Genomic DNA, 1,153,433 nt, shown 5'->3' on the forward strand with positions numbered 1-1,153,433 from the left:
AAGTAGAGAGTCCACTCATACTGTAGGTTCCTATAGCAGCACTTATTTTGATGAACACAGATCTTCATACTCCATAAACAAACTTAAAAGAGTTGATAAAAATTAGAATTAATTTATGTAAGGGTGCACTAACCACAGTTAGTGGTTCTACCCTGTTTGCTAATCTAATAATGTTCATAAATTATATGATTTGGAGTATTGTATTGTATAAGAAAACTTATTTTTTGATCATATACTTAATTAGAATTATACTTATTAATTACCAGATGTTTTAAAAAAATTTTTGCTGTCAAGAATGTTAGTCATAGGAGTCACTATGTTCACAAAACCAAGAGTGCCATGGCTGACTTATCTCAATAGCAATGTTCTCCCAAACGTACTGCTGCCAGAGGAATCTAGTGACATGACCGTGGCAGCCAAGGAACTGAGTGAGCACCCATGTTGGCTGAGCCACTTGGAAATAGCCCTGAGGAGATAATATATTGAGATTTAGTACTCTTGTCAGTTTTCAGCATGGTACATGAGGAAGTGGCTATTGAAAAGAAATGTATATAGTAGTAGTCACAGGAGATTGAACACTAAGCACATATGTTGGATGTGGCATTACTGCACATATAGCTACACACAGATACACTGTACTATATATACAGTAAGTATACAAGTTTAGAAGTTCAAGAACCCTCTCCATTTGTTGCAGCAATTTAGCAGCCTAACTTAAGGAACCTAAAAGTAATACAATAGGTAGATCAAGGTATAATAGTGGATAAAGAGATAGAAGATAGAAAACAAATCAATTAATAAAGAAGATAAAATCACTATGATCATTAAGATTTTGATTATATACAATAACATACAACTTGACCTGAGAAGCCAAAAGTCCCTTGTGCATGTACAGTATAGATTGAACATGTAGAATACAACACAAAACAATATGCCCAGTCATGCTGGTAAAATTTACTTTTAGAATCTGAAAGAGATTCTGGAACTGGCAACCAAATGAACAGGATGGCTAATAGTCAAGGATTACCGAGTAAGAATATAATACCATACTGCAATTACAAAATGCAAATGGCTAACCACAACATCGAATGACTTGAAAGGAATAATTCTTTACTTTTAGACACAATGACCATTCAAATCCACACCAATTAAAATATCATAGTGAGGACTTTTGTTGAACTGTGCAGTGAATGCTTTTTTTGTGGAAAATATTGAGTGTATAAAGTTCAGGCTATAAACAAACTATAAAGCATTGGGAACTGAACAAAATACACACCAAGCACTGACAACATCAAATTATATCATGATCATGTCCGTATGCCATTTGACTTTGTGCCTTATTTGTAAAAACAAGCTTCATTCCCAAATGTTTTTTTTCCATCCAAAGAAATTGTATCAAATACACCAGTGTAGGCATCACGAAGAGTTACAAACCAAGAGGGACATACATTCAGTATACCATTCATTTAGACTGTTTTGTAAATGGACTTGGATTACAACTTCTACACTAGATACTCAAAAGCAAGTACATCACTCATAGGAATTAAATTGATATCAACTGGGGTTGAGGTAACAATTTAATTCTCGAGCTGTAAGGCAGAATGTTGAAAACTCATCCAATCTCTGAGGATTCAGATCTCCCGCGGATACAAAGAAACAGTGGCAGGCTGTTGCTGTGTCCAATCGGCGCTCTCTGGCCAGGGGGCAAGCAGTGCTGGTTCAACAAGAGAGAAGGAGAGAGAGATTTTCTGCTGATGCTCTCTGAAGACCAGCTAGTTAGTTCTGGCTTTACTAGCAGAGTTTGTGCACAGGAGAAAAGTGACTGCGGGTCCAAGCAGGTCACACTCTTTAGACAGGAAGAAGACCGGTTCGTTCCTGATGTAGCGCTAGTCCTAAATACTTAGATTCAGCTGTCCACAGTTCCCACCGTAGTTCACTTGTTGATCAGGTGAGCGTTCGCGGTGGGTTCACGAGGCTTGCTGCTGGGCTAACCTCGGGTAGATCCTTTGTTTACGCGCTGGCAACCTCTGTTCTCAACTCTTAGAACAAAGGAGAGTCCTGGCACTCAGACACACTGGCTGTTACGTGATTGTCCGAGCTGAGTCTGAGGATGTCCAGGAGGAGAACCGGAGGAAGCCCTGTGCTGCCTGTTTTACCTGGAGGAACTATGGTCGTTCATTGGTTGAAAGTTTCATGGGCATCCAAGACCCACGTGGGGTTAACCTGCTCTACCAGTTCCTGATTGGCTGATGATGAGTAACCATGCTCTCTGACCTTAGGGTTGTAAACAACTTGGGATAAGACTCTCCCTTGGAATCACCCAGACAGTAAGGCGCCAGAGATGACCATTTATTAGGGTTACTGGAGAATCTCAGCATTGGGAGTTGTTCCTTATCAGCTCAGCACACTATCAGCTAGAAAAACACCTTAAATGTGAACCAAATGGAATGGCCTCTCTGTATCAAGCACCACTGATATGAGAGACAGAGGGACTGGCAAGGGAGCAGCAAACTTAATAAGCCTTGCCGCTACCCCAGCTATCAGTTTGTTTTCTGTTAAGCTCCAAAGGATCTTCTAGCAATCAGAAGATCTCTTCTACTTCTTATTACTCTGAGAAGTAATAACAAACATTGGAACTTTTCAAAAGGAAGTTGGCAAAGTCTGTTAATCCCTCTGAATTCCTCCCAGGAAAAAATCTGCATCACGATAATTTTAATTTGCTATCTAGAACTTTAACAAGAAAGAAAAAGACTCAGCGTTATACAACGGCAGTTAAAAGCTCAGTCAAAAGCTGTATTAAGCAATTCTTGCCAGCCAAATGTTTTTGATTTGAAACCCCAAGGTCTTCAGTCATTCATTTTTGTAAATTTTCCTTCTAGGGAAACATATGCTCATCCCTTGTCTTAACTCCAGGCATTTTTTCTTTAAAGCTAGTTCAAAAGAACATTTTTGGGGACAGAGTTGTTCAGGGTGAATAGCAGAGCAGCCTTCTGAATTAACCACATGAAAGATTTGCCTTTAGTTCTGGTCATTAACATTTTTGTTATGTTTTCCTACAGAGGATTCAGACATGCTCTATAATTTATTCTACACCAAGGTAGTAATTAAGTGGACATTAAAAAATATCTATGCATAGTTTAGCTGCATAACTAAATTTGAAGAACAAACCTCTTATGTTATAATGTATTTTAAATACTGTCCAAATAAACACTCACCACTAGAATCTTGCTCTCCTACAGTTTTTGTAATACAAACAATTTGTCAGTTATGGTTATGTTTAGGGTTGGTTCAGGATATGGTTTATGGAATGAGTTAGGGTTACAGTTGGTTAGAATTAAATTAATGGTTGTGTTTGAGTAGATGCTTCAGAAACTGTAGATATTTGTTAAGATTTATTAAGTAGATGAATTAAGAATGTCCAAGTTATCTGAATCTTAACATACATTATGTATAAGGAAACAGACATTTAAAACAGAGTTCCACAACCATTAGGAAATATTGCATTTTGAAAGGAAATAATTAATCACCTAATAACTTTTCACCCTCTTGTTTGTGGTGATAAAATATATTATTTGATACCTGACAAGATGTTAACCCTGTATTCAAAGCAGTTTTTAATGTTTAAAATTGCATTGCTTTCTATACCAATTTAATGTTAATAATGATAATTCCTTGCATTTGAATAGTGCTTTTCATCTCAAAGCACTTTACATAAAGTGACTTGTAAAAGTTTTCAAACCCCTCCAGTGATGATGACCTGGATGTCCACTCACCACACATCAGCTATCAGTGGGGAGGAAAACAGAATAATGAAGCCAATTCAGAGATGAAGATTAGGAGGTTAGGAATTTTTGACTTGACTGCAGCACCTTTTTACAGTACTGTTTCCCCATTGCTATACTGGGGTATTAGGACCCACACAGACTACAGGGTGAGCACCCCATACTGGCCCCACTAACACTACTTCCAGCAGCAACATCGGTTTTTCCTAAGAGGTTCCCCATCCAGGTATTGACCAGGCTCACACCTGCATAGCTTCAGTGGGTTGCCAGTTGTGAGTTGCAGGATGATACGGCTGCTAGCTTATCTGGCTAAGACTGCGACAGTTATCACAGATGGGAGCAAATCCAGCTGTGGATCATTTCAGAGTAATGTCCTTTGGGTGCAGTATCATTATATGTATTCTCCTGAACCATCTTACTCCTATTGGACAACTTCTTGCAGCATGACAGTGTGGGTTCACACCCTCAAGAGGTAAACTTAGAAAATGTTTATAGCCTTTCAGTTACAAGACAAATGGTGTTTTATTTAGCATTCTTTCAATTGAAAAAGGTGTATTATGAAGAACACGGGAAGATCCTCCTGAAGAGTCCTCCAAAATCAATAAGCATCCTTTGCTTGTGTTATCATGCGAGTGCAGTAATCCCCATGATAATGGTGATTTAATGACAATTTACTGAATTTGCTGTGGAATAAATTTAACCTATAAAAATCCAAGTAAAAAAAAAAAATCACTCCATCATTAAACTCATGTACAGTGATGATGCAGCAGTACAGTAAATGCCCTGACAGAAATAAAATCTATAGACAACTGATAATATACTGTATATACAGTGCTCTAGCATAAGAGAAGATGCAAGATGGAACATTCAGAAGATCACACTTTCTATCAGAATGAAGCATTCCCCCTTGTCCTTCTCTATTTCAGATTCACAGTGAATATCTGGAGAATACAGAACACATTCCTTACCTTGGGATTTATCACAAGAAGGCTAATATTATTCACAGAAGGCCGATATTGACAAGGAAATGTAACATTGCCTGAAATCTGCAAATGCTTTAATCTGCTTGAAGAAGCAGGTGTTTAAATTATTTTTACCTTACTGTATAGAACTGAAATATCAGAAAAGATCGGATTTAAAGTTAAGATAAAACCTATGTTTAACTGAGAATAAAGTTAAGGTTTCATAATTTAGATGAAAAACAGAACAGCATTAATGAAGTCTAAATATACCATACCACAATATCCTTGAACTTGTAGCCTGTGACCATATTGAGGCTGTGTTTAAAGTTGGTTGCTGAAATCTTTGCCGTTTGCAGGTTTACCAAAACTGGGGTCCACACAATTTACTCTGAAACTACAGGCTGAACTAACTCTCCTCCAGGGAGCTTGCACCCTCTTCCCAATGAACACATCCTAGAGATGACCTTACTGGTGGAAGCTATTCTTGTATCTGTACTTAGGGTAAACAAATCAAACTCTCCTGCACATTCCAAATCTACAGTCTTAGTCCGATACTATAACTGTCACAAATGACCCACTGAGCAATCGGGAGGATTGACCCTGTGCAGTACCTCAGGTGGTCAGGAGACCAGCTGGTAGCTTCCAGAGCAAGCGAGGGCTAGGCGAGACGTGGTCAATGACAAGTTCCGTGGTTCGTATTGTAAAGAGCGAAGAGAAGGCTTCTGATCCAGGTGAGGGCTAGGAGAGAGACGTGGTCTGTGGCAAGTTTTGTGGTTTGTATCATGAAGAGCGAAGAGAGGGTTTAGAAATAGAAGGCAAGGTAGGAGCTCCAAAGGGCAACCAATACCAGGCAAAGAGCAGAGGGTTTTGGAGGGTTTAAATATTGTGAGAGGAGGAAGGTGCGCTGATTGATGGAGTGTCATGGTTGGCTGATTGGCAGGAGCAGTGTCATTTGGCAGAAGTGTTCGGGGCTGGAGTGTAATTAGCGTGAGTGCCCTTCCGTGTGGGAATCTGGTTGGATGAGGGCGTGACAACAACCAAGGGGCAGGCAACTCCAGTCTTTGAGCACCATAGCCCTGCATTTCTTAGAGGTAATTTTCAATAAGCAGCTGCTCATTTGACTTCTTTAGCTATTTTATTATCTTAATGAAGCCATTAGACTTCCAGGAATAAATGCATGATTTAAGAACTGAATTTACCTAAACCTGCTATAAACTTTAGTTTTTCTTTCAGGCATATAGAAAATCTTTTCTATTGAAAATCCTGTGCAAGACTGAACCTTTAGAGGATAGCACAAAGACATTCTGTCTTGCACATACTGATTTATTTAAAGCTACCCTAATCATATATATTTGCGTTGTTTTCATGTAACTCTTGAGAATTATTGCATTTACAGTGTAGGTATCCTCTCACGAGGTAATTGGCTACGGCCTCGCGCATTGTGACGCAAAATACCACGGTATGTGATAGGTTGACCGACGGGGGCACTCGTGGTGCGTTGGTCGGTCGTAGAAAGATTTAAATGTCTTTAATGTGCCCGTTTTAGAATTGAATATTTTTATGGAATTTTACCACTTAAGGGAAATCTTAGTAGCTGAGCATAAAAAGAATAGGAGCATACTGTAACACGTGTGAAGGCCATAAACGATATTAATTTTGGAACATAAACATACAGTATATGGCTGGTCTCGGTACTTTAAAAAAAAATACACACCAGTATTCCATTTCTCCCTAAACATTTTAAGCATCGAAGTCTTTAACTAACGTGATACCGGTGTCAACAAGCATACTTTTAGAATTTGATTAAAAGGGAATATAATATGGAATCGCGTATCTAAAGAAATTAATAACAATATCATTATATTCATGTACCGCAACACAAGAATAGTACACGCTGTACAATGTCTGTTGATACTATTTCTGTAGGGCTTTTTCAACACTCCTCATGTGATCTTGCCAGTGGTGCTGTGGGTTAGGTTCCTGACTTATACATCTCACGTTGGGTGTTTGAATCCAGCTGGAGCCATGACTTTTTTTTTTTAAAAACATTTCTTTGAAAAAATAAAATAGGGTTAGTGTTAGGGTTACTGTCAAACTTTAAATCAACAATTGATTTAAGGACGATCTGTCAAAGTGCAATGAAATACAATATTGTTGTTGTTGTTATTGTTGTTTTTATCCTGTAAAGCGTTTTGAGAAGCCACCTTTAAAGGCGCTATAAAAAAGTGCTGATTCTTATGGAATGTGTTTTCTTTCTTCTTTTTTTCAGCATGGAATAAACCTATTACTTGATTCCTATGGATGCCCGGTTCCGCCCGGGATTAAAAAAAAAAAACATGGAATCACATACCTAAGGAAATAGCAGTATAACCTTATTCATGCACAGACAGTGGCATGTTACATTATTAATTTGGGTGTCTCCTCTTGCCAGAAAGCTCTAAATTGCATTTTGAGTGCGGTTTTTGACTTTTTTTAAATTACAACCCATAAATAAAGCTGATACTGTTTAGACTTTTAAATATTTTAAACTGTATTACAGCAGCACAATGCACAATGCAACGTAAATCGCTATCTTTGTCTTCTGCGTAATAATGTTCACCTCTCTGTCCAGCAAATTAACAATAGTAATAATAATGAACTTTATTGTATATAGTGCCTTTAAAGGTGGCTCCTCAAGGCACTTTACAGGATAAAAACAATAACAACAATACTGTTAGGCTGGGCAAACGCTTTTTAATTTTTTTTAAAAAGAAATAAAAAATGAGATATAATGATGTGTTCCTGCTTAGACATTAACAAAGAGCATAACGAAGGTCATAAAGGTCATAAACGATATTAATTTTGGAACATCATTATGTAAACTGTATGTTGCTGTTATTGGCATTTTAAAGAAAAAATACTGTAAAATCCTGGTACAGCGCGAGCCTGCATTCTCTCCTTAGCCGTCCACACCACACTTTTCCCTGGGTCAGAGATTAAATAAAACTTCACTCGCACCAAAAAAATTACCACACACTGAACACTGAACATGTTAACCCAAATATGTCTCACAATACTTTTATGGTACATTACTTTGCTAAAATGTATTTAAAAATAAAAACGGTTACAAACGCCAGCGGAGAGAGAGACACACACACACAGTTCTTCATTGTCAAAAAGTAATTATTTTTTACTTTGTCAGCACCCAGACAAACGCAAACGCGTTATTAATGAAATGCTTTTTTTCATTCTTGATCCAACTCACAAGTTGTCATCTGTTGTTGAAGCTCTGTGAGACTAGACTCACACATGGCTAGACTTGACTATTTAACCATGAGATTATGTTTATGTTTATTAATCTTCCTTGTTATGCACTGAGAATGATAAGCACCCCAAACACGAGGGCGGCATAGCGGTCGGCTCTGGCTTTCCCATCTATACCGATGCACTGCAAGTACAACCCCCCCCTCCTTCTCTTGAGTGATGGGCAACAGTTGGATATCTGGGAGAATTGTTCGTTCCACTGGCGTCTGTGAATTCCGCAGATTTTTATCGTCTTTAATTTTGTTATGTTATACATTTTAGAAACATTTCATCTATACAACATCACAAAACTATTTTCGATTGTATTTCTGAATGTTATGTTACACTTACAGTAGTTCACTGTTTTAAATACATCTAATTAAAAAAGTTAGGTGTTAGCATAAACTATTAGTAATCAATAATATTGAATTTAGCACTGTAATAAGTTGGTGCACTTTCCCCCACATCTTGTAAAAACATATTTTCATTGTTCAAATATACATTAAATCTGACTATCATATAATAAGTTAAATACAAAACCAAAGAAAAAACAGGGTAAAATATAATTCAAAATATTTTGCTAACAATGTTAACTGTTTATAAATAATCAATTGTATTAACTAAGGAGTAGGATGGCACAGTTATTAGTATGCTTTTTGTTTTGTTTCTTTTTCATAAATACAACAGTAGTACCTGATGTCTCAGTGGCTTTCAAAATTAAATTATGCATGCAAACCTGTGAACTGGCCTGTGATACTGGCCATGTAATACCCTGCATTGTGGAATAAAAGTTTATTTTAAAGGATAGAGAAAGCACAGAAAAAAGGCAGTTAGATTGATCAGATTAGTATGAAAAGCCATTTAGCAAAGAGGGAATGAGAAGAGTAACAAACTAGTATACTTTAGATCTTTTTTTCTGAACCAGGGAAAATCTGATCATGTTTCTCTATAACAATAATAAAAAACTTTATTTTTACATATCACCTTTAAAAGTGGCATCTCAAAAGCAATACAGTAGATGTAAAAACAGTTAAAACGACCACAGATTACAAAGTAAATACCCAGACAAACGCAAACGCGTTTTTAATAAAATGCTTTTATTCATTCAGCAGAGAGAGAGAGAGAGACATCCAGCAGAGAGAGACACACACACCGGTTTTCATTGACAAAAAGTAATTGTTTTTTTTACATTCCTCTTGTCTAACAGGAATGTTTTGTTTGTGGATAGACTGTCCACAAACGTGAGACTGTCTTTATCAGTCTTTCATGATTTTGGCCATAGTCCGTCTCCTTACCAAAGCGATACAGTTGTGCAGCTTGAAGTCTGTACCTGTATACAGTATGGTACAGATAAAACTTACACCATACCGAAGAGCTAATACCAGGGAAAGACACTCCTATTTTATTTAAAACACAATACGCCAGGATATGTGTCTGATGCATTAGCAAGTTAAAAAAATTGCGTCGAAATCCCGGGCGTAACAATTGTTTCCTTTTTCTGATCACTTGCTCTCTGGATACACGTCTCACCTGCCCTGTTCTTTGTTTTCTTGTAATTTGCTGATTATGCCTCCTGCGATCCACTCCTGCCCTCACACCTAAAGAAGACTATTTTAAATTTCTTTGTGCGGTCCATAGTGCAGTTAACCCTAGCTAATACATTTGCGGTCTTTTCAAAGTATGTGCTGTCCTTTGACAAAACAAGGCTCGCCAGATAATGTGAATCAAAACCTGTTTTTCTAGCTTTTAAAGTCGTGCGATGTGTAAGCAGGAACACATCATTATATCTTACATATGAAAAATACATAATATAGCTCCCAAACAAACGCAAACGTGTTTTTAATAAAATGCTTTTATTCACTCATAATCTGACAATTTCAGGAAGACTAAGGAAGGACTAAGAAAGCTGTCATCTGTTGTTAAAGCTCTGTGAGCTCGGTGACTTTGAGACCACTTGTTATCCCAAGTTGTTTGAATCGCCACAATTCAAACAGAGAAAAAAGAGCTAACTGACAAGAATTAAGATGTGGCTGTCAAAGTTGGATTAAAAAAAAACACATTGCCCGACGTTATTTGCATTGCTTGAAAAATAATTTTATTTCGAGAGACTGGATAAGTAATTCAAGTGTTTTTTAACTTCCTGAAAAAGAAGTAATAATTTAACAATATGTGCAAAAGTTTTATGATATGTCGCTGTTGTGAATGTCTGTGGAGTGTATCTTATTTGCCTGTCCTGGCTGGTGGAGCTCATCCAGCTGTGTCTGGATATCTCGGTCAAATATTCGGCTAGTGTGTATTGTCTGTTTAGGGTTCTGTAGCATTCCACACGGCTGGACAGCGTGTTCCCCCCTCCCACCCCTCTCTGTGTACAGTAGAGCCTCCTGTACTGGCTGGACAGAAGGCTCTACTGTACACAGAGAGGGGCGGGAGGGGGGAACAAGCTGCCCAGCCGTGTGGTTGAAGCTGATAACCTGGATTCTCTCCAGACACAGCTGTATGGGCTCTACCATCCAGGACAGGAGGCTCTACTGTACACAGAGAGGTGTGGGAGGGGGGGACAAGCCGATACATACTCTTAAAGTTTGATTAATAGGGAATATAATATAAAATATAGTACTAAAACTAAGATACACTCTACAGACATTCACAACAGCGACTGTCAGAAGATAGGACACAGCGGCTCATTCACCCGCTGAATGGAAAGGGGCACTTTAATGTTCTATACGGCTAATATTAAAGCCAATACTTTAATATTCTTTTCTGTATGTTTAACAATAGTGGGTACTGGCCTAATTCGGCCGTGCACCCATTGTTAGGTGTTAATGTGTTGTTGTTAAGTGTGAATTTGTACCTGTTTCCCTGAGGTCTGGCTTTTTTTCTGGAAAACCATAACTCTGGTCTTGTCCAGATTGACTGTCAGCGCCCAGGTCTGACAGTGCTGCTCCAGCAGTACCAGGTTCTGCCGCAGCCTCTGTTCTGTGGGCGACAGCAGGACCAGGTCATCTGCAAAGAGCAGGAACTTGATTTCTATAATTAATGGAGATCAGTAAATCAAGGAACAAAACAATTATTGCGCCCGGCTCCTCAATGGGCTTTGACGTCCTAATGCGTTGGTTTAACAGTCCGGGTGTGGCAAGCCTCTAATGTCTCCCGACTTCGGCAAAAGGAACCTGCCTTTCATTGGAAGACAATGAACACATTCTAGCCGTACATGAGAATATGGCATAAATACACCAAGGGATTAGGTGAGTTCCCATCACAAAAAAAAAAAACTGCGAGCCTGCAATACAGCGACCACAGTAAAATATGGAGACTAAGACCTTTTATGGGAAGAGACGAGGTGCTTCTGCCGCCCCAGCTTCCAAAGAGCGAAGGGTAAGCAAATACAGCAGGCTGCATCTGAAATATGCGATTATAGTGCATATTACAAGGTATTATTGAATTTGAATTTTACATTCAATTATAAATATTTCTTCATAGCCTGTTCTTCTGGAAAACACCGCAGGGGCGAAACGATCTTCGAAATCTACCACCAGGACAGTAAAAAAGAAAGCGGTAAGATGGTAAAACGCAAGCCTTCTTCAGGTGTGAGGGTCTTCTGCTCAGAATTAAACACTAAAATGCAATGTAGGCTCTGAATGGGTTCAATTATGATTTGGGCTTGATTAAGGTCGCTGCCTTTCATCTAAAATCCTGCTTGAATCCTTCTAAACTAAAAATTAGACACAAGAAGAGAAGAGGCTCTGGTGAAATTTCTCTTTTTTTAATTTCTCTTTTTTTCTTGGAAAAACATCTTACCCGTTGCAATCTGGGCACAGAAGGATTAAAAGAAGCCAGACAGGCAGGAGGAAGAGTGAGGTCTAAATAAAGAGGTATCCAGGTAACAGTGAAGGTAACAGCTGCAGACGTGGCCTACTTAGCCCGCCAGGGTTACCCTACTCTCCTGGAGGAGGTCCACCGGGAGATAGCGCTCCAGGCATTCCTCTGGGCCCTGGTGCCGACTGAGGTGCAGAGCCACTTGATACTGGCCGCGCCGGTCCCCTTGGAGCAGGCCCTGGCTCTGGCTGAGCAGGCTGATGCCGTATTCGAGGAGACCGGTGGGCACCAACGGAGGGGTGCACGGGGAATCAGATGGGGAGGAGGAGACGGCCAGCGCGGCGATGCTGGGGGAGCGACGACGGCTGGTCATCTGCCACCGCTGTGGGGAGAGGGGGCACATCGCACGGGGACTCCGGAGGCCGTCGGGAAACAGGAGCGACGCTACCCCCACTCCGGAAAGCCAGAAGGAGCGCTTCACCCCGCCTGCTGCCGTGGGAAGGGTTGGCCACAGCCGGGGCTTATTTCTTCCCTGCTTCATCGAGGGCAGACCCTGCCAAGCCCTCGTCGACACCGGTTCGACCATCACCCTGCCAGGCCTGGTGTCCTGCTGGGCACCAAGGCAGCCGGACCCCCAGGGTGCTCACCGTGCACTTTGGGGCTGCAAGGGTGAAACACCGCTTCTACAGTACCTTGACCCAGTCCGTGAGGACTGTATCCTGGGGTTGGACTGGTTGCAGCAGGTGGGTGGTTGCCTTGACTTGGGCCGGCGAAAGTTGGTGGGGCAGGGGGAACGAATCAGTTTCGCGGTGGGTGGGGCGGGAGGTGTCCGGGGTGTGTGGGTTGACCGGAGCGGGAAGCGGAGGTGGCAGCGGTGGGCGTCTCCTGGGCCTGTCGGAGCTACGGGTGTCGGGGCGAGTGTGCCAGAGCTGACTCCCAGGACGGTGAGATAAGCTTGCCCCTACCCGGAGTCTGTAAGGCACTCTGTGCACTGTGGGAGGCCTTGGAGGTGAGGGACGGGGTGCTGCGCCGGGGGTGGCGGGTGCCCTCCAGCGGCGAGGTCACTGCTTGGCAGCCTCCGGCTGGCAGTGCACCGCTTGGTGAACTGCCCCACCACAAACTGCCACATGACCTCGCCGCTGGAGGGCACCCGCCACCCCCGGCGCAGCACCCCGTCCCTCACGCCCAAGTCAAGGCAACCACCCACCTGCTGCAACCAGTCCAACCCCAGGATACAGTCCTCACGGACTGGGGCAAGGTAGAAGGGGTGTTTCACCCTCGCAGCTCCAAAGTGCACGGTGAGCACCCTGGGGGTCCGGCTGCCTCGGTGCCCGGCAGGACACCAGGCCGCAGCAGGGTGATGGTCGAACCGGTGTCAACGAGGGCCTGGCAGAGTCTGCCCTCGGTGAGGCAGGGAAGGAATAAGCCAACTCTTCCCACAGCAGGCGGGGTGAAGCGCTCCTTCTTGCTTAGAATAGCAATATTATGGACAATCAATTGACAATAAATACAGAAAAGCACATATTAAATTTGGGAAATTTGGTTTCAAAAGTCCTCATATCAACGATGCATATACTGTTTTCCTCTACAGTACGCTGATCTATTGTCTGTGCTCTCTCGCTCGCCCTCCCCCCCCCTCTCTCAATGCAATTCAATTCAAGGTGCTTTATTAGCATGACAGATGGGTACAATCAGTGTTGGGTATTTACTTTGTAATCTGTGGTCGTTTTAACTGTTTTTACATCTACTGTATTGCTTTTGAGATGCCACTTTTAAAGGTGATATGTAAAAATAAAGTTTTTTTATTATTGTTATAGAGAAACATGAAGAGATTTTCCCTGGTTCAGAAAAAAAGATCTAAAGTATACTAGTTTGTTACTCTTCTCATTCCCTCTTTGCTAAATGGCTTTTCATACTAATCTGATCAATCTAACTGCCTGTTTTCTGTGCTTTCTCTATCCTTTAAAATAAACTTTTATTCCACAATGCAGGGTATTACATGGCCAGTATCACAGGCCAGTTCACAGGTTTGCATGCATAATTTAATTTTGAAAGCCACTGAGACATCAGGTACTACTGTTGTATTTATGAAAAAGAAACAAAACAAAAAGCATACTAATAACTGTGCCATCCTACTCCTTAGTTAATACAATTGATTATTTATAAACAGTTAACATTGTTAGCAAAATATTTTGAATTATATTTTACCCTGTTTTTTCTTTGGTTTTGTATTTAACTTATTATATGATAGTCAGATTTAATGTATATTTGAACAATGAAAATATGTTTTTACAAGATGTGGGGGAAAGTGCACCAACTTATTACAGTGCTAAATTCAATATTATTGATTACTAATAGTTTATGCTAACACCTAACTTTTTTAATTAGATGTATTTAAAACAGTGAACTACTGTAAGTGTAACATAACATTCAGAAATACAATCGAAAATAGTTTTGTGATGTTGTATAGATGAAATGTTTCTAAAATGTATAACGTAACAAAATTAAAGACGATAAAAATCTGCGGAATTCACAGACGCCAGTGGAACGAACAATTCTCCCAGATATCCAACTGTTGCCCATCACTCAAGAGAAGGAGGGGGGGGTTGTACTTGCAGTGCATCGGTATAGATGGGAAAGCCAGAGCCGACCGCTATGCCGCCCTCGTGTTTGGGGTGCTTATCATTCTCAGTGCATAACAAGGAAGATTAATAAACATAAACATAATCTCATGGTTAAATAGTCAAGTCTAGCCATGTGTGAGTCTAGTCTCACAGAGCTTCAACAACAGATGACAACTTGTGAGTTGGATCAAGAATGAAAAAAAGCATTTCATTAATAACGCGTTTGCGTTTGTCTGGGTGCTGACAAAGTAAAAAATAATTACTTTTTGACAATGAAGAACTGTGTGTGTGTCTCTCTCTCCGCTGGCGTTTGTAACCGTTTTTATTTTTAAATACATTTTAGCAAAGTAATGTACCATAAAAGTATTGTGAGACATATTTGGGTTAACATGTTCAGTGTTCAGTGTGTGGTAATTTGTTTGGTGTGAGTGAAGTTTTATTTAATCTCTGACCCAGGGAAAAGTGTGGTGTGGACGGCTTAGGAGAGAATGCAGGCTCGCGCTGTACCAGGATTTTACAGTATTTTTTCTTTAAAATGCCAATAACAGCAACATACAGTTTACATAATGATGTTCCAAAATTAATATCGTTTATGACCTTTATGACCTTCGTTATGCTCTTTGTTAATGTCTAAGCAGGAACACATCATTATATCTCATTTTTTATTTCTTTTTAAAAAAAATTAAAAAGCGTTTGCCCAGCCTAACAGTATTGTTGTTATTGTTTTTATCCTGTAAAGTGCCTTGAGGAGCCACCTTTAAAGGCACTATATACAATAAAGTTCATTATTATTACTATTGTTAATTTGCTGGACAGAGAGGTGAACATTATTACGCAGAAGACAAAGATAGCGATTTACGTTGCATTGTGCATTGTGCTGCTGTAATACAGTTTAAAATATTTAAAAGTCTAAACAGTATCAGCTTTATTTATGGGTTGTAATTTAAAAAAAGTCAAAAACCGCACTCAAAATGCAATTTAGAGCTTTCTGGCAAGAGGAGACACCCAAATTAATAATGTAACATGCCACTGTCTGTGCATGAATAAGGTTATACTGCTATTTCCTTAGGTATGTGATTCCATGTTTTTTTTTTTTAATCCCGGGCGGAACCGGGCATCCATAGGAATCAAGTAATAGGTTTATTCCATGCTGAAAAAAAGAAGAAAGAAAACACATTCCATAAGAATCAGCGCTTTTATATAGCGCCTTTAAAGGTGGCTTCTCAAAACGCTTTACAGGATAAAAACAACAATAACAACAACAACAATATTGTATTTCATTGCACTTTGACAGATCGTCCTTAAATCAATTGTTGATTTAAAGTTTGACAGTAACCCTAACACTAACCCTATTTTATTTTTTCAAAGAAATGTTTGTTAAAAAAGAGTCATGGCTCTGGCTGGATTCAAACACCCAACGTGTGATGTATAAGTCAGGAACCTAACCCACAGCACCACTGGCAAGATCACATGAGGAGTGTTGAAAAAGCCCTACAGAAAGAGTACCAACAGACATTGTACAGCGTGTGTACAAAATTCTAAAAGTATGCTTGTTGACTCCGGTATCACGTTAGTTAAAGACTTCGATGCTTAAAATGTTTAGGGAGAAATGGAATACTGGTGTGTATTTTTTTTTAAAGTACCGAGACCAGCCATATACTGTATGTTTATGTTCCAAAATTATTATCGTTTATGGCCTTCACACGTGTTACAGTATGCTCCTATTCTTTTTATGCTCAGCTGCTAAGATTTCCCTTCAGTGGTAAAATTCCATATAAATATTCAATACTTAAACGGGCACAGTAAAGACATTAAATATACATATACATGCTGTATACAATACAGTTTGCATACAGTGATATGTTTATGTTCCTAAATCAATCTCTTTTATGAGCATGTGAAAGGCATGGTGAATCGGAGATTCTCAAAAATTACTGTACTTTGCATGATTGGAAACAAATGTGTGATTGCGAAATGCTGTGGTGTTACTTTTACAAAGATGGTCAATGAAAAAAAGAATGTGGACTAGGGCAATACTTTGAGTTTACAGCTTGTCCAAGGTCATTCATTATTAACACTATTAGTAATATCTTCGTTAAAGATGTTGATGGCGACAACTCAAACATGAGAGGTTGAGCTTTATTAGCTCCACCTTGCGGAAATTCCGGATACTATTATTTTACTTGAGGTACCACGTAGTTTATATGAGGTACTATACGAGAATCTACTGTAACTCGCGGTAGGCTGCGTCAAGCACACCGCAAAATAATGCGGTATTGCCTGCTCATTTTGAATGGCTGCATCTGTATATATTCAATCACGAAGAGTTACAAATACCAAGAGGGACATACGTTCAGTATATCATTTATTTAGACCGTTTCGTAAATGAACTTGGTTACAACTTTTACACTAGATACTCAAAACAAGTACATCACTATTAGGAATTAACTTGAAATCAACTCTGGTTGAGGTAACAATTGAATTCTCGAGCGGTAATGCAGAATGTTGAATACTCATCCAATCTGTGGGGATTCAGATCTCCCGCGGGCACAAAGAAACAGTGGCAACGACATGGTGGAGATTCCTGCAGCGATTCGCTGCTGATGCTCTCTGAAAACCAGCTAGTTAGTGTTGGCTGAAACTAGCAAGAGTTTGTGCACGGGAGAAAAGTGACTGCGGGTCCCAGCAGGTCAGGAAGAAGACCGGTTCATTCCTGATGAAGCGTTAGTCCTGAATACTGATTCAGCTGTCCACAGTTCCGACCTGTTCACAAAGCTTTCTGCTGGTGCTAACCTCGGGTGGATCCTTTGGTTACGCGCTGGCAACCTCCGTTCTCGACTCTTAGAACAAAGGAAAGTCCTGCACTCAGACACATTGGCCGTTACGTGGTGGTCCGGGCTGAGTCTGAGGATGTTCAGGAGGAGCCCTGAGGCTGAATGTCCAGCAGGCGCGCTGCGAGAATGTCCTGCGTTTGGGAACTGTTCTGCCCTTGGGAACTGTCCTGCCCTTGGGGACTGTTCTACGGGCGCTCTGTGTTGCCTGTTTTACCTGGAGGAAATGCAGGTCATTCATTGGTTGAAAGTTTCATGAGCATCAGAGACCCACGTGGGGTTAATAACACTTTCCCTTGGAATCTCCCAGACTTTGAGGCGCCAGATGACCATTTGTTAAAGTTGCTGGAGAATATCAGCATTGGGAGTTGTTCCTTATCAGGACACTCTATCAGCTAGAAAAATACCTTAGATGTGAACCAAATGGAATGGCCTCTCTGTATCAAGCACCACTGAGATGAAAGAGAGAGGGACTGGCAAGAGAGCAGAAAACTGAATTCCTGTATTTTAATAAGCCTCGCCGCTACAACAGTACGTCTTCCGGGGGCTGCTAGAGTTTCAGTTACTACAAAAACAATTATATTCCATCCTCTAGTAGTTTAATCTGGTATCAGTGGCTTGGACATACAGTCAATTCATCACACAAGATCATTTGAAATGACAGAGCCTCTTGTTGTACAAGATAGTGGCTAATTGTTGTTTTTACACTGGATCCAGTTCCATGGTTTCATGAAACACCAGCAACCATGTAATATCCATCCACTTCAGAGCCCTGTTGGAAGCATTCAGTCAAGTAATTACATCTATGTAAATGAGACCACAGAAGGTAAAAAATCAGAAGTATTAGGCAATCCAGGAGCTGAGTTTGAGATTCCTGATATACTGTAGAAATTCTATTCTAGCATTAAAGTTGAGATCAACCGATCAAGCTTGCAGAAAATAAGAAAACATATTTTACCGTCTCTAAGGAATGTTTTGTTTACTTTCATATCATGCTAATTTAAATGCTATAAGTCTATATATGTCTATAAGGTTGATTTAAAAAAAAAAGATAAAAATGATGTTTTATGGTGATGTGCAATTGATGTCTTAATCAATTATTGTTAAGAGGTAAAAAAGCTTTTTTCTTCATATAGGAGACACCATAAATTACTTGAAAAAAGGCTGTGGCAGAACACATTGAGAAGTGCATCATTAGGTGGAAATTCACAGCAGTGATTAGTATCAGACACTGAGACATCAGTTTCATTGATGTTGCACTGTTGTTAGTTACATTGCTTATTATTTATTGTCACTTGGCAGTTCGATCAGATTGCAAATGTGGTTATAACGAAATCATTTATCCATTGTGATTAAATCCTAAATGTCAATTTTTGGAAAATGGTCTCATTATTAATGCCTGGACATTCAAGAAACATGATTTATTCTCTGCTCATGGTCTAGACAATCCAAGCCGGATTCGTGATACATTGTAAGGTCTCAGATATTTTTGCATAATACTTAACTCCTGCATCTCATAATTAAAAGTGAACACAACACTCATCCATGAAGAAAACCTGATTCCACTGCTGATGAGTCCGACTGGCCCAAGCCAGTGCGAGCAGAGGGACTCTGACAGGTTGCCTTGCTCTAAGGCCGGCAGCATGGAGCCTGACTGTCCTGTCACTGATGCGGGCATTGTGTCTGCCGGCAGTTTCAGCAGCAGTACGGGTGGCAGATCTAAAATTATCTGTTCTCTTAGATGGACCAGTCTGATGTGTCGGTCCTGCTTTGGTTTGGTCACACAAGAGCGATTGGATCTTGGACAGTCATCTGTCTTGCCAGTCTGCTGAAACCTTCTCTGTAGTCGGGACACAGTGGAGTGGACTCCATAGTGTCTGGCAACGCTGGCATATAACATGCCTGCTTGCAGCATGCCAATAGCCCTATCTCTTGTTTCTGGTGACATTCGAGGCATTATGGAATCCACAGAAAACTGACTAAGTGTGGCCTTTTTCTTGCAGTGACCTAAGCTTTGAATTAAGGCCTTTTTAAAGGTAACCTGATCAGGCATTGTTCCACCTGGACCTCGTTGGGTAAAAGTGCATCTAATGAGCTTTCGTGTGATTGGTAACTTGTAAGGCCTCACTGCACGAGCTCTATTGCTGGTCAGAGGGCTTAAAACAAATTGACAACTTTTTGTGAAAGTACATGAGCTATTACTATAGTATTCTCATTCCAGAAAATGGTGCGTTTCTTTTTCCATCAGTATATGTTCCAAAAGAGGGACTTTTACCTCTTGCGTGACTTTAAATGCTGTAAAAAATGGTTTAGATAGTTAAAAACCACTTTTTAATTAAACGTACGTAAGATTTAATACCTCTTAACACCTCCTGATAGTAATATTAATATGGAGTCGTGTAACTAAGCAGCTAAAATATTTTGGAAAAACATTTTGGACATTTTGAAAACATTGACATTTGTTTTTTTTGTTTAAAGCTTGTGTTGTTCTTATAGTGGTAATGGAGAACATACTGTACAGTTTGTTGAAACCGTACCATGACAGTGAAGACGTGTTACACCTTCAAGTAAACCAGTGACTGTTGTTAACTATGTTGAGATGAGGTTGAAGCACCACATCTTTTCCCGTAAAAAGTCTTTGTCTCCATATTATAGCTGTTGTAGTGCAGGCTCGTGGATTTTTTTGTAATGGGAACTCAACTTAACCAAATCCCTTGGTGTATTTATATTATATTCTCATGTACGAGTAGAATAAGCGAACCTTCCAATGAAAGACAGGTTCCTTTCACCCAAGACTGGCACACCCAGACTGTTAACTCGATCAACCTTTTTTAATAGCCTTGCAAATGAGCTCACACTGTAGTATATGCATTCGACACTCTAGAGGTGTCACATTTACTGTACATGTCAAACCATTTGCTTTCTGTTGCAGATGCGCTTCCGTAGCAATATTTTTTCTCCATAGCCTCCACTTTATCATTTATACAGTATGGCTATTTATATCGACATTATATTGTAGCGTTTTCGAGTTCATACAGGACAAAGGACAAGTGGAGATGAGATAGTGAAACAAGCGACTGCTTTTATTCTCCCATCAAAACCAAAAGGATTTACACACACATAAGGGGACTGATGGAACACATACACAGGTTTCGGGTGGTAACTCATTAACATAAGACTACACACTTACAAAGCTACACAGGATACTTAAACTAACATAACACTATTTACAAAAGCAGGGTCAGCTGCTGGTCATTGTGCTGACCCTCAGACTCTCCCCGGCTACAACTCCCAGCCTGCTTCGCGGTACCCTGAGTACATAGGTGCGCCTCCTCCTCACCACTGGGCGAGGGCGCTACACTACCCTCACCTGAAGCGTCTGGCATCCCGCCGATGTCGGACACCCCCCTCAGGCTGTACTCATAATTGGCTAAAGGCTGCGGAACCCTGCGTGAGCGGCCACTGCGCCGCGGTGGCGGCTGGCGACTCGCGGATGCCCGATTGTCTGCCGGCTCCGTGGGGCTCCTCCTCCCCAAGGAGAATAAGTGAACCTTCCAATGAAAGACAGGTTCCTTTCACCCAAGACTGGCAGGAAAAAGTCAAGACTCGCCATACCCAGACTGTTAACTCGATCAACTTTTTTAATAGCCTTGCAAATATGCTCACACTGTAGGATATGCACTTGACACTCCACAGCTGTCACATTTACCGTACATGTCAAACCTGTTGCTTTCCGTTGCAGATGCGCTTCCATTGCAATTTTTTTTTCTCCATAGCCTCCGCTTTATCATTTATACAGTATGAAAATTCCAGAGACATTTTCATTGTCTATAATTATGCTGGGTGAGCATGTAGATTCCAAAACACTCTACGGCAGCAGAAGTGAGCAATTACCTGCACAAAAACAAATGTGTTCCCAAAAGCATATACTGTACAATTATTGTAACATTTGCAAACATTCCCACGTTATGTACTCTACATTGTTCTATTTGTACCATGACAGGAGAATACACGCTGTATTAATTATTGTTGCTGCTGGGCTTCGAGCTTTAAGTTGCCTACTTACTTCTTCGACTAGCTTGCAGAGAAAGTCATTGCCCTGCTTTTTGTCTATCACTTAATAAAAAGGTCCATGTAGAACACGATATTTCACACATACTTTGAAACCATACGGCTTTGGAACAGCGGGCGGCAAGACTCGGCAGAGAGGGGGGCGGTATTTTGATTTTCCTGCAAAAACCTTATTCACTACAATACTAAAATGAGTCCCTGAGGCATACCTTTCACATTTCGGAATTATAAAAAATAAGCCTTTGTTGGGTTTGCACGAGAGACAAAAAGTACCTATTGAGAAGTCGTGTACTGTTTACAAAGTAGTAGATTACAGCTAATTTTGTTTGAATAATTTAAAATCTGTCTGTACTGTAGATTTATTTAATTGTGCAGAAAGTCACCTTGCTCTTACAAGCGGCTCTGCTAAGCAGAGTTTGTGTTAATCACATCACACCCTTTGAATGAGTTTTAATCAACGTTGTCAGTGCAAGGTGACAATGCGGGAAAGGGTTTTTTATTTTACTGGGAGTGTGAACATTGAATGAGCACTGGGGTGTACAGTGAGACTAACACAGTGAGATTACTGAGATGGATAGTTTTAGTAAATATGTTGACAAATATCTCAATTTTTGCAAGATAAAATTGTATCCTGCTGTGAAACAGCTACGTGACCTTGCCCCCATGAAATTGTGGGAAAGAGGTTTAGTGGGCAGTGTAGTGACCATAGAGTATATTAATACACTGTACAGTATAACAGTATAAAGCAAGTATGTTTTTTTTTAATGTTTGTAATCACTATTCTTGTAAAAAGTACATTTTGTATTCAGTTTGCGTCTGTGTGTTAGCTGGTGGGCAAACATTCGAGGTGAAAATTAATCCACAAGGAGTGTACCTTTAAAGCAGAGAAGACCGCACCAAACTTTCTCGTCTCTGTATGTCGCTCAAGTAATTTCTCTTCGACACTTTCATTAGTCATAGAGGTTTGAAGATGCCTCCCCCACCCACTTCTCTCTGCCTGCCTCACCTGTTCCCATTTTTAACTATTCTTTGTCTGAATTGCAGCGGGTTGCAGGCTCTGTGTCATTTGTTCACAAAAGTTATTGACATCTGAAACATCGTGTCTCATTAATAGGTATTTTAATAAGCGAAGCTTATGAAAACCAAGGGAAAAAAATGACTCTGAAAAAGATACAAGAAGCTTGAAATTATTATTATTAAATTAATATTGTTAATAATGACCAGACACATTATTTCAGTAGTATTTTTAATACTGCTTTGTTATTCTCGATTCAAATTACAATATATACGATTTCGTTTTAAGGCTTGAGGCATCTATTACATTGCCCCACTGAATGAAGTGTTTTGAATTAAACTGGTTGAACAGTTGACAGTATTCACGTTTGCTAATTCACGTTTTGATTTCATTATTAATATAACTTAACATTGAATATGTTATAATATAAATACTAAAAAAACCCATGTTAATATAGTGTACATAATAATAATAAAAAACTTTATTTTATATAGCGTCTTTAAAGGTGGCTTCTCAAAGTGCTTTACAGAATGACAACAACAATAAATAAAAAGATAAAACACAATTACATTATACAGAGGAGACCGTGGATGGTGGTACTAAGAAAAGCAGAGGGGCGAAGAATGGAACCAGTTAAGTAAAGGCTTTTCTAAAGAACAGGGTTTTGAGTCTGGATTTGAAGGAGTTTAGAGAAGGTGACTCTCTGATATCCTTGGGCAGAGAGTTCTAGAGCTTGGGGGCATAACAGGAGAAGCCCCTGTCACCCATACAATGTAGACGGGCTTGGGGGACAGTACATGTGGGTCGAATGTTAAGCCAGAATCTAATATAACCCCAGGGTTTTTCAATTTAGATTGAAGCTCAAGTACAGAACCATCTACAGATAGGGTTACAGGACTGGCTTTACGAAGTTGATGGGGGATGCCAAAAAGCATGACATCAGTCTTGTCGCAGTTAAGATGAAGGAAATTCTGAGTCATCCAAATTTTTATGTCACAGAGGCAGATAGATAGAATAGATAGAATAGAGACAGCCACATCAGTGTCAGGTTTGGTATGGATGTATATTTGAGTATCGTCAGCGTAAAAATGAAAGCTGAGGCCATGTGATCTTAAAAGCTGACCAAGTGGAAACATGTTAATGCTGAAGAGCAAGGGGCCCAGTATTGAGCCCTGAGGATCACCAGACTTAACAAGACCAATTTCAGACCTGTACCCATCAAGAGAGACAAAGTGACAGCAATCAGTGAGGTAAGATTTGAACCATTTGAGAGCAGTGTCAGAAACTCCAAACACAGTCTCAAGACAAGAAAGTAAGATGTTATGGTCAACAGTGTCAAAAGCAGCACTGAGATCAAGAAGGATGAGTATAGAAAGAAAACCAGAACCAGAAGCTATTAGAAGATTGTTAGTGACTTTGACCAGGGCAGTTTCTGTGCTGTGAAGTTGATGGAAGCCAGATTGGTTGGGTTCGAAAAGGTTGTTTGTCATGAGGTGGTTATGTAACTGAAGTGTGACAGCACGTTCAAGAATTTTTGCAAGAAAGGGTAAGTTGGAGATGGGGCAAGATTTGTTAAGGTTGTTGAGAGCCATGTTACGCTTTTTTGGCACGGGGGTAATGGCAGCAGTTTTGAGGAACATTGGTACAATGCCAGTGCTCATGGATTCATGTATAATATTGAGGACTTTGGGACAGAGAGAAGAGAAACAGGACTGAAATAAAGTGGTGGGAATGGGATCTAAAATAGATAATACTTCATCATGTATGAATGAGTCAAATTAAAAATAAAACGTGTTTACAAAGAAAGTGGATTACAGTAATACTACCAGCTACTGTATATAAATACATATATTTAGATCCTTAAATTAATATCATTATTAATTTCTTTAGATAAGTGATTCCATATTATATTCACTATTAATCAAATTATAAAAAGTATACATTTCTTTTACTGCGATAACGAGTGCAAGTATTCATAGAAAAGGTTAATCACTTAACTTTGAACGTGTTTTGATATTTAGAAATACCAACAAATTCAATAGAGTGTCGATAATATTTACTATTTTAGTTTTTCTTTTAAGAACTTTTAATTTGTTTAAAGATAGCTTATGGTGATACTGGGTTCGAACTGCTGACCTCTAGTATGTAAGGCACACACCTACTCCATTACAGCAACACACCACTTAACAACTTAAGCTGTAGCTGAAAAGGCCAGGCAAAATGTTTTCACGTACTCACAGGTGAATAAGTTAAACTGATGCAGACATTTACAAAGAAAGTGGATCACTGTAATACTTTGAGCTTACAGCCTGTCCAAGGTCATTCATTATTAATACTATTTATAATATCTTCCTTATTGCATCAAAATGGGAACATTTTAACAAGTGTACGAGGCGATACACGACATGTCTGCTCTATAACACTTCAGGGTACAGAATAATTTCCTAGGTTACACAACCTTGTCTCAACATAGCAAACAACAGACACTGGCTTACTTGAAGGTGTAACACGTCTTCACTGTCATGGTAAGGTTTCAACAAACTGTACAGTATATTCTCCATTACCACCATAAGAACAATACAAGCTTTTAAAAAAAAACAAATGTCAAAATGTTTCCAAAATGTCCAAAATGTGTTTCCAAAATATTTTAGCTGCTTAGTTACACGACTCAATATTAATATTACTATCAAGTGGTATTAAATCAGTACAACTTTTATTTTTTTACAGTAACAGCAAGTGATGTTCTTACTACAAAACATATTCTTAGAAAAGGAAAAAGTACACAATATAAGCTTAATAATGTCAGAACAAGCACGTTAAAACCAGAACCCATGTGAGTTACCAAGTTAAAGACATAAAATATTTATGCATAATTAAAATATTTATGATGAAGGTGGAAGGTTGTGTACTTTTGTCCAACTGAGCAATCTTGCTTTTATAAAATATACAGTTTTTTTAATGTTTAATGATTAACATGCTGTAATACAGAGTTTAAAATTGTTAAAGTCTAAAGCATATACAACTTAAATTCTTAATTGGAAAAGGCAGTGACAGGGATATCGAAACTGGGCATTTTCTGGCGACAGCTCAAATGCTGTACATAAGATGTTAAGCTTTATAAGCTTCACCTGTCGGTTTTACAAGGTGCTTTCGGATACTATCATCATAACATGCGGTATGATGCGTTCTGATGCGGTATGATGTGCCATACCCATCGCGTTTTAACGCAGCGTACCTCGCGCATTTTGAATGGCTGGATCTGTAAATTTGACATTATGTTAAAGTCTTATGATAAACTGTAACATACTGCGTACAACAAGCTAAACAATTATCAAATGCATTTTGTTTTAAATGCACCAGGGAGAAGATTTTCAAAATCTGCTCAACTCAATTACTTCAAACTTTTTATAGTCCTAAATATGTTCCACACACAGCACTCGGCTCTTCTTAATTTCACACGTACTATATACATGTATATAGTATATATAGGAACAAGTAATAGGTTTATTCCTTGCTGAAAAAAAGAAAGGAGAAAACACAACGTTTCGGCCGTGGAGCCTTCTTCAGGTGTGAGAGAGACAAGGCAGTAGGCAAAGGTAATGTAGCGGGAGAACAAAGGCTGGGAGGGAGGAGGAGTGAGAGGCGGGAGCAGCCTTTTAATAATTTTTTTAAAAATATAACTGAACTAATACATAATTGAAATTTAATGGATCAGAGAACAATGCAAGGTTGAGTAAATAACAACTTACTAAGTTAGTGGGAACTGTAGGCCTGCTGACGTGTGCGGAGCCTTTTGATCAAGCAATGAACTGATGAGAGGACCACCTGTAAATCTTTTCACAGACAAGCGCTCCCTCCTGTTTGATTATTATGTATGCCACATCATATATTGCAGTCAACCAAAACACATACAAAGACACCCTTCTATACTTCAGCTTTATTGAGCAATTTATCCATAGACCTGCTCTACGCCAACCAGTAATTATCATACAGTATATAAGGCACTAAATACTTTGCTGAAAATGTTCTGTTAATTATTTCCACAGCTCAAGAACATGAAAATCTTTCCTTATGTTAAGCTTCGGTATGTAAGAGACATCTCTAATAATCTGCTCGCAGCTCTGCAAACAAAATAGCAAACAAATGTGATCTCAATGGCTGTGATTTTAGGTAATTCACAATTTTCAGGGTTTGTTCTGTAGAAACCTAAAAATTCAAGCCTGAAGTGTTCGTTCGTCCAGCCAAGCTTTATTGTATGCATACAAGGAACCACAATAAGCACCATAATAGTTACAGTACAGATCGTAGCTCAAAGGGGATATGGTCCTACAGAACTTAAATATACGTTTCCCCCCCCTCCTGTTTTTGATGTAACCGAAGGAAATAGAAACCTTCCTTTGTCATCGGGAGTTTAGTGTAAACATTCACCATTTGGGTAAACATTACAAGTGTAAGTACGGGGGGGGAAGCCTCTGGCCTCTGTGATCAAGCAGGCGTGATAGTCACAGTTCAACATGTAAAAGCTGTTAGCAGGCTCCATCAATCCCCCCTTGGAAAATAGAAACATACATCTTCCATTTTCTACACAAATGCGGAGTCTGCTGTCATACTTTACTTCATACTTGTGTACTATCCTAACATTACTATTGGAGGTGATACGGTGACATATAGCAGTGATTATACTTTTAATACATGTGATTATAACAATTATACATACAAACAACACTACTCCTAAAAACAAATATTGAACCATAGCTCCACCCCAGGCCCCAAACACAGACCTCAGCCATGCTGTAAGTTCACTTTCTTGATAATAGCTATGATATTTCTGGCCTTCATCATATATATGTTGGGCCAAGTCTGAGATATGCTCAGAGTTATCAGGTATGTAAGTACAGCACCAATTACTCCACAAGTGCCGCCTTGAGAGGCTAACAAGTACTCCAATGCTAACCTATTTTGCATTGCTACTGTCCTTAGTGCTACCATTTCGTCATTCATTGTTTTTAGCCCGGAGAAAGTAGAATTTGCCAATTCTTCCAGGGTGGAAGCCATTTGTACTCTCTTCTCTGTTTAAGAAACTAATACCGGCTCCAGGAAGCACTATACCTAGATAATATTCCCAGTCCAACACTTTCCTTCGAGGTCTGTGGTTGGGTCCAAAAGGACTGTGAAGCTGAACCTGGACATGGGGAACTACATATCCTAAATAACATGATCCACCCCAATTAGTCGGTAACCATGGGTATACACGTGTCCCACAAATAAAATATGTTTCATTAGGCACTCCTAATCCAGCAGAAAACAAAAAAGCTGCACTAAACTTAGGACTGCTCTTATCCCACCCAGGGATCTGAAGAGTAGAATTTGAGAGACCAATATAGGAGGTGAGATTGCGTTTACTCCAACCCATTATACGGTGACCTTCATGGTTCTCAAAACAAATCCCCCCCCCCCCCCGCTTATCGTTTAGGGTGATATATGGGGGATTCCGGCTTAGGTTGTATTGTGGGCCATAAGACCCTGCAAAACTGGTGGGTTCTAGCCCCCGTTCCCTACAACACTGCAGCGTGGTGCAGTTTACAGTAGTATTGTTACAACCACCATACTTGGTCATGTTAAAATCCCCTATATGGTCTCTCCATATGATCATGCCTATAACTTCTTCAAGGCGCCACAGGACGGCCCCCATGGGGAGCCCCCTTGCACATATCTTGGTAGTGCAGTGCATACCTAACAGGCGCTCTGGTTTGTCTTTTCAGCTGTCAGATAAGACAGGGCCAAAAAGGTGATAACTCCATGTTCACCTTTACGGGACTGGTGTTCGTGTTCATTCTGGATACAGATACATAATTTGATTACAGAAAACAAAATTGGAATAGTCTTCATGTTGAAGACTTCCTTTTCCACCAGAGGTTGGGCACGTCAATAGAAGGAGGCGTGAATCCACCGGTTCTTACCCTGGACTTTCACAGCGGAGTCTGTTGTCAGCAGCACTTGGTACGGCCCCTCCCACTTAACCTGAAGCATCTGGGATGGTATCTTTTTAATCCACACCCACTGTCCCGGCTGTAGGTCGTGACCTCCAGGAATGGTCTTTCCCCAGGCCGCTTTCACTTGGTGGGTAGTGAGGTCATTGGCCTGTGAAAGCAAACGACAATACTGCAGCAAAGAATCAGTTAATTGACTTAGATCATGACGATGGGCTACAAAAGTATCAGTGAGACACATGGGCCTTCCGGTGACCACTTCAAAAGGGCTTAGTCCTGTGGTCCGGTTGGTCCCAGCTCTCAAACTACATAGCACAGCGTGGAGGGCATCCATCCAAGAGACCCCTCCCACAGAATATTTGGTGAGTCTCTCCTTGAGGGTTCGATTAACCCTCTCCACTTTTCCTGAAAACTGAGGATGCTGGGGGCAGTGCAGGCCCCATTGTATCCCAAGCACTGTAGCAACTGCTTGACACACTCTTCCAGTAAAGTGTGTGCCTTGGTCTGAATCAATGTGGCAAGGCAGTCCCCATAGCGGAATTATTTCAGTCAATAGATGTTTTGCTGTATTATGGGCTGTTTCATTTTTTACAGGAAAGGCCTCAACCCATCTCGAGAAATGATCCACCATTACTAATAGCCCATTCTTTCCCTTGCACTGGGGCAGTGAGCAGTAGTCTATTTGCTAGTGCATAAAAGGGCCCTCAGGGACTGGTGGTCTAAGCTCTGGTACTGCCACAGCCATGGCATTAGAGTTCTTTTGACACACATCACATCGCTGAACCATATCTTCTGCATACCTTTTAAATCCCACACCCACCCAGTTTTGTCGTTAAGGGTCGGAACTTCCGCCTTCCCCCTTCCGGTCAGGCTGGAGCCTCAGGGTCCAAAAGCCCCAGCCGCCGCATCCCTCGATTTATGTGTGTGAAAGCGTGTATTGGTTTGGAAGAGGACCATGTCTTCCGCGGGGTTGAGTGCGCTCTATTATAAACCTAGGGAATCGGGGAGTTACGGTGGCGTGGGGAGTCTGGTGAGGGTTGCGAGATCCCGGGTGTGAGCGGCGCCAGCCGCGTCCGGGTGGCCGAGTGGTTGTCCGGCCAGGCGACTTATACGCTGCACAAGCCGTGTCTCCAAAACATTATGGGTTGTAAGCACACACACACACACTGACTGCGTAAAGTCTCACAGAAAGAACTCTCAGGACAAACAGCATGTGAAATGCGAACCACTTTATTTCATCAATAGGTTTTCAAGCACCGAAACATCGTAGTACACACTTTTCACAAATGTTACAGACTCCTGTTTGCAAGCATGTGAAATGTGAACCACTTTATTTCAACAGTAGGTTTTCAAACACAGAAACATCGCAGTACACACGCGTTACCGGCTCCTGTTTGCAATCAACAATTAAATGTTGGTGCGGAAAATTAGTTTGGTGCACGTAACTACCACCCCAACATTGCTGAGAAACTTTGAGGCATCTGAAAAAGCATTCATAATCCCCTTCCGCTCCCCATGTCTAAAACCATGCGAACCGCACTGGGCAATCCGATCTAACAAAGCAAAAAAAATTGCCTGCGTAATCAGCGGGATGGTGTTACCACAGGTTCTGTGCAAAACACGTTGTATTTTGGAATACACACTGCAGAAGCCACCAGGCTTCCGTTTCTGATCTGAAAACATCAGATCTGCAATAATTTCACTCATGTTCTTGACATACACATCTATCTCTTTAACAAATTTAAAGACATTAACATTCGACTCTTTGTTTTTCATATCAAGCTTTGTAGAAAGAAGTGTGTAAAGCACTCTTTGTAAGAATTCAGACGTATACATTCGAAATTCTTCAATCTTCAGACGATGGCACACCCGGGTCTGTAAAACAGTGAAAGCTGTATTCAAACGCCGTGTATTTCAGATTTTACATAGATCTTTTTTTTGCATCTGTAAAAATACGAATAATGTTTCTTTTGCAGTGCATCAAAAGTCACGTCTACTAATTTTTCATCCAGCTGTTCAAGTATGGTGTGTACATGCACGTATGGCGAGCGGTCGTCAATTATGTTTTTCAGCAAGTGTTTTATGCCCTGGTCAGTGTCATTTGTAATGGTGTACGAACCCAGACACCTGGCGATGCACAGAACAGCCGATAAAATTCGGGCTAAACTGAGAGACTTATAAATTTCTAAAGTGGCAAATGTCACATCTTAATATTGCTTACAATCTTAATTATTGCTTACACTTATATAGCGCTTTTCTGGACACTCCACTCAAAGCGCTTTACAGTTAATGGGGACTCCCCTCCACCACCACCAAGGTGCAGCATCCACCTGGATGATGCGACGGCAGCCATAGTGCGCCAGAACGCTCACCACACATCAGCTATCAGTGGGGAGGAGAGCAGAGTAATGAAACCAATTTAAAGAAAATAAATTTTTAAACACGCGGGGTTGGTCTTAAAGTTTTAAAATAATGTAATAAGACACAGCTTATTTTTAATAACACATTTGCGACAGCTTTTTCAAAAGTTTGAAATGAATTTCCACACACCACGCGCGTAAAAGTCTTTAAAGTATTAACAGACAACAAATTATGTGGTGTTGTTCTTTATATTTTAACGGACTGGTCTTAAAGTTTTAAAATAATGTATTAGAGATCTTTGGGAGTCGTGAGGGGGGTCGGCGTCACAGTAGTTAAAGGCTCTGGAATGCAGAGACAATGTATGGTTTTATCTAGCAAACACGTGTGCACACCGGCCGGAGTCATGGGGGGGGGGTACTAAAATTGACCTCATAGTGAAAGTTCATAAAATTTTTAAATTTTAAGCGGGTACAATTAACATTAAACGGACGGATATAGGAGTTATAGTTTTTTATTTGTTTTAAATTCTGTTTTGTATATACATTTTAGGTTTATATTAATGTAAAGTTTTCTAATTTATAATTACCACATGTATTTCACGCAAAAATGTTCTTAACATCGCATTGCGAAAAAATAAAACCTCAAAACGTCAAGGTTGGTTTGTGAACACGTCGCTTTAAAGAATAGATACATTTTCTTATAGCGATACCATTAATAAAAACATTTTTCTTAATAATATTCTTAGTGGTCTGTTGGTGAATCAAACACAGACACCGGGGCACATTTTCACCACGTTTTAACAGCTATGAAATTTAGACACAGTTGTATGTCTTAAAATAATATAGATTTTAACATTATAACGGTCTAAAACGTTTTCTAAAAATAATTAAAAAAATAATTTCTACAGGCCAGCACGTGCACGCCCCATGATACCTAAGGTTAAAGGATTTACGGGGGGGACATGTGGGAAACGTGTTTCTTAGAAGAGGATGTTTATCGCGGGGTATAAGAACCAACGGTGTAACATGCGAAGTTTTGGCTGGATTCCAATTCTTTCAGTCTCGCATTATCGACTAACTTGTCAGAATGGATCACACCAATCAATTTCAACAGTCTGCAGACAGTTTATTAACTGATTTAACACTGCTCGATTTGATAGACGAAGACGAGGATTTCCAAAATTACCCAGGTATGTATATCTGGCTTATTGTGAGATAAAATTACAATGTCACGGTGCATGTCTCATGTTGATGTGTTGTTAGCTATAGTTGCAAAACGTTGTAAAATATTTGTATACTATGCAATATTGAATTATTATAAGGGAATTACCAGGGAGTTGTTCCGTAATGTGGCCGTGACTGTGTATATCCATTCTTTTCCATTAGATGCACCGAAAACAAGAACTGTGAAAAGACCAGTTACGACAACACACCGCAACGCCAGTGAGTAATTACGACAATGTTTTGAATAACGCTTTATGGCCATGTCCGTCTTAAAGACACACGGGTACTTTCTCCACATCAATACACGCGTGTGTCTATTTCACAGACGCTGGGGAGGGAACGAGCTACATGTTTAAAAAACCTCGTTTGAGCTTTACAATACCCCCTCAAAACCTTGTGGAGACACATGCAGATGTTCACATTATACCAGAGGGTGCGGAGATTATTACCAGATCGCCTGGGAGAAGAGGTCGGTATTAAGGATTGTCTGTCGTATTATAAAACATTCTTTTAGCATGCACATTTAAAGGTGTCTATAACTAATAAAAATTCCCACCGTTTTCTATTTTTTTGGTAATTTGGGGTGTTGAGTTCTTTCACTAATGGTATTTTCCCTCTCCATGCATAACCCCAACCTTCAAAAAATCAACTGCGACGCAACGCTAAGACTTGAACTAAAACAGCGAACTCAAAACGACTCAAATCAACAAACAAAGGTTAATATAATTTAAGCGTGGTCAAGATGTGTTATGATTCACTTACTGCAACAGTCACTTCTTTTGTTAGAATGTTAATTCATTGAAAGATCCTAGTTCACGTAGTTTTCTGTTTTGGGTTATTAAAAAGCCTTATTTTAAAACTGCTTTGCCTTTAAGACTTTAAAGTTAAAAGCGACTGGTCTGCGCCATGTGTCTATATGCCTTTAACCATACCGCTTGACCCAGTAGTGCCACCACTGTCTTAAAGGAAACCGGTGTAACAACATGGCCGGGTAACTTGTTCCATTCACCCTCAGCCCTTTGTGTAAGGATGCGCCACATGTGTGGTGTTTTTATCCTAGTTATTGTAGTTTTCTGATTTTGACCATTTTGATTGCATTGATTGGTGTGTTGAAAAGTCTTTTATTTTTATTTTTATCATAGTGTAGTTTTCTGATTTTGAGATATGGTACACTGACGTGGTATTAAAAAGTCTTTTATTTTTATTCACACAGCAGCTGTATCGAGGAGTGGTGAAAAAAGTGTGGTGGAAACGTCGGGCCCTAAGGTGGTGACAGCGTCGAAGACGGCCGTTAATACTCTGACCAAATCCAAACGCGTCAAGCCTTTGGAGAGAAATCATAACGCGATTAGAGACTTGGTGTTTGGTGATGTGCTAGATTCAGTGCGGTGTATTACACAGTTACTATCAATGGTAATGTAATTTCTACAGAGGATGCAGCTCTAAACTCAGGATTTCACAACCTGATGATGATATTTCATGGTTCATTGGCGAAGATCCCCAGGGATAAATGACTAAGCATGCGGTCTAAAAAGTGTTTAAAAGACCGACCTCTTGCCGACATCAAGCGTTTGTACATTAATAAAAGAATTAAACTGGCAAAAGCATGTTTGTTGAGATGTAAAAGATTCAGAGAGAGGCATCAGATTTCCCAAGGACAGCCCGAACCACACAATGAGAATGCATTGGTGGAAAAAAACTTAGCGTGCCGTGGTGCTGTAGCAGAACAGGATGGCGGTAACTTTGAAAACCTAGAACCAGTTGTGATGAATGATGTGAATCAGGTTGGTGACGGTGTCGGCACGAATAGAGACCCCTTAGTTTTCCTGGAGCGTATACGTAGTTATAACCGGTCTTATAATAATTTTAGAGCAACCGAGCACTATGAAGAATTTCGTTTTGTTAATCTTGACAGAATAGCCTCGTATGTACAGGCTATAGACGCTGTGCATGGTGCAGTCCAGAGAATATTGGATGAACTTTCTCCAAACATCGTGGTGAATGATTTTGTACAGCTGCGTTTGACTTCGGTTGGTTTTAACAAACCCTTGTTCTCACGCAGGAGACGCCCCGGAGAATTAAATGCGGCCAATTTTTTAAACCCCATCTCAGACCTCTTACAGAGCCACACAGAAGTTCTCACCGATGACAGCCTCCGATTAGTGGTGACGATAGTTAGGAATATGCAGGGGGGTGCCCGCAGAAGATTTAAATCTGTTCTGTACAGCAGGGTAATTGAGTGGAAAAAAGCGCACCTTATCGACTTACATTACACGGGTGGTAATCTGTGTTTCGCTGGGAGTGTGTACGGATTGCTAAATGAAGGTTGTACCAATGGGGAAATGTTACAGGGTGCTAAACGAATGCACAAAGAGTTGGGTTTTCCAGAGAATCGGAAAATTAGTTTGTCAGACATTAAAGCTTTTGAAAAACATTTAAAGGTGGTCATTAAAATTTTGTACCACGACCAGGGTGATTGGAAATATTTTACAACGGGGCGAACACCACCAAATTCTAAAATACTTTTTGTTCTACTGCATGAAGAGCATTTTTATGGGGTTTTAAATATGAAAGCTTTTGTGGGGGCGGCGTATTTTTGCACTAACTGTCACTCTGCGTATAGCCACTGGAATGCACACGCCTGTGTTAAAGCTTGTAAAACCTGTTTAGATCCCCAGTGTTGCGAAATTGATGCAGAAATTCAGAATTGTCCAGCCTGTAAGGTCTTTTGTCGTAGCTCTCAGTGTTTGGCGAGACACTATCAGAATGCGGCGACGGGTGTTAGTAAGTGTAAGCGCAGGGTGAGAAATGTGGGGTTTATAACCTCGCAAGTCACAAATGTAAAGAGAAACTGTGCTCGCGTTGTAACAACGTGATCGACACCCCTGACACACATTTGTGCTACATACCGCCTTTGGACAAACCCAAAATTTCAAACAAGTAAATTTTTTTCGACTTTGAATGCATGCAAGAAACGGGGACACACATACCAAATTACGTCCACGCCCTTCATATTAACAATAAACGAAGCTGGGACTTTTATGGTGAAACTTGACTAAAGGATTTTGTGTGTAAATTTATCGATAGTCGTTTCAAAAACCATACTTTCATATCACACAATGGCAAGGGTTATGACAATTACCTAGTAATCAGACAGTTGTTAGATGAAAAGATGGATGTTGAACTAATTAATCAGGGTGGTAAGATAATGTGTATGACCGTAAAAGCTCTGAACATCAGATTTATCGATTCTTTCTCCCTATGAAATTAAGCAAACTGCCATCAGCCATGGGGTTCACCAGGGCTAAGGGTTATTTTCCATACTTGATGAACACTCAGAAAACCAAAATTATGTAGGCCCGATGCCGCCGCCAGAACTTTACAGCGTTAACTACATGCTGCCGAGCGAGAAAGCCAAGTTTTTGGTTTCGTATGAAGAATGCAAGGGAACTGTGTTTAACTTACAGAGAAAGTTGAAACGCTACTGCCAGCTGGATGTGGCAATTCTAAGAGAAGGCTGTGTCCGGTTTCAGGACGAGGTCATGAATATGACCAGACAGGCGCGGGTGACTGAGTCGGGGGCTCCCTGCATTGTATGCATAGACCCCTTTCAGTTTGTGACCATCGCTAGTGTCTGCATGGCCATGTTCAGACTTATGTTTTTACAAGAAGAGACGATAGCGTTGCTACCCCATGACAATTACCACAGCCAGCAAAAACGATTTTCTACACCCAGCATTCAGTGGTTTATGTACATCGAACACAAAGAGCACGTTAAAATCCAACACACGTTAACCACACCCGGTGAGTTCAAGGTTGGACCATATTTTCTGGATGGTTATGCTGTAATTGATGGAGTGCAGACAGCCTTTGAGTTCAACGGTTGCTTTTTTCACGGTTGTAGCGTTTGTTATTGTGAAAACGATTTTAATCCGCTGACAAACACTACTTTTGGTTGGTTGTACAGAAAGACGATGGTGAAAATTAATTTTCTCAAAATGAGAGGTTTTAACATGCGTGTTTTGTGGGAGCACGAGTTCAGAGACATGCTTGTTGAAAATGGAGACTTGGGTAAATTTCTAACAGCTGCGCAGTTACCAGAGCCTCTGCAACCGCGCGATTCGCTTTTTGGGGGGAGAACAAATGCTATTTGTTTGCATTACCAGCGAAATCGATGCTGGTCAACACATCACCGAGTTTGTATCAACGGGACCCAAGTCGTACAGGTACAACCCTTATGGTGAGTGCCGGGAATTTAAACATATTTCTATTTAACAGCCGATGATCGTGCGTGTTAAAAAAGTTTGGCGCATTGAGACCCGGACCTTAAAGAAAACCCAGAAGGTGGTGTACGACAAGCGGGTGCTGCAAGAAAATTTGACATCGTTGCCCTACGGATATTAACACGATGGATGTCAGGTTAAAAAACAACTCTTGGAGAACGGTGATACCGTTATGACTCGTAAACCCGAAAACATAGTCTGGTGTTACAGCTGCTGGCAACCTCCATATGCTGAGTTGCTTGTGAAATTTCCATACATTCAGTTTATAGAAGGACTACCGATGTTGTTTTCCGACGACCAGCTACTGCCACCTGATAGAGTAAATTTGATTATAGTTGATGATTTGATGGAGTCTGCGTGTGAAAATAATGATATAGAAAAAGCTTATACCAAATACGTACACCACCGAAACCTTAGCATCATGTATAGAGTCCAAAATGTGTTTTGTCAAGGCCGGAAAAGTAGAACCATAGCATTAAATACAAAGTACATGGTGCTGTTTAAAAACCCTACAAATAAACTACAGATTACAACCCTGTCCCGGCAGATGTTGTAAAGCCAAATTTGTTTTGGAAGCGTTCGATGACGCTACTAAAAAATCTTTCGGTTACTTGTTGGTGGATTTAAATGCCGACACCCCAGATGACTATCGCTTGCAAACAGGTCTTTTCCCCCCAGATGTACCCACGGCTTATGTATTTAAAAAATCTAAAAGTCGGTGATCTCACAACCATAGACTCAGTCGAAAAAACACGTTCGGGCCATCGTCATGTCTTCACGCGTTCGGAGAAACCTGACTCTCTTACATTTTCTGGTAAAAGCCGCCCCCAATCAGCGGAAAGCTATTCTCTGTGGGGCTTCAAATGATCTTGTACAGGCCATAGCTGAAATCGCGTTGAATACCTTGAAAGGGAACATACCGTTATCTGCTAAGCAGTTTGGGACCCTGAAGAGAAAGCGTAAGCTTATAAAGACTTTGAATCGAAAGGGTCTTTCTCTTAAAAGAAAGAGACTCTTGGCGAACCAGTCCGGCGGTTTTATCGGGACCCTGTTGAGTATTGCAGTACCACTGATTACGGGGCTTCTACAACGTCAATAATGGAGTGTAGAGGCAATGCTTGTTAATAAGACAGAATTAAGCGTTGCTGTGCTTTCCTAAATGAGGCCCCATCTCACTCTCCATCTCAGTGGTGCAGCCACAGAGAAAGTATTCATGCAGGCTGATTTAAGATGTTTTCTTTTGATAAGGGACAGCTCCCAAACGGGGATGCACTTAGCTAAGCCTGGCTATCATGATCAGTGGTCATCCATTGGCGCCTATCTGTCTAGGGAGTGCCAAATGGACATCTGGACTGCATTCCTAAGTGTCAGGAGTAAGTGACTCATATCTCACCTTGATCAATCAATCAGGGACTGGCAGGGCGTGGTAACACCACGTGGGTCTCCAATGCCCGCCAAACTCTCAACCAATCAGCACACATCTGTGTCTTGGTCAAAAAGGGAGCGCAAGCTCAGGTCGGTGCTCTCCTTGGCCATTTTCACGCATCCTCAGAGACAATCACGTGACAACTGCTGTTGTCTGCACTGGGACTTGGACTTTGTTCTAAGCGCGAGGCCGAGGATCCCGTACGTACTCAGAATTCTACCAACGTGAATGCTCCGCTTGATCAACGGCAGCCTACAGTTGGACCCTCGTCGACAACCTGAATAGCTTATTCAGAAGCAGCGCTGGACCGGGAACGAACCAGCTTCTTCCCGGGCAAAAGAGTGACTTGCGAGGACCCGCGGTCACACTCTGTGCATAGAAACTTTCTACTAGCCAGCCGGACTGCTGGTAGATCCCCTCGGAGCAAAGACTGCCCTGCGCGCCGCAGTTAGATTCCTCCGCCCGTCCTACTCCGAGCTGCACCTCGACTGGTTGGCCGGTAGCCAGAGGATGCCGGGACAACGCCCATTGCACAACCGCTGCAACAGAGCCTGTCAGCTGGTTTGGTGTTCGTGCCGGGAAATTCCAAATCCATACACAGTGGATAAGTAAGCCCCATGTTCTACATTGCGTCTCGAGAATTCAATTGTACCTCAACACAAGTTGTTATCAATTTAATTCATGAGTAATGCATTTACTTCCGAGTTTAGAGTAACAGTGGGTAATAACACTGATTAGCGATTTGGTGTAGCCGAACGATATATATTGAAATATATTCTCTGTTGTGTATCTCTTTGTGTTTGCATCTCTTCGAAATTATATACCTTGTATATTGATAACCCTCACAGTAAGGTCTGCCACTTGTATCCAGGCAGACTAGTATATGTTTGGTGCACAATTTATGTTAATAAAGGTATTTCGTGTATTGAACCTGTGTGTGTGCGTTGTTAGTTGTTCTGACGATTGATTTTCTAAAAGCCACAACAAACCACCTCGTGATTACTGCTACAATTAATAATTGTCTCAGTAAAACCATCAAACCTCTACAGGAGCAAGCTGAAAAAATGTACCTGGTACCTCAGAAACAGCTTGATTGACTCCGAGAGCGGTATGGCATCAAAAGCGATGTAAGAAAAATAACAACCCGCCGGTTGGATGATGAAATGAGAGACGTTCTTCAGAACTCACATCTGGCCGAATATGAAAAAGTGAAATTGTACAGTCAGGTGTTACAACGGTATTTGACATTAGTATGCCAGGAGACTTCCGAAAAGGGGACTTTAACTGTTGTACTACCGGAAAATGCACCCGCCGAGCTATCACGCATGTTAGCACAACAGCCATCATCGAGCGACGCTGACTTTGGGTATATTTTGGACAGCGTGTCTCAGCGGTTCTGGAGAAATGCCGAGATATTGTTAAAGACTATGGCCCGCAATGAACCGATAATAGCCTGGAATGAAAAAGGAGAATTTGTGTACAAGGGGGCACCTGTTGAGGGCTCTCACATGATTGATCTTGTCGGGGCTCTCACGCAGCAGCAAGCAGTTGCGGTCGGTAAGAAACCAAAAGGTTGGGATGTGTTCATGGAGGCTATGGCCGAAATCAATGTGCCGGGCACCTTGCTAGCCAACGCTGGTAACCGAGAGCTACTTGATAAACTCAAGGCTGCCCCGCTGGGGTGTGCAGTGTCTGTCAAAACTTTAAAACGACCGGTAGAGATGTCGACGCCCGACCCGGTCTCTAAGATAACCGTAGAAAGGAGACGATCATTAATACCTAGATCCACATGGTTGTCTTTGTAACATTTTTTCTCTCATCTGTGGGTATGTGTGTTTGTGATAAATGACTTGAAATGTATATTAAAAAGCGTGCGCAATATAGTTAAAAATGTTTGTAATAAAATGGCTTGGATGTAACGTATTATAAAAAGCTTGAGCAATATAACCAATATAACCGCGAATGTATAAAAAAAATATTGTATTGATTTTAATTCATATTTTTTGTTCTTTTTTAAATAATAACCACACAGACAATGAAATGGTTCGATTTCATTTTTATTTTAGACGGTCGATTAACATTTATGACGTTTTAAATTGGCGTAAACACCCGCATAATTGAACATTCGTATTTTCAAATGGCTTGAAAGGGTACAGGGGTCTCCATCTCACACGTCGTCAGTTTTTCAGAAACATTTCAACCATGCGGTCATTCTGGATTGCATTCATAGAATAAAGTTCTAAAATGTTTCTAAAAGATAAGCCTTTACATCTATGGTATAGAAAAAAGACGCAATGTAGTCCGCAGGTCACTGCAAAAGAATCTTGCAATTGTCTGTTTAATGTCTAGCATTTCTGTTTAAGAAATCAATAATGTTCTTGGGAAAGAAAAAGGCTTCGGGTGAAAATCCGTAGGAGTTGAAAAATTCAGCTCCGTTGTCATCGGGTAAGTAAATAGCAAGCCAGTGTTCACCGGGGCAGTCGTGTGGGTGAGTATTAACTATTAAACTCAGAGGGCGCCACTCCAGTCTCTCGCTCGGTAGTGCATCACTGGGGAACGCGCCTAGAAAACTGTTTCGGGTGTAGCGGTCTTGGGTTACAATGTCTTCCAGCTGTTTGGTGTTCATATTTATGTGTAGGTCGTGTGGCCTCCTGCGCTTTTTAGCTGAAGTCGTAAATGACTTGATGTCTCATATCAAGCTCTATCACGTTGTCGAACAGCGCGTACACAACCATGTTAACTGTAGTGGGTAGAGGTACCGCGAAGCGTATTTCAGCTCTCAGATTACCCGTTTTGATAAGTGAATAATGACCTGTGCACTCGTCGTCGGGGCTGAGATTGAAAGCGAACAATGTGTAACCGCGCGCGTACTCCTCGCGGTCCACCAGAAGTGGTTTGTCTTTCAGACGCTTCCCGGATGTTTCCACCAGATTAAAATATTCATGGACGCAATGTCCATTCTGGAAGTCTGGTTGAAGTGGTTTAGTGGGGATTTGTTCACCGTCAGCGTAGAGATCCAGAAAGTTAACGTTGTAGTGTTTAAAATTGAAGGGGTTTTGTGCAAAACTGCTGCTGAATGCTGCGTTGTCCACAAACCCCAGAATTACCACTTTGGGTAACTGCCCGAGAAAGAGGTTTTCTTGGTTACACACACGGCTCCCTGCAGGCAGACTGAAGACTTTCATCTGTATGCGGTCTATGGGGTATTTAGCAGCCGTCAGGAGTGCTTCGGCGTGTCCCAGTCTGACCCCTGGTGACACTCTGACTCTTTTCACAAACAAAGATGCAGAGAGTACGCTCAGTTTGTGTTCTCCCACGTTGTTCATTAAGCAGAAAGCATCTCCGTTGCGCATGAGTTTTATTTTTAGGTCAACGCCATTCAGTAGTAGTTTGTCCTGAAAAAACAAGTCTGCGTGAATGTGACCCAGGAGCTCCAGTTTTTTGGCTTTGCGTCGTGTATGATGCTCTTTTTTGGAACCCCTGATTGGGTCCATCCAAAATTGTGGACTCGTGTTGTCCGACTGCGTCTTCAACGTCTCTTCACTGTAGTTCAGGACAGACTCTATAAAGGCTCTGTAAGGATAACAGTTGTTGCTCTGGCTGATCAATCGGTCTCCTACGGTGATGTCAACCTGGCTGAAGATGGCAGCGATGGGGTAATTCACCAGACTCACATGCATCAATGTCCCGACCGTCTGCTTCCGTTATTTTACAGGTCAAAAAGAGCAGTGTGTTGTTTAAATCTATATAATCTTCTCCGTTGCCTGCGATGTAGAACTCCAGAGGTGCGTTTTCTGTTAGGGCCGTGAGGGGTGGAACTTCTATGTAAAAGCTTTTCTTGATGCTTGTTTGGGTAGGCTAATTGTAGTGTCAAACAAATGACAAAGTTCAGGTGTCTGTGAAGCAGAAGTCCCTTTATTCATATGCATATGGAAGTCTGGCTTGCAACCACCAGACTTAAAAAATAAGTAGGTGAAGATGGTCCTTTATACCTTAAAACACAAACAGTTACTATGACATATTCTAAACAAATGATAAAACAGCAACACCTGCCAATTAATTATATCTAAGTTGCAGACTAGACAACAGTTAGTTCTTTTCATATTCTGGGCGTACAGCCAGCTTACCAAATACATGCCCCTTATCTTACTGACCAAGGACAGGCAGCATCTTTGAATACATTTGAGCACAAAACCTACGTCAAGCCACTAAACTGCATAGTTTGCAAAAAACATGAAAATGATATTATTATCCCACTTCCTGGGCATCTCTCTTATCTCTTCATTCTTCACTGCTGATGTGCAGCCACCTTAGACATGACCGCGCTTGTAACGTTACTAACCACGTCTTTAGCCGCCGATGCCATGTGTGGCTTAGCTATTTCAAACCCTCGTTTCAAAAAAGGCACGGCTTTTCTAAATAGTGCTCTGAAAATACCCCCTATACCCACGCCGTACTGAACTGGTAGCCCAGAAAATCCTGGTAATCCGTAACCAGCCTGTTGTTTGTAGTAGTGTGTATACAAAGAAGGATCCCCGTAGCTCTTGATGACCGTCATCCTTTTAGATGTTTGTCACTTTCACAGGTCTGAAATGCAGCTTGACGATGACCTTACCAAATGCAAATGACACGTGCTCATTTTGATCCATCTTTATTTAATAGTGATGTTGTTAAAATGATCGATGCTCACCGGCACATAATGGGGTTTGTCGTACAATACTGTGACGAATTCACCACCCACGCCTCTGAAGGGCACACGACGCAAAAGCGGTGCGTAGATGTTGCCTATTAACTGGTGTTCTATGATATCGGTGTATATATACATGGTGTTAAATCCGCCAGCCATAGCGACAGGGTGCGGTGATTTTACACTTCCGACACCTGATTTGAAACCCAACATCCTCGCCAGACAGTTATGCACATGTATAACAAAACGGTTATCACTAACAATCTTTACCGACCGGCTAATGGGGTTGTATTTAAGACTTACAGTTGTTAACTTGGAATTTTCCGCAGCCCCTTTCATTTCATGCAAGAGCTGCTCGATGTTGCTGTAGTACCCTCTCGGTAAGGTACATGTCCATATAGTCTTGAGCTCTTCGCTGACGAACAAAAAAACTTCGTCTTCATCAAACGTGTTTAGTGTATGCAGATAGTGTAGCTCGACCAGGCCCACTTCCCAGCTCCCGTCCAGGTTAATCGCCTTTGCCAGATGCTCTGTGAAGCACGCGCTGGTGTTCTTTGGAAACATCTTTGAGGATGAATTACTGGCCAGCGTAACATAGAAGCCATTGGGGTTCATTTTTCACCACCTCTATATGTCTCTGACTTCGGAAGCCTTTACCCAACTTTTGAATTTATCGCTCCAGCCGCGCCACTTTACCAAAAGCTGTTTGTTTTTGCCACGACCCCTGGCTGCTAAAATCTTTTGGATGCGGTAGATGTTCTCAACATTGGGGTTTATCTTCTGTAGCTCTTCTGCATAGAAGGAGCCCTTAATGTCGTCGCCTGCATAGTCCTGCAGTTTGTAATAGGGTCTCAGAGCCGAGGCCCGCTCTTTGACAATGAAAATTTCATCTGTGAAGGTCTGTTCATATCCCTTCTCAAACACTCCCTTTATTTTGGACATCCGCATGCGATCACCCACATTAAATTAAAACTTTGATGGTTTTCTCTGAAAGTGTTCACCATAGACCGTTCTCCACACATCAAGGGAGTTGTCGGACGTAACAGAAGCCGGGGTTTGTTTAATAGTCGTGTGGTAACTATGGTTATAAGAGTAAAAAAGATCTGATAGGACGTCGATATATCAAAACGTGTTTTTGTGTGTCAGGTACAGATGCAGCCATTCAAAGTGCGCGTTACAGACACGTACCAGAGGTAATTGGCTACAGCGTCGCACATTGTGACGCAAGATGACGCGCGGTACCACGGTACGTGATTGGTTGACCGACAGGGGCACTCGTGGTCCGTTGGTCTGTCGTAGAAAGACTTACAGTAAACGTCTTTGCTGTGCCCGTTGTAGATATTGAATTTTACCACTGAAGGGAAATCTTAGTAGCTGAGCATAAAAAGAATAGGAGCATACTGTAACGCGTGTGAAGGCCATAAACGATATTAATTTTGGAACATAAACATACAGTATATGGCTGGTCTTGGTACTTTAAAGAAAAAATACACATCAGTATTCCATTTCTCCCTAAACATTTTAAGCATCGAAGTCTTTAACTAAAGAGATACCGGAGTCAACAAGCATACTTTTAGAATTTGATTAAAAGGGAATATAGTGTAACGCTTACGGCCGTCAGGTACTGTGTAAGAGCCGGCGTACCAGAGCAGGTGACGTCACCGCCCTTCCCTGTGATAGCAGGACTACAGCTACTGGGCTGTGGAGAGATCTCTCTTTAGCTCACGGGGCTGGGTCGCTGCAGAGAGACGCGGAAGTCCCGGGTTCGAGCCCCGGACGGTGTGGGGCCGACCTGATGCGGCAAGGGCGCCCGCCTGAGCCCCCGTTGCGTTACAATAATATGGAATCGCGTATCTAACGAAATTAATAACGATATAATTATATTCATGTACCGCAACACAAGAATAGTACACGCTGTACATTGTCTGTTGATAATGTTTCTGTAGTGCTTTTTCAGCACTCTGCACGTGACTGCGCCAGTGGCGCTGTGGGTTAGGTTCCTGACTCCCATGTCACACGGTCTATGATCGAATCCCACTGGAACTATGAGTTTTTTTTTAACAAACATTTCTTTGAAAAAATGAAACGTTTCCCTTGGTCAGAGATTAAATAAAACCTCACTCGCACCAAACAAATTTATATTTCTTAATATCACAACATGATCGGATTTAAGTCTTTTTAATAACAATGAATAGTCACCTATGCGTTACAAAATAAACATTTATATTGATTTGAGTCGCGTTTTGATTTAAATCATAAACACGTGTTTAAATATATGTGTTTAAAGGCGATATATAAAAGCGCTGATTCTTATGGAATGTGTTCCGCTGGGGATTCAAAAAATTTATTTTTTTAATCGCGTATCTAAGGAAAATAGCAGTATAACTTTGTTCATGCACATCATTATACAGTATCTCATTTTGTATTTCTATAAAAAAAAATCGTTTGCCCAGCCACTATTGTTGTTATTGTTTTTATCCTGTAAAGCGCTTTGAGGAGCACAGCTTTCTCACCACTTAGATTACTTTTTGACACCATCCTTACACAAAGCAGAAACTGATTGTATTTTCCGATGACATACTGTACAAGTGCAAAGATTACAGATTTTAATCGTCTTTTTTCTGAACCAGGGAAAATCTGATCATGTTTCTCTATAACAATAATAAAAAACTTTATTTTACATATCACCTTTAAAAGTGGCATCTCAAAACAATACAGTAGATGTAAACCACAGATTACAAGGTAAATACCCTTAATCGTTTATTAAATTTAATCGTCTTTTTTCTGAACTGGTTTCACAGCGAAAGACACCTCCCCCCCCCTCAAAAACCCAGTAAGTACAGTGCTAGTTAAGAAAGGCTAGGCTCCTCAATGAAATCGCTTTAACATGCTAATACGTTGGTGTAACAGTCCAGGCGTGGCAAGCTTCTAATTTCAACCCGACCACGCGAAAGGAACCCTTCTTTCATTTGAAGACAATGAACATATTTTAGCCCTGAATGAATTAATAGCAAACATGGTTTACATAAAAGACATTTTTCCAAGAAAGTTTAGCCTTTGTCGCTAATGAAACCACCAAATAAAGACATAAATATAAAAATCTTAAGATTTTTAAATACATGACTTTGCTAAAATTTATTTGAAAATAAAAACGATTACAAACGCCAGGGGAGAGAGAGAACAGGGGAGGGATGTTGGTTTTGCATAAGGGGCGGGGCTATGGAAATGAGGTCTGTTTGGGAATGTGGAGTTACATGTTCTGGCTGTTTGTGAATTATCGTTGTTGAGTATGGAGTGTTGAGGTATTGATTTTGTGTAATGCTTTATGTTGAAAATTGAGGTGGATTTTGTTTATGATAAAGAGGATAAACTGGGATGGGAGGAGGGTTTGGTTTTGCATAAGGGGCGGGATTATGATAATTGGAGGAATTTGCGAGAGTATAATGGTTTGATATATTTGATTTTGTATTGTGGTTGTTATCTATGTTTTTGGTTGGTATTATGTTTATATGGTTGTTTTTGTTGGTTGGTTGTTATTATGCTTATTAATAATACGATCTATAGTTGAAATCTGAGCCTAAATAAAAAGAAAAAGCAAGTGATTAGGTTTATGAGCAATCTAATTACTTATTCGTTTAAAAAGCTATATAAAATAAAGTTTATTATTAATTTGCTGGACAGAGCGGTGAACATTATTATGCATAAGACAAAGATAACGATCCTGATCAGTTTAGAAATCTGTGTACGCTGTAAGGTTTTTACTTCTTAAACTTTTAAAATACACATTTCAAATAGAAAGAAATCCTCTTCCTGGTACAGTCGCATGAAGAGAGAGGCGAAACAGCCCTACACAGCCCTGTCGCAGTACACGAATATAATCATATCGTTATTAAATTCTTTAGATACGCGATTCCATATTATATTAGCAGAAAAGCTTAAAACTACCACTTTTTCACATGCTATTTCACATGTTAGTTAAATACTTCGATGCTTAAAATGTTTAGGGAGAAATGGAATACCGGTGTGTATTTTTCCTTTAAAGTACCGATTCCTGGAATCTGACTGGCTGACACCCTTCTGAAGTGGTTCCATAAGATCTGGTATACGGAAAAGAAAGCGTTGATAAAAAAGCCTGGATTTCCATGTATCTCAGAGAGCGAGTGATCAGAAAAAGGAACAGCTGTTACACCCAGGTTTTACGCTCTCTCTCTGTTGAATGAATGAAAGCATTTTATTAAAAACGCGTTTGCGTTTGTCTGGGTATTTACCTTGTAATCTGTGGTTTACATCTACTGTATTGTTTTGAGATGCCACTTTTAAAGGTGATATGTAAAATAAAGTTTTTTATTATTGCTATAGAGAAACATGATCAGATTTTCCCTGGTTCAGAAAAAAGATGATTAAAATCTGTAATCTTTCCACTTGTATGTCATCGGACATTAATGAGTACAACCCCCCTCTCTGCCAGAGTGCTGGCTGTGACGAATTAAACCGGTTTCACAGGTATTTTCAAATTAGGAAGTACAGTGTGAACTAGTAGCTAGGCTCCTCAATGAAATCGCTTTAACATGCTAATGCGTTGGTGTAACAGTCCGGGCGTGGCAAGTGGCAATGTCAACTCGACTCGATTGGAAGACAATGAACGTATTTTAGCCCTAAATGAATTAATAGCAAACATGGTTTACATAAAAGACATTTTTCCAAGAAAGTTTATAATAATACGATCTATAGTTGAAATCTGAGCCTAAATATAAAGGAAAAGCATTTTCAGAGAGCAATCACGCTGTGTTTTTGTAGAAAAAGCGATTAGGTTTATGAGCAATCTAATTACCTATTCGCTTAAAACGCTATATAAAATAAAGTTTATTTAAAGATGAATGATAAGTGTCGCAGTTTAAATAATTTTTGTAGTAGGGCTTGGACAGATTCCAAGTGCATTTTTGCAATTTACGTTGCATTGTCCAATGTGCTGTTGTAATACAACGCTAACCTACCGCCGTAACTCCCAGATTCCCTAGGTTTATAATAGAGCGCACTCAACCCCGCGGAAGACATGGTCCCCTTCCAAACCAATACACGCTTTCACACACATAAATAGAGGAATGCGCGGCTGGGGCTTTTGAACCCTGAGGCTCCGGCCCCGACCGGCCGGGGGAAGGCGGGAGTTCCGAACCTTGACGACACACCATTGGCTCCTGAGGGGGCGGGACATGCACCCATAACAACCCACCATTGGCTGGCAAGGGGGCGTGACATCCACCCACCGCGGACACCCATTGGCTGAAAAAGGGGGCGTGGTACCTGTCAAAAAAATTTGACGAAAGGTGTCGCTTTATACTGCTAACATGGATGTGATTAATTTCGGTGGTGTCTATATACAGAACCACTCCTTCCATTCTCCTAAGGCTGCTTGTTGAGCAGCCCAGTTGGCCAGGTTGTTTCCCTAGCTTCAGGAGTGTTTTCTTTATTGTGTCTCTTACACTTTACCACTGCCAGCTTTTCTGGGAGCTGGACAGCGGCCAACAGCTCAGTTACTAGGTCGGCATTCTTGACTGGTGACCCAACTGCTGTAACAAAATTCTTTGATTCCACATTCTCCCAAAATCATGACATACCCCAAATGCGTAACGTGAGTCAGTGTATATAGTAGCCGTCTTTTCGTTAGCCACCTTACAGGCTTCAATAAGGGCCTTCAGTTCTGTGCGCTGCGCAGATGTGAGGATACCAAATGTCCCAGCACACTTAATATTATGTTCTGTCACTACGGCCCATCCTGCACTCTTCACTCCGTCTTGATCTATGAATGAGGTACCATCTGTAAATAATATTAAATCCTCATTTCCCAAGGGGTGTTCAAAAATGTCCATGCTCTGATTTTCCTGATCCGCCCAGACCTCACAGTCGTGTTCTAACAAATATTCCTCAGATGGTTCAGGCAGGAGGGAAGCTGGATTCAGAGCTCCTTCTCGTTCTATTGTCAGATTAGGGGCCTCTGGTATGAGCTGCCACTTACTCCATCTAGCAGCAGTAACTTGACTTACACGGTTGAGAGATAACAATGTATGTACAGCATGAGGACATCTCACTATTAATTGCTGATCTAGTACTATACCATTTACAGCTTGCACTGCGAAGCAGACAGCCTGAACTGCTCGCAAGCAAGGTCCCCATCCCTTAGCTACATCATCAAGGGGGCCTGAGTAATAACCTACCGGTCTATATCTGCCCCCATGTTCCTGAGTTAGAATAGCAGTCCAATACCCATTTTTCTCACTTACATATAGGTAAAAAGCCTGATCCGTCTGAGGGAACCCCAGTGCAGGAGCCTGCAAGAGAGCTTTCTTTAAATCCTTATAAGCCTCTTCAGCCTCGCTAGGCCATGGAATGGAATGGCCCCCTTCAGCAAATCAGTTAATGGTTTAGCTCTTTCAGCATAAGCAGCAAAATTCTGATTGAAATTACACAGGCCCAAGAAAGAGCGCAGCTCCCTGACAGTCTCTGGGTGGGGTGAGTTTTAATTGCTTTTGCCCTGTCTTCTGTTAGCTCATGAGATCCCTGACTAATCTTTGGCCCAAGATAGATTACGGTATCTAGGCATATTTGGGCCTTGTCATAACTGGCCTTATGCCCTTTCTTAGTCAGATGGTCTAGGACTGCCTTCAGGTCCTCCTTGTGGGTTCTCTCACTGGGAGAGGCAATCAATATGTCATCAACATACTGAATAATAACAGAGGCGAGGGGAGGCAGATCTCTGAGGTGTGTTCTCAGTGCCATATGATACACCGTGGGACTGTTATGAAATTCCTGTGGTAGCCTAGTCCAGGTGTACTGTTTGCTGTCCACTACAAATGCGAACCAGGGGCACTGAGCAGAACCCGTTAGCCATGTCAATCACTGAAAATTTCTTATGATCAGGGTTTAACAGCTGAAAAATTGTGGATGGGTCCGCTACCAGGGGTGCCAGTCTGTTAATATATTTGTTAGCTTCAGAATAGTCCACAGTGAAGCGCCAGGCCCCACTGGCTTTCTTTACTGGCCAAATAGGACTGTTGCTGGAGCTATGAGTGCGCCTAATGATTCCCTGTTTTAACAGTTTTTGCACAATGGGCCGAATTCCCTCTTCAGCTCCTTTCCTAATCTTATATGGTTTAGTGTATGGGGGTGGTTTTCCCATAAAATTAGCTAGTTCCATATCCAAAAGGCCACACTCATCCTTATCTTTAGTCCAAAATTGGATGATTTTTTACTTTGTCTTTCTGAAGAGACCAGATGTTAATATTGACCTGCCCTTTTTGGACCATCAGAGTGACGCCCTGTAAATGTCTGAGGACATCCCATCCCAAAATATCTGGTGTTGGACAGACCCACATTGCCGTGGAAATAGAGACCTGTCCCCCTTCCTCATCATTCATTTCCACTCTAAGTGGTTTAGTTTCTTTGAGAGTAACTTACCCCCCTACACCAGTAGCCTCCAGCAGCCTCCCTGTATATTGAACTTCACATCGTTGAGCATTTTTTTCAGACAAGCATGAAATTTGAGCTCCAGTATCCCATAACAAAGAAACATCCTCACTATTTATTTTACATTTCAGTTTCAATTCTTTTTCCCCTAATTTTTGAGTGAGGTGTAGGGAGGCTACTAGGGGGTCTTCTAGTTTAAAAGATTCCTGAGCTGTTGCTTTTGCTCCTCAGTTAAATCTTTTAATTGTGAGAGAAGACTTTTCTGCCCTTCCCTATCCATTGGATTATAGGGAGGATTTTGGTCTCTCATGTCTTGATACCTTTTATGACATTTTCCCTGAACATGCCCATACTTTAGACAATAATTACATTGCTTATATTGTGTTCGACTATTGTCCCCTGTGGTCTTAGGCGATTCGTAATCCTTCCCCTTTGGGGGAGCACTTGGTTTGGGATTAAAAGACAGTCCCATTTGAACCATGCGTACTTTTGCATATATAGTTCTCTCAATTTTCCTTGCCTTGTCAGCGATCTCTTCAAACGGTTTACTGTTATCGGTAGAGAGATCAGGGTACCGAAGCTGCAATGCTTTAGCTATATCAGGTTTTAAACCATTCAAGAACAGCTGTTTAATTACTGACGCTCTTTGTTCCATAAAATCGTGCTCCTCATCTTCTAGTCCGGAAAATTCTGCCCATGCATTTGCAAATCTTTCAATATAGACTGACACATCGTCAGATTCTTTTTGTTGGCAGGCAGACATTTTTTCCAATCAGTTTTGGGCGGATACTGACCGCGCAGCCAATTTTTCAAATATTCCCAATCTCCCCCTCCTCTATTTTCGAATAAATCTCTAATAGTTCCAGCCTTCTTTTCCCCAGCTTTCCTTAAAATCATCGTAGCAGTAAGAGGGGTAATACAGTAAGTATCTCTGAGCTCCATCAAAGCTCTCCAAGTTTGTTGCATACCGTTTTTAGGGTGTGGAACCTCTTTTGCCCACCGATCTATATCTTCGGGTTTTGGGGAAGTAGTCTGTTTTCTATTCCCACCACCCCTGAGTCGCCGCATTCTAATACTAGTGGAGGTTAGAGGATCATCTTCGTCAGAACCCTGGTCCCCACTCAGTGTTACAGTTATACCAGGTCGCTCTCCACGGGTATAAGGGCTGTCTCTTATCGGATAAAGCTGTGCTTCCCCCTTTTTGTATTTTACCCGGAGATCCTCCTGGGGATCTCGAGGGTTGGGGCTATCATCAGTCAATCGAGAAAACTGTTCCCACCAGTCTCGGTACGGATCCCCGCTATTGTCTTGCAGTATGGTAGGATATAATTTAGCTACAGCTGGAGTCGAGGGGGTGGCCAGCTCCCCTCTCTCCGTCCATGCATATAACCTAACCTTTTCAACTTATTCAACTAATCTCTTTTCTTTTTCTTCTAACTGATCTCTCTGTCCTAACTGCACATCTTTTCACATCTAATTTGTAATTTGCAATTCTCTTTTTCCAACCTCCCAGTCTGATCGCTCTTTAGTACCTGTATAGTATCGCAGATGCCTTCCTAATACCAGCGCTTCTCTCATATCCTGACCTTTCTCCCAGTATTCAAACACTTTTCTACAAGCTGCAACATCCCACACATCCTCTGGCAGACCTAGCTTTTTTCTCAATTTTTCTTCAGTTTCCTTCAACCTTTTTTTCTTACATAATCTGATAGCTGTACTTTCGTCTCATCATACCACTTTTTATCCATTCTGAAAACAACAACGGAACAACAATGAAACAATAAAACACCGAAGGGCACCTAGGCTTCTCAACAAATAACACGGACACTCGCCGCCAGAGAACCGGAATTTACAGCACCAAACAGAAAATACCTGCCTGGGACAGAATCGGGCCTTACAGCACCCAACAGAAAATGCCTCCCCGGGACAGAATCTGGCCTTACAGCACCAGATAGAAAATGCGGAATTCCTGCTGGCTCTGCAAACTTACACTCAGGCAGTACTCGCTAGACAAGGGAGCCTTCCCACCACAGCACGAGAGAGTCGGGACTTTTTTGGAAAGAGGAGTCCTTACCTCTGATTTTGTGAGCAGAATGCCGTCTCAGGTGCCGGGTGCGAAAGTCTCGTGCAGTTGGAGTACCCTGCAAGCAGCGCCAAATTGTAGAAACCAAGAAATTCGAGCCTGAAGTGTTCGTTCGTCCAGCCAAGCTTTATTGTATGCATACAAGGAACCACAATAAGCACCATAACAGTTATAGTACTGATCGTAGCTCAAAGGCCTGATGGAGCAGGTCCTGTCCTAATGCCCCCCACGCTTTGCCTATTTTGATGATCTGCTGGTCCATGAGCTCTTTGTGTTCTGTGCCAGGTCCTGGAGAAGAGAAAAGCTGCCAGCCTCAAACTGCACCCTGAGAAGTGTTACCTGCTCTGCTGTGAGGTCTCCTTCCTGGACCCCATTTGAATTGGGCTGGAATCACTACAGAAGAGAATAAGGTGAGCACAGTGCTAGAATGGCCAATGCGCACCAGGTTGAAGCAGTTCCTGGCCTTCCTGGGCCTGGCCTCATATTTCTGCTGCTTCTTGGCTGGGTCCACCACCATTGCTGCACCCCTACACAGGCTTACCTGGAAGGGAACCCCATTTAGCTTGAGAAAAAAACACCAGTGTGCCTTTGATGCCCTCAAGCTCTTATTGTGCAGTGTGCCAGTGTTGGCTGCTCTGGACCCTAATGCGCCATTTATCCTGCACACTGATTCCACAAACAACTTAATTGGTGGTGTTTTCCCCCAGAACCTGAGAGACAGAGAAAAGATCATGGTCTATTATAGCTGTGCCCTTACCAAGGCAGAGCCCAACTATTGCTTCATGAGATGAGAAGTGTTGACAGTTGTGGACACCGTGGAGAAGTTAAAGCATCATCTCTACTGCCTGCCATTCACCATTCACAGCAGTTGCTCTGTGCTGAAATGGCTTTTGTCATTTATGGAACCCGAGAGGCAAGTGGCCAGATGGATCAAGAAACTCCAGGAATACTTGTACTCAGTGCAGATCTAAGCTGGAACCAAGTACCAGAATACAGGCTCCCAATCCACAAACATCAGAATGCAGACTCCCAATCCAAATGGTCTTGTGTTAAAGAAGGCTGCAGTTACTGCCAGCTTTTCTGGCGGATGGATGGCAGCCCACATCAGAACAACTGATAGGATAACCTCTCTCCCTGAATGCTCTTTAGTCACAGTGGCCAGACCTCTGATTGGACCAGGGCATACTGCACTTTGCATTGTCTAGCAATATTACACCCTACAAGTAAACTTTTTTCTCTGCCTGGTCTTAATGTGCTAAAAGGAAGTGAGGCCAAGTGTCTGCCTTGTCTTCAATGCATCCGTTTTACCATTTCAAAATCAGTTTAGGTTAGTTTTGCAATGGCTAGCATCCTCCGAATAAGGGGTTACTTCCAGCTCCTCAGAGCTATCAGTTTCTCCTGCTCTCAAAGCCTTCTCCCAGCCCTTCACTCTAATACCCTTAATCTCATAATAATTTATTTTACATAGCTTATTTCATTCATTTAACAGTCAAAAGATCATAAGTGTAATCAAATTCTTCATGTATGCATGTATGCAGATACATGAAGAATACAAGAAGTAAGATACATACATATATATGTATATTACTTATTAACATTTTACTTTAAAGTAGCTATATGCACTTGTTTCTAATCATTCAGTTTCAACAGTTTCTTCTTCTAACAAGTATTATTAAAAGAAGAAACTGTCGAAACTGAATGATTTTCTTTTTGTTTTCGAGAAACACCACTGAGAGTCAGGACCTCGATTTTATGTCTCATCTGAAAGTTGGCTCCTTTTCACAGTATAGTGTCCAAGTCACTATACTGCGGCATTAGGACCCACACACCCACAAGGGTGAGCACCCCTTACTGGCTCCACTAATACTTGTTCCAGCAGCAACATTAGCTTTTCCAGGAGGTCTCTTCCTCATACCTTGGTTGTGGTTATCAGTTGAGTGCTTCCTACCTAAGATTGATTATACAAAAGTTGCTTTTTAAAACTTTCAGACAATGAGTACAAAGTTCATGATTCACAACAAATATGTACAAAATAAGTCTTCAAAATTTTTCACCCTAGTGAAAACGTGGGACCTTGGCTTATACTCTAGCTGCCTAGGAAAAAAGCATTCCCCTCCATGGAGAGTAATTTGAAACACTTTCAGACAATGCCAGGGTAGCAGGGTCCTGGATATGCCTTTTGAGGTGTTTCTTTGAGTACTTTAACAGCCAGGTACACTTGCTTTCCTCCAGTGGCAATATCGATTCTCATTATCCTGAGGGAACATTTGACATACTGAAAGAACACAACACAAAACCCCTTGGTACTGCAACAAAAGAATCTCCAAGAGCTATCCAGGGCAGTGATTCCCTAACTGTGCGTTGCGCTGCCTTTGGGAGGGGCCACTGTCGGTCAGGGACGTCACAGGTATCACCGATTGAAGAAATGTTTTATTACAAGCAAAACCTGCTGTTTCTGTACACAGAATGTATGAATCGTGGATTTGAAGGTACTAGATTGTGTCGCATGACACTGGGCACTAGAGTCAGCACCTCCCCGTGCGGCTTCAGTGTTTCACATGTGTCTATAAGTGGTTATTTTGTGAGTTTCCACAATGGAGAGGTTTTTAAATATGAGTAAAAAACGTTAAGTGAAGGACACGGAGCCTAGTTCTAAAGAGAAACGGAAACACAAATACAGGAAGTACGACAACAGTTACTTGGATTTTGGTTTCATGTGCACAATTGAAGAACGTCCTCAGTGTGTCATCTGCTTAAAAGTGCTGGCTGCTGAGAGCATGCTCCCCAAAAATAAGAAAAAAGTCATTTGGAAATCACAATGCCTTCTCCTACAGAAGCACACTTCTTCTCATGCACCTATTTAACTTGTGATAAATGTCACCATTGTGATCCTCCTATCATTTAGAGGTATACTGAAGTGTCTGATACAAGGAGAATTTGATACGGTCAGCCCCACCTAAGCTCAAATACTTACCTGTCAGACCTCTTTGTTTGTCATCCCAATCATCTACTTTGGGGTAGTGCATCAGGCAATCTTCTTATTTAACTTATTTCTTTCACTTTCCTCTTGTCTCTCTGTAACTTGTTCTTTGTCCCTTCTAGTTGCTTTGTCTAACTTCATAAGCTTCTCTTGAAACAATATGTTTCCTTCTCCTGCTTCTGCGAATATATAACACATTGTGTGGGGTAATCACTAATGTCTCTACTCATTCCTGGCCAAAACCAAGTTTTCTCTTTTTAGCTTTCATCCCCCCTCTCCCCACATGTCCCAGTCCATGGTACATCTGCATGAGAGGTTGTTGTAATGCATTGTGTACCACCACTTGGTCACCTTGTCTTCAAATTCTTTCCTTATAAGCCCCCTTTTCTTTCCAGTTTTTTAACCACAGCTCATCTGGTCATTCGCTGTCCCTCACTGTAGAAGCATTCACAGTGCTTCTATCATATCTATCATATCATATCTATCAGACTATCATATAATAAGTTAAATACAAAACCAAAGAAAAAACAGGGTAAAATATAATTCAAAATATTTTGCTAACAATGTTAACTGTTTATAAATAATCAATTGTATTAACTAAGGAGTAGGATGGCATTTCTTTGAAAAAATAAAATAGCAGTATTATGGATAATTAATTGACTTCTTATATTTCTAAATATCACAACATGTTCGAATCCAAGTCATTTTTAATAACAATGGGTAAACTGGGTAAACTATCACAAAGCTTTAGAGAACTTAACATTTTTATTATCAACAAATTGTAAATACGACGTTTACATTGGCGTTATTAATTTTTCACTTGAGTGTATGGAGGATTGTGAGAGCAGACCCCCCCTCTTAGGCTGTGCAAACGATTGTTTACATTTTTATTAAGAAATGGAGGCTGTATGCGTTACAATATAAACATTTACTGTCAAACTTTAAATCAACAGTTGATTTCAAGACGATCTGTCAAAGTGCAATGAAATACAATTTAAACTGTATTACAGCAGCACAATGTGCTTTTTCATCATGTGTCTCTCTCTGGTCGGGGTGCGGGAGAGCTCGCTGGCAGGTGGTGACGGAAGGAAATAAAATAAAGGCAGCTTTTAACTCCGCAGGTCACACACCAATACTCCATTTCTCCCTAAACATTTTAAGCACCAAAGTCTTTCATGTGTTTTTCATCACTCTCTGCGGGAGTGCTGGCTGTGACGAATTAAATCGGTTTCACAGGTATTTTCAAGTGGTCAAGTCTTCAGCGGGAGCGGGGGACAAGCTGGCCAGCCGACAAAAAGTAACACCCACCACAGCATTTCGTTGATCTAACTAACAAGGATGGGACATTAGCTAGCCAATATGATAAAGGAATAACTTTTTTATTTCTTTAACACATTTATTTGAACATTTCCATCGATTGTACAAGCACTGAAAAACTGTTCAATCCCTAGTTCGTCTGGCATTTTCTTTTACTATAACAGATAGAAAAACTCCCTTGCTTTTAACAGAGCGTTTCATAATTTCTAACAACGAAAATGATTTAAACTGCGACACTTTTATCATTGAACGAGAGCTCAAAATATCACAAGGATCCTCAAGAGATCAACAAAGACAACAGAAAAAGATATGTGTATAAGATACTGTCCATGGGAGTCCAAGCTTTTTTATCTATGCTAAGTAGTCTTTAATGTTTCTTCATTACACAGTGAAGTCAAAATTCTGGGATGTGCCTATGTACGCTGGGCAAACGTTCTGAGGTAAAATTCTTCCAGCAAGGGGGTACCTTTAAAGTGGAGACGATGGCACCGAAATGTTTTGGCATGCATAAAAAACAGCAATTCTGTCAGTAAGCCCTAAATGAATTAATAGCGAACATGGTTTACATAAAATACATTTTTCCAAGAAAGTTTAGCCTTTGTCACTAATGAAACCACTAAATAAAGACATAAATATAGAGACCTTAAGATTTTTAAAATACATGACTTTGCTAAAATGTATTTAAAAATAAAAACGATTACAAACGCCAGCGGAGAGAGAGAGTGCTTACTTTGTCAGCACCCAGACAAAAATACAATGCTTTTATTCATTCTTAATCAGATGGTGTGAGTAAAGGGGGAGCGATAAGGTTGAAGGTGATGAAAAAGATTCCCTTCCCCCCACGGAAAGACAGACACATGTTTTCACAGTTTAGAAGTCCCCTAGATAAAACATCAACTTTATTTAAACTCCAACGAAAGTATTAATGGTTATAACAATAATAAAAAACTTTATTTTACATATCACCTTTAAAAGTGGCACCTCAAAGCAATACAGTAGATGTAAAAACAGTTAAAAGGATCACAGATTACAAAGTAAATACCCAGACAAACGCAAAGGCGTTTTTAATAAAATGCTTTTATTCATTCAGCATAGAGAGAGAGAGAGAGACATCCAGCAGAGAGAGACACCGGTTTTCATTGACAAAAAATAATTGTTTTTTTTACATTCCTCTTGTCTAACAGGAATGTTTTGTTTGTGGACAGACTGTTAGACTAGAGGAAAAGAGCGCCTCCTTCTTTGAAGCATTTCGTTGATGTGATCACAAATTCTTTTCCAGTCGCACGGAGTAAGTGTTGAAAATCTCCAATTCACCATGCTACTAATGGTTTCCCGGAGATTGCAAGGCAAGGCACTTTTGCCTCTGGACCCATCGAAATTTACAGATGTGGTCCACCCCCAGTAAATTTCAAAAGTCACAAGATTTCAAAACATGAGGGCGGCGTAGCGGTCGGCTCTGGCTTTCCCATCTATACTGATGCACTGCAAGTACAACCCCCCCCTCTTTCTCTTGAGTGATGGGTAACAGTTGGATATCTGGGAGAATTATTCGTCCCACTCGCGTCTGTGAATTCCGCTCTGTAAACGGTGCTTCCTGAGGGGAGATAGACGGCGAGGACAGCATCAACCAATTCCTGAACGGTGGTGAGCGGAGAGGCCGGGATGGAGTGTCCTGAGGCGGTGTGTGCTCTGTGGGGGGCAGAGCTTCCACCAGGCATTGCAACCTGCGCGTTGGGGAGAGGCACTTATCGGGAGACAGCTGCTCAACTGTTTGACTGCCGGAACATACTGTCTCCTTCTTCTGCATCTTCAGGAGTGTCTCTAGCCTCCCAATCCTCCCCAGTAATGCGTTGTACTGCTCCCGCTGCTGCCGAAAAGTCTCCATAAAGGTGCTGCTTCTACAGGGCACCCTGGCCAGTGGCCAAGAGCAGAGACCCACAGCCTGTGGCAAAATAACATAATTCATGTAAGAAATAAAGTCACACAGTAGTATTCATCAGTTGCGGAACAGACGTCAAAATAAACTTTTCTTTTTATCCGTCTTACCGCTTTCTTTTTTACTGTCCTGGTGGTAGATTTCAAAGATCATTTTCGCCCATGCAGTGTTTTCTTGAAGAACAGGCTACAAAGAAATATTTATAATTGAATGTAAAATTCAAAACGGCAATAATACCTTGTAATATGCGCTATAATCGCATATTTCAGATGAAGCCTGCTGTATTTGCTTACCCTTCGCTCTTTGGAAGCTGGGGCGGCAGAAGCACCCCGTCTCTTCCTGTAAAAGGTCTTGGTCTCCATACTGTACTGTGGTCGCTGTACCGCAGGCTCGCAGTTTTTTTTTTGTGATGGGAGCTCATCCAATCCCTTGGTGTATTTATGCCATATTCTCATGTACGGCTAGAATGTGTTCATTGTCTTCCGATGAAAGGCAAGTTCCTTTTGCCGAAGTCGGGAGACATTAGAGGCTTGCCACACCCGGACTGTTAAACCAACGCATTAGGACGTCAAAGCCCATTGAGGAGCCGGGCGCAATAATTGTTTTGTTCCTTGATTTACTGATCTCCATTAATTACAGAAATCAAGTTCCTGCTCTTTGCAGATGACCTTGTCCTGCTGTCGCCCACAGAACAGAGGCTGCAGCAGAACCTGGCACTGCTGGAGCAGCACTGTCAGACCTGGGCGCTGACAGTCAATCTGGACAAGACCAGAGTTATGGTTTTCCAGAAAAAAAGCCAGACCTCAGGGAAACAGGTACAAATTCACACTTAACAACAACACATTAACACCTAACAATGGGTGCAGGGCCGAATTAGGCCAGTACCCACTATTGTTAAACATACAGAAAAGAATATTAAAGTATTGGCTTTAATATTAGCCGTATAGAACATTAAAGTGCCCCTTTCCATTCAGCGGGTGAATGAGCCACTGTGTCCTATCTTCTGACAGTCGCTGTTGTGAATGTCTGTAGAGTGTATCTTATTTTTAGTACTATATTTTTATATTATATTCCCTATTAATCAAACTTTAAGAGTATGTATCGGCTTGTCCCCCCCTCCCGCCCCTCTCTGTGTACAGTAGAGCCTCCTGTCCTGGATGGTGGAGCCCATACAGCTGTGTCTGGAGAGAATCCAGGTTATCAGCTTCAACCACACGGCTGGGCAGCTTGTTGCCCCCTCCCCTTCCAGCCAGTACAGGAGGCTCTACTGTACACAGAGAGGGGCGGGAGGGGGGAACACGCTGTCCAGCCGTGTGGAATGCTACAGAACCCTAAACAGACAATACACACTAGCCGAATATTTGACCGAGATATCCAGACACAGCTGGATGAGCTCCACCAGCCAGGACAGGCAAATAAGATACACTCCACAGACATTCACAACAGCGACATATCATAAAACTTTTGCACATATTGTTAAATTATTACTTCTTATTCAGGAAGTTAAAAAACACTTGAATTACTTATCCGGTCTCTCGAAATAAAATTATTTTTCAAGCATGCAAATAATGTCGGGCAATGTGTTTTTTTTTAATCCAACTTTGACAGCCACATCTTAATTCTTGTCAGTTAGCTCTTTTTTCTCTGTTTGAATTGTGGCGATTCAAACAACTTGGGATAATAAGTGGTCTCAAAATCACCAAGCTCACAGAGTTTCAACAACAGATGACAACTTTCTTAGTCCTTCCTTAGTCTTCCTGAAATTGTCAGATTATGAGTGAATAAAAGCATTTTATTAAAAACAAGTTTGCGTTTGTTTGGGAGCTATATTATGTATTTTTCATATGTAAGATATAATGATGTGTTCCTGCTTACACATTGCACGACTTTAAAAGCTAGAAAAAGAGGTTTCGATTCACATCTGGCGAGCCTTGTTTTGTCAAAGGACAGCACATACTTTGAAAAGACCGCAAATGTATTAGCAAGAGTTAATTGCACTATGGACCACACAAAGAAATTAAAAATAGTCTTCTTTAGGTGTGAGGGCAGGAGTGGATTGCAGCAGGCATAATCAGCAAATAAATAAGAAAACAAAGAACAGGACAGGTGAGACGAGTATCCAGAGAGTGAGTGATCAGAAAAAGGAAACAATTGTTACGCCCGGGTTTTCAACGCAATTTTTTTAACTTGCTAATGCATTAGACACATTTCCTGACATATTGTGTTTTAAATAAAATAGGAGTGTCTTTCCCTGGTATTAGCTCATTGGTATGGTGTAAGTTTTATCTGTACCATACTATATACAGATACAGACTTCAAGCTGCACCACTGTATCGCTTTGGTAAGGAGACGGACTATGGCCAAAATCACGAAGACTCTCTCACACCAAATAATGAAGATGAAAAGAAACGGGAAGTCAACACGAGACATTGTACAGCATTTGGCTTCGATGGACATCTTCGTTTGTGAAAGCACAGTGAGACGACATTATAAAGGGGAGAGGAGGCAAAGAGAATCTAAACCGAGGACGATTCAAAGGTAAAAAACTTTCTAAAAATACTTTTCTTGCATGTAAATACAACTACGCACATTCTTTTTAAAACGAACTGTTGATCTCTTTTTTTTCAAGTCCTATTGTGCGAGCTATCGACAGACTGACTGATAAAAATGATGAGCTACTGGCGATGCAAGTCCAAAGACGGCTATGGGCTTACCTCGTTGCGAGCGTTAGTCCAACATCGATAAGAAGAGTGCGCAGGAGGCTTGGGTGGAGATACAGAAAAACCAACACATGCCCCATGATAAGGTTAAAAAACAATGAGGAAAGACTCAAACAAGTGCTCCAATGGATTGAACAGGGGGAGGCATTTCATGATGTACTTTTCACCGACGAAACAACAGTGGCTCTGGAACAGTTTTCAACAATGTCATTTTGTAAAAAGGGGAGATATATGGACAAGCCAAAGCCCAAACATCCACTGAAGGTTCAGGTCTGGGGGGGTATATCTAGAAGAGGCCCTGGACCACTTTTTATTTTCGAAGGAATTATGGATCGTGAATTCTTCGAGGAAGTCTTGGTGAAACAGCATGCCGCGTATCAGGGAGCACTTTGGATCAAGGCACCATCTCTTTCAAGACAACGATCCGAAACACACAGCAGCAAGGGCGAGGCTTGTAGCAGAAGGGGTGAACTGGGTGAAAACTCCAGCCGAATCCCCAGATCTAAATCCGATAGAGATGGTTTGGCATTCGCTGAAAGACTATGTTCAGAAAACTGCTAAGCCCGTCATAAAGCAGGAACTGATCGATGCGATCTATAAATTCCGGGAGGAAGAACTGACCGAACAAAATTGCAACAATTTTATTAACAGGCTGTTTCGTGTTCTTCCACAAACAAAACATTTCCTGTTAGAAAAGAGGAATGTAAAAAAAAACAATTACTTTTTGTCAATGAAAACCGGTGTGTGTGTCTCCCTCTCTCTCTCTGCTGAATGAATAAAAGCATTTTATTAAAAACGCGTTTGTGTTTGTCTGGGTATTTACTTTGTAATCTGTGGTCCTTTTAACTGTTTTTACATCTACTGTATTGCTTTGAGATGCCACTTTTAAAGGTGATATATAAAATAAAGTTTTTTATTATTGTTATAGAGAAACATGATCAGATTTTCCCTGGTTCAGAAAAAAAGATCTAAAGTATACTAGTTTGTCACTGTTCTCATTCCCTCTTTGCTAAATGGCTTTTCATACTAATCTGATCAATCTAACTGCCTGTTTTCTGTGCTTTCTCTATCCTTTAAAATAAACTTTTATTCCACAATGCAGGGTATTACATGGCCAGTATCACAGGCCAGTTCACAGGTTTGCATGCATAATTTAATTTTGAAAGCCACTGAGACATCAGGTACTACTGTTGTATTTATGAAAAAGAAACAAAACAAAATGCATACTAATAACTGTGCCATCCTACTCCTTAGTTAATACAATTGATTATTTATAAACAGTTAACATTGTTAGCAAAATATTTTGAATTATATTTTACCCTGGTTTTTCTTTGGTTTTGTATTTAACTTATCATATGATAGTCAGATTTAATGTATATGTGAACAATGAAAATATGTTTTTACAAGATGCGGGGGAAAGTGCAACAACTTATTACAGTGCTAAATTCAATATTATTGATTACTAATAGTTTATGCTTACACCTAACTTTCTTAATTAGATGTATTTAAAACAGTGAACTACTGTAAGTGTAACATAACATTCAGAAATACAGTCGAGAATAGTTTTGTGGTGTTTGTATAGATGAAACGTTCCTAAAATGTATAACGTAACAAAATTAAAGACGATTAAAATCTGTAATCTTTCCATTTGTATGTCATCGGAAAATACAAGAAGTTTCTGCTTTGTCTAAGGATGGTATCAAAAAGTAATCTAAGTGGTGAGAAAGCTGTGCTTAATGATAATTAAGGGACTTAAAAGTAAAAAGAGATGCTTCATATTGCTTGACTAATTTTAAAAACTAAGTTATAAATGCAGACGCTCTCTCGATGTTGCGCCCGGTCTAAATATCTAAATATACATTCTCCCCGGGCAGAGGCCGAAGAGCGCCCGGCTGGGGTGCGCGGGGAAGGGCAGGACAGGAGTGAAAGTGGTCAGGGCGGGGTTTAGGAAGGCCGCTGACCAGTGCGGCTGTCCCACAGTGAAGCGGGCGTACAGTCTGGGGAGGTATCCGTTTTCCTTGTAAATAGTTCCCTGCTTCTGCACCCCTGGGTCTTACTCTCTCTCTCTTTTCTCTCTCTCTCTCTCAGGCGCGCGGGCGGTGTGTTGGCTCGCGCTGTTGGCGGGCGGAGGCGCGGGAGAGCCGGACTGGCAGGTGGTGACGGAGAAGAAAAATAAAGGCTTTCACTTCCTTTAACTCCACAAGTCTGAGTTCTTGTGTCCGTCCTATCCAAACCCGAAAGTATTACAATATGTATCTATATAGCAGGTGGTGTACAGCTTTTTAGTATAGATTACACTTTTCTAAAACGTATTTAAAAAATAAAAACGATTACAATCTAGTCTTTCCACGTTTGATCCCAAAATCCCAAGAAAAATAAATCTAAACGGGGAAAAAGCTATGCTGAAAGTTTATTAAGATATTTAGAAGACAAAGATATCAATTTATGTTGCATTTGTCTAATTATGATTCAAAAAACCTAATATAATTAAACACGCATTTGCGATTTAAATCAAAACGCGATTTAAATCAATATAAATGTTTATATTGTAACGCATACTGTACAGCCTCCATTTCTCTATAAAAATTTAAAAGATTGTGTGCGCAGCCTAAGAGGGGGGGTCTACTGTCAGTGACAGCTGACAATCCTCCATACATCCATGTGAAAAATTAATAATGCCAATGTAAACGTCGTATTTACAATTTGTTGGTAATAGAAATGTTAAGTTCTCTAAAGCTTTGTGATAGTTGACCCAGGCAGCAAAAGATCAGCTGCACTGGTAAGACGCGACACCGAAGATATGATTAATAACCTTTTAAATCTGAAGGGAGATCTAAAGGGATCCCCCCTCACGCACACACAATAGAAGCAGGAAGCAGAAGCAGGGACCATTGTCAGAAGGGAAGAAGGTGACTATTCATTGTGATTAAAAATGGCTTAAATTCGATCATGTTGTGATATTTAGAAATATAAAAGTCAATTAATTGTCCATAATATTGCTATTCTATTTTATCAAAGAAATGTTTGTTAAAAGAAAAGTCACGGCACCAGCTGGACTTGAACACACAACCTGTAAGTTAGTAATCAGGCATGTAGACCAGTGGGCTACTGGGGAAGTCGCATGAAGAGAGAGGTGAAACAGCCCTACACAGCCCTGTCGCAGTACACGAATATAATTATATAGTTATTAATTTCTTTAGATACTCGATTCCATATTATATTAGCAGAAAAGCTTAAAACTACCACTTTTTTACACGCTATTTCACATGTTAGTTAAAGACTTCGATGCTTAAAATGTTTAGGGAGAAATGGAATACTGGTGTGTATTTTTTCTTTAAAGTACTGATTCCTGGAATCTGACTGGCTGACACCCTTCTGAAGTGGGTTTTTATGTCCGTTGCAGTAAAAGAAAATGCCTGACAAAGTAGGGCTTGGACAGATTCCAAGTGCTTGTACAAATGTGCTAAAGAAATTAGCAAAAAAAGTCATTCCTTTATCATATTGGCTAGCTAATGTCCTGTCCTCGTAAGTTAGATCAACGAAATGCTGTGGTGTTTGTCAAAGAAAAAAATAAAAGTATTTTCGTTTAAAATGACGGTTAGAAAGAATGTGGACCAGCGTAATACTTTGAGTTTATAGCTTGTCCAAAGTCATTCATTATTAATACTATTAGTAATATCTTCGGTAAAGGCTTTGATGCATAAAATATTTCTGCATAATTAAAATATTTCTGATAAAGGTAGGTTGTGTACTTTTGTCCAACTGAGCAATCTTGCTTTCATAAAATATACCAGCTTTTTAATGACTGATGATTAACATGCTGTAATACACAGTTTAAATTTAAAAGCTCAAATGCTGTACATGAGAGGTTAAGCTTTATTGGCTCCTCCTGGCGGTTTTACAAGGTGATTCCGGATACTTTCCAGCATGACGTCAAATGACGCGATATACCGCGTTATACCGTGTTTTGATGTGACACGCCCACTGTGGTATACCGCGAAATACCCCACCCGTTTTGAATGGCTGCATCTGTATATGCCATTATATGACATAGACAACATGGTGGACAGTGTTACTGACTACATTAACTTCTGCATAGACAACACCATTCCGACCAAAGACGTACACTGCTCTCCCAACAACAAACCCTGGATCACCAGCGACCTGAAGGCTCTTCTGAATGACAAGAAGAAAGCCTTTAGGAGGGGGGACAGGGAAAAGGTTAAGGGTGTACAGAGGGAACTAAAACAGAAGTTAAAAGAGAGCAAGAACGCCTACAGAAGGAAAGTCGAAGACAATTTACAAAGGAATACAGTGAGGGACGTATGTAGCAGCATGAGAGAGATCACTGGCTTCAAACAGGCTGGGGGTATAACAGAGGGGAACCTGGAGATGGCCAATGAGCTGAACCAGTTCTTTAACAGGTTTGATTCAGGGCCCTCTGTGGCTCACCATCCATCCACCCACAGCCAAACGCTCCCTAAGCCCTCGCAGCTGTGACTGCCCAACACCTCCTCCATCCCTCCACAATCACGACTGCCTACAACTACAACTCCCAACAACTACTCACCCGCCCCCCCCATCCCCCGCAGCTGCCACTCTCCAACACCTTTCCCATTAACACCTGCAGCACTGACAGCACTATGAGGACCATCCCCCTGGCCAGGCTGACCATCACGGCTGACCAGGTGAAGAGGGAATTGTGGAGGCTTCATCAGGGTAAGACCACAGGATCAGATAACGTCTGTCCCAGAGTTTTGAGGGCTTGTGCTGGTCAGCTAAGCGGAGTGCTCCAGCAACTGTTGAACCTGAGTCTGCACTTGGAGAGAGTCCCTGTGCTCTGGAAGATATCATGCCTAGTCCTGGTACCAAAGAAAGGGCGCCCCTCTGTCCTCAATGTCTACAGACCAGTTGCGCTGACTTCTCACGCCATGAAGACACTGGAGAGGCTGGTCTTGTCCCACCTAAGACCCCTGGTCAGTTTATAGCTGGACACCCTACAGTTTGGCTACCAGCCCAATGTTGGTGTGGAAGATGTAATCATCTACATGCTGCAAAGGGCCTACTCACACCTGGACAAGACTGCCAACGCTGTGAGGATTATGTTTTTTGACTTCTCCAGTGCCCTCAATACTATCCAACCCTTACTGCTAGGGAGGAAGCTGGAGGACATGCAAGTGGGTGCCTCCATGATCTCATGGATCACCGACTAACTGACAGGCAGACCACAGTTTGTGAGACTTCAGAACTGTGTATCTGAACAGGTAGTGAGTAACACAGGGGCTCCTAAGGGGACAGTTCTTTCTCCGTTCCTCTTCACCCTCTATACTTCGGACTTTAAATACAATTTAAAGTTGTGCCACCTGCAGAAGTTCTCAGATGACTCTGCAATTGTGGGATGTATCAAGGATGGGCAGGAGGAAGAGTACAGAGGGCTGGTCAGCAGCTTTGTGGAGTGCTGTGGGGAGAATTGAATGTGGCAAAGATGAAGGAGCTGGTGACAGATTTCAGAAGGAAATGTCTACTCCTGTCTTCATCCATGGGAGTGGCATGGAGATAGTGGACTCATACAAGTACCTGGGAGTGCACATCGACGATAGACTCGATTGGTCTAAGAACACCAAGGCCATCTACAAGAAGGGTCAGAGCCAACTTTACTTCTTGAGGAGGCTCAGGTCCTTCAATGTGTGTAGTAAGATGCTACATATGTTCTTTCAGTCGGTTGTGGCGACTGCCATTTTCTACGCGGTGGTATGCTGGGGCTCTGGAATTAGAGCAGGGGTTGCTAACAGGCTGAAAAAGCTAATCAACAAAAAGTCTGTCATTGGGTCTGGCCTGGACCCCCTGGAGGTAGTGGCTCAAGTTCAAGTTCACGTTCAAGTTTATTGTCATTATACTCATATACAGGTATATGGTATAACGAAATGCTATTTAGCTAGCTCTCGGACATAAGTAGTACAAAGAAAAAAAAACAACAGTACAATTGTATAACAACAGAAAGACAGAGACAACAGGCAGTGTGCAAAAAACAACAACAGGCGATGTGCAAAAACAACAACAGGCAATGTGCAAAAACAACAACAGGCAATGTGCAAAACAACAAAAAGGTAACAGGTTATGTGCAAAAACATGCATCAACAGAATGAAATAAAGGGATAGAAATTATGGGGAGTGAGCTTTTGACATGTATGGTAGAGGTAGATTTTCAATGTGTGTTTGGGTTTTTGGTAAGAAAGAAGACACTGTGAGGTTCAGATCATAGGTGAGAGGTGAGGTGAGAGTGAGAGAGGCTGGGAGTTTAATAGTTTGATAGTGTGGGGGTAAAAACTGTTTCTGAGTCTGGTAGTCCGGACCCGAATGCTCCGGTACCGTTTTCCAGATGGTAGCGGATCATACAGTCTGTAGCTGGGGTGTGTGGGGTCTTTGATGATGCTTAGAGCTTTCCTCAAGCACCGTCTGTCATAAATGTCCTGTATAGATGGGAGGGCAACCCCAGTGATGGACTGGGCAGTTTTCACCACCTCTTTGCGGTCAGCAGTACTGCAGTTGCCATACCACACTGTGATGCAGCCTGTCAGTGTGCTTTCTGTAGTGCATCTGTAAAAGTTAGTGAGGATCTGGGGACGTACAGGCACTGTTGCGTTTTCTTTATCAGACAGGTGGCGTTGAGAGACCATGTGAGGTCCTCGGTGATATGGACGCCAAGGGATTTAACGTTACTGACCCTTTCCTCTTCAGTTCCGTTGATGTGGATAGGGGAATGTCTGGTTTCCTGAAATCAACGATCAGCTCCTTGGTTTTGCTGACGTTGAGGGTGAGGTTGTTGTCATCGCACCACGTTGTAAGGAGATTGACATCCTCCCTGTAGGCCCTCTCATCATTGTCTGTGATCAGACCTACAACTATGGTGTCATCGGCAAACTTGATGATGGAATTGGTGTTGTGTTTGGCCTTACAGTCGTGGGTATAGAGGGAGTAGAGCAATGGACTAAGCACATACCTCTGGGGGACCCCAGTGTTCAGAGTTTGTGTGCCGGAGGTGTGGTTTCCAAGCCTGACAGCCTGAGGTCTGCCTGTCAGAAAGTCCCGAATCCAGTTGCAGAGGGTGGTGTTGAGACCCAGTGCACTGAGTTTCTTGACTAGTTTCTCTGGGAACTAGAGGAGAATGGTGTCCAAACTAGAGGCCATCATGGACAACATCTCCCATCCCCTCTATGATATGCTTGTGAGAATGAAGAGCACGTTCAGCAATAGACTGATCCAACCACGGTGTGACAGGGAGTGCTACAGGAGGTCATTCTTGTCTTCTGCCATAAGACTATACAACGCATCCACTTTGTGTCTGGGCAGGGCCAACATTGACATTGACCTGTTTTTGGACTAAGCAGTAAACTCTCTGCTTAAATCTGGCTTTTCCCATTTACAACTGTTTTTTGTGCAATATATGCCAGGGACTTGTGCAATATATTTATATTTATAATGTGCAATACAACTTTTTGTGTACTGCTCTGTTTTGTTATTTGTATATTCTGGACTGTGAGCAACTCTTCTTAATGCACTTCTCATTGACTGTATTGTATTGACTGATTGTATTGTATTGTTGTATTATTGTATAATTTCATTACTCTGTTGCTGTGTTGACTGTGTTAAGCTGCTGTCACACTGCAATTTCCCTCACGGTATCAATAAAGTATCTATCTATGAAAAAGGATCTCAGGTGGCTCTGCCAGTAATGGTACTATATGATGTGGGTATCAAATATTGCAGCCTGTGTTTTATCAGTGACACAGTAACCTTTGTGTCTAACCTTTGTTTGAAGGTTTGATGATCTGTCTGGATAGAGATGCAACTCTCTTCCAATTGGAGCTGAATCTCCTTCATAGGTGGGTGGTGTGGAGGATTCTGTGTAAACTTCCTTATTCTCCACCATGTGTGGCTGTAGACTTTGTATCTGTGCAACTACACATGAGTCATTCCAAAGGTAATTCCAAATTACCTCTCCCAAAACCTGTTGAGTATAGTATGAGGGAGGAAGATGATGTCGTAGCCTTCCTCTAATGTTCTCTGAAGTAACTCTCTCTGGTTTTCAAGTCCTTTCCTTTATCCAGTGGTGCAATGTGTGTTTCCCCAATGTGTCAATTTTCTTCTCAGTCCTACGGACTGGGCCTTATGAAGCCTTTTCCTTACCAGAGCTTTCATAATTGAGGGGTAGGGGTTTTCGGATGTGGGCAGAGATAACAGTTCAGAGTTTTTTTCATCTTTGTTCATCTTTGTTAACTGGCACTCACACCATTATCTGTATAGGAAGACCCCCTGACTGAGGGGAAGCTCAAAGAGAAAGAAGAGAGACAGATACACCAAGTCTTACAAAGACTGCCCACTCCATACAAAGTTATGAGGTATGAATTAACTCATGGAAAATAAGATGAGTAAAAAGTATTGAAAAACAATGGAAAGACTGAGGAAAATACCAGTGCTTGTCACTGTAGTGTTAACAGTATTAAGTAACAACAATACCAGTATAAAGCAGTAGCATACTACTGTTACAGCTTATAACTGACTATGAAAGTGTATCTAAGAATTTAGATAAAGTAAGCAACATTTGGCAGTGTAAACATTTCCAAGCTTCAAAGAAAAGGGGATGTTTGCTGAGAAGTAAGGGGTCCAGATTCAGTGATCAAAGTAATCATAAAGTTTACCTTAGTCACATAGGTTCAGGGTAAATGATTAAGAGTCGATCAACAGTCCAGAAAGACACCATCTAAGAGGAAGGATGGGAACAGAACCAGAGAGGAGAGGAGGAAACAGAAGGACAGACATTACCACGAGAGAGTGTCAAAGCTGAGAGTTCCTTGTTTGAGATCACACTGGAAGACCAGATTGAAGATAAGTATTTGAACCTTGTTAAGAGTTGTTATAAGTATAATATACCCTGCTAGGGTATATTCTTGGCAAAATCCTTACAAGTTGGGGGTTATGATTATTTATTTTACTTATTGATTTATCCTGGCCATCTCCTGCATATTCTCTAATTTCATAAACCCCATTTGTAACTATATTATAGAAATAATCATGTATTTTACTATCTTGTAAAAAATAATAATTTAAACATGAGAGTAATTCTTTGTATTATTTTACAGTCTGTACTACTGTACTACAGTTTTGATTTAAAACACTGGATCCTATTTTTCTGTCCAGAATATTCACTTTCACTATGGAGTTGTGGCAACTCCATAGATTACAGACATACTGTAGGTCTTTAAAACATGTTATGTCAGGGGTTATAGATTCTTTGCCTTCTAATTCAGCACTCTGCAGTTTTTGCAGTTTTTAATAGAGGGGTGAGAGCATTAACTAGGCTTCCATGAATGTATATCTGAAAAATTCAACAAAGCAATAAATCAAATGGCAAACAAAAGCCCCTATACAGCTGCACTTGTCGTAAAACACACAGAGCATTAAAACTAAGCTTGATACATGGAACTGTGGAAATAGTGGTGACAAAGGGAGAGTAAAATAAAGGGCTGATGTGTGGTCCAGAACCAGTCAGAGTGATGAATGCAGCCTTCTTGGTGATGAATGGAATGCAGCCGCTGTGGGTGATACATGAGGCATTAAAACCCAGTGGTTACGCAGTTCATTAAACCAGGCCAGAGGCTGATGGCAAAGAGGCATGGTATTAGTCTGCTGGAAATAAAAAATCTAAGCTATTAAAAAGACATAGAGTATCTGATTCTTGTTTTGTGACTCTCAAGCTCTCCTCACATACTAATCCTCACATACAAAAATCTGATTACAAGTATGTAACCTGCCTGAACAATGTGCATATACAGGTTTATGGTATATTGCTTTATACTCCACCTGGCATTGTTAAAGTGAGATCAATGATAAGTTAGAAGCTTGACATACAGTACATACAGTACCATTTTTTTCCAATTCATATTAGCATAAGATTGTAAAATATGAAATGTCTGTAAACCTTTCAAAGATAGCTTTATTGTTAAACACTTTTTTAAATTATGGACTTTAATTTTATATTTAAGATCAGTGGCCAGCTGGTCGGTGATGCATAGATCCTCAAACTAGCTCAAAGGCTGAATGTTTAGACTGTCAAATTCCCCTTAAAACAGACAAACATTAATTAAATACGTCTTCACCAGCATAGTCTGACATTCTGAAATATAAAGCATCTCTGTGTATTTTATAGGTTAAAATTATTTTTTATTGATCATGTTAGTGTCATCCCCTGTATAGCTAGAAGACGCTCTACTTCTGTCCTGTTCCTAGTTCCCTGTGATTATTCATGTCTTTCCGGTGTCTTGTTGTGTAGCCTATTTACTTCCTGTGTCTGCTCTGCTCCTGGTTCAGCATTGAGGGTACAGATGTCCTAAGAGCCGCCTAGCACCAGGTCACTCCTGTCCGTGGTCTGAGTGCATATGTTTCTTTCCGACATTGTCTGACCCCCTGAGCCTGGGCTAACCCCCGTGTTACCCCTTTTTCAGCTACGCATAGGGTCTCTACTGCTCTCCTTGTCATTCCACGGCTTGCCTTTCCAACATCCGTGATAGTTATATTAATAAACTAATGTCCTGTTATAGGGTTACTTTAGTTTAAATTCATGCAGTGTAACAAATGTGTAATAAAAACATGGTTCAAATCCTGGGAACCTGAAACACTGCAAGGCAAGTCTACTAAACTTTCAGACAAAAATGGGCGTAAATATACTTTCCAGTCATTATATTAAGAAACCAGCCTGAAGTTCTGGGTGAAATAATAAAGGATTGCTTTTCAGTTGAGTGGATTGAGAGGCCGGGTCACATTTATCTTTTCTGCTCAGCATGGTTGTCTTTCATGTAGCATTCTGACACCTCCACTAACACATAGGAATTCATATTAACCCAGTGCCAGAGAATGATGGGAGAGTAAAATTCATGTCAGCAGAAAGCTATAAGCAATAACATAACCTGCTGAAAGACACACAGCACCCCAGCTTAAAGAAGTGACTTGCATAATAAGTTACAGAAACAGATGATGATTACTTAGTTTACTAGAAGCATTGACATATCTGAAAAGTTAACATTGATCTTAGTATCAATATATCAGGAATGTGCAGTCTTGGTCCCAGAGGGTCATTGTGTCTGCAGTTTTTCATTTCAAGTCAAGTCTTAATGAGCCACAGTCCATTTTTGGCTTAATTGAACAAATGTAACCACATCACCCAACTCTTTAGGCGTTGATGATTTCAAGAGGCTTTAAACAGAAAAATTCCAGACACATACAGTACACCCTCCAAAGACTAGAAATGGACATCCTCATTATACTTCATTAGTAATTCACTTATTTTAAGAGTTTTCAAAACAGAGAAAAGAACACATTTTAATGGCTTAATTTTGAAAGTCTGTGACATCAATGCATAATCGATGAAGTCTGATGAACTAAGAAGTGTATAGAGTTTTTAGTGTGCTTGGGATGTAAGGAGCTGTAAAGGAAATAGCTGTTTGCTGTAAATGAAGCCACTACATTACCTCCATACATGTTAGCCCAGAACATGTGTATCTAGTGATCTTATGTACTGCATCTCTTGCAGAAAACTTCCTGCCATTAATATAGGTGAGATAGAGAGAAAACTAGATCACCATTTCAGAGAGAATGGTCAGAACAATGAGGATCAAAGGGTTAAATTGAACTAAATGATAAAAATCTAAGACTTGCCGAAAAAAAGAATGAAGGGGTTATGTGAGACCAAAACAGTAGAAGAAAGAATTCCTTGTTACCAAAACATTAGCCAGAGAGAACAGAGGTCAGGTCAAAGAAGCTGGAAGGTACTAAACAAGCCTCATCCACTTAACTGACTTACAATATACAGATTTAGCAGGAATTCAGGTAAAGAAATATAATAGATGCAAAAAACTTGTATTCAGTAGGTATTGTTTTGCAATAGCACCAATGCATTGTGAAGCCTTTTAAGTGTGGAGGAAATTTGCTAGGTGGTAATCACTCTAAGTGAAGCTTGGGGGGTGAAAGCCAGTTAATCTGCCTCCTTGTCACAGTGTCTTTGCTGGTTGAAGCACTTGGGAAGCTCCTTGAATTGCCTTAAATGTAGAAATTTTTTTTAACTACTATTGTTTATTTTTAAATTCTCAATCTAAACACAATAAAATGCATTTTCAATGATTTGTCTGGTTACCTGGTCCACACTACACAGCTCATCAGTTTTTTAAAAGAAACACCACTGTGTTATAAAATCTTAAAGGTAACTTAAAATGGTAATATTATATGAGGCCTGAATTGAAGTGGTTTTCATTATAAAATTATTTGTATGAGTACAGTATATCCATCTGCTTTACAGGTGTAAAAATATCCATCCTTTAAGCTGATTCAGAAGCTTCACATAATTGTTCAAGAACTTTGTTTGTTCTTAATAAGCAATAGTCACAAAACATTCAGTTTCTTCTTTGGAATTTTCTTCAGAAAAACATTTTTGTGTGTTTTTCCTGGTGGGCTTCTATAACATGCATAGAGAGGTACTATGCTCCATGTAAATTCTGCTTGAAGCACCTTAACTATCTATGAAGATAACATTGAACAGACTTGATGAAGACTTTTTGGCTTGAAAAGGTGTACAGGTAATTTATTCATTTAAACTCATTTAAACAAAGCTGCTCACTTAAACTGTCTGTTGATCTCACTGTATGTATGCTTGGCTGTGTTGCATCTGGATTGTTTAGGCTTTGATCCAATGGAATTGTTTGGCAGGGTGGTGACATCTGACTGTTTCAATTTCTATTAGACTTTTTAATTAGAATTAGTGTTACTAAAATTGCTATGACAGTTTTCTACTTTGGCTCTCACTAAATTTGCATAAGCCAATTCTCTGCAATAATAATAGCAGATATCAGATGTTGAATGCATCTATCGCTGTTTTCAAATACCAGAAAGCTTTTCTGTAATAGATGCATTTTTTCTTTATGTTCATTTTAATAAATGGATCTTGTCTTCCTTTTGTAAGACTTGCCTTGAACAGATATACTATAATATTTTATTTAGTGCTACTTTTGCACCCTACCTTGACATATTTCTTTTAATAGCTCTGTCAACTTTGGCACCTGGTGCCGCACAATATCAAATGCTGATTTACCTGTTACAGCAGTAGTTTCTAAACAGGGGACCCTAAAAGAGCTTCCCTCAATGTGATAGCAAATTAACATCCATTATTACTAAACAGTGCTGCTTTTCTTCTTTTATTGAGAATCTCTTGAATCCATGATGTTCAGTAGGTGTTTCGTTGTTGTTACAAATGCAATATTTCCACCTCTTTTTGCCATTTAAAACAGAGAGCAAGGATGGGTAGAATGTCACTTTTAAAAGTGATGGTTTAAAAATGGGTCCCTCAGTTAATTAAGTTTTAGAAGCTCTGCTTTTGGCGTTACAATCTTTATGAAATTAAGGACTTCATCATACTTGAACCATGCTGGTTTGACATCTGACTGTTTCAATTACTCTTGAACAGCTTCAGGACAACTTTTAAGAAGCAATATAAAAAATAAGCATTGCCCAAGCCACAATTTCTAGTTAAATTCATCTACACATTACTGGGCTTAGTACAGTATACTTTAGAATTCCTGTACTACAGTGTTTTAACGTTACTTGTCCTGACCATATCAAAGTAGTGCTCCAAGAGTCTAGACAAATTATTCCTTATAATTGTACCTGCTCAAGTGCAAAAATGTTGTTTAAATGTGACATTAAAATATTGGTAGCAGACAAATGTCCAGAAATAAATTGTCCAGTATAAATGGATATTTAAATAAACTGTTAACAAATATTAGTGAATGACTTACACAAGCTGTTTTAAAATTATTTATTGTGCTGCAAAGAGCCAAAAAACAAAATGACAGGAAATTATTGTACTTATTGTATAGTTAAAAAAAAGAAAAAAGGAAAAAGTAATCAAGCAATCTGTGATACTGAAGGAAATTCCAAAGTCACATCTTCATCTATCTTCTTTAGAAATCTCTTTGCACTTTTTATTTTTACACCAGCACAATGACGGAGCACAGAATGGATACAGTATATAGAAGGATTCTTCTTTTAGAAATGTACAAGAAAAAACACTTGCCATTCTACTTTGTGTTAAATGTTCAGAAAATGACCCAGCTCACAGCAGCAAGCGTTCTAAATACAGGAAAGTTTGCTTTTCAATAATAACTTGTTGAGTTTCTTAATTGGGGAATTTAAAGCCTCTTAAATTTTGCCTTTATCAAACAAGGAATCTTAGTAGGAGAAAATAAAAGTCAAAACATTAAACTAGCTAAAGATACAGTTTTTCTATCTAGAACCTTCTGTTGTTAAAATGTTTAAGTTCTTGAAGAGACCAGTACATACACTAATCATTTATATTTCCCAAATGATATTTTCAATTTAATAAATTAGGTAATTAAATCAATATGTTAAATTTGTTTGATTTTTTTCTAACATTTTTCTTTTGGTAAGTGCCACTCAACTATTTACAATAATATCTGTAATTTCCACTACAAAACAAAAAAACAAACAAAACTTTTTCACATTAAGCAAAGAAAGGGAAACTTTCATGAAAAGCATTGTTTATTGTGTACAATATCTTTCCTTGTGTACAATCCTTGTATCCCTGTCCTTGTGTACAAGGACAAACTACCACAAATTCCCAGCTTATTTCTGAAGACATTCCAGCAGTTTTGACAAGTTTTGAAACAGTTCTTAAAGGAGATAAAAACAAATGTTTCTGGAAGCCATGCTTTTAAAAAACACTCTGTCTGGGCCACATTTTCTAACACATCCTATGCACTCTATTAAAAGTTTCATCAAGGTGAAGCAAACTGCAGTGAGCAATGCATTTGAGAGTGAAGCTGAACTATCAGAAAATTATCAGAAAAGGCACAGAAAAACAAAATTAAACAAAAACATAGGTAGAATGAGATGCTCTCTTTTCCTTTTTGCCTCAAACTCATAAGCCTTGAAGCATGGATGTGGAATGCCTGTTTAACTATTTCAGATAAAATCTATTTTTCTCAGTTATAAATACATTCAACAGGAAACAAAAAATAGAAAATTATATATAATATATATACAATACTTTTTATTTGTTTTAGCATTAAACTATTTACATAAATATTCCTATAATGATAACTTTTCAGGAAGCATAATCTTATTTTCATTTGAATCTGAGCTGCAAAGAAAAATATAGAGGTGCTTGAATAATATACAATTAAGCAGCTCCCCAGGTAAGGAAGCAATTTCTAAATCTGCATAACTGGTAAATAAAAATCTACTGATTTTTTGTAGTATATTGTTAGCATTAGCTTCCAACCCTTCAAAACCCTCCAATTACCCACTGTAACTTAAAACTGGCAGAAACTGGGTTGACGTCTACCTTCTGCTTACATATACACATCAAAATCCAGTGCTCAAATACAGAAAACAGTAGGCCTCAAGGCTTTTGTTTTGTGTTGTGTTTATAATTTGTTACCTTGTAGGTTAGTAAACCCAGTAGAACTTGTCATTAAAAACCAAAAGCAGCACACGTTTGTAATTTATGTGTTCAATATTAACCTGCCCTTTATGCTGTTTTCTGCTATATTAACTTTTTCTAGATACATTATTAAAAGTGCAAGCCCTTATTTTTGGAAAGACTGTTATGCAAACATATCAGGCCTAATGCCTTGTAGTTTCCAGTCTATTGCAATGCTTCTAGCAAACAGGTTTAAAAGGAGGCATGTTTTTTTTCTTTCATTTTTAGTCCTTTAGCGGATTAGGCTTCGTCAAAAGCAGTTTCAGAGCAGAAAAGAAAGCCAATGTCTGGGTCTGCCCTGCAGAGAGGCTCCCTAGTTTTAAAGTCATTCTGAAAGATACTTACACCAACAAGGTCCATTCCCTCTACAATAATATTAAAAAAGAACATACATCTTTAACAGGTTTTAGAACTTTGGTGCTAAAGTGTTCTAGGAAACACTTGGTCAGAATATCACCGCGAAAGAAAACAGAAATGCTATCATCGGGCACGCTGCAGGAGACAGCCTGTCTTGTCCCAGAGCTGAAAAATGAGTTCACAAACCCACCACAATCCATCAGGCAAGTGCGAAATCAGTTATATTTTTTCTCAATGATAATTTTTATTATACTGTATTTGTTTTGCGTTTTTTATTTATTTTTTTTGTTTGTTTTTTCTGTGTACAGTTCACTACATTTTCTCTTTCAGTGCTCAACAGTGCTTTGTGCTCTTCACACAGTTTGGTAGAAATTGTCTGCTGTCAAGTTGTTCTGTTTCTGCATGCTGTAGTAGCCACTGTATCTTGAGTCAGGATCTGCCATCCTCAGCATTCGTTGGGGGCTGTTCACTTGCACCATAGTGCCCTTCTTACAGTCCACATACACTAGCTGGTTGTTCAGGCAGGTGGGCTAAAAAAACAAAATACAAAAAAAGTGAAACATTTGATGATTTTTTATTTATTTAGATTATTGAGGGTAATAAAATGTGCTAGAAAAAGTCAAGAAAACATAAATTATGTAGGCACACAATAGTAGTGCCTCCAATAATACTTAATCAGGCTGTTTATGAGTCATGATTTATGGGTTGGCATCCGTCAATAATTTTCCTCAATGCAAGGAGGGCTGTGATATATGGGTTATGGCTGAATTTCAATAGATTCTTTACATGCAATGCATGAATCACAGACAAAATTGTAAAAGAAGAGAATACATTTTGGTATATGTGAGGTATACAAACTTTTGATTAAAACAATTCACATCAGGTCTAACTGTGTGGATTTTAAAAATTATTTTCTTTGGAAACAAAAGACTTTATTCTAGCAATAATCTTTCTACATATAAACAGTGCAATAATTTGCTATTTCAACTTTGGTTTTTATATATTTAGTATAATATATATTATTATATTATTTAATATATATTAAAGCACATTATGTTTAATGTTTGCACTGTATAACATATAAAGTAGCTATTCACCATGCCTTGCTTATTGTGTTACAATATGGATAATGGACGTGGACAATCATTATGTATTTTATTGGGATGTTTTGCTTGTTAGTTTTGCCACTAAACACTATTACAGTATGTGAAAGTGAAAACAAAATTCTACAGATCCTCTGAAATTCATTCTAAACATAAAACAGAAAACTAATTGCATACAGTATTTATCCCCTTTGCATGACCCACTTACTCTAGATATAGACTCTAGTGCAACCAATTATCTTTAAAAGTCACACAATTAGTTGAATGGAGTCCAGCTTTGTACAATTAAGATGTTTCACGTGAGTTCAGATTACATATACCTATCTCTCTGAAGTCCCACAGTTGATTAATACAGTCTCCAACAAAAACTACATTATGAAGACAAAGGAACATTCAAAGGAAAATGACGGCACGGTTATTGAAAAGAACCAATCAGGGGAAGGGTGTAAGAAAAATTTCAAAGCACTGAATTGAATTGAAAACTGCTGTTCACAAATTGTCCCCCATCCAACCTGAGGGCTTGGAGTGCAGTGCCCAGATCTACAAAGCTTGTAGAGTCTCTTGGCAGTAAATTCTGCCTAAGGTGCCTTAACCAAATATTGACTCAAGGGGTGTAAATAGTTATGCAATCAGTTATGTTCTGTTTTATATTTATAATTAACATAATAGAGTGTTTTGTGTCGATCAATGGCAAACAAATCCCAATTATGATTCTATATTGTAACACAATAAAATGTGAAAGTCCAAGGGGGTAAATACTTTTGATAGCCACTGTACAATACAGCCTAATTATAAACCAATAGAAGACTACTTCTTGAACAAGGGAGCTCTACTATGTGAACATTTAGTACAATCATTTTCATATGCAATCTAAAAGCTGCAACATAAAAGAACCAAATCACTTAAAACACTACACAAAAAATAATCTCAGTGTTTTGAGATTTTCAATATCATTTGCAAGCACAAAAAATCTAGAAATGTGATTCAGCATGTGATTGATTGCATAGACTTTTGAGTATGTAGTACTAGTTTTTTATCAAGAATTTCATTAAAAATGTCTCAAGTGCATAAATCCACTTGAGGAAAGGCTGATGAGGCTCAATAGATCAATAAGCTTCTAGAAACAGCTGATTTTATTGAAATAGGATAGTATCCGGAAGCACCTTGTAAAACCGCTAGGTGGAGCTAATAAAGCTTAATGTCTCATATACAGCATTTGAGTTTTCGCCAGAAAACACCCGGTTTCGAATCCCGGTCATTGCTGACGGACAATTTTTTTTCAATTAAGAATTTAAGTTGTATGCTCTTTAGACTTTTAATAATTTTAAACTGTGTATTACAGCATGTTAATAATTAAACATGAAAAAGTTTAAAGTTTAATATTTTATAAAAGCAAGATTGCTCAGTTGGACAAAAGTACACAACCTTCCACCTTCATCATAAATATTTTAATTATGTATAAATATTTTATGCATCAAAATCTTTAACTTGGTAACTTATGTAGGTTCTGGTTTTAACGTGCTTGTTCTAACATTATTAAGCTTATATTGTGTACTTCAAAAAAAGTTATAACATTTTATCCTTTTCTAAGAATACATACTGTAGTAAGAACACCACTTGCTGTTACTGTAAAAAAATAAAAGTTGTACTAATTTAATACCACTTGATAATATTATTAATATTGTGTCGTGTAACTAAGCAACTAAAATATTTTGGAAACATATTTTAGACATTTTGGAAACATTTTGACATTTGTTTCTTTTTTAAAAGCTTGTATTTTTCTTATAGTGGTAATGGAGAACATACCGTACAGTATGTTGAAACTGTACCATGACGTTTTATCCTTTTCTAAGAATACATAGTAAGAACACTACTTGCTGTAATTGTAAAAAGATAAATGTTGTGATTTAACATCACTTGATAGTCATATTAATATGGATTTGTGTAACTAAGCAGCTAAAGCATCACAAGTGGATGGTTTGGAAAAACATTTTGACATTCATTTCTTAAAAAAAAAACTTCTATTGTCCTTGTATTGGTAATGAGCACTGTAATGTAGCAAGCTGCACCCAGGCGGTTCAAAGCGCGATGAGAGCATTACTTTCGCTTTGTTTCTCATATAGCCGAATGATTAAAAATAGTCCACTATTATAGCTTATTGTGAACATGATGGAATTTTTTTTTAAAAGTTTAAACTGTACTATATAGTACACCACCCGGAATTAAACCTGGTCCGTCAGCATCATTCAGCAGGGAACCAGCTAGATGAATTATTATATGTGGTGGTTTTGTGTTTAAGGATTTCTTCACAAACATCTTTCAATTAAACAAGGGAGGGGGGAAGGATTCTTTTTTACAATTGTCTATAATCGGAGAACAGCTTATCAACATGATGCGTAAATGATTTTTTTAACTTTTAAAATAAAAAATAAGATACAATAATGTTTTCCTCCCTAACTCAAACATTGCATGACTTTAAAAACTGTAAAAAAAACTGGTTTAGATAGTTAAAAAAACACTTTTTATGTGCGACTAACAGGTGATTTTTCATCCTTGTGATCAGCTTAGAATCTTTGTGTACTCTGTAATATTTTTACTTTTTAATTAAACATTTAAAATACTTGAATTTCATAAAAGTTCTACTGATTTAATACCTCTTGATAGCAATATTAAAATGGAGTTGTGTAACTAAGCAGACAAAATATGACAAAGGGACATTTTGGCAACAGTTGACGTTCGTTTTTAAAAAAATATATTATTGTCCTTATAGTGGTATTAGGCAATGTATGGCGCTGCACCAAGGTGGTTCAGAGCACGATCAGAGAATTACTTTGTTTCTTACATAGCCAAATATATAAAAATAGTCCATTACTATACTGTAGCTTGTTGTTGGCTATGGTGTGAGTGTGTGTATCTGGATAAATTATAATAAGTGATGGTTTCGTGATTTAGGATTTCTTCACGGAATTCTTTAAGTTAAAGGAGGAAAAAAGGGTTATATTTACACATTGTGTATCGCCTCTTCTTATATTTGTAAAAACATTCCAATTTAAATGCCATACTGAATATATTATTTATAATATTGTAATGAATTTGGGTTCTTGGGCTCGTGCTCTCGGTTGCTCCTGTCCTGGTTCAGCTTTCACCACATGGGCTCAAACCCGGGTTTCCTGTGTCGCTCAACAGAGGTGTTGCTGGCTGAGCTACAGATCTTCTTCAGCCAATGCAGCCAATATCCCTGTAATGCACTGGGGAGTAGAGGGCTGTACTGTCACCGCACTGCAACCGGCTTGTACCATCTGTATGCTGGCTGTTTGTTACAATATTAATATTGAATGACCATGGATGAGCTGTAAACTGAAGAGTTAGAGAAGACACGTTGAGTCTTGTCTTTTCAGCTTGGAATTTAACCTTTACACCAATCCTTTTGTCTATATTTTTTTTTACAGAGCCAGATGAGTAAAAATAGATTGGGGGTGAGTTTCCCAAAAAACGATTAATCTTAGAGATTAACGAGAAGCTTTACGATGTACGTACATAACATACGTGCTACTTTTTCATGCGTTTCCAAAAACCCTCTTAATCGGTCATTTAAGAGCAAGTATAAAGTACTTCTTTGTTAACCTCACCCCTGAAGTCGCTTAGCAAAAAGCATCACAAGTCGATTGAAAAACAATCAATTGACAATACTTTCATTATACAGTATGGTGTAGGTTTTGGTCCTTCAGTGGGATGAAATAAAGTTGTGAAAAGGAATATGAAGTAAACATGACATCATAATTTAACAACCAATTAAGCGAAAGTATATAGATAGACACAAAATGGGACACCTATTGTTTCTAACAGAAAATAAAATAAAAGACTTACATGCTGTAAAAGAAAACCAAGACTGACTGCATGGACAGTGTACAGTATGCATCCTGCATGGCGTCTTTGATTTAAAGCAAGATTTTTTTGGCGCGCTGCCATTGTTAAGAATCACAGTGTTTCATGAGAAAATACTGTTGTTATTTATAGTTATTGGGTGTATTGGAACTACATTTTAATTGGTCTTATTAACCAAATTATGAATGACATCTGGAAAAAATTACTAAGCTTGGCATGTTTCACTCAACAAATACAGGACCTATAATCAAATTTAAAAACAAATAGGTCTAAGCTTTACCGTCAACAATCACGACAGAACATAAAACGGTATTCGAAATTTAAATATAAATAAATATTAGGCCCAATGATTTAACTTAATGCATTACTGCATTTCATCATGAATCTCATATAATCTAGTCAAGTATAAAACTTAGCATTTTTTAATTTTTTAAATTAAATGTATTGTAACGGATTGGGTTTCTCTGGGCATGTGCCCTTGCTGCTCCCATACAAATACAAGTAGAGGAGAAAATACAGATAAAAGAAAGAAAACATAAAGAGAACAAAAAAATCAATTAACTGCCAGCAGTAATGAGGTAAATATTTATGTAACCAAGTTATATTTTTACATATATCAAATGTTTTCCTTGCTTTAGCATTTTTCAAGTTCTTTATGGAATTTAAATAAAATTTAAACTCCACCTCATAAAGTACTAAAAGAGGGAGTTTTATTGGACCATTTGACTTATGAATATGAAATTTACCCAAGATGAATAATAAATTCAAAACTGTATAAATAAATGTTCTTTTTCCAAATTTCCTCTTACATAGTACAACAAAATATCAAAATCCTTAGTATAAAATCTTACTATACTAACTTTCCAGAGAACTGTCATGATGTGAAATTAATGTGCTCTATCTGGTGATCTCTGTCGCTAAGGTTGGCACAAAAGGTAGCCAGTTTAAGAAGTACTTAGTGATTAACGAGTGGGTCAGGGAGCACATAGATTATGAAGGATTTAACACAATACTTTAGTTACGATGGGTTTTGGGAAACACTGTGTCGTAGTTGCATGAATTAGAGAGGTTGCTCCAGAAATGAATGGACCCATTGCAACATCCACCGCGAGACCTTTGCCATCAAGAAAATGCCTGACGATTTAAAATCTATTAGACTCTGTTGTGAATTGTATCAAGGCTCGAAAAATCATTCACATCTGCTTTGCTCGACTAAACAGGCTCACCCCTCTCACTGAAATGGTGCTTTTTTATTGTTTATTTTTAATTGTTGTTGTTCCTTTTGTCATTCTGTAAAGTGCTTTGAGAAGCCACCTTTAAAGGCGCTATATCAAATCAAGTTTATTATAATATTTATTATATGTGTACATGAGTGTGTGCGTGCATGCGCACTCATTTTGGACATTGAGATTTTCTAGTGTTCCTCTGAGAAGATGACTTGTAGGTGGTACTAAAAGCTAGAAAAACAGGTTTTGATTCACATTATCTGGCGTGCCTTGTTTTGTCAAAGGACAGCACACTCTCTCTCGCTTGCCCTAAACAGACAATACACAGGGGGGAGGGCAAGCGAGAGAGAGAGAGAGAGAGGGGGGGTGATATGTGAATATGATAATGTGAATTCCATCAAGTCAGGCACCTGTGAATTTGCAGTATTCCCAGAAAGAGCCGCATCCCATCCACTGTTCCTCCAGAAAGCTTATGCAGAAGTGAAGGAATTAAATATGGAATTAATATGGAATTTAATATGGAATTAAACCGGTTTCACAGGTATTTTCAAAGAAGAAGGGGGCGAGATTTCCAGCGAAAGACACCTCCCCCCCCAGAAAAAAACCCAGTAAGTACAGTACTTACTAGTTAAGAAAGCTAGGTGTTAGCATAAATTATTAGTAATCAATAATATTAAATTTAGCAAATTTAGTAATAAATTGTTCTAATAATAAATTCTATCCTACTCTGAGAATGTAGGGGGAGGAAGAATGCCCGTGGTCTTTTCACTTACTGCAATATTATGGACACTCAATTGACAAAACTTTTTTTTGACAGCTGGTACAGCACCCCACCGCGCCCACGCATTATATTCTCATGTACGGGTAGAATATGTTTATTGTCTTCCAATGAAAGAAGGGTTCCTTTCGCGGTAGTCGGGAGACATTAGAAGCTTGCCACGCCCGGACTGTTACACCAACGCATTAGCATGTTGAAGCGATTTCATTGAGGAGCCTAGCTTTCTTAACTAGTAAGTACTGTACTTACTGGGTTTTGGAGGGGGGGAGGTGTCATTCGCTGGAAATCTTGCCCCCTTCTACTTTGAAAATACCTGTGAAACCGGTTTAATTTGTCACAGCCAGCACTCCTGCAGAGAGGGGGGTTGTACCTGTAGTGCATCGGTATAGATGGGAAAGCCAGAGCCGACCGCTACGCCGCCCCCGTGTTCGGGCATGCTTATCATTCTCAGTGCATAACAAGGAAGATTAATAAACATAAATATAATCTCATGGTTAAATAGTCAAGTCTAGCCATGTGTGAGTCTAGTCTCACACAGCTTCAACAGCAGATGACAACTTGTGAGTTCGATTAAGAATGAATAAAAGCATTTCATTAATAACGTGCTTGCATTTGTCTGGGTGCTGACAAAGTAAAAAACAATTACTTTTTGACAATGAAGAACTGTGTGTGTGTGTCTCTCTCTCTGCTGGCGTTTGTAATCGTTTTTATTTTTAAATACATTTTAGCAAAGTAATGTACCATTAAAGTATTGTGAGACATATTTGGGTTAACATGTTCAGTGTTCAGTGTGTGGTAATTTGTTTGGTGCGAGTGAAGTTTTATTTAATCTCTGACCCAGGGAAAAGTGTGGTGTGGACGGCTGAGGAGAGAATGCAGGCTCGCGCTGTGTCTGTTATTCTTTTTGTCTTCTTCTGGTTTGGTCGGATAGTTTTTGTTTTTGTTTTATCAATAAAGTTTGATAATCGGTCAGTGAAAGCTCTGTTGTCCTTCACATGAATGCCTGAAACATTGTACCGAACCCAGGATTTTACAGTATTTTTTTCTTTAAAATACCAATAACAGCAACATACAATTTACATAATATGTTGATGTTCCAAAATTAATATCGTTTATGACCTTTATGACCTTCGTTATGCTCTTCGTTAATGTCTAAGCCGGAACACATCATTATATCTCATTTTGTATTTCTTAAAAAAAAATCGTTTGCCCAGCCTAACAATATTGTTGTTATTGTTTTTATCCTGTAAAGCGCTTTGAGGAGCCACCTTTAAAGGCGCCATATACAATAAAGTTCATTATTATTACTATTGTTAATTTGCTGGACAGAGAGGTGAACATTATTACGCAGAAGACAAAGATAGCGATTTACGTTGCATTGTGCATTGTGCTGCTGTAATACAGTTTTAAATAATTAAAAGTCTAACGGTATCAGCTTTATTTACGGGTTTTAAATAAAGGGTATTTAAACGCGATTTAAATCAATATAAATGTTTATATTGTAATGCATAGGTGACTATTCATTGTTATTAAAATGACTTAAATTCGATCATGTTGTGACATTTAGAAATATAAATTTGTTTGGTGTGAGTGAAGTTTTATTTAATCTCTGACCCAGGCAAACGTTTTATTTTTTCAAAGAAATGTTTGTTAAAAAAAAGTCATGGCTCCGGCTGGATCCCGGCTTGTGTTGCGGTACATGAATATAATTATATCGTTATTAATTTCTTTAGATACCCGATTCCATATTATATTCCCTTTTAATCAAATTCTAAAAGTATGCTTGTTGACTCCGGTATCACGTTAGTTAAAGACTTCGATGCTTAAAATGTTTAGGGAGAAATGGAATACTGGTGTGTATTTTTTCTTTAAAGTACCGAGACCAGCCATATACTGTATGTTTATGTTCCAAAATTAATATCATTTATGGCCTTCACACGCGTTACAGTATGCTCCTATTCTTTTTATGCTCAGTTACTAAGATTTCCCTTCACTGGTAAAATTCCATATAAATATTCAATACTTAATCGGGCACAGTAAAGACATTAAATATACATATACATACTGTATACAGTACAGTTTGCATACGGTAATATGTTTATGTTCCTAAATCAATCTCTTTTATGAGCATGTGAAAGGCATGGTGAATCAGAGATTCTCAAAAATTACTGTACTTTGCATGATTGGAAACAAATGCGTGATTGCGAAATGCTGTGGTGTTACTTTTACAAAGACGGTCAATGAAAAAAAGAATGTGGACCAGGGCAATACTTTGAGTTTACAGCTTGTCCAAGGTCATTCATTATTAATACTATTAGTAATATCTTCATTAAAGACTTTGATGGCGACAGCTCAAACATGAGAGGTTGAGCTTTATTAGCTCCACCTTGCGGAAATTCCGGATACAATTATTTTACTTGCGGTACCATGTGGTATTATGAGGTACTTTATACGAGAATTTACGGTAACTCACGGTAGGCTGCATCAAGCACACCGCAAAATAATGCGGTATCACCCGCTTGTTTTGAATGGCTGCATCTGTATGTTTGAACACAGTCTTGCAAATTAATGTTTTTACAAGATGTGAAAGTGCAACAATTTATTACAGTGCGAATTGTAATACTAATTATTGATTACTAATAGTTTATGCACCTGACACCTGACTTTATTTAGATGTATATAAAACATTGAACAGTGACATAACATTCAGAAATTCAATCGAAAATAGTCTGTGATATTTGTGTAGATGAAACCTTTCTAAAATTTATTTTTTTTAAAACTATGAAAATGCATAATGTCATTAGAAAGTACAATAAGCCCCTGCTTTGTTTAACGATGGTTTCAAATATAAAACTAATTGGAGAGAAAGCTATGTTTAATGATAATTAAAAGATTTCAAGTTCAAAGAAATTATTTACATTCCATTATTAATTTTAAAGGCTCAGTGCCATAAACACTGCAAGCTGAAGAACGGTTTCCTTACGGCGCTGCCTCTTCTCTGACTGCGCTCAATGGGCAGTGCAGTGTTTTCTCAGCTACCTGCTAAGTTGCTTCACACCATGGGAAGACAGGAGAATGTGATTGTACTGTATCTGTATGAAATGCGTGTTGCATTTACAAAATTAAAGTGTTTAAAATGTTTAATTAAAAAGTAAAAAAAAACTAACATCTTACACAAAGATCCTAATCTGATCACAACTAAAATGACCCGTTTTTTGTGGATTTCGTAGTTTTAACTAAACCCGTTTTGTAAGGCTTTTAAAATCATGCAATGTCTGTTTGACACGTTATTTTTTCTTATTTTAGATTTTCTTTAAAATTAAAAGAATCAGTTGCCCATTGTGCCACACAATATTATGTTACATTTTTATGTTTTTGAGAGACTTCAAAAGGCTTCAACTAATGCATAAAAAATATAGCATAATGCCTTCTCGCGTTATGAAGTCACTTGCACCTGAGATCCGCTTTATTCAAACTAAGGTTTCTAAAAATGCAACCAGGTACTAGATATTATTTAAATAAAATCTGTGAAATTTTTCACAAATTGCTATCTTTAAACCTGTAGGTTGCAGGCTCTGTGTTATTTGTTCACAAAGTTATTGACATCTAAAACATCGTGTCTCATAAATAGGCATTTTAATAAGCGAAGCTTATGAAAATCGAATAAAAAAATTACTGAAAAAGATACAAAAAGCTTAAAAATTATTATTAAATTAATACTGTTAATAATGACCAGACACATTATTATAGTTTCAGTGTTGTTTTTAATATTGCCTTGTTATTCTCAATTCTAATTACAGTATATACGATTTCGTTTTAAGGCTTGAGGCATCTGTTAAATTGCTCCACTGAAAAAAAGTGTTTTGAATTAAATTGGTTGAACAGTTGACAGTATTCACGTTTGCTAATTCACGTTTTTATTTAATTATTAATATCACTTAACACTGAATATGTTATAATATATAAAAACAAAAACACGTTAATATAGTGTACATAATATTTACTATTTTTATTTTTTTAAGTATTTGTTAGAAGAAAAACTTGTACCCTAAGCAGGAATTGAACTCAGATCGCCTAGACAGAACCCCTGTTGGCAAACCTGCTGTACCAAAAGGCTGCTTGGAAACAGAGCTGAGACAAACAGCTTAAAAAAGTAATCGAAATATATATATATATTTTGAAAGTATATATATATAATTGAAAGTAATCATGCATGAATGAGTCAAATTAAAAATGAAACATGTTTACAAAGAAAGTGGATTACAGTAATACTACCAGCTATATAAATACATATATTTAGATCCTTAAATTAATATCCTTATTAATTTCTTTAGATAAGCAATTCCATATTATATTCCCTATTTAGCCAATTCTAAAAAGTATGAGGTTTTTTACTGTGATAATGATAACTTTCTAACTTTCTAAATCATAGAAAAGGTTAAACCATGGAAGGTATATTTAGAAATACCAACAAATTCAATATAGTATTGATTATATTTGCTATTTTAGTTTTTCAAAGAAATGTTTATTAAAAGAAAACTCATGGCAAGAGCTGGGTTCGAATTCCTGACCTCCACCATGCAAGTCACACACCGAAGCCATTACACCAAGTTGACAACTTAATCTATAGCTGAAAAGGGCAGGCAAAAAGTTTCCAAGTAATCGCGGGTGAGTGAGTCAAATTGATGCAAATATTTACAAAGAAAGTGTGCTACTGTAATAATTTGAGCTATTTGAATATAATTATATTGTTATTAATTTCTTTTGATACGCGATTCCATATTATATTCCCTATTAATCAAATTCTAAAAAGTATGCATTTTTTTACTTTGATAACGAGCGCAAGTATTCATAGAAAAGGTTAAAACATTATAACTTTCTATTTGAAGTATATAATCTTAATATAATCAGAAGGAGCACATAAAAACTTTTCCAACATGACCACAGTATGTAGCCGAATGAAAGACATTGATGCTTAAAATGTTTATAAAGAAAGTGGAAAACTGGTGTGTATTTTTTATTTAAACTACCAATACCAGCCATATACAGTTTACATAATATGTTTATGTTCCTAAATTAATATCATTTATGACCTTTAGACATGTAATGCTCCTCTTCTTTTTATACTCAGCTAGATTGTAATCATTTTTATTTTTTTAAATAAAAAATATCGCGCGGTGAATAGCGACTAATAAGTCTGTCTTTCTGTGGTGGGAAGGGAATCTGATCTGATCTCCCGTTCAACCGGTTTTTATCGGGCACCTCAAGTGTCAGGTGTAAGCCATAAATATATTTAGCTGAAAAGCTGTACAACACAAGACATTTAGTTTCTCTAGGTTTCGTGAAAAAGCACATTGTGCTGCTGTAATACAGTTTAAAATAATTAAAAGTCTAAACAGTGTCAGCTTACAGATGCAGCCATTCAAAATGCGCGGGCGATACCGCATTATTTTCCGGTACGCTGTACGCAGTCTACCGCGAGTTACCGGTAAATACCGCTAGCAAAATAATAGTATCCGGAATTTCCGCAAGGTGGAGCTAATAAAGCTCAACCTCTCATGTTTGAGCTGTAGCCATCAAAGTCTTTAACGAAGATATTACTAATAGTATTAATAATAAATGACCTTGGACAAGCTGTAAACTCAAAGTATTGCCCTGGTCCACTTTTTTTCATTGACCGTCTTTGTAAAAGTAACACCACAGCATTTCGCAATCACGCATTTTTTTCCAATCATGCAAAGTACAGTAATTTTTGAGAATCGATTCACCATGCCTTTCACATGCTCATAAAAGAGATTGATTTAGGAACATAAACATATTACCGTATGCAAACTGTACTGTATACAGTATGTATATGTATATTTAATGTCTTAACTGTGCCCGTTTAAGTATTGAATATTTATATGGAATTTTACCACTGAAGGGAAATCTTAGTGCCTGAGCATAAAAAGAATAGGAGCATACTGCAACGCGTGTGAAGGCCATAAACGATATTAATTTTGGAACATAAACATACAGTATATGGCTGGTCTCGGTACTTTAAAGAAAACATACACGAAACATGGTTTCATTATGACCAGAATCGGTCTTGAGATATTTTTAACTTGATTTACAGTATTTGAGAGGTATGTCTTGACACCGATACTACGTAAATACTGCTCACATATATGTTTCTAGGTTTATATTATGCATTTCATACGGTCAAATTACTTTTGAGCAACTGATAAGAAGCGCGAAACGGTATGCCCAGGGCGTTTTAGTTTCGTTTTGTACGGGGACTGCTTTAACTATATCGCCGTGGATTGATTAGAGATATCAAGTACATTCAAGTCATTTTTTAAATGTTGTAGTTTGTCTTGTAAAAATGTTACGAGAACATCATCTGTCAACAATTACACAGGTTCTGTTTCCATATTGCGGATTTTGGTTACGTAATATTATTTTCTAATTTCACGTTGTGAATATATGATTTGGGCAAACAGAGCCGCAAAGAAGTACATTATGGGTTGTTGTTTTTTTTTGCAGTTTTATCTAGAACAAGCGATGCTTAAACCTTTGTCTGATTCTTGTGAAACTATCCACACGACAGTTACCTACAGTAGGAGTTGACTTCAGTGATGTCACTGATGGGATGTTTCTAAAAATCCATCCTCTGTAAAACGTCTTCTCTAGTTGTCCTGCATATGTATTCGCTAATGAAGCTGTGTGTTCTGAGCCTGGTTCTCTACATTTCTGTATGAACCAGCTTAGAGGGCTAAAGACAGCTTGTGTTTAAATTGAGTGTAAAGTAATTTATGCTTCTAAAGTCATGGTCAGCATTTATTATTGTACTGTGCTGTAAACTTGTTCTGTGCCTAATAACATTATTTTATAGCTTTATCAAATCTGTACATTGTCTGTCGATAATGTTTCTGTAGTGCTTTTTCAGCCCTCAGCATGTGACCGCGCTGGTGGCGCTGTGTGTTAGTTTCCTGACTCCCATGTCACACGGTCTGTGATTGAATCCCATGGAACTATGACTATTTTTAACAAACATTTCTTTGAAAAAATGAAACGTTTCCCTTGGTCAGAGATTAAATAAAACCTCACTCGCACCAAACAAATTTATATTTCTAAATATCACAACATGATCGAATTTAAGTCTTTTTAATAACAATGAATCGTCACCTATGCGTTACAAAATAAACATTTATATTGATTTGAATCGCGTTTTGATTTAAATCGTAATTGCGTGTTTAAATATATGTGTTTAAAGGCGATATACTGTATAAAAGCGCATTGGACAATGCAACGTAAATTGCAAAAATGCACTTGGAATCTGTCCAAGCCCTACTACGAAAATTATTTAAACTGCGACACTTATCATTCATCTTTAAATAAACTTTATTTTATATAGCGTTTTAAGCGAATAGGTAATTAGATTGCTCATAAACCTAATCGCTTTTTCTACATAAACACAGCGTGGTTGCTCTCTGAAAATGCTTTTCCTTTATATTTAGGCTCAGATTTCAACTATAGATCGTATTATTATAAACTTTCTTGGAAAAATGTCTTTTATGTAAACCATGTTTGCTATTAATTCATTTAGGGCTAAAATACGTTCATTGTCTTCCAATCGAGTCGAGTTGACATTGGAAGCTTGCCACGCCCGGACTGTTACACCAACGCATTAGCATGTTAAAGCGATTTCATTGAGGAGCCTAGCTTTTTAACTAGTAAGTACTGTACTTCCTACTTTGAAAATACCTGTGAAACCGGTTTAATTCGTCACAGCCAGCACTCTGGCAGAGAGGGGGGTTGTACTCGTTAATGTCTGATGACATACAAGTGGAAAGATTACAGATTTAAATCGTCTTTTTTCTGAACCAGGGAAAATCTGAATGCTGAATGAATAAAAGCATTTTATTAAAAACGCATTTGCGTTTGTCTGGTATTTACTTTGGTCCGTTTTAACTGTTTTTCGATCTACTGTATTGCTTTGAGATGCCACTTTTAAAGGTGATATATAAAATAAAATGTTTTATTATTGTTATAGAGAAACATGATCAGATTTTCCCTGGTTCAGAAAAAAAGATCTAAAGTGCTACACCTTACTTTCCTAATTCGATGTATTTAAAGCAGTGAACTACTGTAGGTGTAACATAACATTCAGAAATACAATCGAGAATAGTTTTGTGGTGTTTGTTTAGATGAAACGTTCCTAAAACGTATAACGTAACAAAATTAAAGACGATTAAAATCTGTAATCTTTCCACTTGTACTGTATGTCATCGGAAAGTTTCTGCTTTGTGTAAGGATGGTATCAAAAAGTAATCTTAAGTGGTGAGAAAGCTGTGCTCAATGTATTTAAGGGACTTAAAAGTAAAAGGAGATGCTTCATATTGCTTGACTAATTTTAAAAACTAAGTTATAAATGCAGACGCTCCCTCGGAGATAGACGTTCCCTTCATTAGATACGCGATTCCATATTATATTAGCAGAAAAGCTTAAAACTACCACTTTTTCACACGCTATTTCACATGTCAGTTAAATACTTCGATGCTTAAAATGTTTAGGGAGAAATGGAATACCGGTGTGTATTTTTCCTTTAAAGTACTGATTCCTGGAATCTGACTGGCTGACACCCTTCTGAAGTGGTTCCATAATATCTGGTATACGGAAAAGAAAGTGTTGATAAAAAAGCCTGGATTCTCATGTATCTCAGAGAGCGAGTGATCAGAAAAAGGAACACCCAGGTTTTACGCTCTCTCTCTGTTGAATGAATGAAAGCATTTTATTAAAAACGCGTTTGCGTTTGTCTGGGTATTTACCTTGTAATCTGTGGTTTACATCTACTGTATTGTTTTGAGATGCCACTTTTAAAGGTGATATGTAAAATAAAGTTTTTTATTATTGTCATAGAGAAACATGATCAGATTTTCCCTGGTTCAGAAAAAAGACGATTAAAATCTGTAATCTTTGCACTTGTACAGTATGTCATCGGAAAATACAATCAGTTTCTGCTTTGTGTAAGGATGGTGTCAAAAAGTAATCTAAGTGGTGAAAAAGCTGTGCTCCTCAAAGCGCTTTACAGGATAAAAACAATAACAACAATAGTGGCTGGGCAAACGATTTTTTTTTATAGAAATACAAAATGAGATACTGTATAATGATCTTCATGAACAAAGTTATACTGCTATTTTCCTTAGATACGCGATTAAAAAAAATAAATTTTTTGAATCCCCGGAGGAACACATTCCATAAGAATCAGCGCTTTTATACAGTATATCGCCTTTAAACACTTATATTTAAACACGCGTTTATGATTTAAATCAAAACGCGATTCAAATCAATATAAATGTTTATTTTGTAACGCATAGGTGACTATTCATTGTTATTAAAAAGACTTAAATCCGATCATGTTGTGATATTAAGAAATATAAATTTGTTTGGTGCGAGTGAGGTTTTATTTAATCTCTGACCAAGGGAAACGTTTCATTTTTTCAAAGAAATGTTTGTTAAAAAAAAAAACTCATAGTTCCATGGGATTCAATCACAGACCATGGGACATGGGAGTCAGGAACCTAACCCACAGCACCACTGGCACAGTCACATGGAGAGTGCTGAAAAAGCACTACAGAAACATTATCGACAGACAATGTACAGCATGTACTATTCTTGTGTTGCGGTACAGGAATATAATTATATCGTTATTAATTTCGTTAGATACGCGATTCCATATTATATTCCCTTTTAATCAAATTCTAAAAGTATGCTTGTTGACTCTGGTATCTCTTTAGTTAAAGACTTCGATGCTTAAAATGTTTAGGGAGAAATGGAATACTGGTGTGTATTTTTTCTTTAAAGTACCGAGACCAGCCATATACTGTATGTTTATGTTCCAAAATTAATATCGTTTATGGCCTTCACACGCGTTACAGTATGCTCCTATTCTTTTTATGCTCAGCTACTAAGATTTCCCTTCATTGGTAAAATTCAATATCTACAACGGGCACAGCAAAGACGTTTACTGTAAGTCTTTCTACGACAGACCAACGGACCACGAGTGCCCCTGTCGGTCAACCAATCACGTACCGCGGTACCGAGCGTCATCTTGCGTCACAATGTACGACGCCACCTGCGGTACATGTCTGTAACGCGCACTTTGAATGGCTGCATCTGTATGTATGGGTTGTAATTTAAAAAAAGTCAAAAACCGCACTCAAAATGCAATTTAGCGCTTTCTGGCAAGAGGAGACACTCAAATTAATAATGTAACATGCTACTGTTGTTGCATGGATATAGTTATACTCCTATTTCCTTAGACACGCGATTCCATGTTTTATTTTGAATCCCCAGCGGAACCGGGCATCCATAAGAATCAAGTACTGTCATAGGTTTATTCCATGCTGAAAAAAAAGAAGAAAGAAAACACATTCCATAGGAATCAGAGCCTTTATATATATCTCCTGTCACAGCCTGAGGAACAGTGAGCCTGTCTCCCAATAATGCTCCTTCTGTCTACATTATATGTAAATATCCTATAATATGTCATTGTTGTAAATGTCTGTAATATGTCTGTAGATTTTATATTAATGTTAATTTTTGTTTTGTTTCGTGTGAATTTCATTATTTTATTTGCTTTGGCAACACTGATTGTACCCATCGGTCATGCTAATAAAGCACCTTGAATTGAATTGAGGGGGGCGAACGAGCGAGAGAGAGAGAAACACCCAGGGGTGCAGAACCAGGGAACTATTTACATATTAAAACTATTTCCTAAATTGAATATGTGCTTTTGTATATTTATTGTCAATTAATTGTCCATAATATTGCTATTCTATTTTTTCAAAGAAATGTTTGTTAAAAATAAAAGTCACGGCGCCGGCTGGATTTAAACACACAACCTGTGGGTTACTAATCGAGCACGTAGACCAGCAGGCTACCGGGAAGGTCACATGATCAGAGGTGAAACAGCCCTACACATACAGAATCAACAGATATTGTACAGCATGTATTACTGTGTTGTAGTACACGAATATAATTATATTGTTATTAATTTCTTTAGATATGCGATTCCATATTATATTAGCAGAAAAGCTTAAAACTACCACTTTTTTACACGCTATTTCACATGTTAGTTAAAGACTTCAATGCTAAAAATGTTTAGGGAGAAATGGAATACTGGTGTGTATTTTTTCTTTAAAGTACCGAGACCAGCACCAGTATGCTCAGCTACTAAGATTTCCCTTCAGTGGTAAAATTCCATATAAATATTCAATACTAAAACGGGCACAGTAAAGACATTTAAATCTTTCTACGACCGACCAACGTGCCACGAGTGCCCCTGTCGGTCAACTAATCACGTACCGCGGTATTTTGCGTCATCGTGCGTCACGATGCGCGAGGCCGTAGCCAATTACCCGCGGTACGTGTCTGTGCCGCGTACTTTGAATGGCTTCATCTGTATGTAGTAAGACTGTTCTATCAGTCGGTTGTGGCGAGCACCATTTTCTATGTGGTGGTATGCTGGTGGTATGATTAGAACAGTGGATTCTAACAGGCTGAACAAGCTCATCAGAAGAGCAAGCTCTGTCATTGGGTCTGGCCTGGACCCCCTAGAGTTAGTGGCTGAGAGGAGAATGGTGTCCAAACTAGAGGCCATCATTGACAAAGTCTCCCGTCCCCTCTATGACATGCTTGTAGAAATGAAGAGCACGTTCAGCAATAGACTGATCCATCTACGATGCGACAGGGAGCGCTCCAGGAGGTCATTCTTGCCTTCTGCCATAAGACTGTACAACGCATCCACCTTGTGTCTGGGCAGAGGCAACATTGACAGTGTACTGTTTCTGGACTGAACAGTAAACTGATACATCTGTTATTTTTTTTTTCCCATTTACAACCGTTTTCATGCAATATATGCCAGGGACTTGTGCAATACATTTATATTTATATTTATATTGTGCAATACAACTTTTTTTGTGTACTGTTCTGTTCTGATTTGTTCTTTGTGTGTTCTGGACTGTGAGTAACTCTTCTTAGTGCACTTCTCACTGTATTGATTGTATTGTATGTATTGTATTATTATTATTGTATCACTCATTACACTGTTGCTATGTTGTCTGTGTTAAGCTGCTGTTGCACTGTAATTTCCCTCACGGGATCAATAACGTTTCTATCTATTTAAACATGCACAGTAATGAGATGAAATTAAGCAATCATTTCGCTGTCAAGCAATGCACCAGAGTGCCGCCTGTCAGTCATTTTGGCCAGCCAATCACATAGTGCGGTATAGCATGCTAAAATGCAGATAATTTTGCACAGTACGGGGTTTTACCACGTATTTTGAATGGCTGCATTTGTATATACTGTATGCTTCATAGCTACTGTACTTTAGAGGAAGCAAGTTATTTTAATAAACTTTAAAGGATTGTAAAAACACAATATACCAATATACCACGTATAGCCAAAAGATCAATTACACAGATTGAATTACTTCTCTGACAGCCAAATTTGGAATGTTTCTGCCAGAAAAATGTATATCTCTTGGGACTCTTTTTATAAGGTTTTTGAAACATTTCTGATTTGTGATTTCTTTATTACACAATTCTACTGCTTTCATATGGGGATAAATACATACTATGTTTTATGAATGTAGTCCTGAGACACTTGAGGATTATAATAAATAAAGCAGCCAGAGAGATATTAGACGCTCCATTAATTTGGGCCAAGAACTGAGTGACAGCGAGCAAGTAGGCTGATGGTTACCTTTGTTGGAGTTCGATAGCATGGCACAGATATCCACTGCTTCTTCTGGTTGATGAGGAGGAGAGCAGTAATGGCAATCAAAGTCATCATAATGGGAAGTGTCACCCAGGCCACTGAATGGAAAGCGCTGTCCTTGCTGGGTACAGGAATCTTTCCTTCTGAGTACTGCATCTGCAGATTCCCCACTTCCTCTGAAAGGCATCATTAGGCATGAATGGTTCACTAAAAGTAAAAACCTATCAATACCTTTAATTTCCCTGACAGTTCCATGGATATGAAAATGTCACTTCCAATGACTACCTGACCAAGATGCTTAAGCAAATTGCATCTAGATATAATTAATGCATTGTTTAAAAGGCACACAACCTTAAGTCCAATCCTCGCTGAAGAAATGCAGTCCACCTTTGGTTTAGCTGGTGGGGCTAATGCTGGTACAAACTGTTTTAAAAGGTTTCATTGTAACAATTAAAAAAAATTAGCCAGATAAACAACCTCAACTTGAAAAAGTTAGGTGTGCAGTATTATTCTTGTGGTTTCTATTTAATTTTTAATTTTTAATTTCATTTGTCAGCACTAACAACTAACTAACAACTTTCCTGTTTAATTAAACTACATGAATTTGATTAAGCACCAAAATATTTATCTCCAGAATGCTTTCTTCAGCTCAACTTTAACACTGTACAGATTGCTACAAATTAGATTTTTTTCCATGGTTATACAAGATTAATCTTAATTTATCCTGAAGTGTTTATATAATCATGTGTTTCTACGTGTGTTACAATAAATCCTAGAGCTCTGCATTGTTATTGTACTGTTTTCACTGTCTCAGCATATGACATTGAAAACAGTACAGATGCATCCATGAAGATACTTTAACCAAAATGTTGCTGTATTGGACTGCTCTGCAGGAAACATAGAAACCCAACAAGATAGAATTTGACAATAATATCTTGTCCAGGCAAGTTATTATTAGTTCTATTAACAGGTATCAAGCATAAAAGTTTTATTTAATAAAAACTCAAAGAATTGGACTGACATGGCCAGTTGGCCCACAAATGAGCTATCTACAGTGGCATATTGCAAGAACATGTCTTGGTACACCGAAATGTACTGCCCAACACCTTATTTATTTCTTCAAATAATCTGATGCAGGGCTGCACTACTCTGTAAAACTGTCAGTTGGTACAGTCAATACTTAAAGTAATGTGTATCTCTAACATCCAGAAAATATCATTTGAATTATTACAATTAAATTGGTAATAATCCATTAATGCTTTCTTGAGTTTATCATACTATACAGCAACACTAATAGATTTTTTTATTTTTTTAATTAAATACAGTATACAGAATTATTAGTAACTGTGTATAAATAGTAATTAGAAAATGTAATTTTATTTTAGGTTTTGATTATAAAATATATTATACATAGTGGCTTTAAAGGCATATTGAATTTTAGAATTTAAGCGTGTAGAAAAACAAAAAAGAAGTCAGTAGTGACTTACAGTTGCATTCTGTAAATTGCATTGGAGCTGATACAAGTCTGCACTATATTAAGGATTTTCTTTAAGGAAACCACATTTTTCCTTAAAACACAACAATGATTGCAACAAAATGTTTTTCATTTATAATATGCTGCTTTTAGTTTTTTTCTCACACTAAAAATAGTTTTGTTCAGCTAATTTTATTCATATAGATTCATTTCAAAAGACTTTGAAATAAAACAGACTTTGGGTTTCCATACATTCACTTCTCCTGCAAACAGTTATAAAATCAGTCATTTTAATTGTGTGCTGTATATACAGTATATATTTATATATTATATATAATGCTTAGTTGCATTGTAATGGAAAATGAAATAATTTTATTAAACAAATACTAAAATAATATTCATAAAAATTTCAATAACATAGATGAACAATCATGAACATGAAACATAATGATAAAGACATCATTAGAGGTGTCTTTATCATGTAAATTGACACATACAGTAAATGGTATATGGTTTATTCTAAATAACCATGTGTTTCACACAGACATCTAATCTTCCTGTCAATCATGCTACCCTGCCCCCCTCTAGGAAAGGGGCCCACAAAACTAATCAAATGTTTATTTGAATCTCAATAAACACTATAAATGCTTATGGTGAGAACACATTGTAATGTATTTGTTCTGTTTTAACTGATGTTTATATAAAGTAATGTTATAATGAAGCCTCTGGTCCTAAACTACTAGTGAAAACTAGTGTAGAGTTAATTCACCACTACAGGGTATTTCACTAAATTAGAACATGAGAAAACCAGAATCTGGATGTTATAACATATCTAATATTTGTTTTCAGTTTTGTAAAACAAACCATTAAAATTAGACATTATGTTTGCTTGGACTGGGCCTCTCTATCATTGGTCCTGTGGTTTAGTTTTCTTTCAAACCAATGATGTTTAAAAGACTGCTATTTGTGATTTATTTTCAGACGTTTTATTTCAATTGAGTAATATCTATGACTACCTATTTCACACTCCATACTATTCATAAGGTATTTACAGTGGATATCAAAAGTCTAAACACCCTTATTGAAGTTTCAGCTTTGTTGAAATCAAAATGAATCATGTCACATCTTTTTTAACCTTAAGCAAGATCTTGTAACCAAAAATATTTAAGCAAAAAACAAATGGATCATTTTTAGGAAAAATAATTAAAAATAAAAAACTCAATGCCTTGGTTACATACGTGTGCACACCCTTTATCTAATTCTTTGTGGAAGCACCTTGTAATGGGAGCGGGTCCTGACTCTCACGAAGTGCGTAGTTTAGGACCCTATGCAGACGGTATTATCCGGAAGTGACTGGAGAAGGGCTACAGGGAAAACACGGTGAGGAAAGGACGGGATGACAAACAGTGCAGACAGTGATGCAAGTGCATGGGGTAGCACTGATGAACAAGACCAAACGAGGGAAGTCCAAATGGGAAACTAGGGCACAGTCCAGGGTCCAGGTGCCGGGAGATCCATCCAAGACAATTAAAACCAGGAACAGGATTAGGGACAGGGACAGAAACAGGAATAAGGAAGTTAAAAACAAGATAATGAAGCCAGGCACTCCGAGCCCCGGACTCAGCTGGTCAGGACGCCGTTCTGAAGCCATGGGGTGACTTGATGCTAGGCTGGCCTCCGGGCATCCGTTTTCCAGTGCAGAGTTTCCTGAGCTTCGGAGGCACGGGGTTTAAATAATAAACGGGGGACAAGGGACAGGTAAACGTAATAATGAAACTTAAATACAAAAGGGTTGGAGAGCCCTCTAGAGGAGGAATGACAATCATGACACACCTTTTGCTTTGATTACAGCAGTAAGTCTTGTTTGGATAGGTCTCTATCAACTTAGCACACTTGGATTTTGCAATTTCATCTCACTCTTCTTTGCAGAAGAGTTCAAGTTCAGTCAAATTGCAAGGGGATCTCCTGTGCACTGCCGTCTTTAGGTCAGTCCACAGATTTTCGATAGGACTGAAGTCCGGGCTCTGACTGGGCTATTCCAGGACATTGATCTTTCTTTTTTAAGCCATTCCTTGGTTGAGTTTGCTATGTGCTTTGTTGTGTTGAACGGTGAAATTTTTCTTTAACTTCAGCTTTCTGACAGAGGCAGCAGGTTTTGTGCCAAGGTATCTTGATATTTGGAGCTATTCATTTTCCCCTCTATCCTGACCAGAGTCCCTGTTCCCACTGAAGAGAAGAAGACCCAAATCATGATGCTGCCACCACCATGTTCGACAGTATGTACTGTGTTCTTTGGGTGATGAACTGTGAACATATGTTTTGGTTATTAAGGCCAAAAAGTTCTACATTGGTCATCAGATCATAAGACATTTTCCCACATGGTTTGGGGAGATTGAATGTTATTTCTTGCAAACTTTTTATGGGCTTGGATGTTTCTTTTTTTGTGAGAAATGGCTGACGTCTTGCCACCCTACCCCACAGCTCAGACTTGTGGAGAATATGCAGAATGGTTATAATATGCAGGAGTGAATAGTTACTGACATAAATCCCTGCAGTTCCTTTAAGGTTGACATTGGCCTCTTGGTAGCCTTCCTGAGGAACTTTCTCCTTGCCCGGTCACCGATTTTGGAGGGACGTGCTGGTGCCATATTTCCTCCACTTCTTAATGATGGTCTTCACAGTGTTCCACAATATATGTAATGGCTTCAAAATTATTTTATATCCCTCTCCTGATCTGTACCTTTCAACAATAAAATCCTGTAGATATTTTGTTAGCTCCTTGTGGTCCATTGTTATACAGATGCAGCCATTCAAAACGAGCGGGCGATACCGCATTATTTTGCAGTGCACGTTACGCAGTCTACCGCGAGTTACCGTAAATTCTCCTATAATACCGAAAGTAAAATAATAGTATCCGGAATTTCTGCAAGGTGGAGCTAATAAAGCTCAACCTCTCATGTTTGAGCTGTCGCCATCAAAGTATTTAACGAAGATATTACTATAGTATTAATAATGAATGACCTTGGACAAGCTGTAAACTCAAAGTATTGCCCTGGTCCACATTCTTTTTTTCATTGACCGTCTTTGTAAAAGTAACACCACAGCATTTCGCAATCACGCATTTGTTTCCAATCATGCAAACTACAGTAATTTTTGAAAATCGATTCACCATGCCTTTCACATGCTCATAAAAGAGATTGATTTAGGAACATAAACATATTACCGTATGCAAACTGTACTGTATACAGTATGTATATGTATATTTAATGTCTTTACTGTGCCCGTTTAAGTATTGAATATTTATATGGAATTTTACCACTGAAGGGAAATCTTAGTAGCTTAGCATAAAAAGAATAGCAGCATACTGTAACGCGTGTGAAGGCCATAAATGATATTAATTTTGGAACTTAAACATACAGTATATGACTGGTCTCGGTACTTTAAAGAAAACATACACACCAGTATTCCATTTCTCCCTAAACATTTTAAGCATCGAAGTCTTTAACTAACGTGATACCGGAGTCAACAAGCATACTTTTAGAATTTGATTAAAAGGGAATATAATATGGAATCGCGTATCTAAAGAAATTAATAACGATATAATTATATTCATGTACCGCAACACAAGAATAGTACAAGCTGTACATTTTATGTTGATAATGTTTCTGTAGTGCTTTTTCAGCACTCTCCATGCGACCTTGCCAGTGGTGCTGTGGGTTAGGTTCCTGACTCCCATGTCACATGGTCTGTGATCAAATCCCACTGGAGCCATGACTTTCTTTTTTAACAAACATTACTTTGAAAAAATGAAACGTTTCCCTGAGTCAGAGATTAAATAAAACCTCACTCGCACCAAACAAATTTATATTTCTAAATATCACAACATGATCGAATTTAAGTCATTTTAATAACAATGAATAGTCACCTAGGCGTTACAATATAAACATTTATATTGATTTAAATCGCGTTTTGATTTAAATCGCAAACGCGGGTTTAAATATATGTGTTTTTTGATTCACAATCAGACAAATGCAACATAAATTGATATCTTTGTCTTCTAAGTATCTTAATAAACTTTCAGCATAGCTTTCTCCCCATTTAGATTTATTTTTCTTGGGATCTTGGGATCAAACATGGAAAGATTAGATTGTAATTGTTTTTATTTTTTAAATACATTTTAGAAAAGTGTAATCTATATTAAAAAGCTGTACACCACCTGCTATAAAGATACATATTGTAATACTTTCGGGTTCGGATAGGACAGACACAAGAACTCAGACTTGCGGAGTTAAAGCCTTGATTGTATATATCACCTTTAAAAGTGGCATCTCAAAGCAAAGTAAATACCCAACACTGATTGTACCCATCTGTCATGCTAATAAAGCACCTTGAATTGAATTGAGGGGGGGGAGGGGGGAAGGGCGAGCGAGAGAGAGAGAGAGGGAGAGAGGGGGGAGGGCAGGTGAGAGAGGGGGGGGGGCGAGCGAGAGAGAGAGAGGGAGGGCGAGCGAGAGAGAGAGAGAGAGAGCGAGAGAGCACAGCCAGGACAGACAGGCATCGCGTATCTAAGGAAATAGCAGTATAACCTTGTTCATGCACAAACAGTGGCATGTTACATTATTAATTTGGATGTCTCCTCTTGCCAGAAAGCTCTAAATTGCATTTTGAGTGCGGTTTTTGACTTTTTTTAAATTGCAACCCATAAATAAAGCTGATACTGTTTAGACTTCTAATTATTTTAAACTGTATTACAGCAGCACAATGCACAATGCAACGTAAATTGCAAAAATGCACTTGGAATCTGTCCAAGCCCTACTTTGTCAGGTATTTTCTTTTACTGTAACGGACATAAAAACTCCCTTGCTTTTAACAGAGCGTTTCATAATTTCTAACTACGAAAATTATTTAAACTGCGACACTTATCATTCAACCAGAGCTCGAAATATCACAAGTATCCTCAAGAGCACAGCAAAGACTGTATTAAAAGTATACTAGTCACAAACTAGTATACTTTAGATCTTTTTTCTGAACCGGGGAAAATCTGATCATGTTTCTCTATAACAATAATAAAAAACATTATTTTACATATCAGCTTTATGTGATATCACCTTAAGGACAGCACATACAAGGGTTAATTGCACAATGGACAGCGCAAAGAAATTTAAAATCGTCTTCTTTAGGTGTGAGGGCAGGAGTGGATCACAGCAGGCATAATCAGCAAATTAGGAAAACAAAGAACAGGACAGGTGAGATGTGTATCCAAAGAGCGAGTGATCAGAAAAAGGAACAGCTGTTACGCCCAGGTTTTACGCTCTCTCTCTCTAATCTAAGTGGTGAGACAGCTGTGCTCAATGATAATTAAGGGACTTAAAAGTAAAAGGAGATGCTTCATATTGCTTGACTAATTTTAAAAACTAAGTTATAAATGCAGACGCTCTCTCTTAATATCTAATATCTTTTAGATTTTTATAGAGAAAAAGAGGCTGTACAGTATGCGTTACAATATAAACATTTACTGTCAACCTTTAAATCAACAATTGATTTAAAGACGATCTGTCAAAGCGCAATGAAACCTATTACTCGATTCTTATGGACTCCCAGTCCCGCCAGGGATTAAAAAATAACATGGAATCGCGTATCTAAAGAAATAACAGTATACAGTAACTATGTTCATGCACAAACAAAAGCATGTTACATTATTAATTTGGGGGTCTCCTCTTGCCAGAAAGCGCTAAATTGCATTTTGCCTCCACACTCCATACTCAACAACGATAATTCACAAACAGCCAGAACATGTAACTCCACATTCCCAAATGGACCTCATTTCCATAGCCCCGCCCCTTACGCAAAACCAACATCCCTCCCCTGTTCTCTCTCTCCGCTGGCATTTATAATCGTTTTTATTTTTCAATAAATTTTAGCAAAGTCATGTATTTTAAATATCTTAAGATTTCTTTATTTATGTCTTTATTTAGTGGTTTCATTAGTGACAAAGGCTAAACTTTCTTGGAAAAATGTCTTTTATGTAAACCATGTTTGCTATTAATTCATTTAGGGCTAGAATATGTTCATTGTCTTCCAATGAAAGAAGGGTTCCTTTCGCTGTAGTCGAGTTGACATTAGAAGCTTGCCACGCCCAGACTGTTACACCAATGTAACAATGCATGTTAAAGCGATTTCATTGAGGAGCCTAGCTTTCTTAACTAGTAAGTACTGTACTTCCTTGGTTTTGGAGGGGGGAGGTGTCTTTCGCTGGAAATCTCGCCCCCTTCTACTTTGAAAATACCTGTGAAACCAGTTTAATTCGTCACAGCCAGCACTCCTGCTGGCCGCCCACGTGTTATGCTCTTCGTTAATGTCTAAGCCGGAACACATCATTATATCTCATTTTGTATTTCTTTAAAAAAAATCATTTGCCCAGCCTAACAGTATTGTTGTTATTGTTTTTATCCTGTAAAGCGCTTTGAGGAGCCAGCTTTAAAGGCGCCATATACAATAAAGTTCATTATTATTACTATTGTTAATTTGCTGGACAGAGAGGTGAACATTATTATGCAGAAGACAAAGATAGCGATTTACGTTGCATTGTGCATTGTGCTGCTGTAATACAGTTTTAAATAATTAAAAGTCTAAACAGTATCAGCTTTATTTACAGGTTGCAATTTAAAAAAAGTCAAAAACCGCACTCAAAATGCAATTTAGAGCTTTCTGGCAAGAGGAGACACCCAAATTAATAATGTAACATGCCACTGTCTGTGCATGAACAAGGTTATACTGCTATTTCCTTAGATACGCGATGCCTGTCTGTCCTGGCTGTGCTCTCTCGCTCTCTCTCGCTCGCCCCCCCCCCCCCTCTCTCTCGCCTGCCTTCCACCCCCTCTCTCTCTCTCTCTCTCGCCCTCCCCCCCCCATCTCTCCCTCACTCTCTCTCGCTCGCCCTTCCCCCCCCCCCCTCAATTCAATTCAAGGTGCTTTATTAGCATGACAGATGGGTACAATCAGTGTTGGGTACTTTGCTTTGAGATGCCACTTTTAAAGGTGATATATAAAATCAAAGCTTTAACTTGCTTTAACTCCGCAAGTCTGAGTTCTTGTGTCTGTCCTATCCGAACCCGAAAGTATTACAATATGTATCTTTATAGCAGGTGGTGTACAGCTTTTTAGTATAGATTACACTTTTCTAAAACGTATTTAAAATTATTAAAATGACTTAAATTCGATCATGTTGTGATATTTAAAAATATAAATTTGTTTGGTGCGAGTGAGGTTTTATTTAATCTCTGACTCAGGGAAACGTTTCATTTTTTCAAAGAAATGTTTGTTAAAAAAAAGTCATGGCTCCAGCAGGATTCGATTACAGACCGTGTGATGTGAGAGTCAGGAACCTAACCCAGAGCGCCACCGGCAAGGTCGCATGCAGAGTGTTGAAAAAACACTACAGAAACATTATCAACAGACAATGTACAGTGTGTACTATTCTTGTGTTGCGGTACATGAATATAATTATATCGTTATTAATTTCTTTAGATACGCGATTCCATATTATATTCCCTTTTAATCAAATTCTAAAAGTATGCTTGTTGACTCCGGTATCACGTTAGTTAAAGACTTCGATGCTTAAAATGTTTAGGGAGAAATGGAATACTGGTGGGTATTTTTCTTTAAGGTACCCAGACCAGCCATATACTGTATGTTTATGTTCCAAAATTAATATCGTTTATGGCCTTCACACGCGTTACAGTATGCTCCTATTCTTTTTATGCTCAGCTACTAAGATTTCCCTTCAGTGGTAAAATTCCATATAAATATTCAATGCTAAAACGGGCACAGTAAAGACATTTACTGTAAATCTTTCTACGACCGACCAACGGACCACGAGTGCCCCTGTCGGTCAACCAATCACGTACCGCAGTATTTTGCGTCATCGTGCGACGCCGTAGCCAATTACCTCCGGTACGTGTCTGTACCGTGCACTTTGAATGGCTGCATCTGTATCTGCACTATGCAACCAAGAAACCTTCAGGGAAAATCCTACAGAAACAGCAGATTTTATTTAGGGCTAATCCGAATTAATTCAGTTGATGTCCGGTGAAGAGAAATTACCTTTGTATATGATTTGGAATGTGATTGGTTAAATCTGAACACAATTATAACCCTCTTTATAAAGGGTATGCACTTATGCAACCAAAACATTGAAAGTTTCTTTTGTAATTATTTTTCCTAAAAATGATCAATTTCTTTTTCACTTAAATATTGTTGGTTACAAGATCTTATCAACGGTGAAAAAAGTCTGACATGATTTGTCTTGATTTTAGCCTTTGCATCAACAAAAGCTGAAATTTCAATAAGGGTGTGTAGACTTTTGATATCCACTGTATGCAAAGTACCTTCTGATGACCATATGAAGCATAATACTATAGATTTAAAATTGGCTACAATAATTGTAAGCATTGTATGTGAGTATTGGATCCCATACTTAATTGATTAAAGAAAAAACCTTAAAAAGCTAATCATTCGGTATACTGTATGTCATTTTAAAAACACAATAATTCTGTTATATTTCCTTTTTAGGGCTAAAATGGCAACTCTCATAGTTACATTAAGATATTGCAGACATATTCATTTTACTATTTACATACACACACAGAAAATACTGGAATTCCAATGCAAAATATCCACCAACACCACTATTTTAATACTTATGTGTTACATTAACATGGAAGCTCACAGTAAAAAAAATCTCTCTGCACTCCATTTATTGTCCTTGATTTGTGAAGCACAAACTGAAAGAGCAATAATTAATTTACAGGGAAACTTGTTTTTCACTCTTTTATTTGTTGAACCATTTGTAACTAATCCTGCTCTTCAAGTTTACTGAATCTTTTTTCACATTTCATCTGTCTTACAGCTTTATAAATTTCTCCTCTTCCCACAACAATATAGCTTCTTCTTTTTTGGGGTGTGACATCACCCTTGGATCACTACGTTTATTTGATCACCGGATCCTATCCAAAAATGTTTGAAAAAGTTCTCCCACGGCCAATGATTTCAATGATATAATGAAAAAGTCCAGTAAAAGGTAAACAAAAAGTAAGCTTTTACCAAACCAAACTTTTAACATTTAATATTTTTTTAAATTTCTCATGATTACCACATTAATCATAATAACTCATTTTTATGTTTTTCTGTGTTACATTTTAAGTGCACATTACAAAGTAAATATATATGTAGATAGATATATAGATAGATGAAAAATAAAGACATGCGTTTCAATAAATGTACACCCAAATCCCTTGTAATATATTGATATTATAATATCAATATACTGTATCAGTCTATCAACCCTTCTTTTATTTCTAATATTTAATTTTAAAGCATTGCTGTGAAATTGTAATGTTTTTTCATTACTGTGAAAGCATTGAAAGTATTGTTTCATTACTGTGAAACATTCACAGTTTAATCAGTGCAGCTTTTACATTAACCATTTGCAGCAGTCAGAGATTTTGAATTTTTTTTATCGATACTCATTGCAACATCTAATAGAAACAAAACATTTTAATTAAGATTCACATTCTCTTTGAATTTTGTTTAGTTCAATATATTTTCAAATATTACTGAAATCTGTACAGGGTGTCTGATATGGTAGCATTTCAAATTTTGTATTGTATATATGTCATTAACTACTTACAGTAGATCAACTTAGTACAAAGTGGCCTCTACCTTTGCAGCCACCCCTTGGTCACTTTTCACTCTGCATGTGGATCTTAGCCTCCTCATCCTATGGCCAGGAGATTAGCCATCAGCCCAGCAGGTTAAGCAACATTTTATTAATTAAACACATGTGTTCTCTAAATGAGAATGTTCTGCAGTTACCACTGAGACATTACAGCAAAGGGGGGCAGCACAAAGCCAGGTACTATTGGTTGCTTATTCCCAATAAAACATAGATAGACAAACCCCATCTTGTTAAGAACTTAATATTCAACAGAAATGCCATGGATTTACACTCACCTCTGAACTGAGGCATGATCTCATTCTCACTGGCTGTTGGCCATACTGGGACATGAACTTTGCTTTCTCCTCTCTGGTCTGTTTTCTCAATAGGTATGTTGGTAGGTTCAGGCATGTACATCTCTGAAAGAAGTAAAAAAAACATATCAATTTCATTTATTCTTAGATTGTCAACCATTTAAGTATAAAGGGCAGGATATAATGTGGTATTTTGTCAAAGAGCACATTTGCTCATAGAATGTAAATAATCACCATTCATCTACAGATGCAGCCATTCAAAATGGGTGGGGTATTTCGCGGTATACCCCGGTGGGCTGTCGCAGTATCACGCAGTATCACGGGGTATATCGCGTCATTTGACGTCATGCTGGAAAGTATCCGGAATCACCTTGTAAAACCGCCAGGAGGAGCCAATAAAGCTTAACCTCTCATGTACAGCATTTGAGCTTTTAAATTTAAACTGTGTATTACAGCATGTTAATCATCAGTCATTAAAAAGTTGGTATATTTTATGAAAGCAAGATTGCTCAGTTGGACAAAGGTACACAACCTACCTTTATCAGAAATATTTATGCATCAAAGCCTTTACCGAAGATATTACTAATAGTATTAATAATGAATGACTTTGGACAAGCTGTAAACTCAAAGTATAATTTCTTTAGCACATTTGTACAAGCACTTGGAATCTGTCCAAGCCCTACTTTGTCAGGCATTTTCTTTTACTGCAACGGACATAAAAACTCCCTTGCTTTTAACAGGAATTTCTAAGGAAATAGCAGTATAACCTTGTTCATGCACAAACAGTGGCATGTTACATTATTAATTTGGATGTCTCCTCTTGCCAGAAAGCTCTAAATTGCATTTTGAGTGCGGTTTTTGACTTTTTTTAAATTGCAACCCGTAAATAAAGCTGATACTGTTTAGACTTCTAATTATTTTAAACTGTATTACAGCAGCACAATGCACAATGCAACGTAAATTGCAAAAATGCACTTGGAATCTGTCCAAGCCCTACTTTGTCAGGTATTTTCTTTTACTGTAACGGACCTAAAAACTCCCTTGCTTTTAACAGAGCGTTTCATAATTTCTAACTACGAAAATTATTTAAACTGCAACACTTATCATTCAACCAGAGCTCAAAATATCACAAGGATCCTCAAGAGCACAGCAAAGACTGTATTAAAAGATACTTGTATCAGATACATGAGAATCCAGGCTTTTTTATCAACGCTTTCTTTTCTGTATACCAGATATTATGCAACCACTTCAGAAAGGTGTCAGCCAGTCAGATTCCAGGAATTGGTACTTTAAAGAAAAAATACACACCGGTATTCCATTTCTCCCTAAACATTTTAAGCATCGAAGTCTTTAACTAACATGTGAAATAGCGTGTAAAAAAGTGGTAGTTTTAAGCTTTTCTGCAAATATAATATGGAATCGCGTATCTAAAGAAAACATTTATATTGATTTAAAATCGCGTTTTGATTTAAATCGCAAACGCGTGTTTAATTACATGTGTTTTTTTAATTGTAATCAGACAAATGCAACATAAATTGATACAGTATCTTTGTCTTCTAAGTATCTTAATAAACTTTCAGCATAGCTTTCCCCCTGGTTAGATTTATTTTTCTTGGGATTTTGGGATCAAACGTGGAAAGACTAGATTGTAATCGTTTTTATTTTTTAAATACGTTTTAGAAAAGTGTAATCTATACTAAAAAGCTGTACACCACCTGCTAGATAGATACATATTGTAATACTTTCGGGTTTGGATAGGACGGACACAAGAACTCAGACTTGCGGAGTTAAAGCAAGTTAAAGCCTTTATTTTTCTTCTCCGTCACCACCTGCTAGCCTGGCTCTCCCGCGTCCCCGCCCGCCAACAGTGTGAGCCAACACACCGCCCGCGCACCCGAGAGAGAGAGAAAAGAGAGAGAGAGTAAGACCCAGGGGTGCAAAAGCATGGAACTATTTACAAGGAAAACGGATACCTCCCCAGACTGTACGCCCGCTTCACTGTGGGACAGCCGCACTGGTCGGCGGCCTTCCTAAACCCCGCCCTGACCACTTTCACTCCTGTCCTGCTCTTCCCCGCGCACCCCAGCCGGGCGCTCTTCAGCCTCTGCCCGGGGAGAATGTATATTTAGATATTTAGACCGGGCGCAACATCGAGAGAGCGTCTGCATTTATAACTTAGTTTTTAAAATTAGTCAAGCAATATGAAGCATCTCTTTTTACTTTTAAGTCCCTTAATTATCATTGAGCACAGCTTTCTCACCACTTAGATTACTTTTTGATACCATCCTTACACAAAGCAGAAACTTCTTGTATTTTCCGATGACATACAAGTGGAAAGATTACAGATTTTAATCGTCTTTAATTTTGTTACGTTATACGTTTTAGGAACGTTTCATCTATACAAACACCACAAAACTATTCTCGATTATATTTCTGAATGTTATGTTACACCTACAGTAGTTCACTGTTTTAAATACATCGAATTAAGAAAGTTAGGTGTAAGCACTTTAGATCTTTTTTTCTGAACCAGGGAAAATCTGATCATGTTTCTCTATAACAATAATAAAAAACTTCATTTTACATATCACCTTTAAAAGTGGCATCTCAAAGCAATACAGTAGATGTAAACCACAGGTTACAAAGTAAATACCCAGACAAACGCAAACGCATTTTTAATAAAATGCTTTTAATCATTCAGCAGAGAGAGAGCGTAAAACCTGGGCGTAACAGCTGTTCCTTTTTCTGATCACTCGCTCTCTGGATACACGTCTCACCTGTCCTGTTCTTTGTTTTCCTAATTTGCTGTTTATGCCTGCTGCGATCCACTCCTGCCCTCACACCTAAAGAAGACTATTTTAAATTTCTTTGCGCGGTCCATTGTGCAATTAACCCTTGTATGTGCTGTTCTTAAGGTGATATCACATAAAGCTGATATGTAAAATAATGTTTTTTATTATTGTTATAGAGAAATATGATCAGATTTTCCCCGGTTCAGAAAAAAAGATCTAAAGTATACTAGTATGTCACTAGTATACTTTTAATACAGTCTTTGCTGTGCTCTTGAGGATCCTTGTGATATTTCGAGCTCTGGTTGAATGATAAGTGTCGCAGTTTAAATAATTTTCGTAGTTAGAAATTATGAAATGCTCTGTTAAAAGCAAGGGAGTTTTTATGTCCGTTACAGTAAAAGAAAATGCCTGACAAAGTAGGGCTTGGACAGATTCCAAGTGCATTTTTGCAATTTACGTTGCATTGTGCATTGTGCTGCTGTAATACAGTTTAAAATAAATAAAAGTCTAAACAGTATCAGCTTTATTTATGGGTTGCAATTTAAAAAAAGTAAAAAACCGCACTCAAAATGCAATTTAGAGCTTTCTGGCAAGAGGAGACACCCAAATTAATAATGTAACATGCCACTGTTTGTGCATGAACAAGGTTATACTGCTATTTCCTTAGATACGCGATTAAAAAAAAATAATTTTTTTGAATCCCCGGCGGAACCTGGCATCCATAAGAATCAAGTAATAGGTTTATTCCATGCTGAAAAAAAGAAGAAAGAAAACACATTCCATAAGAATTAGCGCTTTTATATATTGCCTTTAAAGGTGGCTTCTCAAAACGCTTTACAGGACAAAAACAACAATAACAACAACAACAACAGCAATATTGTATTTCATTGCACTTTGACAGATCGTCCTTAAATCAATTGTTGACTCTTCTCTCTTTACTACTTGTTTGGAGTGACTGAGCTCTGATCTGTACCACACAATGATCACCCCAGAGTCTCTGCCCCGGGTGATTTGGGGTTTTTTGACAGAGGGCAAAAAACTCTCTCTCTCATTTGCCCTCCCCCCCCGTGTATTGTCTGTTTTTTTGTGCTGTCCTTTGACAAAACAAGGCTCGCCAGATAATGTGAATCGAAACCTGTTTTTCTAGCTTTTAAAGTCGTGCGATGTGTAAGCGGGAACACATCATTATATCTTAAATATGAAAAATACATAATATACCTCCCAAACACACGCAAATGTGTTTTTAATAAAATGCTTTTATTCACTCATAATCTGACAATTTCAGGAAGACTAAGGAAGGACTAAGGGAATTGTCATCTGTTGTTGAAGCTCTGTGAGCTCGGTGACTTTGAGACCACTTGTTATCCCAGGTTGTTTGAATCGCCAAAAGTCAAATAGAGAAAAAAGAGCTGACTGACAAGATTTAAGATGTGGCTGTCAATGTTGGATTAAAAAAAACACTTTGCCCGACGTTACTTGCATTGCTTGAAAAATAATTTTATTTCGAGAGACTGGATAAGTAATTCAAGTGTTTTTTTAACTTCCTGAAAAACAAGTAATAATTTAACTATATGTGCAAACGTTTTATGATATGTCGCTGTTGTGGATGTCTGTGGAGTATATCTTATTTGCCTGTCTGTCCTGGCTGTGCTCTCTCGCTCGCCCCCCCCCCCCTCTCTCAATTCAATTCAATTCAATTCAAGGTGCTTTATTAGCATGACTGATGGGTACAATCAGTGTTGGGTATTTACTTTGCTTTGAGATGCTACTTTTTAAGGTTATATATAAAATCAAGGCTTTAACTTGCTTTAACTCCGCAAGTCTGAGTTCTTGTGTCTGTCCTATCCGAACCCGAAAGTATTACAATATGTATCTTTACATACAGCAGGTGGTGTACAGCTTTTTATTATAGATTACACTTTTCTAAAATGTATTTAAAAAATAAAAACGATTACAATCTAATCTTTCCATGTTTGATCCGAAGATCCCAAGAAAAATAAATCTAAACGGGGAGAAAGCTATGCTGAAAGTTTATTAAGATACTTAGAAGACAAAGATATCAATTTATGTTGCATTTGTCTGATTGTGAATCAAAAAACACATATTTAAACACGCGTTTGCGATTTAAATCAAAACGCGATTTAAATCAATATAAATGTTTATATCGTAACGCATAGGTGACTATTCATTGTTATTAAAATGACTTAAATTCGATCATGTTGTGATATTTAGAAATATAAATTTGTTTGGTGCGAGTGAGGTTTTATTTAATCTCTGACCCAGGGAAAAGTTTTATTTTTTCAAAGAAATGTTTGTTAAAAAAAAGTCATGGCTTCAGCTAGATTCGAACACTCACCATGTGACATGGGAGTCAGGAACCTAACCCACAGCACCACTGGCAAGGTCACATGCAGAGTGCTGAAAAAGCACTACAGAAATATTATCAACAGACAATGTACAGCGTGTACTATTCTTGTGTTGCGGTACATGAATATAATTATATTGTTATTAATTTCTTTAGATACGCGATTCCATATTATATTCCCTTTTAATCAAATTCTAAAAGTATGCTTGTTGACTCCGGTATCTCTTTAGTTAAAGACTTCGATGCTTAAAATGTTTAGGGAGAAATGGAATACTGGTGTGTATTTTTTATTTAAAGTACCGAGACCAGCCATATACTGTATGTTTATGTTCCAAAATTAATATCGTTTATGGCCTTCACACACGTTACAGTATGCTCCTATTCTTTTTATGCTCAGCTACTAAGATTTCCCGTCAGTGGTAAAATTCCACATAAATATTCAATACTAAAACGGGCACAGTAAAGACATTTACTGTAAGTCTTTCTACGACCGACCAACGGACCACGAGTGCCCCTGTCGGTCAACCAATCAAGTACCTCAGTATTTTGCGTCATCGCGCATCGTGATGCCGTAGCCAATTACCTCCGGTACGTGTCTGTACCGCGCACTTTGAATGGCTGCATCTGTATGTCTTCATCCTGTAACCTAGTCAAACTGTCCAATTCCATTCTATTTTCAGCTGCAACAGCTTGGAGAAAATGACTACCTCCCTCTGCCATTTTTATTTGGTGAGCAATAGGATTAAACTTCTGAATTTATACAACAAAAAGGTCATGGGACAACTATTGTTTTTACTTCTCACAAGTGGAAGGCTTCTAAAGAAGACAGGTGAAACTTCAGAATAAGGGTCAACATGCTGCACAGAGGGTAAGAAGCATTATGTACACCACATGGTGTACACCTCATGGTAGGGGCATTTGTCCAGAACAGGTAAAATGTTCTGCTTTTTGCTCCTCAAACATGGATAGAACAGAGGAGATTTTCTGGCCTGGTGATCTCAAATGCTCTACAGGTTTTGTGCAATATATCAAACGGACATAAGGTGCTGTAGAGGGAATGCTGAGATTACATATTTGCTTTTATTTGTCACTGGAGGGAAAGTAAAGGAAGTGGATTTCTTAAACAGCAGCTGCTGTTTGTATTCTTACAATAGTTGAATTTGTTTACCCCCCTTGGAAATATTGACAAACTTTCTTAAACTTCAATTTATTATCATGAGTTTAATTCATTTGAAATAAAACAAAAACATTGCAGAGGGGTGGAATGAACCACCTAAAAGAGAAAATTAGTATGTATGTTTCATGCTCAAGCTATATAATTTCCACTGAAGTGCTGCCACACAATACGTTTAAAAAAATTGGCATATTGGTTCTCAAAGACCATAATCTGAGATTAATTTATCTGTAATGAAGATAACAGATATAAATCACACAGTTAAATAAAAAAGTTATTTAATGGTTAGTTTGTTTATGATCTATTGATGTTTTGCTCTCTGCCTGTCAAGGAAATGGGTGTAGAAAATAGAAATCAGCAGTCTGAGAGACCAAAAAATCTTTAAAGTCCCTTTATGTCTACAATTGGTTTAAGAGCAAATTTCAGTTCAGGGGAAATGAGTTTGAAATGCAGTTGGTCTCCCATGGTGTCACCGGTTTTGTCTGTGCAGCTTTACTCTTCACTTCTGGCAAAATGGGGGTGTGTCTGTTTATTATGCTTTATAGAACAACACTTTGTTAATTAACAAGGAGTCTCCTTTGACTTTTTCACATATATAGCCTTATTAATTTCCAGAAAGATTGATTCTTAAGTAAACAATAATTTTTTGGGTTATGTTGATTTCCAGGATGGTGTCAATGTTGCCTCTCACTCAAGGGTGACAACTGCAGTTATTTTTATGAATCAGTCTAGCAGAAATAGACAGTAACAACAGTCACACCCAAGTCGTTCAGGAAGCAATTAGGTATCAATACTTGGAGGTGTGAGGAGTCGCTGAGCCAGTTTTAGCTAGACCAAGGGAGGAAGAGGGAGAGCCAGAGAGTGAACAAAGAAGTGATAAGGGCCCATAACACCTAGCTCAGCACTCCCACTCCCAAACAACCCAAGCTTCTGGTAACAACCCAGCTCCTGGTAAAATACTGGGCAAACCCGATTCTGACAGGTACAGTGTCACAGATGTCGGAAAGGACGAACCGCGGAATGACAGGAGAGCGAAAAGACCCTATGCGTAGCGGCGAGACGGGGGTTAGCCCGGGCTCAGCTGTTCAGGGAATGCCATATAGAAACCTATGCCCTCAGGTAGCGGACGTGGGGCGACCTGGTGCTAGGCGGGTCTCAGGACATCCAAACGTCAATGCTGAGCCCTGGCAGACTGAAAGACCTGGAAATATATAGCTCCAGCGAGAGAGGAACACCAGAAGGACAGCAAAGGACCAGAAATGAGAGACAGGACAGAGAAGGAGCACCTTCTGGCTGCAGAGGGCGTGACACCCCCTGAGGGGATTGGCTAAGGGGAGGAATAAAAACACCTGAGAAGGAAAAGAGTGCTCCCAATTCCCACTGGACCCTGGAGAAGACACAGGCAGCACAAGGGAAGCTGCAGAGTGTGAGACCACGGAGGCAGGGACCTATTGTTTCAGGAACTGATGACTATGGGGGACATGGGCATTGGAACGGAGGTACTGTACGGAGACTTCTGAAGGCATGGAACAAAGAAACCATCCCAGCTGGCCGATACAAACTGAGGGGAATGTAATACAGCCCGCAGAGGATTTCTAGTGTAACCTGAACAGAGACTGGGGAAATGGGACTTGGTGGTACCTCTCTCCGTCAAGTGGGCCATCAGAGACTTTACAAGTACTAAGAAGAAACGTTCGAGTGGCCTCTCTTCAGTACTTTACAGGAAAGACTGCTGTCCCTCCGGATTCATTATGACCCTTGGAAGGACCTTTTGTTGGGGCAAATGCTGTTTTCGTTGTGTCTTTGGGTGATAGTGAATGTGAATGTAGTTAGAAAATAAAAAGGGCACTTATACAATACAAATGCTTGTCGCTGATCTGTGTGTGCATTGGTGATTCTGGGAGATAAACAGAACCTGTGGCAATGTAGAAGGGCCCTAGCACCCTGTTTGTTTGCTATGTGGTGTAGTCATATACGAGGCAGGAAATAATTCTTGTTTTAGGGGTCACCTCACTGTGACATCAGCAGTGATAAATGGCTACAGGCATTTAAACCTCGTTGCACTGTCAAAAAATGACAGTTTGCCCACAAAACAGTGGACCAGCACAGACAGAAGAATCTACAAACCACACTTAGATACTGTGAATCACAGCTAAGATCTACAGATGCAGCCATTCAAAATGGGTGAGGTATTTCGCGGCATACCCCGGTGGGCGTGTCACAGTATCACGCGGTATGACGCAGTTAACGTGGTGTCACGTGGTTAACTATCCGGCGTCGCCTTGTAAAACCGCCAGGGGGAGCTTAACCTCTCATGTACAGCATTTGAGCCTTTAATTTTGAACTGTGTATTACAGCATGTTAATCATCAGTCATTAAAATGTTGGTATATTTTATGAAAGCAAGATTGCTCAGTTGGACAAAAGTACACAACCTACCTTTATCAGAAATATTTATGCATCAAAGCCTTTACTGAAGATATTACTAATAGTATTAATAATGGATGACTTTGGACAAGCTGTATACTCAAAGTATAATTTCTTTAGCACATTTGTACAAGCACTTGGAATCTGTCCAAGCCATACTTTGTCAGGCATTTTGTTTTACTTCAACGGGCATAAAAACTTCCTTGCTTTTAACAGGGCGTTTCATAATTTCTAACTACGAAAATGATTTAAAATGCGACACCTATCATTCAACTAGAGCTTAAAATATAACAAGGATCCTCAAGAGCACAGCAAAGAGTGTATTAAAAGACACTTGTATTTATCAACGCTTTCTTTTCCGTATACCAGATTTTATGGAACCACTTCAGAGGGGTGTCAGCCAGTCAGATTCCAGGAATCGGCACTTTAAAGGAAAAATACACACCGGTATTCCATTTCTCCCTAACGATTTTAAGCATCGAAGTATTTAGCATGTGAAATAGCGTGTGAAAAAGTGGTAGTTTTAAGCTTTTCTGCTAATATAATATGGAATCGCGTATATAAAAAATTTAATAACGGTATTCGTGTGCTGCGACAGGGCTGTGTAGGGCTGTTTCGCCTGCCTGTTTATGCGAGCTGTCTTGTAGCCGACTGGTCTAGGTGCGTGACTACCAGCAGGCAGGTTGTGTGTTCGAATCCAGCTGGTGCCGGACTTTTCTTTTAACAAACATTTCTTCGAAAAAATAGAATAGCGATATTATGGACAATCAATTGACTTTTATATTTCAAAATATCGCAACATGATCGATATTTGCGATATTTTGAACATATCTTCCCTTCTGACAGCGGTTCCTGCTTCTATTGTGTGTGTGTGCAACAGTAAATTTTTATAGAGAAATGGAGGCTGGACAGTATGCGTTACAATATAAACATTTATATTGATTTAAATCGTGTTCTGATTTAAATCGCAAACGCGTGTTTAATTATATGTGTTTTTTAATCATAATCAGGCTAATGCAACATAAATTGATACAGTATCTTTGTCTTCTAAGTATCTTAATAAACTTTCAGCATAGCTTTCTACCCGTCAAGATTTATATTTCTTGGGATTTTGGGATCAAACGTGGAAGGATTAGATTATAATCGTTTTTATTTGTCAAATACGTGATTGTATTTCTGAATGTTATGTGACACCTACAGTAGTTCACTGCTTTAAATACATCGAATTAAGAAAGTTATGTGTAGCACTTTAGATCTTTTTTCTGAACCAGGGAAAATCTGATCATGTTTCTCTATAACAATAATAAAAAACTTTATTTTACATATCGCCTTTAAAAGTGGCATCTCAAAGCAATACAGTAGATCGAAAAACAGTTAAAAGGGACCAAATTAAATACCAGACAATCGCAAACGCGTTTTCAATAAAATTATTTTATTCATTCAGCAGTTTGTGAGAGGGACATCCAGCAGGGAGAGACACACACACCGGTTTTCATTGACAAAATTGTTTTTTTTCAATTCCTCTTGTCTAACAGGAATGTTTTGTTTGTGGACAGACTGTTAGACAAGAGGAAAAGACCGCCTCCTCCTACGAAGCATTAATCGCGTATCTAAGGAAAATTGCAGTATACCTTTGTTCATGCACATCATTATACAGTACAGTATCTCAATTTGTATTTCGATAAAAAAAATCGTTTGCCCAGCCACTACTGTTGTTATTGTTTTTATCCTGTAAAGCGTTTCCTTTTTCTGCGTTTTCCATTTCCTTTTTCTGATCACTCTCTTTCTGGATACACATCTCACCTGTCCTGTTCTTTGTTTTCCTGGTTTGCTGATTATGCCTGCTGCGGTCCACTCCTACCCTCACACCTAAAGAATACTATTTTAAATTTCTTGGCGCAGTTCATTAACCCTTGTATGTGCTGTCCGCGCCCAAAATGCAATTAAAAAAAAGTCAAAAACCGCGCTCAAAATGCAATTTAGAGCTTAATAAGATACACTCCACAGGCAAAATTAAAGACAAAATTAAAGACGATTAAAATCTGTAATCTTTCCACTTGTACTGTGAGTCATCAGACAGTTTCTGCTTTGTGTAAGGATGGTGAGAAAGCTGTACTCAATGTATTTAAGGGACTTAAAAGTAAAAGGAGATGCTTCATATTGCTTGACTAATTTTAAAAACCAAGTTATAAATGCAGACGCTCCCTCGGTGCCGCGCCGGGTGTAAATATCAAAGTATACATTCCCAACAAGAATTGTACCCATCTGTCATGCAAATAAAACACCTTGAATTGAATTGAATTGAGGGAGAGAGGGGGGTAGTGGGACAGAGATACTGTAGACAGACTCAAGGCAAATAAGATACTTATGGGTACGCAGGCATTCACGACAGCAACATACGAAACGTTTGCACGTACTGTATAGTTAAGTTATTACTTGGTTTTCAAAGTGCAACGAAATACAATATTGTTGTTGCTGCTGTTCTGGTTGTTTTTATCCCGTAAAGCGTTTTGAGAAGCCACCTTTAAAGGCGATATATACTGTAAAACCGCTGATTCTTATGGAATGTGTTCCGCAGGAGATTCAAATTTTTATTTTTTAATCGCGTATCTTAGGAAATCTCAGTATAACTTTGTTCATGAACAGTGGCATGTTACATTATCATTCGTTTTTTTAACAAGGCTCGCCAGCTAATGTGAATCGAAACCTGTCTTGCTAGCTTTTAAAGTCGTGCATGTGTAAACTGTACTAGAGGGCATGCAAGTTACTCTGCCCCTTTCAGCTGCAGGGAGTCCCTCTGCTGCAACACACAGCAGACAGAACGGGAGACTATTGCCTTTCATATCTGACACCAGTGAAGTAAAAGGGGTGTCTAAAGGGGTGATTTCAGACCACATTTTAGTTACTTTATTTTGTTTACTTTTAACATTTCTGTAATTTACAGTAGATGTCAAAATAGAAGCCCGAAGCCTATTATACTCAGTCTAGCCTTGGATCCTCTGAGTCCCATGACTCAGTCTTGTCTGCTTTCCTAGAATAAAACCAGTTAAGTCTTGTGTACTATGCAATTTATATTTTCCGATTCCATGCATTCCCTTAATGTTTAGAGTTTACTATATTCTCCAGACTCAAACACATAAGTACTAATAGCTCTGTCCCTTTAGGAGACTCTTTGCAGTACTGTGTCCCACTACCCCCATGAATTCTTTAGGTTGGGTCTAATATTTTCCAGTAATATACAGAATGGGATACAAAATGCTGTCAGGCAGGTAACAGAAAAGAGAAAAATATAAATATTTCCATTTTACAGACGTTCACACATTTATAACATTTTGGCTCAATAAAAAGCTAACCCAATAATTAAATGTGATAAAGTATAGTTTGGATGTTTATACATTCATGTTAATCGTATTCTTGATTTATTTCAATAAGTGTTCATGTTTCATTTGCTAACTTAAAGCATATTGTGCAATGAAGAATAAAATAGCTGCATGACAAGTGACTTCCTTCTCTCAGTGGAAATTAAAAGGTAGCCTGATAAATTATAATAAGACAGTAAGAAAGGTTCCAATCAGGAGGAGACAATTCTTTCCATTTTTTTTGTTTGATTGCTGGTAGCAAACTGATCTGAGGATCTACTCCAGCTCTTTCTCTTTTTATCATACAGTAAATTTTATTTTCTTGCTTTCTGAAACACAATATAACAAAAAATAACCTCACAAACTCAAAGAAAAAATCCTTGCTCCCCCCCCTTCCCTTGGCAGTACTTCCTCCCATGCTTTTAACTAAGGGCATCTAAAATAATGTCAAACAGCTACAATGGTATCTCTGTACAAGGCTTTGACTGTGTCAATCACAGCACCTACCATTCCCTTACCAGCAACAACATGGATTCTAACACTCAGACATTAAAAAAAGTCAGGCCAAGAGAGAAAATACCGAGCTTTACAACATGCGGTACCAGTAACATTTTACCCACAGTAGACTCACCAACCAGATGTGTTTCAGTTTCTGTGATAAGCCTAGATTAATCATATCCTCTCCTCTAGTAGGAGCACCAAGTGTAAACATGTAACGCCCCTATTAAAAATAATGGCAAAACAGAAGTTCACTCTTTCTAGAACATACCTTCCTATGGACACTCCTAAAATGTATAAAATAGTGTCCACAGCATCTCATAATAGAGGCAAATGGGGAACTACAAACTCATTTCATACAATGCCATCCATGAGGGGTTAAATACACCCTGAGAGAAATTAATTTCTGGATAATTCAACGGCTGTGATTTCTGGAATATGTATTATCCCAAATATTTTCAAAAGAAATTGAATCATTTCAATGAATCTGTGCCATTCAAGTACCTGCTCCAGACAGTAACCACTGCTAAGGGTTTATATGAAGCTTGCATTAAAAGACTTTAAAAAAATGTCATGTTCCCATAAAAAAGTCATGCCTTGGAGTATAGACCCCCAAAGGAATGCCATAGACTCAAACTGCAAAATAAACACATACAGAAAGAAAGTATTTGTATTGTAATTGCAAATCCTGGTATGAGTGATTGGTATGACTTTCCTCATTACAAATCTCTTATTAGAATTTAAATTTCTCTGTAACTCCAGGTCAGAACAGAGAAAATGTAACTGCCTTAAGGAGTTTACGATTATGAAAAATAGAAGGATAAGCATGATACGTATGTCTTCTGTCATTTTCTAAGTCATGTTACTGAGCACCAAATCTTATTGAGAATATGAATCCATTTAAGGTTTATACCATTAAAGTAAAGGTTTATTCCATGCTGAAAATGTTTGTACCAGACTTTTTTGAGGCCTGTTTAATTGTGTCTGAAGTCTGATGTTGTAAATTTTATTGTTAAAAAGATCCATGAAAATGTCACTACTAAAGTTAGCTGGTACTGTTGGTATTGTAAGTGGCAAGTAGAGCGCATATTTTAGATTTTGTGTAGTTGCTAGCGTTGAACTGTGTGTTGGATGCACATGAATTGAAGGAATGGGCAAACATAGCTGATGCGGATCCACAGAGCCAGCATATTAAGATGTTTATAATTAGAGGCAATTTGTTTAAATAACTAGGTATGGATACTGATGTGCAAGAGAGGTGGAAAGGCTGTTTCCTTAAGCCAGCACTATAAAATGTTTTATTCTCAGTGAGATGCTGCCATTTCATAGTGGGTTTCTAACACTGTGTATAGTTCCATCCACACAGTGCCTTTACTTCCATCCATTTCTAATCTCTTTATCCAGTACAGAGGATTTGGAGCCTATCCCAGTAAGCGACGGACACAAGGCAGAATACACCCTGGACATAGCGCCAGTCCATCACAGGACAGACAGACACAAACACACACACACCAGGGCCAGTTTAAATCTAACCTCAGAACCTTTCTTTTCAGAAGACTTAGTGTCTGTATCTGCTTCATTTTCTAATTTTGGTAGCACCTCTAACTGCTTGTCTTTCTTATATGCATTTACTTTGTAATCTGTGGTCCTTTTATCTGTTTTTACATCTACTGTATTGCTTTGAGATGCCACCTTTAATGGTGATATATCAATTAAAGTTTTTTATTATTGTTATAGGGAAACATGATCAGATTTAAAAAGATCTAAAGTATACTAGTTTGTCACTCTTCTCATTCCCTTTGCTAAATGACTTTTCATACTAATCTGATCAATCTAACTGCCAGTTTTCTGTGCTTTCTCTATCCTGCTAGATTTGCAATTATTCTGAAAATTTTCATCTTGAAATAACTCATTTCTAAATACCTTTTTTCACTGTTAACATCTTGCAGCAACTCTGCGACAAAATATACACTCTGACAGTTCATCCTGCTACCAACATTAAATAAAACAAATCTTAAGATTTCTATATTTATGTCTTTATTTAGTGGTTTCATTAGTGACAAAGGCTAAACTTTCTTGGAAAAATGTCTTTTATGTGTTGCGGAAAAAACTGACTCGCTTTAACAAAATATGTTTACAAATCCTTTCACCTGGCATTTTCGTAGTTAGAAATTATGGAACGCTCTGTTAAAAGCAAGGGAGTTTTTATGTCCGTTGCAGTTCTTTTGCAACATGAATATAATTATATCGTTATTAATTTCTTGAGATACGCGATTCCATATTATATTCCCTTTTAATCAAATTCTAAAAGTATGCTTGTTGACTCCGGTATCGCGTTAGTTAAAGACTTCATTGCTTAAAATGTTTAGGGAGAAATGGAATACTGGTGTGTATGTTTTCTTTAAAGTACTGAGACCAGCCATATACTGTATGTTTAAGTTCCAAAATTAATATAGTTTATGGACTTCACATGCGTTGCAGTATGCTCCTATTCTTTTTATGCTCAGGCACTAAGATCTCCCTTCTGCTTTGTGTAAGGATGGTATCAAAAGCAATCTTAAGTGGTGAGAAAGCTGTGCTCAATGTATTTAAGGGACTTAAAAGTAAAAGGAGATGCTTCATATTGCTTGACTAATTTTAAAAACTAAGTTATAAATGCAGACGCTCCCTCGGTGCGCTGCTCTGGTGCGCCGGCTCTTACACAGTGCCTGTCTGCCATAAGCGTTACAATATACATACCCAACACTGCTTGTACCCATCTGTCATGCAAATAAAACACCTTGAACTGAATTGAATTGAGGGGAGAGGGGGGGAATACTAAAGCCAATACTGGCTCAATACCCTCAATGGGCTTTGACGTGCTAATGCGTTGGTTTAACAGTCCAGGTGTGGCAGGCTTCCAATGTCAACTCGACTCGATTGGAAGACAATGAACGTATTTTAGCCCTAAATGAATTAATAGCAAACATGGTTTACATAAAATACATTTTTCCAAGAAAGTTTATAATAATACGATCTATAGTTGAAATCTGAGCCTACTTTAAAAATAAAGGAAAAGCATTTTCAGAGAGCAATCACGCTGTGTTTATGTAGAAAAAGCGATTAGGTTTATGAGCAATCTAATTACCTATTCGCTTAAAACGCTATATAAAATAAAGTTTATTTAGAGATGAATGATCAGTGTCGCAGTTTAAATAATGGGAGTCAGGAAACTAACACACAGCGCCACTGGATTTAATAACGCAATAAAAACGCTATAAAATAATGTGACTAGGCACAGAAAAAGTTTACAGCACAGTACAATAATAAATGCTGACCATGACTTTAGAAGCATAAATTACCTTACACTCAATTTAAACACAAGCTGTCTTTCTGTATGAACCTCTAAGCTGGTTCATACAGAAAATGTAGAAATGCATTAGCCTGATTATGATTAAAAAACACATAATTAAACACGCGTTTGCGATTTAAATCAGAACACGATTTAAATCAATATAAATGTTTATATTGTAACACATACTGTCCAGCCTCCATTTCTCTATAAAAATTTACTCTGTTGCACACACACAATAGAAGCAGGAACCGCTGTCAGAAGGGAAGATATGTTCAAAATATCGCAAATATCGATCATGTTGCGATATTTTGAAATATAAAAGTCAATTGATTGTCCATAATATCGCTATTCTATTTTTTCCGGCACTAGCTGGATTCGAACACACAACCTGCCAGTTGGTAATCACGCACCGACACCTTGTCGGCTACAAGACAGCTTGCATGAACAGGCAGGCGAAACAGCCCTACACAGCCCTGTCGCAGCACACGAATACCGTTATTAAATTCTTTAGATACGCGATTCCATATTATATTCCCTTTTAATCAAATTCTAAAAGTATGCTTGTTGACTCCGGTATCACGTTAGTTAAAGACTTAAAATGTTTAGGGAGAAATGAAATACTGGTGTGTATTTTTTTCTTTAAAGTACCAAGACCAGCTATATACTGTATGTTTATGTTCCAAAATTAATATCGTTTATGGCCTTCACACGCGTTACAGTATGCTCCTATTCTTTTTATGCTCAGCTACTAAGATTTCCCTTCAGTGGTAAAATTCAATATCTACAACAGGCACAGCAAAGACGTTTACTGTAAGTCTTTCTACGACAGACCAACGGACCACGAGTGCCCCTGTTGGTCAACCAATCACGTACTGCGGTGCCACGCGTCATCTTGCGTCACACTGAGCGACGCCACCTGCGGTACGTGTCTGTAACGCGCACTTTGAATGGCTGCATCTGTATGATTATTATTGCAAGAAGTGTAAGGACTGGACAGGGGGTAGTTCAAGGTGTTTAAGCTCACTGAAAAAAAAGAGCACCTGATCCTATACCTTTATCAGCTGACTTGTGACAATTAAAATGTTGATGATGCAGAAACACTTTTAAATAGAGCTGCACACACACAATCTCATTAGTTTTATTTTGCTTTGAAAATACAGTTTTCTATCATAAATTAGGCCTGACAGCACAGCCTTCTTCCTAGTTTGTCTAAAATATGTAAGGGTTGCTTTCACAAAAGGGATTAAGTTGAAAGTCAGCTTTTCAGCACAACCAGTGCATCTTGGCAAATCACATTGCTTTATCAATATCTGTTAGTAATCACAGACCTATGATCTGAAGATAAAATAATACCTTTTGATTAAAAAATGAATCACTGTTTAAAATTCCTTGTATGTACTTGAAGAAAATGTTGGTAAACCTGAAGTAAACATGCCACACAGTTTTAAATATTTTTAGTTTTGAATATAAAATATTTGGTTCTTAGTATGACAGTTTTAGTATGACAAGTTTTTAGGCTGTCCAATATTTGGCAAGTTCTATTCTAGAACTTCTATTCTTTAATTCTCTAGTTCTATTATAAATTCATATATAATACATTTATGTGAAATGACATAAACACATTAGACCTGTGTTACTCATTGCGCGGCGAGCCGCAAGACCTTAATTGGCGGCTCCTGTCCGTCAACAGTCTATAACCAAATATTGCATCAAACACAGCGCAGTTTGTGAAAAAGTTTTTTTTTAACCAGCCAATATATTCGGCACAACATGTTTCTTACCCAGAAGGTGGCAGCATATGAAAACTATATTACGAATTCCATAACACCCTATGGTGGAGAGCAAATACTGCTTCTCTTTGTTTGGCGGGGTTTCATATTTAGCAGTGTTCTCTACCAAGGAAAACCATGGGTCGATTTGTGATAAAACAAAAACACAAAAATGACAGAAATGAGCAGACCAGTGAAATCGCTTCTGTATGTACTGCACAACCATTGAATCAACATGCAAATGAAAATGATGAGGAAGAGCAAGGGAAACAGGAAGGTATGCTACATTGTGCTTCATTGTTTCAAGAGCACTGAATCACCGACAGTTCCGCCAGCTGTTGGAATATGAGACAGAGTGCAGCGATTTGATGATGCACAACGAAGTGAGATGGTTATCTTGCAGCAGAGTACTCGAACTCTTTCTGAGCCTCCTCCCAGAAATACGAAACTTTCTTGACAGCAAAGGGAAAAGCGAACCAGAGTTGAAAAACCCAGAGTGGATTCTCAAACTGGCCCTTTTGACTGACATTACACTTCACCTGAACACTCTGAATCTCTGCCTCCGAGGAAGAGAGCAATTGTATACATTTTACAAAGAACTCATTCTCATTTATTTATAGCATAAATAAATGTATGCTATATGACTCAATATTTAAAACTTTGTGGCATGTTAACTTCCTAACAGCAAACTCATTCACTTTCCAAAACTGAGAGCTGTGACTATAGATAACCCTGAACTGCTGTAGTACTTCAACACAGTGCATTTGTAGAAGTGTTGGAGGAACTGAGGGAAGAACTTGAATCCAGATTCCAGGATGTAAAGGAGTACAAGGAATGTTTCAATTTTATTGCGATCAGCTGGTCCCGCGTGTAGACAATGCTTCTGTGGCTATCAGCATTGCAACTCGATAGCCACAGAGGTCCAAGTATCAGAAAAAACAAGAAAAAGTTTCTCTTATTATATGCCAATGCTAAGGATGCATATAGTTCCACAGCCCTTCCCCCCCTTGGCAGATCAGATCACAACCTTGTCTTGCTTACACCACTGTACACGCCTATTGTCCAGCGCCAACCTGTGACCATGAGGACTGTGAGGAGATGGTCTCAGGAGGCTATGGAGGATCTACGTGGTGCTTTGGAGGCCACCGACTGGGATGTGCTGTGCGAACCACATGGGGACGACATAGACAGTATGGTGGACTGTGTCACTGACTATATTAACTTCTGCGTAGATAACACCATCCCCACCAAAGACGTACACTGCTTTTCCAATAACAAACCCTGGATCACCAGCGACCTGAAGGCTCTTCTGAATGACAAGAAGAGAGCCTTTAGGAGGGGAGATAAGGAAGAGGTCAAGCGTGTACAGAGGGAGCTAAAGCAGAAGTTAAGAGAGAGCAAGGACGCATACAGAAAGAAGATAGAGGACAAGCTGCAAAGGAATAGGGTGAGAGATGTATGGAGCAGCATGAGAGAGATCACTGGCTTCAAACAGGCTGGGGGTGCAACAGAAGGGAACCTGGAGATGGCCAACGAGTTGAACCAGTTCTTTAACAGGTTTGATTCTGGGTCCTCTGTGGCGCAACACCCATCCCCCCACTGCCACACGCTCCCTAACCCTTCACAGCTGCGACTGCCCAATACCTCCTCCATCCCCCCACAAACATGGCCGCCTACAGCCACAACCCCCGACGGCTACTCACCCACCCATCCCCCACAGCTGCCACTCTCCAACACCTCCGCCATTAACACCTGCAGCACTGAAAGCAGTATGAGCACCATCCCCCAGGCCAGGCTGACCATCACAGCTGACCAGGTGAAGAAGGAGCTGAAGAGGCTGCACGAGGGTAAGGCCACAGGACCAGATAACATCTGCCCCAGAGTTCTGAGGGCCTGTGCTGATCAGCTGAGCGGAGTGCTCCAGCGACTGTTCAACCTGAGCCTGCGCTTGGAAAGAGTCCCGGTGCTCTGGAAGACATCATGCCTGGTCCCGGTACCAAAGAAAGGGCGCCCCTCTGTCCTCAACGACTACAGACCAGTTGCACTGACTTCTCACATCATGAAGACACTGGAGAGGCTGGTCTTATCCCACCTGAGACCCCTGGTCAGCTCATCACTGGACACCCTACAGTTTGCCTACCAGCCCAGTGTTGGTGTGGAGGATGCGATCATCTACATGCTGCAAGGGGCCTACTCACACCTGGACAGGGCTGGCAACACTGTAAGGATCATGTTTTTCGACTTCTCCAGTGCCTTCAATACCATCCAGCCCTTACTTCTAAGGAGGAAGCTGGAGGAGATGCAAGTCGATGCCTCCACGACCTCGTGGATCACTGACTACCTGACAGGCAGACCACAGTCTGTGAGACTTCAGAACTGTGTGTCTGAACAGGTAGTGAGTAACACAGGGGCACCTCAAGGGACAGTTCTTTCTCCATTCCTCTTCACCCTCTATACTTCGGACTTTAAGTACAACTCAAAGTCATGCCACCTGCAGAAGTTCTCAGATGACTCTGCAATTGTGGGATGTATCAAGGGTGAGCAGGAGGAGGAGTACAGAGGACTGGTCAGCAGCTTTGTGGAGTGGTGTGGGGTGAACCACTTGGAACTGAATGTGACGAAGACAAAGGAACTGGTGGTAGATTTCAGGAGGAAAAAGGTCAAACCTACTCCTGTCTACATCCATGGGAGTGGCGTGGAGATGGTGGACTCGTACAAGTACCTGGGAGTGCACATCGACGATAGACTGGAATGGTCTAAGAACATCGAGGCCATCTATAAGAAGGGACAGAGCCGACTCTACTTCTTGAGGAGGCTCAGGTCCTTCAATGTGTGTAGTAAGATGCTACACATGTTCTATCAGTCGGTGGTAGCGAGTGCCATTTTCTACGCAGTGGTGTGCTGGGGCTCTGGGATTAGAGCAGTAGATTCCAAAAGGCTGAACAAGCTCATCAGGAGAGCAAGCTCTGTCATTGGGTTTGACCTGGACTCCTTGGAGGTAGTGGCTGAGAGGAGAATGAGGTCCAAACTAGAGGCCATCATGGACAACTTCTCCCATCCCCCCTTTGACAGGCTGGCAGGAATGAAGAGCACGTTCAGCAATAGACTGATTCATCCACGGTGCGACAGGGAGCGCTACAGGAGGTCATTCTTGCCGTCTGCCATAAGACTGTACAACGCATCCACCTTGCGTCTTGGCAGAGGCAACATCGACAGTGACCTGTTTCTGGACTAAACGCATCTACACATCTACTGCTACATCTGTTCTCTTTCTTTTTCTTTTTCTTTTTCCCGTTTACAACCACTTTTTGTGCAATATATGCCAGGGACCTGTGCAATACATTTATATTTATATCTATAGTCACATCTATATTTATATTCATATGTGTGATATGAGTGTGATACGATTTTCTGTGTACTGTTCTGTTCTAGTTTGTTCTTGTGCGTCCGGACTGTGAGTAACTCTTGTATTGTATTGTATGTATTGTACTATTATTATATAATTCGTTACACTGTGGCTGTGTTGTGTGTGTTAAGCTGCTGTTGCACTGCAATTTCCCTCACGGGATCAATAAAGTATCTATCTATCTATCTATCTATCTATCTATCTATCTATCTATCTATCTATCTATCTATCTATAACCCCTTCAATGTGACTGTTACCTCTCTGATCCCAGTCATTAACACAGCTCTGCCCTGCTGACTGTGCTGCATTTGAAAGTGAAGTAGTTGAGTTACAGACGAATTACATCCTGAAACAGGTGTTGGCCACTTCTGGAACATGAAGTCTGATAGTCTGAGGCAGACTATCCTACTGTGAAACAGTGTGTGCAAAAGGTAATATCCTTTTTTTTCAGCACATATACATGTGAATCGACATTTTCCACAATAAATATGGTGAAAAGGAAACACAGAAACAGACTGACCAATGAGCACCTGGACTGTCTTACAAAGATTGCCACAACAAGCTACAAATACAACATTAAGAATGTCAAACAGATGCTTACACACTTCCATTCATCTCTCCATTAAGGTAGGCCTGTTTTCATTTGTACTGCTGTATTTGTTTGAGTGCTTCATAATATTGATGTACTGCATTGTAATAGACCTATATCAGTCAAACACTGAGTGGCATGGAAAAAACTTTTACCTTAATTTCTGGATTACTTAGCCCCTCACAGCCCTGAGTGCCACAGAGTGTGTGTGAGGATGACTATGATCTTGGTAGACTAGGGGATCTTACCTGAACACATGGGACAGCAGCTCCCCTCCACATTAATGGGCTCAACACAAGGCAGGGCTGGACAACTAACTGTAGAGCACAGAGTTTGTCCCTGCAGGCAGTAGCAGTGAGTGCAGCTGTCAATGTCCCACCTTTCCTCATCTGCATAGGTCTTCCCGTTGAAGTGGCAAACTGCTTTCTTTGGAGTTGTGTCCTCTGAAAAAGACAAACATGAGAAGGTTCTGTGAAAAAGCTCCAATACAGATATTGAGAAAAATGTAATCATCGCACTATAAGATAAGATAAGATAAGAAAAGATCACTTTATTAGCCATTTACAATTTCTTGCATTAGGAATTTGTCTTTTTGCATACCCCAGCTTGCTCTCCATGAGACACAGACACACAGACAGGGAGAGAAGCTTGGGGTCAGAGCGAAGGGTCAGCCATTGTACAGTGCCCCTGGAGTAGCTGGGGTTAAGTGCCTTGCTCAGGGGCCCAACGGAGTAGGATTCCTCTGCCGGCCGCAGGATTTGAACCGGCCACATGAATCACAAAACCTTCTTCTGGTTTCATGAAGGAATATAATTCAGTGAAAGAACATAAGAATGAATTATTTTCACTTAAATCTTTTGATGATTAGTTGGAGTTTATTTGACACTGTTAAATTTTGTTCTAGCACTAAACCTTTGAAAGCCTATGCTAGACTCCTTGGTTGTGTAATATTCCTTTTGCATTAAATAAAGAAAACAAAAAATAATATAACCTCACAATATTTAACATTTATTAAATTGTTTTACATAAAATTCCCACCTCTACCACTGACTCATCGTGTGACACGTTTTAGATTAGTCATAAGATGGATTACATTTTGTAAGTCACGTTTCATTAGTAGTTTTTTATTGTATTTTTACACCCTAGTGTGTTTAAGTTATTTTAAAATAAATTTATGCTATATGGAAATGAAAATGATGAGGAAGAAGGAGGGAAACAGGAAGGTATGCTACATTGTGCTTCATTGTTTCAAGAGCACTGAATCACCGACAGTTCCGCCAGCTGTTGGAATATGAGACAGAGTACACATGATTTGATTTGATGCACAACAAAGTGAGATGGTTATCTTGCAGCAGAGTACTCGAACTCTTTCTGAGCCTCCTCCCAGAAATACGAAACTTTCTTGACAGCAAAGGGAAAAGCGAGCCAGAGTTGAAAAACCCAGAGTGGATTCTCAAACTGGCCCTTTTGACTGACATTACACTTCACCTGAACACTCTGAATCTCTGCCTCCGAGGAAGAGAGAAATTGTACACATTTGACAAAGAACTCATTCTCATTTATTTATAGCATAAATAAATGTATGCTGTATGACTCAATATTTAAAACTTTGTGGCATGTTAACTTCCTAATAGCATTCTCTTCCAGAGGTCTTTTCTTAACCCTGAGATTGTTCAAATTACAACTTTTGATTAATTATTAAAATAGACCTTCTGGCTCAGGCTAAAAACTAAATTCACTAAAAGTGAGTTTTTGGAGTATCTGTGAGAGCTATTTATTTCATTTATACATGTGAAAGAATCACAGGATATAAAATACATGTACTATAGTAATGAATATCTTAATTGTTTGCACTAAAGACACAGGAGAGCAATTTAATGATTAAATGTATTTTAATAAAACACAAAGAAATGAGAACAAAATAGCCTTACATTTTCAACTCCCTCTGATTTCTGAAAACACACAAAAAGGGAATAAATTACCTTTTGATGTGATTTCATTACTATATTAGAGGCAGCCCATTAGTCACAACCTTTTCTCTCTACTGATGTCCTTGATTGCAGCAGTAACAGCTTTTATATTTTCTTTCCCACAGTATTCAGGAAGGTTCAGGAAGTGGATTTGTCCATACTTTGATTACTACTATAAAATCACAAATAAACTTGGTATATAATCCTTATTTTCAAAATGGAAGGACAAATTGTTCAAATCTGCATATGCCTAGTGCATGCTTCTCCTTCTAGAAGAAGGTTTAATGGTTTAATGGTTTTGCTTTAGCATGCACGTCTGCTGTTGACTTTGAAGCAAGGATGAATGTTATTCAGTTATAGCAGACTGTGAAGGGGAATGTAAAACTACATTGAACAGGGAATGTGCAATGTCAGTTTTAAACAGTTTTCCTATTTTAAAATAAGCATTTATGAAACAGGATGATAAGAATGCAAAACATTGTAACTAAAGAGAAATTTGGTAGCCAAAAATAAATAAAACTGATGTATAATCATTAATGTTATTAGTTTAATAATAATGATGATATATACATATCTAAAATATTATATATAGTTACAAATGGGGGCTTATGAAATCAGCATAATTAGAAGCAGGTGAATTCTTTAATCTCTGGCACAGCTTTGGTGAAAAGAGTAATAATCCAAGTACACTTCTTTAAACAAATGTTTAATAACAATGACAAGACAAACACCACACTACACACAACAAAACATACAGCACACAAGTTACTATATTTACAGTATGTATAGACAGGGTCAGAAGTCTTACATCCTACTCACCCAGAACACCCCAGACTGGTACTAATAATCCCCTCTGCTTTGAAGCTGGAAGTGTTTACTCTGCCAGGAATCACACATTTTATGTAAACTCTTTATGTAGACACTATCTCTTACACCTGTAGCTGTAATAAAATATAGCTTTAACAATAGAAACTGATGTTGCCAATGAGGGAATGGGGCTGCAGGTTACCACAGCATGTGATTCACCAGCCAAAGATAATCGACAGGTGGCACTTTTGGTGTATTAGATATTAGTGAAACGATTGCTTAATTTAATCTCTCTACAGTGCATGTTTAAATCTGCTTAATATGGAATATTATTAATATGGAATTTTACAACTAAAGGGAACTTTTAATTGCTGAACATAAAAATAACAGGAGCATAACATCTCTGAATGTCATAAACAATACATAAACAATTTTGACGTGCTTGTTCTAACTATATTAAGTTGATATAGTTTCTAAAAAGCTATAATGTTTTAAGCTTTCTATGAATACTTACTGTTGTTATTTCAGTAAAAAAATGTGTACTTTTTAGAATCTGCTTAATAGGGAAAATAATGTGGAATTGCGTTACTAAAGAAATGAATAACAATATTAACTTAAGGATCCAAATATAAAATATGTATGATAATGATTTAGACATTACACAACTTTTAGATAGTTAAAAACCACTTTTTATGTGAGAAAAACAGGTGATATTTCTACGTGATCATCTTAGAATCTTTGTGTAAGATATACGTTTTTTTTACTTTTTAATTAAACATTTTAAACACTTTAATTTTGTAAATGTAACAAGCTTTTTGTATAGAAAAAAATCACGTCTTTCCGTGGTGTATAGCAGATCAGCGGTCGCTGAGACAATAGCACACCAGCACTGAGCTCAATCAGAAAAGCCTGGAGCGTTTATGGCACCGAGCGCATCTGCCTTTAAAACTTAGTTTTTAAAATTGATCAATCAACGTAAATAATTTATTTTAACTTCTAGTCTTTTAATTATTATTGAACATAGCTTTTGTCCAGTTGGTTTTATTTTTGAAACTGTCATTTAACAAAAGAGGAGCTTATTGGATTTCCAAATGACATTAAATGTGGAAAGTTTACACATTTTAATAATTTTTAATTTTTCATAAAGTTTAGTTTAATCTATATAAATACTATTTCTGAATGTTATGTCACACTTAATTCAATATTTCATATACATCTAAATGCAAAAGTCAGGTGTTAGCATAAACTGTTCGTAATCAATAATTAATATTAAAATGTGCACTGTAATAAATTGTAGCACTTCTTCCACATATTCCACAAAAATATTCATTTACAAAACTTTGTTCAAATATACATGAAATCTGACTATAAGAAAATAAATAAAATACAAACTTATAAAATAAAAAAAGGAAATTTATTTAATATTTTCATAACTAAACAATCAACAATAAATAACAATGTTTAACAATGTAACTGTTTATATGAATTAAATGTATTACCTAAAGAATAGGGTGGCACGGTGGTTAGCATGCTTTTTGTATCTCACAGTACAGTACAGTAGAACCAGATGTGGCTTTCAAAATTAAATTATAACCGCAAATCTTTGAACTACAAAGATGACTATCTATCCATCCATTTCTAATGGTTGCACAAAGGTTAGCATTGTTATCTTACAGTGCCGGGGCCCTAGGTTCAATTCCTGGGATTATGTACGTGTGGAGTTTGCACGTTCTCTGCAGGTTCACATGGGTTTCCTCAGTAATCTCATTTCCTCTAGCAGTCCAAACATAGTGGTAGGTTAATTGGCTTCTGGATAAATGAGTGTGTGTGTGTTTGTGTCTGTGTGTCTGCACAGTGATGGACAGGTGTTACGTCTAGGGAGTATCCTGCCTTATGCCTGTTATTTGCTGGGATAGGCTCCAGCTGCCCTGTACTGGATACACAGTGATAGACACCCACTATGAGATGGAAACAGTTACTCACTGAGGATACATTTTAAATTGCTGGCTTAGGGAAACAGCCTTTCCACCGTTCTGGCACATCAGTATCCATTGCTTGTTTGTTATTTTAACAAATTGTCTCTAAATATAAACATCTTAAGATGCTGGCTCCATGGATTAGCATCAGCTACTGTAAATTTGCCTATTTCTTCTATGTGCCTCTAACAAACAGTTCAATGCTAGCAACTACACAAAATCTAAAATACATTTATGTTTCACACATTTTGATAAAGCACCAGCAGCCATATCACCCTGCAGCTCTCAACTGGCTACCCATTGAAGCTAAGCAGGGTTAATCTTGGTCAGTGCCTGGATGGTACACCTCCTGGAAAACTATGGTTGCTGCTGGAAGTGGTGTTAGTGGGACCAGCATGGGGCACCCACCCTGCGGTCTGTGTGCGTCCTAATGCCGCAATATAGTGGTAGGGACACTATACTGTAGTGGGTGCCGTCTTTCAGATGAAATGTTAACCTAGGTCCTGACTCTCAGTGGTCATTAAAGATCCCAGGTCATTTCTCAATAAGAGTAGGGAGTTGTCTAGTGTGCTGATTATTTTGACAATTGAATCCTAATAGCCAAAGAAGCACCACGTGAATTACTGTTACAATTAGTAAATTGTCCTAGTAAATTCACAGAACTCCAACAACTATGCATACTTTGTATTTTTTATATTTAGCTACCATTTCCATTTGCACATTAGGTATATATTGAAGTTCAGGTGGGTATCTACGTCAGCATACGTAGGCTGCAAAGGAACAAGTAAGCAGGGGAGAGGCAGAGAGGCAACTCAGGTGGTGTGAAGTGGGGAGAGGTGAAGAGAGGGGTGAACATGTTCTCTGAATCTATGTTGGGGAAACCGGAAGGAGACTAGGAGACCACTTCAGAGAACATGTTAGGGCTATGAAGATTAAAGATTTCTCCAAGCCCACAGTTTCTCATTTGACATCAGACAGCCATGATCACACTGATCTCTCTGTCCACCTCAGAGAAAGGTATCTTAAGTCCCATAGCATAAAGACATCAGAAACAAAAATTATCCTAAAACTTAGTTCACACCTTCCTCTTTCTCTAAAAAATAAAATAAAATAAAAATGTAAATCGACATGATCAGCAGTGTCAACACATTCAAATAAATTACAAGTGTTCTCAAGTAAGCTTCTCAGTGCCAATGCTCACATTAAGGTAGGACGTTCTTTTTTCTAATGGGGAAGATTACTTGTTCACTGTAGCATGAGTCACTTGCTTTTATTTGCTGTCATTTTAGTGATGGATATCGCTCGTTATTGTACAGATGTGCACACAGTCTGTTTTTCCTATATCAGAGCTTCAAATTCACACTGGTAGATAGCACTGGACTGGCAAATGAAAAAGTAGATCTTGTATTAAAAATGGTTTGGCACCCCTGGTATAGAGGTATGTTATAACCTTTTCTTCTCAATCAGTACTGCCATTGGAACTGTTGCAATTGGAATTGTTTTTAAATTATGCATCCATAATTATCCCTTTCAATGCAGGACCCCAGGAGTGCAGGAGAACTGAACTCTGTTTTGTTTTTTACTGTATTATTTGCATTCACCCTTAAATATAGTATGTTTTTAAAAACAATACTATATGTAAATTGTTTTTAATGAAAAACTAAAATAAAATTACCTGTTTCATAATAACTTTTTACTTAAAATGTTATTAAGACAAATATAGATTATTTTAATCTGCAAGTAAAACTGAAAAAAAAATACATTAATAATAGTTTCCTACAGTTATATAGCACCTTTCTGGACACTCCACTCAAAATACTTTACAGGTTTTTTAAAGAGGAGTTTATCTGGCAAAAAAAATCTCTTTTGTATCAGTTTATGCACCAAATACATTTGAGGCCAAATTCTTCAGTTCTTTCACCAAATACTATCACAACTGATAATTTAATAGTAGGTATAGGTATGAACATAGTCATAAACCCATAGACTATAAATTGATAGATCATCTGATATACAGGGAAGTTCACAAGAAGAGTCACCCACCTTGCTTCAGACTTCTGTCTGATTTAGGTCTACATGACTCTCTTTAATTGTCAGATCATGACATTTTTTTAGCTAATTTTTTCATCCTCTAACATCCTATTTCAATTTTAGCTCAATGATTAATTGCGCATCTGTAGAGAATACACAAATTCTCTGAGATGTCTGAGTGAAATATCTTATTAGAAATACTATACTGATTGCCTCCAAACTTATTAAGTCCCATCTGACTGAAATCAAGGACTTGGAATCTAAACTAGCTCTTTGTGAACCCACTCTAAGAAAACTACTACTCTGAGACAATTGTGCACACACTGAGACAATTGCTTGTGAACCGGAAACTACAAGATAAAATATCAACTCCATTCTCAGACACTATGCAGAATTCCTTATTCATTATTCATAGGGCTAGTCATAATTACTATTTTCATGGCAGTAGACCTGAATTTCTGCTAACCTACTGGGACCAGCTGGGACTCTTATTGTTCGAGATGATACAGGTGGCCACGGAGTGAGGCTGCTTTAGTAGGAACATTAACATTGCTGTAATTTATTTAATTCTGAAAAAAGGAAAGGACCTCTCTCTATATATAAATACATATTATTATATAATATACACACGGGGAATCAGATGGGGAGTAGGACACGGCCAGCGCGGCGACGCTGGGTCATCTGCCACCGCTGTGGGGAGAGGGGGAACATCGCCCAGGAGTGCCGGGCGCTGGAGCCCTGGGGACTCCGGAGGCCGTCGGGAAATGGGAGCAGGGTGGCCTAAAGGGGGGAAGGCCGCCCTTGAGTGACGCTACCCCTGCTCTGGAAAGCCAGAAGGAGCGCTTCACCCTGTCTGCTGCTGTGGGAAGGGTTGGCCACAGCCGGGGCTTATTTCTTCCCTGCCTCATTGAGGGCAGACCCTGCCAGGCCCTCGTCGACACTGGTTCGACACCGGTTCGACCATCACCCTGCTGCGGCCTGGTGTCCTGCTGAACCCCCAGGATGGGAAACAACCAGCCTGCACCTGAGTACGGTGATGGGGCAGTACGCAGAGGTCCTTGGCAAGCGGGCCCTCACCGTGAAGTTTGGGGCTGCGAGGGTGAAACACCCCTTCTGCCTCGCCCCAGTCCGCGAGGACTGTATCCTTTGTATCCTGGGGTTGGACTGGTTGCAGCAGGTGGGTGGTTGCCTTGACTTGGGCCGGTGAGAGTTGGTGGGGCAGGGGGAACAAATCAGTTTCGCAGCAGGCGGGGCGGGAGGTGTCCGGGGCGCGCGGGCTGACCGGAGCGGGAAGCGGAGGTGGCAGCGGCGGGTGTCGCCGGGGCCTGTCGGAGCCGTGGGTGTCGGGGCGAGCGTGCCAGAGCTGATTCCCGGGACGCCCGGCCGAGCAGTTGACGGGGCGGCCGTTGGGGGGAATGCGGGGGCCAAGCGCAATGGTGAGATAAGCTCGCCCCTCACCCCAAGTCCGTGAAGGCACTCTGCACACTGTGGGAGGCCTTGGAGGTGAGGGACGGGGTGCTGTGCCGGGGGTGGTGGGTGCTCTCCAGCGGCGAGGTCAAGTGGCAGTTTGTGGTGCCCCGGTCGCTCCGCGGGGCAGTTCTCCAAGCAGTGTATGGCCAGCCGGAGGCCACCAAGCAGTGACCTCGCCGCTGGAGGGCACCTGCCACCCCCGGCGCAGCACCCTTCTGAAGCGGTGCCATAATCTCTGGTATACGCACACCCCAGAAATTTGACTTTTTACTGTGTGATAAATTTCAAAGACTACTTCTTAGCGTAGATAAGAAAGCATAGATAAAAAAGCTTGGATTCTCATGTATCTGATACACATATCTTTTTCTGTTGTCTTTGTTGTGGTCTTGAGGATCCTTGTGATATTTTGAGCTCTGGTTGAATGATAAGTGTCGCAGTTTAAATCATTTTCGTTGTTAGAAATTATGAAACGCTCTGTTAAAAGCAAGGGAGGTTTTATGTCTGTTATAGTAAAAGAAAATGCCTGATGAACTAGGGATTGGACAGTTTTTCAGTGCTTGTACAATCGATGGAAATGTTCAAATAAATGTGCTAAAGAAATAAACAAAAAAAGTTATTTATTCCTTTATCATATTGGCTAGCTAATGTCCTGTCCTTGTTAGTTAGATCAACGAAATGCTGTGGTGTTACTTTTTGTCAATGAAAAAATAAAGTCTTTTTGTTTAAAATGACGGTTAGAAAGAATGTGGACCAGCGTAATACTTTGAGTTTATAGCTTGTCCAAGGTCATTTATTATTAATACTATTAGTAATATCTTCAGTAAAGGCTTTGTGCATAAAATATTTCTGCATAATTAAAATATTTATGATAAAGGTAGGTTGTGTACTTTTGCCCAACTGAGCAATCTTGCTTTCATAAAATATGCCAACTTTTTAATGACTGATGATTAACATGCTGTAATACACAATTTAAATTTAAAAGCTCAAATGCTGTACATGAGAGGTTAAGCTTTATTGGCTCCTCCTGGCGGTTTTACAAGGTGATTCCGGATACTATTAACATGATCTCATTTACATATGGTAATTTCCGGTATGATGTCAAATGACACATTACACCACATCATACCGTTTTGAATGGCTGCATCTGTATATTGTGTGTTTCTGTACTGCTCATTGACAATTATTAACCCACATCTTACCTAGGTATACCAAGGTAAGCTTTAAAATGGTTTCTGATCAAAGGACCCCCACATCTCAACAAACATCCTCTCTGTTTTGAAGCTAGAAGTATTTACTCTGTCAAGTGTCACAAACTTGATAAAAAATCTAAGAGACACTTCTCAGTCACCTAAAGCTGTGACAATATATTAAAATAATATAGAAGTATCCAGATGATTTTTCTATGAAATTATTACACAGTGTTTCACACAGATGTGCTAGTCTTTTTTTCCATCCCTCTCCTCTTCCACTCCTGATGAAACTAACCCAAGGTTCATTTGCATATGAATTAACACTGTAAATGTTTACGGTGAGACCATATTGTAATGTATTTGTTCTGTTATAAATTATCAGTTAATATACAGAAATGTTAGAATGAAGCCTTTGTAAGCTAATCTGAGTTAGTTCACTGCCACAGGCTACTTCAACTATTCTTTTGTTCTTTGACACCAAAATAGAACATTGGGAAAACTGAATTTTGGTGTCATCTCATATCTCATGCTTTTTCAGTTCTGTAAAATAAACCATTCAAATAAGATTGTGTATGTGGACTGGACATCACTTTATCAATGCTCCTGCAGGTTTGGTTTTCTTTCAAACTAATAATGTTATGGCAACAATTCCAACATTTTTCCACTTATAGCACTCTTTGGAAAAAATGATTAAATCTCACCACACATCACTTTCTCAGAAGCCAAAACTAAATGAAAACATAATGTTAACTGTCCTATTCATGATGTGATCAAGAAAAGCCGACATTCTAAATACCATTTTTGAGGTACAGTTAATTGAAATGCATTTTAATAATGATTTTTTTATTTTTTAAAGTGATATTAATTAGTTTTACATTTGTACAAATAGTTTATTTTTTAATTTTTTATATGCAGACTTGACCTCAGCTAACAGCACACAAGTGTGCAGCGGCACAGTGATAGGGAAATTTAAGTCAGGTTCAAGAGAAATGAAGAAGTAAGTAGTCCTTTGTAGAAGTGAAGAGAAAGCCTGTTATGAATGCTGGGTCAGCCTCCCGTGGACAGTGTAGTTAAGACCCTATGCAAGGCGGTTAATTCAAAAAAGAACCCGAAACGCACTTCAGGGAAGATAAATGAGTCTGTGCAAAAGGGAAGGCTTGGTATTCAAAAGCAACCAAATCCATGCGGGTCTAAAGGGAATCAGGAAACAAGTCTATAGGTCCACTGCTGGGAATTCCATACGGAGACGAACATAGATGCAAACACACGAAGAACAAGAATCCAAGAAATACTGGGCTTCACTCCATGCCTCAGGTCAGGTTAGCTACAACAGGCCTATGCCCTCAAGCTTCCCCTGAAGCCCGGTAGTAGGCGGGCCTTCAGGCAACCATATTCCAAAGCTGAGCCTTGAAGGCAGAAGGACGTAAACGTAAATAGGGAGAAGAAAACCTGACGCACCAGGAAATAACACAGGTAATAATGAAAAGAATTGTCAAGAGAGGGTTAGAGCACACTCTGGAGGAGGGGATGCTGACCATGACAAAGCCAACATCTGTGATATAAATAATAGACAGCTGATGCCAAAAAAACAACAATTGCAGTAGCCTAAAAATGAATTTATTGCAGATTTTTATATTGTTAAGATCTAGAAAATAAAATCAGTGCCTATAATATTTGAAATAATTACAGTCAATAAGTCATTGTTTCTAGTATTTGACTAATTTATGGTAAATGATGTTGAACCCCCCAATTTAACCTTTTGTGAAGGCATAGATGAAACTGAAGCCATGTCTCATAAATTACTTTCAGTTTATTTCTACAAAACAGAAACACTATCGAATACTTTTGTTTTTGCATATTGCTACAGGTCTGATTTAATGAGGGCTATAGAACAAATTCAACCCAACCAAAATTAAAATTTTATACAAACTGTCTTTTCTCTTTAATGGACAACTGAAAACGGGAAAACAACCTTTTTTATTTGCTGTAAAAGTCAGTGGTCTTTCCTTAAGCAAAATGCTCATACAATATTGATTTTGATTTCCAGATTATTTTGGGTGATTATTAATGGTTTATATAGTGACAGGTACTGTCGATTCTAATACCTATTAATATATAAAATAATAAAGGAAATATAAAATTTAAAAAGCAGCTTGATATTTCTAAAATATACCGGCATTTCTTTCTAATAAGGATTACAGGCAAAATCATTGATTTAAACAAGAAAATTGTTAAATTGCCATTAATGTACCCTAAATTAGAATTATTAGCAAATAACGGCTTAATTTAATTTACTTCAGATTTTAGTAAAGTGTGTATTTCTATTAAACTCATTAAGAAAAAGTTATCCAAGATGTAGCGCTTTAGCATTAAATGAAGATTATCCTTGTAGTGTGTCCAGTAATATTTTAGATATAATTTCTAACTAAATTACATGTTAAACATTTTTTTTCTTGAACTTTTTCAGACTGGAAGACATTTAAAGCATTATTTAAAAGGCATTTAAAAATGTTCAGGTGGGGAACTGCGTTAGCATGCGTAGGCTGCAAAGGAACAAGTCATAGGTTTATTCCATGGGGAAAAGGGAAGAAAGAAAACACAATGTTTCGACAAATGTCTCAAAACAGATTTGAATAATAATACTAACAGAGTGGTGAGTGGCTCTGTGGCTAAGGATCTGCGACTGTGGCTGGAATGTTGCTGGTCCTATTCCCGCTGTCAGCAGAGGAATCCTACTCTGTTGGGCCGCTGAGCAAGGCCATTAACCCCAACTGCTCCAGGGTGCCGTATTAATCGCTGACCCTGTGCTCTGACCCCAAGCTTCTCTCTCTCTCTGTGTGTCTCATGGAGAGCAAGTTGGGGTATATGAAAAGACAAATTCCTAATACAAGAAATTGTTTATGGCCAATAAAGTGATCTTATCTTACTAGGCAAGAACAATCTCACAATAACATTTCTACTTCCATTGTAATCTGGGATGGGCATTATAGATGAGGCAGCTTTACAAACCTCTGATGAGCTTAAAGCCCATTAAACAGGACTCCTTTTGTTTTTACAGATCCAGCCATTTAAAATGAGCGAAGTATGCTGCGGTAAAATGCGGTGTATGTACTGGAACATACTGCATGTTTTTTTAAATAAGTACCTTGTAAAACCGCCAGATGGAGCTAATAAAGCTTAACGTCTCATGTGTAGTATTTGAGCTGTCGCTAGAAAACGCCTTGTTTCAAATCCCGGTCAGTGCTTATGGAGAATCCTTTTCCAATTACAGAATTAAGTTGTTTTTATCATTTTAACTGTGTATTACAGCATGTTAAACATTAAACTGATTTAAAAATTAGATATATTTTATAAAAGGAAGATTGCTCAGTTGGACAAACGTACTTCCACCTTCATCATAAATATTTTAATTAAATATAAGTCTTTAATTTGGTAACTTACAGTTGGTTGTGGTTTAATATCATATAACAGTCAGCATAGTCAGCATATAACAGGACCAACACGTGTACAATCATACACTAGACTTAATTATCTTAATTATAAAGATGATATTGATCATATATTCCAAATGAACAAGTAATAGGTTTATTCCACGCTGAAAAGAGAAAAAAGAAAACACAATGTTTTGGTAGTGTTTTCTTTCTTCTCTTTTCAGCATGGAATAAACCTATTACTTGTTCCTTTGCAGCCTACGCATGCTGACGCAGCTACCCACCTGAACCACTTCATCATACAGAATATTAGTCTATCCCATAGATAACTTTTTTTTACCACTTTTTAATTACCTTTGAGTTTCGACTACTCTCTGTAGCTGCCATGGAGAAGATTATTATGACACGGCACATCAGTAGGGGTACTTCTTTAAAATTTATTAATGCGATAAATAATGCTAACTTCATCTCCAGTACTAATGTTGACGAAATCACACACAACTATAATACAGTGGTCAGACAGGCCCTCGATGAAATAGCCATGTTAAAGACTAAGGTAGTCAAAACCACTAGACACTCTAGTCTAGTACAAAACCAATGTGTGCACCTTTTCAGTGTTTTTCAATTAGTTAATGAACAAGGACTCAAGAAATTAATTATTAAGACAGTCAACCACCTGTCCACTAGATCCCATCCCACCCAACTAGTTAAAGATTCCCTCAAAGTACTGGCAGGACCTATAATTAGTATGATGAACACCTCCTTCACATCAGGTGTTGTACCTGACCAATTTTAGGTAGCGGTTGTTAGACCACTGCTTAAGAAACCAAATTTGGATCCACAAGTACTTAACAACAACTGACCTATCTCAAATTTTCCATTTTTATCTAAAATTCTTGAGAGAATAGTTGCGGCCCTACTTCAGTCTTCTCTGGATTCAAAATATACTTGAGAAATTCCAATCTGAAACTGCATTAACAAGGGTTGCAAATGATATTCTGTTAGCAAGTGACACAGGGAATGCAACAGTGCTTGTGCTCCTAGATCATAGTGCTGCTATTGACACAGATGACCATTGTATTTTGCTACACAGGCTTGAGTCTGAGGTTGGCCTATGTGGAACCGTCCTTAAGTGGTTTACAGATGCAGCCATTCAAAACGCGCGGGGTATTTCGCGGTACACCGCGGTGGGCGTGTCGCATCAAAACACAGTATCACGCAGTATCACGCAGTGTAACGCGTCATTTGACGTCATACCGGAAAGTATCCGGAATCACCTTGTAAAACCGCCAGGAGGAGCCAATAAAGCTTAACCTCTCAAATTTAACAGCATTTGAGCTTTTAAATTTAAACTGTGTATTACAGCATGTTAATCATCAGTCATTAAAAAGTTGGTATATTTTATGAAAGCAAGATTGCTCAGTTGGGCAAAAGTACACAACCTACCTTTATCATAAATATTTTAATTATGCAGAAATATTTTATGCATCAAAGCCTTTACCGAAGATATTACTAATAGTATTAATAATGAATGACTTTGGACAAGCTGTAAACTCAAAGTATTACTCTGATCCACATTCTTTCTAACCGTCATTTTAAACGAAAATACTTTTATTTTTTTCTTTGACAAACACCACAGCATTTCGTTGATCTAACTAATGAGGACAGGACATTAGCTAGCCAATATGACAAAGGAATAAATGACTTTTTTTGCTCATTTCTTTAGCACATTTGTACAAGTACTTGGAAACTGTCCAAGCCCTACTTTGTCAGGCATTTTCTATTACTATAATGGGCATAAAAACTCCCTTGCTTTTAACAGTGCGTTTCATAATTTCTAACAACGGAAATTATTTAAATTGCGACACTTATCATTCAACCAGAGCTCAAAATATCACAAGGATCCTCAAGACCACAACAAAGACAACAGAAAAAGATATGTGTATCAGATACATGAGAATCCAAGCTTTTTATCTACGCTTTCTTATCTACGCTAAGAAGTAGTCTTTAAAATTTATCACGCAGTAAAAAGTCAAATTTCTGGGGCGTCTGTATACCAGAGATTATGGTACTGCTTCAGAAGGGTGTCAGCCAGTCAGATTCCAGGACCGGAATTATCTGTTTTATAATTGAGAATATGTAATCATGTATCTAAACAAATTAATAATAATATTTAAGGATCTAAATATCTAAATCTATGTATCTAAATAGCTGGTAGTATTACTGTATTTCACTCTCTTTGTAAACACGTTTTGTTAACACCCGAATCGCAGGTGGATTCTGTTTTTTGGTCTGTTATGGTCTGTAGCTCAAATCCTGCTTAACTAAAAATTAGACACAAGAAGAGTATTATTGAATAATGTTGTGAGGCTCTGGCGAAATTTCTCTGTAAACTGGAGAGTTATAGAGGAGACAGGTTATGTATCGCTTCTTTTGACACGTAAAAAAAACACTCCAATGTTAACGCGACACGGAAGATATTGTGGTGTATTGGTCGTTAGTGAAAATATTTAATCATTTAATCTCTTTACTGTGCACATTTTAATCTGCTTAGTATTGAATATTTATATGAAATTTTACCACTAAAGGGAAATTTTAGTAGCTAAGCATAAAAAGCAGAGGAGCATAATGAAAGTCATAAAGGTCATAAACGATATTAATTTAGGAACATAAACATACTATGTAAACTGTATGTTGCTGTTATTGGTATTTTAAAGAAAAAATACACACCAATACTCCATTTCTCCCAAAACATTTTAAGCACCAAAGTCTTACGTGGTTGACCTTCTGACCATATTACTGTAATATCTGTATTGCTGTTTCAATGTATCTCACATGACTTGCCTCGGTGGCGTCACGGCTTAAGCAACCAATTTACAGTACTGTATAAGGGTGAGGTTGGGTGTTCAAATCCAGCAATTGCTATGAGTTTTCTTTTAACAGAAACACTTCTTTGAAAAACTAAAATAGCAAATATTACACTACAGTATATTGACATCTTTTATATTTCAAAATAACACGTTCGTACTGTATGTACAGTACACAGCGGTACCGTAGGTTGAACTGTAGGGCGCAAATCCACCTGAGCCCAAAAGCCCAACATATTAATGTGCATTCGCCTGGCGCTGCGTCGTTTTCATCACTCTCTGCGGGAGTGCTGGCTGTGACGAATTAAACCGGTTTCACAGGTATTTTCAAAGTAGAAGGGGGAGAGTCTTCCAGCAAAAGACACCTCCCCCCTCTCCAAAACCCCTTTTTTTTGCTTACAGTAGTAGTACTTAAGTACAGTACAGTAAGTACTTACAGTACTTACGGTAGTACTTCTCGCGTTAAGAAAGCTATGTGTTAGCATAAACTATCAGTAATCAATAATATTAAATTTAGCACTGTAATAAATTGTGCTAATAATTAAGTCTATTCTACTCTGAGAATGTAGGGGGGAGGAAGAATACCCGTGGTCTTTTCACTGATAAACTTGTATCAAGCTGTCAACAAAAACCAGCTGTCAAAAATTAAAAAAAAAAATCAATTGTGTTTCCATAATATTGCTATTTTGATATTGCTAATTGCTATTGCTACTGAGTCTCTGTGTCTACAGTACATTGTTTGTGAACAAACCGGTTTCACAGGTATTTTCAACCCCCAGCCACTTTTGTTTCATCGGTTGTTATCCTGTAAAGGGCTTGAGGAGCCACCTTTTAAGGCACTATATAAAATAAAGTTTATTATTATTATTAATATTGATCATATTTTTCCTCCCAGAACTTGTAAATTGTTGTTATTATTGTTGTTGTTATGCTGTAAAGCGCTTTGAGAAGCCTCGTCGACACCGGTTTAACCATCACACTGCTGCGGCCTGGTGCCCTGCCGGGCACCGAGGCAGCCGGACCCCCAGGGCGCTCACCGTGCACTTTGGGGCTGCGAGGGTGAAACACCCCTTCTACCTTGCCCCAGTCCGCGAGGACTGTATCTTGGGGTTGGACTGGTTGCTGCGCCCCTCTCTGTGTACAGTAGAGCCTCCTGTCCTGGCTGGTGGAGCTCATACAGCTGTGTCTGGAGAGAATCCAGGGTATAAGCAACCACACGGCTGGGCAGCTTGTTCCCCCCTCCCGCCCCTCTCTTTGTACAGTAGAGCCTCCTGTCCTGGCTGGTGGAGCTCATACAGCTGTGTCTGGAGAGAATCCAGGGTATAAGCAACCACACGGCTGGGCAGCTTGTTCCCCCCTCCCGCCCCTCTCTGTGTACAGTACAGCCTCCTGTCCTGGCTGGTGGAGCTCATACAGCTGTGTCTGGAGAGAATCCAGGGTATCAGCTTCAACCACACGGCTGGGCAGCTTGTTCCCCCCTCCGGCCCCTCTCTGTGTACAGTAGAGCCTCCTGTCCTGGCTGGACAGGAGGCTGTACTGTACACAGAGAGGGGCGGGAGGAATGCTACAGAACCCTAAACAGACAATACACACTAGCCGAATATTTGATCAAGTTATCCAGACACAGCTGTATGAGCTCCACCAGTAAAACTCAAAGTATTACGCTGGTCCACATAATTTGTAACTGTCATTTTAAATGAAAATACTTTATTTTTTCATCGACAAAAAGTAACACCACAGCATTTCGTTGATCTAACTAACAAGGATGGGACATTAGTTAGCCAATATGATAAAGGAATAACGTACTTTTTTGTTTATTTCTTTAGCACATTTATTTGAACATTTCCAACGATTGTACAAGCACTGAAAAACTGTTCAATCCCTAGTTCGTCGGGCATTTTCTTTTACTATAACAGATATAAAAACTCCCTTGCTTTTAACAGAGCGTTTCATAATTTCTAACAACGAAAATGATTTAAACAGCGACACTTTTATCATTCAACGAGAGCTCAAAATATCACAAGGATCCTCAAGAGATCAACAAAGACAACAGAAAAAGATATATGTATAAGATACTGTCCATGGGAATCCAAGCTTTTTCATCTACGTTAAGAAGTAGTCTTTAAAATTTCTTCATTACACAGTGAAGTCAAAATTCCGGGATGTGCCTATATTAGAACATATAGGACTTCTTCGAATATATGTCAGGCAATCAGACTTCAGGACGGGAATTATCCATTTTATAATGGGGAATATAGTGTAAAATCCTGGGTTCAGTAAAATGTTTCAGGCATTCATGTGAAGGACAACAGAGCTTTCACTGGCCGATTATCATTATTATCATTATTATTAATAATGATATTAATTTAAGGGTCTAAATATCTAAACATATGCATCTATATAGCAGGTAGTATCACTGTATTCCACTTTCTTTGTAAACACGGAAAAACAGATTCACAACGCGACGCTGTGTCACTGTGTAAAAAAAACGGTTTGAACACCCTCTATTGTAATAATCTAATCTAAAATAAGCTAAGAATAGGAATGTTCCTGCTGTCAGAGGGGGTGGAAAGTGCCCACGGTCATTTAATTAGTATTACAATTCGCACTGATTCCCTTGCGAAGATATGGACATAAGAATATTCGTGCGTGGTCAAAAAATGGCATTAAGCACTTAAAATTAATATGATTAATAATAGTAAACTGTAACATGCTGTAACAAGATCGGCTAAACTGGGAAGAAAATGATTTCAGAGAAAATGTTTCAGGTGTGAAGAACATAGATCTCCAATGCAATTTCAACCAAACCTGTTCCCACACACCTTGCCCCCACTATCATTAGAATATACACAAAGCACTGAAATCTGTCTGACTTCTTTTAATCCTTCTGTGCCCGGACTGCAGCAGGTAAGATGTTTTTCCAAGAAAAAAAGAGAAATTAAAAAAAGAGAAATTTCACCAGAGCCTCTTCTCTTCTTGTATCTAATTTTTAGTTTAGAAGGATTCAAGCAGGATTTTAGATGAAAGGCAGTGACCTTAATCAAGCCCAAATCATACTTGAACCCATTCAGAGCCTACATTACATTTTAGCATTTCATTCTGAGCAGAAGACCCTCACACCTGAAGAAGGCTTGCGTTTTCTCTCTTCTCTTTTAAGCATGTGTACAATGCTGTAATACAATTTAAAATAATTAAAAGTTTAAACAGTATCAACTAAACTCCATTAATATAAGTATCGAGTGGTATTAAATAAATACAGCTTTTTAGTATAGATTACACTTTTCTAAAGTGTATTTAAAAAATAAAAACAATCTAATTACAATCTAATCTTTCCACGTTTGATCCCAAAATCCCAAGAAAAATACATCTAAATGGGGAGAAAGCTATGCTGAAAGTTTATTAAGATACTTAGAAGACAAAGATAATTTATGTTGCATTTGTCTGATTGTGAATAAAAAAATACATTTAATTAAACATGCGTTTGCGATTTAAATCAAAATGCGATTTAAATCAGTATAAATGTTTATATTGTAACGCATACTGTACAGCCTCCATTTCTCTATAAAAATTTAAAAGATCATTTGCGCAGCCTAAAAGGGGGGTCTGCTCTCAGTGACAGCTGACAATCCTCCATACACTCAAGTGAAAAATTAATAATGCCAATGTAAACGTCGTATTTACAATTTGTTGATAATAGAAATGTTAAGTTCTCTAAAGCTTTGTGATAGTTTATCCAGGCAGCAAAAGATCAGCTACACTGGGAAGATGCGACACCGAAGATATGATTAATAACCTTTTAAATCTGAAGGGAGATTTAAAGGGATCCCCCACACACACACACGATAGAAGCAGGAAGCAGAAGCAGGGACAGTTGTCAGAAGGAAAGAAGGTGACTCTTCATTGTTATTAAAAATGACTTAAATTCGAACATGTTGTGATATTTAGAAATATAAAAAGTCAATTAATTGTCCATAATATTGCTATTTTATTTTTTTAAAGAAATGTTTGTTAAAAGAAAAGTTGTAGCGTCGGCTGGATTTGAACACCCAACCTGTGGTTCAGAGGGCAGGCACATAGACTACAGTACCACCCGCAAGGTCGCATGAGGAGTGGTGAAACAGCCCTACACATACAGTATCAACAGACATTGTACAGCGTGTACTATTGTGTTGCAGTATATTAATATAATTATATCATTATTAATTTCTTTAGATACGCGATTCCATATTATAGTTGCAGAAAATCTTAAAACTACCACTTTTTATACACGTTATTTGACATGTTAGTTAAAGACTTCGATGCTTAAAATGTTTAGGGAGAAATGGAATACTGGTGTGTATTTGTTCTTTAAGAACCAGCCATATACTGTAATACTGTATGTTTATGTTCCAAAATTAATATCGTTTATGGCCTTCACACGTGTTATGCTCCTATTCTTTTTATGCTCAACTACTAAGATTTCCCTTCAGTGGTAAAATTCCATATAAATATTCAATACTAAAACAGGCACAGTAAAGACATTTAAATCTTTCTGCGACCGACCAACGCACTACGAGTGCCCCTGTCGGTCAACCAATCACGTGACGTCACCATGACGCGCGATGATGCGCGATGACGTAGACAATTATCCGCGGTACGTGTCTGTGCCGAGCACTTTGAATGGCTGCATCTGTACCTCCTATTTAACTGTTTTCACTATGTTCAAACTACAAGGTACCATAAGGAGCAGTGCTCGGACCCCCCACCAGTATTGTTCTCTCTGTACATGTTGCCTCTAGGTAGGATAATACGAAAGCATTATATTAGCTTTCATTCCTCTACTGATGACACTCAAATATACATTTCATTTACACCTAACGGCAAACTGGTCAATTGTCACTTTAGCTAATTGCATTAATGAAGTAAAGTCTTGGATGTTTGAAAACGTTATGTCACTCAACTCTGATAAAACAGAGGTTCTGTTGTTTGGAGGCAAGGACTGCTTAAGTGAGGATAGGACTGCTATAACCTCGCCACTCAACTCTGAGGGTTTAAAATTTTGCCTCAGAGATTCGACATGTAACTTAATCGTCATCTTAGACACAAGGCTCTAATTTAACTCTCATGTTAATGCAGTATTGAAGGCGTGCTTCCTACAGCTTCCTTAATTGCAAAATTAAGGTATTTTCTTTCCACTCAAGACACAGAGGAACTAATACATGCTTTTGTATACAGCAGATTAGATTACTGTAATGCCCTTCTATCTGGGAACACCTATTGCACCTTCAACACCTTACAGCGAATTCAAAACGTGGCAGCTAGAATTGTTACCAGGAGTAGAAAGTACGACCACATAACACCTATACTTAGCTCTCTCTCCTTTGGCTTCCTGTTAGTTTCAGGGCAGACTTCAAAATTCTTTTACTTACTTATACGGCTCTCAGAGGTCAGGGACCTGTCTATTTAATGGAGCTGATTAATGTATACAATCCAAGTCACCCACTTAGATCACAGAACACAGGTCTTCCTCTTATTCCACATAGTAATAAAAAAAAGCTGGCGGTAAAGCCTTTAGCTACAGGGCCCCTAGTTTATGGAATAGTCTGCCAGCCTACGTAGGGAATGCTGAGTCAATCTCAGGATTTAAACCCAGACTGAAAACCTATCACTTCAGCCTAGCCTACTCACACCTTACATCATAGCTTGTTGTAACTATTGCTTCTGGTGCAGCTGTACATGTCATTGTCCCAGTGTTGGCCTTCAAGGTAGATACATCTGTTCTGACCAAACTATTCTATTCTCCTCCCCACATGTCCGGATGGTGCCCGAACTGGGCACTTGCACATTTCTGTGTATGGAAATTTCTTTGCTTTGAGGTGAATATACTAAATTATGTATTGTTGTTTCTATTGTGAAAGTTGTACTTCTTGTATTTACTTTTCATTATAGTGTATTTTAAGCATTTTAATATTCTTTGTTGTATTTGAATTGCTGTTATGGAGGAATTTTATACTTGAAAGTTTCTACATATTTTTAGCTGATATAGTTAGCTTTGTGCATTCGGAAGCCTCAACACTGTGTTTGCAATTAAGCCAAACAAATATATAATGCTGTAGGATTCTCAAGATTTTCAGCAGATGATGAAGTTCCTGTTAGGTTACACCATTATTTCAGCACATAAACATTTTTTGAACTTAAGAAAGTAATAAGTATCTCAATTCAAGATTCACTGCAATTGACTACTAATATGGTAGTAGTTCAGGTGGGTAGCTGCGTCAGCATGCGTAGGCTGCAAAAGAACAAGTAATAGGTTTATTCCATGCTGAAAAAAAGAAGAAAGAGAACACAACGTTTCGGCCGTGGAGCCTTCTTCAGGTGTGAGAGAGACAGGGCAGTAGGCAAAGGTAAAGTAGCGGGAGAACAAAGGTTGGGAGGGAGGAGGAGTGAGAGGCGGGAGCAGGGGACAGAAAGAGAGGCCAATCAAGAGGTGTGAAGTCAGAATGGGTGCAGAGAGGTGTGAAATGAAACTTCCAATGAATGGAGAAAATTTAAATGAACAGTAGTCTGTCGTTAAGAGAAGGGAGAATGTGTGATCCTAGCTGCAGAATAATTTTGGTTTCGGTGGTCTTTCTGATGTATGACTTCGGAAAACCGTCTCTCTTTCTGTCCCCTGCTCCCGCCTCTCACTCCTCCTCCCTCCCAACCTTTGTTCTCCCGCTACTTTACCTTTGCCTACTGCCCTGTCTCTCTCACACCTGAAGAAGGCTCCACGGCCGAAACGTTGTGTTCTCTTTCTTCTTTTTTCAGCATGGAATAAACCTATTACTTGTTCCTTTACTAATATGGTAGCTGCATGTGTTCTGTTCTTAGCATTATATCATTACAATGTGCTTTCATGTTGCAGTGACTGTCTTCTGCTTCAATAAAAACATTTCATAACTCCTTCTTCCGCTACCAAACCACAAGGTGTATTCCTCAAAATTTCTGAGTGGAGGTTTACAGGACAATACACTGTAGCATGAGTTAAACTACATTAGTGCCAGATTTTCCACAAAAATACAGTAGCAAAGTAAAGTAGTTGGAATAAATATCATAATAAAATTTAAATTGAATATCTAAAGCAAATTAAAATTCTAAATTGGATATTTTACATATGCTTTACTATACTGTATCTGAGAAACACCTATTCAAATTATATGGTGGCAGTTGAGTAAAGGAATTGCAAAAGAGAAAATGAATTTAATACAGTATTAAAACCACTACATATTAAAAACACAAATAATTTCCACATTAAAATAATGACTTTGTATTCAAGTCAAAATTGTGCAATACTTCCACAGTAATTTTGCCACACTGACAAATATGCCAGCCTTCTAGATGACCTACATTACCTACACAGGTTCCACATTATTCACAAGGCCAGACTACCAGATTTGTAGTTCTGTTTGTCTCGCTTACATTTTGTGTCTTCCATTTGTGTTACACCATGCCCCCAGAGGACTCGTCATTCCACCTCGCATTCCAGCATGATTTCCAATTAGCCTTTTACCCCAGCCTATTTAATACTGCTTCACACTCTCACCTGTGCTCAGTATTAGGTTTTCCTGGCTAGAGCTACCCCCGTCTTCCTGTGATTAATTACGTCTTGGTTTTTGGCTTCCTGACCCTTCTTTGTTCTCCGACTACGTCTCCTGGTTTTGTTTTGGTACTTTGAGTATTGTTCTGGCTTAGACTCTCAGCTTTCTCACGGCTTACAGCTCCGCTTCTGATTTTGTACTTTTGCACCAGTTTGTATCACTTCGGCTTTCGGACCTCGGACTGTTTAATCGACTACGCCTCTGAAGTTCGTCCTGATTATTCTGCATAGGGTCCTCATTAATATTCCGTAACAATTTGGTCCTGGTTTGTCATTTGAAGTACATACAAGTCATTATATTCTGGGAGGGTTTCTCACAGGAAATTATATTATTTAGTCTCAAATCTCATTCCATTTTTTCTTCAACTCTCCCATGTAAAATCATAGGAGATATGAATTAACTGTCTGAAGGCAAGGGAATTACATGTTTGAAGCAAAAGAAAAAGTAAAGAGGCAGAAAAAAGAGTACTTAATGTAGAAACAACTATGCAATAAATGGAAATTGGAAAATTGTTATGCTCCTATTGTTAAGTAACAGGTCAAATTATAACAGATAGAAGACTGTGTATAAAGACACTGCTTGAATAATCACAGTACAGAACTGAAGATGCTCAGCAGAACTTTTGTTGTTACCACCAATTTAGCATTTGTCACAGACTTAATGTGTTTCAATTAATAATATTATCCTTTTATCTGCTTCACACTAAGGAATAGAAAGACAGATCACCAAAAGTCCCTGAGGGAGATGAGGAATAATGGGTGGTTTTACTGGATAGACTCCTGTTGCAGATCTGTGACATTTAAGATATGAAACCACAATAAAACAAATTAATGTGTTGAAAAATACTAAAACTGTGCTTTCTTGCTTAAAGACCAAACTCTTGTCTTTCCTTAGAACACTGTTATCTGTAATATAAATAAAACCTCCTTTCCCCTTGAGAGCAATTTAGCATGCACTTTGTATGCTGATTATCCTTAAGCAGAATCAGTCAATTTCATTTACACATAATTATTTTTAAACACAGCATGTTGTGGAACTGCACAGACCTGTAGTTGACATGCATATGTAGCAATCAAATACATTAACTATTTTTTTATGCACTCACATACATAATTTATGTAAATTAATTTACTGGGCAAAAAAAGAAACCTGATGGGCACAATGGTTTACATAGAGCTTAAAAACTCATTCAATTCTTTCAAAAGGTAAACATGTTGCTTCACTATAAATAATATTTAAATAACGTTTTTCAGACATGAAAACTTATGGATGCATGTAATAACAGTAACAATAACAATAATAATTATATCAGTAGGTGCTTATAATTGGAGGAATTGGATATCCTATTAAAAAAAAGTGTTAAAGCTGTAACCATATTAAATGCAGTGTGCCACTAAACTCACTCAGAGCAGAAGCTTGTTATCGGCATAATCTTTCAATAGAAATATGAAAGGTTCAAATTTCACATTTAGTATTACATTTTTTAATCATTTTACCAAAATTGAAATAAACAGCCTTGATGACTATAGTATAGATACAAGCTACAAATACAGTTGTATCGTCTGACCTTTCCATAATTCAGGGCAGAATGTTTCTGCAGAAAGCTCAGATTTATACCACAGAAAGAGAGTATCTGGAGGAAAACCATACATTTAAATATATTTTTGAAAGCTTATTTTCATATGGCATGGTAATATACAGTATATATTGTACATGTATCCTATGTTTAGCAATAAGTAGCAACAAACTTTTCCTTCTTTATGTGCATCAGGAAGGAAATGATAAGGAAAGATCAATTACATTTACTATATACTGTACAGTATGTGGTGAATAATAATAAACTCACAAGCCAATTATTAAAGTTACAAGTAAAGTTATTTCTAAGTTTCCAACTGAGCTTCTAGAGTAAAGAAAAATTAATATTATCAATATGCAAATACTTCAGAATAACCTAGTCCAAAATATTTGCACTGCAAATGAAAGAACGTGGTACCAGCTTACAACTTTGGCTTGATAAATGTGAAAAAAAAATCTTTTAGCTGTGTTACTCTTTTCTTCTAATTCTGATCTCCTGTTGACATAATGATGCGATTAAGCATTCAATATTTTTAACTTGTCAAAATGTCTCCCCCCCCTTAGAAAGGGAAGGCAAATAAAACGTATTTATTATGGTGAAGAGTGGCTGGAACAGTCCCTTTAATCATTTCTAATTATTTGTGTACCAATAAAAAATTTGTACACAATTTGTGTTGATAGCATGTGTTAATCAGATAACGGGTGAAGCATATCAGCAACCTAATTCTAAAAATATTAACATAAACATCTGGTGCCTCCTGACAGTCTGCTTCCTGACAGTTGTACAAAGATTGGTGTGATAGGAGGTTTATTTTTCGTAGCACCTTTCAAGAATTAGTTTTTTTTTAAAAAACTGAATATCCCTATTGAGAATACTTCAGAAATAAGGAATGAAATTCAGTTGCTGAAAAACAACAACAAAAAGGAAAAGAACAAAGTGTAACCAGGCCAGAGAATAGCAAGGTTTTTATTTTAATCTCACCATCAAAATTAGAAACTAGATGTTTAGAAAAATGGAAAGAATTCTGAATGCATCACACCTGCTCATAATGAAAATTGTACCAGTCCTTTGATGGTAGTTGTAGATTAATACTGAATAGTAGCTGAAATTCTTTACTGTAAAAAAGAATATTATTACAGTATAGAGAGGTTAGAGAAGTTAGAGAGGAAGGTAGAATGTAACCTGTACTGCTGCAAGTTCAGGCACTGTGCAATATAAATACAGTATATTTTTAAAAACTGCCCAAAGTCTCAGGACTAAAACAGGAATGTGGTACCAGCATTAGCAAGTCCTTGCAAGGGACAGAAATGTATTTTGTAATCACAGTAAAGGTTTCCATCTTAAACACCCCCCCCCCCCACCAGTAAACTGTATGTTTGAGACTGTTGTAGAGTTAAGTTTATTTGCCTTCTTCACTAATACATTCCTTTCTATCTTTTGTGCAAGAATCAATTAACTGCTTTGTATTGATAGGTTACATTTCTATATTTGAAAAGGGATCAGATAATCTTCAAACCAGACATTAGTGTAGAAATTAATACAGTGACAAACCCTGCTTGTTTTTTTTTTCAAGCACAGGACATTGTTATAATAGAAACTAGTACTTTTACATTAAATATAGGTTCTTGCATCAAGTGAAAATTTTGATATTAAATGAGTACACTTACTCATTCATTACCTCAATAAGATCTTTATCAAGCCAATTAACCTGCCAGTTTGTCTTTGGACTGTGGGAGGAAACCAGAGCACTGGAAGGAAACCTACACAAACACAAGGAAAACATACAAACTCAATGCAGATAGCAAACCATGTCCAGAATTGAATCCAGGGCCCCAGTTCTGCAAGGCAGCAATGCTTACCACTGTGCCATTCTGAAACTGAGACTAATCTAAAATTCCAAAACATTTACTTCAATGTGACTGAACGTTAAATCAGCAAATGCAGAGTAAATTAACACATTGCTCAGTGTGAATGACCTATATCGGAGGCATGTTTATGACTTACCCAGACAGTAGGGACAGCATTGTCCTTTCCTTAGAACTGGTCTGGCACAGGCAACAAGAGGGCAGGACTCCGAGTAGCAACTTATCAACCCATTCAGACACACGCAGCTGGTGCATACGTTGGGCTTCCATGACTCTGCTGCCAAGAAGATGTCCCCTTCCTCATTTTTGCAATAGTTCGGTATACTCTTGTTGTTAGGTGATAATAACTGCAGGGACTCATCTGAAATTACAGGGATTTTAGAAGCTCAAGTTCAGTTAAAAAAGTGCCTTGAGCCTGTCTGTTTTTTTACAATCACTCCAAGAAAAAGCTGTTGGCAAGGAGTCAACATACTGTATGTTCATGTAATAAATAAATTTGTAAACATGTACAAAAAGACACAAAAGATAACACTAGCTCTAGGATAACCCTTACATACTTAGCTTTACTCTGCTCATAAAAATTAATTTGTTTAAAAATGAATGTATTTTGTCATCTTAAGTACTTAAATATTTTAAAACATACAAAAAGACTGAATGTGAAACATTCATAAATATACTCAGAGTTAAATAACTCAGTGCTTGACTGAAGGTAAACTGAGTGAATCATTACAGTTCAAATAATGTCTTCCAGTAACACAATCTCAACAATTCAGAACTACATTATTTAAAATGTTATAGTCTTAAGTAAACTAGATGATGTAGACAAATATACCTTTCTTTCTATTAAATACCAGATTCCATTCATGTCTCATCATTAGGATGGTAATGGAAAAAAAAATGTTTAAATTTGAATCATTAAAATGTACTGCAACCTTCTACTGCAGATGCTTATAGCGAAGAATCATTGGTATGATTATACTTTCTGTAGTATAAAGAGAAAAGTGTATAACTTTAAGTGTTATTAAAGATTATATTTTGTATTATATTAGAGATTATAAACTATATAGTATGTAGTGCAATACTAACCATATTGGAGATACTTAGCTATTTAACTTAAAAAATACATTTTACTAAAATGCATTTTCGTAACAAAGTTTTGTTCCTGAATGATAAATAATAAGAACAGTCTTAAATTGGCTACTGACCTACAGTATACATAAATTGATACCTCTAAGTAATTTACAAACCAGAGGTTATCAAAACCTAATACATAGCCTTAATGCAATCAATCAATCTTAAAAAACAAACATCAAAAAACTTTTCCAGCATTCCAATTTTATGTTATGTTCATGTCAGTTTTACATTTTAATATAATCATCTAGCTTACAATAACAATAACAAGCTCTATCTAGACTTAAACACGACCTTTAACAATAAGCCCTATCTAGACCTGAACATTTAAATAATATCACACTATATTTAGCATAGTGTAGTGTAAGCATTAGAGTGAGACTTTCTTTCACATTGTACTTGTTGATTCAATGAGATGAGAAAGAAAAACTATAAGAAAAATGGATTCAAGAAAGTTATTTCTCTTACTTTCCAAACTTTGTCTTGTATTTTGACATTATCAACAATATGATATTATTGGATAGATCACAAACCTTTCATTTTTTTCATTTTTTTTAAGATTTCCTCTGTCATATGTGCAGTGCACAGTCTTTATAGGGAAAAAGTAGTTTAAATTGGTTTAAATTTAAAAGAAAATCAGAAGAAAAAGCAATAAACTTATTGCAGCAAAAGGCTGACTTCATTCACTGCATCATTGTAATTGCACATCAACCCCTATCTCATTAATATATATTTATATTGAAATATAAAATGCATAATATATTTATATAGCTGGTAGTGGTAATTGAAAATAAAAAATAAGGTAAAAACAGTATTCCACTTTCTTCCTTAACATCTGCATAGGATTCTTTAACTCGGTCACTTGTGGTTATTTTGGAAAAGTTTGTTTTAACTACAATTCCCATGAATTTGCAAGGTTTAAATTAATAACAACAAACAGCATATGATTGAACAAACATAAGTACTTATAAACCAGCAAGGATAAGACCTGCAGGAACTCTGGATTTCATTTGTTCACTGAGTGGTGAAGGCCCAACTCTAAAGTCATTTTAATTGACAAGGACTTATATTTTATTTGTAACAATAAATCATATAATAGTATTTTAATCACATCATTTTGTTTGTTGTTTGTTGTACAAAATTAGGAATTTTTGCTCAAATTCCTGAAAATTTTCATTTTAAATATAACTTTTATTTAGAAAAAGGGTAGTACCACAATGTTATTTGTGATTTTATATTTAATACATTATTAATCTAGGTTCCTTTTTATATAAAAACAAACTTAAAATAAAAATAGGTCAAAGAAATTGCTATATATATTCATTATTTAATTTTTTAGTGACACAAACAGATTTCTAAATTATATGCTATATGTTTCTGTAACAGATTAGACAAAAAATACTGTTTTCATTCTTGAGTGTAGCAAATATCAAAACTTGTTTTTCTAATTAATCTGCACCAAGTGCTTTTTCTATGGATTTAAAACCATGTTATCATACATACAACATACAACAAATCATACATACAACAAAAAGGTTTTTGAAAACATATTGTCTACTATTTTTAACTTTTCAAAAATGCTCAAAATGTTGCCAGAAGATGGCATAAAGCTGCTTGGTGTTAAATTTCTTGAGAGGTGTACATAAACCCAGAAACCAGTTATTCTAATGGACCATTGCATTTTCGTCTTAAAAAATATTCCCTGCCTTGTATTAGAAAATGAAACTTCCTGTCAAATAAACCTATCAGCAGCACTTGTAGTTTTTAATTTAGCTTGTGGCACAAAATACATGAACTAAGAAACTACATTTCCAATTGTCCCGCACATTCAGTTGTCCAATAAAAGTAACACACCACTGCAATAACACAATAACACATAGGTTGTGAGGTTAAAAGGCATGTTTATGTTGTTATAGTTAAAAACAGGGTTCACAATCTTCTTTTGCAAGGTCGAACCTATGTAGTTTATATTCACATGAAAGTCTAAAATAAACAAATCCCCTCACTGCTTTTTACTCCCAATGGGGAATAAGCCTTTTATTCGCCACACTTATTTATATGAATGGAACTAGAAGAGTTGCCGTTTTAGCTTCAAAAAGGGATAATTGGAAAACAATTGCATTTTAAAAATAAAAACAGTATAAAAATGTTATAGTGTATACAGTGTTTAATGGTATGCTCATTTATACAATACATTTGCATAGGAAATTGAAACAATATTTTCGTTAATGAAAATGGAACTTTGTATGGGGCAACATTATTATATATAGCAAAATATTAATATATTGAGGCAATTATATTTACACAATAATTAAGGCATTTACACGTTATTTCATGTCTCATTGTAGCACCGTAGTAACAACATCCTGTCTCAACAATGTAATCATTGTAGTTAATGAAATTGTTGCTAGTATGCCTACAGTATGATCAGCCAGGAAAGCATTAAAACACGCAAAGATATGTGCTTCATGCATGTTTTTAAAACTCTGCTTTATACATTTGTTAAAACTGATATTTGTGCTGGTGATGCTGTAAAAGCACTACCTGAAATTACTTCGAGAGTTTAAAAAAGACTACTACTATTTGATTTTCTCAAAAACCTTTATCTTTTGAAACAAAAAAATAGCTAATATCTGAACACAGGAAATTTAATTGTAAGAGGCCTGTTTCCTTGTGGCACAACATAATTTGCAAGTTTTAATTTTTAACCATTTTAATTGTACAGGAGTGAAATGTGAGACTTTAGTTAAATAGTGTAAATATTACTTTTTACCATTTACAATATTTTTTCTAAACATTTAATTAATTAATTAAATTAATTCTAATATAAAACTGAAACAAACCATCTTTAGGTATTGTAACAGGTTTGCGATTTCAGGTCCAGTCTCTTTGTGTTTATATAACGTATGTGCTAAATTCCTTAAATACAAATCTTTGGAAGTCCAAGGTTTCAAATTTTTGTTGGCATATCCTCAGAAATCTTGTACTGACCTAAGCCTCTTAAGATCTCATTTTAGAAAGTGGAAATCTGGCAGATTATATTGGAGCTACTTGTAGAAACACTGTGTGCTCCAAAATTATGTCTGATTTCTATCTGGGTAGATAGCTGGTAAAACACAACAAGAAATAACATTGAACAATACTGTCCACTTAAGGGTTTTTTATATATTTTAACTGAAACAGCTAAGAAAGCAGGATACACACTATCAATTTGATTTGCTAAACCCTGTCTAATTATAGTTGAGAGTGTGTGTCCTGCTTTTTTAAACTTTTTGACTCATTTCATATGAACAGCAAATTCTTGTGTGCAAGGTTTTTTATGTTTATAGGTTGCGTATTGGTGCTAGAAAGGAACAAGTCACCTGAAGAAGGCTCCATGGCTGAAACATTGTGTTCTCTTTCTTCTTTTTTTCAGCATGGAATAAACCTATTACTTGTTCCTTTGCAGCCTACGCATGCTGACGCAGCCACCCACCTGAACTATTGCTGCTAGAGGTGGGTATGTCTAGAGGTGAAGGCATAGAGGATGGTCATGCAAGTTTTTCCAACATCCATTGAGCTAAGGATGCAAGCCGAGTGTCTCTTGATCCAACCGACCGCCTTTCAGGCAGGTACCCAATCATCTAGTTCCAGGTTCCAATCAATTCTCTAGGCGCCACTTAGGAAGTGCTCTGATGTTGAGCATTATTTTAGGATCTACTCGCCGCATGTCCATCAGACCACAGACCATTATCCTGACTTTCAGCCTTCAAGAGCCTGCATTACCTCCAGACCCCACTGCACAATTAGCTTCAGCACCTCAGAGCATTTCCAGACATTCAGAGGCTTCCCTGCTTCACTGGCTGCAAATGCCAAATTCAGTTTTCTTTTTAGGTCTCAGCCTTTGACTTGCTTTGCTGAGCATTCGGCCATCTCTGAAGAGCTCCGGCTGAGCCTCCCCTTTAATTCATAAACTTTTCCAAAGATCCACAAGCTCAAGTACTTGGGTTTCAGCTGTACTCCTGTACTCCTCTGCTGCTGCTACGTCATAGCTAAAAACCGAAAAGTTAACAAAAAAAGTTTCCTCAACAGATTGTGATGGGCGTGTTAGTCATTGTGGACCAACCTAGATCACACCCAAGGTGCAGTAAAGAACCTTCAGTAGTAAGGCTCATCATTTGGAAGGAACATTGAATCTTACAGTCCAGGCATCTTAGCTCAAGTTTTGACTGTGTCATTAGCTGACTGTAACCGATATGAAAGTGGTGGAACAAAAACAGTAAAGTGCTGCTTAATTTGGGCAGGGTTGGGTCGACCATGGTAGCCTTGGTTGACCAGGAAACAGCACCCTGTAACATTCTGGTGTTGTGAGATTATAATATTGTCAGGGAGAACCTGACTTCTCCCAAGTTGCACATTGAGACAGGTTGAATGTCAGATGGCTGTGACAATTAATGTTTTTGATGAATGCATTCTCAAAAATCTCAAGCTGTTACAAGTGATACAACAGTAAAAATCAAGTGATTAACAACTGCTGACTCCAAAGAGGTACAAAAGCATGATTCCAAATTTAAATATTTACACAGTATCTATTTACTGTATCTGATGCTACATGAATCATTTTTTGTTCCCTGACAAAGCTAACAAAGCTCATCATGCTTACTTTGGAAAGGATTTAATAAACCCCTACTACAGCTTCATAAACCCATATCTTAAAACCTCTAGAAGTTATAACTGACATCTAAAACAAAGCTTCTCTGTGGGAGTGGTGGGGTGTTTTGGGTACTGGCAATAACCTATGTTCTGGAGGCTGACTCACTCGCATTCTACAAGAAATAACCACATGCAGTACTTAAATCAATAAACTGATTAAATAAACAACAAAGAGAGGGTAACTGGCCTCCTCTTTCTTATGACTTTCTTATGTTTCAATCTAAGTTATATGCTTCACTCATGTTTTAGTGAGATAACACGTGGAAATTAGATGAACCTGGGCTCAATTTGGAATGTTACAACAAAAGGAATGAAAACCTATCAATTCAAGACTTTTCTGTGTTTTCTTTTAAATTATATAGTAAAACACATATAGAACATTCATTCTTATTTGACATTATAGAGTAATTTGTGTAGATCAGTGACACTGACAAAATATCCCATATAATATTTTTAAAATATATTTATAGCCCATACAGATGCAGCCATTCAAAATGCATGGTACAACCCCGTGCCACACGAAATTACCTAGTTTAGCATGTTATTCCACAGTATGTGATTGGCTAGCCAAAATGACCGACAGGTGGCACACGTGGTGCATTGGTTGTTAGTGAAACGATTGCTTCATTTAATCTCTTTACTGTGCATGTTTAAATCCGCTTAATATTATTAACATGGAATTTTACAATTAAATTTTAGTAGCTGAGCATAAAAAGAAGAGGAGCATAACATGTCTGAAGGTCATACACAATAGTAATTTAGGAACATTATTATTTTTACTGTATATGGCTGGTATTGGTAGTTTACATAAAAAATACACACCAGTATTCCACTTTCTTCATAAACATTTTAAGCATCAGTCTTTCATTTGGTTACATACTGCGGTTATTTTGGAAAAGGTTTTACTTGCTCCTTCTGACTATATTAAGTTTATATACTACATAAAAAGTTATAATGTTTTAACCTTTTCTATGAATATTTGCACTCATTATCGCAGTAAAAAAAGGCATACTTTTAAGAATTTGATTAATAGGGAATATAATATGGAATCGTATATCTAAAGAAATGAATAATGGTATAATTATATTCATATAGCTCAAATTATCACAGTAGTACACTTTTATTGTAAACGTCTGCATCAACTTGACTCATTCACCCATCTATTTTTGAGACAGGGAGTTCCAGACCTCTGTTTAATTTCTGAAACTCCCTCTGTATTCCATGTTTTAACCTTTTCTATGAATGCTTGCCCTTGCTATCGCAGTAAAAAAACTCATACTTTTTAGAATCCTCTAAATAGGAAATATAATATGGAATAGCTTATCTAAAGAAATTAATAATGATATTAATTCAAGGATCTAAATATATGTATTTATATAGCTGGTAGTATTACTGTAATCCACTTTCTTTGTAAACATGTTTTATTTTAAATTTTAATCAATAATTAGTATTAAAATTCACACTGTGATAAATTGTTGCACTTTCACATCTTGTAAAAACATTAATTTGCAAGACTGTGTTCAAACATACATTAAATCTGACTATCAAAAAACCAGGGTTCATTTTTTTCAGTCTCTCCCTACTCTCTCTCACCCGTTGCGATTCGAACATAGAATGGTTAAAAATGGGAACAGGCAGGTAGAGGGAAGTGGGAGGGGTGAAGCTATTACCTGCCCTGGATAAAGAGGTTTGAAAATAGTTGGATTTACACTTGTAAAAAATATTCCAATTTTAAGATATTAATAATAAATGACCTTGGACGGTCTGTAAACTGAAGATTTATAGAGGAGACACGTTGTTTTTTCTTTCCAGCTTGGAATGAACTTTTACCTACTAATATATTCCATTGCAGACACTTTATGTAACGCAGTTTTGTACTTTTCACAAAAGCTAGGAGTGTTAACACCCTGCTGTGTTTATGTAGAATAGACAGTTCCACTCAGGGGATGGGAAGCAATTTTCAGTAGCATGATCTGTTGTTATTGTTGCTGTTTAACATAAGGCAACCAGCAATCAAATGTCCAGTTTTTTCTTAACATTCATTTTTCCATACTGCAGTTTTAAAACTTGAACAAAGACGTGCTACATGCCAACAGTGCGATGCTGTATAGTTTTAAAGCCACTACATTATAGCGTGTGGGAAATACATTTATTTATACTGCATCAAAACTGAACTCGTTCAGAGCTCCTGACATTACAAAATCTGAGTTAAAAGGAACATGTCAAAATATTTCCAAAATAATCACAAGTGAACGAGTTGAGGGATTCGATAATGATAGAGAAATCATAACAATAACCCCAAGTTGTTCATGCTAATTATGCAATCCAACTGAAAGAAGGACAATTAACATGAAAAAACTATGAATATAAACGGGTGTTTTTCTTCTGCGCGATCAGCTTAGAGTCTTTGTGTAAGCTGAAAGTTCTTTTTACTTCTTAATTAAACATTTTAAACACTTTAATTTTGTAAATGCAACATACATTCCGTACAGAGATAAAATCATGTTTTCTACAGATGTTAAGCAGATTAGCAGGTTGCTGACAAAATAGTGCATCGTCCACTAACCGTAAAGACTGCTCTACAGCTTCTATTTTTAAAAAACATTTAGAAACGTTTAATCTATACAAATACCACACACTATTCTCGATTGTTGTTTCTGAATGTCACACTTAGTTCAATATTTTCTTTACATCTATTTAAGAAAATCAGGTGTTAGCATAAACTATTAGCAATCAATAATATTAAAATTCGCAATGTAATAATTTATTTGCATTTCTTCCACATCTTCTAAAAACATTAATTTACAAGAATTTGCTTAAATATACGTTGAATCTGACAATCAGAAAATAAATAAAATACAAACTTATAATGTAAAAAAATTAAGGTAAAATATAATTTGAAATTAAGACAAGATACACTTTTTTCTGTGTTTCTTCCTACTCTCTCCCACCCGCTTTGAGTCGGACACAGAATGAAAGGGAGGGAATGTTTCGTGCCAGTCAGCGCCTTATCAGCTCACACCAGAGGGAAGGGAAAAAGCTGGTAATACTGGTCATTTATTTAAGTCTCCATCACTCTGCCCAGTGATATAACTTTTATTATAAACAAGATCTAGTACGTGGTTTAATTAAAAAAAACTATTCTGAATTAATCAAATTCCAGGTGTGAATTCATAAAGCCAGAATTACATACTATCACAATGTAACACGTGACCATCTACTGTAAAGCGTTCAGTGCTTTGTTTGTGTATATTCCAATTGCAGCGGGGCAGGGTGTGTGGGGAAATGTTTCAGGTGTGTATTCTTCACACCTGAAACATTGTTTTCTCTGAAAGTGTTTTCTGCCGTCTTTAGCTGATCTTTTGCAGCCTATGCATGCTTACACACCTCCCTGTGTGTTCACGCTTTGAACCATTAGGTGCAGTGCTTTGTCCATTACCACTACAAGGACAATAAAAGTTTTTAAAAAGAAACGGATGTCAAAATGTTTCTGAAATGTCCACCTGTGATACTTTAGCTAGTTACACGATTCCATATTCATATAACTATCAAGTGATGTTAAATCACTACAACATTGATCTTTTTACAATAACAGCAAGTGGTGTTCTTACTACAGTACATATTCTTAGAAAAGGATAAATGTAATACCTTTTTTTGAAGTACAGTACACAAAATAAACTTAATAATGTTAGAACAAGCACATTAAAACCAGTACCCACTAAGTTACCAAGTTAAAGACTTTGATGCATAAAATATTTATAAATAATTAAATTATTTATGATGAAGGTGGAAGGTTGTGTACTTTTGTCCAACTGAGCAATCTTGCTTTTATAAAATATACCAACTTTTTAATGTTTAATGTTTAGCATGTTATAATACAGTTTAAATTATTAAAAGTCTAAACAGCATACAACTTATCTCTATTAATATAACTATCAAGTGGTATTAAATAAATACAACTTTGTTGTATAGATAACACTTTGCTAAAATTTATTTTATTTTTATTTGCTAAAAATTATTTTAAAAAAATAAAAACGATTGCAATCTAATCTTTCCACATGTGATGCCATTATGAAGTACAATATGCTCCTGCTTTGTTTAAAGATAGTATGAAAAATAAATCTAAATGGTGAGAAAGTTATGCTTAACATTAATTAAGGGACTTAGAAGACAAAGTGATAAATGCAGACACATGTGCTGTTTCTGGACATTTAACCACTATCTTAATGGATGATGTTATTCTATTGTAATGAATTACTACATTAAGACTATGGTCTAGTTACAATGTTCCAATAAGAATAGAAATAGTTATATTTGAAAATTAATGCAGGCACATATTAGTAATTCTTAATTCATTATGGTTACAATTTGTTTCTCCTATATATTTATACCTTCCACAATTTCAGTTATATTAAAAGTTTGTGTAACACCTTGTGTGTGTAAAAACCTTACCTAATAAATAAAAATGCCTAATACCACACATATCGCAAACTTTGCAGTTCAAAAAGCCAGAATTCATGTTGTCAACTAAAACTGTTTCAGCCATGTTTTCAGAATAATGACTATGAAGGAATGTTAGTCTCAAGCACTAAATTAATGGTCATCAACAATTGCTTCCTCAGCTCTAGATTTAAATGGGATCTTTCATTACTAGTCATAAAGGTCTAACAGTGTGAACTGTAACTGTTAATGGACTACAATGTGAAAAAGAGCAGATAGTCAAACAGTGCAAGAGTTTTGAAGGGTGAGTTTATATTGTATTATTCTCCCCTGTCCAGTTGATTCTTTAAAACACAAAAAGGTCAGAGTTACCATTGCCAATTACCTTACTGCAATTTATAACAGACTGAGAAAGAAAAATAGGTGTGTCAACATGGCAAATCCTGGTCACTAGAATGAGTGTTTGGAGCAGGGGAGTATGGCATTGTCACACGACTTACCTGGGCAATGCGGGCAGCAGGAGTCCTGTGTTCTGACAGGGTTCTGGCATAGCAGTGGAGGGCACACCTCTGTCTCACAGAGTACTTGCCCATTGTGACATGTGCACTGCGTACAGGAGTCAATGTTCCATGTCTCCCCTTCCACAAAGTATTCTCCACCTGGAGCATGACAGATGGTTGAGTCACTCAGCTCTGGTTTCCGTGAGTTGAAGTCATCTGCAGAAAAGCAATTAAAATTCTGTATTATTGCCCGAAACGTGAATGATATATATGAATGAGACACAAAGCAGCATTTAAGCAATTTTCTACAAGCCAGGATATAACTTTCTTTTTAATGAGCTCAACAATTAACAGTATCTGCTTTTCAATGTAAATCTCTTACTACATTTCCTTTGTAAGACTTTTGTTAAAACAGTACAGAATTCTTCTGAGTTACACTCTTATCTGTGATCTCTATATGACTTTTCTAGTTTTAACATTATAATTCTACTGTTCTACTTTTTAAAATATAGTTTGTTCAAAAATAAAAATAATATTATTTTTATCTTTGACATACGTTTCTAGATAGTTTTTTAATATTACTGGTAACTAATATCACATTTATATTTTTTAACTATAAAACTACAGGCAGTGTTGTATCAAAGAGTTCATGCTGTTGTACCATTGTTTTTTCCTCTGCAGGGCTGGGATCAATGTACACATTTATATGCAAATGAACAGGTAATGGGTTAATTCCATGGTGAAAAGGAAAGAAAGAAAACACAACGTTTCATCTGTGGAGCCTTCTTCAGATGTTTGATCACACCTGAAGAAGGTTCAACAGCTGAAATGTTGTGTTTCCTTCCTTTTTTTTTCAGCATTGAATAAACCCGTTACCTGTTCCTTTGCAGTCTACGCATGCTGACGCAGCTACCTACCAACTGAAAAAAAAGTAGAAATCAAAAGCTCCCTTGATAGACTTAGTGGTGTCATTTGCAATCAGGATCAATGCTATATTTAACCTACTGCCTGTGCCTGCTGCTTATTTTGTGTTACTTATTGTGTTCTCAGCACAAAGAAGAGGATAAGTGCTACACAGAGGTACTGTACATTTCTGTTTTTAGTGTCAAAATTGTTCTTGCAAAAAACTTTACATTATAAATGTATCTGTTGAAAGAATGGGGAACAGAAACACTTTGCAATAAGAGGAAAAATAAAATAGTAAAATCCCATGCATCTTTTTGGGTCTACATTGCAACTATCAGTATTTTTGCTATTTAAATGTTGCAGATTTGCTGCCATGATGATAGTGTCATACCTCTCTAATACAATCAGTACTGATTAGAAAAGCATTTCAATATGTAAACACAGGGAGAGTGGTAAAATAGATAACTAAAGGCAACAGAAATAATATGCTTAGAAGTACATTATAGTGTAATCATTTGTGGGTTTCACTGTAACTAATTCTTCTAAAATTAGATTTTAGGGTGACTGTATTACATTACAATGGGATTCATTGAAATAGGCCAGAGCTTTACATATTCCCTGAAAAGAGAGAGGAATTAATGCATAAATTATTACGTTTGACAATTGTTTTGCAAGATGAATACTGATCTCTAATATGCATGACAAATAAGATAGGCTAAGTAAGTACGTAGGCTGCAAAGGAACAGGTAAAGGTTCATTCCATGGTGAAAAGAGAAGAAAAGAAACACAATGCTTTGGGTGTGGAGCAAACGTTGTGTATTCGGTGCACACCAAATTTGAACTGTTGGCTTTCCCTTACATCACAGCAGTAAGTGAGAATCAGATGTTAGTTATTTTACTCAGTGGCATTCCAAAAATCACATAGCAGTAACAGAGGTGATGAACTGATGCACACATACTTATGGTTTCAACTTGAGGGAGAGTGGGAGGCAATGGGAGGGGGTGTCTGTTCTGTCCAGCTTCATGCATTATGTCTTTTCTTATTTGTTGTTTTTTAATTTGCCTACCATACAGCTTCTACAGATTTCACACTGGCAAGCACATGTGTTTTCAAACCAAAACAGAAGCTCATACTTTTATGGATCTTCACCAGGATTACAAATCTACAATATATGTAATACAGTAAAATTAATCTGAAATTTAATATCTTTCTCATTCATATAAATATCCTATCTTGTTCAATTATTTTCTGTACATCTATTTATAACTTATTAAAGGATTTGGCATCCAGGTGGCTAGACTTATGTCTGTTTCACTGCCAAGAGTCTCTAGGTAATTGCATATAACTCATGGTACGACATGTATCACTGCTTTAATATGAAGAACATCACAATCAGTCTCTGTTTGGAAAAAACATTTTTATGTCCAGCATAAAAATGTGTACTGTCTTCTTGTATACTGTCCAAAGATTTGAGACCACTGAGTTAATTAACTGACATGATGGAATGTTAAAACACACCTTGAAATGTTAACTTTTATATTGCTGTAAAAACTTTATGAATCTTTACACCATCAGTAATTTAAATATGACACATCCTGCCTGAACTCACACGTGATTGCGAAATAGAGTTAATAATAATTTTTATTTACAAAGGTTTTAAATTTTGTTATTGAATTTCTAACTTTTGTAACTGTTTGTGCAATAGCTATTAGCTAATGTAATTGAGAGTCACTGCTTATCACCCAATATCGCAAATCATCCACATGTGTTGTACTAGTGAAGTGTTTGGGTGAACAATACTGCTACACATGTCCAGTCTTGAAAATTAAAAATAAGTGCAGCTGAAAGATTTTATTATAAATCAAATACATATTTTTATGTTATCGAAAACAGGAAATTTATCAAATATTTTTTTCTTAAAACAAGAGTAATCAAGGTGTGTTAAAATTACACAAAACTGTATAATACAAATAATTCAGGTTAAATACTTCACTCAAAACAAGAAAGGCCTTGTTTAATATGGAAACAAATGTTATTCTTAAAACATATATTTATTAGACATGAATTTAGAAACTAATCTGTTAAACAATAATCTGTTTTTAAGCTCTTAAAAGGTGTGGTCATTAATATAAATTTTACCTCGTATTGATCCATCTTACCTGGACAGGAAGGACAGCACTGACGAGGCCGTATAATAGGATAGCTACAGGCAGGCACAGGGCAGGTGATGAGGGCACACATCTCCCGGCTATTGTGGCAGTAACATTCTCGGCAACCATCATGCCAGCTTTCGCTATTCTCATGCCGCCTGCCATCCATTGAAAGACACGAGCCTGCTTTTACCGGGGGAGACACTGATGGATGCAATTCTGCAAAGAGACATAAGAAAGCAAACACAGGTCTGAGTAAGATTCAAGGCACTACTCTTCCCCAAAAATGCAATTTTTAATCATCAAGAAAGCATATGGGGCCCTAATAATCATCATTTTTAAGGTTAATGACACATTTTAAGAAATATATCACATTTATATGTCACATACTGTAATTGAGTAAAAGTTTAACCTTTAATATATGGTTCACTATGTTTTTTTAATTTTTTGCCCTTGCTTGTAATGGCTCGATTCCATTTAAGGAAGGAGTTGATAAGCTCCATATGTCCAGTGTTAATGAACCAAAAACAACATCACAAACTTTCCAGGAAGTGACAAGAACAGGTTTCTTGAAATTGTATGTATCTTCATAAATCCTGGACTAGTTTTACATTATGAATGCTTTAGCAGTTCTAAACTTGATTTTGCATGTAAACTAACAGCTCTGGACTCAGTAACAAAGAATAATATAATTATATTTTCTTTATAAAAAAAAAGCTTTTGGGACTCAGCATGAGTTTTATTTCTTGTATACTTACTATACTAGTTTGAAAAATACATCCTCTGATGCACCTGTACACATCATCAGTGATGTTAGCTGGGGTCATCGGGTGTTTTGGCCTTTCAAAATCACATATCCTTGCCCAGATGACCCAACCAAGGTTGATCAAGCCAGGAGGCATTGTCACCCAAAGATCACTCCTTTTTTTCCATAGCCATCTTGAAGCTCTTTCTGTAGCCTCTGTTGTTTGATAGCCTTCCTCTTCTTCACATCTGTTATACCCAAAAGACTGTAGTACAGCAATACAATGTTGCTACGATGGTGTCAGGGAACTTAAGCTGCTTCTCTAGGTCAAGTTTCAGCTGCCAATTTCTTGTTGTTGCCAGGAGACCCACTGATATTTTGGGCTGTGGTTGTGACTGCTGATAATGCAATGGCCCAATTTGCTGACGTTTACAGCAGTTGATATAACTTCTAATAGTCCCTGCTAAGGCTTTAAGCACCTGGTCATGGCACCATCAATAGTGGCCTTCACCAAGGGCTTTTGGGCAACAGCTGAGGATGTGCTCCAGTGTTCCTCATCCTTGGCACAATGGGCATGCTGGTGAAATACCTAGTGACTTTGAATCATATTGTATGATACTGTATTTAAAAGCAAATAAACACATTTGCTCCCCTCCCAAAAAAAGTAATTTTATCTCAGGATCGAAAGAAGCACAAATGGTGCACATTGTTAATACATATTGTCATACTGTTACTCACTTTTAAAAGAAACTCAAACTCTGTTTATAGGTAAGGTTGTTATTTCTTGTGACTGTTGCAGGACTCAGAGTGCTTCGGTGAATTCAATGAATTTTTTCATTTTTATGAGGAAACTGGTACCTGTGAGGTATGTGACTCGTTACATTCAGTAACTGATTGCACGTCCTTTAACAGAAATTACTTAAATTATTTCCCAAAGCTGCATCAGTTTTGAATAAATTTAGACCATACTTCTTTACATATCTTTTTTAATATGGTGATATTTAAGGACTGTGAATTAGGGTCCTCTACTCGTCTGTTTCCACTCCCACAATGCCTGTGGCCTCATTTCTGATAAATTAACTTGTAAACACTGCCAAAAGCAATGGTCAGCATAACAGATTAAATATGTGTTGCGTACACAGCTGGGCATAAGCAAAGCTTCTCGGCGTGGCTGCCATATCTTCCATGGCACAAGGTAAACGAACAGTCTGAAAATTGAAAAGTTCGGTTCCACCAGCAAGAGAACTACAGATGCAGCCATTCAAAATGCACGGTACAAACCCGTACCGCGGGCAATAACGCATGCGCCATCGCGCCCTACCGCGGTACGTGATTGGCTGGCCAAAATGACCGACAGGGGCACTCATTGGTCGGTCGTGGAAAGATTTAATCATTTAGTCTCTTTACTGTGCATGTTTTAATCTGCTTAGTACTGAATATTTATATGGAATTTTACCACTAAAGGGAAATTTTAGTAGCTGAGCATAAAAAGAATAGGAGCATAATGCATCTAAAGGTCATAAACGATATTAATTTAGGAACATAAACATATTATGTAAACTGTAGAAAAAAACACACCAGCATTCCATTTCTCCCTAAACATTTTAAGCATCAAAGTCTTACATGTGGTTATTTCGGAAACGTTTTTACGTGCTCCTTGCTCCTTCTGACCATGTCACTGTACATTTAAAAGCATACTTTCAGAATTTGATTAATAGGGAACATAATATGGAATCGCGTATCTAAAGAAATTAATAACAGTATAACTATATTCATGTACTGTTGCACAAACAGTAATATAAGACTTTCCATCAAGATGTGTTTATCACATGACTGCCTCGGTGGTGTGATCGCTTAAGTGACTGACTTGTAATCCTGAGGTTGAGTGTTCAAACCCAGCTGTTGCCATCAGTTTTCTTTTAACAAATAAAAATTTCTTTAAAAAACTAAAATAGCTAATATTATTGGCTTTATATTGACATTTTTTATATTTCTAAATATCACAACATGTTCGTACTGTATGTACACACCGGTAGGGTGCAAATTCACGTGATCCCTATTAATAAAGGGTATTAAGGGTATTAAGATCCCTTTAGATCTCCCTTCAGATTTAAAAGGTTATTAATAAAATCTTCGGTGTCGCATCTTCCCAGTTTAGCTGATCTTTTGCTGCCTACGCATGCTTACACAGCTCCCTGGGTAAACTATCATACTTGACTGAGAAAGCTTTAGAGAACTTAACATTTTTATTATCAACAAATTGTAAATATGACTTTTACATTGGCGTTATTAATTTTTGACTTGAGTGTATGGAGGAGTGTCAGCTGTCAATGAGAGCAGACCCCCCCTCTTAGGCTGGGCAAACGATTTTTTTTAATTTTTAAGAAATAAAAAAATAAATATAATGATATAAACATTTACTGCAATACAATACTGCTATGTTTCCTTCTTCACGTGTAAGTGTGAAACGCTTGGAGTTTGTAATGTAGGGCGCTCTGGACGGGTTAAACTTTAATGCAAGAAAAATGTATTTCCCAGAAGCTACAGTATACTGATTCTTATGGAATGTGTTTTTTTTCTTCTTTTTTTCAGCATGGAATAAACCTATTATTTGATTCTTATGGAAGCCTGTTTCCGCCAGGGAGTAAAAAAAAACACACACTTTTTCATTGACAAAAAGTAACGCCACACTCTCTTGTTTAAAGCACCATGTCTCTTCCCGTTAAAAGGAGGAGACACTTTACACTTCAACTCTTCAGTTCACAGAGAAATTTCACCAGAGCCTCTTCTCTGATTTCTCTGAAACTGTTGATTACTAATAGTTTATGCTAACACCTAACTTTCTTAACGCGAGAAGTACTACTGTAAGCAAAAAAAAGGGTTTTTGGAGGGGGCGCAGTATTTCTTGCGCTGTGAACGTGTGTACACAGCGGTTCCCCCGGGTTCCAGTTAGTGCGTAATTACGCATCAATGAAAAAAGAGAATTAGCTCACTGATAGTTTTATGTGGAGGCTGTGAACATTTTGTCGTGGTCTTTAAAATGCATCTGGTTTGAAGGCTTTCTGTGTTTCCCTTCCAAAGATATAGACAGAAGAATATTCGAGCGTGGTCAAAAAAATGGCTTAAAAACGACATAGTGAAGGCTGTGAAAACAGTCACAATGTACTTTGTACACAAAGCAAGTGTTTTCGTAACTCTAGGAGGTTTCGTAAAAAAGCTACAGGCGCGTCAATTGTAATCGTTTTATTTTTAAATACATTTTAGAAAAGTCATCTATACAAAAAAGTTGCATTTAATACCACTCGACAGCCGGCTGGCTGTGCCTAAAAATAAATAAAAATCGGTTTAACAACTCTTAAGCAAACTTGTGTTTTTGTTAACACAAGTTTATCAGTGAAAAGACCACGGGCATTCTCAGAACCCGTTAATAGAATTGTTGCAATTTTGTTCTTGTTTGGAGGCGGGGAAATTCCGACAATTGATTTAAAGATGATCTGTCAAAGTGCTGTGAAATACAATATTGTTGTTTTTATCCTGTAAAGCGCTTTGAGAAGCCACCTTTAAAGGCGCTATATAAAATAAAGTTCATTATTATTACTACTGTTAATTTGCTGGACAGAGCGGTGAACATTATTATGCAGAAGACAAAGGTAGCGATTTACGTTGTATTGTCATATTGTGAATCTATAAAGACATTTAATTAAACATGTGTTGCAATTTAAATGGAAATCTCTCTCTCTCGATGCTGTAATACAGTTTAAAATAATTAAAAGTCTAAACAGTATCAACTTGAATTCTTATCTCTATTAATGTAACTATCAAGTGGTATTGAATAAATTCAGTTTTTTAGTATAGATTACACTTTTCTAAAATGTATTTAAAAAAACCTCCCATCTTCTTTAAAACAGAATACGCCAGAAAATGTGTTTGACGCATTAGCAGGTTCCATTGAGGAGCCGGGCGCAATAATTTTTTCGTTCCTTGATTTTCTGATCTGCAAGGCCCTTTGGATACAGCGAATGTGAATTTTGTCTGGCATTGCCAGATTTTGGAAAAATAAAAGTATTTTAATCAAGATGGGGGCAAAGGAGTCTTCTCTATGACACATTTTGTTAAAGCAAGTCAGTTTTTTGTGACACATAAAAGACATATTGTGGCATTATTATATACAGTATACTGTAGGGAGGACACAGCGACTCAGACACCCGTTGAATGGAAAAGAGCACTTTAATTTTCTGTACAGCTGGTACAGCACCCAGACAAATGCAAACACGTTTTTATTAAAACGCTTTTATTCATTTATAATCTGACTCACATAACTCACATTCCCGAATGCCCCCCACCCCGCTCAACAATCCTAGGAAGAACACGAAACAGCCTGTTAATAAAATTGTTGCAATTTTGTTCTGTCAGTTCTTCCTCCTAGAACTTGTAGATCGCATTGATCAGTCCTTGCTTTGCGCTGGGTTTAGCAGTTTTCCGAACATAGTCTTTTAGCGAATGCCATACCATCTCTATTGGATTTAAATCTGGGGATTCAGCTGGAGTTTTCACCCAGTTCACTCCTTCTGCTATAAGCCTCGCCCTTGCTGCTGTGTGTTTCGGATCGTTGTCTTGAAGAGACGGTGCCTTGATCCAAAGTGCTCCCTGATATATGGGGCGGCATGCTGTTTGACCACGACTTCCTCGAAGAATTCACGATTCATAATTCCTTCGAAAATAAGAAGTGGTCCCGGGCCTCTTTTAGATATACATCCCCAGACTTGAACCTTCAGTGGATGTTTGGGCTTTGGCTTGTCCACATATCTCCCCTTTTTACAAAATGACATGGTTAAAAACTGTTCCAGAGCCCCTGTTGTTTCATCAGTGAAAAGTACATCATGAATCAATCTATTGAAGCACTTGTTTGAGCCTTTCCTCTTGTTTTTTACCCTTATCATGGAGCATGTGTTGGTATTTTTATATCTCCATCCAAGCCTTCTGCACACTCTTATCGATGTCGGATTCACGCTCGCACCGAGGTCAGCCCACAGCCGTCTTTGAACTTGCATCGCTGATAGCTCATCATTTTCATCCGTGAGTCTGTCAATGGCTTGCACAATAGGACTTGAAAAAAAAGAGATCAACAGTTAGTTAGTTATAAAAATAATGTGTGTAGTTGTATTTACATGTAATAAAAGTGTTTTTAGAAAGTTATTTACCTTTGAATCGTCCTTGGTTTAGATTCTCTTTGCCTCCTCTCCCCTTTATAATGTCGTCTCAATGTGTTTTCACAAATAAAGATGTCCATGGAAGCCAAATGCTGTACAATGTCTCATGTTGACTTCCCGTTTCTTTTCATCTTCATTATTTGGTGTGAGAGAGTCTTCGTGATTTTGACCATAGTCCGTCTCCTTACCAAAGCTATAAAGTAGTGCAGCTTGTTGTCTGTACCGATATACAGTATGGTACAGATAAACGTGTATTATACTGATGAGCTAATACCTGGGAAAGACACTGCCATCTTCTTTAAAACACAGTACGCCAGGAAATGTGTTTGACGCATTAGCAAGTTTAAAAAAATTGCGTTGAAAAGCCGGGCGTAACAATTGTTTCCTTCCTTGTGTAACGAACAGTTCTTTCCGGACCCTATGCGGACGACACAATCCGAAGTAGTGAGGAAACACTGGGGAAAAGTAATGCAGGAATACAGGTATGAAAACAGGGGGGCGTGTCCAAAGTGCGCTGATGGAGGGGGGGTGTGTGGCCGAGGCAAACAATCCAAAGGTAATCCAGACGGGGAATCCAAAAACACAAGCATGAGTCCATGGCCAGGCGATCCATCCAGGAGATTAAAACCGGGAACCGGGTCGGAACCGGCAGGGGGAACAGGAACAGGAACAGGAACAGAGACTTAAAAACATGATGGATCCAGACTCATCAGGACCCGGGCTCGCACGATATGGAAATCAGATGCAGAGCCCAGAACTGACTGAGTGTCTAGCTTTTAAGGGGGACGGGGAAGAGGCTGGAACAAGGGGTAGGTGCACAGAATTAAGTCCAAAGTGAAAAGAGCCAGAGCGCCCTTCATAAGGAGGGACTACAATCGTGACACCTTGGTTTTCTGATCACTCACTGTTCGGATACTCTTCTCACCTGTCCTGCTCTTTGTTTTCCTGTGATTTGCTGTTTATTCCTGCTGCCATCCACTCCTGCCCTCACACCTAAAGAAAACTATTTTACATTTCTTTATGAGGTTCATAGTGCAATTAACCTTTGCTAGTATCTTTGCAGTCTTTTGAAAGTCTATCTTTGCAGTCTTTTGAAAGCGAGATGATCTCTGCTTCTTTGACAAAACAAGGCTCGTCAGAGAATGTGAAAAAGACATATTTTTTACTCCACTTGCTGTCTTCCAATCACATTACATCAACATCCAAAAACATGATTTCTTCTCTTAACATCTCTTGTAAAGATGACTCATAGCTTAGCTTGTTTATCAGGAAGTTAAAAAACACTTGAATTACTTATCCAGTCTCTCGAAATAAAATTATTTTTCAAGCAAGATAATGCAAGATGCTTTCTAACGTGTGTGTTTTTTTTTAATCTAACATTGATAGATTAAAAAATCATTCCTAATAGCAATTATTTACCTGCATAAACTTATAAAGGTTGTATTTTCACACAGTGAAGAGGCTGTGCCCATGATGAAAATGGGAGCAGGGGTTTTTAAAACAACAGAACAGGGTATGAGGCCTTCCCTGCAGACACTACCCTGGCATCTTGCTGTCCTCAGTGTGTCCTGATTGTATGAAATACTGCAGGGAGGCACACACTCAGCTACATGAACAGCCAGCCAGCACCAGAGCTTCTAAACCTGGGCTTGAGTGTTGCTGGTTTTCTTCCTTTCTAATACTGTACCTTGATTGATTAGACCTTTTTAATTATTTTCTGTTATGATACAAGTCACAGTTTTACTTTCTTAATAAACTATCATCTCTGTCAGTTCCAGAACTCAATGCAGTCTAAATTGTGTCAGCATTACATTAGTTCAATTTGAGGGTAAATTAAATAATCAGGCGCTCTGCTGCAAGAAAACTACGCAGATACCAGGGTTAGTAGGACACGGAATGGGAAACTTGTACATACAGATGCAGCCATTCAAAACAAGCGGGGTATGCTGCGGTATAACACGGTGGGTGTGTCACAGTATACCGCATCATACCGTATGCAAATTAGATTATGTTAATAGTATCCGGAATCACCTTGTAAAACCGCCAGGTAGAGCTAATAAAGGTTAACCTCTCCTGTACAGCATTTGAGCTGTCACCAGAAAACGTCGGTTTCAAATTCCGATCACTGCTGAGGGACAATCTTTATTCAATTAAGAATTTAAGTTGTATACTCTTTAGACTTTTAAATTTAAACAGTGTATTACAGCATGTTAATCATTAAACATTAAAAAGGCGGTATATTTATAAAAGCAAGATTGTTCTGTTGGACAAAAGTACACAACCTACCACCTTTATCATAAATATTTTAATTAGTAGTTCAGGTGGGTAGCTGCGTCAGCATGCGTAGGCTGCAAAGGAACAAGTAATAGGTTTATTCCATGCTGAAAAAAAGAAGAAAGAGAACACAACGTTTCGGCTGTGGAGCCTTCTTCAGGTGTGAGAGAGACAGGGCAATTTTTTGCCCTGTCTCTCTCACACCTGAAGAAGGCTAAAATATTATAAAATATTAAAATATTTTAATTATGCAGGAATATTTTATGCATCAAAGTCCTTACCGAAGATATTACTAATAGTATTAATAATGAATGACCTTGTACAAGCTGTAAGCTTAAAGTATTACCCTGGTCCACATTCTTTGTAACCGTCTTTGTAAATGAAAAGAGTTTATTTTTTCATTGACAAAAAGTAACACCACAGCATTAAGTTGATCTGATCATGCATTCATTTCCAATCATACAAAGTAATTCTTGAGAATCTCCGATTCACCATGCCTTTCACATGCTCATAAACGATATTAATTTAGGAACATAAACATATTACTGTATGTAAACTGTACTGTATATTGCTGGTCTTGGTAGTTTAAAGAAAAAATACACACCAGTATTCCATCTCCCTAAACATTTTAAGCATCAAAGTCTTACATGTTGTTATTTGGGAAACGTTTTTACGTGCTCCTTCTGACCATATTAGGATTATATACTTTGTGAAAAGTGATAGTCTTTTAACCTTTTCTGTGAATTCGCTTGTTATCTAACAAATGCATACTTTTAGAATTTGATTAACAGGGAATATAATATGGAATTGCGTATCTAAACAAATTAATAACGATATAATTATATTCATGTACTGTCTGGCGGAATAAACTGAAGAGGTTAGTTAATGCGACACGGAATTATTAAGAATTATCACCTCTTTTTACACTTGAGAACAAATGAGAACATTCCACTCTGTGGGCGGTGCATTGTTATCTCAATCACCTGCTAATTCGTTTTACACCACTGTACTACAGGAGAATGTGACTGTACTGTATCTGTACAGAATGTGTGTTTCAATCAATACAGTAATTGATTAAAATTGCAATCGCATGATTAATTAAATGCCTTTTTTGATTCACAATCTGAAAATGAAAACCCCGGTAATGTCACCTTGAATTTAAAAAAATGATTTTGGCACGCCTGTAGCAACCTCCTAGAGTTGTGAGAACACTTGCTTTGTGTATAAAGTACATTGTGAATGTTTTCACAGCCTTCACTTTGTCATTTTTATGCCATTTTTTGGACCACGCACAAATATTCCTATGTCCATATCTTCGCAAGGGAATCAGTGCGAATTTTAATACTAATTAAATGACCGCGGGCACTTTCCACCCCCTCTACATTCTCAGAGTAGAACAGACTAACCTTCTCATGAAAGACGGTCCACCCCCCGCCCCCCCCACAGGAAAAGTGCCCACAGGCACTTAAACTTAATATGGTCAGTAACAGTAAACAGTAACATGGTCAGAAGGAGCACGTACAAACGTTTCCAAATAACCACATGTAAGACTCTGATGCTTAAAATGTTTAGGGAGAAAGTGGAATACTGGTGTGTATTTTTTCTTTAAACTACCAATACCAGCCATATACAGTCTGTAACGTAGGGATTTCTATATGTCTTTATTTAGTGGTTACATTAGTGACAAAGGCTAAACTTTTAGCTTCAGTAACGCGTACGCCGTATGGCATACATGTTTATTTTGGGTTTTGCTTGTTCACATATCTCCCCTTTTTATAAAACGACATGGTTGAAAACTGTTCCAGAGCCACTGTTGTTTCATCAGTGAAAAGTACATCATGAAATGCCTCTCCCTGTTCAATCCACTGGAAAAAAGAAAAGGAGCATAAAGCGTCTGATGGTCATAAACGATATTCATTTAGGAACAGCATCAGAGATATGTTTTTAACTGCACTGCATCGGATAGAATACCGTAGTGTGTTTTTTTTTTACTCCCTGGCTGAAACTGGCTTCCATAAGAATCAGTATGGCTCAGAGATTAAATAAAACTTCACTCGCACCAAACAAATGTATATTTCTAAATATCACAACATGATCGAATTTAAGTCATTTTAATAACAATGAATAGTCACCTATGCTTTACAATATAAACATTTATATTGATTTAAATCGCGTTTAAATCGCCTTTATTTAAAACCCATAAATAAAGCTGATACTGTTTAGACTTTTAATTATTTAAAACTGTATTACAGCAGCACAATGCACAATGCAACGTAAATCGCTATCTTTGTCTTCTGTGTAATAATGTTCACCTCTCTGTCCAGCAAATTAACAATAGTAATAATAATGAACTTTATTGTATATAGCGCCTTTAAAGGTGGCTCCTCAAAGCGCTTTACAGGTTAAAAACAATAACAACAATACTGTTAGGCTGGGCAAACGATTTTTTTTAAAGAAATACAGAATGAGATATAATGATGTGTTTAGACATTAACGAAGAGCATAAGACGTGGGCGGCGTAGTGGTCGGCTCTGGCTTTCCCATCTACCGTATACCGATACACTGCAAGTACAACCCCCCTCTCTGCGGGAGTGCTGGCTGTGACGAATTAAACCGGTTTCACAGGTATTTTCAAAGTAGAAGGGGGCGAGATTTCCAGCGAAAGACACCTCCCCCCCTCAAAAACCCAGTAAGTACAGTACTTACTAGTTAAGAAAGCTAGGCTCCTCAATGAAATCGCTTTAACATCCTAATACGTTGGTGTAACAGTCCGGGCGTGGCAAGCTTCTAATGTCAACCTGACTACGGCGAAAGGAACTCTTCTTTCATTGGAAGACAATGAACATATTCTAGCCCTAAATGAATTAATAGCAAACATGGTTTACATAAAAGACATTTTTCCAAGAAAGTTTAGCCTTTGTCACTAATGAAACTACTAAATAAAGACATAAATATAGAAATCTTAAGATTTTTAAAATACATGACTTTGCTAAAATTTATTTAAAAATAAAAACGATTACAAACGCCAGCAGAGAGAGAGAACAGGGGAGGGATGTTGGTTTTACATAAGGGGCGGGGCTATGGAAATGAGGTCTATTTGGGAATGTGGAGTTACATGTTCTGGCTGTTTGTGAATTATCGTTGTTGAGTATGGAGTGTTGAGGTATTGATTTTGTGTAATGCTTTATGTTGAAAATTGAGGTGGATTTTGTTTATGATAAAGAGGATAAACTGGGATGGGAGGAGGGTTTGGTTTTGCATAAGGGGCTGGATTATGATAATTGGAGGAATTTGAGAGAGTTTAATGGTTTGATATATTTGATTTTGTATTGTGGTTGTTATCTATGTTTTTGTTTGGTATTATGTTTATATGGTTGTTTTTGTTGGTTGGTCGTTATTATGGTTATTAATAATATGATCTATAGTTGAAATCTGAGCCTAAATAAAAAGAAAAAGCATTTTCAGAGCGCAATTACGCTGTGTTTATGTAGAATAAGTGATTAGGTTTATAAGCAATCTAATTACTTATTCGTTTAAAACGCTATATAAAATAAAGTTAATTATTAATTTGCTGGACAGAGTGGTGAACATTATTATGCATAAGACAAAGATAACGATTTACGTTAAAAGACATTTAATTAAACACGGGTTTGTGATTTAAATGGGAATGGGGGTGACGGGAACTCTTAATCTAAATAAAAATAAAATAAATAAAACAGGTTTCGATAGTTAATAACCACTTTTTATGCACGAAACACAGGTGATTTTTCTTCCTCCTGATCAGTTTAGAAATCTGTGTATGCTGTAAGGTTTTTACTTCTTAATTAAACTTTTAAAATACACTATTTGAATAGAAAGAAATCCTCTTCCTGGTACAGTATGTATAGCAAACCAGCACGTCTTTTTTATCCAATCAGAGGGGTGTCAGATGGTGTCAGCCAATCACCATTCTGAAGCCCTACCATAATCTCTGGTATAGGGAGAACCCAGAATTTTGTCCCATAGTTTATGTAGATAGATGATAGATACTTTTATTGATCCCGTGAGGGAAATAAAGTAAATCATTTTCATTTTAGGAAATTATTAAACGCTCGGTTAAAAGCAAAGGAGATTGTCTGTTATAGTGGACATAAAAACAAGAGTTTGCTGCGGCGTTATTGGAAACCCAAATTTAACAAAAAATCGCTGGCATTATATCCTAGAAGACACAGACCGGCCAGACCAGGAGAATGCCCGCAGCGTAAAAGAAAATGCCTGATGAACTAGGGATTGGACAGTTTTCAAGTGCTTGTACAATCGATGGAAATGTTCAAATAAATGTGCAAAAGAAATAAACAAAATAATCATTTATTTCTTTATCATATTGGCTAGCTAATGTCCTCTCTTTGCTTGATAGTTATGCTCCTCTTCTTTTTATGCTCGGCTACTAAAATTTCCCTTTAGTGGTAAAATTCCATATAAATATTCAATACTAAGCGGATTAAAATGTGCACAGTAAAGAGATTAAATGATTAAATCTTTTCACTACCAACCAATGCACCACGAGTGCCCCTGTCGGTCATTTTGGCCAGCCAATCACTTACCGCGGTGCCCTGCGGTGGCTTGTGGGTAGTTTACCGTACCGCGGGTTTGTACCGTGCATTTTGAATGGCTGCATCTGTAAATGCCCACAAAAGTGGTTTTAGTTGTGCAAACTCTGGTGTCTTTTTTGATGAGTTTCAAAGGGAAATAGGTTCGTATTTGTCTTCCCTGATGCAAAACACTCACATTCATGCGACAGAGCCATTTCCTCTTGTGAAGATTCCCTGTGTGAACAAAATCTGAATAGTGCTGATTTTAAGTACAGCTAAAAGTAGTTTTAGGCCATACTAAATGTTTCTGAAAATGCTTCTAAAAACGCAAAGGAATACATTTTATTTAATGCCAATTAGCATTAACTTTCAGAACAAATGCTGATCTAAATACTAACTTATACTTCTCGGCTCGTGAGTGCTAAAAATTATTTTTAGCTACAACATTTTGTGCGCTGCCAACATGTCTTGATTGTGTGTGAACACATCCCAGAGCACCTAAAACTGGGAATCAGTGAAATGGTGATGATGAAAATCTTTCAGGCACAAAAAAACTTAATTGCACATTCTTTAATTAATTTTTTTATGGAGCCACATCTTAAATCTTGTCAGCTCTTTTTTTCTCTATTTGAATTGTGGTGATTCAAATAACTTAGGATAACAAGTGGTCTCAAAGTCACCGAGCTCACAGAGCTTCAACAACAGATGACAATGGAGTAACAGGCTGAAAAGCTTAAAGGAAGAATTGGGGAAAGGCAATGCAAGGCACAGAATGGGTAATTTAGATGCAGATGCCAAAAATCTGAAATTCTCTTCTTCACCTTGTCACAGAAACAGCTTGAAAACAAAGAGGAAAGCAGAAAAAGAAACAGAACCCTTGCACCACGTTCTGGATGTTTGTCTGAAAGGCCACAAGCATGTCTTCATTTTCAACCAGAAAATTAACGGGCTGTTTCAGTAACTTAAAGTATATATTTAAAGTAATAATTTAACAATATATGTAAATGTTTTATGATATGTCTATGTTGCGAATGTTTGTAGATAAGGGAGAGTGTTATAAAGAAGACTCCCTTGCCCCCATCTTGATTAAAATACTTTTATTTTTTCACAATCTGGCAATGCCAGACAGAATTCACATTCACTGCAGCCAAATGGCCTTGCAGATCAGAAAATCAAGGAACGAAACAATTATCGCGCCCGGGTTTTCAACGGAATTGCTTTAACTTTAACTACTGTTTAGACTTTTAATTATTTTAAACTGTATTACAGCATCGAGAGAGAGATTTCCATTTTAATCGCAACGCGTGTTTAATTAAATGTCTTTATAGATTCACAATCTGACAATGCAATGTAAATCATTACCTTTGTCTTCAGCATAATAATGTTAACCTCTCTGTCCAGCAAATTAATAACAGTAATAATAATAAACTTTATTTTATATAGCACCTTTAAAGGTGGCTTCTCAAAGCGCTTTACAGGATAAAAACAACAATAACAACAACAATATTGTATTTCACTGCACTTTGACAGATTGTCTTTAAATCAACTGTTGTCAGAATTTCCCCACCTCAAAACAAGAACAAAATTGCAACAATTTTATTAACGGGCTCTAAGAATGCCCGTGGTCTTTTCACTGATAAACTTGTGTTAACAAAAACACACGTTTGCTTAAGAGTTGTTAAACCGATTTTTATTTATTTTTCGGCACAGCCAGACAAGTCCAGTGGTATTAAATGCAACTTTTTTGTATAGATGACTTTTCTAAAATGTATTTAAAAATAAAAACGATTACAATTGACATGCCTGTAGCTTTTTCACGAAACCTCTTAGAGTTATGAAAACACTTGCTTTGTGTACAGAGTACATTGTGACTGTTTTCACAGCCTTCACTATGTCGTTTTTAAGCCATTTTTTTGACCACGCTCGAATATTCTTCTGTCCATATCTTTGGAAGGGAAACACAGAGAGCCTTCAAACCAGATGCATTTTAAAGACCACAACTTGTGAAAATATTCACAGCCTCCACATAAAACTATCAGTGAGCTAATTCTCTTTTTTTAAACCTCCGATTTTTCATTGATGTGTAATTACGCACTAACTGGAACCCGGGGGGGCCGCTGTGTACACACGTTTACAACGCAAGAAATACTGCCCCACCCAAAAAAACCCTTTTTTTTTGCTTACATTGGTACTTCTCGCGTTAAGAAAGTTAGGTGTTAGCATAAACTATTAGTAATCAATAGTTTCAGAGAAATCAGAGAAGAGGCTCTGGTGAAATTTCTCTGTGAACTGAAGAGTTAAAGTGTAAAGTGTCTCCTCCTTTTAATGAGAAGAGACATGGTGCTTTAAACAAGAGAGTGTGGCGTTACTTTTTGTCAATGAAAAAGTGTGTGTGTTTTTTTTTACTCCCTGGTGGAAACGGGCTTCAATAAGAATCAAGTAATAGGTTTATTCCATGCTGAAGAAAAGAAGAAAGAAAACACATTCCATAAGAATCAGTATACTGTAGCTTCTGGGAAATACATTTTTCCTGCATTAAAGTTTAACCCGTCCAGAGCGCCCTACATTACAAACTCCAAGTGTTTCACCCTCACACATGAAGAAGGATTCACAGCCGAAACGTAGCAGTATTGTATTGCAGTAAATGTTTATATCATTATATCTATTTTTTTTTATTTCTTTTGTAAAAATCTAAAAAAAATAGTTTGTCCAGCCTAAGAGGGGTGGTCTGCTCTCATTGACAGCTGACACTTCTCCATACACTCAAGTCAATAATTAATAACGCCAATGTAAACGTCGTATTTACAATTTGTTGATAATAAAAATGTAAGTTCTCTAAAGCTTTCTCAGTCAAGTATGATAGTTTACCCAGGGAGCTGTGTAAGCATGCATAGGCAGCAAAAGATCAGCTAAACTGGGAAGATGCGACACCGAAGATATTATTAATAACCTTTTAAATCTGAAGGGAGATCTAAAGGGATCTTAATACCCTTAATACCCTTTATTAATAGGGATCTCGTGAATTTGGCCCTTCTGCTGTGTACATACAGTACGAAGATGTTGTTTTCTTCTTCTTCTTTTTCACTTTTTAGTCCCAGACTGTCCTGGGGTCAGCTGCTTTGGTTGCTCTTCTCCACTTGTCTCTGTCGAGCACATCTTCCTCACTCACTTCACATACCTCCATATCTTTTCTCACACAATCTATCCATCTCTTTCTAGGCCTGCCTCTTCCCCTGTTACCTTCCACCTCAAATTCCATTACCCTCTTTGTTACTTCCTCAACATCCCTCCTCATGATATGTCCATACCACCGTAACCTCGCCTCTCGCATCTTCTCAACCACATCCACCATCCTACGACGTCTACAGATTTCTTCATTTCTGATCTTATCCTTCATTGAAATCTGCAGAATCCATCTCAACATCCTCATTTCAGTTCTTCTCATCAAGTTCTCTTCCCTCTTTCCAACTGCCAAGCATTCAGCTCCATATAGTAGTACAGGTCTAATCACAGTGTTGTACATTTTGCACTTTAACTTTCTAGGAATTTTCCTGTCACAGATTATTCCAGTTATTTCTCTCCACTTGTTCCATCCAGCTTTCACTCTTTGTTTTACTGCCTCCAATGTTTCTCCTCCCTTTACCAGTTTTGATCCAAGGTATTTAAAGCCATCAACCTGTTTCAGTTTTCCTCCATTTGTCTCCTCAACATTGGTCATAGTCTCCTCTTCTCTCCATTACCATTATTTCAGATTTTTCTGCATTCATTTTCAGTCCACCCTTTTCCAGACTTCTCTGCCATTTGAACACTTTCTCCTGTAGTTCTACTTCTGAATCTGCCATCAGTGCCACATCATCAGCAAAGATGAGGTCCCAAGGCACTTCTGTTCTTACCTCCTCTGTCAGTGTGTCAATAATGTTTATAAAAAGGAAAGGACTTAGTGCTGATCTTTGGTGTACTCCAACTGTGATTTCAAACTCTTTTGTCTCTCCACGTTGTGTGACCACCTTCATAGTTGCATCTCTATAGGTTGCTTGAACTAACTTCACCATGCTACCAATACACCACCTCTTTGGTCACACGGTCATATGCCTTCTCCAAGTCCAGAAAGGCCACATACAGCTTTTTCCCTTTCTCTAGTGTCTTCTCCTGTAACTGTCTCATCACAAAAATGGCATCTGTTGTGCTTTTCCCCGCTGAGAATCCAAATTGTGAGTTGTGGATCCTGACTATCTTCCTGAGTCTCTTGTCCAGAATTATTTCCAGGATTTTCAATCCATGTTCCAGAAGTTTTATTCCTCTAGTTTTTACACTCCATTGGGTCTCCTTTCTCCTTGTAGATGGTAACCATACTGCTTTTTGTCCATTCTTCTGGAATTCTCTCTTCCTTTGCAAAATTGTTTAGCAATCTCGTCAGCCACTGAATCCCCTCTTCATTGAGGTTCTTAAAGTGTTCTGCTGCTATTTCTGATGGTCCAGTTGCTTTGTTGTGATATTTAGAAATATAAAAAATGTCAATATAATGCCAATAATATTAGCTATTTTAGTTTTTCAAAGACATTTTTATTTGTTAAAGGAAAACTGATGTCGACAGCTGGGTTTGAACACTCAACCTCAAGATTACAAGTCAGTCACTTAAGCGATCACACCACTGAGGTAGTCGTGTGACAAGCACATCTCAATGGAATGTCTTTTACTACTGTTTGTGCAACAGTACATGAATATAGTTATACCATTATTAAATTCTTCCATATTATATTCCCTATTAATCAAATTCTAAAAGTATGCTTGTTTACTCCGGTATCGAGCGAATTCACAGAAAACCTTAAAACTACCACTTATACTGTATACTGTATAAACGTCCAGAACAGTAACATGGTCAGAGGGAGCAAAGAGCACGTAAAAACGTTTCCGAAATAACCGCATGTAAGACTTTGATGCTTAAGATGTTTAGGGAGAAATGGAATACTGGTGTGTATTTTTTCTTTAAAATACCAAGACCAGACATATACAGTACAGTTTGCATACAGTAATATATTTATGTTACTAAATCAATATCTTTCATGAGCATGTGAAAGGCATGGTGAATCGGAGATTCTCAAGAATTACTTTGCATGATTGGAAACAAATGTGTGATTGGATCAACGAAATGCTGTGGTGTTACTTTTTGTTAATGAAAAAATAAAGTATTTTCGTTTACAAAGATGGTTACAAAGAATGTGGACCAGGGTAATACTTTGAGTTTACAACTTGTCCAAGGTCATTCATTATTAATACTATTAGTAATATCTTCGGTAAAGACTGATGGCGACAGCTCAAACGCTGTACATGAGAGGTTGAGCTTTATTAGCTTCACCTGGCGGAAATTCAGGATACAATTATCTTACTTGCGGTATTATGCTGTATTATGAGGGATTATATGGTATTATACGGTAACCCATGTTATACTGCGACAAGCGCACTGCGTTTTAACACGGTATCACCCGCTTGTTTTGAATGGCTGCATCTGTAAAATCTGCAGTGTTCTGCACGCTTTGAGTTAGTCAAGCACTCATCTCTCATCGCCATAAATGTTGTGTATCTTAATAAAGAGCCATTCTTATATTCTTTTGACTGTTTTATTAACTACATAAATCACATCCTTACACCATATATTCCTGCCTTCTACTCTCTCATTCTGTTGTCTTGCGATGTCTACTCACTGTACTACAATATGAAAAACCTATTGATAAATTCAGGCAATTAACTATTAGTACTGTAACAATGACTAACCTAATTCACATGTGAATTTATGACAGGTTACTAAAAAGTTTAAAAAAGGTCGAGATTATTGCGTTACCCATTGGTTTCTATAGTGGTTTGGTCAAAGCTTGACTAAATTAACAAAAATATATAAGACATGGACAAGGCCATGGGTAGGTCAATAGCAATTTTATTCACTTTTGTGGTTTTATTGCACTCAAAACAGAGCGTGGGAAATCTTTCTTGGTCAAGAAATTGTAGCCTACTGTACTGTGTAAACTGTAATGTGTAATATGTAAACAGGTAATGAGCTAATCCTCACTCAGCTTGCAGTACTCCTGACCTATGAATACCCCAGATGTTTTTTTTTTTTAATTTAGAACAGATTTTTTGAAGTTATCCCAAGTCAATTGCTTTATCTCGTGGTGGTGACAACAGACAACCAACAGCGAAGCTACCAGCATTGAGAGGGACCTGCAGGATGTCACCACAGCCAGCCAGCAGAGGGACTCATGACCCTGGTGGTAGGCACTCCCAAAATGTTGCCCAGTGTGATCTATGGGAATTGGAGATTCTAATACAATGCAATGTCTTTGAGTGACTATAATCTGCTTCTATAGCTGTCTACCCTCCAGTTAACATTAACCCTTACACGCTAGCAAGCAAAGTGAGCTAGTAGTTCACAAAATGATCTATGGAGAAATATTAACACAGGCTTACACATTGTAGCTGATACAAGTGCTCACTTTGTTGAAGTCTGCACTATATTTATATTAATATATTTAAGTTCTTAATATTGTAAGTTGTCATTAAATTGTTGAGAGATGTGCTGCTAGAAACATTTAATTTAAATTTAATGATCGCTTTCAAAACAGTGGTGTAGATAATTGCATCTAGATGAAGGCAGTCTGCAAGAATTGCATAATATATATCGATAGTTGTAGATATTACTTCACAGAATTCTTAAACTCAGTAACTTTCCTTACTCATTTTGGCATTACTCTGCTCGGTCTAATAACGTTACATGTGCAAAATATAGTTAATGTGTCAATGTATTTGGCTGACATGCCTAAGTAAAAACTACATTTTGTGTTTGGAGAGGCATGTACTTTAAAAAAATAAAACTATTTTATAAATGTAAAATTATTAAATGCCACTCACAAAATTCAAAAGTATTGCAAATATTTGTGTTTTGTCTTTGACTCCTCATGTCAAAGCTAGGATTCAGAATATATAATTAGACCTTAGTGGGACCTGGAGGACAGCATAATTGAAAGGAAACTGAATGGAAACACTATATAATAATTGCTGAAATTTAGAAAACAAATGTCCCGGCCACTAGCTGCTACAAAAACAAAACAAAACAAATTAGGTTTACTGCTGTCAACTAATGGGTGCCCAGCTCATGGAAGCATTTCACACCATTGAACTATTGTGCATCACCATTTGTATTTGGAACATACTATTTTACATATTACACTGAGAAGAATATACTTTTTAATTGTAATTCATCACATATCTACAGTACATTGCATGGGATAAACTGGGTTAAACAAGTCAGCATGTTTTTGTTAAGGCTTTTGCTATTTACTAGGCTAGGCAAATATGTCATTGATGAAGCCTGCTGTATACAAGGTGATGCCAAATTTATTATGTTAAATATTAAATATTTAGTACGTCAAATACTAAAAGCTCTAGTTGACAGAAGATCTAAGTAGGAGTTTTATTTTTTCCCGGTAGCACCAGGATGCTGCCATACAAAGCTAACAATATTGGTTAAAGATTGTTTAAATTAAAGCATGTTTAAGTTGTTACAGTGAAAAGAAGAGTTCACAAACTTTTGTCCTAGGACAACCTTCTTAGTTTACATTAACATGCAAGCTCACAGTCCAAAAAATCTCTCCCCACACCTCATTTACTGTCCTTGATGTTTGACAAAACAAACTGCCAGACCCCACTGTTTTGCTGAAACATTTTAAGCTCATTCTGATCTTCAAGTTTAACTATGCATTAAATCTGCAAATGTTTCTTCATGCTTAAGAACATGATGGTGGTGTAAAGTTTAACACATACTACAGCGTGACCTGTCTAACTAAATTTCAAATCCCTCTTTTTTCACATTTCATCTCTCGCATCCCTCCTCCACCTTTGTCCACATCTCACTCTGCAGGTGTCTCAGCTTCCATGTCTTCAAAGGAGGGAAGGGGGAAGAGGGGGAATTCAGGGGAGATTTTGACATTATTTCATAACATTGCTCATCTTAAATGTTTGTAGTTCATGGCCTTTTTAATGTCACTTTATTCTTTTAGATCATAATTATGTAACATACTGTACATAGTGGCTTTAATGATTGGTATTTTAAAGTAAATATACATTTAAAGACTTCAATTGCAATTTCTGTTTAAGAGCATCTTTAAGTTCCCTTAGTCTTTCAAAGCATCCTGGAGATTGTTGGTCTGACCAGCTTGGACTTTGATAGAATTCACAAGTTTTCTAACTCTACCCTTCAGTGGTTCCTTCATTTAATTATTTTTAATATTGTTTTAACATACTGTGATATATAAAATAATAAAAATGTCAATATAGTATATAACAAATACTGCTCATATTGCTCCCCAGGACTATTAACGACAACTTCTCCATCCTACAGGATGATCCCTCCACTGGGTGGCCCTCTTTTCTGACCACCACATCACCTAATCTGCGTAACCTTCTTGATCACAGCTCCCTTGACCGCCCTCAGCAAACATCCACACCAGGCACTTTCCCTTGCAACAGAGCTCGCTGTATCACCCGCATGTACATGTCTAACACCACACTCATTCAAGGCCCCTCAGGACAATTCTGAATCACTCAGATGACATCTTGTACCTCCAGCACCCTTTACTGTATCTCTTGCAGTAAATGCCCAGCCACCTACATTGGGGAAACAGGAAGGAGACTTGGAGACCATTTCAGAGAACATATTAGGGCTGTGAAGATTAAAGATTTCTCCAAGTCTGTTGTTTCTCATTTCACCTCTGACGGCCATGATCACACTAATCTCTCCCTCTGTGTTCTCAAAGATGGTTTTCCTAACTCCCACTTCAAAAAGACTACAGAAACTAAAACTATCCTGCAGCTATGATCACACCTTTCCCCTTCTCTCAACGACAGACTCATTTTCTTCAAAATTCTCTTTATTCATTGTAGGTTTCATTTCACACCTCTCTTCACCTATCCTGACTTCACACTACCTGATTGGCCACTCTGTCTGTCTCCTGCTCCCACCTCCTGCCCCACTTCTCTCCCAGCTTTTGTTCTCCCGCTACATTACCTTTGCTTACTGCCCTGTCTTTCTCACACCTGAAGAAGGCTCTACGCCCGAAACATTGTGTTTTCTTTCTTCTGTTTTCAGCATGGAATAAACATATTACATGTTGCTTTAATTAATATTATCTATTATATTTTATTATTAGAGAAAGAGTCTTTATTTGTTGATAGTACAACTTGTGCATTGGCTGGGAATCAAACCCAGACCTTCCATGTGGCAGGTAAGAATTCTACCATTCTGCATCACTCTGTTTTGATGAGCTAAATTAATCCTGTAGCCTTTTCCATTTTCTACAAGAGTTTCAATAAAGCTACAAACGTTTCATTTTCCATTACAACAATAATGACAGAAAGATGTAGTTAAGCACGTCTAACATTCCAAAATCCAAGTGACTGAGTTAATGAATTTGGTTATGAAAATGTTTATGAAGAAGGTGGAATTCTGTTGTGCTACTTATTTTTTATTTATAGCTACCACTCCCATGTAAATATATTATATTTATATTTACTAATCATTAATGATGTTCAGAAATATTATTATGCTTTAATTATTTTAACTGATCTTAACCACTTATCGATCATCTTTGGCCAGTGAAAAAGTTAAGTTTGGCAAGCGAACTCATAGCACAGTGTGTAACAGCGAGTTTGCCACAATACTATTGACGTGCATTTTGAATGGCTGCATCTGTACTAAGTTTTAGTCTTGATTAAGAAAAAAACTGTAATCTATTAAGAAATGACATCACTACTGACAAATAAAAATCATATGTACGTCTATGTACCCATATCTTACCTTTGTGGTGGAATAAATCTAATTTATCATTTTCAAATTCCCTGATTTAAATCCCAATTATTTGCTTCACATTCAAATGCATGATTAATCCCTGATTAAGGGAAAGAACAAAAGTGGAAATGGATACCCCATTCAGCACGTACCTTTACACTTGCAAATAATGCAAGCATGGTTGTCTTGCTCAAAGCCCACTGGACAGTCTTTGTCACATGGCAGTTCAGGACACTTCTTGCAACGACAGATTTCACATCCATGCTTGTTCTTCCTGTGCAAAAGAAAAACAATAAACATTAACAATGATGTAGCATTACAGTCTCACTTGAACTAAATCCCATATTTGCTAAAGGTGTCTCTTCAAGCACAACAGAGCATGAAAAATCATACAGGTCTAAAACATTTCAGATGAGGTTAACCCAAGTATTGTTTTTGACGCTTTGTCCTAATTATGAACAAAACACTTCCACTTAAAAAATTTATTAGAGGTTATATCTAAGAGCAGCATTCTGTATTATTCCAAAATAAAATAATTACGTGTCAATCCTTCTAACCATCCTATCCAAAGAAAAGTAATTTTTCAAGTGGAATGTGTGTCTTTATTATGGCTATTCATAACAAAGGAGACTTGAAAGAACAGAAAGAACAAGAAAAAAAGCCAAAGGCAAAGCCAAAAGGCATTAACTAAGATAAATACAGAGAGAGAGGGTTTTGGTAAATGAATAATTCAGGTAGGCACCTTCAGGGTGAAAGTAAGGCAGCACTTTGAAACATCTTCCTAGTATGCAGGGCATATCTCAAGACATTCACATAAGGATGAAACAAAGGCCACTACATAGCAGAAGTGAGAAGTGTGGAATACACAACCAGCATATATGTATTAAAAGGTTATTTATTTTTTTCAGAAGTGTCTCACATACAATCAAGATCAATATGACTATCAATAATCAATATCTTAACCATCAACAATCAACACAGCTCTTCTAGTCACATATCAAAAGGGTACAACCAATGAAAAGGTAAAAACAACAGCAGAAAACAAACCTTAAACCAAACATGAAATTAAAACATTCACAATGTGAAAACACACATTTCTATGGTATGTTTTATGTCATTTGTAACCATACTGACCTTAACCTCCCCCTGTGCGGTAGTACTGGTCTCATGTTATAACCTATATGAAAAAATACTTTGTCCTTCCAGACATGTCTCGGTCTTATGTGGTGATCCTAGCACTAACTAGCAGCACCTTCAGAGAACTGTTGCTCCAGGGCTCCTAACCTTTGAAGCCAACCCTTGGAGAGAGCTAACCTTTGTTCTTCCCCCTATTGGTTCTACCTTCCTTTCATCCAGCTACTCAGCCCACCTTCCTGGATATCCTCTAATACAGTTGGTCAGCCTCTATATCTGAGAGCCTATTACCTTGCTCACCCTGAGCTTATTATTTGAGACCTACACTCATTTACTTCTCCATCACTCAAACTCCACCCTGAGCTTGTAATCTATAACCTTTATGTTCCCCTACTGGAGGACCTTGATCTACTTATTCCCCTCCCAGGGGAACCATTCAAGCCTCTCTGGGATTTATAACCAGCAGAATCTAACCTTTATTTGACTCCATGATTTACCAAAGCAAACTGATTCCTTTCAGGGTAATTAATCCCCCTTCGAAACTTAAAGAAGCAATATTAAACCAACCACTTTTAGGGAATTGAGGGTGACCCCTATTTGTTCTTATTAGTAGCAGTTTTAAGCCCTCTCTTGGTCCCATCTGACCAGGTCTGCTCTACCACAACCAGTAACCACAATTGTTACTTATTGGCAGATTTGATATGTCAACAACTGAATCTGATACTACTTCACATTTCCTACGTCTTCGTCTTTATAGAAACCTAGTGCCTAATATAATGGACAGCAAGAGCAGCTTCCCACAGAGAGCTTCTGTCCCTTTAAGCCCTAGGAGATCCTAACCAATCAGAGCTTACACTTACACTTCCTGTATATAGTGCTTTTCCAAAGCACTTTACAGGTAATGGAGACTCTCCTCCACCACCACCAATGTGCAGCATCCACCTGGAGTGATATAGCCAACCTAACCCTTGCTTATACCTTGCCCGATTTCCTTCAGTGAGAGCCCACTAGCTTCATTGAGATGGATCTCAATATACTGTATATAAGCTCATTCCTAAAGCTTCATGTCCCTTCTTAACTACTCCTTCTTTTGGTATCCTATGCCTTTTCTCCTACTTTCCCACTCTCCCTCACACATGAAGATGGCTCCACAGCCAAAATGGTGACGCAGCTATCTACTTGAAAGTTCTTAAAATTCTAATCCTACCAAACCTATGAAAGACAGCTAGCAAGTTAGAGAGAGAGAGGTATTTTCTCTCTCTCTCACAGGTTCTCAGACCTTCTATCTCTGCTAAGTTGTTTCTATGCTCTTCTTATAGCTTCGGGTGCAGCTAAAGGCTTTACTATCTGCACATGTGCCTAAGTAGTTTCCATGTGAAATGTGTTTCTAATTTACTTACACATGATTTTCTTAATAATACTATGTCAGGTTAAACCTTAACATTTCTCTCTAAAATGATAATTTACCTTTGCAATGTATACTGCTCAGTTAACATATGAAAATATGCATTCATATCTTCCATACATTTTCTAGTCTCTCTACAAAGCTATTTCACATACACAAAATGCATTGCTCTCCTCAAAACTATCATTAACTGGCTACATATCAAGGAATTGTTCAAACAATAAATGAGCATTTCTTACTTGTTTTTATACAAAAACAAAAATTCAAGCCACAAAGGGTTGAGTATATTAAGAAAAAGTGAAAATCCTTTTTTGTAACTTTCATTAACTTTCACCATAAGCTCCATCAATCTTCTTCTGATATTTCATTTCACATTGAAGGACAGATTCGACTTTAATTGTTACTTGAACAGAAAACATCTTCATGATATATTTTTTCACACTATGTGTAAAAAAGCCAGTATATGCTATGCAACAGGTAAAATAAAAGAAAATTGCAGAAAAAAAAAACAATGCAGAAACACTAAAAGACACTGGAAATGGGATGCTATTAAAGGAAAAGAGCTGGACTGAAAATTATGCTTTCAAGGTTTGTGCTAGGAAAGTCCAAATTTTAAACACTCAGCTCTTTCTGTAATTTAGTACTAGTAGTTCAAGGAAGAACAAACTGTTTTTTATCGTGTCTGACCTATGATAATGAAATTAATAATAAAAAGTTTTCTTTCTGTTTGCACAAATCATTGAATATAACCAGACACTATCACTAGATTTATCCTAGTGTGCTGATAAGTCACAGGACATTTCAGACCTCTTCTTGTCTGAGCTTATTGGAGTCCTTTTTTGGTATAATTCCATATTTATTTAGTTGGATTACTGGTCACAATTATAGCACCTAAAGCATTATCTTCCAAGCTACCTTTCTCCCAAATGAATCTGATGATGGAATTGTATTGAAGTACACTAGTTGCTAAAACAAAAACACTTTAATAGATATATTTTTGTTGATTAATAGAAATAACACAACATGTAATTGCTAAGCAAATAATCAATCGCAAATGTGAAATGATAGTGTTATTTAGATGGAATGCAAAGCTCTTCCTATCTTCATACATTAAAATATGTGTATGACTGCTAGCTTAAGTAAAGAGCTATTATTAACATAACCGCAGCCTCGAAAAAATCAGTTTTCCCTATCACAAGCTGAGATGACACCCTCATGATGCAGACTCTACTCATGTGTCTGCTACTTCATGCTTGGTGTTCTATCATTGAAATAGTGTTTCTATATCCAGACTGCTTATTTCAATTTGGCAGGACACTTTAAAATCTATGCAATCTACAAAATTTCCATGCATCCATTTTCTAAACCACAAATAGCACCCCAGGAAATGAGCCCAGGACCAGTACTACGAGGCAGCAATTCTAACCACTGTGAAACTGTGCTGCCCAAAATAGGTGCCCTTTAAACATTTGATTCATAGCCCTATTTAAGAACTTATTTATTACTATGACACCATGACCGTAGATAGCTAAAAACTATCTACTTGCATAGGAACATGCAAAATGATCCTAGACACATTCATTGTTGAACTCGCAGGTTCTGGGAAAAACATAAGTATTTGTTGGGTACCTAACTGACATTGCTGGCCATATTTTAATTCATGAAAAAGAAATGAGGCACCAAAGGAATTCACTGCCACTTTATCTATTAGTCTTTAACAGCAGTGACAAACACAGAAGCCTTCTAGACCTTTTATTCAACAAAGTAAATTGTAATAAAAAATGCTTGTAATACATTTTGTGTGCATAACTACCAGCAAGACGAAGCTCTCAAAATACAGATTTATAAGAATAAATGAAGAAGATCTTGAATAAGTAACACACCTCAGTTCAAATGAATATGGTAATTTTTGCAATGTAATATCTTATATGTTTTTTCTTATTTAAAAGAGAAAATGGGGCTACAAAGTGGCCTGACCAGTAAAAGCTCTTGCCCAAGTGCAGGTTGCATTCTATGATAATGGATTTAAGCCTGGATAACTGTGTCACAAAGTAGCTGTGACCAGGATTCCCCAAGCAGCTGGGGAGGGGTATTAGTGGGCAGAGCTCTCTTGGCTTCTGGTGACAAAGTAACCCCTATGGCCATTCAAGCAATTGTAGGCTTTCAGTGTTGTTGTAAAGAGATGTACCTCTCATCCTGAGTGCAGCTGCAGGGTTTGTAGCTATGAGTTAAGACATGAAAAATACACAAATTGGGATTCCAAATTTATTAGAAAAATTCCAAATGGAAACCGCAGAAAAATTACATACTCTGAGATACCAGTAAAGAAATACTAATATCTCAAAAAGTGTTTAGAGGACTCAGAACTATGGTCCTTACTACTCAGTCATTAAAGATTAAGACGTCAATGATTGTATAGATAAATTCTGTAAGAGAAGTGGTATTAAACTCATTATATTGCCTGAATTCCACTATGGATATGTAGAATATGTAGGATATGTTCCTTTTAACTGGTGAAGTAAATTCTTACTTCTCCACCTGATCTGCTGTGATCAGCAGTGGGACTGCTGGTGTACAATGGCTGTTGCACATTACCCAGGTGACTGCAACACTTCACTTCTACATTTCTATGAAGTGAGTCATTTCCTATAAGTAAAGTCTTGAAAAACACTATAGATATGCAATTATTTTTAAGCCATACATTTCTACGTTACTTTTGTTAAGAAAATAACCAATTAATGTGCAATAATGTATGTCTCAAGAACAGAAAGAGTATTGTTACTGAGAGGTGCCAGTAAGGATAGTTCCTTATAGCCACTTTTGGTCTGGTCAGCAATGTATTATTATATATATCATTATTATTACAACTTATTATAAACTGGAGAACAGATTGAAGCTAGGAATCATGTTCTACTGAATACATAAAATATTTTCTCTTTTTAGCTACAAATTGTATTTTTAACTAAAGCACAGAATAACCAAACTACTGTACAAATACAACATTCATCAATGACCAAAAGGTATTTCACTAAATCACATTTAGTTTTGAAAAGGATTAACACATAATCCCAGAATTAACATATTAGAGCCATTATGAGATGGCTCAGATGAACAAACATTAAATCAAATCAAGCTAGACTGCTCTGAATGTTGCCAGAGGCAGCCTATAAGGACATTCCAACAGGAGCTCCATCATGAAATATAGCTCAAGTGTAAAAGACAGAATTAAACCTGTCCTGCATGGAAAGTGTGGACATGTAAAACTATAAAGGGATGTCTCCCAAGCATTAGAAAACAAACCCATTTTCAAGCCTAACCTTACCTTGCTTTCATACATTTTTAAATCTGTTTTTTCAGGGTGAGTGGTCTTTAACTTCAGTACACTTCCAATTTACTGCTCCATTTATTCTAAGAGGTACATGTTGAGGACTATTACCACTTAAGAGACATGAACAGTGGTATGTATCTTTTTGTACTTTCATTCACATAGACAATGCAGGTCATTGTAAAAGTGATAAAATGTAACATAAATTGTTTTTTATCTTTTTGAAGCTTTTTTTCTTTTCATAGAAAATCTATGATTTTTTTATAGAAAAATCTTTAAGTTTTACCACATAAGAAGTTTTTAAATGCATGAAATTTTAAAATAATCCAATAATAAACTAAGACGGGAGAGGTAGGGTGGAAATACATTTGACCCAAATGAGCCCTGGTCCACACAGGGCATTCTGCCTACCAGAGCAGGTGCTGTCTTGTAAGCTCACCAGTGAACTACATGATGGCAGGAGTATTCGTACCATACTGTATGCTGCCAGCAAAAAAGTCATGAAGCAGACAACATCAACGATAACAACACTGCTCTTCAAGTGGGTAAAAAGAAAGTTATCAATTTTCCATAGATTTTGGAAAATCATAGATTTTCCTAAATAAATCACAGCCTTAACTACATTAAAAATCCCCCAATGAATGTATTATTTGAAGTAAAATCCCAAAAAATCCAAAGAGAACACAGCCTCTGAGACATGCCTTAATCAAACTGCATTTAAAGCTCCCCTTTTAATTTGCAAACAGGATAGAAAAAAAAGAAAAGGGAACACTTTAAAAGAAAGAATGTGCAAGAAGACAGATTATAGAATTTTGAAATGGGCCATAAAAACTCCACTAACTCCACTAAATGCAAATACCATTCCTTAATATTCTCCATCCATCTAAACAAAATATTTCAGAAAATTCTACTGTATCCATTTTGTGTGTTGCTTTGTAATCAGAAATACATTTAATTGAACTCTGGCATTAAGTTTCACAGGAGTGGAACATATTTAATTAAGAGAGTTCCTATGATGGTTTAATAAGAAAAAAGAAATGTACAAAGAATGCAATTTGAACCTGCAGAGGGGTTAATTTGATTTATTAAATGCTATAAATTGGCATTAGCAGCTTAGCCTATTTTAGAGATAAAGTCCCCAGACAATGAAGCAGGCCACATTTCATTGAACAAGCTTGAATTCTATGCTGGCCACAAACCATTTTGATTTGGACCTGTAAGGTAACACACACCTGTTTAGTTTTAAGATGAGATTATTTGCCTGATGCTTTTTATTTCTACTTACAATATTCACCTTATGTGATTTTTATTTCACTTGGCATCTTCACTATGATAAACAGAATTTTACAGTATAAGAAGTTTGTAAGCTGAACTGAAAACTTCATTACAATAACAGTTAAAAATTAAAACTGGCAGCAAAAAGTCAAAGCTGTCATTTCCCACAGTCAATGGAATATAAAAAATAGTAACTCCATGTGGTGGCATCAAAGTAATGACCCTTGCACCCGATCAGTGTATTCTTTAAATGCTACAGTATGTACCCATGAAATAATACACCTCACAGCTTCTGCTATCTCTCAAAAGATCCCCAAGGGTTTTGACTTTTTAACTCTTGTGGGCTCAAAGTTTACCACTCTTGCTCTCTTGTCAAGCTTAATGTTCCGAAGCAGTTTATCGACAGAAAAATATGGTTAGAATTTTCATTCCCATGCTATAATGGAATAATAAGGGACAATAACAAATATCAATGAAGATTAACTAAAATTCCAACTTAACAAAACTGCATTCTACAAATAATGGCACTAATAAAGATATAAGTTGAAAAATACTTCAACAAGGTCAGTCTAATTTTTCTACAGTACTTTGGATATCAGATATCAGCCTTTTACATTAGTATCTATGTCAGACTCTACCTGATTCACAAGGTCAGACTAGCTGTTTTGTTTTTATCTGCTGTTTGGGGCTTAGTTGTGTTTAACACACATTTCTACAGATCCAGCAATTCAAAATGTGTGAGGTATGCTGCGCTAAAACGCGGTGGTCGTTCCGCAACGAACTGCAAAGTAGTTTTTTTTAAATAGGGTGAAATACCTTGTAATACAACCAGGTGGAGCTGCGCTTAGCTGAACTGAGTTTAATGTCTCATATCCAGCATCTGGGCTGTTGGGAGAAAATGCACTATTTCGAATCCCAGTTAATGCTGAGGGACAATCTTTTGCCAATTACAGAATTTAAACTGTATACTGTTTAGACTTTTAATAATTATAAACTGTGTTTTACAACATGATAACCATTAAATTGATTAAAATGTAGGTATATTTTATAAGAGCAAGATTGCTTAGTTGGACAAAAGTACACAGCCTTCCACCTTCTTCATACTGTAACTATTTTAATTATGCATACATATTTTATGCATCAAAGTCTTTAACTTGGTAACTTAAATTGGGTTGTGGTTTTAACTTGTTTGTTCTAACATTATAAAGCTTAGATACTGTACTTCATAAAAAGTTTTATTCTTTTCTAAGAATATGCGGTAAAAACACCACTTCCTGTTGTCACGGATGTGGGAAGGGACGAACCGTGGAATGGCAGGAGAGCAAAAAAGACCCTATGCGTAGCGGCGGGACGGGGGTTAGCCTGGGCTCAGCTGTTCAGGAAATGCCATATAGGAGGTGGGAGGGGGGGTATTTTGATTTTCCGTCACGAATCGTATTCACTACAATACTATAATGAGTCCCTAAGGCATATCGTTCAAATTTTGGAATAATAAAAATAAACAATAAAATTGTTGAGTTTGCACGAGTGACAAAAGGTTCTTTTTGAGAAGTTGTGTACTGCTTGCAAAATATCTGATTTTGACAAACAGCTAATTTTACTTGAAGAATTTAAAATCTGTCTGTACTGTAGCTTTATTTAATTGAGCAGAAAGTCACCTTGTTCTTACAAGCGGGTCTGTTAAGCAGAGTGTGTGTTAACACACCGCACCCTTTTGAATGAGTTTTAATCAACTGTCTGTCCAGGGAGGTTGGGCAGAGTGATGGAGAGTGAAATAGATGACCACCAGCACTTCTCTTTCCCCCCTAGTGCGAGGTGATAATCCGGAAAATGTTTTTTATCTATTTTATTTAAAAAAAAAACATTTTTTTCAGGCCACAGTGAGATTAACACAGATGAGATGGATAATTTTAGTAAATATGTTGACAAATGTCTGAATTTGTGCTTTCATGTAGCAAGATAAAATTGTATCTAGCTATAAATCAACTACGTGAACTTGCCCCCGTGAAATTGTGGGAAAGAGGTTTAGTGGGCAGCGTTACTCACACTGTAGTGCCCATAGTGTTAGTTTTAATACACTGTACAGTATCAGTATAAAGCAAGTACATTTTAAATAATGTTTGTAATCGCTATTCTTGCCAGTACATTTTGTATTCAGTTTGCTTCTGCATGTTAGCTGGTGGGCAAACGGTCGAGGTGAAAATTCTTCCACAAGGAGTGTACCTTTAAAGCGGAGAAGACGGTACCAAACTTTTCGGCTCAGTATGTTGCTCAAGCTATTCCTCTTTGGCACTTTTGTCATAGAAGTGGGAAGACGCCTCCCCCTTTCCCCATCCCTCTGACTGTATGACCTGTCCCCATTTTTAACCATTCTGTGTCCGAATCACAGCAGGTGAGAGAGAGTAGGGAGAGACAGAAAAAAAGTGAACCCTTGCTTAATTTTAAATTATATTTTACCTTCATTTTTAATTTTATAAGTTTGTATTTTACTTAATTTCTGATAGTCAGATTTAACATATGTTTGAGCACAGTTAAATTAATGTTTTTACAAGATGTGGAAGAAGTGTAACAAATTATCACAATGCAAACTGTAATACTAATTATTGATTACTAATTGTTTATGCACCAGAATTCCTTATTTAGATGTATATAAAATATTTAAATGTGACATAACATTTAGAAATACCACCGAAAATAGTCTGTGATATTTGTGTAGATGAAACTTTCTAAAATAGATTTTTTTTAATTAAATATGATTAAAATGCATAATCTATCCATATGTAATGTCATTAGAAGGTAAAATAAGCCCCTGCTTTGTTTAACAATGGTTTCAAATATACAGTAAAACTAACTAGTGAGAAAGCTATGTTTAAGGATAATTAAAAAATTTATAAGTTAAAAGAAATTATTTACATTTCATTATTAAGTTTTAAAGGAAGACACGCTCACTGCCATAAACACTGCAAGTTACAGAACGGCCTACTCACAGCGCCGCCTCTTCTCTGACTGAGCTCAGTGGGCGGTTCGCTATTTTCTCAGTCGGTATTTACCTTCCAATTTTGCTTCACACCATGGGAAGAAAGGAGAATGTGATTGTACTGCATATGTACGAAATGCGTGTTGTGTTTACACAAGGAAGAAAAATTACCCTTTTATCGTGGATTTCGTGTTTTTAAAATCATGCAATGTCTATTTTAGACAGACATTATTGTTTCTTATTTTTGATTTTCTTTAAAATTAAAATAATCAGCTGTCCATCGTGCCACACAATAGTATGTTACATGTTTTTGAGAGACTTCAGAGGGCTTCAACTGATACATAAAAAATATAGCATAATGCCTTCTCATGTTATGAAGTCGCTTACACCTGGGATCCACTTTATTCAAACTGAGGTTTCTAAAAATTCAACCAGGTTCTAGATATTGTTTAAATAAAAAGACAAATCAGGATCTTTAAAATGCCTGTGGTTTAAAGGCTCTGTGTCATTTGTTCACAAAGTTATTAACATCTGAAACATCGTGTTTCAGAAATAGGCATTTTAATAAGCGAAGTGAAGGTTATGTTTATGAATTGTAAAATTCCATATAAATATTTAATACTAAGTGGATTTAAACATTCACAGTAAAGAGATTAAATGAAGCAAACGTATCAGTAACAACCAATGTACCACAAGTGCCACCTGTCAGTCATTTTGCCCAGCCAATCACGTACTGTGGTATTCTGCGCTGTTCTGCAGATAATTCCGCGCAGTATGGGGTTTTACAGCGCTTTTTCAGATTAGTTCATTTTCACATAAATGATCCTGTTTTCTAATGTGCTCCTTAGAGTAATACAGTTTATTTAAAAAAATAGCCTTTAGGTTTTGTCCTTTGGAAATATTAATCTAAAAGAAGATGCTATTGTTTTCGATCATAATAAAAGCATTTTTAATCTTCTGCTACTGGGCTTCTTTAAAGCCAAATTTTAACCTCCCCAGTCTGCAAATTAATACTTTGTTTACTAGAGACTCCTTATTTCTATTAAATGGATGCATAGAATTAAAAGCTAGGTTTTCATTTCTGGAATTGGCTCAAAGCTTTGATTTAATGAAGGGTGATACTACTTTCTAATGTGTTTGAACTAAACCCTGATAAAGTGTGAGGTCATAGCACAAACATTCCAAAAAGAAGCAGAAATAGTTAGTAGAGGGCACTGACACAAAGCCAAAAGGGCAGTCCTTTTCACAGGCCACTGGTTTGCATTTCTTGGGTCGTGGTCGACATCGGCAGATCCCACAGCCATGTGCATCTATTTGGAAGCCAAAGGGGCAGTCCAGGGCACAGCCTGCAATCAACCCGCTGCAGAGCTCCTCTCCTGGGAACATAGAAACACATGCAGTTAAGAATGGAGTTTATCAAAATAGCTATTCCTTTTTCTTTTTTATCAATAATTCCAAAGCTGCTACTATATGATTCTAAAGAAAAAGTGTGCCAAATTTTGAGCAGTATGTCTTTTTTATTTTAATCATTAATGATTTTTCCTTTCTTACAAATATTGTGAAATCTCCAAGGCATGCATGGTAATTATAGAGATAATGTTGTGGTCATGATCCTGAAGAAAACCACTATTGTTACAATATTCAAGCCAGTCTTTAAACAAGGACATGACTGTCTATTTTAAGCAAGAAAAAGTAGTTTTCTTCACCGAGGATCTTCACTGCCTGAAAAAGACACTATTCTAGCATCAATATTTTATATTCAGTAAGATTATGGCTTTAGATCCCAGGGTATTCAAAGTTTACAGTAAAAACAAAAAAAAAAACAAACAACTGTACTAATAGATGTTTTTCTTTTTGTTAAGTCACAGTGTAAACACATTAAATCAGATGTTTAAAAGTGGGATTTCTCTAAGTTCAAGAAAGAAAAGTCTTATACTGACTGCAGTGAACTTGTACATCAAGCTTAACTTGCTAAATCAGAAAGCAGTGCTACTTCTGAATGCTACAATGCTGCTAAAACTAGTAAAATACCATATCATTTTATAAGGGCTTATGATTATACATCTATCTTATAATTTTTTAACTTCAACTTACAGATGCAGCCATTCAAAATGCACGGTACAAACCCATACCGCACTCAATTACCCACAGGTCACTGCGTTGTACCACGGTACGTGATTGGCTGACCAAAATGAGCAACAGGGGCACTCGTGGTGCATTGGTCATTAGTGAAAAGATTTAATCATTTAATCTCTTTACTGTGCATGTTTTAATCTGCTTAGTTTTGAATATTTATATGGAATTTTACAACTAAAGGCAAATTTTAGTAGCTGAGTATAAAAAGAAGAGGAGCATAACGTGTCTGATGGACAATATTAATTTAAGAACATAAACATATTATGTAAATTGTATATGGCTGGTATTGGTAGTTTAAGGAAAAAATACACAGTATTCCACTTTCTTCCTAAACATTTTAAGCGTCAAAGTTTTACATGTGGTTATTTTGGAAATGTTTTTACGTGCTCCTTCTGACTATATTAATTTTATATACTTTGTAAAAAGTTATAATGTTTTAACCTTTTCTGTGAATATGCTCATTATCTCAGTTAACAAAAGCATAAATTTCAGAATTTGAATAATAGGGAATATAATATGGAATCACGTATCTAAAGAAATGAATAACGATATAATTATATTCATGTACTGTAACTCAAATTTTCAGGGTAGTACACTTTCTTTGGATATGTGCGCTTCAGTTTCACTCCTTTCCATGTAATTACGTCTGTGGCGTGATGGCTTAAACATGTCCCTTATATATCTGGTGTCAGAGGATCAAGCCCAGCTGTCACCATGAGTTTTCTTCTGACAAATAAACATTTCTTTGAAAAACTAAAATAGCAAATATTATGGACACTATATTGAGATTTTTTATATTTCTAAATATCACAACATGTTCGAAGCTAAGTCGTTTATTAATAACAACTAATATTTTCAAACTGCTACTGATATTATTACTGATAATAAATATTATCGACACTATATTGAATTTGTTGGTATTTCTAAATATCACAAAATGCATTTTAAAGACCTCGACTTTCAAATTAAAATTTTCACAGCCTCTACATAAAACTATCAGTGAGATAATTCTGTTTTTGTAAACCTCAGGTTTTTCATCGATGCGTAATTACGCACTAACTGGAACACTGGGGGACTGCTGTGTACACATGTTCACAACACAAGAAATATTGCTCAATACGGTTTCGTGCAATAGGAACCATAGGAAGCAGAACAGCGTAGTCTCCAATTACCCAGACTGTAAGCACAGGAATAAAGCTTTGTTTGATTTCTGAAACCCTTTCTTTATTTCCTGTTTTCATTCAGCAGGAAAATTCATATTCTTTACTCAACAGCTTTTTAAAAACAGCACCCATGATGTTTAAATCATAATGTCCATGATTTTGTCCATGTCCATGAAGACTGACACAGCTATATTCAGCTAGTGTGTACTGTCTGTTTAGGGTTCTGTAGCATTCCAATTTATGTTGTGTTTGTACTTGCAAGAATAGCGATTACAAACATTAAAAAAAACATACTTGCTTTACACTGTTTATTTTCATATGAAAGGATTCATATGAAAGGCAGTGACGTCACCGCAGCCAGCAAGCCGGCTCGCACAATACCTGTAATGTCGGCCATACGGCGTACATGTTACTGAAGCTGAAAGTTTAGCCTTTGTCACTAATGAAACCACTAGATAAAGACATAAATATAGAAATCTGTACATTACAAACTCCAAGCATTTAATTTTGTCTATTGCTACAATATCGACAGAAGTGTAGTTACAAGGAACATGTCAAAATGTTTCCAAAAGAACCACAATTGAACAAATTTTGATAATAGAGAAATAATAGAGTCCCCATTACCCCCATTTTGATTTAAATCGCGTTTAATTAAATGCCTTTATTGATTCACAATCTGACAATACAATGCAAATCGTTATCTTTGTCTTCTAAGTCCCTTAATTAACTTTAAGCATAGCTTTCTCACCATTTAGATTTTTCATACCATCGTTAAACAAAGCAGGAGCATATTGTACTTCCTCATGGGATCACACATGGAAAGATTAGACAGTAATCGTTTTTATTTTTTAAATAAATTTTAGAAAAGTGTCATCTATACTAAAAGGTTGTATCTATTTAATACCACTTGATTGTTATATTAATAGAGATAATAATTTAAGTTGTATACTGTTTAGACTTTTAATAATTTTAAACTGTATTACAGCATCTTACACATTAAACGTGAAAAAGTCAGTATATTTTATGAAAGCAAGATTGCTCAGTTGGACAATGTTTAGGGAGAAAGTGGAATACTGGTGTGTATTTTTTATTTAAATTACCAATACCAGCCATATACAGTTTACATAATATGTTTATGTTCCTAAATTAATATCATTCATGACCTTCAGACGCGTTATGCTCCTCTTCTTTTTATGCTCAGCTACTAAAATTTCCCTTTAGTTGTAAAATTCCATATAAATATTCAATACTAAGCAGTTAAAACATGCACAGTAAAGAGTTTAAATGATTAAATCGTTTCACTAACAACCAATGCACCATGAGTGCCCCTGTCAGTCATTTTGGCTAGCCAATCACGTACCGCGATGCAAAGCAGTGAAGTGTGGGTAATTTTGCGTATTACGGGGTTGTACCGTGCATTCTGAATGGCTGCATCTGTACTGGATTTAACTGGCTCAGCACTTATCTGAAACATTTTGTTTTCTGTGGTCCTCATAAATCCTCCATGGCTACTATGTGTTGCAGGGTTCCGTCTTGGGCCCATTACTTTTTATTATTTATATGCTTCCTCTCAGTCACATTATATGCAAACATGGTCTTTCATTGCTATGCAGATGATTTATGTCAAAACGTCTTCCCCCTCTGATCTCTCACCTCCATCACTTATCTTTTGTTTGCCTGACATGAAGCTCTGGTTGACATCTAATTTCCTAAAGCTAAATAGCAACAAAACAAAAATTTTACTGGTGAGCACAAAATGTCATATGGAAAAGCTGAAGAGCTTCACAGCAATGGTGGATGACTTCCCCATTCATGCTTTAGCTGTAGTCTAGAATCTAAGAGTCACACTTGATCCTCTCCTGTCTTTTGAGCACCATGTAAAAAAGTTGATTGAGACTCTTTTTTTCACCTTAGAAATATTGACCAAAATTAGGCTATTTCTATAAATGTCCAATGCTGTGTGCACGATTCATGCATTTATAGCATCAACGTTAGATTTCTGCAACTTTACTCCATGGGCTCCCTAACACTCATCTTAGTATGTTGCAATATGTCCAAAACCCTGTAGCTAGCACATCACTCCTATACATAAGTCAATACACCGGTTGCCTATAAAGTTAGTATTCAATATATGATCCTGTTAAGTTTAAACTCTTTAGACTTTTAACTTTTGAAATAATCTGTCTCCTTCTCTGAACTCCTTTGTTCAATGACTAAATCTCACATTTTTGGTGACTGTGCTTATTTTGTTGCTGCTCCTTTGTAATACCCTTCCTCCATCTCATTGAGAGACTATTTCTTTTATTCTCTTCAAATCTAAATTCAAAACTCATCTTTTTACTAGGAGCTATGTCTGATTGTCCTACTAACTGTCATGTTTGTTTATGTTTAATATTTTCTCTTACTTTTTATTGTACTTTTTTATTACTATTTACAGCATCCTTGGGTTTGGAAAGGTGCTTTTTAAATAATACATACATTATAAATTAAAACAAATTATAAATAATCATAAATAGTTATTAATCTTTGTTGGTATCATTCTAAAGATTAAGGTTGCTAAATTTGCTGAGCTGGCTAATTTTTTAAGTAATTGTTTTCAGACTTACTTGTCTATATTTTCCCAAGATAGGTGCTGGTATAAATAAGCTAAATTAAGTCTAGCTATAAAATGTGTTGGCAGGCAAAATGTAAAACACAGCATGGGCAATTAATAACAACAATAAAGATAATCCCTTACACTTACATAGTGCTCTTCTGGACACTCCACTCAAAGCACTTTATAGGTAATGGGAATTCCCCTCAACCACCACCAATGTGCAGCACCCACCTGGATGATGTGACCATGGCCATAGTGTGCACGGTAAAATTTACCCCTACTGTTTTCGAGAAACACCCTGGGAGTTTTAATGACCACAGAGAGAACCTCGGTTTTCACTGGCGAAAGAAGATTGATAGGTGACACTTGTGTGTTAGATATTAGTAAAACATCTTCATTTAATTTGATTTAATTAGCTTAATGTAATCTTCTTTAAATCAATTTAAAATGTAATATTAATGTGGAGTCATGTAACTAAAGGGAATTTTGATAACTGAAAATAAAAATAAGTTTCTGAATGACACTAACAATATGAATTTATATAGGTGGTAGAGGTAGCGTATTCCAATTCATAAATATCTGCATTGTTGTGTCTTGTTATTTTGGAATACTTTTGAGGTGCTTGTTTTAACTACATTTTGCTGTTGTGATAGTTGTATTGGAAAATGAAATGCTTTTAGTATCATTGAAATAGTAACTGTTGTGGTTTTTAATTTAACTTGTCCAATCTGAGTGATCTTTGGTTCAGTGGTACAGATGCAGCCATTCAAAATGAGCGGGTTATACCGCGTTAAAACGTGGTGCGCTTGTAGTGGTATAACACGGGTTACCATATAATACCGCATAATACCGCAAGTAAGATAATAGTATCTGGAATTACCGCCAGGTGGAGCTAATAAAGCTCAACCTCTTATGTACAGCGTTTGAGCTGTCGCCATCAAAGTCTTTACCGAAGATATTACTAATAGTATTAATAATGAATGACCTTGGACAAGCTGTAAACCCAAAGTATTACCCTGGTCCACATTCTTTGTAACCGTCTATGTAAACGAAAATACTTTATTTTTTCATTAACAAAAAGTAACACCACAGCATTTCGTTGATCCAATCACGCATTTGTTTCCAATCATGCAAAGTAATTCTTGAGAATCTTCGATTCACCATGCCTTTCACATGCTCATAAAATATATTAATTTAAGAACATAAACATATTACTGTATATAAACTGTACTGTATCTGGCTGGTCTTGGTATTTTAAAGAAAAAAAACACACCAGTATTCCATTTCTCCCTAAACATTTTAAGCATCAAAGTCTTACATGTGGTTATTTTGGAAAGTTTTTACGTGCTCCTTGCTTTTCTGCGAATTCGCTCGATACCGGAGTAAATATGGAATCGCGTATCTAAAGAAATTAATAACGATATAATTATATTCATGTACTGTAACACAAACAGTAGTATATACTGTACACATACAGTATCTATTGATACGTGTACGTCTGTTTCACCACTTGTCATGTGACTGTGCTAGTGGCATGATTCCATAAGAATCAGTATACTGTAGCTTCTGGGAAATACGTTTTTCCTGCATTAAAGTTTGCTAGTGGCATCAATGAAAAGGTGTGTGTGTGTTTTTTTTTACTCCCTGGTGGAAACGGGCTTCCATAAGAATCAAGTAATAGGTTTATTCCATGCTGAAAAAAAGAAGAAAGAAAACACATTCCATAAGAATCAGTATACTGTAGCTTCTGGGAAATACGTTTTTTTCCTGCATTAAAGTTTAACCCATTCAGAGCACCCTACATTACAAACTCCAAGTGTTTCACCCTCACACGTGAAGAAGGATTCACAGCCGAAACGTTGCAGTATTGTATTGCAGTAAATGTTTATATTATTATATCTATTTTTTTATTTCTTTTTTAAAAATTAAAAAAATCGTTTGCCCAGCCTAAGAGGGGAGGTCTGCTCTCATTGACAGCTGACACTCCTCCATACACTCAAGTGAAAAATTAAAAACGCCAATGTAAACGTCATATTTACAATTTGTTGATAATAAAAATGTAAGTTCTCTAAAGCTTTCTCAGTAAAGTATGATAATTTACCTAGGGAGCTGTGTAAGCATGCGTAGGCAGCAAAAGATCAGCTAAACTGGAAAGATGCAACACTGAAGATATTATTAATAACCTTTTAAATCTGAAGGGATCCACGCGATACAGGTTCCTGCTACTGGAGCGATACAGAGGGAAAGACGGTGACTATTCGTTGTTATTAAAAAATGACTTAGATTCGAACATGTTTTGATATTTAGAAATATAAAAAACTCAATTAATTGTCCATAATATTGCTATTTTAGTTTATCAAAGAAATGTTTGTTAAAAGAAAATTTGTGGCCCTAGCTGGATTTGAACAGCCGACCTCTCGCTTTTAAGTCAGACACTTAAGCCATCACACCACTAGCACAGTCACATGAGAAGTGGTGAAACAGCTGTACATGTATCAATAGATACTGTATGTGTACAGTATATACTACTGTTTGTGTTACAGTACATGAATATAATTATATCGTTATTAATTTCTTTAGATACGTGATTCCATATTATATTCCCTATTAATCAAATTCTAAAAGTATGCTTGTTTACTCCGAGTATCGAGCGTATTCGCAGAAAAGTTGAAAACTATCACTTTTCTCACAGAGTACCGTATACTGTATAAACATCCAGTACAGTAACATAGTCAGAGGGAGCAAGGAGCACGTAAAAACGTTTCTGAAATAACCACATGTAAGACTTTGATGCTTAAAATGTTTAGGGAGAAATGGAATACTGGTGTGTATTTTTTCTTTAAAGTACCGAGACCAGCCATATACAGTTTAATATGTTTATGTTCCAAAATTAATATCGTTTATGGCCTTCACACGCGTTATGCTCCTATTCTTTTTATGCTCAGCTACTAAAATTTCCCTTCAGTGGTAAAATTCCATATAAATATTCAATACCAAGCGGATTAAAACGTGCTCAGTAAAGACATTACATGATTAAATCTTTCCACGACCGACCAACGCACCACGAGTGCCCCTGTCGGTCATTTTGGCCAGCCAATCACGTAACGCGGTATGACGCATTATGACGTAGGAAAATGCCTGCGGTACGTGTTTGTACCGCGCACTTTGAATGACTGCATCTGTATAATTACCACTACCACCTAGAAGGTCTCAGGCTCAGTTCCAGGCCAATGCACCCATTGTATTTTTAGGAAATAAAGACTTTTTACTAATAGTAAAATATAATAAATAATATGTATACTATGTTGACATTATTATTGGTATCACAGTAAGTTAAATAATATTAATAATAAATGAATAACATTTCTTATTAATATGATGAACATGAATGACTTAGAAAAACATGAATTCTCTCAATGGCAGGAGAAAACATCAGTTAAATTGATATTGAAAATAAAAATAGCAGTAATGTGGATGAACCTGCATACAGTGCAGATAAATTTATACAGATGAGCAAAAATCTGGGTAATGTTTTTTTCTTTGAATGGAACACACCAATATACTACATAGTAAGACAATCCAAGAAATGCCACTGAGAGGAGCTCATTTGCAAGATAATGCAAGGCTATTAAAAAAAGGTTGATCAAACAACAGTCTGGGGTGAGTATCGAGTGCCTCGATTGGAAGTAGGCAAAATTAAGCAACAGGGCTTTTATTTTATTCTTATCTCTGTTGAACTGCTGCTTTAAATATCTGGATTATTATCCCTTGGCTACATAAAAAATGCTCCACAGCACAGGAGGTTTTAATCTGTTTCTAATCGGAGCAGGTTTAGGGTAGAGGATATGTTACTATAGTTTTTTAACTAGAAATAATTCAATCGTGCTTTAGAAAATCAAAAAATCCCGACTTTTGTTATCTGTTATCAAAAGTTATCTGGTTAACTGAATGATCTTGTCTCATGAAACAGCCTCCTAAATAGGGTTTAAAAAATGCAGTTCCTTAATAAATATTTAAACAAAATTTGTGAAATGAAATTACTAGTAGTCATTTTTACATTTGTGGTTTGATAGTTCTGTGTGTTCTCCCCACAAAGTTATTGACATTGAAGTATTGAGTCTCAAAAATAAATAGGCATATAAACTACATTCCCCCTCAACAAAATGCAAGAAGTGTAACATTTCAATGGAGGTTTCTTAAGTTTAAAAAATGAAATAAAAAATCACATCCCGATGTGTTTATGGCAAATCAAGGCACATTCAATAGTCTGATTACAAAGAGTTCAATTTCACAGAGATGAGTGCATTTGCACACATTAAAAAAGATTGATCAAACAACAATCTGAGACAAGTATCAATTGTCTTGTTTGGAAGCAGTGTGAAATAGGAACTGACTTTTGTCAACATGTTTACAAAAGGTATCCGATTAACTAAGTAATCTCGCATTAGAGAGATGGTAAATCGAAGATTCATAAATCTTAAATCACATGATTGGAAAAGGGTTTGTGATCACATGAACAAGCTCAGAACAAAGAGACACTTGTTTCCTCTGATTTAGTCATTTGTGAAACAATAAAACAATTTGATTAAATACGAGAGTGTGACATTATTTTTGTTAATGAAAATGAAAACGTTTTTTTCATGTTTATTTCAGTTTCTTTCTATAATTTAGATTGTATACCTAGCATTAAGACAAAAACTAAATTATTATATCCCTCACCAAGCAAGCAAAGCATACTTTTTTAATTCAGAGACTTCTCTGGAAACCTGTGTGATGACTCATTTGACCCGTTTTCCACTAATGTATGTTAGAACCAGTCTCACTCTTTAGTGTTTCTCTAAGTTTACTTAATACATAGTGACCTTATAATCCAAATTTCTGGTACTTTTCTATGTTTATGTATTGTATGGGCTCTCCCTAAAAATAGTACAACATTTTTAAATGCAGCTATAAAGTTGCTTATTGTAACTTTTTTATAAAGTTGCACATTGGTAATTTTAAAATATGTACCTGTTTATTAAAAGAAAATATAAAGAGAAACTCTTTAGAACATGTCTGCAAATGCAAAGAAGCTGATTAACCAAAGTTTAGGTACTGATGGTAAAGTGCCTCAAATGGGATTGCAGTGTTAGACACAAGAAGCACTTTCTACAGCACATTATTTGTGTAATTAAGGGTGGTCTAACTCCTTTATTCTGTGACTGTACCGTATTAATACTGTACTGTATTTCAAACAGAACAGAAACTATTTCCTTCACAGCACTGTTTTAAAACAATGGCCATGTAAATTGAATATGTGGAAAAAACTACAATTTCCATGTGCCACACATGTAAATCACATGAATTGATAACCAAACAGAACTGTACAGTACAAATAAATGAACTGAAGTATGATATCATCTGTATATAAATACAGCATACTGTATATATAGTATATACTAAATACAGTTTTATACTGTATAGTTTTAAAGCCACTACAGTACAGTATGTTTAAAATATGTTTATAATCAAAAGCTAAAATAAAATTACTTTTTAATTAAACTATCATTAAAACAAGATATAGATTATTTTAATGCCTATGTAAACATGAAATAACACATCATACATTCACAATGGGCTATAGTAATTCATAAATTGTTACACATATATCTGGCTGAGTAATTTTGCTTAGTGAAACAATCCTACTTTTATTTTTAATATGAATTTAATATTTAACATACTGCGATATATATGTATGTATACTTATATGTATATTTTGTTTTTATATAAATAAACACAAAAACAAAAATAGAAGTTATATTCATAAAAGTTTTTACAATGCTTTCAAAGATGACTGAAGACATTACATAAAGGCACTGAAGTGATAGTCCAGTAACATTCCAAACTATCTGTATGAGAACGAGAATCTTTCATGCCTACAGCAAAAAACTATATATTTTACTACTTGAAACTGAATTACCCACCTTGACTCACTTAAACACAAAAATAATATGTCTGTAATTCTGTATAATGGTTTTTTCTAATTGGACATTTTCCCAATATTTTTATGATATTAGTAATTTGATTTCCTTTTCTTAGATTTGATATTTTGATATATTAAAACCAAGATATGGAACACCAAATGAACTGACTATAGAAAGTCACATCTATCCATGAATGTTAAAAATAATTAGTTCAGGTACAACAGCTTTTATTATTTACTACACAGAAGTTTTGCTTTTAGTAAGAACAAAAAAAATGTATATACAACAGGAAGCCATTAGTTCCTTGATTTGTTCATTAATGAGTGAATCTAAAATTCATCTCGCTGCTGTTTCAAATTAGCTGCAACTCAATATATTATAATGCATCGTCAAAGTTTGAACCAGACATCTTGATTACAAACACAGGGCCAAAAATAGAGAGAAAACATTATATAAAAATAAGATTCATGTTGTTAAAAGTATTTTAAATTTCTTTTAGTGAGACAACTCGTTAAGCTGTTTTTTCAAATGCATTAGAATGGCATCCTGGACCCTTGTATTGATCAAGGTTTCACAGTCTGGTAAATAAAACACTTGATTATTGATTTATCTATAAGCTCTCAGCTAAGTCTATTGCATACACACTTAAGATTAAAAAACGCCTAGGGTACATTTATGAGACTTTCATTCTAACTTTCATGACAACATTTTCAAGAAAAAAAGCATGTGATATTTGACTTCACTTTCATTTTATTTATTTGCCTACTGTAAAAGTCCAGAATGTTTGTGTTTTTCAAATAATCAATCCATCAAGTGGGCTTTCAATTAATGTCCATTATACTGGCCAGGGAGAGGAAGAAAAATGATTTTAGCATATAAATAAAATGCATAGAAGAGATATTAAACAGACTCATGTTGCTTTCTTTCTCAATTGAGTGCAAACTGAAGTGAATGTCAGGAACACTACTTATTTATAAGTGCCCAGGACATGCCTATGAATGTTAGTCACTTCCCTAAAGTAATTGGTTGACTTATTTTGTGACGAGAAAGCAGCTCCTGTTTGCCTTGGACGTTCACAAGGTAAGCCCTAAAACATGCAATGCAAAATGTACAGAAAATACCTGGAAAACCTACTCGGATACATAGTGTTACTCGTAATGTAATTATTTGTAGATGTTTGTAAAAAATATAAAATTTCATAACTTGATCTTTGTCTAAGTGACAACATAAACTGAGAACAAAAACAACTATAAGATGCAAAACTCTTAAAAATTCAGCACTGGGATTAATAGTAACTTTAACTTCAATGTGTTTATTTCTTCACTTCATGGCAGGATAATCTAAAGGAAAATCAGATGAACATCTTGAGCTTGCACTAAATCACTGAGCCATAACTCAGAGGAAGGACAGCAAATATGTACAAATATGGCCATAATAAATATAATGCATTAAATTTACTTAACCAGTACCATTGTTTCTCTGTTGTGTACTCTAACTTCCAGATATTTACAGGGAACAAGGGCAACTAAACAAAGTTTCTAGACACAATAAAATCTCATCCCCTAAGCTAATCTAAAACAGTCTGAATGAACACTGAACACTGCATCCATTAGTAACTACAAGGGAAACAGAAAGAAATTAACATTCAATACCATAGTGCCCTCAAAACTTGTCATCAGGCTACAGGACCTGGGACTGAACACCTCCCTTTGTAATTGGATCCTGGACTTCTTGATGGAACATCTGCAGGTGGTCAGGGTGGGCACCAACATATCCTCTACACTGACTCTAAATACTGGAGCCCCCCAAGGCTGCGTACTTAGCCCTCTCCTCTACTCCTTATTTACTCATGATTGTGTCGCCAGGCATACAGTAACTCAAATTCTCTCATGAAGTTTGCGGACGATACAACAGTCATTGGCCTGATCACAGAAGAGTCTACGTACAGGGAGGAGGTTGAAACCCTGGCAGCATGGTGCCAGGAGAACAACCTCTCTCTGAACATCAGTAAGACTAAGGAGATGATTGTGGACTATAGGAAACACCAGGGAGGAGATCACACACCTATCTATATTGATGGGACCGCAGTGGAGACGGTCAGCATTTTTAAGTTCCTGGGAGTTAACATCACGGAGGACTTAACCTGGACCCCCCACACCAACATTGTGGTCAAAACAGAACAGCAGCGCCTATTCTTTCTCCGCAGGCTAAAGACGTTTGGCATGCCATCACATATCCAGGCCAACTACAGGTGCACTATTGAGAGCATCCTGACTGGTTGCAGCACTGCCTGGTATGGGAACTGCTCTGCCTGGGATCACAAAGTACTGCAGAGGGTGGTGAAGTCAGCGCAGCTCATTACCGGCTGTGAGCTACAAAACATCCAGGATATCTACTAAGCTAGATGTCTTAAGAAGTCCAGGTCCATTCTCAAGGACCCCAGTCATCCCAGTCACAAACTGTTTTCTCTCCTACCATCTGGTCAACGGTACAGAAGCATTTGGTCAAAGTCCAACAGATTACGGAACAGCTTCTACCTCCAGGCAATAAGACTGCTAAATAGCCAACCTGCAGCTCCTTTAGCAAATCACCCGTAATGGCTACATGGACATACAGTTTTCATTGTATTCGGCATACTGCACTACTTGGACATAATATATTGCATACACCATGAACATATAGCAGCTCTATTCATATTGAGTTTTGTCCGAGTTTATTTTATTCAATTTCTATTACATTAGCATCTGTTATTATGTAACCTTATTTTGTAACTTTAATTTTGTGATTCCCCCTGGTGAGTTCCTAGAAAAGACATTTTATTGCAAGCAACTTCTTCTGCATGCTGTGTTGTTGTGCATTTGATAAATAAACTCTGATTTGATTTGATTTTGATTTGAGATGCAGCTATCTTTTAATACACATCAAAATTTGTGCCAGCGGAAAGCACACTGCTCTATACTACAGTTTTGTCTGGCAGGCCACTTTCAGCTATTTTCTGCTCAAAATAGATTAAGTGGCACTTGCTTTGTCTTGATGTTACTGAAATGGTAACTTCATTTAATCTTTTTTTATGAGAGGAGGAAGCTTGAAGTTCAGCAATACATACAATTTACAGTGCTTAAGGCATTTTATTAATGGAATGTAAATAATTTCTTTCAACTTGAAATCTTTTAATTATCATTTAACAAAGCTTACTCACCAGTTAGTTTTATATCTGAAACCATCATTAAACAAAGCAGGTGCTTATTGTACTTCCTAATGACATTACAAGTGGAAAGATTATACATTTTAAAAGCTTTTAATTTTAATACATTTTAGAAAAGTTTCATCTTTACAAAACTTTGTTCAAATATACGTTAAATCTGACTATCAGAAAATTAGTAAAATACAAACTTATACAATAAAAAAGAAGGTAAAATATAATTTAAAATTAAGACAGGATTAACTTTTTTCTGTCTGTGTCTCTCCCTGCTCTCTCTAACCTGCTGCGATTCGGATTTAGAATTATTAAAAATGGGAAGAAGTCAGACAGCCAGAGGGAAGGGGGGTGGGGTAGTCTTCCCAACTCTATGACTTAAGTGCCAAAGGCTTAAGCAGCATACAGAGCCAAGAAAGTTTGATGCTGTCCTCTACGCTTTAAAGGTACCCTCCTAATGGAAGAATTTTCACTTTGAACGTTTGCCCACCCACTAACATGCAGATACAAACTGAATAACAATACAAAATGTATTTGCAAGAACAGCGATTACTGACGGTTAAAAAATGTACTTGTACTACTCATAGTAGGTAGGTAGGTCGGTCCCCTTTTCAGGTCATAAAGGTCCATGGGGAATGGGGAGCAAGGACCACCATTTTTTTTAACCATCCAACACTAAAAGTGGAGGTGATGTGGTCAGCATCACGCTTCAGCTTGCCTATTACCCCCAGAAGGATTAACCCCAGGTTCTCATGTGGAAAGCAGGCTGAGTGGACTTGGGAGCCATCTGGAAGGAATTATAGCAAGCTACATCACTTTCCCCTACCTCGGATTGAACCAAGGACCTTCCAGTCAGAAGCATGATGCCCTTGCTGTCTGAGCTACCACAGCTCCAAGATCATAGTAATACACTATTATATTAAAACTAAAACTCTATGGGCACTACACTGCGAGGGACGCTGCTCACTAACCCCATTTCCCAAAACCTTCACAGGGGCAACAGGGCTAATTCACAGCTGGATACAATTTTATCTTACCTCGTGAAACCGAAAATCCAGACATTTGTCAACATATTTACTAAAATTATCCAACTCAGTAATCTCACTGTGTGCCCCGGTGCTCACTCAGTTTTCACACTCCAAGTATAATAGCAGGGTGGGCAAACGTTCAAGGTCAAATTCTTCCATGAGGGGGGTATCTTTAAAGCGGAGACGACGCTACCCAAAATTTTGTGGCGCGCCCTCTCTTTAAAGCCCTGGCCAAATACAAAGACAGTACATACAGTTATAATTCAAACTGAATTAAAAACTACACATCCCAGTTAACATGACAGTGCTTGTGATCTTTGCATTTAACCAACGAAACAGGGTGAAAAATCAGTCACATGATGTTGGGGCAGAGTTTTGAAAGCTTAGCCTATCAGCAACAAAGCAAAATTTACATGATAGGCTACCTCAAACTGTCAGTAACATGAATGTGTATGTCGCTTAAGCCACTTCTATTTGGCTTTTTAGTTATGGAGGCGGGAAGGCAGGAAGCCTTCCCTCTGGGTGGCTGACTTGTCTCCATCTTTAACCATTCCATGTCCAATTCGCAGTAGCGAGAGACACACGAAAAAGTTATCCCAGCTACAATACAAATATATTTTTGTGGTAAAGGGGAGAAAAACATCAGTATTTACTGCTAGTAATCAGTGTAAGATTTACAGTTAAAATCTGAGCCTAAATCTAAAGTTAAAATCTCGATAAACAAAGCAATGTACAGATGCAGCCATTCAAAACAAGCGGGGAATGCTGCGGTATAACACAGTGGGTGTGTCGCATCAAAACGTGGTATAACGCGTCATTCTACGTTATACCGCAAATTACCATATGCAAATTATATTGTTATTCAATCTTTATTCAATTAACTGAGCAATCTTGCTTTCATAAAACATACCAACTTTTTAATGTATGATGATAAACATGCTGTAATACACAGTTTAAATTTAAAAGTCTAAAGAGTATACAACTTAAATTCTTAATTGAATAAAGATTGTCCCTCAGCAGTGATCGGGATTCGAAACTGGTGTTTTCTGGTGACAGCTCAAATGCTGTACAGGAGAGGTTAAGCTTTATTAGCTCCTCCTGGCGGTTTACAAGGTGATTCCGGATACTATTAACATAATCTAATTTGCATATGGTAATTTGCAGTATGATGTAGAATGATGTGACACGCCCACCACGTTATACCGCAGCATACCCCGTTTGTTTTGAATGGCTGCATCTGTATGGATACTGATGTGCAAGACGGCTCCTGATGAGACACTATGGCACATTGCCAGGGCATGCTCTGTTTGGCTTTTTAAATTGTATTTTAGCTTAGTGTTTTTTTTTTAATATTTGCGATAGATTGTACATTCCAGGGTTGTAGTAGCAGTGCATGCTGTGCAATACTAAAGAAGTTGTAGGTTATAGTTCATGTTTAAACAAGGAGACTACAAGTGCTTACTGTGAATACTTATTACTCCACTCAGAAAGAAGCTGCAGCTTTCTCACTATAGGAAAAATGTAAACCAAAACAAAGCCTAAACCTTTCATCACACTGTACACTCAATACCTAAACTTAAATAATGAATGAAATATTTCAGTACTGCTAGTGACTGAAAGCACTTCATAATTATATTCCATCTTAACCAACAACACCTACCGCTAAGTATGTTTAATCCAAGGGATAAGTACTAAAATAAGATACTATGCATAGGATGTTATGTAAATTACAATGCATCTTTTGCTAGAATGAAAGTACCTGTTTTATTTCTCTATTAGTAAAAAGTTTCCATTCCTCTAGTAGTAATGTTATTAATATTATTCTTTTTTTTAAAGAAAAAGCAGAATAAAAGGGTGATGATGAAAGTGGACTCACCAGACTCATCTACAAATATGGCACACTTACTTGTTTTGCACTGACACAAACGGCAGGCCTTCTGGTCAAGTCTAAAGCCATACATGCAATCCTTTTCTGTGAGAGTGCAGTTCTCCAAGAGCCTGCAGGATGGAGGCCCAATTGTGATGTATGTTGGTTCTGTAAAACAGGAAGTTTCGAATAACCTGGTGAGTGGGGAAGTGCATTCAGCTGCAGTTTATATCTCAATTGCTCCTGAAACAACCTGTAGCTTAAATGAAGTACCCTGGACCTATGGATACAGACACTCAGACTACATCATTTCTTCCAAATGCATTACCTGTAATATGGCGAGTTATGCTATGCAACTCACTGGCTAAAGACAATAGATGAGTGGCACCTGTGGTGCATTAGATGTTAGTAAAATGATTGTTTCATTTAATGTATCTCCACTGCATGTTTAAATCCATTTAATGTGGCATATAGATAGGAAATGTTACAACTTAAGGGAAATTTTAGTAGCTGAAAATAAAAACAACAGTATAAAATATATACATAATGTACATACAGTAGCATACAGTAGATGGTAGTGGTAGCTAAATATAAAAAATAAAATACACAACAGTATTCCACTTTCTTCATAAACATTTTATGCATCAAAATCTTTAATTTAGGTGGTTATTTTGGAAAAGTTTGATTTGCTTGTTTTAACTATACAAAATATACATACTTCTATTATGTTTTATCCATTTCTAAGATTATGTAATAAGAACACTGTACTTTCTGTTATTGTTGTAAAAAAGTTTTGGGAACATTTTGTCATTCATTTTAATAACTTTTGCTGTCCTTTTGTTGTAATGGACAATGAAATGCTCATAGTCTGTAATGTAGCACATTGCACACAAGCAGCACTTTAGCACAGTGGTTTAAACACCTGCCTGCTACTCAGAAGTTGAACAGTAATTCAATAAAATGCAGTTCTTTACATTTTACATTTCATTTTCCAAAAATGTTTGGCTTTTGGAGAGTAGGTAAAGAAAGTCTGGTAGAAGAGAAAGAGTGAAATGGAATGAAATGAGATTAGCAGGAGCTGAACAGTTCAGTCAGTAGCAGGTGAGAACAAAACTCTTGAATCACATGTGCGTGGCATTGGGCGGACAGAGGCACTGGAGTACTAAGGTGTTATGCATAATACTCCATAATACCATAATTAAATAACTCCATAATTAAATTTTTTAAAAGCAAGAAAGTGCACAAAAACACAGGTTTGGCTTACTTCTCAGCAACAAAATATTTTTCTATCCACTGTTTTTTTTATACATTATTTTTCAGCAATTTTTGCATAGTTACTGTTGAAGGGACAAGTGAGACAATGGTATTATTTTTGTATTTTTGCAAACGATGCAGTCTTGTTGCTTGAGGTTGGCTTCATGCCGGAATGTAAATGCGGAACCTGTCCTGGGTCAGTAAGACAAAGGGCATGTATGAGGTAAGCTGGCAGTGTGCCCAGAACGTAAGGAACTAACTTTAGTCTAGTCTGCAACTTAGATATGATTAATAACCGTATATGGATGTGTTTTTGTCCATAACATCCTTAACATCTGTTCAGGATATGTCATTGTCACTTGTTTTTTTCATGGTATAAAAGACTCATGTAACTGTTCGGGGAGTCAGTTCTAAAAGGTCTCCCATATGCATATGTAACAAAGAGACTTCTCCAACACAGACACATGGACTCTGTCATTTGTATGACACAACACTGTCTTGAACATTAAATTTAAAACTTATACTCTGTTTATGTGATAGACAAAAATGTTTGAATACTTATGCATTCAATTATTTTCTGATTTTTATTTTTAATTAATTTAGTAAATTGTCATGATTTTTTTTTCATAATAGTTTGTGCCAAAAATTCTCAGTTAAATACATCATAGTTCCATGCTGTAACACAATAAAATGTGAAAAAGTCCAAGGAGGGTGAATACTTTTCATAGGGACTGTATAATAGGCTCTACGTACAATGATAAAAGGGCCTCATGACTTGTAAGACTAAACTTTTAAGATCATAGTGGTCCTTTAGGAACTTTTTGTTTAGAAGAAAAGCACCTCCTTTATCTGATCACCTATAAATAAAAATAAAAGGTTCTTTTGATTGTTCACATAATGACATCTTACATCACTTGTGGCTGTTAGAAAAGTTTGTTTTTTGTAGATTTTGGTACAGATGCAGCCATTCAAAATGCGCGGGCGATACCGCATTATTTTGCGGTACGCTGTACGCAGTCTACCGCAAGCTACCGGTAAATACCGCGAGTTACCGTAAATTCTCCTATAATACGACAAGCAAAATAATAGTATCCGGAATTTCCGCAAGGTGGAGCTAATAAAGCTCAACCTCTCATGTTTGAGCTGTGGCCATCAAAGTCTTTAACGAAGATATTACTAATAGTATTAATAATGAATGACCTTGGACAAGCTGTAAGTGTAAACTCAAAGTATTGCCCTGGTCAACATTCTTTTTTTCATTGACCGTCTTTGTAAAAGTAACACCACAGCATTTCGCAATCACGCATTTGTTTCCAATCATGCAAAGTACAGTGATTCACCATGCCTTTCACATGCTCATAAAAGAGATTGATTTAGGAACATAAACATATTACCGTATGCAAACTGTACTGTATACAGTATGTATATGTATATTTAATGTCTTAACTGTGCCCGTTTAAGTATTGAATATTCATATCTAATTTTACCACTGAAGGGAAATCTTAGTAGCTGAGCATAAAAAGAATAGGAGCATACTGCAACGTGTGTGAAGGCCATAAATGATATTAATTTTGGAACATAAACATACAGTATATGGCTGGTCTCGGTACTTTAAAGAAAACATACACGAAACATGGTTTCATTATGACCAGAATCGGTCTTGAGATATTTTTAACTTGATTTACAGTATTTGAGAGGTATGTCTTAACACCAATACTACAGTGCTTAAGTACTGCTCACGTATATGTTTCTAGGTTTATATTATGCATTTCATACGGTCAAATTACTTTTGAGCAACTAATAAGAAGCGCGAAACGGTATGCGTTTTAGTTTCGTTTTGTGCTGGGACCCGTGGATTGATTAGAGATATCAAGTACATACAAGTCATTTTTTAAATGTTGTAGTTTGTCTTGAAAAAATGTTACGAGTACATCATCTATCAACAATTACACAGGTTCTGTTTCCATATTGCGGATTTTGGTTACGTAATATTTTCTAGATTTCACGTTGTGAATATATGATTTGGGCAAACAGAGCCGCAAAGAAGTACATTATGGGTTGTTGTTTTTTTTTTTGCAGTTTTATCTAGAACAAGCGATGCTTAAACCTTTGTCTGATTCTTGTGAAACTATCCACACGACAGTTACAGTACCTAGGAGTTGACTTCAGTGATGTCACTGATGGGATGTTTCTAAAAATCCATCCTCTGTAAAACGTCTTCTCTAGTTGTCCTGCATATGTATTCGCTAATGAAGCTGTGTGTTCTGAGCCTGGATCTCTACATTTCTGTATGAACCAGCTTAGAGGGCTAAAGACAGCTTGTGTTTAAATTGAGTGTAAGGCAATTTATGCTTCTAAAGTCATGGTCAGCATTTATTATTGTACTGTGCTGTAAACTTGTTCTGTGCCAAGTCACATTATTTTATAGCGTTATCAAATCCGAGGCGCTGTGTGTTAGTTTCCTGACTCCCATGTCACATGGTCTGTGATTGAAACCTGTAAAACCGGTTTAATTCGTCACAGCCAGCACTCCGGTTGTAAAGTAGAAGCAGGCGAGATTTCCAGCGAAAAACACCTCCCCCTTCTTCAGGTGTGAGGGTCTTCTGCTCAGAATGAAACGCTAAAATGTAATGTAGGCTCTGAATGGGTTCAATTATGATTTGGGCTTGATTAAGGTCGCTGCCTTTCATCTAAAACCCTACTTGAATCCTTCTAAACTAAAAATCAGTGTTAGTGAGTTCTAAATAAAGAGGTATCCAGGTAACAGTGAAACGGGCGGACAGTCTGGGGAGATCGCCCGTTTTCCATGTAAATAGTTCCCTGGTTCCGCACCCCTTGGTGTTTCTCTCGCTCTCTCTCGGGTCACCTGATCATTAGCTCGAAAGATTTGAGTGCTTTGTGTATATTCTAATGGTAGTGGGGGCAGGGTGTGTGGGAACAGGTTTGGTTGAAATTGCATAGGAGATCTATGTTCTTCACACCTGAAACATTTTCTCTGAAAGCATTTTCTTCGCAGTTTAACCGATCTTGTTACAGCATGTTACAGTTTACTATTATTAACCATATTAATTTTAAGTGCTTAATGTAAAATCTTGTAAAAATATATTTTCATTGTTCAAATATACATTAAGTCTGACTATCATATAATAAGTTAAATACAAAACTAAAGAAAAAATAGGGTTAAATATAATTCAAAATATTTTGCTAACAATGTTAACTGTTTATGAATAATAAAATGTATTAACTAAGGAGTAGGATGGCACAGTTGTTAGTATGTTTTCTGTTTTGTTTCTTTTTCATAAATACAACAGTAGTACCTGATGTCTCAGTGGCTTTCAAAATTAAATTATGCATGGAAACCTGTGAACTAGAAAGATTACTAAGATATCCATCCATTTATAATGGTGGCAAAGTGGTTAGCATTGCTATCTTGCAGCACTGGGGTCCTAGGTTCAATTCCTGCCATCCTGTGTGTGTGGGGTTTACATGTTCTCTCTGGGTTACATGGTTTTTCTCCATATGTGTGATATGACTCCCTCTCGCACTCCAAAACATACTGGTAAGTTAATTGGTTTATGGGAAAACTGGCCCTGGTGTGTGTGTGTTTGTGTCTGTCTGTCCTGTGATGGACTGGCGCTATGTCCAGGGTGTATTCTGCCTTGTGTCCGTTGCTTACTGGGATAGGCTCCAAATCCTCTGTACTGGATTTAAGAGATAAGAGATTAGAAATGGAAGTAAAGGCACTGTGTGGATGGAACTATACACAGTGTTAGAAACCCACTATGAAATGGCAGCATCTCACTGAGAATAAAATATTTTATAGTGCTGGCTTAAGGAAACAGCCTTTCCACCTCTCTTGCACATCAGTATCCATACCTAGTTATTTAAACAAATTGCCTCTAATTATAAACATCTTAATATGCTGGCTCTGTGGATCCGCATCAGCTATGTTTGCCCATTCCTTCAATTCATGTGCATCCAACACACAGTTCAATGCCAGCAACTACACATAATCTAAAATACAATCCTTATTTCAGTATCTATGTAAACATATAGTCTGTTAACTTCATCATCTTCATCAAAAGTATGCCTAACCCCATTAGGAAGTGTTCTTGTTATAAATGTTTTCCTCAGCTTTCCCCAAATTATCTTCTTCTTGCCAACATCTCTAGTCTTTTATCCTGCAATAACTCAGCCAACACTTAAATCTCCAAAAGCTGCTTGTGTTAATTTCTTTAAATCACAAATATCATATAATAAATACTAACCATGTAATACTCTACATTGCGGAATAATAGTTTATTTTAAAGGGAACTAGAGAAACTAGGAACTAGAGAAATCAAGAAAGGTTTTTTCTTCTAGAATTAACAAATGCACATCCTGTTCACTGGGGAAATTAAATCCACACTGAGCAATCTTCAATATGTTCAGAATATGACAGCGAGAATCCTATCAGGGATGCATTACACCTGTCTTCAAGTCCTTGCACTGGCTTCCTATCAGATTTCAACTTCAAAATCCTTATCCTCCTTATATACTGTCCTACAACTGTTATTATTGATCTCCGAATTATTGTACTTGACATGACTTCATTCAGCCTTTCCTGAACGTCTATGACAGGCAGAGAGAGTGCTGTTTCTGGTGCGATCTTTTGCAGCTGACATTTCACTGTTTTAAACGAACAAGAAATTAGATTGCTCATAAATCACTTATTCTATATAAACACAGCGTAATTGCCCTCCGAAAATCCTCTTTTTCTTGTTCGTTTTAGAGACCTTGATTGAAACTGATTTTAGATGTCAGAAAGGATTTATTTTCTCTGTATTTCCTACATTGCTTTGTCGAGATTTTAACTTTATATCTAACTTTATATCTAGGCTCAGATTTCAACTATAAATCGTACAGTAATTAATAGCAGTAAATACTGATGTTTATACATAAAAAAGTCATGCCTTGGAGTATAGACCCCCAAAGGAATGCCATAGACTCAAACTGCAAAATAAACACATACAGAAAGAAAGTATTTGTATTGTAATTGCAAATCCTGGTACTGTATGAGTGATTGGTATGACTTTCCTCATTACAAATCTCCTATTAGAATTTAAATTTCTCTGTAACTCCAGGTCAGAACAGAGAAAATGTAACTGCCTTAAGGAGTTTACGATTATGAAAAATAGAAGGATAAGCATGATACGTATGTCTTCTGTCATTTTCTAAGTCATGTTACTGAGCACCAAATCTTATTGAGAATATGAATCCATTTAAGGTTTATACCATTAAAGTAACGGTTTATTCCATGCTGAAAATGTTTGTACCAGACTTTTTTGAGGCCTGTTTAATTGTGTCTGAAGTCTGATGTTGTAAATTTTATTGTTAAAAAGATCCATGAAAATGTCACTACTAATGTTAGCTGGTACTGTTGGTATTGTAAGTGGCAAGTAGAGCTCATATTTTAGATTTTGTGTAGTTGCTAGCGTTGAACTGTGTGTTGGATGCACATGAATTGAAGGAATGGGCAAACATAGCTGATGCGGATCCACAGAGCCAGCATATTAAGATGTTTATAATTAGAGGCAATTTGTTTAAATAACTAGGTATGGATACTGATGTGCAAGAGAGGTGGAAAGGCTGTTTCCTTAAGCCAGCACTATAAAATGTTTTATTCTCAGTGAGATGCTGCCATTTCATAGTGGGTTTATAACACTGTGTATAGTTCCATCCACACAGTGCCTTTACTTCCATTTCTAATCTCAGTGAGATGCTGCCATTTCATAGTGGGTTTCTAACACTGTGTATAGTTCCATCCACACAGTGCCTTTACTTCCATCCATTTCTAATCTCTTTATCCAGTACAGAGGATTTGGAGCCTATCCCAGTAAGCGACGGACACAAGGCAGAATACACCCTGGACATAGCGCCAGTCCATCACAGGACAGACAGACACAAACACACACACACCAGGGCCAGTTTAAATCTAACCTCAGAACCTTTCTTTTCAGAAGACTTAGTGTCTGTATCTGCTTCATTTTCTAATTTTGGTAGCACCTCTAACTGCTTGTCTTTCTTATATGCATTTACTTTGTAATCTGTGGTCCTTTTATCTGTTCTTACATCTACTGTATTGCTTTGAGATGCCACCTTTAATGGTGATATATCAAATAAAGTTTTTTATTATTGTTATAGGGAAACATGATCAGATTTTCCCTGGTTCAGAAAAAAAGATCTAAAGTATACTAGTTTGTCACTCTTCTCATTCCCTTTGCTAAATGACTTTTCATACTAATCTGATCAATCTAACTGCCAGTTTTCTGTGCTTTCTCTATCCTGCTAGATTTGCAATTATTCTGAAAATTTTCATCTTGAAATAACTCATTTCTAAATACCTTTTTCACTGTTAACATCTTGCAGCAACTCTGCGACAAAATATACACTCTGACAGTTCATCCTGCTACCAACATTAAATAAAACAAATCTTAAGATTTCTATATTTATGTCTTTATTTAGTGGTTTCATTAGTGACAAAGGCTAAACTTTCTTGGAAAAATGTCTTTTATGTGTTGCGGAAAAAACTGACTTGCTTTAACAAAATATGTTTACAAATCCTTTCACCTGGCATTTTCGTAGTTAGAAATTATGGAACAGCCTGTTAAAAGCAAGGGAGTTTTTATGTCCGTTGCAGTTCTTTTGAAACATGAATATAATTATATCGTTATTAATTTCTTGAGATACGCGATTCCATATTATATTCCCTTTTAATCAAATTCTAAAAGTATGCTTGTTGACTCCGGTATCGCGTTAGTTAAAGACTTCGATGCTTAAAATGTTTAGGGAGAAATGGAATACTGGTGTGTATGTTTTCTTTAAAGTACCGAGACCAGCCATATACTGTATGTTTAAGTTCCAAAATTAATATCGTTTATGGACTTCACACGCGTTGCAGTATGCTCCTATTCTTTTTATGCTCAGGCACTAAGTAAAAGGAGATGCTTCGTATTGCTTGACTAATTTTAAAAACTAAGTTAGAAATGCAGACGCTCCCTCGGTGCGCTGCTCTGGTGCGCCAGCTCTTACACAGTGCCTGTCTGCCGTAAGCGTTACAATATACATACCCAACACTGCTTGTACCCATCTGTCATGCAAATAAAGCACCTTGAATTGAATTGAATTGAGGGGAGAGGGGGGGAATACTAAAGCCAATACTGGCTCAATACCCTCAATGGGCTTTGACGTGCTAATGCGTTAGTTTAACAGTCCGGGTGTGGCAGGCTTCCAATGTCAACTCGACTCGATTGGAAGACAATGAACGTATTTTGTGATATTTAGAAATATAAATTTGTTTGGTGCGAGTGAGGTTTTATTTAATCTCTGACCAAGGGAAACGTTTCATTTTTTCAGAGAAATGTTTGTTAAAAAATAAAGTCATAGTTCCATTGGATTCAATCACAGACCATGTGACATGGGAGTCAGGAAACTAACACACAGCGCCACCGGATTTAATAATGCAATAAAAACGCTATAAAATAATGTGACTAGGCACAGAAAAAGTTTACAGCACAGTACAATAATAAATGCTGACCATGACTTTAGAAGCATAAATTACCTTACACTCAATTTAAACACAAGCTGTCTTTCTGTATGAACCTCTAAGCTGGTTCATACAGAAAATGTAGAAATGCATTAGCCTGATTATGATTAAAAAACACATAATTAAACACGCGTTTGCGATTTAAATCAGAACACGATTTAAATCAATATAAATGTTTATATTGTAACGCATACTGTCCAGCCTCCATTTCTCTATAAAAATTTACTCTGTTGCACACACACACACACTAGAAGCAGGAACCGCTGTCAGAAGGGAAGATATGTTCAAAATATCGCAAATATCGATCATGTTGCGATATTTTGAAATATAAAAGTCAATTGATTGTCCATAATATCGCTATTCTATTTTTTCGAAGAAATGTTTGTTAAAAGAAAAGTCCAGCACCAGCTGGATTTGAACACACAACCTGCCAGTTGGTAGTCACGCACCTAGACCAGTAGGCTACAAGACAGCTCGCATGAACAGGCAGGCAGGCGAAACAGCCCTACATAGCCCTGTCGCAGTACACAGATATAATCATACCGTTATTAAATTCTTTAGATACGCGATTCCATATTATATTCCCTTTTAATCAAATTCTAAAAGTATGCTTGTTGACTTGCTTGTATCACGTTAGTTAAAGACTTCGAAGCTTAAAATGTTTAGGGAGAAATGGAATACTGGTGTGTATTTTTTTCTTTAAAGTACCAAGACCAGCTATATACTGTATGTTTATGTTCCAAAATTAATATCGTTTATGACCTTCAGATGCGTTATGCTCCTCTTCTTTTTATGCTCAGCTACTAAAATTTCCCTTTAGTGGTAAAATTCCATATAAATATTCAAAACTAAGCGGATTGAAATGTGCACAGTAAAGACATTAAATGATTAAATCTTTTCACTACCAACCAATGCACCACGAGCGCCCCTGTCGGTCATTTTGGCCAGCCAATCACTTACCGCGGTGCCCTGCGGGTTGGTTACTGTACCGCGGGTTTTTACCGCTCATTTTGAATGGCTGCATCTGTAGGATTATCTGTAGTCAGCACTTTCACCACCAAGTGCAAGAGATGTTAGTGAATACACTCTTTTTGGCACTGAAAGGAAACTGCCATTTTGTGATTTAGATCAACACAGAAAAATTCAAAGCAGCAAACACATTCTTATTTTTTCTTTTTAATCATGGCAACTAAAAAAGCATGTTTTGTGATCTATCAAGCAATTAATGGATTAGAACAAGATTTAAATAAGCTTAAAATCATGCTTTCACTTCCTCAAAAGACAAAATTAAAAAAATATATATTTTCCCCCAGAATTAATCAAAGTGAATGAATAATCAAATGAGGTTTTAACAATAAGCATTTCTCATTTCCTCTCTGAACATAGATTCTCTTGGAGAACTAATTAATGACTTGCGCACAAGGGAAATTCAAAAAGCATAAGAAAATTAATCTCCTAACTAGGTCTGAAAATGAACTAAATATACTATATAATATTTTATCTGTTCTAAAGGTTAACTCTCTGGAAAGTTCTCAGGTGAAACCCTCTCTTTTTTATTTAAATGTGAAGAAAGATGAGAAGACGGGGGTTTAAATTAAATCCTTTCTGTATGAGGTTTAGACTTCTAAATCACAAGCTGAAGTTTATGGCAGGAAAGGGGGTTAACTGATAAGGATTCCAGGTGCAAGCTAGGAACCCACCTGGGTGTAATCTTAAACTGACCATTTGGCCAGGATCTCTTAACTGGCCAAATACCATGACCCCCCTCTTTACCATAAGACCGAGTGACGTCAGAAACGGAAAAGAAAATACTATATAACCTAAAAGTTTGTACCGGCACATTGAACAATACTTCGGTTTTGTTGTTTCTTGCGGGAAACAAGACTTCGGCTTTATTGTTCCTTGCATGCAATAAACTCATCTGTTTAACTTCATCTCGGGATCCAGAACCTTATTCTTTCTGTTACAACAAATGATTCCTAAAATGTTAATTGCTCATACATGTAGAAATGATTCACATACGGTACATAGTGTAGCAGCACAGCTTATTAATAATATAAGAATTAAGTTTGCTGCTCCCTTGCCAGCCTCTCTCTCCCTCATCTTAGTGGTGCTGGACACAGAGAGAGAGGCCATTCCATTTGGTTCAGATTTAAGGTGTTTTTCTAGCTGATAGGGTTTCCTGATAAGGAATAACTCCCAAGGCTGAGATTCTCCAGCCACCCTAATAAATGGTCATCTCTGGCACCTTATTATCTGGGAGATTCCAAGGGAGAGTTGCATCCCAAAGTGTTTACAACCCTAAGGTCAGAGAGCATTGTTACTCCACCTTGATGAGCCATGTGGGTCTCAAATGCCCACAAAACTTTCAACCAATGAACGACTGTAGTTCCTCCAGTTAAAAGAGGCAGGACAGGGCCCTGGAGGTGCCCCTCCAGGACGTTCTCAGACTCATCTCGGACAATCACGTGACGGCCAGTGTGTCCAAGTGCCAGGACTTTACTTTGTTCTAAGAGTCGAGACCAGAGGTCGTCTGTGTATAACCAAAGGATCCGCCCAAGGTTAGCCCAGCAACAAGCCTCGTGAACCACTGGTAACCCACCATGAATGATCGCCTGATCAAAGAGTGAACTACAGTTGGAACTGCCAACAGCTGAATCTCAGTATGCAGGACTAGCGCTAAATCGGGAATGAACCGGTCTTCTTTTCGTCTAAAAAGTGTGACTTGCTTGGATCCGCAATCACTTTTCTTGTGCACAAACTCTGATAGTTCAGCCAGGACTAACTAGCCGGTCTTCAGAGAGTCACTGCCAGCGCACCGCAGCAGGAATCTCTCCCTCCCTCCCTCTCCCACACCTCCAGCCGCACCAGGACTGCCTGGCACCGAGCCAGAGGATGCCGATTAGATGCAGCAACAGCCTGTTGCTGTTCCTTTGTGTCCGTGGGAGATCTGATTCTACATGAACTGGATGAGTATTCAAGATTCTGCATTACAGCTCGGGAATTCAATTGTTATCTCAAGCCCAGCTGATGTCAATTTAATTCCTATGAGTGATGTACTTGCTTTTGAGTATCTAGTGTAGAAGTTGTAATCAAAGCTCATTAACGAAACAGTATAAATTAATGTTATAGTGAATGTATGTGTCTCTTACTATTGGTAACTCTTCGTGATTGAATATATACTTTTTGTATTCTGCTAACCCTTACTATAAGATCTGTAATATCTATATGCACATTTTATGTATTAATAAATGTATTCTCGTGCATTAGTGGCCGTGTGTGAGTTGTTCCGTAAGGTTGGTTTTCTAATAGACATCGAATCATTTTGTGACTTACTGCTACAATTAATAATTGTCCCAGCAAATGTACAAAACCCCTACATAGTGGTAATGGAGAACATACGGTACAGTTGTAAAGTGTGTGTTGGTATAATGGTTTAGGTAGTAGTAGTTCAGGTGGGTAGCTGCGTCAGCATGCGTAGGCTGCAAAGGAACAAGTAATAGGTTTATTCCATGCTGAAAAAAAGAAGAAAGAGAACACAACGTTTCGGCCGTGGAGCCTTCTTCAGGTGTGTCACACACCTGAAGAAGGCTCCACGGCCGAAACGTTGTGTTCTCTTTCTTCTTTTTTTCAGCATGGAATAAACCTATTACTTGTTCCTAATGGTTTAGGTATGTGCCTTGCATGCCGGAGGTTGGGGGTTTGAACCCAGGTGTCGCCATGGGTTTTCTTTTAACAAATAAACATATAAAAAATATAGTAAATATTATCGACACTGTTTTTGAATTTGTTGGTATTTTTAAATATCTCAACATGTTCAAAGTTAAGTGAGTTAAACGATTAACCTTTTCTATGAATACTTCCGCTCGTTATCGCAGTAAAAGAAACACATACGTTTTAGAATTTGATCAATAGGGAATATAATATGGAATCGCATATTTAAAGAAATTAACAACAATATTAATTTAAGGATCTAAATATATGTATTTATATAGCTGGTAGTATTATTGTAATCCACTTTCTTTGTAAACATGTTTTATTTTTAATTTGACTCATTTACACATGATGAAGTATTATGTACACTATATTAACGTTTTTTGTATATATATTGTAACATATTCAATGTTAAGTTATATTATAATGAAATAAAACGTGAATTAGCAAATGTGAATACTGTCAACTGTTCAACCGGTTTAATTCAAAACACTTCATTCAGTGGGGCAATTTAATAGACGCCTCAAGCCTTAAAACAAAATCGTATATATTGTCATTAGAATTGAGAATAACAAAGCGGTATTAAAAATACCACTGAAACTATAATAATGTGTCTGGTCATTATTAACAGTATTCATTTAATAATAAGAATTACAAGTTTCTTGTATTTCTTGAGTCATATTTTTCTTTGGTTTTCATAAGCTTCGCTTATTAAAATACCTATTTATGAGACACAATGTTTCAGATGTCGATAACTTTTTGAACAAATGACACAGAGCCTGCAACCCGCTGCGATTCGGACACAGAATGGTTAAAAATGGGAGTCAGGCAGAGGGAAGGGGGAGGGGGGGAGGCATCTTCCCACCTCTATAACTAATGAAAGTGTCGAAGAGAAATGGCTTGAGTGACATACAGAGCCGAAAAAGTTTGGTTTGCAGTCTTTTCTGCTTTAAAGGTACACTCCTTGTGGATGAATTTTCACCTCCAACATTTGCCCACCAGCTAACAAACAGAAGCAAACTGAATACAAAATGTACTTGCAAGAATAACGATTACAAACATAAAAAACATACCTGCTTTATACTGTTATACTGTACAGTGAATTAAAACACTCTATGGTCACTACACTACCCACTAAACCTCTTTCCCACAATTTCACAGGGGCAAGGTCATGTAGCTGATTCACAGCTGGATACAAGTTTATCTTACAAAAATTCAGATATTTTGTCAGCATATTTACTAAAACTATCCATCTCAGTAATCTCACTGTATTGTACGCCTCAGTGCTCACTCAATGTGCACACTCCCAGTAAAATAAAAAATCAGTTTCCCGCATTGTCACCTCACACCTAGGGAGAAGGAAAAGTGGTCATTTTTTTCACTGACTGACAACATTGATTAAAACTCATTCAAAGGGTGTGATGTGTTAACATAATCACTGGTTAACAAAGCCGCTTGTAAGAGCAAGCATTTCTTCAGGCATAATTAACTTTGTCAAAATCTGCTACTTTTTGTCTCTCGTGCAAACTCAACAAAGGTTTATTTTTTATAATTCTGAAATTTGAACGGTATGCCTCAGGGACTCATTATAGTATTGTAGCGAATATGGTTCACGCAGGAAAATCAAAATACCACCCCCCCTCCCAGCTGGGTCTCACCGCCCGCTGTTCCAAACCCTTATGGTTTCAAAGTATGTTTAAAATATCGTGTTCTATATTGACCTTTTTATTAAGTGATAGACAAAAAGCAGGGCAATGACTTTCTCTTCAAGCTAGTCAAAGAAGTAAGTAGGCGACTCAAAGCTCGAATCCCAGCAGCAACAATAATTAATACAGTGTGTATTCTCCTGTCATGGTGCAAAACATAACAATGTAGAGTACATAACGTACATGAGAATATAATATAAATACACCAAGGGATTTGGTTAAGTTGAGTTCCCATTACAAAAAAATCAGCCATAGTATGGAGACGAAGACTTTTTCTGAAAAAGTGAGGTGGTTCTTCAGCTGCCTAAGCTTACAATGTGCGAAGGGTAAGCAAATACAGTGGGCTTCATCTGAAATACCCGATTATAGTGCATAATACAAGGTATTATTGCTGTATTGAATTATACATTCTATTATAAATATTTCTTCGCAGCCTGTTCTTCAGGAAAACACTGCACATGCGAAACAATCTTCGAAGACTACCAGAACAGTAAAAAAGAAAGCGGTAAGACGGATGAAAAGAAAAGTTTACTTTGACGTCTGTTCTGCAACTGCTGAATACTACTGTGTGACGTTCTTTCTTACATGTATTCTGTTATCTTGCCACAGGCTGTGGGTCTCTGCTCTCAGTCACTGGCCAGGGTGCCAGCCTGTAAAAGCAGCACCCGTGTGAAGCCTTTTCCGCAGCAGCAGGAGCAGTACACTCCTAAAGATGCAGACGCCAGAGACAGTATGTTCCGGCAGTCAAACGCTAGGTCAGCTGTCTCTGAACAGGCCTTCATTTCCTGAAAATTGCCTCTCCCAGCCACGTAGGTTGCTGTACCTGGCGGAATGCGTATCTCCACAGAGCTCTCCGCCCCCAGCAGAGTGCACACTGCCCCCTTGCACACCGGCCTAGGACACTCAATCCCAGCCTCTATGCTCACCTCCACCCAGGAATTGGCTGGTGCTGTACCTGCTGTCTGTCTCCCCTCAGGAAACACCATCTACATAGCAGAATTCCCAGATGTCAATGCAACGTATAGTTCTCCCAGATATCAAACTTTTGCCCATCAGTCAAGAGAATGAGGAGAGATTGTACGTGCGGTGCATTGGCATAGATGGGAAAGCCAGAGCTGACCTTATGCCACTCTTCTGTTTGGTAATTTTGTGACTTACTGAGGGTAAGTTACTAAATCGTAAATTTCGATTGGTCCAAAGGCAAAAGGGCCTTGCTGTCACGACTCGTACCTTCTCCCTTAAGTGCCCTGGCATTCCCACACGTACTAAATTTCACACACGCTCATCCAGGAACTAATTATCCAACCACATCTCTCTCTCTTCAATATTTAAACACTCTTTACCGGCTTACTTACCCTCACTATTGAGAATTTTTCCACAGCTTTCTCTAGTGTGCTCTACTATTCTTGACCTGACTCCTTTGATTACCCGACCTGGTTCTCCTACTTTTGACTTCGCTCTTGCCTAATGACTTCGGTTTGGAAACTTGGATTTACTTTTGCTTGAACTCCCTTCCTCACGGCTTCTTACAAGGGTCCAACTACTCACCCCTTTCAGAAATCCTGACACTTGCCTTGCAATCTCCGGGAACCCATTTTACAGGCATGGTGAATCGGAGATTCTCAAATCTTACTTTGTAATTGGAAACGAATACGTGATCGTATCAACTAAATGCTTTGAAGAAAGAGGCAATCTTTTCCTCTGGTTTAACAGTCTGTGCAGCAACAAAACAATTTTTAAACAGGAGAGTGTGGTGTTACTTTTTGTCAATGAAAAAATAAAGTATTTTTGTGTCGATTTGAGTGTCCTTCTTTCAGTTGGGTATGCATGATTAGCATGAAACAACACAGAGTCACTGTTATGATTTCTCTATTATTATCAAAACCCTCAACTTGTTCACTTATTTTGGAAACATTTTGACTTTCCTTTTAACTACATTGCTGTCGATATTGTAGCAATAGATAAATGAAATGCTTGGAGTTTGAAATATAGGGCGCTCTGAATGAGTTAAACTTTGATGCAGGACAAATAAATGTATTTCCTTGATTTGATTGCTGGTTGCCTTATGTTAAACAACAACAATGCATGCTACTTGAAAATTCCTTCCCATCCTCCAGAACTGTTCTGTTCTATTCTATTCTACATAACATTACACAGGGGGGTGTTGACAGTCCTAGCCTTTGTGAGACGTATGGAGCTGCGTTACATAAGGTAGCTGCAATGGAATATACTAGTATGTAAAAGTTCATTCCAAGCTGGAAAGAAAAGACACAATGAATAATGAATGTCTCCAGTTCTGTGTCGCAAGGTTCTATGGGGAGTGACAGGCTGTAGACTACTTTACAGGATCACTGATAGATTTTAATTACAGTGGGTCATGCTAATCCTTGAGTTGGCAAATATGTGGAAAAATTTCATCAACTAACATTTGTGATTATTATTGTTTGTTTTAGCTGATCAATGTTATTTTAATTATCTTAAAACCAATGCATTAGTCCTGTAAGGTGACCAGGGAAAGGGTCATTTATAACTGGTATTTCCGGAACAACCTGCTTAATATGCTCGACATACACCTGAGCAAAATGGCCACCAAGAAGAACCAGCTGACCCGCATATGGAAAGGGTCTATTCAGAGAAACAACGAGACACAGCTGAGCCTCATCAGGAACCAAAATATAAATGCCCCGGAAGCAGTAAACTGGCACGGAAGCCGATAAGGTGAATGCAATTTGGAGGAAAGAGGAAGTAGGATTGTGTTAAAGAAAGGATTAAAGAATAACAGACTATTGAAAGGAGATACGGATTACAGTTTACGGTTTGTGGCTTGGATACGGCACGGATTTGTGTAATTTGATGGACTTTGGAACTCGGATAGGATCAGGATTGAGAGAATGAATTACGGACTGGATTTGGAAGATAATCGGATGGAAGAAACCACTAAAATTAAGAAAGAAAAGTGTGGTGTGAGTAATTTTATCTCATTTACGTAAACTTTTCCCCCGGAGACACTACAGTTCTTTATTGTATAAGGGAGGTTTTTTGTATGTCTATTAACCATACATACAAATGCAAAGGCATAGAAGTGGATTTGGTTATATGTGAATGTGGCATCTGTAACATCCATGTCATGCATGTTGAGAACCTACTGTATTTTGTTCTTGGAAAAAAATGAATGAAGAGAGTGATACAGTATGTTATTTATAGATACTCATGTGTCGGAAAGGTTTTTAAAAAACCTGTCAACTGTATTGTTGTAAGACATGCTTAGATTTTTTTGTAAACCTGTCTCAAAGCTTGATTGTGAACACTGCAGTACCTAATAACCCCCTTTGATTAACATAAATTTTGTAAAAGACCAAGGGAGTTCAAAAAGACAGATGTTACGAAGGGGTATGGAATGTCCTTTGAAAAATGGCCTACTCTTCCAAAAAAAGGCATTTCAAGGTTAATTATGAAGACTACATTTTTCTTTCTCACAAATTTATACTTGAATTTACAGGTCAGATCTCTACAACAAACAAGGTCAAAATGTTGTCTATGGATCCTATAAAGCTTTCTTTTAGTTTTCTGTCAGTAAGATGAACAATTTGCCTATGAGAATTGACCTTATAAAGCTTAGTTTTGGGAGAGAAGTTCTTGGAATCAGCATCATTTAATTAATGGCACTTAAGACTTTAAAGTATCTGTTACCTAAATGCTTTCAAAACTATAAACATTATCCCTTTTTTAAAAAAAATGGTATTTAAAAAAAATAAGAATTGCCTGCTTTTAAGGATTAAAATGAATAACGTTTTCTTCAGTGTTATTTAATTTAGGCGTGTAGTGTACCAATATTAATTCACTTTCTTGGTTCTTTTTCAACTAAGTTATTCACAATGCACAGAAGGGATCCCCACAGTAACGTAATCCTCCTAATTTACTAAATCTGTTTGAAAAAAATCATCCCTAAAAAAGTTCAAATGCACATAAATTAAAGCTAATAGACTGTGCCACATGTGAAGCAAGATAACGGTGCAATTTTCTTTTGATATTTTGCTCTGTTTGCATGGAAACAAACACCAGCTCAGTTGCTTGCATCACCAAAGGCCTGCTCTCTCCATCCCTGCCAATCTCAGTTAAGGCTCCGACAAGAAAATGTGAAAATGTTTACATTTTTCATTGGTGTCAATAGGACAATGATCTCTGTTTTAAAAGAAGACTTGTATTTCACACATACAGGAAACCCAAATGCCCCATCAGTAGTCAGCCTAGAGCCTAAAACAAAGTCCTGGAAACATCTTTTTCTGTTGCAAAGTGTGTGAATCCCTTACTTAGTTTTGATCCCCAATAAATTCCCATTTAGATTGATTTAGAAATATGTCTATTGAAGAAGCTGCTGTGTTAGTTGTCCAAGAATTGTCATTTCTGCTGTAATGCATCTTTCCATAACACGAATTGTTATCAATTTAATATTAAATGTTTATTTTCATAATGCTGGTATATGTTGGGTATAATGAAATATACAGTATATATAGCTGAACTAGTCACTAGTAAAAACGGTTATGGGGCAGCCAGCGCAGCAACACACCCTTGGGATGCTGGTGTATTCCCTCATACCAGTCTTTCTCCAAACTGCATACTTAACTATTAGTAAACAAGACTCAGCACACCCTGATAGTGTTTTTATTGTTGCAGGCGCTTTTAATCAGTGAAACCTAAAATCAGTCCTGCCCAATGACCACCAACATGTTGACTGGCCCACCAGAGGAAACAACACACTAGACCACGTTTATACTAACGTACCCGGTGCCTACAAAGCTGTACCTCACCCCCATCTTGGACAATCTGACCACATCACTTTGTTCTTACTCCCAGCCTGCAGACAACTACTCCAACACACTAAGGCATCAGTTATAACTGTAAAAGCATGGACTAAAGAGGCAGAATCAATGCTCCAGGATTGTTTTGAGTACACAGACTGGAGCATGTTCAAAGATGCAGCCACCTACGGATCCCACACCAATATCAACATATATGCATCATCAGTCACCAGCTACATCAGCAAATATGCTGATGATGTTGCAAACGTTAAAAAGCTACACAAACTCCCAAATCAAAAACCCTGGATGAACACCAAGATCTGCTCCCCGCTCAAAGCCCATGATGCAGCCTTTAAATCTGGTAATGAGGAAGAACTGAGAGTGCCAAGGAAAAAATTAAGGGCTGGTATAAAATGTGCCAAGAAACACTACAAATCCCAGATAGAACTTCAACACCAATGCTAACCCATGACGCATGTGGCAAGACATACATACAATCACAAACTACAACAACAAAACAAGTCCTGTAACCGCTGTAGCGGCGAGGCTTAATAATAAGAAAGAATTAAGTGTTTCTGAGCTTCCCAAATGAGGCCCCATTTCTCTGTTCATCGCTGTGGTGCAGCCACAGAGAGACCATTAGTGCAGGGTGATTTAAGGTCCTAGGACAGCTCCCAAAGGGGGATGCACTTAGCTAAGCCTGGCTATCATGATCAATGGTCATCCACTGGCGCCTATCAGTCTAGGGAGTGCCGAATGGACATCTGGACTGCATTCCTAAGTGTCAAGAGTAAGTGACTCATATCTCACCTTGATCAACCAATCAGGGACTGGTAGGGCTGAGTAACCCACGTGGGACTCTGATGCCCATGGAACTTTCAGCCAATCAAACGAGCTGAAGTTCCTCCAGGTAAAAACAGGCAACACAGAGGGCCTGGAGATTCGGGAGATTCAGTAAGATTCAGGAGTGGACTTCTGTGGACTGTTCTAAAGGGAATTCAAAGGAGAATTCCAGGGCAGGACGGCCCAGGAGCAGAAGGCTCCTAAGGGCAGGACATTCTCGCAGCGCGCCTCCTGACCATCCTGAGACTCAGCCCGGACAACCACGGAACGGCCAGTGTGTCCGAGTGCCAGAACTTTGCTTTGTTCTAAGAGTCTAGAGCGGAGGTTGCCAGAGAATAACCAGAGGATCCACCCGAGGTTAGCACCAGCAGCAGGCCTCGTGAACAGGTCAGAACTGTGGACAACTGAATCACTATTCAGAACTAGCTCTTCATCAGGAACGAACCGGTCCTCTTCCTGACTTGCTGGGACCCACAGTCATCTTTTCTCCTGTGCACAAACTTTGCTAGTTAAAGCCAACACTAACTAGCCGGTCAGTGAGCATCAGCAGCGCACCGTCGCAAGCCGCACAGCACAGCCTGGCACGGAGCCAGAGAGCGCGGATTGGACAGCAACAGCCTGCAACTGTTTCTTTGTGCCCGCAGGAGATCTGAATCCCCAGAAATTGGATGAGTATTCAACTTCAATGCATTACAGCTCGAGAATTCAATTGTTATCCCAACCAGTTGATATCAATTTAATTCCTAAGAGTTATGTACTTGTTTTGAGTATCTAATGTAGAAGTTGTAACCAAGTTCACTTTACGAAACGGTCTTAATGAATGATATACTGAACGTATGTCCTCTTGATATGTGTAACACTTCATAACTGATTGAATATATATCTTTTGTATTCTGATAACCCTCTCGATAAGATTTGTTAGGTTTAAGGCATATTCTATGTATTAATAAATGTATCCTCGTGTATTAGTACCTGTGCGTGTGTGCGTTGTTTGAGTTATATCGCATGGTTGGATTCTAAAGCCATCAAAAGAATCAACTTTGTGATTTACTGCTACAATTGATAATTGTCACAGTAAATGCCCAATCCCTACAGAACTGGTGCCTTCAGAGAGCCACTATGATTACATATTTGGCGTCCCTGAACGGCTATGAAACACTACACCGCTATTGATCCCTCCCTTCCAAACAAGCTTAACACCTTCAATGCATACTTTGAAGCTCAAAACCCTGAGCCAACCATCTGGACCACTAACTCCCCTGCCATCCCACCCCCCACACTATCCAAGCTAGATGTCTGGAAATCACTAAGAAGAGAGAACACATGAAAAACTGCTGGACCTGATGGAATCCCTGGCCAGGTACTTGGAACATGTGCCTGACAGATAGCTGATGTCTGCAATGACATCTTCAACCTGTCCTTGGCCCAAGCTACTGTACCTAGCTTCTTCAAAACAACCACTATTGTACTAGTATCAAAATAATCTTCCTCCACATGCCTGAACGACTACCACCCTATTGCACTCATCCCCATCATAATGAAGTGCTTTGAAAAACTACTTATACCACACATTAATGCCAGCATCCCAAAAACACCTGAACCTCACCAGTTTACCTATCGCACAAGCCACTCCATGGAGGATGCAGTCTCTATAGCTTTACACACCACAATAACCCACCTGGATAAAATGAACACCTATACAAGAATGCTGTTCGTTGACATTAGCTCAGCATTTAATACCATCATATACATAAAACTTGTTACCAATCTCTGGGTCTAATAACCACCCTCAGTAGCTGGATCTGGGACTTCCTCACCAGCAAAACCCAGACTGTCAGGATTGGCAACCTTACCTCCAACACACTCAACCTTAAAATAGATGCCCCTCAAGGGTGTGTGCTCAGCCCACTGCTATACTCCCTTTTCACCCACAACTGTACTGCCAAGTTCAGCACAAACATCATCATCAAGTATGCTTACAATACCACAATCGTGAGTTTGATCACTTACAACTATGAGACTGCCTACAGGGAGGAGATAAAACAACTAGCAGATTGATGCAGAACCAACAACCTGTGTCTCAACATCAGCAAAACTAAAGAGCTAATCGTTGACTTCAGGAGAGAAGGAAATGTCCACTCCCCCATCTACATCGAAGGAACTGCAGTGGAGATGGTAAACAACTTCAAATTCCTAGGTGGAGGACCTTACATGGGCACTCAACACTTTGTACTTTCTGAGAAGGCTGAACAAAATACGCCTGCTTCCACGGATTCTCACCAACTTCTACAGATGTACAGTGGAGAACATACTGACCAGATGCATCAGTCTGTTACGGCAACTGCACCGCATCTGACCGCAAGGCCTTGCAGCAGGTGGTCAAAACTGCCCAACACATCATCGGCAATGCCTTACCATCAATTCAGGACATCTACAACACCAGGTTGTAGAAAAATGCCACAATTATGACTGACCCCACTCACCCCAGTCACAACTTGTTCGTCTCTCTACAATCTGGTAGAAGATTCCAGACAATCCAGTCGTCAGAGCTGTCAAGCTCGTGACTCCCTCCACTCCCACCCACCAAACTATGATCTCTCCTCACCTCTTCCTGTACCTCACAACGACTGTACACATTCACCACTACATACACCATATCCCCGACAACTGAATGTAAGCCAAACTTGAACATAAAACTGTACTTGAATGAGTTGTACTATTTCATAACTCTGTATTATTTTGCACTGTTTGTTTACTTTTGTAGAGTTTTTAACAGATATGGGTACTGTCATACTCGTACCATACTCGTTGTTTACATTGTTATATTTACTGTCTATTGTCTTGTCTGTTGTTCTGTATATACTGCACCTGAGAGACTAATGAGAAACACTTTTCATTATGCTATGCACCTGTGTAAGTATAAGGACAAATAAAGTTGAATTGAATTGAATTGAATTAACAAAGTTGTGTATCTGTTCTCAGCTACACATTCAATCATACACCGTTTCATTGATATAAAAATCACTGTTACAAAGAATGATAAGGGTATATATTCTTCTGCAAGCACGTGCATTACAAGTGAAAAAAAAATGTAAATTTTTACTTTGGATCTAAAGTTAGATGCTATAAAGTGATATGAGATAAATGAAAGAACATGTGATATCATTGGCTATGTGCATGAAGAGGGCTGCTTATAAGCATCTTACACTCTCAATTACAGATCATCTGGATCCCTTGCAATCTGCTTAAAAACATAGGGGGTCTGAAGATGCAACTTTAACTTTAGTGAATTTAGTATTAAGTCTTCTGCAACAGGCAAAAGTTTAAAGTACTATTAAAGTACACAGATAATATTATTTTGAACACATAAGTATATGGAAAGGCGGTGTCATTCAAGCATGCATCATATTCTAGTGCTCACCATTCCCTCGGGACCTCAACATTTGGCAAGCAGACAACCTGAGGTTAGAGCTACAGTGCCTTGCGAAAGTATTCGGCCCCCTTGAACTTTTCAACCTTTTGCCACATTTCAGGCTTCAAACATAAAGATATAAATTTTTTATTTTATGTGAAGAATCACCAACAAGTGGGACACAATTGTGAAGTGGAAGGAAATCTATTGGATTTTTGAAACTTTTTTAACTAATAAAAAAATGAAAAGTGGGGCGTGCAAAAGTATTCGGCCCCCTTGCGTTAATACTTTGTAGAGCCACCTTTTGCTGCGATTACAGCTGCAAGTCGCTTGGGGTATGTCTCTATCAGTTTTGCACATCGAGAGACTGAAATTCTTGCCCATTCTTCCTTGCAAAACAGCTCGAGCTCAGTGAGGTTGGATGGAGAGCGTTTGTGAACAGCAGTTTTCAGCTCTTTCCACAGATTCTCGATTGGATTCAGGTCTGGACTTTGACTTGGCCATTCAAACACCTGGATACGTTTATTTGTGAACCATTCCTTTGTAGATTTTGCTGTATGTTTGGGATCATTGTCTTGTTGGAAGATAAATCTCCGTCCCAGTTTCAGGTCTTTTGCAGACTCCAACAGGTTTTCATCCAGAATGGTCCTGTATTTGGCTGCATCCATCTTCCCCTCAATTTTAACCATCTTCCCTGTCCCTGCTGAAGAAAAGCAGGCCCAAACCATGATGCTGCCACCACCATGTTTGACAGTGGGGATGGTGTGTTGAGGGTGATGAGCTGTGTTGCTTTTACGCCAAACATATCGTTTTGCATTGTGGCCAAAAAGTTCGATTTTGGTTTCATCTGACCAGAGCACCTTCTTCCACATGTTTGGGGTGTCTCCCAGGTGGCTTGTGGCAAACTTTAGACGAGACTTTTTATGGAAATCTTTGAGAAATGGCTTTCTTCTTGCCACTCTTCCATAAAGGCCAGATTTGTGCAGTGTAAGACTGATTGTTGTCCTATGGACAGACTCTCCCACCTCAGCTGTAGTTCTCTGCAGTTCATCCAGAGTGATCATGGGCCTCTTGGCTGCATCTCTGATCAGTCTTCTCCTTGTCTGAGCTGAAAGTTTAGAGGGACGGCCAGGTCTTGGTAGATTTGCAGTGGTCTGATACTCCTTCCATTTCAAGATAATCGCTTGCACAGTGCTCCTTGGGATGTTTGAAGCTTGGGAAATCTTTTTGTATCCAAATCCGGCTTTAAACTTCTCCACAACAGTATTACGGACCTGCCTGGTGTGTTCCTTGGTTTTCATGATGCTCTCTGCGCTTTCAACAGAACCTTGAGACTCTCACAGAGCAGGTGCATTTATACAGAGACTTGATTACACACAGGTGGATTCTATTTATCACCATCAGTCATTTAGGACAACATTGGATCATTCAGAGATCCTCGCTGAACTTCTGGAGTGAGTTTGCTGCACTGAAAGTAAAGGGGCCGAATAATTTTGCACGCCCCACTTTTCATTTTTTTATTAGTTAAAAAAGTTTCAAAAATCCAATAGATTTCGTTCCACTTCACAATTGTGTCCCACTTGTTGGTGATTCTTCACATAAAATAAAAAATTTATATCTTTATGTTTGAAGCCTGAAATGTGGCAAAAGGTTGAAAAGTTCAAGGGGGCCGAATACTTTCGCAAGGCACTGTATATATTAATATATAAATTAATATATATATAGGGGGGAGGGGACCGTGTGGTTGCCGAGGTAATGTAGGGACACAGAAGAAATGCAGTGAAGTGTGTGTATTCACACCAAAACTAGCAGCTAAAGAAACTGTTCTTTTTTAGTTTAGTTAGGAATAGCCCCTTCTGTACATTAAAAGGCCATAAATGTTCTTTCTTTGTACATCACAGTATTGACATCAGTCCCTCATGCTACAAATTAATGCTGATAAAACCAAAGAACTAACTTCTTGTGATAGTAATACATTAGATTTTCAACCTCTCTCCCTTGATAATCAACTTGTGGAGGTTGCTCAGTGTTTCAAACAGGAAGAGTAATAGATGAACATTTAAGCTTTGCAGAGAATACCACTTTCATTTTAAAAAAGGCTAGTCATCATATATTTTTGATCAGAATGTTTAAAGGGTTTGTGATTTTACAGAAAGCTTATAGAATGTTAGTAGAAAGCATCCTTACAGGGGAAACTAGACACAGTTTAAAGCAACCATATCATCCTGCAACTCACAATTGGCAACCTACTCAAGCTAAGTAGATGTGAGCCTGGTCAGTACTTGGAAGGGAGACCTCCTGGGAAATATTAATGTTGCTGCTGGAAGAGGTATTAGAGGGGCCAGTAGGAGACACTCATCCTGCAGTATATATGGATCCTATTGCCCCACTATAGTGACGGGGACACTATGTTGTAAAAAAGTGTCGTCTTTCAGATGAGACGTAAAACCGAGGTCCCAACTTTCTGTGGTCATTAAAAATCCCAGGATGTTTCTCGAAAAGAGTAGGGGCTTTACCCCGGTGTCCTGGCCAAATTTCCCATTGGCCTTTACCAATCATGGCCTCCTAATTATAAACTGGCTTCATCACTCTTCTCTCCTCCCCACTTACTGATAGCTGATGTGTGGTGAGTGTACTGTGCGCACTGTGGCTGCTGTCACATCATCCAGGTGGGTGCTGCAAAATGGTTGGTCGTCAAGGGGAGTCCACATTATCTGTAAAGTGCTTTGAGTGGAGTGTCCAGAAAAGCACAATGTAAGTATAATGATTTATTATTATCAATTAAAGCACTGTATTATATTGCAGTTAAAAAAGGTCAGCTGATCATTAATGACTTCTCTCACCGTTTTCAATTCCATTTTCAACTGCTGTGTCAGCCCGAAAAAATATTTGTAATCAAACTTAACAGTCTTATTTCAAAGAGCAGTGGAAAAAATCAAAGCAAAGTTTCCTTAGAAGGAATATTGCAGCACTTCAGTTGCGATTTTCACCTATAAATGTTTCTAAAATCTCCAAACTCCATTATCAAAATACGGCAAAAATAATTGGTATAACATTTTGAATCTGTAATGTATAACGAGCTTTGATTTTTCTTGTTGTACACTGTGGCATACAGATGCAGCCATTCAAAATGAGCGGGGTACGCTGCGGTATAACGCAGTGGGCATGTCGCATCAAAACGCGCCATAACGCGTCATATGCAATTTCTGAATGCAAATTAGATTATGTTAATAGTATCCGGAATCACCTTAAAAATCACCGTAAAACCGCCAGGAGGAGCTAATAAAGCTTAACCTCTCCTGCTCTCCTGTACAGCATTTAGATAGATAGATAAGACTTTATTGATCCCGAAGGGAAATTGATGTGTTACAGCAGTCCAGCCCAAGACAAGCAGAAAAAACAGACATCGGAATAGATGAAAAATTAGAATACGTACAGTAATACAAAATAAATATAAAATAAATAAATAAAAAAGGTGACATTTGAGCTGTCACCAGAAAACGCCGGTTTCGAATCCCAATCACTGCTGAGGGACAATCTTTATTCAATTAAGAATTTAAGTTGTATACTCTTTAGACTTTTAAAATTTAAACTGTGTATTACAGCATGTTTATCATCATACATTAAAAAGTTGGTATATTTTATGAAAGCAAGATTGCTCAGTTGGAGAAAAGTACAACCTACCTTTATCATAAATATTTTAATTATGCAGAAATATGTTATGCATCAAAGTCTTTACCGAAGATATTACTAATAGAATTAATAATGAATGACCTTGGACAAGCTGTAAACTCAAAGTATTACCCTGGTCCACATTCTTTGTAACCATCTTTGTCAATGAAAAGACTTTATTTTTTCATTGACAGAAAGTAACACCACAGCATTTCGTAAGTAAGTTTTGAGAATCTCCGATTCACCATGTCTTTCACATGCTCATAAACGATATTAATTTAGGAACATAAACATATTATGTAAACTGTATATTGCAGGTATTGGTAGTTTAAAAAAAATACACACCAGTATTCCATTTCTCCCTAAACATTTTAAGCATCAAAGTCTTACATGTGGTTATTTTGGAAATGTTTTTACGTGCTCCTTCTGAACTTATTACTGTATGTTTATATACTTTGTGAAAAGTGATCATTTTAATCTTTTCTGCAAATACACTCGTTATCGGACTAAACAAAAGCATTTTAGAATTTGATTAATAGGGAATATAATATGGAATCGCGTATCTAAAGAAATAACGATGTAATTATATTCAGGTACTGTAGCACAAACAGTAGTATAAAACTTTCCATTGATATGTGTATTGCTTGTCACATGAATGCTACAACGCTACACATTAAAAGGAGGAGACACTTTACACTTTAACTCTTCAGTTCACAGAGAAATTTCACCAGAGACTCTTCTCTGATTTCTCTGAAACTATTGATTACTAATAGTTTATGCTACATTAGAGCCTACATTACATTACATTTTAGCATTTCATTTTGAGCTAAAGACCCTCACACCTGAAGAAGGCTTCACAGCTGAAACATTGCGTTTTCTCTCTTCTCTTTTCAGCATGGAATAAACCTATTACTTGTTCCTTTGCAGACTACGCAGGCTGAAGTAGTCTTGTACAGTGATAATAGATGTGGGTAATGTCATCCCCATTAGACAATGTGCTTATTGTGCAAATCCTTCTAAACTAAAAGTGTGTATTGTCTGTTTAGGGTTCTGTAGCATTCCAGTTTATGTTTGTACTTGCAAGAATAGCGATTACAAACATTTTTTCATACTTTCAAACATTTCATACTTGCTTTATAATGTCCAACTGAGCAATCTTGCTTTTATAAAATATACCCACTTTTTCATGTTTAATGTGTACGATGCTGTAATACACTTTAAAATAATTAAGTCTAAACAGTATCAACTTCAAATTCTTATCTCTATTAATATAACTATCAAGTGGTATTAAATAAATACAGCTTTTTAGTATAGATTACACTTTTCTAAAATTTATTTAAAAAATAAAAACGGTTAAAATCTAATCTTTCCATGTTTGATCCCAAGAGGAAGTACAATACGCTTCTGCTGGAACAGCACCCCCCCGCTTTCCAATGAAAGACAGGTTCCGTTTGCCCAATACAGTCAGGAGACATTAGAAATTTGCCACACCCGGACTGTTACAGTAATGCATTAGCAAGTTAAAGCAATTCCATTGAAAAGCCAGGCATGATCATTGTTTTCTTCCTTGATTTGCTGATCTGTAAGGCCGTTGGGCACAGTGAATGTGAATTCTGTCTTGCATTGTTAGATTGTGAAAAATAAAAGTATTTTATGAAACACACGTTTGCTATTTTAATTAAGATGGCGGTAAGGGGGTCTCTCTATGACACTCTCCCTTATAAAATTAACATGAAACAAAACAGAAACTAAAATAAGATACAATCTACAGACATATTACAGACATTTACAACAAAGACATATCATAAGACATTTACATATATTGTTAATTGTTATATATTATAGCACTCTCGGGTTCACGTGGGTATGCGCCTCTGCCGCCTCAGGTCGCCCCCCCCACCATCGGGGACTCGAACCCGGGCCTCCGGCATCACTCAACAGGGACCCAGCCAGTTGAGCTAAAGGGAAATCTCCCATCAGCTCGACGGCTGCGGTCCCTGTTATTCACAGGGAAGGGCGGTGACGTCACCGCGCTGGTAGGCCAGCTCGAAGAACCTGCAATGGTGGCCATATGCATTACACTCTACCCTGCTTAATTCACTGTCCTCAGCCAAGGGCTATCCCACCCCGCTGCTGACACCAATGACACTAACTTGGCCTTGTAGTCAGAGGTGACAGGTGCGACAGATTTTTAAGTTATCACCTCACAGCCCAGAATTAATAACAAAATCAGTGGTGCTTGGGTGCAATTATTTAATTATTAATATTTTCACATAAATAATTTCAAATAGAGAAAGCAATCATGTCTGTATAGTTTCTAACGCCCTTTAGTGATTCAGGATGGTTTATTTCTTTTACAAGGCGTTTATTTATGAAAGACAGCAGGAAGAGAGAAAATTCAGTAGAACAGTAGAACAGGAAGCTATAGACTTCCTTGATTTGAGATTGTATTATCATAAATTTTAATCTAGGATGTAGCAAGTACAATTGTACAATCAAGTACAATTGAAATAAGTACCCTACAATCTCAGCGATACATTGAGAGTGTTTTTATATGATTTTAAACCCAATAGAAAATACCATGCTAACTAGCAAAATACAATGTACAGTATATGTTTGCATTTGTATTTGTTGAAAATAAATATAAATAAAAACATCACAATTATTTGAGTTTGTGTGTCCTCTGAGGAGTTTCCTCCAGGTGCTCTGTTTCCTCCCATAGTCCAAAGGCATGCTGATAGGTTAACTGGCTTCTGGGAAAATAAGCACATGAGTGCTTATTGTGTGTCTGTGTGTGTGCATGTTTTTGTCTACAGATGCAGCCATTCAAAATGCGTGGGCGATACCGCATTATTTTCCGGTACGCTGTACGCAGTCTACCGCGAGTTACCGGTAAATACCGCTAGCAAAATAATAGTATCCGGAATTTCCGCAAGGTGGAGCTAATAAAGCTCAACCTCTCATGTTTGAGCTGTAGCCATCAAAGTCTTTAACGAAGATATTACTAATAGTATTAATAATAAATGACCTTGGACAAGCTGTAAACTCAAAGTATTGCCCTGGTCCACATTCTTTTTTTCATTGACCGTCTTTGTAAAAGTAACACCACAGCATTTCGCAATCACGCATTTTTTTCCAATCATGCAAAGTACAGTAATTTTTGAGAATCGATTCACCATGCCTTTCACATGCTCATAAAAGAGATTGATTTAGGAACATAAACATATTACCGTATGCAAACTGTACTGTATACAGTATGTATATGTATATTTAATGTCTTAACTGTGCCCGTTTAAGTATTGAATATTTATATGGAATTTTACCACTGAAGGGAAATCTTAGTGCCTGAGCATAAAAAGAATAGGAGCATACTGCAACGCGTGTGAAGGCCATAAACGATATTAATTTTGGAACATAAACATACAGTATATGGCTGGTCTCGGTACTTTAAAGAAAGCATACACGAAACATGGTTTCATTATGACCAGAATCGGTCTTGAGATATTTTTAACTTGATTTACAGTATTTGAGAGCTATGTCTTGACACCGATACTACGTAAATACTGCTCACGTACTGTTTATGTTTCTAGGTTTATATTATGCATTTCATACGGTCAAATTACTTTTGAGCAACTGATAAGAAGCGCGAAACGGTATGCCCCGGGCGTTTTAGTTTCGTTTTGTGCGGGGACTGCTTTAACTATATCGCCGTGGAATGATTAGAGATATCAAGTACATACAAGTCATTTTTTAAATGTTGTAGTTCGTCTTGTAAAAATGTTACGAGAACATCATCTGTCAACAATTACACAGGTTCTGTTTCCATATTGCGGATTTTGGTTACGTAATATTATTTTCTAATTTCACGTTGTGAATATATGATTTGGGCAAACAGAGCCGCAAAGAAGTACATTATGGGTTGTTGTTTTTTTTGCAGTTTTATCTAGAACAAGCGATGCTTAAACCTTTGTCTGATTCTTGTGAAACTATCCACACGACAGTTACCTACAGTAGGAGTTGACTTCAGTGATGTCACTGATGGGATGTTTCTAAAAATCCATCCTCTGTAAAACGTCTTCTCTAGTTGTCCTGCATATGTATTCGCTAATGAAGCTGTGTGTTCTGAGCCTGGTTCTCTACATTTCTGTATGAACCAGCTTAGAGGGCTAAAGACAGCTTGTGTTTAAATTGAGTGTAAGGTAATTTATGCTTCTAAAGTCATGGTCAGCATTTATTATTGTACTGTGCTGTAAACTTGTTCTGTGCCTAATTACATTATTTTATAGCTTTATCAAATCTGTACATTGTCTGTTGATAATGTTTCTGTAGTGCTTTTTCAGCCCTCAGCACGTGACCGCGCTGGTGGCGCTGTGGGTTAGTTTCTTGACTCCCATGTCACACGGTCTGTGATTGAATCCCATGGAACTATAACTTTATTTTTTAACAAACATTTCTTTGAAAAAATGAAACGTTTCCCTTGGTCAGAGATTAAATAAAACCTCACTCGCACCAAACAAATTTATATTTCTAAATATCACAACATGATCGAATTTAAGTCTTTTTAATAACAATGAATAGTCACCTATGCGTTACAAAATAAACATTTATATTGATTTGAATCGCGTATTGATTTAAATCGTAAACGCGTGTTTAAATATATGTGTTTAAAGGCGATATACTGTATAAAAGCGCTGATTCTTATGGAATGTGTTCCGCCGGGGATTCAAAAAATTTATTTTTTTTAATCGCGTATCTAAGGAAAATTGCAGTATAACTTTGTTCATGCACAAACAGTGGCATGTTACATTATAATTTGGGTGTCTCCTCTTGCCAGAAAGCTCTTAATTGCATTTTTAGTGCAGTTTTTGACTTTTTCTAAATTGCAACCCATAAATAAAGCTGATAAAGCTTAGACTAACTGTATTCTAAACTGTATTACAACAGCATATTGGACAATGCAACGTAAATTGCAAAAATGCACTTGGAATCTGTCCAAGCCCTACTACGAAAATTATTTAAACTGCGACACTTATCATTCATCTTTAAATAAACTTTATTTTATATAGTGTTTTAAGCGAATAGGTAATTAGATTGCTCATAAACCTAATCGCTTTTTCTACATAAACACAGCGTGATTGCTCTCTGAAAATGCTTTTCCTTTATATTTAGGCTCAGATTTCAACTATAGATCGTATTATTATAAACTTTCTTGGAAAAATGTCTTTTATGTAAACCATGTTTGCTATTAATTCATTTAGGGCTAAAATACGTTCATTGTCTTCCAATCGAGTCGAGTTGACATTGGAAGCTTGCCACGCCCGGACTGTTACACCAACGCATTAGCATGTTAAAGCGATTTCATTGAGGAGCCTAGCTTTTTAACTAGTAAGTACTGTACTTCCTACTTTGAAAATACCTGTGAAACCGGTTTAATTCGTCACAGCCAGCACTCCCGCAGAGAGGGGGGTTGTACTCGTTAATGTCCGATGACATACAAGTGGAAAGATTACAGATTTTAATCGTCTTTTTTCTGAACCAGGGAAAATCTGAATGCTGAATGAATAAAAGCATTTTATTAAAAACGCGTTTGCGTTTGTCTGGTATTTACTTTGGTCCCTTTTAACTGTTTTTCGATCTACTGTATTGCTTTGAGATGCCACTTTTAAAGGTGATATGTAAAATAAAGTTTTTTATTATTGTTATAGAGAAACATGATCAGATTTTCCCTGGTTCAGAAAAAAAGATCTAAAGTGCTACACCTTACTTTCTTAATTCGATGTATTTAAAGCAGTGAACTACTGTAGGTGTAACATAACATTCAGAAATACAATCGAGAATAGTTTTGTGTGTTTGTTTAGATGAAACGTTCCTAAAACGTATAACGTAACAAAATTAAAGACGATTAAAATCTGTAATCTTTCCACTTGTACCGTATGTCATCGGAAAGTTTCTGCTTTGTGTAAGGATGGTATCAAAAAGTAATCTTAAGTGGTGACAAAGCTGTGCTCAATGTATTTAGGGGACTTAAAAGTAAAAGGAGATGCTTCATATTGCTTGACTAATTTTAAAAACTAAGTTATAAATGCAGACGCTCCCTCGGTGCCGCGCCGGGTGTAAATATCAAAATATACACGAATATAATCATATCGTTATTAAATTCTTTAGATACGCGATTCCATATTATATTAGCAGAAAAGCTTAAAACTACCACTTTTTCACACGCTATTTCACATGTCAGTTAAATACTTCGATGCTAAAAATGTTTAGCGAGAAATGGAATACCGGTGTGTATTTTTCCTTTAAAGTACCGATTCCTGGAATCTGACTGGCTGACACCCTTCTGAAGTGGTTCCATAATATCTGGTATACGGAAAAGAAAGTGTTGATAAAAAAGCCTGGATTCTCATGTATCTTAGAGAGCGAGTGATCAGAAAAAGGAACAGCTGTTACACCTAGGTTTTACGCTCTCTCTCTGTTGAATGAATGAAAGCATTTTATTAAAAACACGTTTGCGTTTGTCTGGGTATTTACTTTGTAATCTGTGGTTTACATCTACTGTATTGTTTTGAGATGCCACTTTTAAAGGTGATATGTAAAATAAAGTTTTTTATTATTGTTATAGAGAAACATGATCAGATTTTCCCTGGTTCAGAAAAAAGACGATTAAAATCTGTAATCTTTGCACTTGTACAGTTTGTCATCGGAAAATACAATCAGTTTCTGCTTTGTGTAAGGATGGTGTCAAAAAGTAATCTAAGTGGTGAAAAAGCTGTGCTCCTCAAAGCGCTTTACAGGATAAAAACAATAACAACAATAGTGGCTGGGCAAACGATTTTTTTTTATAGAAATACAAAATGAGATACTGTATAATGATGTGCATGAACAAAGTTATACTGCTATTTTCCTTAGATACACGATTAAAAAAAATAAATTTTTTGAATCCCCGGCGGAACACATTCCATAAGAATCAGCGCTTTTATACAGTATATCACCTTTAAACACATATATTTAAACACGCATTTACGATTTAAATCAAAACGCGATTCAAAACAATATAAATGTTTATTTTGTAACGCATAGGTGACTATTCATTGTTATTAAAAAGACTTAAATTCGATCATGTTGTGATATTTAGAAATATAAATTTGTTTGGTGCGAGTGAGGTTTTATTTAATCTCTGACCAAGGGAAACGTTTCATTTTTTCAAAGAAATGTTTGTTAAAAAAAAACTCATAGTTCTAGTGGGATTCAATCACAGACCGTGTGACATGGGAGTCAGGAACCTAACCCACAGCGCCACCGGCACAGTCACATGCAAAAGGCTGAAAAAGCACTACAGAAACATTATCGACAGACAATGTACAGCGTGTACTATTCTTGTGTTGCGGTACATGAATATAATTATATCGTTATTAATTTCGTTAGATACGCGATTCCATATTATATTCCCTTTTAATCAAATTCTAAAAGTATGCTTGTTGACTCCGGTATCTCTTTAGTTAAAGACTTCGATGCTTAAAATGTTTAGGGAGAAATGGAATACTGGTGTGTATTTTTTCTTTAAAGTACCAAGACCAGCCATATACTGTATATTTATGTTCCATAATTAATATCGCGTTATAGTATGCTCCTATTCTTTTTATGCTCAGCTACTAAGATTTCACTTCTGTGGTAAAATTCAATATCTACAACGAGCACAGCAAAGACGTTTACTGTAAGTCTTTCTACGACAGACCAACGGACCACGAGTGCCCCTGTCGGTCAACCAATCATGTACTGCGGTACCGAGCGTCATCTTGCGTCACAATGCGCGACGCCACCTGCGGTACGTGTCTGTAATGCGCACTTTGAATGGCTGCATCTGTATGTGTGTCCTTTGATGGATTAGTGTCTCACGTTGCTTGCAGGGGCAGGCTCCAGCTCCCTGTGACTCTGTATTGGATAAAGAGGTTACAGGATGGATGGATACCACATTATTATTTACTGTAATGTATATATTATTTTGTAATACATAATTATTATAATTGCTGATAGAGCTGGATTAATATCAAATTAAAGTTTCCTCCTATAGCAAATTCAATACTCTGGTTATCACCTGACAGAAATTATCTTCATTATTACTGCTGAAACCCTAGCAGTAAATTAAGTTTTCCTATGAACTATTGCATGTCTCTGTGCAATGATTTAATAGTGTTTCATTTGACATTTTTTGAACATCAGCATACTTGAAAATTATCATTTCAAAATATAAAAACACATCAGTAAGTATAACCTGCTCTCTGGAATCTAGGCAACTAAAATCAAACAGGTTTCATTACTTTGTGGTAAAAGGAAGCCTTTTGCATTTTTCATAGTTTTATAGTTGCCTAAATGTTTAAACACTAAATTCAAATTAAATTTAAGAAACAAATTCAAAAACAGAACTATGTTGAGAGAAAGGGTAGCTTGTAATTCTGCCACCGTCATTGACAGATCAAAAACAAAACAAGAAAAAACCTTAGCTTCTGTGGTGTCAAACCAACATGTAAAACACACACCCACAAACCCAAAATAAACAATTCTAGCTAGGCAGGGATTTTGCACAGGCTGAAACATTTTCCGCACTGTATAGTGAGATAACAAAAATCTACTTCATTAGCCACCTGATGGAACAGCTAAGGAGTTTCAAGATGAAGATATAACTTCTGTTCCTCTGTGTAACTGAGTCATTATAAATATGTCCCTTGAATGGGTCTGGTGGTGACCTAAAAGAGGAAGCACTTTGGTAAGTTTATTAAAAAGTTAACAGGATCATCTCCCTTGGCACATTCTGACCATCTAACAAGACTGATTGGGTCTATTCTCCAATTCAACCTAATATGATATAAGGATTATTCCCTTCCCCGTAGGATATCTGCCCTCTTAATTTATTTCTTAAGAGATAAGAAAGCAACTACAACCCTTTCCTACTGCTGCCGAAGACTAGATGGTCTTGTGAGTGTCATAGACAATATTACCAACAGTGAAGAGATTTGGTTGTTGGAAGTCCCTGAGGTAACTCAAAATAAAATAGAACAGTCAATTCTAGCTTCCCAACTTTTTAATTTTGTCCTTAGAAAAAAGGGTATCTGGCTCATTTGCCAACCATTTCTAAGAGTATTCATAACAGGTTGCCCAAAAATGGAACCACATTTAATTTAATTTAAAATTTATTTTAAAAAGTCCATAATAACATATCAAAGGTTATAAATGAAAGGGAGTCATCTGGACAGCCCATCTCATTTGTTTTTCAGTAATAAATTGAGACAAGGCCTTTGATTCAACATGAGCTTGTTACAAACTCCCACAAACCTTTCTGTACAGATGTGCTCTCCTTTCTCAGCACTTGAGAAAGTTTCCACTTGAGTCCTCTGAATGGCCACCTTTACTGTGACCTACTGGAGTATTAATTTTACATAATTACTTTCATATTTCTATTAACTTGGGAGAAGAACTGTTTTCAAACCTTTTGTTACTTTTACAACTTTCCTTCGAGATTTAATTATACTAATTCGTCCCAGAATCCCTCTACCTTGTCTAAAAGTTGCTTCCATGTTTCAGAGAAATGGTTCATCTGCAATATCAGCAAAAAGGTAGTCTTTCCATCAGATACATTTCTTTTATTACTGACAACCACTGCCCATAGTTTGGAGGGTCCTTTTTAAGCCAATTTAGTGTGATTGTCTTTTTCGTAGTTACTAATAGGATTTGTAGCAAGTAAGCTTGCTTTGTTGTATGAATAACCATTGGTTTCACCCCTAGTATTGCCAATATAGGGTCTTTTGACAAATCTATGTCTATAATGTTATTTATAGTATGGTGTACTAATTGCCAGTAATTATCTAATTTAGGACAATGCCAGAAGCAAATATGTGGCTATACTCTCCCTGCATTCCCTCCAACAATGGCTAGTGGCACTAGGATTAATTTTAGCCATAATGTTTGGAGTTCTAAAGAATCTGTTTTCTATTTTCCACTGATATTCTCTCTAGGAGGTGTAGTCTATGTGCCTCCATGCATATCTCAGACCAACAATAATCACTTATCTCCTGGTGCATTTCCCATTCCCATTTATCCTTGATATGTTTAGTACTGACTTGTGTCATTTTAGTTAAAGCTGAGTACTGGATATTGGTTTTCCTATATGTTTTTTCTCCTGGATTTTCATCAAATACAGATGCAGCCATTCAAAGTGTGCGTCACAGACACGTACCGCAGGTGACGTCGCTCAGTATGACGCAAGATGACGCGCGGCACCGCAGTAAGTGATTGGTTGACCGACAGGGGCACTCGTGGTCCGTTGGTCTGTCGTAGAAAGACTTACAGTAAAAACGTCTTTGCTGTGCCCGTTGTAGATATTGAATTTACCAATGAAGGGAAATCTTAGTAGCTGAGCATAAAAAGAATAGGAGCATACTGTAACGCGTGTGAAGGCCATAAACGATATTAATTTTGGAACATAAACATACAGTATATAGCTGGTCTTGGTACTTTAAAGAAAAAAATACACACCAGTATTCCATTTCTCCCTAAACATTTTAAGCTTTGAAGTCTTTAACTAATGTGATACCGGAGTCAACAAGCATACTTTTAGAATTTGATTAAAAGGGAATATAATATGGAATCGCGTATCTAAGGAATTTAATAATGGTATTCGTGTGCTGCGACAGGGCTGTGTAGGGCTGTTTCGCCTGCCTGGTCATGCGAGCTGTGTTGTAGCCGACTGGTCTAGGTGCGTGCCTAGCAACTGGTAGGTTGTGTGTTCAAATCCAGCTGGTACCGGACTTTTCTTTTAACAAACATTTCTTCGAAAAAATAGAATAGCGATATTATGGACAATCAATTGACTTTTATATTTCAAAATATCGCAACATGATCGATATTTGCGATATTTTGAACATATCTTCCCTTCTGACAGCGGTTCCTCCTTCTATTGTGTGTGTGTGTGCAACAGAGTAATTTTTTATAGAGAAATGGAGGCTGGACAGTATGCGTTACAATATAAACATTTATATTGATTTAAATCGTGTTCTGATTTAAATCGCAAACGCGTGTTTAATTATGTGTTTTTTAATCATAATCAGGCTAATGCATTCCTACATTTTCTGTATGAACCAGCTTAGAGGTTCATACAGAAAGACAGCTTGTGTTTAAATTGAGTGTAAGGTAATTTATGCTTCTAAAGTCATGGTCAGCATTTATTATCGTACTGTGCTGTAAACTTTTTCTGTGCCTAGTCACATTATTTTATAGCGTTTTTATTGCGTTATTAAATCTGGTGGCGCTGTGTGTTACAGTAGTTTCGTGACTCCCATGTCACATGGTCTGTGATTGAATCCCATAGAACTATGACTTATTTTTTTAACAAACATTTCTTTGAAAAAATGAAACGTTTCCCTTGGTCAGAGATTAAATAAAACCTCACTCGCACCAAACAAATTTATATTTCTAAATATCACAAAATATGTTCATTGTCTTCCAATCGAGTCGAGTTGACATTGGAAGCCTGCCACACCCGGACTCTTAAACCAACGCATTAGCACGTCAAAGCCCATCGAGGGTATTGAGCCAGTATTGGCTTTAGTATTCCCCCCCTCTCCCCTCAATTCAATTCAATTCAAGGTGTTTTATTTGCATGACAGATGGGTACAAGCAGTGTTGGGTATGTATATTGTAACGCTTACGGCAGACAGGCACTGTGTAAGAGCCGGCACACCAGAGCAGCGCACCGAGGGAGCGTCTGCATTTCTAACTTAGTTTTTAAAATTAGTCAAGCAATATGAAGCATCCCCTTTTACTTTGTGCCTGAGCATAAAAAGAATAGGAGCATACTGCAACGCGTGTGAAGTCCATAAACGATATTAATTTTGGAACTTAAACATACAGTATATGGCTGGTATCGGTACTTTAAAGAAAACATACACACCAGTATTCCATTTCTCCCTAAACATTTTAAGCATCGAAGTCTTTAACTACCGCGATACCGGAGTCAACAAGCATACTTTTAGAATTTGATTAAAAGGGAATATAATATGGAATCGCGTATCTCAAGAAATTAATAACGATATAATTATATTCATGTTGCAAAAGAACTGCAACGGACATAAAAACTCCCTTGCTTTTAATAGAGCGCTCCATAATTTCTAACTACGAAAATGCCAAGTGAAAGGATTTGTAAACATATTTTGTTAAAGCAAGTCAGTTTTTTCCGCAACACATAAAAGACATTTTTCCAAGAAAGTTTAGCCTTTGTCACTAATGAAACCACTAAATAAAGACATAAATATAGAAATCTTAAGATTTGTTTTATTTAATGTTGGTAGCAGGATGAACTGTCAGAGTGTATATTTTGTCGCAGAGTTGCTGCAAGATGTTAACAGTGAAAAAGGTATTTAGAAATTAGTTATTTCAAGATGAAAATTTTCAGAATAATTGCAAATCTAGCAGGATAGAGAAAGCACAGAAAACTGGCAGTTAGATTGATCAGATTAGTATGAAAAGTCATTTAGCAAAGGGAATTAGAAGAGTGACAAACTAGTATACTTTAGATCTTTTTTTCTGAACCAGGGACAATCTGATCATGTTTCCCTATAACAATAATAAAAAACTTTATTTGATATATCACCATTAAAGGTGGCATCTCAAAGCAATACAGTAGATGTAAAAACAGATAAAAGGACCACAGATTACAAAGTAAATGCATATAAGAAAGACAAGCAGGTAGAGGTGCTACCAAAATTAGAAAATGAAGCAGATACAGACACTAAGTCTTCTGAAAAGAAAGGTTCTGAGGTTAGATTTAAAGTGGCCCTGGTGTGTGTGTGTTTGTGTCTGTCCTGTGATGGACTGGCGCTATGTCCAGGGTGTATTCTGCCTTGTGTCCGTCGCTTCATTCATGTGCATCCAACACACAGTTCAACGCTAGCAACTACACAAAATCTAAAATATGAGCTCTACTTGCCACTTACAGTACCAACAGTACCAGCTAACTTTAGTAGTGACATTTTCATGGATCTTTTTAACAATAAAATTTACAACATCAGACTTCAGACACAATTAAACAGGCCTCAAAAAAGTCTGGTACAAACATTTTCAGCATGGAATAAACTGTTACTTTAATGGTATAAACCTTAAATGGATTCATATTCTCAATAAGATTTGGTGCTCAGTAACATGACTTAGAAAATGACAGAAGACATGCGTATCATGCTTATCCTTCTATTTTTCATAATCGTAAACTCCTTAAGGCAGTTACATTTTCTCTGTTCTGACCTGGAGTTACAGAGAAATTTAAATTCTAATAAGAGATTTGTAATGAGGAAAGTCATACCAATCACTCATACAGTACCAGGATTTGCAATTACAATACAAATACTTTCTTTCTGTATGTGTTTATTTTGCAGTTTGAGTCTATGGCATTCCTTTGGGGGTCTATACTCCAAGGCATGACTTTTTTATGTATAAACATCAGTATTTACTGCTATTAATTACTGTACGATTTATAGTTGAAATCTGAGCCTAGATATAAAGTTAGATATAAAGTTAAAATCTTGACAAAGCAATGTAGGAAATACAGAGAAAATAAATTCTTTCTGACATCTAAAATCAGTTTCGATCAAGGTCTCTAAAACGAACAAGAAAAAGAAGATTTTCGGAGGGCAATTACGCTGTGTTTATATAGAATAAGTGATTTATGAGCAATCTAATTTCTTGTTCGTTTAAAACAGTGAAATGTCAGCTGTAAAAGATCGCACCAGAAACAGCACTCACTCTGCCTGTCATAGACGTTCAGGAAAGGCTGAATGAAGTCATGTCAAGTACAATAATTCGGAGAACAATAATACCAGTTGTAGGACAGTATATAAGGAGGATAAGGATTTTGAAGTTGACTCGAAATCTGATAGGTAACCAGTGCAAGGACTTGAAAACAGGTGTAATGCATCCCTGATAGGATTCTTGCTGTCATATTCTGAACATATTGAAGATTGCTCAGTGTGGATTTAATTTCCCCAGTGAACAGGATGTGCATTTATTAATTCTAGAAAAAAAGCCTTTCTTGATTTCTCTAGTTCTTAGTTTCTCTAGTTCCCTTTAAAATAAACTATTATTCCACAATGCAGAGTATTACATGGCCAGTATTTACACATGATATTTGTGATTTAAAGAAATTAACACAAGCAGCTTTTGGAGATTTAAGTGTTGGCTGAGTTATTGCAGGATAAAAGACTAGAGATGTTGGCAAGAAGAAGATAGTTTGGGGAAAGCTGAGGAATACACTTATAACAAGAACACTTCCTAATGGGGTTAGGCATACTTTTGATGAAGATGATGAAGTTAACAGACTATATGTTTACATAGATACTGAAATAAGGATTGTATTTTAGATTATGTGTAGTTGCTGGCATTGAACTGTGTGTTGGATGCACATGAATTGAAGGAATGGGCAAACATAGCTGATGCGGATCCACAGAGCCAGCATATTAAGATGTTTATAATTAGAGGCAATTTGTTTAAATAACTAGGTATGGATACTGATGTGCAAGAGAGGTGGAAAGGCTGTTTCCTTAAGCCAGCAGTAAAAAATATTTTATTCTCAGTGAGATGCTGCCATTTCATAGTGGGTTTCTAACACTGTGTATAGTTCCATCCACACAGTGCCTTTACTTCCATTTCTAATCTCTTTATCCAGTACAGAGGATTTGGAGCCTATCCCAGTAAGCAACGGACACAAGGCAGAATACACCCTGGACATAGCGCCAGTCCATCACAGGACAGACAGACACAAACACACACAGACCAGGGCCAGGTTTCCCATAAACTAATTAACTTACCAGTATGTTTTGGAGTGCGAGAGGGAGTCATATCACACATATTGAGAAAAACCATGTAACCCAGAGAGAACATGTAAACCCCACACACACAGGATGGCAGGAATTGAACCTAGGACCCCAGTGCTGCAAGATAGCAATGCTAACCACTTTGCCACCATTATAAATGGATGGATATCTTAGTTATCTTTCTAGTTCACAGGTTTGCATGCATAATTTAATTTTGAAAGCCACTGAGACATCAGGTACTACTGTTGTATTTATGAAAAAGAAACAAAACAAAAAACATACTAACAACTGTGCCATCCTACGCCTTAGCTAATACATTTTATTATTCATAAACAGTTAACATTGTTAGCAAAATATTTTGAATTATATTTAACCCTATTTTTTCTTTAGTTTTGTATTTAACTTATTATATGATAGTCAGACTTAATGTATATTTGAACAATGAAAATATATTTTTACAAGATTTTACATTAAGCACTTAAAATTAATATGGTTAATAATAGTAAACTGTAACATGCTGTAACAAGATCGGTTAAACAGCGAAGAAAATGCTTTCAGAGAAAATGTTTCAGGTGTGAAGAACATAGATCTCCAATGCAATTTCAACCAAACCTGTTCCCACACACCCTGCCCCCACTACCATTAGAATATACACAAAGCACTCAAATCTTTCGAGCTAATGATCAGGTGACCCGAGAGAGAGCGAGAGAAACACCAAGGGGTATCACCAAGGGTATTAATAATACGATCTATAGTTGAAATCTGAGCCTAAATAAAAAGAAAAAGCAAGTGATTAGGTTTATGAGCAATCTAATTACTTATTCGTTTAAAACGCTATATAAAATAAAGTTTATTATTAATTTGCTGCACAGAGCGGTGAATATTGTTATGCATAAGACAAAGATAACGATCCTGATCAGTTTAGAAATCTGTGTACGCTGTAAGGTTTTTACTTCTTAAACTTTTAAAGTACACGTTTTGAATAGAAAGAAATCCTCTTCCTGTTACAGTATGTATAGCAAACTAGCACGTCTTTTTTCTCCAATCAGAGGGGTGTCAGATGGTGTCAGCCAATCACCATTCTGCGTTGGGTAGCAACGGGTGACTGTTCTCAGGCGGAAGATGTAAACAGCTTAATGTTCGTGTTAAATAATTTTTTAAAATTCAATTAAACGGGCACAATTAAGACATTAAATATACATATACATACTGTATACAGTACAGTTTGCATACGGTAATATGTTACGCGATTAAAAAATAAATAAATAAAACTGGAAGGTTCAGCACCAGCTGGATTCGAGCACACACCCTGCCCGTTGGCAGGCACGCACCTAGACCAGTCGGCTACAGTCAGCTCGCATGAGCAGGCAGGCGAAACAGCCCTACACAGCCCTGCCGCAGTACATGGATATACTCATACCGTTATTAAATTCTTGAGATACGCGATTCCATATTATATTCCCTTTTAATCAAATTCTAAAAGTATGCTTGTTGACTCCGGTATCACGTTAGTTAAAGACTTCGAAGCTTACAATGTTTAGGGAGAAATGGAATACCGGTGTGTATTTTTCCTTGTGATATTTTAAGCTCTAGTTGAATGATAGGTGTCGCATTTTAAATCATTTTCGTAGTTAGAAATTATGAAACGCCCTGTTAAAAGCAAGGAAGTTTTTATGCCCGTTGAAGTAAAACAAAATGCCTGACAAAGTATGGCTTGGACAGATTCCAAGTGCTTGTACAAATGTGCTAAAGAAATTATACTTTGAGTATACAGCTTGTCCAAAGTCATCCATTATTAATACTATTAGTAATATCTCCGGTAAAGGCTTTGATGCATAAATATTTCTGATAAAGGTAGGTTGTGTACTTTTGTCCAACTGAGCAATCTTGCTTTCATAAAATATACCAACATTTTAATGACTGAAGATTAACATGCTGTAATACACTGTTCAAAATTAAAGGCTCAAATGCTGTACATGAGAGGTTAAGCTCCCCCTGGCGGTTTTACAAGGTGACGCCGGATAGTTTCCGGCAGAGCGTCAAATGACGCGCGATTAACACGTCACACTGCGTGACACTGCGAGATGCCGCGCCACGCCCACCGGGGTATGCCGCAAAATAACGCACGCATTTTGAATGGCTGCATCTGTATTTCGCAATGATTGAGGGAGGTTCCTTCAATTTCACCCAGCTAGGGTGTTTAAACTTTGTCTTAACATTGTCTTAACAATGAGCCAACTTCCAGATTGACTACTGCCCAGATCACCCTGCCCATCTTCTCCCAGCACAGACTTATCTCTCCTCCGAAGGTTTGCTGAGTGTTTCTCCAGTGCTAATTAAAAATCTACACTACTACTGAGGGTTATTTTCCTCAGTGATGAGAAAGGAGCAGCCAATGCAGCTGAGTTATTTCCCCAGCACTAACAAGAATAGCCTCACTGCCACTGAGTTATATTTTTCCCCTGGTATGGACTATTATATGCATTTTTTACCACAGAACCAGGCTTATTTTAAATAAAAAGGTGCTACCAAAATTAGAAAATGAAGCAGATACAGACACTAAGTCTTCTGAAAAGAAAGGTTTTGAGGTTAGATTTAAATGCACTCAGGGTACGTGACTGATATCACTGGGGATACAAATCGAGAGCTCTGGGGTGCAGCTAGAGAAGGTCCTGTCACCCACAGAATGTAGATGTTCTTGAGGACAGCTAGAAGACCAGAGTCAGACGGACAAAGGTGGGGAGCAGACAGATAATAAGCCACAGATAGATACTTTATTGATCCCGTGAGGGAAATTGCAGTGCAACAGCAGCTTAACACAGACAACACAGACACAGTGTAACGAATGATACAATAATAATAATACAATACATACAATACAATCAGTAGAAGAGTTCCTCATAGTCCAGAACACACAAAGAACAGAACAAAACCAGAACAGAACAGTACACAAAAAGTCGTATTGCACAATATGACTATAAATAAATATAAATGTATTGCACAGATCCCTGGCATATATTGCACAAAAATGGTTTAAAACGGGAAAAGAAAAAGAACAGATGCATCAGTTTACCGTTCAGTCCAGAAACAGGTCACTCTCAATGTTGCCTCTGCCCAGACGAAAGGTGGATGTGTTGTACAGTCTTATGGCAGAAGGCAAGAATGACTTCCTGTAGCGCTCCCTGTCACACCATGGATGAATCAGTCTATTGCTGAACGTGCTCTTCATTTCTACAAGCAAATCATAGAGGGGATGGGAGACGTTGTCCATGATGGCCTCTAGTTTGGACACCATTCTCCTCTCAGCCACTACCTCCAGGGGGTCCAGGCCAGACCCAATGACAGAGCTTGCTCTCCTGATGAGCTTGTTCAGCCTGTTGGAATCCACTGCTCTAATCCCAAAGCCCCAGCATACCACCGCGTAGAAAATGGCGCTCGCACCACCGACTGATAGAACATATGTAGCATTTTACTACACACATTGAAGGACCTGAGCCTCCTCAAGAAGTAAAGTTGGCTCTGACCCTTCTTGTAAATGGCCTCGATGTTCTTAGACCATTCCAGTCTATCGTTGATATGCACTCCCAGGTACTTGTACGAGTCCACCATCTCCACGCCACTCCCATGGATGTAGACAGGAGTAGGTTGGACCCTCTTCCTCCTGAAGTCTATCACCAACTCCTTAGTCTTTGCTACATTCAATTGCAGGTGGTTCTCCCCACACCACTCCATAAAGCTGCTGACCAGTCCTCTGTACTCTTCCTCCTGCCCACCCTTGATACATCCCACAATTGCAGAGTCATCTGAGAACTTCTGCAGGTGGCATGACTTTGATTTGTATTTAAAGTCTGAGGTATAGAGGGTGAAGAGGAACGGAGAAAGAACCGTCCCCTGAGGAGCCCCTGTGTTACTTACTACCTGTTCAGACACACAGTTTTGAAGTCTCACAGACTGTGGTCTGCCTGTCAGGTAGTCAGTGATCCACGAGATCATGGAGGCATCGACGTGGATCTCCTCCAGCTTCCTCCTTAGAAGTAAGGGCTGGATGGTATTGAAGGCACTGGAGAAGTCAAAAAACATAATCCTTATGGTGTTGCCAGCCTTGTCCAGGTGTGAGTAGGCCCTTTGCAGCATGTAGATGATTGCAATCTCCACACCAACACTGGGCTCGTAGGCGAACTGTAGGGTGTCCAGTGATGAGCTAACCAGGGGTCTCAGGTGGAATAAGACCAGCCTCTCCAGTGTCTTCATGACTTGAGAAGTCAGTGCAACTGGTCTGTAGTCATTGAGGACAGAGGGGAGCCCTTTCTTTGGTACCGGGACCAGGCATGATGTCTTCCAGAGCACAGGGACTTTCTCTAAGCACAGGCTCAGGTTGAACAGTCGCTGGAGCACTCCACTCAGCTGATCAGCACAAGCCCTCAGAACTCTGGGACAGATGTCGTCTGGTCCTGTGGCCTTACCCTGGTGCAGCCTCTTCAGCTCCCTCTTCACCTGGTCAGCCTGGCCTGGGGGATGGTGCTCATAGCGCTTTCAATGCTGCAGGTGTTAATGGTGGAGGTGTTGGAGAGTGGCAGCTGTGGGGGATGGGGGGGTGAGTAGCTGTCGGGGGTTGTAGCTGTAGGCGGCCATGATTGTGGGGGGATGGAGGAGGTGTTGGGCAGTTGCAGCTGTGAAGGGTTAGGGAGCGTGTGGCTGTGGGGGGATGGGTGTCGAGCCACAGAGGACCCTGCATCAAACCTGTTAAAAAACTGGTTCAACTCGTTTGCCATCTCCAGGTTCCCCTCCATTGCACCCCCAGCCTGTTTGAAGCCAGTGATCTACAGTAGGTACTGAATGAGGATGAGGATTTTGAAGTTGACTCGAAACCTGATAGGAAGCCAGTGCAAGGACTTGAAGACAGGTGTAATGCATCCCTGTTAGGATTCTCGCTGTCATATTCTGAACATATTGAAGATTGCTCAGTGTGGATTTAATTTCCCCAGTGAACAGGATGTGCATTTGTTAATTCTAGAAAAAAAAAACCTTTCTTGATTTCTCTAGTTCCTAGTTTCTCTAGTTCCCTTTAAAATAAACTATTATTCCGCAATGTAGAGTATTACATGGTTAGTATTTATTATATGATATTTGTGATTTAAAGAAATTAACACAAGCAGCTTTTGGAGATTTAAGTGTTGGCTGAGTTATTGCAGGATAAAAGACTAGAGATGTTGGTGAGAAAAAGATAATTTTGGGAAAGTTGAGGAATACACTGATAACAAGAACACTTCCTAATGGGGTTAGGCATACTTTTGATGAAGATTGTATTTTAGATTTTGTGTAGTTGCTAGCATTGAACCGTGTGTTGGATGCACATGAATTGAAGGAATGGGCAAACATAGCTGATGCGGATCCACAGAGCCAGCATATTAAGATGTTTATAATTAGAGGCAATTTGTTTAAATAACTAGGTATGGATACTGATGTGCAAGAGAGGTGGAAAGGCTGTTTCCTTAAGCCAGCACAATAAAATATTTTATTCTCAGTAAGATGCTGCCATTTCATAGTGGGTTTCTAACAGTGTGTATAGTTCCATCCACACAGTGCCTTTACTTCCATCCATTTTCTAATCTCTTTATCCAGTACAGAGGATTTGGAGCCTATCCCAGTAAACAACGGACACAAGGCAGAATACACCCTGGACATAGCGCCAGTCCATCACAGGACAGACAGACACAAACACACACACACCAGGGCCAGTTTTCCCATAAACCAATTAACTTACCAGTATGTTTTGGAGTGCGAGAGGGAGTCATATCACACTTATGGAGAAAAACCATGTAACCCAGAGAGAACATGCAAACCCCACACACACAGGACGGCAGGAATTGAACCTAGGACCCCAGTGCTGCAAGATAGCAATGCTAACCACTTCGCCACCATTAGAAGTGGATGGATATTTTAGTTATCTTTCTAGTTCACAGGTTTGCATGCATAATTTAATTTTGAAAGCCACTGAGACATCAGGTACTACTGTTGTATTTATGAAAAAGAAACAAAACAAAAAGCATACTAACATCTGTGCCATCCTACTCCTTGGTTAATACATTTTATTATTTATAAACAGTTAACATTGTTAGCAAAATATTTTGAATTATATTTTACCCTATTTTTTCTTTAGTTTTGTATTTAACTTATTATATGATAGTCAGATTTAATGTATATTTGAACAATGAAGATATATTTTTACAAGATGCGTGGGAAAGTGCAATAACTTATTACAGTGCTAAATTTAATATTATTGATTACTAATAGTTTATACTAACACCTAACTTTCTTAATTCGATGTAATTAAAACAGTGAACTAAGTGTAACATAACATTCAGAAATACAATCGAGAATAGTTTTGTGGTGTTTGTATAGATGAAACGTTTCTAAAATGTATAACGTAACAAAATTAAAGACGATTAAAATCTGTAATCTTTCCACTTGTAATGTCATAAGAAAGTACAACACGTTTCTGCTTTGTCTAAGGATGGCATCAAAAAGTAGTCTAAGTGGTGAGAAAGCTGTGCTTAATGATAATTAAGGGACTTAAAAGTAAAAAGAGATGCTTCATATTGCTTGATTAATTTTAAAAACTAAGTTATAAATGCAGACGCGATTGGTGCATTAAGCGCTCCAGGCAGCAGAACTGAGCTTCGCGCCTCCTCCCTCTCTCGGTGCCATGCCGGGTCTAAATATCTAAACATATGTATCTATATAGCAGGTAGTGTCACTGTATTCCACTTTCTTTGTAAACACGGAAAACCAGATTCACAATGCGACACTGTGTCACTGTGTAAAAAAAAACAGTTTGAACACCCTATATTGTAATGAGCTGCTGAGCTACTGTAAGAATAGGAGTTCCTGCTGTCAGAGGGGCTGGAAAGTGCCCGGGGGCATTTAATTAGTATTACAATTTGCACTGAATTGAACCCATTCAGAGCCTACATTACATTTTAGGATTTCATTCAGAGCAGAAACCCTCACACCTGAAAAAGGCTTGGATTTTCTCTCTTCTCTTTTAAAACGTGTGTACAATGCTGTAATACAATTTAAAATAAAAGTTTAAACAGTATCAACTAAACTCCATTAATATAAGTATCGAGTGGTATTAAATAAATACAGCTTTTTAGTATAGATTACACTTTTCTAAAATATAGTTAAAAAATAAAAATGATTACAATCTAATCTTTCCATGTTTGATCCCAAAATCCCAAGAAAAAAAAGTTTATTAAGATACTTAGAAGACAAAGATAACAATTTATGTTGCATTTGTCTGATTGTGAATAAAAAAATACATATAATTAAACACGCATTTGCGATTTAAATCAAAATGCGATTTAAATCAATATAAATGTTTATATTGTAATGCATACTGTACAGCCTCCATTTCTCTATAAAAATTTAAAAGATCGTTTGCGCAGCCTAAAGAAGTATCTAAAGAAGTTATGAGTTTTCCTCTGGACAGTTTGTTTTATTTAATGAGAGTTTAATCTAACTTTACGCCTTTTGTTTCAAATTAGGATTCGGGTTTATTAACATTGTTCTTTTCTAATTCTTAATTTTCACCTATTTCCTCATCTCTTTCCATAAGCCTTTGTTTGTATTAATGTTCATTTCTAATAAATTCATCTATTTTAAAAAAACAAAGCAGTCCTGATTTGAATTCACGCAGATCAACCTCACCACAATCTTGAATTCAGGTAGTATTTGTAAGCATTGTGTTAATTATCACATTAATCTGTCCATGTTTTCAGAGGACATGGTCATATAAGGGTTGGTATGGCGATTATCACTAGATCACGAGACCTGTTTTATACCTGCTCTTGGTGTTTCAGAAACCCAGGACACGTGGTTTTGGGTCTTTTGGTCGAAAGTGCTTAAAACAGGGTCTAAGGTTTAGTTACATGTGCTATTCTCTCAGAATATGTACATGATTGACTGGAGGTTCAGGAAACCCTCCAAAACATCTGATCCACAGGTTACTGCCACCAAATGCTGGACACTGCACAAACACAAAAGCACTGAAAATAAACTAAGGTATAAAAAACATGAAATATTAACGTGAGCAATCTCCACCTGGTCTGGTCCTGCTAAATTGGATATTTCTGTATGATAAAATTGTGAAATTATACAATTTGCCTTCTCTAGACAGTAAAAACAAAGACTGAAGCAGCTTTGGTTAATGTTCAAAACAGGTCTGTTTTTTATTTTAAATTGTAAAAAAAGTTTGGCCTATGACTGTTTTTTTGCTACTGAAGATTATGGACATCCTTCAAAAATGGGAATTAATACTGTTGTTCTTTAAACAACTACAGTGGTTTCTATATACAGGTATAAAATCTAGTGCCACATTAAGACTTTTAGAGCCTCTCCTGAATTAATATTGGCTCATAAGGGTGTTCGAGTTTAAGTTCCTTTTTTCAATCTCTGAATTTGGGAGCAGAGAATGAACATATGATGTTCATCCCTTTTTATGTACTTTATTAAACGAGTTCTATATGTATTCTGTGCTTGATCAAGCAAGCCAGCTTTTCCATGAAGAAAATAGATAAGGGAATATTTACAAAACCTCAGTTGAGATGGACAATTTTCTAAAGCAGCTCTTTCTTTTACAGAGCATGTCTACTTCATTGCTGTACTAAAATGCTTGTTAAAAATATAAAAATAAAAATGCATAAAATAAAATTATAATCTAAAAGTGAAAATAAACGTTAAGAAAAAATATGTTCTGCATTTACTTCACTAAACAAAAAGAGTATTCTAATGTAAGATTTCATATATTTGAATAGACAGTGGTTAAAGCTTTTGAAAGGAAAAAAAAGATATGGTAATAATAAAGTTTCCAGGAAACTGGCAGGAAGGTAAATGTGGAATAGGGATAAAAATACAGGAAAATATAAAAGAATGAGTCTGTGCTTAGAAAGGAAGCTAGGTTACTTTACCCTGGCCCTCCTTTTTATTGGAAACACATTTTTTCCAACAAACTGCCAAATCTGCCAGAATGTATGTTCTGTAGGTTTGTGAAAAGACCACTGTGGCTTTCATGTCACTGGCTGTGTTCTTTTAAAGTCTCTTAAACTGGACACTACTGTGCATAAGTAGACTTTTCTGGAAATCTTGGCCCTCGCGCCACAGCAATATTATCTAGAGAAGCCGAAAAGCACTTAATAGTGCATTACCAGTCAAAACAGACAAAAAGATTAAAAATGACATTAATGACATGTCAAGGTGTGAAACTATTAATGGATGTTATCTCAAAGCTATTTCTACATTCAAGGCAGAAATGCCTTGATACAACTGTCATAAAGTTCACAACACAGGCTGCCATATTCCTGAATGTCTAAATTGCAATTGTGTTTTTTCTCTCTCAGACAAAGTTGATCAGGTGGGTAGCTGTGTCGGCGTGCATAGGCTGCAAAGGAACAAGGAATAGGTTTATTCCAAGTTGAAAATAGAAGAAAGAAAACACAACGTTTCGGCAGTGGAGCCTTCTTCGGGTGTGAGGTAAAGTAAAGTTGTTATAACCTTGAAAATGCTACAGGATAGTAATTTAAGAATAAGATTTTTGTTACTGTGTGAAACGTTTGAGAAAATGTGTCACAACTATTCCATGGCAGAAAACAGATGAGTTTTGTCTGTAGAGCAGAAATACCACTTTGCAAGCAAGAGACTTTTGTGCACTATGGGAATATAATTTATTTAGCAGAAGTACGCCTGGACCAAGGATTGCAGTATGTCAAGGTCACACAGAGAATCTGCAATTTCTAATGCCAGAACAATCTGCACATGTAAGGAAAGCAGGTGGTGGGAGAAGACGCCTCAAAGAAAAAGGGTATTTGTGAAGCAATTAAAACACCACCATCTCTTGACAAAAATAAAAAAAATTCCCTTACCTACACTAAATACAAATTAGTAACACCTCCTGATTTGGGATTAGGCCAATAATCATGTCTTAAAAACATCACATTCTCACAGAAATCATCATACTGCTAATTGGACTCCGCAACTAGATAAGACCATACTTTGAGAAAGCTGCAATGTATGTGCCAACAGTGCAGTACACTGAAAAATGCATAAATATTCATTAAAATAATATAATCTAAGATACTTCAGAAATGGATGTGCAGTTAAATGAACCACAGAAAGGATCTACAGGATGTTCCCTGCCAATCCTCAGGGTCATTGCCATTCAGACCATGTGTTTCAGCTCAAGTCAATCAAATGCCTTATTAATAATTACTACTTCTGTAGGCCTATTTGTGATGAATGGATTTAAGGTCGAGCTGGAATATAACCCCCCTGTTTAACATTAAAACATAGCCCAGAGGCATGTCTGTTACACAATTCCACTCAACAGAAGACTTCACTGCCAAAGGTGCTTTTGTAATATACAACCTCTCTTCCTCAGCTGAGACCATTCTAATAATGCCCCAAGGCTTTTGCAAAAAATATTTTGCTCATCATGTTTAGGTGCAAATAAGCAAGATTTTTAAAAAGTTATTCAATTCTCTTGAAATCTACCTTTACCGTCATTTTAATTGGAGCTGGAAACTAAGTACTTAGAACATTAAATTCAATTTATTTTTATATAGCGCCTTTCATAACAAGGTTGCCCCAAGGCGCTTAACATGTAAGATATGTCTATGTGTCACATAGGGCTTCAGTAACTGTTACTGTAACAGCAACATGCCACATTGCATTTAGTACCTACTACAGATGCAGCCATTCAAAACGGGTGGGGTATTTCGCGGTACACCACGGTGGGCATGTCGCATCAAAACACAGTTTCACGCAGTATCACGCGGTGTATCGCGTCATTTGACATCATACCGGAAAATATCCGGAATCACCTTGTAAAACCGCCAGGAGGAGCCAATAAAGCTTAACCTCTCATGTACAGCATTTGAGCTTTTAAATTTAAACTGTGTATTACAGCATGTTAATCATCAGTCATCAGTTGGTATATTTTATGAAAGCAAGATTGCTCAGTTGGGCAAAAGTACACAACCTACCTTTATCATAAATATTTTAATTATGCAGAAATATTTTATGCATCAAAGCCTTTACCGAAGATATTACTCATATTATTAATAATGAATGACCTTGGACAAGCTGTAAACTCAAAGTATTACGCTGGTCCACATTATTTGAGACCGTCATTTTAAATGAAAATACTTTATTTTTTCATCGACAAAAAATAACACCACAGCATTTCGTTGATCTAACTAACAAGGACGGACATTAGCTAGCCAATAGGATAAAGGAATAAATAACTTTTTTTGTTTATTTCTTTAGCACATTTATTTGAACATTTCCATCGATTGTACAAGCACTGAAAAACTGTCCAATCCCTAGTTCGTCGGGCATTTTCTTTTAGTATAACAGACATAAAAACTCCCTTGCTTTTAACAGAGCGTTTCATAATTTCTAACAACGAAAATCATTTAAACTGCGACACTTATCATTCAACCAGAGCTCAAAATATCACAAGGATCCTCAAGAGCACAACAAAGACTGTTTTAAAAGATACTTGTACCAGATACATGAGAATCCAAGCTTTTTTATCTACGCTTTCTAATCTACGCTAAGAAGTAGTCTTTAAAATTTATCACAAAGTGTTACACCAACGCATTAGCATGTTAAAGCGATTCCATTGAGGAGCCGGGAGCAATAATTGTTTTGTTCCTTGATTTTCTGATCTGCAAGGTCATTTTGCTGCAGCGAATGTGAATTCTGTCTGGCATTACCAGATTGTGAAAAAATAAAAGTATTTTAATTAAGATTCCCTTATAAAATTAACGTGAAACAAAACAAAAACTAAAAATAAGATACAATCTACAGACATTCACAACATAAACATATCTTAAAACATTTACATATATTGTTAAATTATTACTTTAAATATATACTTTAGGTTACTGAAACAGCCAGTTAATAAAATTGTTGCAAGTTTGTTCTTATTTGGAGGTGGGGATATTCTGACAACAATTGATTTAAAGACAATCTGTCAAAGTGCAATGAAATACAATAATTACGCTGCGTAAACGTTCCGAGGTCAAATTCTTCCGCGACAGGGGTACCTTTAAAGCGCAGACGACGGCACCGAAAATTTTTGGCGCACCCTCTCTTTAAAGCTCTGGCCAAATACGAAGACAGTTCGTACAGTTATAATTCAAACTGAATTAAAAACTACTCCTATTTGGCATTTTAGTTATGGAGGTGGAAAGACGCCTCCCCATCTCTGGGTGCCTGAGTTGTCGCCATCTTTAACCATTCCGTCTCCAAGTCGCAGTAGGTAGAGACACGTTCAAAAAAAAGTTAATCCCTGGTACAATACATTATTTTTAATATTTTTGTGGTAAGAGGGAGAAAACATCAGTATTTACCGCTAGTAATTAGTGTACGATCTATAGTTGAAATCTGAGCCTAAATAAAAAGAAAAAGAGCATTTTCAGAGAGCAATTATGCTGTGTTTATGTAGAATAAGTGATTAGGTTTATGAGCAATCTAATTACTAATAACGCTATATAAAATAAAGTTTATTATTCATTTGCTGGACAGAGTGGTGAACATTATTATGCAGAAGACAAAGATAACGATTTACATTAAAAGACATTTAATTAAACACGGGTTTGCAATTTAAATGGAAATGGAACTCTTAATCTAAATAAAAATAAAATAAATAAAACAGGTTTCGATAGTTAATAACCACTTTTTATGCACGAAACACGGGTGATTTTTCTTCCTCCTATTCAGCTTAGAAATCTGTGTACGCTGTAAGGTTTTTACTTCTTAATTAAACTTTTAAAATACGCGTTTCGAATAGAAACAACATATGTTGTTGACTTCCTGGTGTGTAGAGCAGATCAGCACGTCTTTTTTCCCCAATCAGAGGGGTGTCAGATGGTATCAGCCAATCACCATTCTAAGCCCTACCGTAATCTCTGGTATAGGGAGACCCCAGAATTCTGTCCCATAGTTTAGATAGATAGATGATAGATACTTTATTGATCCCGTGAGGGAAATAAAGTAAATCATTTTCATTTTAGGAAATTATGAAACGCTCGGTTAAAAGCAAGGGAGATTGTCTGTTATAGTGGACATAAAAACAAGAGTTTGCTGCGGCATCATTGGAAACCCAAATTTAACAAAAAATCGCTGGCATCATATCCTAGAAGACACAGACCGGCGCCAGACCGGGAGAATGCCCGCAGCGTAAAAGAAAATGCCTGATGAACTAGGGATTGGACAGTTTCCAAGTGCTTGTACAATCGATGGAAATGTTCAAATAAATGTGCAAAAGAAATAAACAAAATAATCATTTATAATGTCCTCTCTTTGCTAGTTAGTGGCTGTGTTTCTGCATTGGGTAGCAACGGATGACTATATTCTCAGGCAGAAGATGTAAACAGCTTAATTTTCGTGTTAAATAATTTTTTTTAATTAAAATTCATTCTATACAGCAATCGCATATTTGGGTACCGTTTCATAAAACTTTCATGCTTAAAATGTTTAGGGAGAAATGGAAGACTGGTGTGTATTTTTTCTTTAAACTACCAAGACCAGCCATACACAGTACAGTTTACATACAGTAATATGTTTATGTTCCTAAATTAATATCGTTTATGACCTTCAGATGCGTTATGCTCCTCTTCTTTTTATGCTCAGCTACTAAAATTTCCATTTAGTGGTAAAATTACATATAAATATTCAATACTAAGCGGATTAAAACGTGCACAGTAAAATGATTAAATGATTAAATGATTAAATCTTTTCACTACCGACCAATGCACCACGAGTGCCCCTGTCAGTCATTTTGCCCAGCCAATCACTTACCGCGGTGCACTGCGGTGGCTTGTGGGTAGTTGCGTGCGGTACGGGTTTGTACCGTGCATTTTGAATGGCTGCATCTGTACCTATCCAGGATTTTGCAGTTATAACTGGTAAGAACATATCTGTTGCTATGCTCTTTACTAACAAAAGCAGTTGCAAATTTAGGCTCACTGATGCAGTGTTGGAAAAAAAAAACATTTGAAAAATGAAAATTTGAAAGTTATAACTTAAAATGACAGAATTTTAAGTTCTGTTTGAATGCTCTGTTATTGCTTAATCCCATCTTTAATAGGAATTAAATGTTAGATCATTTAATGATGTGTATGTTATCTTATAATCATATGATAGAGATATTTTAAACACAAAACTTTTTTTCTTTTTAAATAAGAAAGAAAAACAGGCAGCTTAGAACCAAATGCAATAAAAGCAAGACTTACTGTTACTTACTGTATGCACTAACTGAACTTATGAATACACCAGATTTACGAGATTTACACAAGTTAACATATTTTCACAAAACACAGTGTTAGCAAACACTGAGACTAACAGAGAGAGGGGCCATACATTATACTTTTTTATAATGGTTACAAAATGAGTTTATGCCTACAAGGTTATTATTATTAAATTTTGACTAGTAAAACAAAAAATGTCTATGACTATAAGCTAAAAACATAGTAGCAGAAACCATAAGCAAAGTCTTAAAAATGTCTATTTAGGTCTATAATATTAGCAAAGGCTATTTTGATTTTATGTCTCAGAGAGAGAGCGAGCAAGCGCCAGAGAGAGAGAGAGAGAGAGAGCGAGCGAGAGAGCAACACACAGGGGTGCGAAATCAGGGAGCTATTTACACGAAAACGGGCGATCTCCCCAGACTGTACACCCGTTTCACAGTGGGTCAGCTGCACTGGTCAGCGACTTTCCTAATCCACACCCTGACCACTACCACTCCCACCCTTCCCCTCACCGCGTACCCCAGCTGGGCGCTCTTCGGCCGCAGCGCCGGGCAAATGCGCTACATTAATGTAGGGCTTTTGGGCTCATGTGGGTTTACGCCCTACACCTTGCGGTACCGCTGTGTACATACAGTACGAACATGTTGTGATATTTAGAATATATAAAAAATGTCAATATAGTGTGCATAATATTTGCTCATAATATTTGTTCATAATATTTTTAGTTTTTCAAAGAAATGTTTATTTGTTAAAAGAAAACTCATGGCGATAGCTGGATTTGAACACCCAACCTCAGCCTTATAAGTCAGTCACTTAAGCCATCACACCACAGACACAGTGATGTAGTGAGCACTGAAACAGCCTTACACATATCAATAGAAAGTCTTATACTACTGTTTGTGCTACAGTACATCAAATATAATTATATTGTTATTAATTTCTTTAGATGCGCGATTCCATATTATATTCCCTATTAATCAAATTCTAAAAGTATGCTTTTGTTTACTCCGATAACGAGCATATGCACAGAAAAGGTTAAAACTATCACTTTTCTCACAAAGTATATAAATGTACAGTAATATGGTCAGAAGGAGCATGTAAAAATGTCTCCGAAATAACCACATGTAAGACTTTGATGCTTAAAATGTTTAGGGAGAAATGGAATACTGGTGTGTATTTTTTCTTTAAACTACCAATACCAGCCATATGCAGTACAGTTTACATAATATGTTTATGTTTCTAAATTAATATCATTTATGAGCATGTGAAAGTCATGGTGAATCGGAGGTTCAGTGGACCAGAGTACTACTTTGAGTTTACAGCTTGTCCAAGGTCATTAATTATTAATACTATTAGTAATATCTTCGTAAAGACTTTGATGCATAAAATATTTCTGCATAATTAAAATATTTATGATAAAGGTGGTAGGTTGTGTACTTTAGTCCAACTGAGCAATCTTGCTTTCATAAAATATACCAACTTGTTAATGATTAATATGCTGTAATACACAGTTTAAAATGCTTAAAAGTTTAAAGAGTATACAACTTAAATTCTTAACTGGAAAAAGATTCAAAACCGGGCGTGTTGGTGCTTCCGGATATTATTATCATAATTCAATTAAAATGCGGTATAATGCAGGATGATGCGCCACACTTGCCACGTAAACCGCGTTTTAACGCAGCGTACTCCGCGCATTTTGAATGGCTTGATCTGTATGTAAAACAGATGTGGAGAAGCTTTGAACATAACCTTAGGTAACTTGTATTGTATCCATATCTTAATATTAAAAATACACCTGAGTGTCATCATTAAAGCAGTAAAACCCAAGATCATGTTGCAAACATCAACTACAGTATATAGAAAAATAACCTTTTTTAAACTCTTAATGCTGGATGTGCGCGTATATGGCACTTTTTCCGGAAAAAGTTGCCTGAAAAGTACCATCTCACTTCATTATTTGATATCACGATAACCACAAAACCTTTGAGAAAACCTTTTATTAATCAAAAAATGTAAAAATTGTTTTTCACAAAACCACTTTTAGAAATTGCATTAGAACTTCCATAAGGCCACACGTGTGCTATCTTCAGCGTGGTCGTACACGTCCACAGTGTAAATCAATATCTACCTTTGATTCCTTCGTAATTTGTAATCGTTTTTTATCAACAAAACCACAAAACCATGTTATCAATCGAAAAAGGACAACCGGAGCTTTAAAAAAACAAGACAATCGATCAAAAAGTCACTTTTTATCTGATGATGCACTTCCAAACTTCCAATATGCATTGATAAGGCAATCAATAAGCCAGCAAAACAAGACCGCAAAAGCAAAAACCAGCAAAATATATATATCCCATGTTTTTACCTTATTCTGAAGCATGATATACTGTATACTCACATTAGCCCAGACTAGCTTATCTCCAGACCTGGAGGCTATTGAACCTTATTGACTTTGTAGTACATGTTTGAAGCAAGCGATCTGACTGGTAAAAAGCACCGTCATTCATTGTATTTTCAGCCATTCAGAGCCCTTAGGGGGTAAGACTTCCTCTAGAAGCCTCAGTCTGTATTCCGCCTGCCTTTTAGCTGTCAATCATTGACTCAGAAGGGGTAATCAATCAGTTTTTTATCAGTTTCTTATCAGTGCTCCTTTTTTTAACACCAGAAGGCAACTCTGAGGTTTTTTTTCATTGCATAACAGCAGATACAGGCTCTATAGCAGTGTCTAAAGGTTCTTATAGCAAATGTTTTTATTGTTATTATTTTCAATATTTTCATGATTTTTTATTATAAACGTGAAATTTCATTCCAGGTCCAGTCTTCACAAAACATGATGTAGAATTTTTCTAATTGATCAGTTTGTCCCAGATTTTTATCCAAGCTAGTAGTCACCTAGAACAAGGTTTTCAAATCATTCCCAGGCCTTTTTACAGGCCTAGAATGGAAACATCTGACCTCTGAAGACCAAGAAAAACATTTCCGCCTGCTGTTTTTTGGGGTTCTTTTTTCATATGTTTGTCTGCTGAGTGGCCACATTAAGAAATATAAGAAATTCGACTGTTCACACTCAAAGCCAAGCTTCAATTTAAGACCTGAACCAGGCTCCTGCTATGTTCTGCTGCAGAGATATAACAAAATGTTTAAGGGGATGAAATTCCAGGCGGACATTGGCTAAATGTGTCACTGGGACTAAGAGGACACATTTGTCTTTAAGAAGACACAGCTACTGAGTAATCAGTAATTAGCAGAAAGGGGATAAAAATAGGATCTTGTGGGATAGGCTCTTGTGTAATTGCCTCTTGGCTAATTGTAAGGCTTATAAGAGAAGCTGGGAAGAAAAGGGTTGTAGTATGTATCTAGACCCCAAGTTGATAGGAGAGGTTGAATGAGAGCTATATTGTTCTCATTAGTATCATCATTACAGATTTATGAGACTCAACAAGTGATGTATACTCAAGAACATACACAGATGCAACCATTCAAAGTGCGCGTTACAGACACGTACCGCAGGTGGCGTTGCGCATTGTGCCCGTTGTAGATATTGAATTTTACCACTGAAGGGAAATCTTAGTAGCTGAGCATAAAAAGAATAGGAGCATACTGTAACGCGTGTGAAGGCCATAAACGATATTAATTTTGGAACATAAACATACAGTATATGGCTGGTCTTGGTACTTTAAAGAAAAAATACACACCAGTATTCCATTTCTCCCTAAACATTTTAAGCATCGAAGTCTTTAACTAAAGAGATACCGGAGTCCACAAGCATACTTTTAGAATTTGATTAAAAGGGAATATAATATGGAATCGCGTATCTAACGAAATTAATAATGATATAATTATATTCATGTACCGCAACACAAGAATAGTACACGCTGTACATTGTCTGTCGATAATGTTTCTGTAGTGCTTTTTCAGCCCTCTGCATGTGACTGTGCCGGTGGCGCTGTGGGTTAGGTTCCTGACTCCCATGTCACACGGTCTGTGATTGAATCCCACTAGAACTATGAGTTTTTTTTTAACAAACATTTCTTTGAAAAAATGAAACGTTTCCCTTGGTCAGAGATTAAATAAAACCTCACTCGCACCAAACAAATTTATATTTCTAAATATCACAACATGATCGAATTTAAGTCTTTTTAATAACAATGAATAGTCACCTATGCGTTACAAAATAAACATTTATATTGTTTTGAATCGCGTTTTGATTTAAATCGTAAATGCGTGTTTAAATATATGTGTTTAAAGGCGATATATAAAAGCGCTGATTCTTATGGAATGTGTTCCGCTGGGGATTCAAAAAATTTATTTTTTTTAATCGCGTATCTAAGAAAAATAGCAGTATAACTTTGTTCATGCACATCCTTATACAGTATCTCATTTTGTATTTCTATAAAAAAAATCGTTTGCCCAGCCACTATTGTTGTTATTGTTTTTATCCTGTAAAGCGCTTTGAGGAGCACAGCTTTATTTTACATATCACCTTTAAAAGTGGCATCTCAAAACAATACAGTAGATGTAAACCACAGATTACAAGGTAAATACCCTTAATCATTTATTAAATTTAATCGTCTTTTTTCTGAACTGGTTTCACAGCGAAAGACACCTCCCCCCCCTCAAAAACCCAGTAAGTACAGTGCTAGTTAAGAAAGGCTAGGCTCCTCAATGAAATCGCTTTAACATGCTAATACGTTGGTGTAACAGTCCGGGCGTGGCAAGCTTCTAATTTCAACCCGACCACAGCGAAAGGAACCCTTCTTTCATTTGAAGACAATGAACATATTTTAGCCCTGAATGAATTAATAGCAAACATGGTTTACATAAAACACATTTTTCCAAGAAAGTTTAGCCTTTGTCACTAATGAAACCACTAAATAAATAGATAGATTTTTAAAATACATGACTTTGCTAAAATTTATTTGAAAATAAAAACAATTACAAACTCCAGGGGAGAGAGAGAACAGGGGAGGGATGTTGGTTTTGCATAAGGGGCGGGGCTATGGAAATGAGGTCTGTTTGGGAATGTGGAGTTACATGTTCTGGCTGTTTGTGAATTATCGTTGTTGAGTATGGAGTGTTGAGGTATTGATTTTGTGTAATGCTTTATGTTGAAAATTGAGGTGGATTTTGTTTATGATAAAGAGGATAAACTGGGATGGGAGGAGGGTTTGGTTTTGCATAAGGGGCGGGATTATGATAATTGGAGGAATTTGCGAGAGTATAATGGTTTGATATATTTGATTTTGTATTGTGGTTGTTATCTATGTTTTTGGTTGGTATTATGTTTATATGGTTGTTTTTGTTGGTTGGATGTTATTATGGTTATTAATAATACGATCTATAGTTGAAATCTGAGCCTAAATAAAAAGAAAAAGCAAGTGATTAGGTTTATGAGCAATCTAATTACTTATTCGTTTAAAACGCTATATAAAATAAAGTTTATTATTAATTTACTGGACAGAGCGGTGAACATTATTATGCATAAGACAAAGATAATGATCCTGATCAGTTTAGAAATCTGTGTACGCTGTAAGGTTTTTACTTCTTAAACTTTTAAAATACACGTTTCGAATAGAAAGAAATCCTCTTCCTGGTACAGTCGCATGAAGAGAGAGGCGAAACAGCCCTACACAGCCCTGTCGCAGTACATGAATATAATCATATCGTTATTAAATTCTTTAGATACGCGATTCCATATTATATTAGCAGAAAAGCTTAAAACTACCACTTTTTCACACGCTATTTCACATGTTAGTTAAATACTTCGATGCTTAAAATGTTTAGGGAGAAATGGAATACCGGTGTGTATTTTTCCTTTAAAGTACCGATTCCTGGAATCTGACTGGCTGACACCCTTCTGAAGTGGTTCCATAAGATCTAATATACGGAAAAGAAAGCGTTGATAAAAAAAGCCTGGATTCCCATGTATCTCAGAGAGCGAGTGATCAGAAAAAGGAACAGCTGTTACACCCAGGTTATACACTCTCTCTCTGTTGAATGAATGAAAGCATTTTATTTGCGTTTGTCTGGGTATTTACCTTGTAATCTGTGGTTTACATCTACTGTATTATTTTGAGATGCCACTTTTAAAGGTGATATGTAAAATAAAGTTTTTTATTATTGTTATAGAGAAACATGATCAGATTTTCCCTGGTTCAGAAAAAAGAGGATTAAAATCTGTAATCTTTCCACTTTTATGTCATCGGACATTAACGAGTACAACCCCCTCTCTGCCGGAGTGCTGGCTGTGACGAATTAAACCGGTTTCACAGGTATTTTAAAAGTAGGAAGTAGTGTTAACTAGTAGCTAGGCTCCTCAATGAAATTGCTTTAACATGCTAATGCGTTGGTGTAACAGTCCGGGCGTGGCAAGCTTCCAATGTCAACTCGACTCGATTGGAAGACAATGAACGTATTTTAGCCCTAAATGAATTAATAGCAAACATGGTTTACATAAAAGACATTTTTCCAAGAAAGTTTATAATAATACGATCTATAGTTGATATCTCTAATCAATCCACGGCGATATAGTTAAAGCAGTCCTCGCACAAAACGAAACTAAATACCGCATACCGTTTCGCGCTTCTTATCAGTTGCTCAAAAGTAATTTGACCGTATGAAATGCATAATATAAACCTAGAAACATATACAGTACGTGAGCAGTATTTACGTAGTATCGGTGTCAAAACATACCTCTCAAATACTGTAAATCAAGTTAAAAATATCTCAAAGTCATAATGAAATCATGTTTCGTGTACGTTTTCTTTAAAGTACCGAGACCAGCCATATACTGTATGTTTATGTTCCAAAATTAATATCGTTTATGGCCTTCACACGCGTTGCAGTATGCTCCTATTCTTTTTATGCTCAGGCACTAAGATTTCCCTTCAGTGGTAAAATTCCATATAAATATTCAATACTTAAACGGGCACAGTTAAGACATTAAATATACATATACATACTGTATACAGTACAGTTTGCATACGGTAATATGTTTATGTTCCTAAATCAATCTCTTTTATGAGCATGTGAAAGGCATGGTGAATCGATTCTCAAAAATTACTGTACTTTGCATGATTGGAAAAAAATGCGTGATTGCGAAATGCTGTGGTGTTACTTTTACAAAGACGGTCAATGAAAAAAAGAATGTGGACCAGGGCAATACTTTGAGTTTACAGCTTGTCCAAGGTCATTTATTATTAATACTATTAGTAATATCTTCGTTAAAGACTTTGATGGCTACAGCTCAAACATGAGAGGTTGAGCTTTATTAGCTCCACCTTGCGGAAATTCCGGATACTATTATTTTGGTAGCGGTATTTACCGGTAACTTGGGGTATTTACCGGTATCTCGCAGTAGACTGCGTACAGCGTACCGGAAAATAATGCGGTATCGCCCGCGCATTTTGAATGGCTGCATCTGTAGCTTAGATCTGTACTGAGGGTTGTCACAGGCTGCACAGGCAGTCATTGGATATATCATTTTCCAAGCTTAATGGTGTTGAAGTGTGCAGCAGAGGAGCAGGGTGGGGAAGCTGCACTAGGGCTGATGGGAGGTGGGTGGTATAGATGCAGCCACTCAGAACACACGTCAATTGTCAGTACCTCATTGCCTGTACTGCATTGCGGCACGTTGTGTGATTCACTGGCCAAAGACGATATGTGGCACTTGTGGCGCGTTAGATGTTAGTGAAACAATTGCTGCATTTAATCTATTTCCTCACTGTTTATCACCCATAAATCCACTTAATATGAAAAGTTAATATGAAATTTTATAACTAAAGGGAAATTTTGGTAGCTGTCAATGAAATAGCATAAGCGACTTCCGGTTAGGATGTAGACGGGAATGGCAGCATAGTATGGATCACCGCCCAACAATTTTGTAATAAAGCCCTGAAAAAGTTTTTTTTTTACATTATGATTGAAAAAAAACTATAGCTGAAGGGGCTGTCAGGAGAATCAAGAGAAAACTAACGACGGCGGAAAATATTGAAACTGCAACTTCTGACCACAGTCAGTGCAGCTCAGCAAGTTTTGAATGAGATGGAGCGGACACCAGTCTTCAGAAAATACAACAGGAACTTAGAGACTTCAGACAGGATAATAAACAGCAGCTTACAGATAATAAACAGGAGCTGAGCAAGGTTAATAAGAGACTGGATAAGGCAGAGGGATGGATTGAAGAAGTGGAAACAAGGGTCTTAACAACAGAAACTGTGATAAAGAAGTTCTTGCAATGACAAAATACTTTTAAAACGAAACAAATGGACCTGGAAGGAAGATCACGCAGAGACAACATTCGGATTTACAGAATCTCCGAAGAATCTGAGGGACGCTGCATGGTTACCTTCCTTGAAAATCTGCTGAGGTGGGAACTTGATTTACCGAAGGACGTGGAACTGAGAATTGAAAGGGCGCATAGAGCATTAGCGCCGAAACCCGGAGGCCCTGTTGCCAAACCCCGCTCCATTGTTGGCTCCAAGTTTTTAAGCTACAAAATGAAAGAAGAAGTATTACGTAAAGCTCGGCAAAAGAAATAACTTTTCCATAATAAACCATTTTACGTGCTTTTGACTCTGTTAGTTGGAAATACCTCTATAGGGCCTTAGGTAGGTTTGGATTTTTTAAAAATATTATCAAAGGTATTCAAACCTTATATGATAGACCAACAGAATTAATTAAAATAAATGGATATTTATCTGATAGTATAACTTTAGAACAAGGGACTAGACAAGGCTGCCCTTTGTCTCCATTGCTCTTTGTTCTATATATAGAGCCACTAGCCCAGTGGATAAGACAAAATAGCCAAATAAAAGGTATTTCTATACAATGGAATGAACACGAGATAGCACTGTACGCAGATGACGTTTTGTTATATTTGGAGGATCCCACTAGTTAATTTCCACAACTAATGATACTCTTAAATAGCTTTGGCTTGCTGGCAGGCTATAAGTTAAATGTTCAAAAAACACAAATTATAACCTTTAATTACAATGATTTTTTAAAAAGCAAATACCACCTCAAGTGTGACCAAAGTTCAATGAGATATCTAGGAGTCTATCTACCAAAATATATTTCTACATTAACAACAATTAATTATGGACACATTATAATTAAAATTAAAGCAGGTATACTAAAATGGAACCTAATCACCATTATGTATTTTAGTTCTAGAATTGAATCTGTAAAAATGAATCTACTGCCATGATTACTCTTCCTATTTCAAGCTCTCCCTGTAGAAGTCTCTGCAAAACAATTTTTTGAATGGGATAAAATGATTTTTAGGCTTATTTGGCAGGGGAGAAAACCTAGAATTAGATTAAAAACATTGCAACTTTCAAAAGATAAAGGGGGAACGGCTTTACCAAATTTGAAAGATTATTATTATGCATCCAAATTAAACCTCTCATTAATTCTTGTAATCCAGAATATCAAGCCAGGTGGAAAGATATTGAATTATCCCTTGTAAATAACCCCCCAATTCAGGCATTATTAGTAATAGAAATTGAGACAAAATTACCAAAAAAATATTCAATTCATGGATAAAGTTTCAATTAAGGACATGGAATACGATTACAAAAGAGTATCATTTAGGTGAGACAGTAAAGATACTCAGATGGTGTGCATATGATACAGAGTTTAAACCAAATACAGTGGATAATAGATTTAAAATTTGGATCACAAAAGGAATAACTACATTTTGGAATATAATGAATAAGAATCAGTTACAAAGTTTTCAGTATTTAAAGGAGAGACACTATTTGGAAAATTCTGATTTTTATAGATATCTTCAAATGTGCCACTATTTTGTGCTTCTGATTCTGGTTCTCTTTCCATACTTATCCTTCTTGATCTCAGTGCTGCCTTTGACACTGTTGACCATAACATCTTACTTTCTCATCTTGAGACTGTGTTTGGAGTTTCTGACACTGCCCTCAAACGGTTTAAATCTTACCTCACTGATCGCTGTCACTTTGTCTCTCTCAATGTGTGCAGGTCTGAAATTGGTCTTGTCAAGTCTTGTCAAGGCTCAATACTGGGCCCCTTGCTCTTCAGCATTTACATGTTCCCACTTGGTCAGCTTTTAAGATCACATGGCCTCAGCTTTCATTTTTACGCTGACGATACTCAAATATACATCCATACCAAACCTGACACTGATGTGGCTGTCTCTATTCTATCTAATTGCATCTCTGACATAAAAATTTGGATGACTCAAAACTTACTTTATCTTAACTGCGACAAGACTGAAGTCATGCTTATTGGTACCCCCCATCAACTTCGTAAAGCCAGTCCTGTAACCCTATCTGTAGATGGCTCTGTACTTGAGCTTCAATCAAAATTGAAAAACCTAGGGGTTATATTCGATTCTGGCTTAACATTCGACCCACATGTGCAGCATACTGTCAAAACATATTTTTTTCACCTTAGAAATATCGCAAGACTACGCCCTATGCTATCATTAACTGTGGCTGAAAAGCTGATCAACATATTTGTATTCTCTTGAATTGACCACTGCAATGCTCTACTCGCTGGGGTATCTAAATCTACTCTGAACAAACTGCAGTATGTCCAAAATTCAGCAGCCAGAATCCTGACCAGTTCTTGTGCAAGTGTTCACATTACTCCTATCCTGGAGTCCTTGCACTGGGTTCTGGTCAAATTCCGCGTAGACTTTAAAATCCTCATGCTCACCTATAAGGCTCTGCATGGCTTGGCACCTCAATACCTGTCTGAACTATTATCGCCCTACTCCCCACCTCGCAACCTCCGCTCTTCAAATTCTGCCCTCCTTACTGTCCCCCAAGCCCGTCTACATTGTATGGGTGACAGGGCCTTCTCCTGTTATGCCCCCAAGCTCTGGAACTCTTTGCCCAAGGATATCAGAGAGTCACCTTCTCTAAAATCCAGACTCAAAACCCTCTTCTTCAGAAAAGCCTTTACTTAACTGGTTCCATTCTTCACCCCTCTGCTCTTCTTAGTACCACCTTCCACGTTCTCCTCTATTGTTATTGTTGTATTGTTGTAATTGAAATTGTAATTGTGTCTTATCTTGTGTATTCTTCTTATTTATTGTTGTATTCTTCTTATTTATTGTTATTGTCATCCTGTAAAGCACTTTGAGAAGCCACCTTTAAAGGTGCTATATAAAATAAAGTTTATTATTATTATTATTATTTTAATAATGAGATTATAAGGGGAGATTTAGATATTTTTAATGATGGGGTAGTGAAAGTAGTTACAGAAGCCTACAAATCAGAATTAAGTAAAGGTATTATATCTATATTATATAAAGGTTTTATGGAAAATAAATAATATTCTACAGAGTATATAAAAGATAAATGGGCAAAAGAAAGTGAAGTTAGAATTGAATGAAGAGTGGCTTAAAATTTGTGAATTTCAATGGAGATGTACTGTACTAACATTGTTCAATTTTTCATTACTCCGAGTCAGAAGGCACACCATACTGGGGAAAACTGTAAATGTTGGAGACAGTGTAGAAACCAAGGTGATCAGTGGCATATATTCTGGAACTGCCCTAAAATAAGGCTTTTCTGGAAGGAGTTACATGAGGCCCTGGAAACTATAGTTGAAAGGAATGTGCCCTTTACATTTGAGTTTTTACATTTTGGCAAACTGAATTTTGATTGAAGGGGAACTGATGAATATTTGTTTCGAATCCTTTTATCAGTAGGGAAGAAAGCTATAACGAGAAAGTGGCTTCTCCCAGATTTACGAACATGGAATGAATGGATTGAATTAATAAATGAAATTTATATAATGGAAAAATTAACATTTTCACTAAAATTCCAAATTAATAAATTTGTCAAATATTGGTCTAGATGGGTTTGGTTCATGAAACCATTAAAAAGGTACATTTATAATAGTCTTCTACCTCTTCATATTTCCTAAAGTATACATATTCCTCATTTTGAATGTATATAGTTCCGTTTAAAAGTTATATAATTGTAAAATACTAAGGGAACAAATAGGAATAAACAATTTTTGCTTGTGATGTTTAGTCGAAAGTGTATGAGAAATGAGATTATATGTAAAATCGTTTTGTTTTGTTCTCTAAAACAAAAACTAATAAAAAAATAGCACAAGCATAATGTCTCTGAATGTCATAAACTATTAATTTATTAATTGAAATATAATGTACATACTGTATATTGCTGGTGGTGGTAGTTAAAAATAACACAACAGTATTCCACCTTCTTCATAAAAGGTTTGATGTTTTTATAAAAAGCTAAACATTTTCTATGAACACTTGGCATCCTGCCTAAAGTTCCCATTGGCCCTTACCAATCGTGGCCTCCTAATAATCCCCATCACCACCATGCTTGACGGTGCTAACAGGGGACAAACACCTAAGCCATCAGACTGTAAACATCTGAGGCTGTATCTCTAACCCTGGAAAAGAAATGATATTGAGATACCTTGTATTTTTAGAGCAACAGTGGGGAAACCTAGATGAAAAAAAATATGAAACATGACAATTTTACAGTCGCAGCCTCTCAGATAGGATTGCAAGGTGGGATCTGTGCATGAAGATAGAGGAAACGTCTTGGGATGGTGTTGGACTGTATTTGATTTGCGCCAAACATAGCGCTTTACTTTCAGGCCAAAGAGCTCAACTTTAGTCACATCAGATGACAATTTTTTTTCCAAAAGGTTTCAAGTTTTGTCACATGGCTTCTAGCAAACTCCAGGCGTGACTTAATGTTGTCCTTTATAAGAAGTGGCTTCCTTCTAGCCACTCTCCCATAGAGGTGGACTCTGTGAGGTGCTGAAAAGATTGTTGATGTCTGGACAGTTTTTCCCATTTCAGCCAAAGAGCTCCACAACTCTGTGTTGTATCTGGACTCTTGATCACTTCTCTGACAACTGCGCTTCTTGTCCGGTTGCTCAATTTGGTAGGACGGCCTGATCTTAGTATTGTCTGGGTTGTGCCATGTTTTTCCATTTTGTTACAATGGATTTTACGGTGCTCCTAGGAAGGTTCAAAGCTTTGCCAATCTTCTTATAACCTTCTCCAGCTTTTTTCCACTTAACAAGTTCATCTCAAAGCTCCACGGGCAGCTCCTTGGTCTTCATGACAGCAGGACTAATCTGATCTGCTGTTTCAGTTGTGAGACCTCACAGTCAGTGATATTTATTGTGCAATCAAGCAACTGAACACAGGTGGATTCGAAATGAACACAGGTGTGCCTTGTTAACGTACTTAGTGTGATCTCTCAAGATAACTGGATACCTCACCCAATTTAGGTTGTTAAAATAAAGGGGATGAGTACTTATTAATTAAGTAATATTCAGATTTTTATTTTTAATATAATTCTGAAGACATCTAAAAACTGTTACAGACTATGTTTTGCAAAGTAGATGGTATGCCTGTGTTGAATTATTGCATTTTGTCATATGTATATCTGAAGCAACATTGTTTTTGATTAAATCTGCTAAATTTTAATTCTATCAGTGTGGTAGTTTTTAAGAACATTTCGAAATATTCTCCTTATATGTGAACGGCTGTCATTTAGGTTGGCAGCATCATGCTCTGGGGTTACTTTTCAGCAGGAAGAACTGGATAGCTTGTTTTAATCAAGGGCAACATGGATGGAGCCAAATACAGGCAAATCATTGAGGGGAACCTGTTTCAGTTAGCCAGAGATCTGTGCTTAGAGTGAAGATTCATTTTCCAGCAGAACAATGACCCAAAGCACACAGCAAAAGCTATCAAGGAATGGCTTGGGGGAAAAAAGAAGGTTGGTATTCTGGAATGGCCCAGTCAGAGCCCAGACTTGAATCCAATTGGAAATCTGTGGTATGACCTGAAAATTGCTGTCCACCGATGCTCTCCATCTAATTTGGCAGAATTAGAGCAAATTTGCAAATCTCATACAGACATACTCAAGAAGACTCATGGCTGTAATTGCTGCTAAAGGACTATGTACAAAGTATTGACTCGGGGGGATGAATACTTTTTTAAATGAGAAATGTAAGTCTTTCATTCTGGAGAAACAAATGTTCTTGAATAAAAAAATATATTTTGATTCAGAAATGTGCTGAATTTATTGTTATTGAAGGGAGAAAAAAATACTTCAATGTGTTAAAATTTGGAGGTGTAACAGGAACAATATGCAAAAATATTCAAGGGGGTGAATACTTTCTGAAGGCACTGTACATTGGCCAATATGGCGCCGTGAGTGCGGCAGCCTGTTGCAGCAGCTCCGGTTACTTTGTGATTTGTGTGTCTTTTTGTTGTTACTACCGGTAGTTACCTTAGTTTTAGTTTGGAATATCGTTTACTTTCGTTTTTGTTTCTGTTTTTTTTTTCTCTCAGAGTTATGACGGTCTCTGAGCAACTTTTTAAACTGGCATGTACTACGGGCAAACCAGGCTCTTTTGTTTACACCAGAGACCAGCTCTTCATGTTACGAAAGTCGGCAGTGTTCTCGGGTGAGCGTTTGGAGATCCCCAGAGAACTAATACAAAAAACCTTCTTTACCCTCCATCATAATGGGTAATGTACGATCTCTTGCCAACAAGATAGAGGAGCTAGCGGTGCCGATGAGGAGCCAGTGGGAATATCGTGAGTCCTCTATTATGTGCTTCACAGAGACTTGGTTGAACAAACTGATTCCCGACGCTAATGCTACAATAGAGGGTTTTCAGATGGTGCGTGCAGATCGTGAAATCAAGAAGAGAGGTAAAAAGAGAGGAGGAGGGCTGGCAGTGTTTGTGAATAACAGATGGTGTATCTTTAATCATATTACTGTAAAAGAACAGCTATGCACCCCGGACATTGAGCTACTAGCAGTTAGCCTGCGGCCATATTACCTAGCTAGTGAGTTCTCGCATGTTATTGTTGTGTGATGTCATACACACTGTTACAGCTGGACTACAGACTCGTCACCCACAAGCCATGTTCTTGATAACTGGTGTTAATCATGTTTTTATCTTCTCTGCCTAATTTTGGTCAGTTTGTTAAATGCCCTACTAGAGATAAGAAGACTTTGGACCTGCTTTATGCCTACAGCTCCTCATCACTCCCCCTGGCAGATCTGACCACAACCTTGTTCATCTCCTATCTCTGTACAAGCCTCTTGTCCTACAGCAACCAGTGACCACCAGGACAGTGGGGAGATGGTCAGCTGAGGCTAATGATGCACTGATGGACTGTTTTGTAACAACGGACTGGGAGATACTCTGTGAGCCTTATGGAGATGACATTGATGGTCTTACCTACTTCATTACTTACTACATAAACTTCTGTGTTGACAGTGCAGTGCCCACCAGGAAACTGCGCTGCTTCTCCAGTAATAATCCCTGGGTCACCAGTGATCTGAAGGCTGTCTTAAATAGGAAAAAGAGGGCTTTTCGGGCAGGTGACAAGGAGGAGCTGAGGCGAGTGCAGAAAGAGCTGAAGGTGAGAGTTAGGGAGAGCAAGGTGGCTTATGGGAGGAAAATGGAGGACAGGCTGATGGAGAGCAATGTGAGAGAAGTGTGGAATGGCGTGAGAGAAGTGTGGAATGGCATGAGGAAGATCTCCGGATACAAGTTGTCTGGCGGCCAACAGAGTGAGGGAGGCCTGGAGAGGGCCAATGAGCTGAATTTTTTCTTTAACAGATTCGATACAGGGTCCACTGTCCATTTACCTCACAGGCCTTCACCCCAGACACCCTCTTCATGTCCTCAGTCACCCCATCATGAGATCCCTCCTACTCCTACTGCATCTTCCCTTGCCCTCCTCGGCCTATCCATAACAGCTGACCAGGTCAGAAGGGAGTTGAGGAGACTCCATGCAGGGAAGGCAGCGGGTCCTGACGGTGTCAGCTCCAGGGTGCTAAAGATCTGGGTTCAGTGCTACAGTACATCTTCAACCTGAGCCTGAGATTAGAAAGGGTTCTGGTGCTCTGGAAGACATCTTGCCTGGTGCCAGTACCCAAAAAGGGGCACCCTAAAGTCTTGAATGACAACAGACCAGTGACACTGACATCACACCTAATGAAAACTCTGGAAAGGCTTGTACTGGACCACCTCAGAACCCTGTTGCGTACAGCATTGGACCTGCTGCAGTTCGCCTGCCGGTAACACTTGTGAGTGGAGGATGCAGTCATCTATCTGCTACACAGAGCTAACTCTCACCTGGAGAAGACAGGGAGCATTGTGAGAGTTAAGTTCTTTGACTTCTACAGTGCCTTTAACAGCATCCATCCACCTTTACTGAGAGAAAAGCTAAGGGTGGCGCAGGTGGACACTCCCCTGGTGTCCTGGATTATAGACTATCTGACCTGCAGACCACAGTATGTACGGCTACAGAGCTGTGTGTCCAAACAGGTTGTTAGCAGTACTGGTGCTCCACAGGGGACTGTCCTTGTTCCATTCCTGTTCACCTTTTACACCTCTGACTTCAGGTACAACTCTAAAGCATGTCATCTGCAGAAGTTTTCAGATCACTCTGCAATTGTGGTGTGTATTAGAGAGGGGAGGGAGGAGGAATATAGCAGCTTGATTACCAACTTTGTGGAGTGGTGTCATCTTAACCATCTCCAGCTAAACACCAACAAGACCAAAGAAATGGTCATGGACTTTCGAAGGAATAAGTCTCCGCTGAACCCTGTTTCCATCCAGGGTGAGGACATAGAGGGGGTGCAGTCCTACAAGTACTTAGGGGTACACCTGGATGATGAGCTGGAATGGTCTGGTAACACTGACGCCCTGTACAAGAAAGGTCAGAGCAGACTCTATTTTCTTAGGAGGCTCAGGTCCTTTGGTGTGTGTGGAACACTGCAACACATTTTTTTATGAATCAGTGGTAGCAGCGGCCATCTTCTACGCTGTTGTGTGCTGGGGCAGAAGCATCATGACAAGAGATGCAAATAGGCTCAATAAACTCATCATGAAGGCTGGCTCTGTGTTGGGGCTGAGCCTTGACCCCCTGGAGGTGGTGGCTGAGAGGAGGATGCTGACCAAGCTCTCAGCCATCATGAACAACGCCTCTCATCCACTTCATGGGACTGTTATTGGGCAGCAGAGCACTTTTAGCAACAGACTGCTCCAGCTACGGTGTTCAAGGGAACGTTTCCGCAGGTCTTTCCGGTGGCTGTCAGGGTGTATAACGCTGCCCTAGGGTAGGACTGTTAGCCCTTCATTTGCTCATCTATGGACAGCATGTTGCTCCAATTTACTTTTTTGGACACTCAATCTGTATAAACCTATGCACATTTTGCACATATTTTATTGTTTTTACAGTGACTATGATCATATTTTGCACACACGTGTGTTTATTTTTTTTATTTTATTTTATATTTATTTTGTATTACTGTACATATTCTAATTTTTCATCTATTCTGATGTCTGTTTTTTTTTGCTTGTCACATTAATGTCACATTAAAATAATTAATTTTGAGTTTCAGTGCTTTGACATAAAAATATCAGAGAACAAAATTTCAATGTAGGATTTACAGCATGATGCCATATGGATTTAAAGCTAATAAGAAACTTATTTGCAGCGAATACTTCAAAAATTAAGATGCTTCATATTACTGAAACATCACGATAGTTGCACAAGTAGCTTGAGAGTGAAATGACATTTTTTACAGTTATAATTTTAATCAAAATAATTTCTCTAGTGTCCTAATTGGGACATTTTTATAATCAAAATTTAAAGTAAATTTGTTTCCTGATTACTTATTGCTTAGATTTTGATGATAAAATGATAAAAATATGTTTCACTCATATTGTACTGTAGTGCCTTTAAAACCGTACAGTATCGTACTGTATACACAGTATATTTATATGGTATACGTTCACACTGCAGTTCATTGATGTGTATGCTGCTGTTTCGGTATTACTGTATCTGTGGATATGACTTCATGTGATTCGAATGTTTGGAATGTCAGGAGACAAGAAAGCACTGCTTAAAAAATCCTGAATGGGAGAAAAAAGTATTATGTATGATTTCTTCTCCTCATTGTAATATATAGCCTCAGTGTGATTTAACAATCTGTAATACAAACTATTTCAGGACTTAATAAAAATGCGTGTTTGGTCTATTGTAACTCCAAAAACCACATCACACAACATACATGAATAAAGAATCACAATATTAGGAAATACATAGTAGAACCTCAATTAAATTCACTTTGTATTAATAGTTGCAACAGATAAAAATCTTTACACAAATCCAAAACCTTTTAAAACAGAAGCTATTAACCCACCTTCACACTTGCATGTCAAGATCACGGTGTACCCAGTGGGTGCTTTGTTTGGATTATACTATGAATGAGTCCCTGATGCATACAACCCAAGGTTTCGAAATTATTTTAAAAATCAAACCTTTGTTGAGAAAAGGGGTACCTTTTGAGAAGATGTGTACTGATTCGGACAAACTACAATTTTATTTGAAGAATTTAAAATCTGTCTGCTTGACTGTATTGCAGCATATTGCGTTCAGTTGTTCCAACACCTACAGAGACACCCAATCTTAACTTAAATGTCCGCTTCTTTCACGGTTTTGTTACGTGAAATGTTTTTGACCCCTGTTAAAGTCTGAGATCCTGACTGATTTGACTTTCTATTTGTCTCATTTAGCTGAAACAGAAAAAGAAAACGTTCTATATGTCACGGATGTCGGAAGGGACGAACCGTGGAGAGGCAGGAGAGCGGAAAAAGACCCACATGCGTAGCGGCGGAACGGGGGATCAACCCGGGCTCAGCAGTTCAGGAGTCGTATAGAAACCAATGACCTCAGGCAGCGGATGTGGGACGACCTGGATGCTAGGCGGGTTTCTGGACATCCGAACGTCAATGCTGAGAGAAGGTGAATGAGTGACCCGGAAATATATAGCCACAGAGAGAGAGACACCGGAAGGACAGGAAAGCACAGGAAACTAGGGACAGGACAGAGTAAGAGCACCCTCTCGCTGCAGAGGGTGTGACACTGTAGTTAATCTTTTTGGAATTTGATTTATTATAAAACCACTAACTTAATATCCAATAAGTCCACAGTACCGCTATGCGAATGTGAATGTAAATTGAACATTTCAATACTGTGATATATAAAATTAATAAAATACCTTGCCACAACCAGCTAAATACTTATATCTATAATATCCTTAAAATAATAGTGTGAGTAATGTTCATAAACGTATTGGCATCAAATTCTTTAAAAATCAAGAAGCTCCATATTTTGGAACAAGTAATAGGTTTATTCCATGCTGAAAAAAAGAAGAAAGAGAACACAACGTTTCGGCCGTGAAGCCTTCTTCAGGTGTCTTTTGGAAATGTCAGGTGTATTCAGGTGTGTTATGGTGTATAAGAGAGTGAAACTTGACAATTTGTTACAATTATGATTCTTAATCAATATAATTTCTTTAGTGTCCTAATCAGGAGAAAAAGTTGTTTATTTTTTTTTTATTTATGAGTTGCAGCCTTTGCAATGGTTACATACTGTATTTAACATTTACAAATTGCTTTGTCAGACTGTCCTGAAGGGTGGTGGAGCCCTTTCCTTGACATCTGATACTTCTCTATATGCTTAAGCGACATAACATTTTCAATTCACAACGTCGTTGTATTTACAATTGGTTTCATTTTGCCATTGCACTTCAAAGTTGCATCACATAGAAAATAAAAATGGTTGTAAACTACTCCAAAGCCTTCTCAGACAAGAACAGAAGGTGCTAATTCAATTGCAGCCTAAACCCTCCCCCGCATACCCTTCCCCCACTGCAATTAGGCAATACACAAAGAATGCACCTAACACTCCAAGGGACAATTTGTTAAAAGCGTACAGATGTAACCATTCAAAATGCATGGTAAAACCCAGTAACCTGGCAAATAATCTGTGGAGTACTGTGGTGCGTGATTGGCTGGCCAAAATGACCGACAGGTGTCACTTGTGGTGCATTAGTTGTTAGTGAAATGATTGCTTCTCTTTACTGTGCATGTTTAAATCAGCTTAATATGGAATATCAATATGGAATTCTACAACTAAAGGGAAATTTTGATAGCTGAGCATAAAAATAGGAGGACCATAACGTCTTTGAATGTCATAAACAATATTAATTTAGGAATATAAATATATTATATAAACTGTACAGTATATGGCTGGTAGTGGTAGTTTAAATAAAAAAAACACAACAGTATTCCACTTTCTTCATAAACATTTTAAGCATCAAAGTTTTTCATTTTGTTACTTACTGTGGTTATTTTGGAAAATGTTTAACGTGCTCCATCTGACTATATTAAGTTTCTATACTTTATAAAAAGTAATAGTTTTTTAACCTTTCTATGAATACTTGCACTCGTTATCGCATTAAAAAAATGCATACTTTTTAGAATCCGCTTAATAAGGAATATAATATGGAATCGTGTATCCAAATAAATTAATAACGATATTTAAGGATCTAAATATATTTATATATCTCAAAGTATTATCGCATTTCACATTCTTTGTAATCTGCATAATCCTCTTTGACTCATTCCCTCGTGATTATCTTGGAAACATTTCAACCAATCAAGGCATGTGTTTTTTTTTATAAAGTAGGGAATATTATGTACATTTTATTTTTTATAAATCATAATGTGTTCAATAAATTGAAAATATAAATGAGCAAATGTGAATATTGTCAACAGTGGGAGTTAAAAACAATTCAACTGGTTTAATTCAATTCAATTAAAAATACTGCATCCCAATGGGGAAATTCAAGACAAGCCTTTACAAGAAGTCTTAAAAAAAGTCTTAAAAAAAAGCCACCAAAATTATGTCTGACCCCACTCACCCCGGTCATAACTTGTTTGTTCCCCTACCATCTGGCAGAAGGTTCCGGTCACTCCAGTCGCACACAACTAGACTCCAAAATAGCTTCTTCCCCAGAGCTGTCAAGTTGGTGACGCCCCCACTCCCTTCCACCTTATTATGATCTCTCCTAACATCCTCCTGTACCCACAACCACTGTACTCCTACACCACCACACACACATGTAAGCCAAAATTGTACTGTCCCCTCGATAGCCCAGTAAAATTGTAACAGGCATAATAATATTTAATATTAATTAACCAAACTACTTTTAACCACACTATTTTTTTGCACTGTTCCAAGAATTACCTTGCACTGTTTTTGTCCTGTTAAATTTTCTCTGTTTGCGGAATTTTGCACAGTTTTCGATTACATGTTATTTATGTTATGTTATTACATGTTGTTACTATTATTGCTATTGTGTAACTGTCTATTGTCTCATCTTCTGTCCTATTTATATACTGCACCTGAGTGACTAATGAGAAACACTTTTCATTATACTATGCACCTGTGTAAGTTTAATGACAATAAAGTTGAATTGAAAACAAAAGAGTATACAGTATATTACAATTATAATCAAGAATAACAAAGTGATATTAAAAACACCACTGAAACTGAACTATAATAACATATCTGATTACTATTAACAATATTAAATTAAATAAAATTTTGTTCAGGGTAATTTGTCGCTGTTTTCACAACCTTCGCTTTCTTATTAATACTCCTATTTTTGAGACAGGATGCTTCAGATATTAATAACTCTGCCAACAAATGACACAGAGCCTTCAAACCACAGGCATTTTAAAGATCGCGATTTGTGAAAATTTTCACAGCATTTATTTAAACAATATCTAGTACCTGGTTGCATTTATAGAAACCTTAGTTTGAATAAAGCGGATCCTAGGTGTAAGCAAGTTCATAATGCGAGAAAGCATTATGCTACATTTTTTATGCATCAGTTAAAGCATTCTGAAGTCTCTCAAAAATGTAAAAAATATAACATAATATTGTATGGCACCATGGGCAACTGATTTAAAAAAAAATTTAAAGAAAAAAAAGGAACAATAACGTGTACCTGCCTAAATTAGAGTTTGCATGACTTAAAAAACATGTTTGGGGTTTAGAAAAGCACAAAAAATGGGTGATTTTTCTTCAGCTTAGAATCTTTATGTAAGCTGGAAGTTTTCTGTTTACTTTTTAATTAAAACATTTTAAAACACTTTAATTTTGTAAACGCAACACATGTTTCGTACACAAAAAATCACATCCTCCCCTCTCCCTGTGGTGTGAAGCAGATCAACAGGTCTTTTAGTAATAACATGAATGAATGAACCTCCAGACCATCTCCAAAATACTTGGAGAGGAGGGATTGTTTCATGCCAGCCAGCTAGTGCATTATCTCCTCACAGCAGGGGGAAGGGAAGTGGGCTATAATTTTACTCTCCATCAGTACACATTCCCAATAGTCAATGATGCAGCTTTAGCCAATTATTTCCTGGTTTCAATTCTTGGTTTTTAGAGATGAATGTGATTCTTTGTGTATACATTTTGTGTTGCATTGGCAAAGTTATTTTAACTTACAGCATTCACAAAGACTCTAAACTGATCACGAGGAAGAAAACCGATCCACTTTTGATGCATACATGGTGTTTAACTATCTAAAAACATTTTTATACCCTTTAAAGTCATGCAATGTCTGTTAGGTGGGGACATGTCATTGTTTCTTATTTTTTATTTTCTTTAAAAAAATGTTTAAAAAATCAGCTTCACACTTTCACCTAGTTGTAACTATAGTAGGGATCTAGCATATTTGGGGATTTGTTCAGGATCTTTGATTTGTTTTGTGGAGCCAATATTTTTTCCTTGGTTCACAAGTGCTGCACTTAGGATTGTTTACGTTTCTAGTGGTCCTTTGTATTATGGGTATTATAGTACTGGGGACATATCAGATGTTAAACTGAGGAAGGGATACAACCCTTATGCCCCAGACAGACAAAGACGATATGCCTCAGGGACTCATTCATACTATAATCAAAATACCCCCCCACCCCCACTGGGTCTCACCTCCCGCTGTTCCACACACGCAATCCCATGAAGTAAGATCCACAGATATACTGAAGAGTAGCATACATGTGATTGAACGGCAGTGAGTTTGTATACAATATAAATATACTATATATACAGTATAATAGCATATAGTTTCACTTTAGTACAGTATGTGTGAAATATTTTCCTTAATCAAAATTTAAAGTTAAATTTCTTGTTGCTAAAATTTGTATTAAGACAAAATATGGGCTTTCTTAACGCAGATGTAAACCTGAAAGAGGCACAACAAGCTATAATAACAAACTATTTTTACACATCCAGCTGTGTAAATATAGCCAAAAGGATTGCTCTAAAGGTTAATTCCAAGCCAAAAAAGACAAGACACGTGTCTTCTCTATAACTCTTTAGTTTACAGCTCGTCCACGGTCATTCAATATTAGTATTATTAATAATATACTCCGTATTGCATTTAAATTGGAACATTTTTACATATATAAAAAGAGGCAATATACAATGTGTCTCCTCCATAAGATAAGATCACTTTGTTAGCCATATACAATTTCTTACATTAGGAATTCATCTTTTCACATACCCCCGCTTGCTCTCCATGAGACACACAGACATGGAGAGAAGCCTGGGGTCACAGCACATAGTCAGCTATTGCACAGTGCCCTGGAGCAGTTGGGGTTAAAGGCCTTGCTCAGGAGTCCAACAAAGTAGGATTCCTCTGCCGGCCACAGGATTTGAAATGGCAACCTTCCAGCCACAGGCGCAGATCCTTAGCCACAGAGTCGCTGGCTCGTTTAAATGTGTAACATGTCTGTCTTCACTGTCATTGTACAGTTTTAACATATTGATGAGCTGTTTTCTGGTTACTGGCAATTGTAAAAACCTTTCTTCCATTCTTTGTTTAACTTTAAGAATTCCGTGAAGAAATCCTTAATCACGAAACCATCACTTATAATAATTCATCCAGATACACACACTCATGCCAGAGTCAGAAACAACCTCCAAGTAAGTCTTTACAGTACAGTACAGATGCAGCCATTCAAAATGGGTGGGGTATTTCGCGGCATACCCCGGTGGGCGTGTCGCGGTATCACGCGGTATCACGCGGTAAATCGCGTCATTTGACGTCATGCCGGAAACTATCCGGCGTCACCTTGTAAAACCGCCAGGGGGAGCTTAACCTCTCATGTACAGCATTTGAGCTTTTAATTTTGAACTGTGTATTACAGCATGTTAATCATCAGTCATTAAAATGTTGGTATATTTTATGAAAGCAAGATTGCTCAGTTGGACAAAAGTACACAACCTACCTTTATCAGAAATATTTATGCATCAAAGCCTTTACCGAAGATATTACTAATAGTATTAATAATGAATGACTTTGGACAAGCTGTATACTCAAAGTATAAGTTCTTTAGCACATTTGTACAAGCACTTGGAATCTGTCCAAGCCATACTTTGTCAGGCATTTTGTTTTACTTCAATGGGCATAAAAACTTCCTTGCTTTTAACAGGGCGTTTCATAATTTCTAACTACGAAAATGATTTAAAATGCGACACTTATCATTCAACTAGAGCTCAAAATATCACAAGGATCCTCAAGAGCACAGCAAAGACTGTATTAAAAGATACTTGTATGAGATACATGAGAATCCAGGCTTTTTTTAACAATGCTTTCTTTTCCGTATACCAGATTTTATGGAACCACTTCAGAAGGGTGTCAGCCAGTCAGATTCCAGGAGTCGGTACTTTAAAGGAAAAATACACACCGGTATTCCATTTCTCCCTAAACATTTCAAGCATCGAAGTATTTAACTATCATGTGAAATAGCGTGTGAAAAAGTGGTAGTTTTAAGCTTTTCTGCTAATATAATATGGAATCGTGTATCTAAAGAATTTAATAACGATATGATTATATTCGTGTACTGCGACAGGGCTGTGTAGGGCTGTTTCGCCTCTCTCTTCATGCGACTTCCCTTGTAGCCTACTGGTCTACGTGCCCGATTACCAACTCATGGGTTGTGTGTTCAAATCCAGCTGGTGCTGGACTTTTCTTTTAACAAACATTTCTTCAAAAATATAGAATAGCGATATTATGGACAATCAATTGACTTTTATATTTCAAAATATCACAACATGATCGATTCTAAGTCATTTTTGATAACAATGAATAGTCACCTTCTTCCCTTCTGACAACGGTCCCTGCTTCTGCTTCCTGCTTCTATTGTGTGTGTGTGTAATAGAGTAAATTTTTATAGAGAAATGGAGGCTGGACAGTATGCGATACAATATAAACATTTATATTGATTTAAATCGTGTTTTGATTTAAATCGCAAACACGTGTTTAATTATATGTGTTTTTTTAATCATAATCAGGCTAATGCAACATAAATTGATACAGTATCTCTGTCTTCTAGGTATCTTAATAAACTTTCAGCATAGCTTTCTACCCGTTTAGATTTATATTTCTTGGGATTTTGGGATAAAACGTGGAAGGATTAGATTGTAATCGTTTTTATTTTTCAAATACGTTTTAGAAAAGTGTAATCTATACCTGCCCAGAATGTACGCCTTCCTAAACCCCGCCTTTCACTAGTGTCCTGCTCTTCCCCGCGCACCCCAGCCGGGCACTCTTCGGCCTGTGCCCGGGACGAATGTATATTTTGATATTTACACCCGGCGCGGCACCGAGGGAGCGTCTGCATTTATAACTTAGTTTTTAAAATTAGTCAAGCAATATGAAGCATCTCCTTTTACTTTTAAGTCCCTTAAATACATTGAGCACAGCTTTCTCACCACTTAAGATTACTTTTTGATACTATCCTTACACAAAACAGAAACTTTCCGATGACATACGGTACAAGTGGAAAGATTACAGATTTTAATCGTCTTTAATTTTGTTACGTTATACGTTTTAGGAACGTTTAATCTAAACAAACACCACAAAACTATTCTCGAGTGTATTTCTGAATGTTATGTTACACCTACAGTAGTTCACTGCTTTAAATACATCGAATTAAGAATGTTAGGTGTAGCACTTTAGATCTTTTTTTCTGAACCAGGGAAAATCTGATCATGTTTCTCTATAACAATAATAAAAAACTTTATTTTACATATCACCTTTAAAAGTGGCATCTCAAAGCAATACAGTAGATCTAAAAACAGTTAAAAGGGACCAAAGTAAATACCAGACAAACGCAAACGCGTTTTTAATAAAATGCTTTTATTCATTCAGCAGAGAGTGAGAGGGACATCCAGCAGAGAGAGACACACACACCGGTTTCCATTGACAAAAAGTAATTGTTTTTTTTTACATTTTTTTTACATGTTTTGTTTGTGGACAGACTGTCCACAAAAGTGAGACTGTCTTTCTCAGACTTACATTCCCGAATGTCCCCCGCCCCGGTCAACAATCCTAGGAAGAACACGAAACAGCCTGTTAATAAAATTGTTACAATTTTGTTCGGTCAGTTCTTCCTCCCAGAATTTATAGATCGCATCGATCAGTTCCTGCTTTGTGACGGGCTTAGCAGTTTTCCGAACGTAGTCTTTCAACGAATGCCAAACCATCTCTATCGGATTTAGATCTGGGGATTCGGCTGGAGTTTTCACCCAGTTCACTCCTTCTGCTATAAGCCTCGCCCTTGCTGCTGTGTGTTTCAGATCGTTGTCTTGAAAGAGACGGTGCCTTGATCCAAACTGCTCCCTGATATATGGGGCAGCATGCTGTGTGACCACGACTTCCTCGAAGAATTCACGGTCCATAATTCCTTCGAAAATAAGAAGTGGTCCCGGGCCTCTTCTAGATATACCCCCCCAGACGTGAACCTTCAGTGGATGCTTGGGCTTTGGCTTGTCCACATATCTCCCCTTTTTGCAAAATGCCATTGTTGAAAACTGTTCCAGAGCCACTGTTGTTTCGTCGGTGAAAAGTACATCCTGAAATGCCTCCCCCTGTTCAATCCATTGGAGCGCTTGCTTGAGTCTTTCCTCTTTGTTTTTTAGCCTTATCATGGGGCATGTGTTGGTTTTTCTGTATCTCCATCCAAGCTTCCTGCGTACTCTTCTTATCGATGTCGGGCTAACGGTCGCACCGAGGTCAGCCCATAGCCGTCTTTGGACTTGCATCGCCGGTAGCTCATCATTTTCATCAGTCAGTTTGTCGATAGCTAGCACAATAGGACTTGAAAAAAAAAGAGATCAACAGTTAGTTTTAAAAATAATGCGCGTAGTTGTATTTACATGCAAGAAAGATATTTTTAGAAATTTATTTACCTTTGAATCGTCCTCGGTTTAGATTCTCTTTGCCTCCTCTCCCCTTTATAATGCCGTCTCACTGTGATTTCAGAAACGAAGATGTCCATCGAAGCCAACTGCTGTACAATGTCCCTTGTTGACTTCCCGTTTCTTTTCATCTTCATTATTTGGTGTGAGAGAGTCTTCGTGATTTTGGCCATTGTCCGTCTCCTTACCAAAGCGATACAGTGGTGCAGCTTGAATTCTGTACCTATATACTGTATGGTATGGTACAGATAAAACTTACACCATACCGATGAGCTAATACCAGGGAAAGACACTCCTATTTTATTTAAAACACAATACGCCAGGAAATGTGTCTGATGCATTAGCAAGTTAAAACAATTGGGTCGAAAACCTGGGCGAAACACCATTTCCTTTTTCTGATCACTCGCTTTCTGGATACACGTCTCACCTGTCCTGTTCTTTGTTTTCCTGGTTTGCTGATTATGCCTGCTGCAGTCCACTCCTACCCTCACACCTAAAGAAGACTATTTTAAATTTCTTGGCGCAGTTCATTGTGCAATTAACCCTTGTATGTGCTGTCCGCGCTCAAAATGCAATTTAAAAAAAGTCAAAAACCGCGCTCAAAATGCAATTTAGAGCTTTCTGGCAAGAGGAGACACACAAATCAATGTAACATGCCACAGTTTGTGCATGAACAGGGTTATACTGCCTATTCCCTTTGATACCCGATTAAAAAAAAATGTTTTGAATCCCCGGCGGAACCGGGCATCCATATGAATCAAGTAACAGGTTTATTCCATGCTGAAAAAAAGAAGAAAGAAAACACATTCCATAAGAATTGACTGAGCTCCGCTCTGTACCACACAATGATCCCCCTGGAGTCTCTGCCCCGGGTTATTTGGGTTTTTAGACAGGGGGTAAAAAACTCTCTGGCTTGACCTCCCCCTCCCTGGGTATTGTCTGTTTTTTTGTTAACAAGGCTCGCCAGCTAATGTGAATCGAAACCTGTCTTTCTAGCTTTTAAAGTCGTGCGATGTGTAAGCCACAATTCAAATAGAGAAAAAAAGAGCTGACTGACAAGATTTAAGATGTGGCTGTCAATGTTGGATTAAAAAAAACACATTGCCCGACGTTTGTTGCATTGCTTGAAAAATAACTTTATTTCGAGAGACTGGATAAGTAGTTCAAGTGTTTTTTTTAACTTCCTGAAAAACAACTAATAATTTAACTATATGTGCAAACGTTTTATGATATGTCGCTGTTGTGAATGTCTGTGGACATGTGCTGGCTGGACAGGAGGCTCTACTGTACACAGAGAGCTTAGAAGACAAAGATATCAATTTATTTTAGTCAAAAATTTATATATCACCTTTAAAAGTGGAATCTCAAAGCAAAGTAAATACCCAACACTGATTGAACCCATCTGTCATGCTAATAAAACACCTTGAATTGAATTGAATTAAATTGAGGGAGGGGGGGGGGGAGGGCGCGCAAGATAACCAGGACGCAAGGCAAATAAGATACACTCCACAGGCATTCACAACTGCAACATATGAAACGTTTGCACATATAGTTAAGTTATTACTTGGTTTTCAAAGTGCAATGAAAAACAATATTGTTGTTGTTGCTGTTCTTGTTGTTTTTATCCTGTAAAGCGTTTTGAGAAGCCACCTTTAAAGGCGATATATACTGTAAAAGCGCTGATTCTTATGGAATGTGTTCCGCCGGGGATTCAATTTTTTTTTTTTTAATCGCGTATCTAAGGAAATCTCAGTATAACTTTGTTCATGAACAAACAGTGGCATGTTACATTATTATTAGTTTTTTTATTTCGAGAGACTGGATAAGTAGTTCAAGTGTTTTTTTTAACTTCCTGAAAAACTAATAATTTAACTATATGTGCAAACATTTTATGATATGTCGCTGTTGTGAATGTCTGTGGACATGTGCTGGCTGGACAGGAGGCTCTACTGTACACAGAGAGGGGCGGGAGGAGGGGACAAGCCGATACATACTCTTAGAGTTTGATTAATAGGGAATATAATACAAAAATATAGTACTAAAAATAAGATACACTCTACAGACATTCACAACGGCGACTGAAAGGCACCCGCTGAATGGAAAAGGGGCACTTTAATGTTCTGTATGGCTAATACTAAAGCCAATACTAATATTCAATACTTTAATATCCTTTTCTGTATGTTTAACAATAGTGGGTACTGGCCTAATTCGTCCCTGCTACCGTTGTTAGGTGTTAATGTGTTGTTAAGTGTGAATTTGTACCTGTTTCCCTGAGGTCTGGCTTTTTTTCTGGAAAACCATAACTCTGGTCTTGTCCAGATTGACTGTCGGCGCCCAGGTCTGACAGTGCTGCTCCAGCAGTGCCAGGTTCTGGCGCAGCCTCTGTTCTGTGGGCGACAGCGGGACCAGGTCGTCTGCACAGAGCAGGAACTCGATTTCCATAATTAATGCAGATCAGTAAATCAAGGGACAAAACAATTATTGCGCCCGGGTCCTCAATGGGCTTTGACGTGCTAATGCGTTGGTTTAACAGTCTGGGTGTGGCAAGCCTCTAATGTCTCCCGACTTCGGCAAAAGGAACCCGCCTTTCATTGGAAGACAATGAACATTCTAGCCGTACATGTGAATATAGCATAAATACACCAAGGGATTGGGTGAGCTCCCATCACAAAAAAAACTGCGAACCTGCACTACAGCGACCACAGTACAGTATGGAGACCAAGACCTTTTACGGGAAGAGACGGGGTGCTTCTGCCGCCCCAGCTTCCAAAGAGCGAAGGGTAAGAAAATACCCTTCGCTGAAATACTGAAATACGCGATTACAGTGCATATTACAAGGTATTATTGCCGTTTTGAATTTTAAATTCAATTATAATTATTTCTTCGTAGCCTGTTCTTCAAGAAAACACCGCACGGGCGAAACGATCTCCGAAATCTACCACCAGGACAATAAAAAAGAAAGAGGTAAGATGGAAAAAAAAAAAAGTTTATTTTGACGTCTGTTCCGCGACTGATGAATACTACTGTGTGACTTTATTTCTTACATGAATTATGTTATTTTGCCACAGGCCGTGGGTCTCCGCTCTCGGCCACTGGCTAGGGTGCCAACATGTAGAAACAGCATCTGTGTGGAGACATTTCGGCAGCAGAGGGAGCAGTACGATGCATTACTGGGGAGGATTGGGAGGCTAGAGACACTCCTGAAAATGCAGAGGAAGGAGACAGTATGTTCCAGCAGTCAAACAGTAGAGCAGCTGTCTCCCGAAAAGTGCCTCTCCCCGCCGTGCAGGTTGCAATGCCTGGCGGAAGCTGTGCCCCCCGCAGAGCACACATCGCCTCAGGACACTCCATCCCGGCCTCTCCGCTCACCACCGCGCAGGAATTTGTTGATGCTGTCCCCGCCGTCTATCTCCCCCCAGGAAGCACCGTTCACAGAGCGGAATTCACAGACGCCAGTGGGACGAATAATTCTCCCAGATATCCAACTGCTACCCATCACTCAGGAGATGGAGGGGGGGTTGTACTTGCAGTGCATCGGCATAGACGGGAAAGCAAGAGCCGACCGCTACGCCGCCCTCGTGTTTCGAAATCTTGTGACTTTTGAAATTTACTGGGGGTGGACCACGTCTGTAAATTTCGATGGGTCCAGAGGCAAAAGTGCCTTGCCTTGCAATCTCCGGGAAACCATTAGTCGCATGGTGAATCGGAGATTCTCAACCCTTACTTCGTGCGACTGGAAAAGAATTCGTGATCGGATAAACGAAATGCTTCGTACAAGGAGGCGCTCTTTTCCTCTAGTCTAACAGTCTGTCCACAAACAAAACATTCCTGTTAGACAAGAGGAATTGAAAAAAAACAATTTTGTCAATGGAAACCGGTGTGTGTGTCTCTCTCTGCTGGATGTCCCTCTCACTCTCTGCTGAATGAATAAAAGCATTTTATTAAAAACGCGTTTGCGTTTGTCTGGTATTTACTTTGGTCCCTTTTAACTGTTTTTCGATCTACTGTATTGCTTTGAGATGCCACTTTTAAAGGTGATATGTAAAATAAAGTTTTTTATTATTGTTATAGAGAAACATGATCAGATTTTCCCTGGTTCAGAAAAAAAGATCTAAAGTGCTACACCTAACATTCTTAATTCGATGTATTTAAAGCAGTGAACTACTGTAGGTGTAACATAACATTCAGAAATACAATCGAGAATAGTTTTGTGGTGTTTGTTTAGATTAAACGTTCCTAAAACGTATAACGTAACAAAATTAAAGACGATTAAAATCTGTAATCTTTCCACTTGTACCGTATGTCATCGGAAAGTTTCTGTTTTGTGTAAGGATAGTATCAAAAAGTAATCTTAAGTGGTGAGAAAGCTGTGCTCAATGTATTTAAGGGACTTAAAAGTAAAAGGAGATGCTTCATATTGCTTGACTAATTTTAAAAACTAAGTTATAAATGCAGAAGCTCCCTCGGTGCCGCGCCGGGTGTAAATATCAAAATATACATTCGTCCCGGGCACAGGCCGAAGAGCGCCCGGCTGGGGTGCGCGGGGAAGAGCAGGACACTAGTGAAAGGCGGGGTTTAGGAAGGCGTACATTCTGGGCAGGTATAGATTACACTTTTCTAAAACGTATTTGAAAAATAAAAACGATTACAATCTAATCCTTCCACGTTTTATCCCAAAATCCCAAGAAATATAAATCTAAACGGGTAGAAAGCTATGCTGAAAGTTTATTAAGATACCTAGAAGACAGAGATACTGAATCAATTTATGTTGCATTAGCCTGATTATGATTAAAAAAACACATATAATTAAACACGCGTTTGCGATTTAAATCAAAACATGATTTAAATCAATACAAATGTTTATATTGTATCGCATACTGTCCAGCCTCCATTTCTCTATAAAAATTTACTCTATTACACACACACACACAATAGAAGGGAGGAAGGTGACTATTCATTGTTATCAAAAATGACTTAGAATCGATCATGTTGTGATATTTTGAAATATAAAAGTCAATTGATTGTCCATAATATCGCTATTCTATTTTTTCAAAGAAATGTTTGTTAAAAGAAAAGTCCAGCACCAGCTGGATTTGAACACACAACCCATGAGTTGGTAATCGGGCACGTAGACCAGTAGGCTACAAGGGAAGTCACATGAAGAAAGAGGCGAAACAGCCCTACATAGCCCTGTTGCAGTACACGAATATAATCATATCGTTATTAAATTCTTTAGATACGCGATTCCATATTATATTCCCTTTTAATCAAATTCTAAAAGTATGCTTGTTGACTCCGGTATCTCTTTAGTTAAAGACTTTGATGCTTAAAATGTTTAGGGAGAAATGGAATACTGGTGTGTATTTTTTCTTTAAAGTACCAAGACCAGCCATATACTGTATGTTTATGTTCCAAAATTAATATCGTTTATGGCCTTCACACGCGTTACAGTATGCTCCTATTCTTTTTATGCTCAGCTACTAAGATTTCCCTTCAGTGGTAAAATTCAATATCTACAACGGGCACAGCAAAGACGTTTACTGTAAGTCTTTCTACGACAGACCAACGGACCACGAGCGCCCCTGTCGGTCAACCAATCATGTACTGCGGTGCCGCGCGTCATCTCGCGTCACAATGCACGACACCACCTGCGGTACGTGTCTGTAACGCGCACTTTGAATGGCTGCATCTGTAAGTCTTCCCAGTACTGTACAGTACAATATACAGTTTAAAGTTTTAACTTTAAAGTTAAATTGTTCTGGTTACTGGCTGCTGAAATTTGGATTAAGACAAAATCAAGATTTTCTCAATTCGGTTGTAATCCTGAAAGACGTACATTGTGTTCACAACAAGCTATAATAGTGGAGAAACAAACCAAAAGTAATGCTCTGATCGGCCTTTGAACCACCTGGGTGCAGCACGCTACTTTATAGTCCATGAGCGTTCCATTGTCCATTACCACTATAAGGACAATAAAAGTTTTGTTTTATAAAATTGTTTCCAAAACATCAACTTTGTGATATTTTAGCTGCTTAGTTACACAATTCCATATTAATATTACTATCAAGTGGTATTAAAGGAAAAGGATAAAACATTAAAACTTTTAATGAAGTACAGTGTATAAACTTTAGAATGTAAGAACAAGCACATTAAAAACCATAACCCGCTGTAAGTCACCAAGTTAAAGACTCTGATGCATAAAATATTGATGAAGAAGGTGGAATACTGTTGTGTACTTTTTTATATTTAGCTACCACTACCATCTACTGTGTGTACATTAGGTACATATTATGTTATACTACTGTTACAGTATAATAAAAAACTATTTTTATATATCCAACTGAGCAATCTTGGTTTTAAAATATACCTACTCCTTAATCAGCTTAATATTTAACATGCTGTAATACACAGTTTAAAATTAATAAAAGTCTAAACAGTATAAATTCTATAATTGGAGAAGATTGTCCCTCAGCACTGACCAGGATCCGAAACCAGGTGTTTTCTGGTAACAGTCCAAATGCTTCACATGCCATATTAAGCTTTCACTGCTCCACCTGGCAGTTTTACAAAGTAGTTTACAAAGTTGAGTATTTCTAAAAAGCCGCAGGTACCTCGCAGACACTATTGCAGTATCATCCATGCATTATGAATGGCTGGATCTGTACTTTTTTTTTAGGGAAGAAATCTTTATATATAAACAATATAGTCAGAACAAGCACATCAAAACTTTTCCAGAATAACCACAGTAAGTGATTGACTTTGATGCATGTTCATGAAGAAAGTGGAATACTAATGTGTATTTTTATTTAAGCTACCACTACCAGCCATATACAGTATGTTTAATATATGTATATTCCTGAATTAATATTGTTTATGATGTTCAGAGACATTATGCTCCTGTTAGTTTTATGCTGAGCTACCAAAATTTTCCTTTAGTTGTAAAAATACTTATTAATATTGCATATTAAGCAGATTTAAATATGCACAGTAGAGAGATTAAATGAAGCAATATGTTTCACAAACATCTAATGCACCACAAGTGCCACCTATTGATCATCTTTGGTCAATGAATTACATACCGTAATGCAATGTGCTACTTTTACCATATTTGGAAGAAATACCATGCATTCTGAGTGGCTGCATGTGTAATATTCTTAACTTCTCATCTGCCAGTTGCTTCTTCAATTTTATCTCAAATTTAATATCTTGCTGAAAACCTTGAAATGAAACCTACAATGAATAGAGAGAATTTAGAAGAAAAGTAGTCTGTCGTTAAGAGAAGGCGGGAGGTTTGATCCTAGCTGCAGGATAATTTTGGTTTCTGTAGTCTTTCTGATGTATGAGTTCGGAAAGCCGTCTTTGAGAACACAAACGGAGAGATTAGAGTGGTTATGGCCGTCAGAGGTGAAATGAGAAACAATGGGCTTGGGGAGATCTCTGAAGTGGTCTCTGAGTCTCCTTCCTGTTTCTCCAATGTAAATTTCTCCCATCTACATAAACACATAAACAAAATAACAAAATAAAACAGGCCAGATAAGTACTAATCAGTATAATACTGTAGTTGACGTTCTGTTCTCTCGTATTTAGTGACTCTCACATGGCACATTGGCACATTGGGAATTTTTAATTTTTTGTTCACATATTCAACTGATAACTTTTCAACTTTTAAAACTACAGCACATACTCTGAAAGAAACACTTTCTGTTTCATTTTAAATAGTCTGTAAAAAATATTTGTAAAAAGTACTGTTTCAAAATAATATAGGAGTTGGACTTATCACATAAAAATGTTCTGATTCATACTGTAGAAAGTAGTGTCTGTGCTGCTTTCATTCACAAAATATAATCCCATTATTTCAGGCACTTTACCATTAGTAAGACTGAAGTGGGACATATGAAAAAAAATATTTTACATAACCAGCACTAAAATATTACTACGTAACCCAATTGTGGAATGTATTGGAATAGATGCTGGGATCTGTTGATTTTAGCCTTTACCTAAAGGTATGTTAAGATAGAATAAAGACTGCCTGCAGCAAATAATTTTCTTATACAAGGTGTTAAGATAAGAAGAAATCACATCTAATTACATTACCAGCACTACTCTAAGGTGCATTTGTAACCAGGTGATAAGGAGGTGAGTCATGAGTAGCGTCGTCACACTGATACTGTAGTAAGATCCCTGCTACTAGCTTGCAGTATTTCTGATCTGTGAATATCTCCGGTAACCCTCCCATGTTTCTTTTCTAATTTTTTTTTTAGAAAATAACCTTAAAAAAAATACAATAGCAATATTATGGACAATTAATTGACTTTTTATATTTCTAAATATCACAACATGATCGAATTTAAGTCATTTTTAATAACAATGAATAGTCACCTTCTTTCCTTCTGACAGCGGTCCCTGCTTCTGCTTCCTGCTTCTATCGTGTGTGTGTGTGTGTGTGTGTGTGTGTGTGTGTGTGGGGGGGGATCCCTATAGATCTCCCTCCAGATTTAAAAGGTTATTAATCATATCTTCGGTGTCGCATCTTCCCAGTGTAAATTATCACAAAGCTTTATAGAGAACTTAACATTTCTATTATCAACAAATTGTAAATATGACGTTTACATTGGCATTATTAATTTTTCACTTGAGTGTGTGGAGGATTGTCAGCTGTCACTGAGAGTAGACCCCCCCTCTTAGGCTGCGCAAATGATCTTTTAAATTTTTATAGAGAAATGGAGGCTGTACAGTATGCGTTACAATATAAACATTTATATTGATTTAAATCGCGTTTTGATTTAAATCGCAAATGCATGTTTAATTATATGTATTTTTTTATTCACAATCAGACAAATGCAACATAAATTGTTATCTTTGTCTTCTAAGTATCTTAATAAACTTTTTTTTCTTGGGATTTTGGGATCAAACGTAGAAAGATTAGATTGTAATCGTTTTTATTTTTTAAATACATTTTAGAAAAGTGTAATCTATACTAAAAAGCTGTATTTATTTAATACCACTCGATACTTATATTAATGGAGTTTAGTTGATACTGTTTAAACTTTTATTTTAAATTGTATTACAGCATTGTACACACGTTTTAAAAGAGAAGAGAGAAAATCCAAGTCTTCTTCAGGTGTGAGGGTTTCTGCTCTGAATGAAATGCTAAAATGTAATGTAGGCTCTGAATGGGTTCAATTCAGTGCGAATTGTAATACTAATTAAATGACCCCGGGCACTTTCAAGCCCCTCTGACAGCAGGAACTCCTATTCTTACAGTAGCTCAGCAGCTCATTACAATATAGGGTGTTCAAACCGTTTTTTTTACACAGTGACACAGTGTCCCGTTGTGAATCTGGTTTTCCGTGTTTACAAAGAAAGTGGAATACAGTGACACTACCTGCTATATAGATACATATGTTTAGATATTTAGACCCGGCGCGGCACCGAGAGAGGGAAGAGGCACGGAGCTCAGTTCTGTTGCCTGGAGCGCTAAATGCACCAATCTGCGTCTGCATTTATAACTTAGTTTTTAAAATTAATCAATCAATATGAAGCATCTCTTTTTACTTTTAAGTCACTTAATTATCATTAAGCACAGCTTTCTCACCACTTAGACTACTTTTTGATACCATCCTTAGACAAAGCAGAAACTTGTTGTACTTTCTAATGACATTACAAGTGGAAAGATTACAGATTTTAATCGTCTTTAATTTTGTTACGTTATACATTTTAGAAACGTTTCATCTATACAAACACTACAAAACTATTCTCGATTGTATTTCTGAATGTTATGTTACACTTAGTTCATTGTTTTAAATACATCTAATTAAGAAAGTTAGGTGTTAGCATAAACTATTAGTAATCAATAATATAAAATTTAGCACTGTAATAAGTTGAGCACTTTCCCACGCATCTTGTAAAAATATATTTTCATTGTTCAAATTTACATTAAATCTGACTATCATATAATACGTTAAATACAAAACTAAAGAAAAAATAGGGTAAAATATAATTCAAAATATTTTGCTAACAATGTTAACTTTTTATAAATAATAAAATGTATTAACCAAGTAGTAGGATGGCACAGTTGTTAGTATGCTTTTTGTTTTGTTTCTTTTTCATAAATACAACAGTAGTACCTGATGTCTCAGTGGCTTTCAAAATGAAATTATGCATGCAAACCTGTGAACTAGAAAGATAACTAAAATATCCACCCATTTCTAATGGTGGCGAAGTGGTTAGCATTGCTATCTTGCAGCACTGGAGTCCTAGGTTCAATTCCTGCCATCCTGTGTGTGTGGGGTTTGCATGTTCTCTCTGGGTTACATGGTTTTTCTCCATATGTGTGATATGACTCCCTCTCGCACTCCAAAACATACTGGTAAGTTAATTGGTTTATGGGAAAACTGGCCCTGGTGTGTGTGTGTTTGTGTCTGTCTGTCCTGTGATGGACTGGTGCTATGTCCAGGGTGTATTCTGCCTTGTGTCCATTGTTTACTGGGATAGGCTCCAAATCCTCTGTACTGGATAAAGAGATTAGAAAATGGATGGAAGTAAAAGCACTGTGTGGATGGAACTATACACAGTGTTAGAAACCCACTATGAAATGGCAGCATCTCACTGAGAATAAAATATTTTATAGTGCTGGCTTAAGGAAACAGCCTTTCCACCTCTCTTGCACATCAGTATCCATACCTAGTTATTTAAACAAATTGCCTCTAATTATAAACATCTTAATATGCTGGCTCTGTGGATGTTTGCCCATTCCTTCAATTCATGTGCATCCAACACACAGTTCAATGCTAGCAACTACACAAAATCTAAAATACAATCCTCATTTCAGTATCTATGTAAACATACAAGTTCAAGTTCAAGTTCAATACAGTCTGATAACTTCATCATCTTCATCAAAAGTATGCCTAACCCCATTAGGAAGTGTTCTTGTTATAGGTGTATTTCTCAACTTTCCCAAAATTATCTTTTTCTTACCAACATCTCTAGTCTTTTATCCTGCAATAACTCAGCCAACACTTAAATCTCCAAAAGCTGCTTGTGTTAATTTCTTTAAATCACAAATATCATATGTAAATACTGGCCATGTAATACTCTGCATTGTGGAATAATAGTTTATTTTAAAGGGAACTAGAGAAACTAGGAACTAGGAAAATCAAGAAAGGCTTTTTTTTCTAGAATTAATAAATGCACATCCTGTTCACTGGGGAAATTAAATCCACACTGAGCAATCTTCAATATGTTCAGAATATGACAGCGATAATCCTAACAGGGACAGAGGGGCGCCCTTTCTTTGGTAATATACCAAACACTATTTACTGAATTGGTTCAAAGCATTACATCCAGAAAGAAGTCAGGGTATTAAGGGTTTAGCAACACAGCTGGGTAGCTTGTTCCATATTCCCACAACCCTTGTGGCTCTTGTGGGAGACAGGCCTCCTGTTCTCCTGTTTTAAATTTTTTATCAGTCTATACATACTTGGTTCAGTCTCAACACCCTTCTTATCGGTGGACACTACCCATATAGGCTCACATTGCGTCTTCTGTAAGTAAAGCATTTTGAGATCCTTTGGGAAAAAAGGCTATATATATCTAAGGAGGAGAGAATGTAACAAATGGAAAAAAAAACACCTCTAGTCTCATACAGAAAGATAATTACTTCTGTCAAATATTCCAAATATTAAGGTCAAACATCCAGCATATAAAACACAGATGAGACAGTCCTGTCTTTATACAGGGATCATTACCAACTATAAATGGGCTCTCCACAATTATACTAGACAAAAAAAAACCAAAACCATCCAGTTCACTTTCCAGCTTTCTTTTAGCATGAGAAGTTTTAAGAAGCTTTAAGTTTGCATGAACAGTGCAAACAGTGCATTTTTACAATGTACTTATCGTTTTATGTAAGTTTCACATCCATATATAAAATTCCCCAAGAACAAAATAAATTTAAAAATCCAGTTGATATATTTAAGGCATTCTCCAATTCATGATGACAGTTTGTTGTTACAAACAACATGCTTTTACTAGAAACATGCACACAAAGAATGCTCATATCAAAATAATATTTACTGGCAGATGAGGGTTTTTTTTTGTACAATCGATCTTGTACAATAAAGCCACTAAAGAATTTTGAGATCACAGGAAAAAACTTTTGCAATCAGTGCCTATTCCCTCTCATTTCATGAGTTGTACAGGCCTCTGCAGGCCTCTAAAGTTATACAAATTATGTACACCAGATATTAAACACCTCCAATATATTTAACAGAGAAAAAGCAGCAAAACATTTTTAGAGTCCTTCAAATTTATATATCGAACAAAAATACATCCTTACATTTAACCTGAAAACCATCACAAACCCATTTTTTCACATTCCATAAATGTAAATGTATAATAAATGTAAATGTAAATGTTCATCATTTTCTATGATGGAATCACTTATATTAATGAAAGTGGACTGTGAAGTGGCGTCCTTTTGACAGACATGGTTCAAGTATGTTTCCCCCTGTGTAGCTGGTCTGATAAAATACTTAAAGGCTGTCAGTGAAGGTAAATTCCTGGGAAAACCACAACAAAGAATTCAGGCACAACTGCCTTTAGTTTCTTACCTTCACACACTGGGCAGCATTCCCCTGGCACCTGAACAGGGTTCAGACAGTTGTGCCCACAGGCTGCAGCCATGCAATGGGCATCTCCACTGATACACTGGCAGAACGTACAATCGTCTTCCCTCCAGTGGTCACCATGTCCTACAATTTGTCCATTGACGTAGCAACCGGCGAAGTTTAACACAGGGTAGATGGGCTCTGAAGGATTAAGATAATACTAGTATAAGACTTTGAGTTTGAAAATCTCCAGGTCACATTTTGTATAAAACAGACTTTTTGAAAGAAATATAAGGGGATTGGGCAAAAACTTTACTGTATCATTAGTTCCCAAGGCAAGTGATCATGGTCCAAGCATGTAAGCCTCCTAGGCTGTACGTATAAGAGCAACAAGATCTCTGAAGTACAACTTCTATTTCATTTTCAGTGGCCAGTATTCATGTCTCTTGTAGAATCCACAGTTTGAAAATCTCCAGGTCACATTTTGTATAAAACAGACTTTTTGAAAGAAATATAAGGGGATTGGGCAAAAAGTTTACTGTATCATTAGTTCCCAAGGCAAGTGATCATGGTCCAAGCATGTAAGCCTCCTAGGCTGTACGTATAAGAGCAACAAGATCTCTGAAGTACAACTTCTATTTCATTTTCAGTGGCCAGTATTCATGTCTCTTGTAGAATCCACAGTTTGAAAATCTCCAGGTCACATTTTGTATAAAACAGACTTTTTGAAAGAAATATAAGGGGATTGGGCAAAAACTTTACTGTATCATTAGTTCCCAAGGCAAGTGATCATGGTCCAAGCATGTAAGCCTCCTAGGCTGTACGTATGAGAGCAACAAGATCTCTGAAGTACAACTTCTATTTCATTTTTAGTGGCCAGTATTCATGTATTTTGTAGAATCCACAACATATTATGGAAAGTTGTGATGCAAATGTAAGTTTTTTCCAGAAATACTGATACATTTAAAAATGGCAATTTAGACAAGACACCCTTATGTAGCAAACACACCACACTTACTCTAGGTAGTGTATTATTGTTTCTGCTTGTCCATTCAGACCTCCTCTACTCTTAAATCTTTTTTTAAACTTGCTGCAATCCTATTATAAAAACTTAAAATTTGGGGAAAAGAGGCCATCTAGCTCATATAGCTTGTTTGGTTGCTAATAGCTATTTGATCTGAGAATCTCATCCAGTCATTTCTTGAAAGTAGTGATGGTATTCAACTTGACAATATATCTGGGTAGGTTGTTTTAGATTCTCACAACTCTTTTGTAAAATACAATTACTCTTATTCCCAGTTTTAAATGAGCAACACCTAGTTTCCCCTTACTTGCTGTCCACTGGTTTGTGTTTCACTGTTAGTTTTTCTTTCTCTCTTTTCATTTATGAAGCCTATAATGTTTTAGTAGTTTTTTTTTCCACTCAACTAAAGCAATTTGTATTAATTCCATCTTTTTTGGTCAACATCATTCTGTCATTATTATTATTTGCTAAGTTGTTGCATTCTGGTGTAATGTTGACTAGAGTGACGTTGCCAAATTCTAAACTACAGCATCCATATTAGGACATCCTCCTCCTTTCTCCTAAACGCTCTCCCCCATCCAACAAAACTTCATGTACTCTGTTCTGTGCTCTGAAACTTGCTCCTCCCATACTATATGTGCCATGTACTCCAGCCATGTTGTTGAAACTGATACCCAGGCTTTGTTCATGAAATGGCTGGATGAGAGTCTCAAGGGACCGAATGTGCTCTTCTCATTTGTAAAGGTTATACTGCATATTGTAGAAACATGTTTGCCTTTTTGTTTAAAAAAACCCAATAACATTCCCTTTTAAGCAAGAGTTTAACTACATAGAATTTGTTGCAATTTAGAAATTATGGCAGGATCTTAGGAGGATGCAGAAGGGAGATTTGGAGCAGGGAGCAGAGCACATGATGCTTTGTAGGATATAAAAGGAAATTTTAGAGGAGGGAGTTTATGAGTAGGGAGCAGAGTGTGTGGAATTTTGTAGAACAGGAGAGAGGAGAGAGTTTAAGAGCAGGGAGCTTCAGAAGAGAGAAGAAAGAAATTTGGGTGAGGGAGGAGGATGTCCTAATTTGGACACTCTACTAACCTTTTCAAACCCCTCCAATCAGGCTTCCATCAACTTCACAGCACAGAAACTGCCCTGATCAAAGTCACTAACGATCTTCTAATAGCTTCTGATTCTGGTTCTCTTTCTATACTCATCCTTCTTGATCTCAGTGCTGCTTTTGACACTGTTGACCATGACATATTACTTTCTCGTCTTGAGACTGTGTTTGGAGTTTCTGACACTGCTCTCAAATGGTTCAAGTCTTACCTCACTGATAGCTGTCACTTTGTCTCTCTTAATAGGTATAGGTATGAAATTGGTCTTAAGTCTGGTGATCCTCAGGGCTCAATACTGGGCCCCTTGCTCTTCAGCATTTACATGTTTCCACTTGGTCAGCTTTTAAGATCACATGGCCTCAGCTATCATTTCTATGCTGATGATACTCAAATATATATCCATACGAAACCTGACACTGATTGGCTGTCTCTATTCTATCTAATTGCATCTCTGACATAAAAACTTGGATGACTCAAAATTTCCTTCATCTTAACTGTGACAAGACTGAAGTCATGTTTATTGGCACCCCCCATCAACTTCATAAAGCCAATCCTGCAACCCTATCTGTAGATGGTTCTGTACTTGAGCTTCAGTCTAAATTGAAAAACCTTGGGGTGATATTCGATTCTGGCTTAACATTCGACCCACATGTGCAACATATTGTCAAAACATCTTTTTTTCACCTCAGAAATATTGCTAGACTATGCCCTGTGCTAGCACTAACTGTGGCTGAAAAGCTGATCAACACATTTGTGTTCTCTCGAATTGACTGCTGTAATGCTCTGCTCGCTGGGGTATCTAAATCTACTTTGAAAAAACTGCAGTTTATCCAAAATTCAGCAGCCAGAATCCAGACCAGGTCTAGTGCAAGTGATCACATTACTCCTATCCTGGAGTCCTTGCACTGGCTTCTTGTCAAATTCCATTTTGACTTTAAAATCCTCATGCTCACCTACAAGGGTCTGCATGGCTTGGCACCTCAGTACCTGTCTGAACTAGTATCATCCTACTCCCCACCTCGCAACCTTCACTCTTCTAATTCTGGTCTCCTAACTGTCCCCCAAGCCCGTCTACATTGTATGGGTGACAGGGCCTTCTATGGTTATGCCCCCAAGCTCTGGAACTCTCTGCCCAAGGATATCAGAGAGTCACCTTCTCTAAACTCCTTCAAATCCAGACTCAAAACCTACTTCTTTAGAAGAGCCTTTACTTAACTGGTTCCATTCTTCACCCCTCTGCTTTTCTTAGTACCACCGTCCACGGTCTCCTCTGTATATTGTAATTGTGTTTTTATCTTGTGTATTCTTTTTATTTATTGTTGTTGTCATTCTGTAAAGCGCTTTGAGAAGCCACCTTTAAAGGTGCTATATAAAATCAAATGTATTATTATTATTATTATTATTATTATTATTACTAAGCACACACTTGGGCAAGGTAAATTACTTCCATATCAACATTTATTTGATTCTTCCTGAAGTTACACATTAAACAAAAAGTTTTAATTGTAAACTTGTAAAGTACAAAAAAACACTGTAAGACAGTAAGTTGTTTATGATTGTACCCCCAAGTGAACCCACAATATTAATAATTGGGGATCTCTGATTTGTAACTCGTGGCTACATCAAAATGTTTGCATTTATTTTGTCATTTACTGTATTAAAGAAAGTCTGTTCAGATTTCTTCAAAACCTGGACTTCTCTACGCCAGCTGTCCTAAAATCTTGAGACTTGAAATAAAAACTGAAGTACAATAAATACTGTAATTTGTATTAAGTCTTTAATACAAGAGAGTTCATCATTAACTGAATAATTCAATTCTTAATTTTAGAATTACTATTACTCTTACTATGGATCTTTACTACTGATTTAGGCTCTTCGATCTTCTTTTGTACTTAATAGTGGCCCCAGTATGAATTTTAATATGCGCATGGTTTGCCTTTTGTTTTGATTTTCACAAAGGCTACAGGCATAAAAGAGGGTTTAAAGACTCCCATATTGTTGGGATTTGTTACCTTCACAGACAGGGCAGCACTCCCCCTCAGGAACATAAGATCTTTCACAGTGCAGCACGCCACATTGTGCAGTGAAGCAGATGGAGACGCCACCTTGGCAACGACAGAAGCGACAGGCATCCATACGGAACATGTCGCCATCATAATATTCAACACCATTGAAAATACAGGCTGGCTTCGTTTCTGTAAAGTACAACAGAAAACATGCAGATGAGATAGACAAGACCCAAAAACAACTCTTCAATTATGCTAAATAGCAGAGATCTATTTTTCTTCTAACCTCCCCCTGAACATTTTTTCTTTAAAGAATAGAAGTTTTCACATTGAGAATACCTCAAGAGAAGGTTCCAGCCCAATTCCAAATAATAATTTCAGAATTAATCAGTTTCAATGCCAAACAAAGGTTTTGATGCTACACAAACAGAATTACTAAATATCAGAAAATCAAAAGTAGTAAAACCTGTCACTCACAGTTTCTAATATACAGTAAGTAGTTAAAAACATATTCTGGCATTTCCTAAGGTATTGAAAGAACAGTAAAGGTTATTATCATATATCTCAGCTTTACTGCTCCCATCTGAATTGACATATGACAGTCAACTAGAGTTATATATTTCAGTCTTTGCACCAAAAACAAAAACAGGATAAGAGGTGTAACTCATTTTTGGATAATCATAATTTGTGTTTTGAGGTCCCTAATGAAACTACCAGAAAGCGATTGTCAGAAAAGACCTCTACAAGAATGGTAGGTAGATTTTTAATAATATTTATCAGACACGGGTGCCAGCACATGTTCTATCAGTAATGCAGCTCATTTCTTTTTCAATGTTTGTTTCGTAAAGAATTAAGAGTGATTATTGTTTTGTGTCTGCAGACCATGCAGAGTTAGAAACTATGAGGCCCCTACTCCTCTGGGATCAATTTCAAATGCAGCAGTGCAGGAAGGAACGCTGGATGGAAGCCATAAACTCAATTTGACTATCTGCCTCTCCCTTCTCAAGGTGGCATTACAGAAAACAAATATAAATGCTGCATGATCTTAAACAATTGGTTTCCCACCCAGGGACTTACAGTAAATATAAAGAAAGCAAACAAAAGCAGGTATGATGGGCTTCAGCTGATGTTTATTACATGGACAACTCCACAATTACCAATCCCATGGAAAAGTAATGAGTGTTATTTACCTATGTGACTTACAATGTTTTTGCATTTGCTCTTGTATTACCTAGATCTTTAACTCAAATGTAATTAGTACATCATTAAGTTATTGTTCTGCATAGCTCCATGGTAATGTAAAGGGATATGGTGAGCTTTATGAGGGTGCAAGACTGGTTTCTATCGATTGATTTGACAGTACACAACAAACCAGCAAGCAAAACAATTTATTTGACAAATGGCATAAAGCAAAAATGACAGAAATTCATAAAGGAAGCATTTTTCTAAGCACCTTTGCTCATTTGCTCCTCAAAAGTAATATTACTTTTCTCATTTGTTTTTCAAATCTGCTTTTGTTAGAAAATAATTTTATATGTGCATTCACAAAGACATAATAGAATGAAAAAACAATCACATTTATGCATGGTATCTTCCATGTTACTGTAACATCTCAATTTAATGAAACATTTTCATAACTTGTTTTATCTGTGACCACTGAAAGATGGTCAACAAGAGCTGAAGCCACAGAAAGTTAACTTTGTTAGAGTTTAAGTGTGAAAACATATATAAATACAGAAAGTATAAACATGAGAAGGAAAGGAGCAGTGAGCATGCAAATCATTTTAGTCCAAAGAATTCAGTCCATCATCAAATTTTTATAAGCAAATTAGAATCTGGAATGTCAGACAGATAATTACACACAGAAACTGTCTTTTACTATCCAATTTCACTAACAACCAGAACCAGAGCCTAAGGTGGAAGACAATGGGCTCAAGGCAGGATACAACCTGGACAAGTCCACTGTATGTTATACACACAAACTGTCTGGGACAATATGAAGACACTATTAACCATATGGACAATGGTAGGAAACCAAAACACCCATTGATAGCCAAGGCAGCCATGGGTATGAAGAAAGATATGAGATGTGAAAAAAGGGTAAATGATTTCTTTCTGCACAAAGACTTCACTTGGTACAAAACATACCATGCTTCAGCACTTTTGGGTTACAGCAGGGATAAGAGTAAACTGATAAGAGATTTCAAGTGCAAGTTAGAGACTCCCTAACTATGGGAAGATAAAACCAGCCATTCAAAGTGTTCAAGGTCTTGAGAATGTCCAAACACAGGTGGCCTCCCCCCCATTACCATGGTAACGATTTGCGTCAGAAACGGTTGAAGTTTGCTATATAAACTGGAGCTCAACACCTATAACTTTGAACAATTCTTTGATTATATTGTTCCTTGCATGCAATAAAACTCACTTTTTCAGCTTCATCTCGGGGTCCAGAACTTATTTGTTTGTTACTACAGGTATAACACACAAACTCCACACAGATGTTGTGAGGCAGTAACTCTGACCACCATACAACAGTGTCACCCAGTCCTGTATTATTACTTAATTGATCTATGCTGTTATCCAAAGCAACTTAGATTTTTATACGTTTATACAGTTGGTCATTTTAGCAAACTGAATGAAGTAATTTGCTCAAGGGTATAACAGTAGTGACACACTTACGATTGAATTTCACAATCTTCCATTTATAAACCCACAGATCTACTGCTGCTTGTCATGTTCTTTGGTACGTATGAAGTACAATATGATATTAAATGAAAAATTGAAGATATTTACATTCTTTACATTCACAAACTTTAGTGCCAAGATGTTCTACAATTTACAGAATAATCTCAAAACAGATGGCTAGAAAGTCATCAGTCTTAAGAGTAGTAGTTCAGGTGGGTAGCTGTAGATTTACATTTACTTACTCTCTTGCAGTAAATGCCCAGCCATCTACATTGGAGAAACAGGAAGGAGACTCGGAGACCGTTTCAGAGAACACGTCAGGGCTGTAAAGATTAAAGATCTCTCCAAGCCCATTGTTTCTCATTTCACCTCTGACGGCCACGACCACTCTAATCTCTCCGTCTGTGTTCTCAAAGACGGTTTTCCAAACTCATACATCAGAAAGACCACCGAAACTAAAATTATTCTGCAGCTAGGATCACACCTTCTCCCTTCCCTTAACGACAGACTACTGTTCTTTTAAATTTTCTCCATTCATTGGAAGTTTCATTTCACACCTCTCTGCACCCATTCTGACTTAACACCTCTTGATTGGCCTCTCTTTCTGTCCCCTGCTCCCGCCTCTCACTCCTCCTCCCTCCCAACCTTTGTTCTCCCGCTACTTTACCTTTGCCTACTGCCCTGTCTCTCTCACACCTGAAGAAGGCTCCACGGCCGAAACGTTGTGTTCTCTTTCTTCTTTTTTTCAGCATGGAATAAACCTATTACTTGTTCCTTTGCAGTCTTAAGAGTAGTTTGTTTTCTTATATTTAAGCAGCTTAGGTTTCTGGAACACACATTTGCTGTCACTCTAAAGGACCATCAAATTGTTCAGGCTTAATATACTTTTTGGGTAGAATTTTTTTTTTCCCCAGTTCTCAGTACCTCTTTTACTGTAATTTACTGTGTAATACTGTTGTATGAATAATTTCAAATATTTCTGCCAATAACACAAAACATTTAAAATATTACATTTAAGAAATTATCCACAGCATATTTTTTTTAAAAAGGATATCCTTAAATACGATACCCAAGGTATTAAACATCTTTCATCGCTGAAGTGCCTGTGTTGTAGTGCAACGGCCTTGAACATCATGTTTTAATGTATTACTGCTGTAGAGTCAGGAAGATTATGATATATGCCATGGGATTTACTTGAAGATTATGTCAAGAGATATGCCATAGAAGTAGATGAACATACATTTAGGTTTTAAGATTTCTAAATTACATTTTAACTAGTAGTAAGAAAACATCAATAAAAAATCATAAAATTACATTGCCATTTAATTTTTCTTGTACGCTACTAAACTTGTACAGATCCAGCCATTCAAAATGTGCGAAGAACGCTGCGTTAAAATGTGGTAGGTATGGCGCATTATACCGCGTTAAACAACATGCAAATTGAATTATGACAATAGTATCCAGAAGCACGTTGTAAAACTGCCGGGTGGAGCTAATAAAGCTTAACGTCTCATGTACAGCATTTGAGCTGTCACAGGAAAATGCCCAGTTTCAAATTCCGGTCACTGCAGAGGGACAATCTTTTTCCAATTAAGAATTTAAGTTGTATACTCTTTAGACTTATAATAATTTTAAACTGTATATTGGAGCATGCTAATCATTAACCATTAAAAAGTCAGTATATTTAATAAAAGCAAGATTGCCCAGTTGGAGAAAAGTACACAACCTTTTTTTTATCCTTTTCTAAGAATACGTAGTAAGAACATCACTTGCTGTTATTGTAAAAAGATAAATGTTGTAGTGATTTACCATCACTTGATACTTATATGAATATGGAATCGTGTAACAAAGCAGCTAAAATATCACAGGTGGACATTTTGGTAACATTTTGACATCCCTATCTTTTTAAAAAAAAAAAGTATTGTCCTTGTAGTGGTAATGGACAAAGCACTGCACTGAATGTTTCAAAGCGCGGTCAGAGTATTACTTTCGTTTTTTTCTTATATAGTGAATACAACAAAATAGTCCAATATTATAGCTTGTTGTTGGCTCTGGAGTTAATTTGTGTATCTGGATAAATTAAGTGATGGTATTGTGATTAAGGATTTCTTCACAAAGTTCTTTAAGTTAAACAAAGGAAGGGAAGAAGGGTTATTTTTACAATTGGCACTCTGAGATTCTGACTGATTTACAGTAATTCCCCTCATTCAGCTGAAACAGGTAAAGAAATCATGCAGTAGTTATATATATTGGAAGGCGCTCTGTTTTATTAACAGACACTCTGACTCAAACCTGTGTTGTACAGTGATATAGACGTGGGTAATGTCATCCCCATTAAGCATGTGCTTATCGCGCAAATCCTGCTAAACTAGAAATTAGTCACAAGAAGAGTATTATTGGACAATGTTGTATGGCTCTTGCGGAATATCTCTGTAAACTGAAGAGTTATAAAGGAGACACGTTGTGTATCACCTCTTTTAATACTTGTAAGAAAATTCCAATGTTAATGTGACACGGAAGATATTATTAATAATGTATCGAATTCTGTGAGCTGTTAAATCTACTTCACACCTGCATGTCAAGATAATGGTTTCAAAATAAAAAAACATCAAACCTCAGATTGGATGAGAACGTCATGATTGTTTTGCAAGGATGTGACAATTTGTTACAGTTACCATCAGGAAAAAACGCCAATGTAAACGTCATATTTATAATTTGTTGAAAATAAAAATGTAAAGTTCTCTAAAGCTTTCTCAGTCAAGAGGTGACTCAGTTCAAGGTGTGAAGAATACAGATCCCCAATTCAATTGCAACCTAAACCTTTCCCCACACACTCTGCCCCCTCTGCGATTGGAATATACACAAACAAAGCACAGAAAGTTTTACAGTAGATGATCTGGTATTTCGCAGACGTAGGGATAGTACGGAATTCTGGCATTATGAACTCACACCTGGGATTTGATTAATTCAAATTAAGTTTTTTTTAAAAAAAACTGCACCAGGTACAAGATCTTGCTTATATTAAAGTTATATCACTCGGCAGTGGTGGACGGTTAGTGGACGGTGCGCTATTTTGTCAGAAACCTGCTAATCTGCTTAACACCTATAGAAAACATTATTTTATTTCTGTACAGAATGCGTGTTGCATTTACAAAATTAAAGTGTTTCAAATGTTTAATTAATAAGTGAAAAGAACTCACAGCTTACACAAAGACTCAAACTACAGTATGGAAACATGAGTGTTAAGAAAAAACAGGACATTAGATAGCTGGTTGCCTTATATTTATTTAATAAAATTAAATAAAAAATAAGATACAATGACGTGTTCCTGCCTAACTCAAACACTGCATGATTTTAAAGGCTGTAAAAAATGGTTTAGATAGCAGAAAGTCACCTTGCTCTTACAAGCGGCTCTGTTTAGCAGAGTTTGTGTTAACTTTGTCAGTGAAAAAAATGACCACAGGCACTTTTCTTTCCCCCAGGTTGTTTAAAAAAACTCGCTCTTAATGGACTAATCCTTCAGTCATTCTCTCTGATGCAGTGCATCAGCTGGTCAGGTGACTGAGGGTAGCACATTATTTCCCACTGCATTCTGGGGAATGTATTTTTGACAAGAACCTCCATCTTGTCTCCATCTATCACTCTTTCACAATTCATCATTTGTGAATGAGTCATTAAAAAATATTTTTTTTGTTTACAAAGAAAGTGGATTACAATAATACTACCAGCTAAATAAATACATATATTTAAATCCTTAAACTAATATAATTATTAATTTCATTAGATACGTGATTCCATATTATATTCCCTAATAATCAAATTCTAAAAAGTATGCGTTTCTTTTAGATAATGATAACGGGCACAAGTATTCATGGAAAAGGTTAATCACTTAGTGGCTAAGGATCTTCGCCTGTGGCTGGAAGGTTGCCGGTTCAAATCCCACAGCTGGCAGAGGATTGCTACTCAGTTGGACCCCCGAGCAAGGCCCTTAACCCCAACTACTCCGGGGGCGCCATACTATGGCAGACCCTGCGCTCTGACCCCAGGCTCTCTCCCTATCTGTGTGTCTGTGTGTCTCATGGAGAGCAAGCGGGGGTATGCGAAAAGATCATTCCTAATGCAAGAAATTGTAAAGGGTTAATAAAGTGATATTATTATTATAATATTTACTATTTTAGTTTTTCAAATATATGTTTATTTGTTAAAAGAAAACTTATGGTGACAGCTGGGTTCAAACCCCCAACCTTCAGCATGCAAGGCACATACCTAAGGCATTACACCAACACAGGCTTAATAACTTAACTCTAAGAACAATACAAGCTTTTTTTAAAAAAAAACTAATGTCAAAATGTTTCTAAAATGTCCAAAATATGTTTCCAAAATATTTTAGCTGCTTAGTTACACGACTCCATATTAATATTAGTATCAAGAGGTATTACATCAGTACAACTTTTATGAAATTCAAGTATTTTAATCGTTTAATTAAAAAGTGGTTTTAAACTATCTAAACCATTTTTACAGCTTTTATAGTCATGCAATGCTTGAGTTAGGCAGGAACATGTCATTATACCTTATTTTTTATTTAATTATTTAAAATAAAAAAATAACCATCCCCCCTTCCCTTATTTAACTTAAAGATTTCCATTAAGAAATGCTTAAACACAAAACCATCACATGTCAATTTAAATGTCTTTCTTTCAGTTGGGTATGCATGATTAGCAACACGGGGTTATTGTTATGATTTCTCTATTATTATCAAATTCCTCAACTCATTCACTTGTGATTATTTTGTAAACATTTTGACATGTTCCTTTTAACTGCATTGCTGTCGATATTGTGGTGATAGACAAAATGAAACGCTTAGAGTTTGTAATGTAGGGTGCTCTGAACGAGTTAAACTTTGATGCAGGACAAATAAATGTCTTTCCCACAAGCTATACTGTAGTGGCAGTACAGTAGAAATGTGAAATTATTCATTGTTATTAATAAATCACTTCGTTTAAAAAATGTTTTGATATTTAGAAATCAAAAATGTCAATATAGTGTCCATAATATTTCCTATTTTAGTTTTTCAAAGAAATGTTTATTTGTTAAAAGAAAACTCATTACCATTACATAACCCATTACACCAACGCACCACTTAAACAACTTAAACTATAGCTGCAAAGGGCAGGCAAAATGTTTTCACGTATTCATGGGTGAATCAGTTTGTAAACTGATGCAGACGTTTACAAAGAAAGTGTACTACTGTGATAATGTGAGATATATGAATATAATTATATCGCTACCGATTTCTTTAGATATGCAATTTCATAATATATTCCCTATTAATCAAATTCTAAAAAGTGTGTTTATTTTTTTAGTGCAATAACGAGCGCAAATATTCACAGAAAAGGTTAAAACATAACTTTTTATGAAGTATATAAACTTAATAATAGTCAGAAGGAGCACGTAAAAAACTTTTCCAAAATAACCACAGTATGTACAGTAACCGAATGAAAGACTTTGATGCTTAAAATGTTTAGGAAGAAAGTGAAATACTGCTGTGTATTTATTTATTATTGTGTATTATATTTATTTAAACTACCAATACCAGCCATATACAGTTTACATAATATGTTTATGTTCCTAAATTAATATTGTGTATGACCTTTAGACACGTTATGCTACTCTTCTATTTATGCTCAGCTACTAAAATTTCACTTTAGTTGTAAAATTCCATATAAATATTCAATATTTATTAAGCAAATTAAAACATGCACAGTAAAGAGATTAAACGATTAAATCATTTCACTAACAACCAGTGCACCACAAGTGCCCCTGTCGGTCATTTTGGCCAGCCAATCATGTACTGCGGTCCAATGCAGTGAACTATAGATAATTTTGCGCAATACGGGGTTGTACAATTTTTTATTTTTAATGGCTGCATTTGTAGTAATCTTTCCTACCTTTCTGAAACAGTAGGTTTTTAGTGCACAGTAGTTTATAAAAAGACACTTGATAAAATGCCCTTTTATCTCCGTTATCAGAATAAATTATGTTTTCAATAACCTGGCAATCATTGAAAATGATTTTAAAAACAGAAATCAGCAAACAGAAATATAGCAGTTTTCCCCATGTCAGTAAACATAGGGTGGTCCAATTTCAAGTTTTTGGTTTGTACCTTTTAACAGCTCTTTTACTATGGTATGACCGGGATTAAATTATCTTTCTGGAAAATGGCAATTCCTGTGACTATCTGGCCACCTAAAAGGTTGCAGTGGCATCAAATAGAAATGTTCCTCTCCTCTGGTTGTTTCATCTGTCACGCACAGTACCTGTATGTGTTTATAATATAAAATATTTTTCATATTTATTCATATATGTTTCATTTATATTTGTAAAAAAATTAATACAATTGTCCTTCTGAAAAAATCTGCCCTGAATTTCCTTTCTCTTGGAGTAGCACAACATTAAATGCCTACACACAATTCCAACTCCTTTTGAAAACTATGTTTGAGTATATTTAAAGTTAGAAACAAGCAGGGGAAATATAGTTCCCTTTTGATTATACAATTAAACTAAGAACGTCTTTACTAAATCACCAGATGAATTGATATTAGTTATGATGTGATGAAGAAAACAGAATCTACTGTGTTTTTGCTTACATTATATCACATCTTTAGGGTATATGTATATAACATGTTCTATAACATTAATTATATATTGTATATAACAAGACTCTGTTATAAATAATACATTGCAGATGTCAGTGCTATAAAAACTAGGTCACCTATCATAAGAGTTAGCGCAGCAAATTTAGGTATCATAACCTCAAGAAAACAATTCACCAAGAAATCAAAAACAACAACGAAATATTTTATTAAAGCATTTACAAAACATTATACCACTCTCCAAAAAAAAAAACCAAACACTTCTGACCAAACAATATGAATTATAAATGTTGAAGCACCTGAGGTATCACAAAAACATACTGTGAGACAATGAACTTCAAATACTGGTTAATTAATGCTCAAAGGCAATTTTGATATTATTGAGAAAAGAAGATTTTATTTTGACTTTAGTTAAGTGCTAATCAATGCTACTAAACCCCCACTGATCTTCATTATGGCCACACATGAGATGCAGCTTGACAGTTTTTGAAGAAAATACTAGATTTCCAAAATGTGTTTAAAGATGAAATGGCTTCATTCATAAAAATAAAAAAATGTATAACTTAGGTTGCCTAGTTTGTTTATGTAACCAGTAAGTTAATGTTCTTATGCATAATGTATACCTATATTTTATAGTTTCATAACTATGTACTGTAAATAAAAATAGCTCCCAAGCTCCCTCCATCTCAGAAGTGGAGATATATAATTTACTCAGCATATAGATACAGCAAATGCACCTAGGCTGTAAGAATTTTTCACATCAGGCATCAGTTTAGAACAGTACATTTATATTTACTCATAATGCATCAGATTTATATTCTGTTATGTTCTGATTCAGCTCTTCATTGACAAGTTGGGCAAGGCAAAACTCCCCATCTATTAGACTTGGAAGAATAAAATTTGTGGTACTGGTTCTGTGCAGGTGGTGAGGATGTTTGTGAGGTTGGTGAAAAGCAGGATCGGATTAGAGTTTAGGTATTATAACCTTTTGAATTTTTGTTTGTTACAGGAATGATGTACATACAGATGCAGCCATTCAAAATGTACGGTAAAACCCTGTACCGCATGAAATTATCTACAGTTTAGCGTGTTATACCGCAGCACGTGATTGGCTGGCCAAAATGACCGACAGATGGCACTCATGGTGCATTGGTTGTTAGTCGAACGATTGCTTCATTTTCATTTAATCTCTTTACTGTGCATGTTTAAATCCGCTTAATATTGTATATTAATATGGAATTTTACAACTAAAAGGAAATTTTAGTAGCTGAGCATAAAAAGAATAACGTTAAAAGAATAAAAAGAGGAGCATAACGTGTCTGAAGGTCATAAACAATATTAATTTAGGAACATAAACATATTATGTAAACTGTATATGGCTGGTATTGGTAGTTTAAATAAAAAATACACACCAGTATTCCACTTTCTTTCTAAACATTTTAAGCATCAAAGTCTTTCATTTGGTTACATACTGTGGTTATTTTGGAAACGTTTTTACATGCTCCTTCTGACTATATTAAGATTATATACCTCAGAGAGTTATAATGTTTTAACCTTTTCTATGAATACTTGTGCTCATTATCGCGCTAAAAAAACGCACACTTTTTAGAATTTGATAAATAAGGAATATAATATGGAATCGTGTATCTAAAGAAATAAATAACAATATAATTATATTCATATAGCTCAAATTATTACTGTAGTCCACTTTCTTTGCAAACATCTGCATCAATTTGACTCATTCACCCACAATTACTTGGAAACTTTTTGCCTGCCCTTTTATTCAGTTATAGTTATAGTTATAGCTTAAGCTGTCAAGCAGCATGTTGGTGTAATGGCTTAGGTTTGTTCCTTGCATGCTGGAGGCTGGGGGTTTGAACCCAGCTCTCCCCATGAGTCTTTTTTTAACAAATAAACATTTCTTTGAAAAACTAAAATAGCAAATATTATCCACACTATATTGAATTTGTTGATATTTTTAAATATTAAACAGGTTCAAAGTTAAGTGATTTATTAATAACAACTTATAATTTCAAACTGCTTGTATTTTAAAATTGTATTTTGTTCGGGGTGATTTGTCACTGTTTTCACAAGCTTCAATTTATTAAAAGTCTATTTTTGAGACAGGTTGCTCCAGACCTCTGTTTAATTTCTGAAACTCCCTCTGTATTTGTGGGTTTGCCGTTAGGGGTTCTATGTAGGCGATCTGAGTTCAATACCTGGTTCGGGCACATGTTTTTCTTCTAACAAAGACTTTTTTAAAAAAAAGTAAATATTATGTATACTATATTAATGTTTTTTGTGTGTATAACATGTTTAATGTTAAGTAATATTGATAATGAAATAAAAACGTGAATGACCCAGAGCCTGCAACCTGCAGATTTATGAAAAATTTCACAGCTTTTATTTAAACAATATCTAGTACCTGGTTGCATTTTTAAAACTTAGTTTGAATAAAGCGGATCCCAGGTGCAAGTGACTTCATAATGCAAGAAGGAATTATGCTATATTTTGTATGCATCAGTTGAAGCCTTCTGAAGTCTCTCAAAAACAAAAAATGACAAAATCAAAAATAGGAAACAATAACGTGTGTGCCTCAAAGACATTGCATGGCTTTAAAACCGATAAAAATGGGTTTAATAAAAAAAAAGTGAAATCCACGAAAAACGGGTGATTTTTTTCCCTTGTGATCAGCTTAGAATCTTTGTGTAAGCTGTATGTTTTTTTAACTTTTAAATTAAACATTTTAAACACTTTAATTTTGTAAACACAACACGCATTTCCTACAGATAAAGTACAATCACATTCCCCTGTCTTCCCCTGGTGTGAAAACCTTTTTAATTGTTTTTAATATTTTTAAAATAAATTTTAGAAAAGTTTCATCTACAAAAAAATCACAGACTATTTTCAAGTGTATTTCTGAATCTTATGTCACAGTTCAATATTTTATATACATCTAGATAAAGTCAGTTGTCTGGAGTATAAACTATTAGTAATCAATAATTAGTATTAAAATTCACACTGTGATAAATTGTTGCACTTCCATATCTTGTAAAAACATTAATTTGCAAGACTGTGTTCAAACATACGTTTAATCTCACTATCAAAACTAACTAAAATACAAACTTATAAAATAAAAAATGAAGGAAAAATATAACTTTAAATTAAACCAGGGTTCACTTTTTTTCTGTCTCTCTCTCTACTCTCTCTCACATGCTGCGATTCGGACACAGAATGGTTAAAAATGGGAACAGGTCAGGCAGGCAGAGGGAGGGGGGAGGCGTCTTTCCACCTCTATGACTAAAGAAAGTGTCAAAGAGGAATGGCTAAAGTGACATACAGAGTCGAAAAAGTTTGGTGCTGTCTCCTCTTCTTTAAAGGTACACTCGTTGTGGAAGAATTTTCACCTTGAATGTTCACCAGCTAACAAACAGAAGCAAACTGAATACAAAATGTACTTGCAAGAAAAGTGATTACAAACATTAAAAATATATACTTGCTTTATACTGTTATACTGTACAGTGTATTAAAACACTCTAGGGTCACTACACTGTGAGTTATGCTGCCCACTAAACCTCTTTCCAACAGTTTCACGGGGGGCAAGGTCACGATACAATTTTATCTTGCCTTGTGAAAGCAAAAATTCAGATACCTGTATTTGTCAACATATTTACTAAAACAATCCATCTCAGTAATCTCACTGTGTAAGTCTCACTGTACGCCCCAGTGCTCACTTAAAGTTCACACTCCCAGTAAAATAAAAAACCTGTTTTCCACATTATCACCTCGCACCGGGGGGAAGGAAAAGTGCCCACGGTCATTTTTTTTCACTGACAAAGTTGATTAAAACGCATTCAAAAGGGTGTGGTGTGTTAACACAAACTCTGCTTAACAGGGCCGCTTGTAAGAGCAAGGTGACTTTCTGCTCAATTAAATAATGCTACAGTACAGAAAGATTTTAAATTCTTCAAGCAAAATTAGCTGTTTGTCAAAATCTGCTACTTCGCAAACAGTACATGACTTCTCAAAAGGTACCTTTTGTCTCTTGTGCACACTCGACAAGGCTTATTTTTTATCATTCTGAAATCTGAAAGGTATGCCTCAGGGACTCATTATAGTATTGTAGCGAATACAGTTCGCGCAGGAAAATCAAAATACCACCCCCCTCCCAGCTGGGTTTTGCCGCCTGCTGTTCCAAAGCCTTTTCGTTTCAAAGTATGTGTGAAATATCTTTTCTTACTCTAGTTATTAATCCAATCTATTTTTACTCATCTGGCTATGTAAAACATATAGCCAAAAGGATTGCTTTAAAGGTTAAATTCCAAGCTGAAAAGACAAGACTCAACGTGTCTTCTCTAACTTTTCAGTTTACAGCTCATCCATGGTCATTTATTATTAATCTTGTAACGAACGTCAGGCATACAGATGGTACAAGCCAGTTGCAGCGGGGTGACAGTAGAGCCCTCTACTCTCCTGCACATAACAGGGCTGCTGAAGTGCTGAAGTGCTGGTAGTGAAAGTGGCCTTCTGTAGCTCAGCTGGAAAAACCTCTGGTGAACAACACAGGAGATCCAGGTTCAAGCCCATGTGGTGAAGGGTGACCTGGGACAGGAGCCTGAATTTGTTCCATTATTATTAATAATGTATTCCATATTACATTTAAATTACAATGTTTTTACAAATATAAGAAGAGGCAATACACAACATGTAAATATAACTCTTTTCCCTCCTTTACCTTAAAGAATTGCATGAAAGAAATCCTAAATCATGAAACCATCACTTATAATAATTCATCCAGATACACCCTCACACCGTAGCCAACAACAAGCTATAATAGTGTACTATTTTTAAATATTTGGCTATGTAAGAAACAAACTAATTGTCTGATCTGGCTTTGAACCACCTGGGTGAAGCGTATTACATGACAATCCCTTGCCTATTACCACTATAAGGACAATAATATATATTTTAAGAAAACCAAACGTCAAATCTTTCCTAAATGTCCCCTTGTGATATTTTAGCTGCTCAGTTACACAACTCAATATTAACATTGCTATCAAGAGGTATTATATCAGTACAAGTTTTACGAAATTTAAGTATTTTAAATGTTTAATTAAGAAGTAAAAATCTTACAGAGTACACAAATATTCTAAGCTGATCATGAGGAAGAAAAATTATACATTTGTCGCGCATAAAAAGTGGTTTTTAACTATTTAAACCAGTTATTTACAGCTTTTAAAGTCATGCAATGTTTGATTAGGCAGGAACACGTCATTGTATCTTATTTTTTATTTCGTTTTCATTTGATTCTTAGAAAAGGATAATACGTTATAACTTTTTATTAAGTACACAATATAGGCTTAATAATGTTAGAACAAGCACGTTAAAACCAGAACCAACTGAGCAATCTTGCTTTTATAATGTTTAATGATTAACATGCTGTAATACACAGTTTAAAATTATTTAAAAGTCTAAAGTGTATACAACTTAAATTCTTAATTGGAAAAAGATTGTCCCTCAGCAGTGACCGGGATTCAAAACCGGGCGTTTTCTGGAGACAGCTCAAATTCTGTACATGAGACGTTAAGCTTTATTAGCTCCACCTGGCGGTTTTGCAAAGTGCTTCCAGATACTATTATCAAATTTGAATTTAACATGCGATCAGATGCGGTATATAGCGCCACGCCCACCACATTTTAATGCAGCATACCTCATGCTTTTGAATGGCTGGATCTGTACAAGAAAGTTGGTGTTACAAAGTTTTATGTGAAACTGTAAATAGAGAACTAACTTTTCATTTATAAAAAATAAACATAATATTTTTTGTTGAGAAGGGTTGGGGAGAATTTATTTTGAGTAGTTGTTTTTTATTGTTTTTGTGGTTGTTATTTATTTTCAATTAGCTTAATAAAGTAGTTTTAAAGCTATTTATAATGAGGGAAAAGAAAGAGGACAGGCCTAGTCTCTTCAGGTCAGAGAAGAAAGGTCACAGACCTCTCACCATTTTAATTATCTTTTTAAAAAGTTAATCCAAGATTTCTAGTAATTTATTTTACTGATTAACCTGAGAGACTTATGTCCTGATAAACCTGAGAGACCAGGTATGCTGAAGTAACAAGTAACAAGTAACAAGTAACAAGTAACAATTAGACTTTTGCCCCATCTCCAGGTTGGATGACTGATTTCTACATTGAGATCACTGCAACCCTGCCACCAGAATTTAATCTGGTTTAACCAGACATTGCTCACCATCTTTCAGGTGAAATTTCACATGCTTATGCTCCACTTCTCCAACTTCTCCCCTGCCTTCAAGTTTTGATGTACTCATTCCAACTATAAGTTGATAGAATTAATAAAAAGCTATAATGTTTTAACCTTTTCTATGAATACTTGCTGTTGTTATTGCTGTCATTATTTCAATAAAAAGACGTGCTTTTTAGAATCTGCTTAATAGGGAATATAAAATGGAATCACGTAACTAAAGAAATTAATAACAATATTAATATAAGGATCTAAATATAATGTATTTATATAGCTGATGGTATGTCTTTATTCCACTTTGGTATTCCAGTGGGTCAGGTGCATGCCTCTTGAATCTCAATGGTCTGGGTTTGATTCCTGCTTAGCGCACAAACAAAGATTCTCTTTTAAAAATAAAATAGTACATATTATTACACTATATTGACTTTTTAGTTTTTAATTATTACCATTTGTTTGATGTTAAATTATATTAAAAACATGAATGAGCAAATATGAATACTGTCAACAGTGGGAGTAAAAACCAGTTCAACTGGTTTAATTCAGTTCAATTCAAAATACTTTATTCATTGCCCTAGGACAATTTAACACAAGTTTTTACAACAAGCCTTAAAACAAAATGGTATGATTTATAATTATAATTGAGAATAAAAATATTGCTGAAACTGATCTGATCATTATTAACCATATGAATGTATTAATAATACAGATGCAGCCATTCAAAACGAACTGGGTACACTGCGTACAACCCCGTGGGCATGTCGCATCAAAACACGTCATAATGTGTCATTTCACGTCATACCACATTTTACCACATGCAAATTAGATTATGTTAAAAGTATCCGGAATCACCTTGTAAAACCGCCAGGTGGAGGTAATAAAGCTTAACCTCTCATGTACAGCATTTGAGCTGTCACCAGAAAATACCCGGTTTTGAATCCCCATCACTGCTGAGGGCCAATCTTTATTCAATTAAGAATTTAAGTTGTATACTCTTTAGACTTTTAAATTTAAACTGTGTATTACAACATGTTAATCATTAAGCATTAAAAAGTTGGTATATTTTATGAAAGCATGATTGCTCAGTTGGACAAAAGTACACAACCTACCACCTTTAACATAAATATTTTAATTCAGTATTAATAATGAATAACCCTGGACAAGCTGTAAAATCAAAGAATTACTCTGGTCCACTGAATCTCCGATTCACCATGCCTTTCACATGCTGATAAACAATCTTAATTTATGAACATAAACATATTATGTAAGCTGTACTGTATATGGCTTGTATTGGTAGTTTAAAAAAAAAATACACACTAGTATTCCATTTCTCCCTAAACATTTTAAGCATCAAAGTCTTAAATGTGGTTATTTCAGAAATGTTTTTATGTGCTCCTTCTGACCATATTACTGTACGTTTATATACTTTGTGAGCAAAGTGATAGTTTTAACCTTTTCTGTAAATACGCTCGTTATCAGCGTAAATAAAAAAATACTTTTAGAATTTGATTAATAAGGAATATAATATGGAATCGCGTATCTAAAGAAATTAATAACGATATAACTATATTCATGTACTGTAGCACAAACTGTAGTATAAGACTTTCTATTGATATGTGTACGGCTGTTTCACTACTTGATACGTCACTGCATCTGATTTATAAGGCTGAGGGTGGGTGTTCAAATCCAGCTATTGCCATGAGTTTTCTTTTAACAAATAAACATTTCTTTGAAAAACTAAAATTGCAAATATTATGGACACTATATTGACATTTTATATATTTCTAAATATCACAACATGTTCGTACTGCATGTACACAGCAGTACTGCAGGGTGTAGGGCGCAAACCCACGTGAGCCTGAAAGCGCTACATTAATGTATCGCATTCGCCCCGCGCTGCGGCTAAAGAGCGTCCATCTGGGGTACACGGTGAGGGGCAGGGCGGGGATTAGGAAAGTCGCTGACCAGTGCAGCTGACCCACTGTGAAACGGGCATACAGTCTGGGGAGATCACCCGTTTCCATGTAAATAGTTCCCTGGGAGAGTTCTCCCTCTCCCTCCCTCTCTCTCTCTCTCTCGTCTGGCAGGCGGTAGTGCTGGCTGGCTGGTTGTGCCGAAAGAAATAAAGCGCCGTTTTTCACTCCACAAAGTCTGAGTCTTTGTGGCCATCCTCGCCGAATTCGATACATTATTAATAATATCTTCTGTGTCGCATTAACATTGGAATGTTCCTTTTTTACAAGTTTAAAAGGAGGCGATACACAAGTGTCCCCTCTTTAACTCTTCAGTTTACAGAGAAATTTCACCAGAGCCTCACAAAATTGTCCAATAATACTCTTCTTGTGTCTAATTTTTAGTTTAGCAGGATTTAAGCTACAGTATATGAATATATATCGTTATTCATTTCTTTAGATACACGATTCCATATTATATTCCCAATTAATCAAATTCTAAAAATTTAAATATAGTGTCCATAATATTTGCTATTTTCGTTTTTCAAAGAAGCCTTTCAAAGACTTGAGGCGTCTGTTAAATTGCCCCACTGGATAAATTGTTTGTAAAGAAATCTGTATTACGACTCTTTTCATCCCCCTTTCATTTTCAAAGTAAAATAGGCGAGCCATCCAGTGAAAGACAGTCCCCTTTCCCCCCACAGACAGACTGACAAATGTTTTCTTTGAAAGAGATTCACAACGCAAAGCTGTGTCAGTCTCCACAGCCGAAACATTGCATTTTCTCTCTTCTCTTTTCAGCATGAAATAAACTTATTACTTGTTCCTTTGCAGACTACACTACTTATTACTTAAATATTTGAAACACTTTTAATTTTTTAAATTTAAAATGCATTCCATACAGAAATAAAATCATGTTTTCTACAGTTGTTAAGCAGATTAGCAGGTTACTGACAAAATAGTACACCGTCCACCACTGCCCAGTGATATAACTTTAATATAAACAAGATCTAATACCTGGTGCAGTTTTTACAAAAATACATTTTTTTATTTAATCGAATCCCAGGTGTGATTTCATAAAGCCTGAATTACATACTATGCTTACGTCTGCGAAACACCTGATCATCTACTCTAAAGATTTCAGTCCTTTGTGTATATTCTAATTGCAGCAGGGGCAGAGTGTGTGGGGACAGGTTAAGGCTGAAATTGAATTGGTGATCTGTATTCTTCACACCTGAAACACCGTTTTCTCCGAAAGTGATTTCTTGCCTGTTTAGCTAATCTTTTGCTGCCTGTGCATTCTTCCACAGCTTAATGGGTGAATTATCATACTTGAATGAGAAAGGTTTAGAGAACTTAACATTTTTAATATTAACAAATTTAAAATTGATGTTTACATTGGCATTATTAATTTTTCACTTACGTGTATAGAGGAGTGTCAGCTGTCAATGAGAGCAGACCCCCCTCTTAGGCTGGGCAAACGATTTTTTTTTAAATTAAGGCAAATGAAAATTAAGGATGTTAAAGTGCTAAAAAACAATCCCAGAAATCTTTTCTCCACCATCAACAGACTGCTCAAGCCAAACTGCCCCACCACACTACCTGCCTCATCACAAATTTGCAACACATTCTTAGATTTCTTTAGTTCTAAGATTCACAACATCTGGCATCACATTCTCTCCACTATGCATATCATTTCCATACCTCCTCCCTCCTCATCCAACTTCTCTGGTTCCCTTCTCTCCAGCTTCTCTCTTCTTGACTCAGCATAACTCAATAAACTAGTTACACGCATGAAACCCACCACATCTATTTTAGATCCTATTTTAGAAAATGAAGCAGATAAAGACACTATGTCTTCTGAAAAGAGAGGTTTTGAGGTTAGATTTAAATGCACTCAGGGTACAGTAGGTGACTCTGATATCACTGGGGATACAAATTCAGAGATCTGGGGTGCAGCTAGAGAAAGTCCTGTCACCCACAGAAAGTAGATGTTCTCGAGGACAGCTAGAAGACAAGAATCAGACGGATTGAGGATTTTGAAGTTGACTCGAAACTCGAAACCTGATAGGATGCCAGTGCAAGGACTTGAAGACAGGCATAATGCATCCCGATCAGGATTCTGGCTGTCCAATTACTTAGGCTTCTTTAAAAAAAGCAGGATAAGGTCCTCAGATTAATTTATTTTTAACTACTACATTAGCTAGATTGAGTGTATGACCTCCTGTTGTTTGTAACCCTTCTAATGGTTTTAGATTCCAGGCACTATTGATAAGTAAACAGGCACCCCATACTGCACAGCATAGCATAATAGCTACAGTATGTATTCGCTAATGAAGCTGTGTGTTCTGAGCCTGGTTCTCTACATTTCTGTATGAACCAGCTTAGAGGGCTAAAGACAGCTTGTGTTTAAATTGAGTCTAAGGTAATTTATGCTTCTAAAGTCATGGTCAGCATTTATTATTGTACTGTGCTGTAAACTTGTTCTGTGCCTAATTACATTATTTTATAGCTTTATCAAATCTGTACATTGTCTGTCGATAATGTTTCTGTAGTGCTTTTTCAGCCCTCAGCATGTGACTGCGCTGGTGGTGCTGTGGGTTAGTTTCCTGACTCCCATGTCACATGGTCTGTGATTGAAACTTTTAAAACCGGTTTAATTCGTCACAGCCAGCACTCCGGTTGTAAAGTAGAAGCAGGCGAGATTTCCAGCGAAAAACACCTCCCCCTTCTTCAGGTGTGAGGGTCTTCTGCTCAGAATGAAACGCTAAAATGTAATGTAGGCTCTGAATGGGTTCAATTATGATTTGGGCTTGATTAAGGTCGCTGCCTTTCATCTAAAACCCTACTTGAATCCTTCTAAACTAAAAATCAGTGTTAGTGAGTTCTAAATAAAGAGGTATCCAGGTAACAGTGAAACGGGCGGACAGTCTGGGGAGATCGCCCGTTTTCCATGTAAATAGTTCCCTGGTTCCGCACCCCTTGGTGTTTCTCTCGCTCTCTCTCGGGTCACCTGATCATTAGCTCGAAAGATTTGAGTGCTTTGTGTATATTCTAATGGTAGTGGGGGCAGGGTGTGTGGGAACAGGTTTGGTTGAAATTGCATTGGAGATCTATGTTCTTCACACCTGAAACATTTTCTCTGAAAGCATTTTCTTCGCAGTTTAACCGATCTTGTTACAGCATGTTACAGTTTACTATTATTAACCATATTAATTTTAAGTGCTTAATGTAAAATCTTGTAAAAATATATTTTCATTGTTCAAATATACATTAAGTCTGACTATCATATAATAAGTTAAATACAAAACTAAAGAAAAAATAGGGTTAAATATAATTCAAAATATTTTGCTAACAATGTTAACTGTTTATGAATAATAAAATGTATTAACTAAGGAGTAGGATGGCACAGTTGTTAGTATGTTTTTTGTTTTGTTTCTTTTTCATAAATACAACAGTAGTACCTGATGTCTCAGTGGCTTTCAAAATTAAATTATGCATGCAAACCTGTGAACTAGAAAGATAACTAAGATATCCATCCATTTATAATGGTGGCAAAGTGGTTAGCATTGCTATCTTGCAGCACTGGGGTCCTAGGTTCAATTCCTGCCATCCTGTGTGTGTGGGGTTTACATGTTCTCTCTGGGTTACATGGTTTTTCTCCATATGTGTGATATGACTCCCTCTCGCACTCCAAAACATACTGGTAAGTTAATTGGTTTATGGGAAAACTGGCCCTGGTGTGTGTGTGTTTGTGTCTGTCTGTCCTGTGATGGACTGGCGCTATGTCCAGGGTGTATTCTGCCTTGTGTCCGTTGCTTACTGGGATAGGCTCCAAATCCTCTGTACTGGATAAAGAGATTAGAAATGGAAGTAAAGGCACTGTGTGGATGGAACTATACACAGTGTTAGAAACCCACTATGAAATGGCAGCATCTCACTGAGAATAAAATATTTTATAGTGCTGGCTTAAGGAAACAGCCTTTCCACCTCTCTTGCACATCAGTATCCATACCTAGTTATTTAAACAAATTGCCTCTAATTATAAACATCTTAATATGCTGGCTCTGTGGATCCGCATCAGCTATGTTTGCCCATTCCTTCAATTCATGTGCATCCAACACACAGTTCAATGCCAGCAACTACAGATAATCTAAAATACAATCCTTATTTCAGTATCTATGTAAACATATAGTCTGTTAACTTCATCATCTTCATCAAAAGTATGCCTAACCCCATTAGGAAGTGTTCTTGTTATAAGTGTATTCCTCAGCTTTCCCCAAATTATCTTCTTCTTGCCAACATCTCTAGTCTTTTATCCTGCAATAACTCAGCCAACACTTAAATCTCCAAAAGCTGCTTGTGTTAATTTTTTTTAAATCACAAATATCATGTGTAACTACTGGCCATGTAATACTCTGCATTGTGGAATAATAGTTTATTTTAAAGGGAACTAGAGAAACTAAGAACTAGAGAAATCAAGAAAGGCTTTTTTTTCTAGAATTAATAAATGCACATCCTGTTCACTGGGGAAATTAAATCCACACTGAGCAATCTTCAATATGTTCAGAATATGACAGCAAGAATCCTATCAGGGATGCATTACACGTGTTTTCAAGTCCTTGCACTGGTTACCTATCAGATTTCGAGTCAACTTCAAAATCCTTATCCTCCTTATATACTGTCCTACAACTGTTATTATTGATCTCCGAATTATTGTACTTGACATGACTTCATTCAGCCTTTCCTGAACGTCTATGACAGGCAGAGAGAGTGCTGTTTCTGGTGCGATCTTTTGCAGCTGACATTTCACTGTTTTAAACGAACAAGAAATTAGATTGCTCATAAATCACTTATTCTATATAAACACAGCGTAATTGCCCTCCGAAAATCCTCTTTTTCTTGTTCGTTTTAGAGACCTTGATCGAAACTGATTTTAGATGTCAGAAAGGATTTATTTTCTCTGTATTTCCTACATTGCTTTGTTGAGATTTTAACTTTATATCTAACTTTATATCTAGGCTCAGATTTCAACTATAAATCATACAGTAATTAATAGCAGTAAATACTGATGTTTATACATAAAAAAGTCATGCCTTGGAGTATAGACCCCCAACAGAAATGCCATAGACTCAAACTGCAAAATAAACACATACAGAAAGAAAGTATTTGTATTGTAATTGCAAATCCTGGTACTGTATGAGTGATTGGTATGACTTTCCTCATTACAAATCTCTTATTAGAATTTAAATTTCTCTGTAACTCCAGGTCAGAACAGAGAAAATGTAACTGCCTTAAGGAGTTTACGATTATGAAAAATAGAAGGATAAGCATGATACGTATGTCTTCTGTCATTTTCTAAGTCATGTTACTGAGCACCAAATCTTATTGAGAATATGAATCCATTTAAGGTTTATACCATTAAAGTAACGGTTTATTCCATGCTGAAAATGTTTGTACCAGACTTTTTTGAGGCCTGTTTAATTGTGTCTGAAGTCTGATGTTGTAAATTTTATTGTTAAAAAGATCCATGAAAATGTCACTACTAAAGTTAGCTGGTACTGTTGGTATTGTAAGTGGCAAGTAGAGCTCATATTTTAGATTTTGTGTAGTTGCTAGCGTTGAACTGTGTGTTGGATGCACATGAATTGAAGGAATGGGCAAACATAGCTGATGCGGATCCACAGAGCCAGCATATTAAGATGTTTATAATTAGAGGCAATTTGTTTAAATAACTAGGTATGGATACTGATGTGCAAGAGAGGTGGAAAGGCTGTTTCCTTAAGCCAGCACTATAAAATGTTTTATTCTCAGTGAGATGCTGCCATTTCATAGTGGGTTTCTAACACTGTGTATAGTTCCATCCACACAGTGCCTTTACTTCCATCCATTTCTAATCTCTTTATCCAGTACAGAGGATTTGGAGCCTATCCCAGTAAGCGACGGACACAAGACAGAATACACCCTGGACATAGCGCCAGTCCATCACAGGACAGACAGACACAAACACACACACACCAGGGCCAGTTTAAATCTAACCTCAGAACCTTTCTTTTCAGAAGACTTAGTGTCTGTATCTGCTTCATTTTCTAATTTTGGTAGCACCTCTAACTGCTTGTCTTTCTTATATGCATTTACTTTGTAATCTGTGGTTCTTTTATCTGTTTTTATATCTACTGTATTGCTTTGAGATGCCACCTTTAATGGTGATATATCAAATAAAGTTTTTTATTATTGTTATAGGGAAACATGATCAGATTTTCCCTGGTTCAGAAAAAAAGATCTAAAGTATACTAGTTTGTCACTCTTCTCATTCCCTTTGCTAAATGACTTTTCATACTAATCTGATCAATCTAACTGCCAGTTTTCTGTGCTTTCTCTATCCTGCTAGATTTGCAATTATTCTGAAAATTTTCATCTTGAAATAACTCATTTCTAAATACCTTTTTCACTGTTAACATCTTGCAGCAACTCTGCGACAAAATATACACTCTGACAGTTCATCCTGCTACCAACATTAAATAAAACAAATCTTAAGATTTCTATATTTATGTCTTTATTTAGTGGTTTCATTAGTGACAAAGGCTAAACTTTCTTGGAAAAATGTCTTTTATGTGTTGCGGAAAAAACTGACTTGCTTTAACAAAATATGTTTACAAATCCTTTCACCTGGCATTTTCGTAGTTAGAAATTATGGAACAGCCTGTTAAAAGCAAGGGAGTTTTTATGTCCGTTGCAGTTCTTTTGCAACATGAATATAATTATATCGTTATTAATTTCTTGAGATACGCGATTCCATATTATATTCCCTTTTAATCAAATTCTAAAAGTATGCTTGTTGACTCCGGTATCGCGTTAGTTAAAGACTTCGATGCTTAAAATGTTTAGGGAGAAATGGAATACTGGTGTGTATGTTTTCTTTAAAGTACCGAGACCAGCCATATACTGTATGTTTAAGTTCCAAAATTAATATCGTTTATGGACTTCACACGCGTTGCAGTATGCTCCTATTCTTTTTATGCTCAGGCACTAAGTAAAAGGAGATGCTTCATATTGCTTGACTAATTTTAAAAACAAAGTTAGAAATGCAGACGCTCCCTCGGTGCGCTGCTCTGGTGCGCCGGCTCTTACACAGTGCCTGTCTGCCGTAAGCATTACAATATACATACCCAACACTGCTTGTACCCATCTGTCATGAAAAAAAAACACCATGAATTGAATTGAATTGAGGGGAGAGGGGGGGAATACTAAAGCCAATACTGGCTCAATACCCTCGATGGGCTTTGACGTGCTAATGCGTTGGTTTAACAGTCCGGGTGTGGCAGGCTTCCAATGTCAACTCGACTCGATTGGAAGACAATGAACGTATTTTGTGATATTTAGAAATATAAATTTGTTTGGTGCGAGTGAGGTTTTATTTAATCTCTGACCAAGGGAAACGTTTCATTTTTTCAAAGAAATGTTTGTTAAAAAATAAAGTCATAGTTCTATGGGATTCAATCACAGACCATGTGACATGGGAGTCAGGAAACTAACACACAGCGCCACCGGATTTAATAACGCAATAAAAACGCTATAAAATAATGTGACTAGGCACAGAAAAAGTTTACAGAACAGTACAATAATAAATGCTGACCATGACTTTAGAAGCATAAATTACCTTACACTCAATTTAAACACAAGCTGTCTTTCTGTATGAACCTCTAAGCTGGTTCATACAGAAAATGTAGAAATGCATTAGCCTGATTATGATTAAAAAACACATAATTAAACACGCGTTTGCGATTTAAATCAGAACACGATTTAAATCAATATAAATGTTTATATTGTAACGCATACTGTCCAGCCTCCATTTCTCTATCAAAATTTACTCTGTTGCACACACACACACACTAGAAGCAGGAACCACTGTCAGAAGGGAAGATATGTTCAAAATATCGCAAATATCGATCATGTTGGGATATTTTGAAATATAAAAGTCAATTGATTGTCCATAATATCGCTATTCTATTTTTTCGAAGAAATGTTTGTTAAAAGAAAAGTCCAGCACCAGCTGGATTCGAACACACAACCTGCCAGTTGGTAGTCACGCACCTAGACCAGTAGGCTACAAGACAGCTCGCGTGAACCGACAGGCGAAACAGCCCTACACAGCCCTGTCGCAGTACACGGATATAATCATACCGTTATTAAATTCTTTAGATACGCGATTCCATATTATATTCCCTTTTAATCAAATTCTAAAAGTATGCTTGTTGACTCCGGTATCATGTTAGTTAAAGACTTCGAAGCTTAAAATGTTTAGGGAGAAATGAAATACTGGTGTGTATTTTTTTCTTTAAAGTACCAAGACCAGCTATATACTGTATGTTTATGTTCCTAAATTAATATCGTTTATGACCTTCAGATGCGTTATGCTCCTCTTCTTTTTATGCTCAGCTACTAAAATTTCCCTTTAGTGGTAAAATTCCATATAAATATTCAAAACTAAGCGGATTGAAATGTGCACAGTAAAGACATTGAATGATTAAATCTTTTCACTACCAACCAATGCACCACGAGTGCCCCTGTTGGTCATTTTGGCCAGCCAATCACTTACCGCAGTGCCCTACGGTGCCCTGCGGGTTGGTTACTGCACCGCGGGTTTTTACCGCTCATTTTGAATGGCTGCATCTGTAGTATCGGTGTCAAGACATACCTCTCAAATACTGTAAATCAAGTTAAAAATATCTCAAGACCGATTCTGGACATAATGAAACCATGTTTCGTGTATGTTTTCTTTAAAGTACTGAGACCAGCCATATACTGTATGTTTATGTTCCAAAATTAATATCGTTTATGGCCTTCACACGCGTTGCAGTATGCTCCTATTCTTTTTATGCTCAGCTACTAAGATTTCCCTTCAGTGGTAAAATTCCATATGAATATTCAATACTACAACGGGCACAGTAAAGACGTTTACTGTAAATCTTTCTACGACAGACCAACGGACCACAAGTGCCCCTGTCGGTCAACCAATCACGTACTGCGGTACCCCGTGTCATCTTGCGTCACGATGCGCGACGCCGTAGCCAATTACCTCCGGTACGTGTCTGTACCGCACACTTTGAATGGCTGCATCTGTATATTCAATCAGGAAGAGTTACAAACCAAGAGGGACTTACATTCAGTATACCATTCATTTATACCGTTTCGTAAATGAACTTTGATTACAACTTCTACACTAGATACTCAGAGGTAAGTACATCACTCATAGGAATTAAATTGATATCAACTGGGGTTGAGGTAACAATTGAATTCTCGAGCTGTAATGCAGAATGTTGAATACTCATCCAATCTGTATGGATTCAGATCTCCCGCGGACACAAAGGAACAGCGGCAGGCTGTTGCTGTGTCCAATCGGCGTCCTCTGGCCCAGTCCCAGGCAGTGCTGGTTCGGCTGGAGGTGGGGGAGAAGGAGGGAGAGATCCCTTCTGCGACGCGCTGGTAGTGGGCTCTCTGAAGACCGGCTAGTTAGTGTTGGTTTACTGGCAGAGTTTGTGCACATGGAAAGTGACTGCGGGTCCAAGCAAGTCACACTCTTTAGATGGGAAGAAGACCAGTTCATTCCCGATGTAGTGCTAGTCCTGAATTCTGAGATACAGCTGTCCACAGTTCCGACCGTAGTTCACTCGTTGACCAGGCGAGCGTTTGCGGTGGGTTCACGAGGCTTGCTGCTGGGCTAACCTCGGGCGGATCCTTTGGTTACACACGGGCGACCTCCGTTCTTGACTCTTAGAACAAAGTAAAGTCCTGGCACCCGGACACACTGGCCGTTACGTGATTGTCCGAGATGAGTCTGAGAATGTCCTGGAGGAGCCCCTTCTGGGCTCTGTGCTGCCTGTTTTATCTGGAGGAACTACGGTCGTTCATTGGTTGAATGTTCCACAGGCATTCGAGACCCACATTGGGTTAACCTGTCCTACCAGTTCCTGATTGGCTGATCGAGGTGGAGGATGAGTAACCATGCTCTCTGACATTAGGGTTGTAAACAACCTGGGATGAGACTCTCCCAAGGAATCTCCCAGACAGTAAGGCTCCAGAGATGATCATTTATTAGGGTGGCTGGTGAATCTCAGCCTTGGGAGCTGTTCCTTATCAGGAAACTTTATATCAGCTAGAAAAACACCTTAAATGTGAACCAAATGGAATGGCCTCTCTGTATCCAGCACCACTGAGATGAGGGAGAGAGAGACTGGCAAGGGAACAGCAAACTTAATTCCTGTATTTTTAATAAGCCTTGCTGCTACACTTATTAAAAACAGCACCCATGGTGTTCAAACCAAGTTTTTTTACATAGAAGACTGACACAGCTTCACATTGTGAATCTGTTTTTCTAAGAAAACATTTGTCAGTCTGTCCGTGGGGGGAAGGACTGTCTTTCATTGGAAGACTTGCCCTATTCTACTTTGAAAATGAAGAAGCCGAGGAAAGACTTGTGAAACCGGTTTGTTTACAAACAATGTAGACAGAGACTTAGACCCTGTGGAGTGAAATTCTAGCACTCCTGCGCGCCAGCCGAGAGAGAGAAAGAGAGAGAGAGAGCAGACACAGGGGTGCGAAAACCAGGCAATCTCCCCAGACTGCACGCCTGTTTCACAGTGGGTCAGCCTCACTGGTCGGCAGCTTTCCTAATCCTCGCCCTGATCACTACCACTCCTGCCCCTCACCGCGTACCCCAGCCGGAATCAACAAAATGCTGAGGTGTTACTTTTTGTCACTGAAAAAAATAAAGTATTTTCGTTTACAAAGACGGTTACAAAGACAGTGTACTGCTGTGATAATTTGAGCTGCAGTACATGAATATAATTATATCATTATTAATTTTTTTAGATACGTGATTCCATATTATATTCCCTATTAATCAAATTCTTAAAGTATGCTTTTGTTTACTGCAATAACGAGCATATTCGCAGAAAATATTTAAATATTATAACTTTTTACAAAGTATATAAACTTAATATAGCCAGAAGGAGCATGTAAAAACTTTTCCAAAACATAGTGCATGTATGTAACCGAATGCAAGACTTTGATGCTTAAAATGTTTTGGAAGAAAGTGGAATACTGGTGTGTATTTTTTCTTTAAACTAACAATACCAGCCATATACAGTTTACATAATATGTTTATGTTCCTAAATTAATATCATTTATGACAATCAGACGCATTATGCTCCTCTTCTTTTTATGCTCAACTACTATAATTTCCCTTTAGTTGTAAAATTCCAAATAAATATTCAATACTAAGCAGATTAAAACATGCACAGTAAAGAGATTAAATGATTAAATCTTTTCACTAACAAACAATGCATCACGAGTGCCCCTGTCGGTCATTTTTGGCCAGCCAATTACGTACCGCGGTGCAACGCAGTGACCATAGGGTGCGGTACAGGTTTGTACCATGCATTTTGAATGGCTGCATCTGTAGTTGCATATAGTTGATGTAGTATTCTTTGTTCTTACTCATTCTTTCACAGGATTTTTTAAAATGGAAGAATCACTCTTTTGTTTCTGTGATAGAAATAATTTTATAGACAATATCCAACATTACTACATTTGCAGTTACTTTTGTAGTCCAGACTGAACTCATTCCATGCCACAAAAACAAGCACTGTAGTCTTACTACATTTGTTATACTAGAAATCACAATAAAAAATATGCATATTTAGTGTTATCTAACTGAAGTGACACAAGATGTAAAAAGGGTTAACTTAAGTCAGTTCTGCCTGAAAATTAGACTTCTAAGCAACAGGGGTTTATGGCAGGAAAGGGGGTTAACTGATAAGGATTCCAGATGCGAGCTAGGAACCCCCTGGGGGTGTAATCTTAAACTGAACATTTGGCCAGGGTCTCTTAACTGGCCAAATACCATGACCCCCCCCCCCCCCTTACCATAACACCGAATGGCTCAGAAGCAGCAAGGAAGGACTATATAACCTAAAAGTTTGTACCGGCACATGGAACAAAACTTCGGTTTTGTTGTTTCTTGCGGGAAACAAGACTTCGGCTTTATTGTTCCTTGCATGCAATAAACTCATCTGTTTTACTTCATCTCGGGATCCAGAACCTTATTCTTTCTGTTACAACAATTTTGGCATAGTCGGCAGGATGCTCCAGAAGGCGCAGACCTTTCCATCGGCAGGAGAGACGGTCACCGCTCACATTACTAAGAGGTAAGGACTCCTCTTTTTAAAAAAAAAAGTCCCAACTCTTTCTGACCAATTGGGAAATCTCTGCTCCTTGAGAGAATCGCCGGAGATGATGGAGTAAATGTGGGTTCCTGAATTCCTCTGGCCCGGGGAAGACACCGGTGTATGTAATGGGTAGTTTGCTGTAAGCCCAGAATTTGGTCTAGCAGGCGGTGATTCGCGGTATTGTGTACAGGCGTTCGAAACTGGTGTATGCCTTAATTGCGCCCGGAGTTCTGAGGCTCAGGGTCGGTGTGGGCCTTAATTGCGCCCGGGGTTCTGAAGCTGAGTGATGCATTAAATGCATGTAATTCAGGACTGGTGTGGGCCTTAATTGCGCCCGGAGTTCTGAGGCTCAGGATCGGTGTGGGCCTTAATTGCGCCCGGGGTTCTGAAGCTGAGTGGTGCATTAAATGCATGTATAATCCAGGATTGGTGTGGGCCTTAATTGCTCCCGGGGTCCTGAGATTAGCCATGCTTTGATCGTGCACGGATTGGCGTGGCATGGTTTTTTGTTTTAAAGGGAACAGGAGAGAAGTAGACGATATATATATATATGTATGTTTTTGGTGTTTTCCTTGTTTGTGAATACATATACACACGCACGACACTAACATAAACACACCTCATACTAAAAGAGCAAAGCACTAAGTAGAAGGATTTAAAGGACGCTGAGATCCGAGAATCGCCCTGATTGAGCTCAGTGCTTAAGTCCACTCCGGGGCAAAAGCAGCGATGCTGGCGTTCTGGGATGGTGAATTACTGATCAAGAAAAGGGGTTTTCGAGGTCTCGTTCCTTGCCTGTGAACAGTGCTGTGTAAGTCCTCTCTAAAGACGCTGAGAGGCATTTAGATCTGGAGGTAACAGATGCCTTAGCTGAATGAGTGCAGGAATGCACAGGATTTCCAAAGTGAAAGCATCCCCCTACTGTATGAGCTGTTACCTCACACACGACAAAGTAACTCTTAAAGACACCGAACATGTGTGCTAACTGATGGTTTGAGAAAGTGGTGGAAGGGTCCATTTATATATCGGAAAAGTGTAAGTTGACGGAAAAGAAGGAGAAAAATATGGGAAAAGCTGAGTTTGTCAGAGGGAGTTTGGGGCGAAGACGTCTGTAAAGAAAACATATGCGTATTGATTGGCAAAAGCACAAGGAGGTAGCTGCCACCCTGGTGTACGGCCGACACCAGTGGTGGCAGATACATGAAAAAAAAAAGAGAAATTGGGATGTGACTACTTCAAAGTGTGTTTACGGGAAAAACAAAAACCCGAAAGAAAAGATACTTTACTCACTACAAAGAGTATGAACAGAAGCGAAAAGAGGCAGTGCAGGAGAATCAGAAACTATAGGAAGAATTAGTTCCTGGTCGCACTGCACTAGTTAATGTGTTACAACTGTCAACTAAATTATATCCTGCTCTCCCATAGGGGAACAGACAGGCAGGAAATGAAAATAATTGGGATCAATTCCCGCAGTGACCATATGGAGACGGGGGGTCTGAGTGGGATGACACCTGGTACGAGTGTGATAGAGACGGAACAGGGACTCCCTTCTTAAAGGGAGGGCGCCCGCAGACCTGTACTCTCACCCGAAGTGGGAAAGGACTTGATGTAGCTGGGGCTGGCGCTGTTGATGACAGTGTCACTCTAACTGTCTCACACCCTGTCGAGGGGGTCCACACTCGCACCTACCTTCCCTGATTCCCCCATACGATCAAATCCAAAACCGGAAGATATTGACCGGTGAGCTAAAGTACCGCATCCGAAATTAGGAATGCAGCGAACCTGGAGTGCGCTTCAGGAATTAAAAGGATTCATGTAGAAGTGAAACAAGAATACAGCACATTGTAGTACGAAGAGAAAAATATATTCTCAATGTGTATGTGTGTTTTATGAATTTGTGTGCCGGCATGTATGTGTGTAACTGTGAGTTTTGGTATACTAAATTACGGTGTGAGTGTGTTTAGCCAGCTGGACTGGCTAGAGACGTAACTAAAGAGACTTGACGAAAATCAACTTAAGGAGATTGGAAAATATAAGAGCGTCTGAAACGTATAAGTACAGTACAGGTGGACGTAAAAGGAGTTAGATAAACAGTTTTTGTATGTATATACAATTAGTTGTAATAGTGGAAACAAGTTGGATTTATGCGAATGTCTCGAAACCAGACATGCTGAAACGCTGTAGGTTTAGAATCGAGAGTGGGGAGAATAAACAGTCTTGTGAGAAGATCTGTTTACCTAACGATTAGATCCTGTAAATCCCTTGTAGCCTCCCTAAGTCTGTCCCAGTCCAGTGCATAAAAAGGAGTTAAACCTAAAATGTACTGTTAATGGGGTGTTGGTTTCTCTGTTAGGGGATACTGGAGCACTACTGTCATGCTTGTTTCACTCCTCTGTTCAACAGTGTCCTACAGAGTAATGTATATGGGGAGATGGCAGGAGGCCACCGGAGTATTGGGGCAGCAAACTTTACTTGCTGAGTACCAGATTTTAACATTCACGTGCACTTATCACGCGAATGTGGGTGTTTTTATCCCAGATCTATTGGGTTGGAATATTATACATTACAAAGAATGACTATCCAGAACAGGGTATCACATGGCTTCAACTGACTGTGATCACTCAGTATGTTGATGGTATTCTGAGTGCTTCCCCTGACGAGGAAACCCACAAGTCTGAGTTGCTTCACTGGGAGAGCGGGAGTCTGAGACCCCTGTGAATCCTCTATTGGGGAAAAGGGAGAATTCAGGTTGAGGCCTTTATTCAATCAGAGAAGTCAACAGAAAACAAAGCATTTTACAATGATGATCTGAATAAGAACTATGTTAATGTGTACAATAGCAGCATCACACTTGAGATTTGAATCCACACCCATGCAATCCAGAATCCTAATCACTAATCTATACTGCTACCACAAAGTTCAGAGGGTCCCAACATTATTAAAGCTAGCAGCCGTATAGGTGCCCATTAGAATTCCACACGATTGTGGATAGTTGGAACACGTCCCCAAACTATTGTGTGTAAATTGATTCTGATCGCTTTGGAGAACTTTGGAGAAATCTTGGAGAAACAACCTTCCACCTTCATGATAAATATTTTATGTATCAAAGTCTTGAACTTGGTAATTTACATAGGGTCTGGCTTTAATATATTTGTTCTAACATTATTAATGTAGCGCTCTCGGGTTCACATGGTATGCTCCCTCGCTGCTGCCACCTCAGGTCAGCCCCTCACCGCTGGGGACTCAAACCCATGCCTCCAACATCACTCAACAAGGAACCAGCCAGCTGAGCTAAAGGGAGATCTCCCTCCAGCCCGGCGACTGAGGACTCTGCTATCCACAGGGAAGGGTGGTGATGTCACCGCGCTGGTAAGCTGGCTCGCACAACCTGCAATGCTGGCCGCATGCGTTACATTAAGCTTATATTCTGTACTTCATAAAAAAGTTACAACGTTTTATCCTTTTCCAAGAATACATACAGTACAGTAGTAAGAACACCACTTGCTGTTATTGTAAAAAGATACATGTTGTAGTGATTTAACATCACTTGATAGCTATATTAATATGGAATCGTGTAACTAAGCAGCTAAAGTATCACAAGTGGACGTTTTGGAAACATTTTGACATTTGTTTCTTTTTTAAAAAAAACTTCTATTGTTCTTGTAGTAGTAAGGAGCACTGCAATGTAGCACTATTCGAGCATAACTTTTGGTTTGGTTCTCATATAGCTGAATGCATAAAAATAGTCCACTATTATAACTTGTTGTTGGATTTGTGTATCTGGATAAATTAAGTGATGATATTGTGATTAAGGATTTCTTCCTTAAATTCTTTAAATTAAACAAAGGAGGGAAGAAGGGTTATTTTTACAGTTGGCACTCCAAGATTCTGATTGATTTAATTTCCCTCATTTAGCTGAAACTGATAAAGAAATCATGCAGTAGTTATATGTATTGGAAGGCACTCTGTTTTATTAACAGACACTCTGACTCAAACCTGTGTCATACAGTGATATACAGTAGACATGGGTAATGACATCCACATTAAAAAATGTGCTTTTTGCACAAATCCTGCTAAACTACAAGCATTGCAGAAGGTGATAAACTGTACATTATTTACTGAAGCACAGTTGAGTTCAAAGAAGGAAGAGTGTGAAGACCGGGGTAAAGTTAGCTTGAAGTTCAAAAATGATTTTGGCACACCTGTACCGTTTTCACGAAACCTCCTAGACTTACGAAAACACTTGCTGTGTGTACAAAGTATATTGTGAATGTTTTCACAGCCTTCACTCTGTCGTTTTTACACCATTTCTTTGACCATGTATGAATATTCTTATGTCCATATCTTCGCAAGGGAAACACAGAAAGCCTTACCAGGTAAACGTTCCACCCCCCGGTTCCCTCTGCCTGCCTGCCTGCCTGACATGTTCCCATTTTTTAACCATTCTGCGAATCGTGAGAGAAAGTAGGGAGAGACAGAAAAAAGTAAACCCTGGTTTCTTGATAGTCAAATGTAACGTATGTTTGAACACAGTCTTGCAAATTAAAGTTTTTACAAGATGTGGAACTGCAACAATTTATCACAGTGCGAATTTTAATACTAATTAAATGACCGCGGGCATTTTTCCTCCCCCTCTACATTCTGAGAGTAGAATAGGCAAACCTTCTAATGAAAGACAGTCCCCCTTCCCCCCATGGACAGGAAAAGTGCCCGCGAGCACTTAAACTTAATATAAACTTAATATGGTCAGAAAGAGCACGTAAAAACGTTTCCAAAATAACCACATGTAAGACTTTGATGCTTAAAATGTTTATGGAGAAAGTGGAATACTGGTGTGAATTTTTTCTTTAAAATACAAATACCAGCCATATACAGTTTGTAATGTAGGGATTTCTATATTTATGTCTTTATTTAGTGGTTACATTAATGACAAAGGCTAAACTTTTAGCTTCAGTAATGCATATGCCATATGGCATACATGTTTGCAATGACAATATAGTGTCGATAATATTTATTGTCAGTAATAATATCAGTAGCAGTAGTACACTTCTTATGGGTGGTCGATCAGGAATGTGCCAGGAGCCAGACTGGTCAGGGCACATGCCAGAGACCAGCCCAAACGTAGAGTGCAGTTCAGACTGCAGGAAGACTGGTCCAAAAAGTACAGTAAGTGGCTGCCTGCTTCTAATGGACTGGAATAACTACAAAAGTCGCGGCAGTGTTTGGCTGTGTCGTTTTATGCCATTTTGTTTTACCACGCACAGATATTCTTATGTCTATATCTTCGTAAGGGAAACACAGAAATCCTTCAAACCAAATGCATTTTAAAAACCTCTACACGTGAAAATTTTCACAGCCTCTACATAAAACTATCAATGAGCTAATTCTCTTTTTGTAAACCTCCGGTTTTTCATCGATGTGTAATTACACACTAACTGGAACCCTGTAAGCATGGGAATAAAGCTTTGCTTGATTTCTGAAATGTCCTAATTTCTTTCAGATAAGGGTCAACTATATACACAATACTGCCGACAGCAGGGAAATTCCTATTTTTTACTCAGAAGACTGACACAGCTTTGCATTGTGAATCTCTTTTTCTCGTGCTTTTATTTAATGTGGCACTATGCTCTGGGATAGGGGTATGCTTTTCACAAGCCAATAGCATTTAAACCACAACACCCACAATGCTGCAAGTAATTGTCAGTGAGGACCTTATCCTGCTTTTTTTAAAGAAGCCCAAGTAAAATGATCAAAAACACAGATAGACAGTTGTTGAAGTTGACCCACAACCGGCTAAAGAAATGCCCCTTGCTGTCTGTATTAAACCTAGTTCACTCAGTAGTTTAAACTTAGTGTAAAGTGCTGTGAGGAGGAATGCATGAAACTACTCTCACATTTTTATGAAAGCCTTAGTTTCTTAAATCTTTTAAATCATGGGTGCTCCTACAGTTGAGAGGTCTGCATAAAGGACCCAAAGAATCTAAAAGCTTCACAGCCCAAGGGCAAAGTATCCATAGATATTGCCAAAGCTGTCTCTAAAATAGACGTTTCATAAATTGAAGGATGTGAAAACAGTGACAATGACAACAGAGCATGTCTAAAATTCCCCCAGAACTGTATTACACAGCGGGGTGTTAACACTCCTAGCTTTTGTGAGAAGTACGGAGCTGCGTTACATAAAGTAAACGTTAATTCCAAGCTGGAACGAAAAGACACAACGTGTATTTATAGATCTCCAGTTTACAGACCGTCCAATGTCATTTATTATCAATTAATCTTCCGTATCGCATTAAAATTGGAACGTTTTTTACAAGTGTAAATTCACCTATTTTCTAACAGCTTTATCCAGGAAAGGTAACAGTTCCACCCCCCGGTTCCCTTCTGTCTGCCTGACCTGTTCCCATTTGTAACCATTCTGTGAATTGCATAGAGTGAGAGAAAATAGGGAAAGACCCTGTTTTTTGATAGTCAAATGTAACGTATGTTTGAACAAAATGAATGAATATTTTTACAAGATGAGGAAGTGCAACAATTTATCACAGTGCAAATTTAAATACTAATTATTGATTAAAATAACAATTAAACATAAAACATGTTTACAGATGCAGCCATTCAAAATGCACGGTACAAACCCACGGTACAGGAAAGCCATCGCAGGGCACCGCGGTAAGTGATTGGCTGGCCAAAATGACCGACAGGGGTACTCGTGGTGCATTGGTCAGTAGTGAAAAGATTTAATCATTTAATCTCTTTACTGTGCACATTTTAATCCGCTTAGTATTGAATATTTATATGAAATTTTACCACTAAAGGGAAATTTTAGTAGCTGAGCATAAAAAGAAGAGGAGCATAATGCATCTGAAGGTCATAAACGATATTAATTTAGGAACATAAACATTACTGTATATAAACTGTACTGTGTATGGCTGGTCTTGGTAGTTTAAAGAAAAAATACACACCAGTCTTCCATTTCTCCATAAACATTTTAAGCATGAAAGTTTTATGAAACGGTACCCAAATATGCGATTGCTGTATAGAATGAATTTTAATTTAAAAAAAAATTATTTAACACAAAAATTAAGCTGTTTACATCTTCCGCCTGAGAACATAGTCACCCGTTGCTACCCAACGCAGAAACACAGCCACTAACTAGCAAAGAGAGGACATTAGCTAGCCAATATGATAAATAAATAAATGATTTTTTTGTTTATTTCTTTTGCACATTTATTTGAACATTTCCATCGATTGTACAAGCACTTGGAAACGCCCGTTTTCCATGTAAATAGTTTTCTGGTTCCGCACCCCGCACGAAACAAATTTATATTTCTAAATATCACAACATGATCGAATTTAAGTCATTTTAATAACAATGAATAGTCACCTATGCATTACAATATAAACATTTATATTGATTTAAATCGCGTTTAAATCGCCTTTATTTAAAACCCAAAAACAAAGCTGATACGGTTTAGACTTTTAATTATTTAAAACTGTATTACAGCAGCACAATGCACAATGCAACATTAATCGCTATCTTTGTCTTCTGCGTAATAATGTTCACCTCTCTGTCCAGCAAATTAACAATAGTAATAATAATGAACTTTATTGTATATGGCGCCTTTAAAGTTGGCTCCTCAAAGCGCTTTACAGGATAAAAACAATAACAACAATAGTGTTAGGCTGGGCAAATTATTTTTTTTAATAGAAATACAAAATGAGATATAATGATGTGTTCCGGCTTAGACATTAACGAAGAGCATAACACGTGGGCGGCGTAGCGGTCGACTCTGGCTTTCCCATCTACTGTATACCGATACACTGCAAGTACAACCCCCCTCTCTGCAGGAGTGCTGGCTGTGACGAATTGAACCGGTTTCACAGGTATTTTCAAAGTAGAAGGAGGCAAGGTTTCCAGCGAAAGACACCTCCCCCCCTCAAAAACCCAGTAAGTACAGTACTTACTAGTTAAGTAAAACTCAATGAAATCAGTTTAACATGCTAATGCGTTGGTGTAACAGTCCGGGCATGGCAAGCTTCTAATGTCAACCCGACTACGGCGAAAGGAACCCCTTCTTCATTGGAAGACAATGAACATATTCTAGCCCTAAATGAATTAATAGCAAACATGGTTTACATTAAAGACATTTTTCCAAGAAAGTTTAGCCTTTGTCACTAATGAAACCACTAAATAAAGACATAAATATAGAAATCTTAAGATTTTTAAAATACATGACTTTGCTAAAATTTATTTAAAAATAAAAACGATTACAAACGCCAGCGGAGAGAGAGAACAGGGGATGGATGTTGGTTTTGCATTAGGGGCGGGGCTATGGAAATGAGGTCTATTTGGGAATGTGGAGTTACATGTTCTGGCTGTTTGTGAATTATCGTTGTTGAGTATGGAGTGTTGAGGTATTGATTTTGTGTAATGCTTTATGTTGAAAATTGAGGTGGATTTTGTTTATGATAAAGAGGATAAACTGGGATGGGTGGGGGGTTTGGTTTTGCATAAGGGGCGGGATTCTGATAATTGGAGGATTTGAGAGAGACCTCTTATGTCAGGCGTAAGCGATAAATATACAGTATTTAGCTGAAAAGCTGTACAACGCAAGACATTTCGTTACTCTAGGAGGTTTCGTGAAAAAGCACATTATGCTGCTGTAATAGTTTTAAAAAAAGTCTAAACAGTATCAGCTTATGTATGGGTTGTAATTTTAAAAAAGTCAAAAACCGCACTCAAAATGCAATTTAGCGCTTTTAGATACGCGAATCCATGTTTTTCTTTAATCCCTGGCGGGACCAGGCGTCCATAAGACTCAAGTTATAGGTTTCATTGCGCTTTGACAGAAACCAAATTATATCATTTTTAGTTTCTTTAGATATGCGATTCCACATTATATTACCTATTAATCAAATTCTAAAAGTATGCTTGTTGACTCCGGTATCGAGCATATTCGCAGAAAAGCTTAAAACTACCACTTTTTATACACATGTTATTTCACGTTAGTTAAAGACTGCGATGCTTAAAATGTTTAGGGAGAAATGGAATACTGGTGTGTATTTTTTCTTTGAAGTACCGAGACCGGCCATATACAGTTTACATACTGTATGTTTATGTTCCAAAACTAATATCGTTTATGGATTTCACACACATTATGGTAAAATTCCATATAAATATTCAATACTTAAACGGGCACAGTAAAGACATTAAATATACATATACTTACTGTATACAGTACAGTATACATGTTCCTAAATCAATAGCTTCTATGAGCATGTGAAAGGCATGGTGAATGTGGACCAGGGCAATACTTTGAGTTTACAGCTTGTCCAAGGTCATTCATTATACTGTAAATACTATTAGTAATATCTTCGGTAAAGACTTTGATGGCGACAGCTCAAACATGCTCACCCCCTCACTCTCTCGATTCATTTCAATTTAAGGTGCTTTATTAGCATGACAGATGGGTACAAACAGTGTTGGGTATTTACTTTGTAATCTGTATTGCTTTGAGATGCCACTTTTAAAGGCGATATATAAAATCAAGGCTTTAACTTGCTTTAACTCCGCAAGTTTGAGTTCTTGTGTCCGTCCTATCTGAGCCTGAAAGTATTACAATACGTATCTTTATAGCAGGTGGTGTACAGCTTTTTAGTATAGATTACACTTTTCTAAAATGTATTTAAAAAATAAAAACGATTACAATCTAATCTTTCCACGCTTGATCCCAAGATCCCAAGAAAAATAAATCTAAATGGGGAGAAAGCTATGCTGAAAGTTTATTAAGATACTTAGAAGACAAAGATATCAATTTATGTTGCATTTGTCTGATTGTGAATCAAAAAACACATATATTTAAACACGCGTTTGCGATTTAAATCAAAACGCGATTTAAATCAATATAAATGTTTATATTGTAACGCATAGGTGACTATTCATTGTTATTAAAATGACTTAAATTCGATCATGTTGTGATATTTAGAAATATAAAAGTCAATTAATTGTCCATAATATTGCTATTCTATTTTTTTAAAGAATGTCGCAGTACACAAATATAATCATATCTTTATTAATTTCTTTAGATACGTGATTCCATATTATATTAGCAGAAAAGCTTAAAACTACCACTTTTTTACACGCTATTTCACGTTAAAGACTTCGATGCTTAAAATGTTTAGGGATAAATGGAATACTGGTGTGTATTTTTTCTTTAAAGTACCGATTCCTGGAATCTGACTGGCTGACACCCTTCTGAAGTGGTTCCATAATATCTGGTATATGGAAAAGAAAGCGTTGATTTTATGAAAAATCAATTATGAAATTATGAAACGCTCTGTTAAAGGCAAGGGAGTTTTTATGTCCGTTGCAGTAAAAGAAAATGCCTGACAAAGTAGGGCTTGGACAGATTCCAAGTGCTTGTACAAATGTGCTAAAGAAATTAGCAAAAGTAATTCCTTTATCATTCCTTTATCGTATTGGCTAGCTAATGTCCTGTTTGTCAAAGAAAAAACTAAAATTATTTTCGTTTAAAATGACGGTTAGAAAGAATGTGGACCAGCGTAATACTTTGAGTTTACAGCTTGTCTAAAGTCATTCATTATTAATACTATTAGTAATATCTTCGGTAAAGGCTTTGATGCATAAATATTTCTGATAAAGGTAGGTTGTGTACTTTTGTCCAACTGAGCAATCTTGCTTTCATAAAATATACCAACTTTTTAATGACTGATGATTAACATGCTGTAATACACAGTTTAAATTTAAAAGCTCAGATGCTGTACATGAAAGGTTAAGCTTTATTGGCTCCTCCTGACGGTTTTACAAGGTGATTCCGGATACTTTCCGGCATGACGTCAAATGACGTGATATACCGCGTGATACTGCGTTTTGATGTGACACGCCCACCGGGGTATACCGCGAAATACCCCACCCATTTTGAATGGCTGCATCTGTACAAAGAAAGATAATTACAGCAATACTACTAGCTATATAAATACATATATTTAGATCCTTAAATTAATATTATTAATATTATTAATTGCTTTAGATAATCGATTCCATATTATATTCTCTATTTAGCAAATTCTAAAAATTATTTCTGTATTTCTGCGAATACGCTCGTTATCAGAGTAAACTAAAGCATACTTTTAGAATTTGATTAACAGGGAATATAATATGGAATCGCATATCTAAAGAGCATGCTTGCCAGCGCGGTGACGTCACCACCTTTCCCTCTGAAAAGCTAGTAGGGACCTCAGCCTCAAATAATAGGCAGTGAAAACATTTGTCTGTCTGTCCTTGGGGGAAGGGGGACTGTCTTTCATTGAAAGGTTCTACTCTGAGAATGAAGGGGGGAGGAAAAGTGCCTGCGGTCTTTTTTTTCACTGATAAAGTTATGTTAACAAAAACTATACTATGCTTAAGAGCTGTTAAACAGGTTCTATTTAACGTTCTATATTTTTTTCGGCACAGCCAGCCTGCCCAAACCACACAGACACCAGCTTGCCTGCTAGAGCACCACAACTCACATTTAACCACATCACAGATCACAGATCAGTCCCAGTGTGTGAGATATTGCTGTTTGATCTGTGTTTGATCTTTGATCTGATCCTTAATAGAGAGCTTATCTCTATTAATATAACTATCAAGAGATATTAAATAAATACAACTTTTTTGTATAGATGACACTTTTCTAAAATTTATAAAATAAATAAAAACGATTACAATCTAATCTTTCCATGTTTGATCCCATGAGGAAGTACAATACGCTCCTGCTTTGTTTAACGATGGTATGAAAAATACATCTAAATAGTGAGAAAACTATGCTTTAAGTTAATTAAGGGACTTAGAAGACAAAGATAATGATTTACATTGCATTGTCAGATTGTGAATCAATAAAGGCATTTAATTAAACACGTGTTTGCGATTTTAATCAAAATGGGGGTAATGGGGTTACACGTCCTCGTGATCATCTTAGAATCTTTGTGTAAGCTGTAAGTTTTTTTTTTACTTTTTAATTATACATTTTAAACAGTTTAATTTTGTAAACGCAACACACATTCCGTACAGATACAGTACAATCAGATTCTCCTGTCTTCCCATGTTGTAAAACGAATTAGCAGGTGATTGAGATAACAATGCATCGTCCACTGAGTGGAATGTTCTTTTTTACAACTGAAAAAAGAGGTGATACGTGTCTCCTCTATAACTCTTCAGTTTACAGAGGAATTCCCCCAGATCCTCACAACATTGTCCAATAATATTCTTTAGCAGGACTTGCGTGATAAGCACAGTGTTTAATGGGGGTGACATTACCCACGTCTATTATCACTGTACAACACTACTTCAGGTGGGTGGCTGCATCAGCCTGCATGGTCTGCAAAGGAACAAGTAATAGGTTTATTCAATGCTGAAGAGAGAAGAGAGAAAACACAACGTTTCGGCTGTGAAGCCTTCTTCAGGTGTGAAGGTCTTTAGCTCAAAATGAAACATTTGGAGCTTGTAATGTAGGGCGCTCTGAATGAGTTAAACTTTGATGCAGGAAAAATGTATTTCCCAGAAGCTATACTGACTCTCTCTGATGCAGTGCATCCGCTGGTCAGGTGACCACATTATTAATAATATCTTCCGTGTTGCATTAACTAACTCTTCAGTTTATTCCTCCAGACAGTGTATGAATATAATTATATCGTTATTTATTTCTTTAGATATGCCCTTATATAGTTTGAAATTATTCATTGTTATTAATTTGCTAAAAATTGGCTATTTTCGTTTTTCAAAGAAATGTTTATTTGTTAAAACAAAAACTGATAGTGATAGCTAGGCTTGAACTGCTGACCTCAGAAATATAAGGCACATGCTTAAGCCATCACACCACAGACATAATCACGTGTAAAGGAGTGAAACTGAAGTATACATATCCAAAGACAGTGTACTACTGTGATAATTTGAGCTACAGTACATGAATATTATTATATCGTTATTAATTTTTTTAGATACGCGATTCCATATTATATTCCCTATTAATCAAATTCTTAAAGTATGCTTTTGTTTACTGTGATAATGAGCATATTCGCAGAAAATATTTAAATATTATAACTTTTTATAATTATAACTTTTTAATATTAAAAGTTCCACTGGCATTGTGAATTTGCTCAACTGAAGACCTTCACCACTTGCTACCGCCTTATTCTGGATTTCCTTCCCGTCTTGATTCATTGATCATTTCTCTGAGGTACACTGCACTGCAACTTCTTCAACTAAAACAAAGCTACTTCCTGGTGAAAGACACATTCGATTATTGTCATTTTACTGGGATTTTATGACCGAGTCGCTACATCCACCGCAGCACAGGACGCCGTTTCTTTCATTCGTCTGCCAGCGGAGTCTCTATCCCTGCCCTTCAGCGCACGACTGTAAGTCTATTCCGTACCAGCGCCGACCTTAAAAATCTCCTCTTACTACCACACCTGGAAAGCACTTCGCTTCCCCCTGAATCCCCGAGACTGGCCAGATCAGTGCTACTCAATACCCGCTCCATAAACAACAAGGCTCTTCTTTTATGTGACATCAAAGAAAAAAAACTGGACCTTCTGTGCTTAACCGTAACCTGGCACAAACAAAACGATGGACTCCTGTTCAACCAACTAGTTCCTCCTGGGTATGGTTTGTTTGACCTTCCGTGTCTTTCAGGCAGAGGCAGGGGCATCATTGTTATTTACAACCTTTTTTACAGTCTAAGTCCTATTACTATACCTCCTCCCTCTTCTTTTGAGTGTCTTGTTTTAAATGTTTCTATCCCCCAGTCTACTATTATTGCCACAGTTTATAGACCACCCAAACCCAGTGAAGCCTTTTTAGGTGATTTTGTTGATTTTCTCTCATTCCTATGCCTTAAGTTTAAAAGGATCCTTATTCTAGGGGACTTTAAGATACACATCGATTCAAGGTCTTCCAGTCTGGCTAAAGACTTTCTTTCTCTATTGGGATGCTTTGATCTTACTCATTTTTTGAGTAAAAAATGTACCCCATTGTACCCCTACACATAACAAAAGACACACCTTAGATTTAATTATTGCAAATGACTCTTTTGTCTCCCACTGCTCTCCCCTTGATCTAGGCCTCTCTGACCACTTAACTATTCTTTTCAATCTGGAATTACCTGTTTCTAACACCTCCCCCCCACGCTCTGTAAACTTCCGCAACTGGCGATCAATTGATCACCCAAGGTTTGCAAATTCTGTTCTGTCCTCCTTATCTTGTTTCTGTTCATCTGACCCTCTAGAGGACAAAATACAGTTACTTGACAGTGCTCTTTTATCTACCCTCGACACCTTTGCTCCTTTAAAAACTCGAACCATCTCCTTCTCTCGCCTTGCCCCCTGGTACAATGACCAGCTGTGATCCATGAAGGCAGCGTCTCACAAACTTGAGCGTAGGTGGTGTCTTTCTGGCCTAAATGTACATTATCAGGCTTGGAGAGATTACTTATCTGAATATAAGGTTACTATAGAGCCTGCTAGATCCACCTACTTCTCTCACATCATTGAAAATCACCAAAACAACCCCAGACATCTTTTCTCCACCATCAACAGACTGCTCAAGCCAAACTGCCCCACCACATTACCTGCCTCATCACAACTTTGCAACACATTCTTAGATTTCTTTAGTTCTAAGATTGACAACATCTGGCATCACATTCTTTCCACTACACATCATTTCCATACCTCCTCCCTCCTCATCCAACTTCTCTGGTTCCCTTCTCTCCAGCTTCTCTCTTCTTGACTCAGCATAACTCAATAAACTAGTTACACGCATGAAACCCACCACATCTATTTTAGATCCCATTCCCACCACTTTATTTCAGTCCTGTTTCTCTTCTCTCTGTCCCATTGTCCTCAATATTATACATGAATCCATGATCACTGGCATTGTACCAACGGTCCTCAAAACTGCTGCCATTACCCCCGTGCCAAAAAAGCCTAACATGGCTCTCGACAATCTTAACAATTTTCGCCCCATCTACAACTTACCCTTTCTTGCTAAAATTCTAGAACGTGCTGTCACACTTCAGTTACATAACCACCTCATGACAAACAACCTTTTTCGAACCCCTCCAATCTGGCTGCCGTCAACTTCACAGCACAGAAACTGCCCTGGTCAAAGTCACCAACGATCTTCTAATAGCTTCTGATTCTGGTTCTTTTTCTATACTCATCCTTCTTGATCTCAGTGCTGCTTTTGACACTGTTGACCATAACATCTTACTTTCTCATCTTGAGACTGTGTTTGGAGTTTCTGACACTGCTCTCAAATGGTTCAAATCTTACCTCACTGATCGTTGTCACTTTGTCTCTCTTAATGGGTATAGGTCTGAAATTGGTCTTGTTAAGTCTGGTGTTCCTCAGGGCTCAATACTGGGCCCCTTGCTCTTCAGCATTTACATGTTCACATTTGGCCTCAGCTTTCATTTCTACGCTGACGATACTCAAATATACATCCATACCAAACCTGACACTGATGTGGCTGTCTCTATTCTATCTAATTGCATCTCTGACATAAAAATTTGGATGACTCAAAACTTCCTTCATCTTAACTGCGACAAGACTGAAGTCATGCTTATTGGCACCCCCCATCAACTTCGTTAAGCCAGTCCTGTAACCCTATCTGTAGATGGCTCTGTACTTGAGCTTCAAATCAAAATTGAAAAACCTTTGGGTTATATTCGATTCTGGCTTAACATTCGACCCACATGTGCAGCATACTGTCAAAACATCTTTTTTTCACCTTAGAAATATCGCTAGACTACGCCCTATGCTATCATTAACTGTGTTTGAAAAGTTGATCAACACATTTGTGTTCTCTCGAATTGACTACTGCAATGCTCTACTCGCTGGGGTATCTAAATTTACTCTGAACAAACTGCAGTATGTCCAAAATTCAGCAGCCAGAATCTTGACCAGGTCTAGTGCAAGTGATCACATTACTCCTATCCTGGAGTCCTTGCACTGGCTTCCGGTCAAATTCCGTGTAGACTTTAAAATTCTCATGCTCACCTACAGATGCAGCCATTGAAAACAAGCATGCGATACCGCATTATTTTGCAGTGCGCTTGACGCGGTGTACCGCAAGTTACGGTATTAATATCGTATATTCTTGCATAGAACCGCATGATACCGCAAGTAAAATAATAGTATCTGGAATTTCCGCAAGGTGGAGCTAATAAAGCTCAACCTCTCTTGTTTGAGCTGTCGCCATCAAAGTCTTTACCGAAGATAAAACTATTAGTATTTATAATGAAAGACCTTGGACAAGCTGTAAACTCAAAGTATTGCCCTGGTCCACATTCTTTTTTTCATTGACCGTCTTTGTAAAAATAATACCACAGCATTTCGTTGATCCAATCACGCATTTGTTTCCAATCGTGCAAAGTACAGTAATTTTTGAGAATCTCTGATTCACCATGCCTTTTTCATGCTCATAAAAGATATTGATTTAGGAACATAAACATATTACTGTATGCAAAACTGTACTGTATACAGTATGTATATGTATATTTAATGTCTTTACTGTGCCCGTTTAAGTATTAAACATTTATATGGAATTTTACCACTGAAGGGAAATCTTAGTAGCTGAGCATAAAAAGAAAAGGAGCATAACACGTGTGAAGACCATAAACGATATTAATTTTGGAACATAAACATACAGTATTACAGTATGTAAACTGTATATGACTGGTCTCTGTACTTTAAAGAAAAAATACACACCAGTATTCCATTTCTCGCTAACCATTTTAAGCATCGAAGTCTTTAACTAACATGTGAAATAACGTGTATAAAAAGTGGTAGTTTTAAGCTTTTCTGCGAATACGCTCGATACCGGAGTCAACAAGCATACTTTTAGAATCTGATTAATAGGGAATATAATATGGAATTGCGTATCTAAAGAAATTAATAACGATATAATTATATTCATGTAGTACAACACAATAGTACACGCTGTACAATGTCTGTTGATACTGTTTGTGTAGGGCTGTTTCACCACTCCTCATGTGACCATGGGGGTGGTACTGTAGTCTATGGGCCTGACTTCTAAACCACAGGTTGCATGTTCAAATCCAGCCGGTGCCATGAGTTTTCTTTTAACAAACATTTCTTTAAAAAAATAAAATAGCAATATTATGGACAATTAATTGACTTTTTATATTTCTAAATATCACAACATGTTCGAATTTAAGTCATTTTTTAATAACAATGAATAGTTGTAAATTGTAAATACGATGTTTACATTGGCAGTATTAATTTTTCACTTGAGTGTATGGAGGATTGTCAGCTGTCACTGAGAGCAGACCCCCCCTCTTAGGCTGCGCAAACGATCTTTTAGATTTTTATAGAAAAAATGGAGGCTGTACAGTATGTGTTACAATATAAACATTTACTGTCAAACTTTAAATCAGCAATTGATTTAAAGACGATCTGTCAAAGCACAATGAAACCTATTACTTGATTCTTATGGACGCCTGGTCCCGCCAGGGATTAAAAAAAAACATGCAATCGCGTATCTAAAGAAATAACAGTATAACTATGTTCATGCACAAACAGTAGCATGTTACATTATTAGTTTGGGTGTCTCCTCTTGCCAGAAAGCTCTAAATTGCATTTTGAGTGCGGTTTTTGACTTTTTTTTAAATTACAACCCATAAATAAAGCCGATACTGTTTAGACTTTTAATTTGATTGCTCATAAATCTAATCACTTATTCTACATAAACACAGCGTAATTGCTCTCTGAAATTGCTCTTTTTCTTGTTCGTTTTGGAGACCTTGATCGAAACTGATTTGAGATGTCAGAACGGATTTATTTTCTGTGTATTTCTTTGTGCGCATTTCCTACATTGCTTCGTTTGTCGAGATTTTAACTTTATATTTAGGCTCAGGATTTCAACTATAAATTGTACACTAATTATTAGCAGTAAATACTGATGTTTTGCTCCCTCTTACCACAAAACTATATATGTATTGTAGCTGGAATGAACTTTTTTTTGTACGTCTCTATCTACTGCAACTCGAACACGGAATGGTTAAAGGTGGCGACAAGTCAGACACCCAGAGGTGAGGGGTGCGTCTTTCCGCCTCCATAACTAAAATGCCAAATAGAAGTGGCGCAGCGCGGTTTTCATCACTCTCTGCAGGAGTGCTGGCTGTGACGAATTAAACCGGTTTCACAGGTATTTTCAAAGTAGAAGGGGGTGAGTCTTCCAGCGATTGCAGATCAGATAAGATTCCCTTCCCCCCACAGAAAGACAAATGTTTTAACTGCTTATTAGTCGCTATTCACCGTGCGGCGAGCAGCTCCAATTTCAGGCATAGGCATATGTGTAAGCAGGAACACATCGTTATATCTTATATATGAAAAATACATAATATAATGCAAACAAATGCAAACATGTTTTTAATAAAATGTTTTTATTCATTCAAAATCTAACTTGCATTACTCACATTCCCGAGTGCCCCCCACCCCGTCTAACAATTTTAGGAAGACTAAGGAAAGACTAAGGAAGTTGTCATCTGTTGTTGAAGCTCTGTGAGCTCGGTGACTTTGAGCTCGGTGACTTGTTATCCCAAGTTATTTGAATCACCACTATTCAAATAGAGAAAAAAGAGCTGACTGACAAGATTTAAGATGTCAATTAGATAAAAAAAAAAACACATTGCCCGACGTCAATTACATTGCTTGAAAAATAATTTTATTTCGAGAGACTGGATAAGTAATTCAAGTGTTTTTTAACTTCCTGAAAAACAAGTAATTTAACAATATGTGCAAACATTTTATGATATGTCGCTGTTGTGAATGTCTGTAGAGTGTATCTTATTTGCCAGTCCTGACTGGTGGAGCTCATCCAGCTGTGTCTGGATATCTTGGTCAAATATTCGGCTAGTGTGTATTGTCTATTTAGGGTTCTATAGCATTCCACACAGCTGGGCAGCTTGTTCCCCCCTCCCGCCCTTCTCTGTGTACAGTAGAGCCTCCTGTCCTGACTGGTAGAGCTCATACAGCCATGTCTGGAGAGAATCCAGGGTATCAGCTTCAACCACACAGCTGGGCAGCTTGTTCCTCCCTCCCGCCCCTCTCTGTGTACAGTAGAGCCTCCTGTCCAGCTATTTAGAACTTTATTTAGAACTCACTCTCCCCCCTGTAAGATATTTTTCCAAGAAAAAAAGAGAAATTAAAAAAAGAGAAATTTCACCAGAGCCTCTTCTCTTCTTGTGTCTAATTTTTAGTTTAGAAGGATTCAAGCAGGATTTTAGATGAAAGACAGCGACCTCAATCAAGCCCAAATCATAATTGAACCCATTCAGAGCCTACATTACATTTTAGCGTTTCATTCTGAGCAGAAGACCCTCACACCTGAAGAAGGCTTGCGTTTTCTCTCTCCTCTTTTAAGCGTGTGTACAATGCTGTAATACAATTTAAAATAATTAAAAGTTTAAACAGTATCAACTAAACTCCATTAATATAAGTATCAAGTGGTATTAAATAAATACAGCTTTTTAGTATAGGTTACACTTTTCTAAAATGTATTTAAAAAATAAAAACGATTACAATCTAATCTTTCCACGTTTGATCCCAAAATCCCAAGAAAAATAAATCTAAACCGGGAGAAAGCTATGCTGAAAGTTTATTAAGATACTTAAAAGACAAAGATAACAATTTATGTTGTATTTGTCTGATTGTGAATCAAAAAATACATTTAATTAAACACGCCTTAAATTAAAATGGGGGTAACGGGGACTCTCTCTCTCTTATTATCAACACTAGTTCAATTGTGGTTCTTCTCAGATCCTGTAGTTGGGCATTCAGGTAGATTGCCAGGCGAAATAAAAACAGGTTTCGATAGTTAATAACCACTTTTTATGCACGAAACACAGGTGATTTTTCTTCCTCCTGATCAGTTTAGAAATCTGTGTACGCTGTAAGGTTTTTACTTCTTAATTAAACTTTTAAAATACGCGTTTCGAATAGAAGCAACACATGCTGTTGTCTTCCTGCTATGTAGAACAGATCAACAGGTCTTTTTTCTCCAATCAGAGGGGTGTCAGATGGTGTCAGCCAATCACCATTCTGAAGCCGTACCGTAATTACCGTAATTACCGTACTCTTATGGAACATGACTTTGCTAAAATGTATTTAAAAATAAAATCAATTACAATTGGCACGTCTGCAGCTTGTTCAAGAAACCTCCTAGAAAGAAACCTCCTTCTTCACGAAACCTCCAACAGAGCTGTTCAACCAGTTTTTATCGGGCACCTCTTATGTCAGGCGTAAGCGATAAATATATTTAGTTGAAAAGCTGTACAACGCAAGCAATTTCGTTACTCTAGGAGGTTTCGTGAAAAAGCACATTGTGCTGCTGTAATACAGTTTAAAATAATTAAAAGTCTAAGCATTATCAGCTTTATTTATGGGTTGTAATTTAAAAAAAGTCAAAAGCCACACTCAAAATGCAATTTAGCACTTTCTGGCAAGAGGAGACACCCAAATTAATAATGTAACATGCTACTGTTTGTGCATGAACATAGTTATACTGTTATTTCTTTAGATGCGCGACTGCATGTTTTTTTTAATCCCTGGCGGGACCGGGCATCCATAAGAATCCAGTAATAGGTTTCATTGCGCTTTGACAGATCGTCTTTAAATCAATTGCTGATTTAAAGTTTGACAGTAAATGTTTATATTGTAACGCATACTGTACAGCCTCCATTTCTCTATAAAAATTTAAAAGATCGTTTGCGCAGCCTAAGAGGGGGGGTCTGCTCTCAGTGACAGCTGACAATTCTCCATACACTCAAGTGAAAAATTAATAACGCCAATGTAAACGTCGTATTTACAATTTGTTGATAATAGAAATGTTAAGTTCTCTAAAGCTTTGTGATAGTTTACCCAGGCAGCAAAAGATCAGCTACACTGGGAAGATACAACACCGAAGATATGTTTAATAACCTTTTAAATCTGAAGGGAGATCTAAAGGGATCCCCCCCCACACGATAGAAGCAGGAAGCAGAAGCAGGGACCGTTGTCAGAAGGAAAGAAGGTGACTATTCATTGTTATTAAAAATGACTTAAATTCAAACATGTTGTGATATTTAGAAATATAAAAAGTCAATTAATTGTCCATAATATTGCTATTTTATTTTTTTAAAGAAATGTTTGTTAAAGGAAAAGTCATGGCGCCGGCTGAATTTGAACACCCAACCTGTGGTTTAGAAGTCAGGCACGTAGACCACAGTACCACCCGCAAGGAGTCACATGAGGAGTGGTGAAACAGCCCTACACATAAAGTATCAACAGACATTGTACAGCATGTACTATTGTGTTGCAGTACATGAATATAATTATATCGTTATTAATTTCTTTAGATACGCGATTCCATATTATATTAGCAAAAAAGCTTAAAACTACCACTTTTTATACACGTTATTTCACATGTTAGTTAAAGACTTCGATGCTTAAAATGTTTAGGGAGAAATGGAATACTGGTGTGTATTTTTTCTTTAAAGTACCGAGACCAGCCATATGCAGTTTACATACAGTAATACTGTATGTTTATGTTCCAAAATTAATATCGTTTATAGCCTTCACACGCGTTATGCTCCTATTCTTTTTATGCTCAGCTACTAAGATTTCCCTTCAGTGGTAAAATTCCATATAAATATTCAATACTAAAACGGGCACAATAAAGGCATTTAAATCTTTCTACGACCGACCAACGCACCACAAGTGCCCCTGTCGGTCAACCAATCACGTACCGCGGTATGACGTGTTATGATGCTTGAATGGCTGAATGGCTGACCAGAATCATGAATGCAGAATCATGACCAGGTCTAGTGCAAGTGTTCACATTACTCCTATTCTGGAGTCCTTGCACTGGCTTCTTGTCAAATTCCGTGTAGACTTTAAAATCCTCCTGCTCACCTACAAGGCTCTGCATGTCTTGGCACTTCAGTACCTGTCTGAACTATTATCGCCCTACTCCCCACCTCGCAACCTTCGCTCTTCTAATTCTGCTCTCCTTACTGTCCCCCAAGCCCGTCTACATTGTATGGGTGACAGGGCCTTCTCCTGTTATGCCCCCAAGCTCTGGAACTCTCTCCCCAAGAATATCAGAGAGTCACCTTCTCTAAACGCCTTCAAATCCAGACTCAAAACCCTCTTCTTCAGAAAAGCCTTTATTAACTGGTTCCATTCTTCACCCCTCCTCTGTATATTGTAATTGTGTTTTATATTGTGTATTCTTTTTATTTATTGTTGTTGTCAGCCTGTAAAGCGCTTTGAGAAGCCACCCTTAAAGGCGCTATATAAAATAAAGTTTATTATTATTATTATTATTTTTAAAAAGTATATAAACTTAATATAGTCAGAAGGAGCATGTAAAAATGTTTCCAAAATGACCACATGTAAGACTTAAAATGCTTAAAATGTTTAGGAAAAAAGTGGAATACTGGTGTGTATTTTTTCATTAAACTACCGATACCAGCCATATATAGTTTACATAATATGTTTTGTTCCTAAATTAATATCGTTTATGATCATCAGATGCGTTATTCTCCTTTCTTTTTATGCTCAGCTACTAAAATTTCCCTTGAGTTGTAAAATTCCGACCAATGCACCACGATTGCCCTGCCGGTCATTTTGGCCAGCCAATTACGTACCGCGATATGACGTAGGTTGTTGCATGCAGTACGGATTTTTACCGCTGACTTTAAATGGCTGCATCTGCATGGTCTGTGGTGTTGTGTTTGGATTTTGCTGGTAAAAAATAGATTAAATTCTCCCATTGTGCTGTCTACATCTTAAGAAATTGTGGTCAGTGTTATGCTACTAATTTCTTGGTTTATTATAAATGAGTTAATAAATACCTCGATGTTTGTATATTGGATATTGAGGATATTGAAGATCACTTGTATTTGTGATACTTTGAGAAATTATTGAAAAATTTGTTTTATGGTAATAAAAAGTGTAGCGTTAAATCCAAATTGACGCAATAAATTGGATATGGATTTAATTGCCATAATAAGGTAAACAAATGGAGCCATGAGAATCTCTGTACCACAGATCAAGATTAATATACTGTATAGTGCCATGAATATTCTTAACATGACCATCTTTTGAGTTGATGTTGACTTGTATAAATTAAAGCTATGGCACACAGATACTGTAAAAAGAATTTTTGACTATTTGGTTTCACAGTGTGGAGGAGGAGGCAATGAATGGGGGTTCCAATGTAGTGTTTTTTTAGGAAATTATGAGGAATATAGGTGTTTTTGTATTTAAATGTGTTTGGGAAAATAAAAACAAAAAGTAAAATTTGTACAACTTTAGAAATGTAATACTTTCCCAGAATCAAGGCATGATGAGTCATGACTGTATGAAAAAACTATTTTATTAATCCTTTTTTTTTATTGCTAAAAATCTTCCCAACTGTCCATTTAAATAGTTAACCATTGACAGAGAGGACAATTAAATAACTTGAAAAATGAACTATAAGTGCCTTATTTTCCAAAGATACCTGAGAATGCATTTCTCCACTTTATAACAGCAATAAAAATAATCAAATGCAATATAGCCATGTGAATGAGAATAGCTTTGTTGTTGCAAAAGCTCCAGAGATGGGTAATCCAAAATTAAGATCAAAAGGAAAAACAAACTGTATTCCTTGAGAATAAAGGGTATCAGTCAGTAGCCATATCACTCTGCAACTCACAACTGTCAACCCACTGAAACTAAGCAGGTGTGAGCCTGGCCAGTACCTGGATGGGAGACCTCCTGGGAGGTCTGCTGGAAGAGGTGTTAGTGGGGCCAGCAGGGGGTGCTCACCCTACAGTCCATGGGGGTCCTAATGCCCCAGTATAGTGACGGGGACACTTTGGATGTGATATAAAACCGAGGTCCTGACTCTCTGTGGTCATTAAAAATCCCTTTGTGTTTCTTGAAAAGAGTAGGGATGTAACCTTGGCATCCTGGCAAATGTCTTACCAATCATGGCCTCCTAATAATCCCCATCTATGAATTGGCTTCATTACTCTGCTCTCCTCCCCACTGATAGCTGATGTGATAACAGGTGGATGCTGCACATTGGTGGTGGTGGTGGTGGAGGGGAGTCCCCATTACCTGTAAACTGCTTGAGTGGAGTGTCCAGAAAAGCACTATATAAGTGTATGCAATTATTATAATTACACTATTATGTATACTTGAGTCCAAATGACTCAGAAAATATTGGATTGGCGTTAAACATATTGCTTCCTGACTATACTACAGGTGTTGTTTTCTTGTACCAGGGAGACATATTAAGTTTCCTTTGGCTTTGCCTGTAAGGTCATCAGACTCTACTGAAAAACAGCTTTTTCACGTATACTATTTACATTCTCTGAGAGATGTCTAGGGGTATTTGCAAATCTAGGTTTAATTAAACACAAATCAATGAGAAAAAAGTTCAATATAGCCTTTGCAGAATATTTAAATTAAAAAAACATCAACACAAAGAGAGGTCTCAGATAAAGAGGACTAGTCAAAGGAACAATGAAGGGCCCTAGCACACAATACAGAAGTCAAAGAGGTCAGAAATGGTCTGTTTTCTCTGACTTCCTAGCTACCATTACCAAGTTTTTTACCCTAGAGCTTTTCATTGTAGTTCAATGAAGGAAATCATTTCTTAAAGCTGCATTAACCAAAGAAGGTAAACAGCTAGTTGGTATTTTAAAGAAATAGGTTCCTATTTCTATTAAGGCTAAATCTAATCTGTAAACCCTAACTTTAATTCTAAACTTTGGCACTGTCTGACCAGCATGTGATAAATGTAAAATGTTAAATGTGATACCCCAAATCTAATTCTAACTCTTATTTCTATAGTCTGCCATAAGCCTTAATTTCAATGCTTACCCTCAACCATAACCAAATTGGTTTAATTAATACATGTATACTAATTTTGTTAGCAACTTTGAATTCCCAAACCATATCATATTTAGTGCTTCTGCAAATACTTAAATTTGTACAGACATAACAATTTGTTCTTTACAAGTCCAGAATTTTATTCCTTCTAAAGAAAAACAAACTATAAAGATTTTACAGATTCCTGAAATGATAATTTAAGGAAAAAATCATCTTTTAATCTCTCTTTTAAGCTCTACGCGATGGCATTAATAACCAAACTGATTGAACAGGTAATTAGAACAGGCAGAACGAATTAATGGGGTCCATTTTAAAATTATACATACTGGCTACCAATTGTGACACAATGTGACAAGAAGAAGAAAACATTTCAGCCTCACTTGACAAATTAAATTACAGTTACAATGGTGAATTATTTTTAATGTATTTTTAAGCATATTACAGAAAAATACTTATTACTGTATATTGTCTTTTGTTTTTGATGGAAAATATGCATCACTTCTCCATTTTAACTTTATTTACAATGTTTGCCACTGCCTCATAAAAGTTTACTTTAGAAGAAAAAACTAAAAACATTTTCAAAATTCTCCTTAAAATTACATAAATTAAGTTAAATAATTATTAGCAATTTTACTTCATTTACCTGTAATTACAATATTAACAATGTCTGCAGTAGAACTACAAGTTCATTTCATGCACTTTGCCACTTAGTTAATAGCTTAAGATTTCCTTCTTTGCTGTGTAATGTTGAAAAAAGCAGTGGAAGCTGATTGATGGTCAAAGGTTTATCCACTCAGTAATATGAACATCGATACACAAGGGTTATCAAAGAGAAAAAAGTACAAGGAATCTGTAATACAGTAGTAGGTTAGGCTGGGGGGGGGGGGTATTAAAAAGAAGCAGTGCTAACTTACCATTGACACATTCAAAGACATCACAGCATTTCCCAGGAGAACCATGTCCTCGGGAAATGATACGAGGCACACTTCCTGTGGCACACTCAGGAAAGCTGCACGTTGCAGGCAGGCATTCACACCTGGAAAGCAAGGGAAATAGTGTATAAATAAACACCCTTGGACACATACAGTACCTCCAACTTCTCCAAGAAGGACCTCTCACATCCTGCAAACATGAATAACAAAGACATCTTCCTTTTGGCAACCACTAAGTATGAACACTGACAAAGAAGACTAGAAGACTATCAATGCTTTTAACCTTCCTTTAACTTTTCATTGTATTAAGACATACAATTAGTTATGTTAAATATGGGATGGATGCTCTCATTGAAGCATTGTATATATACACAACATGGGTAGCAGTTCAGTGACTATGGATTCTGGTCCAGAGGTTCATGTGTTCAAATCATAGTTGGTAACCTGCTATTGTACCCTTGAGAAAGTTTCTTCACTAAGTTTGCTCCATTAAATTACCTGCTGTACTCTTCAGGTCATCATTAGGCTATCTTTCTCTTAAGAATTTTCTTAATTGACTCATTTGGTTAAGTGAGGGATTAAAACATGCACAAAGCTTTACTGGTAAAGACAGGTAAACCTCAAAGTTGAGCTATTGAAAAAGTTAACTATTATACTGTAAGAGTATATATATGTGGTTGTCTCTCCAGGTTTTTCTTATGCAGGCAAATCATGCTCTGTTGGTTGTGGCGGCAGTTTGGCTGTAGTTCACAGGTAAAATATAATTAACAAGGAGCTCTCTATTTACTCTATCACCTCCTTTGAATATCTTGGACTCCGTGGCCCAACTGCATTTTTGATTTTACTTGTTTATCTCCTCCCTACGTTCTACCCTGTCTTTTTATCTGAACCATCTGAACTGCTGACAACACTAATGATAATGATAATGCGGAAATTGTTTTTTTTATTTTACTGGGAGTGTGAAAATTAAGTGAGCACCGGGGCCATAGTGAGATTAACGCAGTGAGATCACTGAGATGGATAATTTTAGTAAATATGTTGACAAATGTTTGAAGTTTTGCTTTCACAAGGCAAGATAAAATTGTATCCAGTGAAATTTTTGGGAAAAAGGGTTTAGTGGGCAGCATTACTCACAGTGTGGTGCCCATAGAGTGTGAAGTTTAATACACTGTACAGTATAACAGTATAAAGCAATTATGTTTTTTTTAATGTTTCACACCATTCTGTGTTCGAATCACAGTGGTTGAGAGAGAATACTGAGAGAGAGAAAAAAAAGCAAACCCTGGCTTAATTTTTAAATGATATTTTACCTTCAATTTTTTATTTTATAAGTTTGTATAAAAACTTATTTTCTGATAGTCAGATTTAACGTATATTTGAACATAGTCCTGTAAATTAATGTTTTTACAAAATGTTGAAGAAGTGCAACAATTTATCACAGTGCGAATTTTAATACTAATTATTGATTACTAATACAGATGCAGCCATTCAAAATGCGCGGTAAAAACCCGCGGTACAGTAACCTACCCACAAGCCACTGCAGGGCACCGGAGGGCACAGCGGTAAGTGATTGGCTGGCCAAAATGACCGACAGGGGCACTCGTGGTGCATTGGTTGGTAGTGCAAAGATTTAATCATTTAATGTCTTTACTGTGCACATTTTAATCCGCTTAGTTTTGAATATTTATATGGATTTTACCACTAAAGGGAAATTTTAGTAGCTGAGCATAAAAAGAAGAGGAGCATAACGCATCTGAAGGTCATAAACGATATTAATTTAGGAACATAAACATTACTGTATGTATGTAAACTGTACTGTGTATGGCTGGTCTTGGTAGTTTAAAGAAAAAATATACACCAGTCTTCCATTTCTCCCTAAACATTTTAAGCATGAAAGTTTTATGAAACGGTACCCAAATATGCAATTGCTGTATAGAATGAATTTTAATTTAAAAAAATTATTTAACACGAACATTAAGCTGTTTACATCTTCCGCCTGAGAACAGTCACCCGTTGCTACCCAATGCAGAAACACAGCCACTAACTAGCAAAGAGAGGACATTAGCTACCCAATATGATAAAGAAATAAATGATTATTTTGTTTATTTCTTTTGCACATTTATTTGAACATTTCCATCGATTGTACAAGCACTTGGAAACTGTCCAATCCCTAGTTCATCAGGCATTTTACCGGTCTGGCGCCGGTCTGTGTCTTCCAGGATATAATGCCAGCGAACTCTTGTTTTTATGTCCACTATAACAGACAATCTCCTTTGCTTTTAACCGAGTGTTTAATAATTTCCTAAAATGAAAATGATTTACTTTATTTCCCTCACGGGATCAATAAAAGTATCTATCATCTGTCTAAACTATGGGACAGAATTCTGGGGTCTCCCCATACCAGAGATTATGGTAGGGCTTCAGAATGGTGATTGGCTGACACCATCTGACACCTCTCTGATTGGAGAAAAAAGACGTGCTGGTTTGCTATACATACTGTACCAGGAAGAGGATTTCTTTCTATTCAAAACGTGTATTTTAAAAGTTTAAGAAGTAAAATCCTTACAGCGTACACAGATTTCTAAACTGATCAGGATCGTTATCTTTGTCTTATGCATAATAATGTTCACCGCTCTGTCCAGCAAATTAATAATAAACTTTATTTTATATAGCGTTTTAAACGAATAAGTAATTAGATTGCTCATAAACCTAATCACTTGCTTTTTCTTTTTATTTAGGCTCAGATTTCAACTATAGATCGTATTATTAATAACCATAATAACAACCAACCAACAAAAACAACCATATAAACAGAATACCAACCAAAAACATAGATAACAACCACAATACAAAATCAAATATATCAAACCATTTTACTCTTGCAAAGTCCTCCAATTATCATAATCCCGCCCCTTATGCAAAACCAAACCTTCCTCCCATCCCAGTTTATCCTGTTTATCATAAACAAAATCCACCTCAATTTTCAACATAAAGCATTACACAAAATCAATACCTCAACACTCCATACTCAACAACGATAATTCACAAACAGCCAGAACATGTAACTACACATTCCCAAACAGACCTAATTTCCATAGCCCCGCCCCTTATGCAAAACCAACATCCCTCCCCTGTTCTCTCCCTCCCCTGGCGGTTGTAATTGTTTTTATTTTCAAATAAATTTTAGCAAAGTCATGTATTTTAAAAATCTTAAGATTTTTATATTTATGTCTTTATTTAGTGGTTTCATTAGTGACAAAGGCTAAACTTTCTTGGAAAAATGTCTTTTATGTAAACCATGTTTGCTATTAATTCATTCAGGGCTAAAATATGTTCATTGTCTTCTAATGAAAGAAGGGTTCCTTTCGCCGTAGTCGGGTTGAAATTAGAAGCTTGCCACGCCTGGACTGTTACACCAACGCATTAGCATGTTAAAGCGATTTCATTGAGGAGCCTAGCCTTTAACTAGTAAGTACTGTACTTACTGGATTTTTGAGGGGGGGGGGAGGTGTCTTTCGCTGGAAATCTCGCCTCCTACTTTGAAAATACCCGTGAAACCGGTTCAATTCGTCACAGCCAGCACTCCTGCAGAGAGGGGGGTTGTACTTGCAGTGTATACAGTACACGCGTTATGCTCTTCGTTAATGTCTAAGCCGGAACATATCATTATATCTCATTTTGTATTTCTTAAAAAAAAATCGTTTTCCCAGCCTAACAGTATTGTTTTTAACCTGTAAAGCGCTTTGAGGAGCAACCTTTAAAGGCGCCATATACAATAAAGTTCATTATTATTACTATTGTAAATTTGCTGGACAGAGAGGTGAACATTATTACACAGAAGACAAAGATAGCGATTTACGTTGCATTGTGTATAGTGCTGCTTTAATACAGTTTTAAATAATTAAAAGTCTAAACAGTATCAGCTTTATTTATGGGTTTTAAATAAAGGTGATTTAAACGCGATTTAAATCAATATTAATGTTTATATTGTAACGCATAGGTGACTATTCATTGTTATTAAAATGACTTAAATTCGATCATGTTGTGATATTTAGAAATATACATTTGTTTGGTGCGAGTGAAGTTTTATTTAATCTCTGAGCCATACTGATTCTTCTGGAAGCCAGTTTCTGCCAGGGAGTAAAAAAAAAAAACACACTATGGTATTCTCTCCAATGCAGTGCAGTTAAAAACATACCTCTGATGCTGCTCCTAAATGAATATAGTTTATGACCATCAGAAGCTTTATGCTCCTTTTCTTTTTCCAGTGGATTGAACAGGGAGAGGCATTTCATGATGTACTTTTCACTGATGAAACAACAGTGGCTCTGGAACAGTTTTCAACCATGTCGTTTAATAAAAAGGGGAGATATGTACACGTTACTGAAGCTAAAAGTTTAGCCTTTGTCACTAATGTAACCACTAAATAAAGACATATAGAAATCCCTACGTTACAGACTGTATATGGCTGGTATTGGTAGTTTAAAGAAAAAATACACACCAGTATTCCACTTTCTCCCTAAACATTTTAAGCATCAGAGTCTTACATGTGGTTATTTCGGAAACGTTTGTACGTGCTCCTTCTGACCATGTTACTGTTTACTGTTACTGACCATATTAAGTTTAAGTGCCTGTGGGCACTTTTCCTGTCCGTGGGGGGTGGACCGTCTTTCATTAGAAGGTTAGTCTGTTCTACTCTGAGAATGTAGAGGGGGTGGAAAATGCCCGCGGTCATTTAATTAGTATTAAAATTCGCACTGATTCCCTTGCGAAGATACGGACATAGGAATATTCGTGCGTGGTCAAAAAATGGCATAAAAACGACAAAGTGAAGGCTGTGAAAACATTCACAATGTACTTTATACACAAAGCAAATATACCCCCCCCCCTCTCTCAATTCAATTCAAGCTGCTTTATTAGCATGACAGATGGGTACAATCAGTGTTGGGTACTTTGCTTTGAGATGCCACTTTTAAAGGTGATATATAAAATCAAGGCTTTAACTTGCTTTAACTCCGCAAGTCTGAGTTCTTGTGTCTGTCCTATCCGAACCCGAAAGTATTACAATATGTATCTTTATAGCAGGTGGTGTACAGCTTTTTAGTATAGATTACACTTTTCTAAAATGTATTTAAAAAATAAAAACGATTACAATCTAATCTTTCCACGTTTGATCCCAAAATAAATCTAAACGGGGAGAAAGCTATGCTGAAAGTTTATTAAGATACTTAGAAGACAAAGATATCAATTTATGTTGCATTTGTCTGATTGTGAATCAAAAAACACATATATTTAAACCCGCATTTGCGATTTAAATCAAAACGTTATTTAAATCAATATAAATGTTTATATTGTAACGCCTAGGTGACTATTCATTGTTATTAAAATGACTTAAATTCAATCATGTTGTGATATTTAGAAATATAAATTTGTTTGGTGCGAGTGAGGTTTTATTTAATCTCTGACTCAGTGATGGCCTGGCATGGTGAGGTGCGCTGGCAGCTATGTGGTGTTACGCAGTGGTGGCCTGACACGGTGAGGTGCCCTGGCAGCTGTGTGATGCAGTGGTGGCCTGGCATGGTGAGGTGCGCTTGCAGCTATGTGACGCAGTGGTGGCCTGGCACGGTGAGGTGCGCTGGCAGCTGTGTGATGCAGTGGTGGTCTGGCACGGTGAGGTGCGCTGACAGCTGTGTGGTGTGGCGCAGTTGTGGCCTGGCACGGTGAAGTGCGCTGGCAGCTGTGTGATGCAGTGGTGGCCTGGTACGGTGAGGTGCGCTGGCAGCTGTGTGGTGTGACGCTGTGGTGGCCTGGCACGGTTACATGCGCTGGCAGCTGTGTGGTGTGACGCAGTGATGGCCTGGCATGGTGAGGTGCGCTGGCAGCTATGTGGTGTTACGCAGTGGTGGCCTGACACGGTGAGGTGCCCTGGCAGCTGTTTGATGCAGTGGTGGCCTGGCACGGTGAGGTGCGCTTGCAGCTATGTGACGCAGTGGTGGCCTGGCACGGTGAGGTGCGCTGGCAGCTGTGTGATGCAGTGGTGGTCGGGTATGTAGAGGTGCACTGGCAGCTGTGTGTTGTGACGCAGTGGTGGCCTGGCACGGTGAGGTGCGCTGGCATATAATGAATATATTCATGTGCATCCAACACACAGTTCAACGCTAGCAACTACACAAAATCTAAAATATGAGCTCTACTTGCCACTTACAATACCAACAGTACCAGCTAACTTTAGTAGTGACATTTTCATGGATCTTTTTAACAATAAAATTTACAACATCAGACTTCAGACACAATTAAACAGGCCTCAAAAAAGTCTGGTACAAACATTTTCAGCATGGTGAAACATGGTGAACATTTCCACCACTGCGTCACACCACACAGCTGCCAGCGCACCTAACCGTGCCAGGCCACCACTGCATCACCCAGCTGCCAGCGCACCTCACCGTGCCAGGCCACCACTGCATCACACAGCTGCCAGCGCACCTCACCGTGCCAGGCCACCACTGCGTCACACCACACAGCTGCCAGCGCACTTCACCGTGCCAGACCACCACTGCGTCACACCACACAGCTGCCAGCGCACTTCACCGTGCCAGGCCACCACTGCGTCACACCACACAGCTGCCAGCGCACCTCACGGTGCCACGCCACCACTGCATCACCCACCTGCCAGCGCACCTCACCGTGCCCGGCCACCACTGCATCACACAGCTGCCAGCGCACTTCACCGTGCCAGGCCACAACTGCGCCACACCACACAGCTGTCAGCGCACCTCACCGTGCCAGGCCACCACTGCATCACACAGCTGCCAGCGCACCTCACCGTGCCAGGCCACCACTGCGTCACAACACACAGCTGCCAGTGCACCTCTACATACCCGACCACCACTGCATCACACAGCTGCCAGCGCACCTCACCGTGCCAGGCCACCACTGCGTCACATAGCTGCAAGCGCACCTCACCGTGCCAGGCCACCACTGCTTCATACAGCTGCCAGGGCACCTCACCGTGTCAGGCCACCACTGCGTCACACATATTTCAGCGTCATATATTTCATGGATATTATGGAATATAATGGATGGATATCTTAGTTATCTTTCTAGTTCACAGGTTTGCATGCATAATTTCATTTTGAAAGCCACTGAGACATGAGGTACTACTGTTGTATTTATGAAAAAGAAACAAAACAAAAAACATACTAACAACTGTGCCATCCTACTCCTTAGTTAATACATTTTATTATTCATAAACAGTTAACATTGTTAGCAAAATATTTTGAATTATATTTAACCCTATTTTTTCTTTAGTTTTGTATTTAACTTATTATATGATAGTCAGACTTAATGTATATTTGAACAATGAAAATATATTTTTACAAGATTTTACATTAAGCACTTAAAATTAATATGGTTAATAATAGTAAACTGTAACATGCTGTAACAAGATCGGTTAAACTGCGAAGAAAATGCTTTCAGAGAAAATGTTTCAGGTGTGAAGAACATAGATCTCCTATGCAATTTCAACCAAACCTGTTCCCACACACCCTGCCCCCACTACCATTAGAATATACACAAAGCACTCAAATCTTTCGAGCTAATGATCAGGTGACCCGAGAGAGAGCGAGAGAAACACCAAGGGGTGCGGAACCAGGGAACTATTTACATGGAAAACGGGCGATCTCCCCAGACTGTCCGCCCGTTTCACTGTTACCTGGATACCTCTTTATTTAGAACTCACTAACACTGATTTTTAGTTTAGAAGGATTCAAGTAGGGTTTTAGATGAAAGGCAGTGACCTTAATCAAGCCCAAATCATAATTGAACCCATTCAGAGCCTACATTACATTTTAGCGTTTCATTCTGAGCAGAAGACCCTCACACCTGAAGAAGGGGGAGGTGTTTTTCGCTGGAAATCTCGCCTGCTTCTACTTTACAACCGGAGTGCTGGCTGTGACGAATTAAACCGGTTTTACAGGTTTCAATCACAGACCATGTGACATGGGAGTCAGGAAACTAACACACAGCGCCACCGGATTTGATAACGCTATAAAAACGCTATAAAATAATGTGACTTGGCACAGAACAAGTTTACAGCACAGTACAATAATAAATGCTGACCATGACTTTAGAAGCATAAATTGCCTTACACTCAATTTAAACACAAGCTGTCTTTAGCCCTCTAAGCTGGTTCATACAGAAATGTAGAGATCCAGGCTCAGAACACACAGCTTCATTAGCGAATACATATGCAGGACAACTAGAGAAGACGTTTTACAGAGGATGGATTTTTAGAAACATCCCATCAGTGACATCACTGAAGTCAACTCCTAGGTACTATAACTGTCGTGTGGATAGTTTCACAAGAATCAGACAAAGGTTTAAGCATCGCTTGTTCTAGATAAAACTGCAAAAAAAAAAACAACAACCCATAATGTACTTCTTTGCGGCTCTGTTTGCCCAAATCATATATTCACAAGGTGAAATCTAGAAAATAATATTACGTAACCAAAATCCGCAATATGGAAACAGAACCTGTGTAATTGTTGATAACATAACATTGTCGTAACATTTTTTCAAGACGAACTACAACATTTAAAAAATGACTTGTATGTACTTGATATCTCTAATCAATCCACGGGTCCCAGCACAAAACGAAACTAAAACGCATACCGTTTCGCGCTTCTTATTAGTTGCTCAAAAGTAATTTGACCGTATGAAATGCATAATATAAACCTAGAAACATATACGTGAGCAGTACTTAAGCACTGTAGTATCGGTGTTAAGACATACCTCTCAAATACTGTAAATCAAGTTAAAAATATCTCAAGACCGATTCTGGTCATAATGAAACCATGTTTCGTGTATGTTTTCTTTAAAGTACCGAGACCAGCCATATACTGTATGTTTATGTTCCAAAATTAATATCGTTTATGGCCTTCACACGCGTTGCAGTATGCTCCTATTCTTTTTATGCTCAGCTACTAAGATTTCCCTTCAGTGGTAAAATTAGATATGAATATTCAATACTTAAACGGGCACAGTTAAGACATTAAATATACATATACATACTGTATACAGTACAGTTTGCATACGGTAATATGTTTATGTTCCTAAATCAATCTCTTTTATGAGCATGTGAAAGGCATGGTGAATCACTGTATTTTGCATGATTGGAAACAAATGCGTGATTGCGAAATGCTGTGGTGTTACTTTTACAAAGACGGTCAATGAAAAAAAGAATGTTGACCAGGGCAATACTTTGAGTTTACACTTACAGCTTGTCCAAGGTCATTCATTATTAATACTATTAGTAATATCTTCGTTAAAGACTTTGATGGCCACAGCTCAAACATGAGAGGTTGAGCTTTATTAGCTCCACCTTGCGGAAATTCCGGATACTATTATTTTGCTTGTCGTATTATAGGAGAATTTACGGTAACTCGCGGTATTTACCGGTAGCTTGCGGTAGACTGCGTACAGCGTACCGCAAAATAATGCGGTATCGCCCGCGCATTTTGAATGGCTGCATCTGTAGTTTATGCACCTGACACCTGACTTTCTTATTTAGATGTATATGAAATATTGAACTGTGGCATAACATTAAAAAATACAACAAAAATAGTCTGTGATATTTGTGTAGATGAAACTTTCTAAAATTTATTTTTAAAAAAATAAAAACAATTAAAATGTATTATCTTTCCATGTGTAAAGTCATGAGAAAGTACCATAAGACCCTGCTTTGTTTAACGATGGTTTCAAAAATAAAACTAACTGGTGAGAAAGCTATGTTTAATGATAATTAAAAGATTTCAAGTTAAAAGAAATTATTTACATCCCGTTATTAAGTTTTAAAGGCTGACATGCTCAGTGCCGTAAACACTGCAAGCTGCATAACGGTTTCCTTATGGCGCGGCCTCTTCTCTGATTGAGCTCAGTGGGCGGTGCGCTATTTTCTCAAGCACCTTCTGATTTGCTTCACACCACAGGAAGACAGGACAATGTGAATCTGTACGAAATGTGTTTTGTGTTGACAAAATTAAAGTGTTTAATATGTTTAATTAAAAAGTAAAAAAAACAGCTTTTTATGGGTTTTAAAATCATGCAATTTCTGTTTTAGGCAGACACTTTATTGTTTCTTATTTTTGACTTTCTTAAAAATTTAAAGAATCAGTTTCCCATCTTGCCACACAATATTATGTTACATTTTTATGTTTCAGAAGGCTTCAACTGATGCATAAAAAATATAATACCTGGGATCCACTTTATTTAAATTAAGGATTCAAAAATGCAACCAGGTACTAGGTATTGTTTAAATAAAAAGACAAATCGCGATCTTTAAAATGCCTGTGGTTTGAAGGCTCTGTCATTTGTTCACAAAGTTATTGACATCTGAAACATCATGTCTCATAAACAGCCATTTTAATAAGTGAAGGTTATGAAAACTGAAGAAAAAAAATACTCTGAAATAGATACAAGAAGCTTGAAATCACTATTATTAAATTAATGCTGTTAATAATGACCAGACACATTATTATAGTTTCAGTGGTATTTTTAATACTGCTTTGTTATTCTCGATTCTAATGACAATATATGCGATTTTGTTTTAAGGTTGTTGTAAAGGCATCTGTTAAATCTGAATAAAGTGTTTTGAAGTGAATTAGGTTGAGTTAAACTGGGTTAACTGGTTTTTACTCCAACTGATGACAGTACAGATGCAGCCATTCAAAACGCGTGGGGTACACCATGGTACAACGCGGTGGGCGTGTCCCATCAAAACGCGGTATGAAGCGGTGTAATGCGTCATTTGACTTCATACCGGAAAGTTTCCGGAATCACCTTGTAAAACCGTCAGGAGGAGCCAATAAAGCTTAACCTCTCATATACAGCACTTGAGCTTTTAAATTTAAACTGTGTATTACAGCATGTTAATCATCAGTCATTAAAAAGTTGGTATATTTTATGAAAGCAAGATTGTTCAGTTGGGCAAAACTACACATCCTACCTTTATCATAAATATTTTAATTATGCAGAAATATTTTATGCATCAAAGCCTTACCGAAGATATTACTAATAGTATTAATAGTAAATGACCTCGGACAAGCTTTAAACTCAAAGTATTACACTGGTCCACATTCTTTGTAACCGTCATTTTAAAGGAAAAGACTTTATTTTTTCGATAAAAAGTAACACCACAGCATTTCGTTGATCTAATTAACAAGGACGGGACATTAGCTAGCCAATATGATAAAGGAATAAATGACCTTTTTTGTTTATTTCTATAGCACATTTATTTGAACATTTCCATCGATTGTACAAGCATTGAAAAACTGTCCAATCCCTAGTTCCTCGGGCATTTTCTTTTACTATAACAGACAAAAACTCCCTTGCTTTTAACAGAGCGTTTCATAATTTCTAACAACAAAAATGATTTAAACTGCGACACTTTTATCATTCAACAAGAGCTCAAAATATCACAAGGATCCTCAAGAGATCAACAAAGACAACAGAAAAAGATATGTGTATAAGATACTGTACATGGGAATCCAAGCTTTTTTATCTACGCAAAGAAGTAGTCTTTAAAATTTCTTCATCACACAGTGAAGTCAAAATTCCGGGGACTTCTTCGAATGTGTGTCAGGCAATCAGATTTCAGGACCGGAATTATCTATTTTATAATGGGGAATATAGTATGGAATCGCGTATCTAAAGAAATTAATAATGATATTAATTTAAGGATCTAAATATCTAAAAATATGTATCTATATAGCAGATCGTATTACGTATCCCACTTTTTTTGTAAACACGGAAAAACAGATTCACAACGCGCCACTGTGTCACGCTTCTGTGTAAAAAAAACGGTTTGAACACCCTGTTTTTAATAAGCTGAAGAGTTAAGAATAGGAATGTTCCTGCTGTCAGTCTTAACATAAACATATTATGTAAACTGTACTGTATATTGCTGGTCTTGGTAGTTTAAAGAAAAAATACACACCAGTATTCCATTTCTCCCTAAACATTTTAACCATCAAAGTCTTTCATGTGGTTATTTCAGAAAAGTTTTTACGTGCTCCTTCTGAGCATGTTACTGACCATATTACCTGCCCTGCCTGCGGGCACTTTTCCTGTCCATGGGGGAGGGTGGACTGTCTTTAATTAGAAGGTTAGCCTATTCTACTCTGAGAATGTAGAGGGGGTGGAAAGTGCCCGTGGTCATTTAATTAGTATTACAATTCGCACTGATTCCCTTGCGAAGATATAGACATAAGAATATTCGTGTGTGCTCAAAAAATGGCATTAAGCACTTAAAATTAATATGGTCAGTAACAGTAAACAGTAACATGCTGTAACAAGATCGGCTAAACTGGGAAGAAAACGCTTTCAGAGAAAATGTTTCAGGTGTGAAGAACATAGATCCCCAATGCATTTTCAACCAAACCCATTCCCACACACCCTGCCCCCACTGCCATTAGAATATACACAAAGCACTGAAATCTTTCGAGCTGGTGATCAGGTGTTTCCGTCAATACCTTCCAGCAGCACTCCTGTACCCAGACGAGAGAGAGACACAAGACAAGCCTGCCAAGAGCGCGAGTGAGCCAGAGCGCGAGCCCGAGAGAGAGAGGGAGAGAGTGAGAGAGAGAGAAAAGAGAGAGCGAGTAACCACCAAGGGGTGCGGAACCAGGGAACTATTTACATGGAAAATGGGCGATCTCTCCAGACTGTATGCCCATTTCACTGTTACCTGGATACCTCTTTATCCAGGTAACAGTTTCACAACTCATGCTCCCCCCTGCCTGTCTGACTTTTTTTAACCCTTCTGTGCCCGGACTGCTGCGTGAAATATATTTTTCCAAGTAAAAAAAAATTAAAGAGAAATTTCACCAGAGCCTCTTTTCTTCTTGTGTCTAATTTTTAGTTTAGAAGGATTCAAGCAGAATTTTAGATGAAAGGCAGCGACCTCAATCAAGCCCAAATCATAATTGAACCCATTCAGAGCCTACATTACATTTTAGCGTTTCATTCTGAGCAGAAGACCCTCACACCTGAAGAAGGCTTGTGTTTTCTCTCTTCTCTTTTAAGCATGTGTACAATGCTATAATAACATTTAAAATAATTAAAAGTTTAAACAGTATCAACTAAACTCCATTAATATAAGTATCGAGTGGTATTAAATAAATACAGCTTTTTAGTATAGATTACACTTTTCTAAAATGTATTTAAAAAATAAAAATGATTACAATCTAATCTTTCCACGTTTGATCCCAAAATCCCAAGAAAAATAAATCTAAACGGTGAGAAAGCTATGCTGAAAGTTTATTAAGATACTTAGAAGATAACAATTTATGTTGCATTTCTCTGATTGTGAATCAAAAAAGACATTTAATTAAACATGCATTTGCGATTTAAACCAAAATGGGGTTAACGGGGACTCTCTCTCTCTTATTATCAACACTAGTTTAATTATGGTTCTTCTCAGATCCTGTAGTTGGGCATTCAGGTAGATTGCCAGGCGAAATGAAAACAGGTTTCGATAGTTAATAACCACTTTTTATGCGTGAAACACGGGTGATTTTTCTTCCTCCTGATCAGCTTCTGAAATCTCTGTACGCTACAAGGTTTTTACTTCTTAATTAAACGTTTAAAATACACGTTTCAAATAGAAAAAAATCATCATCTGTTGTCTTCCTGGTATGTAGAACAGATCAGCAGGTCTTTTTTCCCCAATCAGAGGGGTGTCAGATGGTGTCAGCCAATCATCATTCTGAAGCCGTACCATAATCTCTGGTATTGGCACACCCCAGATTTCTGTCGCATAGTTTAAATCATTTTAATTTTAGGAAATTATGAAACATTCGGTTAAAAGCAAGGGAGATTATGTCTGTTGTAGTGGTTTGATGGGTTTACTGAGACAATTATTAATTGTAACAGTAATCACAAGGTTGTTCGTTGTAGCTTTTAGAAAATCAATCGTCAGAACAACTAACAACGCACACACACGGGTTCAATACACGAGATACATTTATTAATATAAATCGTGCACCAAAGATATACTAGTCTGCCTGGATACGAGCGGCAGACCTTACTGTGAGGGTTATCAATATACAAGGTATATAATCTCGAAGAGATGCAAACACAAAGAGATACACAACAGAGAATATATATCAATATATATCATTTGGTTACCAAATCGCTAATCAGTGTTATTACCCACTGTTACTCTAAACTCGGAAGTAAATACATGAGTGTGACCGCGAGTCCTCACAAGTCACTCTTTTGCCTGGGAAGAAGCTGGTTCGTTCCCGGTCCAGCGCTGCTTCTGAATAAGCTATTCAGGTTGTCGACGAGGGTCCAACTGTAGGCTGCCGTTGATCAAGCGGAGCATTCAAGTTGGTAGAATTCTGAGTACGTACGGGATCCTTGGCCTCGCGCTTAGAACAAAGTCCAAGTCCTTTTGCAGACAACAGCATTTGTCACATGATTGTCTCTGAGGATGCGCGAAAATGGCCAAGGAGAGCTCAGGAGATCTGAGCTTGCGCTCCCTTTTTGACCAAGACCCAGATGTGTGCTGATTGGTTGAGAGTTTGGCGGGCATTGGAGACCCACGTGGTATTACCACGCCCTGCCAGTCCCTGATTGGTTGGTCAAGATGAGATATAAGTCACTTACTCTTGACACTTAGGAATGCAGTCCAGATGTCCATTCGGCACTCCCTAGACTGATAGGCGCCAATGGATGACCATTGATCATGATAGCCAGGCATAGCTAAGTGCATCCCCGTCTGGGAGCTTGTTCCTTATCAAAAGAAAACATCTTAAATCAGCCTGCATGAATACTTTCTCTGTGGCTGCACCACAGAGATGGAGAGTGAGATGGGGCCTCCTTTAGGACAGCATACCAACGCTTAATTCTGTCTTATTAACAAGCATTGCCGCTACACTGTTATAATGGACATAAAAACAAGAGTTTGCTGCGGTGTTATTGGAAACCCAATTTTAACAACAAATCGCCGGCATTATATCCTAGAAGAGACAGACCGGCGCCATTGGGAGCGTAAAAGAAAATGCCAGACGAACTAGGTATTGGACAGTTTCCAAGTGCTTGTACAATCGATGGAAATGTTCAAATAAATGTGCAAAAGAAATAAAAAAAAAATCATTTATTTCTTTATCATATTGGCTAGCTAATGTCCTCTCTTTGCTAGTTACTTGTGGCTGTGTTTCTACGTTGCGTAGCAACGAGTGACTATATTCTCAGGCGGAGAAACGTAAACAGCTTAATTTTCGTGTTAAATACATTTTTTTAATTAAAATTACTTCTATACAGCAATCGCATATTTGGGGACCGTTTCATAAAACTTTGATGCTTAAAATGTTTAGGGAGAAATGGAAGACTGGTGTGTATTTTTTCTTTAAACTACCAAGACCAGCCATATACAGTACAGTTTACATACAGTAATATGTTTAAGTTCCTAAATTAATATCGTTTATGACCTTCAGGTGCATTATGCTCCTCTTCTTTTTATGCTCAGCTACTAAAATTTCCCTTTAGTGGTAAAATTTCATATAAATATTCAATACTAAGTGGATTAAAATGTGCACAGTAAAGAGATTAAATGATTAAATCTTTTCACTACCGACCAATGCACCATGAGTGCCCCTGTCGGTCATTTTGGCCAGCCAATCACATACCATGGTACGGCGCGGTGGCGCACGCGTAGTTGCCCGCAGTACGGGTTTGTACCGTGCATTTTGAATGGCTGCATCTGTATTCACGTTTGCTAATTCACATTTTTATTCATTATTAATTTCACTTAACACTGAATATTTTATAATATATAAAAATTTTTAATATACTGTATATAAAATTTACTATTTTATTTTTTAAACGTCTCTAAAGAAAAACTTGTGCTTTAAGCGGGTATTGAACTCAGATCACCTAGACAGAACCCCTACTGACAAACGTGCTGTACCAACAGGCTGCTCAGAAACATAGATGAGACAAACAGCTGAAAAATGTTTCAATCATGCGTGAATGAGTCAAATTAAAAATAAAACATGTATACAAAGAAAGTGGATTACAGTAATACTACCAGCTATATAAATACATGTTTAGATCCTTAAATTAATAGTTATTAATTTTTTTAGATAAGTGATATATTCCCTGTTGAGCAGATTCTAAAAGAATGTGTTTTTTTATTCATATTCATAGAAAAGGTGAGCATGTCAAAACTTTTCCAAAATAAGCCCAGTAATTGACTGAGTAAAAGACTTTGATGCATACAATTTTTATGAAGAAAGTGGAATACTGTTGTGTATTTTTATTTAAACTACCAGTACCAGCAATATATAGTAGGTATAATATTGTAGCGCCCTTGCCCGGTGGTGAGGAGGAAGCGCACCTAGGCATTCAGGGTACTGCGAAGCAGGCTGGGAGTTGTAGCCAAGGGGAGTCTGCACGATGACCAGCAGCTGACCCTGCTTATGTAAATACTGTAGTGTTATGTTAGTAACATAACTGTGTAGCTTTGTAAGTGTGTAGTCTTCTGTTAACGAGTTACCACCCTAAACCTGTGTACGTGTTCCATCGGTCCCCTTATATGTGTGTAAATCCTGTGTTTGGGTTTGGTGTTGAAGGGAGAATAAAAGCGATTGCTTGTTTTCCTATCACATCTCCATTTGTCCTTTATCCTGTGTGAACTCAAAAACGTTACATTAGTGTCACAAGTGGGCAGGATGGACAACCTGTGGCAGACACTAGTGGACTCTGTCAAGTGCTGGCTGACCCTGAAAGCCTGAGCAACTCTTGGGTGCAACAGGTGGCCACAGCCCTTACAAGGGCTACTCAGTAGTGGTCCCGCCGGTGGAACTGGGGTGACTGCCCCAGAGAGGAGAAGCCCTCCCCGCCGAAGCTGGCCAGCTGTTCCCACACCCGTCAGCGCAGGTACAACGCAGACACTATGACAGAGAAGTGTCTTGGGAGACATACAAGGCGCAGTTCCAGCTCGTGGCTCAGATAAATGGCTGGAAGAAGCGGCCTGCCAGGTGCTCCTGGATGTCTTGGAGGAGGACCGTGGCGACTATACGGCACTCGCAGCAGCTCTCCAGCCAAGTTTCAGCGTGGAGGAGGCATCGGACCTGATGTGGGAGGGGCTGGCTCTGCGGTGGTACCGACCAAGAGAGCGACTGGGCCCGGTCCCTGATATCATGTTCCTCGCCCGCCGAGGATACCCAGCTTTCCCCCAGGAGGTGCAGCAGGAGATGGCTCTCTAGGCTTTTCTCAAGGCTCTCTCACCCGAGGAGCTGCAGCGCCGGCCTCACTGGAGCAGGCCTTGGCCCTTGCTATGCGGGCTGAGGCCATGTTCGGGGTGGCTGGAAGCACCACTAGACGGAGTGTGCCCTGCCGGCTGACCGAGGTGACGACAGAGGATTTCAGTGAGGTGGAAGAGGAGCCAGCCCATGCAGCGACCCCCGCGGAAGAGCCCCGCAAGCTGTTTTGCCGACACTGGGGGAAGAGGGGACACTGAGCCCAGGACTGCCACGCCCTGGAGCCTCGCACTCCGAGGTCGGCGTCGGGAAACGGGAACGGGGCGGCTCAGCGTGGGAACGGCTGCCCTTGAACACCTCAACCCCTGCTCCGGATAGCGCTGTGAGGACCGACACCCCGCACACCACCGTGGGGTGAGTCGGCTGTAGCCGGGGCCTGTACCTCTACTGCCAAATCGAGGACCGACCCTGCCTGGCCCTGCTCAACACCTTTTCGTCGGTAACCCTACTCCAGCCTGGCGTCCTCCCCGACACCGAGGGCACCAACAACCCAGGATAGGGAGGACCGTGAGAAGGACAACTTGCAGCAGTCCAGGGGAAACAGACGCTTGCTATCCGTCTGGGCACAGCGATGGTGCGCCACCCCTGCTACCTCGCACCCATCCAGGAGGACTGCATCCTGGGGCTGGGCCTGCTGCAGCGGGCAGGGGCCAGTTTGGACTTGGGCCAGCAAGAGTTGGTGTGGCAGGGAAAGCGACTTCACCTGGTGGAGGGCAGGTCTGGCAAAAGCCGAGGGATGCGGTCTTGCCAGAGCTGGGGGAAAAAGAGGCAGTGGCAGCGGCGACGGCGATGGCGGCAGTCCGGGCCTGTGAGCCAGGGAGCAAGCGTGGCGGATCCAGGCCCTGAGTCAACCGGGGGACCAGACAAGGCGGCGGTGGCAGGGGCCGAGCATTGCATGGAAGCGAGGCATGCCGTTGAGGACCTGTACAAGGGAAGCAGCGAGGGCCTCGATCGGGGGCAGCGATTGCAGGCGCTACTCGCCCAGAACGAGGACCTCTTGGCGGCAAGGGATGAGGACTGCACCCGCGCTGCCCTGGTCCAACACGACATCGACACCACCGACGCTCAGCCCATCCGCATCCCACCGGGATGCATGGCTCACCCCAAGCGGACTGCCGCTGAGGAAAAGATCCAGGAGATGGCCGCAGCGGGGGTGATTGTGCCCTCCGCGAGCCCGTGGTCGGCGCCAGCTGTACTGGTCCGAAAAAAAGAAGGCTCGTGGAGGTACTGCGAAAACTACCGCAAGCCGAATGAGGTCACTTGGAAAGACTCCTACCCCCTGCCGAGGACAGACGATGCCTCGGACTACATCACCGGGTCGACCTGGTTCAGCTCCCTTGACTTCCACTACGACTACTGGCAGGTACTTGTGGCTCCTGATGCTTACCCAAAGACAGCCTTTTCCATCGGCCAAGGCCTCTGGCAGTTTACCGTCATGCCCTTTGGCCTGTGCAATGCCCCAGCGACCTTCGAGAGGCTGATGGAGTGGGTGCCGGCATCGGTCCCGCGGAACCAGTGTGTGCTTTACCTGGACAACCTGCTGGTCCATGCCCGGAGCTTTGACCAGGCCTTGACAAACCTCCAGGCGGTGCTGGCCTGCGGCTCAACCCCCACAAGTGCGAGCGCCTGCGGCGGGAGGTGACCTTTCTGGGACATATTGTTGGACTGCGAGGGGTGGCTACAGACCCAGGTAAGGTTGCCGCAGTGAGGGGCTGGCTGACTCCCCGCACCGTTGCGGAGCTGCACAACTTTCTGGGGTTGGCCTCGTACTACCCGAGGTTCGTCCGGGACTTCGCTAGCATCGCTGCCCCGCTGACCGCCTCACCGACAAGGGCCGCCGTTTCGACTGGGACTCAGGCTGTGAGACGGCTTTCGGCCGGTTACACGAAGCTCTAGTGGGGGCCCCCGTGCTGGCCTACCCCGACCCACAGTTACCTTATATCCTGGATACCGACGCGAGTGATTCGGGGTTGGGCGCGGTGTTGGCGCAGGAGGGGCCGGATGGGGAGTGGGTGATTGCATATTACGGGAGGGCTCTGAGTAAGGCCGAATGGAACTACTGCGTGACCCTTCGCGAGCTGCTGGCGGTCCGCCACTTCAGGCCGTACCTGTTCGGGACCCGGTTCCGGCTGCGGACCGACCATGCATCCCTCACCTGGCTGCTCCACTTTAAGGAGCCAGGGGGAGATGCCCCAATGGATAGAGATCCTGCAGGAGTACGACTTCACTGTTCACTGCAATGCCGATGCTCTCTCGCGGCGCCCCTGTGAGGCCGCTACTGCGCCCAGTGGGAGCAGAGTGAGGGGGCCGTCTGCACTGTGGCAGAGGTGTGTGCCACGGCCACGGGCCTAGAGGGGCAGCTGGGGGTAGGCCTGTCGGACCTGGAGCAGGAACAGGCAGCTGATCCTGACGTGGGGCCGGTGCTCCACTGGAAGGCAGCAGGAGCGCGGCCTGTGCAGGAGGAGCTCACCCCGCACCCAAAGTCCGTCAAGGCATTCTGCTCTCTGTGGGAGGCTCCGGAGGTAAGGGAGAGGGTGTTGTGTCGGGGGTGGTGGGTACCCTCCAGTGGGGAGATCTGGTGGCAGCTGGTGGTGCCACAGTCGGTCCGCACGGCTGTGCTCCGAGCGGTGCATGGCCAGCCGGACGTGAAGCATTTCGGCTGTAAGCAAACCCTGCAGTGTCTCTGAGGCCCCTTTTATTGGGGTCTCTGCCACTGGGACGTGGTGCGGTACTGCCGAACGTGTGCGGTGTGCGTGGCGCAGAAGGGTCCCCCCGAGTCCTCTCAGGTCCCCCTCCAACAACACCAGGTGGGGGCTCCCATGGAGCGGGTGGGGGTGTATGTTTTGGGCCCGTTCCGTGCACTGAGGCCGGGAGCCACTACGTCCTGGTGGCAATAGACTATTTCACGAAGTGGCCGGAGGCCTATGCCCTCCTGGACCAGAGTGCCCCCACGGTGGCCGATGCACTACTGGAGGGGATGTTTGCGAGGCTAGGGGTGCCAGAGGAGTTACACAGTGACCAGGGGCGTAACTTAGAGTCCCAGGTCTTTGCCAGAGTGTGCCAGAGTCTGGGGATCTCTAAGACGTGGACCACCCCGCTGCATCCCCAGAGCGACGGGTTGGTGGAGCGGTCCAATCGGACTCTCGCCACCCAGCTGGCCACCCTGGTGTCCCAGCACCAGCGGGACTGGAACCGCCACCTCCCCCTTGTGCTCTGTGTGTATCGGACCGCGGTCCTGGAATCTACCGGGTGCACCCCGGCCTCGCTCATGCTGGGCCGGGAAATGTGAACCCCGGTGAACCTGGTCTTCGGCTCGCCACCCAGAGACGGCACCGCTGGCTGGACCGGACTACAAGTGGGACCTGTGGCAGCGGATGTAGCGAGTGCACAGCTTTGCCTGGACCCACCCGACTTAGGCGGGAGTCCGGCAGAAGCAGCACTACGACCTGGGCTGAAGGGGGCCTGCCTTCTAGCCTGGGGTCTTGGTTTGGGTGTACAGCCCTCGCTGCCGCGAAGGCCTCAGCCCTAACCTGGTGCCATCATGGGAGGGGCCTGCTGAGGTTCTTGGGGTGGTGGGCGAGGTCTGCTACCGGGTCCTGTTGCAAACACTGGGGAGAGTGGTGGTCCTGCACCGAGACTGCCTGGGACCCTACCGGGTCCAGGAGGAGGAGTCCTGCGGGGAGGCTCTGGAGGAGCAGCTGGGGCCGGAGCTGGCCGAAAACGGGGAGTCCGAAGGTCGCCAGCCGCCACCACGGCGCAGTGGTTGCTCACGCAGGGTTCCGCAGCCTTTAGCCGATTATGAGCACAGCCTGAGGGGGGTGTTCAATGTCGGTGGGACGCCAGACACTTCAGATGGGGGCAGTGTAGCGCCCTCGCCCAGTGGTGAGGAGGAAGCGCACCTAGGCACTCAGGGTACCACGAAGCAGGCTGGGAGGTGTAGCCGGGGGGAGTCTGAGGGTCAGCACGATGACCAGCAGCTGACCCTGCTTCTGTAAATAGTGTTATGTTAGTTTAAGTGTCCTGTGTAGCTTTGTAAGTGTGTAGTCTTCTGTTAACAAGTTACAACCCTAAACCCGTGTACGTGTTCAATTGGTCCCCTTATGTGTGTGTAAAGCCTGTGTTTGGGTTTGGTGTTGAAGGGAGAATAAAAGCAGTTGCTTGTTTTCCTATCATGTCTCCATTTGTTCTTTGTCCTGCGTGAACTCAAAAATGCTACAATATAATTACATATATTAAATTTCACGAGGAATGACAGCAGCCGAAAGGTTGGGAGAAATTAGAATCGTTTATTGGGATGTGAAGACTTGGCTTAACCCGCTTGGCTGAGGGCCAACCTCCCAGCCGTTGGACAGGGAGGATAGGACCCCCATGCAACCAATTGGGCAGCTGCAAAGGTGGAGGAGGGATGTAGAAAACGAACGAGGGAGAAGAGAGGGTGATGTTTGGTATATATGGAGACCGGTTGCTTACGTCAGAATTAGTGGGAATTGCAGCAGCTGTGTCGAATGAGCTCAGCTGCCTTCATTCCTCCCTAACTTTCATTAAAAACTCCATTAATATCGTTTCTGATGTTCAGAGGCGTTATGCTCCTCTTATTTTTATGCTCAGCTACCAAATTTCCCTTTATTTGTAAAATTCCATGTTAACATTCAATATTAAGTGGATTTAAACATGCAGAGTGAAGAGATTAAATCATTTCAATTACAACCAATGCACCACAAGTGCCACCTGTCGGTCATTTTGGCCAGCCAACTGCAGTATTCCATGCTGTTCTGCAGATAATTTCATTTCACCGCACATTTTGAATGGCTGCATCTGTATTAGGACTGCTGAATATGTTTTTTAAGACTTTTGCCCAGCAGTGTACTCTAATTACTGTGTGATAAAACTTCATAAATATAATAAAGTTTCGTTTTTAATACCCACACTATTTTAAAACTATTTTATAAAGATAAAATCATTATTATCAGAAAGCTGCTTATTCCTGGAAAGGGAAATAGTAAACAAAATTATTCATCTTTTTCAAGCAGGAAACCTACTTTAGACAGAAATTGTGATATTTTCAGAATACAAGCAATCAAACACTTTATAAACCTGTAAAAGGAAAAACAACAATTTATGTATATAAATGTGTTTGCATTACAGGTCCTTTACAGGACTATTAGTAAATCCTTATATTAATAATTAGAGGGGGAATTTGTTCCGAGTTTGATAGCAAGGCAAACAAACAATACATATGAAGGAACGGATCCATTTAATTTTAAATTAGGATAGTTAGATCATCTTAGGGAAAATAAAGACAAATTAATTTTACCATGTTTCACATATTTAACTTTTTATCTGCAATATTTCAGAAAGAAAGAGGAAGTACCTTTGTCTTAAAAAAAATCATTTTGGTATTTATAATGCAGCATCAAAAACAGATATGGTTAAGAGCTCTGTGGTCTACCTGGTTGGCAGTGTGCAACACCCATCTGCAGTGAGTCTGATCTGTGCCTCAAAGCTGTCTGGGGGGCACTGGACTTGCTGAAGAGGAGGGCATTCCACAGTGCTGCAGTCCACACTGAATACTGTTGTCGAGAAAAAAAACACACAGTTAGTAGAGCTATGTGAGGGCTTGAAGGAAAAAAAATATGAACCATGGGAAACAAATGTAAAACAAGAATGAGTTCATTTAAAACTGAGACAGGAGGTATGGATTACATTTTATTTTCTTGATTTTGTTTGTTGTTTTGTTTATACCACAAATTCCTGAAAGGAAGGACCGTCTAACAATTTAACTTTACAATATGGGTTGCAATGAAGAATAAAAAACTAAACAAGCAAAAAAAATATTTCAATGACATGGTCTTGCAGTATTAAAGTGACCACTGAAAAAATCAAAATTTACCAAGATCAATTCCATGTCCAAGGTAAATTAATAAGTATTTTATGTCTCCATCATGATTTACAAAGGTGAAACTACTATGTGCTACCATCTGTGTCTGGTTTTCAGTGTGCTAGGTGTTGTGTGAGAATACATATTATCTCTACATCACTGTTCATTTTAATATGGCAGGGCTCTGCATTTAGTGCCCTGTTCAGCACATCATATTTTCAGCAAATATTAATTACTGACGTTTAGTAAAGTAGGTCTCATGTGGCACATCTAAAACACCTGACAACTATTTTTGCTCTTGCCTCTTTATTTTTGCACATTATGACACAGCTGCAGCTAAGGATGTTTGACTATTTTACTAAGACCCACTGATCCAGAGATTGCTTGTAAAGGAAAAAAGCAATTGGGCTGCAAGTCACTGGTACTGAAAACACCACTCACTACAAATATGTAGTCTGTATTTTCAAAGTTGCTTCTAGCTACTTGTAACTTTCACTTTATATATGAAGCAACAAGTGAGACAATGGTATTAGTTCTGTATTTTTGCAAACGATGCAGTCTTGTGTGGTCTAATGTTGGTTTTATGCCCAGAACATAAAGCGAAAGCTAAAGCTAAGAAAAATTATCTAAGATATAAGATGCTTATTCTGCATGTTTATTATAAACTTTTCGCTCAGACATTTATACAGGGAAATTATTCTTATTTGTACATTTGAGCATTTTGTCATGTATCACTAGGTAAGCTCATTGAGACAGTTATATGGGCGGTGCGCTAAACAGTTTGCTTCACTAATCTTTGCATGAACTTTATGTGATGTATATCCATATATAGGCATACGTCTGTATTACTAACTATTAGGGGGAGTGTCACTTTAGCTTGTTTGTTTCACGGTATAAAATACCATCTTTAGTTACTTATTTCAAGTTTGGTGGTTGCAAGCCGTTCTCCCATATGCATATGTAATAAAGAGACTTCTACTACACAGACACCTGGACTTTGTCATTTGTATGACACAACAATTTTGGCACTGCGAGCAGGGTACTCCCAGCTGATGGAACTCCGGCAGAGAGGTGGAGAGGAAAAGCTAGGTGGCCACTTTTAAAAAGAGGTAAGGACTCTTCTTTTCTAAAAAGTCCCTTATCCTCTCCATGTTGCTGTCGAGAGTTTTTTCTGAAGCTGAATGAGTACAAAAGAATAATGAGTTTATGGTGTATGTGATTGTAGACGTTTGATAAGTGTGCCGGCTGGTCTCCCAGTTGAAAGATACTGGCAGAGGATGGTGGGGTCGAGATAGAGGAATCGCTGAGGGATAGTATTCCGCCTGGTTAGTGGGGTAAACCCAGGACTGATGCACCTGGTGCGCATGTTGAGAACTGTAATTGCCATATGCTGTATCCTTTCTCGTCAGCTGTTGTGGTGATGTTATGGTGAGAACAGTAATTGCTGTAGGCTGTGTTCTCTTTAGTTGTTGTGGAGAAGCTGTGATCTCAGGGTGGTATCCTGAACTGTACATGTAGTGGAGCCAGGGACGGTAACTTGGCTCTCTAAAAGCTCTCTAAAAAGGAAAAAAAACTTGGTCCATGTGTTATGGTAATTAGCATAAAAGGTGCTGAACACGTGTGTGGTTGCAGAGGATAGACGTGAAAATGGTTTGGTGTGAAGAAAAATTAGAGAAGGTTTCTGACTGGGTTTTAGAGAAAAAGAAATACAAAGTGAAACTAAAAAAGAAATATGGACTGTCAGACGGAATATGGTCTGAACAGGAATGTAGAAAAATGTATGAACAATGGGCTAAAAAAAAGCAAACAAAGACAGGTCTTATTTTAGGGAACCATTTGAGAATTTGACAGAATATTACAGAGAAAACAGAATGGGATAAGACACAAAAATCCCCGACGGAAAACCTAAAAGCAGTGGCTGAACGAAACAAAGCTATTGAATATGCAGAATATGCAGAAAAAGAAAAAGCAAAAGAAGAAATAAAACGCCTTAAGAGAGAACCTGGGAGATGGGTGGGAAATGGTGTGGAGATTTTTGAAAGAACATTATCCCCTGAAAAATCTGATTGGAGAAAAGTAACAGCATGTCAGGAGAAGGAAAGTGAGGATATTTCAGATTTTACAGAGAGGTTTATAACTTTATGGATAGTATACTCGGGGTTAGCCGATGAAAAGGAAGTGAATGAAGACACTTCAACAGTAATAAAACAAATTTACTTGAGTGGGTAAAACCTGATGTGGCCAAGACTATACAACTATGCTTTCCTGATATTATACTAGGAAGATAGATCGAAGCATGTACTGTATGTAAAAGTGCGAGTGCTGCAAATGGTAGGTAAAGAGACTCCCAAAGAGGAGAAAAAGGAGTCACCAAAATTATAACCAGATATAAGACCCCTTCAAGGAAAAAATGAGGACTGGGATAAATATCCTGATTGGGCATATCCAGATGGGGGGGTGCAGTAACGGGCCCTGAGGGGAAAGGGGGACAAAACCCCAAAGTTAAAACTACTAATAAGCTGGTATGCAATTACTGTAAAAAACAGGGCATTTTTGGAGAAATTGTAAGAAAGAGGCTTGATTTCACAGTTAAAGAACATGTCAGAAGCTGAAAAGAGAGCCTTGTGTGAAATCATAGATTTAAACTAGGAAGCCCCCCTCAGCTTATCTCAGGATTTAAATAAAAGTTAAATAATCTTAAAGTGTGCAGTAAATGGTGTCCAGTTTCCCCTGTCGGTGGACACAGGAGCACAGTTGCCCTGTTTATTGACTAAAACAGCATAAAGATGTGATATAAATTTTTCTAACGGGTGGAGGCTACAGGAGTAGGGGGGCAAGGGTTGTGTTTAAAAGAGATACAAGCCGTCACAATATGCTTGGGAAAAGATGTACGGTTTCAAATACAGATGAAGCCATTCAAAACAAGCGGGCGATACCGCATTATTTTGCAGTGCGCTTGACGCAGCCTACCGTGAGTTACCGTAAATTCTCGCATAGTGCCTCAAGTAAAATAATAGTATCCGGAATTTCCGCAAGGTGGAGCTAATAAAGCTCAACCTCTCATGTTTGAGCTGTCGCCTTTAAAGTCTTTAACGAAGATATTACTTATAGTATTAATAATGAATGACCTTGGACAAGCTGTAAACTCAAAGTATTGCCCTGGTCCACATTTTTTTTTCATTGACCGTCTTTGTAAAAGTAACACCACAGCATTTCGCAATCACGCATTTGTTTCCAATCATGCAAAGTACAGTAATTTTTGAGAATCTCCGATTCACCATGCCTTTCACATGCTCATAAAAGAGATTGATTTAGGAACATAAACATATTACTGTATGCAAACTGTACTGTATACAGTATGTATATGTATATTTAATGTCTTTACTGTACCCGTTTAAGTATTGAATATTTATATGGAATTTTACCACTGAAGGGAAATCTTAGTAGCTGAGCATAAAAAGAATAGGAGCATACTGTAACGCGTGTGAAGGCCATAAACGATATTAATTTTGGAACATAAACATACAGTATATGGCTGGTCTCGGTACTTTATAGAAAAAATACACACCAGTATTCCATTTCTCCCTAAACATTTTAAGCATCGAAGTCTTTAACTAACGTGATACCGGAGTCAACAAGCATACTTTTAGAATTTGATTAAAAGGGAATGTAATATGGAATCGCATATCTAAAGAAATTAATAACGATATAATTATATTCATGTACCGCAACACAAGCCGGAATCCAGCCGGAGCCATGACTTTTTTTTTACAAACATTTCTTTGAAAAAATAAAACGTTTCCCTGGGTCAGAGATTAAATAAAACTTCACTCGCACCAAACAAATTTATATTTCTAAATATCACAACATGATCGAATTTAAGTCATTTTAATAACAATGAATAGTCACCTATGCGTTACAATATAAACATTTATATTGATTTAAATCACATTTAAATCGCCTTTATTGAAAACCCATAAATAAAGCTGATACTGTTTAGACTTTTAATTATTTAAAACTGTATTACAGCAGCACAATGCACAATGCAACGTAAATCGCTATCTTTGTCTTCTGCGTAATAATGTTCACCTCTCTGTCCAGCAAATTAACAATAGTAATAATAATGAACGTTATTGTATATGGCGCCTTTAAAGGTTGCTCCTCAAAGCGCTTTACAGGATAATAACAATAACAACAATACTGTTAGGCTGGGCAAACGTTTTTTTTTTTAAAGAAATACAAAATGAGATATAATGATGTGTTCCAGCTTAGACATTAACGAAGAGCATAACAAAGGTCATAAAGGTCATAAACGATATTAATTTTGGAACATCAACATATTATGTAAACTGTATGTTACTGTTATTGGTATTTTAAAGAAAAAATACTGTAAAATCCTGGGTTCGGTACAATGTTTCAGGCATTCATGTGAAGGACAACAGAGCTTTCACTGGCCGATTATCAAACTTTATTGATAAAACAAAAACAAAAACTATCCGACCAAGCCAGAAGACAAAAAGAATAACGGTCAGCGCGAGCCTGCATTCTCTCCTCAGCCGTCCACACCACACTTTTCCCTGGGTCAGAGATTAAATAAAACTTCACTCGCACCAAACAAATTACCACACACTGAACACTGAACATGTTAACCCAAGTATGTCTCACAATACTTTTATGGTACATTACTTTGCTAAAATGTATTTAAAAATAAAAACGATTACAAACGCCAGCAGAGAGAGAGACACACACACAGTTCTTCATTGTCAAAAAGTAATTGTTTTTTACTTTGTCAGCACTCAGACAAACGCAAACGCGTTATTAATTAAATGCTTTTATTCATTCTTAATCGAACTCACAAGTTGTCATCTGCTGTTGAAGCTCTGTGAGACTAGACTCACACATGGCTAGACTTGACTATTTAACCATGAGATTATGTTTATGTTTATTAATCTTCCTTGTTATGCACTGAGAATGATAAGCATCCCCAAACACGGGGGCGGCGTAGTGGTTGGCTCTGGCTTTCCTATCTATACCGATGCACTGTAAGTACAACCCCCCTCTCTGCGGGAGTGCTGGCTGTAACGAATTAAACCAGTTTCACAGGTATTTTCAAAGTAGAAGGGGGCGAGATTTCCAGCGAAAGACACCTCCCCCCCTCCAAAACCCAGTAAGTACAGTACTTACTAGTTAAGAAAGCTAGGCTTCTCAATGAAATCGCTTTAACATGCTAATGCGTTGGTGTAACAGTCTGGACGTGGCAAGCTTCTAATGTCTCCCGACTATGGCGAAAGGAACCCGTCTTTCATTGGAAGACAATGAACACATTCTACCCGTACATGAGAATATAATGCTGGCGCGTGGGCACGGTGGGGTGCTGTACCAGCTGTCAAAAAAAAGCTGTTTTTTTTTAAAAGTCAATTGAGTGTCCATAATATTGCAGTAAGTGAAAAGACCACGGGCATTCTTCCTCCCCCTACATTCTCAGAGTATAATAGAATTTATTATTAGCACAATTTATTACAGTGCTAAATTTAATATTATTGATTACTAATAATTTATGCTAACACCTAGCTTTCTTAACTAGTAAGTACTGTACTTACTGGGTTTTGGAGGGGGGGGGGTGTCTTTCGCTGGAAATCTCGCCCCCTTCTACTTTGAAAATACCTGTGAAACCAGTTATTTAATATTAAATTATTAAATTCCATATTAATTCCATATTAATTCCATATTTAATTCCTTCACTTCTGCATAAGCTTTCTGGAGGAACAGTGGATGGGATGTGGCTCTTTCTGGGAATACTGCAAATTCACAGGTGCCTGACTTGACGGAATTCACATTATCATATTCACATATCACCCCCCCCCTCTCTCTCGCTTGCCCTCCCCCCTCTGTATTGTCTGTTTAGGGCAAGTGAGAGAGAGTGTGGTGTCCTTTGACAAAACAAGGCTTGCCAGATAATGTGAATCGAAACCTGTTTTTCTAGCTTTTAAAGTCATGCGATGTGTAAGCAGGAACACATCATTATATCTTACATGTGAAAAATACATAATATAGCCCCCAAACAAACGCAAACGTGTTTTTAATAAAATGCTTTTATTCACTCATAATCTGACAATTTCAGGAAGACTAAGGAAGGACTAAGGAAATTGTCATCTGTTGTTGAAGCTCTGTGAGCTCGTTGACTTTGAGACCACTTGTTATCCCAAGTTGTTTGAATCGCCACAATTCAAATAGAGAAAAAAGAGCTGACTGACAAGATTTAAGATGTGGCTGTCAATGTTGGATTAAAAAAAACACATGCCCGATGTTAGTTGCATTGCTTGAAAAATAATATTATTTCGAGAGACTGGATAAGTAATACAAGTGTTTTTTTAACTTCCTGAAAAACAAGTAATAATTTAACAATATGTGCAAACGTTTTATGATATGTCGCTGTTGTAAATGTCTGTGGAGTGTATGTTATTTGCCTGTCCTGGCTGTGCTCTCTCGCTCGCCCTCCCATTTCAATTCAATTCAATTCAAGGTGCTTTATTAGCATGACAGATGGGTACAATCAGTGTTGGGTATTTACTTTTTACTCTGTGGTCCTTTTAACTGTTTTTACACTTACTGTATTGCTTTGAGATGCCACTTTTAAAGATGATATATAAAACCAAGGCTTTAACTTGCTTTAACTCCGCAAGTCTGAGTTCTTGTGTCCGTCCTATCCGAACCCAAAAGTATTACAATATGTATCTTTATAGCAGGTGGTGTACAGCTTTTTAGTATAGATTACACTTTTCTAAAATGTATTTAAAAAATAAAAACGATTACAATCTAATCTTTCCACATTTGATCCCAAGATCCCAAGAAAAATACATCTAAACGGGGAGAAAGCTATGCTGAAAGTTTATTAAGATACTTAGAAGACAAAGATATCAATTTATGTTGCATTCATCTGATTGTGAATCAAAAAACACATATATTTAAACACGCGTTTGCGATTTAAATCAATATAAATGTTTATATTGTAAAGCATAGGTGACTATTCATTTTTATTAAAATGACTTAAATTCGATCATGTTGTGATATTTAGAAATATAAATTTGTTTGGTGCGAGTGAAGTTTTATTTAATCTCTGACCCAGGGAAACGTTTTATTTTTTCAAAGAAAAGTTTGTTAAAAAAAAGTCATGGCTCCAGCTGGATTCTGGCTTGTGTTACGGTACATGAATATAATTATATCGTTATTAATTTCTTTAGATACGCGATTCCATATTACATTCCCTTTTAATCAAATTCTAAAAGTATGCTTGTTGACTCCGGTATCACGTTAGTTAAAGACTTCGATACTTAAAATGTTTAGGGAGAAATGGAATAATGGTGTATATTTTTTCTTTAAAGTACTGAGACCAGCCATATACTGTAATACTGTATGTTTATGTTCCAAAATTAATATCATTTATGGCCTTCACATGCGTTATGCTGCTATTCTTTTTATGGTAGTAGTTCAGGTGGGTAGCTGCATCAGCATGCGTAGGCTGCAAAGGAACAAGTAATAGGTTTATTCCATGCTGAAAAAAAGAAGAAAGAGAACACAACGTTTCGGCCGTGGAGCCTCCTTCAGGTGTGAGAGAGACAGGGCAGTAGGCAAAGGTAAAGTAGCGGGAGAACAAAGGTTGGGAGGGAGGAGGAGTGAGAGGCGGGAGCAGGGGCCCCCTGAGCCCCCTGCTCCCGCCTGCTCCCGCCTCTCACTCCTCCTCCCTCCCAACCTTTGTTCTCCCGCTACTTTACCTTTGCCTACTGCCCTGTCTCTCTCACACCTGTAGGAGGCTCCACGGCCGAAACGTTGTGTTCTCTTTCTTCTTTTTTTCAGCATGGAATAAACCTATTACTTATTCTTTTTATGCTCAGCTACTAAGATTTCCCTTCAGTGGTAAAATTCCATATAAATATTCAATACTAAAACGGGCACAGTTAAGACATTTAAATCTTTCTATGACCGACCAATGCACCACGAGTGCCCCTGTCGGTCAACCAATCACGTACCGCGGTATTTTGCGTCATCGCGCATCACGCGTCAATGCGCGAGGCCATAGCCAATTACCTCCGGTAAGTGTCTGTGCCGCGCACTTTGAATGGCTGCATCTGTACAGATGTGGGCAGGGGACACCGCAGACCTATTGGGAATCCATAAGGCCTGGCTAGTCCAAGTATTAGATCTGACGAAGAAAGGGCATAAAATCAGGGTGAATTCCTTCTCAGAACAAGCTCGCCTGGTGACAAACTGGCTAAAGAGGGGTAGTGCAATCTAAAGACAAAATTGCTTTGACTCCTGCAGCAGAAACAGTTTTTAATTATTTGAAACAAGCTTTCTTGCAGGCATTGGCCCTGGGCTGGATTCCCTATGACGGATCATCTGTATGTAATCTGTATGTGCAGATGCAGCCATTCAAAATGAGCAGGCTATGCTGCGGTACAACGTGGTGGGCGTGTCGCAATGAAACGCATCATAACGCGACATTTCACTTCATACCGCACTGTACCGTGTGCAAATTAGATTATGTTAATAGTATCCAGAATCACCTTGTAAAACCACCAGGTGGAGCTAATAAAGTTTAACGTCTCATGTACAGCATTTGAGCTGTCGCAGGAAAATGTCCAGTTTCAAATTCCGGTCACTGCAGAGGGACAATCTTTTTCCAATTAAGAATTTAAGTTGTATATTCTTTAGACTTTTAAATTTAAACTGTGTATTACAGCATTTTAATCATTATACATTAAAATGTTGGTATATTTTATGAAAGCAAGATTGCTCAGTTGGACAAAAGTACACAACCTACTACCTTTATCATAAATATTTTAATTATGCAGAAATATTTTATGCATCAAAGTCTTTACCGAAGATATTACTAATAGTATTGTAATGTCCTCGCCCGCTGGTAAGGAGGATGCGCACCTAGGCACTCATGGTACCACGAAGCAGGCTGGGAGTTGTAGCCGGGGGGAGTCTGAGGGTCAGCACGATGACCAGCAGCTGACCCTGCATATGTAAATAGTGTTATAGTAGTTTTAGTGTCCTGTATAGCTTTATAAGTGTATAGTGTTCAGTTGGTCTCCTTATGTGTGTGTATATCCAGTGTTTGGTTTTTGTGTGGTTTCGCTAGTTGAATAAAGCAGTCGCTTGGTTTATTATCACGTCTCCACTTGTCCTTTGTCCTGAGGGAATCTGAAAACGCTACAGTATTAATAATGAATGACCTTGGACAAGCTGTAAACTCAAAGTATTACCCTGGTCCACATTCTTTGTAACCGTCTTTGTAAACGAAAACACTTTATTTTTTCATTGACAAAAAATAACACCACAGCATTTCGTTGATCCGATCATGCATTCGTTTCCAATCATACAAAGTAAGTCTTGAGAATCACAGATTCACCATGGCTTTCACATGCTCATAAAAGATATTAATTTAGGAACAAAAACATATTACTGTATGTAATATGTAATGCAGTACATGTAAACTGTACTGTATATGGCTGGACTTGGTTTTTTAAAGAAAAAATACATACCAGTATTCCATTTCTCCCTAAACATTTTAAGCATCAAAGTCTTACATGAAAAACGTTTTTTAACGTTTTTTTAACGTGGAAACGTTTTTTAACGTGCTCCTTCTGACCATATTACTGTATGACTTATATACTTTGTGAAAATTGATTGTTTTAACCTTTTCTGCGAATACAATCGTTATCGGATTAAACAAAAGCATACTTTTAGAATTGGATTAATAGGGAATATAATATGGATTTGCATATCTAAATAAATTAATAATGGTATAACTATAGTCATATACTGTTGCACAAACAGTAGTATAAGACTTTCCATTGATGTGTATGGCTGTTTCAGTGGTTGTCACATGACTTGCCTTGGTGGCATGATAGCTTACAGATGCAGCCATTCAAAATGAGTGAGGTATTTCGCGGCATACCCCGGTGGGCGTCGCAGTATCACGCGGTATGACGCAGTTAACGTGGTGTCACGTGGTTAACTATCCGACGTCGCCTTGTAAAACCGCCAGGGGGAGCTTAACCTCTCATGTACAGCATTTGAGCCTTTAATTTTGAACTGTGTATTACAGCATGTTAATCATCAGTCATTAAAATGTTGGTATATTTTATGAAAGCAAGATTGCTCAGTTGGACAAAAGTACACAACCTACCTTTATCAGAAATATTTATGCATCAAAGCCTTTACTGAAGATATTACTAATAGTATTAATAATGGATGACTTTGGACAAGCTGTATACTCAAAGTATAATTTCTTTAGCACATTTGTACAAGCACTTGGAATCTGTCCAAGCCATACTTTGTCAGGCATTTTGTTTTACTTCAACGGGCATAAAAACTTCCTTGCTTTTAACAGGGCGTTTCATAATTTCTAACTACGAAAATGATTTAAAATGCGACACTTATCATTCAACTAGAGCTCAAAATATCACAAGGATCCTCAAGAGCACAGCAAAGAGTGTATTAAAAGACACTTGTATTGATCAACGCTTTCTTTTCCATATACCAGATTTTATGGAACCACTTCAGAGGGGTGTCAGCCAGTCAGATTCCAGGAATCGGCACTTTAAAGGAAAAATACACACCAGTATTCCATTTCTCCCTAACGATTTTAAGCATCGAAGTATTTAACTAGCATGTGAAATAGCGTGTGAAAAAGTGGTAGTTTTAAGCTTTTCTGCTAATATAATATGGAATCGCGTATCTAAAGAATTTAATAACGGTATTCGTGTGCTGTGACAGGGCTGTGTAGGGCTGTTTCGCCTGCCTGTTCATGTGAGCTGTCTTGTAGCCGACTGGTCTAGGTGCGTGACTACCAGCTGTTAGGTTGTGTGTTCGAATCCAGCTGGTGCTAGACTTTTCTTTTAACAAACATTTCTTCGAAAAAATAGAATAGCGATATTATGGACAATCAATTGACTTTTATATTTCAAAATATCGCAACATGATCGATATTTGCGATATTTTGAACATATCTTCCCTTCTGACAGTGGTTCCTGCTTCTATTGTGTGTGTGTGTGCAACAGAGTAAATTTTTATAGAGAAATGGAGGCTGGACAGTATGCGTTACAATATAAACATTTATATTGATTTAAATCGTGTTCTGATTTAAATCGCAAACGCGTGTTTAATTATATGTGTTTTTTAATCATAATCAGGCTAATGCAACATAAATTGATACAGTATCTTTGTCTTCTAAGTATCTTAATAAACTTTCAGCATAGCTTTCTACCCGTCAAGAATTATATTTCTTGGGAATTTGGGATCAAATGTGGAAGGATTAGATTATAATCGTTTTTATTTGTCAAATACGTGATTGTATTTCTGAATGTTATGTGACACCTACAGTAGTTCACTGCTTTAAATACATCGAATTAAGAAAGTTATGTGTAGCACATTAGAACTTTTTTCTGAACCAGGGAAAATCTGATCATGTTTCTCTATAACAATAATAAAAAACTTTATTTTACATATCGCCTTTAAAAGTGGCATCTCAAAGCAATACAGTAGATCGAAAAACAGTTAAAAGGGACCAAATTAAATACCAGACAATCGCAAACGCGTTTTCAATAAAATTATTTTATTCATTCAGCAGTTTGTGAGAGGGACATCCAGCAGGGAGAGACACACACACCGGTTTTCATTGACAAAATTGTTTTTTTTCAATTCCTCTTGTCTAACAGGAATGTTTTGTTTGTGGACAGACTGTTAGACAAGAGGAAAAGACCGCCTCCTCCTACGAAGCATTAATCGCGTATCTAAGGAAAATTGCAGTATACCTTTGTTCATGCACATCATTATACAGTACAGTATCTCAATTTGTATTTCGATAAAAAAAAATCGTTTGCCCAGCCACTACTGTTGTTATTGTTTTTATCCTGTAAAGCATTTCCTTTTTCTGCGTTTTCCATTTCCTTTTTCTGATCACTCGCTTTCTGGATACACATCTCACCTGTCCTGTTCTTTGTTTTCCTGGTTTGCTGATTATGCCTGCTGCGGTCCACTCCTACCCTCACACCTAAAGAATACTATTTTAAATTTCTTGGCGCAGTTCATTAACCCTTGTATGTGCTGTCCGCGCCGAAAATGCAATTAAAAAAAAGTCAAAAAACGCGCTCAAAATACAATTTATAGCTTAATAAGATACACTCCACAGGCAAAATTAAAGACAAAATTAAAGACGATTAAAATCTGTAATCTTTACACTTGTACTGTGAGTCATCGGACAGTTTCTGCTTTGTGTAAGGATGGTGAGAAAGCTGTGCTCAATGTATTTAAGGGACTTAAAAGTTAAAGGAGATGCTTCATATTGCTTGACTAATTTTAAAAACCAAGTTATAAATGCAGACGCTCCCTCGGTGCCGCGCCGGGTGTAAATATCAAAGTATACATTCCCAACAAGAATTGTACCCATCTGTCATGCAAATAAAACACCTTGAATTGAGGGAGAGAGGGGGGTAGTGGGACAGAGATACTGTAGACAGACTCAAGGCAAATAAAATACTTATGGGTACGCAGGCATTCACGACAGCAACATACGAAACGTTTGCACGTACTGTATAGTTAAGTTATTACTTGGTTTTCAAAATGCAACGAAATACAATATTGTTGTTGCTGCTGTTCTGGTTGTTTTTATCCCGTAAAGCGTTTTGAGAAGCCACCTTTAAAGGCGATATATACTGTAAAACCGCTGATTCTTATGGAATGTGTTCCGCAGGAGATTCAAATTTTTATTTATTTATTTTTTAATCGCGTATCTTAGGAAATCTCAGTATAACTTTGTTCATGAACAGTGGCATGTTACATTATCATTCGTTTTTTAACAAGGCTCGCCAGCTAATGTGAATCGAAACCTGTCTTGCTAGCTTTTAAAGTCGTGCATGTGTAAACTGTACTAGAGGGCATGCAAGTTACTCTGCCCCTTTCAGCTGCAGGGAGTCCCTCTGCTGCAACACACAGCAGACAGAACGGGAGACTATTGCCTTTCATATCTGACTCCAGTGAAGTAAAAGGGGTGTCTAAAGGGGTGATTTCAGACCACATTTTAGTTACTTTATCTTGTTTACTTTTAACATTTTTGTAATTTACAGTAGATGTCACAATAGAAGCCCGAAGCCTATTATACTCAGTCTAGCCTTGGATCCTCTGAGTCCCATGACTCAGTCTTGTCTGCTTTCCTAGAATAAAACCAGTTAAGTCTTGTGTACTATGCAATTTATATTTTCCGATTCCATGCATTCCCTTAATGTTTAGAGTTTACTATATTCTCCAGACTCAAACACATAAGTACTAATAGCTCTGTCCCTTTAGGAGACTCTTTGCAGTACTGTGTCCCACTACCCCCATGAATTCTTTAGGTTGGGTCTAATATTTTCCAGTAATATACAGAATGGGATACAAAATGCTGTCAGGCAGGTAACAGAAAAGAGAAAAATATAAATATTTCCATTTTACAGACGTTCACACATTTATAACATTTTGGCTCAATAAAAAGCTAACCCAATAATTAAATGTGATAAAGTATAGTTTGGATGTTTATACATTCATGTTAATCGTATTCTTGATTTATTTCATGTTTCATTTGCTAACTTAGAGCATATTGTGCAATGAAGAATAAAATAGCTGCATGACAAGTGACTTCCTTCTCTCAGTGGAAATTAAAAGGTAGCCTGATAAATTATAATAAGACAGTAAGAAAGGTTCCAATCAGGAGGAGACAATTCTTTCCATTTTTTTGTTTGATTGCTGGTAGCAAACTGATCTGAGGATCTACTCCAGCTCTTTCTCTTTTTATCATACAGTAAATCTTATTTTCTTGCTTTCTGAAACACAATATAACAAAAAATAACCTCACAAACTCAAAGAAAAAATCCTTGCTCCCCCCCCTTCCCTTGGCAGTACTTCCTCCCATGCTTTTAACTAAGGGCATCTAAAATACTGTCAAACAGCTACAATGGTATCTCTGTACAAGGCTTTGACTGTGTCAATCACAGCACCTACCATTCCCTTACCAGCAACAACATGGATTCTAACACTCAGACATTAAAAAAAGTCAGGCCAAGAGAGAAAATACCGAGCTTTACAACATGCGGTACCAGTAACATTTTACCCACAGTAGACTCACCAACCAGATGTGTTTCAGTTTCTGTGATAAGCCTAGATTAATCATATCCTCTCCTCTAGTAGGAGCACCAAGTGTAAACATGTAACGCCCCTATTAAAAATAATGGCAAAACAGAAGTTCACTCTTTCTAGAACATACCTTCCTATGGACACTCCTAAAATGTATAAAATAGTGTCCACAGCATCTCATAATAGAGGCAAATGGGGAACTTCAAACTCATTTCATACAATGCCATCCATGAGGGGTTAAATACACCCTGAGAGAAATTATTTTCTGGATAATTCAACGGCTGTGATTTCTGGAATATGTATTATCCCAAATATTTTCAAAAGAAATTGAATCATTTCAATGAATCTGTGCCATTCAAGTACCTGCTCCAGACAGTAACCACTGCTAAGGGTTTATATGAAGCTTGCATTAAAAGACTTTAAAAAAATGTCATGTTCCCATAAAAAAGTCATGCCTTGGAGTATAGACCCCCAAAGGAATGCCATAGACTCAAACTGCAAAATAAACACATACAGAAAGAAAGTATTTGTATTGTGATTGCAAATCCTGGTATGAGTGATTGGTATGACTTTCCTCATTACAAATCTCTTATTAGAATTTAAATTTCTCTGTAACTCCAGGTCAGAACAGAGAAAATGTAACTGCCTTAAGGAGTTTACGATTATGAAAAATAGAAGGATAAGCATGATACGTATGTCTTCTGTCATTTTCTAAGTCATGTTACTGAGAACCAAATCTTATTGAGAATATGAATCCATTTAAGGTTTATACCATTAAAGTAAAGGTTTATTCCATGCTGAAAATGTTTGTACCAGACTTTTTTGAGCCCTGTTTAATTGTGTCTGAAGTCTGATGTTGTAAATTTTATTGTAAAAAAGATCCATGAAAATGTCACTACTAAAGTTAGCTGGTACTGTTGGTATTGTAAGTGGCAAGTAGAGCTCATATTTTAGATTTTGTGTAGTTGCTAGCTTTGAACTGTGTGTTGGATGCACATGAATTGAAGGAATGGGCAAACATAGCTGATGCGGATCCACAGAGCCAGCATGTTAAGATGTTTATAATTAGAGGCAATTTGTTTAAATAACTAGGTATGGATACTGATGTGCAAGAGAGGTGGAAAGGCTGTTTCCTTAAGCCAGCCCTATAAAATGTTTTATTCTCAGTGAGATGCTGCCATTTCATAGTGGGTTTCTAACACTGTGTATAGTTCCATCCACACAGTGCCTTTACTTCCATCCATTTCTAATCTCTTTATCCAGTACAGAGGATTTGGAGCCTATCCCAGTAAGCGACGGACACAAGGCAGAATACACCCTGGACATAGCGCCAGTCCATCACAGGACAGACAGACACAAACACACACACACCAGGGCCAGTTTAAATCTAACCTCAGAACCTTTCTTTTCAGAAGACTTAGTGTCTGTATCTGCTTCATTTTCTAATTTTGGTAGCACCTCTAACTGCTTGTCTTTCTTATATGCATTTACTTTGTAATCTGTGGTCCTTATCTGTTTTTACATCTACTGTATTGCTTTGAGATGCCACCTTTAATGGTGATATATCAAATAAAGTTTTTTATTATTGTTATAGGGAAACATGATCAGATTTAAAAAGATCTAAAGTATACTAGTTTGTCACTCTTCTCATTCCCTTTGCTAAATGACTTTTCATACTAATCTGATCAATCTAACTGCCAGTTTTCTGTGCTTTCTCTATCCTGCTAGATTTGCAATTATTCTGAAAATTTTCATCTTGAAATAACTCATTTCTAAATACCTTTTTCACTGTTAACATCTTGCAGCAACTCTGCGACAAAATATACACTCTGACAGTTCATCCTGCTACCAACATTAAATAAAACAAATCTTAAGATTTCTATATTTATGTCTTTATTTAGTGGTTTCATTAGTGACAAAGGCTAAACTTTCTTGGAAAAATGTCTTTTATGTGTTGCGGAAAAAACTGACTCGCTTTAACAAAATATGTTTACAAATCCTTTCACCTGGCATTTTCGTAGTTAGAAATTATGGAACGCTCTGTTAAAAGCAAGGGAGTTTTTATCTCCGTTGCAGTTCTTTTGCAACATGAATATAATTATATCGTTATTAATTTCTTGAGATACGCGATTCCATATTATATTCCCTTTTAATCAAATTCTAAAAGTATGCTTGTTGACTCCGGTATCGCGTTAGTTAAAGACTTCGATGCTTAAAATGTTTAGGGAGAAATGGAATACTGGTGTATATGTTTTCTTTAAAGTACCGAGACCAGCCATATACTGTATGTTTAAGTTCCAAAATTAATATCGTTTATGGACTTCACACGCGTTGCAGTATGCTCCTATTCTTTTTATGCTCAGGCACTAAGATCTCCCTTCTGCTTTGTGTAAGGATGGTATCAAAAGCAATCTTAAGTGGTGAGAAAGCTGTGCTCAATGTATTTAAGGGACTTAAACGTAAAAGGAGATGCTTCATATTGCTTGACTAATTTTAAAAACTAAGTTATAAATGCAGACGCTCCCTCGGTGCGCTGCTCTGGTGCGCCGGCTCTTACACAGTGCCTGTCTGCCGTAAGCATTACAATATACATACCCAATGCATGACATACATCTGTCATGCAAATAAAACACCTTGAATTGAATTGAATTGAGGGGAGAGGGGGGGAATACTAAAGACAATACTGGCTCAATACCAATACGGGCTTTGACGTGCTAATGCGTTGGTTTAACAGTCGGGGTGTGGCAGGCTTCCAATGTCAACTCGACTCGATTGGAAGACAATGAACATATTTTAGCCCTAAATGAATTAATAGCAAACATGGTTTACATAAAATACATTTTTCCAAGAAAGTTTATAATAATACGATCTATAGTTGAAATCTGAGCCTACTTTAAAAATAAAGGAAAAGCATTTTCAGAGAGCAATCACGCTGTGTTTATGTAGAAAAAGCGATTAGGTTTATGAGCAATCTAATTACCTATTCGCTTAAAACGCTATATAAAATAAAGTTTATTTAGAGATGAATGATCAGTGTCGCAGTTTAAATAATGGGAGTCAGGAAACTAACACACAATTAAATTTGCCTGTGGAGTGTATCTTATTAAGCTATAAATTGTATTTTGAGCGCGTTTTTTGACTTTTTTTTAATTGCATTTTCGGCGCGGACAGCACATACAAGGGTTAATGAACTGCGCCAAGAAATTTAAAATAGTATTCTTTAGGTGTGAGGGTAGGAGTGGACCGCAGCAGGCATAATCAGCAAACCAGGAAAACAAAGAACAGGACAGGTGAGATGTGTATCCAGAAAGCGAGTGATCAGAAAAAGGAAATGGAAAACGCAGAAAAAGGAAACGCTTTACAGGATAAAAACAATAACAACAGTAGTGGCTGGGCAAACGATTTTTTTTTATCGAAATACAAATTGAGATACTGTACTGTATAATGATGTGCATGAACAAAGGTATACTGCAATTTTCCTTAGATACGCGATTAATGCTTCGTAGGAGGAGGCGGTCTTTTCCTCTTGTCTAACAGTCTGTCCACAAACAAAACATTCCTGTTAGACAAGAGGAATTGAAAAAAAACAATTTTGTCAATGAAAACCGGTGTGTGTGTCTCTCCCTGCTGGATGTCCCTCTCACAAACTGCTGAATAAATAAAATAATTTTATTGAAAACGCGTTTGCGATTGTCTGGTATTTAATTTGGTCCCTTTTAACTGTTTTTCGATCTACTGTATTGCTTTGAGATGCCACTTTTAAAGGCGATATGTAAAATAAAGTTTTTTATTATTGTTATAGAGAAACATGATCAGATTTTCCCTGGTTCAGAAAAAAGTTCTAAAGTGCTACACATAACTTTCTTAATTCGATGTATTTAAAGCAGTGAACTACTGTAGGTGTCACATAACATTCAGAAATACAATCACGTATTTGACAAATAAAAACGATTATAATCTAATCCTTCCACATTTGATCCCAAATTCCCAAGAAATATAATTCTTGACGGGTAGAAAGCTATGCTGAAAGTTTATTAAGATACTTAGAAGACAAAGATACTGTATCAATTTATGTTGCATTAGCCTGATTATGATTAAAAAACACATATAATTAAACACGCGTTTGCAATTTAAATCAGAACACGATTTAAATCAATATAAATGTTTATATTGTAACGCATACTGTCCAGCCTCCATTTCTCTATAAAAATTTACTCTGTTGCACACACACACACAATAGAAGCAGGAACCACTGTCAGAAGGGAAGATATGTTCAAAATATCGCAAATATCGATCATGTTGTGATATTTTGAAATATAAAAGTCAATTGATTGTCCACAATATCGCTATTCTATTTTTTCGAAGAAATGTTTGTTAAAAGAAAAGTCCAGCACCAGCTGGATTCGAACACACAACCTGCCAGCTGGTAGTCACGCACCTAGACCAGTCGGCTACACGACAGCTCACATGAACAGGCAGGCGAAACAGCCCTACACAGCCCTGTCGCAGCACACGAATACCGTTATTAAATTCTTTAGATACGCGATTCCATATTATATTAGCAGAAAAGCTTAAAACTACCACTTTTTCACACGCTATTTCACATGCTAGTTAAATACTTCGATGCTTAAAATCGTTAGGGAGAAATGGAATACTGGTGTGTATTTTTTTCTTTAAAGTACCAAGACCAGCTATATATTGTATGTTTATGTTCCAAAATTAATATCGTTTATGGCCTTCACACGCGTTACAGTATGCTCCTATTCTTTTTATGCTCAGCTACTAAGATTTCCCTTCAGTGGTAAAATTCAATATCTACAACGGGCACAGCAAAGACGTTTACTGTACTGTAAGTCTTTCTACGACAGACCAACGGACCACGAGTGCCCCTGTTGGTCAACCAATCACGTACTGCGGTGCCACGCGTCATCTTGCGTCACACTGAGCAACGCCACCTGCGGTACGTGTCTGTAACGCGCACTTTGAATGGCTGCATCTGTAGGTGACTGATTTATAACCTTGAGGTCGGGTGTTCAAACCCAGCTGTCGCCATGAGTTTTCTTTTAACAAATAAACATTTCTTTGAAAAACTAAAATAGCAAATAGTATTGGCATTATATTGACCTTTTTTATATTTCTACATATCACAACATGTTCGTACTGTATGTACACAGCTGTACCACAGGGTGTAGGGCGCAAATCCACGTGAGCCCAAAAGCCCTACATTAATGTTGTGCATTCACAACTCTCTCTCTCTCTCTCTCTCTCTCTCTCTCTCTCTCTCTCTCTCTCTCTCTCTCTCTCTCTCTCTCTCTCTCTCTCTCTCTCTCTCTCTGCGGGAGTGCTGGCTGTACTGAATTAAACCGGTTTCACAGATATTTTCAAAGTAGAATAGGGCGAATTTTCCCATCAAAGACACTCCACCTTCCCCCACAGACACGTTTTCTTCAGACCTTCAGATGCGTTAAGCTACTATTCTTTTTATGCTCCTATTCTTTTTATGCTAAATTTCCCTTTAATGGTAAAATTCCATTTAAATATTGTAGCGGCAATGCTTGTAATAAGACAGAGTTAAGCGTTGGTATGCTCCTAAAGGAGGCCCCATCTCACCCTCCATCTCTGTGGTGCAACCACAGAGAAAGAATTCATGCAAGTTGATTTAAGATGTTTTTCTTTTGATAAGAAGCAAGCTCCCAGACGGGGATGCCATTAGCTAAGCCTGGCTATCATGATCAATGGTCATACACTGGCGCCTATCAGTCTAGGGAGTGCCGAATGGACATCTGGACTGCATTTCTAAGTGTCAAGAGTAAGTGACTTATATCTCACCTTGACCAACCAATCAGGGACTGGTAATACCACGTGGGTCTCCAATGCCCGCCAAACTCTCAACCAATCAGCACACATCTGGGTCTTGATCAAAAAGGGAGCGCAAGCTCAGTTCTGGGCTCTCCTTGGCCATTTTCGCGCATCCTCAGAGACAATCACGTGACAACTGCTGTTGTCTGCAAAAGGACTTGGACTTTGTTCTAAGCGCGAGGCCGAGGATCCCGTACGTACTCAGAATTCTACCAACGTGAATGCTCCGCTTGATCAACGGCAGCCTACAGTTGGACCCTCGTCGACAACCTGAATAGCTTATTCAGAAGCAGCGCTGGACCGGGAACGAACCAGTTTCTTCCCAGGCAAAAGAGTGACTTGTGAGGACTCGCGGTCACACTCTGTGCATAGAGACTTTCTACTAGCCAGCCGGACTGCTGGTAGATCCCCTCGGAGCAACGACTGCCCTGCGCGCCGCAGTCAGATTCCTCCGCCCGTCCTACTCCGAGCTGCACCTCGACTGGTTGGCCGGTAGCCAGAGGACGCCGACACAACGCCCATTGGACAACCGCTGCAACAGAGGCTGCAACGGAGCCTGTCAGCTGGTTTGGTGTTCGTGCCGGGAAATTCCAAATCCAAACACAGTGGATAAGTAAACCCCATGTTCTACATTGCGTCTCGAGAATTTAATTGTACCTCAACACAAGTTGTTATCAATTTAATTCATGAGTAATGTATTTACTTCCGAGTTTAGAGTAACAGTGGGTAATAACACTGATTAGCGATTTGGTAACCGAACGATATATATTGACATATATTCTCTGTTGTGTATCTCTTTGTGTTTGCATCTCTTCGAGATTATATACCTTGTATATTGATAACCCTCACAGTAAGGTCTGCCGCTCGTATCCAGGCAGACTAGTATATGTTTGGTGCACAGTTTATATTAATAAATGTATCTCGTGTATTGAACCCGTGTGTGTGCGTTGTTAGTTGTTCTGACGATTGATTTTCTAAAAGCCCCAACGAACAACCTCGTGGTTACTGCTACAATTGATAATTGTCTCAGTAAACCCATCAAACCACTACATTTAATGGCGTCCCTGGGTGGGCAGTTTAGAATGAAATGAGAATCAATCGCACAGAATAACTGATACTGCTGTGAGTTCAAGTTCAGCACAGCACCGCGGCTTCTATACGCGAATACCGGGTGTGCTGATAACTGCGTAAAGAAATCCCCCTGTTTTCTAGCGTTTAGTGTAACGTGTGCTGATTGGAAATCCATCTGCTCGGGTGTTTAGATTCCATACCGTATTTTGGTAAAAGAAAAAAAAAGTAATACTCTTAAAGTTTCTCTGACGTAATGACAATGGCTGCTAAAATGTCTGAAGTGGAGTCGCTTATAAGTACTATTTCTAGCGACGACAATCCTGGTTACTGGAGCGGTATCGAAAAGTTGAACTTTGATGATATTGAGAAGCTGCAAGTAGATTTAGTAGCTAAGGTAGCGAACCAGCTTAACACAGGAGGGTCCGTGAACGCAGTTCAGGTCCTATCGAGTTTCGCCTTAAATCTAGCTAAACAGCTGGAACTGTCTTTGTCCGAGCTGACAAAGTTTCAAAAGCTTCAGGGAAAGCTAGAAAGATATAAGGCGGAGCGAGTTGAGTTGTTGGATATAATCAGAGAAAAGAGAGTGAAAAATGAGGAAAGTGAAGACAGACTCAGGGAAGTTTTAGGTAAATTAGATGACCTGTCTGCTAGAGAAACTGCGGCTGAGGTAGCTAGGAGAGACCTGGAAGCGAGCTTGAAAGAAAAAGAAAAAGAAATTGAGCGTTTAAATGATCTCAGCCAGGAAAGGCAAAAGGAGTTAGATGCTGCCGTACTGGAAGCAAAACAGGCTAGATTCCACTTGCATGCCAGCCCATCTAGCAGCCCGGAGCGCTCACCCAGCGCGCCGGGGGGAGGTTTCTCCCGGCCAGGGTCTGTGGTCGGATCGGCATGGGGGAGATCGCCGAGTCCTGCGCGAGACGCAAGGGCGATGCAATTCAGGCAGAGACCCCCTGCTCCTGATCACGGCCGTCCCCCTGCCCGCGGAGAAACCGTAAAAATTAACCTCCACTCCCTGAGGCAGTTAGCCAAAGATGTAGAAAGGTTTGACCCGTCAGTGTCAGGGAATAATGTGGAAACCTACATCGATGAGCTGAGACACACTTTGCAGTTTATGCCCGGAGCGTCCGAACAGGAAAAGGCTATGTTAGTAAGGAAAACTACTAGCCGAGCGGTCCACGAGTGGATGTCTAGACAAGGACCGGAGGTCTGTAATAGCTTTGAGGAGCTGTGTCAGGCAATGATCGGAGAATTTTCGGCTTTTATCGATCCCATAGCTGCCGTGGCCGCTGCGCACCATATTAAGCACGAAAAAGCTGAAGCCCCTCGCGACTATTATGAGAGGCTTAGGCGCACTTATTTTGCAGGGCGGAATGAAGAGGGTTGCGAAGAGAACGTGAATTTCAAAGGTTTATTCATTGCTAATCTGCATCCCTCAATCAGGAAAATGATTGTGATGCACACTGATGCAAAAGCGATGAAAATGGCTGACATTAGAAGGTTGGCTCAAAAAGCCTGGGGAGCTGAAGTCTCTGCTTCCTCAGAGCGAAAACCTGCTAAAACAGCCGTGTTCGCCACTAAAGCCAGCAGGGTTGACGACTCGCCTCAGCTCGAGGGAGCTGAGGTTCCTGAGCCCGCTAAGCCCCGGCGCAAAATAGGCAGGCAGGACCGCACTAAGCGTCAGAGCCGCCGTGAGCGCTACGGGGAAGGCAAGGGCACAGGCAGAGCCTATCAGAAGGCTGGACGAAGGGAGTCGACTGCAACCCGCCTGGCCAGGCTTGAACAAGCCCTGCTTGAGAGATCAGGACAGGGTAAACCTTCCGCACCGAATGCCGGAAGCGTGAATGAGCTTAGGGGGACCACGCCCCTTCTCACTGGAGGAGGCGGGGATCCATCTCAAACCCCTCCCTCAGTCTATCTGATTGGGTGGGAGGGTTCCTGCCTGGAAGAAGGCTGTGACTCTGAGTTGGGCGCTGACCCCGCCCCTGAAGTCAAAGAAAAGGCAGGCTTCCAACAATTCTTAGGGAATCTCAGCCAGAAAGGCAAAGCAAGGCGTATTTATATCAAGGTTTCTCTTGAAAACGTCTTAGATAGAGAAGCACTGATTGACACTGGGGCTGAAATTAGTTTGATGTCAGCCGATCTACTCAGCGAGCTCAAACGAGTAGCGAAAGGAAAAGGCATCAGACTTAAGGTAGAACCGTGTAAGATAGATATTTCCAGCTATACCCAGGATCATGCCAGGATCACACACCGAGTGTGGGTGGCACTTAGGTTCGGGCCAATGAACGTGGTGCATCCTGTTTACATCTCTAGGTTTAAAACAGAGCCACTACTCATTGGCCAAGACCTGCTTGACAGGCTGGAGCCTCTGGTGGACTGCCAGCGTGGAAAATTGTGGGCTCAGGTCAAAAACCCTAAGCCTGTCGTACAGCAAAAAGGGGGGTTCAGTGGTTATGCTGTGATCACACAGTGCCCACTGAACACTATAGCTGAGTTGGAGGATCCTCCTGGTTCCTCTGGACGAGAAATAAATGTCTCTTCTTGCTTTCCAAAACTACAGGGAAGTCCTGCCCAGGCCAGCACTCCCACGGTCTCCCAACTACAGGAGCAGTGCTCCGAGCAGCTGCTTGACCCGCCAGGTAAAGCACACCCCTTTTTCATCCCTGAAGAAGAGTGGATCTCCCTGTCCGGTAATGAATGGGAGTCCTTTCTGTGCGCCCTGGTACCTCAGGGGGACCAGGACTACCACCCCATGGTGGTGGGAGGGGTCCAGGTGGCAGAAGTGCAGGTTGATGATGTAATTCTCAGCCTCAGCTCTGAGAAGTCCATAATCAGTGAAGTTCTGTTCGAGGACCTGTCGCGAAGCCGTCAGGTGACCCTGGTGACGCAATCACAGGTTCTGTGGTGGGCACCCCCACCTCATAGGTCTATTTGGAGCAAAGGAAGCTGTGCAGCTTCCATCTCCATCGGAAAAAGGAAGTTTGCTCACTACTTCCAGGTAGCACCTCAGCTGACCCATTCGGTCTGTATTGGTGCAGACCTGTTGGTTCGACTGGGCGCCCAACTGGACACAGTAAACAGTGTGCTGTGGACACGGGTGAACCCAGATGCCCACTCTCTAAGCGGCGACCCCGAGAACATTCGGTCAGGTCAGACGATTCCTCAGGCCTGCCAGGTAGTAAACGAATCGGATCTGATCGTTCCTGCGTCAACAGCAGGGTTTCCGGTACGCCTTGTCCTAAAGAGGGGACAGAGAATGGATGCTGAGATGGTTTTCTTCCAACCATCAGCTCAGTTTATCAGACTGAACCTAGCAGTCTGTGGTACCCCCAGACTGGAAAGGAATGGCCGAGCCACCTGCCTGTTGGTGCAGAACATAGCAAAACAAGATGTCAAAATCCCTGCTCGCACTGACATGGGACTGGTAATTGACAATGGTTTCTATGATTTCGAACTGGCCATCCCAGTACTGGGGCAGCTCCCTGGTCCCTTGGCCAGGGAGGGGGGAAACGAGCAGGTGTACTACACCTACCCCCGGCGGATGATTGCAATTATGCCAATAGAGGGATTCTGCAACCAGGAAGTGTGCAGAGTGGACCTCAGCGATAAGGATGAGATGGTTGTGTACACAGTACACGCAGGGGTTCCGACGGACCACTCAGCCGAGAGTGCGACCCGGGATACCGCCATGCCGTCAAAAGCGGGGTTCCTAGAGCAGGTACAGGAACAGGTTGGTAAGGCAGATGCCCTGGAAACGGAAAGCCTGCATCAGATCTTCCAGGATTTCCAGGAAGTGTTTGCACGGGACGCCTATGACTGCGGGGTGACGGATTTGCACACAGTGCGCATTCCTACGGCCCCTGGCGCACGCCCAACCTATGTCAGGCAGTATCGCATTCCCCTCACGGCATACGAGTCCATAAAGCAGACGTTGGATGCTCTACTAGAGCGTCAGATCATAAGGGAGTGTAACTCCACTTATAACTCCCCACTGTGGCCGGTGCTGAAACCCAATGGTAAGTGGCGTCTGACCATTGACTACCGGCAGCTGAATAAACAGGTTCCTTTGTCACGATGGCCAATGATCTACCTAGATCAGGAGTTAGCCAAGGTGACAACAGCGAAATATTTCACCACAGTGGATGTGGCCAATGGGTTCTGGACCCTTAAGGTAGAACCGACAGACCAGTACAAACTGGCCTTTTCCTTTGGAAACAGGCAGTTCACCTGGAATCGATGCCCCTTTGGGTATTCCAACTCCCCAGCGGAGTTCAACATATTTCTGCACAAAGCCATGAGTGATGCAGCCGCCAGGGGCAACTTGGTCTATGTGGACGATATTCTGATGCGGAGTCAGACCTGGGAAGAACACATGGCCGAGATCAGGCATGTGTTGACCCAGCTCTCCCGTGCAGGGGCCAAACTGTCTCTGACTAAGGTGCAGTGGTGTAGGACCCAAGTGGAGTACGTGGGACTATTGGTTGGAGCCCAAGGCATACAGCCACAGTCCAGCAGAGTCCAAGCTATCCAGAATATGAAGTCGCCCACTAACCTGTCTGAACTGCGCAGCTTTCTGGGAGTATGTAATTATTCCCGGCAGTTCATTGAGGATTATGCTGAAATAGCAAGGCCCCTCCACAAGCTGTTGCAGAAAGACGTGCCCTTTGAGTGGGGACCTTCCTCAGAACAGGCTGTAATGGAGCTGAAGCGCAGACTCGGAAGTGCGCCGTGCTTGGCCTACCCTGACAAAAATAAGGTCTTCTACCTTGAAGCAGGGTTCTCAGAGCACTGCCTTGGGGCTGCTCTGAGTCAGGAATATGACCAAGAGCGAAGGGTGGTGGCGTATGCCAGTCGAGCCCTGAGCCCAGTGGAGCAGAAGTTCTTGGACTGCGAGAAGGCCCTGTTGTCTACGGTCTGGTCGGTAGAACACTTCCGTAGTTATGTAGGGGGACAAAAGATCATCATCGAAACCTGCCACCAACCTGTGACATTCCTGCATAGCCAGAGACTGAAAGCGGGCAGGGTGTCAAATAGCAGGATTGTGGCATGGATGATGGCCCTACAAGGCTATGAGATAGAGGTACGTTATGCACAGAGCAAGAAAATGTACCTGGGACAGGGCCTGGCTTTGGGCCACGTGTGTCACGGCTGTGACACTGACATGGAAGCTCCAGAAACAATTCCCGCTGCTGAGCTACCGAACAATCACCGGTACTACGATGAAAACGTGGGCCAGGGCTTACCCATGGCCTATGTTGACGGTTGCTCTTTTCGCCACGAACAGCAGGTGCTAGCAGGGGTAGGAGTAGTCTGGCAAGACAATACTCCCTGTGGGCCGACCCGCTATAAGCTAGGACCAAAGACTAGTCAGTATGCGGAAGTAGCTGGGGTGCTGATCACCCTCCAGCAGGCCCTGACAAATGGCCTTAAACAATTTGTCATCTGTAGTGACTCGAACTACGCCCGACATAGCTTCGTGTCCCATCTTCCGTATTGGAAGGGTAACGGCATGAAAAATGCCCGGGGCAAGGAAGTAAAGAACAAAGAGTTGTTCCTGGCCAGTGACAAGCTCACGACCGAGGCTGGAATGATGGTTTACTGGAGGAAGGTAAAGGGACACTCCCAGGTGAAGGGACCCGACAAAGACGGGAATGATGAGGCCGACCGGCTGGCTAAGTCTGGCGCCTTAGAGGGTGAACCCTGGCAGTTCCAGCAGGAATGGCTACCCCCAGAAACCGTGGCTGAGGTCAAGGCGGTCACCCGAAGCAGGGCTAGACAGGATGTCGGAGCTGACCCTCAATCTGTAGTGCTTGGGTCACAGGGTTTTAACACCGATCTTGCGGAAATGCAGAAACAGGACCCAGCAATTGGGCTAATGTATCAGCATATCGTTGACCCAGTGCGTCAACCTCTTTCGGAGCAGGTGCTGAGCCAGTCTCCAGAGCTGAAGGAGCTGGCAGAGGTGAAAGACAACCTAAAAATTATAAAGGGGTTGTTGGTTTGTGTACCAGTTGCACAAGGTGTCCCAAAGTGGGTAGTTCCCCGCTGCCATCGGGGGGTCATGATCCAACACGCTCATGACGAGCCCTGTGGGGGTCACCGGGGAATCAAGGCCACATACGACACTATCCAGCAGGTGGCATTCTGGCCTCACATGGGCCAAGACATCGCCGCGTATGTAAAGGGGTGTCTGACGTGTAGCCAGTTCCAACCATCACGGCCCTTGCACCGTGCACCACTCCAGAAAAAGGGCATGACATTCCCCTGGTCCAATCTACAAATGGATTGGGTGGGGCCGCTGGTGAGGTCATCCAGAGGGAACAAATATTTCCTCACGGTTACGTGTGCATTCACAAAATGGATTGAGTGCCTCCCAGCGCCCAACGACACGGCAGAGACAACTGCAGTGCTGTTGGTGAACCATGTGTTCAGTCGATGGGGACTCCCCCTGACCGTGGACTCGGATCGGGGAACCCATTTCACAGCTACAGTAATGGCAACCCTGTGGAATATGCTTGGGGTCAAGGCCCAGTTGCATATCTCTTACCACCCTCAATCCTCGGGCCAGGCAGAAAGGGCAAACCGAACGGTGGTTAGTATGCTCAAAAAGTTTGTCTCCACCAGCAGTAGGGACTGGGACATTAAGCTGCCCCTGGTTCTGATGGCCATCCGAGCCACGCCCCATTGCTCTACGGGGGTCCCACCTTTTGAGATGATGACAGGTCGGAAGATGACTCTTCCCCTACACTGTCTTTATGGGGTGGAGGACCTGAGCACAACGGGGGCTGCTACGGCCCATCAGTATGTGTCAGACCTGCGAGCACATCTGCAGGCAACCTTTGCTTTTGCCCAGAACAATCTGGGAAGGAGTGCAGAGGGTAGGAAAGCATACTATGACCGAAAGGCAGTTAACCAGGAACTCCAAGTAGGAGACAAGGTCCTGTACTTCCAATTTGCCAAACCCGCAGGGGTGGCCCGGAAGTTCTTACCCAGTTGGACAGGACCCCACGAGATTGTCGATAAGGTATCACCGGTAGCTTATCGAATTCGGATTGAAAAAGGAAGACAATCTCTGGTCTATAAGTGGGTGCATCGCAACCACCTCCGGTTGTATCGCCCACCTCAAATGGCGCCGGAGGACACAGAATAGGGTTAAAAATCTAAACCCGATCAAGAGGGGGGTGCCCCTTTGTAGCTGCAGGTAGTTAGGTATTGTAGTGTAGGTCCTCCTAGGAAATATATATTCAAAATTATAGTGGAACTGTACCATGTGCCTCATCTGTGTTCCAGAATGGGAATCCTAAAACTGCCACGGCTGGTCCTGACAGTGCTGTGGATCGCCTCGACACAGCCCCTTGAAGTTGTGGAACCCGGTCCTCCTACCGGCATAGTCCTGCAGGACGCTCCCGGATTGTTGTTAACAAATTGCAGAACATATACTCAGCGAGTGTATGTGCGGCTGGACCCAGGTGATGTGTTTCGGAAGCACATCAACATGAACAGTAGGGTGTCCCATCATGGCAGGCAGTGGGCTAAGGATGCTGTATGGCATGCCCAGCTAGATACTATACACATGCTACGCCAGCTGAGAAAGGCAACAGTCAGCCAGGAGGAGATGACAGGCCTCAGCCGCCCCAAAAGGTTCTTGGGGGGTCTGATTGCTGCGGCCTCCGCCGTGGGCTCGCTATTTTCAGCTGGTCTGTTTGCTGCTAACACTGTCACCCTGACCACCCTGAGAAGGCAGGTGTCTGGGTTACTTAAGGAAATGCCAGAAATTCAGGACAGGCTGTATCAACAGCAGCAGCGGCTGGAAAGCCTAGGGAAAACCTTACAGGGCACAATATTAGCAGTAAACCTTCATGCAGCAGTGTTAAATAACACCCTCCACACCGTGGGCAGGATTGTCGACGTGTTACAGTGGGATTATGCTTACGTGCAACAGGTCAGGATGCTGATGCAGGATTTGCTTAGGGAGCGTAGTGCCACGATAACTAGCCTAGCCATGGGACAGATTCCAACTTATTTGGTTCCACTGTCCTTAGTAGAAGAAGTACTTAGGACAACCACTTCTGAGATGGTGCAGCCATTACAGGTACATCTTGCATACAGTCTAGGCAGTGCCATTCCTATACATGTCAACCCCGAAGCCAAGGAAATAGGTTTCCTGTTGAACCTTCCCATCGTGAGTGGCAAGGATATCTATAGACTCAAGTCTATATCGAACGTTGGCTTCTGGAGGGGGGACATGCATGTGAAGTTGACCACCCCACCGCTCGTAGCTTACCAGGAGGATGATCCAAATTTGTATCTTGCTCCAAACCTGGAACTGTGTATGTCAACCAAGGATATCCACTGGGTATGTCCAAGTAAGCCTTTCCTTAGGGACACAACTCAGAGGTTGTGTGGTATCAGAAAGGGGGCTGCCACTGAAAAGTGTAAAGCCACAGTGACGAGCAAAAGAGAGGTTAACGAACCCCAGGTTGAGCAGGTGGGAAAGAAATGGCTGGTCAGCACACCACAGTTAATGGTTACAATAACATATGACAGGCATGATACAGCTACCGAAGTGCAGCTACCCAACCAAACAGTTTTTCTACAAGTTCCTGAAGGAGCGATAGTGCATCTCAACGATTTAGCACTGTATCACCTGGAGTCAGAACTGTATGAAACGGAACTCGAGATTGTGGACGCTTTCAGAGGACACGGCGTTGACTTGGATGAGAGAATCCAAGAGACAGTAAGTCTTGAGGGTGTACAGGTAGTCGAATTTGTTCTTAATGACACAAACTTAAAAACTACACTGGTAGGTCCCAAGCACAGTCGTTGTGGATCCTCTGGGGCGCTAAGAACAATAAACGTGGTCATCTTGACACTGCTGCTGGGTAGCTGGATCATGGCTGGGGTAATGTGTTGGATGTTGTTCTCTTGTATCAAAGCCTTGCGGGGTAGTTTGAATGAGACAAAGGGAGCAATGGTTTATCACCGAAATCAGGTAACCACTCCCAAACGTCTGCCTGCTGCAGAGCTATCCGATACTGATAGTGAATTGCCGGAAGTTTAAGGTCTAGGGCTAATGATGATGCCCAATGCCTCATTCCTAGGTACCTTATAACTGAGAGCAGGTATACGCAATGTTCTTTTCAACACTATTTCCTGTACAAATTCTCGAGAGGTAATGTGAATATTGGGTGGTAGAATCCACCGTGGTACAACAAACATCACTTAACACTGTTTTTGTTTTGAAGGCAACAACGCCTCAGGACCTCGTGACCTTCAAAAAGGGGGGATATGTAGCGGCAATGCTTGTAATAAGACAGAGTTAAGCGTTGGTATGCTCCTAAAGGAGGCCCCATCTCACCCTCCATCTCTGTGGTGCAACCACAGAGAAAGAATTCATGCAAGTTGATTTAAGATGTTTTTCTTTTGATAAGAAGCAAGCTCCCAGACGGGGATGCCATTAGCTAAGCCTGGCTATCATGATCAATGGTCATACACTGGCGCCTATCAGTCTAGGGAGTGCCGAATGGACATCTGGACTGCATTTCTAAGTGTCAAGAGTAAGTGACTTATATCTCACCTTGACCAACCAATCAGGGACTGGTAATACCACGTGGGTCTCCAATGCCCGCCAAACTCTCAACCAATCAGCACACATCTGGGTCTTGATCAAAAAGGGAGCGCAAGCTCAGTTCTGGGCTCTCCTTGGCCATTTTCGCGCATCCTCAGAGACAATCACGTGACAACTGCTGTTGTCTGCAAAAGGACTTGGACTTTGTTCTAAGCGCGAGGCCGAGGATCCCGTACGTACTCAGAATTCTACCAACGTGAATGCTCCGCTTGATCAACGGCAGCCTACAGTTGGACCCTCGTCGACAACCTGAATAGCTTATTCAGAAGCAGCGCTGGACCGGGAACGAACCAGTTTCTTCCCAGGCAAAAGAGTGACTTGTGAGGACTCGCGGTCACACTCTGTGCATAGAGACTTTCTACTAGCCAGCCGGACTGCTGGTAGATCCCCTCGGAGCAACGACTGCCCTGCACGCCGCAGTCAGATTCCTCCGCCCGTCCTACTCCGAGCTGCACCTCGACTGGTTGGCCGGTAGCCAGAGGACGCCGACACAACGCCCATTGGACAACCGCTGCAACAGAGGCTGCAACGGAGCCTGTCAGCTGGTTTGGTGTTCGTGCCGGGAAATTCCAAATCCAAACACAGTGGATAAGTAAACCCCATGTTCTACATTGCGTCTCGAGAATTTAATTGTACCTCAACACAAGTTGTTATCAATTTAATTCATGAGTAATGTATTTACTTCCGAGTTTAGAGTAACAGTGGGTAATAACACTGATTAGCGATTTGGTAACCGAACGATATATATTGACATATATTCTCTGTTGTGTTTCTCTTTGTGTTTGCATCTCTTCGAGATTATATACCTTGTATATTGATAACCCTCACAGTAAGGTCTGCCGCTCGTATCCAGGCAGACTAGTATATGTTTGGTGCACAGTTTATATTAATAAATGTATCTCGTGTATTGAACCCGTGTGTGTGCGTTGTTAGTTGTTCTGACGATTGATTTTCTAAAAGCCCCAACGAACAACCTCGTGGTTACTGCTACAATTGATAATTGTCTCAGTAAACCCATCAAACCACTACAATATTCAATACTAAGCAAATTAAACTGTGCACAGTAAAGAGATTAAATCTTTTCACTACCGACCAATGCACCACGAGTGCCCCTGTTGGCCATTTTGGCCAGCCAATCACATACCGCAGTACGGCGCAGTGGCGCACGCGTAGTTGCCTGCAGTACGGGTTTGTATCGTGCATTTTGAATGGCTGCATCTGTAGGTCGAAATTGTGATTTAAATGATCAAAAGGCATTTGTTTCCTATTTGATTTTTTGGCTCCGGAAAATTTGTTTATCTCCATCATTGCTCTGTTCATCAAGATTTTAACATCTAGTTTTTGGATTTGTTCAATCGCCATGAGTTTTCTTTTAACAAACATTTCTTTGAAAAACTAAAACAGCAATAGCAAAATAGCAATATTATGGACACTGTATTGACTTTTTTATATTTCTAAATATCACAACATGTTCGAATCTAAGGCATTTATTAATAACAACGAATAGTTTCAAACTGCTACTGACATCATTATCATCAATATGTGAAAAAAGTTAATTCTGTTTTTTTATGGTCTGTAGCTCAAATCCTGCTTAACTAAAAATTAGACACAATAAGAGTATTATTGGACAATGTTATGAAGCTAAAGAAATCAATAACGATATTAATTCAAAGATCTAAATATATTTAACGCATACGCCTGACATTAGACGGTGTGTCTGCTCGCCCGCGTGGTGACGTCACCGTCTTTCCCTCTGAATAGCTACAGTAGCAGGAACCTGTACCGTGTGGATCCCTTTAGATCTCCCTTCAGATTTAAACGGTTATTAATATCTTCAGTGTCACATTAACATTGGAATGTTCTTCCAAGTGTGAAAAGAGGTGATATGCAACGTGTCTCCTTTATACATTTTCAGTTTACAGACCATACAAGATCAATTTTTAGGAATAATGTCTTCCATATCGCATTAAAATTGGAACACTTTTCACAGGTGTAAATCCACCTATTTTCTAACCGCTTTATCCAGGACAGGTAACTCACCCTCCCCACTGCCTGTCTGACTTTCTTTTTAACCCTTCTGTGCCCGGATTGCAGCGGGTAAGATATTTTTCCAAGAAAGATCTGATGACGACGAAGAAAAATCACCCGTTTTTCGTGCACAAAAAGTGGTTATTAACTATTGAAACTTGTTTTTATCACTTTTAAAATCATGCAATTTCTAAATTAAGCAGGAACACATCATTACACCTCATTTTTTATTTTTTTTAATTAAAAAAATCGATTTCCCAGCCTAATGGGGCGTTTATAATATTGTGGCATTATTTTATAGGATAGACACAGTGACACTCGTTGAATGAAAAACGGTGCTTTATTTTTCAGTACAGCTGAGTACAGAGAGACACACACACACTTTTTCATATATAAGATATATTATATATTTTTCATATATAAGATATAATGATGTGTTCCTGCTTAGACATTGCACGACTTTAAAAGCTATAAAAACAGGTTTCAATAGTTAATAACCATTTTTTATGCGTGAAACACGGGTGATTTTTCTTCCTCCTGATCAGCTTAGAAATCTGTGTATGCTGTAAGGTTTTTACTTCTTAATTAAAGGTTTAAAATACACGTTTCGAAGAGAAAAAATCATATTCTGTTGTCTTCCTGGTATGTAGAACAGATCAGCAGGTCTTTTTTTCCCCAATCAGAGGCTCACCACAATTCACACTCAACCACATCACAGATCTGCCACACACATGCCTCAGGACGGTGACGTCACTGCCTTTCATATGGAAACATTTTGACACTGCGCTTAACAATCTTAGGAAGATCACAAAACAAGCCTGTTAGCCTGGTTTTTGCCTAAAAAAATCACACCAGAGAAAGTGAAGTAGCATTAATTAGCAAAGGTGTTTCGCAGACGTAGGCATAGTACGTAATTCAGGCTTTATGAACTCTAATAATTAATAACCCTAATTAATCGAATCCCAGATGTGAGTTCATAAAGCCTGAATTATGTACTATGCCTACGTCTGAGAAACACCTGATCATCTACTCTAAAGATTTCAGTGCTTTGTGTATATTCTAATTGCAGTGGGGGCAGGGTGTGTGGGGACAGGTTTGGTTGAAATTGCATTGGGGGTCTGTGTTCTTCACACCTGAAACATTTTCTCTGAAAGTGTTTTCTTCCCAGTTTAACCGATCTTTTGCTGCCTACGCATGCTTACACAGCTCCCTAGGTAAATTATCATACTTGATTGAGAACGCTTTAGAGAACGTAACATTTTTATTATCAACAAATTGTAAATACGACGTTTACATTGGCATTATTAATTTTTCACTTGAGTGTATGGAGGAGTGTCAGCTGTCAATGAGAGCAGACCCCCCTTCTTAGGCTGAGCAAATGATTTTTTTTATTTTTAAAAAAGAAATAAAAAATTAGATATAATGATATAAACATTTACTGCAATACATCTACTTTGGTGGGTAGCCGTGTCAGCCTGCAACATTTCAGCTGTGAATCGTTCTTCAGGTGTGAGGGTCTTCATCTCAAAATGAAACGCATGGAGTTTGTAATGTAGGGCGGTCTGAATGAGTTAAACTTTAATGCAGGAAAAATGTATTTCCCAGAAGCTATACTGATTCTTATGGAAGCCAGTTTCCGCCAGGGAGAAAAAAAAATGCGCTACGGTATTCTCTCCGATGCAGTGCAGTTAAAAAAATATCTCTGATGCTATTCTTAAATTATGACCATCAGACGCTTTATGCTCCTTTTCTTTTTTCCAATGGATTGAACAGGGAGAGGCATTTCATGATGTACTTTTCACTGATGAAACAACGGTGGCTCTAGCACAGTTTTTAACCATATCATTTTATAAAAAGGGGAGATATGTGAACAAGCAAAACCCAAAACATCCACCGAAGGTTAGCCTATTCTACTCTGAGACCCACGGTCATTTAATTAGTATTAAAATTCGCACTGACTCCCTTGCGAAGATATGGACATAAGAATATTCATGCGTGGTAAAAAAAAATGGCATAAAAACGACAAAGTGAAGGCTGTGAAAACATTCACAATGTACCTTATGCACAAAGGAAGTGTTCTCACAACTCTATGAGGTTTTGTGAAAATGCCACAGGTGTGCCATAATTGTTGTTGAACTTCAAGCTAACTTTACCCCAGTTTTCATTGTCAGATTGTGAATCAAAAAAGGCATTTAGTTAAACACGTGTTTGTGATTTTAATCAAAATGGGGTTAGACCATTAGATATGCAGTACACTTCCTCCTGATGATGTTAGAATCTTTGTGTAAGCTTTAAGTTTTTTTTTACTTTTTAATTGTACACTTTAAACACTTTAATTTTGTAAACTCAACACGCATTCCGTACAGATACAGTACAATCACATTCTCCTGTCTTCCCGTGGTGTAAAACGAATTAGCAGGTGATTGAGATAACAATGCATCGCCCACTGAGTGGAATGTTCTCATTTGTTCTCAAGTGTAAAAAGAGGTGATAATTCTTAATAATTCCGTGTCGCGTTAACTAACTCTTCAGTTTATTCCACCAGACAGTGCATGAATCTAATTATATCATTATTAATTTGTTTAGATACACGATCCCATATTATATTCCCTGTTAATCAAATTCTAAAAGTATGCGTTTGTTTAAGCCGATAACAAGCGAATTCACAGAAAAGGTTAAAAGACTATCACTTTTCACAAAGTATATAATCTTAATATGTTCAGAAGGAGCAAGTAAAAAAGTTTCCAAAATAACCACATGTAAGACTTTGATGCTTAAAATGTTTAGGGAAAAAGTGGAATACTGGTATGTATTTTTCCTATAAAATACCAATACCACCCATATACAGTACATGATATGTTTATGTTCCTAAATTAATATAGTTTATGAGCATGTGAAAGGCATGGTGAATCGGAGATTCTCAAAACTTACTTTGCATGATTGGAAACGAATACGTGATCGGATCAATGAAAAGCTGTGGTGTTACTTTTTGTCAATGAAAAAATAAAGTATAAAGACGGTTACAAAGAATGTGGACCAGGGTAATACTTTGAATTTACAGCTTGTCCAAGGTCATTCATTATTAATACTATTAGTAATATCTTCGGTAAAGACTTTCATGCATAAAATATTTCTGCATAATTAAAATATGATAAAGGTAGGTTGTGTACTTTTGTCCAACTGAGCAATCTTGCTTTCATAAAATATACCAACTTTTTAATGAATGATGATTAACATGTTGTAATACACAGTTTAAATTTAAAAGTCTAAGGAGTATACAACTTATATTCTTAATTGAATAAAGATTGACCATCAGCAGTGATCGGGATTCGATACCAGCATTTTCTGGTGACAGCTCAAATGCTGTACATGAGAGGTTAAACTTTATTAGCTCCTCCTGGCAGTTTTACAAGGTGATTCCGGATACTATTAACATAATCTAATTTGCATATGGTAATTTGCGGTATGACGAGAATGACGCATTATACCGCGGTTTGATTTGACACGTTATACTGCAGCGTACCCCGCTTGTTTTGAATGGCTGCATCTGTAGGTCTTAGAAATGAACATTAAAAGGAATATTTTCAGCGAGTGATTAGTTTGTATGTACAGAGGATCATTAATAAGAAATCCCACTTAAGAAATAGTGAAAGGGAAGATTTTGACCGCCAGATCTTTGCTCTGCCCCTAGTAAGAAACGAGAGCAGTGAAATTTCAGCTGCAGAAGATGCACAGCAAACAGCTAGCACTAGCTCTGCTTGTGATGTAAGATCAGGAACAAGTGAATTAAGTGATGTAAGGTGAACTTATGAGGTAGTGAATTATGAGCACAGTTTAAAATGTGCATAGATTAATGGAAGAATGCAGGAAACTAGATGATGAAAGAGCTAGGTTAGACAAGAAAAAAAGAGAGAGGACATACTTTATAAGTCTGAAACTGAAATTCAAGCTCTCTCAAAAAAAATAAGCAAGGCAAATGAAAAGTTAGGACATGGAAATGTTAGGAATGTGAATAAAAGACTAAGACGCAGGGATAGTAAAATTCAGACACTTGAACAAAAAGTTGTGGAGTGTGAGCAGGCAGTCATTTTGAATGAACAGGAGAAAAGTTAGAAAAGGAAAATGCACAACTAGAGAAGAGTATTGATGTTGAATACAGGAACAGTTGTAAAAGCTTAGATATACAAAAAAAGGAATTGCAGAAGGTTGTGTATTACAAAAGGAAATGTGATTCTGAAGCAGATTTAGCACATAGGGTGAGGGACCAGAATGAGGAGGTACAGTTCTGGCAGGGAGAATATGAAGGCTTGAAAACAGAGATAGACAGGATAATGAGGCACAATATTAGCACGTATGAAAAAGGAAAGTATAGTGATGCTGTAAGACAGGCTTATATTGCCACAGATGGGACCACTAAATATGGTAATAAATATGGAACTGCAGGAATTTCTTTCCAGGATGGTAGCAGAATGCATTTAGGACTCAGAGAGCAGGCATCAGGTTTAGCTCATTGCATATTTGACAGAGATAGAGAGATGGTGCAAGATGTTGTAAACAGTGGAAGCAGGGATTTGGATGCAACACATTCTGAGAAGGAAATTTTCTGCAAAATTACAAATCTAATTGGCGACAGGGCAAGTACAGAAAACAAATTTAATGAAATCCTAGCGCAGCACAGAAATGATATCTTGCTTGAAATTGTAGATGTATCTGATGACCTCAGTGAGACAGACAAGGCTAGGATCTGAGTTATCAATGAGTTGTTCTGTGGACTGCATTTAATTGATGGCTTGGCACATCAGGCAAATGTTACACTTTCTGTCTGGGAAAGAATGATTTTTGGTGGTGAAAAGGTGGGCAGTGTTAGTTTAGATTGGATGAATAGAACAGTAGGACAGAATGGTACAGTTAGATTGATTAGATCAGTGTGCAAAGCCATCCATGAAAAGAGGGTGTGAGAAAAGTGGAAAATCTGTACAGTTTAGATCTTTTTTGTTGAGTCAGGGGAAATCTGATCATGTCCCTCTGGTTCCCTTTAAAGGAAACTGAATTAATGCAATGTTCCACAATGCAGCTGGAGTTTATATTTTTGCATGCTGAATTGCTGGAATTCATGCATGATATACGTAATGAAAACAAATTAATAGAAGCAGTGTTCGAGGATTTGAGTGTAGGTCAGTTTATTACAGGATGCAGAGCACTGGGAATTATTTGTAAATTAGTGACACAGCCTTTGTGGAAAGCTCTAGGAAAAAGAGCATGTTTTTTAAATGAATGCAAGATACAGGGAGCTAGTGTGCAAACTGAAAGAATAGCAGGCTGATAGCAGTAAGTTAGTCAGAGGTGAGGTACGCTTGTTTACCGACATACAGATACAGCCATTCAAAACGTGCGGGGTACGCCATGGTAAAACGCGGTATGACGCGGTATAACACGTCCTTTGGCGTCATACCGGAAATTATCATATGCAAATGAGATTATGTTAATAGTATCTGGAATCACCTTGTAAAACCGCCAGGAGGAGCTAATAAAGCTTAACCACTCCTGTACAGCATTTGAGCTTTTAAATTTAAACTATGTATTACAGCATGTTAATCATCAGTCATTAAAAAGTTGGTATATTTTATGATAGCAAGATTGCTCAGTTGGGCAAATGTACACAACCTACCTTTATCATAAATATGTTAAATATGCAGAAATATTTTATGCATCAAAGCCTTTACCAAAGATATTACTAATAGTATTAATAATGAATGACCTTGAAAAAGCTGTAAACTCAAAGTATTACGCTGGTCCACATTCTTTGTAACCGTCATTTTAAACAAAAATATTTTATTTTTTCACTGACAAAAAGTAACACCACAGCATTTCGTTGATCTAACTAACTAGGACAGGACATTAGCTAGCCAATATGATAAAGGAATAAATGACTTTTTTGTTTATTTCTTTAGAACATTTATTTGAACATTTCCATCAATTGTACAAGCACTGAAAAACTGTCCAATCCCTAGTCTGTCAGGTATTTTCTTTTACTATAACAGACATAAAAACTCTCTTGCTTTTAACAGAGCATTTCATAATTTCTAAGAATGAAAATGATTTAAACTATGCGACACTTATCATTCAACGAGAGCTCAAAATATCACAAGGATCCTCAAGAGCGCAACAAAGACAGCAGAAAAGATATGTGTATCAGATACATTAGAATCCAAGCTTTTTTATCTATGCTTTCTTATCTATGCTAAGAAGTAGTCTTTAAAATTTCTTTATCACACAGTAAAAAGTCAAATTTCTGGGGTGTCCGTATACCAGAGATTATGCTAGCGCTTCAGAAGGGTGTCAGCCAGTCAGATTCCAGGACCGGAATTATCTGTTTTATAATCGAGAATATAAAATGTAATCACGTATCTAAAGAAATTAATAATGATATTAATTTAAGGATCTAAATATCTAAATCTATGTATCTATATAGCTGGTAGTATTACTGTATTCCACTTTCTTTGTAAACACGTTTTGTTAACACCAGAATCGCAGGTGGATTCTGTTTTTTGTTATGGTCTGTAGCTCAAATCCTGCTTAACTAAAAATTAGACACAAGAAGAGTATTATTGGACAATGTTGTGAGGGTCTGGTGGAATTTCTCTGTAAACTGAAGAGTTATAGAGGAGACATGTTGTGTGTCACCTCTTTTTACATTCCAATGTTAATGCGACACGGAAGATATTATTAATAATGTTGCGCTTTCGGGCTTGTGGTGTATTGGTCGTTAGTGAAAATATTTAATCATTTAATCTCTTTACTGTGCACATTTTAATCCACTTAGTATTGCATATTTATATGGAATTTTACCACTAAAGGGACATTTTAGTAGCTGAGCATAAAAAGAATAGGAGCATAACGCATCGGAAGGTCATAAACGATATTAATTTAAGAACATAAACATATTATGTAAACTGTATGTTGCTGGTATTGGTATTTTAAAGAAAAAATAGACACCAATATTCAATTTCTCCCTTAACATTTTCAGGATCAAAGTCTTAAATGTGGTTATTTCTAAACTTTTTTACGTGGTCCTTCTGACCATATTACTGTATGTGTGTTGCTGTTTCCGTGTGTGTCACATGACTTGCCTTGGTGGCGTGACGGCTTAAGTGACCGATTTACAGTATAAGCGTGAGGTCAGGTGTTCAAATGCAGCAATTGCTATGAGTTTTCTTTTAACAAATAAACATTTCTTTGAAAAACTAAAATAGCAAATATTATGGACACTACAGTACATTAACATTTTTTATATTTCAAAATATCACAACATGTTTGTACTGTATGTACACAGTGGTACCGCAGGTTGTACTGTAGGGCGCAAACACGGGAGCCCGAAAGCTCTACATTAATGTGCATTCGCCTGGCTCTGCACGGTTTTCATCACTCTCTGCGGGAGTGCTGGCTGTGCCAAATTAAACCGGTTTCACAGGTATTTTCAAAGTAGAAGGGGGTGAGTCTTCCAGCGAAAGACACCTCCCCCCATGGAAACATGTTTTCTTAGAAAAAGAGATTCATAGCGCAAAGCTTTCAGTCCTGTGTAAAAAAAAATCGGTTTAAACACCATTGGTGCTGTTTTTAATAAGCTGCTGAGTAAAAGCAAGGGGAATCTTCCTGCTGTCAGCAGTACTGTGTATATAAAATTTAAAAAAACTTGCAACTTACTCAAAGATTCTAAGATAATCACGAGGAAGTGTATTGCATGTCTAGTGGTCTAACAAAAACTACAATATGCTTAAGAGTTGTTAAACAGGTTTTTATTTTTTGCCTGCTAGAGCGCCACAATTCACACTCAACCACATCACAGATCACAGATCAGTCCCAGTGTATGAGATATTGCTGTTTGATCTTTGATCTGAGCTTTAATAAGAGATTATCTTTAATAGAGAGATTATCTCTATTAATATAACTATCCGGTGGTATTAAATGCAATACTTTTTTGTATAAATGACACTTTCTAAAATGTATTTAAAAAATAAAAACGATTACTCTAATCTTTCCACGTTTGATCCCATGAGGAAGCAGTATATGCTCCTGAATTGTTTAACAATGGTATGAATAATAAATCTAAATAGTGGGAAAGCTATGCTTAAAGTGAATTAAGGGACTTAGAATGCAAAGATAATTATTTACATTGCGTTGCCGGATTGTGAACCAATAAAGGCATTTAATTAAACACGTTTGCGATTTTAATCAAAATGGGGAAAATGGGGTTAGACCATTAGACATGCCATACACTTCCTCGTGATCATCTTAGAATCATTGAGTAAGCTGCAAGTTTTTTTTATACATAGCATTCAGAAATACAATCAAAAATTGTTTTGTGGTGTATGCATAGATGAAACCTTTCTAAAATGTATAACAAAATTAAAGACGATTAAAATCTGTAATCTGTAATCTTTCCACGTGTAATGTCATTAGAAAGTACAATAAGTTCCTGCTTTGTCTGTTTCCTCACACCTGAAGAAGGATACACAGCAGAAACGTTGCAGGCTGACGCGGCTACACACCCAAGTAAATGTATTGCAGTAAATGTTTATATCATTAAATCTCATTTTTTATTTCTTTTTTAAGCCATTTTTTTTTACCACGCTCGAATATTCTTTTGTTAATATCTTCAGAAGGGAAACACAGAAAGCCTTCAAACCAAATGCATTTTAAAGACCACGAGTTCTGAAAATCTTCACAGCTTGCACATAAAACTATCAGTGAGCTAATTCTCTTTTTTTAAACCTCCGGTTTTTCATCGATGCGTAATTACGCACTAGCTGGAATCCGAGGGGATCACTGTGTATACGTTGTGATATTTAGATATTTAGAAATAATACCACCTCGCCGCGGTCCTGGAGGGGAAGGCCTGCCAGGCGTTGCTGGATGTACCCAGGGACCAGCTGTACAACTATGCGGCGTTGGCGTCGGCCCTCCGAAGGCGTTTCGACAGGAGAGGGGAGGCGCCGGGACTGCTGCGGGCAAGGTTGGCCCAACGCCACTGCCTAGCAGGAGAGCCACTGGGTCCGGTGGCTGCAGACGTGGCCTACTTAGCCCGCCAGGGCTACCCTACTCTCCCGGAGGAGGTCCACCGGGAGATAGCGCTCAGGTGTTCCTCCGGGCCCTGGTGCCGACTGAGGTGCAGCGCCACGTGATGCTGGCCGTGCCAGTTTCCTTGGAGCAGGCCCTGGCTCTGGCTGAGCAAGCTGATGCTGTATTCAAGGAGACCGGTGGGCACCAATGGAGGGGAGCTCCCTGCTGAGCAGCGGAAGCGGTGCATGGGGAATCAGATGGGGAGGAGGAGACGGCCAGCGCGGTGACGCCAGGGGGAGTGACGACGGCGGGTCATCTGCCACCACTGTGGGGAGAGGGGGCACAGCTCCCGGGAGTGATGCCGCCGGGAGGGCGCTTCACCCCGCCTGCTGCCGTGGGAAGGGTTGGCCACAGCCAGGGCTTATTTCTTCCCTGCCTCATCGAGGGCAGACCCTGCCAGGCCCTCGTCGACACTGGTTCGACCATCACCCTGCTGCGGCCTGGTGTCCTGCTGGGCACTGAGGCAGCCAGACCTCCAGGATGGGAAACCACCAGTCTGTGCCTGAGGACCGTGACGGGGCAGTACGCAGAGGTCCTCGGCAAGCGGGTGCTCACCGTGCAGTTTGGGGCTGCGAGGGTGAAACACCCCTTCTACCTCTCCCCAGTCCGCGAGGACTGTATCCTGGGGTTGGACTGGTTGCAGCAGGTGGGTGGTTGCCTTGACTTGGGCCGGCGAGAGTTGGTGGGGCAGGGGGAACGAATCGGTCTCGCAGCGGGTGGGGCGGCAGGTGTCCGGGGTGCGTGGGCTGACCGGAGCGGGAAGCGGAGGCGGCAGCGGCAGGCGTCGCCGGGGCCTGTTTGAGCCATGGGTGTTGGTGCGACCGTGCCGGAGCTGACTCCCTTCTGGGGCACACAAACCGTGCACGTCCGGCAGAACTGCTCCACGTCCCGGTGAAAGAGACCCCAATAGAAGTGGCCCTGGAGTCACCGCAGGGTTTTCGCGGAGCCAAAGTGCCCCACGCCTGGCTGGCCATGCACTGCTTGGAGAACCGCCCCGCGGAGCGACCACGGCACCACAAACTGCCACCTGACCTTGCCACTGGATGGCACCCACCACCCCCGGCGCAGCACCCCCTCCCTCACCTCCAAGGCCTGCCATAGTGCGCAGAGCGCCTTCACAGACTTGGGGTGAGGGGCGAGCTTATCTCACCATTGCGCTTGGCCCCCGCATTCCCTCCAGCGGCCGCCCTGTCAACTGCCCGGCCGGGCGGCTCGGCAGTCAGCTCCAGCACGCTCGCACCGACACCCGCAACTCCGACAGGCCCCGGCAACACCAGCTTCTGCCGCCTCTGCTTCCCGCTCCGGTCAGCCCGCGCGCCCCAGACACCTGCCGCCCCACCCGCCGCGAGACCGATTCATTCCCCCTCTCCCCACAGCGGTGGCAGATAACCGTCTCCTCCTCCCCATCTGATTCCCCGTGCACCTCAGCCGGTGCCAGGGCCCAGAGGAATGCCTGGAGCGCTATCTCCCGGCGGACCTCCTCTGGGAGAGTAGGGTTACCCTGGCTGGCTAAGTAGACCACGTCTGCGGCGACGGGATCCAGTGGCTCTCCCGCTAGGCGGCGGCGTTGGGCCAACCTTGGCCGCAGCAGTCCCGGCGCCTCCTCTCTCCCGCCAAAACGCCTCCAGAGGGCTGACGCCAACACCGCGTAGTTGTACCACTGGTCCCTGGGTACTCAAACTGGGCCTCAAACATTTGCCATGGGACCTCCCCATTATAACGGCTCGGTCTCACCAGCGCAGGCTGGTGCAGGGGTGGCGGGCTGGACCCTGCTGGTCTGGCGTCTCCTTCCCGCCACACGGCCTGAGGTGACCCGGGAAAGGGCCCACCTTCCGCTGAGTAGGTCGCCGTTAGGTAGCCCTGATAAGGGCTGTGTCCACTGGCGGTGCTGAGGGGTCGTCCCAGCCCCTGGTGGCTGCTGCTCGCCTCCAAAAGGCACTTTAGGAGGTCACTCGGCTGCTGGGGAAACTGGCGCTTCTCTGAGTCTGACATCATCGGCCGTTCACTGTCCATCCTCCCGCTTCTGACACCAATGTAACGAATTCAGGTTCGGTGAGGACAGACTCAGACTTGTGGAGTTAAAAACTGCGCTTTATTTCTTCTCCGTCACCACCTGCCAGCAGCACTCCCACACCCAGACGAGAGAGAGACACAAGACAAGCCCACCAAGAGCACAAGCAAGCCAGAGCGCGAGCCCGAGAGAGAGAGAGAAAAGAGAGAGAGTAACACCCAGGGGTGCGGAACCAGGGAACTATTTACATGGAAAATGGGCGATCTCCCCAGACTGTACGCCCGTTTCACTGTGGGACAGCTGCACTGGTCAGTGGCCTTCCTAAACCCTGACCTGACCACTTCCATTCCTGTCCTGTCCCTCACCGCGTACGCCAGGTGGTCGCTCTTCGGCCGCTGCCCGGGACAAATGCGCTATAATATTATGGACACTCTATTGACTTATATCACAACATGTTCGAATCTAAGGCATTTATTAATAACAACGAATAGTTTCAAACTGCTACTGATATCATCATCATCAATACGTGAAAAAAGTTAATCCTGTTTTTTTTGGGTCTGTAGCTCAAATCCTGCTTAACTAAAAATTAGACACAAGAAGAGTATTATTGGACAATGTTGTGAGGCTAAAGAAATCAATAACGATATTAATTCAAAGATCTAAATATATTTAAAGCATACACCTGATATTAGTGGGTGTGTCTGCTCGCCTGCGCGGTGACGTCACCGTCTTTCCCTCTGAATACCTAGCAGGGACCTGTGCCGTGTGGATCCCTTTAGATCTCCCTTCAGATTTAAAAGGTTATTAATAATATCTTCAGTGTCACATTAACATTGGAATGTTCTTCCAAGTGTAAAAAGAGGCGATATGCAACATGTCTCCTTCATACATTTTCAGTTTACAGACTGTACAAGATCATTTTTTATGAATAATGTCTTCCGTATCGCATTAAAATTGGAACGCTTTTCACAGGTGTAAATCCACCTATTTTCTAGCCTCTTTATACAGGTAACAGTTTCACAACTCACCCTCCCCCCTGCCTGTCTGACTTTCTTTTTAACCCTTCTGTGCCCGGATTGCAGCGGGTTAGATATTTTTCCAAGAAAAAAAAGAGAAATTTTAAAAAAAGAGAAATTTCACCAGAGCCTCTTCTCTTCTTGTGTCTAATTTTTAGTTTAGCAGGATTCAAACAGGATTTCAGATGAAAGGCAGTGACGTCAAGCAAGCCCAAATCATAGTTTAACCCGTTCAGAGCCTACATTACATTTTAGCGTTTCATTTTGAGCTGAAGACCCTCACACCTGAAGAAGGCTTGCGTTTTCTCTCTTCTCTTTTAAGCATGTGTACAATGCTGTAATAACATTTAAAATAATTAAAAGTTTAAACAGTATCAACTAAACTCCATTAATATAAGTATCGAGTGGTATTAAATAAATACAGCTTTTTAGTATAGATTACACTTTTCTAAAATGTATTTAAAAAATAAAAACGATTACAATCTAATCTTTCCACGTTTGATCCCAAGATCCTAAGAAAAATAAATCTAAACGGGGAGAAAGCTATGCTGAAAGTTTATTAAGATACTAAGTAGACAAAGATAACGATTTACGTTGCATTTGTCAGATTGTGAATCAATAAAGACATTTAATTAAACACGCGTTTGCGATTTAAATCAAAATTAGGGGTAACGGGGACTCTCTCTTTCTTATTATCAACACTAGTTCAATTGTGGTTCTTTTGGTTTCACAGAGGGCTTCTCAGATACTGTAGTTGGGCATTCAGGTAGATTGCCAGGCGAAATAAAAACAGGTTTCAATAGTTAATAACCACTTTTTATGCGCGAAACACGGGTGATGTATCTTCCTCCTGATCACCTTAGAAATCTGTGTACGCTGTAACGTTTTTACTTCTTAATTAAACGTTTAAAATGCACGTTTCGAATAGAAAAAATCATATTCTGTTGTCTTCCTGGTATGTAGAACAGATCAGCAGGTCTTTTTTCCCCAATCAGAGGGGTGTCAGATGGTGTCAGCCAATCACCATTCTGAAGTGTTGCCATAATCTCTGGTATACACACACCCCAGAATTTTGATTTTTTACTGTGTGATAGAGAAATTTTAAAGACTACTTCTTAGCATAGATAAGAAAGCGTATGTAAAAAAGCTTGGATTCTCATGTATCTGATACACGTATCTTTTTCTGCTGTCTTTGTTGCGCTCTTGAGGGTCCTTGTGATATTTTGAGCTCTCGTTGAATGATAAGTGTCGCATAGTTTAAATCATTTTCATTCTTAGAAATTATGAAACGCTCGGCTAAAAGCAAGGGAGATTATATCTGTTATAGTGGACAGATAAACAAGAGTTTGATGTGGCGTTATTGGAAACCCAATTTTAACAACAAATAGCTGGCGTTATATCCTAGAAGACACAGACCAGCGCCAGTGGGAGCAAGCCCGGAGTGTAAAAGAAAATGCCTGACCAACTAGGGATTGGACAGTTTTTCAGTGCTTGTACAATCGATGGGAATGTTCAAATAAATGTGCTAAAGAAATAAACAAAAAAAGTCATTTATTCCTTTATCATATTGGCTAGCTAATGTCCTCTATTTGCTAGTTACTTGTGGCTGTGTTGCTGCGTTGCGTAGCAACGAGGGACTATATTCTCAGGCGGAGGAACATAAACAGCTTAATTTTCATGTTAAATACATTTTTAAAATTAAAATTCATTCTATACAGCAATCGCATATTTGGGGACCGTTTTATAAAACTTTGATGCTTAAAATGTTTAGGGAGAAATGGAAGACTGGTGTGTATTTTTTCTTTAAACTACCAAGTCCAGCCATATACAGTACAATTTACATACAGTAATATGTTTATGTTCCTAAATTAATATCGTTTATGACCTTCAGATGTGTTATGCTCCTCTTCTTTTTATGCTCAGCTACTAAAAATTCCCTTTAGTTGTAAAATTCCATATAAATATTCAATACTAAGCGGATTAAAACGTGCACAGTAAAGACATTAAATGATTAAATCTTTCCACGACTGACCAACGCACCACGGGTGCCCCTGTTGGTCATTTTGGCCAGCCAATCATGTACCGCGGTATGACGCGTTATGACGCGCTATGACGTGCTATGACGTAGGGATTTGCCCGCAGTATGTGTTTGTACCGCGCACTTTGAATGGCTGCATATGTAGAGGTACATTCTGGACCTGTTCTGCAGAAGCTAACAGAACAGAGGAGCCCTGAATTTGAGGACATGACTAGACAGGCTGTGGAACTGATCCTTGCTAGTTTTGTAATGGTGTGTTGTAGAATGGTAGCAGATCATTTAGAATATGGCAGATATGATGAGGTTTCAGAGGAGATGTATAAAAAGCTTGAATCAGCACCTAAGACGAATGTAAGCTGTGAGACGGATTTTGGAATCTTTGACAATTTACTTAAGTTAAGGCCAGAGCAACAGCAATAGCTGTTGAGGGTATGATTATGTTTAAGGAGAACAGGTCTTGGCAGTGGCTTGAAAAATTAGATTCTGAAAAGAAGGCAGAAGTTTTATCTCAAGCTAGAGTATCAGTTAAAGAGCAGAGGGCTGTGTTTTATGAGAGGATGGCTAGGATAAGAGATGCCAGGTTGCAGACACTTAGAGAGAAGAAGGAAAAAAAGATAGAAAAGGAAACAAAAGATATAAGGACAAAGGAAGTACTAGCGGTAGAGATAGGAAAGTATGGGGCACTTTGGAACAGCGAGAAAGAAATGGATGATCAACTGAGGAATTTAGATGAGGTCAAGAAGCTTCTTGCAGTTACAGCACAGTTGAAGTTTAGGAGATTTGTGATAGGAATGAAAAATGAAAATGGAGTTTTCAATTTTTCAAAGGACGAGAAAAGGCTTAGTCTAGAACAGCTGATTGCTAACTTAAAAATTGTTGTCTGCAGGCCAGAGGAAATCCAAGGTACATCTAGAGAAGACAAAGATTACTGTTTGGCACTGTCAGAACGTATTGTTGAAGAAAAGGCAGAGTTTTTAAAGGAGGCCGTTAAGCAGCATTTTAAGGCTAGAAATCTAGGTAGAAAAAAGGTTGGTATGGAAAGATTAAGAATTCCTATGTTAATAAAACCAGGATGAATTAAACAAGAACACTTGTTAGGAAAGAGAGTTAGACATGCTTTTGATGAGAAAGGTAGGAAGGTGTGGTACAAGGGCACAGTCGTTGAAATGAGACTAGATGGCCAGGAGTATATTTTTAAAATAAAATATGATGGATTTAGAAAAATGTGGTGGCTTGCTTTGTGGAAAGATTATATGGATAGTTATTTAGAATTGCTTCCTGTTAGTGCAGAGGACTTTGTAGGCAAGAAAGTAGAGCACATGTTTGTGAGTAGTGAAGATGGGAGTGAATGTTGGTGTCCAGGCAGGGAGTCCGTGTAAATAGAACAGGAGAATTGTTTGTTGTGGAAAATGTAGAGGAGGGTGATGATGAAGTTAGTGGCATAATTGAGTATCCATTGTTAGATGATTACATGGATAATGAGGTGAGGATTGTTGCTTAGGTTTCTTAAGTTCCGGGCAGTTGCTAATGTTACACTGTGTGTCAGATGCAGATACTTTTGAGGAAGATGAATAGGAAAACATCTTGTAGATGATGCTGATGCGCCAGGGAGGTTGGTGAAAAGCTGATCCCTGGAGCCAGCATCTTAAGATATCTGTATTTGTAGATACCTAGGGAGTAAATTAATTTGAAAACATGCAAATTATGGATGCTGATGCACCAGGGAGGTCAAAAGGCAGTGCCCACCAGCACCTGTACTACCTCCAGGCCCTGAAAGAGGATATATTACTAATCATTAACATAGGGACGAATAATATAGCTCAGGGTGACTCCCCCTATGACATCCTTAGAGCTATGAAAGAACTGATTGTGGCAGTAAGGAGAGCATCTCCTTGTAAGGTTCATATTGCAATTTGCTCAATTTTGCCATGGCTCTGTGATGACTCATTTACAGCTAGAGCTGTGAAAGAAGCTAACCGGGCTCTTTCACAGCTCCCTTCTCAGATGGACCATGTGCAGTTCCTCGGGAGCAACAGAGTGCTTCTGAAGAATAAGCAGCCCATTGCTCAGTCCTTTGCTGCTGATGGGCTTCATCTCAGTGCCGATAGGAAAAGGAGCATTTTTCAGTATATTTTAAATTTTATTTCTCATTATTTTAGAACTTTAGTTTGATTTATTTTACTAGTGCCACATTTTATTTCATAATTTACTTTTTTGTTTACTTTCATTTTGTGATATTTTTATTTTGTCAGATCAAATGCACATTTGACCAAAGTCTTGTAAATGATCATGTTTTACAAGACATGGAAAAAAGTGCAACAATTTATTCAAATGCAATTTTAATATTAATGACTATATTTATCATTCATACCTTATATTATGTATGATAATTATTATATTTATAATTTATACTAACACTGTTTTGTATAGATGAAACCTTTCCAAAATGTATAAATCATTAAAGATTATTAAAAACATATTATTTTCCACATGTAATATAATTAGGAAGTACAATAAGATGTTGTTTCAACGATGTTATCAAATGATACGTCTAATTTGTTGAAAAAGCTCTGTTTGTTTAAGAGATGCTTCACATTGCTTGATTAATTTTAAAAACTAAGTTATAAATGCAGACGCGATCAGTGCCATAAGCGGTCCAGGCAGCAGAACGCTCATTCTGTACTGCTGAGCTCCGCGCCTCCTTCCTCTCTCAGTGCCATCCCCCTCTCTGACAGAGTGCAGTGGGCGGTATGCTATTTTCAGAGCCTCTGATTGGGAAAAAAAAGACCTGCTGATCTGTTTCACACAACATGAAGAGAAAGAATGGGATTTTTTTCTGTACGAAACACGTGTTGTGTTTATGAAATTCAAGTATTTTAAACATTTAATTGAGAAGTAAAAAACTAACAGCATACACAAAGATTCTAAACTTATCACAAGGAAGAAAAATCACCCATTTTTCGTGTATAAAAAGTAGTTTTTAACTATCTAAACCCATTTTTACAGCGTTTAAAGTCATGCAATGTCTAAGTTATGCAGGAACACATAATTTTATCTTATTTTTTATTTATTTTTTAAAAATTAAAAAAATTGTTTGCCCAGCCTCTAGGCCATCTTCTATTAAGCTGATAAGCAGCTGTTAAGGAGAGCAAGACTACGCAGTACTCATATTCCAGACAACTCTGAACACATCATAGACTTAGCATAACACATCTATGATGAAGGGCAAAAAATATCATAACTATAATCCAGATGATTGGGGTATTGGGAAGTGGCTGTAGTCAGTGTATGGTTCATGGGGAGAGGCATTTGTCCAATACTTGTTTGTTGGTTTAGTATTATTTGTCATTATAATACTTGTCAATTCATGTATAAAGTCTCTGTGTACTAAAGTTTCCATTTGTATAATGATTGTGCATTCTGAAGCAACAACTGACCACCGGAATAACCTTCTGAGCAGTGTAACAACATCTTTTGTCTAAAAAGAGAACATGATTGGTAGAACAATATGTTCTCAGGGGGGACTAAAGGGACAAGCAAGACAATGGTATTATTCCTGTATTTTTGCAAAACATGCAGTCTTGTGTGGTCTAACGTTGGTTTTATGCCCAGAACATAAAGCAGAACTTGTTAAAGCTAAGATAAATTATCTAAGATATAAGATGCGTATTCTGCATGTTTATTATAAACCTTTTGCTCAGACATTTATACAGGGAAATTATGCTTATTTGTACATTTGAGCATTTTGTCATGTATCACTAGGTAAGCTCATTGAGACACAGTTATATGGGCGGTGCGCCTAACTGTTTAGTTTGCTTCACTAATCTTTGCATGAACTTTATGTGATATATATCCATATACAGGCATACGTCTGTATTACTAACTATTAGGGGCAGTGTCACTTTAGCATGTTTGTTTCACAGTATAAAAGACCATCTTTAGTTACTTATTTTCGAGTTTGGTGGTTGCAAGCCATTCTCCCATATGCATATGTAATAAAGAGACTTCTGCTTCATAGACACCTGGACTTTGTCATTTGTATGACACAACATATATAATGCATATATATGATCTATGTACAGATGCAGCCATTCAAAGTGCACGGCACAGACACGTACCGCGGGTAATTGGCTACGTCCTCGCGCAATACCGCGGTACGTGATTGGTTGACCGACAGGGGCACTCGTGGTGCGTTGGTCTGTCGTAGAAAGATTTAAATGTCTTTACTATGCCCGTTTTAGTATTGAATATTTATATGGAATTTTACCACTGAAGGGAAATCTTAGTAGCTGAGCATAAAAAGAATAGGAGCACACTGTAACGCGTGTGAAGGCCATAAACAACATTAATTTTGGAACATAAACATACAGTATATGGCTGGTCTCAGTACTTTAAAGAAAAAATACACACCAGTATTCCATTTCTCCCTAAACATTTTAAGCATCGAAGTCTTTAACTAACATGTGAAATAACGTATATAAAAAGTGGTAGTTTTAAGCTTTTCTGCTAATATAATATGGAATCGCATATCTAAAGAAATTAATAACGATATAATTATATTCATATACTGCAACACAGTAGTACATGCTGTACAATGTCTGTTGATTCTGTATGTGTAGGGCTGTTCTAAATTGTGATATTTAGAAATATAAAAAGTCAATTAATTATCCATGATATTGCTATTCTAATTTTTCAAAGAAATGTTTGTTAAAAGAAAAGTCATAGCACCAGCTGGATTTGAACACACAACCTCTAGTTTATAAGTCAGGAACATAGACCACAGTACCACCCGCAAGATCACATGAGGAGAGGTGAGGCTGTCACTGAGAGCAGATCCCCCCACTTAGGCTGCGCAAAAGATCTTTTAAATTTTTATAGAGAAATGGAGGCTGTACAGTATGCGTTACAATATAAACATTTATATTGATTTAAATCGCGTTTTGATTTAAATCGCAAACGCGTGTTTAATTATATGTATTTTTTGATGCACAATCAGACAAATGCAACATAAATTGTTATCTTTGTCTTCTAAGTATCTTAATAAACTTTCAGCATAGCTTTCTCCCCGTTTAGATTTATTTTTCTTGGGATTTCTTTATTTTGGGATCAAACGTGGAAAGATTAGATTGTAATCGTTTTTATTTTTTAAATATGTTTTAGAAAAGTGTAATCTATACTGAAAAGCTGTATTTATTTAATACCACTTGATACTTATATTAATGGAGTTTAGTTGATACTGTTTAAACTTTTATTTTAAATTGTATTACAGCATTGTACACATGCTTAAAAGAGAAGAGAGAAAACGCAAGCCTTCTTCAGGTGTGAGGGCTTCGGCACAGAATGAAACACTAAAATGTAATGGAGGCTCTGAATGGGTTCAATTCAGTACGAATTGTAATACTGATTAAATGACCGCGGGCACTTTCCACCCCCTCTGACAGCAGGAACTCCTATTCTTAGCTCAGCAGCTCATTACAATATAGGGTGTTCAAACCGTTTTTTTACACAGTGACACAGCGTCGCGTTGTGAATCTGTTTTTCCATGTCTACAAAGAAAGTGGAATACAGTGATACTACCTGCTATATACATATGTTTAGATATTTAGACCCGGCGTGCCACCGAGAGAGGGAGGAAGCTCAGCAGTACAGAACGAACGTTCTGCTGCCTAGAGCGCTTAATGGCACCAATCAAGTCTGCATTTATAACTTAGTTTTTAAAATTAATCAAGCAATATGAAGCATCTCTTTTTACTTTTAAGTCCCTTAATTATCATTAAGGACAGCTTTCTAACCACTTAGACTACTGTTTGATACCATCCTTATACAAAGAAGAAACTTGTTGTACTTTCTAATGACATTACAAGTGGAAAGATTACAGATTTTAATCGTCTTTAATTTTGTTACGTTATACATTTTAGAAATATTTCATCTATGCAAACACCACAAAACTATTCTCGATTGTATTTCTGAATGTTATGTTACACTTAGTTCACTGTTTTAAATACATCTAATTAAGAAAGTTAGGTGTTAGCATAAACTATTAGTAATCAATAATATTAAATTTAGCACTGTAATAAGTTGTTGCACTTTCCCCCGCATCTTGTAAAAATATATTTTCATTGTTCAAATATACATTAAATCTGACTATCATATAATAAGTTTAATACAAAACTAAAGAAAAAATAGGGTAAAATATAATTCAAAATATTTTGCTAACAATGTTAACTGTTTATAAATAATAAAATGTATTAACTAAGGAGTAGGATGGCACAGTTGTTAGTATGCTTTTTGTTTTGTTTCTTTTTCATAAATACAACAGTAGTACCTGATGTCTCAGTGGCTTTCAAAATTAAATTATGCATGCAAACCTGTGAACTAGAAAGATAACTAAAATATCCATCCATTTCTAATGGTGGCGAAGTGGTTAGCATTGCTATCTTGCAGCACTGGGGTCCTAGGTTCAATTCCTGCCATCCTGTGTGTGTGGGGTTTGCATGTTCTCTCTGGGTTACATGGTTTTTCTCCATATGTGTGATATGATTCCCTCTCGCACTCCAAAACATACTGGTAAGTTAATTGGTTTATGGGAAAACTGGCCCTGGTGTGTGTGTGTTTGTGTCTGTCTGTCCTGTGATGGACTGGCACTATGTCCAGGGTGTATTCTGCCTTGTGTCCATTGTTTACTGGGATAGGCTCCAAATCCTGTACTGGAAAAAGAGATTAGAAAATGGATGGAAGTAAAGGCACTGTGTGGATGGGACTATACACAGTGTTAGAAACCCACTATGAAATGGCAGCATCTCACTGAGAATAAAATATTTTATAGTGCTGGCATAAGGAAACAGCCTTTCCACCTCTCTTGCACATCAGTATCCATACCTAGTTATTTAAACAAATGGCCTCTAATTATAAACATCTTAATATGCTGGCTCTGTGGATCAGCATCAGCTATGTTTGCCCATTCCTTCAATTCATGTGCATCCAACACACAGTTCAATGCTAGCAACTACACAAAATCTAAAATTCAATCCTCATTTCAGTATCTATGTAAATATATAGTCTGTTAACTTTATCATCTTCATCAAAAGGAACAAGTAATATATTTATTCCATGCTGAAAAAAAGAAAGAGAAAACACAACATTTCGGCCATGTAATACTCTGTATTGTGGAATAATAGTTTATTTTAAAGGGAACTAGAGAAGCTAGGAACTAGAGAAATCAAGAAAGGCTTTTTTTCTAGAATAAATAAATGCACATCCTGTTCACTAGGGAAATTAAATCCACACTGAGCAATCTTCAATATGTTCAGAATATGACAGCGAGAATCCTATCAGGGATGCATTACACCTGTCTTCAAGTCCTTACACTGGCTTCCTATCACATTTCGAGTCAACTTCAAAATCCTCATCCTCATTCAGTACCTACTGTAGATCACTGGCTTCAAACAGGCTGGGGGTGCAATGGAGGGGAACCTGGAGATGGCCAACGAGTTGAACCAGTTTTTTAACAGGTTTGATTCAGGGTCCTCTGTGGCTCGACACCCATCCCCCCACAGCCACACGCTCCCTAACCCTTCAGAGCTGCGACTGCCCAACACCTCCTCCATCCCCCCACAATCATGGCCACCTACAGCTACAACCCCCGACAGCTACTCACCCCCCCATCCCCCACAGCTGCCACTCTCCAACACCTCCGCCATTAACACCTGCAGCACTGAAAGCACTATGAGCACCATCCCCCAGGCCAGGCTGACCAGGTGAAGAGGGAGCTGAAGAGGATGCACCAGGGTAAGGCCACAGGATCAGACGACATCTGTCCCAGAGTTCTGAGGGCTTGTGCTGATCAGCTGAGTGGAGTGCTCCTGCGACTGTTCAACCTGAGCCTGCGCTTGGAGAAAGTCCCTGTGCTCTGGAAGACATCATGCCTGGTCCTGGTACCAAAGAAAAGGCGCCCCTCTGTCCTCAATGACTGCAGACCAGTTGCACTGACTTCTCATGTCATGAAGACACTGGAGAGGCTGGTCTTATCCCACCTGAGACCCCTGGTTAGCTCATCACTGGACACCCTACAGTTCGCCTACCAGCCCAGTGTTGGTGTGGAGGATGCAATCATCTACATGCTGCAAACGGCCTACTCACACCTGGACAAGGCTGGCAACACCATAAGGATTATGTTTTTTGACTTCTCCAGTGCCTTCAATACCATCCAGCCCTTACTTCTAAGGAGGAAGCTGGAGGAGATGCACGTCGATGCCTCCATGATCTCGTGGATCACTGACTACCCAACAGGCAGACCACAGTCTGTGATACTTCAAAACTGTGTGTCTGAACAGGTAGTAAGTAACACAGGGACTCCTCAGGGGACAGTTCTTTCTCCATTCCTCTTCACCCTCTATACCTCAGACTTTATATACAACTCAAAGTCATGCCACCTGCAGAAGTTCTCAGATGACTCTGCAATTGTGGGATGTATCAAGGGTGGGCAGGAGGAAGAGTACAGAGGACTGGTCAGCAGTTTTGTGGAGTGGTGTGGGGAGAACCACCTGCAATTGAATGTAGCAAAGACTAAGGAGTTGGTGATAGACTTCAGGAGGAAGAGGGTCCAACCTACTCCTGTCTACATCCATGGGAGTGGCGTGGAGATGGTGGACTCGTACAAGTACCTGGGAGTGCACATCGACGATAGACTGGAATGGTCTAAGAACATCGAGGCCATTTACAAGAAGGGTCAGAGCCGACTTTACTTCTTGAGGAGGCTCAGGTCCTTCAATGTGTGTAGTAAAATGCTACATATGTTCTATCAGTCGGTGGTGGCGAGCGCCATTTTCTACGCGGTGGTATGCTGGGGCTCTGGGATTAGAGCAGTGGATTCCAACAGGCTGAACAAGCTCATCAGGAGAGCAGGCTCTGTCATTGGGTCTGGCCTGGACCCCCTGGAGGTAGTGGCTGAGAGGAGAATGGTGTCCAAACTAGAGGCCATCATGGACAACGTCTCCCATCCCCTCTATGACATGCTTGTAGAAATGAAGAGCACGTTCAGCAATAGACTGATTCATCCACGGTGCGACAGGGAGCGCTACAGGAGGCCATTCTTGCCTTCTGCCATAAGACTGTACAACACATCCACCTTGCATCTGGGCAGAGGCAACATTGACAGTGACCTGTTTCTGGACTGAACAGTAAACTGATGCATCTGTTCTTTTTCTTTTCCCGTTTTAAACCGTTTTTGTGCAATATATGCCAGGGATCTGTGCAATACATCTATATTTTTTTATAGTCATATTGTGCAATACGACTTTTTTGTGTACTGTTCTGTTCTGGTTTTGTTCTGTCCTTTGTGTGTTCTGGACTGCGAGGAACTCTTCTACTGATTGTATTGTATGTATTGTATTATTATTATTGTATCATTCGTTACACTGTGTCTGTGTTGTCTGTGTTAAGCTGCTGTTGCACTGCAATTTCCCTCACGGGATCAATAAAGTATCTATCTATGGCTTATTATCTGTCTACTCACCACCTTTGTCCGTCTGACTCTGGTCTTCTAGCTGTCCTCAAGAACATCTACATTCTGTGGGTGACAGGACTTTCTCTAAATGCACCCCAGAGCTCTCGATATGTATCCCCAGTGATATCAGTCACGTACCCTGAGTGCATTTAAATCTAACCTCAAAACCTTTCTTTTCAGAAGACTTAGTGTCTGTATCTGCTTCATTTTCTAATTTTGGTAGCACCTCTAACTGCTTGTCTTTCTTATATGTATTTACTTTGTAATCTGTGGTCCTTATAACTGTTTTTACACTTACTGTATTGCTTTGAGATGCCACTTTTAAAGGTGATATATAAAATAAAGTTTTTTTTTATTGTTATAGAGAAACATGATAAGATTTTCCCTGGTTCAGAAAAAAGATCAAAAGTATACTAGTTTGTCACTCTTCTCATTCCCTCTTTGCTAAATGGCTTTTCATACTAATCTGATCAATCTAACTGCCTATTTTCTGTGCTTTCTCTATCCTGCTAGATTTGCAATTATTCTGAAAATTTTCTTCTTGAAATAACTCATTTCTAAATACCTTTTTTCACTGTTAACATCTTGCAGCAACTCTGCGACAAAATATACACTTAGCTTCAGTTCATCCTGCTACGAACATCGAATAAAAAAAATCTTTAGATTTCTATATTTATGTCTTTATTTAGTGGTTTCATTAGTGACAAAGGCTAAACTTTCTTGGAAAAATGTCTTTTATGTGTTGTGGAAAAACTGACTTGCTTTAACAAAATATATTTTCAAATCCTTTCACCTGGCAATCTACCTGAATGCCCAACTATCTGAGAAGCTATCTGAGAAGCCCTCCATGAAACTAACTATATAACTATATAGTACCACATAATAATATAGGCACATCCCGGAATTTTGACTTCACTGTGTAATGAAGAAATTTTAAAGACTACTTCTTAGCGTAGATAAAAAAGCTTGGATTCCCATGGACAGTATCTTATACACATATCTTTTTCTGTTGTCTTTGTTGATCTCTTGAGGATCCTTGTGATATTTTGAGCTCTCGTTGAATGATAAAAGTGTCGCAGTTTAAATAATTTTCGTGGTTAGAAATTATGAAACGCTCTGTTAAAAGCAAGGGAGTTTTTATATCTGTTATAGTAAAAGAAAATGCCCGACGAACTAGGGATTGAACAGTTTTTCAGATGGAAATGTTCAAATAAATGTGCTAAAGAAATAAACAAAAAAGTAAGTTATTCCTTTATCATATTGACTAGCTAATGTCCCATTCTTGTCAGTTAGATCAACGAAATGCTGTGGTGAGTGTTACTTTTTGTCGATGAAAAAATAAAGTCTTTTCATTTAAAATGACGGTTACAAATAATGTGGACCAGCGTAAAACTTTGAGTTTTACTGGTGAAGCTCATACAGCTGTGTCTGGATATCTTGGTCAAATATTCGGCTAGTGTGTATTGTCTGTTTAGGGTTCTGTAGCATTCCACACGGCTGGGCAGCTTGTTCCCCCCTCCCACCCCTCTTTTATGTGTTGCAAAAAACTTAACGAAATATATTTACAAATCCTTTTGCCTGGCAATCTACCTGAATGCCCAACTATCCGAGAAGCTCTCTGTGAAACCATGTTTGCTATTAATTCATATAAGGCTCTCTGACAGAATTGCTGTTTTTTATGTGTGCTAATTTTCAAACTCTATCCCATCAAACCTTCATACTCTCCCTGCCAGAAATGCACCTGATTATTCAAGCCCCTGACTCTCTGCCAAATCTATTCCATGTTTGCATGTACTTTTGTAACACACACCTTTCCGTGATTTTTTTTTATATCTAAGCAAGTGTTCTTGCATCCCTCTTCTGCACTATATCTAGTCATGGCTTTTTTCTGGTTGCTTAATTCAAATTAACACGTGCTCCATTTCTAAAACATTTTGCTCATTTGCCTTAATTTCTAAACTAAATTTTAGATTTAGCCTTAAAAAGCTTAAGTTTTCTCTATCTTTTGTTTCTTGTCCTACAACTGTTATTATTGATCACCGAATTATTGCACTTGACATGACTTCTTTCATTTACCCTTTCCTGAACATCTATGACAAGCATGACATGCTGTCTCTGTTGCGATCTTTTGAAGCTGAAATGTCACTAAACGAATAAGAAATTAGATTGCTCATTAATCTAATCATTTATTCTACATAAACACAACGTAATTGCTCTCTGAAAATGCTCTTTTTCCTGTTTGTTTAAAGTTATATCAATGGGCAGTGGTGGACGGTGCGCTATTTTGTCAGCAACCTGCTAATCTGCTTAACACCTGAAGAAAACCTGTAGAAAGATTTTATTTCTGTATGGAATGTGTATTGCGTTTACAAAATTAAAGTGTTTTAAATACTTAAGAAGTAAAAAGAACTCACAGCTTACACAAAGACTCAAACTACAGTATGGAAAAACGAGAGTTAAAAAAAAACGGACATTTGATTGCTGGTTACCTATTTATTTTAAAAAATGAAATAAAAAATAAGATACAATGATGTGTTCCTGTCTAACTCAAACATTGCATTACTTTAAAACCTTTAAAAAATAGTTTAGATAGCAGAAAGTCACCTTGCTCTTACAAGCGGCTGTGAAGCATAGTTTTTTTTTAAATACAAACAACTTTGTTATTGAAAAAAATGACCACGGGCACTTTTCCTCCCCCCCCTAAATTCTCATGTACAAGTAGAATAGGCAAACCTTCCAATGAAAGACAGGTTCCTTTTGCCCAAGACTGTCAGGAACCAGTCTAAACTCGCCACACTCAGACTATTAACTCGATCAACCATTTTGACATGTTCCTTTTAGCTACATTGCTGTCGATATTGTAGCAATAGACAAAATGAAACGCTTGGAGTTTGTAATGTAGGGATTTCTATATTTATGTCTTTATTTAGTAGTTTCATTAGTGACAAAGGCTAAACTTTCTTGGAAAAATGTCTTTTATATGTTGCAAATAAACTTTTTTTGGTGCCATCGTCTTCGCTTTAAAGGTACCCCTGTCGTAGAAGAATTTGACCTTGAATGTTTGCCCAGCATACAAGTCCCCCTTCCCCCCACGGACAGAATGACAAAGCAATTGAGAAATGTTAACTATCCAGCCATTGCAGCCACAAATAAATACAAGAATAAACTTTTATTTCTCCTGATGGTAACTGTAACAAATTGTCACGTTTCGCATCCTTGAGAAACAATCATGACGTTCTCATCCAATCAAAGGTTTGATGTTTTTTTTTATTTTGAAACCGCGATCTTGACACGTAGGTGTAAAGTAGAGTTAATTGTCTGAGATTTAAAAGGTTATTGTAATTACAGGTTGTGTGAGCCGGCTTGCCAGCGCGGTGACATCACTGCCATTCCCTGTGAATAACTGAGCCCCTGGGCTGAACGGAGATCTCCCTTTAGCTCAACTGGCTGGTTCCCTGTTGAGTGACGCCAGAAGCCCAGGTTCAATCCCCCAACAGTGTAGGGTGCATACCAACGTGAGCCTGAAAGTGCTACATTATTAATAATATCTTCCGTGACGCATTAACATTGGAATGTTCTTTTTTACAAGTGTAAAAAGGGGCGCTACACAACGTGTCTCATCTATAACTTCAGTTTACAGAGACATTTCACCAGAGCCTCACAACATTGTCCAATAATACTCTTCTTATGTCTAATTTTTAGTTTAGCAGGATTTACAGGATAAGCACATTGTTTAATGGGGATGACATTACCCACGTCTATATTACTGTACAACACTTGTTTGAGTCGGAGTGTCTGTTAATAAAACAGAGTGCCTTGCAATACATATACTGTAACTACTTCAGGTGGGTGACTGCATCAGCATGGGTAGTCTGCAAAGGATCAAGTAATAGGGTAATAGCTCACACCTGAAGAAGGCTTCACAGCTGAAACGTTGTTTTAACTCTTCTCTTTTCAACATGGAATAAACCCATTACTTGTTCCCTTACTTTAACTACTGCATGATTTCTTTATCCGTTTCAGTTAAATGAGGGGAATTAAATCAGTCAGAATCTCGGAGTGCCAATTGTAAAAATAACCCTTCTTTCTTCATTTGTTTAACTTAAAGAATTTCACGAAAAAATCCTTAATCACAATACCATCACTTAATTTATGCAGATACACAAATTCATGCCAGAATTCTAGCAGGGCTCGTCGTGTGTCTCTCTCTGGTTGGGGCACGGGAGAGCTCGCTGGCAGGTGGTGACGGAGAAGAAAATAAAGGCAGCTTTTAACTCTGCAAGTCACACACCAATACACACCAATACTCCATTTCTCCCTAAACATTTTAAGCACCAAAGTCTTACATGTGGTTTTCATCACTCTCTGTGGGAGTGCTGGCTGTGACGAATTAAACCGGTTTCACAGATATTTTCAAGTGTTCGAGTCTTCAGCGGGAGGGGGGGAACAAGCTGCCCAGCCATGTGGAATGCTACAAAACCCTAAACAGACAATACACACTAGCCGAATATTTGACCAAGATATCCAGACACAGCTGTATGAGCTCCACCAGTAAAACTCAAAAGTATTACGCTGGTCCACACTTTTTGCAACCGTCATTTTAAATGAAATGACTTTATTTTTTCATCGACAAAAAGTAACACTCACCACAGCATTTCATTGATCTAACTAACAAGGATGGGACATTAACTAGTCAATATGATAAAGGAATAACTTACTTTTTTGTTTATTTCTTTAGCACATTTATTTGAACATTTCCATCAATTGTACAAGCACTTGAAATCTGTCCAAGCCCTACTTTGTCAGGCATTTTCTTTTACTGTAAGGGACATAAAAACTCCCTTGCTTTTAACAGAGTGTTTCATAATTTCTAACAACAAAAATTATTTAAACTGTGACACCAGATTGAGACAGCATGTCATGCTTGTCATAGATGTTCAGGAAAGGGTAAATGAAAGAAGTCATGTCAAGTGCAACAATTCGGTGATCAATAATAACAGTTGTAGGACAAGAAACAAAAGATAGAGAAAACTTAAGCTTTTTAAGGCTAAATCTAAAATTTAGTTTAGAAATTAAGGCAAATGAGCAAAATGTTTTAGAAATGGAGCACGTGTTAATTTGAATTAAGCAACCAGAAAAAAGCCATGACTAGATATAGTGCAGAAGAGGGATGCAAGAACACTTGCTTAGATATAAAAAAAAATCACGGAAAGGTGTGTGTTACAAAAGTACATGCAAACATGGAATAGATTTGGCAGAGAGTCAGGGGCTTGAATAATCAGGTGCATTTCTGGCAGGGAGAGTATGAAGGTTTGATGGGATAGAGTTCGAAAATTAGCACACATAAAAAACAGCAATTCTGTCAGAGAGCCTTATATGAATTAATAGCAAACATGGTTTCACAGAGAGCTTCTCGGATAGTTGGGCATTCAGGTAGATTGCCAGGCAAAAGGATTTGTAAATATATTTCGTTAAGTTTTTTGCAACACATAAAAGAGGGGTGGGAGGGGGGAACAAGCTGCCCAGCCGTGTGGAATGCTACAGAACCCTAAACAGACAATACACACTAGCCGAATATTTGACCAAGATATCCAGACACAGCTGTATGAGCTTCACCAGTAAAACTCAAAGTTTTACGCTGGTCCACATTATTTGTAACTGTCATTTTAAATGAAAAGACTTTATTTTTTCATCGACAAAAAGTAACACTCACCACAGCATTTCGTTGATCTAACTGACAAGAATGGGACATTAGCTAGTCAATATGATAAAGGAATAACTTACTTTTTTGTTTATTTCTTTAGCACATTTATTTGAACATTTCCATCAATTGTACAAGCACTGAAAAACTGTTCAATCCCTAGTTCGTCGGGCATTTTCTTTTACTATAACAGATATAAAAACTCCCTTGCTTTTAACAGAGCGTTTCATAATTTCTAACCACGAAAATTATTTAAACTGCGACACTTTTATCATTCAACGAGAGCTCAAAATATCACAAGGATCCTCAAGAGATCAACAAAGACAACAGAAAAAGATATGTGTATAAGATACTGTCCATGGGAATCCAAGCTTTTTTATCTACGCTAAGAAGTAGTCTTTAAAATTTCTTCATTACACAGTGAAGTCAAAATTCCGGGATGTGCCTATATTATTATGTGGTACTATATAGTTATATAGTTAGTTTCATGGAGGGCTTCTCAGATAGCTTCTCAGATAGTTGGGCATTCAGGTAGATTGCCAGGTGAAAGGATTTGAAAATATATTTTGTTAAAACCAGGTCAGTTTTTTGCAACACATAAAATACATTTTTCCAAGAAAGTTTAGCCTTTGTCACTAATGAAACCACTAAATTAAGACATAAATATAAAAATCTAAAGATTTTTTTATTCAATGTTGGTAGCAGGATGAACTGTCAGGTTGAGCTAAGTGTATATTTTGTTGCTACAAGTTGCTGCAAGACGTTAGAAATGAGTCATTTCAAGAAGACGATTTTCAGAATAATGATAAATCTAGCAGGATAGAGAAAGCACAGAAAATAGGTAGTTAGACTGATCAGATTAGAATGCATAGCCATTTAGCAAAGAGGGAGTGAGAAAAGTGACAAACTAGTATACTTTAGATCTTTTTTTTCAGAACCAGGGAAAATCTGATCATGTTTCTCTGTAACAATAATAAAAAAACTTTATTTTATATAGCACCTTTAAAAGTAGCATCTCAAAGCAATACAGTAAGTGTAAAAACAGTTATAAGGACCACATATTACAAAATAAATACATATAAGAAAGACAAGCAGATAGAAGTGCTACCGAAATTAGAAAATTAAGCAGATACAGACACTTAATAAGTCTTCTGAAAAGAAAGATTTAAATGCACTCAGGGTAGGTTACTCTGTTATCACTGGGGATACAAATCCAGAGCTCTGGTGTGCAGCTAGAGAAGGTCCTGTCACCCAGAGAATGTAGATGTTGTTGAGGACAGATAGAAGACGAGGGTCAGACGGACAAAGGTTGCAAGGTGGTGTATAGACAGATAATAAGCCAGATAAGTACTGAATGAGGATGAGGATTTTGAAGTTGACTTGAAACCTGATAGGAAACCAGTGCAAGGACTTGAAGACAGTCATAATGCATCCTGATCAGGATTCTGGCTGGCAAATTCTGAACATATTGGAGATTGCTCAGTGTGGATTTAATTACCCCTGTGAACAGGATGTGCATTTATTAATTCTAGAAAAAAGCTTTTCTTGACTTCTCTAGTTCCAAGTTTCTCTAGTTCCCTTTTAAAATAAACTATTATTCCACAATGCAGAGTACTACATGGCAGGTATTTACATATGATATTTGTGATTTAAACAAATTAACACAGGCAGTTTTTGAGGATTGGCTCAAAAAAGTGTTGGCTGAGTTATTGCAGGATGTAAGACTAGAGATGTACTGTAGGTAGGAAAAAAATAATTTGGGGAAATCTGAAGAATACACTGATAACAAGATCACGTCCTAATAGGGTAAGGCATACTTTTGACAAAATGACAGTAAATGTTATAGACTGCAGAGGAAGATGATGAAGTTAACAGACTGTATGTTTAGATAGATACTGAAATGAGGATTATATTTTAGATTTTGTGTAGTTGCTAGCATTGAATTTTGTGTTGGATGCACATGGATTGAAGGAATGGGCAAACATAGCTGATGCTGATCCGCAGAGCCAGCAACTTAAGAAGTTTATATTTAGAGGCAATTTGTTTAAATAAATAACTAGGTATGGATACTGATGTGCAAGAGAGGTGGAAAGCCTGTTTCCTTAAGCCAGCACTATAAAATAATTTATCCTCAGTGAGATGCTGTCATCTCATAGTGGGTTTCTAACACTCTGTATAGTTTCATCCACACAGTGCCTTTACTTCCATCCATTTTCTAATCCCTTTATTCAGTACAAAGGGTTTGGATCCTATCTCAACAAGCAATGGATGCAAGGCAGAATACACCCTGGACATAGCGCCAGTCCATCCCAGGACATATGTGTATGAATATAATTATATATGAATATATATATAAATATAATTATATCATTATTAATTTCTTTAGATAAGCGATTCCATATTATATTCCTTATTAATCAAATTCTAAAAAGTATGCATTTTTTGTACTGTGATAAAAAGCATAAGTATTCGCATAAAAGGTTAAAACATTATAACGTTTTACAAAGTATATAAACTCAATATAGTCAGAAGGAGCACGTAAAAACTTTTCCAAAATTACCACAGTATGTAACCAAATACTGTAAATGACTTTGGTGCAATGTTTAGGAAGATATTGGAATACTGGTGTGTATTTTTTATTTAAACTATCAATACCAGCCATATACAGTTTACATAATATGTTTATGTTCCTAAATTAATATCAGTTATGAGCAATCTCCGGGAAACTAAAGCGGATCCCAGGTGCAAGTGACTTCATAACATGAGAAGGCATTATGCTATATTTTTTATGTATCAGTTGAAGCCTTCTGACTATAGAAAAAACAGGATTCACTTTTTTCTGTCTCTTCCTACTCTCTCTCACCCGCTGCGATTCAGGCACAGAATGGTTAAAAATGGGAACAGGTCAGACAGGCAGAGGGAAGGGGGAGGGGTGCAACTGTTACCTGTCCTGGATAAAGCTGTTAGAAAATAGGTGGATTTACACCTGTGAAAAGCATTTTTAATTAGATTTTAATGCGATATGGAAGATATTATTCATAATAAATGACCTTGGACGGTCTGTAAACTGAAAATTTATAGAGGAGGCATGTTGTGTTTTTTCTTTCCAGCTTGGAATTAACTTTTACCTACTAGTAGATTCCATTGCAGCTACCTTATGTAAAGCAGCTCCGTACTAGGACTGTCAACACCCCTGTCTTGTTATGTAGAATAGAAAAGAACAGAACAATTCTGGGGGATGGGAAGGAATTTTCAGTAGCATGCAATGTTTTCACTGTTAAGGAACAAGTAATAGGTTTATTCTATGCTGAAAAGAGAAGAGAGAAAACACAATGTTTCGGCTGTGAAGCCTCCTTCGGGTGTGAGGGTCTTCAGCTTAAAATGAAATGTTTGGAGTTTGTAATGTAGGGTGCTCTGAACAAGTTAAACTTTGATGCAGGACAAATGTATTTCCCACGAGTTATACTGTAGTGGCAGTACAGTAGTAGTTTGAAATTATTCGTTGTATTAATAAATCACTTAGCTTCGAACATGTTGTGATATTTAGAAATATCAAAAATGTCAGTATAATGTCCATAATATTTGCTATGTTTAAGCCATCACGCCACAGACATAATAACGTGGAAAGGAGTGAAACTGAAGCACACATATCCAAAGAAAGTGTACTACTATGTGTGTACTACAGCACATGTACAAAGAATCTACAATTTCTTTAGATATGCGATTCCATATTATATTCCCTATTAATCAAACTCTAAAAAGTATCAATTTTTTACTGCGATAATGAGTGTAAGTATTCGCAGAAAATTTTACAAAGTATATAAACTTAATATAGTCAGAAGGAGCATGAAAAAACTTTTCCAAAATAACCACAGCATGTAACCGAATGAAAGGCTTTAATGCTTAAAATGTTTAGGAAGAAAGTGGAATATTGGTGTTTTTTTTTATTTAAATGACCAATACCAGCCATATACAGTTTACATAATGTGTTTATGTTCCTAAATTAATATAGTTTATGACATTCAGACGCTTTATGCTCCTCTTCTTTTTATGCTCAGCTACTAAAATTTCCCTTTAGTTGTAAAATTCCATATAAATATTCAATACTAAGCGGATTAAAACATGCACAGTAAAGAGATTAAATGATTAAATCATTTCACTAACAACCAATGCACCACCAATGCACCTCTGACAGTCATTTTGGCCAGCCAAATCACGTACCACGGTACATTGCGGTGAACTGTGGATAATTTTGCGCTGTATGGGGTTGTACCGTGCATTTTGAATGGCTGCATCTGTATATATGGGGCGCACAGTGATCAGCATTGCTGCCTTACAGCGCTGGGATCCTATGTTCAATTGTTGGGGGCTGTGTGGAGTTTGCATGTTTTCAATGGGATCATGTTGGGTTTACTCTGGTTGCTCTATATCCCTTGCACAGTCCAACGATATACCAGTAGATTAATTGGCTTCTGTAAAATTGGACCTGATGTGAGCGTGTGGTATGTTTGTGTCTTTTTATGTCCTATGATGGACTGGAATCCTGTTCAGGGTGTATCTTGCGTTGTGCCCAATGCCTCCAGGGACAGACTCTGACCCATAGTGACCCTGAATTAGATAATTGGCTATTGAAATTGATGTGATAATGATGTTACACAAGCTCTTGCAGTTTACATTCTAATTTACACTGACACTCATTTGATTATTACATCATATGTTCAGACACACAAACTTCTGACATTTTTATGTTTATTTTAAGGTCTGTTGTCAGCAATAACTGTAAAACAAAGCAATTGTTAACATATAAATAAAAATAATTGCTTTTTATGGAAGCCCGTTTCTGCCAGGGAGTAAAAAAAACGCACTATGGTATCTCGCAATTGCGACTTTGTATCTCAGAATTCCGACTTTATATCTCGCAATTGAGACTTTTTAACCTCAGAATTGCAACTTAGAAACTCAAAATTGCGACTTAAAAACTCAGAATTGCGACTTAAAATCTCAGAATTAAAACTTTATATCACACATTTGCGACTTCGAAATGCCCACATTTCATTGTTTGTCTTTTTGTTATTGTAACAGATTCGGGCTCTAGGGCTTGTGCCCTCGCCGCTTCCACCCAAGTTTGTGCCTCACTGCATTGGCTCAAACCCAGGTCTTGCCAGCTGAGCTAAAGTAAAAAAGGAATTGTACTACAATTGTTTTGGATAGATTTCCAAAATATTATTGTTAAACATTTAAAGGTAAATGTTAAATTTAAAGATTGTGATATTTTATATGTTTATATTGAGATCTGATTTGGATAAAGGATATGTTCTTATTGTTAATCTGTTAATAATGTTGGCAAAAAACTTCATCCACAAAAGTAAATGGTCTAATACTGCTCCCTCTATTAATGCTTTTAAAGTACAATTCCTTTTTTACTTAAACTCTATTAGAAATTTAAAGAATCAAAAGGCAAGACATACAATAGAAATATGTAAAAGGTATAAGTTTCAGCTGGCCGGGAAGTCTTCTTTAGCTCAGCTGGCAAGACCTGGGTTTGAGCCAATGCAGTGAGGCTTGAACTAGGGTGGGAGTGGCGAGGGCACAAGCCCTAGAACCCGAATCCGTTACAATAACAAGAGGACAGACAATGAAATGTGGGCATTTTGAAGTCGCAAATGTGAGATATAAAGTCGCAATTCTGAGATATTAAGTCATAATTCTGAGTTTTTAAGTCGTCATTCTGAGATATAAAGTCGTAATTGTGAGATATAAAGTCGCAATTGTGAGAAATAAAGTCGCAATTGTGAGATATAAAGTTGGAATTTTGAGATACAAAGTCGCAATTGCAAGATACCATAGCGCGTTTTTACTCCCTGGCAGAAACGGGCTTCCATAGCTTTTAGTCCTGCAGTTGAATTTGACAGTGCTTTTTAAATTTGTGTAGCAGCAGCAAGGAAACTCACCTGGCTTGCATTCATAAAGATCGCAGCACTCTCCAGGTTTACCAGATGCCTTGGACACAAGGATGTTGAGGTAGCCAGGCTGACACACTTTTCGCAGACAGCCAGCAGGGTTACAGACACAGCGACTAGGTAGGGGACAGCACTCCCCAGGTGGGGCATAACCTTCAATCAGAATGGAGTCCTCAGGGCAGCGTGGAGAGAACTGTACCTCACAGCGTGCCTTGGAGCAATCTGGCTTCTCATCTGGAAAAATGCATTTAGAGGTAAAAGTGCCAGCTCTTACAAAGTTTTAAAAACATTATAGCCTCTACATATCTATGGTAAAGAGAAAACATACTTTATACAATATCTGTAATTAAAGGACAGAAGCTTTTATTTAATAATCGACTGCACAGTGGTTGATTGTGGATCTCAAGTGCATTCTATTTGATGGTTGTGGTAGGTTGTTGAGGATAATATAAAGTATATTTCCATAAACATCACTATATTATAAATGCACTGTAACCATTATACAGTATCTCTGCACACACTGATTATTTTTAAATCATGCACACAGTTTACCTCTCATTTTGCTACCACATAGTATATTCCAAATTTTGAAATTATTTAGGCAAAAAATACCAGATACTGTAAAAAATAAAGGAAACCTGGAATTAAGTAATCCAAATATTTTTGCTTTTTTATGTCCCAGCATGGTATGTTATGCCTAACAGGGGAAGCCAAAATATATCTTTTTAAAGTTAAAAATAGAACAAGAAGCTAGCACATTATCAGGGGTCTTATCAATGTGCACATTGGTTATAAGATACGTACTATTCTTCTATTTATTTAGCAAAATAACTGAGAAGTGGAATGTACTAACCAGATTGCATGTACAGTAAAACTAGGGCAGGGGCATTCAATCCCGGACCCAGTGTTCCACAAACCAGCAGGCCGTATCAGTCAGCCTCTTTGCAAATATGTAAAAAAAATATTTTGACCAGTTAAGGAGATGATTTCATCATTTAAGTAGTTTAGAGATCATTTGAAATTAAAATCTTAAAACACTGTAGCTCTCAAAAACCACAGTTCCTGACTATTTCTGATTTCTTTTAAGCAATTAATAAGCAATTAATTAATCTATTAAATTGATCAAAACTCACAGGTCCAAAGTCTTCATAAATTGAAGATTTAAGAATGACCAATAAACCTACTGGATTATGGCACTCCAGAACCAGGGTGGGCCTATTAGCATATTAAACCATATAAGATTTAAAATGTGTTTGTGTTTACACAAAAGCAAAAGAATTGGGACAAATTAACAAAATAAATTAAACTTGTGTAAAGTTAATAAAGACTGCTTCAAACCCTGACATCGCCAGATATTTTCTGTTTCTTTGAGATGTTTTGCCAAGTCTTATGTTTCCAATAATCACATGACTATACACAGTACAAGTAATTTGACTGTTAGTAACACAGTCTGGAGACAGAATTACTAGATGAGAGGATAAAATCCAGAAGAAGGCTTACACCCGAAGAAGGCTTCATGGCCGAAACGTTGGGTTTTCTTTCTTCTCTTTTCAGCATGGAATAAACCTATTACTTGTTCCTTTGCAGCCTACGCATGCTGACGCAGCTACCCACCTGAACTACATTAGCTAACAATTACATTTTCATAAAAAGATTTTCGCTGGCATGTCAAAATGTGTCATAGCTCTTTCAATATTTTTTTTAAACTAAAGACAATTTAAGCAGTTTCACATTGCATCCGTTTTAAATAACTAGTAAATTCAAAGAACATTAAAAGTTTCAATCTATCATTCAAACCACGTATCTCAAAAGGTTAAAAAGGCAATTTCCTGTCTTAAAAAAACTTGTACTGTTTTATGTAAATCAAATACATAAACATTGAAAAGTACCAGGTAAAGAAAAAAAACAAAAAAAGAGGTCAGTATTTTTAAATGATTCAAAGAATGACTTGTGTGCATGTACTGTAACCTCAGCAGTGTGAGGCATTAGTGGTTCAATGGAAGAATTCTTGCATGTCACTCTAAATACCTGGGTTCTAATCATGGCCAATGCCCAGCCCTGTGGGAATAACATTTTTTATATAACATAAAATATCATTTGCATACTATATCGATATTTTTATAAATGTCATATTTTTATGTATCCTGCAAATTTTATAGGTCTCTTTTAAGTCAGCAGCTGCAAAGAGCTGGGGAACTAGCTCTAATTAAGCCAATAATTACAGACCCAGCCATTCAGAATGCTCGAACCATATTAAGCCATAACCCAAATAACATACAGATGCAGCCATTCAAAACAAGTGGGCGATACCGCATTATTTTGCGGTTTGCTTGACGCAGTGTACCGCAAGTTACCGTATTAATACTGTAAATTCTCACATAGTGCCGCATGATACCACGTGGTACTGCAAATAAAATAATAGTATCCGGAATTTCCACAAGGTGGAGCTAATAAAGCTCAACCTCTCATGTTTGAGCTGTCGCCATCAAAGTCTTTACCGAAGATATTACTAATGGCATTTATAATGAATGACCTTGGACAAGCTGTAAACTCAAAGTATTGCCCTGGTCCACATTCTTTTTTTCATTGACCATCTTTGTAAAAGTAACACCACAGCATTTTGTTGATCCAATCATGCATTTGTTTCCAATCATGCAAAGTACAGTAATTTTTGAGAATCTCCAATTCACCATGCCTTTCACATGCTCATAAAAGATATTGATTTAGGAACATAAACATATTACTGTATGTAAAGTGTACTGTATACAGTATGTATATGTATATTTAATGTCTTTACTGTGCCCGTTTAAGTATTGAATATTTATATGGAATTTTACCACTGAAGGGAAATCTTGGTAGCTGAGCATAAAAAGAATAGGAGCATAACGCGTGTGAAGACCATAAACGATATTAATTTTGGAACATAAACATACAGTATTACAGTATGTAAACTGTATTTGGCTGGTCTCGGTACTTTAAAGAAAAAATACACACCAGTATTCCATTTCTTGCTAAACATTTTAAGCATCGAAGTCTTTAACTAACATGTGAAATAACGTGTATAAAAAGTGGTAGTTTTAAGCTTGATAATACGCTCGATACCGGAGTCAACAAGCATACGTTTAGAATTTGATTAATAGGGAATATAATGTGGAATCACGTATCTAAAGAAATTAATAACGATATAATTATATTCATGTACTACAACACAAGAATAGTATACACTGTTTCACCACTTCTCATGTGACTGTGCTGGTAGCTCAGTGGTCTAGTTGCTGGATTAGTAACCCACAGGTTGGCTGTTCAAATCTAGCCAGTGCCATGACTTTTTTAACAAACATTTCTTTGAAAAAATAGAATAGTAATATTATGGACAATTAACTGACAATAAATATAGAAAAGCACATATTAAAATTGGGAAATTTGGTTTCCAAAGTCCTCATATCAACGATGCCTATACTGTTTTCCTCTACAGTATACTAATCTATTGTAGTGCATTCGCCCCCCTCTTAGGCTGCGCAAACGATCTTTTAGATTTTTATAGAGAAATGGAGGCTGTACAGTATGCGATACAATATAAACATTTACTGTCAAACTTTAAATCAACAATTGATTTAAAGACGATCTGTCAAAGCGCAATGAAACCTATTACTTGATTCTTACGGACGCCCGGTCCCGCCAGGGATTAAAAAAAAACATGGAATCGCGTATCTAAGGAAATAGCAGTATAACTATGTTCATGCACAAACAGTAGTATGTTACATTTTAATTTGGGTGTCTCCTCTTGCCAGAAATCGCTAAATTGTATTTTGAGTGCGGTTTTTGACTTTTTTTAAATTACAACCCATAAATAAGCTGATACTGTTTAGACTTTTAATTATTTTAAACTGTATTACAGCAGCACAATGTGCTTTTTCACGAAACCTCCTAGAGTAACTAAATGTCTTGCGTTGTACAGCTTTTCAGCTAAATACTGTATATTTATCGCTTACGCCTGACATAAGAGGTGCCTGATAAAAACCGGTTGAACAGGTTTCGTGAAACTTAACGTGCCAATCGTAATCGTTTCTATTTTTAATCGTTCTATGCAGATGGCTGGTGGCATGTTCCATAAGAGTACGGTAATTAAAAACCATTAATACTTTCGTTGGAGTTTAAATAAAGTTGACGTTTTCTCTAGGAGCTGCTCGCCTGCGTCTGAATAGCGACTACTAAGCTGTGAAAACATGTGTCTGTCTTTCCGTGGGGGGAAGGGAATCTGATCTGATCTGCAAGGCCCTTTGGCTACAAAACTAAAAAGAAGATACACTCTCGCCCCCTCTCTCTCTCTCGGGGGGCTGGTCGTGTGTCTCTGTCTGGTCGGGGCGCGGGAGAGCCGGCTGGCAGGTGGTGAGGGAGAAGAAAATAAAGGCAGCTTTTAACTCCGCAAGTCTGAGTTTTTGTGTCCGTCATCGTTACACTATCATTCTGTCCATCGAAAACCTGTTTATATGTGACCTTTCAGAACACCTATCTGTTTTCTTCCTAGCACAATTTATGAGTACTCTGTGATTAAATTAATTTTCATTACATTATCATTCTCACTGTGCATAACAAGGAAGATTAATCATAAGGTTGTTTAATGACAAACTATTGTTTATCTCATGGCTAAATAGTCAAGTCTAGCCAAAAAGAGAAAACATCGACTTTATTTAAACTCCAGCGAAAGTATTAATGGTTTTTAATTACCATACTTTTATGGTACATGACTTTTCTAAAATGTATTTAAAAATAAAAACGATTACAAACGCCAGCGGAAAGAGAGAGAGACACACACAGTTTTCATTGTCAAAAAGTAATTGTTTTTTACTTTGTCAGCACCCAGACAAACGCAAACGCGTTTTTAATAAAATGCTTTTATTCATTCTTAATCAGACTCACATTCCCGATGTCCCCCGCTCCGGTCAAAAAAGGGAAATTTTAGTAGCTAAGCATAAAACGCAGAGGAGCATAACGAAGGTCATAAAGGTCATAAATGATATTAATTTAGGAACTTAAACATATTATGTAAACTGTATGTTGCTGTTATTGATATTTTAAAGAAAAAATACACACCAATACTCAAAATCAATATAAATGTTTATATTGTAACACATACTGTACAGCTTCCACTTCTCTATAAAAATTTAAAAGATCGTAAAAATATTTTGCTAACAATGTTATCTGTTTATAAATAATAAAATGTATTAACTAAGGAGTAGGATGGCACAGTTGTTAGTATGCTTTTTGTTTTGTTTCTTTTTCATAAATACAACAATAGTACCTGATGTCTCAGTGGCTTTCAAAATTAAATTATGCATGCAAACCTGTGAACTAGAAAGATAACTAAAATATCCATCCATTTCTAATGGTGGCGAAGTGGTTAGCATTGCTATCTTGCAGCACTGGGGTCCTAGGTTCAATTCCTGCCATCCTGTGTGTGTGGGGTTTGCATGTTCTCTCTGGGTTACATGGTTTTTCTCCATATGTGTGATATGACTCCCTCTCGCACTCCAAAACATAATGGTAAGTTAATTGGTTTATGGGAAAACTGGCCCTGGTGTGTGTGTGTGTTTGTGTCTGTCTGTCCTGTGATGGACTGACGCTATGTCCAGGGTGTATTCTGCCTTGTGTCCGTTGCTTACTGGGATAGGCTCCAAATCCTCTGTACTGGATAAAGAGATTAGAAAATGGATGGAAGTAAAGGCACTGTGTGGATGGAACTATACACAGTGTTAGAAACCCACTATGAAATGGCAGCATCTCACTGAGAATAAAATATTTTATAGTGCTGGCTTAAGGAAACAGCCTTTCCATCTCTCTTGCACATCAGTATCCATACCTAGTTATTTAAACAAATTGCCTCTGATTATAAACATCTTAATATGCTGGCTCTGTGGATCAGCATCAGCTATGTTTGCCCATTCCTTCAATTCATGTGCATCCAACACACAGTTCAATGCTAGCAACTACACAAAATCTAAAATACAATCCTAATTTCAGTATCTATGTAAACATATAGTCTGTTAACTTTATCATCTTCATCAAAAGGAACAAGAAATAGGTTTATTCCATGCTGAAAAAAAGAAAGAGAAAACACAACGTTTCGGCCGTGGAGCCTTCTTCAGGTGTGAGAGAGACAAGGCAGTAGGCAAAGGTAATGTAGCGGGAGAACAAAGGCTTGGAGGGAGGAGGAGTGAGAGGCGGGAGCAGAGGACAGAAAGAGAGGCCAATCAAGAGGTGTGAAGTCAGAATAGGTGTAGAGAGGTGTGAAATGAAACTTCCAATGAATGGAGAAAATTTAAAAGAAGAGTAGTCTGTCGTTAAGAGAAGGGGGAATGTGTGATCCTAGCTGCAGGATAAGTTTGGTTTCAGAAAACCGTCTTTGAGAACACAGACGGAGAACAGACGGAGAACTACCCACCTGAACTTCTTCATCAAAAGTATGCCTAACCCCATTAGGAAGTGTTCTTGTTATCAGTGTATTCCTCAACTTTCCCAAAATTATCCTTTTCTTATCAACATCTCTAGTCTTTTATCCTGCAATAACTCAGCCAACACTTAAATCCCCAAAAGCTGCTTGTGTTAATTTCTTTAAATCACAAATATCATATGTAAATACTGGCCATGTAATACCCTGTATTGTGGAATAATAGTTTATTTTAAAGGGAACTAGAGAAACTAGGAACTAGAGAAATCAAGAAAGGCTTTTTTTCTAGAATTAATAAATGCACATCCTGTTCACTGGGGAAATTAAATCCACACTGAGCAATCTTCAATATGTTCAGAATATGACAGCAAGAATCCTAACAGGGATGCATTACACCTGTCTTCAAGTCCTTGCACTGGTTTCCTATCAGGTTTCGAGTCAACTTCAAAATCCTCATCCTCATTCAGTACCTACTGTATATGGCTTATTATCTGTCTACTCCCCACCTTAGTCTGTCTGACTCTGGTCTTCTAGCTGTCCTCAAGAACATCTACATTCTGTGGGTGACAGGACCTTCTCTAGCTGCACCCCAGAGCTCTCGATTTGTATCCTCAGTGATATCAGTCATGTACCCTGAGTACATTTAAATCTAACCTCAAAACCTTTCTTTTCAGAAGACTTAGTGTCTGTATCTGCTTCATTTTCTAATTTTGGTAGCACCTTTAACTGCTTGTCTTTCTTATATGTATTTACTTTGTAATCTGTGGTCCTTTTAACTGTTTTTACATCCACTATATTGCTTTGAGATGCCACTTTTAAAGGTGATATATTAAATAAAGTTTTTTTTTATTATTGTTATAGAGAAACATGATCAGATTTTCCCTGGTTCAGAAAAAAAGATCTAAAGTATACTAGTGTGTCACTCTTCTCATTCCCTCTTTGCTAAATGGCTGTTCATACTAATCTGATCAATCTAACTGCCTATTTTCTGTGCTTTCTCTATCCTGCTAGATTTGCAATTATTCTGAAAATTTTCTTCTTGAAATAACTCATTTCTAAATACCTTTTTTCACTGTTTACATCTTGCAGCAACTCTGCAACAAAATATACACTTAGCTCAACCTGACAGTTCATCCTGTGTAAGAGGACCAGAGGGAGGGTCATCCAGGACAGGTATTTTAGGAACGATCTGCTCACTGTACTCGACTTAGACCTGACCAAGATGGCCGCTAAGAGAAACCAGCTGACCCGCAGATGGAAAGGGCTCAGGCTGAAAGACAACGAGACGCAGGTGGGTCTCATCAGGAACAAAATATATATGCCCCGGAAACAGTGAACCGGCGTGGAAGCCAGTAGGTGAATGTGTGTTGGAGAAGATAGGGGAGTTTGGTTGGAGTGAATAAAGATTTAAGGACAACGGATTTTCGGAACAAATAAAGGATAACGGTATACGGCTTGTGATTTGGACTGAACAAGGACAGAGAAAATGGATTGCGGACCGGATTGGAAGATGGACGAACGAAAGAAAAGGAAGAAACCTCACGAAAATAAAAGAAGAGTTTGTGGTGTGAGTACTTTCGTACTTATTACATTTATCTATTCCCCCGGAGACACCACACCTGCTACCAACATTGGAAAAAAAAAAATCTTAAGATTTCCATATTCATGTCTTTATTTAGTGGTTTCATTAGTGACAAAGGCTAAACTTTCTTGGAAAAATGTCTTTTATGTAAACCATGTTTGCTATTAATTCATTTAGGGCTCACTGACAGAATTGCTGTTTTTTATGCATGCCAAAAAATGTTGGTGCCGTCGTCTCCACTTTAAAGGTACCCCCATGCTGGAAGAATTTGACCTCAGAACGTTTGCCCAGCATACTAATATAGGTATATCCCGGAATTTTGACTTCACTGTGTAATGAAGAAATTTTAAAGACTACTTCTTAGCGTAGATAAAAAAGCTTGGATTCCCATGGACAGTATCTTATACACATATCTTTTTCTGTTGTTGAACAGTTTTTCAGTGCTTGTACAATCAATAGAAATGTTCAAATAAATGTGCTAAAGAAATAAACAAAAAAGTAAGTTATTCCTTTATCATATTGGCTAGCTAATGTCTCATCCTTGTTAGTTAGATCAACAAAATGCTGTGGTGGGTGTTACTTTTTGTCGATGAAAAATAAAGTCTTTTCATTTAAAATGACGGTTGCAAAAAGTGTGGACCAGCGTAATACTTTGAGTTTTACTGGTGGAGCTCATACAGCTGTGTCTGGATATCTTGGTCAAATATTCGGCTAGTGTGTATTGTCTGTTTAGGGTTCTGTAGCATTCCACACGGCTGGGCAGCTTGTTCCCCCCTCCCACTGAAGACTCGACCACTTGAAAATACCTGTGAAACCGGTTTAATTTGTCACAGCCAACACTCCCGCAGAGAGTGATGAAAACCACATGTAAGACTTTGGTGCTTAAAATGTTTAGGGAGAAATGGAGTATTGGTGTTTGACCTGCGGAGTTAAAAGCTGCCTTTCCGTCACCACCTGCCAGCAAGCTCTCCCGCGCCCCGACCAGAGAGAGACACACGACGAGCCCTACTAATAAAGCACCTTGAAATGAATTGAGAGAGAGGGGGGGAGGGCGAGAGATAGAGACTGTGCTCCCACTGCAGCGGGGAGAATTAGAGACAGAGGTGCACTTCCTACTGCTCTGTGACAGATACTCTGGGATTAGAGAAACATTCTTCCCTAAAGCGAGCGAACGAGTGAGAGAGAGAGAAACACCCAGGGATGAAGAGCCAGGGAACTATTTACATATTAAAACCATTTCCGAAATGTAATATGTGCTTTTCTATATTTATTGTCAATTAATTGTCCATAATATTGCTATTCTATTTTTTCAAAGAAATGTTTGTTAAAAAAAAAGTCACGGCACCAGCTGGATTTGAACACACAACCTCTGGTTTACAAGTCGGGAACGTAGACCACTGGCAAGGTCACATGAGCAAAGGTGAAACAGCCCTACACATACAGAATCAACAGACATTGTACAGCGTGTACTACTGTGCTGCAGTATATGAATATAATTATATTGTTATTAATTTCTTTAGATACGCGATTCCATATTATATTAGCAGAAAAGCTTAAAACTTCCACTACACGCTATTTCAGATGTTAGTTAAAGACTTCGATGCTTAAAATGTTTAGGGAGAAATGGAATACTGGTGTGTATTTTTTCTTTAAAGTACCGAGACCAGCCATATACTGTAATACTGTATGTTTATGTTCCAAAATTAATATCGTCTATGGCCTTCACACGTGTTATGCTCCTATTCTTTTAATGCTCAGCTACTAAGATTTCCCTTCAGTGGTAAAATGCCATATAAATATTCAATACTAAAACGGGCACAGTAAAGACATTTAAATCTTTCTACAACTGACCAACGCACCACGAGTGCCCCTGTCGGTCAACCAATCATTGCGCGTCATCATGCATCACAATGCGCAAGGACGTAGCCAATTACCCGCGGTACGTGTCTGTGCCCCGTACTTTGAATGGCTGCATCTGTACTACATTACACCATATTGTTACACAAGACACCTTTTTGATTTCAAATAATCCGTAGCAGGACTTCACTAATTTGTAAAGCCTTTGTAAAATACTTAAAAATGTGTTCAAATCCCAGCCAACGCCCTGTTGGTAAAATCTTTGTCCCATAATAAAATTTAAATTTGTATATTGTATTGACATTTTTGTTAATTTTATATACTGTATCACAGTATGTTAAATAAATGTTAAAAAGACAATTTGGACTGTTTCACAGAGAAGATTACTCAGCGGATATATAAAAAATATATTTTTGTATATTTTTTTTTGTGAATGTACATTCATTCTTAAGAGCATGATGGTCAGGTAAAGTTTAACTCAGCACGACATCTAAAGATGGCTGCCATCCCGTGAGCTACCTTCCGTTTTTTTTTCTATACTTTATGCTGTCTTTCATACTGTTAACTGTACATAATACTTATTCAATGATCAGCTATGACAGACAAACACTAAGGGACATAAGATCGACTATCGGCTCAACGAAGTCTGCGACGAATATGATGATGGATTACCGGGACTATGGAGTCCTGTACGTGTTCCTGGAGGAAAGTGGCGGCAGTGCAGGAAAAGATGTAAGCGGGCAGGTGTCTTGGTTAGACTGAGAAAATGCTGGAATCGCCCTCCACTTCTGAGCATACTCCTTTCTAATGTTCGATCACTTGACAACAAGCTAGAAGAACTGAGAGCAAGGCTTGTTTTCCAACGGGACATTAAGAACTGCAACGTACTAGTGTTGACTGAAACCTGGCTTGACCCATCCACCCCAGACATATCCTACTGGGAGGTTTTTCCGTGCACCGTCAGGACAGGACAATGGACTCAGGGAAGGTCAGGGGAAGAGGGGTATTTTTCATGGTTAATAATGCCTGGTGCACAGATGTGGAGACTATTTCATTGTAATGCACCCCACATCTTGAACACCTGACACAATTAAATATCGCCTCTTCTGTCTACCGAGGGAGTTTACACTGGTAGTCCTCACGGTAGTGTATATTCTGTCACCACAAAAGCACTGGAGGAACTATACGAACACCTAGGCAGACATGAGAACTCATACCACGAGCGCATTCGTCACAATGAGGGACTTCAATGTTACGAACCTGAAGAAAATCATGCCAAACCTGCATCAGCATATCAATTGCCCGATGCATGGAACAAACACGCTGGACAATGTTTACACTTCCTTCTGGGATGGCTACAAAGCTGTCCCCTGAACTCCTTTCGGCAAATCTGATCACACCTCCATCCTGCTACAACCTGCCTTTTGGCAGAAACTCAAGCAGGAGAAGCCTGCAACAAGGACCATTGTTGCTCTTTTTAATGCATAGAACATTCGCCAACATGAAAAGGAACCAGGACTTCAGGACTTTTTTTTTTTAAAGGGGCACTATGTACAAAGTTTACACAGTTCATAACACATCCAAGAAACAAGAGTTTACCATCTCACACATACAGACCGCGGCAAAATTGGAAAATATTTTTATTTTCACAGAACAGAAGTGAACATACTGTATATCTAGGTTCTTTGAAAAACTGGCATTATCTACGTGTTTGCATTTACAGGGGTCTTATGTGCAAACATGAAACGATTAGCTCACAGTCCTTTTATCTTTGTGTTTCTGGTCAGTCCTTGGTGTAGAATACAGCGTGAGGGCACGCCTTGACCTCTGAAGACGCAGATATGACTATCTTTGTTAGATCGTCAAATTTCTCCCAGGTGAAGTAGTGTCTTTTGCAGTATGCAATGACTTAAGACATGTTTGCTTGTCGAGCTCCATGAAGTCCACCCCCCACCCAACAAACAGCACAAGCGATGAAACCCACCGCAATTGTTAGTGCTGCATTTGTGCCGGTTTGTACCATTGATAGTAGCATTTGTGCTGCTTTTGTTTCCGAGATATAGCGCCCTGTTTTATTGGGTAATCACGTGACTGTCTACAAGGACGTTTACAGGTACCAACATACTCGGTACTTAAATTACTGGATGTGATGAAAACAATGAATGCAATTTGTTTTCCGAGTCTGTCTGGTCGGGTGGGGGTGGATGTTTTACATTTCAATATAGCGCCTTCTTTTTCTGGCCGTGACGTCACTCTCTGCCATCGGCACCATACAAAAACAGCAAGTTCACGACCACCAGATCTTTCAATTGTGATCTTTTGATCAGTTGACCCCAGCCTTTGCAGTTGAATTGATTTCTGATCTATTATCTGCATCTCTGGTGAAGACCTCCTTTTCCAAATCATAAGTTACTTTACAAACTAGAAATGCTATACTGTAATTATGATGCTACGTTGACGTCCCTACAAATTTATTTAAAAGTAAAGTTATTTGAGAAACTTATTTTGTTTTATATCATGGGGAATACCACAAAACTTAGTAAGCTTCATTTGTCGTTATCATGATATTTCTACACATGCAAGTGAAACTTGAAAGGATTTGTCACACTTCTGAATTTAAATTATAATGTTTTGTTTCTGTAAGTGTTACAAGGAGAATTGAACCCCAAAAAATCTGACATGTTACAAACTGCTGATGTGAAAGCTGAAATGACTAAGTGGTGTATGCAATGCTTTAAAAACATATTATAAACGAAAGAAGGGGTGATGGGCCTTGGTATTGCAGTTAATGTGAGTAGGTGGGTCTAAAAATATATGAATTTATCAATTTCTATCTACATATATAGCAACTTTTGATGTGCACTTAAACTGTAATCCGTACAATGTAAAAAACTTCGTTATTTTCATTTACGTGGTGGAGGGAAGTCCCCATTACCTGTAGAGCGCTTTCACTGGGGTTTCCAGAGAAGCGCTATATAACTGAAAGGATATTATTATTAATCACGTGAAAATTGGGAAGAAGTACAGTTAAAGCCAGGTTTGGTGAAATTATAGTTTTTGTTACATTTTTGTGTGTTAATCGGACTTCTCTATACTTTGCATTAAACATTTTCCATAATACCTGGGCCACGGGTCTAGCTAGGGATTCAGCCATCAAATTAATGCTAAGATTAAAGGGTGACGTCACGAAGCTAACAAAAGAGTAGTGTAAAGCTCGCCACGATTTGTTGTTTGAGATTTCAGTTCCAAGCAATATGCAGTGTTTTGCATTCATCCTTATTTCTTTCTGGGGATTTAAACTACTCATCAATTGTTTCATTTTTTTTAAATCCCATGTACTGCACTACATATTTTTGATTGTTAACTCTTAATTCTGTATGAAAGTAGATATCAGACCTATTGCATGCAATAGCTTATTAAGGAGCTGTTGCCTTTCTATCGTTCCATTACCTGTAGAGGGGGAGAGGTGTTTATAATGTACATTGAAGTACCTGTATCTTTGAAGTTTTGAGCATCTTTGGGAATGTTTGCACGGTTTACATTGTTTGTATCATGTCCCAGAAGTAGCAGGCACGAAACTGGTGATTCCACTATTGTAGTAAACGTAGTAGAGTTAACCATTTGACAATAGATTAAGGTCTGCCTTCACAGAGCATATAACAGGATAAAATGAGTTATACCCTCACAAAACAGAGTATATTAAGGAAGTACAGAGTTGGTATAAAATTGCATCATCTGGTGTGTTACACTGTTACCACACTTGAGAGATCAGGGAAATTTACTGGGTTAAAGCTCTGTATTGTTCATTGTTATTCTGACATTGTTTAACGTTTTACACATTGTTTGGTTATGAAGGTCGGTGTGAGAACAGGATTTGATTTTTGTATTTTAAATAATGTATGTTATTGCACCGTAATACTCATTCTACATATTTGCCCTTCATTCCAGGATTCATCACCTACAGGCACCGTTAGGAGGGTAGGAACTTAACAGTACTAACATTTAGGCTGTGCTGCCAGACATAACCTGACAAAAGTATATACCCAAGTGCCGCTGGACTGCAAAGGTAACAAAGAATCAATGCATACATGCATAACAGAGTAACTGCAAACTACAAAATCACACTTAAAACATCAATGTTAATAGCACTGTATATAATCCTGAAACCTGTATAACCAACAAAAGCAGCATCTTTACGCAAAAGAAGGCTTCTATACTTCCACTTATTCCACTAAGTGAAAATTAAACATTTACAGCAGAAATGTTAGTGTTCTACTACTCTCTGGAATATCCTCAAAGCCATGATGCAAACAACACTGTACAGTGCACTGAAGATAGGAACAGTCCAACTTGTACTACTGCTATAGAAGAGACGTTTATATAAGCGAGATGTTATCTTTTTACAAAAGCTTTTCCCTGTGAAGTGATCTCATGCCCTTTTTTGTTTTTGAACCCAGATGCCTAGGTGTCCAAAGGTTCCAAACCTCATAGCAGAACGACGACACGATGTATTGAGTAGGGGGATAATTGCAGTCCCTTCAGACAGGGTGTGAAAAGAAATGAGTGAGCAGCTCGGTGGTGGTATATCTGTATACATTTCTGTATATACTCTCTATACATTTGTGAAGGCAAACAGAAGTGATGTGTGGCGGGAATTAGGCCTGGAGTGTGTAGAGAGCCAGCAGATATCGACACCGAAAGAGGAAATTTAGAGGATGTCACAAAGCAAGGTACTACAGGGTCTTAGAATATTACCAAAATATTGTAATGAGCTTTGCATGCTAATCATGCTTACCCAATCGAAAGAAGGACAACTAATTCGACACAGAAAAACTTTATTTTTTCATTGACATTAAGTAACGCCACACTCTCTTTTTGATTGTTTTGTTTCTGCACAGACTGTTAAACCAGAGGAAAAGAGCGCCTCTTTCTTTGAAACATTTTGTTGATCCGATCACGTATTCATTTTCAATCGTACAAAGCAAGTTTTGAAAATCTCCGATTCACCATGCCAATAATGGTTTCCCGGAGATTGCAAGACAAGGCCCTTTTGCCTCTGGACCCATCGAAATTTACAGATGTGGTCCACTCCCAGTAAATTTCAAAAGTCAGAAGATTTTGAAACAGAAGATTGGCGTAGCTCTTCTATAGCATATCCCATCTATGCCGATGCACTGCACGTACAATCCCTCCTCCTTCTCTTGACTGATGGGCAAAAGTTGGATATCTGGGAGAACTGCACATTACATTGGCATCTGTGAATTCTGCTGTGTAGATAGTGCTTCTGAGGGGAGACAGACAGTGAGGACAGCACCAGCCAATTCCTGGGCGGTGGTGAGCAGAGAGGCCGGGATGGAGTGAGCTCTGCTGGGGGTGGAGGGCTGTGTGGAGATACGCATTCTGCCAGGTATAGCAACCTGCATGGTGGGAAGAGGCACTTATCAGGAGATGAAGGTCTGTTCGGAGACAGCTGACCTAGCGGTTTACTGCCGGAACATACTGTCCCTGGCTTCTGCATCTTTAGGAGTGTCTCCAACCTCCCAGTCCTCCTCAGCAATGAGTCGTACCGTTCCTGCTGTTGCCGAAAAGTCTTCACACAGGCGCCGCTTTTACAGGTAGGCACCCTGGCCAGTGGCCAAGAGCAGAGACCCACAGCCTGTGGCAAAATAACAGAATACATGTAAGAAATAACGTCGCACAGTAGTATTCAGCAGTTGCGGAACAGACGTCAAAATAAACTTGTCTTCGAAGATCGTTTCGCATGTGCAGTGTTTTCCTGAAGAACAGGCTGCAAAGAAATATTTATAATAGAATGTATAATTCAATACAGCAATAATACCTTGTATTATGCACTATAATCAGGTATTTCAGATGAAGCCCGCTGTATTTGCTTACCCTTTGCACTTTGCAAGCCGAGGCAGCTGAAGCACCACGTCTCTTCCCATAAAAAGTCTTTGTCCCCATACTATGGCTGTTGTAGTGCAAGCTCGCTGATTTTTTATTGTAATGGTAACTCAACTTAACCAAATCCCTTGGTGTACTTATATTACATTTTCATGTACGAGTAGAACAGGCGAACCTTCCAATGAAAGACAGGTTCCTTTCACCCAAGATTGGCAGGAAACTGTTGAAACTCACCACATCCAGACTGTTAACTCGATCAACCTTTTTTAATAGCCTTGCAAATGAGCTCACACTGTAGGATATGTATTCGACGCTCCAGAGATGTCACATTTTACTGTACATGTCAAACCGGTTGCTTTCCATTGCAGATACGCTCCCATGGAGATTTTTTTTCTCCATAGCCTCCGCTTTATCATTTATACAGTGCCTATTCCAGAGACATTTTCATTGTCGATAACAATGCAGGGAGAGAATGTAGATTCCAAACCACTATACGTCAGCAGAAGTGAGCAATTACCTGCTCAAAAACGAATGTGTTCCCAAAAGCTAATACTGTACAATTATCGCAACATTTGCAAACATTCCCGATACATAAACACATGTTATTTATTACTGTGAATTAATTTTGGGCGTTTACAATAGAGAGTCCCCATTACCCCCATTTTGATTAAAATCGCAAACGCATGTTTAATTAAATGCTTTTATTTATTAACAATCTGACAATGCAAGACAGAACAAAAGCATCTGTGAAATCACATTCCTGAATGTCCCCCACTGCGCTCAACAATCTTAGGAAGAACACGAAACTATAAATAAATAAATAATAAATAAAATTGTTTCAACTTTGTTCTGTCAGTACTTCCTCCCAGAACTTGTAAATCTCATTGATCAGTTCTTGCTTTGTGCTAGGTTTAGTCGTTTTCCGAATATAGTCTTTCAGGGAATGCCATACCATCTCTATTGGATTTAAATCTGGGGTGTCAGCTGGAGTTTTCACCCAGTTCACTACCTCTGCTTTAAGCCTTGTCTTTGCTGCTGTGTGTTTCGGATCGTTGTACTGAAAGAAACGGTGCCTTGATCCAAAGTGCTCCCTGATGTATGGGGCAGCATGCTGTTTTACCATGACTTCCTCGAAGAACTCACGATCCATTATTCCTTCGAAAATAAAAAGTGGTCCCGGGCCTCTTCTAGATATACCCCCCCAGACGTGAACCTTCAGTGGATGTTTGGGCTTTGGCTTGTCCACATATCTCCCCTTTTTACAAAATGACATGGTTGAAAACTGTTCCAGAGCCCCTGTTGTTTCATCAGTGAAAAGTACATCATGAAATGCCTCTCCCTGTTCAATCTATTGAAGCGTTTGCTTGAGCCTTACTTCTATATTTTTTACCCTTATCATGGGGCATGTGTTGGTTTTTTTATATCTCCATCCAAGCCCTCTGCACACTCTTCTTATCGATGTCGGACTCATGTTCACACCAAGGTCAGCCCACAGCCATCAGTTTGTCAATGGCTCGCACAATAGGACTTGAAAAAAAAAGAGATCAACAGTTAGTGTGTTAAAAAAAATAATTTGTGTTGTTGTATTCACATGTAATAAAATGTTTTTACAAAGTTATTTACCTTTGAATCGTCCTTGGTTTAGATTCTCTTTGCCTCCTCTCCCCTTTATAATGTCATCTCACTATGCTTTACAAACAAAGATGTCCATGGAAGCCAAATACTGTACAATGTCTCTTGTTGACTTCCCGTTTCTTTTCATCTTGATTATTTGGTGTGAGAGAGTCTTATTGATTTTGGCCATACTCCGTCTCCTTACCAAAGCTATAGTGCAGTAAGTTGTCTGTCCCGACAAATGGTACATATACCATTACAAAAAAAAACCCCACGAGCCTGCACTACAACAGCCATAGTATGGAGAAAAAGACCTTTTACGGGAAGAGACATGGTGCTTCAGCTGCCTCGGCATGCAAAGTGCAAAGGGTAAGCAACTACAGAGGGCTTCATCTGAAATACCCGATTATAGTGCATAATACAAGGTATTATTGCTGTATTGAATTATACATTCTATTATAAATATTTCTTTGCAGCCTGTTCTTCAGGAAAAAAGAAAGCAGTAAGACAGATGAAAATAAGTTTATTTTGACGTCTGTTCCGCAACTGCTGAATACTACTGTGTGATGTTATTTCTTACATGTATTCTGTTATTTTGTCACAGGCTTTGGGTCTCTGCTCTTGGCCACTGGCCAGGGTGCCAACCTGTAAAAACAGCACCTGTGTGAAGACTTTTCGGCAACAGCAGGAACAGTAGGACTCATTGCTGAGGAGGATTGGGAGGTGGAGACACTCCTAAAGATGCAGAAGACAGGGACAGTATGTTCTGGCAGTAAACCGCTAGGTCAGCTGTCTCCGCACAGACCTTCATCTCCTGATAAGTCCCCGCCACGCAGGTTGCTATACCTGGCAGAATGCGTATCTCCACACAGCCCTCCGCCCCAGCAGAGCACACGCCACCTCAGGACACTCCATCCCGGCCTCTCTGCTCACTACCGCCCAGGAATTGGCTGGTGCTGTCCCTGCTGTCTATCTCCCCTAGGGAAGCACATCTACACAGTAGAAAATTTCGATGGGTCCAGAGGCAAAAGGGCTTTGCATTGTAATCTCCAGGAAACCATTATCAGCAAGGTGAATCCGAGATTCTCAAAACTTACTTTGTACGATTGGAAAAGAATAAGTGATCGGATCAACGAAATGCTTCAAAGAAAGAGGAGCTCTTTTCCTCTGGTTTAACAGTCTGCGCAGAAACAAAATAATCCGGTTGAACAAGAGAGTGTGGCGTTACTTAACGTCAATGAAAAAATAAAGTTTTTCTGTGTCGAATTAGTTGTCCTTCTTTCAGTTGGGTAAGCATGATTAGCATGAAGCAACACAGGGTCATTGTTATGATTTCTCTATTATTATCAAAACACTCAAATCATTAAATTTTGGTTATTTTGAAAACATTTTGATATGTTCCTTGTAACTACACTGCTGTCGATATTATAGCAATAGAGAAAATGAAATGCTTGGAGTTTGTAATGTAGGGATTTCGATATTTATGTCTTTATTCAGTCGTTTCATTAGTGACAAAGGCTAAACTTTAAACTTCAGTAACGTGTACGCCGTATGGCCGACATTACAGGTATTGTGTGAGCCAGATTGCCAGCGCGGTGACGTCACTGCCTTTCAAGTAAATAGCAGGGACCTGACTGGTTCCCTGTTGGGTAACGCTGGAGGCCTGGGATCGATCCCCCAGCTGGTAGGGCGCATACCTACGTGAGCCCGAAAGCGCTACATTATTAATAATATCTTCCGTGTCGCATTAACATTGGAATGTTCTTTTTAACAAGTGTAAAAAGAGGCGAGACACAACGTGTCTCCTCTATAACTTTTCAGTTTACAGAGAAGTTCCACCAGAGCCTCACAACATTGTCCAACTCTTCTTGTGTCTAATTTTTAGTAAAGCAGGATTGGAGCTAAAGTATGTGAATTTATTATTATTATGAATTATTAATTTCTTTAAATATGCGGTTCCATATTATGTTCCCTATTAATCAAATTCTAAAAAGTGTGCATTTTTTTTACTGCAATAACAAGCGTAAGTATTCGCAGAACAGGTCAAAACATTATAACTTTTTACAAAGTATGTAAACTTAATATAGTCAGAAGAAACACGTAAAAATATTTCCAAAATAACCACAGTATGTAACCGAATAAAATACTTTGATGCTTAAAATGTTTAGGAAGAAAGTGGAATACTGGTGTGTATTTTTTCTTTAAACTACCAATACCAGCCATATACAGTTTACATAATATGTTTATGTTCCTAAATTAATATCATTAATGACCTTCAGACGCGTTATGCTCCTCTTTGTTTTTATCCTCAGCTACTAAAATTTCCCTTTAGTTGTAAAATTCCATATAAATATTCAATACTACATGGATTAAAACATGCACAGTAAAGAGATTAAATGATTAAACCCTTTCACTATCAACCAATGTACCACGAGTGCCCTTGTTGGTCATTTTGGCCAACCAAATCACGTATCACGGTGCACTGTGGCTTATTGTGTATGGTACGGGGTTGTACTGTGCATTTTGAATAGCTGCATCTGTACATTCACTTATATTTTACACTTTGAGTTACTTTGCAAAACTATTGAGGCTGCCTATATTATTATTATTATTATTATTATTATTAATTTGTTTAGCTGATACAGATGCAGCCATTCAAAATGGGTGGGGTATTTCGCGGTATACCCCGGTGGGCGTGTCGCATCAAAACGCAGTATCACGCGGTATATCGCGTCATTTGACGTCATACTGGAAAGTATCCGGAATCACCTTGTAAAACCGCCAGGAGGAGCCAATAAAGCTTAACCTCTCATGTACAGCATTTGAGCTTTTAAATTTAAACTGTGTATTACAGCATGTTAATCATCAGTCATTAAAAAGTTGGTATATTTTATGAAAGCAAGATTGCAAAGTTGGGCAAAAGTACACAACCTACCTTCAGCCAGTCAGATTCCAGGAATCGGTACTTTAAAGAAAAAATACACACCGGTATTCCATTTATCCCTAAACATTTTAAGCATCAAAGTCTTTAACTAACATGTGAAATAGCGTGTAAAAAAGTGGTAGTTTTAAGCTTTTCTGCTAATATAATATGGAATCACTTTCGATGTATAAAAAGTGGTAGTTTTAAGCTTTTCTGCGAATACACTCGATACCAGAGTCAACAAGCATACTTTTAGAATTTGATTAATAGGGAATGTGGAATGTGGAATCGCGTATCTAAAGAAACTAAAAACGATATAATTTGGTTTCTGTCAAAGCGCAATGAAACCTATAACTTGATTCTTATGGACGCCCGGTCCTGCCAGGGATTAAAGAAAAACATGGAATCGCGTATCTAAAAGCGCTAAATTGCATTTTGAGTGCGGTTTTTGAAAATTACAACCCATACATAAGCTGATACTGTTTAGACTTTTTTTAAAACTATTACAGCAGCACAATGTGCTTTTTCACGAAACCTCCTAGATTAACGACATGTCTTGCGTTGTATAGCTTTTCAGCTACAGATGCAGCCATTCAAAATGGGTGAGGTATTTCGCGGCATACCCCGGTGGGCGTGTCGCGGTGTCACGCGGTGTCACGCAGTGTCACGTGGTTAATCGCGCGTCATTTGACGCTCTGCCGGAAACTATCCGGCGTCACCTTGTAAAACCGCCAGGGGGAGCTTAACCTCTCATGTACAGCATTTGAGCCTTTAATTTTGAACTGTGTATTAGAGCATGTTAATCATCAGTCATTAAAATGTTGGTATATTTTATGAAAGCAAGATTGCTCAGTTGGACAAAAGTACACAACCTACCTTTATCAGAAATATTTATGCATCAAAGCCTTTACCGAAGATATTACTAATAGTATTAATAATGGATGACTTTGGACAAGCTGTATACTCAAAGTATAATTTCTTTAGCACATTTGTACAAGCACTTGGAATCTGTCCAAGCCATACTTTGTCAGGCATTTTGTTTTACTTCAATGGGCATAAAAACTTCCTTGCTTTTAACAGGGCGTTTCATAATTTCTAACTACGAAAATGATTTAAAATGCGACACTTATCATTCAACTAGAGCTCAAAATATCACAAGGATCCTCAAGAGCACAGCAAAGAGTGTATTAAAAGACACTTGTATTTATCAACGCTTTCTTTTCCGTATACCAGATTTTATGGAACCACTTCAGAAGGGTGTCAGCCAGTCAGATTCCAGGAATCGGTACTTTAAAGGAAAAATACACACAGGTATTCCATTTCTCCCTAACGATTTTAAGCATCGAAGTATTTAACTAGCATGTGAAATAGCGTGTGAAAAAGTGGTAGTTTTAAGCTTTTCTGCTAATATAATATGGAATCGCGTATCTAAAGAATTTAATAACGATATGATTATATTCGTGTACTGCGACAGGGCTGTGTAGGGCTGTTTCGCCTCCCTGTTCATGTGAGTTGTCCTGTAGCCTACTGGTCTACGTGCCTGGCTAACAACTCGCAGGTTGTGTGTTCAAATCCAGCTAGTGCTGGACTTTTCTTTTAACAAACATTTCTTCGAAAAAATAGAATAGCGATATTATGGACAATCAATTGACTTTTATATTTCAAAATATCGCAACATGATCGATTCTAAGTCATTTTTGATAACAATGAATAGTCACCTTCTTCCCTTGTGACAACGGTCCCTGCTTCTGCTTCCTGCTTCTATTGTGTGTGTGTGTGCAACAGAGTAAATTTTTATAGAGAAATGGAGGCTGGACAGTATGCGTTACAATATAAACATTTATATTGATTTAAATCGTGTTCTGATTTAAATCACAAACGCGTGTTTAATTATATGTGTTTTTTAATCATAATCAGGCAAATGCAACATAAATTGATACAGTATCTTTGTCTTCTAAGTATCTTAATAAACTTTCAGCATAGCTTTCTACCCGTTAAGATTTATATTTCTTGGGATTTTGGGATCAAACGTGGAAGGATTAGATTGTAATCGTTTTTTTTTGTCAAATACGTGATTGTATTTCTGAATGTTATGTGACACCTACAGTAGTTCACTGCTTTAAATACATCTAATAAAGAAAGTTATGTGTAGCACTTTAGATCTTTTTTCTGAACCAGGGAAAATCTGATCATGTTTCTCTATAACAATAATAAAAAAACTTTATTTTACATATCACCTTTAAAAGTGGTAGTACCTTTTTTAGTACTATATTTTTGTATTATATTCCCTATTAATCAAACTCTAAGAGTATGTATCAGTCAGGTCTTTTTTCTCTATTTGAATTGTCGTTTACACCTCGCACGACTTTAAAAGCTAGCAAGACAGGTTTCGATTCACATTAGCTGGCGAGCCTTGTTAACAAAAAAACTAATAATAATGTAACATGCCACTGTTTGTTCATGAACAAAGTTATACTGAGATTTCCTTAGATACGCGATTAAAAAATAAATAAATAAAAATTTGAATCCCCGGCGGAACACATTCCATAAGAATCAGCGCTTTTACAGTATATATCGCCTTTAAAGGTGGCTTCTCAAAACGCTTTACAGGATAAAAACAACAAGAACAGCAACAACAACAATATTGTATTTCATTGCACTTTGAAAACCAAGTAATAACTTAACTATACGTGCAAACGTTTCATATGTTGCTGTTGTGAATGCCTGTGGAGTCTATCTTATTTGCCTTGAGTCCTGGCTGTCTCTCTCCCCCTCCCCCCCTCTCTCCCTCAGTTCAATTCAATTCAAGGTGTTTTATTTGCATGACAGATGGGTACGATTAGTGTTGGGAATGTATATTTTGATATTTACACCCGGCGCGGCACCGAGGGAGCGTCTGCATTTATAACTTAGTTTTTAAAATTAGTCAAGCAATATGAAGCATCTCCTTTAACTTTTAAGTCCCTTAAATACATTGAGCACAGCTTTCTCACCATCCTTACACAAAGCAGAAACTGTCCGATGACTCACAGTACAAGTGGAAAGATTACAGATTTTAATCGTCTTTAATTTTGTTACGTTATACGTTTTAGGAACGTTTCATCTAAACAAACACCACAAAACTATCCTGGTTTGCTGATTATGCCTGCTGCGGTCTACTCCTACCCTCACACCTAAAGAATACTATTTTAAATTTCTTGGCGCAGTTCATTAACCCTTGTATGTGCTGTCCGCGCCCAAAATGCAATTTAAAAAAAGTCAAAAACCGCGCTCAAAATGCAATTTAGAGCTTAATAAGATACACTCCACAGGCATTCACAACAGCAACATATGAAACGTTTATTTTTTAATCGCGTATCTAAGGAAATCTCAGTATAACTTTGTTCATGAACAAACAGTGGCATGTTACATTATTATTAGTTTTTTTGTTAACAGGGCTCGCCAGCTAATGTGAATCGAAACCTGTCTTGCTAGCTTTTAAAGTCGTGCGAGGTGTAAACGACAATTCAAATAGAGAAAAAAGACCTGACTGACAAGCCGATACATACTCTTAAGAGTTTGATTAATAGGGAATATAATACAAAAATATAGTACTAAAAAAGGTACTACCACTTTTAAAGGTGATATGTAAAATAAAGTTTTTTATTATTGTTATAGAGAAACATGATCAGATTTTCCCTGGTTCAGAAAAAAAGATCTAAAGTGCTACACATAACTTTCTTAATTCGATGTATTTAAAGCAGTGAACTACTGTAGGTGTCACATAACATTCAGAAATACAATCACGTATTTGACAAATAAAAACGATTACAATCTAATCCTTCCACGTTTGATCCCAAAATCCCAAGAAATATAAATCTTAATGGGTAGAAAGCTATGCTGAAAGTTTATTAAGATACTTAGAAGACAAAGATACTGTATCAATTTATGTTGCATTAGCCTGATTATGATTAAAAAACACATATAATTAAACACGCGTTTGTGATTTAAATCAGAACACGATTTAAATCAATATAAATGTTTATATTGTAACGCATACTGTCCAGCCTCCGTTTCTCTATAAAAATTTACTCTGTTGCACACACACACACAATAGAAGCAGGAAGCAGAAGCAGGGACCGTTGTCACAAGGGAAGAAGGTGACTATTCATTGTTATCAAAAATGACTTAGAATCGATCATGTTGTGATATTTTGAAATATAAAAGTCAATTGATTGTCCATAATATCGCTATTCTATTTTTTTGAAGAAATGTTTGTTAAAAGAAAAGTCCAGCACCAGCTGGATTTGAACACACAACCTGCGAGTTGTTAGTCAGGCACGTAGACCAGTAAGCTACAGGACAACTCACATGAACAGGGAGGTGAAACAGCCCTACACAGCCCTGTCGCAGTACACGAATATAATCATACCGTTATTAAATTCTTTAGATACGCGATTCCATATTATATTCCCTATTAATCAAATTCTAAAAGTATGCTTGTTGACTCCGGTATCACGTTAGTTAAAGACTTCGAAGCTTAAAATGTTTAGGGAGAAATGGAATACTGGTGTGTATTTTTTTCTTTAAAGTACCAAGACCAGCTATATACTGTATGTTTATGTTCCAAAATTAATATCGTTTATGGCCTTCACACGCGTTACAGTATGCTCCTATTCTTTTTATGCTCAGCTACTAAGATTTCCCTTCAGTGGTAAAATTCAATATCTACAATGGGCACAGCAAAGACGTTTACTGTAAGTCTTTCTACGACAGACCAACGGACCACGAGTGCCTGTCGGTCAACCAATCACGTACTGCGGTGCCGCGCGTCATCTTGCGTCACACTGCGCGACGCCACCTGCGGTACGTGTCTGTAACGCGCACTTTGAATGGCTGCATCTGTAAATACTGTATATTTATCGCTTACGCCTGACATAAGAGGTGCCCGATAAAAACTGGTTGAACAGCTCTGTTGGAAGTTTCGTGAAAAAGGAGGTTTCGTGAAAAAGCTACAGGAGTGCCAATCGTAATCGTTTTTATTTTTAATCGTTCAATGCAGATGGCTGGTGGCATGTTCCATAAGAGTACGGTAATTAAAAACCATTAATACTTTCGTTGGAGTTTAAATAAAGTTGATGTTTTATCTAGGGGCTGCTCGCCTTGCCTGCGTCTGAATAGCGGCTTCTAAACTGTGAAAACATGTGTCTGTCTTTCCGTAGGGGGAAGGGAATCTGATCTGCAAGGCCCGTTAGCTACAAAAGTAAAAAGAAGGCGCTCGCTCTCTCTCTCTCTTTTGATTATTACATCCAATAATCAAAAATGACACAATAAACATAATAACCATAATAACGACCAACCAACAAAAACAACCATATAAACATAATACCAACCAAAAACATAGATAACAACCACAATACAAAATCAAATATATCAAACTATTAAAGCAAAACCGTCCTCCAATTATCAACAAATCTCAATATCTTGTACGAATTATTCGTAATACAAACCAAAAATAGCCCGCAAACTCTCTCAAATTCCTCCAATTATCAGAATCCCGCCCCTTATGCAAAACCAAACCCTCCTCCCATCCCAGTTTATCCTCTTTATCATAAACAAAATCCACCCCAATTTTCAACATAAAGCATTACACAAAATCAATACCTCAACACTCCATACTCAACAACGATAATTCACAAACAGCCAGAAAATGTAACTCCACATTCCCAAATAGACCTCATTTCCATAGCCCCGCCCCTTATGCAAAATCAACATCCCTCCCCTGTTCTCTCTCTCCGCTGGCGTTTGTAATTGTTTTTATTTTTAAATACATTTTAGCACAGTCATGTATTTAAAAAATCTTAAGATTTCTATATTTATGTCTTTATTTAGTGGTTTCATTAGTGACAAAGGCTAAACTTTCTTGGAAAAATGTCTTTTATGTAAACCATATTTGTTATTAATTCATTTAGGGCTAGAATATGTTCATTGTCTTCCAATGAAAGAAGGGTTCCTTTCGCCGTAGTCGGGTTGACATTAGAAGCTTGCCACGCCCGGACTGTTACACCAACGCATTAGCATGTTAAACCGATTTCATTGAGGAGCCTAGCTTTCTTAACTAGTAAGTACTGCACTTCCTTGGTTTTGGAGGGGGGAGGTGTCTTTTGCTGGAAATCTCGCCCCCTTCTACTTTGAAAATACCTGTGAAACCGGTTTAATTCGTCACAGCCAGGACTCCTGCTGGCCGCCCACGTGTTATGCTCTTCTTTATTGTCTAAGCCGGAACACATCATTATATCTCATTTTGTATTTCTTTTAAAAAAATCGTTTGCCCAGCCTAACAGTATTGTTGTTATTGTTTTAATCCTGTAAAGCGCTTTGAGGATCCAGCTTTAAAGGCGCCATATACAATAAAGTTCATTATTATTACTATTGTTAATTTGCTGGACAGAGAGGTGAACATTATTACGCAGAAGACAAAGATAGCGATTTACGTTGCATTGTGCATTGTGCTGCTGTAATACAGTTTTAAATAATTAAAAGTCTAAACAGTATCAGCTTTATTTATGGGTTCTAAATAAAGGCGATTTAAACGCGATTTAAATCAATATAAATGTTTATATTGTAATGCATAGGTGACTATTCATTGTTATTAAAATGACTTAAATTTAATCATGTTGTGATATTTAGAAATATAAATTTGTTTGGTGCAGGGTGCGGAACCAGGGAACTATTTACATGGAAAACGGGCGATCTCCCTAGACTGTACGCCCATTTCACTGTTACCTGGATACCTCTTGGGGGATATCCTCTATATCCTCTTGGGGGGAATATCCTCTTGGGGGATATTCTAACAACAAGTGATTATAAGACAATCTGTCAAAGTGCAATGAAATACAATATGCTGGACAGTATGCTTCTCAAAGCGCTTTACAGGATAACAACAATAACAACAACAATTTTACAAGTCCTGGGAGGAAGAATATCATCAATATTAATAATAATAATAAACTTTATTTTATATAGCGCCTTTAAAGGTGGCTTTTAAAAAAAATTAAATGCATTTGCATTTGCACAGAGAGCAGTGGTTACTTGAACATGGAGATGCCATACTGAATAATTTCTGCACACAACCATTGCAGCGGAATTTGCATCATTTGGCAGGACTATGATTCATACAAGTGGTGGTGGATTTAAAGACAAAATGTATTTACATTGGGTTGCTGTAAGTGGAGCACTAATAAGCCCAAAGCTCTACTTATTATTTTACAAAAGAATGCACCTGACAAGCTGGACAGTATGCTTCTCAAAGCGCTTTACAGGATAACAACAACAATAACAACAATTTACAAGTTCTGGGAGGAAAAATATGATCAATATTAATAATAATAATAATAATAATAATAATAATAATAATAATAATAATAATACTTTATTTTATATAGCGCCTTTAAAGGTGGCTCCTCAAAGCGCTTTACAGGATAACAACCGATGAAACAACATTGGTTAGGGGTTGAAAATACCTGTGAAACCGGTTTGTTCACAATGTACTGTAGACACAGAGTGTTACACCAATGCATTAGCATGTTAAAGTGATTCCATTGAGGAGCCGGGCGCGATAATTGTTTTGTTCCTTGATACAGTATCTGATCTGCAAGGCCATTTGAAACAAAAACAAAAACTAAAAATTAGATACAATCTACAGACATTCACAACATAAACATATCTTAAAACATTTACATATATTGTTAAATTATTACTTTAGATATATACTTTAGGTTACTGAAACAGCTAGTTAATAAAATCGTTGCAATTTTGTTCTTGTTTGGAGGTGGGGATATTCTGACAAGAATTGATTTAAAGACAATCTGTCAAAGTGCAATGAAACAATAATTACGCTGGGTGAAAGTTCCGAGGTCAAATTCTTCCGCGACAGGGGTACCTTTAAAGCGCAGACGACGGCACCGAAAAATGTTGGCGCGCCCTCTCTTTAAAGCCCTGGCCAAATACGAAGACAGTACGTACAGTTATAATTCAAACTGAATTAAAAACTACTCCTATTTGGCATTTTAATTATGGAGGCAGAAAGACGCCCCCCCATCTCTGGGTGCCTGAGTTGTCGCCATCTTTAACCAGTTCCAAGTTGCAGCAGGTAGAGACACGTTCGAAAAAAAGTTCATCCCAGCTACAATACATTATTTTTAATATTTTTGTGGTAAGAGGGAGCAAAACATCAGTATTTACTGCTAGTAATTAGTGTACGATCTATAGCTGAAATCTGAGCCTAAATAAAAAGAAAAAGAGCATTTTCAGAGAGCAATTATGCTGTGTTTATGTAGAATAAGTGATTAGGTTTATGAGCAATCTAATTACTAATAACGCTATATAAAATAAAGTTTATTATTCATTTGCTGGACAGAGTGGTGAACATTATTATGCAGAAGACAAAGATAACGATTTACGTTAAAAGACATTTAATTAAACACGGGTTTGTGATTTAAATGGGAATGGGGGTGACGGGAACTCTTAATCTAAATAAAAATAAAATAAATAAAACAGGTTTCGATAGTTAATAACCACTTTTTATGCACGAAACACGGGTGATTTTTCTTCCTCCTGATCAGTTTAGAAATCTGTGTACGCTATAAGGTTTTTACTTCTTAATTAAACTTTTAAAATACACGTTTCGAATAGAAAGAAATCCTCTTCCTGGTACAGTATGTATAGCAGATCAACACGTCTTTTTTCCCCAGTCAGAGGGGTGTCAGCCAATCACCATTCTGAAGCCCTACCATAATCTCTGGTATGGGGAGACCCCAGAATTCTGTCACATAGTTTAGATAGATGATAGATACTTTTATTGATCCCGTGAGGTAAATAAAGTAAATCATTTTCATTTTAGGAAATTATTAAACGCTCGGTTAAAAGCAAAGGAGATTGTTATAGTGGACATAAAAACAAGAGTTTGCTGCGGTGTTATTCGAAACCCAAATTTTACAAAAAATTACTGGCATTATATCCTAGAAGACCCAGATCGGCGCCAGACCGGGAGAATGCCCGCAGCATAAAAGAAAATGTCTGATGAACTAGGGATTGGACAGTTTCCAAGTGCTTGTACAATCGATGGAAATGTTCAAATAAATGTGCAAAAGAAATAAACAAAATAATCATTTATTTCTTTATCATATTGGCTAGCTAATGTCCTCTCTTTGGTAGTTAGTGGCTGTGTTTCTTGCGTTGGGTAGCAACGGGTGACTATGTTCTCAGGCGGAAGATGTAAACAGCTTAATTTTCGTGTTAAATAATTTTTTTAAATTAAAATTCATTCTATACAGCAATCGCATATTTGGGTACCGTTTCATAAAACTTTCATGCTTAAAATGTTTAGGGAGAAATGGAAGACTAGTGTGTATTTTTTCTTTAAACTACCAAGACCAGCCATACACAGTACAGTTTACATACAGTAATGTTTATGTTCCTAAATTAATATCGTTTTTTACCTTCAGATGCGTTATGCTCCTCTTCTTTTTATGCTCAGCTACTAAAATTTCCCTTTAGTGGTAAAATTTCATATAAATATTCAATACTAAGCGGATTAAAATGTGCACAGTAAAGAGATTAATTAATGATTAAATCTTTTCACTACCGACCAATGCACCACGAGTGCCCCTGTCGGTCATTTTGACCAGCCAATCACTTACCGCGGTGCCCTGCGGTGGCTTTCCCGTACCACGGGTTTGTACCGTGCATTTTGAATGGCTGCATCTGTACCTTTCTCTAGAGTTACATACTTGTTCACCCATTTATACATCTATGAAGTTATTGGAGCAATCTGTAGCCCCAAACCCTAACTGCTTCTCTGCACTACTGCCATACCAAATATTCTTGATAGAGCTATTCAGCCAATACCTTTGAAAAAACATCAATACCACGAAAATAATACATAGAAATTAATAAAGTGCTTCAGCAAAGGAGTGAGAAAATAGATCCCTTGGGAGGCCTGTCCTTATAGCTCTAGAGAATACAGAACCTGTACTGACACTTTATACCTCGGTGATAAATGCCTGTCTTGAATCACATTGAATTTTGTATCCACTGAGTTGTTCTGTACTGTCCTTAATGTACAAGCTCTCTAAGACAGACAGATGTGTAAAGTGTTGTACCAAAGGAGGCCTCAATATTTTTAATAATTACCGTTATTATTACTTTTCCTTTTATACTGGCTACTAGTATAGTTCTTCTGAAGCAGGTGCCATCTCAGATTCACAGGAAATCCCCTTCGGCAGTAAGGTCTGAGCACAGAGTGAGAGAAGAACTGTAGTGTTCACCTGTAAGTCAGTTAAATCTATTAAGTATGTCTCATCTGTGAGCTTTTAAAAAGGCAAGATTTAAACAGAAACTTCTGAAGTATTAATCTTCTGGTAATCCCTCCTACATGGATACGAAACATACATAAACACTATCAAACACAAATACTCTGGTTTTTATGTCTATAAAAGCTAAACTATGTAAATAACCTACTAAAAAGTTAAGTGAAGTGAATGACACAGATTCTGTCCAGACAGGCAATTAGCTCATTAACTGCAACCACTTCCTCTGCAATGTACAGTACTACTGTAGGCACATGTTGTCAGTATCAGACTCCAGCACATCATTGAGATAAATTCCACTTTGGTTTAGGCTCATTTATCATGATGAAAACATGGCAATGTCCTCTAATGGGATATCCATGATGCTTCCCAATAAGAATAGAGAGATTAAAAAACAAAATACTGAAAATGGTACACAAAGCTCAGAAGAACAATAATAAAAACAACCAAAATAATGTTATGAAACAGGAGCATTCAAATTATTCTATTTAATTTCATAAAACTAAGACAAAAGGCATTAAGTAATTATTACCAAGACAATACTGAACTCAATTCCCAGTAATCCATTAGATCATAATCATAGATTTCTCAAGTAGGGCTGCAGCAAACAAATATTTTGATAATCGATTATTCAGGTGAATATTACAAAAATTAATCAACCGACCTTTTCAATTTTTTTACACCATTTAAATAATTTTTTCCTTTTTTATAATACCTTTACATACATTATATGTTGTAGATGGGGCTAACAGTTTTTTAAAAATCATTAATTTGAAAAAGAAATTCTAAAATGATCCCTGTCGACCACTGAAACCACTGAAACCTGAGGAACAAGGTCTTGCAGAAAATTAAACCATAACATAAGAAGCGATACTTCCAGTTGGAATTGTGGCGCCTTTTACAAAGTTATTTTCAAATTTAGGACGTTATACTTCTGGAATGCTTTGTCTGTACATATTATAAATATAGTAACTCATGTGTTGTAGTGTTTGTATTGTCATGGTTAATAAACTAAAACTGTGCCAAAGAATTCAGAATTCACCTTCCTCTAACTATATATACAGATGCAGCCACTCAAAACAAGCGGGGTACGCCGCGGTATAACACGGTGGGCAGGTCGCATCAAAACGCGGTATAACGCGTCATACCGGACATTACCATATGCAAATTTGATTATGTTAATAGTATCCGGAATCACCTTGTAAAACTGCCAAGAGGAGCTAATAAAGCTTAACCTCTCATGTACAGAATTTGAGCTTTTAAATTACAGCATGTTAATCATCAGTCATTAAAAAGTTGGTATATTTTATGAAAGCAAGATTGCTCAGTCAAGCTCTCTATTAAAGCTCAGATCAAAGATCAAGCACAGATCAAACAACAAGATCTCACACACTGGGACTGATCTGTGATCTGTGATGTGGTTGAGTGTGAATTGTGGTGCTCTAGCTGAAAAAAAACAGTTTAACAACTCTTAAGCATACTGTAGTTTTTGTTAACACAAGTTTATCAGTGAAAAGACCACGGGCATTTTTTCTCCCCCCTTCATTCTCAGAGTAGAATAGAATTTATCATTAGCACAATTTATTACAGTGCTAAATTTAATATTATTGATTACTAATAGTTTATGCTAACACCTAACTTTCTTAATTAGATGTATTTAAAATAATGAACTAAGTGTAACATAGCATTCAGAAATACAATCGAGAATAGTTTTGTGGTGTATGTATAGATTAAACTTTTCTAAAATGTATGACAAAATTAAAGACGATTAAAATCTGTAATCTTTAATCTTTCCACGTGTAATGTAATTAGAAAGTACAATAAGTTCCTGTTTTGTCTAACGATTGTATCAAAAAAGAAACCTGTGCTTAATTATAATCAAGGGACTCAGCACCCATGGTGTTCAAACTGATTTTTTTTACACAGAAGACTGACACAGCTTTGCGTTGTGAATCTGTTTTTCTAAGAAAACATGTGTCCATGGGGGAAGGTGGAGTGTCTTTCACTGGAAGACTCGCCCTATTCTACTTTGAAAATATCTGTGAAACCGGTTTACTTCGGCACAGCCAGCACTCCCGCAGAGAGAGATGAAAACCGCGCAGAGCTTGTAGGGCTTTTGGGCTCACGTGGATTTACGCCCTACTGTACAACCTGCGGTACCGCTGTGTACATACAGTACGAACATGTGATATTTAGAAATATAAAAAATGTCAATATACTGTAGTGTCCATAATATTTGCTATTTTAGTTTTTCAAAGAAATTTTATTTGTTAACAGAAAACTCATAGCGATTGCTGGATTTGAACATCTGACCTCACGCTTATAAATCAGTCCCTTAAGCTGTCACGCCACCAAGGCAAGTCACGTGACACACACTGAAACAGCAATACACATATCAATATAGAAATAGTTATACCGTTATTAATTTATTTAGATACGCGAATCCATATTATATTCCCTATTAATCCAATTCTAAAAGTATGCTTTTGTTTAATCCGATAACGAGCGTATTCGCAGAAAAGGTTAAAATGATAAATTTTCACAAAGTATATAAACGTACAGTAATATGGTCAGAAGGAGCACATAAAAATGTTTCGAAATAACCACATGTATGACTTTGATGCTTAAAATGTTTAGGGAGAAATGGAATACTGGTGTGTATTTTTTCTTTAAACTACCAAGACGAGCCATATACAGTTTACATAATATGTTTATGTTCCTAAATTAATATCATTTATGAACTTCAGATGCGTTATGCTCCTATTCTTTTTATGCTCAGCTACTAAAATTTCCCTTTAGTGGTAAAATTCCATATAAATATTCAATACTAAGTGGATTAAAATGTGCACAGTAAAGAGATTAAATGATTACATCTTTTCACTACCGACCAATGCACTACGAGTGCCCCTGTCAGTCATTTTGGCCAGCCAATCACGTACCGTGGTAAGGTGCGGTGGCACACGCGTAGATGCCCGTGGTACGGGTTTGTACCGTGCATATTAAATGTCTGCATCTGTACCGCTCAGGTGTCCTTCAAAATTATACAGTGGATATGAAAACTGAGATTCCATATTTTTTAATTGAACAAATCTGGAGATGGAATTACTTGTGGATACATTCCGTTGTATTTGGGTACCTATTCTAGAACCTATTCTGGCAATTAACAAATAGGCACTATCCTGAACAAGGTTCATACCTACATGATAATGTATACAGGACATGATATTTGACATGAATACAAAGTTTCTGTCATTATTTTTGATTGATCTATCATGAGAAACCATGATACAGATGCAGCCATTCAAAATGCGCGGGCGATACCGCATTATTTTCCGGTACGCAGTCTACCCATGTTACCGGTAAATACCGCGAGATACCGGTATTCTCCTATAATACCGCTAGCAAAATAATAGTATCCGGAATTTCCGCAAGGTGGAGCTAATAAAGCTCAACCTCTCATGTTTGAGCTGTAGCCATCAAAGTCTTTAACGAAGATATTCCTAATAGTATTAATAATGAATGACCTTGGACAAGCTGTAAGTGTAAACTCAAAGTATTGCCCTGGTCCACATTCTTTTTTTCATTGACCGTCTTTGTAAAAGTAACACCACAGCATTTCGCAATCACGCATTTTTTTCCAATCATGCAAAGTACAGTTATTTTTGAGAATCGATTCGCCATGCCTTTCACATGCTCATAAAAGAGATTGATTTAGGAACATAAACATATTATCGTATGCAAACTGTACTGTATACAGTATGTATATGTATATTTAATGTCTTAACTGTGCCCATTTAAGTATTGAATATTTATATGGAATTTTACCACTGAAGGGAAATCTTAGTGCCTGAGAATAAAAAGAATAGGAGCATACTGCAACGTGTGTGAAGGCCATAAACGATATTAATTTTGGAACCTAAACATACAGTATATGGCTGGTCTCGGTACTTTAAAGAAAACATACACGAAACAAGGTTTCATTATGACCAGAATCGGTCTTGAGATATTTTTAACTTGATTTACAGTATTTGAGAGGTATGTCTTGACACCGATACTACGTAAATACTGCTCACGTATATGTTTCTAGGTTTATATTATGCATTTCATACGGTCAAATTACTTTTGAGCAACTGATAAGAAGCGCGAAACGGTATGCCCAGGGCGTTTTAGTTTCGTTTTGTGCGGGGACTGCTTTAACTATATCGCCGTGGATTGATTAGAGATATCAAGTACATACAAGTCATTTTTTAAATGTTGTAGTTCGTCTTGTAAAAATGTTACGAGTACATCATCTGTCAACAATTACACAGGTTCTGTTTCCATATTACGGATTTTGGTTATGTAATATTATTTTCTAATTTCACGTTGTGAATATATGATTTGGGCAGACAGAGCCACAAAGAAGTACATTATGGGTTGTTGTTTTTTTTTGCAGTTTTATCTAGAACAAGCGATGCTTAAACCTTTGTCTGATTCTTGTGAAACTATCCACACGACAGTTACCTAGGAGTTGACTTCAGTGATGTCACTGATGGGATGTTTCTAAAAATCCATCCTCTGTAAAACGTCTTCTCTAGTTGTCCTGCATATGTATTCGCTAATGAAGCTGTGTGTTCTGAGCCTGGTTCTCTACATTTCTGTATGAACCAGCTTAGAGGGCTAAAGACAGCTTGTGTTTAAATTGAGTGTAAAGTAATTTATGCTTCTAAAGTCATTGTCAGCATTTATTATTGTACTGTGCTGTAAACTTGTTCTGTGCCTAATTACATTATTTTATAGCTTTACAAATCTGTACATTGTCTGTCGATAATGTTTCTGTAGTGCTTTTTCAGCCCTCAGCATGTGACCTTTGGGTTAGGTTCCTGACTCCCATGTCACACGGTCTGTGATTGAATCCCATGGAACTATGACTTTATTTTTTAACAAACATTTCTTTGAAAAAATGAAACGTTTCCCTTGGTCAGAGATTAAATAAAACCTCACTCGCACCAAACAAATTTATATTTCTAAATATCACAACATGATCGAATTTAAGTCTTTTTAATAACAATGAATAGTCACCTATGCGTTACAAAATAAACATTTATATTGATTTGAATCGTGTTTTGATTTAAATCGTAAACGCGTGTTTAAATATATGTGTTTAAAGGCGATATACTGTATAAAAGCACTGATTCTTATGGAATGTGTTCTGCCGGGGATTCAAAAAATTTATTTTTTTTAATCGCGTATCTAAGGAAAATTGCAGTATAACTTTGTTCATGCACATCATTATACAGTATCTCAATTTGTATTTCTATAAAAAAAAATCGTTTGCCCAGCCACTATTGTTGTTATTGTTTTTATCCTGTAAAGCGCTTTGAGGAGCACAGCTTTTTCACCACTTAGATTACTTTTTGACACCATCCTTACACAAAGCAGAAACTGATTGTATTTTCCGATGACATACTGTACAAGTGCAAAGATTACAGATTTTAATCGTCTTTTTTCGGAACCAGGGAAAATCTGATCATGTTTCTCTATAACAATAATAAAAAACTTTATTTTACATATCACCTTTAAAAGTGGCATCTCAAAACAATACAGTAGATGTAAACCACAAATTACAAAGTAAATACCCAGACAAACGCAAACGTGTTTTTAATAAAATGCTTTCATTCATTCAACAGAGAGAGAGCGTAAAACCTGGGTGTAACAGCTGTTCCTTTTTCTGATCACTCGCTCTCTGAGATACATGAGAATCCAGGCTTTTTTATCAACGCTGTCTTTTCCGTACACCAAGTATTATGGAACCACTTCAGAAGGGTGTCAGCCAGTCAGATTCCAGGAATCGGTACTTTAAAGGAAAAATACACACCGGTATTCCATTTCTCCCTAAACATTTTAAGCATCGAAGTATTTAACTAACATGTGAAATAGCGTGTGAAAAAGTGGTAGTTTTAAGCTTTTCTGCTAATATAATATGGAATCGCGTATCTAAAGAATTTAATAACGATATGATTATATTCGTGTACTGCGACAGGGCTGTGTAGGGCTGTTTCGCCTCTCTCTTCATGCTACTGTACCAGGAAGAGGATTTCTTTCTATTCGAAACGTGTATTTTAAAAGTTTAAGAAGTAAAAACCTTACAGCGTACACAGATTTCTAAACTGATCAGGATCGTTATCTTTGTCTTATGCATAATAATGTTCACCGCTCTGTCCAGCAAATTAATAATAAACTTTATTTTATATAGCGTTTTAAACGAATAAGTAATTAGATTGCTCATAAACCTAATCACTTATTCTACATAAACACAGCGTAATTGCTCTCTGAAAATGCTTTTTCTTTTTATTTAGGCTCAGATTTCAACTATAGATCATATTATTATAAACTTTCTTGGAAAAATGTCTTTTATGTAAGCCATGTTTGCTATTAATTCATTTAGGGCTAGAATATGTTAATTGTCTTCCAATCGAGTCGAGATGACATTAGAAGCTTGCCACGCCCGGACTGTTACACCAATGCATTAGCATGTTAAAGCGATTTAATTGAGGAGTCTAGCTTTCTTAACTAGTAAGTACTGTACTACCTTGGTTTTGGAGGGGGGAGGTGTCTTTCGCTGGAAATCTCGCCCCCTTCTACTTTGAAAATACCTGTGAAACCGGTTTAATTCGTCACAGCCAGCACTCCCGCAGAGAGGGGGGTTGTACTCGTTAATATTTTAGCCGGAACACATCATTATATCTCATTTTGTATTTCTATAAAAAAAATCGTTTTCCCAGCCACTATTGTTGTTATTGTTTTTATCCTGTAAAGCGCTTTGAGGAGCACAGCTTTCTCACCACTTAGATTACTTTTTGATAACATCCTTACACAAAGCAGAAACTTCTTGTATTTTCCGATGACATACAAGTGGAAAGATTACAGATTTTAATCGTCTTTTTTCTGAAGCAGGGAAAATCTGATCATGTTTCTCTATAACAATAATAAAAAACTTTATTTTACATATCACCTTTAAAAGTGGCATCTCAAAACAATACAGTAGATGTAAATCACAGATAACAAAGTAAATACCCAGACAAACACAAACGCGTTTTTAATAAAATGCTTTTATTCATTCAGCAGAGAGAGAGCGTAAAACCTGGGCGTAACACCTGTTCCTTTTTCTGATCACTCGCTCTCTGGATAAACGTCTCACCTCTGGATAAACGTCTCACCTGTCCTGTTCTTTGTTTTCCTAATTTGCTGATTATGCTTTCTGCGATCCACTCCTGCCCTCACACCTAAAGAACACTATTTTAAATTTCTTTGCACGGTCCATTGTGCAATTAACCCTTGTATGTGCTGTCCTTAAGGTGATATCACATAAAGGTGATATGTAAAATAATGTTTTTTATTATTGTTACAGAGAAACATGATCAGATTTTCCCCGGTTCAGAAAAAAATACTAGTTAAGAAAAATAAATCTAAACGGGGAGAAAGCTATGCTGAAAGTTTATTAAGATACTTAAAAGACAAAGATATCAATTTATGTTGCATTTGTCTGATTGTGAATCAAAAAACACATATATTTAAACCCGCGTTTGCGATTTAAATCAAAACGTGATTTAAATCAATATAAATGTTTATATTGTAACGCCTAGGTGACTATTCATTGTTATTAAAATGACTTAAATTCGATCATGATGTGATATTTAGAAATATACATTTGTTTGGTGCGAGTGAAGTTTTATTTAATCTCTGAGCAATACTGATTCTTATGGAAGCCAGTTTCCGCCAGGGAGTAAAAAAAAAAACACACTATGGTATTCTCTCCGATGCAGTGCAGTTAAAAACATATCTCTAATGCTGTTCTTAAATGAATATCGTTTATGACCATCAGACGCTTTATGCTCCTTTTCTTTTTTCCAGTGGATTGAACAGGGAGACGCATTTCATGATGTACTTTTCACTGATGAAACAACAGTGGCTCTGGAACAGTTTTCAACCATGTCGTTTTATAAAAAGGGGAGATATGTACGCGTTACTGAAGCTAAAAGTTTAGCCTTTGTCACTAATGTAACCACTAAATAAAGACATATAGAAATCCCTACGTTACAGACTGTATATGGCTGGTATTGGTAGTTCAAAGAAAAAATACACACCAGTATTCCACTTTCTCCCTAAACATTTTAAGCATCAGAGTCTTACATGTGGTTATTTCGAAAACGTTTGTACGTGCTCCTTCTGACCATGTTACTGTTTACTGTTACTGACCATATTAAGTTTAAGTGCCTGTGGGCACTTTTCCTGTCCGTGGGGGGTGGACCGTCTTTCATTAGAAGGTTAGTCTGTTCTACTCTGAGAATGTAGAGGGGGTGGAAAGTAATTCCGTGTTGCATTAACTAACCTCTTCAGTTTATTCCGCCAGACAGTACTGGGTTTAAATATATGTGTTTTTTGATTCACAATCAGACAAATGCAACATATTATTAGTTTTTAATAAAATGCTTTTATTCATTCAGCAGAGAGTGAGAGGGACATCCAGCAGAGAGAGACACACATACCGGTTTTCATTGACAAAAAGTAATTTTTTTTACATTCCTCTTGTCTAACAGGAATGTTTTGTTTGTGGACAGACTGTTATACTAGAGGAAAAGAGCGCCTCCTTCTACCAAGCATTTGGTTGATCCGATCACTAATTCTTTTCCAGTCGCACGAAGTAAGGGTTGAGAATCTCCGATTCACCATGCTACTAATGGTTTCCCGGACATTGCAAGGTAAGGCACTTTTGCCTCTGGACCCATCGAAACATAAATTGATATCTTTGTCTTCTAAGTATCTTAATAAACTTTCAGCATAGCTTTCTCCCCGTTTAGATTTATTTTTCTTGGGATCTTGGGATCAAACGTGGAAAGATTAGAATGTAATCGTTTTTATTTTTTAAATAAAAAAAAAATTTAGAAAAGTGTAATATATACTAAAAAGCTGTACACCACCTGCTATAAAGATACATATTGTGATTCTTTCGGGTTCGGATAGGATAGACACAAGAACTCAGACTTGCGTAGTTAAAGCAAGTTAAAGCCTTGATTTTATATATCACCTTTAAAAGTGGCATCTCAAAGCAAAGTAAATACCCAACACTGATTGTACCCATCTGTCATGCCAATAAAGCACCTTGAATTGAATTGAGAGAGAGAGATTTAAACTGCGACACTTATCATTCAACCAGAGCTCGAAATATCACAAGGATCTCAAGAGCACAGCAAAGACTGTATTAAAAGTATACGAGTGACAAACTAGTATACTTTAGATCTTTTTTTCTGAACCGAGGAAAATCTGATCATGTTTCTCTATAACAATAATAAAAAACATTATTTTACATATCACCTTTATGTGATATCACCTTAAGGACAGCACATACAAGGGTTAATTGCACAATGGACCGCGCAAAGAAATTTAAAATAGTCTTCTTTAGGTGTGAGGGCAGGAGTGGATCGCAGAAGGCATAATCGGCAAATTAGGAAAACAAAGAACAGGACAGGCGAGACGTTTATCCAGAGAGCGAGTGATCAGAAAAAGGAACAGCTGTTACGCCCAGGTTTTATGCTCTCTCTCTGCTGAATGAATAAAAGCATTTTATTAAATACGCGTTTGCGTTTGTCTGGGTATTTACTTTGTAATCTGTGGTTTACATCTACTGTATTGCTTTGAGATGCCACTTTTAAAGGTGATATGTAAAATAAAGTTTTTTATTATTGTTATAGAGAAACATGATCAGATTTTCCCCGGTTCAGAAAAAAAGATCTAAAGTATACTAGTTTGTCACTCTTCTCATCCCCTCTTTGCTAAATGGCTTTTGAATAGAGTCACATGAAGAGAGAGGTGAAACAGCCCTACACAGCCCTGTCGCAGTACACGAATATAATTATATCTTATTAATTTCTTTAGATACGCGATTCTTTTAATACAGTCTTTGCTGTGCTCTAGAGGATCCTTGTGACATTTCAAGCTCTGGTTGAATGATAAGTGTCGCAGTTTAAATAATTTTCGTAGTTAGAAATTATGAAACGCTCTGTTAAAAGCAAGGGAGTTTTTATGTCCGTTGCAGTAAAAGAAAATGCCTGACAAAGTAGGGCTTGGACAGATTCCAAGTGCATTTTTGCAATTTACGTTGCAACAGACAATGTACAGCGTGTACAATTCTTGTGTTGCGGTACATGAATATAATTATATCGTTATTAATTTTTTTAGATACGCGATTCCATATTATATTCCCTTTTAATCAAATTCTAAAAAGTATGCTTGTTGACTCCGGTATCACGTTAGTTAAAGACTTCGATGCTTAAAATGTTTAGGGAGAAATGGAATATTGGTGTGTATGTTTTCTTTAAAGTACCGAGAACAGCCATATACTGTATGTTTAAGTTCCAAAATTAATATCGTTTATGGCCTTCACACGCGTTACAGTATGCTCCTATTCTTTTTATGCTCAGCTACTAAGATTTCCCTTCAGTGGTAAAATTCTATAAAAATATTCAATACTTAAACGGGCACAGTAAAGACATTAAATATACATATACATACTGTATACAGTACAGTTTGCATACGGTAATATGTTTATGTTCCTAAATCAATCTCTTTTATGAGCATGTGAAAGGCATGGTGAATCAATTCTCAAAAATTACTGTACTTTGCATGATTGGAAACAAATGCGTGATTGCGAAATGCTGTGGTGTTACTTTTACAAAGACGGTCAATGAAAAAAATAATGTGGACCAGGGCAATACTTTGAGTTTACAGCTTGTCCAAGGTCATTCATTATTTATACTATTAGTAATATCTTCGTTAAAGACTTTGATGGTGACAGCTCAAACATGAGAGGTTGAGCTTTATTAGCTCCACCTTGCGGAAATTCCAGATACTATTATTTTGCTTGCAGTATTATAGGAGAATTTACGGTAACTAGCGGTATTTACCGGTAACTCGCGGTAGACTGCGTAAAGCGCACCGCAAAATAATGCGGTATCGCCCGCGTATTTTGAATGGCTGCATCTGTATGTTATTAACCACACACATCTTTAATTAGCTTTTACTTCACCCTTTAACTTGAACAATAATCCTCGTGTAAGTATATCCTGCTGACTATTCCATAGAGTACTCATGCATAAAGGAAGCAAATTAATTATAAGTCCCTTGTGTTTTTGAATACCTGCTCTGTATCAACTTCTTCTGTGACACTCTTTAAGAGTTATTCTGATTAGTTGCTAAATATTCACCACAAGATCAATTAGCTTTGATAAAGGCTTATCAAGTCACTCCATTGCCTAAATAAAAATGTCACAGAAATGCTTTGCTACTTTGATTTATATTTTGCCATACCTTCTGGTGACTAAAATGCACAAGCCTTCAGATACTTGAATTTCCGTTTAACTGTGTTCAGCAGTTACGCAGTCCTATGTTGTCATTAGCATTAGCCTCTCTGTAATTTTATTTTTCAAAAAACAGAAATATTCTGGTTCAGCTTGGATTTGTCCATTAGTCATGAGGATCTTCCTGATTGCCAGCAAAATGTTTTTAATGTTATTATAATACACCTAGCTGTACAGAAAATGTGCAGGGAAGCACTAAATTAAACCTAAGACCAATTAAACCTTTTAAAGGCCTAATGTAAACTACTACCAAGCTGAATTGGTTGCTAATGGGTAATTGATCCAATGATCCAACCTTTTCTTAAAAAGAGGCAGATTATCAGTTACAGCAAAATGGCTAAGCACCTTGTTCTTGACTTCCAAAAGCCTTTGTGTGAAATAAAGACTCCTGTTGTCAGTTTTAAGTGTAATTTCCAAATAGATATTATCACAGGAGTTTTATAAGGTTTCCCTGCCATCTATAGAAATAAGCAATTTTTTAATGATAATCAAAACTAAACACCAATCTACATGTTTTTTTTGTCAGATTTGCATACTGTATGCATATACTTTCTCACATAATTGTTCTACCACATTTATCACTCCAATTTAAAATACAATTCTAGTTTTTTATAGTAAGCCTTAGAATTACTTTATGAAACCTATAAAGAAAATAGCCTAACTTTTATTTTACTATGAAAAACATATCAGCAGTTAATCTTATTTGTATTCTTATAAACACCTTTCATGATCTTGCAGAAACGGGAAAATCCTATTATATTAAATTGGTCCTGTCAGAATTTACACTTCCTCCTCTTCTCTCTACATATATCGATAAGTAGATGCTCTTTGTTGGCACCTGAGTATAATTTTAACAAATAACTAGATGTGGGCTTTTGTATCAGAATCTTTTCTACTCTCACCTTGCCAGTTATGCGATGAACAGAATGCCTTACAACAGGTCATTGCACATATTCCACACAAGTGTTTGCTCTTTTTTGACAAACACAAAAGTATAAGAAAACTATAAGGTCAGAACAGCATCACTAAAGCTTATTTTTAATAGTTTTGTTGAGGTCATCACTCAACCAAATTAAATTAGAAATCCTGCAAATCAAAACTACAAGCTACTGAAACTACAGTAGTAGAAGTTAAAACATCATCTAAGTAGTTACTTGTGTGGTATCAGAGCTGTTATCTGTTGTGTTCTAAGCATATTGACCATCTTTGGCAAACAAACACTAAATTCTATCCATATTATTTAAGAAAAAAAAGATCTTCTTTGTCTTCCTTAACTTATTGAGACAGCTGCCTTTTAATTCCTTTTCTTCTATTCCAAATTGGATGACGTAATTAGCTGAGTACCACAAGGATCTGTGTTAGGACCGCCGCTGCTCTTCCTGATTATATCAATCTGTATCTACATTCTAGTATAGTAACTAGAGGGATTAGAAAATGATACAAAAATAAGAAAATTAGCAAACAGTAGAATCTAGAAAGACTTAAAATTCAAAATAGGAAAGACATATAATATCATGTATAAACAAATGAAATTTTTTATAGCAAGTAGAAGCAATCTCTACATAAGATGGTAAACACTTTAAGAAGTGGAAGCAATAAAAAGAGGCAAAATGAAAGAATAAATAAAGGGTTAATGCATTAAAATTATATAATGCTTGGTATTTAGAACATTGTGGACATACAGATCAAGCCATTCAGAATGCGTGAGGGATGCTGCAGTAGTTCCAGCGGCTGTGCAAGACTGCGGGAGACTGTAGTGATTTAGACATTTTCAGTTGTGTGAGTGCACTAATTTGTAGAATCGCCAGGTGGAGCTGTGAAAGCCTAACATGACATGTGAAGCATTTAAGCTGTCACCAGAAAATACCCGATTTCGAATCCTGGTCAATGCTGAGGCACAATCTTTTTCCAAATATAGAATTTAAGTTGTACACTGTTTAAACTTTTATAAATTTGAAACTGTTATTATACTGAAGCTTGTGAACATGATGTGCCCCTTCCAGGTTTACATCCACACAGAGAAAATCCAAAGGTAAATTTTGGTAGCAGAAAATAATAACAATACTGTAATGTAATACATACCTAATGTACACACAGTAGATGGTAGTGATAGCTAAATATGAAACATACACAACAGTATTTCAATCTCTTCATAAATATTTTATGCATTCTTTAACATAGTGACTTACGGTGGATTATGGTTTTAACATACTTGTTCAGGCATTATATACAGTTTACATACTGCACTTCATAAAAAGTTACTATATGTTTAATTATTTTCTAAGAACACCACTTGCTGTTATTGTAAAAAAAGTTGTATTGATTTAAAACCTCTTGATAGTAAAATTAGTATGGAATCGTGTAACTAAGCAGCTAAAATATCACAAGTGGTTATTTTGGAAACATTTTGACATTCTTTTTAACAAAAACTTGTATTGTCCTTACAGTGGCAATGGACAAAGGAAAGCTCATGGACTGTAATCTAGCATGCTGCACCCAGACGGTTCAAAGCCCGATCAGAGCATTACTTTCAGTTTGTTTCTTACATAGCCAAATAAATAAAATTGTCCAATATTATAGCTTGTTGTGAACGCGATGTGCCTCTTTCACTGGTTTACATTCGCATTAAGAACATCTATATTTCATCTTAATAACAAATTTCAGCAATGAGTAATTTAACTTTAACTGTATATTTATATAGTACTGTATATGATCACACTGCTGTTCATTGCCGTGTGAACTACTGTTTCAGTATATTTGTGGATCTCACTTCCTGTGATCAGTGTGTGTGGAACAGCAGGAGGCAAGAGGCGGCCGTGGGAGGGGGTGGGTGGTATTTTGATTATACTATGAATGAGTCCCTGAGGCGTATCATCCAACTTATTTAATTATAAAAAGTAAACATTTGTTGAGTTTGCACGAGAGTCAAAAGGTACCATTTGAGAAGTCGTGTACTGCTTGCAAAGTAGCTGATTTTGCTTGAAGAATTTAAAATCTGTCAGTACTGTAGCTTTATTTAATTGACCAAAAAGTGACCTTGCTCTTACAAGCAGCTTTGTTAGAGTTTGTGCTAACACACCACACCCTTTTGAATGAATTTTTATCACCTTTGTCCGGGGGGGGGGGGGGGGGGTTGGGCTGGGTGATGGAAAGTGAAATAAATTACCACCAGCACTACCAGCACTTTCCTTTCCCCCTAGTGCAAGGTGATAATGCGCTGTCTGGCATGAAAAAATCCCTCCCCGGCTCTTTCAGAATATATTTGAGATGGTCTGGAGGTTCATTCATGTTATTACATTATTATTGATATTGATATTTGATATGTAAAATTATCAGAAATGTGAATTTAGTTTGCATAGTATTTTATTGTGAAAGAATCACAATTATATTTGTCACTGTATTAACAGTTACAGCAGATATTTCACACCTGAAAACAAGTTTTTTTTTTATTATACGGGAGTGTGAAAATTGAGTGAGCACTAGGGTGCACAGTGAGATTAACACAATGAGATTGCTGAGATGGATAATTTTAGTAAATATGTTGACAAAAGTCTGGATTTTTGGTTCCATGAGGAAAGATAAAATTGTGTCCAGCTGTTAATTAGCTACGTAACGTTGCCCCCATGAAGTTTTGGAGAAAGGGGTATAGTGGACAGCGTCCCTCACGGTGTAGTGCTCATAGAGTGTTAATTTTAATATAACAGTGTATTACTATGATCTTGCAAGTACATTTTTTAAAACATTTGTAATCACTATTCTTGCAAATTTTGCATTGTTATTCAGTTTGTGTATGCATGTTAGTTGGTGGGCAATCGTTCGAGGTGAAAATTCTTCCACGAGGAGGGTACCTTTAAAGCAGAGAAAATGGCACCAAAATGTGTCAGCTCTGTATGTCGCTTAAGCCATGCCTCTTTGGCATTTTAGTCATAGAGGTGGGAAGACTCCACCTCCTTCCCTCTGGCTGCCTGATTTGTGCGCATTTTTAATCATTCTGTGTCTGAATCGCAGCGGGTGAGAGAGAGTAGGGAGAGACAGAGACAGAAAAAAGTGAATCCTGGCTTAATTTTAAATGATATTTTACCTTTTTAATTTATAAGTTTGTATTTTATTTTCTGATAGTCAGATGTAACGTAGATTTGAACAAAGTCTTGTAAATTAATGTGTTTACAACATGTGGAAGAATGCAAACATTTATAACAGTACAAAATATTATTGATTACTAATAGTTTATGCTAACACCTGACTTTCTTATTTAGATGTAAATAAAATATTGAACTAAGTATGACATAACATTCAGAAATACAATTGAGAATAGTCTATGGTATTTGTATAGATGAAACTTTTCTAAAATTTATTTAAAAATTAAATGATTAAAATGTATAATCTTTCCATGTTAAATGCCATTAGGAAGTACAATAAGCACCTGCTTTGTTTAATGATGATTTCAAATATAAAACTAACTGGTGAGAAAGCTATGTTAAATAAAAATTAAAACCGTGCATTTTGAATGTCTACATCTGTATTTGATTACCACGATACAAAAATATGGAATCAGACTGGACAAGAACAAACAGGCACATTCCTAGGCTCCAAGGAATGTCCTGTACTGCAAGCATGAAAGAACAGAACTTTCATAACTTTGAACACAGAAGACTATGAGGGGACTGGATTCAACTTCAAAATCTAAAAAGCCTTCAATCGAAAGGACATAAGAATCAACAGTGAAATATGAACCAGAGGATACAAAAGAAAACTAAAGGGAAGTACATCAAAACTGAGAACAAGAAGCACCTCTGTTGTTAAATCCAATAAAATTGCTTCTTTCAAAGCTGGATGAGATCTTAGGATCAGTTAGCCAAAAGCAATCAAACTGGCTAGACTGACAAAACAGCTGTATCTAACGTGTGTAGTTTTGAGAATACATGTTAATGTATGTGTGCTAATAACCTACACATAAGTCTTTTTTATCAGTTGTGCACATGATTTTTGCATTGTGAAGAATTGTGCTTTTTATGCTGTAGTTATTTAAAAAAGCAAAGTAAACCAAACAAAATTGTGAAGGTTTTGCATTAAAAAAGGAAAAAATTAAGTAAGTCTATCATAAAGCAAGAGTCAAGCAAATTTTCAGAAAATTAATAATTAGACACTACAAAAAGACAGCGACAAATTAAAACCCAAAATTCAGTAAGTACTGTGAGCATTTCTTAATGGAGCCTTTCTTCCTTCCAACGAAATAAGCATGTTTTTTCCCTTCCACTTGATAAGCTATTATTGCCAGTCAGGCCCATTTAGCATTGCACCAAAGTACTTTTCTCCATGTCCATTTCCTATCTTAATTTCCTTTATCAAAACAAAGCGTCCACAAGCATTAGATATATTCTGATAGGAAATCTCTGTATGTGCAGCCAGCAAGGCTGGGTGTTGCCCTGAACACTAAAAATGTAGGCACACTCTGATTGTTCTATGGTGATCTAAATAGCATTTTCAAACCCTTGTCACAAGAATACCAATTCCCCTATTTGTTGTTAATAGCAGGAAGACTAGAGTTTATAAACAGATGCTGCCTGGCACCAGTTCCTATGAGTTCAGAACAAAACTCCAACCAGCCAACAGCTTCACAGCAACACCTAACTCTTTGTGCATTATGTAATGCAAAATGAAACAAATATGATTACTGTTGTTCATTGTAGAGCACTGTCAGATTGGAAAAGAAAAATAAACTCCTTACCTTCATCTTACGAAAACAGAACAAGAAGGCTCTATCACATAAAATGTTTACCAGTTGCATTGCTCTGATTTCTACTCTAATCTACTCTAGAATCTAAAACATATTTCCCTTTTCCCTCTCTCATTACCAGTAGAAAGTTACCTACAGTATACAGTTCAAATGGTAACAAATGTAAAACATGCTATATTATTGTAACTATTGTAATTATTGTACCATAACTGTGTTTCAAGATTCTGTCACGGGAAATTATAAAATACAGATCCAGCCATTCAAAAGGTGCGAGGTGTGCTGCATTAAAACTGCGGCGCAATATACCACATCATACCGTATGTTGATTGAAATATGATAATAGTATCTGGAAGCACCTTGTAAAACCGCCAGGTGGAGCTAATAAAGCTAAACGTCTCATGTACAGCATTTGAGCTGTCGCCAGAAAACGCCCGGTTTCAAATCCCAGTCACTGCTGAGGGACAATCTTTTTCCAATTAAGAATTTAAGTTGTATACTCTTTAGACTTTTAATAATTTTAAACTGTGTATTACAGCATGTTAATCATTAAAAAATAAAAAGTCGGTATATTTTATAAAATCAAGATTGCTAAGTTGGACAAAAGTACACAACCTACCACCTTTATCATAAATATTTTAATTTTTAATTTTGATGCAGAAATATTTTATGCATCAAAGTCTTTACCGAAGATATTACTAATAGTATTAATAATGAATGACCTTGGACAAGCTGTAAGCTCAAAGTATTACCCTGATCCACTTTCTTTGTAACGATCTTTGTAAATGAAAATACTTTATTTTTTCATTGACAAGAAGTAACACCACAGCATTTCGTTGATCCAATCATGTATTTGTTTCCTATCGTACAAAGTAAGTTTTGAGAATTTCCGATTCACCATGCCTTTCACATGCTCATAAACTATATTAATTTAGGAACATAAACATATTATGTAAACTGTATATGGCTGCTATTGGTATTTTAAAGAAAAAATACACACCAGTATTCCACTTTCTCCCTAAAAATTTTAAGCATCAAAGTCTTACATGTGGTGATTTTGGTTTTTACGTGCTCCTGACAATATTAAGTTTATATACTTTGTGAAAAGTGATAGTGTTTTAACCTTATAAAGATTATACATTTTAATCTTAATTATACGTTTTTAATTTTTTTTAATACATTTTAGAAAAGTTTCATCTACACAAATATCACAGACTATTTTCGATTGTATTTCTGACTGTTTTGTCACAGCTCAATATTTTATATACATCTAAATAAAGTCTGGTGTCAGGTGCATAAACTATTAGTATATATATAGTAATCAATAATTAGTATTAAAATTTGCACTGTGATAAACTGTTGCACTTCCACATCTTGTAAAAACATTAATTTGCAAGGCTAATATACGTTAAATCTGACTATCAAAAAACCAGGGTTCACTTTTCTTCCTACTCTCTATCACCCACTGCGATTCAGACACAGAATGGTTAAAAATGGGAACAGGTCAGGCTTGCAGAGGGAAGCGTCTTCCCACCTCTATGACTAAAATGGCCAAAGAGAAATGGCTTACATACAGAGCATACAGAGCTGAAAACGTTTGGTGCCGTCTTCTCTGCTTTAAATGTACACTCCTTGTGGTTGAATTTGCACCTTGAACGTTTGCCCACCAGCTAACACATAGAAGCAAACTAAAAACTACATGTACCGATGCAGCCATTCAAACTGCACGGTACAAACCCGTACCGCACGCAACTACCCTAAAGCCATGGCGGAGTACCGCGGTACATAATTGGCTGGCCAAAATGACCGACAGGGGCACTCATGGTGCATTGGTCGGTAGTGAAAAGATTTAATCATGTAATCTCTTTACTGTGCACATTTTAATCTGCTTAGTATTGAATATTTATATGGAATTTTACAACTAAAGGGAAATTTTAGTAGCTGAGCATAAAAAGAAGAAGAGCATAAAGCATCTGAAGGTCATTAACGATATTAATTTAGGAACATAAACATATTATGTAAACTGTATATGGCTGGTATTAGTAGTTTAAAGAAAAAATACACACCAGTATTCCACTTTCTTCCTAAACATTTTAAGCATCAAAGTATTTTATTCAGTTACATACTGTGGTTATTTTGGAAAAGTTTTTACGTGCCCCTTCTGACTATATTAAGTTTATATACTTTGTAAAAAGTTATAATGTTTTGACCTGTTCTGTGAATACTTACGCTCGTTATCGCAGTAAAAAAACGCACACTTTTTCGAATTTGATTAATAGGGAATATAATATGGAATCCACTTTCTCCCTAAACATTTTAAGCATCAAAGTTTTACATGTGGTTATTTTGGAAATGTTTTTACATGCTCCTTCTGACCATATTAAATTTTCAAAGACGGTTTTCCGAACTCATACATAAGAAAGACTACAGAAACCAAGATTATCCTGCAGCTAGGATCACACCTTCCCCCTTCTCTTAACGACAGACTACTTTTCTTCTAAATTCTCTCTATTCATTGTAGGTTTCATTTCACACTTCTCTTCACCTATTCTGACTTCACACCTCCTGATTGGCCTCTCTTTCTGTCCCCTGCTCCCGCCCCTCGCTCCTTCTCTCTCCCAGCTTTTGTTCTCCCACTACATTACCTTTGCTCTGTCTTTCTCACACCCGAAGAAGGCTCCACGGACGAAACATTGTGTTTTCTTTCTTCTCTTTTCAGCATGGAATAAACCTATTACTTGTTCCTTTGCAGACTACGCAGGCTGACGCGGCTACCCACCAAAAGTAGTTACAGTATATGTATTGCAAGGCGCTCTGTTTTATTAACAGACACTCCGACTCAAGTGTTGTACAGTGATAATAGATGTGGGTAATGTCATCCCCATTAAACAATGTGCTTATTGTGCAAATCCCGCTAAACTAAAAATTAGACACAAGAAGAGTATTATTGGACAATGTTGTGAGGGTCTGGTGGGAGGTTTCCTGAAAACACTACAGGCGTGCCAAAATTGTTTTCGAACTTCAAGCTAACTTTACCCCGGTAATAAAGCTTTGTTTGATTTCTGAAACCATTTATTTATGTCCTGTTTTCATTCAGGTAAAGGTAAACTATATACACAGTACTGCTGACAGCAGGAAAATTCCTATTGTTTACTCAGCAGCTTATTAAAAACAGCACCCATGATGTTCAAACCGATTTTTTACACAGAAGACTGACACAGCTTTGTGTTGTGAATCTCTTTTTCTAATAAAACATTTGTCAGTCTGTCTGTGGGAGGAAAGGGGGCTGTCTTTTACTGGAAGGTTCGCCTACTCTACTTTGAAAATGAAGAGGCAATTTAACAGATGCCTCAAGCCTTTGAAAGGCTTCTTTGAAAAACTAAAATAGCAAATATTATGGACACTATATTGACATTTTTAGAATTTAATTAATAGAGAATATAATATGGAATCACGTATCTAAATAAATTAATAATGATATAATTATATTCATATACTGTATATGCAGTTCCCTGGTTTCGCACCCCTGTTATACTTGTATCCAACTGCCGCCTTATCAATGACACGCGCTAGCAGAGAAAAAGACGGACCAAAAGTGAGAGAGAACAAGTAAGCGCCAGAGAGAGCAACACACTAGGGTCTATTCGGGTAGCTACACGGTGATAGGGTGGCAATTGGAAACAAGTATAACAGGGGTGCGAAACCAAGGAACTATTTACAAGAATGAGGGCGATCTCATCACACTGTAATAACGCCGCAGCGAACTCTCATTTTTATATCCACTATAACAAACATAATCTCCCTTGCTTTTAATCGAGCATTTAATAATTTCTAAGAATGAAAATGATTTAAACTATGCGACACTTATCATTCAACGAGAGCACAAAATATCACAATATCACATTTACACTGTTAACTGTTCAGGAAAGGGTGAATGAAAGAAGTCATGTAAAGTACAATAATTCGGTGATCAATAATAACAGTTATAGGACAAGAAACAAAAGATAGTGCAAACTTAAGCTTTTGAAGGCTAAAACTAAAATTCAGTCTACAAATTAAGGCAAATGAAAATTAAGGATGTTAAAGTGCTAGAGGTGTAAAAAAATACAAAAATACACATGAGCAAAAAGTTTTAGAAATGGAGCAGGTGTTACTTTGAAATAAGCAAACAGAAAAAAGCCATGACTAGACATAGTGAAGAAGAGGGATGCAGGAACACTTGCAAAAGCTTAGACGTACAAAACAAAATCACAGAAAGGTGTGTATTACAAAAGAACATACAGACATGAAATAGATTTGGCAGAGAGGGAGGGGCTTTAATAATGAGGTGCATTGCTGGCAGGGAGAGTATGAAGGTTTGATGGGATAGACTCAGAAAATTAGCACACATAAAAAACAGCAATTCTCTCAGAGAGCCTTATATGAATTAATAGCAAGCATGATTAGTAATTATATTTTGGTGAAGCAAGTCAGTTTTTTGCAATGCATAAAAGACATTTTCCAAGAAAGTTTAGCCTTTGTCAGTAATGAAACCACTAAATAAAGACATAAATATAGAAATCTATAAAATTTTTATTCAATGTTGGTAGCAGCATGAACTGTCAGGTTGAGCTAAGTGTATATTTTGTCGCACAGTTGCTGCAAGATGTTAACAGTGAAAACAGGTATTTAGAAATGACTCATTTCAAGTAGACGATTTCCAGAATAACTATAAATCTAGCAAGATAGAGAAAGTACAGAAAATAGGTAGTTAGACTGAACAGATTAGTATGCAAAGCATCTCAAAGCATTACAGTAGGTGTAAAAACAGTTATAAGGACCACAGATTACAAAGTAAATACAGTACATATACTGTAATAAAGACAAGCAGTTAGAAGTGCTACTGAAATTAGAAAATGAAGCAGATACAGACACTAAATAAGTCTTCTGAAAAGAAAGGTTTTGAGGTTAGATTTAAATGCACTCAGGGTAGGTGAATCATATCACTGGGGAAACAAATCCAGAGTTCTGGGGTGCAGCTAGAGAAGGTCCTGTCACCCACAGTACGTATATGTTCTTGAGGACAGCTAGAAGACCAGAGTCAGACGGACAAAGGTTGCAAGGTGGTGTATAGACAGATAATAAGCCAGATAGGTACTGAATGAGGATGAGGATTTTGAAGTTGACTCGAAACCTCATAGGAAGGACAGGAGTAATGCAACCCGATCAGGATTCTGGCTGTCGAATTTTGAACATATTGGATATTGCTCAGTATGGATTTAATTATCCCAGTGAACAGGATGTGCATTTATTAATTCTAGAAAAAAAGCCTTTCTTGATTTCTCTAGTTCCTAGTTTCTCTAGTTTCCTTTAAAAGAAACTATTATCCCACACACACAGGAGAGCAGGAATTTAACCTAGGGCCCCAGTGCTGCAAAATAGCAACGCTTACCACTTCACCACCATTAGAAACAGATAGATAGCTTAGTTATCTTTCTAGTTCACAGGTTTGCATGCATAATTTTGAAAGCCACTGAGACATCTGGTGCTATTGTTGTATTTATGAAAAAACATACAAAAAGCAGGCTAACAACTGTGCCACCCTATTCCTTAGTTAATACATTTTATTTTATAAACAGTTAACATTGTTAGCAAAATATTTTGAATTATATTTTACCCTATTTTTTTTCTTTAATTTTGTATTTAACTTATTTTCTGATAGTCAGATTTAATGTATATTTGAACAATGAAAAAATAGTTTTACAAGATGGGGGGAAAAGTGCAACAATTTATTACAGTGCTAAATTTAATATTATTGATTACTAATAGTAAAAAACTTACAGCGTATACAAAGATTCTAAGATGATCACTAGGAAGAAAAATCACCCGTTTTTCACCCATAAAAAGTGGTTATTAACTATTTAAACTAACTATTAAAGTCAAGATCATTTGTTTCAAAATAAAAAAACGGAAACCTTTGATTGGATGAGAACATCATTATTGTTTCGCAAGGATGTGAAACATGACAATTTGTTACAGTTACCATCAGGAGAAAAAAAATTATATTTGTGGCTGCTGCAGTTGAACCCTTTGCAATGGCCGGATAGTTGCGAGCTCTTCTTGACACCTGACACTCCTCCATGCACATAAGTGAAAAATTAATAAAAATGCCAAAGTAATTGTCATATTTACAATTTGTTGAAAATAAAAATGTAAAGGTCTCTAAAGGTTTCTCAGTCAAGTACGAGAATTCACGTAGGGAGCTGTGTAAGCATGTGTAGGCAGCAAAAGATCAGCTAAACAGGGAAGAAAACATTTTCAGACAAAACAATGCTTCAGGTGTGAAGAACACAGATCTTCAATTCAATTGCAGCCTAAACCTTCCCCACACACCCTGCCCCCACTGCGATTAGAATATACACAAAGCACTGAAAGCTTTACAGTAGATGATCAGGTGTTTCGAAGATGTGGGGATAGTATATACAGATGCAGCCATTCAAAACGCGTGGGGTATTTCGCGGTGCATCAAAACGCAGTATCACGCAGTATCACGCGGTGTAACGCATCATTTGACATCATACTGGAAAGTATCCGGAATCACCTTGTAAAACCGCCAGGAGGAGCCAATAAAGCTTAACCTCTCATATACAGCATTGAGCTTTTAAATTTAAACTGTGTATTACAGCATGTTAATCATCAGTCATTAAAAAGTTGGTATATTTTATGAAAGCAAGATTGCTCAGTTGGACAAAAGTACACAACCTACCTTTATCATAAATATCTTAATTGTGCAGAAATATTTTATGCATCAAAGCCTTTACCGAAGATATTACTAATAGTATTAATAATGAATGACTTTGGACAAGCTGTAAACTCAAAGTATTACGTTGGTCCACATTCTTTCTAACCGTCATTTTAAACAAAAATACTTTTATTTTTTTTATTGACAAACACCACAGCATTTTGTTGATATAACTAACGAGGACAGGACATTAGCTAGCCAATATGATAAAGGAATAAATGACTTTTTTTGTTCATTTCCTTAGCACATTTGTACAAGCACTTGAAAACTGTCCAAGCCCTACTTTGTCAGGCATTTTCTTTTACTATAAAGGACATAAAAACTCCCTTGCTTTTAACAGAGCATTTCATAATTTCTAACAATGAAAATTATTTAAACTCCGACACTTATCATTCAACCAGAGCTCAAAATATCACAAGGATCCTCAAGAGCACAACAAAGACTGTATTAAAAGATACTTGTATCAGATACATGAGAATCAAGCTTTTTTATCTATGCTTTCTTATCTACGCTAAGAAGTAGTCTTTAAAATTTATCACAGTAAAAAGTCAAATTTCTGGGGTGTCCGTATACCAGAGATTATGCTACCACTTCAGAAGGGTGTCAGCCAGTCAGATTCCAGGTCCGGAATTATCTGTTTTATAATTGAGAATATAAAATGTAATCACGTATCTAAAGAAATTAATAATGATATTAATTTAAGGATCTAAATATCTAAATCTATGTATCTATATAGCTGGTAGTATTACTGTATTTCACTGTATTAACACCCGAATCGCAGGTGGATTCTGTTTTGTGGTCTGTTATGGTCTGTAGCTCAAATCCTGCTTAACTTAAAATTAGACACAAGAAGAGTATTATTGAATAATGTTGTGAGGCTCTGGCTGAATTTCTCTGTAAACTGAAGAGTTATAGAGGAGACAGGTTGTGTATCGCTTCTTTTGACACTTTCAACTTTTTTTTGAAACATTCCAGTGTTAATGCAACACAGAAGATAATGTGGTGTATTGGTCGTTAGTGAAAAGATTTAATCATTTAATCTCTTTACTGGGCACATTTTAATCCGCTTAGTATTGAATATTTATATGGAATTTTACCACTAAAGGGAAATTTTAGTAGCTAAGCATAAAACGCAGAGGAGCATAACGAAGGTCATAAAGGTCATAAACGATATTAATTTAGGAACATAAACATATTATATAAACTGTATGTTGCTGTTATTTGTATTTTAAAGAAAAAATACACACCAATACTCAATTTCTCCCTAAACATTTTAAGCATCAAAGTTTTACATGTGGTTGACCTTCCGACCATATTACTGTAATATCTGTATTGCTGTTTCAGTGTATGTCACATGACTTGCCTCGGTTGCGTCACGGCTTAAGCGACTCATTTACAGTATAAGATTGAGGTCGGGTGTTCAAATCCAGCAATCGCTATGAGTTTTCTTTTAACAAAAACACTTCTTTGAAAAACTAAAATAGCAAATATTATGGACACTACAGCATATTGACATTTTTTATATTTCAAAATAACACGTTTGTACTGTATGAACAGTACACAGCGGTACCGCAGGTTGAACTGTAGGGCGCAAATCCACCTGAACCCAAAAGCACAACATTTAAATGTGCATTTGCCTGGTGCTGCGCGGTTTTCATCACTCTCTGCGGGAGTGCTGGCTGTGACGAATTAAACCGGTTTCACAGGTATTTTCAGTTGTTATCCTGTAAAGCACTTTGAGAAGCCACCTAATAAAGTTTATTATTATTATTGATCATATTTTTCCTCCCAGAACTTGTAAATTGTTGTTGTTATTGTTGTTGTTATCCTGTAAACCGCTTCGAGAAGCAAAACTGTCCAGCTTGTCAGGTGCATTTTCTTGTAAAATAATAAGTAGAGCTCCGGAAAGCCAGAAGGAGCGCTTCACCCTGCCTGCTGTGGGAAGAGTTGGCTTATTCCTTCCCTGTCTCACCAAGGGCAGACCCTGCCAGGCTCTTGTTGACACCGGTTCGACCATCACCCTGCCAGGCCTGGTGTCCTGCCGGGCACCGAGGCAGCCGGACCCCCAGGGCACTCACCGTGCACTTTGGGGCTGTGAGGGTGAAACACCCCTTCTACCTTGCCCCAGTCCGTGAGGACTGTATCCTGGGGTTGGACTGGTTGCATCAGGTGGGTGGTTGCCTTGACTTGGGTGTGAGGGACGGGGTGCTGCGCCGGGGGTGGTGGGTGCCCTCCAGCGGCGAGGTCAGGTGGCAGTTTGTGGTGTCGCGGTCGCTCCGTGGGGCAGTTCTCCAAGCGGTACAAGGCCAGCCGGAGCCGCTGGAGGGCACCTGCCACCCCCGGCACAGCACCCCGTCCCTCACCTCCAAGGCCTCGCACAGTGCACAGAGTGCCTTACAGACTTTGGGTAGGGGCAAGCTTATCTCACCATCCTGGGAGTCAGCTCTGGCATGCTTGCCCCGACACCCGCGGCTCTGACAGGCCCAGGCAACGCCCGCCGCTGCCACCTCCGCTTCCTGCTCTGGTCAACCCACACACCCCGGACACCTTCCGCCCCGCCCACCGCGAGACTGATTCGTTCCCCCTGCCCCACCAACTCTCGCCGGCCCAAGTCAAGGCAACCACCCACCTGGTGCAACCAGTCCAACCCCAGGATACAGTCCTCACGGACTGGGGCAAGGTAGAAGGGGTGTTTCACCCTCGCAGCCCCAAAGTGCACGGTGAGCGCCCTGGGGGTCCAGCTGCCTCGGTGCCCGGCAGGACACCAGGCCTGGCAGGGTGATGGTCGAACCGGTGTCGACGAGGGCCTGGCAGGGTCTGCCCTCGATGAGGCAGGGAAGAAATAAGCCTCGGCTGTGGCCAACCCTTCCCAAGGCAGCAGGCGGGATGAAGCGCTCCTTCTAGCTTTCTGGAGTGGGGGTAGCATCGCTCAAGGGTGGCCTTCCCCCCTTTAGGCCGCCCCGCTCCCGTTTCCCGACGGCCTCCGGAGTCCCCAGGGCTTCAGCGCCCGGCACTCCCGGGCGATGTGCCCCCTCTCCCCACAGCGGTGGCAGATGACCAGCCATCGTCGCTCCCCCAGCATCGCCGTGCTGGCCGTCTCCTCCTCCCCATCTGATTCGCCGTGCGCCCCTCCGTTGGTGCCCACCTCCTCGAATACGTGAATACGGCATCAGCCTGCTCAGCCAGAGCCAGGGCCTGCTCCAAGGGGACCGGCATGGCCAGCATCACGTGGCGCTGCACCTCAGTCGGCACCAGGGCCCAGAGGAATGCCTGGAGTGCTATCTCCCGGTGGGCCTCCTCCGGGAGAGTAGGGTAACCCTGGCGGGCTAAGTAGGCCACGTCTGCGGTGACCGGACCCAGTGGCTCTCCCGCTAGGCAGCAGCGTTGGGCCAACCTTGCCTGCAGCAGTACCGGCGCCTCCCCTCTCCTGCCAAAACGCCTCCGGAGGGTGGACGCCAATGCCGCGTAGTTGTACCGCTGGTTAACCTACCCTTATTTGGCACTGTTGAATTTTAATCCTATGTAATATTTATTTTTATCCTGTTTCATTATTTATGCATTTTACAGAGTTATGTTTTTACATATTGTTAGAATTTTAGTGTATTTTTTATAATGAGTGTTTTTAAAGAGCTCTAAAGCATACAAAACACAAACAACACCCATCATAACCCTTTACGTATTGGCCTTCACTATAGAGCATCTTTGTTATTCACGCTTTTTAGACTTATTTAAAGGTATTTTGTACAAAAAATGTTTAACAATGTTTACATTTTTTATTGTTTTATTATTTTTGCACTTTACTGTGTCCATTAACATGGTGGAAGTCCGGTATTTCTGATTTTACACATTCCCCTGTAGCAGATTTTGTCTGTTAAATACAAAGTCTGTTAAATCCGAAATCAGTTAAAGCAAGTTTGTAAAACAGGAGGGCTTATTGTATGTAATGTATGTATATTTGTGTATGTAACTATACATACTTAAGGAAATATGTGTGGTTGTTTCTAAAAACAACTTTTCACACTTAAAACTAATTTAAATGGGATACTCTCTTTAGCGCATTAACATGGAAATATCTCACCTAATAAAGTATAATATTAATGTCTTCATTTGGGTGCAGTTACTAATAATTTGGGTATACTTGAACGATGGATTGGTGCAGCTTATTTCATTTGCTTTATGTCCCACTGGCTCGTTTAAACTGGTGGAACCTGCTTTGTTCCCAGGAAGACATTGACAGGGCTGTGAAAGCTGCTAAAGAGGCATTTCAGCTGGGGTCGCCATGGCGCCGAATGGATGCTTCAGAAAGAGGGCAGCTGTTGAACAAGCTGGCTGATTAAGTTGAACGAGACCGTCGGATATTGGCTGTAAGAAACACTGTACTGGAGCCCATTTAAACAACTGCTCAATTTTTAATTGCTTTTTAATTTTAAATTGTATCCTGTTTAATTGGATAAATTAACTTCAGTCTTGAATTTGTAAAAACCATAACATAAATGCATTGGTGAATTAAAAATACTTTTTTAACACAATTGTCAGGCTCTTGAGGAGCCTGGCAGGGTCTGCCCTCAGTGAGGCAGGGAAGGAATAAGCCCCGGCTGTGGCCAACTCTTCCCACAGCAGGCGGCATGAAGCGCTCCTTCTGGCTCTACTTATTATTTTACAAGAGAATGCACCTGACAAGCTGGACAGTATGCTTCTCAAAGAGCTTAACAGGATAACAACAACAATAACAACAACAATTTACAAGTTCTGGGAGGAAAAATATGATCAATATTAATAATAATAATAAACTTTATTTTATATAGTGCCTTTAAAGGTGGCTCCTCAAAGCGCTTTACAGGATAACAACTGATGAAACAACAGTGGCTGGGGGTTGAAAATATCTGTGAAACTGGTTTGTTCACAAACAATGTACTGTAGACACAGAGACTCAGTACTAATAGCAATTACTGTAGCAATAGCTGAACTAAGAATAGGAATGTTCCTGCTGTCAGTCTTTACCGAAGATATCACTAATAGTATTAATAATGAATGACCTTGGTCAAGCTGTAAACTCAAAGTATTACGCTGGTCCACTTTATTTGTAACCGTCATTTTAAATTAAAAGACTTTATTTTTTAATCGACAAAAAGTAACACCACAGCATTTCGTTGATCTAACTGACAAGGATGGGAAATTAGCTAGCCAATATGATAAAGGAATAAATGACTTTTTTGTTTATTTCTTTAGCACATTTATTTGAACATTTCCATCGATTGTACAAGCACTGAAAAACTGTTCAATCCCTAGTTCGTCGGGCATTTTCTTTTACTATAACAGATATAAAAACTCCCTTGCTTTTAACAGAGCGTTTCATAATTTCAAACAATGAAAATTATTTAAACTGTAGCACTTTTATCATTCAACGAGAGCTCAAAATATCACAAGGATCCTCAAGAGATCAACAAAGACAACAGAAAAAGATATGTGTATAAGATACTGTCCATTGGAATCCAAGCTTTTTTATCTACGCTAAGAAGTAGTCTTTAAAATTTCTTCATTACACAGTGAAGTCAAAATTCCGGGATGTGCCTATATTAGAAAATATAGGACTTCTTCAAATGTATGTCAGGCAATCAGACTTCAGGACAGGAATTATCCGTTTTATAATGGGGAATATAGTGTAAAATCCTGGGTTCAGTAAAATGTTTCAGGCATTCATGTGAAGGGCAACAGAGCTTTCACTGGCCGATTATCATTATTATCATTATTATTAATAATGATATTAATTTAAGGGTCTAAATATCTAAAAGTATGTATCTATATAGCAGGTACAGTAGTATCACTGTATTCCACTTTCTTTGTAAACACGGAAAAACAGATTCACAACGCGACGCTGTGTCACTGTGTAAAAAAAAACGGTTTGAACACCCTATATTGTAATAAGCTGCTGAGCTAAGAATAGGAATGTTCCTGCTGTCAGAGGGGGTGGAAAGTGCCCGCGGTCATTTAATTAGTATTACAATTCGCACTGATTCCCTTGTGAAGATATGGACATAAGAATATTCGTGCGTGGTCAAAAAATGGCATTAAGCACTTAAAATTAATATGGTTAATAATAGTAAACTGTAACATGATGTAACAAGATCGGCTAAACTGGGAAGAAAATGCTTTCAGAGAAAATGTTTCAGGTGTGAAGAACATAGATCTCCAATGCAATTTCAACCAAACCTGTTCCCACACACCCTGCCCCCACTGCCATTACAATATACACAAAGCACTGAAATCTGTCTGACTTCTTTTAATCCTTCTGTGCCCGGATTGCAGCGGGTAAGATGTTTTTCCAAGAAAAAAAGAGAAATTAAAAAAAGAGAAATTTCACCAGAGCCTCTTCTCTTCTTGTGTCTAATTTTTAGTTTAGAAGGATTCAAGTAGGATTTTAGATAAAAGGCAAAAAAAATCGTAATTGAACCCATTCAGAGCCTACATTACATTTTAGCGTTTCATTTTGAGCTGAAGACCCTCACACCTGAAGAAGGCTTGCGTTTTCTCTCTTCTCTTTTAAGCATGTGTACAATGCTATAATACAATTTAAAATAATTAAATGTTTAAACAGTATCAACTAAACTCCATTAATATAAGTATTGAGTGGTATCAAATAAATACAGCTTTTTAGTATAGATTACACTTTTCTAAAATGTATTTAAAAAATAAAAACGATTACAATCTAATCTTTCCACGTTTGATCCCAAAATCCCAAGAAAAATAAATCTAAACGGGGAGAAAGCTATGCTGAAAGTTTATTAAGATACTTAGAAGACAAAGATATAAATTTATGTTGCATTTGTCTGATTGTGAATCAAAAAACACATATAATTAAACACGCATTTGCGATTTAAATCAAAACGCAATTTAAATCAATATAAATGTTTATATTGTAACGCATACTGTACAGCCTCCATTTCTCTATAAAAATTTAAAAGATCGTTTGTGCAGCCTAAGAGGGGGGTCTACTCTCAGTGAAAGCTTACAATCCTCCATACACCCAAATGAAAAATTTATAATGCCAATGTAAACGTCGTATTTACAATTTGTTGATAATAGAAATGTTAAGTTCTCTAAAGCTTTGTGATAGTTTACCCAGGCAGCAAAATATCAGCTACACTGGGAAGATGCGACACCGAAGATATGATTAATAACCTTTTAAATCTTAACGGAGATCTAAAGGGTTCCCACCACACACACACATGATAGAAGCAGGAAGCAGAAGCAGGGACAGTTGTCAGAAGGATAGAAGGTGACTATTCATTGTTATTAAAAATGACTTAAATTCGATCATGTTGTGATATTTAGAAATATAAAAAGTCAATTAATTGTCCATAATATTGCTATTCTATTTTTTCAAAGAAATGTTTGTTAAAAGAAAAGTCACGGCGCCGGCTGGATTTAAACACACAACCTGTGGGTTACTAGTCAGGCACGTAGACCAGCAGGATACTGTGGAAGTCACATGAGGAGAGGTGAAACAGCCCTACACAGCCCTGTCGCAGTACACGAATATAATTTTATCAGTATAAATTTCTTTAGATACGCGATTCCATATTATATTAGCAGAAAAGCTTAAAACGACCACTTTTTTACACGCTATTCACATGTTAGTTAAAGACTTCAATGCTTAAAATGTTTAGGGAGAAATGGAATACTGGTGTGTATTTTTTCTTTAAAGTACTGAGACCAGCCATATACTGTATGTTTATGTTCCAAAATTAATATCGTTTATGGCCTTCACACGCGTTACAGTATGCTCCTATTCTTTTTATGCTCAGCTACTAAGATTTCCCTTCAGTGGTAAAATTCCATATAAATATTCAATACTAAATCAGGCACAGTAAAGACATTTAAATCTTTCTACGACCGACCAACGTACCACGAGTGCCCCTGTCAGTCAACCAATCACGTACCGCGGTATTTTGCGTCATCACGCGTCACGATGCACGAGGACGTAGCCAATTACCCACGGTACGTGTCTGTACCTTGCATTTTGAATGGCTGCATCTGTAGCAGAAAGTCACCTTGTTCTTACAAGCGGTTGTTAAGCATAGTTTTTGTTAACACAACACAACTTTGTCAGTGAAATAAATGGCCGTGGGCACTTTTCCTTCCCCTCAGGTTGTTTAAAAAAAAACTTGTTCTTAATGGGCTAATCCTTCAGTCATTCTCTCTGTTGCAGTGCATCAGCTGGTTAGGTGACTAAGGGTGACTGACATTATTTCCCACTGCATTCTGGGGAATGTAGTTTTGACAAGAACCTCCATCTTGTCTCTGTCACTCTCACAATTCATCATGCATGAAAGAGTCATATTAAAAATAAAATGTGTTTACAAAGAAAGTGGATTACAGTAGTGTTGGGTATGCATGATTAGCAACACAGGGTCACTGTTATGATTTCTCTATTATTATCAAATCCCTCAATTCGTTCACTTGTAGTTATTTCGGAAACATTTTGACATGTTTCTTGTAACTACATTGCGGTTGATACTGTAGCAATAGACAAAATTAAACACTTAGAGTTTGTAATGTAGGGCACTCTGAACGAGTTAAACTTTGATGCAGGACAAATAAATGTATTTCCCACAAGCTATACTGTAGTAGAAGTACAGTAGCAGTTTGAAATTATTTGTTGTTATTAACTAATCACTTAGCTTCAAACATGTTGTGATATTTAGACATATAAAAAATGTCAATATAGTGTCCACAATATTTGCTATTTTAGTTTTTCAAGGAAATGTTTATTTGTTAAAAGAAATCTCATGGTGACAGCTGGGTTCAAACCCCCGACCTCCAGCATGTAAGGAATACACCTAAGCCATTACACCACACACATAATCACGTGGGAATGAGTTAAACTGATGCAGAAATTTACAACAAACAAAGTTGTTGAAGTTGACCCACAAGCCCACAACCGGCTCAAGAACTGCCCCTTGCTGTCTGTATTAAACCTAGTTCACTCAGTAGTTTAAACTAAGTGTAAAATACTATGAAAAGGAATGCATGAAGATACTCTCACATTTTTATGAAGGCTATAGTTTTTTAAATCTTTTAAATAATGGGTGCTCCTACACAAACCTCCAGTTGAGAGGTCTGCATAAAGGACCCAAAGAATCTAAAAGCTTCACAGCTCAAGGGCAAAGTATACATAGATTTTGCCAAAGCTATTTTTTTATTCCTTTTTGGGAACATATCTATAGCAAACAAATTATGGCTAGGGATGTTTTTTTACAGCAAGAAATTATGTTCTATCTGTACAACTGAAACACATTTTGGAGTACTTTCACAATGCTTTTTTGTTTGGATTAATCCAAACATTTCTGACTCCAACGTGCCAAACATGGTCTTTAACATCTTCCTTGAAGACATGATCTTCCCCCCTTTGTTTTAATATTACTGGATAAAACACTGAATTGCATACATATTTTAACATCAAATCTGACACATTTTATATCTATCTTTGCGATGGTTGTGCATGCATGTAATAAAGAATACAACAATTAAAAAAAGACTCAATTTATCGATAAACACTTCTGTGTCTCCTTTTTGTTTTGCTGTTGGATTCATTTTCCCCAGTTTACAGAACCAATACTGCCTGCAGAAAACCTTATAGTCTTCCACTCAACTACGCTGTATATCATCCTTTTGTTTCTTTCAAATCTATCACTACATTTCCTGCTTGCAAAATCTACCATACCTTCATAAGACCAGGATTTGCAAAATGTACATATCCAGGTATCTGAAAAAATAGCCAGGTATCTGAAAGAAAGGCTTTACAACCCAAAGCAAGGTTGTAAAAGGTGAGAGGGCCTCCCTAGTACGCAAAACACTTGGTTGCAGCATTGTGAATGTTATGCTTAAAAAGCTATTGAGTCATGAAGAAGACCCCCCTATTCCAGTGTATAACCTGTAGTGCTAATCTTTAAAAAATAATAAAAAAATAAACCCAAAGCAAAGCTGAGAAAGGTTGGAGGACCTGCCTAGTGTGTAAAACACTTAGTTGCAGCATTGTGGGTGTTGTGGTTTAAATGCTATTGGCTCGTGAACAGCATCCCCCTATCCCAGTGCATAGTGCCACATTAAATAACACCACTAAAAAAAGAGATTCACAATGCAAAGCTGTGTCAGTCTTCTGTGTAAAAAATTGTTTTGGACATCATGGGTGCTGTTTTTAAAAAGCTGTTGAGTAAAGAATAGGAATTTTCTTGCTGTCAGCAGTATTGCGTATATAGTTGACCCTTACGTGAATGAAAACAGAAAATAATTAGCTCACTGATACGTTTATGTACAGGATGTGAAAATCTTTACAAGTCATGGTCTTTAAAATGCATTTGGTTTGAAGGCTGTGTTTCCCTTGCAAAGCTATGGACAAAAGAATATCCTATTCATAAGAAATGACATAAAAACAACAAAGTGAAGGCTGTGAAAACATTCACAATGTAACGAACACGGACTGAGATCCGTGTCAGGTCTTGTAGTAGACCCTATGCGATGCGGTAAGAGCTGGAGAAAACAGGAGGCATGGTAAAAGGGAACACACAGGGGTTTAATAGTGCACAAAATAATAGTGACAATCCGTGAGACGGTGAACGGGGAAGACAGAACGGCATCCAAATCCAAATGGGTCCAAAAGCAGGTCAGGGCACAGTCCAAGAGTCCATCAACAAGGAATCCATCCTGGGACGTGACAAGGTTAAAATCCCCGGAAGGGGGGAACACACGGACAGACAAAACATGGAGGTCCAAGGGTGATGGGGCGAGATCCTCCAGACCCCGGGCTCAGGAAGCGGGAGGTGTTGGGGATGAGGCCTATGCCCTCAGGAGACGGACGTAGGGTTTTCTGGTGCCAGGCAGGCCTCACAACATCTTTACCCTAATGATGAGCGCCGAGGACTGGAGGAGCTAGTCTTTAAATAATAAAGCTAAGAGGGTACACCTGGGGAGCTCAACAATTACAAAGACAATAATGGGAGCAGTGGAGCGCCCTCTAGGGAGGGATGTCGGGCGTGACACACAATGTACTTTATACACATAGCAAGTGTTCCAGTAACTTTAGGAGGTTTCGTGAAAACGCTACTGGCGTGCCAAAATTGCTTTCGAACTTCAAGCTAACTTTACCATGGTTTTTGTAACAGGGTTACTCCCTGGAAACTGAACACAAGAAGAGTATTATTGGACAATGATGTGTGGTTTTGGCGGAATTTCTCTGTAAACTGAAGAGTTATAGAGGAGACATGTATATCACCTCTTTTTACACTTGTAAGACCAATCCAATGCTAATGCAACACTGAAGATATCATCAATAAGCTTTTAACTCTAAAGCTGTTAACTCTATTTCTCACCTGCATGTCAAGATCACTTGTTTCAAAATAAAAAAAAACACAAACCTTTGATTGGATGAGAACGTCATTATTGTTTCACAAGGATGTGAAACATGACAATTTGTTACAGTTACCATCAGGAGAAAAAAAAAGTTTATTTTTTATTTATTTGTGGCTGCTGCAGTTGAACCCTTTGCAATGGCTGGATAGTTGGGAGCTCTACTTGACACCTGACACTCCTTCTATACACTGAAAAATTAATAAAAACGCCAATGTAAACATCATATTTACAATTTGTTGAAAATAAAAATGGTTGTAAAGTTCTCAAAAGCTATCTCAGTCAAGAATGAGAATTCACGTAGGGGGCTGTGTAAGCATGCGTAGGCAGCAAAAGATCAGCTAAACAAGGAAGAAAACGCTTTCAGAAAAAACAATGTTTCAGGTGTGAAGAATACAGAGCCCCAATTCAATTCCCACACACCCTGTCCCTGCTGCGATTGGAATATACACAAACAAAGCACGGAAAGCTTTACAGTAGATGATCAGGTGTTTCACAGATGTAGGGATAGTACGTAATTCTGGCTTTATGAACTCACACCTGGGATTCGATTAATTAAAAATAAGTTTTTTGAAAAAATTGCACCAGGTACTAGATCTTGTTTATATAAAAGTTATATCACTGGGCAGAGTGAAGGAGACTGAAATAAATGACAAGCACTACCGGCCTTTTTCCCTTCCCTCTGGTGTGAGATGATAATGTGCTGACTGGCTCAAAACATTTCCTCCCATTTTTAATCATTCTTTGTCTGAATTAAAGCGGGTGAGAGAGAGTAGGAAGAGACACAGAAAAAAGTGTAAAAAAAGTGTAGAAAAAAGTGTCCTATATTAATTTTAAATTATATTTTACCTTCATTTTTTACTTTATAAGTTTGTATTTTACTTATTTTCTGATTTAAAAATTTAAAGTATACGTGAACAAATTATTGTAAATTCATGTTTTTAAAAGATGTGGAAGAAGTGCAACAAATGATTACATTGCAAATTTTAATATTATTGATTACTAATAGTTTATGCTAACACCTGCCTTTCTCATTTTGATGTAAATAAAATATTGAACTAAGTGTGACATTCAGAAAAAACAATCAAGAATAGACTGTGGTATTTGTATAGATGAAACTTTTCTAAATGTTTTTAAAAAACACAAGCTGTAGAACAGTCTTTACGGTTAGTGGATGGTGTGCTATTTTGTCAGCAACCTGCTAATCTGCTTAACACCTGTAGAAAACATGATTTTATTTCTGTACAGAATGCGTGTTGCTTTTACAAAATTAAAGTGTTTAAAATGTTTAATTAAGAAGTAAAAAGAACTAACAGCTTACACAAAGACTAAGATGATCACGTGGAAGAAAAACCACCTGATTTTTGTGCATAAAAAGTGTTTTTAACTGATTTATATATATAATGTGTTTTCGTGTTGATTTAAGTGTCCTTCTTTCAGTTGGATTGCATGATTATTGTTATAATTTCTCTATTATTATCGAATCCCTCAACTCGTTCACTCCCTCAATTTTGGAAATATTTTGACATGTTCCTTTTAACTTGGAGTTTGTAATATCAGGCACTCTGAACGAGTTAAGCTTTGATGAAGTACAAATACATGTATTTCCCACAAGCTATACTGTAGTGTCTTTAAAACTATACAACATCATGCTGTTTGCATGTGGCACTTCTTTGTTCAAGTTTTAAAACTACAGTATGGAAAAACAAGTGTTAAGAAAAAACTGACCATTTGATTGCTGGTTGCCTTATGTTAAACAGCAACAATGACAACAGTACATGCTACTGAAAATTCCTTCCCATCCCCTAGAACTGTCTATTCTACATAACATTACACAGGGGGGTGTTAACACTCCTAGCCTTTGTGAGAAGTACGGAGCTGCGTTACATAAAGTAGCTGCAATGTAATATACTAGTAGGTAAATGTTAATTCCAAGCTGGAAAGAAAAGACACAACATGTCTCCTCTATAAATTTTCAGTTTACAGACTGTTCAAGGTAATTTATTATTAATAATATCTTCAATATTGCATTGAAATTGGAACGTTTAAAATTTGAAGTGTAATTCCACCTATTTTCTAACAGCTTTATCCAGGATAGGTAACAGTTTCACCCCTCACTCTTCCCTCTGCCTGCCTGACGTGTTCCAATTTTTAACCATTCTGAGTCGGAATCGCAGCGGGTGAGAGAGAGTAGGAAGAGACAGAAAAAAGTTAACCCTGTTTTTCAAACTAAGGTTTCTAAAAATCCAGCCAGATACTAGATATTGTTTAAATAAAAGCTGTGAAATGTTTCACAAATCTGTAGGTTGCAGGCTCTGTGTCATTCACATTTGTATTTCATTATTAATATCACTTAACATTGAATATGTTATAATATATAAAAAAAACAAAAAATGTTAATATAGTGTACATAATATTTACTATTTTATTTTTTAAAGTCTTTGTTAGAAGAAAAACTTGTGCCCGAACCGGGTATTCAACTCAGACCGGTTAGACAGAACCCCTATTAGCAAAATCACTGTACCAACGTGCTGCACAAAAACACATGCATGAATGAATCAAATTAAAAATAAAACGTTTACAAAGAAAGTGGATTACAGTAATACCACCAGCTATATAAATACATATATTTAGATCCTTAAACTAATATCGTTATTAATTTCCTTAGATAAGCAATTCCTTATTATATTTCCTATTTAGCGGATTCTAAAAAGTATGAGGTTTTTTAGAATGATAATGAGCACAAGTATTCATAGAAAAGGTAAAAACATGGAATACAGAGGGAGATTCAGAAATTAAACAGAGATCTGGAACATCCTGTCTCAAAAATAGACGTTTAATAAATTGAAGTTTGTGAAAACAGTGACAACTGCTCCAGGGGCCCTGTACAATGGCTGACCCTGCGCTCTGGCCCCCGGCTTCTCTCTCTCTATCTGTGTGTCTGTGTGTCTCATGGAGAGCAAGCTAGGGTTTGCAAAAAGACAAATTCCTAATGCAAGAAATTGTACAGGGCTAATAAAGTGATCTTATCTGATACAGTGGTATGAAAAAGTGTTTGCCCCCTTCCTGATTTCTTATTTTTTTGCATGTTTGTCACACTGAAATGTTTCAGATCATCAAACAAATTGAAATATTAGACAAAGATAACACAAGTAAACACAAAATGCAGTTTTTAAATGAAGGTTTTTATTATTAAGGGAAAAAAAATCCAAACCTACATGGCCCTGTGTGAAAAAGTATCTTCACACCACTGTATCTTATATCTTATATCTTATATCTTATCGTAAATCACCCCGACCAAAATACAATTTTCAAATACAAGCAGTATGAAATTATTAGTTATTATTAATAAATCGCTTAACTTTGAACATGTTGTGATATTTAGAAATACCAATAAATTCAATACAGTGTTGGTAATATTTACTATTGCAGGTTTTCAAAGAAACCTAAATTATTTGTTAAAAGAAAACCTCATGGTGAAAGCTGGTTTTGAACCCCCAACCTCCAGCATGCAAGGCACACACCAAAGCCATTACACCAACACGCCGCTTGACAACTTAAGTTATAACTGAAAAGGGCAGGCAAAAAGTTTCCAAGTAATCACAGGTGAATGACTCATATTGATGCAGGTGTTTACAAAGAAAGTGTACTACTGTAATAATTTGAGCTATATGAATATAATTATATTGTATTAATTTCTTTATATACGCGATTTCATATTATATTCCCTATTAATCAAATTCTAAAAAGTATGCGTTTTTTTAGAGCGATAATGAGCACAAGTATTCATAGAAAAGGTTAAAACATTATAACTTTTTACAAAGTATATAAACTTAATATAGTCAGAAGGAGCACGTACATTTTTTTCCAAAATAACCACAGTATGTAACCGAATGAAAGACTTTGATGCTTAAAATGTTCATGAAGAAAGTGGAATACTGGTGTGTATTTTTTATTTAAACTACAACTACCAGTCATATACAGTTTACATAATATGTTTATGTTTCTAATTTAATATCATTTATGAGCATGTGAAAGGCATGGTGAATCGGAGATTCTCAAAACTTACTTTGTATGATTGGAAACGAATACGTGATCAGATCAACTAAATGCTGTGGTGTTACTTCTTGTCAATGAAAAAATACATTCGTTTACAAAGACGGTTACAAAGAAAGTGGACCACGGTAATACTTTGAGCTTACAGCCTGTCCAAGGTCATTCATTATTAATACTATTAGTAATATCTTCCGTAAAGACTATGATGCATGAAATATTTCTGCATAATTAAATTATTTATGATGAAGGTGGAAGGTTGTGTACTTTTGTCCAACTGAGCAATCTTGCCTTTATAAAATATACCGACTTTTTAATGTTTAAAATTATTAAAAGTCTAAAGAGTATACAACTTAAATTCTTAATGGGAAAAAGATTGTCCCTCAGCAGTGAACAGGATTCAAAACTGGGCGTTTTCTGGTGACAGCTCAAATGCTGTACATGAGACGTTAAGCTTTATTAGCTCCACCTGGCGATTTTACAAGGTCTTACAAGGTGCTTCCAGATACTATTATCATAATGTAATTTGCATGCGGTATATTGCGCCACTCCCATCACGTTTTACCGCAGCGTATTTCGTTCATTTTGAATGGCTGGATCTGTATTTGACCCTACTTACATCTATAGATGTGCCATACACTAAATACCTTCAATACACCAACTTGTAACATGTATAAAATAAAAACACAGTTTACACAGACATGTATACAGTAAAATAAATAAAATACATAAAATACATTAAATATTAGAGAGCATCATTTATGTTTACTTTAAACGAAATTTGAAAGAGAGAGAAAAAAATTCTCAACAACAGAATCACTGTGTACCAGCACTCCCAATGTGCCAACGCGACACTCGCGCCATGAGCATTGTGCGGCTAATGGCGTAATAAAATGCGGCATGTGCTATTTTGACTTGCGCTACGTAATTTAAACAAAAATATACTGAACGGTATATGGCGTTATTTTAAAAACGTGTATTTAAAACTCATGTAAAACGCAAACCCACTGTACTGTAGACAGATTTTATTACCAATAGAGGACCAGTATTTTCCTATTTCTGAAATGGTCATTTAAAGTAAAATAATCTGAATCTTTATTATGAATTGTGTATGGACTTATATCATATTTCACTGATTTAATCATGTAATATGGTTCAATGGAAATGCTCAAAAAGACCACCTTCAATTAACGATACATCTCACAAATACCACATTTAAAGAAATGATCATCAAACTCCTATCCTTTCGTGGAAAACCAGAGAAAATTCAAGCCAATGCTTGTGTTGTTTCAATCTGTTTGAATAAGTGATAATGAGTTCTATCACATAGATTTTCACTTATTTATATTATATAGAACTGGGGTTCTTTACCTGGGGGTCACGACTCCCATGGGGGTCGCAACGTAGTCCCAGGGGGGTCGCACAATAGGCAAAAAGAACAGAATCAACCAAAGGTTAACACTTAACAATTAACAATAAACTATTGTATACACCTGCATGGTTAAGACTATTTACATTAACTGGGTGACTTAGTGGTCACTCTGTGAAACCACAGACCATCCCCCGGCTACAACTCCCAGCCTCCTCTGCGGTGCGCCAGGCGAGGGCGCTACATTAATTCCTATTGGATGGGCCACGATTGCATTTAATTTGTAGAACTTTTTTCTTTAGTGCAAGGTAGTTGTGATTAGCCTAGAAATTAAGCGTTTTTTAATAGGTGGCACTGGATCAGTGAGAACTAAAGATAATATGGAGAAACACACAGCAGAAAACTCTGAACAGAAAAAAACGAAGCAAATGAGAAAATACGATGAAAAGTACCTAAAGTACTTTTCATACTATGTGTGGTTTGTGGCCAAGTGTTGGCTAAGGAAAGCCTTAAGCCCCTCCAAACTGCTACGCCACTTGCAGACCAGACACTCGACCTTGCAGTCTAAACCTGTTGAGTTTTTTTAACAAAAGCCACAGGAGCTAAGAGGCCAACAATCTACCCTCCAAAAAGCCACCATTGTGAACCAGAAGGCACTTTAGGCGTCTTTCATCATAGCTAACTGGAATGCCAAAACTGGGAAGCCACACACGTTAGGTGACTTTTTCTTACTGTGCCCTAAGGAAACAGTTTCAATCATGTGTGGGAAAAGCACTGCAGAGTAGATAGTTTTGATACCATTGTCAAATGATACCCGTGTCTAACTGCATTGGGCATATGGCAAGAAACGTGGAAGAGAACGTGATTGCTAAGATAAATTAGAGTGTGCATTTTTCTCTACAACTTGACGAGACCACTGATGTCTCCAGAGATGCATAAATGCTTGTTTATGCCAGATTTGTTGAAGAGGGAGAAATTAATGAGGATTTTTTGTTCTGTCGTCCTCTTCCCGAGTGTACCTCTGGCGATCAACTTTTAGTTTTGCTGGAAACGTGAAATTATACGTGAGCATGAAATTGACTGGAACAAGTGTGTGGGAATCTGCTCAGACTGTGCACAAGCTATGACTGGCAAACACAGTGGACTAGTCACAAAGGTACAGGCTATTGCTCCGTTTGCTTTATGGACGCATTGTATGATTCATAGACAAACCCTCGTGGCTAAGAAAATGCCCCCTGAACTTACACAGGTAGTGGATGAAGCTGTTCATACTGTAAATTCCATCAAGGCCAGTGCAGCAAGCGCACAACATTTCAAGATTCTCTGTCAAGAGTTGGTAGCAGAACATTATCAGCTGTTGTACCACACAGCAAAGGAGCTGGTGCAGAGTCTGAAGAGCTAAAAGGCATTTATACTTGGTTCTCCATTCCTCAGAAGTCCAGGAAACTCTTAAGAGACTGGATCCAAATGTATTTTGAAAGATATTGGTTGTGTTTGGATTTTAGAATATACAGAAATCTATACTGAAAACTCCATGATATTAAAGAAATATATATCTTCTATCCATTTAAAACCAACTCAATCTCTTCCAAAGATGATGCATATAAGAAACAAACTGCATTCCTGCATCAATGCAATTAAACCTTCCTCTGACCCTAAAAACTCATACAGGTATGCATCTAGGATAGTTTTAGCTCTGTATTATTGGCTTTTTAATGAACAAGAAATAAATGGGACCCATAAAGTACCTGTACATATTTCCATAAGTATTGAACACAACCTATTATTATTTAATTTCCTTCTAATTAAAGCAGTGTGCCATGAGTGATATTATTGCTTATCAATTAATACATTAATAAAAGCAATTCTGCCAATAACATTTACATATGAGCAAGTCAGTTTATTGCAGTAATATTGAATCAAGAGTCCATCATCTTAAAAGGTCAAATTTATAACCAGCTCACGTCGTGAAACATCTGATTTTCATTTATTGTAAAAAGATACATTTCAAGCCTTGAAGTAAAAAAAATATGCATTTTCTTTCTAGATGGTCTTTTTTCAAATTAATAAAATATGCTGATATACAGAATAAGACAGTGCACAATCAACTCTTCAAGAGACAAACTGGATGCAATGACCCGTCCCCAGAAAAGTTATTATTTAAATGTTTCATATTTCACAAAACATCTTCAGGCAACTGCAGTAATCAAGCACAAGAGTTGTGAATCAAATGTCATACCACCATATTTATTTTAGAGTTAGAGATGTAAGACACCCATTTGAAATTTAAGTAGATTACTGACAACGTTTGTTTGTGACTGCACAAGAAATTAAATATGTCAAAAGACCAATCTCCTGGTGCAGGAGATCAAAATATTTCCAAAAAATGGTATTACCATAACAGACATTTTATACACTCATATCTTCCTGTGATGGTCATTCACTATATCAAGTAGAATTTCACAGTAGTTCCAGGGGCATGCCTGAATAAGATAACTTTCATGGTTTAAAAAAAGGTTTCTCAGGCTGTAGTAATCATCTCTAAACCTGACAAATCCACAAATGTACAGTATGTCTTTAATAAACTTTAATTTTCTTTTAACTACATGTTGAAAGACCTTCATTGAAGAGGAGTTTGTATACCAGCTTTAAATTTTATTGTTTATAAGAATATCTTGCGGACAATTAAAAGCAGATATGAAATACAATTAACATATTTCTGTAATGAAAGATCACTTAAAAACGTTATTTACAGGCATTGTTGTTACCAAATGTGTTCAGAAAGAATTCTGAAAATTTGTTTAAACTTGTATTGTTTCACTGAAAATACAATTTAGAGATTTTAAGATTTAAATGTGAAAAACTATAAAAACAATTTGAGGCATGGAGCTTTTAGGGCAGAAACAGCTGATTCATTTTCATATGTTTCATGTACTTTTGTCATGATTAATTTGCCTTTCAAGATATTACTATCGTAAACAATCTGCAAGATGTTGCCTTTCACTTTCTACAAAGTGAAACATTTTCACTTAAAAGGTTGAAAAATGCAGTGATCTAGGAAATTAATTTATTCTGCTTCTTAAGGGGAAAATAGACCAGATTACAGAAAAAATAAGAAGACACAGCTCCACACCAGAAAATCAAGTGAAATAACTAATGTTTATGTTATCAAAATATTCTAAACATACCTAATACCATAATATTTTTTCTGGAGGAGATTATAGAGCAGGTGTGGACATTATTTTTACTCTTCCCATAATCAACAAGCTTCCTCTGTCCCTGGGGACGAGTTGAAACAGCACTGATCCTCAAGAAAACAAAACGAACAACCTCATTCATCTCCAACATTTTTACTCTTACTGGCGTTACAAATGAAAGCTGACGTTAGCCAGTTGGAAATAATTCTGTCCTCAGTGTTTACCATTAAACCTGCACTGCTACAGTTTAACTTGCCTCTGTCAGCAGCAGGCAGTCACACATGTAGAATTGTGCATCAAGAGAATAGAATATACTCCTGCACTAACCATGATTAGTTAATGTCTTAAAAGTCTTGAAAGATGCTGAGTGTCTGCTTATTTAAACTGTGCCTCCTGGAGATTTGACAGAAATTTGACAGATTCACATTGGATGGCAGGGCTGTCCTGACAGTAGAATAGTAAACCAGAAGCAATTTTCAGACACATGCAGTGCTAATAGAAGAGAAGTAGCAAAATATCTCATCCAAACCAAGCAATGGAAACAAGACATTTTACAGAACAGGAAAGCATTTCAGGAAAAAAATAAAACAAAATGTGATCTTAAAAAATAAGTTTGTAGAGTGAGCACATCTCCACTGGTGTAGTTCAATTACGTAGCTGCATCAGCATGCAAAGGCTGCAAAGGAACAAGTAAGGATTTATTACATGCTGAAAAGAGAGGAAAATTGACAGTATTGATCGCCTAAGATGGCTCCACAGCCAAAACATTGTGTTTATTTCCTTCTCTTTTCAGCATGGAATAAACCTTTACTTGTTCATCTCCACTGCCTGCATCTTAGCTATCAGAAACAAAATCAAAACTCCTCTTCTAGGCAGCAAAATTAACCTCCTCCACAGAACTGTCCTACCAATTCTCTGATCTGCTGATCTGAGTTTAGGCCAAAAGAGAATTTCCCTACTTCAGGTCTGTTCATTACTCCAGTGACTAAGGGTGACTACAGGTGAGCTGACTAAAGAATCTTACACAGACAGATGCATTTATTGTGAACCACTGTTACTGCACACAATTCAACTTCACTCAACTAATTGTGTGGCTCATTAAAGTAATTAATTAGCAGTAATTAAAAGTATTTTTTGTACCTAACTTAATTTATGTTTGCCACAGCAAAGGTAACCATGCAATCAAATGCAAGGCAATTTTGCAATCATGACTTTTCCATTTTACATTTATAAAAATTATCCAGTGTTCACATAATGGTGTAGTGGTTAGCATTGCTGCTTCTCAGTGCTGGGGCTTTGGATTCAGTTCCCAGGATGCTGTCTATGTGAAGTTTGAATGTTCTCCATATTTCTGTGTGGGGTTCTTCTGTGTGCTCCTGTTTCTTCCCACAGTCCAAAGATGTGGGCAGATGCTGCCAGTCCAATTGTCTTCTGTAAAATTTGCCCTAGTGCAAGTTTGTTCGTAACTGTGTCTGTGTGTGCCCTGTGATGAACTGGCATCCCATCCAGTTGTGCCTATTGCCTGCCAGGACAGGCTTTGGCTCCCCCATATGGATGGTATGTATGGTATATGTATGATATAGTATCCATGCATTTCTTTATGTTTTTGCTTTGAAAGTGTGGAGTAGATTGTGTATAATGTATAACAAATACTAATTGCTACAATGTCTCATACTCCAAGCTATAAAACAACAAAATGCAAAACTGAGATTAAGCAAAAGAGGAGATAATGCTGCATTTAACAAAACCTTCCCTCCAGGGGCATATTACTACCCAATGACTTTAAAGCCAAAACAATCCAATTGTAGTGTTGTAGTATGGAAAGACTAATTAAATTACATTGATGAAGAAATAAGAACCCCAAAACTGGTTGGAAATGGTAAGAATTCTATTAACTGGGAGTCAGACTTCACACTAGTCTCTCCTAGACAATTTCTCTACTAGAAAATAGAAGTTAACTGCTTTCAGCAGCACTTCAAAAAGAAATGGGTATTTTAAGATGGCATTCATAATTTACTATATGTCAGACTACCTCTCATCCTGCGGTCATGCAGGGACCTACTGCAGCAGTGCATCAATTTGTAAACAACCATATGCCTTTGGAAGGTCCCTGGGCAAAAACAGAAAATGATTCACCATGAAAGCTAGCATACTCTAATCATTTTTATATAACATTGGAAGGGGAAGAAAGGGAGAATTCTGCTAATTTCCTCTACCAACTTTCCCATCTTTGAAATCTGAACCTAAAAACAGCTGCATAGCATCTGCAGTGATCTAATAAGTCTTTTCTTTTTTATCAGAAAATTGTACTTCTGGGAAGTTTCACACAGACAAAAAGCTTATATTTGCTACTATAAAATATTATGAATATTAGGAAAATGTAAAAATAAATTACCAGAATTAACTGAAATCACTATGTCCCTGTGTGCTGAGTACAGTGTGTCATCCACTACAGCTATTAAACTAGCAAGAGATCAATCACCTTTTCAACTTTCTTATTCTTTTATGCAAATTAAGACACTATTTACTCAAATGTTTTTTTACCAGAATTTATCCTCTCAAAACTTTTTTCCCTATCATTTTCGGATGTGCGGTAGCTCTGTAGTTAAGGATCTGGGCCTAAGGCTGGAAGGTTGCTGATTCGTATCCCACGGCTGGCAGAGAAATCCTTCTCTGTTGGGCCCCTGAGCAAGGCCCTTAACCCCATCTGCTCCAGGGGTACTGTATAAATGGCTGACCCTGTGCTCTGATCCCAAGCTTCTCTCCGTCTGTGTGTCTGTGGAGAGCAAGTTGGGGTATATAAAAAGACAAATCCCTAATACAAGAAATTGTATATGGCCAACAAAGAGATCTTAATGTTGCAAATACTGCTGTTTGTTTGTGGTCAATGTTGTGTTGAAGGGCATTGTCTTGAAGGTTTATGTGAAACAGATGAAAGTGCACAAGAAAGCAGGAACTAGATGCCAGTACTGGCAAAATAGTTTTGTTATAAAGTTCAAATTATGTCCTTAATTTGTTTTAACTTTAACCTGTAATCCCATAAAAAAACCAGGAAATCTAATCAACATTCATTTTCATTTTTACAGTAAATTTTAGAATTCTAAATTATTTTTGTTACAGTTTTGTTCTAGAATAGGCAGGTGTGCCTTTTTTCATGTCTCAGTTCATATGTACAGATGCAGCCACTCAGAACGCATAGTATTTCTTCCAAATATAATATGTTAAAACTTACGTGGCATGTTGAGTTATGTAATTCACTGGGTAAAGACGATAGGTGGCACATGTGGTGCATTAGATGTTAGTAAAATTATTGCATAATTTATTCTATTTCTCTACTGTGCATGTCTAAATCTGCTTAATATGTAATATAAATGTAAAATCCTGGGTTCAGTATAGGGTTTTAGGCATTTGTGAAGGAAAACAGAGCTTTCACTGGCCGATTATCAAACTTTATTGATAAAAAAAACTAGCAGACCAAGCAAAAGAAGAAAAAGAATAATGGACACAGCGCAAGCCTGCATTCTCTCCTCAACTGTCCACACCAAACTTTTCCCTGGATCAGAAATTAAATAAAACTTCACTCACACCGAACAAATTACCACACACAAAACAATGAACATGTTAACCCAAATATGTCTCACATAAATACGGAACTGTACAACCTGTAGCGGCAAGGCTTATTAAAAATACAGGAATTAAGTTTGCTGTTCCCTTGCCAGTCTCTCTCTCCCTCATCTCAGTGGTGCTGGACACAGAGAGGCCATTGCGTGTGGTTTAAGGTGTTTTTCTGTCTGATAGAGTTTTCTGATAAGGAACAATTCCCAGGGCTGAGATTCTCCAGCCACCCTAATGAATGATCATCTCTGGCGCCTTTCTATCTGGGAGATTCCAAGGGAGAGTCACATTCCAAAGTGTTTAGAACCCTAAGGTCAGAGAGCTATATTACTCATCCTACACCTCGATCAGCCAATCAGGAACTGGTAGGGCAGGGAAACCCCACATGGGTCTCAAATGCCCACGAAACTTTCAACCAATGAACAACCATAGTTCCTCCAGATAAAACAGGCAGCACAGGGCCAGAATGTGCCTCTCCAGGACATTCTCAGACTCATCTTGGACAATCACGTGACGGACAGTGTGTCCAAGTGCCAGGACTCTACTTGGTTCTAAGAGTTGAGACCAGAGGTCGCCCGCACGTAACCCAAAGATCCGCCCGAGGCTAGCCCAGCAGCAAGCCTCGTGAAATGCCGGTAAGCCTCCACGAATGCTTGCCTGATCAACGAGTGAACTATGGTCGGAACTGTCGACAGCTGAATCTTAGTATTCAGGACTAGTGCTACATAGGGAATGAACTAGTCTTCTTCCTGTCTAAAGAGTGTAACTTGCTCGGACCCGGAGTCACTTTTCGTGTGCACAAACTGCTAGTTCAGCCAGGACTGACTAGCCGATCTTCAGAGAGTCACTGCCAGCGTGCCGCAGCAGGAATCTCTCCCTCCTTCTCCCACACCTCTATCCACACCAGGACTACCTGGCACCAGGCCAGAGGACGCCAACTGGACTCAGCAACAGCCTGTCACTGTTCCTTTGTGTCCGCGGGAGATCTGAATTCACATAGATTGGATGAGTATTCAACATTCTGCATTACAGCTCGAGAATTCAATTGTTACCTCAACCCCAGATGATGTCAATTTAATTCCTATAAGTGATGTAATTGCTTTTGAGTATCTAGTGTAGAAGTTGTAATCTAAGCTAATTAACGAAATGGTATAAATTAATGGTATACTGAACGTATGTGTCTCTTGGTATTTGTAACTACATGGTTGAATATATACCTTTTGTATTCTGCTAACCCTCACTATAAGATCTGTTATGTTTATATGCACATTTTATGTATAAATAAATGTATTCTCGTGTATTAGTATCTGTGTGTGTGCAAGTTCCGCAAGGTTGGTTTTCTAATAGCCATCGAAGAATCATTTTGTGACTTACTGCTACAATTAATAATTGAACCAGCAAATGCACAAAACCCCTACAAACCAAAGGGAAATTTTGGTAGCTAAGCATAAAAATCACAGAAGCATAATGTCTCTGAACATCATAAACAATATTAAAGGGGATACAATCATACAAAGTATGCCTTTCACATGCTCATAAAATATATTAATTTAGGAACATAAACATATTACGGTATGTAAATTGTACTGTATATGGCTGGTCTTGGTAGTTTAAAGAAAAAATACACACCAGTATTCCATTTCTCCCTAAACATTTTAAGCTTCAAAGTCTTACATGTGGTTATTTCGGAAATGTTTTTATGTGCTCCTTCTGACCATATTACTGTACGTTTATATACTTTGTGAAAATTGATCATTTTAACCTTTTCTGCGAATACGCTCGTTATCGGATTAAACAAAAGCATACTTTTAGAATTTGATTAATAGGGAATATAATATGGATTTGTGTATCTAAATAAATTAATAACGGTATAACTATATTCATGCACTGTTGCACAAACAGTAGTATATACACATATAGTGTATATATAAGTGACTGACTTATAACCCTGAGGTCGAGTGTTCAAACCCAGCTGTCGCCATCAGTTTTCTTTTAACAAAAACATTTCATTGTGTAGCGGCGAGGCTTAATAATAAGGCAGAATTAAGTGTTTCTGAGCTTCCCAAATGAGGCCCCATTTCTCTGTTCATCTCTGTGGAGCAGCCACAGAGAGACCATTAGTGCAGGGTGATTTAAGGTTTCCTAGGACAGCTCCCAAAGGGGGATGCACTTAGCTAAGTCTGGCTATCATGATCAATGGTCATCCATTGGCGCCTATCAGTCTAGGGAGTGCCGGATGGACATCTGGACTGCATTACTAAGTGTCAGGACTAAGTGACTCATATCTCACCTTGATCAACCAATCAGGGACTGGTAGGGCCGAGTAACCCACGTGGGACTCTGATGCCCATGGAACTTTCAGCCAATGAATGAGCTGAAGTTCCTCCAGGTAAAAACAGGCAACACAGAGAGCCTGAGAGATTCAGAAGGAGAGATTCGGGAGATTCAGTAAGATTCAGGAGTGGACTTCTGTGGACTGTTCTAAAGGGAATTCAAAGGAGAATTCCAGGGCAGGACGGCCCAGGAGCAGAAGGCTCCTAAGGGCAGGACATTCTCGCAGCGCGCCTCCTGACCATCCTGAGACTCAGCCCGGACAACCACGGAACGGCCAGTGTGTCCGAGTGCCAGAACTTTGCTTTGTTCTAAGAGTCTAGAGCGGAGGTTGCCAGAGAATAACCAGAGGATCCACCCGAGGTTAGCACCAGCAACAGGCCTCGTGAACAGGTCAGAACTGTGGACAACTGAATCACTATTCAGAACTAGCTCTTCATCAGGAACGAACCGGTCCTCTTCCTGACTTGCTGGGACCCACAGTCATCTTTTCTCCTGTGCACAAACTTTGCTAGTTAAAGCCAACACTAACTAGCCGGTCAGTGAGCATCAGCAGCGCACCGTCGCAAGCCGCACAGCACAGCCTGGCACGGAGCCAGAGAGCGCGGATTGGACAGCAACAGCCTGCAACTGTTTCTTTGTGCCCGCTGGAGATCTGAATCCCAAGAAATTGGATGAGTATTCAACTTCAATGCATTACAGCTCGAGAATTCAATTGTTATCCCAACCAGTTGATATCAATTTAATTCCTAAGAGTTATGTACTTGTTTTGAGTATCTAATGTAGAAGTTATAACCAAGTTCATTTACGAAACGGTCTAAATGAATGATATACTGAACGTATGTCCTCTTGATATGTGTAACTCTTTGTAACTGATTGAATATATACCTTTTGTATTCTGATAACCCTCTCGATAAGATCTGTTAGGTTTACATGCATATTCTATGTATTAATAAATGTATCCTCGTGTATTAGTACCTGTGTGTGTGCGTTGTTTGAGTTATGTCGCATGGTTGGATTCTAAAGCCATCAAAAGAATCAACTTTGTGATTTACTGCTACAATTGATAATTGTCTCAGTAAATGCCCAAACCCTACAGAACTGGTGCCTTCAGAGAGCCACTACAATTGAAAAAATAAAATAACAAATATTATTGGCATTATATTGACATTTTTTATATTTCAAAATATCACAACATGTTCATACTGTATGTACACAGCAGAACCACAGCATGTAGGGCACAAATCCACGTGAGCCCAAAAGCCCTACATTAATGTTGTGCATTCACAACTCTCTCTCTCTCTCTCTGCGGGAGTGCTGGCTGTGCCGAATTAAACCGGTTTCATAGGTATTTTCAAAATAGAATAGGGCAAGTCTTCCAATCAAAGACACTCCACCTTCCCCCACAGATACATGTTTTCTTAGAAAAACAGATTCACAACGCGAATGTTGTATTTGGTGTGTTTGAGAAAGAGCGAGTTGGTTGTGGTGACCAAATTTCTTGCAATTTCTAAAAATATTTTATCTTAATATCTGTTGTCAGTTGTAAAAGATTAGTTTAATTTGCTAAATGCTCACATTTCAGATAATTACACAAGTTAAAGTAATTAACATAACCCCTTCAGATCAGTGCTTTACTACTATAATTTTTGCATTGAAAAGGTTTTTCTATAAAGTAGCACACCTACAGATCCAGCCATAAAACCTGCGCAGAGTATACTGCGGTAAAATGCGGTAGGCATGGCGCATCATGCTGCATCATTCCGCATGCAAATTGAATTATGATAATAGTATCCAGAAGCACCTTGTAAAACCGCCAGGTGGAGCTAATAAAGCTTAAGGTCTCATGTACAGCATTTGAGCTGTCACCAGAAAATGCCCAGTTTTGAATCCCAGTCATTGCAGAGGGACAATCTTTTTCCAATTAAGAATTTAAGTTGTATACTCTTTAGACTTTTAATAATTTTAAACTGTGTATTACAGCATGTTTATCATTAAACATTAAAAAGTCGGTATATTTTATAAAAGCAAGATTGCTCAGTTGGGACAAAAGTACACAACCTTCCACCTTCATCATAAATAATTTAATTATGCATAACTATTCTATGCATCAAAGTCTTTAACTTGGTAACTTATAGTAGGTTCTGGTTTTACCGTGCTTGTTCTAACATTATTAATCTTATATTCTGTACTTCATAAAAAGTTATAACATTTTATCTTTTTCTAAGAATTTGTAATAAGAACACCACTTTCTGTTACTTTAAAAAGATAAATGTTGTAGTGATTTAACATCACTTGATAGTTATATGAATATGGAATCGTGTAGCTAAGCAGCTAAAATATCACAGGTGGACATTTTGGAAACATTTTGATATTTTAAAAAAACTTTGATTGTCCTTGTAGTGGTAATGGACAAAGCACTGCACCCAATGGTTCAAAGCCCAATCAGAGTATTACTTACAGTTTGTTTCTTATATAGTGAATACATAAAAATAGTCCATTGTTATAGCTTGTTGTTGGCTCTGGCGTGAATTTTTGTATCTGGACATATTAAGTGATGGTATTGTGATTAAGGACTTCTTCGTAAAATTCTTTAAGATACACAAAGGAGGGAAGAAGGGTTACAATTGGCACTCTGAGATGCTGACTGATTTAATTCCCCTCATTTAGCTGAAACGGATAGAGAAATCATGCAGACTATTACTGGAAGGCACTGTTTTATTAACAGACCTGTATTGTACAGTGATATAGATGTGCGTAATGTCATCCCCATTAAACAATGTACTTATCGCGCAAATCCTGCTAAACTAAAAATTAGACACAAGAAGAGTATTATTGGACAATGTTGTGAGGCTCTGGCGGAATTTCTCTGTAAATTGAAGAGTTATAGAGGAGATACGTTTTGTATCGCCTCTTTTTACACTTGTAAGAACATTCCAGTGTACAGATGCAGCCATTCAAAGTGCGTGGTACAAACCCGTACGGCGGGCAAATCATTACGTCATAACGTGTCATACCGCGGTACATGACTGACTGGCCAAAATGAACGACAGGGGCACTCGTGGTGCGTTGGTCAGTCGTGGAAAGATTTAATCATTTAATGTCTTTACTGTGCACATTTTAATCTGCATAGTTGCATTGAATATTGAGATGGAATTTTACATTGTACTGTACTTCTTCTTGGGATCAAATGTGGAAAGATTCAATTGTTTTTTTTAAATACATTTTAGAAAAGTGTAATCTATACCAAAATGCTGTATTTATTTAATACCACTTGATAGTTGTATTAATAGAGATAAGAATTCAAGTTGATACTGTTTAGACTTTTAATTATTTTAAACTGTATTACAGCATCGTACACATGCTTAAAATAGAAGAGAGAAAACGCAACTTTTCGGCTGTGAAGCCTTCTTCAGGTGTGAGGGTCTAAAGCTCAAAATGAAACGCTAAAATGTAATGTAGGCTCCAAAAACGGGTTCAACTATGATTTGGGCTTGCTTGAGGTCACTGCCTTTCATCTGAAATCCTGCTTGAATCCTGCTAAATTAAAAATTAGACACAAGAAGAGAAGAGTCAGTTTTTCTCAATGAAAAAGTGTGTGTGTGTGTGTCTCTCTCATGAAATGCCTCTCCCTGTTCAATCCATTGGGAAAAAAGAAAAGGAGCATAAAGTGTCTGATGGTCATGAACGATATTAATTTAGGAACAGCATCAGAGATATTTTTTAACTGCACTGCATCGGAGAGAATACCATAGGCGGAAACGGGCTTCCATAAGAATCAGTATACTGTAGCTTCTGGGAAATACATTTTTCCTGCATTAAAGTTTAACCCGTTCAGAGTGCCCTACATTACAAACTCCAAGCGTTTTATTTTGAGCTGAAGACCTTCACACCTGAAGAAGGATTCACAGCCGAAACGTTGCAGTATTGTATTGCAGTAAATGTTTATATCATTATATCTAATTTTTTATTTATTTTTTAAAAATTAAAAGAGGGGGGGGGGTCTGCTCTCATTGACAGCTGACACTCCTCTATACACTCAAGTGAAAAATTAATAACGCCAATGTATACGTTGTCTTTACAATTTGTTGATAATAAAAATGTTAAGTTCTCTAAAGCTTTCTCAGTCAGGTATGATAATTTACCTAGGGAGCTGTGTAAGCATGCGTAGGCAGCAAAAGATCAGCTAAACTGGGAAGATGCGACACTGAAGATATTATTAATAACCTTTTAAATCTGAAGGGAGATCTAAAGGGATCCACACGATCCACATGATACAGGTTCCTGCTACTGGAGCGATTCATAGGGAAAGACGGTGACTATGCGTTGTTATTAAAAAATGACTTAGATTCGAACATGTTGTGATATTTAGAAATATAAAAAAGTCAATAGAGTGTCCATAATATTGCTATTTTAGTTTTTCAAAGAAATGTTTGTTAAAAGAAAACTCATGGCAATAGCTGGATTTGAACAGCCAACCTCTCGCTTATAAGTCAGGCACTTAAACCATCACGCCACTAACACGGTCACATGAGAAGCACTGAAACAGCCGTACACATATCAATAAATATGTGTATATACTACTGTTTGTGTTACAGTACATTAATATAATTATATCTTTATCTTTAGATACGCGATTTCATATTATATTCCCTATTAATCAAATTCTAAAAGTATGCTTGTTTACTCCGGTATCGAGCGTATTCGCAGAAAAGCTTAAAACTATCACTTTTCTCACAAAGTACTGTATATTGTATAAACGTACAGTAACATGGTCAGAAGGAGCAAGGAGCACGTAAAAACATTTCCGAAATAACCACATGTAAGACTTTGATGCTTAAAATGTTTGGGAGAAATGGAATACTGGTGTGTATTTTTTCTTTAAAATACCAAGACCAGCCATATACAGTATAGTTTACATACAGTAATATGTTTATGTCCCTAAATTAATATCTTTTATGAGCATGTGAAAGGCATGGTGAATCGGAGATTCTCAAGAATTACTTTGTATGATTGGAAACAAATGTGTGATTGGATCAACGAAATGCTGTGGTGTTACTTTTTGTCAGTGAAAAAATAAAGTCTTTTCGTTTACAAAGACGTTTACAAAGAATGTGGACCAGGGTAATACTTTGAGTTTACAGCTTGTCCAAGGTCATTCATTATTAATACTATTAGTAATATCTTCGGTAAAGACTTTGATGCATAAGATATTTCTGCATAATTAAAATATTTATGATAAAGGTGGTAGGTTGTGTACTCTTGCCCAACTGAGCAATCTTGCTTTCATAAAATATACCAATTTTAATGTATAATGATTAACATGCTGTAATACAGTTTAAATTTAAAACTCTAAAAAGTATACACCTTAAATTCTTAACTGAATAAAGATTGTCCCTCAGCAGTGATCGAGAGTCGAAACCGGGTGGCGACAGCTCAAACGCTGTACATCAGAGGTTGAGCTTTATTAGCTCCACCTGGCGGTAATTCCGGATACTATTATCTTACCTGCAGTATTATGCGGTATTATACGTTATGATGAGTTATGATGTGTTATACCGCGACACGCCCACCTCGTTTTACCGTGGCATACCCCACTCGTTTTGAATGGCTGCATCTGTAAATGCGACACGGAAGATACTATTAATAATGTAGCGCTTTCAGGTTCATGTGGGTATGCGCCCTCACCGCTGCCACCACTGGTTGGCCCTCCACTGCTGGGGGCTCGAAGGCTCCGGTGTCACTCAACAGGGAACCAGCCAGTTGAGCTAAAATGAGATTTCCATTTAGCCCGGCAACTGAGGTCCCTGCACAGGGAAGAGCAGTGTCGTTGCCGCGCTGGCAAGCCGGCTCTCACAACCTGTAATGTCGGCTATATGCATTACAATAACCTTTTAAATCTGAAGCTGTTAACTCTACTTCACACCTGCATGTAAAGATAATGGTTTCAAAATAAAAAAAAAACATCAGGAAAAAAAAAGTTTATATCTTTATTTATTTGTGGCTGCTGCAGTGGTTTGCAATGGTTGGATAGTTAACAGTAGAGAGAGACACGTTCGAAAAAAGGGTAATCCCATCTACAATACAAATATATTTTTGTGGTAAGGGGAAGCAAAATATCAGTATTGACTGCTAGTAATCAGTGTACGATTTATAAATCTGAGCCTAAACATAAGGTTAAAATCTCAACAAACAAAGCAATAAAGGAATAGCACTTTTTCTGCAACAGAAATACACATAGAAAATACATCCTATCTGACATTTCAAATCAGTTTCGATCACAGTCTCCAAAATGAACAGGAAAAAGAGCATTTTCAGAGAGCAATTACGTTGTATTTATGTAGAATAAGTGATTAGATTTATGAGCAATCTAATTTCTTATTAGTTTAAACAGTGATATTTCAGCTGCAAAAGATCGCACCAGAGACAGAACTATCTCTGCTTGTTATAGAAAGGGTGAATGAAAGAAGTCAGGTCAAGTGTAATAATTCGGTGATCAATAATAACAGTTGTAGAACAAGAAACAAAAGATAGAGAAAACTTAAGCTTTTTAAGGCTTAATCTAAAATTCAGTCTAGAAATTAAGGCAAATGAAAATTTAGAACGTTAAAGTGGTAGAGGTGTAAATAAATGTATAAATACAAAAATACACATGAGCAAAAAGTTTTAGAAATGGAGCAGGTGTTACTTTGAAATAAGCAAACAGAAAAAAGCCATGACTAGACATAGTGAAGAAGAGGGATGCAGGAACACTTGCAAAAGGTTAGATGTACAAAACAAAATCACAGAAAGGTGTGTGTTACAAAAGAACATACAGACATGAAATAGATTTGGCAGAGAGTGAGGGGCTTGAATAATGAGGTGCATTTCTGGCAGGGAGAGTATGAAGGTTTGATGGGATAGAGTCAGAAAATTAGCACACATAAAAAACAGTGATTCTGTCAGAGAGCCTTATATGAATTAATAGCAAACATGGTATCATGGAGGGCTTCTCAGATAGTTGGGCATTCAGGTAGATTGCCAGGCAAAAGGATTTGTAAATATATTTCGTTAAGTTTTTTACAACACATAAAAGACATTTTTCCAAGAAAGTTTAGCCTTTGTCACTGAAGTAAAAGTAAAGATGATGTTTAAATTAAGTCCTTTCTGCTTGAAGATTAGACTTCTAAGCAACAGGAGTTTATGGCAGGAAAGGGAGAACCGATAAGGATTCCAGATGTGAGCTAGGAGAGCTAGGGAACCCCCTGGGGACTTAATCCCTGACCATTTGGCCAAAAAGCTGTAAACTGGCCAAACACGTGACCCCCCCCCCCTTAATAATAACGAGTGACGTCAGAAGCGGAAAGGAAAGGATATATAAACCTAAAGTTTGTACCAGCACTTTGAACAATATTTCGGTTTTGTTGTTTCTTGCGGGAAACAATACTTCGACTTTATTGTTCCTTGCATGCAATAAACTCATCTGTTTAACTTCATCTCAGGATCCAGAACCTTATTCATTCTGATACAACATCACTAATGAAAACACTAAATAAAGACATAAATATAGAAATCTAAAGATTTTTTTTATTCAATCTTGGTAGCAGGATGAACGGTCAGGTTAAACTAAATGTATATTTTGTTGCAGAGTTGCTGCAAGATGTTAACAGTGAAAACAGGTATTTAGAAATGACTCATTTCAGAAAGAAGATTTTCAGAATAATTATAAATCTAGCAGGATATAGAAAGTACAGAAAATAGGTAGCAAAGGAACAAGTAATAGATTTATTTGATGTTGAAAAGAGAAAAAAGAAAACACAACGTTTCAGCCGTGGAGACTTCTTCAGGTGTGAGTTCTGCTCTTAGCAAAGAAGGTGTGAGAAGAGTGACAAACTAATATACTTTAGATCTTTTTTTCTGAACCAGGGAAAATCTAATCATGTTTCTCTATAACAATGTTGCGGCAAGGCTTATTACAAATACAGGAATTAAGTTTGCTGCTCCCTTGCCAGTCCCTCTGTCTCTCATCTCAGAGGTGATGGATACAGAGAGGCCATTCCATTTGGTTCACATTTAAGGTGTTTTTCTAGTTGATAGAGTGTCCTGATATGGAACAACTTCCAACGTTGAGATTCTCCAGCAACCCTAATAAATGGTCATCTCTGGCGGGAGATTCCAAGGGAGAGTCTCATCCAAAAGTTTACAACCCTAAGGTCAGAGTGCATTGTTACTCATCCTCAGCCAATCACGAACTGGTAGGGCACGGTAACCCCACGTGGGTCTCGAATGCCCAAGGAACTTTCAACTAACGAACGATTGTAGTTCCTCCAGGTAAAACAGGCGGCACAGGGCTCCTCCGGGCCCCTCCAGGACATTCTCAGACTCAGCTCGGACAATCACGTAATGGCAGAGATTGGATGAGTATTCAACATTCTGCATTACAGCTCGAGAATTCAATTGTTACCTCAACGCCAGTTGATATCAATTTAATTCCTATGAGTGATATACTTGCTTTTGAATATCTAGTGTAGAAGTTGTAACCAAGTTCATTTACGAAATGGTATAAATGAATGGTATACTGAATGTATGTCCCTCTTGGTTTGTAACTCTTCGTTATTGAATATATACCTTTTGTATTCTGCTAACCCTCACTATAAGATCTGTTATGTTTATGCACATTTTATGTGTTAATAAATGTATTGTTGTGTATTAGTATCCATGTGTGTGTGTTCCTTTTATCCTGCAAGGTCGGTCTTCTATTAGCCATCAAAGAATCATTTTGTGACTTACTGCTACAATTAATAATTGTCCCAGTAAATGCACAAAACCCCTACATTTATTGGTGCCTTGTGAGAGGATGCCTACAACAATAATAAAAAACTTTATTTTATAAAGCACATTTAAAAGTAGCATCTCAAAGCAATACAGTAGATGTAAGAACAGTTATAAGGACCAAAGATGACAAAGTAAATACATATAAGAAAGACTAGCAGTTAAAAGTGCTACTGAAATTAGAAAATGAAGGAGATAAAGACACTAAATAAGTCTTCTGAAAAGAAAGGTTTTGAGGTTAGATTTAAATACACTCAGGGTAGGTTACTCTGATATCACTGGGGATACAGATCCAGAGCGCTGGGGTGCAGCTAGAGAAGGTCCTGTCACCCACGGTACGTATATGCTCTTGAGGACAGCTAGAAGACCAGAGTCAGACAGACAAAGATTGCAAGGTGGTGTATAGACAGATAATAAGCCATAGGTACTGAATGAGGATGAGGATTTTGAACTTGACTTGAAACCTCATAGGAAGGACTTGAAAACAGGAGTAATGCAACCCATTCAGGATTCTGGCTGTCAAATTCTGAACATATTGGAGATTGCTCAGTATGGATTTAATTATCCCAGTGAACAGGATGTGCATTTATTAATTCTAGAAAAAAAGGCTTTCTTGATTTCTCTAGTTCCTAGTTTCTCTAGTTTCCTTTAAAAGAAACTATTATTCCACACACACAGGAGAGCAGGAATTGAACCTAGGGCCCCAGTGCTGCAAAATAGCAACACTAACCACTTCACCACCATTAGAAACAGATAGAAAGCTTCATTATCTTTCTAGTTCACAGGTTTGCATGCATAATTTAATTTTGAAAGCCACTGAGACATCTGGTACTAAGCATACTTTTAGAATATGATTAATAGGGAATATAATATGGAATTGCGTATCTAAAGAAATTAATAATGATATAATTCTATTAATGGAACAAGTAATAGGTTTATTCCATGCTGAAAAAAGAAGAAAGAAAGAAAACACAACGTTTCGGCCGTGGAGCCTTCTTAAGGTTTGAGAGAGACAAGGCAGTAGGCAAAGGTAAAGTAGCGGGAGAACAAAGGTGGGAGGAGGAGTGAGAGGCGGGAGCAGGGGACAGAAAGAGAAGCCAATCAAGAGGTGTGAAGTCAGAATGGGTATAGAGAGGTGTGAAATGAAACTTCATGAAACCAATGAATGGAGAAAATTTAAAAGAACAGTAGTCTGTCGTTAAGAGAAAGGAGAATGTGTGATCCTAGCTGCAGAATAATTTTGGTTTCGGTAGTCTTTCTGATGTATGAGTTCGGAAAACCGTCTTTGAGAACACAGACGGAGAGATTAGAGTGGTCGTGGCCGTCAGAGGTGAAATGAGAAACAATGGGCTTGGAGAGATCTTTAATGGGCACTCCTCCTCCCTCCCACCTTTGTTCTCCCGCTACTTTACCTTTGCCTACTGCCTTGTCTCTCTCACACCTGAAGAAGGCTCCATGGCCGAAACGTTGTGTTTCAAATGTTTAATCAAGTAATAAAAGAACTTACAGCTTACACAAAGACTCAAACTACAGTATGATTAACAGTAGTGTTAAGAAAAAAGAGGACGTTTGTTTGCTGGTTGACTTATATTTATTTTAAAAAATAAAATTTAAAATAAACAATCGTGTTCCTGCCTAACTCAAACACCGTGTGACTTTAAAAGCTGTACAAAATGGTTTAGATAGCAGAAAGTCACCTTGCTCTTACAAGTGGCTGTTAAGCATAGTTTTTGTCAACACAACACAACTTTGTCAGTGAAAAAAATGACTGCGGGCACTTTTCCTTCCCCCCTATATTCTCATGTACGAGTAGAATAGGTGACCCTTCCAATGAAAGACAGGTTCCTTTTGCCCAAGATTGGCAGGAAACAGTCGAAACTCGCCACACCCAGACTGTTAACTCGATCAACCATTTTGACATGTTCCTTTTAACTACATTGCTGTCGATATTGTAGCAATACAATACAATACAATACAATATTGTAGCAATAGACAAAATGGAACGTTTGGGGTTTATAATGTAGAGCGCTCTGAACGAGTTAAAACTTTAATGTAGGACAAATAAATGTATTTCCCATAAGCTATACTGCAATGGCAGCACAGCAGCAGTTTGAAATTATGCATTGTTATTAATAAATCAAAGATGGCGACAATTCGTAGTCAACTCTTACTCAGTTTTTACGTTTCTGTGTTTATATATGTGTTTTTCATCTTTTTTGGTCTTGGATCAGTTATACCTTATGACAAAGCAACACTTTTACATCTGAGGGAAGTAACGGTCAACCTTGTCTCACAGGACATGGTTTAATTTAAAAACTTTGACCCTGGGACAAACAGAGCTGTCAGCCCCAGGCCTGAGCACAGGAGGAAGAGGGGGAGAACGAGCGGACACCTGGCGCGATTGCGGAGACACCCTTTCAGACCCGCGTTGCCGTCTATATTGCTAGCGATTGTACAATCGCTAGACAATAAGATGGACGAACTGCATAGTCAGATTAATTCTCACTATGGGGGACTTTAACCGCTGCAATCTCAGGAAAGTTTTGCCAAAATTTTACCAGCACGTCGCTACGGTGACCAGAGACTGTAACACCCTTGACCACTGTTACACAACCATTAAATGTGCTTGTCACGCCGTGCTCTTACCACACTCAGAAATCAGACCACGCATCCATCTTGCTGTGGCCAGGATACAAGCAGAACCTAAAAGCCTCACGCCCTGCAGAGAGGACCATGCAGTGCTGGACCACTGAGGCTGAGCAACAGCTCTCAGACTGCTTTGAATACACAGACTGGACTATGATCAAAGATTCAGTCACAGACATCAATGAGTTTGCAGAGACAGTTGAAATTTGCATCCCAACTAGAAGAATTAAGTCATATCCCAATCAAAAACCATGGTTCAACAATACCATCAAAGCCAAGCTGAAGGAGCGGTCTGTGGCCTTCAGCTCTGGAGACCCTCAGCTGTACAGGAAAGCCAGGTATGACCTAGAGAGGGCCATCAGACATGCGAAAAGGGACTACTGAGACAGGCTTGAATCACAATGTGGGGGCATTAACAGAATTCTCCTCTGGAATGGCCTGAGGGCTATCACTAATTACAAAGGACAAAAGGGTGTTATAACAACAGCTGATGATTCACTGCCTGACCAACTAAACAACTTCTATGCGAGGTTTGATGCTCACAACACGGACCCTTCACACAAAACGCCCAGTGAGCCTTGGGAATTTGTGTTGCAGCTGTCTGAACAGGAGGTACAGAGTGCCTTTGGAAAGGTGAAGCCACACAAGGCTGCCGGCCCTGATGGCATCCCCTCCTGTGTTTTAAAGGCACGCGGAGCACAGCTGGCCCCTGTCTTCACTATAATATTTAACATGTCACTATCCCTTTCTACTGTCCCACTGTGCTTCAAGAGGACTACTACTGTGCCACTGCCTAAAGCAACCAAGGTGTCATGACTGAATGACTACCGCCCGGTGCCACTCACCTTAGTAGTCATGAAGTGCATGGAGAAACTGGTGATGGGACACATCAACCATGTTGTCCCAGACTCCCTGGACCCCCTGCAGTTTGCTTATAGGAATAATAGGTCAGTGGACGATGCTGTCTCACTGGCCCTTCACACCAGTCTTGAGCACCTGGACAAGAGGAACACCTATGCCAGGATGTTATTTATTGACTTCAGCTCAGACTTCAACACAATTGTGCCAGGCAGGCTGGTGGTCAAGCTCAAGGGCCTGGGCCTCAGCAACTCCATCTGCAACTCATCCTCTCTGATCCTCAATACAGGGCCCCCCCAGGGCTGCTGCCTGAGCCCACGGCTATATTCTCTATTTACACATGACTGAGTGGATAGATTTAACAACAACGGCATCATCAAGTTTGCTGATGACACCACAGTAATTGGTCTTATCAGCAACAATGATGAAACCGCCTACAAGAGCGAGGTAGCATAGCTAGTGGAGTGGTGCCACAACAACAAGATTGATTATAGTGGATTTCAGGAAGCACGGTGGGCATCACACACCAATCATCATTTACGGGGCTCCAGTCGAAACTGTCAGCACCTGAGCTGAGGTGGTCAGAGAACATTGCTGCCCGAGCTATACTTCGGGACCCGATTCACCCTGGCCATGATCTGTTTTCACCCCTGGGTTCTGGTAGGAGGTATCACAGTATCAGAACACTGACCAATAGATTCAAAAACAGTTTCTTCCCACAAGCAGTCCACATCTTAAACAGCTCAAATTAGCACCTGCACATATTAGCACCTGCACTTTAATGTACTGCACTGTTTGCACTATGTCCTATCTTAGCTGTATTATAATGCCTATTGTCTAAACTTATTGTCCATGTCTGTTTGTCATTTGTGCTTTTTAACTTTTATTTTTTTGTATTGATTTTTTTTTTCTTTCTCTTTCTCTAATGTTACTGGGTACAGCTGAACAAGTAAGCATTCCAATACACTTGTTGTATATGGCAAATAAAGAAATCTTGAATCTTGAATGTTGTGATATTTAGAAATATATAAATGTCAATATAGTGTCCATTATATTTGCTATTTTAGTTTTTCAAAGAAATGTTTATTTGTTAAAAGAAGATTCATGGCAACAGCTGGGTTCAAACCCCCGTCTTAGCCATTACACCACACACATAAATGAGTTAATCTGATGCAGACATTTACAAAGAAAGTGTACTACTAGGATAATTTGAGCTATATGAATATAATTCATATAATAATATTTGTTTAGATACATGATTCTATATTATATTACCTATTAATCAAATTCTAAAAAGTATGCTTTTTTTACTGCTATAACAAGCATAAGTAATCACAGAAAAGGTTAAAACATTATAACTTTTTACGAAGTATATAAACTTAATATAGTCAGAAGGAGCACATAAAAACTTTTCCAAAATAACCACAGTATGTAACCAAATGAAAGACTTTGATGCTTAAAATGTTTAGGAAGAAAGTGGAATACTGGTGTGTATTTTTTATTTAAACTACCACTACCAGCCATATACAGTTTACATAATATGTTCATATTCCTAAATTAATATAGTTTATGACCTTCAGAGTTCCCTTTAGTTGTAAAATTCAATATATTCAATATTAAACGGATTAAAACATGCACAGTAAAGAGATTAAATGATTAAATCGTTTCACTAACAACCAATGCACCACGAGTGCCCCTGTCGGTCATTCAGAAACATTTTTAAGCTGTTCCTCTCAGCCATGTTTCCAAGCAGCATGCTGGTACAACAGGATTACCAATAGGGGTTCTGTCTAGGTGATCTGAGTTCAATACCTGTTTAGGGTATAAGTTTTTCTTCTAACAAATACTTTTTAAAAAATAAACTAGTAAATATGATATACACTATATTAACATGTTTTTTATATATATATTATAACAGATCACAGTTAAGTTATATTAATAATTAAATAAAAATGGGAATTAGCAAACGTGAATACTGTCAACTGTTTAACTGGTTTCATTCAAAACACTTTATTCAGTGCAATTTAACAGATGGCTCAAGCCTTAAAACGAAATCATATATTGTAATTAATACCACTGAAACTATAATAATGTGTCTGGTCATTATTAACATTATTAATTTAATAAAAATAATTTCAATCTTCTTGTATCTTTTTCAGAGTCATTTTTTCTTCAGCTTTCATAAGCTTCACTTATTAAAATGCTTATTTGTGAGACACAATGTTTCAGATGTCAATAACGTTGTTAACAAATAACACAGAGCCTGCAACCTACAGGTTATAAAGATCACTATTTATGAAAAATTTCATAGCTTTTATTTAAAAGGTTTTTTAGAAACCTTACTTTGAATAAAGCGGATTCCAGGTGCAAGTGACTTCATAACGTGAGAAGGCATTATGCTATATTTTTTATGCATCGCTTGAAGCCTTCTGAAGTCTCTCAAAAACATAAAAATGTAACATAATATTGTGTGGCACGATGGGCAACTGATTATTTTAATTTTAAAGACAATCAAAAATAAGAAAAAATAACGTGTGCTTAAAACAGACATTGCATGATTTTAAAACCCATAAAAAACAGGTTTAGTTAAACACTCAAAATCCATGAAAAACGGATGATTTTTCTTCCTTTTCATCAGCTTAGAATCGTTTTCTAAGCTGTAATTTTGAAACCATCATTAAACAAGCAGGGGCTTATTGTACTTTCTAAGGACAATACACATGAAAAGATTATACATTTTAATTGTTTTTAATTTTTTAAAAATTAATTTTAGAAAAGTTTAACCTACACAAATATCTCAGACTACTTTTGATTGTATTTCTGAATATTATGTATATATATTTTATATACATCTAAACAAAGTCAGGTGTCAGGTGCCTAAACTATTAGAAATTTTCAAGACTGTGTTCAAACATACATTAAATCTGACTATCAAAAACTAAGTAAAATACAAACTTATAAAATAAAAAATGAAGGTAACATATAATTTAAAATTAAACCAGGGTTCACTTTTTTCTTTCTCTCCCTACTCTCTCTCACCCGCTGCGATTCGGACACAGAATGGTTAAAAATGGGAACAGGTCAGGCAGGCAGAGGGAAGGGGGATGGGGAGGGAGAGGAGCTTTCCCACCTCTATGACTAAAATGCCAGAGAGATGGCTTGAGCGACATATAGAGCCGAGAATGTTTGGTGCCATCTTCTCCGCTTTAAAGCTACACTCCTTGTGGAAGAATTCAAGCCCATACCGTGAAGGATGAACTGGGAGAGGAGCAGTGAGGGCACAAGCCCAAGAACCCGAATTTGTTACAATATTATTATTAATAATATATTCCATATTGCTTTTAAATTTTAATGTTTTTACAAATATAAGAAGAGGCAATACACACCGTGTAAATATAACCCTTTTCCCTCCTTTAACTTAGAATTCCTTGAAGAAATCCTAAATCACGAAACCATCACTTATAATAATTCATCCAGATACACACACTCACACCGTAGCCAACAAAAAGCTATAATAGTGGACTATTTTTTATATATTCGGCTATGTAAGAAACAAAGTAATTCTCTGATCGGGCTTTGAACCGCCTGTGTGCAGCGCACTACATGACTGTCCATGCCTATTACCACTATAAGGACAATAATATTTAAAAAAAAAACATCAAATGTTTCCAAAATATATATTTTAGCTGCTTAGTCACATGACTCCATATTAATATTAATGTTTAATTAAAAAGTTTTAAAAAACTCACAGAGTACACAGATTCTAAGCTGATCACGAGGAAGAAATATCACGTTTGTCACACATAAAAAGTGGTTTTTAACTAACTAAACCAGTTTTTTTTACAGCTTTTAAAGTCATGCAATGTTTGAGTTAGGCAGGAAAACGTCATTGTATCTTATTTTTTTATTTCGTTTTTTAAAAATTAAAAATCGCTTGCCCATCGTGTCGATAAGTTGTTCCCCAATTACTGTCAATTGTAAAAAATAATCCTTCCCCCCTCCCTCATTTAACTTAAAGATTTCCGTGAAGAAATCCTTAAACACAAAACACAAAACCATCACATATAATAATTCATCTAGCTGGTTCCCTGTTGACGCTGACGGACCAGGTTCAATTCCAGGCGGTGTACAACATAGTACAGTTTAAACTTTTTTAAAAAATTCAAAGTTAAATTGTTGGCTGATGACATTTGGATTAAGACAAAATATAGATTTTTTTCCAATTCGGATGTAAACCTGAAATAGACACATCATGTTCACAATAAGCACAATAAGTGGACTATTCCTATGCATTCGGCTATATGAGAAACAAACTGAAAGTAATGCTCTGATCGCACTTTGAACTGCCTGGGTGCAGCTCGCTACATTACAGTGCTCATTACCACTACAAGGACAATATAATTTTTTTTAAAGATCAAAATGTATCCAAAATGTCCACTTGTGATACTTTAGCTGCTTAGTTACACGATTCCATATTAATATAACTATCAAGTAATGTTAAATCACTACAACATTTATCTTTTTACAATAACAGCAAGTGGTGTTCTTACTACGTATTCTTAGAAAAGGATAAAAAGTTATAACTTTTTATGAAGTACAGAATATAAGCTTAATAATGTTAGGACAAGCACGCTAAAACCGAACCCACTGTAAGTTACCAAGTTAACGACTTTGATGCATAAAATATTTATGCATAATTAAATTTATAATGAAGGTGGAAGGTTATGTACTTTTACTTTTGTCCGACTGATTAATCTTGCTTTTATAAAATATACCGACTTTTTAATGTTTAATAATAAACATGCTGTAATACACAGTTTAAAACTATTAAAAGTCTAAAGAGTATACAACTTAAATTCTTAACTGGAAAAAGATTGTCCCTCAGCAGTGACCGGGATTCGAAACCGGGTGTTTTCTGGTGATAGTTCAAATGCTGTATATGAGACGTTAAGCTTTATTAGCTCCACCTGGCGGTTTTACAAGGTGCTTCTGGATACTGTTATCCTATTTCAATTTACATGTGGTAGGATGCTGTATATCCCGCCACGTCCACTGCGTTTTAACACAGCATACCTCGCCCATTTTGAATGGCTGGATCTGTAACTAAATAAAATTAATTGGATGAATGGATTACTCTTTTCCAACCCTACACTTATGAAGTGAGGTTGCGTAGTATGGTATGTGACCAGCTTTTTCAAGGGGTGCTGTGGCATTATTATGGAAATTAATTTCACCCCATTTTTCCCTCCTTGTCATAGCTATAATAAAAGCATTTGACCAAACTGTTGGAACTCAATCCATTTTCAGTAGCCTAAATAGCCAGAGCTTGAGAAAAATCACTCTTAAAAACGGTATCAATAAAGTCGCATGCATGTTTATAAATTTTGTAATATACATGCATCATATTAATTGAAAAATTCTCTTTCTCTTTAAAGAAATACATTTTTTCCACTGAGTGTAAACTTCAAAACACATTTCTTAGCTTTGCTCTACTTGCACATCTTTTTTGTTTCACATTCCTGCGTATTTTCATTTTCCAGTATTTATTTTTTCACAATGTTTACTGCTCACTTCCACAGAATGAACCGGTAGTGTTCCAGACACACCTGTACACCTCTGTCTTCAACAATGTGCTGGAATCTCTATAAATATAATGAGAATGTTTTCTTATTTTCTTTTTTGTCCACTTTTATGGATGTCTCATCTAGAATGTGATTGACCAGAAGAGAGCTTTAGTTCTACAAAAACAAATTTTCATATCCCATGACAACAATAATAAAAAACAAACAAGCACTGAAGGAGCCTTTTTGTGGAGAAGTTGTCTGTCATTTACAGTATATGAGTATATGAGCTGAAACACATTTGAAAGAAAATATCAAATGGATGTGGCAGTTCAAATTCCAGACTGCTTGTAAACACAATAGTAGTCTTTAAAGTAAGTAAATATTATCAATAAAAAAAAACATCACCATACTACAGAGAACTGCACCTCTCTCTGTCCTCTAAGATCTGCACTTTTGCTGTGGGTTTAAAGTTTATAGTGTTACAAGAAAGAGCATGACCAACCCACAAGTTCACATTTCCAAGAACATAGAAATATTTGCATTTTTGTGCTAGCACAATGGTTAAAGCAAGGGTGTCCAAACTACGGCCCACGGGCCGACTGCAGCCCATCACTGTTACTGAAACGGCCCGTGGGTTAATTTAGAACTATAATTAGATTTGGCCCGATATTAAGTAAAAATGCAGCTCCTATTTAGAACACTAGGTGCCGCCATCATGTAAAATCACATCTCAAAACTGATTAGCTACTCCCTCTCCTCCTCTTAACGCTCTTCAAAACTTTAATTCTGTACATTAACGTTAGCAAGCTTTTCTAAATGGTGGATCCAAAGAAACAAAAATTGACAGCGAATGCAGGAGATTTCAGCCACGCTGGCAAAATGAATACTTTTTCACAGAGTTCAGAGGCAAGTGTGTCTATTTAATTTACCAAGAATCAGTTGCTGAAATGAAAGAATATAACGTAAAGAGACATTATAAAAAGAAACATCATGAGACTTTCAAGCTGTACACTGGTGCTAAACGACAACAGAAAGTGAAACAACTGGAAGCTAGCCTGTATGCTCAACAAAAACATTTTTTTCAACAAAACTAAGCCCAAGAGAATGCTACAAGGGCTAGCTATGAGGTGACTCAACTTATAGCCCTGCATGGGAAACCCTTTACAGAGGGTGACTTTAACATTACTTTATTAACCCTTTACAATTTCTTGCACTAGGAATTTGTCTATTTGCATACCCCAGCTTGCTCTCCATGAGACACACAGACAGGAAGAGAAGCTTGGGATCAGAGCACAGGGTCTGCCATTGTACAGCACCCCTAGAGTAGTTGGGGTTAAGGGCCTTGCTCAGGGGCCCAATGGAGTAAGATTTCTCTGCCAGCTAAGGGATTTGAACCAGCAACCTTCCAGCCATAGGTGCAGATCCTTAACCACAGAGCCACCGCTCCGCCCCCTTTATAAAGAAGTGCCTCATGAAAGTTGTTGCTATAATGTGCCCAGAGAAGAAGCAAGAATTAATCTTGCTAATTAATTGCAATATTAGAAGGCAATTTGGTTATTGGAATGCACTTATATCTGGTATTATTTGTTTATTTTTATTATTAGAGGTAGCCTGTGGCCCGCCGCTCCATGTTTGTTTCTCCATCTGTCTCCCAATAAAAAAAGTTTGGACACCCCTGGTTTAAAGCAATTTGTTGGTATAAAATACCAAAAAATATTAAATAACTGGTGACAACAAAGAAGTGCGTTCCATAAGGCATAAGAAAAATATTGACAAATGAGGCATTAATGAATTTGGAATTTTAAACTACTTTTATAAGGTATATAAAATCACTTGGAATGAATAATGCAAATCTACAAGAACTGCTAATAACAGTTTTACTGTTGATTATTATATCACTAATGCAGAAGACCACATTAAAAATGTGGAACTGACATGTAAATTTATAAGTGCCATAATGCTAAGGCACTGATATGATTGCACACAAAGCAGCTGCCTGTGTTTTATCAATTTGGTCCAAAGAAAGTGATTAATTAATCACAGCACCTAAGCAGGATTATACATGCCAAAAGCTGAAAGGAAATAAAAAATAAAAAATTATTTATTGAATATTGTGCAATGGATATAATCCTTATAATTTATACAGATGCAGCCATTCAAAATGCGCGGGCGATACCGCATTATTTTCCGGTACGCTGTACGCAGTCTACCGCAAGTTACCGGTAAATACCGCGAGTTACCGGTAATTACCGCTAGTTACCGTAAATTCTCCTATAATACGACAAGCAAAATAATAGTATCCGGAATTTCCGCAAGGTGGAGCTAATAAAGCTCAACCTCTCATGTTTGAGCTGTGGCCATCAAAGTCTTTAACGAAGATATTACTAATAGTATTAATAATGAATGACCCTGGACAAGCTGTAAGTGTAAACTCAAAGTATTGCCCTGGTCAACATTCTTTTTTTCATTGACCGTCTTTGTAAAAGTAACACCACAGCATTTCGCAATCACGCATTTGTTTCCAATCATGCAAAGTACAGTAATTTTTGAGAATCGATTCACCATGCCTTTCACATGCTCATAAAAGAGATTGATTTAGGAACATAAACATATTACCGTATGAAAACTGTACTGTATACTGTACAGTATGTATATGTATATTTAATGTCTTAACTGTGCCCGTTTAAGTATTGAATATTCATATCTAATTTTACCACTGAAGGGAAATCTTAGTAGCTGAGCATAAAAAGAATAGGAGCATACTGCAACGCGTGTGAAGGCCATAAACGATATTAATTTTGGAACATAAACATACAGTACTGTATATGGCTGGTCTTGGTACTTTAAAGAAAAAATACACACCAGTATTCCATTTCTCCCTAAACATACAGTATATGGCTGGTCTCGGTACTTTAAAGAAAACATACACGAAACATGGTTTCATTATGACCAGAATCGGTCTTGAGATATTTTTAACTTGATTTACAGTATTTGAGAGGTATGTCTTAACACCGATACTACAGTACGTAAATACTGCTCACGTATATGTTTCTAGGTTTATATTATGCATTTCATACGGTCAAATTACTTTTGAGCAACTGATAAGAAGCGCGAAACGGTATGCCCAGGGCGTTTTAGTTTCGTTTTGTGCTGGGACTCTGCTTTAACAATGTCGCCGCGGATTGATTAGAGATATCAAGTACATACAAGTCATTTTTTAAATGTTGTAGTTCGTCTTGTAAAAATGTTACGAGAACATCATCTATCAACAATTACACAGGTTCTGTTTCCATATTGCGGATTTTGGTTACGTAATATTATTTTCTAAATTTCACGTTGTGAATATATGATTTGGGCAAACAGAGCCGCAAAGAAGTACATTATGGGTTGTTGTTTTTTTTTTGCAGTTTTATCTAGAACAAGCGATGCTTAAACCTTTGTCTGATTCTTGTGAAACTATCCACACGACAGTTACAGTACCTAGGAGTTGACTTCAGTGATGTCACTGATGGGATGTTTCTAAAAATCCATCCTGTGTAAAACGTCTTCTCTAGTTGTCCTGCATATGTATTCGCTAATGAAGCTGTGTGTTCTGAGCCTGGATCTCTACATTTCTGTATGAACCAGCTTAGAGGGCTAAAGACAGCTTGTGTTTAAATTGAGTGTAAGGTAATTTATGCTTCTAAAGTCATGGTCAGCATTTATTATTGTACTGTGCTGTAAACTTGTTCTGTGCCTAGTCACATTATTTTATAGCGTTTATATAGCGTTATCAAATCTGGTGGCGCTGTGTGATAGTTTTCTGACTCCCATGTCACATGGTCTGTGATTGAATCCCATGGAACTTTGACTTTATTTTTTAACAAACATTTCTTTGAAAAAATGAAACATTTCCCTTGGTCAGAGATTAAATAAAACCTCACTCGCACCAAACAAATTTATATTTCTAAATATCACAACATGATCGAATTTAAGTCTTTTTAATAACAATGAATAGTCACCTATGCGTTACAAAATAAACATTTATATTGATTTGAATCGCGTTTTGATTTAAATCGTAAATGCGTGTTTAAATATATGTGTTTAAAGGCGATATACTGTATAAAAGCGCTGATTCTTATGGAGTGTGTTCCGCCGGGGATTCAAAAAAAATATTTTTTTTAATCGCGTATCTAAGGAAAATTGCAGTATAACTTTGTTCATGCACAAACAGTGGCATGTTACATTATAATTTGGGTGTCTCCCCTTGCCAGAAAGCTCTAAATTGCATTTTGAGTGCGGTTTTTGACTTTTTCTAAATTGCAACCCATAAATAAAGCTGATAAAGCTTAGACTAACTGTATTCTAAACTGTATTACAACGTAAATTGCAAAAATGCACTTGGAATCTGTCCAAGCCCTCCTACGAAAATTATTTAAACTGCGACACTGATCATTCATCTCTAAATAAACTTTATTTTATATAGCGTTTTAGGCGAATAGGTAATTAGATTGCTCATAAACCTAATCGCTTTTTCTACATAAACACAGCGTGATTGCTCTCTGAAAATGCTTTTCCTTTATATTTAGGCTCAGATTTCAACTATAGATCGCATTATTATAAACTTTCTTGGAAAAATGTATTTTATGTAAACCATGTTTGCTATTAATTCATTTAGGGCTAAAATACGTTCATTGTCTTCCAATCGAGTCGAGTTGACATTGGAAGCTTGCCACTCCCGGACTGTTACACCAACGCATTAGCATGTTAAAGCGATTCCATTGAGAAGCCCAGCTACCAGTTAACACTGTACTTCCTACTTTGAAAATACCTGTGAAACCGGTTTAATTCGTCACAGCCAGCACTCCTGCAGAGAGGGGGTTGTACTCGGAAAGTAGAAGCAGGCGAGATTTCCAGCGAAAGACACCTCCCCCCCCCCCATAAAAACCCAGTAAGCAGTAATGCTTTATGTTGAAAATTGAGGTGGATTTTGTTTATGATAAAGAGGATAAACTGGGATGGGAGGAGGGTTTGGTTTTGCATAAGGGGCGGGATTATGATAATTGGAGGAATTTGCGAGAGTATAATGGTTTGATATATTTGATTTTGTATTGTGGTCGTTATCTATGTTTTTGGTTGGTATTATGTTTATATGGTTGATTTGGTTGGTTGGGTGTTATTATGGTTATTAATAATACGATCTATAGTTGAAGCGATCTGAGCCTAAATAAAAAGAAAAAGCAAGTGATTAGGTTTATGAGCAATCTAATTACTTATTCGTTTAAAACGCTATATAAAATAAAGTTTATTATTAATTTGCTGGACAGAGCGGTGAACATTATTATGCATAAGACAAAGATAACGATCCTGATCAGTTTAGAAATCTGTGTACGCTGTAAGGTTTTTACTTCTTAAACTTTTAAAATACACGTTTCGAATAGAAAGAAATCCTCTTCCTGGTACAGTCGCATGAAGAGAGAGGCGAAACAGCCCTACACAGCCCTGTCGCAGTACATGAATATAATCATATCGTTATTAAATTCTTTAGATACGCGATTCCATATTATATTAGCAGAAAAGCTTAAACTACCACTTTTTCACACGCTATTTCACATGTTAGTTAAATTTAATTTATTTATATATTATATATTTATATCTCTGACCAAGGGAAACGTCTCATTTTTTCAAAGAAATGTTTGTTCACAACGGCGACTGTCAGAAGATAGGACACAGCGGCTCAGGCACCCGCTGAATAGAAAAGGGGCACTATAATGTTCTGTATGGCTAATACTAAAGCCAATACTAATATTCAATACTTTAATATCCTTTTTCTGTATGTTTAACAATAGTGGGTACTGGCCTAATTCGTCCCTGCTCCCGTTGTTAGGTGTTAATGTGTAGTTAAGTGTGAATTTGTACCTGTTTCCCTGAGGTCTGGCTTTTTTTCTGGAAAACCATAACTCTGGTCTTGTCCAGATTGACTGTCGGCGCCCAGGTCTGACAGTGCTGCTCCAGCAGTGCCAGGTTCTGGCGCAGCCTCTGTTCTGTGGGCGACAGCGGGACCAGGTCGTCTGCACAGAGCAGGAACTCGATTTCCATAATTAATGCAGATCAGTAAATCAAGGGACAAAACAATTATTGCGCCCGGGTCCTCAATGGGCTTTGACGTGCTAATGCATTGGTTTAACCGTCCGGGTGTGGCAAGCCTCTAATGTCTCCCGACTTTGAAAACCAAGTAATAACTTAAATATATGTGCAAACGTTTCATATGTTGCTGTTGTGGATGCCTGTGGAGTGTATCTTATTTGCCGCGCGCCCTCCCCCCCTCTCTCCCTCAATTCAATTCAATTCAATTCAAGGTGTTTTATTAGCATGGCAGATGGTCTCAATCAGTGTTGGGTATTTACTTTGCTTTGAGATTCCACTTTTAAAAGTGATATATAAATTTTTGACTAAATTAAATTGATATCTTTGTCTTCTAAGCTCTCTGTGTACAGTGGAGCCTCCTGTCCAGCCAGCACATGTCCACAGACATTCACAACAGCGACATATCATAAAACGTTTGCACATATAGTGTGCAAAAATGCACTTTATTTACTAAAAATAAGACAGAGATACTGTATCAATTTATGTTGCATTAGCCTGATTATGATTAAAAAAACACATATAATTAAACACGCGTTTGCGATTTAAATCAAAACACGATTTAAATCAATATAAATGTTTATATTGTATCGCATACTGTCCAGCCTCCATTTCTCTATAAACATTTACTCTATTACACACACACACACACACACACACACACACACACACACACAAAATAGAAGCAGGAAGCAGAAGCAGGGACCGTTGTCAGAAGGGAAGAAGGTGACTATTCATTGTTATCAAAAATGACTTAGAATCGATCATGTTGTGATATTTTGAAATATAAAAGTCAATTGATTGTCCATAATATCGCTATTCTATTTTTTCGAAGAAATGTTTGTTAAAAGAAAAGTCCAGCACCAGCTGGATTTGAACACACAACCCATGAGTTGGTAAGCAGGCACGTAGACCAGTAGGCTACAGGGGAAGTCGCATGAAGAGGGAGGCGAAACAGCCCTACACAGCCCTGTCGCAGTACACGAATATAATCATATCGTTATTAAATTCTTTAGATACGCGATTCCATATTATATTCCCTATTAATCAAATTCTAAAACTATGCTTGTTGACTCCGGTATCTCTTTAGTTAAAGACTTCGATGCTTAAAATGTTTAGGGAGAAATGGAATACTGGTGTGTATTTTTTCTTTAAAGTACCAAGACCAGCCATATACAGTACTGTATGTTTATGTTCCAAAATTAATATCGTTTATGGCCTTCACACGCGTTACAGTATGCTCCTATTCTTTTTATGCTCAGCTACTAAGATTTCCCTTCAGTGGTAAAATTCAATATCTACAACGGGCACAGCAAAGACGTTTACTGTAAGTCTTTCTACGACAGACCAACGGACCACGAGTGCCCCTGTCGGTCAACCAATCACGTACTGCGGTGCCGCGTGTCATCTTGCATCACAATGCGCGACGCCACCTGCGGTACGTGTCTGTAACGCGCACTTTGAATGGCTGCTTCTGTATAATCTGCTAGAATGGTAAACTTTGAAACCACAGCTTTCAAAAACTACAAAAAAGTGTTGAGGCTGCTGCTGCTTTCCTTTTAAAATGTGCTAAGCCTGTCCATCTCCTGAACGCATTCTCAAATTCTGCATACTTTCAGCTTGCTCTTATGTTATTACAACACATAATCCTCACACACCCGGATAAGAAAAACAAGGCCTATATCCTTCATATACTTAGAGTGGTATATGGAGGAAAAAAAAAATGCCATCCAGACTAAAGTTTTGCCTATCACAGACAGGAGAACTAGTTATTCTTGGCTCCCCTCAATGCAACTTGAATAGAACATCTGAATACATTAAAACCAGAATGACTTCTATTGCCTGAACATACTAATAAATGCTGATTCTTTATTTTTTTAACTAGGCCTTTCAGCATGAATCAATACTAAGTGATTTCTTCACTGCTGATGGTGAGGGAAGGGTCTTCTCTTTCCTGCTGCAGGATTGGCTTTCATTGGTTTAACAAGGTTTTCGGTTTTACCTTTCCTAGACTTATTTTCTCTTATTCACCAGTTTCAGGGAGTGCTATCATAAAGCTGAAGATAACAGGGCTTGGGGTTTCTTTATCCTTTTAAGTAATGCCCCACAAAGTCTAACACAGGGAGTTGTTTCACCATGTATTCCACTCCCCTCAAGTAACAAGTGACACACAACATGATACTCTTTCAATATTTATCCTGAAATTATGCAACATTCAATAACCATGTGAAGTATGTGAACCTTTAGATTAAGTATCTAATGGCACCTCATCAGTAATGGCTGCAACTAAATGTTTCCTGTAATCATTGATGAGTCATTCACATTGGTTTTGAGGAATTTTGGCCCTTCCCTTCTTATAGAATTTTGTAGACCTGCTTGTATGTTAAGAATCATTGTCTTGCTTCAAGACCCACTTTCATCTAAACTCACAATGCTTCTGATCTTCATAAAGGGTGGGGCTTTCCAAGCTTTGCCCCAAGATCTATCTAATTATTTTAACACCTGATTCTAAATCTTCCCTTAATTGAGCTAACAAAAGTAGTTCACATACATTTTCACATCCCCTGTACTTTAACTACTTATTGCTTATTTACTAAACATTTTCTTTAGAAGGAAACACAAGACAGAAATTCTGGTTACAATGACATATATGATTGTTGCACATCTGGACTCCAACTGAACAATGTGCTCTTATAACTAAGTGGTCAGAAAGGCAAGAAAAGTAATGAATTTTCCAAACCTTTTACCTTTTGAGGCCTATGTTCACTTCAGGTCATGAATGAAATCAGTTACATAGTTTTAACCTAGTCCCTAGTCCACGTAACAAAGTCCAAAGACCACCTCCTTCGGTGCTTTCAGATCTTCAAATGTGGGCTCTAGGATCTGTGAACACAGAGAATCAAGAGTCCAGAACTCATCTCCTAGGTAGTCCTTTCTAGTGCAAAACAGAGGCACACACCAGATGTAAACCAAAGAAGTATACCAGTTTGTTTTATTATTATTTCAAGTGCTTTCGGCACACTTGCCCTTTGTGTCCAAAGACTTTCAATTTGAAATGTAAACTTTTTTATTTCACAGAATGTATGGTATTAAATAATATACTGGGATTAACTAAATATTTTATAATTGTTTTGAGCATTTTGTAAAGCCAAACACATAACTGAGACATCAGAGGAGAGGTACAGTTTTCATCAATAATTATCTGAACCTGGTACAGTTTTTGATGTACTGTACTTGCTTTGATATTTGTATTAAATAACCAAGCTAATTTATTTTCCAGAAAAAATAATGTATGTAACAATAAACAATTGTACAGTTGTACAATATAACAATAAACAATAATAATATTTTAGCAAGAACCTCCTAAAGCTAAACATATTTGCTTTGACAGAGAACTGAATAGAAAGCCAAAACTATAATCAAAATTCATTCATAATGAAAAATCTCATCTTTATGTTGTGCTATTACATCCTTTGTTTTTGCGGTGACTGTTGCCAAGCAACTGTCAACAATGTGTACAAAATGGTAATGCTATTCAGCTTTGCATAGAAAAAAGCTCACTGTTAACATCTTGATAGAATAAAATATATTTAAATTGAGTGAAGCAATTTAAATAGGGAAATTAAAGCAATGTAAAACAAATATGCCCCCTTTTCAACTTTCCCAAACTCCCTAGTTTTGAAGTATATTTTAAACAAAATACTAAAATACCATGAGGATATTTTATCAGTGTTATTATTGTTTTATTATTATATTGACTCTGGATAAATGTTAAGCACAGTGAGTGATGTTATTATCTAGTATCGTCAAGACAGTAAAATGCCAAGAATGTCTAGACTATCTCCTTTAATAGTCATTTCTAACCACACTATACTCTCCCCACTGTTTACCTGACTACAACCCTGATATGATGAATGCAATTACTAATCACATCATAACTAAGCACATAACAGATGCAGCCATTCAAAGTGCATGGTACAAACCCATACTGCACGCAACTACCTATGTCATACCGCAGTACGTGATTGGCTGGCAAAAATGACTGACAGGGGCACTCGTGGTGCATTGTTCGGTAGTGAAAAGATTTAATAATAGAATCTCTTTACAGTGCATGTTTTAATTCGCTTAGTATTGAATATTTCTATGGAATTTTACAACTAAAGAGAAATTTTAGTAACTGAGCATAAAAAGAAGAGGAGCATAACACGTCTGATGATCATAAACGATATTAATTTAGGAACATAAACATATTATGTAAACTGTATATGGCTAGTATTGGATGTTTAAAGAAAAAATACACACCAGTATTCCACTTTCTCCCTAAACATTTTAAGCATCAAAGTCTTACGTGTGGTTATTTTGGAAACGTTTTTACGTGCTCCTTCTGACCATATTAAGTTTATATACTTTTTGAAAAGTGATAATGTTTTAACCTTTTCTGTGAATACACTCGTTATCGGCGTAAACAAAAGCATACTTTTAGAATTTGATTAACAGGGAATGTAATATGGAATCACGTACAGATGCAGCCATTCAAAGTGCGCGGCACAGACACGTACCGCGGGTAATTGGCTACATGACGCGCGATGAAGCAAAATACCGCAGTATGTGATTGGTTTACCGACAGGGGCACTCGTGGTGTGTTGGTCGGTCGTAGAAAGATTTAAATGTCTTTACTGTGCCCGTTTTAGTATTGAATATATGGAATTTTACCACTGAAGGGAAATCTTAGTAGCTGAGCATAAAAAGAATAGGAGCATAGTGTAACGCGTGTGAAGGCCATAAACTATATTAATTTTGGAACATAAACATACAGTATACTGTATAGCTGGTCTCGGTACTTTAAAGAAAAAATACACACCAGTATTCCATTTCTCCCTAAACATTTTAAGCATCGAAGTCTTTAACTAACATGTGAAATAGCGTGTAAAAAAGTGGTAGTTTTAAGCTTTTCTGCTAGTATAATATGGAATCGCGTATCTAAGGAAATTAATAACGATATAATTATATTCATATACTGCAACACAGTAGTACACACTGTACAATGTCTGTTGATACTGTTTGTGTAGGGCTTTTTCACCATTCCTCATGTGACCTTGTGTGTAGCACTGTGGTCTAGGTGCCGCACTTGCAAACCAGAGATTGTGTGTTCAAATCCAGCCGGCGCCATGGCTTTTCTTTTAACAAACATTTCTTTGAAAAAATAAAATAGCAATATTATGGATAATTAATTGACTTTTTATATTTCTAAATATCACAACATGTTCGAATCCAAGTCATTTTAAATAACAATGGGTAAACTGGGTAAACTATCACAAAGCTTTAGAGAACTTAACAATAGCAATATTATGGACAATCAATTGACAATAAATATAGAAAAGCACATATTAAATTTGGGAAATAGTTTTAATATGTAAATAGTTCCCTGGTTCTGCACCCCTGGGTGTTTCTCTGGTTGGGGCGCGCGAGAGCCCGCTGGCAGGTGGTGACGGAGAGGAAAAATAAAGGCAGCTTTTAACACCGCAAGTCTGAGTTTTTGGGTCCGTCCTATCCGAACCCGATATCGTTACACTGTCATTCTGTCCACCGAAAACCCGTTTATATGTGACCTTTCAGAACACCTATCTGTTTTCTTCCTAGCACAATTTATGAGCACTCTGTGATTCAATTAATTCTCATTACATTATCATTCTCACTGTGCATAACAAGGAAGATTAATAAACATTAGGTTGTTTAATGACAATATAATGTTTACAATATAAACATTTACTGTCAAACTTTAAATCAACAATTGATTTAAAGACAGTCTGTTAAAGTGCAATGAAATACAATATTGTTGTTGTTGTTATTGTTGTTTTTATCCTGTAAAGCGTTTTGAGAAGCCACCTTTAAAGGTGCTATATAAAGATTCTTATGGAATGTGTTTTCTTTCTTCTTTTTTTCAGCATGGAATAAATCTATTACAGTACTTGATTCTTATGGATGCCCGCTTCCGCCGGGGATTAAAAAAAAACATGGAATCGCGTATCCAAGGAAATAGCAGAAAAAAGACCTGCTAATCTGTTCTACATACCAGGAAGAGGATTTCTTTCTATTTGAAACGTGTATTTTAAACGTTTAATTAAGACGGAATTAAGACTTTTTTGTTGTAATTTAAAAAAAAAACAAAATGCAATTTAGAGCTACGTGGCAAGAGGAGACACCCAAATTAATAATGTAACATGCTACTGTTTGTGCATGAATATAGTTATTCTGCTATTTCCTTGGATACGCGATTCCATGTTTTTTTTTAATCCCCGGCGGAAGCGGGCATCCATAAGAATCAAGTACTGTAATAGATTTATTCCATGCTGAAAAAAAGAAGAAAGAAAACACATTCCATAAGAATCAGCGCTTTTATATAGTGCCTTTAAAGGTGGCTTCTCAAAATGCTTTACAGGATAAAAACAACAATAACAACAACAATATTGTATTGCACTTAGACAGATCGTCCTTAAATCAATTGTTGATTTAAAGTTTGACAGTAACCCTAACACTAACCCTATTTTATTTTTTCAAAGAAATGTTTGTTAAAAAAAAGTCATGGTTTCGTTGATTCGAACACCCAACGTATGATGTATAAGTCGGGAACCTAGCCCACAGCGCCACTGGCAAAGTCGCATGATGAGTGTTGAAAAAGCCCTACAGAAACAGTATCAACAGATATTGTACAGCGTGTACTATTCTTGTGTTGCGGTACATGAATATAATTATATCGTTATTAATTTCTTTAGATACGCGATTCCATATTATATTTCCTTTTAATCAAATTCTAAAAGTATGCTTGTTGACTCCGATATCACGTTAGTTAAAGACTTCGATGCTTAAAATGTTTAGGGAGAAATGGAATACTGGTGTGTATTTTTTCTTTAAAGTACCGAGACCAGCCATATACTGTATGTTTAAGTTCCAAAATTAATATCGTTTATGGCCTTCACATGCGTTACAGTATGCTCCTATTCTTTTTATGCTCAGCTACTAAGATTTCTCTTCAGTGGTAAAATTCCATATAAATATTCAATACTTAAACGGGCACAGTAAAGACATTAAATATACATATACATACTGTATACAGTACAGTTTGCATACGGTAATATGTTTATGTTCCTAAATCAATCTCTTTTATGAGCATGTGAAAGGCATGGTGAAAATTACTGTACTTTGCATGATTGGAAACAAATGCGTGATTGCGAAATGCTGTGGTGTTACTTTTACAAAGACGGTCAATGAAAAAAAGAATGTGGACCAGAGCAATACTTTGAGTTTACAGCTTGTCCAAGGTCATTCATTATTAATACTATTAGTAATATCTTCGTTAAAGACTTTGATGGCGACAGCTCAAACATGAGAGGTTGAGCTTTATTAGCTCCACCTTGCGGAAATTGCGGATACGATTATTTTACTTCCGGTACCACGTGGTATTATGAGGTACTATACGAGAATTTACGGTAACTCGCGATAGGTTGCGTCAAACGCACCGCAAAATAATGCGGTATCGCCTGCTCGTTTTGAATGGCTGCATCTGTATCTAAAGAGCATGCTTACCAGCGCGGTGACATCACCGCCTTTCCCTCTGAGTAGCTAGTCAAATAATAGGCAGTGAAAACATTTGTCTGTCTGTCCGTGTGGGGAATGGGGACTGTCTTTCATTGGAAGGTCTGCCTATTCTACTCTGAGAATGTAGGGGGAGGGAGAAGTGCCTGTGGCCTTTTCACTGATAAAGTTGTTTTAACAAAAACTACAGTATGCTTAAGAGTTGTTAAACCGGTTCTATTTATTTTTCGGCACAGCCAGCCGGCCCAAACCACAGACACCAGCTAGCCTGCTAGAGCACCACAATTCACACTCAACCACATCACAGATCACAGATCAGTCCCAGTGTGTGAGATATTGCTGTTTGAACTGTGTTTGATCTTTGATCTGAGCTTTAATAGAGAGTTATCTCTATTAATATAACTATTGAGTGGTAATAAATAAATACAACTTTTTGTATTTAAAACATATAATAAAACTTAGATGCTGGGTTTATTCATAATCATTCAATGCTCAAAACAAACAAAACATTGTCTTTTTTGAGACCCAGATTTCATCATTCTTGGATTTTTTTGCCTTGAAGTTGGAAAAGTATCCTTCAGGTTGATATTTAAAAATTTCACAGGACTGGCTTTGTTTCTTCAAGCCCTCAGTCAACATGGTGGTCAAATATTGCAAAAACATGCAATTTGTAAATTTCAAAATTCTAAGGAAATTAAGTTTAGATTAGATTAGTTCTGCTTACATTCCAACAAATTCCAACAAATGTTATGTTTAACTTAAACTTTTCTCTCACCAAATTCAGGGTAATGAATTATAAATGTCCTATAGAGAAGCTAGACTACACACTACTTGCCACATTTGAGCTAGAATCATCAACCCAGTTACAAATAAAAGCATTGTTTTTTTCTGGCTAAGTGACATTTTTCTTGGGACTTGTTTACAAACATTTAATGATCAGAAGTGTTATCTCTGATTTAAATTAGCTTTTCATACTGAGGCTGACTGTGAAGGGAAGGTCAGCTTACTGTTCCAGGGGTATGATATATGTAACATACTGATTTAATGTGCAAAGGGTCATTAAAATACTATTTACTAAATACTATATTATATTTTTAAAATACTATTATACTATTTTTCCTATAAGAACTACTAGCAATATCACCAATGTGGTTCAGAGAAGCAAATTTCACCACAAGTTAAATTCACTAAGGCTGTCTTTTCCATGATGCAGTGCCTTGCATCATTTACTTGATGAAGTAAAAGTAATGTATGTACATACATTTTTAAATTAACTTTTTTCTAAACTGTAATGGTCAAACTGAAGACTGTTACTGTAAATTATCTGCAGAAGAATCACAAAGTGAGATTTACAGACTGCATAATTATTTATGAATGCTGTAATTTTCCAAATCTGACAAGTTCATTTGAACTGTACTGCAGTTAATTGAATTCAATTCAATCTCACCATACATTTTCTATTGGATTCAAGTCATGACTTGGACTGGGCCACTCAAGGACATTTATGATCTTCTTGTCAGAACACTTCATTGAATGTTTCATATTCATGGGTAAACAGGTTTTCCCCAATGAAACCTGTACTTCACACTCCATTATTCCCTCAATCCTGATCAATTTTTTAAGTTCCTGCTGATGAAAAGTAACTCCAAAAGTTAATGCTGCCACAATATGCTTGAGAGCTGGAATGATACTGACTGGGTGATGTGCTGTGTTGAACTTATGACAGATGTAACATTTTGCATTTAGACTAAAAAGTTCAATATTTGTCTCATCTGAGCACAACCTTATGCCACATATCTGCAGTATATCTGATATAAGAATTACATTTTGTATTTTCCCATAAAAACTTCTCTCTTGCCAATCACCCATACAAATCAACTTTGTGTAGGGACACAAATATTGTTGATCTCCCTATCTTAGACACAGAATTTTGAAAATCATCAAAAGTTGCTGTTGGCTTCATAATAGCACCCCTAACTATATTTCCTCAGCTTCTTAGTTTAGATGGGTGGCCTGATGGAGGCAGTATATGTGTGCTGAACCTTTGAAAAATTCTTATTACAAGAATAAGAGTGTGCCTCTCTCCCACTTTATTTCTGATTTGTTCTGAAAGCTCCTTGGTCTTCATGGAGACTCATGAACTGTCCTATCAGTATCCAGGTGGTGGCTGTCTTTCTGAGGGAATTTACAAAGACAGATGAGTTAAGTCAAGTGAACCCACTGATAACACACACAGACGATTGCATTAATTATACAGTATATATTTTCAAACTATTATTTTGCATGTGACCTGATTTTAGCAAGGGGTTGAATGGGCTATTTATCCAATTTAGAATTTTCACATTTTCTTTAAATAATGTATGCACTATAATCAGTTAGAAAGTAGGTTATTTAGATTCAAAATTCCAATTTATATTTGATTGCAAGCTCTGAAATGAACAAAATGTAGAACATTTTTAGGGACATTAATACATTTCATAAGACAGATTTGATTTTCATATCATGATAATTTTTAATTCAAAATCTCTTATGAGAAGCCTTCATATCAAATCTTTTGTGCACAATAAACTCTTCAGCCTGAAGATTACGAGATCACAACACATGCCAATTACAGCTAGCAAGCAACAGCAGTGACTGAAATTTTAGTTAGCTGCTATATCACCCAATGAAGTTAAGCAGGTGTGAGTCTGGACACCACCTGGATGTGAGACCTCCTGGAAAGCAACTGTGAAGTTAGTGGCACCAGTAGGGAGAGCACACCCTGCAGCCTGTGTGGTTCCTAATGCCCCAGTACAGTGATGGAGATACCATACTGTAAAAAAGGTGCTGTCCTTCAGATGTAAAAGCAAGGTCCTGTCTCCCCGTGGTCATTAAAAATCCCAGGCATTCCTCAAAAAGAGTGGGAGTGTAACCACGGGACCCTGGCTTAATTTAGCAAGCATGGCCTCCTTATAATCCTCATTTATGAATTGGCTTCATCACTCTGTTCTCTTCCCCAATGATTGATGATGTGTGGTGAGTGTATTGGTGCACACTGGCTGCCTTCACATCATCCAGGTGTATGCTACACATTGGTGGTGAAGGGGAGTCTCCATTACCAGTAAAGTGCTTTGCACGAAGGATGAAGGATGACGGATTATTAAAGGATTATTAGGTTGGGAGAAGCATGACTTTCACTCTCACAACTGACTAAGCATCCATGCAGTTTTCTCATAAAAAACTACACAATGTTGTTACTAGTTCTGTTCCAAAAAAAATTAAATTGGCCAGTACACATACTTCAGCACACATAGATGCAGCCATTCAAAATGCACGGTAAAATTCCGTGCTGTGCGAAATTATCTGTAAACTGTATATGGCTGGTATTGGTAGTTTAAATAAAAAATACACACCAGTATTCCACTTTAAGCATCAAAGTCTTTCATTCGTTTACATAGTTTTGTGCTCTTTCTGACTATATACTTAATGAAAAGCTATAATGTTTTAACCTTTTCTATGAATACTTGCGCTCGTTATCACAGTAAAAAACCTCATACTTTTTAGAATCTTCTAAATAGGGAAAATAATATGGAATTGCTTATCTAAAGAAATGAATAATATAATCTAAGGATATAAATATATGTATTTATATAGTTCAGGTTGGTAGCTGCATCAGCATGTGTAGTCTCCAAATGAACAAGTAATAGGTTTATTCCATGCTGAAAAGAGAAGAGAGAAAACACAATGTTTCAGTTGTGAAGCCTTCTTCAGGTGTGAGAAAGACAGGGCAGACGGCCAAGTTTAAACAGTACAGAAGAACAAAAGCTGGGAGAGGGGAGGAGGTCACATGCTCTAATGACCAGCTAGAGCACTTTCTGGAGCAATTCACTAACTCTCACCCGTCCCTCAAATATACAGTTAACATATCTTCTGCCACTCTTCCATTTCTAGAAAAACATTTATCTGTTAACCATCCACGACTCTCATCCTCGGTCTATTACAAACCCACAGATTCACACAGCTATCTCCTGTACAACTCTTTTCGTCCCACTCACACCAAAAACTCTCTCTTTTTTTCACAATTCCTCAGGCTACGTCGACTCTGCAGTGGTGACATGGATTTCCAGAAGCAAGCACTCAAAATTTATTCTTTTTTCATCGAGGATACCCCACCCATGTTATCGATAGGGCCCTCACCCGGGCCAAAAATAGCCCTCGGCTCATTAACTCGACCAGGAACTCCCGGTCTCACAACCCCATTCCTTTGGTGCTTCCCTACCACTCTAACACACTTTCTATTCCCAAGACCATTATTAACAACTACTCAATTTTACAGGGTGATCCCTCCATCAGTACCCTGTTTTCTAACCGCCCAATTATCTCATACCGCCGACCACCCAATCTATGTAAACTTCTGGTTCACAGCTCCCTTGACTGCACTCGGCAATCATCCCCACCAGGCACCTTCCTCTGCAACAGAACTCGCTGCATCACCTGCAAGTACATATCTAACAACATGCTTATTCAGGGCCCCTCAGGTCAATTCCGGATCACCCAGATAACATCCTGTACCTCCAGCAACCTCATTTACTGTATCTCCTGCAAAAAATGCCAAGCTATCTATGTTGGGAAAATCGGAAGGAGACTAAGAGACCGCTTCAGAGAACATGTTCAGGCTGTGAAGATTAAAGATTTCTCCAAGCTCATAGTTTCTCATTTCACCTCAGACGGCCATGACCACACTGATCTATCTGTCTCTGTTCTCAAAGAAGGGTTTCTCAACTCCCATAGCAGAAAAACAACATAAACAAAACTCATCCTGAAACTAGGTTGACACCATCCCCCTTCTCTCAATGACCAACTTGTTTTCGTGTAATCTCTATCTTATGTAGGTTTTGACTTCACACCTTTCTTCACCCTTCTGCACTTTGCACTTCCTGAGTGGCCTCTCTCTGCCCCTCCTGCCTATTCCCCTCTCCCAGCTTCTCCCAGTTCTTCTGTGCTATTTATTCTTTGCTGTCTGCCATGTCTTTCTCTTTCTCACACCTGAAGAGGGTTTCACAGCCGAAACGTTGTGTTTTCTCTCTTCTGTTTTCAGCATGGAATAAACCTATTACTCGTTGATATGTATTTATATAGCTGGTAGTATTACTGTAATCCACTTTCTTTGAAAACACATTTTATTTTTAATTTGACTCATTCATGCATGTGTTGTGTTTCCAAGCAGCCCATTGGTACGGTGGGTTTGTCAATAGGGGTTGTGTCTAAGCAAGCCAAGTTCAATACCTGCTTCAGAGACAAGTTTTTCTTCTAACAAAAACTTTTTTAAAAAAAGTAAATATGACGTACACTATATTAACTTTTTATATACTATAACCTATTCAATGTTAAGTGATATTAATAATAACAGATTTAAAGATCGTGATTTGTGAAAAATTTCACAACTTTTATTTAAACAATATGAAAAAAATGGAATCCCAGGTGCAAGTGACTTCATAACGTGAGAAGGCATTATGCTATATTTTTTATGCATCAGTTGAAGCCTTCTGAAGTCTCTCAAAAACATAAAAATGGTAACATAATATTGTGACACAATCGGCAACTGATTCTTTTAATTTTTAAGAAAATCAAAAATAGAAAACAATAAGGTGTCTGCCTAAAATAGACATTGCATGATTTTAATACCCATAAAAATGAGTTTCGTCAAAAACACGAAATCCAAGAAAAATGGGTGATTTGTCTTCCTTGTGATCAGCTTAGAATCTTTGTGTAAGCTGTAAGTTTTTTAAAACTTTTTAATTAAACATTTTAAACACTTTAATTTTGTAAATGCAACACGTATTTCATACAGATACAGTACAATCACATCCTTCTGTCTTCCCATGGTGTGAAGCAAATTAGCAGATGGCTAAGAAAATTGTGCACCACCCACTGAGCTCAGTCAGAGAAGAGGCGGTGCAGTAAGGAGACCGTTCTTCATCTTGCAGTGTTTATGGCACTGAGCCTTTAAAACTTAATAATGGAATGTAAATAATTTATTTTAACTTGAAATCTTTTAATTATCATTCAACATAGTTTTCTCACCAATTAGTTTTATATATGAAACCATCACTAAACAAAGCAGGGGCTTATTGTACTTTCTTAGTCCCAGTGACACATTTAGACAATGTCCGCCTGGAATTTCCTCCCCCTTAAACATTTGTTATATCTCTGCAGCAGAACATAGCAGGAAAATTGAATTGAAATTTAACTGAAATTAAATTGAAGCTAACCCCCTTGGCCTTGAGTGTGAACAGTCAAATTTCTTATATTTATTAATGTGTCCACTCAGCAGACAAATATATGAAAAAAAACCCAAAAAACAGCAGGCGAAAATGTTTTTATGGTCTTCAGAGGTCAGATTTTTCAACTATATGCATGTAAAAAGGCCTGGGAATGATTTGAAAACCTTGTTCTAGGTGACTTCTAGCTTGGATAAAAATCTGGGACAAACTGATCAATTAGAAAAAATTCTACATCATGTTTTGTGAAGACTGGACCTGGAATGAAATTTCACGCCTATAATAAAAAAATCATAAAAATATTGAAAATAATAAGAATAAAAACCATTGCAATTGCTATAAAAACCTTAAGACACTGCTAGAGAGCCTTTATCTGCTGTTATGCAATGGAAAAAAAACCTCAGAGTTGCCTTCTGGTGTGAAATCAAGGAGCACTGATAAGAAACTGATAAAAAACTGATTGATTACCCCTTCTGAGTCAATGATTGACAGCTAAAAGGCAGGCAGAATACAGCCTGAGGCTTCTAGAGGAAGTCTTACCCCCTAGGGCTCTGAATGGCTGAAAATACAATAAATGACGGCGCTTTTTACCAATCAGATCGCCTTATTTCTCGCGGTCCTGCTTCAAACATTTACTACTATTTACAACACAGGCAATAACGGTCAATAGCCTCCAGGTCTGGAGATAAGCTAGTCTGGGCTACTTTGGATATATCATGCTTCAGAATAAGGTAATATCATGGGATATATATATATATATTTGCTGGTTTTTGCTTTTGCGATCTTGTTTTGCTGGCTTATTGATTGCCTTATCGATGCATATTGGAAGTGGATCATCAGATAAAAAGTGACTTTGTGATCGATTTTCTTCATTTTTTAAAAAAAACGTTTCTTTTAAAGCTCCGGTTGTCCTTTTTCAAATGATAACATGGTTTTGTGGTTTTGTTGGTAAAAAGTGTTGGTATGATATTGACATGCTGTGCTGGCCGGGTTTTTTTTATTGGGGTTCGTGCTAGTTCATTAATTTATTGGTTTATTGCACAATAGTTTCACAGCTGTGGAAACAAACTTTATGGTTTTGTTGTGATGATATTGGAGAATACTTGCATGTGAAAAAAATTTGTGGAGTGGTTTGAAAAAAAAGTTGTTTATCTTGCGTTTATCTTAATAAACATTAAGTGGATGCTGGGGAGACAGGCGTGGTCGTTGGTGACCACAATCCGGAATAAGTGGATAACCCCATTTTCCCCATTTTGATTAAAATCGCAAACGCGTGTTTAAATGCCTTTATTGATTCACAATCTGACAACGCAATGTAAATCATTATCTTTGAATTCTAAGTCCCTTAATTCACTTTAAGCATAGTTTTCTCACTATTTAGATTTATTTTTCATACCATCGTTAAACAAAGCAGGAGCGTATACTACTTTCCCATGGGATCAAACGTGGAAAGATTGGAGTTTCATTTTTATTTTTAAAATAAATTTTAGAAAAGTGTTATTTATACAAAAAAGTTGCATTTAATACCACTTGATAGTTATATTAATAGAGATAAGCTCTCTATTAAAGCTCAGATTAAAGATCAAACAGCAATATCTCACATACTGGGACTGATCTGTGATCTGTGATGTGGTTGAGTGTGAATTGTGTTTACAAACAATGTAGAAACAGACTCAGACAGTGGAGTGAAATTCGGCACAGCCAGCACACCCGGGGAGAGGGGGAGAGAGAGATGCGAAAAACGCGCAGCGTCAAGCAAAAACACAATATTAATTTAGGGCTTTCGGGTGCACGTGAATTTGCGCCCTACACCCTGTGGTACCGCTGTGTACATACAGTACGAACATGTTGTGATATTTAGAAATATAAAAAATGTCAATATAATGCCAATAATATTTGCTATTTTAGTTTTTCAAAGAAATATTTATTTGTTAAAAGAAAACTTATGGCAACAGCTGGGTGTGAACACCCGACCTCAGGGTTATAAATCAGTCACTTAAACTGTCACGCCACCAAGGCATGTCATGTGACATACCCTGAAACAGCAACACACATATCAATATAGAATATAGAATGCCTGGCAGAAGTCCTGTGTCCATCCTATATAATAATGCCACAATATTATAAACGCCCCTTTAGCTGGGCAATCGAATTTTTTAATTTAAAATAAATAAAAAATGAGATGTAATGATGTGTTCCTGCTTAACTTAGAAATTGCATGACTTTAAAAGCGATAAAAACAGGTTTCGATAGTTAATGACCACTTTTTGTGCATGAAAAACAATTCGGGCACAGAAGGGTTAAAAAGAAAGTGAGACAGGCAGGGGGGAGGGTGGGTTGTGAAACTGTTACCCGTCCTGGATAAAGCTGTTAGAAAATAGGTGGATTTACACCTGTGAAAAGCATTCCAATTTTAATGCGATACGGAAGACATTATTCATAAAAAATGATCTTGTACGGTCTGTAAACTGAAAATGTACGAAGGAGACACGTTGCGTATCACCTCTTTTTACACTTGGAAGAACGTTCCAATGTTAAGCTATTAACTTTCAGCATAGCTTTCTCACCATCTAGATTTATTTTTCATACCATCGTGAAACAAAGCAGGAGCGTATTGTACTTCCTCTTGGGATCAAACGTGGAAAGATTCGATTGTAATCGTTTTTTTAAATACATTTTAGAAAAGCTGTATTTATTTATACCACTTGATAGTTGTATTAATAGAGATAAGAATTCAAGTTGATACTGTTTAGACTTTTAATTATTTTAAACTGTATTACAGCATCGTACACATTAAACAAGGCGGTATATTTTATAAAAGCAAGATTATTCAGTTGGACAGTATAAAGCAAGTATGATTTTAATGTTTGTAATCGCTATTCTCTAACATTCCAATGTTAATGCGACACTGAAGATATTATTAATAACCTTTTAAATCTGAAGGGAGATCTAAAGGGATCCACACAGTACAGGTCCCTGCTAGAAATTCAGAGGGAAAGACGGTGACGTCACCGCGCAAGCGAGCAGACACACCCTCTAATGTCAGGCGTATGCGTTAAATATATTTAGATCTTTGAATTAATATCGTTATTGATTTCTTTAGCCTCACAGCATTGTCCAATAATACTCTTCTTGTGTCTAATTTTTAGTTAAGCGGGATTTGAGCTACAGACCATTAAAAAACAGTATTCACTTTTTTCACATATTGATGATAATGATATCAGCAGCAGTTTGAAATTATCCATTATTATTAATAAATGACTTAGATTCGAACATGTTGTCATATTTAGAAATATAAAAAAGTCAATAGAGTGTATATCATATTTGCTATTTTAGTTTTTCAAACAAATGTTTGTTAAAAGAAAGCTCATGGCAATAGCTGGATTTGAACACACAACCTCTCTTTTATAAGTCAGGCACTTAAACCATCACATCACTGATACAGTCACATGACAAGCACTGAAACTACTGTTTGTGCTACAGTACATGAATATAATTATATTGTTATTAATTTCTTTAGATACGCGATTCCATATTATATTCCCTATTAATCAAATTCTAAAAATATGCTTCTGTTTACTCCGGTATCGAGCAGATTCGCAGAAAAGCTTAAAACTATCACTTTTCTCACAAAGTACTGTATATAAACGTACAGTAACATGGTCAGAAGGAGCAAGGAGCACGTAAAAATGTTTCCGAAATAACCACATGTAAGACTTTGATGCTTAAAATGTTTAGGGAGAAATGGAATACTGGTGTGTATTTTTTCTTTAAAATACCAAGACCAGCAATATACAGTTTACATAATATGTTTATGTTCCTAAATTAATATTGTTTATGACCTTCAGATGCGTTATGCTCCTATTCTTTTTATGCTCAGCTACTAAAATTTCCCTTTAGTGGTAAAATTCCATATAAATATTCAATACTAAACGGATTAAAATGTGCACAGTAAAGAGATTAAATGATTAAATCTTTTCACTACGGACCAATGCACCACAAGTGCCCTTGTCAGTCATTTTGGCCAGCCAATCACGTACCGTGGTACGGTGTGGTGGCGCACGCGTAGATGCCCGTGGTATGGGTTTGGCTGCATCTGTGTAGATGGAAGAAGCCAGTTGCAGTGCGGTGACAGTACAGTACAGCCCTCTACTCCCCTGTGCATAACAGGGATGTTCGCTGCATAGGCTGAAAAATGTCTTCTGTAGCTCAGCTGGCAAAACCTCTGTTGAGCAATGAAGGAGACTCAGGTTTGAGTCCATGTGGTGAAGGATGAACCACACAGAAGCAATGAGAGCTTCATTACAATATTATTAATAAAATAATCCATATTGCATTTAAATTGGAATGTTTTTACAAATTTAAGAAGAGGCTCCTTTGACTTAGAATTCTGTGAAGAAATCCTAAATCACGAAACCATCACATAGTAATTCGTCCAGATATACAAACTCACACCGTAGCCAACAACAAGCTACAGATGCAGCCATTCAAATTGCGTGAGGTATTTCGCGGCATACCCCGGTGGGCGTGTCGCAGTATCACGCGGTATGACGCAGTTAACGTGGTGTCACGTGGTTAACTATCCGGCGTCGCCTTGTAAAACCGCCAGGGGGAGCTTAACCTCTCATGTACAGCATTTGAGCCTTTAATTTTGAACTGTGTATTACAGCATGTTAATCATCAGTCATTAAAATGTTGGTATATTTTATGAAAGCAAGATTGCTCAGTTGGACAAAAGTACACAACCTACCTTTATCAGAAATATTTATGCATCAAAGCCTTTACTGAAGATATTACTAATAGTATTAATAATGGATGACTTTGGACAAGCTGTATACTCAAAGTATAATTTCTTTACCACATTTATACAAGCACTTGGAATCTGTCCAAGCCATACTTTGTCAGGCATTTTGTTTTACTTCAACGGGCATAAAAACTTCCTTGCTTTTAACAGGGCGTTTCATAATTTCTAACTACGAAAATGATTTAAAATGCGACACCTATCATTCAACTAGAGCTTAAAATATCACAAGGATCCTCAAGAGCACAGCAAAGAGTGTATTAAAAGACACTTGTATTTATCAACGCTTTCTTTTCCATATACCAGATTTTATGGAACCACTTCAGAGGGGTGTCAGCCAGTCAGATTCCAGGAATTGACACTTTAAAGGAAAAATACACACCGGTATTCCATTTCTCCCTAACGATTTTAAGCATCGAAGTATTTAACTAGCATGTGAAATAGCGTGTGAAAAAGTGGTAGTTTTAAGCTTTTCTGCTAATATAATATGGAATCGCGTATCTAAAGAATTTAATAACGGTATTCGTGTGCTGCGACAGAGCTGTGTAGGGCTGTTTCGCCTGCCTGTTCATGCGAGCTGTCTTGTAGCCGCTTGGTCTAGGTGCGTGACTACCAGCTGGCACGTTGTGTGTTTGAATCTAGCTGGTGCTGGACTTTTCTTTTAACAAACATTTCTTCGAAAAAATAGAATAGCGATATTATGGACAATCAATTGACTTTTATATTTCAAAATATCGCAACATGATCGATATTTGCGATATTTTGAACATATCTTCCCTTCTGACAGAGGTTCCTGCTTCTATTGTGTGTGTGTGTGCAACAGAGTAAATTTTTATAGAGAAATGGAGGCTGGACAGTATGCGTTACAATATAAACATTTATATTGATTTAAATCGTGTTCTGATTTAAATCGCAAACGCGTGTTTAATTATGTGTTTTTTAATCATAATCAGGCTAATGCATTTCTACATTTTCTGTATGAACCAGCTTAGAGGTTCATACAGAAAGACAGCTTGTGTTTAAATTGAGTGTAAGGTAATTTATGCTTCTAAAGTCATGGTCAGCATTTATTATTGTACTGTGCTGTAAACTTTTTCTGTGCCTAGTCACATTATTTTATAGCGTTTTTATTGCGTTATTAAATCCGGTGGCGCTGTGTGTTAGTTTCCTGACTCCCATTATTTAAACTGCGACACTGATCATTCATCTCTAAATAAACTTTATTTTATATAGTGTTTTAAGCGAATAGGTAATTAGATTGCTCATAAACCTAATCGCTTTTTCTACATAAACACAGCGTGATTGCTCTCTGAAAATGCTTTTCCTTTATTTTTAAAGTAGGCTCAGATTTCAACTATAGATCGTATTATTATAAACTGTCTTGAAAAAATGTATTTTATGTAAACCATGTTTGCTATAAATTCATTTAGGGCTAAAATACGTTCATTGTCTTCCAATCGAGTCGAGTTGACATTGGAAGCCTGCCACACCCGGACTGTTAAACCAACGCATTAGCACGTCGCCAGTATTGGCTTTAGTATTCCCCCCCTCTCCCCTCAATTCAATTCAAGGTGTTTTATTTGCATGACAGATGGGTACAAGCAGTGTTGGGTACGTATATTGTAACGCTTACGGCAGACAGGCACTGTGTAAGAGCCGGCGCACCAGAGCAGCGCACCGAGGGAGCGTCTGCATTTATAACTTAGTTTTTAAAATCAGTCAAGCAATATGAAGCATCTCCTTTTACTTAGTGCCTGAGCATAAAAAGAATAGGAGCATACTGCAACGCGTGTGAAGTCCATAAACAATATTAATTTTGGAACTTAAACATACAGTATATGGCTGGTCTCGGTACTTTAAAGAAAACATACACACCAGTATTCCATTTCTCCCTAAACATTTTAAGCATCGAAGTCTTTAACTAACGCGATACCGGAGTCAACAAGCATACTTTTAGAATTTGATTAAAAGGGAATATAATATGGAATCGCGTATCTCAAGAATTTAAAGACCAGACAATCGCAAACGCATTTTCAATAAAATTATTTTATTCATTCAGCAGTTTGTGAGAGGGACATCCAGCAGGGAGAGACACACACACCGGTTTTCATTGACAAAATTGCTGGTTCATACAGAAAATGTAGAAATGCATTAGCCTGATTATGATTAAAAAACACATAATTAAACACGCGTTTGCGATTTAAATCAGAACACGATTTAAATCAATATAAATGTTTATATTGTAACGCATACTGTCCAGCCTCCATTTCTCTATAAAAATTTACTCTGTTGCACACACACACACACACAATAGAAGCAGGAACCGCTGTCAGAAGGGAAGATATGTTCAAAATATCGCAAATATCGATCATGTTGCGATATTTTGAAATATAAAAGTCAAGTGATTGTCCATAATATCGCTATTCTATTTTTTCGAAGAAATGTTTGTTAAAAGAAAAGTCCAGCACCAGCTGGATTCAAACACACAACCTGCCAGCTGGTAGTCACGCACCTAAACCAAGCGGCTACAAGACAGCTCGCGTGAACAGGCAGGCAAAACAGCCCTACACAGCCCTGTCGCAGCACACGAATACCGTTATTAAATTCTTTAGATACGCGATTCCATATTATATTCCCTTTTAATCAAATTCTAAAAGTATGCTTGTTGACTCCGGTATCACGTTAGTTAAAGACTTCAAAGCTTAAAATGTTTAGGGAGAAATGGAATACTGGTGTGTATTTTTTTCTTTAAAGTACCAAGACCAGCTATATACTGTATGTTTATGTTCCAAAATTAATATCGTTTATGGCCTTCACACGTGTTACAGTATGCTCCTATTCATTTTATGCTCAGCTACTAAGATTTCCCTTCAGTGGTAAAATTCAATATCTACAACGGGCACAGTAAAGACGTTTACAGTAAGTCTTTCTACGATAGACCAACGGACCACGAGTGCCCCTGTCGGTCAACCAATCACGCACCGCGGTATTTTGCGTCATCGCGCGTCACGATGCACGACGCCGTAGCCAATTACCTGCGGTACGTGTCTGTACCGCGCACTTTGAATGGCTGCATCTGTATAATAGTGGACTATTTTTATATTTTCGGCTATGTAAGAAACAAAGTAATTCTTTGATCAGGGCACTACATGACAGTCCATTGCCTATTACCACTATAAGGACAATAATATTTTTTTTTTAAATGAACGCTAAATGTTTCCAAAATATCCCCTTGTGATATTTTAGATGCTTAGTTAAATGTCTCCATATTAATATGGAGCCTGATGGACCAGGTTCAATTCCAGGCGGTGTACTGTATAGTACAGTTTAAGCTTTTTTTTTTTAATTCCAAGTTAAATTGTCGGCTGATTACTGGCTGCTGACATTTAGATTAAGACAAAATAAAGATTTTCCTCAATTCGGATGTAAACCTGAAATAGACACACCATGTTCACAAAAAGCTATAATAATGGACTATTTGTATGCATTCATTTATATGAGAAACAAAGTGAAAGTAATGCTCTCATTGCGCTTTGAACTGCCTGGGTGCAGCTCGCTACATTACAGTGCTCATTAGCAAGGACGATAGAACTTTTTTTTTAAAAGAAACGAATGTCAAAATGTTTCCAAAATGTCCACTTGTGATACTTTAGCTGCTTAGTTACACGATTCCATATTCACATAACTATCAAGTGATGTTAAATCAGTACAACATTTATCTTTTTACAGTAACAGCAAGTGGTGTTCTTACTACATATTCTTAGAAAAAGATAAAACATTATGACTTTTATGACGTACAGAATATAAGTTTAATAATATTAGAACTAGCATGTTAAAACCAAAACCCACTGTAAGTTACCAAGTTAAAGACTTTGATGCATAAAAAAATGCATAATTAAATAATTTATGATGATGGTAGAAGGTTGTGTACTTTTGTCCCAACTGAGCAATCTTGCTTTTATAAAATATACCGACCTTTTAATGTTTAATGATAAACATGCTGTAATACACAGTTTAGAATTATTAAAAGTCTAAAGAGTTCTTAATTGGACAAAGATTGTCCCTCAGCAGTGACCGGGCATTTATTGGCAAAAGCTTAAATGCTGTACTTGAGACGTTATGCTTTATTAGCTCCACCTGGCTTCCGGATACTATTATCCTATTTTAAAAAAATATGGTATGATGTGCTTTATTGCGCCCTGTCCACTGAGTTTTAACGCAGCGTACCTCGATCGTTTTTAACGGCTGGATCTGTATACCATATCCCAAAGGTCAGTACAAACTGATATATTTTAAAAAATATATTTTTGGGAAAAACAAATAAGCGTCTTTACATTTACAGATAGATACATAACAGATAGCTGATATTAAATATACTGAATAGCTTGCTTGAGAAGGCCTCATATCAAATATAGTATACAAAACAAAAGCTATTTTTCCCAGAATCCAATCTTGCCTCTAGCATGACTTTAGATTGTGGAAAGAAACACGAACAACTAGAAGAAACCCACAAGAACAAAGGGACAACATGCAAACTCCATTCAGATAGCACCCCGCTAATTGAACCTAGGGCTCCAACACTGTGTGGCAGCAATGCTAACCACTCTAGCACTGTGCCACCATAACATTTAGATTTAGTCAAATTACAAAAACAATCAAAGGAAAACTAAGAAATAGGATGCTTCATCCTTCCAAAGTCATTAACATCACAAGGACATAATATATTTAGTTCTTATATATACAAGGACATATATATCTAGTCTAACAGATCTAATTCAAATATCAGGTATACCGAAATTCTTTCATTAAAAGGAAAACTAAATAACATATTAAGTTCTCACAGACAGAAAAATGTTAGTGAATGTTACTGAATGTTAGAAAAGGTATAGATAAACACTGTGAAATCATCATCTACATTGCACATCATACAGATGCAGCCATTCAAAATGCATGGTACAAACCCGTACCGCGGGCAACGACGCATGAGCCACCGTTCCGTACCGCGGTATGTCATTGGCTGGCCAAAATAAAAAGCTGAATTGGCTGAACATAAAAAGAAGAGGAGCATAACGCATCTGAAGGTCATAAACTATATTAATTTAGGAACATAAACATATTATGTAAACTGTATATTGCTGGTCTTGTTAGTTTAAAGAAAAAATACACACTAGTTATCGAAGTTAACTAAGCATACTTAGAATTTGATTAATAGGGAATATAATATGGAATCGCATATCTAAAGAAATTAATAACGATATAATTATATTCATGTACTGTAACACAAACAGTAGTATAGATGCATATCTATTGATATGTGTACGGCTGTTTCACTGCTTGTCATGTGTCAGTGTCGTGATGGTTTAAGTGAGTGACTTATAAACGAGAGGTCGGGTGTTCAAATCCAGTTATCGTCTTGAGTTTTCTTTTAACAAATATTTCTTTGAAAAACTAAAATAGCAATATTATGGACACTATTCACTTTTTTATATTCCTAAATATCACAACATGTTCGAATGTAAGGCATTTATTAATAACAACGAATAGTTTCAAACTGCTACTCATCAATATGTGAAAAAAGTGAATCCTGTTTTTTTATGGTTTGTAACTCAAATCCTGCTTAACTAAAAATTAGACACAAGAAGATTATTATTGGACAATGTTCTGAGGCTAAAGAAATCAATAATGATATTAATTCAAAGATCTAGCAGCAGCCATATCACCCTGCAACTCACAACTGGCAACCCACTGAAGCTAAGCAGGTGTGCCTGGTCAGTACCTGGATAGGAGACCTCCTGGGAAAAACTAAGGTTGCTGCTGGAAGAGGTGTTAGTGGGGCCAGCAGGGGGTGCTCACCCTGCAGTCCATGTGGGTCCTAATGCCCCAGTATAATGACGGGGACACTATACTCTAAACAGGCACTGTCCTTCGGATGAGATGTAAAACCGAGGTCCTGACTCTCTGTGGTTATTAAAAATCTCAGGGTGTCTCTTGAAAAGAGTAGGGGTGTAACCCTGGCGTCTTGGCCAACTTTCCCATTGACCCTTACCAATCATGGCCTCCTAATAATCCCCATCTCTGAATTGACTACAATACTCTGCTCTCCTCCCCACTGATGTGGTGTGAGCGTTCTGGTGCACTATGGCTGCTGTCGCATCATCCAGGTGGATGCTGCACATTGGTGGTGGTGGAGGGGAGTCCCCATTACCTGTAAAGCGCTTTGAGTGGAGGGTCCAGAAAAGCGCTATATAAGTGTAAGCAATTATTATCTAAAGATATTTAACGCATACACCTGACATTAGAGGGAGTGTTTCTGCTCGCCTTCGTGGTGACGTCACCATCTTTCCCTCTGAATAGCTACAGTAGCAGGAACCTGTACCGTCTGGATCCCTTTAGATCTCCCTTCAGATTTAAAAGGTTATTAATAATATCTTCAGTGTCACATTAACATTGGAATGTTAGAGAATAGCGATTGCTCAGTTGGACAGTACAAAGCAAGTATGATTTTAATGTTTGTAATCTTGCTTTTATAAAATATACCGCCTTGTTTAATGTGTACGATGCTGTAATACAGTTTAATATAATATTTAATATAATTAAAAGTCTAAACAGTATCAACTTAAATTCCTATCTCTATTAATATAACTATCAAGTGGTATTAAATAAACGCAGCTTTTTAGTTTAGATTACACTTTTCTAAAATGTATTTAAAAAATAAAAATGATTACAATCTAATCTTTCCATGTTTGATCCCAAGATCCCAAGAAAAATACGGGGAGAAAGCTATGCTGAAAGTTTATTAAGATACTTAGAAGACCAAGATAACGATTTACGTTGCATTTGTCAGATTGTGAATCAATAAAGACATTTAATTAAACACGCGTTTGTGATTTAAATCAAAATGGGGGTAACGGGGACTTGCAGTGCATTGTCATAGATGGGAAAGCCAGAGCTGACTGCGACGCCGCCCTCGTGTTTCAAAATCTTGTGACTTTTGAAATTTACTGGGGGTGGACCACATCAGTAAATTTCGATGGGTCCAGAGGCAAAAGTGCCTTGTCTTGCAATCTCCGGGAAACCATTAGTAGCACGGTGAATCGGAGATTCTCAAAACTTACTTTGTGCGATTGGAAAAGAATACGTGATCAGATCAACGAAATGCTTCAAAGAAGGAGGTGCTCTTTTCCTCTAGTTTAACCGTCTGTCCAGAAACAAAACAATCCTGTTAAACAAGAGTGTGGCATTACTTTTTGTCAATGAAAAAGTGTGTGTGTGTGCGTGCTTGCGTGCCTCTCGCTCTCTGCTGGTGCGCGGGCGCAGGGGGTGCTGTACAAGCTGTACAGAAAATAAAGTGCCCTTTTTCATTCAACGAGTGTCTGAGTCACTGTGTCCGTCCTATATAATAATGCCACAGTATATCTTTTATGTGTCGCAAAAAACTGACTTGCTTTAATAAAATATATTTACTAATTCTTTCGCCTGGCAATCTACCTGAATGTCCAACTATCTGAAAAGCCCTCCGTGCAACCAAAAGAACCACAATTGAACTAGTGTTGATAATAAGAGAGAGAGAGAAATAATAAAGAGTCCCCGTTACCCCCATTTTGATTTAAATCGCAAACACGTGTTTAATTAAATGTCTTTACTGATTCACAATCTGACAAATGCAATGTAAATCGTTATCTTGGTCTTCAAAGTATCTTAATAAACTTTCAGCATAGCTTTCTCCCCATTTAGATTTATTTTTCTTGGGATCTTGGGATCAAACATGGAAAGATTAGATTGTAATCATTTTTATTTTTTAAATACATTTTAGAACACTATAATCTATACTAAAAAGCTGTATTTATTTAATACCACTCGATACTTATATTAATAGAGATAATCTCTCTATTAAAGCTGAGATCAAAGATCAAACAGCAATATCTCATACACTGGGACTGAGCTGTGATCTGTGATGTGGTTGAGTGTGAATTGTGGCGCTCTAGCAGGCTAGCTGGTGTCTGTGTGGTTCGTGCCAGCTGGCTGTGCCAAAAAATAAAAACCAGTTTAACAACTCTTAGGCATACTGTAGTTTTGGTTAGACCATTAGACATGCAATACACTTCCTCGTGATCATCTTAGAATCTTTAAGTAAGCTGCAAGTTTTTTTTTAATTTTTAATTATACATTTTAAACACTTTAATTTTGAAAACGGAACACACACTCCATACAGATACAGTACAATCACATTCTCCTGTCTTCCCGTGATGTAAAAAGAATTAGCAGGTGATTGAGATAACAATGCGGTGCCCACACTGGGGTAAAGTTAGCTTGAAGTTCTAAAATGATATTGGCACGCCTGTAGCTTTTTCAGGAAACCTCCTAGAGTTACGAAAACACTTGCTGTTTGTACAAAGTACATTGTGGTTATTGTCACAGCATTCACTATGTCGTTTTTAAGCCATTTTTTTTACCACGCTCAAATATTCTTTTGTTCATATCTTTGGAAGGGAAACACAGAAAGCCTTCAAACCAAATGCATTTTAAAGACCACAACTTGTGAAAATGTTCACAGCTTGCACATAAAACTATCAGTGAGCTAATTCTCTTTTATTAAACCTCCGGTTTTTCATCGATGCGTAATTATGCACTAACTGGAACCTGGGGGGACCGCTGTGTACACACGTTCACAACGCGAGAAATACTGCTCAATACGGCTTCGTGCGAAAAACCTGTATATCACCATAGGAAGCATAACAGCGTAGCCTCCAATTACCCAGACTGTAGGCACAAGAATAAAGCTTTGTTTGATTTCTGAAACCCTTTCTTTATGTCCTGTTTTCATTCAGGTAAGGGTCAACTATATACACGATACTGCTGACAACAGGAAAATTCCTATACTTTACTCAGCAGCGTCTTAAAAACAGCACCTACAGATGCAGCCATTCAAAATGGGTGTGGCATACCCTGGTGGGCGTGTCGCGGTATCACGCAGTATCACGCGGTTAATCGCGTCATTTGACGTCATGCCGGAAAGTATCCGGCATCACCTTGTAAAACCGCCAGGGGAAGCTTAACCTCTCATGTACAGCATTTGAGCTTTTAAATTTGAACTGTGTATTACAGCATGTTAATCATCAGTCATTAAAATGTTGGTATATTTTATGAAAGCAAGATTGCTCAGTTGGACAAAAGTACACAACCTACCTTTATCAGAAATATTTATGCATCAAAGCCTTTACCGAAGATATTACTAATAGTATTAATAATGAATGACTTTGGACAAGCTGTATACTCAAAGTATAAGTTCTTTAGCACATTTGTACAAGCACTTGGAATCTTTCCAAGCCATACTTTGTCAGGCATTTTGTTTTACTTCAACGGGCATAAAAAACTCCCTTGCTTTTAACAGGGCGTTTCATAATTTCTAACTACGAAAATGATTTAAAATGCGACACTTATCATTCAACTAGAGCTCAAAATATCACAAGGATCCTCAAGAGCACAGCAAAGACTGTATTAAAAGATACTTGTATGAGATACATGAGAACCCAGGCTTTTTTTATCAACGCTTTCTTTTCCGTATACCAGATATTATGGAACCACTTCAGAAGGGTGTCAGCCAGTCAGATTCCAGGAATCGGTACTTTAAAGGAAAAATACACACCGGTATTCCATTTCTCCCTAAACATTTTAAGCATCGAAGTATTTAACTAACGTGAAATAGCGTGTGAAAAAGTGGTAGTTTTAAGCTTTTCTGCTAATATAATATGGAATCGCGTATCTAAAGAATTTAATAACGATATGATTATATTCGTGTACTGCGACAGGGCTGTGTAGGGCTGTTTCGCCTCTCTCTTCATGCGACTTCCCTTGTAGCCCACTGGTCTACATGCCTGATTACCAACTCATGGGTTGTATGTTCAAATCCAGCTGGTGCTGGACTTTTCTCTTAACAAACATTTCTTCGAAAAAATAGAATAGCAATATTATGGACAATCAATTGACTTTTATATTTCAAAATATCACAACATGATCGATTCTAAGTCATTTTTGATAACAATGAATAGTCACCTTCTTCCCTTCTGACAACGGTCCCTGCTTCTGCTTCCTGCTTCTATTGTGTGTGTGTGTAATAGAGTAAATTTTTATAGAGAAATGGAGGCTGGACAGTATGCGTTACAATATAAACATTTATATTGATTTAAATCGTGTTTTGATTTAAATCGCAAACGCGTGTTTAATTATATGTGTTTTTTTAATCATAATCAGACTAATGCAACATAAATTGAAACAGTATCTTTGTATTCTAAGTATCTTAATAAACTTTCAGCATAGCTTTCTACCCGTTTAGATTTATTTTTCTTGGGATTTTGGGATCAAACGTGGAAGGATTAGATTGTAATCGTTTTTATTTTTCAAATACGTTTTAGAAAAGTGTAATCTATACCTGCCCAGACTGTACACCTTCCTAAACCCCGCCTTTCACTTATATCCTGCTCTTCCCCGCGCACCCCAGCCAGGCGCTCTTCGGCCTCTGCCCGGGACGAATGTATATTTTGATATTTAAACCCGGCGCGGCACCGAGGGAGCGTCTGCATTTATAACTTAGTTTTTAAAATTTGTCAAGCAATATGAAGCATCTCCTTTAACTTTTAAGTCCCTTAAATACAGATGCAGCCATTCAAAATGAGCGGTAAAAACCCGCGGTGCAGTAACCAACCTGCAGGGCACCGTAGGGCACCGCGGTAAGTGATTGGCTGGCCAAAATGACCGACAGGGGCACTCGTGGTGCATTGGTTGGTAGTGAAAAGATTTAATCATTCAATGTCTTTACTGTGCACATTTCAATCCGCTTAGTTTTGAATATTTATATGGAATTTTACCACTAAAGGGAAATTTTAGTAGCTGAGCATAAAAAGAAGAGGAGCATAACGCATCTGAAGGTCATAAACGATATTAATTTTGGAACATAAACATACAGTATATAGCTGGTCTTGGTACTTTAAAGAAAAAAATACACACCAGTATTCCATTTCTCCCTAAACATTTTAAGCTACGAAGTCTTTAACTAACGTGATACCGGAGTCAACAAGCATACTTTTAGAATTTGATTAAAAGGGAATATAATATGGAATCGCGTATCTAAAGAATTTAATAACGGTATGATTATATCCGTGTACTGCGACAGGGCTGTGTAGGGCTGTTTCGCCTGCCTGTTCACGCGAGCTGTCTTGTAGCCTACTGGTCTAGGTGTATGACTACCAACTGGCAGGTTGTGTGTTCGAATCTAGCTGGTGCTGGACTTTTCTTTTAACAAACATTTCTTCGAAAAAATAGAATAGCGATATTATGGACAATCAATTGACTTTTATATTTCAAAATATCGCAACATGATCGATATTTGCGATATTTTGAACATATCTTCCCTTCTGACAGCGGTTCCTGCTTCTAGTGTGTGTGTGTGTGCAACAGAGTAAATTTTTATAGAGAAATGGAGGCTGGACAGTATGCGTTACAATATAAACATTTATATTGATTTAAATCGTGTTCTGATTTAAATCGCAAACGCGTGTTTAATTATGTGTTTTTTAATCATAATCAGGCTAATGCATTTCTACATTTTCTGTATGAACCAGCTTAGAGGTTCATACAGAAAGACAGCTTGTGTTTAAATTGAGTGTAAGGTAATTTATGCTTCTAAAGTCATGGTCAGCATTTATTATTGTACTGTGCTGCAAACTTTTTCTGTGCCTAGTCACATTATTTTATAGCGTTTTTATTGCATTATTAAATCCGGTGGCGCTGTGTGTTAGTTTCCTGACTCCCATGTCACATGGTCTGTGATTGAATCCCATAGAACTATGACTTTATTTTTTAACAAACATTTCTTTGAAAAAATGAAACGTTTCCCTTGGTCAGAGATTAAATAAAACCTCACTCGCACCAAACAAATTTATATTTCTAAATATCACAAAATACGTTCATTGTCTTCCAATCGAGTCGAGTTGACATTGGAAGCCTGCCACACCCGGACTGTTAAACCAACGCATTAGCACGTCAAAGCCCATCGAGGGTATTGAGCCAGTATTGGCTTTAGTATTCCCCCCCTCTCCCCTCAATTCAATTCAAGGTGTTTTATTTGCATGACAGATGGGTACAAGCAGTGTTGGGTATGTATATTGTAACGCTTACGGCAGACAGGCACTGTGTAAGAGCCGGCGCACCAGAGCAGCGCACCGAGGGAGCGTCTGCATTTATAACTTAGTTTTTAAAATCAGTCAAGCAATATGAAGCATCTCCTTTTACTTAGTGCCTGAGCATAAAAAGAATAGGAGCATACTGCAACGCGTGTGAAGTCCATAAACGATATTAATTTTGGAACTTAAACATACAGTATATGGCTGGTCTCGGTACTTTAAAGAAAACATACACACCAGTATTCCATTTCTCCCTAAACATTTTAAGCATCGAAGTCTTTAACTAACGCGATACCGGAGTCAACAAGCATACTTTTAGAATTTGATTAAAAGGGAATATAATATGGAATCGCGTATCTCAAGAAATTAATAACGATATAATTATATTCATGTTGCAAAAGAACTGCAACGGACATAAAAACTCCCTTGCTTTTAACAGAGCGTTCCATAATTTCTAACTACGAAAATGCCAGGTGAAAGGATTTGTAAACATATTTTGTTAAAGCAAGTCAGTTTTTTCCGCAACACATAAAAGACATTTTTCCAAGAAAGTTTAGCCTTTGTCACTAATGAAACCACTAAATAAAGACATAAATATAGAAATCTTAAGATTTGTTTTATTTAATGTTGGTAGCAGGATGAACTGTCAGAGTGTATATTTTGTCGCAGAGTTGCTGCAAGATGTTAACAGTGAAAAAGGTATTTAGAAATGAGTTATTTCAAGATGAAAATTTTCAGAATAATTGCAAATCTAGCAGGATAGAGAAAGCACAGAAAACTGGCAGTTAGATTGATCAGATTAGTATGAAAAGTCATTTAGCAAAGGGAATGAGAAGAGTGACAAACTAGTATACTTTAGATCTTTTTTTCTGAACCAGGGAAAATCTGATCATGTTTCCCTATAACAATAATAAAAAACTTTATTTGATATATCACCATTAAAGGTGGCATCTCAAAGCAATACAGTAGATGTAAAAACAGATAAAAGGACCACAGATTACAAAGTAAATGCATATAAGAAAGACAAGCAGTTAGAGGTGCTACCAAAATTAGAAAATGAAGCAGATACAGACACTAAGTCTTCTGAAAAGAAAGGTTCTGAGGTTAGATTTAAACTGGCCCTGGTGTGTGTGTGTTTGTGTCTGTCTGTCCTGTGATGGACTGGCGCTATGTCCAGGGTGTATTCTGCCTTGTGTCCGTCGCTTACTGGGATAGGCTCCAAATCCTCTATACTGGATAAAGAGATTAGAAATGGATGGAAGTAAAGGCACTGTGTGGATGGAACTATACACAGTGTTAGAAACCCACTATGAAATGGCAGCATCTCACTGAGAATAAAACATTTTATAGTGCTGGCTTAAGGAAACAGCCTTTCCACCTCTCTTGCACATCAGTATCCATACCTAGTTATTTAAACAAATTGCCTCTAATTATAAACATCTTAATATGCTGGCTCTGTGGATCCGCATCAGCTATGTTTGCCCATTCCTTCAATTCATGTGCATCCAACACACAGTTCAACGCTAGCAACTACACAAAATCTAAAATATGAGCTCTACTTGCCACTTACAATACCAACAGTACCAGCTAACTTTAGTAGTGACATTTTCATGGATCTTTTTAACAATAAAATTTACAACATCAGACTTCAGACACAATTAAACAGGCCTCAAAAAAGTCTGGTACAAACATTTTCAGCATGGAATAAACCGTTACTTTAATGGTATAAACCTTAAATGGATTCATATTCTCAATAAGATTTGGTGCTCAGTAACATGACTTAGAAAATGACAGAAGACATACGTATCATGCTTATCCTTCTATTTTTCATAATCGTAAACTCCTTAAGGCAGTTACATTTTCTCTGTTCTGACCTGGAGTTACAGAGAAATTTAAATTCTAATAAGAGATTTGTAATGAGGAAAGTCATACCAATCACTCATACAGTACCAGGATTTGCAATTACAATACAAATACTTTCTTTCTGTATGTGTTTATTTTGCAGTTTGAGTCTATGGCATTCCTTTGGGGGTCTATACTCCAAGGCATGACTTTTTTATGTATAAACATCAGTATTTACTGCTATTAATTACTGTACGATTTATAGTTGAAATCTGAGCCTAGATATAAAGTTAGATATAAAGTTAAAATCTCGACAAAGCAATGTAGGAAATACAGAGAAAATAAATCCTTTCTGACATCTAAAATCAGTTTCGATCAAGGTCTCTAAAACGAACAAGAAAAAGAGGATTTTCGGAGGGCAATTACGCTGTGTTTATATAGAATAAGTGATTTATGAGCAATCTAATTTCTTGTTCGTTTAAAACAGTGAAATGTCAGCTGCAAAAGATCGCACCAGAAACAGCACTCTCTCTGCCTGTCATAGACGTTCAGGAAAGGCTGAATGAAGTCATGTCAAGTACAATAATTCGGAGATCAATAATAACAGTTGTAGGACAGTATATAAGTAGGATAAGGATTTTGAAGTTGACTCGAAATCTGATAGGTAACCAGTGCAAGGACTTGAAAACAGGTGTAATGCATCCCTGATAGGATTCTTGCTGTCATATTCTGAACATATTGAAGATTGCTCAGTGTGGATTTAATTTCCCCAGTGAACAGGATGTGCATTTATTAATTCTAGAAAAAAAAGCCTTTCTTGATTTCTCTAGTTCTTAGTTTCTCTAGTTCCCTTTAAAATAAACTATTATTCCACAATGCAGAGTATTACATGGCCAGTAGTTACACATGATATTTGTGATTTAAAAAAAATTAACACAAGCAGCTTTTGGAGATTTAAGTGTTGGCTGAGTTATTGCAGGATAAAAGACTAGAGATGTTGGCAAGAAGAAGATAATTTGGGGAAAGCTGAGGAATACACTTATAACAAGAACACTTCCTAATGGGGTTAGGCATACTTTTGATGAAGATGATGAAGTTAACAGACTATATGTTTACATAGATACTGAAATAAGGATTGTATTTTAGATTATGTGTAGTTGGAAGTATGGAAGTAACGGTTTATTCCATGCTGAAAATGTTTGTACCAGACTTTTTTGAGGCCTGTTTAATTGTGTCTGAAGTCTGATGTTGTAAATTTTATTGTTAAAAAGATCCATGAAAATGTCACTACTAAAGTTAGCTGGTACTGTTGGTATTGTAAGTGGCAAGTAGAGCTCATATTTTAGATTTTGTGTAGTTGCTAGCGTTGAACTGTGTGTTGGATGCACATGAATTGAAGGAATGGGCAAACATAGCTGATGCGGATCCACAGAGCCAGCATATTAAGATGTTTATAATTAGAGGCAATTTGTTTAAATAACTAGGTATGGATACTGATGTGCAAGAGAGGTGGAAAGGCTGTTTCCTTAAGCCAGCACTATAAAATATTTTATTCTCAGTGAGATGCTGCCATTTCATAGTGGGTTTCTAACACTGTGTATAGTTCCATCCACACAGTGCCTTTACTTCCATTTCTAATCTCTTTATCCAGTACAGAGGATTTGGAGCCTATCCCAGTAAGCAACGGACACAAGGCAGAATACACCCTGGACATAGCGCCAGTCCATCACAGGACAGACAGACACAAACACACACACACCAGGGCCAGTTTTCCCATAAACCAATTAACTTACCAGTATGTTTTGGAGTGCGAGAGGGAGTCATATCACACATATGGAGAAAAACCATGTAACTCAGAGAGAACATGTAAACCCCACACACACAGGATGGCAGGAATTGAACCTAGGACCCCAGTGCTGCAAGATAGCAATGCTAACCACTTTGCCACCATTATAAATGTATGGATATCTTAGTTATCTTTCTAGTTCACAGGTTTGCATGCATAATTTAATTTTGAAAGCCACTGAGACATCAGGTACTACTGTTGTATTTATGAAAAAGAAACAAAACAAAAAACATACTAACAACTGTGCCATCCTACTCCTTAGTTAATACATTTTATTATTCATAAACAGTTAACATTGTTAGCAAAATATTTTGAATTATATTTAACCCTACTTTTTCTTTAGTTTTCTATTTAACTTATTATATGATAGTCAGACTTAATGTATATTTGAACAATGAAAATATATTTTTACAAGATTTTACATTAAGCACTTAAAATTAATATGGTTAATAATAGTAAACTGTAACATGCTGTAACAAGATCGGTTAAACTGCGAAGAAAATGCTTTCAGAGAAAATGTTTCAGGTGTGAAGAACATACAGATGCAGCCATTCAAAGTGCGCGTCACAGACACGTACCGCAGGTGACGTCGCTCAGTATGACGCAAGATGACGCGTGGCACCGCAGTACGTGATTGGTTGACCGACAGGGGCACTCGTGGTCCGTTGGTCTGTCGTAGAAAGACTTACAGTAAAAACGTCTTTGCTGTGCCCGTTGTAGATATTGAATTTTACCACTGAAGGGAAATCTTAGTAGCTGAGCATAAAAAGAATAGGAGCATACTGTAACGCGTGTGAAGGCCATAAACGATATTAATTTTGGAACATAAACATACAGTATATACTGTAGCTGGTCTTGGTACTTTAAAGAAAAAAATACACACCAGTATTCCATTTCTCCCTAAACATTTTAAGCTTTGAAGTCTTTAACTAACATGATACCGGAGTCAACAAGCATACTTTTAGAATTTGATTAAAAGGGAATATAATATGGAATCGCGTATCTAAAGAATTTAATAACGGTATTCGTGTGCTGCGACAGGGCTGTGTAGGGCTTTTTCGCCTGCCTGTTCATGTGAGCTGTCTTCTAGCCGACTGGTCTAGGTGCGTGACTAGCAACTGGGAGGTTGTGTGATCGAATCCAGCTGGTGCCGGACTTTTCTTTTAACAAACATTTCTTCGAAAAAATAGAATAGCGATATTATGGACAATAAATTGACTTTTATATTTCAAAATATCGCAACATGAACGATATTTGCGATATTTTGAACATATCTTCCCTTCTGACAGCGGTTCCTCCTTCTATTGTGTGTGTGTGTGCAACAGAGTAAATTTTTATAGAGAAATGGAGGCTGGACAGTATGCGTTACAATATAAACATTTATATTGATTTAAATCGTGTTCTGATTTAAATCGCAAACGCGTGTTTAATTATGTGTTTTTTAATCATAATCAGGCTAATGCATTTCTACATTTTCTGTATGAACCAGCTTAGAGGTTCATACAGAAAGACAGCTTGTGTTTAAATTGAGTGTAAGGTAATTTATGCTTCTAAAGTCATGGTCAGCATTTATTATTGTACTGTGCTGTAAACTTTTTCTGTGCCTAGTCACATTATTTTATAGCGTTTTTATTGCGTTATTAAATCCGGTGGCGCTGTGTGTTACAGTAGTTTCCTGACTCCCATGTCACATGGTCTGTGATTGAATCCCATAGAACTATGACTTTATTTTTTAACAAACATTTCTTTGAAAAAATGAAACGTTTCCCTTGGTCAGAGATTAAATAAAACCTCACTCGCACCAAACAAATTTATATTTCTAAATATCACAAAATACGTTCATTGTCTTCCAATCGAGTCGAGTTGACATTGGAAGCCTGCCACACCCGGACTGTTAAACCAACGCATTAGCACGTCAAAGCCCATCGAGGGTATTGAGCCAGTATTGCCTTTAGTATTCCCCCCTCTCCCCTCAATTCAATTCAATTCAAGGTGTTTTATTTGCATGACAGATGGGTACAAGCAGTGTTGGGTATGTATATTGTAACGCTTACGGCAGACAGGCACTGTGTAAGAGCCGGCGCACCAGAGCAGCGCACCGAGGGAGCGTCTGCATTTCTAACTTAGTTTTTAAAATTAGTCAAGCAATATGAAGCATCTCCTTTTACTTAGTGCCTGAGCATAAAAAGAATAGGAGCATACTGCAACGCGTGTGAAGTCCATAAACGATATTAATTTTGGAACTTAAACATACAGTATATGGCTGGTCTCGGTACTTTAAAGAAAACATACACACCAGTATTCCATTTCTCCTAAACATTTTAAGCATCGAAGTCTTTAACTAACGCGATACCGGAGTCAACAAGCATACTTTTAGAATTTGATTAAAAGGGAATATAATATGGAATCGCGTATCTCAAGAAATTAATAACGATATAATTATATTCATGTTGCAAAAGAACTGCAACGGACATAAAAACTCCCTTGCTTTTAACAGAGCGTTCCATAATTTCTAACTACGAAAATGCCAGGTGAAAGGATTTGTAAACATATTTTGTTAAAGCAAGTCAGAACCCATTCAGAGCCTACATTACATTTTAGCGTTTCATTCTGAGCAGAAGACCCTCACACCTGAAGAAGGGGGAGGTGTTTTTCGCTGGAAATCTCGCCTGCTTCTACTTTACAACCGGAGTGCTGGCTGTGACGAATTAAACCGGTATTACAGGTTACAATCACAGACCATGTGACATGGGAGTCAGGAAACTAACACAGCGCCACCAGATTTGATAACGCTATGAAAACGCTATAAAATAATGTGACTAGGCACAGAACAAGTTTACAGCACAGTACAAAAATGCTGACCATGACTTTAGAAGCATAAATTGCCTTACACTCAATTTAAACACAAGCTGTCTTTAGCCCTCTAAGGTGGTTCATACAGAAATGTAGAGATCCAGGCTCAGAACACACAGCTTCATTAGCGAATACATATGCAGGACAACTAGAGAAGACGTTTTACAGAGGATGGATTTTTAGAAACATCCCATCAGTGACATCACTGAAGTCAACTCCTAGGTACTGTAACTGTCGTGTGGATAGTTTCACAAGAATCAGACAAAGGTTTAAGCATCGCTTGTTCTAGATAAAACTGCAAAAAAAAACAACAACCCATAATGTACTTCTTTGCGGTTCTGTTTGCCCAAATCATATATTCACAACGTGAAATCTAGAAAATAATATTACGTAACCAAAATCCGCAATATGGAAACAGAACCTGTGTAATTGTTGATAGATGATGTACTCGTAACATTTTTTCAAGACGAACTACAACATTTAAAAAATGACTTGTATGTACTTGATATCTCTAATCAATCCACGGGTCCCAGCACGAAACGAAAGTAAAACGCATACCGTTTCGCGCTTCTTATTAGTTGCTCAAAAGTAATTTGACCGTATGAAATGCATAATATAAACCTAGAAACATATACGTGAGTAGTACTTAAGCACTGTAGTATCGGTGTTAAGACATACCTCTCAAATACTGTAAATCAAGTTAAAAATATCTCAAGATTCTGGTCATAATGAAACCATGTTTCGTGTATGTTTTCTTTAAAGTACCGAGACCAGCCATATACTGTATGTTTATGTTCCAAAATTAATATCGTTTATGGCCTTCACACGCGTTGCAGTATGCTCCTATTGTTTTTATGCTCAGCTACTAAGATTTCCCTTCAGTGGTAAAATTAGATATGAATATTCAATACTTAAACGGGCACAGTTAAGACATTAAATATACATATACATACTGTATACAGTACAGTTTGCATACGGTAATATGTTTATGTCCCTAAATCAATCTCTTATGAGCATGTGAAAGGCATGGTGAATCACTGTACTTTGCATGATTGGAAAAAAATGCGTGATTGCGAAATGCTGTGGCGTTACTTTTACAAAGACGGTCAATGAAAAAAAGAATGTGGACCAGGGCAATACTTTGAGTTTACAGCTTGTCCAAGGTCATTTATTATTAATACTATTATTAATATCTTCGTTAAAGACTTTGATGGCTACAGCTCAAACATGAGAGGTTGAGCTTTATTAGCTCCACCTTGCGGAAATTCCGGATACTATTATTTTGCTAGCGGTATTTACCGGTAACTCGCGGTATTTACCGGTAGCTTGCGGTAGACTGCGTACAGCGTACCGGAAAATAATGCGGTATCGCCCGCGCATTTTGAATGGCTGCATCTGTAGATCTCCAATGCAATTTCAACCAAACCTGTTCCCACACACCCTGCCCCCACTACCATTAGAATATACACAAAGCACTCAAATCTTTCGAGCTAATGATCAGGTGACCCGAGAGAAAGCGAGAGAAACACCAAGGGGTGCGGAACCAGGGAACTATTTACATGGAAAACGGGCGATCTCCCCAGACTGTCCGCCCGTTTCACTGTTACCTGGATACCTCTTTATTTAGAACTCACTAACACTGATTTTTAGTTTAGAAGGATTCAAGTAGGGTTTTAGATGAAAGGCAGCGACCTTAATCAAGCCCAAATCATAATTGAACCCATTCAGAGCCTACATTACATTTTAGCGTTTCATTCTGAGCAGAAGACCCTCACACCTGAAGAAGGGGGAGGTGTTTTTTGCTGGAAATCTCGCCTGCTTCTACTTTACAACCGGAGTGCTGGCTGTGACGAATTAAACCGGTTTTACAGGTTTCAATCACAGACCATGTGACATGGGAGTCAGGAAACTAACACACAGCGCCACCGGATTTGATAACGCTATAAAAACGCTATAAAATAATGTGACTTGGCACAGAACAAGTTTACAGCACAGTACAATAATAAATGCTGACCATGACTTTAGAAGCATAAATTGCCTTACACTCAATTTAAACACAAGCTGTCTTTAGCCCTCTAAGCTGGTTCATACAGAAATGTAGAGATCCAGGCTCAGAACACACAGCTTCATTAGCGAATACATATGCAGGACAACTAGAGAAGACGTTTTACAGAGGATGGATTTTTAGAAACATCCCATCAGTGACATCACTGAAGTCAACTCCTAGGTACTGTAACTGTCGTGTGGATAGTTTCACAAGAATCAGACAAAGGTTTAAGCATCGCTTGTTCTAGATAAACCCATAAAACCCACAACCCATAATGTACTTCTTTGCGGCTCTGTTTGCCCAAATCATATATTCACAACGTGAAATCTAGAAAATAATATTATGTAACCAAAATCCGCAATATGGAAACAGAACCTGTGTAATTGTTGATAGATGATGTACTCGTAACATTTTTTCAAGACGAACTACAACATTTAAAAAATGACTTGTATGTACTTGATATCTCTAATCAATCCACGGGTCCCAGCACAAAACGAAACTAAAACGCATACCGTTTCGCGCTTCTTATTAGTTGCTCAAAAGTAATTTGACCGTATGAAATGCATAATATAAACCTAGAAACATATACGTGAGCAGTACTTAAGCACTGTAGTATCGGTGTTAAGACATACCTCTCAAATACTGTAAATCAAGTTAAAAATATCTCAAGACCGATTCTGGTCATAATGAAACCATGATTCGTGTATGTTTTCTTTAAAGTACCGAGACCAGCCATATACTGTATGTTTATGTTCCAAAATTAATATCGTTTATGGCCTTCACACGCGTTGCAGTATGCTCCTATTCTTTTTATGCTCAGCTACTAAGATTTCCCTTCAGTGGTAAAATTAGATATGAATATTCAATACTTAAACGGGCACAGTTAAGACATTAAATATACATATACATACTGTATACAGTACAGTTTGCATACGGTAATATGTTTATGTTCCTAAATCAATCTCTTTTATGAGCATGTGAAAGGCATGGTGAATCACTGTACTTTGCATGATTGGAAACAAATGCGTGATTGCGAAATGCTGTGGTGTTACTTTTACAAAGACGGTCAATGAAAAAAAGAATGTTGACCAGGGCAATACTTTGAGTTTACACTTACAGCTTGTCCAAGGTCATTCATTATTAATGCTATTAGTAATATCTTCGTTAAAGACTTTGATGGCCACAGCTCAAACATGAGAGGTTGAGCTTTATTAGCTCCACCTTGCGGAAATTCCGGATACTATTATTTTGCTTGTCGTATTATAGGAGAATTTACGGTAACTCACGGTATTTACCGGTAGCTTGCGGTAGACTGCGTACAGCGTACCGCAAAATAATGCGGTATCGCCCGCGCATTTTGAATGGCTGCATCTGTACATTGAGCACAGCTTTCTCACCACTTAAGATTACTTTTTGATACCATCCTTACACAAAGCAGAAACTTTCCGATGACATACAGTACAAGTGGAAAGATTATAGATTTTAATCGTCTTTAATTTTGTTACGTTATACGTTTTAGGAACGTTTCATCTAAACAAACACCACAAAACTATTCTCGATTGTATTTCTGAATGTTATGTTACACCTACAGTAGTTCACTGCTTTAAATACATCGAATTAAGAAAGTTAGGTGTAGCACTTTAGATCTTTTTTCTGAACCAGGGAAAATCTGATCATGTTTCTCTATAACAATAATAAAAAACTTCATTTTACATATCACCTTTAAAAGTGGCATCTCAAAGCAATACAGTAGATGGAAAAACAGTTAAAAGGGACCAAAGTAAATACCAGACAAACGCAAACGCGTTTTTAATAAAATGCTTTTATTCATTCAGCAGAGAGTGAGAGGGACATCCAGCAGAGAGAGACACACACACACTTATCCAGTCTCTCGAAATAAAGTTATTTTTCAAGCAATGCAACAAACGTCGGGCAATGTGTTTTTTTTAATCCAACATTGACAGCCACATCTTAAATCTTGTCAGTCAGCTCTTTTTTCTCTATTTGAATTGTGGCTTACACATCGCACGACTTTAAAAGCTAGAAAGACAGGTTTCGATTCACATTAGCTGGCGAGCCTTGTTAACAAAAAAACAGACAATACACAGGGAGGGGGAGGTCAAGCGAGAGAGAGAGTTTTTTACCCTCTGTCTAAAAACCCAAATAACCCGGGGGGGATCATTGCATGGTACAGAGCGGAGCTCAGTCAATTCTTATGGAATGTGTTTTCTTTCTTTTTTTTTCAGCATGGAATAAACCTGTTACTTGATTCATATGGATGCCCGGTTACGTTATACGTTTTAGGAACGTTTCATCTAAACAAACACCACAAAACTATTCTCGATTGTATTTCTGAATGTTATGTTACACCTACAGTAGTTCACTGCTTTAAATACATCGAATTAAGACACCCAAATTAATAATGTAACATGCCACTGTTTGTGCATGAACAAAGTTATACTGAGATTTCCTTAGATACGCGATTAAAAAAAAATAAAAAAAATTTTGAATCCCCGGCGGAACACAATCCATAAGAATCAGCGCTTTTACAGTATATATCGTCTTTAAAGGTGGCTTCACAAAACGCTTTACAGGATAAAAACAAGAACAGCAACAACAACAATATTGTATTTCATTGCACTTTGAAAACCAAGTAATAACTTAACTATATGTGCAAACGTTTCATATGTCGCTGTTGTGAATGCCTGTGGAGTGTATCTTATTTGCCTTACGTCCTGGTTATCTCGCTCGCCCTCCCCCCCTCTCTCCCTCAATTCAATTCAATTAAAGGTGTTTTATTAGCATGACAGATGGGTACAATCAGTGTTGGGTATTTACTTTGCTTTGAGATTCCACTTTTAAAGGTGATATATAAAATTTTAACTAAAATAAATTGATATCTTTGTCTTCTAAGTATCTTAATAAACTTTCAGCATAGCTTTCTCCCTGTTTAGATTTATTTTTCTTAACTAGTATACTTTAGATCTTTTTTTCTGAACCGGGGAAAATCTGATCATGTTTCTCTATAACAATAATAAAAAAACATTATTTTACATATCACCTTTATGTGATATCACCTTAAGGATGCGCAAAGAAATTTAAAATAGTCTTCTTTAGGTGTGAGGGTAGGAGTGGATCGCAGCAGGCATAATCGGCAAATTAGGAAAACAAAGAACAGGACAGGCGAGACGTTTATCCGGAGAGCGAGTGATCAGAAAAAGGAACAGCTGTTACACCCAGGTTTTACGCTCTCTCTCTGTTGAATGAATGAAAGCATTTTATTAAAAACGCGTTTGCGTTTGTCTGGGTATTTACTTTGTAATCTGTGGTTTACATCTACTGTATTGTTTTGAGATGCCACTTTTAAAGGTGATATGTAAAATAAAGTTTTTTATTATTGTTATAGAGAAACATGATCAGATTTTCCCTGGTTCAGAAAAAAGACGATTAAAATCTGTAATCTTTGCACTTGTATGTCATCAGAAAATACAATCAGTTTCTGCTTTATGTAAGGATGGTGTCAAAAAGTAATCTAAGTAGTGAGAAAGCTGTGCTCCTCAAAGCGCTTTACAGGATAAAAACAATAACAACAATAGTGGCTGGGCAAACGATTTTTTTTATAGAAATACAAAATGAGATACTGTATAATGATGTGCATGAACAAAGTTATACTGCAATTTTCCTTAGATACGCGATTAAAAAAAATAAATTTTTTGAATCCCCGGTGGAACACATTCCATAAGAATCAGTGCTTTTATACAGTATATCGCCTTTAATCACATATATTTAAACACGCGTTTACGATTTAAATCAAAACGCGATTCAAATCAATATAAATGTTTATTTTGTAACGCATAGGTGACTATTCATTGTTATTAAAAAGACTTAAATTCGATCATGTTGTGATATTTAGAAATATAAATTTGTTTGGTGCGAGTGAGGTTTTATTTAATCTCTGACCAAGGGAAACGTTTCATTTTTTCAAAGAAATGTTTGTTAAAAAAAGAAGTCACAGTTCCAGTCGGATTCAATCACAGACCATGTGACATGGGAGTCAGGAACCTAACCCACAGCGCCACCAGCGAAGTCACATGCAGAGTGCTGAAAAAGCAATACAGAAACATTATACACAGAAGCATAAATTACCTTGCACTCAATTTAAACACAAGCTGTCTTTAGCCCTCTAAGCTGGTTCATACAGAAATGTAGAGAACCAGGCTCAGAACAAACAGCTTCATTAGCGAATACATATGCAGGACAACTGGAGAAGACGTTTTACAGTGGATGGATTTTTAGAAACATCCCATCAGTGACATCACTGAAGTCAACTCCTAGGTAACTGTCGTGTGGATAGTTTCACAAGAATCAGACAAAGGTTTAAGCATCGCTTGTTCTAGATAAAACTGCAAAAAAAAACAACAACCCATAATGTACTTCTTTGCGGCTCTGTTTGCCCAAATCATATATTCACAACGTGAAATTAGAAAATAATATTACGTAACCAAAATCCGCAATATGGAAAAAGAACCTGTGTAATTGTTGACAGATGATGTTCTCGTAACATTTTTACAAGACAAACTACAACATTTAAAAAATGACTTGTATGTACTTGATATCTCTAATCAATCCACGGCGATATAGTTAAAGCAGTCCCCGCACAAAACGAAACTAAAACGCCCTGGGCATACCGTTTCGCGCTTCTTATCAGTTGCTCAAAAGTAATTTGACCGTATGAAATGCATAATATAAACCTAGAAACATATTACTTGAGCAGTATTTACGTAGTATCGGTGTCAAGACATACCTCTCAAATACTGTAAATCAAGTTAAAAATATCTCAAGGTCATAATGAAATCATGTTTCGTGTACGTTTTCTTTAAAGTACCGAGACCAGCCATATACTGTATGTTTATGTTCCAAAATTAATATCGTTTATGGCCTTCACACGCGTTACAGTATGCTCCTATTCTTTTTATGCTCAGCTACTAAGATTTCCCTTCAGTGGTAAAATTCCATATAAATATTCAATACTACAACGGGCACAGTAAAGACGTTTACTGTAAATCTTTCTACGACAGACCAACGGACCACAAGTGCCCCTGTCGGTCAACCAATCACATACCGCGGCACCACGCGTCATTGTGTGTCACAATGCGCGACACCGTAGCCAATTACCTCCGGTACGTGTCTGTACCGCTCACTTTGAATGGCTGCATCTGTATGGTGTTCAAACCGATTTTTTTTTACATAGAAGACTGACACAGCTTCGCATTGTGAATCTGTTTTTCTAAGAAAACGTGTCCGTGGGGAAAGGTGGAGTGTCTTTGATGGGAAGACTCGCCCTATTCTACTTTGAAAATACCTGTGAAACCGGTTTGTTTACAAACAATATAGACACAGAGACTCAGACAGTGGAGTGAAATTCGGCACAGGCAGCACTCCCAGGGGAGGGAGAGAGGGAGAGAGAGAGATGCAAAAACCACACAGCCCCAGGCGAATGCACAATATTAATGTAGGGCTTTTGGGCTCATGTGGATTTGCACCGTATACCCTGTGGTACCGCTGTGTACATACAGTACGAACATGTTGTGATATGTAGAAATATAAAAAATGTCAATATAATGCCAATGATATTTGCTATTTTAGTTTTTCAAAGAAATGTTTATTTGTTAAAAGAAAACTCATGGGGACAACTGGATTTGAACACCCAACCTCATGGTTATAAATCAGTCACTTAAGCTATCACGCTGGCAAGTCACGTGACAACCACTGAAACAGCCGTACACATATCAATGGAAAGTCTTATACTACTTTTTGTGCAACAGTACATGGATATAGTTATACCATTATTAATTTCTTTAGATACGCGAATCCATATTATATTTCCTATTAATCAAATTCTAAAAGTATGCATGTTTATTGCTTCACTTGCTCTCTCTGTGCAGGATAAGGTGCCTGAATTTGAAGATGACAAGAAAACATAAAAACACCAATAACGCTTCTATGACACCAACACTACAGTGAAAGGGCAATTTCTCTTTTAATGAAAGGTAGACTTAAAATAGCTTAGTTAATCTGCTGTGTTCCTCAGGCAGAAGTGAGATAACAAAGAAAAGGAGATTAAACTAATAGCATTCCACCACAAAAAGAAACTGGATGGTTTAGCAAATCAGTCACAGCCCAGATTATATACTACGTAAATGCAATAACATATTCAGCATACACCAACTCCAAAAGGATTTGGCTGTACATCACATGGCACAAGTGACTTGCTTCTATCTGACAGTTGATGGCAAGTCATTCCTAAAATGACAGGGAGGTCTCATGGAAAATATCGATCTGTGAATTATACATTCTAAACATTTCTGAGATCACAGCAGATAAAATCTGACAGCAGAATGACCTTTAAGACTGCTTTAAGGTTTCAGAGTACATTGCAACCTACAAAGAGAGCTAAAAAAAAGCTGGTTTGTTTCAGTGCATTCAATTCTCAATCTAAGTCTAAAAGTAATATCCTGAGAAGTAAGACAGCTCATTAAAAAGATGTAAAATCACAAAGCAGTTAAAATGCTGCCCCTGTGGGGATTAAAAAAGGATACTTTTTGCTAGAGATGGACCGATCAACGTTTTGTGAGGACCATACTAATCGCCGATTTTCTGTCAGCAATATCGGCCGATACCGATGCGACCCGGGGAGGGGCAAAGACACAAAAGATGGTATAAGCTAAAATTGTTTTATTAACTAGTAAGATAACAATTGGGAATGGCATAGCACGGCTCTAAGTGAGATATCAAGCGGCAAAATCCTACATCTTCATCTTCAATGGTTGGTAATGTACAAATGCAGCCATTCAAAAGAAGTTGGGTATGCTGCGGAACAACGCTGTGGGCGTGTCGCAATGAAACGCGTCATAATGCGTCATACCACGCTGTACCGTATGCAAATTAGATTATGTTAATAGTATCCGGAATAAGGCACAATGCGTAATTACGCACTAACTGGAACCCAAGGGGATCGCTGTGTACACATGTTCACAACGCGAGAAATACTGCTCAATACGGCTTTGTGCGAAAAACCTGTATATCACCATAGGAAGCAGAACAGCACAGTCTAAAACGGCAGAAACGTTGTGTTGACTTTCTTCTCTTTTCAGCATGGAATAAACCTATTACTTGTTCATTTGCAGCCTACGCATGCTGTACGTGACTACCCACCTGTATTAAACCATTTCACTCAGTAGTTTAAACAAAGTGTAAAGTGCTATGAGGAAAAAAAGTCTCTGTGGGAGCACATCTGCAATAGAAAGCAACCGGTTAAACATGTACAGTAAAAGGTGACATCTCTGGAGTGTCGAATATATATCCAACAGTGTGAGCTCATATGCAACGCTACTAAGGTTGATTGAGTTACTGTAACAGTCCGGGTGTGGCGAGTTTCTACTGTCCCCTGACTGTCTTGGCCGAAAGGAACCTGTCTTTCATTGGAAGACAATGAACCTATTCTACTCGTACATGAGAATATAATATAAATACACCAAGGGATTGGGCTGAGTTCACATTACAAAAAAATCTGCGAGCCTGCACTACAGCGGCCATAGTATGGAGACAAAGACTTTTTACGGGAAGAGACGTGGTGCTTCAGCTGCCTGTGTGCCTTAAACAATAGAGTGTCGTGTTACTTTTGTCAATGAAAACGTTTGTGTGTGTCTCTGTACTCAGCTGTACTGAAAAATAAAGCACCGTATTTCATTCAACGAGTGCCTGAGTCACTGTGTCCGTCCTAACTTATAATGCCACAATATTATAAACGCCCCTTTGGCTGGGCAATCGAATTTTTTAATTTAAAAAAAATAAAAAATGAGATGTAATGATGTGTTCCTGCTTAACTGAGAAAGTGCATGACTTTAAAAGCAATAAAAACAGGTTTCGATAGTTAATAACCAGTTTTTGTGCACGAAAAACTTTTTTTCCTCGTCATCAGATCTTTCTTGGAAAAATGTCTTTCTTACCCGCTGCGATTCGGGCACAGAAAGGTTAAAAAGAAAGTGAGACAGGCAGGGGGGAGGGTGGGTTGAGAAACTGTTACCTGTCCTGGATAAAGCGGTTAGAAAATAAGTGGATTTACACCTGTGAAAAGCATTCCAATTTTAATGCAATACGGAAGACATTATTCATAAAAAATGATCTTGTACGGTCTGTAAACTGAAAATGTATGAAGGAGACACGTTGCGTATCACCTCTTTTTACACTTGGAAGAACATTCCAATGTTAATGCGACACTGAAAATATTATTAATAACCTTTTAAATCTGAAAGGAGATCTAAAGGAATCCACATAGTTCCTGCTAGCCATTCAGAGGGAAAGACGGTGATGTCACCGCTCAGGCGAGCAGACACACCCTCTAATGTCAGGCGTATGCGTTAAATATATTTAGATCTTTTAATTAATATCATTATTGATTTCTCACAACATTGTCCAATAATACTCTTCTTGTGTCTAATTTTTAGTTAAGCAAGATTTGAGCTACAGACCATAAAAAACAGGATTCACTTTTTTCACATATTGATGATAATGACATCAGTAGCAGTTTGAAACTATTGAACTATTTGACTCAACTATTTGAAACTAAAATAAATATTTTAATTATGCAGAAATATTTTATGCATCTTCTTTACTGAAGATATTACTAATAGTATTCATAATGAATGACCTTGGACAAGCTGTAAACTCAAAGTATTACCCTGGTCCACATTATTTGTAACCGTCTTTGTAAACGAAAAGACTATTTTTTCATTGACAAAAAGTACAACCACAGCATTTCGTTGATCCGATCACGCATTTGTTTCCAATCATACAAAGTAAGTCTTGAGAATCTCCGATTCACCATGCCTTTCACATGCTTATAAAATATAATAATTTAGGAACATAAACATATTACTGTGTATTAACTGTACTGTATATGGCTGGTCTGGTAGTTAAAAGAAAAAATACACACCAGTATTCCATTTCTCCCTAAACATTTTAAGCATCAAAGTCTTACATGTGGTTATATCGGAAACATTTTTACGTGCTCATATTACTGTACGTTTATATACTTTGTGAAAAGTGATCATTTTAACCTTTACTGCGAATACGCTCATTATCGGAGTAAACAAAAGCATACTTTTAGAATTTATTTAATAGGAAATATAGTATGGAATCGCATATCTAAAGAAATTAATAACAATGTAATTATATTCATGTACTGTTGCACAAACAGTAGTATAAGACTTTCCATTGATATGTGTATGGCTGTTTCAATACTTGATCTGTCACTGCATCTGTGGCATGATGGCTTAAGTGACTGATTTTATAACCCTGAGGTTGGGTGTTCAAATCCAGCTATCACCCTAAGTTCTCTTTTGACAAACATTTCTTTGAAAAACTAAAATAGCAAATATTATGGACAATACTGTATATTGACATTTTTTATATTTCTAAATATCACAACATGTTCGAAGCGAAGTCAATTATTAATAACAACGAATAATTCCAAACTGCTACTGATATTATTACTGACTAAATGTTATCGACACTATATTGAATTTGTTGGTCTTTCTAAATATCACAAAACGTTCAAAGTTAAGTGAGTTAAGTGATTACCATTTTAAAATGAATACTTGTGCTAGTTATTGCAGTAAAAGAAACTCATACTTAAATAAAACCTCACTCGCACCAAACAAATTTATATTTCTAAATATCACAACGTGATCGAATTTAAGTCAGTTTTATAACAATGAATAGTCACCTAGGCGTTACAATATAAACATTTATATTGGTTTAAATCGCGTTTTGATTTAAATCGCAAACGCGGGTTTAAAAATATGTGTTTTTTGATTCACAATCAGACAAATGCAACATAAATTGATATCTTTGTCTTCTAAGTATCTTAATAAACATTCAGCATAGCTTTCTCCCCGTTTAGATTTATTTTTCTTGGGATCTTGGGATCAAGCATGGAAAGATTAGATTGTAATCGTTTTTATTTTTTAAATACATTTTAGAAAAGTGTAATCTATACTAAAAAGCTGTACACCACCTGCTATAAAGATACATATTGTGATACTTTCGGGTTCAGATAGGACAGACACAAGAACTCAGACTTGCGTAGTTAAAGCAAGTTAAAGCCTTGATTTTATATATCACCTTTAAAAGTGGCATCTCAAAGCAAAGTAAATACCCAACACTGATTGTACCCATCTGTCATGCTAATAAAGCACCTTGAATTGAATTGAGAGAGAGGGGGGGAGGGCGAGAGAGAGAGCCAGGACAGACAGGCAAATAAGATACACTCCACAGACATTCACAACAGCGACATATCATAAAACGTTTGCACATATAGTTAAGTTATTACTTGGTTTTCAAAATGCAATGAAATACAGTATTGTTGTTGTTGCTGTTATTGTTGTTTTTATCCTGTAAAGCGTTTTGAGAAGCCACCTTTAAAGGCGATATATAAAAGCGCTGATTCTTATGGAATATGTTCTGCCGGGGATTCAAAATTTTTTTTATTTTTTTTAATCGCGTATCTAAGGAAATAGCAGTATAACCTTGTTCATGCACAAACGGTGGCATGTTACATTATTAATTTGGGTGTCTCCTCTTGCCAGAAAGCTCTAAATTGCATTTTGAGTGCGGTTTTTGACTTTTTTTAAATTGCAACCCATAAATAAAGCTGATACTGTTTAGACTTATATTAGGATTTAGACTTATATTAGGATTATATACTTTGTGAAAAGTGATAGTCTTTTAACCTTTTCTGTGAATTCGCTTGTTATCTAACAAATGCATACTTTCAGAATTTGATTAACAGGGAATATAATATGGAATTGCGTATCTAAACAAATTAATAACGATATAATTATATTCATGGGAACAAGTAATAGGTTTATTCCATGCTGAAAAATAGAAGAAAGAGAACACAACGTTTCGGCCGTGGAGCCTTCTTCAGGTGTGTGGTTTGTTTTTTAAGAAGGCTCCACGGCCGAAACGTTGTGTTCTCCTTCTTCTTTCTTTCAGCATGGAATAAACCTATTACTTGTTCCTTTGCAGCCTACGCATGCTGATGCAGCTACCCACCTAATTATATTCATGTACTGTCTGGCGGAATAAACTGAAGAGGTTAGTAAATGCGACACGGAATTATTAAGAATTATCACCTCTTTTTACAATTTAGAACAAATGAGAACATTCCACTCAGTGGTCGGTGCATTGTTATCTCAATCACCTGCTAATCCGTTTTACACCACTGGACGACAGGAGAATGTGACTGTACTGTATCTGTACAGAATGCGTGTTTCAATCAATACAGTAATTGATTAAAATCGCAATCGGAATAAACTGAAGAGGTTAGTAAATGCGACACGGAATTATTAAGAATTATCACCTCTTTTTACAATTTAGAACAAATGAGAACATTCCACTCAGTGGTCGGTGCATTGTTATCTCAATCACCTGCTAATCCGTTTTACACCACTGGACGACAGGAGAATGTGACTGTACTGTATCTGTACAGAATGCGTGTTTCAATCAATACAGTAATTGATTAAAATCGCAATCGCGTGTTTAATTAAATGTCTTTTTTGATTCACAATCTGAAAAAGAAAACCGCGGTAAAGTCACCTTGAATTTAAAAAAACGATTTTGGCACGCCTATAGCATTTTCACGAAACCTCCTAGAGTTGTAAGAACACTTGCTTTGTGTATAAAGTACATTGTGAATGTTTTCACAGCCTTCACTTTGTCGTTTTTATGCCATTTTTTTGACCACGCACGAATATTCCTATGTCCGTATCTTCGCAAGAGAATCAGTGCAAATTTTAATACTAATTAAATAACCGCGGACACTTTCCACCCCCTCTACATTCTCAGAGTAGAACAGACTAACCTTCTCATGAAAGACGGTCCACCCCCCGCCCCCCACGGACAGGAAAAGTGCCCACAGGCACTTAAACTTAATATGGTCAGTAACAGTAAACAGTAACATGGTCAGAAGGAGCACGTACAAACGTTTCCGAAATAACCACATGTAAGACTCTGATGCTTAAAATGTTTAGGGAGAAAGTGGAATACTGGTGTGTATTTTTTCTTTAAACTACCAATACCAGCCATATACAGTCTGTAACGTAGGGATTTCTATATGTCTTTATTTAGTGGTTACATTAGTGACAAAGGCTAAACTTTTAGCTTCAGTAACGCGTACGCCGTATGGCATACATGTTTGTTTTGGGTTTTGTTTGTTCACATATCTCCCCTTTTTATAAAATGACATGGTTGAAAACTGTCCCAGAGCCACTGTTGTTTCATCAGTGAAAAGTACATCATGAAATGCCTCTCCCTGTTCAATCCACTGGAAAAAAGAAAAGGAGCATAAAGCGTCTGATGGTCATAAACGATATTCATTTAGGAACAGCATCAGAGATATGTTTTTAACTGCACTGCCTCGGAGAGAATACCATAGTGTGTTTTTTTTTACTCTCTGGCGGAAACTGGCTTCCATAAGAATCAGTATGGCTCAGAGATTAAATAAAACTTCACTCGCACCAAACAAATGTATATTTCTAAATATCACAACATGATCGAATTTAAGTCATTTTAATAACAATGAATAGTCACCTATGCGTTACAATATATACATTTATATTGATTTAAATCACGTTTAAATCGCCTTTATTTAAAACCCATAAATAAAGCTGATACTGTTTAGACTTTTAATTATTTAAAACTGTATTACAGCAGCACAATGCACAATGCAACGTAAATCGCTGTCTTCTGCGTAATAATGTTCACCTCTCTGTCCAGCAAATTAACAATAGTAATAATAATGAACTTTATTGTATATGGCGCCTTTAAAGGTGGCTCCTCAAAGTGCTTTACAGGTTAAAAACAATAACAACAATACTGTTAGGCTGGGCAAACGATTTTTTTTTAAGAAATACAAAATGAGATATAATGATGTGTTCCGGCTTAGACATTAACGAAGAGCATAACACGTGGGCGGCGTAGAGGTCGGCTCTGGCTTTCCCATCTACTGTATACACTGCAAGTACAACCCCCCTCTCTGCGGGAGTGCTGGCTGTGACGAATTAAACCGGTTTCACAGGTATTTTCAAAGTAGAACCTCCTCCCCTCAAAAATCCAGTAAGTACAGTACTTACTAGTTAAGAAAGCTAGGCTCCTCAATGAAATCGCTTTAACATGCTAATGCGTTGGTGTAACAGTCTGGGCGTGGCAAGCTTCTAATGTCAACCCGACTACGGCGAAAGGAACCCTTCTTTCATTGGAAGACAATGAACATATTTTAGCCCTAAATGAATTAATAGCAAACATGGTTTACATAAAATACATTTTTCCAAGAAAGTTTAGCCTTTGTCACTAATAAAACCACTAAATAAAGACATAAATATAAAAATCTTAAGATTTTTAAAATACATGACTTTGCTAAAATTTATTTGAAAATAAAAACGATTACAAATGCCAGGGAAGAGAGAGAACAAGGGAGGCATGTTGTTTTTGCATAAGGGGTGGGGCTATGGAAATGAGGTCTGTTTGGGAATGTGGAGTTACATGTTCTGGCTGTTTGTGAATTATCGTTGTTGAGTATGGAGTGTTGAGGTATTGATTTTGTGTAATGCTTTATGTTGAAAATTGAGGTGGATTTTGTTTATGATAAAGAGGATAAACTGGGATGGGAGGAGGGTTTGGTTTTGCATAAGGGGAGGGATTATGATAATTGGAGGAATTTGCGAGAGTATAATGGTTTGATATATTTGATTTTGTATTGTGGTTGTTATCTATGTTTTTGGTTGGTATTATTTTTATATGGTTGTTTTTGTTGGTTGGTTGTTATTATGGTTATTAATAATACGATCTATAGTTGAAATCTGAGCCTAGATAAAAAGAAAAAGCATTTTCAGAGAGCAATTACGCTGTGTTTATGTAGAATAAGTGATTAGGTTTATGAGCAATCTAATTACTTATTCGTTTAAAACGCTATATAAAATAAAGTTTATTATTAATTTGCTGGACAGAGCGGTGAACATTATTATGCATAAGACAAAGATAACGATCCTGATCAGTTTAGAAATCTGTGTACGCTGTAAGGTTTTTACTTCTTAAACTTTTAAAATACACGTTTCGAATAGAAAGAAATCCTCTTCCTGGTACAGTACTGTATGTATAGCAAACCAGCACGTCTTTTTTCTCCAATCAGAGGGGTGTCAGATGGTGTCAGCCAATCACCATTCTGAAGCCCTACCACAATCTCTGGTATGGGGAGACCCCAGAATTCTGTCCCATAGTTTAGACAGTTGATAGATAATTTTATTGATCCTGTGAGGGAAATAAAGTAAATCATTTTCATTTTAGGAAATTATTAAACGCTTGGTTAAAAGCAAAGGAGATTGTCTGTTATAGTGGACATAAAAACAAGAGTTCGCTGGCATTATTTCCTAAAAGACACAGACCGGCGCCAGACCGGGAGAATGCCCGCAGCGTAAAAGAAAATGGCTGATGAACTAGGGATTGGACGGTTTCCAAGTGCTTGTACAATCGATGGAAATGTTCAAATAAATGTGCAAAAGAAACAAAATAATCATTTATTTCTTTATCATATTGGCTAGCTAATGTCCTCTCTTTGCTAGTTAGTGGCTGTGTTTCTGCGTTGGGTAGCAACGGGTGACTGTTCTCAGGCGGAAGATGTAAACAGCTTAATTTTCGTGTTAAATAATTTTTTTAAATTAAAATTCATTCTATACAGCAATCGCATATTTGGGTACCGTTTCATAAAACTTTCATGCTTAAAATGTTTAGGGAGAAATGGAAGACTGGTGTGTATTTTTTCTTTAAACTACCAAGACCAGCCATACACAGTACAGTTTACATACAGTAATGTTTATGTTCCTAAATTAATATCGTTTATGACCTTCAGATGCGTTATGCTCCTCTTCTTTTTATGCTCAGCTACTAAAATTTCCCTTTAGTGGTAAAATTCCATATAAATATTGAAAACTAAGCGGATTAAAATGTGCACAGTAAAGACATTAAATGATTTAATCTTTTCACTACCAACCAATGCACCACGGGTGCCCCTGTCGGTCATTTTGGCCAGCCAATCACTTACCGCGGTGCCCCGCGGTGGCTTGTGGGTAGGTTACCGTACCGCGGGTTTGTTCCGTGCATTTTGAATGGGTGCATCTGTAGCACAGGCCTCAAGTGCCTTATTGCTTTTATAAAACAGTCCCCAAATATGCGATTGCTGTATAGAATGAATTTTAATTTTAAAAATTTATTTAACACGAAAATTAAGCTGTTTACGTTCCTCCGCCTGACAATATAGTCCCTCGTTGCTACGCAACGCAGAAACACAGCCACAAGTAACTAACTAGCAAAGAGAGGACATTAGCTAGCCAATATGATAAAGGAATAAATTACTTGTTTTGTGTTTGTTTCTTTAGCACATTTATTTGAACATTTCCATAGATCGTACAAGCACTGAAAAACTGTCCAATTCCTAGTTTGTCAGGCATTTTCTTTTTCATTGCAGGAGTGCTCCCACTGCCGCTAGTCTCAGTGCCTTCTAGGATATAACGCCAGCGATTTGTTGTTAAAATTGGGTTTCCAATAACGCCACAGCGAACTCTCGTTTTTATGTCCACTATAACAGACATAATCTCCCTTGCTTTTAACCAAGCGTTTCATAATTTCTAAGAATGAAAATGATTTAAACTATGCGACACTTATCATTCAACGAGAGCTCAAAATATCACAAGGATCCTCAAGAGCGCAACAAATACAGCAGAAAAAGATATGTGTATCAGATACATGAGAATCCAAGCTTTTTTATATACGCTTTCTTATCTGCTCTAAGAAGTAGTCTTTATAATTTCTCTATCACACAGTAAAAAGTCAAAATTCCGGGGTGTGCGTATATTAGAGAATATAGCACGGCTTTGAAAGTGTGTCAACCAATCAGATTTCAGAACCGGAATTATCCGTTTTATAATAGGGTTTATAATATGGAATCACGTATCTAAAGAAATTAATAATTATATTAATTTAAGGATCTAAGTATCTAAATATATGTATCTATATAGCTGGTAGTATTGCTGTATTCCACTTTCTTTGTAAACATGTTTTATTAACACCTGAATCGCAGCGGGTGAGACAAAAAAAGTGGATCCTGTTTTTTGTTATGGTCTGTAGTTCAAATCCTGCTTAACTAAAAATTAGACACAAGAAGAGTATTATTGGACAATGTTGTGAGGCTCTGGCAGAATTTCTCTGTAAACTGAAGAGTTATAGAGGAGACACGTTGTGTATCGCCTCTTTTTACACTTGTAAAAAAGACATTCCGATGTTAATGCGACACGGAAGATACTATTAATAATGTAGCACTTTTGGGCTCACGTGGGTATGCAGCTGAAATGTCGCTCTTTAAACGAATGATAAATTAGATTGCTTATAAATCTAATCACTTATTCTACATAAACACAACGTAATTGCTCTCTGAAAATGCTCTTTTTCCTGTTCGTTTAAAGTAATGCTGGGCAGTGATGGATGGTGCGCTTTTTAGTCAGAAACCTGCTAATCTGCTTAACACCTGTGGAAAACATGATTTTATTTCTGTACGGAATGCGTGTTGCATTTACAAAATTTAAAGTGTTTTAAATGTTTAATTAAGACGTAAAAAGAACTTACAGCTTACACACAGACTCAAACTACAGTATCAGAGTCATTTGATTTCTGGTTACCTTATATTTATTTTAAAAAATGCTTTTATTTATTCACAGTCTGACAATGCAAGACAGAACAAAAGCATCTGTGAAATCACATTCCCGAATGTCCCCCACTGCGCTAAAAAAATCTTAGGAAGAACATGAAACAGCCTGTTAACAGCCTGTTTTTTGCCTAATCTGTCTGCTGCTAAAAAATCACGCCCGATAAAGTGAGGGCTGTCCATGGGGGGAAGGGGGGACTGTCTTTCATTGAAGTTATAGAATAGAAGGTTCATCTATTCTACTCTGAGAATGTGGGGCGGTGGGGTAAAGTGCCCGCGGTCATTTTTTTCACTGACAGACAAAGTGGTGTTGAGTTCAACCGGTTTAATTCAAAACACTTTATTCAGTGAGGCAATCTAACAGATGCCTCAAGCCATAAAATGAAATCGTATATATTGTAATTAGAATCGAGAATAACAAAGCAGTATTAAAAATACCACTGAAACAATAATAATGTGTCTGGTCATTATTAACAGTATTAATTTAATAATAATAATTTAGCTGTTTTTCATTCAACGAGTGTCTGAGTCACTGTGTCCGTCCTACAGATGCAGCCATTCATAGTGAGTGGCACAGACACGTACCGCAGGTAACTGGCTACGTCCTCGCGCATCATGACGCGCAATACCGCGGTACATGATTGGTTGACCGACAGGGGCACTTGTAGTGCGTTGGACGGTCGTAGAAAGATTTAAATGTCTTTACTGTGTCAGTTTTAGTATTGAATATTTATATGGAATTTTACCACTGAAGGGAAATCTTAGTAGCTGAGCATAAAAAGAATAGGAGCATACTGTAACGCGTGTGAAGGGCATAAACAATATTAATTTTGGAACATAAACATACAGTATATGGCTGGTCTCGGTACTTTAAAGAAAAAATACACACCAGTATTCCATTTCTCCCTAAACATTTTAAGCATCGAAGTCTTTAACTCACATGTGAAATAACGTGTATAAAAAGTAGTAGTTTTAAGCTTTTCTGCTAATATAATATGGAATCGCGTATCTAAAGAAATTAATAACGATATAATTATATTCATATACTGCAACACAGTAGTACACGGTGTAAAATGTCTGTTGATTCTGTATGTGTAGGGCTGTTTCACCTCTCCTCACGTGACCTTGCAGGTGGTACTGTGGTCTACGTTCCTGACTTGTAAACCAGAGATTGTGTGTTTAAATCCAGCCGGTGCTGTGACTTTTCTTTTAACAAACATTTCTTTGAAAAAATAGAATAGCAATATTATGGACAATTATTTGACTTTTTATATTTCTAAATATAACAACATGATCGAATTTAAGTCATTTTTAATAACAATGAATAGTCACCTTCTTTCCTTCTGACAACAGTCCCTGCTTCTGCTTCCTGCTTCTATCATGTGTGTGTGTGCGTGTGTGCGTGTGTGCGTGGGGGGGGGGGGATCCCTTTAGATCTCCCTTCAGATTTAAAAGGTTATTAATCATATCTTTGGTGTCGCATCTTCCCAGTGTAGCTGATCTTTTGCTGCCTGGGTAAACCATCACAAAGCTTTAGAGAACTTAACATTTCTATTATCAACAAATTGTAAATACGACGTTTACATTGGCATTATTAATTTTTCACTTGAGTGTATGGAGGATTGTCAGCTGTCACTGAGAGCAGACCCCACCTCTTAGGCAGCGCAAACGATCTTTTAAATTTTTATAGAGAAATGGAGGCTGTACAGTATGCGTTACAATATAAACATTTATATTGATTTAAATCGCGTTGTGATTTAAATCGCAAATGCGTGTTTAATTATATGTATTTTTTGATTCACAATCAGACAAATGCAACATAAATTGTTATCTTTGTCTTCTAAGTATCTTAATAAACTTTCAGCATAGCTTTCTCCCCTTTTAGATTTATTTTTCTAGGGATTTTGGGATCAAACGTGGAAAGATTAGATTGTAATCATTTTTATTTTTTAAATACATTTTAGAAAAGTGTAACCATTTTTTTTTACACAGTGACACAGCGTCGTGTTGTGAATCTGTTTTTCCATGTTTACAAAGAAAGTGGAATACAGTGATACTACCTGCTATATAGATACATATGTTTAGATATTTAGACCCAGTGTGGCACCGAGAGAGGGAGGAGGCACGGAGCTCAGCAGTACAGAACGAACGTTCTGCTGCCTGGAGCGCTTAATGGCACCAATCACGTCTGCATTTATAACTTAGTTTTTAAAATTAATCAAGCAATATGAAGCATCTCTTTTTACTTTTAAGTTCCTTAATTATCATTAAGGACAGCTTTCTCACCACTTAGACTCACCACTCACCACTTTAAAAAAAAAAAATCCCAGGGCGTTTCTTGAAAAGAGTAGGGGTGTAACCCCGGCGTCCTGGCCAAATTTCCCATTGGCCCTTACCAATCATGGCCTCCTAATAATCCCCATCTATGAATTGGCTACATTACTCTCTGCTCTCCTCCCCACTGATAGCTGATGTGTGGTGAGCGTTCTGGCGCACTATGTCTGCCGTCGCATCATCCAGGTGGATGCTGCACATTGGTGGTGGTGGGGGGGAGTCCCCATTACCTGTTAAGCGCTTTGAGTGGATTGTCCAGAAAAGCGCTATATAAGTGTAAGCAATTATTATTATTATTATTATTATTAGACTACTGTTTGATACCATCCTTAGACAAAGCAGAAACTTGTACTTTCTAATGACATTACAAGTGGAAAGATTACAGATTTTAATCGTCTTTAATTTTGTTACGTTATACATTTTAGAAACATTTCATCTATACAAACACCACAAAACTATTCTCGATTGTATTTCTGAATGTTATGTTACACTTAGTTCATTGTTTTAAATACATCTAATTAAGAAAGTTAGGTGTTAGCATAAACTATTAGTAATCAATAATATTAAATTTAGCACTGTAATAAGTTGTTGCACTTTCCCCCGCATCTTGTAAAAATATATTTTCATTGTTCAAATATACATTAAATCTGACTATCATATAATAAGTTTAATACAAAACTAAAGAAAAAATAGGGTAAAATATAATTCAAAATATTATGCTAACAATGTTAACTGTTTATAAATAATAAAATGTATCTAATTTCAAGATGGCGCCATGTTAGTGGCAGCCTGCTACAGCAGATCTGTGTCTTTTTGTTGTCTTTTTGTTTCTTTCAGTTAGTTAATGCTAGTGTGTTAGTGTTTTTTCTTCATACCTTTGCTGGCAACTAGATTTGCGATCACAACATGATGGATACTAGGAAGCCGAGATACTTTTTCTTGTTTTGTCTGATACTCGGACCTCTGTTTCTATCGGGTTGCAATGCCGATAGCTACAGAGGCATTGTCTACACGCGGAACCAGCTGATCGCACTAGCGCGTCCGGCTCTACTCACTGGAGAGAAGCCATCGGTGCCGGAGGAGCTGAGGAGGAGAAGCCGAGGCTGTAGGGCTGTTGCGACACGAAAGGCAAAGAGAAGGAGATTTAAACCCTACCTTCTTTCGATCATCATGGGAAATGTGAGGTCCTTAGCGAACAAGATGAACGAACTGGGAGCATTGGTGAGGAGCCAGAGGGAGTATCGAGAATGCAGTATCATGTGTTTCACCGAGACGTGGCTGCAGGAACTTATTCCGGACTCGAATGTTACCATCGGCAGCTTTCAGACGGTGCAGGTGGACAGAAACACCGAGAGCGGTAAGAGGAAAGGAGGAGGGCTCGCAGTGCTTGTCAACAACAGATTGTGTAATCCTGGACATACTTATGTTAAGGAACCCGGACATCGAACTGGTAGCAATAGGACTGCGTCCATACTATCTGCCGCGGGAGTTTACATGCGCCATCTTTGTTGTTGTTTACATTCCACCTACGGCAAACGCAGAGGTAGCGCGTGACGTCATAAACACAGTCACAGCCAGGCTACAAACAAAGCATCCTAGCGCTTTTATAGCTATTTCAGGGGACTTTAACCACGTATCTATTTCCACCACTTTGCCTACTTTCCACCAGTTTGTTAAGTGCCCGACCAGAGAAAACAAAACACTGGACTTATTATATGCCAATGCTAAGGATGCATATAGTTCCACAGCCCTTCCCCCCCTTGCCAGATCAGATCACAACCTTGTCTTTCTTACACCACTATACACGCCTATTGTCCAGCGCCAACCTGCGACCATGAGGACTGTGAGGAGATGGTCTCAGGAGGCTATTGAGGATCTACGTGGTGCTTTGGAGGCTACCGACTGGGATGTGCTGTCCGAACCACATGGGGACGACATAGACAGCATGGTGGACTGTGTCACTGACTACATTAACTTCTGCATAGACAACACCATCCCCACCAAAGACGTACACTGCTTTTCCAATAACAAACCCTGGATCACCAGCGACCTGAAGGCTCTTCTGAATGACAAGAAGAGAGCCTTTAGGAGGGGGGATAAGGAAGAGGTCAAGCGTGTTCAGAGGGAGCTAAAGCAGAAGTTAAGAGAGAGCAAGGACGCCTACAGGAGGAAGGTAGAGGACAAGCTGCAAAGGAATAGAGTGAGGGATGTATGGAGCTGCATGAAAGAGATCACTGGCTTCAAACGGGCTGGGGGTGCAACAGAGGGGAACCTGGAGATGGCCAACCAGTTGAACCAGTTCTTTAACAGGTTTGATTCAGGGTCCTCTGTGGCTCAACACCCATCCCCCCACAGCCACACGCTCCCTAACCCTTCACAGCTGCAACTGCCCAACACCTCCTCCATCCCCCCACAACCATGGCCGCCTACAGCTACAACCCCCGACAGCAACTCACCCCCCCATCCCCCACAGCTGCCACTCCCCAACACCTCCGCCATTAACACCTGCAGCACTGAAAGCGCTATGAGCACCATCCCCCAGGCCAGGCTGACCATCACAGCTGACCAGGTGAAGAAGGAGCTGAAGAGGCTGCACCAGGGTAAGGCCACAGGACCAGATAACATCTGTCCCAGAGTTCTGAGGGCCTGTGCTGATCAGCTGAGCAGAGTGCTCCAGCGACTGTTCAACCTGAGCCTGCGCTTGGAGAGAGTCCCGGTGCTCTGGAAGACATCATGCCTGGTCCCAGTACCAAAGAAAGGGCGCCCCTCTGCCCTCAACGACTACAGACCAGTTGCACTGACATCTCACGTCATGAAGACACTGGAGAGGCTGATCTTATCCCACCTGAGACCCCTGGTCAGCTCATCACTGGACACCCTACAGTTCGCCTACCAGCCCAGTGTTGGTGTGGAGGATGCGGTCATTTACATGCTGCAAAGAGCCTACTCACACCTGGACAGGGCTGGCAACACTGTAAGGATCATGTTTTTCGACTTCTCCAGTGCCTTCAATACCATATAGGAAGCTGGAGGAGATGCAAGTCGATGCCTCCATGACCTTGTGGATCACTGACTACCTGACAGGCAGACCACAGTCTGTGAGACTTCAGAACTGTGTGTCTGAACAGGTAGTGAGTAACACAGGGGCACCTCAGGGGACAGTCTTTCTCCATTCCTCTTCACCCTCTATACTTCGGACTTTAAGTACAACTCAAAGTCATGCCACCTGCAGAAGTTCTCAGATGACTCTGCAATTGTGGGATGTATCAAGGGTGGGCAGGAGGAGGAGTACAGAGGACTGGTCAGCAGCTTTGTGGAGTGGTATGGGGTGAACCCACTTGGAACTGAATGTAAGAAAGACAAAGGAACTGGTGGTAGATTTCAGGAGGAAAAAGGTCAAACCTACTCCTGTCTACATCCATGGGAGTGGCGTGGAGATGGTGGACTCGTACAAGTACCTGGGAGTGCACATCGACGATAGACTGGAATGGTCTAAGAACATTGAGGCCATCTATAAGAAGGGACAGAGCTGACTTTACTTCTTGCGGAGGCTCAGGTCCTTCAATGTATGTAGTAAGATGCTACATACTGTATGTTCTATCAGTTGGTGGTAGTGAGCGCCATTTTCTATGCAGTGGTATGCTGGGGCCCTGGGATTAGAGCAGTGGATTCTAAAAGGCTGAACAAGCTCATCAGGAGAGCAAGCTCTGTCATTGGGTCTGACCTGGACCCCTCGGAGGTAGTGGCTGAGAGGAGAATGGTGTCCAAACTAGAGGCCATTATGGACAACATCTCCCACCCCCTCTATGACAGGCTTGTAGAAATGAAGAGCACGTTCAGCAATAGACTGATTCATCCACGGTGTGACAGGGAGCGCTACAGGAGGTCATTCTTGCCTTCTGCCGTAAGACTGTACAACGCATCCACCTTGCGTCTGGGCAGAGGCAACATTGACAGTGACCTGTTTCTGGACTGAACGCATCTACATATCTACTGCTACATCTGTTCTCTTTCTTTTCCCGTTTACAACCGTTTTTTGTGCAATATATGCCAGGGACCCGTGCGATACATTTATATTTATATCTATATCTATATCTATATTTACATCTATATTTGTATTCATATGTGTGATACGATTTTTCTGCATACTGTTCTGTTCTAGTTTGTTCTTTGTGTGTCCGGACTGTGAGTAACTCTTTTAGTGCACCCCTCACTGTACTGATTGTATTGTATATATTGTACTATTATTATTATTGTATCATTCATTACACTGTGGCTGTGTTGTCTGTGTAAAGCTGCTGTTGCACTGCAATCTCCCTCACGGGATCAATAAAGTATCTATCTATCTATTAACTAAGGAGTAGGATGGCACAGTTGTTAGTATGCTTTTTGTTTTGTTTCTTTTTCATAAATACAACAGTAGTACCTGATGTCACAGTGGCTTTCAAAATTAAATTATGCATGCAAACCTGTGAACTAGAAAGATAGCTAAAATATCCATCCATTTCTAATGGTGGCGAAGTGGTTAGCATTGCTATCTTGCAGCACTGGAGTCCTAGGTTCAATTCCTGCCGTCCTGTGTGTGTGGGGTTTGCATGTTCTCTCTAGGTTACATGGTTTTTCTCTATATGTGTGATATGACTCCCTCTCGCACTCCAAAACATACTGGTAAGTTAATTGGTTTATGGGAAAACTGGCCCTAGTGTGTGTGTGTTTCTGTCCTGTGATGGACTGGCGCTATGTCCAGGGTGTATTCTGCCTTGTGTCCGTTGCTTACTGGGATAGGCTCCAAAACCTCTGTACTGGATAAAGAGATTAGAAAATGGATGGAAGTAAAGGCACTGTGTGGATGGAACTATACACAGTGTTAGAAATCCACTACGAAATGGCAGCATCTCACTGAGAATAAAATAGTTTATAGTGCTGGCTTAAGGAAACAGCCTTTCCACCTCTCTTGCACATCAGTATCCATACCTAGTTATTTAAACAAATTGCCTCTAATTATAAACATCTTAATATGCTGGCTCTGTGGATCCGCATCAGCTATGTTTGCCCATTCCTTCAATTCATGTGCATCCAACACACAGTTCAATGCTAGCAACTACATAAAATCTAAAATACAATCCTCATTTCAGTATCTATGTAAACATACAGTCTGTTACCTTCATCATCTTCATCAAAAGTATGCCTAACCCCATTAGGAAGTGTTCTTGTTATCAGTGTATTCCTCAGCTTTCCCAAAATTATCTTCTTCTTACCAACATCTCTAGTCTTTTATCCTGCAATAACTCAGCCAACACTTAAATTTCCAAAAGCTGCTTGTGTTAATTTCTTTAAATCACAAATATCATGTGTAACTACTGGCCATGTAATACTCTGCATTGTGGAATAATAGTTTATTTTAAAGGGAACTAGAGAAACTAAGAACTAGAGAAATCAAGAAAGGCTTTTTTTTCTAGAATTAATAAATGCACATCCTGTTCACTAGGGAAATTAAATCCACACTGAGCAATCTTCAATGTGTTCAGAATATGACAGCGAGAATCCTATCAGGGATGCATTACACCTGTTTTCAAGTCCTTGCACTGGTTACCTATCAGGTTTCGAGTCAACTTCAAAATCCTCATCCTCATTCAGTACCTACAGTATATGGCTTATTATCTGTCTACTCCCCACCTTTGTCCATCTGACTCTGGTCTTCTAGCAGTCCTCAAGAACATCTACATTCTGTGGGTGACAGGGTCTTCTCTAGCTGCACCCCAGAGCTCTCAATTTGTATTCCCAGTGATATCAGTCACGTGCCCTGAGTGCATTTCAATCTAACCTCAGAACCTTTCTTTTCAGAAGACTTAGTGTCTGTATCTGCTTCATTTTCTAATTTTGGTAGCACCTCTGACTGCTTGTCTTTCTTATATGTATTTACTTTGTAATCTGTGGTCCTTTTATCTGTTTTTACATCTACTGTATTGCTTTGAGATGCCACTTTTAAAGGTGATATATAAAATAAAGTTTTTTATTATTGTTATAGAGAAACATGATCAGATTTTCCCTGGTTCAGAAAAAAAGATCTAAAGTATACTAGTTTGTCACTCTTCTCATTCCCTTTGCTAAATGACTTTTCATACTAATCTGATCAATCTAACTGCCTGTTTTCTGTGCTTTCTCTATCCTGCTAGATTTGCAATTATTCTGAAAATTTTCTTCTTGAAATAACTCATTTCTAAATACCTTTTTTCACTGTTAACATCTTGCAGCAACTCTGCGACAAAATATACACTTAGCTCAACCTGACAGTTCATCCTGCTACCAACATGGAATAAAAAAAATCTTAAGATTTCTATATTTATGTCTTTATTTAGTGGTTTCATTAGTGACAAAGGCTAAACTTTCTTGGAAAAATGTCTTTTATGTGTTGTGGAAAAATCTGACTTGCTTTAACAAAATATGTTTACAAATCCTTTTACCTGGCAATCTACCTGAATGCCCAACTATCTGAGAAGCCCTCCATGAAACCATGGTTGCTATTAATTCATTTAGGGCTCACTGACAGAATTGCTGTTTTTATGCATGCTAATTTTCTGATTCCTCACTCTGTTTCATGTTTATAGATAAGACTTTATTGATCGCGAAGGGAAATTGATGTACATGTTCATGTACATGATGAACATGTTTGCATGTTCTTTTGTAACATACACCTTTTTGGGATTTTTTTTGTATATCTAAGCAAGTGTTCCTGCATCCCTCTTCTGCACTATAGTCGTGGCTTTTTTTCTGTTTGCTTATTTCAAAGCAACACCTGCTCCATTTCTAAAACTTTTTGCTCATGTGCATTTTTGTATTTTTTACACCTCTAGCACTTTAACGTCCTGAATTTTCATTTGCCTTAATTTGTAGAATGAATTTGAGTTTTAGCCTTAAAAAGCTTAAGTTTTCACTATCTTTTGTTTCTTGTCCTACAACTGTTATTATTGATCACCGAATTATTGTACTTGACATGACTTCATTCACCCTTTGCTGTTTCTGGTGCGATCTTTTGCAGCTGACATTTCACTGTTTTAAACTAACAAGAAATTAGATTGCTCATAAATCACTTATTCTAAATAAACACAGCGTAATTACCCTCCGAAAATCCTCTTTTTCTTGTTCGTTTTAGAGACCTTGATCGAAATTGATTTTAGATGTCAGAAAGGATTTATTTTCTTTGTATTTCCTACATTGCTTTGTCGAGATTTTAACTTTATATTTAGGCTCAGATTTCAACTATAAATCTGAGCCTAAGATTTAGTAATTAATAGCAGTAAATGCTGATGTTTTGCTCCCTCTTACCACAAAAATATATATGTTTTGTAGCTGGGATGAACTTTATTTCGTACGCGTAGCTACTGCGATTCGGACACGGAACAGTTAAAGATGGCAGCAAATCAGGCACCCGGGGGGGGGGCATCTTCTAGCCTCCATAACTAAAATGCCAAATAGGAGTGGCTTAAGCGACGTACACAGTCGTGTAACTGACAGTTTGAGGTAACCTATCGTGTAAATTTCGCTTTGTTGCTGATAGGTTAAGCTTTCGAAACTCTGCCCCAAAGTCATGTGACTGATTTTTCGCCCTGTTTCGTTGGTTAAACGCAATGATCACAAGCACCACCATGGTAACTGGGATCTGTAGTTTTTAATTCCGTTTGAATTATAACTGTACGTACTGTCTTCATATTTGGCCAGGGCTTTAAAGAGAAGGCACGCCAAAAAATTTCGGTGCAGCCATCTCCGCTTTAAAGGTACCCCCGTGCTGGAAGAATTTGACCTCGGAACGTTTGCCCAGCGTACTGTAAGCACAGGAATAACGCTTTGTTCGATTTCTGAAACCCTTTCTTTTTTTCCTGTTTTCATTCAGCGGGAAAATTCCAATTCTTTACTCAACAGCTGTTTAAAAACAGCACCCATGATGTTCAAATTATGATGTCCATGATTTTTTTTACACAGAAGACTGACACAGCTATATTCGGCTAGTGTGTATTGTCTGTTTAGGGTTCTGTAGCATTCCAGTTTATGTTGTGTTTGTACTTGCAAGAATAGCAATTACAAACATTAAAATCATACTTGCTTTATACTGTCCAACTGAGCAATCTCGCTTTTATAAAATATACTGACTTTTTCATACTTAATGTGTATGATGCTGTAATACAGTTTAAAATAATTAAAAGTCTAAACAGTATCAACCTGAATTCTTATCTCTATTAATATAACTATCAAGTGGTATTAAATAAATACAGCTTTTTAGTATAGATTACACTTTTCTAAAATGTATTTAAAAAATAAAAACGATTACAATCTAATCATTCCACGTTTGATCCCATAAGGAAGAACAAAACGCTCCTGTTTTGTTTAATGATGGTATGAAAAATAAAGCTAAATGGTGAGAAAGCTATGCTTAAAGTTAAATAAAGGACTTAGAAGACAAAGATAACGATTTACGTTGCATTGTCAGATCGTGAATCAATAAAGGCATTTAATTAAACACGCGTTTGCAATTTAAATCAAAATGGAGGTAATGGGGACTCTCTTATTATTTCTCTATTATTATCAAAACTCATTCAATTGTGGTTCTTTTGGAAACATTATGACATGTTCCTTGCAACTACACTACTGTCGATATTGTAGCAATAGACAAAATGAAACACTTGGAGTTTGTACTGTAGGGATTTCTATATTTATGTCTTTATCTCGTGGTTTAATTAGTGACAAAGGCTAAAATTTCAGCTTCAGTAACACGTACACCATATGGCCGACATTACAGATATTGTGCGAACTGGCTTGCCAGCTCTGTCCTGAGGCTAGCTGGTGTCTTTGTGGCTCGGGCCACACACACCTCAGGATGGTGACGTCACTGCCTTTCATATGAATCTTATGAATGAAACTACAGTATGCTTTAGAGCTGTTCAACCAGTTTAATGCAAAACACTTTATTCAGTGGGTCAATTTAACAGATGCCTCAAGCCTTTGAAAGGCCTCTTTGAAAAACTAAAATAGCAAATATTATGGACACTATATTGACATTTTTAGAAATTGATTAATACGGAATGCAATATGGAATCACATATCTAAAGAAATTAATAATTATATAATTATATTCATATACTGTAGCTCAAATCCTGCTAAACTAAAAATTAGACACAAGAAAAGTATTATTGGAAAATGTTGTGAGGCTCTGGTGGAATTTCTTTATTAACTGAAGAGATATAAAGGACACAAGTTGTGTATCGCTTCTTTTTACACTTGTAAAACAGAACATTTTAATGTTAATGCGACACGGAAGATAGTATAATGTAGAATATATTATATATATAGAAGATAATGTAGAACTTTCGGGCTCACGTGGGTTTGCGCCCTTTGCCCTGTAGGACCGCTGTGTACATATGTTCACAATGCGAGAAATACTGCTCAATATGAGTTTGCGCGAACAACCCACATAGGTTATATTTAGAAATATATATTGTAATATTTTCAGGTTCGGCGAGGACTTGCACAGTGATTCAGACACTCGTTGACTGAAAAACGGCACTTTTATTTTTTCGGTTAGCCAGCCAGCCCGAGCCACACAGACACCAGCTAGCGTCAGGACAGAACTGCTAGAGCACCAGAACTCACACTCAACCACATCATAGCACAGATCAAAAAGCAATATCTGGGAGGACTGTACATTGCACTGGGATATGTGAATTCTGCTGTGTAGATGGTGCTTCCTGAGGGGAGATAGACAGCGGGGACAGCACCAGCCAATTCCTGGGTGGTGGTGAGTAGAGAGACCGGGATGGAGTGTCCTGAGGCGGTGTGTGCTCTGCTGGGGGCGGAGGGCTATGTGGAGATACGCCTTCTGCCAGTCACAGCAACCTGCACGGCGGGGAGAGGCAATTATCAGGAGATGAAGGTCTGTTCGGAGACAGCTGACCTAGCATTTGACTGCTGGAACATACTGTCTCCGGCTTCTGCATCTTTAGGAGTGTCTCCAACCTCCCAATTCTCCCCAGCAAAGAGTCGTACTGCTCTCGCTGCTGCCGAAAAGTCTTCACACAGGTGCTGCTTTTACAGGTTAGCACCGTGGCCAGTGGTCGAGAGCAGAGACCCACAGCCTGTGGCAAAATAACAGAATCCATGTAAGAAATAACGTCACACAGTAGTATTCAGCAGTTTGGAACAAACGTCAAAATAAACTTTTCTTTTCATCCGTCTTACCGCTTTCTTTTTTAGTGTCCTGGTAGTCTTCAAAGTTCATCTCGCGTGTGAGGTGTTTTCCTGAAGAACAATCTGCAAAAAAATATTTATAATATAATGTATAATTCAATATAGCAATAATACCTTGTATTATGCACTATAATCGGGTATTTCAGATGAAGCCCGCTGTATTTGCTTACCCTTCACACTTTGCAAGCCGAGGCAGCTGAAGCACCACGTCTCTTCCCGTAAAAAGTCATGTCTCCATACTATGGCCACTGTAGAGCATGAATGAGTCAAATTAAAAATAAAATGTGTTTACAAAGAAAGTGGAATACAGAAATACCACTGGGGACTTGAAGCCAGGCCTTCAGCGTCACTCAACACGGAACCAGCCAGTTGAGCTAAAGGGAGATCTCCCCTCAGCCGAGCGGAATAGCCCTGCTATTCACAGAGAAGGGCAGTGACGTCCTGTTAGGTCGGCTATATGCATTACAATATTATTTAGATCCTTAAAGTAATATAATTATTAATTTCTTTAGCCGCACAATATTGTCCAATAATAATCTTCTTGTGTCTAATTTTTAGTTAAGCAGGATTTGAGCTACAGACCATAAAAAAAACAGGATTCACTTTTTTCTCTTTCTCACCCGCTGTGATTCGGGTGTTAATAAAACGTGTTTACAAAGAAAGTGGAATACAGTAATACTACCAGCTATATAAATTCATTTATTTAGATACTTTAATTAATATCATTATTAATTTCTTTAGATACATGATTCCATATTATATTCCCTAATTCAATTCTGAAAAGTATGAGTTTCTTTTACTGTGATAACGAGCACAAGTATTCATGTAAAATGGTAATCACTTAACTCACTTAACTTTGAACGTTTTGTGATATTTAGAAATACCAACGAATTCAATATAGTGTCGATTATATTTATTATCAGTAATAACGACAGTAGTAGCAGCTTCAAATTATTCGTTGTTATTAATAAATGACTTAGAACATATTGTGATATTTAGAAATATAAAAAGACAATATTGTGCCGATAATATTTGCTATTTTAGTTTTTCAAAGAAATGTTTATTTGTTAAAAGAAAACTCATGGCTACAGCTGGGCTTGAACCTCCAACCTAAAGCATAAAAGGCACACGTTTAAGCCATCAGACACCACAGACGTAATCAAGTGGAAAGGAGTGAAACTGAAGCAGACATATCTAAAGAAAGTGTACTACTGTGATAATCTGAGCTACAGTACATGACTATAATTATATCATTATTAATTTCTTTAGATATGCAATTCCATATTATATTCCCTATTAATAAAATTCTAAAAGTATGCTTTTGTTTACTCCCATAACAAGCACATTCGCAGAAAAGGTTAAAACATTATAACTTTTTACAAAGTATATAAACTTAATATAGTCAGAAGGAGCATGTAAAAACGTTTCCAAAATAACCACATGTAAGACATTGATGCTTAAAATGTTTAGGAAGAAAGTGCAATACTGGTGTGCATTTTTTCTTTAAACTACCAATACCAGCCATATACAGTTTACATAATATGTTTATGTTCCTAAATTAATATCGTTTATAATGATCGTTGTAAAATTCCATATAAATATTCAATACTAAGTGGATTAAAGCATGCACAGTAAAGAGATAAAATCTTTTCACTAACGACCAATGCACCACCAATGCACTGGTCATTTTGCCCAGCCAATCACGTACAGCGGTACAATGCAGTGATCTGTAGGTAATTGCGTGCGGTACGGGTATGTACCGTGCATTTTGAATGGCTGCATCTGTAGATCAGGCCGCTCCCCTAAACTTAGTTGCCAGACAAGAAGGGCACTTATCAAAGAAGTTACTGTGGGGTCAACTGTGACACCGAATGAGCTACAGAAGTCAGTGGCTGCAATGGAAGATAACGTACATGGGTCAAAATTCTCAAAGGCATTCCACAAAAAGGGCCTTTATGGGAGGGTTGCAAGGAAGAAACCCTGACTGAAAAAAAAACATATCCATGCCCACAAAGAGTTTGCAAAACACCCTCTAGAAGATACTACATAGATCTTATAGAAAGTTTTGTGGTCTGACAAGACTAAAGTGGAACTTTTTGTCCTGAATGTTGTGCAGTATGTATGGTGCAAATCAAACACTGCACACCAGCCAGGAAACACCATCCCCACTGTGCTGCTGCTTTTCAGTAGCAGGTCATGGCAATCTATTGAGGATCGATGGTACATTACAGACAAATCTTGGGCACAAACCTGCTACTCTGCCAAAAATAGCACAAGAACAACACAAGAGTGGTTTAAAATAAAGAAAATAAATGTCCTTGAGTGGCAGAGTCAGAGCTCTTTAGTAGCCTGACCTTATTAATCCCATTGAAAATCATTGGCAAAATCTCAAACTTGCTGTCTATTGCCACTCCCCAAATAACCCAGCCTGAGTAATTTTGTTAAAGGAGGAATGGGCAACTATTGCTCCATGTAAATGTGCAAAGTTAACAGAAACTTATCCAAAAAGACTACTGGCTGTAATAGCTGCCAGAGGTGGTTCAACTAAGTATTGACCAAGTGGGATGAATACAGGTCCAGCCATTCAGAATGCACGCTGAATAATGAACCAGATTGCGGTGTACACGCCACACCATAACGCACCACGTTTTAAAAAAATATTCTGTTGAGGGACTATTTGTAAAACCACCAGGCTTTTTTTAGGGGCTTCTTTCAGGTTTACATCCACATTAAAATAATCTATATTTTGTCAAATTTCAGCAACAAGTAATCAGGAAACAATTTAACTTATTTTGATCATATAATGTATATATATATATTTCACAAATACTGTACTGTAGTGGTTTTAAAACCATATGGTATCATACTGTATATACAATATATATGGTATATCAATCACACTTCAGTTAACTGACATTTATGTAATTGTTTTGGAATATCTGTGGATTTGACTTTATGTTATTTGCATGTGTGGCACATCAGGAATTGTAGTCAATGTTCTTGTGTTTGATTCATGTGGCAGACATTTTAAAATTACATTACATGCTGTTACATTTACAAGAGCTTTAACAACTTAAAAAATCCTGATTGGGAGAATAAAGTCCTGTGTATTATTTTTTTCCTCAATACATGGAATAATCTAACATTGGGACTCTTAACAATATGTAAAATAACTTATTCCATGAATAAATAAAAATGCATATTTGATTTATTGTAAAACCTATTGTAAAAACTAACATGTTGTTACGTTCTGTTTTTTTATTTCCTTCCCTCCCTTGCGAGAATCCATTTTCTAAAAAAAAGGCGTATCCATAATTTAAGTCTCTCTTGGTTGGAGAGAGAGAGGTAGTTTTAAATGCCAGTACGGGATGTCCTGTGAAGAGAGAGGTAGAAGAGAGGTGTGGAATAAACTAGGGCGAATTCTTTTGAGACTAATGTTGATTTGCAGTTTTTAGGTAAACATGAGGTCTGTCGGGTTTGTTTATTTGGCTATGGTGTAGGGTTGAAATTGTTATGGCACTTGTGTTTTTTTGTTTTCCGTTATAGCTTAGTTTAGTGTAGTAAGTTAGCTTGCGGAAAACTTTTCTTTGGCATTGCCACCTTTTTTTCTGAAGTCAGGTTTAGCGGGTATTGGGGTGTCAGTTAGTGTAGTAGTTGTTTGTTTTTCGTCACTTTACCCCTGTGTTTTTTTTTTACCTTAGCGTTTTCCCCATCCTACATCATGTTGTTTGTATTTGCATCTTATTAACCCTGGTTCATTTGTTAGTCCCCATTTGCCCCTAGACTGAGCCATATTGGAGACGTAACAAATGTGAAAATGCTGAGACCGAACCTGTGAGTAAACTCCACAACCACATCACTGGTACACCACAAATGAATAACAATCACAATATTAAGTGATTAACAGGAGAAACACAATTATATTTGCAATTGTCTTACAAGAGATAATCTTTTTAAAAATCTGAAACCGTTTAAAACAGAAGTTATTGACCCTACTGTATTTCACACATGTATGTCAGATCATGGTGTGCCCAATGGGTGTTTTTTATTATACTGAAGTAGGACATGTAAATATCTCACATATCCAGAACTGCAATATTACCACATTGTGAAAGGTGTTGCTGGGGTCTGTTAATTTAGCCTTCAACAAAACTTATGCTAATATGCAATACACCTAACTTGCTTTAGTAGCCCCAGCGACTTAATGCTACATAACAAATGACAGGACCAACAGCCATAAACATACAATAAATAGGATAAAGCAGATCAATGTCTGCTGCATATCCTAAAGCAGGACAAGAAGTAATTACATATCAAAGAACAGGACAAGCACTCAGATTTTGAAACAAACTTCTTTCTGACCCTATATAAGCATTGGGAACCCCTTGCAGTGTATCTGTTCTGCAAGGCAGACCCAGCGCACGTTGCTGTCCTTATTGAGCTCAATAATACTGAATCTGCGCAAGACTGTGTCCTGCTCCTCTAATGAAGAATCAGGCAAACCGTGAAAAGTTTGAATTATGAACAAAAATCAAACATTTGTTGAGTCTGCACAAGAGAAAGGGTACCTTTTGAGAAGTCATGTACTGCTTTTAAAATAGCTGATTTTCACAAACTTAAACAGATAATTTTACTTGAAGAATTTAAAATTACAGAAGGTTTAAAAGAATTTAAAAGCAGAAAGTTAACTTTCTCTCACTAGAGGCTGTTTTAACAGATGAGTTTGTGTTAATGTCTTTAAAGAATGTGTTTACTACTTTCTCTTGGAGAAACTATAAAAACTCAACAGTTCTGACACGTACTGTGATACCCTATCTAAATTGCTTAAAGGTCAGCTTCTTTACAGTCTTATAATGCAAAAATGTTTTAGACCCATGGGCTCACTTATTAAACTCTGAGATCCTGACTGATTTGACTTTCTATTTGTTTCATTCATTTTTTCTGAAACAGAAAAAGAACGTGTTCTATAGTTAATCTTATTGAAATTTGATTTATTATAAAACAACTAATATCGACACAGGAGCAGGACTGCTGCAGTTCATATAGCCTCTCATTAACTTAAAATTGCATTGACTGGGTTTTACACCCTTCTCAGTCTGTCCGGGAGGTGGGAGCTGGGGCTTAAATAATTATCTGCCTTCCTCAATTTAACATCTGATATGTCCCCAGTACTGCTATGGGTTTAAGAGATCGTGAATAGTAAATATTTAACATACTCTGATATAGAAAATTAATAAAAACTTCAAAATAGTATACATATTAATTTAATCATGATTTTCCAACATGATTAATGATTTTATTTATGTAAGATTTTAATTATAGAAATATATTAGACATAGTTGACTTCATTTATTAGATTAGTATTTAAAAGACCAGATTAAAACCAGGAATTAAGTTGTGTGGGGTTTATGGGAATTAAGAGTTCCTAGGCGCATCATTGACTACTGGAAATGTGTATTGACAGAGAGTGAAAATAAAACCCACACCCAGTTTCCCTTCTCCCTACTGCAAGGAGATAATGCACCAGCACAGAACATTCCCTGCAGTGCTACCCAAGAAAAAATAAACTGAAATAGGTGCTATGCACTGCAACGTTTTTATTCTAAATGCTGTATGCATGTATAAATTCCAATTGCAATTTCTGTTTAAGGGCATCTTTAAATCCCCTTGCTCTTTCCAAGGATCCCAGAGATTGTTGGTCTGGTGGTTGATTCATATTATTAGTTTATTATTAATATTACTATTTTAATATTTGACACACTTTGATTTGTACAATTATCAGAAAAGTGAATATAGTTTGCATATTATTTTATTGAGAGAATCACAATTATATTTGCCATTGTATTAACAGTTACAAAAGATACAAATTTAAAAACAAATCTGAGACGTTTTAAAAAAAGATATTAACTCTATTGTATCCCTGCATTTGAGATGATGGAGATGATGTTTTTTTTATTATACTGAGGGTGTGAAGATTCAGTCTGCACTGGGCCTCTTTTTCACACAGTGAGATTACTTAACAGGATAATTTTATTAAATATGTTGACAAAAGTCTAGATTTTCGTTTTCACAAGGCAAGATCAAATTATATCCAGCCGGGAATTTGTTATGTGAAGTTGGCCCTGTGATCATTGTCCCACACTGTGTAGTGCCCATAGAGTGTTAGTTTTAATATAACAGTGTATTGCTGTGATCTTTATCTTGAAAGTATGTTTTTTAAACATTTGTAATTGCTATTATTGCAAATACACTTTTAATTGTTATTCAATTTGTGTCTATGTGTTCATTATATCCACTTTTATGTTGCTCCCTGCTTTCACTTTGCCTTAACTATAGTGGGGATGTAACATATTTGGGGGCTGTTCCAGGATCTTTGGTCTGTTTGTTGGAGCTGATTTTTTTTATTTGGTCTAGATGGGGTTGTTTTAGTTATTAGTGTCCTTCATATTATGGTTGCTGTGTAGGGGTAACTGGTGGTGTGTCTACCATGATATTCAGGTTAGAGGATTGTACTCTGGGCAAGGTTTTGGAGCAGTTTTAGAAGTGTCACGAGGCAGGTATTTTATTGGTAGTTGTTTTGTTAGTGTTTTATTGTCATAGAGATGGACCATGTGACACTACACACTTTGCATTTACAGTCTCACTTACAGATGCAGCCATTCAAAACGAGCGGGGTATGCCGTGGTAAAACGCGGTGGGCGTGTCACATCAGAACGTGTTATAACACGTCATATTGCGTCATACTGTATAATACCGCAGTAAGATAACAGTATCCGGAATCACCGCCTGGTGGAGCTAATAAAGCTTAACTTCTCATGTACAGCATTTGACCTGTCGCCAGAAAACACCAGGTTTCGAATCCTGATCACTGCTGAGGGACAATCTTTATTCAATTAAGAATTTAAGTTCTATACTCTTTAGACTTTTAAATTTAAACTGTGTATTACAGCATGTTAATACATTTAAAAGTTGGTATATTTTATGAAAGCAAGATTGCTCAGTTGGACAAAAGTACACAACCTACCACCTTTTTCATAAATATTTTAATTATGCAGAAATATTTTATGCATCAAAGTCTTTACTGAAGATACTACTAAAAGTATTAATAATGAATGACCTTGGACAAGCTGTAAACTCAAAGTATTACCCTGTTCCACATTCTTTGCAACCGTCTTTGTAAACGAGAAGACTTTATTTTTTCATTGACAAAAAGTAACACCACAGCATTTCGTTGATCCAATCACGCATTCGTTTCCAATCACACAAGGTAAGTCTTGAGAATCTCCGATTCACCATGCCTTTCACATGCTCATAAAAGATATTAACTTAGGAACATAAACATATTATGTAAACTGTATATTGCTGGTCTTGGTATTTTAAAGAAAAAATACACACCAGTATTCCATTTCTCCCTAAACATTTTAAGCATCAAAGTCTTACAGTACATATGGTTATTTTGAGACGTGTTTACCTGCTCCTTCTGACCATATTACTGTACGTTTATATACTTTGTGAAAAATTGATCGTTTTAACCTTTTCTGCGAATACGCTCGTTATCGGATTAAACAAAAGCATACTTTTGGAAATGGATTTATAAGGAATAAAATATGGATTCACGCACCTAAATAAATTAATAACGTTATAACTATATTTCTATATTGATATATGTATTGCTGTTTCAGTGCGTCTCACATGACTTGCCTTGGTGGCGTGACAGCTTAAGTGACTGATTTATAAGTGTAAGGTCGGGTGTTCAAATCACCATGAGTGTTCCTTTAACAAAAACATTTCTTTGAAAAACTAAAATGGTATATATTATTGATACTATATCGAATTTGTTGGTATTTCTAAATATCACAACATGTTTAAAGTACAGTGATTTATTAATAACAAATAATATTTTCAAACTGCTTTTTTTTTAATTGTATTTTGTTCAGGGTGATTTGTCACTGTTTTCACAAACTTCAAAATTATTAAACGTCTATTTTTGAGACAGGGTGTTCCAGACCTCTGTTTAATTTCTGATTCCATGTTTTAACCTTTTCTAAGAATTCTTGCGCTTGTTATCGCAGAAAAAAACCTCACTTTTTAAAATAGGGAATATAATATGGAATCGCTTATCTAAATAATTGAATAATGATATTAATTTAAGGATATATATATGCATGTATTTATATAGCTGGTAGTATTACTGTAATCCACTTTCTTTGTAAACATGTTTTATTTTTAATTTGACTCATTCACGCATGATTACTTGAGAAACATTTTTAAGCTGTTTGTCTCAGCTGTGCTTCTGAGCAACCCGTTGGTACAGTGGGTTTTCCAGTAGGGGTCCTATCTAGGCAATCTGAGTTCAATACCGGCTTCGGCCAGAAAAAGTTTTTCTTCTAACAAAGACATTTAAAAAAATAAAATCGTAAATATTATGTACACTATATTAACATTTTTTGTTTTTTTTAAATATTATAACATATTCAATGTTAAGTGATATTAATAATGGAATACAAATGTGAATAACACAGATCCTGCAACCTACAGATTTAAAGATTGCGATTTGTGAAAAATTTCACAGCTTTTATTTAAACAATATATAGTACCTGGTTGCATTTTTAGAAACCTTAGTTTGGATAAAGTGGATCCCAGGTACAAGTGACTTCATAACATGAGAAGGCATTATTCTATATTTTTTTGCATGACTTAAAGCCTTCTGAAGTCTATCAAAAACATAAAAATGTAACAATTTTGTGTGTCACGATGGGCAACCCAACCCTTTTAATTTTAAAGAAAATCTAAAATAGAAAACCATAACGTGTGTGCCTAACAAAGACATTGCATGGTGTTAAAACCCATAAAAACAGGTTTAGTTAAAAACATGAAATCCTTGAAAAACGGATGATTTTTCTTCCTTGTGATCAGCTTATAATCCTTGTGTAAGCTGTAAGTTTTTTTAACTTTTGAATAAAACACTTTAATTTTATAATCGCAACACGCATTTCATACAGATACAGTACAATCACATTCTCTTGTCTTCCCGTGGTGTGAAGCAAATTAACAGGTGACTGAGAAAATAGTGCACCGCCCACTGAGCTCAGAGAAAATGCAGTGCTGTAAAGAGACTGTTCTGCAGCTTGCAGTGAGCGCGTCTGCCTGTAAAACTTAATAATGGAATGTAAATCTTTCTTTTAACTTGAAATCTTTTAATTATATTTAAACATAGCTTTCTCACCAGTTAGTTTAATCTTTGAAACCATCGTTAAACAAAGCAGAGGCTTATTGTACTTTCTAATGACATGGAAAGATTATACATTTTAATAATTTTTTTAAAATAAATTCTAGAAATGTTTCATCTACACAAATATCACAGACTATTTTCGATAGTATTTCTGAATGTTATGTCACAGTTCAATATTTTATATACATCTAAATAAAGTCAGTTGCCAGGTGCAAAAACTATTAGTAATCAATAATTAGCATTAAAATTTGCACTATGATAAATTATTATACTTGTTACAAGGCTGTGCTCAAACATATGTTAAATCTGACTAACAAAAAACCAGGGTTCACTTTTTTTCTGTCTCTCCCTACTCTCACTCACCCACTGCGATTCGGACACAGAATGGTTAAAAATGGGAATAGGTCAGGCAGAGGGAAGGGGGAGGGGCAGGGGTCTTCCCACCTCTATGACTAAAATGCCAGAGAGATGGCTTGAGCGACATACAAATGCAGTCATTCAAACTTCGCAGTACAAACCCAAACCACACGCAACTACCCACAAGCCACCACGGCATACCGTGGTACGTGATTGGCTGGCCAAAATGACCGACAGGGGCACTCATGGTGCATTGGTCGGTAGTGAAAAGATTTAATCATTTAATCTCTTTACTGTGCACATTTTAATCCGCTTAGTATTGAATATTTATATGGAATTTTACAACTAAAGGGAAATTTTAGTAGCTGAGCATTAAAAGAAGAGGAGCATAACGCGTCTGAAGGTCATAAACGATATTAATGAAGGAACATAAACATATTATGTAAACTGTACTGTATATGGCTGGTCTTGGTAGTTTAAAGAAAAAATACACACCAGTATTCCTTTTCTCCCTAAACATTTTAAGCATCAAAGTCTTACATGTGGTTATTTCGGAAATGTTTTTACGTGCTCTTTCTGACCTTACTACTGTACGTTTATATACTTTGTGAGAAAAGTGAGAGTTTTAAGCATTTCTGTGAGGGCGGGTGTTCAAATCCAACTATCACCATGAGTGTTCTTTTAACAAATAAACATTTCTTTGAAAAACTAAAATTGCAAATATTATTGACACTATATTGACATTTTTTAGATTTCTAAATATCACAACATGTTCATACTGTATGTACACAGCGTCCTCGTCTAATTCGATACATTATTAATAATATCTTCTGTTTCACATTAACATTGGAATGTTCCTTTTTTGCAAATTTAAAAGGAGTCGATACACAAGTGTCCCCTCTTTAACTGTTCAGTTTATAGAGAAATTTTACCAGAGCCTCACAAAATTATCCAATAATAATAATTGCTTACACTTATATAGCGCTTTTCTGGACACTCCACTTTACAGGTAATGGGGACTCCCCTCCACCACCACCAATGTGCAGCATCAACCTGGATGATGCGACTGCAGCCATAGTGCGCCACACATCAGTTATCAGTGGAGAGGAGAGCAGAGTAATGTAGCTAATTCATAGAGGGGAATTATTAGGAGACCATGATTGGTAAAGGCCAATGGGAAATTTGGCCAGGATGCCAGGGTTACACCCCTACTCTTTTCAAGAAACACCCTGGGATTTTTAATGACCACAGAGAGTCAGGACCTTGATTTTACGTCTCATCCGAAGGACAGCGCCTGTTTACAGTATAGTGTCCCCGTCACTATACTGGGGCATTAGGACCCACATGGACCACAGGGTGAGCGCCCCCTGCTGGCCCCACTAACACCTCTTCCAGCAGCAACCTTAGTTTTTCCCTGGAGGTCTCCCATCCAGGTACTGACCAGGCTCACACCTGCTTAGCTTCAGTGGGTTGCCAGTTGTGAGTTGCAGGGTGATATGGCTGCTGGCTATAATAATACTCTTCTTGTGTCTAATTTTTAGTTTAGCAGGATTTAAGCTACAGTATATGAATATATAACATTATTAATTTCTTTAGATACACAATTCCATATTATATTTCTTATTAATCAAATTCTAAAAATCTCAATAAAGTGTCCATAATATTTGCTATTTTAGTTTTTAAAAGAAGCCTTTCAAAGGCTTGAGGCATCTGTTAAATTGCCCCACTGGATAAACTGTTTGTAAAGAAAACCTGTTTTACAACTCTTATCCTCCCCCTTTCATTTTCAAAGAATAATAGGCGAGCCATTGAGTGAAAGACAGTCCCCCTTACCCCCATGGACAGACTGACAAATGTTTTCTTAGAAAAGGAGATTCACAACGCAATCTGTGTCGCAAAGCTGTGTCGGTCTTCACGGCTGAACCGTTGCGTTTTCACTTTTCAGCATGGAATAAACCTATTACTTGTTCCTTTGCAGACTTCACTACTTCTTAGTTAAACACTTAAAACACTTTTTAAATTTTAAATTTTTTTAATTTAACACGTATTCCATACAGAAATAAAATAATGTTTTCTACAGTTGTTAAGCAGATTAGCAGGTTACTGACAAAACAGCGCACCATCCATCACTGCTCAGTGATATACCTTTAATATAAACAAGATCTAATATTCCTGGTGCAGTTTTTACAAAAATACATTTTTTTAATTAATTGAATCCCAGGTGTGAGTTCATAAAGCCTGAATTACGTACTATGCTTACGTCTGCGAAACGCCTGATCATCTACTCTAAAGATTTCAGTCCTTTGTGTATAGTCTAATCGCAGCAGGTGCAGGGTGTGTGGGGACAGGTTAAAGCTGAAATTGAATTGGTGATCTGTATTCTTCACACCTGAAACACTGTTTTCTCCAAAAGCATTTTCTTGTCTGTTTAGCTAATCTTTTGCTGCCTGTGTATTCTTACACAGCTCTCTGGGTGAATTATCATACTTGACTGAGAAAGCTTTAGAGAACTTAACATTTTTATTATTAACAAATTGTAAAATTCATGTTTACATTGGTGTTATTATTTTTTCACTTAAGTGTATGGAGGAGTGTCAGCTGTCAATGAGAGCAGACCCCCCCCCCCCTCTTAGGCTGGTCAAATGAAAAAAAAAATAATTAAGGCAGATGAAAATTAAAGATGTTAAAGTGCTAGAGGTATAAAAAATATAAAAATGCACATGAGCAAAAGTTTTAGAAATGGAGCAGGTGAAAGGATTTGTAAATATATTTTGTTAAAGCAAGTCAGTTTTTTGCAACACATAAAAGACATTTTTCCAAGAAAGTTTAGCCTTTGTCACTAATGAAACCACTTAATAAAGACTAAGATATCTAAAGATTTTTTTTATTCAATGTTGGTAGCAGGATGAACTGTCTGGTTGAGCTAAGTGTATATTTTGTTGCAGAGTTGCTGCAAGATGTTAACAGTGAAAACAGGAATTTAAAAATGAGTCATTTCAAGAAGAAGATTTTCAGAATAATGATTAATCTAGCAGGATAGAGAAAGCACAGAAAATAGGCAGTTAGATTGATCAGATTAGTATGAACAGCCATTTAGCAAAGAGGGTGTGAGAAGAGTGACAAACTAGTATACTTCAGATCTTTTTTTCTGAACCAGGGAAAATCTGATCATGTTTCTCTATAACAATGATAAAAACTTTATTTTATATAGCACCTTTAAAAGTGGCATCTCAAAGCAATGCAGTAGGTGTAAAAACAGTTATAAGGACCACAGATTACAAAGTAAATACAGTACATATACTGTAAGAAAGACAAGCAGTTAGAAGTGCTACTGAAATTAGAAAATGAAGCAGATACAGACACTAAATAAGTCTTCTGAAAAGAAAGGTTTTGAGGTTAGATTTAAATGCACTCAGGGTAGGTGACTCATCACTGGGGAAACAAATCCAGAGCTCTGGGGTGCAGCTAGAGAAGGTCCTGTCACCCACAGTACGTATATGCTCTTGAGGACAGCTCGAAGACCAGAGTCAGACGGACAAAGGTTGCAAGCTGGTGTATAGACAGATAATAAGCCAGATAGGTACTGAATGAAGTTTTTGAAGTTAACTCAAAACCTCGTAGGAAGGACTTGAAGACAGGAGTAATGCAACCTGATCAGGATTCTGGTTGTCAAATTTTGAACATATTGGAGATTGCTCAGTATGGATTTAATTATCCCAGTGAACAGGATGTGCATTTATTAATTCTAGAAAAAAAGCCTTTCTTGATTTCTCTAGTTCCTAGTTTCTCTAGTTTCCTTTAAAAGAAACTATTATTCCACACACACAGGAGAGCAGGAATTGAACCTAGGGCCCCAGTGCTGCAAAATAGCAACGCTAACCACTTCACCACCATTAGAAACAGATAGATAGCTTAGTTATCTTTCTAGTTCACAGGTTTGCATGCATATAATTTAATTTTGAAAGCCACTGAGACATCTGGTACTAGCCATACTTTTAGAATTTGATTAATAGGGAATATAATATGGAATCGCGTATCTAAGAAATTAATAACGATATATATTGATATTGATATGTGTAAGGCTATTTCACTGCTTGTCACGTGACTGTGTCAGTGGCGTGATGGTTTAAGCGAGTGACTTATGAGCAAAAGGTCGGGTGTTCAAATCCAGCTATCACCGGGAGTTTTCTTTTAACAAACATTTCTTTGAAAAACTAAAATAGCAATAGCAAAATAGCAATATTATGGACACTGTATTGACTTTTTATATTTCTAAATATCACAACATGTTCGAATCTAAGGCATTTATTAATAACAACGAATAGTTTCAAACTGCTACTGATAAAATTATCATCAATATGTGAAAAAAGTGAATCCTGTTTTTTTATGGTCTGTAGCTCAAATCCTGCTTAACTAAAAATTAGACACAAGAAGAGTATTGTTGGACAATTTTGTGAGGCTAAAGAAATCAATAACGATATCAATTCAAAGATCTAAATATATTTTACGCATACGCCTGACATTAGAGGGTGTGTCTGCTCGCCCGCGTGGTGACGTCACTGTCTTTCCCATAGCTACAGTAGCAGGAACCTGTACCGTGTAGATCCCTTTAGATCTCCCTTCAGATTTAAAAGGTTATTAATAATATCTTAAGTGTCACATTAACATTGGAATGTTCTTCCAAGTGTGAAAAAAGGCGATACGCAACGTGTCTCCTTCATACATTTTCAGTTTACAGACCGTAAAAGATTTTTCATGAATAATGTCTTCCGTATCGCATTAAAATTGGAATGCTTTTCACAGGTGTAAATCCACCTATTTTCTAACCGCTTTATCCAGGACAGGTAACAGTTTCTCAACCCACCCTCCCCACTGCCTGTCTGACTTTCTTTTTAACCCTTCTGTTCCCGGATTGCAGAAGGTAAGATATTTTTCCAAGAAAGATCTGATGACCCGTTTTTCATGCACAAAAAGTGGTTATTAACTATCAAAACCTGTTTTTATCACTTTTAAAGTCATGCAATTTCTAAGTTAAGCAGGAACACATCATTATTTTTATTTTTTATTTTTAATTAAAAAATTCGATTGCCAGCCTAACTGGGGCATTTATAATATTGTGGTATTATTATATAGGATGGACACAGTGACTCAGGCACTCGTTGAATGAAAAATGGTGCTTTATTTTTCAGTACAGCTGAGTACAGAGAGACACACACACTTTTTCATATATAAGATATATTATATATTTTTCATATATAAGATATAATGATGTGTTCCTGCTTAGACATTGCACGACTTTAAAAGCTATAAAAACAGGTTTTTATGCGTGAAACACGGGTGATTTTTCTTCCTCCTGATCAGCTTAGAAATCTGTGTATGCCTAAGGTTTTTACTTCTTAATTAAAGGTTTAAAATACACGTTTCGAATAGAAAAAATCATATTCTGTTGTCTTCCTGGTACGTAGAACAGATCAGCAGGTCTTTTTTTTCCCCCCAATCAGAGGCTCACCACAATTCACACTCAACCACATACATACGCCTCAGGACGGTGACGTCACTGCCTTTCATATGGAAACATTTTGACACTGCGCTTAACAATCTTAGGAAGATCACAAAACAAGCCTGTTAGCCTGGTTTTTGCCTAAAAAAAATCACGCCAGAGAAAGTGAAGTAGCATTAACTAGCAAAGGTGTTTCGCAGACGTAGGCATAGTACGTAATTCAGGCTTTATGAACTCTAATAATTAATAACCCTAATTAATCGAATCCCAGGTGTGAGTTCATAAAGCCTGATCATCTACTCTAAAGATTTCAGTGCTTTGTGTATATTCTAATTGCAGTGGGGGCAGGGTGTGTGGGGACAGGTTACCAGAGTAAAGTTAGCTTGAAGTTCGAGAATGATTTTGGCACGTCTGTAGCTTTTTCAAACCTCCTAGAGTTACGAAAACACTTGCTGTGTGTACAAAGTACATTGTGACTGTTTTCACAGCTTTCACTATGTTGTTTTTAAGCCATTTTTTTGACCACGCTCGAACATTCTTTTGTTCATATCTTCGCAAGGGAAACACAGAAAGCCTTCAAACCAAATACATTTTAAAGACCACGAACTCCAGTTTTTCATCAATGCGTTATTACGCACTAACTGGAACCCAGGGGGACCGCTGTGTACACACGTTCACAACGCGAGAAATACTGCTCAATATGGCTTCGTGTGAAAAACCCGTATATCACCATAAGAAGCATAACAGCGCAGCCCTCCAATTACCCAGACTGTAAGCATGGGAATAAAGCTTTGTTTGATTTCTGAAACCCTTTCTTTATATCCTGTTTTCATTCAGGTAAGGATCAACTATATACACAATACTGCTGACAAATGCAGTACTGCAATGGCATTTAACCACAGCACCCACAATGCTGCAAGTAAGTGTTTAACACACTAAGCAGGTCCTCTGACCTTTCCAAGTCTTGCTTTGGGTTGTGAATCCTCTTTTTATTTTTTAATGATTTTTCAATATGGCACCATTACACATGACATTTTTTAACCATTACACAATAAAAAAAATAGTTTGCCCAGCCTAAGACCTCTACTTGTGAAACTTGTTGCAGCCTTTACATAAAACTATATACACAATACTGCTGACAGCAGGGAAATTCCTATTCTTAACCCAGCAGCTTATTAAAAAAAGCAACCATGGTGTTCAAACTGATTTTTTTTACACAGAAGAGTGACACAGTTTCGCGATGTGAAGAGAGAGAGAGAGCGCGCATGCATGCTCTGCTGCAGTGCCAGGCACATGTACTACATCTTCTTTGCACCCTACACCCTGCGGTACCGCTGTATACGTACAGTACGAACATGTTGTGATATTTAGAAATATAAAAAATGTCAATAGAATGCCAATAATATTTGCTATTTTAGTTTTTGAAAGAAATGTTTATTTGTTCAAAGAAAACTCATGGCGATAGCTGGGTTTGAATATCCGATCTCAGGGTTATAAGTCAGTCACTTAAGCTATCATGCTACCAAGTCAAGTCATGTGACATGCACTGAAACAGCAATACACATACCAATTTTTCAGCCCACACAACAAAGTTCCAGGGTCATATGGCATACCAGCTGGCGGCGCTCCGTGTACCACTCCTGGTACGCGTACCACAGTTTGAGAACCACTGACGTAGGGCTTTCGGGCTCATGTGGATTTACACCCTACAACCTGCAGTACCGCTGTATACATACAGTACGAACATGTTGTGATATTTAGAAATATAAAAAATGTCAATATACTGTAGTGTCCATAATATTTGCTATTTTAGTTTTTCAAAGAAATGTTTATTTGTTAAAAGAACACTCATGGTGATTTGAACACCCGACTTTACGCTTATAAATCAGTCACTTAAGCTGTCACGCCACCAAGGCAAGTCATATGACATGCACTGAAACAGCAATACATATATCAATATAGAAATATAGTTATAACGTTATTAATTTATTTAGATACGTGAATCCATATTATATTCCCTATAAATCCAATTCTAAAAGTATGCTTTTGTTTAATCCGATAACAAGCATATTCGCAGAAAAGGTTAAATCGATCAATTTTTCACAAAGTATATAAACGTACAGTAATATGGTCAGAAGGAGGTAAAAACGTCTCAAAATAACCACATGTACTGCAAGACTTTGATGCTTAAAATGTTTAGGGAGAAATGGAATACTGGTGTGTATTTTTTCTTTAAAATACCAAGACCAGCCATACACAGTACAGTTTACATACAGTAATATGTTTATGTTCCTAAATTAATATCTTTTATGAGCATGTGAAAGGCATGGTGAATCGGAGACTCTCAAGACTTACTTTGTATGATTGGAAACGAATGCATGATCGGATCAACGAAATGCTGTGGTGTTACTTTTTGTCAATGAAAAAATAAAGTCTTTTCATTTACAAAGACGGTTGCAAAGAATGTGGACCAGGGTAATACTTTGAGTTTACAGCTTGTCCAAGGTCATTCATTATTAACTTTTAGTAATATCTTCGGTAAAGACTTTGATGCATAAAATATTTCTGCATAATTAAAATATTTATGGTAAAGGTGGTAGGTTGTGTACTTTTGTCCAACTGAGCAATCTTGCTTTCATAAAATATACCAACTTTTTAATGTATAATGATTAAAATGCTGTAATACACAGTTTAAATTTAAAAGTCTAAAGAGTATACAACTTAAATTCTTAATTGAATAAAGATTGTCCCTCAGCAGTGATCGGGATTCGAAACCGAGTGTTTTCTGGTGACAGCTCAAATGCTGTACATGAGAGGTTAAACTTTATTAGCTCCACCTGGCGGTTTTACAAGGTGACTCCGGATACTATTAACAATTTAATCTGCATACAGTACAGCGTGGTATGACGCGTTTCATTGCGACACGCCCACCGCATTGTACCGCAGCATTCCCCGCTCGTTTTAAATAGCTGCATCTGCAACACAAAGAAGCTAACCGAATACAAAATGTACCTGCAAGAATAGCGACTAGAATCTTTAGAAAAACATACTTGCTTTATACTGTTACACTGTACAGTGAATTGAAACTAACACTCTATGGGCACTACACTGTGAGTAACTCTGCACACTAAACCTCTTTCCCACAAATTTCACGGGGGCAACGTCACGTAGTTGATTCACAGCTGGATACAATTTTATCTTGCCTCGTGAAAGCAGAAATTCAGATATTTGTCAACATATTTATTAAAACTATCCATCTCTGTAATCACACTGTGTTAATCTCCCTGTATGCCCCAGTGCTCACTCAATTTTCACACTCCCAGTAAAATAAAAAATCAGTTTTCCGCATTATCACCTCACACCAGGGGGGAAAGAAAAGTGCTAGCGGTCATTTAATTATTTCAATCTCCATCACTCTGCCCAAGCCCCATGGACAGACAAAGTTGATTAAAACTCATTCAAAAGGGTGTGGTGTGTTAACACAAACTCTGCTTAACAGAGCTACTTGTAAGAGCAAGGTGACTTTGTGCTCAATTAAATATAGCTACAGTACAGAAAGATTTTAAATTCTTCAAGCAAAATTAGCTGTTTGTCAAAATCAGCTACTTTGCAAGCAGTACACAACTTCTCAAAAGGTACCTTTTGTCTCTCGTGCAAACTCAACAAAGGTTTATTTTTTATAATTCCGAAATTTGAACGATACGCCTCAGGGACGCATTATAGTATTATAGCGAATAGGTTTCATGCAGGAAAATCAAAATACCTTCCCTCCTCCCAGCCGGGTCTCGTCCCCCGCTGTTCCAAAGCCATATGGTTTCAAAGTATGTGTGAAATACCTTTTCTTACTACAGTTATTAATCCAATCTATTTTTACTTATCCGGCTATGTAAAAAATATAGACAAAAGGACTGCTGTAAAGGTTAAACTCCAAGCTGAAAAGACAAGACTCAACGTGTCTTCTCTAACTCTTCAGTTTATAGCTCGTCCATGGTCATTCATTATTAATATTGTAACGAACAGTAGATATACAGATGGTAGAAGCCGGTTGCAGTGCGGTGACAGTACAGCCCTCTACTCCCCTGCGCATAACAGGGATATTGGCTGCATAGGCTGAAGAATGTCTTCTGTAGCTCAGCCGGCAAAACCTCTGTTGAGTGACACAGGAGACCCAGGTTTGAGCCCATGTGGTGAAGAATGAACCAGCCAGGAGCAGTGAGAGCACAAGCCCAACAATCCAAATTCGTTAAAATATTATTAATAAAATATTCCGTATTGCATTTAAATTGGAATGTTTTTACAAACATAAGAAGAGGCGATACACAACGTGTAAATAATAACCCTTTTCCCTCGTTTAACTTAGAATTCCGTGAAGAAATCCTAAATCACGAAACCATCACTTATAATAATTCATCCAGATATACACACTCACACCATAACCAACAACAAGCTATAATAGTGGACTATTTTTTATATATTCGGCTATGTAAGAAACAAAGTAATTCTCTGATCGGGCTTTGAACCACCTGGGTGTTTCACACTACATGACAGTCCATTGCCTATTACCACTATAAGGACAATAATATTTTTTTTAAAAATGAACGTCAAGTTTCCAAAATGTTCCAGTGGGATATTTTAGCTGCTTAGTTACACGACTCCATATTAATATGGAGCCTGACGGACCAGGTTCAATTCCAGGCGGTGTACTATATAGCACAGTTTAAACTTTTTTTTTTAATTCCAAGTTAAATTGTCGGCTGATTACTGGCTGCTGACATTTGGATTAAGACAAAATATAGATTTTCATAAAGAATCATCAATGAAAATACTGAGTGGGTATTTTCTTTAGATGCATAGTGTATATAAATGTAAATTCAGCAAGCACTACCTGTCCCTTTAAGAAAAGTGTTACAGGTTTTAAATTCATTTCATTAGCTGTAGCACTTTTGGCTAAATGTGGTTTGTATGAGATTTAAGTAAATCACCCAGTGCCAGTACTGTTTCAGAGGACAGGGAAAGACAAAGAGTTGTATTAACCCTTCTGCCACCCCCCTTCATTTTCAAGTACCCTAAACTGCAGGGCATCATCAGCACCTCACAGCTTCTGAGAGCTCTATACATTGTACATTATGTATTACACAACGTGTTTATTATCACCATTCAAAACACTAAGCTTATCTGTTGAAGCATCAAATACCAATTGATGGCATTAAGGTATTCATAATTTGCAGTAAGATGAAGGTATGTATTAAATGATTAACTAGAAAATTATACTATATTACTACCTGTTATTAACTTGGACTACTTTATGCACTGTAACAGAGATAGTTAAGACAACAAAGAAACACATCATCATGAAATGAGGGGTATTGTTCTAGTATGTATGGTGTTGGGAATTCCATTTTTTCTTGTTAATAGTTTGACAAGTTCAGAATTAGTTTTGTTGGACCTACTGTATCAAAGATCTACCCTGAAAAGAACTAAAGGTCAAGTAATTGACTACTCTTTGACCTTCTGTTTTTTTTAGGCTTTTGATGTAAAACTAACCCCTCTTTTGTAATTTTGGGGACTTTGCTGATATACATTCTTCAAATTCCACTGTCTTCAAAATTGCAAACCTTAGCTTTAGTAGGTCCTAAGTAGGAATAAGTCTTAATCAAAAATAGGAAACAAATCCCACAGGCAAAAAAAAATATCCATAATTCAAGGTGCAAGGTTTCTAACATTTGGACAACACTTCATTTTATATTAAATCCCACCAGGACGAATTATTCTTGCCAGTTAAAGCACATATATAAAGAATATTAAATATAGCACAAAACCTTAAGGTTTAGAGCAATGTAACATTGTTAGCTACACTACTGCAAATCAGAAAGTGGTATAATAGCCCCAGTGGAAAAAAGTCCAATATACTGTATAAAAAAGTTTGCTTCATCTTATTTCTTCATGCTTTCAGCTATGCATGAGCCTCTCTTTGAAACAACAAACTATTGAGAAGCACTAGGCCCAGAGCAGAGAGCAGAAACATGTTGCTTTTGGCAGAATTCCCGTTCTCTCTGCACACAAGGGCCTGTGAATAGCATGACTAGTTCCCCAGTGCAAATATTCACTGCTGTAATCCTGCCAGAGAGTATAAAGACACAAGCTCAAGTGGAGGAATGCAAAGCATTTCCTTTAATGTCCTCTGGCTAATGGAGGTCAGAAAACTACAGGAAGGAAAAAAACTCTAAATGATCAAACTCCTATTTAAAAACATGTTACTTCTATCGCCAGCTTGGAAAAAAGAAAACAAGCTTTGACCCATACTGTATGCACATTTCTGTAAAATGTTACTTCAATAGTTTTACATTCAAAGTACTTTTCTATTTACAACATCAGGCAATTACACATCTAATTCAGACTGTAAGTGGTTATAAATGCCAAAATAAAATATATTACGCCCTTATATTTTTATTTAGAAAACAAGGCTTTTAGATGGAGCACAGCTTTGACATTTCATATTGTGGCATTTTAGAAGACTAGGGAATACCTCTCCCGTACTTCATATGATATTTTTGTCTCATTTTTTTCTCCTTTTTTGGACTTTGCTTTTTTTCCAAACTACCATAATACAGAAATATTGATGCTACTTTGTAAACAGTAGCTCTGGATGATGTGCAGTCTTCCTCAAAAAGGTTCATAAGCACATATCCTCACTTACATTTCTGGTCTAGACCTTCAAAGTGCACTTTCAAGTTTTGCAATTTCAAGTACTGCACCAGTTATGTATTGTAAAATGACCACTATCCACTAAAGATAGGTTACACTGAGAATACTCAGCAATAAAGATATCCTTGGATTGCAAACATGGGCATTTATATTCTTAATTTAGTTAAGCCTTATCGATATGTGCAGAGATAAGCCTGTGCTATTGAATCTTTGAAAAGACAATAAAATATTAATTAAACAAATTTGTAAAAACATTTTTGTTTTTGCATCATACAAAATGAAAACTTAAATGTAAGACAATACTTTTATCTGCAACTGAACATGTTCATGCAAATTCCTTTAAAAAAATACGCACATTTGGGAATATATCATGTTGAGTACTACATATTTTTACTTTAATCTTTAATATATACACAGAATATGAATATGCTGCTTTGAAATAACAAGGAATCAGTTTATTCAGGGATATCCCCAGCCTACTGAATTTGGGTTTCTTTGATGCAAGAGTTTCGAGAAAAGTTAAATCAGCAGAACTGGAGTACCTATCCCTGATATAATACAGAAGTAGTCAATATACCATCTCAATATATGTATTACCAATATCTCCTCTCAATTAGAGAATTATGACCTGACAATATGTAAAATATTTTACTTAATTGATAATTTGGAAAGATAATGGAAGAAAAATACTATAGAAATTGTGATTTCTTACAAACAACAGGCATTATCAGATCACACTACTAATTTTCAGTTAGGACATAATATTTAACAAGAGGGGGACAAAATATTTTACTTCTTTAGAGGATTGTATTCTAATATACATAACTTCTATTGCTTAATAATGTATTGGAAAATCTACTAATAAAAGATATTGTATAACTAGTACCTTTCAGAATTCAGCTTCCATCAGAAAATTGTAGCATTTTAATCAAAATAGATAGAACAGCCATTTTGCCATTTTACTGCACCCTTAAAATAGTTTGATTTCACGTGATAAGCAATGTTGAATGATTATATCACCCAAGTTCAATTTATACATAAGCAAGATATAGAATTTCCCCTTGCCCTAACAAAATTTTGCATCAGAATACCATGAAAAATATCAAAATTATTATTGTTGTTTTCTTCATATTTTCTGTGATATTATCAAGGAAGGCTTCATTTTGGCTGTTTGAACTGAAAGGTAACAGGGTCAAAACCAAAAAGACGACAAAGAGGTTTTAAAAAGGCATCCTGTAATTTTAATGTCTTCATTGTTATGTTACAGATGCAGCCATTCAAAGTGCGCGTCACAGACACGTACCGCAGGTGACGTCGCTCAGTATGACGCAAGATGACGCGTGGCACCGCAGTACGTGATTGGTTGACCGACAGGGGCACTCGTGGTCCGTTGGTCTGTCGTAGAAAGACTTACAGTAAAAACGTCTTTGCTGTGCCCGTTGTAGATATTGAATTTTACCACTGAAGGGAAATCTTAGTAGCTGAGCATAAAAAGAATAGGAGCATACTGTAACGCGTGTGAAGGCCATAAACGATATTAATTTTGGAACATAAACATACAGTATATACTGTAGCTGGTCTTGGTACTTTAAAGAAAAAAATACACACCAGTATTCCATTTCTCCCTAAACATTTTAAGCTTTGAAGTCTTTAACTAACATGATACCGGAGTCAACAAGCATACTTTTAGAATTTGATTAAAAGGGAATATAATATGGAATCGCGTATCTAAAGAATTTAATAACGGTATTCGTGTGCTGCGACAGGGCTGTGTAGGGCTTTTTCGCCTGCCTGTTCATGCGAGCTGTCTTCTAGCCGACTGGTCTAGGTGCGTGACTAGCAACTGGGAGGTTGTGTGATCGAATCCAGCTGGTGCCGGACTTTTCTTTTAACAAACATTTCTTCGAAAAAATAGAATAGCGATATTATGGACAATAAATTGACTTTTATATTTCAAAATATCGCAACATGAACGATATTTGCGATATTTTGAACATATCTTCCCTTCTGACAGCGGTTCCTCCTTCTATTGTGTGTGTGTGTGCAACAGAGTAAATTTTTATAGAGAAATGGAGGCTGGACAGTATGCGTTACAATATAAACATTTATATTGATTTAAATCGTGTTCTGATTTAAATCGCAAACGCGTGTTTAATTATGTGTTTTTTAATCATAATCAGGCTAATGCATTTCTACATTTTCTGTATGAACCAGCTTAGAGGTTCATACAGAAAGACAGCTTGTGTTTAAATTGAGTGTAAGGTAATTTATGCTTCTAAAGTCATGGTCAGCATTTATTATTGTACTGTGCTGTAAACTTTTTCTGTGCCTAGTCACATTATTTTATAGCGTTTTTATTGCGTTATTAAATCCGGTGGCGCTGTGTGTTAGAGTAGTTTCCTGACTCCCTTGTCACATGGTCTGTGATTGAATCCCATAGAACTATGACTTTATTTTTTAACAAACATTTCTTTGAAAAAATGAAACGTTTCCCTTGGTCAGAGATTAAATAAAACCTCACTCGCACCAAACAAATTTATATTTCTAAATATCACAAAATACGTTCATTGTCTTCCAATCGAGTCGAGTTGACATTGGAAGCCTGCCACACCCGGACTGTTAAACCAACGCATTAGCACGTCAAAGCCCATCGAGGGTATTGAGCCAGTATTGCCTTTAGTATTCCCCCCTCTCCCCTCAATTCAATTCAATTCAAGGTGTTTTATTTGCATGACAGATGGGTACAAGCAGTGTTGGGTATGTATATTGTAACGCTTACGGCAGACAGGCACTGTGTAAGAGCCGGCGCACCAGAGCAGCGCACCGAGGGAGCGTCTGCATTTCTAACTTAGTTTTTAAAATTAGTCAAGCAATATGAAGCATCTCCTTTTACTTAGTGCCTGAGCATAAAAAGAATAGGAGCATACTGCAACGCGTGTGAAGTCCATAAACGATATTAATTTTGGAACTTAAACATACAGTATATGGCTGGTCTCGGTACTTTAAAGAAAACATACACACCAGTATTCCATTTCTCCTAAACATTTTAAGCATCGAAGTCTTTAACTAACGCGATACCGGAGTCAACAAGCATACTTTTAGAATTTGATTAAAAGGGAATATAATATGGAATCGCGTATCTCAAGAAATTAATAACGATATAATTATATTCATGTTGCAAAAGAACTGCAACGGACATAAAAACTCCCTTGCTTTTAACAGAGCGTTCCATAATTTCTAACTACGAAAATGCCAGGTGAAAGGATTTGTAAACATATTTTGTTAAAGCAAGTCAGAACCCATTCAGAGCCTACATTACATTTTAGCGTTTCATTCTGAGCAGAAGACCCTCACACCTGAAGAAGGGGGAGGTGTTTTTCGCTGGAAATCTCGCCTGCTTCTACTTTACAACCGGAGTGCTGGCTGTGACGAATTAAACCGGTATTACAGGTTACAATCACAGACCATGTGACATGGGAGTCAGGAAACTAACACAGCGCCACCAGATTTGATAACGCTATGAAAACGCTATAAAATAATGTGACTAGGCACAGAACAAGTTTACAGCACAGTACAAAAATGCTGACCATGACTTTAGAAGCATAAATTGCCTTACACTCAATTTAAACACAAGCTGTCTTTAGCCCTCTAAGGTGGTTCATACAGAAATGTAGAGATCCAGGCTCAGAACACACAGCTTCATTAGCGAATACATATGCAGGACAACTAGAGAAGACGTTTTACAGAGGATGGATTTTTAGAAACATCCCATCAGTGACATCACTGAAGTCAACTCCTAGGTACTGTAACTGTCGTGTGGATAGTTTCACAAGAATCAGACAAAGGTTTAAGCATCGCTTGTTCTAGATAAAACTGCAAAAAAAAACAACAACCCATAATGTACTTCTTTGCGGCTCTGTTTGCCCAAATCATATATTCACAACGTGAAATCTAGAAAATAATATTACGTAACCAAAATCCGCAATATGGAAACAGAACCTGTGTAATTGTTGATAGATGATGTACTCGTAACATTTTTTCAAGACGAACTACAACATTTAAAAAATGACTTGTATGTACTTGATATCTCTAATCAATCCACGGGTCCCAGCACGAAACGAAAGTAAAACGCATACCGTTTCGCGCTTCTTATTAGTTGCTCAAAAGTAATTTGACCGTATGAAATGCATAATATAAACCTAGAAACATATACGTGAGTAGTACTTAAGCACTGTAGTATCGGTGTTAAGACATACCTCTCAAATACTGTAAATCAAGTTAAAAATATCTCAAGATTCTGGTCATAATGAAACCATGTTTCGTGTATGTTTTCTTTAAAGTACCGAGACCAGCCATATACTGTATGTTTATGTTCCAAAATTAATATCGTTTATGGCCTTCACACGCGTTGCAGTATGCTCCTATTGTTTTTATGCTCAGCTACTAAGATTTCCCTTCAGTGGTAAAATTAGATATGAATATTCAATACTTAAACGGGCACAGTTAAGACATTAAATATACATATACATACTGTATACAGTACAGTTTGCATACGGTAATATGTTTATGTCCCTAAATCAATCTCTTTTATGAGCATGTGAAAGGCATGGTGAATCACTGTACTTTGCATGATTGGAAAAAAATGCGTGATTGCGAAATGCTGTGGCGTTACTTTTACAAAGACGGTCAATGAAAAAAAGAATGTGGACCAGGGCAATACTTTGAGTTTACAGCTTGTCCAAGGTCATTTATTATTAATACTATTATTAATATCTTCGTTAAAGACTTTGATGGCTACAGCTCAAACATGAGAGGTTGAGCTTTATTAGCTCCACCTTGCGGAAATTCCGGATACTATTATTTTGCTAGCGGTATTTACCGGTAACTCGCGGTATTTACCGGTAGCTTGCGGTAGACTGCGTACAGCGTACCGGAAAATAATGCGGTATCGCCCGCGCATTTTGAATGGCTGCATCTGTACTTCATTTTATTGTTATTCCTAAAACATTTGCATATAGATCCCTTTGAATCGACTTTAGAATATGCCTAGCAAAAAACAAACTCTGCATTCCACAGAAACCAACCATAGTGTTATGGTTTGGGGATGCTTTGCTGCATCAGGACCTGGAAAACATGCCATATTGAAGGAACCATTTATCAGAGAATTCTACAGGAGACTGTTAGGCTATCTGTTGGTTGAAGCTGAAATGCACCTTGGTCATGCAGCAAGACAATGAAAACACATAACCAAATCTACATAAGAATGGTTGAAGAACAAGAAACTCAGAGTTTTGGAATAGCCTATTCAAAATTCAGACCTAAACCCGAAACCCCATCGAGTTGTTGTGGCAGGACTTTTTTCATGTTACTTTTGATAAGCGATAATTCAAGACTGACCATGATACACTTGAATGACTTTGATGTGCAAAAAAATAAAGCAAAGACAGGGATCAATCAGCCATGCTTATCAAAAGAACTAGCATTATGTAGGAGCAACAACTGAGTTAGACTCTTTATCAGCAAAACTAAGTAATGTTTAATTATGAGTCAAGGTTTTGTGTAGACAACCCAGATGATTAGCGTGTATGTCACAATGTTATGTACAACAGATGAATCAATAGGGAAATCCAAGTTTGGCAGTCTGAGCAGGAATGCCCAGCTACTTCAAGTGAAGTCCTACACTGTCTAATAGCAACCAGACTGAGCAAATTTGCAATGATCAATAGTTGGAACCTCAACTATTGCTTTTGCTAACTCGCCCGGGTGTGACAACATTCCAATAGGAAAGCATAGGAGTCATGCTGTTAACTTACTAGACTTGAGCCACATTAAACATTTGGGGGATAAGCTGGGATGTGGCATCTAGGTCTCTGAGACCATCAAAAAGGCACATGTTTATTCATGTTCAATAACAGGAATGGGGTGTCGCAGATGCACAGATTCCATTTGCTTCCAATCTGTAGCCCCACATGTTACTTGCCTGCAACTTTCCTATCAGGCCCTTTATTGGTTACAAATTTAAATCTGCGTTATGAATTTACTTTCCTGAAAATATCTTTGTAAATTTGTTGCTTACATTTCTTCTTATGCTCTCTCAAAGTTTCTCAAAGAAGAAAAAAGGTTAAAACCTTTTTCTCTAATTGTGTTTTATCTTGTGTATTCTTTTTATTTATCGTTGTTCTCATTCTGTAAAGTGCTTAAAGAAGCCACCTTTAAAGGCACTATATAAAATAAAGTTTTTTATTATTATATTATATCTGTGTTAGACATCTGGGCTTGGATTTCTTTCAGTGTGCAAGTACAACAACATTTAATAACTGAAAGGCATACATATATTCCAATTATACAGCCCAATAAGAGCAATAATCCCTGCAATATGGAGGCACCTAGATTTCCTAATGCACCACTAACCCAGCCCCATAGGGTCCATCCTGGGGTTTTGTGTAGCTTGGCAGCTTCCCTGCCAATGTGTTCAGTAAGATCAGAGATTTCTTCTGAGCTGGGGTGCAGGTCCCCCCTTTTGCAGCTAACAAAGTCGAGGGCCATCCGATTTTGGAGAACCATGGTTCGCATTGCTACCAGCTCAGCAGACAGTTTATCGAGGGCTTCTACAGTGTCATTGCTGACACGTTCCAGGATGCTCGCGAGGAGCCAAATTTCTTTCATGGCCCTGCCAACCCTGTACATAGGGAACAGAACAGCTGCCAACCGGTCTCCTTCGGAGATAGCTCTTTTGTTTCGATTATCATAGTGCTCAAAAGGGAGAACAGTAGAATACCACATTGCTGGGGTAATGTATCCTATGTAGCATGACCCTGCCCAGTCAGGTGGAAGCCAGGGATATGCTCCTTCCCAACAAATAAAATAAGTCCCATTGTAAGTTCGCATTCCAGAGGACTTGAATGTACAACCTCTGCTGAAGTACTGGGTGGCATAAAAAACTGAGGAAGCGTCGGTGCGGTTGAGTATCTTCATGGTAATATTCTGATAACAACTAATGGTATAATTGCAGGAGCTATTTCCCATATAGACAGTGCCATTGTTAGCATAACAGAGAAGCCCTTCAGCTTTGTAAGCCAATTTCAAGCTCCGAACATCATTAGTTCTTCGAGTGACATTATAGGGAGGTTTATAACATCCTCCAAAAGTGACATTAGTACTGTACACAGAATACTTGCAGCCACTGGGATACCATATTTTTGATTTCTCATCAGGTTGTCAGTTAACTGTTTTCCAGTTGCCAAACATATCATCCCAAGAAAATGGAACTGGTGCCATGGGGATACTTGCTCCAGAATTATGTGGGACGTGGGAACAAACCCAGCATCCTGATTTATTCAATGATTTTGCACACTGGTGTGATAATTTAAGGAAAGAGTTACCCTCCCACCCCTGTGCAACACTTCCTAGACCACACATAAAGCTTAGAAACAACATTTTCGAATAAACAGCAGATCCTGTCCAGAGTCTGTAACTCAAATTCCATTCGTCTTCTTCTGGGCCACTACTCTGGGCCCGCATTGGTTGTGGTGGCACAGAACTTTCATCTTCTTCTGGGCCCTTTTTAGAGACCTGCGATGATTCTGGCGGGTCCGTCTCGTCGAGGTAAGGTGCAACAGTGAGTTTGCAGTAGGACGCGTGGATCCATGTGGGTCGGCCTTGACACTTTATGGCAGTGTCGATCAGGTTCTTTTTCCTGGGCTGCACATACTTCACATTCTTGATTAGGTTCTGACAGAAGGAAAGCAACATATCATCCATGAAGTGGATGCCCATCTCTGCCATATTCAGAGCAGGTGAGAAAGGGGCTTTCATGGGGAGGCCCATGAGAATTTCATGAGGGCCTTAGTCCTGTTTTCCTGTTGGATGTATAACGCATACTCATGAGAGCCAGTGGCAATGAATCTGGCCATTTTCAACCACGTTTCAGTACATACAGTATCTTAGCCAGCTTGTTCTTCAATATTCCATTCTGCCTTTCTACCAGTCCTACTAATCTACCAGTGTAAGGACAGTGAAGATTCTGTTCAATCTGCAGGGCAAGATACAGTTCCTTCAGGATCTCATTTGAAAATGAGTTCCCCTGTCACTGTTAACGCTAGCAGAAATCCCAAATCTGCACACAAAGTCTTTCATCTGGATTTCACCACAGTTTTTGCATCAACCTTTCTGCAGGGAAATGCTTCTACTCATCTTGTAAAAGAATCCATTATTACTAAGACATACTCATATCCACAACATTTAGTCATTTGTACAAAATCAATTTAAACATTTACAAACAGTCCCCAAGGGGGAGGGTGTGCTGCTTGGAAAGTTTTCAGAGGTTTTCCCACATTATGCTGCTGACAGGTTACACATCTTTTACAGGTTTGTGCAGCAATTGAAGCAAAAGTAGGGGCAAACCATTCTTTTTGTTTGTATTGCAGTAACCACCACCCCCCCCCCCCCCCCTTTTCTCACATGTGCCAGCCCATGGGACATGCGAGCAAGACAGGTCAATAGGGCTCTAGGTGCTACCAGGCGGCCGTTCTGAGAACGCCAGAGTTTGTCAGGATGCAAGGAGCATCCAGGAGTCTTTATGTCATCCGCAGCTTCCTTTAGAAGAGGCACATCTCCATGGCCATTAGCGTTTGTTTTACAATTTCTCAATTTTGCTCCTGACATCCTTAACAATGGTGGGCTATATTTGCCAATTCTTCCAGATCTTTATTTCACCAACCTACACAAATGGTTTTCAACGGTTTTGTACTTTAGGCAGTTCACGTTACCTCTTGGTTGATGAATTCCTGAATATAATTCAAAGAGTTTGGCCATTCTTTCCATACTATCAGCAGGGCTTTCTCCTTTATTTTGTGTGCAATTATGAATCGGTTTCTTTGAGGCATACCGTACTTATAGCCTCTAGATCCGCACTTGTTTTGGGGTTCTGCACTGGCCAATTGGCAGCAGTTTACACAAGTTGTCTCATTTCTGAAGGTGTAACAACTCGCAATAGTTTATTTAGATCAGACCAGTTTGGATTATAACATTCTGTGACCGTAGCAAATCCTCTTTGAACTTTTCAGGTTCTTCCTAACTATTAAGAAATTCTTTAATAATATTTCTCAAATCACCGGGCATCTGCAGCGCGTGGTGTGTAACTAAAGTACTGTTCACGCTGGGTTGGTATATGGGCTCTCACTTTTATATACAGTATCTAGTAAGCTGAGGTCCCTTTCGGGGGGAGGATGAGTTGATTGTCCCCCCCCCCCCATTTTTAATTCAGTATGATCTTACCATGTTGTGTGAGGTAACAGCTCATAGGCGAGTGCTTTTCACTTGGAAAACCTGTGCATTACAGCACTCATGCAACTACAGGTGTCTGTTACCTCCAGATCTAAATGCCTCTCAGAGTCTTTATAGAGGACTTACAATTCACTGTTCACAGGTAAGGAACGAGAACATGAGCAACCCTTCTCCTGGATCAGTAATTCACCATCCCCAGAATGCCAGCATTACTGCTTTTGCCCCAGGGTGGCCTTACGCACTGGGCTCCAGTCAGAGCTATTCTCGGCTCCCAACGTCCTTTAAACCCTGTTACCAAGTGATTTGCTCTTTTATTAAGAGGTGTGTTTTATGTTTGGGTGTTGTGTGTGTGTGTGCGTGTATGCGTGTGTGTGTGTGTGTGTGTGTGTTTGAGAACAAGAAAATATCACACAGCGTACACGCATAATCTACTTCCCACTTTCATTCACATCACACGTTCCTTTTTCTTATTTTCCACAATATTCCTTCCTCATCTACTCTTTCAATCGACATAACTCTACGTTTCTTCTATCTACTTACTTAACCTTTCCCTTGTGCACAATTTAAATCACATATTCCAAATTTCCCGTACTGCAGTAATTATCAATTTAACAATTCGCAATATCTTTATAACCAGGTAAACCCTAACCAAGTTTACAAACCAGAGCGCCAAATTACCAGGTGAAGGAATCTATTTAAACCTTCACAAAACCAGGTGAACTTTCCAGCAGTTCACAAACCAGTGCGCTAAATAACCAGACCAGATTTGTGTACACTATACCAGAGAAATCTGTAGACAATCTCAGACAAAGTTCGAATGGTGTAAGCCCATCATGCAAGAACTCGGTCAGCCTTGGAAAGTCCCATCCAGACTCCAGATAGGGATTTTAAAAGGTCCCTTACCTTTTTCTGTTGGCACGCTTGGTGTCAAGAAGGTAGTTTCCCAGTCCAATCAGACTTACTGCTTTGGCGTTGCCATTCGGGTCACGGCACCATTAATTGTCGAAGAAAACTCAGTCTTCACTCAGGTTAGAAGATTGTCAAACAGAGATCTTTAATTAAATCAGCGGAAGGGGAGCATATCACAGAGAAAGTGTTTCCCCTAGCACTCAGTAAGATATGCTCCCTTGACTGAACTTACACTTTAATTTTTATACCTTAAAAGTAGGCAAAACTTTAACATATCAAAGGAACACAAGGGAAAGGGGCAGTGTCAGAAGTCTTTCAAACATAAACAAACAGGGCAGAAAGATGCCATTTGGCATCCTGCAATCTGTTTCATTTCTCTCTGGTTGAATACAAGGGTGTGAAGAATTACAGGCTTAAGCTGCAGAAAGACAGTGGTCTTAGGTGCAAACAGAAAACCTTTCCAGCGCATAGTCACAGTCTTCACCCTTCTCACTTGATCTTCCACATAAGAAAACATGTAACCATCCAGGCTTAAATTGTCCAAGTAGTTTGCAAGAAGGAAATAAATAGTTTTTCTAAAATGTCCTTCCAGTCTAATGGTCATTCACTGTACTAAAACAACTTGAATAGAGCCTTTCAGAATATGTCAGATTAGTAGAATGCATTGTACAGTTTGTGGCCTGCAACAGAAAATGATCAAGACAGAGAACCTGCTGGGATTCAGAAATTCACCAATACTAAAATGTATCTGGCTGAGGCAAAGTTTATTCAAAAGAAGACTTCCAAATCCTACAGGATCCACAGACTTTCTCAAGTCATCACTGCTTCTTAACCCACATATTGTCTTATGTACAATTAAATAAAATCTCATCCATGAATGAAAGTATTGAAAAACAATCTTTGCATAGACCGTATGCATTAGGATCACAGGAGCTGGTAACACACTCTGAGGTTTCTAAACTGACAAACCTCTAGTCTTAGAAAATGATATATCAATCTTAAACAATTATCAACATGAAAAAAAACTTCAAATGCAAGGTACATGACTTTGTATCTTAAAAACTATTTAACTGGCAAATGAAAATGATTTAAAACATATGTAAGCTAAAAGTGAACTAAAAGTGAATAACAGTGGATATGTTTACTTTATGCTTAAAACTGTAATTTATATTATAAGAGAAAACTTGAAAATTTTCAAACCCTTGTCATACTGACCTTTAATTACTTGTAACCACATTTTATTTATTAACCACATTCTATTTCTAATGTCATGAACATGCTCTACAGTGGAATCCATGAACACAGTTTTTTTTTTCACGGGGTTGTAGAGATTAAATTAGTCTTGGGCAGACTGGAAGGCTAAGTCTGATAAAAAAAAAATACACTGCATAATATGTCCACAAAGCTACATCAGCATATTTGCACTTACAGTAAAAGGATATTCAAAATGAAATCTGTATGGTACTATACATCTATGCAGCTCCACATATCAATGCAATTCTTCATCTTAAAAATGCAAACACTTGCATGTTAAAGTGCCAAGAGAACATTTAAAGAACATGTCAATTTAAAACAATGTAGCAACAAAACCAGATGGAAGAACTACTGTAAGTAATGAGTTCCAGTTTGTTTTTCAGACCAAGAGAATTACCTGGAGTATCTTATTTACAACCACCATTCTGTTAATCTCTGACATAAAATGTATATTGTTTAAATCTAAAGTCAAAAGGAACAAAACTCAAATCAGTCATAAACATTCAATAACAGGGGGAGTATATACATTTTGAAATTTGGTTTCTCTTATTAATTTTGTTTAAATGGACATTCTGTTTATCTAAAAAATGTCCAATGAACTTTTTTAATAAGCAGACAGCCGAAATTACTCAACTGTTGTATCTCTCTTTAAATCTATCAGTGTATTAGCAAAAACAGTAAAAACAGCTGACAGCATTCTCAAATTAACAAATACAGTAAGTTGAACTTGTTTGATCTAGCAAGTTTTATATTAAAAATACCCTTTACTCTGTTATAGAGTTCCTATAGTGTTCTCCATGGAACTGATAAATAAATCTAAGTGCACAATTTATACAGCAAAACCTTCATATTCATGTGTTCTACATTTGCAACTTCATCTATTTCTACTCTCAATATCAATGCATGCACAGTAATCATTAGATCTTTATGCAATACTTGCTAAAAAATGCACCCTGTGCTTAGCTACAATGACATAGACTGCTCTACTTGCTTTACAGGACATAAAATGAAAATACATATATATTTCAGGATTCCAACATTTAAAATCCGTATCCAGTTAGCCACTAAGCAGCAATTTCCTAACAAACTCACAAGCATCCCTTGCAGTGCTGTGCACATGCTCTACAGATGCAGCCATTCAAAATGGGTGAGGTATTTCGCGGCATACCCCGGTGGGCGTGTCGCGGTGTCACGCGGTGTCACGCAGTGTCACGTGGTTAATCGCGCGTCATTTGACGCTCTGCCGGAAACTATCCAGCGTCACCTTGTAAAACCGCCAGGGGGAGCTTAACCTCTCATGTACAGCATTTGAGCCTTTAATTTTGAACTGTATATTACAGCATGTTAATCATCAGTCATTAAAATGTTGGTATATTTTATGAAAGCAAGATTGCTCAGTTGGACAAAAGTACACAACCTACCTTTATCAGAAATATTTATGCATCAAAGCCTTTACCGAAGATATTACTAATAGTATTAATAATGGATGACTTTGGACAAGCTGTATACTCAAAGTATAATTTCTTTAGCACATTTGTACAAGCACTTGGAATCTGTCCAAGCCATACTTTGTCAGGCATTTTGTTTTACTTCAACGGGCATAAAAACTTCCTTGCTTTTAACAGGGCGTTTCATAATTTCTAACTACGAAAATGATTTAAAATGCGACACTTATCATTCAACTAGAGCTCAAAATATCACAAGGATCCTCAAGAGCACAGCAAAGAGTGTATTAAAAGACACTTGTATTTATCAACGCTTTCTTTTCCGTATACCAGATTTTATGGAACCACTTCAGAAGGGTGTCAGCCAGTCAGATTCCAGGAATCGGTACTTTAAAGGAAAAATACACACCGGTATTCCATTTCTCCCTAACGATTTTAAGCATCGAAGTATTTAACTAGCATGTGAAATAGCGTGTGAAAAAGTGGTAGTTTTAAGCTTTTCTGCTAATATAATATGGAATCGCGGAACTAAAGAATTTAATAACGATATGATTAGATTCGTGTACTGCGACAGGGCTGTGTAGGGCTGTTTCGCCTCCCTGTTCATGCGAGTTGTCCTGTAGCCTACTGGTCTAGGTGACTGGCTAACAACTCGCAGGTTGTGTGTTCAAATCCAGCTGGTGCTGGACTTTTCTTTTAACAAACATTTCTTCGAAAAAATATAATTTCAAAATATCGCAACATGATCGATTCTAAGTCATTTTTGATAACAATGAATAGTCACCTTCTTCCCTTCTGACAACGGTCCCTGCTTCTGCTTCCTGCTTCTATTGTGTGTGTGTGTGTGTGCGCGTGCAACAGAGTACATTTTTATAGAGAAATGGAGGCTGGACAGTATGCGTTACAATATAAACATTTATATTGATTTAAATTGTGTTCTGATTTAAATCGCAAACGCGTGTTTAATTATATGTGTTTTTTAATCATAATCAGGCTAATGCAACATAAATTGACACAGTATCTTTGTCTTCTAAGTATCTTACTAAACTTTCAGCATAGCTTTCTACCTGTTAAGATTTATATTTCTTGGGATTTTGGGATCAAACGTGGAAGGATTAGATTGTAATCGTTTTTATTTGTCAAATACGTGATTGTATTTCTGAATGTTATGTGACACCTACAGTAGTTCACTGCTTTAAATACATCGAATTAAGAAAGTTATGTGTAGCACCTTAGATCTTTTTTCTGAACCAGGGAAAATCTGATCATGTTTCTCTATAACAATAATAAAAAACTTTATTTTACATATCGCCTTTAAAAGTGGCATCTGTAGCACTTTAGATCTTTTTTTCTGAACCAGGGAAAATCTGATCATGTTTCTCTATAACAATAATAAAAAACTTAATTTTACATATCACCTTTAAAAGTGGTAGTACCTTTTTTAGTACTATATTTTTGTATTATATTCCCTATTAATCAAACTCTAAGAGTATGTATCGGCTTGTCAGTCAGGTCTTTTTTCTCTATTTGAATTGTCGTTTACACCTCGCACGACTTTAAAAGCTAGCAAGACAGGTTTCGATTCACATTAGCTGGCGAGCCTTGTTAACAAAAAAACTAATAATAATGTAACATGCCACTGTTTGTTCATGAACAAAGTTATACTGAGATTTCCTTAGATACGCGATTAAAAAATAAATAAATAAAAATTTGAATCCCCGGCGGAACACATTCCATAAGAATCAGCGCTTTTACAGTATATATCGCCTTTAAAGGTGGCTTCTCAAAACGCTTTACAGGATAAAGACAACAAGAACAGCAACAACAACAATATTGTATTTCATTGCACTTTGAAAACCAAGTAATAACTTAACTATACGTGCAAACGTTTCATATGTTGCTGTTATGAATGCCTGTGGAGTGTATCTTATTTGCCTTGAGTCCTGGCTGTCTCTCTCCCCCTCCCCCCATCTCTCCCTCAATTCAATTCAATTCAAGGTGTTTTATTTGCATGACAAATGGGTACAATTAGTGTTGGGAATGTATATTTTGATAGTTACACCCGGCGCGGCACCTAGGGGGCGTCTGCATTTATAACTTTAGTTAGTCAAGCAAAATTAGTCAAGCAATATGAAGCATCTCCTTTTACTTTTAAGTCTCTTAAATACATTGAGCACAGCTTTCTCACCACTTAAGATTGCTTTTTGATACCATCCTTACACAAAGCCGAAACTTTCCGATGACTCACAGTACAAGTGGAAAGATTACAGATTTTAATCGTCTTTAATTTTGTTACGTTATACGTTTTAGGAACGTTTCATCTAAACAAACACCACAAAACTATCCTGGTTTGCTGATTATGCCTGCTGCGGTCCACTCCTACCCTCGCACCTAAAGAATACTATTTTAAATTTCTTGGCGCAGTTCATTAACCCTTGTATGTGCTGTCCGCGCCCAAAATGCAATTTTAAAAAAGTCAAAAACCGCTCAAAATGCAATTTAGAGCTTAATAAGATACACTCCACAGGCATTCACAACAGCAACATATGAAACGTTTATTTTTTAATCGCCTATCTAAGGAAATCTCAGTATAACTTTGTTCATGAACAAACAGTGGCATGTTACATTATTATTAGTTTTTTTGTTAACAGGGCTCGCCAGCTAATGTGAATCGAAACCTGTCTTGCTAGCTTTTAAAGTCGTGCGAGGTGTAAACGACAATTCAAATAGAGAAAAAAGACCTGACTGACAAGCCGATACATACTCTTAGAGTTTGATTAATAGGGAATATAATACAAAAATATAGTACTAAAAAAGGTACTACCACTTTTAAAGGTGATATGTAAAATAAAGTTTTTTATTATTGTTATAGAGAAACATGATCAGATTTTCCCTGGTTCAGAAAAAAGATCTAAAGTGCTACACATAACTTTCTTAATTTGATGTATTTAAAGCAGTGAACTACTGTAGGTGTCACATAACATTCAGAAATACAATCACGTATTTGACAAATAAAAACGATTACAATCTAATCCTTCCACGTTTGATCCCAAAATCCCAAGAAATATAAATCTTAACAGGTAGAAAGCTATGCTGAAAGTTTATTAAGATACTTAGAAGACAAAGATACTGTATCAATTTATGTTGCATTAGCCTGATTATGATTAAAAAACACATATAATTAAACACGCGTTTGCGATTTAAATCAGAACACAATTTAAATCAATATAAATGTTTATATTGTAATGCATACTGTCCAGCCTCCATTTCTCTATAAAAATGTACTCTGTTGCACGCACACACACACACACAATAGAAGCAGGAAGCAGAAGCAGGGACCGTTGTCAGAAGGGAAGAAGGTGACTATTCATTGTTATCAAAAATGACTTAGAATCGATCATGTTAGGATATTTTGAAATATAAAAGTCAATTGATTGTCCATAATATCGCTATTCTATTTTTTCGAAGAATTGTTTGTTAAAAGAAAAGTCCAGCACCAGCTGGATTTGAACACACAACATGCGAGTTGTTAGCCAGGCATGTAGACCAGTAGGCTACAGGACAACTCACATGAACAGGGAGGCGAAACAGCCCTACACAGCCCTGTCGCAGTACACGAATATAATCATATCGTTATTAAATTCTTTAGATACGCGATTCCATATTCTATTCCCTATTAATCAAATTCTAAAAGTATGCTTGTTGACTCCGGTATCACGTTAGTTAAAGACTTCGAAACTTAAAATGTTTAGGGAGAAATGGAATACTGGTGTGTATTTTTTTCTTTAAAGTACCAAGACCAGCTATATACTGTATGTTTATGTTCCAAAATTAATATCGTTTATGGCCTTCACACGCGTTACAGTATGCTCCTATTCTTTTTATGCTCAGCTACTAAGATTTCCCTTCAGTGGTAAAATTCAATATCTACAACGGGCACAGCAAAGACGTTTACTGTAAGTCTTTCTACGACAGACCAACAGACCACGAGTGCCCCTGTTGGTCAACCAATCACGTACTGCGGTGCCACGCGTCATCTTGCGTCACACTGCGCGACGCCACCTGCGGTACGTGTCTGTAACGCGCACTTTGAATGGCTGCATCTGTACATATTAGAGCTCTCTTCCAGCACTCAACAGAGCAAGTATGCTAGAGAAATCTATTTAGCCAGCAGCAATTAAATCACACAGCCTGTCAAGCCACCAGTTCCTACCCCCTTCTTCCCAGTTACATTCCTCTGAAAGCTGCCCCCAAAACAATCTCCAATAAGGTAACAAGCAGCTGGTTGCAGCCAGCCAGGCCCTTCATGTCTGCTTCCCCTGGCTATATGTGTTCTCAGGAGTCCAAAACAGTGTTGCTGCTAAGAATAAACCTGATTATACCTGTGATAACCACACTGGTACAAACACAAATAACACCTTTGTTTACAGATTGTCTGAGATCAGCAACAAACACTGGGAGGCTGACATCGATACATGTGTAATGGAACATGAAAAACATTCAAGAAAATTCTTTTTTTTTTTAAATGTTAAAAAACACATACAAACACCAAACCTTTTTTTCATTCAAAAAAGGAACTGACCCTTTTTTACATATTACCACAATAAATGACTTTGTCCTTTCAAGATCTACATATCATTAAGAGCCTGCTCCCTTAGGGATACGATTTTTGCAGTTGAGAAATAAGTAGATTTTTTTTACCTTTTACAGTGAGTATGTTAGGGACCAAACTCTTCTACTACATTTCAGCACAAATTTACAAATATGGTACAAGGTTTTGATTGAATAAAATGAACATTCATCAAATAGTATTCTCAAACCAGGCTCACTGCCAATAGGAGGGCTACACAGAAAAGCATGCCAGATTCCATAATGTTTGTTCCCTGACAGACAAAACAAGACAATTCCAGCACACTAGCTCTACTTGTCTGACATAATGAGAAGAAAAACAAAACAAAGCATTAAAATCAGATTGTACAAGACACCTGCTGAAGCAAACACAAGAGCAGTGCTTCACAAAAGGTTGTTTTCAGGCCTTTACACTGTTACAGTGCCAGCAATAAATTCCTAGTTGATCTACATGCATGAAAGAGCATATTCAGAGACCAGAAATTAATCTACCACTGTGTGCATTCCAAGTAGCCAAGCTTGCACCCCATTTGTCAATTTGCCATTAAGAACAAAAATGTTTTCTTTGTTATGTTGTTAAGAAATGATAGTTTTACAAGTATTGTTCTGTTGCTCCCACATTCTGTATACAAAATACAAACACACAACCATGTTCCTTCTCATTTTAAGAAACTCATTTTTGCTTTGATGCAAGATTCATGTGAGAAGGTTAGAAAAGAAATTCAAATAAGATGTTTTGCTAACATGAAAACAATTATTCTGAACAGTTTATCCTGGAATGTGGAAACCACATAATTGAGCTAATTTGATACTCTGTTTATAACCCCTTGATTTACCTTATGAACAGGCTGCAATTACATAGTGAGGATTTTAAACAGAGGTAATCGAGGTAAGCGGGGAAAAAAACAAGTTTCTTTTCATTTCTGGGCGATCACCTACTGTTGTACCCAGAACAAAGAGCTAACCAAACCAGCAACTTTAACAAAGATGTTACATGAAAGAGGCACTTACCTTCAATTCTCTTTAGTGCAGACTGGCATATCTCCTGACTTGGAAATTCAAACGGATTACTACAGGTCCGAATGCTGTCACACTCGCATTTCCCATTAATTATGTTGCAGCCCATTATCAGATTCTCATTGCAAGGTTCAAATCCAAGTAGCTGATCATCATCCCAGTTTTCTTCTGACAGAAAAGAGAAAGAATTATTAACTATTTTGCCTTTTTACATCTGGTGTACTTTAAAGTTTGAATGATATATGAAAGAAATATATAAAGATTGTCTCATTGTAAGACTTACATTGAATTTTAACATGATATAAAGTCAACTTTGGAACCTTTTCATTTCACAAGTCACTATGTACACTTAAAGGGTTTAATTTTTTTTATCAAAATCATGTTTTTGGATACTTGAGGTAAATAAAAACTACTGACTACTGAGATTACTTTATCTTAAAACATGATTTTACCATCAAACTAGGTTTCTGAATAAAGAAAAACTGACTCAAAAGATTAAAACAATTCAAAATATCTAAGAATTTTGCACAGCAGTATATATACACTTACCAGACAACATATTATATTAGACAAAATATAGAAACATAAGAAGTCCAAATGAATCAAATCAAAGTGTCAAATTAAGAACCGTTTTGAGTGACAAGCTAAGCATGACTGACATAAGGAGTATGAAGCAGATTTCTGTCATTTTACCTGGCCAAAATAATCCCCAAACACTATTACAACCTCATCACAACCTCCTAAAAAAGGTGATCCTGCTATAAAAATTAGATGTGATTGCGATATTTCAAAACTGTGTGGTATTCATTCAACATCATGTTCAGAAGTTATTGATACTAATGGTGGTTTTTGTGATGGTGGATAATATTTTGACCACTGCGTTTATGCTGTGTATACAGACATATATACACATATATCACCTTGTGCATTTTTATCCATGCCAAATTCAAAGGCTTCTGGGACACAATATATGAATCTGCTGTACATTTTCTAAAAGTATAATATAAAATGGCTGAAGTAGTTCAAGTAGGTAGCTGAAAGTCAAGAAAGAGTCCACATAAGCTTTGATCCATAATCAGTTCAGAATTGTTTTTAGCCTCAGTAAGCTAGATCTGGCACTTAGACATTTTAAACAACAGCCTTACAATCCAAAGGTTCTGTTTTCCTGGAAACTGAAAAAAAAGAACACGCAAAATATTTTCAAATGAAGAACAGCTTAGCACTTAGTATGAACAACTTCCATTCTAAACTTCTGTTTCAAATTATTGCATGCACAACTTTTGTATCAATCAGTTTCAATCTTGAACTTTCTGTTGAATGATCTATGATGTCTATTGCTTTGGATCAGACTTTGCATTTTAAATAATATTTTCTGCAAATTCTTTTGAATACAAAAACCTTAAGCTACAGTAGTATATAGTAGGCTGAAATACAGTACTATTTCAGAAAGCTGTAAGTCTAGCTAAAATGTATCGAGTTTATTTTGCCCTGCTGTGTGCACTATAGAGCAAATTTTAAATATATATATGAAAGCCAATAAATGGAAATACACTGTATGAAGATTGTGGCCGCTGTAGGCTTGCTTTGGAATGAACACAGTTCATAAAATACAGCTGTTCATTTTTTTTTATATTCTTATCTATTCATTTTTTTTGTCATAGAAATATCTTGTAGAAAATCTGAAGAATGTGAAATCCTCAAAATCAGGGTATTAAAGGAGATACTGAACACGGATGGTCACATGCCACAGCTAGTAATAAAGAACCATGCAGATGCATTGAAACAGCAATGCTGAAGTGAAGTGATTGCTAATTCTAACAGCAATCTTGACCAAGTTCTAGGTCAAGGGTATCTTGACAAAAAAAATGTTCACTGGAAAGATTATTTTATTCAGGAAACCACTGACCTAGGAGTGATAAAAGTTTTACATTTAAAAGTCTAAATTGCAAGATCACTGTATGGGCTAATGCTAGCTTTTAAGAACACTAATCACTTGATAAAACTACTAAAGATTAAGTCTCACTGCAGTTTCAATAAACATTACCCACCTTTGTTTCAGACCCTCAGAACTGTTTATGGCTTTCACAGTTTTCAGCACCAGAGAATATGTAATATGTAATAGGCAAGTCCAGGACTACATTTCAAAATGTGAAAAACGTGAAAACTGTCAAAGTCTCTATTACATTACGAGTCTACTAGTTATTTTTAACTGAAAACAGGACTGTTGTCATATACCAGCATTATATTAATCGCTGAGAAAATCAACTACATGGTATACAATAAACATTTTAAGGTACGTTTAAGTGTGGATTACCATTATTATATTAAAGTTTGTATTTTAAAATCTTGCAGATGTATGTACTAGTTGCTTGGCATAGCTGGTGAGCTACATAACTATTTCTCATGTTTTTCACTTTATTTTAAAATATATTTACAGTAGCAAGTTGTACAAACTGAAACACCACAAAAATATTTTTATAGAACAATTGTATCCCCTTTAAAATATGACTTTATCTTAACAAGATAATAGTATTAAGATATTATTATGGGGGCGGTGCATGCTAAAACTCTCCTGAACGTTTACAGGTTTGTACGCTTTTCCAGTCCATTATTTTTTCCTAAAATCTGATTTACATGTTTAGTTTGCATTCAACACTATTTTCAAAAACGCTTTGTTAAACCAGTAACCTGAATGATTTAGTAGCTTAATGAAAACAGCTTAGCTGCAAAATGTTTGAAAGGATCACGCATTTGATCCACCGTATTTGTCATACAAGTCCTTGAGGGACGAGGTGAAATACAGGAGCTGATGCGCAAGCAAGAGGCATAGCAGGCGTTCCGGTGAAAAACCAGCAAGGCTCGATGGAACCACTGGTCTGGCACCACGTCCAAAAACAGCATGGAATCCGTTAGCAATACCCAAAAGAAATAGAAAACCCACATGCTGTAAATCCATTAACTACACCTCTCTAAGCTAACAACTGGAACTACAGGAAAAAATATAGGTTTAATAATAACGTCAGTAATTATTATTATTAAAAACACAACGCTAGTGTGTTCAAACAACCGTTCACTGATAATCATAGATGCATTTGAACTAAGAACATTTCCTTTTTAGAGCTGAATACACCTCGTCTGTTTCTTCTATGTTGTGGTTTTGTAACTGTTCTCCATAGTGGTGATGAACAAATGTGAAAAAAACATCGAACAGAGATTCACTTCCCATTTTATTCTAATGTCTAAAAACACGAAAATAAACATGGAAAAGCAGTCCCAAGTTTATACACGGTTTAAGTTTTCGGTTTTAGCAATTGAGAGAGGATACGAGATACATCCATACCTTCACAAACCCCGACTTCGTACTGCGTGATGGAACCGCCGTTCATAGGGGGTCTGATCACGCACCGAAGACCCCTGTCGCACGTCCCGTACAGTCCATACACACCTCCGCAGCTCTCGTTCTTTTGCTTTGCACACACTGAGCAACAGCCGCAGATCCCTAGAACCACAGCGCCGGAGCAGTGCTTAGGCTCCTCGCATTTTGACTCATCACAAGGCAGGCACAACAGAGCCTGGCTGCTTTTAGCAATCAAGATCATAAGTTGGACGATCAGCATACATTTCGCAACAACGTATATCCTTGAAGAGGCCATTTGTAATTACGTATCCGCACTGAAAACAATCACCTCCACGACAGAAAAAAATATTTTAAAAAGTATATGGCTCCAGTATGATACTAGCTATCATATGCGTTTCGTTTTTCCTAAAACTTTAAGAGAAAATGTTTTGTTAAGATAGAAATCTTGAAAGATGAGTTTCAGAAAAACGAAGCAGTGGCTACCACCCCACAACAGAAATACAGTGCATAATTTATGCAGCATATGAAAAGTTTGTTCCTGGTTTTCCCTACCACGGAAAACTTTTTTTTTCTGTAGTCATGTATCCGTTTGTTTGTTTTTCTCTCTGCTTACAAGGACATTCCTTTCCTGTTCAATGCACCAGTTCCTCAAGCAACGGGCATTCTTTTTCCTCAAAGAATGAACAATGGTATAATTTGGTATTGGTATGACTTCAGTAAACCTGTTAAAATAAAGGCTCTTCAGTCACACATTTGATGTGCTCCCTTTCATGTTTATCGCTCTCTAGCGCTTAGCGCTCCACTTGCTTCTCTCTCAGTTCAGTCCCACGTTGTGACCTCATAACGGAACCACTCCCATTTTACATCGCCTTGCTTCATTGGGCAGTTCTATTCCAGATATGGAACACAGGAAATCTGGACATATAAGCAGAGTGTAAAGGCAACATTACAATGCTTATTAAATTGCCGTGATTGCAGGTATGGAATTCTGGGTCATGGGTTTCGCAGCAACTGTTCATTTTATGCTGTAAACTAGCTCAGCTTTATTTAAATTTGCTTTATGACTGAAAATAGTTTCCAAAGCCGTTATTTTTACTTGATCACAGCAAATGGTTGTTGCGATTATTTTCGGTACCTTGGCTTTTTTGCAAGCGAAGAAAAATGCGATTGTTCTTTCAACGACTCCATCGTCTAGGATTCTTTTAAATGTGAAAATAGGCATTTCTACGTAAGAAACAATTTAAGATAATATGAAAGCGTTTGATTTAAAAAAACGGTTTTAAGCGAGAAAAGGGACTTGCTGTTTTCTATATGATATCGAACTTATTATCCTTCACCTGAAATAATATTCTGGTGAAATAGCAATAATCGCCACTGTGATAATAATTACAAGCAATATTGTTACCTGTATTTCACTTATCTGTCTGCGTGTTCTGTGAGAGTCTCCCTTCTGCCTACAGTACATCGTCTTTGTCATAAATATATTTGAATCGATCAGAGGTTCTGCTATGAAAGAGATATGAAAGTAAAACAAGTCACTGATTTTAGGACACAATACTTATGCATAACTAGTTTAATTTAATTCTTTTTACAAAATTGTACTTTATTTAATTAGAAATAGTATCGATTTATATTCCTAATTTATATACTTTAAGGCCAGCACCAAGAGATATGATTTAAAATAATCCTATTAGCCATTCCATGGCGACATCTCGCATGTTGCCCTATAGGGTATGACCATACTAGGATTTCCAGGCATTTCATGATCATTGAAGTTAACTTGGTCTTCTTGGGCAGTGGCACAATTGTGGTTTTCTTAAACACTCTGGTACAACTGACAGGGACAGAGAGAGGTTAAAAATGTCTGTATACACAGGAGATAGCTGGTCAGCACAAGTTTTAAGGACACAAGGGGAGACATCATCTGGGATGGCTGCTTTACAGATTTTTACTCTCTTAAAGGCTGTACGCACCTCATGTTTAGAGAACTGTAATACAAAGTCCCCTAGTTCACTGGGAGCCTCGATCGCAGGCTCTGTGTTTTGGTATTAAGGAGAAAAAATTAAATACAATGATTGCAATAATATTGAGACCAGTGAGCTCAATATTTGGTGGCAGCAATTACATCTGCAGTTCGTTTTGGGTAAGTCTTTGCCCACCAGCTTGGTTCACTTTTTGTTTTTGTTTGTCACTCAAGGACTTTTGTCACTCCTAATCTTCTGCCACTCCATTGTAGCTTTGGCCATGTGCTTTGTGTCGCTTTTGGGCATGAAGCTGAATTTTCAGTTTTAGGTCTTAGCAAACTAAAGTAGTTTTTCCTTTAATATTTGCCTGTAATTTGCTCTGTCCCTTTTCTCCCCAGTGGCTGCTGATTAAAAGCAGCTCCATAACATAATACTGCCATTATAATGCCATTATAATGCTTTATAGTAGGGATGATGTTGACAGGGTGGTGCACTGAGTTGGAACTCAACTGAATTGGAACTCCATCCGGACCCGGACAATTTTTGTGAATTGGACGAAGCTCTGGGAATAAATACTTATCCTTTTTGAGAAGAGTCTGGAGAAATCCGCGGCCGTCTGACATCAGTAAGTGATCCTTTAAAAGAACTAATACTGTAGTTTGAAAAGCGAGCCACAGGGGTGTCCTCTTCGATAAGTCAGGGACCCGGCGAGTCTGGGACTCGTGAAATGAACATATCTTAACACAGACGTGTGGTTTTTGCTCTGAGGAGTAGTTAATATGATAGTGTTCCAGAGAACGACAGCTTTAGTCCACAACGGGTTGAACTAAGGAGAAGTTGCAGGACAGGGAAAGAAAGTAGATTGGAAATGTTTTGAGCTGTGGAGAAATGAGGCGCAGGCTGGGGGGGGGGGGGGGGGGGGGAAGAAGCACATAAGAAAAAGATGACCAAACTCTGGGTCTTCAGTTTCCTATGATAGAATGTCCAAACCCCCAGGGCAGTAACCCTGTTTTAGTTTTTTGTCCGTGGAAATGAGCAGAACTGGCAGCCGTAATCTGCAAACAACTAAACCCCAAGACAAACGAGCGAAAATATACCACCGCCTTGCGGCATCTAGTCACTCAATGTAAGCCCACGAGCAGTGAAGTAGAGACTGTTTTTTTTCAAAAAGACCTTGAAGCTTGACTACGGCGATGTGCGCGACACGTTCAACCCAGACATGGTGTATGACGCTGCCATCGGCAGTGGCTATCAGAACCAGCTAAACGGCATTTGCCAGAGAATAGAAGCAAAGTATCCCCCTAAAACGGACTGGTTCACCTTGAGACAAACCAAGCAAAAGCCTGGAAAAATGTGTAATGATTTTTTGGAGAGACTGAACCCCCTCTTCAGTAACCTCAGTGGCCTGTCCCCGACTGTACCTAACTACAACGGCTAAGTATACGAAAAAACTTACCCGTCTTTTCGTGGATGGCCTCCTCCCCGAAATAGTTAGCATGGTAAAAAAAATCATGCATTGGCTGGGACACCGCCCGGTTGACCGAGGTGTGCAGCCATGTTTATCATGCTGAGAGACAATTAGCATCAAAGAACGAGAGAAAGGCACAAAAAGACAGCCATCAGCTACACTAGCTCCAGATGGCCCAGCTCCAGTTCTATCAAGGAGGAAGAGGAAGGGGCCGGGGTAGAGGATACCGAGGAAGAGGGAGAGACCGAGGAAGAGGGAGACTGTGGTGTGTGTTTTCACTGTGGAAAAACAGGACATTGGGTAAGAGAATGTGCCAACAAGGAGGGGGGAGAGGAAGATGATGGGGCTGGGACTCGGGCGCCCCCGGCTGGAGTAACAGTCAGCACACCATGACAACGGGAAAAGAAAGATTGACAGTCCCCGTCAGGAGAGGTAGGGCCTGAGGGCACCGGTTTCATACTGCCTGCCATCTTCTCCCCTTCCCAGCTGCCCAAAGTTACAGTACTTTGCACATCAATGGTGATCCCTATGACTTTTTAGTTGACACGGGGCATCCCATTACACGCACCGTTTCAAGCTCTCATCAAAATCTATTCTGACAAGAGAAGTAACTGGCACCCCAACAAAAGCCCATTTCACCACACCAATCACTGTGGAATGCCAGAAGCATGGGTTTGGGCCTATCAACCACTCATTCTTACTTCACGATGACTGTTGATGAGAAACACGGGTTCTACAGCGCTGTGCTTCTCCAGGCCCACGGCGATCATTTTGAGCCTGTGGCCTATTACTCTCAGCACCTCACTTCTGTTGCCCACGGCCTGCCAGCCTGCCTTTGTGCTGTTGCAGTAGCAGCTGCAGCCGTTATGGCCTCTGCTTCCCTGGTGTGCTAACGCCCTCTTACGGTCCTTGTACCTCATGCGGTGGCCTCCATCCTCCTCCAGAGTAAGACCTCGCACTTTTCTCCCTCGTCCACCCTCCGTTACCACCACATCCTTCTGTCCCTTCCTCACGTCACTGTTGAACGTTGTACGGTGCTGAAGCCAGCCACCTTATTGCCCACGGAGGATGAGAGGGAGCCACATGATTGCCTGGTGGCCATCACCTCTCAGGTAACCCCCAGACAGAATCCCTTGCTCCCGCGTCAGAAAGGGGTAAGTGGAAAACAGCTGGATGTTCTTTCTCCAACGGGGTGTGGCTGGAGCCCACAGGTAAACCCTGCTTACCCCGCCATTTTTTTTCTTCCCTACATTGGAAAGGACCATGTGTCAAAAGGAGGGATGGTGAGTATGGTAAATACGCAGTGGAATACAAGGGGGTTCATGACCTTTGCCGAAAAATTCCGATAGGCCTTTTAAACCCTCAGGATATGCCCACAGACCTCACGTAACTTGATGAGTGTCTGGTGGTATACTGCCGGAAAATGTCTAAACTTGTCAGTAATATTCACAAACAGGTTAAAGCCGCCCTACCTACAGTACACCAGACCAAGACTACTGCCACGCTCTCCAGCCAGGAGATTGGATCCTGGTGAAAGACTTCAGGAGGAAAAAGTGGTGTTCACCCAGATGGAGAGGCCCATACCAGGTGCTACTGAACTGTATAATAACTGTACTGTGGAATAACTGTAGCCCATTCTTCTTTATAAAACAGCTTTAACTTGATGATGTACAGTATAAGGACTGTGAATCAGAGTCTCCCTCTTGTAAGGCTTATGATAAATTAACTCATTTAAGTAATTGTCTCCCAGTAGCAACATTCAGCATATTAAATTAAAGAAGAAAAACCTGTTGATAATTTCAGACAATTAATTAGTCTAGTTACAACAACTAACAATCCACAAGTGGATTTATGACAGATTAAAGATTAATATTAATGCTTTGTTCAGCTTTTCCATTGCTTTATACAGTGGCTTGGTAAAAACTTGACAGTTAACAACAGTATCTAGGGAGGGGCGAGGCTATTTGCAGGTCATCTCACTTTCGTGCTTTATATTGCACTTAAAACAGAAAGCATGAACTCTTGCAGGTTTAACTTCTTCTTAGAGTGAAGCAAGCTTATGAAAACTGCCATAGAAGAAAACTAGTTATACCAGTCATTTGACAAGCAGAGAATAATCCAGCTGCTATATCACCCTGCAACTCACAACTAGCAACCCACTTAAACTAAGATGGTGTGAGTCTGACTGGTACCTGGACGGGAAATCACTGCCCTCATAGATCTCACACTGAAGCACACAACACATAGAGAGTGTCTTATGTGACCTTTAATTTTATACAGATGCAGCCATTCAAACTGCGCGGGCGATACCGCATTATTTTCCGGTACGCTGTACGCAGTCTACCGCGAGTTACCGGTAAATACCGCAAGTTACCGGTAAATACCGCTAGCAAAATAATAGTATCCGGAATTTCCGCAAGGTGGAGCTAATAAAGCTCAACCTCTCATGTTTGAGCTGTAGCCATCAAAGTCTTTAACGAAGATATTACTAATAGTATTAATAATAAATGACCTTGGACAAGCTGTAAACTCAAAGTATTGCCCTGGTCCACATTCTTTTTTTCATTGACCGTCTTTGTAAAAGTAACACCACAGCATTTCGCAATCACGCATTTTTTTCCAATCATGCAAAGTACAGTTATTTTTGAGAATCGATTCACCATGCCTTTCACATGCTCATAAAAGAGATTGATTTAGGAACATAAACATATTACCGTATGCAAACTGTACTGTATACAGTATGTATATGTATATTTAATGTCTTAACTGTGCCCGTTTAAGTATTGAATATTTATATAGAATTTTACCACTGAAGGGAAATCTTAGTGCCTGAGCATAAAAAGAATAGGAGCATACTGCAACGCGTGTGAAGGCCATAAACGATATTAATTTTGGAACATAAACATACAGTATATGGCTGGTCTCGGTACTTTAAAGAAAACATACACGAAACATGGTTTCATTATGACCAGAATCGGTCTTGAGATATTTTTAACTTGATTTACAGTATTTGAGAGGTATGTCTTGACACCGATACTACGTAAATACTGCTCACGTACTGTATATGTTTCTAGGTTTATATTATGCATTTCATACGGTCAAATTACTTTTGAGCAACTGATAAGAAGCGCGAAACGGTATGCCCAGGGCGTTTTAGTTTCGTTTTGTGCGGGGACTGCTTTAACTATATCGCCGTGGATTGATGAGAGATATCAAGTACATACAAGTCATTTTTTAAATGTTGTAGTTTGTCTTGTAAAAATGTTACGAGAACATCATCTGTCAACAATTACACAGGTTCTGTTTCCATATTGCGGATTTTGGTTACGTAATATTATTTTCTAATTTCACGTTGTGAATATATGATTTGGGCAAACAGAGCCGCAAAGAAGTACATTATGGGTTGTTGTTTTTTTTTGCAGTTTTATCTAGAACAAGCGATGCTTAAACCTTTGTCTGATTCTTGTGAAACTATCCACACGACAGTTACCTACAGTAGGAGTTGACTTCAGTGATGTCACTGATGGGATGTTTCTAAAAATCCATCCTCTGTAAAACGTCTTCTCTAGTTGTCCTGCATATGTATTCGCTAATGAAGCTGTGTGTTCTGAGCCTGGTTCTCTACATTTCTGTATGAACCAGCTTAGAGGGCTAAAGACAGCTTGTGTTTAAATTGAGTGTAAGGTAATTTATGCTTCTAAAGTCATGGTCAGCATTTATTATTGTACTGTGCTGTAAACTTGTTCTGTGCCTAATTACATTATTTTATAGCTTTATCAAATCTGTACATTGTCTGTCGATAATGTTTCTGTAGTGCTTTTTCAGCCCTCAGCATGTGACTGTGCTGGTGGCACTGTGGGTTAGGTTCCTGACTCCCATGTCACATGGTCTGTGATTGAATCCCATGGAACTATGACTTTATTTTTTAACAAACATTTCTTTGAAAAAATGAAACGTTTCCCTTGGTCAGAGATTAAATAAAACCTCACTCGCACCAAACAAATTTATATTTCTAAATATCACAACATGATCGAATTTAAGTCTTTTTAATAACAATGAATAGTCACCTATGCGTTACAAAATAAACATTTATATTGATTTGAATCGCGTTTTGATTTAAATCGTAAACGCGTGTTTAAATATATGTGTTTAAAGGCGATATACTGTATAAAAGCGCTGATTCTTATGGAATGTGTTCCGCCGGGGATTCAAAAAATGTATTTTTTTAATCGCGTATCTAAGGAAAATTGCAGTATAACTTTGTTCATGCACAAACAGTGGCATGTTACATTATAATTTGGGTGTCTCCTCTTGCCAGAAAGCTCTAAATTGCATTTTGAGTGCGGTTTTTGACTTTTTCTAAATTGCAACCCATAAATAAAGCTGATACAGTTTAGACTTACTGTATTCTAAACTGTATTACAACAGCACATTGGACAATGCAACGTAAATTGCAAAAATGCACTTGGAATCTGTCCAAGCCCTACTACGAAAATTATTTAAACTGCGACACTTATCATTCATCTTTAAATAAACTTTATTTTATATAGAGTTTAAAGCGAATAGGTAATTAGATTGCTCATAAACCTAATCGCTTTTTCTACATAAACACAGCGTGATTGCTCTCTGAAAATGCTTTTCCTTTATATTTAGGTTCAGATTTCAACTATAGATCGTATTGTTATAAACTTTCTTGGAAAAATGTCTTTTATGTAAACCATGTTTGCTATTAATTCATTTAGGACTAAAATACGTTCATTGTCTTCCAATCGAGTCGAGTTGACATTGGAAGCTTGCCACGCCCGGACTGTTATACCAACGCATTAGCATGTTAAAGCGATTTCATTGAGGAGCCTAGCTTTTTAACTAGTAAGTACTGTACTTCCTACTTTGAAAATACCTGTGAAACCGATTTAATTCGTCACAGCCAGCACTCCCGCAGAGAGGGGGGTTGTACTCGTTAATGTCCGATGACATACAAGTGGAAAGATTACAGATTTTAATCGTCTTTTTTCTGAACCAGGGAAAATCTGAATACTGGATGAATAAAAGCATTTTATTAAAAACGCGTTTGCGTTTGTCTGGTATTTACTTTGGTCCCTTTTAACTGTTTTTCGATCTACTGTATTGCTTTGAGACGCCACTTTTAAAGGTGATATGTAAAATAAAGTTTTTTATTATTGTTATAGAGAAACATGATCAGATTTTCCCTGGTTCAGAAAAAAAGATCTAAAGTGCTACACCTTACTTTCTTAATTCGATGTATTTAAAGCAGTGAACTACTGTAGGTGTAACATAACATTCAGAAATACAATCGAGAATAGTTTTGTGGTGTTTGTTTAGATGAAACGTTCCTAAAACGTATAACGTAACAAAATCAAAGACGATTAAAATCTGTAATCTTTCCACTTGTACTGTATGTCATCGGAAAGGTTCTGCTTTGTGTAAGGATGGTATTAAAAAGTAATCTTAAGTGGTGAGAAAGCTGTGCTCAATGTATTTAAGGGACTTAAAAGTAAAAGGAGATGCTTCATATTGCTTGACTAATTTTAAAAACTAAGTTATAAATGCAGACGCTCCCTCGGTGCCGCGCCGGGTGTAAATATCAAAATATACACGAATATAATCATATCGTTATTAAATTCTTTAGATACGCGATTCCATATTATATTAGCAGAAACGCTTAAAACTACCACTTTTTCACACGCTATTTCACATGTCAGTTAAATACTTCGATGCTTAAAATGTTTAGGGAGAAATGGAATACCGGTGTGTATTTTTCCTTTAAAGTACCGATTCCTGGAATCTGACTGGCTGACACCCTTCTGAAGTGGTTCCATAATATCTGGTATACGGAAAAGAAAGCGTTGATAAAAAGGCCTGGATTCTCAGAGAGCGAGTGATCAGAAAAAGGAACAGCTGTTACACCCAGGTTTTACGCTCTCTCTCTGTTGAATGAATGAAAGCATTGTATTAAAAACGCGTTTGCGTTTGTCTGGGTATTTACTTTGTAATCTGTGGTTTACATCTACTGTATTATTTTGAGATGCCACTTTTAAAGGTGATATGTAAAATAAAGTTTTTTATTATTGTTACAGAGAAACATGATCAGATTTTCCCTGGTTCAGAAAAAAGACGATTAAAATCTGTAATCTTTGCACTTGTACAGTATGTCATCGGAAAATACAATCAGTTTCTGCTTTGTGTAAGGATGGTGTCAAAAAGTAGTGGTGAAAAAGTGGTGAAAAACCTGTGCTCCTCAAAGCGCTTCACAGGATAAAAACAATAACAACAATAGTGGCTGGGCAAACTATTTTTTTTTATAGAAATACAAAATGAGATACTGTATAATGATGTGCATGAACAAAGTTATACTGCTATTTTCCTTAGATACGCGATTAAAAAAAATAAATTTTTTGAATCCCCAGCGGAACACATTCCATAAGAATCAGCGCTTTTATACAGTATATCGCCTTTAAACACATATATTTAAACACGCGTTTACGATTTAAATCAAAACGCGATTCAAATGAATATAAATGTTTATTTTGTAACGCATAGGTGACTATTCATTGTTATTAAAAAGACTTAAATCCGATCATGTTGTGATATTTAGAAATATAAATTTGGTGCGAGTGAGGTTTTATTTAATCTCTGACCAAGGGAAATGTTTCATTTTTTCTAAGAAATGTTTGTTAAAAAGAAACTCATAGTTCCAGTGGGATTCAATCACAGACCATGTGATATGGGACTCAGGAACCTAACCCACAGCGCCACCGGCGCAGTCACATGCAGAGGGCTGAAAAAGCACTACAGAAACATTATCGACAGACAATGTACAGCGTGTACTATTCTTGTGTTGCGGTACATGAATATAATTATATCGTTATTTATTTCGTTAGATACGCGATTCCATATTATATTCCCTTTTAATCAAATTCTAAAAGTATGCTTGTTGACTCCGGTATCTCTTTAGTTAAAGACTTCGAAGCTTAAAATGTTTAGGGAGAAATGGAATACTGGTGTGTATTTTTTCTTTAAAGTACCAAGACCAGCCATATACTGTATGTTTATGTTCTAAAATTAATATCGTTTATGGCCTTCACACGCGTTACAGTATGCTCCTATTCTTTTTATGCTCAGCTACTAAGATTTCCCTTCAGTGGTAAAATTCAATATCTACAATGGGCACAGCAAAGACGTTTACTGTAAGTCTTTCTATGACAGACCAACGGACCACAAGTGCCCCTCTCGGTCAACCAATCACGTACCGCGGTACCGAGCATCATCTTGCGTCACAATGCGCGACACCACCTGCAGTACGTGTCTGTAATGCGCACTTTGAATGGCTGCATCTGTATAGTGCTTTTAAGAGTGGCTTCTCAAAGCGCTTTGCAGTAAGCCAAGTAAGAAAAGTAAGAAAAACAATTACAGAATTACAATAAGGGTATGGAATACAGTAGGAAAACAGAAAGCAGTATTATATATACATATTACAGTATATATCATTCTAAATAAATTTTCCTCATTTAGTTCACTTTGCCAATTTTTAGTTGAGCCTGCTCAACATGGGTGAACACGTTAGGTCACTACTTTTGTGCAGGGAAAGATGAGATAACATTTAGTTTCATTTAACTAACTAACAAACATCACTGCCAGGCAGCACAGGGACATAAACACAAGTAAAGCTGCACTGTAAAGCAGTGGGTTTTGTAGGAATTGGAGTTCCTAAGCTAATGCAGCATCAGAGCAATCTGTCTATTTCAATGTCTAGTAGGAGAAGTGAACTTAATTTACCTTAATTTTATATATAAATGTAAACAAAAACATTGTTCAATATATTGCAATTTACACCTTACACCTTATTACACCTTGAGAAACATCGCACAACTGTAAACAACTGCAGAATATGACCACAGACACATCAAAAGCAAAGACTGTTTTGGATAAAATGCTAAAATGTTTTTAAAAATGCCATTCAGATGAAGGATATGAATATGGTATAAAAAAAGAAACAGCAATAGAGGATTTTGATTTTGAACCTATGTTTGCACCTCAACAATCCATTCATGCTCAAAAGAAGAAAATATTCTATTACATTATGCTCAATTATGAGTCATGAAGTTATGAGTCATTCTTATGGCTGACATTTAGCACTCAGTACTGATAATGCTGCTGACATGGATGGAGAAGAAATGTATGATGAATTGATAGCGTTATCTGAGCTAATAAGTCCTAAAACACCTTCTGTAAAAGTGTTAAACGTGTTAAACAAATACATGTTTTTTCACCCAAATGTTACTATTGCATTACACATGGTTAACACGACCAGTTTCATTAGTTTCTGGTAAGCAGTTTCTCTTATAAAAACTTATAAAAATTATTTGAGATCTACCATTTCCCCAAAATCGTTTATCAGGACTAGCTTTAATACCAATTAAAGTACCACAGCAAAAAAAATGATTTAACCAAAATATTAAAAGCCTACACCCTACACAAATATAAAAAGTAGAAAAATTCAGTTCATATGATAAAAACTTATTTTAATTTTTGAGAAATTGGGTGTACTGGAAGACATTTAACGTTTTTCTTCATTACAGTATATAAATAGTTTAACCCAAAATGTCTATAATAGTGATTTTGTTCAAATTAAATAAATACACTAATAGAAAATTGTTTTATTTTACCAACTATAAATTATCTTCATTTTCATGTCTTAAATTTGAAGCAAAACAACATTGCAGAGCGTAGGTATGGGTAAAAAAAAATCATTGAGGAGGTGGCCAAAAAATGTCTGTAATTGTGATCTTGTTAAACACTAATAGGAAATTGTTTTATTTCACCAACTATACATTTCCTTTGTTTTCATTTCATGAATAGAATGTGGCCATGCATTCTGAGTGGCTGTGAGTGACTGCATCTGTACACAAAACAGTAGTATTGCTCTTTTCTATATGTTGGATCAGCAGTAGGTATTTCTCTAATCTTGCCCTTCAAGTATTATTTGGAGTTTTATTTGGAGTATTATTTTTTTACAGAATTCCATGTGCAGAGTTTCTATGGGGTTTCTATTCCATTTTATGCAATCCTTGTCTGTTAGTGGACCCCACACTTCACTGCCATATAGGGCAATGGGTTGGATTACACTTTCAAATATTTGTAGCAAGGTTTTCATGAAGGCGTTGATGTTGTGGTACCTCCTTCTAATTGTGTGAAAGCCCTGCATGCCTTCTCCTTTAGTGTGTTCACTGCCAGGTCTAAACTCCCAAATAAACTGATTCTCAGTGCAAGGTACTGTATGTGTAGGTATGAGTAGTTGGCTGTGTGTTCTAATGTTTTGTTGTTCAGTGAAGAGGTACTTGTTTTCCTGAAATCCATCTTTCTTCTTGAAAACCATGACTCTGATTTTCATCTATACTTTTGTTTGTTATATACATCTTTATCAAGTTGGCAAGGAGAAGAACAGGTAGATGTTTCACAAGTAGGAACCAAAGCAAAAGGAAACAGCAAAAGATACTACCTCACTTAACTCCCAGTTTTAAATTGTATTGTTATTTTTCCAGCTATCACTATTCATCTTATACACCTGTGATATTTTGTACAATAACACTGCTGTGTTATATACTGTATATATATTGTGTCGAGCACACTGTCACAAGGAAATAAGCATTGTCACAAGGAAAAGGCATTCTTAAACAATAATTGCTAAAAGAGTAGTTTCTTTACTATATGTGACTTCAATTAATGTACAGTATGGTACAGTACCATCTGCAATTTGTCATGCCCAGGCCAGGACTGACATGTCCTGCTGTTGCCCCTGACAACAGCAACGTTCCCACAAGCTCTCAACCTGTAATTAATACTAGATCAGGATGTTTTTCATTCAAGTCTTCAATTTTAGTTCCCAATCCATTTCCCAATCATGTTATTTAGTTCATTTATTTAAGTCAGATCAGACCTCTGAATCGTTGCTCTGTCATTAGAGATTCATTCTGTGATTCTAGAATCTCTTACTCGACTAAAATTTATTCTTGTCCTCATTTCCATTTAGGGTTTTTTCCTTTTCTTTCTAGTTCAGTTTCCATGTCAGTGGGAGTATTTTTTTCCTTTATTATTTTTCTATCACAGCCTTTTATTTTCTTTTTTTTTCCAGGTGGAAGGCATGTGCCGTTCTTTTTTTTTATCAACCTCCTAAAATCTGCCTGCAATCTAACTTGCTACTAGTCCAATGCTGTCTACTTAATAACATCTAAAAAATGGCTGGACTTTGAAAGCTTCTCCTGCAGCAGAGCTGTTTCCAGCTTCATGCAGCATTACACAATACAAATTAGTCAATGAAGATCTAAGAAAGAAGAGAACAGGAACTGTGAAAAACATCACTAGAAAGTCCAAAATGCTTAATGAACTGGGGAAACATATCTACCATTTTTGTTAGATGGTGTTTGTAAAATGAATAATCCTGAAGTCTTTCTGACCGGTAATGATACAGAGGGAAGGCAATGTTGGGGATGTGATAAAACAGCTACAGAAATAAAAAGACTGAGAGCACAGATTATAAGACAGGCACTCTGTGAAATAAAGAGTATACACTATTACTTTTTGTGTGAAGTGTTCATCTCAAACAAAGCCACTGGTGGCTGTGTAAAGCCTAAATTCTAAGCAAGAGAATCTTTAATAAACAACATTTCCTTTCACTACAAATATTTGGATGCTGTGCTGCAGTTGTTACACAGCTGTTATGACTATTGGGTGAATAAGGCTGTAACATGCCGGAAAACTATAAAATGATGATACCATTTTTTCTCCTGTTATCCCAGATGTACTGAATCTGTGTAGGAACAAGTAAAGGTTTATTCCATGCTGAAAAGAGAATAAAGAAAACACCACATTTTGGCTGTGGAGCCTTCTTTGGGTTTTTCCTTTCTTCTCTTTTCAGCATAGAATAAATCTTTACTTGTTCCTTTGCAGCCTACGCATGCTGACGCAGCTACCTACTTGGACTGGATCTGTATATGTGTCCTCAGACTCACCTTTGCATTTATTTTATTCTTTGAGGCAGGAAGTCTCACACTGATTGCATATGCTACTTTGAAACCTCATTTTTTCTGATTGTAATAATCACCCTGTTTTACAACAAATCTAGTTTGCAACATGAGGAAGTGACGTCAGAGTGAGAAGGACCGTGCATGCCGCTACTGCTACTACTGAATTACAAACGTTTCATAATATATCTATAACATAACAACTAACACTCTTTATATACATTTTTACTTCACGTTTTCGATTAACTACGCCTACTGCAGAGAGTAAGCCCGGTTTTCAGCAACCGGCTTAGGATTTCGATGTCTCCCCGCAAAACAAACTTCAAAACCAGACAACTAACCACCTGGCTCGGGCAGGATAAGGACAATCTCTGACAGTGCATCTTACAAAGGGTGAGTGGTGATTATGTTTTCCACTGAGAACACTCCTGTATTTTGCGAGTCCTGCGGCATGTATAGTGTAGACTGTTCCACCAACAATATAGATCATTTTAAATGCCAGAAATGTTTAGTTAAAAAGTTGGAGGACAGAATTCACGTTTTGGAGGGGCGCGTTAGCACACTATAAGATATTAAATAGATTGGGGGATGGATAGATTCAGCTCAGTCAGAGCACTCAGTCATTTCAGAATTGGCTGCAGTCCCTCCCGGCCCAGCTGTCTCCAGCTCGGCGTCGGCACCAGCAGCAACCACACGCGAGCCCTGGGTCACTGTCAGATGGGGGTCTAAGAGCTGAAAGACTAGACCCCCTGCACACCAGTCACCAATCCGACTTGGCAACAGGTTCTCTGCTTTAGGCAGCGCATCTGTCAATGCAGATAAGGTGCTCATAACTGGCGACTCAATATCAGGAATGTTAGAATTCCTAACCATCAAAAAGAAGCAGTCTCTGTAAAATGCCTCCCTGGGGCCGGGGTTTCTGATATTGAGGTGAAACTAGACAAATTTTCCAGCAATGAAGTCTCCACCTTGGTTGTTCATGGTGGAACTTAAGATATAAAGTACCAACGATCCGAGTTGTTAAAGAGCAACTTAATTTCTATATGCAAAAGAGAACAAAGAAAATGTCGGAATTTATTTGTGTCTGGTCCCTTACCAATCCTATACAGAGGGGATGTACCTTATAGTAGGCTATACTCCCTAAATCGCTGGTTAGAGACTTGGTGTGTATCCAATAGAATAACCTTTGTTACTAATTGGGACATTTCTTGGGAACAGCCTGGCTTTTATAAATGGGATGGTCCCCACCCTACCAGAGGGATCATTAATTCTATCCCAAAATATAGCAGAAAAGTTGCTTGCTTGACTTCTAAGAGCACCACCCAGGCCTCAGCTATGTGATCTTAAATCACGTGCTGTCTGTACTCCCACCTGTAGTTCACCTCATGTACCGATCCAGTTTCTCTACCACACGGCATCCCATCAATCACATTACTATTCAGATCCAGATATGAGTGTGAATAGACAGAGTATTGCAACTATCACTAGACCTAGATTAGAATTCAGACATTCCTTTAGGGGCTCTCGTGTTGACAATTTAATCTCCATTCCACTGGTAAACCTAAATCAGCTATAACATGAAACTACCATAAAATGCTCACTGTTAAAGGTTCGCTCACTAGGCAACAAATCAGTTCTGGTTAATGATATGGTGCTTGTCACCAACTCTGACTTGTGCCTACTGTACTAACAGAAACCTGGCTAAGCCCCACTGACACTTTTCCTTTAGTTAAAGCCTCACCTAATGCTTATACTTTTTTACAGAAAGCTTGTTGCTCAGGGCGTGGAGGTGGCCATCTTCAGTGAGTCTCTGAGAATTGAATTAAAAACTATTAATGACATTCACACATTTGAAGTAATGCTTCTTAAAATAGCACCCGAATCATCTACATACATTCTTTTATTGTACAGACCCCCAGGACCATATGCATTGTTTCTTGCCGAATTCGGTGAACTGCTCTCTGATTTAGTTATTCATTTAGACAAAGTTATTAGGAGACTTTAACATACATGTGGAAATACAGACAGACACCTTCAGTATAAATGTCTTGTCTCTCCTTGACTCTGTAAGTTGTAGTCAGCATATAACAGGACCAACACACGTACTGTATACAATCATACACTAGACTTAATTATCACTCATAGAGCTGATATTCGTCATGTACTAGTTCATCCCATCAATAACTTTTTCTTAACACTCTTTAATTACTTTTGAGATTCGACTGTCCTTGATAGCTGCCAAGGAGAAGACAATTACAGCACGGCACATCAACGGGTGTACTTCATTAAATTTTATGAACATGATAAACAATGCTAAATTTATCTCCAGTAATGTTCACAAAATCACACATAACTATAATACGGTGGTCAGACAGGCCCTTGATGAAATTGCCCCGTTAAAGACTAAGGTAATCAAAGCCACTATACACTCTCCATGGTATAATGATCACACACAATCCCTTAAAAAGAAGTGTCGCTAACTAGAGTGCATATGGAGGTCTACTGGTCTATAAGTATTCTAGTTGGCATGGATTGATAGCCTGCTACAATATTATAAAGCCCTATATAGAGTTCATTCAGTCTATTTCTCTGAACTTATTGAAACCAATAAAAATAACCCTTGCTACCTATTTAAGACAGTAGCTAATCATACAAATAAGACCAATTCTATAGTAACATCTAACTTTAGTAGAGATTATTTCATGCACTTCTTTACCAATAAAATTAACACAGTGATTCAAACATTTGATTCAAACACAATCAAGTAAGCCGCAAAGAAGTCTGGTACAGAAACAATATGCGCACCTCTTTAATGTTTTTCAATTAGTTAATGAGCAAGAACTCAATAAATTATTAAGAAAAAGTCAACCACTTGTCATCTAGATACCATTCCCACTCAGCTAGTCAAAGTCGATCTCTTGCATCAGGCGTTGTACCTGATCAATTTAAGGTAGTGGTTGTTAGACCGCTACTTAAGAAGCCAAATTTGGATCCCCAAGTTCTTAACAACTACGGGCCTGTCTCAAATATCCCATGTCTATCTAAAATTCTTGAGAGAATAGTTGTGGCCCAGCTTCAATAGTATCTGGACTCAAATAATATACTTGAGAAATTCCAGTCTGGTTTCCACCCAGGCCACAGCACTGAAATTGAATTAACAAGAGTCGTAAATGATATTCTGTTAGCTACTGACACGGGGAATGCAACAGTGCTTGTGCTTCTAGATCTTAGTGCTGCCTGTGGCACGTTTAACCACTCTGTTTTGTTACACAGGCTTGAGTTTGAGGTCGGCTTATGTGGAACCTTCCTTAAGTGGTTTAACTTCATATTAAACTAATCGGTTTCACTATGTTTAAATATCTAATGATTGTACTGCTTTGTCAATGTCACCAGTTCAATTTAGGGTACAAAAGGGATCAGTGCTGTAACCAATATTGTTCTCTCTCTACGTGCTGCCACTAAGTAGGATAATACGAAAACATAATATTAACTTTCATTCATATGCTGATGAAATATTCATTTCGTTAACACCCAATGACAACTCATCTATTATCACTTTAGTTAATTGCATTAATGAAGTAAAGACTTGGATGTGTGAAAACTTTTTGTTTCTCAACTCTGATAAAACTGAGGTTCTGTTGTTTGGAGGCAACAATAATGATAGGACTACTATAACTTCAGCACTTAACTCAGGATTTAAAAATTTGCCTCAATGACTCAGCACATAACCTACATGTCATATTAGACGCAAGGCTCTCGTTGGTATCGAAAACATGCTTCCTATTGTTGAGAAATATTGCAAAACTACTGTACGGCAGTTTCTCTCCACTCAAGAAACAGAGCAGGTGGGGTTTAGGGCCTTGCTCAGGGGCCCAACATAATAGGATTCCTCTGCTTGCTGCGGGATTTGAACTGCCAAACTTCCCGCCACAGGTGCAGATCCTTAGGTATAGAGCCACCTCTCAGCCCTTTTTTTTAAAAATGTTTTTTTTTTAATTAAAAAAACTTGGCGGTAAAGCCTTTAGTTACAGGGCCCCTAGCTTATGGAACAGTCTCCCACCCCATGTTCGGTATGCCGAGTCAATATCGGTATTCAAATACAGACTGAAAACCTATTACTTCAGCCTAACCTACTCACACCTTACATCGTAACTTGCTGCTGGTGCTGCTGTACATGCCATTGTGTGTCTCTGTGTTGGCCCACCACATAGATACATCTGTTCTGACCAAACTATCTGTCACGTAGCAGTTCTTTCCGGGCCCTATGCAGACGACACGATACGGTTGGTGAAGACACAGTAGGAATAAAATCATGCAGGAGAAGGGATGGAGACAAGGGGGCGTGTCCAAGGAGTGCAGGTGTCCAGGGGAAGTGAGTCCGGTGCAAACAATCCATATAGGAAATCCAAACGGGTAATCAGAAACAAAGGCAGAAGTCCATGGCCAGGTGATCCATCCGGGGGAACAGGAACAGAAAGTTAAAACCATAACGGAACCAGACGCAGCAGGACCCCGGGCTCTCATGAAACGGAATTCAATGAGGAACCAGGAGTAAAGTCTGCATCTGGCTTTTAAGGGGGAACGGAAATAGGGAACAGGTGCAGGTAATGGGAGAAAACACGGAAGGGCTCGAGCGCCCTTAATAGGAGGGGTTTGCGATCGTGACACTGTCCTATTCTCCTCCCCACATGTCCGGATGCTGTACACCATCTGAGTTGGATGCTGTGTCACTGCCATGGATCCAAGAGGGACATCGTGGATATACTATTGTTTAGAAGGATTTTGCTGGTCTACAGAGATCTGCATGCAGTACTGACATACAGAAGACATGATGGGTGGATAAATACCTTTATTCATTTATTTCTTTTTTTTTAATTGTATAATGTTAGCATGCCCAAGGGGGTTGGGCAGCCAGTTGACCTTGGACCTCTAGAGGGTTTTTTTTCTCCTTACTAAGGAGTTTTTGGTTCTTCTCCTCCGTTGTCTTCTGTTATTTTCTGTTCTGCATTCACAACATGTATGGTCACTTGCTTTGTTAAGCGCCTTGCGGCAACCTTGTTGTGAAAGGCACTATATAAAAATGAATTGAATCATCTGATGCTGAAGCATATGTTGTAGCTATGTATTTTTGGGACTCAAGTGGGCCTTTTTACATGAACAGTATATCTTGACAAGCACATATAATCAGTATTCAATGAAATGTGACATAACATAATTTAGTAGATATGTGTGGAAGCCATCTACAAGCCTACAGGAATTTATTGAACTGTAACTGGACATTCCATTATTGCATACCATTGAAATTTTACCTTTTTATGTTAGTATGTTGCAAGAAAGCTTCTGGATATTCTTAACTGCATTTGAATTCTCAACCCATTTGTTGTATATAGCATCATTACTTTAATTTTCTCATTACATAGCTGCTATTGTAGAAGTAAGTACTAATATTCTTACTTCCCAGGACAGGTAAAAGGGTGTTTTAATATAATTTTAGATTCTTTACATGTGCTGCACAAGACCATATTATATGGCAGGAATGTAAACATTAAAGCCAGTGCTGTTTTGTTAAATTTGCAAACCCCTATTTTATGTATTTGCTCAATTTATTCTGAAAAATAGTTGTTTAAACTGATTTTGGTAGATGTAGCCATAAAGGATTAATGATTAAAATAATTCTTCCAGCTTTTGTGACCACATCTCTTTGAAATGATAGGAATGTTAATGTTGAAGTCGCCCTGAGCCCTCAAGCAGTGCCAGGCCATGAGAACGAGGATAATTTGAGAAATCTGTGTTTTTTAGTGCATTGACAATTATTTTTTCCATATAAAGAAAGCCAGACAAACACGAGAAGCACTGAAAGTGATCAAAAAGTATCTTGTCTTAACTGTCATTTACTGAAAATTGTTTTCATTGGAAAAAAATGTAAAAATCGCACAGTTGTAGCACAGCTTTCTTGAAACCAGAGCTGTGATTTTAACACATGCTCTAGGTCTGGAGCTTGCATGTCCACCCTGTGCATAGATAAACAAACCATTCCGGAATGTCTTTAAAGGTCTAAAGACATTCTGGCCTGGTTTGATTATCTGTTCTATGGTGTAAACCTTCTCTGTGACCTTGAACTGGGGGAGAGATCTTGTACTCTCCATCCTATCTTGCACCTTATTCTGGAATAATCTCTGGGTTGTCATCACCTTATCTAGGATAAGATGCTCCTGTAGTGGCATATCTGTCACTTAAAGTTAAGTTATATTTCTTAGCTGCTGAAATGATTATACAATGAAAGGCATTAAAAAGCACTGGAACCCATACTGTTATTTAATTATTAATCCATCTATGTATATAAATGTTCAATATATTAGTTTTAAACTTGAAAAAGTAAAAATTATCATTTGTTTTCAGGTTATAAAGGAATTTACTAATGCATGTGGGAATGTTTAAATTTTTGTATTAAGTTGTAAAAACCTAAGGTTTCAAAAGGTAACAGAGTAAATCTACTTAAGTAGTTAATGTAAGAGTTATTATTTCTTATTAAATATACATACTGTATTATGCTATTATTTATTAATAATAACTATTTACACTTATATAGTGCTTTTTTCTGGGCACTCTGCTCAAAGCACTTCACAGGTGCTTTACACCACCACCAGTGTGCAGCACCCTCCTGGATGATGCGATGGCAGCCATAGTGCGCCAGTACACTCACCACACATCAGCTATCAGTGGGGAGGAGAACAGAGTGATCAAGCCAATTAATAAGAAGAAGAAGTCTTTACACTTATATACAGTAGTGCTTTTCTTGACACTTCACTCAAAGCACTTTACAGGTAAAGTGGATTAATAGGAGGCCATCACTGGTAAAGGCCAAGGGGAAATTTGGCCAGAACACCCCTACACTTTTCGAGAAACACCGCAGGAGTCAGGACCTCAGTTTTATGTTTTATGTAAGAAGGACAGCACCTTATTATAGTGATGGGGACACTGTACTGTACTGGGACATCAGGACCCACACAGGCTGCAGGGTAAGCGCCCCCTACTGGCCCCACTAACAGCAACCGTAGCTTTCCCAGGAGGTCACCCACCCAAGTACTAATCAGGCTCACACCTGCCTAGCCTCAGTGGGTTGCAGGGTGATATGGCTGCTGGCTTATAGTATGGCTTATATATTACATTCAATTTATAATATGAATGTATTATAATTCCTATTATATTCTGCTGGCTTTTATTCAGATAGCCTTATGCATGTTCAGTAGATTAACATCCCTTAAGCATGAGTATCAACAAAAACTACCATAATTCATAATTCTCCATAATTAGCAAGATGAAGCAAGATAGAATTTTAATATCCTTGCTGTAAATAAGAGGAGCAAAAATAAATCATATTTTTTTTATTTGCACACTATTCATTTTGCAAACAAGCCTGTTAAGTTCGGAATATCACCCTACATTCCCAACACTGTACCAAATGAAAAAATACGTTACCAGTATTCTTAGCTCTTGTCATAGAACTCAATGGCAGAATTGGCATGAAAAAAATCAATTATTTTCTATATTTACCTTGTCTGTTTTATGAAATGTGTTAATTGCTATGATCTGTTTTAGAAAAAATACAGCAAGCTTTAATAGCTCTGTGAAGTTGCCCCTCCCCACCACACACACACTCTCACTTACACAAACACACAAACAGCACAAGCATGAAACCCTCCTCATTCATTAATGCTGTATTTGAGCTGGTTTGTGGCATAAACGCTACTTTCATTTCTGAGATATAGCGCCGCCTTTTTTTGGGGGTGTGACATCATTCAGCCCCCCCAGAACGTCATAGGAGGACCGAGCCAATCTCATTCATTACTGCTCTGTTTCTGCTGGTTTGTGCCGTTGAAAGTAGCTTCCCAGTTGCCTTCATTCCCGAGATATACAGTAGCGCCTTCTTTTTTGTGGGTGTGACATCACTCAGTACCGAATGTGTTGGTACCTTTAAACTTCTTTGTAGACAGTCAGGTGATTACCCAAAAAACAAGGCGCTATATCTTGGTAATGAAAGCAGCACAAACGCTGCTTTCATCGGCACAAACGCAGCACTAATGAATGAGGTGGGTCTCTTTCCACCCATTGCTGGGGGAGGTACAGTATCTCCATGTCAGCCTGTATCTTAATCTTTTCCTTAAGTTCTGTGAACTTTTCTCAATTGCCCTCTCTGCCTTGTATTATCACTGTGCCATTCTGTTAAGTGCTGATGGTTAGGTTGGTATCTTCTGCATCGGTGTCACCTCCTGTCGAGAGCCTGTCTTTGATGATGCCTCTCTTTGTGATATTTGTATACATTTTGCTCCAAATCCTTCATACTCATCTGCACTGCCTCTGTGTGTCTCTCTCTATGTGACTAGCCAAACCAACCAACTCCAAACCTTTCATGCATATCAGTATTGCCTCTGTGTCTCTCTCCCCCTCACACCAGTGTGAGCTCTAAACTCCCCCCGTCAATCATCACTGCCACTCTGTTATGGCTTTTCTACCAACCTTTATTCAGCACCAAACCTTTCATTTCAATCAGTCCTGCCCCTGTGTGTCTCTATCTCCTCAAGCCAAATGTTAGCTCTACATCTTTCATGCTAATTGCATTACGTCCTCACTATCTCTCTTTCTCCCTGCCTGGTATCAGCTTCAAGCCCCTCATTTCCATTAGTACTGGTTCTATGTCTCTATGTTTGCCCCAAACCAGAGTGAGTGCCAAACCTTATATGCCTATCAGAATCTATCTCTCTCTCTATTGCCTGCGTGTCTCTCCCCTGAAGACAAATTGTTACAGGTGCAGCCATTCAAAATGCACGATACAGTCCCGTACCACACGAAATTACCCACAGTTCACTGCGTTGTACCGCGGAACGTGATTTGGCTGTCCAAAATGACTGACAGGGGCACTCGTGGTGCATTGGTTGTTAGTGAAATGATTAAATCATTTAATCTCTTTACTGTGCATGTTTTAATCCGCTTAGTATTGAATATTTATATGGAATTTTACAGCTAAAGGGAAATTTTAGTAGCTGAGCATAAAAAGAAGAGGAGCATAACGCGTCTGAAGGTCATAAACGATATTAATTTAGGAACATAAACATATTATGTAAACTGTATATGGCTGGTATTGGCTAGTTTAAATTAAAAATACACACCAGTATTCCACTTTCTTCCTAGACATTTTAAGCTTAAGATTCGATTACATACTGTGGTTATTTTGGAAAAGTTTTTACATGCTCCTTCTGACTATATTCAGTTTATATACTTCATAAAAAGTTATAATGTTTTTACATTTTCTATGAATATTTGCGCTCGTTATCACAATTAAAAAGCTCATACTTTTTCGAATTTGATTAATAGGGAATACAATATGGAATCTAAATATAAAGAAATTAATAATGATATAATTATATTCATATAGCTCAAATTATCACAGTAGTACACTTTCTTTGTAAACATCTGCATCAGTTTAACTCATTCACCCATGATTACGTGAAAACATTTTGTCTGCCCATTGCAGCTATAGCTTAAGTTGTTAATGAGTTAGGCATGTGCCTTACTTGCTGGAGGTTGGGGGTTAGAACCCAGCTGTCGCCATGACTTTTCTTTTAACAAATAAAAAAATATTTGAAAAACTAAAATATTTTTATATTTCTAAATATCACAACATGTCGAAGCTAAGTGATCCTGCATCAAAGTTTAACTTGTTCAGAACACCCTACATTACAAACTCCAAGCATTTCATTTTGAGCTGAAGATCACTCCTGAAGAAAGCTTCACAGCCAAAACATTGTGTTTTCTCTCTTCTCTTTTCAGCATTTAATAAACCTATTACTAGTTATTTTGCAGACTACGCATGTTGACTCAGCCACCCACCTAAAGTAGTTACAGTATACAGTATGTATTGCAAGGCACTCTGTTTTATTAAGAGACACTCCGACTCAAACAAGTGTTTCTTCTGCCCTGGTTTCACTCCTTTATATTTCACAATCTTCCGCAGCTTCTGGAGGCTGACATTTTAGATGTTTCTGAAAACATTGTTGACTGGCTCATATCTCAGATTTGAAATCCTTTACTCACATGTTGGCTTTAGCGTCTGTATCATGTGTGCTTTTTTGTTTCTGAATATCTTTTCACTAGACACTCTGAAGATTCTCATGTGAGCCTGTTACTCATTGCTCATGTGCAATGTGTGGTTTTTTAACTCCGGTTGGGTACGAGCATCTCACTCTCCACATGGCTTTCCAAGTCTCTGTCATCATGTGTGAGGATATTGTGTAGCTCGTGAAACAGTTCCCCCGTTTGTGCCCTGGATTTTCTGGGTATTTATACCTGAATCTTGCCATCAGTCCTGATTACCCTGTTTTTGTTCTGCAAGCACAAGGCACCTCCCCAGCTCTGAACACAAATGGCTGGAATGTTCTGAATCAAATTCACAGAAAAAAGAACTGCGTTTGACAGTGATGTGCCAATGGTGCCTCTTGGTGTTCATTTAGCAACATTTCACATGCTTACGTTTTTCCCCTTAGTTTTTTTCAAGACTAACATACAGTGGTGTGAAAAAGTGTTTGCCCCCTTCCTGATTTCTTATTTTTTTGCATGTTTGTCACACTGAAATGTTTCAGATCATCAAACAAATTGAAATATTAGACAAAGATAACACAAGTAAACACAAAATGCAGTTTTTAAATGAAGGTTTTTATTATTAAGGGAAAAAAAAATCCAAACCTACATGGCCCTGTGTGAAAAAGTGATTGCCCCCCCTGTTAAAACATAAATCAACTGTGGTTTATCACATCTTTGGAAAGCTGAGTTCAATTTCTCTAGCCACACCCAGGCCTGATTACTGCCACACCTGTTCTCAATCAAGAAATCACTTAAATAGGACCTGCCTGACAAAGTGAAGTAGACCAAAAGATCCTCAAAAGCTAGACATCATGCGGCGATCCAAAGAAATTCAGGAACAAATGAGAAACAGAGTAATTGAGATTTATCAGTCTGGAAAAGGTTATAAAGCCATTTCTAAAGCTTTGGGACTCCAGCGAACCACAGTGAGAGCCATTATCCACAAATGGTGAAAACATGGAACAGTGGTGAACCTTCCCAGGAGTGGCCGGCCGACCAAAATTACCCCAAGAGCGCAGCGACGACTCATCCAAGAGGTCACAAAAAAACCCACAACAACATCCAAAGAACTGCAGGCTTCACTTGCCTCAGTTAAGGTCAGTGTTCATGACTCCACCATAAGAAAGAGACTGGGCAAAAATGGCCTGCATGGCAGAGTTCTAAGACGAAAACCACTGCTGAGCAAAAAGAACATAAAGGCTCGTCTCAGTTTTGCCAGAATACATCTTGATGATCCCCAAGACTTTTGGGAAAATATTCTGTGGACTGACGTGACAAAAGTTGAACTTTTTGGAAGGTGTGTGTCCCATTACATCTGGCGTAAAAGTAACACAGCGTTTCAGAAAAGGAACATCATACCAACAGTAAAATATGGTGGTGGTAGTGTGATGGTCTGGGGCTGTTTTGCTGCTTCAGGACCTGGAAGACTTGCTGTGGTAAATGGAACCATGAATTCTGCTTTCTACCGAAAAATCCTGAAGGAGAATGTCCGGCCATCTGTTCGTGACCTCAAGCTGAAGCGCACTTGGGTTCTGCAGCAGGACAATGATCCAAAGCACACCAGCAAGTCCACCTCTGAATGGCTTAAGAAAAACAAAATGAAGACTTTGGAGTGGCCTAGTCAAAGTCCTGACCTGAATCCGATTGAGATGTTGTGGCATGACCTTAAAAAAGCGGTTAAGGCTCGAAAACCCTCCAATGTGGCTCAATTACAACAATTCTGCAAAGATGAGTGGGCCAAAATTCCTCCACAGCGCTGTAAAAGACTCATTGCCAGTTATCGCAAACGTTTGATTGCAGTTGTTGCTGCTAAGGGTGGCCCAACCAGTTATTAGGTTTAGGGGGCAATCACTTTTTCACACAGGGCCATGTAGGTTTGGATTTTTTTTTCCCTTAATTATAAAAACCTTCATTTAAAAACTGCATTTTGTGTTTACTTGTGTTATCTTTGTCTAATATTTCAATTTGTTTGATGATCTGAAACATTTCAGTGTGACAAACATGCAAAAAAATAAGAAATCAGGAAGGGGGCAAACACTTTTTCACACCACTGTATACAGATGCTGCCATTCAAAATGCACGGTACAAACCCGTACCGCACGCAACTACCCACAGTGTACCCTGGTAAGTGATTGGCTGGCCAAAATGACCGACAGGGGCACTCGTGGTGCATTGGTTGGTAGTGAAAAGATTTAATCATTTAATCTCTTTACTGTGCACGTTTTAATCTGCTTAGTATTGAATATTTATATGGAATTTTACAACTAAAGGGAAATTTTAGTAGCTGAGCATAAAAAGAAGAGGAGCATAACACATCTGAAGGTCATAAACTACTGTATATTAATTTAGGAACATAAACATATTACTGTATGTAAACTGTACTGTATATGGCTGGTCTTGGTAGTTTAAAGAAAAAATACACACCAGTCTTCCATTTTTCCCTTAACATTTTAAGCATCAAAGTTTTATGAAATGGTCCCCAAATATGCAATTGCGGTATAGAATGAATTTTAACTTTAAAGAAATATTTAACACGAAAATTAAGCTGTTTACGTTCCTCCGCCTGAGAATATAGTCACTCGTTGCTACGCAATGCAGAAACACAGCCACTAACTAGCAAAGAGAGGACATTAACTAGCCAATATGATGAAGGAATAAATGATTTTTTTTGTTTATTGCTTTTGCACATTTATTTAAACATTTCCATCGATTGTACAAGCACTTGGAAACTGTCCAATCCCTTGTTCGTCTGCATTTTCTTTTATGCTCTGGGCATTCTCCCGGTCTGGCGCCGGTCTGTGTCTTCTAGGATATAATGCCGGCGATTTTTTGTTAAATTTGGGTTTCCAATAAGGCCGCAGCAAACTCTTGTTTTTATGTCCACTATAACAGACAATCTCCCTTGCTTTTAACCGAGCGTTTCATAATTTCCTAAAATGAAAATGATTCAAACTATGCGACAGAACTCTGGGGTCTCCCTATACCAGAGATTACGGTACGGCTTCAGAATGGTGATTGGCTGGCACCATCTGACACCCTCTGACTGGGAAAAAAAGACTTGCTGATCTGTTCTACATACCAGGAAGACAACAGCATACAATATGTTGTTTCTATTCGAAACGTGTATTTTAAAAGTTTAATTAAGAAGTAAAAACCTTACAGCGTATACAGTTTTCTAAGCTGAATAGGAGTAAGAAAAATCCCCCGTGTTTCGCGCATAAAAACTGGTTATTAACTATCGAAACCTTTTTTATTTATTTTATTTTTATTTAGATTAAAAGTTCCCGTCACCCCCATTTCCATTTAAATCGCAAACCCGTGTTTAATTAAATATTTTTATTGATTCACAATCTGGCAATGCAACGTAAATCATTATCTTTGTCTTCTGCATAATAATGTTCACCTCTCTGTCCAGGAAATTAATAATAAACTTTATTTTCGTAGTCTCTGCTTTAAAGGTAACCCCGTCGCGGAAGAATTTGACCTCGGAACGTTTACCCAGCGTAATATTGTATTTCATTGCACTTTGACAGATTGTCTTTAAATCAATTGTTGACAGAATATCCCCACCTCCAAACAAGAACAAAATTGCAACGATTTTATTAACTGGCTGTTTCAGTAACTTAAAGTATATATTTAAAGTAATAATTTAACAATATATGTAAATGTTTTAAGATATGTTTATGTTGTGAATGTCTGTAGATTGTATCTTATTTTTAGTTTTTGTTTTGTTTCACGTTAATTTTATAAGGGAGAGTGTCATAGAGATGACTCCCTTACCCCCCATCTTGATTAAAATACTGTAACACAACGGGGGCTCAGGCGGGCGCCCTTGCCGCATTAGGTCAGCCCCACACCATCAGGGGCTCAAACCTGGGACTCCCACATCACTCAGCAAGGACCCAGCCCGGTGAGCCAAAGAGAGATCTCTCCACAGCCCAGGGGCTGTGGTCCTGCTATTACTGGGAAGGGCGGTGACGTCACCTGCTCTCTTACACAGTACCTGTCGGCCGTAAGCGTTACAATACTTTTATTTTTTCACAATCTGGCAATGCCAGACAGAATTCACATTCACTGCAGCCAAATGGCCTTGCAGGTCCGAAAATCAAGGAACAAACCAATTTCGCGCCCGGCTCCTCAATGGAATCGCTATAACATGCTAATGCGTTGGTGTACAAGTCCAGGTGTGGCAAACTTCTAATGTCTCCCGACTTTGGCGAAAGGAACCTGTCTTTCATTGGAAGACAATGAACATACAGATGCAGCCATTCAAAATGCGCGGTACAAACCTGCGGTACGGTAAACTACCCACAAGCCACTGCGTAAGTGATTGGCTGGCCAAAATGACCGACAGGGGCACTCGTGGTGCATTGGTTGGTAGTGAAAAGATTTAATCATTTAATGTCTTTACTGTGCACATTTTAATCCGCTTAGTTTTGAATATTTATATGGAATTTTACCACTAAAGGGAAATTTTAGTAGCTGAGCATAAAAAGAAGAGGAGCATAACGCATCTGAAGGTCATAAACGATATTAATTTAGGAACATAAACATTACTGTATGTACGTAAATTGTACTGTGCATGGCTGGTCTTGGTAGTTTAAAGAAAAAATACACACCAGTCTTCCATTTCTCCCTAAACATTTTAAGCATGAAAGTTTTATGAAACGGTACCCAAATATGCGATTGCTGTATAGAATGAATTTTAATTTAAAAAAATTATTTAACACGAAAATTAAGCTGTTTACATCTTCCGCCTGAGAACAGTCACCCGTTGCTACCCAACGCAGAAACACAGCCACTAACTAGCAAAGAGAGGACATTAGCTAGCCAATATGATAAAGAAATAAATGATTATTTTGTTTATTTCTTTTGCACATTTATTTGAACATTTCCATCGATTGTACAAGCACTTGGAAACTGTCCAATCCCTAGTTCATCAGCCATTTTCTTTTACGCTGCGGGCATTCTCCCGGTCTGGCGCCGGTCTGTGTCTTTTAGGAAATAATGCCAGCGAACTCTTGTTTTTATGTCCACTATAACAGACAATCTCCTTTGCTTTTAACCAAGCGTTTAATAATTTCCTAAAATGAAAATGATTTACTTTATTTCCCTCACGGGATCAATAAAATTATCTATCAACTGTCTAAACTATGGGACAGAATTCTGGGGTCTCCCCATACCAGAGATTGTGGTAGGGCTTCAGAATGGTGATTGGCTGACACCATCTGACACCCCTCTGATGGGAGAAAAAAGATGTCCTGGTTTGCTATACATACAGTACTGTACCAGGAAGAGGATTTCTTTCTATTCGAAACGTGTATTTTAAAAGTTTAAGAAGTAAAAACCTTACAGCGTACACAGATTTCTAAACTGATCAGGATCATTATCTTTGTCTTATGCAAAATAATGTTCACTGCTCTGTCCAGCAAATTAATAATAAACTTTATTTTATATAGCGTTTTAAACGAATAAGTAATTAGATTGCTCATAAACCTAATCACTTATTCTACATAAACACAGCGTAATTGCTCTCTGAAAATGCTTTTTCTTTTTATTTAGGCTCAGATTTCAACTATAGATCGTATTATTATAAACTTTCTTGGAAAAATGTCTTTTATGTAAACCATGTTTGCTATTAATTCATTTAGGGCTAGAATATGTTCATTGTCTTCCAATCGAGTCCAGTTGACATTAGAAGCTTGCCACGCCCGGACTGTTACACCAAGGCATTAGCATGTTAAAGCGATTTCATTGAGGAGCCTAGCTTTCTTAACTAGTAAGTACTGTACTTCCTTGGTTTTGGAGGGGGGAGGTGTCTTTTGCTGGAAATCTCGCCCCCTTCTACTTTGAAAATACCTGTGAAACTGGTTTGATTCGTCACAGCCAGCACTCCCGCAGAGAGGGGGGTTGTACTCGTTAATGTCTTAGCCGGAACACATCATTATATCTCATTTTGTATTTCTATAAAAAAATCGTTTGCCCAGCCACTATTGTTGTTATTGTTTTTATCCTGTAAAGCGCTTTGAGGAGCACAGCTTTCTCACCACTTAGATTACTTTTTGATACCATCCTTACACAAAGCAGAAACTTCTTGTATTTTCTGATGACATACAAGTGGAAAGATTACAGATTTTAATTGTCTTTTTTCTGAACTAGGGAAAATCTGATCATGTTTCTCTATAACAATAATAAAAAACTTTATTTTACATATCACCTTTAAAAGTGGCATCTCAAAACAATACAGTAGATGTAAACCACAGATTACAAAGTAAATACCCAGACAAACGCAAACGCGTTTTTAATAAAATGCTTTTATTCATTCAGCAGAGAGAGAGCGTAAAACCTGGTCGTAACAGCTGTTCCTTTTTCTGATCACTCGCTCTCTGCATAAACGTCTCACCTGTCCTGTTCTTTGTTTTCCTAATTTGCTGATTATGCCTTCTGCGATCCACTCCTGCCCTCACACCTAAAGAAGACTATTTTAAATTTCTTTGCACGGTCCATTGTGCAATTAACCCTTGTATGTGCTGTCCTTAAGGTGATATCACATAAAGGTGATATGTAAAATAATGTTTTTTATTATTGTTACAGAGAAACATGATCAGATTTTCCCCGGTTCAGAAAAAAAGATCTAAAGTATACTAGTTAAGAAAAATAAATCTAAACGGGGAGAAAGCTATGCTGAAAGTTTATTAAGATACTTAAAAGACAAAGATATCAATTTATGTTGCATTTGTCTGATTGTTAATTTAAAAAACACATATATTTAAACCCGCGTTTGCGATTTAAATCAAAACGCGATTTAAATCAATATAAATGTTTATATTGTAACGCCTAGGTGACTATTCATTGTTATTAAAATGACTTAAATTCGATCATGTTGTGATATTTAGAAATATACATTTGTTTGGTGCGAGTGAAGTTTTATTTAATCTCTGAGCCATACTGATTCTTATGGAAGCCAGTTTCTGCCAGGGAGTAAAAAATAAACACACTATGGTATTCTCTCCAATGCAGTGCAGTTAAAAACATATCTCTGATGCTGTTCCTAAATGAATATCGTTTATGACCATCAGACGCTTTATGCTCCTTTTCTTTTTTCCAGTGGATTGAACAGGGAGACGCATTTCATGATGTACTTTTCACTGATGAAACAACAGTGGCTCTGGAACAGTTTTCAACCATGTCGTTTCATAAAAAGGGGAGATATGTACGCGTTACTGAAGCTAAAAGTTTAGCCTTTGTCACTAATGTAGCCACTAAATAAAGACATATAGAAATCCCTACGTTACAGACTGTATATGGCTGGTATTGGTAGTTCAAAGAAAAAAATACACATCAGTATTCCACTTTCTCCCTAAACATTTTAAGCATCAGAGTCTTACATGTGGTTATTTCGGAAATGTTTGTACGTGCTCCTTCTGACCATGTTACTGTTTACTGTTACTGACCATATTAAGTTTAAGTGCCTGTGGGCACTTTTCCTGTCCGTGGGGGGTGGACCGTCCTTCATTAGAAGGTTAGTCTGTTCTACTCTGAGAATGTAGAGGGGGTGGAAAGTAATTCCGTGTCGCATTAACTAACCTCTTCAGTTTATTCTGCCAGACAGTACATGAATATAATTATATCGTTATTAATTTGTTTAGATACGCAATTCCATATTATATTCCCTGTTAATCAAATTCTAAAAGTATGCATTTGTTAGATAACAAGCGAATTCACAGAAAAGGTTAAAAGACTATCACTTTTCACAAAGTATATAATCCTAATATAAGTCTAAATCCTAATATAAGTCTAAACAGTATCAGCTTTATTTACGGGTTGCAATTTAAAAAAAGTCAAAAACCGCAATAAAATGCAATTTAGAGCTTTTTGGCAAGAGGAGACACCCAAATTAATAATGTAACATGCCACTGTTTGTGCATGAACAAGGTTATACTTGTTCCCCGGCGGAACACATTCCATAAGAATCAGCGCTTTTATATATCGCCTTTAAAGGTGGCTTCTCAAAACGCTTTACAGGATAAAAACAACAATAACAGCAACAACAACAATATTGTATTTCATTGCACTTTGACAGATCGTCCTTAAATCAGTTGTTGACTTTTCTCTCTTTACTACTGTACTTGTTTGGATTGACTGAGCTCCGCTCTGTACCACACAATGATCCCCCCAGAGTCTCTGCCCCGGGTGATTTGGGTTTTTTTGACAGAGGGTAAAAAACTCTCTCTCTCGCTTGCCCTCCCCCTCCTTTGTATTGTCTGTTTTTTTTGTGCTGCCCTTTGACAAAACAAGGCTTGCCAGATAATGTGAGTCGAAACCTGTTTTTCTAGCTTTTAAAGTCGTGCGATGTGTAAGTGGGAACACATCATTTTATCTTACATATGAAAAATACATAATATAGCTCCCAAACAAACGCAAACGTGTTTTTAATAAGATACTTTTATTCACTCATAATCCGACAATTTCAGGAAGACTAAGGAAGGACTAAGGGAATTGTCATCTGTTGTTGAAGCTCTGTGAGCTCGGTGACTTTGAGACCACTTGTTATCCCAGGTTGTTTGAATCGCCACAATTCAAATAGAGAAAAAAGAGATGACTGACAAGATTTAAGATGTGGCTGTCAATGTTGGATTAAAAAAAAACACATTGCCCGACGTTTGTTGCATTGCTTGAAAAATAACTTTATTTCGAGAGACTGGATAAGTAATTCAAGTGTTTTTTTTTAACTTCCTGAAAAACAACTAATAATTTAACTATATGTGCAAACGTTTTATGATATGTCGCTGTTGTGAATGTCTGTGGACATGTGCTGGCTGGACAGGAGGCTCTACTGTACACAGAGAGGGGCGGGAGGGGGGGACAAGCCGATACATACTCTTAGAGTTTGATTAATAGGGAATATAATATAAAAATATAGTACTAAAAGTAAGATACACTCTACAGACATTCACAACAGCGACTGTCAGAAGATAGGACACAGCGGCTCAGACACCCGCTGAATGGAAAGGGGCACTTTAATGTTCTGTATGGCTAATACTAAAGCCAATACTTTAATATTCTTTTCTGTATGTTTAACAATAGTGGGTACTGGCCTAATTCGGCCCTGCTCCCGTTGTTAGGTGTTAATGTGTTGTTGTTAAGTGTGAATTTGTACCTGTTTCCCTGAGGTCTGGCTTTTTTTCTGGAAAACCATAACTCTGGTCTTGTCCAGATTGACTGTCAGCGCCCAGGTCTGACAGTGCTGCTCCAGCAGTGCCAGGTTCTGCCGCAGCCTCTGTTCTGTGGGCGACAGCAGGACCAGGTCGTCTGCAAAGAAAAACAAAACAATTATTGCGCCCGGCTCCTCAATGGGGTTTGACGTGCTAATGCGTTGGTTTAACAGTCCGGGTGTGGCAAGCCTCTAATGTCTCTTGACTTCGGCAAAAGGAACCTGCCTTTCATTGGACGGGAAAGCAAGAGCCGACCGCTACGCCGCCCCCGTGTTTCGAAATCTTGTGACTTTTGAAATTTACTGGGGGTTGACCACGTCTGTAAATTTTGATGGGTCCAGAGGCAAAAGTGCCTTGCCTTGCAATCTCCGGGAAACCATTAGTAGCATGGTGAATCAGAGATTCTCAACCCTTACTTCGTGCGACTGGAAAAGAATTCGTGATTGGATCAACGAAATGCTTCGTAGAAGGAGGCGCTCTTTTCCTCTAGTCTAACAGTCTGTCCACAAACAAAACATTCCTGTTAGACAAGAGGAATGTAAAAAAACAATTACTTTTTGTCAATGAAAACTGGTGTGTGTGTCTCTCTCCGCTGGATGTCCCTCTCACTCTCTGCTGAATGAATAAAAGCATTTTATTAAAAACGCGTTTGCGTTTGTCTGGTATTTACTTTGGTCCTTTTAACTGTTTTTCCATCTACTGTATTGCTTTGAGATGCCACTTTTAAAGGTGATATTTAAAATAATGTTTTTTATTATTGTTATAGAGAAACATGATCAGATTTTCCCCGGTTCAGAAAAAAAGATCTAAAGTATACTAGTTTGTCACTCTTCTCATCCCCTCTTTGCTAAATGGCTTTTGAATAGAGTCACATGAAGAGAGAGGTGAAACAGCCCTACACAGCCCTGTCGCAGTACACGAATATAATTACACCTTATTAATTTCTTTAGATACGTTTCCTATTCTTTTTATGCTCAGGTACTAAGATTTCCCTTCAGTGGTAAAATTCCATATAAATATTCAATACTTAAATGGGCACAGTTAAGACATTAAATATACATATACATACTGTATACAGTACAGTTTGCATACGGTAATATGTTTATGTTCCTAAATCAATCTCTTTTATGAGCATGTGAAAGGCATGGTGAATCGATTCTCAAAAATTACTGTACTTTGCATGATTGGAAAAAAATGCGTGATTGCGAAATGCTGTGGTGTTACTTTTACAAAGACGGTCAATGAAAAAAAGAATGCGGACCAGGGCAATACTTTGAGTTTACAGCTTGTCCAAGGTCATTCATTATTAATACTATTAGTAATATCTTCATTAAAGATTTTGATGGCGACAGCTCAAACATGAGAGGTTGAGCTTTATTAGCTCCACCTTGCGGAAATTCCGGATACTATTATTTTAATTGCGGTATTATAGGAGAATTTACGGTAACTCGCGGTAGACCGCGTAAAGCGCACTGCAAAATAATGCGGTATCGCCCGCGCATTTTGAATGGCTGCATCTGTATTCTAACCGTACATGAGAATATAATGCTGGCGCGCGGGCGCAGTGGGGTGCTGTACCAGCTGTCAAAAAAAAGTTTTTTTTTAATTGAGTGTCCATAATATTGCTATTTTGCTATTGCTACAGTAATTGCTGTTGCTACTGAGTCTCTGTGTCTACAGTACATTGTTTGTGAACAAACCGGTTTCACAGGTATTTTCAACCCCCGGCCACTGTTGTTTCATCGGTTGTTATCCTGTAAAGCGCTTTGAGGAGCCACCTTTAAAGGTGCTATATAAAATAAAGTTTATTATTATTATTATTAATATTGATCATATTTTTCCTCCCAGAACTTGTAAATTGTTGTTGTTATTGTTGTTGTTATCCTGTAAAGCGCTTTGAGAAGCATACTGTGCAGCTTGTCAGATGCATTCTCTTGTAAAATAATAAGTACAGCTTTGGGCTTATTAGTGCTCCACTTACAGCAACCAATGTAAATACATTTTGTCTCCAAATCCACCACCACTTGTATGAATCATAGTCCTGCCAAACGATGCAAATTCCGCTGCAATGGTTGTGTGCAGGAATTATTCAGTATGGCATCTCCACGTTCAAGTAAACACTGCTCTGTGTGCAAATGCAAATGCATTTAAAAAAAGTTTTTTTTAAAAAAGCCACCTTTAAAGGCGCTAAATAAAATAAAGTTTATTATTATTATTGTTAATATTGATGATATTCTTCCTCCCAGGACTTGTAAAATTGTTGTTGTTATTGTTGTTATCCCGTAAACAACCCTTCTTGTGTCTAATTTTTAGTTAAGCAGGATTTGAGCTACAGACCATAACAGACCAAAAAACAGAATCCACCTGCGATTCAGGTGTTAACAAAACGTGTTTACAAAGAAAGTGAAATACAATAATACTACCAGCTATATAGATAAATAAATTTAGATATTTAGATCCTTAAATTAATATCATTATTAATTTCTTTAGATACGTGATTACATTTTATATTCTCGATTATAAAACAGATAATTCCGGTCCTGGAATCTGACTGGCTGACACCCTTCTGAAGCGGTACCATAATCTCTGGTATACGGACACCCCTAAAATTTGACTTTTTACTCTGTGATAAATTTTAAAGACTACTTCTTAGCATAGATAAGAAAGCGTAGATAAAAAAGCTGGGATTCTCATGTATCTGATACAAGTATCTTTTAATACAGTCTTTGCTGTGCTCTTGAGGATCCTTGTGATATTTTGAGCTCTGGTTGAATGATAAGTGTCGCAGTTTAAATAATTTTCGTTGTTAGAAATTATGAAACGCTCTGTTGAAAGCAACGGAGTTTTTATGTCCGTTATAGTAAAAGAAAATGCCTGACAAAGTAGGGATTGGACAGTTTCCAAGTGCTTGTACAAATGTGCAAAAGAAATGAACAAAAAAAGTAATTTATTCCTTTATCATATTGGCTAGCTAATGTCCTGTCCTCGTTAGTTTGATCAACGAAATGCTGTGGTGTTTGTCAATGAAAAAAATAGTCTTTTCGTTTAAAATGATGGTTAGAAAGAATGTGGACCAGCGTAATACTTTGAGTTTACAGCTTGTCCAAAGTCATTCATTATTAATACTATTAGTAATATCTTCGGTAAAGGCTTTGATGCATAAAATATTTCTGCATAATTAAAATATTTATGTGTAACCGGGTGGTTACGGAGTGGATATTTGAAATCTGACACGAAATTGGTAGCTGTCGCTTTAAGACACTTACGTATGAGTGACGTCAGTGCGCCAGTAATTGTGGAAGTGGACATCGTAAAGTTGAGCGTGGTGTGTGGCTACGTGTGATGTGAATGCAGAGGTAAATGTTCAGAATTTAGTTGATTGTGTAGCTATCAAAAATGAAGTTTGGAAATCCTTGAAAGAGATGTATATTGTTGATATATGAGGGGAGGGTGACATATTAGTTAGACATAATTGGTGGATGTTTAGGGATGAAGTGGTCCCGACTCCCATGAGGTTCCAGTGCTGTGTCGGTGGGGTTCACGGGAATAATGTCCGTAACGGTAAATGGTCATACATTTTTGTTAGAGGTTTGCATTTCTTTAACCATTGTTTGTAGAGGAAATGATTTGTTTTGTTCTTTGAGAATGACCTTATTTTGTTTAACTTGTTAAGAGTGTGTTAAAAGAAGACTGTGATATTCTATGCGTCTTGGATTAGATGAGATCAAAGAGTGAGTAGTTTTTATATTTCTGTGATGTAATGGGACCAATGAAGAATGTGGCATCAGACTAATGTGGAGTATTTCTTTCCTTAGGGAAATTGCCACTACCGTATTTTTTTCTTTGTCTTTGTTATTTTAGTAGCACTTTGTGCATCCTGGTGTATGTATATCTCCATGTATATCTATGTGAATCTTTTGGGTTAAAGGTTATGGGGCGGAGCAGTGGCTCTGTGGCTAAGGATCTGTGCCTGTGGTTGGAAATTCAAATCCCACAGCCAGCAGAGGAATCGTACTCCATTGGGCTCCTGAGCAAGGCCCTTAACCCCAACTGCTCCAGGGGTGCCGTACAATGGCAGACCCTGTGCTCTGACCCCAGGCTCTCTCCCTATCTGTGTCTGTGTGTCTCATGGAGAGCAAAGCTGGGGTATGTGAAAAGATACTGTAATTCCTAATGCAAGAAATTGTAATGGGTTAATAAAGTGATGTTGTTGTTGTTATACTGCATCCAATTTAAGTTCTGTAACAGAAAATAATACAACCACTCATTTTTATGATTTCATGCAGATCCAGAATAAAAAAATCCACATTTAAGTTTATTGTAGTACGGTGTGTTCTTTCCTGGGCTACATATGATAAAGGTAGGTTGTGTACTTTTGCCCAATTGAGCAATCTTGCTTTCATAAAATATACCAACTTTTTAATGACTGATGATTAACATGCTGTAATACACAGTTTAAATTTAAAAGCTCAAATGCTGTACATGAGAGGTTAAGCTTTATTGGCTCCTCCTGGCAGTTTTACAAGGTGATTCCGGATACTTTCCGGTATGACGTCAAATGACGCGTTACACCGCGTGATACTGCGTGATATTGCGTTTTGATGCGACACGCCCACCACGGTGTACCGCGAAGTACCCCACGCGTTTTGAATGGCTGCATCTGTATCAGCAAATGTCAAGTGAGTTTGTTATACAAGTGGTCATGTGTCACACTTACAGTACATTTCTCTCTCTGAAAATGACAGAATTGTGTTCTTATTTTTGATATATAACACTAGGGGATTCTAATTGAAAGGTTTGAAGGTGGGTTAGACTGCAGGTGTTCAGTTGCTGGTACCACAGTAGGTGAGTTAGTTCCCCAGCAGCTGTCTGTGTGGAATTTGCATGCTTTGCCCGCGTTCTCATGAGTTTCCTCCTGCAGTCCAGTGTTGGTGAGGCTGGTGAAACTGGCGGGTTGATTGTGTTGTGGGAAAATGGGCTGTGGTGTGAGTTTGTGTCTGTGTGCCCTGTGTGGGAGAGGTATCCCCTCCAGCTTGAACAAACATGCAGACTTCACACAGACAGCACCCCTGGAATCAAACCCAGCTTAAAAATGGTCTCACAATGTCTCACAATTTAAACATTTATCATTGACGTAACCATTCCACTTGCTTGCTCTTATATGTATAAATAGCCTAAATATAATAAATTATAAAAAATAAAATAATTACTGTATACCAGTGGTTCTCAAACTTTTTGGACCAAGTACCACCCCTAATCCAACCAAAGCATCCAAGTACCACCTACAAGTCATCATCTCATAGGAACCCCAGAAATTCTTAATGACCAACATGAGTGTGCGTGCACACACACTCACACATACATATAATAAATATTATAATAATAAACTTTATTTGATATAGCACCTTTAAAGCTGGCTTCTCAAAGTGTTTTACAGAAAAAAAACATTAACAACAACTAATAAAAAAGCACCATTTCAGTGAGAGGGGTGAGCCTGTTTAGTTGAGCAAAGCAGATGTGAATTAATTTTTTGAGCCTTGATACAATTCACAACAGTCTAACAGATTTTAAATCGTCAGGCATTTTCTTGACGGCAAAGGTCACGCGGTGGATGTTGTAATGCGTACATTAATTTCTGGAGCAACCTATCTAATTTGTGCAACTACACCGTTATGTCGGCTTGTCATTGCACTAGCACCGTCTGTACAAACTCAGACGCATTTTATCCAGTCGAGGCCATTCTCTACGATAAATTCATTCAGAAGCTGAAATATGTGCTCTCCTGTAGTTCCTGTTGGTAGCGGCTTACAGAACAGAAAGTCTTCATGGGACATGCCCTCAAACTCGTATCTAACGTTAATGAGCAAATTGGCCAAATCTACTACAGACTCATCTAATTGCAGTGAAAAACATCTGCTCATCTTAACGCGCTCTATCAGTGTACTTTTGATATAATCCTTCATTTCAATAATTCTATGAATGACTGTGTCTTTCAGGGGGGCAGCAGGTCGAGCTGTTTAGCAGCTTTTTCTCTACACATAATATGTGTCAGCTCTTTTGCCAATGGTAAATAAGGTTCTTCAAAAATAGTGTAGCTTACCTGCTTTATACCATATACCGTAATTAGGGGTCCTGAAGAATAACCCACCAGACGATGCCTACCTCCATGCTCCTGCGCCAGCACAGCAGCTCACAACCCATTTCTTTCACTTACATACAGATTACATACAGATGATCCGTCTGAGGGAATCCAGTCCAGGGCCAGTGCCTGCAAGAAAGCTTGTTTCAGAACATTAAAAACGGTTTCTGCTGCAGGGGTCAAGGCAATTTTGTCTTTAGACTGCACTACCCCACTTTAGCCAGTTCGTCACCAGGCGAGAAGGAATTCACCCTGGCTTTACCATGTAGTTGGTTTTATACCCTTTTTTCCGTCTAAGATCTAATACTTGGAGTAGCCCGGCCATATGGATTCCCTCATTAGGTAAAACAATCACAATATCACATAGCTCTATTGAGGTAGTTCACATAAATGCTATTTCATACAGTAATTCCTTATAAATGCTGTACATCTTTTCCCAAGCATACTGTGACAGCTTGTATCTGCTTTAAACACAACCCTTGCCCCCGTACTCCTGCAGCCTCCTGTTACCCGTTAGAAAACTTTATATCACATCTTTATGCTGTTTTAGTCTAAAAACAGGACAGCTGTGCTCCTGTCCCCCCCAGTTACTGCTGTAAGATTATTTCACTTTTATTTAAATCCTGAGATAAATTTAGGAAGGCTACAAAGGGGCTTACTAGATTAAATCTATTATTTCACGTTACAGCTTCTGACATGTTCTTTAAATGTGAACTCAAGCATCTTTCTTACAATTGCGCACCAGCTTATTAGTAGTTTTATCTTTGGGGTTTTGTCCCCCTTTTCCCCCTGGGTTAGTTAACACAGCCCCCATCTGGATATGCCCAATCAGGAGATTTATCCCAGTCCTCATTATTCTCTTGAAGGGGTCTTATATCTGGGTATAATATAACTAACCCTAACCCTAACCCTAACCCTCTATCCGGAAGGAAGTGTTTGCTGACCTGGCCAGCTTCTGCACCACCAACAGACAGGTGGTGCTTGGCGGGGACTTCAACGTCGACCGGGAGAAGGGGAGCGACGCTAGCTCGGCAGAGCTGGAGTCGCTACTCAAGCAGTTCTCCCTGGTAGACGGCTTCAGACGGTGCCGCCCTAACGACGCCGGAACGACCTGGAAGAACTCCCGGGGAGTGTGCAACCGCCTGGACTACATCTTCCTGCACACGACCTGCTCCCTGGAGTCGGCGACGGTGTCCCCGGCGTGGTATTCCGACCACGAGCGCTTGACGGTGGTGGCTAACACCAGCCTGCCGGCATTCGGTCGTGGGTACTGGAAGCTGAACCGGGAGATACTGGAGGAAGACGACTTCAGGGCACTGTTCCGGAAAGACTACGTGAGCTGGGTTGACCTGAGGGACGGCTACAGCTCCGTGGTGGAATGGTGGGAGTCGGTGAAGGACAGGACCCGAACCCTGGCGCAGACGTACTGCAGACGGAAGGCGGCCAGGGAGAGGAAGGAAGCGGCACGACTCCAGAGGCAACTCGAGGAGGAGTACAGCTCGGCTAACGGGGGAGGAGCCTTCAATTCAGCCCGGGCACGGGACCTGAAGGAGAGGCTCCGCAAACTGCACACCGAGAAAGCCAAGGCTTTCCTGGTCAAGGCACAAAGGGAGCATTATGAGAATAATGAAACCTGTTCCTCCTATTTCTTCAATCAGGTCCGAGGAGCCCAGAAAAAGAGGGTGATCCACAGCCAGAGACGGGGAGATGGAGAGGAAGTGCTGGACGAGAGCGACAAAGTAGAAGCGGCCACCGCTTTCTACAAGGAGCTCTTTTCAGAAAAGCAGACGGAGGTGGAGGCAGGCGATGCTTTTCTGGAGGGGCTGAAGGCACGAGTACCGGAGGAGGTGAGGGAGGACTTGGAGGGTCCGATCACGGCCGAGGAGCTGAAGGCGGCGCTCTTGTCCATGGAGAATGGCAAGGTGCCGGGGCCGGACGGACTCCCCAAGGAATTCTACACCTGCTTCTGGGACACCCTGGCGGCAGATCTGGTGGAAGTGGCGCAGGAGATCTTCCGCCGGGGGAAACTCGGAGACACCATGAGGGAGGGCGTCATCTCCCTGCTCTTCAAGGGAGGAGATGCCGCCGACCTCAAAAACTGGAGGCCGATCACGATGCTCTGCGTGGACGTGAAGATCCTGTCCAAGCTCCTGTCCGGCAGACTGAGAACCGCCCTCCCCCACATCATCCACAGCGACCAGACGTGCGGGGTGGAGGGGCGGTCCGTCAGCTGGAACCTCCAGCTGACCAGAGACGCCATCGCCTGGGCCGAGGACCGGAACGTGCCCATGATGGTGGTCAGCCTGGACCAGGAGAAAGCCTTCGACAGAGTGAACCACAGCTATCTTTTCAGGGTGCTGGAACGCTTCCGTTTCGGAGAGAGTTTCAGCCGCTGGATTCAGATTCTGTACTCTGACGTGGGCAGCAGAGTGAACGTGAACGGAAACCTGGGGGATTTCATTCCCCAGGAATCCGGAGTACGACAGGGCTGCCCCCTTTCACCCCTTCTCTATGTTCTCTTCACAGAGCCCTTAGCAGAGGCGGTGAGACAGGACCCCGTCATCGACGGCCTGGAGATACCGGGAGGCGCGGGGGAAACCCTGAAGATCTCCCAGTACGCCGACGACACGACGCTGTTCCTGAGGTCGGACAGGGGGTTGAGGAGGGCCCTGCAGGTCATGGAGCAATACTCCAGAGCCTCGGGGTCGAAGCTCAACCGCCGAAAGAGCAAACTGAAGTTCTTCGGGCCCTGGAAGCACAGGACGACGGCGCCGGAGGGTCTCGAGCTCTGCACGGAGCCCCTCAGAATACTGGGGGTTTCCTTCCAGAGCCAGGACAACGAGACCCACAACTGGACCGAGAGGATCACCAAGGTGAACGCGAAGCTGGGTCTGTGGAAAACGCGGTCGCTGTCCTACACGGGGAAAGTGATGGTGTTGAAAGCAGACGTCCTGCCGGCTTTGGTTTACCTGGCGGTGGTGTACCCACTGCCGGCCAGACTCAGACGAGCGCTGCAAGGGATGATCTTCGGCTTCGTCTGGGGCGGCAAGTACGAGTACATCACGAGAAACCAGATGTGTCAGCCGGTCGAGGAAGGGGGTCGAGATGTCCCACATTTCCCCCTGAAACTCGACTGCATCTTTTTCTGCAACCTCTGTCGGGCGCTGCGGGAGCCCATCGGCCACAAGTACCAGTACTTTGTCAGGCTGTGGCTCTCCGTCCCGATGAGGCACTTGGTCCAGTGGTCAAACACTGGGCCCAAGGCAGAGAGGCGACCGAAGTTCTACACCCACGCTGTCAAGTGGAGCAGGAGGTACGAGGCCACGAGACAGCCGGAGCTCTGCACCAACCACAGAGCTCTGTACAAAGAGGTGAGGGGGCATCTGGTCGCCGACGAAAGGCTGCAAGTTCGCAGCCTAAAGAACTGGACAATCAACTGAAGGACCTCAACTGGATGGCCGTACACAAGAGACTGGCCACCAGAGAGGTCCTCTACAGACACTCACTCACCAGGAACCCGCATTGCCCCTGGGACACGTGTTTCGTCGAGGAGACTCAGGAGCACGTGTTCTGGAGCTGCCCCTTCGCCAAGGCGGTGTGGGGCAGAATGGACAACACCATGCAACTCCTGGAGACGGGCACGGTGCTCAGTTACCAGTACATTCTGCTGGGGCTAGCACCTACCGGATTAGACAAGGGGACGCAGTTCCTGATGTGGCTGCTGCTGTCCTTCACAAAGAAAGGCCTGTGGGACGCGAGGAACAATCTCATCCGGCACAACATCGAGTGGGGAGCGAGGGAGCTGGAAGAGAGGATCCTGGCGGACCTCAGGAGGAGGATGAAGCGCGACGTTGCCAAATGGGGTTTCCCTACGGCAAGGGAGCGCTGGAAAGAACTATGGACCCTGTACAGGGATTAATGTTTGACAGCAAGCGGTAGGGTTTGGAGGGACTCTCATAATAGCGCAAATCCGCCCACCCTTGCAACGATTGATAACGGACAATCACCGCCGTTCCGCCGTCGTTTTTTGGAGAGTTAATGTGTGAGATGGTTACTTTTGCGATGTTTTTTTTCTGATTAAAGTATATTTTATAAGAAAAAAATAATAATATTAAAGTCGCACTATAATTGCGACAAACTGGCGGCTCCTTTTTCTCCTCCTTGGGAGTCTTTTTAACCTCCCATTTGCAGCGCTCGCACCTCTGCATACATGCTTCACGAGTTATTAAATCAAATCTGTCTCCGCTCTCCGTAATATCAGGAAAGCATAGTTGTACATTCTGGGCAACATCAGGTTTTAACCCACTCAAGTAAATTTGTTTTATTACTGTGTAAGTATCTTCATTCACTTCCTTTTCATCGGCTAACCATGGGTATACTATCCATAAATTTATAAACCTTTCTGTAAAATCTGAAACATCCTCACTTCCTTCTCCTGACATGCTATTACTTTTTTCCAATCAGTTTTCGGTGGGTTATGCTCTTTCAAAAATCTCCACACTAATTCCCACCCTTCTCCCAGATTCTCTCTTAAGGTGTTCTATTTCTTCTTTTGCTTTTCTTTTTCTGCATATATAACTTCGTTTCGTTCAGTCATTGCTTTTAGGTTTTCCATCAGGGATTTTTGCGTCTCATCCCATTCCGTTTTCTCTATGATATTCTGTTGAATTCTCAAATATTCCTCTAAAATAAAACCCTTCTCTGTTTATTTTTATCCCATTGTTCATACACTTTTCTACATTCCGGTTCAGCCTAGATTCTGTCTGACAGTCCATATTTCTTTTTAAGTTTCACTTTGCATTAATCTAATTTCTTTTTTTTTCTGACACCCAGTCAGACTCCTCCACTAATTTTTTTTCTTCACACCAAACCATTTTCTCGTCTCCCACGCGCCACGCTGAATCCCCCAGTCGAGACAAACTGACGGAACTATCACAATTCGGGAACGCGGACTAGGTTCCTAATCCTGGCTTTAATAACATACTTGAATCGAGTTACCACTCTCGGCTCTTCTGCGAGTACAGTTCGAGTTACTACCCTCAGCCGTACTGCAGTCGTGTACCAGAATACAACACCTGGATTTTTTCGCATTATAGGATACAACACCTGACCAGGATACAACACCTGGATTTTTCCACGTATCAGGATACAGTACAACAACTGACCAGGATACAACACCTGGATTTTTACGTGTACCAGGATACAACACCCGGTTTTACCGCACGGGCAGGGCGAGACACTATTCCTTCAGCAATCCCTCTTTTTCTACCCCACCTTCACAAAACAGGCATCTACAAACATACACCATAAATTCATTTAATTTTTTTGTACTCGCTTCAGCTTAAAAAAAACCCTTGACAGCAACATGGAGAGGATAAGGGATCTTTTAGAAAAGAGGAGTCCTTACCTCTTTTTAGAAGCAGCCACCTAGCTTTTCCTCTCCACCTCTCTGTCAGAGTTCTCTCAGCTGGGAGAACCCTGCTCAGCAGCGCCAAATTGTAGTGTCAAACAAATGACAAAGTTCAGGTGTCTGTGAAGCAGAAGTCTCTTTATTCATATGCATATGGAAGTCCAGCTTGCAACCACCAGACTTAAAAAATAAGTAGCTGAAGATGGTCCTTTATACCTTAAAACAAAAAGAGTTACTATGACACATTCTAAATAAATGATAAGACAGCAACACATGCCAATTAATTATATCTAAGTTGCAGACTAGACAACAGTTAGTTCTTTTCATATTCTGGGCGTACAGCCAGCTTACCAAATATATGCCCCTTATCTTATTGACCAAGGACAGGCAGCACCTATATACTGTATATATTTGAGCACAAAGCCTACTTCAAGCCACTAGACTGCATAGTTTGCAAAAAATTACAAAAACAAGAAATTATATTACTATCTCACTTCCCGGGCGGCTCTCTTATCTTCTTCATTCCCCACTTAGAACCATATTGTTCTACCAATCAGGTTCTGCCACTAGATAAGAGATATAGAAACCTTTCCCATGAAATCATTTTTGACCTCTGTGATCCCTTCAGGGCATACAATTAGCACAGAAGCAGCAGCTTTAATCCACATGTTTTTCAAGCAGAATATTAACAATATGATCATAACGAATAATACCAGACCCACAAATATGTATTGAACCAGAGACCCTCTCCATGTTCCTAGCACAGACTGTAGCCATGCACCAGCACCCCAATCATCTGGATTATAATTATGATATTTTTTTTGTTCTTCATCATAGATGTGCTGTGCTAAGTCATTAATGTGCTCAGAATTGTCTGGAATACAAGTACCGTTTAGTCTTCGCTCACCTAAACAGCTATCACCCTAATAGAGGATGGCCTAAAACTGTGATCATAGCGGGGAGCATACAGTAAGTTCCATTCAGTTACACTCAGACTAAAAGCAGAACTATTTACCCATGCCAATAACCCTAAATAATCACCTCTATCAAAGGGGATTACTCCCATGAGCATCTTTTATAGCAATATAAACCCAACATGAGCTCTGATTATTATTTGAGGCTGATTGATAAAGTATTGATTCCATATCCTGACGGCATGTCTCAAAAAAACATCAAGTGCGCGTAAGCACACACACACACGCACACGCACACACTGACCGTGTAAAATCTCACGGAAAGAACTCGCAGGACAAATAGCATGTGAAATTTGAACCACTTTATTTCATCAGTAGGTTTTTAAATACAGAAACATCACAGTATATGCTTTTAGAAATTTTCACACGTTACAGACTCCTGTTTGCAATCACCAATTAAATGTTGGTGTGGAAAATAAGTTCGGTACATGTGGCTATCACCCCAACATTACTCAAAAACTTTGCAGCATCTGAAAAAGCGTTCATAATACCCTTTCGCTCACCATGTCTACAACTGTGAGAACCGCACTGGGCGACCTGGTCTAAGAGCAAAAAAAATTGCCTGAGTAATCAGAGGGATGGTGTTACCACAGGTTTTATGCAAAACACGTTGTATTTTGGAATACACACCTCTGAATCCGCCAGGCTTCCGTTTCTGATCTGAAAACAGCAGAAGCGCAGTAATTTCACTCATGTTCTTGACATACACATCTATCTCTTTAACAAATTTAAGGACATTAGCATTCGACTCATTGATTTTCATATCAAGCTTTGCAGAAAGAAGAGTGTAAAGCACTCTTTGTAAGAATTCTGACGTATACATTCGAAATTTTTCATTCTTCGGACGATGGCACACCCGTGTCTGTAAAACAGAGTGAAAGCTCTATTAACATTGCGCATATTTCACAGCCCTGGTTTTACATAGATCTTTTTTTCGCTTCTGTAAAATAAGTATAATGTTTCTTTTGCAACGCATCAAAAGTCACGTCTACTATTTTACCATCTACATGTTCAAGTAAGAAATCAAAACGCGATTTAAATCAATATAAATGTTTATATTGTAACGCATAGGTGACTATTCATTGTTATTGTAACGCTTACGGCCGACAGACACTGTGTAAGAGCCGGCGTACCAGAGCAGGTGACGTCACCGCCCTTCCCTGTGATAGCAGGACTACAGCTACTGGGCTGAAGAGAGATCTCTCTTTAGCTCACGGGGCTAGGTCGCTGCAGAGAGACGCGGAAGTCCCGGGTTCGAGCCCCGGACGGTGTGGGGCCGACCTGATGCGGCAAGGGCGCCCGCCTGAGCCCCCGTTGCGTTACATTATTAAAATGACTTAAATTCGATCATGTTGTGATATTTAGAAATATAAATTTGTTTGGTGCGCGTGAGGTTTTATTTAATCTCTGACCCAGGGAAACGTTTTATTTTTTCAAAGAAATGTTTGTTAAAAAAAATAAGTCATGGCTCCAGCAGGATTCAAACACAGAGCGTGAGACGTGGGAGTCAGGAACCTAACCCACAGCACCACCACCAAGGTCACGTACATAGTGCTGAAAAAGCACTACAGAAACATTATCAACAGACAATGTACAGCATGTACTATTCTTGTGTTGCGGTACATGAATATAATTATATCGTTATTAATTTCTTTAGATACGCGATTCCATATTATATTCCCTTTTAATCAAATTCTAAAAGTATGCTTGTTGACTCCGGTATCACGTTAGTTAAAGACTTCGATGCTTAAAATGTTTAGGGAGAAATGGAATACTGGTGTGTATGTTTTCTTTAAAGTACCGAGACCAGCCATATACTGTATGTTTAAGTTCCAAAATTAATATCGTTTATGGCCTTCACACGCGTTACAGTATGCTCCTATTCTTTTTATGCTCAGCTACTAAGAGTTCCCTTCAGTGGTAAAATTCCATATAAATATTCAATACTTAAACGGGCACAGTAAAGACATTAAATATACATATACATACTGTATACAGTACAGTTTGCATACAGTAATATGTTTATGTTCCTAAATCAATCTCTTTTATGAGCATGTGAAAGGCATGGTGAATCGAATCTCAAAAATTACTGTACTTTGCATGATTGGAAACAAATGCATGATTGCGAAATGCTGTGGTGTTACTTTTACAAAGACGGTCAATGAAAAAAAGAATGTGGACCAGGGCAATACTTTGAGTTTACAGTTTGTCCAAGGTCATTCATTATTAATACTATTAGTAATATCTTCGTTAAAGACTTTGATGGCGACAGCTCAAACATGAGACGTTGAGCTTTATTAGCTCCACCTTGCAGAAATTCCGGATACTATTATTTTGCTTGCGGTATTATAGGAGAATTTACGGTAACTCGCGGTAGGCTGCGTAAAGCGCACCGCCAAATAATGCGGTATCGCCCGCTTGTTTTGAATGGCTGCATCTGTAACTCAAGACATTTTTCAATTGGATGTGATGTTTTAGAACGCCCCACCGTATCCCCCCGACCCCAAAACCACACGTGTTTTATCGAGAGCGAAAAGTAATCACTTATTGGCTTATTTTTCATAACAAATTCTCGACAGCTTTTCAAAAGTTTGAAATGAATTTCCACGTACTGTGAACGTAAAGTCTTTAAACCTTAAAAGTATTAACATGCAACCCAAACCTCAAATGATGTGTTTGCGTAGAAAAGAAATTACAGATGCAGCCATTCAAAATGTGCGGCACAGACACGTACCGGAGGTAATTGGCTACGGCCTCGCACATCGTGACGCGCGATGACGCAAAATACCACGGTACGTATTTGGTTGACCGACAGGGGCACTCGTGGTCTGTTGGTCAGTCGTAGAAAGATTTAAATGTCTTTACTGTTCCCGTTTTAGTATTGAATATTTATATGGAATTTTACACTGAAAGGAAATCTTAGTAGCTGAGCATAAAAAGAATAGGAGCATACTGTAACGCGTGTGAAGGCCATAAACGATATTAATTTTGGAACATAAACATACAGTATATGGCTGGTCTCGGTACTTTAAAGAAAAAATACACACCAGTATTCCATTTCTCCCTAAACATTTTAAGCTTTGAAGTCTTTAACTAACGTGATACCGGAGTCAACAAGCATACTTTTAGAATTTGATTAAAAGGGAATATAATATGGAATCGCGTATCTAAAGAAATTAATAACGATATAATTAGAGATGCAACCATTCAAAATGGGTGGGGTATTTCCCGGTATACCCTGGTGGGCGTGTCACAGTATCACGCAGTATCACGGGGTAAATCGCGTCATTTGATGTCATGCAAGAAAGTATCCGGCATCACCTTGTAAAACCCCCAGGAAGAGCCAATAAAGCGTAACCTCTCATGTACAGCATTTGAGCTTTTAAATTTAAACTGTGTATTACAGCATGTTAATCATCAGTCATTAAAAAGTCGGTATATTTTATGAAAGCAAAATTGCTCAGTTGGACAAAAGTACACAACCTACCTTTATCATAAATATTTTAATTATGCAGAAATATTTTATGCATCAAAGCCTTTACCGAAGATATTACTAATAGTATTAATAATGAATGACTTTGGACAAGCTGTAAACTCAAAGTATTACGCTGGTCCACATTCTTTCTAATGGTCATTTTAAACGAAAATACTTTTATTTTTTTCTTTGACAAACACCACAGCATTTCATTGATCTAACTAACGAGGACAGGACATTAGCTAGCCAATATGATAAAGGAATGACTTGGTGATTTCTTTAGCACATTTGTAGAAGCACTTGGAATCTGTCCAAGCCCTACTTTGTCAGGCATTTTCTTTTACTGTAACGGACATACAGATGCAGCCATTCAAAATGCACGGTACAAACCCGCGGTACGGGAAAGTGATTGGCTGGCCAAAATGACTGACAGGGGCACTCGTGGTGCATTGGTTGGTAGTGAAAAGATTTAATCATTTAATGTCTTTACTGTGCACATTTTAATCCGCTTAGTATTGAATATTTATATGGAATTTTACCACTAAAGGGAAATTTTAGTAGCTGAGCATAAAAAGAAGAGGAGCATAACGCATCTGAAGGTCATAAACGATATTAATTTAGGAACATAAACATTACTGTATGTAAACTGTACTGTGTATGGCTGGTCTTGGTAGTTTAAAGAAAAAATACACACCCTACACATTTCTCCCTAAACATTTTAAGCATGAAAGTTTTATGAAACGGTACCCAAATATGCGATTGCTGTATAGAATGAATTTTAATTTAAAAAAATTATTTAACACGAAAATTAAGCTGTTTACATCTTCCGCCTGAGAACATAGTCACCCGTTGCTACCCAACGCAGAAACACAGCCACTAACTAGCAAAGAGAGGACATTAGCTAGCCAATATGATAAAGAAATGAATGATTGTTTTGTTTATTTCTTTTGCACATTTATTTGAACATTTCCATCGATTGTACAAGCACTTGGAAATGCCCGTTTTCCATGTAAATAGTTCCCTGGTTCCGCACCCCGCACCAAACAAATTTATATTTCTAAATATCACAACATGATCGAATTTAAGTCATTTTAATAACAATGAATAGTCACCTATGCGTTACAATATAAACATTTATATTGATTTAAATCGCGTTTAAATCGCCTTTATTTAAAACCCATAAATAAAGCTGATACTGTTTAGACTTTTAATTATTTAAAACTGTATTACAGCAGCACAATGCACAATGCAACTTAAATCGCTGTCTTCTGCGTAATAATGTTCACCTCTCTGTCCAGCAAATTAACAATAGTAATAATAATGAACTTTATTGTATATGGCGCCTTTAAAGGTGGCTCCTCAAAGCGCTTTACAGGATAAAAACAATAACAACAATAGTGTTAGGCTGGGCAAATGATTTTTTTTTTAAATAGAAATACAAAATGAGATATAATGATGTGTTCTGGCTTAGACATTAACGAAGAGCGGCGTAGCGGTCGGCTCTGGCTTTCCCATCTATACCGATGCACTGCAAGTACAACCCCCCTCTCTGCGGGAGTGCTGGCTGTGACGAATTAAACCAGTTTCACAGGTATTTTCAAAGTAGAAGGGGGCGAGATTTCCAGCAAAAGACACCTCCCCCCCTCCAAAACCACCCAGTAAGTACAGTACTTACTAGTTAAGAAAGCTAGGCTCCTCAATGAAATCGCTTTAACATGCTAATGCGTTGGTGTAACAGTCCGGGCGTGGCAAGCTTCTAATGGCAACCCGATTACGGCGAAAGGAACCCTTCTTTCATTGGAAGACAATGAACATATTCTAGCCCTAAATGAATTAATAGCAAACATGGTTTACATAAAAGACATTTTTCCAAGAAAGTTAAGCCTTTGTCACTAATGAAACCACAAAATAAAAACATAAATATAGAAATCTTAAGATTTTTAAAACACATGACTTTGCTAAAATTTATTTAAAAATAAAAACGATTACAAACACCAGCGGAGAGAGAGAACAGGGGAGGGATGTTGGTTTTGAATAAGGGGTGGGGCTATGGAAATGAGGTCTATTTGGGAATGTGGAGTTACATGTTCTGGCTGTTTGTGAATTATCGTTGTTGAGTATGGAGTGTTGAGGTATTGATTTTGTGTAATGCTTTATGTTGAAAATTGAGGTGGATTTTGTTTATGATAAAGAGGATAAACTGGGATGGGAGGAGGGTTTGGTTTTGCATAAGGGGCGGGATTATGATAATTGGAGGAATTTGAGAGAGTTTGCGGGCTATTTTTGGTTTGTATTACAAATAATTCGTACAAGATACTTTGTTGTTTGTTCTACAAGATAGATTTGTTGTTGTTTTGTTGAGATTTAACTCCGCAAGTCTGAGTTCTTGTGTCCGTCCTTCCGAGCCCGAAAGTATTACAATATGTATCTTTATAGCAGGTGGTGTACAGCTTTTTAGTATAGATTACACTTTTCTAAAATGTATTTAAAAAATAAAAACGATTACAATCTAATCTTTCCACGTTTGATCCCAAGATCCCAAGAAAAATAAATCTAAACGGGGAGAAAGCTATGCTGAAAGTTTATTAAGATACTTAGAAGACAAAGATATCAATTTATGTTGCATTTGTCTGATTGTGAATCAAAAAACACATATATTTAAACACGCGTTTGCGATTTAAATCAAAACGTGATTTAAACCAATATAAATGTTTATATTGTAACGCATAGGTGACTATTCATTGTTAATAAAATGACTTAAATTCAATCATGTTGTGATATTTAGAAATATAAAAGTCAATTAATTGTCCATAATATTGCTATTCTATTTTTTCAAAGAAATGTCGCAGTACATGAATATAATCATATCGTTATTAATTTCTTTAGATACGTGATTCCATATTATATTAGCAGAAAAGCTTAAAACTACCACTTTTTTACATGCTATTTCACATGCTAGTTAAAGACTTCGATGCTTAAAATGTTTAGGGAGAAATGGAATACCGGTGTGTATTTTTTCTTTAAAGTACCGATTCCTGGAATCTGACTTGCTGACACCCTTCTGAAGTGGTTCCATAATATGTGGTATACGGAACAGAAAGCGTTGATTTTATGAAAAATCAATTATGAAATTATGAAACACTCTGTTAAAAGCAAGGCAATTTTTATGTCCGTTGCAGTAAAAGAAAATGCCTGACAAAGTAGGGCTTGGACAGATTCCAAGTGCTTGTACAAATGTGCTAAAGAAATTAGCAAAAAAAAAGTATATCATTCCTTTATCATATTGGCTAGCTAATGTCCTGTTTGTCAATGAAAAAACTAAAAATATTTTCGTTTAAAATGACGATTAGAAAGAATGTGGATCAGTGTAATACTTTGAGTTTACAGCTTGTCGAAAGTCATGCATTATTAATACTATTAGTAATATCTTCGGTAAAGGCTTTGATGCATAAATATTTCTGATAAAGGTAGGTTGTGTACTTTTGTCCAACTGAGCAATCTTGCTTTCATAAAATATACCAACTTTTTAATGACTGATGATTAACATGCTGTAATACACAGTTTAAATTTAAAAGCTCAAATGCTGTACATGAGAGGTTAAGCTTTATTGGCTCCTCCTGGCGGTTTTACAAGGTGATTCCGGATACTTTCCGGCATGACGTCAAATGACGCGATATACCACGTGATACTGTGTTTTGATGTGACACGCCCACCGGGGTATACCGCGAAATACCCCACCCATTTTGAATGGCTGCATCTGTAAAAACTCTTTTGCTTTTAACAGAGCGTTTCATAATTTCTAACTACGAAAATTATTTAAACTGCGACACTTATCATTCAACCAGAGCTCAAAATATCACAAGGATCCTCAAGAGCACAGCAAAGACTGTTTTAAAAGATACTTGTATCAGATACATGAGAATCCAAGCCTTTTTATCTACAGTATGCTTTCTTTCCTTATACCAGATATTATGGAACCACTTCAGAAGCCCGGCGCAGCACCGAGAGAGCGTCTGCATTTATAACTTAGTTTTTAAAATTAGTCAAGCAATATGAAGCATCTCTTTTTACTTTTAAGTCACTTAATTATCATTAAGCACAGCTTTCTCACCACTTAGACTACTTTTTGATACCATCCTTAGACAAAGCAGAAACTTGTTGTACTTTCTAATGACATACAAGTGGAAAGATTACAGGGAATGAGAAGAGTGACAAACTAGTATACTTTAGATCTTTTTTTCTGAACCAGGGAAAATCTGATCATGTTTCTCTATAACAATAATAAAAAACTTTATTTTACATATCACCTTTAAAAGTGTCATCTCAAAGCAATACAGTAGATGTAAAAACAGTTAAAAGGACCACAGATTACAAAGTAAATACCCAGACAAACGCAAACGCGTTTTTAATAAAATGCTTTTATTCATTCAGCAGAGAGAGAGAGAGACATCCAGCAGAGAGAGACACACACACTGGTTTTTATTGACAAAAAGTAATTGTTTTTTTTACATTCCTCTTGTCTAACAGGAATGTTGTGTTTGTGGACAGACTGTCCGCAAACGTGAGACTGTCTTTATCAGACTTTCGTGATTTTGGCCATAGTCCGTCTCCTTACCAAAGCGATACAGTGGTGCAGCTTGAAGTCTGTACCTGTATACAGTATGGCACAGATAAAACTTACACCATACTGATGAGCTAATACCAGGGAAAAACACTCCTATTTTATTTAAAACACAATACGCCAGGAAATGTGTCTGATTCATTAGCAAGTTAAAAAAAATTGCGTCGAAAACCCGGGCGTAACAATTGTTTCCTTTTTCTGATCACTCACTCTCTTGATACTCGTCTCACCTGCCCTGTTCTTTGTTTTCTTATTTATTTGCTGATTATGACTGCTGCGATCCACTCCTGCCCTCACACCTAAAGAAGACTATTTTAAATTTCTTTGTGCGGTCCATAGTGCAATTAACCCTTGCTAATACATTTGCGGTCTTTTCAAAGTATGTGCTGTCCTTTGACAAAACAAGGCTCGCCAGATAATGTGAATCAAAACCTGATTTTCTAGCTTTTAAAGTCGTGCGATGTGTAAGCAGGAACACATCATTATATCTTACATATGAAAAATACATAATATAGCTCCCAAACAAACGCAAACATGTTTTTAATAAAATGTCTTTATTCACTCATAATCTGACAATTTCAGGAAGACTAAGGAAGGACTAAGGAAGTTGTCATCTGTTGTTGAAGCTCTGTGAGCTCGGTGACTTTGAGACCACTTGTTATCCCAAGTTGTTTGAATCGCCACAATTCAAATAGAGAAAAAAGAGCTGACTGACAAGATTTAAGATGTGGCTGTCAATGTTGGATTAAAAAAAACACATTGCCCGACGTTAGTTGCATTGCTTGAAAAATAATTTTATTTCGAGAGACTGGATAAGTAATTCAAGTGTTTTTTTAACTTCCTAAAAAACAACTAATAATTTAACTATATGTGCAAAAGTTTTATGATATGTCGCTGTTGTGAATGTCTGTGGAGTGTATCTTATTTGCCTGTCCTGGCTGGTGGAGCTCATCCAGCTGTGTCTGGATATCTCGGTCAAATATTCAGCTAGTGTGTATTGTCTGTTTAGGGTTCTGTAGCATTCCACACGGCTGGACAACTTGTTCCCCCCTCCCGCCCCTCTCTGTGTGCAGTAGAGCCTCCTGTACTGGCTGGACAGGAGGCTCTACTGTACACAGAGAGGGGCGGGAGGGGGGAACAAGCTGCACAGGTGTGGTTGAAGCTGATACCCTGGATTCTCTCCAGACACAGTTGTATGGGCTCCACCATCCAGGACAGGAGGCTCTACTGTACACATAGAGGGGCGGGAGGGGGGGACAAGCCGATACATACTCTTAAAGTTTGATTAATAGGGAATTATCTTTCATCTAAAATCATCTAAAATCATCTAAAATCTAAAATCTAAAATCCTGCTTGAATCCTTCTAAACTAAAAATTAGACTCGAGAAGAGGCTCTGGTGAAATTTCTCTTTTTTAAATTTCTCTTTTTTTCTTGGAAAAACATCTTACCCGCTGCAATCCGGGCACAGAAGGCAGACAGGCAGGGGGAAGAGTGAGTTCTAAATAAAGAGGTATCCAGGTAACAGTGAAGGTAACAGCCGCAGACGTGGCCTACTTAGCCCGCCAGGGTTACCCTACTCTTCCGGAGGAGGCCCACCGGGAGATAGTGCTCCAGACGTTCCTCTTGGCCCTGGCGCCGACTGAGGTGCAGCGCCACTTGATGCTGGCTGCTCCGGTCCCCTTGGAGCAGGTCCTGGCTCTGGCTGAGCAGGCTGATGCCGTATTCGAGGAGACCGGTGGGCACCAACGGAGGGGTGCACAAGGAATCAGATGGGGAGGAGGAGACGGCCAGCACGGCGATGCTGGGGGAGCGACGACGGCTGGTCATCTGCCACCGCTGTGGGGAGAGGGGGCACATCGCATGGGAGTGCCGGGCGCTGGAGCCCTGGGGACTCCGGAGGCCGTCGAGAAACGAGAAACAGTACCGGGGCGGCTTAAAGGGGGGAAGGCCGCCCTTGAGCGACGCTACCCCCACTCTGGAAAGCCAGAAGGAGCACTTCACCCCACCTGCTGCCGTGGGAAGGGTTGGCCACAGCCGGGGCTTATTTCTTCCCTGCCTCATCGAGGGCAGACCCTGCCAAGCCCTCGTCGACACCGGTTCGACCATCACCCTGCCAGGCCTGGTGTCCTGCCGGGCACCAAGGCAGCCGGACCCCCAGGGCGCTCACCGTGCACTTTGGGGCTGCGAGGGTGAAACACCCCTTCTACAGTACCTTGCCCCAGTCCGTGAGGACTGTATCCTGGGGTTGGACTGGTTGCAGCAGGTGGGTGGTTGCCTTGACTTGGGCCGGCGAGAGTTGGTGGGGCAGGGGGAATGAATCAGTCTCGCAGTGGGCGGGGCGGGAGGTGTCTGGGGTGTGTGGGTTGACCGGAGCGGGAAGCGGAGGTGGCAGCGGCGGGCATCGCTTTGGCTTGTTGGAACCACGGGTGTTGGGGTGAGCGTGCCAGAGCTGACTCCCAATATGGTGAGATAAGCTTGCCCCTACCTGGTCTGTAAGGCACTCTGTGCACTGTGGGAGGCCTTGGAGGTGAGGGACGGGGTGCTGCGCCGGGGGTGGCAGGTGCCCTCCAGCAGCGAGGTCACTGCTTGGCGGCCTCCGGCTGGCCGTGCACCGCTTGCAGAACTGCCCCACCACAAACTGCCACCTGACCTCGCCGCTGGAGGGCACCCGCCACCCCCGGCGCAGCACCCCGTCCCTCATGCCCAAGTCAAGGCAACCACCCACCTGCTGCAACCAGTCCAACCCCAGGATACAGTCCTCATGGACTGGGGCAAGGTAGAAGGGGTGTTTCACCCTCGCAGCTCCAAAGTGCACGGTGAGCGCCCTGGGGGTCCGGCTGCCTCGGTGCCCAGCAGGAAACCAGGCCTGGCAGGGTGATGGTCGAACCGGTGTCGATGAGGGCCTGGCAGGGTCTGCCCTCGATGAGGCAGGGAAGGAATAAGCCAACTCTTCCCACAGCAGGGGGGGGTGAAGCGCTCCTTGCTTAGAATAGCAATATTATGGACAATCAATTTACAATAAATATAGAAAAGCACATATTAAATTTGGGAAATTTGGTTTCAAAAGTCCTCATACTGTATCAACGATGCCTATACTGTTTTCCTCTACAGTATGCTAATCTATTGTAGTGCATTCGCCCCCCTCTTAGGCTGCGCAAACGATCTTTTAGATTTTTATAGAGAAATAGAGGCTGTACAGTATGCGTTACAATATAAACATTTACTGTCAAACTTTAAATCAACAATTGATTTAAAGATGATCTGTCAAAGGGCAATGAAACCTATTACTCGATTCTTATGGACTCCCGGTCCCGCCAGGGATTAAAAAAAACATGGAATCGCGTATCTAAAGAAATAACAGTATACAGTAACTATGTTCATGCACAAACAGTAGCATGTTACATTATTAATTTGGGTGTCTCCTCTTGCCAGAAAGCGCTAAATTGCATTTTGAGTGCGGTTTTGGACTTTTTTTTTAATTACAACCCATAAATAAGCTAATACTGTTTAGACTTTTAATTAATTTAAACTATTACAGCAGCACAATGTGCTTTTTCATGCAGATGGCTGGTGGCATGTTCCATAAGAGTACGGTAATTAAAAACCATTAATACTTTCGTTGGAGTTTAAATAAAGTTGATGTTTTATCTAGGGGACTTCTAAACTGTGAAAACATGTGTCTGTCTTTCCATGGGGGGAAGGGAATCTTTTTCCTCACCTTCAACCTTATCGCTCCCCCTTTACTCTCACCATCTGATTAAGAATGAATAAAAGCATTGTATTTTTGTCTGGGTGCTGACAAAGAAAGCACTCTCTCTCCACTGGCGTTTGTAATCGTTTTTATTTTTAAATACATTTTAGCAAAGTCATGTATTTTAAAAATCTTAAGATTTCTATATTTATGTCTTTATTTAGTGGTTTCATTAGTGACAAAGGCTAAACTTTCTTGGAAAAATGTCTTTTATGTAAACCATGTTTGCTATTAATTCATTTAGGGATTACTGACAGAATTGCTGTTTTTTATGCATGCCAAAAAATTTCGGTGCCGTCGTCTCCACTTTAAAGGTACCCCCGTGCTGGAAGAATTTTACCTCGGAACGTTTGCCCAGCGTACATAGGCACATCCCGGAATTTTGACTTCACTGTGTAATGAAGAAATATTAAAGACTACTTAGCATAGATAAAAAAGCTTGGATTCCCATGGACAGTATCTTATACAGTACACATATCTTTTTCTGTTGTCTTTGTTGATCTCTTGAGGATCCTGCTTCTGCACCCCTGGATGTTTCTCTCTCTCTCTTGCGCTGTTGGCGGGCAGGGGCTGTGTGTCTCTGGTCGGGGGTGCGGGAGAGCCAGGCTGGCAGGTGGTGATGGAGAAGAAAAATAAAGGCTTTTACTTGCTTTAACTCCGCAAGTCTGAGTTCTTGTGTCCGTCCTGTCCGAAGTATTACAATATGTATCTATATAGCAGGTGGTGTACAGCTTTTTAGTATAGATTACACTTTTCTAAAATGTATTTAAAAAAAACACACACACACGATAGAAACAGGAAGCAGAAGCAGGGACAGTTGTCAGAAGGAAAGAAGGTGACTATTCGTTGTTATTGAAAATGACTTAAATTCGATCATGTTGTTATATTTAGAAATATAAAAAGTCAATTAATTGTCCATAATATTGCTATTCTATTTTTTCAAAGAAATGTTTGTTAAAAGAAAAGTTGCAGCGCCGGCCAGATCTGAGCACACAACCTGTGGGTTACTAATGAGGGACGTAAACCAGTAGGCTACTGAGGAAGTCACATGAAGAGAGGCGAAACAGCCCTACACAGCCCTATCGCAGTACACGAATATAATAATATCGTTATTAATTTCTTTAGATACACGATTCCATATTATATTAGCAGAAAAGCTTAAAACTACCACTTTTTTACACGCTATTTCACATGTTAAATACTTCGATGCTTAAAATGTTTAGGGAGAAATGGAATACTGGTGTGTATTTTTTCTTTAAAAAAGTACCGAGACCAGCCATATACTGTAATACTGTATGTTTATGTTCCAAAATTAATATCATTTATGGCCTTCACATGCGTTATGCTCCTATTCTTTTTACAGATGCAGCCATTCAAAGTGTGCGTCACAGACACGTACCGCAGGTGACGTCGCTCAGTATGACGCAAGATGACGCGTGGCACCGCAGTAAGTGATTGGTTGACCGACAGGGGCACTCGTGGTCCGTTGGTCTGTCGTAGAAAGACTTACAGTAAAAACGTCTTTGCTGTGCCCGTTGTAGATATTGAATTTACCAATGAAGGGAAATCTTAGTAGCTGAGCATAAAAAGAATAGGAGCATACTGTAACGCGTGTGAAGGCCATAAACGATATTAATTTTGGAACATAAACATACAGTATATAGCTGGTCTTGGTACTTTAAAGAAAAAAATACACACCAGTATTCCATTTCTCCCTAAACATTTTAAGCTTTGAAGTCTTTAACTAACGTGATACTGGAGTCAACAAGCATACTTTTAGAATTTGATTAAAAGGGAATATAATATGGAATCGCGTATCTAAGGAATTTAATAATGGTATTCGTGTGCTGCGACAGGGCTGTGTAGGGCTGTTTCGCCTGCCTGTTCATGCGAGCTGTGTTGTAGCCGACTGGTCTAGGTGCGTGCCTAGCAACTGGTAGGTTGTGTGTTCAAATCCAGCTGGTACCGGACTTTTCTTTTAACAAACATTTCTTCGAAAAAATAGAATAGCGATATTATGGACAATCAATTGACTTTTATATTTCAAAATATCGCAACATGATCGATATTTGCGATATTTTGAACATATCTTCCCTTCTGACAGTGGTTCCTCCTTCTATTGTGTGTGTGTGTGCAACAGAGTAAATTTTTATAGAGAAATGGAGGCTGGACAGTATGCGTTACAATATAAACATTTATATTGATTTAAATCGTGTTCTGATTTAAATCGCAAACGCGTGTTTAATTATGTGTTTTTTAATCATAATCAGGCTAATGCATTTCTACATTTTCTGTATGAACCAGCTTAGAGGTTCATACAGAAAGACAGCTTGTGTTTAAATTGAGTGTAAGGTAATTTATGCTTCTAAAGTCATGGTCAGCATTTATTATCGTACTGTGCTGTAAACTTTTTCTGTGCCTAGTCACATTATTTTATAGCGTTTTTATTGCGTTATTAAATCTGGTGGCGCTGTGTGTTACAGTAGTTTCGTGACTCCCATGTCACATGGTCTGTGATTGAATCCCATAGAACTATGACTTTATTTTTTAACAAACATTTCTTTGAAAAAAATGAAACGTTTCCCTTGGTCAGAGATTAAATAAAACCTCACTCGCACCAAACAAATTTATATTTCTAAATATCACAAAATACGTTCATTGTCTTCCAATCGAGTCGAGTTGACATTGGAAGCCTGCCACACCCGGACTCTTAAACCAACGCATTAGCACGTCAAAGCCCATCGAGGGTATTGAGCCAGTATTGGCTTTAGTATTCCCCCCCTCTCCCCTCAATTCAATTCAATTCAAGGTGTTTTATTTGCATGACAGATGGGTACAAGCAGTGTTGGGTATGTATATTGTAACGCTTACGGCAGACAGGCACTGTGTAAGAGCCGGCGCACCAGAGCAGCGCACCGAGGGAGCGTCTGCATTTCTAACTTAGTTTTTAAAATCAGTCAAGCAATATGAAGCATCTCCTTTTACTTAGTGCCTGAGCATAAAAAGAATAGGAGCATACTGCAACGCGTGTGAAGTCCATAAACGATATTAATTTTGGAAATTAAACATACAGTATATGGCTGGTATCGGTACTTTAAAGAAAACATACACACCAGTATTCCATTTCTCCCTAAACATTTTAAGCATCGAAGTCTTTAACTACCGCGATACCGGAGTCAACAAGCATACTTTTAGAATTTGATTAAAAGGGAATATAATATGGAATCGCGTATCTCAAGAAATTAATAACGATATAATTATATTCATGTTGCAAAAGAACTGCAACGGACATAAAAACTCCCTTGCTTTTAATAGAGCGTTCCATAATTTCTAACTACGAAAATGCCAGGTGAAAGGATTTGTAAACATATTTTGTTAAAGCAAGTCAGTTTTTTCCGCAACACATAAAAGACATTTTTCCAAGAAAGTTTAGCCTTTGTCACTAATGAAACCACTAAATAAAGACATAAATATAGAAATCTTAAGATTTGTTTTATTTAATGTTGGTAGCAGGATGAACTGTCAGAGTGTATATTTTGTCGCAGAGTTGCTGCAAGATGTTAACAGTGAAAAAGGTATTTAGAAATGAGTTATTTCAAGATGAACATTTTCAGAATAATTGCAAATCTAGCAGGATAGAGAAAGCACAGAAAACTGGCAGTTAGATTGATCAGATTAGTATGAAAAGTCATTTAGCAAAGGGAATTAGAAGAGTGACAAACTAGTATACTTTAGATCTTTTTTTTCTGAACCAGGGACAATCTGATCATGTTTCCCTATAACAATAATAAAAAACTTTATTTGATATATCACCATTAAAGGTGGCATCTCAAAGCAATACAGTAGATGTAAAAACAGATAAAAGGACCACAGATTACAAAGTAAATGCATATAAGAAAGACAAGCAGGTAGAGGTGCTACCAAAATTAGAAAATGAAGCAGATACAGACACTAAGTCTTCTGAAAAGAAAGGTTCTGAGGTTAGATTTAAACTGGCCCTGGTGTGTGTGTGTTTGTGTCTGTCCTGTGATGGACTGGCGCTATGTCCAGGGTGTATTCTGCCTTGTGTCCGTCGCTTCATTCATGTGCATCCAACACACAGTTCAACGCTAGCAACTACACAAAATCTAAAATATGAGCTCTACTTGCCACTTACAGTACCAACAGTACCAGCTAACTTTAGTAGTGACATTTTCATGGATCTTTTTAACAATAAAATTTACAACATCAGACTTCAGACACAATTAAACAGGCCTCAAAAAAGTCTGGTACAAACATTTTCAGCATGGAATAAACCGTTACTTTAATGGTATAAACCTTAAATGGATTCATATTCTCAATAAGATTTGGTGCTCAGTAACATGACTTAGAAAATGACAGAAGACATACGTATCATGCTTATCCTTCTATTTTTCATAATCGTAAACTCCTTAAGGCAGTTACATTTTCTCTGTTCTGACCTGGAGTTACAGAGAAATTTAAATTCTAATAAGAGATTTGTAATGAGGAAAGTCATACCAATCACTCATACAGTACCAGGATTTGCAATTACAATACAAATACTTTCTTTCTGTATGTGTTTATTTTGCAGTTTGAGTCTATGGCATTCCTTTGGGGGTCTATACTCCAAGGCATGACTTTTTTATGTATAAACATCAGTATTTACTGCTATTAATTACTGTACGATTTATAGTTGAAATCTGAGCCTAGATATAAAGTTAGATATAAAGTTAAAATCTCGACAAAGCAATGTAGGAAATACAGAGAAAATAAATCCTTTCTGACATCTAAAATCAGTTTCGATCAAGGTCTCTAAAACGAACAAGAAAAAGAAGATTTTCGGAGGGCAATTACGCTGTGTTTATATAGAATAAGTGATTTATGAGCAATCTAATTTCTTGTTCGTTTAAAACAGTGAAATGTCAGCTGTAAAAGATCGCACCAGAAACAGCACTCTCTCTGCCTGTCATAGACGTTCAGGAAAGGCTGAATGAAGTCATGTCAAGTACAATAATTCGGAGATCAATAATACCAGTTGTAGGACAGTACATAAGGAGGATAAGGATTTTGAAGTTGACTCGAAATCTGATAGGTAACCAGTGCAAGGACTTGAAAACAGGTGTAATGCATCCCTGATAGGATTCTTGCTGTCATATTGTGAACATATTGAAGATTGCTCAGTGTGGATTTAATTTCCCCAGTGAACAGGATGTGCATTTATTAATTCTAGAAAAAAAGCCTTTCTTGATTTCTCTAGTTCTTAGTTTCTCTAGTTCCCTTTAAAATAAACTATTATTCCACAATGCAGAGTATTACATGGCCAGTATTTACACATGATATTTGTGATTTAAAGAAATTAACACAAGCAGCTTTTGGAGATTTAAGTGTTGGCTGAGTTATTGCAGGATAAAAGACTAGAGATGTTGGCAAGAAGAAGATAGTTTGGGGAAAGCTGAGGAATACACTTATAACAAGAACACTTCCTAATGGGGTTAGGCATACATTTGATGAAGATGATGAAGTTAACAGACTATATGTTTACATAGATACTGAAATAAGGATTGTATTTTAGATTATGTGTAGTTGCTGGCATTGAACTGTGTGTTGGATGCACATGAATTGAAGGAATGGGCAAACATAGCTGATGCGGATCCACAGAGCCAGCATATTAAGATGTTTATAATTAGAGGCAATTTGTTTAAATAACTAGGTATGGATACTGATGTGCAAGAGAGGTGGAAAGGCTGTTTCCTTAAGCCAGCAGTATAAAATATTTTATTCTCAGTGAGATGCTGCCATTTCATAGTGGGTTTCTAACACTGTGTATAGTTCCATCCACACAGTGCCTTTACTTCCATTTCTAATCTCTTTATCCAGTACAGAGGATTTGGAGCCTATCCCAGTAAGCAACGGACACAAGGCAGAATACACCCTGGACATAGCGCCAGTCCATCACAGGACAGACAGACACAAACACACACAGACCAGGGCCAGGTTTCCCATAAACTAATTAACTTACCAGTATGTTTTGGAGTGCGAGAGGGAGTCATATCACACATATGGAGAAAAACCATGTAACCCAGAGAGAACATGTAAACCCCACACACACAGGATGGCAGGAATTGAACCTAGGACCCCAGTGCTGCAAGATAGCAATGCTAACCACTTTGCCACCATTATAAATGGATGGATATCTTAGTTATCTTTCTAGTTCACAGGTTTGCATGCATAATTTAATTTTGAAAGCCACTGAGACATCAGGTACTACTGTTGTATTTATGAAAAAGAAACAAAACAAAAAACATACTAACAACTGTGCCATCCTACTCCTTAGCTAATACATTTTATTATTCATAAACAGTTAACATTGTTAGCAAAATATTTTGAATTATATTTAACCCTATTTTTTCTTTAGTTTTGTATTTAACTTATTATATGATAGTCAGACTTAATGTATATTTGAACAATGAAAATATATTTTTACAAGATTTTACATTAAGCACTTAAAATTAATATGGTTAATAATAGTAAACTGTAACATGCTGTAACAAGATCGGTTAAACAGCGAAGAAAATGCTTTCAGAGAAAATGTTTCAGGTGTGAAGAACATAGATCTCCAATGCAATTTCAACCAAACCTGTTCCCACACACCCTGCCCCCACTACCATTAGAATATACACAAAGCACTCAAATCTTTCGAGCTAATGATCAGGTGACCCGAGAGAGAGCGAGAGAAACACCAAGGGGTGCGGAACCAGGGAACTATTTACATGGAAAACGGGCGATCTCCCCAGACTGTCCGCCCGTTTCACTGTTACCTGGATACCTCTTTATTTAGAACTCACTAACACTGATTTTTAGTTTAGAAGGATTCAAGTAGGGTTTTAGATGAAAGGCAGCGACCTTAATCAAGCCCAAATCACAATTGAACCCATTCAGAGCCTACATTACATTTTAGCGTTTCATTCTGAGCAGAAGACCCTCACACCTGAAGAAGGGGGAGGTGTTTTTCGCTGGAAATCTCGCCTGCTTCTACTTTACAACCGGAGTGCTGGCTGTGACGAATTAAACCGGTATTACAGGTTTCAATCACAGACCATGTGACATGGGAGTCAGGAAACTAACACCGCGCCACCGGATTTGATAACGCTATAAAAACGCTATAAAATAATGTGACTTGGCACAGAACAAGTTTACAGCACAGTACAAAAATGCTGACCATGACTTTAGAAGCATAAATTGCCTTACACTCAATTTAAACACAAGCTGTCTTTAGCCCTCTAAGCTGGTTCATACAGAAATGTAGAGATCCAGGCTCAGAACACACAGCTTCATTAGCGAATACATATGCAGGACAACTAGAGAAGACGTTTTACAGAGGATGGATTTTTAGAAACATCCCATCAGTGACATCACTGAAGTCAACTCCTAGGTACTGTAACTGTCGTGTGGATAGTTTCACAAGAATCAGACAAAGGTTTAAGCATCGCTTGTTCTAGATAAAACTGCAAAAAAAAAACAACCACCCATAATGTACTTCTTTGCGGCTCTGTTTGCCCAAATCATATATTCACAACGTGAAATCTAGAACATAATATTACGTAACCAAAATCCGCAATATGGAAACAGAACCTGTGTAATTGTTGATAGATGATGTACTCGTAACATTTTTTCAAGACGAACTACAACATTTAAAAAATGACTTGTATGTACTTGATATCTCTAATCAATCCACGGGTCCCAGCACGAAACGAAACTAAAACGCATACCGTTTCGCGCTTCTTATTAGTTGCTCAAAAGTAATTTGACCGTATGAAATGCATAATATAAACCTAGAAACATATACGTGAGTAGTACTTAAGCACTGTAGTATCTGTGTTAAGACATCAGGATGTCTTCTATCTTCTTCAGGATGAATAAAGTGGGCCTATTTATCTATCAATCATATTTAAATAACTAGTGTTCTGTACCGTGGTACCCCTAAAAGTACCACACTTGTACCATACAACAGTAGTACCTGATGTCTCAGTGGCTTTCAAAATTAAATTATGCAATAAATAACCACATGTAAGACTCTGATGCTTAAAATGTTTAGGGAGAAAGTGGAATACTGGTGTGTATTTTTTCTTTAAACTACCAATACCAGCCATATACAGTCTGTAACGTAGGGATTTCTATACGTCTTTATTTAGTGTTTACATTAGTGACAAAGGCTAAACGTTTAGCTTCAGTAACGTGTACATATCTCCCCTTTTTATAAAACGACATGGTTGAAAACTGTTCCAGAGCCACTGTTGTTTCATCAGTGAAAAGTACATCATGAAATGCCTCTCCCTGTTCAATCCACTGGAAAAAAGAAAAGGAGCATAAAGCTTCTGATGGTCATAAACGATATTCATTTAGGAGCAGCATCAGAGGTATGTTTTTAACTGCACTGCATTGGAGAGAATACCATAGTGTGTTTTTTTTTACTCCCTGGCGGAAACTGGCTTCCAGAAGAATCAGTATGGCTCAGAGATTAAATAAAACTTCACTCGCACCAAACAAATGTATATTTCTAAATATTGTAACGCAACGGGGGCTCAGGCGGGCGCCCTTGCCGCATCAGGTCGGCCCAAAGTATAGGTGGCTCGAACCCGGGACTTCCGCGTCTCTCTGCAGCGACCCAGCCCCGTGAGCCAAAGAGAGATCTCTCTACAGCCCAGTAGCTGTAGTCCTGCTATCATAGGGAAGGGCGGTGACGTCACCTGCTCTGGTACGCCGGCTCTTACACAGTACCTGTCGGCCGTAAGCGTTACACTCTCCCCCGCTTAAATCGCCGTCCCCGGCGAAGGGCTATCCCACCCCGCTTCTGACACCAATGTAACGCAACGGGGGCTCAGGCGGGCGCCCTTGCCGCATCAGGTCGGCCCAAAGTATAGGTGGCTCGAACCCGGGACTTCCGCGTCTCTCTGCAGCGACCCAGCCCCGTGAGCTAAAGAGAGATCTCTCTACAGCCCAGTAGCTGTAGTCCTGCTATCATAGGGAAGGGCGGTGACGTCACCTGCTCTGGTACGCCGGCTCTTACACAGTACCTGTCGGCCGTAAGCGTTACAATATCACAACATGATCGAATTTAAGTCATTTTAATAACAATGAATAGTCACCTATGCGTTACAATATAAACATTTATATTGATTTAAATCACGTTTAAATCACCTTTATTTAAAACCCATAAATAAAGCTGATACTGTTTAGACTTCCAATTATTTAAAACTGTATTAAAGTAGCATGATACACAATGCAACGTAAATCGCTATCTTTGTCTTCTGTGTAATAATGTTCACCTCTCTGTCCAGCAAATTTACAGGTTAAAAACAATACTGTTAGGCTGGGAAAACGATTTTTCTCCCCCCCCCCCCTCAAAAACCCAGTAAGTACAGTACTTACTAGTTAAAGGCTAGGCTCCCGACTACGGCGAAAGGAACCCTTCTTTCATTAGAATACAATGAACATATTTTAGCCCTGAATGAATAAATAGCAAACATGGTTTACATAAAAGACATTTTTCCAAGAAAGTTTAGCCTTTGTCACTAATGAAACTACTAAATAAAGACATAAATATAAAAATCTTAAGATTTTTAAAATGCATGACTTTGCTAAAATTTATTTGAAAATAAAAACAATTACAACCGCCAGGGGAGAGAGAGAACAGGGGAGGGATGTTGGTTTTGCATAAGGGGCGGGGCTATGGAAATTAGGTCTGTTTGGGAATGTGTAGTTACATGTTCTGGCTGTTTGTGAATTATCGTTGTTGAGTATGGAGTGTTGAGGTATTGATTTTGTGTAATGCTTTATGTTGAAAATTGAGGTGGATTTTGTTTATGATAAACAGGATAAACTGGGATGGGAGGAAGGTTTGGTTTTGCATAAGGGGCGGGATTATGATAATTGGAGGACTTTGCGAGAGTAAAATGGTTTGATATATTTGATTTTGTATTGTGGTTGTTATCTATGTTTTTGGTTGGTATTATGTTTATATGGTTGTTTTTGTTGGTTGGTTGTTATTATGGTTATTAATAATACGATCTATAGTTGAAATCTGAGCCTAAATAAAAAGAAAAAGCAAGTGATTAGGTTTATGAGCAATCTAATTACTTATTCGTTTAAAACGCTATATAAAATAAAGTTTATTATTAATTTGCTGCACAGAGCGGTGAATATTATTATGCATAAGACAAAGATAACGATCCTGATCAGTTTAGAAATCTGTGTACGCTGTAAGGTTTTTACTTCTTAAACTTTTAAAATACACGTTTTGAATAGAAAGAAATCCTCTTCCTGTTACAGTATGTATAGCAAACTAGCACGTCTTTTTTCTCCAATCAGAGGGGTGTCAGATGGTGTCAGCCAATCACCATTCTGCGTTGGGTAGCAACGGGTGACTGTTCTCAGGCGGAAGATGTAAACAGCTTAATGTTCGTGTTAAATAATTTTTTAAAATTCAATTAAACGGGCACAGTTAAGACATTAAATATACATATACATACTGTATACAGTACAGTTTGCATACGGTAATATGTTACGCGATTAAAAAATAAATAAATAAAACTGGAAGGTTCAGCACCAGCTGGATTCGAGCACACACCCTGCCCGTTGGCAGGCACGCACCTAGACCAGTCGGCTACAGTCAGCTCGCATGAGCAGGCAGGCGAAACAGCCCTACACAGCCCTGCCGCAGTACACGGATATAATCATACCGTTATTAAATTCTTGAGATACGCGATTCCATATTATATTCCCTTTTAATCAAATTCTAAAAGTATGCTTGTTGACTCCGGTATCATGTTAGTTAAAGACTTCGAAGCTTACAATGTTTAGGGAGAAATGGAATACCGGTGTGTATTTTTCCTTGTGATATTTTAAGCTCTAGTTGAATGATAGGTGTCGCATTTTAAATCATTTTCGTAGTTAGAAATTATGAAACGCCCTGTTAAAAGCAAGGAAGTTTTTATGCCCGTTGAAGTAAAACAAAATGCCTGACAAAGTATGGCTTGGACAGATTCCAAGTGCTTGTACAAATGTGCTAAAGAAATTATACTTTGAGTATACAGCTTGTCCAAAGTCATCCATTATTAATACTATTAGTAATATCTTCGGTAAAGGCTTTGATGCATAAATATTTCTGATAAAGGTAGGTTGTGTACTTTTGTCCAGCTGAGCAATCTTGCTTTCATAAAATATACCAACATTTTAATGACTGAAGATTAACATGCTGTAATACACTGTTCAAAATTAAAGGCTCAAATGCTGTACATGAGAGGTTAAGCTCCCCCTGGCGGTTTTACAAGGTGACGCCGGATAGTTTCCGGCAGAGCGTCAAATGACGCGCGATTAACCACGTCACACTGCGTGACACTGCGTGATGCCGCGACACGCCCACCGGGGTATGCCGCAAAATAACGCACGCATTTTGAATGGCTGCATCTGTATGCTCAGCTACTAAGATTTCCCTTCAGTGGTAAAATTCCATATAAATATTCAATACTAAAATGGGCACAGTAAAGACATTTAAATCTTTCTATGACCGACCAATGCACCATGAGTGCCCCTGTCGGTCAACCAATCACGTACTGTGGTATTTTGCGTCATCGCGCGTAACGATGCGCGAGGCTGTAGCCAATTACCTCCGGTACGTGTCTGTGCCGCGCACTTTGAATGGCTGCATCTGTAGTTGGTTTTACACCCTTTTTCCGTCAGAAGATCTATTACTTGGAGTAGCCCGGCCTTATGGATTCCCTTATTAGGTAAAACAATCACAATATCACATAGCTCTATTGAGGTAGTTCACGTAAATGCTATTTCATACAGTAATTCCTTATAAATGCTGCAGGGCATCCCAGCACAATAGGTCTGTGGTGTCCCCCACCCACATCAGTAGTTGAAACTGTACATATTTTCCCAAGTATATTGTGACAGCTTGTATCTGCTTTTAACACAACCCTTGCCCCCCTACTCCTGTAGCCTCCTGTTACCCGTTAGAAAACTTTATATCGCATCTTTTTGCTGTTTTAGTTGAAAAACAGGAGACAACCATGCTCCTGTGTCCCCCAGTTACTGCACACTGTAAGATTATTTCACTTTTATTTAAACCCTGAGATAAACTTAGGAAGGCTACAAAGGGGCTTAGGGGCTTACTAGATTAAATCTATTATTTCATGTTTCAGCTTCTGACATGCTCTCCAAAAAACGCCCTTTTTTGTTGTTTTTTTTTTACAGTAGTTGCACACCAGTTTATTAGTAGCTTTATCTTTGGGGTTTTGTCCCCCTTTTCCCCCAGGGCTAGTTAACACACCCCCCTGATTGGATATGACATGCCCAATCAGGATATTTATCCCAGTCCTCATTTTTTCCTTGAAGGGGTCTTATATCTGGGTACTGTATAATGTTAGTCGCACTATAATTGCAACAAACTGGCGGCTCCTTTTTCTCCTCCTTGGGAGACTTTTTACCTCCCATTTGCAGCACTCGCACTTTTGCATACATGCTTCGCGAGTTATTAAATCAAATCTCTCTCTGCTCTCCATAATATCAGGAAAGCATAGTTGTACATTCTTGGTAACATTAGGTTTTAACCCGATTAGTAGTAAATTAGTTTTATTACTGTGTAAGTATCTTCATTCACTTCCTTTTCATCGGCTAACCCTGAGTATACTATCCATAAAGTTAAAAACCTTTCTGTAAAATCTGAAACATCCTCACTTTCCTTCTGCTGACATACTGTTACTTTTCTACAATCAGTTTTTAGTGGGTAATGCTCTTTTAAAAAATCTCCACAATAATTCCAACCCTTCTCACTGATTCTCTCTTAAGGCGTTCTATTTCTCCTTTTGCCTTTTCTTTTTCTGCATATATAACTTTGTTTCATTCAGCCATTGCGTTTAGCTTTTCCTTCAGGGATTTTTGCATCTCATCCCATTCCCATTCTCTATGATATTCTGTTGAATTCTCAAATATTCCTCAAAAATAATACCGTTCTCTGTTTATTTTTATCCCATTGTTCATACACTTTTTTACATTCCGGTTCAGCCTAGATTCTGTCTGACAGTCCATATTTCTTTTTAAGTTTCACTTTGCATTCATCTAATTTCTTTTTTTTTTCTCTGACAACCAGTCAGACACCTCCACTAATTTTTCTTCACACCAAACCATTTTCTCGTCTCCCACGCGCGCCGCGGAATCCCCCAGTCGAGACAAACTGACAAACTATCACAATTCGGGAATGTGGACCAGGTTCCAAATCCTGGTTTTAATAACACACTTGAATCGAGTTACCACCCTCGGCTCTTCTGCGACTACAGTTCGAGTTACTATCCTCAGCCAGGATACAATATCTGGATTTTTTCGTGTACCAGGATACAACACCCGGTTTTACCGCACGGGCAGGGCGAGATGCTATTCCTTCAGCAATCCCTCTTTTTCTACCCCACCTTTACAAAACAGACATCTACAGACACATACACCATAAACTCATTTCATTTTTTTGTACTAGCTTCAGCTTCAGAAAAACCCTCGACAGCAACATGGAGAGGATAAGGGACTTTTTAGAAAAGAGGAGTCCTGACTTCTTTTTAGAACCGGCCGCCTAGCTTTTCCTCTCCACCTCTCTGTAAGAGTTCCCTCAGCTGGGAGAACCCTGCTCAGCAGCGCCAAAATTGTTGCGTTAAATAACAGAGTTCAGGTGTCTGTGAAGCAGAAGTCTCTTTATTACATATGCATATGGAAGTCCGGCTTGCAACCACCAGACTTAAAAAATAAGTAGCTGAAGATGGTCCTTTATACCTTAAAACAAAAAGAGTTACTATGACACATTCTAAACAAATAATAACACATGCCAATTAATTATATCTAAGTTGCAGACTGGACAACAGTTAGTTCTTTTCATGTTCTGGGCATACAGCCAGCTTACCAAATACATGCCCTTTATCTTACTGACCAAGGACAGGCAGCATCTTTATATATTTGAGCACAAAGCCAACTTTAAGACACTAGACTGCATAGTTTGCAAAAAATTCAAAAACAAGAATTGATATTATTATCTCACTTCCCAGGTGGCTCTTTTATCTCTTCATGTTCAAAACAGTTTTGTATATATGCAGTTAACAAACACATGTAACAAAGATTCCTTCTCATTATTACAAAATACACATAAATCATCCTTGCAAATTGACACAGAGCTGTGCACTGCTAGGCAGGAAAAAGTCTGTCTCTCTACACACTGACACACACTGTCACGCACTGACACACATTGAGACATGGGGCTGGATGTTGTTTACAGAATGCAGGCAGCTCATATCCAGCTATCTCTGTACACACTGACACACATTGTCACACACTGATAGCTGATGTTGGTTTAGTCAGGAGGGGACACTCCCTGTCCTTCACTGCATGGTCCCAGTCTGGGAACAAAAAGTGGTCTATAAACCCCAGCAACATTAGAAAATACTTTTTTTCTGTCAAAACCATGGTGATTTTCAATTAGCTGTCGGTCTGTAGAATAGATTTGAGGTATTTGTGGAGAGGCACAAATTTTGGTTTAGTAGGGAGGGGAGTGAGACCAATCCCTGTCCATCACTGCACGGTCCCAGTCTGGGAACAGCAAGTGGTCTAATAAACCCCAGCAACATTGGCAAAGACACTTATCTGGGAAAATCATTCTCACTTACTATTAGTTGAGGGCCTGTAGAATAGAATTTAGTTACTTTTGGAGAGACACAAATTTTTGTTTTGTCAGGAATTAGACTTTTTTCTGCAGTGCACAGCTATGTTTCAATTTGCAAGGAGGAAGTGATACAGTATAAAAACACCAAAAAGATTGCAAGAAAGCAAAAAATTAATGAAGAATGGGAATTTCCTTTTACCTGTGGGTCTCTTTATTACATTCCACCTAGCTTTGAGGATGTAAAAATTGTTGTTGTGCTATAAATGTGATTTCACCTGGTCCAGGATTTTTTTTCTGAAGCAGGGTTTAGGGAACATTTATTTAGAAAGGTGCTGCCAAGCTGGTGTCACTTACTGTAGCTAGCATCACTCTACTCTCTTTTTGCAAATGCAAATCTGCATTAATTTTTGATCCAAATGAACAATGTTTCAAATTTATATATCAGGATTTCTGGAAAAAGTTACAGGTAAGCTAAATACACAATTTTATACTTGATTTCTGTCTTGTTTCAGTGGCAAATAGTGTACTCTAATGTCTCCTTTAGTGTATTTAGTCTTCTCCTGTTCCAGCCCATAGCTCCTCGAAACACAAACATCTGAAAACAAGCCTGATACATTGCTTTTTCTGCAGGCGAATCATATCCAACCTCATGCCACGTTGTACAAATGTGTAATAAGTGACTAATCCGCTCCCGTGAAAAATTTGCGTGTTTCAGTTTCATTTTACGTGTGGAGCTGTTGTCATGGGTTTGTTGTTTTAGGTGAATTGCTGAACGGTGATGACTGAGAATTGACTTTGACGACCGGCATTTGACATACTACTGTGAAATTAATGATACTGACATTTTCCAAAGTTTGATGGATTGAAAATAGAGAGGAAGAGTCAATATTTACAATGAAAAAACAAGCTGGATTCGTGATTTGGATGCGACTGGTCAGAACACGTATTTTGTGGAGTGAAAAAGGAAAGCAGAGGAAGGACAGCCCTTGTATGAGGCTAAAATTATAAAGTGTCAGGTAAGAAGTGATTAATAACATAAATTGTTAGTATTAGACAAATTATTTGTTAGTTGGAAATATGATGACTCTGAGTTGTTTCAAAATAAAATGGCAGCAGGAACTAATTAAGGGAATTCATACAGAGACACTGAGAGACTGGATCCTTCAGTATGTTAACACTGTAATGAGAAAGAGGAATTAATACAAACAAAACACTTAACAAAGATCTAATTTTCACATATGAAATCTTAATTACTGTTTTACTAATTGACAAATAGAACTGTCATTCACGTGTATGGGAGGACTAATTATAGCGCCCATAGACTGGGTAGAGATCAAGGTTCAAGAACGTTTCTCTGAAAATGGAGGCACAGCAGAAGTGCCCCCCCCCAATAAAATTTAAAACATTACAACTTTTACAAAAGATAAAGTAAATTATACTGTATGGTGTACCTAAAAGTATGTTGATGGACCATTGATAAAGGTTAACAGCATACTTATGTGGCATGTATGCAGTATGTACTTCATTATTTTTGGTGTTGCTCATTCAGAAAACATGCTCACTTAATCACTTTCTCTAATTTATTTAGGGGAAAGGGTTGTGATTCTATTCCACGACACTTTTGGCAGTTGAAAGATTCAGTGTCTCTGTATGAACCCCCTTAATTAGTTCCTTCTGTAGATCGCTGGTAGTGTTGTCTGTGTGTGTGGAGTCTGGGTGTTCTTGCTGTGGCTCACTGGTACTGGTGTCTGTGTATGGAGTCTGCATATTCTTGCTGAGGGACAATTGGTACTTTTGTATGTGTGTGTGGAGTCTGCACGTTCTTGCTGTGGCACGGTTGTCTCTGTGTGTGGAGTCGTGATTCCTGGACCAGGTAAAGTCACATTTATAGCACAACAACATTTACATCCTCAAATCTATGTGGAATGTGATAAAGAGACCCACAGGTAATAGGAAATTCCAGTTTTTTGTTAATTTTTTGCTTTCTTGCAATCTTTTTGGTGTTTTTATATCACTTCCTCCTTGCAAATTGACACAGAGAGACAATGTAACAGATTATAGCTAATCTAACAAATAAGACCGTTTCTATAGCACCATCTAACTGAATTCGCTGTAAGGTGCTGAAAGAGTGGTGGGGGTGGGTGCTCCCTGATAGTAGGGCATTACAGTTGTCTAACCTGCTGTATACAAGAGCATGTATTAATTTCTCTGTGTCTTGAGTGGAGACAAACTGCCTTAGTTTTGCAATATTTCTTAACTGTAGGAAGCAGGTTTTAGATACTGTTTTAACATGAGAGTTAAATGACAGCCTTGTGTCTAATATGATGCCTAGGTTACTGTACGTGCTGACTCTTTGAGGCAAATTTTTAAATCCTCTGAGTTAAGTGCTGAAGTTATAGTAGTCCTATCAGTATTGTAGCCTCCAAACAACAGAACCTCAGTTTTATCAGAGTTCAGCAACAAAAAGTTTTCACACATCCAAATCTTTAATTTATTAAAGCAATTAACTAAAGTGATAATAGAAGAGTTATCGTTTGGTGTAAACGAAATGTATATTTGCGTGTCATCAGCATATGAATGAAAGTTAATATTATGTTTTGTATTATCCTACCTAGTGGCTCTATTGAGAGAACAATATTGGTCCCAGCACTTGATCCCTGTGGTACCAAAAATTGAACTGGTGACATTGATGAAGCAGTACAATTATTAGATATTTGAACATAATGAAAAAAATTACTTAAATATGAAGTAAACCACTTAAGGACAGTTCCGGATAAGCCAACCTCAAACACAAGCCTGTGTAACAGAACAGAATGGTCAACCATGTCAAAGGCAGCACTAAGATCTAGAAGCACAAGCACTGTTGCATTCCCCGCGTCAGTATCTAACAGAATATCATTTACGACTCGTTAATTAAGTTTCAGTGCTGGGCGGAAACCAGACTGAAATTTCTCAAGTATATTAGTAGTATAAAGCGACACCTTTCTTCAAACTTTTTTGACAGGCACCACGCCCCCTTTTTCAGCCAATGGGTGTCCGCGGTGGGTGGATGCCCCGCCCCCTTGTCAGCCAATGGTGGGTTGTAATTGGTGCATGTCCCACCCCCTCAGGAGCCAATGGTGTGTCGTTAAGGGTCGAAACTCCTGCCTTCCCCTGGCCGGTCGGGCCGGAGCCTCAGGGTCCAAAAGCCGCAGCCTCCGCATCCCTTGATTTATGTGTGTGAAAGTGTGTATTGGTTTGGAAGGGGACCATGTCTTCCGCGGGGTTGAGTGCGCTCTATTACAAACCTAGGGAATCGGGTTTCATCAATAGGTTTTCAAACACAGAAACATTGTGTACATCGTAGTACACACTTTTCACAAATGTTACAGACTCCTGTTTGCAAGCATGTGAAATGCGAACCACTTTATTTCATCAATAGGTTTTCAAGCACCGAAACATCGTAGTACACACTTTTCACAAATGTTACAGACTCCTGTTTGCAAGCATGTGAAATGTGAACCACTTTATTTCAACAGTAGGTTTTCAAACACAGAAACATGCAGTACACACACATTACCGGCTCCTGTTTGCAATCAACAATTAAATGTTGGTGCGGAAAATTAGTTCGGTGCACGTAACTACCACCCCAACATTGCTGAGAAACTTTGAGGCATTTGAAAAAGCATTCATAATCCCCTTCCGCTCCCCATGTCTAAAACCATGCGAACCGCACTGGGCGATCCGATCTAACAGAGCAAAAAAATTTGCCTGCGTAATCAGCGGGATGGTGTTACCACAGGTTCTGTGCAAAACACGTTGTATTTTGGAATACACACTGCAGAAGCCACCAGGCTTCCGTTTCTGATCTGAAAACATCAGATCTGCAATAATTTCACTCATGTTCTTGACATACACATCTATCTCTTTAACAAATTTAAGGACATTAGCATTCGACTCTTTGTTTTTCATATCAAGCTTTGTAGAAAGAAGTGTGTAAAGCACACTTTGTAAGAATTCAGACATATACATTCGAAATTCTTCAGTCTTCGGATGATGGCACACTCGTGTCTGTAAAACAGAGTGAAAGCTGTATTCAAACGCTGTGTATTTCAGATTTTACATAGATCTTTTTTTTTGCGTCTGTAAAAATAAGAATAATGTTTCTTTTGCAATGTATCAAAAGCCACGTCTACTAATTTTTCATCCAGCTGTTCAAGTATGGTGCATACATGCACGTATGGCGAGCGGTCATCAATTATGTTTTTCAGCAAGTGTTTTATGCCCTGCTCAGTGTCATTTGTAATGGTGTACGAACCCAGACACCTGGCGATGTACAGAACAGACGATAAAATTCGGGCTAAACTGAGAGACTTATAAATTTCTAAAGTGGCAAACGTCACATCTCAATAATAATTGCTTACACTTATATAGCGCTTTTCTGGACACTCCACTCAAAGCACTTTACAGGTAATGGGGACTCCCCTCCACCACCACCAAGGTGCAGCATCCACATCAGCTATCAGTGTGGAGGAGAGCAGAGTAATGAAACCAATTTATAGATGGGGATTATTAGGAGGCCATGATTGGTAAGGGCCAATGGGAAATTTGGCCAGAACGCCAGGGTTACACCCCTACTCTTTTCAAGAAACGCCCTGGGATTTTTAATGACCACAGAGAGTCAGGACCTCGGTTTTACATCTCATCCGAAGGACGGCACCTGTTTACAGTATAGTGTCCCCGTCACTATACTGGGGCATTAGGACCTACACAGACTGCAGGGTGAGGGCCCCCTGCTGGCCCCACTAACATCTCTTCCAGCAGCAACCTTAGTTTTTCCCAGGAGGTCTCCCATCCAGGTACTGACCAGGCTCACACCTGCTTAGCTTCAGTGGGTTGCTAGCTGTGAGATGCAGGGTGATATGGCTGCTGGCTAGATCATCCTGCATCTTCAAACCCATCTGTGTAGCCGACAACCAGGCATGTGTGACCCCGCTGACCGGGATGGTCAATCAAACAGGCTGGGCATTCATCAACCAGAACCCCCTTTAAACAGTGTTTGAAGATGCAATAAACTACTGCTTTCACAATCTGGGCCATAACATTGGGTTCATTAGGGACATCGTTAGCTAAACCTGGTTGAGCATCATCATTATTAACATTTGGACGAACACACAAGCATAGACACGAAACATTCAGGCGCGATGGTGGTTTGAAGATTGATGCGTCGACCTCTTCGTTATTCTATTAAACGAAAAAGAAAAGGAAGGCTTAACACAGACACAGCTTATTTTTAATAACACATTCGCGACAGCTTTTTCAAAAGTTTGAAATTAATTTCCACGCACCGCGCATGTAAAAGTCTTTAAAGTATTAACAGGCAACAAATGATGTGGTGTTGTTCTTTATATTTTAACGGACTGGTCTTAAAGTTTTAAAATAATGTATTAGAGATCTTTGGGAGTCGTGAGGGGGGTCGGCGTCACGGTAGTTAAAGGCTCTGGAATGCAGAGACAATGTATGGTTTTATCTAGCAAACACGTGTGCACACCGGCCAGAGTCATGGGGGGGGAATGTTGCTGGTCAGCGGGGGAGTGTGCTAAAATTGACCTCATAGCGAAAGTTAATAAAATTTTTAAATTTTAAGCGGGTACAATTAACAGTGACAATAAACAGACAGATATAGGAGTTATAGTTTTTCATTTGTTTTAAATGCTGTTTTGTATATAGATTTTAGGTTTATATTAATGTAAAGTTTTCTAATTTATAATCACCACATGTATTTCACGCAAAAATGTTCTTAACATCGCATTGCAAAAAAATAAAACCTCAAAACGTCAAGGTTGGTTTGTGAACACATCGCTATAAAGAATAGATACATTTTCTTATAGCGATAACGTTAATAAAAAACATTTTTCTTCATAATATTCTTAGTGGTCTGTTGGTGAATCAAACACAGACACCAGGGCACATTTTCACCACGATTTAACAGCTATGAAATTTAGACACCGTTGTATGTCTTAAAATAATATAGATTTTAACATTATAACCCAGTGGGCATTGATTCGTCGAATATACGTATATTCTCGGCGAAAATACGGCTGCGATGTATTATCAATGTTAAATTTCAACCATAATATCGACAACATTAATAAACGCATACGTTGAGAAAATATCTAACCCAGCATATTTTCCGGTTATATACCACAATGCATTGCTAGTATTCGTTGGTCGCCATTTTGGCCACGTTTTTCAATCATAGAAGAAGTCCGCGAATATCTCAGCAAACCTTTTTTGACGAGTAAGTATAAATAATAACAATAATACTATCTGAATACATACATATCTTACTTAATATTATTTTGATTAAAATAGAATGTCAATAAGCAAAAAATGGCACATAAAAATAGTGTGAAGGGGAAGATTACACAAAATCGTTTTGCCGTTTCTCTAATTTGAGAATCAGAAAAAACAGCACATGTTCAACAGGTCATTGAAAATAAGTATGTAACATGTACCATTAACAACGTCAATGCTAAACAACCCTTAATGTTATAGTACCCCATGGATTTGTAAAGTATGTGATGATAATTTTCTCTGATTCTCCTAAAAATATATGGATATTCTTAGAAATTAGTAATGAATACCATCTAACTACAAATGTATAAATAAAGCAGAATGTTTATTATTGAATTATGTGTTTTTATTGAGTATACAGTAATCATTATAAGCGAACACAAGTGTAGTAATCAGCACCACAATCTGAATTAAGACTCAAAATTAAAATGTGTATGTCTGATTCAGGTGATGTGGACACGCGCTGTTTGGATAGAGCAGGAGGGGGAGGTTGAGGGAGTCTTGCCCTCAAACTGGGTGGATGCCCGAAGAGAGTATGTGTGGTGGCCGAATGATCCAAAGCAGGCCACAAAACTATACAAAGAGAAGGCCAACCCTAATAAAGATAATTGGGTTACCTTCAAGCTCATTAAAGTTAAACATACATCAGGTATAGCTTTCTTTGAAAATAAGAGCAAATTCCTGTTAATTATTATAAATTCCGATTGAATTTTTACAGTAACTGTCCATGTACATGTATTAGTGCAACAATACATTTTTCATATTTGATCATATGTAATGTAAATATAATTATTTGTAGACAAGAAATCAGAGTGTGATCACTTTGATTTAACCACCTCTGTTACGGATGCTGAAGACGAGGATGAGACACCCAATCCAAAACGCAAAAGTAAGAAGCGGGTGTTCTCCGATTACGTTGATGGTATGTATAAGTAACAATCTCAATAGCTATATTTTTAAACAGTTCTTAATATCAACTGATGCCTCATTTAGCTTGTACCTTGTTATTGATTTTTTTTACAACTCTTTAAAATAAGTCATTTTGAAAGGTGTTCTGTATGAAAATGTTAAAAATCTTATCAGATTTGTTGATAATGGAAATTGCTAAAAATTTTGGTTAGCTTATTCTATGTTAAACTAATTTTCAGTATTATATTGAAATATGATAATTTTCTATTATATTACAGACTTTGATTCTGATGCTGCTACTCCAAGTAAGTCAATTTCTCTCCCTTCAAAGTTCACAAAATAAAGGAAATAAATTTATTGTAAAAAGTTACAGATCAAGTTGATTGAATAATTTAATTTGATATGAAATATTTTACTGCCATATTTTTTCTGTTTAGAAAAGAAGAAGCCACCGAAGCTGCCAGTGCCACCCCCAAAACTGAGATTCTCTCCTAGGAAGAGTGTCTCCCAGAGCTCACTCAGCTGTTCAAGTACGCTTAAAGGTAGGTTATTGGAATTAAAGTTAAAATGTTTTCTTAATGTCCTTAGAAGATAACCATCATCAATCATATTTAAAGACAAGTTAACACCATTTTTTATGTTATTGAAGCCCAACCATCAAAGGTGAGAACCTCCCCAAGGAAAAAAACGGTGCCGAGTTCTGGCTTCAACATTCCTGAAGGTATTACTACATTTTTTGCCTACATCTAATTACTCTATGAAATTGAGATAAAATTCACAAGTTAATTTTTTTTTATTACATCTGAGGTTATGTCACTGTACTTTCCTAAGTCTGGAGAACTGTCTATCATAAGCGAATTATATTAAAAGATTATTGGACTGGTGAACATTTTACGTCCATACTTAAATATTAAATAAATCTGCGATATTATATTAACAGCCCAGGTAGTCCAAATTGTGACCTCACCACGCAAAGTTCGAAGTCCGAAGCAAGTTATAAGACCAAAGTCTTCAACCGAACCCCAGAGTCACCATGCCTCCTCAGCTTCCCACTCACCCTCGCCTTCTCCCTCATCTCGATCAGGTGAGGAAATAAGGCTTTATAAATGTTTTAACACAAGGCTTTGTAGACATGAACAATAGTACATTACTTGTATCATATTTATTAAATTATTAAATTTAAGAATAGTTTATGATCCCTCTGCAAATGATAGATTTGATAGGTATGAGATTATTGTTAACTTTTTAATTTCTAGTATCTAACCAGGATTGGCCAGATGGCAGAAATGTCAAAAAGTATGTATTGTTTATTGTATAAAGTAATAAATAAATCTACCCATATTATACTTTTACACAGAATGTATTTTAATTATGTGTAGGTTCGTATACAAAATAAAAATATGTTGTGTTTTACCACAATGCTACAAACGACACAAACATATTCAAAATTGAAGCTATGTTTTTAATAAATACACCAATGGAGTTTAATTGACATTGTTTATAGAATCCTAGTTCAATGACAAACTAAATGACTAAATTGAAATATTAAGTTATGTGATAAAGTAAATGTTTTCCATAACTGAATTCTTTTCAGAGTCTCCCAGGCAGAAGACCATGTCCAGACCAGAAGAGAAGAGAGAGAGATATCCTCTTTCAGAAGGAAGTAAGTACAGTTAAAATGAACTACAGATGCGGGAATTTTTTATTTTTAAGATTATAAATTGCATGTAGCACATTAGCAACACTACAGTAATGCTAATGTGACAATAGTGTAAGAAAATCCTAACCCAATTCCTTTTAAATGCTGACATAAAATGTAAATTATTTCAGAGTTTCAGAAGCGGGTATTGGGCCTCCTGATAGAGATGAGGGATGAATTGAGGCGTTTGGGTAGGTCCACGGAACCAGTGTACTCCCAGTTCCACATCAGGAGGCTGACCACAAAGAGTTCTGTGCATACGAGGAAGCACTTGACAGCATGGACAATCAAAACCTGCTGGTATGATATTATATTCTCACTGTGGTGTAGAAAATATTCACTACTAATATTCTAGGTTTCAGATGGGTCATAATTTTATAGCCTATATCTGATTAATATGATCCATCTCTGGCACAAGTTCATATTTTTAGTTTATAATGTATAATCTTGCTTATCCTTTAATGGCAAAATAAAGTGTTTTCATGTTCTAAAAAGTTACTACAATTTTTTTTTACTTTGAAAAATGGTCACTTTGTATTTTTAGACTGAGAAAATACTGCAAAAAAGTGCAGTTAATACGTGAAAATGTGTTTGTTCCATGAATGTGTAAATGGGTATGTCTGATTAGTTGATTAATGAAGATCTAGTAGTAAAAATAGCTTCTAATATTATTTCTAATATAATATTATTTCCAGATAAACCAACTTCAGAGAGTAGGCGGCAGTGATGTCAGAGAGAGTGTTTTCACAGTCTTGTCAAGGTATTGCTTATTGATTTTTTAAAATGTTTTTACATTCCATTTTTATTTCGATCAAATTAACATATCCACAGAATTGAGCTTATAGATACCTATGTGTTAACCACTGAATATGCAAGGTGTAAAACTGCAAAATTGTCTTTTAAAATATAAGTATTACAGTACTACATTTGATCCTAAATATTTGAGTAAATAAATGTTGAGTGGAAACTCACTTGAAAAAATGTCTAAACTCAGTGAAAATTTGGTTTTCAGACTTATAACAAATGAACTGATGACAGAATTCAACTTCGCTGGCACAAACCTAAAAGATAAACAACAAAAGAGGGGCCTGGGAGACACAAATCTTTATAGAGTAATTAAAGGTACTCCTATTCTATGTTGTACTTTCAAACTTTGGGTACTCTTTAATTAGGACAGACTTTATTGCTCAATTGCTGTGATGCAAGCCACATTTTATCTGTTTATTTCAGCTTTGAGCTTAGTAAACCTTAATGGTTCATTTTTGAGATTATACTCAAGAAGATATTAACCGAAGTCCGATATTAATCTTTAATAAAGATATTAAAATGTGGTTTTGAGTTAGATAGTGTGTTAATGTAATTAGTTTGTGTTTGTCATTACTATACTGTATATTGATGTTACCAGAATTTGTAGCTGAATTTTAAGACTAGTTGTGTTTTTTTATGATTATTGCCCATATGTTGATTGTTGATTGATTGCATACAATGTATAATTTAATTTTTAAGGTGTGAATGTGTATTTTCAGAATACATTTCTAAACCAAATCATTGGCTTGGTTTACTTGTTTCTACACCTATAAAACCTATCTTTGATGTATAATAGACCTCTAACCATGTATGTATAATAGTCCTCTAATGTTATCCGTATAATAGACCTCTAACCATATACGTATGATAGTCCTCTAAAGTTATCCGTATAATAGACCTCTAACCATATACGTATAATAGTCCTCTAAAGTTATCCGTATAATAGACCTCTAAAGTTATCCGTATAATAGACCTCTAAAGTTATCCGGAACTCCAACCATATATGTATAATAGTCCTCTAAATTTATCCGTATAATAGAACTCCAACCATTTATGTATAATGAATGTCTAATCATAGACGTATAATTGACGTATAACATTAGACGTATATTAGAATTTCATTCTAGACGAATTGTGGACCACTTTTAGACGTCTAAGGTATGCGTTTAATAGACGTATATTATACGTCTTTTGCCCACTGGGAATGGTCTAAAACATTTTCTAAAAATGTTTCTTAAAATAATTTCTACAGCCCAGCACGTGCACACCCCATGATACCTAAGGTTAATGGATTTATGGGGGGGACATGTGGGAAACGTATTTCTTAGAAGAGGATGTTTATCGGGTGGGGTATAAGAACCAGCGGTCTAACATGCGAAGTTTTGGCTGGATTCCAATTCTTTCAGTCTCGCGTTATCGACTAACTTCTCAGAATGGATCACACCGATCAATTTCAACAGTGTGAAGACAGTTTATTTACAGATTTAACACTGCTCGATTTGATAGACGAAGACGAGGATTTCCAGAATTACCCAGGTATGTCACGTCACGGTGCATGTCTCATGTTGACGTGTTGTTAGCTTTAGTTGCAAAACGTTGTATAATATTTGTATACTATGCAATATTGAATTATTATAATGGAATTACCAGGGAGTTGTTCAGTAATGTGGCCGTGACTGCGTGTATCCATTCTTTTTCATTAGATGCACCGAAAACAACAACTGTAAAAAGACCAGTTACGACAACACACCGCAACGCCGGTGAGTAATTACGACAATGTTTTGAATAATGCTTTACGGCCATGTCCGTCTTAAAGACACATGGGTACTTTCTCCACATCAATACACGCGTGTGTCTATTTCACAGACGCTGGGGAGGGAACGAGCTACACGTTTAAAAAAAACCTCGTTTGGGCTTTACAATACCCCCTCAAAACCTTGTGGAGACACATGCAGATGTTCACATTATACCAGAGGGTGCGGAGCATATTACCAGATCGCCTGGGAGAAGAGGTCGGTATTAAGGATTGTCTGTGTCATGTTATAAAACAATCTTTTATCATGCACATTTAAAGGTGTCTATAACTAATAAAAATTCCCACCGTTTTCAATTTTTTGGTAATTTGGGGTGTTGAGTTCTTTCACTAATGGTATTTTCCCACTCCGTGCAGAACCCAGACCTTCAAAAAATAAACTGCGACACAACGCTAAGATGTTAACGGAAACAACGAACTTAAAATGTCTCAAATCAACAAACAAAGGTTAATATAATTTAAGCGTGGTCAAGATGTGTTATGATCAACTTACTGCAACAGTTACTTCTTTTGTTAGAATGTTAATTCATTGAAAGATCCTAGTTCACGTAGTTTTCTGTTTTGGGTTATTAAAAAGCCTTATTTTAAAACTGCTGAGCTTTTAAAGTTAAAAGCGACTGGTCTGCACCATGTGTCTATATGCCGTTAACCATATTGCTTGACCCAGTAGCGCCACCACTGTCTTAAAGGAAACCGGTGTAACAACATGGCCGGGTAACTTGTTCCATTCACCCGCAGCCCTTTGTGTAAGGATGTGCCACATGTGTGGCGTTTTTATCTTAGTTATCGTAGTTTTCTGATTTTGACCGTTTAGATTGCATTGATTGGTGTGTTGAAAAGTCTTTTATTTTTGTTTTTATCATAGTGTAGTTTTCTGATTTTCAGATATGGTACACTGGCGTGGTATTAAAAGTCTTTTATTTTTATTCACACAGCAGCTGTATCAACGAGCAGTGAAAAAGTGTGGAGGAAACGCCGGGCCCTAAGGTGGTGACAGCGTCAAAGACGGCCGTTAATACGCTGACCAAATCCAAACGTGTCAAGCCTTTGGAGCGAAATAATAACGCAACTAGAGGCTTGGTGTTTGGTGATGTGCGAGACTCAGTGCGGTATATTGCACAGTTACTATCGATGGTAAGCACTAATGAGGTGGATAAAAAGTGGGATTTAGAGAATCTAAGAGCGGCTTTAGCAAGTGTACATTCCGTGTTTCCAAAACCGATCCAGGTTTACGCTTCTAGCCTCTTAGACATAATTTCTACAGAGGATGCCGCTCTTAACTCAGGATTTCATTACCTGATAATGCTATTTCATGGTTTATTGGCGAAGACCCCCAGGGTTAAATGACTAAGCATGCAGTCTAAAAAGTGTTTAAAAGACTGACCTCGTGTCAACATCAAGCGTTTGTACATTAATAAAAGAATTAAACTGGCAAAAGCATGTTTGTTGAGTAGTAAAAGATTCAGAGAGAGGCATCAGATTTCCCAAGGGCAGCCCAAACCACACAATGAGAATGCAATGGTGGAAAATAACTTAGCGGTCCGAGGTGCTGTAGTAGAACAGGATGGTGGTAACTTTGAAAACCAAGAACCAGTTGTGATGAATGATGTGAATCAGGTTGGTGACAGTGTTGGTGCGAATAGAGACCCCTTAGTTTTCCTGGAGCGTATACGTAATTGTAACCGGTCTTATAATAATTTTAGAGCACTATGAAGAATTTAGTTTTGTTAATCTTGACAGAATAGCGTCGTATGTACAGGCTATAGACGCTGTGCATGGTGCAGTCCAGAGAATATTGGATGAACTTTCTCCAGACATTGGGGTGAATGATTTTGTACAGCTGTGTTTGACTTCGGGTGGTTTTAACAAACCCTTGTTCTCACGCAGGAGACGCCCTGGAGAATTAAATGCTGCCGATTTTTTTTAAACCACATCTCAGACCTCTTATAGAGCCACACAGAAGTTCTCACCGATGACAGCCTCCGATTAGTGGTGACAATAGTTAGGAATATGCAGGGGGGTGCCCGCAGAAGATTCAAATCTGTTCTGTACAGCAGGGTAATTGAGCGGAAAAAGCGCACCTTATCGACTTACATTACACGGGGGGTAATCTGTGTTTCGCAGGGAGTATGTACGGATTGCTAAATGAAGGTTGTACTGATGGGGAAATGTTACAGGGCTCTAAACGAATGCACAAAGAGTTGGGTTTTCCAGAGAATCGGAAAATTAGTTTGTCAGACATTACAGCTTTTAAAAACCATTTAAAGGTGGTCATTAAAATTTTGTACCACGACCAGGGTGATTGGAAATATTTTACAATGGGGCCCACACCACCAAATTCTAAAATACTTTTTGTTCTACTGCATGAAGAGCATTTTTATGGGGTTTTAAATATTAAAGCTTTTGTGGGGGCGGCGTATTTTTGCACTAACTGTCATGCCGCGTATAGTCACTGGAACGCACACGCCTGTGTTAAAGCTTGTAAAACCTGTTTAGATCCCCAGTGTTGCGAAATTGATGCAGAAATTCAGAATTGTCCGGCCTGTAAGGTCTTTTGTCGTAGCTCTCAGTGTTTGGCGAGACACTTTCAGAATGCGGCGACGGATGTTAGTAAGTGTGAGCGCAGGGTCTTTTGTGAAAAATGTGGGGTTCACAACCTCGCAAGTCACAAATGTAAAGAGAAACTGTGCTCGCGTTGTAACAACGTGATCGACACCCCTGACACACATTTGTGCTAAATACCGCCTTTGGACAAACCCAAAATTTCAAACAAGTACATTTTTTTCGACTTTGAATGCATGGAAGAAATGGGAACACACATACCAAATTACGTCCACGCCCTTCATATTAACAATAAACGAAGTTGGGAATTTTATGGTGAAACTTGTCTAAAGGATTTTGTGTGTAAATTTATCAATAGTCGTTTCAAAAACCATACTTTCATATCGCACAATGGCAAGGGATATGACAATTACCTAGTAATCAGACAGTTGTTAGATGAAAAGATGGATGTTGAACTAATTAATCAGGGTGGTAAGATAATGTGTATGACCGTAAAAACTCTGAACATCAGATTTATTGATTCTCTAAACTTTCTCCCTATGAAATTAAGCAAACTGCCATCAGCCATAGGGTTCCCCAGGGGTAAGGGTTATTTTCCACACTTGATGAACACATCAGAAAACCAAAATTGTGTAGGCCCGATGCTGCTGCCAGAACTTTACGGCGTTAACTACATGCTGCCGAGCGAGAAAGCCGGGTTTTTGGTTTTGGTATGAAGAATGCAAGGGAAGTGTGTTTAACTTACAGAGAGAGTTGAAACGCTACTGCCAGCTGGATGTGGCAATTCTAAGAGAAGGCTGTGTCAGGTTCCGGGAAGAGGTCATGAATATGACCAGACAGACGCGTGTGACTGAGTCAGGGGCAGCCTGTGTTGTGTGCATCGACCCCTTTCAGTTTGTGACCATCGCTAGTGTCTGCATGGCCATGTTCAGACTTATGTTTTTACAGGAAGAGACGATAGCGTTGCTACCCCATGACAATTACCACCGCCAGCAAAAACAATTTTCTACACCCAGCATTCAGTGGCTTATGTACATCGAACACACAGAGCACGTTAAAATCCAACACACGTTAACCACACCCGGTGAGTTCAAGGTTGGACCATATTTTCTGGATGGTTATGCTGTAATTGAAGGAGTGCAGACAGCCTTTGAGTTCAACGGTTGCTTTTTTCACGGTTGTAGCGTTTGTTATTGTGAAAATGATTTTAATCCGCTGACAAACACTACTTTTGGTTGGTTGTACAGAAAGACGATGGTGAAAATTAATTTTCTCAAAATGAGAGGTTTTAACGTGCGTGTTTTGTGGGAGCACGAGTTCAGAGACATGCTTGTTGAAAATGGAGACTTGGGTAAATTTCTAACAGCTGCGCAGTTACCAGAGCCTCTGCAACCGCGCGATTCGCTTTTTGGGGGGAGAACAAATGCTATTTGTTTGCATTACATATTTAGTGCAGCCCGGTGAAAAAATTCATTACTATGATTTCACCAGTCTGTATCCGTTTGTGAACAAAACTAAAAAATACCCACTGGGGCACCCCCGAATAGTTTATAACAACTTTGGAGATTTAAAACGGTATTTCGGTTTAGCGAAGGTGAAAGTTTACCCACCCAAACGTTTGTACCTTCCAGTTCTACCAACCAAAATTGACAAAAAACTGTTTTTCACACTGTATCGTACGTGTGCTGAAACAAAACAGACCACTCCCTGCGAGCACAGCGATGAAGATTGCGCCTTGACTGGTGTCTGGTGCACTCCGGAATTACAGAAGGCCTTAGATCTGGGGTATAGAGTGGGTAAAATTTACGAAATTTGGCATTTCGAAAAGTCCTCACACGATCTTTTTTCCGACTACATCAAGCTGCATCTGAAAGGGAAACAGGAAGCTTCGGGGTTTCCAGAGTGGTGTACGGATGTCACGAAACAATAAAGATATATCGGCGAATATTATGAAAAAGAGGGTGTCCGGCTGGACCCTGGCAACATTAAAAAGAATCAGGCCAAAAGACAGCTTTCAAAAATCGCCTTGAACAGTTTGTGGGGCAAGTATGGCCAAAGAGACAATTTACCACAGACCACCATTGTGAGAAACCCCAATGAATTGTTCAGGTACTTATTTATGCCTTATCATGAGGTGTCAACCTGCGAGTTTATTGATGAAAACACAGCCTGTGTTACGTGGAAACACATTAAAGACCACTATACAGGCCATTCAAACACTAACATTTTCATCGCTAGCTTTACAACAGCCTATGCCCGCTTGGAGTTATACAACCTGCTAAATGCTTTGCAAGGCTGCTGTCTGTACCACGACACAGATTCCGTTATCTTTGTGAGCTGGGAGGGTGATTGGAATCCTGAACTGGGTGACTACTTGGGTGAGCTGACCAGCGAAATCGATGCTGGACAACACATCACCGAGTTTGTATCAACAGGGCCCAAGTCGTATGGGTACAAGCTGTCTGGTGGGAAAGCCTGTTTAAAGGTGAAAGGTATTATGCTCAATGTGAACATTGGTTTTTGACTACGGCGTTAACCCTTGCTGAGTGCCGGGAATTTAAACACATTTCTATTCAACACCTGATCATCGTGCGTGTTAAAAAGGATTGGCGCATTGAGACCCGGACCTTAAAGAAAACCCAGAAGGTGGTTTACGACAAGTGGGTGGTGCAAAAAAATTTGACATCGTTGCCCTACGGCTATTAACCAGATGGATGTCAGGTTAAAACACCCTTTTTCATGCATTTTGTCCGGACCCTCGAATTGCGGTAAAAGTTATTTTATAAAACAACTCTTGGAGAACGGTGATACCGTTATGACTCGTAAACCCGAAAACATAGTCTGGTGTTACAGCTGCTGGCAACTTCTATACACTGAGTTGCTAGTGAAATTTCCATACATTCAGTTTATAGAAGGTCTACCGATGTCGTTTTCTGACGACCAGCTACTGCCACCTGATAGAGTAAATTTGATTATAGTTGATGATTTGATGGAGTCTGCGTGTGAAAATAATGAGATAGAAAAAGCTTTTACCAAATACGTACACCACCGAAACCTTAGCATCATGTATATCGTCCAAAATGTGTTTTGTCAAGGCCGGAAAAGTAGAACCATAGCGTTAAATACAAAGTACATGGTGCTGTTTAAAAACCCTAGAGATAAACTACAGATTACAACCCTGTCCCGGCAGATGTACCCCGGTAAAGCCAAAATTTTTTTGGAAGCGTTCGATGACGCTACTAAAAAACCTTTCGGTTACTTGTTGGTGGATTTAAATGCCGACACCCCAGATGACTATCGCTTGTGAACAGGTCTTTTCCCCCAGATGTACCCACGGCTTATGTATTTAAAAAATCTAAAAATCGGTGATCTCGCAACCATAGACTCAGTCGAAAAAACACGTTCGGGCCGTCGTCATGTCTTCACGCGTTCGGAGAAACCTGACTCTCTTACATTTTCTGGTAAAAGCCGCCCCCAATCAGCGTAAAGCTATTCTCTGTGGGGCTTCAAATGATCTTGTACAGGCCATAGCTGAAATCGCCTTGAGTACCTTGAAAGGGAACATACCGTTATCTGCTAAGCAGTTTGGGACCCTGAAGAGAAAGCATAAGCTTATAAAGACTTTGAGTCGAAAGGATCTTTCTCTTAAAAGAAAGAGACTCTTGGTGAACCAGTCCGGCGGTTTTATCGGGACCCTGTTGAGTATTGCAGTACCATTGATTACGGGGCTTCTACAACGTCAATAATGGAGCACGCTGAAAAAATGTACCTGGTACCTCAGAAACAGCTCGATCGACTCCGAGAGCAGTCTGGCATCGAAAACGATGTAAGAAAAATAACAACCCGCTGGTTGGATGATGAAATGAGAGACATTCTTCAGAACTCACATCTGGCCGAATATGAAAAAGTGAAATTGTATAGTCAGGTGTTACAACAGTATTTGACATTAGTATGCCAGGAGACTTCCGAAAAGGGGACTTTAACTGTTGTACTACCGGAAAATGCACCCGCCGAGCTATCACGCACGTTACCACAACAGCCGTCATCGAGCGACGCTGACTTTGGGTATATTTTGGACAGCGTGTCTCAGCGGTTCCGGAGAAATGCTGAGATATTGTTAAAGACTATGGTCCGCAATGAACCGATAATAGCCTGGAATGAAAAGGGAGAATTTGTGTACAAGGGGGCACTCGTTGAGGGCTCTCACATGATTGATCTTTTCAGGGCTCTCACGCAGCAGCAAGCAGTTGCAGTCGGTAAGAAACCAAAAGGTTAGGATGTGTTCATGGAGGCTATGGCCGAAATCAACGTGCCGGGCACCTTGCTAGCCAATGCTGGTAACCGAGAGCTACTTGAAAAACTCAAGGCTGCCCCGCTGGGGTGTGCAGCGCCTGTCAAAACTTTAAAACAACCGGTAGAGATGTCTACGCCCGACCCGGTCTCTAAGATAACCGTAGAAAGGAGACGATCATTAATACCTAGATCCACATGGTTGTCTTTGTAACATTTTTTCTCTCATCTGTGGGTATGTGTGTTTGTGATAAATGACTTGAAATGTATATTAAAAAGCGTGAGCAATATAGTTAAAAATGTTTGTAATAAAATGGCTTGGATGTAATGTATTAAAAAAGCTTGAGCAATATAACCTTATACTGTATAACCGCGAATGTATAATAAAAATATTGTATTGATTTTGATTCATATTTTGTGTTCTTTTTTAAATAATAACCACACAGACAATGAAATGGTTCGATTTCATTTTTATTTTAGACGGTCGATTAAAATTTATGACATGTTTTAAATTGGCGTAAACACCCGCATAATTGAACATTCATATTTTCAAATGGCTTAAAAGGGTACAGGGGTCTCTGTCTCACACGTCGTCGGTTTTTCAGAAACATTTCAACCATGCGGTCATTCTGGATTGCATTCGTAGAATAAAGTTCTAAAATGTTTCTAAAAGATAAGCCTTTACATCTATGGTATAGAAAAAAGACGCATTGTAGTCCGCAGGTCACTGCAAAAGAATCTTGCAATTGTCTGTTGTTGTAAAATATTGAATTAGCATTTCTGTTTAAGAAATCAATAATGTTCTTGGGAAAGAAAAAAGGCTTGGGGTGAAAATCCGTAGGAGTCGAAAAATTCTGCTCCGTCGTCATCGAGTAAGTAATTAGCAAGCCAGTGTTCACCGGGGTGGTCGTGTGGGTGAGTATTAACTATTAAACTCAGAGGGCGCCGCACCAGTCTCTCGCTCGGTAGTGCATCACTGGGGAACACGCCTAGAAAACTGTCTCGGGTGTAGCGGTGTCGGGTTAGAATGTCTTCCAGCTGTTTGGTGTTCATCTTTATGTGTAGGTTGTGTGGCCTCCTGTGCTTTTTAGCTGAAGTCGTAAATGACTTGACGTCTCATATCAAGCTCTATCACATTGTCGAACAGCGCGTACACAACCATGTTAACTGTAGTGGGTACCGGTAGCGTGAAGCATATTTCAGCTCTCAGATTACCCGTTTTGATAAGTGAATAATGACCTGTGCACTCGTCATCGGGGCTGAGATTGAAAGCGAACAATGTGTAACCGTGCGCGTACTCCTCGCGGTCCACCAGAAGTGGTTTGTCTTTCAGACGCTTCCCGGATGTTTCCACCAGATTAAAATATTCACGGACGCAATGTCCATTCTGGAAGTCTGGTTGAAGCGGTTTAGTGGGGATTTGTTCACCGTCAGCGTAGAGAGCCAGAAAGTTAACGTTGTAGTGTTTAAAATTGAAGGGGTTTTGTGTAAAACTGCTGCTGAATGCTGCGTTGTCCACAAACCCCAAAATTACCACTTTGGGTAACTGCCCAAGAAAGAGGTTTTCTTGGTTACACACACGGCTCCCTGCAGGCAGACTGAAGACTTTGATCTGTACGCGGTCTATGGGGTATTTAGCTTTGGCCGTCAGGAGTGCTTTGGCGTGTCCAAGTCTGACCCCTGGTGACACTCTGACTCTTTTCACAAACAAAGATGCAGAGAGTATGCTCAGTTTGTGTTCTCCGACGTTGTTCATTAAGCAGAAAGCATCTCTGTTGCGCGTGAGTTTTATTTTCAGGTCAACGCCATTCAGTAGTAGTTTGTCAAAGAAAAAACAGGTCTGCGTGAATGTGACCCAGGAGCTCCAGTTTTCGGCTTTGCGTCGTGTATGATGCTCTTTTTTGGAACCCCTGATTGGGTCCATCCAAAATTGTGGACTCGTGTTGCCCGGCTGTGTCTTTGTAAAAGAGCCCTGTTGAATACTGCGTCTTCAACGTCTCTTCGCTGTAGTTCAGGACTGACTCTATAAAGGCTCTGTAAGGATAACAGTTGTTGCTCTGGCTGATCAATCGGTCTCCTACGGTGATGTCAACTTGGCTGAAGATGGCAGCGATGGGGTAATTCATCAGACTCACACGGGCTGCCGCATCAATGTCCCGACCGTCTGCTTCCGTTATTTTACAGGTCAAATAGAGCAGCGTGTTGTTTAATCCTAAATAATCTTCTCCGTTGCCTGCGATGTAGAACTCCAGAGGTGCGTTTTCTGTTAGGGCCGTGAGGGATGGAACTTCTATGTAAAAGCTTTTTTCGTTGCTTGTTTGGGTAGGCGTTAATTGAAATATGTCCAGCTCCGACTTTGCGCATTCTGCAGACCCGCCATGAACAAAAGCCATATTTAAAATATGTCTCGTTTCATACCTCGTTGATTGCGGTGTGTCACAGCCCTCTTCTTGGTCGACCTGAAGCTTTTATGAGATGACTGTCTTCTCCTAGCCGTTCTTTTATCAGGTTTCGGAAGCCCCCGACGGTGCGATGATGATGTCTGTCTTTTTCTCTTGACACCTCTGCGGATGTATGCTAGACCTGAACCTTCCTGCTGATGTGCAGCCACCTTAGACATGACGGCACTTGTAACGTTGTTAACCATGTCTTTGGCGATGTTTTTAGCTGCCGATGCCATGTGCGGTTTAACTATTTCAAACCCTCATTTCAGAAAAGGCATGGCTTTTCTAAATAGTGCTCTGAAAATACCCCCTATAGCCGCACCGTACTGAACTGGTAGCCCAGAAAATCCTGGTAATCCGTAACCAGCTTGTTGTTTGTAGTAGTGTGTATACAAAGAAGGATCCCCGTAGCTCTTGATGACCGTCATCCTTTTAGATGTTTGTCGCTTTCACAGGTCTGAAATGCAGCTTGACGATGACCTTACCAAATGCAAATGACACGTGCTCATTTTGATCCGTCTTTATTTCAATAGTGATGTTGTTAAAATGATTGATGCTCACCGGCACATAATGGGGCTTGTCGTACAATACTGTGATGAATTCACCATCCATGCCTCTGAAGGGCACACAACGCAAAAGCGGTGCGTAGACGTTGCCTATTAACTGGTGTTCTATGATATCGGTGTATATATACATGGTGTTAAATCCGCCAGTCATATCGACGGGGTGCGGTGATTTTACACTTCCGACACCTGATTTGAAACCCAACATCCTCGTCAGACTGTTATGCACATGTATAACAAACTATGTAAAACATACTAAGTTAGTTAGTATCACTAACAATCTTTACCGACCTTGGAAGCCTTTACCCAACTATTGAATTTATCGCTCCACCCGTGCCACTTTACCAAAAGCTGTTTGTTTTTGCCACGACCCCTGGCTGCTAAAATCTTTTGGATGCGGTAGATGTTCTCAACATTGGGGTTTATCTTCTGTAGCTCTTCTGCATAGAAGGAGCCCTTAATGTCATCGCCTGCGTAGTCCTGCAGTTTTTAATAGGGTCTCAGAGCCGAGGCCTGCTCTTTGACAATGAAAATTTCATCTGTGAAGGTCTGTTCATATCCCTTCTCAAACACTCCCTTTATTTTGGACACCCGTACGCGATCACCCACATTAAATGACAACTTTGACGATTTTCTCTTAAAGTGTTCGTCATAGACCGTTCTCCACACCTCAAGTTGTCGGACATAACAGAAGCCGGGGTTCGTTTAATAGTCGTGTGGTAATTATGGTTATAAGAGTAAATAAGATCTGATAGGACGTCGATATATCGAAAGGTGTTTTTGTGTGTCAGGTACCTCCACATTTTTGTTTTAATAGTTCTGTTAAACCTCTCGACCACGCTAGCCTTCACATCGCTGGCCGTAACGAAATGTTCAATATTCTCACATTTGAGAAAATTTTGGAAGGTCCTGTTAAGAAATTCTTTACCCTCATCTGTTTGTAGCTTTTTAGGAGCACGCCCCTCTTGCACTATATTTCAGAAGGAGCCTGTCACGGCACCTCCAGACTTGGTTTTCAGCGGCACGGCCCAAGCGTATTTAGACAACATGTCTATACATGTTAAGATGTAACAGAAACGGTCGTTGAACTCGTGGTGTTCTCTCATGTCCACCAAGTCGGCCTGCCACTACCAGTCCAGTTTGGACACCAACGTCCTGTTTCTCTTAAAACGTACGCGCGCTGGCTTGTGCAGCGTATAAGCCGCCTGGCCGGACAACCACTCAGCCACCCGGCTGCGGCTGGCGCCGCTCACACCCCGGGATCTCGTGGCCCTCATCAGACTCCCCACGCTGCCGTAACTCCCTGATTCCCTAGGTTTATAATAGAGCGCACCCCGCGGAAGACATGGTCCCCTTCCAAACCAATACACGCATTCACACACATAAATCGAGGGATGCGGCGGCTGGGGCTTTTGAACCCTGAGGCTCCGGCCCCGACCGGCCGGGGGAAGGCGGGAGTTCCGAACCTTAACAACACACCATTGGCTCCTGAGGGGGCGGGACATGCACCCATAACAATCCACCATTGGCTGGCAAGGGGGCGGGACATCCACCCACCGCGGACACCCATTGGCTGAAAAAGGGGATGTGGTACCTGTCAAAAAAGTTTGACGAAAGGTGTAGCTTTATACTACTTATATTATTTGAATCTAGATACGATTGCAGTTGGGCCATAACTATTCTCTCAAGAATTTTAGATAGAAATGGGATGTTTGAGACAGGTCTGTAGTTGTTAAGAACTGCTCCCTTAAATTGGTCAGGTACAACGCCTGATGCAAGGGACATGTTCATTATACTAATTATAGGTCCTGCCAGTACTTTGAGGGAATCTTTGACTAGCTGAGTGGGGATGGGATCTAGCGAACATCTTAAAACAAGCCCAACCTCATGCCACATTGTACAAATGTGTAATAAATGATCAATGCGCACCCGTGAAAATTGTTTCGTTTTACTTGTGGAGCTGTTGTCATAGGTTGCTTGTTTTAGGTGAATCGCTGAACGGTGATGTCTGAGAATTGACTTTAACGAACAGCATTTGACATACTACTGTGAAATGAACTATACTGACATTTTCAAACGTTTGATGGATTGAAAATAGAGAGGAAGAGTCAATCTGCCAAGCTAGTGTCACCAAATGTAACTAGCATCACGCTACTCTCTTGTTGCAAATGCAAAGGAGCTGCGTTTTTTTCTAAATCATTAGCGTTTCATCACCGTTAGCAAAAATGAAAAAAAAATACAGATAATTGACTATTTTCGACATGGCAACAGAGTTTATCTCTGACTTCTCTTTGTTCGGTATCCGGTTTGCTGAAGCGAAAATATGACCAAATGATCGACACTGCATCTTTTTTAGATACCAGCTCATCTTCATTTGTACTTGAGTCATCCCTGCCGGACTGGGGTTCAGCATAAGCGCTCGTGTTGTCTCATGCCCGGCACGCTTTTTTGTGTTTTGAATGAAGAACGAAGGTTGGACGAGGCAGAAGTATGTGACTGGATATAACGACTGGGTGTTGTAGCTCTTTTAAGGGAATTGCTCATGAAAACACACAGCGGGGAAAGCGTTTACCGAACATACCGACATAAGCAAAGTAAGGCCGGTGAGAGATTCTTAATGTCGGTATCGATAAATTTTAGATATATCGCCCAAGCCTATTTAAGAGTGTTTTTTTTATTATTGTCACATCTAACGTCTCCACCATCATCCCTTTTTTCAACACTAATTCTTTACTGTTGTAATCCTAAATGTCATAACCAGATTGGCCATTTGCAATACAATATGGAATAGACTGTACTATTTCATGTGCTACAATAACTGAAAATATTACTATAAATCTAAGAAAGTATAAACACTATTTGCCAATGAAAAGAGACAGGAATCAAGTATAAAAACGTGTATTAGCTTACCTGTAGATTTTTTGAGACATCCTGATGTATAAATTCGAAACATTATTAATTTGGATCAAAAATTAATGCAGATTAATTTGTTTAAAATAAACAAGAACAAACAGACTCCACAGACACAGATAAGAAAACCAAAGACCTACTACAAGAACACGCAGACTCCCCACACACAGACACCAGTACCAGAGCAAGAAAATACAGACTCCATACAACAGTTCCAGTGACCCATAAGAAGAACACGTAGAATACACACACACAGACACATGTTTTTTAAATATGACCCTCTGAACATGGCATGAGAGAATGCATTGGAAAAAAGTGATTGCACCTTTCAAGAACAGTTTCAGAAGTAACAATGTGGCCCTCAAGGAAAAAAAGTTGGGAGACCTCTGGTCTAGATTAAAATTTGAGAATAATCTCTCCACTAACCACTAAAAAAAACTATGAGTACAAGATGGCTGTCAGTAAGTTACTTAACAGATGTTAACATCTTGCAGCAACAAAATATACAGCTTCAGATTGTTTATAATAATAATAATAATAATAATAATAATAATAATAATAATAATGGTTTACACTTACATAGCGCTTTTCTGGACACTCCACTCAGAGGTTTATAAGCAATGGTGACTCCCCTCCTCCACCACCAATGTGCAGCATCTACCTGGATGATGCGATGGCAGCCATAGTGTGCAAGAAGGCTCACCACACATCAGCTATTAGTGCGTGACAGTGTGTAGAGTGATAGCTGTCACAGAAGCCATTCCAAATATCGCATTAAATTTGTACACATATATGTGAATATTTCTTTTAGTTCTATTTGTTCATTTGAATATTACAATATATGACATAAGGGTTTTCATTAAATTTATTATGAGTGTAAATTGTGTTGTTTATTATGTATTCCTCCATCATAAAATCTCCCTGTCTACCCACCGTCCCACTGTCTGGCCCTCCAGCCATTATTCCGAAGCAAATGTGGCCCTCAAGGAAAACAAGTTGGGAGACCCCTGGTTAAGATTTAAATTTGAGGATAATCTCTCCACTAACAAGAACCATGAGTACAAGATGGCTGTCAGTAAGTCACTGAACAGATGTTAACATCTTGTAGCAACTCTGCAACAAAATATACAGCATCAGATTATTTATGTTTTCCTTGAGGGCCACATTGGCTCTTACGCGATTGGTAAATACGGGACAGATGTTTGTATAATGTGAAACTTTTTTTTTAAATAAGTTTTTATTTAAACAGCAGAAATACAAAAAAGGAGACAGAATAATGAAATAGATAAAGAAATAGATACTTCACAGTTGTAAAAAACTAAAAATTATACTTTTTATATATTTCCATTGTATGTCTTACCTTTTGATTCTGTAAATTTCTAATAGAATTTAAATAAAAAAAGGAATTCAACTTTAAAAGCATGAATAGTGGGAGCAGTATAAGACCATTTACATTTGTGGATAATTAGGTTGGTAATTGTAGCCCTCCCCTATCATATGGTAAATAAAGCAAAGACAATCTGAGTCTAGGATGTTTATTATTCCAAATAAAATTTGTTAATGCTTTCTTCAATAAATTAAAAAAGGAAGGAGGTGGGTGGAGAGGGATTGACTGGAAAAGATACAGAAACTTTGGTAAAATTGACATTTTAATTATATTGATTCTCCCAATCACTGATATGGGCATTTTGTTCCACCTATTTTTTATTCTATTACTAGTTCTATTAAAGGATTATAATTTGGGGGGATTATTTTGTTGACCTCTGGGGTAATCTTAATTCCTAAATAAGTAAAACCCTCCTTGCATACCACAAAAGGGGTTTGAATTGGTGGATGACTTCTCTCATTCTCATATAAGAACATTAGAGCTGATTTATTGTTATTTATTGTTATCCTGAAAAAAGCCCATATGTTTTAATAAGATCTAAAAGAGAGGGTATTGAATAATTTAAGTTTGAAAGAAATAAAATTATGTAATCAGCGTATAATGCAATCCGATGTTCTACAGTACCTATATTTATACCATTAATGCCGGTATGTTTACGAATAGCCATGGCCAATGGTTCAATGGCTAGTGTGAACCGCAACGGGGACGAGGGACATCCTTGTCATGTTCCTCTGCTGAGATTAAAAGTGGTAGATATCAAACCATTGGTTAGAATTGCGGCGGATTGGTTAGCATAAATGACTTTAATCCATTTGAGAAACCCTTTTCCTATCTCCATTCTGGAAAAATCCTCAAACAGATACTGATGTTTGATCTGATCAAATGCTTCTAAGGAGGAAGCTGGAAGAGATGCAAGTCGATGCCTCCACGACCTCGTGGATCACTGACTACCTGACAGGCAGACCACAGTCTGTGAGACTTCAGAACTGTGTGTCTGAACAGGTAGTGAGTAACACAGGGGCACCTCAAGGGACAGTTCTTTCTCCATTCCTCTTCACCCTCTATACTTCGGACTTTAAGTACAACTCAGAGTCATGCCACCTGCAGAAGTTCTCAGATGACTCTGCAATTGTGGGATGTATCAAGGGTGAGCAGGAGGAGGAGTACAGAGGACTGGTCAGCAGCTTTGTGGAGTGGTGTGGGGTAAACCACTTGGAACTGAATGTTACAAAGACAAAGGAACTGGTGGTAGATTTCAGGAGGAAAAAGGTCAAACCTACTCCTGTCTACATCCATGGGAGTGGCGTGGAGATGGTGGACTCGTACAAGTACCTGGGAGTGCACATCGACGATAGACTGGAATGGTCTAAGAACACCGAGGCCATCTATAAGAAGGGACAGAGCCGACTCTACTTCTTGAGGAGGCTCAGGTCCTTCAATGTGTGTAGTAAGATGCTACACATGTTCTATCAGTCGGTGGTAGCGAGTGCCATTTTCTACGCAGTGGTGTGCTGGGGCTCGGGGATTAGAGCAGTAGATTCCAAAAGGCTGAACAAGCTCATCAGGAGAGCAAGCTCTGTCATTGGGTCTGACCTGGACTCCTTGGAGGTAGTGGCTGAGAGGAGAATGATGTCCAAACTAGAGGCCATCATGGACAACTTCTCCCATCCCCTCTATGACAGGCTTGCAGGAATGAAGAGCACGTACAGCAATAGACTGATTCATCCACGGTGCAACAGGGAGCGCTACAGGAGGTCATTCTTGCCGTCTGCCATAAGACTGTACAACGCATCCACCTTGCGTCTTGGCAGAGGCAACATCGACAGTGACCTGTATCTGGATTAAACGCATCTACACATCTACTGCTACATCTGTTCTCTTCTTCTTCTTTTTCTTTTTCTTTTTCCCGTTTACAACCACTTTCTGTGCAATATATGCCAGGGACCTGTGCAATACATTTATATTTATATCTACAGTTACATCTATATTTATATCCATATGTGTGATATGAGTGTGATATGATTTTCTGTGTACTGTTCTGTTCTAGTTTGTTCTTGTGCGTCTGGACTGTGAGTAACTCTTGTATTGTATTGTATGTATTGTACTATTATTATATAATTCGTTACATTGTGGCTGTGTTGTGTGTGTTAAGCTGCTGTTGCACTGCAATTTCCCTCACGGGATCAATAAAGTATCTATCTATCTATCTATCTATCTATCTATCTATCTTTTTCTGCATCTAATGATAATGTTGCATTGATAAAGAGACCCACAGGGTAAAAGGAAATTCCTGTTGCTCATTAATTTTTTGCTGTTGAAAGATTCAGTGTCTCTGTATGTACCCCCTTAATTAATTCCTGCTCTAGATCACTGGTAGTGTTGTCTGTGTACCACTTGCTATTCCTAGACTGGGACCGTGCAGTGATGGACAGTGAATGATCTCACTCCCATCCTGACTAAACCAAAACTTGTGCCTTATAAACCCCAGCAACATTGGCAAAGACAGTTATCTGACAAAATCATGGTTATGTACTATTAGCTGAGGGTCTAAAGAGAAGATTTGAGGAATTTTTGGAAAGGCACAAATTTTGCTTTAGTCAGGAGGAGAGTGAGACGACTCCTGTCCATCACTGCACGGTCCCATTCTGGGAACAAGAACTCATCTTATAAACCCCAGCAACATTGGCAAAGACACTTATCTGGCAAAACCATGGTGATTTTCTATTAGCTTATCGGACATTCAGACTCGCTCAGAGTTCAGAACACTGTCGTAATTATCACTCACGTGTGTTGAGGAATTCTGATGACGTTGTCCATTTATTTCCACTCGAACTTGTCTACATCAGTTGTATATCCGATGCATCTATAGGTAACAACATGGATACATGAGACAAGCACACGCTAGAAACGTTGTAATCTCACAATAAGTCAAATATACATACCCGAGAAATGGTGGAAATCGTCATCGTCTACCAAATCATGTAGTGTGAGGCTTGAAAAAAGTGAGTCTTCTGAGTGCGGCATTTGACCGCTGTGGTCCATTCTTCTCTCTATTTCTGACAAGTCAGTAGATCACCCGAGACTGACAGACTTGGGCCCCCGCAACCCCCTACGGATCATGTCCTTATACACGTTGATCTGGACCCCGATAAGCATCCACTTCTAAGAAATCCATATGTTTGTGAGATATGAAGCATATCTCTACAACCCATAACCTTTAACGTCAGGTGCCTGGGTGTGGTCGTGTTGGGGTGGAGAATTTATTTTAAAAGAAAACATTTTTAGAAAATGTTTTAGTTAAGTCCGTTATATTGTTAAAATCTATATTATTGTATGCCATGCACCTGTGCATGCCTAAATGTCATCACTGTTAAAATGCGGGGAAATGTGGACTGCTGCTTGTGACTGATTCAACATCACACCTCAGTGAATATTATTATTTAAGAAGAATGTTTTTTTATTAAACAACGGTATCACTATAAGAAAATTGATCTTTTCTTTATATCGGTGTGTTCACAAACCTTTTCTCGTTATCAGTATAGTATGTGCATCCTTGGCGTTTTGGGGTTTTATTTTTCTACGATGCAGAGTTAAGAACATTAACTAGTATTTTTCTAATAAGAACATTATTTACATAAGAACATTATTTACATTTTGCGTAAAATACATGTAGAGAATTATAAAATATTGGTAAATGGTTACGAACTTGCCGTTTATGCTTAAATGAGCCGACTTGCCGGTCATGAAGTGCGTCACCTGAGCTGTCAGGCCCCGATATTGACCGCTGCGAAGATGGCTTCTTTGAGTGGTGAAACATCGAATTCCTCTGTTATGCAAAGTGAAGAGGTAGGCTGCTAAAATATTTTTTTTCTGATAGTGGGATTGTTGTTTCAATCTGCGCTTAGTGTATGTCATTTTCAACACTTGGTCTTCTTTTTAGCAAAAGCTGACTCTGTGGTGTGTGACAGTGGCTGTCATGCGAAATCTGTCGGTGATTCAGGTGTTGGGGATCCGTCAACGACTGACAATGAAGAGTCGCTACAAATGGTAAATATTAAACCGCAGCGAGTGCGGAGGAAACAAAAAACTCTAACACAAAAGAGGCGTTAAAATGGTAAATATTTTAGGTAAAAAGCATGCCTATTTATTTTGTTAAGCCTTCCTTTTCTTTTTTCCTTTAATAGAATAACGAAGAGGTCCACGCATCAATCTTCCAACTACCATCGAACTTGAAGGTTTAGTTTCTGGGCACGTGTGTTCGCCAAAATGTGAATAATGATGATGTTCAACCTAGTTTAGCTAACGATGGCCCTAATGAGCCTGATGATATGGATCAGATTGTAAAGTCGGTTGTATGTTGCATCTTCAACCACTGTTTAAAGGGGGTTCTGGTTGATGAATGCGTGGCCTGTTTGATTAATAACCCAGGTCAACTGGGTCACACATGCCTGGCTGTCAGGTACGCAGATGGGTACGAAGGTGTGTCGATTGCCGCATTAGAAATTTATAAGTCTCTCAGTTTAGCCCGAATTTTATCGGCTGTTCTGTACATCGCCAGGGGTCTGGGTACATATACTATTACGGATGATACTGAGCGGGGTATAAAGCACTTGCTAAGAAATATAATTGACGACTGATTATGCTACTATGTATGCTCCTTACTTGAAAATGTAGATGGAAAAATACTAAACGTGACTTTTGATGCGTTGCAAAAGAAACATTATACTTATTTTTACAGAAGAGAAAAAAGATCTATGTTAAACCAGGGCTGTGAAATACTCGCAATGTGAACAGAGCTTTCACTCTGTTTTACAGACACTGGTGAGCCATCGTCCGAAGAATTAAGAATTTCAAATGTATACGTCAGAATTCTTACAAAGAGTGCTTTACACTCTTCTTTCTGCAAAACTTGATATGAAAATCAATGAACCAAATGCTAATGTCCTTGAATTTGTTAAAGAGGTAGATATGTATGTAAAGAACATGAGTGAAATTACTGCGATTCTGATGTTTTCAGATCAGAACTGAAGCCTGGTGGATTCAGCGGTGTGTATTCCAAAATACAACGTATTTTACATAGAACCTGTGGTAACACCGTCCCTCTGATCATGCAGGCAAATTTATTCGCCGTTAGACAGAGTCACCCAGTTCAGTGTTCACGGCTATAGAAATGGCGAGAGAAAGGGCTTTATGAATGCTTTTTCAGATGCTGCTGAGTTTCTGAGCAATGTTGGGGTAATAGCTACATGTACCGAACTAATTTTCTGCACCAGGAAATTTAATTGGTGATTGCAAGCAGGAGTCTGTAACATGTGTGAAATGTTCAAAAGTGTATACTGGGATGTTTCTGTATTTGAAAAACTGCGGATGAAATAAAATGGTTCACATTTCACATGCTATTTGTCCTGCGAGTTCTTTCCATGACGCTTTACTCGGTCAATGTGTGTGTGTGTGTCTGTGCGTTTGATGTTTTTTTTTTTGAGACATGCTATCAGGGACAGCCAATCTGACACCCGGCCACGGCTGGTGCTCTCACCCCAGGAACTCGCAGCCCTCACCAGACTCCCCATGCTGCCGTAACTCCCCGATTCCCTAGGGTTATAGTAGAGCACGCTCAAACCCACGGAAGACATGATCGCCTTCCACCCTCGTCACTAATACGCACTATCATACACTTGTAGTGTGCTCTCACGAGGCACCAGTTCTGTAGGGGTTTGGGCATTTACTGGGACAATTATTAATTGTAGCAGTAAATCACGAAATTGATTCTTTTAACTGCCTTAGAATCCAACCTTGCGATATAACTCAAACAACGCACACACACAGGTACTAATACATGAGGATACATTTATTAATGCATAGAATATGCATGTAAACCTAACAGATCTTATCGAGAGGGTTATCAGAATACAAAAGATATATATTCAATCAGTTACAAAGTGTTACATATATCAAGAGGACATACGTTCAGTATATCATTCATTTAGACCGTTTCGTAAATGAATTTGGTTATAACTTCTACATTGGATACTCAAAACAAGTACATAACTCTTAGGAATTAAATTGATATCAACTGCTTGGGATAACAATTGAATTCTCGAGCTGTAATGCATTGAAGTTGAATACTCATCCAATCTCTGGGGATTCAGATCTCCTGCGGGCTCTCTGGCTCCATGCCAGGCTGTGCTGTGCGGCTTGCGACGGTGCGCTGCTGATGCTCACTGACCGGCTAGTTAGTGTTGGCTTTAACTAGCAAAGTTTGTGCACAGGAGAAAAGATGACTGTGGGTCCCAGCAAGTCAGGAAGAGGACCGGTTCGTTCCTGATGAAGCGCTAGTTCTGAATAGTGATTAAGCTGTCCACAGTTCCGACCTGTTCATGAGGCTTGCTGCTGATGCTAACCTCGGGTGGATCCTCTGGTTACTCTCTGGCAACCTCCGCTCTCGACTCTTAGAACAAAGCAAAGTTCTGGCACTCGGACACACTGGCCGTTCCGTGGTGGTCCGGGCTGAGTCTCAGGATGGTCAGGAGGCGCGCTGCGAGAATGTCCTGCCCTTGGGAGCCTTCTGCTCCTGGGCTGTCCTGCCCTGGAATTGTCTCGCACCCCTGGAATTCTCCTTAGAATTCTATTTAGAGTAGTCTCTAGAATTCCCCCTTTCAGAATAGTCTTTCGAATTTCTTAGAATAATCTCCCAGGCTCTCTGTGTTGCCTGTTTTACCTGGAGGAACTTCAGCTCGTTCATTGGCTGAAAGTTTCATGGGCATCAGAGACCCACGTGGGTTACTCGGCCCTACCAGTTCCTGATTGATTTTATATATCACCTTTAAAAGTGGCATCTCAAAGCAATACAGATTACAAAGTAAATACCCAACACTGATTGTACCCATCTGTCATGCTAATAAAGCACCTTGAATTGAATTGAATTGAATTGAATTGGGAGGGTGAGTGAGAGAGCACAGCCAGGACAGACAGGCAAATAAGATACACTCCACAGACATTCACAACAGCGACATATCATAAACCATTTGCACATATTGTTAAATTATTACTTGTTTTTCAGGAAGTTAAAAAAACACTTGAATTACTTATCCAGTCTCTCGAAATAAAATTATTTTTCAAGCAATGCAACTAACGTCAGGCAACGTGTTTTTTTTAATCCAACATTGACAGCCTCATCTTAAATCCTGTCAGTCAGCTCTTTTTTCTCTATTTGAATTGTGGCGATTCAAACAACTTGGGATAACAAGTGGTCTCAAAGTCACCGAGCTCACAGAGCTTCAACAACAGATGACAATTTCCTTAGTCCTTCCTTAGTCTTCCTGAAATTGTCAGATTATGAGTGAATAAAAGCATTTTATTAAAAACACGTTTGCGTTTGTTTGGGAGCTATATTATGTATTTTTCATATGTAAGATATAATGATGTGTTCCCGCTTACACATCGCACGACTTTAAAAGCTAGAAAAACAGGTTTCGATTCACATTATCTGGCGAGCCTTGTTTTGTCAAAGGACAGCACACTCTCTCTCGCTTGCCCTAAACGGACAATACACAGGGGGGAGTTCAAGGTAGAAGGGGGCGAGATTTCCAGCGAAAGACACCTCCCCCCCTCCAAAACCCAGTAAGTACAGTACTTACTAGTTAAGAAAGCTAGGTGTTAGCATAAATTATTAGTAATCAATAATATTAAATTTAGCACTGTAATAAATTGTGCTAATAATAAATTCTATTCTACTCTGAGAATGTAGGGGGAGGAAGAATGCCCGTGGTCTTTTCACTTACTGCAATATTATGGACACTCAATTGACTTTAAAAAAAAACAGCTGGTACAGCATCCCACCGCGCCCACGCGCCAGCATTATATTCTCATGTACGGGTAGAATATGTTCATTGTCTTCCAATGAAAGAAGGGTTCCTTTCGCCGTAGTCGTGAGACATTAGAAGCTTGCCACGCCCGGACTGTTACACCTACGCATTCATTGAGGAGCCTAGCTTTCTTAACTAGTAAGTACTGTACTTACTGGGTTTTGGAGGGGGGGAGGTGTCTTTCACTGGAAATCTTGCCCCCTTCTACTTTGAAAATACCTGTGAAACCAGTTTAATTCGTCACAGCCAGCACTCCCGCAGAGAGGGGAGTTGTACTTGCAGTGCATCGGTATAGATGGGAAAGCCAGAGCCGAGTCAAGTCTAGCCATGTGTGAGTCTAGTCTCACAGAGCTTCAACAGCAGATGACAACTTGTGAGTTCGATTAAGAATGAATAAAAGCATTTCATTAATAACGCGTTTGCGTTTGTCTGGGTGCTGACAAAGTAAAAAACAATTACTTTTTGACAATGAAGAACTGTGTGTGTGTCTCTCTCTCTGCTGGCGTTTGTAATTGTTTTTATTTTTAAATACATTTTAGCAAAGTAATGTACCATAAAAGTATTGTGAGACATATTTTGGTTAACATGTTCAGTGTTCAGTGTGTGGTAATTTGTTTGGTGCGAGTGAAGTTTTATTTAATCTCTGACCCAGGGAAAAGTGTGGTGTGACGGCTGAGGAGAGAATGCAGGCTCGCGCTGTGTTTGTTATTCTTTTTGTCTTTTTGAGCCAGTGAAAGCTCTGTTGTCCTTCACATGAATGCCTGAATCATTGTACCGAACCCAGGATTTTACAGTATTTTTTCTTTAAAATACCAATAACAGCAACATACAGTTTACATAATATGTTCCAAAATTAATATCGTTTATGACCTTTATGACCTTCGTTATGCTCTTCGTTAATGTCTAATGCGGAACATATCATTATATCTCATTTTGTATTTCTTTAAAAAAAAAATTGTTTGCCCAGCCTAACAGTATTGTTGTTATTGTTTTTATCCTGTAAAGCGCTTTGAGGAGCCACCTTTAAAGGCGCCATATACAATTAAGTTCATTATTATTACTATTGTTAATTTGCTGGACAGAGAGGTGAACATTATTACACAGAAGACAAAGATAGCAATTTACGTTGCATTGTGCACTGTGCTGCTGTAATAGAGTTTAAATAATTAAAAGTCTAAACAGTATCAGCTTTATTTATGGGTTTTAAATAAAGGCGATTTAAACGCGATTTAAATCAATATAAATGTTTATATTGTAACGCATAGGTGACTATTCATTGTTATTAAAATGACTTAAATTCGATCATGTTGTGATATTTAGAAATATAAATTTGTATGGTGCGAGTGAAGTTTTATTTAATCTCTGACCCAGGGAAATGTTTTATTTTTTCAAAGAAATGTTTGTTAAAAAAAAAAGTCATGGTTTCAAACACACAACGTGTGATGTGGGAGTCAAGAACCTAACCTACAGCGCCACATGAGGAGTGTTGAAAAAGCCCTACAAACATTATCAACAGACATCGTACAGCGTGTACTATTCTTGTGTCACGGTACATGAATATAATTATATCGTTATTAATTTCTTTAGATACGCGATTCCATATTATATTCCCTTTTAATCAAATTCTAAAAGTATGCTTGTTGACTCCGGTATCACGTTAGTTAAAGACTTCGATGCTTAAAATGTTTAGGGAGAAATGGAATACTGGTGTGTATTTTTTCTTTAAAGTACCGAGACCAGCCATATACTGTATGTTTATGTTCCAAAATTAATATCGTTTATGGCCTTCACACGCGTTACAGTATGCTCCTATTCTTTTTATGCTCAGCTACTAAGATTTCCCTTCAGTGGTAAAATTCCATATAAATATTCAATACTAAAACGGGCACAGTAAAGACATTTAAATCTTTCTACGACCGACCAACGGACCACGAGTGCCCCTGTCGGTCAACCAATCACGTACCGCGGTATTTTGTGTCAACCCGCGTCACGATGTGGGAGGCCGTAGCCAATTACGCACTTTGAATGGCTGCATCTGTATAGTACAACAACAAGGTTTGCATCCTCAGAACTAGGTGGAATGTGTTAAAGAGACCCACAAGTAATATGAAATTCCAGTTTTTCATTAATTTTTTGCTTTCTTACAATCTTTTTGGTGTTTTTACATCACTTCCTCCTTGCAAATTGACACAGAGAGACAATGTAACAGACTATAGCTAATCTAACAAATAAGACCGATTCTATAGCACCATCTAACTGAATTCGCTGTAAGGTGTTGGAAGAGTGGTGGGGGTGGGTGCTCCCTTATAGTAGGGCATTACAGTTGTCTAACATGCTTTATACAAGAGCATGTATTAATTTCTCTGTGTCTTGAGTGAAGACAAACTGCCTTAGTTTTGCAATATTTCTTAACTGTAGGAAGCATGTTTTAGATACTGTTTTAACATGAGAGTTAATAATAATAATAATAATAATAATAATAATTATTATTATTATTATTATAATTGCTTACACTTATATAGCACTTTTCTGGACACTCCACTCAAAGCGCTTTACAGGTAATGGGGACCACCACCAATGTGCAGAATCCACCTGGATGATTCAATGGCAGCCATAGTGCACCAGAACGCTCACCACACATCAGCTATCAGTGGGGAGGAGAGCAGAGTAATGAAGCCAATTCATAGATGGGGATTATAAGGAGGTCATAATTGGTAAGGGCCAATGGGAAATTTTGGCCAAGACGCCAGGGTTACACCCCTACTCTTTTCGAGAAACGCCCTGGGATTTTTATTTACCACAGAGAGTCAGGACCTTGGTTTTACGTCTCATCCGAAGGATGGTGCCTGTTTACAGTATAGTGTCCCCGTCACTATAATGCAGCATTAGGACCCACATGGACCGCAGGGTTAGCGCCCTTAGAGCCTTGTGTCTAATATGACGTCTAAGTTACTTGCTGAGTCTTTGAGGCAAATTTTTAAATCCTCTGAGTTAAGTGCTAAAGTTATAGTAGTCCTATCAGTATTGTTGCCACCAAACAACAGAACCTCAGTTTTATCAGAGTTGAGTAACAAAAAGTTTTCACACATCCACGTCTTTACCTTATTAAAGCAATTAACTAAAGTGATAATAGGAGAGTTGTCGTCGGTGTAAACGAAATATATATTTGGGTGTCATCAGCATATGAATGAAAGTTAATATTGTGTTTTCGTATTATCCTACCTAGCGGCAGCATGTAGAGAGAGAACAATATTGGCCCCAGCACTACCCCAAATTGAACTGTTGACATTGATGAAGCAGTACAATTATTAGATATTTGAACTTAATGAAAACAAACAATTACTTAAATATGAAGTAAACCACTTAAGGACAGTTCCAGATAAGCCAACCGCAAACTCAAGCTTGTGTAACTAAACACAGTGGTCAACCATGTCAAAGGCAGCACTAAGATCTAGAAGCACAAGCACTGTTGCATTCCCCGCATCAGTAGCTAACAGAATATCATTTACAACTCTTGTTAATTCAGTTTCAGTGCTGTGGCCTAGGCGGAAACCAGACTGAAATTTCTCAAGTATATTATTTGAATCTAGATACGATTGCAGTTGGGCCATAACTATTCTCTCAAGAATTTTAGATAGAAATGGGACGTTTGAGACAGGCCTGTAGTTGTTAAGAACTTGTGGATCCAAATTTGACTTCTTAATGAGCGGTCTAACAACCACTACCTTAAATTGGTCAGGTACAACGCCTGATGCAAGGGACGTGTTCATTATACTAATTATAGGTCCTGCCAGTACTTTGAGGGAATCTTTGACTAGCTGAGTGGGGATGGGATCTAGCGAACAGGTGGTTGACTTTGTCTTAATAGTTAATTTCTTGAGATCTTGCTCATTAACTAATTGAAAAACAATAAAAAGGTGTTCATATTGTTTCTGTACCAGACTTCTTTGCGGCTTATTTGATTGTGTTTGAAGTCTGATGGTGTTAATTTTATCGTTAAAGAAGTTAATGAAATCGTCACTACTAAAATTAGATGGTGCTATAGAATCGATCTTATTTGTTAGATTAGCTATACAGTCTGTTACATTGTCTCTCTGTGTCAATTTGCAAGGAGGAATTTCCGATTACCTGTGGGTCTGCAGCCTTTATACGAATAAACAGTCTTACATTTAGAGGGGGGGTAACTATGTTATTTCATTGGGTTAGGTGTTTTCTTTTAATTGTTAACCATGTTCTCAAAAATGTTTTGCTTGTGTACTCCTTTCATTGGTGAAGATCAACATTACCCTCTCATAACATCCCTAAAAACCAAAGAAATCCTAAAATTATTGGCAGACAGGATCTAACAGGATCTAGCTGATTTCAGATACGGTGAAAATTAGGTGCTTTAGCTCGGGAACTAAATAAACGGATCTCTGATTTACATGAGATTCAAAAATGCAAATTGGCTCTCACGCGATTTGTAAATAGGGGACAGATGTTTGTATAATTTGAATCTTTTTTTTTAAATAAGTTTTTATTTAAACAGCAGACATACAAAAAAGGAGACAGAATAATGAAATAGATACAGAAATAGACACTGCACAGACAGAGGAATTCACAGTTGTAAAAAACTAAAAGTTGTACTTTTTACATATTTTCATTGTATGTCTTGCTTTTTGATTCTGTAAATTTCTAATAGAATTTAAATAAAAAAGGAATTCAAGAGCAGGCAGCTCATATCCAGCTATCTCTGTACACACTGACAGCTGATGTTAGTTTAGTCGGGAGGGGAGAGAGACCACTCCCTGTCCATCACTGCACGGTCACAGTCTGGGAATAGCAGGTGGTCTTATAAGCCCCAGCAACATTGGCAAAGATGTTTATCTGGCAAAACCATGTTCATGTACTATTAGTTTAGGGCTTGTAGAATAGATTTTAGTTACTTTTGGAGAGGCACAAGTTTTTCTTTTGTCAGGAATTAGCCTTTGTCCTGTCTAGCTGTGCACAGCTCTGTGTCAATTTACAAGGAGGAAGTGATATAAAAACACCAAAAAATTGCAAGAAAGCAAAACATTAATGAAGAACGGGAATTTCCTTTTACCTGTGGGTCTCTTAATCACATTCCACCTAGTTTTGAGGATGTAAAAATTGTTGTTGTGCTATAAATGTGATTTTATATGGTCCAGGATTTTTATATCTGAAGCAGGGTTTAGGGGACATTTATTTTGAAAGGTGATGCCAAGCTAGTGTCACTTACTGTAGCTAGCATCACGCTACTGTAGTGGCAAGGCTTATTAAAAATACAGGAATTAAGTTTGCTGCTCCCTTGCCAGTCTCTCTGTCCCTCATTTAAGTGGTGCTTGATACAGAGAGACCATTCCATTTGGTTCACATTTAAGGTGTTTTTCTAGCTGATAGAGTATCCTGCTAAGGAACAACTCCCAAGGCTGAGATTCTCCAGCTACCCTAATAAATGGTCATCTCTGGCGCCTTACTGTCTGGGAGATTCCAAGGGAGAGTCTCATCCCAGGTGGTTTACAACCCTAAGGTCAGAGTGCATTGTTACTCATCTTCCACCTCAATCAGCCAATCAGGAACTGGTAGGGCAGGACAACTGTAATGGAAAGTTACTGAGAAAAGGTGTTTTATCCTAAAAATGTTGTTTATGGGCAGAGCTGTGCTGCAGAAGCAGCTGCATACTTAGAACAAAGTGTGATAGCACCCAGCTCGTCAAGGGCATGGGATTTTTTAATAATGTTTATCTCTGCTGCTTGAAGAAGGGAGTATGAGAAACTATTTTATTAACTGCTCTTCTTTGCTTAAAGCAAAAACCTATAAGAAATGGAAAATTACTGCTTTGCCTGTCCTTGAAGTGTTGCATCAGCTTAAAAAAAAGATATAAAACAAGGGCTCTCCCTGCTTGCTTTTGAATCAACTTTCATTTCTCTGCACAGACGGGTGATTGCTTTTTCCCATATTGCAATATGAATAAAGAATTTATTGAGTGAATGAGAATGCCTCTCCTGGCTCTTCTTTGATAAAATTCCACAACAATCTTTGGCGACGAGGATGGGATCACAAACCTGATTGCGGACGGCTATTGGAAGTCCATCCAGACCCGGACAATTTTTGTGAATATTCCAATAAATACTTACCGCTTTCAGAGAAGTGTCTGGAGAAATCCACGGCCGTCTGACATCAGTAAGTGATCCTTTAAAAGAACTAATTGTTTGAAAAGCGAGTCACAAAGGTGTTCTCTTCGATAAGTCAGGGACTTATAACGGGTCTGGGACCTGGTGAGTCTGGGACTCGTGAAACGAACATATCTTAACACAGATGTGTGGTTTTTGCTCTGCGGAGTAGTTAATGTGATAGTGTTCTAGAAACAGTAAGGCATTGTCAACAATGGGTAATGAGAGCTCTAAAGGCAAAGCTGGGCTGAGTGGCCCAGCCAAGTACATGTACGATAAGTTTGGTGATGCGGGAATAAAGTGTCTTCCCCTTTGGGGTAAGTTGGGTTTTCCAGAGAACAGCAGCTTTAGTCCACGACAGGTTGAGCAGCTTAAAAAGAAGTTGCAGGAAAGGGAGAAAAAAGGAAACAAGAAAGTGACTGGAAATGTTTTGAGCTGTGGAAAAATGAGGCACAGGCTAGAGAAAGGAAAACTAAAGAAGCACATAAGAAGGAGAGAAATGGGAAACCTGAGGGAACTCCCATGAATATAGTAGGGAGAGAATATGGATTGGTTTTTCAATGATTGTATGTCAGGATGGACGAATGAGCAGTGGCCTCAAGATGGGAGTTTTCAGCCATGGGCCATTAGATTGCTGCATGAAATGACTGACCCTCCAAATCCAGGAGGGGATCCCGATTGGGATTATGAGTATATGAGAAAATGTGTGTCAGTCTGGGATGCATGTGGAAAAAGATTCCCCCCCTTGCTTACTAACCCTGAACAGATTATGCTGAGCACATCTAAATTGTATCCAGACCTCGACTGTCTCGCTTCAGCCCCAGCTCTACCTCTACCAGTGGCACCACCCCCATATAAGCAGGGCGCAGGAGGCCATGGGACCCCTGCGAGGGAGAAACCTAAACAACAGGCCCTGGGATGTATACCAGTGTCAGGGGAAAAGAGTGTTAAGCTCCGCCCAACAGCCTCTGAGTTTAAGCCAAAGAAGGAACCCCAACCAGTGTGGGATGCCCCCTCCCCGCCCTCTACAAGGTCGGGAGCCCAATATGGTTCCCACCTGGACCCGTCACTAGTCTCTTTGCCTTTTTCTGATGGAGAAGAAAAGGATGACCCAAATCTGGATCTTCAGTTCCCTATGATAGAATGTCCAAACCCCCAGGGCGGTAACCCTGTTTTAGTTTTCCGCCCATGGAAATTAGCGGAACTGACAGCCGTAATCGGCGAACTACCAAACCCCAAGACAAATGGGTGAAAATACACCATTGCCTTGCAGCGTCTAGTTCCTCAATGTAAGCCCACGAGCAGCAAACTAGAGACTGTTTTTCAAAAGACCCTGAAGCTTGACTACAGCGATGTGCGCAACACGTTCAACCCAGACGTGGTGTATGACGCTGTCATTGGCAGTGGCTATCAGAACCAGCTAAACGGCATTTGCCAGCTCATAGAAACAAAGTATCCCCCCAAAACGGACTGGTTCACCTTGAGACAAACCAAGTGAAATGGAGAAATGTGTAATGATTTCTTGGAGAGACTGAACCCCCTCTTCAGTAACCTCAGTGGTCTGCCCCCGCCTGCCCCTAACAACGACAGCTCAGTATACGAAACTAAACTTACCCATCTTTTCGTGGACAGCCTGCTCCCCAAAATAGAGAGCATGGTGAAAAACTCATGAATCGGCTGGGACACCGCTCGGTTGACCGAGGTGTGCTGCCATGCTTACCATGCTAAGAGACAAATAGCATAAAAGAATGAGAAAAAAGCACGAAAAGACAGCGATCAGCTACACCAACTCCAGATGGCCCAGCTCCAGTTCTATCAAGGAGGAAGAGGAAGGGGCCGGGGTAGGAGACCAGGAGGCCGTGGCCGACAAGGAGGCTACTGAGGAAGATGGAGAGGTCGAGGAGAAGGAGACCGCGATGTGTGTTTTCACTGTGGAAAAACAGGACAGCGGGTAAGAGAATGCCCCAAAAAGGAGGGGGTAGAGGAAGACGATGGGAACTGGGACTCGGGCCCCCCGGCTGGAGTAACAGTCAGTACACCATGGCAACGGGAAAAGAAAGATTGATTATCCCCACCAGGAGAGGTAGGGCCTGAGGGCACCACTTTCATTTTACCTCCCATCTCCTCCCCTTCCCAGCTGCCCAAAGTCACTTTGCATATTAATGGCGATCCCTATGACTTTTTAGTTGACACAGGGGCAACCCATTCCCTGCTTAGGGATGACGTACACAGTTTCAAGCTCTCATCGAAATCTATCCTGACAATGGGAGTAACAGGCACTCCGACAGAGGCTCATTTCACCACACCACTCACTGTGGAATGCCAGAAGCATGGGTTTGGGTCCACCAACCACTCATTCTTACTTTCGAAAGAATGCCCTGTTAATTTGTGTGGCAGAGATTTGCTCTGTAAAATGGGCCTCAGAACAGGGGCTCGAACTAACCTGCAACGAAGACTGCTTGCCCCGAACCATGCTTGCCCCGAACCATGCTTGTCCAACACTCCCCCACGGTCCCGGATTATTACTACAGCTGGGACCTATTAGGAAATGATGTGGGTCAGGTTTCCCAAACGATTCTGAATGATGCAGCCAGACTGTGGCCTGGCCAGGGCGATTTTCAAGATATTGATAAGTTGCATCGCATGGCCTCGGTTAGTTTCAGGGGCCCGGATGAAGGGTTTGAGGAAGTCTGGTTTAGAGATGGACAGTGCAGTGATAGTAAGACAATGACAAATCACTAGGAATTGCAATTAGCCTGCCCTGATCTTGATTTTCTTTATACTTTAACATGCCATGTTCAGAATGTTCACACACAGATAAGAAAACCAGTGACCGACTACAAGAACACACAGACTCCACACACAGACACCAGTACCAATGTACCACAGAAAGTATCTGCTAAAGATGTTAGAAAAAATCGCAGCTCCTTTGCATTCGCAACAAGAGAGTACCGTGATGCTAGCTACAGTAATCAACACTAGCTTGGCTGCACCTTTCAGAATAAATGTGCCCTAAACTCTTCTTTAGAAAAAAAAATCCTGGGCAAGGTAAATTCACATTTATAGCACAACAACAATTTTTACATCCTCAAAAGTAGGTGGAATGGGATAAAGAGACCCACATGTAATAGGAAATTCCCGTTCTTCATTAATTTTTTGCTTTCTTACAATTTTTTGGGTGTTTTTATATCACTTCCTCCTTGCAAATTGACACAGAGTTGTGCACTGCTGGACAGGAAAAAGTCTAATTCCTGACAAAAGAAAAAATTGTGTCTCTCCAAAAGTAACCAAAATCTATTCTACAGGCCCTCAACTAATAGTACATGAGCATGGTTTTGCCAGATAAGCGTCTTTGCCAATGTTGCTGGGGATTATTAGACCACTTGCTGTTCCCAGACTGGAACCGTGCAGTGAAGGACAGGGAGTGGTCTCACTCCCCTCCTGAAAAAAACAACATCAGCTATCAGTGTGTGACAGTGTATAGAGAGACAGATGTTTTCCTGTCTAGCAGTGCACAGCTCTGTGTCAATTTGCAAGAAGGAAGTGATATAAAAATACCAAAAAGATTGCAAGAAAGCAAAAAAGTCATGAAAAACTGAAAGTTCCTATTACCTGTAGGTCTCTTTATCACATTCCACATAGTTTTGAGGATGTTACAATTCTTGTTGTGCTATAAATGTGACTTTACCTGGTCCAGGATTTTTTGTTTCTGAAGCAGGGTTTAGGGCACATTTTATTTTTAAAGGTGCTGCCAAGCTAGCATCACGCTACTCTCTTGTTGCGAATGCAAAGGAGCTGCGTCTTTTTCTAACATCATTAGTGTTTCATCACCATTAGCAACAAAAAAAGACAGATAATTGACTAACATTGTCGACAGGGCTTTCATCGGTTGAATCAATACTGCCCAAAACCCAAAATTAAGTACCAAGGCACTCTGCAATTACAAGTTCCACAAATATTTTATAAACATCAGCCATAAAACAAATGTCACACAAGCATGCATATTTGTAATGTCGCCTTTAGTGTATTTAGTCTTCTCCTATTCCAGCCCATAGCTCCTTGAAACACAAACATCTGAAAACAAGCCCTGATACGTTGCTTTTTCTGCGCCCCAACCTCATGTCACGTTGTATAAATGTGTAATAAGTGATCAATCCGCTCCCGTGATAAATGCTTTCATTTTACGTGTGGAGCTGTTGTCATAGGTTGGGTGTTTTAGGTGAAGCGCTCAACGGTGATGTCTGGGAATTGACTTCAAAGAACGGCATTTGACATACTACCATGAAATAAACAATACTGACATTTGCAAAAGTTCGATGGATTGAAAATAGAGAGGTAAGGAGATTTGACTTATAGTTTCACTCCCCTCCCGACTAAACCAACATCAGCTATTATTGTGTCAGTGTGTAGAGAGATAGCTGTATATGAGCTGGTTGCTCTCTCTGAGCAACATCCAGCCCCATGTGTCAGTGTGTGACAGTGTGTCTCTCCTTCGTAAGGAGAAAAAAAACCTCTAGGGGTCCAAGGTCAACTGGGTGCCCAACCTCTTTGGGCATGCTAACATTATATAATTAAAAAAAGGAAATGATGAGGGTATTAACCCATTTATAATATACTTCTATTCAACAAAAAATGGACTACAAAATACTTTTTCACAGAGGTTGATACAAAGGCTGTATGTTTACAGTAATTTGCAAGGAAAGGGTTGCAGTGTTCAAAGAATACAATCTCATTCTGCATTTTTCTACCAAACATGCCAACTATGCTAGCAATCTGTCATGCGAGGAGCAGTCCAATACAGCTTCCAAACTGAAGATCTTGTTTGATCCTTCATGATGCTTTTAAATGTGTATTAAAACCATGAAATTAGTCTTCTATTTTCGATGCCAAAAGACACCTTATTTGGAAAGTCGTGACTTACTTCCCACAAGACTTAACACTGAATTGGTATAGTCGCACTACAGTGCTAACCAATTAATCGTACCTTTAATTGGAAGAATTGTCTGCTAATAAAAGCGTCAAATACATAATTTGGATGTATTTTAGCTCTGTAAACGTCCTTCACTTTAAATACTATCTTAATGTTATTCATGCATTCCAAAACTTGTAATTTGTTTACAGGAGAAATTTTAGAACCTCTTCACGCGACCAAAAAAAAAACATGCAGGATATGTACAGTAATCCATCCGGATTAGTTACATTTAAAAATGACTGTAGAGAGCCATCTACAGGCGAAAGGTGATAAATAAAATGTATTGCTTGTGTACTCCTTTCATTGGTGAAGAGACACCATTTTTCCAAATTAGCGCTGGTACAACACGAGAGCCCATATTCACATTTTTAGGTATTAGTTTCAAGATCGATATAATTTAAAAATAAAAAAACAAAATTGAAAGCACTAGCATAATAATATAATGATCATAGACTTTACATTTCTATTCATTTTTTAAGTACAAGGCTTGTCCTGCTTTAACACGATAGATGCGTTCCTGTAAAACCGTGTGTTATGCAAATTCACGCAATAAAAATAACAGGGCTCATAGGAAAAATAGAGTTAGGGCAGACCATTTAACCTAACGAAACACCTAACTAAAGCTTTACCAAGTTTATCGGTTATTTTAATAAAAATGTTTACACAGTTTTAAAACACATTCAATGCATAGTGTAACATCAATAGAACAGTTGCCATGGGCAAAAACAAGACATTTAGATAGCATACACATTTCATTACAAGCCTTCATCACTGTATCATAGTCAACCGAAACGATATATACCCTTCAATCGAACCTCAAACTCATCAAGTTAGGGTGGATAAGGCTTTGGGAAGAACAGGGGTAAACATCAACCAACCAAGTACAATGTCCTAAAACAAACACTATTTACGTAGCTAAGGTTAGCTAGTGATTAGCCTGTGGGACCAAAACATCTCTCGACAGTGGTTCCCAGCCCGCACCACGGCGCATAATAATTATCCGGGTGTGCTTCTGCCAAGACACCAGGCGAGGGCGCTACAATAATAAATAAATACTTTTCTAGAGTTAAACATGAACAAGATGATTTATGTGTATTTTGTAATAATGAGGAGGAATCTTTGTTACATTTGTTTGTTAACTACATATATACAAAACTGTAGATCTGCAAAATGTTATTGTTCAACATTTAAAGGTAAATGTTAAATGGAAAGATTTTGATATTATTTTATATTTTGTTAGATCTGATTTGGATAAAGGATATGTTTTTATTATTAATCTGTTAATTATTTTGGCTAAATACTTTATCCACAAATGTAAATGGTCTAAAACTGCTCTCATAGTCTCCCAGTAGACTGGGTAAAGGTCGAGATTCAAGAATGTTTCTCTGAAAATGGAGGCACAGCAGTAAAACCGAGATCAAATCCCTGCAAGCATCAGTTTGCCAGAAAGGGGGATGGAAAATACACCACAGGCAACTCCTGACTCAATAGGCAGTAAGTAAAAACATTTTTGGACAGATGTGAAGTTATAAAGCATTTTTGGAGATATAGCCCTACGCTATTTGGGGCTTGTAATGCAATTGTTGTTTTGTTGTTGTAATGACAAATTAAACCATGAGAATTACTCCTTACAGCTGTTTCACTGTACCCTATGCGTGAAATTGTAGTCCCCCCCCCCCCCCCCCCCAATAAAATTTAAAACATTACAACTTAAGAAGATAAAGTAAATTATACTGTATGGTGTAGCTAAAAGAATGTTGATGGACCAATGATAAAGGTTAACAGCATACTTATGTGGCATGTATGCAGTATGTACTTCATTATTTTTGGTGTTGCTCATTCAGAAAACAGACTCACTTAATCACTTTCTCTAATTTATTTAGGGGAAAGGGTTGTAAATCTATTCCACGACACTATTGGCAGTTGAAAGATTCAGTGTCTCTGTATGAACCCCCTTAATTAGTTCCTGCTGTAGATCACTGGTAGTGTTGTCTGTGTGTGTGTGGAGTCTGCGTGTTCTTGCTGTGGATCACAAGCACTGTGTGTGGAGTCGTGACTTTCTGAACACAGCATGTTAAAGTATGTCGAAAACCTAGATCAGGACAGGCTAATTGGTGGTGGAGGAGGGGAGCAAATGTGTCCCTCAAGGAAATAATAAATAATCTGATGCTCTATATTTATATTTATATTTTGTTGCAGAGTTGCTGCAAGATGTTAACATCTGTTAAGTGACTTACTGACAGCCATCTTGTACTCATGGTTCTTGTTAGTGGTTAGTGGAAGATTATCCTCAAATTTAAATCTAGACCAGGGATCTCCCAACTTGTTTTCCTTGAGGACCACATTTGCTTTGGAATAAAGGCCGGAGGGCCAGACAGTGGGAGGGTGGGTAGACAGGGAGATTTTATGATATTGGAATACATAATAAACAACATTATAATAAAGTTAATGAAAACCCTTATGTTATATATTGTAATATTCAAATGAACAAATAGAACTAAAAGAAATATTCACATACATGTGTACAAATTTAATGGAATATTTGGAATTGCTTCTGTGACAGCTATCACTCTACACACTGTTACACACTAATAGCTGATGTGTGGTGAGCCTTCTTGCACACTATGGCTGCCATCGCATCATTCAGGTAGATGCTGCACATTGGTGGTGGAGGAGGGGAGTCCCCATTACTTATAAAGCTTTTTGAGTGTAGTGTCCAGAAAAGCGCTGTAAACATTTTTTATTATTATTATTATTATTATAAATAATCTGAAGCTGTATATTTTACTGCTAAGATCTATCTCTGTATTCACATCTGGCCACAGCAGTTACAGTGGGATGCCAAAGGTTGCAAAAATGCATTTATTTCAGCTGAAAACGACATTTTAACAAATTCTCAACACTTCGCTAGCAGCCATATCACCCTGCAACTCACAACTGGCAACCAACTGAAGCTACGCAGGTGTGAGCCTGGTCAGTACCTGGATGGGAGACCTCCTGGGAAAAACTAAGGTTGCTGCTGGAAGAGGTGTTAGTGGGGCCAGCAGGGGGCACTCACCCTGCGGTCCATGTGGGTCCTAATGCCCCAGTATAGTAATGGGGACACTATACTGTAAACAAGCGCCGTCCTTCGGATGAGATGTAAAACTGAGGTACTGACTCTCTGTGGTCATTAAAAATCCCAGGGCGTTTCTTGAAAAGAGTAGGGGTGTAACCCCAGTGTCCTGGCCACATTTCCCATTGGCCCTTACCAATCATGGCCTCCTAATAATCCCCATATATGAACTGGCTTCATTACTCTGCTCTCCTCCCCACTGATAGCTGATGTGTGGTGAGCGTTCTGGCGCACTATGGCTGCTGTCGCATCATCCAGGTGGATGCTGCACATTGGTGGTGGTGGTGGAGGGGAGACCCCACTACCTGTAAAGCGCTTTGAGTGGAGTGTCCAGAAAAGCGCTATATAAGTGTAAGCAATTATGATTATTATTATTATTACTGCTGCCAGTAGTTGACTCAGTATGCACTTCTGGCCACAGCAGTTACAGTGGGATGCCAAAGGTAGCAAAAACGCGTTTATTTCAGCTGAAAATAACGTTTTGACTTATTCTGAAAAGTGCTGCTAAGATCTGTCTCTGTTTTCACCTCTGGCCAGAGCAGTTACAGTGGGATGCCAAACGTTGCAAAACTGCATTAATTTCAGGTGAAAACGAAGTTTTGACAAATTCTCAACACTGCTGATAATATCTAACTCAGTATGCACTTCTGGCCACAGCAGATACAGTGTGATGCCAAAGGTTGCAAAAACATGTTTATTTAATCTGAAAACGACGTTTTCACAACTTCTGAAAAGTGCAGCTTAGATCTGACTGAGTATGTACTTCTGGCCACAGCAGTTTCAGTGGGATGCCAAAGGTTGCAAAAACGTGTTTATTTCAGCTGAAAACGATGTTTTGACAAATTCTGAAAAGTAGTTCAGGTGGGTAGCTGCGTCAGCATGCGTAGGCTGCAAAGGAACAAGTAATAGGTTTATTCCATGCTGAAAAAAAGAAGAAAGAGAACACAACGTTTCGGCCGTGGAGCCTTCTTCAGGTGTGAGAGAGACAGGGCAGTAGGCAAAGGTAAAGTAGCGGGAGAACAAAGGTTGGGGGGGAGGAGGAGTGAGAGGCGGGAGCAGGGGACAGAAAGAGAGGCCAATCAAGAGGTGTGAAGTCAGAATGGGTGCAGAGAGGTGTGAAATGAAACTTCCAATGAATGGAGAAAATTTAAAAGAACATTAGTCTGTCGTTAAGGGAAGGGAGAAGGTGTGATCCTAGCTGCAGAATAATTTTAGTTTCGGTGGTCTTTCTGATGTATGAGTTTGGAAAACCGTCTTTGAGAACACAGACGGAGAGATTAGAGTGGTCGTGGCCGTCAGAGGTGAAATGAGAAACAATGGGCTTGGAGAGATCTTTAATCTTTACAGCCCTGACGTGTTCTCTGAAACGGTCTCCGAGTCTCCTTCCTGTTTCTCCAATGTAGATGGCTGGGCATTTACTGCAAGAGATACAGTAAACAAGGTTGCTGGAGGTACAAGATGCTGTCTGGGTGATCCGGAATTGTCCTGAGGGGCCTTGAATGAGTGTGGTGGTGGCTGTGTATTTGCAGGTGATACAGCGAGCTCTGTTGCAAGGGAAAGTGCCTGGTGTGGATGGTTGTTGAGGGCGGTCAAGGGAGCTGTGAACAAGGAGGTTACGCAGATTAGGTGGTCGGCGATATGAGATAATAGGGCGATCAGAAAAGAGGGCCCCAATGGAGGGATCATCCTGTAGGATGGAAAAGTTGTGGTTAATGGTCCTGGGGATAGGAAGTGTGTTAGGGTGGTAAGGAAGCACCAGAGGAATGCGGTTGTTACGGCGGGAGTTCCTGATCGGGTTGATGGTCCGGGGGGTGTTTTTGGCTCGGGCAAGGGCCCTGTCAATCACACTGCTGGGGTATCCTCTGTTGATGAAAAATGAGTACATTTCGAGGGCTTGGTTCTCGAAGTCGATGTCGTCGCTGCATAATCGTCGTAACCTAAGGAACTGTGAAAAAGGAAGAGAGTTTTTAGTGTGGTTGGGGTGAAATGAGCTGTACAGGAGGTAGCTGTGTGAATCCGTGGGTTTGTAATAAACTGAAGTGGACAGTCGGGGGTAGTTGATAGACAAGTGGATGTCTAGAAACGGAAGAGTAGTGGAAGATATGTTAATCGTATATTTGAGGGACGGGTGGAAGTTGGTGAAATGGTGCAGGAAGAACTCAAGCTGATCGTTGGAGCATGTGGCGGCACCGACGCAGTCATCAATATATCGTTTGTAGAGGTCAGGGACATAGCCAGTGTAGGAAGCGAAGAAGCGTTCTTCTACCCAGCCGACAAAAATGTTGGCATAGCTGGGTCCCATTCTGGTGCCCATGGCAACTCCACTGACCTGTTGGTAAAAAAGATTATTGAAAGAGAATGCGTTCAGTGTGAGGACCAATTCTGCAAGGCGTACCAGGGTGTGGGTGGGTGGATCAAGCACTGTGCGTTTGTCCAGCATGTGCTTCAGTGCTGTAAGGCCGTCATTATGGGGAATGACGGTGTACAGAGATGTGATGTCCATGGTAAAAATGTAGCATTCGGTACCCTGAAATTGGAAATCATTAAAAAGTTGGAGCGCGTGGTTGGTGTCTTTGATGTATGAGGGAAGATCTTCAACCAGCGGTCTCATGAGGCTGTCGAGAAAGGCTGAGATGTAAGTAGTTGGACAGTTACATGCTGATACGATGGGGCGTCCAGGGGTGTCCGGTTTGTGGATTTTGGGGAGGAGGTAAAATTGAGATACCTGTGGATGTTCCATGATGAGCCGGTTTGCCTCCTGGGGGAGCTCATTACTGCTGATAAGAAGAGAAATGGTGGATACCACTTCCTTTTGGTAGTCAGTGGTAGGGTCCTGTTGGAGAGGGAGGTAGGCAGAAGTGTCAGTTAGTTGTCTAGAGGCTTCAGAGATGTATAGATCCTTACGCCACACCACAACAGCGCCTCCTTTGTCCGCTGGTTTGATGACGATATCATCCCTGTTGCGGAGAGACTGGAGCGCCTGATTTTCTCCTTGGGTGAGGTTAGACCTATGTTTACTGGGTATAGAGAGTGCCTTGGGAGCTTGATTAGTGCATTGGTTGATGAAATAATCAACTGGTGGAAAACGGCCAGAGGAGGGAGTCCAACAGCTCTGTTTGGGATTAATGTTGTTAATGACATCAATAACCGGGTTGTTATCAGCTGCCTGTGAAGAGGAATTGTCGGCAAAATGTGCTCTGAGACGGATCCTGCGGTAAAAGCGGTTAAGGTCGACATTGGTCTGGGGGATGTCCAGCTTCCTGGGAACTGGTACAAAACTGAGTCCTTTGCTGAGGAGGGATCGCTCATCCTGTGAAAGGGAAAGGTCAGAAGGTATGGTGACAACAAGGTTAGGGTTGGTGAAGGTGTTCGGGGTGTTGATGGTTTTCTTCTGTAGAAGATGACTGAGTTTTTTGTCCTTCTCTGTAGTGAGAAACTGGTAGAGTTTAGAGTTGAGAGATCTAATGAGGTTAGTTATGAAGGGAAGATGATGTGGAGCTGTAAGCCGTAGAAATTCCTTAGCCTCTTTGATGTTGTTGTCGGAAAGGATAATCTGTTTTTTGAGGGAGAAAATGGTAGAGAGCATTAGTTTCCTAGAAAATTGTTTTAGAAGTCTCTGGGTGTTACTCTGGGTGGTATCAGAGTCAAAAGAAAAGGTATTAAATTTAAGGCAAAATCCTTTAGGGATGATATTATGTCGACGACATCTGTAAAGGAATAGAAGGTGGTTAGAAAGCCTGGTCTTGGAACAGATAGCTGTGAAGAGACGGAATGCTGGTTTAGTGAGAGAAGAGGGCAAGTGGCCCAGGGAGGAAGAGAAGGTATGACGAAGAGAAAAGTGTTCTAAGATCTAAGATCTAAGTTCTAAGATTCTGAAAAGTGTTGCTAAGATCTGTCTCTGTATACACATCTGGCCTCAGCAGATACAGTGGGATGAGAAAAGGTTGCAAAAACGCGTTTATTTTAGCTGAAAACAACGTTTTGACTAATTCTCAACACTGCTGATAATATCTAACTCAGTATGCACTTCTGGCCACAGCAGATACAGTGGGATGCCAAAGGTTGCAAAAACGTGTTTATTTCAGCTGAAAACGATGTTTTGACAAATTCTGAAAAGTGTTGCTAAGATCTGTCTCTGTATACACATCTGGCCTCAGCAGATACAGTGGGATGAGAAAAGGTTGCAAAAACGCGTTTATTTTAGCTGAAAACAACGTTTTGACTAATTCTCAACACTGCTGATAATATCTAACTCAGTATGCACTTCTGGCCACAGCAGATACAGTGGGATGCCAAAGGTTGCAAAAACGTGTTTATTTCAGCTGAAAACGATGTTTTGACAAATTCTGAAAAGTGTTGCTAAGATCTGTCTCTGTATACACATCTGGCCTCAGCAGATACAGTGGGATGAGAAAAGGTTGCAAAAACGCGTTTATTTTGGCTGAAAACGACGTTTTGACTAATTCTCAACACTGCTGATAATATCTAACTCAGTATGCACTTGTGGCCACAGCAGATACAGTGGGATGCCAAAGGTTGCAAAAACGCGTTTATTTCAGCTGAAAACAACGTTTCGACAAATTCTGAAAAGTCCTGCTAAAATCTAACTCATGTTGCACTTCTGGCCTCAGCAGATACGCTTTTTTGCAACCTTGGGCATCCCCCTGTAACTGTTGTGGCCAGAAGTGAGTACCGAGTCGGATCTCAACAGCAGTGTTGAGAATGTGTAGAAACGTCGTTTTCAGCTGAAAGAAACGCCTTTTTATAGCCTTGGGCTTCCCCCTGTAACTGTTGTGGCCAGAGGTGCGTACCGAGTCAGATCGCAGCAGCAGTGGTGAGAATTTGTCGAAATGTCAATTTCAGCTGAAAGAAATGCCTGGTTGCAACCTTTGGCATCCCACTGTAACTGCTGAGGCCAGAAGTGCGTACCGAGTCTGATCTCAACAGCAGTGTTGAGAATGTGTAGAAACGTGGTTTTCAGCTGAAGGAGATGCCTTTTTATAACCTTGTGTATCCCACTGTAACTCCTGTGGCCAGAGGTGCGTACCAAGTTAGATCTAAGCAGCAGTGTTGAGAATTTGTAGAAACGTCGTTTTCAGCTGAAAGAAACGCCTTCTTGCAACCTTTAGCATCCCACTGTAACTTGCCATGGCGAGAAGTGCGTACTCAGTCATATCTCAGTAGCACTGGTGAGAATTTGTCAAAACGTCATTTTCAGCTGAAAGAAATGCGTTTTTACAACCTTTGGCATCCCACTGTAACTGCTGAGGCCAGAAGTGCATAACGAGTCGGATCTCAACAGCAGTGCTGAGAATGTGTAGAAACGTCGTTTTCAGCTGAAAGAAACACCTTTTTATAACCTTGGGAATCCTACTGTAACTGCTGTGGCCAGAGGTGCGTACCGAGTAGGATCTCTGCAGCAGTGGTGAGAATTTGTTTAAAACGTCGTTTTCACCCGAAAGGAATGCGTTTTTGCACCCTTTGCCATCCCACTGTAACTGCTGTGGCCAGAATTGCGTTCTGAGTCGGAAAAGAAAGTGTGTACCGAGTCGGATCTCAGCAGCAGTGGTGAGAATTTATCAACAACGTCATTTTCAGCTGAAAGAAACGCCTTTTTGCACCCTTTAGCATCTCCCTGAAACTGCTGTGGCCAGAAGTGCGTACCGAGTCGGATCTCAGCAGCAGTTGTGGAAATTTGTCAAAACGTCGTTTTCAGCTGAAAGAATCGCCTTTTTGCAACCTTTGGCATCCCACTGTAACTTCTGTGGCCAGAAGTGCGTACCGCGTCGGATCTCAGCAGCAGTGGAGAGAATTTATCAAAACGTCGTTTTCCGGTGAAAGAAATGCCTTCTTGCAACCTTTGGCATCCCACTGTAACTGCCGTGGCCAGAAGTGCGTACTGAGTCGGATCTCAGCAGCAGTGTTGAGAATTTGTCGAAACATCATCTTCAGCTGAAAGAAATGCCTGTTTGAAACCTTTGGCATCCCACTTTAATACTGTGGCCAGAAGTGCATAACGAGTCAGATTGCAGCAGCAGTGGTGAGAATTTGACGAAACGTGAATTTCAGCCGTAAGAAATGTGTTTTTGCATCCTTGGGAATCCCCCTGTAACTGCTGTGGCCAGAAGTGCGTACCGCGTCGGATCTCAGCAGCAGTGGAGAGAATTTATCAAAACGTCGTTTTCAGCTGAAAGAAATGCCTTTTTATAATCTTGGGCATCCCACTATAACTGCTGTGGCCATGAAATGCATACCGAGTAGGATCTCAGCAGCAGTGTTTAGAATTTGTCAAAACGTCATTTTCAGCGGAAAGAAACGTCTTTTTGTAACCTTTGGCATCCCACTGTAACTGCTGAGGCTAGAAGTGCGTAACGAGTCGGATCTCAACAGCAACGTTGAGAATTTGTCGAAACGTCATTTTTGCTGAAAGAAGTGCGATATTGCAACCTTGGGAATCCTCCTGTAACTGCCTTGGCTAGAAGTGCGTACCGCGTTGGATCTCAGCAGTAGTGGTGAGAAATTACCAAAACGTCGTTTTCATCTGAAAGAATCGCCTTTTTGCAACCTTTGGCATCCCACTGTAAATGCTCTGGCCAGAAGTGCGTACCGAGTCGGATCATAGCACCAGTTGTGAGAATTTATCAAAACGTCAATTTCAGCTGAAAGAAACGCCTTCTTGTAACCTTTGGCATCCCACTGTAACTACCGTGGATAGAAATGCATACTGAGTGGGATCTCAGCAGTAGTGTTGAGAACTTGTCGAAACGTCGTTTTCAGCTGAAAGAAATGCCTGGTTGCAACCTTTGGCATCCCACTGTAACTGCTGAGGCCAGAAGTGCATACAGAGTCTGATCTCAACAGCAGTGTTGAGAATGTGTAGAAACGTCGTTTTCAGCTGAAAGAAATGCCTTTTTATAACCTCGGGCATCCCGCTGTATCTGCTGTGGCCAGAAGTGCGTAGCAAGTCGGATCTCAGCAGCAGTGGTGAGAATGTGTAGAAATGTCGTTTTCAGCTGAAAGAAACGCCTTTTTATAACCTTGGGCATATATTTTATAACCACTGTAACTGCTGTGGCCAGAGGTGCGTACCAAGTAGGATCTCTGCAGCAGTGGTTAGAATTTGTCGAAAACGTCATTTTCAGCTGAAAGAAACGCGTTATTGCAACTTGGGTATCCCCCTGAAACTGCTGTGGTTAGAAATGCGTACCGAGTCGGATCTCAGCAGCAGTGGTGAGAATTTATCAAAACGTCATTTTCAGCTGAAAGAAACGCCTTTTTGCACCCTTTAGCATCTCCCTGACACTGCTGTGGCCAGAAGTGCGTACCGAGTCGGATCGCAGCACCAGTTGTGAGAAATTATTAAAACGCCGTTTTCATCTCAAAGAATCGCCTTTTTGCAACCTTTGGCATCCCACTGTAACTGCTCTGGCCAAAACTGCGTACCGAGTCGGATCTCAGCAGCAGTGGTGAGAATTTGACGAAACTTCGTTTTCAGCTGAAAGAATCGCCTTTTTGCAACCTTTGGTATCCCACTGTAACTGCTGAGGCCAGAAGTGCGTTACGAGCGAGATCTCAACAGCAATGTTGAGAATTTGTCGAAACGTTGTTTTCAAACGTTGTTTTCGAGAATTTATCAAAACGTCAATTTCAGCTGAAAGAAACGCCTTTTTGCAACCTTTGGCATCCCAGTGTAACTGCTGAGGCCAGAAGTGCTTACCGAGTAGGATCTCTGCAGCAGTGGTGAGAATTTGTCGAAAACGTCATTTTCAGCTGAAAGAAACGCCTTTTTATAACCTTGGGCATCCCACTGTAACTGCTGTGGCCAGAGGTGGGTACTGAGTCGGATCTCAACAGCAACGTTGAGAATTTGTCGAAACGTCGTTTTTTGCTGAAAGAAATGCGATTTTGCATCCTTGGGAATCCCCCTGTAACTGCCCTGGTTAGAAGTGCGTACCGAGTCGGATCTCAGCAGCAGTGGTGAGAAATTATCAAAACGTCGTTTTCATCTGAAAGAATCGCCTTTTTGCAACCTTTGTCATCCCATTGTAAATTATCTGGCCAGAAGTGTGCACCGAGTCGGATCGCAGCACCAGATGTGAAAATTTATCAAATTGTCAATTTCAGCTGAAAGAAACGCCCTTTTGCAACCTTGGGCATCCCACTGTAACTGCCGTGGATAGAACTGCATAATGAGTAGGATCTCAGCAGTAGTGTTAAGAATTTGTCGAAACGTCGTTTTCAGCTGAAAGAAACACGTTTTTGGAACCTTTGGCATCCCACTGTATCTCCCGTGGCCAGAAGTGCGTACTGCGTCGGATCTCAACAGCAACGTTGAGAAGTTGTCGAAACGTCGTTTTTTGCTGAAAGAAACGCGTTTTTGCAACCTTGGGAATCCCCCTGTAACTGCCATGGCTAGAAGTGCGTTACGCGTCGGATCTCAGCAGCATTGGTGAGAAATTATCAAAACTTTAATTTCAGCTGAAAGAAACGCCTTCTTGCAACCTTTGGCATCCCACTTTAATACTGTGGCCAGAAGTGAGTACCGAATCAGATCGCAGCAGAAGTGGTGAGAGTTTGTCGAACGTCGTTTTCTACTGAAAGAAACACCATCTTGCAACCTTTGGCATCCCACTGTATCTCCCGTGGCCAGAAGTGCGTACCGCGTCGGATCTCAACAGCAACGTTGAGAAGTTGTCGAAACGTCGTTTTTTGCTGAAAGAAAGGTGTTTTTGCAACCTTGGGAATCCCCCTGTAACTGCCGTGGCTAGAAGTGCATACCACATCGGATCTCAGCAGCAGTGGTGAGAAATTATCAAAACTATAATTTCAGCTGAAAGAAACGCCTTCTTGCAACCTTTGGCATCCCACTTTAATACTGCGGCCAGAAGTGAGTACCGAATCAGATCGCAGCAGAAGTGGTGAGAGTTTGTCAAACGTCGTTTTCTACTGAAAGAAACGCCATCTTGCAACCTTTGGCATCCCACTGAAACTGCTGTGGATAGAAATGCTTACTGAGTAGGATCTCAACAGCAGTGTTGAGAATGTGTAGAAACGTAGTTTTCATCTGAAAGAAATGCCTTTTTATAATCTTGGGCATCCCACTGTATCTGCAGTGGCCAGAAGTGCGTACCGAGTTGGATCTCAGCAGCAGTGGTGAGAATTTGTCGAAGCGTCGTTTTACACTGAAAGAAACGCCATCTTGCAACCTTTAGCATCCCACTGTAACTTGCCATGGCAAGAAGTGCGTACTCAGTCAGATCTCAGTAGCACTGGTGAGAATTTGTCGTTTTCAGCTGAAAGAATCGCCTTTTTATAAAGTTGGGCATCCCACTGTAACTGCCGTGGCCATGAAATGCATACCGAGTAGGATCTCAACAGCAGTGTTGAGACTTTATCAAAACGTCATTTTCAGCTAAAATAAACGCCTTTTTGCAACTTTGGTCACCCCAATGTAACTGATGGGGAGGAACAGCACACTTTTCAAAACGTGTTTTTCAGCCGAAATAAATGCGCTTTTTCATACTTTAGAATCCCAGTGTAACTGCATGGCTCAGAAGAGCAGACTGAGTCAGCCCTTAACCCCAGTGTGCAGAAGTTGTAAAAATGTGTTTTTCAGCAGAAATAAACACGTTTTGGCAACTTTGGTCACCCCCATGTAACTTATGGGATGGGAAAGCACACTTTTCAAAAATGTTTTTCAGCCGAAAGAAACGCGTTTTTCAAACTTTCGGATCCCAGTGGAACTGCCTGGCTCAGAAGAGCCCACTGAGTCAGCCCTTAACCCCAGTGTGCAGAAGTTGTCAAAACGTGTTTTTCAGCAGAAATAAACACGTTTTGGCAACTTTGGTCACCCCCATGTAACTTATGGGGCAGGGACAGCACACTTTTCAAAAATGTTTTTCAGCCGAAAGAAACGCGTTTTTTCAAACTTTGGGATCCCAGTGTAACTGCCTGGCTCAGAAGACCCATTGAGTCAGCCCTTAACCCCAGTGTGTAGAACTTGCCAAAACGAATTTTCAGCAAAAATAAATACGTTTTGGCAACTTTGTTCACCCCCATGTAATTTATGGAGCAGGGACAGCCTACTTTTCAAAACGTGTTTTACAGCCGAAATAAACACGTTTTTTCAAACTTTGGGATCCCAGTGTAACTGCCTGGCTCAGAAGAGCCCTCTGAGTCAGCCCTTAACCCCCGTGTGTAGATGTTGTCAAAACGTGTTTTTCAGCACAAATAAACACGTTTTGGCAACTTTGGTCACCCCCATGTAACTTATGGGGCAGGGACAGCACACTTTTCAAAACGTGTTTTTCAGCCGAAAGAAACGCGTTTTTTCAAACTTTCGGATCCCAGTGGAACTGCTGTAGCTCAGAAGACCCACTGAGTCAGCCCTTAACCCTAGTGTGCAGAAGTTGTCAAAACGAATTTTCAGCAGAAATAAACACGTATTGGCAACTTTGGTCACCCCCATGTAACTTATGGGGCAGGGACAGCACACTTTTCAAAACGTGTTTTTCAGCCGAAAGAAACGCGTTTTTTCAAACTTTGGGATCCCAGTGTAACTGCCTGGCTCAGAAGACCCACTGAGTCAGCCCTTAACCCCAGTGTGTAGAAGTTGTCAAAACGAATTTTCAGCAAAAATAAATACGTTTTGGCAACTTTGTTCACCCCCATGTAATTTATGGAGCAGGGACAGCCTACTTTTCAAAACGTGTTTTACAGCCGAAATAAACACGTTTTTTCAAACTTTGGGATCCCAGTGTAACTGCCTGGCTCTGAAGAGTCCACTGATTCAGCCCTTAACCCCAGTGTGCAGAAGTTGTCAAAACGAATTTTCAGCAGAAATAAACACGTTTTGGCAACTTTGGTCACCCCCATGTAACTTATGGTGCAGGGACAGCACACTTTTCAAAACATGTTTTTCTGCCGAAATAAATGCGTTTTTTTAAACTTTGGGATCCCAGTGTAACTGCCTGGCTCAGAAGAGCCCTCTGAGTCAGCCCTTAACCCCCGTGTGTAGATGTTGTCAAAACGTGTTTTTCAGCACAAATAAACACGTTTTGGCAACTTTGGTCACCCCCATGTAACTTATGGGGCAGGGACAGCACAGTTTTCAAAACGTGTTTTTCAGCCGAAAGAAAAGCGTTTTTTCAAACTTTGGGATCCCAGTGTAACTGCCTGGCTCAGAAGAGCCCTCTGAGTCAGCCCTTAACCCCCGTGTGTAGATGTTGTCAAAACGTGTTTTTCAGCACAAATAAACACGTTTTGGCAACTTTGGTCACCCCCATGTAACTTATGGGGCAGGGACAGCACAGTTTTCAAAACGTGTTTTTCAGCCGAAAGAAAAGCGTTTTTTCAAACTTTGGGATCCCAGTGTAACTGCCTGGCTCAGAAGACCCACTGAGTCAGCCCTTAACCCCAGTGTGTAGAAGTTGTCAAAACGAATATTCAGCAAAAATAAATACGTATTGGCAACTTTGTTCACCCCCATGTAACTTATAGGGCAGGAACAGCACACTTTTCAAAACGTGTTTTTCAGCACAAATAAACACGTTTTGGCAACTTTGGTCACCCCCATGTAATTTATGGAGCAGGGACAGCACACTTTTCAAAACGTGTTTTACAGCCGAAATAAACGCGTTTTTTCAAACTTTGGGATCCCAGTGTAACTGCCTGGCTCTGAAGAGTCCACTGAGTCAGCCCTTAACCCCAGTGTGCAGAAGTTGTAAAAACGTGTTTTTCAGCACAAATAAACACGTTTTGGCATCTTTGGTCACCCCCATGTAACTTATAGGGCAGGAACAGCACACTTTTCAAAACGTGTTTTTCAGCCCGAAATAAATGCGTTTTTTCAAACTTTGGGATCCCAGTGGAACTGCCTGGCTCAGAAGAGCCCACTGAGTCAGCCCTTAACCCCAGTGTGCAGAAGTTGTCAAAAGTGTTTTTCAGCTGAAATAAACACGTTTTGGCAACTTTGGTCACCCCCATGTAACTTATGGGGCAGGGACAGCACACTTTTCAAAACGTGTTTTTCAGCCGAAAGAAAAGCGTTTTTTCAAACTTTGGGATCCCAGTGTAACTGCTGTAGCTCAGAAGACCCACTGAGTCAGCCCTTAACCCCAGTGTGTAGAAGTTGTCAAAACGAATTTTCAGCACAAATAAACACGTTTTGGCAATTTTGTTCACCCCCATGTAATTTATGGAGCAGGGACAGCCTACTTTTCAAAACGTGTTTTACAGCCGAAATAAACACGTTTTTTCAAACTTTGGGATCCCAGTGTAACTGCCTGGCTCTGAAGAGTCCACTGATTCAGCCCTTAACCCCAGTGTGCAGAAGTTGTCAAAACGAATTTTCAGCAGAAATAAACACGTTTTGGCAACTTTGTTCACCCCCATGTAACTGATGGGGCAGGGACAGCACACTTTTCAAAACGTGTTTTTCAGCTGAAAGAAACGCGTTTTTTCAAACTTTCGGATCCCAGTGGAACTGCCTGGCTCAGAAGAGCCCACTGAGTCAGCCCTTAACCCCAGTGTGCAGAAGTTGTCAAAATGTGTTTTTTAGCAGAAATAAACACGTTTTGAAAACTTTGGTCACCCCCATGTAACTTATGGGGCAGGGACAGCACACTTTTCAAAACATGTTTTTCTGCCGAAATAAATGCGTTTTTTTAAACTTTGGGATCCCAGTGTAACTGCCTGGCTCAGAAGAGCCCTCTGAGTCAGCCCTTAACCCCCGTGTGTAGATGTTGTCAAAACGTGTTTTTCAGCACAAATAAACACGTTTTGGCAACTTTGGTCACCCCCATGTAACTTATGGGGCAGGGACAGCACAGTTTTCAAAACGTGTTTTTCAGCCGAAAGAAAAGCGTTTTTTCAAACTTTGGGATCCCAGTGTAACTGCCTGGCTCAGAAGACCCACTGAGTCAGCCCTTAACCCCAGTGTGTAGAAGTTGTCAAAACGAATATTCAGCAAAAATAAATACGTATTGGCAACTTTGTTCACCCCCATGTAACTTATAGGGCAGGAACAGCACACTTTTCAAAACGTGTTTTTCAGCACAAATAAACACGTTTTGGCAACTTTGGTCACCCCCATGTAACTTATGGGGCAGGGACAGCACAGTTTTCAAAACGTGTTTTTCAGCCGAAAGAAAAGCATTTTTTCAAACTTTGGGATCCCAGTGTAACTGCCTGGCTCAGAAGACCCACTGAGTCAGCCCTTAACCCCAGTGTGTAGAAGTTGTCAAAACGAATTTTCAGCAAAAATAAACACGTTTTGGCAATTTTGTTCACCCCCATGTAATTTATGGAGCAGGGACAGCCTACTTTTCAAAACGTGTTTTACAGCCGAAATAAACACGTTTTTTCAAACTTTGGGATCCCAGTGTAACTGCCTGGCTCTGAAGAGTCCACTGATTCAGCCCTTAACCCCAGTGTGCAGAAGTTGTCAAAACGTGTTTTTCAGCACAAATAAACACGTTTTGGCAACTTTGGTCACCCCCATGTAACTTATAGGGCAGGAACAGCACACTTTTCGAAACGTGTTTTTCAGCCCGAAATAAACGCGTTTTCTCAGCCCTTGGAATCGCAGTGGAACTGCAGGGCTCAGAAGAGCCCCCTGAGTCAGCCCTTAACCCCAGTGTGCAGAAGTTGTCAAAACGTGTTTTTCAGCACAAATAAACACGTTTTGGCAACCTTGGTCACCCCCATGTAACTTATAGGGCAGGAACAGCACACTTTTCAGAACGTGTTTTTCAGCCCGAAATAGACGAGTTTTCTCAGCCCTTGGAATCGCAGTGGAACTGCCTGGCTCAGAAGAGCCCCCTGAGTCAGCCCTTAACCCCAGTGTGCAGAAGTTGTCAAAACGTGTTTTTCAGCACAAATAAACACGTTTTGGCAACTTTGGTCACCCCCATGTAACTTATAGGGCAGAAACAGCACACTTTTCAGAACGTGTTTTTCAGCACGAAATAAACGCGTTTTCTCAGCCCTTGGAATCGCAGTGTAACTGCCTGGCTCAGAAGAGCCCCCTGAGTCAGCCCTTAACCCCAGTGTGCAGAAGTTGTCAAAACGTGATTTTCAGCACAAATAAACACGTTTTGGCAGCTTTGGTCACCCCCATGTAACTTATAGGGCAGGAACAGCACACTTTTAAGAACGTTTTTTTCAGCCCGAAATAAACGCGTTTTCTCAGCCCTTGGAATCGCAGTGTAACTGCCTGGCTCAGATGAGCCCCCTGAGTCAGCCCTTAACCCCAGTGTGCAGAAGTTGTCAAAACGTGTTTTTCAGCACAAATAAACACGTTTTGGCAACTTTGGTCACCCCCATGTAACTTATAGGGCAGGAACAGCACACTTTTCAAAACGTGTTTTTCAGCCCGAAATAAACGCGTTTTCTCAGCCCTTGGAATCGCAGTGGAACTGCCTGGCTCAGAAGAGCCCCCTGAGTCAGCCCTTAACCCCAGTGTGCAGAAGTTGTCAAAACGTGTTTTTCAGCACAAATAAACATGTTGTGGCAACTTTGGTCACCCCCATGTAACTTATAGGGCAGGAACAGCACACTTTTCAGAACGTGTTTTTCAGCCCGAAATAAAGGCGTTTTCTCAGCCCTTGGAATCGCAGTGGAACTGCCTGGCTCAGAAAAGCCCCCTGAGTCAGCCCTTAACCCCAGTGTGCAGAAGTTGTCAAAACGTGTTTTTCAGCACAAATAAACACGTTTTGGCAATTTTGGTCACCCCCATGTAACTTATAGGGCAGGAACAGCACACTTTTCAGAACGTGTTTTTCAGCCCGAAATAAACGCGTTTTCTAAGCCCTTGGAATCGCAGTGGAACTGCCTGGCTCAGAAGAGTCCCCTGAGTCAGCCCTTAACCCCAGTGTGCAGAAGTTGTCAAAACGTGTTTTTCAGCACAAATAAACACGTTTTTGCAACTTTGGTCACCCCCATGTAACTTATAGGTCAGGAACAGCACACTTTTCAAAACGTGTTTTTCAGCCCGAAATAAACGCGTTTTCTCAGCCCTTGGAATCGCAGTGGAACTGCCTGGCTCAGAAGAGCCCCCTGAGTCAGCCCTTAACCCCAGTGTGCAGAAGTTGTAAAAACGTGTTTTTCAGCACAAATAAACACGTTTTGGCAACTTTAGTCACCCCCATGTAACTTATAGGGCAGGAACAGCACACTTTTCAGAACGTGTTTTTCAGCCCGAAATAAACGCGTTTTCTCAGCCCTTGGAATCGCAGTGTAACTGCCTGGCTCAGAAGAGCCCCCTGAGTCAGCCCTTAACCCCAGTGTGCAGAAGTTGTCAAAACGTGTTTTTCAGCACAAATAAACACGTTTTGGCAACTTTGGTCACCCCCATGTAACTTATAGGGCAGGAACAGCACACTTTTCAAAACGTGTTTTTCAGCCCGAAATAAACGCGTTTTCTCAGCCCTTGGAATCACAGTGGAACTGCCTGGCTCAGAAGAGCCCCCTGAGTCAGCCCTTAACCCCAGTGTGCAGAAGTTGTCAAAACGTGTTTTTCAGCACAAATAAACATGTTGTGGCAACTTTGGTCACCCCCATGTAACTTATAGGGCAGGAACAGCACACTTTTCAGAACGTGTTTTTCAGCCCGAAATAAAGGCGTTTTCTCAGCCCTTGGAATCGCAGTGGAACTGCCTGGCTCAGAAAAGCCCCCTGAGTCAGCCCTTAACCCCAGTGTGCAGAAGTTGTCAAAACGTGTTTTTCAGCACAAATAAACACGTTTTGGCAATTTTGGTCACCCCCATGTAACTTATAGGGCAGGAACAGCACACTTTTCAGAACGTGTTTTTCAGCCCGAAATAAACGCGTTTTCTAAGCCCTTGGAATCGCAGTGGAACTGCCTGGCTCAGAAGAGTCCCCTGAGTCAGCCCTTAACCCCAGTGTGCAGAAGTTGTCAAAACGTGTTTTTCAGCACAAATAAACACGTTTTTGCAACTTTGGTCACCCCCATGTAACTTATAGGTCAGGAACAGCACACTTTTCAAAACGTGTTTTTCAGCCCGAAATAAACGCGTTTTCTCAGCCCTTGGAATCGCAGTGGAACTGCCTGGCTCAGAAGAGCCCCCTGAGTCAGCCCTTAACCCCAGTGTGCAGAAGTTGTAAAAACGTGTTTTTCAGCACAAATAAACACGTTTTGGCAACTTTAGTCACCCCCATGTAACTTATAGGGCAGGAACAGCACACTTTTCAGAACGTGTTTTTCAGCCCGAAATAAACGCGTTTTCTCAGCCCTTGGAATCGCAGTGTAAGTGCCTGGCTCAGAAGAGCCCCCTGAGTCAGCCCTTAACCCCAGTGTGCAGAAGTTGTCAAAACGTGTTTTTCAGCACAAATAAACACGTTTTGGCAACTTTGGTCACCCCCATGTAACTTATAGGGCAGGAACAGCACACTTTTCAAAACGTGTTTTTCAGCTCGAAATAAACGCGTTTTCTCAGCCCTTGGAATCACAGTGGAACTGCCTGGCTCAGAAGAGCCCCCTGAGTCAGCCCTTAACCCCAGTGTGCAGATGTTGTCACAACGTGTTTTTAAGCACAAATAAACACGTTTTGGCAACTTTGGTCACCCCCATGTAACTTATAGGGCAGGAACAGACTTTTCAAAACGTGTTTTTCAGCTCAAAATAAACGCGTTTTCTCAGCCCTTGGAATCGCAGTGGAACTGCCTGGCTCAGAAGAGCCCCCTGAGTCAGCCCTTAACCCCAGTGTGCAGAAGTTGTCAAAACGTGTTTTTCAGCACAAATAAACACGTTTTGGCAACTTTTGTCACCCCCATGTAACTTATAGGGCAGGAACAGCACACTTTTCAGAACGTGTTTTTCAGCCCGAAAAAAACGCGTTTTCTCAGCCCTTGGAATCGCAGTGTAACTGCCTGGCTCAGAAGAGCCCCCTGAGTCAGCCCTTAACCCCAGTGTGCAGAAGTTGTCGAAACGTGTTTTTCAGCACAAATAAACACGTTTTGGCAACTTTGGTCACCCCCATGTAACTTATAGGGCAGGAACAGCACACTTTTCAAAACGTGTTTTTCAGCCCGAAATAAACGCGTTTTCTCAGCCCTTGGAATCACAGTGGAACTGCCTGGCTCAGAATAGCCCCCTGAGTCAGCCCTTAACCCCAGTGTGCAGAAGTTGTCAAAACGTGATTTTCAGCACAAATAAACACGTTTTGGCAGCTTTGGTCACCCCCATGTAACTTATAGGGCAGGAACAGCACACTTTTAAGAACGTTTTTTTCAGCCCGAAATAAACGCGTTTTCTCAGCCCTTGAATCGCAGTGTAACTGCCTGGCTCAGAAGAGCCCCCTGAGTCAGCCCTTAACCCCAGTGTGCAGAAGTTGTCAAAACGTGTTTTTCAGCACAAATAAACACGTTTTGGCAACTTTGGTCACCCCCATGTAACTTATAGGGCAGGAACAGCACACATTTCAAAACGTGTTTTTCAGCCCGAAATAAACGCGTTTTCTCAGCCCTTGGAATCGCAGTGGAACTGCCTGGCTCAGAAGAGCCCCCTGAGTCAGCCCTTAACCCCAGTGTGCAGAAGTTGTCAAAACGTGTTTTTCAGCACAAATAAACATGTTTTGGCAACTTTGGTCACCCCCATGTAACTTATAGGGCAGGAACAGCACACTTTTCAGAACGTGTTTTTCAGCCCGAAATAAAGGCGTTTTCTCAGCCCTTGGAATCGCAGTGGAACTGCCTGGCTCAGAAAAGCCCCCTGAGTCAGCCCTTAACCCCAGTGTGCAGAAGTTGTCAAAACGTGTTTTTCAGCACAAATAAACACGTTTTGGCAATTTTGGTCACCCCCATGTAACTTATAGGGCAGGAACAGCACACTTTTCAGAACGTGTTTTTCAGCCCGAAATAAACGCGTTTTCTCAGCCCTTGGAATCGCAGTGGAACTGCCTGGCTCAGAAGAGTCCCCTGAGTCAGCCCTTAACCCCAGTGTGCAGAAGTTGTCAAAACGTGTTTTTCAGCACAAATAAACACGTTTTTGCAACTTTGGTCACCCCCATGTAACTTATAGGGCAGGAACAGCATACTTTTCAAAACGTGTTTTTCAGCCCGAAATAAACGCGTTTTCTGAGCCCTTGGAATCGCAGTGGAACTGCCTGGCTCAGAAGAGCCCCCTGAGTCAGCCCTTAACCCCAGTGTGCAGAAGTTGTCAAAACGTGTTTTTCAGCACAAATAAACACGTTTTGGCAACTTTTGTCACCCCCATGTAACTTATAGGGCAGGAACAGCACACTTTTCAGAACGTGTTTTTCAGCCCGAAAAAAACGCGTTTTCTCAGCCCTTGGAATCGCAGTGTAACTGCCTGGCTCAGAAGAGCCCCCTGAGTCAGCCCTTAACCCCATTGTGCAGAAGTTGTCAAAACGTATTTTTCAGCACAAATAAACACGTTTTGGCAACTTTAGTCACCCCCATGTAACTTATAGGGCAGGAACAGCACACTTTTCAAACCGTGTTTTTCAGCCCGAAATAAACGCGTTTTCTCAGCCCTTGGAATCGCAGTGGAACTGCCTGGCTCAGAAGAGCCCCCTGAGTCAGCCCTTAAGCCCAGTGTGCAGAAGTTGTCAAAACGTGTTTTTCAGCACAAATAAACATGTTTTGGCAACTTTGGTCACCTCCATGTAACTTACAGGGCAGGAACAGCACACTTTTCAAAACGTGTTTTTCAGCCCAAATAAACGCGTTTTCTAAGCCCTTGGAATCGCAGTGGAACTGCCTGGGTCAGAAGAGCCCCCTGATTCAGCTCTTAACCCCAGTGTGCAGAAGTTGTCAAAACGTGTTTTTCAGCACAAATAAACACGTTTTGGCAACCTTGGTCACCCCCATGTAACTTATAGGGCAGGAACAGCACACTTTTCAGAACGTGTTTTTCAGCCCGAAATAGACGAGTTTTCTCAGCCCTTGGAATCGCAGTGGAACTGCCTGGCTCAGAAGAGCCCCCTGAGTCAGCCCTTAACCCCAGTGTGCAGAAGTTGTCAAAACGTGTTTTTCAGCACAAATAAACACGTTTTGGCAACTTTGGTCACCCCCATGTAACTTATAGGGCAGAAACAGCACACTTTTCAGAACGTGTTTTTCAGCACGAAATAAAGGCGTTTTCTCAGCCCTTGGAATCGCAGTGTAACTGCCTGGCTCAGAAGAGCCCCCTGAGTCAGCCCTTAACCCCAGTGTGCAGAAGTTGTCAAAACGTGTTTTTCAGCACAAATAAACACGTTTTGGCAACTTTGGTCACCCCCATGTAACTTATAGGGCAGGAACAGCACACTTTTCAAAACGTGTTTTTCAGCCCGAAATAAACGCGTTTTCTCAGCCCTTGGAATCACAGTGGAACTGCCTGGCTCAGAAGAGCCCCCTGAGTCAGCCCTTAACCCCAGTGTGCAGAAGTTGTCAAAACGTGTTTTTCAGCACAAATAAACATGTTGTGGCAACTTTGGTCACCCCCATGTAACTTATAGGGCAGGAACAGCACACTTTTCAGAACGTGTTTTTCAGCCCGAAATAAAGGCGTTTTCTCAGCCCTTGGAATCGCAGTGGAACTGCCTGGCTCAGAAAAGCCCCCTGAGTCAGCCCTTAACCCCAGTGTGCAGAAGTTGTCAAAACGTGTTTTTCAGCACAAATAAACACGTTTTGGCAATTTTGGTCACCCCCATGTAACTTATAGGGCAGGAACAGCACACTTTTCAGAACGTGTTTTTCAGCCCGAAATAAACGCGTTTTCTAAGCCCTTGGAATCGCAGTGGAACTGCCTGGCTCAGAAGAGTCCCCTGAGTCAGCCCTTAACCCCAGTGTGCAGAAGTTGTCAAAACGTGTTTTTCAGCACAAATAAACACGTTTTTGCAACTTTGGTCACCCCCATGTAACTTATAGGTCAGGAACAGCACACTTTTCAAAACGTGTTTTTCAGCCCGAAATAAACGCGTTTTCTCAGCCCTTGGAATCGCAGTGGAACTGCCTGGCTCAGAAGAGCCCCCTGAGTCAGCCCTTAACCCCAGTGTGCAGAAGTTGTAAAAACGTGTTTTTCAGCACAAATAAACACGTTTTGGCAACTTTAGTCACCCCCATGTAACTTATAGGGCAGGAACAGCACACTTTTCAGAACGTGTTTTTCAGCCCGAAATAAACGCGTTTTCTCAGCCCTTGGAATCGCAGTGTAAGTGCCTGGCTCAGAAGAGCCCCCTGAGTCAGCCCTTAACCCCAGTGTGCAGAAGTTGTCAAAACGTGTTTTTCAGCACAAATAAACACGTTTTGGCAACTTTGGTCACCCCCATGTAACTTATAGGGCAGGAACAGCACACTTTTCAAAACGTGTTTTTCAGCTCGAAATAAACGCGTTTTCTCAGCCCTTGGAATCACAGTGGAACTGCCTGGCTCAGAAGAGCCCCCTGAGTCAGCCCTTAACCCCAGTGTGCAGATGTTGTCACAACGTGTTTTTAAGCACAAATAAACACGTTTTGGCAACTTTGGTCACCCCCATGTAACTTATAGGGCAGGAACAGACTTTTCAAAACGTGTTTTTCAGCTCAAAATAAACGCGTTTTCTCAGCCCTTGGAATCGCAGTGGAACTGCCTGGCTCAGAAGAGCCCCCTGAGTCAGCCCTTAACCCCAGTGTGCAGAAGTTGTCAAAACGTGTTTTTCAGCACAAATAAACACGTTTTGGCAACTTTTGTCACCCCCATGTAACTTATAGGGCAGGAACAGCACACTTTTCAGAACGTGTTTTTCAGCCCGAAAAAAACGCGTTTTCTCAGCCCTTGGAATCGCAGTGTAACTGCCTGGCTCAGAAGAGCCCCCTGAGTCAGCCCTTAACCCCAGTGTGCAGAAGTTGTCGAAACGTGTTTTTCAGCACAAATAAACACGTTTTGGCAACTTTGGTCACCCCCATGTAACTTATAGGGCAGGAACAGCACACTTTTCAAAACGTGTTTTTCAGCCCGAAATAAACGCGTTTTCTCAGCCCTTGGAATCACAGTGGAACTGCCTGGCTCAGAATAGCCCCCTGAGTCAGCCCTTAACCCCAGTGTGCAGAAGTTGTCAAAACGTGATTTTCAGCACAAATAAACACGTTTTGGCAGCTTTGGTCACCCCCATGTAACTTATAGGGCAGGAACAGCACACTTTTAAGAACGTTTTTTTCAGCCCGAAATAAACGCGTTTTCTCAGCCCTTGAATCGCAGTGTAACTGCCTGGCTCAGAAGAGCCCCCTGAGTCAGCCCTTAACCCCAGTGTGCAGAAGTTGTCAAAACGTGTTTTTCAGCACAAATAAACACGTTTTGGCAACTTTGGTCACCCCCATGTAACTTATAGGGCAGGAACAGCACACATTTCAAAACGTGTTTTTCAGCCCGAAATAAACGCGTTTTCTCAGCCCTTGGAATCGCAGTGGAACTGCCTGGCTCAGAAGAGCCCCCTGAGTCAGCCCTTAACCCCAGTGTGCAGAAGTTGTCAAAACGTGTTTTTCAGCACAAATAAACATGTTTTGGCAACTTTGGTCACCCCCATGTAACTTATAGGGCAGGAACAGCACACTTTTCAGAACGTGTTTTTCAGCCCGAAATAAAGGCGTTTTCTCAGCCCTTGGAATCGCAGTGGAACTGCCTGGCTCAGAAAAGCCCCCTGAGTCAGCCCTTAACCCCAGTGTGCAGAAGTTGTCAAAACGTGTTTTTCAGCACAAATAAACACGTTTTGGCAATTTTGGTCACCCCCATGTAACTTATAGGGCAGGAACAGCACACTTTTCAGAACGTGTTTTTCAGCCCGAAATAAACGCGTTTTCTCAGCCCTTGGAATCGCAGTGGAACTGCCTGGCTCAGAAGAGTCCCCTGAGTCAGCCCTTAACCCCAGTGTGCAGAAGTTGTCAAAACGTGTTTTTCAGCACAAATAAACACGTTTTTGCAACTTTGGTCACCCCCATGTAACTTATAGGGCAGGAACAGCATACTTTTCAAAACGTGTTTTTCAGCCCGAAATAAACGCGTTTTCTGAGCCCTTGGAATCGCAGTGGAACTGCCTGGCTCAGAAGAGCCCCCTGAGTCAGCCCTTAACCCCAGTGTGCAGAAGTTGTCAAAACGTGTTTTTCAGCACAAATAAACACGTTTTGGCAACTTTTGTCACCCCCATGTAACTTATAGGGCAGGAACAGCACACTTTTCAGAACGTGTTTTTCAGCCCGAAAAAAACGCGTTTTCTCAGCCCTTGGAATCGCAGTGTAACTGCCTGGCTCAGAAGAGCCCCCTGAGTCAGCCCTTAACCCCATTGTGCAGAAGTTGTCAAAACGTATTTTTCAGCACAAATAAACACGTTTTGGCAACTTTAGTCACCCCCATGTAACTTATAGGGCAGGAACAGCACACTTTTCAAACCGTGTTTTTCAGCCCGAAATAAACGCGTTTTCTCAGCCCTTGGAATCGCAGTGGAACTGCCTGGCTCAGAAGAGCCCCCTGAGTCAGCCCTTAAGCCCAGTGTGCAGAAGTTGTCAAAACGTGTTTTTCAGCACAAATAAACACGTTTTGGCAACTTTGGTCACCCCCATGTAACTTACAGGGCAGGAACAGCACACTTTTCAAAACGTGTTTTTCAGCCCAAATAAACGCGTTTTCTAAGCCCTTGGAATCGCAGTGGAACTGCCTGGGTCAGAAGAGCCCCCTGATTCAGCTCTTAACCCCAGTGTGCAGAAGTTGTCAAAACGTGTTTTTCAGCACAAATAAACACGTTTTGGCAACCTTGGTCACCCCCATGTAACTTATAGGGCAGGAACAGCACACTTTTCAGAACGTGTTTTTCAGCCCGAAATAGACGAGTTTTCTCAGCCCTTGGAATCGCAGTGGAACTGCCTGGCTCAGAAGAGCCCCCTGAGTCAGCCCTTAACCCCAGTGTGCAGAAGTTGTCAAAACGTGTTTTTCAGCACAAATAAACACGTTTTGGCAACTTTGGTCACCCCCATGTAACTTATAGGGCAGAAACAGCACACTTTTCAGAACGTGTTTTTCAGCACGAAATAAAGGCGTTTTCTCAGCCCTTGGAATCGCAGTGTAACTGCCTGGCTCAGAAGAGCCCCCTGAGTCAGCCCTTAACCCCAGTGTGCAGAAGTTGTCGAAACGTGTTTTTCAGCACAAATAAACACGTTTTGGCAATTTTGGTCACCCCCATGTAACTTATAGGGCAGGAACAGCACACTTCTCAGAACGTGTTTTTCAGCCCGAAATAAACGCGTTTTCTAAGCCCTTGGAATCGCAGTGGAACTGCCTGGCTCAGAAGAGTCCCCTGAGTCAGCCCTTAACCCCAGTGTGCAGAAGTTGTCAAAACGTGTTTTTCAGCACAAATAAACACGTTTTTGCAACTTTGGTCACCCCCATGTAACTTATAGGTCAGGAACAGCACACTTTTCAAAACGTGTTTTTCAGCCCGAAATAAACGCGTTTTCTCAGCCCTTGGAATCGCAGTGGAACTGCCTGGCTCAGAAGAGCCCCCTGAGTCAGCCCTTAACCCCAGTGTGCAGAAGTTGTAAAAACGTGTTTTTCAGCACAAATAAACACGTTTTGGCAACTTTAGTCACCCCCATGTAACTTATAGGGCAGGAACAGCACACGTTTCAGAACGTGTTTTTCAGCCCGAAATAAACGCGTTTTCTCAGCCCTTGGAATCGCAGTGTAACTGCCTGGCTCAGAAGAGCCCCCTGAGTCAGCCCTTAACCCCAGTGTGCAGAAGTTGTCAAAACTTGTTTTTCAGCACAAATAAACACGTTTTGGCAACTTTGGTCACCCCCATGTAACTTATAGGGCAGGAACAGCACACTTTTCAAAACGTGTTTTTCAGCCCGAAATAAACGCGTTTTCTCAGCCCTTGGAATCACAGTGGAACTGCCTGGCTCAGAAGAGCCCCCTGAGTCAGCCCTTAACCCCAGTGTGCAGATGTTGTCACAACGTGTTTTTCAGCACAAATAAACACGTTTTGGCAACTTTGGTCACCCCCATGTAACTTATAGGGCAGGAACAGCACACTTTTCAAAACGTGTTTTTCAGCCCAAAATAAACGCGTTTTCTCAGCCCTTGGAATCGCAGTGGAACTGCCTGGCTCAGAAGAGCCCCCTGAGTCAGCCCTTAACCCCAGTGTGCAGAAGTTGTCAAAACGTGTTTTTCAGCACAAATAAACACGTTTTGGCAACTTTTGTCACCCCCATGTAACTTATAGGGCAGGAACAGCACACTTTTCAGAACGTGTTTTTTAGCCCGAAAAAAACGCGTTTTCTCAGCCCTTGGAATCGCAGTGTAACTGCCTGGCTCAGAAGAGCCCCCTGAGTCAGCCCTTAACCCCAGTGTGCAGAAGTTGTCGAAACGTGTTTTTCAGCACAAATAAACACGTTTTGGCAACTTTGGTCACCCCCATGTAACTTATAGGGCAGGAACAGCACACTTTTCAAAACGTGTTTTTCAGCCCGAAATAAACGCGTTTTCTCAGCCCTTGGAATCACAGTGGAACTGCCTGGCTCAGAATAGCCCCCTGAGTCAGCCCTTAACCCCAGTGTGCAGAAGTTGTCAAAACGTGATTTTCAGCACAAATAAACACGTTTTGGCAGCTTTGGTCACCCCCATGTAACTTATAGGGCAGGAACAGCACACTTTTAAGAACTTTTTTTTCAGCCCGAAATAAACGCGTTTTCTCAGCCCTTGGAATCGCAGTGTAACTGCCTGGCTCAGAAGAGCCCCCTGAGTCAGCCCTTAACCCCAGTGTGCAGAAGTTGTCAAAACGTGTTTTTCAGCACAAATAAACACGTTTTGGCAACTTTGGTCACCCCCATGTAACTTATAGGGCAGGAACAGCACACTTTTCAAAACGTGTTATTCAGCCCGAAATAAACGCGTTTTCTCAGCCCTTGGAATCGCAGTGGAACTGCCTGGCTCAGAAGAGCCCCCTGAGTCAGCCCTTAACCCCAGTGTGCAGAAGTTGTCAAAACGTGTTTTTCAGCACAAATAAACATGTTTTGGCAACTTTGGTCACCCCCATGTAACTTATAGGGCAGGAACAGCATACTTTTCAGAACGTGTTTTTCAGCCCGAAATAAAGGCGTTTTCTCAGCCCTTGGAATCGCAGTGGAACTGCCTGGCTCAGAAAAGCCCCCTGAGTCAGCCCTTAACCCCAGTGTGCAGAAGTTGTCAAAACGTGTTTTTCAGCACAAATAAACACGTTTTGGCAATTTTGGTCACCCCCATGTAACTTATAGGGCAGGAACAGCACACTTTTCAGAACGTGTTTTTCAGCCCGAAATAAACGCGTTTTCTAAGCCCTTGGAATCGCAGTGGAACTGCCTGGCTCAGAAGAGTCCCCTGAGTCAGCCCTTAACCCCAGTGTGCAGAAGTTGTCAAAACGTGTTTTTCAGCACAAATAAACACGTTTTTGCAACTTTGGTCACCCCCATGTAACTTATAGGTCAGGAACAGCACACTTTTCAAAACGTGTTTTTCAGCCCGAAATAAACGCGTTTTCTCAGCCCTTGGAATCGCAGTGGAACTGCCTGGCTCAGAAGAGCCCCCTGAGTCAGCCCTTAACCCCAGTGTGCAGAAGTTGTCAAAACGTGTTTTTCAGCACAAATAAACACGTTTTGGCAACTTTGGTCACCCCCATGTATCTTATAGGGCAGGAACAGCACACTTTTCAAAACGTGTTTTTCAGCCCGAAATAAACGCGTTTTCTCAGCCCTTGGAATCACAGTGGAACTGCCTGGCTCAGAAGAGCCCCCTGAGTCAGCCCTTAACCCCAGTGTGCAGATGTTGTCACAACGTGTTTTTCAGCACAAATAAACACGTTTTGGCAACTTTGGTCACCCCCATGTAACTTATAGGGCAGGAACAGCACACTTTTCAAAACGTGTTTTTCAGCCCGAAATAAACGCGTTTTCTCAGCCCTTGGAATCGCAGTGGAACTGCCTGGCTCAGAAGAGCCCCCTGAGTCAGCCCTTAACCCCAGTGTGCAGAAGTTGTCAAAACTTGTTTTTCAGCACAAATAAACATGTTTTGGCAACTTTGGTCACCCCCATATAACTTATAGGGCAGGAACAGCACAATTTTCAGAACGTGTTTTTCTGCCCGAAATAAATGCATTTTCTCAGCCCTTGGAATCGCAGTGTAACTGCCTGGCTCAGAAGAGCCCCCTGAGTCAGCCCTTAAGCCCAGTGTGCAGAAGTTGTCAAAACGTGTTTTTCAGCACAAATAAACACGTTTTGGCAATTTTGGTCACCCCCATGTAACTTATAGGGTAAGAACAGCACACTTTTCAGAACGTGTTTCTCAGCCCGAAATAAACGCGTTTTCTCAGCCCTTGGAATCGCAGTGGAACTGCCTGGCTCAGAAGAGCCCCCTGATTCAGCCCTTAACCCCAGTGTGCAGAAGTTGTCAAAACGTGTTTTTCAGCACAAATAAACGCGTTTTTGCAACTTTGGTCACCCCCATGTAACTTATAGGGCAGGAACAGCATACTTTTCAAAACGTGTTTTTCAGCCCGAAATAAACGCGTTTTCTGAGCCCTTGGAATCGCAGTGGAACTGCCTGGCTCAGAAGAGCCCCCTGAGTCAGCCCTTAACCCCAGTGTGCAGAAGTTGTCAAAACGTGTTTTTCAGCACAAATAAACACGTTTTGGCAACTTTTGTCACCCCCATGTAAATTATAGGGCAGGAACAGCACACTTTTCAGAACGTGTTTTTCAGCCCGAAAAAAACGCGTTTTCTCAGCCCTTGGAATCGCAGTGTAACTGCCTGGCTCAGAAGAGCCCCCTGAGTCAGCCCTTAACCCCATTGTGCAGAAGTTGTCAAAACGTGTTTTTCAGCACAAATAAACACGTTTTGGCAACTTTGGTCACCCCCATGTAACTTATAGGGCAGGAACAGCACACTTTTCAAAACGTGTTTTTCAGCCCAAAATAAACGCGTTTTCTCAGCCCTTGGAATCGCAGTGGAACTGCCTGGCTCAGAAGAGCCCCCTGAGTCAGCCCTTAACCCCAGTGTGCAGAAGTTGTCAAAACGTGTTTTTCAGCACAAATAAACACGTTTTGGCAACTTTTGTCACCCCCATGTAACTTATAGGGCAGGAACAGCACACTTTTCAGAACGTGTTTTTCAGCCCGAAAAAAACGCGTTTTCTCAGCCCTTGGAATCGCAGTGTAACTGCCTGGCTCAGAAGAGCCCCCTGAGTCAGCCCTTAACCCCAGTGTGCAGAAGTTGTCGAAACGTGTTTTTCAGCACAAATAAACACGTTTTGGCAACTTTGGTCACCCCCATGTAACTTATAGGGCAGGAACAGCACACTTTTCAAAACGTGTTTTTCAGCCCGAAATAAACGCGTTTTCTCAGCCCTTGGAATCGCAGTGTAACTGCCTGGCTCAGAAGAGCCCCCTGAGTCAGCCCTTAACCCCAGTGTGCAGAAGTTGTCAAAACGTGTTTTTCAGCACAAATAAACACGTTTTGGCAACTTTGGTCACCCCCATGTAACTTATAGGGCAGGAACAGCACACTTTTCAAAACGTGTTTTTCAGCCCCAAATAAACGCGTTTTCTCAGCCCTTGGAATCGCAGTGGAACTGCCTGGCTCTGAAGAGCCCCCTGAGTCAGCCCTTAACCCCAGTGTGCAGAAGTTGTCAAAACGTGTTTTTCAGCACAAATAAACATGTTTTGGCAATTTTGGTCACCCCCATGTAACTTATAGGGCAGGAACAGCACACTTTTCAGAACGTGTTTTTCAGCCCGAAATAAAGGCGTTTTCTCAGCCCTTGGAATCGCAGTGGAACTGCCTGGCTCAGAAAAGCCCCCTGAGTCAGCCCTTAACCCCAGTGTGCAGAAGTTGTCAAAACGTGTTTTTCAGCACAAATAAACACGTTTTGGCAATTTTGGTCACCCCCATGTAACTTATAGGGCAGGAACAGCACACTTTTCAGAACGTGTTTTTCAGCCCGAAATGAACGCGTTTTCTCAGCCCTTGGAATCGCAGTGTAACTGCCTGGCTCAGAAGAGCCCCCTGAGTCAGCCCTTAACCCCAGTGTGCAGAAGTTGTCAAAACGTGTTTTTCAGCACAAATAAACACGTTTTGGCAACTTTGGTCACCCCCATGTAACTTATAGGGCAGGAACAGCACACTTTTCAAAACGTGTTTTTCAGCCCGAAATAAACGCGTTTTCTCAGCCCTTGGAATCACAGTGGAACTGCCTGGCTCAGAAGAGCCCCCTGAGTCAGCCCTTAACCCCAGTGTGCAGAAGTTGTCAAAACGTGTTTTTCAGCACAAATAAACACGTTTTGGCAACTTTGGTCACCCCCATGTAACTTATAGGGCAGGAACAGCAGACTTTTCAAAACGTGTTTTTCAGCCCGAAATAAACGTGTTTTCTCAGCCCTTGGAATCACAGTGGAACTGCCTGGCTCAGAATAGCCCCCTGAGTCAGCCCTTAACCCCAGTGTGCAGAAGTTGTCAAAACGTGATTTTCAGCACAAATAAACACGTTTTGGCAGCTTTGGTCACCCCCATGTAACTTATAGGGCAGGAACAGCACACTTTTAAGAACGTTTTTTTCAGCCCGAAATAAACGCGTTTTCTCAGCCCTTGGAATCGCAGTGTAACTGCCTGGCTCAGAAGAGCCCCCTGAGTCAGCCCTTAACCCCAGTGTGCAGAAGTTGTCAAAACGTGTTTTTCAGCACAAATAAACATGTTTTGGCAACTTTGGTCACCCCCATGTAACTTATAGGGCAGGAACAGCACACTTTTCAGAACGTGTTTTTCAGCCCGAAATAAAGGCGTTTTCTCAGCCCTTGGAATCGCAGTGGAACTGCCTGGCTCAGAAAAGCCCCCTGAGTCAGCCCTTAACCCCAGTGTGCAGAAGTTGTCAAAACGTGTTTTTCAGCACAAATAAACACGTTTTGGCAATTTTGGTCACCCCCATGTAACTTATAGGGCAGGAACAGCACACTTTTCAGAACGTGTTTTTCAGCCCGAAATAAACGCGTTTTCTAAGCCCTTGGAATCGCAGTGGAACTGCCTGGCTCAGAAGAGTCCCCTGAGTCAGCCCTTAACCCCAGTGTGCAGAAGTTGTCAAAACGTGTTTTTCAGCACAAATAAACACGTTTTTGCAACTTTGGTCACCCCCATGTAACTTATAGGTCAGGAACAGCACACTTTTCAAAACGTGTTTTTCAGCCCGAAATAAACGCGTTTTCTCAGCCCTTGGAATCGCAGTGGAACTGCCTGGCTCAGAAGAGCCCCCTGAGTCAGCCCTTAACCCCAGTGTGCAGAAGTTGTCAAAACGTGTTTTTCAGCACAAATAAACACGTTTTGGCAACTTTGGTCACCCCCATGTAACTTATAGGGCAGGAACAGCACACTTTTCAAAACGTGTTTTTCAGCCCGAAATAAACGCGTTTTCTCAGCCCTTGGAATCACAGTGGAACTGCCTGGCTCAGAAGAGCCCCCTGAGTCAGCCCTTAACCCCAGTGTGCAGATGTTGTCACAACGTGTTTTTCAGCACAAATAAACACGTTTTGGCAACTTTGGTCACCCCCATGTAACTTATAGGGCAGGAACAGCACACTTTTCAGAACGTGTTTTTCAGCCCGAAATAAACGCGTTTTCTAAGCCCTTGGAATCGCAGTGGAACTGCCTCGCTCAGAAGAGTCCCCTGAGTCAGCCCTTAACCCCAGTGTGCAGAAGTTGTCAAAACGTGTTTTTCAGCACAAATAAACACGTTTTTGCAACTTTGGTCACCCCCATGTAACTTATAGGTCAGGAACAGCACACTTTTCAAAACGTGTTTTTCAGCCCGAAATAAACGCGTTTTCTCAGCCCTTGGAATCGCAGTGGAACTGCCTGGCTCAGAAGAGCCCCCTGAGTCAGCCCTTAACCCCAGTGTGCAGAAGTTGTAAAAACGTGTTTTTCAGCACAAATAAACACGTTTTGGCAACTTTAGTCACCCCCATGTAACTTATAGGGCAGGAACAGCACACTTTTCAGAACGTGTTCTTCAGCCCGAAATAAACGCGTTTTCTCAGCCCTTGGAATCGCAGTGTAACTGCCTGGCTCAGAAGAGCCCCCTGAGTCAGCCCTTAACCCCAGTGTGCAGAAGTTGTCAAAACGTGTTTTTCAGCACAAATAAACACGTTTTGGCAACTTTGGTCACCCCCATGTAACTTATAGGGCAGGAACAGCACACTTTTCAAAACGTGTTTTTCAGCCCGAAATAAACGCGTTTTCTCAGCCCTTGGAATCACAGTGGAACTGCCTGGCTCAGAAGAGCCCCCTGAGTCAGCCCTTAACCCCAGTGTCCAGATGTTGTCACAACGTGTTTTTCAGCACAAATAAACACGTTTTGGCAACTTTGGTCACCCCCATGTAACTTATAGGGCAGGAACAGCACACTTTTCAAAACGTGTTTTTCAGCCCGAAATAAACGCGTTTTCTCAGCCCTTGGAATCGCAGTGGAACTGCCTGGCTCAGAAGAGCCCCCTGAGTCAGCCCTTAACCCCAGTGTGCAGAAGTTGTCAAAACGTGTTTTTCAGCACAAATAAACATGTTTTGGCAACTTTGGTCACCCCCATGTAACTTATAGGGCAGGAACAGCACACTTTTCAGAACGTGTTTTTCAGCCCGAAATAAAGGCGTTTTCTCAGCCCTTGGAATCGCAGTGGAACTGCCTGGCTCAGAAAAGCCCCCTGAGTCAGCCCTTAACCCCAGTGTGCAGAAGTTGTCAAAACGTGTTTTTCAGCACAAATAAACACGTTTTGGCAATTTTGGTCACCCCCATGTAACTTATAGGGCAGGAACAGCACACTTTTCAGAACGTGTTTTTCAGCCCGAAATAAACGCGTTTTCTAAGCCCTTGGAATCGCAGTGGAACTGCCTGGCTCAGAAGAGTCCCCTGAGTCAGCCCTTAACCACAGTGTGCAGAAGTTGTCAAAACGTGTTTTTCAGCACAAATAAACACGTTTTTGCAACTTTGGTCACCCCCATGTAACTTATAGGTCAGGAACAGCACACTTTTCAAAACGTGTTTTTCAGCCCGAAATAAACGCGTTTTCTCAGCCCTTGGAATCGCAGTGGAACTGCCTGGCTCAGAAGAGCCCCCTGAGTCAGCCCTTAACCCCAGTGTGCAGAAGTTGTAAAAACGTGTTTTTCAGCACAAATAAACACGTTTTGGCAACTTTAGTCACCCCCATGTAACTTATAGGGCAGGAACAGCACACTTTTCAGAACGTGTTTTTCAGCCCGAAATAAACGCGTTTTCTCAGCCCTTGGAATCGCAGTGTAACTGCCTGGCTCAGAAGAGCCCCCTGAGTCAGCCCTTAACCCCAGTGTGCAGAAGTTGTCAAAACGTGTTTTTCAGCACAAATAAACACGTTTTGGCAACTTTGGTCACCCCCATGTAACTTATAGGGCAGGAACAGCACACTTTTCAAAACGTGTTTTTCAGCCCGAAATAAACGCGTTTTCTCAGCCCTTGGAATCACAGTGGAACTGCCTGGCTCAGAAGAGCCCCCTGAGTCAGCCCTTAACCCCAGTGTCCAGATGTTGTCACAACGTGTTTTTCAGCACAAATAAACACGTTTTGGCAACTTTGGTCACCCCCATGTAACTTATAGGGCAGGAACAGCACACTTTTCAAAACGTGTTTTTCAGCCCGAAATAAACGCGTTTTCTCAGCCCTTGGAATCGCAGTGGAACTGCCTGGCTCAGAAGAGCCCCCTGAGTCAGCCCTTAACCCCAGTGTGCAGAAGTTGTCAAAACTTGTTTTTCAGCACAAATAAACATGTTTTGGCAACTTTGGTCACCCCCATGTAACTTATAGGGCAGGAACAGCACAATTTTCAGAACGTGTTTTTCAGTCCGAAATAAATGCGTTTTCTCAGCCCTTGGAATCGCAGTGTAACTGCCTGGCTCAGAAGAGCCCCCTGAGTCAGCCCTTAACCCCAGTGTGCAGAAGTTGTCAAAACGTGTTTTTCAGCACAAATAAACACGTTTTGGCAATTTTGGTCACCCCCATGTAACTTATAGGGTAGGAACAGCACACTTTTCAGAACGTGTTTCTCAGCCCGAAATAAACGCGTTTTCTCAGCCCTTGGAATCGCAGTGGAACTGCCTGGCTCAGAAGAGCCCCCTGATTCAGCCCTTAACCCCAGTGTGCAGAAGTTGTCAAAACGTGTTTTTTAGCACAAATAAACACGTTTTTGCAACTTTGGTCACCCCCATGTAACTTATAGGGCAGGAACAGCACACTTTTAAGAACGTTTTTTTCAGCCCGAAATAAACGCGTTTTCTCAGCCCTTGGAATCGCAGTGGAACTGCCTGGCTCAGAAGAGCCCCCTGAGTCAGCCCTTAACCCCAGTGTGCAGAAGTTGTCAAAACGTGTTTTTCAGCACAAATAAACACGTTTTGGCAACTTTGGTCACCCCCATGTAACTTATAGGGCAGGAACAGCACACTTTTCAAAACGTGTTTTTCAGCCCGAAATAAACGCGTTTTCTCAGCCCTTGGAATCGCAGTGGAACTGCCTGGCTCAGAAGAGCCCCCTGAGTCAGCCCTTAACCCCAGTGTGCAGAAGTTGTCAAAACGTGTTTTTCAGCACAAATAAACATGTTTTGGCAACTTTGGTCACCCCCATGTAACTTATAGGGCAGGAACAGCACACTTTTCAGAACGTGTTTTTCAGCCCGAAATAAAGGCGTTTTCTCAGCCCTTGGAATCGCAGTGGAACTGCCTGGCTCAGAAGAGCCCCCTGAGTCAGCCCTTAACCCCAGTGTGCAGAAGTTGTAAAAACGTGTTTTTCAGCACAAATAAACACGTTTTGGCAACTTTAGTCACCCCCATGTAACTTATAGGGCAGGAACAGCACACTTTTCAGAACGTGTTTTTCAGCCCGAAATAAACGCGTTTTCTCAGCCCTTGGAATCGCAGTGTAACTGCCTGGCTCAGAAGAGCCCCCTGAGTCAGCCCTTAACCCCAGTGTGCAGAAGTTGTCAAAACGTGTTTTTCAGCACAAATAAACACGTTTTGGCAACTTTGGTCACCCCCATGTAACTTATAGGGCAGGAACAGCACACTTTTCAAAACGTGTTTTTCAGCCCGAAATAAACGCGTTTTCTCAGCCCTTGGAATCACAGTGGAACTGCCTGGCTCAGAAGAGCCCCCTGAGTCAGCCCTTAACCCCAGTGTCCAGATGTTGTCACAACGTGTTTTTCAGCACAAATAAACACGTTTTTGCAACTTTGGTCACCCCCATGTAACTTATAGGGCAGGATCAGCACACTTTTAAGAACGTTTTTTTCAGCCCGAAATAAACGCGTTTTCTCAGCCCTTGGAATCGCAGTGGAACTGCCTGGCTCAGAAGAGCCCCCTGAGTCAGCCCTTAACCCCAGTGTGCAGAAGTTGTCAAAACGTGTTTTTCAGCACAAATAAACACGTTTTGGCAACTTTGGTCACCCCCATGTAACTTATAGGGCAGGAACAGCACACTTTTCAAAACGTGTTTTTCAGCCCGAAATAAACGCGTTTTCTCAGCCCTTGGAATCGCAGTGGAACTGCCTGGCTCAGAAGAGCCCCCTGAGTCAGCCCTTAACCCCAGTGTGCAGAAGTTGTCAAAACGTGTTTTTCAGCACAAATAAACATGTTTTGGCAACTTTGGTCACCCCCATGTAAATTATAGGGCAGGAACAGCACACTTTTCAGAACGTGTTTTTCAGCCCGAAATAAAGGCGTTTTCTCAGCCCTTGGAATCGCAGTGGAACTGCCTGGCTCAGAAGAGCCCCCTGAGTCAGCCCTTAACCCCAGTGTGCAGAAGTTGTAAAAACGTGTTTTTCAGCACAAATAAACACGTTTTGGCAACTTTAGTCACCCCCATGTAACTTATAGGGCAGGAACAGCACACTTTTCAGAACGTGTTTTTCAGCCCGAAATAAACGCGTTTTCTCAGCCCTTGGAATCGCAGTGTAACTGCCTGGCTCAGAAGAGCCCCCTGAGTCAGCCCTTAACCCCAGTGTGCAGAAGTTGTCAAAACGTGTTTTTCAGCACAAATAAACACGTTTTGGCAACTTTGGTCACCCCCATGTAACTTATAGGGCAGGAACAGCACACTTTTCAAAACGTGTTTTTCAGCCCGAAATAAACGCGTTTTCTCAGCCCTTGGAATCACAGTGGAACTGCCTGGCTCAGAAGAGCCCCCTGAGTCAGCCCTTAACCCCAGTGTCCAGATGTTGTCACAACGTGTTTTTCAGCACAAATAAACACGTTTTGGCAACTTTGGTCACCCCCATGTAACTTATAGGGCAGGAACAGCACACTTTTCAAAACGTGTTTTTCAGCCCGAAATAAACGCGTTTTCTCAGCCCTTGGAATCGCAGTGGAACTGCCTGGCTCAGAAGAGCCCCCTGAGTCAGCCCTTAACCCCAGTGTGCAGAAGTTGTCGAAACGTGTTTTTCAGCACAAATAAACACGTTTTGGCAACTTTGGTCACCCCCATGTAACTTATAGGGCAGGAACAGCACACTTTTCAAAACGTGTTTTTCAGCCCGAAATAAACGCGTTTTCTCAGCCCTTGGAATCACAGTGGAACTGCCTGGCTCAGAATAGCCCCCTGAGTCAGCCCTTAACCCCAGTGTGCAGAAGTTGTCAAAACGTGATTTTCAGCACAAATAAACACGTTTTGGCAGCTTTGGTCACCCCCATGTAATTTATAGGGCAGGAACAGCACACTTTTAAGAACGTTTTTTTCAGCCCGAAATAAACGCGTTTTCTCAGCCCTTGGAATCGCAGTGTAACTGCCTGGCTCAGAAGAGCCCCCTGAGTCAGCCCTTAACCCCAGTGTGCAGAAGTTGTCAAAACGTGTTTTTCAGCACAAATAAACACGTTTTGGCAACTTTGGTCACCCCCATGTAACTTATAGGGCAGGAACAGCACACTTTTCAAAACGTGTTTTTCAGCCCGAAATAAACGCGTTTTCTCAGCCCTTGGAATCGCAGTGGAACTGCCTGGCTCAGAAGAGCCCCCTGAGTCAGCCCTTAACCCCAGTGTGCAGAAGTTGTCAAAACGTGTTTTTCAGCACAAATAAACATGTTTTGGCAACTTTGGTCACCCCCATGTAACTTATAGGGCAGGAACAGCACACTTTTCAGAACGTGTTATTCAGCCCGAAATAAAGGCGTTTTCTCAGCCCTTGGAATCGCAGTGGAACTGCCTGGCTCAGAAAAGCCCCCTGAGTCAGCCCTTAACCCCAGTGTGCAGAAGTTGTCAAAACGTGTTTTTCAGCACAAATAAACACGTTTTGGCAATTTTGGTCACCCCCATGTAACTTATAGGGCAGGAACAGCACACTTTTCAGAACGTGTTTTTCAGCCCGAAATAAACGCGTTTTCTAAGCCCTTGGAATCGCAGTGGAACTGCCTGGCTCAGAAGAGTCCCCTGAGTCAGCCCTTAACCCCAGTGTGCAGAAGTTGTCAAAACGTGTTTTTCAGCACAAATAAACACGTTTTTGCAACTTTGGTCACCCCCATGTAACTTATAGGTCAGGAACAGCACACTTTTCAAAACGTGTTTTTCAGCCCGAAATAAACGCGTTTTCTCAGCCCTTGGAATCGCAGTGGAACTGCCTGGCTCAGAAGAGCCCCCTGAGTCAGCCCTTAACCCCAGTGTGCAGAAGTTGTAAAAACGTGTTTTTCAGCACAAATAAACACGTTTTGGCAACTTTAGTCACCCCCATGTAACTTATAGGGCAGGAACAGCACACTTTTCAGAACGTGTTTTTCAGCCCGAAATAAACGCGTTTTCTCAGCCCTTGGAATCGCAGTGTAACTGCCTGGCTCAGAAGAGCCCCCTGAGTCAGCCCTTAACCCCAGTGTGCAGAAGTTGTCAAAACGTGTTTTTCAGCACAAATAAACACGTTTTGGCAACTTTGGTCACCCCCATGTAACTTATAGGGCAGGAACAGCACACTTTTCAAAACGTGTTTTTCAGCCCGAAATAAACGCGTTTTCTCAGCCCTTGGAATCACAGTGGAACTGCCTGGCTCAGAAGAGCCCCCTGAGTCAGCCCTTAACCCCAGTGTGCAGAAGTTGTAAAAACGTGTTTTTCAGCACAAATAAACACGTTTTGGCAACTTTAGTCACCCCCATGTAACTTATAGGGCAGGAACAGCACACTTTTCAGAACGTGTTTTTCAGCCCGAAATAAACGCGTTTTCTCAGCCCTTGGAATCGCAGTGTAACTGCCTGGCTCAGAAGAGCCCCCTGAGTCAGCCCTTAACCCCAGTGTGCAGAAGTTGTCAAAACGTGTTTTTCAGCACAAATAAACACGTTTTGGCAACTTTGGTCACCCCCATGTAACTTATAGGGCAGGAACAGCACACTTTTCAAAACGTGTTTTTCAGCCCGAAATAAACGCGTTTTCTCAGCCCTTGGAATCACAGTGGAACTGCCTGGCTCAGAAGAGCCCCCTGAGTCAGCCCTTAACCCCAGTGTCCAGATGTTGTCACAACGTGTTTTTCAGCACAAATAAACACGTTTTGGCAACATTGGTCACCCCCATGTAACTTATAGGGCAGGAACAGCACACTTTTCAAAACGTGTTTTTCAGCCCGAAATAAACGCGTTTTCTCAGCCCTTGGAATCGCAGTGGAACTGCCTGGCTCAGAAGAGCCCCCTGAGTCAGCCCTTAACCCCAGTGTGCAGAAGTTGTCGAAACGTGTTTTTCAGCACAAATAAACACGTTTTGGCAACTTTGGTCACCCCCATGTAACTTATAGGGCAGGAACAGCACACTTTTCAAAACGTGTTTTTCAGCCCGAAATAAACGCGTTTTCTCAGCCCTTGGAATCACAGTGGAACTGCCTGGCTCAGAATAGCCCCCTGAGTCAGCCCTTAACCCCAGTGTGCAGAAGTTGTCAAAACGTGATTTTCAGCACAAATAAACACGTTTTGGCAGCTTTGGTCACTCCCATGTAATTTATAGGGCAGGAACAGCACACTTTTCAGAACGTGTTTTTCAGCCCGAAATAAACGCGTTTTCTAAGCCCTTGGAATCGCAGTGGAACTGCCTGGCTCAGAAGAGTCCCCTGAGTCAGCCCTTAACCCCAGTGTGCAGAAGTTGTCAAAACGTGTTTTTCAGCACAAATAAACACGTTTTTGCAACTTTGGTCACCCCCATGTAACTTATAGGTCAGGAACAGCACACTTTTCAAAACGTGTTTTTCAGCCCGAAATAAACGCGTTTTCTCAGCCCTTGGAATCGCAGTGGAACTGCCTGGCTCAGAAGAGCCCCCTGAGTCAGCCCTTAACCCCAGTGTGCAGAAGTTGTAAAAACGTGTTTTTCAGCACAAATAAACACGTTTTGGCAACTTTAGTCACCCCCATGTAACTTATAGGGCAGGAACAGCACACTTTTCAGAACGTGTTCTTCAGCCCGAAATAAACGCGTTTTCTCAGCCCTTGGAATCGCAGTGTAACTGCCTGGCTCAGAAGAGCCCCCTGAGTCAGCCCTTAACCCCAGTGTGCAGAAGTTGTCAAAACGTGTTTTTCAGCACAAATAAACACGTTTTGGCAACTTTGGTCACCCCCATGTAACTTATAGGGCAGGAACAGCACACTTTTCAAAACGTGTTTTTCAGCCCGAAATAAACGCGTTTTCTCAGCCCTTGGAATCACAGTGGAACTGCCTGGCTCAGAAGAGCCCCCTGAGTCAGCCCTTAACCCCAGTGTCCAGATGTTGTCACAACGTGTTTTTCAGCACAAATAAACACGTTTTGGCAACTTTGGTCACCCCCATGTAACTTATAGGGCAGGAACAGCACACTTTTCAAAACGTGTTTTTCAGCCCGAAATAAACGCGTTTTCTCAGCCCTTGGAATCGCAGTGGAACTGCCTGGCTCAGAAGAGCCCCCTGAGTCAGCCCTTAACCCCAGTGTGCAGAAGTTGTCAAAACGTGTTTTTCAGCACAAATAAACATGTTTTGGCAACTTTGGTCACCCCCATGTAACTTATAGGGCAGGAACAGCACACTTTTCAGAACGTGTTTTTCAGCCCGAAATAAAGGCGTTTTCTCAGCCCTTGGAATCGCAGTGGAACTGCCTGGCTCAGAAAAGCCCCCTGAGTCAGCCCTTAACCCCAGTGTGCAGAAGTTGTCAAAACGTGTTTTTCAGCACAAATAAACACGTTTTGGCAATTTTGGTCACCCCCATGTAACTTATAGGGCAGGAACAGCACACTTTTCAGAACGTGTTTTTCAGCCCGAAATAAACGCGTTTTCTAAGCCCTTGGAATCGCAGTGGAACTGCCTGGCTCAGAAGAGTCCCCTGAGTCAGCCCTTAACCACAGTGTGCAGAAGTTGTCAAAACGTGTTTTTCAGCACAAATAAACACGTTTTTGCAACTTTGGTCACCCCCATGTAACTTATAGGTCAGGAACAGCACACTTTTCAAAACGTGTTTTTCAGCCCGAAATAAACGCGTTTTCTCAGCCCTTGGAATCGCAGTGGAACTGCCTGGCTCAGAAGAGCCCCCTGAGTCAGCCCTTAACCCCAGTGTGCAGAAGTTGTAAAAACGTGTTTTTCAGCACAAATAAACACGTTTTGGCAACTTTAGTCACCCCCATGTAACTTATAGGGCAGGAACAGCACACTTTTCAGAACGTGTTTTTCAGCCCGAAATAAACGCGTTTTCTCAGCCCTTGGAATCGCAGTGTAACTGCCTGGCTCAGAAGAGCCCCCTGAGTCAGCCCTTAACCCCAGTGTGCAGAAGTTGTCAAAACGTGTTTTTCAGCACAAATAAACACGTTTTGGCAACTTTGGTCACCCCCATGTAACTTATAGGGCAGGAACAGCACACTTTTCAAAACGTGTTTTTCAGCCCGAAATAAACGCGTTTTCTCAGCCCTTGGAATCACAGTGGAACTGCCTGGCTCAGAAGAGCCCCCTGAGTCAGCCCTTAACCCCAGTGTCCAGATGTTGTCACAACGTGTTTTTCAGCACAAATAAACACGTTTTGGCAACTTTGGTCACCCCCATGTAACTTATAGGGCAGGAACAGCACACTTTTCAAAACGTGTTTTTCAGCCCGAAATAAACGCGTTTTCTCAGCCCTTGGAATCGCAGTGGAACTGCCTGGCTCAGAAGAGCCCCCTGAGTCAGCCCTTAACCCCAGTGTGCAGAAGTTGTCAAAACTTGTTTTTCAGCACAAATAAACATGTTTTGGCAACTTTGGTCACCCCCATGTAACTTATAGGGCAGGAACAGCACAATTTTCAGAACGTGTTTTTCAGTCCGAAATAAATGCGTTTTCTCAGCCCTTGGAATCGCAGTGTAACTGCCTGGCTCAGAAGAGCCCCCTGAGTCAGCCCTTAACCCCAGTGTGCAGAAGTTGTCAAAACGTGTTTTTCAGCACAAATAAACACGTTTTGGCAATTTTGGTCACCCCCATGTAACTTATAGGGTAGGAACAGCACACTTTTCAGAACGTGTTTCTCAGCCCGAAATAAACGCGTTTTCTCAGCCCTTGGAATCGCAGTGGAACTGCCTGGCTCAGAAGAGCCCCCTGATTCAGCCCTTAACCCCAGTGTGCAGAAGTTGTCAAAACGTGTTTTTTAGCACAAATAAACACGTTTTTGCAACTTTGGTCACCCCCATGTAACTTATAGGGCAGGAACAGCACACTTTTAAGAACGTTTTTTTCAGCCCGAAATAAACGCGTTTTCTCAGCCCTTGGAATCGCAGTGGAACTGCCTGGCTCAGAAGAGCCCCCTGAGTCAGCCCTTAACCCCAGTGTGCAGAAGTTGTCAAAACGTGTTTTTCAGCACAAATAAACACGTTTTGGCAACTTTGGTCACCCCCATGTAACTTATAGGGCAGGAACAGCACACTTTTCAAAACGTGTTTTTCAGCCCGAAATAAACGCGTTTTCTCAGCCCTTGGAATCGCAGTGGAACTGCCTGGCTCAGAAGAGCCCCCTGAGTCAGCCCTTAACCCCAGTGTGCAGAAGTTGTCAAAACGTGTTTTTCAGCACAAATAAACATGTTTTGGCAACTTTGGTCACCCCCATGTAACTTATAGGGCAGGAACAGCACACTTTTCAGAACGTGTTTTTCAGCCCGAAATAAAGGCGTTTTCTCAGCCCTTGGAATCGCAGTGGAACTGCCTGGCTCAGAAGAGCCCCCTGAGTCAGCCCTTAACCCCAGTGTGCAGAAGTTGTAAAAACGTGTTTTTCAGCACAAATAAACACGTTTTGGCAACTTTAGTCACCCCCATGTAACTTATAGGGCAGGAACAGCACACTTTTCAGAACGTGTTTTTCAGCCCGAAATAAACGCGTTTTCTCAGCCCTTGGAATCGCAGTGTAACTGCCTGGCTCAGAAGAGCCCCCTGAGTCAGCCCTTAACCCCAGTGTGCAGAAGTTGTCAAAACGTGTTTTTCAGCACAAATAAACACGTTTTGGCAACTTTGGTCACCCCCATGTAACTTATAGGGCAGGAACAGCACACTTTTCAAAACGTGTTTTTCAGCCCGAAATAAACGCGTTTTCTCAGCCCTTGGAATCACAGTGGAACTGCCTGGCTCAGAAGAGCCCCCTGAGTCAGCCCTTAACCCCAGTGTCCAGATGTTGTCACAACGTGTTTTTCAGCACAAATAAACACGTTTTTGCAACTTTGGTCACCCCCATGTAACTTATAGGGCAGGATCAGCACACTTTTAAGAACGTTTTTTTCAGCCCGAAATAAACGCGTTTTCTCAGCCCTTGGAATCGCAGTGGAACTGCCTGGCTCAGAAGAGCCCCCTGAGTCAGCCCTTAACCCCAGTGTGCAGAAGTTGTCAAAACGTGTTTTTCAGCACAAATAAACACGTTTTGGCAACTTTGGTCACCCCCATGTAACTTATAGGGCAGGAACAGCACACTTTTCAAAACGTGTTTTTCAGCCCGAAATAAACGCGTTTTCTCAGCCCTTGGAATCGCAGTGGAACTGCCTGGCTCAGAAGAGCCCCCTGAGTCAGCCCTTAACCCCAGTGTGCAGAAGTTGTCAAAACGTGTTTTTCAGCACAAATAAACATGTTTTGGCAACTTTGGTCACCCCCATGTAACTTATAGGGCAGGAACAGCACACTTTTCAGAACGTGTTTTTCAGCCCGAAATAAAGGCGTTTTCTCAGCCCTTGGAATCGCAGTGGAACTGCCTGGCTCAGAAGAGCCCCCTGAGTCAGCCCTTAACCCCAGTGTGCAGAAGTTGTAAAAACGTGTTTTTCAGCACAAATAAACACGTTTTGGCAACTTTAGTCACCCCCATGTAACTTATAGGGCAGGAACAGCACACTTTTCAGAACGTGTTTTTCAGCCCGAAATAAACGCGTTTTCTCAGCCCTTGGAATCGCAGTGTAACTGCCTGGCTCAGAAGAGCCCCCTGAGTCAGCCCTTAACCCCAGTGTGCAGAAGTTGTCAAAACGTGTTTTTCAGCACAAATAAACACGTTTTGGCAACTTTGGTCACCCCCATGTAACTTATAGGGCAGGAACAGCACACTTTTCAAAACGTGTTTTTCAGCCCGAAATAAACGCGTTTTCTCAGCCCTTGGAATCACAGTGGAACTGCCTGGCTCAGAAGAGCCCCCTGAGTCAGCCCTTAACCCCAGTGTCCAGATGTTGTCACAACGTGTTTTTCAGCACAAATAAACACGTTTTGGCAACTTTGGTCACCCCCATGTAACTTATAGGGCAGGAACAGCACACTTTTCAAAACGTGTTTTTCAGCCCGAAATAAACGCGTTTTCTCAGCCCTTGGAATCGCAGTGGAACTGCCTGGCTCAGAAGAGCCCCCTGAGTCAGCCCTTAACCCCAGTGTGCAGAAGTTGTCGAAACGTGTTTTTCAGCACAAATAAACACGTTTTGGCAACTTTGGTCACCCCCATGTAACTTATAGGGCAGGAACAGCACACTTTTCAAAACGTGTTTTTCAGCCCGAAATAAACGCGTTTTCTCAGCCCTTGGAATCACAGTGGAACTGCCTGGCTCAGAATAGCCCCCTGAGTCAGCCCTTAACCCCAGTGTGCAGAAGTTGTCAAAACGTGATTTTCAGCACAAATAAACACGTTTTGGCAGCTTTGGTCACCCCCATGTAATTTATAGGGCAGGAACAGCACACTTTTAAGAACGTTTTTTTCAGCCCGAAATAAACGCGTTTTCTCAGCCCTTGGAATCGCAGTGTAACTGCCTGGCTCAGAAGAGCCCCCTGAGTCAGCCCTTAACCCCAGTGTGCAGAAGTTGTCAAAACGTGTTTTTCAGCACAAATAAACACGTTTTGGCAACTTTGGTCACCCCCATGTAACTTATAGGGCAGGAACAGCACACTTTTCAAAACGTGTTTTTCAGCCCGAAATAAACGCGTTTTCTCAGCCCTTGGAATCGCAGTGGAACTGCCTGGCTCAGAAGAGCCCCCTGAGTCAGCCCTTAACCCCAGTGTGCAGAAGTTGTCAAAACGTGTTTTTCAGCACAAATAAACATGTTTTGGCAACTTTGGTCACCCCCATGTAACTTATAGGGCAGGAACAGCACACTTTTCAGAACGTGTTATTCAGCCCGAAATAAAGGCGTTTTCTCAGCCCTTGGAATCGCAGTGGAACTGCCTGGCTCAGAAAAGCCCCCTGAGTCAGCCCTTAACCCCAGTGTGCAGAAGTTGTCAAAACGTGTTTTTCAGCACAAATAAACACGTTTTGGCAATTTTGGTCACCCCCATGTAACTTATAGGGCAGGAACAGCACACTTTTCAGAACGTGTTTTTCAGCCCGAAATAAACGCGTTTTCTAAGCCCTTGGAATCGCAGTGGAACTGCCTGGCTCAGAAGAGTCCCCTGAGTCAGCCCTTAACCCCAGTGTGCAGAAGTTGTCAAAACGTGTTTTTCAGCACAAATAAACACGTTTTTGCAACTTTGGTCACCCCCATGTAACTTATAGGTCAGGAACAGCACACTTTTCAAAACGTGTTTTTCAGCCCGAAATAAACGCGTTTTCTCAGCCCTTGGAATCGCAGTGGAACTGCCTGGCTCAGAAGAGCCCCCTGAGTCAGCCCTTAACCCCAGTGTGCAGAAGTTGTAAAAACGTGTTTTTCAGCACAAATAAACACGTTTTGGCAACTTTAGTCACCCCCATGTAACTTATAGGGCAGGAACAGCACACTTTTCAGAACGTGTTTTTCAGCCCGAAATAAACGCGTTTTCTCAGCCCTTGGAATCGCAGTGTAACTGCCTGGCTCAGAAGAGCCCCCTGAGTCAGCCCTTAACCCCAGTGTGCAGAAGTTGTCAAAACGTGTTTTTCAGCACAAATAAACACGTTTTGGCAACTTTGGTCACCCCCATGTAACTTATAGGGCAGGAACAGCACACTTTTCAAAACGTGTTTTTCAGCCCGAAATAAACGCGTTTTCTCAGCCCTTGGAATCACAGTGGAACTGCCTGGCTCAGAAGAGCCCCCTGAGTCAGCCCTTAACCCCAGTGTGCAGAAGTTGTAAAAACGTGTTTTTCAGCACAAATAAACACGTTTTGGCAACTTTAGTCACCCCCATGTAACTTATAGGGCAGGAACAGCACACTTTTCAGAACGTGTTTTTCAGCCCGAAATAAACGCGTTTTCTCAGCCCTTGGAATCGCAGTGTAACTGCCTGGCTCAGAAGAGCCCCCTGAGTCAGCCCTTAACCCCAGTGTCCAGATGTTGTCACAACGTGTTTTTCAGCACAAATAAACACGTTTTTGCAACTTTGGTCACCCCCATGTAACTTATAGGGCAGGATCAGCACACTTTTAAGAACGTTTTTTTCAGCCCGAAATAAACGCGTTTTCTCAGCCCTTGGAATCGCAGTGGAACTGCCTGGCTCAGAAGAGCCCCCTGAGTCAGCCCTTAACCCCAGTGTGCAGAAGTTGTCAAAACGTGTTTTTCAGCACAAATAAACACGTTTTGGCAACTTTGGTCACCCCCATGTAACTTATAGGGCAGGAACAGCACACTTTTCAAAACGTGTTTTTCAGCCCGAAATAAACGCGTTTTCTCAGCCCTTGGAATCGCAGTGGAACTGCCTGGCTCAGAAGAGCCCCCTGAGTCAGCCCTTAACCCCAGTGTGCAGAAGTTGTCAAAACGTGTTTTTCAGCACAAATAAACATGTTTTGGCAACTTTGGTCACCCCCATGTAACTTATAGGGCAGGAACAGCACACTTTTCAGAACGTGTTTTTCAGCCCGAAATAAAGGCGTTTTCTCAGCCCTTGGAATCGCAGTGGAACTGCCTGGCTCAGAAGAGCCCCCTGAGTCAGCCCTTAACCCCAGTGTGCAGAAGTTGTAAAAACGTGTTTTTCAGCACAAATAAACACGTTTTGGCAACTTTAGTCACCCCCATGTAACTTATAGGGCAGGAACAGCACACTTTTCAGAACGTGTTTTTCAGCCCGAAATAAACGCGTTTTCTCAGCCCTTGGAATCGCAGTGTAACTGCCTGGCTCAGAAGAGCCCCCTGAGTCAGCCCTTAACCCCAGTGTGCAGAAGTTGTCAAAACGTGTTTTTCAGCACAAATAAACACGTTTTGGCAACTTTGGTCACCCCCATGTAACTTATAGGGCAGGAACAGCACACTTTTCAAAACGTGTTTTTCAGCCCGAAATAAACGCGTTTTCTCAGCCCTTGGAATCACAGTGGAACTGCCTGGCTCAGAAGAGCCCCCTGAGTCAGCCCTTAACCCCAGTGTCCAGATGTTGTCACAACGTGTTTTTCAGCACAAATAAACACGTTTTGGCAACTTTGGTCACCCCCATGTAACTTATAGGGCAGGAACAGCACACTTTTCAAAACGTGTTTTTCAGCCCGAAATAAACGCGTTTTCTCAGCCCTTGGAATCGCAGTGGAACTGCCTGGCTCAGAAGAGCCCCCTGAGTCAGCCCTTAACCCCAGTGTGCAGAAGTTGTCGAAACGTGTTTTTCAGCACAAATAAACACGTTTTGGCAACTTTGGTCACCCCCATGTAACTTATAGGGCAGGAACAGCACACTTTTCAAAACGTGTTTTTCAGCCCGAAATAAACGCGTTTTCTCAGCCCTTGGAATCACAGTGGAACTGCCTGGCTCAGAATAGCCCCCTGAGTCAGCCCTTAACCCCAGTGTGCAGAAGTTGTCAAAACGTGATTTTCAGCACAAATAAACACGTTTTGGCAGCTTTGGTCACCCCCATGTAATTTATAGGGCAGGAACAGCACACTTTTAAGAACGTTTTTTTCAGCCCGAAATAAACGCGTTTTCTCAGCCCTTGGAATCGCAGTGTAACTGCCTGGCTCAGAAGAGCCCCCTGAGTCAGCTCTTAACCCCAGTGTGCAGAAGTTGTCAAAACGTGTTTTTCAGCACAAATAAACACGTTTTGGCAACTTTGGTCACCCCCATGTAACTTATAGGGCAGGAACAGCACACTTTTCAAAACGTGTTTTTCAGCCCGAAATAAACGCGTTTTCTCAGCCCTTGGAATCGCAGTGGAACTGCCTGGCTCAGAAGAGCCCCCTGAGTCAGCCCTTAACCCCAGTGTGCAGAAGTTGTCAAAACGTGTTTTTCAGCACAAATAAACATGTTTTGGCAACTTTGGTCACCCCCATGTAACTTATAGGGCAGGAACAGCACACTTTTCAGAACGTGTTATTCAGCCCGAAATAAAGGCGTTTTCTCAGCCCTTGGAATCGCAGTGGAACTGCCTGGCTCAGAAAAGCCCCCTGAGTCAGCCCTTAACCCCAGTGTGCAGAAGTTGTCAAAACGTGTTTTTCAGCACAAATAAACACGTTTTGGCAATTTTGGTCACCCCCATGTAACTTATAGGGCAGGAACAGCACACTTTTCAGAACGTGTTTTTCAGCCCGAAATAAACGCGTTTTCTCAGCCCTTGGAATCGCAGTGGAACTGCCTGGCTCAGAAGAGCCCCCTGAGTCAGCCCTTAACCCCAGTGTGCAGAAGTTGTAAAAACGTGTTTTTCAGCACAAATAAACACGTTTTGGCAACTTTAGTCACCCCCATGTAACTTATAGGGCAGGAACAGCACACTTTTCAGAACGTGTTTTTCAGCCCGAAATAAACGCGTTTTCTCAGCCCTTGGAATCGCAGTGTAACTGCCTGGCTCAGAAGAGCCCCCTGAGTCAGCCCTTAACCCCAGTGTGCAGAAGTTGTCAAAACGTGTTTTTCAGCACAAATAAACACGTTTTGGCAACTTTGGTCACCCCCATGTAACTTATAGGGCAGGAACAGCACACTTTTCAAAACGTGTTTTTCAGCCCGAAATAAACGCGTTTTCTCAGCCCTTGGAATCACAGTGGAACTGCCTGGCTCAGAAGAGCCCCCTGAGTCAGCCCTTAACCCCAGTGTGCAGAAGTTGTAAAAACGTGTTTTTCAGCACAAATAAACACGTTTTGGCAACTTTAGTCACCCCCATGTAACTTATAGGGCAGGAACAGCACACTTTTCAGAACGTGTTTTTCAGCCCGAAATAAACGCGTTTTCTCAGCCCTTGGAATCGCAGTGTAACTGCCTGGCTCAGAAGAGCCCCCTGAGTCAGCCCTTAACCCCAGTGTGCAGAAGTTGTCAAAACGTGTTTTTCAGCACAAATAAACACGTTTTGGCAACTTTGGTCACCCCCATGTAACTTATAGGGCAGGAACAGCACACTTTTCAAAACGTGTTTTTCAGCCCGAAATAAACGCGTTTTCTCAGCCCTTGGAATCACAGTGGAACTGCCTGGCTCAGAAGAGCCCCCTGAGTCAGCCCTTAACCCCAGTGTCCAGATGTTGTCACAACGTGTTTTTCAGCACAAATAAACACGTTTTGGCAACATTGGTCACCCCCATGTAACTTATAGGGCAGGAACAGCACACTTTTCAAAACGTGTTTTTCAGCCCGAAATAAACGCGTTTTCTCAGCCCTTGGAATCGCAGTGGAACTGCCTGGCTCAGAAGAGCCCCCTGAGTCAGCCCTTAACCCCAGTGTGCAGAAGTTGTCGAAACGTGTTTTTCAGCACAAATAAACACGTTTTGGCAACTTTGGTCACCCCCATGTAACTTATAGGGCAGGAACAGCACACTTTTCAAAACGTGTTTTTCAGCCCGAAATAAACGCGTTTTCTCAGCCCTTGGAATCACAGTGGAACTGCCTGGCTCAGAATAGCCCCCTGAGTCAGCCCTTAACCCCAGTGTGCAGAAGTTGTCAAAACGTGATTTTCAGCACAAATAAACACGTTTTGGCAGCTTTGGTCACTCCCATGTAATTTATAGGGCAGGAACAGCACACTTTTAAGAACGTTTTTTTCAGCCCGAAATAAACGCGTTTTCTCAGCCCTTGGAATCGCAGTGTAACTGCCTGGCTCAGAAGAGCCCCCTGAGTCAGCCCTTAACCCCAGTGTGCAGAAGTTGTCAAAACGTGTTTTTCAGCACAAATAAACACGTTTTGGCAACTTTGGTCACCCCCATGTAACTTATAGGGCAGGAACAGCACACTTTTCAAAACGTGTTTTTCAGCCCGAAATAAACGCGTTTTCTCAGCCCTTGGAATCGCAGTGGAACTGCCTGGCTCAGAAGAGCCCCCTGAGTCAGCCCTTAACCCCAGTGTGCAGAAGTTGTCAAAACGTGTTTTTCAGCACAAATAAACATGTTTTGGCAACTTTGGTCACCCCCATGTAACTTATAGGGCAGGAACAGCACACTTTTCAGAACGTGTTATTCAGCCCGAAATAAAGGCGTTTTCTCAGCCCTTGGAATCGCAGTGGAACTGCCTGGCTCAGAAAAGCCCCCTGAGTCAGCCCTTAACCCCAGTGTGCAGAAGTTGTCAAAACGTGTTTTTCAGCACAAATAAACACGTTTTGGCAATTTTGGTCACCCCCATGTAACTTATAGGGCAGGAACAGCACACTTTTCAGAACGTGTTTTTCAGCCCGAAATAAACGCGTTTTCTAAGCCCTTGGAATCGCAGTGGAACTGCCTGGCTCAGAAGAGTCCCCTGAGTCAGCCCTTAACCCCAGTGTGCAGAAGTTGTCAAAACGTGTTTTTCAGCACAAATAAACACGTTTTTGCAACTTTGGTCACCCCCATGTAACTTATAGGTCAGGAACAGCACACTTTTCAAAACGTGTTTTTCAGCCCGAAATAAACGCGTTTTCTCAGCCCTTGGAATCGCAGTGGAACTGCCTGGCTCAGAAGAGCCCCCTGAGTCAGCCCTTAACCCCAGTGTGCAGAAGTTGTAAAAACGTGTTTTTCAGCACAAATAAACACGTTTTGTCAACTTTAGTCACCCCCATGTAACTTATAGGGCAGGAACAGCACACTTTTCAGAACGTGTTTTTCAGCCCGAAATAAACGCGTTTTCTCAGCCCTTGGAATCGCAGTGGAACTGCCTGGCTCAGAAGAGCCCCCTGAGTCAGCCCTTAAGCCCAGTGTGCAGAAGTTGTCAAAACGTGTTTTTCAGCACAAATAAACACGTTTTGGCAACTTTGGTCACCCCCATGTAACTTACAGGGCAGGAACAGCACACTTTTCAGAACGTGTTTTTCAGCCCAAAATAAACGCGTTTTCTCAGCCCTTGGAATCGCAGTGGAACTGCCTGGCTCAGAAGAGCCCCCTGAGTCAGCCCTTAACCCCAGTGTGCAGAAGTTGTCAAAACGTGTTTTTCAGCACAAATAAACACGTTTTGGCAACTTTTGTCACCCCCATGTAACTTATAGGGCAGGAACAGCACACTTTTCAGAACGTGTTTTTCAGCCCGAAATAAACGCGTTTTCTAAGCCCTTGGAATCGCAGTGGAACTGCCTGGCTCAGAAGAGTCCCCTGAGTCAGCCCTTAACCCCAGTGTGCAGAAGTTGTCAAAACGTGTTTTTCAGCACAAATAAACACGTTTTTGCAACTTTGGTCACCCCCATGTAACTTATAGGTCAGGAACAGCACACTTTTCAAAACGTGTTTTTCAGCCCGAAATAAACGCGTTTTCTCAGCCCTTGGAATCGCAGTGGAACTGCCTGGCTCAGAAGAGCCCCCTGAGTCAGCCCTTAACCCCAGTGTGCAGAAGTTGTAAAAACGTGTTTTTCAGCACAAATAAACACGTTTTGGCAACTTTAGTCACCCCCATGTAACTTATAGGGCAGGAACAGCACACTTTTCAGAACGTGTTTTTCAGCCCGAAATAAACGCGTTTTCTCAGCCCTTGGAATCGCAGTGTAACTGCCTGGCTCAGAAGAGCCCCCTGAGTCAGCCCTTAACCCCAGTGTGCAGAAGTTGTCAAAACGTGTTTTTCAGCACAAATAAACACGTTTTGGCAACTTTGGTCACCCCCATGTAACTTATAGGGCAGGAACAGCACACTTTTCAAAACGTGTTTTTCAGCCCGAAATAAACGCGTTTTCTCAGCCCTTGGAATCACAGTGGAACTGCCTGGCTCAGAAGAGCCCCCTGAGTCAGCCCTTAACCCCAGTGTGCAGAAGTTGTAAAAACGTGTTTTTCAGCACAAATAAACACGTTTTGGCAACTTTAGTCACCCCCATGTAACTTATAGGGCAGGAACAGCACACTTTTCAGAACGTGTTTTTCAGCCCGAAATAAACGCGTTTTCTCAGCCCTTGGAATCGCAGTGTAACTGCCTGGCTCAGAAGAGCCCCCTGAGTCAGCCCTTAACCCCAGTGTGCAGAAGTTGTCAAAACGTGTTTTTCAGCACAAATAAACACGTTTTGGCAACTTTGGTCACCCCCATGTAACTTATAGGGCAGGAACAGCACACTTTTCAAAACGTGTTTTTCAGCCCGAAATAAACGCGTTTTCTCAGCCCTTGGAATCACAGTGGAACTGCCTGGCTCAGAAGAGCCCCCTGAGTCAGCCCTTAACCCCAGTGTCCAGATGTTGTCACAACGTGTTTTTCAGCACAAATAAACACGTTTTGGCAACATTGGTCACCCCCATGTAACTTATAGGGCAGGAACAGCACACTTTTGAAAACGTGTTTTTCAGCCCGAAATAAACGCGTTTTCTCAGCCCTTGGAATCGCAGTGGAACTGCCTGGCTCAGAAGAGCCCCCTGAGTCAGCCCTTAACCCCAGTGTGCAGAAGTTGTCGAAACGTGTTTTTCAGCACAAATAAACACGTTTTGGCAACTTTGGTCACCCCCATGTAACTTATAGGGCAGGAACAGCACACTTTTCAAAACGTGTTTTTCAGCCCGAAATAAACGCGTTTTCTCAGCCCTTGGAATCACAGTGGAACTGCCTGGCTCAGAATAGCCCCCTGAGTCAGCCCTTAACCCCAGTGTGCAGAAGTTGTCAAAACGTGATTTTCAGCACAAATAAACACGTTTTGGCAGCTTTGGTCACTCCCATGTAATTTATAGGGCAGGAACAGCACACTTTTAAGAACGTTTTTTTCAGCCCGAAATAAACGCGTTTTCTCAGCCCTTGGAATCGCAGTGTAACTGCCTGGCTCAGAAGAGCCCCCTGAGTCAGCCCTTAACCCCAGTGTGCAGAAGTTGTCAAAACGTGTTTTTCAGCACAAATAAACACGTTTTGGCAACTTTGGTCACCCCCATGTAACTTATAGGGCAGGAACAGCACACTTTTCAAAACGTGTTTTTCAGCCCGAAATAAACGCGTTTTCTCAGCCCTTGGAATCGCAGTGGAACTGCCTGGCTCAGAAGAGCCCCCTGAGTCAGCCCTTAACCCCAGTGTGCAGAAGTTGTCAAAACGTGTTTTTCAGCACAAATAAACATGTTTTGGCAACTTTGGTCACCCCCATGTAACTTATAGGGCAGGAACAGCACACTTTTCAGAACGTGTTATTCAGCCCGAAATAAAGGCGTTTTCTCAGCCCTTGGAATCGCAGTGGAACTGCCTGGCTCAGAAAAGCCCCCTGAGTCAGCCCTTAACCCCAGTGTGCAGAAGTTGTCAAAACGTGTTTTTCAGCACAAATAAACACGTTTTGGCAATTTTGGTCACCCCCATGTAACTTATAGGGCAGGAACAGCACACTTTTCAGAACGTGTTTTTCAGCCCGAAATAAACGCGTTTTCTAAGCCCTTGGAATCGCAGTGGAACTGCCTGGCTCAGAAGAGTCCCCTGAGTCAGCCCTTAACCCCAGTGTGCAGAAGTTGTCAAAACGTGTTTTTCAGCACAAATAAACACGTTTTTGCAACTTTGGTCACCCCCATGTAACTTATAGGTCAGGAACAGCACACTTTTCAAAACGTGTTTTTCAGCCCGAAATAAACGCGTTTTCTCAGCCCTTGGAATCGCAGTGGAACTGCCTGGCTCAGAAGAGCCCCCTGAGTCAGCCCTTAACCCCAGTGTGCAGAAGTTGTAAAAACGTGTTTTTCAGCACAAATAAACACGTTTTGGCAACTTTAGTCACCCCCATGTAACTTATAGGGCAGGAACAGCACACTTTTCAGAACGTGTTTTTCAGCCCGAAATAAACGCGTTTTCTCAGCCCTTGGAATCGCAGTGGAACTGCCTGGCTCAGAAGAGCCCCCTGAGTCAGCCCTTAAGCCCAGTGTGCAGAAGTTGTCAAAACGTGTTTTTCAGCACAAATAAACACGTTTTGGCAACTTTGGTCACCCCCATGTAACTTACAGGGCAGGAACAGCACACTTTTCAGAACGTGTTTTTCAGCCCAAAATAAACGCGTTTTCTCAGCCCTTGGAATCGCAGTGGAACTGCCTGGCTCAGAAGAGCCCCCTGAGTCAGCCCTTAACCCCAGTGTGCAGAAGTTGTCAAAACGTGTTTTTCAGCACAAATAAACACGTTTTGGCAACTTTTGTCACCCCCATGTAACTTATAGGGCAGGAACAGCACACTTTTCAGAACGTGTTTTTCAGCCCGAAAAAAACGCGTTTTCTCAGCCCTTGGAATCGCAGTGTAACTGCCTGGCTCAGAAGAGCCCCCTGAGTCAGCCCTTAACCCCATTGTGCAGAAGTTGTCAAAACGTGTTTTTCAGCACAAATAAACACGTTTTGGCAACTTTGGTCACCCCCATGTAACTTATAGGGCAGGAACAGCACACTTTTCAAAACGTGTTTTTCAGCCCAAAATAAACGCGTTTTCTCAGCCCTTGGAATCGCAGTGGAACTGCCTGGCTCAGAAGAGCCCCCTGAGTCAGCCCTTAACCCCAGTGTGCAGAAGTTGTCAAAACGTGTTTTTCAGCACAAATAAACACGTTTTGGCAACTTTTGTCACCCCCATGTAACTTATAGGGCAGGAACAGCACACTTTTCAGAACGTGTTTTTCAGCCCGAAAAAAACGCGTTTTCTCAGCCCTTGGAATCGCAGTGTAACTGCCTGGCTCAGAAGAGTCCCCTGAGTCAGCCCTTAACCCCAGTGTGCAGAAGTTGTCGAAACGTGTTTTTCAGCACAAATAAACACGTTTTGGCAACTTTGGTCACCCCCATGTAACTTATAGGGCAGGAACAGCACACTTTTCAAAACGTGTTTTTCAGCCCGAAATAAACGCGTTTTCTCAGCCCTTGGAATCACAGTGGAACTGCCTGGCTCAGAATAGCCCCCTGAGTCAGCCCTTAACCCCAGTGTGCAGAAGTTGTCAAAACGTGATTTTCAGCACAAATAAACACGTTTTGGCAGCTTTGGTCACCCCCATGTAACTTATAGGGCAGGAACAGCACACTTTTAAGAACGTTTTTTTCAGCCCGAAATAAACGCGTTTTCTCAGCCCTTGGAATCGCAGTGTAACTGCCTGGCTCAGAAGAGCCCCCTGAGTCAGCCCTTAACCCCAGTGTGCAGAAGTTGTCAAAACGTGTTTTTCAGCACAAATAAACACGTTTTGGCAACTTTGGTCACCCCCATGTAACTTATAGGGCAGGAACAGCACACTTTTCAAAACGTGTTTTTCAGCCCGAAATAAACGCGTTTTCTCAGCCCTTGGAATCGCAGTGGAACTGCCTGGCTCAGAAGAGCCCCCTGAGTCAGCCCTTAACCCCAGTGTGCAGAAGTTGTCAAAACGTGTTTTTCAGCACAAATAAACATGTTTTGGCAACTTTGGTCACCCCCATGTAACTTATAGGGCAGGAACAGCACACTTTTCAGAACGTGTTTTTCAGCCCGAAATAAAGGCGTTTTCTCAGCCCTTGGAATCGCAGTGGAACTGCCTGGCTCAGAAAAGCCCCCTGAGTCAGCCCTTAACCCCAGTGTGCAGAAGTTGTCAAAACGTGTTTTTCAGCACAAATAAACACGTTTTGGCAATTTTGGTCACCCCCATGTAACTTATAGGGCAGGAACAGCACACTTTTCAGAACGTGTTTTTCAGCCCGAAATAAACGCGTTTTCTAAGCCCTTGGAATCGCAGTGGAACTGCCTGGCTCAGAAGAGTCCCCTGAGTCAGCCCTTAACCCCAGTGTGCAGAAGTTGTCAAAACGTGTTTTTCAGCACAAATAAACACGTTTTTGCAACTTTGGTCACCCCCATGTAACTTATAGGTCAGGAACAGCACACTTTTCAAAACGTGTTTTTCAGCCCGAAATAAACGCGTTTTCTCAGCCCTTGGAATCGCAGTGGAACTGCCTGGCTCAGAAGAGCCCCCTGAGTCAGCCCTTAACCCCAGTGTGCAGAAGTTGTAAAAACGTGTTTTTCAGCACAAATAAACACGTTTTGGCAACTTTAGTCACCCCCATGTAACTTATAGGGCAGGAACAGCACACTTTTCAGAACGTGTTTTTCAGCCCGAAATAAACGCGTTTTCTCAGCCCTTGGAATCGCAGTGTAACTGCCTGGCTCAGAAGAGCCCCCTGAGTCAGCCCTTAACCCCAGTGTGCAGAAGTTGTCAAAACGTGTTTTTCAGCACAAATAAACACGTTTTGGCAACTTTGGTCACCCCCATGTAACTTATAGGGCAGGAACAGCACACTTTTCAAAACGTGTTTTTCAGCCCGAAATAAACGCGTTTTCTCAGCCCTTGGAATCACAGTGGAACTGCCTGGCTCAGAAGAGCCCCCTGAGTCAGCCCTTAACCCCAGTGTCCAGATGTTGTCACAACGTGTTTTTCAGCACAAATAAACACGTTTTGGCAACTTTGGTCACCCCCATGTAACTTATAGGGCAGGAACAGCACACTTTTCAAAACGTGTTTTTCAGCCCGAAATAAACGCGTTTTCTCAGCCCTTGGAATCGCAGTGGAACTGCCTGGCTCAGAAGAGCCCCCTGAGTCAGCCCTTAACCCCAGTGTGCAGAAGTTGTCAAAACTTGTTTTTCAGCACAAATAAACATGTTTTGGCAACTTTGGTCACCCCCATGTAACTTATAGGGCAGGAACAGCACAATTTTCAGAACGTGTTTTTCAGTCCGAAATAAATGCGTTTTCTCAGCCCTTGGAATCGCAGTGTAACTGCCTGGCTCAGAAGAGCCCCCTGAGTCAGCCCTTAACCCCAGTGTGCAGAAGTTGTCGAAACGTGTTTTTCAGCACAAATAAACACGTTTTGGCAACTTTGGTCACCCCCATGTAACTTATAGGGCAGGAACAGCACACTTTTCAAAACGTGTTTTTCAGCCCGAAATAAACGCGTTTTCTCAGCCCTTGGAATCACAGTGGAACTGCCTGGCTCAGAATAGCCCCCTGAGTCAGCCCTTAACCCCAGTGTGCAGAAGTTGTCAAAACGTGATTTTCAGCACAAATAAACACGTTTTGGCAGGTTTGGTCACCCCCATGTAACTTATAGGGCAGGAACAGCACACTTTTAAGAACGTTTTTTTCAGCCCGAAATAAACGCGTTTTCTCAGCCCTTGGAATCGCAGTGTAACTGCCTGGCTCAGAAGAGCCCCCTGAGTCAGCCCTTAACCCCAGTGTGCAGAAGTTGTCAAAACGTGTTTTTCAGCACAAATAAACACGTTTTGGCAACTTTGGTCACCCCCATGTAACTTATAGGGCAGGAACAGCACACTTTTCAAAACGTGTTTTTCAGCCCGAAATAAACGCGTTTTCTCAGCCCTTGGAATCGCAGTGGAACTGCCTGGCTCAGAAGAGCCCCCTGAGTCAGCCCTTAACCCCAGTGTGCAGAAGTTGTCAAAACGTGTTTTTCAGCACAAATAAACATGTTTTGGCAACTTTGGTCACCCCCATGTAACTTATAGGGCAGGAACAGCACACTTTTCAGAACGTGTTTTTCAGCCCGAAATAAAGGCGTTTTCTCAGCCCTTGGAATCGCAGTGGAACTGCCTGGCTCAGAAAAGCCCCCTGAGTCAGCCCTTAACCCCAGTGTGCAGAAGTTGTCAAAACGTGTTTTTCAGCACAAATAAACACGTTTTGGCAATTTTGGTCACCCCCATGTAACTTATAGGGCAGGAACAGCACACTTTTCAGAACGTGTTTTTCAGCCCGAAATAAACGCGTTTTCTAAGCCCTTGGAATCGCAGTGGAACTGCCTGGCTCAGAAGAGTCCCCTGAGTCAGCCCTTAACCCCAGTGTGCAGAAGTTGTCAAAACGTGTTTTTCAGCACAAATAAACACGTTTTTGCAACTTTGGTCACCCCCATGTAACTTATAGGTCAGGAACAGCACACTTTTCAAAACGTGTTTTTCAGCCCGAAATAAACGCGTTTTCTCAGCCCTTGGAATCGCAGTGGAACTGCCTGGCTCAGAAGAGCCCCCTGAGTCAGCCCTTAACCCCAGTGTGCAGAAGTTGTAAAAACGTGTTTTTCAGCACAAATAAACACGTTTTGGCAACTTTAGTCACCCCCATGTAACTTATAGGGCAGGAACAGCACACTTTTCAGAACGTGTTTTTCAGCCCGAAATAAACGCGTTTTCTCAGCCCTTGGAATCGCAGTGTAACTGCCTGGCTCAGAAGAGCCCCCTGAGTCAGCCCTTAACCCCAGTGTGCAGAAGTTGTCAAAACGTGTTTTTCAGCACAAATAAACACGTTTTGGCAACTTTGGTCACCCCCATGTAACTTATAGGGCAGGAACAGCACACTTTTCAAAACGTGTTTTTCAGCCCGAAATAAACGCGTTTTCTCAGCCCTTGGAATCACAGTGGAACTGCCTGGCTCAGAAGAGCCCCCTGAGTCAGCCCTTAACCCCAGTGTCCAGATGTTGTCACAACGTGTTTTTCAGCACAAATAAACACGTTTTGGCAACTTTGGTCACCCCCATGTAACTTATAGGGCAGGAACAGCACACTTTTCAAAACGTGTTTTTCAGCCCGAAATAAACGCGTTTTCTCAGCCCTTGGAATCGCAGTGGAACTGCCTGGCTCAGAAGAGCCCCCTGAGTCAGCCCTTAACCCCAGTGTGCAGAAGTTGTCAAAACGTGTTTTTCAGCACAAATAAACACGTTTTGGCAATTTTGGTCACCCCCATGTAACTTATAGGGTAGGAACAGCACACTTTTCAGAACGTGTTTCTCAGCCCGAAATAAACGCGTTTTCTCAGCCCTTGGAATCGCAGTGGAACTGCCTGGCTCAGAAGAGCCCCCTGATTCAGCCCTTAACCCCAGTGTGCAGAAGTTGTCAAAACGTGTTTTTCAGCACAAATAAACACGTTTTTGCAACTTTGGTCACCCCCATGTAACTTATAGGGCAGGAACAGCACACTTTTAAGAACGTTTTTTTCAGCCCGAAATAAACGCGTTTTCTCAGCCCTTGGAATCGCAGTGGAACTGCCTGGCTCAGAAGAGCCCCCTGAGTCAGCCCTTAACCCCAGTGTGCAGAAGTTGTCAAAACGTGTTTTTCAGCACAAATAAACATGTTTTGGCAACTTTGGTCACCCCCATGTAACTTATAGGGCAGGAACAGCACACTTTTCAGAACGTGTTTTTCAGCCCGAAATAAAGGCGTTTTCTCAGCCCTTGGAATCGCAGTGGAACTGCCTGGCTCAGAAAAGCCCCCTGAGTCAGCCCTTAACCCCAGTGTGCAGAAGTTGTCAAAACGTGTTTTTCAGCACAAATAAACACGTTTTGGCAATTTTGGTCACCCCCATGTAACTTATAGGGCAGGAACAGCACACTTTTCAGAACGTGTTTTTCAGCCCGAAATAAACGCGTTTTCTAAGCCCTTGGAATCGCAGTGGAACTGCCTGGCTCAGAAGAGTCCCCTGAGTCAGCCCTTAACCCCAGTGTGCAGAAGTTGTCAAAACGTGTTTTTCAGCACAAATAAACACGTTTTTGCAACTTTGGTCACCCCCATGTAACTTATAGGTCAGGAACAGCACACTTTTCAAAACGTGTTTTTCAGCCCGAAATAAACGCGTTTTCTCAGCCCTTGGAATCGCAGTGGAACTGCCTGGCTCAGAAGAGCCCCCTGAGTCAGCCCTTAACCCCAGTGTGCAGAAGTTGTAAAAACGTGTTTTTCAGCACAAATAAACACGTTTTGGCAACTTTAGTCACCCCCATGTAACTTATAGGGCAGGAACAGCACACTTTTCAGAACGTGTTTTTCAGCCCGAAATAAACGCGTTTTCTCAGCCCTTGGAATCGCAGTGTAACTGCCTGGCTCAGAAGAGCCCCCTGAGTCAGCCCTTAACCCCAGTGTGCAGAAGTTGTCAAAACGTGTTTTTCAGCACAAATAAACACGTTTTGGCAACTTTGGTCACCCCCATGTAACTTATAGGGCAGGAACAGCACACTTTTCAAAACGTGTTTTTCAGCCCGAAATAAACGCGTTTTCTCAGCCCTTGGAATCACAGTGGAACTGCCTGGCTCAGAAGAGCCCCCTGAGTCAGCCCTTAACCCCAGTGTGCAGAAGTTGTCGAAACGTGTTTTTCAGCACAAATAAACACGTTTTGGCAACTTTGGTCACCCCCATGTAACTTATAGGGCAGGAACAGCACACTTTTCAAAACGTGTTTTTCAGCCCGAAATAAACGCGTTTTCTCAGCCCTTGGAATCGCAGTGGAACTGCCTGGCTCAGAAGAGCCCCCTGAGTCAGCCCTTAACCCCAGTGTGCAGAAGTTGTCAAAACTTGTTTTTCAGCACAAATAAACATGTTTTGGCAACTTTGGTCACCCCCATGTAACTTATAGGGCAGGAACAGCACAATTTTCAGAACGTGTTTTTCAGTCCGAAATAAATGCGTTTTCTCAGCCCTTGGAATCGCAGTGTAACTGCCTGGCTCAGAAGAGCCCCCTGAGTCAGCCCTTAACCCCAGTGTGCAGAAGTTGTCAAAACGTGTTTTTCAGCACAAATAAACACGTTTTGGCAATTTTGGTCACCCCCATGTAACTTATAGGGTAGGAACAGCACACTTTTCAGAACGTGTTTCTCAGCCCGAAATAAACGCGTTTTCTCAGCCCTTGGAATCGCAGTGGAACTGCCTGGCTCAGAAGAGCCCCCTGATTCAGCCCTTAACCCCAGTGTGCAGAAGTTGTCAAAACGTGTTTTTCAGCACAAATAAACACGTTTTTGCAACTTTGGTCACCCCCATGTAACTTATAGGGCAGGAACAGCATACTTTTCAAAACGTGTTTTTCAGCCCGAAATAAACGCGTTTTCTGAGCCCTTGGAATCGCAGTGGAACTGCCTGGCTCAGAAGAGCCCCCTGAGTCAGCCCTTAACCCCAGTGTGCAGAAGTTGTCAAAACGTGTTTTTCAGCACAAATAAACACGTTTTGGCAACTTTTGTCACCCCCATGTAACTTATAGGGCAGGAACAGCACACTTTTCAGAACGTGTTTTTCAGCCCGAAAAAAACGCGTTTTCTCAGCCCTTGGAATCGCAGTGTAACTGCCTGGCTCAGAAGAGCCCCCTGAGTCAGCCCTTAACCCCATTGTGCAGAAGTTGTCAAAACGTATTTTTCAGCACAAATAAACATGTTTTGGCAACTTTGGTCACCCCCATGTAACTTATAGGGCAGGAACAGCACACTTTTCAAACCGTGTTTTTCAGCCCGAAATAAACGCGTTTTCTCAGCCCTTGGAATCGCAGTGGAACTGCCTGGCTCAGAAGAGCCCCCTGAGTCAGCCCTTAAGCCCAGTGTGCAGAAGTTGTCAAAACGTGTTTTTCAGCACAAATAAACACGTTTTGGCAACTTTGGTCACCCCCATGTAACTTACAGGGCAGGAACAGCACACTTTTCAGAACGTGTTTTTCAGCCCAAAATAAACGCGTTTTCTCAGCCCTTGGAATCGCAGTGGAACTGCCTGGCTCAGAAGAGCCCCCTGAGTCAGCCCTTAACCCCAGTGTGCAGAAGTTGTCAAAACGTGTTTTTCAGCACAAATAAACACGTTTTGGCAACTTTTGTCACCCCCATGTAACTTATAGGGCAGGAACAGCACACTTTTCAGAACGTGTTTTTCAGCCCGAAAAAAACGCGTTTTCTCAGCCCTTGGAATCGCAGTGTAACTGCCTGGCTCAGAAGAGCCCCCTGAGTCAGCCCTTAACCCCAGTGTGCAGAAGTTGTCGAAACGTGTTTTTCAGCACAAATAAACACGTTTTGGCAACTTTGGTCACCCCCATGTAACTTATAGGGCAGGAACAGCACACTTTTCAAAACGTGTTTTTCAGCCCGAAATAAACGCGTTTTCTCAGCCCTTGGAATCACAGTGGAACTGCCTGGCTCAGAATAGCCCCCTGAGTCAGCCCTTAACCCCAGTGTGCAGAAGTTGTCAAAACGTGATTTTCAGCACAAATAAACACGTTTTGGCAGCTTTGGTCACCCCCATGTAACTTATAGGGCAGGAACAGCACACTTTTAAGAACGTTTTTTTCAGCCCGAAATAAACGCGTTTTCTCAGCCCTTGGAATCGCAGTGTAACTGCCTGGCTCAGAAGAGCCCCCTGAGTCAGCCCTTAACCCCAGTGTGCAGAAGTTGTCAAAACGTGTTTTTCAGCACAAATAAACACGTTTTGGCAACTTTGGTCACCCCCATGTAACTTATAGGGCAGGAACAGCACACTTTTCAAAACGTGTTTTTCAGCCCGAAATAAACGCGTTTTCTCAGCCCTTGGAATCGCAGTGGAACTGCCTGGCTCAGAAGAGCCCCCTGAGTCAGCCCTTAACCCCAGTGTGCAGAAGTTGTCAAAACGTGTTTTTCAGCACAAATAAACACGTTTTGGCAACTTTTGTCACCCCCATGTAACTTATAGGGCAGGAACAGCACACTTTTCAGAACGTGTTTTTCAGCCCGAAAAAAACGCGTTTTCTCAGCCCTTGGAATCGCAGTGTAACTGCCTGGCTCAGAAGAGCCCCCTGAGTCAGCCCTTAACCCCAGTGTGCAGAAGTTGTCGAAACGTGTTTTTCAGCACAAATAAACACGTTTTGGCAACTTTTGTCACCCCCATGTAACTTATAGGGCAGGAACAGCACACTTTTCAGAACGTGTTTTTCAGCCCGAAATAAAGGCGTTTTCTCAGCCCTTGGAATCGCAGTGGAACTGCCTGGCTCAGAAGAGCCCCCTGAGTCAGCCCTTAACCCCAGTGTGCAGAAGTTGTAAAAACGTGTTTTTCAGCACAAATAAACACGTTTTGGCATCTTTAGTCACCCCCATGTAACTTATAGGGCAGGAACAGCACACTTTTCAGAACGTGTTTTTCAGCCCGAAATAAACGCGTTTTCTCAGCCCTTGGAATCGCAGTGTAACTGCCTGGCTCAGAAGAGCCCCCTGAGTCAGCCCTTAACCCCAGTGTGCAGAAGTTGTCAAAACGTGTTTTTCAGCACAAATAAACACGTTTTGGCAACTTTGGTCACCCCCATGTAACTTATAGGGCAGGAACAGCACACTTTTCAAAACGTGTTTTTCAGCCCGAAATAAACGCGTTTTCTCAGCCCTTGGAATCGCAGTGGAACTGCCTGGCTCAGAAGAGCCCCCTGAGTCAGCCCTTAACCCCAGTGTCCAGATGTTGTCACAACGTGTTTTTCAGCACAAATAAACACGTTTTGGCAACTTTGGTCACCCCCATGTAACTTATAGGGCAGGAACAGCACACTTTTCAAAACGTGTTTTTCAGCCCGAAATAAACGCGTTTTCTCAGCCCTTGGAATCGCAGTGGAACTGCCTGGCTCAGAAGAGCCCCCTGAGTCAGCCCTTAAGCCCAGTGTGCAGAAGTTGTCAAAACGTGTTTTTCAGCACAAATAAACACGTTTTGGCAACTTTGGTCACCCCCATGTAACTTACAGGGCAGGAACAGCACACTTTTCAGAACGTGTTTTTCAGCCCAAAATAAACACGTTTTCTCAGCCCTTGGAATCGCAGTGGAACTGCCTGGCTCAGAAGAGCCCCCTGAGTCAGCCCTTAACCCCAGTGTGCAGAAGTTGTCAAAACGTGTTTTTCAGCACAAATAAACACGTTTTGGCAACTTTTGTCACCCCCATGTAACTTATAGGGCAGGAACAGCACACTTTTCAGAACGTGTTTTTCAGCCCGAAAAAAACGCGTTTTCTCAGCCCTTGGAATCGCAGTGTAACTGCCTGGCTCAGAAGAGCCCCCTGAGTCAGCCCTTAACCCCATTGTGCAGAAGTTGTCAAAACGTGTTTTTCAGCACAAATAAACACGTTTTGGCAACTTTGGTCACCCCCATGTAACTTATAGGGCAGGAACAGCACACTTTTCAAAACGTGTTTTTCAGCCCAAAATAAACGCGTTTTCTCAGCCCTTGGAATCGCAGTGGAACTGCCTGGCTCAGAAGAGCCCCCTGAGTCAGCCCTTAACCCCAGTGTGCAGAAGTTGTCAAAACGTGTTTTTCAGCACAAATAAACACGTTTTGGCAACTTTTGTCACCCCCATGTAACTTATAGGGCAGGAACAGCACACTTTTCAGAACGTGTTTTTCAGCCCGAAAAAAACGCGTTTTCTCAGCCCTTGGAATCGCAGTGTAACTGCCTGGCTCAGAAGAGCCCCCTGAGTCAGCCCTTAACCCCAGTGTGCAGAAGTTGTCGAAACGTGTTTTTCAGCACAAATAAACACGTTTTGGCAACTTTGGTCACCCCCATGTAACTTATAGGGCAGGAACAGCACACTTTTCAAAACGTGTTTTTCAGCCCGAAATAAACGCGTTTTCTCAGCCCTTGGAATCACAGTGGAACTGCCTGGCTCAGAATAGCCCCCTGAGTCAGCCCTTAACCCCAGTGTGCAGAAGTTGTCAAAACGTGATTTTCAGCACAAATAAACACGTTTTGGCAGCTTTGGTCACCCCCATGTAACTTATAGGGCAGGAACAGCACACTTTTAAGAAAGTTTTTTTCAGCCCGAAATAAACGCGTTTTCTCAGCCCTTGGAATCGCAGTGTAACTGCCTGGCTCAGAAGAGCCCCCTGAGTCAGCCCTTAACCCCAGTGTGCAGAAGTTGTCAAAACGTGTTTTTCAGCACAAATAAACATGTTTTGGCAACTTTGGTCACCCCCATGTAACTTATAGGGCAGGAACAGCACACTTTTCAGAACGTGTTTTTCAGCCCGAAATAAACGCGTTTTCTGAGCCCTTGGAATCGCAGTGGAACTGCCTGGCTCAGAAGAGCCCCCTGAGTCAGCCCTTAACCCCAGTGTGCAGAAGTTGTCAAAACGTGTTTTTCAGCACAAATAAACACGTTTTGGCAACTTTTGTCACCCCCATGTAACTTATAGGGCAGGAACAGCACACTTTTCAGAACGTGTTTTTCAGCCCGAAAAAAACGCGTTTTCTCAGCCCTTGGAATCGCAGTGTAACTGCCTGGCTCAGAAGAGCCCCCTGAGTCAGCCCTTAACCCCATTGTGCAGAAGTTGTCAAAACGTATTTTTCAGCACAAATAAACATGTTTTGGCAACTTTGGTCACCCCCATGTAACTTATAGGGCAGGAACAGCACACTTTTCAAACCGTGTTTTTCAGCCCGAAATAAACGCGTTTTCTCAGCCCTTGGAATCGCAGTGGAACTGCCTGGCTCAGAAGAGCCCCCTGAGTCAGCCCTTAAGCCCAGTGTGCAGAAGTTGTCAAAACGTGTTTTTCAGCACAAATAAACACGTTTTGGCAACTTTGGTCACCCCCATGTAACTTACAGGGCAGGAACAGCACACTTTTCAGAACGTGTTTTTCAGCCCAAAATAAACGCGTTTTCTCAGCCCTTGGAATCGCAGTGGAACTGCCTGGCTCAGAAGAGCCCCCTGAGTCAGCCCTTAACCCCAGTGTGCAGAAGTTGTCAAAACGTGTTTTTCAGCACAAATAAACACGTTTTGGCAACTTTTGTCACCCCCATGTAACTTATAGGGCAGGAACAGCACACTTTTCAGAACGTGTTTTTCAGCCCGAAAAAAACGCGTTTTCTCAGCCCTTGGAATCGCAGTGTAACTGCCTGGCTCAGAAGAGCCCCCTGAGTCAGCCCTTAACCCCAGTGTGCAGAAGTTGTCGAAACGTGTTTTTCAGCACAAATAAACACGTTTTGGCAACTTTGGTCACCCCCATGTAACTTATAGGGCAGGAACAGCACACTTTTCAAAACGTGTTTTTCAGCCCGAAATAAACGCGTTTTCTCAGCCCTTGGAATCACAGTGGAACTGCCTGGCTCAGAATAGCCCCCTGAGTCAGCCCTTAACCCCAGTGTGCAGAAGTTGTCAAAACGTGATTTTCAGCACAAATAAACACGTTTTGGCAGCTTTGGTCACCCCCATGTAACTTATAGGGCAGGAACAGCACACTTTTAAGAACGTTTTTTTCAGCCCGAAATAAACGCGTTTTCTCAGCCCTTGGAATCGCAGTGTAACTGCCTGGCTCAGAAGAGCCCCCTGAGTCAGCCCTTAAGCCCAGTGTGCAGAAGTTGTCAAAACGTGTTTTTCAGCACAAATAAACACGTTTTGGCAATTTTGGTCACCCCCATGTAACTTATAGGGTAGGAACAGCACACTTTTCAGAACGTGTTTCTCAGCCCGAAATAAACGCGTTTTCTCAGCCCTTGGAATCGCAGTGGAACTGCCTGGCTCAGAAGAGCCCCCTGATTCAGCCCTTAACCCCAGTGTGCAGAAGTTGTCAAAACGTGTTTTTCAGCACAAATAAACACGTTTTTGCAACTTTGGTCACCCCCATGAAACTTATAGGGCAGGAACAGCATACTTTTCAAAACGTGTTTTTCAGCCCGAAATAAACGCGTTTTCTGAGCCCTTGGAATCGCAGTGGAACTGCCTGGCTCAGAAGAGCCTCCTGAGTCAGCCCTTAACCCCAGTGTGCAGAAGTTGTCAAAACGTGTTTTTCAGCACAAATAAACACGTTTTGGCAACTTTTGTCACCCCCATGTAACTTATAGGGCAGGAACAGCACACTTTTCAGAACGTGTTTTTCAGCCCGAAAAAAACACGTTTTCTCAGCCCTTGGAATCGCAGTGTAACTGCCTGGCTCAGAAGAGCCCCCTGAGTCAGCCCTTAACCCCATTGTGCAGAAGATGTCAAAACGTATTTTTCAGCACAAATAAACATGTTTTGGCAACTTTGGTCACCCCCATGTAACTTATAGGGCAGGAACAGCACACTTTTCAAACCGTGTTTTTCAGCCCGAAATAAACGCGTTTTCTCAGCCCTTGGAATCGCAGTGGAACTGCCTGGCTCAGAAGAGCCCCCTGAGTCAGCCCTTAAGCCCAGTGTGCAGAAGTTGTCAAAACGTGTTTTTCAGCACAAATAAACACGTTTTGGCAACTTTGGTCACCCCCATGTAACTTACAGGGCAGGAACAGCACACTTTTCAGAACGTGTTTTTCAGCCCAAAATAAACGCGTTTTCTCAGCCCTTGGAATCGCAGTGGAACTGCCTGGCTCAGAAGAGCCCCCTGAGTCAGCCCTTAACCCCAGTGTGCAGAAGTTGTCAAAACGTGTTTTTCAGCACAAATAAACACGTTTTGGCAACTTTTGTCACCCCCATGTAACTTATAGGGCAGGAACAGCACACTTTTCAGAACGTGTTTTTAAGCCCGAAAAAAACGCGTTTTCTCAGCCCTTGGAATCGCAGTGTAACTGCCTGGCTCAGAAGAGCCCCCTGAGTCAGCCCTTAACCCCAGTGTGCAGAAGTTGTCGAAACGTGTTTTTCAGCACAAATAAACACGTTTTGGCAACTTTGGTCACCCCCATGTAACTTATAGGGCAGGAACAGCACACTTTTCAAAACGTGTTTTTCAGCCCGAAATAAACGCGTTTTCTCAGCCCTTGGAATCACAGTGGAACTGCCTGGCTCAGAATAGCCCCCTGAGTCAGCCCTTAACCCCAGTGTGCAGAAGTTGTCAAAACGTGATTTTCAGCACAAATAAACACGTTTTGGCAGCTTTGGTCACCCCCATGTAACTTATAGGGCAGGAACAGCACACTTTTAAGAACGTTTTTTTCAGCCCGAAATAAACGCGTTTTCTCAGCCCTTGGAATCGCAGTGTAACTGCCTGGCTCAGAAGAGCCCCCTGAGTCAGCCCTTAACCCCAGTGTGCAGAAGTTGTCAAAACGTGTTTTTCAGCACAAATAAACACGTTTTGGCAACTTTGGTCACCCCCATGTAACTTATAGGGCAGGAACAGCACACTTTTCAAAACGTGTTTTTCAGCCCGAAATAAACGCGTTTTCTCAGCCCTTGGAATCGCAGTGGAACTGCCTGGCTCAGAAGAGCCCCCTGAGTCAGCCCTTAACCCCAGTGTGCAGAAGTTGTCAAAACGTGTTTTTCAGCACAAATAAACATGTTTTGGCAACTTTGGTCACCCACATGTAACTTATAGGGCAGGAACAGCACACTTTTCAGAACGTGTTTTTCAGCCCGAAATAAAGGCGTTTTCTCAGCCCTTGGAATCGCAGTGGAACTGCCTGGCTCAGAAGAGCCCCCTGAGTCAGCCCTTAACCCCAGTGTGCAGAAGTTGTCAAAACGTGTTTTTCAGCACAAATAAACACGTTTTGGCAACTTTTGTCACCCCCATGTAACTTATAGGGCAGGAACAGCACACTTTTCAGAACGTGTTTTTCAGCCCGAAAAAAACGCGTTTTCTCAGCCCTTGGAATCGCAGTGTAACTGCCTGGCTCAGAAGAGCCCCCTGAGTCAGCCCTTAACCCCAGTGTGCAGAAGTTGTCGAAACGTGTTTTTCAGCACAAATAAACACGTTTTGGCAACTTTGGTCACCCCCATGTAACTTATAGGGCAGGAACAGCACACTTTTCAAAACGTGTTTTTCAGCCCGAAATAAACGCGTTTTCTCAGCCCTTGGAATCACAGTGGAACTGCCTGGCTCAGAATAGCCCCCTGAGTCAGCCCTTAACCCTAGTGTGCAGAAGTTGTCAAAACGTGATTTTCAGCACAAATAAACACGTTTTAGCAGCTTTGGTCACCCCCATGTAACTTATAGGGCAGGAACAGCACACTTTTAAGAACGTTTTTTTCAGCCCGAAATAAACGCGTTTTCTCAGCCCTTGGAATCGCAGTGTAACTGCCTGGCTCAGAAGAGCCCCCTGAGTCAGCCCTTAACCCCAGTGTGCAGAAGTTGTCAAAACGTGTTTTTCAGCACAAATAAACACGTTTTGGCAACTTTGGTCACCCCCATGTAACTTATAGGGCAGGAACAGCACACTTTTCAAAACGTGTTTTTCAGCCCGAAATTAACGCGTTTTCTCAGCCCTTGGAATCGCAGTGGAACTGCCTGGCTCAGAAGAGCCCCCTGAGTCAGCCCTTAACCCCAGTGTGCAGAAGTTGTCACAACGTGTTTTTCAGCACAAATAAACACGTTTTGGCAACTTTGGTCACCCCCATGTAACTTATAGGGCAGGAACAGCACAATTTTCAGAACGTGTTTTTCAGCCCGAAATAAATGCGTTTTCTCAGCCCTTGGAATCGCAGTGTAACTGCCTGGCTCAGAAGAGCCCCCTGAGTCAGCCCTTAACCCCAGTGTGCAGAAGTTGTCAAAACGTGTTTTTCAGCACAAATAAACACGTTTTGGCAATTTTGGTCACCCCCATGTAACTTATAGGGCAGGAACAGCACACTTTTCAGAACGTGTTTTTCAGCCCGAAATAAACGCGTTTTCTCAGCCCTTGGAATCGCAGTGGAACTGCCTGGCTCAGAAGAGCCCCCTGAGTCAGCCCTTAACCCCAGTGTGCAGAAGTTGTCAAAACATGTTTTTCAGCACAAATAAACACGTTTTTGCAACTTTGGTCACCCCCATGTAACTTATAGGGTAGGAACAGCACACTTTTCAAAACGTGTTTTTCAGCCCGAAATAAACGCGTTTTCTCAGCCCTTGGAATCGCAGTGGAACCGCCTGGCTCAGAAGAGCACCCTGAGTCAGCCCTTAACCCCAGTGTGCAGAAGTTGTCAAAACGTGTTTTTCAGCACAAATAAACACGTTTTGGCAACTTTGGTCACCCCCATGTAACTTATAGGGCAGGAACAGCACACTTTTCAAAACGTGTTTTTCAGCCCGAAATTAACGCGTTTTCTCAGCCCTTGGAATCGCAGTGGAACTGCATGGCTCAGAAGAGCCCCCTGAGTCAGCCCTTAACCCCAGTGTGCAGAAGTTGTCAAAACGTGTTTTTCAGCACAAATAAACACGTTTTGGCAACTTTGGTCATCCCCATGTAACTTATAGGGCAGAAACAGCACACTTTTCAGATCGTGTTTTTCAGCCCGAAATAAACGCGTTTTCTCAGCCCTTGGAATCGCAGTGGAACTGCCTGGCTCAGAAGAGCCCCCTGAGTCAGCCCTTAACCCCAGTGTGCAGAAGTTGTCGAGACGTGTTTTTCAGCACAAATAAACACGTTTTTGCAACTTTGGTCACCCCCATGTAACTTATAGGGCAGGAACAGCACACTTTTCAAAACGTGTTTTTCAGCCCGAAATAAACGCGTTTTCTCAGCCCTTGGAATCGCAGTGGAACTGCCTGGCTCAGAAGAGCCCCCTGAGTCAGCCCTTAACCCCAGTGTGCAGAAGTTGTAAAAACGTGTTTTTCAGCACAAATAAACACGTTTTGGCAACTTTAGTCACCCCCATGTTACTTATAGGGCAGGAACAGCACACTTTCAGAACGTGTTTTTCAGCCCGAAATAAACGCGTTTTCTCAGCCCTTGGAATCGCAGTGTAACTGCCTGGCTCAGAAGAGCCCCCTGAGTCAGCCCTTAACCCCAGTGTGCAGAAGTTGTCAAAACGTGTTTTTCAGCACAAATAAACACGTTTTGGCAACTTTGGTCACCCCCATGTAACTTATAGGGCAGGAACAGCACACTTTTCAAAACGTGTTTTTCAGCCCGAAATAAACGCGTTTTCTCAGCCCTTGGAATCACAGTGGAACTGCCTGGCTCAGAAGAGCCCCCTGAGTCAGCCCTTAACCCCAGTGTGCAGATGTTGTCACAACGTGTTTTTCAGCACAAATAAACACGTTTTGGCAACTTTGGTCACCCCCATGTAACTTATAGGGCAGGAACAGCACACTTTTCAAAACGTGTTTTTCAGCCCGAAATAAACGCGTTTTCTCAGCCCTTGGAATCGCAGTGGAACTGCCTGGCTCAGAAGAGCCCCCTGAGTCAGCCCTTAACCCCAGTGTGCAGAAGTTGTCAAAACTTGTTTTTCAGCACAAATAAACATGTTTTGGCAACTTTGGTCACCCCCATGTAACTTATAGGGCAGGAACAGCACAATTTTCAGAACGTGTTTTTCAGCCCGAAATAAATGCGTTTTCTCAGCCCTTGGAATCGCAGTGTAACTGCCTGGCTCAGAAGAGCCCCCTGAGTCAGCCCTTAAGCCCAGTGTGCAGAAGTTGTCAAAACGTGTTTTTCAGCACAAATAAACACGTTTTGGCAATTTTGGTCACCCCCATGTAACTTATAGGGTAGGAACAGCACACTTTTCAGAACGTGTTTCTCAGCCCGAAATAAACGCGTTTTCTCAGCCCTTGGAATCGCAGTGGAACTGCCTGGCTCAGAAGAGCCCCCTGAGTCAGCCCTTAACCCCAGTGTGCAGAAGTTGTCAAAACGTGTTTTTCAGCACAAAGAAACACGTTTTGGCAACTTTTGTCACCCCCATGTAACTTATAGGGCAGGAACAGCACACTTTTCAGAACGTGTTTTTTAGCCCGAAAAAAACGCGTTTTCTCAGCCCTTGGAATCGCAGTGTAACTGCCTGGCTCAGAAGAGCCCCCTGAGTCAGCCCTTAACCCCATTGTGCAGAAGTTGTCAAGACGTATTTTTCAGAACAAATAAACACGTTTTGGCAACTTTGGTCACCCCCATGTAACTTATAGGGCAGGAACAGCACACTTTTCAAACCGTGTTTTTCAGCCCGAAATAAACGCGTTTTCTCAGCCCTTGGAATCGCAGTGGAACTGCCTGGCTCAGAAGAGCCCCCTGAGTCAGCCCTTAAGCCCAGTGTGCAGAAGTTGTCAAAACGTGTTTTTCAGCACAAATAAACACGTTTTGGCAACTTTGGTCTCCCCCATGTAACTGACAGGGCAGGAACAGCACACTTTTCAGAACGTGTTTTTCAGCCCAAAATAAACGCGTTTTCTCAGCCCTTGGAATCGCAGTGGAACTGCCTGGCTCAGAAGAGCCCCCTGAGTCAGCCCTTAACCCCAGTGTGCAGAAGTTGTCAAAACGTGTTTTTCAGCACAAATAAACACGTTTTGGCAACTTTTGTCACCCCCATGTAACTTATAGGGCAGGAACAGCACACTTTTCAGAACGTGTTCTTCAGCCCGAAAAAAACGCGTTTTCTCAGCCCTTGGAATCGCAGTGTAACTGCCTGGCTCAGAAGAGCCCCCTGAGTCAGCCCTTAACCCCAGTGTGCAGAAGTTGTCAAAACGTATTTTTCAGCACAAATAAACACGTTTTGGCAACTTTGGTCACCCCAATGTAACTTATAGGGCAGGAACAGCACACTTTTCAGAACGTGTTTTTCAGCCCGAAATAAACGTGTTTTCTAAGCCCTTGGAATCGCAGTGGAACTGCGTGGCTCAGAAGAGCCCCCTGAGTCAGCCCTTAACCCCAGTGTGCAGAAGTTGTCAAAACGTGTTTTTCAGCACAAATAAACACGTTTTTGCAACTTTGGTCACCCCCATGTAACTTATAGGTCAGGAACAGCATACTTTTCAAAACGTGTTTTTCAGCCCGAAATAAACGCGTTTTCTCAGCCCTTGGAATCGCAGTGGAACTGCCTGGCTCAGAAGAGCCCCCTGAGTCAGCCCTTAACCCCAGTGTGCAGAAGTTGTAAAAACGTGTTTTTCAGCACAAATAAACACGTTTTGGCAACTTTGGTGACCCCCATGTAACTTATAGGGCAGGAACAGCACACTTTTCAGAACGTGTTTTTCAGCCCGAAATAAACGCGTTTTCTCAGCCCTTGGAATCGCAGTGTAACTGCCTGGCTCAGAAGTGCCCCCTGAGTCAGCCCTTAACCCCAGTGTGCAGAAGTTGTCAAAACGTGTTTTTCAGCACAAATAAACACGTTTTGGCAACTTTGGTCACCCCCATGTAACTTATAGGGCAGGAACAGCACACTTTTCAAAACGTGTTTTTCAGCCCGAAATAAACGCGTTTTCTCAGCCCTTGGAATCACAGTGGAACTGCCTGGCTCAGAAGAGCCCCCTGAGTCAGCCCTTAACCCCAGTGTGCAGAAGTTGTCACAACGTGTTTTTCAGCACAAATAAACACGTTTTGGCAACTTTGGTCACCCCCATGTAACTTATAGGGCAGGAACAGCACAATTTTCAGAACGTGTTTTTCAGCCCGAAATGAATGCGTTTTCTCAGCCCTTGGAATCGCAGTGTAACTGCCTGGCTCAGAAGAGCCCCCTGAGTCAGCCCTTAACCCCAGTGTGCAGAAGTTGTCAAAACGTGTTTTTCAGCACAAATAAACACGTTTTGGCAATTTTGGTCACCCCCATGTAACTTATAGGGCAGGAACAGCACACTTTTCAGAACGTGTTTTTCAGCCCGAAATAAACGCGTTTTCTCAGCCCTTGAAATCGCAGTGGAACTGCCTGGCTCAGAAGAGCCCCCTGAGTCAGCCCTTAACCCCAGTGTGCTTAAGTTGTCAAAACGTGTTTTTCAGCACAAATAAACACGTTTTGGCAACTTTGGTCACCCCCATGTAACTTATAGGGCAGGAACAGCACACTTTTCAAAACGTGTTTTTCACTCCGAAATAAATGCGTTTTCTCAGCCCTTGGAATCGCAGTGTAACTGCCTGGCTCAGAAGAGCCCCCTGAGTCAGCCCTTAAGCCCAGTGTGCAGAAGTTGTCAAAACGTGTTTTTCAGCACAAATAAACACGTTTTGGCAATTTTGGTCACCCCCATGTAACTTATAGGGCAGGAACAGCACACTTTTCAGAACGTGTTTTTCAGCCCGTAATAAACGCGTTTTCTCAGCCCTTGGAATCGCAGTGGAACTGCCTGGCTCAGAAGAGCCCCCTGAGTCAGCCCTTAACCCCAGTGTGCAGAAGTTGTCAAAACGTGTTTTTCAGCACAAATAAACACGTTTTTGCAACTTTGGTCACCCCCATGTAACTTATAGGGGAGGAACAGCACACTTTTCAAAACGTGTTTTTCAGCCCGAAATAAACGCGATTTCTGAGCTCTTGGAATCGCAGTGGAACTGCCTGGCTCAGAAGAGCCCCCTGAGTCAGCCCTTAACCCCACTGTGCAGAAGTTGTCAAAACGTGTTTTTCAGCACCAATAAACACGTTTTCGCAACTTTTGTTACCCCCATGTAACTTATAGGGCAGGAACAGCACACTTTTCAGAACGTGTTTTTCAGCCCGAAAAAAACGCGTTTTCTCAGCCCTTGGAATCGCAGTGTAACTGCCTGGCTCAGAAGAGCCCCCTGAGTCAGCCCTTAACCCCAGTGTGCAGAAGTTGACAAAACGTATTTTTCAGCACAAATAAACACGTTTTGGCAACTTTGGTCACCCCCATGTAACTTATAGGGCAGGAACAGCACACTTTTCAAACCGTGTTTTTCAGCCCGAAATAAACGCGTTTTCTCAGCCCTTGGAATCGCAGTGGAACTGCCTGGCTCTGAAGAGCCCCCTGAGTCAGCCCTTAAGCCCAGTGTGCAGAAGTTGTCAAAACGTGTTTTTCAGCACAAATAAACACGTTTTGGCAACTTTGGTCACCCCCATGTAACTCACAGGGCAGGAACAGCACACTTTTCAGAACGTGTTTTTCAGCCCGAAATAAAAGCGTTTTCTCAGCCCTTGGAATCGCAGTGGAACTCCCTGGCTCAGAAGAGCCCCCTGAGTCAGCCCTTAAGCCCAGTGTGCAGAAGTTGTCAAAACGTGTTTTTCAGCACAAATAAACACGTTTTGGCAACTTTGGTCACCCCCATGTAACGTATAGGGCAGGAACAGCACACTTTTCAAAACGTGTTTTTAAGCCTGAAATAAACGCGTTTTCTCAGCCCTTGGAATCGCAGTGGAACTGCCTGGCTCAGAAGAGCCCCCTGAGTCAGCCCTTAAACCCATTGTGCAAAAGTTGTCAAAACGTGTTTTTCAGCACAAATAAACATGTTTTGGCAACTTTGGTCACCCCCATGTAACTTATAGGGCAGGAACAGCACACTTTTCAGAACGTGTTTTTCAGCCCGAAATAAATGCGTTTTCTCAGCCCTTGGAATCGCAGTGTAACTGCCTGGCTCAGAAGAGCCCCCTGAGTCAGCCCTTAACCCCAGTGTGCAGAAGTTGTCAAAACGTGTTTTTCAGCACAAATAAACACGTTTTAGCAACTTTGGTCACCCCCATGTAACTTATAGGGCAGGAACAGCACACTTTTCAAAACGTGTTTTTCAGTCCGAAATAAATGCGTTTTCTCAGCCCTTGGAATCGCAGTGTAACTGCCTGGCTCAGAAGAGCCCCCTGAGTCAGCCCTTAAGCCCAGTGTGCAGAAGTTGTCAAAACGTGTTTTTCAGCACAAATAAACACGTTTTGGCAATTTTGGTCACCCCCATGTAACTTATAAGGCAGGAACAGCACACTTTTCAGAACGTGTTTTTCAGCCCGTAATAAACGCGTTTTCTCAGCCCTTGGAATCGCAGTGGAACTGCCTGGCTCAGAAGAGCCCCCTGAGTCAGCCCTTAACCCCAGTGTGCAGAAGTTGTCAAAACGTGTTTTTCAGCACAAATAAACACGTTTTTGCAACTTTTGTCACCCCCATGTAACTTATAGGGCAGGAACAGCACACTTTTCAAAACGTGTTTTTCAGCCCGAAATAAACGCGTTTTCTCAGCCCTTGGAATCGCAGTGGAACTGCCTGGCTCAGAAGAGCCCCCTGAGTCAGCCCTTATGCCCAGTGTGCAGAAGTTGTCAAAACGTGTTTTTCAGCACAAATAAACACGTTTTGGCAACTTTGGTCACTCCCATGTAACTCACAGGGCAGGAACAGCACACTTTTCAGAACGTGTTTTTCAGCCCAAAATAAACGCGTTTTCTCAGCCCTTGGAATCGCGGTGGAACTGCCTGGCTCAGAATAGCCCCCTGAGTCAGCCCTTAACCCCAGTGTGCAGAAGTTGTCAAAACGTGTTTTTCAGCACAAATAAACATGTTTTGGCAACTTTGGTCACCCCCATGTAACTTATAGGGCAGGAACAGCACACTTTTCAGAACGTGTTTTTCAGCCCGAAATAAATGCGTTTTCTCAGCCCTTGGAATCGCAGTGTAACTGCCTGGCTCAGAAGAGCCCCCTGATTCAGCCCTTAACCCCAGTGTGCAGAAGTTGTCAAAACGTGTTTTTCAGCACAAATAAACACGTTTTGGCAACTTTGGTCACCCCCATGTAACTTATAGGGCAGAAACAGCACACTTTTCAGAACGTGTTTTTCAGCCCGAAATAAACGCGTTTTCTCAGCCCTTGGAATCGCAGTGTAACTGCCTGGCTTAGAAGAGCCCCCTGAGTCAGCCCTTAACCCCAGTGTGCAGAAGTTGTCAAAACGTGTTTTTCAGCACAAATAAACACGTTTTGGCAACTTTGGTCACCCCCATGTAACTTATAGGGCAGGAACAGCACACTTTTCAAAACGTATTTTTCAGCCCGAAATAAACGCGTTTTCTCAGCCCTTGGAATCGCAGTGGAACTGCCTGGCTCAGAAGAGCCCCCTGAGTCAGCCCTTAACCCCAGTGTGCAGAAGTTGTCAAAACGTGTTTTTCAGCACAAATAAACACGTTTTGGCAACTTTGGTCACCCCCATGTAACTTATAGGGCAGGAACAGCACACTTTTCAAAACGTGTTTTTCAGCCCGAAATTAACGCGTTTTCTCAGCCCTTGGAATCGCAGTGGAACTGCCTGGCTCAGAAGAGCCCCCTGAGTCAGCCCTTAACCCCAGTGTGCAGAAGTTGTCACAACGTGTTTTTCAGCACAAATAAACACGTTTTGGCAACTTTGGTCACCCCCATGTAACTTATAGGGCAGGAACAGCACAATTTTCAGAACGTGTTTTTCAGCCCGAAATAAATGCGTTTTCTCAGCCCTTGGAATCGCAGTGTAACTGCCTGGCTCAGAAGAGCCCCCTGAGTCAGCCCTTAACCCCAGTGTGCAGAAGTTGTCAAAACGTGTTTTTCAGCACAAATAAACACGTTTTGGCAATTTTGGTCACCCCCATGTAACTTATAGGGCAGGAACAGCACACTTTTCAGAACGTGTTTTTCAGCCCGAAATAAACGCGTTTTCTCAGCCCTTGGAATCGCAGTGGAACTGCCTGGCTCAGAAGAGCCCCCTGAGACAGCCCTTAACCCCAGTGTGCAGAAGTTGTCAAAACATGTTTTTCAGCACAAATAAACACGTTTTTGCAACTTTGGTCACCCCCATGTAACTTATAGGGTAGGAACAGCACACTTTTCAAAACGTGTTTTTCAGCCCGAAATAAACGCGTTTTCTCAGCCCTTGGAATCGCAGTGGAACCGCCTGGCTCAGAAGAGCACCCTGAGTCAGCCCTTAACCCCAGTGTGCAGAAGTTGTCAAAACGTGTTTTTCAGCACAAATAAACACGTTTTGGCAACTTTGGTCACCCCCATGTAACTTATAGGGCAGGAACAGCACACTTTTCAAAACGTGTTTTTCAGCCCGAAATTAACGCGTTTTCTCAGCCCTTGGAATCGCAGTGGAACTGCATGGCTCAGAAGAGCCCCCTGAGTCAGCCCTTAACCCCAGTGTGCAGAAGTTGTCAAAACGTGTTTTTCAGCACAAATAAACACGTTTTGGCAACTTTGGTCATCCCCATGTAACTTATAGGGCAGAAACAGCACACTTTTCAGATCGTGTTTTTCAGCCCGAAATAAACGCGTTTTCTCAGCCCTTGGAATCGCAGTGGAACTGCCTGGCTCAGAAGAGCCCCCTGAGTCAGCCCTTAACCCCAGTGTGCAGAAGTTGTCGAGACGTGTTTTTCAGCACAAATAAACACGTTTTTGCAACTTTGGTCACCCCCATGTAACTTATAGGGCAGGAACAGCACACTTTTCAAAACGTGTTTTTCAGCCCGAAATAAACGCGTTTTCTCAGCCCTTGGAATCGCAGTGGAACTGCCTGGCTCAGAAGAGCCCCCTGAGTCAGCCCTTAACCCCAGTGTGCAGAAGTTGTAAAAACGTGTTTTTCAGCACAAATAAACACGTTTTGGCAACTTTAGTCACCCCCATGTTACTTATAGGGCAGGAACAGCACACTTTCAGAACGTGTTTTTCAGCCCGAAATAAACGCGTTTTCTCAGCCCTTGGAATCGCAGTGTAACTGCCTGGCTCAGAAGAGCCCCCTGAGTCAGCCCTTAACCCCAGTGTGCAGAAGTTGTCAAAACGTGTTTTTCAGCACAAATAAACACGTTTTGGCAACTTTGGTCACCCCCATGTAACTTATAGGGCAGGAACAGCACACTTTTCAAAACGTGTTTTTCAGCCCGAAATAAACGCGTTTTCTCAGCCCTTGGAATCACAGTGGAACTGCCTGGCTCAGAAGAGCCCCCTGAGTCAGCCCTTAACCCCAGTGTGCAGATGTTGTCACAACGTGTTTTTCAGCACAAATAAACACGTTTTGGCAACTTTGGTCACCCCCATGTAACTTATAGGGCAGGAACAGCACACTTTTCAAAACGTGTTTTTCAGCCCGAAATAAACGCGTTTTCTCAGCCCTTGGAATCGCAGTGGAACTGCCTGGCTCAGAAGAGCCCCCTGAGTCAGCCCTTAACCCCAGTGTGCAGAAGTTGTCAAAACTTGTTTTTCAGCACAAATAAACATGTTTTGGCAACTTTGGTCACCCCCATGTAACTTATAGGGCAGGAACAGCACAATTTTCAGAACGTGTTTTTCAGCCCGAAATAAATGCGTTTTCTCAGCCCTTGGAATCGCAGTGTAACTGCCTGGCTCAGAAGAGCCCCCTGAGTCAGCCCTTAAGCCCAGTGTGCAGAAGTTGTCAAAACGTGTTTTTCAGCACAAATAAACACGTTTTGGCAATTTTGGTCACCCCCATGTAACTTATAGGGTAGGAACAGCACACTTTTCAGAACGTGTTTCTCAGCCCGAAATAAACGCGTTTTCTCAGCCCTTGGAATCGCAGTGGAACTGCCTGGCTCAGAAGAACCCCCTGATTCAGCCCTTAACCCCAGTGTGCAGAAGTTGTCAAAACGTGTTTTTCAGCACAAATAAACACGTTTTTGCAACTTTGGTCACCCCCATGTAACTTATAGGGCAGGAACAGCATACTTTTCAAAACGTGTTTTTCAGCCCGAAATAAACGCGTTTTCTGAGCCCTTGGAATCGCAGTGGAACTGCCTGGCTCAGAAGAGCCCCCTGAGTCAGCCCTTAACCCCAGTGTGCAGAAGTTGTCAAAACGTGTTTTTCAGCACAAAGAAACACGTTTTGGCAACTTTTGTCACCCCCATGTAACTTATAGGGCAGGAACAGCACACTTTTCAGAACGTGTTTTTTAGCCCGAAAAAAACGCGTTTTCTCAGCCCTTGGAATCGCAGTGTAACTGCCTGGCTCAGAAGAGCCCCCTGAGTCAGCCCTTAACCCCATTGTGCAGAAGTTGTCAAGACGTATTTTTCAGAACAAATAAACACGTTTTGGCAACTTTGGTCACCCCCATGTAACTTATAGGGCAGGAACAGCACACTTTTCAAACCGTGTTTTTCAGCCCGAAATAAACGCGTTTTCTCAGCCCTTGGAATCGCAGTGGAACTGCCTGGCTCAGAAGAGCCCCCTGAGTCAGCCCTTAAGCCCAGTGTGCAGAAGTTGTCAAAACGTGTTTTTCAGCACAAATAAACACGTTTTGGCAACTTTGGTCTCCCCCATGTAACTGACAGGGCAGGAACAGCACACTTTTCAGAACGTGTTTTTCAGCCCAAAATAAACGCGTTTTCTCAGCCCTTGGAATCGCAGTGGAACTGCCTGGCTCAGAAGAGCCCCCTGAGTCAGCCCTTAACCCCAGTGTGCAGAAGTTGTCAAAACGTGTTTTTCAGCACAAATAAACACGTTTTTGCAACTTTGGTCACCCCCATGTAACTTATAGGACAGGAACAGTACACTTTTCAAAACGTGTTTTTCAGCCCGAAATAAACACGTTTTCTGAGCCCTTGGAATCGCAGTGGAACTGCCTGGCTCAGAAGAGCCCCCTGAGTCAGCCCTTAACCCCAGTGTGCAGAAGTTGTCAAAACGTGTTTTTCAGCACAAATAAACACGTTTTGGCAACTTTTGTCACCCCCATGTAACTTATAGGGCAGGAACAGCACACTTTTCAGAACGTGTTCTTCAGCCCGAAAAAAACGCGTTTTCTCAGCCCTTGGAATCGCAGTGTAACTGCCTGGCTCAGAAGAGCCCCCTGAGTCAGCCCTTAACCCCAGTGTGCAGAAGTTGTCAAAACGTATTTTTCAGCACAAATAAACACGTTTTGGCAACTTTGGTCACCCCAATGTAACTTATAGGGCAGGAACAGCACACTTTTCAGAACGTGTTTTTCAGCCCGAAATAAACGTGTTTTCTAAGCCCTTGGAATCGCAGTGGAACTGCGTGGCTCAGAAGAGCCCCCTGAGTCAGCCCTTAACCCCAGTGTGCAGAAGTTGTCAAAACGTGTTTTTCAGCACAAATAAACACGTTTTTGCAACTTTGGTCACCCCCATGTAACTTATAGGTCAGGAACAGCATACTTTTCAAAACGTGTTTTTCAGCCCGAAATAAACGCGTTTTCTCAGCCCTTGGAATCGCAGTGGAACTGCCTGGCTCAGAAGAGCCCCCTGAGTCAGCCCTTAACCCCAGTGTGCAGAAGTTGTAAAAACGTGTTTTTCAGCACAAATAAACACGTTTTGGCAACTTTGGTGACCCCCATGTAACTTATAGGGCAGGAACAGCACACTTTTCAGAACGTGTTTTTCAGCCCGAAATAAACGCGTTTTCTCAGCCCTTGGAATCGCAGTGTAACTGCCTGGCTCAGAAGTGCCCCCTGAGTCAGCCCTTAACCCCAGTGTGCAGAAGTTGTCAAAACGTGTTTTTCAGCACAAATAAACACGTTTTGGCAACTTTGGTCACCCCCATGTAACTTATAGGGCAGGAACAGCACACTTTTCAAAACGTGTTTTTCAGCCCGAAATAAACGCGTTTTCTCAGCCCTTGGAATCACAGTGGAACTGCCTGGCTCAGAAGAGCCCCCTGAGTCAGCCCTTAACCCCAGTGTGCAGAAGTTGTCACAACGTGTTTTTCAGCACAAATAAACACGTTTTGGCAACTTTGGTCACCCCCATGTAACTTATAGGGCAGGAACAGCACAATTTTCAGAACGTGTTTTTCAGCCCGAAATGAATGCGTTTTCTCAGCCCTTGGAATCGCAGTGTAACTGCCTGGCTCAGAAGAGCCCCCTGAGTCAGCCCTTAACCCCAGTGTGCAGAAGTTGTCAAAACGTGTTTTTCAGCACAAATAAACACGTTTTGGCAATTTTGGTCACCCCCATGTAACTTATAGGGCAGGAACAGCACACTTTTCAGAACGTGTTTTTCAGCCCGAAATAAACGCGTTTTCTCAGCCCTTGAAATCGCAGTGGAACTGCCTGGCTCAGAAGAGCCCCCTGAGTCAGCCCTTAACCCCAGTGTGCTTAAGTTGTCAAAACGTGTTTTTCAGCACAAATAAACACGTTTTGGCAACTTTGGTCACCCCCATGTAACTTATAGGGCAGGAACAGCACACTTTTCAAAACGTGTTTTTCACTCCGAAATAAATGCGTTTTCTCAGCCCTTGGAATCGCAGTGTAACTGCCTGGCTCAGAAGAGCCCCCTGAGTCAGCCCTTAAGCCCAGTGTGCAGAAGTTGTCAAAACGTGTTTTTCAGCACAAATAAACACGTTTTGGCAATTTTGGTCACCCCCATGTAACTTATAGGGCAGGAACAGCACACTTTTCAGAACGTGTTTTTCAGCCCGTAATAAACGCGTTTTCTCAGCCCTTGGAATCGCAGTGGAACTGCCTGGCTCAGAAGAGCCCCCTGAGTCAGCCCTTAACCCCAGTGTGCAGAAGTTGTCAAAACGTGTTTTTCAGCACAAATAAACACGTTTTTGCAACTTTGGTCACCCCCATGTAACTTATAGGGGAGGAACAGCACACTTTTCAAAACGTGTTTTTCAGCCCGAAATAAACGCGATTTCTGAGCTCTTGGAATCGCAGTGGAACTGCCTGGCTCAGAAGAGCCCCCTGAGTCAGCCCTTAACCCCACTGTGCAGAAGTTGTCAAAACGTGTTTTTCAGCACCAATAAACACGTTTTCGCAACTTTTGTTACCCCCATGTAACTTATAGGGCAGGAACAGCACACTTTTCAGAACGTGTTTTTCAGCCCGAAAAAAACGCGTTTTCTCAGCCCTTGGAATCGCAGTGTAACTGCCTGGCTCAGAAGAGCCCCCTGAGTCAGCCCTTAACCCCAGTGTGCAGAAGTTGACAAAACGTATTTTTCAGCACAAATAAACACGTTTTGGCAACTTTGGTCACCCCCATGTAACTTATAGGGCAGGAACAGCACACTTTTCAAACCGTGTTTTTCAGCCCGAAATAAACGCGTTTTCTCAGCCCTTGGAATCGCAGTGGAACTGCCTGGCTCTGAAGAGCCCCCTGAGTCAGCCCTTAAGCCCAGTGTGCAGAAGTTGTCAAAACGTGTTTTTCAGCACAAATAAACACGTTTTGGCAACTTTGGTCACCCCCATGTAACTCACAGGGCAGGAACAGCACACTTTTCAGAACGTGTTTTTCAGCCCGAAATAAAAGCGTTTTCTCAGCCCTTGGAATCGCAGTGGAACTCCCTGGCTCAGAAGAGCCCCCTGAGTCAGCCCTTAAGCCCAGTGTGCAGAAGTTGTCAAAACGTGTTTTTCAGCACAAATAAACACGTTTTGGCAACTTTGGTCACCCCCATGTAACGTATAGGGCAGGAACAGCACACTTTTCAAAACGTGTTTTTAAGCCTGAAATAAACGCGTTTTCTCAGCCCTTGGAATCGCAGTGGAACTGCCTGGCTCAGAAGAGCCCCCTGAGTCAGCCCTTAAACCCATTGTGCAAAAGTTGTCAAAACGTGTTTTTCAGCACAAATAAACATGTTTTGGCAACTTTGGTCACCCCCATGTAACTTATAGGGCAGGAACAGCACACTTTTCAGAACGTGTTTTTCAGCCCGAAATAAATGCGTTTTCTCAGCCCTTGGAATCGCAGTGTAACTGCCTGGCTCAGAAGAGCCCCCTGAGTCAGCCCTTAACCCCAGTGTGCAGAAGTTGTCAAAACGTGTTTTTCAGCACAAATAAACACGTTTTAGCAACTTTGGTCACCCCCATGTAACTTATAGGGCAGGAACAGCACACTTTTCAAAACGTGTTTTTCAGTCCGAAATAAATGCGTTTTCTCAGCCCTTGGAATCGCAGTGTAACTGCCTGGCTCAGAAGAGCCCCCTGAGTCAGCCCTTAAGCCCAGTGTGCAGAAGTTGTCAAAACGTGTTTTTCAGCACAAATAAACACGTTTTGGCAATTTTGGTCACCCCCATGTAACTTATAAGGCAGGAACAGCACACTTTTCAGAACGTGTTTTTCAGCCCGTAATAAACGCGTTTTCTCAGCCCTTGGAATCGCAGTGGAACTGCCTGGCTCAGAAGAGCCCCCTGAGTCAGCCCTTAACCCCAGTGTGCAGAAGTTGTCAAAACGTGTTTTTCAGCACAAATAAACACGTTTTTGCAACTTTTGTCACCCCCATGTAACTTATAGGGCAGGAACAGCACACTTTTCAAAACGTGTTTTACAGCCCGAAATAAACGCGTTTTCTCAGCCCTTGGAATCGCAGTGGAACTGCCTGGCTCAGAAGAGCCCCCTGAGTCAGCCCTTATGCCCAGTGTGCAGAAGTTGTCAAAACGTGTTTTTCAGCACAAATAAACACGTTTTGGCAACTTTGGTCACTCCCATGTAACTCACAGGGCAGGAACAGCACACTTTTCAGAACGTGTTTTTCAGCCCAAAATAAACGCGTTTTCTCAGCCCTTGGAATCGCGGTGGAACTGCCTGGCTCAGAATAGCCCCCTGAGTCAGCCCTTAACCCCAGTGTGCAGAAGTTGTCAAAACGTGTTTTTCAGCACAAATAAACATGTTTTGGCAACTTTGGTCACCCCCATGTAACTTATAGGGCAGGAACAGCACACTTTTCAGAACGTGTTTTTCAGCCCGAAATAAATGCGTTTTCTCAGCCCTTGGAATCGCAGTGTAACTGCCTGGCTCAGAAGAGCCCCCTGATTCAGCCCTTAACCCCAGTGTGCAGAAGTTGTCAAAACGTGTTTTTCAGCACAAATAAACACGTTTTGGCAACTTTGGTCACCCCCATGTAACTTATAGGGCAGAAACAGCACACTTTTCAGAACGTGTTTTTCAGCCCGAAATAAACGCGTTTTCTCAGCCCTTGGAATCGCAGTGTAACTGCCTGGCTTAGAAGAGCCCCCTGAGTCAGCCCTTAACCCCAGTGTGCAGAAGTTGTCAAAACGTGTTTTTCAGCACAAATAAACACGTTTTGGCAACTTTGGTCACCCCCATGTAACTTATAGGGCAGGAACAGCACACTTTTCAAAACGTATTTTTCAGCCCGAAATAAACGCGTTTTCTCAGCCCTTGGAATCGCAGTGGAACTGCCTGGCTCAGAAGAGCCCCCTGAGTCAGCCCTTAACCCCAGTGTGCAGAAGTTGTCAAAACGTGTTTTTCAGCACAAATAAACACGTTTTGGCAACTTTGGTCACCCCCATGTAACTTATAGGGCAGGAACAGCACACTTTTCAAAACGTGTTTTTCAGTCCGAAATAAATGCGTTTTCTCAGCCCTTGGAATCGCAGTGTAACTGCCTGGCTCAGAAGAGCCCCCTGAGTCAGCCCTTAAGCCCAGTGTGCAGAAGTTGTCAAAACGTGTTTTTCAGCACAAATAAACACGTTTTGGCAATTTTGGTCACCCCCATGTAACTTATAGGGCAGGAACAGCACACTTTTCAAAACGTGTTTTTCAGCCCGAAATAAACGCGATTTCTGAGCCCTTGGAATCGCAGTGGAACTGCCTGGCTCAGAAGAGCCCCCTGAGTCAGCCCTTAACCCCACTGTGCAGAAGTTGTCAAAACGTGTTTTTCAGCACCAATAAACACGTTTTCGCAACTTTTGTTACCCCCATGTAACTTATAGGGCAGGAACAGCACACTTTTCAGAACGTGTTTTTCAGCCCGAAAAAAACGCGTTTTCTCAGCCCTTGGAATCGCAGTGTAACTGCCTGGCTCAGAAGAGCCCCCTGAGTCAGCCCTTAACCCCAGTGTGCAGAAGTTGACAAAACGTATTTTTCAGCACAAATAAACACGTTTTGGCAACTTTGGTCACCCCCATGTAACTTATAGGGCAGGAACAGCACACTTTTCAAACCGTGTTTTTCAGCCCGAAATAAACGCGTTTTCTCAGCCCTTGGAATCGCAGTGGAACTGCCTGGCTCAGAAGAGCCCCCTGAGTCAGCCCTTAAGCCCAGTGTGCAGAAGTTGTCAAAACGTGTTTTTCAGCACAAATAAACACGTTTTGGCAACTTTGGTCACCCCCATGTAACTCACAGGGCAGGAACAGCACACTTTTCAGAACGTGTTTTTCAGCCCGTAATAAACGCGTTTTCTCAGCCCTTGGATTCGCAGTGGAACTGCCTGGCTCAGAAGAGCCCCCTGAGTCAGCCCTTAACCCCAGTGTGCAGAAGTTGTCAAAACGTGTTTTTCAGCACAAATAAACACGTTTTTGCAACTTTGGTCACCCCCATGTAACTTATAGGGCAGGAACAGCACACTTTTCAAAACGTGTTTTTCAGCCCGAAATAAACGCGTTTTCTGAGCCCTTGGAATCGCAGTGGAACTGCCTGGCTCAGAAGAGCCCCCTGAGTCAGCCCTTAACCCCAGTGTGCAGAAGTTGTCAAAACGTGTTTTTCAGCACAAATAAACACGTTTTGGCAACTTTTGTCACCCCCATGTAACTTATAGGGCAGGAACAGCACACTTTTCAGAACGTGTTTTTCAGCCCGAAAAAAACGCGTTTTCTCAGCCCTTGGAATCGCAGTGTAACTGCCTGGCTCAGAAGAGCCCCCTGAGTCAGCCCTTAACCCCAGTGTGCAGAAGTTGACAAAACGTATTTTTCAGCACAAATAAACACGTTTTGGCAACTTTGGTCACCCCCATGTAACTTATAGGGCAGGAACAGCACACTTTTCAAACCGTGTTTTTCAGCCCGAAATAAACGCGTTTTCTCAGCCCTTGGAATCGCAGTGGAACTGCCTGGCTCAGAAGAGCCCCCTGAGTCAGCCCTTATGCCCAGTGTGCAGAAGTTGTCAAAACGTGTTTTTCAGCACAAATAAACACGTTTTGGCAACTTTGGTCACTCCCATGTAACTCACAGGGCAGGAACAGCACACTTTTCAGAACGTGTTTTTCAGCCCAAAATAAACGCGTTTTCTCAGCCCTTGGAATCGCGGTGGAACTGCCTGGCTCAGAATAGCCCCCTGAGTCAGCCCTTAACCCCAGTGTGCAGAAGTTGTCAAAATGTGTTTTTTAGCAGAAATAAACACGTTTTGAAAACTTTGTTCACCCCCATGTAACTGATGGGGCAGGGAAAGCACACTTTTCAAAACGTGTTTTTCAGCTGAAAGAAACGCGTTTTTTCAAACTTTCGGATCCCAGTGGAACTGCCTGGCTCAGAAGAGCCCACTGAGTCAGCCCTTAACCCCAGTGTGCAGAAGTTGTCAAAATGTGTTTTTTAGCAGAAATAAACACGTTTTGAAAACTTTGGTCACCCCCATGTAACTTATGGGGCAGGGACAGCACACTTTTCAAAACGTGTTTTTCAGCCGAAATAATAGCGTTTTTTCAAACTTTGGGATCCCAGTGTAACTGCCTGGCTACGAAGAGCCCTCTGAGTCAGCCCTTAACCCCAGTGTGTAGATGTTGTCAAAACGTGTTTTTCAGCAGAAATAAACACGTTTTGGCAACTTTGGTCACCCCCATGTAACTTATGGGGCAGGGACAGCACAGTTTTCAAAACGTGTTTTTCAGCCGAAAGAAAAGCGTTTTTTCAAACTTTGGGATCCCAGTGTAACTGCCTGGCTCAGAAGACCCACTGAGTCAGCCCTTAACCCCAGTGTGTAGAAGTTGTCAAAACGAATTTTCAGCACAAATAAACACGTTTTGGCAATTTTGTTCACCCCCATGTAATTTATGGAGCAGGGACAGCCTACTTTTCAAAACGTGTTTTACAGCCGAAATAAACACGTTTTTTCAAACTTTGGGATCCCTGTGTAACTGCCTGGCTCTGAAGAGTCCACTGATTCAGCCCTTAACCCCAGTGTGCAGAAGTTGTCAAAACGTGTTTTTCAGCACAAATAAACACGTTTTGGCAACTTTGGTCACCCCCATGTAACTTATAGGGCAGGAACAGCACACTTTTCAGAACGTGTTTTTCAGCCCGAAATAAACGCGTTTTCTCAGCCCTTGGAATCGCAGTGGAACTGCCTGGCTCAGAATAGCCCCCTGAGTCAGCCCTTAACCCCAGTGTGCAGAAGTTGTCGAAACGTGTTTTTCAGCACAAATAAATACGTTTTGACAACTTTGGTCACCCCCATGTAACTTATAGGGCAGGAACAGCACACTTTTCAGAACGTGTTTTTCAGCCCGAAATAAACGCGTTTTCTCAGCCCTTGGAATCGCAGTGGAACTGCCTGGCTCAGAATAGCCCCCTGAGTCAGCCCTTAACCCCAGTGTGCAGAAGTTGTCAAAACGTGTTTTTCAGCACAAATAAACACGTTTTGGCAAATTTGGTCACCCCCATGTAACTTATAGGGCAGGAACAGCACACTTTTCGAAACGTGTTTTTCAGCCCGAAATAAACGCGTTTTCTCAGCCCATGGAATCGCAGTGGAACTGCCTGGCTCAGAAGAGCCCCCTGAGTCAGCCCTTAACCCCAGTGTGCAGAAGTTGTCAAAACGAATTTTCAGCAGAAATAAACACGTTTTGGAAACTTTGGTCACCCCCATGTAAATTATAGGGCAGGAACAGCACACTTTTCAGAACGTGTTTTTCAGCCCGAAATAAACGCGTTTTCTCAGCCCTTGGAATCGCAGTGTAACTGCCTGGCTAAGAAGAGCCCCCTGAGTCAGCCCTTAACCCCAGTGTGCAGAAGTTGTCAAAACGTGTTTTTCAGCACAAATAAACACGTTTTGGCAACTTTGGTCACCCCCATGTAACTTATAGGGCAGGAACAGCACACTTTTCAAACCGTGTTTTTCAGTCCGAAATTAACGAGTTTTCTCAGCCCTTGGAATCGCAGTGGAACTGCCTGGCTCAGAAGAGCCCCCTGAGTCAGCCCTTAAACCCATTGTGCAAAAGTTGTCAAAACGTGTTTTTCAGCACAAATAAACACGTTTTGGCAACTTTGGTCACCCCCATGTAACTTATAGGGCAGGAACAGCACACTTTTCAAAACGTGTTTTTCAGTCCGAAATAAATGCGTTTTCTCAGCCCTTGGAATCGCAGTGTAACTGCCTGGCTCAGAAGAGCCCCCTGAGTCAGCCCTTAAGCCCAGTGTGCAGAAGTTGTCAAAACGTGTTTTTCAGCACAAATAAACACGTTTTGGCAATTTTGGTCACCCCCATGTAACTTATAGGGCAGGAACAGCACACTTTTCAGAACGTGTTTTTCAGCCCGTAATAAACGCGTTTTCTCAGCCCTTGGAATCGCAGTGGAAGTGCCTGGCTCAGAAGAGCCCCCTGAGTCAGCCCTTAACCCCAGTGTGCAGAAGTTGTCAAAACGTGTTTTTCAGCACAAATAAACACGTTTTTGCAACTTTTGTCACCCCCATGTAACTTATGGGGCAGGGACAGCACACTTTTCAAAAATGTTTTTCAGCCGAAAGAAACGCGTTTTATCAAACTTTCGGATCCCAGTGGAACTGCCTGGCTCAGAAGAGCGCACTGAGTCAGCCCTTAACCCCAGTGTGCAGAAGTTGTCAAAACGTGTTTTTCAGCACCAATAAACACGTTTTCGCAACTTTTGTTACCCCCATGTAACTTATAGGGCAGGAACAGCACACTTTTCAGAACGTGTTTTTCAGCCCGAAATAAACGCGATTTCTGAGCCCTTGGAATCGCAGTGGAACTGCCTGGCTCAGAAGAGCCCCCTGAGTCAGCCCTTAACCCCACTGTGCAGAAGTTGTCAAAACGTGTTTTTCAGCACCAATAAACACGTTTTCGCAACTTTTGTTACCCCCATGTAACTTATAAGGCAGGAACAGCACACTTTTCAGAACGTGTTTTTCAGCCCGAAAAAAACGCGTTTTCTCAGCCCTTGGAATCGCAGTGTAACTGCCTGGCTCAGAAGAGCCCCCTGAGTCAGCCCTTAACCCCAGTGTGCAGAAGTTGACAAAACGTATTTTTCAGCACAAATAAACACGTTTTGGCAACTTTGGTCACCCCCATGTAACTTATAGGGCAGGAACAGCACACTTTTCAAACCGTGTTTTTCAGCCCGAAATAAACGCGTTTTCTCAGCCCTTGGAATCGCAGTGGAACTGCCTGGCTCAGAAGAGCCCCTTGAGTCAGCCCTTAAGCCCAGTGTGCAGAAGTTGTCAAAACGTGTTTTTCAGCACAAATAAACACGTTTTGGCAACTTTGGTCACCCCCATGTAACTCACAGGGCAGGAACAGCACACTTTTCAGAACGTGTTTTTCAGCCCGAAATAAAAGCGTTTTCTCAGCCCTTGGAATCGCAGTGGAACTGCCTGGCTCAGAAGAGCCCCCTGAGTCAGCCCTTAACCCCAGTGTACAGAAGTTGTCGAAACGTGTTTTTCAGCACAAATAAACACGTTTTGACAACTTTGGTCACCCCCATGTAACTTATAGGGCAGGAACAGCACACTTTTCAAAACGTGTTTTTCAGCCCGAAATAAACGCGTTTTCTCAGCCCTTGGAATCGCAGTGGAACTGCCTGGCTCAGAATAGCCCCCTGAGTCAGCCCTTAACCCCAGTGTGCAGAAGTTGTCAAAACGTGTTTTTCAGCACAAATAAACACGTTTTGGCAACTTTGGTCACCCCCATGTAACTTATAGGGCAGGAACAGCACACTTTTCGAAACGTGTTTTTCAGCCCGAAATAAACGCGTTTTCTCAGCCCTTGGAATCGCAGTGGAACTGCCTGGCTCAGAAGAGCCCCCTGAGTCAGCCCTTAACCCCAGTGTGCAGAAGTTGTCAAAACGAATTTTCAGCAGAAATAAACACGTTTTGGCAACTTTGGTCACCCCCATGTAACTTATAGGGCAGGAACAGCACACTTTTCAGAACGTGTTTTTCAGCCTGAAATAAACGCGTTTTCTCAGCCCTTGGAATCGCAGTGTAACTGCCTGGCTAAGAAGAGCCCCCTGAGTCAGCCCTTAACCCCAGTGTGCAGAAGTTGTCAAAACGTGTTTTTCAGCACAAATAAACACGTTTTGGCAACTTTGGTCACCCCCATGTAACTTATAGGGCAGGAACAGCACACTTTTCAAACCGTGTTTTTCAGTCCGAAATTAACGAGTTTTCTCAGCCCTTGGAATCGCAGTGGAACTGCCTGGCTCAGAAGAGCCCCCTGAGTCAGCCCTTAAACCCATTGTGCAAAAGTTGTCAAAACGTGTTTTTCAGCACAAATAAACACGTTTTGGCAACTTTGGTCACCCCCATGTAACTTATAGGGCAGGAACAGCACACTTTTCAGAACGTGTTTTTCAGCCCGAAAAAAACGCGTTTTCTCAGCCCTTGGAATCGCAGTGTAACTGCCTGGCTCAGAAGAGCCCCCTGAGTCAGCCCTTAACCCCAGTGTGCAGAAGATGACAAAACGTATTTTTCAGCACAAATAAACACGTTTTGGCAACTTTGATCACCCCCATGTAACTTATAGGGCAGGAACAGCACACTTTTCAAACCGTGTTTTTCAGCCCGAAATAAACGCGTTTTCTCAGCCCTTGGAATCGCAGTGGAACTGCCTGGCTCAGAAGAGCCCCCTGAGTCAGCCCTTAAGCCCAGTGTGCAGAAGTTGTCAAAACGTGTGTTTCAGCACAAATAAACACGTTTTGGCAACTTTGGTCACCCCCATGTAACTCACAGGGCAGGAACAGCACACTTTTCAGAACGTGTTTTTCAGCCCGAAATAAAAGCGTTTTCTCAGCCCTTGGAATCGCAGTGGAACTGCCTGGCTCAGAAGAGCCCCCTGAGTCAGCCCTTAACCCCAGTGTGCAGAAGTTGTCAAAACGTGTTTTTCAGCACAAATAAACACGTTTTGGCAACTTTGGTCACCCCCATGTAACTTATAGGGCAGGAACAGCACACTTTTCGAAACGTGTTTTTCAGCCCGAAATAAACGCGTTTTCTCAGCCCTTGGAATCGCAGTGGAACTGCCTGGCTCAGAAGAGCCCCCTGAGTCAGCCCTTAACCCCAGTGTGCAGAAGTTGTCAAAACGAATTTTCAGCAGAAATAAACACGTTTTGGCAACTTTGGTCACCCCCATGTAAATTATAGGGCAGGAACAGCACACTTTTCAGAACGTGTTTTTCAGCCCGAAATAAACGCGTTTTCTCAGCCCTTGGAATCGCAGTGTAACTGCCTGGCTAAGAAGAGCCCCCTGAGTCAGCCCTTAACCCCAGTGTGCAGAAGTTGTCAAAACGTGTTTTTCAGCACAAATAAACACGTTTTGGCAACTTTGGTCACCCCCATGTAACTTATAGGGCAGGAACAGCACACTTTTCAAACCGTGTTTTTCAGTCCGAAATTAACGAGTTTTCTCAGCCCTTGGAATCGCAGTGGAACTGCCTGGCTCAGAAGAGCCCCCTGAGTCAGCCCTTAAACCCATTGTGCAAAAGTTGTCAAAACGTGTTTTTCAGCACAAATAAACACGTTTTGGCAACTTTGGTCACCCCCATGTAACTTATAGGGCAGGAACAGCACACTTTTCAAACCGTGTTTTTCAGCCCGAAATAAACGCGTTTTCTCAGCCCTTGGAATCGCAGTGGAACTGCCTGTCTCAGAAGAGCCCCTTGAGTCAGCCCTTAAGCCCAGTGTGCAGAAGTTGTCAAAACGTGTTTTTCAGCACAAATAAACACGTTTTGGCAACTTTGGTCACCCCCATGTAACTCACAGGGCAGGAACAGCACACTTTTCAGAACGTGTTTTTCAGCCCGAAATAAAAGCGTTTTCTCAGCCCTTGGAATCGCAGTGGAACTGCCTGGCTCAGAAGAGCCCCCTGAGTCAGCCCTTAACCCCAGTGTGCAGAAGTTGTCGAAACGTGTTTTTCAGCACAAATAAACACGTTTTGACAACTTTGGTCACCCCCATGTAACTTATAGGGCAGGAACAGCACACTTTTCAAAACGTGTTTTTCAGCCCGAAATAAACGCGTTTTCTCAGCCCTTGGAATCGCAGTGGAACTGCCTGGCTCAGAATAGCCCCCTGAGTCAGCCCTTAACCCCAGTGTGCAGAAGTTGTCAAAACGTGTTTTTCAGCACAAATAAACACGTTTTGGCAACTTTGGTCACCCCCATGTAACTTATAGGGCAGGAACAGCACACTTTTCGAAACGTGTTTTTCAGCCCGAAATAAACGCGTTTTCTCAGCCCTTGGAATCGCAGTGGAACTGCCTGGCTCAGAAGAGCCCCCTGAGTCAGCCCTTAACCCCAGTGTGCAGAAGTTGTCAAAACGAATTTTCAGCAGAAATAAACACGTTTTGGCAACTTTGGTCACCCCCATGTAACTTATAGGGCAGGAACAGCACACTTTTCAGAACGTGTTTTTCAGCCCGAAATAAACGCGTTTTCTCAGCCCTTGGAATCGCAGTGTAACTGCCTGGCTAAGAAGAGCCCCCTGAGTCAGCCCTTAACCCCAGTGTGCAGAAGTTGTCAAAACGTGTTTTTCAGCACAAATAAACACGTTTTGGCAACTTTGGTCACCCCCATGTAACTTATAGGGCAGGAACAGCACACTTTTCAGAACGTGTTTTTCAGCCCGAAAAAAACGCGTTTTCTCAGCCCTTGGAATCGCAGTGTAACTGCCTGGCTCAGAAGAGCCCCCTGAGTCAGCCCTTAACCCCAGTGTGCAGAAGATGACAAAACGTATTTTTCAGCACAAATAAACACGTTTTGGCAACTTTGATCACCCCCATGTAACTTATAGGGCAGGAACAGCACACTTTTCAAACCGTGTTTTTCAGCCCGAAATAAACGCGTTTTCTCAGCCCTTGGAATCGCAGTGGAACTGCCTGGCTCAGAAGAGCCCCCTGAGTCAGCCCTTAAGCCCAGTGTGCAGAAGTTGTCAAAACGTGTGTTTCAGCACAAATAAACACGTTTTGGCAACTTTGGTCACCCCCATGTAACTCACAGGGCAGGAACAGCACACTTTTCAGAACGTGTTTTTCAGCCCGAAATAAAAGCGTTTTCTCAGCCCTTGGAATCGCAGTGGAACTGCCTGGCTCAGAAGAGCCCCCTGAGTCAGCCCTTAACCCCAGTGTGCAGAAGTTGTCGAAACGTGTTTTTCAGCACAAATAAACACGTTTTGACAACTTTGGTCACCCCCATGTAACTTATAGGGCAGGAACAGCACACTTTTCAAAACGTGTTTTTCAGCCCGAAATAAACGCGTTTTCTCAGCCCTTGGAATCGCAGTGGAACTGCCTGGCTCAGAATAGCCCCCTGAGTCAGCCCTTAACCCCAGTGTGCAGAAGTTGTCAAAACGTGTTTTTCAGCACAAATAAACACGTTTTGGCAACTTTGGTCACCCCCATGTAACTTATAGGGCAGGAACAGCACACTTTTCGAAACGTGTTTTTCAGCCCGAAATAAACGCGTTTTCTCAGCCCTTGGAATCGCAGTGGAACTGCCTGGCTCAGAAGAGCCCCCTGAGTCAGCCCTTAACCCCAGTGTGCAGAAGTTGTCAAAACGAATTTTCAGCAGAAATAAACACGTTTTGGCAACTTTGGTCACCCCCATGTAAATTATAGGGCAGGAACAGCACACTTTTCAGAACGTGTTTTTCAGCCCGAAATAAACGCGTTTTCTCAGCCCTTGGAATCGCAGTGGAACTGCCTGGCTCAGAAGAGCCCCCTGAGTCAGCCCTTAAACCCATTGTGCAAAAGTTGTCAAAACGTGTTTTTCAGCACAAATAAACACGTTTTGGCAACTTTGGTCACCCCCATGTAACTTATAGGGCAGGAACAGCACACTTTTCAAAACGTGTTTTTCAGTCCGAAATAAATGCGTTTTCTCAGCCCTTGGAATCGCAGTGTAACTGCCTGGCTCAGAAGAGCCCCCTGAGTCAGCCCTTAAGCCCAGTGTGCAGAAGTTGTCAAAACGTGTTTTTCAGCACAAATAAACACGTTTTGGCAATTTTGGTCACCCCCATGTAACTTATAGGGCAGGAACAGCACACTTTTCAGAACGTGTTTTTCAGCCCGTAATAAACGCGTTTTCTCAGCCCTTGGAATCTCAGTGGAAGTGCCTGGCTCAGAAGAGCCCCCTGAGTCAGCCCTTAACCCCAGTGTGCAGAAGTTGTCAAAACGTGTTTTTCAGCACAAATAAACACGTTTTTGCAACTTTTGTCACCCCCATGTATCTTATGGGGCAGGGACAGCACACTTTTCAAAAATGTTTTTCAGCCGAAAGAAACGCGTTTTTTCAAACTTTCGGATCCCAGTGGAACTGCCTGGCTCAGAAGAGCGCACTGAGTCAGCCCTTAACCCCAATGTGCAGAAGTTGTCAAAATGTGTTTTTTAGCAGAAATAAACACGTTTTGAAAGCTTTGGTCACCCCCATGTAAATTATGGGGCAGGGACAGCACACTTTTCAAAACGTGTTTTTCAGCCAAAAATAAAAGCGTTTTTTCAAACTTTGGGATCCCAGTGTAACTGCCTGGCTCAGAAGACCCATTGAGTCAGCCCTTAACCCCAGTGTGTAGAACTTGCCAAAACGAATTTTCAGCAAAAATAAATACGTTTTGGCAACTTTGTTCACCCCCATGTAATTTATGGAGCAGGGACAGCCTACTTTTCAAAACGTGTTTTACAGCCGAAATAAACACGTTTTTTCAAACTTTGGGATCCCAGTGTAACTGCCTGGCTCAGAAGAGCCCTCTGAGTCAGCCCTTAACCCCCGTGTGTAGATGTTGTCAAAACGTGTTTTTCAGCACAAATAAACACGTTTTGGCAACTTTGGTCACCCCCATGTAACTTATGGGGCAGGGACAGCACACTTTTCAAAACGTGTTTTTCAGCCGAAAGAAACGCGTTTTTTCAAACTTTCGGATCCCAGTGGAACTGCTGTAGCTCAGAAGACCCACTGAGTCAGCCCTTAACCCTAGTGTGCAGAAGTTGTCAAAACGAATTTTCAGCAGAAATAAACACGTATTGGCAACTTTGGTCACCCCCATGTAACTTATGGGGCAGGGACAGCACACTTTTCAAAACGTGTTTTTCAGCCGAAAGAAACGCGTTTTTTCAAACTTTGGGATCCCAGTGTAACTGCCTGGCTCAGAAGACCCACTGAGTCAGCGCTTAACCCCAGTGTGTAGAAGTTGTCAAAACGAATTTTCAACAAAAATAAATACGTTTTGGCAACTTTGTTCACCCCCATGTAATTTATGGAGCAGGGACAGCCTACTTTTCAAAACGTGTTTTACAGCCGAAATAAACACGTTTTTTCAAACTTTGGGATCCCAGTGTAACTGCCTGGCTCTGAAGAGTCCACTGATTCAGCCCTTAACCCCAGTGTGCAGAAGTTGTCAAAACGAATTTTCAGCAGAAATAAACACGTTTTGGCAACTTTGGTCACCCCCATGTAACTTATGGTGCAGGGACAGCACACTTTTCAAAACATGTTTTTCTGCCGAAATAAATGCGTTTTTTTAAACTTTGGGATCCCAGTGTAACTGCCTGGCTCAGAAGAGCCCTCTGAGTCAGCCCTTAACCCCCGTGTGTAGATGTTGTCAAAACGTGTTTTTCAGCACAAATAAACACGTTTTGGCAACTTTGGTCACCCCCATGTAACTTATGGGGCAGGGACAGCACAGTTTTCAAAACGTGTTTTTCAGCCGAAAGAAAAGCGTTTTTTCAAACTTTGGGATCCCAGTGTAACTGCCTGGCTCAGAAGACCCACTGAGTCAGCCCTTAACCCCAGTGTGTAGAAGTTGTCAAAACGAATATTCAGCAAAAATAAATACGTATTGGCAACTTTGTTCACCCCCATGTAACTTATAGGGCAGGAACAGCACACTTTTCAAAACGTGTTTTTCAGCACAAATAAACACGTTTTGGCAACTTTGGTCACCCCCATGTAATTTATGGAGCAGGGACAGCACACTTTTCAAAACGTGTTTTACAGCCGAAATAAACGCGTTTTTTCAAACTTTGGGATCCCAGTGTAACTGCCTGGCTCTGAAGAGTCCACTGAGTCAGCCCTTAACCCCAGTGTGCAGAAGTTGTAAAAACGTGTTTTTCAGCACAAATAAACACGTTTTGGCAACTTTGGTCACCCCCATGTAACTTATAGGGCAGGAACAGCACACTTTTCAAAACGTGTTTTTCAGCCCGAAATAAACGCGTTTTTTCAAACTTTGGGATCCCAGTGGAACTGCCTGGCTCAGAAGAGCCCACTGAGTCAGCCCTTAACCCCAGTGTGCAGAAGTTGTCAAAAGTGTTTTTCAGCTGAAATAAACACGTTTTGGCAACTTTGGTCACCCCCATGTAACTTATGGGGCAGGGACAGCACACTTTTCAAAACGTGTTTTTCAGCCGAAAGAAAAGCGTTTTTTCAAACTTTGGGATCCCAGTGTAACTGCTGTAGCTCAGAAGACCCACTGAGTCAGCCCTTAACCCCAGTGTGTAGAAGTTGTCAAAACGAATTTTCAGCACAAATAAACACGTTTTGGCAATTTTGTTCACCCCCATGTAATTTATGGAGCAGGGACAGCCTACTTTTCAAAACGTGTTTTACAGCCGAAATAAACACGTTTTTTCAAACTTTGGGATCCCAGTGTAACTGCCTGGCTCTGAAGAGTCCACTGATTCAGCCCTTAACCCCAGTGTGCAGAAGTTGTCAAAACGAATTTTCAGCAGAAATAAACACGTTTTGGCAACTTTGTTCACCCCCATGTAACTGATGGGGCAGGGACAGCACACTTTTCAAAACGTGTTTTTCAGCTGAAAGAAACGCGTTTTTTCAAATTTTCGGATCCCAGTGGAACTGCCTGGCTCAGAAGAGCCCACTGAGTCAGCCCTTAACCCCAGTGTGCAGAAGTTGTCAAAATGTGTTTTTTAGCAGAAATAAACACGTTTTGAAAACTTTGGTCACCCCCATGTAACTTATGGGGCAGGGACAGCACACTTTTCAAAACGTGTTTTTCAGCCGAAATAATAGCGTTTTTTCAAACTTTGGGATCCCAGTGTAACTGCCTGGCTACGAAGAGCCCTCTGAGTCAGCCCTTAACCCCAGTGTGTAGATGTTGTCAAAACGTGTTTTTCAGCAGAAATAAACACGTTTTGGCAACTTTGGTCACCCCCATGTAACTTATGGGGCAGGGACAGCACAGTTTTCAAAACGTGTTTTTCAGCCGAAAGAAAATCGTTTTTTCAAACTTTGGGATCCCAGTGTAACTGCCTGGCTCAGAAGACCCACTGAGTCAGCCCTTAACCCCAGTGTGTAGAAGTTGTCAAAACGAATTTTCAGCACAAATAAACACGTTTTGGCAATTTTGTTCACCCCCATGTAATTTATGGAGCAGGGACAGCCTACTTTTCAAAACGTGTTTTACAGCCGAAATAAACACGTTTTTTCAAACTTTGGGATCCCAGTGTAACTGCCTGGCTCTGAAGAGTCCACTGATTCAGCCCTTAACCCCAGTGTGCAGAAGTTGTCAAAACGTGTTTTTCAGCACAAATAAACACGTTTTGGCAACTTTCGTCACCCCCATGTAACTTATAGGGCAGGAACAGCACACTTTTCGAAACGTGTTTTTCAGCCCGAAATAAACGCGTTTTCTCAGCCCTTGGAATCGCAGTGGAACTGCCTGGCTCAGAAGAGCCCCCTGAGTCAGCCCTTAACCCCAGTGTGCAGAAGTTGTCAAAACGTGTTTTTCAGCACAAATAAACATGTTTTGGCAACTTTGGTCACCCCCATGTAACTTATAGGGCAGGAACAGCACACTTTTCAGAACGTGTTTTTCAGCCCGAAATAAACGAGTTTTCTCAGCCCTTGGAATCGCAGTGGAACTGCCTGGCTCAGAAGAGCCCCCTGAGTCAGCCCTTAACCGCAGTGTGCAGAAGTTGTCAAAACGTGTTTTTCAGCACAAATAAACACGTTTTGGCAACTTTGGTCACCCCCATGTAACTTATAGGGCAGAAACAGCACACTTTTCAGAACGTGTTTATCAGCACGAAATAAACGCGTTTTCTCAGCCCTTGGAATCGCAGTGTAACTGCCTGGCTCAGAAGAGCCCCCTGAGTCAGCCCTTAACCCCAGTGTGCAGAAGTTGTCGAAACGTGTTTTTCAGCACAAATAAACACGTTTTGGCAACTTTGGTCACCCCCATGTAACTTATAGGGCAGGAACAGCACACTTTTCAAAACGTGTTTTTCAGCCCGAAATAAACGCGTTTTCTCAGCCCTTGGAATCACAGTGGAACTGCCTGGCTCAGAATAGCCCCCTGAGTCAGCCCTTAACCCCAGTGTGCAGAAGTTGTCAAAACGTGATTTTCAGCACAAATAAACACGTTTTGGCAGCTTTGGTCACCCCCATGTAACTTATAGGGCAGGAACAGCACACTTTTCAGAACGTTTTTTTCAGCCCGAAATAAACGCGTTTTCTCAGCCCTTGGAATCGCAGTGTAACTGCCTGGCTCAGAAGAGCCCCCTGAGTCAGCCCTTAACCCCAGTGTGCAGAAGTTGACAAAACGTATTTTTCAGCACAAATAAACACGTTTTGGCAACTTTGGTCACCCCCATGTAACTTATAGGGCAGGAACAGCACACTTTTCAAACCGTGTTTTTCAGCCCGAAATAAACGCGTTTTCTCAGCCCTTGGAATCGCAGTGGAACTGCCTGGCTCAGAAGAGCCCCCTGAGTCAGCCCTTAAGCCCAGTGTGCAGAAGTTGTCAAAACGTGTGTTTCAGCACAAATAAACACGTTTTGGCAACTTTGGTCACCCCCATGTAACTCACAGGGCAGGAACAGCACACTTTTCAGAACGTGTTTTTCAGCCCGAAATAAAAGCGTTTTCTCAGCCCTTGGAATCGCAGTGGAACTGCCTGGCTCAGAAGAGCCCCCTGAGTCAGCCCTTAACCCCAGTGTGTAGAAGTTGTCGAAACGTGTTTTTCAGCACAAATAAACACGTTTTGACAACTTTGGTCACCCCCATGTAACTTATAGGGCAGGAACAGCACACTTTTCAAAACGTGTTTTTCAGCTCGAAATAAACGCGTTTTATCAGCCCTTGGAATCGCAGTGGAACTGCCTGGCTCAGAATAGCCCCCTGAGTCAGCCCTTAACCCCAGTGTGCAGAAGTTGTCAAAACGTGTTTTTCAGCACAAATAAACACGTATTGGCAACTTTGGTCACCCCCATGTAACTTATAGGGCAGGAACAGCACACTTTTCGAAACGTGTTTTTCAGCCCGAAATAAACGCGTTTTCTCAGCCCTTGGAATCGCAGTGGAACTGCCTGGCTCAGAAGAGCCCCCTGAGTCAGCCCTTAACCCCAGTGTGCAGAAGTTGTCAAAACGAATTTTCAGCAGAAATAAATGCGTTTTGGCAACTTTGGTCACCCCCATGTAACTTATAGGGCAGGAACAGCACACTTTTCAGAACGTGTTTTTCAGCCCGAAATAAACGCGTTTTCTCAGCCCTTGGAATCACAGTGGAACTGCCTGGCTAAGAAGAGCCCCCTGAGTCAGCCCTTAACCCCAGTGTGCAGAAGTTGTCAAAACGTGTTTTTCAGCACAAATAAACACGTTTTGGCAACTTTGGTCACCCCCATGTAACTTATAGGGCAGGAACAGCACACTTTTCAAACCGTGTTTTTCAGTCCGAAATTAACGAGTTTTCTCAGCCCTTGGAATCGCAGTGGAACTGCCTGGCTCAGAAGAGCCCCCTGAGTCAGCCCTTAAACCCATTGTGCAAAAGTTGTCAAAACGTGTTTTTCAGCACAAATAAACACGTTTTGGCAACTTTGGTCACCCCCATGTAACTTATAGGGCAGGAACAGCACACTTTTCAAAACGTGTTTTTCAGTCCGAAATAAATGCGTTTTCTCAGCCCTTGGAATCGCAGTGTAACTGCCTGGCTCAGAAGAGCCCCCTGAGTCAGCCCTTAAGCCCAGTGTGCAGAAGTTGTCAAAACGTGTTTTTCAGCACAAATAAACACGTTTTGGCAATTTTGGTCACCCCCATGTAACTTATAGGGCAGGAACAGCACACTTTTCAGAACGTGTTTTTCAGCCCGTAATAAACGCGTTTTCTCAGCCCTTGGAATCGCAGTGGAAGTGCCTGGCTCAGAAGAGCCCCCTGAGTCAGCCCTTAACCCCAGTGTGCAGAAGTTGTCAAAACGTGTTTTTCAGCACAAATAAACACGTTTTTGCAACTTTTGTCACCCCCATGTAACTTATGGGGCAGGGACAGCACACTTTTCAAAAATGTTTTTCAGCCGAAAGAAACGCGTTTTTTCAAACTTTCGGATCCCAGTGGAACTGCCTGGCTCAGAAGAGCGCACTGAGTCAGCCCTTAACCCCAGTGTGCAGAAGTTGTCAAAATGTGTTTTTTAGCAGAAATAAACACGTTTTGAAAGCTTTGGTCACCCCCATGTAAATTATGGGGCAGGGACAGCACACTTTTCAAAACGTGTTTTTCAGCCAAAAATAAAAGCGTTTTTTCAAACTTTGGGATCCCAGTGTAACTGCCTGGCTCAGAAGACCCATTGAGTCAGCCCTTAACCCCCGTGTGTAGATGTTGTCAAAACGTGTTTTTCAGCACAAATAAACACGTTTTGGCAACTTTGGTCACCCCCATGTAACTTATGGGGCAGGGACAGCACACTTTTCAAAACGTGTTTTTCAGCCGAAAGAAACACGTTTTTTCAAACTTTCGGATCCCAGTGGAACTGCTGTAGCTCAGAAGACCCACTGAGTCAGCCCTTAACCCTAGTGTGCAGAAGTTGTCAAAACGAATTTTCAGCAGAAATAAACACGTATTGGCAACTTTGGTCACCCCCATGTAACTTATGGGGCAGGGACAGCACACTTTTCAAAATGTGTTTTACAGCCGAAATAAACACGTTTTTTCAAACTTTGGGATCCCCGTGTAACTGCCTGGCTCTGAAGAGTCCACTGATTCAGCCCTTAACCCCAGTGTGCAGAAGTTGTCAAAACGAATTTTCAGCAGAAATAAACACGTTTTGGCAACTTTGGTCACCCCCATGTAACTTATGGTGCAGGGACAGCACACTTTTCAAAACATGTTTTTCTGCCGAAATAAATGCGTTTTTTTAAACTTTGGGATCCCAGTGTAACTGCCTGGCTCAGAAGAGCCCTCTGAGTCAGCCCTTAACCCCCGTGTGTAGATGTTGTCAAAACGTGTTTTTCAGCACAAATAAACACGTTTTGGCAACTTTGGTCACCCCCATGTAACTTATGGGGCAGGGACAGCACAGTTTTCAAAACGTGTTTTTCAGCCGAAAGAAAAGCGTTTTTTCAAACTTTGGGATCCCAGTGTAACTGCCTGGCTCAGAAGACCCACTGAGTCAGCCCTTAACCCCAGTGTGTAGAAGTTGTCAAAACGAATATTCAGCAAAAATAAATACGTATTGGCAACTTTGTTCACCCCCATGTAACTTATAGGGCAGGAACAGCACACTTTTCAAAACGTGTTTTTCAGCACAAATAAACACGTTTTGGCAACTTTGGTCACCCCCATGTAATTTATGGAGTAGGGACAGCACACTTTTCAAAACGTGTTTTACAGCCGAAATAAACACGTTTTTTCAAACTTTGGGATCCCAGTGTAACTGCCTGGCTCTGAAGAGTCCACTGATTCAGCCCTTAACCCCAGTGTGCAGAAGTTGTCAAAACGTGTTTTTCAGCACAAATAAACACGTTTTGGCAACTTTCGTCACCCCCATGTAACTTATAGGGCAGGAACAGCACACTTTTCGAAACGTGTTTTTCAGCCCGAAATAAACGCGTTTTCTCAGCCCTTGGAATCGCAGTGGAACTGCCTGGCTCAGAAGAGCCCCCTGAGTCAGCCCTTAACCCCAGTGTGCAGAAGTTGTCAAAACGTGTTTTTCAGCACAAATAAACATGTTTTGGCAACTTTGGTCACCCCCATGTAACTTATAGGGCAGGAACAGCACACTTTTCAGAACGTGTTTTTCAGCCCGAAATAAACGAGTTTTCTCAGCCCTTGGAATCGCAGTGGAACTGCCTGGCTCAGAAGAGCCCCCTGAGTCAGCCCTTAACCGCAGTGTGCAGAAGTTGTCAAAACGTGTTTTTCAGCACAAATAAACACGTTTTGGCAACTTTGGTCACCCCCATGTAACTTATAGGGCAGAAACAGCACACTTTTCAGAACGTGTTTATCAGCACGAAATAAACGCGTTTTCTCAGCCCTTGGAATCGCAGTGTAACTGCCTGGCTCAGAAGAGCCCCCTGAGTCAGCCCTTAACCCCAGTGTGCAGAACTTGTCGAAACGTGTTTTTCAGCACAAATAAACACGTTTTGGCAACTTTGGTCACCCCCATGTAACTTATAGGGCAGGAACAGCACACTTTTCAAAACGTGTTTTTCAGCCCGAAATAAACGCGTTTTCTCAGCCCTTGGAATCACAGTGGAACTGCCTGGCTCAGAATAGCCCCCTGAGTCAGCCCTTAACCCCAGTGTGCAGAAGTTGTCAAAACGTGATTTTCAGCACAAATAAACACGTTTTGGCAGCTTTGGTCACCCCCATGTAACTTATAGGGCAGGAACAGCACACTTTTCAGAACGTTTTTTTCAGCCCGAAATAAACGCGTTTTCTCAGCCCTTGGAATCGCAGTGTAACTGCCTGGCTCAGAAGAGCCCCCTGAGTCAGCCCCTAACCCCAGTGTGCAGAAGTTGTCAAAACGTGTTTTTCAGCACAAATAAACACGTTTTGGCAACTTTGGTCACCCCCATGTAACTTATAGGGCAGGAACAGAACACTTTTCAGAACGTGTTTTTCAGCCCGAAATAAACGCATTTTCTCAGCCCTTGGAATCGCATTGTAACTGCCTGGCTCAAAAGAGCCCCCTGATTCAGCCCTTAACCCCAGTGTGCAGAAGTTGTCAAAACGTGTTTTTCAGCACAAATAAACACGTTTTGGCATCCTTGGTCACCCCCATGTAACTTATAGGGCAGGAACAGCACACTTTTCAGAACGTGTTTTTCAGCCCGAAATAAAGGCGTTTTCTCAGCCCTTGGAATCGCAGTGGAACTGCCTGGCTCAGAAAAGCCCCCTGAGTCAGCCCTTAACCCCAGTGTGCAGAAGTTGTCAAACCGTGTTTTTCAGCACAAATAAACACGTTTTGGCAATTTTGGTCCCCCCCATGTAACTTATAGGGCAGGAACAGCACACTTTTCAGAACGTGTTTTTCAGCCCGAAATAAACGCGTTTTCTCAGCCCTTGGAATCGCAGTGGAACTGCCTGGCTCAGAAGAGCCCCCTGAGTCAGCCCTTAACCCCAGTGTGCAGAAGTTGTCAAAACGTGTTTTTCAGCACAAATAAACACGTTTTGGCAACTTTGGTCACCCCCATGTAACTTATAGGGCAGAAACAGCACACTTTTCAGAACGTGTTTTTCAGCACGAAATAAACGCGTTTTCTCAGCCCTTGGAATCGCAGTGTAACTGCCTGGCTCAGAAGAGCCCCCTGAGTCAGCCCTTAACCCCAGTGTGCAGAAGTTGTCAAAACGTGTTTTTCAGCACAAATAAACACGTTTTGGCAACTTTGGTCACCCCCATGTAACTTATAGGGCAGGAACAGCACACTTTTCAAAACGTATTTTTCAGCCCGAAATAAACGCGTTTTCTCAGCCCTTGGAATCGCAGTGTGCCTGGCTCAGAAGAGCCCCCTGAGTCAGCCCTTAACCCCAGTGTGCAGAAGTTGTCAAAACGTGTTTTTCAGCACAAATAAACACGTTTTGGCAACTTTGGTCACCCCCATGTAACTTATAGGGCAGGAACAGCACACTTTTCAAAACGTGTTTTTCAGTCCGAAATAAATGCGTTTTCTCAGCCCTTGGAATCGCAGTGTAACTGCCTGGCTCAGAAGAGCCCCCTGAGTCAGCCCTTAAGCCCAGTGTGCAGAAGTTGTCAAAACGTGTTTTTCAGCACAAATAAACACGTTTTGGCAATTTTGGTCACCCCCATGTAACTTATAGGGCAGGAACAGCACACTTTTCAGAACGTGTTTTTCAGCCCGTAATAAACGCGTTTTCTCAGCCCTTGGAATCGCAGTGGAACTGCCTGGCTCAGAAGAGCCCCCTGAGTCAGCCCTTAACCCCAGTGTGCAGAAGTTGTCAAAATGTGTTTTTCAGCACAAATAAACACGTTTTTGCAACTTTGGTCACCACCATGTAACTTATAGGGCAGGAACAGCACACTTTTCAAAACGTGTTTTTCAGCCCGAAATAAACGCGATTTCTGAGCCCTTGGAATCGCAGTGGAACTGCCTGGCTCAGAAGAGCCCCCTGAGTCAGCCCTTAACCCCACTGTGCAGAAGTTGTCAAAACGTGTTTTTCAGCACCAATAAACACGTTTTGGCAACTTTGGTCACCCCCATGTAACTTATAGGGCAGGAACAGCACACTTTTCAAACCGTGTTTTTCAGCCCGAAATAAACGCGTTTTCTCAGCCCTTGGAATCGCAGTGGAACTGCCTGGCTCAGAAGAGCCCCCTGAGTCAGCCCTTAAGCCCAGTGTGCAGAAGTTGTCAAAATGTGTTTTTTAGCAGAAATAAACACGTTTTGAAAGCTTTGGTCACCCCCATGTAAATTATGGGGCAGGGACAGCACACTTTTCAAAACGTGTTTTTCAGCCAAAAATAAAAGCGTTTTTTCAAACTTTGGGATCCCAGTGTAACTGCCTGGCTCAGAAGACCCATTGAGTCAGCCCTTAACCCCAGTGTGTAGAACTTGCCAAAACGAATTTTCAGCAAAAATAAATACGTTTTGGCAACTTTGTTCACCCCCATGTAATTTATGGAGCAGGGACAGCCTACTTTTCAAAACGTGTTTTACAGCCGAAATAAACACGTTTTTTCAAACTTTGGGATCCCAGTGTAACTGCCTGGCTCAGAAGAGCCCTCTGAGTCAGCCCTTAACCCCCGTGTGTAGATGTTGTCAAAACGTGTTTTTCAGCACAAATAAACACGTTTTGGCAACTTTGGTCACCCCCATGTAACTTATGGGGCAGGGACAGCACACTTTTCAAAACGTGTTTTTCAGCCGAAAGAAACGCGTTTTTTCAAACTTTCGGATCCCAGTGGAACTGCTGTAGCTCAGAAGACCCACTGAGTCAGCCCTTAACCCTAGTGTGCAGAAGTTGTCAAAACGAATTTTCAGCAGAAATAAACACGTATTGGCAACTTTGGTCACCCCCATGTAACTTATAGGGCAGGAACAGCACACTTTTCAAAACGTGTTTTTCAGTCCGAAATAAATGCGTTTTCTCAGCCCTTGGAATCGCAGTGTAACTGCCTGGCTCAGAAGAGCCCCCTGAGTCAGCCCTTAAGCCCAGTGTGCAGAAGTTGTCAAAACGTGTTTTTCAGCACAAATAAACACGTTTTGGCAATTTTGGTCACCCCCATGTAACTTATAGGGCAGGAACAGCACACTTTTCAGAACGTGTTTTTCAGCCCGTAATAAACGCGTTTTCTCAGCCCTTGGAATCGCAGTGGAACTGCCTGGCTCAGAAGAGCCCCCTGAGTCAGCCCTTAACCCCAGTGTGCAGAAGTTGTCAAAATGTGTTTTTCAGCACAAATAAACACGTTTTTGCAACTTTGGTCACCACCATGTAACTTATAGGGCAGGAACAGCACACTTTTCAAAACGTGTTTTTCAGCCCGAAATAAACGCGATTTCTGAGCCCTTGGAATCGCAGTGGAACTGCCTGGCTCAGAAGAGCCCCCTGAGTCAGCCCTTAACCCCACTGTGCAGAAGTTGTCAAAACGTGTTTTTCAGCACCAATAAACACGTTTTCGCAACTTTTGTTACCCCAATGTAACTTATAGGGCAGGAACAGCACACTTTTCAGAACGTGTTTTTCAACCCGAAAAAAACGCGTTTTCTCAGCCCTTGGAATCGCAGTGTAACTGCCTGGCTCAGAAGAGCCCCCTGAGTCAGCCCTTAACCCCAGTGTGCAGAAGTTGACAAAACGTATTTTTCAGCACAAATAAACACGTTTTGGCAACTTTGGTCACCCCCATGTAACTTATAGGGCAGGAACAGCACACTTTTCAAACCGTGTTTTTCAGCCCGAAATAAACGCGTTTTCTCAGCCCTTGGAATCGTAGTGGAACTGCCTTGGTCAGAAGAGCCCCCTGAGTCAGCCCTTAAGCCCAGTGTGCAGAAGTTGTCAAAACGTGTTTTTCAGCACAAATAAACACGTTTTGGCAACTTTGGTCACCCCCATGTAACTCACAGGGCAGGAACAGCACACTTTTCAGAACGTGTTTTTCAGCCCGAAATAAACGCGTTTTCTCAGCCCTTGGAATCGCAGTGGAACTGCCTGGCTCAGAATAGCCCCCTGAGTCAGCCCTTAACCCCAGTGTGCAGAAGTTGTCAAAACGTGTTTTTCAGCACAAATAAACACGTTTTGGCAACTTTGGTCACCCCCATGTAACTTATAGGGCAGGAACAGCACACTTTTCGAAACGTGTTTTTCAGCCCGAAATAAACGCGTTTTCTCAGCCCTTGGAATCGCAGTGGAACTGCCTGGCTCAGAAGAGCCCCCTGAGTCAGCCCTTAACCCCAGTGTGCAGAAGTTGTCAAAACGAATTTTCAGCAGAAATAAACACGTTTTGGCAACTTTGGTCACCCCCATGTAACTTATAGGGCAGGAACAGCACACTTTTCAGAACGTGTTTTTCAGCCCGAAATAAACGCGTTTTCTCAGCCCTTGGAATCGCAGTGTAACTGCCTGGCTAAGAAGAGCCCCCTGAGTCAGCCCTTAACCCCAGTGTGCAGAAGTTGTCAAAACGTGTTTTTCAGCACAAATAAACACGTTTTGGCAACTTTGGTCACCCCCATGTAACTTATAGGGCAGGAACAGCACACTTTTCAAACCGTGTTTTTCAGTCCGAAATTAACGAGTTTTCTCAGCCCTTGGAATCGCAGTGGAACTGCCTGGCTCAGAAGAGCCCCCTGAGTCAGCCCTTAAACCCATTGTGCAAAAGTTGTCAAAACGTGTTTTTCAGCACAAATAAACACGTTTTGGCAACTTTGGTCACCCCCATGTAACTTATAGGGCAGGAACAGCACACTTTTCAAAACGTGTTTTTCAGTCCGAAATAAATGCGTTTTCTCAGCCCTTGGAATCGCAGTGTAACTGCCTGGCTCAGAAGAGCCCCCTGAGTCAGCCCTTAAGCCCAGTGTGCAGAAGTTTTCGAAACGTGTTTTTCAGCACAAATAAACACGTTTTGGCAATTTTGGTCACCCCCATGTAACTTATAGGGCAGGGACAGCACACTTTTCAAAAATGTTTTTCAGCCGAAAGAAACGCGTTTTTTCAAACTTTCGGATCCCAGTGGAACTGCCTGGCTCAGAAGAGCGCACTGAGTCAGCCCTTAACCCCAGTGTGCAGAAGTTGTCAAAATGTGTTTTTTAGCAGAAATAAACACGTTTTGAAAGCTTTGGTCACCCCCATGTAAATTATGGGGCAGGGACAGCACACTTTTCAAAACGTGTTTTTCAGCCAAAAATAAAAGCGTTTTTTCAAACTTTGGGATCCCAGTGTAACTGCCTGGCTCAGAAGACCCATTGAGTCAGCCCTTAACCCCAGTGTGTAGAACTTGCCAAAACGAATTTTCAGCAAAAATAAATACGTTTTGGCAACTTTGTTCACCCCCATGTAATTTATGGAGCAGGGACAGCCTACTTTTCAAAACGTGTTTTACAGCCGAAATAAACACGTTTTTTCAAACTTTGGGATCCCAGTGTAACTGCCTGGCTCAGAAGAGCCCTCTGAGTCAGCCCTTAACCCCCGTGTGTAGATGTTGTCAAAACGTGTTTTTCAGCACAAATAAACACGTTTTGGCAACTTTGGTCACCCCCATGTAACTTATGGGGCAGGGACAGCACACTTTTCAAAACGTGTTTTTCAGCCGAAAGAAACGCGTTTTTTCAAACTTTCGGATCCCAGTGGAACTGCTGTAGCTCAGAAGACCCACTGAGTCAGCCCTTAACCCTAGTGTGCAGAAGTTGTCAAAACGAATTTTCAGCAGAAATAAACACGTATTGGCAACTTTGGTCACCCCCATGTAACTTATGGGGCAGGGACAGCACACTTTTCAAAACGTGTTTTTCAGCCGAAAGAAACGCGTTTTTTCAAACTTTGGGATCCCAGTGTAACTGCCTGGCTCAGAAGACCCACTGAGTCAGCCCTTAACCCCAGTGTGTAGAAGTTGTCAAAACGAATTTTCAGCAAAAATAAATACGTTTTGGCAACTTTGTTCACCCCCATGTAATTTATGGAGCAGGGACAGCCTACTTTTCAAAACGTGTTTTACAGCCGAAATAAACACGTTTTTTCAAACTTTGGGATCCCAGTGTAACTGCCTGGCTCTGAAGAGTCCACTGATTCAGCCCTTAACCCCAGTGTGCAGAAGTTGTCAAAACGAATTTTCAGCAGAAATAAACACGTTTTGGCAACTTTGGTCACCCCCATGTAACTTATGGTGCAGGGACAGCACACTTTTCAAAACATGTTTTTCTGCCGAAATAAATGCGTTTTTTTAAACTTTGGGATCCCAGTGTAACTGCCTGGCTCAGAAGAGCCCTCTGAGTCAGCCCTTAACCCCCGTGTGTAGATGTTGTCAAAACGTGTTTTTCAGCACAAATAAACACGTTTTGGCAACTTTGGTCACCCCCATGTAACTTATGGGGCAGGGACAGCACAGTTTTCAAAACGTGTTTTTCAGCCGAAAGAAAAGCGTTTTTTCAAACTTTGGGATCCCAGTGTAACTGCCTGGCTCAGAAGACCCACTGAGTCAGCCCTTAACCCCAGTGTGTAGAAGTTGTCAAAACGAATATTCAGCAAAAATAAATACGTATTGGCAACTTTGTTCACCCCCATGTAACTTATAGGGCAGGAACAGCACACTTTTCAAAACGTGTTTTTCAGCACAAATAAACACGTTTTGGCAACTTTGGTCACCCCCATGTAATTTATGGAGCATTGACAGCACACTTTTCAAAACGTGTTTTACAGCCGAAATAAACGCGTTTTTTCAAACTTTGGGATCCCAGTGTAACTGCCTGGCTCTGAAGAGTCCACTGAGTCAGCCCTTAACCCCAGTGTGCAGAAGTTGTAAAAACGTGTTTTTCAGCACAAATAAACACGTTTTGGCAACTTTGGTCACCCCCATGTAACTTATAGGGCAGGAACAGCAAACTTTTCAAAACGTGTTTTTCAGCCCGAAATAAACGCGTTTTTTCAAACTTTGGGATCCCAGTGGAACTGCCTGGCTCAGAAGAGCCCACTGAGTCAGCCCTTAACCCCAGTGTGCAGAAGTTGTCAAAAGTGTTTTTCAGCTGAAATAAACACGTTTTGGCAACTTTGGTCACCCCCATGTAACTTATGGGGCAGGGACAGCACACTTTTCAAAACGTGTTTTTCAGCCGAAAGAAAAGCGTTTTTTCAAACTTTGGGATCCCAGTGTAACTGCCTGGCTCAGAAGACCCACTGAGTCAGCCCTTAACCCCAGTGTGTAGAAGTTGTCAAAACGAATTTTCAGCACAAATAAACACGTTTTGGCAACTTTGGTCACCCCCATGTAACTTATAGGGCAGGAACAGCACACTTTTCAAAACGTGTTTTTCAGCCCGAAATAAACGCGTTTTCTCAGCCCTTGGAATCACAGTGGAACTGCCTGGCTCAGAATAGCCCCCTGAGTCAGCCCTTAACCCCAGTGTGCAGAAGTTGTCAAAACGTGATTTTCAGCACAAATAAACACGTTTTGGCAGCTTTGGTCACCCCCATGTAACTTATAGGGCAGGAACAGCACACTTTTCAGAACGTTTTTTTCAGCCCGAAATAAACGCGTTTTCTCAGCCCTTGGAATCGCAGTGTAACTGCCTGGCTCAGAAGAGCCCCCTGAGTCAGCCCCTAACCCCAGTGTGCAGAAGTTGTCAAAACGTGTTTTTCAGCACAAATAAACACGTTTTGGCAACTTTGGTCACCCCCATGTAACTTATAGGGCAGGAACAGCACACTTTTCAAACCGTGTTTTTCAGCCCGAAATAAACGCGTTTTCTCAGCCCTTGGAATCGCAGTGGAACTGCCTGGCTCAGAAGAGCCCCCTGAGTCAGCCCTTAACCCCAGTGTGCAGAAGTTTTCAAAACGTGTTTTTCAGCACAAATAAACATGTTTTGGCAACTTTGGTCACCCCCATGTAACTTATAGGGCAGGAACAGCACACTTTTCAGAACGTGTTTTTCAGCCCGAAATAAAGGCGTTTTCTCAGCCCTTGGAATCGCAGTGGAACTGCCTGGCTCAGAAAAGCCCGCTGAGTCAGCCCTTAAACCCAGTGTGCAGAAGTTGTCAAAACGAATTTTCAGCAGAAATAAACACGTTTTGACAACTTTGGTCACCCCCATGTAACTTATAGGGCAGGAACAGCACACTTTTCAGAACGTGTTTTTCAGCCCGAAATAAACGCATTTTCTCAGCCCTTGGAATCGCATTGTAACTGCCTGGCTCGAAAGAGCCCCCTGATTCAGCCCTTAACCCCAGTGTGCAGAAGTTGTCAAAACGTGTTTTTCAGCACAAATAAACACGTTTTGGCATCCTTGGTCACCCCCATGTAACTTATAGGGCAGGAACAGCACACTTTTCAGAACGTGTTTTTCAGCCCGAAATAAAGGCGTTTTCTCAGCCCTTGGAATCGCAGTGGAACTGCCTGGCTCAGAAAAGCCCCCTGAGTCAGCCCTTAACCCCAGTGTGCAGAAGTTGTCAAAACGTGTTTTTCAGCACAAATAAACACGTTTTGGCAATTTTGGTCCCCCCCATGTAACTTATAGGGCAGGAACAGCACACTTTTCAGAACGTGTTTTTCAGCCCGAAATAAACGCGTTTTCTAAGCCCTTGGAATCGCAGTGGAACTGCCTGGCTCAGAAGAGCCCCCTGATTCAGCACTTAACCCCAGTGTGCAGAAGTTGTCAAAACGTGTTTTTCAGCACAAATAAACACGTTTTGGCAACCTTGGTCACCCCCATGTAACTTATAGGGCAGGAACAGCACACTTTTCAGAACGTGTTTTTCAGCCCGAAATAGACGAGTTTTCTCAGCCCTTGGAATCGCAGTGGAACTGCCTGGCTCAGAAGAGCCCCCTGAGTCAGCCCTTAACCCCAGTGTGCAGAAGTTGTCAAAACGTGTTTTTCAGCACAAATAAACACGTTTTGGCAACTTTGGTCACCCCCATGTAACTTATAGGGCAGAAACAGTACACTTTTCAGAACGTGTTTTTCAGCACGAAATAAACGCGTTTTCTCAGCCCTTGGAATCGCAGTGTAACTGCCTGGCTCAGAAGAGCCCCCTGAGTCAGCCCTTAACCCCAGTGTGCAGAAGTTGTCGAAACGTGTTTTTCAGCACAAATAAACACGTTTTGGCAACTTTGGTCACCCCCATGTAACTTATAGGGCAGGAACAGCACACTTTTAAGAACGTTTTTTTCAGCCCGAAATAAACGCGTTTTCTCAGCCCTTTGAATCGCAGTGTAACTGCCTGGCTCAGAAGAGCCCCCTGAGTCAGCCCTTAACCCCAGTGTGCAGAAGTTGTCAAAACGTGTTTTTCAGCACAAATAAACAAGTTTTGGCAACTTTGGTCACCCCCATGTAACTTATAGGGCAGGAACAGCACACTTTTCAGAACGTGTTTTTCAGCCCGAAAAAAAGGCGTTTTCTCAGCCCTTGGAATCGCAGTGGAACTGCCTGGCTCAGAAAAGCCCCCTGAGTCAGCCCTTAACCCCAGTGTGCAGAAGTTGTCAAAACGTGTTTTTCAGCACAAATAAACACATTTTGGCAATTTTGGTCACCCCCATGTAACTTATAGGGCAGGAACAGCACACTTTTCAGAACGTGTTTTTCAGCACGAAATAAACGCGTTTTCTCAGCCCTTGGAATCGCAGTGTAACTGCCTGGCTCAGAAGAGCCCCCTGAGTCAGCCCTTAACCCCAGTGTGCAGAAGTTGTCGAAACGTGTTTTTCAGCACAAATAAACACGTTTTGGCAACTTTGGTCACCCCCATGTAACTTATAGGGCAGGAACAGCACACTTTTCAGAACGTGTTTTTCAGCCCGAAATAAACGCGTTTGCTCAGCCCTTGGAATCACAGTGGAACTGCCTGGCTCAGAATAGCCCCCTGAGTCAGCCCTTAACCCCAGTGTGCAGAAGTTGTCAAAACGTGATTTTCAGCACAAATAAACACGTTTTGGCAGCTTTGGTCACCCCCATGTAACTTATAGGGCAGGAACAGCACACTTTTAAGAACGTTTTTTTCAGCCCGAAATAAACGCGTTTTCTCAGCCCTTGGAATCGCAGTGTAACTGCCTGGCTCAGAAGAGCCCCCTGAGTCAGCCCTTAACCCCAGTGTGCAGAAGTTGTCAAAACGTGTTTTTCAGCACAAATAAACACGTTTTGGCAACTTTGGTCACCCCCATGTAACTTATAGGGCAGGAACAGCACACTTTTCAAACCGTGTTTTTCAGCCCGAAATAAACGCGTTTTCTCAGCCCTTGGAATCGCAGTGGAACTGCCTGGCTCAGAAGAGCCCCCTGAGTCAGCCCTTAAGCCCAGTGTGCAGAAGTTGTCAAAACGTGTTTTTCAGCACAAATAAACACGTTTTGGCAACTTTGGTCACCCCCATGTAACTTACAGGGCAGGAACAGCACACTTTTCAAAACGTGTTTTTCAGCCCGAAATAAACGCGTTTTCTAAGCCCTTGGAATCGCAGTGGAACTGCCTGGCTCAGAAGAGCCCCCTGATTCAGCTCTTAACCCCAGTGTGCAGAAGTTGTCAAAACGTGTTTTTCAGCACAAATAAACACGTTTTGGCAACCTTGGTCACCCCCATGTAACTTATAGGGCAGGAACAGCACACTTTTCAGAACGTATTTTTCAGCCCGAAATAGACGAGTTTTCTCAGCCCTTGGAATCGCAGTGGAACTGCCTGGCTCAGAAGAGCCCCCTGAGTCAGCCCTTAACCCCAGTGTGCAGAAGTTGTCAAAACATGTTTTTCAGCACTAATAAACACGTTTTGGCAACTTTGGTCACCCCCATGTAACTTATAGGGCAGGAACAGCACACTTTTCAAAACGTGTTTTTCAGCCCGAAATAAACGCGTTTTCTCAGCCCTTGGAATCGCAGTGGAACTGCCTGGCTCAGAAGAGCCCCCTGAGTCAGCCCTTAACCCCAGTGTGCAGAAGTTGTCAAAACGTGTTTTTCAGCACAAATAAACATGTTTTGGCAACTTTGGTCACCCCCATGTAACTTATAGGGCAGGAACAGCACACTTTTCAGAACGTGTTTTTCAGCCCGAAATAAAGGCGTTTTCTCAGCCCTTGGAATCGCAGTGGAACTGCCTGGCTCAGAAAAGCCCCCTGAGTCAGCCCTTAACCCCAGTGTGCAGAAGTTGTCAAAACGTGTTTTTCAGCACAAATAAACACGTTTTGGCAATTTTGGTCACCCCCATGTAACTTATATGGCAGGAACAGCACACTTTTCAGAACGTGTTTTTCAGCCCGAAATAAACGCGTTTTCTAAGCCCTTGGAATCGCAGTGGAACTGCCTGGCTCAGAAGAGTCCCCTGAGTCAGCCCTTAACCCCAGTGTGCAGATGTTGTCAAAACGTGTTTTTCAGCGCAAATAAACACGTTTTTGCAACTTTGGTCACCCCCATGTAACTTATAGGTCAGGAACAGCACACTTTTCAAAACGTGTTTTTCAGACCGAAATAAACGCGTTTTCTCAGCCCTTGGAATCGCAGTGGAACTGCCTGGCTCAGAAGAGCCCCCTGAGTCAGCCCTTAACCCCAGTGTGCAGAAGTTGTCGAAACGTGTTTTTCAGCACAAATAAACACGTTTTGGCAACTTTGGTCACCCCCATGTAACTTATAGGGCAGGAACAGCACACTTTTAAGAACGTTTTTTTCAGCCCGAAATAAACGCGTTTTCTCAGCCCTTTGAATCGCAGTGTAACTGCCTGGCTCAGAAGAGCCCCCTGAGTCAGCCCTTAACCCCAGTGTGCAGAAGTTGTCAAAACGTGTTTTTCAGCACAAATAAACAAGTTTTGGCAACTTTGGTCACCCCCATGTAACTTATAGGGCAGGAACAGCACACTTTTCAGAACGTGTTTTTCAGCCCGAAAAAAAGGCGTTTTCTCAGCCCTTGGAATCGCAGTGGAACTGCCTGGCTCAGAAAAGCCCCCTGAGTCAGCCCTTAACCCCAGTGTGCAGAAGTTGTCAAAACGTGTTTTTCAGCACAAATAAACACATTTTGGCAATTTTGGTCACCCCCATGTAACTTATAGGGCAGGAACAGCACACTTTTCAGAACGTGTTTTTCAGCACGAAATAAACGCGTTTTCTCAGCCCTTGGAATCGCAGTGTAACTGCCTGGCTCAGAAGAGCCCCCTGAGTCAGCCCTTAACCCCAGTGTGCAGAAGTTGTCGAAACGTGTTTTTCAGCACAAATAAACACGTTTTGGCAACTTTGGTCACCCCCATGTAACTTATAGGGCAGGAACAGCACACTTTTCAGAACGTGTTTTTCAGCCCGAAATAAACGCGTTTTCTCAGCCCTTGGAATCACAGTGGAACTGCCTGGCTCAGAATAGCCCCCTGAGTCAGCCCTTAACCCCAGTGTGCAGAAGTTGTCAAAACGTGATTTTCAGCACAAATAAACACGTTTTGGCAGCTTTGGTCACCCCCATGTAACTTATAGGGCAGGAACAGCACACTTTTAAGAACGTTTTTTTCAGCCCGAAATAAACGCGTTTTCTCAGCCCTTGGAATCGCAGTGTAACTGCCTGGCTCAGAAGAGCCCCCTGAGTCAGCCCTTAACCCCAGTGTGCAGAAGTTGTCAAAACGTGTTTTTCAGCACAAATAAACACGTTTTGGCAACTTTGGTCACCCCCATGTAACTTATAGGGCAGGAACAGCACACTTTTCAAACCGTGTTTTTCAGCCCGAAATAAACGCGTTTTCTCAGCCCTTGGAATCGCAGTGGAACTGCCTGGCTCAGAAGAGCCCCCTGAGTCAGCCCTTAAGCCCAGTGTGCAGAAGTTGTCAAAACGTGTTTTTCAGCACAAATAAACACGTTTTGGCAACTTTGGTCACCCCCATGTAACTTGCAGGGCAGGAACAGCACACTTTTCAAAACGTGTTTTTCAGCCCGAAATAAACGCGTTTTCTAAGCCCTTGGAATCGCAGTGGAACTGCCTGGCTCAGAAGAGCCCCCTGATTCAGCTCTTAACCCCAGTGTGCAGAAGTTGTCAAAACGTGTTTTTCAGCACAAATAAACACGTTTTGGCAACCTTGGTCACCCCCATGTAACTTATAGGGCAGGAACAGCACACTTTTCAGAACGTATTTTTCAGCCCGAAATAGACGAGTTTTCTCAGCCCTTGGAATCGCAGTGGAACTGCCTGGCTCAGAAGAGCCCCCTGAGTCAGCCCTTAACCCCAGTGTGCAGAAGTTGTCAAAACATGTTTTTCAGCACTAATAAACACGTTTTGGCAACTTTGGTCACCCCCATGTAACTTATAGGGCAGGAACAGCACACTTTTCAAAACGTGTTTTTCAGCCCGAAATAAACGCGTTTTCTCAGCCCTTGGAATCGCAGTGGAAATGCCTGGCTCAGAAGAGCCCCCTGAGTCAGCCCTTAACCCCAGTGTGCAGAAGTTGTCAAAACGTGTTTTTCAGCACAAATAAACATGTTTTGGCAACTTTGGTCACCCCCATGTAACTTATAGGGCAGGAACAGCACACTTTTCAGAACGTGTTTTTCAGCCCGAAATAAAGGCGTTTTCTCAGCCCTTGGAATCGCAGTGGAACTGCCTGGCTCAGAAAAGCCCCCTGAGTCAGCCCTTAACCCCAGTGTGCAGAAGTTGTCAAAACGTGTTTTTCAGCACAAATAAACACGTTTTGGCAATTTTGGTCACCCCCATGTAACTTATATGGCAGGAACAGCACACTTTTCAGAACGTGTTTTTCAGCCCGAAATAAACGCGTTTTCTAAGCCCTTGGAATCGCAGTGGAACTGCCTGGCTCAGAAGAGTCCCCTGAGTCAGCCCTTAACCCCAGTGTGCAGATGTTGTCAAAACGTGTTTTTCAGCGCAAATAAACACGTTTTTGCAACTTTGGTCACCCCCATGTAACTTATAGGTCAGGAACAGCACACTTTTCAAAACGTGTTTTTCAGACCGAAATAAACGCGTTTTCTCAGCCCTTGGAATCGCAGTGGAACTGCCTGGCTCAGAAGAGCCCCCTGAGTCAGCCCTTAACCCCAGTGTGCAGAAGTTGTCGAAACGTGTTTTTCAGCACAAATAAACACGTTTTGGCAACTTTGGTCACCCCCATGTAACTTATAGGGCAGGAACAGCACACTTTTAAGAACGTTTTTTTCACCCCGAAATAAACGCGTTTTCTCAGCCCTTTGAATCGCAGTGTAACTGCCTGGCTCAGAAGAGCCCCCTGAGTCAGCCCTTAACCCCAGTGTGCAGAAGTTGTCAAAACGTGTTTTTCAGCACAAATAAACAAGTTTTGGCAACTTTGGTCACCCCCATGTAACTTATAGGGCAGGAACAGCACACTTTTCAGAACGTGTTTTTCAGCCCGAAAAAAAGGCGTTTTCTCAGCCCTTGGAATCGCAGTGGAACTGCCTGGCTCAGAAAAGCCCCCTGAGTCAGCCCTTAACCCCAGTGTGCAGAAGTTGTCAAAACGTGTTTTTCAGCACAAATAAACACATTTTGGCAATTTTGGTCACCCCCATGTAACTTATAGGGCAGGAACAGCACACTTTTCAGAACGTGTTTTTCAGCACGAAATAAACGCGTTTTCTCAGCCCTTGGAATCGCAGTGTAACTGCCTGGCTCAGAAGAGCCCCCTGAGTCAGCCCTTAACCCCAGTGTGCAGAAGTTGTCGAAACGTGTTTTTCAGCACAAATAAACACGTTTTGGCAACTTTGGTCACCCCCATGTAACTTATAGGGCAGGAACAGCACACTTTTCAGAACGTGTTTTTCAGCCCGAAATAAACGCGTTTTCTCAGCCCTTGGAATCACAGTGGAACTGCCTGGCTCAGAATAGCCCCCTGAGTCAGCCCTTAACCCCAGTGTGCAGAAGTTGTCAAAACGTGATTTTCAGCACAAATAAACACGTTTTGGCAGCTTTGGTCACCCCCATGTAACTTATAGGGCAGGAACAGCACACTTTTAAGAACGTTTTTTTCAGCCCGAAATAAACGCGTTTTCTCAGCCCTTGGAATCGCAGTGTAACTGCCTGGCTCAGAAGAGCCCCCTGAGTCAGCCCTTAACCCCAGTGTGCAGAAGTTGTCAAAACGTGTTTTTCAGCACAAATAAACACGTTTTGGCAACTTTGGTCACCCCCATGTAACTTATAGGGCAGGAACAGCACACTTTTCAAACCTTGTTTTTCAGCCCGAAATAAACGCGTTTTCTCAGCCTTTGGAATCGCAGTGGAACTGCCTGGCTCAGAAGAGCCCCCTGAGTCAGCCCTTAAGCCCAGTGTGCAGAAGTTGTCAAAACGTGTTTTTCAGCACAAATAAACACGTTTTGGCAACTTTGGTCACCCCCATGTAACTTACAGGGCAGGAACAGCACACTTTTCAAAACGTGTTTTTCAGCCCGAAATAAACGCGTTTTCTAAGCCCTTGGAATCGCAGTGGAACTGCCTGGCTCAGAAGAGCCCCCTGATTCAGCTCTTAACCCCAGTGTGCAGAAGTTGTCAAAACGTGTTTTTCAGCACAAATAAACACGTTTTGGCAACCTTGGTCACCCCCATGTAACTTATAGGGCAGGAACAGCACACTTTTCAGAACGTATTTTTCAGCCCGAAATAGACGAGTTTTCTCAGCCCTTGGAATCGCAGTGGAACTGCCTGGCTCAGAAGAGCCCCCTGAGTCAGCCCTTAACCCCAGTGTGCAGAAGTTGTCAAAACATGTTTTTCAGCACTAATAAACACGTTTTGGCAACTTTGGTCACCCCCATGTAACTTATAGGGCAGGAACAGCACACTTTTCAAAACGTGTTTTTCAGCCCGAAATAAACGCGTTTTCTCAGCCCTTGGAATCGCAGTGGAACTGCCTGGCTCAGAAGAGCCCCCTGAGTCAGCCCTTAACCCCAGTGTGCAGAAGTTGTCAAAACGTGTTTTTCAGCACAAATAAACACGTTTTGGCAATTTTGGTCACCCCCATGTAACTTATATGGCAGGAACAGCACACTTTTCAGAACGTGTTTTTCAGCCCGAAATAAACGCGTTTTCTAAGCCCTTGGAATCGCAGTGGAACTGCCTGGCTCAGAAGAGTCCCCTGAGTCAGCCCTTAACCCCAGTGTGCAGATGTTGTCAAAACGTGTTTTTCAGCGCAAATAAACACGTTTTTGCAACTTTGGTCACCCCCATGTAACTTATAGGTCAGGAACAGCACACTTTTCAAAACGTGTTTTTCAGACCGAAATAAACGCGTTTTCTCAGCCCTTGGAATCGCAGTGGAACTGCCTGGCTCAGAAGAGCCCCCTGAGTCAGCCCTTAACCCCAGTGTGCAGAAGTTGTCAAAACGTGTTTTTCAGCACAAATAAACACGTTTTTGCAACTTTGGTCACCCCCATGTAACTTATAGGTCAGGAACAGCACACTTTTTAAAACGTGTTTTTCAGCCCGAAATAAATGCGTTTTCTCAGCCCTTGGAATCGCAGTGGAACTGCCTGGCTCAGAAGAGCCCCCTGAGTCAGCCCTTAACCCCAGTGTGCAGAAGTTGTAAAAACGTGTTTTTCAGCACAAATAAACACGTTTTGGCAACTTTAGTCACCCCCATGTAACTTATAGGGCAGGAACAGCACACTTTTCAGAACGTGTTTTTCAGCCCGAAATAAACGCGTTTTCTCAGCCCTTGGAATCGCAGTGTAACTGCCTGGCTCAGAAGAGCCCCCTGAGTCAGCCCTTAACCCCAGTGTGCAGAAGTTGTCAAAACTTGTTTTTCAGCACAAATAAACATGTTTTGGCAACTTTGGTCACCCCCATGTAACTTATAGGGCAGGAACAGCACAATTTTCAGAACGTGTTTTTCAGCCCGAAATAAATGCGTTTTCTCAGCCCTTGGAATCGCAGTGTAACTGCCTGGCTCAGAAGAGCCCCCTGAGTCAGCCCTTAAGCCCAGTGTGCAGAAGTTGTCAAAACGTGTTTTTCAGCACAAATAAACACGTTTTGGCAATTTTGGTCACCCCCATGTAACTTATAGGGTAGGAACAGCACACTTTTCAGAACGTGTTTCTCAGCCCGAAATAAACGCGTTTTCTCAGCCCTTGGAATCGCAGTGGAACTGCCTGGCTCAGAAGAGCCCCCTGATTCAGCCCTTAACCCCAGTGTGCAGAAGTTGTCAAAACGTGTTTTTCAGCACAAATAAACACGTTTTTGCAACTTTGGTCACCCCCATGTAACTTATAGGGCAGGAACAGCATACTTTTCAAAACGTGTTTTTCAGCCCGAAATAAACGCGTTTTCTGAGCCCTTGGAATCGCAGTGGAACTGCCTGGCTCAGAAGAGCCCCCTGAGTCAGCCCTTAACCCCAGTGTGCAGAAGTTGTCGAAACGTGTTTTTCAGCACAAATAAACACGTTTTGGCAACTTTGGTCACCCCCATGTAACTTATAGGGCAGGAACAGCACACTTTTCAAAACGTGTTTTTCAGCCCGAAATAAATGCGTTTTCTCAGCCCTTGGAATCACAGTGGAACTGCCTGGCTCAGAATAGCCCCCTGAGTCAGCCCTTAACCCCAGTGTGCAGAAGTTGTCAAAACGTGTTTTTCAGCACAAATAAACACGTTTTGGCAATTTTGGTCACCCCCATGTAACTTATAGGGCAGGAACAGCACACTTTTCAAAACGTGTTTTTCAGCCCGAAATAAACGCGTTTTCTCAGCCCTTGGAATCACAGTGGAACTGCCTGGCTCAGAAGAGCCCCCTGAGTCAGCCCTTAACCCCAGTGTGCAGATGTTGTCACAACGTGTTTTTCAGCACAAATAAACACGTTTTGGCAACTTTGGTCACCCCCATGTAACTTATAGGGCAGGAACAGCACACTTTTCAAAACGTGTTTTTCAGCCCGAAATAAACGCGTTTTCTCAGCCCTTGGAATCGCAGTGGAACTGCCTGGCTCAGAAGAGCCCCCTGAGTCAGCCCTTAACCCCAGTGTGCTGAAGTTGTCAAAACTTGTTTTTCAGCACAAATAAACATGTTTTGGCAACTTTGGTCACCCCCATGTAACTTATAGGGCAGGAACAGCACAATTTTCAGAACGTGTTTTTCAGCCCGAAATAAATGCGTTTTCTCAGCCCTTGGAATCGCAGTGTAACTGCCTGGCTCAGAAGAGCCCCCTGAGTCAGCCCTTAAGCCCAGTGTGCAGAAGTTGTCAAAACGTGTTTTTCAGCACAAATAAACACGTTTTTGCAACTTTGGTCACCCCCATGTAACTTATAGGGCAGGAACAGCATACTTTTCAAAACGTGTTTTTCAGCCCGAAATAAACGCGTTTTCTGAGCCCTTGGAATCGCAGTGGAACTGCCTGGCTCAGAAGAGCCCCCTGAGTCAGCCCTTAACCCCAGTGTGCAGAAGTTGTCAAAACGTGTTTTTCAGCACAAATAAACACGTTTTGGCAACTTTTGTCACCCCCATGTAACTTATAGGGCAGGAACAGCACACTTTTCAGAACGTGTTTTTCAGCCCGAAAAAAACGCGTTTTCTCAGCCCTTGGAATCGCAGTGTAACTGCCTGGCTCAGAAGAGCCCCCTGAGTCAGCCCTTAACCCCATTGTGCAGAAGTTGTCAAAACGTATTTTTCAGCACAAATAAACACGTTTTGGCAACTTTGGTCACCCCCATGTAACTTATAGGGCAGGAACAGCACACTTTTCAAACCGTGTTTTTCAGCCCGAAATAAACGCGTTTTCTCAGCCCTTGAAATCGCAGTGGAACTGCCTGGCTCAGAAGAGCCCCCTGAGTCAGCCCTTAAGCCCAGTGTGCAGAAGTTGTCAAAACGTGTTTTTCAGCACAAATAAACACGTTTTTGCAACTTTGGTCACCCCCATGTAACTTATAGGGCAGGAACAGCACACTTTTCAAAACGTGTTTTTCAGCCCGAAATAAACGCGTTTTCTCAGCCCTTGGAATCGCAGTGGAACTGCCTGGCTCAGAAGAGCCCCCTGAGTCAGCCCTTAACCCCAGTGTGCAGAAGTTGTCAAAACGTGTTTTTCAGCACAAATAAACACGTTTTGGCAACTTTGGTCACCCCCATGTAACTTATAGGGCAGGAACAGCACACTTTTCAAAACGTGTTTTTCAGCCCGAAATAAACGCGTTTTCTCAGCCCTTGGAATCGCAGTGGAACTGCCTGGCTCAGAAGAGCCCCCTGAGTCAGCCCTTAAACCCAGTGTGCTGAAGTTGTCAAAACTTGTTTTTCAGCACAAATAAACATGTTTTGGCAACTTTGGTCACCCCCATGTAACTTATAGGGCAGGAACAGCACAATTTTCAGAACGTGTTTTTCAGCCCGAAATAAATGCGTTTTCTCAGCCCTTGGAATCGCAGTGTAACTGCCTGGCTCAGAAGAGCCCCCTGAGTCAGCCCTTAAGCCCAGTGTGCAGAAGTTGTCAAAACGTGTTTTTCAGCACAAATAAACACGTTTTGGCAATTTTGGTCACCCCCATGTAACTTATAGGGTAGGAACAGCACACTTTTCAGAACGTGTTTCTCAGTCCGAAATAAACGCGTTTTCTCAGCCCTTGGAATCGCAGTGGAACTGCCTGGCTCAGAAGAGCCCCCTGATTCAGCCCTTAACCCCAGTGTGCAGAAGTTGTCAAAACGTGTTTTTCAGCACAAATAAACACGTTTTTGCAACTTTGGTCACCCCCATGTAACTTATAGGGCAGGAACAGCATACTTTTCAAAACGTGTTTTTCAGCCCGAAATAAACGCGTTTTCTGAGCCCTTGGAATCGCAGTGGAACTGCCTGGCTCAGAAGAGCCCCCTGAGTCAGCCCTTAACCCCAGTGTGCAGAAGTTGTCAAAACGTGTTTTTTAGCACAAATAAACACGTTTTGGCAACTTTTGTCACCCCCATGTAACTTATAGGGCAGGAACAGCACACTTTTCAGAACGTGTTTTTCAGCCCGAAAAAAACGCGTTTTCTCAGCCCTTGGAATCGCAGTGTAACTGCCTGGCTCAGAAGAGCCCCCTGAGTCAGCCCTTAACCCCATTGTGCAGAAGTTGTCAAAACGTATTTTTCAGCACAAATAAACACGTTTTGGCAACTTTGGTCACCCCCATGTAACTTATAGGGCAGGAACAGCACACTTTTCAAACCGTGTTTTTCAGCCCGAAATAAACGCGTTTTCTCAGCCCTTGGAATCGCAGTGGAACTGCCTGGCTCAGAAGAGCCCCCTGAGTCAGCCCTTAAGCCCAGTGTGCAGAAGTTGTCAAAACGTGTTTTTCAGCACAAATAAACACGTTTTTGCAACTTTGGTCACCCCCATGTAACTTACAAGGCAGGAACAGCACACTTTTCAGAACGTGTTTTTCAGCCCAAAATAAACGCGTTTTCTCAGCCCTTGGAATCGCAGTGGAACTGCCTGGCTCAGAAGAGCCCCCTGAGTCAGCCCTTAACCCTAGTGTGCAGAAGTTGTCAAAACGTGTTTTTCAGCACAAATAAACACGTTTTGGCAACTTTGGTCACCCCCATGTAACTTATAGGGCAGGAACAGCACACTTTTCAGAACGTGTTTTTCAGCCCGAAATAAACGCGTTTTCTAAGCCCTTGGAATCGCAGTGGAACTGCCTGGCTCAGAAGAGTCCCCTGAGTCAGCCCTTAACCCCAGTGTGCAGAAGTTGTAAAAACGTGTTTTTCAGCACAAATAAACACGTTTTGGCAACTTTAGTCACCCCCATGTAACTTATAGGGCAGGAACAGCACACTTTTCAGAACGTGTTTTTCAGCCCGAAATAAACGCGTTGTCTCAGCCCTTGGAATCGCAGTGTAACTGCCTGGCTCAGAAGAGCCCCCTGAGTCAGCCCTTAACCCCAAGTGTGCAGAAGTTGTCAAAACGTGTTTTACAGCACAAATAAACACGTTTTGGCAACTTTGGTCACCCCCATGTAACTTATAGGGCAGGAACAGCACACTTTTCAAAACGTGTTTTTCAGCCCGAAATAAACGCGTTTTCTCAGCCCTTGGAATCACAGTGGAACTGCCTGGCTCAGAAGAGCCCCCTGAGTCAGCCCTTAAGCCCAGTGTGCAGATGTTGTCACAACGTGTTTTTCAGCACAAATAAACACGTTTTGGCAACTTTGGTCACCCCCATGTAACTTATAGGGCAGGAACAGCACACTTTTCAAAACGTGTTTTTCAGCCCGAAATAAACGCGTTTTCTCAGCCCTTGGAATCGCAGTGGAACTGCCTGGCTCAGAAGAGCCCCCTGAGTCAGCCCTTAACCCCAGTGTGCAGAAGTTGTCAAAACTTGTTTTTCAGCACAAATAAACATGTTTTGGCAACTTTGGTCACCCCCATGTAACTTATAGGGCAGGAACAGCACAATTTTCAGAACGTGTTTTTCAGCCCGAAATAAATGCGTTTTCTCAGCCCTTGGAATCGCAGTGTAACTGCCTGGCTCAGAAGAGCCCCCTGAGTCAGCCCTTAAGCCCAGTGTGCAGAAGTTGTCAAAACGTGTTTTTCAGCACAAATAAACACGTTTTGGCAATTTTGGTCACCCCCATGTAACTTATAGGGTAGGAACAGCACACTTTTCAGAACGTGTTTCTCAGCCCGAAATAAACGCGTTTTCTCAGCCCTTGGAATCGCAGTGGAACTGCCTGGCTCAGAAGAGCCCCCTGATTCAGCCCTTAACCCCAGTGTGCAGAAGTTGTCAAAACGTGTTTTTCAGCACAAATAAACACGTTTTTGCAACTTTGGTCACCCCCATGTAACTTATAGGGCAGGAACAGCATACTTTTCAAAACGTGTTTTTCAGCCCGAAATAAACGCGTTTTCTGAGCCCTTGGAATCGCAGTGGAACTGCCTGGCTCAGAAGAGCCCCCTGAGTCAGCCCTTAACCCCAGTGTGCAGAAGTTGTCAAAACGTGTTTTTCAGCACAAATAAACACGTTTTGGCAACTTTTGTCACCCCCATGTAACTTATAGGGCAGGAACAGCACACTTTTCAGAACGTGTTTTTCAGCCCGAAAAAAACGCGTTTTCTCAGCCCTTGGAATCGCAGTGTAACTGCCTGGCTCAGAAGAGCCCCCTGAGTCAGCCCTTAACCCCATTGTGCAGAAGTTGTCAAAACGTATTTTTCAGCACAAATAAACACGTTTTGGCAACTTTGGTCACCCCCATGTAACTTATAGGGCAGGAACAGCACACTTTTCAAACCGTGTTTTTCAGCCCGAAATAAACGCGTTTTCTCAGCCCTTGGAATCGCAGTGGAACTGCCTGGCTCAGAAGAGCCCCCTGAGTCAGCCCTTAAGCCCAGTGTGCAGAAGTTGTCAAAACGTGTTTTTCAGCACAAATAAACACGTTTTGGCAACTTTGGTCACCCCCATGTAACTTACAGGGCAGGAACAGCACACTTTTCAGAACGTGTTTTTCAGCCCAAAATAAACGCGTTTTCTCAGCCCTTGGAATCGCAGTGGAACTGCCTGGCTCAGAAGAGCCCCCTGAGTCAGCCCTTAACCCCAGTGTGCAGAAGTTGTCAAAACGTGTTTTTCAGCACAAATAAACACGTTTTGGCAACTTTTGTCACCCCCATGTAACTTATAGGGCAGGAACAGCACACTTTTCAGAACGTGTTCTTCAGCCCGAAAAAAACGCGTTTTCTCAGCCCTTGGAATCGCAGTGTAACTGCCTGGCTCAGAAGAGCCCCCTGAGTCAGCCCTTAACCCCAGTGTGCAGAAGTTGTCAAAACGTATTTTTCAGCACAAATAAACACGTTTTGGCAACTTTGGTCACCCCCATGTAACTTATAGGGCAGGAACAGCACACTTTTCAAACCGTGTTTTTCAGCCCGAAATAAACGCGTTTTCTCAGCCCTTGGAATCGCAGTGGAACTGCCTGGCTCAGAAGAGCCCCCTGAGTCAAACCTTAACCCCAGTGTGCAGAAGTTGTCAAAACGTGTTTTTCAGCACAAATAAACACGTTTTGGCAACTTTGGTGACCCCCATGTAACTTATAGGGCAAGAACAGCACACTTTTCAGAACGTGTTTTTCAGCCCGAAATAAACGCGTTTTCTCAGCCCTTGGAATCGCAGTGTAACTGCCTGGCTCAGAAGTGCCCCCTGAGTCAGCCCTTAACCCCAGTGTGCAGAAGTTGTCAAAACGTGTTTTTCAGCAGAAATAAACACGTTTTGGCAACTTTGGTCACCCCCATGTAACTTATAGGGCAGGAACAGCACAATTTTCAGAACGTGTTTTTCAGCCCGAAATAAATGCGTTTTCTCAGCCCTTGGAATCGCAGTGGAACTGCCTGGCTCAGAAGAGCCCCCTGAGTCAGCCCTTAACCCCAGTGTGCTGAAGTTGTCAAAACGTGTTTTTCAGCACAAATAAACACGTTTTGGCAATTTTGGTCACCCCCATGTAACTTATAGGGCAGGAACAGCACACTTTTCAGAACGTGTTTTTCAGCCCGAAATAAACGCGTTTTCTCAGCCCTTGGAATCGCAGTGGAACTGCCTGGCTCAGAAGAGCCCCCTGAGTCAGCCCTTAACCCCAGTGTGCAGAAGTTGTCAAAACATGTTTTTCAGCACAAATAAACACGTTTTTGCAACTTTGGTCACCCCCATGTAACTTATAGGGCAGGAACAGCACACTTTTCAAAACGTGTTTTTCAGCCCGAAATAAACGCGTTTTCTCAGCCCTTGGAATCGCAGTGGAACCGCCTGGCTCAGAAGAGCCCCCTCAGTCAGCCCTTAACCCCAGTGTGCAGAAGTTGTCAAAACGTGTTTTTCAGCACAAATAAACACGTTTTGGCAACTTTGGTCACCCCCATGTAACTTATAGGGCAGGAACAGCACACTTTTCAAAACGTGTTTTTCAGCCCGAAATTAACGCGTTTTCTCAGCCCTTGGAATCGCAGTGGAACTGCCTGGCTCAGAAGAGCCCCCTGAGTCAGCCCTTAACCCCAGTGTGCAGAAGTTGTCACAACGTGTTTTTCAGCACAAATAAACACGTTTTGGCAACTTTGGTCACCCCCATGTAACTTATAGGGCAGGAACAGCACAATTTTCAGAACGTGTTTTTCAGCCCGAAATAAATGCGTTTTCTCAGCCCTTGGAATCGCAGTGTAACTGCCTGGCTCAGAAGAGCCCCCTGAGTCAGCCCTTAACCCCAGTGTGCAGAAGTTGTCAAAACGTGTTTTTCAGCACAAATAAACACGTTTTGGCAATTTTGGTCACCCCCATGTAACTTATAGGGCAGGAACAGCACACTTTTCAGAACGTGTTTTTCAGCCCGAAATAAACGCGTTTTCTCAGCCCTTGGAATCGCAGTGGAACTGCCTGGCTCAGAAGAGCCCCCTGAGTCAGCCCTTAACCCCAGTGTGCAGAAGTTGTCAAAACATGTTTTTCAGCACAAATAAACACGTTTTTGCAACTTTGGTCACCCCCATGTAACTTATAGGGCAGGAACAGCACACTTTTCAAAACGTGTTTTTCAGCCCGAAATAAACGCGTTTTCTCAGCCCTTGGAATCGCAGTGGAACCGCCTGGCTCAGAAGAGCCCCCTGAGTCAGCCCTTAACCCCAGTGTGCAGAAGTTGTCAAAACGTGTTTTTCAGCACAAATAAACACGTTTTGGCAACTTTGGTCACCCCCATGTAACTTATAGGGCAGGAACAGCACACTTTTCAAAACGTGTTTTTCAGCCCGAAATTAACGCGTTTTCTCAGCCCTTGGAATCGCAGTGGAACTGCATGGCTCAGAAGAGCCCCCTGAGTCAGCCCTTAACCCCAGTGTGCAGAAGTTGTCAAAACGTGTTTTTCAGCACAAATAAACATGTTTTGGCAACTTTGGTCACCCCCATGTAACTTATAGGGCAGGAACAGCACAATTTTCAGAACGTGTTTTTCAGCCCGAAATCAATGCGTTTTCTCAGCCCTTGGAATCGCAGTGTAACTGCCTGGCTCAGAAGAGCCCCCTGAGTCAGCCCTTAAGCCCAGTGTGCAGAAGTTGTCAAAACGTGTTTTTCAGCACAAATAAACACGTTTTGGCAATTTTGGTCACCCCCATGTAACTTATAGGGTAGGAACAGCACACTTTTCAGAACGTGTTTCTCAGCGCGAAATAAACGCGTTTTCTCAGCCCTTGGAATCGCAGTGGAACTGCCTGGCTCAGAAGAGCCCCCTGATTCAGCCCTTAACCCCAGTGTGCAGAAGTTGTCAAAACGTGTTTTTCAGCACAAATAAACACGTTTTTGCAACTTTGGTCACCCCCATGTAACTTATAGGGCAGGAACAGCACACTTTTCAGAACGTGTTTTTCAGCCCAAAATAAACGCGTTTTCTCAGCCCTTGGAATCGCAGTGGAACTGCCTGGCTCAGAAGAGCCCCCTGAGTCAGCCCTTAACCCCAGTGTGCAGAAGTTGTCAAAACGTGTTTTTCAGCACAAATAAACACGTTTTGGCAACTTTTGTCACCCCCATGTAACTTATAGGGCAGGAACAGCACACTTTTCAGAACGTGTTCTTCAGCCCGAAAAAAACGCGTTTTCTCAGCCCTTGGAATCGCAGTGTAACTGCCTGGCTCAGAAGAGCCCCCTGAGTCAGCCCTTAACCCCAGTGTGCAGAAGTTGTCAAAACGTATTTTTCAGCACAAATAAACACGTTTTGGCAACTTTGGTCACCCCCATGTAACTTATAGGGCAGGAACAGCACACTTTTCAAACCGTGTTTTTCAGCCCGAAATAAACGCGTTTTCTCAGCCCTTGGAATCGCAGTGGAACTGCCTGGCTCAGAAGAGCCCCCCCAGTCAGCCCTTAAGCCCAGTGTGCAGAAGTTGTCAAAACGTGTTTTTCAGCACAAATAAACACGTTTTGGCAATTTTGGTCACCCCCATGTAACTTATAGGGCAGGAACAGCACACTTTTCAGAACGTGTTTTTCAGCCCGAAATAAACGCGTTTTCTCAACCCTTGGAATCGCAGTGTAACTGCCTGGCTCAGAAGTGCCCCCTGAGTCAGCCCTTAACCCCAGTGTGCAGAAGTTGTCAAAACGTGTTTTTCAGCAGAAATAAACACGTTTTGGCAACTTTGGTCACCCCCATGTAACTTATAGGGCAGGAACAGCACACTTTTCAAAACGTGTTTTTCAGCCCGAAATAAACGCGTTTTCTCAGCCCTTGGAATCACAGTGGAACTGCCTGGCTCAGAAGAGCCCCCTGAGTCAGCCCTTAACCCCAGTGTGCAGAAGTTGTCACAACGTGTTTTTCAGCACAAATAAACACGTTTTGGCAACTTTGGTCACCCCCATGTAACTTATAGGGCAGGAACAGCACAATTTTCAGAACGTGTTTTTCAGCCCGAAATAAATGCGTTTTCTCAGCCCTTGGAATCGCAGTGGAACTGCCTGGCTCAGAAGAGCCCCCTGAGTCAGCCCTTAACCCCAGTGTGCAGAAGTTGTCAAAACATGTTTTTCAGCACAAATAAACACGTTTTTGCAACTTTGGTCACCCCCATGTAACTTATAGGGCAGGAACAGCACACTTTTCAAAACGTGTTTTTCAGCCCGAAATAAACGCGTTTTCTCAGCCCTTGGAATCGCAGTGGAACCGCCTGGCTCAGAAGAGCCCCCTCAGTCAGCCCTTAACCCCAGTGTGCAGAAGTTGTCAAAACGTGTTTTTCAGCACAAATAAACACGTTTTGGCAACTTTGGTCACCCCCATGTAACTTATAGGGCAGGAATAGCACACTTTTCAAAACGTGTTTTTCAGCCCGAAATTAACGCGTTTTCTCAGCCCTTGGAATCGCAGTGGAACTGCCTGGCTCAGAAGAGCCCCCTGAGTCAGCCCTTAACCCCAGTGTGCAGAAGTTGTCACAACGTGTTTTTCAGCACAAATAAACACGTTTTGGCAACTTTGGTCACCCCCATGTAACTTATAGGGCAGGAACAGCACAATTTTCAGAACGTGTTTTTCAGCCCGAAATAAATGCGTTTTCTCAGCCCTTGGAATCGCAGTGTAACTGCCTGGCTCAGAAGAGCCCCCTGAGTCAGCCCTTAACCCCAGTGTGCAGAAGTTGTCAAAACGTGTTTTTCAGCACAAATAAACACGTTTTGGCAATTTTGGTCACCCCCATGTAACTTATAGGGCAGGAACAGCACACTTTTCAGAACGTGTTTTTCAGCCCGAAATAAACGCGTTTTCTCAGCCCTTGGAATCGCAGTGGAACTGCCTGGCTCAGAAGAGCCCCCTGAGTCAGCCCTTAACCCCAGTGTGCAGAAGTTGTCAAAACATGTTTTTCAGCACAAATAAACACGTTTTTGCAACTTTGGTCACCCCCATGTAACTTATACGGAAGGAACAGCACACTTTTCAAAACGTGTTTTTCAGCCCGAAATAAACGCGTTTTCTCAGCCCTTGGAATCGCAGTGGAACCGCCTGGCTCAGAAGAGCCCCCTGAGTCAGCCCTTAACCCCAGTGTGCAGAAGTTGTCAAAACGTGTTTTTCAGCACAAATAAACACGTTTTGGCAACTTTGGTCACCCCCATGTAACTTATAGGGCAGGAACAGCACACTTTTCAAAACGTGTTTTTCAGCCCGAAATTAACGCGTTTTCTGAGCCCTTGGAATCGCAGTGGAACTGCCTGGCTCAGAAGAGCCCCCTGAGTCAGCCCTTAACCCCAGTGTGCAGAAGTTGTCGAAACGTGTTTTTCAGCACAAATAAACACGTTTTGGCAACTTTGGTCACCCCCATGTAACTTATAGGGCAGGAACAGCACACTTTTCAAAACGTGTTTTTCAGCCCGAAATAAATGCGTTTTCTCAGCCCTTGGAATCACAGTGGAACTGCCTGGCTCAGAATAGCCCCCTGAGTCAGCCCTTAACCCCAGTGTGCAGAAGTTGTCAAAACGTGATTTTCAGCACAAATAAACACGTTTTGGCAGCTTTTGTCACCCCCATGTAACTTATAGGGCAGGAACAGCACACTTTTAAGAACGTTTTTTTCAGCCCGAAATAAACGCGTTTTCTCATCCCTTGGAATCGCAGTGTAACTGCCTGGCTCAGAAGAGCCCCCTGAGTCAGCCCTTAACCCTAGTGTGCAGAAGTTGTCAAAACGTGTTTTTCAGCACAAATAAACACGTTTTGGCAACTTTGGTCACCCCCATGTAACTTATAGGGCAGGAACAGCACACTTTTCAAAACGTGTTTTTCAGCCCGAAATAAACGCGTTTTCTCAGCACTTGGAATCGCAGTGGAACTGCCTGGCTCAGAAGAGCCCCCTGAGTCAGCCCTTAACCCCAGTGTGCAGAAGTTGTCAAAACGTGTTTTTCAGCACAAATAAACATGTTTTGGCAACTTTGGTCACCCCCATGTAACTTATAGGGCAGGAACAGCACACTTTTCAGAACGTGTTTTTCAGCCCAAAATAAACGCGTTTTCTCAGCCCTTGGAATCACAGTGGAACTGCCTGGCTCAGAAGAGCCCCCTGAGTCAGCCCTTAACCCCAGTGTGCAGATGTTGTCACAACGTGTTTTTCAGCACAAATAAACACGTTTTGGCAACTTTGGTCACCCCCATGTAACTTATAGGGCAGGAACAGCACACTTTTCAAAACGTGTTTTTCAGCCCGAAATAAACGCGTTTTCTCAGCCCTTGGAATCGCAGTGGAACTGCCTGGCTCAGAAGAGCCCCCTGAGTCAGCCCTTAACCCCAGTGTGCTGAAGTTGTCAAAACTTGTTTTTCAGCACAAATAAACATGTTTTGGCAACTTTGGTCACCCCCATGTAACTTATAGGGCAGGAACAGCACAATTTTCAGAACGTGTTTTTCAGCCCGAAATAAATGCGTTTTCTCAGCCCTTGGAATCGCAGTGTAACTGCCTGGCTCAGAAGAGCCCCCTGAGTCAGCCCTTAAGCCCAGTGTGCAGAAGTTGTCAAAACGTGTTTTTCAGCACAAATAAACACGTTTTGGCAATTTTGGTCACCCCCATGTAACTTATAGGGTAGGAACAGCACACTTTTCAGAACGTGTTTCTCAGTCCGAAATAAACGCGTTTTCTCAGCCCTTGGAATCGCAGTGGAACTGCCTGGCTCAGAAGAGCCCCCTGATTCAGCCCTTAACCCCAGTGTGCAGAAGTTGTCAAAACGTGTTTTTCAGCACAAATAAACACGTTTTTGCAACTTTGGTCACCCCCATGTAACTTATAGGGCAGGAACAGCATACTTTTCAAAACGTGTTTTTCAGCCCGAAATAAACGCGTTTTCTGAGCCCTTGGAATCGCAGTGGAACTGCCTGGCTCAGAAGAGCCCCCTGAGTCAGCCCTTAACCCCAGTGTGCAGAAGTTGTCAAAACGTGTTTTTCAGCACAAATAAACACGTTTTGGCAACTTTTGTCACCCCCATGTAACTTATAGGGCAGGAACAGCACACTTTTCAGAACGTGTTTTTCAGCGCGAAAAAAACGCGTTTTCTCAGCCCTTGGAATCGCAGTGTAACTGCCTGGCTCAGAAGAGCCCCCTGAGTCAGCCCTTAACCCCATTGTGCAGAAGTTGTCAAAACGTATTTTTCAGCACAAATAAACACGTTTTGGCAACTTTGGTCACCCCCATGTAACTTATAGGGCAGGAACAGCACACTTTTCAAACCGTGTTTTTCAGCCCGAAATAAACGCGTTTTCTCAGCCCTTGGAATCGCAGTGGAACTGCCTGGCTCAGAAGAGCCCCCTGAGTCAGCCCTTAAGCCCAGTGTGCAGAAGTTGTCAAAACGTGTTTTTCAGCACAAATAAACACGTTTTGGCAACTTTGGTCACCCCCATGTAACTTACAAGGCAGGAACAGCACACTTTTCAGAACGTGTTTTTCAGCCCAAAATAAACGCGTTTTCTCAGCCCTTGGAATCGCAGTGGAACTGCCTGGCTCAGAAGAGCCCCCTGAGTCAGCCCTTAACCCTAGTGTGCAGAAGTTGTCAAAACGTGTTTTTCAGCACAAATAAACACGTTTTGGCAACTTTGGTCACCCCCATGTAACTTATAGGGCAGGAACAGCACACTTTTCAAAACGTGTTTTTCAGCCCGAAATAAACGCGTTTTCTCAGCCCTTGGAATCGCAGTGGAACTGCCTGGCTCAGAAGAGCCCCCTGAGTCAGCCCTTAACCCCAGTGTGCAGAAGTTGTCAAAACGTGTTTTTCAGCACAAATAAACATGTTTTGGCAACTTTGGTCACCCCCATGTAACTTATAGGGCAGGAACAGCACACTTTTCAGAACGTGTTTTTCAGCCCGAAATAAACGCGTTTTCTAAGCCCTTGGAATCGCAGTGGAACTGCCTGGCTCAGAAGAGTCCCCTGAGTCAGCCCTTAACCCCAGTGTGCAGAAGTTGTAAAAACGTGTTTTTCAGCACAAATAAACACGTTTTGGCAACTTTAGTCACCCCCATGTAACTTATAGGGCAGGAACAGCACACTTTTCAGAACGTGTTTTTCAGCCCGATATAAACGCGTTGTCTCAGCCCTTGAAATCGCAGTGTAACTGCCTGGCTCAGAAGAGCCCCCTGAGTCAGCCCTTAACCCCAAGTGTGCAGAAGTTGTCAAAACGTGTTTTTCAGCACAAATAAACACGTTTTGGCAACTTTGGTCACCCCCATGTAACTTATAGGGCAGGAACAGCACACTTTTCAAAACGTGTTTTTCAGCCCGAAATAAACGCGTTTTCTCAGCCCTTGGAATCACAGTGGAACTGCCTGGGTCAGAAGAGCCCCCTGAGTCAGCCCTTAACCCCAGTGTGCAGATGTTGTCACAACGTGTTTTTCAGCACAAATAAACACGTTTTGGCAACTTTGGTCACCCCCATGTAACTTATAGGGCAGGAACAGCACACTTTTCAAAACGTGTTTTTCAGCCCGAAATAAACGCGTTTTCTCAGCCCTTGGAATCGCAGTGGAACTGCCTGGCTCAGAAGAGCCCCCTGAGTCAGCCCTTAACCCCAGTGTGCAGAAGTTGTCAAAACTTGTTTTTCAGCACAAATAAACATGTTTTGGCAACTTTGGTCACCCCCATGTAACTTATAGGGCAGGAACAGCACAATTTTCAGAACGTGTTTTTCAGCCCGAAATAAATGCGTTTTCTCAGCCCTTGGAATCGCAGTGTAACTGCCTGGCTCAGAAGAGCCCCCTGAGTCAGCCCTTAAGCCCAGTGTGCAGAAGTTGTCAAAACGTGTTTTTCAGCACAAATAAACACGTTTTGGCAATTTTGGTCACCCCCATGTAACTTATAGGGTAGGAACAGCACACTTTTCAGAACGTGTTTCTCAGCCCGAAATAAACGCGTTTTCTCAGCCCTTGGAATCGCAGTGGAACTGCCTGGCTCAGAAGAGCCCCCTGATTCAGCCCTTAACCCCAGTGTGCAGAAGTTGTCAAAACGTGTTTTTCAGCACAAATAAACACGTTTTTGCAACTTTGGTCACCCCCATGTAACTTATAGGGCAGGAACAGCATACTTTTCAAAACGTGTTTTTCAGCCCGAAATAAACGCGTTTTCTGAGCCCTTGGAATCGCAGTGGAACTGCCTGGCTCAGAAGAGCCCCCTGAGTCAGCCCTTAACCCCAGTGTGCAGAAGTTGTCAAAACGTGTTTTTCAGCACAAATAAACACGTTTTGGCAACTTTTGTCACCCCCATGTAACTTATAGGGCAGGAACAGCACACGTTTTAGAACGTGTTTTTCAGCCCGAAAAAAACGCGTTTTCTCAGCCCTTGGAATCGCAGTGTAACTGCCTGGCTCAGAAGAGCCCCCTGAGTCAGCCCTTAACCCCATTGTGCAGAAGTTGTCAAAACGTATTTTTCAGCACAAATAAACACGTTTTGGCAACTTTGGTCACCCCCATGTAACTTATAGGGCAGGAACAGCACACTTTTCAAACAGTGTTTTTCAGCCCGAAATAAACGCGTTTTCTCAGCCCTTGGAATCGCAGTGGAACTGTCTGGCTCAGAAGAGCCCCCTGAGTCAGCCCTTAAGCCCAGTGTGCAGAAGTTGTCAAAACGTGTTTTTCAGCACAAATAAACACGTTTTGGCAACTTTGGTCACCCCCATGTAACTTACAGGGCAGGAACAGCACACTTTTCAGAACGTGTTTTTCAGCCCAAAATAAACGCGTTTTCTCAGCCCTTGGAATCGCAGTGGAACTGCCTGGCTCAGAAGAGCCCCCTGAGTCAGCCCTTAACCCCAGTGTGCAGAAGTTGTCAAAACGTGTTTTTCAGCACAGATAAACACGTTTTGGCAACTTTTGTCACCCCCATGTAACTTATAGGGCAGGAACAGCACACTTTTCAGAACGTGTTCTTCAGCCCGAAAAAAACGCGTTTTCTCAGCCCTTGGAATCGCAGTGTAACTGCCTGGCTCAGAAGAGCCCCCTGAGTCAGCCCTTAACCCCAGTGTGCATAAGTTGTCAAAACGTATTTTTCAGCACAAATAAACACGTTTTGGCAACTTTGGTCACCCCCATGTAACTTATAGGGCAGGAACAGCACACTTTTCAAACCGTGTTTTTCAGCCCGAAATAAACGCGTTTTCTCAGCCCTTGGAATCGCAGTGGAACTGCCTGGCTCAGAAGAGCCCCCTGAGTCAGCCCTTAAGCCCAGTGTGCAGAAGTTGTCAAAACGTGTTTTTCAGCACAAATAAACACGTTTTGGCAATTTTGGTCACCCCCATGTAACTTATAGGGCAGGAACAGCACACTTTTCAGAACGTGTTTTTCAGCCCGAAATAAACGCGTTTTCTCAGCCCTTGGAATCGCAGTGTAACTGCCTGGCTCAGAAGAGCCCCCTGAGTCAGCCCTTAAGCCCAGTGTGCAGAAGTTGTCAAAACGTGTTTTTCAGCACAAATAAACACGTTTTGGCAATTTTGGTCACCCCCATGTAACTTATAGGGTAGGAACAGCACACTTTTCAGAACGTGTTTCTCAGCCCGAAATAAACGCGTTTTCTCAGCCCTTGGAATCGCAGTGGAACTGCCTGGCTCAGAAGAGCCCCCTGATTCAGACCTTAACCCCAGTGTGCAGAAGTTGTCAAAACGTGTTTTTCAGCACAAATAAACACGTTTTTGCAACTTTGGTCACCCCCATGTAACTTATAGGGCAGGAACAGCATACTTTTCAAAACGTGTTTTTCAGCCCGAAATAAACGCGTTTTCTCAGCCCTTGGAATCGCAGTGGAACTGCCTGGCTCAGAAGAGCCCCCTGAGTCAGCCCTTAACCCTAGTGTGCAGAAGTTGTCAAAACGTGTTTTTCAGCACAAATAAACACGTTTTGGCAACTTTGGTCACCCCCATGTAACTTATAGGGCAGGAACAGCACACTTTTCAAAACGTGTTTTTCAGCCCGAAATAAACGCGTTTTCTCAGCCCTTGGAATCGCAGTGGAACTGCCTGGCTCAGAAGAGCCCCCTGAGTCAGCCCTTAACCCCAGTGTGCAGAAGTTGTCAAAACGTGTTTTTCAGCACAAATAAACATGTTTTGGGAACTTTGGTCACCCCCATGTAACTTATAGGGCAGGAACAGCACACTTTTCAGAACGTGTTTTTCAGCCCGAAATAAAGGCGTTTTCTCAGCCCTTGGAATCGCAGTGGAACTGCCTGGCCCAGAAAAGCCCCCTGAGTCAGCCCTTAACCCCAGTGTGCAGAAGTTGTCAAAACGTGTTTTTCAGCACAAATAAACACGTTTTGGCAATTTTGGTCACCCCCATGTAACTTATAGGGCAGGAACAGCACACTTTTCAAAACGTGTTTTTCAGCCCGAAATAAACGCGTTTTCTCAGCCCTTGGAATCACAGTGGAACTGCCTGGCTCAGAAGAGCCCCCTGAGTCAGCCCTTAACCCCAGTGTGCAGATGTTGTCACAACGTGTTTTTCAGCACAAATAAACACGTTTTGGCAACTTTGGTCACCCCCATGTAACTTATAGGGCAGGAACAGCACACTTTTCAAAACGTGTTTTTCAGCCCGAAATAAACGCGTTTTCTCAGCCCTTGGAATCGCAGTGGAACTGCCTGGCTCAGAAGAGCCCCCTGAGTCAGCCCTTAACCCCAGTGTGCTGAAGTTGTCAAAACTTGTTTTTCAGCACAAATAAACACGTTTTGGCAATTTTGGTCACCCCCATGTAACTTATAGGGTAGGAACAGCACACTTTTCAGAACGTGTTTCTCAGCCCGAAATAAACGCGTTTTCTCAGCCCTTGGAATCGCAGTGGAACTGCCTGGCTCAGAAGAGCCCCCTGATTCAGCCCTTAACCCCAGTGTGCAGAAGTTGTCAAAACGTGTTTTTCAGCACAAATAAACACGTTTTTGCAACTTTGGTCACCCCCATGTAACTTATAGGGCAGGAACAGCATACTTTTCAAAACGTGTTTTTCAGCCCGAAATAAACGCGTTTTCTGAGCCCTTGGAATCGCAGTGGAACTGCCTGGCTCAGAAGAGCCCCCTGAGTCAGCCCTTAACCCCAGTGTGCAGAAGTTGTCAAAACGTGTTTTTCAGCACAAATAAACACGTTTTGGCAACTTTTGTCACCCCCATGTAACTTATAGGGCAGGAACAGCACACGTTTTAGAACGTGTTTTTCAGCCCGAAAAAAACGCGTTTTCTCAGCCCTTGGAATCGCAGTGTAACTGCCTGGCTCAGAAGAGCCCCCTGAGTCAGCCCTTAACCCCATTGTGCAGAAGTTGTCAAAACGTATTTTTCAGCACAAATAAACACGTTTTGGCAACTTTGGTCACCCCCATGTAACTTATAGGGCAGGAACAGCACACTTTTCAAACAGTGTTTTTCAGCCCGAAATAAACGCGTTTTCTCAGCCCTTGGAATCGCAGTGGAACTGTCTGGCTCAGAAGAGCCCCCTGAGTCAGCCCTTAAGCCCAGTGTGCAGAAGTTGTCAAAACGTGTTTTTCAGCACAAATAAACACGTTTTGGCAACTTTGGTCACCCCCATGTAACTTACAGGGCAGGAACAGCACACTTTTCAGAACGTGTTTTTCAGCCCAAAATAAACGCGTTTTCTCAGCCCTTGGAATCGCAGTGGAACTGCCTGGCTCAGAAGAGCCCCCTGAGTCAGCCCTTAACCCCAGTGTGCAGAAGTTGTCAAAACGTGTTTTTCAGCACAGATAAACACGTTTTGGCAACTTTTGTCACCCCCATGTAACTTATAGGGCAGGAACAGCACACTTTTCAGAACGTGTTCTTCAGCCCGAAAAAAACGCGTTTTCTCAGCCCTTGGAATCGCAGTGTAACTGCCTGGCTCAGAAGAGCCCCCTGAGTCAGCCCTTAACCCCAGTGTGCAGAAGTTGTCAAAACGTATTTTTCAGCACAAATAAACACGTTTTGGCAACTTTGGTCACCCCCATGTAACTTATAGGGCAGGAACAGCACACTTTTCAAACCGTGTTTTTCAGCCCGAAATAAACGCGTTTTCTCAGCCCTTGGAATCGCAGTGGAACTGCCTGGCTCAGAAGAGCCCCCTGAGTCAGCCCTTAAGCCCAGTGTGCAGAAGTTGTCAAAACGTGTTTTTCAGCACAAATAAACACGTTTTGGCAATTTTGGTCACCCCCATGTAACTTATAGGGCAGGAACAGCACACTTTTCAGAACGTGTTTTTCAGCCCGAAATAAACGCGTTTTCTCAGCCCTTGGAATCGCAGTGGAACTGCCTGGCTCAGAAGAGCCCCCTGAGTCAGCCCTTAACCCCAGTGTGCAGAAGTTGTCAAAACATGTTTTTCAGCACAAATAAACACGTTTTGGCAACTTTGGTCACCCCCATGTAACTTATAGGGCAGGAACAGCACAATTTTCAGAACGTGTTTTTCAGCCCGAAATAAATGCGTTTTCTCAGCCCTTGGAATCGCAGTGTAACTGCCTGGCTCAGAAGAGCCCCCTGAGTCAGCCCTTAACCCCAGTGTGCAGAAGTTGTCAAAACGTGTTTTTCAGCACAAATAAACACGTTTTGGCAATTTTGGTCACCCCCATGTAACTTATAGGGCAGGAACAGCACACTTTTCAGAACGTGTTTTTCAGCCCGAAATAAACACGTTTTCTCAGCCCTTGGAATCGCAGTGGAACTGCCTGGCTCAGAAGAGCCCCCTGATTCAGCCCTTAACCCCAGTGTGCAGAAGTTGTCAAAACGTGTTTTTCAGCACAAATAAACACGTTTTGGCAATTTTGGTCACCCCCATGTAACTTATAGGGCAGGAACAGCACACTTTTCAGAACGTGTTTCTCAGCCCGAAATAAACGCGTTTTCTCAGCCCTTGGAATCGCAGTGGAACTGCCTGGCTCAGAAGAGCCCCCTGATTCAGACCTTAACCCCAGTGTGCAGAAGTTGTCAAAACGTGTTTTTCAGCACAAATAAACACGTTTTTGCAACTTTGGTCACCCCCATGTAACTTATAGGGCAGGAACAGCATACTTTTCAAAACGTGTTTTTCAGCCCGAAATAAACGCGTTTTCTCAGCCCTTGGAATCGCAGTGGAACTGCCTGGCTCAGAAGAGCCCCCTGAGTCAGCCCTTAACCCCAGTGTGCAGAAGTTGTCGAAACGTGTTTTTCAGCACAAATAAACACGTTTTGGCAACTTTGGTCACCCCCATGTAACTTATAGGGCAGGAACAGCACACTTTTCAAAACGTGTTTTTCAGCCCGAAATAAATGCGTTTTCTCAGCCCTTGGAATCACAGTGGAACTGCCTGGCTCAGAATAGCCCCCTGAGTCAGCCCTTAACCCCAGTGTGCAGAAGTTGTCAAAACGTGATTTTCAGCACAAATAAACACGTTTTGGCAGCTTTGGTCACCCCCATGTAACTTATAGGGCAGGAACAGCACACTTTTAAGAACGTTTTTTTCAGCCCGAAATAAACGCGTTTTCTCAGCCCTTGGAATCGCAGTGTAACTGCCTGGCTCAGAAGAGCCCCCTGAGTCAGCCCTTAACCCTAGTGTGCAGAAGTTGTCAAAACGTGTTTTTCAGCACAAATAAACACGTTTTGGCAACTTTGGTCACCCCCATGTAACTTATAGGGCAGGAACAGCACACTTTTCAAAACGTGTTTTTCAGCCCGAAATAAACGCGTTTTCTCAGCCCTTGGAATCGCAGTGGAACTGCCTGGCTCAGAAGAGCCCCCTGAGTCAGCCCTTAACCCCAGTGTGCAGAAGTTGTCAAAACGTGTTTTTCAGCACAAATAAACATGTTTTGGGAACTTTGGTCACCCCCATGTAACTTATAGGGCAGGAACAGCACACTTTTCAGAACGTGTTTTTCAGCCCGAAATAAAGGCGTTTTCTCAGCCCTTGGAATCGCAGTGGAACTGCCTGGCCCAGAAAAGCCCCCTGAGTCAGCCCTTAACCCCAGTGTGCAGAAGTTGTCAAAACGTGTTTTTCAGCACAAATAAACACGTTTTGGCAATTTTGGTCACCCCCATGTAACTTATAGGGCAGGAACAGCACACTTTTCAAAACGTGTTTTTCAGCCCGAAATAAACGCGTTTTCTCAGCCCTTGGAATCACAGTGGAACTGCCTGGCTCAGAAGAGCCCCCTGAGTCAGCCCTTAACCCCAGTGTGCAGATGTTGTCACAACGTGTTTTTCAGCACAAATAAACACGTTTTGGCAACTTTGGTCACCCCCATGTAACTTATAGGGCAGGAACAGCACACTTTTCAAAACGTGTTTTTCAGCCCGAAATAAACGCGTTTTCTCAGCCCTTGGAATCGCAGTGGAACTGCCTGGCTCAGAAGAGCCCCCTGAGTCAGCCCTTAACCCCAGTGTGCTGAAGTTGTCAAAACTTGTTTTTCAGCACAAATAAACATGTTTTGGCAACTTTGGTCACCCCCATGTAACTTATAGGGTAGGAACAGCACACTTTTCAGAACGTGTTTCTCAGTCCGAAATAAACGCGTTTTCTCAGCCCTTGGAATCGCAGTGGAACTGCCTGGCTCAGAAGAGCCCCCTGATTCAGCCCTTAACCCCAGTGTGCAGAAGTTGTCAAAACGTGTTTTTCAGCACAAATAAACATGTTTTTGCAACTTTGGTCACCCCCATGTAACTTATAGGGCAGGAACAGCATACTTTTCAAAACGTGTTTTTCAGCCCGAAATAAACGCGTTTTCTGAGCCCTTGGAATCGCAGTGGAACTGCCTGGCTCAGAAGAGCCCCCTGAGTCAGCCCTTAACCCCAGTGTGCAGAAGTTGTCAAAACGTGTTTTTCAGCACAAATAAACACGTTTTGGCAACTTTTGTCACCCCCATGTAACTTATAGGGCAGGAACAGCACACTTTTCAGAACGTGTTTTTCAGCCCGAAAAAAACGCGTTTTCTCAGCCCTTGGAATCGCAGTGTAACTGCCTGGCTCAGAAGAGCCCCCTGAGTCAGCCCTTAACCCCATTGTGCAGAAGTTGTCAAAACGTATTTTTCAGCACAAATAAACACGTTTTGGCAACTTTGGTCACCCCCATGTAACTTATAGGGCAGGAACAGCACACTTTTCAAACCGTGTTTTTCAGCCCGAAATAAACGCGTTTTCTCAGCCCTTGGAATCGCAGTGGAACTGCCTGGCTCAGAAGAGCCCCCTGAGTCAGCCCTTAAGCCCAGTGTGCAGAAGTTGTCAAAACGTGTTTTTCAGCACAAATAAACACGTTTTGGCAACTTTGGTCACCCCCATGTAACTTACAGGGCAGGAACAGCACACTTTTCAGAACGTGTTTTTCAGCCCAAAATAAACGCGTTTTCTCAGCCCTTGGAATCGCAGTGTAACTGCCTGGCTCAGAAGAGCCCCCTGAGTCAGCCCTTAACCCCAGTGTGCAGAAGTTGTCACAACGTGTTTTTCAGCACAAATAAACACGTTTTGGCAACTTTGGTCACCCCCATGTAACTTATAGGGCAGGAACAGCACAATTTTCAGAACGTGTTTTTCAGCCCGAAATAAATGCGTTTTCTCAGCCCTTGGAATCGCAGTGGAACTGCCTGGCTCAGAAGAGCCCCCTGAGTCAGCCCTTAACCCCAGTGTGCTGAAGTTGTCAAAACGTGTTTTTCAGCACAAATAAACACGTTTTGGCAATTTTGGTCACCCCCATGTAACTTATAGGGCAGGAACAGCACACTTTTCAGAACGTGTTTTTCAGCCCGAAATAAACGCGTTTTCTCAGCCCTTGGAATCGCAGTGGAACTGCCTGGCTCAGAAGAGCCCCCTGAGTCAGCCCTTAACCCCAGTGTGCAGAAGTTGTCAAAACATGTTTTTCAGCACAAATAAACATGTTTTTGCAACTTTGGTCACCCCCATGTAACTTATAGGGCAGGAACAGCACACTTTTCAAAACGTGTTTTTCAGCCCGAAATAAACGCGTTTTCTCAGCCCTTGGAATCGCAGTGGAACCGCCTGGCTCAGAAGAGCCCCCTGAGTCAGCCCTTAACCCCAGTGTGCAGAAGTTGTCAAAACGTGTTTTTCAGCACAAATAAACACGTTTTGGCAACTTTGGTCACCCCCATGTAACTTATAGGGCAGGAACAGCACACTTTTCAAAACGTGTTTTTCAGCCCGAAATTAACGCGTTTTCTCAGCCCTTGGAATCGCAGTGGAACTGCATGGCTCAGAAGAGCCCCCTGAGTCAGCCCTTAACCCCAGTGTGCAGAAGTTGTCAAAACGTGTTTTTCAGCACAAATAAACACGTTTTGGCAACTTTTGTCACCCCCATGTAACTTATACGGCAGGAACAGCACACTTTTCAGAACGTGTTTTTCAGCCCGAAAAAAACGCGTTTTCTCAGCCCTTGGAATCGCAGTGTAACTGCCTGGGTCAGAAGAGCCCCCTGAGTCAGCCCTTAACCCCATTGTGCAGAAGTTGTCAAAACGTATTTTTCAGCACAAATAAACACGTTTTGGCAACTTTGGTCACCCCAATGTAACTTATAGGGCAGGAACAGCACACTTTTCAAACCGTGTTTTTCAGCCCGAAATAAACGCGTTTTCTCAGCCCTTGGAATCGCAGTGGAACTGCCTGGCTCAGAAGAGCCCCCTGAGTCAGCCCTTAAGCCCAGTGTGCAGAAGTTGTCAAAACGTGTTTTTCAGCACAAATAAACACGTTTTGGCAACTTTGGTCACCCCCATGTAACTTATAGGGCAGGAACAGCACAATTTTCAGAACGTGTTTTTCAGCCCGAAATAAATGCGTTTTCTCAGCCCTTGGAATCGCAGTGGAACTGCCTGGCTCAGAAGAGCCCCCTGAGTCAGCCCTTAACCCCAGTGTGCTGAAGTTGTCAAAACGTGTTTTTCAGCACAAATAAACACGTTTTGGCAATTTTGGTCACCCCCATGTAACTTATAGGGCAGGAACAGCACACTTTTCAGAACGTGTTTTTCAGCCCGAAATAAAGGCGTTTTCTCAGCCCTTGGAATCGCAGTGGAACTGCCTGGCCCAGAAAAGCCCCCTGAGTCAGCCCTTAACCCCAGTGTGCAGAAGTTGTCAAAACGTGTTTTTCAGCACAAATAAACACGTTTTGGCAATTTTGGTCACCCCCATGTAACTTATAGGGCAGGAACAGCACACTTTTCAAAACGTGTTTTTCAGCCCGAAATAAACGCGTTTTCTCAGCCCTTGGAATCACAGTGGAACTGCCTGGCTCAGAAGAGCCCCCTGAGTCAGCCCTTAACCCCAGTGTGCAGATGTTGTCACAACGTGTTTTTCAGCACAAATAAACACGTTTTGGCAACTTTGGTCACCCCCATGTAACTTATAGGGCAGGAACAGCATACTTTTCAAAACGTGTTTTTCAGCCCGAAATAAACGCGTTTTCTGAGCCCTTGGAATCGCAGTGGAACTGCCTGGCTCAGAAGAGCCCCCTGAGTCAGCCCTTAACCCCAGTGTGCAGAAGTTGTCGAAACGTGTTTTTCAGCACAAATAAACACGTTTTGCAACTTTGGTCACCCCCATGTAACTTATAGGGCAGGAACAGCACACTTTTCAAAACGTGTTTTTCAGCCCGAAATAAATGCGTTTTCTCAGCCCTTGGAATCACAGTGGAACTGCCTGGCTCAGAATAGCCCCCTGAGTCAGCCCTTAACCCCAGTGTGCAGAAGTTGTCAAAACGTGATTTTCAGCACAAATAAACACGTTTTGGCAGCTTTGGTCACCCCCATGTAACTTATAGGGCAGGAACAGCACACTTTTAAGAACGTTTTTTTCAGCCCGAAATAAACGCGTTTTCTCAGCCCTTGGAATCGCAGTGTAACTGCCTGGCTCAGAAGAGCCCCCTGAGTCAGCCCTTAACCCTAGTGTGCAGAAGTTGTCAAAACGTGTTTTTCAGCACAAATAAACACGTTTTTGCAACTTTGGTCACCCCCATGTAACTTATAGGGCAGGAACAGCACACTTTTCAAAACGTGTTTTTCAGCCCGAAATAAACGTGTTTTCTCAGCCCTTGGAATCGCAGTGGAACCGCCTGGCTCAGAAGAGCCCCCTGAGTCAGCCCTTAACCCCAGTGTGCAGAAGTTGTCAAAACGTGTTTTTCAGCACAAATAAACACGTTTTGGCAACTTTGGTCACCCCCATGTAACTTATAGGGCAGGAACAGCACACTTTTCAAAACGTGTTTTTCAGCCCGAAATTAACGCGTTTTCTCAGCCCTTGGAATCGCAGTGGAACTGCATGGCTCAGAAGAGCCCCCTGAGTCAGCCCTTAACCCCAGTGTGCAGAAGTTGTCAAAACGTGTTTTTCATCACAAATAAACACGTTTTGGCAACTTTTGTCACCCCCATGTAACTTATACGGCAGGAACAGCACACTTTTCAGAACGTGTTTTTCAGCCCGAAAAAAACGCGTTTTCTCAGCCCTTGGAATCGCAGTGTAACTGCCTGGCTCAGAAGAGCCCCCTGAGTCAGCCCTTAACCCCATTGTGCAGAAGTTGTCAAAACGTATTTTTCAGCACAAATAAACACGTTTTGGCAACTTTGGTCACCCCCATGTAACTTATAGGGCAGGAACAGCACACTTTTCAAACCGTGTTTTTCAGCCCGAAATAAACGCGTTTTCTCAGCCCTTGGAATCGCAGTGGAACTGCCTGGCTCAGAAGAGCCCCCTGAGTCAGCCCTTAAGCCCAGTGTGCAGAAGTTGTCAAAACGTGTTTTTCAGCACAAATAAACACGTTTTGGCAACTTTGGTCACCCCCATGTAACTTACAGGGCAGGAGCAGCACACTTTTCAGAACGTGTTTTTCAGCCCAAAATAAACGCGTTTTCTCAGCCCTTGGAATCGCAGTGGAACTGCCTGGCTCAGAAGAGCCCCCTGAGTCAGCCCTTAACCCCAGTGTGCAGAAGTTGTCAAAACGTGTTTTTCAGCACAAATAAACACGTTTTGGCAACTTTTGTCACCCCCATGTAACTTATAGGGCAGGAACAGCACACTTTTCAGAACGTGTTCTTCAGCCCGAAAAAAACGCGTTTTCTCAGCCCTTGGAATCGCAGTGTAACTGCCTGGCTCAGAAGTGCCCCCTGAGTCAGCCCTTAACCCCAGTGTGCAGAAGTTGTCAAAACGTATTTTTCAGCACAAATAAACACGTTTTGGCAACTTTGGTCACCCCCATGTAACTTATAGGGCAGGAACAGCACACTTTTCAAACCGTGTTTTTCAGCCCGAAATAAACGCGTTTTCTCAGCCCTTGGAATCGCAGTGGAACTGCCTGGCTCAGAAGAGCCCCCTGAGTCAGCCCTTAAGCCCAGTGTGCAGAAGTTGTCAAAACGTGTTTTTCAGCACAAATAAACACGTTTTGGCAATTTTGGTCACCCCCATGTAACTTATAGGGCAGGAACAGCACACTTTTCAGAACGTGTTTTTCAGCCCGAAATAAACGCGTTTTCTAAGCCCTTGGAATCGCAGTGGAACTGCGTGGCTCAGAAGAGCCCCCTGAGTCAGCCCTTAACCCCAGTGTGCAGAAGTTGTCAAAACGTGTTTTTCAGCACAAATAAACACGTTTTGGCAACTTTGGTGACCCCCATGTAACTTATAGGGCAGGAACAGCACACTTTTCAGAACGTGTTTTTCAGCCCGAAATAAACGCGTTTTCTCAGCCCTTGGAATCGCAGTGTAACTGCCTGGCTCAGAAGTGCCCCCTGAGTCAGCCCTTATCCCCAGTGTGCAGAAGTTGTCAAAACGTGTTTTTCAGCAGAAATAAACACGTTTTGGCAACTTTGGTCACCCCCATGTAACTTATAGGGCAGGAACAGCACACTTTTCAAACCGTGTTTTTCAGCCCGAAATAAACGCGTTTTCTCAGCCCTTGGAATCGCAGTGGAACTGCCTGGCTCAGAAGAGCCCCCTGAGTCAGCCCTTAAGCCCAGTGTGCAGAAGTTGTCAAAACGTGTTTTTCAGCACAAATAAACACGTTTTGGCAACTTTGGTCACCCCCATGTAACTTACAGGGCAGGAGCAGCACACTTTTCAGAACGTGTTTTTCAGCCCAAAATAAACGCGTTTTCTCAGCCCTTGGAATCGCAGTGGAACTGCCTGGCTCAGAAGAGCCCCCTGAGTCAGCCCTTAACCCCAGTGTGCAGAAGTTGTCAAAACGTGTTTTTCAGCACAAATAAACACGTTTTGGCAACTTTTGTCACCCCCATGTAACTTATAGGGCAGGAACAGCACACTTTTCAGAACGTGTTCTTCAGCCCGAAAAAAACGTGTTTTCTCAGCCCTTGGAATCGCAGTGTAACTGCCTGGCTCAGAAGTGCCCCCTGAGTCAGCCCTTAACCCCAGTGTGCAGAAGTTGTCAAAACGTATTTTTCAGCACAAATAAACACGTTTTGGCAACTTTGGTCACCCCCATGTAACTTATAGGGCAGGAACAGCACACTTTTCAAACCGTGTTTTTCAGCCCGAAATAAACGCGTTTTCTCAGCCCTTGGAATCGCAGTGGAACTGCCTGGCTCAGAAGAGCCCCCTGAGTCAGCCCTTAAGCCCAGTGTGCAGAAGTTGTCAAAACGTGTTTTTCAGCACAAATAAACACGTTTTGGCAATTTTGGTCACCCCCATGTAACTTATAGGGCAGGAACAGCACACTTTTCAGAACGTGTTTTTCAGCCCGAAATAAACGCGTTTTCTAAGCCCTTGGAATCGCAGTGGAACTGCGTGGCTCAGAAGAGCCCCCTGAGTCAGCCCTTAACCCCAGTGTGCAGAAGTTGTCAAAACGTGTTTTTCAGCACAAATAAACACGTTTTGGCAACTTTGGTGACCCCCATGTAACTTATAGGGCAGGAACAGCACACTTTTCAGAACGTGTTTTTCAGCCCGAAATAAACGCGTTTTCTCAGCCCTTGGAATCGCAGTGGAACTGCCTGGCTCAGAAGAGCCCCCTGAGTCAGCCCTTAACCCCATTGTGCAGAAGTTGTCAAAACGTATTTTTCAGCACAAATAAACACGTTTTGGCAACTTTGGTCACCCCAATGTAACTTATAGGGCAGGAACAGCACACTTTTCAAACCGTGTTTTTCAGCCCGAAATAAACGCGTTTTCTCAGCCCTTGGAATCGCAGTGGAACTGCCTGGCTCAGAAGAGCCCCCTGAGTCAGCCCTTAAGCCCAGTGTGCAGAAGTTGTCAAAACGTGTTTTTCAGCACAAATAAACACGTTTTGGCAACTTTGGTCACCCCCATGTAACTTATAGGGCAGGAACAGCACAATTTTCAGAACGTGTTTTTCAGCCCGAAATAAATGCGTTTTCTCAGCCCTTGGAATCGCAGTGGAACTGCCTGGCTCAGAAGAGCCCCCTGAGTCAGCCCTTAACCCCAGTGTGCTGAAGTTGTCAAAACGTGTTTTTCAGCACAAATAAACACGTTTTGGCAATTTTGGTCACCCCCATGTAACTTATAGGGCAGGAACAGCACACTTTTCAGAACGTGTTTTTCAGCCCGAAATAAAGGCGTTTTCTCAGCCCTTGGAATCGCAGTGGAACTGCCTGGCCCAGAAAAGCCCCCTGAGTCAGCCCTTAACCCCAGTGTGCAGAAGTTGTCAAAACGTGTTTTTCAGCACAAATAAACACGTTTTGGCAATTTTGGTCACCCCCATGTAACTTATAGGGCAGGAACAGCACACTTTTCAAAACGTGTTTTTCAGCCCGAAATAAACGCGTTTTCTCAGCCCTTGGAATCACAGTGGAACTGCCTGGCTCAGAAGAGCCCCCTGAGTCAGCCCTTAACCCCAGTGTGCAGATGTTGTCACAACGTGTTTTTCAGCACAAATAAACACGTTTTGGCAACTTTGGTCACCCCCATGTAACTTATAGGGCAGGAACAGCATACTTTTCAAAACGTGTTTTTCAGCCCGAAATAAACGCGTTTTCTGAGCCCTTGGAATCGCAGTGGAACTGCCTGGCTCAGAAGAGCCCCCTGAGTCAGCCCTTAACCCCAGTGTGCAGAAGTTGTCGAAACGTGTTTTTCAGCACAAATAAACACGTTTTGCAACTTTGGTCACCCCCATGTAACTTATAGGGCAGGAACAGCACACTTTTCAAAACGTGTTTTTCAGCCCGAAATAAATGCGTTTTCTCAGCCCTTGGAATCACAGTGGAACTGCCTGGCTCAGAATAGCCCCCTGAGTCAGCCCTTAACCCCAGTGTGCAGAAGTTGTCAAAACGTGATTTTCAGCACAAATAAACACGTTTTGGCAGCTTTGGTCACCCCCATGTAACTTATAGGGCAGGAACAGCACACTTTTAAGAACGTTTTTTTCAGCCCGAAATAAACGCGTTTTCTCAGCCCTTGGAATCGCAGTGTAACTGCCTGGCTCAGAAGAGCCCCCTGAGTCAGCCCTTAACCCTAGTGTGCAGAAGTTGTCAAAACGTGTTTTTCAGCACAAATAAACACGTTTTTGCAACTTTGGTCACCCCCATGTAACTTATAGGGCAGGAACAGCACACTTTTCAAAACGTGTTTTTCAGCCCGAAATAAACGTGTTTTCTCAGCCCTTGGAATCGCAGTGGAACCGCCTGGCTCAGAAGAGCCCCCTGAGTCAGCCCTTAACCCCAGTGTGCAGAAGTTGTCAAAACGTGTTTTTCAGCACAAATAAACACGTTTTGGCAACTTTGGTCACCCCCATGTAACTTATAGGGCAGGAACAGCACACTTTTCAAAACGTGTTTTTCAGCCCGAAATTAACGCGTTTTCTCAGCCCTTGGAATCGCAGTGGAACTGCATGGCTCAGAAGAGCCCCCTGAGTCAGCCCTTAACCCCAGTGTGCAGAAGTTGTCAAAACGTGTTTTTCATCACAAATAAACACGTTTTGGCAACTTTTGTCACCCCCATGTAACTTATACGGCAGGAACAGCACACTTTTCAGAACGTGTTTTTCAGCCCGAAAAAAACGCGTTTTCTCAGCCCTTGGAATCGCAGTGTAACTGCCTGGCTCAGAAGAGCCCCCTGAGTCAGCCCTTAACCCCATTGTGCAGAAGTTGTCAAAACGTATTTTTCAGCACAAATAAACACGTTTTGGCAACTTTGGTCACCCCCATGTAACTTATAGGGCAGGAACAGCACACTTTTCAAACCGTGTTTTTCAGCCCGAAATAAACGCGTTTTCTCAGCCCTTGGAATCGCAGTGGAACTGCCTGGCTCAGAAGAGCCCCCTGAGTCAGCCCTTAAGCCCAGTGTGCAGAAGTTGTCAAAACTTGTTTTTCAGCACAAATAAACACGTTTTGGCAACTTTGGTCACCCCCATGTAACTTACAGGGCAGGAGCAGCACACTTTTCAGAACGTGTTTTTCAGCCCAAAATAAACGCGTTTTCTCAGCCCTTGGAATCGCAGTGGAACTGCCTGGCTCAGAAGAGCCCCCTGAGTCAGCCCTTAACCCCAGTGTGCAGAAGTTGTCAAAACGTGTTTTTCAGCACAAATAAACACGTTTTGGCAACTTTTGTCACCCCCATGTAACTTATAGGGCAGGAACAGCACACTTTTCAGAACGTGTTCTTCAGCCCGAAAAAAACGCGTTTTCTCAGCCCTTGGAATCGCAGTGTAACTGCCTGGCTCAGAAGTGCCCCCTGAGTCAGCCCTTAACCCCAGTGTGCAGAAGTTGTCAAAACGTATTTTTCAGCACAAATAAACACGTTTTGGCAACTTTGGTCACCCCCATGTAACTTATAGGGCAGGAACAGCACACTTTTCAAACCGTGTTTTTCAGCCCGAAATAAACGCGTTTTCTCAGCCCTTGGAATCGCAGTGGAACTGCCTGGCTCAGAAGAGCCCCCTGAGTCAGCCCTTAAGCCCAGTGTGCAGAAGTTGTCAAAACGTGTTTTTCAGCACAAATAAACACGTTTTGGCAATTTTGGTCACCCCCATGTAACTTATAGGGCAGGAACAGCACACTTTTCAGAACGTGTTTTTCAGCCCGAAATAAACGCGTTTTCTAAGCCCTTGGAATCGCAGTGGAACTGCGTGGCTCAGAAGAGCCCCCTGAGTCAGCCCTTAACCCCAGTGTGCAGAAGTTGTCAAAACGTGTTTTTCAGCACAAATAAACACGTTTTGGCAACTTTGGTGACCCCCATGTAACTTATAGGGCAGGAACAGCACACTTTTCAGAACGTGTTTTTCAGCCCGAAATAAACGCGTTTTCTCAGCCCTTGGAATCGCAGTGTAACTGCCTGGCTCAGAAGTGCCCCCTGAGTCAGCCCTTATCCCCAGTGTGCAGAAGTTGTCAAAACGTGTTTTTCAGCAGAAATAAACACGTTTTGGCAACTTTGGTCACCCCCATGTAACTTATAGGGCAGGAACAGCACACTTTTCAAACCGTGTTTTTCAGCCCGAAATAAACGCGTTTTCTCAGCCCTTGGAATCGCAGTGGAACTGCCTGGCTCAGAAGAGCCCCCTGAGTCAGCCCTTAAGCCCAGTGTGCAGAAGTTGTCAAAACGTGTTTTTCAGCACAAATAAACACGTTTTGGCAACTTTGGTCACCCCCATGTAACTTACAGGGCAGGAGCAGCACACTTTTCAGAACGTGTTTTTCAGCCCAAAATAAACGCGTTTTCTCAGCCCTTGGAATCGCAGTGGAACTGCCTGGCTCAGAAGAGCCCCCTGAGTCAGCCCTTAACCCCAGTGTGCAGAAGTTGTCAAAACGTGTTTTTCAGCACAAATAAACACGTTTTGGCAACTTTTGTCACCCCCATGTAACTTATAGGGCAGGAACAGCACACTTTTCAGAACGTGTTCTTCAGCCCGAAAAAAACGCGTTTTCTCAGCCCTTGGAATCGCAGTGTAACTGCCTGGCTCAGAAGTGCCCCCTGAGTCAGCCCTTAACCCCAGTGTGCAGAAGTTGTCAAAACGTATTTTTCAGCACAAATAAACACGTTTTGGCAACTTTGGTCACCCCCATGTAACTTATAGGGCAGGAACAGCACACTTTTCAAACCGTGTTTTTCAGCCCGAAATAAACGCGTTTTCTCAGCCCTTGGAATCGCAGTGGAACTGCCTGGCTCAGAAGAGCCCCCTGAGTCAGCCCTTAAGCCCAGTGTGCAGAAGTTGTCAAAACGTGTTTTTCAGCACAAATAAACACGTTTTGGCAATTTTGGTCACCCCCATGTAACTTATAGGGCAGGAACAGCACACTTTTCAGAACGTGTTTTTCAGCCCGAAATAAACGCGTTTTCTAAGCCCTTGGAATCGCAGTGGAACTGCGTGGCTCAGAAGAGCCCCCTGAGTCAGCCCTTAACCCCAGTGTGCAGAAGTTGTCAAAACGTGTTTTTCAGCACAAATAAACACGTTTTGGCAACTTTGGTGACCCCCATGTAACTTATAGGGCAGGAACAGCACACTTTTCAGAACGTGTTTTTCAGCCCGAAATAAACGCGTTTTCTCAGCCCTTGGAATCGCAGTGGAACTGCCTGGCTCAGAAGAGCCCCCTGAGTCAGCCCTTAACCCCAGTGTGCAGAAGTTGTCAAAACATGTTTTTCAGCACAAATAAACATGTTTTTGCAACTTTGGTCACCCCCATGTAACTTATAGGGCAGGAACAGCACACTTTTCAAAACGTGTTTTTCAGCCCGAAATAAACGCGTTTTCTCAGCCCTTGGAATCGCAGTGGAACCGCCTGGCTCAGAAGAGCCCCCTGAGTCAGCCCTTAACCCCAGTGTGCAGAAGTTGTCAAAACGTGTTTTTCAGCACAAATAAACACGTTTTGGCAACTTTGGTCACCCCCATGTAACTTATAGGGCAGGAACAGCACACTTTTCAAAACGTGTTTTTCAGCCCGAAATTAACGCGTTTTCTCAGCCCTTGGAATCGCAGTGGAACTGCATGGCTCAGAAGAGCCCCCTGAGTCAGCCCTTAACCCCAGTGTGCAGAAGTTGTCAAAACGTGTTTTTCAGCACAAATAAACACGTTTTGGCAACTTTTGTCACCCCCATGTAACTTATACGGCAGGAACAGCACACTTTTCAGAACGTGTTTTTCAGCCCGAAAAAAACGCGTTTTCTCAGCCCTTGGAATCGCAGTGTAACTGCCTGGGTCAGAAGAGCCCCCTGAGTCAGCCCTTAACCCCATTGTGCAGAAGTTGTCAAAACGTATTTTTCAGCACAAATAAACACGTTTTGGCAACTTTGGTCACCCCCATGTAACTTATAGGGCAGGAACAGCACACTTTTCAAACCGTGTTTTTCAGCCCGAAATAAACGCGTTTTCTCAGCCCTTGGAATCGCAGTGGAACTGCCTGGCTCAGAAGAGCCCCCTGAGTCAGCCCTTAAGCCCAGTGTGCAGAAGTTGTCAAAACGTGTTTTTAAGCACAAATAAACACGTTTTGGCAACTTTGGTCACCCCCATGTAACTTACAGGGCAGGAGCAGCACACTTTTCAGAACGTGTTTTTCAGCCCAAAATAAACGCGTTTTCTCAGCCCTTGGAATCGCAGTGGAACTGCCTGGCTCAGAAGAGCCCCCTGAGTCAGCCCTTAACCCCAGTGTGCAGAAGTTGTCAAAACGTGTTTTTCAGCACAAATAAACACGTTTTGGCAACTTTTGTCACCCCCATGTAACTTATAGGGCAGGAACAGCACACTTTTCAGAACGTGTTCTTCAGCCCGAAAAAAACGCGTTTTCTCAGCCCTTGGAATCGCAGTGTAACTGCCTGGCTCAGAAGTGCCCCCTGAGTCAGCCCTTAACCCCAGTGTGCAGAAGTTGTCAAAACGTATTTTTCAGCACAAATAAACACGTTTTGGCAACTTTGGTCACCCCCATGTAACTTATAGGGCAGGAACAGCACACTTTTCAAACCGTGTTTTTCAGCCCGAAATAAACGCGTTTTCTCAGCCCTTGGAATCGCAGTGGAACTGCCTGGCTCAGAAGAGCCCCCTGAGTCAGCCCTTAAGCCCAGTGTGCAGAAGTTGTCAAAACGTTTTTTTCAGCACAAATAAACACGTTTTGGCAATTTTGGTCACCCCCATGTAACTTATAGGGCAGGAACAGCACACTTTTCAGAACGTGTTTTTCAGCCCGAAATAAACGCGTTTTCTAAGCCCTTGGAATCGCAGTGGAACTGCGTGGCTCAGAAGAGCCCCCTGAGTCAGCCCTTAACCCCAGTGTGCAGAAGTTGTCAAAACGTGTTTTTCAGCACAAATAAACACGTTTTGGCAATTTTGGTCACCCCCATGTAACTTATAGGGCAGGAACAGCACACTTTTCAGAACGTGTTTTTCAGCCCGAAATAAAGGCGTTTTCTCAGCCCTTGGAATCGCAGTGGAACTGCCTGGCCCAGAAAAGCCCCCTGAGTCAGCCCTTAACCCCAGTGTGCAGAAGTTGTCAAAACGTGTTTTTCAGCACAAATAAACACGTTTTGGCAATTTTGGTCACCCCCATGTAACTTATAGGGCAGGAACAGCACACTTTTCAAAACGTGTTTTTCAGCCCGAAATAAACGCGTTTTCTCAGCCCTTGGAATCACAGTGGAACTGCCTGGCTCAGAAGAGCCCCCTGAGTCAGCCCTTAACCCCAGTGTGCAGATGTTGTCACAACGTGTTTTTCAGCACAAATAAACACGTTTTGGCAACTTTGGTCACCCCCATGTAACTTATAGGGCAGGAACAGCATACTTTTCAAAACGTGTTTTTCAGCCCGAAATAAACGCGTTTTCTGAGCCCTTGGAATCGCAGTGGAACTGCCTGGCTCAGAAGAGCCCCCTGAGTCAGCCCTTAACCCCAGTGTGCAGAAGTTGTCGAAACGTGTTTTTCAGCACAAATAAACACGTTTTGCAACTTTGGTCACCCCCATGTAACTTATAGGGCAGGAACAGCACACTTTTCAAAACGTGTTTTTCAGCCCGAAATAAATGCGTTTTCTCAGCCCTTGGAATCACAGTGGAACTGCCTGGCTCAGAATAGCCCCCTGAGTCAGCCCTTAACCCCAGTGTGCAGAAGTTGTCAAAACGTGATTTTCAGCACAAATAAACACGTTTTGGCAGCTTTGGTCACCCCCATGTAACTTATAGGGCAGGAACAGCACACTTTTAAGAACGTTTTTTTCAGCCCGAAATAAACGCGTTTTCTCAGCCCTTGGAATCGCAGTGTAACTGCCTGGCTCAGAAGAGCCCCCTGAGTCAGCCCTTAACCCTAGTGTGCAGAAGTTGTCAAAACGTGTTTTTCAGCACAAATAAACACGTTTTTGCAACTTTGGTCACCCCCATGTAACTTATAGGGCAGGAACAGCACACTTTTCAAAACGTGTTTTTCAGCCCGAAATAAACGCGTTTTCTCAGCCCTTGGAATCGCAGTGGAACCGCCTGGCTCAGAAGAGCCCCCTGAGTCAGCCCTTAACCCCAGTGTGCAGAAGTTGTCAAAACGTGTTTTTCAGCACAAATAAACACGTTTTGGCAACTTTGGTCACCCCCATGTAACTTATAGGGCAGGAACAGCACACTTTTCAAAACGTGTTTTTCAGCCCGAAATTAACGCGTTTTCTCAGCCCTTGGAATCGCAGTGGAACTGCATGGCTCAGAAGAGCCCCCTGAGTCAGCCCTTAACCCCAGTGTGCAGAAGTTGTCAAAACGTGTTTTTCAGCACAAATAAACACGTTTTGGCAACTTTTGTCACCCCCATGTAACTTATACGGCAGGAACAGCACACTTTTCAGAACGTGTTTTTCAGCCCGAAAAAAACGCGTTTTCTCAGCCCTTGGAATCGCAGTGTAACTGCCTGGCTCAGAAGAGCCCCCTGAGTCAGCCCTTAACCCCATTGTGCAGAAGTTGTCAAAACGTATTTTTCAGCACAAATAAACACGTTTTGGCAACTTTGGTCACCCCCATGTAACTTATAGGGCAGGAACAGCACACTTTTCAAACCGTGTTTTTCAGCCCGAAATAAACGCGTTTTCTCAGCCCTTGGAATCGCAGTGGAACTGCCTGGCTCTGAAGAGCCCCCTGAGTCAGCCCTTAAGCCCAGTGTGCAGAAGTTGTCAAAACGTGTTTTTCAGCACAAATAAACACGTTTTGGCAACTTTGGTCACCCCCATGTAACTTACAGGGCAGGAGCAGCACACTTTTCAGAACGTGTTTTTCAGCCCAAAATAAACGCGTTTTCTCAGCCCTTGGAATCGCAGTGGAACTGCCTGGCTCAGAAGAGCCCCCTGAGTCAGCCCTTAACCCCAGTGTGCAGAAGTTGTCAAAACGTGTTTTTCAGCACAAATAAACACGTTTTGGCAACTTTTGTCACCCCCATGTAACTTATAGGGCAGGAACAGCACACTTTTCAGAACGTGTTCTTCAGCCCGAAAAAAACGCGTTTTCTCAGCCCTTGGAATCGCAGTGTAACTGCCTGGCTCAGAAGTGCCCCCTGAGTCAGCCCTTAACCCCAGTGTGCAGAAGTTGTCAAAACGTTTTTTTCAGCACAAATAAACACGTTTTGGCAATTTTGGTCACCCCCATGTAACTTATAGGGCAGGAACAGCACACTTTTCAGAACGTGTTTTTCAGCCCGAAATAAACGCGTTTTCTAAGCCCTTGGAATCGCAGTGGAACTGCGTGGCTCAGAAGAGCCCCCTGAGTCAGCCCTTAACCCCAGTGTGCAGAAGTTGTCAAAACGTGTTTTTCAGCACAAATAAACACGTTTTGGCAATTTTGGTCACCCCCATGTAACTTATAGGGCAGGAACAGCACACTTTTCAGAACGTGTTTTTCAGCCCGAAATAAAGGCGTTTTCTCAGCCCTTGGAATCGCAGTGGAACTGCCTGGCCCAGAAAAGCCCCCTGAGTCAGCCCTTAACCCCAGTGTGCAGAAGTTGTCAAAACGTGTTTTTCAGCACAAATAAACACGTTTTGGCAATTTTGGTCACCCCCATGTAACTTATAGGGCAGGAACAGCACACTTTTCAAAACGTGTTTTTCAGCCCGAAATAAACGCGTTTTCTCAGCCCTTGGAATCACAGTGGAACTGCCTGGCTCAGAAGAGCCCCCTGAGTCAGCCCTTAACCCCAGTGTGCAGATGTTGTCACAACGTGTTTTTCAGCACAAATAAACACGTTTTGGCAACTTTGGTCACCCCCATGTAACTTATAGGGCAGGAACAGCATACTTTTCAAAACGTGTTTTTCAGCCCGAAATAAACGCGTTTTCTGAGCCCTTGGAATCGCAGTGGAACTGCCTGGCTCAGAAGAGCCCCCTGAGTCAGCCCTTAACCCCAGTGTGCAGAAGTTGTCGAAACGTGTTTTTCAGCACAAATAAACACGTTTTGCAACTTTGGTCACCCCCATGTAACTTATAGGGCAGGAACAGCACACTTTTCAAAACGTGTTTTTCAGCCCGAAATAAATGCGTTTTCTCAGCCCTTGGAATCACAGTGGAACTGCCTGGCTCAGAATAGCCCCCTGAGTCAGCCCTTAACCCCAGTGTGCAGAAGTTGTCAAAACGTGATTTTCAGCACAAATAAACACGTTTTGGCAGCTTTGGTCACCCCCATGTAACTTATAGGGCAGGAACAGCACACTTTTAAGAACGTTTTTTTCAGCCCGAAATAAACGCGTTTTCTCAGCCCTTGGAATCGCAGTGTAACTGCCTGGCTCAGAAGAGCCCCCTGAGTCAGCCCTTAACCCTAGTGTGCAGAAGTTGTCAAAACGTGTTTTTCAGCACAAATAAACACGTTTTTGCAACTTTGGTCACCCCCATGTAACTTATAGGGCAGGAACAGCACACTTTTCAAAACGTGTTTTTCAGCCCGAAATAAACGCGTTTTCTCAGCCCTTGGAATCGCAGTGGAACCGCCTGGCTCAGAAGAGCCCCCTGAGTCAGCCCTTAACCCCAGTGTGCAGAAGTTGTCAAAACGTGTTTTTCAGCACAAATAAACACGTTTTGGCAACTTTGGTCACCCCCATGTAACTTATAGGGCAGGAACAGCACACTTTTCAAAACGTGTTTTTCAGCCCGAAATTAACGCGTTTTCTCAGCCCTTGGAATCGCAGTGGAACTGCATGGCTCAGAAGAGCCCCCTGAGTCAGCCCTTAACCCCAGTGTGCAGAAGTTGTCAAAACGTGTTTTTCAGCACAAATAAACACGTTTTGGCAACTTTTGTCACCCCCATGTAACTTATACGGCAGGAACAGCACACTTTTCAGAACGTGTTTTTCAGCCCGAAAAAAACGCGTTTTCTCAGCCCTTGGAATCGCAGTGTAACTGCCTGGCTCAGAAGAGCCCCCTGAGTCAGCCCTTAACCCCATTGTGCAGAAGTTGTCAAAACGTATTTTTCAGCACAAATAAACACGTTTTGGCAACTTTGGTCACCCCCATGTAACTTATAGGGCAGGAACAGCACACTTTTCAAACCGTGTTTTTCAGCCCGAAATAAACGCGTTTTCTCAGCCCTTGGAATCGCAGTGGAACTGCCTGGCTCAGAAGAGCCCCCTGAGTCAGCCCTTAAGCCCAGTGTGCAGAAGTTGTCAAAACGTGTTTTTCAGCACAAATAAACACGTTTTGGCAACTTTGGTCACCCCCATGTAACTTACAGGGCAGGAGCAGCACACTTTTCAGAACGTGTTTTTCAGCCCAAAATAAACGCGTTTTCTCAGCCCTTGGAATCGCAGTGGAACTGCCTGGCTCAGAAGAGCCCCCTGAGTCAGCCCTTAACCCCAGTGTGCAGAAGTTGTCAAAACGTGTTTTTCAGCACAAATAAACACGTTTTGGCAACTTTTGTCACCCCCATGTAACTTATAGGGCAGGAACAGCACACTTTTCAGAACGTGTTCTTCAGCCCGAAAAAAACGCGTTTTCTCAGCCCTTGGAATCGCAGTGTAACTGCCTGGCTCAGAAGTGCCCCCTGAGTCAGCCCTTAACCCCAGTGTGCAGAAGTTGTCAAAACGTATTTTTCAGCACAAATAAACACGTTTTGGCAACTTTGGTCACCCCCATGTAACTTATAGGGCAGGAACAGCACACTTTTCAAACCGTGTTTTTCAGCCCGAAATAAACGCGTTTTCTCAGCCCTTGGAATCGCAGTGGAACTGCCTGGCTCAGAAGAGCCCCCTGAGTCAGCCCTTAAGCCCAGTGTGCAGAAGTTGTCAAAACGTGTTTTTCAGCACAAATAAACACGTTTTGGCAATTTTGGTCACCCCCATGTAACTTATAGGGCAGGAACAGCACACTTTTCAGAACGTGTTTTTCAGCCCGAAATAAACGCGTTTTCTAAGCCCTTGGAATCGCAGTGGAACTGCGTGGCTCAGAAGAGCCCCCTGAGTCAGCCCTTAACCCCAGTGTGCAGAAGTTGTCAAAACGTGTTTTTCAGCACAAATAAACACGTTTTGGCAACTTTGGTGACCCCCATGTAACTTATAGGGCAGGAACAGCACACTTTTCAGAACGTGTTTTTCAGCCCGAAATAAACGCGTTTTCTCAGCCCTTGGAATCGCAGTGTAACTGCCTGGCTCAGAAGTGCCCCCTGAGTCAGCCCTTATCCCCAGTGTGCAGAAGTTGTCAAAACGTGTTTTTCAGCAGAAATAAACACGTTTTGGCAACTTTGGTCACCCCCATGTAACTTATAGGGCAGGAACAGCACAATTTTCAGAACGTGTTTTTCAGCCCGAAATAAATGCGTTTTCTCAGCCCTTGGAATCGCAGTGGAACTGCCTGGCTCAGAAGAGCCCCCTGAGTCAGCCCTTAACCCCAGTGTGCTGAAGTTGTCAAAACGTGTTTTTCAGCACAAATAAACACGTTTTGGCAATTTTGGTCACCCCCATGTAACTTATAGGGCAGGAACAGCACACTTTTCAGAACGTGTTTTTCAGCCCGAAATAAACGCGTTTTCTCAGCCCTTGGAATCGCAGTGGAACTGCCTGGCTCAGAAGAGCCCCCTGAGTCAGCCCTTAACCCCAGTGTGCAGAAGTTGTCAAAACATGTTTTTCAGCACAAATAAACACGTTTTTGCAACTTTGGTCACCCCCATGTAACTTATAGGGCAGGAACAGCACACTTTTCAAAACGTGTTTTTCAGCCCGAAATAAACGCGTTTTCTCAGCCCTTGGAATCGCAGTGGAACCGCCTGGCTCAGAAGAGCCCCCTGAGTCAGCCCTTAACCCCAGTGTGCAGAAGTTGTCAAAACGTGTTTTTCAGCACAAATAAACACGTTTTGGCAACTTTGGTCACCCCCATGTAACTTATAGGGCAGGAACAGCACACTTTTCAAAACGTGTTTTTCAGCCCGAAATTAACGCGTTTTCTCAGCCCTTGGAATCGCAGTGGAACTGCATGGCTCAGAAGAGCCCCCTGAGTCAGCCCTTAACCCCAGTGTGCAGAAGTTGTCAAAACGTGTTTTTCAGCACAAATAAACATGTTTTGGCAACTTTGGTCACCCCCATGTAACTTATAGGGCAGGAACAGCACAATTTTCAGAACGTGTTTTTCAGCCCGAAATAAATGCGTTTTCTCAGCCCTTGGAATCGCAGTGTAACTGCCTGGCTCAGAAGAGCCCCCTGAGTCAGCCCTTAAGCCCAGTGTGCAGAAGTTGTCAAAACGTGTTTTTCAGCACAAATAAACACGTTTTGGCAATTTTGGTCACCCCCATGTAACTTATAGGGTAGGAACAGCACACTTTTCAGAACGTGTTTCTCAGCCCGAAATAAACGCGTTTTCTCAGCCCTTGGAATCGCAGTGGAACTGCCTGGCTCAGAAGAGCCCCCTGATTCAGCCCTTAACCCCAGTGTGCAGAAGTTGTCAAAACGTGTTTTTCAGCACAAATAAACACGTTTTTGCAACTTTGGTCACCCCCATGTAACTTATAGGGCAGGAACAGCATACTTTTCAAAACGTGTTTTTCAGCCCGAAATAAACGCGTTTTCTGAGCCCTTGGAATCGCAGTGGAACTGCCTGGCTCAGAAGAGCCCCCTGAGTCAGCCCTTAACCCCAGTGTGCAGAAGTTGTCGAAACGTGTTTTTCAGCACAAATAAACACGTTTTGCAACTTTGGTCACCCCCATGTAACTTATAGGGCAGGAACAGCACACTTTTCAAAACGTGTTTTTCAGCCCGAAATAAATGCGTTTTCTCAGCCCTTGGAATCACAGTGGAACTGCCTGGCTCAGAATAGCCCCCTGAGTCAGCCCTTAACCCCAGTGTGCAGAAGTTGTCAAAACGTGATTTTCAGCACAAATAAACACGTTTTGGCAGCTTTGGTCACCCCCATGTAACTTATAGGGCAGGAACAGCACACTTTTAAGAACGTTTTTTTCAGCCCGAAATAAACGCGTTTTCTCAGCCCTTGGAATCGCAGTGTAACTGCCTGGCTCAGAAGAGCCCCCTGAGTCAGCCCTTAACCCTAGTGTGCAGAAGTTGTCAAAACGTGTTTTTCAGCACAAATAAACACGTTTTGGCAACTTTGGTCACCCCCATGTAACTTATAGGGCAGGAACAGCACACTTTTCAAAACGTGTTTTTCAGCCCGAAATAAACGCGTTTTCTCAGCCCTTGGAATCGCAGTGGAACTGCCTGGCTCAGAAGAGCCCCCTGAGTCAGCCCTTAACCCCAGTGTGCAGAAGTTGTCAAAACGTGTTTTTCAGCACAAATAAACATGTTTTGGCAACTTTGGTCACCCCCATGTAACTTATAGGGCAGGAACAGCACACTTTTCAGAACGTGTTTTTCAGCCCGAAATAAAGGCGTTTTCTCAGCCCTTGGAATCGCAGTGGAACTGCCTGGCCCAGAAAAGCCCCCTGAGTCAGCCCTTAACCCCAGTGTGCAGAAGTTGTCAAAACGTGTTTTTCAGCACAAATAAACACGTTTTGGCAACTTTGGTCACCCCCATGTAACTTATAGGGCAGGAACAGCATACTTTTCAAAACGTGTTTTTCAGCCCGAAATAAACGCGTTTTCTGAGCCCTTGGAATCGCAGTGGAACTGCCTGGCTCAGAAGAGCCCCCTGAGTCAGCCCTTAACCCCAGTGTGCAGAAGTTGTCGAAACGTGTTTTTCAGCACAAATAAACACGTTTTGCAACTTTGGTCACCCCCATGTAACTTATAGGGCAGGAACAGCACACTTTTCAAAACGTGTTTTTCAGCCCGAAATAAATGCGTTTTCTCAGCCCTTGGAATCACAGTGGAACTGCCTGGCTCAGAATAGCCCCCTGAGTCAGCCCTTAACCCCAGTGTGCAGAAGTTGTCAAAACGTGATTTTCAGCACAAATAAACACGTTTTGGCAGCTTTGGTCACCCCCATGTAACTTATAGGGCAGGAACAGCACACTTTTAAGAACGTTTTTTTCAGCCCGAAATAAACGCGTTTTCTCAGCCCTTGGAATCGCAGTGTAACTGCCTGGCTCAGAAGAGCCCCCTGAGTCAGCCCTTAACCCTAGTGTGCAGAAGTTGTCAAAACGTGTTTTTCAGCACAAATAAACACGTTTTGGCAACTTTGGTCACCCCCATGTAACTTATAGGGCAGGAACAGCACACTTTTCAAAACGTGTTTTTCAGCCCGAAATAAACGCGTTTTCTCAGCCCTTGGAATCGCAGTGGAACTGCCTGGCTCAGAAGAGCCCCCTGAGTCAGCCCTTAACCCCAGTGTGCTGAAGTTGTCAAAACTTGTTTTTCAGCACAAATAAACATGTTTTGGCAACTTTGGTCACCCCCATGTAACTTATAGGGCAGGAACAGCACAATTTTCAGAACGTGTTTTTCAGCCCGAAATAAATGCGTTTTCTCAGCCCTTGGAATCGCAGTGTAACTGCCTGGCTCAGAAGAGCCCCCTGAGTCAGCCCTTAAGCCCAGTGTGCAGAAGTTGTCAAAACGTGTTTTTCAGCACAAATAAACACGTTTTGGCAATTTTGGTCACCCCCATGTAACTTATAGGGTAGGAACAGCACACTTTTCAGAACGTGTTTCTCAGTCCGAAATAAACGCGTTTTCTGAACCCTTGGAATCGCAGTGGAACTGCCTGGCTCAGAAGAGCCCCCTGAGTCAGCCCTTAACCCCAGTGTGCAGAAGTTGTCAAAACGTGTTTTTCAGCACAAATCAACACGTTTTGGCAACTTTTGTCACCGCCATGTAACTTATAGGGCAGGAACAGCACACTTTTCAGAACGTGTTTTTCAGCCCGAAAAAAACGCGTTTTCTCAGCCCTTGGAATCGCAGTGTAACTGCCTGGCTCAGAAGAGCCCCCTGAGTCAGCCCTTAACCCCATTGTGCAGAAGTTGTCAAAACGTATTTTTCAGCACAAATAAACACGTTTTGGCAACTTTGGTCACCCCCATGTAACTTATAGGGCAGGAACAGCACACTTTTCAAACCGTGTTTTTCAGCCCGAAATAAACGCGTTTTCTCAGCCCTTGGAATCGCAGTGGAACTGCCTGGCTCAGAAGAGCCCCCTGAGTCAGCCCTTAAGCCCAGTGTGCAGAAGTTGTCAAAACGTGTTTTTCAGCACAAATAAACACGTTTTTGCAACTTTGGTCACCCCCATGTAACTTACAAGGCAGGAACAGCACACTTTTCAGAACGTGTTTTTCAGCCCAAAATAAACGCGTTTTCTCAGCCCTTGGAATCGCAGTGGAACTGCCTGGCTCAGAAGAGCCCCCTGAGTCAGCCCTTAACCCTAGTGTGCAGAAGTTGTCAAAACGTGTTTTTCAGCACAAATAAACACGTTTTGGCAACTTTTGGCACCCCCATGTAACTTATAGGGCAGGAACAGCACACTTTTCAAAACGTGTTTTTCAGCCCGAAATAAACGCGTTTTCTCAGCCCTTGGAATCGCAGTGGAACTGCCTGGCTCAGAAGAGCCCCCTGAGTCAGCCCTTAACCCCAGTGTGCAGAAGTTGTCAAAACGTGTTTTTCAGCACAAATAAACATGTTTTGGCAACTTTGGTCACCCCCATGTAACTTATAGGGCAGGAACAGCACACTTTTCAGAACGTGTTTTTCAGCCCGAAATAAACGCGTTTTCTAAGCCCTTGGAATCGCAGTGGAACTGCCTGGCTCAGAAGAGTCCCCTGAGTCAGCCCTTAACCCCAGTGTGCAGAAGTTGTAAAAACGTGTTTTTCAGCACAAATAAACACGTTTTGGCAACTTTAGTCACCCCCATGTAACTTATAGGGCAGGAACAGCACACTTTTCAGAACGTGTTTTTCAGCCCGAAATAAACGCGTTGTCTCAGCCCTTGGAATCGCAGTGTAACTGCCTGGCTCAGAAGAGCCCCCTGAGTCAGCCCTTAACCCCAAGTGTGCAGAAGTTGTCAAAACGTGTTTTTCAGCACAAATAAACACGTTTTGGCAACTTTGGTCACCCCCATGTAACTTATAGGGCAGGAACAGCACACTTTTCAAAACGTGTTTTTCAGCCCGAAATAAACGCGTTTTCTCAGCCCTTGGAATCACAGTGGAACTGCCTGGCTCAGAAGAGCCCCCTGAGTCAGCCCTTAACCCCAGTGTGCAGATGTTGTCACAACGTGTTTTTCAGCACAAATAAACACGTTTTGGCAACTTTGGTCACCCCCATGTAACTTATAGGGCAGGAACAGCACACTTTTCAGAACGTGTTTCTCAGCCCGAAATAAACGCGTTTTCTCAGCCCTTGGAATCGCAGTGGAACTGCCTGGCTCAGAAGAGCCCCCTGATTCAGCCCTTAACCCCAGTGTGCAGAAGTTGTCAAAACGTGTTTTTCAGCACAAATAAACACGTTTTTGCAACTTTTGTCACCCCCATGTAACTTATAGGGCAGGAACAGCATACTTTTCAAAACGTGTTTTTCAGCCCGAAATAAACGCGTTTTCTGAGCCCTTGGAATCGCAGTGGAACTGCCTGGCTCAGAAGAGCCCCCTGAGTCAGCCCTTAACCCCAGTGTGCAGAAGTTGTCAAAACGTGTTTTTCAGCACAAATAAACACGTTTTGGCAACTTTTGTCACCCCCATGTAACTTATAGGGCAGGAACAGCACACTTTTCAGAACGTGTTCTTCAGCCCGAAAAAAACGCGTTTTCTCAGCCCTTGGAATCGCAGTGTAACTGCATGGCTCAGAAGTGCCCCCTGAGTCAGCCCTTAACCCCAGTGTGCAGAAGTTGTCAAAACATATTTTTCAGCACAAATAAACACGTTTTGGCAACTTTGGTCACCCCCATGTAACTTATAGGGCAGGAACAGCACACTTTTCAAACCGTGTTTTTCAGCCCGAAATAAACGCGTTTTCTCAGCCCTTGGAATCGCAGTGGAACTGCCTGGCTCAGAAGAGCCCCCTGAGTCAGCCCTTAAGCCCAGTGTGCAGAAGTTGTCAAAACGTGTTTTTCAGCACAAATAAACACGTTTTGGCAATTTTGGTCACCCCCATGTAACTTATTGGGCAGGAACAGCACACTTTTCAGAACGTGTTTTTCAGCCCGAAATAAACGCGTTTTCTAAGCCCTTGGAATCGCAGTGGAACTGCGTGGCTCAGAAGAGCCCCCTGAGTCAGCCCTTAACCCCAGTGTGCAGAAGTTGTCAAAACGTGTTTTTCAGCACAAATAAACACGTTTTGGCAACTTTGGTGACCCCCATGTAACTTATAGGGCAGGAACAGCACACTTTTCAGAACGTGTTTTTCAGCCCGAAATAAACGCGTTTTCTCAGCCCTTGGAATCGCAGTGTAACTGCCTGGCTCAGAAGTGCCCCCTGAGTCAGCCCTTAACCCCAGTGTGCAGAAGTTGTCAAAACGTGTTTTTCAGCAGAAATAAACACGTTTTGGCAACTTTGGTCACCCCCATGTAACTTATAGGGCAGGAACAGCACACTTTTCAAAACGTGTTTTTCAGCCCGAAATAAACGCGTTTTCTCAGCCCTTGGAATCACAGTGGAACTGCCTGGCTCACAAGAGCCCCCTGAGTCAGCCCTTAACCCCAGTGTGCAGAAGTTGTCACAACGTGTTTTTCAGCACAAATAAACACGTTTTGGCAACTTTGGTCACCCCCATGTAACTTATAGGGCAGGAACAGCACAATTTTCAGAACGTGTTTTTCAGCCCGAAATAAATGCGTTTTCTCAGCCCTTGGAATCGCAGTGGAACTGCCTGGCTCAGAAGAGCCCCCTGAGTCAGCCCTTAACCCCAGTGTGCTGAAGTTGTCAAAACGTGTTTTTCAGCACAAATAAACACGTTTTGGCAATTTTGGTCACCCCCATGTAACTTATAGGGCAGGAACAGCACACTTTTCAGAACGTGTTTTTCAGCCCGAAATAAACGCGTTTTCTCAGCCCTTGGAATCGCAGTGGAACTGCCTGGCTCAGAAGAGCCCCCTGAGTCAGCCCTTAACCCCAGTGTGCAGAAGTTGTCAAAACATGTTTTTCAGCACAAATAAACACGTTTTTGCAACTTTGGTCACCCCCATGTAACTTATAGGGCAGGAACAGCACACTTTTCAAAACGTGTTTTTCAGCCCGAAATAAACGCGTTTTCTCAGCCCTTGGAATCGCAGTGGAACCGCCTGGCTCAGAAGAGCCCCCTGAGTCAGCCCTTAACCCCAGTGTGCAGAAGTTGTCAAAACGTGTTTTTCAGCACAAATAAACACGTTTTGGCAACTTTGGTCACCCCCATGTAACTTATAGGGCAGGAACAGCACACTTTTCAAAACGTGTTTTTCAGCCCGAAATTAACGCGTTTTCTCAGCCCTTGGAATCGCAGTGGAACTGCCTGGCTCAGAAGAGCCCCCTGAGTCAGCCCTTAACCCCAGTGTGCAGAAGTTGTCACAACGTGTTTTTCAGCACAAATAAACACGTTTTGGCAACTTTGGTCACCCCCATGTAACTTATAGGGCAGGAACAGCACAATTTTCAGAACGTGTTTTTCAGCCCGAAATAAATGCGTTTTCTCAGCCCTTGGAATCGCAGTGTAACTGCCTGGCTCAGAAGAGCCCCCTGAGTCAGCCCTTAACCCCAGTGTGCAGAAGTTGTCAAAACGTGTTTTTCAGCACAAATAAACACGTTTTGGCAATTTTGGTCACCCCCATGTAACTTATAGGGCAGGAACAGCACACTTTTCAGAACGTGTTTTTCAGCCCGAAATAAACGCGTTTTCTCAGCCCTTGGAATCGCAGTGGAACTGCCTGGCTCAGAAGAGCCCCCTGAGTCAGCCCTTAAGCCCAGTGTGCAGAAGTTGTCAAAACGTGTTTTTCAGCACAAATAAACACGTTTTGGCAATTTTGGTCACCCCCATGTAACTTATAGGGTAGGAACAGCACACTTTTCAGAACGTGTTTCTCAGCCCGAAATAAACGCGTTTTCTCAGCCCTTGGAATCACAGTGGAACTGCCTGGCTCAGAAGAGCCCCCTGAGTCAGCCCTTAACCCCAGTGTGCAGATGTTGTCACAACGTGTTTTTCAGCACAAATAAACACGTTTTGGCAACTTTGGTCACCCCCATGTAACTTATAGGGGAGGAACAGCACACTTTTCAAAACGTGTTTTTCAGCCCGAAATAAACGCGTTTTCTCAGCCCTTGGAATCGCAGTGGAACTGCCTGGCTCAGAAGAGCCCCCTGAGTCAGCCCTTAACCCCAGTGTGCTGAAGTTGTCAAAACTTGTTTTTCAGCACAAATAAACATGTTTTGGCAACTTTGGTCACCCCCATGTAACTTATAGGGCAGGAACAGCACAATTTTCAGAACGTGTTTTTCAGCCAGAAATAAATGCGTTTTCTCAGCCCTTGGAATCGCAGTGTAACTGCCTGGCTCAGAAGAGCCCCCTGAGTCAGCCCTTAAGCCCAGTGTGCAGAAGTTGTCAAAACGTGTTTTTCAGCACAAATAAACACGTTTTGGCAATTTTGGTCACCCCCATGTAACTTATAGGGTAGGAACAGCACACTTTTCAGAACGTGTTTCTCAGTCCGAAATAAACGCGTTTTTTCAGCCCTTGGAATCGCAGTGGAACTGCCTGGCTCAGAAGAGCCCCCTGATTCAGCCCTTAACCCCAGTGTGCAGAAGTTGTCAAAACGTGTTTTTCAGCACAAATAAACACGTTTTTGCAACTTTGGTCACCCCCATGTAACTTATAGGGCAGGAACAGCATACTTTTCAAAACGTGTTTTTCAGCCCGAAATAAACGCGTTTTCTGAACCCTTGGAATCGCAGTGGAACTGCCTGGCTCAGAAGAGCCCCCTGAGTCAGCCCTTAACCCCAGTGTGCAGAAGTTGTCAAAACGTGTTTTTCAGCACAAATAAACACGTTTTGGCAACTTTTGTCACCCCCATGTAACTTATAGGGCAGGAACAGCACACTTTTCAGAACGTGTTTTTCAGCCAGAAAAAAACGCGTTTTCTCAGCCCTTGGAATCGCAGTGTAACTGCCTGGCTCAGAAGAGCCCCCTGAGTCAGCCCTTAACCCCATTGTGCAGAAGTTGTCAAAACGTATTTTTCAGCACAAATAAACACGTTTTGGCAACTTTGGTCACCCCCATGTAACTTATAGGGCAGGAACAGCACACTTTTCAAACCGTGTTTTTCAGCCCGAAATAAACGCGTTTTCTCAGCCCTTGGAATCGCAGTGGAACTGCCTGGCTCAGAAGAGCCCCCTGAGTCAGCCCTTAAGCCCAGTGTGCAGAAGTTGTCAAAACGTGTTTTTCAGCACAAATAAACACGTTTTTGCAACTTTGGTCACCCCCATGTAACTTACAAGGCAGGAACAGCACACTTTTCAGAACGTGTTTTTCAGCCCAAAATAAACGCGTTTTCTCAGCCCTTGGAATCGCAGTGGAACTGCCTGGCTCAGAAGAGCCCCCTGAGTCAGCCCTTAACCCTAGTGTGCAGAAGTTGTCAAAACGTGTTTTTCAGCACAAATAAACACGTTTTGGCAACTTTGGTCACCCCCATGTAACTTATAGGGCAGGAACAGCACACTTTTCAAAACGTGTTTTTCAGCCCGAAATAAACGCGTTTTCTCAGCCCTTGGAATCGCAGTGGAACTGCCTGGCTCAGAAGAGCCCCCTGAGTCAGCCCTTAACCCCAGTGTGCAGAAGTTGTCAAAACGTGTTTTTCAGCACAAATAAACATGTTTTGGCAACTTTGGTCACCCCCATGTAACTTATAGGGCAGGAACAGCACACTTTTCAGAACGTGTTTTTCAGCCCGAAATAAACGCGTTTTCTAAGCCCTTGGAATCGCAGTGGAACTGCCTGGCTCAGAAGAGTCCCCTGAGTCAGCCCTTAACCCCAGTGTGCAGAAGTTGTAAAAACGTGTTTTTCAGCACAAATAAACACGTTTTGGCAACTTTAGTCACCCCCATGTAACTTATAGGGCAGGAACAGCACACTTTTCAGAACGTGTTTTTCAGCCCGAAATAAACGCGTTGTCTCAGCCCTTGGAATCGCAGTGTAACTGCCTGGCTCAGAAGAGCCCCCTGAGTCAGCCCTTAACCCCAAGTGTGCAGAAGTTGTCAAAACGTGTTTTTCAGCACAAATAAACACGTTTTGGCAACTTTGGTCACCCCCATGTAACTTATAGGGCAGGAACAGCACACTTTTCAAAACGTGTTTTTCAGCCCGAAATAAACGCGTTTTCTCAGCCCTTGGAATCACAGTGGAACTGCCTGGCTCAGAAGAGCCCCCTGAGTCAGCCCTTAACCCCAGTGTGCAGATGTTGTCACAACGTGTTTTTCAGCACAAATAAACACGTTTTGGCAACTTTGGTCACCCCCATGTAACTTATAGGGCAGGAACAGCACACTTTTCAAAACGTGTTTTTCAGCCCGAAATAAACGCGTTTTCTCAGCCCTTGGAATCGCAGTGGAACTGCCTGGCTCAGAAGAGCCCCCTGAGTCAGCCCTTAACCCCAGTGTGCAGAAGTTGTCAAAACTTGTTTTTCAGCACAAATAAACATGTTTTGGCAACTTTGGTCACCCCCATGTAACTTATAGGGCAGGAACAGCACAATTTTCAGAACGTGTTTTTCAGCCCGAAATAAATGCGTTTTCTCAGCCCTTGGAATCGCAGTGTAACTGCCTGGCTCAGAAGAGCCCCCTGAGTCAGCCCTTAAGCCCAGTGTGCAGAAGTTGTCAAAACGTGTTTTTCAGCACAAATAAACACGTTTTGGCAATTTTGGTCACCCCCATGTAACTTATAGGGTAGGAACAGCACACTTTTCAGAACGTGTTTCTCAGCCCGAAATAAACGCGTTTTCTCAGCCCTTGGAATCGCAGTGGAACTGCCTGGCTCAGAAGAGCCCCCTGATTCAGCCCTTAACCCCAGTGTGCAGAAGTTGTCAAAACGTGTTTTTCAGCACAAATAAACACGTTTTTGCAACTTTGGTCACCCCCATGTAACTTATAGGGCAGGAACAGCATACTTTTCAAAACGTGTTTTTCAGCCCGAAATAAACGCGTTTTCTGAGCCCTTGGAATCGCAGTGGAACTGCCTGGCTCAGAAGAGCCCCCTGAGTCAGCCCTTAACCCCAGTGTGCAGAAGTTGTCAAAACGTGTTTTTCAGCACAAATAAACACGTTTTGGCAACTTTTGTCACCCCCATGTAACTTGTAGGGCAGGAACAGCACACTTTTCAGAACGTGTTTTTCAGCCCGAAAAAAACGCGTTTTCTCAGCCCTTGGAATCGCAGTGTAACTGCCTGGCTCAGAAGAGCCCCCTGAGTCAGCCCTTAACCCCATTGTGCAGAAGTTGTCAAAACCTATTTTTCAGCACAAATAAACACGTTTTGGCAACTTTGGTCACCCCCATGTAACTTATAGGGCAGGAACAGCACACTTTTCAAACCGTGTTTTTCAGCCCGAAATAAACGCGTTTTCTCAGCCCTTGGAATCGCAGTGGAACTGCCTGGCTCAAAAGAGCCCCCTGAGTCAGCCCTTAAGCCCAGAGTGCAGAAGTTGTCAAAACGTGTTTTTCAGCACAAATAAACACGTTTTGGCAACTTTGGTCACCCCCATGTAACTTACAGGGCAGGAACAGCACACTTTTCAGAACGTGTTTTTCAGCCCAAAATAAACGCGTTTTCTCAGCCCTTGGAATCGCAGTGGAACTGCCTGGCTCAGAAGAGCCCCCTGAGTCAGCCCTTAACCCCAGTGTGCAGAAGTTGTCAAAACGTGTTTTTCAGCACAAATAAACACGTTTTGGCAACTTTTGTCACCCCCATGTAACTTATAGGGCAGGAACAGCACACTTTTCAGAACGTGTTCTTCAGCCCGAAAAAAACGCGTTTTCTCAGCCCTTGGAATCGCAGTGTAACTGCCTGGCTCAGAAGAGCCCCCTGAGTCAGCCCTTAACCCCAGTGTGCAGAAGTTGTCAAAACGTTTTTTTCAGCACAAATAAACACGTTTTGGCAACTTTGGTCACCCCCATGTAACTTATAGGGCAGGAACAGCACACTTTTCAAACCGTGTTTTTCAGCCCGAAATAAACGCGTTTTCTCAGCCCTTGGAATCGCAGTGGAACTGCCTGGCTCAGAAGAGCCCCCTGAGTCAGCCCTTAAGCCCAGTGAGCAGAAGTTGTCAAAACGTGTTTTTCAGCACAAATAAACACGTTTTGGCAATTTTGGTCACCCCCATGTAACTTATAGGGCAGGAACAGCACACTTTTCAGAACGTGTTTTTCAGCCCGAAATAAACGCGTTTTCTAAGCCCTTGGAATCGCAGTGGAACTGCGTGGCTCAGAAGAGCCCCCTGAGTCAGCCCTTAACCCCAGTGTGCAGAAGTTGTCAAAACGTGTTTTTCAGCACAAATAAACACGTTTTGGCAACTTTGGTGACCCCCATGTAACTTATAGGGCAGGAACAGCACACTTTTCAGAACGTGTTTTTCAGCCCGAAATAAACGCGTTTTCTCAGCCCTTGGAATCGCAGTGTAACTGCCTGGCTCAGAAGTGCCCCCTGAGTCAGCCCTTAACCCCAGTGTGCAGAAGTTGTCAAAACGTGTTTTTCAGCAGAAATAAACACGTTTTGGCAACTTTGGTCACCCCCATGTAACTTATAGGGCAGGAACAGCACACTTTTCAAAACGTGTTTTTCAGCCCGAAATAAACGCGTTTTCTCAGCCCTTGGAATCACAGTGGAACTGCCTGGCTCAGAAGAGCCCCCTGAGTCAGCCCTTAACCCCAGTGTGCAGAAGTTGTCACAACGTGTTTTTCAGCACAAATAAACACGTTTTGGCAATTTTGACACCCCCATGTAACTTATAGGGCAGGAACAGCACACTTTTCAGAACGTGTTTTTCAGCCCGAAATAAACGCGTTTTCTCAGCCCTTGGAATCGCAGTGGAACTGCCTGGCTCAGAAGAGCCCCCTGAGTCAGCCCTTAACCCCAGTGTGCAGAAGTTGTCAAAACATGTTTTTCAGCACAAATAAACACGTTTTTGCAACTTTGGTCACCCCCATGTAACTTATAGGGCAGGAACAGCACACTTTTCAAAACGTGTTTTTCAGCCCGAAATAAACGCGTTTTCTCAGCCCTTGGAATCGCAGTGGAACCGCCTGGCTCAGAAGAGCCCCCTGAGTCAGCCCTTAACCCCAGTGTGCAGAAGTTGTCAAAACGTGTTTTTCAGCACAAATAAACACGTTTTGGCAACTTTGGTCACCCCCATGTAACTTATAGGGCAGGAACAGCACACTTTTCAAAACGTGTTTTTCAGCCCGAAATTAACGCGTTTTCTCAGCCCTTGGAATCGCAGTGGAACTGCCTGGCTCAGAAGAGCCCCCTGAGTCAGCCCTTAACCCCAGTGTGCAGAAGTTGTCACAACGTGTTTTTCAGCACAAATAAACACGTTTTGGCAACTTTGGTCACCCCCATGTAACTTATAGGGCAGGAACAGCACAATTTTCAGAACGTGTTTTTCAGCCCGAAATAAATGCGTTTTCTCAGCCCTTGGAATCGCAGTGTAACTGCCTGGCTCAGAAGAGCCCCCTGAGTCAGCCCTTAACCCCAGTGTGCAGAAGTTGTCAAAACGTGTTTTTCAGCACAAATAAACACGTTTTGGCAATTTTGGTCACCCCCATGTAACTTATAGGGCAGGAACAGCACACTTTTCAGAACGTGTTTTTCAGCCCGAAATAAACGCGTTTTCTCAGCCCTTGGAATCACAGTGGAACTGCCTGGCTCAGAAGAGCCCCCTGAGTCAGCCCTTAACCCCAGTGTGCAGAAGTTGTCAAAACATGTTTTTCAGCACAAATAAACACGTTTTTGCAACTTTGGTCACCCCCATGTAACTTATAGGGCAGGAACAGCACACTTTTCAAAACGTGTTTTTCAGCCCGAAATAAACGCGTTTTCTCAGCCCTTGGAATCGCAGTGGAACCGCCTGGCTCAGAAGAGCCCCCTGAGTCAGCCCTTAACCCCAGTGTGCAGAAGTTGTCAAAACGTGTTTTTCAGCACAAATAAACACGTTTTGGCAACTTTGGTCACCCCCATGTAACTTATAGGGCAGGAACAGCACACTTTTCAAAACGTGTTTTTCAGCCCGAAATTAACGCGTTTTCTCAGCCCTTGGAATCGCAGTGGAACTGCATGGCTCAGAAGAGCCCCCTGAGTCAGCCCTTAACCCCAGTGTGCAGAAGTTGTCAAAACGTGTTTTTCAGCACAAATAAACATGTTTTGGCAACTTTGGTCACCCCCATGTAACTTATAGGGCAGGAACAGCACAATTTTCAGAACGTGTTTTTCAGCCCGAAATAAATGCGTTTTCTCAGCCCTTGGAATCGCAGTGTAACTGCCTGGCTCAGAAGAGCCCCCTGAGTCAGCCCTTAAGCCCAGTGTGCAGAAGTTGTCAAAACGTGTTTTTCAGCACAAATAAACACGTTTTGGCAATTTTGGTCACCCCCATGTAACTTATAGGGCAGGAACAGCACACTTTTCAGAACGTGTTTTTCAGCCCGAAATAAACGCGTTTTCTCAGCCCTTGGAATCGCAGTGGAACTGCCTGGCTCAGAAGAGCCCCCTGAGTCAGCCCTTAACCCCAGTGTGCAGAAGTTGTCAAAACATGTTTTTCAGCACAAATAAACACGTTTTTGCAACTTTGGTCACCCCCATGTAACTTATAGGGCAGGAACAGCACACTTTTCAAAACGTGTTTTTCAGCCCGAAATAAACGCGTTTTCTCAGCCCTTGGAATCGCAGTGGAACCGCCTGGCTCAGAAGAGCCCCCTGAGTCAGCCCTTAACCCCAGTGTGCAGAAGTTGTCAAAACGTGTTTTTCAGCACAAATAAACACGTTTTGGCAACTTTGGTCACCCCCATGTAACTTATAGGGCAGGAACAGCACACTTTTCAAAACGTGTTTTTCAGCCCGAAATTAACGCGTTTTCTCAGCCCTTGGAATCGCAGTGGAACTGCATGGCTCAGAAGAGCCCCCTGAGTCAGCCCTTAACCCCAGTGTGCAGAAGTTGTCAAAACGTGTTTTTCAGCACAAATAAACATGTTTTGGCAACTTTGGTCACCCCCATGTAACTTATAGGGCAGGAACAGCACAATTTTCAGAACGTGTTTTTCAGCCCGAAATAAATGCGTTTTCTCAGCCCTTGGAATCGCAGTGTAACTGCCTGGCTCAGAAGAGCCCCCTGAGTCAGCCCTTAAGCCCAGTGTGCAGAAGTTGTCAAAACGTGTTTTTCAGCACAAATAAACACGTTTTGGCAATTTTGGTCACCCCCATGTAACTTATAGGGTAGGAACAGCACACTTTTCAGAACGTGTTTCTCAGCCCGAAATAAACGCGTTTTCTCAGCCCTTGGAATCGCAGTGGAACTGCCTGGCTCAGAAGAGCCCCCTGATTCAGCCCTTAACCCCAGTGTGCAGAAGTTGTCAAAACGTGTTTTTCAGCACAAATAAACACGTTTTTGCAACTTTGGTCACCCCCATGTAACTTATAGGGCAGGAACAGCATACTTTTCAAAACGTGTTTTTCAGCCCGAAATAAACGCGTTTTCTGAGCCCTTGGAATCGCAGTGGAACTGCCTGGCTCAGAAGAGCCCCCTGAGTCAGCCCTTAACCCCAGTGTGCAGAAGTTGTCGAAACGTGTTTTTCAGCACAAATAAACACGTTTTGGCAACTTTGGTCACCCCCATGTAACTTATAGGGCAGGAACAGCACAATTTTCAGAACGTGTTTTTCAGCCCGAAATAAATGCGTTTTCTCAGCCCTTGGAATCGCAGTGGAACTGCCTGGCTCAGAAGAGCCCCCTGAGTCAGCCCTTAACCCCAGTGTGCTGAAGTTGTCAAAACGTGTTTTTCAGCACAAATAAACACGTTTTGGCAATTTTGGTCACCCCCATGTAACTTATAGGGCAGGAACAGCACACTTTTCAGAACGTGTTTTTCAGCCCGAAATAAACGCGTTTTCTCAGCCCTTGGAATCGCAGTGGAACTGCCTGGCTCAGAAGAGCCCCCTGAGTCAGCCCTTAACCCCAGTGTGCAGAAGTTGTCAAAACATGTTTTTCAGCACAAATAAACACGTTTTTGCAACTTTGGTCATCCCCATGTAACTTATAGGGCAGGAACAGCACACTTTTCAAAACGTGTTTTTCAGCCCGAAATAAACGCGTTTTCTCAGCCCTTGGAATCGCAGTGGAACCGCCTGGCTCAGAAGAGCCCCCTGAGTCAGCCCTTAACCCCAGTGTGCAGAAGTTGTCAAAACGTGTTTTTCAGCACAAATAAACACGTTTTGGCAACTTTGGTCACCCCCATGTAACTTATAGGGCAGGAACAGCACACTTTTCAAAACGTGTTTTTCAGCCCGAAATTAACGCGTTTTCTCAGCCCTTGGAATCGCAGTGGAACTGCCTGGCTCAGAAGAGCCCCCTGAGTCAGCCCTTAACCCCAGTGTGCAGAAGTTGTCACAACGTGTTTTTCAGCACAAATAAACACGTTTTGGCAACTTTGGTCACCCCCATGTAACTTATAGGGCAGGAACAGCACAATTTTCAGAACGTGTTTTTCAGCCCGAAATAAATGCGTTTTCTCAGCCCTTGGAATCGCAGTGTAACTGCCTGGCTCAGAAGAGCCCCCTGAGTCAGCCCTTAACCCCAGTGTGCAGAAGTTGTCAAAACGTGTTTTTCAGCACAAATAAACACGTTTTGGCAATTTTGGTCACCCCCATGTAACTTATAGGGCAGGAACAGCACACTTTTCAGAACGTGTTTTTCAGCCCGAAATAAACGCGTTTTCTCAGCCCTTGGAATCGCAGTGGAACTGCCTGGCTCAGAAGAGCCCCCTGAGTCAGCCCTTAAGCCCAGTGTGCAGAAGTTGTCAAAACGTGTTTTTCAGCACAAATAAACACGTTTTGGCAATTTTGGTCACCCCCATGTAACTTATAGGGTAGGAACAGCACACTTTTCAGAACGTGTTTCTCAGCCCGAAATAAACGCGTTTTCTCAGCCCTTGGAATCACAGTGGAACTGCCTGGCTCAGAAGAGCCCCCTGAGTCAGCCCTTAACCCCAGTGTGCAGATGTTGTCACAACGTGTTTTTCAGCACAAATAAACACGTTTTTGCAACTTTGGTCACCCCCATGTAACTTATAGGGCAGGAACAGCATACTTTTCAAAACGTGTTTTTCAGCCCGAAATAAACGCGTTTTCTGAACCCTTGGAATCGCAGTGGAACTGCCTGGCTCAGAAGAGCCCCCTGAGTCAGCCCTTAACCCCAGTGTGCAGAAGTTGTCAAAACGTGTTTTTCAGCACAAATAAACACGTTTTGGCAACTTTTGTCACCCCCATGTAACTTATAGGGCAGGAACAGCACACTTTTCAGAACGTGTTTTTCAGCCAGAAAAAAACGCGTTTTCTCAGCCCTTGGAATCGCAGTGTAACTGCCTGGCTCAGAAGAGCCCCCTGAGTCAGCCCTTAACCCCATTGTGCAGAAGTTGTCAAAACGTATTTTTCAGCACAAATAAACACGTTTTTGCAACTTTGGTCACCCCCATGTAACTTACAAGGCAGGAACAGCACACTTTTCAGAACGTGTTTTTCAGCCCAAAATAAACGCGTTTTCTCAGCCCTTGGAATCGCAGTGGAACTGCCTGGCTCAGAAGAGCCCCCTGAGTCAGCCCTTAACCCTAGTGTGCAGAAGTTGTCAAAACGTGTTTTTCAGCACAAATAAACACGTTTTGGCAACTTTGGTCACCCCCATGTAACTTATAGGGCAGGAACAGCACACTTTTCAAAACGTGTTTTTCAGCCCGAAATAAACGCGTTTTCTCAGCCCTTGGAATCGCAGTGGAACTGCCTGGCTCAGAAGAGCCCCCTGAGTCAGCCCTTAACCCCAGTGTGCAGAAGTTGTCAAAACGTGTTTTTCAGCACAAATAAACATGTTTTGGCAACTTTGGTCACCCCCATGTAACTTATAGGGCAGGAACAGCACACTTTTCAAAACGTGTTTTTCAGCCCGAAATAAACGCGTTTTCTCAGCCCTTGGAATCGCAGTGGAACCGCCTGGCTCAGAAGAGCCCCCTGAGTCAGCCCTTAACCCCAGTGTGCAGAAGTTGTCAAAACGTGTTTTTCAGCACAAATAAACACGTTTTGGCAACTTTGGTCACCCCCATGTAACTTATAGGGCAGGAACAGCACACTTTTCAAAACGTGTTTTTCAGCCCGAAATTAACGCGTTTTCTCAGCCCTTGGAATCGCAGTGGAACTGCCTGGCTCAGAAGAGCCCCCTGAGTCAGCCCTTAACCCCAGTGTGCAGAAGTTGTCACAACGTGTTTTTCAGCACAAATAAACACGTTTTGGCAACTTTGGTCACCCCCATGTAACTTATAGGGCAGGAACAGCACAATTTTCAGAACGTGTTTTTCAGCCCGAAATAAATGCGTTTTCTCAGCCCTTGGAATCGCAGTGTAACTGCCTGGCTCAGAAGAGCCCCCTGAGTCAGCCCTTAACCCCAGTGTGCAGAAGTTGTCAAAACGTGTTTTTCAGCACAAATAAACACGTTTTGGCAATTTTGGTCACCCCCATGTAACTTATAGGGCAGGAACAGCACACTTTTCAGAACGTGTTTTTCAGCCCGAAATAAACGCGTTTTCTCAGCCCTTGGAATCGCAGTGGAACTGCCTGGCTCAGAAGAGCCCCCTGAGTCAGCCCTTAACCCCAGTGTGCAGAAGTTGTCAAAACATGTTTTTCAGCACAAATAAACACGTTTTTGCAACTTTGGTCACCCCCATGTAACTTATAGGGCAGGAACAGCACACTTTTCAAAACGTGTTTTTCAGCCCGAAATAAACGCGTTTTCTCAGCCCTTGGAATCGCAGTGGAACCGCCTGGCTCAGAAGAGCCCCCTGAGTCAGCCCTTAACCCCAGTGTGCAGAAGTTGTCAAAACGTGTTTTTCAGCACAAATAAACACGTTTTGGCAACTTTGGTCACCCCCATGTAACTTATAGGGCAGGAACAGCACACTTTTCAAAACGTGTTTTTCAGCCCGAAATTAACGCGTTTTCTCAGCCCTTGGAATCGCAGTGGAACTGCATGGCTCAGAAGAGCCCCCTGAGTCAGCCCTTAACCCCAGTGTGCAGAAGTTGTCAAAACGTGTTTTTCAGCACAAATAAACATGTTTTGGCAACTTTGGTGACCCCCATGTAACTTATAGGGCAGGAACAGCACAATTTTCAGAACGTGTTTTTCAGCCCGAAATAAATGCGTTTTCTCAGCCCTTGGAATCGCAGTGTAACTGCCTGGCTCAGAAGAGCCCCCTGAGTCAGCCCTTAAGCCCAGTGTGCAGAAGTTGTCAAAACGTGTTTTTCAGCACAAATAAACACGTTTTGGCAATTTTGGTCACCCCCATGTAACTTATAGGGTAGGAACAGCACACTTTTCAGAACGTGTTTCTCAGCCCGAAATAAACGCGTTTTCTCAGCCCTTGGAATCGCAGTGGAACTGCCTGGCTCAGAAGAGCCCCCTGATTCAGCCCTTAACCCCAGTGTGCAGAAGTTGTCAAAACGTGTTTTTCAGCACAAATAAACACGTTTTTGCAACTTTGGTCACCCCCATGTAACTTATAGGGCAGGAACAGCATACTTTTCAAAACGTGTTTTTCAGCCCGAAATAAACGCGTTTTCTGAGCCCTTGGAATCGCAGTGGAACTGCCTGGCTCAGAAGAGCCCCCTGAGTCAGCCCTTAACCCCAGTGTGCAGAAGTTGTCGAAACGTGTTTTTCAGCACAAATAAACACGTTTTGGCAACTTTGGTCACCCCCATGTAACTTATAGGGCAGGAACAGCACAATTTTCAGAACGTGTTTTTCAGCCCGAAATAAATGCGTTTTCTCAGCCCTTGGAATCGCAGTGGAACTGCCTGGCTCAGAAGAGCCCCCTGAGTCAGCCCTTAACCCCAGTGTGCTGAAGTTGTCAAAACGTGTTTTTCAGCACAAATAAACACGTTTTGGCAATTTTGGTCACCCCCATGTAACTTATAGGGCAGGAACAGCACACTTTTCAGAACGTGTTTTTCAGCCCGAAATAAACGCGTTTTCTCAGCCCTTGGAATCGCAGTGGAACTGCCTGGCTCAGAAGAGCCCCCTGAGTCAGCCCTTAACCCCAGTGTGCAGAAGTTGTCAAAACATGTTTTTCAGCACAAATAAACACGTTTTTGCAACTTTGGTCACCCCCATGTAACTTATAGGGCAGGAACAGCACACTTTTCAAAACGTGTTTTTCAGCCCGAAATAAACGCGTTTTCTCAGCCCTTGGAATCGCAGTGGAACCGCCTGGCTCAGAAGAGCCCCCTGAGTCAGCCCTTAACCCCAGTGTGCAGAAGTTGTCAAAACGTGTTTTTCAGCACAAATAAACACGTTTTGGCAACTTTGGTCACCCCCATGTAACTTATAGGGCAGGAACAGCACACTTTTCAAACCGTGTTTTTCAGCCCGAAATAAACGCGTTTTCTCAGCCCTTGGAATCGCAGTGGAACTGCCTGGCTCAGAAGAGCCCCCTGAGTCAGCCCTTAAGCCCAGTGTGCAGAAGTTGTCAAAACGTGTTTTTCAGCACAAATAAACACGTTTTTGCAACTTTGGTCACCCCCATGTAACTTACAAGGCAGGAACAGCACACTTTTCAGAACGTGTTTTTCAGCCCAAAATAAACGCGTTTTCTCAGCCCTTGGAATCGCAGTGGAACTGCCTGGCTCAGAAGAGCCCCCTGAGTCAGCCCTTAACCCTAGTGTGCAGAAGTTGTCAAAACGTGTTTTTCAGCACAAATAAACACGTTTTGGCAACTTTGGTCACCCCCATGTAACTTATAGGGCAGGAACAGCACACTTTTCAAAACGTGTTTTTCAGCCCGAAATAAACGCGTTTTCTCAGCCCTTGGAATCGCAGTGGAACTGCCTGGCTCAGAAGAGCCCCCTGAGTCAGCCCTTAACCCCAGTGTGCAGAAGTTGTCAAAACGTGTTTTTCAGCACAAATAAACATGTTTTGGCAACTTTGGTCACCCCCATGTAACTTATAGGGCAGGAACAGCACACTTTTCAGAACGTGTTTTTCAGCCCGAAAAAAACGCGTTTTCTAAGCCCTTGGAATCGCAGTGGAACTGCGTGGCTCAGAAGAGCCCCCTGAGTCAGCCCTTAACCCCAGTGTGCAGAAGTTGTCAAAACGTGTTTTTCAGCACAAATAAACACGTTTTGGTAACTTTGGTGACCCCCATGTAACTTATAGGGCAGGAACAGCACACTTTTCAGAACGTGTTTTTCAGCCCGAAATAAACGCGTTTTCTCAGCCCTTGGAATCGCAGTGTAACTGCCTGGCTCAGAAGTGCCCCCTGAGTCAGCCCTTAACCCCAGTGTGCAGAAGTTGTCAAAACGTGTTTTTCAGCAGAAATAAACACGTTTTGGCAACTTTGGTCACCCCCATGTAACTTATAGGGCAGGAACAGCACACTTTTCAAAACGTGTTTTTCAGCCCGAAATAAACGCGTTTTCTCAGCCCTTGGAATCACAGTGGAACTGCCTGGCTCAGAAGAGCCCCCTGAGTCAGCCCTTAACCCCAGTGTGCAGAAGTTGTCACAACGTGTTTTTCAGCACAAATAAACACGTTTTGGCAACTTTGGTCACCCCCATGTAACTTATAGGGCAGGAACAGCACAATTTTCAGAACGTGTTTTTCAGCCCGAAATAAATGCGTTTTCTCAGCCCTTGGAATCGCAGTGGAACTGCCTGGCTCAGAAGAGCCCCCTGAGTCAGCCCTTAACCCCAGTGTGCTGAAGTTGTCAAAACGTGTTTTTCAGCACAAATAAACACGTTTTGGCAATTTTGGTCACCCCCATGTAACTTATAGGGCAGGAACAGCACACTTTTCAGAACGTGTTTTTCAGCCCGAAATAAACGCGTTTTCTCAGCCCTTGGAATCGCAGTGGAACTGCCTGGCTCAGAAGAGCCCCCTGAGTCAGCCCTTAACCCCAGTGTGCAGAAGTTGTCAAAACATGTTTTTCAGCACAAATAAACACGTTTTTGCAACTTTGGTCACCCCCATGTAACTTATAGGGCAGGAACAGCACACTTTTCAAAACGTGTTTTTCAGCCCGAAATAAACGCGTTTTCTCAGCCCTTGGAATCGCAGTGGAACCGCCTGGCTCAGAAGAGCCCCCTGAGTCAGCCCTTAACCCCAGTGTGCAGAAGTTGTCAAAACGTGTTTTTCAGCACAAATAAACACGTTTTGGCAACTTTGGTCACCCCCATGTAACTTATAGGGCAGGAACAGCACACTTTTCAAAACGTGTTTTTCAGCCCGAAATTAACGCGTTTTCTCAGCCCTTGGAATCGCAGTGTAACTGCCTGGCTCAGAAGAGCCCCCTGAGTCAGCCCTTAACCCCAGTGTGCAGAAGTTGTCAAAACGTATTTTTCAGCACAAATAAACACGTTTTGGCAACTTTGGTCACCCCCATGTAACTTATAGGGCAGGAACAGCACACTTTTCAAACCGTGTTTTTCAGCCCGAAATAAACGCGTTTTCTCAGCCCTTGGAATCGCAGTGGAACTGCCTGGCTCAGAAGAGCCCCCTGAGTCAGCCCTTAAGCCCAGTGTGCAGAAGTTGTCAAAACGTGTTTTTCAGCACAAATAAACACGTTTTGGCAATTTTGGTCACCCCCATGTAACTTATAGGGCAGGAACAGCACACTTTTCAGAACGTGTTTTTCAGCCCGAAATAAACGCGTTTTCTAAGCCCTTGGAATCGCAGTGGAACTGCGTGGCTCAGAAGAGCCCCCTGAGTCAGCCCTTAACCCCAGTGTGCAGAAGTTGTCAAAACGTGTTTTTCAGCACAAATAAACACGTTTTGGTAACTTTGGTGACCCCCATGTAACTTATAGGGCAGGAACAGCACACTTTTCAGAACGTGTTTTTCAGCCCGAAATAAACGCGTTTTCTCAGCCCTTGGAATCGCAGTGTAACTGCCTGGCTCAGAAGTGCCCCCTGAGTCAGCCCTTAACCCCAGTGTGCAGAAGTTGTCAAAACGTGTTTTTCAGCAGAAATAAACACGTTTTGGCAACTTTGGTCACCCCCATGTAACTTATAGGGCAGGAACAGCACACTTTTCAAAACGTGTTTTTCAGCCCGAAATAAACGCGTTTTCTCAGCCCTTGGAATCACAGTGGAACTGCCTGGCTCAGAAGAGCCCCCTGAGTCAGCCCTTAACCCCAGTGTGCAGAAGTTGTCACAACGTGTTTTTCAGCACAAATAAACACGTTTTGGCAACTTTGGTCACCCCCATGTAACTTATAGGGCAGGAACAGCACAATTTTCAGAACGTGTTTTTCAGCCCGAAATAAATGCGTTTTCTCAGCCCTTGGAATCGCAGTGGAACTGCCTGGCTCAGAAGAGCCCCCTGAGTCAGCCCTTAACCCCAGTGTGCTGAAGTTGTCAAAACGTGTTTTTCAGCACAAATAAACACGTTTTGGCAATTTTGGTCACCCCCATGTAACTTATAGGGCAGGAACAGCACACTTTTCAGAACGTGTTTTTCAGCCCGAAATAAACGCGTTTTCTCAGCCCTTGGAATCGCAGTGGAACTGCCTGGCTCAGAAGAGCCCCCTGAGTCAGCCCTTAACCCCAGTGTGCAGAAGTTGTCAAAACATGTTTTTCAGCACAAATAAACACGTTTTTGCAACTTTGGTCACCCCCATGTAACTTATAGGGCAGGAACAGCACACTTTTCAAAACGTGTTTTTCAGCCCGAAATAAACGCGTTTTCTCAGCCCTTGGAATCGCAGTGGAACCGCCTGGCTCAGAAGAGCCCCCTGAGTCAGCCCTTAACCCCAGTGTGCAGAAGTTGTCAAAACGTGTTTTTCAGCACAAATAAACACGTTTTGGCAACTTTGGTCACCCCCATGTAACTTATAGGGCAGGAACAGCACAATTTTCAGAACGTGTTTTTCAGCCCGAAATAAATGCGTTTTCTCAGCCCTTGGAATCGCAGTGTAACTGCCTGGCTCAGAAGAGCCCCCTGAGTCAGCCCTTAACCCCAGTGTGCAGAAGTTGTCAAAACGTGTTTTTCAGCACAAATAAACACGTTTTGGCAATTTTGGTCACCCCCATGTAACTTATAGGGCAGGAACAGCACACTTTTCAGAACGTGTTTTTCAGCCCGAAATAAACGCGTTTTCTCAGCCCTTGGAATCGCAGTGGAACTGCCTGGCTCAGAAGAGCCCCCTGATTCAGCCCTTAACCCCAGTGTGCAGAAGTTGTCAAAACGTGTTTTTCAGCACAAATAAACACGTTTTTGCAACTTTGGTCACCCCCATGTAACTTATAGGGCAGGAACAGCATACTTTTCAAAACGTGTTTTTCAGCCCGAAATAAACGCGTTTTCTGAGCCCTTGGAATCGCAGTGGAACTGCCTGGCTCAGAAGAGCCCCCTGAGTCAGCCCTTAACCCCAGTGTGCAGAAGTTGTCGAAACGTGTTTTTCAGCACAAATAAACACGTTTTGGCAACTTTGGTCACCCCCATGTAACTTATAGGGCAGGAACAGCACACTTTTCAAAACGTGTTTTTCAGCCCGAAATAAATGCGTTTTCTCAGCCCTTGGAATCACAGTGGAACTGCCTGGCTCAGAATAGCCCCCTGAGTCAGCCCTTAACCCCAGTGTGCAGAAGTTGTCAAAACGTGATTTTCAGCACAAATAAACAAGTTTTGGCAGCTTTGGTCACCCCCATGTAACTTATAGGGCAGGAACAGCACACTTTTAAGAACGTTTTTTTCAGCCCGAAATAAACGCGTTTTCTCAGCCCTTGGAATCGCAGTGTAACTGCCTGGCTCAGAAGAGCCCCCTGAGTCAGCCCTTAACCCTAGTGTGCAGAAGTTGTCAAAACGTGTTTTTCAGCACAAATAAACACGTTTTGGCAACTTTGGTCACCCCCATGTAACTTATAGGGCAGGAACAGCACACTTTTCAAAACGTGTTTTTCAGCCCGAAATAAACGCGTTTTCTCAGCCCTTGGAATCGCAGTGGAACTGCCTGGCTCAGAAGAGCCCCCTGAGTCAGCCCTTAACCCCAGTGTGCAGAAGTTGTCAAAACGTGTTTTTCAGCACAAATAAACATGTTTTGGCAACTTTGGTCACCCCCATGTAACTTATAGGGCAGGAACAGCACACTTTTCAGAACGTGTTTTTCAGCCCGAAATAAAGGCGTTTTCTCAGCCCTTGGAATCGCAGTGGAACTGCCTGGCCCAGAAAAGCCCCCTGAGTCAGCCCTTAACCCCAGTGTGCAGAAGTTGTCAAAACGTGTTTTTCAGCACAAATAAACACGTTTTGGCAATTTTGGTCACCCCCATGTAAGTTATAGGGCAGGAACAGCACACTTTTCAAAACGTGTTTTTCAGCCCGAAATAAACGCGTTTTTTCAGCCCTTGGAATCACAGTGGAACTGCCTGGCTCAGAAGAGCCCCCTGAGTCAGCCCTTAACCCCAGTGTGCAGATGTTGTCACAACGTGTTTTTCAGCACAAATAAACACGTTTTGGCAACTTTGGTCACCCCCATGTAACTTATAGGGCAGGAACAGCACACTTTTCAAAACGTGTTTTTCAGCCCGAAATAAACGCGTTTTCTCAGCCCTTGGAATCGCAGTGGAACTGCCTGGCTCAGAAGAGCCCCCTGAGTCAGCCCTTAACCCCAGTGTGCTGAAGTTGTCAAAACTTGTTTTTCAGCACAAATAAACATGTTTTGGCAACTTTGGTCACCCCCATGTAACTTATAGGGCAGGAACAGCACAATTTTCAGAACGTGTTTTTCAGCCCGAAATAAATGCGTTTTCTCAGCCCTTGGAATCGCAGTGTAACTGCCTGGCTCAGAAGAGCCCCCTGAGTCAGCCCTTAAGCCCAGTGTGCAGAAGTTGTCAGAACGTGTTTTTCAGCACAAATAAACACGTTTTGGCAATTTTGGTCACCCCCATGTAACTTATAGGGTAGGAACAGCACACTTTTCAGAACGTGTTTCTCAGTCCGAAATAAACGCGTTTTCTCAGCCCTTGGAATCGCAGTGGAACTGCCTGGCTCAGAAGAGCCCCCTGATTCAGCCCTTAACCCCAGTGTGCAGAAGTTGTCAAAACGTGTTTTTCAGCACAAATAAACACGTTTTTGCAACTTTGGTCACCCCCATGTAACTTATAGGGCAGGAACAGCATACTTTTCAAAACGTGTTTTTCAGCCCGAAATAAACGCGTTTTCTGAACCCTTGGAATCGCAGTGGAACTGCCTGGCTCAGAAGAGCCCCCTGAGTCAGCCCTTAACCCCAGTGTGCAGAAGTTGTCAAAACGTGTTTTTCAGCACAAATAAACACGTTTTGGCAACTTTTGTCACCCCCATGTAACTTATAGGGCAGGAACAGCACACTTTTCAGAACGTGTTTTTCAGCCCGAAAAAAACGCGTTTTCTCAGCCCTTGGAATCGCAGTGTAACTGCCTGGCTCAGAAGAGCCCCCTGAGTCAGCCCTTAACCCCATTGTGCAGAAGTTGTCAAAACGTATTTTTCAGCACAAATAAACACGTTTTGGCAACTTTGGTCACCCCCATGTAACTTATAGGGCAGGAACAGCACACTTTTCAAACCGTGTTTTTCAGCCCGAAATAAACGCGTTTTCTCAGCCCTTGGAATCGCAGTGGAACTGCCTGGCTCAGAAGAGCCCCCTGAGTCAGCCCTTAAGCCCAGTGTGCAGAAGTTGTCAAAACGTGTTTTTCAGCACAAATAAACACGTTTTTGCAACTTTGGTCACCCCCATGTAACTTACAAGGCAGGAACAGCACACTTTTCAGAACGTGTTTTTCAGCCCAAAATAAACGCGTTTTCTCAGCCTTTGGAATCGCAGTGGAACTGCCTGGCTCAGAAGAGCCCCCTGAGTCAGCCCTTAACCCTAGTGTGCAGAAGTTGTCAAAACGTGTTTTTCAGCACAAATAAACACGTTTTGGCAACTTTGGTCACCCCCATGTAACTTATAGGGCAGGAACAGCACACTTTTCAAAACGTGTTTTTCAGCCCGAAATAAACGCGTTTTCTCAGCCCTTGGAATCGCAGTGGAACTGCCTGGCTCAGAAGAGCCCCCTGAGTCAGCCCTTAACCCCAGTGTGCAGAAGTTGTCAAAACGTGTTTTTCAGCACAAATAAACATGTTTTGGCAACTTTGGTCACCCCCATGTAACTTATAGGGCAGGAACAGCACACTTTTCAGAACGTGTTTTTCAGCCCGAAATAAACGCGTTTTCTAAGCCCTTGGAATCGCAGTGGAACTGCCTGGCTCAGAAGAGTCCCCTGAGTCAGCCCTTAACCCCAGTGTGCAGAAGTTGTAAAAACGTGTTTTTCAGCACAAATAAACACGTTTTGGCAACTTTAGTCACCCCCATGTAACTTATAGGGCAGGAACAGCACACTTTTGAGAACGTGTTTTTCAGCCCGAAATAAACGCGTTGTCTCAGCCCTTGGAATCGCAGTGTAACTGCCTGGCTCAGAAGAGCCCCCTGAGTCAGCCCTTAACCCCAAGTGTGCAGAAGTTGTCAAAACGTGTTTTTCAGCACAAATAAACACATTTTGGCAACTTTGGTCACCCCCATGTAACTTATAGGGCAGGAACAGCACACTTTTCAAAACGTGTTTTTCAGCCCGAAATAAACGCGTTTTCTCAGCCCTTGGAATCACAGTGGAACTGCCTGGCTCAGAAGAGCCCCCTGAGTCAGCCCTTAACCCCAGTGTGCAGATGTTGTCACAACGTGTTTTTCAGCACAAATAAACACGTTTTGGCAACTTTGGTCACCCCCATGTAACTTATAGGGCAGGAACAGCACACTTTTCAAAACGTGTTTTTCAGCCCGAAATAAACGCGTTTTCTCAGCCCTTGGAATCGCAGTGGAACTGCCTGGCTCAGAAGAGCCCCCTGAGTCAGCCCTTAACCCCAGTGTGCAGAAGTTGTCAAAACTTGTTTTTCAGCACAAATAAACATGTTTTGGCAACTTTGGTCACCCCCATGTAACTTATAGGGCAGGAACAGCACAATTTTCAGAACGTGTTTTTCAGCCCGAAATAAATGCGTTTTCTCAGCCCTTGGAATCGCAGTGTAACTGCCTGGCTCAGAAGAGCCCCCTGAGTCAGCCCTTAAGCCCAGTGTGCAGAAGTTGTCAAAACGTGTTTTTCAGCACAAATAAACACGTTTTGGCAACTTTGGTCACCCCCATGTAACTTATAGGGCAGGAACAGCACAATTTTCAGAACGTGTTTTTCAGCCCGAAATAAATGCGTTTTCTCAGCCCTTGGAATCGCAGTGTAACTGCCTGGCTCAGAAGAGCCCCCTGAGTCAGCCCTTAACCCTAGTGTGCAGAAGTTGTCAAAACGTGTTTTTCAGCACAAATAAACACGTTTTGGCAACTTTGGTCACCCCCATGTAACTTATAGGGCAGGAACAGCACACTTTTCAAAACGTGTTTTTCAGCCCGAAATAAACGCGTTTTCTCAGCCCTTGGAATCGCAGTGGAACTGCCTGGCTCAGAAGAGCCCCCTGAGTCAGCCCTTAACCCCAGTGTGCAGAAGTTGTCAAAACGTGTTTTTCAGCACAAATAAACATGTTTTGGCAACTTTGGTCACCCCCATGTAACTTATAGGGCAGGAACAGCACACTTTTCAGAACGTGTTTTTCAGCCCGAAATAAAGGCGTTTTCTCAGCCCTTGGAATCGCAGTGGAACTGCCTGGCCCAGAAAAGCCCCCTGAGTCAGCCCTTAACCCCAGTGTGCAGAAGTTGTCAAAACGTGTTTTTCAGCACAAATAAACACGTTTTGGCAATTTTGGTCACCCCCATGTAAGTTATAGGGCAGGAACAGCACACTTTTCAAAACGTGTTTTTCAGCCCGAAATAAACGCGTTTTTTCAGCCCTTGGAATCACAGTGGAACTGCCTGGCTCAGAAGAGCCCCCTGAGTCAGCCCTTAACCCCAGTGTGCAGATGTTGTCACAACGTGTTTTTCAGCACAAATAAACACGTTTTGGCAACTTTGGTCACCCCCATGTAACTTATAGGGCAGGAACAGCACACTTTTCAAAACGTGTTTTTCAGCCCGAAATAAACGCGTTTTCTCAGCCCTTGGAATCGCAGTGGAACTGCCTGGCTCAGAAGAGCCCCCTGAGTCAGCCCTTAACCCCAGTGTGCTGAAGTTGTCAAAACTTGTTTTTCAGCACAAATAAACATGTTTTGGCAACTTTGGTCACCCCCATGTAACTTATAGGGCAGGAACAGCACAATTTTCAGAACGTGTTTTTCAGCCCGAAATAAATGCGTTTTCTCAGCCCTTGGAATCGCAGTGTAACTGCCTGGCTCAGAAGAGCCCCCTGAGTCAGCCCTTAAGCCCAGTGTGCAGAAGTTGTCAGAACGTGTTTTTCAGCACAAATAAACACGTTTTGGCAATTTTGGTCACCCCCATGTAACTTATAGGGTAGGAACAGCACACTTTTCAGAACGTGTTTCTCAGTCCGAAATAAACGCGTTTTCTCAGCCCTTGGAATCGCAGTGGAACTGCCTGGCTCAGAAGAGCCCCCTGATTCAGCCCTTAACCCCAGTGTGCAGAAGTTGTCAAAACGTGTTTTTCAGCACAAATAAACACGTTTTTGCAACTTTGGTCACCCCCATGTAACTTATAGGGCAGGAACAGCATACTTTTCAAAACGTGTTTTTCAGCCCGAAATAAACGCGTTTTCTGAACCCTTGGAATCGCAGTGGAACTGCCTGGCTCAGAAGAGCCCCCTGAGTCAGCCCTTAACCCCAGTGTGCAGAAGTTGTCAAAACGTGTTTTTCAGCACAAATAAACACGTTTTGGCAACTTTTGTCACCCCCATGTAACTTATAGGGCAGGAACAGCACACTTTTCAGAACGTGTTTTTCAGCCCGAAAAAAACGCGTTTTCTCAGCCCTTGGAATCGCAGTGTAACTGCCTGGCTCAGAAGAGCCCCCTGAGTCAGCCCTTAACCCCATTGTGCAGAAGTTGTCAAAACGTATTTTTCAGCACAAATAAACACGTTTTGGCAACTTTGTTCACCCCCATGTAACTTATAGGGCAGGAACAGCACACTTTTCAAACCGTGTTTTTCAGCCCGAAATAAACGCGTTTTCTCAGCCCTTGGAATCGCAGTGGAACTGCCTGGCTCAGAAGAGCCCCCTGAGTCAGCCCTTAAGCCCAGTGTGCAGAAGTTGTCAAAACGTGTTTTTCAGCACAAATAAACACGTTTTTGCAACTTTGGTCACCCCCATGTAACTTACAAGGCAGGAACAGCACACTTTTCAGAACGTGTTTTTCAGCCCAAAATAAACGCGTTTTCTCAGCCTTTGGAATCGCAGTGGAACTGCCTGGCTCAGAAGAGCCCCCTGAGTCAGCCCTTAACCCTAGTGTGCAGAAGTTGTCAAAACGTGTTTTTCAGCACAAATAAACACGTTTTGGCAACTTTGGTCACCCCCATGTAACTTATAGGGCAGGAACAGCACACTTTTCAAAACGTGTTTTTCAGCCCGAAATAAACGCGTTTTCTCAGCCCTTGGAATCGCAGTGGAACTGCCTGGCTCAGAAGAGCCCCCTGAGTCAGCCCTTAACCCCAGTGTGCAGAAGTTGTCAAAACGTGTTTTTCAGCACAAATAAACATGTTTTGGCAACTTTGGTCACCCCCATGTAACTTATAGGGCAGGAACAGCACACTTTTCAGAACGTGTTTTTCAGCCCGAAATAAACGCGTTTTCTAAGCCCTTGGAATCGCAGTGGAACTGCCTGGCTCAGAAGAGTCCCCTGAGTCAGCCCTTAACCCCAGTGTGCAGAAGTTGTAAAAACGTGTTTTTCAGCACAAATAAACACGTTTTGGCAACTTTAGTCACCCCCATGTAACTTATAGGGCAGGAACAGCACACTTTTGAGAACGTGTTTTTCAGCCCGAAATAAACGCGTTGTCTCAGCCCTTGGAATCGCAGTGTAACTGCCTGGCTCAGAAGAGCCCCCTGAGTCAGCCCTTAACCCCAAGTGTGCAGAAGTTGTCAAAACGTGTTTTTCAGCACAAATAAACACATTTTGGCAACTTTGGTCACCCCCATGTAACTTATAGGGCAGGAACAGCACACTTTTCAAAACGTGTTTTTCAGCCCGAAATAAACGCGTTTTCTCAGCCCTTGGAATCACAGTGGAACTGCCTGGCTCAGAAGAGCCCCCTGAGTCAGCCCTTAACCCCAGTGTGCAGATGTTGTCACAACGTGTTTTTCAGCACAAATAAACACGTTTTGGCAACTTTGGTCACCCCCATGTAACTTATAGGGCAGGAACAGCACACTTTTCAAAACGTGTTTTTCAGCCCGAAATAAACGCGTTTTCTCAGCCCTTGGAATCGCAGTGGAACTGCCTGGCTCAGAAGAGCCCCCTGAGTCAGCCCTTAACCCCAGTGTGCAGAAGTTGTCAAAACTTGTTTTTCAGCACAAATAAACATGTTTTGGCAACTTTGGTCACCCCCATGTAACTTATAGGGCAGGAACAGCACAATTTTCAGAACGTGTTTTTCAGCCCGAAATAAATGCGTTTTCTCAGCCCTTGGAATCGCAGTGTAACTGCCTGGCTCAGAAGAGCCCCCTGAGTCAGCCCTTAAGCCCAGTGTGCAGAAGTTGTCAAAACGTGTTTTTCAGCACAAATAAACACGTTTTGGCAACTTTGGTCACCCCCATGTAACTTATAGGGCAGGAACAGCACAATTTTCAGAACGTGTTTTTCAGCCCGAAATAAATGCGTTTTCTCAGCCCTTGGAATCGCAGTGTAACTGCCTGGCTCAGAAGAGCCCCCTGAGTCAGCCCTTAACCCCAGTGTGCAGAAGTTGTCAAAACGTGTTTTTCAGCACAAATAAACATGTTTTGGCAACTTTGGTCACCCCCATGTAACTTATAGGGCAGGAACAGCACACTTTTCAGAACGTGTTTTTCAGCCCGAAATAAACGCGTTTTCTAAGCCCTTGGAATCGCAGTGGAACTGCCTGGCTCAGAAGAGTCCCCTGAGTCAGCCCTTAACCCCAGTGTGCAGAAGTTGTAAAAACGTGTTTTTCAGCACAAATAAACACGTTTTGGCAACTTTAGTCACCCCCATGTAACTTATAGGGCAGGAACAGCACACTTTTCAGAACGTGTTTTTCAGCCCGAAATAAACGCGTTGTCTCAGCCCTTGGAATCGCAGTGTAACTGCCTGGCTCAGAAGAGCCCCCTGAGTCAGCCCTTAACCCCAAGTGTGCAGAAGTTGTCAAAACGTGTTTTTCAGCACAAATAAACACATTTTGGCAACTTTGGTCACCCCCATGTAACTTATAGGGCAGGAACAGCACACTTTTCAAAACGTGTTTTTCAGCCCGAAATAAACGCGTTTTCTCAGCCCTTGGAATCACAGTGGAACTGCCTGGCTCAGAAGAGCCCCCTGAGTCAGCCCTTAACCCCAGTGTGCAGATGTTGTCACAACGTGTTTTTCAGCACAAATAAACACGTTTTGGCAACTTTGGTCACCCCCATGTAACTTATAGGGCAGGAACAGCACACTTTTCAAAACGTGTTTTTCAGCCCGAAATAAACGCGTTTTCTCAGCCCTTGGAATCGCAGTGGAACTGCCTGGCTCAGAAGAGCCCCCTGAGTCAGCCCTTAACCCCAGTGTGCAGAAGTTGTCAAAACTTGTTTTTCAGCACAAATAAACATGTTTTGGCAACTTTGGTCACCCCCATGTAACTTATAGGGCAGGAACAGCACAATTTTCAGAACGTGTTTTTCAGCCCGAAATAAATGCGTTTTCTCAGCCCTTGGAATCGCAGTGTAACTGCCTGGCTCAGAAGAGCCCCCTGAGTCAGCCCTTAAGCCCAGTGTGCAGAAGTTGTCAAAACGTGTTTTTCAGCACAAATAAACACGTTTTGGCAACTTTGGTCACCCCCATGTAACTTATAGGGCAGGAACAGCACACTTTTCAAACCGTGTTTTTCAGCCCGAAATAAACGCGTTTTCTCAGCCCTTGGAATCGCAGTGGAACTGCCTGGCTCAGAAGAGCCCCCTGAGTCAGCCCTTAAGCCCAGTGTGCAGAAGTTGTCAAAACGTGTTTTTCAGCACAAATAAACACGTTTTGGCAACTTTGGTCACCCCCATGTAACTTACAGGGCAGGAACAGCACACTTTTCAGAACGTGTTTTTCAGCCCAAAATAAACGCGTTTTCTCAGCCCTTGGAATCGCAGTGGAACTGCCTGGCTCAGAAGAGCCCCCTGAGTCAGCCCTTAAGCCCAGTGTGCAGAAGTTGTCAAAACGTGTTTTTCAGCACAAATAAACACGTTTTGGCAACTTTTGTCACCCCCATGTAACTTATAGGGCAGGAACAGCACACTTTTCAGAACGTGTTCTTCAGCCCGAAAAAAACGCGTTTTCTCAGCCCTTGGAATCGCAGTGTAACTGCCTGGCTCAGAAGAGCCCCCTGAGTCAGCCCTTAACCCAAGTGTGCAGAAGTTGTCAAAACGTATTTTTCAGCACAAATAAACACGTATTGGCAACTTTGGTCACCCCCATGTAACTTATAGGGCAGGAACAGCACACTTTTCAAACCGTGTTTTTCAGCCCGAAATAAACGCGTTTTCTCAGCCCTTGGAATCGCAGTGGAACTGCCTGGCTCAGAAGAGCCCCCTGAGTCAGCCCTTAAGCCCAGTGTGCAGAAGTTGTCAAAACGTGTTTTTCAGCACAAATAAACACGTTTTGGCAACTTTGGTGACCCCCATGTAACTTATAGGGCAGGAACAGCACACTTTTCAGAACGTGTTTTTCAGCCCGAAATAAACGCGTTTTCTCAGCCCTTGGAATCGCAGTGTAACTGCCTGGCTCAGAAGTGCCCCCTGAGTCAGCCCTTAACCCCAGTGTGCTGAAGTTGTCAAAACGTGTTTTTCAGCACAAATAAACACGTTTTGGCAATTTTGGTCACCCCCATGTAACTTATAGGGCAGGAACAGCACACTTTTCAGAACGTGTTTTTCAGCCCGAAATAAACGCGTTTTCTCAGCCCTTGGAATCGCAGTGGAACTGCCTGGCTCAGAAGAGCCCCCTGAGTCAGCCCTTAACCCCAGTGTGCAGAAGTTGTCAAAACATGTTTTTCAGCACAAATAAACACGTTTTTGCAACTTTGGTCACCCCCATGTAACTTATAGGGCAGGAACAGCACACTTTTCAAAACGTGTTTTTCAGCCCGAAATTAACGCGTTTTCTCAGCCCTTGGAATCGCAGTGGAACTGCCTGGCTCAGAAGAGCCCCCTGAGTCAGCCCTTAACCCCAGTGTGCAGAAGTTGTCACAACGTGTTTTTCAGCACAAATAAACACGTTTTGGCAACTTTGGTCACCCCCATGTAACTTATAGGGCAGGAACAGCACACTTTTCAGAACGTGTTTTTCAGCCCGAAATAAACGCGTTTTCTCAGCCCTTGGAATCGCAGTGGAACTGCCTGGCTCAGAAGAGCCCCCTGAGTCAGCCCTTAACCCCAGTGTGCAGAAGTTGTCAAAACATGTTTTTCAGCACAAATAAACACGTTTTTGCAACTTTGGTCACCCCCATGTAACTTATAGGGCAGGAACAGCACACTTTTCAAAACGTGTTTTTCAGCCCGAAATAAACGCGTTTTCTCAGCCCTTGGAATCGCAGTGGAACCGCCTGGCTCAGAAGAGCCCCCTGAGTCAGCCCTTAACCCCAGTGTGCAGAAGTTGTCAAAACGTGTTTTTCAGCACAAATAAACACGTTTTGGCAACTTTGGTCACCCCCATGTAACTTATAGGGCAGGAACAGCACACTTTTCAAAACGTGTTTTTCAGAACGAAATTAACGCGTTTTCTCAGCCCTTGGAATCGCAGTGGAACTGCATGGCTCAGAAGAGCCCCCTGAGTCAGCCCTTAACCCCAGTGTGCAGAAGTTGTCAAAACGTGTTTTTCAGCACAAATAAACACGTTTTGGCAACTTTGGTCATCCCCATGTAACTTATAGGGCAGAAACAGCACACTTTTCAGATCGTGTTTTTCAGCCCGAAATAAACGCGTTTTCTCAGCCCTTGGAATCGCAGTGTAACTGCCTGGCTCAGAAGAGCCCCCTGAGTCAGCCCTTAACCCCAGTGTGCAGAAGTTGTCGAAACGTGTTTTTCAGCACAAATAAACACGTTTTGGCAACTTTGGTCACCCCCATGTAACTTATAGGGCAGGAACAGCACACTTTTCAAAACGTGTTTTTCAGCCCGAAATAAACGCGTTTTCTCAGCCCTTGGAATCGCAGTGGAACTGCCTGGCTCAGAAGAGCCCCCTGATTCAGCCCTTAACCCCAGTGTGCAGAAGTTGTCAAAACGTGTTTTTCAGCACAAATAAACACGTTTTTGCAACTTTGGTCACCCCCATGTAACTTATAGGGCAGGAACAGCATACTTTTCAAAACGTGTTTTTCAGCCCGAAATAAACGCGTTTTCTGAGCCCTTGGAATCGCAGTGGAACTGCCTGGCTCAGAAGAGCCCCCTGAGTCAGCCCTTAACCCCAGTGTGCAGAAGTTGTCGAAACGTGTTTTTCAGCACAAATAAACACGTTTTGGCAACTTTGGTCACCCCCATGTAACTTATAGGGCAGGAACAGCACACTTTTCAAAACGTGTTTTTCAGCCCGAAATAAATGCGTTTTCTCAGCCCTTGGAATCACAGTGGAACTGCCTGGCTCAGAATAGCCCCCTGAGTCAGCCCTTAACCCCAGTGTGCAGAAGTTGTCAAAACGTGATTTTCAGCACAAATAAACAAGTTTTGGCAGCTTTGGTCACCCCCATGTAACTTATAGGGCAGGAACAGCACACTTTTAAGAACGTTTTTTTCAGCCCGAAATAAACGCGTTTTCTCAGCCCTTGGAATCGCAGTGTAACTGCCTGGCTCAGAAGAGCCCACTGAGTCAGCCCTTAACCCTAGTGTGCAGAAGTTGTCAAAACGTGTTTTTCAGCACAAATAAACACGTTTTGGCAACTTTGGTCACCCCCATGTAACTTATAGGGCAGGAACAGCACACTTTTCAAAACGTGTTTTTCAGCCCGAAATAAACGCGTTTTCTCAGCCCTTGGAATCGCAGTGGAACTGCCTGGCTCAGAAGAGCCCCCTGAGTCAGCCCTTAACCCCAGTGTGCAGAAGTTGTCAAAACGTGTTTTTCAGCACAAATAAACATGTTTTGGCAACTTTGGTCACCCCCATGTAACTTATAGGGCAGGAACAGCACACTTTTCAGAACGTGTTTTTCAGCCCGAAATAAAGGCGTTTTCTCAGCCCTTGGAATCGCAGTGGAACTGCCTGGCCCAGAAAAGCCCCCTGAGTCAGCCCTTAACCCCAGTGTGCAGAAGTTGTCAAAACGTGTTTTTCAGCACAAATAAACACGTTTTGGCAATTTTGGTCACCCCCATGTAACTTATAGGGCAGGAACAGCACACTTTTCAAAACGTGTTTTTCAGCCCGAAATAAACGCGTTTTTTCAGCCCTTGGAATCACAGTGGAACTGCCTGGCTCAGAAGAGCCCCCTGAGTCAGCCCTTAACCCCAGTGTGCAGATGTTGTCACAACGTGTTTTTCAGCACAAATAAACACGTTTTGGCAACTTTGGTCACCCCCATGTAACTTATAGGGCAGGAACAGCACACTTTTCAAAACGTGTTTTTCAGCCCGAAATAAACGCGTTTTCTCAGCCCTTGGAATCGCAGTGGAACTGCCTGGCTCAGAAGAGCCCCCTGAGTCAGCCCTTAACCCCAGTGTGCTGAAGTTGTCAAAACTTGTTTTTCAGCACAAATAAACATGTTTTGGCAACTTTGGTCACCCCCATGTAACTTATAGGGCAGGAACAGCACAATTTTCAGAACGTGTTTTTCAGCCCGAAATAAATGCGTTTTCTCAGCCCTTGGAATCGCAGTGTAACTGCCTGGCTCAGAAGAGCCCCCTGAGTCAGCCCTTAAGCCCAGTGTGCAGAAGTTGTCAGAACGTGTTTTTCAGCACAAATAAACACGTTTTGGCAATTTTGGTCACCCCCATGTAACTTATAGGGTAGGAACAGCACACTTTTCAGAACGTGTTTCTCAGTCCGAAATAAACGCGTTTTCTCAGCCCTTGGAATCGCAGTGGAACTGCCTGGCTCAGAAGAGCCCCCTGAGTCAGCCCTTAAGCCCAGTGTGCAGAAGTTGTCAAAACTTGTTTTTCAGCACAAATAAACACGTTTTTGCAACTTTGGTCACCCCCATGTAACTTACAAGGCAGGAACAGCACACTTTTCAGAACGTGTTTTTCAGCCCAAAATAAACGCGTTTTCTCAGCCTTTGGAATCGCAGTGGAACTGCCTGGCTCAGAAGAGCCCCCTGAGTCAGCCCTTAACCCTAGTGTGCAGAAGTTGTCAAAACGTGTTTTTCAGCACAAATAAACACGTTTTGGCAACTTTGGTCACCCCCATGTAACTTATAGGGCAGGAACAGCACACTTTTCAAAACGTGTTTTTCAGCCCGAAATAAACGCGTTTTCTCAGCCCTTGGAATCGCAGTGGAACTGCCTGGCTCAGAAGAGCCCCCTGAGTCAGCCCTTAACCCCAGTGTGCAGAAGTTGTCAAAACGTGTTTTTCAGCACAAATAAACACGTTTTGGCAACTTTGGTCACCCCCATGTAACTTATAGGGCAGGAACAGCACACTTTTCAGAACGTGTTTTTCAGCCCGAAATAAACGCGTTTTCTAAGCCCTTGGAATCGCAGTGGAACTGCCTGGCTCAGAAGAGTCCCCTGAGTCAGCCCTTAACCCCAGTGTGCAGAAGTTGTAAAAACGTGTTTTTCAGCACAAATAAACACGTTTTGGCAACTTTAGTCACCCCCATGTAACTTATAGGGCAGGAACAGCACACTTTTGAGAACGTGTTTTTCAGCCCGAAATAAACGCGTTGTCTCAGCCCTTGGAATCGCAGTGTAACTGCCTGGCTCAGAAGAGCCCCCTGAGTCAGCCCTTAACCCCAAGTGTGCAGAAGTTGTCAAAACGTGTTTTTCAGCACAAATAAACACATTTTGGCAACTTTGGTCACCCCCATGTAACTTATAGGGCAGGAACAGCACACTTTTCAAAACGTGTTTTTCAGCCCGAAATAAACGCGTTTTCTCAGCCCTTGGAATCACAGTGGAACTGCCTGGCTCAGAAGAGCCCCCTGAGTCAGCCCTTAACCCCAGTGTGCAGATGTTGTCACAACGTGTTTTTCAGCACAAATAAACACGTTTTGGCAACTTTGGTCACCCCCATGTAACTTATAGGGCAGGAACAGCACACTTTTCAAAACGTGTTTTTCAGCCCGAAATAAACGCGTTTTCTCAGCCCTTGGAATCGCAGTGGAACTGCCTGGCTCAGAAGAGCCCCCTGAGTCAGCCCTTAACCCCAGTGTGCAGAAGTTGTCAAAACTTGTTTTTCAGCACAAATAAACATGTTTTGGCAACTTTGGTCACCCCCATGTAACTTATAGGGCAGGAACAGCACAATTTTCAGAACGTGTTTTTCAGCCCGAAATAAATGCGTTTTCTCAGCCCTTGGAATCGCAGTGTAACTGCCTGGCTCAGAAGAGCCCCCTGAGTCAGCCCTTAAGCCCAGTGTGCAGAAGTTGTCAAAACGTGTTTTTCAGCACAAATAAACACGTTTTGGCAACTTTGGTCACCCCCATGTAACTTATAGGGCAGGAACAGCACACTTTTCAAAACGTGTTTTTCAGCCCGAAATAAACGCGTTTTTTCAGCCCTTGGAATCACAGTGGAACTGCCTGGCTCAGAAGAGCCCCCTGAGTCAGCCCTTAACCCCAGTGTGCAGATGTTGTCACAACGTGTTTTTCAGCACAAATAAACACGTTTTGGCAACTTTGGTCACCCCCATGTAACTTATAGGGCAGGAACAGCACACTTTTCAAAACGTGTTTTTCAGCCCGAAATAAACGCGTTTTCTCAGCCCTTGGAATCGCAGTGGAACTGCCTGGCTCAGAAGAGCCCCCTGAGTCAGCCCTTAACCCCAGTGTGCTGAAGTTGTCAAAACTTGTTTTTCAGCACAAATAAACATGTTTTGGCAACTTTGGTCACCCCCATGTAACTTATAGGGCAGGAACAGCACAATTTTCAGAACGTGTTTTTCAGCCCGAAATAAATGCGTTTTCTCAGCCCTTGGAATCGCAGTGTAACTGCCTGGCTCAGAAGAGCCCCCTGAGTCAGCCCTTAAGCCCAGTGTGCAGAAGTTGTCAGAACGTGTTTTTCAGCACAAATAAACACGTTTTGGCAATTTTGGTCACCCCCATGTAACTTATAGGGTAGGAACAGCACACTTTTCAGAACGTGTTTCTCAGTCCGAAATAAACGCGTTTTCTCAGCCCTTGGAATCGCAGTGGAACTGCCTGGCTCAGAAGAGCCCCCTGAGTCAGCCCTTAAGCCCAGTGTGCAGAAGTTGTCAAAACTTGTTTTTCAGCACAAATAAACACGTTTTTGCAACTTTGGTCACCCCCATGTAACTTACAAGGCAGGAACAGCACACTTTTCAGAACGTGTTTTTCAGCCCAAAATAAACGCGTTTTCTCAGCCTTTGGAATCGCAGTGGAACTGCCTGGCTCAGAAGAGCCCCCTGAGTCAGCCCTTAACCCTAGTGTGCAGAAGTTGTCAAAACGTGTTTTTCAGCACAAATAAACACGTTTTGGCAACTTTGGTCACCCCCATGTAACTTATAGGGCAGGAACAGCACACTTTTCAAAACGTGTTTTTCAGCCCGAAATAAACGCGTTTTCTCAGCCCTTGGAATCGCAGTGGAACTGCCTGGCTCAGAAGAGCCCCCTGAGTCAGCCCTTAACCCCAGTGTGCAGAAGTTGTCAAAACGTGTTTTTCAGCACAAATAAACATGTTTTGGCAACTTTGGTCACCCCCATGTAACTTATAGGGCAGGAACAGCACACTTTTCAGAACGTGTTTTTCAGCCCGAAATAAACGCGTTTTCTAAGCCCTTGGAATCGCAGTGGAACTGCCTGGCTCAGAAGAGTCCCCTGAGTCAGCCCTTAACCCCAGTGTGCAGAAGTTGTAAAAACGTGTTTTTCAGCACAAATAAACACGTTTTGGCAACTTTAGTCACCCCCATGTAACTTATAGGGCAGGAACAGCACACTTTTGAGAACGTGTTTTTCAGCCCGAAATAAACGCGTTGTCTCAGCCCTTGGAATCGCAGTGTAACTGCCTGGCTCAGAAGAGCCCCCTGAGTCAGCCCTTAACCCCAAGTGTGCAGAAGTTGTCAAAACGTGTTTTTCAGCACAAATAAACACATTTTGGCAACTTTGGTCACCCCCATGTAACTTATAGGGCAGGAACAGCACACTTTTCAAAACGTGTTTTTCAGCCCGAAATAAACGCGTTTTCTCAGCCCTTGGAATCACAGTGGAACTGCCTGGCTCAGAAGAGCCCCCTGAGTCAGCCCTTAACCCCAGTGTGCAGATGTTGTCACAACGTGTTTTTCAGCACAAATAAACACGTTTTGGCAACTTTGGTCACCCCCATGTAACTTATAGGGCAGGAACAGCACACTTTTCAAAACGTGTTTTTCAGCCCGAAATAAACGCGTTTTCTCAGCCCTTGGAATCACAGTGGAACTGCCTGGCTCAGAAGAGCCCCCTGAGTCAGCCCTTAACCCCAGTGTGCAGATGTTGTCACAACGTGTTTTTCAGCACAAATAAACACGTTTTGGCAACTTTGGTCACCCCCATGTAACTTATAGGGCAGGAACAGCACACTTTTCAAAACGTGTTTTTCAGCCCGAAATAAACGCGTTTTCTCAGCCCTTGGAATCGCAGTGGAACTGCCTGGCTCAGAAGAGCCCCCTGAGTCAGCCCTTAACCCCAGTGTGCAGAAGTTGTCAAAACTTGTTTTTCAGCACAAATAAACATGTTTTGGCAACTTTGGTCACCCCCATGTAACTTATAGGGCAGGAACAGCACAATTTTCAGAACGTGTTTTTCAGCCCGAAATAAATGCGTTTTCTCAGCCCTTGGAATCGCAGTGTAACTGCCTGGCTCAGAAGAGCCCCCTGAGTCAGCCCTTAAGCCCAGTGTGCAGAAGTTGTCAAAACGTGTTTTTCAGCACAAATAAACACGTTTTGGCAACTTTGGTCACCCCCATGTAACTTATAGGGCAGGAACAGCACAATTTTCAGAACGTGTTTTTCAGCCCGAAATAAATGCGTTTTCTCAGCCCTTGGAATCGCAGTGTAACTGCCTGGCTCAGAAGAGCCCCCTGAGTCAGCCCTTAACCCCAGTGTGCAGAAGTTGTCAAAACGTGTTTTTCAGCACAAATAAACATGTTTTGGCAACTTTGGTCACCCCCATGTAACTTATAGGGCAGGAACAGCACACTTTTCAGAACGTGTTTTTCAGCCCGAAATAAACGCGTTTTCTAAGCCCTTGGAATCGCAGTGGAACTGCCTGGCTCAGAAGAGTCCCCTGAGTCAGCCCTTAACCCCAGTGTGCAGAAGTTGTAAAAACGTGTTTTTCAGCACAAATAAACACGTTTTGGCAACTTTAGTCACCCCCATGTAACTTATAGGGCAGGAACAGCACACTTTTCAGAACGTGTTTTTCAGCCCGAAATAAACGCGTTGTCTCAGCCCTTGGAATCGCAGTGTAACTGCCTGGCTCAGAAGAGCCCCCTGAGTCAGCCCTTAACCCCAAGTGTGCAGAAGTTGTCAAAACGTGTTTTTCAGCACAAATAAACACATTTTGGCAACTTTGGTCACCCCCATGTAACTTATAGGGCAGGAACAGCACACTTTTCAAAACGTGTTTTTCAGCCCGAAATAAACGCGTTTTCTCAGCCCTTGGAATCACAGTGGAACTGCCTGGCTCAGAAGAGCCCCCTGAGTCAGCCCTTAACCCCAGTGTGCAGATGTTGTCACAACGTGTTTTTCAGCACAAATAAACACGTTTTGGCAACTTTGGTCACCCCCATGTAACTTATAGGGCAGGAACAGCACACTTTTCAAAACGTGTTTTTCAGCCCGAAATAAACGCGTTTTCTCAGCCCTTGGAATCGCAGTGGAACTGCCTGGCTCAGAAGAGCCCCCTGAGTCAGCCCTTAACCCCAGTGTGCAGAAGTTGTCAAAACTTGTTTTTCAGCACAAATAAACATGTTTTGGCAACTTTGGTCACCCCCATGTAACTTATAGGGCAGGAACAGCACAATTTTCAGAACGTGTTTTTCAGCCCGAAATAAATGCGTTTTCTCAGCCCTTGGAATCGCAGTGTAACTGCCTGGCTCAGAAGAGCCCCCTGAGTCAGCCCTTAAGCCCAGTGTGCAGAAGTTGTCAAAACGTGTTTTTCAGCACAAATAAACACGTTTTGGCAATTTTGGTCACCCCCATGTAACTTATAGGGTAGGAACAGCACACTTTTCAGAACGTGTTTCTCAGCCCGAAATAAACGCGTTTTCTCAGCCCATGGAATCGCAGTGGAACTGCCTGGCTCAGAAGAGCCCCCTGATTCAGCTTTTAACCCCAGTGTGCAGAAGTTGTCAAAACGTGTTTTTCAGCACAAATAAACACGTTTTTGCAACTTTGGTCACCCCCATGTAACTTATAGGGCAGGAACAGCATACTTTTCAAAACGTGTTTTTCAGCCCGAAATAAACGCGTTTTCTGAGCCCTTGGAATCGCAGTGGAACTGCCTGGCTCAGAAGAGCCCCCTGAGTCAGCCCTTAACCCCAGTGTGCAGAAGTTGTCAAAACGTGTTTTTCAGCACAAATAAACACGTTTTGGCAACTTTTGTCACCCCCATGTAACTTATAGGGCAGGAACAGCACACTTTTCAGAACGTGTTTTTCAGCCCGAAAAAAATGCGTTTTCTCAGCCCTTGGAATCGCAGTGTAACTGCCTGGCTCAGAAGAGCCCCCTGAGTCAGCCCTTAACCCCATTGTGCAGAAGTTGTCAAAACGTATTTTTCAGCACAAATAAACACGTTTTGGCAACTTTGGTCACCCCCATGTAACTTATAGGGCAGGAACAGCACACTTTTCAAACCGTGTTTTTCAGCCCGAAATAAACGCGTTTTCTCAGCCCTTGGAATCGCAGTGGAACTGCCTGGCTCAGAAGAGCCCCCTGAGTCAGCCCTTAAGCCCAGTGTGCAGAAGTTGTCAAAACGTGTTTTTCAGCACAAATAAACACGTTTTGGCAACTTTGGTCACCCCCATGTAACTTACAGGGCAGGAACAGCACACTTTTCAGAACGTGTTTTTCAGCCCAAAATAAACGCGTTTTCTCAGCCCTTGGAATCGCAGTGGAACTGCCTGGCTCAGAAGAGCCCCCTGAGTCAGCCCTTAACCCCAGTGTGCAGAAGTTGTCAAAACGTGTTTTTCAGCACAAATAAACACGTTTTGGCAACTTTTGTCACCCCCATGTAACTTATAGGGCAGGAACAGCACACTTTTCAGAACGTGTTCTTCAGCCCGAAAAAAACGCGTTTTCTCAGCCCTTGGAATCGCAGTGTAACTGCCTGGCTCAGAAGAGCCCCCTGAGTCAGCCCTTAACCCAAGTGTGCAGAAGTTGTCAAAACGTATTTTTCAGCACAAATAAACACGTTTTGGCAACTTTGGTCACCCCCATGTAACTTATAGGGCAGGAACAGCACACTTTTCAAACCGTGTTTTTCAGCCCGAAATAAACGCGTTTTCTCAGCCCTTGGAATCGCAGTGGAACTGCCTGGCTCAGAAGAGCCCCCTGAGTCAGCCCTTAAGCCCAGTGTGCAGAAGTTGTCAAAACGTGTTTTTCAGCACAAATAAACACGTTTTGGCAACTTTGGTGACCCCCATGTAACTTATAGGGCAGGAACAGCACACTTTTCAGAACGTGTTTTTCAGCCCAAAATAAACGCGTTTTCTCAGCCCTTGGAATCGCAGTGTAACTGCCTGGCTCAGAAGTGCCCCCTGAGTCAGCCCTTAACCCCAGTGTGCTGAAGTTGTCAAAACGTGTTTTTCAGCACAGATAAACACGTTTTGGCAATTTTGGTCACCCCCATGTAACTTATAGGGCAGGAACAGCACACTTTTCAGAACGTGTTTTTCAGCCCGAAATAAACGCGTTTTCTCAGCCCTTGGAATCGCAGTGGAACTGCCTGGCTCAGAAGAGCCCCCTGAGTCAGCCCTTAACCCCAGTGTGCAGAAGTTGTCAAAACATGTTTTTCAGCACAAATAAACACGTTTTTGCAACTTTGGTCACCCCCATGTAACTTATAGGGCAGGAACAGCACACTTTTCAAAACGTGTTTTTCAGCCCGAAATTAACGCGTTTTCTCAGCCCTTGGAATCGCAGTGGAACTGCCTGGCTCAGAAGAGCCCCCTGAGTCAGCCCTTAACCCCAGTGTGCAGAAGTTGTCACAACGTGTTTTTCAGCACAAATAAACACGTTTTGGCAACTTTGGTCACCCCCATGTAACTTATAGGGCAGGAACAGCACACTTTTCAGAACGTGTTTTTCAGCCCGAAATAAACGCGTTTTCTCAGCCCTTGGAATCGCAGTGGAACTGCCTGGCTCAGAAGAGCCCCCTGAGTCAGCCCTTAACCCCAGTGTGCAGAAGTTGTCAAAACATGTTTTTCAGCACAAATAAACACGTTTTTGCAACTTTGGTCACCCCCATGTAACTTATAGGGCAGGAACAGCACACTTTTCAAAACGTGTTTTTCAGCCCGAAATAAACGCGTTTTCTCAGCCCTTGGAATCGCAGTGGAACCGCCTGGCTCAGAAGAGCCCCCTGAGTCAGCCCTTAACCCCAGTGTGCAGAAGTTGTCAAAACGTGTTTTTCAGCACAAATAAACACGTTTTGGCAACTTTGGTCACCCCCATGTAACTTATAGGGCAGGAACAGCACACTTTTCAAAACGTGTTTTTCAGAACGAAATTAACGCGTTTTCTCAGCCCTTGGAATCGCAGTGGAACTGCATGGCTCAGAAGAGCCCCCTGAGTCAGCCCTTAACCCCAGTGTGCAGAAGTTGTCAAAACGTGTTTTTCAGCACAAATAAACACGTTTTGGCAACTTTGGTCATCCCCATGTAACTTATAGGGCAGAAACAGCACACTTTTCAGATCGTGTTTTTCAGCCCGAAATAAACGCGTTTTCTCAGCCCTTGGAATCGCAGTGTAACTGCCTGGCTCAGAAGAGCCCCCTGAGTCAGCCCTTAACCCCAGTGTGCAGAAGTTGTCGAAACGTGTTTTTCAGCACAAATAAACACGTTTTGGCAACTTTGGTCACCCCCATGTAACTTATAGGGCAGGAACAGCACACTTTTCAAAACGTGTTTTTCAGCCCGAAATAAACGCGTTTTCTCAGCCCTTGGAATCGCAGTGGAACTGCCTGGCTCAGAAGTGCCCCCTGAGTCAGCCCTTAACCCCATTGTGCAGAAGTTGTCAAAACATGTTTTTCAGCACAAATAAACACGTTTTTGCAACTTTGGTCACCCCCATGTAACTTATAGGGCAGGAACAGCACACTTTTCAAAACGTGTTTTTCAGCCCGTAATAAACGCGTTTTCTCAGCCCTTGGAATCGCAGTGGAACTGCCTGACTCAGAAGAGCCCCCTGAGTCAGCCCTTAACCCCAGTGTGCAGAAGTTGTCAAAACGTGTTTTTCAGCACAAATAAACACGTTTTGGCAACTTTGGTCACCCCCATGTAACTTATAGGGCAGGAACAGCACACTTTTCAGAACGTGTTTTTCAGCCCGAAATAAACGCGTTTTCTCAGCCCTTGGAATCGCAGTGTAACTGCCTGGCTCAGAAGAGCCCCCTGAGTCAGCCTTTAACCCCAGTGTGCAGAAGTTGTCAAAACGTGTTTTTCAGCACAAATAAACACGTTTTGGCAACTTTGGTCACCCCCATGTAACTTATAGGGCAGGAACAGCACACTTTTCAAAATGTGTTTTTCAGCCCGAAATAAACGCGTTTTCTGAGCCCTTGGAATCGCAGTGGAACTGCCTGGCTAAGAAGAGCCCCCTGAGTCAGCCCTTAACCCCAGTGTGCAGAAGTTGTCAAAATGTGTTTTTCAGCACAAATAAACACGTTTTGGCAACTTTGGTCACCCCCATGTAACTCACAGGGCAGGAACAGCACACTTTTCAGAACGTGTTTTTCAGCCCAAAATAAACGCGTTTTCTCAGCCCTTGGAATCGCAGTGGAACTGCCTGGCTCAGAAGAGCCCCCTGAGTCAGCCCTTAATCTCTGTGTGCAGAAGATGTCAAAACGTGTTTTTCAGCACAAATAAACACGTTTTGGCAACTTTGGTCACCCCCATGTAACTTATAGGGCAGGAACACCACACTTTTCAAAACGTGTTTTTCAGCCCGAAATAAACGCGATTTCTGAGCACTTGGAATCGCTGTGGAACTGCCTGGCTCAGAAGAGCCCCCTGAGTCAGCCCTTAACCCCACTGTGCAGAAGTTGTCAAAACGTGTTTTTCAGCACCAATAAACACGTTTTCGCAACTTTTGTTACCCCCATGTAACTTATAGGGCAGGAACAGCACACTTTTCAGAACGTGTTTTTCAGCCCGAAATAAACGCGTTTTCTCAGCCCTTGGAATCGCAGTGTAACTGCCTGGCTCAGAAGTGCCCCCTGAGTCAGCCCTTAACCCCAGTGTGCAGAAGTTGTCAAAACGTGTTTTTCAGCAGAAATAAACACGTTTTGGCAACTTTGGTCACCCCCATGTAACTTATAGGGCAGGAACAGCACACTTTTCAAAACGTGTTTTTCAGCCCGAAATAAACGCGTTTTCTCAGCCCTTGGAATCACAGTGGAACTGCCTGGCTCGGAAGAGCCCCCTGAGTCAGCCCTTAACCCCAGTGTGCAGAAGTTGTCACAACGTGTTTTTCAGCACAAATAAACACGTTTTGGCAACTTTGGTCACCCCCATGTAACTTATAGGGCAGGAACAGCACAATTTTCAGAACGTGTTTTTCAGCCCGAAATAAATGCGTTTTCTCAGCCCTTGGAATCGCAGTGGAACTGCCTGGCTCAGAAGAGCCCCCTGAGTCAGCCCTTAACCCCAGTGTGCTGAAGTTGTCAAAACGTGTTTTTCAGCACAAATAAACACGTTTTGGCAATTTTGGTCACCCCCATGTAACTTATAGGGCAGGAACAGCACACTTTTCAGAACGTGTTTTTCAGCCCGAAATAAACGCGTTTTCTCAGCCCTTGGAATCGCAGTGGAACTGCCTGGCTCAGAAGAGCCCCCTGAGTCAGCCCTTAACCCCAGTGTGCAGAAGTTGTCAAAACATGTTTTTCAGCACAAATAAACACGTTTTTGCAACTTTGGTCACCCCCATGTAACTTATAGGGCAGGAACAGCACACTTTTCAAAACGTGTTTTTCAGCCCGAAATAAACGCGTTTTCTCAGCCCTTGGAATCGCAGTGGAACCGCCTGGCTCAGAAGAGCCCCCTGAGTCAGCCCTTAACCCCAGTGTGCAGAAGTTGTCAAAACGTGTTTTTCAGCACAAATAAACACGTTTTGGCAACTTTGGTCACCCCCATGTAACTTATAGGGCAGGAACAGCACACTTTTCAAAACGTGTTTTTCAGCCCGAAATTAACGCGTTTTCTCAGCCCTTGGAATCGCAGTGGAACTGCATGGCTAAGAAGAGCCCCCTGAGTCAGCCCTTAACCCCAGTGTGCAGAAGTTGTCAAAACGTGTTTTTCAGCACAAATAAACACGTTTTGGCAACTTTGGTCACCCCCATGTAACTCACAGGGCAGGAACAGCACACTTTTCAGAACGTGTTTTTCAGCCCAAAATAAACGCGTTTTCTCAGCCCTTGGAATCGCAGTGGAACTGCCTGGCTCAGAAGAGCCCCCTGAGTCAGCCCTTAACCCCAGTGTGCAGAAGTTGTCAAAACGTGTTTTTCAGCACAAATAAACACATTTTGGCAACTTTGGTCACCCCCATGTAACTTATAGGGCAGGAACAGCACACTTTTCAAAACGTGTTTTTCAGCCCGAAATAAACGCGTTTTCTCAGCACTTGGAATCGCAGTGGAACTGCCTGGCTCAGAAGAGCCCCCTGAGTCAGCCCTTAATCTCTGTGTGCAGAAGATGTCAAAACGTGTTTTTCAGCACAAATAAACACGTTTTGGCAACTTTGGTCACCCCCATGTAACTTATAGGGCAGGAACACCACACTTTTCAAAACGTGTTTTTCAGCCCGAAATAAACGCTATTTCTGAGCACTTGGAATCGCAGTGGAACTGCCTGGCTCAGAAGAGCCCCCTGAGTCAGCCCTTAACCCCACTGTGCAGAAGTTGTCAAAACGTGTTTTTCAGCACCAATAAACACGTTTTCGCAACTTTTGTTACCCCCATGTAACTTATAGGGCAGGAACAGCACACTTTTCAGAACGTGTTTTTCAGCCCGAAAAAAACGCGTTTTCTCAGCCCTTGGAATCGCAGTGTAACTGCCTGGCTCAGAAGAGCCCCCTGAGTCAGCCCTTAAGCCCAGTGTGCAGAAGTTGTCAAAACGTGTTTTTCAGCACAAATAAACACGTTTTGGCAACTTTGGTCACCCCCATGTAACTCACAGGGCAGGAACAGCACACTTTTCAGAACGTGTTTTTCAGCCCAAAATAAACGCGTTTTCTCAGCCCTTGGAATCGCATTGGAACTGCCTGGCTCAGAAGAGCCCCCTGAGTCAGCCCTTAACCCCAGTGTGCAGAAGTTGTCAAAACGTGTTTTTCAGCACAAATAAACACGTTTTGGCAACTTTGGTCATCCCCATGTAACTTATAGGGCAGGAACAGCACACTTTTCGAAACGTGTTTTTCAGCCCGAAATAAACGCGTTTTCTCAGCCCTTGGAATCGCAGTGGAACTGCCTGGCTCAGAAGAGCCCCCTGAGTCAGCCCTTAACCCCAGTGTGCAGAAGTTGTCAAAACGAATTTTCAGCAGAAATAAACACGTTTTGGCAACTTTGGTCACCCCCATGTAACTTATAGGGCAGGAACAGCACACTTTTCAGAACGTGTTTTTCAGCCCGAAATAAACGCGTTTTCTCAGCCCTTGGAATCGCAGTGTAACTGCCTGGCTAAGAAGAGCCGCCTGAGTCAGCCCTTAACCCCAGTGTGCAGAAGTTGTCAAAACGTGTTTTTCAGCACAAATAAACACGTTTTGGCAACTTTGGTCACCCCCATGTAACTTATAGGGCAGGAACAGCACACTTTTCAAACCGTGTTTTTCAGTCCGAAATTAACGAGTTTTCTCAGCCCTTGGAATCGCAGTGGAACTGCCTGGCTCAGAAGAGCCCCCTGAGTCAGCCCTTAAACCCATTGTGCAAAAGTTGTCAAAACGTGTTTTTCAGCACAAATAAACACATTTTGGCAACTTTGGTCACCCCCATGTAACTTATAGGGCAGGAACAGCACACTTTTCAAAACGTGTTTTTCAGTCCGAAATAAATGCGTTTTCTCAGCCCTTGGAATCGCAGTGTAACTGCCTGGCTCAGAAGAGCCCCCTGAGTCAGCCCTTAAGCCCAGTGTGCAGAAGTTGTCAAAACGTGTTTTTCAGCACAAATAAACACGTTTTTGCATCTTTTGTCACCCCCATGTAACTTATAGGGCAGGAACAGCACACTTTTCAAAACGTGTTTTTCAGCCTGAAATAAACGCGTTTTCTGAGCCCTTGGAATCGCAGTGGAACTGCCTGGCTCAGAAGAGCCCCCTGAGTCAGCCCTTAACCCCAGTGTGCAGAAGTTGTCAAAACGTGTTTTTCAGCACAAATAAACACGTTTTAACAACTTTTGTCACCCCCATTTAACTTATAGGGCAGGAACAGCACACTTTTCAGAACGTGTTTTTCAGCCCGAAAAAAACGCGTTTTCTCAGCCCTTGGAATCGCAGTGTAACTGCCTGGCTCAGAAGAGCCCCCTGAGTCAGCCCTTAACCCCAGTGTGCAGAAGTTGACAAAACGTATTTTTCAGCACAAATAAACACGTTTTGGCAACTTTGGTCACCCCCATGTAACTTATAGGGCAGGAACAGCACACTTTTCAAACCGTGTTTTTCAGCCCGAAATAAACGCGTTTTCTCAGCCCTTGGAATCGCAGTGGAACTGCCTAGCTCAGAAGAGCCCCCTGAGTCAGCCCTTAAGCCCAGTGTGCAGAAGTTGTCAAAACGTGTTTTTCAGCACAAATAAACATGTTTTGGCAACTTTGGTCACTCCCATGTAACTCACAGGGCAGGAACAGCACACTTTTCAGAACGTGTTTTTCAGCCCAAAATAAACGCGTTTTCTCAGCCCTTGGAATCGCAGTGGAACTGCCTGGCTCAGAATAGCCCCCTGAGTCAGCCCTTAACCCCAGTGTGCAGAAGTTGTCAAAACGTGTTTTTCAGCACAAATAAACATGTTTTGGCAACTTTGGTCACCCCCATGTAACTTATAGGGCAGGAACAGCACACTTTTCAGAACGTGTTTTTCAGCCCGAAATAAATGCGTTTTCTCAGCCCTTGGAATCGCAGTGTAACTGCCTGGCTCAGAAGAGCCCCCTGATTCAGCCCTTAACCCCAGTGTGCAGAAGTTGTCAAAACGTGTTTTTCAGCACAAATAAACACGTTTTGGCAACTTTGGTCACCCCCATGTAACTTATAGGGCAGAAACAGCACACTTTTCAGAACGTGTTTTTCAGCCCGAAATAAACGCGTTTTCTCAGCCCTTGGAATCGCAGTGTAACTGCCTGGCTCAGAAGAGCCCCCTGAGTCAGCTCTTAACCCCAGTGTGCAGAAGTTGTCAATACGTGTTTTTCAGCACAAATAAACACGTTTTGGCAACTTTGGTCACCCCCATGTAACTTATAGGGCAGGAACAGCACACTTTTCAAAACGTATTTTTCAGCCCGAAATAAACGCGTTTTCTCAGCCCTTGGAATCGCAGTGTAACTGCCTGGCTCAGAAGAGCCCCCTGATTCAGCCCTTAACCCCAGTGTGCAGAAGTTGTCAAAACGTGTTTTTCAGCACAAATAAACACGTTTTGGCAACTTTGGTCACCCCCATGTAACTTATAGGGCAGAAACAGCACACTTTTCAGAACGTGTTTTTCAGCCCGAAATAAACGCGTTTTCTCAGCCCTTGGAATCGCAGTGTAACTGCCTGGCTCAGAAGAGCCCCCTGAGTCAGCTCTTAACCCCAGTGTGCAGAAGTTGTCAATACGTGTTTTTCAGCACAAATAAACACGTTTTGGCAACTTTGGTCACCCCCATGTAACTTATAGGGCAGGAACAGCACACTTTTCAAAACGTATTTTTCAGCCCGAAATAAACGCGTTTTCTCAGCCCTTGGAATCGCAGTGGAACTGCCTGGCTCAGAAGAGCCCCCTGAGTCAGCCCTTAACCCCAGTGTGCAGAAGTTGTCAAAACGTGTTTTTCAGCACAAATAAACACGTTTTGGCAACTTTGGTCACCCCCATGTAACTTATAGGGCAGGAACAGCACACTTTTCGAAACGTGTTTTTCAGCCCGAAATAAACGCGTTTTCTCAGCCCTTGGAATCGCAGTGTAACTGCCTGGCTCAGAAGAGCCCCCTGAGTCAGCTCTTAACCCCAGTGTGCAGAAGTTGTCAATACGTGTTTTTCAGCACAAATAAACACGTTTTGGCAACTTTGGTCACCCCCATGTAACTTATAGGGCAGGAACAGCACACTTTTCAAAACGTATTTTTCAGCCCGAAATAAACGCGTTTTCTCAGCCCTTGGAATCGCAGTGGAACTGCCTGGCTCAGAAGAGCCCCCTGAGTCAGCCCTTAACCCCAGTGTGCAGAAGTTGTCAAAACGTGTTTTTCAGCACAAATAAACACGTTTTGGCAACTTTGGTCACCCCCATGTAACTTATAGGGCAGGAACAGCACACTTTTCGAAACGTGTTTTTCAGCCCGAAATAAACGCGTTTTCTCAGCCCTTGGAATCGCAGTGGAACTGCCTGGCTCAGAAGAGCCCCCTGAGTCAGCCCTTAACCCCAGTGTGCAGAAGTTGTCAAAACGAATTTTCAGCAGAAATAAACACGTTTTGGCAACGTTGGTCACCCCCATGTAACTTATAGGGCAGGAACAGCACACTTTTCAAAACGTGTTTTTCAGCCCGAAATAAACGCGTTTTCTCAGCACATGGAATCGCAGTGGAACTGCCTGGCTCAGAAGAGCCCCCTGAGTCAGCCCTTAATCCCAGTGGGCAGAAGTTGTCAAAACGTGTTTTTCAGCACAAATAAACACGTTTTGGCAACTTTGGTCACCCCCATGTAACTTATACGGCAGGAACAGCACACTTTTCATAACGTGTTTTTCAGCCCGAAATAAACGCGTTTTCTCAGCCTTTGGAATCGCAGTGGAACTGCCTGGCTCAGAAGAGCCCCCTGAGTCAGCCCTTAACCCCAGTATGCAGAAGTTGTCAAAACGTGTTTTTCAGCACAAATAAACACGTTTTGGCAACTTTGGTTACCCCCATGTAACTTATAGGGCAGGAACAGCACACTTTTCAAAACGTGTTTTTCAGCCCGAAATAAAAGCGTTTTCTCAGCCCTTGGAATCGCAGTGGAACCGCCTGGCTCAGAAGAGCCCCCTGAGTCAGCCCTTAACCCCAGTGTGCAGAAGTTGTCAAAACGTGTTTTTCAGCACAAATAAACATGTTTTGGCAACTTTGGTCACCCCCATGTAACTTATAGGGCAGGTACAGCACACTTTTCAGAACGTGTTTTTCAGCCCGAAATAAACGCGTTTTCCCAGCCCTTGGAATCGCAGTGTAACTGCCTGGCTCAGAAGAGCCCCCTGAGTCAGCCCTTAACCCCAGTGTGCAGAAGTTGTCAAAACGTGTTTTTCAGCACAAATAAACACGTTTTGGCAACTTTGGTCATTCCCATGTAACTTATAGGGCAGGAACAGCACACTTTTCAAAACGTGTTTTTCAGTCCGAAATAAATGCGTTTTCTCAGCCCTTGGAATCGCAGTGTAACTGCCTGGCTCAGAAGAGCCCCCTGATTCAGCCCTTAACCCCAGTGTGCAGAAGTTGTCAAAACGTGTTTTTCAGCACAAATAAACACGTTTTGGCAACTTTGGTTACCCCCATGTAACTTATAGGGCAGGAACAGCACACTTTTCAAAACGTGTTTTTCAGCCCGAAATAAACGCGTTTTCTCAGCCCTTGGAATCGCAGTGGAACCGCCTGGCTCAGAAGAGCCCCCTGAGTCAGCCCTTAACCCCAGTGTGCAGAAGTTGTCAAAACGTGTTTTTCAGCACAAATAAACATGTTTTGGCAACTTTGGTCACCGCCATGTAACTTATAGGGCAGGAACAGCACACTTTTCAGAACGTGTTTTTCAGCCCGAAATAAAGGCGTTTTCTCAGCCCTTGGAATCGCAGTGGAACTGCCTGGCTCAGAAAAGCCCCCTGAGTCAGCCCTTAACCCCAGTGTGCAGAAGTTGTCAAAACGTGTTTTTCAGCACAAATAAACACGTTTTGGCAATTTTGGTCACCCCCATGTAACTTATAGGGCAGGAACAGCACACTTTTCAGAACGTGTTTTTCAGCCCGAAATAAACGCGTTTTCTAAGCCCTTGGAATCGCAGTGGAACTGCCTGGCTCAGAAGAGCCCCCTGAGTCAGCCCTTAACCCCAGTGTGCAGAAGTTGTCAAAACGTGTTTTTCAGCACAAATAAACACGTTTTTGCAACTTTGGTCACCCCCATGTAACTTATAGGTCAGGAACAGCACACTTTTCAAAACGTGTTTTTCAGCCCGAAATAAACGCGTTTTCTCAGCCCTTGGAATCGCAGTGGAACTGCCTGGCTCAGAAGAGCCCCCTGAGTCAGCCCTTAAGCCCAGTGTGCAGAAGTTGTCAAAACGTGTTTTTCAGCACAAATAAACACGTTTTGGCAACTTTGGTCACTCCCATGTAACTCACAGGGCAGGAACAGCACACTTTTCAGAACGTGTTTTTCAGCCCAAAATAAACGCGTTTTCTCAGCCCTTGGAATCGCAGTGGAACTGCCTGGCTCAGAATAGCCCCCTGAGTCAGCCCTTAACCCCAGTGTGCAGAAGTTGTCAAAACGTGTTTTTCAGCACAAATAAACATGTTCTGGCAACTTTGGTCACCCCCATGTAACTTATAGGGCAGGAACAGCACACTTTTCAGAACGTGTTTTTCAGCCCGAAATAAATGCGTTTTCTCAGCCCTTGGAATCGCAGTGTAACTGCCTGGCTCAGAAGAGCCCCCTGATTCAGCCCTTAACCCCAGTGTGCAGAAGTTGTCAAAACGTGTTTTTCAGCACAAATAAACACGTTTTGGCAACTTTGGTCACCCCCATGTAACTTATAGGGCAGAAACAGCACACTTTTCAGAACGTGTTTTTCAGCCCGAAATAAACGCGTTTTCTCAGCCCTTGGAATCGCAGTGTAACTGCCTGGCTCAGAAGAGCCCCCTGAGTCAGCTCTTAACCCCAGTGTGCAGAAGTTGTCAATACGTGTTTTTCAGCACAAATAAACACGTTTTGGCAACTTTGGTCACCCCCATGTAACTTATAGGGCAGGAACAGCACACTTTTCAAAACGTATTTTTCAGCCCGAAATAAACGCGTTTTCTCAGCCCTTGGAATCGCAGTGGAACTGCCTGGCTCAGAAGAGCCCCCTGAGTCAGCCCTTAACCCCAGTGTGCAGAAGTTGTCAAAACGTGTTTTTCAGCACAAATAAACACGTTTTGGCAACTTTGGTCACCCCCATGTAACTTATAGGGCAGGAACAGCACACTTTTCGAAACGTGTTTTTCAGCCCGAAATAAACGCGTTTTCTCAGCCCTTGGAATCGCAGTGTAACTGCCTGGCTCAGAAGAGCCCCCTGAGTCAGCTCTTAACCCCAGTGTGCAGAAGTTGTCAATACGTGTTTTTCAGCACAAATAAACACGTTTTGGCAACTTTGGTCACCCCCATGTAACTTATAGGGCAGGAACAGCACACTTTTCAAAACGTATTTTTCAGCCCGAAATAAACGCGTTTTCTCAGCCCTTGGAATCGCAGTGGAACTGCCTGGCTCAGAAGAGCCCCCTGAGTCAGCCCTTAACCCCAGTGTGCAGAAGTTGTCAAAACGTGTTTTTCAGCACAAATAAACACGTTTTGGCAACTTTGGTCACCCCCATGTAACTTATAGGACAGGAACAGCACACTTTTCAAAACGTGTTTTTCAGCCCGAAATAAACGCGTTTTCTGAGCCCTTGGAATCGCAGTGGAACTGCCTGGCTCAGAAGAGCCCCCTGAGTCAGCCCTTAAGCCCAGTGTGCAGAAGTTGTCAAAACGTGTTTTTCAGCACAAATAAACACGTTTTGGCAACTTTTGTCACCCCCATGTAACTTATAGGGCAGGAACAGCACACTTTTCAGAACGTGTTTTTCAGCCCGAAAAAAACGCGTTTTCTCAGCCCTTGGAATCGCAGTGGAACTGCCTGGCTCAGAAGAGCCCCCTGAGTCAGCCCTTAACCCCAGTGTGCAGAAGTTGTCAAAACGTGTTTTTCAGCACAAATAAACACGTTTTGGCAACTTTGGTCACCCCCATGTAACTTATCGGACAGGAACAGCACACTTTTCAAAACGTGTTTTTCAGCCCGAAATAAACGCGTTTTCTGAGCCCTTGGAATCGCAGTGGAACTGCCTGGCTCAGAAGAGCCCCCTGAGTCAGCCCTTAAGCCCAGTGTGCAGAAGTTGTCAAAACGTGTTTTTCAGCACAAATAAACACGTTTTGGCAACTTTTGTCACCCCCATGTAACTTATAGGGCAGGAACAGCACACTTTTCAAACCGTGTTTTTCAGCCCGAAATAAACGCGTTTTCTCAGCCCTTGGAATCGCAGTGGAACTGCCTGGCTCAGAAGAGCCCCCTGAGTCAGCCCTTAAGCCCAGTGTGCAGAAGTTGTCAAAACGTGTTTTTCAGCACAAATAAACACGTATTGGCAATTTTGGTCACCCCCATGTAACTTATAGGGCAGGAACAGCACACTTTTCAGAACGTGTTTTTCAGCCCGAAATAAACGCGTTTTCTAAGCCCTTGGAATCGCAGTGGAACTGCCTGGCTCAGAAGAGCCCCCTGAGTCAGCCCTTAACCCCAGTGTGCAGAAGTTGTCAAAACGTGTTTTTCAGCACAAATAAACACGTTTTGGCAACTTTGGTCACCCCCATGTAACTTATAGGGCAGGAAGAGCACACTTTTCAAACCGTGATTTTCAGCCCGAAATAAACGCGTTTTCTCAGCCCTTGGAATCGCAGTGGAACTGCCTGGCTCAGAAGAGCCCCCTGAGTCAGCCCTTAAGCCCAGTGTGCAGAAGTTGACAAAACGTGTTTTTCAGCACTAATAAACACGTTTTGGCAACTTTGGTCACCCCCATGTAACTTACAGGGCAGGAACAGCACACTTTTCAGAACGTGTTTTTCAGCCCGAAATAAACGCGTTTTCTCAGCCCTTGGAATCGCAGTGGAACTGCCTGGCTCAGAAGAGCCCCCTGAGTCAGCCCTTAACCCCAGTGTGCAGAAGTTGTCAAAACGTGTTTTTCAGCACAAATAAACACGTTTTTGCAACTTTGGTCACCCCCATGTAACTTATAGGGCAGGAACAGCACACTTTTCAGAACGTGTTTTTCAGCCGAAATAATCGCGTTTTCTCAGCCCTTCGAATCGCAGTGGAACTGCCTGGCTCAGAAGAGCCCCCTGAGTCAGCCCTTAACCCCAGTGTGCAGAAGTTGTAAAAACGTGTTTTTCAGCACAAATAAACACGTTTTGGGAACTTTGGTGACCCCCATGTAACTTATAGGGCAGGAACAGCACACTTTTCAGAACGTGTTTTTCAGCCCAAAATAAACGCGTTTTCTCAGCCCTTGGAATCGCAGTGTAACTGCCTGGCTCAGAAGAGCCCCCTGAGTCAGCCCTTAACCCCAGGGTGCAGAAGTTGTCAAAACGTGTTTTTCAGCACAAATAAACACGTTTTGGCAATTTTGGTCACCCCCATGTAACTTATAGGGCAGGAACAGCACACTTTTCAGAACGTGTTTTTCAGCCCGAAATAAAGGCGTTTTCTCAGCCCTTGGAATCGCAGTGGAACTGCCTGGCTCAGAAAAGCCCCCTGAGTCAGCCCTTAACCCCAGTGTGCAGAAGTTGTCAAAACGTGTTTTTCAGCACAAATAAACACGTTTTGGCAATTTTGGTCACCCCCATGTAACTTATAGGGCAGGAACAGCACACTTTTCAGAACGTGTTTTTCAGCCCGAAATAAACGCGTTTTCTAAGCCCTTGGAATCGCAGTGGAACTGCCTGGCTCAGAAGAGCCCCCTGAGTCAGCCCTTAACCCCAGTGTGCAGAAGTTGTCAAAACGTGTTTTTCAGCACAAATAAACACGTTTTTGCAACTTTGGTCACCCCCATGTAACTTATAGGTCAGGAACAGCACACTTTTCAAAACGTGTTTTTCAGCCCGAAATAAACGCGTTTTCTCAGCCCTTGGAATCGCAGTGGAACTGCCTGGCTCAGAAGAGCCCCCTGAGTCAGCCCTTAACCCCAGGGTGCAGAAGTTGTCAAAACGTGTTTTTCAGCACAAATAAACACGTTTTGGCAACTTTGGTCACCCCCATGTAACTTATAGGGCAGGAACAGCACACCTTTCAGAACGTGTTTTTCAGCCCGAAATAAACGCGTTTTCTCAGCTCTTGGAATCGCAGTGTAACTGCCTGGCTCAAAAGAGCCCCCTGAGTCAGCCCTTAACCCCAGTGTGCAGAAGTTGTCAAAACGTGTTTTTCAGCACAAATAAACACGTTTTAACAACTTTTGTCACCCCCATTTAACTTATAGGGCAGGAACAGCACACTTTTCAGAACGTGTTTTTCAGCCCGAAAAAAACGCGTTTTCTCAGCCCTTGGAATCGCAGTGTAACTGCCTGGCTCAGAAGAGCCCCCTGAGTCAGCCCTTAACCCCAGTGTGCAGAAGTTGACAAAACGTATTTTTCAGCACAAATAAACACGTTTTGGCAACTTTGGTCACCCCCATGTAACTTATAGGGCAGGAACAGCACACTTTTCGAAACGTGTTTTTCAGCCCGAAATAAACGCGTTTTCTCAGCCCTTGGAATCGCAGTGTAACTGCCTGGCTCAGAAGAGCCCCCTGAGTCAGCTCTTAACCCCAGTGTGCAGAAGTTGTCAATACGTGTTTTTCAGCACAAATAAACACGTTTTGGCAACTTTGGTCACCCCCATGTAACTTATAGGGCAGGAACAGCACACTTTTCAAAACGTATTTTTCAGCCCGAAATAAACGCGTTTTCTCAGCCCTTGGAATCGCAGTGGAACTGCCTGGCTCAGAAGAGCCCCCTGAGTCAGCCCTTAACCCCAGTGTGCAGAAGTTGTCAAAACGTGTTTTTCAGCACAAATAAACACGTTTTGGCAACTTTGGTCACCCCCATGTAACTTATAGGACAGGAACAGCACACTTTTCAAAACGTGTTTTTCAGCCCGAAATAAACGCGTTTTCTGAGCCCTTGGAATCGCAGTGGAACTGCCTGGCTCAGAAGAGCCCCCTGAGTCAGCCCTTAAGCCCAGTGTGCAGAAGTTGTCAAAACGTGTTTTTCAGCACAAATAAACACGTTTTGGCAACTTTTGTCACCCCCATGTAACTTATAGGGCAGGAACAGCACACTTTTCAGAACGTGTTTTTCAGCCCGAAAAAAACGCGTTTTCTCAGCCCTTGGAATCGCAGTGTAACTGCCTGGCTCAGAAGAGCCCCCTGAGTCAGCCCTTAACCCCAGTGTGCAGAAGTTGTCAAAACTTATTTTTCAGCACAAATAAACACGTTTTGGCAACTTTGGTCACCCCCATGTAACTTATAGGGCAGGAACAGCACACTTTTCAAACCGTGTTTTTCAGCCCGAAATAAACGCGTTTTCTCAGCCCTTGGAATCGCAGTGGAACTGCCTGGCTCAGAAGAGCCCCCTGAGTCAGCCCTTAAGCCCAGTGTGCAGAAGTTGTCAAAACGTGTTTTTCAGCACAAATAAACACGTATTGGCAATTTTGGTCACCCCCATGTAACTTATAGGGCAGGAACAGCACACTTTTCAGAACGTGTTTTTCAGCCCGAAATAAACGCGTTTTCTAAGCCCTTGGAATCGCAGTGGAACTGCCTGGCTCAGAAGAGCCCCCTGAGTCAGCCCTTAACCCCAGTGTGCAGAAGTTGTCAAAACGTGTTTTTCAGCACAAATAAACACGTTTTGGCAACTTTGGTCACCCCCATGTAACTTATAGGGCAGGAAGAGCACACTTTTCAAACCGTGATTTTCAGCCCGAAATAAACGCGTTTTCTCAGCCCTTGGAATCGCAGTGGAACTGCCTGGCTCAGAAGAGCCCCCTGAGTCAGCCCTTAAGCCCAGTGTGCAGAAGTTGACAAAACGTGTTTTTCAGCACTAATAAACACGTTTTGGCAACTTTGGTCACCCCCATGTAACTTACAGGGCAGGAACAGCACACTTTTCAGAACGTGTTTTTCAGCCCAAAATAAACGCGTTTTCTCAGCCCTTGGAATCGCAGTGGAACTGCCTGGCTCAGAAGAGCCCCCTGAGTCAGCCCTTAACCCCAGTGTGCAGAAGTTGTCAAAACGTGTTTTTCAGCACAAATAAACACGTTTTGGCAACTTTGGTCACCCCCATGTAACTTATAGGGCAGGAACAGCACACTTTTCAAAACGTGTTTTTCAGCCCGAAATAAATGCGTTTTCTCAGCCCTTGGAATCGCAGTGTAACTGCCTGGCTCAGAAGAGCCCCCTGAGTCAGCCCTTAAGCCCAGTGTGCAGAAGTTGTCAAAACGTGTTTTTCAGCACAAATAAACACGTTTTGGCAATTTTGGTCACCCCCATGTAACTTATAGGGCAGGAACAGCACACTTTTCAGAACGTGTTTTTCAGCCCGAAATAAACGCGTTTTCTCAGCCCTTGGAATCGCAGTGGAACTGCCTGGCTCAGAAGAGCCCCCTGAGTCAGCCCTTAACCCCAGTGTGCAGAAGTTGTCAAAACGTGTTTTTCAGCACAAATAAACACGTTTTTGCAACTTTGGTCACCCCCATGTAACTTATAGGGCAGGAACAGCACACTTTTCAGAACGTGTTTTTCAGCCGAAATAATCGCGTTTTCTCAGCCCTTGGAATCGCAGTGGAACTGCCTGGCTCAGAAGAGCCCCCTGAGTCAGCCCTTAACCCCAGTGTGCAGAAGTTGTAAAAACGTGTTTTTCAGCACAAATAAACACGTTTTGGCAACTTTGGTGACCCCCATGTAACTTATAGGGCAGGAACAGCACACTTTTCAGAACGTGTTTTTCAGCCCAAAATAAACGCGTTTTCTCAGCCCTTGGAATCGCAGTGTAACTGCCTGGCTCAGAAGAGCCCCCTGAGTCAGCCCTTAACCCCAGTGTGCAGAAGTTGTCAAAACGTGTTTTTCAGCACAAATAAACACGTTTTGGCAACTTTTGTCACCCCCATGTAACTTATAGGGCAGGAACAGCACACTTTTCAGAACGTGTTTTTCAGCCCGAAAAAAACGCGTTTTCTCAGCCCTTGGAATCGCAGTGTAACTGCCTGGCTCAGAAGAGCCCCCTGAGTCAGCCCTTAACCCCAGTGTGCAGAAGTTGTCAAAACTTATTTTTCAGCACAAATAAACACGTTTTGGCAACTTTGGTCACCCCCATGTAACTTATAGGGCAGGAACAGCACACTTTTCAAACCGTGTTTTTCAGCCCGAAATAAACGCGTTTTCTCAGCCCTTGGAATCGCAGTGGAACTGCCTGGCTCAGAAGAGCCCCCTGAGTCAGCCCTTAAGCCCAGTGTGCAGAAGTTGTCAAAACGTGTTTTTCAGCACAAATAAACACGTATTGGCAATTTTGGTCACCCCCATGTAACTTATAGGGCAGGAACAGCACACTTTTCAGAACGTGTTTTTCAGCCCGAAATAAACGCGTTTTCTAAGCCCTTGGAATCGCAGTGGAACTGCCTGGCTCAGAAGAGCCCCCTGAGTCAGCCCTTAACCCCAGTGTGCAGAAGTTGTCAAAACGTGTTTTTCAGCACAAATAAACACGTTTTGGCAACTTTGGTCACCCCCATGTAACTTATAGGGCAGGAAGAGCACACTTTTCAAACCGTGATTTTCAGCCCGAAATAAACGCGTTTTCTCAGCCCTTGGAATCGCAGTGGAACTGCCTGGCTCAGAAGAGCCCCCTGAGTCAGCCCTTAAGCCCAGTGTGCAGAAGTTGACAAAACGTGTTTTTCAGCACTAATAAACACGTTTTGGCAACTTTGGTCACCCCCATGTAACTTACAGGGCAGGAACAGCACACTTTTCAGAACGTGTTTTTCAGCCCAAAATAAACGCGTTTTCTCAGCCCTTGGAATCGCAGTGGAACTGCCTGGCTCAGAAGAGCCCCCTGAGTCAGCCCTTAACCCCAGTGTGCAGAAGTTGTCAAAACGTGTTTTTCAGCACAAATAAACACGTTTTGGCAACTTTGGTCACCCCCATGTAACTTATAGGGCAGGAACAGCACACTTTTCAAAACGTGTTTTTCAGCCCGAAATAAATGCGTTTTCTCAGCCCTTGGAATCGCAGTGTAACTGCCTGGCTCAGAAGAGCCCCCTGAGTCAGCCCTTAAGCCCAGTGTGCAGAAGTTGTCAAAACGTGTTTTTCAGCACAAATAAACACGTTTTGGCAATTTTGGTCACCCCCATGTAACTTATAGGGCAGGAACAGCACACTTTTCAGAACGTGTTTTTCAGCCCGAAATAAACGCGTTTTCTCAGCCCTTGGAATCGCAGTGGAACTGCCTGGCTCAGAAGAGCCCCCTGAGTCAGCCCTTAACCCCAGTGTGCAGAAGTTGTAAAAACGTGTTTTTCAGCACAAATAAACACGTTTTGGCAACTTTGGTGACCCCCATGTAACTTATAGGGCAGGAACAGCACACTTTTCAGAACGTGTTTTTCAGCCCAAAATAAACGCGTTTTCTCAGCCCTTGGAATCGCAGTGTAACTGCCTGGCTCAGAAGAGCCCCCTGAGTCAGCCCTTAACCCCAGGGTGCAGAAGTTGTCAAAACGTGTTTTTCAGCACAAATAAACACGTTTTGGCAACTTTGGTCACCCCCATGTAACTTATAGGTCAGGAACAGCACACTTTTCAAAACGTGTTTTTCAGCCCGAAATAAACGCGTTTTCTCAGCCCTTGGAATCGCAGTGGAACTGCCTGGCTCAGAAGAGCCCCCTGAGTCAGCCCTTAACCCCAGGGTGCAGAAGTTGTCAAAACGTGTTTTTCAGCACAAATAAACACGTTTTGGCAACTTTGGTCACCCCCATGTAACTTATAGGGCAGGAACAGCACACTTTTCAGAACGTGTTTTTCAGCCCGAAAAAAACGCGTTTTCTCAGCCCTTGGAATCGCAGTGTAACTGCCTGGCTCAGAAGAGCCCCCTGAGTCAGCCCTTAACCCCAGTGTGCAGAAGTTGACAAAACGTATTTTTCAGCACAAATAAACACGTTTTGGCAACTTTGGTCACCCCCATGTAACTTATAGGGCAGGAACAGCACACTTTTCAAACCGTGTTTTTCAGCCCGAAATAAACGCGTTTTCCCAGCCCTTGGAATCGCAGTGTAACTGCCTGGCTCAGAAGAGCCCCCTGAGTCAGCTCTTAACCCCAGTGTGCAGAAGTTGTCAATACGTGTTTTTCAGCACAAATAAACACGTTTTGGCAACTTTGGTCACCCCCATGTAACTTATAGGGCAGGAACAGCACACTTTTCAAAACGTATTTTTCAGCCCGAAATAAACGCGTTTTCTCAGCCCTTGGAATCGCAGTGGAACTGCCTGGCTCAGAAGAGCCCCCTGAGTCAGCCCTTAACCCCAGTGTGCAGAAGTTGTCAAAACGTGTTTTTCAGCACAAATAAACACGTTTTGGCAACTTTGGTCACCCCCATGTAACTTATAGGGCAGGAACAGCACACTTTTCGAAACGTGTTTTTCAGCCCGAAATAAACGCGTTTTCTCAGCCCTTGGAATCGCAGTGGAACTGCCTGGCTCAGAAGAGCCCCCTGAGTCAGCCCTTAACCCCAGGGTGCAGAAGTTGTCAAAACGTGTTTTTCAGCACAAATAAACACGTTTTGGCAACTTTGGTCACCCCCATGTAACTTATAGGGCAGGAACAGCACACTTTTCATAACGTGTTTTTCAGCCCGAAATAAACGCGTTTTCTCAGCCTTTGGAATCGCAGTGGAACTGCCTGGCTCAGAAGAGCCCCCTGAGTCAGCCCTTAACCCCAGTGTGCAGAAGTTGTCAAAACGTGTTTTTCAGCACAAATAAACACGTTTTGGCAACTTTGGTTACCCCCATGTAACTTATAGGGCAGGAACAGCACACTTTTCAAAACGTGTTTTTCAGCCCGAAATAAACGCGTTTTCTCAGCCCTTGGAATCGCAGTGGAACCGCCTGGCTCAGAAGAGCCCCCTGAGTCAGCCCTTAACCCCAGTGTGCAGAAGTTGTCAAAACGTGTTTTTCAGCACAAATAAACATGTTTTGGCAACTTTGGTCACCCCCATGTAACTTATAGGGCAGGTACAGCACACTTTTCAGAACGTGTTTTTCAGCCCGAAATAAACGCGTTTTCCCAGCCCTTGGAATCGCAGTGTAACTGCCTGGCTCAGAAGAGCCCCCTGAGTCAGCCCTTAACCCCAGTGTGCAGAAGTTGTCAAAACGTGTTTTTCAGCACAAATAAACACGTTTTGGCAACTTTGCTCATTCCCATGTAACTTATAGGGCAGGAATAGCACACTTTTCAGAACGTGTTTTTCAGCCCGAAATAAACGCGTTTTCTCAGCCCTTGGAATCGCAGTGGAACTGCCTGGCTCAGAAGAGCCCCCTGAGTCAGCCCTTAACCCCAGTGTGCAGAAGTTGTCAAAACGTGTTTTTCAGCACAAATAAACACGTTTTGGCAACATTGGTCACCCCCATGTAACTTATAGGGCAGGAACAGCACACTTTTCAAAACGTGTTTTTCAGCCCGAAATAAACGCGTTTTCTCAGCACTTGGAATTGCAGTGGAACTGCCTGGCTCAGAAGAGCCCCCTGAGTCAGCCCTCAATCCCAGTGTGCAGAAGTTGTCAAAACGTGTTTTTCAGCACAAATAAACACGTTTTGGCAACTTTGGTCACCCCCATGTAACTTATAGGTCAGGAACAGCACACTTTTCAAAACGTGTTTTTCAGCCCGAAATAAACGCGTTTTCTCAGCCCTTGGAATCGCAGTGGAACTGCCTGGCTCAGAAGAGCCCCCTGAGTCAGCCCTTAACCCCAGGGTGCAGAAGTTGTCAAAACGTGTTTTTCAGCACAAATAAACACGTTTTGGCAACTTTGGTCACCCCCATGTAACTTATAGGGCAGGAACAGCACACCTTTCAGAACGTGTTTTTCAGCCCGAAATAAACGCGTTTTCTCAGCTCTTGGAATCGCAGTGTAACTGCCTGGCTCAAAAGAGCCCCCTGAGTCAGCCCTTAACCCCAGTGTGCAGAAGTTGTCAAAACGTGTTTTTCAGCACAAATAAACACGTTTTAACAACTTTTGTCACCCCCATTTAACTTATAGGGCAGGAACAGCACACTTTTCAGAACGTGTTTTTCAGCCCGAAAAAAACGCGTTTTCTCAGCCCTTGGAATCGCAGTGGAACTGCCTGGCTCAGAAGAGCCCCCTGAGTCAGCCCTTAACCCCAGTGTGCAGAAGTTGTCAAAACGTGTTTTTCAGCACAAATAAACACGTTTTGGCAACTTTGGTCACCCCCATGTAACTTATAGGGCAGGAACAGCACACTTTTCGAAACGTGTTTTTCAGCCCGAAATAAACGCGTTTTCTCAGCCCTTGGAATCGCAGTGGAACTGCCTGGCTCAGAAGAGCCCCCTGAGTCAGCCCTTAACCCCAGTGTGCAGAAGTTGTCAAAACGAATTTTCAGCAGAAATAAACACGTTTTGGCAACGTTGGTCACCCCCATGTAACTTATAGGGCAGGAACAGCACACTTTTCAAAACGTGTTTTTCAGCCCGAAATAAACGCGTTTTCTCAGCACATGGAATCGCAGTGGAACTGCCTGGCTCAGAAGAGCCCCCTGAGTCAGCCCTTAATCCCAGTGGGCAGAAGTTGTCAAAACGTGTTTTTCAGCACAAATAAACACGTTTTGGCAACTTTGGTCACCCCCATGTAACTTATAGGGCAGGAACAGCACACTTTTCATAACGTGTTTTTCAGCCCGAAATAAACGCGTTTTCTCAGCCTTTGGAATCGCAGTGGAACTGCCTGGCTCAGAAGAGCCCCCTGAGTCAGCCCTTAACCCCAGTGTGCAGAAGTTGTCAAAACGTGTTTTTCAGCACAAATAAACACGTTTTGGCAACTTTGGTTACCCCCATGTAACTTATAGGGCAGGAACAGCACACTTTTCAAAACGTGTTTTTCAGCCCGAAATAAACGCGTTTTCTCAGCCCTTGGAATCGCAGTGGAACCGCCTGGCTCAGAAGAGCCCCCTGAGTCAGCCCTTAACCCCAGTGTGCAGAAGTTGTCAAAACGTGTTTTTCAGCACAAATAAACATGTTTTGGCAACTTTGGTCACCCCCATGTAACTTATAGGGCAGGTACAGCACACTTTTCAGAACGTGTTTTTCAGCCCGAAATAAACGCGTTTTCCCAGCCCTTGGAATCGCAGTGTAACTGCCTGGCTCAGAAGAGCCCCCTGAGTCAGCCCTTAACCCCAGTGTGCAGAAGTTGTCAAAACGTGTTTTTCAGCACAAATAAACACGTTTTGGCAACTTTGCTCATTCCCATGTAACTTATAGGGCAGGAATAGCACACTTTTCAGAACGTGTTTTTCAGCCCGAAATAAACGCGTTTTCTCAGCCCTTGGAATCGCAGTGGAACTGCCTGGCTCAGAAGAGCCCCCTGAGTCAGCCCTTAACCCCAGTGTGCAGAAGTTGTCAAAACGTGTTTTTCAGCACAAATAAACACGTTTTGGCAACTTTGGTCACCCCCATGTAACTTATAGGGCAGGAACAGCACACTTTTCAAAACGTGTTTTTCAGCCCGAAATAAACGCGTTTTCTCAGCACTTGGAATCGCAGTGGAACTGCCTGGCTCAGAAGAGCCCCCTGAGTCAGCCCTCAATCCCAGTGTGCAGAAGTTGTCAAAACGTGTTTTTCAGCACAAATAAACACGTTTTGGCAACTTTGGTCACCCCCATGTAACTTATAGGTCAGGAACAGCACACTTTTCAAAACGTGTTTTTCAGCCCGAAATAAACGCGTTTTCTCAGCCCTTGGAATCGCAGTGGAACTGCCTGGCTCAGAAGAGCCCCCTGAGTCAGCCCTTAACCCCAGGGTGCAGAAGTTGTCAAAACGTGTTTTTCAGCACAAATAAACACGTTTTGGCAACTTTGGTCACCCCCATGTAACTTATAGGGCAGGAACAGCACACTTTTCAGAACGTGTTTTTCAGCCCGAAAAAAACGCGTTTTCTCAGCCCTTGGAATCGCAGTGTAACTGCCTGGCTCAGAAGAGCCCCCTGAGTCAGCCCTTAACCCCAGTGTGCAGAAGTTGACAAAACGTATTTTTCAGCACAAATAAACACGTTTTGGCAACTTTGGTCACCCCCATGTAACTTATAGGGCAGGAACAGCACACTTTTCAAACCGTGTTTTTCAGCCCGAAATAAACGCGTTTTCCCAGCCCTTGGAATCGCAGTGTAACTGCCTGGCTCAGAAGAGCCCCCTGAGTCAGCTCTTAACCCCAGTGTGCAGAAGTTGTCAATACGTGTTTTTCAGCACAAATAAACACGTTTTGGCAACTTTGGTCACCCCCATGTAACTTATAGGGCAGGAACAGCACACTTTTCAAAACGTATTTTTCAGCCCGAAATAAACGCGTTTTCTCAGCCCTTGGAATCGCAGTGGAACTGCCTGGCTCAGAAGAGCCCCCTGAGTCAGCCCTTAACCCCAGTGTGCAGAAGTTGTCAAAACGTGTTTTTCAGCACAAATAAACACGTTTTGGCAACTTTGGTCACCCCCATGTAACTTATAGGGCAGGAACAGCACACTTTTCGAAACGTGTTTTTCAGCCCGAAATAAACGCGTTTTCTCAGCCCTTGGAATCGCAGTGGAACTGCCTGGCTCAGAAGAGCCCCCTGAGTCAGCCCTTAACCCCAGGGTGCAGAAGTTGTCAAAACGTGTTTTTCAGCACAAATAAACACGTTTTGGCAACTTTGGTCACCCCCATGTAACTTATAGGGCAGGAACAGCACACTTTTCATAACGTGTTTTTCAGCCCGAAATAAACGCGTTTTCTCAGCCTTTGGAATCGCAGTGGAACTGCCTGGCTCAGAAGAGCCCCCTGAGTCAGCCCTTAACCCCAGTGTGCAGAAGTTGTCAAAACGTGTTTTTCAGCACAAATAAACACGTTTTGGCAACTTTGGTTACCCCCATGTAACTTATAGGGCAGGAACAGCACACTTTTCAAAACGTGTTTTTCAGCCCGAAATAAACGCGTTTTCTCAGCCCTTGGAATCGCAGTGGAACCGCCTGGCTCAGAAGAGCCCCCTGAGTCAGCCCTTAACCCCAGTGTGCAGAAGTTGTCAAAACGTGTTTTTCAGCACAAATAAACATGTTTTGGCAACTTTGGTCACCCCCATGTAACTTATAGGGCAGGTACAGCACACTTTTCAGAACGTGTTTTTCAGCCCGAAATAAACGCGTTTTCCCAGCCCTTGGAATCGCAGTGTAACTGCCTGGCTCAGAAGAGCCCCCTGAGTCAGCCCTTAACCCCAGTGTGCAGAAGTTGTCAAAACGTGTTTTTCAGCACAAATAAACACGTTTTGGCAACTTTGCTCATTCCCATGTAACTTATAGGGCAGGAATAGCACACTTTTCAGAACGTGTTTTTCAGCCCGAAATAAACGCGTTTTCTCAGCCCTTGGAATCGCAGTGGAACTGCCTGGCTCAGAAGAGCCCCCTGAGTCAGCCCTTAACCCCAGTGTGCAGAAGTTGTCAAAACGTGTTTTTCAGCACAAATAAACACGTTTTGGCAACATTGGTCACCCCCATGTAACTTATAGGGCAGGAACAGCACACTTTTCAAAACGTGTTTTTCAGCCCGAAATAAACGCGTTTTCTCAGCACTTGGAATTGCAGTGGAACTGCCTGGCTCAGAAGAGCCCCCTGAGTCAGCCCTCAATCCCAGTGTGCAGAAGTTGTCAAAACGTGTTTTTCAGCACAAATAAACACGTTTTGGCAACTTTGGTCACCCCCATGTAACTTATAGGTCAGGAACAGCACACTTTTCAAAACGTGTTTTTCAGCCCGAAATAAACGCGTTTTCTCAGCCCTTGGAATCGCAGTGGAACTGCCTGGCTCAGAAGAGCCCCCTGAGTCAGCCCTTAACCCCAGGGTGCAGAAGTTGTCAAAACGTGTTTTTCAGCACAAATAAACACGTTTTGGCAACTTTGGTCACCCCCATGTAACTTATAGGGCAGGAACAGCACACCTTTCAGAACGTGTTTTTCAGCCCGAAATAAACGCGTTTTCTCAGCTCTTGGAATCGCAGTGTAACTGCCTGGCTCAAAAGAGCCCCCTGAGTCAGCCCTTAACCCCAGTGTGCAGAAGTTGTCAAAACGTGTTTTTCAGCACAAATAAACACGTTTTAACAACTTTTGTCACCCCCATTTAACTTATAGGGCAGGAACAGCACACTTTTCAGAACGTGTTTTTCAGCCCGAAAAAAACGCGTTTTCTCAGCCCTTGGAATCGCAGTGGAACTGCCTGGCTCAGAAGAGCCCCCTGAGTCAGCCCTTAACCCCAGTGTGCAGAAGTTGTCAAAACGTGTTTTTCAGCACAAATAAACACGTTTTGGCAACTTTGGTCACCCCCATGTAACTTATAGGGCAGGAACAGCACACTTTTCGAAACGTGTTTTTCAGCCCGAAATAAACGCGTTTTCTCAGCCCTTGGAATCGCAGTGGAACTGCCTGGCTCAGAAGAGCCCCCTGAGTCAGCCCTTAACCCCAGTGTGCAGAAGTTGTCAAAACGAATTTTCAGCAGAAATAAACACGTTTTGGCAACGTTGGTCACCCCCATGTAACTTATAGGGCAGGAACAGCACACTTTTCAAAACGTGTTTTTCAGCCCGAAATAAACGCGTTTTCTCAGCACATGGAATCGCAGTGGAACTGCCTGGCTCAGAAGAGCCCCCTGAGTCAGCCCTTAATCCCAGTGGGCAGAAGTTGTCAAAACGTGTTTTTCAGCACAAATAAACACGTTTTGGCAACTTTGGTCACCCCCATGTAACTTATAGGGCAGGAACAGCACACTTTTCATAACGTGTTTTTCAGCCCGAAATAAACGCGTTTTCTCAGCCTTTGGAATCGCAGTGGAACTGCCTGGCTCAGAAGAGCCCCCTGAGTCAGCCCTTAACCCCAGTGTGCAGAAGTTGTCAAAACGTGTTTTTCAGCACAAATAAACACGTTTTGGCAACTTTGGTTACCCCCATGTAACTTATAGGGCAGGAACAGCACACTTTTCAAAACGTGTTTTTCAGCCCGAAATAAACGCGTTTTCTCAGCCCTTGGAATCGCAGTGGAACCGCCTGGCTCAGAAGAGCCCCCTGAGTCAGCCCTTAACCCCAGTGTGCAGAAGTTGTCAAAACGTGTTTTTCAGCACAAATAAACATGTTTTGGCAACTTTGGTCACCCCCATGTAACTTATAGGGCAGGTACAGCACACTTTTCAGAACGTGTTTTTCAGCCCGAAATAAACGCGTTTTCCCAGCCCTTGGAATCGCAGTGTAACTGCCTGGCTCAGAAGAGCCCCCTGAGTCAGCCCTTAACCCCAGTGTGCAGAAGTTGTCAAAACGTGTTTTTCAGCACAAATAAACACGTTTTGGCAACTTTGCTCATTCCCATGTAACTTATAGGGCAGGAATAGCACACTTTTCAGAACGTGTTTTTCAGCCCGAAATAAACGCGTTTTCTCAGCCCTTGGAATCGCAGTGGAACTGCCTGGCTCAGAAGAGCCCCCTGAGTCAGCCCTTAACCCCAGTGTGCAGAAGTTGTCAAAACGTGTTTTTCAGCACAAATAAACACGTTTTGGCAACTTTGGTCACCCCCATGTAACTTATAGGGCAGGAACAGCACACTTTTCAAAACGTGTTTTTCAGCCCGAAATAAACGCGTTTTCTCAGCACTTGGAATCGCAGTGGAACTGCCTGGCTCAGAAGAGCCCCCTGAGTCAGCCCTCAATCCCAGTGTGCAGAAGTTGTCAAAACGTGTTTTTCAGCACAAATAAACACGTTTTGGCAACTTTGGTCACCCCCATGTAACTTATAGGTCAGGAACAGCACACTTTTCAAAACGTGTTTTTCAGCCCGAAATAAACGCGTTTTCTCAGCCCTTGGAATCGCAGTGGAACTGCCTGGCTCAGAAGAGCCCCCTGAGTCAGCCCTTAACCCCAGGGTGCAGAAGTTGTCAAAACGTGTTTTTCAGCACAAATAAACACGTTTTGGCAACTTTGGTCACCCCCATGTAACTTATAGGGCAGGAACAGCACACTTTTCAGAACGTGTTTTTCAGCCCGAAAAAAACGCGTTTTCTCAGCCCTTGGAATCGCAGTGTAACTGCCTGGCTCAGAAGAGCCCCCTGAGTCAGCCCTTAACCCCAGTGTGCAGAAGTTGACAAAACGTATTTTTCAGCACAAATAAACACGTTTTGGCAACTTTGGTCACCCCCATGTAACTTATAGGGCAGGAACAGCACACTTTTCAAACCGTGTTTTTCAGCCCGAAATAAACGCGTTTTCCCAGCCCTTGGAATCGCAGTGTAACTGCCTGGCTCAGAAGAGCCCCCTGAGTCAGCTCTTAACCCCAGTGTGCAGAAGTTGTCAATACGTGTTTTTCAGCACAAATAAACACGTTTTGGCAACTTTGGTCACCCCCATGTAACTTATAGGGCAGGAACAGCACACTTTTCAAAACGTATTTTTCAGCCCGAAATAAACGCGTTTTCTCAGCCCTTGGAATCGCAGTGGAACTGCCTGGCTCAGAAGAGCCCCCTGAGTCAGCCCTTAACCCCAGTGTGCAGAAGTTGTCAAAACGTGTTTTTCAGCACAAATAAACACGTTTTGGCAACTTTGGTCACCCCCATGTAACTTATAGGGCAGGAACAGCACACTTTTCGAAACGTGTTTTTCAGCCCGAAATAAACGCGTTTTCTCAGCCCTTGGAATCGCAGTGTAACTGCCTGGCTCAGAAGAGCCCCCTGAGTCAGCTCTTAACCCCAGTGTGCAGAAGTTGTCAATACGTGTTTTTCAGCACAAATAAACACGTTTTGGCAACTTTGGTCACCCCCATGTAACTTATAGGGCAGGAACAGCACACTTTTCAAAACGTATTTTTCAGCCCGAAATAAACGCGTTTTCTCAGCCCTTGGAATCGCAGTGGAACTGCCTGGCTCAGAAGAGCCCCCTGAGTCAGCCCTTAACCCCAGTGTGCAGAAGTTGTCAAAACGTGTTTTTCAGCACAAATAAACACGTTTTGGCAACTTTGGTCACCCCCATGTAACTTATAGGGCAGGAACAGCACACTTTTCGAAACGTGTTTTTCAGCCCGAAATAAACGCGTTTTCTCAGCCCTTGGAATCGCAGTGGAACTGCCTGGCTCAGAAGAGCCCCCTGAGTCAGCCCTTAACCCCAGTGTGCAGAAGTTGTCAAAACGAATTTTCAGCAGAAATAAACACGTTTTGGCAACGTTGGTCACCCCCATGTAACTTATAGGGCAGGAACAGCACACTTTTCAAAACGTGTTTTTCAGCCCGAAATAAACGCGTTTTCTCAGCACATGGAATCGCAGTGGAACTGCCTGGCTCAGAAGAGCCCCCTGAGTCAGCCCTTAATCCCAGTGGGCAGAAGTTGTCAAAACGTGTTTTTCAGCACAAATAAACACGTTTTGGCAACTTTGGTCACCCCCATGTAACTTATAGGGCAGGAACAGCACACTTTTCATAACGTGTTTTTCAGCCCGAAATAAACGCGTTTTCTCAGCCTTTGGAATCGCAGTGGAACTGCCTGGCTCAGAAGAGCCCCCTGAGTCAGCCCTTAACCCCAGTGTGCAGAAGTTGTCAAAACGTGTTTTTCAGCACAAATAAACACGTTTTGGCAACTTTGGTTACCCCCATGTAACTTATAGGGCAGGAACAGCACACTTTTCAAAACGTGTTTTTCAGCCCGAAATAAACGCGTTTTCTCAGCCCTTGGAATCGCAGTGGAACCGCCTGGCTCAGAAGAGCCCCCTGAGTCAGCCCTTAACCCCAGTGTGCAGAAGTTGTCAAAACGTGTTTTTCAGCACAAATAAACATGTTTTGGCAACTTTGGTCACCCCCATGTAACTTATAGGGCAGGTACAGCACACTTTTCAGAACGTGTTTTTCAGCCCGAAATAAACGCGTTTTCCCAGCCCTTGGAATCGCAGTGTAACTGCCTGGCTCAGAAGAGCCCCCTGAGTCAGCCCTTAACCCCAGTGTGCAGAAGTTGTCAAAACGTGTTTTTCAGCACAAATAAACACGTTTTGGCAACTTTGCTCATTCCCATGTAACTTATAGGGCAGGAATAGCACACTTTTCAGAACGTGTTTTTCAGCCCGAAATAAACGCGTTTTCTCAGCCCTTGGAATCGCAGTGGAACTGCCTGGCTCAGAAGAGCCCCCTGAGTCAGCCCTTAACCCCAGTGTGCAGAAGTTGTCAAAACGTGTTTTTCAGCACAAATAAACACGTTTTGGCAACTTTGGTCACCCCCATGTAACTTATAGGGCAGGAACAGCACACTTTTCAAAACGTGTTTTTCAGCCCGAAATAAACGCGTTTTCTCAGCACTTGGAATTGCAGTGGAACTGCCTGGCTCAGAAGAGCCCCCTGAGTCAGCCCTTAACCCCAGTGTGCAGAAGTTGTCAAAACGTGTTTTTCAGCACAAATAAACACGTTTTGGCAACTTTGGTCACCCCCATGTAACTTATAGGGCAGGAACAGCACACCTTTCAGAACGTGTTTTTCAGCCCGAAATAAACGCGTTTTCTCAGCTCTTGGAATCGCAGTGTAACTGCCTGGCTCAAAAGAGCCCCCTGAGTCAGCCCTTAACCCCAGTGTGCAGAAGTTGTCAAAACGTGTTTTTCAGCACAAATAAACACGTTTTAACAACTTTTGTCACCCCCATTTAACTTATAGGGCAGGAACAGCACACTTTTCAGAACGTGTTTTTCAGCCCGAAAAAAACGCGTTTTCTCAGCCCTTGGAATCGCAGTGGAACCGCCTGGCTCAGAAGAGCCCCCTGAGTCAGCCCTTAACCCCAGTGTGCAGAAGTTGACAAAACGTATTTTTCAGCACAAATAAACACGTTTTGGCAACTTTGGTCACCCCCATGTAACTTATAGGGCAGGAACAGCACACTTTTCGAAACGTGTTTTTCAGCCCGAAATAAACGCGTTTTCTCAGCCCTTGGAATCGCAGTGTAACTGCCTGGCTCAGAAGAGCCCCCTGAGTCAGCTCTTAACCCCAGTGTGCAGAAGTTGTCAATACGTGTTTTTCAGCACAAATAAACACGTTTTGGCAACTTTGGTCACCCCCATGTAACTTATAGGGCAGGAACAGCACACTTTTCAAAACGTATTTTTCAGCCCGAAATAAACGCGTTTTCTCAGCCCTTGGAATCGCAGTGGAACTGCCTGGCTCAGAAGAGCCCCCTGAGTCAGCCCTTAACCCCAGTGTGCAGAAGTTGTCAAAACGTGTTTTTCAGCACAAATAAACACGTTTTGGCAACTTTGGTCACCCCCATGTAACTTATAGGACAGGAACAGCACACTTTTCAAAACGTGTTTTTCAGCCCGAAATAAACGCGTTTTCTGAGCCCTTGGAATCGCAGTGGAACTGCCTGGCTCAGAAGAGCCCCCTGAGTCAGCCCTTAAGCCCAGTGTGCAGAAGTTGTCAAAACGTGTTTTTCAGCACAAATAAATACGTTTTGGCAACTTTTGTCACCCCCATGTAACTTATAGGGCAGGAACAGCACACTTTTCAGAACGTGTTTTTCAGCCCGAAAAAAACGCGTTTTCTCAGCCCTTGGAATCGCAGTGTAACTGCCTGGCTCAGAAGAGCCCCCTGAGTCAGCCCTTAACCCCAGTGTGCAGAAGTTGTCAAAACTTATTTTTCAGCACAAATAAACACGTTTTGGCAACTTTGGTCACCCCCATGTAACTTATAGGGCAGGAACAGCACACTTTTCAAACCGTGTTTTTCAGCCCGAAATAAACGCGTTTTCTCAGCCCTTGGAATCGCAGTGGAACTGCCTGGCTCAGAAGAGCCCCCTGAGTCAGCCCTTAAGCCCAGTGTGCAGAAGTTGTCAAAACGTGTTTTTCAGCACAAATAAACACGTATTGGCAATTTTGGTCACCCCCATGTAACTTATAGGGCAGGAACAGCACACTTTTCAGAACGTGTTTTTCAGCCCGAAATAAACGCGTTTTCTAAGCCCTTGGAATCGCAGTGGAACTGCCTGGCTCAGAAGAGCCCCCTGAGTCAGCCCTTAACCCCAGTGTGCAGAAGTTGTCAAAACGTGTTTTTCAGCACAAATAAACACGTTTTGGCAACTTTGGTCACCCCCATGTAACTTATAGGGCAGGAAGAGCACACTTTTCAAACCGTGATTTTCAGCCCGAAATAAACGCGTTTTCTCAGCCCTTGGAATCGCAGTGGAACTGCCTGGCTCAGAAGAGCCCCCTGAGTCAGCCCTTAAGCCCAGTGTGCAGAAGTTGACAAAACGTGTTTTTCAGCACTAATAAACACGTTTTGGCAACTTTGGTCACCCCCATGTAACTTACAGGGCAGGAACAGCACACTTTTCAGAACGTGTTTTTCAGCCCAAAATAAACGCGTTTTCTCAGCCCTTGGAATCGCAGTGGAACTGCCTGGCTCAGAAGAGCCCCCTGAGTCAGCCCTTAACCCCAGTGTGCAGAAGTTGTCAAAACGTGTTTTTCAGCACAAATAAACACGTTTTGGCAACTTTGGTCACCCCCATGTAACTTATAGGGCAGGAACAGCACACTTTTCAAAACGTGTTTTTCAGCCCGAAATAAATGCGTTTTCTCAGCCCTTGGAATCGCAGTGTAACTGCCTGGCTCAGAAGAGCCCCCTGAGTCAGCCCTTAAGCCCAGTGTGCAGAAGTTGTCAAAACGTGTTTTTCAGCACAAATAAACACGTTTTTGCAACTTTGGTCACCCCCATGTAACTTATAGGGCAGGAACAGCACACTTTTCAGAACGTGTTTTTCAGCCGAAATAATCGCGTTTTCTCAGCCCTTGGAATCGCAGTGGAACTGCCTGGCTCAGAAGAGCCCCCTGAGTCAGCCCTTAACCCCAGTGTGCAGAAGTTGTAAAAACGTGTTTTTCAGCACAAATAAACACGTTTTGGCAACTTTGGTGACCCCCATGTAACTTATAGGGCAGGAACAGCACACTTTTCAGAACGTGTTTTTCAGCCCAAAATAAACGCGTTTTCTCAGCCCTTGGAATCGCAGTGTAACTGCCTGGCTCAGAAGAGCCCCCTGAGTCAGCCCTTAACCCCAGTGTGCAGAAGTTGTCAAAACGTGTTTTTCAGCACAAATAAACACGTTTTGGCAATTTTGGTCACCCCCATGTAACTTATAGGGCAGGAACAGCACACTTTTCAGAACGTGTTTTTCAGCCCGAAATAAAGGCGTTTTCTCAGCCCTTGGAATCGCAGTGGAACTGCCTGGCTCAGAAAAGCCCCCTGAGTCAGCCCTTAACCCCAGTGTGCAGAAGTTGTCAAAACTTGTTTTTCAGCACAAATAAACACGTTTTGGCAATTTTGGTCACCCCCATGTAACTTATAGGGCAGGAACAGCACACTTTTCAGAACGTGTTTTTCAGCCCGAAATAAACGCGTTTTCTAAGCCCTTGGAATCGCAGTGTAACTGCCTGGCTCAGAAGAGCCCCCTGAGTCAGCTCTTAACCCCAGTGTGCAGAAGTTGTCAATACGTGTTTTTCAGCACAAATAAACACGTTTTGGCAACTTTGGTCACCCCCATGTAACTTATAGGGCAGGAACAGCACACTTTTCAAAACGTATTTTTCAGCCCGAAATAAACGCGTTTTCTCAGCCCTTGGAATCGCAGTGGAACTGCCTGGCTCAGAAGAGCCCCCTGAGTCAGCCCTTAACCCCAGTGTGCAGAAGTTGTCAAAACGTGTTTTTCAGCACAAATAAACACGTTTTGGCAACTTTGGTCACCCCCATGTAACTTATAGGGCAGGAACAGCACACTTTTCGAAACGTGTTTTTCAGCCCGAAATAAACGCGTTTTCTCAGCCCTTGGAATCGCAGTGTAACTGCCTGGCTCAGAAGAGCCCCCTGAGTCAGCTCTTAACCCCAGTGTGCAGAAGTTGTCAATACGTGTTTTTCAGCACAAATAAACACGTTTTGGCAACTTTGGTCACCCCCATGTAACTTATAGGGCAGGAACAGCACACTTTTCAAAACGTATTTTTCAGCCCGAAATAAACGCGTTTTCTCAGCCCTTGGAATCGCAGTGGAACTGCCTGGCTCAGAAGAGCCCCCTGAGTCAGCCCTTAACCCCAGTGTGCAGAAGTTGTCAAAACGTGTTTTTCAGCACAAATAAACACGTTTTGGCAACTTTGGTCACCCCCATGTAACTTATAGGGCAGGAACAGCACACTTTTCGAAACGTGTTTTTCAGCCCGAAATAAACGCGTTTTCTCAGCCCTTGGAATCGCAGTGGAACTGCCTGGCTCAGAAGAGCCCCCTGAGTCAGCCCTTAACCCCAGTGTGCAGAAGTTGTCAAAACGAATTTTCAGCAGAAATAAACACGTTTTGGCAACGTTGGTCACCCCCATGTAACTTATAGGGCAGGAACAGCACACTTTTCAAAACGTGTTTTTCAGCCCGAAATAAACGCGTTTTCTCAGCACATGGAATCGCAGTGGAACTGCCTGGCTCAGAAGAGCCCCCTGAGTCAGCCCTTAATCCCAGTGGGCAGAAGTTGTCAAAACGTGTTTTTCAGCACAAATAAACACGTTTTTGCAACTTTGGTCACCCCCATGTAACTTATAGGGCAGGAACAGCACACTTTTCATAACGTGTTTTTCAGCCCGAAATAAACGCGTTTTCTCAGCCTTTGGAATCGCAGTGGAACTGCCTGGCTCAGAAGAGCCCCCTGAGTCAGCCCTTAACCCCAGTGTGCAGAAGTTGTCAAAACGTGTTTTTCAGCACAAATAAACACGTTTTGGCAACTTTGGTTACCCCCATGTAACTTATAGGGCAGGAACAGCACACTTTTCAAAACGTGTTTTTCAGCCCGAAATAAACGCGTTTTCTCAGCCCTTGGAATCGCAGTGGAACCGCCTGGCTCAGAAGAGCCCCCTGAGTCAGCCCTTAACCCCAGTGTGCAGAAGTTGTCAAAACGTGTTTTTCAGCACAAATAAACATGTTTTGGCAACTTTGGTCACCCCCATGTAACTTATAGGGCAGGTACAGCACACTTTTCAGAACGTGTTTTTCAGCCCGAAATAAACGCGTTTTCCCAGCCCTTGGAATCGCAGTGTAACTGCCTGGCTCAGAAGAGCCCCCTGAGTCAGCCCTTAACCCCAGTGTGCAGAAGTTGTCAAAACGTGTTTTTCAGCACAAATAAACACGTTTTGGCAACTTTGCTCATTCCCATGTAACTTATAGGGCAGGAATAGCACACTTTTCAGAACGTGTTTTTCAGCCCGAAATAAACGCGTTTTCTCAGCCCTTGGAATCGCAGTGGAACTGCCTGGCTCAGAAGAGCCCCCTGAGTCAGCCCTTAACCCCAGTGTGCAGAAGTTGTCAAAACGTGTTTTTCAGCACAAATAAACACGTTTTGGCAACTTTGGTCACCCCCATGTAACTTATAGGGCAGGAACAGCACACTTTTCAAAACGTGTTTTTCAGCCCGAAATAAACGCGTTTTCTCAGCACTTGGAATTGCAGTGGAACTGCCTGGCTCAGAAGAGCCCCCTGAGTCAGCCCTCAATCCCAGTGTGCAGAAGTTGTCAAAACGTGTTTTTCAGCACAAATAAACACGTTTTGGCAACTTTGGTCACCCCCATGTAACTTATAGGGCAGGAACAGCACACTTTTCAAAATGTGTTTTTCAGTCCGAAATAAATGCGTTTTCTCAGCCCTTGGAATCGCAGTGTAACTGCCTGGCTCAGAAGAGCCCCCTGATTCAGCCCTTAACCCCAGTGTGCAGAAGTTGTCAAAATGTGTTTTTCAGCACAAATAAACACGTTTTGGCAACTTTGGTTACCCCCATGTAACTTATAGGGCAGGAACAGCACACTTTTCAAAACGTGTTTTTCAGCCCGAAATAAACGCGTTTTCTCAGCCCTTGGAATCGCAGTGGAACCGCCTGGCTCAGAAGAGCCCCCTGAATCAGCCCTTAACCCCAGTGTGCAGAAGTTGTCAAAACGTGTTTTTCAGCACAAATAAACACGTTTTGGCAACTTTGGTCATTCCCATGTAACTTATAGGGCAGGAATAGCACACTTTTCAGAATGTGTTTTTCAGCCCGAAATAAACGCGTTTTCTCAGCCCTTGGAATCGCAGTGGAACTGCCTGGCTCAGAAGAGCCCCCTGAGTCAGCCCTTAACCCCAGTGTGCAGAAGTTGTCAAAACGTGTTTTTCAGCACAAATAAACACGTTTTGGCAACTTTGGTCACCCCCATGTAACTTATAGGGCAGGAACAGCACACTTTTCAGAACGTATTTTTCAGCCCGAAATAAACGCATTTTCTCAGCCCTTGGAATCGCAGTGTAACTGCCTGGCTCAGAAGAGCCCCCTGATTCAGCCCTTAACCCCAGTGTGCAGAAGTTGTCAAAACGTGTTTTTCAGCACAAATAAACACGTTTTGGCAACCTTGGTCACCCCCATGTAACTTATAGGGTAGGAACAGCACACTTTTCAGAACGTGTTTTTCAGCCCGAAATAAAGGCGTTTTCTCAGCCCTTGGAATCGCAGTGGAACTGCCTGGCTCAGAAAAGCCCCCTGAGTCAGCCCTTAACCCCAGTGTGCAGAAGTTGTCAAAACGAATTTTCAGCAGAAATAAACACGTTTTGGCAACTTTGGTCACCCCCATGTAACTTATAGGGCAGGAACAGCACACTTTTCAGAACGTGTTTTTCAGCCCGAAATAAACGCATTTTCACAGCCCTTGGAATCGCAGTGTAACTGCCTGGCTCAGAAGAGCCCCCTGATTCAGCCCTTAACCCCAGTGTGCAGAAGTTGTCAAAACGTGTTTTTCAGCACAAATAAACACGTTTTGGCAACCTTGGTCACCCCCATGTAACTTATAGGGCAGGAACAGCACACTTTTCAGAACGTGTTTTTCAGCCCGAAATAAACAAGTTTTCTCAGCCCTTGGAATCGCAGTGGAACTGCCTGGCTCAGAAGAGCCCCCTGAGTCAGCCCTTAACCCCAGTGTGTAGAAGTTGTCAAAACGTGTTTTTCAGCACAAATAAACACGTTTTGGCAACTTTGGTCACCCCCATGTAACTTATAGGGCAGAAACAGCACACTTTTCAGAACGTGTTTTTCAGCACGAAATAAACGCGTTTTCTCAGCCCTTGGAATCACAGTGGAACTGCCTGGCTCAGAAGAGCCCCCTGAGTCAGCCCTTAACCCCAGTGTGCAGAAGTTGTCAAAACGTGTTTTTCAGCACAAATAAACACGTTGTTGCAACTTTGGTCACCCCCATGTAACTTATAGGACAGGAACAGCACACTTTTCAGAACGTGTTTTTCAGCCCGAAATAAACGCGTTTTCTCAGCCCTTGGAATCGCAGTGGAACTGCCTGGCTCAGAAGAGCCCCCTGAGTCAGCCCTTAAGCCCAGTGTGCAGAAGTTGTCAAAACGTGTTTTTCAGCACAAATAAACACGTATTGGCAATTTTGGTCACCCCCATGTAACTTATAGGGCAGGAACAGCACACTTTTCAGAACGTGTTTTTCAGCCCGAAATAAACGCGTTTTCTAAGCCCTTGGAATCGCAGTGGAACTGCCTGGCTCAGAAGAGCCCCCTGAGTCAGCCCTTAACCCCAGTGTGCAGAAGTTGTCAAAACGTGTTTTTCAGCACAAATAAACACGTTTTTGCAACTTTGGTCACCCCCATGTAACTTATAGGTCAGGAACAGCACACTTTTCAAAACATGTTTTTCAGCCCGAAATAAACGCGTTTTCTCAGCCCTTGGAATCGCAGTGGAACTGCCTGGCTCAGAAGAGCCCCCTGAGTCAGCCCTTAACCCCAGTGTGCAGAAGTTGTAAAAACGTGTTTTTCAGCACAAATAAACACGTTTTGGCAATTTTGGTCACCCCCATGTAACTTATAGGGCAGGAACAGAACACTTTTCAGAACGTGTTTTTCAGCCCGAAATAAACGCGTTTTCTCAGCCCTTGGAATCGCAGTGGAACTGCCTGGCTCAGAAGTGCCCCCTGATCAGCCCTTAACCCCAGTGTGCAGAAGTTGTCAAAACGTGTTTTTTCAGCACAAATAAACACGTTTTGGCAACTTTGGTCACCCCCATGTAACTTATAGGGCAGGAACAGCACACTTTTCAAAACGTGTTTTTCAGCCTGAAATAAATGCGTTTTCTCAGCCCTTGGAATCGCAGTGTAACTGCCTGGCTCAGAAGAGCCCCCTGAGTCAGCCCTTAAGCCCAGTGTGCAGAAGTTGTCAAAACGTGTTTTTTAGCACAAATAAACACGTTTTGGCAATTTTGGTCACCCCCATGTAACTTATAGGGCAGGAACAGCACACTTTTCAGAACGTGTTTTTCAGCCCGAAATAAACGCGTTTTCTCAGCCCTTGGAATCGCAGTGGAACTGCCTGGCTCAGAAGAGCCCCCTGAGTCAGCCCTTAACCCCAGTGTGCAGAAGTTGTCAAAACGTGTTTTTCAGCACAAATAAACACGTTTTTGCAACTTTGGTCACCCCCATGTAACTTATAGGACAGGAACAGCACACTTTTCAAAACGTGTTTTTCAGCCCGAAATAAACGCGTTTTCTGAGCCCTTGGAATCGCAGTGGAACTGCCTGGCTCAGAAGAGCCCCCTGAGTCAGCCCTTAAGCCCAGTGTGCAGAAGTTGTCAAAACGTGTTTTTCAGCACAAATAAACACGTTTTGGCAACTTTTGTCACCCCCATGTAACTTATAGGGCAGGAACAGCACACTTTTCAGAACGTGTTTTTCAGCCCGAAAAAAACGCGTTTTCTCAGCCCTTGGAATCGCAGTGTAACTGCCTGGCTCAGAAGAGCCCCCTGAGTCAGCCCTTAACCCCAGTGTGCAGAAGTTGTCAAAACTTATTTTTCAGCACAAATAAACACGTTTTGGCAACTTTGGTCACCCCCATGTAACTTATAGGGCAGGAACAGCACACTTTTCAAACCGTGTTTTTCAGCCCGAAATAAACGCGTTTTCTCAGCCCTTGGAATCGCAGTGGAACTGCCTGGCTCAGAAGAGCCCCCTGAGTCAGCCCTTAAGCCCAGTGTGCAGAAGTTGTCAAAACGTGTTTTTCAGCACAAATAAACACGTATTGGCAATTTTGGTCACCCCCATGTAACTTATAGGGCAGGAACAGCACACTTTTCAGAACGTGTTTTTCAGCCCGAAATAAACGCGTTTTCTAAGCCCTTGGAATCGCAGTGGAACTGCCTGGCTCAGAAGAGCCCCCTGAGTCAGCCCTTAACCCCAGTGTGCAGAAGTTGTCAAAACGTGTTTTTCAGCACAAATAAACACGTTTTGGCAACTTTGGTCACCCCCATGTAACTTATAGGGCAGGAAGAGCACACTTTTCAAACCGTGATTTTCAGCCCGAAATAAACGCGTTTTCTCAGCCCTTGGAATCGCAGTGGAACTGCCTGGCTCAGAAGAGCCCCCTGAGTCAGCCCTTAAGCCCAGTGTGCAGAAGTTGACAAAACGTGTTTTTCAGCACTAATAAACACGTTTTGGCAACTTTGGTCACCCCCATGTAACTTACAGGGCAGGAACAGCACACTTTTCAGAACGTGTTTTTCAGCCCAAAATAAACGCGTTTTCTCAGCCCTTGGAATCGCAGTGGAACTGCCTGGCTCAGAAGAGCCCCCTGAGTCAGCCCTTAACCCCAGTGTGCAGAAGTTGTCAAAACGTGTTTTTCAGCACAAATAAACACGTTTTGGCAACTTTGGTCACCCCCATGTAACTTATAGGGCAGGAACAGCACACTTTTCAAAACGTGTTTTTCAGCCCGAAATAAATGCGTTTTCTCAGCCCTTGGAATCGCAGTGTAACTGCCTGGCTCAGAAGAGCCCCCTGAGTCAGCCCTTAAGCCCAGTGTGCAGAAGTTGTCAAAACGTGTTTTTCAGCACAAATAAACACGTTTTTGCAACTTTGGTCACCCCCATGTAACTTATAGGGCAGGAACAGCACACTTTTCAGAACGTGTTTTTCAGCCGAAATAATCGCGTTTTCTCAGCCCTTGGAATCGCAGTGGAACTGCCTGGCTCAGAAGAGCCCCCTGAGTCAGCCCTTAACCCCAGTGTGCAGAAGTTGTAAAAACGTGTTTTTCAGCACAAATAAACACGTTTTGGCAACTTTGGTGACCCCCATGTAACTTATAGGGCAGGAACAGCACACTTTTCAGAACGTGTTTTTCAGCCCAAAATAAACGCGTTTTCTCAGCCCTTGGAATCGCAGTGTAACTGCCTGGCTCAGAAGAGCCCCCTGAGTCAGCCCTTAACCCCAGTGTGCAGAAGTTGTCAAAACGTGTTTTTCAGCACAAATAAACACGTTTTGGCAATTTTGGTCACCCCCATGTAACTTATAGGGCAGGAACAGCACACTTTTCAGAACGTGTTTTTCAGCCCGAAATAAAGGCGTTTTCTCAGCCCTTGGAATCGCAGTGGAACTGCCTGGCTCAGAAAAGCCCCCTGAGTCAGCCCTTAACCCCAGTGTGCAGAAGTTGTCAAAACTTGTTTTTCAGCACAAATAAACACGTTTTGGCAATTTTGGTCACCCCCATGTAACTTATAGGGCAGGAACAGCACACTTTTCAGAACGTGTTTTTCAGCCCGAAATAAACGCGTTTTCTAAGCCCTTGGAATCGCAGTGGAACTGCCTGGCTCAGAAGAGCCCCCTGAGTCAGCCCTTAACCCCAGTGTGCAGAAGTTGTCAAAACGTGTTTTTCAGCACAAATAAACACGTTTTTGCAACTTTGGTCACCCCCATGTAACTTATAGGTCAGGAACAGCACACTTTTCAAAACGTGTTTTTCAGCCCGAAATAAACGCGTTTTCTCAGCCCTTGGAATCGCAGTGGAACTGCCTGGCTCAGAAGAGCCCCCTGAGTCAGCCCTTAACCCCAGGGTGCAGAAGTTGTCAAAACGTGTTTTTCAGCACAAATAAACACGTTTTGGCAACTTTGGTCACCCCCATGTAACTTATAGGGCAGGAACAGCACACCTTTCAGAACGTGTTTTTCAGCCCGAAATAAACGCGTTTTCTCAGCTCTTGGAATCGCAGTGTAACTGCCTGGCTCAAAAGAGCCCCCTGAGTCAGCCCTTAACCCCAGTGTGCAGAAGTTGTCAAAACGTGTTTTTCAGCACAAATAAACACGTTTTAACAACTTTTGTCACCCCCATTTAACTTATAGGGCAGGAACAGCACACTTTTCAGAACGTGTTTTTCAGCCCGAAAAAAACGCGTTTTCTCAGCCCTTGGAATCGCAGTGTAACTGCCTGGCTCAGAAGAGCCCCCTGAGTCAGCCCTTAACCCCAGTGTGCAGAAGTTGACAAAACGTATTTTTCAGCACAAATAAACACGTTTTGGCAACTTTGGTCACCCCCATGTAACTTATAGGGCAGGAACAGCACACTTTTCAAACCGTGTTTTTCAGCCCGAAATAAACGTGTTTTCCCAGCCCTTGGAATCACAGTGTAACTGCCTGGCTCAGAAGAGCCCCCTGAGTCAGCTCTTAACCCCAGTGTGCAGAAGTTGTCAATACGTGTTTTTCAGCACAAATAAACACGTTTTGGCAACTTTGGTCACCCCCATGTAACTTATAGGGCAGGAACAGCACACTTTTCAAAACGTATTTTTCAGCCCGAAATAAACGCGTTTTCTCAGCCCTTGGAATCGCAGTGGAACTGCCTGGCTCAGAAGAGCCCCCTGAGTCAGCCCTTAACCCCAGTGTGCAGAAGTTGTCAAAACGTGTTTTTCAGCACAAATAAACACGTTTTGGCAACTTTGGTCACCCCCATGTAACTTATAGGGCAGGAACAGCACACTTTTCGAAACGTGTTTTTCAGCCCGAAATAAACGCGTTTTCTCAGCCCTTGGAATCGCAGTGTAACTGCCTGGCTCAGAAGAGCCCCCTGAGTCAGCTCTTAACCCCAGTGTGCAGAAGTTGTCAATACGTGTTTTTCAGCACAAATAAACACGTTTTGGCAACTTTGGTCACCCCCATGTAACTTATAGGGCAGGAACAGCACACTTTTCAAAACGTATTTTTCAGCCCGAAATAAACGCGTTTTCTCAGCCCTTGGAATCGCAGTGGAACTGCCTGGCTCAGAAGAGCCCCCTGAGTCAGCCCTTAACCCCAGTGTGCAGAAGTTGTCAAAACGTGTTTTTCAGCACAAATAAACACGTTTTGGCAACTTTGGTCACCCCCATGTAACTTATAGGGCAGGAACAGCACACTTTTCGAAACGTGTTTTTCAGCCCGAAATAAACGCGTTTTCTCAGCCCTTGGAATCGCAGTGGAACTGCCTGGCTCAGAAGAGCCCCCTGAGTCAGCCCTTAACCCCAGTGTGCAGAAGTTGTCAAAACGAATTTTCAGCAGAAATAAACACGTTTTGGCAACGTTGGTCACCCCCATGTAACTTATAGGGCAGGAACAGCACACTTTTCAAAACGTGTTTTTCAGCCCGAAATAAACGCGTTTTCTCAGCACATGGAATCGCAGTGGAACTGCCTGGCTCAGAAGAGCCCCCTGAGTCAGCCCTTAATCCCAGTGGGCAGAAGTTGTCAAAACGTGTTTTTCAGCACAAATAAACACGTTTTTGCAACTTTGGTCACCCCCATGTAACTTATAGGGCAGGAACAGCACACTTTTCATAACGTGTTTTTCAGCCCGAAATAAACGCGTTTTCTCAGCCTTTGGAATCGCAGTGGAACTGCCTGGCTCAGAAGAGCCCCCTGAGTCAGCCCTTAACCCCAGTGTGCAGAAGTTGTCAAAACGTGTTTTTCAGCACAAATAAACACGTTTTGGCAACTTTGGTTACCCCCATGTAACTTATAGGGCAGGAACAGCACACTTTTCAAAACGTGTTTTTCAGCCCGAAATAAACGCGTTTTCTCAGCCCTTGGAATCGCAGTGGAACCGCCTGGCTCAGAAGAGCCCCCTGAGTCAGCCCTTAACCCCAGTGTGCAGAAGTTGTCAAAACGTGTTTTTCAGCACAAATAAACATGTTTTGGCAACTTTGGTCACCCCCATGTAACTTATAGGGCAGGTACAGCACACTTTTCAGAACGTGTTTTTCAGCCCGAAATAAACGCGTTTTCCCAGCCCTTGGAATCGCAGTGTAACTGCCTGGCTCAGAAGAGCCCCCTGAGTCAGCCCTTAACCCCAGTGTGCAGAAGTTGTCAAAACGTGTTTTTCAGCACAAATAAACACGTTTTGGCAACTTTGCTCATTCCCATGTAACTTATAGGGCAGGAATAGCACACTTTTCAGAACGTGTTTTTCAGCCCGAAATAAACGCGTTTTCTCAGCCCTTGGAATCGCAGTGGAACTGCCTGGCTCAGAAGAGCCCCCTGAGTCAGCCCTTAACCCCAGTGTGCAGAAGTTGTCAAAACGTGTTTTTCAGCACAAATAAACACGTTTTGGCAACTTTGGTCACCCCCATGTAACTTATAGGGCAGGAACAGCACACTTTTCAAAACGTGTTTTTCAGCCCGAAATAAACGCGTTTTCTCAGCACTTGGAATTGCAGTGGAACTGCCTGGCTCAGAAGAGCCCCCTGAGTCAGCCCTCAATCCCAGTGTGCAGAAGTTGTCAAAACGTGTTTTTCAGCACAAATAAACACGTTTTGGCAACTTTGGTCACCCCCATGTAACTTATAGGGCAGGAACAGCACACTTTTCAAAATGTGTTTTTCAGTCCGAAATAAATGCGTTTTCTCAGCCCTTGGAATCGCAGTGTAACTGCCTGGCTCAGAAGAGCCCCCTGATTCAGCCCTTAACCCCAGTGTGCAGAAGTTGTCAAAATGTGTTTTTCAGCACAAATAAACACGTTTTGGCAACTTTGGTTACCCCCATGTAACTTATAGGGCAGGAACAGCACACTTTTCAAAACGTGTTTTTCAGCCCGAAATAAACGCGTTTTCTCAGCCCTTGGAATCGCAGTGGAACCGCCTGGCTCAGAAGAGCCCCCTGAATCAGCCCTTAACCCCAGTGTGCAGAAGTTGTCAAAACGTGTTTTTCAGCACAAATAAACACGTTTTGGCAACTTTGGTCATTCCCATGTAACTTATAGGGCAGGAATAGCACACTTTTCAGAATGTGTTTTTCAGCCCGAAATAAACGCGTTTTCTCAGCCCTTGGAATCGCAGTGGAACTGCCTGGCTCAGAAGAGCCCCCTGAGTCAGCCCTTAACCCCAGTGTGCAGAAGTTGTCAAAACGTGTTTTTCAGCACAAATAAACACGTTTTGGCAACTTTGGTCACCCCCATGTAACTTATAGGGCAGGAACAGCACACTTTTCAGAACGTATTTTTCAGCCCGAAATAAACGCATTTTCTCAGCCCTTGGAATCGCAGTGTAACTGCCTGGCTCAGAAGAGCCCCCTGATTCAGCCCTTAACCCCAGTGTGCAGAAGTTGTCAAAACGTGTTTTTCAGCACAAATAAACACGTTTTGGCAACCTTGGTCACCCCCATGTAACTTATAGGGTAGGAACAGCACACTTTTCAGAACGTGTTTTTCAGCCCGAAATAAAGGCGTTTTCTCAGCCCTTGGAATCGCAGTGGAACTGCCTGGCTCAGAAAAGCCCCCTGAGTCAGCCCTTAACCCCAGTGTGCAGAAGTTGTCAAAACGAATTTTCAGCAGAAATAAACACGTTTTGGCAACTTTGGTCACCCCCATGTAACTTATAGGGCAGGAACAGCACACTTTTCAGAACGTGTTTTTCAGCCCGAAATAAACGCATTTTCACAGCCCTTGGAATCGCAGTGTAACTGCCTGGCTCAGAAGAGCCCCCTGATTCAGCCCTTAACCCCAGTGTGCAGAAGTTGTCAAAACGTGTTTTTCAGCACAAATAAACACGTTTTGGCAACCTTGGTCACCCCCATGTAACTTATAGGGCAGGAACAGCACACTTTTCAGAACGTGTTTTTCAGCCCGAAATAAACAAGTTTTCTCAGCCCTTGGAATCGCAGTGGAACTGCCTGGCTCAGAAGAGCCCCCTGAGTCAGCCCTTAACCCCAGTGTGTAGAAGTTGTCAAAACGTGTTTTTCAGCACAAATAAACACGTTTTGGCAACTTTGGTCACCCCCATGTAACTTATAGGGCAGAAACAGCACACTTTTCAGAACGTGTTTTTCAGCACGAAATAAACGCGTTTTCTCAGCCCTTGGAATCACAGTGGAACTGCCTGGCTCAGAAGAGCCCCCTGAGTCAGCCCTTAACCCCAGTGTGCAGAAGTTGTCAAAACGTGTTTTTCAGCACAAATAAACACGTTGTTGCAACTTTGGTCACCCCCATGTAACTTATAGGACAGGAACAGCACACTTTTCAGAACGTGTTTTTCAGCCCGAAATAAACGCGTTTTCTCAGCCCTTGGAATCGCAGTGGAACTGCCTGGCTCAGAAGAGCCCCCTGAGTCAGCCCTTAAGCCCAGTGTGCAGAAGTTGTCAAAACGTGTTTTTCAGCACAAATAAACACGTATTGGCAATTTTGGTCACCCCCATGTAACTTATAGGGCAGGAACAGCACACTTTTCAGAACGTGTTTTTCAGCCCGAAATAAACGCGTTTTCTAAGCCCTTGGAATCGCAGTGGAACTGCCTGGCTCAGAAGAGCCCCCTGAGTCAGCCCTTAACCCCAGTGTGCAGAAGTTGTCAAAACGTGTTTTTCAGCACAAATAAACACGTTTTTGCAACTTTGGTCACCCCCATGTAACTTATAGGTCAGGAACAGCACACTTTTCAAAACATGTTTTTCAGCCCGAAATAAACGCGTTTTCTCAGCCCTTGGAATCGCAGTGGAACTGCCTGGCTCAGAAGAGCCCCCTGAGTCAGCCCTTAACCCCAGTGTGCAGAAGTTGTAAAAACGTGTTTTTCAGCACAAATAAACACGTTTTGGCAATTTTGGTCACCCCCATGTAACTTATAGGGCAGGAACAGAACACTTTTCAGAACGTGTTTTTCAGCCCGAAATAAACGCGTTTTCTCAGCCCTTGGAATCGCAGTGGAACTGCCTGGCTCAGAAGTGCCCCCTGATCAGCCCTTAACCCCAGTGTGCAGAAGTTGTCAAAACGTGTTTTTTCAGCACAAATAAACACGTTTTGGCAACTTTGGTCACCCCCATGTAACTTATAGGGCAGGAACAGCACACTTTTCAAAACGTGTTTTTCAGCCTGAAATAAATGCGTTTTCTCAGCCCTTGGAATCGCAGTGTAACTGCCTGGCTCAGAAGAGCCCCCTGAGTCAGCCCTTAAGCCCAGTGTGCAGAAGTTGTCAAAACGTGTTTTTTAGCACAAATAAACACGTTTTGGCAATTTTGGTCACCCCCATGTAACTTATAGGGCAGGAACAGCACACTTTTCAGAACGTGTTTTTCAGCCCGAAATAAACGCGTTTTCTCAGCCCTTGGAATCGCAGTGGAACTGCCTGGCTCAGAAGAGCCCCCTGAGTCAGCCCTTAACCCCAGTGTGCAGAAGTTGTCAAAACGTGTTTTTCAGCACAAATAAACACGTTTTTGCAACTTTGGTCACCCCCATGTAACTTATAGGACAGGAACAGCACACTTTTCAAAACGTGTTTTTCAGCCCGAAATAAACGCGTTTTCTGAGCCCTTGGAATCGCAGTGGAACTGCCTGGCTCAGAAGAGCCCCCTGAGTCAGCCCTTAAGCCCAGTGTGCAGAAGTTGTCAAAACGTGTTTTTCAGCACAAATAAACACGTTTTGGCAACTTTTGTCACCCCCATGTAACTTATAGGGCAGGAACAGCACACTTTTCAGAACGTGTTTTTCAGCCCGAAAAAAACGCGTTTTCTCAGCCCTTGGAATCGCAGTGTAACTGCCTGGCTCAGAAGAGCCCCCTGAGTCAGCCCTTAACCCCAGTGTGCAGAAGTTGTCAAAACTTATTTTTCAGCACAAATAAACACGTTTTGGCAACTTTGGTCACCCCCATGTAACTTATAGGGCAGGAACAGCACACTTTTCAAACCGTGTTTTTCAGCCCGAAATAAACGCGTTTTCTCAGCCCTTGGAATCGCAGTGGAACTGCCTGGCTCAGAAGAGCCCCCTGAGTCAGCCCTTAAGCCCAGTGTGCAGAAGTTGTCAAAACGTGTTTTTCAGCACAAATAAACACGTATTGGCAATTTTGGTCACCCCCATGTAACTTATAGGGCAGGAACAGCACACTTTTCAGAACGTGTTTTTCAGCCCGAAATAAACGCGTTTTCTAAGCCCTTGGAATCGCAGTGGAACTGCCTGGCTCAGAAGAGCCCCCTGAGTCAGCCCTTAACCCCAGTGTGCAGAAGTTGTCAAAACGTGTTTTTCAGCACAAATAAACACGTTTTGGCAACTTTGGTCACCCCCATGTAACTTATAGGGCAGGAAGAGCACACTTTTCAAACCGTGATTTTCAGCCCGAAATAAACGCGTTTTCTCAGCCCTTGGAATCGCAGTGGAACTGCCTGGCTCAGAAGAGCCCCCTGAGTCAGCCCTTAAGCCCAGTGTGCAGAAGTTGACAAAACGTGTTTTTCAGCACTAATAAACACGTTTTGGCAACTTTGGTCACCCCCATGTAACTTACAGGGCAGGAACAGCACACTTTTCAGAACGTGTTTTTCAGCCCAAAATAAACGCGTTTTCTCAGCCCTTGGAATCGCAGTGGAACTGCCTGGCTCAGAAGAGCCCCCTGAGTCAGCCCTTAACCCCAGTGTGCAGAAGTTGTCAAAACGTGTTTTTCAGCACAAATAAACACGTTTTGGCAACTTTGGTCACCCCCATGTAACTTATAGGGCAGGAACAGCACACTTTTCAAAACGTGTTTTTCAGCCCGAAATAAATGCGTTTTCTCAGCCCTTGGAATCGCAGTGTAACTGCCTGGCTCAGAAGAGCCCCCTGAGTCAGCCCTTAAGCCCAGTGTGCAGAAGTTGTCAAAACGTGTTTTTCAGCACAAATAAACACGTTTTGGCAATTTTGGTCACCCCCATGTAACTTATAGGGCAGGAACAGCACACTTTTCAGAACGTGTTTTTCAGCCCGAAATAAACGCGTTTTCTCAGCCCTTGGAATCGCAGTGGAACTGCCTGGCTCAGAAGAGCCCCCTGAGTCAGCCCTTAACCCCAGTGTGCAGAAGTTGTCAAAACGTGTTTTTCAGCACAAATAAACACGTTTTTGCAACTTTGGTCACCCCCATGTAACTTATAGGGCAGGAACAGCACACTTTTCAGAACGTGTTTTTCAGCCGAAATAATCGCGTTTTCTCAGCCCTTGGAATCGCAGTGGAACTGCCTGGCTCAGAAGAGCCCCCTGAGTCAGCCCTTAACCCCAGTGTGCAGAAGTTGTAAAAACGTGTTTTTCAGCACAAATAAACACGTTTTGGCAACTTTGGTGACCCCCATGTAACTTATAGGGCAGGAACAGCACACTTTTCAGAACGTGTTTTTCAGCCCAAAATAAACGCGTTTTCTCAGCCCTTGGAATCGCAGTGTAACTGCCTGGCTCAGAAGAGCCCCCTGAGTCAGCCCTTAACCCCAGGGTGCAGAAGTTGTCAAAACGTGTTTTTCAGCACAAATAAACACGTTTTGGCAACTTTGGTCACCCCCATGTAACTTATAGGGCAGGAACAGCACACTTTTCAAAACGTGTTTTTCAGCCCGAAATAAACGCGTTTTCTCAGCCCTTGGAATCACAGTGGAACTGCCTGGCTCAGAAGAGCCCCCTGAGTCAGCCCTTAACCCCAGTGTGCAGAAGTTGTCAAAACGTGTTTTTCAGCACAAATAAACACGTTTTGGCAATTTTGGTCACCCCCATGTAACTTATAGGGCAGGAACAGCACACTTTTCAGAACATGTTTTTCAGCCCGAAATAAAGGCGTTTTCTCAGCCCTTGGAATCGCAGTGGAACTGCCTGGCTCAGAAAAGCCCCCTGAGTCAGCCCTTAACCCCAGTGTGCAGAAGTTGTCAAAACTTGTTTTTCAGCACAAATAAACACGTTTTGGCAATTTTGGTCACCCCCATGTAACTTATAGGGCAGGAACAGCACACTTTTCAGAACGTGTTTTTCAGCCCGAAATAAACGCGTTTTCTAAGCCCTTGGAATCGCAGTGGAACTGCCTGGCTCAGAAGAGCCCCCTGAGTCAGCCCTTAACCCCAGTGTGCAGAAGTTGTCAAAACGTGTTTTTCAGCACAAATAAACACGTTTTAACAACTTTTGTCACCCCCATTTAACTTATAGGGCAGGAACAGCACACTTTTCAGAACGTGTTTTTCAGCCCGAAAAAAACGCGTTTTCTCAGCCCTTGGAATCGCAGTGTAACTGCCTGGCTCAGAAGAGCCCCCTGAGTCAGCCCTTAACCCCAGTGTGCAGAAGTTGACAAAACGTATTTTTCAGCACAAATAAACACGTTTTGGCAACTTTGGTCACCCCCATGTAACTTATAGGGCAGGAACAGCACACTTTTCAAACCGTGTTTTTCAGCCCGAAATAAACGCGTTTTCCCAGCCCTTGGAATCGCAGTGTAACTGCCTGGCTCAGAAGAGCCCCCTGAGTCAGCTCTTAACCCCAGTGTGCAGAAGTTGTCAATACGTGTTTTTCAGCACAAATAAACACGTTTTGGCAACTTTGGTCACCCCCATGTAACTTATAGGGCAGGAACAGCACACTTTTCAAAACGTATTTTTCAGCCCGAAATAAACGCGTTTTCTCAGCCCTTGGAATCGCAGTGGAACTGCCTGGCTCAGAAGAGCCCCCTGAGTCAGCCCTTAACCCCAGTGTGCAGAAGTTGTCAAAACGTGTTTTTCAGCACAAATAAACACGTTTTGGCAACTTTGGTCACCCCCATGTAACTTATAGGGCAGGAACAGCACACTTTTCGAAACGTGTTTTTCAGCCCGAAATAAACGCGTTTTCTCAGCCCTTGGAATCGCAGTGTAACTGCCTGGCTCAGAAGAGCCCCCTGAGTCAGCTCTTAACCCCAGTGTGCAGAAGTTGTCAATACGTGTTTTTCAGCACAAATAAACACGTTTTGGCAACTTTGGTCACCCCCATGTAACTTATAGGGCAGGAACAGCACACTTTTCAAAACGTATTTTTCAGCCCGAAATAAACGCGTTTTCTCAGCCCTTGGAATCGCAGTGGAACTGCCTGGCTCAGAAGAGCCCCCTGAGTCAGCCCTTAACCCCAGTGTGCAGAAGTTGTCAAAACGTGTTTTTCAGCACAAATAAACACGTTTTGGCAACTTTGGTCACCCCCATGTAACTTATAGGGCAGGAACAGCACACTTTTCGAAACGTGTTTTTCAGCCCGAAATAAACGCGTTTTCTCAGCCCTTGGAATCGCAGTGGAACTGCCTGGCTCAGAAGAGCCCCCTGAGTCAGCCCTTAACCCCAGTGTGCAGAAGTTGTCAAAACGAATTTTCAGCAGAAATAAACACGTTTTGGCAACGTTGGTCACCCCCATGTAACTTATAGGGCAGGAACAGCACACTTTTCAAAACGTGTTTTTCAGCCCGAAATAAACGCGTTTTCTCAGCACATGGAATCGCAGTGGAACTGCCTGGCTCAGAAGAGCCCCCTGAGTCAGCCCTTAATCCCAGTGGGCAGAAGTTGTCAAAACGTGTTTTTCAGCACAAATAAACACGTTTTGGCAACTTTGGTCACCCCCATGTAACTTATAGGGCAGGAACAGCACACTTTTCATAACGTGTTTTTCAGCCCGAAATAAACGCGTTTTCTCAGCCTTTGGAATCGCAGTGGAACTGCCTGGCTCAGAAGAGCCCCCTGAGTCAGCCCTTAACCCCAGTGTGCAGAAGTTGTCAAAACGTGTTTTTCAGCACAAATAAACACGTTTTGGCAACTTTGGTTACCCCCATGTAACTTATAGGGCAGGAACAGCACACTTTTCAAAACGTGTTTTTCAGCCCGAAATAAACGCGTTTTCTCAGCCCTTGGAATCGCAGTGGAACCGCCTGGCTCAGAAGAGCCCCCTGAGTCAGCCCTTAACCCCAGTGTGCAGAAGTTGTCAAAACGTGTTTTTCAGCACAAATAAACATGTTTTGGCAACTTTGGTCACCCCCATGTAACTTATAGGGCAGGTACAGCACACTTTTCAGAACGTGTTTTTCAGCCCGAAATAAACGCGTTTTCCCAGCCCTTGGAATCGCAGTGTAACTGCCTGGCTCAGAAGAGCCCCCTGAGTCAGCCCTTAACCCCAGTGTGCAGAAGTTGTCAAAACGTGTTTTTCAGCACAAATAAACACGTTTTGGCAACTTTGCTCATTCCCATGTAACTTATAGGGCAGGAATAGCACACTTTTCAGAACGTGTTTTTCAGCCCGAAATAAACGCGTTTTCTCAGCCCTTGGAATCGCAGTGGAACTGCCTGGCTCAGAAGAGCCCCCTGAGTCAGCCCTTAACCCCAGTGTGCAGAAGTTGTCAAAACGTGTTTTTCAGCACAAATAAACACGTTTTGGCAACTTTGGTCACCCCCATGTAACTTATAGGGCAGGAACAGCACACTTTTCAAAACGTGTTTTTCAGCCCGAAATAAACGCGTTTTCTCAGCACTTGGAATTGCAGTGGAACTGCCTGGCTCAGAAGAGCCCCCTGAGTCAGCCCTCAATCCCAGTGTGCAGAAGTTGTCAAAACGTGTTTTTCAGCACAAATAAACACGTTTTGGCAACTTTGGTCACCCCCATGTAACTTATAGGGCAGGAACAGCACACTTTTCAAAATGTGTTTTTCAGTCCGAAATAAATGCGTTTTCTCAGCCCTTGGAATCGCAGTGTAACTGCCTGGCTCAGAAGAGCCCCCTGATTCAGCCCTTAACCCCAGTGTGCAGAAGTTGTCAAAATGTGTTTTTCAGCACAAATAAACACGTTTTGGCAACTTTGGTTACCCCCATGTAACTTATAGGGCAGGAACAGCACACTTTTCAAAACGTGTTTTTCAGCCCGAAATAAACGCGTTTTCTCAGCCCTTGGAATCGCAGTGGAACCGCCTGGCTCAGAAGAGCCCCCTGAATCAGCCCTTAACCCCAGTGTGCAGAAGTTGTCAAAACGTGTTTTTCAGCACAAATAAACACGTTTTGGCAACTTTGGTCATTCCCATGTAACTTATAGGGCAGGAATAGCACACTTTTCAGAATGTGTTTTTCAGCCCGAAATAAACGCGTTTTCTCAGCCCTTGGAATCGCAGTGGAACTGCCTGGCTCAGAAGAGCCCCCTGAGTCAGCCCTTAACCCCAGTGTGCAGAAGTTGTCAAAACGTGTTTTTCAGCACAAATAAACACGTTTTGGCAACTTTGGTCACCCCCATGTAACTTATAGGGCAGGAACAGCACACTTTTCAGAACGTATTTTTCAGCCCGAAATAAACGCATTTTCTCAGCCCTTGGAATCGCAGTGTAACTGCCTGGCTCAGAAGAGCCCCCTGATTCAGCCCTTAACCCCAGTGTGCAGAAGTTGTCAAAACGTGTTTTTCAGCACAAATAAACACGTTTTGGCAACCTTGGTCACCCCCATGTAACTTATAGGGTAGGAACAGCACACTTTTCAGAACGTGTTTTTCAGCCCGAAATAAAGGCGTTTTCTCAGCCCTTGGAATCGCAGTGGAACTGCCTGGCTCAGAAAAGCCCCCTGAGTCAGCCCTTAACCCCAGTGTGCAGAAGTTGTCAAAACGAATTTTCAGCAGAAATAAACACGTTTTGGCAACTTTGGTCACCCCCATGTAACTTATAGGGCAGGAACAGCACACTTTTCAGAACGTGTTTTTCAGCCCGAAATAAACGCATTTTCACAGCCCTTGGAATCGCAGTGTAACTGCCTGGCTCAGAAGAGCCCCCTGATTCAGCCCTTAACCCCAGTGTGCAGAAGTTGTCAAAACGTGTTTTTCAGCACAAATAAACACGTTTTGGCAACCTTGGTCACCCCCATGTAACTTATAGGGCAGGAACAGCACACTTTTCAGAACGTGTTTTTCAGCCCGAAATAAACAAGTTTTCTCAGCCCTTGGAATCGCAGTGGAACTGCCTGGCTCAGAAGAGCCCCCTGAGTCAGCCCTTAAGCCCAGTGTGCAGAAGTTGTCAAAACGTGTTTTTCAGCACAAATAAACACGTATTGGCAATTTTGGTCACCCCCATGTAACTTATAGGGCAGGAACAGCACACTTTTCAGAACGTGTTTTTCAGCCCGAAATAAACGCGTTTTCTAAGCCCTTGGAATCGCAGTGGAACTGCCTGGCTCAGAAGAGCCCCCTGAGTCAGCCCTTAACCCCAGTGTGCAGAAGTTGTCAAAACGTGTTTTTCAGCACAAATAAACACGTTTTTGCAACTTTGGTCACCCCCATGTAACTTATAGGTCAGGAACAGCACACTTTTCAAAACATGTTTTTCAGCCCGAAATAAACGCGTTTTCTCAGCCCTTGGAATCGCAGTGGAACTGCCTGGCTCAGAAGAGCCCCCTGAGTCAGCCCTTAACCCCAGTGTGCAGAAGTTGTAAAAACGTGTTTTTCAGCACAAATAAACACGTTTTGGCAACTTTGGTCACCCCCATGTAACTTATAGGGCAGGAACAGAACACTTTTCAGAACGTGTTTTTCAGCCCGAAATAAACGCGTTTTCTCAGCCCTTGGAATCGCAGTGGAACTGCCTGGCTCAGAAGTGCCCCCTGATCAGCCCTTAACCCCAGTGTGCAGAAGTTGTCAAAACGTGTTTTTTCAGCACAAATAAACACGTTTTGGCAACTTTGGTCACCCCCATGTAACTTATAGGGCAGGAACAGCACACTTTTCAAAACGTGTTTTTCAGCCTGAAATAAATGCGTTTTCTCAGCCCTTGGAATCGCAGTGTAACTGCCTGGCTCAGAAGAGCCCCCTGAGTCAGCCCTTAACCCCAGTGTGCAGAAGTTGTCAAAACGTGTTTTTTAGCACAAATAAACACGTTTTGGCAATTTTGGTCACCCCCATGTAACTTATAGGGCAGGAACAGCACACTTTTCAGAACGTGTTTTTCAGCCCGAAATAAACGCGTTTTCTCAGCCCTTGGAATCGCAGTGGAACTGCCTGGCTCAGAAGAGCCCCCTGAGTCAGCCCTTAACCCCAGTGTGCAGAAGTTGTCAAAACGTGTTTTTCAGCACAAATAAACACGTTTTTGCAACTTTGGTCACCCCCATGTAACTTATAGGACAGGAACAGCACACTTTTCAAAACGTGTTTTTCAGCCCGAAATAAACGCGTTTTCTGAGCCCTTGGAATCGCAGTGGAACTGCCTGGCTCAGAAGAGCCCCCTGAGTCAGCCCTTAAGCCCAGTGTGCAGAAGTTGTCAAAACGTGTTTTTCAGCACAAATAAACACGTTTTGGCAACTTTTGTCACCCCCATGTAACTTATAGGGCAGGAACAGCACACTTTTCAGAACGTGTTTTTCAGCCCGAAAAAAACGCGTTTTCTCAGCCCTTGGAATCGCAGTGTAACTGCCTGGCTCAGAAGAGCCCCCTGAGTCAGCCCTTAACCCCAGTGTGCAGAAGTTGTCAAAACTTATTTTTCAGCACAAATAAACACGTTTTGGCAACTTTGGTCACCCCCATGTAACTTATAGGGCAGGAACAGCACACTTTTCAAACCGTGTTTTTCAGCCCGAAATAAACGCGTTTTCTCAGCCCTTGGAATCGCAGTGGAACTGCCTGGCTCAGAAGAGCCCCCTGAGTCAGCCCTTAAGCCCAGTGTGCAGAAGTTGTCAAAACGTGTTTTTCAGCACAAATAAACACGTATTGGCAATTTTGGTCACCCCCATGTAACTTATAGGGCAGGAACAGCACACTTTTCAGAACGTGTTTTTCAGCCCGAAATAAACGCGTTTTCTAAGCCCTTGGAATCGCAGTGGAACTGCCTGGCTCAGAAGAGCCCCCTGAGTCAGCCCTTAACCCCAGTGTGCAGAAGTTGTCAAAACGTGTTTTTCAGCACAAATAAACACGTTTTGGCAACTTTGGTCACCCCCATGTAACTTATAGGGCAGGAACAGCACACTTTTCAAACCGTGATTTTCAGCCCGAAATAAACGCGTTTTCTCAGCCCTTGGAATCGCAGTGGAACTGCATGGCTCAGAAGAGCCCCCTGAGTCAGCCCTTAAGCCCAGTGTGCAGAAGTTGTCAAAACGTGTTTTTCAGCACTAATAAACACGTTTTGGCAACTTTGGTCACCCCCATGTAACTTACAGGGCAGGAACAGCACACTTTTCAGAACGTGTTTTTCAGCCCAAAATAAACGCGTTTTCTCAGCCCTTGGAATCGCAGTGGAACTGCCTGGCTCAGAAGAGCCCCCTGAGTCAGCCCTTAACCCCAGTGTGCAGAAGTTGTCAAAACGTGTTTTTCAGCACAAATAAACACGTTTTGGCAACTTTGGTCACCCCCATGTAACTTATAGGGCAGGAACAGCACACTTTTCAAAACGTGTTTTTCAGCCCGAAATAAATGCGTTTTCTCAGCCCTTGGAATCGCAGTGTAACTGCCTGGCTCAGAAGAGCCCCCTGAGTCAGCCCTTAAGCCCAGTGTGCAGAAGTTGTCAAAACGTGTTTTTCAGCACAAATAAACACGTTTTTGCAACTTTGGTCACCCCCATGTAACTTATAGGGCAGGAACAGCACACTTTTCAGAACGTGTTTTTCAGCCCAAAATAAACGCGTTTTCTCAGCCCTTGGAATCGCAGTGGAACTGCCTGGCTCAGAAGAGCCCCCTGAGTCAGCCCTTAACCCCAGTGTGCAGAAGTTGTCAAAACGTGTTTTTCAGCACAAATAAACACGTTTTGGCAACTTTGGTCACCCCCATGTAACTTATAGGGCAGGAACAGCACACTTTTCAAAACGTGTTTTTCAGCCCGAAATAAACGCGTTTTCTCAGCCCTTGGAATCGCAGTGGAACTGCCTGGCTCAGAAGAGCCCCCTGAGTCAGCCCTTAACCCCAGTGTGCAGAAGTTGTCAAAACGTGTTTTTCAGCACAAATAAACACGTTTTTGCAACTTTGGTCACCCCCATGTAACTTATAGGGCAGGAACAGCACACTTTTCAGAACGTGTTTTTCAGCCGAAATAATCGCGTTTTCTCAGCCCTTGGAATCGCAGTGGAACTGCCTGGCTCAGAAGAGCCCCCTGAGTCAGCCCTTAACCCCAGTGTGCAGAAGTTGTAAAAACGTGTTTTTCAGCACAAATAAACACGTTTTGGCAACTTTGGTGACCCCCATGTAACTTATAGGGCATTAACAGCACACTTTTCAGAACGTGTTTTTCAGCCCAAAATAAACGCGTTTTCTCAGCCCTTGGAATCGCAGTGTAACTGCCTGGCTCAGAAGTGCCCCCTGAGTCAGCCCTTAACCCCAGGGTGCAGAAGTTGTCAAAACGTGTTTTTCAGCACAAATAAACACGTTTTGGCAACTTTGGTCACCCCCATGTAACTTATAGGGCAGGAACAGCACACTTTTCAAAACGTGTTTTTCAGCCCGAAATAAACGCGTTTTCTCAGCCCTTGGAATCACAGTGGAACTGCCTGGCTCAGAAGAGCCCCCTGAGTCAGCCCTTAACCCCAGTGTGCAGAAGTTGTCAAAACGTGTTTTTCAGCACAAATAAACACGTTTTGGCAATTTTGGTCACCCCCATGTAACTTATAGGGCAGGAACAGCACACTTTTCAGAACGTGTTTTTCAGCCCGAAATAAACGCGTTTTCTCAGCCCTTGGAATCGCAGTGGAACTGCCTGGCTCAGAAGAGCCCCCTGAGTCAGCCCTTAACCCCAGTGTGCATAAGTTGTCAAAACGTGTTTTTCAGCACAAATAAACACGTTTTGGCAATTTTGGTCACCCCCATGAAACATATAGGGCAGGAACAGCACACTTTTCAGAACGTGTTTTTCAGCCCGAAATAAATGCGTTTTCTCAGCCCTGGGAATCGCAGTGGAACCGCCTGGCTCAGAAGAGCCCCCTGAGTCAGCCCTTAACCCCAGTGTGCAGAAGTTGTCAAAACGTGTTTTTCAGCACAAATAAACACGTTTTGGCAACTTTGGTCACCCCCATGTAACTTATAGGGCAGGAACAGCACACTTTTCAAAACGTGTTTTTCAGCCCGAAATAAACGCGTTTTCTCAGCCCTTGGAATCGCAGTGGAACTGCCTGGCTCAGAAAAGCCCCCTGAGTCAGCCCTTAACCCCAGTGTGCAGAAGTTGTCAAAACGTGTTTTTCAGCACAAATAAACACGTTTTGGCAATTTTGGTCACCCCCATGTAACTTATAGGGCAGGAACAGCACACTTTTCAGAACGTGTTTTTCAGCCCGAAATAAACGCGTTTTCTAAGCCCTTGGAATCGCAGTGGAACTGCCTGGCTCAGAAGAGCCCCCTGAGTCAGCCCTTAACCCCAGTGTGCAGAAGTTGTCAAAACGTGTTTTTCAGCACAAATAAACACGTTTTTGCAACTTTGGTCACCCCCATGTAACTTATAGGTCAGGAACAGCACACTTTTCAAAACGTGTTTTTCAGCCCGAAATAAACGCGTTTTCTCAGCCCTTGGAATCGCAGTGGAACTGCCTGGCTCAGAAGAGCCCCCTGAGTCAGCCCTTAACCCCAGGGTGCAGAAGTTGTCAAAACGTGTTTTTCAGCACAAATAAACACGTTTTGGCAACTTTGGTCACCCCCATGTAACTTATAGGGCAGGAACAGCACACTTTTCAAAACGTGTTTTTCAGCCCGAAATAAACGCGTTTTCTCAGCCCTTGGAATCGCAGTGTAACTGCCTGGCTCAGAAGAGCCCCCTGAGTCAGCCCTTAACCCCAGTGTGCAGAAGTTGTCAAAACGTGTTTTTCAGCACAAATAAACACGTTTTGGCAACTTTGGTCACCCCCATGTAACTTATAGGGCAGGAACAGCACACTTTTCAAAACGTGTTTTTCAGCCCGAAATAAACGCGTTTTCTCAGCCCTTGGAATCACAGTGGAACTGCCTGGCTCAGAAGAGCCCCCTGAGTCAGCCCTTAACCCCAGTGTGCAGAAGTTGTCAAAACGTGTTTTTCAGCACAAATAAACACGTTTTGGCAATTTTGGTCACCCCCATGTAACTTATAGGGCAGGAACAGCACACTTTTCAGAACGTGTTTTTCAGCCCGAAATAAACGCGTTTTCTCAGCCCTTGGAATCGCAGTGGAACTGCCTGGCTCAGAAGAGCCCCCTGAGTCAGCCCTTAACCCCAGTGTGCAGAAGTTGTCAAAACGTGTTTTTCAGCACAAATAAACACGTTTTGGCAACTTTGATCACCCCCATGTAACTTATAGGGCAGGAACAGCACACTTTTCAAAACGTGTTTTTCAGCCCGAAATAAACGCGTTTTCTCAGCCCATGGAATCGCAGTGGAACTGCATGGCTCAGAAGAGCCCCCTGAGTCAGCCCTTAACCCCAGTGTGCAGAAGTTGTCAAAACGTGTTTTTCAGCACAAATAAACATGTTTTGGCAACTTTGGTCACCGCCATGTAACTTATAGGGCAGGAACAGCACACTTTTCAGAACGTGTTTTTCAGCCCGAAATAAAGGCGTTTTCTCAGCCCTTGGAATCGCAGTGGAACTGCCTGGCTCAGAAAAGCCCCCTGAGTCAGCCCTTAACCCCAGTGTGCAGAAGTTGTCAAAACGTGTTTTTCAGCACAAATAAACACGTTTTGGCAATTTTGGTCACCCCCATGTAACTTATAGGGCAGGAACAGCACACTTTTCAGAACGTGTTTTTCAGCCCGAAATAAACGCGTTTTCTAAGCCCTTGGAATCGCAGTGGAACTGCCTGGCTCAGAAGAGCCCCCTGAGTCAGCCCTTAACCCCAGTGTGCAGAAGTTGTCAAAACGTGTTTTTCAGCACAAATAAACACGTTTTTGCAACTTTGGTCACCCCCATGTAACTTATAGGTCAGGAACAGCACACTTTTCAAAACGTGTTTTTCAGCCCGAAATAAACGCGTTTTCTCAGCCCTTGGAATCGCAGTGGAACTGCCTGGCTCAGAAGAGCCCCCTGAGTCAGCCCTTAACCCCAGGGTGCAGAAGTTGTCAAAACGTGTTTTTCAGCACAAATAAACACGTTTTGGCATCTTTGGTCACCCCCATGTAACTTATAGGGCAGGAACAGCACACCTTTCAGAACGTGTTTTTCAGCCCGAAATAAACGCGTTTTCTCAGCCCTTGGAATCGCAGTGTAACTGCCTGGCTCAAAAGAGCCCCCTGAGTCAGCCCTTAACCCCAGTGTGCAGAAGTTGTCAAAACGTGTTTTTCAGCAGAAATAAACACGTTTTGGCAACTTTGGTCACCCCCATGTAACTTATAGGGCAGGAGCAGCACACTTTTCAAAACGTGTTTTTCAGCCCGAAATAAATGCGTTTTCTCAGCCCTTGGAATCGCAGTGTAACTGCCTGGCTCAGAAGAGCCCCCTGAGTCAGCCCTTATGCCCAGTGTGCAGAAGTTGTCAAAACGTGTTTTTCAGCACAAATAAACACGTTTTGGCAATTTTGGTCACCCCCATGTAACTTATAGGGCAGGAACAGCACACTTTTCAGAACGTGTTTTTCAGCCCGAAATAAACGCGTTTTCTCAGCCCTTGGAATCGCAGTGGAACTGCCTGGCTCAGAAGAGCCCCCTGAGTCAGCCCTTAACCCCAGTGTGCAGAAGTTGTCAAAATGTGTTTTTCAGCACAAATAAACACGTTTTTGCAACTTTGGTCACCCCCATGTAACTTATAGGGCAGGAACAGCACACTTTTCAAAACGTGTTTTTCAGCCCGAAATAAACGCGTTTTCTGAGCCCTTGGAATCGCAGTGGAACTGCCTGGCTCAGAAGAGCCCCCTGAGTCAGCCCTTAACCCCAGTGTGCAGAAGTTGTCAAAACGTGTTTTTCAGCACAAATAAACACGTTTTGGCAACTTTTGTCACCCCCAGCTAACTTATAGGGCAGGAACAGCACACTTTTCAGAACGTGTTTTTCAGCCCGAAATAAACGCGTTTTCTCAGCCCTTGGAATCGCAGTGTATCTGCCTGGCTCAGAAGAGCCCCCTGAGTCAGCCCTTAACCCCAGTGTGCAGAAGTTGTCAAAACGTGTTTTTCAGCACAAATAAACACTTTTTGGCAACTTTGGTCACCCCCATGTAACTTATAGGGCAGGAACAGCACACTTTTCAAAACGTGTTTTTCAGCCCGAAATAAATGCGTTTTCTCAGCCCTTGGAATCGCAGTGTAACTGCCTGGCTCAGTAGAGCCCCCTGAGTCAGCCCTTAAGCCCAGTGTGCAGAAGTTGTCAAAACGTGTTTTTCAGCCCAAATAAACACGTTTTGGCAATTTTGGTCACCCCCATGTAACTTATAGGGCAGGAACAGCACACTTTTCAGAACGTGTTTTTCAGCCCGTAATAAACGCGTTTTCTCAGCCCTTGGAATCGCAGTGGAACTGCCTGGCTCAGAAGAGCCCCCTGAGTCAGCCCTTAACCCCAGTGTGCAGAAGTTGTCAAAACGTGTTTTTCAGCACAAATAAACACGTTTTTGCAACTTTGGTCACCCCCATGTAACTTATAGGTCAGGAACAGCACACTTTTCAAAACGTGTTTTTCAGCCCGAAATAAACGCGTTTTCTCAGCCCTTGGAATCGCAGTGGAACTGCCTGGCTCAGAAGAGCCCCCTGAGTCAGCCCTTAACCCCAGGGTGCAGAAGTTGTCAAAACGTGTTTTTCAGCACAAATAAACACGTTTTGGCAACTTTGGTCACCCCCATGTAACTTATAGGGCAGGAACAGCACACCTTTCAGAACGTGTTTTTCAGCCCGAAATAAACGCGTTTTCTCAGCCCTTGGAATCGCAGTGTAACTGCCTGGCTCAGAAGAGCCCCCTGAGTCAGCCCTTAACCCCAGTGTGCAGAAGTTGTCAAAACGTGTTTTTCAGCAGAAATAAACACGTTTTGGCAACTTTGGTCACCCCCATGTAACTTATAGGGCAGGAGCAGCACACTTTTCAAAACGTGTTTTTCAGCCCGAAATAAATGCGTTTTCTCAGCCCTTGGAATCGCAGTGTAACTGCCTGGCTCAGAAGAGCCCCCTGAGTCAGCCCTTAAGCCCAGTGTGCAGAAGTTGTCAAAACGTGTTTTTCAGCACAAATAAACACGTTTTGGCAATTTTGGTCACCCCCATGTAACTTATAGGGCAGGAACAGCACACTTTTCAGAACGTGTTTTTCAGCCCGAAATAAACGCGTTTTCTCAGCCCTTGGAATCGCAGTGGAACTGCCTGGCTCAGAAGAGCCCCCTGAGTCAGCCCTTAACCCCAGTGTGCAGAAGTTGTCAAAACGTGTTTTTCAGCACAAATAAACACGTTTTTGCAACTTTGGTCACCCCCATGTAACTTATAGGGCAGGAACAGCACACTTTTCAGAACGTGTTTTTCAGCCGAAATAATCGCGTTTTCTCAGCCCTTGGAATCGCAGTGGAACTGCCTGGCTCAGAAGAGCCCCCTGAGTCAGCCCTTAACCCCAGTGTGCAGAAGTTGTAAAAACGTGTTTTTCAGCACAAATAAACACGTTTTGGCAACTTTGGTGACCCCCATGTAACTTATAGGGCAGGAACAGCACACTTTTCAGAACGTGTTTTTCAGCCCAAAATAAACGCGTTTTCTCAGCCCTTGGAATCGCAGTGGAACTGCCTGGCTCAGAAGTGCCCCCTGAGTCAGCCCTTAACCCTAGTGTGCAGAAGTTGTCAAAACGTGTTTTTCAGCACAAATAAACACGTTTTGGCAACTTTGGTCACCCCCATGTAACTTATAGGGCAGGAACAGCACACTTTTCAAAACGTGTTTTTCAGCCCGAAATAAACGCGTTTTCTCAGCCCTTGGAATCGCAGTGGAACTGCCTGGCTCAGAAGAGCCCCCTGAGTCAGCCCTTAACCCCAGTGTGCAGAAGTTGTCAAAACGTGTTTTTCAGCACAAATAAACACGTTTTGGCAATTTTGGTCACCCCCATGTAACTTATAGGGCAGGAACAGCACACTTTTCAGAACGTGTTTTTCAGCCCGAAATAAACGAGTTTTCTCAGCCCTTGGAATCGCAGTGGAACTGCCTGGCTCAGAAGAGCCCCCTGAGTCAGCCCTTTACCCCAGTGTGCAGAAGTTGTCAAAACGTATTTTTCAGTACAAATAAACACGTTTTGGCAACTTTGGTCACCCCCATGTAACTTATAGGGCAGGAACAGCACACTTTTCAAACCGTGTTTTTCAGCCCGAAATAAACGCGTTTTCTCAGCCCTTGGAATCGCAGTGGAACTGCCTGGCTCAGAAGAGCCCCCTGAGTCAGCCCTTAAGCCCAGTGTGCAGAAGTTGTCAAAACGTGTTTTTCAGCACTAATAAACACGTTTTGGCAACTTTGGTCACCCCCATGTAACTTACAGGGCAGGAACAGCACACTTTTCAGAACGTGTTTTTCAGCCCAAAATAAACGCGTTTTCTCAGCCCTTGGAATCGCAGTGGAACTGCCTGGCTCAGAAGAGCCCCCTGAGTCAGCCCTTAACCCCAGTGTGCAGAAGTTGTCAAAACGTGTTTTTCAGCACAAATAAACACGTTTTGGCAACTTTGGTCACCCCCATGTAACTTATAGGGCAGGAACAGCACACTTTTCAAAACGTGTTTTTCAGCCCGAAATAAATGCGTTTTCTCAGCCCTTGGAATCGCAGTGTAACTGCCTGGCTCAGTAGAGCCCCCTGAGTCAGCCCTTAAGCCCAGTGTGCAGAAGTTGTCAAAACGTGTTTTTCAGCACAAATAAACACGTTTTGGCAATTTTGGTCACCCCCATTTAACTTATAGGGCATTAACAGCACACTTTTCAGAACGTGTTTTTCAGCCCGAAATAAACGCGTTTTCTCAGCCCTTGGAATCGCAGTGGAACTGCCTGGCTCAGAAGAGCCCCCTGAGTCAGCCCTTAACCCCAGTGTGCAGAAGTTGTCAAAACGTGTTTTTCAGCACAAATAAACACGTTTTTGCAACTTTGGTCACCCCCATGTAACTTATAGGGCAGGAACAGCACACTTTTCAGAACGTGTTTTTCAGCCGAAATAATCGCGTTTTCTCAGCCCTTGGAATCGCAGTGGAACTGCCTGGCTCAGAAGAGCCCCCTGAGTCAGCCCTTAACCCCAGTGTGCAGAAGTTGTAAAAACGTGTTTTTCAGCACAAATAAACACGTTTTGGCAACTTTGGTGACCCCCATGTAACTTATAGGGCAGGAACAGCACACTTTTCAGAACGTGTTTTTCAGCCCAAAATAAACGCGTTTTCTCAGCCCTTGGAATCGCAGTGTAACTGCCTGGCTCAGAAGTGCCCCCTGAGTCAGCCCTTAACCCTAGTGTGCAGAAGTTGTCAAAACGTGTTTTTCAGCACAAATAAACACGTTTTGGCAACTTTGGTCACCCCCATGTAACTTATAGGGCAGGAACAGCACACTTTTCAAAACGTGTTTTTCAGCCCGAAATAAACGCGTTTTCTCAGCCCTTGGAATCGCAGTGGAACTGCCTGGCTCAGAAGAGCCCCCTGAGTCAGCCCTTAACCCCAGTGTGCAGAAGTTGTCAAAACGTGTTTTTCAGCACAAATAAACACGTTTTGGCAATTTTGGTCACCCCCATGTAACTTATAGGGCAGGAACAGCACACTTTTCAGAACGTGTTTTTCAGCCCGAAATAAACGAGTTTTCTCAGCCCTTGGAATCGCAGTGGAACTGCCTGGCTCAGAAGAGCCCCCTGAGTCAGCCCTTAACCCCAGTGTGCAGAAGTTGTCAAAACGTGTTTTTCAGCACAAATAAACATGTTTTGGCAATTTTGGTCACCCCCATGTAACTTATAGGGGAGGAACAGCACACCTTTCAGAACGTGTTTTTCAGCCCGAAATAAACGCGTTTTCTCAGCCCTTGGAATCGCAGTGTAACTGCCTGGCTCAGAAGAGCCCCCTGAGTCAGCCCTTAACCCCAGTGTGCAGAAGTTGTCAAAACGTGTTTTTCAGCAGAAATAAACACGTTTTGGCAACTTTGGTCACCCCCATGTAACTTATAGGGCAGGAGCAGCACACTTTTCAAAACGTGTTTTTCAGCCCGAAATAAATGCGTTTTCTCAGCCCTTGGAATCGCAATGTAACTGCCTGGCTCAGAAGAGCCCACTGAGTCAGTCCTTAACCCCAGTGTGCAGAAGTTGTCAAAACGTGTTTTTCAGCACAAATAAACACGTTTTGGCAACTTTGGTCACCCCCATGTAACTTATAGGGCAGGAACAGCACACTTTTCAGAACGTGTTTTTCAGCCCGAAAAAAACGCGTTTTCTCAGCCCTTGGAATCGCAGTGTAACTGCCTGGCTCAGAAGAGCCCCCTGAGTCAGCCCTTAACCCCAGTGTGCAGAAGTTGTCAAAACGTATTTTTCAGCACAAATAAACACGTTTTGGCAACTTTGGTCACCCCCATGTAACTTATAGGGCAGGAACAGCACACTTTTCAAACCGTGTTTTTCAGCCCGAAATAAACGCGTTTTCTCAGCCCTTGGAAACGCAGTGGAACTGCCTGGCTCAGAAGAGCCCCCTGAGTCAGCCCTTAAGCCCAGTGTGCAGAAGTTGTCAAAACGTGTTTTTCAGCACAAATAAACACGTTTTGGCAATTTTGGTCACCCCCATGTAACTTATAGGGCAGGAACAGCACACTTTTCAGAACGTGTTTTTCAGCCCGAAATAAACGCGTTTTCTAAGCCCTTGGAATCGCAGTGGAACTGCCTGGCTCAGAAGAGCCCCCTGAGTCAGCCCTTAACCCCAGTGTGCAGAAGTTGTCAAAACGTGTTTTTCAGCACAAATAAACACGTTTTGGCTACTTTGGTCACCCCCATGTAACTTATAGGGCAGGAACAGCACACTTTTCAGAACGTGTTTTTCAGCCCGAAAAAAACGCGTTTTCTCAGCCCTTGGAATCGCAGTGTAACTGCCTGGCTCAGAAGAGCCCCCTGAGTCAGCCCTTAACCCCAGTGTGCAGAAGTTGTCAAAACGTGTTTTTCAGCACAAATAAACACGTTTTGGCAACTTTTGTCACCCCCATGTAACTTATAGGGCAGGAACAGCACACTTTTCAGAACGTGTTCTTCAGCCCGAAAAAAACGCGTTTTCTCAGCCCTTGGAATCGCAGTGTAACTGCCTGGCTCAGAAGAGCCCCCTGAGTCAGCCCTTAACCCCAGTGTGCAGAAGTTGTCAAAACGTGTTTTTCAGCACAAATAAACACGTTTTGGCAATTTTGGTCACCCCCATGTAACTTATAGGGCAGGAACAGCACACTTTTCAGAACGTGTTTTTCAGCCCGAAATAAACGCGTTTTCTAAGCCCTTGGAATCGCAGTGGAACTGCCTGGCTCAGAAGAGCCCCCTGAGTCAGCCCTTAACCCCAGTGTGCAGAAGTTGTCAAAACGTGTTTTTCAGCACAAATAAACACATTTTTGCAACTTTGGTCACCCCCATGTAACTTATAGGTCAGGAACAGCACACTTTTCAAAACGTGTTTTTCAGCCCGAAATAAACGCGTTTTCTCAGCCCTTGGAATCGCAGTGGAACTGCCTGGCTCAGAAGAGCCCCCTGAGTCAGCCCTTAACCCCAGTGTGCAGAAGTTGTAAAAACGTGTTTTTCAGCACAAATAAACACATTTTTGCAACTTTGGTCACCCCCATGTAACTTATAGGTCAGGAACAGCACACTTTTCAAAACGTGTTTTTCAGCCCGAAATAAACGCGTTTTCTCAGCCCTTGGAATCGCAGTGGAACTGCCTGGCTCAGAAGAGCCCCCTGAGTCAGCCCTTAACCCCAGTGTGCAGAAGTTGTAAAAACGTGTTTTTCAGCACAAATAAACACGTTTTGGCAACTTTGGTGACCCCCATGTAACTTATAGGGCAGGAACAGCACACTTTTCAGAACGTGTTTTTCAGCCCAAAATAAACGCGTTTTCTCAGCCCTTGGAATCACAGTGGAACTGCCTGGCTCAGAAGAGCCCCCTGAGTCAGCCCTTAACCCCAGTGTGCAGAAGTTGTCACAACGTGTTTTTCAGCACAAATAAACACGTTTTGGCAACTTTGGTCACCCCCATGTCACTTATAGGGCAGGAACAGCACAATTTTCAGAACGTGTTTTTCAGCCCGAAATAAATGCGTTTTCTCAGCCCTTGGAATCGCAGTGTAACTGCCTGGCTCAGAAGAGCCCCCTGAGTCAGCCCTTAAGCCCAGTGTGCAGAAGTTGGCAAAACGTGTTTTTCAGCACAAATAAACACGTTTTGGCAATTTTGGTCACCCCCATGTAACTTATAGGGCAGGAACAGCACACTTTTCAGAACGTGTTTTTCAGCCCGAAATAAACGCGTTTTCTCAGCCCTTGGAATCGCAGTGGAACTGCCTGGCTCAGAAGAGCCCCCTGAGTCTGCCCTTAACCCCAGTGTGCAGAAGTTGTCAAAACGTGTTTTTCAGCACAAATAAACACGTTTTTGCAACTTTGGTCACCCCCATGTAACTTATAGGGCAGGAACAGCACACTTTTCAGAACGTGTTTTTCAGCCCGAAAAAAACGCGTTTTCTCAGCCCTTGGAATCGCAGTGGAACTGCCTGGCTCAGAAGAGCCCCCTGAGTCAGCCCTTAACCCCAGTGTGCAGAAGTTGTCAAAACGTGTTTTTCAGCACAAATAAACACGTTTTTGCAACTTTGGTCACCCCCATCTAACTTATAGGTCAGGAACAGCACACTTTTCAAACCGTGTTTTTCAGCCCGAAATAAACGCGTTTTCTCAGCCCTTGGAATCGCAGTGGAACTGCCTGGCTCAGAAGAGCCCCCTGAGTCAGCCCTTAACCCCAGGGTGCAGAAGTTGTCAAAACGTGTTTTTCAGCACAAATAAACACGTTTTGGCAACTTTGGTCACCCCCATGTAACTTATAGGGCAGGAACAGCACACCTTTCAGAACGTGTTTTTCAGCCCGAAATAAACGCGTTTTCTCAGCCCTTGGAATCGCAGTGTAACTGCCTGGCTCAGAAGAGCCCCCTGAGTCAGCCCTTAACCCCAGTGTGCAGAAGTTGTCAAAACGTGTTTTTCAGCAGAAATAAACACGTTTTGGCAACTTTGGTCACCCCCATGTAACTTATAGGGCAGGAACAGCACACTTTTCAAAACGTGTTTTTCAGCCCGAAATAAATGCGTTTTCTCAGCCCTTGGAATCGCAGTGTAACTGCCTGGCTCAGAAGAGCCCCCTGAGTCAGCCCTTAACCCCAGTGATCAGAAATTGTCAAAACGTGTTTTTCAGCAGAAATAAACACGTTTTGGCAACTTTGGTCACCCCCATGTAAGTTATAGGGCAGGAACAGCACAGTTTTCAAAACGTGTTTTTCAGCCCGAAATAAACTCTTTTTTTCAGCACTTGGAATCACAGTGTAACTGCTTGGCTCAGAAGAGCACACTGAGTCAGCCCTTAACCCCAGTGATCAGAAATTGTCAAAACGTGTTTTTCAGCAGAAATAAATACGTTTTGGCAACTTTGGTCACCCCCATGTAAGTTATAGGGCAGGAACAGCACAGTTTTCAAAACGTGTTTTTCAGCCCGAAATAAACGCGTTTTCTCAGCCCTTAGAATCGCACTGTAACTGCCTGGCTCAGAAGAGCCCCCTGAGTCTGCCCTTAACCCCAGTGTGCAGAAGTTGTCAAAACGTGTTTTTCAGCACAAATAAACACGTTTTTGCAACTTTGGTCACCCCCATGTAACTTATAGGGCAGGAACAGCACACTTTTCAGAACGTGTTTTTCAGCCCGAAAAAAACGCGTTTTCTCAGCCCTTGGAATCGCAGTGGAACTGCCTGGCTCAGAAGAGCCCCCTGAGTCAGCCCTTAACCCCAGTGTGCAGAAGTTGTCAAAACGTGTTTTTCAGCACAAATAAACACGTTTTTGCAACTTTGGTCACCCCCATCTAACTTATAGGTCAGGAACAGCACACTTTTCAAACCGTGTTTTTCAGCCCGAAATAAACGCGTTTTCTCAGCCCTTGGAATCGCAGTGGAACTGCCTGGCTCAGAAGAGCCCCCTGAGTCAGCCCTTAACCCCAGGGTGCAGAAGTTGTCAAAACGTGTTTTTCAGCACAAATAAACACGTTTTGGCAACTTTGGTCACCCCCATGTAACTTATAGGGCAGGAACAGCACACCTTTCAGAACGTGTTTTTCAGCCCGAAATAAACGCGTTTTCTCAGCCCTTGGAATCGCAGTGTAACTGCCTGGCTCAGAAGAGCCCCCTGAGTCAGCCCTTAACCCCAGTGTGCAGAAGTTGTCAAAACGTGTTTTTCAGCAGAAATAAACACGTTTTGGCAACTTTGGTCACCCCCATGTAACTTATAGGGCAGGAACAGCACACTTTTCAAAACGTGTTTTTCAGCCCGAAATAAATGCGTTTTCTCAGCCCTTGGAATCGCAGTGTAACTGCCTGGCTCAGAAGAGCCCCCTGAGTCAGCCCTTAACCCCAGTGATCAGAAATTGTCAAAACGTGTTTTTCAGCAGAAATAAACACGTTTTGGCAACTTTGGTCACCCCCATGTAAGTTATAGGGCAGGAACAGCACAGTTTTCAAAACGTGTTTTTCAGCCCGAAATAAACTCTTTTTTTCAGCACTTGGAATCACAGTGTAACTGCTTGGCTCAGAAGAGCACACTGAGTCAGCCCTTAACCCCAGTGATCAGAAATTGTCAAAACGTGTTTTTCAGCAGAAATAAATACGTTTTGGCAACTTTGGTCACCCCCATGTAAGTTATAGGGCAGGAACAGCACAGTTTTCAAAACGTGTTTTTCAGCCCGAAATAAACGCGTTTTCTCAGCCCTTAGAATCGCACTGTAACTGCCTGGCTCAGAAGAGCACACTGACTCAGCCCTTAACCCCAGTGTGCAGAAATTGTCAAAACGTGTTTTTCAGCAGAAATAAACACATTTTGGCAACTTTGGTCAACCCCATGTAAGTTATAGGGCAGGAACAGCACAGTTTTCAAAACGTGTTTTTCAGCCCGAAATAAACGCTTTTTCTCAGCTCTTGGAATCGCAGTGTAACTGCTTGGCTCAGAAGAGCACACTGAGTCAGCCCTTAACCCCAGTGATCAGAAATTGTCAAAACATGTTTTTCAGCAGAAATAAACACGTTTTGGCAACTTTGGTCACCCCCATGTAAGTTATAGGGTAGGAACAGCACAGTTTTCAAAACGTGTTTTTCAGCCCGAAATAAACGCGTTTTCTCAGCCCTTAGAATCGCACTGTAACTGCCTGGCTCAGAAGAGCACACTGACTCAGCCCTTAACCCCAGTGTGCAGAAATTGTCAAAACGTGTTTTTCAGCAGAAATAAACACGTTTTGGCAACTTTGGTCAACCCCATGTAAGTTATAGGGCAGGAACAGCACAGTTTTCAAAACGTGTTTTTCAGCCCGAAATAAACGCTTTTTCTCAGCTCTTGGAATCGCAGTGTAACTGCTTGGCTCAGAAGAGCACACTGAGTCAGCCCTTAACCCCAGTGATCAGAAATTGTCAAAACGTGTTTTTCAGCAGAAATAAACACGTTTTGGCAACTTTGGTCTCCCCCATGTAAGTTATATGGCTGGAACAGCACAGTTTTCAAAACGTGTTTTTCAGCCCGAAATAAACGCTTTTTCTCAGCCCTTGGAATCGCAGTGTAACTGCCTGGCTCAGAAGAGCACACTGAGTAAGCCCTTAACCCCAGTGATCAGAAATTGTCAAAACGTGTTTTTCAGCAGAAATAAACACGTTTTGGCAACTTTGGTCTCCCCCATGTAAGTTATATGGCTGGAACAGCACAGTTTTCAAAACGTGTTTTTCAGCCCGAAATAAACGCTTTTTCTCAGCCCTTGGAATCGCAGTGTAACTGCCTGGCTCAGAAGAGCACACTGAGTCAGCCCTTAACCCCAGTGATCAGAAATTGTCAAAACATGTTTTTCAGCAGAAATAAACACGTTTTGGCAACTTTGGTCACTCCCATGTAAGTTATAGGGCAGGAACAGCACAGTTTTCAAAACGTGTTTTTCAGCCCGAAATAAACGCTTTTTTTCAGCACTTGGAATCACAGTGTAACTGTTTGGCTCAGAAGAGCACACTGAGTCAGCCCTTAACCCCAGTGATCAGAAATTGTCAAAACGTGTTTTTCAGCAGAAATAAACACGTTTTGGCAACTTTGGTTTCCCCCATGTAAGTTATATGGCTGGAACAGCACAGTTTTCAAAACGTGTTTTTCAGCCCGAAATAAACGCTTTTTCTCAGCCCTTGGAATCGCAGTTTAACTGCTTGGCTCAGAAGAGCACACTGAGTCAGCCCTTAACCACAGTGATCAGAAATTGTCAAAACGTGTTTTTCAGCAGAAATAAACACGTTTTGGCAACTTTGGTCACCCCCATGTAAGTTATAGGGCAGGAACAGCACAGTTTTCAAAACGTGTTTTTCAGCCCGAAATAAACGCGTTTTCTCAGCCCTTAGAATCGCAGTGTAACTGCCTGGCTCAGAAGAGCACACTGACTCAGCCCTTAACCCCAGTGTGCAGAAATTGTCAAAACGTGTTTTTCAGCAGAAATAAACACGTTTTGGCAACTTTGGTCACCCCCATGTAAGTTATAGGGCAGGAACAGCACAGTTTTCAAAACGTGTTTTTCAGCCCGAAATAAACGCTTTTTTTCAGCACTTGGAATCACAGTGTAACTGCTTGGCTCAGAAGAGCACACTGAGTCAGCCCTTAACCCCAGTGATCAGAAATTGTCAAAACGTGTTTTTCAGCAGAAATAAACACGTTTTGGCAACTTTGGTCACCCCCATGTAAGTTATAGGGCAGGAACAGCACAGTTTTCAAAACGTGTTTTTCAGCCCGAAATAAACGCGATTTCTCAGCACTTGGAATCACAGTGTAACTGCTTGGCTCAGAAGAGCACACTGAGTCAGCCCTTAACCCCAGTGATCAGAAATTGTCAAAACGTGTTTTTCAGCAGAAATAAACACGTTTTGGCAACTTTGGTCACCCCCATGTAAGTTATAGGGCAGGAACAGCACAGTTTTCAAAACGTGTTTTTCAGCCCGAAATAAACGCGTTTTCTCAGCCCTTAGAATCGCAGTGTAACTGCCTGGCTCAGAAGAGCACACTGACTCAGCCCTTAACCCCAGTGTGCAGAAATTGTCAAAACGTGTTTTTCAGCAGAAATAAACACGTTTTGGCAACTTTGGTCACCCCCATGTAAGTTATATGGCAGGAACAGCACAGTTTTCAAAACGTGTTTTTCAGCCCGAAATAAACGCTTTTTTTCAGCACTTGGAATCACAGTGTAACTGCTTGGCTCAGAAGAGCACACTGAGTCAGCCCTACACCCCAGTGATCAGAAATTGTCAAAACGTGTTTTTCAGCAGAAATAAACACGTTTTGGCAACTTTGGTCACCCCCATGTAAGTTATAGGGCAGGAACAGCACAGTTTTCAAAACGTGTTTTTCAGCCCGAAATAAACGCGTTTTCTCAGCCCTTAGAATCGCAGTGTAACTGCCTGGCTCAGAAGAGCACACTGACTCAGCCCTTAACCCCCGTGTGCAGAAATTGTTAAAACGTGTTTTTAAGCAGAAAAAAACAAGTTTTGGCAACTTTGGTCACCCCCATGTAAGTTATAAGGCAGGAACAGCACAGTTTTCAAAACGTGTTTTTCAGCCCGAAATAAACGCTTTTTTTCAGCACTTGGAATCACAGTGTAACTGCTTGGCTCAGAAGAGCACACTGAGTCAGCCCTTAACCCCAGTGATCAGAAATTGTCAAAACGTGTTTTTCAGCAGAAAAAAACACGTTTTGGCAACTTTGGTCACCCCCATGTAAGTTATAGGGCAGGAACAGCACAGTTTTCAAAACGTGTTTTTCAGCCCGAAATAAACGCGTTTTCTCAGCCCTTAGAATCGCAGTGTAACTGCCTGGCTCAGAAGAGCACACTGACTCAGCCCTTAACCCCAGTGTGCAGAAATTGTCAAAACGTGTTTTTCAGCAGAAATAAACACGTTTTGGCAACTTTGGTCAACCCCATGTAAGTTATAGGGCAGGAACAGCACAGTTTTCAAAACGTGTTTTTCAGCCCGAAATAAACGCTTTTTTTCAGCACTTGGAATCACAGTGTAACTGCTTGGCTCAGAAGAGCACACTGAGTCAGCCCTTAACCCCAGTGATCAGAAATTGTCAAAACATGTTTTTCAGCAGAAATAAACACGTTTTGGCAACTTTGGTCACCCCCATGTAAGTTATAGGGCAGGAACAGCACAGTTTTCAAAACGTGTTTTTCAGCCCGAAATAAACGCTTTTTTTCAGCACTTGGAATCACAGTGTAACTGCTTGGCTCAGAAGAGCACACTGAGTCAGCCCTTAACCCCAGTGATCAGAAATTGTCAAAACGTGTTTTTCAGCAGAAATAAACACGTTTTGGCAACTTTGGTCACCCCCATGTAAGTTATAGGGCAGGAACAGCACAGTTTTCAAAACGTGTTTTTCAGCCCGAAATAAACGCGTTTTCTCAGCCCTTAGAATCGCAGTGTAACTGCCTGGCTCAGAAGAGCACACTGACTCAGCCCTTAACCCCAGTGTGCAGAAATTGTCAAAACGTGTTTTTCAGCAGAAATAAACACGTTTTGGCAACTTTGGTCACCCCCATGTAAGTTATAGGGCAGGAACAGCACAGTTTTCAAAACGTGTTTTTCAGCCCGAAATAAACGCTTTTTTTCAGCACTTGGAATCACAGTGTAACTGCTTGGCTCAGAAGAGCACACTGAGTCAGCCCTTAACCCCAGTGATCAGAAATTGTCAAAACGTGTTTTTCAGCAGAAATAAACACGTTTTGGCTACTTTGGTCACCCCCATGTAAGTTATAGGGCAGGAACAGCACAGTTTTCAAAACGTGTTTTTCAGCCCGAAATAAACGCTTTTTTTCAGCACTTGGAATCACAGTGTAACTGCTTGGCTCAGAAGAGCACACTGAGTCAGCCCTACACCCCAGTGATCAGAAATTGTCAAAACGTGTTTTTCAGCAGAAATAAACACGTTTTGGCAACTTTGGTCACCCCCATGTAAGTTATAGGGCAGGAACAGCACAGTTTTCAAAACGTGTTTTTCAGCCCGAAATAAACGCGTTTTCTCAGCCCTTGGAATCGCAGTGGAACTGCCTGGCTCAGAAGAGCCCCCTGAGTCAGCCCTTAACCCCAGTGTGCAGAAGTTGTAAAAACGTGTTTTTCAGCACAAATAAACACGTTTTGGCAACTTTGGTGACCCCCATGTAACTTATAGGGCAGGAACAGCACACTTTTCAGAACGTGTTTTTCAGCCCAAAATAAACGCGTTTTCTCAGCCCTTGGAATCACAGTGGAACTGCCTGGCTCAGAAGAGCCCCCTGAGTCAGCCCTTAACCCCAGTGTGCTGAAGTTGTCACAACGTGTTTTTCAGCACAAATAAACACGTTTTGGCAACTTTGGTCACCCCCATGTCACTTATAGGGCAGGAACAGCACAATTTTCAGAACGTGTTTTTCAGCCCGAAATAAATGCGTTTTCTCAGCCCTTGGAATCGCAGTGTAACTGCCTGGCTCAGAAGAGCCCCCTGAGTCAGCCCTTAAGCCCAGTGTGCAGAAGTTGTCAAAACGTGTTTTTCAGCACAAATAAACACGTTTTGGCAATTTTGGTCACCCCCATGTAACTTATAGGGCAGGAACAGCACACTTTTCAGAACGTGTTTTTCAGCCCGAAATAAACGCGTTTTCTCAGCCCTTGGAATCGCAGTGGAACTGCCTGGCTCAGAAGAGCCCCCTGAGTCTGCCCTTAACCCCAGTGTGCAGAAGTTGTCAAAACGTGTTTTTCAGCACAAATAAACACGTTTTTGCAACTTTGGTCACCCCCATGTAACTTATAGGTCAGGAACAGCATACTTTTCAAACCGTGTTTTTCAGCCCGAAATAAACGCGTTTTCTCAGCCCTTGGAATCGCAGTGGAACTGCCTGGCTCAGAAGAGCCCCCTGAGTCAGCCCTTAACCCCAGGGTGCAGAAGTTGTCAAAACGTGTTTTTCAGCACAAATAAACACGTTTTGGCAACTTTGGTCACCCCCATGTAACTTATAGGGCAGGAACAGCACACCTTTCAGAACGTGTTTTTCAGCCCGAAATAAACGCGTTTTCTCAGCCCTTGGAATCGCAGTGTAACTGCCTGGCTCAGAAGAGCCCCCTGAGTCAGCCCTTAACCCCAGTGTGCAGAAGTTGTCAAAACGTGTTTTTCAGCAGAAATAAACACGTTTTGGCAACTTTGGTCACCCCCATGTAACTTATAGGGCAGGAACAGCACACTTTTCAAAACGTGTTTTTCAGCCCGAAATAAATGCGTTTTCTCAGCCCTTGGAATCGCAGTGTAACTGCCTGGCTCAGAAGAGCCCCCTGAGTCAGCCCTTAACCCCAGTGTGCAGAAGTTGTCAAAACGTGTTTTTCAGCACAAATAAACACGTTTTGGCAACTTTGGTCACCCCCATGTAACTTATAGGGCAGGAACAGCACACTTTTCAGAACGTGTTTTTCAGCCCGAAAAAAACGCGTTTTCTCAGCCCTTGGAATCGCAGTGGAACTGCCTGGCTCAGAAGAGCCCCCTGAGTCAGCCCTTAACCCCAGTGTGCAGAAGTTGTCAAAACGTGTTTTTCAGCACAAATAAACACGTTTTTGCAACTTTGGTCACCCCCATCTAACTTATAGGTCAGGAACAGCACAATTTTCAAACCGTGTTTTTCAGCCTGAAATAAACGCGTTTTCTCAGCCCTTGGAATCGCAGTGGAACTGCCTGGCTCAGAAGAGCCCCCTGAGTCAGCCCTTAACCCCAGGGTGCAGAAGTTGTCAAAACGTGTTTTTCAGCACAAATAAACACGTTTTGGCAACTTTGGTCACCCCCATGTAACTTATAGGGCAGGAACAGCACACCTTTCAGAACGTGTTTTTCAGCCCGAAATAAACGCGTTTTCTCAGCCCTTGGAATCGCAGTGTAACTGCCTGGCTCAGAAGAGCCCCCTGAGTCAGCCCTTAACCCCAGTGTGCAGAAGTTGTCAAAACGTGTTTTTCAGCAGAAATAAACACGTTTTGGCAACTTTGGTCACCCCCATGTAACTTATAGGGCAGGAACAGCACACTTTTCAAAACGTGTTTTTCAGCCCGAAATAAATGCGTTTTCTCAGCCCTTGGAATCGCAGTGTAACTGCCTGGCTCAGAAGAGCCCCCTGAGTCAGCCCTTAACCCCAGTGTGCAGAAGTTGTCAAAACGTGTTTTTCAGCACAAATAAACACGTTTTGGCAACTTTGGTCACCCCCATGTAAGTTATAGGGCAGGAACAGCACAGTTTTCAAAACGTGTTTTTCAGCCCGAAATAAACGCGTTTTCTCAGCCCTTAGAATCGCAGTGTAACTGCCTGGCTCAGAAGAGCACACTGACTCAGCACTTAACCCCAGTGTGCAGAAATTGTCAAAACGTGTTTTTCAGCAGAAATAAACACGTTTTGGCAACTTTGGTCACCCCCATGTAAGTTATAGGGCAGGAACAGCACAGTTTTCAAAACGTGTTTTTCAGCCCGAAATAAACGCTTTTTTTCAGCACTTGGAATCACAGTGTAACTGCTTGGCTCAGAAGAGCACACTGAGTCAGCCCTTAACCCCAGTGATCAGAAATTGTCAAAACGTGTTTTTCAGCAGAAATAAATACGTTTTGGCAACTTTGGTCACCCCCATGTAAGTTATAGGGCAGGAACAGCACAGTTTTCAAAACGTGTTTTTCAGCCCGAAATAAACGCGTTTTCTCAGCCCTTAGAATCGCACTGTAACTGCCTGGCTCAGAAGAGCACACTGACTCAGCCCTTAACCCCAGTGTGCAGAAATTGTCAAAACGTGTTTTTCAGCAGAAATAAACACGTTTTGGCAACTTTGGTCAACCCCATGTAAGTTATAGGGCAGGAACAGCACAGTTTTCAAAACGTGTTTTTCAGCCCGAAATAAACGCTTTTTCTCAGCTCTTGGAATCGCAGTGTAACTGCTTGGCTCAGAAGAGCACACTGAGTCAGCCCTTAACCCCAGTGATCAGAAATTGTCAAAACATGTTTTTCAGCAGAAATAAACACGTTTTGGCAAATTTGGTCACCCCCATGTAAGTTATAGGGTAGGAACAGCACAGTTTTCAAAACGTGTTTTTCAGCCCGAAATAAACGCGTTTTCTCAGCCCTTAGAATCGCACTGTAACTGCCTGGCTCAGAAGAGCACACTGACTCAGCCCTTAACCCCAGTGTGCAGAAATTGTCAAAACGTGTTTTTCAGCAGAAATAAACACGTTTTGGCAACTTTGGTCAACCCCATGTAAGTTATAGGGCAGGAACAGCACAGTTTTCAAAACGTGTTTTTCAGCCCGAAATAAACGCTTTTTCTCAGCTCTTGGAATCGCAGTGTAACTGCTTGGCTCAGAAGAGCACACTGAGTCAGCCCTTAACCCCAGTGATCAGAAATTGTCAAAACGTGTTTTTCAGCAGAAATAAACACGTTTTGGCAACTTTGGTCTCCCCCATGTAAGTTATATGGCTGGAACAGCACAGTTTTCAAAACGTGTTTTTCAGCCCGAAATAAACGCTTTTTCTCAGCCCTTGGAATCGCAGTGTAACTGCCTGGCTCAGAAGAGCACACTGAGTAAGCCCTTAACCCCAGTGATCAGAAATTGTCAAAACGTGTTTTTCAGCAGAAATAAACACGTTTTGGCAACTTTGGTCTCCCCCATGTAAGTTATATGGCTGGAACAGCACAGTTTTCAAAACGTGTTTTTCAGCCCGAAATAAACGCTTTTTCTCAGCCCTTGGAATCGCAGTGTAACTGCCTGGCTCAGAAGAGCACACTGAGTCAGCCCTTAACCCCAGTGATCAGAAATTGTCAAAACATGTTTTTCAGCAGAAATAAACACGTTTTGGCAACTTTGGTCACTCCCATGTAAGTTATAGGGCAGGAACAGCACAGTTTTCAAAACGTGTTTTTCAGCCCGAAATAAACGCTTTTTTTCAGCACTTGGAATCACAGTGTAACTGTTTGGCTCAGAAGAGCACACTGAGTCAGCCCTTAACCCCAGTGATCAGAAATTGTCAAAACGTGTTTTTCAGCAGAAATAAACACGTTTTGGCAACTTTGGTTTCCCCCATGTAAGTTATATGGCTGGAACAGCACAGTTTTCAAAACGTGTTTTTCAGCCCGAAATAAACGCTTTTTCTCAGCCCTTGGAATCGCAGTTTAACTGCTTGGCTCAGAAGAGCACACTGAGTCAGCCCTTAACCCCAGTGATCAGAAATTGTCAAAACGTGTTTTTCAGCAGAAATAAACACGTTTTGGCAACTTTGGTCACCCCCATGTAAGTTATAGGGCAGGAACAGCACAGTTTTCAAAACGTGTTTTTCAGCCCGAAATAAACGCGTTTTCTCAGCCCTTAGAATCGCAGTGTAACTGCCTGGCTCAGAAGAGCACACTGACTCAGCCCTTAACCCCAGTGTGCAGAAATTGTCAAAACGTGTTTTTCAGCAGAAATAAACACGTTTTGGCAACTTTGGTCACCCCCATGTAAGTTATAGGGCAGGAACAGCACAGTTTTCAAAACGTGTTTTTCAGCCCGAAATAAACGCTTTTTTTCAGCACTTGGAATCACAGTGTAACTGCTTGGCTCAGAAGAGCACACTGAGTCAGCCCTTAACCCCAGTGATCAGAAATTGTCAAAACGTGTTTTTCAGCAGAAATAAACACGTTTTGGCAACTTTGGTCACCCCCATGTAAGTTATAGGGCAGGAACAGCACAGTTTTCAAAACGTGTTTTTCAGCCCGAAATAAACGCGTTTTCTCAGCACTTGGAATCACAGTGTAACTGCTTGGCTCAGAAGAGCACACTGAGTCAGCCCTTAACCCCAGTGATCAGAAATTGTCAAAACGTGTTTTTCAGCAGAAATAAACACGTTTTGGCAACTTTGGTCACCCCCATGTAAGTTATAGGGCAGGAACAGCACAGTTTTCAAAACGTGTTTTTCAGCCCGAAATAAACGCGTTTTCTCAGCCCTTAGAATCGCAGTGTAACTGCCTGGCTCAGAAGAGCACACTGACTCAGCCCTTAACCCCAGTGTGCAGAAATTGTCAAAACGTGTTTTTCAGCAGAAATAAACACGTTTTGGCAACTTTGGTCACCCCCATGTAAGTTATATGGCAGGAACAGCACAGTTTTCAAAACGTGTTTTTTCAGCCCGAAATAAACGCTTTTTTCAGCACTTGGAATCACAGTGTAACTGCTTGGCTCAGAAGAGCACACTGAGTCAGCCCTACACCCCAGTGATCAGAAATTGTCAAAACGTGTTTTTCAGCAGAAATAAACACGTTTTGGCAACTTTGGTCACCCCCATGTAAGTTATAGGGCAGGAACAGCACAGTTTTCAAAACGTGTTTTTCAGCCCGAAATAAACGCGTTTTCTCAGCCCTTAGAATCGCAGTGTAACTGCCTGGCTCAGAAGAGCACACTGACTCAGCCCTTAACCCCCGTGTGCAGAAATTGTTAAAACGTGTTTTTAAGCAGAAAAAAACAAGTTTTGGCAACTTTGGTCACCCCCATGTAAGTTATAAGGCAGGAACAGCACAGTTTTCAAAACGTGTTTTTCAGCCCGAAATAAACGCTTTTTTTCAGCACTTGGAATCACAGTGTAACTGCTTGGCTCAGAAGAGCACACTGAGTCAGCCCTTAACCCCAGTGATCAGAAATTGTCAAAACGTGTTTTTCAGCAGAAAAAAACACGTTTTGGCAACTTTGGTCACCCCCATGTAAGTTATAGGGCAGGAACAGCACAGTTTTCAAAACGTGTTTTTCAGCCCGAAATAAACGCGTTTTCTCAGCCCTTAGAATCGCAGTGTAACTGCCTGGCTCAGAAGAGCACACTGACTCAGCCCTTAACCCCAGTGTGCAGAAATTGTCAAAACGTGTTTTTCAGCAGAAATAAACACGTTTTGGCAACTTTGGTCAACCCCATGTAAGTTATAGGGCAGGAACAGCACAGTTTTCAAAACGTGTTTTTCAGCCCGAAATAAACGCTTTTTTTCAGCACTTGGAATCACAGTGTAACTGCTTGGCTCAGAAGAGCACACTGAGTCAGCCCTTAACCCCAGTGATCAGAAATTGTCAAAACATGTTTTTCAGCAGAAATAAACACGTTTTGGCAACTTTGGTCACCCCCATGTAAGTTATAGGGCAGGAACAGCACAGTTTTCAAAACGTGTTTTTCAGCCCGGAATAAACGCTTTTTTTCAGCACTTGGAATCACAGTGTAACTGCTTGGCTCAGAAGAGCACACTGAGTCAGCCCTTAACCCCAGTGATCAGAAATTGTCAAAACGTGTTTTTCAGCAGAAATAAACACGTTTTGGCAACTTTGGTCACCCCCATGTAAGTTATAGGGCAGGAACAGCACAGTTTTCAAAACGTGTTTTTCAGCCCGAAATAAACGCGTTTTCTCAGCCCTTAGAATCGCAGTGTAACTGCCTGGCTCAGAAGAGCACACTGACTCAGCCCTTAACCCCAGTGTGCAGAAATTGTCAAAACGTGTTTTTCAGCAGAAATAAACACGTTTTGGCAACTTTGGTCACCCCCATGTAAGTTATAGGGCAGGAACAGCACAGTTTTCAAAACGTGTTTTTCAGCCCGAAATAAACGCTTTTTTTCAGCACTTGGAATCACAGTGTAACTGCTTGGCTCAGAAGAGCACACTGAGTCAGCCCTTAACCCCAGTGATCAGAAATTGTCAAAACGTGTTTTTCAGCAGAAATAAACACGTTTTGGCAACTTTGGTCACCCCCATGTAAGTTATAGGGCAGGAACAGCACAGTTTTCAAAACGTGTTTTTCAGCCCGAAATAAACGCGTTTTCTCAGCCCTTAGAATCGCAGTGTAACTGCCTGGCTCAGAAGAGCACACTGACTCAGCCCTTAACCCCAGTGTGCAGAAATTGTCAAAACGTGTTTTTCAGCAGAAATAAACACGTTTTGGCAACTTTGGTCACCCCCATGTAAGTTATAGGGCAGGAACAGCACAGTTTTCAAAACGTGTTTTTCAGCCCGAAATAAATGCTTTTTTTCAGCACTTGGAATCACAGTGTAACTGCTTGGCTCAGAAGAGCACACTGACTCAGCCCTTAACCCCAGTGATCAGAAATTGTCAAAACGTGTTTTTCAGCAGAAATAAACACGTTTTGGCAACTTTGGTCACCCCCATGTAAGTTATAGGGCAGGAACAGCACAGTTTTCAAAACGTGTTTTTCAGCCCGAAATAAACGCGTTTTCTCAGCACTTGGAATCACAGTGTAACTGCTTGGCTCAGAAGAGCACACTGAGTCAGCCCTTAACCCCAGTGATCAGAAATTGTCAAAACGTGTTTTTCAGCAGAAATAAACACGTTTTGGCAACTTTGGTCACCCCCATGTAAGTTATAGGGCAGGAACAGCACAGTTTTCAAAACGTGTTTTTCAGCCCGAAATAAACGCGTTTTCTCAGCCCTTAGAATCGCAGTGTAACTGCCTGGCTCAGAAGAGCACACTGACTCAGCCCTTAACCCCAGTGTGCAGAAATTGTCAAAACGTGTTTTTCAGCAGAAATAAACACGTTTTGGCAACTTTGGTCACCCCTATGTAAGTTATATGGCAGGAACAGCACAGTTTTCAAAACGTGTTTTTCAGCCCGAAATAAACGCTTTTTTTCAGCACTTGGAATCACAGTGTAACTGCTTGGCTCAGAAGAGCACACTGAGTCAGCCCTACACCCCAGTGATCAGAAATTGTCAAAACGTGTTTTTCAGCAGAAATAAACACGTTTTGGCAACTTTGGTCACCCCCATGTAAGTTATAGGGCAGGAACAGCACAGTTTTCAAAACGTGTTTTTCAGCCCGAAATAAACGCGTTTTCTCAGCCCTTAGAATCGCAGTGTAACTGCCTGGCTCAGAAGAGCACACTGACTCAGCCCTTAACCCCCGTGTGCAGAAATTGTCAAAACGTGTTTTTAAGCAGAAAAAAACACGTTTTGGCAACTTTGGTCACCCCCATGTAAGTTATAAGGCAGGAACAGCACAGTTTTCAAAACGTGTTTTTCAGCCCGAAATAAACGCTTTTTTTCAGCACTTGGAATCACAGTGTAACTGCTTGGCTCAGAAGAGCACACTGAGTCAGCCCTTAACCCCAGTGATCAGAAATTGTCAAAACGTGTTTTTCAGCAGAAAAAAACACGTTTTGGCAACTTTGGTCACCCCCATGTAAGTTATAGGGCAGGAACAGCACAGTTTTCAAAACGTGTTTTTCAGCCCGAAATAAACGCGTTTTCTCAGCCCTTAGAATCGCAGTGTAACTGCCTGGCTCAGAAGAGCACACTGACTCAGCCCTTAACCCCAGTGTGCAGAAATTGTCAAAACGTGTTTTTCAGCAGAAATAAACACGTTTTGGCAACTTTGGTCACCCCCATGTAAGTTATAGGGCAGGAACAGCACAGTTTTCAAAACGTGTTTTTCAGCCCGAAATAAACGCTTTTTTTCAGCACTTGGAATCACAGTGTAACTGCTTGGCTCAGAAGAGCACACTGAGTCAGCCCTTAACCCCAGTGATCAGAAATTGTCAAAACGTGTTTTTCAGCAGAAATAAACACGTTTTGGCAACTTTGGTCACCCCCATGTAAGTTATATGGCGGGAACAGCACAGTTTTCAAAACGTGTTTTTCAGCCCGAAATAAACGCTTTTTCTCAGCCCTTGGAATCGCAGTGTAACTGCCTGGCTCAGAAGAGCACACTGAGTCAGCCCTTAACCCCAGTGATCAGAAATTGTCAAAACGTGTTTTTCAGCAGAAATAAACACGTTTTGGCAACTTTGGTCACCCCCATGTAAGTTATAGGGCAGGAACAGCACAGTTTTCAAAACGTGTTTTTCAGCCCGAAATAAACGCGTTTTCTCAGCCCTTAGAATCGCAGTGTAACTGCCTGGCTCAGAAGAGCACACTGACTCAGCCCTTAACCCCAGTGTGCAGAAATTGTCAAAACGTGTTTTTCAGCAGAAATAAACACGTTTTGGCAACTTTGGTCACCCCCATGTAAGTTATAGGGCAGGAACAGCACAGTTTTCAAAACGTGTTTTTCAGCACGAAATAAACGCTTTTTTTCAGCACTTGGAATCACAGTGTAACTGCTTGGCTCAGAAGAGCACACTGAGTCAGCCCTTAACCCCAGTGATCAGAAATTGTCAAAACGTGTTTTTCAGCAGAAATAAACACGTTTTGGCAACTTTGGTCACCCCCATGTAAGTTATAGGGCAGGAACAGCACAGTTTTCAAAACGTGTTTTTCAGCCCGAAATAAACGCGTTTTCTCAGCCCTTAGAATCGCACTGTAACTGCCTGGCTCAGAAGAGCACACTGACTCAGCCCTTAACCCCAGTGTGCAGAAATTGTCAAAACGTGTTTTTCAGCAGAAATAAACACGTTTTGGCAACTTTGGTCAACCCCATGTAAGTTATAGGGCAGGAACAGCACAGTTTTCAAAACGTGTTTTTCAGCCCGAAATAAACGCTTTTTCTCAGCTCTTGGAATCGCAGTGTAACTGCTTGGCTCAGAAGAGCACACTGAGTCAGCCCTTAACCCCAGTGATCAGAAATTGTCAAAACATGTTTTTCAGCAGAAATAAACACGTTTTGGCAACTTTGGTCACCCCCATGTAAGTTATAGGGCAGGAACAGCACAGTTTTCAAAACGTGTTTTTCAGCCCGAAATAAACGCGTTTTCTCAGCCCTTAGAATCGCAGTGTAACTGCCTGGCTCAGAAGAGCACACTGACTCAGCCCTTAACCCCAGTGTGCAGAAATTGTCAAAACGTGTTTTTCAGCAGAAATAAACACGTTTTGGCAACTTTGGTCAACCCCATGTAAGTTATAGGGCAGGAACAGCACAGTTTTCAAAACGTGTTTTTCAGCCCGAAATAAACGCTTTTTCTCAGCTCTTGGAATCGCAGTGTAACTGCTTGGCTCAGAAGAGCACACTGAGTCAGCCCTTAACCCCAGTGATCAGAAATTGTCAAAACGTGTTTTTCAGCAGAAATAAACACGTTTTGGCAACTTTGGTCTCCCCCATGTAAGTTATAGGGCAGGAACAGCACAGTTTTCAAAACGTGTTTTTCAGCCCGAAATAAACGCTTTTTTTCAGCACTTGGAATCACAGTGTAACTGCTTGGCTCAGAAGAGCACACTGAGTCAGCCCTTAACCCCAGTGATCAGAAATTGTCAAAACATGTTTTTCAGCAGAAATAAACACGTTTTGGCAACTTTGGTCACCCCCATGTAAGTTATAGGGCAGGAACAGCACAGTTTTCAAAACGTGTTTTTCAGCCCGAAATAAACGCGTTTTCTCAGCCCTTAGAATCGCAGTGTAACTGCCTGGCTCAGAAGAACACACTGAGTCAGCCCTTAACCCCAGTGATCAGAAATTGTCAAAACGTGTTTTTCAGCAGAAATAAACACGTTTTGGCAACTTTGGTCACCCCCATGTAAGTTATAGGGCAGGAACAGCACAGTTTTCAAAACGTGTTTTTCAGCCCGAAATAAACGCTTTTTTTCAGCACTTGGAATCACAGTGTAACTGCTTGGCTCAGAAGAGCACACTGAGTCAGCCCTTAACCCCAGTGATCAGAAATTGTCAAAACGTGTTTTTCAGCAGAAATAAACACGTTTTGGCAACTTTGGTCACCCCCATGTAACTTATAGGGCAGGAACAGCACAGTTTTCAAAACGTGTTTTTCAGCCCGAAATAAACGCGTTTTCTCAGCACTTGGAATCACAGTGTAACTGCTTGGCTCAGAAGAGCACACTGAGTCAGCCCTTAACCCCAGTGATCAGAAATTGTCAAAACGTGTTTTTCAGCAGAAATAAACACGTTTTGGCAACTTTGGTCACCCCCATGTAAGTTATAGGGCAGGAACAGCACAGTTTTCAAAACGTGTTTTTCAGCCCGAAATAAACGCGTTTTCTCAGCCCTTAGAATCGCAGTGTAACTGCCTGGCTCAGAAGAGCACACTGACTCAGCCCTTAACCCCAGTGTGCAGAAATTGTCAAAACGTGTTTTTCAGCAGAAATAAACACGTTTTGGCAACTTTGGTCACCCCCATGTAAATTATATGGCAGGAACAGCACAGTTTTCAAAACGTGTTTTTCAGCCCGAAATAAACGCTTTTTTTCAGCACTTGGAATCACAGTGTAACTGCTTGGCTCAGAAGAGCACACTGAGTCAGCCCTACACCCCAGTGATCAGAAATTGTCAAAACGTGTTTTTCAGCAGAAATAAACACGTTTTGGCAACTTTGGTCACCCCCATGTAAGTTATAGGGCAGGAACAGCACAGTTTTCAAAACGTGTTTTTCAGCCCGAAATAAACGCGTTTTCTCAGCCCTTAGAATCGCAGTGTAACTGCCTGGCTCAGAAGAGCACACTGACTCAGCCCTTAACCCCCGTGTGCAGAAATTGTCAAAACGTGTTTTTAAGCAGAAAAAAACACGTTTTGGCAACTTTGGTCACCCCCATGTAAGTTATAAGGCAGGAACAGCACAGTTTTCAAAACGTGTTTTTCAGCCCGAAATAAACGCTTTTTTTCAGCACTTGGAATCACAGTGTAACTGCTTGGCTCAGAAGAGCACACTGAGTCAGCCCTTAACCCCAGTGATCAGAAATTGTCAAAACGTGTTTTTCAGCAGAAAAAAACACGTTTTGGCAACTTTGGTCACCCCCATGTAAGTTATAGGGCAGGAACAGCACAGTTTTCAAAACGTGTTTTTCAGCCCGAAATAAACGCGTTTTCTCAGCCCTTAGAATCGCAGTGTAACTGCCTGGCTCAGAAGAGCACACTGACTCAGCCCTTAACCCCAGTGTGCAGAAATTGTCAAAACGTGTTTTTCAGCAGAAATAAACACGTTTTGGCAACTTTGGTCACCCCCATGTAAGTTATAGGGCAGGAACAGCACAGTTTTCAAAACGTGTTTTTCAGCCCGAAATAAACGCTTTTTTTCAGCACTTGGAATCACAGTGTAACTGCTTGGCTCAGAAGAGCACACTGAGTCAGCCCTTAACCCCAGTGATCAGAAATTGTCAAAACGTGTTTTTCAGCAGAAATAAACACGTTTTGGCAACTTTGGTCACCCCCATGTAAGTTATATGGCGGGAACAGCACAGTTTTCAAAACGTGTTTTTCAGCCCGAAATAAACGCGTTTTCTCAGCCCTTAGAATCGCAGTGTAACTGCCTGGCTCAGAAGAGCACACTGACTCAGCCCTTAACCCCAGTGTGCAGAAATTGTCAAAACGTGTTTTTCAGCAGTAATAAACACGTTTTGGCAACTTTGGTCAACCCCATGTAAGTTATAGGGCAGGAACAGCACAGTTTTCAAAACGTGTTTTTCAGCCCGAAAGAAACGCTTTTTTTCAGCACTTGGAATCACAGTGTAACTGCTTGGCTCAGAAGAGCACACTGAGTCAGCCCTTAACCCCAGTGATCAGAAATTGTCAAAACGTGTTTTTCAGCAGAAATAAACACGTTTTGGCAACTTTGGTCTCCCCCATGTAATTATATGGCTGGAACAGCACAGTTTTCAAAACGTGTTTTTCAGCCCGAAATAAACGCTTTTTCTCAGCCCTTGGAATCGCAGTGTAACTGCCTGGCTCAGAAGAGCACACTGAGTCAGCCCTTAACCCCAGTGATCAGAAATTGTCAAAACATGTTTTTCAGCAGAAATAAACACGTTTTGGCAACTTTGGTCACCCCCATGTAAGTTATAGGGCAGGAACAGCACAGTTTTCAAAACGTGTTTTTCAGCCCGAAATAAACGCTTTTTTTCAGCACTTGGAATCACAGTGTAACTGCCTGGCTCAGAAGAGCACACTGACTCAGCCCTTAACCCCAGTGTGCAGAAATTGTCAAAACGTGTTTTTCAGCAGAAATAAACACGTTTTGGCAACTTTGGTCACCCCCATGTAAGTTATAGGGCAGGAACAGCACAGTTTTCAAAACGTGTTTTTCAGCCCGAAATAAACGCTTTTTTTCAGCACTTGGAATCACAGTGTAACTGCTTGGCTCAGAAGAGCACACTGAGTCAGCCCTTAACCCCAGTGATCAGAAATTGTCAAAACGTGTTTTTCAGCAGAAATAAACACGTTTTGGCAACTTTGGTCACCCCCATGTAAGTTATAGGGCAGGAACAGCACAGTTTTCAAAACGTGTTTTTCAGCCCGAAATAAACGCGTTTTCTCAGCCCTTAGAATCGCAGTGTAACTGCCTGGCTCAGAAGAGCACACTGACTCAGCCCTTAACCCCAGTGTGCAGAAATTGTCAAAACGTGTTTTTCAGCAGAAATAAACACGTTTTGGCAACTTTGGTCACCCCCATGTAAGTTATAGGGCAGGAACAGCACAGTTTTCAAAACGTGTTTTTCAGCCCGAAATAAACGCTTTTTTTCAGCACTTGGAATCACAGTGTAACTGCTTGGCTCAGAAGAGCACACTGAGTCAGCCCTTAACCCCAGTGATCAGAAATTGTCAAAACGTGTTTTTCAGCAGAAATAAACACGTTTTGGCAACTTTGGTCACCCCCATGTAAGTTATAGGGCAGGAACAGCACAGTTTTCAAAACGTGTTTTTCAGCCCGAAAGAAACGCTTTTTTTCAGCACTTGGAATCACAGTGTAACTGCTTGGCTCAGAAGAGCACACTGAGTCAGCCCTTAACCCCAGTGATCAGAAATTGTCAAAACGTGTTTTTCAGCAGAAATAAACACGTTTTGGCAACTTTGGTCTCCCCCATGTAAGTTATATGGCTGGAACAGCACAGTTTTCAAAACGTGTTTTTCAGCCCGAAATAAACGCTTTTTCTCAGCCCTTGGAATCGCAGTGTAACTGCCTGGCTCAGAAGAGCACACTGAGTCAGCCCTTAACCCCAGTGATCAGAAATTGTCAAAACATGTTTTTCAGCAGAAATAAACACGTTTTGGCAACTTTGGTCACCCCCATGTAAGTTATAGGGCAGGAACAGCACAGTTTTCAAAACGTGTTTTTCAGCCCGAAATAAACGCTTTTTTTCAGCACTTGGAATCACAGTGTAACTGCTTGGCTCAGAAGAGCACACTGAGTCAGCCCTTAACCCCAGTGATCAGAAATTGTCAAAACGTGTTTTTCAGCTGAAATAAACACGTTTTGGCAACTTTGCTCACCCCCATGTAAGTTATATGGCAGGAACAGCACAGTTTTCAAAACGTGTTTTTCAGCCCGAAATAAACGCGTTTTCTCAGCCCTTAGAATCGCAGTGTAACTGCCTGGCTCAGAAGAGCACACTGACTCAGCCCTTAACCCCAGTGTGCAGAAATTGTCAAAACGTGTTTTTCAGCAGAAATAAACACGTTTTGGCAACTTTGGTCACCCCCGTGTAAGTTATAGGGGAGGAACAGCACAGTTTTCAAAACGTGTTTTTCAGCCCGAAATAAACGCTTTTTCTCAGCCCTTGGAATCGCAGTGTAACTGCCTGGCTCCGAAGAGCACAATGAGTCAGTCATTAACCCCAGTGTGCAGAAATTGTCAAAACGTGTTTTTCAGCAGAAATAAACACGTTTTGGCAACTTTGGTCACCCCCATGTAAGTTATAGGGCAGGAACAGCACAGTTTTCAAAACGTGTTTTTCAGCCCGAAATAAACGCTTTTTCTCAGCTCTTGGAATCGCAGTGTAACTGCTTGGCTCAGAAGAGCACACTGAGTCAGCCCTTAACCCCAGTGATCAGAAATTGTCAAAACGTGTTTTTCAGCAGAAATAAACACGTTTTGGCAACTTTGGTCTCCCCCATGTAAGTTATATGGCTGGAACAGCACAGTTTTCAAAACGTGTTTTTCAGCCCGAAATAAACGCTTTTTCTCAGCCCTTGGAATCGCAGTGTAACTGCCTGGCTCAGAAGAGCACACTGAGTCAGCCCTTAACCCCAGTGATCAGAAATTGTCAAAACATGTTTTTCAGCAGAAATAAACACGTTTTGGCAACTTTGGTCACCCCCATGTAAGTTATAGGGCAGGAACAGCACAGTTTTCAAAACGTGTTTTTCAGCCCGAAATAAACGCTTTTTTTCAGCACTTGGAATCACAGTGTAACTGCTTGGCTCAGAAGAGCACACTGAGTCAGCCCTTAACCCCAGTGATCAGAAATTGTCAAAACGTGTTTTTCAGCTGAAATAAACACGTTTTGGCAACTTTGCTCACCCCCATGTAAGTTATATGGCAGGAACAGCACAGTTTTCAAAACGTGTTTTTCAGCCCGAAATAAACGCGTTTTCTCAGCCCTTAGAATCGCAGTGTAACTGCCTGGCTCAGAAGAGCACACTGACTCAGCCCTTAACCCCAGTGTGCAGAAATTGTCAAAACGTGTTTTTCAGCAGAAATAAACACGTTTTGGCAACTTTGGTCACCCCCGTGTAAGTTATAGGGCAGGAACAGCACAGTTTTCAAAACGTGTTTTTCAGCCCGAAATAAACGCTTTTTCTCAGCCCTTGGAATCGCAGTGTAACTGCCTGGCTCCGAAGAGCACAATGAGTCAGTCATTAACCCCAGTGTGCAGAAATTGTCAAAACGTGTTTTTCAGCAGAAATAAACACGTTTTGGCAACTTTGGTCACCCCCATGTAAGTTATAGGGCAGGAACAGCACAGTTTTCAAAACGTGTTTTTCAGCCCGAAATAAACGCTTTTTTTCAGCACTTGGAATCACAGTGTAACTGCTTGGCTCAGAAGAGCACACTGAGTCAGCCCTTAACCCCAGTGATCAGAAATTGTCAAAACGTGTTTTTCAGCAGAAATAAACACGTTTTGGCAACTTTGGTCACCCCCATGTAAGTTATAGGGCAGGAACAGCACAGTTTTCAAAACGTGTTTTTCAGCCCGAAATAAACGCGTTTTCTCAGCCCTTAGAATCGCAGTGTAACTGCCTGGCTCAGAAGAGCACACTGACTCAGCCCTTAACCCCAGTGTGCAGAAATTGTCAAAACGTGTTTTTCAGCAGTAATAAACACGTTTTGGCATCTTTGGTCAACCCCGTGTAAGTTATAGGGCAGGAACAGCACAGTTTTCAAAACGTGTTTTTCAGCCCGAAAGAAACGCTTTTTTTCAACACTTGGAATCACAGTGTAACTGCTTGGCTCAGAAGAGCACACTGAGTCAGCCCTTAACCCCAGTGATCAGAAATTGTCAAAACGTGTTTTTCAGCAGAAATAAACACGTTTTGGCAACTTTGGTCTCCCCCATGTAAGTTATATGGCTGTAACAGCACAGTTTTCAAAACGTGTTTTTCAGCCCGAAATAAACGCTTTTTCTCAGCCCTTGGAATCACAGTGTAACTGCCTGGCTCAGAAGAGCACACTGAGTCAGCCCTTAACCCCAGTGATCAGAAATTGTCAAAACATGTTTTTCAGCAGAAATAAACACGTTTTGGCAACTTTGGTCACCCCCATGTAAGTTATAGGGCAGGAACAGCACAGTTTTCAAAACGTGTTTTTCAGCCCGAAATAAACGCTTTTTTTCAGCACTTGGAATCACAGTGTAACTGCTTGGCTCAGAAGAGCACACTGAGTCAGCCCTTAACCCCAGTGATCAGAAATTGTCAAAACGTGTTTTTCAGCAGAAATAAACACGTTTTGGCAACTTTGGTCACCCCCATGTAAGTTATAGGGCAGGAACAGCACAGTTTTCAAAACGTGTTTTTCAGCCCGAAATAAACGCGTTTTCTCAGCCCTTAGAATCGCAGTGTAACTGCCTGGCTCAGAAGAGCACACTGACTCAGCCCTTAACCCCAGTGTGCAGAAATTGTCAAAACGTGTTTTTCAGCAGAAATAAACACGTTTTGGCAACTTTGGTCACCCCCGTGTAAGTTATAGGGCAGGAACAGCACAGTTTTCAAAACGTGTTTTTCAGCCCGAAATTAACGCTTTTTCTCAGCCCTTGGAATCGCAGTGTAACTGCCTGGCTCCGAAGAGCACACTGAGTCAGTCATTAACCCCAGTGTGCAGAAATTGTCAAAACGTGTTTTTCAGCAGAAATAAACACGTTTTGGCAACTTTGGTCACCCCCATGTAAGTTATAGGGCAGGAACAGCACAGTTTTCAAAACGTGTTTTTCAGCCCGAAATAAACGCTTTTTCTCAGCTCTTGGAATCGCAGTGTAACTGCTTGGCTCAGAAGAGCACACTGAGTCAGCCCTTAACCCCAGTGATCAGAAATTGTCAAAACGTGTTTTTCAGCAGAAATAAACACGTTTTGGCAACTTTGGTCTCCCCCATGTAAGTTATATGGCTGGAACAGCACAGTTTTCAAAACGTGTTTTTCAGCCCGAAATAAACGCTTTTTTTCAGCACTTGGAATCACAGTGTAACTGCTTGGCTCAGAAGAGCACACTGAGTCAGCCCTTAACCCCAGTGATCAGAAATTGTCAAAACGTGTTTTTCAGCAGAAATAAACACGTTTTGGCAACTTTGGTCACCCCCATGTAAGTTATAGGGCAGGAACAGCACAGTTTTCAAAACGTGTTTTTCAGCCCGAAATAAACGCTTTTTCTCAGCTCTTGGAATCGCAGTGTAACTGCTTGGCTCAGAAGAGCACACTGAGTCAGCCCTTAACCCCAGTGATCAGAAATTGTCAAAACGTGTTTTTCAGCAGAAATAAACACGTTTTGGCAACTTTGGTCTCCCCCATGTAAGTTATATGGCTGGAACAGCACAGTTTTCAAAACGTGTTTTTCAGCCCGAAATAAACGCTTTTTTTCAGCACTTGGAATCACAGTGTAACTGCTTGGCTCAGAAGAGCACACTGAGTCAGCCCTTAACCCCAGTGATCAGAAATTGTCAAAACATGTTTTTCAGCAGAAATAAACACGTTTTGGCAACTTTGGTCACCCCCATGTAAGTTATAGGGCAGGAACAGCACAGTTTTCAAAACGTGTTTTTCAGCCCGAAATAAACGCTTTTTTTCAGCACTTGGAATCACAGTGTAACTGCTTGGCTCAGAAGAGCACACTGAGTCAGCCCTTAACCCCAGTGATCAGAAATTGTCAAAACGTGTTTTTCAGCAGAAATAAACACGTTTTGGCAACTTTGGTCACCCCCATGTAAGTTATAGGGCAGGAACAGCACAGTTTTCAAAACGTGTTTTTCAGCCCGAAATAAACGCGTTTTCTCAGCCCTTAGAATCGCAGTGTAACTGCCTGGCTCAGAAGAGCACACTGACTCAGCCCTTAACCCCAGTGTGCAGAAATTGTCAAAACGTGTTTTTCAGCAGTAATAAACACGTTTTGGCATCTTTGGTCAACCCCGTGTAAGTTATAGGGCAGGAACAGCACAGTTTTCAAAACGTGTTTTTCAGCCCGAAAGAAACGCTTTTTTTCAACACTTGGAATCACAGTGTAACTGCTTGGCTCAGAAGAGCACACTGAGTCAGCCCTTAACCCCAGTGATCAGAAATTGTCAAAACGTGTTTTTCAGCAGAAATAAACACGTTTTGGCAACTTTGGTCTCCCCCATGTAAGTTATATGGCTGTAACAGCACAGTTTTCAAAACGTGTTTTTCAGCCCGAAATAAACGCTTTTTCTCAGCCCTTGGAATCACAGTGTAACTGCTTGGCTCAGAAGAGCACACTGAGTCAGCCCTTAACCCCAGTGATCAGAAATTGTCAAAACGTTTTTTTCAGCAGAAATAAACACGTTTTGGCAACTTTGGTCTCCCCCATGTAAGTTATATGGCTGTAACAGCACAGTTTTCAAAACGTGTTTTTCAGCCCGAAATAAACGCTTTTTCTCAGCCCTTGGAATCGCAGTGTAACTGCCTGGCTCAGAAGAGCACACTGAGTCAGCCCTTAACCCCAGTGAACAGAAATTGTCAAAACATGTTTTTCAGCAGAAATAAACACGTTTTGGCAACTTTGGTCACCCCCATGTAAGTTATAGGGCAGGAACAGCACAGTTTTCAAAACGTGTTTTTCAGCCCGAAATAAACGCTTTTTTTCAGCACTTGGAATCACAGTGTAACTGCTTGGCTCAGAAGAGCACACTGAGTCAGCCCTTAACCCCAGTGATCAGAAATTGTCAAAACGTGTTTTTCAGCAGAAATAAACACGTTTTGGCAACTTTGGTCACCCCCATGTAAGTTATAGGGCAGGAACAGCACAGTTTTCAAAACGTGTTTTTCAGCCCGAAATAAACGCTTTTTCTCAGCTCTTGGAATCGCAGTGTAACTGCTTGGCTCAGAAGAGCACACTGAGTCAGCCCTTAACCCCAGTGATCAGAAATTGTCAAAACGTGTTTTTCAGCAGAAATAAACACGTTTTGGCAACTTTGGTCTCCCCCATGTAAGTTATATGGCTGGAACAGCACAGTTTTCAAAACGTGTTTTTCAGCCCGAAATAAACGCTTTTTTTCAGCACTTGGAATCACAGTGTAACTGCTTGGCTCAGAAGAGCACACTGAGTCAGCCCTTAACCCCAGTGATCAGAAATTGTCAAAACGTGTTTTTCAGCAGAAATAAACACGTTTTGGCAACTTTGGTCACCCCCATGTAAGTTATAGGGCAGGAACAGCACAGTTTTCAAAACGTGTTTTTCAGCCCGAAATAAACGCGTTTTCTCAGCCCTTAGAATCGCAGTGTAACTGCCTGGCTCAGAAGAGCACACTGAGTCAGCCCTTAACCCCAGTGATCAGAAATTGTCAAAACATGTTTTTCAGCAGAAATAAACACGTTTTGGCAACTTTGGTCACCCCCATGTAAGTTATAGGGCAGGAACAGCACAGTTTTCAAAACGTGTTTTTCAGCCCGAAATAAACGCTTTTTTTCAGCACTTGGAATCACAGTGTAACTGCTTGGCTCAGAAGAGCACACTGAGTCAGCCCTTAACCCCAGTGATCAGAAATTGTCAAAACGTGTTTTTCAGCAGAAATAAACACGTTTTGGCAACTTTGGTCACCCCCATGTAAGTTATAGGGCAGGAACAGCACAGTTTTCAAAACGTGTTTTTCAGCCCGAAATAAACGCGTTTTCTCAGCCCTTAGAATCGCAGTGTAACTGCCTGGCTCAGAAGAGCACACTGACTCAGCCCTTAACCCCAGTGTGCAGAAATTGTCAAAACGTGTTTTTCAGCAGTAATAAACACGTTTTGGCATCTTTGGTCAACCCCGTGTAAGTTATAGGGCAGGAACAGCACAGTTTTCAAAACGTGTTTTTCAGCCCGAAAGAAACGCTTTTTTTCAACACTTGGAATCACAGTGTAACTGCTTGGCTCAGAAGAGCACACTGAGTCAGCCCTTAACCCCAGTGATCAGAAATTGTCAAAACGTGTTTTTCAGCAGAAATAAACACGTTTTGGCAACTTTGGTCTCCCCCATGTAAGTTATATGGCTGTAACAGCACAGTTTTCAAAACGTGTTTTTCAGCCCGAAATAAACGCTTTTTCTCAGCCCTTGGAATCGCAGTGTAACTGCCTGGCTCAGAAGAGCACACTGAGTCAGCCCTTAACCCCAGTGATCAGAAATTGTCAAAACATGTTTTTCAGCAGAAATAAACACGTTTTGGCAACTTTGGTCACCCCCATGTAAGTTATAGGGCAGGAACAGCACAGTTTTCAAAACGTGTTTTTCAGCCCGAAATAAACGCTTTTTTTCAGCACTTGGAATCACAGTGTAACTGCTTGGCTCAGAAGAGCACACTGAGTCAGCCCTTAACCCCAGTGATCAGAAATTGTCAAAACGTGTTTTTCAGCAGAAATAAACACGTTTTGGCAACTTTGGTCACCCCCATGTAAGTTATAGGGCAGGAACAGCACAGTTTTCAAAACGTGTTTTTCAGCCCGAAATAAACGCGTTTTCTCAGCCCTTAGAATCGCAGTGTAACTGCCTGGCTCAGAAGAGCACACTGACTCAGCCCTTAACCCCAGTGTGCAGAAATTGTCAAAACGTGTTTTTCAGCAGAAATAAACACGTTTTGGCAACTTTGGTCACCCCCGTGTAAGTTATAGGGCAGGAACAGCACAGTTTTCAAAACGTGTTTTTCAGCCCGAAATTAACGCTTTTTCTCAGCCCTTGGAATCGCAGTGTAACTGCCTGGCTCCGAAGAGCACACTGAGTCAGTCATTAACCCCAGTGTGCAGAAATTGTCAAAACGTGTTTTTCAGCAGAAATAAACACGTTTTGGCAACTTTGGTCACCCCCATGTAAGTTATAGGGCAGGAACAGCACAGTTTTCAAAACGTGTTTTTCAGCCCGAAATAAACGCTTTTTCTCAGCTCTTGGAATCGCAGTGTAACTGCTTGGCTCAGAAGAGCACACTGAGTCAGCCCTTAACCCCAGTGATCAGAAATTGTCAAAACGTGTTTTTCAGCAGAAATAAACACGTTTTGGCAACTTTGGTCACCCCCATGTAAGTTATAGGGCAGGAACAGCACAGTTTTCAAAACGTGTTTTTCAGCCCGAAATAAACGCGTTTTCTCAGCCCTTAGAATCGCAGTGTAACTGCCTGGCTCAGAAGAGCACACTGACTCAGCCCTTAACCCCAGTGTGCAGAAATTGTCAAAACGTGTTTTTCAGCAGTAATAAACACGTTTTGGCATCTTTGGTCAACCCCGTGTAAGTTATAGGGCAGGAACAGCACAGTTTTCAAAACGTGTTTTTCAGCCCGAAAGAAACGCTTTTTTTCAACACTTGGAATCACAGTGTAACTGCTTGGCTCAGAAGAGCACACTGAGTCAGCCCTTAACCCCAGTGATCAGAAATTGTCAAAACGTGTTTTTCAGCAGAAATAAACACGTTTTGGCAACTTTGGTCTCCCCCATGTAAGTTATATGGCTGGAACAGCACAGTTTTCAAAACGTGTTTTTCAGCCCGAAATAAACGCTTTTTCTCAGCCCTTGGAATCGCAGTGTAACTGCCTGGCTCAGAAGAGCACACTGAGTCAGCCCTTAACCCCAGTGATCAGAAATTGTCAAAACATGTTTTTCAGCAGAAATAAACACGTTTTGGCAACTTTGGTCACCCCCATGTAAGTTATAGGGCAGGAACAGCACAGTTTTCAAAACGTGTTTTTCAGCCCGAAATAAACGCTTTTTTTCAGCACTTGGAATCACAGTGTAACTGCTTGGCTCAGAAGAGCACACTGAGTCAGCCCTTAACCCCAGTGATCAGAAATTGTCAAAACGTGTTTTTCAGCAGAAATAAACACGTTTTGGCAACTTTGGTCACCCCCATGTAAGTTATAGGGCAGGAACAGCACAGTTTTCAAAACGTGTTTTTCAGCCCGAAATAAACGCGTTTTCTCAGCCCTTAGAATCGCAGTGTAACTGCCTGGCTCAGAAGAGCACACTGACTCAGCCCTTAACCCCAGTGTGCAGAAATTGTCAAAACGTGTTTTTCAGCAGAAATAAACACGTTTTGGCAACTTTGGTCACCCCCGTGTAAGTTATAGGGCAGGAACAGCACAGTTTTCAAAACGTGTTTTTCAGCCCGAAATTAACGCTTTTTCTCAGCCCTTGGAATCGCAGTGTAACTGCCTGGCTCCGAAGAGCACACTGAGTCAGTCATTAACCCCAGTGTGCAGAAATTGTCAAAACGTGTTTTTCAGCAGAAATAAACACGTTTTGGCAACTTTGGTCACCCCCATGTAAGTTATAGGGCAGGAACAGCACAGTTTTCAAAACGTGTTTTTCAGCCCGAAATAAACGCTTTTTCTCAGCTCTTGGAATCGCAGTGTAACTGCTTGGCTCAGAAGAGCACACTGAGTCAGCCCTTAACCCCAGTGATCAGAAATTGTCAAAACGTGTTTTTCAGCAGAAATAAACACGTTTTGGCAACTTTGGTCACCCCCATGTAAGTTATAGGGCAGGAACAGCACAGTTTTCAAAACGTGTTTTTCAGCCCGAAATAAACGCGTTTTCTCAGCCCTTAGAATCGCAGTGTAACTGCCTGGCTCAGAAGAGCACACTGACTCAGCCCTTAACCCCAGTGTGCAGAAATTGTCAAAACGTGTTTTTCAGCAGTAATAAACACGTTTTGGCATCTTTGGTCAACCCCGTGTAAGTTATAGGGCAGGAACAGCACAGTTTTCAAAACGTGTTTTTCAGCCCGAAAGAAACGCTTTTTTTCAACACTTGGAATCACAGTGTAACTGCTTGGCTCAGAAGAGCACACTGAGTCAGCCCTTAACCCCAGTGATCAGAAATTGTCAAAACGTGTTTTTCAGCAGAAATAAACACGTTTTGGCAACTTTGGTCTCCCCCATGTAAGTTATATGGCTGGAACAGCACAGTTTTCAAAACGTGTTTTTCAGCCCGAAATAAACGCTTTTTCTCAGCCCTTGGAATCGCAGTGTAACTGCCTGGCTCAGAAGAGCACACTGAGTCAGCCCTTAACCCCAGTGATCAGAAATTGTCAAAACATGTTTTTCAGCAGAAATAAACACGTTTTGGCAACTTTGGTCACCCCCATGTAAGTTATAGGGCAGGAACAGCACAGTTTTCAAAACGTGTTTTTCAGCCCGAAATAAACGCTTTTTTTCAGCACTTGGAATCACAGTGTAACTGCTTGGCTCAGAAGAGCACACTGAGTCAGCCCTTAACCCCAGTTATCAGAAATTGTCAAAACGTGTTTTTCAGCAGAAATAAACACGTTTTGGCAACTTTGGTCACCCCCATGTAAGTTATAGGGCAGGAACAGTACAGTTTTCAAAACGTGTTTTTCAGCCCGAAAGAAACGCTTTTTTTCAGCACTTGGAATCACAGTGTAACTACTTGGCTCAGAAGAGCACACTGAGTCAGTCCTTAACCCCAGTGATCAGAAATTGTCAAAACGTGTTTTTCAGCAGAAATAAACACGTTTTGGCAACTTTGGTCTCCCCCATGTAAGTTATATGGCTGGAACAGCACAGTTTTCAAAACGTGTTTTTCAGCCCGAAATAAACGCTTTTTTTCAGCACTTGGAATCACAGTGTAACTGCTTGGCTCAGAAGAGCACACTGAGTCAGCCCTTAACCCCAGTGATCAGAAATTGTCAAAAGGTGTTTTTCAGCAGAAATAAACACGTTTTGGCAACTTTGGTCACCCCCATGTAAGTTATAGGGCAGGAACAGCACAGTTTTCAAAACGTGTTTTTCAGCCCGAAATAAACGCGTTTTCTCAGCCCCTAGAATCGCAGTGTAACTGCCTGGCTCAGAAGAGCACACTGACTCAGCCCTTAACCCCAGTGTGCAGAAATTGTCAAAACGTGTTTTTCAGCAGAAATAAACACGTTTTGGCAACTTTGGTCACCCCCGTGTAAGTTATAGGGCAGGAACAGCACAGTTTTCAAAACGTGTTTTTCAGCCCGAAATTAACGCTTTTTCTCAGCCCTTGGAATCGCAGTGTAACTGCCTGGCTCCGAAGAGCACACTGAGTCAGTCATTAACCCCAGTGTGCAGAAATTGTCAAAACGTGTTTTTCAGCAGAAATAAACACGTTTTGGCATCTTTGGTCACCCCCATGTAAGTTATAGGGCAGGAACAGCACAGTTTTCAAAACGTGTTTTTCAGCCCGAAATAAACGCTTTTTCTCAGCTCTTGGAATCGCAGTGTAACTGCTTGGCTCAGAAGAGCACACTGAGTCAGCCCTTAACCCCAGTGATCAGAAATTGTCAAAACGTGTTTTTCAGCAGAAATAAACACGTTTTGGCAACTTTGGTCTCCCCCATGTAAGTTATATGGCTGGAACAGCACAGTTTTCAAAACGTGTTTTTCAGCCCGAAATAAACGCTTTTTCTCAGCCCTTGGAATCGCAGTGTAACTGCCTGGCTCAGAAGAGCACACTGAGTCAGCCCTTAACCCCAGTGATCAGAAATTGTCAAAACATGTTTTTCAGCAGAAATAAACACGTTTTGGCAACTTTGGTCACCCCCATGTAAGTTATAGGGCAGGAACAGCACAGTTTTCAAAACGTGTTTTTCAGCCCGAAATAAACACTTTTTCTCAGCTCTTGGAATCGCAGTGTAACTGCTTGGCTCAGAAGAGCACACTGAGTCAGCCCTTAACCCCAGTGATCAGAAATTGTCAAAACGTGTTTTTCAGCAGAAATAAACACGTTTTGGCAACTTTGGTCTCCCCCATGTAAGTTATATGGCTGGAACAGCACAGTTTTCAAAACGTGTTTTTCAGCCCGAAATAAACGCTTTTTCTCAGCCCTTGGAATCGCAGTGTAACTGCCTGGCTCAGAAGAGCACACTGAGTCAGCCCTTAACCCCAGTGATCAGAAATTGTCAAAACATGTTTTTCAGCAGAAATAAACACGTTTTGGCAACTTTGGTCACCCCCATGTAAGTTATAGGGCAGGAACAGCACAGTTTTCAAAACGTGTTTTTCAGCCCGAAATAAACGCTTTTTTTCAGCACTTGGAATCACAGTATAACTGCTTGGCTCAGAAGAGCACACTGAGTCAGCCCTTAACCCCAGTTATCAGAAATTGTCAAAACGTGTTTTTCAGCAGAAATAAACACGTTTTGGCAACTTTGGTCACCCCCATGTAAGTTATAGGGCAGGAACAGCACAGTTTTCAAAACGTGTTTTTCAGCCCGAAAGAAACGCTTTTTTTCAGCACTTGGAATCACAGTGTAACTGCTTGGCTCAGAAGAGCACACTGAGTCAGCCCTTAACCCCAGTGATCAGAAATTGTCAAAACGTGTTTTTCAGCAGAAATAAACACGTTTTGGCAACTTTGGTCTCCCCCATGTAAGTTATATGGCTGGAACAGCACAGTTTTCAAAACGTGTTTTTCAGCCCGAAATTAACGCTTTTTCTCAGCCCTTGGAATCGCAGTGTAACTGCCTGGCTCCGAAGAGCACACTGAGTCAGTCATTAACCCCAGTGTGCAGAAATTGTCAAAACGTGTTTTTCAGCAGAAATAAACACGTTTTGGCAACTTTGGTCACCCCCATGTAAGTTATAGGGCAGGAACAGCACAGTTTTCAAAACGTGTTTTTCAGCCCGAAATAAACGCTTTTTCTCAGCTCTTGGAATCGCAGTGTAACTGCCTGGCTCAGAAGAGCACACTGACTCAGCCCTTAACCCCAGTGTGCAGAAATTGTCAAAACGTGTTTTTCAGCAGTAATAAACACGTTTTGGCATCTTTGGTCAACCCCGTGTAAGTTATAGGGCAGGAACAGCACAGTTTTCAAAACGTGTTTTTCAGCCCGAAAGAAACGCTTTTTTTCAACACTTGGAATCACAGTGTAACTGCTTGGCTCAGAAGAGCACACTGAGTCAGCCCTTAACCCCAGTGATCAGAAATTGTCAAAACGTGTTTTTCAGCAGAAATAAACACGTTTTGGCAACTTTGGTCTCCCCCATGTAAGTTATATGGCTGGAACAGCACAGTTTTCAAAACGTGTTTTTCAGCCCGAAATAAACGCTTTTTCTCAGCCCTTGGAATCGCAGTGTAACTGCCTGGCTCAGAAGAGCACACTGAGTCAGCCCTTAACCCCAGTGATCAGAAATTGTCAAAACATGTTTTTCAGCAGAAATAAACACGTTTTGGCAACTTTGGTCACCCCCATGTAAGTTATAGGGCAGGAACAGCACAGTTTTCAAAACGTGTTTTTCAGCCCGAAATAAACGCTTTTTTTCAGCACTTGGAATCACAGTGTAACTGCTTGGCTCAGAAGAGCACACTGAGTCAGCCCTTAACCCCAGTTATCAGAAATTGTCAAAACGTGTTTTTCAGCAGAAATAAACACGTTTTGGCAACTTTGGTCACCCCCATGTAAGTTATAGGGCAGGAACAGTACAGTTTTCAAAACGTGTTTTTCAGCCCGAAAGAAACGCTTTTTTTCAGCACTTGGAATCACAGTGTAACTGCTTGGCTCAGAAGAGCACACTGAGTCAGTCCTTAACCCCAGTGATCAGAAATTGTCAAAACGTGTTTTTCAGCAGAAATAAACACGTTTTGGCAACTTTGGTCTCCCCCATGTAAGTTATATGGCTGGAACAGCACAGTTTTCAAAACGTGTTTTTCAGCCCGAAATAAACGCTTTTTCTCAGCCCTTGGAATCGCAGTGTAACTGCCTGGCTCAGAAGAGCACACTGACTCAGCCCTTAATCCCAGTGTGCAGAAATTGTCAAAACGTGTTTTTCAGCAGAAATAAACACGTTTTGGCAACTTTGGTCACCCCCGTGTAAGTTATAGGGCAGGAACAGCACAGTTTTCAAAACGTGTTTTTCAGCCCGAAATAAACGCTTTTTCTCAGCCCTTGGAATCGCAGTGTAACTGCCTGGCTCCGAAGAGCACACTGAGTCAGTCATTAACCCCAGTGTGCAGAAATTGTCAAAACGTGTTTTTCAGCAGAAATAAACACGTTTTGGCAACTTTGGTCACCCCCATGTAAGTTATAGGGCAGGAACAGCACAGTTTTCAAAACGTGTTTTTAAGCCCGAAATAAACGCTTTTTCTCAGCTCTTGGAATCGCAGTGTAACTGCTTGGCTCAGAAGAGCACACTGAGTCAGCCCTTAACCCCAGTGATCAGAAATTGTCAAAACGTGTTTTTCAGCAGAAATAAACACGTTTTGGCAACTTTGGTCACCCCCATGTAAGTTATAGGGCAGGAACAGCACAGTTTTCAAAACGTGTTTTTCAGCCCGAAATAAACGCGTTTTCTCAGCCCTTAGAATCGCAGTGTAACTGCCTGGCTCAGAAGAGCACACTGACTCAGCCCTTAACCCCAGTGTGCAGAAATTGTCAAAACGTGTTTTTCAGCAGAAATAAACACGTTTTGGCAACTTTGGTCACCCCCGTGTAAGTTATAGGGCAGGAACAGCACAGTTTTCAAAACGTGTTTTTCAGCCCGAAATTAACGCTTTTTCTCAGCCCTTGGAATCGCAGTGTAACTGCCTGGCTCCGAAGAGCACACTGAGTCAGTCATTAACCCCAGTGTGCAGAAATTGTCAAAACGTGTTTTTCAGCAGAAATAAACACGTTTTGGCAACTTTGGTCACCCCCATGTAAGTTATAGGGCAGGAACAGCACAGTTTTCAAAACGTGTTTTTCAGCCCGAAATAAACGCTTTTTCTCAGCTCTTGGAATCGCAGTGTAACTGCTTGGCTCAGAAGAGCACACTGAGTCAGCCCTTAACCCCAGTGATCAGAAATTGTCAAAACGTGTTTTTCAGCAGAAATAAACACGTTTTGGCAACTTTGGTCTCCCCCATGTAAGTTATATGGCTGGAACAGCACAGTTTTCAAAACGTGTTTTTCAGCCCGAAATAAACGCTTTTTCTCAGCCCTTGGAATCGCAGTGTAACTGCCTGGCTCAGAAGAGCACACTGAGTCAGCCCTTAACCCCAGTGATCAGAAATTGTCAAAACATGTTTTTCAGCAGAAATAAACACGTTTTGGCAACTTTGGTCACCCCCATGTAAGTTATAGGGCAGGAACAGCACAGTTTTCAAAACGTGTTTTTCAGCCCGAAATAAACGCGTTTTCTCAGCCCTTAGAATCGCACTGTAACTGCCTGGCTCAGAAGAGCACACTGACTCAGCCCTTAACCCCAGTGTGCAGAAATTGTCAAAACGTGATTTTCAGCAGAAATAAACACGTTTTGGCAACTTTGGTCAACCCCATGTAAGTTATAGGGCAGGAACAGCACAGTTTTCAAAACGTGTTTTTCAGCCCGAAATAAACGCTTTTTTTCAGCACTTGGAATCACAGTGTAACTGCTTGGCTCAGAAGAGCACACTGACTCAGCCCTTAACCCCAGTGATCAGAAATTGTCAAAACGTGTTTTTCAGCAGAAATAAACACGTTTTGGCAACTTTGGTCACCCCCATGTAAGTTATAGGGCAGGAACAGCACAGTTTTCAAAACGTGTTTTTCAGCCCGAAATAAACGCTTTTTCTCAGCTCTTGGAATCGCAGTGTAACTGCTTGGCTCAGAAGAGCACACTGAGTCAGCCCTTAACCCCAGTGATCAGAAATTGTCAAAACGTGTTTTTCAGCAGAAATAAACACGTTTTGGCAACTTTGGTCTCCCCCATGTAAGTTATATGGCTGGAACAGCACAGTTTTCAAAACGTGTTTTTCAGCCCGAAATAAACGCTTTTTCTCAGCCCTTGGAATCGCAGTGTAACTGCCTGGCTCAGAAGAGCACACTGAGTCAGCCCTTAACCCCAGTGATCAGAAATTGTCAAAACATGTTTTTCAGCAGAAATAAACACGTTTTGGCAACTTTGGTCACCCCCATGTAAGTTATAGGGCAGGAACAGCACAGTTTTCAAAACGTGTTTTTCAGCCCGAAATAAACGCTTTTTTTCAGCACTTGGAATCACAGTGTAACTGCCTGGCTCAGAAGAGCACACTGAGTCAGCCCTTAACCCCAGTTATCAGAAATTGTCAAAACGTGTTTTTCAGCAGAAATAAACACGTTTTGGCAACTTTGGTCACCCCCATGTAAGTTATAGGGCAGGAACAGCACAGTTTTCAAAACGTGTTTTTCAGCCCGAAAGAAACGCTTTTTTTCAGCACTTGGAATCACAGTGTAACTGCTTGGCTCAGAAGAGCACACTGAGTCAGCCCTTAACCCCAGTGATCAGAAATTGTCAAAACGTGTTTTTCAGCAGAAATAAACACGTTTTGGCAACTTTGGTCTCCCCCATGTAAGTTATATGGCTGGAACAGCACAGTTTTCAAAACGTGTTTTTCAGCCCGAAATAAACGCTTTTTCTCAGCCCTTGGAATCGCAGTGTAACTGCCTGGCTCAGAAGAGCACACTGACTCAGCCCTTAATCCCAGTGTGCAGAAATTGTCAAAACGTGTTTTTCAGCAGAAATAAACACGTTTTGGCAACTTTGGTCACCCCCGTGTAAGTTATAGGGCAGGAACAGCACAGTTTTCAAAACGTGTTTTTCAGCCCGAAATAAACGCTTTTTCTCAGCCCTTGGAATCGCAGTGTAACTGCCTGGCTCCGAAGAGCACACTGAGTCAGTCATTAACCCCAGTGTGCAGAAATTGTCAAAACGTGTTTTTCAGCAGAAATAAACACGTTTTGGCAACTTTGGTCACCCCCATGTAAGTTATAGGGCAGGAACAGCACAGTTTTCAAAACGTGTTTTTAAGCCCGAAATAAACGCTTTTTCTCAGCTCTTGGAATCGCAGTGTAACTGCTTGGCTCAGAAGAGCACACTGAGTCAGCCCTTAACCCCAGTGATCAGAAATTGTCAAAACGTGTTTTTCAGCAGAAATAAACACGTTTTGGCAACTTTGGTCTCCCCCATGTAAGTTATATGGCTGGAACAGCACAGTTTTCAAAACGTGTTTTTCAGCCCGAAATAAACGCTTTTTTTCAGCACTTGGAATCACAGTGTAACTGCTTGGCTCAGAAGAGCACACTGAGTCAGCCCTTAACCCCAGTGATCAGAAATTGTCAAAACGTGTTTTTCAGCAGAAATAAACACGTTTTGGCAACTTTGGTCTCCCCCATGTAAGTTATAGGGCAGGAACAGCACAGTTTTCAAAACGTGTTTTTCAGCCCGAAATAAACGCGTTTTCTCAGCCCTTAGAATCGCAGTGTAACTGCCTGGCTCAGAAGAGCACACTGACTCAGCCCTTAACCCCAGTGTGCAGAAATTGTCAAAACGTGTTTTTCAGCAGTAATAAACACGTTTTGGCATCTTTGGTCAACCCCGTGTAAGTTATAGGGCAGGAACAGCACAGTTTTCAAAACGTGTTTTTCAGCCCGAAAGAAACGCTTTTTTTCAACACTTGGAATCACAGTGTAACTGCTTGGCTCAGAAGAGTTCACTGAGTCAGCCCTTAACCCCAGTGATCAGAAATTGTCAAAACGTGTTTTTCAGCAGAAATAAACACGTTTTGGCAACTTTGGTCTCCCCCATGTAAGTTATATGGCTGTAACAGCACAGTTTTCAAAACGTGTTTTTCAGCCCGAAATAAACGCTTTTTCTCAGCCCTTGGAATCGCAGTGTAACTGCCTGGCTCAGAAGAGCACACTGAGTCAGCCCTTAACCCCAGTGATCAGAAATTGTCAAAACATGTTTTTCAGCAGAAATAAACACGTTTTGGCAACTTTGGTCACCCCCATGTAAGTTATAGGGCAGGAACAGCACAGTTTTCAAAACGTGTTTTTCAGCCCGAAATAAACGCTTTTTTTCAGCACTTGGAATCACAGTGTAACTGCTTGGCTCAGAAGAGCACACTGAGTCAGCCCTTAACCCCAGTGATCAGAAATTGTCAAAACGTGTTTTTCAGCAGAAATAAACACGTTTTGGCAACTTTGGTCACCCCCATGTAAGTTATAGGGCAGGAACAGCACAGTTTTCAAAACGTGTTTTTCAGCCCGAAATAAACGCGTTTTCTCAGCCCTTAGAATCGCAGTGTAACTGCCTGGCTCAGAAGAGCACACTGACTCAGCCCTTAACCCCAGTGTGCAGAAATTGTCAAAACGTGTTTTTCAGCAGAAATAAACACGTTTTGGCAACTTTGGTCACCCCCGTGTAAGTTATAGGGCAGGAACAGCACAGTTTTCAAAACGTGTTTTTCAGCCCGAAATTAACGCTTTTTCTCAGCCCTTGGAATCGCAGTGTAACTGCCTGGCTCCGAAGAGCACACTGAGTCAGTCATTAACCCCAGTGTGCAGAAATTGTCAAAACGTGTTTTTCAGCAGAAATAAACACGTTTTGGCAACTTTGGTCACCCCCATGTAAGTTATAGGGCAGGAACAGCACAGTTTTCAAAACGTGTTTTTCAGCCCGAAATAAACGCTTTTTCTCAGCTCTTGGAATCGCAGTGTAACTGCTTGGCTCAGAAGAGCACACTGAGTCAGCCCTTAACCCCAGTGATCAGAAATTGTCAAAACGTGTTTTTCAGCAGAAATAAACACGTTTTGGCAACTTTGGTCTCCCCCATGTAAGTTATATGGCTGGAACAGCACAGTTTTCAAAACGTGTTTTTCAGCCCGAAATAAACGCTTTTTCTCAGCCCTTGGAATCGCAGTGTAACTGCCTGGCTCAGAAGAGCACACTGAGTCAGCCCTTAACCCCAGTGATCAGAAATTGTCAAAACATGTTTTTCAGCAGAAATAAACACGTTTTGGCAACTTTGGTCACCCCCATGTAAGTTATAGGGCAGGAACAGCACAGTTTTCAAAACGTGTTTTTCAGCCCGAAATAAACGCGTTTTCTCAGCCCTTAGAATCGCACTGTAACTGCCTGGCTCAGAAGAGCACACTGACTCAGCCCTTAACCCCAGTGTGCAGAAATTGTCAAAACGTGTTTTTCAGCAGAAATAAACACGTTTTGGCATCTTTGGTCAACCCCATGTAAGTTATAGGGCAGGAACAGCACAGTTTTCAAAACGTGTTTTTCAGCCCGAAATAAACGCTTTTTCTCAGCTCTTGGAATCGCAGTGTAACTGCTTGGCTCAGAAGAGCACACTGAGTCAGCCCTTAACCCCAGTGATCAGAAATTGTCAAAACGTGTTTTTCAGCAGAAATAAACACGTTTTGGCAACTTTGGTCTCCCCCATGTAAGTTATATGGCTGGAACAGCACAGTTTTCAAAACGTGTTTTTCAGCCCGAAATAAACGCTTTTTCTCAGCCCTTGGAATCGCAGTGTAACTGCCTGGCTCAGAAGAGCACACTGAGTCAGCCCTTAACCCCAGTGATCAGAAATTGTCAAAACCTGTTTTTCAGCAGAAATAAACACGTTTTGGCAACTTTGGTCACCCCCATGTAAGTTATAGGGCAGGAACAGCACAGTTTTCAAAACGTGTTTTTCAGCCCGAAATAAACGCGTTTTCTCAGCCCTTAGAATCGCACTGTAACTGCCTGGCTCAGAAGAGCACACTGACTCAGCCCTTAACCCCAGTGTGCAGAAATTGTCAAAACGTGATTTTCAGCAGAAATAAACACGTTTTGGCAACTTTGGTCAACCCCATGTAAGTTATAGGGCAGGAACAGCACAGTTTTCAAAACGTGTTTTTCAGCCCGAAATAAACGCTTTTTTTCAGCACTTGGAATCACAGTGTAACTGCTTGGCTCAGAAGAGCACACTGACTCAGCCCTTAACCCCAGTGATCAGAAATTGTCAAAACGTGTTTTTCAGCAGAAATAAACACGTTTTGGCAACTTTGGTCACCCCCATGTAAGTTATAGGGCAGGAACAGCACAGTTTTCAAAACGTGTTTTTCAGCCCGAAATAAACGCTTTTTTTCAGCACTTGGAATCACAGTGTAACTGCTTGGCTCAGAAGAGCACACTGAGTCAGCCCTTAACCCCAGTGATCAGAAATTGTCAAAACGTGTTTTTCAGCAGAAATAAACACGTTTTGGCAACTTTGGTCTCCCCCATGTAAGTTATATGGCTGGAACAGCACAGTTTTCAAAACGTGTTTTTCAGCCCGAAATAAACGCTTTTTCTCAGCCCTTGGAATCGCAGTTTAACTGCCTGGCTCAGAAGAGCACACTGAGTCAGCCCTTAACCCCAGTGATCAGAAATTGTCAAAACATGTTTTTCAGCAGAAATAAACACGTTTTGGCAACTTTGGTCACCCCCATGTAAGTTATAGGGCAGGAACAGCACAGTTTTCAAAACGTGTTTTTCAGCCCGAAATAAACGCTTTTTTTCAGCACTTGGAATCACAGTGTAACTGCTTGGCTCAGAAGAGCACACTGAGTCAGCCCTTAACCCCAGTGATCAGAAATTGTCAAAACGTGTTTTTCAGCAGAAATAAACACGTTTTGGCAACTTTGGTCACCCCCATGTAAGTTATAGGGCAGGAACAACACAGTTTTCAAAACGTGTTTTTCTGCCCGAAATAAACGCGTTTTCTCAGCCCTTAGAATCGCAGTGTAACTGCCTGGCTCAGAAGAGCACACTGACTCAGCCCTTAACCCCAGTGTGCAGAAATTGTCAAAACGTGTTTTTCAGCAGAAATAAACACGTTTTGGCAACTTTGGTCACCCCCATGTAAGTTATAGGGCAGGAACAGCACAGTTTTCAAAACGTGTTTTTCAGCCCGAAATAAACGCTTTTTTTCAGCACTTGGAATCACAGTGTAACTGCTTGGCTCAGAAGTGCACACTGAGTCAGCCCTTAACCCCAGTGATCAGAAATTGTCAAAACGTGTTTTTCAGCAGAAATAAACACGTTTTGGCAACTTTGGTCACCCCCATGTAAGTTATAGGGCAGGAACAGCACAGTTTTAAAAACGTGTTTTTCAGCCCAAAATAAACGCGTTTTCTCAGCACTTGGAATCACAGTGTAACTGCTTGGCTCAGAAGAGCACACTGAGTCAGCCCTTAACCCCAGTGATCAGAAATTGTCAAAACGTGTTTTTCAGCAGAAATAAACACGTTTTGGCAACTTTGGTCACCCCCATGTAAGTTATAGGGCAGGAACAGCACAGTTTTCAAAACGTGTTTTTCAGCCCGAAATAAACGCGTTTTCTCAGCCCTTAGAATCGCAGTGTAACTGCCTGGCTCAGAAGAGCACACTGACTCAGCCCTTAACCCCAGTGTGCAGAAATTGTCAAAACGTGTTTTTCAGCAGAAATAAACACGTTTTGGCAACTTTGGTCACCCCCATGTAAGTTATAGGGCAGGAACAGCACAGTTTTCAAAACGTGTTTTTCAGCCCGAAATAAACGCTTTTTTTCAGCACTTGGAATCACAGTGTAACTGCTTGGCTCAGAAGAGCACACTGAGTCAGCTCTTAACCCCAGTGATCAGAAATTGTCAAAACGTGTTTTTCAGCAGAAATAAACACGTTTTGGCAACTTTGGTCACCCCCATGTAAGTTATAGGGCAGGAACAGCACAGTTTTCAAAACGTGTTTTTCAGCCCGAAATAAACGCGTTTTCTCAGCCCTTAGAATCGCAGTGTAACTGCCTGGCTCAGAAGAGCACACTGACTCAGCCCTTAACCCCAGTGTGCAGAAATTGTCAAAACGTGTTTTTCAGTAGAAATAAACACGTTTTGGCAACTTTGGTCACCCCCATGTAAGTTATAGGGCAGGAACAGCACAGTTTTCAAAACGTGTTTTTCAGCCCGAAATAAACGCTTTTTTTCAGCACTTGGAATCACAGTGTAACTGCTTGGCTCAGAAGAGCACACTGAGTCAGCCCTACACCCCAGTGATCAGAAATTGTCAAAACGTGTTTTTCAGCAGAAATAAACACGTTTTGGCAACTTTGGTCACCCCCATGTAAGTTATAGGGCAGGAACAGCACAGTTTTCAAAACGTGTTTTTCAGCCCGAAATAAACGCGTTTTCTCAGCCCTTAGAATCGCAGTGTAACTGCCTGGCTCAGAAGAGCACACTGACTCAGCCCTTAACCCCCGTGTGCAGAAATTGTCAAAACGTGTTTTTAAGCAGAAAAAAACACGTTTTGGCAACTTTGGTCACCCCCATGTAAGTTATAGGGCAGGAACAGCACAGTTTTCAAAACGTGTTTTTCAGCCCAAAATAAACGCTTTTTTTCAGCACTTGGAATCACAGTGTAACTGCTTGGCTCAGAAGAGCACACTGAGTCAGCCCTACACCCCAGTGATCAGAAATTGTCAAAACGTGTTTTTCAGCAGAAAAAAACACGTTTTGGCAACTTTGGTCACCCCCATGTAAGTTATAGGGCAGGAACAGCACAGTTTTCAAAACGTGTTTTTCAGCCCGAAATAAACGCGTTTTCTCAGCCCTTAGAATCGCAGTATAACTGCCTGGCTCAGAAGAGCACACTGACTCAGCCCTTAACCCCAGTGTGCAGAAATTGTCAAAACGTGTTTTTCAGCAGAAATAAACACGTTTTGGCAACTTTGGTCACCCCCATGTAAGTTATAGGGCAGGAACAGCACAGTTTTCAAAACGTGTTTTTCAGCCCGAAATAAACGCGTTTTCTCAGCCCTTAGAATCGTAGTGTAACTGCCTGGCTCAGAAGAGCACACTGACTCAGCCCTTAACCCCAGTGTGCAGAAATTGTCAAAACGTGTTTTTCAGCAGAAATAAACACGTTTTGGCAACTTTGGTCACCCCCATGTAAGTTATAGGGCAGGAACAGCACAGTTTTCAAAACGTGTTTTTCAGCCCGAAATAAACGCTTTTTCTCAGCCCTTGGAATCGCAGTGTAACTGCCTGGCTCCGAAGAGCACACTGAGTCAGTCATTAACCCCAGTGTGCAGAAATTGTCAAAACATGTTTTTCAGCAGAAATAAACACGTTTTGGCAACTTTGGTCACCCCCATGTAAGTTATAGGGCAGGAACAGCACAGTTTTCAAAACGTGTTTTTCAGCCCGAAATAAACGCTTTTTCTCAGCTCTTGGAATCGCAGTGTAACTGCTTGGCTCAGAAGAGCACACTGAGTCAGCCCTTAACCCCAGTGATCAGAAATTGTCAAAACGTGTTTTTCAGCAGAAATAAACACGTTTTGGCAACTTTGGTCTCCCCCATGTAAGTTATATGGCTGGAACAGCACAGTTTTCAAAACGTGTTTTTCAGCCCGAAATAAACGCTTTTTCTCAGCCCTTGGAATCGCAGTGTAACTGCCTGGCTCAGAAGAGCACACTGAGTCAGCCCTTAACCCCAGTGATCAGAAATTGTCAAAACATGTTTTTCAGCAGAAATAAACACGTTTTGGCAACTTTGGTCACCCCCATGTAAGTTATAGGGCAGGAACAGCACAGTTTTCAAAACGTGTTTTTCAGCCCGAAATAAACGCTTTTTCTCAGCTCTTGGAATCGCAGTGTAACTGCTTGGCTCAGAAGAGCACACTGAGTCAGCCCTTAACCCCAGTGATCAGAAATTGTCAAAACGTGTTTTTCAGCAGAAATAAACACGTTTTGGCAACTTTGGTCACCCCCATGTAAGTTATATGGCTGGAACAGCACAGTTTTCAAAACGTGTTTTTCAGCAGAAATAAACGCTTTTTCTCAGCCCTTGGAATCGCAGTGTAACTGCCTGGCTCAGAAGAGCACACTGAGTCAGCCCTTAACCCCAGTGATCAGAAATTGTCAAAACATGTTTTTCAGCAGAAATAAACACGTTTTGGCAACTTTGGTAACCCCCATGTAAGTTATAGGGCAGGAACAGCACAGTTTTCAAAACGTGTTTTTCAGCCCGAAATAAACGCGTTTTCTCAGCCCTTAGAATCGCACTGTAACTGTCTGGCTCAGAAGAGCACACTGACTCAGCCCTTAACCCCAGTGTGCAGAAATTGTCAAAACGTGTTTTTCAGCAGAAATAAACAAGTTTTGGCAACTTTGGTCAACCCCATGTAAGTTATAGGGCAGGAACAGCACAGTTTTCAAAACGTGTTTTTCAGCCCGAAATAAACGCTTTTTTTCAGCACTTGGAATCACAGTGTAACTGCTTGGCTCAGAAGAGCACACTGACTCAGCCCTTAACCCCAGTGATCAGAAATTGTCAAAACGTGTTTTTCAGCAGAAATAAACACGTTTTGGCAACTTTGGTCACCCCCATGTAAGTTATAGGGCAGGAACAGCACAGTTTTCAAAACGTGTTTTTCAGCCCGAAATAAACGCTTTTTCTCAGCTCTTGGAATCGCAGTGTAACTGCTTGGCTCAGAAGAGCACACTGAGTCAGCCCTTAACCCCAGTGATCAGAAATTGTCAAAACGTGTTTTTCAGCAGAAATAAACACGTTTTGGCAACTTTGGTCTCCCCCATGTAAGTTATATGGCTGAAACAGCACAGTTTTCAAAACGTGTTTTTCAGCCCGAAATAAACGCTTTTTCTCAGCCCTTGGAATCGCAGTGTAACTGCCTGGCTCAGAAGAGCACACTGAGTCAGCCCTTAACCCCAGTGATCAGAAATTGTCAAAACATGTTTTTCAGCAGAAATAAACACGTTTTGGCAACTTTGGTCACCCCCATGTAAGTTATAGGGCAGGAACAGCACAGTTTTCAAAACGTGTTTTTCAGCCCGAAATAAACGCTTTTTTTCAGCACTTGGAATCACAGTGTAACTGCTTGGCTCAGAAGAGCACACTGAGTCAGCCCTTAACCCCAGTGATCAGAAATTGTCAAAACGTGTTTTTCAGCAGAAATAAACACGTTTTGGCAACTTTGGTCACCCCCATGTAAGTTATAGGGCAGGAACAGCACAGTTTTCAAAACGTGTTTTTCAGCCCGAAATAAACGCGTTTTCTCAGCCCTTAGAATCGCAGTGTAACTGCCTGGCTCAGAAGAGCACACTGACTCAGCCCTTAACCCCAGTGTTCAGAAATTGTCAAAACGTGTTTTTCAGCAGAAATAAACACGTTTTGGCAACTTTGGTCACCCCCATGTAAGTTATAGGGCAGGAACAGCACAGTTTTCAAAACGTGTTTTTCAGCCCGAAATAAACGCTTTTTTTCAGCACTTGGAATCACAGTGTAACTGCTTGGCTCAGAAGAGCACACTGAGTCAGCCCTTAACCCCAGTGATCAGAAATTGTCAAAACGTGTTTTTCAGCAGAAATAAACACGTTTTGGCAACTTTGGTCACCCCCATGTAAGTTATAGGGCAGGAACAGTACAGTTTTCAAAACCTGTTTTTCAGCCCGAAATAAACGCGTTTTCTCAGCCCTTAGAATCGCAGTGTAACTGCCTGGCTCAGAAGAGCACACTGACTCAGCCCTTAACCCCAGTGTGCAGAAATTGTCAAAACGTGTTTTTCAGCAGTAATAAACACGTTTTGGCAACTTTGGTCAACCCCATGTAAGTTATAGGGCAGGAACAGCACAGTTTTCAAAACGTGTTTTTCAGCCCGAAAGAAACGCTTTTTTTCAGCACTTGGAATCACAGTGTAACTGCTTGCCTCAGAAGAGCACACTGAGTCAGCCCTTAACCCCAGTGATCAGAAATTGTCAAAACGTGTTTTTCAGCAGAAATAAACACGTTTTGGCAACTTTGGTCTCCCCCATGTAAGTTATAGGGCAGGAACAGCACAGTTTTCAAAACGTGTTTTTCAGCCCGAAATAAACGCTTTTTTTCAGCACTTGGAATCACAGTGTAACTGCTTGGCTCAGAAGAGCACACTGAGTCAGCCCTTAACCCCAGTGATCAGAAATTGTCAAAACGTGTTTTTCAGCAGAAATAAACACGTTTTGGCAACTTTGGTCACCCCCATGTAAGTTATAGGGCAGGAACAGCACAGTTTTCAAAACGTGTTTTTCAGCCCGAAATAAACGCGTTTTCTCAGCCCTTAGAATCGCAGTGTAACTGCCTGGCTCAGAAGAGCACACTGACTCAGCCCTTAACCCCATTGTGCAGAAATTGTCAAAACGTGTTTTTCAGCAGAAATAAACACGTTTTGGCAACTTTGGTCACCCCCATGTAAGTTATAGGGCAGGAACAGCACAGTTTTCAAAACGTGTTTTTCAGCCCGAAATAAACGCTTTTTTTCAGCACTTGGAATCACAGTGTAACTGCTTGGCTCAGAAGAGCACACTGAGTCAGCCCTTAACCCCAGTGATCAGAAATTGTCAAAACGTGTTTTTCAGCAGAAATAAACACGTTTTGGCAACTTTGGTCACCCCCATGTAAGTTATAGGGCAGGAACAGCACAGTTTTCAAAACGTGTTTTTCAGCCCGAAATAAACGCGTTTTCTCAGCCCTTAGAATCGCAGTGTAACTGCCTGGCTCAGAAGAGCACACTGACTCAGCCCTTAACCCCAGTGTGCAGAAATTGTCAAAACGTGTTTTTCAGCAGAAATAAACACGTTTTGGCAACTTTGGTCACCCCCATGTAAGTTATAGGGCAGGAACAGCACAGTTTTCAAAACGTGTTTTTCAGCCCGAAATAAACGCTTTTTTTCAGCACTTGGAATCACAGTGTAACTGCTTGGCTCAGAAGAGCACACTGAGTCAGCCCTACACCCCAGTGATCAGAAATTGTCAAAACGTGTTTTTCAGCAGAAATAAACACGTTTTGGCAACTTTGGTCACCCCCATGTAAGTTATAGGGCAGGAACAGCACAGTTTTCAAAACGTGTTTTTCAGCCCGAAATAAACGCTTTTTTTCAGCACTTGGAATCACAGTGTAACTGCTTGGCTCAGAAGAGCACACTGAGTCAGCCCTACACCCCAGTGATCAGAAATTGTCAAAACGTGTTTTTCAGCAGAAATAAACACGTTTTGGCAACTTTGGTCACCCCCATGTAAGTTATAGGGCAGGAACAGCACAGTTTTCAAAACGTGTTTTTCAGCCCGAAATAAACGCGTTTTCTCAGCCCTTAGAATCGCAGTGTAACTGCCTGGCTCAGAAGAGCACACTGACTCAGCCCTTAACCCCAGTGTGCAGAAATTGTCAAAACGTGTTTTTCAGCAGTAATAAACACGTTTTGGCAACTTTGGTCTCCCCCATGTAAGTTATAGGGCAGGAACAGCACAGTTTTCAAAACGTGTTTTTCAGCCCGAAATAAACGCTTTTTTTCAGCACTTGGAATCACAGTGTAACTGCTTGGCTCAGAAGAGCACACTGAGTCAGCCCTTAACCCCAGTGATCAGAAATTGTCAAAACGTGTTTTTCAGCAGAAATAAACACGTTTTGGCAACTTTGGTCACCCCCATGTAAGTTATAGGGCAGGAACAGCACAGTTTTCAAAACGTGTTTTTCAGCCCGAAATAAACGCGTTTTCTCAGCCCTTAGAATCGCAGTGTAACTGCCTGGCTCAGAAGAGCACACTGACTCAGCCCTTAACCCCAGTGTGCAGAAATTGTCAAAACGTGTTTTTCAGCAGAAATAAACACGTTTTGGCAACTTTGGTCACCCCCATGTAAGTTATAGGGCAGGAACAGCACAGTTTTCAAAACGTGTTTTTCAGCCCGAAATAAACGCTTTTTTTCAGCACTTGGAATCACAGTGTAACTGCTTGGCTCAGAAGAGCACACTGAGTCAGCCCTTAACCCCAGTGATCAGAAATTGTCAAAACGTGTTTTTCAGCAGAAAAAAACACGTTTTGGCAACTTTGGTCACCCCCATGTAAGTTATAGGGCAGGAACAGCACAGTTTTCAAAACGTGTTTTTCAGCCCGAAATAAACGCGTTTTCTCAGCCCTTAGAATCGCAGTGTAACTGCCTGGCTCAGAAGAGCACACTGACTCAGCCCTTAACCCCAGTGTGCAGAAATTGTCAAAACGTGTTTTTCAGCAGAAATAAACACGTTTTGGCAACTTTGGTCACCCCCATGTAAGTTATAGGGCAGGAACAGCACAGTTTTCAAAACGTGTTTTTCAGCCCGAAATAAACGCTTTTTTTCAGCACTTGGAATCACAGTGTAACTGCTTGGCTCAGAAGAGCACACTGAGTCAGCCCTTAACCCCAGTGATCAGAAATTGTCAAAACGTGTTTTTCAGCTGAAATAAACACGTTTTGGCAACTTTGGTCTCCCCCATGTAAGTTATATGGCTGGAACAGCACAGTTTTCAAAACGTGTTTTTCAGCCCGAAATAAACGCGTTTTCTCAGCCCTTAGAATCGCAGTGTAACTGCCTGGCTCAGAAGAGCACACTGACTCAGCCCTTAACCCCAGTGTGCAGAAATTGTCAAAACGTGTTTTTCAGCAGAAATAAACACGTTTTGGCAACTTTGGTCACCCCCATGTAAGTTATAGGGCAGGAACAGCACAGTTTTCAAAACGTGTTTTTCAGCCCGAAATAAACGCTTTTTTTCAGCACTTGGAATCACAGTGTAACTGCTTGGCTCAGAAGAGCACACTGAGTCAGCCCTTAACCCCAGTGATCAGAAATTGTCAAAATGTGTTTTTCAGCAGAAATAAACACGTTTTGGCAACTTTGGTCACCCCCATGTAAGTTATAGGGCAGGAACAGCACAGTTTTCAAAACGTGTTTTTCAGCCCGAAATAAATGCGTTTTCTCAGCCCTTAGAATCGCAGTGTAACTGCCTGGCTCAGAAGAGCACACTGACTCAGCCCTTAACCCCAGTGTGCAGAAATTGTCAAAACGTGTTTTTCAGCAGTAATAAACACGTTTTGGCAACTTTGGTCAACCCCATGTAAGTTATAGGGCAGGAACAGCACAGTTTTCAAAACGTGTTTTTCAGCCCGAAAGAAACGCTTTTTTTCAGCACTTGGAATCACAGTGTAACTGCTTGGCTCAGAAGAGCACACTGAGTCAGCCCTTAACCCCAGTGATCAGAAATTGTCAAAACGTGTTTTTCAGCAGAAATAAACACGTTTTGGCAACTTTGGTCTCCCCCATGTAAGTTATAGGGCAGGAACAGCACAGTTTTCAAAACGTGTTTTTCAGCCCGAAATAAACGCTTTTTTTCAGCACTTGGAATCACAGTGTAACTGCTTGGCTCAGAAGAGCACACTGAGTCAGCCCTTAACCCCAGTGATCAGAAATTGTCAAAACGTGTTTTTCAGCAGAAATAAACACGTTTTGGCAACTTTGGTCACCCCCATGTAAGTTATAGGGCAGGAACAGCACAGTTTTCAAAACGTGTTTTTCAGCCCGAAATAAACGCGTTTTCTCAGCCCTTAGAATCGCAGTGTAACTGCCTGGCTCAGAAGAGCACACTGACTCAGCCCTTAACCCCAGTGTGCAGAAATTGTCAAAACGTGTTTTTCAGCAGAAATAAACACGTTTTGGCAACTTTGGTCACCCCCATGTAAGTTATAGGGCAGGAACAGCACAGTTTTCAAAACGTGTTTTTCAGCCCGAAATAAACGCTTTTTTTCAGCACTTGGAATCACAGTGTAACTGCTTGGCTCAGAAGAGCACACTGAGTCAGCCCTTAACCCCAGTGATCAGAAATTGTCAAAACGTGTTTTTCAGCAGAAATAAACACGTTTTGGCAACTTTGGTCACCCCCATGTAAGTTATAGGGCAGGAACAGCACAGTTTTCAAAACGTGTTTTTCAGCCCGAAATAAACGCGTTTTCTCAGCCCTTAGAATCGCAGTGTAACTGCCTGGCTCAGAAGAGCACACTGACTCAGCCCTTAACCCCAGTGATCAGAAATTGTCAAAACGTGTTTTTCAGCAGAAATAAACACGTTTTGGCAACTTTGGTCTCCCCCTTGTAAGTTATATGGCTGGAACAGCACAGTTTTCAAAACGTGTTTTTCAGCCCGAAATAAACGCTTTTTCTCAGCCCTTGGAATCGCAGTGTAACTGCCTGGCTCAGAAGAGCACACTGAGTCAGCCCTTAACCCCAGTGATCAGAAATTGTCAAAACATGTTTTTCAGCAGAAATAAACACGTTTTGGCAACTTTGGTCACCCCCATGTAAGTTATAGGGCAGGAACAGCACAGTTTTCAAAACGTGTTTTTCAGCCCGAAATAAACGCGTTTTCTCAGCCCTTAGAATCGCACTGTAACTGCCTGGCTCAGAAGAGCACACTGACTCAGCCCTTAACCCCAGTGTGCAGAAATTGTCAAAACGTGTTTTTCAGCAGAAATAAACACGTTTTGGCAACTTTGGTCAACCCCATGTAAGTTATAGGGCAGGAACAGCACAGTTTTCAAAACGTGTTTTTCAGCCCGAAATAAACGCTTTTTCTCAGCTCTTGGAATCGCAGTGTAACTGCTTGGCTCAGAAGAGCACACTGAGTCAGCCCTTAACCCCAGTGATCAGAAATTGTCAAAACGTGTTTTTCAGCAGAAATAAACACGTTTTGGCAACTTTGGTCACCCCCATGTAAGTTATATGGCTGGAACAGCACAGTTTTCAAAACGTGTTTTTCAGCAGAAATAAACGCTTTTTCTCAGCCCTTGGAATCGCAGTGTAACTGCCTGGCTCAGAAGAGCACACTGAGTCAGCCCTTAACCCCAGTGATCAGAAATTGTCAAAACATGTTTTTCAGCAGAAATAAACACGTTTTGGCAACTTTGGTAACCCCCATGTAAGTTATAGGGCAGGAACAGCACAGTTTTCAAAACGTGTTTTTCAGCCCGAAATAAACGCGTTTTCTCAGCCCTTAGAATCGCACTGTAACTGTCTGGCTCAGAAGAGCACACTGACTCAGCCCTTAACCCCAGTGTGCAGAAATTGTCAAAACGTGTTTTTCAGCAGAAATAAACACGTTTTGGCAACTTTGGTCAACCCCATGTAAGTTATAGGGCAGGAACAGCACAGTTTTCAAAACGTGTTTTTCAGCCCGAAATAAACGCTTTTTTTCAGCACTTGGAATCACAGTGTAACTGCTTGGCTCAGAAGAGCACACTGACTCAGCCCTTAACCCCAGTGATCAGAAATTGTCAAAACGTGTTTTTCAGCAGAAATAAACACGTTTTGGCAACTTTGGTCACCCCCATGTAAGTTATAGGGCAGGAACAGCACAGTTTTCAAAACGTGTTTTTCAGCCCGAAATAAACGCTTTTTCTCAGCTCTTGGAATCGCAGTGTAACTGCTTGGCTCAGAAGAGCACACTGAGTCAGCCCTTAACCCCAGTGATCAGAAATTGTCAAAACGTGTTTTTCAGCAGAAATAAACACGTTTTGGCAACTTTGGTCTCCCCCATGTAAGTTATATGGCTGGAACAGCACAGTTTTCAAAACGTGTTTTTCAGCCCGAAATAAACGCTTTTTCTCAGCCCTTGGAATCGCAGTGTAACTGCCTGGCTCAGAAGAGCACACTGAGTCAGCCCTTAACCCCAGTGATCAGAAATTGTCAAAACATGTTTTTCAGCAGAAATAAACACGTTTTGGCAACTTTGGTCACCCCCATGTAAGTTATAGGGCAGGAACAGCACAGTTTTCAAAACGTGTTTTTCAGCCCGAAATAAACGCTTTTTTTCAGCACTTGGAATCACAGTGTAACTGCTTGGCTCAGAAGAGCACACTGAGTCAGCCCTTAACCCCAGTGATCAGAAATTGTCAAAACGTGTTTTTCAGCAGAAATAAACACGTTTTGGCAACTTTGGTCTCCCCCATGTAAGTTATATGGCTGGAACAGCACAGTTTTCAAATCGTGTTTTTCAGCCCGAAATAAACGCTTTTTCTCAGCCCTTGGAATCGCAGTTTAACTGCCTGGCTCAGAAGAGCACACTGAGTCAGCCCTTAACCCCAGTGATCAGAAATTGTCAAAACATGTTTTTCAGCAGAAATAAACACGTTTTGGCAACTTTGGTCACCCCCATGTAAGTTATAGGGCAGGAACAGCACAGTTTTCAAAACGTGTTTTTCAGCCCGAAATAAACGCTTTTTTTCAGCACTTGGAATCACAGTGTAACTGCTTGGCTCAGAAGAGCACACTGAGTCAGCCCTTAACCCCAGTGATCAGAAATTGTCAAAACGTGTTTTTCAGCAGAAATAAACACGTTTTGGCAACTTTGGTCACCCCCATGTAAGTTATAGGGCAGGAACAGCACAGTTTTCAAAACGTGTTTTTCAGCCCGAAATAAACGCGTTTTCTCAGCCCTTAGAATCGCAGTGTAACTGCCTGGCTCAGAAGAGCACACTGACTCAGCCCTTAACCCCAGTGTGCAGAAATTGTCAAAACGTGTTTTTCAGCAGAAATAAACACGTTTTGGCAACTTTGGTCACCCCCATGTAAGTTATAGGGCAGGAACAGCACAGTTTTCAAAACGTGTTTTTCAGCCCGAAATAAACGCTTTTTTTCAGCACTTGGAATCACAGTGTAACTGCTTGGCTCAGAAGAGCACACTGAGTCAGCCCTTAACCCCAGTGATCAGAAATTGTCAAAACGTGTTTTTCAGCAGAAATAAACACGTTTTGGCAACTTTGGTCACCCCCATGTAAGTTATAGGGCAGGAACAGTACAGTTTTCAAAACGTGTTTTTCAGCCCGAAATAAACGCGTTTTCTCAGCCCTTAGAATCGCAGTGTAACTGCCTGGCTCAGAAGAGCACACTGACTCAGCCCTTAACCCCAGTGTGCAGAAATTGTCAAAACGTGTTTTTCAGCAGTAATAAACACGTTTTGGCAACTTTGGTCAACCCCATGTAAGTTATAGGGCAGGAACAGCACAGTTTTCAAAACGTGTTTTTCAGCCCGAAATAAACGCTTTTTTTCAGCACTTGGAATCACAGTGTAACTGCTTGGCTCAGAAGAGCACACTGAGTCAGCCCTTAACCCCAGTGATCAGAAATTGTCAAAACGTGTTTTTCAGCAGAAATAAACACGTTTTGGCAACTTTGGTCACCCCCATGTAAGTTATAGGGCAGGAACAGCACAGTTTTCAAAACGTGTTTTTCAGCCCGAAATAAACGCGTTTTCTCAGCCCTTAGAATCGCAGTGTAACTGCTTGGCTCAGAAGAGCACACTGAGTCAGCCCTTAACCCCAGTGATCAGAAATTGTCAAAACGTGTTTTTCAGCAGAAATAAACACGTTTTGGCAACTTTGGTCACCCCCATGTAAGTTATAGGGCAGGAACAGCACAGTTTTCAAAACGTGTTTTTCAGCCCGAAATAAACGCGTTTTCTCAGCCCTTAGAATCGCAGTGTAACTGCCTGGCTCAGAAGAGCACACTGACTCAGCCCTTAACCCCAGTGTGCAGAAATTGTCAAAACGTGTTTTTCAGCAGAAATAAACACGTTTTGGCAACTTTGGTCACCCCCATGTAAGTTATAGGGCAGGAACAGCACAGTTTTCAAAACGTGTTTTTCAGCCCGAAATAAACGCTTTTTTTCAGCACTTGGAATCACAGTGTAACTGCTTGGCTCAGAAGAGCACACTGAGTCAGCCCTTAACCCCAGTGATCAGAAATTGTCAAAACGTGTTTTTCAGCAGAAATAAACACGTTTTGGCAACTTTGGTCACCCCCATGTAAGTTATAGGGCAGGAACAGCACAGTTTTCAAAACGTGTTTTTCAGCCCGAAATAAACGCGTTTTCTCAGCCCTTAGAATCGCAGTGTAACTGCCTGGCTCAGAAGAGCACACTGACTCAGCCCTTAACCCCAGTGTGCAGAAATTGTCAAAACGTGTTTTTCAGCAGAAATAAACACGTTTTGGCAACTTTGGTCACCCCCATGTAAGTTATAGGGCAGGAACAGCACAGTTTTCAAAACGTGTTTTTCAGCCCGAAATAAACGCTTTTTTTCAGCACTTGGAATCACAGTGTAACTGCTTGGCTCAGAAGAGCACACTGAGTCAGCCCTACACCCCAGTGATCAGAAATTGTCAAAACGTGTTTTTCAGCAGAAATAAACACGTTTTGGCAACTTTGGTCACCCCCATGTAAGTTATAGGGCAGGAACAGCACAGTTTTCAAAACGTGTTTTTCAGCCCGAAATAAACGCGTTTTCTCAGCCCTTAGAATCGCAGTGTAACTGCCTGGCTCAGAAGAGCACACTGACTCAGCCCTTAACCCCCGTGTGCAGAAATTGTCAAAACGTGTTTTTAAGCAGAAAAAAACACGTTTTGGCAACTTTGGTCACCCCCATGTAAGTTATAGGGCAGGAACAGCACAGTTTTCAAAACGTGTTTTTCAGCCCGAAATAAACGCTTTTTTTCAGCACTTGGAATCACAGTGTAACTGCTTGGCTCAGAAGAGCACACTGAGTCAGCCCTTAACCCCAGTGATCAGAAATTGTCAAAACGTGTTTTTCAGCAGAAAAAAACACGTTTTGGCAACTTTGGTCACCCCCATGTAAGTTATAGGGCAGGAACAGCACAGTTTTCAAAACGTGTTTTTCAGCCCGAAATAAACGCGTTTTCTCAGCCCTTAGAATCGCAGTGTAACTGCCTGGCTCAGAAGAGCACACTGACTCAGCCCTTAACCCCAGTGTGCAGAAATTGTCAAAACGTGTTTTTCAGCAGAAATAAACACGTTTTGGCAACTTTGGTCACCCCCATGTAAGTTATAGGGCAGGAACAGCACAGTTTTCAAAACGTGTTTTTCAGCCCGAAATAAACGCTTTTTTTCAGCACTTGGAATCACAGTGTAACTGCTTGGCTCAGAAGAGCACACTGAGTCAGCCCTTAACCCCAGTGATCAGAAATTGTCAAAACGTGTTTTTCAGCTGAAATAAACACGTTTTGGCAACTTTGGTCTCCCCCATGTAAGTTATATGGCTGGAACAGCACAGTTTTCAAAACGTGTTTTTCAGCCCGAAATAAACGCTTTTTCTCAGCCCTTGGAATCGCAGTTTAACTGCCTGGCTCAGAAGAGCACACTGAGTCAGCCCTTAACCCCAGTGATCAGAAATTGTCAAAACATGTTTTTCAGCAGAAATAAACACGTTTTGGCAACTTTGGTCACCCCCATGTAAGTTATAGGGCAGGAACAGCACAGTTTTCAAAACGTGTTTTTCAGCCCGAAATAAACGCTTTTTTTCAGCACTTGGAATCACAGTGTAACTGCTTGGCTCAGAAGAGCACACTGAGTCAGCCCTTAACCCCAGTGATCAGAAATTGTCAAAACGTGTTTTTCAGCAGAAATAAACACGTTTTGGCAACTTTGGTCACCCCCATGTAAGTTATAGGGCAGGAACAGCACAGTTTTCAAAACGTGTTTTTCAGCCCGAAATAAACGCGTTTTCTCAGCCCTTAGAATCGCAGTGTAACTGCCTGGCTCAGAAGAGCACACTGACTCAGCCCTTAACCCCAGTGTGCAGAAATTGTCAAAACGTGTTTTTCAGCAGAAATAAACACGTTTTGGCAACTTTGGTCACCCCCATGTAAGTTATAGGGCAGGAACAGCACAGTTTTCAAAACGTGTTTTTCAGCCCGAAATAAACGCTTTTTTTCAGCACTTGGAATCACAGTGTAACTCCTTGGCTCAGAAGAGCACACTGAGTCAGCCCTTAACCCCAGTGATCAGAAATTGTCAAAATGTGTTTTTCAGCAGAAATAAACACGTTTTGGCAACTTTGGTCACCCCCATGTAAGTTATAGGGCAGGAACAGCACAGTTTTCAAAACGTGTTTTTCAGCCCGAAATAAACGCGTTTTCTCAGCCCTTAGAATCGCAGTGTAACTGCCTGGCTCAGAAGAGCACACTGACTCAGCCCTTAACCCCAGTGTGCAGAAATTGTCAAAACGTGTTTTTCAGCAGTAATAAACACGTTTTGGCAACTTTGGTCAACCCCATGTAAGTTATAGGGCAGGAACAGCACAGTTTTCAAAACGTGTTTTTCAGCCCGAAAGAAACGCTTTTTTTCAGCACTTGGAATCACAGTGTAACTGCTTGGCTCAGAAGAGCACACTGAGTCAGCCCTTAACCCCAGTGATCAGAAATTGTCAAAACGTGTTTTTCAGCAGAAATAAACACGTTTTGGCAACTTTGGTCTCCCCCATGTAAGTTATAGGGCAGGAACAGCACAGTTTTCAAAACGTGTTTTACAGCCCGAAATAAACGCTTTTTTTCAGCACTTGGAATCACAGTGTAACTGCTTGGCTCAGAAGAGCACACTGAGTCAGCCCTTAACCCCAGTGATCAGAAATTGTCAAAACGTGTTTTTCAGCAGAAATAAACACGTTTTGGCAACTTTGGTCACCCCCATGTAAGTTATAGGGCAGGAACAGCACAGTTTTCAAAACGTGTTTTTCAGCCCGAAATAAACGCTTTTTTTCAGCACTTGGAATCACAGTGTAACTGCTTGGCTCAGAAGAGCACACTGAGTCAGCCCTTAACCCCAGTGATCAGAAATTGTCAAAACGTGTTTTTCAGCAGAAATAAACACGTTTTGGCAACTTTGGTCACCCCCATGTAAGTTATAGGGCAGGAACAGCACAGTTTTCAAAACGTGTTTTTCAGCCCGAAATAAACGCGTTTTCTCAGCCCTTAGAATCGCAGTGTAACTGCCTGGCTCAGAAGAGCACACTGACTCAGCCCTTAACCCCAGTGTGCAGAAATTGTCAAAACGTGTTTTTCAGCAGAAATAAACACGTTTTGGCAACTTTGGTCACCCCCATGTAAGTTATAGGGCAGGAACAGCACAGTTTTCAAAACGTGTTTTTCAGCCCGAAATAAACGCTTTTTTTCAGCACTTGGAATCACAGTGTAACTGCTTGGCTCAGAAGAGCACACTGAGTCAGCCCTTAACCCCAGTGATCAGAAATTGTCAAAACGTGTTTTTCAGCAGAAATAAACACGTTTTGGCAACTTTGGTCTCCCCCATGTAAGTTATATGGCTGGAACAGCACAGTTTTCAAAACGTGTTTTTCAGCCCGAAATAAACGCTTTTTCTCAGCCCTTGGAATCGCAGTTTAACTGCCTGGCTCAGAAGAGCACACTGAGTCAGCCCTTAACCCCAGTGATCAGAAATTGTCAAAACATGTTTTTCAGCAGAAATAAACACGTTTTGGCAACTTTGGTCACCCCCATGTAAGTTATAGGGCAGGAACAGCACAGTTTTCAAAACGTGTTTTTCAGCCCGAAATAAACGCTTTTTTTCAGCACTTGGAATCACAGTGTAACTGCTTGGCTCAGAAGAGCACACTGAGTCAGCCCTTAACCCCAGTGATCAGAAATTGTCAAAACGTGTTTTTCAGCAGAAATAAACACGTTTTGGCAACTTTGATCACCCCCATGTAAGTTATAGGGCAGGAACAGCACAGTTTTCAAAACGTGTTTTTCAGCCCGAAATAAACGCGTTTTCTCAGCCCTTAGAATCGCAGTGTAACTGCCTGGCTCAGAAGAGCACACTGACTCAGCCCTTAACCCCAGTGTGCAGAAATTGTCAAAACGTGTTTTTCAGCAGAAATAAACACGTTTTGGCAACTTTGGTCACCCCCATGTAAGTTATAGGGCAGGAACAGCACAGTTTTCAAAACGTGTTTTTCAGCCCGAAATAAACGCTTTTTTTCAGCACTTGGAATCACAGTGTAACTGCTTGGCTCAGAAGAGCACACTGAGTCAGCCCTTAACCCCAGTGATCAGAAATTGTCAAAACGTGTTTTTCAGCAGAAATAAACACGTTTTGGCAACTTTGGTCACCCCCATGTAAGTTATAGGGCAGGAACAGTACAGTTTTCAAAACGTGTTTTTCAGCCCGAAATAAACGCGTTTTCTCAGCCCTTAGAATCGCAGTGTAACTGCCTGGCTCAGAAGAGCACACTGACTCAGCCCTTAACCCCAGTGTGCAGAAATTGTCAAAACGTGTTTTTCAGCAGTAATAAACACGTTTTGGCAACTTTGGTCACCCCCATGTAAGTTATAGGGCAGGAACAGCACAGTTTTCAAAACGTGTTTTTCAGCCCGAAAGAAACGCTTTTTTTCAGCACTTGGAATCACAGTGTAACTGCTTGGCTCAGAAGAGCACACTGAGTCAGCCCTTAACCCCAGTGATCAGAAATTGTCAAAACGTGTTTTTCAGCAGAAATAAACACGTTTTGGCAACTTTGGTCTCCCCCATGTAAGTTATAGGGCAGGAACAGCACAGTTTTCAAAACGTGTTTTTCAGCCCGAAATAAACGCTTTTTTTCAGCACTTGGAATCACAGTGTAACTGCTTGGCTCAGAAGAGCACACTGAGTCAGCCCTTAACCCCAGTGATCAGAAATTGTCAAAACGTGTTTTTCAGCAGAAATAAACACGTTTTGGCAACTTTGGTCACCCCCATGTAAGTTATAGGGCAGGAACAGCACAGTTTTCAAAACGTGTTTTTCAGCCCGAAATAAACGCTTTTTTTCAGCACTTGGAATCACAGTGTAACTGCTTGGCTCAGAAGAGCACACTGAGTCAGCCCTTAACCCCAGTGATCAGAAATTGTCAAAACGTGTTTTTCAGCAGAAATAAACACGTTTTGGCAACTTTGGTCACCCCCATGTAAGTTATAGGGCAGGAACAGCACAGTTTTCAAAACGTGTTTTTCAGCCCGAAATAAACGCGTTTTCTCAGCCCTTAGAATCGCAGTGTAACTGCCTGGCTCAGAAGAGCACACTGACTCAGCCCTTAACCCCAGTGTGCAGAAATTGTCAAAACGTGTTTTTCAGCAGAAATAAACACGTTTTGGCAACTTTGGTCACCCCCATGTAAGTTATAGGGCAGGAACAGCACAGTTTTCAAAACGTGTTTTTCAGCCCGAAATAAACGCTTTTTTTCAGCACTTGGAATCACAGTGTAACTGCTTGGCTCAGAAGAGCACACTGAGTCAGCCCTTAACCCCAGTGATCAGAAATTGTCAAAATGTGTTTTTCAGCAGAAATAAACACGTTTTGGCAACTTTGGTCTCCCCCATGTAAGTTATAGGGCAGGAACAGCACAGTTTTCAAAACGTGTTTTTCAGCCCGAAATAAACGCGTTTTCTCAGCCCTTAGAATCGCAGTGTAACTGCCTGGCTCAGAAGAGCACACTGACTCAGCCCTTAACCCCAGTGTGCAGAAATTGTCAAAACGTGTTTTTCAGCAGAAATAAACACGTTTTGGCAACTTTGGTCACCCCCATGTAAGTTATAGGGCAGGAACAGCACAGTTTTCAAAACGTGTTTTTCAGCCCGAAATAAACGCTTTTTTTCAGCACTTGGAATCACAGTGTAACTGCTTGGCTCAGAAGAGCACACTGAGTCAGCCCTTAACCCCAGTGATCAGAAATTGTCAAAACGTGTTTTTCAGCAGAAATAAACACGTTTTGGCAACTTTGGTCACCCCCATGTAAGTTATAGAGCAGGAACAGCACAGTTTTCAAAACGTGTTTTTCAGCCCGAAATAAACGCGTTTTCTCAGCCCTTAGAATCGCAGTGTAACTGCCTGGCTCAGAAGAGCACACTGACTCAGCCCTTAACCCCAGTGTGCAGAAATTGTCAAAACGTGTTTTTCAGCAGAAATAAACACGTTTTGGCAACTTTGGTCACCCCCATGTAAGTTATAGGGCAGGAACAGCACAGTTTTCAAAACGTGTTTTTCAGCCCGAAATAAACGCTTTTTTTCAGCACTTGGAATCACAGTGTAACTGCTTGGCTCAGAAGAGCACACTGAGTCAGCCCTTAACCCCAGTGATCAGAAATTGTCAAAACGTGTTTTTCAGCAGAAATAAACACGTTTTGGCAACTTTGGTCACCCCCATGTAAGTTATAGGGCAGGAACAGCACAGTTTTCAAAACGTGTTTTTCAGCCCGAAATAATCGCGTTTTCTCAGCACTTGGAATCACAGTGTAACTGCTTGGCTCAGAAGAGCACACTGAGTCAGCCCTTAACCCCAGTGATCAGAAATTGTCAAAACGTGTTTTTCAGCAGAAATAAACACGTTTTGGCAACTTTGGTCACCCCCATGTAAGTTATAGGGCAGGAACAGCACAGTTTTCAAAACGTGTTTTTCAGCCCGAAATAAACGCGTTTTCTCAGCCCTTAGAATCGCAGTGTAACTGCCTGGCTCAGAAGAGCACACTGACTCAGCCCTTAACCCCAGTGTGCAGAAATTGTCAAAACGTGTTTTTCAGCAGAAATAAACACGTTTTGGCAACTTTGGTCACCCCCATGTAAGTTATAGGGCAGGAACAGCACAGTTTTCAAAACGTGTTTTTCAGCCCGAAATAAACGCTTTTTTTCAGCACTTGGAATCACAGTGTAACTGCTTGGCTCAGAAGAGCACACTGAGTCAGCCCTTAACCCCAGTGATCAGAAATTGTCAAAACGTGTTTTTCAGCAGAAATAAACACGTTTTGGCAACTTTGGTCACCCCCATGTAAGTTATAGGGCAGGAACAGCACAGTTTTCAAAACGTGTTTTTCAGCCCGAAATAAACGCGTTTTCTCAGCCCTTAGAATCGCAGTGTAACTGCCTGGCTCAGAAGAGCACACTGACTCAGCCCTTAACCCCAGTGTGCAGAAATTGTCAAAACGTGTTTTTCAGCAGAAATAAACACGTTTTGGCAACTTTGGTCACCCCCATGTAAGTTATAGGGCAGGAACAGCACAGTTTTCAAAACGTGTTTTTCAGCCCGAAATAAACGCTTTTTTTCAGCACTTGGAATCACAGTGTAACTGCTTGGCTCAGATGGGCACACTGAGTCAGCCCTACACCCCAGTGATCAGAAATTGTCAAAACGTGTTTTTCAGCAGAAATAAACACGTTTTGGCAACTTTGGTCACCCCCATGTAAGTTATAGGGCAGGAACAGCACAGTTTTCAAAACGTGTTTTTCAGCCCGAAATAAACGCGTTTTCTCAGCCCTTAGAATCGCAGTGTAACTGCCTGGCTCAGAAGAGCACACTGACTCAGCCCTTAACCCCCGTGTGCAGAAATTGTCAAAACGTGTTTTTAAGCAGAAAAAAACACGTTTTGGCAACTTTGGTCACCCCCATGTAAGTTATAGGGCAGGAACAGCACAGTATTCAAAACGTGTTTTTCAGCCCGAAATAAACGCTTTTTTTCAGCACTTGGAATCACAGTGTAACTGCTTGGCTCAGAAGAGCACACTGAGTCAGCCCTTAACCCCAGTGATCAGAAATTGTCAAAACGTGTTTTTCAGCTGAAATAAACACGTTTTGGCAACTTTGGTCTCCCCCATGTAAGTTATATGGCTGGAACAGCACAGTTTTCAAAACGTGTTTTTCAGCCCGAAATAAACGCTTTTTCTCAGCCCTTGGAATCGCAGTTTAACTGCCTGGCTCAGAAGAGCACACTGAGTCAGCCCTTAACCCCAGTGATCAGAAATTGTCAAAACATGTTCTTCAGCAGAAATAAACACGTTTTGGCAACTTTGGTCACCCCCATGTAAGTTATAGGGCAGGAACAGCACAGTTTTCAAAACGTGTTTTTCAGCCCGAAATAAACGCTTTTTTTCAGCACTTGGAATCACAGTGTAACTGCTTGGCTCAGAAGAGCACACTGAGTCAGCCCTTAACCCCAGTGATCAGAAATTGTCAAAACGTGTTTTTCAGCAGAAATAAACACGTTTTGGCAACTTTGGTCACCCCCATGTAAGTTATAGGGCAGGAACAGCACAGTTTTCAAAACGTGTTTTTCAGCCCGAAATAAACGCGTTTTCTCAGCCCTTAGAATCACAGTGTAACTGCCTGGCTCAGAAGAGCACACTGACTCAGCCCTTAACCCCAGTGTGCAGAAATTGTCAAAACGTGTTTTTCAGCAGAAATAAACACGTTTTGGCAACTTTGGTCACCCCCATGTAAGTTATAGGGCAGGAACAGCACAGTTTTCAAAACGTGTTTTTCAGCCCGAAATAAACGCTTTTTTTCAGCACTTGGAATCACAGTGTAACTGCTTGGCTCAGAAGAGCACACTGAGTCAGCCCTTAACCCCAGTGATCAGAAATTGTCAAAATGTGTTTTTCAGCAGAAATAAACACGTTTTGGCAACTTTGGTCACCCCCATGTAAGTTATAGGGCAGGAACAGCACAGTTTTCAAAACGTGTTTTTCAGCCCGAAATAAACGCGTTTTCTCAGCCCTTAGAATCGCAGTGTAACTGCCTGGCTCAGAAGAGCACACTGACTCAGCCCTTAACCCCAGTGTGCAGAAATTGTCAAAACGTGTTTTTCAGCAGTAATAAACACGTTTTGGCAACTTTGGTCAACCCCATGTAAGTTATAGGGCAGGAACAGCACAGTTTTCAAAACGTGTTTTTCAGCCCGAAAGAAACGCTTTTTTTCAGCACTTGGAATCACAGTGTAACTGCTTGGCTCAGAAGAGCACACTGAGTCAGCCCTTAACCCCAGTGATCAGAAATTGTCAAAACGTGTTTTTCAGCAGAAATAAACACGTTTTGGCAACTTTGGTCACCCCCATGTAAGTTATAGGGCAGGAACAGCACAGTTTTCAAAACGTGTTTTTCAGCCCGAAATAAACGCTTTTTTTCAGCACTTGGAATCACAGTGTAACTGCTTGGCTCAGAAGAGCACACTGAGTCAGCCCTTAACCCCAGTGATCAGAAATTGTCAAAACGTGTTTTTCAGCAGAAATAAACACGTTTTGGCAACTTTGGTCACCCCCATGTAAGTTATAGGGCAGGAACAGCACAGTTTTCAAAACGTGTTTTTCAGCCCGAAATAAACGCTTTTTTTCAGCACTTGGAATCACAGTGTAACTGCTTGGCTCAGAAGAGCACACTGAGTCAGCCCTTAACCCCAGTGATCAGAAATTGTCAAAACGTGTTTTTCAGCAGAAATAAACACGTTTTGGCAACTTTGGTCACCCCCATGTAAGTTATAGGGCAGGAACAGCACAGTTTTCAAAACGTGTTTTTCAGCCCGAAATAAACGCGTTTTCTCAGCCCTTAGAATCGCAGTGTAACTGCCTGGCTCAGAAGAGCACACTGACTCAGCCCTTAACCCCAGTGTGCAGAAATTGTCAAAACGTGTTTTTCAGCAGAAATAAACACGTTTTGGCAACTTTGGTCACCCCCATGTAAGTTATAGGGCAGGAACAGCACAGTTTTCAAAACGTGTTTTTCAGCCCGAAATAAACGCTTTTTTTCAGCACTTGGAATCACAGTGTAACTGCTTGGCTCAGAAGAGCACACTGAGTCAGCCCTTAACCCCAGTGATCAGAAATTGTCAAAATGTGTTTTTCAGCTGAAATAAACACGTTTTGGCAACTTTGGTCACCCCCATGTAAGTTATAGGGCAGGAACAGCACAGTTTTCAAAACGTGTTTTTCAGCCCGAAATAAACGCGTTTTCTCAGCCCTTAGAATCGCAGTGTAACTGCCTGGCTCAGAAGAGCACACTGAGTCAGCCCTTAACCCCAGTGATCAGAAATTGTCAAAACGTGTTTTTCAGCAGAAATAAACACGTTTTGGCAACTTTGGTCACCCCCATGTAAGTTATAGGGCAGGAACAGCACAGTTTTCAAAACGTGTTTTTCAGCCCGAAATAAACGCTTTTTTTCAGCACTTGGAATCACAGTGTAACTGCTTGGCTCAGAAGAGCACACTGAGTCAGCCCTTAACCCCAGTGATCAGAAATTGTCAAAACGTGTTTTTCAGCAGAAATAAACACGTTTTGGCAACTTTGGTCACCCCCATGTAAGTTATAGGGCAGGAACAGCACAGTTTTCAAAACGTGTTTTTCAGCCCGAAATAAACGCGTTTTCTCAGCCCTTAGAATCGCAGTGTAACTGCCTGGCTCAGAAGAGCACACTGACTCAGCCCTTAACCCCAGTGTGCAGAAATTGTCAAAACGTGTTTTTCAGCAGAAATAAACACGTTTTGGCAACTTTGGTCACCCCCATGTAAGTTATAGGGCAGGAACAGCACAGTTTTCAAAACGTGTTTTTCAGCCCGAAATAAACGCTTTTTTTCAGCACTTGGAATCACAGTGTAACTGCTTGGCTCAGAAGAGCACACTGAGTCAGCCCTTAACCCCAGTGATCAGAAATTGTCAAAACGTGTTTTTCAGCAGAAATAAACACGTTTTGGCAACTTTGGTCATCCCCATGTAAGTTATAGGGCAGGATCAGCACAGTTTTCAAAACGTGTTTTTCAGCCCGAAATAAACGCGTTTTCTCAGCCCTTAGAATCGCAGTGTAACTGCCTGGCTCAGAAGAGCACACTGACTCAGCCCTTAACCCCAGTGTGCAGAAATTGTCAAAACGTGTTTTTCAGCAGAAATAAACACGTTTTGGCAACTTTGGTCACCCCCATGTAAGTTATAGGGCAGGAACAGCACAGTTTTCAAAACGTGTTTTTCAGCCCGAAATAAACGCTTTTTTTCAGCACTTGGAATCACAGTGTAACTGCTTGGCTCAGAAGAGCACACTGAGTCAGCCCTTAACCCCAGTGATCAGAAATTGTCAAAACGTGTTTTTCAGCAGAAATAAACACGTTTTGGCAACTTTGGTCACCCCCATGTAAGTTATAGGGCAGGAACAGCACAGTTTTCAAAACGTGTTTTTCAGCCCGAAATAAACGCGTTTTCTCAGCACTTGGAATCACAGTGTAACTGCTTGGCTCAGAAGAGCACACTGAGTCAGCCCTTAACCCCAGTGATCAGAAATTGTCAAAACGTGTTTTTCAGCAGAAATAAACACGTTTTGGCAACTTTGGTCACCCCCATGTAAGTTATAGGGCAGGAACAGCACAGTTTTCAAAACGTGTTTTTCAGCCCGAAATAAACGCGTTTTCTCAGCCCTTAGAATCGCAGTGTAACTGCCTGGCTCAGAAGAGCACACTGACTCAGCCCTTAACCCCAGTGTGCAGAAATTGTCAAAACGTGTTTTTCAGCAGAAATAAACACGTTTTGGCAACTTTGGTCACCCCCATGTAAGTTATAGGGCAGGAACAGCACAGTTTTCAAAACGTGTTTTTCAGCCCGAAATAAACGCTTTTTTTCAGCACTTGGAATCACAGTGTAACTGCTTGGCTCAGAAGAGCACACTGAGTCAGCCCTTAACCCCAGTGATCAGAAATTGTCAAAACGTGTTTTTCAGCAGAAATAAAAACGTTTTGGCAACTTTGGTCACCCCCATGTAAGTTATAGGGCAGGAACAGCACAGTTTTCAAAACGTGTTTTTCAGCCCGAAATAAACGCGTTTTCTCAGCCCTTAGAATCGCAGTGTAACTGCCTGGCTCAGAAGAGCACACTGACTCAGCCCTTAACCCCAGTGTGCAGAAATTGTCAAAACGTGTTTTTCAGCAGAAATAAACACGTTTTGGCAACTTTGGTCACCCCCATGTAAGTTATAGGGCAGGAACAGCACAGTTTTCAAAACGTGTTTTTCAGCCCGAAATAAACGCTTTTTTTCAGCACTTGGAATCACAGTGTAACTGCTTGGCTCAGATGGGCACACTGAGTCAGCCCTACACCCCAGTGATCAGAAATTGTCAAAACGTGTTTTTCAGCAGAAATAAACACGTTTTGGCAACTTTGGTCACCCCCATGTAAGTTATAGGGCAGGAACAGCACAGTTTTCAAAACGTGTTTTTCAGCCCGAAATAAACGCGTTTTCTCAGCCCTTAGAATCGCAGTGTAACTGCCTGGCTCAGAAGAGCACACTGACTCAGCCCTTAACCCCCGTGTGCAGAAATTGTCAAAACGTGTTTTTAAGCAGAAAAAAACACGTTTTGGCAACTTTGGTCACCCCCATGTAAGTTATAGGGCAGGAACAGCACAGTTTTCAAAACGTGTTTTTCAGCCCGAAATAAACGCTTTTTTTCAGCACTTGGAATCACAGTGTAACTGCTTGGCTCAGAAGAGCACACTGAGTCAGCCCTTAACCCCAGTGATCAGAAATTGTCAAAACGTGTTTTTCAGCAGAAAAAAACACGTTTTGGCAACTTTGGTCACCCCCATGTAAGTTATAGGGCAGGAACAGCACAGTTTTCAAAACGTGTTTTTCAGCCCGAAATAAACGCGTTTTCTCAGCCCTTAGAATCGCAGTGTAACTGCCTGGCTCAGAAGAGCACACTGACTCAGCCCTTAACCCCCGTGTGCAGAAATTGTCAAAACGTGTTTTTAAGCAGAAAAAAACACGTTTTGGCAACTTTGGTCACCCCCATGTAAGTTATAGGGCAGGAACAGCACAGTTTTCAAAACGTGTTTTTCAGCCCGAAATAAACGCTTTTTTTCAGCACTTGGAATCACAGTGTAACTGCTTGGCTCAGAAGAGCACACTGAGTCAGCCCTTAACCCCAGTGATCAGAAATTGTCAAAACGTGTTTTTCAGCAGAAAAAAACACGGTTTGGCAACTTTGGTCACCCCCATGTAAGTTATAGGGCAGGAACAGCACAGTTTTCAAAACGTGTTTTTCAGCCCGAAATAAACGCGTTTTCTCAGCCCTTAGAATCGCAGTGTAACTGCCTGGCTCAGAAGAGCACACTGACTCAGCCCTTAACCCCAGTGTGCAGAAATTGTCAAAACGTGTTTTTCAGCAGAAATAAACACGTTTTGGCAACTTTGGTCACCCCCATGTAAGTTATAGGGCAGGAACAGCACAGTTTTCAAAACGTGTTTTTCAGCCCGAAATAAACGCTTTTTTTCAGCACTTGGAATCACAGTGTAACTGCTTGGCTCAGAAGAGCACACTGAGTCAGCCCTTAACCCCAGTGATCAGAAATTGTCAAAACGTGTTTTTCAGCAGAAATAAACACGTTTTGGCAACTTTGGTCACCCCCATGTAAGTTATATGGCGGGAACAGCACAGTTTTCAAAACGTGTTTTTCAGCCCGAAATAAACGCTTTTTCTCAGCCCTTGGAATCGCAGTGTAACTGCCTGGCTCAGAAGAGCACACTGAGTCAGCCCTTAACCCCAGTGATCAGAAATTGTCAAAACGTGTTTTTCAGCAGAAATAAACACTTTTTGGCAACTTTGGTCACCCCCATGTAAGTTATATGGCTGGAACAGCACAGTTTTCAAAACGTGTTTTTCAGCCCGAAATAAACGCTTTTTCTCAGCCCTTGGAATCACAGTGTAACTGCCTTGCTCAGAAGAGCACACTGAGTCAGCCCTTAACCCCAGTGATCAGAAATTGTCAAAACATGTTTTTCAGCAGAAATAAACACGTTTTGGCAACTTTGGTCACCCCCATGTAAGTTATAGGCCAGGAACAGCACAGTTTTCAAAACGTGTTTTTCAGCCCGAAATAAACGCGTTTTCTCAGCCCTTAGAATCGTAGTGTAACTGCCTGGCTCAGAAGAGCACACTGACTCAGCCCTTAACCCCAGTGTGCAGAAATTGTCAAAACGTGTTTTTCAGCAGAAATAAACACGTTTTGGCAACTTTGGTCACCCCCATGTAAGTTATAGGGCAGGAACAGCACAGTTTTCAAAACGTGTTTTTCAGCCCGAAATAAACGCTTTTTCTCAGCCCTTGGAATCGCAGTGTAACTGCCTGGCTCCGAAGAGCACACTGAGTCAGTCATTAACCCCAGTGTGCAGAAATTGTCAAAACGTGTTTTTCAGCAGAAATAAACACGTTTTGGCAACTTTGGTCACCCCCATGTAAGTTATAGGGCAGGAACAGCACAGTTTTCAAAACGTGTTTTTCAGCCCGAAATAAACGCTTTTTCTCAGCTCTTGGAATCGCAGTGTAACTGCTTGGCTCAGAAGAGCACACTGAGTCAGCCCTTAACCCCAGTGATCAGAAATTGTCAAAACGTGTTTTTCAGCAGAAATAAACACGTTTTGGCAACTTTGGTCTCCCCCATGTAAGTTATATGGCTGGAACAGCACAGTTTTCAAAATGTGTTTTTCAGCCCGAAATAAACGCTTTTTCTCAGCCCTTGGAATCGCAGTGTAACTGCCTGGCTCAGAAGAGCACACTGAGTCAGCCCTTAACCCCAGTGATCAGAAATTGTCAAAACATGTTTTTCAGCAGAAATAAACACGTTTTGGCAACTTTGGTCACCCCCATGTAAGTTATAGGGCAGGAACAGCACAGTTTTCAAAACGTGTTTTTCAGCCCGAAATAAACGCGTTTTCTCAGCCCTTAGAATCGCACTGTAACTGCCTGGCTCAGAAGAGCACACTGACTCAGCCCTTAACCCCAGTGTGCAGAAATTGTCAAAACGTGTTTTTCAGCAGAAATAAACACGTTTTGGCAACTTTTTGTCTACCACATGTAAGTTATAGGGCAGGAACAGCACAGTTTTCAAAACGTGTTTTTCAGCCCGAAATAAACGCTTTTTCTCAGCTCTTGGAATCGCAGTGTAACTGCTTGGCTCAGAAGAGCACACTGAGTCAGCCCTTAACCCCAGTGATCAGAAATTGTCAAAACGTGTTTTTCAGCAGAAATAAACACGTTTTGGCAACTTTGGTCTCCCCCATGTAAGTTATATGGCTGGAACAGCACAGTTTTCAAAACGTGTTTTTCAGCCCAAAATAAACGCTTTTTCTCAGCCCTTGGAATCGCAGTGTAACTGCCTGGCTCAGAAGAGCACACTGAGTCAGCCCTTAACCCCAGTGATCAGAAATTGTCAAAACATGTTTTTCAGCAGAAATAAACACGTTTTGGCAACTTTGGTCACCCCCATGTAAGTTATAGGGCAGGAACAGCACAGTTTTCAAAACGTGTTTTTCAGCCCGAAATAAACGCGTTTTCTCAGCCCTTAGAATCGCACTGTAACTGCCTGGCTCAGAAGAGCACACTGACTCAGCCCTTAACCCCAGTGATCAGAAATTGTCAAAACGTGTTTTTCAGCAGAAATAAACACGTTTTGGCAACTTTGGTCACCCCCATGTAAGTTATAGGGCAGGAACAGCACAGTTTTCAAAACGTGTTTTTCAGCCCGAAATAAACGCTTTTTCTCAGCTCTTGGAATCGCAGTGTAACTGCTTGGCTCAGAAGAGCACACTGAGTCAGCCCTTAACCCCAGTGATCAGAAATTGTCAAAACGTGTTTTTCAGCAGAAATAAACACGTTTTGGCAACTTTGGTCTCCCCCATGTAAGTTATAGGGCAGGAACAGCACAGTTTTCAAAACGTGTTTTTCAGCCCGAAATAAACGCTTTTTTTCAGCACTTGGAATCACAGTGTAACTGCTTGGCTCAGAAGAGCACACTGAGTCAGCCCTTAACCCCAGTGATCAGAAATTGTCAAAACGTGTTTTTCAGCAGAAAAAAACACGGTTTGGCAACTTTGGTCACCCCCATGTAAGTTATAGGGCAGGAACAGCACAGTTTTCAAAACGTGTTTTTCAGCCCGAAATAAACGCGTTTTCTCAGCCCTTAGAATCGCAGTGTAACTGCCTGGCTCAGAAGAGCACACTGACTCAGCCCTTAACCCCAGTGTGCAGAAATTGTCAAAACGTGTTTTTCAGCAGAAATAAACACGTTTTGGCAACTTTGGTCACCCCCATGTAAGTTATAGGGCAGGAACAGCACAGTTTTCAAAACGTGTTTTTCAGCCCGAAATAAACGCTTTTTTTCAGCACTTGGAATCACAGTGTAACTGCTTGGCTCAGAAGAGCACACTGAGTCAGCCCTTAACCCCAGTGATCAGAAATTGTCAAAACGTGTTTTTCAGCAGAAATAAACACGTTTTGGCAACTTTGGTCACCCCCATGTAAGTTATATGGCGGGAACAGCACAGTTTTCAAAACGTGTTTTTCAGCCCGAAATAAACGCTTTTTCTCAGCCCTTGGAATCGCAGTGTAACTGCCTGGCTCAGAAGAGCACACTGAGTCAGCCCTTAACCCCAGTGATCAGAAATTGTCAAAACGTGTTTTTCAGCAGAAATAAACACTTTTTGGCAACTTTGGTCACCCCCATGTAAGTTATATGGCTGGAACAGCACAGTTTTCAAAACGTGTTTTTCAGCCCGAAATAAACGCTTTTTCTCAGCCCTTGGAATCACAGTGTAACTGCCTTGCTCAGAAGAGCACACTGAGTCAGCCCTTAACCCCAGTGATCAGAAATTGTCAAAACATGTTTTTCAGCAGAAATAAACACGTTTTGGCAACTTTGGTCACCCCCATGTAAGTTATAGGGCAGGAACAGCACAGTTTTCAAAACGTGTTTTTCAGCCCGAAATAAACGCGTTTTCTCAGCCCTTAGAATCGTAGTGTAACTGCCTGGCTCAGAAGAGCACACTGACTCAGCCCTTAACCCCAGTGTGCAGAAATTGTCAAAACGTGTTTTTCAGCAGAAATAAACACGTTTTGGCAACTTTGGTCACCCCCATGTAAGTTATAGGGCAGGAACAGCACAGTTTTCAAAACGTGTTTTTCAGCCCGAAATAAACGCTTTTTCTCAGCCCTTGGAATCGCAGTGTAACTGCCTGGCTCCGAAGAGCACACTGAGTCAGTCATTAACCCCAGTGTGCAGAAATTGTCAAAACGTGTTTTTCAGCAGAAATAAACACGTTTTGGCAACTTTGGTCACCCCCATGTAAGTTATAGGGCAGGAACAGCACAGTTTTCAAAACGTGTTTTTCAGCCCGAAATAAACGCTTTTTCTCAGCTCTTGGAATCGCAGTGTAACTGCTTGGCTCAGAAGAGCACACTGAGTCAGCCCTTAACCCCAGTGATCAGAAATTGTCAAAACGTGTTTTTCAGCAGAAATAAACACGTTTTGGCAACTTTGGTCTCCCCCATGTAAGTTATATGGCTGGAACAGCACAGTTTTCAAAATGTGTTTTTCAGCCCGAAATAAACGCTTTTTCTCAGCCCTTGGAATCGCAGTGTAACTGCCTGGCTCAGAAGAGCACACTGAGTCAGCCCTTAACCCCAGTGATCAGAAATTGTCAAAACATGTTTTTCAGCAGAAATAAACACGTTTTGGCAACTTTGGTCACCCCCATGTAAGTTATAGGGCAGGAACAGCACAGTTTTCAAAACGTGTTTTTCAGCCCGAAATAAACGCGTTTTCTCAGCCCTTAGAATCGCACTGTAACTGCCTGGCTCAGAAGAGCACACTGACTCAGCCCTTAACCCCAGTGTGCAGAAATTGTCAAAACGTGTTTTTCAGCAGAAATAAACACGTTTTGGCAACTTTGGTCTACCACATGTAAGTTATAGGGCAGGAACAGCACAGTTTTCAAAACGTGTTTTTCAGCCCGAAATAAACGCTTTTTCTCAGCTCTTGGAATCGCAGTGTAACTGCTTGGCTCAGAAGAGCACACTGAGTCAGCCCTTAACCCCAGTGATCAGAAATTGTCAAAACGTGTTTTTCAGCAGAAATAAACACGTTTTGGCAACTTTGGTCTCCCCCATGTAAGTTATATGGCTGGAACAGCACAGTTTTCAAAACGTGTTTTTCAGCCCAAAATAAACGCTTTTTCTCAGCCCTTGGAATCGCAGTGTAACTGCCTGGCTCAGAAGAGCACACTGAGTCAGCCCTTAACCCCAGTGATCAGAAATTGTCAAAACATGTTTTTCAGCAGAAATAAACACGTTTTGGCAACTTTGGTCACCCCCATGTAAGTTATAGGGCAGGAACAGCACAGTTTTCAAAACGTGTTTTTCAGCCCGAAATAAACGCGTTTTCTCAGCCCTTAGAATCGCACTGTAACTGCCTGGCTCAGAAGAGCACACTGACTCAGCCCTTAACCCCAGTGATCAGAAATTGTCAAAACGTGTTTTTCAGCAGAAATAAACACGTTTTGGCAACTTTGGTCACCCCCATGTAAGTTATAGGGCAGGAACAGCACAGTTTTCAAAACGTGTTTTTCAGCCCGAAATAAACGCTTTTTCTCAGCTCTTGGAATCGCAGTGTAACTGCTTGGCTCAGAAGAGCACACTGAGTCAGCCCTTAACCCCAGTGATCAGAAATTGTCAAAACGTGTTTTTCAGCAGAAATAAACACGTTTTGGCAACTTTGGTCTCCCCCATGTAAGTTATATGGCTGGAACAGCACAGTTTTCAAAACGTGTTTTTCAGCCCGAAATAAACGCTTTTTCTCAGCCCTTGGAATCGCAGTGTAACTGCCTGGCTCAGAAGAGCACACTGAGTCAGCCCTTAACCCCAGTGATCAGAAATTGTCAAAACATGTTTTTCAGCAGAAATAAACACGTTTTGGCAACTTTGGTCACCCCCATGTAAGTTATAGGGCAGGAACAGCACAGTTTTCAAAACGTGTTTTTCAGCCCGAAATAAACGCTTTTTTTCAGCACTTGGAATCACAGTGTAACTGCTTGGCTCAGAAGAGCACACTGAGTCAGCCCTTAACCCCAGTGATCAGAAATTGTCAAAACGTGTTTTTCAGCAGAAATAAACACGTTTTGGCAACTTTGGTCTCCCCCATGTAAGTTATATGGCTGGAACAGCACAGTTTTCAAAACGTGTTTTTCAGCCCGAAATAAACGCTTTTTCTCAGCCCTTGGAATCGCAGTTTAACTGCCTGGCTCAGAAGAGCACACTGAGTCAGCCCTTAACCCCAGTGATCAGAAATTGTCAAAACATGTTTTTCAGCAGAAATAAACACGTTTTGGCAAGTTTGGTCACCCCCATGTAAGTTATAGGGCAGGAACAGCACAGTTTTCAAAACGTGTTTTTCAGCCCGAAATAAACGCTTTTTTTCAGCACTTGGAATCACAGTGTAACTGCTTGGCTCAGAAGAGCACACTGAGTCAGCCCTTAACCCCAGTGATCAGAAATTGTCAAAACGTGTTTTTCAGCAGAAATAAACACGTTTTGGCAACTTTGGTCACCCCCATGTAAGTTATAGGGCAGGAACAGCACAGTTTTCAAAACGTGTTTTTCAGCCCGAAATAAACGCGTTTTCTCAGCCCTTAGAATCGCAGTGTAACTGCCTGGCTCAGAAGAGCACACTGACTCAGCCCTTAACCCCAGTGTGCAGAAATTGTCAAAACGTGTTTTTCAGCAGAAATAAACACGTTTTGGCAACTTTGGTCACCCCCATGTAAGTTATAGGGCAGGAACAGCACAGTTTTCAAAACGTGTTTTTCAGCCCGAAATAAACGCTTTTTTTCAGCACTTGGAATCACAGTGTAACTGCTTGGCTCAGAAGAGCACACTGAGTCAGCCCTTAACCCCAGTGATCAGAAATTGTCAAAACGTGTTTTTCAGCAGAAATAAACACGTTTTGGCAACTTTGGTCACTCCCATGTAAGTTATAGGGCAGGAACAGCTCAGTTTTCAAAACGTGTTTTTCAGCCCGAAATAAACGTTTTTTCTCAGCCCTTGGAATCGCAGTGTAACTGCCTGGCTCAGAAGAGCACACTGACTCAGCCCTTAACCCCAGTGTGCAGAAATTGTCAAAACGTGTTTTTCAGCAGAAGAAACACGTTTTGGCAACTTTGGTCAACCCCATGTAAGTTATAGGGCAGGAACAGCACAGTTTTCAAAACGTGTTTTTCAGCCCGAAATAAACGCTTTTTTTCAGCACTTGGAATCACAGTGTAACTGCTTGGCTCAGAAGAGCACACTGACTCAGCCCTTAACCCCAGTGATCAGAAATTGTCAAAACGTGTTTTTCAGCAGAAATAAACACGTTTTGGCAACTTTGGTCACCCCCATGTAAGTTATAGGGCAGGAACAGCACAGTTTTCAAAACGTGTTTTTCAGCCCGAAATAAACGCTTTTTTTCAGCACTTGGAATCACAGTGTAACTGCTTGGCTCAGAAGAGCACACTGACTCAGCCCTTAACCCCAGTGATCAGAAATTGTCAAAACGTGTTTTTCAGCAGAAATAAACACGTTTTGGCAACTTTGGTCACCCCCATGTAAGTTATAGGGCAGGAACAGCACAGTTTTCAAAACGTGTTTTTCAGCCCGAAATAAACGCTTTTTTTCAGCACTTGGAATCACAGTGTAACTGCTTGGCTCAGAAGAGCACACTGAGTCAGCCCTTAACCCCAGTGATCAGAAATTGTCAAAACGTGTTTTTCAGCAGAAATAAACACGTTTTGGCAACTTTGGTCACCCCCATGTAAGTTATAGGGCAGGAACAGCTCAGTTTTCAAAACGTGTTTTTCAGCCCGAAATAAACGCTTTTTCTCAGCCCTTGGAATCGCAGTGTAACTGCCTGGCTCAGAAGAGCACACTGACTCAGCCCTTAACCCCAGTGTGCAGAAATTGTCAAAACGTGTTTTTCAGCAGAAGAAACACGTTTTGGCAACTTTGGTCAACCCCATGTAAGTTATAGGGCAGGAACAGCACAGTTTTCAAAACGTGTTTTTCAGCCCGAAATAAACGCTTTTTTTCAGCACTTGGAATCACAGTGTAACTGCTTGGCTCAGAAGAGCACACTGACTCAGCCCTTAACCCCAGTGATCAGAAATTGTCAAAACGTGTTTTTCAGCAGAAATAAACACGTTTTGGCAACTTTGGTCACCCCCATGTAAGTTATAGGGCAGGAACAGCACAGTTTTCAAAACGTGTTTTTCAGCCCGAAATAAACGCTTTTTCTCAGCTCTTGGAATCGCAGTGTAACTGCTTGGCTCAGAAGAGCACACTGAGTCAGCCCTTAACCCCAGTGATCAGAAATTGTCAAAACGTGTTTTTCAGCAGAAATAAACACGTTTTGGCAACTTTGGTCTCCCCCATGTAAGTTATATGGCTGGAACAGCACAGTTTTCAAAACGTGTTTTTCAGCCCGAAATAAACGCTTTTTCTCAGCCCTTGGAATCGCAGTGTAACTGCCTGGCTCAGAAGAGCACACTGAGTCAGCCCTTAACCCCAGTGATCAGAAATTGTCAAAACATGTTTTTCAGCAGAAATAAACACGTTTTGGCAACTTTGGTCACCCCCATGTAAGTTATAGGGCAGGAACAGCACAGTTTTCAAAACGTGTTTTTCAGCCCGAAATAAACGCTTTTTTTCAGCACTTGGAATCACAGTGTAACTGCTTGGCTCAGAAGAGCACACTGAGTCAGCCCTTAACCCCAGTGATCAGAAATTGTCAAAACGTGTTTTTCAGCAGAAATAAGCACGTTTTGGCAACTTTGGTCTCCCCCATGTAAGTTATATGGCTGGAACAGCACAGTTTTCAAAACGTGTTTTTCAGCCCGAAATAAACGCTTTTTTTCAGCACTTGGAATCACAGTGTAACTGCTTGGCTCAGAAGAGCACACTGAGTCAGCCCTTAACCCCAGTGATCAGAAATTGTCAAAACGTGTTTTTCAGCAGAAATAAACACGTTTTGGCAACTTTGGTCACCCCCATGTAAGTTATAGGGCAGGAACAGCACAGTTTTCAAAACGTGTTTTTCAGCCCGAAATAAACGCGTTTTCTCAGCCCTTAGAATCGCAGTGTAACTGCCTGGCTCAGAAGAGCACACTGACTCAGCCCTTAACCCCAGTGTGCAGAAATTGTCAAAACGTGTTTTTCAGCAGAAATAAACACGTTTTGGCAACTTTGGTCACCCCCATGTAAGTTATAGGGCAGGAACAGCACAGTTTTCAAAACGTGTTTTTCAGCCCGAAATAAACGCTTTTTTTCAGCACTTGGAATCACAGTGTAACTGCTTGGCTCAGAAGAGCACACTGAGTCAGCCCTACACCCCAGTGATCAGAAATTGTCAAAACGTGTTTTTCAGCAGAAATAAACACGTTTTGGCAACTTTGGTCACCCCCATGTAAGTTATAGGGCAGGAACAGCACAGTTTTCAAAACGTGTTTTTCAGCCCGAAATAAACGCGTTTTCTCAGCCCTTAGAATCGCAGTGTAACTGCCTGGCTCAGAAGAGCACACTGACTCAGCCCTTAACCCCAGTGTGCAGAAATTGTCAAAACGTGTTTTTCAGCAGAAATAAACACGTTTTGGCAACTTTGGTCACCCCCATGTAAGTTATAGGGCAGGAACAGCACAGTTTTCAAAACGTGTTTTTCAGCCCGAAATAAACGCTTTTTCTCAGCTCTTGGAATCGCAGTGTAACTGCTTGGCTCAGAAGAGCACACTGAGTCAGCCCTTAACCCCAGTGATCAGAAATTGTCAAAACGTGTTTTTCAGCAGAAATAAACACGTTTTGGCAACTTTGGTCTCCCCCATGTAAGTTATATGGCTGGAACAGCACAGTTTTCAAAACGTGTTTTTCAGCCCGAAATAAACGCTTTTTCTCAGCCCTTGGAATCGCAGTGTAACTGCCTGGCTCAGAAGAGCACACTGAGTCAGCCCTTAACCCCAGTGATCAGAAATTGTCAAAACATGTTTTTCAGCAGAAATAAACACGTTTTGGCAACTTTGGTCACCCCCATGTAAGTTATAGGGCAGGAGCAGCACAGTTTTCAAAACGTGTTTTTCAGCCCGAAATAAACGCTTTTTTTCAGCACTTGGAATCACAGTGTAACTGCTTGGCTCAGAAGAGCACACTGAGTCAGCCCTTAACCCCAGTGATCAGAAATTGTCAAAACGTGTTTTTCAGCAGAAATAAACACGTTTTGGCAACTTTGGTCACCCCCATGTAAGTTATAGGGCAGGAACAGCACAGTTTTCAAAACGTGTTTTTCAGCCCGAAATAAACGCTTTTTCTCAGCTCTTGGGATCGCAGTGTAACTGCTTGGCTCAGAAGAGCACACTGAGTCAGCCCTTAACCCCAGTGATCAGAAATTGTCAAAACGTGTTTTTCAGCAGAAATAAACACGTTTTGGCAACTTTGGTCTCTCCCATGTAAGTTATATGGCTGGAACAGCACAGTTTTCAAAACATGTTTTTCAGCCCGAAATAAACGCTTTTTCTCAGCCCTTGGAATCGCAGTGTAACTGCCTGGCTCAGAAGAGCACACTGAGTCAGTCCTTAACCCCAGTGATCAGAAATTGTCAAAACATGTTTTTCAGCAGAAATAAACACGTTTTGGCAACTTTGGTCTCCCCCATGTAAGTTATATGGCTGGAACAGCACAGTTTTCAAAACGTGTTTTTCAGCCCGAAATAAACGCTTTTTCTCAGCCCTTGGAATCGCAGTGTAACTGCCTGGCTCAGAAGAGCACACTGAGTCAGCCCTTAACCCCAGTGATCAGAAATTGTCAAAACATGTTTTTCAGCAGAAATAAACACGTTTTGGCAACTTTGGTCACCCCCATGTAAGTTATAGGGCAGGAACAGCACAGTTTTCAAAACGTGTTTTTCAGCCCGAAATAAACGCGTTTTCTCAGCCCTTAGAATCGCACTGTAACTGCTTGGCTCAGAAGAGCACACTGACTCAGCCCTTAACCCCAGTGATCAGAAATTGTCAAAACGTGTTTTTCAGCAGAAATAAACACGTTTTGGCAACTTTGGTCTCCCCCATGTAAGTTATATGGCTGGAACAGCACAGTTTTCAAAACGTGTTTTTCAGCCCGAAATAAACGCTTTTTCTCAGCCCTTGGAATCGCAGTGTAACTGCCTGGCTCAGAAGAGCACACTGAGTCAGCCCTTAACCCCAGTGATCAGAAATTGTCAAAACATGTTTTTCAGCAGAAATAAACACGTTTTGGCAACTTTGGTCACCCCCATGTAAGTTATAGGGCAGGAACAGCACAGTTTTCAAAACGTGTTTTTCAGCCCGAAATAAACGCTTTTTTTCAGCCCTTAGAATCGCACTGTAACTGCCTGGCTCAGAAGAGCACACTGACTCAGCCCTTAACCCCAGTGTGCAGAAATTGTCAAAACGTGTTTTTCAGCAGAAATAAAAACGTTTTGGCAACTTTGGTCTCCCCCATGTAAGTTATAGGGCAGGAACAGCACAGTTTTCAAAACGTGTTTTTCAGCCCGAAATAAACGCTTTTTTTCAGCACTTGGAATCACAGTGTAACTGCTTGGCTCAGAAGAGCACACTGAGTCAGCCCTTAACCCCAGTGATCAGAAATTGTCAAAACGTGTTTTTCAGCAGAAATAAACACGTTTTGGCAACTTTGGTCACCCCCATGTAAGTTATAGGGCAGGAACAGCACAGTTTTCAAAACGTGTTTTTCAGCCCGAAATAAACGCGTTTTCTCAGCCCTTAGAATCGCAGTGTAACTGCCTGGCTCAGAAGAGCACACTGACTCAGCCCTTAACCCCAGTGTGCAGAAATTGTCAAAACGTGTTTTTCAGCAGAAATAAACACGTTTTGGCAACTTTGGTCACCCCCATGTAAGTTATAGGGCAGGAACAGCACAGTTTTCAAAACGTGTTTTTCAGCCCGAAATAAACGCTTTTTTTCAGCACTTGGAATCGCAGTGTAACTGCTTGGCTCAGAAGAGCACACTGAGTCAGCCCTTAACCCCAGTGATCAGAAATTGTCAAAACGTGTTTTTCAGCAGAAATAAACACGTTTTGGCAACTTTGGTCACCCCCATGTAAGTTATAGGGCAGGAACAGCACAGTTTTCAAAACGTGTTTTTCAGCCCGAAATAAACGCTTTTTCTCAGCTCTTGGAATCGCAGTGTAACTGCTTGGCTCAGAAGAGCACACTGAGTCAGCCCTTAACCCCAGTGATCAGAAATTGTCAAAACGTGTTTTTCAGCAGAAATAAACACGTTTTGGCAACTTTGGTCTCTCCCATGTAAGTTATATGGCTGGAACAGCACAGTTTTCAAAACATGTTTTTCAGCCCGAAATAAACGCTTTTTCTCAGCCCTTGGAATCGCAGTGTAACTGCCTGGCTCAGAAGAGCACACTGAGTCAGCCCTTAACCCCAGTGATCAGAAATTGTCAAAACATGTTTTTCAGCAGAAATAAACACGTTTTGGCAACTTTGGTCTCCCCCATGTAAGTTATATGGCTGGAACAGCACAGTTTTCAAAACGTGTTTTTCAGCCCGAAATAAACGCGTTTTCTCAGCCCTTAGAATCGCAGTGTAACTGCCTGGCTCAGAAGAGCACACTGACTCAGCCCTTAACCCCCGTGTGCAGAAATTGTCAAAACATGTTTTTAAGCAGAAAAAAACACGTTTTGGCAACTTTGGTCACCCCCATGTAAGTTATAGGGCAGGAACAGCACAGTTTTCAAAACGTGTTTTTCAGCCCGAAATAAACGCTTTTTTTCAGCACTTGGAATCACAGTGTAACTGCTTGGCTCAGAAGAGCACACTGAGTCAGCCCTTAACCCCAGTGATCAGAAATTGTCAAAACGTGTTTTTCAGCAGAAAAAAACACGTTTTGGCAACTTTGGTCACCCCCATGTAAGTTATAGGGCAGGAACAGCACAGTTTTCAAAACGTGTTTTTCAGCCCGAAATAAACGCGTTTTCTCAGCCCTTAGAATCGCAGTGTAACTGCCTGGCTCAGAAGAGCACACTGACTCAGCCCTTAACCCCAGTGTGCAGAAATTGTCAAAACGTGTTTTTCAGCAGAAATAAACACGTTTTGGCAACTTTGGTCACCCCCATGTAAGTTATAGGGCAGGAACAGCACAGTTTTCAAAACGTTTTTTTCAGCCCGAAATAAACGCTTTTTTTCAGCACTTGGAATCACAGTGTAACTGCTTGGCTCAGAAGAGCACACTGAGTCAGCCCTTAACCCCAGTGATCAGAAATTGTCAAAACGTGTTTTTCAGCAGAAATAAACACGTTTTGGCAACTTTGGTCACCCCCATGTAAGTTATAGGGCAGGAACAGCACAGTTTTCAAAACGTGTTTTTCAGCCCGAAATAAACGCTTTTTCTCAGCTCTTGGAATCGCAGTGTAACTGCTTGGCTCAGAAGAGCACACTGAGTCAGCCCTTAACCCCAGTGATCAGAAATTGTCAAAACGTGTTTTTCAGCAGAAATAAACACGTTTTGGCAACTTTGGTCTCTCCCATGTAAGTTATATGGCTGGAACAGCACAGTTTTCAAAACATGTTTTTCAGCCCGAAATAAACGCTTTTTCTCAGCCCTTGGAATCGCAGTATAACTGCCTGGCTCAGAAGAGCACACTGAGTCAGCCCTTAACCCCAGTGATCAGAAATTGTCAAAACATGTTTTTCAGCAGAAATAAACACGTTTTGGCAACTTTGGTCTCCCCCATGTAAGTTATATGGCTGGAACAGCACAGTTTTCAAAACGTGTTTTTCAGCCCGAAATAAACGCTTTTTCTCAGCCCTTGGAATCGCAGTGTAACTGCCTGGCTCAGAAGAGCACACTGAGTCAGCCCTTAACCCCAGTGATCAGAAATTGTCAAAACATGTTTTTCAGCAGAAATAAACACGTTTTGGCAACTTTGGTCACCCCCATGTAAGTTATAGGGCAGGAACAGCACAGTTTTCAAAACGTGTTTTTCGGCCCGAAATAAACGCGTTTTCTCAGCCCTTAGAATCGCACTGTAACTGCCTGGCTCAGAAGAGCACACTGACTCAGCCCTTAACCCCAGTGTGCAGAAATTGTCAAAACGTGTTTTTCAGCAGAAGAAACACGTTTTGGCAACTTTGGTCAACCCCATGTAAGTTATAGGGCAGGAACAGCACAGTTTTCAAAACGTGTTTTTCAGCCCGAAATAAACGCTTTTTTTCAGCACTTGGAATCACAGTGTAACTGCTTGGCTCAGAAGAGCACACTGACTCAGCCCTTAACCCCAGTGATCAGAAATTGTCAAAACGTGTTTTTCAGCAGAAATAAACACGTTTTGGCAACTTTGGTCTCCCCCATGTAAGTTATATGGCTGGAACAGCACAGTTTTCAAAACGTGTTTTTCAGCCCGAAATAAACGCTTTTTCTCAGCCCTTGGAATCGCAGTGTAACTGCCTGGCTCAGAAGAGCACACTGAGTCAGCCCTTAACCCCAGTGATCAGAAATTGTCAAAACATGTTTTTCAGCAGAAATAAACACGTTTTGGCAACTTTGGTCACCCCCATGTAAGTTATAGGGCAGGAACAGCACAGTTTTCAAAACGTGTTTTTCAGCCCGAAATAAACGCTTTTTTTCAGCACTTGGAATCACAGTGTAACTGCTTGGCTCAGAAGAGCACACTGAGTCAGCCCTTAACCCCAGTGATCAGAAATTGTCAAAACGTGTTTTTCAGCAGAAATAAAAACGTTTTGGCAACTTTGGTCTCCCCCATGTAAGTTATATGGCTGGAACAGCACAGTTTTCAAAACGTGTTTTTCAGCCCGAAATAAACGCTTTTTCTCAGCCCTTGGAATCGCAGTGTAACTGCCTGGCTCAGAAGAGCACACTGAGTCAGCCCTTAACCCCAGTGATCAGAAATTGTCAAAACATGTTTTTCAGCAGAAATAAACACGTTTTGGCAACTTTGGTCTCCCCCATGTAAGTTATATGGCTGGAACAGCACAGTTTTCAAAACGTGTTTTTCAGCCCGAAATAAACGCTTTTTCTCAGCCCTTGGAATCGCAGTGTAACTGCCTGGCTCAGAAGAGCACACTGAGTCAGCCCTTAACCCCAGTGATCAGAAATTGTCAAAACATGTTTTTCAGCAGAAATAAACACGTTTTGGCAACTTTGGTCACCCCCATGTAAGTTATAGGGCAGGAACAGCACAGTTTTCAAAACGTGTTTTTCAGCCCGAAATAAACGCGTTTTCTCAGCCCTTAGAATCGCACTGTAACTGCCTGGCTCAGAAGAGCACACTGACTCAGCCCTTAACCCCAGTGTGCAGAAATTGTCAAAACGTGTTTTTCAGCAGAAGAAACACGTTTTGGCAACTTTGGTCAACCCCATGTAAGTTATAGGGCAGGAACAGCACAGTTTTCAAAACGTGTTTTTCAGCCCGAAATAAACGCTTTTTTTCAGCACTTGGAATCACAGTGTAACTGCTTGGCTCAGAAGAGCACACTGAGTCAGCCCTACACCCCAGTGATCAGAAATTGTCAAAACGTGTTTTTCAGCATAAATAAACACGTTTTGGCAACTTTGGTCACCCCCATGTAAGTTATAGGGCAGGAACAGCACAGTTTTCAAAACGTGTTTTTCAGCCCGAAATAAACGCGTTTTCTCAGCCCTTAGAATCGCAGTGTAACTGCCTGGCTCAGAAGAGCACACTGACTCAGCCCTTAACCCCAGTGTGCAGAAATTGTCAAAACGTGTTTTTCAGCAGAAATAAACACGTTTTGGCAACTTTGGTCACCCCCATGTAAGTTATAGGGCAGGAACAGCACAGTTTTCAAAACGTGTTTTTCAGCCCGAAATAAACGCTTTTTTTCAGCACTTGGAATCACAGTGTAACTGCTTGGCTCAGAAGAGCACACTGAGTCAGCCCTTAACCCCAGTGATCAGAAATTGTCAAAACGTGTTTTTCAGCAGAAATAAACACGTTTTGGCAACTTTGGTCACCCCCATGTAAGTTATATGGCGGGAACAGCACAGTTTTCAAAACGTGTTTTTCAGCCTGAAATAAACGCTTTTTCTCAGCCCTTGGAATCGCAGTGTAACTGCCTGGCTCAGAAGAGCACACTGAGTCAGCCCTTAACCCCAGTGATCAGAAATTGTCAAAACATGTTTTTCAGCAGAAATAAACACGTTTTGGCAACTTTGGTCACCCCCATGTAAGTTATAGGGCAGGAACAGCACAGTTTTCAAAACGTGTTTCTCAGCCCGAAATAAACGCGTTTTCTCAGCCCTTAGAATCGTAGTGTAACTGCCTGGCTCAGAAGAGCACACTGACTCAGCCCTTAACCCCAGTGTGCAGAAATTGTCAAAACGTGTTTTTCAGCAGAAATAAACACGTTTTGGCAACTTTGGTCACCCCCATGTAAGTTATAGGGCAGGAACAGCACAGTTTTCAAAACGTGTTTTTCAGCCCGAAATAAACGCTTTTTCTCAGCCCTTGGAATCGCAGTGTAACTGCCTGGCTCCGAAGAGCACACTGAGTCAGTCATTAACCCCAGTGTGCAGAAATTGTCAAAACGTGTTTTTCAGCAGAAATAAACACGTTTTGGCAACTTTGGTCACCCCCATGTAAG

At 40.5% G+C, this 1,153,433-nt stretch overlaps 1 protein-coding gene and 1 pseudogene across 1 annotated transcript; one reads left to right on the forward strand and one right to left on the reverse strand.

The window, feature by feature from the left end:
- Positions 1-75,436: 75,436 nt before the first annotated feature.
- On the reverse strand, positions 75,437-685,918 carry crim1 (cysteine rich transmembrane BMP regulator 1 (chordin-like)). Its single transcript, XM_088928119.1, has 17 exons — positions 685,100-685,918; positions 681,754-681,927; positions 468,047-468,289; positions 399,515-399,635; positions 376,724-376,845; positions 321,093-321,275; positions 316,951-317,148; positions 221,085-221,213; positions 204,316-204,472; positions 193,133-193,254; positions 170,352-170,561; positions 167,286-167,501; positions 156,662-156,883; positions 129,972-130,166; positions 107,997-108,119; positions 96,497-96,687; positions 75,437-77,284 (listed from the first exon to the last, which is right to left on the reverse strand). The coding sequence occupies exons 1-17, from the start codon at positions 685,410-685,412 to the stop codon at positions 77,108-77,110; spliced, it is 3,096 nt and encodes a 1,031-aa protein (XP_088784245.1). The 5' UTR covers positions 685,413-685,918; the 3' UTR covers positions 75,437-77,107.
- A 112,069-nt stretch (positions 685,919-797,987) lies between these two features.
- Positions 797,988-799,838, forward strand: LOC148839500 (uncharacterized; annotated as a pseudogene).
- The last annotated feature ends 353,595 nt before the right edge of the window (positions 799,839-1,153,433 follow it).

The sequence above is a fragment of the Atractosteus spatula genome, chromosome 2 (genome assembly GCF_055471065.1).
Source record: "Atractosteus spatula isolate fAtrSpa1 chromosome 2, fAtrSpa1.hap1, whole genome shotgun sequence".
Lineage (NCBI taxonomy): Eukaryota > Metazoa > Chordata > Actinopteri > Semionotiformes > Lepisosteidae > Atractosteus > Atractosteus spatula.

Bases quoted from the DNA above. Each gene is read 5' to 3' on its own strand.
- crim1 (XM_088928119.1), bottom strand. From the start codon at position 685,412: ATGGCCTCTTCAAGGATATACGTTGTTGCGAAATGTATGCTGATCGTC. The intron at 130,167-156,661 runs GTAAGTCATAAA...TGTCTTTTTCAG, and splicing joins ATGCTGTCCCTACTGTCTGG to AGGACACAACTCCAAAGAAA. The intron at 108,120-129,971 runs GTAAGATCCCCT...TACTTCTTTCAG, and splicing joins CTGCTGTCCCATGTGTTCAG to AGATGTACATGCCTGAACCT.